The sequence below is a fragment of the Cheilinus undulatus genome, linkage group 4 (assembly GCF_018320785.1).
Source record: "Cheilinus undulatus linkage group 4, ASM1832078v1, whole genome shotgun sequence".
In the NCBI taxonomy this organism is placed as follows: Eukaryota; Metazoa; Chordata; class Actinopteri; order Labriformes; family Labridae; genus Cheilinus; species Cheilinus undulatus.
Window position 1 is genome coordinate 33123432 of NC_054868.1, and position 1153433 is coordinate 34276864.

General features: G+C 38.4%; 2 protein-coding genes and 1 long non-coding RNA gene across 3 annotated transcripts; 1 reads left to right on the forward strand and 2 right to left on the reverse strand.

Moving 5' to 3' along the window:
• Positions 1 to 134001: 134001 nt before the first annotated feature.
• Positions 134002 to 134649, reverse strand: LOC121508881. Its single transcript, XR_005991830.1, has 2 exons — positions 134439 to 134649; positions 134002 to 134348 (listed from the first exon to the last, which is right to left on the reverse strand). It is a non-coding gene; the product is annotated as an uncharacterized LOC121508881 (long non-coding RNA).
• Positions 134650 to 171049: 36400 nt separating this feature from the next.
• Positions 171050 to 685976, forward strand: ctnna2 (catenin (cadherin-associated protein), alpha 2). Its single transcript, XM_041786313.1, has 18 exons — positions 171050 to 171323; positions 210332 to 210438; positions 252712 to 252907; positions 266723 to 266889; positions 267876 to 267995; positions 272228 to 272494; positions 325023 to 325226; positions 547224 to 547304; positions 571510 to 571662; positions 623445 to 623537; positions 625856 to 626012; positions 626854 to 627054; positions 644932 to 645083; positions 652049 to 652162; positions 661406 to 661587; positions 665703 to 665808; positions 679613 to 679747; positions 684873 to 685976. Exons 2-18 carry the CDS (start codon positions 210337 to 210339, stop codon positions 685158 to 685160), a joined length of 2718 nt encoding a protein of 905 aa, XP_041642247.1. The 5' UTR covers positions 171050 to 171323; positions 210332 to 210336; the 3' UTR covers positions 685161 to 685976.
• lrrtm1 (leucine rich repeat transmembrane neuronal 1) lies at positions 493206 to 496552 on the reverse strand. The gene has a single exon (XM_041786314.1). The coding sequence runs from the start codon at positions 496198 to 496200 to the stop codon at positions 494623 to 494625; it is 1578 nt and encodes a 525-aa protein (XP_041642248.1). The 5' UTR covers positions 496201 to 496552; the 3' UTR covers positions 493206 to 494622.
• Positions 685977 to 1153433: the final 467457 nt, after the last annotated feature.

The following is a 1153433-nucleotide window of genomic DNA, read 5'->3' on the forward strand; positions in this document are numbered from 1 at the left end:
TGTTGATTTTGTGATGCTGATCTCCTTGTAGCTACATTAGATTAGAAGCCATAATGTGACAACAGTAAAATCTTTGAGGTGTTTCATCAGCTGACCCCCTTGGTTTCCATCTGAAGCACCTGAATGTCTGTTAGAATAGTTTTTCAAAACTACTGATGCCATTGATGACCACCTGTAACCAAGCTCCTGTTTTTCAAGGGTTCATGTGACTACTTTGCTCATATATGATACAATTGCTGTACAAGTGGGCTTTTTATGGTTGATGTGTGAAATAAACAACAAGCATTGTGGAAACCCCAGACAAGTATGTTGTGCACTTTAGGCTATCTTCACTGCTTCCAATGCTCATACTAGCATTAACCCAAGAAATACAGATCCAGACTTTTACATGGCGATGTCAGCTAACATTAGCTGTCCTTCAGCAGCACATCAACAGTTTGCAAAAAGATAAAAAAGAAGAAGAAGAAGCAACAAAATCCACTTGGTTACACTGATATCAGCTGCAGTATCCTTAAAGCCTGCAAGTGACGCGGCACCACTTTTTATTTTCCTCTCTACTTTTCATGTTTATTAGGAGCCGTTCCCATGCTCCAGGTTGTTTTTTCTTTTTTTGTACACCAAACAAATGAAACAATATACATTGAAACAGAAAATATTTTCCTCTCTAAACCTGTTCCAGTTTTTCTCTCTGTTGCTCACATTAGGATGAACATAGAACAAGGAAAGAGGGAGAAGACAAGCACCAAAATAAGATTATTTTGTATTCCTTTCACTTTCTTCACTTAACAGAGCTTGTTAGTTTGTTCTGCAGAGGAGGGAAACACACACTTTGATGTTATACCCTTTTATTAATGAATATAACTGGCTTTCTTTTTTACCAAATCCATTCACTGGTTAATCAGTATTCCTGGCTACCATTACACCATGAAAATAAATGAAATTTCTAAACAACTCAGAGGTTATTGAAAAGTATGAGTCAGTGGATGGATACAAAAATCCATAGCACTAAACAGTTAAATCCATCATCAAGAAATGGAAGGAATACGGCACATGTGTAAATCTGCCTAGATCAGGCTGTCCTCACAAACTGAGTGATCATGCAAGAAGAGGACTAGTGAGAGAAGCCACCAAGACTGTGACTCTGAAGGAGAATAAGCTTCAGCAACTGACATGGGAGAGACTCTGCATACAACTGTTACCGAGACGCTTCATCACAGAAAGATTTATGGGCGAGTGGCAATATTAAATCTTGACTAGAGTTTGCCAGAAGGATTGTGGGAGACTCCATGGACAAGTAGAAGAAATTACATTAATTTCATGAAACAAAAATGGTGCTATTTGGCAATCAGACAAACACTGCACATGACCACAAACGCACCATCAACACTGTGAAGCACAGTGGTGGAAGCATCATGCTGTGGGGATGCTTGTAAAGGTAGAGGGTAGACTCAGTATTGTGATTTTAGCCAAAGTTGCATCTTCTAAATACTGACTTGAAGGGGGTGAATATTTATGTAGTCACATGTTTTATATTATATGTTTAATTGAACTTTGTAGAAACATGTTTTCACTTTGACATGAAAGAGGTTTTTTGGGTTTTTTTTTAATTTTTTTTTCATCACAAAAGCCAAATTATATTGACCTTGTGTGATTTATAAAATCAATAAAAGGTTAAAACATCCAAGTGGGGCGGGGATTCTTAAAGGCCCTTTCGTGTATTGCTAACATTCATATCCGTGATTCACGTATTATGCTCCAAGACTCGTCAATACAAAGCACCATGTTTCTGTGTCTTGCCATCAAACTAAAAGCAATAAATGTCAAATTTCCATCTTGCACAGTTGATAGGACATTGTCTTTGATCGTGAGTTGAAAAAAATAAAAAACTAGTCAGCTAACATTACATTTTGCTGACATTAGCAAAATATAGTTAATATGTTTACCTTGAAGTATCATTATAGCTTCTTAAAATGACCAGAACATTACATATCGTCAGTATTCAAACTGTTTTCCTGTATCTTTGAGTACATTCTTTGTGATTGTCAAATCCAAATGAGGTATTTTTCTTAATTAATCGACTGTATCCAAAACAGGATGAAAAATACTTCCTGATTTCAATGTGGATATCTTGAATTGCTCTTAGACTAAAAAGCACACCTTTTAATCATGCTGAAGTAATTTAAATCTTGAACAACTGATTTTATTTAAATTTTCCAATTAATATTGATCACAGAGTAAAGCATTTTATAAGAATTCTAAAAGAAACAGAGCTGCTCAGGTTTAACCTAATTGTACTATTTTGTTGAACAGCTCTTGGACATCTATTTTGCTCAAAATTTGGACCCTTGAACTTTTTGAAGGGTAAAACTTTAAGGCTACCTGTTGTTGGAATTGTATAAAATATAAACTTGACTAACACACACACACACACACACACCCCCCCCCCCACACACACACACACATATATATATATATATATATTGGCAACTATATCTGTTCAAGCAGAGAGGAGGACAGACAGATGATCCATCAGCCCAACCACTGAGCTATTTTGCCTAAAAGAAGACAATTTATGGTATACTGGAGGCAGTGCTGAGGCTGTGGGTATCAGCACTTCTGGCTCTAGTCATGGTGAGTCTGTTCAGCTGTCAGAGCTCATCCTCATGATTGGATTCATATGAAAAGAAGCTACAACCTCATCCAGCCCAGCTGCTCTGCTCTGTGAGAGGGCTACTCAGTCATGCAGAGCCAACCTCAGGCCACACCACAGAGGACAGAGAGAGATGGAAGGTGCAGACAGTTAACCTGTAGGAACAAGGGTGTTTCACATGCAATATATCAGGTGAAGAGTTGGATGTAATATCCTTTATAAGTACATGCATGATTTATGAAAAATAGATCATTCTCTGAATTAATCAATGAATAACTCTCTCCACATTTACTAGAGCTGATTTGTCAAATCCCTTCAAAACATAGATGGAGTCTTAGTGAAGTCACCAATGGGTTACTCAAAGGGACTTTTGGAACCCATAAGTGGTTATTGCCAACTTAGGAACGTTTGTCTGAGCCTAACTTTCTTTTCAACCTAACATCAGTAACATCCTACATCTAGTGTCATTGTACAGCCTAGTTTACCATCCATGATGTGTTTTTCTACAGCATGATGACAGCTACAGCACCTATAAAAATATTCCCTCCGTAGGATGTTTTAACCTTCTTCTGCAATTTTTCTCCATTCGTCTTTGCAAAATTGCTCAAGCTCTGTCAGGTTGCACTGGGATCAGGCCTTTTAAAATCCAGCAACAAATTCTCAATTGGATTGAGGTTTGACCCACTCCAGAACATTCACCTTGTTGTCTTTAACCATTTCTGTGTAGCTTTTGCCGTATGCTTCAAGTCATTGTCTTGCTGGAAGATCAATCTTCTCCCAAGCTGTAGTTTTCTTACAGACTGAATCAGATTTTCCTCCAGGATTTTCCTGTTTTGACACATTCATTTCACCGTCTGCCTTTAAAAGCTTTCCATGGCTAGCTGCCGAGAAGCATCCCCACGGCATGATGCTGCCACCACTGTGTTTCACAGTGGGGATGGTGTGATTGTGGTGATATGCAGTGTTTAGTGTGAAAAAGCCCCATTTTGGTCTCATCAGACTGGAGAACTTTCTTCCCCTTGGTCATAATCTCCCACATGCCTTTTGGCACACTCAAGTCTGGATTTGATATGGATTTGAAACTGTCCTATAAAGCTTTGCCTGATAAAGAACTTGAACAAAAGTTGTATGCAGAGTCTCTCCCATCTCAGCTGCTGAAGCTTGTAACTCCTTCAGAGTAATCATAGGTGTCTGGGTGGCTTCTCTCATCAGTCCTCTTCTTGCATGATCACTCAGTTTGTGAGGACGGCCTGATCTAGGCAGATTTACACGTGCCGTATTCCTTCCATTTCTTGATGATGGATTTAACTGCACTCTGGCAGATGCTCAGTTCATTGGAACATTTTTGTATACATCCCCTGATTTATGCTTTGTAAATAATATTTTCTCTGAGTTGCTTGGAGTGTTCTTTTGTCTTCATGGTGTAATGGTAGCCAGGGATACTGATTAACCATACTATTCATAGACATTGTATAGTGAAAAACTAAGAACCCCTGGTTAATATTACATTTTTATAATGTGATAAAGTAATCAAATAGATGAGGAATTGTTAATAATTCATCCATTTATTTTAAAAAATATACAAAAGGGAGGATGTCGGTGAAAATTAACTTAATACCAAGGAACTTAAGGCACTTAATTGCATTTTCTCCTCTATTGGTCATGTGACATAGAGGGCACTTGATTGAATTTTGTCCATTAAGAGGGTACCAAGGATGGCAGCTTGTCGAATGTATTCACTTAGGGGACACCTTAAAGGGCGCCTCAACATGTTTATCTCCTATAAAAGTACTTTTCTGGAGTAAATTCATTAGGGCACCAGGGTGGTGAAGGGTGTCATGGGGGAAGCGGACACTCAAGGAACTAAAGTGTTTTTTGCTGTTACATTTTGGCTTCATTTTTCAACAGTGGAGGTTATGAGGCACGTCCATTACTAGAATTTAGTGTAGGTTTTTCACAGAGAACTTTTGACATTGATAATGTGAAAGTTTAAATTGAACTAGTGGCCTCTTAAATAATATACTTTTTCTACAGTTCAGCTGGAGCTTCCACTATCAACACTATTTCTTTTCAATTTTGCTTTTGGTGATGGCCATAAATAATCCAGTGTTCCACTAGGTTCCAATTCATGGTTTCGTTTGAATATATTTTGAACAGCTATAGTCATGGACGAAAGTATTGGCACCCCTGGAATTTTTCCAGAAAATACACCATTCCTTCCAGGAACTGTTGCAATTACAAATGTTTTTGGTATACATGTGTTTATTTCCTTTATGTACATTGGAACAACATAAAAAATCTGAAGAAAAAAGACAAAATTGACATAATTTTACACAAAACTCAAAAAATGGGCAAAATTATTGGGACCCTCAACTAAATATTTGGTTGCACATCCTTGGAAAAAATAACTAAAAACAGATGGCTTCCTTTAACCATCAACAAGCTTCTTACACCTCTCAACTGGAATTTTGGACCACTTTTCTTTTGCAAACTGCTCCAGGTCTCTCAGATTTGAAGGGTGCTTCTTGCAACAGCAATTTTAAGATTTCTTCATAGGTGTTCAATGGGATTTAGATCCAGACCCATTGCTGGCCACTTCAGAACTCTCCAGCGCTTTGTCTTCAACCATTTCTTGGTGCTTTTTGAGGTATGTTTTAGGTCATTGTCCTGCTGAAACACCCATGACCTCTGATGCAGACCCAGCTTTCTGACACTAGGCGCTACATTGCGGCCCAAAATTTTTTGATAGTCTCCAGATTTCATGATTCCTTGCATACAGTCAAGGCACCCGGTGCCAGAGGCAGCAAAATAACCCCAAAACATCTTTGAACCTCCACCATGTTTGACTGTAGGTACTGTGTTCTTGTCTTTGTAGGCCTCATTCTGTTTTCTGTAAAGAGTAGAATGACGTCCTTTTCCAAAAAGCTCTACCTAATTCTCATCTGTCTGTCAACAAAATGTTCTTCCAGAAGGATTGAGGCTTACTCAGGTACATTTTTGCAAACTCCAGTCTGGCTTTTTTACGTCTCTTTGTCAGTAGTTGGGTTCTCATCTGTCTCCTGCCGTAGTGCTTCATCTCATTCAGATTACGAAGTATGGTACAAGCTGACACTTTTGCTCCCTGAGTCTGCAGGACAGCCTGAATTTATGTGGACATAGATTGAGGATGTTTATCCACCATTCCAGCTATCCTGTGTTGCATCCTTTTGTCAATTTTTCTCTTCCGTCCACATCCAGGGAGATTAGCCACAGTTCCATGGGATATAAACTGCTTGATTATATTACGCACAGTGGACAAAGGAATCTCAAGATCTCTGGAGATGGTCTTGAAACCTTGAGATTGTTCATATTTTTCCAAGTCCTCAGACAATTCTTGGCTCTTCTTTCTCTTCTCCATGCTTGGTGTGACACACACAGGCACACAACTAAGTCAACTTTTATACATTCTAACTGGCTTCAGGTGTGATTTCTAGATTGCCAGCACCTGTTACTGCCACAGGTGAGTTTAAATGAGCATCACATGCTTGAACTAAAATGATTTACCCACAGTTTTAAAAGGGTGCCAATAATTTTGTCCGGCCCATTTTTTGAGTTTTGTGTAAAATTATGTCAATTTTGTCTTTTTTCTTTGGATTTTTTGTGTTGCTCCAATGCACATAAAGGCAATCAACATATGTATACCAAAAACATTTGTAATTGCAACAATTTCTGGGAGAAATGGTGTATTCTCTGGAAAAATTCCAGGGGTGACCAACTTTCGTCCATGACTGTATCTGAAAGTTGTACAAACATGTTTGAGGTGAGAGTAAGTACTTTTCTTCCATATGTCTAACATATATCTTTCTTTACCTTTGATGACATTTAAATTTGTAATGTGAGGAGATTCACACGTATTATGTCAAAGTGGCTGCCCATACAGGACAGGTGCATGTTTTTTTGCAAGGAGTAAAATGAAAATTGCATGAGAGTAGGCTGTGTTAGAGCTGTGTTAGCTGTGCCCTACCCTGTGCAACTCATGTAAGCTGGGTGGACCAAGCATTATTCTAAGCACACAACAGGCAGACAAACATATGACATTTTCTTCCTTTTTTCCAGAGCATGTGGTGGTATTGATTGCTGTTGGAACGAAAAGAGAATTTCAATGAATCTAACAAAATGCATCAGAAATAAATTGTCTTTCCCTCCTTTAGGGCGGACAAAAGAGATGCGACGTTTGCTGTAAACTAGTTTTGAAGAGCATCACCAGAAAGAAGAAGCGACATCTCTTTCTCTCTGCCCTCAGAGTCTCAGTATGGTAATCTGCTCTCGACTTTGACTGTGTGCCATCTTATCAGTCCTCTGCAGAGCACCGGGTTTCAGTCGGCCACAAGTTATGTTATGCTTTGAAATCTCTTCATACATGACTGTTCAAAGGCTCAAATGTTCAAAAAGGTCAAAAAGTCAAAGATATCATATACTGCTCCCTGGTTTACCTCCTTTTGTTGTATGGATTGAAGAACAGAGAGTGAAGACTGAAAAAAAAAACCTCTGTTCTTTAAATTGAAATGACTTCACCTATGCTCCACAGGAGTCAGCCTTCTTCACACTTGCTGTAAACTTACATCATCACATTTTCATCACCTCTTTGTCATTTGAAAGCATTGATTAACACCTTGAACTCAACTCTAAAGCGCTCTCTTATCAGATAAAGAATGTGTTCCTTGCTCTGTTTTCACTGTGTGGAATACATACATAAGCCACAACACTGTTTTATTTATGATATAATAAAAAGACACCTGTCCCCAGGTGGGTTAGTGTCAGGAAAAAGAACAAGCTGATATTCCAAAACACCACCATTTACTATAAGAGTCTTGACATCTCTGCAAGGACCTGAATTCTAATTCTAACAGTGAGAGCACTTAAAAGCTCTTAATCTGATTTACATCATGATTGATACTTGCAAAGCTATGTTTTTACTCTAAAAACATTTCTTTTATAAGAAACTCCTTCTATTATGAACAATTCTGTATGTGTTTGTCTGATTTCATAGAATTATTAATGCATGAATTTTGACTTCCAGGTAAGATGGGAGAGATGAATGCACCCCTAAGCTGCTGAATGATTGAAAACAGTGTCAAATAAGGACTCAGCTATCAGCACAGCAGTGGAATACTAATCATTTTAAACCTGTCAGTTTCAGTTTGCATGTTATGAGATTATTCTGTTTGTTTCAGAGTTGTCAGGGCCATGGCACCAGACCTGAAATAGACCAGAGTACCACAAGGGAGAATCTCAATCCCTATGAATGATATGCTTTAAGAATTTGAGACACTCTGGAAAGTCAAAGCAGAAACGTTGGTTACTAAAATATGAAGCCAAAGATGGAGTTAGAAACTTTAGTTCTGAGGCACCAGTTAGCCTAGTGGCACAGTCACACAATGTAAAGAGGTTAAAGACAAGAAAAGAAAAACTGCAGGTCCTTCAGTGATGGGGGTTGGGAGTGTTAGGTAAATATGTGCCGTAAACACTGTTGTCTCAAATGTACGCTATATTGAAAATCTTTGAAGTGTTTTATTTTTGCGCAATTTCCCAACATGAACTTCAGCTACTGGCTACATGCTCTTCTGCCTCAGCGTATCCGAACAGCTGTTTGGATCTACAGGCTTTGTCAGAAAAAAAAGAACCATAAGCTAAAACAACAGTATAATGAACAATTTTGACTTGAGTGGTGGTGATGGCCCATTTACTGTGGATACAAGGGGATGCCTTTATGAGCTAGAGTACACAGAGAAACTTTTACAGATGGAGACTCAGCCGTAAGAAAGAGAGGGGTGGAGACTGGTTAAAAGTAGTGTAAATGGAAACTGTGAGTCCATGACTACGAGGCTGGCTGTCATGAGTGGGACTTCACAACACTTCTTCGGGACATTTCTGATCGAGAGCAACACCTAACAGATGCCTGCAGCCTGCATCACACCCCATGCAGAGTTCCCTGCTATACATAATGTCAGTGTTTTAGTGACCTTCTTCAACTTTCTAAAGATAAACTGGAAAAAATGAATGCAACCAGGGGAGCTGAATGGAAATTTGTCATCCAAGTAAGTTTATGGCTGTTGCTTTATTCCTCTAATTAAAGAAGCAACATTTGGCACAATACATTTACCTTCTTAAAAACTTTGTCAACTGTTGAAAAGGAACACTAAACTAAAATAACTAGTTTGAGCTTAATTTGGTGTCTTTTTTTCCGCTGATGGAAATGTTGGTGAGAACAAGACTTGGTTAAAACCTAGTATATGGCTAACCACAACTATCTGGGATGCCTGTTGAAATGTCTGACTAAATGTGTGTTCTGGCAGAGAGATTTTGTCATGGTTTTTAGTAGTTTATTATTTTTAGCCAATGTTATAGAAAGTGGTTACTGAAATGTAAAAAGCTACATGTTGCCCTCTCTCTGTCTCTATCCCAGCAGCCATTGTATACAAGCATTAACACAAGTAACACTTTCCCCTTTAATTATCACACACTAACGCAGGGAAAGATAACATCTAAGTTTTTTTGGAAAAAAAAAACTGCATGAGGAAAGAAGATGTGCAGTACATGTAGTTCATGGTAGAGGAAGTAGTTTATTTACTTTCATTTGTAATACTTTATTCGGTAAAATTTTATACCTTTATTTATTTATTCAGTTATTTTGGCTCCATACTCTATTGTTCATTTGTTTTAAACGTATTTGTCCTCCATAGACCCCAACAGGCATTTTGCCAAGAGGGGAAATCAGAGAAATAGGAGGTAGTGGGCTGGGTTTTAATTTGTGCAATATAAAGAAAATCACTGGGTAGTTCTAGTAGTTTAGGTTTTCATGTTGGAGTAATTTGTAAAAACATTTGTGATGTTACATTACAAATGGTGTTTGATGTTGTTCTGATGTATTTGATATTTGATAATGTTTAGATATTTAGAAATATATATCTAAAATTCAGAAGTATTAAGGTCATTTAACATTTATTAATGCATATTATTCACACACAAAAGTACTGAAAATGGGTACCGTTGTGTACCAGCACCGGTTCACAGGTACCGGGAATCGGTACCGTACTGGTTCAAATGTGAAATGTACCCATCCCTAGTTAATACAGTATTTTTTGCTTACTTTTAAATGAGCGAGACGAAACAGTAAAACCTTCATTTTAACTTCATTCTCTTTCTTTGCTGCAAGGACAGACCAAAACACAGCAGTAGATTAATGACTTAAAAGAAACAAAGGGTTTCTTCTGAAAGCCTCTGGTGTTTGGAGGTAGGTCAGGCTTTGAAGCCTTGATCTGGCCACTTACAGTTACAACTAGTAAGTTACAACTTACTTGTGTGAGCGTCTGTTTCACAAATATCTAGTCAGGAGTTTATTATGTGCTTTACCATTTCTAAAATGGTCTGTCAGCTCATATCACTTTTGTCCATGATGCACACAACACTTACAAGATATTTTTCTCCAGAGAGCAAATTTGTGTCTGGACACTGAGGTACAAACACAATGAGAAACCATCTGTTTTTTACTGGAATCTGTCCGTATAACATTAATCTACCAGCCCGAACAATAGTGACAGACCCTAAGTAGTGAGGAAAAATGGCAAGGCAAAAAAAAAAAAAAAAAAAAAAAAAAAAATTGCAACTCCAGCTTTAACAAATAACTTCAATACCTGCCAAGAAAATAAAAGAGCCTGAGCCTCTGGGGCCTATTGTTGTGTTGGTTTTAGAGGGATAAGATGGGAAGAGCACAGCTTCTGCTTGGCAGACATTTTTTTGAAGGGTTGAGTTACTTTTGTTACAGTTTACTCTGATGTTTTGTTGGGATCTTGGGGAAAAGAATTCTCATAGCTTTTTGAAATGTAATCTCAGGCTAATCCAAAGTTTGTGAAATTGATCAGAAGACTTGAGTACTTTATGTTCTGCTGCCTGCATATGTTTTTGAAAGCTGGGACTTTTTCAATTTTGGCTTTTTTCAACTCTCCTCTTGCTTATTCACAGAGACTTTGAAATTCTTATTGATTAAAATTTGAGGGGGTAGTTGGCTCATGAAACTCTGGCAATAAGATGTAGATTAGAACAGCAGTCACAAGTGGCATCAGGAGGTCTTTTTATATTATTATCTTTACAAATAATAATACAGGAGGTACAATAAAAGGCCAGTCTAGTACACTTTGGGCAACCGATATCACTGTGCATTATGGGATTTGTTTGAGTTGGAACTGCTTGCAACTTCCATATTTGAAGGCCTTTAATTGAACCGGACTGTAGAAATAACAGGCACTGTTATTTTAGCATTTCTTATAATGCTAATGAGTAGTTGAAAAGAAAGTGCTACAATGACAAACTTACACCTAATGCAAAGACAGACTACGTAAATGAAAATATCAATTTAGTTGGAAATTTAGACCCAAATGAACTGCCAAAAGAAGACTTGCTTTATGACCCGGACGCCTTGCCTCCTCTTACGGTTCCAGATATTTTTAGCTTCCTCATATGTGGACTCACTGCTGCCCAGTTATGAAATCTTAAATCTCTGGAAGCCAACATACAATTTACTGATGAATGGGTACATGACCGGGATGTTTATAAAAGTTGGAGAAGTATTTTCAGGTTAGCCTTTTTGTGTTCTTCCCACAGACATCTACATTCAGGTGGTATTTTTATTTACACTTCTTAAAACAACTTGTTACCGGAGTCTTTGTTACTAAAATACCTGAACGTCAGAGGTCTTTACTAAGAAAAATGGCTTTATTTATTATAAACTTACAGCCCCTTCTGATTCTAGACTACTGGGAATACGAACACCATCAATTTCACCCACAACACAATTTAACATATTAATTTTTACACATAATTCATTGTTAAGATGTTTAGAATGAAACTGTATCAGCAGTTTGGCTTCTTTTTTCACTTTATAAATAGCAGGTTTTATTTCAAACTGCGCTGGATCCTCCCTTGTCCTGTGATCCCGTAGCCGAGCAAAAACTGTTATTTACAGTATTCAACTGTGCTCATGGGCCTCTGTCAAAGGTAAATGTTGATAAGGAGTGTTGTGAGGGTTACAGTGTAGTGTTTAATGAAGCTGTAGTATGGAGAAAACTGTGCTTGTTGACACAGACTCAGGGTAACCTGTAGTTTTAGATCAGCCCAAGCCGGAGTGATTGATACCTGTAGAGCTGTGAGCCCCATGGCCCATGGTGATGTGGGGATGTTTAAAAGCTTTATGTTTCTAAATGTATGTATTGTTGGTGACTGTGATGCACTACTCACTTATATAAACACTTCAGTGGCAGTACGTTTGAAACGCGACTTATAAATCACTGCTGATATGTTTGTAAAGGTGTGTAATCTTGTAATCATAGCCACTGCTTGATTATGGAAACCAGTTAGTGAGGAAACTTTTTCAAAATTCTTTAGAAGTGCACAAAAGTGCATGGAAACCAGTAAGGCAGTAACAAAGCTTAGAAGCAGCTACAATGGTGGCAACACATCACAGCAGCTCAAAAGTCACCACAGTGGACGGGGGTGTGATGTCACATCGCCAAGCTCTATGAACAAGAATAGAATAAGAATTTAGTCCATGAATGTCACAAAATAAGGGAGAAAAGCTGCTAAATGTTACCTTCCTGGTAACCTTCCTCCGTTCACAAATCTCCTAATACATCCAAACAACTTTCCCAAATTCCCATGAAAATGCACAAAAAAATCAAAGCAAATTTTCTCAAACTTCCAAGAAACCATCCAAAAATTGAAAAAAATATCCCCTTACATCATGGCAATGCTTAAACATTTCCAAGCAAAGCCTGTGAATATACATACAGGAAACACCCAGAGTTTTAAACAAATTACTTAAACTTTGATGGACATATCAGACAACTGTCTCAAACATTTTATGTTGGACATCGAAAATGTAATGTCCTCAAATGTACATGCAGGATTGGAGGTTTAGCCTGTCAATTCATCATATCAACAGTGTAACTTTAGGACTTGGGGTTAGGGTTGTTCTTGTAAATTTACAATTTTATTCTTGCTATCTATACCTCTATTTTTATATTATGACTTAAATATCGTGATCTGATTTTTTCTTTTGTGTAGCCATAATACTGCATGAGTTATGTTAGCATGGAAACGAACAACCACAATTTCAGGACTACTTTATAGCATGCCATAGAGATAATGACATGATTTTAGAACATGATTTTACATTGCAGGTAAAGCTTTTACAAGTTGTGTACTCTGCACATCCACTATTATGAAGCTTAACTAAATCTTGCTTCCAAGTTGAAAGTGGGCTGCAATAAAAAAGAAGATAGATTTGGTTAAAGCAGATGGATTGCATACTTAACATCATTGTGAGATTGTTAGGAGGTGACCATGAGAGGAAAATGCTTGGAATTTATCTAGAGTAGATTGTAAATCAGAATCTTTTAATTCACCGAATTAGGGCTGTTAACAGTGCCTACTTAAACAATCTTGTAGGATATCTTCTGAAGTCAGGAGTGAGGTTAAGTACAGAACTGATGGATCAAACTGCTCAGAAGCTACAGACAGGTGAAAACTCATGACAAGCAAAGATAAAGGCAGATATGCTCAACATCTAAAAAATATATAGGGCAAGTGTCATGCACCAAAGACTGATAATGTCAGAGATTTACAAAGTCTAGCGCTCCTTCAGGAAAAAATAAAAAAGAACTAAATCCACTCTACTCCTGCAGCAAACACCACTTCACAACATAAAATATTTAGAGTTCATCATTTGAATAAATAGGCCAAACTTCAAGTAATGAAATGCCATTAAGACAAATTGGATACAAATGGTGCACCATTTAAAGTAGCTCATTAATTTTTTGTCACTCTAATTTTCCTTTTCAACACCTTAACTTTCAGGATCATCTCACACAGAGGAACTTTAACTTTGGGGTTTTTGGGGTTGTAAACAAGAAGGGATTTTGCTATGTCGACTGCAACTTTGCTGCAGGATACAACTCGAGCCAAGTTTTTTTCCCCCTCTATTTATTTACATTTTCCGATATCTCTCTGGATCACATTCACACTGATGAAAATGAATAATGGGAAGAGTTTTTAGGGCAAGTCCTGAAGGCTCAACTAAATGATGTCCTTAGGGAATGTAATTACCATTGGACCAAAAATATTTGTTAGATGTGTAAAAGATTAGTTGCAAAGGATGTTTTAGCTTCTTCAACTGCTACTATGACCTGTTTGAAGCTCTATTATTTGACCCTGGTGACCTTGCCACATCAGTCAAGCTGCAAATAACTTCCCCACAGGCATCAACCTCCCTTTTAATCTCATGCATTTTCTTTGCTCCCACCTCTTTCTCCCACTTTAAAGGCACAATGTGTAGCATTTCTGCACTAAAATGTGCACATTGATTAAAGATGACTACTCCTGAGAACCCTCAGCTCCAAAATGGAAAAGAATGAAAAAAGCTGCTAAAAGTAACCTTCCTGGTTAAGGGTGTCAGTTACTCATGATACAATCAGGGATTGCTTGCACAGTTAAACATTATGTGAAATGAATCCCTGAAATAAACACAGGGGTTTACTGTTCTAATGAGTAACACGGCTTTAACAGTAATCAAAATGCATCAAAATGTTTCTCAAAAGATGCCAATAAAAATGAAGTAGCTGATGTTCAAATTGTGAATACTATGTCTGCAAGGCATGACTGAAGGTCAGTTTTTCAGCACACAACTAAACCAAATGTATCCTCAGGCAGTTCTTAAAAGATAGTCAGCTAATTAAACTAACTTACTCTCAGTGGTACTTGAAAAACAGTTTCCTGAAATCTTTGTGTGGTGTCTCTCGTGGGCCTAACAATGTGGAGAAGAATCAGAAGCCCTAAAATACATCCAGGAGCAAGGACATGCAAAGATTTTAAGATAGAGAGAAAAGAAAAGAAATAATTCTATATCCTTGATGTTCAACCTGAGTTTCCAAAAGAGATAAATTACTCCCACTACCTCCTTCACTATTTAACCATAGGCAGTTAATTTACTCACTGTTATCTATGCTTTAATTTAGATAAAGAGCATAAGATCATTAAATGTATTTACAAATTGATACCGCAACTATAACAGTCATCATTTTTTTATCATCAGGTTTGCTCTTTTGGCCTTTATGATACTGTGTACATCTAAATTAATCACCAGTCACTGACTGAGTTTACTGAATCAACTCTCCTGAGATCTGCTTCATGAACTCTAAGTATCCTCCAAAACACAAGGACCCTGCGGTGCCTTTCTCACGCCACATGAACTTTGTACTAAAAGTGTGTGTTTGTGTGTGTGCGGATGGATGATATCACCACTGATCCCCACTTCAAATACCCTAAAACACAGCTCACACTCACATCCTCTTGGCCTGTATTTACAGTAAATCTCTCTTGATTGCTCACCTAGGACCCAGTTTGCCATGATAAATATTTATTTGTGTGTTGTGGCTGTTTGTTTGTGTTTGTAACAGAGAAAAAATGTGATTCTCACTGAGATTCCTTCTAATGTCATATCCTGTTTACATCCAGTGCAGTCATGCCTGATGACTTAATTTGTTCCTCTATAATTAAAATCCATGCATCCTTGATAATTAAGTAGCAGCCATATGCTCAGAGTCAAATTCTATACAATGCAGAATTTACTCAAACACGCCACAGGATACCTGGGCAGAGGTTTTTGTTAGCCAGACTTCCCCTTCTGACAAAAGTCAACAAAGGCCTGATTATCAGAGCAATATTACCCTCCCTGATCCAGGGCACATTTCAAAAAGGAGGTTCAGCAAACTCTGAGTCTAAACCTGAGCTCTGAGTTGATCTTCCCTCATATCAGAAAATCAGAGTTTTTGGGTTCAGAACAACATATGAGTTTGTTAAATTAATTCTGAGTAGGTTAACTTGAAGTTTAGACCATAAAACTAATATCAATGGAGCCCCAATAACATAATTCACCAGGTAACAACAAGAGGTCGAATCATACAAACAATGAGCAAACAATGAGCATGAACCTGACTGAGTATAATGCTACATATAAGAAAAATGAGATTGAAATAAAAGTTGTATTACAACCATAAGAAGATCAAAGTCATACATCATTTAGCATAAATTCTTACATTCCAGACATTAAAGTAATAAAATTTGCAAGATTAAAGGGATTAATCATGAAGGTTTTGATATAGTTAGATGTGGCTTTTTGAAAGACAGACAGTTCATATCAGGCCTAGATATTAAGGCTGTAAGCTGGTCCTACGCTGAGGCTTGCCCGTAAGCGTATGCCTCAAATAATCAAACTTGCACATTTGTACCAACTTGTTTCTGTGGGCCCATTTATGGGCTGAATGTAAAAAAAAAAAAAAAAAAAAAGAAAAAAAAGAGGTTTGCTGTATGACAGGCCACTATGTTATGAAAATTTAAGTCATTAAAAACTCACTAAGTACAAAAAATTAGGCTTCAAATTCACACAAAAAATGAGGCAATAAAATCTTCTCTAGGATGATGTGGGTGTGTCGGTTGAATGACCTGAAGCCACGCCCACTCATATGATACTCTCAAATAAAAAAAAAAAAGCTTCTGATCAGAGCACAGCTGCCTGGTTCTTTGGTGATTAAATTTACTGTTTTCTGGCACAAATCTCTCTGTTGTGATACTTTCGGTGACCTGTAGGGGCAATATAAATTTGGAAAATTTACCTCACAATGAACAAAAACACTGCATGTAACTAACTAGCCCTAATTCCCTTGAAGGTCATGACTTCAACTACCAACAGACTTTGCTTTTATGAACTGATTTTATGTCATTGTAGCCTTAGGGAGGTGGGATAATTCTCCATCAAGAATGGTGATTTCATGGGCTCCTATATTTGCCCTGCCCAAATTAAAACCAAGCCAGGAATAAGGTGAACGACTATCTAACCATCTAAACCCAAAATTCAGTCACATGTAAATCTCAGTGTTTTTGCATGTTTGCAGCAAATTTTTTGCTACATATCTAGTGTGTTGAGACACACTGTCTGGATTTAACTTTACAGGGACTATAAGCTCTTCTATTTTCTTTGAACTTGGCAGCCATGTGATGATAATTGCAATGTAGACATGTTTTGTCAGAGTCAACATTGATACCTCTGATACAACTGAAATTGATACTGTATGAATTTAGCTTATTGAAAAAACTTGTTAAGGACACACACATTCACAGTAAACCATCTTAATGAAAAAAATTTAAAAATGGCCCATGAAAGTAATTGCCTGCTCTAGACTGTTCTTTAATCTTGTAAATAACAACTTTAATTTTGAAGGCTAAATTTAGAACTCTAATTTTGTAAACTCACAGCCTTTATCTCAAAATTACCATGTTAATCTTGAAACCTTGTACTTCCATAAATGTGGCTCCCTTAAAAATTACAGTGGCCTCCAGCGGGAGGAAAGGGTTGAAAGCAGCTGGACATGAAAGTCAGTAAGACTTCAAACAGGTAAAGCTTAGGCATAACAGGTTCACCTCACTTTAATCATATTTGACATATTAAAGAGAGTTAAGATCATTCAGTAGCTACTTTGTGTATTACTTCAATCCTCAGGATAATCCTGGTTTCAGACACATCCTTTCACCTAGAACCTAGTTCATTATTTAACCTTAATTGAATTACTGACAAATGTTACTACCTATTATGTATAGGTTTGATAAAAGAAAGAAAAAAAGGTAGCCTTTGTTTAATGTGGTGTATATATCTATATAGAATAAAACATAATAAAATATAATGGATTTTTATCAGAATAAACATATTATGCACCCGATGAATGAATAAATGAATGAGTGAATGAATGAATGAATGAAAGAAACTGTGTTTCTGGCTCTGTCAGGTGGAGGAGGCAGAGAAAGTTGAAGTTTATTGAAGAAAACCTACTCATGATACCAACTCAGAGTTTCCCTTCAAGGTTAATAGACTTAGGGTGTGCCCTAGCTTTCTGAGCCAGGCCTCTGATCAGGGGATGGTAAGGATCGTAAACAGAACGCTTTAAGTTAAGACTGGTTCATACTTCTGCTGGGAGTCTACGCTGTAGCTACGCTGTTTTGAGCTGCACACACTTTTGTGTTGGTGTGTCCATGTCGCTCTGCAATACTTTGCCCAAATGCGACTCTGCAGTGCAATTTTAATGCCAGTGTCCTGTCACAGCTCCAGGAAACCATGGTAACTGAAATCAAGGGTATTATGTTTAAGTTGGAGCTGATAAATTCTGAGCAATCCTTGATCATACTGCAGTTACTGCAAAGAAGAAAACAGAGGAGATGCTGGAGAAGATGGAAAGTATTGTTGCTGAATAAGATGAGGCAGAGGATTGATTTTTCACTTGCTCAGCCATTGAGGTACATTGATGAGGAAATGTATTACACAGCTCTTTTAAGTGTTATTAAACATTTTATAAGATTTTTGACATTTTGTCTGCATATTTTTGTAAACATCTCCCCCCAAGGCAATTAATTTATTGGTTTTGACAATAAACTGCCAATATTACCTTATTATCATCATGCTCATCCAAATATGTGTGGCAACAGTAAATCTGTATTCATGTGGTTGCTGCAGCGTTGCTCTAAGGAAAGAAAAAAATGCCTCTCATCTTCCACCTGCAGCTTTGCTGAGTCCTTACTTTTAAACTTTGTCAATTTTGAAAATCACAATCACACAGATTGGGGTAGTGCTAAATGTCTCAGTTGCTTTTTTTCCTGTGACCACAATTCGTATCAAAAAGCCCTGTGGCTTTGCCACAAAACATGGGTGCTTAGTCTCAATATGACATCAGAGATTACATGGCCTTGTGGTGTTATTAGTAGACACTTCTTTGCAAATCATACTAGCTGAAGAGCATCTTCAAAAAAAGAAATCTAAACTTTCACTTCCTTTTTCTCCTCTCTTGCTAGAATCTTTTTCCTCTCTGTAGTAACAAAAATCTATCAATTTTGCCCCACACAGAGCAGAAGTTAGTCAAGCAAATTACTTTGAAACTGGTTTATGTTCTCTCACACTGCCCCACAAGGAGGTCTGCCTCACACATTGAAACTTGCTGCCTTACCTGTAATTTCATCATAAACTACCATTGCTGCTCTCTAAAGTGCTGCGGTTTTGCTCTGACCGAAGGCTAGCGGCCTCATGCAGTGGAAGCATGTCTAGCAACAGGGCGGAGATCACGGGGAACTGCAAGTTCAACCTGGAATAGTTTGTCAGCAGTGGTTTATTTTGCCTTTTTGGGGTTGATTTGCCATTCATTTTGGTATGATTCAATTATTTTATTGCTTCCACCATGGGTGGATACATGAGAAGATTTAAAAGGCAATGTTTGCTACAAAGAATCTGTGGTTTCATGTAAAATTCTGTGGCTTTTTACCTCAAACTTAACTTTTTCTCATCAATGGTGCTGTTGTAGCTCAGTGACCTACATACCTCCTGTTGGCCTTTGCTCGTGATGCAGGCTGAGACGTGGTGTTGATAGCGTGATGATTTAGGATTAGGAGTCTGTGCATTGTCTTTAATCCTGGAGTTGACCAGATATTTTGCACATTTTACCGGCTGTTTGGATCGATGTGTTCTATGTGGATTGACGTCGTCTGGCAGCAGCCAGCGCCAAAAAATTGACCTGCTGTGGAACTGCTCCAGTTGACTAGAGGGAGTGATTTGCTCTGCAGTAGGAAACACTACACAATTTTAAGCCAGAGTTATGGCCAGATTTGTTTGTTTCTCATGTGGAGGCTCCCTGCAAACAATTGATTGTCTGAATAATCCTCAAGTGTGTAGCAGATAGACACGGATAGCTTGTTTACTCCAAAGTCCCAAAGGTTTTGTTTAGGATTGTTAGAATCTTTAACTGTGTGCCAGGCTTTACTCACTTCATGCCTTTATTTATTTTAACCAAATGACATTGTTCCCTCACTGTAACCCAAATATCATCCCTCATCTGTTGTACTCATGTTTCATTATCCACATTTTTATGACTAGAAATTGCTTCATCATGTTTTGCACAGGTGATCATGCAGTTTGTCACATTTTAAGTTTGTACCAGTATGAAAACAACAGAATTTCTGATTCACTCATGCTGACATGACCATCAATTGAAATGTGAACTTTGCTACAAGATAGGCCCATTATATCATTTCTAAGGTCATGATGGCAGCAGTAATGGTCAAACTATTTAGAAATAATCCTAAAGGGCATTGATGTCATTTATGTCTCCACAAAGACATCTGCTATTAAGATAAACAATTTACTTTTCTCCTCAAATTTTCTCCTACTTCCTCACAGGGGAAAGAAGCTCTTTCACAGGAGCAACACAATTTTCTAATATCTTTGCATTTAGTAACTTTGTCCTTTTTTTTTATTCCCCCATTTATTCGGTTAGCCAATAAAATGTGAAGCAGGTTGATAACGTACTTATCAAAACTTTATAAAAGCCCAAGGTAATATCTCATAATGTTTATTATCTAAATAGCAGGCTAGAACTTAAAGATATTCATTCTGCAGGGATTTGAAGGAGTGAAAGCCGCAGAGGCCCATATTTGCAAAGATGGATCCACGTTGTGTTTATTTCTCCAGATCAAGTTTCATTTTGAAGTTCATAAGTGCAAAAGCAGGTCTCATATTCTGGAGGCCGTTTGTATGCTCAAACTATGAAAATGAAACTTCAGCAGTTCCTGAGCTTTATGCTGTAATACCATAACCTGCAGACATCTACTCCTTCTCATGCCTCAGGAAAGCAAAAATACCACTCAGAATTTGAGATACTGTTGAGAGCACAGAAAAGAGGGTGTTAGAGGTGATGCAAGACAAAACAAGAGAGTACCTCAGAGCTGTTCTGTTGCAAAGTTTGGCTACAACTGCTGTGGACATAGAACATTCTTCCACTCTTGACCATATTAGCATAGAAGCCATGTTTCTGGAACATCAGTGCAGGGTAAGTAGCTGAAATGCTGTTATTTCATCAGTTACTGATAGGTAGATTTGTGAGTTCTGGTTCTTTTTTTAGTAATTATGTCATTCAGCTCAGCTCAGCAATAAGAGCCAGCTCTTTTGGTTACTAAACAGTACCATTATAGCTTTTATGTAATCGGCCAAATAAGCCGTGTTTGACTCATGATTTCTGCGTGCATGCCTTTAACCTCAGTTAGTATTTACTAAAGCCATAAAATAACACTAATGTAGTTGATGTTTGCAATGAAACATAGTGTTATACGTTGGTGTGGAGTGGTTTGAGAATAAAAATACATTGATGGTTGTCCTTCTGGATTTTTTGTCTCATCTCGACACATGATGTCTGGAACTCAGTCAGAGTGGCCATCAGGTTCTTGGTCACCTCTCTTACTAAGGCCCTTCTCCCTTGATTTGGCCTGGTGACCAGCCCCTGGAAGAAGAGGTGGTCACTCAAACTTCTTCCATATTTGAATTAAGGAGGCCACTGTCCGCTCTGGAAGCTTCAGTGCAGCAGAATTTTGTTGTAGCTTCCCCAGATCTGTGCCTTGCAACAATCCTGTCTCTGAGCTCTGCAGGCCGTTCCTTTGACCTCGTGTCTTAGTTTTTACTCTGACATGCATTGTCAGCTGTGCATAGGTGGGTTGTAATGCATTACATTTACTCCGTTACATGAACTTGAGTAGTTTTTTTTTTAAATCCTACTTCTGAGAGTAGTTATTGAGCAGAGTACTTTTTACTCCTACTCCATTACATTTGTGATTAAAAAACTATACTTCTACGTTACACTGGTCAATGCACTGGTTGCTACTTTTACTTGTCTATAATTTATTTTCATTAAGTATTTTTTACACTCAGCTGAGCTCTCACAGCAGCGTGAGGTAAAATCCTCAGCCCCACAGAGTAAATGGAGGAGTCACCCCTCCCCCTTAACTATCAACTGTTGGAGATAATGGCTGAAGATGTAATACCTTCTCCTTCAGAGGAGCATGTTCATCCCTGGCCCAACATCAAGACTCTTTGCCTTTCAAACGACGAGGAACAACAGCCTCATAATATGCTGCTTATTGTGTCTACTAAAACAGTGGAAATCTCAAGCTTCAAAAATAGCACGTCAAATCTAAGAAAGCACGTTATGGTGAATAAGGTAAACAAGCTTACAACTGCACTACCAGTTAGGTAAACATGTAAGTTCAAATCTCTGTTTCAACCTACATATTGCAAAGACACAGTTGTGTCAGTGATAAATGACATCATGTGTCCAACCACCTCTGTAACTCTGCCACAAAAGCATTACATCATAGGAGATGTGCGTGTGGCATATCTCTTATATCAGTGATTATACCTAACATGGTTATAACCAGGGGCTAGTGGGCCAAAGTTGTCTTTGGTTTTAATAAGTTTCAGTTTGGCTTGCCAGATTTGTTGAGTGATAATCAGGATAAAAAAACAACAACAACAACAACATAAATTGGAGCTAAAAAGTAAAAATTAAATAAAAAAGGGCAAAAAAGACAGAAATGAGGCCAGTTCATAAGACTAATTTTATAAATATGAGCCAAAAATCATTATCACATGATAAAATGAATATATTGTGATTAAAAGTAAGGACTGCTAGGGACAAATTCATGTGAGATTAAATCATCATGTAGAAATAAGATAACTGTTAAGAGAGAAAGAGTGTTATTTCTCATTTTATTGAATTTTTCATCCCATAATTGTGATTAACAAACATAATTTGACTGCTGCTTTTTGTATCAAATTTTTCAATTTTTTCTTTCTTTCTTTTACTTTTGGCAAGTTATGCTACTCTTACTCAAGTACTTATTTTTATGGTTATTTTTACTTCTACTTGAGTAATTATTAAGTAACAGTACTTTTACTTGAGTACTGTAACTGTGAACTCTACCCACCACTGCAGCTGTGAGGCCTTCTGTAGAGAGGTGTGCGCCTTTCTAAATCATGTCCAATCAATGTAATCTACCACAGGTGGACTCCAATCAAGATGTAGAAACATCTAAGCAAAAACTGAAAGAAATGCAAGGCACCTGAGCTAAATTTGAAGTGTTTTTGCAAAGGGTCTGAACAATTATGTCAGTGTGATATTTCAGTTTTTTATTTTTAATAAATTTGCAAACAAATCTAAAAATCTGTTTTCACTTTGTCATAATGGGGTACTAAATTTAGATTAAAGAGAATTTTTTTTTCAACTTTAGCATCAGGCTGGTCGTAAGTTGACTGATTTAAAATTGATTTGAGGTATTGAAATGTGAAAGCTGCTTTATTCTTGAAAATATTGCCCAGTGGCACAGGGTTTGAATCATGGGCATGCTTGAGACAAACACTTTAGTGCAGGCCTATTCAATCAGCAGCCCAGGGGCCACATGCGACCCAGAACCAACCCCCAAGGGGCCCACCCTGTGGTCACGCCAGAGACGTAGAGGGCAACCTGTGTGGCAAGTTTTCATAAATTCCCACATTATTTCAGACCGTGAATGCGACACTCCGCATAGCCTCACAACAGTCTACCTACAATACACTTTTGTTTTGAAGGGTGGCTAGTGATGCTGACAGAGGTAGCCCCAAAATGACAAGTATAGAACATTTCAACTGTAGCTACAACTGTGCAAAGTTAGTTCATATGCACTTTAAGATATGCCTGGGTAACATGTGACCAAAATGATTATTTACAGAATTTCATTTCATTTTTTCATTGTATTTATTAGATTTTTATTCAAGTGAAAAAAACATTATCTTTTTTCATGTGGCCAGATTTAAAAGGGAGAGTATGAATAAAAAGTGCATATTTTTCATCAAATTGATCTGTAGTAGTTCGAAATTTGACATTACCAGCTGCTTACTTAGTGGCGAACATGTCTGGGCGGCTACATTCCTTAAATTTAAAATTTGGCCCAGTTGAATTTGTTACTGAATTGCCCTGCTGTAGTGTATTGTGATTTTATTTATCAGACACTAAAAAGTAATTGCATAATGCAATGATATGAAAGGTAGTGAATGTAGGATGTTACGGTTAACTTAAAAAAATCGCTGCTCCTTTCCGGTTAAACCTAGCCTTAACCTAGCCATGCTGTTATTGAGATGTGGTGACTTGAGTTAAACTGGTACTAATATACTAGGTAAACAGCGAGTACTGCTAGCTCACATATGAGTATTTGGTATAGTTATGAAATCTGTGGCTTTGTTAATAAAAAAGTAATGCCTCAATAGGTGTGATTGTTTGAAATGGAGAAAGGCCTCATTTTTCTCTTTTCCTGTGGCCTCCGAATCATTTAAACTGCCCCTGTATATAGAGAGGGTCATGAAGTGTCAGATGGCAAGACAAACTGAATTGTGCAACTTGAGAGTGATTAATTAAATGCTAGAAAAAGAAATTGGACTACAGGAGCATCAGAAAAATAGGAAAAGTCTGTCCAACAGTTTGGAAAATGTTTGGACAGGGATTTCATCACTGAAATAAATGTTCACAAAGATGAGAAGAACACAGTAAAAACTGATTCAGGACCATTTTAGCAGATTACTCCAAACAAAAACACCTCCCGAGCAATGAAAAATTTGAATGGAGGTGATGCAAAAGTAGGCTAATTAGATTGACCTGTTCTTTGTCTTACGTGAGAAAGTTGAAGGATGTAGATGGGAAATACCTTTTATGCAAATGCGAGTTACCTCGCTGATTGGTCTAAAATCCAAAGAAACACAAACAAGAGCAAAGTCTTCAGGATTCCTCCAACCCAGCCAGTTTGTAAATTAATCCTTGTTTGTGTAGGAACATGTCAGTCAGAAATAAAGCAGCCCACTTATCTCTGGTGCAGCTTAACAGCAGAGCGTGTGAGTGCTGTCTTTGTCTTCATCCAGGTTTAGAGTGTACATTCTGTCCAGAGGGATCAAGAAACACTAAGCCTTGAGTCATAAGGAACTGCATGAACGTGAACTTTATTCAGTCCACTTAGGCCTGGAGCTTAGGGAAATACTGACAGGTAAACATTCACAGTGTCAGAGTTCGCAACACGCAAATGTTAAACGTTAAGCTGCAGCTCTACTGGTTCTTCTGTTAATTTCTGTTATACATTCTGTGTAAGAGGAGCAGCAGAGCTGAGTTCTAGTATGCAGAGGAAACTCCAGTAATGGCATGGTTGAAGAGTTTGGATTTTCAAATAAAAATTGCAGTAAAATTTTCCCCAGTCATCAGCCTAAACACTCATTAACTTTGCTAAAACTTATGACAACAGAGATAAGAAGAATAACAAGGAAACAGTTGAGGATCCACATGGCCAGGTCAGACCCAGCCATCCCATCATACAGAGTAAACTCATTAATTATTCATAAATTGTTCTTGTGTTGGAAATAGGGCTGTCAATAGATTCAAATTTTTAATTGTGATTAATCTCAAAAATGTCATAGTTAACTCGAGATTAAACGCAAATTAATCACACTTTTTTGGTATGTTCTAAATGTACCTTACAGGACTATTTCTCAAGATTTAAATACCCTTATCAACATGAGTGGACAAAAATACTTTCTTTATGCAATGTTTGTTCATGTCAACAACCCAAAACAACAACAGATAATGTCCAGAAAATTCTCTAGTCTGAGCTCAAAGATACTGAATGCTCCAAAAATCTGCTGAGAGCATAACATGGTAAACTCAAGCCCAACAAGGACAACAGATAGAGATATTAACCTTATTGTAAGATTATTGAATAATACCATGATGTAATGTCTAACTTCAGACTTCTAGAAGTTTCTCCTCTGTTCTCAGCAGCTTAACACATAACAGCAGATCTCATCATCACACATGGACATAAAGAGCATGGTCAGTGAAGTTTAAATCACTTAAAGATCATCCCTCATCCTTCACACTAAAGCGGAGAATTTCAGCCTCACATGGGGGAAATAAAGTCTCACAATCATCCCTTTACACCAAGAGGACTCACAACAGGATGATACAAAGAGAGACTAAAAACAGTTAGAGAATTACACTACAGATTACTGAGAAAAGTCAAGTCTCCTCTGAGAGCTCAGCAGTAAGGCACAGACACATCTAATGGTGTTTCACTGTTCTGTTGTGAGTAAGGTGGACACATCTGCCCTACTCAAGAGAAAAAGCAAGTAATTACTTAAAAAAATTGTCTGCTATTATTTATCATCTTTTTATTTTCAAACTAAAAAATGCCCAAATGTAAAATAAATGCTGGCAGTAAGAAATTACTGTCATCAGTCCAGTAGATTTACTGGAATGATGTCAATAAACACACATTTGAAGCTGCTTTTCAAAACTCATCAATACACAAAGTAAAAGAAGTCTCAGTGAAGAACTTTTGAGGTGTACTAAGAGGACTTAACCATCTTTTCATTCTTTAGATCATAGAAGAACTACAGATTTAATCTCAAACATTTTTTCCTCATAAATAAAGAGGACCCACAGTCTAATAATGCTTTTTAGGTTATATTATGATACTCTACAGAGCTCATTCACTGCTACACTCTCAGGCTCACCTATAACCTCTGCTCCCCTGTCACACACCAGCCTCTCCTGTTCTGTCGCCCCCTCCTCCTCCTCCTCCTGATGCAGCTGTATATTCACCATGCATCAGACCGTCACCTATAGGGACTGCAGAGTCTTTGACACTTCTGCAGCATCTTGATTGACAGTTTTTTTAAATTTGGCATTTATTTACAGTTCCAGTGGATCTTTCTTCCGAATACTTTCACTTTCAAGCTGGAGCTGAGTGTGGATGGGAGAGGGGGTAAACAGACCTTAAGGAGACGTGATCGGACCAGTCAACAGTCAATATAAAGGGTCAGCGCAGCTGTTGAGTCTGTTCATAGCAGATGTAAATAAATGAATAAATCATGCTGGCTCTAAAGTGAGCTGGCCCACCGGGAAATGCCCGGTATGTCAGATAGCGAGTCCATCCCTGCTTGCAGAGTTGTCTGAGCGTCCCCATTGTACAGCATGGCTAAGGGGCGGTTCTCTACATTAGCGGTGTGCTCGGCCAGCAATTGGTCTAGGGTATTTAAGACTCTACGAACTCCTGGTAACTCAGTTCATGTCAACAGTAAGAAAAAATAACTTCAGTTTTATCTGGCATGACTTCAAAGCTCAACCTGCCATTCAGATGTCTCTGTTTATATCCATTTCTGCTTGCTTGCACTGCATCATGGCGTCGCTTCCTGATCTGGCAAACTACGGGATGGGTTGAGGGTCACACAGAACGCGCATGTGTAAATCATGTGACAAAAAAATTAGTGGTGTTAAAAGTAATTTGAGTTAACACAATATTAACGCGTTAACTTTGACAGTTGGGAATAATACTTTTGCACAGTGTAAATTGATGATCCACTGTACAACTTTTACAGAATCTGATTAAAATTGTTAAGTGTGCAGCAATCTTAACTTTGTACCCAGTTTTGAGGCCTAAGTTTTGGTAGTTCTAGTGGAAAAATTCAGACAAAAGGACAAAACAAAAACCCTGTAAGACTCACCATCTCAGTATGCTTTGCAGCATGTCACTCTCCTGTCTGTTAGGGGAGACTTGAGGAGACTCTGCAGGGGTCCAAATGTTATAAAAGCCAGTATGACCCTCTACCAATCCACCACCATCTAAGCAGCAGATTAGTTGCCCTCCACTATTGCTTAGGGCTATCCTCAATCAGCTGGTGAAGTACAAAGGGTTTTCTTTCTTTCCTTCGACATCATCCAGACATAAGTGCTGCATTGCAGCCCAGGTATCTGAAGAAAGACACATGACTCTACCACCTCCTAAAACAGACGATGCCAGCTCTGCTATCCTTCTAAAACTGAATCTTGATGCCATGACTTTTAACTTGCCAGAACAGTGGAAGGAATATTAATGAACTGGTCTCTGCCTACCTGTGGATTTAAATTTAGTTGGACATTGGACTCTTATCACAATATGAACACAAGAGGCTTTGCTGTAGGAAGTTTTGAATGTGAATTAATTGAAAGCTGCATTGGTTGTCCCATTGTATGCTTATGTGCTGTTGATTTACTTTGCTATATCCACATTTATGTCCGGTACAGTGCCTTCACCTGCGCAAACATTAGTGTTACTGCTGTTTAGTCAAAGTCCAGCTACAGAGTTCCTGTGTAGGGAAGGCATCCTGCTGAGTTTGCAGACTCCTTGGCTTGAGATTTTCTCTTTTCAAAGTCCACTATCTATAAAGTCACATGTGTGAAACCACACGTGGCCCAGCCATTTTAATATCTTGTTTCTCTATCTCTCTCTCTGACAAATTTTCCACACTTTACTTTTCTTGTAAATTGTTTTTTTGTGGTTTAGTAAGAGAAGCTGTCTGTGATTATTGTACAAGAAACTGTGATAACTTGCAGGTTGAGAGGGTCAGTCAAGATTCCATGCCTTCTGTTTATTTAAATACCAATATTTATCCAATAATGACATTATCATTTAGATATTAATTCTGAGACTGACTTTTGCTCCTTTTTGGTTGTTATTGTTCCTCTTTTGAGGGTGAAGCCCCATAATTGATTAATACTTTTATTTAATAATTTACATTAATATTAATAATAATAATCAAGATTTTAATGACAACCAAAATCTAGCATTAAAACCCCAACAACTTCCACTTTATCAACAAACTTGGCTAAGCTGTGCACCCAGCTGCCTCTGATCCTGTTAGCCTCTCCTGCTAACTCGCTAGTTGCCTGATTATTCTTTGTATCCAATACAAGACACTCCAGTGCTGTTTGTCTGTAACCCTAGTTTCTGTCTGCCTCTCCCCTTGGCTGATTCGTGTTCCCCTGAAACATTAAAAAGCACGTTCTCCTGATTTCTTACCTGTAAATCTACGTGGCTCAGACACTCTCCCATGTGCACACATTTATCCCTGTCTGTGGGATTTGTTGACACCTTTGTGTTTCTTTCTCTTTCACACAGACAGGGCCAAATCGAAGTCTGTTGTCTCTAAAGCCAGGATAGAAATTCATGCTTTTGTATTTTTCAATTCCCTTTTCACCTGCCTTAGTGAGTCCTCTGTTTACAGTCAACACCTGAAACAAAATGCTGCTGCAAGACTGTTAACAAGGCCCAGCAGGTCAACTCAGAATACCTATTCTGTAAACTCTACATTGGCTTCCAAAAAAATCTAGAATACATTTGAAGATCCTTGTATTTGTTTATAAAGCCCTTGTTATGACCTCCTGTCTCTAGCGCCAACTGTTGTCTTGTGTCTCTTTCCCTGCAGGTTGGTAGGTGGGGTTTACCCCACCTGGGCGGATCCGGCCAATTCACCAGGTGTATAAGGCTGGCACGGCCACTACTTTCATGGTTTGTAAAAATGAAAAACAAAAGGAGGACCCAAAAGCTGACTGCAGTATTTAACAAAACTCAAAAAACAAAAACGATCAAAAATGTATTTTAAAATAAAGTCAAATGAAGGAGTCCAACACCAGGACAAAGCACAAAAGTCTCAGAAAAATCAGAGGCAGAATAAATAGCCACAAAGGGTAGACACACATTGACGTCAACAATGAACTGACACAGAGGGAATGCGACTCAGAAACTAAATAGACCATGAGTGATTAGAGGCAGGGAGACAGGTGTGACAAATGAGGCACAGGTGAAACAGATGAGGGCAATCAAAGTGAAGGGAAACTAAGGCAGGAGGAAAACTTAAATCACACAGAAGGGAAGATAACAACAAAATTAAACAGAAAACATTGAAAACATTCCTTTTTTAAATGTCCCCCAACCTACCAGCAACAATTTTATTTACCCAGGAGCTCCTCTATTAGCAATCTATAGCAGCAGTATCCTTTCAGCTCAAGAGTAGCACATGCGCACAATGTCATTGTCTTGTCGCTTTGATTGGCCCATCATGAATGTGACTCCTCCAATCACCTTCCCAAATTAAAAAAAAAAAAAAAAAAAAAAAAAAACTGCCCTTTCTGAACACTTTCTAAGGCCGGCACACACTAGATGATTTTTTTAATCTGAAAAGATTTTAAAACCATGGGAGACCACAGACTACAGGACAATTTCCAAAGATATTTCATCTTTAATCATCTGAACGCACACACTAGACAACTCAGCCAGATTGTCAGGTCACTAGAGACCACACCCCTGCTGACCTGCCTATGACCTCACGTGATCTTCGTGACTTCAGAAAATAAAAAACATGGATATCTGTCGATACCATCTTGCTGTCTCTCCACAACAGGATGTCCTGGCATGCATTACAGGTGCAACAAAAATCATAAAACAAGGGAAAGACTCAGGGTGAAATCCTGGCTGGAATTAAGGTACAGTGTGTTTATGGTTGTGACTGGTGAAAGTACGTATGATCTGTCTGGTGATGCTACCTGGTGTGCTCGCTCTCATTGGTTTTTTTGGGTACTCCGTCAGCGGCACTACGACCTAGAATCGCAAATATCAAACATGTTGGATATTTACGATTCAGGGTCTGGGAGACTACGATGCGATTTGGAGCAGTAAATTAATTGTGTTGACACCACACACATCCAGACTTCCCAGACAAATAATCGTTTGCGAGGAGGCTCCAGTCAGTATACGCCCTTACAGTCGTCAGATCTTGCCTAAAATCGGGCTTAAAATCCTGTAGTGTGTGGCCGGCTTATGAGAGTTTTCCCAGATGGATGTGAAATACGTGCAGTAGAGATATGAAACAGTCAATCTGGGTGTCAGGTTAAGAGATGACAGAAACATACAGAAAACACTTGGAGGGAAAAATGAAAAGATGACAAAACAAATCAAGGTCTTGAGCAAAAAACAGGATCATGACAACCACTTTCTTGTAGACCCCTGAAGTCCTCACATCTAAGTTTACTTGTTTCTTTTAGGGTTTGACTAAAACTAAGGTTCATCATGCCTTTAAAGTAGTGGCCCAGACTCCCTAGAACAATCTATCCACTAAAATATTTCCCTGCAGCTTGTATGACTATTGCTTCTGTTATTGCTATAATTGACTTATTGTGCTGTTTTGGGTAACACCCATAGACTGGCTCTGTGAAAGGTGCCATATCAAAGAAACTTAGCTTACTTACTGACCCAGTTTTCAGCTGGGTCCTTCAACTGCCCCCTTCACTTTGTGCCTATACTCCCTGCTCGCTTGTTAACTTCACCTGATTGCTCACCTGGATTTCAAACCTCTGCCTCTTCAACCATGTCTCCTGCCAACTCCCCAACACCTCTGCAGCCCTGTTGTCTTAAGTAATCACTCTGTTTGTCCTCTACCTGATATGTTTGAGTAAAGACTATCACAAGTGATTCCTGCTTACAAGTGGGTGACGTTTGTGTCCACACATCATACTGTATCTCATGAATCAGGTTCTTAAACTACAAAATTTATAATATTTCTCTCTTTTGCAAATGCATCACTGGTGCCAGAAAAACAACAGATTTGGCAACTGAATTCAAACAGACAGAGGGCTGAAATTTCAGTAAACCAACAGTCATCTTACTGTGATAGTGGAGATTGCTACAGCTAAGAAAATGTGCAAAATTTTACAGCTTTTATCCCCGATCTGACCTTGTCAGGTTATATCTTTTGCTTTTGTTTTGTCAACTTGTTATTTAGACAGTGTAAAGACAAAATTCAGTGCCATAGCTTAAAGTCACTGACCTAAATTTAGAGAAGATGTCACTGTAATTATAGGAGGAACATTATTTGATCAGTCTGTAATTAGAGGAGTGGGAGTATGACAAAATGTCTCTCAGCCCTCTAGCATCTGCTCCTCCACGAACTCAAATGACTACTGACAGGCTCATCTGATTATCACAAAGTTCCCAAAGTCACTCTGGGGGCAGAAACTAAAGACATGCACTGATGATTGAAAAAAAAAATCATTTCATAATTAAAATTAATGGACAGAAATGCATTTTTGGCTTTCAAACCTACAGGTGATCAGGTATCCGGTAATGCAATTTCTGATTGCAGCCTTGCTTCAGAACTAATTTTCCCAAATAGGGATGGGGACTGGTGTTGAGAAGCTACAGGGTAATTACCTCTTTTAACTGTAGCAACATTTCAATGACTAGTGTGTTTACACATTTCTCTGAAACGAGGTGCAAACCTTAAATGATTTTAAAAACATGGGAGACCACAGATAAGGACAGTTTCAAAGGATTTTCCTCAATAGTCCACTTAATGCATGCACTAGACTGCTCTGCCAGACCATGTAACCACACACCTGACATCTGTAGTAACAATTTCAATGTGAATATTACACACACATATCCCACATAAAACTGCACGATGGAACAAAACAGAAATGTGAAGATCCAGTCTTTGGCTTGCTGTCCTGGCTTGTATAACAGTCATAGCAAAAATCCATTCGGGGACTGTCTGACTCACCCCCCAAATCCACATACTCTACCTGCACTGCGTTTTGGGTACATTCCTGGGTTGCTGCACAGCGTAGTGCAGCCCTGTGCAGCTGAAGATCACAAGAGAACATGCTGGAAGAGTATGTACACAACAGATAACATTTCTGGGGTTGATTTCAACATTCTAACTTTTTTCCACCATGTGTTAGTACATTTGGAAGTAAAAAGGCTTATGTATGCTACAAAGGATGTGCGGTTTCATGTAAAACTTTGGGTTTCCACCCAAAAGTAACTTTTCTTTCTTGCTGCACTTGTAGTAGTGCCATGACCCACTGACAGATCAATAACCTCTGGCTTGTGGCACAGGATGGGAAGTCATGTTGATATAGTGATAATATGGAATCTGTGCATTTTGTTGTGTTTTGAAGTTGCTTTGCAGGTTTTCCTGCTGTTTGGATCAATCTACCCTACATGGACTTGCTTGTTTTGGCAGCAGCCAGTGCTGAAAATTGACCTGGCACATGTCTTAAGTCTTATCTTTGGAAGCATCAGAGATGGACTGGAATGTGTGCAGTACAATTGCAAAGATTGATGAGAAAGGCAGCAAATTTGCTAAACAGTGTGCTTCATGAGCAGATCGTGACCCAGGTGGAGTATTGGAGGTCAGAATCGGAATCATCAAAAATGTTTGGTATTTACGATTCAAGGCCAAATTTTTTATTTGGGCACACAATCATTTGTGCCCAGTCTTGACTTGGGACACCCCCCAACTGTCAGAGGGGGCAAATCTGGTTATTTCAGTGTGTCTTATCATCATGCTGATACTCATATATTTAGTTGAAATATTCACATTAAAGCTACATTTTAGATTGTGTAAAAGTTAAAATTTTAATGCAAAAGTTGGTTGATAAACTGTGCTTTTACATATTTGTTCATGATTTATGGAATATGTGCATGCCCAAGGAGTTGACAAACTAATCACTGGAATAATGGATAACCTAGCAGTAATGCTGTGCACCCCATGTACAGAGGCTATAAGGTGGATCCTATGTCGCTTGTTTATTGGTCCTCAGTTTTTGCTCGAACCGGAAGTAGTTTCTAATCCCCATCTTAAAGACCATCCCAATGGCTCTTATTTGGTCTGAAGACCAAAGCCATGAGACCGAGGACTGAGATTTGAAGACCGATGAGCAGAGACACATGACATGCCCAAAGACACGCTGTAATAAATGGAGTTTATTACAGACGATAAACAGACTCAATGGACTCTCAAGAGAATATAAACGTCAGAAGTTTTAAAAGGCTCAATAACTGATGGGCTGGGATTTTTTTTAAAGTGTTTGCTACAAGCATTTAAAGTGAAATATTGAGAATAGATTTAATAAAATCAATATCAAAGAGTGAATCAGTATGGAATTTAATATTTGATTTGTTTTCTGATTTACCTTCAAACATAAAACATGTTAAAAGCTCATAAAATCAACAGATTCCGATATAAATCTTCCCTTTCCCACCAAACACCCGACATCATTTAGACTTTTTTTTTAGGGTACATTCTGTCCATCATAGCCTTAATATAGTCAAAAGATAATCATAGAAAATTGGGCTAGGTTTTGTCTGACTGATTTGGTCCAAATTTAGCCAAATAATAGTCATTTTAAATATGACCGTATTACAGCAACGTCTTTATAGAGACTTGTTTTCAATGACCCAAAAATTACGGCTTTTCACTTTCACTTTTCAATTAAATCTGGACATTGTTTAGACATAGTGGAGATGTTTCTTAACATCTTTACAACTTATCCTTGCTGGGTGAGTTAGTAGTTATGTCTGTTTATTAGATTATGAAGAGAATTACAGTCAGACAGAGCAGCAGTCTGTCTGTCTGGAAGAAATCATCGCTGGGTCAGTAAAGTTTCTATCAGTCCAATTGTTCGTGAGCATCACGTTTGATCATTAGCCTTCACATTTAATAGTTATGATAATAAATAATTTCATAATAAAGCATTTGCTGGTAGAAAGAGTCCACATGTTTTTTGATATACTGCAGGTTCCTCTTCATGCTGTTTTTTGTGATCCCACACTGAGACCAAACACTGTCAATGTAGATATTTTATTGGAATAAATAAGTACAAATTTATGGAGACACAATCAGCTGTTTATGCCTCCTGACAGCTGATTGATGATCAGTCCACAATGTCATCATAAACTGATGTCGCTTCACATGACGCTGCAGAGATAAAAACGTCCATCGGTCTGTGGTCTTCAGTCCTCTGCATTGATTCCTCCAGTCTCTCCATGAGTCTCTGGTAGGAGGGACTAAGACTCAAGGAAAAGACTCAAGCCAGAGACCCAAGCCATATAAAAGTAGAAGTGAGACGCATCTAAAGTCATGATGACTGTCTTATCCATGTTCCTGACACTCCATTGCCTATCCTCTAGTGGAAGAAGTCAAATAACTATCGTGTATATATGACTATATACAGATCATTTACATACTCTGTCCTGATAAACTCAGCACAGCAATTGTATAAATACAAGGAATTCAAATGGGTCTAACAAAGTATCATTATCATTGCTTCAGCCTGCATGAACAGTGGCTGTACCTCTTACAGAACCAAAAATAGACAATCTGCCTCAGTCTGTGAGGTCAGATTACAGTTTAAACCTTGTAAGGTTGAAATTAAATGATGAAACCCAATCTAACATCCGATTTTATAAACCATAACAAAGTCAAAGTCATTATAAAAATTGGGCTGGTAGCAGCAGTTGTGCTGTTATGCAGCAGCCGATGCCCAAACTGACAGCAATGGTTCAAGACACAGCAGTTACCCTCCTTTAAGGCATGTTGTTTGTCTTCTTGTTTAAAGAGTGTCTGAAATCTTGCTCATGCTTTTGTTAGAAGTTCCCATGAAAAATCCAGAACTGTCAGCTCTACATATTTACTTGTCTCTACACCATTTGATCAACTCTACCTCTAGCCCTTTCTACTGAAAACAAACATCTTTATCAAAATCCCATGCAAACACAAAAACACAAACACAGTCTTATAGATACACAAGGAGCGATTTCTCTTGTAATCACAGTTTATCTTTTCAGGTTAACTGTGACTTTAAGATAAACGGTTATTAACAAGGAAATCCCTCTTATGGGAAATCACTGCTGGTCTCCTGTCATTCCCTTTAGCAGCATGCTTTTATCTTCTGTGTAAAATTTACAATAACAAACAGACTAATTATCTGATCTAACCCTAGCCTGCAGAGATAGATGAAAGCCTCTGTGGTCTCGGTATCCTGGCCTCAGCGCTCACGCAGGTCGGCTCACATAACCCTGGACTGTCTGCAGAGGAACCCAGCAGGGATGTTTTTCCTCTCTTTTATAGCTGTGTGGTTGCAGCTTCAGGCATACATCAGTCAGTACATTTACAGGCAGTTCAAGAAAGTGGAATTGACTAAAACTGGAATTTAAAATGCATGTAAATATGTTAAAGCATTTGTGCTCTATGTTCAAAATACAACAAAGTATGGACAGAGTACTCATCCATATTTCTTTCTGTTCTTTGAAAGGTCACAGATGCAGGCCAAATGTTGCAATAGCACCAATAATCTGGGGGGCGGCAAAACACAAAGAAGAAAACATGGCCGTATTTGAGTTAATCTTCCTGAGGAGATAATGCTACTCCGACAGAACAGTTGGGCAAAGACAGACAGTAGCTACAAAGAAGTCATGGAGGTCCATTTGAGACAGTGACCTCTGGTAGATCAATATTTTAATGTCCACCTGAACGAACACCATGGGAGTAACAGACCAGGGTCTGTTTAAACTGGACTAAACAGCTCTTGTGTGAAAGCAACCTGAGCATAATTACTTGTTGCATTGATGTCTGCCTTCAGATATCCCAGTTAGCTATATGGATGTAGTGCCAGAATTAAAGTGCAGAGTAGATACAAAATATTTAGAGCCATAAACTTTGTTCATGTTTTTAGAATTATCTTAAGTTCAAACAGTTTACCACTTGCTATCTTGTTTGCAACTTGTCACTTATTTTTTGGCCCGATCAGCAAGAAGAAGGTCCATAGTAGCTAGCTGAAAGGGGGCACATTGTCGTCTGCTATAGTGGAGGCAGACGCTTCAAGTCTCTGGCTAAGCATGTTAACTGGAACATGGACAGTAGTCCAGTTGAATGGCCTAAGGAATGTGTCCATGGTGTTACTATGCATTAGAAGTGTGTCTGTGTTTTTTCATCCCATTGCGATTCAGTGCCGATACTCCGTTTAGACAAATATGTCTGAACAGAAAAAAGCAATCACATCAGGCCATTTACTTTCCAATCTAGGTGGTACTAACACTCTTACGTGTTTGCTAACCACTATTAAACAATCAATAAAGAAGAGGAAGAAGCCGACTCAAAGAAGAAAGATTAGATTCTGGAGGAAGAGCAGCAGAGCAAAGAGACCCACTGGCTTATTGTCTCTTTCCTTAACATCTCTGCAGTGTTTTTAATAGAAGCCACTGGAGGTGAAACAAAGACAGTCAAAGACATTACCAATATGAATGCATTTTAAAGCCTATACTGTATGTGGACATGCAGAAAACGAGAACAGAAGCTACAAGTGTGTATTTAAATGTTCTGCTCAGGTTCTGTTACAACAGCCCATATTGTTACATGAGCTTGTCTGGGGTCCTTTATTGAATTGAATGAGTGGTGATGCTCAGTGAGAGACCACTACTACAGTACTAAGAAGTATGTGATAGTGTCATAGCACACTTAAGAAGTTCTAGACATGATGCATTGCTCTGTATTTAATTTTGCATTTTTTTTATATCCCAGCATTTTTGTAGCTTTTTCCTTTACACCTTTTCCCTTCTTTTTTGTCTAATGTTTAATACACTATAGGCTGTACCAGCTATCAGAGGTAATTCGCTATGGACAAACTGAAAGCTGCAAAAAAACAAAAATATGTGAGAAACCTAGAATTACAAATCCAGGACTTAACTTTGCTGTTCTCCCAATGAACCAAACCCATACCAGAGTGTAAAACTGTGTGTGTAAACATACTGGGAGTTTGCGTTTGTTTAGCACTTAGTGTGCTGCTATTTGCAGGGAGCTTTTAGCACGAAAGACAGAGGGAGTTTTTTCCCCTAAGTGCCACTGAAAGTTGGCAGGTATAATAACGATCAGATGGTGTCCTATTAAAGCCTGAAGGCAAAATCCACCTTTCCGTTACGAACCCCATATATCCTCAGCTAAGGAGAGTAACAGAGGATGAAAGGATTATTTGTCTCCAGGCTGAAAGCACTAGCGTCCTCTCAGAGTCAGTTCACTTTCTTATAGACTTGCACGCCATTGAAGATGAAAGAAATGAGGAATGAACGTCAAGACAAGAAAAACTGGATTACATATAAGGAGCTGACTGTCTAAATCTGCTTCATGGGCCCAGACAGGTAATTGACAATGCTGCTGCACATGTCTTCCATCTGCAGGCATTTCTCTCTGTGTGTGCATGCTCCTTTCGTTTTTTTTCAATCAGGACTTTAGTGGTTAAGATGTATCTGTCAAAGTGTAACTAAAAATAGCACAGGTCATTCATTGAAATTCCACATGGCACAGCTCCAACCTAAATGGACATGCAGAAGAAAAATATATTCACCAAGGCTGCAGTTCATTTCAGCAGCAGAAACAATAATGAAGTAGCACTTTGTATAATTAGGTATCTCAAGTCAGAGAAATAAAGAGCCACATTGAAAACAATAAATTTTCAATTTCCCTAAAAATAATGAGGTGCCATTCGGGGAAGAAAACAAACTGTATTTGTGATTGCTTGGTGTTTGAAAGGCAGGAGAGAGATGCAGGGGTTTTTTTAGGTAATAAGCATACACTGTTGAGGACCGGGTAAGGACTGTAATGCTAGGTTTGGGTGGTTGGTGTGGTTCAGGGAGTGTTAGTTAGGAGACCAGTGAAGCACTTTCCCTTTGTTGATTAAACTCCTTTATTTTCTTTTTGCTTGAGTACAGCTGAGAGAGTTCGTATCAACAGCCTGATGCACCAACAATGTGTAAGCTATGTCTTAGTTATGGTGTCAGGTTCATGCTAAACCCTACATTGAAACTAGTTAAGTTGCAACTTAAGTAGTGTCATTGTTTGGTTGCACCAAGGAGATAAATGAGATCTTAACTATTGGAGCATAATGTCCAAACTAACACATGTTTTTTCAGGTATGACAACATAACTGACCTCAACTGGTGAGGTTATCAATAACACTGTGGATGGTGGAAATCATGGAAAGCAAACTGCTAACACCAAACAGCCAGTAAACTCCTCTGCTTTATGTTTGAAACTTTGTATAGGTAGAGCAAGTGGATGAGTGAGTCTGTATGTGTGCCTATATCAAAGACAAAGGAGGGCATACATTAGCATTAATGAAACATTAGGAATAAAGTTGCTTGTATTTGGTCATATGTCAGCTAATCACTAATGCTATCTGCAAGCACGCTAATTACTTGTGTCCTAATTGCTAGCGTGCTAATTGCTAACACCGATGCCTGTTTCAGACTGGCAGTGTGTGTTGCTACATGCAGCTCCTGCTTGTGTCCACTCCAGCACACACCATCATGGCTTTCAAACCAGATGTGTGTGTGCGCTGTACTAGGTCCATCTCCCTACTGTCACCGTCCCATCTTTCTATGTAAGTTTTACCTCAATATATGACCCTACAAGTGACTTGATTCATTCTGCAGCCAACTGAGCCAGGAAAACCTCAGAGTTAAAGCAATACAAATCTCCACAGAAATGCTAAACCTGGCTTTTGCTTTGAAAATCAAAACAGAGATGTACCTGTACTGTGCTTGTCTTGCCTGTAACATATTCTACCAATGTGGATCAGAAAGCCCCTTCAAAAGTTTCATCAATCAATCAATCAATCAATCAAACAAATCAGTTAATTCAAAAGATAAAAAAAATGCAAATAGGATCCATAATGAAAATTCATAAAAATTTGGACTCCCTAGAAGCTATGTGGAGTTTAGGGGACTTTTAGTTTTTGTCTTTATCTGGGTCGTCAAGAAACAGACTGCAGACATTTTCTACTGGTGGACTTACATAGTTGCTGAAACAAGGTAAATATGGCTCTCCATCATTTCCCTGTCTGTTTTGACCAAGAGATGCATGGGGCTTGTGGAAAAAATTGGCAAGCCCTTTATTCTCTAAATCAGTGGTTTTCAACCTATTTGAAAGCACACCAAAGATCAAGCCTCAAGGCACACCATATCCATACCCTGGTATTTGGTGACATTACCTCTCAAATGTTTTAATCCAAGTGTAAAGTGGGATCCTTTTTTAATTCCTGTGGGGTTTCTTTTATCCCACCTGTGCATTTCAAAAGTAAATATATACCTTATTATTATTTTAATCTTCTTTCTTTTGCACTGATCAAAGAACTAGAATGAGAAATAATTTCCAGGATGGCATTGTTTCAAAAGTGAACTTCAGAATCCAATGGGTGAGGCTACATCCCTGTTTATTCTATTCACATATGCACAACACTCCTGAAAACCTATGTATATTTTCCATGTGAAGTCAGTATTTCAACACAGCAGGAAAATTAACCATGGCTGCATGGTGTAAAACCACAGTGTGTTACTCTGGACCATAATGATACTGCTTCATTATGTTTTCTGTTTGTCAGTATGCTCTTCTCTGCACTTGTGTTGATATTGTGATTGTACCAAGCTACATGTAGCCTTGAAACAAAGACAAACATCTCATCAAAGCTATTTACTTTGGATTCTGTTGTTTCTTCTGCCACTTCAGAATTGTTTTTTAATGTCAGTGCTGCCTCCTCTGTCTGTTCCCCTCCCATCAGAGAGGAAGAGTGTCGTGCTGAGAGGTGGATATTTGAACAACCAACTAAGGAGGATTTCCTGCCTAAGTTTTTTTTTTTTTTTTTTTTTTTTTTTGGTAAGAGAGAGCGAGAGAGAAAGATATCTTCTCACATATATGAAAACAGCCAAAGGTTTTTACAAAGCTGCAATCGCCTTTGACGTTTTGGACTCAAGATTTAAGTTAAAGATCAGAACTTTACACAGAATTTGCATTAATTCTAAAATACTAGTATGCAAGTGTGAGGGCACATGTCACACATTTTGCGCACACATTTTTCACACTTGTCCCTCACAGCACTACCTGCTGTGAGGGACAAGTGCTGTGCTTGCTTTATGCATGTGGTTGCAGGACTAGTGGTAGGTCAGGGAGAGATTCATGTGAGACAAAAACTCCAGAAAACATGTTTGAGCTTCTGAGTGAAACAAGAGAGCAGATGGAAGCAACATTGTATCTTTGTGAACCGAGAGCTAAGAACGACAACCCAAAGGAAGTTTGACTTCACTCTTTCTTTGAAAGTCATCACTCAGAGGTATTCTGTTAGATGATATGATACATCTGATGTCCTTTGTGTTGTTTAAAATGTTGTAATGTACCTTTAAATGCACTTTGTTTGACTGTTCACTGAGGTTGGGCTTAATTTAAGAGATTATTTTTAATCATTACTTGTTTCAACATGTATTCCAGTGCTTGTTGACTCTGCTACACATCATTCTAGGTACCGACCATGATAACGACCTTTAGTGTGACTATGTTGTGTGGGTTGTCTTTGAGTGTCTTTTTTGGAACTGACGCTTAACACGTACACGGTAGTCCCACTTCATACTTTTTCACATTTTTCCCCAAAGATTTCTTCCTTTCTTCCTCACTGACAGTCTGGTATTTTAACTTATTGTTTCATATTGTGAAGCTGTCTAATATTCTTTCAGACACCCCCAATAAACCGTGTGGCCATTCAGAGGATATTTCTGTCCCAAGGTACGGCCGCTGCTGCAGGTGAAGTTTAAATAAAAGATGTGGAGCTATCGATTGGTATTCCACAAACTTCTCTGCTTCGGGGACAGCAGAGTGTTCTTCAACTTCACTTCCATAGCAATGAAGGAAAGAGAGCGACCAATCTCCTTTCATCATTTCATACCATAGAGGAAGAGTTTTGAAATTACAAACAGTATCTGAAATCAATTCTTGGATTAATTCTAATACATTTTCTATATGCCAGTATCTCAACTCATAATTCTACTAAATTATAATGCTTTGAGTAAAGTCATGTTTGTATGGTGGGAGTAAAGATGTTACTATACAACTATGTTTCTCATGATTTTTTACATGTTAGAACAAACTAAGTCATATCAGTGTTTGAAGCAATTAAAGTGTGAGACTTCAGCACACACTTGGGAGACACAGGCATTGAAAAGATAAGCATTATTTATAATGTTTATTCTGTTTGAAAGTGTTTATGATTTTTTTTCACAGCTCTTTGCTGATGGCTGAGGCTGTTGTCTTATAAATGTTTCATCATCTCTACATCATCTCTGAATTTTTCAGTTTTATGAATAGAGGCAAAGTATTCCCTTTTTTCTGCATGATTCACACAAGAATCTTGTTTTTTCTTTCATGTGAATGGGGTTATAAATATTATTTATTATTATTTTTAAAAATAGCACCGTTGACAACCTTTATTGTATGCTTCATTTGTCTTTTGACTAATGAAGCATGCAACTCCAAACTCTGCCTACATATAAAGTGATTTCATTGCAACCACTGATATGTTAACAATTTAGCAGCTGCAGAAACTCCTCAATGAATTCTTTGTAGACAAACCTAGTGTTATTGACTCAAATCTTTTAAATTTGCTCAAATATTAGCTACAGTTTTTCAGTATATTTATTGGCTTTCATTTGGATTGTTTTGCAAACTCCAAGCATGCTTTCATGTGTTTAGTAATGAGGGGAGGCTTCCATCTAGCCACTCTGCCATAAGACCATAATGATGAATAGCTGCAGTGATGGTTGTCCTGGGACTTTGTTCCATCTCCATACAAGATCACTGGAACTGACCATCGGATTCTTGGTCACCCCTCTATTATGGTCCTTTTCCCCAGATTGCTCAATTTGGCCAGGAAACCAGTTCTTGGAAGACTCCTGGTTGTGCTAAATTTCTTCCATTTTAGAATTATGGAGGCCACTGTGCTCAGTGCAGCAGAATTTTTGTAGCCTTCCCTAGATGATCCTGAATTTCCCTTCGGATTGATAAAGTTCCTAGGGAAATGGAAGGCACCAGAGCTAAATTTAAAGTGTTTTTTTTTTTTTTTTTTTTTTTTTTTTTTTTTGCAAAGGGTCTGAATACTGTTGTTTCTTTGTTTTATTTATTATTATTTCATCGTGCCATACACCAAAAGAGGTGCCCAGCCCTCACGGGCTTACAAGACACTGAAATACAAAACAAATAAGAGCAATCAAGCAAAGATGAGAGCAACTCATCACAGTAAATATCAGACAGGAACAAATCAAGTGTTAACAAAATGTTGCTCATTAGCAATTATGTAAATGTGCTACTTCAGGGTTTTTTTTCCCTGATAAATTCACAAAGAAATCTAAAATTCTGTCTTTGTCATGATGGGGCACTGAGAGTAGATTATAAAGAAAAAATGATAAAGGTGAAGGGGTCTTAATACTTTCTGAATGCACTGTATGTAGATGAGTTCTGACAGTAATTTTTAAATTACCTTTAATTCAACTGTCTGCTATGTAAGGAAGCAGGAACTGCTACAGTGAGCTACTGTTCTGTTGCTGTGTATCATTCACATTTTGTGCCGCTTACTTATGATGGACCACGGTTATTCTCTGTTGCGCCCCCCATGCAATACTAAACTCCAACCCTGGGTCTCCTTTAACATTGTGGCCCCACTAGACATTTCCAAGTTGAGTAGAGACCCACTACCCACATTTGCCCACCTCCACAGCTTGCCAGTTATTTTGGAAATGGGAGTCTAAAGTCCCTGTAAAGTGACAAAAAAAGAAAATAGGTTTTGTTGTATAACAGGCCACCATGCTATAAACTACATAGACAAATTTCACTCAAAGAAACATCTCTAAGTTAATCTAATAAAGCTTCAAGAAAAAATTAGGCCATAAAATCTGCTCTAGGATGGTGTGGGCGGGTCATTTAAATGAGCTGAAGCCACGCCCACTCACAAGAAATACAATCATCTCACACTTGTAAAAATTCTTCTGATCAGAGTGTAGCTGCCTGGCTCTGTGCCAGAGCAGAGAGACAAACGTTGAGGATTAAAAACAACACAACACAAAAACATAATGTGCCGTATACTATTTCCCTGAATAATCTGTTTCAAAAGGTCAGCACAAACATCCATTATATCCTGCTGAGGTCCCAACAATCATCATATTGGAGGACTGTTAGAGTTCACTTTTACTTGTGTATGAGCATCATGATGCACTGCCAGCGGTGAGATTAGAGCTATGCCAAACAGGATCAGGTTCAGATAAGGTCCCCAGCAGCAGGTGAGCTGCAGCCTCAGGCAGCTCTGCAGAGTCACGAGAAGATAATAGTTGCACGTTGATTCTCATCATGGCGGGGAAGAAAAAAGAGACAGGCCTCCATGAATGAATTGGTTGCAAATAAGAACCGAAGTCATCACATTCTGGTGACGCTGAGGTGATGAAGGCCTCCCACAGGAAACAGGAGAATGAGGGTGGAGTGGTTTCCTGTTGCTTTTCCAGGGTCTGTGCCAGTGCTAAGTCAGTGCCAAACACGTCCGCCTGTCCTCACTGAAGCTGTGCAATCAAAATCAGTTACAATGGATCTAACAGAGCGGCAATAGTTTTGGCTGAGATAAGTGCAAACGTTGAAGAACAAGGGATTGCACCTGTGAAGATTCCTAAGTACAAAGAGTCACTGCTAGTGATGAAATTCTGAGAATCATGACATTTTCTGAGAATTTCCCCTAAAGTTAAAGCTAGATCCCTTTAAAGATAAAACTTATTCAGAAAGAGTCATAGCATCTAAGAGAGCTCCTACAGAGAAAATTTGTAAGGAGGAATGATGGCTTTTAAGAACATCAAGAATTTCTCAAGAGAAGATGGAGAAATGACCTTCAAACACAGAATAAAGAATATTCTCATTGAATCATAGTCGGCTGGAAAGACATTTTCTATGCATACATTTCAGTCCAATCAGGGCCTCATGAGTGTAAATTAATGCATGCATTGCGAGTTTCTAGACAACTGGAACAGACTGCACTATTTAATGATGGCAGCATGTCAGATTATGCAACAAAAATCTTGTCCTGTCTTGGTCAAAAAACTGCTAATGATACCAGTGGGATCCCAACCAATCATTGTATGCTGTCATCATAATGTTATCTGCTGTCTTTGGATTGTACATGAGTTCACAGGTCATTAGAGGCAGATCATGGCTACAACAGAAGCATTATGTGTGATGCTAGTGGTGTTGGAAGAAGAAAACAACAAAAAAGAGATTTTTATGGACTTTATCCTGTGCACTAAGAATGAGGTGAAAACAATGGCTCCCAACCTGGGGTCAGCAACAATACATAATACAGTATAATAATACATACAGACATAATACAGTAGTATATTTCCAAACAAAGTCAGAATTTCATAGTTTAAATAGTCAGAAATTAACAAGAAAAAAAATCAAATTTCTAAACTTCTAAGTGTTGACATTAGAAACTCAAAAACTCAATGATTTTAATATTATATTTTTTACATTGTAAAGGCAAAAAATTCCAGGAAACCAGACTGAAAACAGTAGTTGGATTGTCACCTTTTTGACTTGTAATCTAAAAAAATTCAGTTTTTGTTCAGGTACATTTATGCTAGTTAAAGTAAAAATGAATATTGCATTTTTTCTTTTGAATTAATGTCTTCTTTTACTTGAGGATTTTGAGTTTTTTTTCTTTTAAAAAAGAACATATCCTCTTATTATTATTTTTTAGAGTGGTTCTCAATGTTATAGTAATAATGGATAGTTAACACATGGATCTTTTTCAACAAATGTCTGTAGGCCTACACAGGGACATCTGGGGAGTCATTTTTCCAGAGTAACAAATATTTTATTCAAAAAAAGTCGCCCTTACTCCTGGACAGTCATGGCTGATGCTCGTTAAGTCCCCCAAGTGCAGATAATCCTTGGCAATCAACATCTCCTCACCTGATGATGAGCTTTCAGACACCAATGTATACTACAGCTTAAGCCTGTTCCAGACCGCATATCCACTCCAGCTCCTGCTGGTGTGGCTTTCACACTGGATGCAAGTTTGCTGCACGTTGGTGGCCTCTCTCTGTCATTGTTCATATGTTTTACCTTAATAACCCCCCCCTACAAGTGGCTTCATTCAGTGTATAGTAGAAGCATGATGGGAACCCTTCAAAATAAAAGCATTCTGTACAAAAATTGGGAGTTTCTCTAAAGGTGCGCTAAACAGCGCGTTTACTTTGAAAAGCACAAAAATTCAAGAAACAGAAATTTAATGTGGCTCACTATTCATCATTTTTCTGTGTATTTTGGCCTAGAACTGTGCATGAAAAAAAAAACAGTGAGACCTCGAATCTCTAATTTCTCTGCTCCAGAGCTGCACATATCAGGCGTGTGAGTCACAGCGCACATGTAGGCGGTCTGAAAGCCTTGACTTTTAAAAATGCAAAAAAAAAAAAAAAAAAAAAAAAAATTGAAAGTCAAGTTGAGTAGGGGTTGAAACGCTTGTTACACTTCCAGTCTGAAACAAGCTTTATAATCAGGTAGCCAGGCTCCTCTTAAGACTTTGAATCTGGTGATTTTTGGCAGGTGCAGTGAGATCTTTGCCTTGTCTCACGCCATTTCGTCCTCTTTTTTTGCAGATTCTCTGTCTCTCAGTCAGTGATTTTGCCTCCCACCAACCAGTACACTCACCATTGTTTGCACAATTGTTGTTGTCAAATAAACTCTATTAACCTTACTATCTCATCTCGTGCTCTGGATCCTTGCCATATGTTCATCACAATTTTGTTTGGTCCCCCAGATAGACCGAGACTAAATGTTATATTTTTCAGAGTAAAATTTTATTCAATTTGAGTAAAGTTTACCCCAGTAAATTTATTGTGTATTATGTTGGGAATAAAAATATCTGTGTACCTTTACCAAGTGGGTCCTACTTATTTGAGATTAGTATGTCCTGGTAAGTGTAATAACTAAACATTTTTTAACTAAACCTCTAAAAAATGGTGTCCCTATATGAGGACAGTGCATTTATTTTGCTGTATAACATTGCAAAGACACAATTGTGTAACATAATATGCAATTCTACCAAAGTGGTGCAAACAGAGTTTGAAGTATCCTGAAAAACAAATTAGCATTCCCCCCTGTTATGCCAGTTAAATCCTGCTTTTCTGTTTTCACAGTTTCCCCAATAGTTTTCATCTTCATAATTTTCCACTACTGCTGCATTTAGAAAATAAATGTTTGGAAATAACTAAGTTAATGCAATATTTCTGTTAAACATTTTAAATGATTATTTTTGGGCATTTTTCTATTTGTTATTATATCTTTTCCTGTAAAAGGCAAAAAATATTTGAACTGGTTTCAAAGTTAATTATTCATTAGTTTCAATCCACATTTAACTTAACAATATTAAACAAATCAGAATTAAAGGTTTAATATTTTGTTGTTTTAGAGAAAAAAATATATCCAAAAAGGTATCTTTTGGATATAGATTCGCTCAACAGATTGAAAATACTACGTCATGAATTTAAATTTAGAGGTTTGGGTTTGGAATACCCATCTCACAATACAAGTACTCTATGAATGAGAATTTAATATAAATGTAGCTTAAAATTATCTGACATATACCTTTATGTTTCATAAGATAATAGCTAAATATTTCTAAATAAGCAAGTTTAAAACAATTTTACTTTCATTCATTTTTATTTTTTGAACCACAGATTGCACCATTTTGGTAGTAGAATGGCCCATATAACTTTACTGAACTCCTGAACAACTAGGCTGAGCCACCAGGTAAAAAGTAAATAACATCATGTCTCTTAAGTGTCCATTTTGTCCACAAGAACATTATTTGAGCATAGCTGTAAAAAAAGAAAAACAACTGGCAAACAACCCAACATAAGGAATCTCCTCAGTGAGATACCTTAGAGTTTTTACCTTCTATCCCATTCAACAATCTTTCTACTTTTGACAGAGAAATATGCCCTGGAAAGATATCTCATACAAATCAAAATTAACGTAGACGGATTTGTACAACATGCAATAAACATTTATACTCATTTTTAATTGGTTTCTTTCCAAACTCTGCCCCAGCTATATGTCCTTAGAGTCCCAATGTCCTCATAAAGGTGTTCAGCACTGTAATAGCTTTTTATTGTTAATAAAACATGTCATATTTTCAATCACAAAGTTTTAAGAGTTTTTGTTCCGTGACCAGTTTGGTGTCAAGACCAGCTGTAGAGCATTTTGGTTAGGATGGCTGCAGTCTTAAATGGACACTGATAATTGCAACGGGCTGTTGTGATCACTAAATGGCAAAGTGTCCATGAATGAGGCTAACAGGTCTAAGCTCTGCAAAATTATGAGTGATCATGCGGGGAACCTAAAATGTAATGCTGACAAATGCTGGGACGTAAGAGGTTAAATGGAACTTGAGGTATGAATATGAAAAGATGCCTTGAAATTTAGAACAGTTAGCCTGGCTAAATACTATTATTTGTGAAATGTCTGCCATCCTATTGGTCAGCATAAGGATAGACATTACTGATGGCAGGTCAGGGTGTAAATCTAAATGGATGATGCAAGAAAAATTCTGATTATGTTGTACAAAAGTATTCCAGACATTCGCATTCAAGCTTGACGTTTAACAAAAGATGGTGATGAAGCAAATGTGTCAAATCTGTTACATTCATGCGGACTGATTCTGTCATGAGTAAGAGGCATAAGAGTTTCTCCACTGGAGAAGAAAATGGAGAAATGTTCTCCAATCATGAATGAAGAATATTCAAACTGAATCATAGATTGCTGAAAAGACCAAAACTCTTTTAACAGACATTTTGCTCCATTGTAGACTTTATTCAGTGCAAAGTAATGAATGCATGGGGAGTCTCTCTAAATGTGGTTCACTCCACAGGTGCATCTCATCACTGATTAAGCCTCTTCACATGATGATTTAACTATCAGCGTCTGAAGAGGCTGAATAAGTGGGTGAGTGTTTTCAAACTTGCTGAAGGTTGTATACTTTTAAAGTACACCTTTAAAATTGTGTTCATGATTCCACAATGATTTAAAGGTCATATATTTTAGCTATTTAAGACAAGTTTATATTTGTCTCAGAGGTCCCCAAAAACATGCCTGTGAAGTTTGCTGCTGAGAAAACACTACAGTATTAGACTTTTGCATGGCTAAAATCCCTCTGTTTCAGCCCTACTCAGAACGAGCTGTTTCTGTGTCTGTGGTTTTAAATGTTGATGAGCTGTCTGACTACGCCCCTGACCCCACCCCTCACAAAATGGGTGTGGCTCTATTGATCCTAGTCTCAGCTGCCAGCTGAGACTAGGATCCATCTTCCAAGCTGAGAGGGCAAACTGAACCTGGGGGTGGTGCTAACTCCCCTCATGACATCAAACGTGATTATGGTTTACTGTACTGGACCATGTCAAACTGTACTGAACCAAACCAGACTGCTCAGTGGAAATGCACCCTTAGAGCATATTAAAATTTGGATTGAAAAAGTAAAAAGGCCTATTTGATATTAAAGCTGAGATTCTTTGGGGCATCCTAAAAACTTTTTTTTTTAAACCATAAAAAACCTAACCTAGCACGCCAGATGGATGTGTGAAACACACTCATAGAAACCACTCCAACAGCGTTTGAGAAAAACTCGAAGGGTGATTGGATGAACGTTCTGTCTGTCACATCTTTACGGGCCAATCAGAGCAACAAAACACGTGATGTAGCCACTACCAAGCTGTGCCCCTACTGAGGAGTAAACTCCACAGAGAGCTGCATAACGTGAAACCATGGCAACTGTAGATATGTCAGTACACGAATTTTGTCGTTTTTGAAAAGAAAACAACTCATTGCTGTTCTTTCTTCTTCTTTTAACAAAGAAATGTCGTCCAGTTCTGATAAAACTGGTAGCAGCATCCATGCTAATGTCTTCCGCCACAATTGCACCTGCTTCCTGTTGCTGCTTGCTTATGTCATGACTCCGCTGCGCTCGAAAGTACTGCCCCTCGACGCTGATTGGTCCTGTCACTTTCTAACCAGGCCCAAATGGTCCAGACAGGAGCTTTGCAAGATGGATTCACCAGTGAGAAACACTGAGATGGGCGTATCCATCTACTTTGCAAGGTTACAAAAAACCTGGACCAAAAGAAAGAAAAGTCCAACACATTAATAACCAGGTGACTGATATACATGTGGACATCTATTAAATAGAGTTGTTTAATATTTGGCATTTATGCTATTTACAGTATATAAATCCCAAACAGGTTAAAATATGTCACAAGCATCTTTTCTAACGTCTCATACTCATGAGAAATAGTAATCGTACATTTAATTGCAAACTCTGCATGTTAAACACATAACACTAGCTGACTAGCTGAGCTTAACTGCCTCAACATGGGCAACAGCACACAATACACTAACATATTTCAGGGGGAGAGGTTTTAAAGTAATCATACTTAACTTGATTAATATCCAAGACAAGAGGCTGTACTTTAAGACAGGACACATGATTATGACTTCCTTCCAGTCTGAGGCCAAAGTTTGAAAAGAACTGCTGAGAGTTTTTTCCTGTTTCTTCCAGAACTGCTGCAGGTAAAAGGCTGAGCACTGCTAATTGCTAATCCTTTTTGGTCAATCCTTGCATAACCACACAGATAAGAATGAAAAGAACAGCAAAATGTGGATGGGCAGTGACCTCCAGGGCTTGGAGGTGGTAGAAGCTCTGGGACTTAGCATCATCCTGTTCCCCTCCAAACATGTAAAAGAGATTAATCCCTTGGCTGCCCTCTCCCTCAGCTGTGGGAAAATTCCTTGGATGTCATTAGGGGAAGCTTCCTCCTTCCGCCGTACACAGAAAGTGTCAGGAAACTCAGCCCAAATCCACTGAGTTTCAGAAGGTTAAGGAAAACATAGCCATTTGAAATCTCTAAAGGGACTGTTGTTTTAGCAAAACCAAACTAAAGCTGAATTCAAGCTTATAACTTTATGTTTTAAATGCATTTTTAAAATAATCTGACCTAAGTACTTTAAGTTTATTGTTGTCTGCCTTTATTCTTCCCTGTCTTCCTACATAAGAAATGCCAAATCAAACAAAGAACTCATTTTTTATTCCCGTCTTTTAAATCTATCAAAAAACCAAGCCACGAGGTCAAAGGTACTGCCTGCAGTGCTCAGAGACGGGACTGCTGCGAGGCACAGATCTGGGAAGGGCTACAAAAAATTTCTCCCAAGAGCACAGTGGCCTATGTAATTCTTAAATGGAAGAAGTTTATGGAAGAACACAACCAGGACTCTTCTAAGAGCTGGTCACCTGGCCAAACTGAGCTATGGGGGAGAAGGGCCTTAGTAAGAGAGGTGACTAAGAGCCCAATGGTCACTCTGACTGAGCTCCAGAGATCCTGTGTGGAGATGGGACAAAGTTCCAGAGGGCTCCAACATCATGTCTGGACAAAACCAAGCACTGCTCATCCATTACCATCCCAACAGTAAAGCATGGTGGTGGCAGCATTATGCAGTAGGGGTGTTTCTCAGCAGCAGGGACTGGGACACTGGTCAGGGTTGAGGGAAAGCTGACTGGAGCAAAGTACAGAGAAATCCTCAATGATAAACTGTTCTGCAGCACTCAGGATCTCAGACTGGGCCAAAGGTTCACCCTCCAACATGACAATAACCCTAAGCACACAGCAAAGACAACACAGGAGTGGCTCTGTGAATGTACCAGCACCCCAGCTAGCACCCCTGACTTGAACCCTATTGAACATCTCTGAAAGACCTGAAAATGGCTGTCCACTGACTGTCCCCATCCAACCAGACTGAGCCTGAGAGGATTTGCAAAGGAGATTGCGAATGGGGGTTCGCAAAGCTTGTTGCATCATGTTCAAATAGACTTTAAGCTGCAACATAAAAAAAACTGAAAAGGTGAAAGGGTCTAAATACTTTCTGAATGCACTGTACAGGAGCCCAAAGTGGACATATATCAATACATTGTGTTACTCTAATTTCTCATTGTCATGACCAAATTTTAGTTGTTTTCTCAAGATCTTGGCTGATTTATTTTATTGTCTTGGGAGACAAAGCTAGTTTCACCATTATAACAAGTTTATTTGTTCAAGATCTCAATAAAAATTATGTCATTGTTAAGGAAAACAAGTAGTGTTATCATGAGATGATGAAATAGTCCAGTCAAGATTGCAAGAAAATGAGCAAAATAAAAAAAAAAAAAAAAAGTAGAATAATGACAAAAGGCAAGAAATTGGATAACTATACCATGCATATGTGCCAGAAAGTATTCAAAAAGAAAGTGTCCTTTTTTCATAAGATTTTGTCCTTTTCATCTTCATATCCTGAACTCCCTCATCTGATCAGAGCTCATCTAAGAAGCTCGTCATTGATATTGTGTTCTCTATATTGACTAATGTTGTGTAAAGATTTATGAACATGTGGCCTTGTTTGTAACTGAGTGAAAAATCCGTCATAAGTATTGAGCTTTGGCATGATTCCTCATCTATTTTATGTAGATGGAGAGCACAGAAACAAGCGACAACTCTGCCAACAAACCAACTTAGTGCAGTGATAATTATCTGGCCCCATCAGCTTCTCATCCATGCCTTAGAATATAATTGAATTCTGAAAATATTAGGAAGAAAAATTGTGAGATTAAAGCTATATTATCAGCTCCAAAAACAATTATGCTGGAAACATTTGAAATGATTTACAGAAATCCTCCTTTCAGCCATTATTAGCAAATATTCAACCAGGAGTACAAGCTACCAAACTCTCAAAGAAGCTGTGCTTGTTACGCTGGTTGGGCACATAAGAGTAGTAGCCAGTGAAGCCGAAATAAACCTTCTTCTTCATAACTGAAAGTTGCTTTATCCTTTCTGAGGTCAAGCCAAAGTTCCCATGTAACATTCTGTTTTGTTTCTAACATTGATTTAACACGTGATTCTTTGTGTTTAACATTTGATTTTTCTTAAAGTCTAAATTATTGTCAGATTCATTGTTAAAGACCCTGTAAAGTGAAATCCAACATTCGTGTCTCAACACACTAGATATGTCAGAATATGGTTGCTGTAAACATGTGAAAACACTGAGATCTATATGTGACTGAATTTTGGATTTAGACCGCTATAAAGTGTTTCACATCTTTCCTGGCTGGGTTTAATTTGGGCAGGACAAATATGTAGGCTGGTGATGTCATCAGCCCACAGTGGGGAATAACCCCGCCCCTCTAACACTACGATGTAAGATAACAGAGCAGTTCATCTCAGTAAAGTCTATTGTTATTAGCTGATGTCACTGCCTTGACTGAAAGTTAACAGTCAGTTCAATGCTGTTTTTTTTTTTTTTTTGTTCATTGTGAGGTAAATTTGCCAAATCTATTGGCCGCAGTGGTCTACAGATCATTTAAAGTATCATAACAGAGATTTGAGCCAGAAAACAGACCTTTTCTCTTCTCTGGGACAGAGCCAGGCAGCTGCGGTCTGATCATAAGGTCAACATAAGGTCAAGGGGCAGGTTAGGTGAGTGCTTTTCTCCATTCAGATTGTAGCATTTTTTTAATTTGAAAGGATCATATTTTTCCTGAGTGGGCGTGGCTTCAGTTTATTCAGCAGACACACCCACACCGTCCTAGAACAGAATTTACTGCCTCATTTTTCACGACTTTGAAGCTTAATTTTATAAACTTAGAGATGTTTTATTTGACGGAAATTTGACCTGGGCGTTCATCCCACAGTGACCTGTCATACAACAAACCTAAATACAAATTTATTTTCAATGTCAAATTTTCACTTCAAGATCTTTGAGAGTGCATTTTTCCTGTCTGAGTATAAAAAAAACCACCTGTTTCTAGCATGTGCTTTTCATCTACAGTAACACAACAGATATTAGCATCAAACTCTGGGTTGTTTGTGGCCAAAAAATCTTATTTGCCCCCAGGTGGCTGGCCATAGTAAGGGTGAGAGGCACTGATTTAAAAAGTAAGGAAAAGGCAAAACACGCTGAAAGAAAACAACTTGAAATAGTAATACTCTTATCAGACCAAAGTAGTTATTTAACTTTGTTTGATTTATAAATCAGGCCCCACAGCATCTGCCAAGCAGAAAGAAGGCCCTTGCACAAATGTATGGTATGAACCCCGCAATACTGTATACAAAGCCTTCAAAGATCAATTCAGTGGTTGGGATTGAGGGTAGGGGGCTACAGTAGGGGGATGCTTATTAGATGCTTGCATACCAGCTAAAATACCCATTTTAGTGTCTTTAGTGTTGCACAGATGTGACAATTTCTCAGTATAAAAGTAAACTCCAGACTGTAAGGCCTGGCATACACTACTGGATTCTTAAAATATTATGGTAGACTTTAATCTCACTGGCTTTCATGCCATCCTGTATTGTGCATGACAAACAACTCAGAGTCGTGCTGAAATTCATCCCATCTTCAAGGTCAGTTGTGTTTCTAAAACTCAGTTCAGAATCAGTAATCAAAGATGACATTCATACATTGATGTGACTCCAGCCTGGGCCAGATCATCAATTACAATGTCTAATTATGTTCTGTCATTTTGAACAACGTCTACATAACAATTATGAGAAACTAGGACAGTCTGGAAACTCCAAAGAGTCCTCTTTAGGAGGGTGGTTGTGTGAGTGTCAAAGTTGTGGTGTAGATAAAGTGAATAAAACCAATAAAATGTATCAATTTTTTAAAAGAGGTAAAGATCTATACCAAAAACACAGCAATTTTATTTCAAAATAAATCACTAAAAATATAAAACCCCTAAAAAAACAACAAAATCATGCAGTACATGAGGAATAAAATCCCTTGTTCAAAGCACAATTAGAAGCTACAAATCATAAGTAAACCACGCATAATATTACAGAAAAATAATAAAAATAAAACCTTTACTTCTGTCTTCTGACATAAGTGCATAGAAAAGACCATCTGCCTGTGATACCAATGACAATATTTGCCTGCATTTGGTAAGATTCCAAATATCAGTCTGTGATTTCCGAGACCGCTGATAACTATTGCATCAACATTATAATTATCAGACCTGCCCAATGTATCAAAGACTGTGCTTGCCAAATGCTTTGATTTAAACGTGGGTTGTTTTTTTACCCAGCAGTTTTTAGAGTCTGTTATTTGCATTAAACTTTTCACAGCCTCAACTTTAAGAATAAAAAACACATAAAAACTATTAACTAATAAACTGAAAATCTGAAGTATTCATCTCGATGAACCACAAACCACCCTTAAAACCTGCTGTTTTTCTAGACTGCCCAACAACTTTAGATTGCATAACACATACAACACAGAAGCAAGCACCTTTTTCTGCTGACCGGCTGTTAATTACATACTAATGTGCTTGATGCTGTGAAGCTCATGGCTGCAGTATTGAATTCCACTTATGTCAGTCACACTGCACTGCACTGCACAGCCCATTTTTTCCAATAAAGAGGATGACAGGATTTATTGACACTCTGTTGCTGTAAACCCTAGCTCTTTTCTCTCCAGGATCAATCCACTTCAACCATGACCCATGAAATGGCCTTACACAAAACTGGGAAGCTGATAATACATCCTTTGATTTGTTATTTAACTTTGTTTTAACAATGCAAAATGAGAGAAAACCAATGCTTGTCACCAGTGAATGCCTCTTTGATTTTCCATTTTGTGTAATACTAATGTTAGCTGGCTCCAGGGGCCTAAGCTGTTGCAAGTCTTATTCATCTTTGACCACTATGCGTGTGTATTTTTGCCCAGCTCAATGGTAAGCTGCAGCATTATAGCCTTATATTAAACACTTTTGGCATATCATAACCAGTTACAATATAATCCTATCTTCCTATAATAAGGAGTAATTTACATCAAATTAGAAAGAAGTTAGGGGGAAATGCAGCACTGAAATATGTTTTCTGTCCAGAAGTAAAGACAAGATACTTATGCTCTACAGAAAGGATAATCACTCAGCAAAGAACTCCTTAAAATCAGTTAAATCCGTGCTATTTGCCTCCATAAGTCAACCGTGCTGACTGATGGGCAACAAGAAACCAACACTTAGCTTGGTAGTACCATTGTTTCATCCCATTAGTCCCAGATTAATGAAAGATTTTCTTATCTACCATACCAACACAGCCCTTACAACCATGCCATCTTCAACAGAACTGGGGTCCGTACAAGCTCCAGGTAGGGGCAATGCTGCCTACCCTAGCACACTAAAACACCAAATGTGAAAATAAAGAAGAGATATTATGTCTAATATTGCAGTTATTGCTGCAATATTAGACATAAATAAATATAAAAATATATCGCTCGCCCTGTCAGCTTCACTGTACTGTATAGTCATATTATGATTAAATGCATGTACCCAAAAACAAATGTTTTAATAAATCTGCTATACTTGATTTTTAACTTCTCCATGATGGTTAAATTTCTAGTTCAAAATCCAGCAAAGTTTTGAAGAAGATGCTTCTTTTCCCTCTGACCATGATGTTCTGTACATCTGCAGCCTCTTGTTTCTCTCCCTCACTAATGGTTGGTTTAAGCTCTTTTTTCCACAACAGGCTTAGTTCTTGAAATTTGTTATTAATGACTTAATCACACACATTCAACATGGTTGTTATATGAATGTCAAATGAGATGCCATACAAGTTAGCACAGAGCAGACCATCAGGGCCTATCTGATTACAATACATCACCATGGCAACAAGCCTGGGGCCTGATTCTGCCAAACTGCACAAACACAGGGAGCTTGAGAGGTTTCAGATGGCCGCAGTTTTCTTTAGAAATAGCAAAATAATTTCAGCCAAGATATACAAGATCGAAACTAAACTTTAATGTGACACTGAATCCTCTGCTCAAGGCTTTTTTTAGTGCTACAAATAATATTGAGATTATTTTCGGAGCCTTTAAAAACACTGGCGTCAAATAAAAACCCAGAAGGTCAGTCTGCTCTTCATCCACTTATGTCCACTGCAAGCAAATTAGAGCGAATAAGAGAGGACAGTTCAGGTAAGTTTTCTTTGGGTTTAATGGTTTCTCTAGTCTTGGAGTTTGTAGATGGAAGTTGCTGCCTTTATTGGATTTTTGTTTTTTTTTTTCAATTTGTGATTTACATGTTAGAAATAAAGCTCAATTAATCAATTTTACTCAGTGCCCTTATATAATGAAAATAGCAACATTAAGCCAGTTTATCAATGCCTCACCTAATCAGGAGTCTCTGAAACAAATAACACCCTTGTACTAATTAGACAAATATCTTCGTCTATCCTGACAACCACGCTCCGCTCGGCACTCATGACACCAAGAAGACAACAGGAGCATCATGTTTGATTTGTCCTGTGGGGCCTATTGTAACACACCACTTTGCAACCCCCGTATAGAAAATGCAATAACTGTGAAATGAAACTGTTCTTATTTTCTGAAAATCCCCCTGAGACCCTGGCTGAGACATGTACTTGACAGACTGCAATAAGAGAAGCCTGGATGAAAGTCAGATTCCTTGGAGAAACTCAGGAGAGGGATCCAAAGGGCAGGAGTGGTTTTGTTGAGCTAATCATTATATGAAAAGGGGGCTATTTATTTCAAAACACTTTTATTATAGGCTAATTGGTGAAATTCCCTATGCAACAAACCAACAGTAACCAGAACAGTTATACTCTTCAAGGAAAAAAAGGAAGACATCTGGCATATTCATTTTTCATATGTAGCTGACTGTCTGGATGTGTATCCATTTATATGTATGCTACAGAAGGTGATGAATGTATGTAGGCTACTGTCTGTATACATACTTTATTTTCATTCTAATGCAAAGAAAGTGGCTCTCGTCTTGTCGTTGCGCAATTCATACACAATCTGGCAACTTTGGAGTCCTCAGAAAAATGTATACAACGTATCCTTCTGTATTTTAGAAGTAGCGTATTTCTAGTAGAACCATTACAACTACAGGAGTTTCCCGGGAGGAATGACGAAATGGTAGGTAGGCTGGAGATGGCCCAACAATATGGGAGGAGCCCCGGGAAAAATGGGAGTGTTGGCAGGTATGGAGTGAGGCCTAGTACCATCTCCAAACTGAGGGCAAAGACCCAGGGAAGTCAGAGACAGACTGCAAAGTGGGCATCCCAAAAATATGACACCCTGTCAGCACTTTGTCCCAAAGGCTATCTTCTACAGATGTGCAGTAAAGGTTTGTAGGACGATACGGCCAATGTCTCTCTGCCCAGACAATCTGGAACAGACTGTAGCACCCAATCTCCGGTCTGAAAGGGCTGCCCTGGCTGCCGTCAGGCACTGGAATCTGAACATGTGGAGGAGTGTTATGTTCAGAGATGAGTCCAGATTCTGCTTACAGCAGAATCCAAAGTGTGGAGAAGACGTGGAGAACGCTATGCTGGTTGCTGCACCGATAGAGTGCACCACATCTTTTAGTGGAGGCAGAGTGATGAAGTGGGACATCATCTTCCTCCCTGGAAAAATGAGGCCTGTCATCATTGGAGGCAATCTCAATGCAGAAAGATAGACCTCAACCCCATTGATCACTTGTGGGATCAGCTTGGGCATGCCGTTCATGCCAGAGTGACCAACACAACCATATTGGGTGACTTGCCACAAATTCTGGTTGCAGAATAGGATACCAGGGTGTCTTGTTTCTTCAATCATCCAATTCCCCAAACAAGAGTCAATGACAGAATAAGCTGTTTGCCTTTTGCAGAGAAGATCTGGTAATTTTTTTCATAGAAACAACCCACACACTCAGCTCTGCTGCTCATCCCACTAATGTATGTTCCTCGCAAATGTGGCTCCATTTCAAAGGAAAATCAACAGGCTTTTCAACATATAAGATTTATTACCAAGAAGCATTGATACAACAAAGAAATAATCTACCAAACACAACTTTCCTTACTTTTTGTTCTAGGTTATTTTTCAAACTTAGACTTTTACTGGAGTCCAATAGCCTACTCTCATCAGTCCAAGACGATGAGTCATACATTTGGGTTTTCATTACAGGGCTGTTTAAAATTATCAATCAGCTGAAAAGAGAGGCCATGAATGATAAAAATACACTTTTGCTCCCAGAATATGAAATGTTGAGATCCTTTTAGGAACATTAATCTTTAATGATGTGAAAAGCTATTTCACATAGAGTCAGTGTATTGATTTCTATGATAAATATCTACTTTGAAGGCAAGAGCAGCACTGTGTGGAGCTTCTATGATGCAGATATATCAGTCCAACCGAGCAAATCCCTTCTCAGGGTCTCTCTGCGGTGAAAGATGGATATTAAGCTCTGAATCATTAAATGTACTCTCTATGTCCATATAGAAGAACCACATGAGGTGGTATTCTCACACACTCTGTCTTAATCTTGCACTAAAACAGTTTTCAGCACGTTACTTTGGTTTAATCCATGTAATAAGAACTGTATCACTATATTAGATGTTAATGTGGATCATCAACTGAAAGGGAGAGCCTATATAGAACAACAGTTTCATTTTTCATGTAAAAATATTAATTCAACTAATAATAGATTACATTTTTTATGACTAATGGTTTAAAGTAACTCCAATGGCTAGTAGTGACAGCTAGTTGACATTAAAAAATCCTTAGAAGTGCTATTGATGATCAATATCATGAGCCTTGTGGCAGAAGAGAGCAGAGCCCACCTTCACCAGTGCCTGTGTGAATACAGATAAAAACAGCATCATATTGTGTTCTAAGACAGGAAGCATACTTTTATAAATATAAATTATTTCACTCAGTGAGGAAAACATAGAAAACTTTCCTTTGCAGCACCAGTATTCTGATGCTTCAGACATATTGTTAGAGATCTGAAAGAGCTACTAAACCTTCAGGACACTTTTTTTTTTTTTGGATGAAGATGTATGTATGCGGGGATTTAGTAGTGCTGTTGATCAGGTATGGGTTGTAGCAGCTGTGCGTTACTACAATGCACTGAATAATTACTTCTTTATCAATTAATCTATAGATTATTTCTTTGATTAATCAATTATTCTTTAGACCTTTTTTTCAGTTGATCAAGTCATTTTTTTTTATTCAAATTTTAGATTTTATAAATAAATAAATTAAAAAAAAAACTTTTTTCAGGTATTTATTGATCAAGCAAAATGTATAAAAAGCATGCAAAAATGCGTGTAACCTCTGTGAGTTCAGTTCAACCAAACATCTCAGTGTAAAATAAATGGGTCTCATTGGTCAAGGGTCTCATGCCCTTGATAATCATCAGTTGGAACGCTTAGCTGAAAGCGGTGCTTTCCAGCTGTGCTCCTCCCATTTGGGTTTGCTTTATGAAAAAAATCATTCAGGTTACCCGCAATTTCCACATACGGCGTTTGCACCGCACACTGAAGTGCTGAGGGTTTCCTGCGACCGAAGGTGGATGACTTTGCCCACTGGAAGTGTATCTAGAGCGCTGTACCGTGGCACGCAGCCCTAAACAGCGGGCAGAGATCACTGGAGAACTGCGAGTTCACCCAGGAATAGTATGTCAACAGCAGACTGTTTTAGCTTTTGGGGTTAATTTATCATCCATTCCGGCATGAGTCTATGATCTTATTGCCACTGGGTGAGTACATTAGGAACTTAAAAGGTTAATGTTTGCTTAAAGAATGTGTGATTTAATGTTAAAAAAAATTTTGGCTAAATGTCCTCAAAAGTTAACTTTTCCTCATCAATGGCGCCATTGTAGCTCTGCGACCCACTGACCTCCTGCTGACCCTTTGTTCTTGTTGAATGAAGTGAAAATGTCAAACCTGCAGCAATATTTTGGTTAGTGTGGATGTATATATGAACCTTGCATCTCTGTAGTGCAACCAAACTATGACACAACATGAGACACAACTATACTAGTTTCAACATAGGGTTTAGTGTGAACTTCACACCATAGCTTACTTCACTTACTGCCCACATGTGGCATTACTACGCGTACTGCAGAAATAAATAGCCCATTAAATGCTGTAGCAAAGAAATTCTGAAAACTCTTTGGCAATCCAAAGAAAGTCTCTCATGACAACCTGCGAGCCCTGACCCAGACTTTGGGAATGAGTGTTCTACATGACCATATATCATTGTTTCACACGGCGTTAGCTCGCTGTAAGTCTTCCTTGAATGGTTATAGCATGATGGCCTGTAATCAAAGCTAAAAAGCTGCATGGATTGAATGATTCAGTTGCTGGTAAGGGAAGCTAGGAAAGGGGGAGCAGACTGTGTCTTAACCCCCTCCCTCCCAGGCCTTTCTATGACCTTCAAAAGTTTTTTTTTATTTCTGAGTAGGGGCACCTCATCTGAAACTCAGGAGTTTAGTTACTCTTTAAACAAATGTGCATCAAGCCCCAGTTCAGACTTATGACACCTTGATTTACTCAGATAACCGTGAGCAGAAGACCTCCATTTACACAAGTCAGTTTCACAGTCACGCAGACAAAAATGTTATTGTCCAAATGAAGCTTGTTAACACAAATATACAGAGCTAATTTTGAGCATCTGGATCATATCAGACTGAATTATTCCCACATATTTTCTGCTCAGCTTCTGATGAGTGGTTCTGTTCTCCATGCTTGAAATCAAATCAGTGATTAGTGTGACACTGAAGATAAAGTGTGTGTGCTTTTGGCTATTGCACCTGGCTATAAATCAACAATTATTTAGCAAATACCACGATGAAAGAAAAATATGTTTGCAACGATTATAAATGAAGCATCACTAAATGAAAGAACATTCTGATACACAGCTGTTTTATCCTTAAACAGAATTGGATTCTGCATGTTTAGAAGATTTAAGATTCTCTATAGTTTGCTCTTAAATGAGCTCTACTTTTTGATCGATTGTTTCTCTGATTTGAGGTCTTATATTGAGTCTCCCTTTTTCATTGCACTTTATGTAACTGTTGTCTCTTTCACGGTAATTTTTACTTAAAATGCTCATTATATATTCAACTGTGAAAAAAGCATGTTTTTTCCACACCTAGAAAAAACACCAAAGCCTGCTCACATCAAACCAAGCAGCATCAAGCCATCTTGATAGTTACTGCCATTATTCCTGTAGCAGCCTGCTGCCCGGTCACAGCCCCATGCAGCATTTTAATCAGGGCTCCTCCACTTTTCCCAGCAGCTACAGCAGTTAGTTTGCCTTCTAGAAAGCGTGTAGCAATAGCAGCAGGGAGTGACTGGTATTTTCATAGACATGAGTTTTTTTAAGACTGAGCGTGACCTGAACGTAGAAGCAGGGCCATGCGTCACCGTGTGTGTCAGGGTGGTCGACATCACCTGACTGATGATGGAGTATGAATGGCAGAGAAGTGAGTGGGGATGAAAGGAGGATGGAAATATCTGTGGAGGATGTGAAGGCTTTGAATGGGAGGTAATTACTGTCAGATGAGTAGTCATTAGCTGAGAGTGAAAAGGAGGAGAAGTTGTTTTGTCATGCTGTTTATCTGCTTATCAATCAGGAACCTTCCTCTCATTGATTATGTCCTGTTTTTAAAAGAGTACTTAGGACAGCACAATGACTCAGCTCATTGTAAACTACACATTTTTGACACTCTGATTAATGTATGGAGAGGACACATGTGATGTCTCAGTAGTTTCTTTGAAAAATAGAAATCTAGTGAATAAAAATGCAATGTAATGCCTGTTTCCATCTACTGCTACTGTGTAAATATTAGGAGTCAAGAGGTTGAACAGTAGGTGGCACTACTCATAAATTTTTTTTTATAAAAATTGCCAGTTTGCACTGTGGTCCAAAGAGTTTTGGCAGCTAATACAGAAAGAAGACAAAGGAGGTATTTATCTGCAAAAATAGAAAGTTTCAAACATTTTTTTCTGACGCTATGTGCTCTTGGAAGAGTTCTAGTAATACCTGAGCTTTTGTTTGGAACACATTCTTAGTTTCTCTGACATATTTAGGATTAGAAGGACCTGGTAAGTTTGAAAGCTCAGTCTTGTCTTTGAACAAGAATAAGTGTTCACCAAAAATGATGTTCTTAAACTCCTGAAGGTCCCGTGTTTGCAGAAAATCAGACACTGGATAGGTTTTCAAGCTTTATTTCCACTAGAAGCTTTGAATTTCTCTGATATTTTCCTTTCCAAAATATTCCTTCCTAAAATTTGAAAGAAATTACCAAAAATTGCTGTTAAATTATTTATTCGAAAAATATATATATTTCATTTAAAAATGCCCCCAAATTTTAAAAATATTCCTCAAATGTTTCAGTGGAACTTTTACATAAAGACCATTCTATTAAATCTTTAAATACCCCCCCCCCCACACACACACACACACACACCCACCCCCCCACACCCACACACACCCACACACGCGCGTTCTAAAAATTGTATGAAATATGGGGGACCCCCAAAAAATTACAATTATATTCCCAAAAATTAACAAATACATTTGTTAATGAATATCTTTAGTTAAATGCAACCCCCCCCCCCCCCCAATTCAATGCAAATTTCAAAAAAATTACCAATATGTTTCCCCAATATTTCTTTAAAAATACCTGAAAAATTGTCAGTCCAGTTGTTTTTCTCCTTAGCCCAGGTGAGAGGCTCAGAGTGTTGTCTGTGGTTCAGGAGTGGCTTGGCTGTAGTCCATTCCCTGGACACGTCTGTGTGTGGTAGCTCTTGATACACTGACTCCAGCCTCAGTCCACTCCTGGTGAAGCTCCCTTAAGTCCTTGAATCTGTTTTGTTTGACAGTCCTGGAAAGGCTGCTGTCACCTCTGTGCACATTTCCCTGCCCCATTTGTCTCTTCCACTCAACTTCCATGAATAAGCTTTGAAAATCCACTCTGAGACTGGCCTGCTTTTTCAGCAATGACCGTCTCTGTCTTTCCTTCTTCACGAAGGGTGTCAGTTATTGTCTTCCAGAGAAATGTCAAGTCAGCAGTTCTCCATGATTGTGGTTATGTGTACTGAACCAGAGTGACAGAAATACATGACAAGAAATAAGACTTTTCCACAATTTTCCAGTGTTTTAAGACAGATGAGTACCCACGCTGATGAAATCGGCAGGGGGTTATGTAAAGGGTTCCGTATCTTTGTTCGTTTGTTTGTTTGTATGTGTACAAGATAACTCCAGAATGGAAAGTCAGATCTTCACCAAACTTTCAGGGAATATTGGGATAGTGACAGGGAAGAATTGATTAGATTTTGGTGATGATCCGCACTCCCATTTGATTTTTCTTGCACTTCGAATTTTGAACGCCACAGCAATCAATGGGAGCGTGAGTTCCTCGGTGGCACTGCTTCGGCGTGGGTCTGCCGCCTCAGACAGCCATTCTAGTTTTTTTTTTATTTTTGTGAGCTGTAATCAACATTGTAACATCAGGAGTGCCACATCCATTTCCTGAGAGGGGGTGTGGTCATGGGCGGGGTCAGACAGCTCATTAACATTTAAAGCCACAGACAGAAACAGCTCGTTCTGAGAAGGGCTAAAACAGAGGGCTCTTTAGACATGCAAAAATCCCATACTAGAATGTTTTTTCAACAACAAACTTCACAGGCATGTTTTGAGGACCTCTGAGAACAATATAAACTTGTCTTAAAAGGGTAAAGTATGTCCCCTTTAAAGCTGCCACCATTTACTCCGTTCGATTGAGACCTTATAAATGCAGCAGATTTACTAAAACAATTTAAGGCAGAGACGTCAAAGTCTAAAAATCCAAGCCAGGTAAAAGGTGAAGAAACAAGAAGGATTTTTGATTGTATTTTTTAAGAAACTGTTACTGTAACTTGAAAATTGATTCTGTGGGACATATTATCATTCCCTGGATTTAGGATTTAAAGCTTTTCTGTGTCTGTACTCTAGCCCTTTGTCTCTAATAAAGCCTAGCTAACTGCTATTCTCTGCATACATGTTTGTATACCTCTTAAAAGATGTTAACTTTCTCTTGACAGGTTGAAACTGAGGAGTACTGAGAAATTAGTAGTTTGTAGCTGTCACCTGAATCTCTCTTGTACATACTGCAGAATATTACAGGCAGAATGACATGATTCATTTTTTTCTTTTACTGATCATTACATTTTCCAGTTTTGTTTCTTTAACTGGATGACTTCAAATATTGTAAGAGAAAATGAAGCACTTATCCCCCTGAGTACACCTCTCTGAATGACTCTCCTTTATCATTATGGCACCTTTATATGTTCCAATTATATCATTCCTCGTCAGCAGTTTTGTGTCATTAGTTGAATATGTCTCGACCTCATTGTGCCTTATGGCACTTAATGGTGGCCTGAATTTCCTGGATTTTCACTCTCCATTACAACATAATGTGAGTAATTTGGTAATGCTTGTTGAAAAGGACTGCAGCTTTATGCTTGAAATTATCTGTTATTTCTCCAGCACATCTGATGTGACCAGCATTTTCACATGATTCACACATAGACTCGATGTCAGTAACATATACTTGCAAATTTTAGCTGGTAAAAGATCACTTCATAGAAACACAGAAACTCAGGGAAATATTTTAACTTAAATGAGACTCTTTAGGGATGTTAAATATCTTATAGCCTCCGAGGTTTTGCTATTTGGCACTCAATATAAAGTATAGGCTGATGGGAACGTGAATCATCGCCCTGACTTTGTCCATGTCATGGCAGGAATTGGTAAAGTGAAATATCAATACTGGATTAACCCTTAGGGATTGTTTTGATATTAGTCCCACCCGGGCTGCTCAGGCTGCTGAGCACAAAAAAAGTGTGCTTTTCATACAAAAGCTATGAAAAATGTTAAGCATTCATATTTTATTGTACTTTAATTTAGCTATTTTTAGCTATTTTTTTTCCACCTATGACTGCTCTCATTATCATATCAAATATTCATTAATTTCTAAAGATTTTAACCCTTTTAATACCAGTTCTTTGTCATGATGCCACCATGTTTATTTGATGAAAAAAAAAACAGAAAAAAAAATTATTTTCAATACACTACATGCAAAGTTTATTTGCCAAATATAGTTAAAATGACGTTATCTGGTGGAGAGTAGTAAAAATGATCAATTCCAAGGCAAAGGCTTGGATTGACACACAGATATAATATAATGCATGTATTATGCTTTAATGGAAGGGAGATTAAAAAAATGCAGTTTGAATGGGTTTCAATGGTGCATTTTCCGTGCTTAACAAGTTGAATGTTAACCTCGCAAAGCAGATGGATACGCCTGTCTCCGTGTCCGGTTAGAAAGTGACAGGACCAATCAGCGTCGAGGGGCAGTACTTTTGGGCGCAGCAGAGTCGTGACATAAACAAGCAGCAACAAGAGGCCGGTGCAATTATGGCAGAAGACATTAGCGTGGATGCTGCTAAAGAACCGGTTTTATCAGAACTGGACAACATTTCCTTGTTAAAAGAAGAACAAAGAACAGCGCTTAGTTGTTTTCTTTTCAAAAATGAAAAAAGTCAAGTACTGACATGTCTACAGTTGCCATGGTTTCGCATTATGCAGTTCTATATTGAGTTTACTTCTTCAGTAGGGGCGCAGCTTGGTAGCGGCCACGTCACGTGTTTTGTTGCTCTGATTGGCCCGTAAAGACAGACAGAACGTTCATCCAATCACCCTGTCCTTTCGCAAACGCTGTATATGAGTGGTTTTCCAGATGGATGTGTGAACACATCCATGTGTGAACACATCCATCTGACGTGCCAGGTTAGTTGAATGTAATTCTTACTTGTAAACAGTGTGTCTTAGACTTATAGGAGCTGAGCAGGAAATTACAAGATCAAATACAAATCTTGCTATAATTCATGCCATATACATGAACACAACCAAAACTATTTAAAAAAAAATTAAGAATGAAAAGCAAGTAAAATGAACACAACCTCCCCAAGGGTTAACCACAGGTATTAAAGATCATCCGTTTGAATAAGTTTACACTGGTTCTGCTTTAAAAGCAATCAGTCAAGCACTAGAGAAATATCCAGACATGTCACAAAGGTTAACATTAATACAGCACCAGAGACGGAATCATGAATTCATATATGCTGCAAGGTTTAATCTCCAAGGGATCAATAATTGTACTAAACACAATTCTTGTCGTGTTGGAAGAATCATCATCAAATAAGTTTAGTGTAAAAACTTGCAAACTTGTAGTTTACTCCATGTTGTTAGAAATGCTGATTCTCTTTCACACTTTAAACCAACATGAAAGTGTTTTTTAAGCATCTATGACTTTGAAAAGACACTTTCATGAGGATCCAAATAGAGTTTTTATCTCTGCATTCCTGGAACTGAGATCTATCCAGGAGTCTCTCACAGCAATGAATCTTAATTGAATAAAATCGTAGCTGCAGATGCCTGAGTCACTCTGAAAAAGAGATTAGGGAGTCTTAGCGGAGCCTCCTTCTCATACCTTTCAGTAATCCATCTTTATCCTGCTGATGAGAGTCAAATTCATCATTGAGAAGATCCAAAACATTTTACCTATGCGGGAATACATTAGAGGTAATTATTTCTTGGTGAATTGTTTACAGACCATAACACTGATAAATCTTTAACCCTTTGCATTATTAAATCAATGCCCGTTGTTGATTAATTATCATGTCTTCAATTACAGTTTGAGTGCAACAGCATGCATTTTATATGTTTGCAGCTCACACAGAAACCTCTGTACTGTACACTGGGAAGAAACCTGGCTGTCATGCCCAGAGGTGTGTCATTTGCTACTCTTTGGATGGGGTTTAACTCTAGGGTAATGTTAAGGTCCGTTTCAAAACAGTCAGAGTAGATGACCGGTGGATATTGCTCTTGAGCACCAGCCTCTCAAACCAAAACAAACCCAACCATTCCCTTCCTCTCCCTTCCTCAGTTTTCTCAATAAGTGCAGCTTTTTGTAGGACTGATCTCCATCAACCATTCTTATTTCTTTATTGCCCAGAGCTACAGCGTTGAGCCAACAGAGCCAGAATCAGATATTCAGAGGGAAGTTGCTGAATGAAGCAGGGCAAGGACATTGTTTTTAACCACCACTTTATTTTAACTAGCAGCATTGTGTAATGATGTATAATTATAATAATCAAGGCTCATTTAAGTAACATGCTATTTTAAGAGAGGTAGTTTTTAAACACTGGAATGCTTTGTCTCACCCATAATCATAAGAATAATATTTTAGCTTCCATGTACTCCATGCCATGTACTCCAAGGCTGATTAAGCTGCACCTAAAACTTTACTCATAGCGGCTTGCTTTTAAATTCTCTGGTGTGACCCCCCAATAGTTGAATATTCAGCAGTTTTGTTCAAAAGAGCCTCAGCTAACTCTCAGATTTACAGAGGAACACCAGTTTATCAAACAAGGATTATTCCCTTCCAGGTGGTCTAGTTTTCTCCAAAGAAATGACAACTTATAGCCAAAGTTAGAGTAAATATTAACATATTAGTACAAGTTATTCGATTTAAGAGAAAACTCACTCAAAGTTCTCAGTGTGTGCATGAATAAATTGCCCCTGTAATTGTAAGTGGACTACGCCATGTTGCTGTGCCATTATCTGCAGCATTTGAATTTGCTTTTAAATCTGTTTAGCTCCCTATAGCTCACAATGTCATTTAGGAGTTTCTTATCAAAAGGTTACCATATTGCACAGGGTTAGAGTCACAGACCTCTGATGCTAGCTTTTGACTGTGTTAACGCAAGGTAATCTAAGAGAATACTCAATTCAGAAAGTATTCAGACCTCCTTCACTTTTTCAGATTTGTTATGTTGAAGCCTGATGCTACGATAAAAAAAAAAATGTTTAATTAATCTACACTCAGTACCCCATCATGACAAAGTGAAAACATAATTTTAACATTTTTTGCAAATGAATTTAAAAAACCTGAAATATCACACTGACAAAAGTATCCAGACTCCTTGCAAAACAGATGTAATTTAGCTCAGGTACCTCCTGTTTCTTTTGATCATTACTGAGATGTTTCTGCACCTTAATTGGAGTCCACCTGTGGTAAATTAAGTTGTTTGGACATGATTTGGAAAGGCACACATCTCCATATAGAAGGCGTCACAGCTGACAGTGCATATCAGAGCCAAGCCATGAGGTCAAAGGTACTGACTGCAGAGCTCAGAGACAGGATTGTTGCAAGGCACAGATCTGGGGGAGACTACACAAAAAAAAATCTTGGTTGCACTGAAGGTCCCCAAGAGCACAGTGACCTCCATAAATCTGAAATGGAAGAAGTTTGAAACAACCAGGACTTGTCCAAGAGCTGGTCGCCCGGCCAAGCACCACAACTGACAGAGAATTGCCTTTGTAGGAGAGGTGACCAAGAACCTGATAGTCACTCTGACTGAGCTCCAGAGATCCTTCAGTAGCCTTCAGTAGGACCACCATCACTGCAGCCCTCCATTGATCCTGGCTTATGGCAGACTAGCTAGATGGTAGCTGCTCCTCTCTAGAAAATGAAAGCCTGCTTGGAATTTGCCAAAAACTCTAAATGAATGCCAAGAGGGCTTCGGTGCATTAAAAGGACATTTGACTGATTGCATGATGTGTAGAGTATAACATCTCTGCCGCAAAAAATGTTTTAAATGGGTATTTTGACACACATTTCAGGCTAAAGAAATAGTGCACCTTCTGCTATTCGAAAATTGCAGCAGGCTATATTGGGATCTAGTCTTAATTTTGATAAACTTCCCAGCCCTAGGAGAGAGAGAGACAGAGAGAGAAACAGACTAGCACCGTTACTTCTGTCCTGTTAACATGTGGGAAAGATTTGGATTTGAACAATTTTCTGCAGCTGATGCCTTCGGTGCTATTTTGCAATATCAGTTTTGGATTGCTGAGATGTGCATAACTAATAATCCTCACATATATATATATAAAACCATATAAATAATATAAACTGTAGTGTTTTTCTTTGTGCAGTTTTGTAAATTTTTTTATAAACCAACAAGAATTGTATTCTTATTTATGCACCAGGTAACTGACAAGTGAGGAGTGTTTATATTGCCCTACAGCTCCTGAGCACATGCTGAGATTTTTTTCCGACAAACTATTTTTAAACTCCTCTGCTGCTGTCCGCCCCCTCTCACAGTCTTTCAGCATCAGCATTCTTCAAATAAACAATAACATTCAGACTTTGTGTTCATGTATACAGCAATCACTGAGCATGATTAAGTCTTTGGGATATAATGAACAATAAACTGTTATGTGTTGATTTCTCTGTTGGATTCCCATGTCAGCAAGGCAAACTTTTATTTACACTTTTTAACATTTTTCTGAAATATAAACTACTTTTTTTGCTCTGAGCTTGTGATTTATTGATTAAGTAGGTTTGTTAAGTTCTTTAATGTATTCCGTAATGAAAGTTTATTTGGTTGGTTTAAAAAGTAAAGTATATGCTAACATTTTCTTGCTTTAGGACTTGAGTCTTGAGAGTTTTTGAGGGGTAGTTAAACTGATCTTCATAGTTTTGTTATATACATAATTGCATTCCTCCCTAACTTTTCATACTCTTGCATCCCTCAACACACACAAAACCAAACCTACACATACTGCACATAAAATCCACTTAAAGCTCTTAAGTACCACTCAGGTTGATGTGAATGTTGTCCTTGAGAGATTGCACATAACTCTGCAATGTTTGGCTAAAGCTTTGAAAGCCCACACACAGCCCGTGTCTCAGTGTTATTTTCATGCTTGTCAGAGCTGAGGATCGACTCCTTACGAAAGTTGCAAAGGACCTCGCCGTCTTGACAGCTGGATTGGCAAGTGCGTGGCGTTCTGTATGCACGGTTCTACCCAAAGCTCTGGCAGAGGCTCCTGACTGAAATCGGTTTTCATAGATCCACTTGTTGGGGCATCAGAGAGACTCTCCTGTTCAGGTGTAGTTAGGGCAGCAGACACCGCACAAAAAAAAAAAAGGATAACAATTCAAGCTGTCCAACTTGTCAGTTTTCAGCCACTGCACTGAGGTGTCTTGTTATGTCGCGTTTGACACCTAGCCTGTCACACTGAGATGGAGTGACAGATCTCTGTTTAGCTGTTGGTCATGCACTCCAACCAGCGCTCAACTTCTCTGACAGTCTTATCCTATGAAATGTGGTCACAGAGGCATCTTTGCAAAATTTGCCCTTGTCTCTATTATATTGCAGTAACCCTGAAGCTCTAAGCTGGCGTTTTTCCCAGGCACCAGGGTTCCATCCATGATGTTTCCCTAATGCCCATACTTGTTGACCACTTGTCCTGCTGATGTTTTGAGGGCATCATGCACTCAAAGAAATGTCAAATAGCAATAGATAATGGTTGTCTTTAATTGAAACTTGACAAATATACTAGAAATCTACCAGGAGCTGTGCCTGGGCAGCTACATATCTGTTTACTCATCCAGCCTTAGTGCATTGAATTCACTGGCTATTATGCTAATTTGAGGCTCACTGAAAGTACTTCAATGTCTGATTTTCTCTCTGCATTATCCTGTATATCCATTTCAGGGAGGGTTAAAGCTTTCAGTATATTGTTGGGCTTTGTTGGCTCCACAACCTGGCAGCAATATATGGGGGCTCCAAGCATCTTCCTGTGCCATATATATTATATGTATTACAATTGCAAATTCCTACTTTTCTCAGGTATAATAACTCAAATAATGTGCAATAACATGTCCAACTTCTTTTTTTCACTGTGTGGAACAGTTTTAGTTTTTGTGTTGTTGATTGCTTACATTTTTCTTCTCTTTTTCTTGTATATTATAATTATCTGTGCACTGTGTGCATGATGAGTGTACTTATTCTTCTATGTTTGCTATGCTGATCCTTTGCTGCTGTTAACACTGCAAATTTCCCCACTGTGGGATGAATAAAGGTTTATCTTGTCTTATCTTATGAATTTATTCCTCTTATATAAGAGATCTTTTTTTCAATTATTTTACTTCTTTTTTTTTTTTTTTTTTTTTTTGCTTTAAAAAAAAGCATCATTTAGTTGTTAAACTACTTTTGCACATGGCTTAACATGCTGGAGAAAATACCCCAATAAAAATTCAAGTAAACCACAGAGCAATGTAGTTCACATCATGCGTGTGACTTCCTGGTTGCTAAGTTTTTTAGTTCAAACTAGTCTCATATGGTGCTAGAACAGTGTTAATTTCATGGCTAAAACTATGTCTAAAAACAGAGTTTTTCAATGAGGAAGACAAGACTAAGACAAGCTATAAGTAGATCTTTAATGATAAAATCAGAAGTAAAATGTTAGAGCTGGGCTGTTGGGCATTCAAAATCCATATTTCTCCACTGTGCATAAAGGCATAACAGTATTTTCATTATGTATTTCAAATCAATTGATTGCACAGTGAGTGCTTTACATTGATTTTACAACTTGGCTGACTGATTTAGTTCAAATTTACCATGTCAGTAAAAGTAAAGACTGAAATGTAGGACTTTCTCTGGACTAAAATTGGACGTATGTGTTGTCAAGTTTCTGTTGATGTAGATTAAAATTGTAAAAGTTAAAAAATGACTAAAATGTGACTAAACCTAAGTCATTTTTATCACAAGACTAAGACTAGATTCTAGTCTTTGTCCACATGGAGATGAAAACAATTTATTTCTTTTTCACTTAAAAAAAAGATTTCTGTAAAAACAACATCATTTCAAGAAAAGTCTGTATAAGCATAACCATTGAAAACAACTGAAAAGTACGCAAGGCATGTAAGTTGCACTGTAATGCTGGCACAGAAAAACGCCAAAAACAGATTTTATTCCAGAAGTGCAGCATAAACTTTTCTCTTACTCAAAGCTTTCTCCCCTCTGGTGGTAGTTCTTAGAACCTGTGGCCTATGCTCTTCTCCATGACCATTTGTAGAGAAGCAGATTTTGTACATAATAAGCTCAGTAGCTTCTGCTACACAACCATGTTATCTGCCATTGGTGATGTTGTTAGCAGGGTTATCACATGGGTTGGGAGGCTATGACATGATCGCTTCAGAAAAGATGCACTTGGTTGTACACATGGAGACACAAGGAACAGCATAAATGTATTTGTTCACTCTGACACCTGCTTTCAAAAAGTAGTGTTCTAGTTGTTTCAATAAATGGATGTGATTTTCATTTGCCACTGTGTATGGAGATTATTATGACCATATGTGTGTCTGCATTTTATATTGTTGCGTTGTTTACTCAGGTAAATAGGACACTGATCACTTTTTAGATGAAAAAATATGTGTTAAAGTGTGTTTTATACACAGGATTTTACTGGTTTGAAGTAGCCTACTGGTGGCTGTGGATTATGTGTCTGATCAAAGCTTGGAGAGGAATTTTAACTGTTAGGTTACAGCGTATCACATACCCCAGTTTGGAATAGCAACGAATTTTACCACAAAATGGCACGCTGTCAGGTTAAAAAGAACAACTCTAAAATTATATTTCTGAGAAATTTTAAGCTTATTTTAGTATATCACTTTACACTCTAATAGTAATACAACAAAGCTTGTTGAAACATAACTTTGAACTTTATCTCCTCACCTGAACCTTTCCATATTTGTCTCATGCCTCAATAATTTGTCCGTTCATTGACATTCAAATTCAAATTGCTCTTAATGTCACTTCAACCTTTTAATTCATAACAAATAAATGCCAGCATGTGGCCCTTGTTACTTGATATGCATAATAAACGTGTGTTTGATGCATTCGTGCTAAATATTTCCCTGTCCTCTCATGGGATTAAAAGCTTTTCAATACCTCAACCTTGGCTTTCACAACAGCATCTCTAGCTCACAAGAGCCTCCTGAATTAACAGCTTGTCGCAGCTCGGAGTCCACTTGTGTGAATGATGCTAATCAGCAATTAGCAGTGATATGGAGGAAACAACTATCTCCCTCACTGCTGACCTTCTCATACTGACAAAAACACGTGCAAACTGTAAACAGGCAGAGAAAGAAAAAAGGAGGAAATGAGGACAAAGTCGTCACAAATGCGTGACTCAGAAGAAAGGGAACATGTGAAGGTCTCTGGTGCTTTTGTAAAACAAAAACTTTGTGTATCTCAAAAAATTTCCACTCTGTTAAGTGAGATAAGTATCTAAACCACGCAACAATTGTTCCCCTTTGCTTTAGTGTTTTCAACACTTAAGTATTGTTATTATGTCATTATTTAAGGCACATGTTTCTGCTTGCTTGGCTATGCTGCTTTCTAATTTTCACCTCATTGTTCTACCTATCCTCTCTGAGGGTATCAGGCCGGCTAGAGGTGAAAACTCTGGAAAAAGACCATTAAGTTGAAATGTGTCACTGCATAGTCAGACAGTCAGGGATTGTTAGTTGAGAAGGGGGGCTAGTCTTGGGTGATGACTCATACTGAATGATTACATGCCACTGCTATGTAATGATGGAGAGTGTGGAGGCCTGTGTGTGTGTTTGCACTTGAGTGTGAATGTGAGATAAGGGGCTTGAGTAGCTGGCTCATAGCAGACACAGGGGAGTAAGAGCTCATTTACCCAATCTGATACCAGTTGCTTATGTTTTCAGAAAAGGCTTCACTACAGTCAAGTCCATAGTCACTAATTGCTTGTGTCCTCGTCAGTCAGTTTAATCATGATCAGCAGTATAGAGGTCATTCAGTGTTCAGTTACCAATACAATATCATAATTCAGGGTTTTGATTCTTCTGGATTTATCTGAAATCTGAATATCCAACCTCAAAGAGTGTCTTTTGTTAAAACGTGTTTTTAATCCCTAGTGACTGCATAAATAATCTCTTCCTTTAAGTCATTATGTAGTAGATGCACCTTTGTCTGCAATCACAGCACTGAGTCAGTGTGGACTGGTCTCAGTCAGGATTGCACTCTGGACACTGTAATTTTACTCCAGTCTTCTTTGCAATACAGCTCAAGCTCTGTCAGGTTGCATGGGGATCAGATGTAAACAGCCCTTCTCAATTCCAGCCACAAAGTCTCGAAGTCTGGGCTTTGACTCGGCAACTTCAGAACATTCAGAGTTGTCTTTGGACCATTTCTGCTTAGCTTTGGCTGTTTGCTTCGGGTCATGGTCTTGCTGGACATAAAAATTATCCCAAGCTGTAGTTTTCTTGTAGAGTGACTAAGATTGTCCTCCAGGATTTTCCTATTTTTTGCCGCATTAATATTACCCTCTACCTTTACATTACTTCAAAAAATCCAAATTGTATAGGCCGTGATCAAACACCCAAGGGATTGAATACTTTTTATAGGCACTGTATGGTTTTCACTTACCCTGTTGCATTCTACCTCATGTTGAGAATAGTGTCTGTGTGCTCTGCTGCTGTTCAGAAAGAGATACCCATTTTCTAGTTTCTCTTTCAAACCAATAAGTCAACTAAAGTAATAAAACCACATAGGATCTTCAGTGCTTTAGTAATTTTATTTTTATCTTCTTTTATCGAGTATGCATCTTTGCCATTCATGCCATGCTGCTCTGAAGTCCTCGTGCCTCCGATGAATGTCAAATAAGACATTAGCTACCAGAGAGTATTTGACCTGAATCCTAAGCTTGATCTTTACACAGAACTCACGTTGATTTCAGCTTTGTCCACAGAGAAAAAGTCTTTTCACCGTCATGCTGCTCTGTTGCTCTGCTGCTCGTAGTTCTGGGCCAGAGCAAGGTCAGCCAAAAAGAAAAAATAATAAATAAATCTCCATACTTAGGAGTACAGGCCAAGAGAGGACACAAATCGTCTGTGTTTTCCCCTGAAATTGATGTGAAAGTGAGGCATGTTACTCTAAGACATTTTAGAATTTAAGATTTGTTTGTCTGGATCGTCTTTAGCTTCAGTATTCACTGAAAGCCATTCTTCCTGAGGTAACTGTGATTATGTGACATTATGGTTATTTAAATGTTTGTTTTATTGTATGTTTATCAACAGACTTGGGACAACTTCAGGATCACTTGACAGTGAAAGTTTGATGAAGGTGGATTTCCCATGGGAATATTTTGATGTGTGTCACCAGTCCGATTCAGAAGCTTGGTTTGGGTGGACTTTATGTAAATGTGGCCCTATTGTTCACGCCCATTACCTGGCCTGCCTGAAGGTAGGAAAAGTCCTGAAACTTTGAGACTGGTTTTCTTAGAACAAACTGGAACTAGAAATTAACATTCAAATGAGCATATCTTTGTTAAAATATGCTCAGATTAAGGTGTATGATACACCATTTGAAAACTTGGAATCTACATTTTCATAATGTGTAAAAAACTCAAAAATTACTTGGAGGGCTTGTAGGAGTTTTACAAGCTTTGGTCACAAATGTGAAAAGTACCCTCTTAAGTGTCCTATTTAGAGACAAAAGTTGACTGTGTCCTCTTAAGTGTCTTATGTAGAGACAAAAGTTGGCTAAGTGCCCTCTTGAGTGCACTCTAATTAGACTTAATTTGACTAATCTCCCCCTTAAGTGCCCTGTAAAGTGAGAAAAGATGAGAAAGTGCCCTCCAATCAGACAAAGTTTGAGAAATTGCCTCTTGAATGCCCTCTGACCAGACAAAATTTGGCATAGTGCCCCATGGTGCGCTCTAAGTGGATACAGTTTGACAAACTACCTTTTACATACCCTCCAAGGGGACAAAAGTTGACAAAGTGCCCCCTGTAGTGCCCTCAAATTAGACTAAATTTTACTTAGTGTCCTCCTGAGTGTCCTATGTAGTGACAAAAGTTGACTAAGTGTCCTCTAAAGTGTCCTATGTACAGACAAAAGTTGACAGTGTCCTCTTGAGTACACTCTTATCAGACTTTATTTGACTAATCTCCTCCTCAAGTACCCTGTATAGTGAGAAAAGATGACAAAGTGCCATCAAATAAGTCAAAGTTTGAATAATTTGTCCTTTGAATGTCCTCTGACCGGACAAAATTTGGCATAGTGCCCCATGGTGTGCTCTAAGTGGACACAATTTGACAAACTGCCTCTTACATACCCTCTATGTGGACAAAAGTTGACAAAGTTCCCTCTGTAGTGACTCCTAATTAGACTAAATTTGACAAAGTTCTCTCTGTAGTGACCTCTAATTAGACTAAATTTGAGTAAAATCCCTCTTAAGTGACTGATTGGCAAAATTTGGCAGCATGCCCCATGGTGCACTCTAAGTGGACTCAATTTGACAAATTGCCATTTAAGTACCCACTGTGTGGACAAAATCTGGCATAGGAGCCTCTTGAATGCCCTCTAAGGGGACAACACAGTACGACACAGTGTCACTAGGTTGCCTTTTAAACAGACGATACATAATATGTTGCCCTCAAGGGTCGTTTTCCAGTGGGAAAATGGTGTCCTCTCTGTGGACAAAAACCACATAAACAGAGTGGAGAAAATGCAATAAAGTGCTTTGAGCACCATGGTATAAAGTTCATTATTATTGACATCCTCCTTTGTTAAATCAGTGGCTAAATGGCTAGTAATAGTAATTAATTTAGATTTCAATGAGTGTTTATATGTGCAGGCATCCCTAATAATAGTCTTGGTTCTGTAACATCTGGTGGGGGCAGTGTACCTGCATCCAGCAGGTCTGACTGCATTGTTAGTCTGTCTCCATCACTTGTAATAGTTGTACTGTAGGTTATAGATCAAGCTCTTTCTGCAGGAGTGATGCCACTGTGGCCATCAGGAAGGTTAAAGTATAAGTTATGCTCCTGTACCACTGAGGGATGACAGCAGTGAGTGAATGAAATGATAAGTGCAGCAGATTGACCTTGAAAGTAGTTTGTAATATTGAAGAACTAAGTGGCAATGACAAGACAGGAAAACTTTGATTTAATTTAAAACTGAGAGGAAACTGTATTTAAAGTTCTTTTTGAGTTGCTGTGAAACCAGTGTTGTGTAGTTAATGGTCCCAATTCAACTTACAGCCCACAATAGGGTTACAACAATGAGTGTGCTCGTAAATACAGTGATACAATAGCAGAAACAGTTGCTTCACAACAACAACTGTTTTATGCAATTTTCTACTTATTTAAAAGCATAAAACAAAGTGTTCTGTAAGCAGCAAGTAAAATTAATAAAAAGCTGGTAAGTCTGCTTTGTTTCATCAATTGCACTGCAATGATGTACTGTGAGATGTGATTATTTCAAACAAGGCTCTGTGAATTTTACTATAAATAATCCACTGTAAATGATTCATTTTGTGTACGTAAATGGTGGTGACTCATCTGTGGCTAAGAGGATTAACCCCTTCACTACATTACTTGTTAGGTGGTGACACTTCTCATCTCTTCTTTCCATCTCTGCCTAAAGTGAACAGAAACCCGCACTACAAGGACTCTTTCAGGAACAGGGGTTGAATGGCTGCTCTTTAAACACATATCTGAGTAAAATATATATTTGAAATGTTTGTTAACATGATTTGTTTACTGAAATAGAAATGTGAGCTCAGCTTTGTTTTTTACCTGAGTGGGATAAGACACTACTACTGCTAGCTGTGTCTGGGGCGTTATTGTGGATTTGTGGCAGCAACACGTCAAATATGCTTTTTGCTTTTTTGAAGGAAATACTTTATTGTAGTGGATGTGCTTCTTTTCTCAAATGAAATGTCTTTACTGCACATGCCCCTAACCTTTTTCAGTGGGCCAAACTTTCAAGATGGTCTTGGTGCATTTGCTTGCTATGTTTGCCATGACACTCTTCTTAAAACTATATTGACATACTGGATCATGGATGATGTAAAGTGTTGACAGCACAGCAGGTCCTGGGAAATAAGTACAACATTTATGAACTCCAGTGTAAGGACTTTTCAGGTTATAACACTGGCCATTAACTCGAGTCGCAGATTGTATTAAATATAAAAAGCAATCTTCCTTTAAATCAGTAGCAGTATGATTCACTCTGGTCTTTGGAGCATTAAGGCTGTAAAAGTAACCTGTGCCCTTTCACTGTGATGACCTTAATCAGTGCACTGTCTGCTGGTTGTGATGTACTGCCTTTAGCTGTGGCTTAAAACTTGACTTGTCATTGAACTTGTTTGTGAAGGAAAATGTCCCTGAAGCACTGTTGCCTTGTTGGGTAACTTACCTTTGAAAGTCAAACCTTCACCAAGCAGAGACGGGGAGAAACCTGCTGTGGTAATACTTGTGTTTTCTGCAGTCAGTGGATTCTTATATTTTTCTTCATGTATTCACTTCATATACAAGCATTTGTGTGTTTGTTACTCTCCTCCAATTTTGTTGTCATCTTCCAACAGTGGCTTGTGTGTTGACTCGGCCCCCCTCAAACACAAAGTCCCTGGGGATCTAGAAAGTTCAGAGGCTAAGTCATAGCTTGTGGGAACTAATCTTCACCAAGTCGCTGTCCTCTCACATCAGCATGCAGCTCAGTGTGGGGTCAACTTCACTGTCCTCAGCTGAGATCGTTTTAATGAGGAATGTAGTCTGCTGTGCTGAATGATGTTATAAATGTCGACAGGAAAAGAAAAACATTGGTTTTACCATTATTTCTTTTTTTTTTTTAATTTTCATGCATGATATGATAATTCTAAGTAAATTAAATCTAAGTCCTTCATTTATCCCCTGGAGGTCGATGTCATTAATTTATTATAAAATAAGCTGCAGTGCAGAAGTTATAAACCTTGTGTAGCAGCTCTGGTCTTCAAATCAACAGTTGCAGTTCACTGCATGTCCTAACAATTGTCTTTTTTCAGCTTTCCTATCTAAAACAAGCAAAATGCCACCAAAAAATAATTTAAAGATCCCAGAATACATGCCTAAAGTCCATAATATTGAGAGGGCAATAGGATGTGCTCTTGCAGTATGACATCACGCCACTCACAGAACTCTCAAGAAGTGATTTCTGCATAGAGAAGCTCAATCAAATACCAAAGTTTTGTACTGTTTACAGTTGTGGCAACCAGTCCAACCCTAAAGAAGTGACTCATAAAGGTGAAAAGTTCTAAAAGGTCACAGTAAAACTGCAGCATACAAGGATTAAAAACCTTTGTCGGCAAATGCTTATAATTCATGGTCCATGCCAGGTGTATTGGTCAACCTGCTGGAAAAAATCACCCTTCAGTGCAGAGATCATTCCCCATGTATCTAGTAATTAACCTGGTTATATCTAGAGCTTGTGCATACTCACTTTTATCCATTCCCAACAATTCATAGCTAGTGTTTTCACTTCCTGCTACCAATGACCTACAGTATACTTTTGTGTGTCATTGGGATCACATGAGCGCAAAAAGGTTTAAATTCTGCATCGTGCACAAAGCTTAAAAACAGTTCAAATGGTTTCAGGATGTTGGTTTGATATAACCAACAAGGGCATCACAATTAAGACCAAACAGCAGCAATTGATGTTGAGGTCATTAAAAAAAAAAGATAATTATAAAATTATTAATTTCCATGAAGAAATCTTGTGATGCACTCCAGCTTCAGCTATTCTCTACGTTAAGAAAAGATGTGAGGTGGTTTAAAGGCATTTAACTGTGCAGCTTCAGATGTGTTTTGGGAAATCATAAAAGGATGACATAGTCTTAACTCACCTGATGTTGCAGGGAATTAAGAGTCTGCTCTGATAGATTGTGCCAAAGACACTGCTGAGTCCTCTAAAGCTAGGAAAGATAATTATATACACGGATGGAAGAGCATCTCTGTTTGGCTTGACTTAGAAGGAGGAAAAGGCCTGACTCATCCAGGGTGCATGGAGACAAAAAAAACTTTTAAAATGTAGTTTAGTGGCTACTACGACTCTTAGTCTTAAAACACTGCTAGATACACATGCAGTTAAGACATCCAGTGTGTTAAATACGTCAATCAACACAGCAGCTTTGACTGAAAACCGTCTGTTAAATTCAAATCATCTTTATTTGCAGGGTCATTTATCACCTGAATTGGCTAACCAGACAGCTTGTGGTCACGGCACTTTATGTTCTTCTCTTTCCTTTGATTTATATTTGATGATCTCACATTGATAAACTGTTTGCTTCATGAGATGTGAATGAAAAACTATCCGATGCCTGATGTGCCAGTACCCTAACAAACACCTTTTAAAGAGAAAAGGCATACTTAATACCTCCAATTAGATCAGCCTTTTCTTCTTTGCTGGCAGAAAACTTTTTGCTGTAATGAGCCACATGTTGGAGTTCATCAGTGCAAGTGACTAGGCCATTAGATAAATGCCAGAATCAAAACAAAGAACTACAGGAGAATGCAGCTCTCAGTTGTTAATTTCTATTCATCTCAGCTACGTGTTTTTATTACGTAAGGTTTAATGCACTGCATGCAGGTCATTATAGTGAAAATAAACTCGAGGAGAATTACACCACACCACACATCATGGCTTAATCCTGAATCACTTTAATGCTGTGATAAATAAATAAACATACTTATAACTCCATTAGATAAGATCAAGATGGATAATCACTGCACCAGTAGATTTAATCAGTTGTGTAGCTTAGCAGTATGTTTTACAGATGTAACACCCTATTGTATGGTTATTTAACCATTCAGAATGAAGCATCAACAGAGCTGTTTAAGAGCATTGCTAAAAGGCTTAACTCTGCCTTACTTAAAACATTATATACAATTAGACAAATAGGTATTAAGTGTGATAATTCATGAGCAAATCAAAACCATAAAAAAAGCAGAGTAAGGACTCAATTCATAACCATTTCAGTTTCTGTATACTGTCAGCATTTCACACAACAAACTTTCGATCACAGGCTTTATCAGGTAGTTTTGGCAGTGCAGCAGTTGTTGTCCATCTGCTTTAGCATGCTTGTCTGCTCTCCACAGATAGCCTGCTTAGCCAAGCTTGTGTTAAGTGGCTGTGAATGGAAATCACAAATGAAAGAGCAGGCTGGCCATCACTGCAGAGTCACACTGTGTCAGAGCTAGACGCTAATGCAGCACTGTTTTCCACCATAGTTAATAATGTGATTTGACCATATGTGAACGAGATTGAGATCTAAAAAAGCATGCTAGTAATTGAGAGAATGTATCGTTTAATGCAAGGGTAATGGCCTTTGTCATATTAAAAATTGATTAAAATGCTTTATCTAGATTTTATCTGTTGTGTTTAGCCAGATGGGTAAACAGAAAGCATTTCAGCATACAGAATAGGTCACTTTGTTTACTGTAAGCTGATGACTTTTTCAGTCCATATGTTTGACTGTGGAAATAATGGGTTCCTCTATAGACTGAGAATTTTCTCTGCACAGAAATGTATCTCTTCTGCTGTTCGAAATGTTACCAAGAAAGAAACAGCCTGGTTTAGAATGACCTTCATCAGCAATTTCATTCTTTATTTCTTAGTTTTACCTTTCCTTTCCTTAAAAAACAATCCCCTTGGTACTTCTGCACATTAAGAGAACTTACTCTTTTAGATGATATTTCTATAAGGAGAGACCTAATATGAGTTTAATTATAATTACTCCACAAATTTTAATGAAAGAGGAATATGTGAAGTCTTTGCGGATTTGACTCCATTATGATGGAGTTTAGACACTGGTGGTGTTGATGAGGGATGCAGGATCAGATGAGGAGTAGACTTCTGAGGAAGTGGACTGGTAACGCAATGAGGCAGGAGGAGGTGGAGACTGAGGTATGCAGGATCAGATGAGTAAAAATCCCATGGGGATCTGGACTGGATGCTGATAAACTGAATGGAGGTGGCTGGGGTGGAGGGGGGGTTACAGCATCCACACTGAAACAGCAGGCTGACTATGAAGAAAGGACGACAGATTTTAATGATGATTGATCAAACGAGGTAGTGGCAGAATCTGATTAGCTTGGTACTTAATAGAGTGAATGCCTAGCTGATCACCAGAGCAGGAAGAGTGAAAGATTGGAAGAAGGGAGATATATGAAAGACAGGACTGACTACTGAATGGGTAGAAACAGTCTTCCTCCTTGACCTTTTGCTGAGCTCCATAAAAGAGGAAGTTTCTGTAAAGACTGTCGCTCAGATATTATCTATACTGCACCAGGAAAGTAGTGTTGATTCCATTTTATTTCTCTGACTTGGAGCTAATTGCAATGTTCATGGCTTACCTTCACTATGAGCGTTAACACATTTGCTGTGAGATGATAAAAATCACACTTTGCCAGTTCACAGACTTTGTCCCAGCAGAGCTTTATACAGATTAAAATGCATGACTGATACTGCAATCAGCCTGCAATTTACCACAGGGTTTGTTCGTATCCTGTAATGATCGGTTATGTATGCCAGGCATGATGCTTTAGATTGCAGCAATGATTATCAACGCATGATGTCAACAGCAATGAAAAAGAAACAAAACAACATATTTCGAGAAATGTGTTTATCTACCTTTAGATATAAGCTGGACAATTATGACCTACTTAAAGCCATCCAAACTGAACTGTGCAGAGCTAAAATAAATTCTGTCAATCACTGAGCTGCAGGGAACGTCAGCGGACACAAGGAACTGTGGGTAAACGTCACCTGTCATGTATGAAGAGAACTGGATGTACAGCTAGTGCAGGGAAGGAAAAATCTATTTTTGGCACAAAATTCTTTACAATGGAGAACAACTACTGAGAAAATGGACTCTTGGGACTGCCAGGGGGCCAGAGGCCAAGAAAAGTAATAGCTGCAGCAAAACCTGTTGATAATATAAGTGCTTTTCATCTATGTTCTTTAATGTCCCTGCTGTGGTGTGAAAATACTTTATCTGCAGAAGCTGAGCAATGAAAATGGCTAAAAAGTTGGATTTTTCTTGTATTCTGAAAAAAGCAAGATTGTTGATCTAAAAAATACTGTCTATGTATTTTATTTCTGACCTTTTTTAAGTTAAACAAAACATAGTGCAACTTACCTTACAGAACTAAACCAAAGAGCCATCATACACTTTAGATGAACAATTGCCAATAACTCCTGTCACCCCTTAACCACAAGGCCACCCATAAGGGGGGATAAAGGGGAGAGCGTTCTAGGGCCTGGCCAAACTGGCGGCCCATGGAGGTCAGCAAAATTAGGGCCCATTGTAAAGTTAAGTTGAATAATAACAACTCTTATCAAGGCAACAAAAAAATGATTTTTTATTTATGCTGTAACACAATATAGTCTTTTTCAAAATGTAAACCGCTTGTCATTACCTTTCATTAGTGATAGTAATAACATGGATGGACACAATTAACTGAATGATTAGGAACGTATTGACAGACTTCATATCCAGCCAGTAATGTCAGGATGCCACAAAATAAAGTAAAAGAAACGGAGACAACTTTTTCGGAAAAGAATAGAATAATAGTGAAAAGAGACAAAATATGGATGAAAGGCAGCAAGAATGAATAAAATGAAATGGCAAAAAGGGGCAAAAAACACAAATATGGGCAAAAAGGGGTAAAAAGCAGGAAAAAATAAAAGTAGCTTTTATAGGTGAAAAGAGGCAAAAATAGACAAAAGTGGCAAAAAAATAAGCAAAAAGGAGCAAAAATGTAATTTCAATGGATAACTATGGGTACAAAGTGACAAAATGGGTAAAAAAAACCTGGCAAAATTAACAAAAAACTGGTCAAAAGGAGGCAAAACGGGTGAAAAGCAGAAAAATGGGTGAAAAGCAGTAAAAGTGGATGAAAAATGGCTTAACATGGTTAAGTAGGCAAAGTTGCAAAGAGACATTGCAGAAATGGTAAAAAGTTGTAGATTGGCAAAAAAGGGCAAAAATTCAAATATCTGCAAAAAAGAGGTAAAAAGCAGTAAAAAAAATTGAAGTGTCTAAAATGGGTGAAAATGGCAAAAATAAGATAGAACTGAAAAAAAGAGTTTCAAAAAGTGGTTGAAAAGTGAGAGAAAAGAGTTCAAAGCAGCAAAAAGTAGCAAAATTGGGTGAAAATATGGGATAAAAAGGAAAAAATTCCTCCTTAATCTGCACTGTCCTCAGCTGCCATCAGGCCGCACACACAGGTCTCTAAAATTAATAAAGTCTCACTTCAGAAAGACCTTCATCCCTTCTGCCATAGCAGCATTCAGTAATCTCCAGTGCTAACCAACATCTATTAGCACAGGGCGGTAAGCCAGAGCCACTGCCATCACCAGTACATTTTCTGTCACAGAATGGATTTTTGCAACACTCCCATCCCCGGTTTCAACACATTTCAGTGCTCACATAAGGTAGAGGTCATCTGTGTCAGTGTAATTAACATGGAACACAGCAGTGAGTTACAACATGTATCCTTTCCTCTTAAAGTTCAATATGTATAAAAGGAGGAACATACAGCGAGTGTTCTTGTTGTGTAAAGTGTCTGTCAGCCTGTCTGGGGCTTTAACACAAGCTGTGAACCTCGAATGGGTCAGCGTGGTTTGTCTTGAGCCTAGTGTTACAGAACTTTTTTATATAACACCCTTAACTACTGTTTAAAGGTGTGTTTAAACAAATGATTTGCTTGTTTTAAACCCATGGGGAGTCAAAGAATCGCTGTGGAGGTTTGAGATGCAGCTATAAAAACACTCACCGGCACCGGAGTGATTGTGAATGTAAACATCAGAAAATGTGCTGTCAGTAACATTATTGCAAAGGGCAAAACATGATATAAACTTTAGGTTATATCTTCCAGTCCTACATCTTCTACAGACCTGACCTTATGCATTTGTGTTACAGAGACTGAGAGAACAAATGTCCCCTTTAGACAATGGAGTCTGTCTATTTAAGACTTTTAATGTGAAAGGTTATTATTGGACCTTTATTTTGATGTCATCTCATCTTCCCCTTATTTCCCCTTTTTCTTAAAGTCTTTCAGAGCTCTTATTAAGACTAATGGCATAAATTTCCCTCTTGATTGAGGGCTGTTGTTGTGACTTTGTGGCACCTGTCTTGCTTGATGAAAGCTTCATTAGACGGATATTTGCTCATCAACATGATGCACCAGATGGCAGTGCTTTGCACTTAGGGGCAGACTGATAATTCTGAGGCTGCATTTAAACATGAAACTTAATTAAGGCACTGTAACCCAGCTGACCCTGCTAAAAATATCACATCAGGCTGAAGTCATTAATCATGATCAGTTTTTTAGCCATATTTTATCTGCCATCTTTACACTGCTGGAGGAGTCACAGTCTTTTGAGCAGCTGTGTTACACTGGCTTGACTGTGTTTTCTCTACAGTTTTATTCTAAGTTTAGGTAAAACTTAACAGGTTGGAACAATTGATTTTACTGCCTCATCTCGAAAGAGCACAGAAAAGTCAGCTTTTTATATCAGAGGAAAAATAACAGGGTTACAAACTGCTGTGTCGCACCAAAACACAGTTATAAGGTCAGCCATCACCAGACTTTGCTGTGCTGTCAGCACAAATATTCACAACGTCATATTTATTGGTTGTAAAAGTATGCTGATACTGGCAGATTTAATTTTTTCCATGTCAATCAAACATTCATATTGGGTCTGGTTGTTATTCATATCATTGTTGTTTAACAGCACACATATACCACACTTCTTGTCTGGCCTGTTAACTCCTCTCTGTCTAGGTTCCTTTGGGATCAATAAAGCATCTATCTTTCAATCTATCTGTCCATTTGTTTTCCGTCTGTCTATCTGTCTCCATCTGTAGAAATGAAAGGGATCATTTTCAATCAAAGGTAAAAATTAAAGAATAATGCATCTTCTCTTCTTGCCTACTCTGATTTCAGCCAACTGCATTGGTTTAAATATAAAATATGATATTATACATTTTTCCAATTTAATTTCGTCTGTGAAACTAATAAATGTGTCTCTCTTTTAAACCAAAATCATCCTCTACTCAAAGCTATTCAACCATAAAATCCCCTCAGAGAGGTGATCCATAATAATAGAATTAATCAAAGGTTATTCCGAACATTATGATCATTTCAAGAAATGTCAAGAGGAAAAGCTGACATTTTCAGTCTTCTCAAGTTTGCACAGTCATTGACGACACTGCAGGTGATCAGGACACACTTTGTGTTGCTTACATGTATTATTTACACACAATTCTGTTTCTCTCTCTCTCACCTGTACAGCCAATGGTCCCGCTTCTTTTTCCTAAAAGGTGGAGTTTGAAAAAGCCAGTGCAACATTTGACCTCTTAAGGCCACCATATACACCTAGGTAACGTATTTTCCTTGGGCTGCAGCTTTTCAGTGAATTTCCTCTCTTGCCATGTTTTACCTGCTTGCACAGATAAATTATCCTCTTGTTTTGAGTTTCTACAGTTGCGTATGTTTTTACACAGATCATTTCATCTCAGCTGGCAGCTGAGAGGAGGATCAGGAGATCCACATCCATTTCTGGAGAGGGGCGGAGTCAGAGAGCTCATTAACATTTGAAGCCTCAGACACAGAGACAGCTCGTTCTGTGCAGGACTGAAACAGAGGCATTTTTTAGACATACAGTAATCCTATACTGGAGTATTTTTTTCAGCAGCGGTCTTCACAGACATGTTTTGGGGAACTCTGAGACCAATATAAACTTGTCTTTAAAGGGTGAAATGTGCCCCCCTTAAAAGTGATGACAGAACTCCTGTTAATCATGTTGGGCTAATTTGTTAATTCTAAATTAAATTAAAAAATAAAACCTTAAAAATAAATTTAAAAAGATTCAGTTAAAAGTAAAACAAGAATTGATTAACTTATCACCAAAAAATGAGGTTTTGTTTTATTTAGAGCTAGTTCAGATGGGCAGCTCAAGCTGTCTATTTCACGCCCCACATGCATCATTATTAAATCACCTAACAAACGTCATTTCAGTATAGATGTTGAAGCTGCAAGATCCCCAGTACCTCCCTCTGCTCTGCCTTAGCTCTGCTTCCTATCAGTACTGAGCTCTTGCTTTCAACCTGCCACCACACCAGCGACCACCTTGAGGCTCCAACAGGGGTTTAAGATACAATCTCATCCTTTCTCCTCAAATTCTGCATGTAAAATGAATCTGTACATAGCTGCCAAACACAAGCATGTCTGCTGCAGCAATAAATGCTTTGGACAATTACAAATGTCAGGGTTTTTTAAATTGAGAAGTGCTGATTTAAAGCAGAAAAAGTGAGATGAGATCAAACCTTAAGGGGTATCCCAATCCCTATTTACAATAAGACCCGCATCAACTGTGATAAGGTCACTGTTTTACAAGGACGCCAAATAAGGAAGGAAAACAGTTGTTTTTCTTTTGTTTTTTGTTCAACTATGTGGTTACATCTGGAACTAAGACACAATCCCATTTATGCTGCCTTGTTATTTATGTAGAGCATGTGAGCAGATGCATGTAAGACATGTTACAGTGGACATTCACAGACGGAAATAAATCACTGTGAATGTGAGGGTTTTTCAAATTAGGGTAAAAACATCATAATTCACATATAAGAATTAATTTCCTGTATCATTTAAATGGTTTTGTTTGTTTACCAAAGGTCATTCAGCTGTGCATGTATACTGTTGTTCAGGGATAATAGTGCTATTTATTCTCAGCCTGGGTTTCTGTTAAGGCTCCCTGAAAAGCTCATTTTCTCCACATATCTGCAGTTTCACTCAAATGATGTTCCTCCTGCCGAGCTCAATTTAGCTGCTCCATAAAGATGACCGTTCATGCAGCGTATTTCATTTTTCCGCCTCTTTCCCAATACGGCATTATTACCTCCACCAGGCTATGTGCAGGGTCGAGATTTATGCTTATTGTATGAACCAATTTGACTTGTTCCTTCTATCTTAACAATATAACTGTGCACAAATTAAAATGAATAAAACTAGTGTAATATTTCATTCTAATTGAAACAGAAGAATTGTAGTATGTTGTGCTGTGTTTACAGCTGATCCAGCCACTCTGGTTAGTGTAAATTTAGCGTAAACTGCCTGTTGAGTTCAACTGCAACTTTTCATTCCTGATGTGCAGTGTATTCTTTTCCTCATGAATTATATCTGCATCCAAAGAAAATATAATTATACATTCCATGATTTTTAATTTTAAAGTATGTTTATGAGAAAAATTTACTTTTTTCTAATCTACAGTAAAACAGCTGTAGGGCTTTGTGGACACAGGACTCTATTGTGTAATATACATAACAAGCTCTGTTTATGAACCAGGATCAGGGGGAAACAGTGACTGAAACATGACCCTGAACTATTCACTCAGATTGCTTATGGTTCACCTTCCCCCAGTCAATCAAGGGTCAGAACACACATTTTTAGACTCTTGTACAAAAAAGGAGAGTTTGTTGGTCCTGGAGTTCGTTTTGCTTTTGAGAACTTTCACGTTAGGGTCCACGGTGAGTATTTGAGTTGCATCTTCATTCATATATTAATTCATCAGAAGAAACCAGAAGCAACCAGTGTTCCCAACTACACATCTGGGAGTCTTTGAGCTCACTTGAATGTAGTGTTGCAGGAAAATGTCTGTCTGTCAGTGCTACAACTATCTTACCAATACTCAGATATAGTAGCTAAATATATATTGGCTTGTTTGTCTCATGGTTGTTCATGCCAAGTCTCTTCACAGAGGTTTTTCATTTCTGCTGTTACTTTGCAAAGTGTTTGTCCATAGTGGACTCACATTGGATCTCTGTAAATAATATTACAAAGAGTAACCAGGTAGAATCCAGAGTAAACTCCAGAAGTAGTTACTCGAGAGGAAATAACTCAAATTTTATAACATTGTAGCCATTTTTATCATGGTGGAAAGCGATGAAACAACAGAACATGGTAGAAATCTTTTTAAACTTAAAAGACTGATTTCCAGTCAAGCATTTGTGCACTGTTTAAAAAGAATAAAATAGCTGCGCTGCATTGACAGTGTACAAATTAAATCACAGCTGCTCTCTAAATGTCTTCCTGTATGGTGCTATCCCTCGTCTCATTTGTGTTTTGCTAGTTATTCCTCTGAATGCAGTGGACGCTGCAGGTGATAACAGAAGCATGTCTTCATCAACCTTGCCATCAGTCTGTTTAGTGCTTCCTTGGTGGTGGTGATTTAAAATCAAGCCTTGGTTGTTTGCATGGAGTGACTCCTCCTCAGTCTGCCGAGCTAATGTGAGCTGCACCTGGGTTACTGGTGTTTGTAGCTCCAACCAGGCTCTCTGGATAGAGTTTAGCTGAAGCGTGTTGTTGAGCTGGGTGCTTAATGAGGTTAAAATTACAGTCCTTGGCAGTGGGCAAAGTTTTCCTTCCTTTTCTTTCTGTCCTTTATCTGGAGGAGGGAATTATAATGCTGGTATTTCCAAGACAGAAAGCTTCCACTGGAGTGCTCAGCCATAGTATGTATGTGCGTTGTTGGTGTGTGTGTCTTTGCAGCAAGCATACTCTTTCTCTTAGAATGCTACTGTGCCGACGTTGGCGTCACATCAACTGCCAAAATGAATGTTTACTTACCTTTATAATTGAGTTGTTGGCTGTAAAAGTAACCAAAAAAGGCTTTAAATTCTTTGCAACTTTTGTGTGTTTTTCAAAGAAACATCTTACACTACTAGTGTAACACATGGTATGAGTTTCTGTTTCTCTAGACATGCATTTCATGGATAAAATTATTTATTGATTGATTGACTGGAAACTAAAGTTGTTGAAAATTTGTAATAGTTTGCTAATTTCTGAGGGGACTTTTTACAAATGATATAATTACCATTATTTTAATAATTGATAATATTGAAATGTAGTTAAGCTATAAAAAATGACATTTAAAAGAAAGGGACATTGACATATTGAATATTATTAGTCTTATAAAGGAGTTGAATGCACTTGATGAATTTGTCATTTTTAACTGCATTACAGTATTATGCTGTTTCATATTCAATCCAGTACATCAGTGAAGCTCTGCCAGAACTTCCAAAGAGAAATAAAGCAACCAGAGAAAAAGTTAGAAGTTTTCCTGAAGAACTGAGTTATTTCAACAATTCCAAGACTGCAAAATTTAGGAGGGATGTCAGGGATACGTCTCTGCCAATGTGAAGCTGCCACTGACTTGTCAGTTCAAGGCTGGTTGCAGTTGATTATTTGTTCAAATAGTCCTCAAGTATGTGGTGTCAATACTACTCACAACCAAGTCAGAGTCTCCCCAACCTCATTGGAATGTCATATTTGTCTTTCCTCCAAAGTCATAATTGATCTTTAAGATCTTATGTCCGTGTGGAATTGTCACAGTGAAATTGTTTGTACAAATGGCACTTGCCATTGTAAGTAAAGTCATACTGAAGCATAGCTCCATATGCATATTCTCATACATGAAATGCAAAGAAAAAGTTGAGACTATATATCAGGATCCATCTGCAATACCAACTTTTGAACTTTCCAAACAAAAGGGATTGTTACCACCAGAACCCTTTTTTCTAAAATCAGAGGCAACAGGTGAAAACACAGTGAACTCCAGCAGACCATCATAAAAGAGAACTACTCTCTCTTCATCTCTCTTGTCCTATTTCAAAGCTGTTCCCTCTCCCTCTAATCTTCACTTTTCCTTTCTTCTCTCCTCTTCTGTCACCTTGAAGGACTTCCATTAGTTCCCATCACTGCCTCAGCCTGAAATGACAAATCAATCCTAAATTGGCACCAAGATCACAAGATACTCTGAGTTTTTGTGCAGCTCTCAACTCATTTGTGGGAATCTGTGCTAATTACTGTGAGTTTTGGTTACAGCCAGACGGGTAATGATTTATCATGTAAAAATACTGGCTGGTTTGTATTGTCAATGAGCAAAAAGTATTTGTAGTCATTTTCAGTCAGCTGTATGATTGCTGTGTTTGTTAGGGAGTTATTCAGCAGTTTTTTGCAGTTTGAAATTTTGCCCCTTCCTTCAGAGACAATTAACCACAGAATCTGTTTAAATCATGAAAGTCTTATGGGATAAAAATCCCAGTAAGTATTCCACTTTTCATCAAAACAACTGGGAACAGATCTTCACCTTCCCACAACATTTTTTAAACTACTTATTACTTTATCCTGATGAACCATGCCGTTATACAGTTGTAATCTCACAAATGTTTTAAAAAATCTCTCAAATTCTCTATTGGATTGAAGTCTGGGCTTTGACTCAGCCACTCCAGAACATTTACCTTGTTGTCTTTAAACCATTTCTGTGTAGCTTTTGCTGTATGCTTCAGGTCATTCCTTTGCTAGAAAATAAATATTCTCAATTCACAGATTTCTAGCAGACTAAATAAGGTTGTCCTCCAGAATTTTCCTTCATTTTGCCGCATCCATTTTACCTTTACAAGCCCTCCAGGGTCGACAGCGTGATGCTGCCGTCACCATGCTCCACAGTGGGAGTGGTGTGTTTGTGTGTGATGTGCAGGGTTTGGTGTCTGCAAAACATAGTGTGTTGTCAAATGGTCAAAAAGAGCCATTTTGGTCTCCCGACCATGGAATCTCCCACATGCCTTTTGGTGAACTCTAATTGAGTTTTAATGAGTTTTCTTCAGCAGTGACTGAAGGTGTGTTGGTGGTCTCCTTTACTAGTCTCCTTTTTGCAAGGTCCAGTGTTTCCCATCAGTTACCAAGACCATGGTGCTCATCTGCAGTCTAATTTTTAGCACTATAGTCTAATTTGCCCCACTAACCATACAATTCAGCCAACATCCTGTTGGCCTCCTCAGAAGTGAACCTATACATGTACATGAGCCGTGCTGTGTGTACAGAGTGTGGCGGTAATGAACTGCACTGTATGACTGAGCTTCAGCACTCAAGCTACAGGAGACCAAGCCTTGAAACATTTCAGTTGAAACACTTGTTTCTCTTCACCTTGTAGTTATCCACCTTTACTTGATGGTCCAGGTGTACATTTTGCAGATATTGAAGGCAGATATACGATTTTAAAATCTTCATATCTGCCGATACAAATATCATATTGATAATATTGTACATCCTTATCCCAAATTCTACCCATTAATAATGCCCTTTTTAGGTTTGTAAGAATTCATGATTTTTTTTTTGATCACACAAAAGGCTATCCTACGGTTCAAAGTAAGGGCTGTTAAGATTAATCACAATAACTGTGATTAACTTAGATCCTCAATTGGGTTTTTAGTGCTGTTATTCCCGTCTTTATTGTCCATTTAAACACAGCTTGGTTTAGCCCCTGCAGCATCTCCCTGCAGTCACAGTGATGTAAAAAAAGTCCACCACTGCTACTTAATGTCTCATTTCACTTTAAAACTCACAGACAGCTCTGTGGACAAGTCAAAGTCATCTTCACATTGTTTCTTTCAATATTTTTCTTCTGAATATACACATTTATTCATCAATTTAAAAATACATACATATGCTGTATATTATTATTATTATTATTATTATTGTGAACTGGGATTTTCATATTTAAAGTGGACTATTGTTTTTGTATATTATTAGTATATTTGAACTGAAGGACAGAGTATTTTTACATTATATTTTTCTGTTTCCCTCACGATTTTAGCATATTCTCCACTGTTGCTTTTTTAAACTTTTGGTCTAGTGTGAGGGGGTTTTTTTTAGCTTTGGTTGGACAACTTGATATTACCCAATGATATTTTTAGCACATGATGACGTCCAAGACAGCCCGAACCAACTTTGTGCAACAGCGTGAGTTCCTTCCTCCTCCTTAACAACTGGCATATTTGCATGTCAGACTCTGGCCTGACAGCAAATGAGTGCAAAACAGGTTTGACACACACCACAGTTGGCATAAAGTGTCAGAACTGCATATGCATAATGAAGTTGAGATGAGTGTTAGTGAGCAGCTGGGCTCTCTGCCTGCCATGCAAATCATGCGAGCATACCATCTCTGGATCCCTGCTGAACGCACCTGAGGCGGCAAATATCAGACTCCTAATTCTGAACTCAGTCCATACACACATTTGGCAGAACGGGACAGTAATCAGCAGAAAAAGATGATATTAAACATCAGTATTAATTACATTTTTGAAAAAAAAAATGTACAAATTTGGCAGATGTTATTTCTAAAAAGAGGAACTTACACTCTGTACAGCTGATTTGGGTGTTAATCAGCTCATTAAGGCTTATCACCTGCTGTCTCCAAAAGTAAAGTACAATGAAATAGAGCCATATTGTTCCTCCGAGGCATTTTGGAAAAAGCTTCATTGCCTACAGGCATGATTAATATTGTCATGAAGGCCCTGATGCCTTGTGGTATTATGAGTGATTACATGTGTGAAGCATAGGAGGAGGTCCACTGACATTGTTAAAAAGTGAAAAATCCTCACTAAATTGTGAAGGATGGATGGTTAACATGGGTCTGCATGCTCTTTCTACTGCATCTCCTTGTGCTACTCTTACTGTCTAAAGTTATGAGGGTTGTCAACACTTCTTCTTTGCTTATTGTTCTCTTATTCACCATCATCATCACCATGTTTTACCCTTTTAGGGGTTGTTTTTACAAAAATATTACAAACTAACCTCTTCATTGTCAATGTGAAAACATTTTTCAACAGAGCATAAATTCTACCTTCTTCAAGTCAGTAGTCACTAAGTCAGTTGCTTCGAGTGTTCCTTTGTCTTCATAGTGTAACGGTAGCCAGGACTACTGATTGACTAATTAACCAGAATACTTTTTATAGGCACTGTAGGTAAATCTAGCGAGTGCATTCAAAGTGGAGGGGAAAAAAACAAGGGCAGAAAAAAAAAACTATAAAACTGTGGGATGGCTGTTCTCAGTTGTCTATGCATACTGAATCTGCCCATAACAAAAAAACAAAAAAACAAAAAAAAGAAAAAAAAAACACAAGGGGTGCACCTACAAAATAAATCAGGGTATACTAGAAACAAAACTTACAAGAACATAGGGAGGAAAAGAACAAGATCCCACAGAGAAACTAGAAACTTAACTGGGAATAATTCAACAGAGACACAAGGAGGTTAAACAGGAAAAGTGAAACAGGAAATATAAGAAATATAAGTAAATGCTGACTGAACAATACATCTCTAATAATTCATAGACAATCACTGAGTAAAACACTGCTTCTAGGAGACTGGGCAGCCTAAGGGTAATGTTGTGTGCCCCTTTTATTGAGGTTATGTCCTCCAAGAGGACAGCCTAGATTAGACTTTACCCCACTGGGACTTGTTGATACTTTTGATACCCAGTGATACATATTAGACTGTATCAAAGGCCACTACCAAATCTGGTTTCAGTCTCATAAGAGCATATTGCCCTGATGAGATTACAAAGTCAGGTGAATGTGCCTGGTTAAAATAGTGTTTGCACCAGAATGAGGTGTGACAAAAATGTTTGTGTTTCATGAATTTAGAAATGTTCAGTGACGACAACTGATAACAACTGATAGCATCAAAGGGGCATGAAGCAACAATCTAAAGCAATGTCCAGGTAATTTATATAGGTTCAATTTAGTTTATGGTTGTAACTGAGGAATGCCATTGTACTGGGGTTAAATACTTCTATGACTGTTTTATTGGGAGGCAATTCTTTTTCACCTGTTGGGTTGCAGCTGTTGTGAGGGCATGGGGGTGATGTGAGTAAAGAGACTTGGTTCAAATCACTGTTTGTCACTTCTGTAGAAAATTATCTTTTAAGAAGAATTTCCCTCACTGTCTTGAACTTCAAGTACAGGGTGTATATCTAAAAGTTTACACTGGTTCTTTGCAGCTTTGTGTTACAGTGATTAAATGTTCCCTGTTTCCTTGCAGGCATTGAGATGGAGCAGAAACTTATTTGAGCCATGATTAACCTGTCAACCAGCCTCAAAGAAGTATAGCATTTGTGTCTTGGTATTTGATAAATAAACTGAAGTTTCTGCTCATAATAAGTTTCATGCCTCTAAAGCTTGTAGCAGCTCCCTCACACTGGAGCTATTTTGCTTGTTCAGTGCAGCGTTAAGAGTTTGAGACCCTCTTGGACATTTGCATCAGGTTCCTTTTGTTTTACTCCTGTGTCCATGTCGCATTAAGTCGTAAGGGGAAAAAAAAACTCCCAGCTCACTGATGCAAATTAGCTCTCCATCTACAATCAACACTGAGACTAATGGCCTCTCTAGCTGCGCACCCCTAGTAATTATGATAGGAGCAGACACTGACTTCAGTGCAGACAATCTCTCTCTCTCCCTCTGTCTGTAAATCGACTGCTGGAAGAAGAGTGACAAAGTCTCAAGTGGAGCCAGATTTAAGATCCGTTCTGATACATTATTTCCCTCTGGACATCCCCTGTGCATCCGAAGTAATCCTGATGGCAGAGATTGGTACTGTTTAGTGACCTCGCTGAAGGCTCATCAAAGATTTAGTGTGAGAAATATTGCCCATCTGGGTGTTTGCTACCATTCATCATGAGATATCCAAAGGCGGCATACTAAATACATGACTCATAAGAACCTGTGGATGAGAATGTGATACATCAATGGTAATGCGTCCGGCGAATTCAAAAATGATACTCTAACTTGTGTGACTTTGAGTTATTTTGCTTTTATAAAGACAGTATTCTGCAACTTATAAGGAAAATTGATTCAGACAAGAACTCTGGAATTAAAGATCAAGTGGCTGAAAATGTAGCCATGGCTCTCATTACAACTAAGTTGGTAAAAGTCAGAAAAATATAATGCAGTGCTAATTTTAAAGTGGCACAAATGGCTCATATCTTCATTTCTCTTATTTTGCTTAACCTCCTGAGCTCTGATTTTGAAAGAAGTGCCTCAATTAATTGCCACAGCACAGATATGTTTCATTGAGGGATGCATCACTGGTGTGCAATATCTCTCCAATTTAACAGGAAGTATGTGCAGCTCTCATACCAAACATCTGATGCCTTTAAATTTCACCTGAATGCTTAATATCTGTCCCTCTACAAAGGTTAATTTCATCGTTTTGATGTAACACCCCAACTGGCAACAGGAAGTAACATTTTGTGCCATTTCTTCATTAGGAAGCAATTCATTAGCTCACCATTTCAAAGGAACTCTTATATAAAACTTCTGACGTATGAAATCTCTCATGATTTCCCTCTACATATCTAAATGTGTTTAAATGTGTATTACATGTTTTTGCTCATGCACTACCTACAACAAGAAATCATTTACATGATAAATAACAGTCCTAGGAGGATCGATATGCTTTCTGTGCTCAGCTGCAGAACACAGCATGGGCTGCTGCGACCCAATTATTTCCGTACTCCCCACGACTGCATCACACTCAGGTATGAGGGCTTGCAGCCTTATTTTACTATTACATTCCTATTAGCTACTTTTAAAATAGTTACCTTTACACCCTTTTTTGTAGTTTCACTGCAGAAATTGAAATTTTGAAAACACAGTTATTTGTAAAATGACCTCAATCTTTTGTCTTTTATTGAAAATTGTGAATATGCTTGTGAAATTGTGCTGTGGTCTCATCTTTATGTCCATGTCACTGCATGAAAAAGTAAGATTTTGTCATTAGGCAGCCCTGTAAATAGTGGAACGACTAAATATCTTGGACCAGTGGCTCTCAACTGGTGGGTCAGGACCCAAAGGTGGGTCGCAAAATTCTTTCTAATGGATCTTGAATGTGTGACAAAAGGTCAATTTACTGAAGGCCTAAGTGGACATACCATAAATTCATACATGTAATTTTTAGGTTTTCCTATGATGATGAGTAAATTTCAGAATTTGTCTGAAGATCTCTTCCTATTTATCTCTGTTTTTAGATAATAAAGCTGGCTTTCCAAAGATAACAATGAAATTCCCAGAGACATTACCGAATGTCCATGCTATCTCTGGAAAATGGAGTAAAATAAGACGTAAGCATGCAAATCCTTCCATAGTGATGTGCTTTTTAAACTTTTGTCCTGTCCCTTTGTTCAATAGTTTTTGTTATCTATAACATTTTTCATTAAATAAATGTTAAATTTTAAGAAAAAATTGGGTGATGATAACTCTCAAGTTGGTGGGTCCTGAAGCCCAACCATTTAAGAACCACTACTTTAGACTGCTTTACAGTCAGCACAAATAGACATTTTTCTTTAATTCTGCAAGCTTAAGACTCTTGGAAGTGACTCTCCCAGCATTTAGGTGTGGGCGAGGCTTTCAAGTGTGAATGAGATTGCTTACAAATGCAAATCATGAATGCAAGGGGGATGTGGATGTTTGTTCACTATCGTTGTCACGGCTGTGTTTTTGTTTTACTTCCTTCTTCAGTCAGCTTGTTTCCTGATTGGCTCTTGCTCCATTCGATGTTACAATCCTGCTTGTGCCTACATGGCTTTCCTCAGTGCTCACCACACACAACAGGATTTCTGGTCATAAATATTGAACATGTTTAATATTTACGATCCAAAGTTGGAGCGCCTCCAGTTGACTTTCAAGTAGGTCAGAGAGGGAAGGTATCACTCTTAACACACCACAGGATAGCCTATGATAACAAGTCATTAACAATAGTCAGTGTTGGATATCAGAGCTGGGAATGACGTCACACCCACGTGGACTGCAGTCCAGTTAGTACGAGGGTGTTCAGGTTCCTCCAGGTTTCTGGGTCCAGATTCAGACTTCAGGGACCCTGTGACTGGCACTGGTGCCCCACCTGTGAGAAGTCAAAGCAGGTCAGAAATAAAAAGGTTTGCAGTAGTTCACAGGGTTGAAAATTGAGCTTTCCAGAGTGTGTATCCCTTGTGCACAGGCTGTTATCCTTGGGTTAGGGTCTGGTCTAATTTCCACTGTCCTTTCTAAATGGAGGAAATTAAATTTAAAAAAAAAAAAAAAAACTTAAACTAAACTATAAAAACGTGTTGTGATGCAGAATGTATTTTCTTTTTACATAATAATTTGCGTGAATCATCACATATCAAAAATAAAAACAAATCTGCTGAAAATCTGTGCAGCTCTATCCATCAACACTCTCTGAGGTGGGATGTTTCTTGAAAAAGCGTATTTTTCAATGAAACTCCGGGCCAAGTGTGAATCACTTTATTTGGAAAAAAAAAAGAGGTACGATTGCATCTAAAAATAGAGCAACACCTGTGACCTAGTTCAAGCAGGCAACCTCTGCTGCACTGATTTCACACTTCACATGCGTCATTCCCCACAATCACCTGACAAATCATCCTCCCACCTCTGCGTCCTATTTAAACTACAAGATTTCAAACGTGTCCCTCTCCTCTGACTTTGCAAGGGCTCCCCCACTCCAGCACTGGACTTTCAGCCACTACCTCCTCCACAGTATCAGGACCACCTGCAGGCCCTGATATCATCATCACTCCTCAAATTACTGCATGGAAAAAAATCTGCAGGGATGATGAGGTTGCAATCTTGTGACTATAACATGTAAAACCATCACAAATGCTTAAACAATACTTTTTTGATCTATTTCTTTTATAACCAGGGTGCAAAAATCATATCTATATTTGTGAATATGACAAGATTGAAGCTACGCCTGCATCAGCGTGGTGATCCAAGTTTAGAGTCTGCAGACAATATAGGGGTGTGGTTTACGACACTGCTTTATTATGACCGTGGGTCATGTATTTTGTAACGTTCATGTTTTTTGCAAACTGTGCAGCTCTGCCTCCTCCCCTGCAGAGTTTAAGTGTACATTTGAGAGTGTGTGAGTGTTGCATGTGGGTGTGGGTGTGTCTGTGTGATTAGGTGCTGATGCAGGATTTATAAAGCTGACCACCACAGCTCGAAAATCTCTGCTGCAGTCTGCTCTGCCCTTCACCAGCTACTAAAAAAACCAACACTGAGCTCTATGTGTTTGTACCTTCAGATTTGTTTGAATTGTGTTACAGACTTAGGATGCTTGAAGGATTTTAATTGTTAGTCGGCTGAAAATTTTTGTGCATATTTGTTGTTAATATTAGGCTTTTCACAGCTAATTAGCAGCTTTACTCATGTCAAAGCCAATTAAACTGCTGTTTGACTCTGATTTGAGCTGTGCTACTGGCTTTCTTTGGAAGTGGAGCCACACATCAGGTTGTATCAAGGTTTCCTTAGTCCGGGGACATAACATAGAAAACAATGGTCAGTGCTTAGGATGTAACAATAACCCGATATGCCAGATTGACTCTTTTATGTATCCATTGCATGGATATATTTCCCATTCATCTGGGAAAGCTCCAAGTATTTGGGAAGGGCATTCATCACGTTCATGGCGAGCCAATCAGAGCAACAAGACAAAATAAGGTTGTATGCATTAGCAGCTCCTGGAGTGTGGCTCTTTGCACTTGTTTTTATAAAGAAAGGGGGCAAGGTCTGAAAAAAACGACAGCCTTTTTATGGCTACATCCAATGGCTCCTGGCTTACAGTACAACTCACCCTCATAACCACTGTTAATTCATACCAAAGCAGGTCAGCAGAAGAGCAAAAACATCTTTTCAATCACAAAGAGCTTTCACTGCTGTTCTTTGCTCTTTATAATATAAAGAAATGTGGTCCAGTTGTGGTAAAACTGCTGCATCAAAGCTAACTGCTACACCAGAGGCAGCCATTGCTGTTGGCTAACAGTAGAACTACACCCTGCCTCTAATTACTCCCTTGTTAGCTTCAGATGACACTGATTGGTCTGAACTGTGTTAGGTGCGGCACAAACATTTTGGATTGGAGCTTTTCAAGATGGATTTGCCTGATGACAGACATAGATAATTGTGATAGTTTTGACCAATTTGTTACAATACTCTTTTTTTGACCTGCTGGTGGTGCTCTCTGCTTTTAGCTTCCCTCGTTTTCCATCAAAGATAAGAGGTGACAGACATGGTGGAAGCAAGAGAAGGTTCTGAGGTTTAAAATTAGTCTTGTTTAAGAGGATTGTGAACATAAGATGAGCAGAAAACATATAAAACAAGAATAAAAGAAAAAAAATGAAAAAAAGTAGCACAGCCAACATGATGCAGCACTCAAAAGTCTTAATGAAGCTTGAGAAACCAAAAAATGTTTTACCAAATCAACACTGGAGGCAGATTTGACACCCTGCTTGCTAACAAGTGCAAGAGCCACAGAGATATGTGCATTAGTGTTTGAGGATTTGGGCTGATAATTAACACAGTAGACTCAGTTATGACACAAATTTCTGAAAACTTGGATGTCATTAGGGGACAACAAGTTTTAAAATGTTAGTGTTAACAAGCTTTCTGTCCGTGCTTCAAAGCCAAAACACAAACTATTTTAACTGAAGTTTTAAAGGGTCCTTTTGGTAAGATTTCAACTGTCAGTTTTTAAAAGAAAAGTTTTGCAACTTTTTATAAGTCACTACTCAACCTCAAAATTTAAAAGGAAACATTTTTACCAAAAAACAGATCATATGGTGAACCTAAGGGTGATGCATATGGTTTCATTAGTTGTGTGCACCTAGTCAGTAGCAATGCACAGTATATGATTTTTTTGCTCATACCTGATGCGTTGATATTTATAAAATTCTCTAAGTGATATCAATTTTGATAATAATATTTTAATTCCAGTCCTTAAATCACACTATAAAGTGTAAGGAATGATGATGAATAAAGAAAAAGACTAAAGCTAACATAGATCTGATGGTCCAGTCTCAAACTCCACTAACTTTTTGTTCCTAAGGCTGTTGTTTATAATTTATATTGGCAGATTTTTATAGCCAAACTTTCATTTGTAAAAATATCAGGAGAGATGTGTCCTCTAGTCAGTGCACAACGTTTGACATCTAAAACAGCAATGTACTTGTGTATTTCTTTCATATTGGTGAGAACAATGTACATGCTGCAAGTCTTTTCTTTCTCAATATATTTTTCTATAAAGATGTTATGATTTATTTTGCCTTTACTTGACAGGACAGCTGAATGGGGAGAGAGAGAGAGTGGGGAAGACATGCACCAAACAGCACCAGGATCTGGATCTAAACCTGTGATCAGTACTTTGAGGATTGTAGCCTCTGTTTGCAGGTAACTGCTCTACCAGCTGAGCTTAACTAATAGCTAAAATATGAGATTTCTGATGAAGAATCATCAATATACTGTCTGATGGACTTTAAAGTGAATATTCTTTCACTTCATAGTAGAACTGTGATATGGTAACCTGGCTGTCCCCATTGTCTTTGCCAACAGGTCGTTAATATTGTGGGATGGCTCTGCCAGACTTTGGCCACAAACACCGTGAGGCTGAAGCTGATCCTTCCCTTCTGCGATGTTTTCATCATTTCTTTCTTATCAGAAAAAAGCGTATACTTCCAAAAGTCACATCTGTGCTGTCCTGTTATCCATTCTTTAATTTACCTCTGCTGCTGCCTCTGATTTCTCACTCCAGGCTTATGAGATCCATCTGTCCCTGGCTGGGTGAGGAGAAATGTCAACAGTGGGTGCTGTCCCAGGGGAGGTGGATTATAATATCATAACATGAGGTAACATTTATGTCTAACCTCATTTCTGTGTTCTAGGAGCGTACAGAGATGACTTGTACTGACAGGGAACATTTATCATCAGGACAGGAAGCAGTGTGACATTTGAAATCCTTACTTAAGGGTGATGATGGATAACCAAAGAGCTTCAGCACTGAACATCCTGTTTCTCCGTGTTATACACATTGTCTGTTCACTAAGCCAACTGATTTTAGCAGCCAAAATGTGCTACCAGCTACAAGCTGATATTTTCTGGAAATTAAAATACAGGGGCATTATAAAATGAAAACATTTTTCTATAAGAAAAACAATACTAACAGCTAACTAACTAACTAACTAACTAGCTTTACTGTTGCCCATGAACATATTTCTGACTCCTGAGCAAAACAACCTCCTCTATTCTAAACATGCTTTACTCATCGGTCGGCATTGATCAGCATACTCAGCAAATAACTCAGTTTGAATCTGCATGGAGTTCCAGCTGCCCCAGCAATCTCATTGGTGTGGCTGGAGCTTTCTCTCCCTTCTGTTTTTATACTTTACTTCTTTTCTTTGAAATGTTGAGTTTTGTCCGTCATATGTCCAGGGAACAAGGGTTTCAAACACCTTATTTTCACACTCATTTGTGAGAGAAAACCTGTGCAACACTTGAGTGTAGTAGGCACGCTCCCAGAAGTAAAACAGTGGAGCTACTGGTGGCTGCCTTTTAGTGCTTATAAAGTGTTGATGCTGTAGCAGTGATCAACAGTCGTGGTAATGATGCATTACAGTAACTCTGCTACTTTTTAATGGTGACTAGAAGTGTAACAGTTTAGTTATTTTAAAATTAAAGTAATTAATACTGTTACGATTACAGAGAGTTTAAAGCACCTGAATTTGAAAAACTACATGTCTACTGTACTCAAGTTAAGCTTTAAAGTGCCCCTCCCCCACCCCATAAAGTTATACGCATTGTTGAAAGAAATACTTCACAACTCTTAAAAATCTGTAACTGTTGAGAAACCGCGGCAAGTTGGGTCCCCTATGGCAAGGAATCAACCTCATAGGAAGCTGATGCAAGCTGATGAAGAACAGTTCCTTAGGGACAACTAAGTCACAGGTGGGAACTCTAACTCAGTGGATAACTTCACTCATGGTGCAAATGTGTCTGACATCAAAAACAACAAGAATAAACGGGAATCATGGGCAAAAGAAACCCAGCAGTCATCAGCTGTTGTAAGATGTAGAATCATTCACTATGTGCTACTGTGTAGTCAACACAAGAGTATTGTACTCGCGTAAAAGTACAGTTACTCTGGCTAAAATGTACTAAGTAGAAGTAAAAGTACTGATTTCAAAATATACTCAAAAAGGTAAAGTACCCCAAAAAGTACTTAATTACAGTACATTGAGTAAATGTAGTTAAGTACTCCCCACCCCAGCTACAGTAGCTCAGTTACTTTGTGATAGTAGGAACAAGTAACGATAACTGTTTTTATTTTAGGCATTTAAATTGCTAAAGAACCCATCTTTCACAGTTACTGCCATTCATTTTGATAGAATGATTTCACCCAGAGAGGAGCGACTGGCGTTGTTTGGTAAAGTACACAAATGGATGTCTCTTATTAATGGATAAAATATGTTTAAATACATAAGCAAATCAGACACCAGCAAAAATCAAATATCATGCATGCAGGTGTAATATCTAGTGCTCAGGGCCATAAAAGGGTCAGAGAGAAAGTGATTTTCTGTATCTGCCAAGTCCTTACTGTGGTGTGAATGTTTTTATTACTTTTCAGTACCTAATGACATTGTGTTGACACAAAAGGTTCTAGGTCAAACTGACACCGATCATGATTAAAAAGCTGCATATGTATGTAAAATAATTAATCGGGCTTTAACAGGGTTATCTCATGGTTATAATTTTAAGACATGTATCACTGATTGAAAGTTAAATACCTTTCATTTTAGGAATGTGTGGGAACATTTGCTGGCAGAACATTTTCTAATGAATGCCGGTCCTTAACTCTACAATGATATCTCAAAGGGCCACTTAATTAAAGTTGTTAGACTGAACCTGAAGGCCAGTGATAAGGATATACCCTACAAAGCATGTCATTGTCTTTACCTTACTGCAGCAAAGGTGAACTAGCGCAAGGAATATGTCTGTTAATCTTAGAGAAGGAGAGAATAAAATAGGTGCATTTCAAATCAGTGCTATTTTGGCTTAGGTTCTCCCTTACCTCAAGTTAAAATCTGATATTTTGATTTTTCTTTGGTGGTAAAGTTTGCATCTATAATTCATCACTGGCTGTTATGCTATCTACCCATCATTGCACTGTGTATTATACAGCAGAGAAGTGAGAAAACCTACACCTCAGACTGAGCAAAGAAAGAAGCTCACCATTTTAATTCTTCAGTTCATTTTGTATGGCAGCACACATTGACAGACAACAAGGTTAATTGGAAACCATAACACATCTGCACTTTTATATACAAAATTTTATTACAAAATACCCTGTAAAAATCCTCCTCCAGAGGCTTTTGTAAAACTCTCCTGCCCCCTGGTGTAAAAAATGTGATTCACAGTCCTCTGCTGTTTGACATCAGGTTCAAACCCAGAAAGTAGTCTCCACACAGGTGATAAATGACTCATTAGAAATGAATCATTGAAAGACCAAATCAATAAGTCAGGACCAAAAGCACATTTGTAATGGAGTCAGTGCTTGGATCAATAAATGACTGTAACACTACAGTCCTCACCTTACACACACAAGCTCTAAATGACTGCTGTGAACCTGAGAACCATACCACACTTTAGCAGAACTTCAGTGAGATAGTTACAAATCAAATAGGGAAATACACAGTCTCTTTAAAGTCTTAAAGAATATACTGCAACAAAACATTCTTACATGATGCAGAGGGTTCTTTGTTTTGTTTACGATCATTCATCTCCACTGACCTGGACTTTAGCCTACCATGCCATCTAGTGGCAATATTTTAGACCTACACATTAGACTCGAGAGTGATGGATGTGCTCTGTAAGTTTAAGCCATTGGTCCTTACCCTTGGGTCTAGGACCCCCGTGTGCTGGGGTGGGGCAAAGATCTCAGGGGGGCCTTGGGCTTTGTTTGCTGTGATGTTGTCAAAAATCAGATGTGCACATATGAAGTAATATTGTGATAAAACACTTATCAAGTATTTCATACAGAAGTCCTCTGGTTAAAAAAAAGCTCTCAAGACCTATTTTCTCAGGGTTTTGTCAATGAAACAACTGAAATCAAGTCTTTCTTAGATACAAGTGGGGGTCCAAGGAAAAAAGGCTGGGAACCAGTGATTTAAGGTTATAAAGTTTGTGTCAGAGGCCAGAATTTTCAAAATATTTGTGCATTTTTCGACTCATAAATAAAATTAACATTCAGTTATTCAATGAGCATTTTAAATTTCATCTTCAATTTGCAAGATGTATGATATTAAAATAAAAAAGACATTTAATGTTTAACGTTCTTTCAATGCTCAGTTAAATAATTCTCATTATTTAAATGGAATAGCTAATTTTAACATTAATAGGCATTACCAGAAATGCTTTATAATTTTCAAATGTGTGAGCACTTTTTAACTCATAAATGCAATTAAATTATAATCTTATCATTTGTATTTTCATTCCATCTGTCACTTCGCACATTCCTCACCACAGCCCAAAAGAAAAGCTCTTAAAAGTCTGAACTAGAAAGGGCAGAAGAGTGACGTCACAGCCAATCCGGCTGTGCTTCACATCCAGAATGATAGGTGGCAGTGTCTTTATACCGCTGCCAACACGTGTCAATCTGTTTGAGTCCAGCAGCCATGGCAGATCCACGTGTTGTAAGGAGGTTAATGAGGCAAAACGCTGAGCGGCTAAAAACCTCTTCAAAAACAAGTAACATAAGTAAGCTGTTCTTCACCGGCTTGTGGGCACATGAGGAGTCCCTTCAGATGAAGAGCAGTACGGATTTTTGGGACCCGTTGGCTGGATGGTGACCTGGAGTTGGCCTGTTTACTGTTGGACAGGCGGGTGCTAAATATTGGCGGTTAGCTTGTGCTAGCTCGCTATGCTGTTGGCTTTTCTATTTAAAACATGTTATGTTCTCATTTAACTGCTAGTATGGGAACAAAGCGTACATGTGCTCGCTTAGTTCTGTTGTCCCCTAATGAACATCTACGTTGGCTTCCCTGATAGCTTGATAGTTAAACCGGGGCCTAGGACTTGTGTCAGCCTGCTTTCAAGCAAGCCAGCCTGGTTTAAGTCTGGCCTGTGGCTCTTTAGCCGCAGGCTTTTCTTTATTCCGCCTCCCCATTTTACCTGTATGTCCACTGTTTTATGGGCAAAATGCCCCAAAGTAATTCAATGATAAATTAATAAATTGATCCAAATCTGACCTTTTGATATCGGGCTGAGTTTGAGCTCTGAAAACTGTTCAGTTGCTCAGAATGACAAGCTGACACTTGAGACTTATTGAAACTGTGCAGGCTGCTGTTGAGTTCTTTTTTGCATAAAGATCCTTTGTTACATTACTTAAGGTCTTGAACATGAAAACTAGGGATGTGTGCGGTGAGACAGTTAGATGTCTTTTTTCATTAACTGGTGCAAGATTTACAAGTCAATTGAACAAATTGGCTAACATTGTTTTTAAACACAGGCTTGTAAGAGTCTAATAATCTTTTAAACTGTAACAAACCTCCCACCACTAGAGGCCGCTGTAGCTTCTGTAAATGTCCCTCTTTCAGCAGTCCCTATCTGCAGGCTCACAGGCAGCAGTTTCAGGACCGCAGATTCAGGACTGTAGAAACAGGACTGTAGAAATATTTTTCGCAACAGCGTCAGCATTGCAATTAAACAAGTTACAGCAGTTTCAAAGCACAATATTAATCTGCAAAGAGGAATGAAGGCTGGTGGAGCTACTAAATTTACATTTCAGCCAGTAATTTCACGTAGAAGATTGGTTTACCATTTATTGTGCAACATATTATGTTTGGCGCCAGGCTCCGACTTATCACTCCTAACAGATTTCAAATTCAGAATTTGAGGATTGATATATAACAGCTTTAACCCCCAGTCGGAGCCAACAGGTGGGTGCTGGGGTGGAGGAGGGTTGCAAGCAAGAGCACAGCTTTAATCCAGGTGCAGTGTTGCAGCAGAGGAAGAGAAAGGAAATCTCGCAGCTTAAATAGCCACCTAGTTTAGGAGGATATGGGTCATGTGATTTCATTAAGATGCATGTCAGGTGTGAATGACTGGCTCGAGATTCTGGCAGACCTAACTCGTGGGCTTCGTTTCATTTTCTTTTCTTTGTATAAGGAGGGAACAAAACAAAGGTTCCATGTGCATCAACAATCCTTTATTTTGTTATAGTAACGGATTAATGAATAAGTTACATGTTTGTGTTTTACAGAGTTAAGACCATTGACCCGGGGAGGGAGACTACCCTTTAAAACCTGTGATCCTTGATGTGCCAGTCTTATACTGAATGTAAATGATGCCAAATGTAAGCATGCCATTTCTTCTAAATCTGGCAAAGAGTTACAATATTTATAACTATACAGCTGCTTATATCCCTCCTAAAGTTAACTTTTTGGCAAAGCTAATTAAAAACAAGTCCTACCTAAGACAGTTGGCTCATGCCCAACTGTAAATATTGTTACACTCTCAGAAAAGATCTTAGTATTTTAATTTCCCTCTAGCCTCTTTAATCTAGCGTTTGTGTTTATTGTTCTCTGACCCCAATAAACAATCTTGATTTATCACAGCTTAGTGATGTGATTAACTTGATTTTTTTTTTTTAATCTAGTAACAGCACTAATTATATTCAAAGTAAAAGATCAACAATTTATTTTCCATTTTGCAAAAAGAATAGGTTTATTTCCAGCATCTTTAGTTGGATGGGTAAGTGTTTCCTAATGATGCTCATTCCAAAATGATAACATTTTCTTTTATATTTGTGTTCAGGTTTAGTTTAGTTTGGAGACTGCTCTCCCTCATGCACAGAGGCCGTCTCCAACCCAGCAGCTCAGGGTTTGACTCCAGCCTTCAGCTTCCCGCTGCATGTCATCCCCGCTCTTTATGCCTCCTAGGGCCGGAGGCATTATGTTTTTTGGGTTGTCCATCTGCCTGCCTGTCTGCCCGTCCTTCCATCTGTCCGTCCATCTGTCTGTCTGTTCATCCCTCACTTGTGAATTAGAGAATACATAAGAACGCTTTGAAGGGTTTTCCTTAAACTTGGCATCAATATCTCTGAAGGATAAACTGAGTGGACTTTGGCGGTTCAAGGTTAGAGTCACTGTGACCTCATATCTTTTTAGGGAAATTTTTTAAAAATGCTTTGAGGGATTGTTTTTTTTTTTTTTTTTTTTTTTGACAGATTTGGCACAAACTCTTGGACTTCAGGGTGAACTGATTAGATTATGTAGGTCAAAGGTCAATGCAGTGTTGCAAATTATAAGGTCACAGTGATCTTGTACCGTCTTATAACTTCTTAGGAACTGTACTTTCTTCGAAACCCCAAAGCTCTTGTACATTTTCTTCCATCAAAATAGATTTTTTGATACAAGAAATTTCAGGGTCTTTTTTTAAGCTTTGTTTTTTCATCAGTTTGACCCCATCCCTTTGTTTGAACCACTTCTGTGCTTTCACCATCAGATAGTTGTATATCTCTCAGAGGTGTATAACCTCCAGGCAGAAGTTCCAGGTCTTCATGCATTTCTTTATTCTTCCACGGTCCTTTTAAAAGTGTAAATATCAAAATCTCAAAAATTATATCAGTGAAAAATGGCTTGATCCTTCCTTATCAAAGAATCTGTCAGTTGGACAGGAGAGGGAGCTAAAGTGTTCCTGCTTGTCTACTTCTAACACAGCAGCCACCTCAGTATATGGGCAGATTTACAGCCACACCTTTTTGTCCTTTATCTCTCAGCCTGTTCTTGGTAATGAGACACTTATAAACTTAATGGTCCTGCTGTTAATCCCACTGTTATCACTTGGTTTTATAAGAATCATTAACTTTGAATCAATACATTTCTACAAGTATAATAATTTAAACAATCTATGGGCAACAACAAATGTATTTTTTCAATAAATGCATAAAAAGGCACTGCTTATAGAGTTGCATCTTTTCACACTTGTACAGTTTTCTTCTAGTGTGTCCCGTCTGTTATTGGTGCTACCTGCTGCAAGGATGTCAAAATGTGATACTTAAAGGGATATTTCAGGATTTTTGAAGTTGGGCCGTATGAGGTGCTTGGCTATAGTAGTGGCATTAGCCTCCAGTGATTTCCGTGTAATTTGATCCTGTTGTTATTAAGAGCTCAGAGAGAGCCGGCGCATATCGGCTGTAAATGGGAACGTTTTGTCCGCATAAATTAACGAGTTTTATGAAAAAATGGGCCAAGAAAATATGTTGGCTATCCTGTGTGCTGTGTCAAAAATGTACAAAGCATTTCATTTCCCCCTCTATGTCAGGCACTAATTTACGATACAGCTTTCGCCACTTTGTATCCTTCCGCCTCCACATGCTGTTCACTGTTCACACATCCACCAGTCAGCTGTGTGGGGCACAGTGTAGCGGGGTCAAGCATCGGTTATTACAACGCGTTGTGATTTTTTTATTCAGTTTTTTTGCAGATTCAGAAGATGCCGCGTATTTGCGTTTATCATACAGATTTCACCGTATTCCGCTATGGGACATCTTTGACTTGAATATGGATATAAACACCCCACCTTCTGCACTGAAAAGTTTACTGCCTATTTTACCAAGCAGGACTATTTAAAAGGACGATCAAAACACAAGCATAGGTTGAAGAGCTCCGCTGTACCTACACTTCAGGTAAGCACTATTTACCGATATAAACATTTAAAACACACAGCCAAACGCTCGCACATTTACAGGCAATTCCATTGCAAAGCCCAAGCCACGAAGCACAGCTCTCTGAGCTCGTAATAACAACAGGATTAAATTACACAGAAATCAATAAAGGCTAATGCCACTACTCTAGCCAAGCACCTCATACGACCCAACTTCAAAAACCCTGAAATATCCCTTTAAATGCTTACAATCCCACATGTTTCAAAATGGGGGACTTTCCATGTTCAATAATTAATACTTCTAGAGTTGCATTAAAGTTGATCATTCCATTATGATGACAACTCCAATCTATAATCCTTTTACATTAGTAGTTTTGAGTAATCAAAGAGTGTTTGCAGTTGTCATTTTGGTGTATTTGAAGGTTAAAATTAATTGGATTATAAATGTTTTGACCACTTGTATCAGACCTAAAAGTAATAAAACTTATCTAATGAGAAAGGCACTTTCATTTAACAGCATTGTTGTCTGCTGCAAGTTATTAAGAACAGGATTGGCCCCAGTCTGTTGAGGCTGCGTCCCTATTCTCTCTCTATTAAATCATAATAATTGCAAGCTGTAAATAAACATGAACCATCTGTTCTCTTATATGTTTACTTCATCTACTTATTCTGTTTTAGCTTTTTTTCTCCTGGAGTAAAAACACTTGATAAGTAACAGTGAATATACAGAGATTGTTCAGGCCTGCAAACAGAAATAGCTGAAAAATCAGTAAATGAGCTCTCTGTGGTTGTGATTGTTTAATAACATCAACACATGTGTGTTGGATCAGTAGCACCGGTGCAAGCATCCTGGCTAACTGAGTTGAAAATCTTTTTTTCCCCACATTTGATCAGTTTTTGCTAGACTTTTTATGGACTAAAGCTAGACTAAAATGTTTTTGAGTTTTCGTTGACTAAAACTAAAAAAAGGGTAGAAAAGACTAAAGTGTGACCAACACTAAAAAACATTTCATCTAAAGACTAAGACTAAAATCAAAAATAGCTGCCAAAATTAATTCTGTTTCTAACCTATTGTTTTCATTTTGCAACTTTTGGCTCATTGTTGTTGACATCTTTCACCAATTGTTGCCGATTTTTAACAGTTTTTCACCATTTTCTGGCCCATTTTTAATCCTTCTGCCTTTTTTCAGCCCTTTTTTTGCCACTCTGTAATCCCTTTTTGGCAAATTTCTGCCACTTCTAATGCCTCTTTTGGCAGTTATTTTGTAATTTTTTTCCTAGAAGTTATTTTAATTCCTTCTACTTTTCTCTCTGCCATCCTGATGTTTGTTTGTCTACATCAGGCCTATTCAATTACCGGTCTGGGTGCCACATGCAGCCCAGAACCAACTCCCAAGTGGCCCAGCCCTTGGTCATGCCAGAGATGCAGAGGGCAACCTGTTTCACAAGTTTTCATATATTTCCACAGTATGCAACACTCTGCGTAGCCTAGCAACAGTCTACCTATAATGCACTGCGTTGCTTTGAAGCGTGGCTAGCGATGCTGACAGAAGTAGCCTGAAATACAGAGTATAAAACATGTCCTTTTCAAGTGTGCTTGTAACTGGGCAAATTTAGTTTTTATGCACTTTAAGATATGTCTGGGTAAGATGTGACCAAAATGATTTACAGGATTTCTTTTTTTTCAGGTTATGTTCAAATACAGCTCTGTTGTTGTATTTTTATGCGTAAAAAAGTATATTTTTCATCAAATTGATCTGTGTTGGTTAAAAATTTGACGTTACCAACTGCTTACTGGGCGCCGAATATGTCTGGCCTGGCTACAACTCTTGATTTCAAAATTTGGCCCCGTTGAATTTGTAATTGAATAGCCCTGGACAACATCATGGCTTTGCTATGAAGTCTACATTACTTATCAAATGGTTTAGTCAATGTCCCCATCCACATTGTTAACACTACCAAATAAAGCATTAGTGTTCATTATCCCCCTCTCATTTAGATGATTTGACTTTTTGTTGTTATGAGTCAGGCTTGGTTGTGGGCTTTATTTTGGGTATAAGAAATTGTTCAGAAATTACAGAGGTTATTTGTTTTTGGTTTTGATGTGAAATGGAGAAGTACATGATACAACAGACAGGACTGAGGAAAAATCACAAACTGTGAAGGCTGAAGGCTTTTTTCTATTATGAATATGCTACCATCTTAAATTGCTTGTAATAGCAGGTTTCTATCACAACATCCAAGAGTAATGCCATCATTAAGCAATTTACTGATATAACACATACACTGCATTGACAATTGTTATTTCAATACAATGGCATGTTTTAGAAATTGTATTGATTTTGTTGTACTTTGGTTTATTTTACAATGCGTATAATCAATCCGAGGACCCAAGGTGGCACAGCTCACACAAGGGGCAGAGCTCAACTACAGGCCAAGTTTAATATCGTCCAGGCTGGTACATAGGTGATCAATTCACTCAAGAAAAACAAATACAAAATGAGGTGGCATTCAGAAAATCAAACTTAGTCAAACACAGGGGGGGAAAACACAAAAATGAGGCTGGAACGAGGTGACACACACACAGTGAAGTGGCACCATGATGGAGAACACATGGGGTTTAAAAACACAGACAATCAGAGGATAACAAGATTCAGATGTGTTCAATCAGGGCTGGAGAGAACAGGGTAGGAGAATACAAGGAGCAGGATCTGCAAGACGGGGGAAGCAGAGGCTACTACTACATATAGCTAAATTTGTACAAACATAATATACATACACATATATACATATACTATGTGTACAAAAGGATTTATTAGTGAATTCAGGTGTATCAATCAGATGTATAAGATGAAGCACATAGCCATGCAGTCTCCACTTGCATACAAAATGGGTCATTCTGAAAAGCTCAGTGACTTCAAATGTGGTGTGGTGGATGCCACCTTTACAGTAAGACAGTTTGTGATTGTGTGTGTATTCTACAGTAAACTTTAAGTGATATTATTAGAAAGTGGAAACATTTAGAAACAACAGCAACCAAGCAACGGAGGGCCACATAAAGCCCGGAGTAGGTTCAACAGCTGCTTAGGCATTTGGTGTGTAAAAGTCGCCAGTGCTCTACTGATTCCATAGCTGAAGAGTTTAGAATTTCCACTGGCATTAATGTAAGCTTAAAAACTGGAGCCTCTTTGAATGGGTTTTCATGGCCGTGAAGTTTGGTGGAGGAGGGATAATGGTATAGGGCCTTGTTTCAGGGTTTGGGCTTGGCCTCTTATCTCCATTGAAGGGCAATCCTAATGCCTCAGCATACCAAGATATGCTACAGTATGCTTCCAACTTTGTGGCAACAATGTGAGGAAGGCCTTTTTCGATTCTAACATGACTGTGCCCCAGTGCACAAAGCAAGGACTATAAAGACATGGCTTGATGAGTTCAGTGTGGAAGACCTTGAGTGGCACACACAGAGCCCTGACCTCAACCCCATCAAGCACCTTCAGGGTTAACTGAAACGGAAATAGCAAGCCAGGCATTCTTATATAGCATTAGTGCCTGACCTCATAAATGCTCTAGAGAATGAATAAAAACAAATTCCCACAGAAACACTCCAAAAAATTGAGGGAAACCTCCAAAGAAGGGTGGAGGCTGTTATAGCTGCAAAAGAGAGACCAACTCCATATTAAAGTACATGTATTTGAATACAATGCCATTATAGTATAATGGGCAGTTGGCCGAATACTTTTGTCCATATTGTGTATATAGAAAAAATGCCTACAGAAAATGAGAATTGAAGGACCCTTAAAGTTCAAAACATAAAGCCCTGTCAGCAGGAAACAGATAACCTGACATACCAGATGGACTAAATATGTTTCACACCCATCTGGGAATGCTCCCATAGAAAGTGTTTGGGAAGGGCAGGATTTTTCAGAAAATCTTCAGATGGTGATTGGAGGAACATTCTGTCTGTCACATTCATGACGGGCTATCAGAGCAACAAATGACGTAGTGCGCATGTGCTACTGTGGTGCAGGCCATCACTGCCTTAGATTGCTCATGGCAGAGCTGCAAAAGCAACTTCTGTGCAGAGACAAGCCTTCGATGTGACTCATTGCACTTGTTTAAAAAAAAACATCGTCCAGTTCCACTAAACCTGCCACTTTCCTACAGCTCCGAAATAACAGCTACCTGCAGCAGGTCCTGGATATGTCGAAAAACCCTACCATAACGATGGCAAACTCATGCCGAAACAGAGCAGGAGAAGAACGAAAACATCTTTTCTGTCGCAGAAAGCTTTCAGTGTTACTCCTTGCCCCTTTCTATTACAAAGACACGTTGTCTGGTTCTGACCAAAGTGCTGTTGTGGCTAAATGGAAGCTACTCAGTCCACCAGCAGGCATTGTATACAACCACTCACAACAACTAAGGCTTTCTCATAACTCTCACAAACTCATGCCAAAGCAGGTCGGCAGAAGGGAGAAACCATCTTCTACGACATGAAAAGCTTATAGGGTTGTTTTCATTCTGAAAAATGGTCCAGTTGTAGTAAAATGGACATAGTGCTAAAGCCACATGTGAGGAATTCAACACAGTGGAGGAAGCTTACAGTACAACTAAACCCTGCCCATAGTGCAGCTCTGTATGGCATGGTTCTGAAAGTATCGTCACTCAGTCAGTCAGTCACTCAGTCAGTCACTCAGTCAGAAGCATACAGACTTGTGTAGCGGTCAGCCAAAAGAATCAAAAAAGAAAAACAAGAAAAAGAGTATGTAAATGTGTAGAGTCGATAAGACTAGCTCATCCTGTCTGTAAAAGTTTTGCTGCTCACTCCAGTTATTTTTTTTTATCATTCACCTTTGTATCTAAACACACATCCCAGGCTGACAACAGCATTTCTAATAAAGCCTACTCCTCTGGTGCTGTTATGTTGTTTGCATCACTTTGCATTTTCTCCGTGAGAAGTGACAAAACATAGATTTAAAGAGCTAAAGTAGCAGAACATGTTATTTAGCTAATGAAAACAGGAATCTAGTGTTGTTTGTGCAACTTTTTACAAGTTAATACTTCACCAAGAGCATGCATACATTTATTACTCCCCTACTGGATCTTATTCAAATAACTAATAAGCTAGAGGATTAGCAGAGATGTTACTGCTAATGGAGAAGTTGCCTCACTTTGAGAGTTAGAAACCTCTCTAGGTGGAATAAGAACTATCCTGGCGCTGCTTGAAATCCCTTATCAATCCCGTATCAAGCCAAAAACTGAAATAGTTTTCAAACACACCAAAAAGCAACACAGCTGTAGCTCTGTAAATACTGCCTTACCATCAGTTGTCTCAGTAAGTGGATTCACGACAAACATTTTTGCACAAAATTAAAGAAAAATCACAGACGCACTAGAGCATTGCCTGGTTGAGAATGTGGCAGTGATCAACTGGCACAGAAATAGTTGTTTCAGGAGTCACTGAGAGCAGGAAATAAGATCAACTTCCTACCCCATGCTACTTTCTTGCTTCCTGCTAGAGCCGTGTGTTTAATAGACAGGTGACACCAAATTTGTCAAACTCACTCAGACATCAGATCTACTCATGTCCACCAAATAGGGACGTAGTAGCACAGTGTTAGATTAAGATGAGGGTAGCATTGACTGAGTGAACAGATTTTAGTTTTGAGAGAGCAATGTCTTAATCTAGTCTGATGTAGGATTCTAGCTGCTTAACAGTCCTGGGTCTTTGTTGGAGTTTTTGTTTTAAGATGCACCGAATTGATGAAAGGTCTGACTGAACTGCAGGAAGCATATGTTGCTCTAAAACCTCCATATTCTTTCAGCATTGATAGTGCCTTTCCAGATGTGTAAGCTGCCCATGCTATAGGCACTAGTACAACCTCATACCATCAGAGATGCAGGCTTTTGAACAATGCGCTGATAACAAGCTGGATGGTCCCTCTCTAAAGTCTGCATGACACGACATCTATGGTGTTAAAGAAAGAATTTCAAACTTTGATTCATGCGACCACAGAACAGTTTTCCATTTATCCTCAATCCCCCGATTTAAAGGAGCTCTGGCCCAGAGAAGACTGTGGTGTTTCTCACATATGGCTGCTTCTTTGCATGATATAGCTTTAACTTGCAGTTGTGGATGACATGGTAAACTGTTTAGACATGCAATGATTGATAGAAGTGTTCCTGAGCCCATGCAGGGGTTTCCTGTAAAGAATCATGTCTGTTTTTAATGCAGTGCTGCTTAAGGGGCCGGAAGATCAGAAGCATCTAATACTGGCTGTTGACCAGAGATTTCCTATACTGTCTGAGTCTTTTGATGATATCATATACTGTAGATGTTGGAATGTTCAAAGTCTTTGCAATTTAAAGATCCTGAAAAGTGAAAATGAATCTGTATTTAGGTTTTTTGTGTGACAGGTCACTGTTATGAACCTCCAGGTCAAATTTCAGTCAAATCAAACATCTCCAAGTTTATAAAATTAAGCTTCAAAATCATGAAAAATGAGGCAGTAAAATCTGCTCCAGGATGGTGTGGGCGTGTCTGTTGAATGAGCTGAAGCCACGCCCACTCAGATTTTAAAAAAAAAATGCTATAATCTGAATTGAGGAAAGCAAATTACTATTAGCCTGTCTCTTGGCCTTTTGTTGACCTTAGAAGAAGAGACAAAGTCTGTTTTCTGGCTCAAATTTCTGTTATGTTGCTTCAAATGATCCATAGACCACTGTGGCTGATACTTTCAATAAACTTTCAATGAAGGCAGTGACATCAACTAACAACAGACTGCTCTGAGATGAGCTGCTCTGTGATTTTATATTGTTGCGTTAGAGGGTTGGGGTCATTTCCCACTGTGGGCTCATGACATCAAGAGCCCAAATATTGGTCAGATTAAACCAAGCCAGGAAAGAGGTGAACAGCTTTCTAATGATCTAAATCCAAATTTGAGTCACACATAGATCTCAGTGTTTTCACATGTTTACAGCAACCATATTCCAACATATCTAGTGTGTTTAGACACAAATTTTAGATTTCACTTTACAGGGTACTTAACATTAGGGAAAATCTTTCTGAAATTGATCCACAATTTTTAAACATAATTTCTCTCAGATTGGTGAATCTCTGCTCATCTTTACTTCTGAGAGAATCTGTCTCTAAAATGTTCCTTCTATACACATGCAACTGTTAGTGCCAATTATCAAATTAGTTGCAAAAATGCTTCTTTAGCTGTTTTTCATTTGTACCACTTCGTTTTCCAGCTTTCTTGCATCGTCCCTACTTTTTTTTGAGAAGTTTTGCCCCCATCCAATTCAGAATGAGGTAATATTGTTCATGATGTGGTATAATTTCACAGTTTGAACAACTGATATGTTTTATTGTGAATTAAATTTGGGTTATTGAGATTTGAAAATCATTGTTTTCTGTTTCCATTTTAATTTTACACAGCGTCCACATTTTTTGGGAAGGGTTGTTGCAGTTAGGGTTTTTGAATTTTTACACTGAAATCTCAATATTAATTTTTTCAAAAGACTATTCTTATGTTATATATATTTAGGTGAGTTCTTGTTTTATCTCAAATATTCTTCTGAGCATTTTCAGGTCAAGTGCTGCCTGCTTCAGCAGCTTATTTCTCCACACTTCTTGTTTTAAACTCAGTAAAAAAACAAAAGGCACACCATGCAGTGTTTTTATCAAACAGGAAAACCAACACTTGGTTCACTGATGAATTTCTAGTAATGAGGGAGAAAAGTTGTTAAAGGCACACTTTGCACTGTGAGTGTAGTGGATATAAAACGATCACTAAGCTATGAAGCATTTAAAAGTGGTATTTTAAGTTTAAAAGGGCTTAAAACCAATTTCAAAGGAGTTGAAATAACAGCATGTGTTAGAAATGGTCATGTAAAAACTTTATTGTATTTTGTCAAACTTATTTTAAGTTCATATGTGCTATCTATTAGTTTGGTCTTGAAATTTGTTTGTTTTGATGTACTTTCAGATTTGACCGTTAGGGGAGTGTGTAATGGATGAAAAATGGATAATTTAGTTTAAAAGATTAAAAAAGACGTTTAAAAAAACAGTAATAATCTTAACATGTCAGGAAAGAGTTAATACGCATTTTAAAAACACTTTGAATTCTATCTAAAATGCGTTTAATGTTAAAATGTTTATTTGTTTTGATATGTTAAAAGTATAAAGACACCTCAGTAATCGATTGGTTTTGTGTAGGTTTTGTTGTTGTCTAGCACTTCCTTTCATTTTTCGTAAGCAGGTGGAGCTTGTTGCTTGAGGCTGCTCATTACACTTTTGGGTGAAAGCCAGCAACAACGCGTGTTTCTTCTTTCATTCATATACTCGCCTTTACAGGTAAAAATAACATGTTACAATATATTTTTAGTGTTGTTTGTTGCACTTTTAAGTGTTGTTGCAGAGATATGTGTTTTATGTGCATTGAAAATCATTACTTTCTTGGATGAAAGCCAGCAACAGCACATGTTTCTTTTTTCATTCATATTCTCCCCTTTACAGGGTGTAACATGAGCAATACCAAAGTGCTTTGTCCATAGCTCAGAGGGCGAAAGAATATCACACACAGTCGTGACACACAATGATTGATGTCCATTCAAACATGTGCTTTCTGACTTGGTAACATCGATATTTTCACCCCCTAAGGTAAACAGCAAGAATAGTGATGAGTTGTGGTCTATGTACACTTATAAAGTGCGTCCACCGCCAAGGATAGGAGGTCAAATCCAACAACACAACACACTTCTACCAAAGTATTTGCCAGAGAGGTCAGTGCTGCAAAATGCGGTTATCTGGGAGCTGCTTCTGTTCCACCAAATTATAACTTAATTTAAATTACAGCCAGCACCACGATCTGTAAGCTTGGACTAACCAGCCTGATGGCAAGGTACTGTGTGCTGCTGACCTTTCCCGTTTTAACTGTGGAGAATTTTCCCTTCAGAGAGCTAATTGGCAAAAGCCTCACAAAAGCCCCCTCACTCTGACATCTCTCCATTGAAGCATCTGTTGAGCATATACGTGTGCATAGCATATTATTCAGTAACGGTGAAATTTCCCCAGGTGGATTCATGAAGTATACAATTAAAATATATATGTTAACATAAAGTATAATCATGATTAAAAAAAATACTTGTTAAAATGATTGTTCTGGCTTTACAAAATTCTTACCTTTAGATGGTAGTGCACCGAATGTGTAATAACAAATCAAAGTGTTGTTTGATGTAATTTTGTGGCTACAGAGACTCTGACAGTTCACATCTCTAACTTGTCTCTTCTATTTGCCTCTAATGAAAGCGTGAGCCAAAACACTTGTCTTTGATTCAGCATAATGTTGTCTGAAAAGGTCTTTGTGTGTTCTTACTTTTCCATTATGCTTGAAGGCCACCAGCTCAGATCTGCCTGAGAAGAGCTCTTTGTATAATTTATCAGGTTGAATAAAATAAATCAGGGACTCATGAAAAACTCAAAACACTGGCAGCTCTTTGGCAATAACTCCTTAATTCTTTACTGATCAAAGTCTTTCAACCATTATTTTCTGTATTTATTAAAGTCACTTTGATCACGCTTGACCAACTGTAATCATGTGTACACCATCATTTAATCCTCCTACACAAGCTGGAAACCAGTCAGCCTTGTCATTATCTGTGATTAATGAATGACGGAGGCTTTGATTGTTAAGTTAAAGCTCCTGCACGCTTATTATCTCTCACTGAGCTAATTGCTGATAAACCACTCCAAACCTCATTGCAGCATCGACTCAGACTTGGATTCTCCATTCCTGCTATATCCAGTCAGTTGCTGGGATTCCTTTTCCAAATTTACTGATAGAAAATAGGATAATTTTGCAGTGGGGTTGTCATGTTACGAGAATTTAAACTTTGATAGTAGATAGACTCAAAAGATAAAGATGCCTTCATTGATACCTCAGCATGAAAATGCAATTACAAAACACCCAACATAACTTCATATCATGCTTTTGATTATCCAAAATTTCAGACACACTCCTGTACACTGTCTGAAGCCTGGTAAACACTACAAGATAATCATGTTGATTTTCAGCCCGATCCCCCGTTCCAAACACAGACTTGATAATTGGCAGGTTCTTCAGATCATCTGATCAGATAATCCTGTTGGATGTGACGCACTAAAAGTGCTTCCCCTCTCCAATCTGCTCAGATGATGAGTGGACCTGTTCTGATTAGATACTGTAAATGTTCAACATGTTCAATATTTAAGTTGAACACAGAGAACAGTCAAATAGGCATGAGCAGGATTGGCTAATCAGGAAGCAAACTGACTGAAGGAGGAAGCACAACAAAGACCGCCTTGGGCAAGATAGTAAACATGAAGCATAAAGTTGTTGTTCCCTCATTCTTGAGGGACACATACAGTCATGGACAAAAGTATTGGAACCCCTGGAGTTTTTCCAGAAAATACACCATTTCTCCCAGAAATTGTTGCAATTACAAATGTTTTTGGTATACATGTGTTTATTATCTTTATGTGCATTGGAACAACACAAAAAAAATCCAAAGAAAAAAGACAAAATAGACATAATTTTACACAAAACTCAAAAAATGGGCCGGACAAAATTATTGGCACCCTCAACTAAATATTTGGTTGCAAATCCTTGGAAAAAAAATAACTGAAACCAGTCACTTCTTATAACCATCAACAAGCCTCTTACACCTCTCAACTGGAATTTTGGACCACTCTTCTTTTGCAAACTGCTCCAGATTTCTCAGATTTGAAGGGTGCTTCTTGCAACAGCAGTTTTGAGATCTCTCTATAGGTGTTCAGTAGGATTTAGATCCAGACTCATTGTTGGCCACTATAGAACGTGCCAGCGCTTTGTCTCCAACCATTTCTTGGTGCTTTTTGGGGTATGTTTCAGGTCATTGTCCTACACCCATGACCTCTGACCCAGCTTTCTGACACTAGACCCTACATTGTGGCCCAAATTTTTTGGTAGTCTCCAGATTTCATGATTCCTTGCACACAGTCAAGGCACCAAGTGCCAGAGGCAGCAAAATAACCCCAAAACATCTTTGAACCTCCACCATGTTTGACTGTAGGTACTGTGTTCTTTTCTTTGTAGGCCTCATTCTGTTTTCTATAAAGAGTAGAATGACACACTTTTCCAAAAAGCTCTACCTTAGTCTCATCTGTCCACAAAATGTTCTTCCAGAAGGATTGAGGCTTACTCAGGTACATTTTTGCAAACTCCAGTCTGGCTTTTTTATGTCTCTTTGTCAGTAGTGGGGTTCTCCTCTGTCTCCTGCCATCTCCCGCCATAGCGCTTCATCTCATTCAGATCAAGAAGTATGGTCCGAGCTGACACTTTTGCATCCTGAGTCTGCAGGACAGCCTGAATTTGTGTGGAAGCTGACCGAGGATGTTTATCCACCATTCCAACTATGCTGCGTTGCATTCTTTTCTCAATTTTTCTCTTCCGTCCACGTCCAGGGAGATCAGCCACAGTTCCATGGTTGTAAACTTCTTGATTATATTTTGCACAGTGGACAAAGGAATCTCGAGATCTCTGGAGATGGTCTTGAAACCTTGAGATTGTTCATATTTTTCCACAATTTTGCTTCCTAAGTCCTCAGACAATTCTGGGCTCTTCTTTCTCTTCTCCATGCTTGGTGTGACACACACAGGCACACAACACAAAGGCTGAGTCAACTTTTAGACATTCTAACTGGCTTCAGGTGTGATTTCTAGATTGCCAGCACCTGTTACTGCCACAGGTGAGTTCAAATGAGCATCACATGCCTGAACTAAAATGATTTACCCACAGTTTTAAAAGGGTGCCAATCATTTTGTCCGGCCCATTTTTTGGGGGGTTTGTGTAAAATTATGTCAATTTTGTCTTTTTTCTTTGGAATCTTTGTGTTGCTCCAATGCACGTAAAGGAAATTAACATGTGTATAACAAAAACATTTGTAATTGCAACAATTTCTGGGAGAAATGGTGTATTTTCTGGAAAAATTCCAGGGGTGCCAATACTTTCGTCCATGACTGTACATCATTAGGAACATAATAGTAAAGCATAAGAAGAGTTAACAAAAGCAGACTCTGCTGCTTTGCATTTATTATTCCAGAACTATATGCAAATCCATTAAAGCACATATAAAAATGTTCCCCCTTATTGGTGACATTTTGGTTTCCACAGTGACCCGACTTCATGCAGTAATTACACAAAACATCCCTGGTGCGTGCATATCGCCCACTAACACAAAGGGTGACAACATCACCATGACAACAGGACAAGGTGCTACTTGACAAGCTCAGAAAATGAGTCTGGACTGTGACACATTTGCTGTTCACCTCAGTTGCTCAAGTATTTGTTTTACGTGTGTGTGTGTGTGTTTGTGTGTGTGGGTCTGGTTTTGATTATTACACCAAAAAACGCATGCAGCAATAAGAGAGTCGCTTTATGTTGCATCAGATCCAAGACTGTGAAGAGGATAATTTTGGAGCATTTCACAGATTATTTCCTCTTCTCATGTCATGCTGATGTCGATGCAACAGAGGAGGCAGCTGCTGTGTCTTGTCTGTTGTCTGCCTCATAAACACAACTCCCTGAAGGTACTGAATGAATGACAAGTGCACAATTTCAGGATGCAATGTGAAGCAAATTGAATGATATGGCAGATAATAAGCAGCAAAACAACATTAGGTCTTTTATAATAACTGCAGTCATGCTTGTCTAAATCCCTCAGTCAACTTCTTGCTTGGTTTTCTTCATAATCTCTTTTGTCCTCTTATGGTTCGATGTCTCTGGATTTTTTACGATTAATTAAAACTCGATCCAAGCTGTTTGGTTCCCAATTTTACGAGACAGATTTTGTCACAGCTCAGATCAGAAGGTTTTACAAAGCTGGTTTAGACAAGATGAAGCCAAAGATATCATTTGGCAGTGATCCAGAACATCTTTGGATGTCTTACTCTGCCCTCAGTCTTGTACTCTGAACACACAGTGCTAATCCCCGCTCACCTGTCTATCTTTACACACTTTATTTATTTTCTACGCTCTCAGAAATTTCCTGAAATGAGAAAGGAAGAGTGTAAATAATTGATTAGTGGATTAATATAGCAGATGTTCTTGCTAGGGTGTGAAAATCATCCAGAGCTCTGAACAAAGTATGACGTCATGCATACCTTTACATGTACAAACTCCAATTCCAAAAAAGTTGGGACACTGTCTAAATGTTGACAAAAACAACAATGATTTGCTTATCCTTTTCAACTTAAATTAGGCTGAATACAGCAGCACAGTTTACCACTGTGTTACATTACCATTTCTCCAACCCTGTATGCATCTGAGGACTAAAGACACTAATTGTTGAAGTATTAAATTGATTAATTGTTCACATCTTAAGTTGCCGAACAGTGCAGGAGTTACATTGCGGTATTTTTTATACTTTTTCAGTGGGAGACAGGTCTGGACTGAGCCCAAATGATGCTGTAACTCATGGATGTCGATGTTGAAAGAAGTGATCTGGATAAAGCATAATTCACGTTTCTACAAAACCTGTATGTACCTCTCAGTATTAACAATGCCTCCACAGACTTGCAAGTTACCCTTGCAATGGGCACTATTACACATTCACACTATCACAGCTGCTGGCTTTTGGACCTTGTGTTGATAACAATCTACACTGTAAAAAAAATTCCGTTAAATTTACGGTAAAACGCTGGCAGCTGTGGTTACCAGAGATTTACTGTAAAAATTACGGTGAGAATGTATGAGAAAAAACGGTGTTTTCATTCTACAACTGTAAATATTACAGTTCAAACCTGTTTTTTTTTTAACTGTAAATTTCTGTTAAAAAAATACAATATTGTAACCGTTTATACAAGGATTTGCTGTAAAAATAACAGTTATACTGTAACCATATTTACGGTAATTTGCTGTACAACTTACTGTAATTTGATGTAGAAATTACAGCTCTATTACAACATTTTCTACAGGGATTGGCTGTAAAAATAACGATAATGAAACAAACCTGTTTACGGTAAATTACTTTAAAAACACCATAAATCCTTTATACCTAAATACAGTCTATCTCATGAATAAAAACAGTAGACCAGTATAATGTTTAACGGTATTTTATTATAACTACTTAAATTTTACAGTAAATTACTGGCAGCTGTGGTTACCAGAAATTTACCGTAAAAAATACAGTACAAAACATGAGAAATTACAGCTGATATTTGCAGATTTTACGGTAGTAGCAAAATACTGCCCAACTTTAAATTTTACAGTAAATTACTGGCAGCTGCGGTTACCAGAAATTTACCGTAAAAAATACAGGACAAAACATGAGAAATTTTGCTAGATGTTTGCAGAATTTACAGTAGTAGCTTAATACTGCCTTACTTTAAATTTTTACGGTAAATTACCAGCAGCTGTGGTTGCCAGAAATTTACTGTAAAAATACAGTACAAAACATGTGAAATTTCAGTTAATTTGCTAGATTTTTGCAGTAGTGCCCTAATACTCCTACTTTTAACAAAAGATTCAAGCTGAATAAACAACAAGAAACTCTGCAGTTATATGTTTGAAATAAAAAACCTTTCAACACATCTGATAACTTTTCTGTATACTCACAAAGCAGTTTAGATCTTGGAAGAAAAAGCTTGTGTCCATATGTATGACAGGTAGTCCTTGGTGTAATGCATGAAGATGAAACAAAGTCACTTGCCCCTAAATGATTCAAGAGTAATGAGTCCAGTCTTGACTGAAGAAGGCCTTCCACTTGGGAAGCTTCACGTGGCCAAGAAACTTTATCTTCTTGAAGACTCGAGCACAGTTCATCAGGTGTTCTACTTTGACTGGCTCCATCCTCTCTGCAGGAAGTACATATACAAAGCAAAGTTAGAGTGATTCAGTGCTTCAGTTTAATGCCTACACAGATGTAAATTTGAGAAAACTAGGCTCTAATAAGCCATGCTTACAATCAGCACAACAGAATAAAATAAACAGTGTGTACAGTACATATAGATCATTTCTATAATAGAATATGGTGAAGAAACGCAAATGTACCCACAAGTGCCAGCTATTAAGTCAGCAATCACCTAACAACAGCCAATTACTTTTTCCGTTATTGATTATAATGAGACAGTTATGACATATTAATTGCAATTTGCTTTTCGTCTATAGTTTAAAGCTGTGGTGCCCAGGCTTGTATCCACTGAGCTCCCCCCTCCTTCACATATCCAAGAAGATATGGACCCACACAAAAAAGTGACATAGCTATTGCTGTAAAAACTAAACATAAATTTGAATTGATGTCATTATTTAAAGCAGTTTTAATTTTGGCAGATATTTTTAATTTTAGTCTTAGTTTTAGTCTTTAAGTGAAATGAATTTTAGTTTCAGTCACATTTTAGTCATTTCTGTCCATTTAGTTTTAGCCCATAAAAAGTCCTCACATTTTAGGTTTTACTTTTAGTCCAAGCATTTATTGTCTTGCTTAAATCTGGTACCAAGTCATAGTGGGATGTTCTCTGCACCCTGCCAAACCTGGGGTCCCTGCTTTCTACAGCTGAGAGACAGAAGAGCTACAGCTGCATTGTTTTTTGACAGAATTACCCACAGTGGAGAGATATCATGGATTTTGAATGTCCCGAAAACTACATTACATTCTATTCAAAAACTAAACTTAGTTTTTGTCAGTTTTAGTCATCACAGATCTATTTTTGTTAGTCTTAGTCTAGTTTTTGTCATGGAAAACAAGGCTGTCGATGAACATTTTTAGTCATAGTTTTAGTCGACGAAATTAACACTGATTTAAAGCTACACACAATAGCCCAAACCACAAGTGTTAGCAAAAGACCTTGGTATGAACCATTCATAAGGGTTATATTGTGATTTTAGGTAGTTGAACCACAAGATAAATATTTGCAAACTATGCTCTTTATATATATATTTACTTGTAAGACCACCCAAATAAATATAGAATTTGCTTTTACATGTAAATATAATATATAATTTTATATATAATTTCTATATAATTTCCCTTCGGGGATGAATAAAGTTATTATTGTATTGTATTAGGGTAAGCCTACCCAATAAGCCCAGGCACCATTTAAGCCCACTGGCGACTTTGAAGTCAATTTAAAAAAAAAAAAAAGAGGGGCCTGTCTTATGCTATACATTATTTGGTCCAATCACACAATTTCTTAATTATATGTCAGTTTTTGTTTGACACCAATCACATTTGTAGATATTGAAAAAGGCCCGCCTACATTTGTGCAGTCTCAAAGAGGCTCAGATAAAGTCGCCTAAAAACTTTGGTGTTTTGGGACCCCTCAGAAGGAACCTCTTTTCAACCATTTTCAGCCACTGACTTGTTAAGTACATTCATATTATGTAATTTGAGAGATTATTGATTTGTTTTTTGTGTATAAACAGGTAGTTTTTTGTAATTTCTTACTATTTAGTTTTATGTGAAAAGATGAGTCATGCTAGCTAGCGTAGCGAGCTAATCACTAGTCAATACATGTAGCCCTACTGACAGATACACTGCTTAATGATTAAAAATGATAAGTACACAAACTAAGTGTTTTCTGATTCATTTTACATAAATCTTACATAAAACTTTGAACAAGAATTCCTTGATAATTCGGAAAGTTTGGCAGAAGAGGAATAACATTGATGGCAAGTTTTACAGCATATTTAGGCTACAGGCATTTCTTTAAACATTTGTTTAATTTTGGTGAGAACATATTATCTTCATTTCCCTGGTAGTCACTGTTGTACCATTTAAGCCCATCTTATGTGTTTCAATATAAAAAAATGAAATTTTGAGGTTTGATAGCTTTTCGCTGTAATCCTGTGTTGGATGTTGTTATACTAACTTCATTAACACGAGTACATCACAGATCACACACTGCCCAGAAGAATTGTTATGTCAGTTAATTTTGCATAATTATTTGTTTATAGTGAGAAAAATGCCAACAAAAAAGAGGAATTACAGCAACTGTCCTAAAATCATCATTGTGACAGCCAAACATTAAATCTAAGTTCAATAAGATATTGTTGATGCACTGTAATGTCATTTAATACTTTTAAAAACAAACACATTTTTTTATTTTGTCAATATTGAATCATTGTTTGTCAATATTAAATAAAATGTTCAATGAAATGTTAAATACTGAAGCCAATGAAAATTAGTTTTAGGCCTACTTAGTCATGTTTGTGGTGGTCCATTGTTACAAGCCAAACATTAAAGCCAAGTTCAAAAAATAAATTGTGTTTAACATGTATAACATGTTACTGAATTAATGTATGTTTACTACTTGAAAAATGTAATAATTTTTTAAATTTCTGTCAATAAACGTGGTTGTGGGCTTATTTGGAACACACGTGGGCTTAAATGGTACTTAGGTACCAATTAAGGCCATGCCAGACTTTTGACTTTATTCATAACATTTCTTTAATTTGTTCTTTAAAATATGCATAAGTAAATAAATATACCTTCAAATGAGGGATTAATCCTTCATTCTAACAAATGATCATGTTTATAAACCATCTTAGTATCTATGAAAAATACGTGAACTTAGATTTTGGTGGGCCTAATGGGTACACTTACCCTAAATGCTTTGGGGTGCAAAAGGATTTTGCTGTAACAAAGATGATGGGCACTGAATTTTAAATCAATCATAATGAAAACATATGACTCACACAGAAAACTGTATTGGCCCCCATATGGTGTGATCATCAGAACACTGAGAACAAGCTGGACAAAGCAGTGGCATGGCAGTATTCTGGGTATTTCTACATGACCAGATTAATCTAAAGAATCTATTGAGGTATGTACAAATGCTGTGCAAGGCTTACCATTATTAATCCTTGATAACTGGCGTCTTTTTAGAAGAGTGGAATACCGGAGACAGTATAAAGTAATGGAGTCCTAGTCACTACTAGCAGAAGAAACAGGACCTTAAAAAAGAGTAAGGAAAAATAGAAAGACAAGGTAAAGCACCAAATCATGTCAACTTAGAAGTTTTGAACACTTATGTATGCACTGATTGCAAAGTACTATCCAATTTTTGAATTCACTCAAAAAAGGAGTGGACCCAATCTCTTCTTGTCCCGTGAGCTGAATGTCTTGTCACATCCCTTGTGTTTTGTGGCAGAAGCTACAGCAGACACAAAAATGCAGACATACATGTAGAGTGATCCAGCTGTCAAGCAGTTATCAGACGGGTGTTGCTGTGTTTATATGTTCTTCTAAAATCAACACTAAGCTGTGACTGGTGCTACCCGAGTGTGTGTTGATCCCACAGCTCTGTATGTCATCTTGCTCGCCCTTGCGCTTTTTCTGCTCACGACAGTTTTGGTTTAGAAAAAATGCTGCACATCTATTTTTTTGTTTTTAAATTTGAAAATTTGGACACTATCAAACCTAAAAATCTGAACCAGAATCTTTATTGTCATTGTACACAAGTACAACGAAATTTTGCACAGTTCCATTCAGTGCAATTATTATTACCTCTGCCAAGGAGGTTATGTGATTGGCAGGGTTTGTTAGTTTGTTTGTTGGCAACATAGCCCAAAAAGTTATGGATAGATTCTGATGAAATTTCCAGGAAATGTCAGAAATGGCAAAAGGAAGAACTGATTTGATTTTGGGACTGATTCAGATCATCGTCTGGATCTAGGAATTTTTAAAGGACTCTTCACTATTGGGAGATAGGGCTAATGGCGGAGGTCTGCGCTCTCTGAGTGTTTTTCTAGTTTATTATTGCAACTGCTCTGGGATATGTGCTGTTTTTCAGTCTGTTAGTTTTGGCTCTTATTGTCCTGAACCGTCTTCCTCAGGATAGCAGTTGTTACAGGTGAGATAACACAGTTATAAAAATAACTGATATTGTATCATATGATGCACACGGCTGGAAGGAAATAAAACATTTTGCCAGCATTACACTATACCATATAACTACCTCTAAAGAGGAAAAATTATTACCTCTGTAGGAACTCCTGAGTGGATCCCAATGCTGGTCAATGCATAGCATGAGCTGCCTTGAAGCCTAGCAAGAGGCTCCTGGGAGGATGATAAAAGTAGAAAAGAATTACAAGCAAATCATCCATTACCATCCAAATGAGTCTTTAAAGTGTTTCTGAGATCCACTTACTACAAAAAACAATACATGGGGCAGGCTTTCCACTGGTACCCCATCTGGCAAGAATGTTTCAACAAGGCAAAAGAGGTTGTCTTCTTTTTTGTCGAAACAGGAGAGAAGCCCTTTATGTCCTCTGAGCAGCCCTCCAACTGTCCTCTCTGAATCTTGAGCTTTGTGGCATCCTGCAAAAATCAAGTGAGCTATTAAATCTTTAGTGCCATGACACTGACGTGCACATATCCCCATTGTGCATTTAGGAGGTGCTGGAGCCAACAGGTAGTGCCCAGGACCACCACAGTCCACCACCACACTATCCCCTTATTCCTGGGGCCGCTACGGTAAATGTGAATATGGGAAACTTCCGTGCCAAAACGGAAGTAGGCTACATTAAATACATGTATTCTAGTACAGCACCTAACTATGGACGCTAACAAAGAACGACAGTTGTTTCAATAGGAATTCTTCTGGAATTTGTAAATATTTATATTTTTGTTATCACATGTTCACATTGTTTGTATTATAAGCTGTAGATAAGTAAATAAGGTGGATACCACATTATTCCTGGGGTCTACTGTAGCTATGAATGGAAGTGGAACTTCCAGTACAGTAACAATAATAGCAAAACATGATTTTTCCAAAGGCTTACTAAAGTGATTTAGTGTCCACAGTGGTTGTTCTGAAATAAATAAATATTTGCTGTAATAAATACTGCTTCATTTTTGTTAAATCAATGAGCTGAAATTTTTTAATCATATTTTCTGCAATGCTCAGTACCTGTTGCTATGTTCATGGTACTAATATTATGACAAAGTTAAATATGTCTCTCACAACATGCTGTCCACTGTCTAAGTGCATCGGGGATGTGATTCTTTTAGTATTAATTTATCATTAATTCTTAATACAAAACTTGACATTTACCAAACTGAAGAGCTGGCAACTTGAGTCATGGATAATTTTATAAATATAATTCCCATATTTAAGAGGGATTAGTGTGTAAAATGAGAATTTCAGCAACTCCACAAACTAGAAATGTATCTTTTTATACTGATATAAAGCTAATAAAGTTAGCTAAATATGCCCGTGTAGGTTATCTAAAGTAATGTCATCAATTTGAACTCTCCAGTAGAGGCTAGAGAAATAATAATAATATTATCCCGTTTGAGGTTAAGCAGTCTAAGTTTATGTAGTTTGGTATCAAAATTGCTTTAATAGTCACGTTTAGCATCTCGTTTCTATACAAAGTCCCATTTAGATAGAACGGAGCGGAAGTTGCGCCCATATTCATGGAAGGGTAGGAATAAGCTGGAAAGCCTGCCTCAGGGGACTCTGAACACAGATATGAATATGACTCTGAACACAGATATGAATGTGACTCTGAAGGGGAAAAATCCTTCACCTTAGGTCGCTCTGAAGCATCAGTGCTGCGGCGGGACTCTCACTTTTTGGCTAGGGGGCATCACGGTCCTCACGGTCACTCCCACCTCATCTGGAAAACTCCGTCCTTTTTCTCTCCCTCTTCCAAGTGTTCCCAGCACCCAACCGCCCATTTTTTGTACATTTTTCAAAAGTCTGAAGTGGGCGGAGTTAGCTCTGAGCTTGGGGTTCACTTATGGACCCCAACACAGCAAGTGTTCAACGTTCTCCACGCTAAAATGACAGCAAAAAATACAAATCAGACAGCAATGTTGGCTGGTCTAGAACTGAAACAAAAAGCCTCCTGACCCATTTAACTTCTACCTATAAACACGTGGTGTTACTGAATGAAAAGAACTCAAGAAAAATTTGACACTACGACAAAAGAGGTTCTACATACCTTACCAATAGCTCGTAGGCTGATGCTCCGGGTGACGTCGAATTAATACACGCCAATGTCCTGCTTTGTATTCCATCTTCGTTTGCAGCTCGTTCTACGAGCAGACAGCAACTTTATGAAATATTTCCGCGCACACGAGACCACAGAAGACACGAAAAAGCTGTAGTTTACCAGGCAGCCGTTGGCGGTTTGATTTTCCAACGAACCACACACGCATGCGTATTAGGTCCTTCTTTCCCCGCGCCTGCGCGAAACCGTATTCGCGCATGGCAATTGACTGCAACCACAATGCGCAAACGCATTTCGAGAAAGCAGCACTGTTTGTGTGCATGGAAGGAGGTGAATGAAAACTGTTCACTCTGGAGCTCGTTTCCAAATTGTTCCATTTTTAATCACCCAAATCGCTGTTCTAGTACAGACAGAATAGAAGACGTTCCTGTGTAGACAGGGTTGAATGGCGACGGGAAACAGTTTTTCAAAATTATTTTTATATATTTATTTTTTATATTGATACAACTTTATTGAACAGATTCCAAGAGTTAATACAGCATAGGCACATGAAACAACACGTATTTACTAGACATAAATAACCCCACATACAGGTAAAGAGAAGTTTAGATTAAATTACATAAGGTATGAGAAGTAAATTAAAATTTCAGAAACTAAACCATGGTTTCATATTGTTTTTTTTTTAAGAATTTTTTTTTCCCTTAGAAATCAATTTGATAGACTATATGTACAGTTCACATTCATTTTTAAAACTGATTATGGAGGGTTTCTTGTCATTCTATTTGCATTCATGTTTAAGTTATTTAACCAGTAAAAATAACTATTGTATTTATATAATGTATATACTATATATTCAACTGTACTATATACATATTATATATACAGTATGTATCTCTCTCTCTCTCTCTCTCTTTATGTATATATAAAATAGTTCTTTCCAATTACCTTGTTATATTTCCTATCGGTAATATGTGTCATCCAATTTCAGTTCTGAAAGATTGACTGAAACATTAAAGTACATCAATGTATTTTGTGTTAGATGCATTAAAGGAAGTGGAATGGCTTTACAAATGCAATGGCATTCTTTGTGAGAGCAATTAACATCATTCTTTTCCAATAAATCAGTTAAACTAAAATAATTGACCACTTTCATCCATCAAATTAAGAACAAACAAAATGATTTTTGGTACCATTCTTGTTTCAATAAGGTTTTCATATTAACTGTAACTGTCCGTTTATTTCACAAGGCAGCATCATGTGGTGTAGCACTGAGAAACAAATGTGAACATAACAACAAATTGGTGCTTGTTCACAGGTTTTGCAGGTTGACAGGTTTTTACTGTATTTTCTACAGAACTTTCCTGATCATACAGTTTTTTTAACCTCTTGTCCCTGCTAAAATTACGGTATGTGATTGCAATTTTTTTCACAGATTTTTACTGTGAATTTAAATGTACATGAGAGAAAAGTCTGTAATTTTAACAAAATACTACTGTAATTTTTAGAGTAATTGCCCGTCTTGAAGATTACAGTATTTTTCCTTTATTTTCACAATCTTCTTTCGTTTAAACGGCACAATTTTGTAATTATTACGTACTTTAATTGTAAAAATTTATGTTTCATACCGTTGCTTGATTTACAGCAATTCTGTGTATTTTATACAGTAATATATGTTTATTTATTTTACGGTCTTTTACTGTTGCTATTTGACAGTCTTTTGCCGTATTTTCTACGGACATTTTTTACAGTGTAGGTTGTCCTTTTTCTCTTTCCCTGGAGCACTAAATTTTTAAAGAAAAAAATATTTGTATTAACTTAAAAAACTAAAATATATATTTCAGCTCTATTTTTATGATGAGATAGAAAATATTTTTAGTTTTCAGTAAATAGTACCTGATCACTTGAAGTACTTTTTGTCATTGTACTTAAATCATTTGACCATCGTCCCTTCATCTGCAGGGTTTTCCCAGGATGCCTTTGGGCATTAGACACTTTTGCACCATCAGTGAAGTCAGCCACTCGGTTAAAGAAGTCTCACCTGTGAGGAATACTGTTAATATACCATTGGAAGATAGTTCTGAACACAGTGGTCCAGTGTGTATCTTCCAGTTATTTTTAGGTGTAGTTTTTCAAGTTTGCCTATCTTGGGTGGCATGAAAGTTCAAGGTTAAGATAAGTGAAAATCTAAGGAAAAATTGGAAATGATAAGAAACATGTAGCTATAAGAAAAAAACATTCAGAATGAGTTGGGTTTAATCTGAACAATTTTGAAGTGTTGGGTTATTTCCAGAATTAAGCTAAACTTGTAAAAGTTAACTTAACCTACCATAAATGTATAAGTAAAACTGAGTTAAGATAACTTAAAATGGCTAGCCTTCTGTTACCTGACAAAGACTTTTTTCAGTGAGTATTTCTCACCTTTTCTAGGTAATCAGTTGCCTCTTACATTTTGAGTTCAGGGTTTACAGAGTTGGCCTGGGGGACTTAACAACCATCATTTCCTAGGTAGTGAAATCTATAAATTCCCTGCAATTGCATGTTGAGAAATGTGGTTCATCAACTGTTGGACTATTTTCCCATGCAGTTTTTTTTTTTTACTAAGCTCGCACAATCATTGATTGTGAATGACTTAATGTTTCAGTAGAGCTGCTTTTATACCCAATCATATCACCTGCTTGTTATTAACCTACTCTGCTCTCAGATGTCCCAGGTGTTTTTCAAGCATCTCACCACTTTTCCCTTCTTTTTTGAGACTTGTTGCAGGCTTCAAATTCAGAAGGTGAGCACATTTCCTACAAAAACAATAAAATATATCAGTCTGTACAGTAAACACCTTGTCTTTGCACAGTATTCACTTTAATATGGGTTGAAAATGCTTTGCAAACCATTGTATTCTGTTTTAATTCACATTTTACACCACATCCCAACTTTTTTGGCATTGGTATTTTTCCTCACATTCTTAAGAAAGTAAGAAAAAGCCTTTGAGGAATGGAACTAGAACTATTAAACACATTCAATAAAAGTGTCTAATCCCAAGGACTTCTAGAGTAAAAGAGAGATTTCACATCTACTTTTATCACAAGTTGCACAAAACCTCATTTGATTTACTAATTGATTTCAATTATCCTCTTTATAAGCATGAGTACTTAAAAAAAAAAAAAAGAGCAATTTGTTGGGATGCTACAATTCATTGATCAGCAACAACCCATTGATTGAGCCATGGTCTAATCAAATCTTTCAAATATCAAAAATGTCAGTCTACATAATCAAATAGAAGATAACCTTTATTTTAAACCTTTATCATGGTAACTGTGAAGTAAATTAAAAAAAAATCACAGCATCCACAATGCAAGGTTGCAGGTCCTTCTCTGTTCAGCTCCTTAACTATTTTGTACAACTGTCATTATTCCACTGAATGATACACTGTGCTCATGTGTAGCTAATGCTGTCTAACTACCGTCCGTGTATCCATTATCCTGACAGACAGATCCCATCCTCTGTTCTTGCATATTAAAGTAAGCTGTGATGGACACCACAGATGCCTCATTATATTCACATTTCCCTCATCCAGTGTGATGTGTAGCAGAAATCCATGAGGAGAAGGAGAGGCTAGTAAAGGAAAGACAAAGTGCTTTAAGGAGGACAGATGTGAACTTGCTCTGTTTGACTTACCAAACCTCTGAGTTGTATAAGCAGTGCCAGATTTGGGTCAAAACAGTGTGCTTGTCGGCATTTCCTTTTGTTCTGCAGGTCTGCTGCTGGTACGTGATTTTTTGAGCTCATTTGTTGTGCCTTCAACAAACAAACGATTCAAGCATGTGGGTGGAGAAGCTGTCAAAGCTCATTCATTTTTACATTTCTTATCGTCAAACACTATTATAATTTCTGCAGTGATAAATCAAAGTAAGTGATCTTTAATCAGCTCAGTTCTGTTCTGTTGCCTAAGTACATAAAGATATTAAACATGGTGATTCTGTAACGATATGCCGGACCAAAGGACCCAAAAGCAGACACAGGAATCAAGCACTTTCAAGTCCGTTTAATCAGGAAAAAGGTTCGATACACGGGAGGTCAAAACAAGCAGGCAGAGGTACAAAAAACGGCAGGCTAACTCGGAAACTAGGACGGGAAACTGGGTCAAATAAATCACGAAGGTCAATCAGAAGTAAGGCTCGAAGGAATTGGACACAAAGGAAACAAGACGATCACGCACAGCAGACAGGGAGTGAATGAGCTAAATACACGAGGAGGGGAACACTCAGCCGGGGATCAACCAGGTGCAGTCACTCGACAATCAACACAGGTGAGACACATGAGGATGATCAGGACACAGGGAAACAGGTAGGGATGGGCAGGAAGGAGTGATCTGGAAAAGAGACACAAGGTAAGTATCCAAAATAAAACAGGAAATGACAGACTAGAAACATGAGGGAAAAAGTAACTTAACTAGGTCAACCTGGAGATGTGACAGTACCCCCCCCTCCACGGCTGGCTCCAGACGGCCCAGGAACATCAGGATGTTCATTGTGGAAGTTTTTGATGAGCTCTGGGTCCATGATGTCTCTAGCGGGGACCCAGGAGCGCTCTTCAGGGCCATAACCCTCCCAATCCACCAGATACTGATAGCCACGGCCTCTTCTTCTGGCGGCTAGCAACTTTTTGATGGTGTAGACTCTTTCTCCATCAACTAAACGGGGAGGAGGGGCTTGGCGGTGGGGACCAGAGGGCTGGATTTGGCGGGTTTAAGTTGACTGACGTGGAATGCAGGATGGACTCTCATGGTTCTGGGTAGTTTTAGTTGGACAGTTACAGGATTAATAACTTTGGAAATAGGAAACGGACCAACGAACCAGGGAGCGAGCTTCTTAGAATCCAGACGCAGAGGAAGGTTTATAGTGGATAGCCAAACTTAGTGTACACAGTGATACTTTGGGGCCTCAGACCTTTTGCGATCAGCCGCCGTCTTGTGTCTGGCTGTAGCTCGGTGGTGGGGTTGTCTGGCTAGCTCAAAGGTCCGGCGACTTCTTCTCAACAGGGTCCTGGCAGAGGGGTCAGATAGCTTCTTATCTAGTGCATTAAAAAGAGGAAGTTGAAAGCCGTACACACACTGAAAGGGGACATGCCAATTGATGAGTTAATAAGTGAGTTATGTGCATATTCTACCCACACGAGCTGGTTGGACCATGAGGAAGGGTTCTGGGAAGCCAGAATGCGCAGGCCCGTCTCCATTTCTTGATTCATCCGCTCAGTTTGTCCATTCGATTGAGGGTGAAATCCAGAGGAGAGGCTCACAGTGGCTCCAATCAGCGAACAGAATTCCTTCCAGAACCTGGAGGTGAACTGGGGCCCGGTCCGACACCACATCTCTAGGAGACCATGTAGACGAAAAACATGGTGCAGCATAGCCTCGGCTGTTTCCTTGGCAGAGGGCAACTTGGGTAAAGGGATAAAATGAGCCATTTTAGAAAATCTGTCCACCACTGTGAGAACAGTGGTGTTACCTTCTGAGGTGGGGAGTCCCGTGACAAAGTCCAGGGATATGTCGGACCAGGGCCTCTTGGGTACCGGAAGAGGATGGAGCAGACCTGCCCGATGCTGATGGGAGACCTTACTGGAGGCACAGGTGGGGCAGGCTGAGATGAATTCCGAAACCTCCTTGTCCATAGAGGGCCACCAGAAACGTTCTTTAAGGACCCCCAGAGTTCGGCTAACACCCGGGTGGCAGGAAAACCGAGAGGAGTGTGCCCATTGGATAACCTGGGAGCGGAGCTCAGGAACAACAAACAGGCTACCAGGTGGACAGTTCACAGGGGGGTTAACATTATGGATGGCCTCCTGGACTTTTCTCTCTATCTCCCAAGTAACATTAGCAACAACACAGGAACGTGGGAGGATCAGTTCAGGTTCTGCTTTTTGCTCCTCATTAGAATGGATTCTAGAGAGCGCATCAGGCTTAACATTCTTATTACCAGGTCGATAGGATAGGGTAAAATTAAAACGATTAAAGAATAATGCCCACCTGGCTTGCCTGGCATTCAGTCTCTTGGCTGTTTGAAGATATTCTAAATTTTTGTGGTCAGTCCACACCAAGAAGGGTTGAGAAGTTCCCTCCAGCCAATGCCTCCACTCCTCCAGTGCCACTTTGACTGCCAGCAGCTCCCGGTTGCCTACATCGTAGTTGCGTTCAGCTGCAGAAAGCTTGCGTGACAGGAAGGCACAGGGGTGGAGACGATCATCCTTGGAAGAACGTTGAGACAATACAGCTCCAATGCCTACATCAGATGCGTCTACCTCAACAACAAACTGATTGTTAGTGTCAGGCAGAATGAGGACAGGAGCAGAAGAAAAACAGTTCTTAAGTCTGACAAAAGCTGCATCAGCAGCAGAGTTCCAAAAAATGTGCGTCTTAGAGTTGGTAAGCTCATGCAGGGGTGAGGCAATAATGGTAAAGTTCCGAATGAATTTTCTATAAAAGTTGGCAAACCCCAGAAATCTTTGAAGTTCTTTGCGGGAAGAAGGTACTGGCCAATCTTTGACAGCACTAACCTTTTCAGGGTCCATCTGGATCTGACCTTCTGCAATGATGTATCCTAAGAAGGTAACGGAAGGTCTGTGAAACTCACATTTCTCGGCTTTGACGAAAAGCTGGTTCTGAAAGAGGCGCTCCAGGACCTTTCTGACATGGCTGATGTGGGTTTGCTCATCCGAGGAAAAAATTAGGATATCATCCAAGTAAACGAATACAAAGTCATTTAACATATCCCGCAGAACGTCATTGACCAGGGCTTGAAAAACTGCAGGAGCGTTAGTAAGGCCAAAGGGCATAACTAAATATTCGTAGTGACCCGTGGGAGTGTTAAATGCTGTCTTCCATTCATCCCCCTCCCTTATTCTGACTAGGTGATAAGCATTTCGCAGATCCAGCTTAGTGAATATTTTAGCTTCACTTAATTGTTCAAAAGCAGATGAGATCAAAGGGAGGGGGTACCTGTTTTTCACGGTGATGTTGTTAAGGCCCCTGTAGTCAATGCATGGCGAGCGATTTGTCCTTCTTGTCCACAAAGAAGAAACCAGCTCCTGCAGGTGAAGAGGACGGCCGAATTATCCCTGCCGCCAGAGACTCCTCCACATACTGCTCCATTGCCTGTCTTTCGGGAGCAGAGAGAGTAAAGTCTCCTTGGGAGGAAACGTTCCAGGTAAGAGATCAATGGCACAGTCATAAAGTCTGTGTGGAGGTAGGGATTTAGCTTTAGCTTTGTTGAAAACTTCCTTCAGGTCATGGTAAAAGTCAGGAACTTGGGATAAGTCAGGGTAATCAGAGTCAGGGTGAGGTACTGTTACCGGAACTTTCTGGGGTTTACTATGAAAACAAGTCAGACTGCAATTTATTCCCCAGTCAGTTATTTGTCCTGAAGCCCAATCAATCTTAGGGTTGTGAATCTCGAGCCAGGGTCTCCCTAAGATTATCTCATGATTGAGGGAGTCAAAAACATGAAAACTGATTTGTTCACTGTGTGAGTCAGGAAAACGAATGGTCACAGACTGGGTGCGGTGAGTAATTCTGCCCATTGAACTGCCATTAACCGCGCAGACCTCCAGGGGATGATTCAGGTTGAAAGTCGTAAGGCCGAGTCTCCTAACCAGGAGAGAGTTCATCAGATTAGCATCAGATCCTGAATCAATGAATGCTTTCACAGTCTTAATGTCTTTGGCTTCAATGGAGACTTCAGGGAGTAATTGGGCAGGATTGTTAAATATGAGGTTGCGACTCACCACAGTCTGTAGTCTAGGGGATCTCCGTCTGATAGGGCAGTCAACCAAAAGATGACCCAGTTGTCCACAATAGATGCAGCGGCCCTCCTTCATTCGACGGAGACGCTCATCTGGAGTGAGCCTGGTGCGGCCTAGCTGCATGGGTTCCTCAGGTTGGGCATCGGTGACCAGCGGGAGTGAGGCAGGTCTTCTCCCGGCCTGGGGAAGATCAGCTGGGCTGGACCTCCTAGTGTAAGCAGGATAAAAACGTTCCCGCTGCCTGCCTCTATCCTTCTCTCTTTCTAAGAGTCTCTTATCAATTTTAATGGCCAGAGCAATCAAAGAATCTAAATCTTGAGGAAGATCAAAAGTCACTAGATGGTCCTTTAATTTCTCAGATAAGCCTTCAAAAAAGGCATCAAGCAGGGCAGTGGAATTCCAATCACTTTCAGCAGATAATGTTCTAAATTCAATGGCGTAGTCAGACACATTTCTACGCCCCTGCTTAATTCTAGTTAAGGCCCTGGCTGCTTCTCTGCCTGGCTGAATGTTTTGAAATACCTGAGTAAAGGCTTTAGTGAACGCCGCCAAGGAGTTACAGATGTCCGATCTCCTGTCCCACTCCGCAGTGGCCCAACGGCTGGCTCTGTCCGTCAGGTGAGAGACGATGAAGGCGATCTTGACCCGGTCCGAGGGGAAGGCAGCTGCGTTGAGTTCGAAGTGAAGCTCACACTGTGTCAAGAACGTCTTGCAGTCGCCAGAATCCCGGAGAATTTCTCTGGTCTGGAAAGCTGGGGAACGAGTGAGGAGAAGCTGCAGGCAGAGAAGGCTGGGTAGCCGGCTCAGGAGGCAGAGGAGGAGCGTTATCATTTTTCGACAGGTTGATCTGGATCATCTGCGTGATGGTGCTGAGCTGTGCTCCCAACTCAGCCGTGGTAGTCTCTTGTCGTCCGGCCAACTGCTGCACTAACTGTCCAAGCGCTTTAATTTGCTCATCCTGTTGAGCAAGGCGCTGACCCTGCGCTTTGAGCGCCTGTCGCAGCGGGTCAGAGTCTGCTGGATCCATTGTTGGCGAGATCGTACTGTAACGATATGCCGGACCAAAGGACCCAAAAGCAGACACAGGAATCAAGCACTTTCAAGTCCGTTTAATCAGGAAAAAGGTTCGATACACGGGAGGTCAAAACAAGCAGGCAGAGGTACAAAAAACGGCAGGCTAACTCGGAAACTAGGACGGGAAACTGGGTCAAATAAATCACGAAGGTCAATCAGAAGTAAGGCTCGAAGGAATTGGACACAAAGGAAACAAGACGATCTCGCACAGCAGACAGGGAGTGAATGAGCTAAATACACGAGGAGGGGAACACTCAGCCGGGGATCAACCAGGTGCAGTCACTCGACAATCAACACAGGTGAGACACATGAGGATGATCAGGACACAGGGAAACAGGTAGGGATGGGCAGGAAGGAGTGATCTGGAAAAGAGACACAAGGTAAGTATCCAAAATAAAACAGGAAATGACAGACTAGAAACATGAGGGAAAAAGTAACTTAACTAGGTCAACCTGGAGATGTGACAGATTCGACAAACCACATAACAAATATGCAGCTAATCAGGACAACAAGAAAATAAATATAGGTTGTCTGCAGATGATGTCCAATGAACAAGAGCTTCCTTCAAGTCCCAAAAGTAGGACTGCATCGCTACCTTTGGTATGGGAGATTGATGGTTCGAATTCCAGTCAGTGCATGAGCAATATTCAGTTTGGGCCCTTAGACAAGGTCCTTAACTCCTGTAAAACCTGTCTACCTGTCAGATGTATGTCGCTTTGGATAGAAGTGTCTGCTAAGGGGCATTGTAACATCGTGACAACACTCAAATCCTCATCATTCTTAACAGTGCCACACATAGACAAGGAGTGATTAAACTCCTGTAATAGTGATGTCAAAGATTTTACACCTCATTTGTCTTCATTTATTTATACAGAGGTGGAACTGTTTCCTGATCGCTGGAAAGTTCATGAATCATAAAAACTGCAGCACACTTCCATCATCTCTCATAGACAGCAGGCAAAGCTTAACTCTATTTGTGCCATGTGGCTCATTATTAGATGCAAAACAAACTAAGGCCAATATGCATGGAAAGGGGTGTTTTTCCACTAATAACTACATATGAGCTCAGATGTTTTATGTTTTTACAACGTTGCATGCACTTTTTTTGTAGAGCTTTAAAAAAGCACTGGATAGTCCACAAGCCGTGTGATGCTGGCTACGCTGAGACAGACCTGTAATCATACATGCTTACGCAGCACTGGTAACTACAGCTGACAAAACAGCAATTAAGCCATGGTTTCTCGGTAAGTGGTTGTATTATCTTTTTTAAAGAACTTCTCCATGCTCATATTTAAGAGAGCTTACTTTGATCAGGGATCGTGGAGCAGGTGTATCATCTCATCCAAATGCATTTACTTGTGGGTGTGTTTCAGTCCAGTTGTTTTGCGGCTACATCACTTACTCTTATCATCATGCAGCAAATGAAACCCATTTAACTCACTGAGAGCCCCATACACAAGAAAGGAAATTCACCTAAAGTAAAGAAGAGAAGATTTAGTACTGTTACTCCTTATAGGGTTTGAAAGATGATAATACCTCTGCATCTACCATTTCAGTGTGGGGTTAAGAGCTGTGTGGTCAGCCTCCTGTTGGTGAAACAAAGGCCTCCATTATTTGTCAGAAGGAGAGAGAGCTGTTTTATAACACTGCCTGCAGGAAACCCAAAGCTGTAAATCAAGACTGAACCATTATTCTTCACTGAAACAGAATAATGGAAGCAAGTTGCCATGATTCAGTGTTGCAGAGGGAGACCTGTTTGTGTGTGTCAGGGGAAGGAAGATTGCTGATATTTAGTAGCAGCAGAGAAGTACACATCACAATGTCCAAATAATCTGCAGAGTGTTAAAACGTGTGCCCAACAGTTTTTATAAAAGCATCTGAGACTAAAACAGTGAGTTCCCAATGTTTGTTTAGGTCCAGAGCAAATTGGATGTAAAAGCGATTAGTTCAGTCAGGAACACTCTCGTCATACATTTAAGCATTTTACTGCATAATGGATACATAGTTTTACCTGGCAGACAAGGCTCTGCTCAAAAGATGCTCCCTGGGTTAGTCAAGCAGCATGCTTTGACTTTCCAGGGAGTGCATGACTAGAAATCCCTATTTGGATTGATACATTTATGACAATGTGTATTGAATACGATAAAAGGAGTTCAAAAGAATTTAATCCATAGTAGCATGAATCTGAAGATGAGGGTGCAACAAGCTTTATGCTGTAAAGGAGGGGCCTGGGGTGGAGGAGGTTAAGCTTTGCCAGCAACAGCAGCATTGTGCATCAGCATTAATGCAAGCAGGGATAAGTAAAAAGTATATCATATCCAAATACACCATTGTGTTGAGAGAACAAGTCATGATTGGTTGTTGGAGCTGGGAGGAGGGAATTAGGATCAGATGGCCATCAGCTGTTCACAGCTAGGCATATGACTACCGTCTCCTGCACGAACTAACACTAGGCTTCATATTACAAAGTCAATAACCATTCATGCTCTATGACTGGTCATTGAAGAAGTTGGACAGATGCAAAAAGCCTAACCAGGTTATCCAGGTCCAGGGTATGACCAGCTTAGGCCTATCCAGGTTATGTCCTTAGATTGCATCCACAATAGTCAATCCAACCTTTAATCACCTTAAAGATGATTACCTGACACAGGTCAAGCTTACAGGTCAGACTATGCATCCCATATATAAAAGTTAGAGCATTCAAAGCAGTGGCACTGAGTTCAACTCTGTCTCTAGTACATTGCTCCCCCATACATTGGTTTTCCTGAAAAAAGAAAAAGAAGAAAGCAAATATGGCCCAGCAACAAAAGAGGGTGTTTGCCTATCTTCTTGCAGACAAAAGCATCATTTTTTACTTTTGGTTAATCAGTGTACAATTATGAGATTATAAATCAATCTGGTTTGTAAAACTACTAACAGGAAAATGTAGCCTTAAAGTGTAAAAACACAGTATTACTTTCTGAAATTTAGTGTTTCTAGAAAGTAGGTTTACAAAAGAAGACTTGAGATGAAATGTCAAACTTCTGCAGTCAAGACACAAAACTTGTTTTACCACAGGTATCTACTGCTAACAGAGCTTGGACCTTTGACTTACTGAAACTCTCATGCAGTGTCTTTAGGCAGGAAGAGGGTGGTGCAGGAGAATCATGCCTGGTCCACACGCAGGCGGGCATTTTTGAAAACAAAGGTTTTCTCCCTCCTGTTTCAACAGCCACGCAGACACTCAAATAATGACCTAAATAAAACAAAAATGCATATCTACAGAGGGCAGAATCACTGCCGACACTTCTTTTGGTTTATTAATGGTAATTCAGAAGAATATTTGATTTAAAGTAGGTCCTATACATTTTTTATAGTTTGCTTTTAATTGAAAAAGAAAAAGCATCAGATTCTGGCATGTTTTTACTGTTAAGAGAACCTTTCTCATTGGCCGGTTGGAAAAAAAAAAAAAAAAACAACTAAAACTAAAATAAGCAGCTCTGGGGCTGTAAGGATGTCCTTTTATTATTGTGGTATCCAGGGCCAGGTCATGCCATTTGGTGCCCCCCATCCCCAACACCCCATCATCACCTTGAGAGAAGTTTATCAAGTTAACTCACTAATATTAGCATACATATTTTGGCGGGTCAGTAGGAAGATTTTTATTTCTGTAATGCTATGTAAAATTTAAATACATGAATTCAGTGGCAGTGATTTGAGATAACTATAGAGGATGCAATTGGGCCTACTGAAGCACTGCCCAGACTACAGCAGGGGGTCTGTGGTTTCTCCCCCATGATTATTTCATAAAAAAGATCTATTTTATTGTATTCTATCCATTCCATACTTTATTTATGATCAGATTAATCACTGAAAATTTGGCGTATGCCCCTCAAAGCTGCTTTGAAGTCCGTGTCATTTACTATTGTTGGAGAAATCTGGAGTTTTCGTACATTCATTTCATCCTCTGCTGTATTGTGAAACTGGGGTATATTAACAACAACTAACCAACAGATTCTAGGATGCTCCCTTCTGGTAACCATGGCAACCCATGGAATTAAAAAAAATGTATCTGTTATTTGGTCCCTTCTGTAGTACTGTAAGATATACATGAAAGATGCAAAAATCCAAGATGACAGAGTCCATGGAGGGGACCCTCCAAATGTATGAATAAAAAGCTCATTCTAAATTCATATAAAGGAAATAATTTTATAAATTCAGGTGATTGAAAAATAATTTAGTTTGGTCTATTTAAAAATAGGTTTGATTTTGGCCAAGTTTGTTACACTTAATGCTACTAGGCTAATTATTACACACTGCACCTTTAAATGTAATACAGCCATGCTTGTTATTTCTATTTTGGTTACTATTGTTACTGTTTTTTAATTTCCTATTTTTCTGTCAGTGTTTTGCTGCACTGTTTAAACCCTATGACCTACCACTGTCTGCTTTTCGTTTCTTCTTCTAATACACTGCTACTGTCCCATTTCTTCTGTTGTCTAGTCTAATAGTGTAACATATCTCCAGTTTACCTGCAAGTCATGTTAGTTAACACATATTGTTGTGAAATCCATCTCTCTACAATAAAACTAATTTCTCCCTCAGTAGTAATCTAAAGATCAAAGTCATTGATCTAATATCTCCATATATATCTATCTTACATACTGTTAAAATAATCATGCTCTATTTTGATGCTATTTTATCCTCTTTAGGCCCCTTATTTATATCCAAATGCATTACATTTGTTCACACATCCACTATCATTAAACACTTAGGCTAATGAATAAAGTGGTAAACTGTTCTATGCATTTTTATTATTACTGCATTTTTAGTCCTACTTATTACAAAAGGTATTCTCTAGCATGAGTATACAGACGAGCTTAAATTTGATTAGTAATGTCTGCGCCCTTTGCTCCAGTTTTCAAAAATACTAGCCTATGTGTCATACAACAGCACTGTCTTGCATCAACATTCATATATTGTGCAGATAAGAATCTGTGACAAGCTAGAAGTGGTTATTTGTCTCTCCGTTATGTGGGTAATGGATCCATATAAAAGCTGTGTTTTCCTTCTGGAACTCTCAGTCCAATTTGGTACAGACAGGCACATCTGTTGTGCAGATCTGTTGTGAGAAGTGTTGTGAGCTTGTATGTGCTCATTCATAGGTGCTGCAGGGCACCTGTTTCTTATGCTCTGAAATTACGACTGAAAAAGTCTGAACACAGTCATGGAAGAGTAGCACTGATAGACGGTTTGCTATTAACATTTTGTAATAGTGCTTGATACCAAATGAGTGCTTACTATGCAGGAGGCAGCAGCTGTCTAAACTGTTTGTTACTGTCAGTATGTTTACATGCTCAGTTACAGTACAGTTGTGCGTGGTTAGGTAATTTTATTGAACTTCTGCCCCCAATATTCAAATCAAATTTTCCCCAGTGACACCTTCCAACTCTTTCTGGACGATCCTGAGGTGTTCTTAGACCAGACTGGATATACAGTATGATCCCTCCAGGGCATTCTGGGTCTTCCATGAGGTCAGATGTGCTTGAAAGACCTCCGAAGTAAGGTGTCCAGGAGGCATCCTGTTCAGATACCTAGCTGGCTCCTTTTCATACAAACGGGGCAGCTCCAGATGTCTGAACTCCTCAGCCTATCTCTAAGGCTGAGCCCAGACAACACTACTTGTATCCACAATCTCATTCTTCTGTTCATTACCCAAAGTTCATGACCATAGTTAAAGGTGTGGAGGTAGATCGACCTCTGTCTCTCAGCCCTTTTGGTGCAGCTCTCTTCACCTCAACAGTGAGGCACAATGCCCGAAAATACTGCACCAATCTGCCTGTCAGTCTCATGCTCCCTTTTACCCTCACACCTCAAAAAGACCCCATTATACATTATATACACTGTCATACAGTAAAATACATAATCTGTTTATTAAGATCTCTTTGGCTCTAAATCACTAATAAAAAAGACCATATATGGTGATGAAATCAATGACACTGCTTGGTGGATGGCTTACGAATCAACAGAGGTTTGTATTATGATGTCATGGTATGCAGATGACATGACTTATTCGCTAAAGATGGAGAAAGTTTCTCTCCTGTTTGTCTTCCAAGAACTCTCTTTGAAACTTCAGACTAAACTTTCCTGCGTCTGTCTGTCTCTCTTTCTTAATTCCCTCACTCATCTGAAAGAAGTAAAAAGGTTCTCTGTAAAAAGAAAATGCATCTACTGTTTGTCTCATGGTATTTCAAACCCTTCAGTCATCTACCGTTTCTTTCAGTTTCTCTTACTACAGAGCTATCTGTCTTGCATTTGTGTTGAACTGTATTGTTGACTGGAAAGAGAAAAAAGACATCAAAATATGATATATATCTCTGAGAAATCTCCCTCTCACTTTGTGCTGACAAAAAACAGAACAAAAGAAAAGCTTTATCCTGTTCCTGCTGGTGTTATCAAGGAGAGGTACGGTTTATCTTTCCTCTAAGCCTTTTCACATATTCACTTTCCCAAATTTTCCACTGTTTCTACAAAAATGCTCAACCTCACAGGGCAAAATGTATCTTTCACAAAAGATTTGTTCTCACAAAGTTACAGGGCTGCACTTGTCTTTTGATGGTAGCAGAGTTGTCCTTTGGTTTGCTGTGAAACTGTCCAGAGGATCACTATAAAGCAACGAGGTTGCACTCGGGGCAAAGCGCTCTCTTTGAGACCTCTCTTGAGATCAGTTTATAAGTGGATGAGAGTCATTGAAGAGGACTTTGTAACACTGTATATTTCAGATCTAGTGACAGCACACACGTCATAAAACAGCCAGTAGTCAAGGCTGTTCAGCCTCTAATGTAGTGTCTGTCGAAACTGGGAGAATCTTTGTCCTTCTGCTTTTATCTGCCTCTGGCTTTGTTGGGGAGTGCAGAAAATAATTAAGCAGGGCAGGCATGGTATGAAATCCTTGACATTTAATCAATTTTAGGAGAAGATATGATCTGGTTTCTGTGGGAAATCAAAAGAATAAGAGTCAGTTACAGCTAATTGATTGGATTTGTTGCATCCTTATATCTTGTACCAGAGACTTTATATCAGTAATTTCCTCAAATATTCATCCAAGAGAGCAAACGGTGCATTTCTGTGAAAAAAACCTGGATGGATCTGCAGCAGCATCATGCATGAAGTGGCTCTTTTGCACTTGTGCATTGGTTTGGGGTGCATCCTCAGGTAGAATAATTTGTCTTTTTCATTGCAATACATGTCGCTCTTTTACGATGTGTTTATTGTGAATCCTCGTATCCCAATAATAATGAAAATGTGATTAGTTGTGCAGCCCTAGTATATCACACAATTTTGTGCTAATGTATTGCATTGATTACAACAGGGAATTTCTAGTTAAAAAAACTTAAAAACTCAAACACACATGCAGAAATAATTCTCAAACCCCTTCACATTCAGTAGCTGATACTCCTTTTAACTGTTTTTAAGGAACCTCCATAAGACCAAGATTCACTTTGTGAGCCAAACAACTTCTATAAATCAGCATTATGAAGTCAGGAAGCTAATCTTCTTGCCATATTGTTGCAGATGTGTTGGCAAAGACGAATGGCGGCCAGTACAGCATCATCAATTGAGGTTAGCTGTCTCCCTGGGGCTGCTTGTTGCCTTGATGTTCCTGTCACTGCAGAAAGTTGGCAACATCAAGTGAATGCATAAGTCACACATCACTGCAGCTATCCAAGTGCCCCGAGTGCAGACACTTCTGACTTATCCTGACAGAGATGGTCACTGGGGCCTTCTGCCATTTTCTATTCAGCGTAATCGTCTTAATTTTTGGGATAAGAAGGTGTAAAACCTAGAGTCAGATTAATGAACCATGTAATGTAGTGTTAGAAGTTATCCAGAGCTTAAGAGACAAACTCACTACTGTTCACCTTGGATGAAATTCTAATATCAATCAACTTATCATGGCTTTTTTCATACCATCAAATCAAATGTTATTTCAGGACACTTTACATTAAAGCAGGTAGATTTTACTTTTTCTTTGATATTTAGCAGCCAACAACACTGTTTAAAATATCCATTTAAACATACAGTATAAAGTGCGTATAAAAGAATTCAAATGGATGTTTTACCCTTTTATTGATGTTCTCAATCAATAATGGTCAATATAATTTGGCCCTTTTTTCTTTCTTTCTTTCTTTCTTTCTTTCTTTCTTTCTTTCTTTCTTTCTTTCTTTCTTTTTTTTACAAAAACAAGCTCTTTGATGTCAAAGTGAAAGCAGATTTCTGAAAGAAATGCTACTTAAACAGAAACATGTAATGTAAAATAAGTGACTGCATAAATCTTCACCCCCCTTAAAATGACTGACCTAATTCAACAGAGGTTCAGTCATTTAGATCTATTAGTCTCACAATTCATGAAATGGGATTACCTGAGTGGAGGGAATAGTTCTCAATTGATTGTAGTATAGAGACACCTCTGTCTGGAAGGTCCAGTCACTGGTTAATCAGTATCACTGGCTACCATTACACCATGTAGACCAATACAAAGAACACTCCAGGCAACTCAGAGAAAAGGTTACTGAAAAGGATAAGTCAGAGGATGAAGTCTGTAAAGGCACTGAACATCCACTGGAGTTCATTTAAATTCATCAACAAGAAATGGAAGGAACATGGTGCACACACACTCATCTGCCTAGATCAGGGCTGTCAAACTCAATCATAACAGGGGCTGGGTTCTGGATTCAGGTCTAACCTGAGGGCCTGACAGGCTTACCTTTTTAACCATAAACTGACAACCCCATTTCAGCAGTGATAATATATGAAAAAAAAACTTTGCACCGATGATAAATGATTTTGAGGTTTAAAAAGTAAAAAAGAGAAGTTTAAAGGCTCATAATCTGAGGAAAGAATATTTATTCATTCAAAAAGGTCAAAACATGAAATTGAAAAATTATGTTTTTTAAAGGCAAATATATTAGAAAGAAAGTCAAAATTATGAGTTTAAAAGGTCAAAATATGAAATAAAATTTGTAATCATGAAATTACAAGTCAAAATATGATTCAAAATTTTAAATTGTGAGTCTAAAAGTTCATTAATGGGATTATGAAGTCAAAATAAGGAGTTTACAATGTAAGATAAAATACAAAATAAATAGTTAAAAAGGTCAGAACATTACTTAAAATTTTAAATAATGAATCTAAAAGCTCAAAATATTACATGAGAAGTCAAAATTATGAGTTGAAATGCTCAAAGTATGAAATAAAAAGTCAAAAATCCCAATTTTGAGTCCTTATTGTGAGATGCAAAATGAAAATATGGAGATCAAAAAAAATCAATTTCATTCCTGACTTTTTATCTAATTATTTTTACTCCTTACTTTTTCAGATTTTATGACTTAACAAGGATATCTTAAATCATCAAGGATAAGTTGACTTTTTTTATACTTGAGGAAATCTGCAGACCTCACACTGATGGGCCAGTTATGACAGAAATATGAGATCATCTTGCGGGCCAGATTTAACTGTTCCCCGGGCCAGTTTTGGCCCCCAGGCCTTGAGTTTGACACCCCTGGCCTAGATCATAGACACTGTAAATTCAACTGCCAGGAGTCTCTCAATCAAAGCACTAACAAAAAGAGGTTGGAGAACCTCTCTTGCTTGCTTTCTTTTTGAACTGAGGATGCTCTTAAATAAAAATACGCCCTCTGTAAGGGGGAATTTGCTGAACAGTTAACGGATGTTTTTGATCCATGGATAAATTTCTCATAATGAGGGAAGAAGACCATTTAATGGCCTTCCTAGTTGCAAGCTACTGGCAAATCCCTCACTGAAATCACCTCTCCTGTGCAGCTCACTGTGTTGTTAGCATTAAAACTACTTTCGAGAAACAACTACTAATAAAAACCAACAGAATGTGACACCATGGAGCTTCAGTACTACTTTAGTTTGGTCAGCATTAGCACAGCACTGACATTTTTACTGCATGTCAGACACTGACTTTCTAAGCATTACTATTCAGAGAATGATCTCTCATACAACTAAGTGCAGTGTTCCCTTTAGTGTTCTTCACTCAAAATGACAGATAAATTCATATTTTTTAATTTCTGCTAAAGGCATACTATTGGTTAATGGAACCTCTGATGGACAGTCACATGTCCACAATGTAACAAAACTACTATAACTGGTGCTAGAGTTGTTTTCCTTGCCTTAACTCCAAATTTATTCAATTGTTCATACCATAAGAATTATTGGCAATTTGTGCATTGTTATTGTATTTATTCTATAGTCCTCTGTATATGGCACTGCAGACTTTCTGTAGTAGAAACACCTGGTAGAAGAAAACATTGGAATTAGATTGTATATAGTTTCATGGAGACTCATATTTAAAAATATGCCCTCAAGACAACTCTCATGATCTTTTTCAGGTGCAATTCTTAGGTTCATTTTATACTAAGTAAACATAATTTCATCCTGCATTATCATCTCCACAGCCCTCCTGCTGCGTGAGAACAGAACATATGTCTTGCAATCACGTTAACACAATCATCCACTCAGTGGGGGGCTTTCACACTTGGTTGTATCACATTATTACTGTATGCAAACAGTTATTGTATGTAAGTTTATAATACTGCTGGGAAAGGAAAATAACATCCACATTTTATCATTTGGAACAGAATAGGATCTTTGAATGGTTGAAAGACGTTGGTTTTTGCAGTCTCATTATCTTGTATGTAGCACCAGCTGCTATATTAAAGTATCACTAAAGCAGCACTGTAAATCACTTCACTTTTAAAGACATCTCAATAGTAACAGAAAATGCTCTTTATCCCTTGCTCATAGGATTTCTACTAGTCAGAACACCAGAGACAATCTGAGCCTTTCCTCTGGACCCACCATTGTACTTTCACTGTCCAGCAGTTGCATACCATGTTGAAGCATATAACCCCAGGCAGTCTAGTTAATAATCCGACTAGTGTGGTCACGATACCAAAGTTTAACCTTTATACTGATACTAGGTTTACTCGAAACTGAAATGATACTGATTAGGTACTCAATACCTAGTGGATCAGAAGCAGGATGTCCACAAGGGGTATATTAAATGCATTAGATATTATATAGTGTTGGCCTACCCTTCACACTGCCCATGTATTATTGTATGAATAAAACAGATCCTATAAATCTAAGATTTCCTGTAAATTGTGAAACTGTGAATTATAAAAAATGAAAAACATATGTTTTAAAATAAAACAATAAATAAATACATTTAATTCATGGAGGGAGTGTACTTATTTTATTGTATTTTTATTTGAGTACCATTTGGGTTTTCAAAAGGTGCTTAAATGGGCCTAAATTGATACTTTTAAGAAAACTTTTAAGAGACCTCTCACTAATCGTTGCTTTCCGCTGCTGCTCCTTGTATTGACCTCCTCCACCCTAGCCTCCTCCTTTAAAGCGTAAAGCTAATTGCAACCTCATATTCAGATCCATGTTACTTTGTATTAGTTTCTTTTGAACTAATTTCACTGTTTTCAGTGTTGTCATCAATGTGTCTATCCATCCAAATGGAGTTTCTTGCAGCACTGCCTGGAAAGCCAAAGCAGCATCTTTTTGAGCAGAGCAAAGTAAAACTCTATATCTGTTTGCAATAAAATGGTCAAATCTATGATAAGATAGTTCTGTACTGAAAAGTATTTTGTGTCTTTCCTTTGGAGTGATAGGGATCACGTTGGGGTGGCAAGGTGCTGAAATGAAGCACTGAAATCTGTCTTGTATTCCGGTACAGTAGGTATCAGATGTGTACTCATCCCTTCTTAAGTGGTTAGTGAAGTGTTTGCTAATGGGTACAACACTGTATTGTAGCATTTTTAGCATGCAGGTTCACTGAGTTCATTGTTTCAATATCAGTGTTAGCTCTACAGGTAAAGTGGCTTTATTTGAGATGTTTGTAGCCAGTTCTGTTCACCTGTACAGGACACAGAGGTGTTACGGTGGATGTTTTGTAGTTACTTGTACTAATACAGCCTCCTTGTGGAGCTCTAGATCATATATTTTTTAATCCTCCTGTTTTTAATACTTTATTAGTCACTTAGACCAGAATCACATCTGACTGAGTGATAATAGTCGTCAGACAGTTCTGGCACTGTACCATTAAAAAAAGAGCTGAAAAAGCTCTGAAATCTCAGAATACCATGCAACACTAGCTGCTATAAATAATGCGACAACAGAGATACTGACAGTACACAGAGACTCAGTGAAAGCAATATAATTTAAAGGTTCATGCAAATCAAGAATATCTAATGTTATATTTTTATCAATATGGGGGAGTGTACATTGCCTTTGTACATTTTCTATACATAGGCAGGCAGTGTAGAGCTTATATATGTACTCTGTGTGTCTCCATGTGAGAAAACATGTTATGTAAATGTGCCTGAATTTTGCAGTCGATATTTATGGGCATATTCGTCCCTCTGATTTACTATTGTAGATGAAATGAAACAAATGCCTGTGTACTGCTGTGTATTGATGGAATGGCCAGAGACAATTCTGTCTTTTCTGCTATTTTAAGGAAAATTAGTTGCATTTCCTGGACAAAATCCAGATGAGTAATTACAATAACCCCCTAAGGCCTTGTTGGTGCATTTACTCAAAGTTCTGAAGAATGATTTTTTTTGTGCTTGAGAGGTTAAAAAAATGTAACCCACCCACCCACCCCCCCTTTGGAAAACAACCAACACTTACTTTAGCTTTTTTCTAGTTTAAATATACAGTAACATTCTCCTCGCACACACAGAGTAAGGTATGAATAATTGATGCCTCTTTGTCTGTTATTGTCCCCTTTTCCTACTCTCCTCATTCACTCTGCCCCACAATGTCCTCTATTTACTGACAGCTGTGAATACCCAAGGTAGCCAGCACTGTGGTTACTTTTGCCTTTTTGCATCAAAGGTCATAACATTTTAAAGCATAAAGCGCAGCTCATTCATTGGATTTAACGGTTTTCAAAGCTGTGGAGGAATTTTCTGACTGTGAAAGACACAGCATGACATCATCATGCAGCTTTTTCAAGGAGCTGGAGCTGTGACAAAACATCAATCATTCATGCATTAACAGCTGTGTGTGTCAGCACCCTTGAGGAGACATGCATGCGCTACATTTCTACAGAATCATTGACAAATCTATTTACAAAGGGTGATGACGGGCAGGAACAACAAACACACAAGAATACAATCAAATTCTTTCAATGACATTTCACACCATCTTGATGTTCACCCAGTGTAAAGATTTTATTAAATCAAAGCTTTAAACGTTAAAGTTATGAGGTGGATGATGAAAGTGTGAAAAAGACATTAACACAGCACTATAGATCTGGATTATTTTGTTTGATAATCTGGTGCAGGTGTTACAAGTCAATCAGATTCAAAGTGTGTAGTACAGGAGGGTATGGTTTTCATAGCCTGATCAGCTGCTCCTGACTGGTCCAGTCATCTGTCTATGTTTGATATTTAGGCATTCAACTGCACTAGAGAAGATGGAAACTATCACTGAGGAGAGGGATGTCTTTGGGCAACTTGCATAGTCTGCTGTCAACACCAATCAATCTGGATAAGTGGGTAGAAAGTGCATGGATGGACACACATTTTTGTCATCCGAGAGGAAACTTATAGGCATTTTTTCAAACACATAATGCCAAATATGCCCTCTTGGATGCCCCTATGTTACATAAAGCATATTATTGGTGAATACTTGATTCTGATTGGCTCTGGAAGTTCCATTGGTGCCCATTGTATGGACACCTATGTAACTTCTCTAGTAGATCGGTCAAAAATCTTTGCACTGTTCAAAATTAATGCGCAGCAGCTGTTAGATGATAGAAGTAACCATAGCAACAGCTATGTAACTTCTCTAGTAGATCGGTCAAAAATCTTTGCACTGTTCAAAATTAATGCGCAGCAGCTGTTAGATGATAGAAGTAACCATAGCAACAGCTATGTAACTTCTCTAGTAGATCGGTCAAAAATCTTTGCACTGTTCAAAATTAATGCGCAGCAGCTGTTAGATGATAGAAGTAACCATAGCAACTTGAGGCAGTCATATTTTGCGAAAGGTGAAGCTGAAGTTCTCTGACAACACAAAATAGCAAATTTGATACAACGATGAACTATTTCATTATTTCATTTCATTTATTCTGTGAACACAACAACTTTGACTTGAGTGCTGCTGAGGAACGAGAGGAAAAAATGAAGAGAGAGAAGCGGAACAAAGAGTTAACACCAGAGGATTTAAATCGGCTTGAAGAAGGATGAAATCAATATGAAGAAAACAACAAGATGGGTGATTAAAATAATGAGAGACTTCCTTTCTCCAAAACAGATGGAATCAAATTATGAAAACTTCCCCGCTGATGTTCTGAATAATACCCTGCTGGAGATTTATGCCACTGTCCAGTCAACCGAGGCAGGTAAGGAGTCACAGGGAGTTACAGACTAGTTTTTCTTTGTTCCATTGCAACTTCCCATTTATGGACCCTCCTACTTACTGGAGTAGTGAACTACGCTTATATTCCCTAAGAACATTATGGGATTGGAATGACTTTTCCAGTTATTAGCCAAGCCCTCAGGCATGGCTAGGGAAAAGGTATTGTTACTTTGGTTACTTTTGTAAAATGTTCTATAACGATTACAAAACCTATGAAATGATAAATTAGTGGTTTAATTTATTATTTTCTTTGGCAAGTCGCCATGGTATAAGCGGGTTAATGCCCTTCCAGGTGTCCAATTATCAGGGACAAATCGGACGGCCCAGGCCTCCACGTTTATTAATCCCTGACAACTGGACTCTTCATCAGGCATTTTATATAACCCTTTGAGACCTTGTAGGTGCCCTCCTAGGGTGCACCACCCCACCTGAGTCCACCAGTGAATAAAGAAATTTTGCACTCCTGCATTGGCTTTATTTACCAACCACTGCTTGGTAGTAAGAGAGCAGTGGAATGGTGCGTGTGTTTAAGTAGATACACAATATGGAAAAAGTATCTGGCTGCCTGACCATACCAACAGGGACTATAATGACATTATATTCAACTACATTCAGCTATAACAGCCTTCACTCATCTTTGAAGGATTTCCACAAGATTTTGGAGTGTTTTGGAGGAAATTTGTGCCCATTCATTCTGTAGTGCAGTGGATCTCAAGTGGTCTTGCTTCAGGGCCCACAATCAGTTCCCTAATAAACAATCATGACCCAAATTGGTAACACTTTTTTCCTACCAGATTTATTCAATGAAATATTGTGCTATTTAGACCTCAGAAAGAACAGGAACAAAAACTGAAGAAAATGCCCGAAAGCTTCTGTAAGAGTATCATACAAGATTCACAAAAGTTTCTGTGACACATTCCAGGCAAATTTCTAAAATGTTTACAGAAAGGTTCTCAAAAATTCCTTAATGTTTTCAGTGAAAATTCCCTGAAATATTCCTGGAACCTCCTGGAAGTGAATGCTAAATGCTCTGTGAAAAGTCCTCATGTCTGATGTTGAAAATTACAGGTCTTGAGGTTTATAGGAAAAGTCAAAAAGATTATTACTTAAGTTCCTGGGAAATGCCAGGAGAAAATTCTTTCAAAAAATAAGGGGAAACGATTTCAAGTTTCCTAAAACAGTTCACATGGAAAAGTCCTTGAACATTTCCATTTCTGACCCAATTTTTTGTTTCCTTTCTGTTATTAAAAATCTAACTGTAATCTTACACTTTGTTGTTGAGTTGCTGTTGTTCCTAAATGCTTCCACTTTCTAATAATATCACTCACAGCTGACTTTGGAATATTCATCAGGGATGAAAATTCACAAGCCGTCTTACTGCAAAGTTGGCATCCATCAGAGTACTACGCTGAGGTCACTGACCACTTTTGGACAACCCTTGTTGTTCTTGTTGTATCACAAATGTTTGTAAATGGAGACTGCATGGTTCAGGGATTGATTTCATACACTGTGGCAACGGGTCTGTTTGAAACACCTGAAATCAAGTAGTTAACAGGTGTGGCCAAATACTTTTGTCCAAATGGTGTATTAGAACCCAACAGGTGGTACCTATACTATTCAAAAGGTCATGTAGGGCAGCCTCAAGCATCCTAACTCAAGTCATTTTTACATGATTTAAGCTTATGTATTGATATAGTTTAGATTTTATGTTGTACATTTTTACTTGACTGGCCTGTCTTTTCTACAAACACTGTTTTTATCATTCAGAAGAGCTTACAGAAATTCTAAAGCTGGAAACAGAAATGCTAAAATGAGCCATGACTGTGAATGAGACTCCCTTAAAGTCTTAGCCCTGGTGTGGAGCTTACATTACAAATGAACCAGCAGTCTGGTGGCACAAGTTGACCTCCCTCCAGCTTATTTTTCCTAAAGATAAGACATGCTTGAATACAGTTTATGGAGGTTGCGTTCACATTTAAAATTTAAACTCGTGAAATGCTTTGGTTAGCACTTCCTTCCTGCAAAATATGTTCAGAAAAGCCACGCAAATATTCTGCTTTAAGATGCAGAATCTACTCCTGTATAAATCCAAACAGATGGCATCTCTGAGGGTTGTGTTGGGGATGGGAGCCTCGAAATCACAAACGCATTGAATGACAGGCAGATGCTGTTTGGTTCTCACATCAAATCTCATTGTTAGGTGTGCTTCTCTGGGAGATGCCACACAAGCTTATCTAGTCAGCACACTCCCTACAAGCCTGGATGCTAACAAAGGAAACCACTGGGTGATGCAGAAATGGTGACATGATCACAAATAGGCCACCTCTTCTCTGAGTGCATCATAATTCTCTGCACATTTAAAAAAAAAAGCATTTTTGCTAAAGTGAAAACCTTGCTCTTTAAGCATTTTATTCAGTTAGAGGAGAGAGATGTCAAAGTAGTAAAAAAGAGATTGAAGAATGCACATATGCAGACGATGCAATCATCTCGTCCTTGAGCCAGTCGACCCTCCACAGTCCATGTCTATGCTATCAGCAACAGGAAGAAAGGGTGAAGAGGGTTACTCCTTGAAATGTGATCCATATGTTGTGTTTTTGTCAGCACCGTACAGAGAGATAACGGTGTTCTTGCTGTAAAGATTCCTATCAATAGACTTCAACATTTACTGTAATATGACTTCACACAGTTTCTGAAGGATAAAAGGTAGCCATTAACACAACAATATATCATGTCTGACAGTTGTCTAAATGATTTATCCCGTTTCACACATTAAATCATGATTAATCTTTAATTCATGATGCTACAGAGGCTATCAGCGAAAAGCAGAATGAAGTGAAGGATACCTTAGCTTGGTATGTATGAAGAGGTGAAAAAAAAACTTTGGAGACCAGGCCCACCTAATGTAAACTGGGGTGAAGAGGTTCGACTGTCACAAGTCCAGTCTTATCATATCAATACCACACTGGGAAAATGCTACACCAGAAGTAAAGTCCATCCACCCATTTTCTATACCACTGATCCCGTAGGGGAACGCGGAGCGGGGGGCTGGAGCCTATCCCAGCTGTCATTGGGCGAGAGGCGGGGTACACCAGTCGATCCCAGGGCTGACACATAGAGACAGACAACCAGGCACACTCACGCTCACACCTACAGCCAATTTAGAGTCTCCAGTTACCCTAATGAGAATGTTTTTTGGTGGTTGGAGGAGGCTGGAGTACCCGGAGAGAACCTGCACGTGCACAGGGAGAACATGCAAACTCCACACAGAAAGCCCTGACCAGGAAGCGAACCAGCAACCTCCTGGCTGTGAGGCAACAGCGCTAACCCCTGCACTGCCATGCCGCCCCCAGAAGTTAAAGTCCAGCATACAAAACCTTGGGTTCTGATTTTGGCTTCACTGTGGGCAGGTGCCAAGTCCTGCTGGAAAAGGAAATCAGTATCTCCATAAAGCTTCTCAGCGGATGGAAGCATGAAGTGCCCAAAATCTCCTGGTTGCCTGGCCTGACTCCAAACTTGGAGAACCATATTTGACCAACAGCCAGATGACATGGCACCTCAAACCATCACTGACAATGTAAACTGAGAAACACCGGACTTTAAGCACCTTGGATTCTGTGCCTCTCCAATCTTCCTCCAGACTCAAGGGCCTTGATTTCCAGATGAAATGTAAAATTTTATTTTCATCTGAAAACAGGACTTTGACCCACTAACCAATTGTCTTTTTCTCCTTAAACTAGGTGTGTGGCCTGTTTCCTGATCCTCTGAAGGTTGAGCTCATACCTGTTGCTTGTACACATTTTTTACCACACTTTTCTCCTCCAGTCAACTTTACATGAACATAATTTGATGCAGCCTCTGAAAACAGCCTGCCCTTTCAGCAGTGACCTTTCCTTCTTGTTGAGGATGGCAATGATTCTCTTCTTGACATCTGTCAAGTCAGCAGTCATCCCCATGATTGTGGTTGTGTGTACTGAACCAGAGTGGGAGAATAAAGGCTCAAGAAACCTTTACAAAGTGGACTTTTCCACAATATTCTAATATTCTGTGAAAGTGGATTTTTGATTTCTGTGAGTTGTATGCCATAATCACCAAAAGACACTAAAAAGACCAAAATAAGTCTTGAAATTTTTCACTTTGTTTGAGATGTATCTAGAATGTATGGAAATTTAACTCACAGTAAATCACACTAATAAAATTAAATTGTAAACATCATTTTATACCAAACATGACATAAATTAGTTTTGATCTGGGAAATCAGTTTAGTTTTATTAACAATTTCAGTGAAATTAATGCACATATATAAGTCATAGCTTAAAAAAAGATATGGATCACTAAAAAAGCTGGATTTACCATCACTAGCTGATGGAATATTTGTCTTTATTTAGCCACTGGTTGTGTTTGCTTGAGAAGCTGCGTCTGAAAGAATGATTTTTTTTTTATTTATTTTTTTATTGCTGGCTGTACTATTTTAGCCATGCAAATGAGACAAGAGATCTGACAAAAGGAAACTTTGTTGACATTTTTCATCCTCACTCTTACATTGTGGGGAGATTGAACTCATGTGATTCACTCCCAAAGTAAGTATATAAATGTATTTCAAAACCACACAAAAATCATGCTGGGGTGCTGTGGGTTTGTCTTTTGAATGTGTCCAAACCACGCCCACTTGTAGGAAAGATACATCACCAATGTCAAAAACTGAAGTTCAAAGATTTCATATTGTTGCATTCAAGCAAGTGTGCTTCTGGAATGAAGTCAAGGCTATTTAGCAAAACTACAGAGAAGCAAAGATGCTGAAGCCTTCGGTGCTTTTGTATCATTCAAGCACTGGGTGAGAGATTGTTCTTAGCAACCATGATCTATCATCAAGACCACACTTTGGCTCTGCCTCTAAAAAACCCTGAACTTAAAAGTGATGGAAATATTACCACTCTAAATCCATAATTCTGTCAAAGACTCATCTCTTTTAACATTTGCAGTTTTTTTCTCCAAAAATGTTCGCAATCAAAATCTTTTTAAGATTTTTTAATTATTATTTGCAAGGAGAATTAACCCACTGCTGTTTCAAAAGAGAAAATAACATTCAAAATCACTAGATTTGGAGGTTTATTTTCACAGGACAAGTAAAAGAACTGAAAGTGTGATTTCAAAAGTGGCTCAAGCTGTCAGACAAGGACAGAACAACAGTAGAAAAGTAGCATATTTGTTTCTGAGATGTAGAGCAGCTCAAAATTGAAGTTCTCATTTAGGTACAAGTGCAGCCACTGATTTGAAAGGCCCTTTAAAGCACAATTGTGCAGAAACTCTTGTAGAAATTACACATGATTGTCTCATTCAACCTGATTTTTGGTCCTTCAAAAATCTGTTTCTGTTGTTGGTGAGTTTGAATACTACCCCAGACAGAGCATTATATTCCTGTTCATGTCGGGTAATGAAAGTGAGCCAGTGGACAGATAACAACTGCTGTGATTTCATTGGATGAAAAGATGTGCCTGATCAAGTTGAGGTTTAGGATGGCCCAACTCTTAAATGATCATTTATTTCAATTAAATTCAGTTCAGTTTTATTCATATGGCAAATTTCAGATGAATGTAAAGTAAACTCAATGTGCTTTACAGAAGATTCAAAACAAGAGACACTCCATATTCAAAGAAGCTGTTGTACACACATCTGTCTTGACATATTTGAAAATCATATTCCTTGGTGCAGTTTTATCTGCTGTGTACCTTTATCTCAAACTCAAGGACTAAGAGCTTCTTTTGAGAGATTTACTCTTCTTTTTCATTGTTGGATTCTTTCAGCATTGTTGGAAACTGTTAGTTGATCAGGCCTTCACTTTACCAAGTCAGAGACCATGTATGCTTCTTACACAGTGTATGATCTTGTTCTTTATGTCTTAGGCATCACAAGGGATCACAGTGCGTGAAATAGGCCGTTTTCCATGCATATTTTTAGTACATCACCTCAGTGATGTGACATTGTGACATACCAGAGACAGTTGATTTAAGAAAAATTTTTTGCAGCAGCAGCAGCAACATGAAAAACAGATGTTTTAATGTCTGATATTGGGTATTCTATATTTATAAACATTAAAACAGCCTGTTTATCAGTCTTTGGTCATATAGATGTTTCTAAAAAATTGCCCGGCCCACAGGATGTCTCACTGGAGCAAATCCAGCCCCTGACCCAAAATGAGCTTGACACCCCTATTTTGCTGCAGTACACTATGATTCAGAAGAATAAAATACTAAAAATAGAACCTATAGTATTTTTCTCTTAATAACATAATAAAAACTCATGTATACAGCTGATTTGATGCAGAAATATAAATTAACTGCATGAAGTTTTTGATGGGACCTTGGGCCAGATACAATTACTAAGATATTGTACCTGAAAACATGAAACCCTAAGAACAGGAGAGTACATGAACTTCAGAAAATGATGAAGAAAAGCCATTAGTTTGTGCATAAAAATCATTTAAGTACAGAGTCTTTATTCTCTTATCTCTTTGGAGGAGACGTCACATTTACAACTTTTTATTCTCTGTCCAAGGTGGATACAGCTTGTCCAGCTTGATGTAACTAACTATTCACTAATACTTAACCTAACATGTGCTGGTTATAATGCAGATGATGTTACACTGAATGGAGTTAAATGTGTTATTAGTGGCGCACTGCACACTGTGCTGCTTCTGTTAAATCACATTCATATGGCGGTCATCAAAGAAGTTGAGGTGAGTGATATTAAGGGGGGGCCTCACATTGATCTTTGCCTGGGGCCTCCAAGTCACCAAAACTGCCCCTGCTCACACCTACGGCCAGTTTAGAGTCACCAATAAACCCGACAAGCAATCTTTGGTTCCCAGGGAGAACCATGCACGCAAACTTCCCTGACCAGGAAACAAACAAGGAACCTTTTTGCTGTGAGGTAACAGAGCTAACCCCTGCACCACCGTGCATCCCCATTCATGGTAAATTTACCAAATCTATCAGCCACGGTGGTCTATGGGTCATTAAAAGAATCATGACAGGCTGATTTATGACAAAAAAACAGTAATATTAATCCCAAACTCAGCCATGGTCTGGCAGAGGGCAGGCTTATTGCTGGAATGCTTGTCTGTTTTTCACTTGAACCAGGTGCAGCTGGACCATATGCTTTAACATATCATATATCATATTTCACTTGTCCTCAGTCCTGGATGACGAAAGGAGTTGACTGTGGCTTTGTCTATCTCATTGCAGATCCCTCCTCTCTGATAGCATTGCTGCAAAAAGTTTACTAAAGTATCCTTTGGTAGACCAGTTCTGTTCCTGCCAAGTCTGTCACAGTAAAGTCCTAAAAGACTTCATTTTGAAGAGCAACATCAGGAAATGTGTATTCGGCAGCAACTTAACAATGAAGGTGTCTCATAAACAGGAGAGACTTTACTTCACATCAAACTTCTGTCAAATGAAATATTAGGAATTCCCGAAGTGTTAAATCTGGGATTAGGAAATGAAACTCACACTTTTTAGCTCTAAATTTTCTGTCACGAGATAAATGTGATTGTTTCTCCGTCAGCTCAATCAGGGAGCTGTAACATCCAGTAGAGCAGATAGATAAGGTATCCATTCAGGTTGTAGCAATCTTTTAAAATTTGAGAGGACTGTCTTTCTGGTGACTAAGTGTGGTTTTGCAACCAACAGACATGCCTACAGCATTCCAGGGCAGCTACTACTGCTTCATTTTTCATGATTTTGAAGTTTATGATACACTTAGAGATATTTTACATGACTGGTTCATAACACATCTACCTGTCATACAACAAACCTAAAATACAAGTTTCTTTCTTCTTCATCTCTTTAATTTATAGCTGATGATTGCCTGTATCCGTATTTTATTTTACCAATCATCCACCAACAACATTAGTTAGTCTAAAAATATGCTACTTTGACTCCACTGAATGTGTATCTTCCCCTGGCTCTGCTCTCACTCACTCATCCTCTCTTTCTTGATGTTCTGCCTGCAAAACTAGCTGATTGGCTAAGATGGCATACACGTTATGGCCAATCAACACTAAGAGACTCAGGGCAGGCTGGAGAGGAAGAGTCTTCAGTGTTGTGAAAGCGATCCTGCAATTATTTTTAAGCTTCCACACTGTAATGCCAAAGACACCACAATCCAATGTGCTGTTTCTATAATGACAAGCCTATCTTGTTACATTGTTGCCAGAGCAACAGGGACTTATTGAAGCATCCACACTAAAAATGTTATATACTCAGCTGTTTAAGATTGTATTTTGTAATGCACCATTAGCTGGCAATAGCATGCATTAATGACGAGTCTCTTATAGCTTATTTGAATATGTTATTTAACCAGACGACTAAAAAAATAAAATGTCAGCAGCTGTTTCTGGTAATGTTATAGAGATGAGCCTTAAACATAATAGACTTTAGACATAACAAAGCTGTATCTTTGTGGTGAAATAGCAATGCACATATAAGATACTCAAGTGCTGTCGCCATATATTTGAGGTAATTGGCTTGCACTCAGTAAAGTGCGTATAACTTTACTCCACAAGATTTGAGAGGCAAACCTACTACCTTTTAGTTTACTTTAGTTTTGAAGTAGTCCCTAACTGGCTCTAGACTGCTGGTCCTAACTGGTGTGTATGGTCTTGTATCATAAAGGATATATTAAAATTAAAACAAGACATCCAAAACTACTCTCCCCTTGAGATAGATAAAGTCTCAATGGAAGTCTGCAGCCCCAGCATTTATTTCCTTTCCTCAGCATTCCCATCTTTTGACTCACACCATAAAGTTTAAGATTCTGAAAAGCCAAGAGACTGCAAAACTTTATTATTCAGCCCAAAAGTACAGCAGGTTGGGTGTAGTTATGGCCTCATTATGTTAAGAGTAGCAAGTCAAGGCACATTTTGTGATTGCAGTCCCTGGAGTAGCTCTTCTCTGGATAGAGGGAGCGCCCAGCTGGATGCTGAACAAGAATGTAAAAATGTGTTTTAAACAGATGGAGTTTTATATAGGCTAAGCCTATGAGCTGCACTTGTTTGTATGTATTTATATGAACATTCATACACTGTACTCTGCATATTGTACACATGAACAGTGTTAAAATCTCATAGGAAATGTCATCTTGCAGCTCAGCTTTACAGACAAAAAGGAGCTTATGATGTTGTGTGTCTTTGTATTGCCTGCCATGATCTAAATAAAATAAAGCAGTTGACAACTTCTCAAAGCCAAAGATGGGCTTATTCCCAGTGTCGCTTTGCTCTGGAGGGATCAGGCCAGCGAACCAGATAGTGGAAGGCTGGAATACACTGTGAGACAACTCTACAGTTACACTGTGGTCATGCTCCCCAATCTGACAAATGAATAATAGCTTGCAAACACATTGTGCTGGGTCCCTGCCATGCACTCAAAACACAAGCAGATGGAAGACAATGGGCTGTTGTTTGTGCTCTGCTGTACTCCTAAGACAAATAGGGAGATAGAGGAAAAACATTGGAACTAAGCACAATGTAAACAGCTGACTGTTATGCTTACTTGCCAATTAAGTATTTACAAATACCAACATTATTGTCTCTCTTCCTAATATAGACTTGAAGATTGGTTGATAACATGGTGCTTTAAAAAGTATTTGTGTAAATGACTGCACAAATTGTGATTGACCAGCATAGTTTTTTTCACCATACATCAAACCAGAACTGTGAGTGTCTGCTCCAAACCAACACAAGAATCTACTGGGCTTTGGACTTCTCAGACCTGTGGGACCATTGAAATATCATCTGCAGTGGTGTTTCCTCCCAGAAGCCAAAGGAAACACCGTTTTTTAAAACTGTGAATATGGTTTTAATAGCCTTCTTTGCCAGTGTAAGTGTTTCTCTTTATTTTACACCTGCCCTCTTTGTCATTCCCCATTACAAGTATACCTTTGGGGACAATAAAAGTCTATCTATCTATCTATCTATCTATCTATCTATCTATCTATCTATCTATCTATCTATCTATCTATCTATCCCTCTGTGTGAAACAGTGTCCCTCTGAATGTAATGTGGTTAATGTTTAGTGAAACTATGAGAGGGGTCTGGCTGCAGACAGAACATCTCTAACAGCCACTCTCACAGACAGCTCATTTGAGATGCTGTCATTTTCAGAACGAAAATACCCTAAAACTTTACAAGTAACATCTGATTAAATCCGACCTGCAAAACCTGAAAACAAAATGTTTCTTAAAGCAGGATAAACAGGGAAAAAAGCTCATCCTTCATGGAAACACTCTAACATTGCAAGTGTCGCTCTGCAGCTAACGTAGCTACTCAACTTACATAGCTACATAGCTAACGTAGCTAACACAGCTAAAGCTAAGCTTACAAAGTAGCTACGTAAGCTATGTAGCTATGTACTCTATGTTAGATTTAACTACATTTGCTAAAGCTCATGTTGCTATAGCTAACTTAGTTAGATTTGTTAACGTTGAAGTATTAATTATGTAGCTAGCATAGCTATGTTAGCTTTAGCTAAAGCAAGAGAAGCAAAAGCTGGCCGGCCCACAAAACCTAATTTCAAAATGTTTCATGAAGCAGAGTAAACAGGAAAAAATCTCATCCTTCATGGAAACATTCTAACATAGCAAGTGTAGCACTGTAGTCAACATAGCCACTCAACCTACATAGCTACATAGCTAATGTAGCTAACACAGCTAAAGCTAAGCTCACAAAGTAGCTATGTAAGCTATGTAGCTATGTAGCCTATGTTGCTACATTAGTTTTAGCTACATTTACTAAAGGTCACATTGCTATAGCTAACTTACTTAGATTAGTTAATGTTGATATGTTAATTATGTAGCTAGCATAGCTATGTTAGCTTTAGATCATGCAAGAAAAGCAAAAGCAAGCCATTGTTCATGTAACTACTTGTAAAACGGGTACATAATTTTACCCCATATTAGACCTCTGACATTTTTCTCTATGTTATCTATGAAATTTACAAAATTTATGTCTGATAAATCAATCAGATGAAATCATGGTTATGATGCACAGCATAGCTGTATAGCCAAATTAACACTATCAGAGTAGATACTAACACTTTTAGAGTATCTATATTGGTCAACACTAGACATTTAATAATGACATTAGTGAAATGACATTATTGACTCTTTTTGAAGTTAAAAAATTGGCACATCTTAATTCGAACCAGTGTTTTGCTCAACACTTTTTGTAGTGTTAGAGATGCACTCTCTCAGTGAATCATTTTAAACTATCAAAGTGGTATCCTCATATAAATACTGTAAGATGTTAATATTTATGTAATTAAAATATATATGTAGAATAAAGACTGGGCTTTTTAGTGCCTTTATTTGACAGAGGAGGACAGTGGATAGAGTAGGAAATGGCACAAGATTGGGGAGAGACATGGCAAAGGGTCACAGGCCAGATTCGAACCAGGGTGACCTGTGTACATGGGTCGCGCCTTAGGCCGGCCACACACTACAGGATTTTAAGCCCGATTCGGGGCAAGCTTTTCCTCCCCCGACGATCGTTGGGGGGTATCCTGAGAGGAACCCTCATCACAAACAACTATTTGTCTGAATAATCCTCGTCTGTGGTGTCAACACAATTGTTTTACTGCTCCAAATTGCGTCGTAGCCTCCAAATCCCGAATCGTAAATATCAAACGCGCTTGATACTTACGATTCTAGGTCGTAGTGCTGCAGGTGGAGTACCCACAACAACCAATGAGTGCGAGCAGACGGGGTAACGTTACAGATCATACGTACATTCACCGCTCACAACCATAAATGATTTCATCCCGAGTCTTTCCCATGTTTTATGATTTTTGCTGCACCAGGAACACATGCCAGGGCAGCCTGTTGTGGAGAGACAGCAAGACGGTATCGACAGACATCTGTGTTTTGCTTTTTCTGAAGTCACGTGATCACGCAAGGTCGTAGGCAGGTCAGCAGGCTTGTGGTCTCTAGTGGTCTGACTGAGTCATCTAGTGTGTGCCTTCACAGTATTAAAGATGAAAAATCTTTGGAAATTGTCCTCAATTCTGTGGTCTCTCGGGGTTTTAAAATCGTTTCAAATTCAAAAAAAAAAAAAAAAAAAAAACTAGTGTGAAGGCGGCCCTAAACGGCTACGCCATCTGCGTGCATAAAGTCAGGTGATTTAAAGTACGAATGGAGCAAAGAGACAAATGCAGAGTTGGGAAACACCCATTGCTGAGAAGCACACCATCCTTTTCTATAAACTACTCCCTGCCATGGGCAAGAAGTCAGTAACTCAGTGGATAACTTCACTCATGGTGCAGAAGTGTCTAATGTTAAGAACAACAACAATCCACCAGAACCAAGAGCAAATGAATCCCAGCAGTGATCACTGTACAACAAGCAAAATCCAAATACATCTAAATACGTCCAAACACTAAACCCAAGGGCATGATGGGACAACTCTGCCCCCAAGATTTTATATAGCGCTGTGGGATGCTTAGATCAACTGATTCTCTACAGAGTTAGACTAACACTGAATGCATTAGCACTGTCTAGTAACTCCAACTATGACGGCCATTCAACTCAGAATGGAGATGAAATTACACTTTCAGAGTTAAAATCAACACTGAAATGTGTAACACCAAGATTTCAATATTTCAGTTTTTACTGTTTAGAGGCTCTGTATGATTTATAACTGCATCATTATAGGATCATGAATGACAGAGGAATATTCTTCTTCCAGTAGGGTGAGTGATAAACACATCCCCTTCTCTCTCTGGGGCTTAACAATCTATCAAACCAAATATTTAGTTATGTTTGAATGCTTTTAGACATGGTTCTGATTCCTTGTTTGTCTGACTTATGTGATAATAAGCTTATTGAAGAAGTTTTTATTTTATTGTGGTTGTTTTTGTGCAGAAATGAACATATTCGGGCAGAGTTACATGAATTGATGAGATAAAGATTGTTTATACCCCCCGTAGTTGTGGTTGGTTACTTCTTGTCATTTTTTAAGTTAATATTCTGCCTGGTTTTGAGTATGTGAATTATTTGCACATACTGAGCGTTGAAATGGGATTGTGTGTTTGATTGCGTACATGTAACCTGACAGGGAGAGATGTAGAAAGAGAGAGGCAGTGAGCCATGTAAGCTTAACATAAGCATGTCTATGTGTAAAACGGAGCTAATAACACATCTGTTTACAAAGTAAAATATTTTACCACTCCCTGCAAGACAATATGTGCTTGTACATCTGAGGTGTTGTCTCTCATTTGGCCTCCTTGAAACTTTTCATCACACCATGCCACTGATTATATGGCATGGTGTAGGTTTGATACTTCACCCAGACAGAGCCCTTCAATATATGTCTTGACTCCTAATTGTTTCACCATTAAATTATGCCTGTACCTGTCATGAGGGTATTTTGCCTTTAGTTTGGCACAACAGAAGGACACAGAGGCACGCTGTCCTTATAGAAGAGTCAACTACCTGTTGTATATCCATTATCAAGTGCCTGATTCCTGATACCTACAGCAAATTAGTTTGTTCTAGACGTCTACAGCAACTCCAGTTGTTCTCGTTTTTGATGTTATATGGGATGTCGATTAACTCTTGCAAACTTCAATCTTTCATGCTAATGTCTTGCACTGCAGATATTGCTAATGTGACTGTTTGCCAAAGAGATTACTAATGTTCAGGTGGAGTTCATTTGCTACAGTACAATAGCACCACAGATCCATCTAATTCAGCAGTGCCTTACTGACCTAATGTGCTGGCTGGAAGTCAGAGTAATCCAATTTTCCTTGTGAGCCGAAACTTCTCAGAGCCCTTCAGCAATCACCTGCTCATTTCAGACTCTGTAATTGGCCTCAAGTTCAACTGAATAATCTTGATAGAAACTTTATCCGTCTTCCCTCTGTGTCTCTTGTGCTTTTGTGTTGATAAATGAGTGACTGGTGAAACTGAAAGTTTTTCAAGTTTTATATATATATAAAACTTTGTATACTCTACATGTAGTAGTGGAAATATAAAAAGTGAAAGTGGTAAGGCTGGGCGATATGGCCTTAAATTATATTTAAGTATTTTTAAGCCCTTTGTGGAGTGGTATCATTGGCAGTATAACAGAATTGCTGCTGTTGTGTCAGGCTGTCACAGACAATGCCAAGCACTTGAGCTAAATAACAACATCTACAGACTTTTATTGTGGTTAACTTGTTGGAAATAGCATGTTTATCATTGATTTAACTTTGCTTTAGCATGGGTGCCAGTGAGCGTATGAAGCAACCGTGTTTACAGCTATTTTTCCACCCCCCTGTAACGCCACAGCCTGCTTTTTTGAAACATCATGGGTTGCAAACAAACCAGTCATGAGTTAAAAACCACCTTTAAACAGTTGTTTAAGCTGATATTATATGAATTGCTGCAGCACTAGGCTCAAGACAAACCGAGTCCATCCAAAGCAGCACACAGCTTGCATGCCTTAGTGACCCAGAGGTATGCCAGTGGGAGCACTGTCTCCTTTCAGGTGTACCAAAGCTGAATAGGTCCAAGGTTGGAGGCCTGGCAATAACTGATACACTGGTCCATCAGGTGGGGGGCAGGGCATTGTGCTTACAATCCCGTAATTTAAAAAAAACCCTGACTGTTACTGAAACACCAATGAGCAAACTAGGCGAATTATTTATATATATCATACAGCTGACTACAGTTTTGGTGGGGTATCACAGAGTGATGCAGACACATCAACATTTTTGTCATAAGAATAAATCCAAAGTATTGTATTTTATTGCAAAAAAACTTCCACAACACAGATGAAAGTGGTTTGAAATGTGATTTGGGCTGTTAGTTTTTCTCCAGCTTTGGCCTTGCTCTGGCTCAGGGGACATATTTACAAAATAACTCCCAGCAAAGGTTTTCTGCAAAGAAGTTTCTCTTAAAACCAATTCATTCACCTTCTTGGGGAACCGGTTGATAAAATTGCATTGCTACATTGCCGTTAGAGTAAACTGAGATTAGTTTTTCAAGAGGAAGGTTAATACATAGAAGAAGATTGACCGGTGGATGACCATGACACTGGCTATGCAGGTTCTTCCCTGGAATGTCAAGATGGAGAAATTTAAGCTTGGGGGCAAAACTCTCGATTAAACTAAGCAATCTTTGGTTCAAACATCACTTATGTTTCTTTGCTGTGGGCAGAGGGGAAGGTCAAATGAGTTACTTTCATATGTCTACTAGGCTTACCCTTGGGATAGGTGAGGAGTTCTGATAACTGGAAAAAACCTCAGAGGTGATCTCCCCCTCTTTTCCAAAAGCTGACTGTTGAGGATGTTGAGGCCTCTGATAAGGATTCCTCTGAGTATTTCCCTGATTTTTAGCCCTGAACCTTTCCACTTTCAGGTAGAAAGCATTCAGTCACACAAACACTGTGATATACTGTATGTATAGAAAAGTTACATGACCAGTACTGCATTGCACCAGCTATGTGAAAGCTCAAATTCACCCTGGTTTAAATGTAATTTTTATACACTATTAAAATTTAAGGTGTTACATCAGCTGAGGTAGTTCAATGTGGCTTAAGGTACAACTTGTATCTTAAACTTAGCTCCTCTTACATATAAAGTCCTTCAGAGAAATAGTTTAAGGTTGAAGGCTTTAGCTCTCACCTCATCATAATTCTTTCATGCTCTAAATAATCTACACTGATGACAATAATTAGTTTGTTTAGATGTTAAACTTCTAGATAAGATGAACCTTACATACCTGTGGTGCAACCAATCAATGCCACAATGGAAGTTGCACACTAACTGGTTTCAATATGGGGTTTAATGTTCATTTTACATCATAACTTACACATAGCCAGGGCAACAGGTAATCTTCTAACAGAAATACTGCACTACAAAAATCTACATTAACATCACAGCAGCCCTCCAGTGATGCAGAGTGGCTAGACAGAAGCCTTTCTTCAGTGCAAAGCACATGAAATCCCTCTTGGAGTTTACAAAGAAAAAAAACAACAAATTGTGAAATCTAAATTTTGAGTGCTTTTGCCAAGGGTCTGAATAATTATGTACAGATTAGAATGAAATTATTCACCTCCTTAGGAAAAATTTCACTTTTTAAAAGTGTGCTGTGAAACAAAGCGAGGTATTTTTAACAGCTTTTCCAAACATCATTTTATTTTGGATGCAACAAAAACTACCAGGTTCAAAATGATTATTATTATTATTACTTGGGGGGAAAAATGAGATTTTGCCAGTGCAGCTAATAAGTTAGTCCTTATCTATAAATGTGATATTTAAGGATTTGGTTTTGATTATTTTCCAAAAATTAAATAAATTAATAAAAGAATCTAAAATTGTATTTCACTTTGTTATTGTTGGGTACTGAGTGTAGATTCATGAGAGAAAAATAAGATTTTTTTTTCAACTGTAATATCAGGCCGCAACATAAAAACAACAACAAAAAAAAAAAGTTAAGGGGTCTAATACTTTCTGCCATGCTCCTCGTCTCATCCATCATAAGAGCAGTCAAATATCCCTGTCTGCTTGATAAACCATTGAACCAAGAGTCATGATGTAAATATTAATTCCCTTGAGATCCCTTGTTGTTCAGATACCATAACAAGATGGTATGTCAAAAAATAGTGCACTTCATAGTGAATATATACCACACTCTGTCAGATTGCACTATACAGTGAATAAGGTGTGAGTTAGAACTGAGCATTCTGATTGGTCAAGGAGCTTACATGATGCTGATATAGAGTACAGCTTCACAGTGACTTTTAGATTATAATGTACACAAACTTAGCTGCTCTTCAGTTGTAACCATGGACACAGACAAAGTGTGTAAGGTGCAGTAGAGTCTTTGGGTGTCTTAGCAACAGGTGCACTGTGGCTCAGTAGGTAGGATTGGGTGTTTCACAATCAGGAGGTTCTGGGTTCGACCCACAGCCCCAGTCACATGATGTGTCCTTGGGCAAGACAACCCCTGTATGTGTATGAATGGGATTAGTTCTTCACTGCAGCCTTTGCCATCAGTGTAAGAATGGGTGTGACCTGTGGTGTAAAAGTGCTTTTATGCCCAGAAAATCTATAAACAAGCTCAGTACCATTTACTATTTTCAGTTTGTTTAAACTCTTTTCTTCTATATGTTGATGGTTTATGAAGGGTGAAATATACTGAAAGTTTTAACTGCTGTGATTATTGCCTATTTAGTACTTGGCCAGAAGTCTATGTCTATGAATTGTAGCAGTGATGATATTCAGTAAAGCATCACTATCTTTCATGTTATATTATTAGTTTAAATAGAACATGAAAGCCCCAGATTTTTCTGTTTTAATGTGTTACATCAATGACCAATGCCTACAAAGCTCAACTACATTTTTTTTTTAACTTTTACAAAAGTATGACACTGCGTGTCTTACATTCTTTGACTGTGTGAAACAGTACATAAACATGATAAACCTTGTTGCTTAAGTCTTTCCAAACGTATTATTTCTACTTTGGCAAAAGATATGAGTCGGGTTGCTCCACTTCCTCAGTCCCCGGCTATTACTACGACAGCTGGAACCGGCGTGCACCCTCCCTCAATATGGCAACGCTCAGAAATCCTCCCTACTATGCGCTCTCTGGCAGGGCGCATCCTCACATTAGCTACCACGCATGCGCCAACCGTGGAGACTCTCCTGATTTGACAGCCCTGGAATCCACCACACAGCCCACTATATTGCAAGGCTTTCCGTTACTAGCGCACCATCATCTGCACCTGCCTCCTCCGTTGTTGTGGTTGGAGCGCTGGGAGGGGTCATTATTTCGCAGGGAGACATAGGAGGAGGAGGCATTTCCGAGACACCGACAGAAGCGTGTAGCCTCAGATTCAGCACCACAGGGCTGAGGAAAGCGTCAGGATTGATTCGATTTTCACTGTTCCCCGTGGGTCTACTGAACACGAGGACACCATTTTTGGGAATACTTGGAGAAACCAGTCGTTATTCACAGTTTGTGGACCTGCAAGAGTTGTCATCTCAAACGGTTAAAGGTGAGTAGCGTTAGTTAGTAAGCCACAGGGATGCTGTGGTTTCTTCACTGGAGGATTTTTTGCTAGCATCCCGGTAGCAGTACACTTGCTGCACTGACTGACCCGCTACACTGCTAACATTAGCTTAGGCGAGGTCCGCCTTTTCATTCATCATTGTGCTTCAGCTGGTTGGCGGGGTAAATAAATCCCTGCACCGAAATACTTTACAGTTCATTCTACCACGGCACCCTTATGCTTCCATGGCGTTTATTCATTTGCTGAGCTGGAGTATTGTGGTTAGTTTAAAATCTCAGCTAGCGCTGTCTGAACCGCACGCCGAGCAGTGCTATCCAGTGAGCCCAGTGCTGAAAGCCTGCTCTGACTGACTTGTGTGAGCCTGTCGGGCTGTGAGACAAGCTAGGCTGCTAGGCTAGCGGAGCGGCTAGGCTAACTGACACCGGCTACTTTTATGCTAGAAAAATTAACGGTCGCACAAATGCATCAACGGTCGTTTTAATGTCCAGGGGCTGGACTCAAACAGTGTCCTCACTCACTTCTAGACGTTTAGCCTCATTTCTTCGTGTGTTTTCCCTGCCCTTAAATTTCTTTGTCTCATTATTTTTTTGCGTCTTTGTTTGACAGGCACGAATAAAGTGTTCGTTTTTTCCCGCATAAGTAACAAGTCATGCTAGTCTTTGCAAAAGATGTATTCAGCTTCGACGTGCCTCGCCCAGAGAGTATAACGTTACTTTACGGGCGAGTTTGCTCTTTAAGCTAAGGTTACGGTTTGTTTAAGTAACCTGACAACCTGGGCAAAAGGCAGCTGATTCAAGTAATACACATCTTCTAATGATGTGGCAAAGACATTTTGTCTGCTTTTCCGCGCTCTGCTCTTCTTTGGTAACTTCTTACATTTATGATATCAAAAGTGTTCGTGCTAGGAGGCTTATTTGCAGACATGCATCGTCCAGGCCAAGTGCGCACTCAGTATTCAGCAGTACAGTGCAGCAGGAGTCAGAGCAAAGCTTTTGTGACCCCAGTGTTTGCCACATTCTCTTCCTGTAACTGGATATTGGAGTCCCGGAGGCTTCAGGGGGTCACAGAGTGGCTTTATTTAGAATGTGGACGTCTGATTGGCAACGAGGCATGCTCTGTCTGTGTGTCAGGGCTGTGTGGATCTGTCTATTACACCAAGTGTACACCATGTCTTTTTATTAGCCAGAGGAAGGGACGGTGTGTGAAAGAAGGGGTAAAAGTAATGTAACATTTAATGGAGATATATTCCCATGGTAGTGGTCTGTCTTTTTTGCTTATAAGAAAGATATTAGCTTTTTGCATTTAGAGTGTAAATTTGCATTGGAATGTAATGCAATTTTTTTTAAAGTCAAAGGCTTCGGAAATGAGTGCTTTCATACTCATTAAGTAGAGCCACCTTTGTTTACTGATTAATCATTTAGTTGATATATTGTGGGGAAAAAAAAACTTATTTTAGTGCTTAGCACACTCTGTAGACCTGTGGTTTTCAACCTTTTTTGACCAAGGCGGACCTGAAACCAAACTAAAATCTCTAGGCACACCATATCCTTTTTAATAAAGAATAGCCTCTTAAAAGCTGTGTCACTTATGTAATTATATATTTGTTGTAAAATGAAAGGTTTTACAAATTCCCACAGCACACAGAGACGTCCCCTTAAAGCACACTAGTGCTACACTGTTTGAGAAACACTGCTTCAGACTTTACAGCAGGGGTGTCCAAACTGTGGTCTGCGGGCCAAATGCGGCCTGTGGGCCATTTTTGATTGGCCCGCAGCAAATTCTAGAAATCAAATAAAATATGGCCCACATTTAAACATAAAGCTTGTGCTTGGCTGTATTGCACTTTTTGCTTTCAGCACAAGGCAGTGCTTCAATGGTAATTCTGTAAACAAACATTTTCTTTTTCAAGAACTATTTTTTAGGATTTTCATGCTTTTATATTCAACAGAAGAGGAAAGTGAATAGAGTCAGAAACAGGACGTGAGTGGAGAGAGACATATGGCAAAGGGCCACAGGCCAGATTCAAACCCGGGTCCCCCACATACATGAGTTGTGCCTTAAACTGCTAGGCCATCTGCAAACAAACATTTTGACTACAAGAATTTATTGAATGGAGTTTGTTGTGACCAAATGGTGACACCAATGTAAATAAAAAACATGTTTGCAACCAAAATAATAACAATGGATTACAAAGGCTAATAGTAGTACTAATGGTGTTTTAGAGGCAGAGCCTCTGAAAGTAGCCAGGGCCAACCAGAGCCCCCTGAAATCTGATTGGCCTCCCTAAAATCATTTTAAATGATTGGCTAATTGCATCTCAAAAAAATTAGAATATCATGCAAAAGTTCAATATTTTATGTCACTCATTTCAGAAAGTGAAACCCATATATTATATAGCCTCAATACACATAGAGTGAAATATTTCAAGTCTTTATTTCTTGAAATGTTGATGATTATGGCATAAAATCAATAAAATAAAGATATTTTAAACAGAAATGTCAGGCTTCTGAAAAGTATGTTCATTTCTATGCACTCAATGCTTGGTTGGGCCTCATTTTGCATGAACTACTGCACCAATGCAGTGTGGCATGGAGGCGATCAGCTTGTAGCACTGCTCAGGTGTAACAGAAGCCCAGGTTGCTTTGATAGCGGCCTTCAGGTCATCTGCATTGTTGGGTCTGGTGTCTCTCATCTTCCTCTTGACAATACCCCATTGATTCTCTATGGGGTTCAGGTCAGGCCAGCTTGCTGGCCAATCAAGCTCAGTAACACCATGGTCATTGAACCAGCTTTTGGTACCTTTGGCAGTGTGGGCAGGTGCCAAGTCCTGCTGGAAAATGAAATCAGCAGCTCCATAAAGCTTGTCAGCAGAAGGAAGCATGAAGTGCTCTAAAATGTCCTGGTAGATGGCTGCATTGACTGTGGACTTCAGAAAACACAGTAGACCAACACCAGCAGGTGCCATGGCAGCCCAAATCATCACATCACTGATCACACGACTTGAAGCAACATGGATTCTGGGCCTCTCCACTCTTCCTCCAGACTCTGGGACCTTGATTTTCAAATGACATGCAAAATGTACTTTCATCTGAAAAGAGACTTTGGACCACTGAGCAACAGCCCGGTTCTTTTTCTCCACAGCCCAGGTAAGACGCTTCTGACGTTGTCTCTGGTTCAGGAGTGGCTTGACACGAGGAATGCGACATTTATAGCCCATGTCTAGGATTCAGCTGTGTGTTGTGGCTCTTGATGCGCTGCCTCCAGCCTCAGTCCACTCCTTGTGAAGCTCCCCTAAATTCTTGAATGGATTTTGCTTGACAATCCTCTCAAGGCTGCGGTTAGTCCTTATGCTGGTGCACCTTTTCCTACCTCACCTTTTCCTTCCACTTAACTTTCTATGAACATGCTTGGATACAGCACTCTGTGAACAACCAGCTTCTTTAGCAATGAGCTTTTGTTGCTAACCCTGGAGGGTGTCAATGACTGTCTTCTGGACATCTGTCAAGTCTGCAGTCTTCCCCATGATTGTGTAGCCTACTGACCCAGACTGAGAAACCATTTAAAGGCTAAGGAAACCTTTGCAGGTGTTTTGAGTTAGTTAGCTGATTAGGGTGAGACACAATGACGTTCCAATATTGAACTTTTTCACAATATTCTAATTTTCTGAGACACGGAATTTGGGTTTTCATTATCTGTAAGCCATAATCAACATTTCAAGAAATAAAGGCTTGAAATATTTCACTCTATGTGTAATGAGTCTATAACATATGGGTTTCACTTTCTGAAATGATTGACAAATAATATTGAACTTTTTCATGATATTCTAATTTTTTGGAGATGTACCTGTATATGATTTATAATGCCAATATGTATGATCGATAAATCCGTTGTAAATATTGTCAAATATGTTTATATCTGCCGATACAGATTTTCAACTTCTTAAGCTAATATCTACTGATATGATAATATCATGCATCCCAGATTAACAGATATCAGCAGCCACTGTTTGTCTGTTCTTTCTAGCTAAGTTAATGCCAATCCAAATAAGAGATGTTTTTTACTGGGCAAAAGAGATCACCTCTTGGACACACTCTGATCTGTTTTACTGGATAAACACAGGAGGAGATATCAGAATGGTGGGAGTGCTACACCGAAAGAGGTATGGAAAAAAACATCAGTTTTGGCATAGGCTTAATTGTTTTATTAAAATCCCCCTAATTACCAAATAGATGCATCTCTAGTGGTCCCTCTTTATGTTACACCCATTATATTTGTACATTTCCTTTCTTCAGTTTGGCAGGATTATATTAAGAACGACGGACAATGGGAATGGGGAAAAATGTGTTTTATAAACTAAGTCAACAAATGTATTCAAGATGTAATTAACTATTCGAGACGTGACTAATTATTGACAATAGATTCAAACAAGGTAGAAGCTCTGTTTCCAGACTGCCAGGTTTGAAGAGACTCCTCTTTTCCCCCTGGGGAATAACTGCATTTGTGTATCACTTTCTGCCATCTGCTGAAAATCATCTGTTACTCAGGGCTTATTTGTTTAACCTTTAGGAGAAGTTACAGAAGACTCGGTCCATATTCAGGCTTATGATTTGCGACTGGATGCGTAAACAATGCTACCTATGCTTTAGTATTGTATGTGGCATCTCTTCACTGTCTTGGCATGGTAATCCTTTAGATAAACTCAGGAAACAGCATATTTTATATCTGAAAGTAAAGACATATAAAGGCAACACATTATGACAAACTGATGTCCCTTTGGAGCAACTCCAGTCTGAACTGTCAGAACTCTTATCCTAGTCTATAATTAATTTCAGCTGGTATGAAGCCTTTTTCTGATTCCTCATTTGATCATACAGAATTGTTCCAGTTTTAGCCACCTGTATGTAATAATCTGAAGGTTTTTCGTTCAGAGACTGTAGTCCATTTGCAGTATAAAGCCTGTTCCTGCTACAGGGGATAAGGAGAAGCCATAATTTAAGGGTGAGTCAATGGCAGTCAGTAGTGCATTGTGTTCCCCGTCTCCTGGGAGAGGGAGCACTGATATTGGCTGAACACCATGGAGCCCCCCTGTTGTTGCTCTGAAGCTGAGCTTTGAGGTAGCCATGGTACCCCCGCTAACTGGAACAGGACTGCCTCTCCTTTTCCTCTCAGGCTTTTCTCTCACTCCAGCCTCTGCTCAAATGTTTGATACTGTTTAAGAGATGAGAGATGAGGCAATAGAAGCAACACAGAACAATCAATAGTCGTAGCGCTCTCGTCTACCACATCAATTGTAACTCTCCTAACCACAGGGTTTGTATTATGCTGCAATGAGGAACTGCACTGACCTGACAGCAAACACTCTCACCAGGTTTCTGGCCAAGTGTGTACTTCCTCGTCTCTCAGGGAACATAATATGCGTTTTGGGGGACTCTTACTTAACCCTTTCAACAACATATGACTAAAAACTGCATTTTTTTTAACTGTTTCTTGACCCAATCCAACAGTGGAAGACATAAAAGAGCACTCTTCTGTGTCATGGGGGAAAAATGAAGAAGATGATCCAGCAGTGTTTGAAAGTTAGTGTGTCAGCAGCAGCTTGTTGCAGCAAGGAAGAACAAGGTTATTCTCTTAACTTCCTTTTCATGTTTATTAGCCTGCCTAATACACCCACAATTACCAGCAAGAGAGGCATTGCAGTCATAGTTTATATTGTTGCACCCTGGCTTTACTGTGTTCTCTACCATCATTAAGAAAATCAGTCTATATACTAGTCCTTTTATTACATTAAAATCTCAGGTTGGGTGTGATTTGGAAAAAAGCCACTCACTGCTCTTGTGTGGGAAGATTTAATCAAAATGTTGTATTTCATACAGCTCAAATCTTCTCTGGAGCTAGGCTTGAGCAAAGGTTGTCAAAATTTTAGATACCAAGTGTTATCGATTAAATGTATCTAAAAGTACCAAAGCTTTACATAACCCCCTCCAATCTAGCCGTTATTAAAAGAAGTTTGCCTCAAGTGAAAGAGAGCTCTGTCTTAATTGCACAGGTTAGACTTTGTGCTTGTTTGTTTGCACTTTTTGGTAACCTAAACCAGTAAATTAGGCCTATCAGTACCTTTTTGATTTTTACAAGTTTAATATGTGAGACAAAAAATCAGTTTTTTTTTATCAGCCTGACACTACACATGACAAGAAATCTAGCTGTCTTAGCCTACAGAAGCTGCAAGTTCAACTTCTTACAAGTTTGAAAGTAAAGGGTAGACAGATGTTTCACCAAACACACTTGTCTTGTATGACATTTATTTGCAATCATGATTGTATCGTGTCATGCCTCTACTTACCTAGTTCTATCCACATATGGTTATTTTATTTGGTTGCACTATGTAATTTTGTATGGAACTTGTAGGCATGATAGCACTATGCTATTATGACTTTAGAAGAAGTTAGTTCTTATAAAATCTAAACAAATAAAGTGGGTGTCAATTTGGCGACAAGTTAGTTATCCATCAAACTAAAAGTTTTTTCAACTCATCTGAAAATCTGAACTTAGTTTTGGATGAGCTGCACAGGGGTTTTACACATTGCTAGTTCAACACATAATCACACATTTTTTCCAGCCTTCAATGTGCAACATCAATATTGAAAGTATCACGTCTTTGTCTAGCTTTTGCAAGATTAATTATATCTAATATCACTGCTAAGTGCATATAATCATGTCAAAATAAGATAGATTGCTAGATTTGAACAGTTTCCAATTCCTATCTGCGAGTGATGATGCATGATTTTTGCTGATGTGATATTTCCAAATTAATTTTACCAGATATGAATATTCATACCAGTACTTCAGACCTAAAACTTTAGTCTTTTGAACCCACTCTGAAGTTTCCTAGAACACACTTTAAGTTAAAGGAATCAGGAGGAACAATGAAAAAAGACTCTAACGGATGTGGCTCGGTTGGGCTATAACTCCTCACTGATAAATAACCCTTAAGCTAATATGCTCCTATAACAATAACATGCTGATAGTATTGTTCATCCTGAGTTACTGCATTGTCTTTGTGCCTAGAATAGTCTCTGCCCTCCATTGCATTTCATTGCATATTCCAAATGAAGTTTTGTCATTAAATATTTCTGCACAGGGAGCTTTTCACAAGGTAGCTGTTCAAATGTTTCTATTCTTAGTTTTAAAGTGACCACATCTTTTCAATGATGGATTAGCTGGTCTCTTGTACATACTGAGAGCATGTTGTTTTCACGCAATATCTCCACACACTAATCCTAACTAGGTGTAGGTCGATACTGTTTTTTCAGGGCAGATACCAACACTTACAATAGTTCATGAGACTGACAACCCATATATTGAAACAGATATGCGTATGCTTTTTTAAATTATCTCGGAAATGTAGTCTTGCCATACAGATCATGCATGTATTAACCAGACACTCAGCTAGTCATGGAATGAAACTGAGACCGGTTCTTACATTTTAAGCGTAAGAAATAGCACAAAAGTATACTTTTTCCTTGTCATCTCGCTAAATAATCAACCAGCAAATTAAATTATTGATGTTTGCTAACACAATTAAAGTTGCTATGGGAGACTCAATTTTGGTTTTTGTCATTCTTGGCTAATAAACGTTTTATATGTAACATGTGAAAACACCTTAAAATGTTACATTTGCAGTGTGGAGCAAAGCTTACATAAGTCCCTGTTTCTCTGGCACCAGTGTCACAGTATTCAAAGATACTCTAGCGGTCAATCCATGCATAATTTTAAACCTGAATATCATTGAGTCAGTACACTGCAGGGTCATGTTATACATAACACATTTGGACCTTTTCTGTTGTGTAAATGGTAAACTGGGCAGGCTTTTAATTATAGACAGCTCAAAAGCTCAAAGGCTTGTGGTGTTTTTGCAACCACACAGCTTGCTAACACAGTGAAAGTTACTTGCCTGTGATAACGTTTTAATCCCTCAGTGGGAACACTGGCAGAAAGTGATCTAAATAAGTTCATATCTCCAAAGACATGAGAGAGAGATTTGCCATTGAGGACTCCTTCTCATTGAGATGTTATAACTGGAGTGTGATGCAATGCTACTGCCAAGATTTGAGTTTGAATGATTCTGCCCATGCCTCCCACAAATGTGACTGTCTCCAGAGAAAAGTTATGCATTTTGAGGACTGAATTCTGAATGGTTGAATGTGTTGTGCGTTTGTTGATCAGTGGCCTCAGTGGTTCAAATTCTACTGAGTGACAACAGAACCTTTGTTTACCAGTACAGGAAGAACAATCTCTGACTGTTCTCAGGATTTGTCCAGCTGATGTGAATCATTTTATCACCTTTATATCTTGCTACTTTTCACTGTAAGAAGCCCTGTTTTTCATGTGGACTCAGATGGCTTGGACTGCAGGCATCAAAGACTGTCCTTTTAAAGTTGGAGCTGCATGCGCACATGTGCATGTCACTTTGAATTTGGCAGTCATGGTGGGACATGGATTCACTTCAGGGCATGTTAGTGGTCCAGCATGAGTTGACTTTGTCATTGAAAGCTGTCACACTGATGATCATAAGTCCTTCAAAGCTATGTTTTTATCAACACCAGGCTGTTCATTGCTTTTATGCAAGACAGTTAGGGATTTTGAATATGACCTGTACTCTTGGTGTGATAAATAACATTTTTGGTTCCTTTATGTTTTTTTTTTTCCCCCAACAGATGGATAGTTGCTTTCTGCAGTTAAAATTACAAGTCAACTTGTCAGATGATTGTCCTGTCTTCATTTTAAAGATGATTTTAACACCATTTTTATCTTCTCAAAAAGAATTCCAACTCTAATACTGAAGTTTTATCCCATACTGAGTACTCCTTCATTCACAGCTAATTCTTTGAAACGTTCCTGATATTTATTTATCATGTGAAGGCTGTATTAGTAGCTCTGCATGGGTGTGGTATAAGGACCAACATCATTTAATGGCTCAATAAACTGGAGGAATCCTAACCTAGAGCCAAGCTGGGCTCCAGCAAAACTGCTGAGCTAATGTTAGCTTTCAAATCTGCTAGTTGCTTTTCCTGAATTCCTCTTCACCAAAAGCTATTCTTTATCTTTTCCTTTTTTTCAAATCTTGTATTACATGGCAACATATTATTGTAAATTTGGCAGTATTAGATTTCTTTACTGAAAATAATAAAAAAAAGCCTTGTCTTGCATGGTTAGACCTGCTTTGGCATGAGTTTGCAATAGTTATCAGAGGGGTTTAGTTGTACTGTAAGACAGTATATACAATGGCTACTGCTGCTGTGGCAGTGACCTCAGATGTACCCATAGTATAGCGGCAGTTCAGCCCTTTGTATGGCAGATTTCTCTGGTGAATGTGAAATATATCCCATGCAATGGATATATGAAACTCCAACTATCTATCAGATGTGCCAGATCTTTTTTTTTTTTTTTTGAGGTGCGTGATGATAATTGTGCTGGATTGGTGCTTTAACTGGCTGGACTGTTGACACCTACATTTAATATGTATGGGGTGGTGGGGGGGCAGTAGCTCAGTCTGGAAGGAGTTCGGCTGGAGAGTAGAAGGTCGCCGGCCTGAGTCCCGGTGGAAGCAGAGCCTGACCCTGGCCTGGTAGACATCACGTCCTGAGCACTGTCCAAGTGCCCTTGAGCAAGGCACTGAACCCCCCAACAGCTCACGCCAGTGCTTAGCAATGAGCAGCAAGACCATCACTGTGTATGTGTGTAATATGTAAAAGCAATGAAACAGTGTAAACTTTGAATTTCCCTTTGGGGATGAATGAAGTACGACTTTACTTTAATATGAAACAGAACGCCACTTGTTTAGAAGCTTATTAAGTTAAAAGTAGGACTGACACCCTTCAGCTGGTTGGTCGATTTGTTGGTCAATAAGCTCTCATTTTAGCAAAATCTTACTGGAGGAGGTGGCATTTCTCAGAGAGAACGAGAAACAGAGGAGAACTGGGTTATCCAGGTAGTGAGAGGGACACAAACTCAGCAGTGATGCAGGACATATTGTTACCAGATTGTTTCACAGCAATTCTACACTACAGAACTTAAAAACAACATACTTTTAAGTTCATTTAAAGCTGCAGCAAGGTGCATTTTTGCAAACTTCCAGGACACTGTTTCTGATTAGAATGATCAAGGAATAATATGTATTATTTTTACTCCAACAGCGAATTGATTGATCAGCAACCAAGTTTGTCTCCGGTTGACTACAGGCAGAGTTTCATGTGGATCAGACATGAGTGCAGAAGTCAGACATGGATTGAAACTTGTTCCAGCTACTCACTTCCATAGGATCAGGCGCCTGATTTATTGTGTTAATGTAACACTGGTATCAATGAAGAGCACTGACAAAGCAGTTTAGTGAGCTGTGCTAATTTGTGTGCAAACAAATGGTGTCATTCAATATTGTTTGTCCAGCAAAGAGAGGTCATGTTGACACATTAGTGGTGCTCGAAAGTTCTCTCTCAGATGTGTGTCTGTCTTTTATAGTGTCAGCTTATTGTCTCGAAATTGATCAAAAACAAATCTGGGCAGAGAGTCTCGCTGGAGGCCATTTGAGTGTCTCATCCTCTCAAATGTTCTGTCTCTCTGAGGCCTCACTTGTCTTTTCTATCCACCCCCACCACTGGCTCCATCTGGGACCAGTGCAGGCCCCACATACTGGCCCGGCTCCTCCCCCACACTGTGTGTGCTCTGTCTTGCTGCATTAACTTTTCTATTGTTATGTGACTGCTTTTCTTTGCTCCTCTCACAGAAAATCCATTCGCTGACCAGGGGCCATTCTTGCATCTAGGGTCCTTTTCAATACACACATTTCATATAAATTGAAATGAACCGCTTAAGTCAAGATAAGATAAATCTTTTCTATAAATAAACCAAAAACTGGGGTGTTAAAGGCTTAGAATGTACCAGCTGCTTAGTGATTTTCAAAGAAATGCCTCACAGTGCTTCAGCTGCATACATTTTTCAGTGACTTCCCCACTTTCATGGAATTTATCCTCATATTTTTTGCAGAGTTTGCTTCCAATTATACCCTGTCTCTCTCTGTCTCCTACTAACACTTTGATTTCAAAGCTGTTTTCCCCATTTAAAAGGGGGAAGGATTATTTGAACCCAAAGTGACTGACATATATTCAGTTTTAGCTGATATTAAATCAGTTGTAACCGTTAATACGAAGAAATTCTTCTGAAGGAAGTGCTGCATACAGTAAAACTGTCATTTTCTGTGAATAAGTTGGAACTGTTGGATTTGTCAAAAGCAATACTTAATGCTCTGGCATACATGGATGCAAACAAGAAGCTTCTGTTTGTTTGACTGATTTCTTTTAGCAATAAGTAACAGCTGTCTGTGAGAATGAAACCAGACCTCTTTGAAGTTGAACTGCTGGAAAGGAATGGCAGTAGCTAGAGCCATGCATCCTCACTGGTGTCATGATTCAGTGATGATTATTTGTCAATAATCAGAACTGATCAGATCATTTTCTATGAAACCATGAACCCGTGATGTAAAATCCTCTTAATCTATCATTAATAAAGGAGGCATAAAATATGTTTTGTGGTATGATTGAAGAACACTGTGCTCTTTAAGATTAAGGAAGCAATGATTTGTCACCATTGCCGACAATAATCAATTCCCTCGCTGACATTTTATTATCAATGCTTCGTTCGTTGCGTCCCCACACATTTTTTTCATGCAGCGTGTAACTATTGTGTTTGTAAAACGTTGTTTTCTCAAGCTGAGGTGCTTTGGAGTGAGCCATCTTTCATTCATACTATCTCTGTCGAGAGTTGCGTATGCTCAACGGTGATCGACAGGAAAAGAAAAACAGAGAGAAATGGCGGCACCTGATGCAACATCTGCACATCCTAAAATTTTGAAAGTCTGGCAATATTTCACTCTTGATGGTTCAAAAAGAAAGATTGCTTATAAAGTATGTCAAGTATGTAAAGTAGACCTCACATATCATGGGAGCCAAAAGACGCCATCAAGGAATCCCACAGCATGCCACCTGAGTAGTCAACTAATCATTTCAGCTGCCGATGACTAGTCGACTATTGGAATTGTTGTTAATTGCATCCCTATTTTAGATAGCATGTAGCTTAACAAAATGCAGCAGCGTTTTCAAACGTAGAAGAACCACAAGCATTTCAATAAATCTAAATTAAGTCCGTTTTTTAAAATCATAGCCCAAAACTTGAACCTTTTTGTTTGTTTTTGAGGTCCAAGCATTCTGTATCTATCAAGAAGAACTGTCAACTCCTTTAGATATCAGCACTGTGAAGTCCAGCATGAGGAATACAGAGGATGAATAAAGTGTTACACAGACTGAGAAGCAGATTTTGATACCTTTTAAAGCTTATTTTTTTATTTTTTTAAGTTTTACAAAGTTTACAAACCTAATGCTGCCTTGCGCATGAATAAATCCCAGATGTATTCTCTCCATAAGGAATATTATTAAGTTAACACTGGCATCAGACCAGATTAGTATCAGTATTGGCAGGAACCTAAAGCTCAGGTATTGAATCAGGATCAGAGCTTAAATACCAGCCATAGCTGCACAGAAAGTGCATGTTGAAGACCTGGTGTATTAGAAATTGACATTCATACTTTATTTTCATAATTTTTTGTCACCCTATGGATAAGGATTATTTGCCTCTGACGATAATTTAAATGGGTCAAAGTGGCATTTATATCCTTCTTTTGTCACAAATGGTAAGCTGGAATAGAAGGAATTTATGAAACAAATTCCTCCATCAAATGAAAGCTGAGCTTTTTCTGCTTTATTATAAAATGGCCACCTGACACCCTTTTGACATTCAGATTGATGGCAAAAGAAATATCATCCTCTCAGGCCCAGAGAAACCTCATTTACTAACCAAAGTTTTAAAGAGGTCATTGACGTTAGAATGGGAAGTTTTAAAGTACGACGTGTTTCAGTAGTGTTTTAAAGCAGTTGTTAAATGGGTGTTAGAAAAGCAGTTCTTTAAATAATGAGACAAACAGCATCTTGCCTGCAAGGCAGAAGAGAAACAGATTGATTACAGAGAGAAACTCAATTAAGAGAGACCACTTTCACAGCATGGAAGAACATCACTGTATGTGAAGTTTGTACTTCACACAAGAAAATTATAGATTTTACCTGATTAAAGATGCCCTGTGGGGTTTTTCCTTCAAACAAACAGAATTAATGTTTACATTTATTGTGTCTCTGCGAAACACTCAGTGTATATCCTGGAGGTTCTTCCACATGAAAAATCTTTAAATTATGTTTAAAATGGCCCGTTCTTGTTTTCTTTTTTGTTCATAGCTTTTTGTTGCCATTTCAGTAGGATCTATTTATGAAAACACAGTACAGCAACATAAAAATACTCTGTCTAGAAATGCAAGTAAACACAGCCTGCCTCTAACAGCCTGATCCTTTTCTTAAGTCATGGAAAATGAATATGTTGAAATGTTTTTGATAAGATCCTTGCAAGGTGGTTAATCTCCTTCTTCTAGGGTAATTAAACAAATTGTTTAACCTCGGTTTGGCTCAAAATGAGACTGAAGTAGAGAGCAGTGGTCAACTCAGCCTCAGCTATTCTACATTTGCTGCATAGTCATGCAGTTGAGAGTTAATCTGGGGAATTAGTTGGGAGGTATCCAAGTGTTCACCATATCTGCTTTTTCTGCAACATCACACCAGTGTACTCAGTACTCTGTTTTACATTCATCTTGTGCTTCAGATTACTTTTACTGCCATTTAGACTTAGTTTGTGTTTGTACATCAATTTGCATTTTAATCTTGCTTTTTTACAAATATGCTTACTTAAATAGTAAATTGACTTGTGCTTGTATAGCGCTTTTCTAGTCATCCGACTACTTAAAGAGCTTTTACACCGCAGGTCACATCTACCCACCCTGATGACAGAGGTTGCTGTGGAGAATTTGTCAGCAGTATTGGCTAATCCCATTCATCACCGCATCCATACACATTTACACACCACTGACGAGGCAGTGGGAGCAAATTGGGGTTTAGTGTCTTGCCCATTGCCCAAGACTCATTGACATGTGACTACAGGAGCTGGGGATCGAACTCACAACCTTCCGATCGTTGGACAACCGACTCTGCAAAGCCACATTTGAGTTTTTCTCAATGAAATTAAGAACAACATAAAAATCCCATGATGTTTGTACACATCAGTGAACTGAAAGTGATGCTAGTTGATGCTAGATGCTAGTGATGCAGGCAAAAATATGCTGTCCTTGTATCACATTGCAATATTTTCACATTTTTAAACTTTTTTTAGGACCCACTGATGCTTAATTTACAGGACTGGAATATTCATTGTAAATATACATTCAACACGACTGTTTATGGCGTTAAAACGGCAACCTGGTGTCCACGATTTCTGATCCGACCCTGAGATTATTTCACCCGACCTGGAATCAGTGCAGAGTCCAGAGAGGGACGAGGATCCTGTGGAGATTTGGCCTGGACTGCTGTGCTCCCATGCTGTTCATAGAGCTACAACCCTCACCTACTGAGTGAAAACTTGACTTTAAGGCACGTATGAGCCCTACATTCGTTCTTCTGCTTATCCGTTCTTTCAGAATCCCCCTTACACCCCTGCATGCGTCATGAACTGACCCATCTCCATGCGTAAATTTGGATGCCTTTCAGCACTGCACTGAGTCATAGGACAGTCTGTATCCAGATTAGGATTAAATTTTTAGTTATAAAGAATTTGTTTTTACAGTTATGAGAGGATTTTTTACCATTTGATGAGACCTGGAGTTAAATACACCACAGGATTTATAAACGATGTCCTGTTTAACATAAGTGATCAAGACCATAATTGCACTTCTTGTTGACATAAAATTAAATCGTATGTAAATAAATTTAGTTGGTATTAGTGTGGCATCACATATTTTAATAATGAGGGGTTAAATCAGGCTGACATTGAACTGAATCACTCACCAAAGTGAGATACGATGTCTGCGTTTGTGGCTGATGGACAATTACGAAGGCAAAGTATTTGCTATCATGAGAGCAGCTGTTTTAATCCCCCACAGAGATAGAAGTTTGGTTTTAAAAGGCAAAAACCTCTGGCTCTGATGTTTGATAAGGCCCGAGATGCAGAAAACTACTCAGAGGTGCAGACAGGACTGGACTCCATGAGAGAGCGAATTGCAACTGTGCATGTTGGTGAAATTCTTTATCTTAAAAAGTCTTCATCTCAAAAGTAGACAAAATAAATTAATCTCCTTCAATCTTAAAAATCATGCAGTCTGTATCAGCTTATTTTTCGACAGCATGTTTGCAGAGCTGAGGTGATACGCTGGTGTGCGCTCTGCCGTGCGTCTTTTTATGATGTTCCTCCCCACTCCAAAGAGAGTTCAATGTACCATATTTAACTCATTTTTTGCATCCTATTACTATCTTTCCTTGCTATAATTATAGCTACAGTAGATCGTGATAAGTGAGTGGATATTTGTATTTGAAATATGTAAATATTGATAATAATACTAAAAAATATCCATCTTTTTCCCCAAACATCTCATGGGTCAGATGACACCTGCTGGCACCAGACCTGGCCCGCTGGCTGTCATTTGGGGATGGCTAGTGTAAGTCAGGCGGTTTGTTTACAGGTACAGAAGAATAATTTCTTCTTCTACTGCAAATTGTCAGTAGATTTAACCGGTGGGACGATAAGGCGCCTGTCAGAAAATTTGTATTCAGATCAGATTGAGATGCATGAGCCCGCGTATCTGAATCAGATTGTATCTTCCAGTGTTCATGTGTACAAAGACGTTTTAATCTCTGATCCGAATGAATGAATGAATTTAATCTGATCATGAAAAAAATGATCATATAACCACAGCTATTGTAGCCATTGTAGTTGGGGGCAGGTGTCTTCAGAAGTAGAAGTGGTTTAAGAGTGTTTACTTCACTTTGCAGTTTGTGCCTTATGTTGGGTTTTCATCATGCCTGCTTTGATAATTTCACAGGTTGTGCTCTACTTTGATCAGCCCTTTTTGGCCGCCATGAGAACATGGCTCTGGAGAGCAGCGATATGACAGGTTGAGCCTTGACTTCTGCTTTAAGAGACTCCCCGATTGCTCTGGCAAAGAGTGTGTATGTGCTTAACTTCTCTCTGAATCTGGGTCAGTGCAGTGTCGGCATATTAACTTTCCATAATGACGAATGACAGGGATTGTAGTCACAAAGTTAGCGTTGTATAGTAAAGAAGCTCTCTTGCTCATTTTATGCAGCGCAAGCAGAGTCTGGACTTTTTGTGTATTTTTATCTGTGACAAATATGCATATGTCTTTTACTAAACTCCAGGGCTAAGAAAATTCTGAGGAAAGAGCTCTGCCTCTCTGGAAGTTGTATACCGTTGAACAACATTTCTACTCTCATACTGCAGTGTGACAGAGAATCACCTCAACATACCCCTACCTCATTTTGAGTGCATCTCTCTTCAGACATAGTTTGTATACAAACTCAGCTCATGTCTTTCTTTATACAATTTCTTTTTGAGCGTTGATACTCGAACATTCATAGGCTCATCTCTGCCTTGTTGTTCTCAGAACTTCTGGCACTTTTAAACATGCATGTTTTTGTAACTGACTACATTACAAAGAGCTGAGGGTGCTTTTCTGAGGCTGGCTTCATAGGAACAAAGTAAACCTTGTAAGAAAGTGATTTGTTACTTTTAGTCTGATTTAGCCATACACTTATAAATCCTTTATTTTTGTATTTATTGTGCACGTTGTGTTGTTGCCACATGATGACATGTAAAAAATGAGGAATAAATAAACACGAGGATTTTCATGAGGCTAAACACTGCTTGTTTCCACACTTGGTTTGACCTTATTTCTGCGCTCCCTGAATGCTTATCATGTATTAACCTCATTTGTTAATACATTCATGGTGAAGTTAATCCGTGTCAGTGAGGACCCATACAGGGAGGAGTCTTGATCTTGATCCTTCCTTTGAGACCTCTAGACCAGATAGAAATTAAGATAGAGATCCCTAAGGGGCAAACCAAAATCAGATTGAACAAATCATGCTCTTTGACTGCAAAATTGATCTTTTAAGAAGTAAGTATGAATGAATCATGAGAAGGGGAGAAAAAATGTCAGTGTGAATGTCTGTGTTATGTATGCATGATATTTCCCTCAGTTGATTTATCACAGATTTTTCTTTCTTGTCTCATGACATTGCATCTATAAATGTTTTGGAAATTACAAAGTATATTGGCTGTTGTGTGAATGTGTGTGTGCCTGTGCAGTTGCTGCACCTGCAGAGTGTGGTGTGTGAGTCAGACAACAGCAAACAGGGCACATATATTTAGGAACTATAGCTTTAGATTTTGGACTGAGCCCAGTGTACTGAAACAAAGTTTCCATAAACTATAGCAGACTGTAACTATTAATAAGGCAGAAACAGTGATTTGAAATGTAAAAGTTATTATCCCAATGAATGGTTAAATTCAGATCCCTAGTTTTTTTTCCAGGACTGCTTTGTTTAAGTTTAGTTTTCATTATTTTTTGAGTTAGTTTTAGTTGTTTCAGCAATAAGGGACACTTGTGGAGGGCAAGACCCATTGGGGGGGGAAAAGTAAACACAGTTTTTTAAAATCATTCAAACAGGCTACTCCTAATCTTTCATTGTATCCATTCAAATTTGATGTGTTAATACAACTCAAGACTTAAAATCTCCATTATGTGAATACTTCTAAAGTCATATCAGTTCAGTTTATAATCTCCTGGATTGGGTTGATGAATCAGTCAGTATGCAGCTGTCAAAGACTAATTTTATTTTATTTTTGTTACATCATATATATATTTATAGTTTTAGTTTACTAAAATTATTTTTACATTTAAGTTTTAGTTGTTCAGTGAGTTTTAGTTAAATGAAGCCTGGCATTGGTTCCTGCCGGACACAGGAGTCATATGCTCAGCCATGATCAGCTGATAGCCAGCTGATCCCACTTATCACCTCCCAGCTCCCACAGCCAATCACTGCTCTTTCTCTCACCACAGCAGTCTATTTAAATATTACATAGTCTTCACAAATCCCTGCTTTCATCAGTGTTGATGCACCATGCTGCTGGTGGCAATGCTTAACCTCCTCCACCCCAGCCTTCTCCTTCATAGCATAACACCTGTTGCACCCTCATATTAAGATTTATGCTACTTTGGATTAATTACTTTTGAACTAATTTTATTGTTTTCGATATGTGTTGTCATAAATGTATGTATCCATGTAGGTGTTTCTAGCCATGCGCTCCCTGGAAAGTCAAAGCATGCTGCTTGTCTTACCCAGGGGGCATCTTTTCAGTGTTAATACTGCCAGGTGTTTACAAACCACATGATATATGTGTTTGTCAGTTTGCCTGTGCAATCACAGTGAGTAGAGCATGCCCTACAGGTGCTTCTCCATACCTTTAAAAAAATGTTACGAGTAAAAAAAACTGTCTATGAGATGACTTGTGCAGGATGGAAGTGATTTATAGTTGGCGCATTGTTTTAAAACCTGAGTAAAATGAGCATGAGGACAGAGGATCCAATGGAGTTTCCTTTTCCTGAAGTGATTTGAGAAATATCACCTCAACTGTTACTATATAGGATCTGGGAATGTGAGGTAATGTGCTTTTAAACAGATAAAGATTGGACTTGAATATTATTTCCGTATTGTGCTTTGATGGCAAACTTTGTCTGCAAATTCATTTTATGCGGGGAGCTTATAAAAGGATGCAGCACCTGTGGATATTGATAAACCTTAGCACTTATCACTGATCTACACGCATAAACAAGAATTAAACTATTTTCCAACTAAGTTGCCTCTATCACATTACAACCAGTGGTCCACATTTATCAGTTTGACTTCAGAGAGGACCAGAGCACAGTGCCAGACCTGTGCCAGGCCTTGCGGCACGAGTATAATTGTGCCAGCATATGCGCGCTATCGTTGTTCCCTAAATTTGCCTGATATTATTCACAAGAGTTCAGTCATCACTTTTATAGCATGTTCACACACAGTCAGTGGTGCTGCTGGTGGAAAATGGCACATGTTCTAGAGGATTTCGTGATAAATATTCACTTCTCACAAATCACTGTTTTAATGATGTTAATTAAGGCAATAACTTGGCTATTTTTTATACCCCGGTATACAGTACTACCATGTGACTGCTCATTCCTAGGCTGTCACCACTCTTCATAGCAAAAGTTTAATAAAAGAATTATATTAAATCTGAATGTAACTTCCATTTAAAGACAGTGAGCATGGGGTAGTAGCAGATGGAGCTTTGGCAGAGGGCAGGATGGGGATTCCTCTCCAGTGGAGGTACAGTGGCAGGGTGCAGTATTGTGTTTTGGGCATGTAAATGGAAGGAGGATTGATTGCAGCTTGTATGGGGATATAATGGCATTGTGTTAAGGGGAAAACTCAAGTCTAGAAAGTACCTGTATGTGTTGACATAGTCTGACAAAATACATTATATATGTGGTATACTGTATTGTGTTGTCTGCCTTTTAGATATATGTAAGGTGGTTTTGCTTCTGTCTTTATATTAAAGGTGCATTGTGTAGAATTTGGAATTTTTGCAACATCTAGCGTTCAGATTTTAGAATGAGCCGATCTGTTACCAAAACATCACATGACTAAGCGATGAGAGCCTGTGAAGACCAAACAGGATCGTGAGCCGGACATCATTTACAACAGTGACGAGGTGAGGGTTTATTCATTCATTTTTGTAACCATTATTTTTATAGATTATAGGTCAGTCTTCTTCTCCACCTGCCTTCCAGGTAGCTTTCAGGACCAGTGGGCAGGTTCTTGTTTTAAAATTGCGTTTCGCTTTTTCTGTCCCCAAAACGTAGCCGTAGACAACATGGCGGTTTGTTATGTCAGCCACTGTGAGGGCAACCTGCAGTAATGTAAATTTAAAAAGCTTTTTTCTAATTTTGTAAAAAGAAAACCAAAGTTTAAAGGGGATAATTGTGCACTTATTTTAACATACTTCACATAAATATATAAACATTATATCCCATGTACACCGTTTCTGTTTGGCGAAATGCAGCCAAATTCTACACACTGTACCTTTAAGTTCCTCCATGAAACAAGTAAATAAAAGTGATTCTAGATAAGTTTTCTACTATGAAAATGGTGGGAAAGAGTTTGTTTTCTGTTTGGGTTTATACCTACATGGGTGTAGAAAAGTCCTAGCCATCTGTTTTCTTTGTGATTGCCTATAGGCTGTTGGATGGAGTGGCTCTGTATGACAGGTGCTGGATCAATACAGACACAGGAACAGAGCTCTGACTCAGCAGAATATCTGTCTCAACTGTCACTGCTGCTCCTTGCTTTGTTGAGATGCACAGAGGCTCTCTGCCATCCAGAAACCTAAGGACACGCTCTGTCACACTGTACTTTCTTCTCCTCCTCAACAGAAAACATCAGAGAACCCATCCTTTTCTTCTGTTGCACAGACTTCAACATGCTCTCTGTCAGCATGAGAAACTTGCAGAAATATTGGTTTGCCTACTGCTAAACTCCCCCTGGCTGATATTGACACTAACATGGCATGCAAAGCACAACACAAAACGCACGACCTCAGCCATGCCCTGGACTCATTGCTTAACACTACTTCCATCCTGACACAAACACAGCTGCGAAGTGTGAAGAGGCACGCTACAGCTAGAGCTTCCTACCTTCTGCTATCACAGGCAGGGTTGGAGAGTAGAGGAACTCATCATACAGTATTTCAATGAACTTTGTTACAGTGAATGAAAACTAGTCTGTCCTCTCTTCCTTCTTATAGACCTCCTGTAACATGTGTATGTGCTTGTGATTTGTGACAAAAATTTGCATCTGTTATATACTAATTCAAAAATCTGAGTATTACTTCAAATACCCTATGGGTGAAGATGTTTTCTGGTTTCAGTTTAAAAATATAAAGCCCTGAAGAACTATCCAAATCTGTAATGTGAAAAGAAATTTTAAACGATTACTTGTGAGCCTGAGATGTTACAGCTTTGTTCAGTATGCATGCAAGAAAAACTGACATCAGGCTTCTGGATCACTGGTTGTAGGCAGAAATGCACCCTGTTGTCTCAGAAATGCCCTTCTGCTTCCTTTCCCCGGGAGATTTAAGCTCAGCAGTGAGTTCACACAAGGGCACAGCTCGTGCCAAAAAGTAACCCTGGCACTGTAGTGCTCAGCTGTAGCCAGAAGGAGCTCGAGTTGGTCTGGCTGCAGTGTGAAAGCACTCATCTCCAGGGAGTACGCTGCTGCTGATTTCCTATTTTGTCGGAGAGTTAATTTTGGTTTGATGACCAAACTCTCTGCCTGATTTTTCCTTAGGTGTAGAAGGTGTAGCATTAGGTTTGGTTTTAATGAATCTGGCACAAAGGTATAAATGTGCCATTGTCATAGTCACTTACAGTTTTTATCTCTCAAGACTGTACACCTTTAACAATTCATGTGTGTATTAACCAATGATATAAATGCCACCAACTCAACCAACCAACTTAAATATAATTATGTCAACAAAATATACTGAATTTAATTATAACCACTGATGCATTCATGTACAGTGCCTAACAAATTTACTAGACCACCTGTCATATTTGTCTCAGAGACCATCCAGCATCATGAAGTGCTTTAATGCGGACTCTTTCATTTTCAGTGAGCTCTCCATGTTTTACCATTTTGAACAGGAAAGAGGAATTTCAAACTGAATTGACCTTTTTAGACCCAAATTGAAATGAATCAAGCATAACATTCAACCACTAAAACTAATTTTTTCTGTTCAGGAATGCAAGTAAATAACTATATTTTCACATATTAATCAAGAAATAATAATGTTCTTTACTATTTTTCCATTTTTTTTTGTAAATCAGTAAATTTGAAAATTCATGGATAACAATAATTATATTTTAGCATTAAATATATCATTTTGGTTAAAGAGCTTCTACATATTGGTGTATTAACCATTGCAGAAACATAAAAAATGGTTTTGGTAATTACCAATGCTGTTGATTTAGGGCAGCTGTGGCATAAACCTTACTTTGGGTGGTGGTCTAATAAATTTGTTAAGCACTGTATATCAATTACTTAAATGTTACCTTGTTAAACTTATTAATATGAATAGCTTAATCATGATTGCACATGGATGTTTAAGTATACAGTTGCAAGAAAAAGTATATGAACCCTTTGGGATTTCTTGGATTTCTGCATAAATTGGTCATAAAATGTGTTCTGATCTTCATCTAAGTCACAACAATAGACAAACACAGTCTGCTTAAACTAATACCGCACAAAAAATATATGTTTTTATTGAACAATACATGTAAACATTCACAGTGCAGGATGGAAAAGGTATGTGAACTCCTAGGCTATTGACTGGTTGACCCTCCTTTGGCAGCAATAACCTCAACCAAATGTTTCCTGTAGTTGCAGATCAGACCTGCACAACGGTCAGGAGGATTTTTGGACCATTTCTCTTTACAAAACTGTTTCAGTGTAGCAATATTTTTGGGATGTCTGGTGTGAATCGCTTTCTTGAGGTCATGCCACAGCATCTCAACCAGGTTGAGGTCAGGACTCGGACTGGGCCACTCCAGAAGGTGTATTTTCTCCTGTTGAAGCCATTCTGTTGTTGATTTACTTCTATGCTTTGGGTCGTTGTCCTGTTGCCTCACCCATCCTCTGTTGAACTTCAGTTGGCGGACAGATGGTCTTAAGTTTTCCTGCAAAATGTCTTGATAAACTTGGGAATTCATTTTTCCATCAATGGCAGCAATCCGTCCAGGCCCTGAGGCAGCAAAGCAGCCCCAAACCATGATGGCCCCTCCACCTTATTTCACAGTTGGGATGAGGTTTTGATGTTGGTGTGCTGTGCCTTTTTTTCTCCACACATAGCTGTGTGTTCCTTCCAAACAACTCAATTTTGGTTTCATCTATGGACAGAATATTTTGCCAGTAGTGCTGTGGAACATCCAGGTGCTCTTTTGCAAACTTCAGATGTGCAGCAGTGGCTTCCTCCGTGGTGTCCTCCCATGAAATCCATTCTTGTTTAATGTTTTATTCATTGTAGATTTGTCAACACAAATTTTAGCATGTGCCAGAGATTTCTGTAAGTCTTTAGCTGACACTCTAGGGTTCTTCTTCACCTCATTGAGCATTCTGCACTGTGCTCTTGCAGTCATCTTTGCAGGACGACCACACCAAGGGAGAGTAGCAACAGTGCTGAACCTTCTCCATTTGTAGACAGTCTGTCTTACCGTGGACACATGAACATCAAGGCTTTTAGAGATACTTTGTAACCCTTTCCAGCTTCATGCAAGTCAACAATTCTTGATCGTAGGTCTTCAGAGAGCTCTTTTGTGCGAGGCATGGTTCACATCAGGCAATGCTTCTTGAGAACAGCAAATTCAAAACTGGTGTGTGTTTTTTAAAGGGCAGGGCAGCTTTAACCAACACATCCAATCTCATCACATTGATTGGACTCCAGGTTGGCTGACTCCTGGCTCCAACTAGCTCTTGGAGAAGTCATTAGCCTAGGAGTTCATGTACTTTTTCCACCCTGCACTGTGAATGTTTACATGTTTTGTTCAATAAAAGAACATATATTTCTTTGTGCGATATAAGTTTGAGCAGACTGTGTTAGTCTATTGTTGGGACCTAGATGAAGATCAGAACACATTTTATGACCAATTTATGCAGAAATCCAAGGAATCCCAAAGAGTTCACATACTTTTTCTTGCAACTGTAGTTTTATTTAATAATTTAAACAGCAAGGTAACCATTAACTAAACCATCTAAATAAATAATTCTGATAAAAAAAGTTTTTTACCCTCCAAAGTACAATGGAGTAAAGTTATATGGAAGTATTTATGAAGTACCAGTCAGTTACTTTATATTATATTTGCATGTAAACTATTTAATGTTATGGACCCCAGGAAGAATAACTGCGGCCACGTGCCAATGCTTAAGGAGATCCTAATAAACATAAACAATAAACTTTAAATTCACAGTACTTGATTCCCTTAAGTACTTAAGTACTTAGTTAATCCACCACTTGGGTTAACAGAGGCCTGTGATGCAGGATTTTGCCCATTAAGGTCTATTACAGTTGTTTCCCTCTGTATTTCCTCCTCATGAGTCAACACCGGAGAAATCACTTCTTGTTGGTTCCAGTTTTCAAAGTGCGACGACAGGCAAGCTGATTGGCTAGGACTCATGTGTTATAAAGTTATCTCATTATCCTTACAGCTAATCTTTTTGTGGAGGGGTGAAAAAGCTTTTTAATAATTAGGCAAAACACAAAGAGCAGCATAACATTGACTGTCTAAAACATTGTAGTCCAGTTTTAGTCAATACAGTCTTATGGTCTGTGAGTATATTCTGCTGTATTGCCAGAGAAGTAGCTGAATGAGACGATGTTTCCTGGGTGAGCTGGTTCATGCTAAAGGCTCTGCTCTGACAACAGGGCCAGTAGCCTTCCTCAGTTGCTGGCAGCTGGCTCCCAGTGATGTAATCGGCTGTCCTTATGATCTTGTGCAGCCCTCATTGTCCATCCTGATACAGCTGGCAAACCATGCTGTGATCCTCTGTGTTTCAATACTTTTCACAGTATGCCTGTAGAAGTTTTAAAACATTTCTGTTGCAGACTTAGTTAATAGACTTACTTCCTCAGAGAAGAACCAAAATGTGCAGTGTATATTCATAGCTTACTTCTCTTGTGGTTATGAAGTTGGATTGATTTAGGCCTGGGGGCATCATTAGTCAGTCTTGACACAGGAACAAGAACGTAATCACACCGTTTCATCAAATGGCTTTGTTTTTTAGGTGGTAAGCTAGTTGCCTCCCAGCTTTATTGGCTTCTTCTCTCCATGTTAAGTTTCTGGGTACCATAAATACTTACAGATGCTTCTGTGGAAGTATTAATATAGAATTATGTATTGATTCAATTTACTATAACCCATTTGTGGAATCACTTTCCCCTCTATAAAAACTCACACATACACTTAGACACATAAACAGATGCACACCGTCAGCTTGGTTAACACCTAAACACCTGGTGGACTGAGGTAATTATACCTGTTAGCAGCAGCCTCTCTGTCATGTCATCAGTATTATTTTACAGAAGAGCTGACACAAGCAGGACTGAGGCTAATAATACTGTTTAATGAGCAATAAAGAAACAAACAGTTCCAACAAGACCCTACATTAGGTGACAAATGAGCTGACTTGAGAGGAAACGGCTGCATGTGGTGAACTTGCCGCAGATGCCATATCACTACCACTCCTCCCTTTTTTTCTGCCAATGTTGCATCCTGACAATAAAGCATGTGTGACTCATTCGGCTGTGACAGGATGCGAAATGTTTGTCCGGGTGTTGTTTGCCTCTGTGTGCACACCCCTCGTCTTTTCAGCTGCATCTCACTCTCTCTCGCCTCCATTCACAGCTCAAATCCTGTATACGCGGGTATTTGGCTAAAATTAGATGAAGAGAGGGTTTCTAAGGAAGCAGAATCAAAGTCACAGGAATCGAGATGATTAGTGTGGATAGTTGTGTAACACTGTGTAAAATACTTAATATCCTGCTCTTCTGATGGTGGCTTGCTTACATACTCTGTCACAGGCGTGCAAAATTCAACACCATGACTTTGTTAGAGGGGGCAGAAATACAATGCAGCTGCTTATTCAGGGAAAGGCTTGTGAAGAGACACAGAGAGAATGGCTCTGAAATTAAAGTTAGAGTTTATCCCAACACTAGTTTAATGTTTCGGTCAGTACCTGTTGTGGTGAGTTTTGTTTATTTATCATAGGGTGAGTTAAACATTGTACTGTTATCCTATTGTTGAATGGATAACACATGGTTTGTTGCAGAGCTAACTAGCAGACTCACATATTCACAACTGACAATTTCGAGCCTCCAGCTGACAAAACTCAGTATGACTGTAGATAGTGGAGGAAAACTGAAGCACCAGGAGTAAAGTCACTAATAAGGAGGGGATATGGACACTTCGCATGTGCCTGCAGTACTAACCACTGAGCATCTGGGCTGCCCATCTGTGTGGTTATCCTATTAGAAAGTGTTTGCAAGCAAGGATTCACATGAACAACAACATCATGGCCTTAATCAGAATGTTTTAATTTTGTCTGCATAAGCTGATCATGTCTACTGATGTTTACTCTTTAGGGCATTAGGTTAAATATCCTACTTTTTCAGTTGGTTAGGGATGGTTTATACATTTTTGTTGTCACAGAGTCCTGTGTTAGCATCCTTAAATCATAGTCATTAAAAAGATTTTATTATTTTGCGATTATTTTTTATAATGAAGGGTGGCACATATTTTTCAGCTACTTTTACGGACAATCTATGCTTGTGATGTTGCTAGGAAAAAAATTACATATAATTAAGAGCTAAAATTTCAATGCATTTAGTCTTACGTTAAGTAAGCACTCAGAAACCAGTGAAAATTTAGCAGTGTTGATTTAACATGGGATCACAGCATCAGTGGGTATACAATGTAAACAGTGTGGCTAATGTTAGCAGTGGTAGCATGGTCAGCCTTCTGTCTTCCTTGCTGGTTAATGTCCACATTCTTGCGCTGATTGTGGCTACACTTTGCTTCAATTATATATGGATGTATTGTTTACATCATGTTAAAAGGTTTTATGGCAACAAGGAAGTAGTTTTTAACCACAGCTACAGTGGCTACTACTGGTGGATTGCTGCATTACATTTACAATGAGAAAATAAATCCGAGCAAAAGTTAATTTACTTAATTTAATCTTTCATATAAACAATGAAATGCAAGTTTCTAGCTTTACATAAATACACCTAATTTTGAAGTCATTTATGTTACTTAAAACCACAAGAATTTGCAACAATAATCAAAATAATCAACAATAATCATTTATGTAATGTAAGCCAATATTTCTTAGTTCATCCTGTTGTCTTTACTCTGTTCCATTCTGTATTTCAAAACTAAAAAACACTGCAATACCCATGAACTATCTAACCTTGCAAAGCAGATGGATATGCCCATAAATCCATCTTGCAAAACTCCCGTCTGAACCGTTTGGGCGGGGTTAGAAAGTGACAGGACCAATCAGTGACGAGGGGCAGTACTTTTAGGCGCAGGAGGGTTGTGGCCTAAACAAGCAGCATCAAGAGATCGGTGCAATTATGGTGGAAGAGCTTAGCGTGGATGCTGTTGAAGCGCCGGTTTTATCAGAACTTGGCGACATTTCTTCATTAAAAGAAGAACAAAGAACAGTAGTGAGTTGTTTTCTTCAAAAATGACAAAAGTCAGGTACTTACATGTCTATAGTCGCCAAACAAAAAGAGGAAAACTCAAAACAATAATCCATGACAAAAAGAAACAGAAATTAATCATGTTATATCTCCTCATTTGAAGCAATAATGATAGATAAAATGCAGTATATGCAAATTAAATCCATACAATGCAGAGCAGTGTATCGTTTTTATGATTTATGAAATGTGCCATGACACCATCATGTAGTTGTTATTAAAAAGTTGTTCTCTATTTCTGCATATCTGCACATGGCTTTTAAATAAACTATCAGCATGGACATTTTCTCATGCTTCTATCCAACAGTTCAAATAGGTTAGAAATAGTGTGAGAGGGGAAATGCTGCGTTTGCTTCAAACTTTTTAATGTTTTTACTGTGGTAATGTCAGACTTCTGCCATGTGCTTATTCTGAATGCTGTTACTTTTTCAGTAACAATGAAGCTGAAATAAAATGCACAGCCCTACCTTGCAGATTATGGAGTGCTCCTTGCTAGCATTTAAATGAACATAGATTCCAGTGTATTGGGGGAAAGTGTACCAATGTATCTTTGGAATGTAGAGTGATAATACATTTAGACAACTAAAGCGTTATTTACACCAGTACACAAAAAGAAAACCTTATTAAAAGCAAAGCTTCAATTTGGCCTGCTCTCCATAACTAACTGAGCAGGCAGAGTATCTTCAGGCTGGAGTGATAAATTTACCAGTGAGAAAGTGAGAAAGGAAAAAAAAGAAGCTGCTGAACTTCAGCACTTTGTGTATCATTAGGATTTTCACCTGTATGGAATGTTTATTCAAGATCCAGTTTACAGTGTATTGGTTGTTAAACTCCATTTTCAGGGCAGACAGCAGTGTTTTGGGTCCTTTTTGATTCAGATGTTTCACTTTGCACAAGTAAGGCATGTTAAAATCACTCCTCAAACTAATACATCTAACACGGAGCATTCGCCTGCAAACCTGTTCACTAAAAATTTATGACACTCTTAATGAATTGGTTTTCCTTTTCTTCACTTTATCTCAAAACAGCTTGAATTGTTACCTGCCTATCAGTGTTTAGTGGAGAAAGTGGAATATTCATGCAAATCCTTGCTTGTTTTTTAAATAAATTTTAAAAACTAGGGATGCAAATTATTAGCATGTTCCTAAACCGACCATTGCTATAATTAATGATCAACCAGTAGATTAATTGATATTTAATTGATGTTAAAACATTAACGTTTTGCTTACACAAAAAAATAACTAACGTTATTTTTCCTCCTCAATCAAAGCTTTATTTCCTCAGAAACACATTTTATGATTGCATTAAACGTGAAACATCGGTATGCCTGTGTATTTAAAACATTATTCTGGCCTGCTGAGTACCATGAGATATATGACGTGCGTTTGTGAAAAATTAATCATGAGCTGAAGTGTGTGTGCGAAGCAGGCCACCGAGTACCAGGGCACTCTAGCAGGGTTGTTTGCTGCGGTGATTTTTCTTGCGTTGTTGTGCACACATGCTAGCACCTTTCCATCAAGCCCTCACTCGTCCACAGCTTCCTTCAACTTTTCCGCCAGGTGGTCAGCAGTGTGGTGGCCCGGCAAGCTTATTGTAAGCAAAACCACACAGCTGAGTTGCCAGTCGGTGGGGATGTGGTGGCAGGTGACGGTCACATAGCTTTCGGTTGTGAGGCCAGTCCAGCTGTCTGGTGTCAAAGCAACCTTGGTAGCTAAGCTAGAGAGCTGCGCTAGCATTTCTAACTAAGCTTTTCAATATGGGAGGTGATGGTGCCTCTAGATGGGATATGATATGCTGGCTCAAGCAGATGCATCATTTCCCTAAATCCTTGACGGTCAACCACACTGACAGGCAACATGTCTTTTCAGTAAGCACAGGTTATTTTTTTCTGCCCGTTTTGCATTGCATCCCCATCATGCAAACACAGAGCTGATGGTCGGTTGCTGCAGCTGAGCTGATGAAGAGTTCGCTAGTGCACTTGGATGAACACTGTTCAAGTGATAGAGCATTGTTGTTGTCATTGATGAGTTATATTTAAACACAGCATCACAATGCTTGCATGTGGCAGTTTCTTCTTTCAATTTGAAATGGTCCCATACGATACTTCGCCTCCCTCGCTTCATTTTCAAGATGTTACTACCTGGCTATACGGTGGTCTTCTTCACTGCCCTGACATGATTTTCTTGCCACCATTGAAAACATTGCACCATTTTATGGTGAATGTGAGTAATTAGGCTAAATCTTACATGCAACTGATGAAAATGAGGACACAGTAACGTGGTTTTGTTATTGCAATTATCAATGGATCAAGTACATTTTTCACCCTCAAGGAAATTCTTCACGACCAATCAATTGATCATCGATTAATCATTATCATCCCTACCTAAAACTCTAACAGCTGGTCCATTTTCCTACTTCTTGTCTCCTGAAACAGCACCATAATTTCCCGAGAGGTTATCCAGACAACTGAAAAGGTAATTTCAGAGAAGAAGGACCGGTGCATGGCTGTAAACACTGCGTGGTATAGAATCATATACAGTTTAGGACACAGCCATGCAAAAATGTTCGAGCAAAACAGACAAAAAACGGAAGTACTTTCAACTGTAGTTATACAAAAAAGATTAAATATAATGTGCAGAACATTTAAACAAAGACTTATTGAATTCTTCTGACATTTTTTTCTCTAACAATAAACAAATGATATTCCTTGCTCCCTCTGTCTCCTTTTTCTCTGCTTCAGTCAGAGACACTTATATACTCACACACAAGTGTACATAGCAGATGGCAGGACATCTCGCAAATTACAACAACAGGAGTGTGACTCATGCTTTTCACACAAACACACACAAACATGTTGGTTTAGCAAAACAGATCTGACAGGGAGAGATTTCACTCCTCCTCAAAAAGAGACCCACTATGTTGCGTGGGAATACCTTGAAATTTGTTTAATGGGCAGACTTCACATCCTTGAGATTGTGTGGGGAATATGGTGCCACAGTGACATGTTGATAAAAGAAAGATGTACATCTGAAGTCCTAAGAAATCTAAACAGTTTGCCATATATCATTTGGAATATTTTGGCTTGCACAAACTCATAGAAAAGTGTCCCACCAGTGTATACAGAGGTTGTCAATCTCAGACACCATCTCCGTGTTTTGGCAATCTCTTTAAATAATATTTTTTTCCCTCACAAAAGAGGACACAACTCTGGGCAGAAATAAAGCAGGCAGATTTTTGCTATTGGCTGCTCTGCTGTCCTTTCAGGACATGAGATACGTTAGCACTGAGCAGATCTCTGACGTGCGATTTTGCATTAACTTAAGAAAAAATGAGTGCCCCAGAATACTGTCTAGAAGTGACAGCTGACGGTGATACTTATAGTAGTTTGCTAGCATTATCAAAGTCAACTGTTAGCTAATTAGCACTCACCTTTGATAATGAAGAATTTCTTGCCCTTTGCTACCCAAAATGCAGCATTATGGACCCAAACACGTCAAAAGCACATAAATCTGTGCATATTTTGTCGGCTTTCATCTTGGCCGCAGTGTTAGAAGAAGGAATTTCCTCTACTGTTGATATATCATTATGCAAACATAGCTAAAGTGAAGTTCAGCTGAGGACTTTGCTGTTTGTAGTAGGGGTAGAACAATGATCATCCTGTTTTTTTTTTTTAATGGAGGCTGATATTTGACATTTCACTGATTATCAGAATTTATTTTAAAGATAATCGATAAGGTTAATTAATTAAAAACTGCACAACATTTTTTCTACTACAACACATGTCCTCCCCTCTGGCTTTATTTTTACTCTTCACAGTCTCACCAAATGTCTTGTGTACAACACAATCTGATTGACTATGTCACATGAATAATAGCCAATCAATACTTAATCCTGGGTGCAACTAACTCAGTGAGCTCATGGCATCACCTTCTGTTTTCCTGCTTCTACTGTTCCTATGCTGACTTTAGGAAGGCGTTCGACTCGGTGAGTAGAGATAACCCTTGGAGGATTCTGGAGCTCTGCGGGATCCCCCGTTCGCTCATCCAGCTGATGTCTGTCCTATATTCTGGTACAGAGAGTACTGTGAAGTGTGCTGGCTCCATCTCTGACTTCTTCCCAGTTGATTTTGTGGTGAGGCAGGGGTGTTTCTTTGCCCCCATGCTCTTCAGTGCCTGTGTGTGCTGGATAATGGGGCAGGTAACAGGGGTAGCGAACTGTAGAGTGGCATTTGGTGATGTCCAGATCACTGATCTGGACTTTGCTGATGTTGCGGTGATCCTTGCGTGGACTGTAGATGTCCTTGTAGGCTCTTACTTGCAGAGTGAGTGAATGCATGTCTCCTTGGCCAAAACAAAGATTCAGGCATTTGGGGGCACCTTGGATACTGTCATCAAATCTGTGTCTGTGACTGGTAAGAGCATGGAAGTTGTGGAGCAGTTCACCTGTTTTGGCAGCGTAATCCATCGATCTGCTGACTGTGAGGCTGAGATCAAATGCAGCCTTTGTCTTGCACATGGGGTGATGTGTTTATGGAGCAAAACAGTGTGGCGTTCGAGGTATCTTTCAGTCCTTGGTCCTCTCACTATACTGTTATGAGGCCTGGATGCTGACTGGTTACCAAAGACACTGACTGGACTTATTTGAGACAACTTCTCTTTTGCATGTCTTTGGGTATCATTTAAAAGACTTTGTCTAATGCTAATGTGCTTAGGAGTACATGGATGGGGAGGGGCATCTGCCTGATACAGGAACGGCAGCTGTGCTTTTACGGGCACCTGGCTTGCTTTCTGGGGCCTGATCAAGCTCACTGCATACTGGGTGTGCAGGACATGGTGGGCTGGTCCAGATGCTAGGGGCGACTGCGTGCGTCATGGAAGGATCAGCTGAGAGGATCGCTGGAGAGATGGGGCATGGGCCTGGTGTTTGCATGGATGATGACAGTCAGGAGGCCAGAGCAGTACAGGACCAAGGTTGATGTGGCAAAGTGTCAAACCGTTACATGCTCCCATACCTGACCTGCTCTTTGCCATTTCTTATGTTGATAGAGCTTGGGCTAAAATGTTTATTTTTGTTGATTATGCAATTTTTCTTTTTCTACATTAAGTACATTTTGAATAAATGCATAGTGGTTTCAGATATTGGTTATCTGTCTCATGAGCTACTGATAATCTGTGGTGGTACTGGCCCTAAAAACAATATTGGTCAACCCCTAGTTTTTAGTGATTTGGATCTGTACATGGGTCCAAAGTGACCAAAACTAATAGTTGATCTTACTGTCTGTATTTATCTGCAGTTTTCATGTGAAGTTAACATTCATCTCTAGAAGAGATGGAGAATGCTGCAGCTCCACACAGTAGTCTTTTTGCCCTCCAGGCCTCCTTACCTTCCATGCAACTGAAAGCTATGAGGTGCAACTTTAAGCTTTCCGCTGAGCTGGTGTGTGTAATCTATGTGATGTCACCAAAACCAACACTACAGTAATGCATGCCAGACAGACCTTTCAAACATATTCCAGAAATGCCCAGATATCATCTGCTGTTTAACAGTGCAGCTGAAATGTGCAGAATAATGACATTATTATGACAGTCTGTCTGACAGATGATGGTCCCTCAGCTGTTCTCAGGCTTGCTTTGTGAAAGACTCGCTCATGTAGATAACAGCTTTGATTGAATACTCTTTTATTTTCCTCTGTATCATCAGAAAGCCTGTCTCATGTAGATTTATTCATGATGTGGCTCCATTTGTGCTTTATGCCACTGAACTTATCCGAGCAGGCAAATATTCTGCATTTCTCATGATTAGAAAATGCTGGACCTCCCTGTCAGAGTCAAAAAGTTTATACAATCTCTACCAGTGATAGGCTACATCACATTGGGTATCAGAGAACTAGCTGTCACTGCCTCAAATACAAGAGTACTGTGGGCTGTGATTGGTATGTTTTGCTTTCAGCCTGCTGTTGTTCAGATGGTTGTCTGTTGTAATGATGACAGCCTTTGTGTTTGACTGACATCTTTATATCTGTTACCTTTCCACATAGAGTACTCTAAAGCTCTTTAAAGATATGTCTAACCATCATCACTGTGATGAATGTTTAGCTGCTACAATGTTTATTTTCAAAACTGCTAAATCCATCTGTTATTTCTTTATTTTCAAGGGTTTAATTAGTAGTCCATAGAATTCATGAAGAAGCTTAAGCATCTCTCCATGTGCTGTTTTGTTTGGCCACCTCTCTGATAATTAGCTTGTATTGATACAATATGAGGGGAAGCAGCAATTTCTCCCATCTGAGGCTGCCAGAACCCAACAGGTTTGGCAATTTTAACAAGAAAATAGTTGGCATGTAATTCCATATGATAAAGCAAGCTATTAATAATCAGGCTATCAATGCTAACACTAAATGGATTAATTTTAGCTTATGAATTCACCTGGCCAGTGCTTTAAAAACAATAATACCAATCTATTGTTAATGAGATATAAGATGCCTAATTTCTATCCCATGGCTATTCCTGCTTGTTTCCAGTTTATTTTCACTTAGAAAAAAACAGCTGAATTTTGTCCAGATTAAATTTAGATTTTGGATTTTGGAGGAATTCACCTCTTCATACTGTGGATCTCTGTATTGGTGTTGTCTTAGGCACAACTGAGTTATCATCTATTGAGATTTCATTTAGAACTGGGGTTTGAAAAATTGTTGAGCAGCACATCACTGACTGAAATAGTGGGTCCATGTGAATCATGTGCTAGCCATGATTCAGACCTAATTAAAACATTTCCAGTTTAATGATAACTGCTCACCAATGTATTATGAATGTTGAGTGAACTGATGCCATTGCTTTTGTCACACCATTTGTCATGAACGTTTCAGAGCTAGTGTCACACAAGTATCACTGTCATTTTTCAGAGTATTGTGTTTATTACATAACAATGGGATCGTGTCATTTGTCACATTGTCACTGCTATCCCATCAGTAACATGGTGTTATGCCTAAAGTTTTCCCACTGACTTTCCCTTTTGCCAATGTCACTTTTAGGCAGGGAAACTTTCAGTACCTTACATGGAAAACTGTTGAAAAAGTCTTTGGAAGGAGAGGCCAGGCAGAATTATGATTGTTACCTTTTAGCAGTGAACACTGCCTGAAATTAGTTCTGACATGACGGATCCTGATCATTCATAAAAGACAGGCAAGGAAAGGCAATTTTATCTGCATCGCACATTTCAGCTACAAGGCAATTCAAAGTTCTTCACACAAGACAGTAAAATACAATGGCAAAAGGAAAAAGAAACACAATGGAAACACTTTAAAAGAAAAAATTAAAATATGTTAAAACAGCAAATATAACCCACAAAAGATAAATATATACGTATGGAGTATAGAAACTGAACGCTTATCCTCTATGTGTAGTTCTGATTATGGTCTCTGTGATGTATTTAAATATACAGACATCAATAAGAGGAGTACAGTTGGTGTAGAATGTCCAGATTTTTGAAATGGACTGGACTTGAAATGGATTAAACTGTGTCATGGTGTTTAAATTGTTTCAAATTCATTGCAGGCCCTGCTAGAATGAAGTTCAAATGCTGCTGACACAGGGGGGTTTGTTAATCTCTCTACAGTGGAAAGCAATACTCGTACATTGTTTTTGTTTTTTTTTGTGATTATATCTGAGAAGAAAGACTGCCTTGCTTTCTTCAGCTGTAGATCATAAGTGTGGAGTCTCTCTTTATAGATGTCATAACGTATCTGGAGATTTGTTTTACGCCCCCTGCGTTCAGCTTTTCAAAACTCCTATTTTTCATTTCAAAAGACGAGCAGCTGCTGTCTAACAGTGTAATGTCAAAAATTTCTGATACTGTGAACTACAAACACTTTTTAAGTCAGACAAGTTTTGGTATTCTATTTATTGAAAACTTTGAAAAGAACTAAAGTTTTTCAAAGAAACTACGTATTTAGTCATACTTTTAACAAAACAGAGAGCACTGTCTGAATGTCACAAACACATTAGTGCCAAACCATTGTCAACTTAATGTGCAGCCAGGACAGTGTTTACAGGTAAAACACATCTCAAGCACTGACCAAGGGCATGATGGGATAATTCTGCTCAGATTTGAATTGGCAGTGGGCAGAGTTCAGATCAGTTGGCTTTCCACAGAGTTGGACTAACACTGATGATTAACACTGTCAAATAACTTCAACAGTGAAAAGCCATTTTACTCACAATGGTGATAAAATTACTTTTCAGGAGTTCAATTGAACTCTGAAATATTTAACCCTGAGATTTCCACACTCCAGTTTTTGCTGTGTGGCCCCTCTATTCAGTGTATGTCATTTCAGAACTATCGGCTCAGAGCATGCAGCATTCCCCCAGGTTCAGTCAAACTAATGTGACTGGTCAGTTGATGAGCTGACAGATGCACACAGCCAGATTTGTTATGCACTTCAAGATTTCCTCCCAAGCAAAAAATATTGTACTGACATGATCATCAGATGCGTAGGTCTGAAGTTGTTTTCAAAGTAAAAGTCCATCCTCTTTTGAGAGAACTCTAATATTTTGGTTGAAGATTCATCATTTATGCCAGGTCGCCAGATTTCCTCCTGTTCATCTATCTTAACCCGCTGTGTGTAGTAGTCGAGGCCTCTGGCCCAGATCTGTCATTCCTATTCACATTCTTTATTCCCTTCTGCCTCATTGACACTGGCAGTAGAATGGGCCAGTCCCAGCTGGTCTATTCTGAAATTGCTTACTGTAGAAACACATCCCCTCAGTAAAACAGACTGCTACCCTCCTGCCAGCTGTTCAGTCCTCACTTTTACCTAATATAACCCAGCTGAGCTTAAGGGATGCTATAATGATGCCATGCAAACCTGTGATGAGAAAATATTCAAAGTTAAAGATCAGATTGTCTTTAGAAGTGTACAATTGAGACTTAAACTGATGAGCTTGCCTCCATAACAGGAAAGAATCTTAAATCTAATGTGACTCCTGCTTTTTTTGTTTTATAGGAGAGTGACTCCAGGTGTTTTTTCCCCCAATGTTGCCTTTCTCTAAAACTTAGGTGTCAGAACCTTACAAATGATAGGTGGAACAGTGATGTAGCTAGGTTAAATCCTGAGTCTTTTACACACTAAAAATCTGAAAATGATGCTGTAAACTCACTAAATGTCCCACTGACATCTCACATTACCCAGGACAATGCAATGAGAACAAAAAACTTGTGTTGAAAAGGGTGTAACCCTGTAAGAAGTTGTACCATCCTCAGCTCTTGTCAAGTCTGATAGGTGTTTTCCGGAGGAGCACTGTGTCTGAAAAAGCACTCAGTGAATTTGACTTTTTGACTGCAATTACAGCATGATGTCAGTGTGGTGGTGGTGCCATATTTATCAAACTCATCACTAAGAGAGGGAGAGAGAGGCCAAAGAAACAGATTTACATTTTAAAATCTGTTTCCTGGTCTGGAGATAGTATCAGAAAAATCCTATATTATAGAAGAAAAAGTGTTTTTTTTCTGCAATGAAGTTTAAAAAGTGAATCCTCTTTCTATGGCTGGATATCAAACATTTCACTTTTTTCCTTTTCAGTGCATAACAGTTCCATTTAATGGGTCTGGGTTCACAATCTTTGATCTACCAAAGTTCCTTATTTATTTCAAAATAGAAGAAGTTCTGTATCCAAACAGGGACCCTGAAGCCTGCCACACACATATGGATGTTCAAAAACAATTCTGTGCGAGAGACCCCACACATCACAAAAAATAATAACAGATTTTACCATTTATTTGTAGTGTGTGGTGTAGAACTAGAGCTTCAAGACAGCGCATGCCATACAAACAAATTCTGTTCACTGACTATCAGAGTCCCGACTCTTAAAACGCAAACTCTTATATGGTCAAATGTGACGAGAGTGAACAAGCTAATATAGCTAGCTGTTAGCTACTGGCTACATCCATTGTGGTTGCAATTCCGGTCCAGCTCCCTTTCCAGTTTGCTTGTGGTATGTTTAATACTCTGCAACAAAACTCATACTCGTTTTTTTGCAACAAATCAAAGAGTTGGTTGTCGACTTCTGATGTCAATCTAAAGTTTTATGCTTCACATTTACTGTCATTGTTGTGGTTGTGTTTTCAATTTGCTTCCTCTTTAGGCCATCTTGCTTCCTGATTGGCTATAACACAGTTCTGTTGTAGTGTTTGTAAGACACATTTTCACACAGCACATATTATTTGACTGAAAATGTGAAAAATAAGAGTTTTTGTGTTTCTGCCCCATCATTTCAGCATTTTTCCAGCTGTAGCTTTGCACAGGTGCCCTGTTCATATGTAATTTTGTATGACAGAATTACTTTAGTTGTGTTCATAGTCTGGTAAAAATAATAAAATGGGCTATTTGAACATAATTCGGTCATGCAGAGAGGCGGTGACCTTACTTTAGTTTTGCTGTGATCTTGATTTTTATTCAGTCAGTTATGTACAAATACAGTCAAGTCAGTGCAAAACAAAAAAAATAAACCAAGGACTGGAAATGTTTAATATTACTTTACTGACATCCTTTTTAAAGAGAAATATAATAACCAAGTTAATTAAGAAAGTTAACTACTTATATTTAGGGCTAGAGCATGTATTTGTAAGGGCTTTGTTGGGATTGTTGAATTTGCTTTGTTTTATTTAATATGCAGAGCTGAGAATTGCAGACTGCAAACCAGACCAAAACTTGACAAAAGCCTTGTTTCCCAGCTAGTGTGTTTTTTTTTTTTTTTTTTTTTGTTGGTGGCTCCATCATGTTTTGTGACATTTTGGATATTCAAGTATAGCCCCAAATCTCATAATGAAACACAGGCTCTTGCTATGTTAAGACAGGAATAATCCCTGTCATGTGGTTATTAAAAAAACTAACAAAAAAGAGCTCCACGCCACAGTAGGGTATTGTCTGTGGAGTGTTTTCAATAGCACAGATGGTGTATGGTGTTTATACAATGGCCAAATGTGGGACAGCACAGTATTTAAGTTGAAATATTGTGTTTACAACTGTCGCTTTCAGACGACACAGACTTGTTAACAAGGGAGTGTGTGAAACTACTTAACCTTGGCCTGAATGTTCTGTGTTGCCACTGCTGCCTAGAATTTGTGATGTAAGGAGTTGAAACAAATGCTTTTCACCAGCTCTGACATCCCATAAAGCTGCTATTTCTTTATGCCATTTTCTATTAGTGAAAGTGTAACAGTTAGGGGTTTTTACATGTTGATTACAGTAAACATGACAATATACTGATGGCACTAAGACTGTAAGTGTGCTGTCAATGGCTTTTCAAGACAGCAGAACCCTGTGTTCAAACTTTGAGCACCCTTTGCCCTCCTCTCCTCTCAACCAAAGGTAATACTTTATGTGAACTGTCACATTTGATATATGTTTTAGTGAGCCACAAGCTTTTAACAGCAGAAAAGCTTCTCTGTTTTAAGATTCCTTTAACCCTGTTTTGATTGGACAACTGAAGAGGATACGGGGAGAGAGTGGGGGATGTCATGCATCAAACAGTAGCTGAACTGGAGTTTAACCAGTAAAAAGGACTGTAGCTTGGTACAAAAGCCAGCACCCATGTACTACATTCTTCTTACTGTTTCCTTTTCTTTTTTTTTTTTTTTTTTAATTCCCACAGAGACCATGACGACCGCTACGTCCCCCATCCTGTTGAAATGGGACCCCAAGAGTCTGGAAATCCGCACCCTGACTGTGGAGAGGCTCCTGGAGCCGCTGGTCACACAGGTAAGATAGTCAACTCTGGGATGCAAATGAGCCAAGAGTTTTTATTCACTGACTCTCAAACGGTGAGGTCTGCAACTAGCTACATTTGTGAGTCTTAGAATCTTGTTTGAAATCTTGAAGTTGACGATGCTGAACCAATGAAGACAGGGCATTTATTCGATCTTTATGCAAGCAAATTGGATTACTTTCTGGACGCACCTTTGCTAGATCACTTTTTACAAAGCTGTTAATCAGTGTTGGGCTACTGCCAAAGGCTCTGGCTTGTCACCACTAACTTTGTTTGGCTTCCAATTTGAACAGATGGCTGAACATGACTTTGGTCACCCTGGCTTACTTTGACAGAGACCGCCTGTGTAGTTGGAAGTTGGTTAAAGTTTGGAGATTCTCTTTTAGATTCTTTGTTTGTTTACCAAACTGTTGCCTTGCTCATGCAGAATCCTAGTTCACATTTTTTAAAAATATTGTTTTACAAAGGAAAAATGTACAGAGTGAAATCAGCCTGTAGAAATGTAGGTTTTAAACCTCCCATGTGGACTTTCTGAGTCACCCTTTAATTAGTACTGCTGTCTCTATGTAAGCTGCAAAACAAATGAGAGCACAAACTAGATAATGAGTTATTATCTTGGTATTTTTAATGTCTGCTGTTGCTGCCACCATGTAGGTGTCAGAGGAGGTGTTCAACAACATGTTGTAAAAACAGCCTTTGTTTTCATTTTCTAAGGTAAAGGTTCATAGTGAGGGACAAATCTGACGGTTAAAGGCTTCTGAGGATTTTTTTCTGTAAGGCACTCTACCTACACATGTACAAGACAAGATCAGCAAAGACATAGGGTTGCAAAGATTTTCACACAATGGAATGCACAGAAGATTAAAAAGTGGAGATCAGAGATTGGGGTTATGTTCTGTTGGGGTTTTCACAGGGTTCACCTTCAAAACCCCACTGGATCGCAGATGTTCCAAGTGGTAGCGCAAGCATTGTTTACAATATCTCAGGAACCACGAGATGGATCTCTGTGGAGGAGAATGTGATCAGAAGCCTACCTCTTTGCCAATCTACAGACAGCCCCTGGTGTTTGTGTCCCTTCCAGAGTAGGATTGGGTGGTATTCATTTTTTGATACCTTCGTACCCTCTTCAAGTTTTACTGGGGTATACGGTATTACCACCAGGTGTTTAAATAACAGTCCGGCTCACAGGATGTCTCATTGAAGCAAATCTGGCCCCTAACCCAAAATGAATTTGATCCTTTAACCCCTGGTTTAAGTAGAAGTTGTGGAGGAGTGCATCACCTCTCCTCTAATGCAAGAATAACTCAGTGAAATATCCAGCTTTTATGATCAAACACAAAATAATAATATTGATAAATAACCAGTCAGAAGCAACTTTTTGTACTGTATCGCATCCTCTTTATTACCAAATCTAGTGCAGCAATGAGGAGAACAACCAATGCTTGTCTTAAATATCTCACAGTAAAGTAACATCCACACATTTTCATGCCTGTTATTGCTGCAACCATGAATATCTTAAAGTAACCCTAAGGTAAAATCCACAGTTAATACTCACTGTTCCCTAACTTGACTTGGAGTTCTTTGCTAAGCTGGACGTCACTGTCGCAATCTGTAGTAAAAATCACAGACATGGCACCTCCCCGGTGTTGACACTGACGTGATCACTGCTTGCACGAACTGCCTCTCCCTGAGGCCTGATGTTCTTTGCTGGGCTGAAATGTGCTATTCTTTTTGAGCATTTTTAATCAAAAATCTCTTCTTTGACCTCATCCTTACGCTGTGCTTCTCTAGTGAGGTTCAACACATCTGTGATCTCTTTTTTGATTCATAAACTTCCAGTTGATCTGTAAGTCTAATGCTAATTCTTCATCACAGTGCATGTTTTCCTTGCACTTTATATTACACAGTTAGTCCACATTTTCTTTAGAGGCTCATTCGGTTTTATTCTGTTTGGTTGATGTCAGTTTCTCTATTAAAAGAAATGCTTTTATGTTACATTTTGCAGACTGCAGAGCCCCTGTGGTACTATCGTATTTTACCATGTGTCCCCCAAGTTTTTTTCATTCTTTGCAAAGCAAGATTTTGCTGCACATTCATTTAGAGCCTTGCGAACACTTCAAATTTAAACTCAAAACCAACCTGGATTCATAGTCTTTTCTTCCAACAATATCTTGACATGTCACAGAAGAAAGCACACAGGTAAAAAGAAATGCAGTTTCATTTTCAGAGTACTGCTGTTGGGCATGCTGACCGTCACTGTCTTGGGTTTCTGTGACACTATCCTTCAACAACAAATTCTTCATCCTCTTTAAGACCAGTGTTCCCTGAGATACGAGTCTGTATAAATACAAAACTCCATTCTCATCAATAGCTTCCTCAGAACTGATGAGACTAATTTTAACACACTGATACGAGGGTTTTGATTATTATATTAATTATACGACTCTGTAACTCTTCCTGGTATTTCCAGGCGCTTCTTTAAAGTTTTTTCTTTCACAGTAGTAGCATTTCAGCACAGACATCCGGCGAGACTTTTTTCCAGAAAGAAATCCTTGGCAGCTCTCCCATTTCTCTCGGAAGGCTTAATAACGCTGCTTCATTGCAGGTAATGGCTGACCCACTGACAGTGGTAGATATTAGATTTGGAAAGGCTAGATTTACTCAAAGACTGGGACTCAGAACCCAGCCTGTTTACTCTTTGGTTTCCCAAGAGAATTTTTCAGTATTGATTGTAGACTTGTTGCCAGTTTTCCTTCCAACAGCAGCAATACACCAAGCTTTTACCTCCTGTTGGCAACTTAGTATGTGTGCTGTGCACTGTTGGAGACAAAGGACTGTGATGTGGGCTGGATATTTCTAGACTCGCACTGACTTTGTTGCATAGGCTCTTTGTTTTGTGAGAGGAAGCCCACAGAACTTAAAGTAACTGTAAAGTAATAATGATGTATATTTTAGGTTTGTTGTTTGACAGAAGGTTGTGTTATGAACCCTCTGAGCCATATGCTGTTTTTAACCATTTTGTCTCTCCTGGACTTATTGTTTTTAAAAGCCCATAAAACATCAACCCTCTGGTGCTCAGTCAAGCTCTAAACCTCCTTTTGTTCAGGACAGCCTGGGCTTTAAGAATATGTGTGCTGCAGTAATGTCACTTGAAATTTTTTTTTTTTTTTTAAATAATATGGGACTATAAAGACAAAAGAAAGGAACATAAACGAAGGGAAATTAAATTCAGAGGTTATTTTGTATTACACAGTAAACAATAATGACTAAGGCTTTTTTGCATGACCTTGTTCTCCCATCTCTTGGGTACCAAAAGGTGAAAAAAATTGTCATTCTGTAACAAAAGTCTTTAAAATATCCACATATTAAAAAAAATGTCCTTGCACTTTTTTTGGAATTTGCTTCTTTTGAGTCATTTTTCAAAGCAGTTCCTGTCTGCAGGCAGAAAGTAGGGCCCTATGAAATCGGTTTTATTTTTTGACAAATTCAGTTTTTTTCCGTTTTAATTTTTTGGAATTCCATTTTTTAACATTTCCACTAATTTTAGCATAAAAAGAGTGTTTTGTTTATGTAAATGAATAACATGTTCACTAATTAAATAGAAATAACCTTAAATTTCTTGATAAAAGGGCCACAGTTTGCCCAGGAGCCATTGTTTGGATAACCCTGACATAAAATAAATACAGCCAGTGTAACAGTCATATATTCCAACATTTTAAGACACATCCATGAGTATAATCACACTTGGTCCTAACTGATGTTTATAATGTAAATGAAGAAATCCTTCTGTTCTCTCAAACACAGAGTGGTAGTAACTTAATAAGAAGGTCACATTGAAGTTAAATGGTTAAAAGAAAACCTGTTACCTAAACTTTTCTTTACTCTCACAGTCTGTAACAGTGCATGCAGTTTGATGCTGCATTGTGTTTTACTCCTGACTGTAACAGTTCTCTCCTCATCTCTCTCCATACATTGCTGTCTGTCCGTGTGCCTCATATCAGACCGTTAGGTTAATGCAGACACGTATTGGCTTGTTAAGCAACCAAAGGGAACTACAGTATCTACGTGAGGAATTATTAAACTGATTGTTACTTGAATGTAACATCATTTAGACAACGGGACTGCATACAATCTTGAGTCCGTCCAAATCGAGTTTGAAGCCCTGGAGAGGTGAGCAGGTCCTCAAGTTGTGACTTCAGCTGTGTGCCTCGTGCACAGACACTCCTCACTCTCTCTGTGACTCTCTGGTGTGGTGAGGTAAAACAGCTTGAGGGGTTTTATTGTAGGTGCAATATTATGTCGCACTGTACTGCTCAGTGTTGAGCTACGTGATGTTTGCTGGTGTTTCGTGCAGCTGCTTTGACATGCTGTTATTGTTTAAGAGGGGGCGGGTTGAACGTTTCTGAAGTAAGGTGCAAGTTGTCCACACTGTAGTGATCCCCCAGAACATATTCCTTAGATATATGTTCTTCTATGTTCTCCTCTTTCTGAAAAACACAGCATTTTCAGTCAAATTCATTCAATTTCCGAGATTTCCTCATTAAGTTGTAAATTCCGTTAACTGCCAATTCCACGATTCCATCCGCAATTGTGTTAACACAGAAATCATAGGGCCCTAAGGGCCACGTTGCAGCCTCTCCATGTCTCTTTCTCTCCATTATAAACTCCCCAGGCTGTCTCGTCCAGTTTCAAAGTGTTAAAGCATGCACAGTTTAAGCAAACTATGACCTGGCAACAGAACAGCTTGCCATTGGTTGGTCACAGCACGGAACAAAAACACAGTATTTGGCTGGCAACTAATTTCCAATAAAAGAACAGCTCGCCAGCTAAACAACAGCTATTGCCCAGTTTTGACTGTTGTATTGTTCGGGGAATTGGATAATTTATTTGAGGCTCACCTGTAGCACTTGGCCCAACATTTTGCCCGCAGCATAAAAGAACCAAGCCTCGGAACTGGGGAAACATTTCTACCAGCCAAAATCAAAAATTCAGTCGCACATAAATCTCAGTCTTCATTCCAACAAGCGACCAATACTATGAAGAGGGCTTCAGAAGATTTTGTTTGATTAGATATTAAAAGGTAAAGATGCATCAGTTTAACTTTTGGTATTTGATGATATTGGCCCTGTTGACAGACAATGGCCCACTGGCATAATGTTGCATGATCTGATATCTATCGTGTCCAAATAATTCAGTGCTGGCACCTAGTATCCTACGACTTTTGGATCAGAGAAAAGGTCTGTTACTGGCCAGAATTAGTGGTCTGTTGGATGTAGTCTAATATATTTTCATGGTTCGAATGTTAGCATTGTGGGAGTCTTTACACCAAGAGAAGTCAAAAGCATTGGCAAAATTGTTTTTTCTAAATCATTCTGATCAGACATGATACTAACCATCAGGACAATTCTGGAAATTAGCTTCTTTTTTTCCCTCTTTGATCAGCAATAAAACATCTGGCTACACAAAGAAGACATCTGCCATATTTAGCAGAACCTGTCACTCTTTGGTTATACTGCTTTGAGTGCTGTTATAGTTTATCAGTCCAAGTAGAGTCATCACACTTTTCGATTCATATCAAGAAGAGTTAAAATAAACACTTTTTAAGCATGCTGGGTTTGTATCAGGTCAGCCAAGTGCAAGATTCTTATTGAATTTCCTCCTTGCTTTTCTTGGCAACACTGACAAATGCTATTGTGACAGTTATGCAGGCTTTTGGAGGAAGATATCTTAATAGTGTTCTTACAAGTATTAAAGAAGAGAAGGCCCTAAAGCTTTTGAATAGATTTCGTGCAAGCATGCATCAGTTGTTAACGTTGCTGAACTGGTTACTTCTTGATATAGTTCACTTGATGTCTCATCAAATTAGTGCTGCATTGTACATTGAAATGTCCATTTTTACTTTGTCCAAAATGGTTTGATACATTGACTGCTAGACATTTAGTACTTTTTGTAGGTCAAGTGTGGTTCCAGTGCAAGTGACCAAGAGACTACGCTCAATGCTGACAGAATGAATCATTCTAATGATTAGAATTTTAATAAAATCAAAAATTATCTCCACTAGGGCTGCACAACCTTGGCCAGAGTGATAACTAGGATTATTTTAATGAATATTAAAATCACCTTTTTAATAATGATTAATGTTAATTTCATTTAGAGACATTTTTTTCATTGCTAATCTTTTATTTTGAAAAATGAATATCCTACTACTAACCTACTGCCAGGACTAGATAAGCACAAAATTTCTGATATGGCATTTTGGCTCCAAATATGATAAAACAGCCACTGCTCCACTGTTGGGGTACACAAAATACATGCTGTACTTAAAATTAGCCTAGGTAAGAAGTAGATGCCTGAGAAACACAGATCTAGAGTTCGGCATTCCTCTCATGGAAGAATGTACTTTGTCAAATGGTACTAAATTTCTAACTTAATATGACAGGTTGGAAGCAGTTCACTTTTATTCAGGATTAAAGTTAAAAGATTTTTTCAGCAATCTATTCTTTGCAGTGCTTTTATTTTGCCTGACACTGCTCTTTGCGCCAATGCTCTTTATGACACTGCTCTTTGCGCCATTGCTCTTTATGACATTGCTCTTTATGACACTGCTCTTTACGCCACTGCTCTTTATGCCATTCCTCTTCATGACACTGCTCTTTACGCCACTGCTCTTTATGACACTCTTCTTTACGCCACTGCTCTTTATGACACTGCTCTTTACGCCACTGCTCTTTATGACACTGCTCTTTACGCCATTACTCTTTATGACACTGTTCTTTATGCCACTGCTCTTTATGCCACTGCTTTTTCCACCACTGCACTTGGTGAGGTGGGCGGCAGCTGGTGGATTGGTTTCCTGAGAGAACGTGTTTTGTACATCTTGGCTGCTGTAGTAGCAGGTCTGTTTGAGAACACATACAATCAGTTCTCACAGCCAATAAATTGTCCATTTCAAAATATGACCGACCTTTGCGGACATTCTGTCTCTGATCCTTTAGGTTATGAGAATGGAAATGGTGTTGTTTTAGTTTCTTGTATCCTTTTAGTATAGTATTGTGATTCTGAACTTGGTATAAATATCAAATGTAAAATTTTGATATTGTGATGATGCATAGGTTAAAATTAATTAATGAAAATAATCAAAGAAAAAACTATTGAAGGCTAAATTCTGAAGACTTAATATTAAAGGATTTTAGTGAACATCAACACCTGTCTCATTTCCCCTGCTGTATGACTTTGTGTTTTTTGCTTATTTGCCAAAACATTACCAAGAAACCAAAGTCACTCACATTTTAAATATATTATTTTAATTACACCAGGAAATGTGACACTTGAACTGAATAAAACGGGTATAGGTTGTACATAATATATTTATTTTCCATACAGATGTGCATTATGTGTGATCTGTCATCCTGCCGTGTTTGCTGTCATGAGTTGTCATCAAAGTGACAGGTAGGTGATTGCTTAATGTGAGAAGGCTGATGAGCTTCCTCTCTTAATACACACTGATCATTATTAAGTCCTTTTAATAGCAATGCCTGACAGCTCTCAAATCATTTTCTATGTCTGGCTACTAAAAATCTTTAATTTTGAAAATGATGTGTCATTCTTATGACATCTTAATTCCTGTTATTGAAATCAGTGTTGCTGTATTTCAGAAATGATTAAAAGCTTCATTTTGACTGTGAATTCCCCCTAAAAGGCTTAATTTCAAGGCCAACAAAAAAAGAAATAAGACACAGATCTTTTGTCAGACAGGTCTAAAAGTTGTAATCATCCCATCCCACAGTGTTATATGAGAGCTCTACAAGCAGTTGCTTGACACTGAGACTGAATTTGAAAAATGTTGTAGATTTTCTCTTATTACTTTTCTGTAAACTAGCCAGTTATTGGTTTCAGAATTGATTGATATTGCAGTTAACAATGATTCATCATCTTTTCTACTGCACAGCAACAGCACGATGCTGCAGAAAATAGATGATATTGCGGCAAAATGCATTCACTGCACACCTATGGGAATAAGCACAATGGCAAAGCATGGTAGTTCATCTTTCTAGCAATTGCCTTGGAAGTGAGAAGCATTTTCAGATATGAACAAGACACTGTGATTGTTTTTCCTGTCAATTTGGATGATTCAGTGTTTTTGGATGGAATAAAGGGCTGCCTCAGGAGGTTAGACAAACAGGCTCACCCTGACATTGCTGCAGATAGCAGGCTCATTTATCATGACCAAGTCTCTCAGCCTTGCTTCAGTACTGGGCAAGTCCACAGCTAATACTACTGAAGGGCTGACTTTATCACAGTGTACATGAAGGCAGCAAGCTTCTGATATACGTAGTAAACATTTTTACACTGCAGGCAATAGCAATATTTTTGGCGAGAATTTTTAGGGACGTAGTCTTCAGAGGCAGGTAGGGGAAATAAACTGCTATACATGGGCTGTTGGTATTGAACTGTGGGAGTAAAGAAACTCACAGTAGCTGGACAGAATAGTTTATATCACCAAAGTTGAGAACTTAAAACTTTTTGTCTTTCTTTCCTTTTTTCTTGTCTTACAGAATTACCAGTGATGTGCAGGGTTTATATGGGTTTATGGATTATACTAGTATAATTGGCTCTGTAAAGTATACCCACTTCTAAATCACCTCTCATAGGATGGCCAAGGTTAAAAAAAAGCAACTTAAGTACACATGTGCATTGCTTTTGCATTACCCCTAACACTGATGAGGATTATTGTCAACTCAAAATGCATAACCTAGTAAAAAAATCCCAGGCCCACCAGGGAGCTCTGTAAACAGACTTGAAAAGACGTAGAGTAGGGTTCTATGTAATCCTATTGTATTTTTTTTTTCCATTTTACTCCTGTCATGCTACTTAATTATTTTTTTCTGGTTATCTTTTCTAAAACAACATGCTTTTGCAATATTTTTTCTTTTACAAAGGTATATTTAGACTATGGCTGTCAAAAGATTGTGATATTATTTGCCATTAATCTCAGAATTTCTGCATTTAGAAGCTTCATTTGGGATTTTTCTACTGAACTAAACTAAGGGTGATTGTCTTCCTGTTTGGAGACAGACCTGCTTTAATAGGTAGATCAAAGATTTCATCAAGAACTTAGCCATGGAAAAGGGAACTTGATGTGGATCGTAATAGAAATAAAGGGACAGTAAGAAGGTAAATGTTTGATCTCACAAGGTACAGGTGACTTTTGACTTGTCCACTGAGCTGTCTAAGAGTTTTTAAAGTGAAATGCGATGTTAAGGATTAGTGGTGGACTCACTTTACATCTCTGGGGCTGCAGGGAGACGCTGTAGTGGGTTATCCATAGTGTGTTAAAAGGTACAGTAAATCATAATCAAAATAAGTTCATACTGTCTTCACAAACTATATTGTTATTTATTGACAGACAAGTACATTTTTGCTTTACCTTGACATGTTTCCAATGCTAAGTTCCTGCAGTCTTCCTCAGAAGAGTCACATCATGCAGACCACTGCAAAAGGGAAAATCACATCATGGACTGGGGAAAACGTCAGGGTTAATTGTTAAGGAGCAAAAAGTTTGGATAGGGGAAGCCTTAAAGATTTGGAAGAGGGCCCATAGGACCATGAACAGGCACAAGGGGGCTTATATGTTGCCTTACACCAGAGATACTGTCTCAAGAAACTGCCAGACAGTAAGGGGCGTGGTCATCCTGTCAATCAAGACAAGGCAACACAAAACTGTACTTCATTCAGGAACACTCTCATCACATATTTAACAACTTTATTTCAAAATGGATGTACAGTTTTACTTGGTGGAGAAGGCTCTGCTTAAAAGATGCTCCCTAAGTTAGTCAAAGCAGCATGATTTGACTTTCCAGGGAGCACATAACTAGAAACCCACATATGGATGGGTACATTTATGACAATGTGTACTGAATACAATAAGCTTATTCAAAAGCGATTAACCCAGAGTAGCATGAAAATAGAAGCTGAATATGAGGGTGCAACAAGCTTTATGCTACAAAGGAGGAGGCTGGGGTGGAGGAGGTTAAGCTTTACCAGCAGCAGCAGGGTAGTTCATCAGCATTATTGCTAGCAGGGATTAGTGAGAAGTATGCCATTATTTAAATACACCGCTGTGTTGAGAGAAAGAGGTGTGATTTGCTGCCGGAGTTGGGAGGCGATACTTGGGATCAGCTGGTGTTAGATGATCAGGGCTGGGGCTATGACTACTTTGTCCTGCATTGCATGAGCTAACACTTAGCTTCATTCATCTGTCAACAGAAAAAAAACAATAAATCATGAATCATGATTTTTTTTTAAAACATGTACAGGTTGTGGACCTTAATTAATCTCAATTAATGCTATTAATCTTGACAGTGCTAATGTAGACCAGTTTTTGACAATGGTTCAAATCGTAATGATTAACCATTGGATTGTATTTAATTTGTGGGGATAGTAGATTGTTGATTTTAGAGCAGTGGTTGTCAGCTGGTGGGGTGGGCCCCAAAAGTTGGAAATGACTGTGTTGATTTGTTGCAAACGTGTGCCTAGAATTAAAAAAAAAAAAAAAAACAGATTGTGCCATGCTTATTTTGTCTTGTCTCTTTGAGTTGTCAAAAGTTTAGTTCTGTCTGAGATCCAACTGAACTATTTTTCATTGAATCAATCCCATTGGCTGAAAACTAGGGTAGCAAATTACGGTTACGATTTCTAATTGAGAAATTGTTGGTGGGTACTGAGCCTTAATCAGTTGAGAACCGCTGTTTTAATACTTATGTTTGTGATAAGGTAAAACTTAAGGTCCTTTAGAACATATTTTTCTTGTCTACCATTAAAACGGAATTCACCTCATCACAAGCCATGGACACACAAGAAGAAGACCTTTTTCCCCCAGTTCAAAAAAGGAAAACTAGTTATCTGATAGTAAAAATGAAAAATTATGATGTTTGAATAAGAAGAAGCGTCTTTGCTCTTCAGTGTTTAGATGCTTGTTGTGCTGATAAAATTGATCATTTTTTTCTCTTATTATATCTACTTTGCTGATCCAAAAACTCACACTTTGTTTCCAGATATGGTTTCCCAGCAGGAGCTACTAATGAGATAAAAACTTTGCATCCTGAATCTTCAGGGTGAGAGGTGTGTGCATGTATCATCAAAGCTTGACTTTCTGTCAAACAGCCTTTATACCAGAGGAGACAGTTCTCCCTCTCTCTCTCTTTCAGGCACACACTGCACATACTGAATCTATTTTGAACTTGTCATTGCTTTGTATGTTTATTTACCCTTTGCTTCCACTTCTTGCTGCCTCATTTTTTCATCCTGTAATACACACAGTACCAGTGCTTTGTTTATCCGTGCTCACTGAGCTGCTGTCTTTGTTGTCTGCTCTTATTGGACTCCATTTACAAAGTGTAACTGACAAGGACAAATTTTATAATTTCTCATAGAAATAAGACATACTTTGAATGAATAGTCATTAAAAAATGCTATATGGGCTCCTTCTGTTCCAATCCTTCGTGTGCACATAGAAACCAATATTTTCTCTTCAATAATAAGGTATTTCACTAATGAACACATTTACTGATACATATCACTGCTATATACAAAGAACCAGTAACCAAAACTGCACCTTATATACTCATAAGGTGACTTTTAAGGGTGAGATTTTTCTACAAAATGCGTTATGAGTTGTCATTTATCTGTGTTTTCATACAGGTGTCTCACTGTGAGCCACTAGTTAATTAGCTTATAGCTTGTACTTTCTAACATTCCTTTTTTAAGGAAAGAACTAAAAACCATAAGCTGCTTTTCACAAAAAGTCAGTCACAGTGATTGTGCCCAATAAACTAAGAGCATTTATTTCAGGTTAGTTAATGTGTCAAAGCTGCTGTTTTCATCATTGATAAGCTAGCCCGTTGCCATTAACTGCAGCCAGCTTGTCAAGGTCATTGCATACCAGATGTGTGTGTTTTTTTTTTTTTTTCATGCAAATAATTCATGTAGAATTATTTTTTCTAGCATGTGACAGGCTAAGGCACGCATTCACAACAGCAATGATATTTCACCATTTGAAATTGCAGCTAATAGTTTTCAAAACATGCTTGATTTTTCAAAGTTTGGCTCCTGAAGAGCAAACACCTGACCAATCAAAAGGCTCATTGTTACTGGTGGTAGAGGGATTTTGAGGCAGAAAGATGTTTTTCTCCTTTTCACATACCTCCTTTTCACATACGTCTAGCCAATGCTGTTTTTTATCCTCAATATGATATCATATGGCCTTGTTAAAGGCATAGATAAGATAAGATATTCCTTTAATCATCCCACAAGGGAAAATTGCAAAAATTTCCAGCAGTGTAAAACACCAGGGACACATATCCATGTGAACTAAATGTGATATGCACATAGCTGTAACTGTTTCCAAACTATGGGACTTTACTCTAATGATATAATTGACCAAAGTCTGCTCCTACCTCAACTTAGGACAAAAAGTAAGGACATTTGTGTGGTGCCACATTTGTAAGGAACATGCATGGGGTGAGGCCTGAGTATGTTCGTTGAGCCAAGATAAATTGCCAAACCTCCTCTGCCAATGCCAAACAGCTGATTCTGCCATTGACTCTTGTTTGGTGTTGCTCGGTGGTTTGGATGATTGAACTCTGAAGAAACAAGACATGTTGGCAATTTTACAGTCAATTCATGTAACAAACAGGAGCCTCAGTAGAATATGGAGAAAAAACACAACACCTCCTCCTGGTCTCACACTGCTGTGGGATGGCATCCCAGTTTTAGACCAGTATTTGTTGCAAGTCAGTCAAGTTACGCTGTAGGGAAATACGGAGCGTGAAACAGCACTGACATGCTGCACTGCCCTGCAGTGCCAGGATAAAACAAACTGCAGACTTTTTTTTAGAATGTTCAAAATTTATTAGGAATTTTGGCATTACTCCTGGTGTGTATAGCAAGGTGCACCAAAACTTGCCTCCAAATTATTTCTATTTTCATGCCGCTGAAAATGCCATGCTGTTCCAATTGAGGAGAGAGCAAAATCAGCAGCATGTGAGTACATTAAATATTAGCATTTGGTGGATTATCTGTATCAGCATTTAATTTTACTGATCGCAGTGTGTTTTTGTGACTCTTGAGCTATGTTCTAATCTTACAGGGTTATAGTCTTTTCATCTTTGCAGTTCTGGTAGAGAGGAAGAAGTGTTAGCTATTGAAGGGGTAAGACGTGACATAGAGACCACTTTGGAAACAAAGTTGAATTTCTCCACTAATCTCTCCGCCCTAATTCCGCCTCCTGGGTTGGATTTCCACTTTTGGGATGTTTGGACATTGACATGACATCCTGACTGTGATGCAGAGAAAAGCCTCCTTGCTCTACTGCCTGCCCGGTTTACCAGACTAGAGAGCAGTATTAAGGCATGTCCTAGTTATGGCTTCTTTCTTAATGCATCTCTGATTCCCATGGCTGCTTTTGAGACTCGGACATGGTCTCATTCATGGTGAGTACTCATGCAAAGCTCATCAGTGCAACTTGATATTTAATCTCAGAGGTCATCTTTTTTTTTCTGTTTTGTTTTTGCTCTGACAGTGACAGTTTAATGTGCTGTGTTCTTCAGATGTAAATAACTTACAAATGGGAGGTTTAACTTTATTGCAAAAGACTAAATTTGAGCAGCTTTTTTAGGTCTGTGGTTGTCTTTAAATACCAACTGGGGAAACCCAAACTTCAGCTCCCTAATGTTGGCTTTTGTGAGCTTCCCGTGCGTTTTAGGCAGAAAACGTCAGACTGAAAAGTAGAGTCACTGAGTAATCGAGCAAAGTGAGCTTGGTAAAGGAAAAAGTATTGCTGTGTGATCATTCTTTATTACCTTCTTTTGTTTCCCTTGTTATTTAGTTAAAAGCTCTGGTTCCTTGGCATACTGACATAATGGACTTCCCTGGCTGGTAATGGGCTAGCCGAGCACCTGAAGGGAAGGGTTGGCACACAGCAGTGGATGCTTTCATCTCCCTTTGTTTTGTTTTTTTTTCTCTACATCATCCAAGGGTTGGCTTTTTGTATGGGTGGAACCTAACACACATACACACACATGTGGTAGTCAAGGGGCTTAACATAAAGGGAGGGGAGACTATGGCAGCAAGGGGATTAAGACTTCACGCTGCATCACTGTCATAATCCATTAAGCTAGTGGAAAAGGAGGAGGCCTGGACCCTAAAAGACACTTTTTGGAGGTAAGGAGGGATGCTGGACATCTTGTTGAAAACACTGAATAGTTTGTACCAGTGTTGGGTAATTTTGAGCTCTAAAAAGATTTACAAAGTTTTGTGAGTGGATGTTCTTTCAGGAATAAAAGAGAGCTTATTGACCAAAGTAGCATCTTACGTTTAAGTTAAAGAGAAAATTGAATATTTTATCAATCCTTTCACTAACTTAAGGCTATTTGGAACAAAATTGCCATATTGATATATAATTAAGTGATGCCCAGGCTTTGGATCCAGTGGAATAATGAGTCCAGCATGTCTTTTGTTTCAGTTGAAGGCTCAGTACAAAAGGAGTTGAAAAAGCTGCTGGATTCAGAGATGTGAAGTCCTCCACTTTTTGTACTCCCTTCTCTCCCTTGTTAGAACTTGGATGACAGTGTTTCTAAGAGGCTTTTAAACCTCAGGAGTAGTGGTGATGTTCAAAAGCAATCTGGAACCCCTGGCTTTTGGCTTGCTACTCATTGGACACTTGCCATTTTAAGAGAAGCAATCTTTAATTTAAGTTTGAGCCTGCGGAGTTTAATTGGACAGCTGGGAGACAGGGACATCTTGACAAAGCTTGTCAGGGTACGTTTTAATTTTCCAAAATGTAATTCAACATAACAGTACAGTTTAAATCTGATGTGGTGCATTCATAAATTAAGGGGTTTGAGTTTTCATCTTTAGTCTGCAATAATAATGATAACAATAAAAAACATCCCCAAGCATTAAAGGTTTCAGTGAATGATGAATTAATGTGTGGTTACCATGAATGAAACAGAGTTTGTCTGAATTCTACTGCAATTTTCTAAGAGATGCAGTGCCTCTTAACTCCTTCTTGGATGTTTAACCCTTTAACTGAATTCAAAAATCAATTATGGTCATTATAATTTTCTGTTTTTGACAAAAAGAAATTAAAAAAAGAACCTCTTTAATGTCAAAGTGAGAACAGATTTTAACAAAGTAATTTCAATTTGATAAAAATATGTAATGTAAATTAAGTGACTGCATAACTACTTCGCCCGTTCAAGTCAGAATTTAGTAGACGTGCCTTTGGCTGCAATCACAGCACTCTGAGTCTGTGTGGATACTGTAGGTCTTAATCAGGCTTGTACATCTGTGCCTTGCAGTTATTCCCCATTCTTCTTTGCAAAACTGTACAAGCTCTGTCATGTTGTGCAGAGATCAGGCGTGAACAGCTCTTTTCAAGTCCAGCCACAAATTATCTCTTGGATTGAAGTCTGGCCTGAGACTCTGCCACTCTAGAACATAACTTGATGCCTTTAAACACTTTTTTTATAGCTGGCACTGTATGCTTCAGGTCATTATTTTGCTGGTAAATTTTTTTTTTCCTAAGCTGCCGTTCTCTTGCAGACTATATTAGATTGTCCTCCAGCATTTATTTTACCCTCTACCTTTAGAAGCCTTCCAGAGCCAGCTGCTGAGAAGCATCCCCACAACGTGATGCTGCCACCATGGATTTAACTGAACTCTTTTCTCTGAGTTGCTTGGAGTGTGCACAGGTGTCTTTGTACTACAATCAAAGGAGACACATTCACTGCACTCAGGTGATCCTCATTTCACTTATTGTGAGACTACAAGGACTAAATGGCTGGACTTCTGTTGATTTCGGTCAGTCACTTTAAAGGGGTGGAATATTTACACAGTTTCTTAATTTACAGTACATATTTTTATTTAATTGACATTACGGTTTTCACTTTTATATTAAAACTATTTTTTGTCATAAAGCTAAATTAAATTGTCCATGATTGGTGTATAAATTCAGTATAAGGAAAAAAAAATATTTATGGGGGTGTATACTTTTTATAGGTGATATATACCACATTAAAAAACCCTCCACAATAAAACTGTCAAAATTTCTTTTAATATCACATTTTAAAGCAATACAGTCCAAACTTAAAAGCGAAATAAAAGCTATCTAATAATCAGTAGGTCAAAAACTACAATAAAAACATCCATTTATAGGTGCGTAAAAGAGGAATAAATCAATGACGAAATTATAGGTGAACACTGTCAAAATTGTCAAAAACTTAAGCAGTGTTGTGTGCAACTTAGACTAAGGGGCCAGAAATTTGCTGCTAATTTTTGCAAACAAGAAATGACCCAATCTTAGATGCCTAGGAACTCTATTTTGTTGTTGTGATTTCTCCGAAGGTGTTAATCTCATAAGTTTTCATAAGTATCATTTCAGAGTTTACTATTCTTGTGTTGTGACAGCCCTACTTTAGACTTGATAGTGATACCTTACAATTTTTATGGTGTAACTCTGTTTTCACTAAAAAAAATAAATCCAGAATCAAAAAGCTTGGATTTTTTCCCTGGTTTTTTAAAAAAAAAAAAAAAAAAAAAAAAAAAACAGTAGAAGCTTATTTCTAGTCTGTGAGTTTTCTGTGGGAAAAATTGGACCTTTTTGTGTATTAGTCACGGTCACATTATCCTCACTTTTTAATTGAAAAGATTGCAGCTGGGCTTTTCATTCGTTTCTCTATTCAATCAGCTATTTTGTTCTCAAGGGCTCTTGACTCCTCCGGGCTCCACTTGGAAACATTACTAAAAATGATTTAAACTACTTAATAAAAGATCTTTTGACACCACACAAACATATATGGTGGGAATTTGGTGTTGTGTTTGACTTCATACCCTGTATTATTGAGGCTGTGACATCATTCTCAATGCTCAGTGTCATTTAATGAACACACACGCACAGTAGAAAACCACATGCTGCTTTAAACTGATGAGTAGAGAAGGGTGATGATAAGTAATACACCTTTTTTTCACAGCAGTATGAAAAGGATGACAGCTGTGTCATTATGCAGAGTGCCCCCGTTAGTCTCTGTCTCCTCATTACCTCTGCCAGTGCCTGGGGGTCACTACTGAATCTTGTGAAACACACTTTCATCTGTCTTCAGGCTGTATCTTCTGACACCTTGCTATGTCAGCATATGGCTTGCCTCAGGGTTCTGAACTGGAGCCATGCACAGCTGCCTATTGTCCGCTCTGTCTTTCAACCGCTCTACTATGGAAAATGCACCACATTGACTCAGCTCTCATTGTTTGGACATTTTTTATAAGCACAAACTTGGTTAGCTGCTATGCTCTGTTTGCTTCTGGTGGGACAAAATAATTAACTTTTTTAAGCTATCAATCGATTAACCAAAAAATCTGTGGTAAATAAAGGGCTCACACTAGTAGGCATTGATGACCAGAGAAAAAAGGCCATTGTGAATTTGTGATGGGAAAACAAAGGAGGCAGAGTTAAAATACTGTAATTCAATTTCATCATTAGGTTGCATTGAGGAGAAAAAAATGTTAAATCTCCCTTATTTTGTTAAAATAATCTATGAATCTGAAAATCTGGTTTAATGTTTGGTAAATACAACTTTTGGAGTGCAATAATTGATACTAAGTTTTGTCCTAAGTTGTGGAGGTTGGCAAAGCCAAGCAGCATGTCTGGTCACTGTGACTTGAAAATGCCTGAGGGCCAAAATAAACACAGCTGGTATCAAGGGGAACATTGTGGGTGCTGGTCATCCAGTGAAAGGATGAGCTTTATCCTAACATAGTAACCAAATCCCAAAGTGTGTTCCTGCAGTCAGTACTTCTACATGTAACTGTAATGATGTGTTCACTTATTTGAAACAGTGGGGATGCACAATATTCTGATCAAGATATTAGTCAGCAGATGTTAACTTAAAAGTTTGCTATTGATATCGGCAGACGTGAAAATTTCTGCGTTTGTTTACAGTCGGTATATAGACATTATATATCGTATAATAACCTTAAATATCTGTAACATGTACAGCTTCACTTTCAGGTATTGATAGTTGCCTAGGGCCACACACATTGAACCACTTGAAAAACCTTAACATTTTGAGTGAAGCTCCACATATAAACCAGCGACCAGACTCTAAATTTCCTTGCTCCGCTCTCAGCTCCACTTGACTAATTTTCTTATGGAACGGAGACACTTGGTGTTTTTCACAATAAGAAAAGGTATCAGTATTAGTATTGGTGTTAGTACTTGCTAAAATGAGTTTGAAAATATTGACATATTGAATAAGGGCAAAAATTCAATATCATGCATCCCTACCAAACAGTGTTGTGACAGGAGTTCCATTAACATTGTATTAATTGATGTTGTGTCAAGTTTGATTCAGGATCTTATTCAGGGCTCAACAGTGCGAGCGTTTCACTCCATTTGCGCCTAAAAACAGGTGCGTGCGAACTGTAAGAAATATTTAGGGGCACATGTGTGAATAAAAAAATCAGCCGAAGCAGCCGAAGGAGAGATCCGTGGAGGAGAGACGCCTCGCTTGGCATCTGTGTAGCCATAACAACACGTCATCGTCCGTGCTTATTTATTCATCTCATGTTAGGAACGACATGTTGGACAGCTCACCGTCTCGCTGGCTGCTCATAATGCCCCAATGCAAGAGCAGAAACCCCAAGACAAAGTAATTTAGTGTTTTTTCATTGTTTATGTTGAAAAAAAAACAAACAGCGGAAGGAGCTGGATTTTCCCGTTTCGTCTTATTCTACGCCGGTTTTTCTTCTTGGTCGCTGTTTGTTTGTGACGACAGCGCCCCTAACGGGAAGAGGTTGTAGGTGTTCAGACGGTTTGGTCCGTTTGGCCAAGAGCAATGTGAATGCAAACCAAACCAAAGGAAAGCCCAACAATGTAGAAGAGACTACTTTTAAACTGCATATTTTTTTAATGGAGTTCCATGTAGTGAAGCAGACTATCTGCTGATTGACTTTAAAGAGTCAAGCAGATTTGTGGCTCATGTTTAAACCTGGAGGTACATTTTTTTAATTTTGCACTTTCCGTTCCAAAACGGACAGAGTCCCCGGGACTATACAAAACGCGCAAAAATGAAACCTATTACTCACTTAGACCGACTCCAACTGAAGTTGCCAAATTTAAAGTAAATTTTAGTTACCAAAATTTGTAACATTAAAGACAAAATTAAATTGCAATACTTGTTCAAAACTTGATGATCTTACCTTTCTGTACATTTTGTATACAAATTCATTAAATAATTTTGCTTGAAAATGTCTATTTGCATCACGTTTATTATGGAAAACACATTATTTGATCAATTTTCCCCTAAATTTTTTATGTTCTTCTAACTATTTCAACTTAGGAGCTCCTTGGGAAAAAAGTTAGTGTAAAGCCCTGTCATTCTATCTCCTACCAGGCATCCAACCAGGCAGCAAAAGATAAGTGGGAATGTCAGGGCATTGAACAGAATCTTTCACTCAGTCACTTATAACATATAGACAGCAATGCAAAGATATTCTGTTAAGTCCATTAATAGGCCTATGGCAGAGAAAATAGTGTTCCATCACAAGCCAGCAGCACAAAACATGAATGAGTCACAGCAACAGTACTGCAGCTTTCAGTAGCAGTTTAAACTTCCTTATGTTGTTGTCTTTGATGTAACATCCAGCATTTCCACAGCGCTGATAAACATATCACACTGGTCACGGCAGCTCTGCCATGCCAGCAGCTGTGACGAGTCACAAACTGTTACAACTGTAAAGCCCTTGAGAAAGGTTGGAGATATCTGAGGTAATACATGTACTCACATATGGGATACATTTTTTTAGCATAGGAGTAGTGATTTTTTTAGGTAATGTTGACATTTCAAACTTAAATATTGTACCTTAAAAAGTAAGACTGCATTTTAACATATAGCTGAAGGATGCAAGTTTGAGGTGACAACAAGTTTGTTTAGAATTTCCTTTGAGGAGTTTTGGTTGGTTACAACACAGACTGAAACTATTTCTGACTTCTCAAGACTCTTTTCTTTCCCTCTCTGGTATGACACCACTCCGAACCAGTGCATCCTATAGAGGTCTTGTGAGAGGTATCAAGGGCAATTGGAGCAACGGTGTGGTGCAAATTGACACAGACAGACACGCAGCCAGTTATAGTAGTAGGATGTCTTCTGTGTTTGAAACACAGAAACTGAAGCAATGAAACTGACTATCTCTAAATTCTTTTTTTTTTAGTATTCCTGAAACTGATGCCATAGGGTGGGTGTCACATAGAGAGATTAACTGCATGCTGTTGAAGCCACTGTTTACATCCAGCAGTGGTCCTCATGATAAAACAGAATGAAAGTTCCTCATAGGGGCTTATATCTCACAATCCGTTTCCTTAGAATGCAGTTATGGTGCACAATGAATCCACACATGTTGTCAGTTCACTCTTATGAGGCAAGTCTGTCAAATGGTTCTGTTTCTATCATGAGGGAAGAAGAAAATACATTTACCTATATCTACAGCCTTCACAGATTTAAGTTAAAACAGAAAGGCTTTCTTTATGTACCAGACACAAATGGTGTTTATAAGAGAAGAGAGCTAGAAAGGTAGACATACACTTACGATTTGACCCCCAGCTCCCTGTTTTGAATTTGCTAAATGTAACAGAATCTCTGTTTTGTACTCCTACTACTTGTACTCCTTTTGTATTCTGTCTCTCCACTTCATCTTTCAATGTGTAGCTTTCAAGGCTGCAATTTTCATTATGCACCTTGATAAAGTTCACCATGTCATAACTACTGATGCCTCCTACAAGTAAGAGTTCTAAAACTTTATTAATGGTAGAGAAAGACTGAGAGAGAGAGAGACTGTTTCCATATTCATTATTGAAGACTGCCTTTCTCCTGCCTTGGAGCGATGGGAGCAGCAGAGGAGAGTCCAAGGTCAGAGCTGCATGCCTCTAATGTCGGCTAACCTATAAAGCAGGATGTTGTATTTCTGGTATAACAGATATACACACTTAGTATTTAAAACCAGCACAGCCCTGGACTGATACGATTGTGACATAATGCCACACTGCTGATATGCTGTGAAGAGCTGATCCATGTGTGGAATATAACTGATCCATTTGAGATCTTCAAAGGAATCTGACAGCGAGCCAGCAGGGGTCTTGCCTCCCATGCTCTGTTGTGTGTATGTGTGTGTGTCAGAGAGCGAGACAGAGAAGGAGAGGATAAAAGGGAAAGTAGCAGACAGATAATCTGAGATTCTGATTGTCTGCATATTTTGCTGCTAGCAAGATCAGCACAGATTTAATCTAAATGAGAGTGGATAGCTCAGAATGGGTGTCTGTTTCTCTATCCACCCTTTTATAATAATACTCGCTTTTTTAAATGATCCGTCAGTCTGTTGTTCTTCCCTCCAAACACTTGTCCTCTTCCCCTTTGACCTATTAACCAGGGCTACCTAGAATAACTGCTGTCCTAATATTTTTATATTCATATGAATAATTTATTTGCTGAGCTAAAATATTTTTTCATGCATAGCTCTTTTTCCAACCATCTCCTTTATCGAAGTATTTATTTACTAAAAGGCAGAACAACTTTTAGACATTGTTCATTGTAGCCAGTTCTTGAGATTTCAGTTGGTAGTTGCATAAACTTTGATTCAGTAGAACTTTACACAGTTATTGCTTTAGTAGCAAATATTTCACTATGGCACTAAAATTTTAAAGGTTACCCTAAACTGAAATTTGCTGCAGGAGTTCTTCATGCTTATAACAAGATCTTTGACCTTAAACACAATTGTAAATTCACTCTTTTGTCGCAGGATTTCAAAATATATAAATGTTCACCAAGCCAAGAACCATCTTTGGAATCAGCCAGGTTTGTTCAATGCTAAAATGTATTTTTGTGTTCATTATTCTGCATGGTTAGAATAATGGTCGGATCTTTTGAGGTCACTCAGAGGGAAAGGCTTCACACATGTCAGACAGTTAACAGGCTGTCAAATAAAACGTGTCAGGCCCTCTTCATGTAATTTTTCTTCCATCTCTACTTTGGACCGTGCCCTGAAAAATCAATTATTTTCCAACTTTTTGGTTTGGAGCATCATCAATTTTCCTCCAGCAATAGTGCTATAGTAGCAACTCCTACCAACAAATCCTAGCTGTGTGCATCCCTTATTTCCACTTTTTTTTTCAACTGTCCAAACACACATAGAGTTTGTGAGCAAGTCTACTTTTGTTTGCATTTTATGCTAGAAAAACCTGCAATGTGGCTTCACTATGCAATATGGTGTGTTTTACATGTGCACAATTTCCAGCAATTTTGGACAGTAATAATGAAAACTGACCTTTAGAAGGGCAGCATGCAAAATCATTACTGCTCACCATTACGTGAAACCAGTAATTACAAGGCATCTCTACAATTTGGACAAAAGGAAGTAATTATTTTCTCCACTCTTTCAATGAAAATATGAATAATAACAGTATAATATAATAATATTTCTCCTTTCACGTTGACGTTGTATAAACCCATTACTAAGTCTTAACTGCTGCCTTCTGTGTGATGCCTATACAATGAGGACGAAGCCTTGCCTGTGAGCCTGCGCTGAGGGCAACAGACCCAGCCTTTACGCTTACAGATCTGAGTACACATTTGCAGATTGTGCGTGGTACAAGTGTTGCAAAAGTCATGTGTGTATGACAGCCAATTGAGAGGCAGATTTTAGTTGTAACTGGTAGCTTGTGAGGATTTTGACAACTTGAAGCAAAAAGAGTGAGTTTTCTGAACCAAAATTAACTAAATCCACAATTACAAATTAGTCTACATACTTGCAGATTAGTGCACGCATTTGTGGATCTTGTACGAATTTGCAAATCTTTGCACGCATTTACAGATCTTTGCACACATTTGCAGATCCGAGCACATATTTGCAGAAATGTGCACGCATTTGCAGAGCTGTACACACATTTGTGGATTTGTGCACGGATTTTCAAATCTGCCTATGCATTTGCAGATTTGTGCACAGATCTTTGTACGTATTTGCAAATACTTTTCAACAATAATAGCTCCATACAACCTCTCATGTGAATAAAGGAAGCCAAGTGCAAAGAAACTGAAGTTCTCCGAGTGTCCACTTGGGGCTGGCTCCAAATGTCTCAGGATTCCCATTTACACCTTTAACAAAATGCTAATTTTGACTGTGGAAACTTACCACCGATGGCTCATGTCTCACTGATTTTTTTTTTTTTTTTTTTTTTTTCCCAGAACTAACCTGTTCTGATTATATTTAGGCTAAAGCTCCATCTCTTTTCTGGACCATTTAAATGATAGTTTGAGACAGCATTTCCAATATAATGACTGCTATTAGCCTTCATAACATCTTCAGAAACCAGTGGGTGACATCACTGAGACCTTCATACTGTCCATGTTCCTCATTCAGTGATATAAGAGGTTGCCTTTTTGCCTCTTTGCTTTTATCTAATGGAAATCTGAAAACCTAAACTCCACTGTGGTGCTCCACTCACATGCTAAACAAGACTGAACTGTTTCTCTTTGCTGATTGTTGTTTGCTTTAATTGTATGCAGATGATGCTATGGTTTTCAGCATTGGGACATAACTTGAGCTTTTTTGCTTCTGGAAGATAGATATTGGATGGATGGTTGTTGGGGTGAAAATACATAATTTTATGAACAGTTACTGACAAAAAATCAAAGGGCTTCGTACTAATATGATTCAAAACTGTGGTGTAACTTAAACATGGAACAGGGCTACTCTGATTGAGGGAAAGGTCATGAAGAAAAAACTAAAAGAGACACTGTTTTAGAGATCACACACTGAGGCTGTCAGGAGTCTTAACTAATTGTCTATGGGTGGCCTGCTGTTTGGGTGACAAATGGGTGCTGAAAACTGTATATGACTATCATTTCCTCTGCTGCTACTTCTTTATCAGTGCAACCATTCCCCTTGCTTGCTCTCACACTCCTTGATGCCATTATTTCGGGGTGTTGCTTTTTTTCCTCTCACACTTGAAGCCATTTTAGAATGAGATTTGAGAAAAAGCTTTTATGCGGTTTGTCTTTGAAGTTAACAGCATTTAAGATGGCTTATATTCTGCAATTTGTTGTGAAGATTATGTGGAAACCTCAAGGCATAGCATACACAAATTAAACAGGAGTCAAATGAGGACTTATTTGTGCGTTAACTGAATAATTACTCTATTTTAAATCAGTTTCCATGATTTTAAGTAGAGGGAGAGAACTTTACAGTGGAAATCAAGTACTTGTACTGTTTTGTATTTTTTGCAAGAGTTGGATTGATTTAAAAAAAACCCACCCAACCTTTGTGCTGCTATCTGTAAGTGTTTTTTTATTAGTGGTTACCAAATGATGAATCATTGCCTTTTTTTCTTCACACAATTGATAAATGATATTTTTAGGTTTGTTTATTTTGTTTTTTTCCCTCCTCCTTGTTTCTAAGGAATACTCATTACTCTTTGTACTGAGAACAATGTGCTTCAGCTAACATTTGGACTCAGAGTTTTGCTTTCATATGGCTTTTTGGAAGGTGTGTTATAATTTCCAGAAAAGTATTACATTGTCCTTACAAGCCATCAAGTGTTTAGAACATGTCCACCTGGAAACTACAGCTGGAATTTATTGACCCACTCTGCTTATCTCTATCAACCATGTATCAAAAACATCCCTGTCATGCCTCAGAAATGAATTAAGTAACCTCAGTGATATTAAAAAAGACATCCGTGGTAAGGATGATAATGAAGGTGTGGGAGAATCAAACAGAGCATGGGAACATGGACTTAGAGGGTAACTAATGAGGAAATATTATGTGGAGTCTGAGAGTCTTTTGCACTCTCAGAGCACAATGATTGAATGCTGTTTCTTGGCAGTTCACCTCTCAAAATGAGAGGATTATTTTAGTGGATACAACTCCTAATTCCTTGTTGAACCAAGTCCCAAGGATCATACCATGTGGAGTTATCACTAAACTTGAAGGTTCAACATTGAGGCCACATGTGATCTTTGCTTCAGTGTACAGAGGCTAAATCTCTGCAGAGTCATGGTGAACATGTGGAGTGTTTAAGAACTGCACATTGGTGCTATGGACATCCATTGTGGAAATGTGAGGACAATTTAGTCTTTAAAGTGAAGTCTTGTGCAAAGTCATAAAGGATATTTATATAGGGATGCCTTCATTTTGCTGATCATTTTTTAAATAAAAATAGGCCTGAAATCCCAGAGAAATGCTTTTTTCAGACTGTTGTGAAGCCGTATGCCACTAGTAGCAGCCAAAGCTTCAGTTAATGGCTGCTGACTTCCTCTCAGAGCACTGTGCCGGACATATACATGAGAGAGGCTTAGCAGCTAGCATGTCGAGTCACAGTGCGTTCAAGGTTATACTCATGTAAAACGACTCAACCAATGTGAAAAGTGGCCACATATCAAAGCAAACTATTAATCTCAAAGGAAGATGAAAGCTGGTGGAGCTAGCTGCTAATGTTAGCCACTCTCTACACAGCATATCTGACATCATACTTGCTGACACAATGATGCTGTGATGAATTTTACTGTTTTTTAAGCGTTTTCTCCTCTTTAGATCAGTTATAAACTCATGACAGTGTTGCAGAAATTTGGCTGAAGAAGTAATACTGGGGCAGTATTATACTAGCGTAACCACCCTCCACTAGGACACACACACATATGCTAAACATGTGCATGTGATATATTTGTTTAAAACGTTTTTGGAGGTTAAAAAACTAGTTTTCACAGAAAAAAATATAAGTAAAAAAGGAGTTCAGGTTTTTCAACTCCATAGTCTATTACTGTTTGAATTATAGCAATATGTAGAAAAATGAGGATGTGATACTTTGTTAGAACTCATAAAGATGCATTTGATTTGTAAATGCTTAGTTTGAGTCATGGCTAGCTTAGGAGTTAAAAAGCCAGATCATAATATCACATAGTTGGCAGACGATCTGATCTGTTGCAAAAACTGTGATCAGGACTGAGATTTGCGATTATTTGCACCACTCTGAGTTACCATAATCTGAATGAATGCTGCATGGTGCTGAATGTTAAAACTGGACAACCCCTGCAGTGTGACACTTGCTGCTAAAATCCTGCCTCCGTGATACCCAACTGCTGATTCAGGTAACGCTGTTAATGCTCCCTAATCCTCGCTCTTATGCACTTAAGCACATGTTAATTTAAAAAGATATATTATAGTAGGATAAGGGACAAAGTGAGTGCAGATAGTGGTGTAATAATAGAAATGGTTTTAAGTGCAGCTCTGCAGGATTCATAGTGGGCTGTGCATGTGTAGATGCACAGTAGGGCAATTCTTCAGGTGCTTAAATTAATACACTTTACATTTGCTACATTTTTTCCTTAATGCAAGTGTCCTAGGTGTATATTTGTATTTTCTGTCTGTAGTTTGTGTGTGAATAGCCTGGCTGTGCCAAAGGATTAGGCACTCAATAGTGGCCACTGTAAACACTGTAACACACTTGGTGAACACCCGGTTCATCACATAGCCTGAAGCCATCACAGCAGCTATGGTGTGCACACAGGTTTCCATATTGTCTCGCTCCCTGCTTGTTGATTGATTCACCCACTTGGAAAAATGAAGAAGCCTTCCTCTTTGCTTGCTTTGGTCCCTTGAGCTTTTGTACATGTTATGCACTTTACACATGGGCATAAATGGCCTCATCTATTATTTAACAGGGGCGTTATGTGTATCACTTACTGTAGGAGCCTGTCAAAGGTCAACATTGTCTCCTGGGGCCTCTGTATGGTTTCCACAACAATCATGAATGTGTAGAGTTGGCTGCATGTGCGCACACATGCACATTCCTCCTCCTTAATGCTTAACAGTTAAAGAGCATCACTCATTCCCTGGATACGAGTCTCAGAGGCTGAAGGCGGAAAATTGAATGGCTACGCAGAGCCACAGGGATTTACTACTGAGTGGACAGTGCACTGGTCGCTGCTCTGGAGAGGAAAGGCCGCATGGCATTTAATGCTATTGATCAGCAATAAAACGGGAGGGCAAGGCACAACAACTCCTTAGGTCTGAAGGAAAGGTTAGCCTCCCCACTGCCGCAGCATAATCACTTCTGTATTACCTGTTAACTGTTTCCATGCCAGCATGAGTGGGAGGATGAGAATGCTTTAATATCTCTTTTAAATGACAAGAAGTATTTTTTACTTCAAGGCTGAAAAGTGTCTCTTCTAGATCAGTAAAGTCAGATCTGTTCATATAGGTTGTGCTGAAATCTTTCCTCCTTTGATGGCATTTATTCTGTATGACTGTGGCAACACTTGAGTGCTCAGTGATGTGCAAATATTTGTTATCCATCAGCGCTCTGGCATACTTGAGTAAGACTTAAAAGTAAGTGTTATATTAATGAATTCTGTCAGAGAAATGACTGTGTAAGATGACCGAGTGAGAACTAAGTGGAGCTTGACATGGCTGAGTGGAGGACAGGAAACCGCAGGAAACATAATGTCAAGAAGTACATTAATCCAGCTAAGCTTTTTTAATTCTTTATTTGAATTAATTCTTTGCGTAGAGAACAGCATGAGAGAAGTGACCTCCTGGAGCGACATCTTCTAAATGATGAGTTTTGAAAGACACCTTGCCTCATAGGTTGGCAAATACAAAAATGATGTACATTAAGGAAAATGTGCAGCATTCAGAACATTCTACACCACAGGCAACAGTTCGAATCAAATACAAATAAAACCAAAGTAGTGTTTAAAAAATCCTTAAAATGTAAGTCTGCACATGACTATTCTTGAATGTGCATGGCTGTTGGACATCACCAGCCCACATATTTGCCCCGCCTAAATTCAACCCAGCCAGGAAAGAGGGGAAAACTTTGTAATGGTCTAAATCCAAAATTCAATCACTGTAGATCTCAGTGTTTTCACATGTTTACAGCAACCACACAACTTAGTATTTGTTTCCAACTTTAACAAGCCATATACTCATTGAGTCAAATCAATCTTCTATATGAAGCTGTATTTCAAGACAAGGCGATTATCTGAGGACTGACGTCCCCTATCCTGGATGATGATTTGCAGAGAACAACTGTGCCATATCCCTGAAGTTGTAGAAATAAGTACAGCAAATAATGTTTCATTTATGGAAATGCAGTCTTTGCAGATGTGCTTTCTTCTTCTTCCTTTCCAATGTGACAGTCCTTGCAAAATGTGCTGTCACGTCTGCTGGCTAAGCAATATCTGTGGACACGGTCTCATTGCACCTTGGTGGCCCTGTCTCTCTCTCTCTCTCTGTCGGTGACCATGCCTTGATTTCTCCTTCTTTGCACAATCTTCCATAACATCTGGAAAAGTTCCCCTGGGAGAGGTATGACCCAGGAAATGTTCCATCATACACATGTGCTGTAATTGTGCTGTATTAAGTTTTTTAATTTCAAATAATAACATACAGCCCCTAATGCACAGAATGGAGTAGATGCTGAAATGATCACCTTTTTATAAGAAATAGGAAATGTGCTGTGATTCAGGCATCTGTTTGGATCGAAACTTTATTCTGAATCCAATCATGACCCCCAAATCTTGAGAAACTTTGAGATTCACATCTCTGCTATAAAGCATATGTCTGCTCTACCAGTGTCTCAGGAAAATGAATAAATAAACAAACTGAAAAATCCACCCACTTCATTGGCAAAGCCTCTAGCTGCCATCCTTATGTAAGGCCATTACACAGGCCTGTATTATTTATGATGCCAAAAGTGTTTGAAGTGATTTTTCATCATACTCATCATCGTCTGATATTATCCCTTATATTTATTTAGCTTTTTAAAAACAAAAAATGACATGAAAAGCAGTCTTTTAGATAAAGTGAATGATTTTTAGACGATGCAACCTGCATGTGGGCTCATCAAAGGGCATCTTCATTTCATTTTGTTTTTCTCTCTTATTTTTGTTAGAATCTAACTTCACTGATCTCCAATATCACACAGAGCTTATAACTGATATGGATAAAATGTAGAGAGTATTTTATGCCAATTAATATGTAGAGAATGGTAATAGTAGTATAATGTTTTACATGTGTTTACATACAGCCCCTGGAGATCCACACTTTGTAATATAGCATGTAATAAAAGCACCATTTACTTATTAGTCTGTGTGGAAGACCCCTGTGGTTAAGCCCATAACAACATAATGAGCCAAACTGTTAACTGTGTCTCCTTTCATCTTCAAGAAAGTGTTCACACAGACATTTTAATCCTGCTTCATCAGGCGGCACACATCCAGCTAGAAGTCTGCATCTCTAGTTAGCCCAGAATTAAATATTTTATACTGTTGCAGCTTCTTTGCAGACTATCCCCTCTCATCGTTTCCCTCAGCCTCTTTTATTACACTTTTTCTTTAATCACACCACTACAGCACATCCAGACATATCATCAAAAATCTGCTGATCCCACTTCTACATTTGACTCCTTATGCATTTGTGAAGATTGTGCTTGGTGGAGGATGGGCTGTGTGCTTAGTAAAGCCAACTGAATCAAAGTTGTGAGTCATGCTCCCACGAGTCAGTGCATATCGTCATTCTAACACCATTTCACATGAGACCTGATGGAGTTGACGTACTCTCTCATTCATAATGTAGCAGTCGTTTTCTTTTTGCCCGTTTAGGATTAAAACTGATTTTTTTTTTCTCAGCTTAAAAGTCAAATGCAGCTCTCTGCATGCTTTTCATTCTGTATTTATGTCCACATTCTACACAGTGAAACTTGTGGTGTCTGACTCTGCAGGTCTAAGGCTTAAAGAATGACGTAACATGCAGCCATATGGAAATAAACCCAGCATGGTCTTGTATAAACCCACGCTGCTAGTACACAGGAAAAATGAGCTTTCTCAGGGCCAATTAACCAGCTGGCAGAAAAGGGCAAGGCTGCCCTTTCCTAGATGCTGGATTTGTTTTGTTTTGCATTAGGCCACATTTGGATGCACTGGGTAAACATTACTGTGGCCTACTTCATTTCTATTTTGCAAACTTCTTGTTTTCCACCTCCTCTTATTCCCAAAGGGGTCTATTTCTTTGGTTTGTGTGCTTACTTCTTACTCACAGTAGGTATTGAGGGATTCAGACTTTTAGTATTAAAAGATTCTTCAGACTTCAGTAGGCCTAGTGGCTGTAGGTAAAAACAGCTTGGTTCCTGCAGTGACCCACTCTTCAATGGTGATGAGTTTCCACATAGGTTGAATTAAAAAAAAAAAAAAAAAAAACTTTGCTTAAGGCCACACAAATTATGTACATCTATGTTATATCATGGAATTTGTTCAACCTAAACCTTATACAGTACAGTGAAAAAGTTTTTGCCTCCTTCCTGATTTCTTAGTTTTTTGCATACTTGTCACATCTAAATGTTACAGATCATCAAAAAATGTTAATGTTAGACAAAGATAACCTGAGTAAAATACAATTTTTCAATAATGATACAATTTATTCATGGAAAAGGTCATCCGAAGCACCTGGCCTTATGTGAAAAGGTAATTGCCCCCTAAACCTTATGGCTGGTTGTGCCACCATAGGCAGCAACAGCTGCATGCACATCTTTGTGATGACTGGCAATGAGTCTTTCACATTACTGTGGCGGAATTTTAGCCCACTCTTCATTGCAGAATTGTTTAAATTCAGCCACATTAGATGGTTTTTGAGTATGAACAGCCTGTTTGAGCTCATTCCACAGCACTTCATTAGGATTGAAGTGTTCTATGACCGCCTGGATAAGTTGTCGATATGCTCTTGGAATCATTTGGCAGACCGGCCACTCCTGGGAAGAATCACCACTGTTTCAAGTTTTCTCTTTGTGGATAATGCCTCTCACATGGTTCTTAAGTCCTAAAGCCTGAGAAATTGGTTTGTAACCCTTTCCAGACTTATAGATGTCTGCGACTTTGTTTCTCATCTGTTCTGGAATTTCTTAGATCATGCCATGATGTGTTACTTTTTGAGATCCTTGAGCCTACTTCGCTTTGTCATACAGGTTCTATTCTAACTTGATTCAACAGGTCTGGCATTTTGTATCTTTAGTTATTGTTATATGATCATCTTTATTGGTTTCAGATTCTGGCCGCAGCATTCCAAAGTAGCTGTTATAGCTTTTGCTAATTTTGTTGTTAGTATCAAAAGCATTCATCAAAATGTCAACATTTCTCTGGGAATGTCTAACCTGAGCAATTCTCCTCAGATGACAGATGTTCCTCTAATGACCTTGTTGAAAATGAGGACTTAAATTATCATTCAAACATACCTATAACTCACACTATTGTTGTCTAACAGTGGTTTTTAGCATTCTCCCTCTATTTCCTTGAAAGGCTGAGTATAAACTTGATGTCTCTTATTGCTGAGCGAGTTTCAAAAGTTACGCAGCAAGGTTATTTGTCATACGTTATGTCTCTGTGACACAGCTGTGATTAAAGTTGGACGGCTCAGCAGCCGCAGTGAAAAGCTACGGTGTCTAAGGACCTCGAAATGTAACATCATTCAGCCTCGAAACAAAAGCACGCTTTTTCCTCCCAGCCATGTTTGTCCCTCCCAGGGCTGTCTGTTAAATCAGATTTCCACGCTTCATCTAATCAGTGTAAACTCTGCTGCCTATTTATGTCGCTCCTTCAAATTACTTCACTGTCTGTGCTTTTCAAAGTGCACAGCAGACTGTGAAACTCAGCGTGATTTTACAGTTTCCTCTCAATTCTTGTCATTCTAACTGAGGTAATATGGTATATGAAGGTCTGCAAGATGATGTTAAGCCTCATTGAAAAATTACAAACAGTGAAAAGGTGGATTATGTCATGTTGACAACAGTTGACAGCATCTGTCAGCTCTAAAAGAGTGTCTTAAATCATTGGTGCCCAAAATTTACTGCTCTATGCATTTAAAATTTTAAAGGGCCTGTTTTAGAAAATCATGGGTGCATCCTAAATGCACCCAAACTTTTCAACACAAAGATGCAAGTGACATAATGTAAGCTTAATGTTTCAGTGAAACAATTGTGCATGCCATAGACTAAAAGGAGGCTTATAAATAACCTAAATAAATGATATCTACTCCAGGTTCAGAGTCCTGATATCGTGCATGCTGGGTCACTGATATACTGTCATGACTCAGCCTGACACTAGAGTGGAGCAGAGCCATTGTTAATGTTATTAATTCTGTCTAAAGATATTCAGCCTGGTGTCTGTGTGCACAGACAGCAAGACATTTTCATAAAAATAGCATACTTAAATCTGTATGAAGTTAGATGAAATTGAAACAGCCTCAGTGCATGCTATGAGGTTATTGCAGGCATGATTAAATATACATCAAGCTTTTTGAGTCAGTGTTGCAGAACAAAACGTCAACAAGCTTTGACTTGACTGAGTCAATCCCTGTGGAAAGCTGCATGACACATGCTGCAGTCTCATCGTTGTGTATTCCGCCGCCCCAGCCCAGTGTTAATGAATAAATGAGCAGTTTAAGTGCTTCTATTCTTTTCCTTAGAAGAGTTGAATAAGGTATGATGGGGGAAGATCTCATTAACAACAAAGTTCACTCAGGATAAAAGAGGACTCTGAACTTGAACAATAACCTCTAAGAAAATATATCAGAAGAAAAGGTGGCTGCAGACAGCCTCTGAAGTTTGTAGTCACCTTGGGCTACTACAGTATGTTCCTTGTATAATGTAATTACTGTATATGTGCTGGAAACTACAGCTAGAGGAAAAAGTTGCTCTGTAAAGAATTTAATTAACACTGAACTTTCTCTAGGCTAAAATCACTTATCGAAGGACAAATCTTACTATTAAAAGAGTAGCTGCTCTACAGGTTGCATAACAGGTTGCTGTTACGATAAACACAAAGCTCTTTGTATCATTACTAACAGTTATATGACTGACTGACTTATCCTTCTCTCATTCAGACATATTTACATTGCTTCCCCCAGTGTCTGAGCCAACTGTTGGCAGTGGATCTCTTGTGTTATGGTACACACAGCCAACTTATGGATGTCTTTAGACCCTGATTATTGTTCTTTTTGATTAAAGAGCAGCTAAAAGATATAATGCCACTGTAAGTGACCAGTGGCCTGTTTTCACCTTTTAGTGTAAACCCAGCCTAATGCAAGTTTTTACTGATGATGCAGTTTATGCAGTACTAACATCTGAGATAACTCAGAGGATTGTGATAAGCCGAGGGTTAAATCAGCAGATTTAGATTACATTGATGAATTTATGTCAAATGTATTTTATCAGTAACCGTAAAACAAATTTTTATCTTCCTTTTTGAGAACTACAAGCAGCACTGTAAGAACCTGCTGACAGATGGTGAGAGTCTGTAAAGCACTAAATAGAAATACACTCCTTTTTGTGGTGCTTGTACTTTCAAATTAAAATGAATTCCTCTACTTAAACAGTCTTGCAAGGTGCTTGAAATAACATAAAAACATATTCCTCCCAAGTATAAAGAACTGTAAAGAACTCAGTTTCCTGTAGTTCAGACCTAAATCTTCAGTCCTTAGAGAACACTTCAAAGTATAAGGAATGAAAATAATACAGAAAAAAAGAAAAATAAAACTTTAGTTGATGTAAGTCCATTCATTCTTCTTTTTGATATACAGTGCCTGGAAAAATGTTAAAGGTCACATATTTTACCCCTTTAAGACAAGTTTATATTGGTCTCCAGTGGTCTCCAAAACATGCCTATGAAGTTTGTTGCTGAAAAAACTCTGCAGTATTGGATTTTTGCATGTCTAAACAAACTTTCTGTTTCAGCCCTGCTCAGAACTAGAGCTCGACCGATATGGGATTTTTGGGGCCGATGCCGATACCGATATTGGGGGCTACAAAAAGCCGATATCTGATATATTGGCTGATATGCAATATATTGGCTGATAACCGATATATCGGCCTATATATGAAATAAGAATATTGATATACACAGGATATATACTGTACTTGAACACAAATTCTTATATTTATATTATCTTTATTTCACAAAGATGCAACTTAGACAACATTAAAATGCTGTATGATAGTCTTATATTAGATAATGGTGGACATGTGAATTAACAGTTGCATTTATCATTGTTTATTCTCTACTCCTGCGTCTCTACTCCTCTAAGCAGAGACGCAACTGGTCAACTACAACTCCCACAATGCTTTGCATGTCAAACAAATATGGCTGTCCACTGAAGAAAGTCAAAGTATGTGATTGAAAATGGATTAAAAATGGATTAAAAATACGCTTATTATTGGATGTAAGGTAAAAGACCCCGAAAAGTCACCAAAGTTCTGGGCTCACGACAACGGTGTCCTTTAGAGCTACGGAGACATCGATGGTAGCAAACAAACAGCAAAATGGTCAGCTTTCAGAGGGAAAAAGACTTACGATTCAAAAGTTATCAATGTTTTTATAAACTGTGTCACGTATTGTTGTATAGGACAACACTGTCCTCAGAGGCTCCAGAAAGTTAGCCAAGTTCTGGGCTCACTAGAAAATGTTAGTGCCCACGACTTACGGTTCAAACGTTACCAAGTGATTTATAAAGGGATGTGCCTGTTGCACGTGTCTGTGCCGTGTGAGCTCTAAGGGTTAATATATCGACTACATATTGGCCATTGTTGATTAATCTGTGATACGCTATAATCGGCCCGTTGATCAGTCGGCCAGGCTCTACTCGGAACGAGCTGTTTCTGCATCTGTAGCTTTGAATATTAATGAACTGTCTGACTTCACCCCTCTCAGGAAATGTTTGTAGCTTAATGTATGTAGCTCTTCTGATCCTGATCCTGAGAGGAGGATCAGGAGAGGATGGTAGAACATTCTTCCAAGTGGGGAGAGCCAAACAAACAAACATGGGGACGGTGCTTACTCCCCACATGACATCATGAGGGGAAAATGTGAGAACGGCTTGTTTCAACACACATTTTCTGAAAGGTGGGGGGGGGGGGGGGGGGGGATTTTCTGATTCTTTGTGGAATTGTGGACAGGCCAGAGTTGCATATTTTTGTTACAAAAAAAGCCGCTTTAATGTCAAAGTGAAAACAGATTGCTACCAAGTAATGTTAATTGAATAAATTATGTCATTTAAAATAGGTGACTGCATACATATTCACCCCCTTAAAGTCAGAATTTAGTAGATCCACCTTTGGCTGCAATCCCAGCTCTGAGTGTGGATAGGTCTAAATCAGGCTTGCACATCTGGGCACTGCAACTTTACTCCATTCTTCTTTGCAAAACTGCTTAAGCGCTGTCAGGCTGCACAAGGATCAGGCTTAAACAGCCCTTTTCAGGTCCAGCTACAAATTTTCTATTTGATTGAGGTCTGAGCTTTGACTCAGCTACTCAAGAACATTCGCTATGTTGTCTTTAAACCACTTCTGTGTAGCTTTTGCTGTAAGCCTTGGGTCATTTTCTTGCTGGAAAATAAATCTTCTACCAAGCTGTTTTTCTCTGCAGACTGAATGAGATTGTCCTCCATTATTTTCCTATATTTTGCAGTTTTTTGCCTTTTGGCAATCTCTTGTCCATACTGTATGATATGAATATTCTTTGACATGCCACTCTCCCATAAATCTTTGACCTGTGAAGAACCAGTGAAAAGGTAATCATCCAAAAGGTTAAACACTTTTTATCTACCATAAATAGCAGCAGAAATGTTTGTATATGCTATTATTGTAGTGTTACCAGTGATATTGTGCATCCCTAATGGAAGATGCCAGGCTTGAAGTCAGACGTGCACCTTCTTTCAGGCATATCTTTCCACTCTCTCTCTCTCTTCTTCATTTCTTTATCCACTTTCCTAATACAGTTGCACAAGACCTCCCAAAATGATAACCAGTTTCTGCAACAAGCCATCCAAAAGTGTTGGTATATTATGGTTGAATTATTGAAGCGCAGCAGTGTTAATATATGAAACAGACTGTTGTAATGCTATAAAGATGGACCTGCCCCAGCGGAAATCTGATTTCTGCCTCACTAGCTGCCTCTGAATCAGCCTGGGCTCAGCGGTGCACCGTTGATTTACCAGCTGAACAACAATCACAGGATTTCTTAGTGTGGTCCGTGAGGTAGAACTTGAAAGAATAGAGTGTCTGCCTCCCTTTGTACAACTGTGTCTGTGTGTGATTGATTGTGCTTGCTTTGCTGTGTGTCTGCTAGATCTGTGCTTTCATATGGGAATAAAAGTGTGTGTTTGAGTGCCTTTGTGTGTGCTTAAGGTGGAGTGAGCAGGTTTGTGAGTGCTTTCAAGTGTAAAAATAATGATGAGTTATCGATTCAACAAAGTTAGATTGAAATGAACACACGGTTGCACTTCATAATGAGCACTCTTTCAGCTGTGTGAGGTGATGTTGATGTTGTTGAGCAGAAGAGTTGATGGTAAACAGATGTATCAAAGTTTGAATGCAGATTCTGAATTCAATGTTGCTACATTATGAATCACTCTTCAGAGAAAAAAATACTTTAGGTAGCACAATAACTGAAAAGGTGAAGTCAGTTTTGTATCGCGGCTACTTTTCCATCATGAGCGAGGACATACATCAAGTTTTTATTTTAGTCTCCAAGCACTTAAGCTGTGCATCCAAGACAGGACATAACTTTGCTCTTAGCACCTCTTTTTTTAGAGTAAAAGCCTCTGATATATTCCATAAACTAATCTTTTCAGCCCATTGTGCAGGTCCAGCTGCTGTCAGGCTGATACTCTGACTGAAAAACTCTGACAGGAGAGCATAATGAGCAATTCTGTCCATGTGCCTCACTGTCCTCAGATAGACGGGTGTCATGCTGTTCAGCAGAGGTGTCGCCAGCATGCAAGCAGTGGAAATAATTCCACGCTTTAATTAATTATTGACAGACGACATTAATTGCTTCTCTTCTGTTGCCTGTCCTGTAGACTGGGGGAGTTTAATGTGCAGCTTTCTCATTTCTCTCTGCTAATTACTTTGAGAGTAAGATTTTCTCTTTCACAGGAGGTTTGATGGTAATGACACTTTAATTATAGCACAGCATCATTAAAATGGATAGATTGAAAACATTATTTTGTGAAAGAGTCCGCATCTGAACACATTTTAAGAACAGTGCATGTCAAAGATATTTCTCAACCTTAAAGCTGGCACATTCTTCTGTGATTGGCTTTTAGCTTTTAGTGAGGCTGCTTGTTTCCAGTGATTTTGTGACTACTTTGGGGCTGAGTGCTACTTTAAAATAAGTCCATTTTTAGTTGTGGACCTAAAACAACATTACTGCATTGATATAATGACCTGTAAAATCATGTTAGCTCTAAAGATACTGTTCTGCATCCCCATATGAAGTTATTATTGTGACTTTATTCAAGAGTCCATTTTAAAGTTTTGATAGCATGACTCTTTGATTCGGAGCTCAGATTTTCTTTTCCAAAACTGCCTCCCTGTGCTTATATTTGTTCACTCTGTGTTCACAAAGTCTGCTTGCTCTCAAATCTTTCTTGGTCAGATTTCCTGCGCTCCTGCGAGTTTGCAAAAACACTCAGAGTGAAAGCCGAGCAGCCTTTCAAGTGTTTTGCACTGAGAAGAAGCTTCTGTCTAGCCCAGGGGTTGGCAACCTTTCTGTTGAAGGAGCCATTTTAGCCCATTCCTCCTTCCAGGACATCTTGGAAGAGCTGCTAAAAACATCATTTACAATGAAGGTGACGCAGTCAATTAAGTCTTTGCCTATTAACATTACTGATTGAGCAAAGGAATGTGGCCATCCACAGATATGCTTTATCACACTGATACCTCTCCAGTAGGGCTGGGCAATTAGTTGAAAATTTGATTAAATCGCAATATGGCCTGCTGCAATTTTCAAATCGTAAAAGGTGCAATATTTCTTTGACCTGAAATTTGTGTAAAAATACCAGTTTTAAACTCCTTTTTGCAACAGAGATGTTATGCATGACATACATTGCAATCATTCTGGTACCATTTAAAAAAAAATAGTCTACAACAAATCCAACCTTCTTAATTTTTGTACCTTTTTTCTTATTAAAGACCCTGTAAAGCGAAATCCAAAGTTTTTGCATTAACACACTAGATATGTTGGAATATGGTTGCTGTAAACGTGAAAATACTGAGATCTACATGGGATTGAAATCTGGATTTAGACCGTTAGAAAGTTTTTTCACCTCTTTCCTGGCTTGGTTTAATTTTGGCGGGGCCAGTATGTGGGCTCACAGTGGGGAATACCCCTCCCCTCCAACACTACAATACAAAATCACAGAGCAGTTCATCTCAGGACAGTCTGTTGTTAGTTGATGTCACTGCCTTCATTGAAAGTGAACAGTCAGTTAAATGTTGTTTTTTTGTTCATTGTGAGGTAAATTTGCCAAATTAATCAGCCACAGTTCAGACGGGAGCTTTGCAAGATGGATTTGCCAGTGAGAAACAAGGAAACTGGCATGTCCATCTGCTTTGTAAGGTTAGGTTTTTACTGTTAACTCAAATTTTTTCAGTTAAAACAAACTGGTCTCTAGATCTTCAATCTATGAATTTGAATTAGAATACAACACTACTTATTTTCTTTAAAAGACAAACCCTTAGAGTAAATTTAAAACTAGTCTCTGGATCCTAGATCTCTGCATGTATAGAAATAAACTGAACTCTTAAACAAACTGAATAGTTCATGTGCAAAAAGATGCATTCCTTGCATGAAACTACTGTTCAACAGACAATGCATGTTGCACTGTTTACATCATTTTATCGAGAGATGAAGCCACACTTTCAACCGCTTTAGCCCGTTCTTGTTTTTTTTACTCCACTTCTCTGCTCTTGCTTATTTTGCCAACTGCCTCTCGTTAGACTGTATTTCAAAGCATGTGGAAGTAAGGCATTAAAAAGGGAATTGTTATGATTACGTGTAAATGATGTCAATGGATTAAACCAATCAGAACCGGTTCTCAGCTGAAACCGGTTCTCGGATCTGTGTCTTGCAACATTCTTGTCTCTGAGCTCTGCAGGCAGTTCCTTTGACCTCATGGCTTGGTTTTCGCTCTGGTATGCATTATCAGCTGTGAGGCCTTCTATATAGAGATGTGTGACTTTCTGAATCATATCCAGTCAGTTCAGTTTACCACAGGTAGACTCCAATCAAGGTGTAGAAACATCTCAGCAAAGATTGAGAAGTGGGAGGAACCTGAGCTAAATTTCAAGTGTTTTTCCAGAGGGTTTGAATACTTATGTATGAGGTATGGCCAAGGGCGTCAGTTTGTTTTGAAAAGTGTGGGGGGGGGGGGGGGGCGATAACGATTAGCAAAAGTGACTTTTGAGAAGTGCTGGGGACGATGACTATAATTGGTTTGACTTTAGGTAAGGCTACTATAAGATGCACCTGGGGCGTAGGCTTAATTCATGTTTTAAGTGAAATATCACTTTTTTTTTTTTTTAACTATCAGTACTGAAAAAGCAACAAAACATGCTCACAGAGCAGGATCGTCGGAAAAGGGTCGTAAAAATTCCATCATGCCATTTTACAATCTGTCATTATAATTTTCTCTTTAATATCTGTAATATAATATAATTCAATATGATTTTATTAGTAGTGTTAAATTAATGAAGCACCCTTTCTAAACTTATATTCAAAAAACAGTCTTTGAGGTTCTGCATTTTAATGGCACTGAGAGAAAGATGAACACAGCAGCACAGCGTTTACTCCTCGTCATTTTTACGCAGTGACGCTGGAACAAAAATCCCTGTCTTTAAGCAAGCAACTATGAACTGCACCATTTAAGATATCATGCGCAGTTTTAAGGATATTTTTAATATAAAGATGTTGTAGTTTGACGACCATAGCTGATAACAAGTTGTTTAAAGGCTGTGCTGTGGAGCCGTGCGCATTTGTCTGCTCCACAGGAGTCTAATCTGAAAAACATCACACACTCTGACCTTGCACACTGAGTCAGGTGCGTTTGTATTTGCCTTGACTGCGAAAATTTGTAGAATGTGGCACATTGTTTCATACTGCAAGACTGTGTCTCTGTCACTTCTTTAAAATCCGATGGATGCATCCTGACACACAGCAGCACACGCTCATGCATCGTAGCACAGGGACAAGCTGGAGAGATGAAGAAGAACTTTTTAATTCAGTCTCTGTTATGACCCGTCAGTAGGCTACAAAAATATGCCTTTATCTGTTATATTTTCATGGTTGATATCCACATAATACATGGAAAACTACAATTTAAAGTGAGGCTTCAGAGATAGAGAGAGAGAGAGAGAGAGAGAGAGAGAGAGAGAGAGAGAGAGAGAGAGAGAGGAGGGTTGAGCTGGGCTGAGCGAACAAGAGAGAGTAAAGCAACAGGCGCTGATCTGGATCATCATTCACCCATCTCTTTGTAATATTTCCATGGTCCACATGATAAATGAGCAAACTTTGGTATTTAAAGTGAGGTTTCGGTGGTGAGCAAGCGAGGTGAAAGCAGCAAGAACTGTTTTGAATCATCAGTCACCTTGGACACATACAAAATTTTGGATAAAATCGAACCTGTTCCGAAAAAAAAAAAACGGGAAATAAAACAACAATTTCGGCATCAGTGTGCAGACATAATTAGAACAACATAAAACAGGCTCATTGTGCAAAGGCCTTAACACTCTGCATGCTGACGGACGCGCTTTTACAAATACGGTGTCAAAATGACGGACAGCCTTCAAAATTCTCCGTCATCCTTCAAAAAAACCCGGCAATGACGGAAAATATTCCATTGACGCGACCTCTGGTTAGCACAGACGCAAATCTACAGCAGCAACACTGCCCATTGCCTCGCAGAGGTCTGCTGGGTCTCTTTACAACTCTTGATGGTGTGTTCAGGAGCGTCGGAATTTTCTATACTACTGAAAATAACCGGACATACAATGGCTTACACATAAAGAACTTGTGTGTTCGGGACAAAATGACCCTTGGCAAAAAGTTGGGGGGGACACCTCCCCCCGTCCCCCCCTAAACTGACGCCTATGGGTATGGCTATTAAATCATTATACTGGGCTTATGGAAATAAAACCACATGGTTTACACTTCACAGTCACTCTGAGTATGTAAGTTTTCAATTAGCAAAGTTTTAGTTCACTGCTACCTATTCATTGAAGTGCTCGTTTTTGCTGAGGCATCAGAAAATAATTAGCTTGAAAGTTGAACAACTTCCCCACAAATTTGGGCTTTACTCCAATTTGTCCAAAGTGTCTTGACAAATTTGCTTGCATTTTTCTTTTTGATAAGGATGTTTAGGACAACTTTGGCACACACTTTTGCAACAGATATGAGTGCTATGACATGGTTTTGAACACAGTTCAAATAAACATGAATTGAATTTTGAATGAGGTCATGAGTTGTGAAATAAAACTGAAGAAGTAGAGAGCAATTTCTCTCTGACACAGTTAGATTATTTTAATAGTTGAAAAATACAGTAACTTTTAGAAAACTTCAGATTTCCATCATTTTGTAATATTCTTTTACACAGCATGCTATTGATTCTGTGCAGTGTTTCTATTTCTTTTAGAGGTGAGCAGATCAAAGGAAGCCTGAAGCATACTTTTTTTCATACAGGGACAGAGACAGCAAAAGTGTCAATACTTCACAGCTCCCCTACTTAAGCTGTGGAAAGTTTTTACAGAGTTATATCCAGGATGAGACCATAGTCCAGATTAATGCTGTGAACCTTTATACACACTGCTGCTCAAACCATCAAAGACGCCTCATTGTAATGTTAGAGGCTTGTAATGTGAGTTAAAACATGGATGTCACAGTACTAAAATCACTATTCACTATTCATTCAAAAATCAGGGGAAAATAAATGCCTGTCATTATTAAGGAGTGTACATTTTCATAAAAGGATAACAGAAGAAATGGATTAGTAGAATTTTATCTTTTAATTGGATTGGTATCGCTGGGAGATAGAGGCATACAGCTCTGCATGTGTTTCAGCCTGATAAAGATTACAATTTTTATTTATCTTTTAATAAGGATTTGCTTCTCATCTGTCAGCTGTTGATATTTGCATACAACAAGTCATCATTTAAAACTTTGTAACAATCATTCAGACAATTTGAAATTTTTGTAAAGATTGTTTTTCAACCGAAATCACCCGATATAAGTCCTTTTTGCTCCTAGTGTCAATAATTGATCAGCCAATAAACAATGTCTTTTAATATCAGTTATCCTCCTTGTGTATGTCTCCTAAACTGTGTGTACCTTCTCCTCCTTCCTAAGGTTACAACCCTGGTGAACACCAGCAACAAAGGGCCTTCCAGTAAGAAGAAAGGGCGCTCCAAGAAGGCTCATGTCCTGGCAGTGTCGGTGGAGCAGGCCACCCAGAACTTTCTGGAAAAGGGGGAGCAGATTGCCAAAGACAGCCAGGACCTGAAGGAAGAGCTCATTGCTGCTGTGGAAGATGTTCGGAAGCAAGGTGAGTGTGCTGAATATTGTGGGGGCTTTTAGAGCTGTGGTGTATATCACTGCTGTTTGCCACCAGACATGTAATCCCTCCTCTCCCTCAGCAATATGATAATGCTTTTGTCCTTCTTAGAACATATCTGACTCACATAATCGAGCTGCTGTATGCTGCGGTGTATGACTGTGTGTTTTTCCTAGACTTTAGAGCATCATTCATGATTTCCTGTACATACCATGTGTTGTTAATTTCTAAATATTTTTAACTCTTCCACCATAATTGCTGCCAAAATCTGGAACAACTGATACCCTTTTTAAAACCTTTTTTGTGAAATTGTGTTTGTTAATACATTTTTGGTTTATTTTTAGTTTAAGTTTTAGTCAGTGTGGGTAGTCGTTGGATATACATATGAGGCACACGGGGTGTGCACAAAAATGCAAAGTAAGTATTTACCCTGAAATATCAAGTAGAAAGGGTTTGCTAATGGGGCTAAAAAAATCAGATTTAATCATCACTTACTGGATTTGATTACCATAACAAAACTGCTTGTTTCCTCTTCTGCTTTAATCATGGATATGGGGTTGACGATATAACAGCAATAGACATTAGGACTGGTGGTATCCTATATTTAATACCATTAAACACTATTTTTTTTGTTGCACAATTAATTCACATGCGCTCTGTGTGACCTTCAACCTATCCTGTAGTTTGCGAGATCAGGATGTGGCGCCGTCCTGATGCCGTGCAAGCGAGCATAAATGGATAAAGGACAGACTTTTGAACGACAAGTTCAGCTTTCAGATCATGCCAGATAAGACTGAAATTATTTACACTTACTGTCGACTTGAGCTGAGTAACCCAGTGTTTTTAGAATCTTAAATACCCCAAGTGTTAAATACCCTGTAGGCCTACCACTTGCTGTCCAAGCACACACAATGCAGAGAGCCACCCCCCAAGCCAAGGGCAGGCCATGCAGGATTGTATACAATGGAGATGCTCAGACAACTCTGTAAGCAGGGATGGACTGGCAATCTGGCATAATGGACATTTTCCTGGTGGGCCGATGCACTTTGGGACCAGTATGATTTACTCATTTATTTATTTCCACAATGCACTATGTTTCCACTATGTTTCTATGAGCCTTTATTCCCCCCCATGTGAGGTTGCATTTCTCTGCTTTAACTGTGAAGGATCCAGGAATGATCCTTAAGTGATTTCAAACTTGACTATGTTCTTTACATGTGTGATGCATGAGATGTGTTGTTATGTGTTAAGCTGCTGAGAACAACAGAGGAGTTAACTTCTAGAAGTCTGAAGTTGGACACTGTTGTGGTGTTATTCAGTGATGTTATATAATGTCAGTATCCCCATCTGCTGTGGCTTGTTGGGCTTGGGTTTACCATGTTATGCTCTCAGCACTCTTTTTGAAGCATTAGGTATCTTTGAGCTCAATCTAGAGAAGTTTTTGGGCATTATCTGTCATTGTTTTGGGTTGTTGCCATGAACAAACATTTGCAAGAAGAAGGCATTTTTCTCCACATGTGCTGGTATTTAAATCTGGAGAAATTTTCCTGTGTGGTACATTTAGAACAGATAAGAATAGTGTGATTAATTTGCAATTTTAATTTGTATATGGTATAACCACCATCTGATTTAAAATCACATTTTACATGAGGGAGTAATTTAACTAAAGGTTGGTTCAAGGACCCAGAGGCAAACTTTGAGACATGCAAGGTTAGTTGTTAAAGTTTACTGAAATTTTTTAAAAAGGTTGTAGAAAGCAAAAAAATCATTCTGAAGGCAACTTAAAGCCTGAGGGATCTTGGCTCAGTAATAGAAGAATTCAAATGTGATAACAAACATTTGATGTGCCATTAGGCATCCACAAAAATGTGTGAAAATGAACAGAACTATGAGAAAAGTTCCATCAAAAACACAATTTTTGGTGGTTATGACAAGGGATGATTTATACTGGATAAAATACAGACATTGAAATTTTTTGTTTTTCTCTGCAGTGTATTGTATTTTTTTTAATCTAAAAAGGAAATTAAATCATAAATGAGGTGCCTCTTTATGTAAATTTATAGAATTACTATCAACAATCATACATTTTTATGTTGGGTCGTGTAATTTTCAAAATTTGAATATCACACTGTGTGAAGCATCTGAGAGTGTCTCGAGCCCACAGACTCAGACACACAGGATGACTAAAGAAGAGACAGAGCAAGCAGACTGAGTGACTTGTTTCTTCGTGAACTTTACACGTGAACTTGCCACTGTTCCTTTAAATGTCATCAACCATTTCTAACAACATTCAAAGTTATGTTAAACCGACATGACCAGGTCAGGTTCTCCCTGAAGCATCGTACGGCTGTAGTGACTGTAGAAGCATCACCTTTAGCCTGATGTACATTCAGGAGGAGACACACAGACTGGGGATCAGTCCTCTAGCTTCTGATGGTGATTTTAGGCAGAATTAAATGAATTTTTAGTCATGGAGATGAGAAAACATGCAGCTTTTGGCCTTATTCCTGGGCTTTCTGGGCTTCATTTTGGTACCCTGCCATGCAGATGAAAGGCATTAATTAGGTTATGTGATTTAAGAACTCTTATTTATTTATTTATTTTTTTCAGCGGAGCATGGACGTCTTTTTATCATTTCTGTTGTCCAGGGCAAAGTCTCTGTTCTTGTGTGTTTCTACTGAGGACACAGTCACACTGACACATTAACCATATTGCTCGTCTCTGATGCAACACCGATATATTAATTTTTCTTACATAAAGAAGTTACACATGTTTCTTTTAGGCTCTATGTTCTATAGGCATCTTTTTTTATTTTTCTCTGAACCTTAGCACACCAAGGTAACTTTTATTCACCTACTGACTTGTAATTTGCTTTTTTTCTCTTGAAAGTATCGATTAAGGCATCATATAGGCACCAGCAATGATTAAAGGGTATTAATGTAGCACTGGTAGCAGAAAAAAATCCAAACAATACCCAGCCCTGCATGCGCACATCACCGTCAGTTGAGAAATGATATGTCAATCAGCCCTAGTTTAGACCACTTTTCAGGACTGGAGATAAATTGGTGTATACAAGCTCTGATCTTTGAGATAGGAAGGGAGAAGCTACTTGGTAAGAGGAATCTGCTTTTGGTTGTTTCAGTTGGAAGTAGGTTGTTGGCAGTTTTGCTTAGGCTGAACGTGTTAGTTTCACTCTCTCTGCAACAATAGGTGAGGCAGTTGACGCGTGTGGCTCCCTCTATTGATTGCAAAAGTGAAAACAGCCGGGGCGGAGTTTCACTGTAGTCCAAGCTTTAAGAGAGTTTGAATCTAAATTTGCCAGCAGAACAAGCTCTGATCTTTGAGATAGGAAGGGAGAAGCTACTTGGTAAGAGGAATCTGCTTTTGGTTGTTTCAGTTGGAAGTAGGTTGTTGGCAGTTTTGCTTAGGCTGAACGTGTTAGTTTCACTCTCTCTGCAACAATAGGTGAGGCAGTTGACGCGTGTGGCTCCCTCTATTGATTGCAAAAGTGAAAACAGCCGGGGCGGAGTTTCACTGTAGTCCAAGCTTTAAGAGAGTTTGAATCTAAATTTGCCAGCTGGGGCGGTTAGCGGCTGTGCACAATCAACTCAATTGTGCACATCTGTGGCATATCTCTCTATAAAAGTACACAGACTGCGCTGAAGCGTCAGCCCTTGTGGAAGCCCAACTGTGTGAAGACCACATTGGGTAAAGACCAGCGAGTCTACCTGTGCGAGTCCACCGAGCAAGGCCACAGACAGCCAGCACTGCCTCATAACAGTCTAACGCACCTCAGCAGTCTAACGCAACATGTGCAACCAAAAAATACAAGTCATATATGGGAACAGAAAGAAGCACAATAGTTACAGAAAACGAAACCTGCATAATCTATCCACTTTGCAGAATGCCTCTTTTCCACAACCTTTTATCACAGTTGGCCTCTGGAACTGCCAGTCTTCAGTTAACAAAGCAGAATTCATCAATTCCCTCACTAAACTGTCTAACATTCAGGTCCTAGCCCTGACAGAAACTTGGGTCCGTCCTGAGAACACTGTAACACCAACTGCTCTATCAGTTGATGCAGTGTTCTCTCATACACCTCGCTCTTCTGGCCGAGGAGGTGGCACAGGCATTATTCTTTCTCATAGCTGGAACTTCAGCCAGTTCAAACCCTTGGACAATAACACCTCATTTGAATATCATGCAGTACAGGTCACTGCCCCGATAAAGGCTTACATGGTTGTGGTATACCGCCCACCTGGGGGTCACCTGGACAACTTTATTGTGGAACTGGACATGTTACTCTCAGACATCCCTGATGATGGCACACCATTGGTTGTCATGGGTGACATGAACATCCACTTGGATAGAGCCCAGGCTACTGATTTTATTTCACTACTGTCCTCCTTTGACTTGAAACTGGTTCAAACGCCTCCTACACACAAGGCTGGTAATATACTGGATTTGATTCTAACTCGCAATTGCTCCACGGCTAATTTGAGTGTTACACCACTTCACCTCTCTGACCACTACTTCATTCAGTTCTCACTTGGCTTACCTGAACTTCAACAATCTACTACTCAATTAAGATCATACCGCAGAAACCTTCAGTCACTTGACCCAACACAGCTGTCTGACGAGGTCTCAGCTGCACTAGCCTCATGTAACGAGTCCTTCACACTCACTGTTAACGAGGCCACAGACACATTCTGCTCCTCACTGACCTCCTCTCTGGACAAACTCTGCCCTCTGGTGTCTAAGCCTATTCGAAATACTCCACCTTGTCCCTGGCTCACTGAGGTCATCAGAACCCAAAGGGCAGGGCTCAGGGCGGCAGAGAGAAAATGGCATTAATCCAAACAAACCACTGACTTGAGTGCTTATCAGCAAAAACTGTCCTGTTTTACCTCTGCTCTAAAATCTGCTAAGAAGGCGTTCTATCAATCAAAGATCTGTGCTGCCACTGATGCACGCAAACTCTTCTCTGCTTTTAACTCGCTCCTCTCTCCTTCAAACCCACAACCCTCCAGTATGTTGACTCCAGACATGTTTGCCTCCTACTTCACTGACAAGGTTTCTACCATCAGCAACCAATTCTCTGAGCCTGTCCAACTCAGTTTTCTGCCACCAGCTAGTGATGCATCACTTAGCTCATTCTCTCCACTAAGTGAGAGCGAGGTCACCAGGCTTCTGCTTGACTCTAAGCCCACAACCTGTCCCCTCGATCCGATACCATCACATCTCTTGCAGGCGATTGAGCCCACAATCAGCCCTGCTGTGAGTTGTATCATTAACTCCTCTCTGTCCACAGGTGTTTTCCCAGCTGCTTTCAAGCAAGCGCGGGTTACACCACTGCTCAAAAAACCCACTCTCAACCCAGCCCTGGTTGAAAATTACAGGCCGGTCTCACTTCTCCCATTCCTATCAAAAATACTGGAGCGCACAGTCTTCAACCAGCTCTCAGAACACTTGCAGAACAATGATCTACTTGATCAGAATCAGTCTGGCTTTAGGCGGGGCCACTCTACTGAAACTGCACTTTTGTCGGTAACGGAATCACTTCGCTTGGCCAGAGCAGCTGGTCAGTCCTCAGTTCTCTTACTGCTGGATCTGTCCACTGCCTTTGACACAGTAAACCACCAAATCCTCCTCTCCACACTCTCTTCACTTGGTATCTCAGGATCTGCCCTACAGTGGTTTAAGTCCTACCTCACAGGGAGATCTTTTAGAATATCATGGAAGGGAGGAGTGTCCAAACTGCATGGCTTATCAACAGGGGTGCCTCAAGGGTCTGTGCTTGGTCCCCTACTTTTCTCAATATACACCACCTCACTTGGTGCAATCATCCGCTCCCATGGCTTTTCTTATCACTGCTATGCAGACGACACACAGCTATTCCTGTCCTTTCCACCAGATGACACAACTGTCTCAGCTCGGATCTCATCCTGCCTTGCTGATATTTCTAAATGGATGAGGGAACGTCACCTTCAGCTCAACCTGCCCAAAACGGAGCTCATTATCATCCCAGCCAGTCCCACTATGGAACCGCAGATCAGTATCCAGCTTGGATCAAATAATCTCTTGCCCACTAAGTCAGCCCGGAATCTGGGTGTCATGATTGATGACCAGCTAACCTTCAAGCTCCATGTGGCCTCGATTGCTCGGTCCTGCCGTTTCGCCCTCTACAACATCAAGAGGATCAGACCCTACTTGACAGAGCATGCTACACAACTCCTGGTACAGGCTCTTATAAAATCACGTATTGACTACTGTAACTCATTACTGGCAGGCCTACCTGCATGCACAGTTATACCTCTGCAGTTGATCCAGAACGCAGCAGCACGTCTGGCCTTCAACCAACCCAAGAGAGCTCATGTCACACCTCTTTTAATCTCTCTACACTGGCTTCCAGTTGCAGCTCGCATTAAATTCAAAACTCTAATCATTGCTTACAAAGCAGTAACTAAAACTGCTCCTGTTTACCTGGAGTCCCTCATCCAGGTCTACACCCCTTCTCGCCCACTACGCTCAGCCAGCGAAAGGCGCCTGGTACTTCCAGCACATCATGCTCCTAAGTCACTAGCTCGACTCTTCTCCTCTGTTGTCCCTAAATGGTGGAATGAATTACCCAACTCCATTCGATCTACAGACTCCCTGTCTACTTTCAAGAGAAGGCTAAAGACCCAGCTCTTCAGAGAACACTTTGCACTTAGCTAGGCAATTCTCTACTGTTGTCCCCAGTAGTAGATTGAGTCTCAGCCAGACTATTCTCCACTGCTGCCCCCAGTGGTTGAATGAGTTTCCCTACTATAGCTAGCTCGCACTGTCCTGCTCTACTTCTGGGATTTCTTTGCCCAGCTCTTTGGGAATGATCCAGCACTTGGTCCTTGGTAAATAGTTGTTGTGAAGTCTAATGAATGGCGATTAGTGATCCCACATTTTCCTTGATTCATTGTTGCTGTCTAATAACAAAAAAAACAAAAACAAAAACAAAAACAAACAAACACGACTAATTTATCGATTCTAATTGTTAAAATTGAAGACACAGTTTGGAATTTAGTCTTGAAATTTAAGATGGTTAGAAGGATGTTTATTTGATCATAAAAGTTGTAGTTCAATTTTGTGGATTTAGGTTGCCAAATGCTTTAAGAAAACAACAAATGAAATGAGAGCCTGAAGATGAATTATTTTAGCTTTTCGATGATACCAAAAATATGAACTGGCTACTAACTAGAGAGACAGCTATTATATACAGTGCTTAACAAATTTATTAGACCACCTGTCTATGAGACCATCCAGCATCATGAAGTGCTTTAATGCGTACTCTTTTATTTTCAATGAGCTCTCCACGTTTCACCATTTTGAACAGGAATGAGGAATTTCAAACTGAATTGACCTTTTTAAACCCAAATTTGAGCCGGCTCACTGGGCTTCTCTGAGAAGTCAGAAATGAATCAAGCATAACATTCAACCACTAAAACTCATTTTTCTGTTCAGGAGTGCAAGTAAATAACTATAATTTGACATATTAATCAAGAATATTAATGTGCTTTACTATTTTTTCAGTTTTTTTGTAAATCAGTAAATTTGAAAATTCATGGGTAACAATAATAATAATATTTTAGCATTGAAAATATCATTTGGGTTAAAGAGCTTCTACTTATTGGTGTATTAACCATTGCAGAAACATAACAAATGATTTTGGTTTTACCAATTTTTACCAATGCTGTTGATTTAGGGCAGCTGTGGCATAAACCTTACTTTGAGTGGTGGTCTAATAAATTTGTTAAGCACTGTACATTATCAGCCATAACTTAAATAAACATTTAACAAGAATCTTTATCAGGTGGGCTGGATTCTAGTGAGCTGATTTCAGGCAGGTGTACTGATTCCAAGGACATGTTGTTGGGATTGTGACTGAATTAAAATGTAAACTGTTGTAAAGGTAGAATGTGGCAAAATATAAGAAAATCTTTAAGGACAATCTTCTTCAGTCTGAGAGAGAATCACAGCCTGGGAAAACATTTATTTTCCAGCAAGACAATGACCTGATGCATACAGCAAAAGCTCAACTATTTTTTTTTAAGACAACAAGGTGAATGTTCTGGAGTGGCCGAGTCAAAGCCCAGACCTCAGTCCAATAGAAAATGTGTTGCTGGACTTGACAAGGGCTGTCCAAGACTGGTCCTCGTGCAGCCTGACAGAGCTTGAGCAGTTTTGCAGAGAAGAATGGAGTAAAATTGTAGTGTTTTGATGTGTAAGCCTGATTGAGACCTATCCACACACTCAGTCCTGTGACTACAGCCAAAAGTGGATCTACTAAATCTACTTGAAGCAGTGAATATTTATGCCGTCACTTATTTTACTTTACATGTTTTTATGTGATAAACATGACTTTGTAGAAATTTTTTTCCCCTTTGACATGTAAGAGTTTTTTTTTTTTCTTTTTTAAAAAAAAAAACTCAACTATATTGACTGTCATGGAAAATTATAAAATCAATACTATGTAAAACATTCAAGGGGGTGAATATTTTTTTTGGTACTGTAGTGGTACTGCAGCTGGAACTGGACACACAGTGTTAAGACATTAAGCATAAACATGTACATACTACACAGCAGATTTTTTCATGACTATAATTAAAGGGGTATTCTGGGTGTTTTTTAAATACCATGGGGTTCTGTGCTAACATGATTCCGCCTAACCATTAGAGATACAGAAAAAGAAAAACAAAACATGCCATGCTCAAATTGCAACATTAATTCAGGGTAAGGTTGAACAACAGAATCACAGCACATTGAAACAATAATTGCTTGATTTTCAAATGCTAAAAGCAACTCGGAAAAATAATAGATGCAAATAATGTATGTTTGGAGACTTAGTGTTATGTGCTTTGAAAGTTGGAACAGGTCAAATGTCTGCACAACTTTAGTCAGATGCTGAGTTAAGAGTGGTGAGGAAGATCCATTAAATATAACAGATTAGTAACCCTTAGTTTTGGGCTTTACTCAGAGTATGCAGCCTCATGAATGTAATGAGCCTGATTCTGGGCTTGTTTACCCTAAAGTCATGCATCGTTAAAGCTTCGACAATCTGTAATGGCAGGGAGTCTCACTGAATTTTAAAACATCAAAGATGTCTATTCTCATTAGCAGAAATCTGGATGTCTGTTCAATCTCTGCATGTATGCAGCTTTGCACCTCAACAAATCAAACTCAGTCTTCCTGGCATCAGATGAGGCACTGTCATTGTTATACAAAGTTTTCCTCTAGTGTTGAGGGCATTTGGTGAGCTTTTATTTGAAGCAAATGTTTGGAATGGAATTGAATTCCCACCGTTCGATATCTACATCAGCAGAAAACACAAATGGAGCTCAGCGTACAGTATGTCGTGTTGTAGCCTGCATCCTCGTCCTGCATTGTCAGCTCCACTTGGCTGCCAGTGCTGTTCAACATCGACTCAACTGCACTTGCACATGGCTCTTTTGAAGCGTGAAATAGACTGTTGCCATACAGGTCATCACAGCAGCTGATATCAGAAAGGACAGGATCAATCTCCTGTGCTTGTTAGACATTCAAGCAAAAAAATCTATGAGAAAAAACAACACCTCTAGGGCAGGTTTTTGAACTAGATTGGCATACTTCAATATTTTCATGTTCACATGTAGATGTTAGTGCTCATGATTTCTTACACTGCCCTTTCTTCCTCTTTAATGGCAAACTTGTGGCCTCTAAAAAAGGCGATGGAGATGAAAGTTAATATTCCACATCTGCTAACCTTTTACTGCCATTATGGAGAGAGGGGCATGCTCCAAAGCTCTTTAGCACACAAGTGGACTGCTGATAGAGCACTCTCTTCATTCTCTCTTAAAAACCCTTTTTTTCAAAGGGCTGAATGGAATTACATGTCAGGTGATCAGAGACATAAGTTTTATTTTTAACACTGTGAATTGAAATGCTATGTGCAGTGTGTTCCACACTCTTCACAGGAATTTTTATTTTATTTATTTATTTTTTTACAAAGCAGGTGGAATGGGACCATCGCTCTTCTTAAGGTCATTCTGAGCTGCAGAACCTCTTTAAAATCTGTCATCACCTCATCAGACCTCTGTCATCATGACCTCATCATCTTACACACTTTTATCTCTCGTGACTGAATAACCGATGCTGATTTCGGAGCGCAGAGGAGCTTGCTAATCAGGCCGTTTGTTCTATCACTCTTCAAAAGCTCATCACTGGGGCAGACACACTTAAAGCTCTACAAGCAGCAGTCTGTGTGTGAGTGAGTGTATTTGTACTTTTTGCAGTCAGAGTCTTTTCATTATTGCAGGATGTGTCATGTGCGTTTTACTCTGATTGGTTGATGTGCATGTTTTAGGGATACGCATATTTTCATGTGAATGATAAGCTTTATTTGACTTCTTTTTCAGCTGCCGTTCTTGTGAACCTAATATCACATAAATATGGAAGGATTTTCTTCAAATGATTGTATGGTTAGATTTTGTAGGTCATAGGTCAAAGGTCAGAGTCACTACGCCGTGAACTTAGGAGCAAACTGCCTCTGTTCTAATCAATCCTTGTAATACCTTTGGACACACTCTCGGGCGCATACCAGATGTGCCACCCCATGATACTCCGCTTCAGATATGTGCCAAGTCTTTTTCAGCAGTGGCTGCTGCCAAAATGGAAAAATCCACATAAAGTCCATTGATCCCAACAGGATCGAAAACACACGAAACATCCTTACATTCTCAAAATACAACATAATGCATGTCTACTGATTGTAAACATCATCACTTTATCAACATTACATCCTATTGTATCACAGAGACTACAGGTTACCAGTTGGTCAGTGGTACTAGGATTTTATATGACACTACACATCCTTTCTAGAAAACATTGAACTTTTAATTTTTTAATGCACTCACCCATTAATTTAGGTTATGTATGACATGTTTAATATGTGGGGGCATATGTGATTCAGCCCTTGATCGAGTCCACCTTTGCCCTTTACTGGCCTCCTGATGACCATTGCCCAGCTCTGCACCAGGATAGTTCCCCATCCCTCCAGGTGTCTTTCCAGCTGACCGCAGTAATGCCAGGGTCCTCCAGAAGAGAAGTTTTATTCCAGACGCCAACTCAGCCATGCTAGAAGCCCAAAAAAATTCATAGTTCCCCCATGATCTTGTGATCTCTCCTTTCCATCTGCTCAGAGCAAAACGAAACCCCACTTTAACCACTACTATACTTCCAATTTTTTATTTTTTATTTTTATTTTTTATTTACTTTTCATTATTATCATCACCATCATCATCAGTACTATAACAAATACCTGTCTAGACCTGCCCTGTTTGTGAAGGGTCTTGAGATAACTTCATTCATAATAGGCACTATACAAATAAAATTTATTTAAATGAAGAAAAGAACCAAAATGCAATAATTCATTTTAAACAGTCCATTTGTCAGAAAATAAGTAAAAATCTCAGGAGACACTAGCTAAAATGGTTAACCCAAAAGAAATCAATGAATAACATTCATAGCTGAAGAAGGTGTTGCTGGTTTCATAAATGTGAATATGTTTTGAAAGGGTAACAAAACCTGTTTCTGCACTTTCTTCAAGTTTTTTAACTTGTAAGAGGAGATGTTTTTCAGAAACAAAACAATTGCTTAAACTAAATTTCTCAGAGGCAGAATGAATGCATTTCAAATGGGCAACTGGTGAAAAGGATTTAGAAAGGTCTTTTTTAAAGCACGGTGAAGCACATTATGTAGAGAAGAGTCTCACCAGGCATTACATTTTGCAAGGATGATAGGTTGAATGCCTAATAATTTTTGAAATCTCTGCTATTGTGTTTTTTTAGGAAATGAGTCTCTTCTGTGTTGAAATTACAAAGAATTCTGTAACAACACCACAATGAAGCTCTGGTATCATTACACCTTCTTACTTTGACATTTCATCTGCAACAGTGTCATGCTGGTGTCCTTGTGTGCAGTTTCATAATGGTTTTAGCTTTGCAAAAACATGAAGTGCAGGGTGTGTAAACAAACAGCAGAAGCTTCCCTATAACAGTAAAAGTGCTGCTGTCGGATCACATTTTGTTCTACCTCTGTGTTTGTTCAAATTTTTTTGTATGTGTAAATACACTTTGCTATAAACCAGCTGTTATTCTGATATACGCAAGACAAGTGAACACAGACCATTAGTTCACCCAGCTGACTCAGACATCATACTGTACATTGACATCTCTATTAGTCCCTTCAGTGCATGCGCTGAGAGGTGTTCGACTGCAGACTGTGAATCTCTGACGGCCGCTCTCAGTGTCTCATCTGAGACAGTGTTAATTTTGGCAGCTATTTTTAATTTTAGTTTTAGTTTTAACCTTTAAATTAAAAGCATTTTAGTTTTAGTGACATTTTAGTCATTTCTACCCTTTTTAGTTTTAGTCGATGAAAACTCAAAACACTTTAATGTAGTTTTAGTCCATAAAAAGTCCTCACATTTTAGTCTTTACTTTTAGTCCAAGCATTTATTTTCTTGCCTAAATTTGGTACCAAATCAGGGTAGTGTGTTCTTTGCACCCTGCCAAACCAGGGGTCCCTACTTTCTATAACTGAGAGGCAGAATACCTACAGATTCATTTTGACAGATTTACCTAAAGTGGAGAAATATCACAGATTTTGAATGTCTGATGAAAACTAAATTACGTTTTAGTCTAGTTTTAGTCATTTTGACAAAACACTAAACTTAGTTTTTGTCAGTTTTAGTCATCACAGATCTGTTTTTGTTTGTTTTAGTCTAGTTTTTGTCATGGAAAAAAGGCTGTTGATGAATAGTTTTAGTCATAGTTTTAATTGACAAAATTAACACTGATCTGAGACACAGTGTATCTCAGAAAGGAAGTGCTGTAATTTGCCAGTACAATGAATGTACAATGTAATAAATAACAGCATGGCAGACATAACAGACTCAGCAATATTTCATCAATAAAATAGAGAAAAAATTCAGAGGTCTAATTCAGGATTAAATTACCCATAAACCCATTTTAGAAGTAGTTACACAAATGGTGGCTCTCCTTAGCTACATTAGCTTTAGCTAAAGCTAAAATAGCTATGCTAGCTATGTAATCAATGTTACTACATAAGCCAAAGTAGCCAATTGCCTTAAGCATTAAGAGCCTTAGTAACAAGAGCTTTAGAAAATGTATCTACAGCTAGCGTAGCTACATAGATAACACGTCTATGTCACTGACATAGCAACTTTGTGAGCTTACCTTGAGCTATGTTAGATACCTAGTTATGTAGCAATGTTATCTATAGCTAAGTTGGCTTCAGCAAAGTGAGCTTTAGCAAACATAGCTAAAGCTAATGTAGCTACATGATTAACCTAGATACGTAGCTGCTCTGTGAGCATAGCTTTAGCTTTGTTAGCTACGTATCTACACTAGCTATGTAGCTTATGCAGCTAACTGAGCTACATAAGCTGTGCTTGCTGCATTAGGATGTTTTTATGGAGGACAGGCTTTTTTCCTGTAAGAAGACTGTTTTACTCTGCTTATTAAACATTTTGGAATCAGGTTTTTCAGGTTTGGTTTTTAACTTTTTATTTTTGGTATCCTAACCGCTACCTTAACTCCTACCCTCACCCTAAATGGAATTTTAATCCAATGTTGTTTAGAGTTTTTAAACTTGTATTTCAGTAATGAGATATACGTCTCTGATGAATAGTCTGTGTGAGTGGCCGTCAGAGATTTGGTAAGAAATAATCATGCCACTCTTTCTCCTCACACTTTTCTTCCTTATCTCTTGCAGGAGAGACGATGCGTATTGCTTCGTCAGAGTTTGCCGATGACCCATGTTCCTCTGTGAAGCGTGGCACCATGGTGAGGGCTGCCCGTGCCCTGCTCTCTGCTGTCACCCGCCTGCTCATCCTTGCTGACATGGCTGATGTCATGAGACTGCTGGCTCACCTTAAAATTGTAAGTGTGATTATTAATGTATTTACAGCACATATTGACGAGATAGTACACTTGAATATATCATGCAATTGGTTACATTAAGATGTAACACGTTCCTGTGATATTTTTTGTTTTTTTTTAATACATTGCACGGGCTTCAAAATGACACAAATGATTCAGTTGAGTGCATTGTTCCTGAGAGCATGCAAAGTGTCCTTAAAGGTGTGCACGGATATTAAACAAAGGGCTTCCTGCTGCAGTGTAGTGCATGGAAGTAATGTCTGCTTTATCACAACCCCTGCACACATTAGCATATAGATGAGGCACGGAGGAGTATCCTGGGAACACACATCTGATTTTAGTGTATTAATATCACACCCCTGGCCTGCCCTGGCGTGATTAACCACACATACCGACACCACCGACACCACTCAGTCCGAGAGTGTGAGGGTCTTTGCTTTGAACGTGGCTCAAGGCTTTGAAAGACAATTTAATACAGAGTGCTGGAAAGCATGATATGCAAGTGGAATGATCTGAAACACTCAGCCCTTCCTCATTCACTCCCACTTTGTCTCTCTCTCACACAAACACACATTCAGAGTCCTTCTTCTTTCTGGCTTCATTCTTGAGGCCCACTGAGGGGCTTAACTGAAGCCACTATAAGCTTTGCCATCAAAGGCCAGTTAAAAGTTATCTCTCTCTCTCTTCTCTCTCTCCATTACATCTTGCGCGTTGCTTTCATTAGGAAAATAAAAGAGTGCAGAATCAGAATGTGATAAAGGGTGGAAATCGCTGGAATGAAACCCATTAAACTGTCCAACTTAATGGTTATTGTCTTCTCAGAGATGGCTGCAATTACACAGCAAAAAGATTCTTTTTTACCATATGCAGGCTTTCATTTTAAAGTATGTTCCAGTGTTTTTAGGCTTTATAATGTAGTACACCATGTTATATAGATCATGCTAGTTTCACGTACATCCACCCTTTTGTGCGTGTTTGTGTGACAGGTGGAGGAGGCCCTGGAAGGAGTAAAGAATGCAACCAATGAGCAGGACCTGGCCAACCGCTTCAAGGAATTTGGAAAGGAGATGGTGAAGCTTAACTATGTGGCAGCCAGGAGACAGCAGGTAACTAAGCTTTCAGTCTCCTTCTGTCTCGCTCTGACAACAAGTCAGTCCCTTTTGGCTTAAGTGTCACCTTTATGCACAAGGAGTTCACTCGCAAGAGAGCTCCTGTAAGAGGTGGTACTCAGGCTTTGTTTGTCTTTGTGATTTCTTTACCTCATTTTGAAAGTTGTAGAGCAGATCTCTGGTAATGGTTGGGTAATGATGCCTGTGTTGCTTTCATTTTTTAGAGGCTCAACAACAAAGTTTAAGATTTATTTACATTCTGTTTCATTTGCACTGAAAAACAGTTGTCTCAGTGTGAGTCACAATAAACAAAACACAAGAGTATTTTAGTAAGGTGAAGCTTAATGATAATGAGGGACAAATTAGCTACCTGAATCGTATTTGTTAACCTGGCAAGATGTTTACATATGTAGTCAACTAATGTGTAAATAATTGTGTCACTGTTACAGGTAGGAATTTAAGGGAGACCTAGCATAAGATACACAACAGCATGACACAATATGTTTATGGATGCACAACATTTTATGTTTGCTGATGTGTGATAAGACGATATTTCCAAACACATTTTTGCCATTACTTTTATTGATACTGGTATGTACAAGGTTTTGCCCAAAGCTTCACAGACTTAATGCTTGCTTTAAAAGGTGAAGCAAGGAATAGGCATTGTGTTTGAAATATTCAGTCATTATTTCTTAAAAAAATCCAAGACTTCAAAGACTATTATCTTACTTTAAAATTGTATTTTTTCATCATTTTCACCCACACCTGGTTTTAAAATGTTACTACAGCCAGACGGTGGCTGTATTACTTTAGATGGCTGTTTGTCATTCGATAACATAAGATGAAGAAAGCAATATGTCTGTGACCAAACTCATGTAAACTTAAGAAAATGTTGATTTTACTTAACATTTTTATGCATATGCTCAATAAAACAATCTTCTTTCCTTAAAAATGTCAAGTAAATGAATAGTTTATTGAATTAAAGTAAGCATAAAGCAATGCTTAATCTTTTCAAAACAGTCTGGCTGTAGACAGTTCATCTCTGTCTGTGACTCTCACTGACCCTTCATGTGAGGTGCCATATATCTCACGGATAAAACCTTATAAATAAAATTGGATTAAACTTCCATTTAGGGTTAGAGTAAGTGTTGAGGTAAGGATACCAGAATTAAAAGTTAAAATCCTCACCTGCAAAACCTGATTACAAAGTGTTTAATAAAGCTAAGTAAAGAGTCTGATTAAAAGGTAAAAAGCTTGCCCTCCACAAAAGCATTCTAATGCAGCAGTCTTTTATAGCTCCATTAGCTGCATAAGCTACGTAGATAGTGTAGCTAAAGCTAAGCCCACAGAGCAGCTCCATAGGCTACGTAGAAACGTTATCTGTTTAGCTTATGGAGCTACATAGCTAAAAAAGCTAAAGCTAATCTCACAAAACAGCTATGTAAGCTACATGGATACGTTGTCTACATATGCTAGATTTACCTTAATTTGCTGAAGCTCACATTACTAAAGCTAAATTAGCTACATTGGCTTATATAGAAATGTTATTTACGCAGCTAGCGTTGCTATGTTAGCCATGTTAGATATCTGGCATATAAGATTAATGTTCAGTGAGAGTGACCTCCAGAAATGTACAGTCTGCAGCCAGACCCCTCTCAATCCTCCATCACTTAGTTTGCTAAGTAACTCAGATGTACATCCTGGTTCATCTCCTACAATCTTTAACCTTTCTTGTGACTATGAAATAGTAATTTTCTCTGAAATGCACATACCTTAATCCTGAAATCTACTGCCTACAAAAAATGTCTTTAAATATCAGAAGAAACTTTCGATACCGATAAAATACTTTTCTAGCAAATATTGGCTAATATTCATATAAATGTAGTTAATGTATTAACTTAAGTTTGGTAGCAGGGCCACACCAAAACCACACCCTCAATCACCTGACAAGCCTACTTAAACGTAGCCAACTCACATCATGCCGTCTGTCTGAGAGTCTACAACCCACCCTCCCTTCCCTCTCTAACTCATTTATCTCCTCCTTCAACTATTTGCCTCACCCAAGACTCATCTAATTGCAGTTACAGTCTGGGTCGAGATCAGCTCGGGCAGAATGATGCCCGAGATGGAACCCCCATCCTGAGTTTCTCTCTGCCGAGCCTTCATGCATCTCCCAGACTAGACTAAAACTACTTACCCACATCCCTTATCTTTCATCACAATCGACAACAGTCTCATAGCACATACTTAGCAATCTTGATTAAACCTTAAAACGCATTCTGTTGCGGTGTGGTCCTTGCTAGTGTATGCGGATTTTATCATGCATTCCTATATATGGTACAATGCACTTTCAGTACGCTGTGATACAATACAATACAATAGAGTTAGATTTTAGGTACAATACACACTATGATATGATTCAGTGCATGAAATAAAATGTGGTGATTTGCCAGAAATGATCTGTTTGTATAACTATAACTAAAGTACATAATAACTAAAAAGCAGTAATATAATAAGCTTGTAAACCAATGATTTATTTAGTAAAATAGATTTATTTATGAGTGAATGAATAGTAACTGGAATAAAACTGTTCTGAATTGTTTGATTAACATAAATGTTGGCTACAGTAAATAACAACGTGCTGACAAAAAGTGGAGCTAAGAGCAAATCACAAACACCAAAGCAATGGCTCCAAGGAACTATGAGGCCAAATAAATAGACCAAAAGCCCCTCTCTAACTCACCTCCTCTCACCTCCCTGACTTCAGCCTTCTTGAAGCTTTTGCTTAGTTAGACCGTCGCCGAAGAGTCTGCCAATTAGACACAGAATCTCTTTAACAAAGAATCTTAACACCAACCTCATACAGCAGAGTGGGAGACTGAAGCACTGAGTCTTGGAGCTTTTCTGAAGGTCCTCTGATGAACAGATCAGCCTCAGGTGTTTGCAGAGCACCTCTCAGACGTGAGCCAAAGTGAAGCAGAGGGGAGGTGTGGCAGACTTGCAACACGCACAGGATGAGAGAAAGCAAAACAAAAACGAAGGGTTCACCAACACAGGAGATAGCCTAGTCAGAGGCCAGGACCCTATAAAGCCAGATAATGTTACATCATGATACCTAGTTATCCAAAGGATGAAAACAATGCCCCTGAAAAGACAAAGTACAGGATTTGTGTGTTTATTCTTGCAAGTAGATATTATTTTACCTCCTGTCATGCTTCATTCTTGAACTTCCTGTTCCTCTGCCTCTGTTTTTCCTCTGACATATTAAATCTTCCTTCTGTAATCTTCACTTGTGTCATAAATGCCAATGTAACAAGTCAAGAAATGGTGCCGCAGCAGTTCAATTTGACAAGAAAGCTTGATAAATGCTTTTTGTTTTAGGTAAAAAAATCAATATTTGGCAGCAGAGATTCAATAATTGTACCACATAGGTCAGGATGATGACAGATTCACACATCAGTACTTTGTCCCACCCTTAGTGGTTATGCAGACAGCTGAAACTTCATATTCAAAGTGAAAATTTAAGTAGGAGTAGTTTTAAGCATACATAAGCTGTAATGGTGATGATGTTGTAAAGTGTGTAAGGGTAGTGTGAAGTATAAGTTACAGCAGATAGAAACTTATGTGTCCACTTTTTAAAATTCTGGCAAAAGCAATATTGACACTGAATATTACTTAATTTGATCAGTGTTAGACAAGTTGTACAGGCTGTGATGTGTTCCAGAAATTCCTGTTTTTCAGCTGCATTTTAAATGACTTAATCTTATTACTGTAAATGAGCAGACTTTCCACTTGAGAACTTTTTTGACCCGCGAGGATGAAACATGAAAGTGTTGGGATATTTTTTCTCGTATGGCCTCCAGTGTGACAAAGCTTTCTGAAGATTTTTCCTCAAAGTGTCATGTTGGCAAACATCTGACCTGCTGAAAAGTTCCAGAGCAAAACACTGAACAGAATTCTGTGCGGCTACAGGCTCTCTGATGTGCTGACACCACTGCTAACTTTGTGCTGCTGGAACAACACCAATTCATCAGATGGAACATGAGTATCTGGAAATTTCTTGTTTGTACTTTTTGGTCTGTTGAGCTGGAGAGTAAATTAATCATGAAATCAAAATGTTCGCTTTTCTCTGCTTATGAAACAGGACAAAAAGCAATACTCTGTTTTGCTATTAAATAAAGGGACTGCCTACAAGTGCTAACAGGAAAATCTTTGTCCCCCCCCCTCAGGAGCTCAAGGACCCACAGTGTCGAGATGAGATGGCAGCAGCACGTGGGGCCCTGAAGAAGAATGCCACCATGCTGTATACAGCCTCCCAGGCTTTCCTGCGCCACCCTGATGTGGCAGCCACACGTGCCAACCGGGACTACGTGTTCAAGCAGGTTCAGGAGGCCATAGGAGGCATTTCCAGCGCTGCTCAAGCCACCTCGCCCACTGATGAGAAACACGGCCATGCTGGCATTGGAGAACTGGCTGCTGCTCTCAATGAATTTGATGTGAGTCAGAAAGCATCTTTTTGTCCTTTTAAATATCATGCATTACACACACAAACTCAGAAGCCTGATGTACTGTATGTACTCTGAGAGCACATTAATGGGCTCTTCAATATTTTCTGTTGTGTCTCAAAGCACTCAGATCAAGGCAACTGAGTGCAGTAATGAACTTTAAGATAACATCAACAACAGCACAGTCTAATGTACAAAAGGCACAGAAATATATGAATGTCATCTGACATCCGAAGTTGCTTGTTCTCCTAACATCACCTCATTTCTCCTTAAATAAATGTTGGAGTTGTAACATTAATAAAGACACAAGATGAAGCTGTGCTACTCCAATAGCTACAACAAGCATTCAATAAGTAATAATTATTATCTACTGTAAGCCTCACTCCATTCTCCTTCTTCTTACTTTAAAGGAAAATTAAGATATCAGCTGATGAAACATATGGTTAAATAACAGGCTGATCATCTTTCAGAGATCTGTAAGAGTATTCTCAGGGTATACAGAAATACCACCGACAACAGGCGCAGAGCAGAATTAGGCCAATTTCCACTTTTAATCCCCATCCAATAAAAGAGTCATGCAATTTTACAAACACCTAAAAACCAGTGACCCTAGCTCCTACAGCTTTACTTTACCAAGAGGAAACCCTGGAGATAAGCCCCCACAGCCAGCTCATCCTGAGGCTCAGCTTACCTTACAGTACTAGGCCTTAGGACAGCCCTGACACCGTCCCAACCAATTAGATTACAGAGAAAGAGAAAAAGAAAATTATAAGAACTATAGGACATACACAACAAGGACTCAAAGTAAACTCCAGTGTTATTTGGTTCTAAACAGACAGTGCACTGTAGCAGATTATTTAAACGCAGTGACTAATGAGAAACTGAGGAAGACATTGACCAGGTACACACTCAGTAATCACCGTCTGGACATAGAGACAGTTGGACACACACACACCTGGCTACCTAGAGAGGACAGCCTGTGTAAGCTCTGTACACAGAACCAGGTAGAAACAGAAACACACTTCCTGATGCACTGCAGTAAATATGAACACATCAGGAAATAATCCAGTAATCAAATCAAACCAAACCAAATCATTCAGTCTCTTCTCCACAAAACAGTGCAAAATCTTGGATTTTGTGAATTTATTATTTCTATAATAATATCTGTGATGTAGTTTTTTTTTTTAATTTCATTGTTTTCCTGTACTGCTTTGGCAACAACATGATGCATTTGTTCATGCCAATAAAGCACATTTTTAGATTTTGATCTCAATGGGAATAACCTGGTAAAATAACAGTTAAATAAATAATTTAATTAATTAATTAATAAATACATAAATAGAAAACAGTTTATACAACATGATATGAAAGCTAAGAGCTAATTTGTCAAATTAAACATAAGACAAAGGTTTAACTAGGGTTAAAACTGACCTTGAATAAGAAAGAAAACATGGTTACATCCATCTCTCCTTGAAATACACCCCAAATTTTTGCAAATAGGTTTTACAAGCACAATCTTAAACATAAATTAGATATTATCTATTACTTGATACCTAATTCATTGCGTCCTGAGTTACCTTGTTAATAGAAAAAAAAGAAGATATTCTCTAGACAGGAAAGATTCAGTTTGATCTAGCCCAAAATATATAAATTATGATGGGAACAAAACCCTCTGAAATACAGACCTTTTTATCAAAGACCAGAAGGGGATATAATCTGGCCAAGACAGATATAGTATGGGCTAGTGAAAGCTATACCTCGTCTTTTAAACTGAACAAGCCCAAAATTATATATCCCAGCTTGCAGGTCCATGTAGGCTTTATCCTTAAACATCTAATTAAATCACCACTTATATCAGTAACATTTAAGATAGTTTATTTCAGCACACATACACAAGTTGTGTAATGTATCTACAGGTCTTGTTCTCTTTTGAATGCATTTTAGAATTTGTTTAATGAGCTTTGACACTTACCCTTGACTTTATTGAATTTGCACACTGCAACAAGCTGAATTCACTTGTGCACAAAACTTAATTCTCTGCTGCCATCTAGTGGATGAACATTGATAGTGAACAGGCTGCGTGTCAGTTGGAACATTTAGTTGGCTCTGATTCGTGGCTCTGGATTTTGATTTCTGCGTTTTTTTTGTTGCAAACATCCAGTTTAAAATGTGTTTCAAACAAAAACAGTGTCCAGTTCCAGTAGGACTAGTTAACCAGCTGTACTCTGGCCCTAAAAGAAAGGCTGAAGAACTACTAATTAAAGATGAAAATAACTTGGATTTATTCATCACACTTTTCCTATGATGAGCTGTTCAGCTTGTGTAACACATGATGAGACTGTGATGAATTTGCTCCTATATTTAGCTACAAAACATATGCATGACACATATGGAGCATCTTTTAAAAAACACAGCACATGAAGCGTTGCACCTTTAAACAGCAAACAGAGCAATTAAAGATAATGGTTAATATGAGACTCATAAAATACAAAGGCTTTAGAGATTTCACCAACATGGCATCATCAGTGCTTATTTCCCTCTCTGGTTATTAAATTAGTAATTTCTCAGTTACAAGGCCTTAACTTGCTCACTGTGTTGGCATTGGATATTTTTTTGCTTCAAAATATCTGCTCAGAATTCAAAGAGTGCACTCTGGGATTTGTTTACTGTTGTGTCTGCGGCATCAATCACTGCAACCCTGAAGAATAATTTGCACTAACTGTATGAATATTAAATCTTTTGCAAGCCCAAAGTGACATTGCTTTATGGTGTCATTAGAGAGTATACCCACTGCACCCTAGCAATATTAAGTTTGATAGCAAATTTGGCTCCAGCAAAATCCCCACTGGCTCACAACATTAGCAGCAGAAGCAGGTATGCCTTTGTTCTGACAACAGTTTATTGTTTTGATGTGTTATATTTTATTAGTTCTGTGCAGGTTAGGTACTTGTGATTTATCTTTTACCCACAAAATTATATGACATGATATTAACTGGAACTGCCTCTGTTCCCTTGTGGCATCAATAATCTTTCTTGAAACCCTTTGATAAAGATTCGCTTGCAAATTCTAATTTTTTTGTGTTCAAAAATGGCATGCAACACATTTTGAACTGAACTCTGCTTTACCCCAGTCACTTGATACCACTGTTACTGAAGTGTCACTGATTTGTTTGAAGCTCCATACAAAGCAGAGAGGGATACAGAAGAAGTTTAATAGAAGTTATTTTTATAAACATTTTCACAGACATAAGCCTATTAGGGGCTGCAAGATAGAGCAGTGGTTAGGACTGCTGCCTCACAGAATGAAGGTTTCTGGTTCAAAAACCTAGTCAACAGGAACTTTTTGTGACATCTACAGTGCAAAGACATGCTGGTTAGGATGACTGCTGGATCCAAAATAATTATGGGTAAAATGCCCATCAGTGTGAGTCTGAGCTTGACTGTTTTTTTTTGTCTCAGGCAACCAGGGTGTACCCTGTGTCTCGTCCAATGACAACGGGGATTGGCTCCAGCCCCCTGACCCCAAACACGATAAGAAATATAGATAGTCAATAATAGTAATTAATGATTGGCAAGCCTTTTTACATCATTAACAAAATTGACTTATCAAACAAATTATAAACTTTAATTAAACTTCAACCTTCAACCTTCAAACAACAAACTTTGATTGTTAAAAAAAATCAAAGATAAAAAGTTCTTTATATAAAAAGAAAAAAATAAACATGTCTAAAAGTGAATTTAAGTTAACAGAATCTACAGATATTTGAAGCACAAAATACTTGTGCCCTATTGTAAAGGGTAAGCACTTATTGAGGAAACTCTTCATCTAATTATGACCTTGTGCCCTGCTGATAAATCACATGACCTAATTTATAGACCTTAGTGGCTCCTATTACCCCAACAACATTGTTACCTTTGACAAACCTGGGCTTTGTTTATGTGGGCTAGTCATTAAGTGGACAGTGTTAAAAATGAAGTTGTTAACTGTTTATTCTGGGTTACCAGGACTGGCTTTTTAATCGAGCTTTGATCAGCCTTGATCAAGAGCAGCCTCTACTCCCAGCAGTAATAGTTTTTTAAATTACAACTATAGGAGGAGAACAGGTCACACAGGTAATGAATCACATCTACTGATTGATTAAAAAAGTTGTTCCCAGTTAGACAAATTTAGAAAACTGAGAAAATTCTCCTGTGGAGAAACTCTATATTGCTTATTTTTAAGTATTATCTATATTTAGAACTGAAGATGAATACTTTATTTTTCAGAATCTGTTCTTTTAAAGAATAATAATTTTTAAAAAATCTTGCAGCATTACACATTTTATCGAAAGACCAAGACTCCGAACAGGTAGTGCTAAAACTTAAAACTTTAAAATTCTGTATAAGCATTATCATAAAATTTCTCTCCAGACATGCTCTGTGCTGGAAGAACTTGCTGAAAATAAGTTTAAGTCTTAGAACTGTCTTTGACTGACTTGTAGATTCAGAATGTCAGAAAGTTTCCATCACATTCAGGTCTGTTTTTTGGATGAGCCCTGGGGGCTTGGTGTTGCACATACAAGCAGTGCCAGACTGAGCATCTTTGGTTCTTCTGCCTTGTTTACTCAGAGTTTCAACATTACCAGTTTTGCCAGTAGGCTATGCCCTCATTCAGCAAGTACATTTTCTCCAGTTGTCAGAATTTGAAGAACGGCTTGATGTGTTTATTCTTATAACCTCAGAATGAGGAGGTCGCCGTTCTCTCTACAAATCTGATTCTGTCTCTGGTGGCTCAAACATGTCGGGATGGATAGGTCACATAGAGCAGCAACATGCACCCTCCAATATCAAGTCATAACAGTTTTTGACAGCTGAGGAACACCCATCGCATCCCAGAGCAAAGATTACTGCTTCACCCTCCATGACTTTGAAACTCATTGTTTTGTTTGTTGGAATTTGCATGGTTGTTAATAACAGCGTCCTTTTGTATACCAAATCTATAAAACCTTATTTTTTTTGTTTTACATAGACTCTAAGTAGCTATAAGGTGCTCTCACACCAGGGAATCTGTATGATGCCCAAGCATGTTTGGGTCTTGTCCACTTTGTTTCACTCATGCCACTGCTGCACTGTAGACTTCCCAGGCCCTATTATGAGCACACAATGGTTGTTCATGCACATGCAGAATAACAGATGCACATCATGCACATGATATCAGATGATGAGTGACCCTTCCTCTAAATCATCATTGTAAACACTGATGGAGGGACATACACCACCAAAATTAGTCAGAACTAGAAAACCACCCGGAGTGCGTAGACCTCCACCATTAGCCCTATCTCCCAACAGTGAAGAATCTTTTCCAAAATTCCTGGACCCGTCCTCATGTGCCCCTGACCACGGCATTCGCCGACTACTCCCTGCCCAGTGGGGTGGACACGTGGTGAGGCAAAGCATTGGCTTTGCTATGGGTGGACTGTCATGGCGAAAGCATTGCCTTTCGATGCCAACAGATGCACTGTCAGTCTCACCCATGGTCTCTCTGGATGACTGGAAGTCATTGCAGAGGGTGAATATTCCTCTATTCCTCCCAGCATTGTGGAATGATGGTTCAGGATCCAGCAATCTGCTGTCTGGTGGACATGGTGGAATTAACAGTTGCATTTATCATTGTTTATTCTCTTCCCCTGCGTCTCTACTCCTCTAAGCAGAGACATAACTGGTCGACTACCACTCCCACATTGCTTTGCATGTCAAACAAATATGGCTGCCCACTGAAGAAAGTCAAAGTACGTGATCGAAAATGGGTTAAAAATGGATTAAAAATACGCTTATTATTGGATGTAAGGCTGTGGATTTAATCTCAAAAGACCCAGAAAAGTCACCAAAGTTCTGGGCTCACTACAACGGCATCCTTTAGAGCTACGGAGACATCGATGGTAGCAAACGAACGGCAAACTCAGCTTTCAGAGGGAAAAAGACTTATGCTTCAAAAGTTATCAATGTTTTTCTAAACTGTGTCACGTATTGTTGTATAGGACAACACTGTCCTCAGAGGCTCTGGAAAGTCAGCCAAGTTCCAGGCTCACTAGAAAATGTTAGTGCCCACGACTTACGGTTTAAACGTTACCAGGTGATTCAAAAAGGGATGTGCCTGCCGCATGTATCTGTGCCGCGTGAGCTCTAAGGGTTAATATAACGGCTACATATTGGCAGATGCTGATTAATCTGTGATACACTATAATTGGCTCACCGATCAATCGGTCGGGCGCTAAAAGGCAGCCATGTTGTCCAAGTTGTTCTCCAGTGTGCTGACACTAAAGCTCAGTTTAGACCAAAGATTCTCAACAAGACAAGTTAAAATAGAAACAACTCTCAATCCACTCAGTTTTATGGGACTTTTTTCTAAGCAACTGCACATGAAAATATGTCTGTAAACAGACAGTACTGCACTTTAACTGTATTTTTCCTCTATCATGATAATGCCTAGTATCAGGCTGCATGATTCCTGCTTGTCTCTAATTCCTTTGTCATCATTGTTAAAGCAGCTAAACTTCACAGCACACAACAGTGCTTTGTTAGCTAGTCTTGTTATAAGAGAGATATATGATAAGCATAATTTTTTTTCCCAGGGAAAATTTAGCCACTACAGCCTGACACTGTTTATATATTAGTTCTTCTAGTGCTGCACATCCGGCTTATGTGCACAAAAAATATAGAAGTAATCATTTCCAAAACTCACATTTTGACTTTAGCTTACGAAACATTCCACTAAGATCAAACATTTGTTGGCTTTTATAGCCAAATAAAGTGAGATTTCCATTTCCTATTATCTGCTTGCAACATCCAAAACCAGCTGTCTGTGACCTGATGAACTGAATTACAGGCAACAGCATCTGCTGGTTTGACCCGAGCTGCGATGGCTCAGTTAACGATGCTCTTTAAACAGTCTTTTTGCATTGCAAATCCTTGGTCTTAACTTGTCTTAAGACTGTGCCTCTTGTAAACAAAACCCTCTTTGTTTTGAGTTAAAGGGGACATATTTTACCCTTTGAAGACAAGTTTATATTGTTCTCAGAGGTCCCCAAAACATACCTGTGAAGTTTGTTGCTGAAAAAAAACTCTAGTATTGGATTTTTACATGTCTAAAGATCCCCCTGTTTCAGCCCTTCTCAGAACGAGCCATTTCTATAGCTTTAATGAGCTATCTGACCACACCCCCACTCAGGAAATGGATGTCGCACTCCTGATGTTACAATGTTACAGAAACTTTTATCCAAAGGACCTGACTGGGATTCGAACCATCAGTCTCCCAGACCAAAGCCAGCAGGTAACCCACTGAGCTATCCAGTATCTCTGCTGGCAGTTTAGAGGAAGATTTGCAAAGCAGGGTGGAACCTTCTTCCAAGTGGGGAGGGCCAACCAAATCTGAGTGAGGTGCTTACTCCCCCCTCATGAGTCATGAGGGGAAATTCTGAGAATGGCCTGTTTCAGCACATATTTTCTGAAAGGTGGAGAAAGAGAGTGGGGGGTCTGGTACTTGAGGGGATTGTGGACAGGCCAGGGGCACATATTTTTGTTAGAAAAAGCCTGAAAAAGTGTTTTTGCATAATATGCAAATAGAAGAAAGTGCATGTTCAAGATGTAACTGTGCTCAGGCCAAGGCTTCAGGCCATAGTGAGACTGGGGAGGCAAATGTGTCGTGGAGGACTCAACATTTCTGTGAAAGCAAAAAACAGTGCAAACCCTCACATTGAGGTAAAGGATGTTGGGGTTTATCATCTCTAAAGAATGTGAGATCAACTGCACTGAATGTTTGGAGTGTATCCATTATCACACATGAGATAGAAGTTTTTCACTGATATTATTTTGTAAGTGTTTTAACAAAGTTTAGCACTCTGAAATCTGATTTTTGAAGAGGGATAGGTGGACAGGAGGCTGCCAAATAGGGGGAGGGGGGTAAAACTACCTGGGGCCCTGAGTCATGGAGGGCCCGAAGGAGGAGAAGGTTAGCAAAGACATGGTCCGTCCTGAATTAAAGCAAAAAAAAAAAACAAGAAAGAAAGAAAGAAAATAAAGGAAAAACAAAACAACCCACATTTGTTGTTTGGCTATACACAGTGGCACGTGTACCACTGTGTATAGCCACACCAAGACTGGCAACATTTCTTTCCAGTCTGCTCCAAAGCCAGAGATTGGAGCGGGGCCTAATGGTGAATGATACCCAGGGGGGGGCTCAGGCTAATACTACAGATCTGACGTACATGTGTTTATATTATTAAATGGCATCTAGGCAAGGCCGTTTTACCTCGCCTTTCAGGGGCCCAGCCATTTCTGTGGCAGGTAAATATAGCCAATTTTAATTAAGTCAAATTGATCATTTAATACTAATGTTCTCTTAAAATGTGAACACTTTATTCTCCGTTACAGCCATTATGTATTTATACACCACACAGCTCTGTTTTTATAATATTATAAGTCAGCTGACTGAAATAATCTGTGCTCAGTTTCTTCATATTCTTACCCTCATTATGGTGGGTTTACTATATTTGAGTGACCTCTTGTGGGAATGTTTTAACATTGCAAGCAGTGATTATTTTGACTTGCTGCCTTGGTGAGAAATGTCACATCAGCAGGCTGAGGCTCTAACATACTGGATGAATAACTAAACAGCTTTCTAATTCAGAGGGCTTAGATGGCTTTGATGAGAACTAAACTCTGGTTTCTTGTGAACCTCTAGTGCTGTTGTTATGCACGAGGCCGCAGCCTATAGTAATCACACCGACTGTGTTTTTTATGTAAATCAGCATGAACATTTTAGAAAAGCAAAAGACTTGCATAATTTGATTCCATTTGGCAGACAGGCAGACAGGCAGCAGTTAAATGAGACAAATTGCCCTTTGCTTAGCCCTGTGTGCTCGCCTGAAGCTGGTGCATGTTTAATTCCTTACTTACCACTGAGACACAGACTACGGTCAGAATAATAATGACCTGATATACGGTGCTGGGAGACACAGAAGCAAGATTCAGTGCCTGAACACAACACGTAGATTTCATACACATAATCATGTGTTTTGTGTCATTATAATAGTCTTCAGTTCAGTAAGTCTAGATATTCACTCTTCTTTAGAGTATCGGACACCCTCCTTCTTTCTTTTTTCTTTCTTTTCAGTCCACACAAACCCACCAGTCCTCCCCTGTACGCTTGCTTTGCTTTCAGTAATGGAGTCCCTCTGGGTGCTGCAGAGTTGGATGATTGCGTTTATCTGTTTTTTAGGGTGCTGCTCCCTGTCCTATGTCGACTTTGATCTGTTAGTTACTCATTCTTGGCTCTTCTGCTGCGGTTGGATGCTTGGATGGCAGACCTGGCTACAGCACAGACAGACTCACAGAGACATACCTGACACAAAGAGAGAGCTCAATTCAAAATTATTTCTCAACATTTGTTGCTAATATAAGGTAGGATGATGTGCTCATTTAAGTTATTATTGTGATCAAGTTAAAAACTTCATCCTTCTGCCAGCAGCCTTTGTCATCCAGACATTAGTTTCATTTTCCCTAATCTATGCCAGTCTCATGCTTACTCAGTAGAAATAGTCCTGATCACACTGTGCGCAGGTCCCTCTTTTTGAGTCGACTGAGGAAAAAAACAGAGAATACCTTTCATCTCCTCAGTATCAACCAAGAATGAGCAAACATTTGGAAAAGTAGCACAACAACACAGACACACCAGTAGATGGTGATAGTATGGTTCTCTGCTACGTGGGCTGTTTTTTTGGCTTTAATTAGAGAAAAACATCCCGAGGATGGCATGTTTCTCAACGTTGATTGTTGCTCATATCCTCTAAAAACCAAAAGAAAACGGCAAGAATGTTGCGTGATATGCCCCAACTTCTCTGGAAACATGTAGAGTGGGTGACACAGAAGGTTAGACAAGATTTTTTAAAAATTCAGGGCACAGATGTGGGTCTATAGCTGGAGTGAAAGGGCAGCTTATGAATAAGACAAGAAAGAGGGGATGACCTCGTCTATACTTTTTCTTTTCTTACTGACTCTCAGAATTAGTTTGGAATGAGTCAGCTTAGGACACTGAGAGGCTAGATCTATTAAGAGAGAAAAGGAAGGTCAGCATTGGTTCAAATTCACTCAATTTCTCTGTCGTTTGGCATTTAACACAAAGGTGGCGCGGACCACCTCCAAACTCAGGACCCCTACATACCCCCCACTCCCTCAACCCCCAACCTTTTACCTCCAACAGATCCTCATCAAATGTATCCTTGGGCTTTCTTTTTGTTGTGCTCAGACATTTTCTTCTGCTGATACTCTGCTCTGTTTTCTTCCATTATCACTGAAAGCAGAGCATTAACAGTTTTCTCCAATATGACCCTAATTTCTGAGAAAGTGCCTCATAAAAAGAGTGATAATGTTCCAGCAATTTTTTCCAGGAAACAAAAAAACACCTGCAGAAGTGTTTTCCTTTACAAAAAAGTTTCAACATTAAATGAAACAATTTCACACTTAAATCCAGAGCCTCAATAAAGATTTTTCCAAAAGGCTCAGTACACTCTGAGCCTAAGTACAGTTAACTTCAGCTCGCTTGAATAAAAATCCTTCAGAGTCTTAACAATATGTCTCATAAAAAGCATTGATGCAACTTATAACACAAAGAAGTGTTTTGAGGGGATACAGATCCACTCATTGAACTAAGAAACTCTTATACTAAGTAAAATACAAGATTCACAGAGGATGCTTGGCAGTTTGGTGTTGCAATAGATAAATATTTTGAATCAATAGGGGGTCCAAGCTTTAATAGTTACTGCACAAAATCTTTTTCTTTGTTCAAAACAAAGCACACATCACAATACACTAGTGGTGAAACTGATCACAGTTGATCCTTTAACTGTCTGCTACACTCCTGATGGTTCAGGATCCATTTGATATGCAGATCAGTGGAAATTCTCTCAACAGGCTGTAATATTAATGTCTAAATGTACTGCTACCAAAGCCCTGTGTGAAGTCGTAGAAAGAAAAAAGGAAGTATTTAGGTAGTGCATGCTGGTGCCGTGGAGATCCCATACAAACAGCACAATTCAGTCCCCTGAAATCTTTCTTTATACAAGTTTTTTCCACACACAACCATGCCAAAGCATCTTGATATTTCCTTTTATATTGTTACGTTGCTTCAAATGCTCCTCTGACTTTCCTCTTTGATCTCACTGTCTGTGTCTGCATTTATCATGCAGATATCAGCTGTTGTCAGCACACAAACTTTGCACACTGAGTCCTATGCATTTAATTTTCAGAGTACAAGATTTTTTACTCTGAAGACAAAAACTGAAAGGATGATTTTTTTGTTTTGTCCTTAAAAAATGAGAAAGCACTAGGTCCATCCACTCTAGACAACCCCTTTCATTGATTTTGTTTTTTTTGCTCAAGCATGTGGGCTACGGTGCGGTGCCAACTGCTAAAACGCTTGTTGGAGAGTCAGAGTTCCAGTTGAGTCTTTATAGTTTTACATGGTTGTGAGGATGAATTTAAGCCTCAGTTTATAGTCTGTAATAGATAGTATGTCTTTTATTTCTTGCAGCAATTTGGATGAACAAAATGGACTCAGTGTGCAAGACAATTTACATTTGTGACATTACAGCCTGCTATAGTCTATGGCATCAGCTAATCCAAACTATATCAATTTCAGAGTGCTGTTGTTGATTCAGAAACTGAAAATAGTTCATAAATGCAGGCTTGTTTGTTTTGTCTGTTTCATAAAGCAGGTGGAGACAGTGCGCTGGCACTAGGGTTTGGTGTTTCCTACGGTCTCACAATATGGAGCGATGCCCAATACATGATATCATAATCCAGGGGAGATGAATGATACGTATCATGATACATGCTGATTTTGGACAATACATATGTCCTACACAGAATTCACAACCACAGCTGTTCTCTGAGGATCCAAAAAGTTAACTGAGGCTGAGAAAAGTTTTGACTTTAAAGCAACATTCAGTGCTGGATGTGACTGCACAATCTGTCCCAGTGAAATGAGCCGAACTCTTTTTTTCTAACTGCTAATTAGCCTGGTGTCCGTCATGTCTAGAAAGACTCCATGTTGCAGCAGTATTTCAGGGTGACTACTGAGTGGCAAAGGTATTAAAAGCTGATAATGCAATTTAGCAAAAATTAAGGCTTTTAAAAAGTATTAATAAGACATGAATGCAAGGCCATAAGGTCTTACATTTTTTAGCTATTTCCTAGCGAGATTCTGATGGAGCACCACCAAATCTGGCATCAGTCTGCATGTTGATCTTTGAGTGTTTTCTTAAATCTCAGCTGTGTCCCTAGCTAGCAAATCAATAATGTAATTGAGCGATGTTTGCTTGTAAATGATAAATAAATGCACATTTTCCGAGAATGGTGGAAGAAGTGTTGGAGCTGAGGCTGGGGCCGATCCTTGTTAACATTTGACAAGATTTTGCAAATAAAAAGCAGTTTTGCAGTGAAGCTTTTGCCTTGTGTGATACTAACACATAGTCTGTTAATGCTAGCATCTCAAAGAAAGCTTTGTTGCATACTACAATAACTATCTGCATTTTCTCGACTATGTTGTCACATTTTTATCTTGCAGTCTGCACAAAACATGCACATATCTGTCACCGATGTAACTGGTTAGAAACTGAAAGTGGGCCTTGAAAAACATCTTTAAAGGTATTACATTTCATGCCATATTTCCTCGATATACTCCTGTATCTTACCTTGTTTTATATAGCTTGCATAAAGTATGACTCTTGTTCAACTCACAACTTTCTGTTGTTTAAATACACCTAGAATAATACAGTATTTTTGCTTTCTGTCTTATTGGAAGCTGACTGACTTTCTCATCCATATTACTGGTGGTCTTGTTTTAGTGTGAAGCATGTGCTGCTCCATTTAGTGTTGTGTCTGCTGTCATCTGTTGGATTCTTTTATGACTGAATTGTAAGGGATGTGCAGTTTTAAACTGCCATCAATGCATTTGAGACCATATGGATTCTGTAACAACTGTGTCCTCGTGTATACGTATCTCTGTGTACACACTGCCAAACACCTTGGTTTTGTACTGTAAACTTATTTTTAACACACAAATGGTCTGTAAAGTAGATATTAAAGTGTTGCTAAAATGATGCAGCTTTTTGTTTGAAATGTAGTTGTACTTAGATACTTAATGGTTTCTCAGGTTTATTTAACTGTATGTTGTAATTATTGTGCTTAGATTAATGGAGGTAGAGATGGGTAATGATTCATAATTCTGAGACACAGTTTGAGTCATTGCTGGACGAGAAGTAGAAAAGTTATTTCCTAAATGTTTCCTTATTTTTCTGATGTGAAAAATATCCCCAGTGACAAAAATCTGATGTGTTTGGTTGCACAACTACACTCCACAGAATATTTTTGTGACACATCCAAAGCAGACGAAAAAGACCTTGTCAGGATAACAGGTTTGAAAATCTATCAAAACAATAGATATCACAGAAATCCTTACTGACCCCCTCAGAAGTGAAACAGTCACGTCCAAATAATAGGATGGTGATTTGTTTTCTTCTTACTTCACTCTTAAATTACAAATGAAATCACAGCAGTGCCTCTTTCCACAGAAAATGTCCTCTTTTATGTGATTAACACGAGGAGTGCTCATAATTAATTGTGCTAATTAGAAAGAATGTCATCCAAATCCATTTTCTCTTCACCTAGCTCCTGCCTGGACTTATTCAGTCATTGAAATAGCGGCTGGCAGTGACAGATTTAACAGCAGCACTCCTGCAATGTTTTTTTTTTTTTTTTTTCTTAGTATTGCAGACACAGCAGGGTTCAGTAAAGGCGTCATGGAATTTAAGGATGGCCACCTTTAAATTTGCTATGCAGGAAAAGCCCTGTCATGTCGGAATGAAAGTCTTTATTTGGGGATCTGAGCTCAGTGGGAGGACAGATGGAGTCAAGGCCCTACGGGTATGTGGGTAAAGACACACTGCAGCACACACAGGCGGAGATTTTTAGGTCACAGCGCACATACACACTGTGGCTTCTCTATTTGAATTAAGGGAACACAAAATATGCTTCAGAGGAGGAACTTTTGATTTGTTTTATCACATAACAACATGCACTTTTTTTTTTCTAAGATGCGCCAAATATCCTATTAGATGACAAGGATCATTTACATGCATGCAGATAATAGATAGGCTGCATCACTATTACTTTAACCCAGCACATTTGAATATATATATATAAAAAAAATCCCTCCCATAGCTCTCATCTTCCCACTGTAAGCCTCCTTGTCTTTGTGTAGTCAACAGCAGAAAGCACCAATACAGCCTTTTATAATGATGACCCTGTTGGTCTCTCCAACACTCTCACTTTTATTTCAAGTGCCACACATAAAAGCCTCCGTTTGTGAACAGCAACTAAGTGAGTGCTTCTCATATGCACCTTTTTTATTGCTGGGAAATACACGATACACTGTGACTTGGGTGATGTGGCTGAGTTAGTAAAGAAAAAAAAAACAAAAAAAAAAAATCCAGTTGGAGTATGAACTACAGAAGGACTCCCTTTTATTCTCCTGCTGCTGCATTCGATTAGAGAAGCAGAGAGCAGAGGAGAGAAGATGGGAACAGTGTCTCTTAACATAATTGTGATAGCATTACAATGATTTCCTTGTCCTCAGCACTCCTTCTTCTCTTTCAACCAGTAAATTAAATTTGCCCCTCTCTGAGTGAAGATATACTGTTGCATTGTTTGAATTTGAACATTCTTTCTGATTATTATGTCAAGTTTGGCCCAGCACTGTCGTTCGTGTGTCACATCTGCTTTTGTTGGCTCAATGCAAACAGGTGGGTAAAGGTGCAGCTGTTCAAATATATTAGCTTCAGTCCCAAAGCAGACAGAGTGTTCCTCCTATATCCAGCAGATGGCAGTGTTTAATTACTTTCCTCGCTTGTCCTCTCTTGCTTCTCATTTTCTCCTCACTCTCTCTGTCTTTCTCTCCTTCTCTCTCTCCATCTTTTCCATTTTTATCCTTTTTTTCCTCCAAGTCCTTAGAAACAGAGATTTTCAGTCTGGCTCATTCTCAGCTCAGAACCAGCGCCCGCATCACCTTGTATGGTTTTGTAACAGTAATGAGAGGGAAGCCGTCCTCTGACTCTGAGGTGTTTTGATGTGCGAGGATCCTTGAATTCAGCTTTGTAAAAGAGAATTCACGATTACAGCCTCACCAATTTGACCCCTCTGCCCACATTCCCCGGACCGCTCCAGCCTCCCCTCTCTTCCTTATGCCCAAAAAAAGAGAAAGAGGATGACACAGTTAGCAGAACTGTGCCATCCTCTCCTCTATCCCAGTCCTGTTAGTCATCACAACTCTTGTATACCTACAGCTATCTGACAAAAAACACAGTGAAGGGTGCTCTGTGGATGTGTGTGTGCACTGTATGCGCAGGCACACACACAACAACACATTTCATTCACGCAGTGCAGACATGCACACACAGGGAGAGCATTGCTTTGAGCCTGCGGCACAGATCCAAGTCGCACCGGATCATTTTACCACGGTTTTTATTTCCATCTGCTTGTCCTCTTCCTCTTTCTTCTTCTTTTTCAGCAGGTTATTCACACAGCCTCCCCTCACCTCTGTGTCTTCCAATCTCTCTCTCTCTTTTTGTTCTTTTTGTCTGATGTGTCCTGAACCAACAGGAGGTGTTTGGAATGCTACTGTGTTTACATGCACACTCTTATTTGGTAGCAGCATTGTATTTTCATGCAAAACGTCCCTGTATAGCAGGGCCTGTAGTCACGCTGCACAAGCATATGCCGGTCGGTGCTCTGCATACATTACAGGCTAACTATAACCGGATTTACTTGCTAGCTCAGGGAATGTGTGCAGAGCAGCCAGTCCTTTGAATTTCACCAGATGTAAGAAAGCACCCATGAATGCGGTTACATGTAATGATGCACGTTTATGTTTACAGCATGATGCTTCTTCAATTACAGCTCATATTGATATTCAAAAGCATACCACCGTCTGAAAAGAAGCTAATTTTTCCCCTTCTCATTTGTCATGCAATATACCTGCATATGAAGACAGACCTCTGGGTGTCTTTTGGGGACTTTGTTTTCATTTTCCCCCTGCCAATGAGATGGATTTCCTCCTCTGCTAAAATGAGCAACACTCACGATGGATGGCCTCCTCATTGTGAATGTGTGCACACTGACTGCCCAGCGATGACCTTTTCGGCGTGCTCCGTTTGTGTATGAGACACCGCTGAGCCAACCTCTGAGAAACAGTGGCTGGAGAGAGACCTAGCTCTAATGTATGTAGATGTATTCCTAACTGAGGGATAGCTTTCTTGGTAATTGCTATATCAATCTGTGCACTCCTTTCCCTGCTGTCTCATTCCAGGCTCCCTCTTATTTCTCTCCCGTTCTTTACGCTTCTTCTCCTGCACTCACGTATGGAAACTACGACACTCATGCAGTTTGTGATGCTTTTCTCCCCATCCATTATGCCCCCCCCCCCCAGATTTGTCTCTCCTTGACTCACATTGATTTCCTGCATGTGCACATGGAGGTTCCACACATATTTTTTAAGCTACCTGTGAGAAACATGCAGTGTTTCCTTTTTGTCACACTCAGGCATCAGTATGCATGAATGAACAATTGTGCATGGTTGCGTTCAAACTCCAAACATTAATAACACTATCTTACACAATGCCCAGTAGCAGTGTTATTGACAAGGACCCTGTTGTGTTCAATAAAACTCAGCTCCTGCTGTTATTTTCACCTTGACTAGGCCACGTGTGAGCCCAGAGGTGCTCGCTAAATTACAACATCCGCTGCCTGCCGATTCGTAACGCCGCTTCATTCTCCATGGGCAGATGCATCTGTCAAGAGAAATATGAATAGAGGAACTAAACTGAAGTAATGGGACATGACCAGGGAGGTAGAGAAGTATTGGCTTGTTTGTTGCTGTACAGTAATTAGCCACTGCCCGCCTTGTCTTGATGGCGGTAAGGCATGAGCGAGCTGTGGAGGAGGCAGTGAGGGAGGGGTCATTGGAAAACAGGACACAGGAATCCATACACTTCATATAGCCTGGGGTCCGTCATGATCAGTCTTTTTGCTTTCTTTTCCCCATACAGCTCAGTTTGCAGCTTTCAGGAATTAGTCAGCTCTTCTTTTTTTTATCTCCAGTTATAGATTAAGTCTTGTTAGATTAAGGCTGACTGATGCTCTGCCAAGGCACTCAGGCAGTTTGAAGTTACATGTCTCAAAGATGCACGCAACAGAAAAAAGAAGACGCGCTGGGACATTTATCATAATGCATCAGGATGTTTATCATAACAATACTTTCTTAAAAAGCTCACCCACTTTCGAGGCTGGCTATCTCTGTTGGTGTTGCATGGTTGAAGCAAAATTCACAGTTTTTCTTGGCTGACATCCTCAGGAAGATGGGGAGAAATTAAAAGCAGAGTGGTAAGAATAAATCCCAACCACTCTCTCCTTAAATGCACAACCATGCTAAATTAAAAGGCAACGACAACCACAGTGAAACAACCCGCTGCATCTTCAGACCCATCTCAGCAAAAAACGTCTTGAGAGGCTCTTTCTGAGTAGGTGCAGCAATTTCTCTTTTTTGTTGTAACGCTCTCTCATCTTTAACTTGAGGTCTTCTCTGTTGGAGCGCCACCTGCCAGCTTTGCCCACTCAGCTCCATGTATGCGGGGGCATGCTATGCTGGCTCTAGCACATACAGTACACATACTGTATGCAAATGGGCATACAAGCTCAGGCAAGGCGGTTTGTATTGCTATGAATTTTCTAGCTCTACCTACAGGAGCAAGGTTGAGATTGAACTCACCCCGTGGTCATGTTTTTCTCAGATTATATGAGTAAATGCACAAATAGAGAAGGAGCGCATGAAGACAGTACATCTGTTTAAGGCCAACCTTACTGTCCTTGCCTGCCACACAGCTACAGCACTTTGTGAAATGTTTGTTATGACTTTCCAAAAGGCACTTTTTCCTCCCACTCACACTCTAACATTACTCTGTACAATATTATGCACATGAAAAGACACACAAGCTCAGAGCCTTGTTATGGAGGCTAGCTTCTCAGCAAAAGGGATATATCTGGCAGGGAACTCCTAGTGGATTTGAGACAAAAAAACTAACCAAAAGATTATAAAGAGCTGCTTGTCTGATTTTCAGTCTCCATGTTGCTAAGCTAAGCTCCCCCACCTTAAAGTGTGACTGTATAGAAATGCAAAATAGTTCCCTTTCTCTAGGCAAAAAATCTACAGAGTTTCTCTGGTATTAACATTTTTCAAGGATTTAAAACAGAGTAAATATTCCATCACAATCCTCCACACTCCTTCTGTAACAAGACATATCTAGATTTATACCTTACATTGGACCAACTTTGCAGCACATGCAGCAGCCTATTTTTTTAATTATGCTCAGCGGTTAGTATCCAGCAAGCCTTAATTTACACAAAGCAGTGTCTTTTAATAGGCTGATAAAGCTGAGGCGTAGAGGGGTGTGTGCAGTCTCTCAGGGGATGAATGAGTCCTCTGCGCTCTGGAATGGAGATATGGGCAGTGCTTTGGGGACTTAGCAGACACACGTTCAATAAATTAAATTTAGAGGAGCATGAGTCAATAACTTAAATTCAGAGTTGGATAACTGAAGTTACCTCTGGAGTTGTGAAGTTTGATAGATAAAAGTTTATGGGCTTCTATAGAATAATATCATAAAGATGCAAACGAAACAATTGTATTATTTGCCAAATCAGGACAAAGGGATGTTAATGGACTTCATGTCTTTGACTTAGCCAGAAGAGGATTGTAACAATACAAGTAAAAATGAAAACAAATATGGCGCCTTGCTGTGTCGAGTTTGTACCGTCTCTGTATTATTTGCTTCCTCCTGTAGTCCAAAGGCCCGCTGGTTAGGTTCACTGGTGACTAAACTGCCCTTAGGTGTGAGTGTTAGAGTGCTACAGTGCACTTCAGTATGGTATACCGCACTAATTTCAACATGGTAGTGTTGTCCTAAATTGTGCTTTGCTGTTTTGTACTTCCAGGAAGTGACAATGGTTTGACCGCCTCTATTTTCTTCTTCTACTTATTTTTTAATGGCGAATGGTAAACACAAAATTTGTTTAACTTTTATTATATTTTAACATTATTCCCTCTAAGAAAATGAACTTATTTCGCCTGAAATGCCGTATGTTTGATTAAATAATATGCCCTCTTTGCTAGAAGCCCATTGGCTAGCACGCTAGCACGTTATTAGTACCAAATCGTCTGTCACCATTATGGCGTTAATTGAGGGAGCAAAGAGACTACAATTAAGGGTTCTTCTCAGTGTGAACGAAAAGTTTAGTTTGCCCAAAACACCAAATATTTAGTACAGAAATATGATTGGAACACACCTTATATGTCAGCCCTGTGTTTGATTGGTCAGTCATGAGTGTATGCCATCGCTGCCCCAGTGACAAATGGGATTGGCTATGACCCTGTTCCCTTATTAGGATAAGCTACTGAATAGTTGTATTTTTAAAATTAAAATCAGTGTCACTTGTTATATGGAAAAATAATTTATTGTTTTTTTTTTTAGTTACTATGAAACTCTACAAGAAGAACGTATTGCTTGTTTTTTAAAGAAAATTCTTAAAAGTTGTATCTTGAATTTTTATTGTAGAAATAATTAAATGAGAGTCATATTCATCCACCATACTTCAACCTCATGTCATCATCAGATCAAGAAAATCCAACATTTTTTTAGACATAAAAACAGCATGAATTCAGATTTTTGACATGTATTATATCACAAGTTAGTTGTATTGCTTCATCTCTATTAAAAGTACAGATGCAGAGATTTGGAGAGGATTTGTTTTGAAAATCTATCAAAACCTACTTTTAACTTAACAGTCACTTGTGTGTAACTGTGTTTCAGTGCGGCTTTGCGCCTCTGTGCATTTGGCTTGACTTTTTTAACCTTTTTAACTCTAGGCACTCATAAAAATACTTAAGCAGTCCAACAAGGATCTTGATAGGAAAAGAAAACCAGCCAACAGCAAGGACCGGCTGTTTGAATAGAGCAGCACTCAGAAACTCTCTAATTTCCCCCTGTGGGTTCCAGAATGGAAGAGATGCTCCATATCCCCGATCTACGTTTGGAAGACGCGCTAATGCACCAGTGAAGTTGCTTAGATGAGTGTAGCTTTGTTGACAGGCCAATTTAGCTGTCATTTCAAGATAATGGAGTGTTCTGTGGCAGTAAGTATGCCAGCGTGCAGCGATGAACCAGAGCCCATGTAGCTCTCCTAGATCTATACCGAGGTCAGTTCTTCTCCTCTGCCTCTTTTTATGTCCTCCCATCAGATAAACTTTCCAACTGCTGGGTGGTCTAAATACATGAATGACTGCATGTTTTTTTAAGCATTTAAACCTCTCTGTTTCATCAGAGGAAAACACAGCTAAAGCATTACATTTCCTTAAAGACTAAGACATTAGTTTTAAAGCTCACATTAATCTCCTGTTTTGATACTTTATGCTCTTATATCTTAATATCTTGAGTTTTTGCTTTTTAACTTACAGGATAAAAAGGAAATTCTTCTTATATATTAAAGTGGCACAGAGTTATGATGCCTCTCCTCTCATCTGAATGTCTTTCATTGTCGAAACTTCTTTCACATCGTTGAAACTGACTGCTCTCTATCACACTCATGCCTCCCTCTGCATTGACTTCATCTTGTTAGTTCTACATCTTTTGCCTTTATCCCTTTTTCAGTCTTAGATTCTGTAATAAAGCATCCACAGTGTGTACATCGCCATTACTTTGCATTCATCCTCTCACTTTCAGCCTAAATGCATCCAGTTGCAAATAAGTGTTGGCTGAAGGTTGTGAGAGCGTCCTCTGTATCTTGCAAAAGCGGCGGCAGTTAAATGAGAAACTTCTGAAAATGATCCTCCCTTCACTTCCTTGCCAAGACCACTGGCAGCCTGCTCGCCATCCCCACTGCCTCTCCACACAGAGGTAAATACCCAGCTGCACATTCACCAGTGGATGCTTTGCTGATACATCCCTTCTCATTGAGCAAATCGTGTGAAATCCAAACAGACGAGTGAACATCAAACAAATGACTCCAAGTGTTGAGCTGAGGACCATCATGTAATCTGCAGTGTGTGGTTTCACTGATCTAAAGCTTTGCATGCTTTGCAAATAAGAAAGTGAGCGATGTAGAAAATATTGGTCTCAAATTCCTTGCCAGACAAGTTCCTTTGTGCTGCCTTTGCATTCAGCCCTAATTCTATTAAATACAAGTTCAATAGTGGGTGATCCTGTTCAGTGTGGTATTACAAATGACGTGTTTCATGCTGTGCTGCTGCTTCACTGTCTGCTATTTTAACAATCGTTCCCCACCGCTTTATCACAGTTAATTTAACAATGCAAAGGAAGCTGGAGGTATTATCAAGCGAACATTATAGAACCATTTAAGCTTCAGTTAAATGTTAAAAAACACAAGTAGACAGTTCATACTCTCGTAGCGCATCTTAATGCAAGTCAAACATGATTCCACACTTGATGAAAGCAGAAAAAATAAAGAAAAACAGCATTACAGTTCTGCGACAGGTCAGAGAATACTACAGTTTCCTTTAAAAGCTACTCTAAACTTTAATGGGATTATGGGATTATAATTGGCCTTTGTTGTCAAAGCCGAGACATTTAATATCACAGAATAAAAGCAAAATACGGCTTATTGTGGATTTTACATGTTCACCAAAATCAAAGGTAAAAGAGTAAGAGAAAAGTTTGGTATGCTGCAGGTGTGTTGTAGATTAAATTCAGCAAAGAGGGAAGAAAATACAATAAAGACTGGGAAGCAGAAAGATAAAACAATCATGTGCTTTTGATGTGTTGCACCAGCCTGATCTGTCAGTAACAGCTTTGACTGTACTGTGAAAGAGCAGTAAGCACTGAGGCCTCTGATGTTGGAAGTGCTGGCTGAGTAAAGGGGACTTGTTCTGTGAAGTATTAATATCCTGTATATAAATTAAATTTAAATTTCTCCTCTTGTCATAACACTCAAAGGATATGCATTAGTAGGGCTGTTACAAGCCATCAATGTGGATCAATTGATTGATTGGTTGATCAAATATCCAATAGAACCATAAGAAAATAATAACATCAATGTATACTGTCATTTTTATGAAATGAAATAATCACTGAACATTACCAGACGGATGTTTTCGAGAAAAATGCAAAGCCGGAACTACACCCCAGACATGGCTGCTGGGTGGAGTGATTTCAACAGCTTAGGGTAAGTGGTTTACTCAAGAAAGTAGTTCCAAGTATTTGCTTCATGTGTCGTAATGTTACGTAATTAATGTGATTATTTCATAGTGTGGTGAATGTGCAGGTCACAACTTGTCCACGAGAGCGTTTTGAGTTGTTGGATTGTGTATTTGATGAGTTTGATGAGGGAAAGCTGGAATTACCATAAGACTCCATTGTGTTGGCAGAGCAGCTCCCATCTGAGACGCGCCGATCTAAAAAGAGCTGCACCGACAACTAAATGTAACGAACCTATTACTAAGACTATAGGGATTATGGCAATGGGTGAATTTGCCAAAATGTTGAAGTATCCCTTTAAAACAAACCTTTTTCATACATATATACAGTTGGAACCAGAAGTTTACATACACTATATAAAAAGGCACATAAACTTTTTTTTCTCACCGTCTAACATTAAATCAGATCAAACTTTTCCTGTTTTTGGTCAGTTAGGATTACCAAAATTATTTCTATTTGCTAAATGCCAGAATAATGAGAGAGATCATTTTTTAGACAATTTTTTATTATTTTCTTGAGAGTCAGAAGTTTACATACATTTCATTAGTATTTGGTAGCATTGCCTTTAAACTGTATGACTTGGGTCAAATGTTTTGGATATGCTTCCACAAGCTTCTCACAATAGTTTGCAGGGATTTTGGCCCATTCCTCCTGGCAGAACTGATGTAACTGAGCCATGTTTGTAGGCTGTCTTGCTCGCACATGCCTTTTCAGCTCTGCCCATAAATTTTCAATGGGATTGAGATCAGGGCTTTGTGATGGCCACTCCAAAACATTGACTTTGTTATCCTTAAGCCACTTTGTAACCAGTTTGGCAGTATGCTCAGGGTTACTGTCCATTTGGAAAACCCATTTGCGCCCAAGCTTTAACTTCCTGGCTGATGTCTTGACATGTTGCTTCAGTATTTCCACATAATGTTCTTTCCTCATGATGCCATCTACTTTGTGAAGTGCACCAGTCCCTCCTGCAGCAAAACAACCCCACAACATGATGCTGCCACCCCCATGTTTCACAGTTGGGATGGTGTTCTCAGGCTTGCAAGCTTCCCCCTTTTTTCTCCAAATGTAACGTGGTCATTATGGCCAAAAAGTTTAATTTTAGTTTCGTCAGACCGCAGAACATGTCTCCAAAAATTAAGGTCTTTGTCCCTGTGTGCATTGCAAACTGTAATCTGGCTTTTTTATGTTTCTTTTGGAGTAATGGCTTCTTCCTGGGAGAGTGGCCTTTCAGCCCATGTCGGTACAGGACTCGTTTGACTGTTGATAATGACACACTCTCACCAGCTTCAGCCAGCATCTTCACAAGGTCTTTTGCTTTTGTTCTTGGGTTGAGATGCACTTTTCGGACCAAAGCACGTTCATCTCTGGGACACAGAACCCGTCTCCTTTCTGAGCGGTGTGATGGCTAGACATTCCCATGGTAATTATACTTGCGTATAATTGTTTGAACAGTTGAACGTGGCACCTTCAGGCATCTGGAAATTGCACCCAAGGATGAACCAGACTTGTGCAAGTCCACAATTGTCTTCCTGATATCTTGGCTGATTTCTTTTGATTTTCCCATGATGTTACACAAAGAAGCAGTGTGTTTCAGGTGTGCCTTAAAATACATCCACAGGTGTGCCTCTAATTAACTCAAATGTCAATAAACCTATCAGAGGCTTCCAAAGACATGACATCATCATCTGGGCTTTCCCAAATTGTTTAAAGGCATAGTAATCTTAGTGTATGTAAACTTCTGACTTTGAAGAAGGTAATAAAAAATTGTCTAAAAAATCCTTTTCTCATTATTCTGGCATTTAGCAAATAGAAATAATTTTGGTAATCCTAATTGACCAAAAACAGGAAAAGTTTAATCTGATTTAATGTTACACGGTGAGAAAAAAAAAGTTTATGTACCTTTTTTTATAGTGTATGTAAACTTCTGGTTTCAACTGTATATATGGAATCTCTGAGGCAAAACTCTGAGGTTAATACAGAACAGTCCGTTATTAAATTCATCTGCTGATACAACAAAACAAAAATGAATACATGATGTCAGCATTGATAAGTTAGTCCACAGCTGCTCTCATTCTTTCAAGAATTTGTTACAAATACTCAGCATCACATTTTAAAAATAATCCAAACTGTTTCTCTCAGCAGCAACAAACATTAAGGCTACCCATGGCTGATTAATTCTGACGAGCATAATTACTCCTTTCAAAAACTGCAGACAAAATACACTAATTTCAAATTAATATTTCACACTAGATATTCTTATTTATGCAAACAGCAGCTGTACTCTAAGTCTAAACACAATTCTAAGTTAAACAGCATGCCAAAAACAACTTTGTAAATGTGTTTGCCGTTAAAGCAATTGTTTAGTTCAAATGTTATTACTTAGTCCAAAGGAAATACAGGCCTAAATCAGTCTTTTTAAGGTCAAAAAACCTTGTTGCTCAGGCTGTAGGTCACATCCAGAATCCTCCTTAACAACCACACAGTTTGAAGCCCAAGTTATCCTGTGGTGTATTTCTGCTCAGAAAAGCTTTTCAGTATGAGACAGTTGTGATGGATTATAAGGGTATAAAACCAAATTTTCAGACTTTTTCTTCACCTTCACTGTTGTACCAATACTAGATGACTGTTAATGCCAAGTTGGTAATGTGTAGAATTTTTCTAGTCTTTTTTCCAAACATCCACTTTAAAAGAAACACATCTTCTGGATTTCTTTTTTATGCAGGCAATGCATTTTTGAAGTACCAGAAGCCGTATAGCATGAAGTGTGGATTCTGAAAACCTCTGATTTGGACAAAAGCAGAAGAGTGACGGGGGTTGGGACATTGGGAGTGACAGAGGCAGTGTCTAGCAAAATGATTTCTTTTGAAGGGGTGGCAGCGAGTGAGGTTTGGGGTTATCACTTTGCTAAACAGAGTTTGAAAAAGGCAGAAAATGAAATGAGAAGTGCATTCATATTCAAATAGAGACAAGTCCCCCATGCGCCTGCTAGGTTTTCAATTATAGCAGATATGTATATTTCTGTCTGCTCTAAAGGAAGCTGGACAGAGCCTCCTGATACTTTACTAAGGCTGAACAGCTAGTGTGCTATTCTCCTGATGCTTAGTTGCCTGCTTTCTCTTTTGTCAGGCAGTCAGATAGTTTATTTTACATTAATTAATACCTGCATTACAAAATATATAAAACTCACATACAGTTTTCTGTGATGCATCAACTGTAATATGGTCTATAAAAGTTGGTGATCATGATAATTTACACACACACACACACACACACATATATATATATATATATATATAGATATATATATATACGACCCTAACCCTAAACATAATTTGTCCATGAACAACTTACTGTTATTTAGTGGGCCACAATATATTACCTAGGAATTATCAAGCAATTTAAATAGAACATTCTCTACTTATTTCTAATGAAATTACATGGCAAAATACCAACTTATTGCCAGAGAATTGCCACAATATTACGAGGGTTAGGGAAAGGGTAAAATACCACTTGCTTGATATGACTTGCTTGATTTGCTTGATAATCAAATTACTACTTTATCTGGAGATTGAAAAATAGGTTTAATTTTGATCAAAAAGAGACTAGAATGTGAGTCCTGGATTGTTGGACATCCAAAATCTGTTGGTGTATTCTGAATAATTTAAGTATGGAATGCACATCAACAATAGTGTTTTACATTTATATCAATTTACAATTTGGCTTCCAAAATGAACTTAAAGAGAATAAATGTTGTGACTGAAAGTAAAGACTTAAGTGTAAGAACTTTTTATTGATTAAAACTATAGAACAAAGCTATAAGGTTAAAAATAACTAAAATGTGTGCAAACCTAGCATTTTTTAAATCTTAAGGCTAAACTTACATTTGCAAAGCTGCCAAAATTAACACAGGTCGCAAGAATCAGATTTAAGAATATAAGAGACAACATCACCTGATTTCATGGATAAAGAGTGAGTCAAGAGTCAAAGTGTACTTGTTTATAAAATGCTATGCAGTGAAAACAACAGGAAAGTAATTCTAAAGTAATTCTAAAATTCTAAAATGGCTCGAAAGAATGGTTCTCACATACATTTTATTTGTTACTGTTTACCTCTGCTTGTTGTTACAATAACTTCACTCGGTCAAGACCCTAAACCAGGGGTCTTCATATTTCAACAAGGTCAGGTAAACAAAGAATGTCCTGAAGCAAAGATCAGGAACATCATAACTGGTGATATGGTTCAGTGTCATAAATAGCCCTATAGCTGTATAAGCTTCTTTAGGCAGCCCTCTACTAACTGTCAAATCAAATGTACTTAACTTTGATGCTAATATAATAATTTGGATAACAGGGCCCTATGAAATCCATTTATTTCTTGCCACATTTAGTTTTATTTTTTCCCAAACTCAAATTTTTCCTTGTTAATTTTTCAGAATTTACCATTACACTAATTTTGCCATCAGAGAGTGTCCTTTTTATGTGAGGAAATAAAATGTTCACAAATTAATTATTAATAGCCTCAATTAAAAAAAAATAAAAAGAATAATTAAAAAAAAAAAAAAAATATATATATATATATATATGGGCTGCAGTTGGCCCTGAAGCCCCAGTTTGCCCTGATACTGTATATTGTGATTTTGAGTACTTTCATAATTTCACAGGGTCCTGACTGATGTTTGTAATGTAAATGAGAAAATCTTTCTGTTTTCTCAAACACAGAGTGATGGTAACTTAATGAACATTACTCCTTCTCACAAAAACAGTATTTCAGTAAAATTAAGTACATTTCTGCAATATTCTTTTAATAGTAGTTTCCATTTTAACTGGCCAATTCCAGGATTCCGTCCACCATTCTGTTAACACGGATGTCATAGGGCCCTAGTGCAATGTACTGGTGGGGGTATTCTGATGGTATTATATCAAACTAATAACAACACAATTTTTGTGTATATACTGGGCTTAACAAATTTATTAGATCACCTGTCATATTTGTCTCAAAGACCATCCAGCATCATGAAGTGCTTTAATGCAGACTCTTTCATTTTCAGTGAGCTCTCCACATTTTACCAATTTGAACAGGAATGTACGGTGGCCCTGAGAGCTCACAGCACTGCAACTTAAGAAAACACATGCAAAAAGACAAAACACAAGCAAATTAAGAAAACATCTTCATCAATTTGACAACACATGCGCAGCATTTAGAAAACACGCTGCAAAAACCAACACAACACATTAGAAAAACCCGCTGCAAATAGACCACAACACATTAGAAAAACGCGTGCAAATAGACCGCAACACATTAGAAAAACGCGCTGCAAATACACCGCAACACATTAGAAAAACACGCTGCAAATAGACCGCAACACATTAGAAAAACGCGCTGCAAATACACCGCAACACATTAGAAAAATGCGCTGCAAATAGACCACAACACATTAGAAAAATGCGCTGCAAATAGACCACAACACATTAGAAAAACGCGCTGCAAATACACCGCAACACAACGGAAGTGTTTCTAGAGGACACTTAAAAGTGATGCACACAAACATCTTCATCAATTTGACAACACATGCGCAGCATTTAGAAAACGCGCTGCAAAGACCAACACAACACATTAGAAAAACGCGCTGCAAATACACCGCAACACAACGGAAGTGTTTCCAGAGGACACTTAAAAGTGATGCACACGTTTGGACACGCTTGTTGATGTTGTTGACGCGGATTTTGAGTCACAGTGGTGCTGGAAAATGAGATAAAAAGTAAGTGTTTTTGATTAATTTTAACATTGTGATCATGTGATTCAGATATTAGCCTATTGCAGTGATCTGCTGTTAAACTATCGTTAGCCTTTTGCTTTTAATTAGCCTGCCAATTCTCATAACCTGATGAAATAATACTCACGGTTAATTCACTGTGAAACCATAGACTGTATATAGTGTGAAACACGCTGTTAGCTGGCTATAGTTACTATCAGAACCCTTAATAGGCGACAAGTAAGTTAAACTACCGGTGGGTTTTGCTGACATGGTTTCACACTATATACAGTCTATGGTTTTACAGTGAATTAACCGTGTGTATTATTTCATCAGGTTATGAGAATTGGCAGGCTAATTAAAAGCAAAAGGCTAACGATAGTTTAACAGCAGATCACTGCAATAGGCTAATATCTGAATCATGCGATCACAATGTTAAAATTAATCAAAAACACTTTTTATCTAATTTTTCAACACCACTGTAACTCAAAATCCACGTCAACAACATAGATGTCAAGATGTAGATGACGCGTTCGCTATCTGATGGTACGGCTTTGGGGCCGCCATCTTGGCAAGGTCAAAAGAGTGAGAGTGCGAGTTATATGGGCAGACAGCATTGAAAAAGCCAACTTCCTGTGCTGACGCCCACAGATACGATGGGTTTCTCCCTCTGATGGTGGTGGTCTGGCTTTAAATATGTACAGGACTTCCGACCGGGTTGTTTATTAAAAGTTGTTACATTATTTAAAATACAATGCACCTGCTGTTTTGGAAGGAAATGTGGAATCTTTCACTAGGTGTAATACTGACCGTCAATCTGATTGTTAAAAGCCAAATTGCTCATTTTAATGTTGCTGGCAGAAAGCACCTCCTGGCTTTAAGTATTTATTTTTTTACTCAGTGTTATTTTAATGTCATTAAATACAATACTTAAAATATACAACTAGGTGATATAAAATTTTTTGGCGTTAGTAAAGCACGCAGTTCTTATCGCCCACTCCAAAAATATATTTGCCTTCATTTTCTGCTGTCCCACAAACCAATAAATCAGTCATCAGAAGATTAGTATTTGACTTAAATGCAGGAAAATTCTCTCGTTTTAACGATAAGCATTATTATATGCACCGCATAGAGAGAGAGAGTCAGTGTGCACCGCGCTGTACAGACAGTGTGAGTATCAGTTTGATTTAGGCTTTTTAGACAACATAAAGATGATCAAAGAAGCCAGGAACATTCAGCTTTAACTTTGCTCTTTCCTTCTTTGTTTTGCCAATTTTTGTTGTACCATATAGAAGAAAATCATGAGAAATTAGAAATCACGTAACTCGTCGGGACTTCTACCTGTTGAAACTTTGGTTTTCCTCATGTAGCTCCCTCTCTCTCGCTCTGCCTCCCATCTGATGATCCGCTCAGAAAATTTTACTGGAATCTGCTAGCTCTGTGGGTGTTTAAGTCAGAAATCCATCCCCTGCATGAGTAATTAAGCCGAGATTGGCCGTTGTGTCCTCACATGGCTAATATGCACTGCAAACTCAAAAATCATCAGGTGAGAAAGGGTGTGACGACTCCCAGTGTATGCCTGCATGTAGCCTAGATTAAAGACCAGTTGCAAGATGAGAGGGAGAGAAATTATCTATATAAATCTATTTGGGGAAACAAAAACTATCTTATTATAGATTCTAAATATTCAATTACACATGTTCCCTGTACACCTCATAGACATAATAGGATTTTTAATTTAAAGTTGATCAGACCCACAATAAGTACCTCGATTTAACTCCAGTAAGTAATAAGTATGATGTTCAAGCTTTCATCTTTATAACAAAACAAATTTCATGTAGATTGGTTCAGGACTAAGCAAGGTAGGGCGGATTTTACTGGGCTTGTTTATAATGAGCGTTCACTAATCCCGCCAGTTCCAAGATGGCGGACCGCCAGATGCAGAGCGGCTACGTTTAATAGCTGTGGACGCGTCATCTACATATCCATATCTATGGTCAACAACATCAATAAGCGTGTCCAAACGTGTGCATCACTTTTAAGTGTCCTCTGGAAACACTTCCGTTGTGTTGCGGTCTATTAGCAGCGCGTTTTTCTAATGTGTTGTGTTGGTCTTTGCAGCGCGTTTTCTAAATGCTGCGCATGTGTTGTCAAATTGATGAAGATGTTTGTGTGCATCACTTTTAAGTGTCCTCTGGAAACACTTCCGTTGTGTTGCGGTGTATTTGCAGCGCATTTTTCTAATGTGTTGTGGTCTATTCGCAGCGCGTTTTTCTAATGTGTTGCGGTCTATTCGCAGCGCGTTTTTCTAATGTGTTGCGGTCTATTCGCAGCGCGTTTTTCTAATGTGTTGCGGTGTATTTGCAGCGCGTTTTTCTAATGTGTTGTGTTGGTCTTTGCAGCATGTTTTCTAAATGCTGCGCATGTGTTGTCAAATTGATGAAGATGTTTTCTTAATTTGCTTGTGTTTTGTCTTTTTGCATGTGTTTTCTTAAGTTGCAGTGCTGTGAGCTCTCAGGGCCACCGTAGGAATGAGGGATTTCAAACTGAATTCACCCAAATTTGAGCCGGCTCACTGGGCTTCTCTGAGAAGTCAGGAATGAATCAAGCATAACATTCAACCACTAAAACTAATTTTTCTGTTCAGGACCGCAAGTAAACAACTATAATTTGACATATTAATCAAGAAATAATAATGTGCTTTACTATTTTTCAGTTTTTTTGTAAATCAGTAAATATGAAAATTCATGGATAACAACAATAATTATATTTTAGCATTAAAAATATCATTTGGGTTAAAGAGCTTCTACATATTGGTGTATTAACCATTGCAGAAACTTAAAGAATGGTTTTGGTAATTACCAATGCTGTTAATTTAGCACGGCTGCGGTGTAAGCCTTACTTTGGTTAGGGTTAGGGTGGTCTAATAAATTTGTTAAGCACTGTATATTTTTCTTTTTTCAAGTACAAAGAAAAAAAAAACAATTCAATAATTTCAGTAATTAATAGGAATGTAACAGCTTTAACATCTGCTTCTCTCTGTTTTTTCTTGACTCCCACCCACTCTGATCTTTAGTGAGAGATTTTAGTTTTAGCTCAGAGTCAGGATTTTAAATTTGAGCTGAAAATGTGTCAGGCAAGCTCCCGTGTCAATTAAAGGATGTTTATATTGACTTAAAACCAAAGCAACTTTAAGAGGACATTGTCAATGCATCACTGTCCAGTGAATGATTGTGTGAAGATTCTGGAGGATCGATCATATTGGGCTCTCACTTCATTAATTTTCCATTCAGATTGGTTGTGTGTCAGTATGATTGCTCAAAAGAAGTGTGCTTTTTCTTGTGGTCATGCTTGACATTACCAAATTTAATGATTGAGACAGTACTGCAACAAACGGCATGCTGGTGTTAAACTGCCCACAGCGTGGGGGAAAATAAACATGTGATGTCCATCCAGTTTAGATGAAAAACATTTCCTTCCCTCTTTCTTTTCTAGGTCTAAAGCACAATGTGACAACTTTTTCCTTGTGTCTCGTAAGTGTTTCTGTATTTTCACACTCACCATGCTCACTTGTAACCCGGTTTGGGTAATGAATTTGACTGGCTGAGGAGCATCATGTATGAAGATAGCTAGTGAAAAGGAAGATTAGCTGCACTGTTTTAAAGATGCATATCATTTGAACTTTCTGTGGTCTGTTTTTGGTCTGTCTGCTTTAGACTTTTATTTCCCTATTTCTTATTTTGTAGATTTAAGGCTGTAAAACTGTCATTATTTTCAAATTAAGTGAGCTTTTCCGCGATTACTTCTTCCTTCTTATCAACTGCAAATTACCTTTGTATTAGAAATAATTGAGAAAGGAAATTATTGTATCAAATTATGCTATTTATTTCTATCATAAGCAGAAAAATGATAGCATTGGTGCATGTGCACACCCAGCAGGCTGTGATTGAGTTATTCCTGCAGACAGAGAGTAAGTAAGTAATCTAAAGTGACTGACATCTGTCTGATGAAGAAGCAGATAGCTAACTGTGACCACAGTCTAGATTTAATCTGTTCTTATTCGTGTTCCTCCTCTCTTTGCCAGCCCAAAGGTTAGCAGCTCACTAGGAAAAGTTGGAGGATTCTACATTGTCAGTTTGCCCTCAGGCTTGCTAGTAACAACCTTCAGCCTGCTTACTCTGACACGACTGTGTTGAATCTATCTCGCTCTCTGTCTGCTGCTCCTTCTCTCAACTCACTCCCTCCTGTTTCCTACTGGATAAGTCGGTTTGTCATTAGTCTGTAAGAATAAATAAAGTTGAATTGACCTATTTACAGATTATGTAAAAAATGTAAAATTTCCAACAATTATGATAATTACAATTACAATGTGTTGTATATTTGCTGATTAGCCTAAAAAAATGAAGGCATCTGCTTTAGAGCTGTCTGACTGCAGGATTTACTGACGCCTAACATAGTATTATTAAACAATAATGTAGAAAATACTTTTTCATATGTTCATCCATTTAGTTCTAAGTTTATGTGGAAAGCATGACAAACATTTTCTGACAGCTCATTGCACTAGGGTTTTACTGCAAGAGCACAGTATTCTTTCTACTGCAAACTGGCACTTCTCTTCTCAATTTTTTCACTAGGCGTGGGCGTTCTAGTCTCAAAATTCTCTCACAATATTTGAAGGAAATTTGATATGCAATAATGAGGTACAGAGAAAAAAAATACTGAACAACATTTCATAGATGATTGCAGCTTGCAGGCAGCAGCATTAGCAAACAAAGTGAAGGGAATTTGTCATCCTTGTTAATTTACTACTGTCAATGATTAAACAATCTACTGAATTAAAAGTATAGAGGTATTGACACTAAAAAGTAGCTCCATTTTTAAGGAGACTGGCCTGCTGATGTCACCCTCAGATATGCTTGGGCTTATGTTATGTTGGCAACGACATAAGCCATCGATTACTATGTCATTGATATCATGATATAAAACTTTAAAATCATCAAACATTTATGTCCGTGTTTTAGTGGATATTATGATACTGAATGACTGTATGATAAATTGCATTTAAGTTGTGGTCACTATTTTGGCCTTTCCACAATCAAATTAACATGATTAATTTCAATTAATTAAACTTAAAATGCATTCCAAAAACTGTCAGATGACAGTTTTACTGACTTCATTTATTTATTTGTTTTGACATTCACTTTTTACTTTCTTCTGCTTTAGTATAGATAGTGAGGATTAGTGTAGGGTCATTTTTGGGCAATTTTAAATAGGGGCAAATATGTGCCAAAAATGCTCGGTCAGATGTTTAACTGAGTCAAGCCCTGTCATTAGATAAGCAACAGAATATATATGTTTTTAAAATAAACCTTACACATGACAAAAAGTCCCTACAATTGGTAAATAATCTTGACTGATAATAACGATCTCAATTATGATTGAAAGAATCGTGATAACTTTTGACCAAAACTGTGTTGGACACAGCCCTACTTTACACTCCAGTCAACTTTGACTTGTTATTTTCCATTAAGTTGCAGTAAAGTTATAATGTAATAGTACAGAAAACTATATAATCAAATAGCACATAGGAAATAAGGCTGGATGATACTGGAAAAAGTGGCATTGCTTTATCTTTTCTTTCTCATTCATGACAATGTGAAAAGTTACAGACAGTCCTTCCAAGTAAATGCCTCATGCTCAAATACATGCAATTGACATTTAAACTTTAAAGTCATAATTTCATTTTATTGGACTATTTGTTTTTATTTAAAAAATGTCTTGTAGTAGTATAGAGCCAGTGTTATGAGTGCATGCTTCTCCTGGAGCAGATGGAGTCAGAGCCAGAGCCAGGTTTTTAGGTATTATTAAGAAATGCTTATATATCCATCAAGTGAACTTTTACAACACAAAAGTTTTAAATGTCCTCTACAACTGGTTCTTAACCTCCAGAGACCTCTTCCCTCCATCAGGTCATCAAAGAGCAAGGCCAAGAGAGATAAATCAATCTCTGATCCTTTAACCTTAACTGCCGATCACTTACTCACATAGTTGTACTGCAGAGGTTTTATTGACTTCAAAACCCTTCTTACTTTGCCTGCATTTTTTTGATAGAACAACAGGAGATAAATGATCCGCAGAGTGTCTTCTGTGCAATGATATTTCTTCCTGTTACCAGCAAAGTTCAGACACTATGCAGTATTGTGATCGATCTTTTTAAAGACACAGGAGTTTCAGTTTGATACACTGCTGCAGGAAATATATGAAGCTCTACTCGGTCCAATTTAGTAATGGAAGCACAAATGAACAGAACCTCTATCATCTGCACCTTTATTTTGTTGTTTTGCATTCAGAATCCTTGCAGATCCTGAAAAAGTTGCAAGATATCTTTAAAAAAATGTTTAAATTGGGATACAAGGATAAAAGCTGTGCATCCAACATGAAAACTAAATAAGACCTAGCCCCTCTTGTTTCCCTCTGTCACAGTATTTGAGCTTATTTCTTCCTCGCCTTGAAAAATACAATCTCCCTGTGTTTTTCTGGTATATTCCTATACCTTTACTATTACTTCTTGCAACCATGACAGCTCCACAGGGTTTCAGGTTCAAAGCCAAGAATAAACTGCCATACCATCCACTATCCCTGCACTCTGAATTTTCTATGGGCCCTATATAAACATCACCACAGTGCAGGAACTCAGGCTTTAACATCTGCCTGTTTCGTGTCCTGCGCTCAGCTGGGGGCTGCTCCTCTCACTCCTATATCATGCAATCCCCCCTAATGTTCCCCTCATTATAGAGTAAACTGTTACAGCCTGGAGTTCATACCAGCACAGAGATGCCCCATGGCTGCAGGGGGCAATGTCATGCAAGTGACTGATAAACTGCATGTGTGCAAAGCTAAAGTCTTAGTAAGGGAAGGGAAAGATGTGCATTTTCATTAAGTTTTTCCCCATTTTACATACTTATCTAGTTACCAAGTAAATGAAGTTAAATAAGAAAAAGCTAAAAGTTCTTCAGAGCTGCCAACAATCTCAGCTATCTCTGCTGAGCTTTAACCCAGCAGGCCATCTGCATAACTGAAAGATCTTTCTATGCTTTATCCATAACTCTCATAGAGATAAGGTTTAAGATACCTCTTAATAGCTGAAGTGTGAAGATCACCCAGGTGTTCTTTTGCAGGTGCACACAAGCCGGTGTAGCAAAAGGTCTGTCACACCATTAAATGCGATAATAGAAAATGCAATATTACATCATTGTCTTTTCTTTTCCTGCTGCTCTCTGTGAAGGCAGTATATGTCTGGCAGGCTTGGCCCTATCACTACATTCACTCACCAACACCTTGGCCCTGGCTTTACTGTGAAGGCCACTGTCACAGGTATTTTGAGATTGGCTCTGTGGAGGTGGTGCAGGCTGCTGCTGGTGGTGTATCTCTCTGTAACAAGATGTTATGGGTAACAAACCCACTAAAGCTGAGGTAGAGGTCAGTTAATCGTCTCCTCTCCTCCACCATTGTTGCAGAATCTTACTCCAATGATTGATTTGCAGGTTTTGTCCTTGTGCTTGATTGCTTTGTACTTTGTTTGCTGTTGTTAGGAAGCAAACATAATTACCGCCACTTCCAACAATGAGTCTCTCTTAAGGACATAAAACCGTGAGATTAGTTTCAGTGTTGGAGTGAATAGCTGTTTGGGTTTCTCTCCTGTGAGGCTGCTTGAAATTTCCTGCTTTGTTAAATCTTACAAGAATCTGAAGATTACAATTAAACATTCTTCACACAAATATAACCTTAAATATTTAAAAAGATAAGTAAGTCTTGTAACTCTGTAACCTTGCAAAGCAGATGGATACGCCTGTTTCTGTGTTTCTCACTGGCGAATCCATCTTGCAAAGCTCCCGTCTGAGACGTTTGGGCCCGGTTAGAAAGTGGCAGGACCAATCTGTGACGAGGGGCAGTACTTTCAGGCGTGGCAGAGTCGTGACGTAAACAAGCAGCAGCAAGAGCAGGTGCAGTTATGGAAGAAGAGATTAGCGTGGATGCTGCTAAAGCGCCAGTTTTATCAGAACTTGACAACATTTCGTTAAAAGAAGAACAAAGAACAGCAGTGAGTTGTATTCTTTTCAAAAACAACAAAAGTCGAGTACTTAGATGTCTATAGTTGCCATGTTTTGCATTATTCCTCAGTAGCTGCGCAGCCTGATAGCAACTACGTCAAGTGTTTTGTCGCTCTTATTGGTCCGTAGAGATGTGATAGAAAGTTCATCCAATCACACTCCAAGTTTTTTTCAAATCCTCTGCCTTTTCTCAAACGTTTCCTATTGAAGCTTTCCCAGATGGATGTGTGAAACACATCCATCTGGCATGTCAGGTTAGTAACTCTGATGATATATGTAATATTTTAACAAAACACATTTCAATTGTAAAATTATTTTAAATGGTATTTTGATAAACTAAAAACTTTAACCAAATTCCTCCATCATCATTTATTTTAACACACATTAGTTAGTTGTTGCTTTATGTCCTGTATTGTTGGTTTTTATTTTTCTTTAATTTGCCAGTACCTTTGAGATACATTGATTCTACCTACACTATATTACCAAAAGTATTCACTTACCTGCCTTGACTTGCATATGAACTTAAGTGACATCCCATTCCTAATCTATAGGGTTTAGTATGACGTCGGTCCACCCTTTGCAGCTATAACAGCTTCAACTCTTCTGGGAGGGCTTTCCAAAAGGTTTAGGAGTGTGTTTATGGGAATTTTTGATCATTCATCCAGAAACGCATTTTTTGAGCTCACACACTGATGTTGGACGAGAAGGCCTGGCTCTCAGTCTCCGCTCTAATTCATCCCAAAGGTGTTCTATTGGGTTGAGGTCAGGACTTTGTGCAGGGCAGTCAAGTTCATCCACACCAAACTCTCTCATCCATGTCTTTATGGACCTTGCTTTGTGCACTGGTGCACAGTCATGTTGGAACAGGATGGGGCCATCCCCAAACCCATAAAGTTGGGAACATGGAATTGTCCAAAATCTCTTGGTATGCTGAAGCATTCAGAGTTCCTTTATAAGACCAGCTCCCAAAAAACAGCCCCACATCATAATCTCCCCTCCACCAAACTCATCCATCAGATTGCCAGATGGAGAAGTGCAATTTATCACTCCAGAGAATGCGTCTCCACTGCTAGAGTCCAGTGGCAGCGTGCTTTACACCACTGCATCAGATGCTGTGCATTGCACTTGGTGATGTATGGCTTGGATGCAGCTGCTCCAGAAACCCATTCCATGAAGCTCTCTATGCACTGTTCTTGAGCTAATCTGAAGGCCACATGAAGTTTGAAGATCTGTAGCGATTGACTCTGCAAAAAGTTGCATATCTAGGTGCTTGATTTTATACACCTGTGGCCATGGAAGTGATTGGAACACCTGATTTCAATTATTTGGATAGGTGTGTGAATACTTTTGGCAATATAGTGTATCTCTCCAAACACATCAAATGAGAAAAGAGAGTACAACAGCAGGTGTATCTTTGCTGGTGACCCCCATATTGTAGCCTTTTTAAAAACTGGACACTATTAAACAACAATCTAAAGATAGCCTCATTTGTGTTTTAGGGTCATAATAGCACTGGCTTATCATAAATTTATTGATAGAAGGAAGCCTGGACTGGATTGACAGATGGATAGATCAAAGTAAATGGATGGATGCATAAACGGATAGAAGGCATAAATAGATAGATGGATGGATCAGATTTGATGGATTTAAATATAGATGGACAAACTGTTTGGATGGACGAATGTACGACTGGATGGTTGGATGGAAGGATAAATCCAATTAGGTGGATGAATGGATGGACGAATGAATGGAATTTACAAACTGTTCGTTGAACAATTATAGGAACTGATTTATGGACAGTTTGATGGGTGGAAGGATGGATTGTTGGACTGGATTTGATGGGTGTAAATTGATGGATGGATGGATGGATAGATGGCTTGAGTGTTGGATGTATTAGATGATCAGATTAATGGATGAGTGGATTTGAATAGATAGACTGATGGATGAAAGGTGTTGGATGGGATGGTTGGGTGGATAGATGGATGGATGGATGAATGAATGCATTTATGGATGGATGGATGGATTAGTGAATTGGATTGAATGGATTAGTGTGTCGGAATGATTGATAGATGGATGAAATGAATGTTGTATTAGATGGGATAGGTGAATGGATGGATGGATTTGATGGACTGAAGGATGAAATAATGCATGGATGGACTGAATGATTTGTGGATGGATGGATGGATGGAATGGGTTTGTTGGTAGGACAGAGTGATTGATGGACAGGCAGGTAGATGGATGAATGAATGAAAGGATGGGTGGTTGGATGGATAAATAGCACAAATTGATAGTTTTATCAACCAAACTAGAAAAGAAGTAGGATAACATTGCACATGTCCATATGTGCAACATGCAGTATGCATATGTGGAATATAAAAATGCATGTTGACCATTTATTACAGTAAATATGTTGCCAACAAATTCAACAACTAAACATCATTGTTGTGCTTCAGTCAAGTCAAACAGCATTAGAGAGAAAAATGCATTTGACTATTCTAAAGGTCAATAGCATTGACCCAATGCTGAAAGAAGTGTGTGTACTTAGGTAAGCCAGATGTTTTATCTTGAATATCGCTTTAGGTAACCAGATAACCTTTGAGACATTGATGGGATAGCTGAAGGAGAAGTCACATTTAAGAGATGATACAGGTGAGCTCATTGAATACCCGTAAGGATGATCACTGGTTGACAGGCAGCCTCTTAAACAAACAAGGTATATCACTGGATAACAACCAAGAGGCAATGGAGCAGGATAATAAGGAAATGGCTTCAACTTTGGGGAGAATTAAAATCAATTTATTCCTGTTTGTGATTTTTGGTGTAGGATAAGGTTGCCTTAAAATTCAGCAGGGTCAGAGAAAATTCACAGCTTAGTTTAATATAACAAAAATGTTTCTGAGTAAACATGATGGGAAAAGTAGAAGAATTGTGATGAATTCATTCAGTAAACCACATAGGACATTACAAACCAAATGATTATGTGTGTATCTACTTTTAGCTGAAATGGTGGAATGAAAAAAAAAAAAAAAAAAAATCACCCCCCCCCCCCACCCCCCACACACACACACACACACACCCACCCCCCCACACACACACACACACAAACGCTCCCCTGCAGCTTACTGTGGATCTACATTCCCCATCTACTGGCAGAGAGCCTGGGCACTGCTCCAGCTAGCGTTACCTGTGCAGGAGAGGAGCCTTGTTGGCCTTATTATGCTCCTGTACAGATTGATTTATGACTCTGTCTGTGTGCATCTGCTGCATTAATAAACATTCAGGCGCACACTCATAATTTAACCTACACAGTTTTCAATACAAGCTATATCTTACCTTTAGTATCATGAGCATCACTGCTGAGCATCATAATATTGTAGAGTACATCGTTTTGGTGATTGCCTTTTCATCATATTGCATGCGCATACATTTCTTTAAAGAGAACTGACCTTGGCTTGCTTCTGAACTGTGCTGGGGAACAGGAACAAAACAACAAGAAAGCTTTTAACTATCTTATATTGTCATTTTTTCACAGTAGTCATGGTAACATAGCAGAGATGCAGAGAAGTGGATGGATGCAGAATGCCATTTTTCCTTACCTGCGTTAGCCAGTGTATCAAGATTAGAAAGAGGAAAGCACAGGCATACACAAAATGGCTTTAAGTTGCAGCATTTTGTCTGCTTTCACTTTTTGGGCAAACATGCAAGGATTAAAAAATGAGGAAAGAGTGAGAGATGTCAAGTGCTGCAAACCCAGGGGACCGAGTTATGCTTGTGATGACACAGGCATAGTTTTATAGGAAAGGAAGTGTTTAAAGATATAAGAACTCAAACAACACGCTGAGTTTTAGGCATATTTTCAGTGAGCTTTACCCACAGAGAACAGAACTTGTTGATGTTATGTTAAAACTGTTGAATATACTTAAAGTTATTTATTTTCCCTAATCATGTTGAGTATACAAAAAACAATTATTTCCCACCTGAAGATATAGCTTATATGAGATTGGTCACTTTAAACGTGCCTTAATTATGAAGCAGAATCAACGTCAACCAGTGGGAATTGTCTCCTTTTAATGTGTGTGTGTGGATGTGTTTTGGGTCTTTGGATCTGTCTGGCTTTCTCTATTTTTCACCCTCTCTTTCACCTCACTTCCAAATAAACAACTCAACTCAAAATATGCATATAGTGTAATTCCTCAAACACACTGACGACATTTGGAGAATAGAGTTGGATTGTTGACTGAATTCATCCCTGTTGGCAGTCGGGAAGGCAGCGTTTGTCTTTGTTCATAGTATGCTTCTAATTAACATGTGTACAGTAAATCCAATCTTGTTTATGCTCCAAAAAGCTTCCACAAGTCTGAGTCAGTGCACGTTTCAGCGGATAGTACTTGTTGGCTAAAACGTGTTCAAACTGGACCCCGACAAACTCAATGGGGCGTGCACTCACTATATTTAGGACTGCTGTGCTTTTAGCTTGATTTCCTGCTGGTTACACTATTTTACTAATTCATGTGTCTTTTCCTTTTTCTGCTCCAATTTACCCTTCTTTTCCCTGGCTTCATTAAATATTAAAGGAGGATTTACTTTTTGATTCTTAATGTGACATTTGTGTGGTAGATTTACCGTTCAAAGGACATTTGACTACATTCCAAAGAAGTGCATGTTTACGACACAACATGAGGCTGCAACAAAAAATGACAATACCACTTACCTTAATAATTCATGGACTGTTGCTCTCTGAGGGTCCCAACAAGACAACTACAGGCATGAACATCCATCCCTAAAGTAAAGCTTCATTTTCCTGTGGGGTCAATAGTCCTCTGCACTGCTGTACAGTAGAGGAGGCTACATTTGGAGCAGCTGGGCTTTAAATATCCATGCTTTTTCCTGTTAGGTTTTCCATTTGTTTGGTTGATTTTCTTTTTTTTGTTTGTCAATTAGAGTTTTTTTTTTTTTAATCAGCTATGGTTAATGCAGTTTTTAACATGCTCTGGATATTTCATGCATTGCAGTGTGTCTACTGTCAAAACTGTTGCTGATCTAGTCAACTCCTTAATCAAACAGTGCAAACTAGTAAAGCACTCGGAGAGCGCAGACCTCCGCTATTAGCCCTATCTCCCATTAGTAAAGAATCCTTCAAAAAAATTCCTGGATCCAGACGGTGATTCGGATCACTCCCAAAATCTAATCAGTTCTTCCTTATGCCATTTGTGACATTTCCTGAAAATTTCATCAAAATCCGTCCATAACTTTTTGATTTATGTTGCTAACAAACAAACTAACAAACGAACAAACCCTGCCAATCACATAACCTCCTTGGCAGAGGTAAGTAAAGCAACAATTAAAATGACAAGAGCTGGATGGATTTAAACGCTAATTTTGATTAGTCAATCATAGAAAAATAGCCTGTTTTTAAAATAGCTGATAGGCACTTTTCAGAGCATCTTTAGCAGTATTTGCACAGGATTTGTTTTACCTGTGGCCCTCTGAAAATAAATGAATTACCCTCTGTCGTCAGAGTTCAGGTCAGCTGGTGTAGCTTAATCACCGAACTTTTAGCAACACATCTATTCATAAGTTGTCTTTCGCATGAATTGTTTGGCTAAATATTACTAACATAAGATTAGGAATATGTAAAGAGAAGCTGTTAAAAGCCAGGGTATACAGAGAGCAGCAGCACATCCATAAATTTGGAAATAGAGATACAAAAAAATAAGTCAAGTAAAATAAAGTCATTTTGAACACAAGTTGGAATTAACTGAAATAAAAGCAATATTAATAACCTATATGTGTCAAAACTTTAACAGCATGCAGCCTCTGTTATTTTATTTATCAGTTGATGGAAAGGGAAAGCTGCAAAGACAGTAAAAAAAAAAAAAAAAATCACACTTTATACGTATTACCTGTGGATATACGTGCATGCTGAAATATAGTAGGCAACTCGCCCTGGAATTCTTACACCGCAAATTAGAGACATGGTTAAATCAAAATGGATTTACAACACAATTGTCTTGTGAAAATATTTCAAATTAACAGGGATCCCTAGGTAGTACCAATCTTTTACGAATAGGGCTTTTATTGGCTTGTCTGCTGCTTTAACACTTGATTTGTGCTGGAATTGATTGACATAGTCTGACTTCAGCCTTACACTGTAGATATTTGTATTTGAGCTGCTTAAACAGTGGTTTAAAAGTATGTTCACTGATTACTTTTTTTTAAGTCCATGACGATTCAAAGAGGCACATTTAGGGTTTGAACCAGGTCGGAGAAGAAGCTGTGACATTCCTCACAATAAATGATTGTGGTTGTTATTTTGCAAGAGTGTATTTTTTTTTTTTTTTTTAACAGCAACATCAGAAAATTTTCCATTGTCAGAAGCAGCTAGACAAACCTCGACAGGAGAGAAATGAAACTTAAATCTACAGGTACAATAATAAAGAGTCACAGAGACCTTTAAGAACATTTGTTGGTGATCTTAAGCACAGAGATGACTTGGCCATCATAGTGGAAGAAAGGCAAGTAATGCCTGAACATGCATTTAAATGCTGTCCCTTTTATGTTGTGTTATATCATAATAATACTGTTCCCTCATCAAGTATAAAAAAAAAGAATTATATATTGTGATTTGAATTCAGAACATATTCGGAGGGTTTGGTTATACCCATCTGTGAGAAAATTACACCCACAATTATTTAATAAGTCTGCCCAGAAGTCTACCATTAATTAATCACAAAGCCTGTGATTAATTCCATTCATTTATTTCAACACATGGCAGCTCTAGTAATTATCAAAATGCAGACATTTTTCTTGCTAGTTGTTTTGAAAAGATGTAAAAGTGGCACTTTTTCACACCAAGTAGTTAAACTTCGTAGTGTTTTGTTAGGATCCAGCATTACATTATGTGGATACTTACCCATGATAATGATAATGATAATTAAACAAAATGCTCTGGATGTTTGTGCAGGCCAAGTTTTTCACAATTTTCTATGGATTTGATAACATTGCTAGGATTATTTTTACTATTCATATGATGATAATTAAACTAGAACATGGTAAAGGTTCAAACCTTATTTAGTGGTTGTTTTAAATCCCCCTTAGAAATGTGGATAAATGAGAAAAACTACTGAAGAATGGGAATTTTGACCTATTATTATAAAGGAATAAATATGCTGTAGTTCACAGGGGTCCAACTTTTGCACCATCTGTATATATATTTGATGTAGCTGAGTATTTGTTTTAGTTGAATATTGTTTAACTAGAATGCCCACTACAAACTCAACCAAGCTTTCTAATTTCTAAAACACAAGTTGGCACTTTTTCTGAGAAAAAGCCCATTTTATTTTCCTTTTTGGAGGTAATTGTGGAGTGAACATGATTTGTTAGAGATTGTGGTTCTTGCTTATCATGTTATTCGATTAAAATGCTCTGATTAAAACTGTATTTACATTAAAGAATGAGCTAACCCTTGCTGATTGAAATTTCCATTTAAAGAAGAGCGGCTCAGTTTTTCTTTCTTTGTGTCCTTGAACCCAAAATGAAGTTGCTGCCAACCACATCATGAGCAGTTGCTCTTACATTTTTGTTCTTTTCAGCTGCTTTCTTACCCTACATGAAAGTGTACAGATGAAATGCATTGAAGTAGATTTACACATACAGTATGTCCTACTGTTTTGGTGTATAAAAGATTCAGTGCTACCCACTTTAGCTTGCTTTAACAATATAAAGACATAAAGGCTCAATCTTGAAATATTTAGTGTGCTCCAGGAGGTCTGCTGTGTGGGAAAATGTATGGTTGCATAAAGAAAACTGACACTGCCATATTTTAGAATACACGGACATAAATTACCTTATTATCTTTATGGTACAGCACTAAGTTCTCTGGTGTAACTCAAGGTGTAGTGGCTTAGTATTTGTTAGTAACAATGGCACATTTTGTAGGCACTGTAATGACATATTCAAGTACTCTGAAACGCACCCCGTGTTTGGTAAGTTTTAGAAGTAAATGAACTTCTCTCTCTGTTCTTATCCAGCACACCCACTCAAATTGGCCTTGTTAGAGCTCGTTGTAGTTTATTCCAATGTGTGACAATAGAAGTCCAAACTCTTAACACTGAGTCAGGCACTCTTCATTAGGTTAATCAATCAGAGAGTGGGTTATGACTAATACCCCTCCTGGGCTAGTGTAGGCAGAGCTTTGTCAAACAGAGTCAAAATCATAACCAAACAGCCCTTGAACTCTAGAACGGGGCACCCAGAGGCCATCCGGCGCTACTCTCAAGACTTTGTTGAACTTCCCCTCAGATAAGACAGTTGTCATCAAATATCGGAAAGTCCTGGAAGGCCCCCTTGAGATGCAATGATGTGACATGTGCCCTGTCTCACTGGTTGATGCCCCAAAGTGGGGCCAAACTAATGACCTCACCCTTTGTGGGGCACACACAAGGTTGCCTCTGGTCCTGATATGCTGTCTAAGTCAACATTCATGTTGAAGCTAATGCCTGGCCTAGAAATTCAGGAAGGCAACTTAACTCTTTAATCAGCCTGCAGGTAAGATCTGTACAACTGCTCTACTAAACAGTCTGTTAGAAAAGTACAATACATCTCCCCTCAAACCATGTGGGAATCTCAAACTGGCTGCCTTTTCGTTGTAGTACATTTCACTTAGTTACACAGAATAAAAATAAAAAAGCAAGAACGTTTGACCTGGCATTCAGCTAAGATAAATTTATCTTTTCTATAAAGGGGTTTTGAAATGTTAGGGTTTTGATTTGCTGCTATGAAAGGTTTCAGAAGTGAGTGTCAGCAAATATGCTCTACTGAATTATCCTTGAACAATACACTAAATCCCCATTTGTCAGTCACACAGCTCAGAAGCTGACTCGGCTCTGTGAACTCCGAGAAGAGGGGAAGAAGTGAAAATCAAAATTCCACATTATGAATTTGAACTGATCTACTTGGTCCCAGTTTAATATATGCTGAGAACATTAAAATGAATGAGTTCCATGTTGAAGTGCCTCTGTTTGTTGTTTTCTACTGCACTAGGCTTACAAGGAAGCTTTGGATTATATCGGCTTTGATTGTACATATTTGTGATGCTTAGTAAAACAATAGCATTGTTTACTGTGTGCAAAAATACTGACTATTGTTGGCCTTCAAGGGAAACCCTGATAATGACTTCAAAGACAATAAAAAAGCCTTAAAAAGCAGTTCAACACATTGAGGGAACTGACAGTCAGTCACATTTGTAAGCCTCTTGGAGGATGTCTTCAGCTACCGCCAATTACCTTGAAAACCTCTCAGCCTTTGTCAACCAGGCATTTGCCACTCTTTCCACTCTGCCTATTCCCAACTCCCAGTGATAATTGCAACCTGACATCCTGTGTGGAATAACAATCAAGTACAGCAGTAAAGGGATGCTCTCAGTTTCCCCTTGATGTTCCTTTCTTCTTTGAATCTTTCTCTGTTGAGATCTGCAGTGTATGTGGCTTTATTGTATCTCTTTGCCTACATAAAGCTCTGATTTCTGATTTAGACACCAACATAAAGATAGCAGTTTCAAAACAAGAAAGGAACCAGTGACAAAGATGCTTTTGTTTATGTCAAAGACAATTTAATGGGAACTACCAGTGCCTCTTTGTAGAATGCTTGGCTGCACATTTTCTATCAAGCCATTTAAAGGTTTGTTTTGATGTATACAGCCATACTTCAAACTGTTGCTGTGATTATAGAGCTCAACATTACCTTCCCATTTTTGTTGGCTCTGTTTCCAGGTGTAAAATTCTGCATTTAAATCCTCATTGACATTTTCTCAAGATCCTTTTATCAACATTCATGATGTCTGAACCAAGCCAACCAGCCATCTGAATACTTGTGTATATAAAAAAATATTTTATGGAAAATCAGTATCATAAAGAAATGAAAAATGCAAAGTTACAAAACAGTGTGCATACATTTTTTTTACAAGGCTGAAGGAACTATACATCCCAAAATCTATTGTGGTTTCTTTTATTAGTATTAAGGATAGTTTTCAAACTTTTAAACTGTACATGTACCTTTTTTATACATTCTAGTCATGACCACTTTGTCAAGAAACAAACATGATTCACACTTTATAAGTTCTTCTAGCAGCTATTTATTTGCTGCATTGCTGTTGTTCGTATTAAGGTTATATAAGACAAGCAGCAAAAACCCAGAGCAGAGCAGGCATCAATAAGAACAGAATGACATTGATTAAGTAAAGCAAAGCATAGAGGAGTGGCTGGGGTGGAGGAGGATTGCAAGATGCAACTTGCAGAGGGAGCAGCAAAGCATAGCCAGGCTAGAGCAGCATGAGTGCAATTAGCCAATAGCATGCTTAGAACCAATCAGCTGGCAGCCAGCTGATGAGGACTTGCGTGAGATCAGGTGATCTCAAACATATGGCAGCGCTGGGCTTGGTGGCCAACCAAAACTAATGTTATAGACTCAATTTTTTCATTTTTGAAATGTTTACATTCAAATGTTTATGTTCTATCTAGATGGCATACATTTGATTCATACTACATTATAATTTATAATAATTAAGCAATTGTTGCCATTTCAAACAACCTGTTTGTGATGTTGTACCGATAAGATTTATCTCCTTTACGTGTTGGTTTAAAACATATGAGGTTACTGAGGCATAGGTAGAATATCTCTAGCAGTTTCTGCACAGTGTGGTTTGATAGTGGAAGCGTTGAAAGCTGTAATCTGCAGGCCTTACTTCAGACAGTTATTTAATAGGAAACCGTATTTGTTTGTAAAATGAGTTGTGCAAAAAAAAATAAAAAATGACTTGAAGTATTATTTCATGACCTCTTGTTTACAGTTGGATGACAGATCAGAATAAAAAACAATCTGTTCCATCTCAGTCCACATACTCTAAATCTAATGCACCTGTCATTTACATTTCCCTTTATTTGTTTCACAGCTGTATACAATGAAAATACTTCAGAATTTGTTTTATGAGTAGGTGGAGAGAAAAGGGCAATGGAACAAAATAAAATGCCCCACATCTCACTGTGTGAACATAAACAAATAAATTCACTGCCAAGTAATGCATTGATTGTTGCAACACCAATTTTAAATATATGCTTTCATTCTTTAATGTTGATATTGGGGACTTTTAGACTTTTCTACTCATGCTGAATCAGTGATAAGTCAGAGATAGAGGGATGAATGGAATGAAATGTCCATAAATAAGATGTGTTTTTTAGGCCCAAATAAATATGAGAACATGAGTTAAACTTGCTTTCAGCACTGACAGGCTGAAAATGTCTTATTTGAAGACACTCTAGTGTGTTTATCTCACACTAAACGTAAGAATTATGTCCTTACTAAATGAAGTATCTTTTTTTTTCTCCTTTCTCTTTTTCCCCACAGTAAACAGACCAGTGTTAAATTAACTGGACCTGTTTCCATAGACTGATGTGATATGATAACAATTAGTCCTCCAGAGCCCATGGTTAGAGCCATATCCCTTGACACCCCTGGTTATTCTTAACAATGGTGATCTATCAAGGGATAGAAAATGGTTGTTATGTGTAATTGTAATTAAACAGCTGTGTAAGAATAACTCATATTGTGTGTTTATGAGACCATTCATTAAATGGAAACCTGCTTGCAGGAATCTAGCAAAGTTAAGCCCCAAAATCTTTCTCTTACATTTCCCCAGTTCAGAATATTTCCCATCAATTTCCTTCTTTCCGACATTCTGACTTCTTTTTGCAATTTATTTTCTCTAGCCCCAAACGCTCCCTCTCACCTCCCTGTCTTTTTTGTATTCTTTTTATTACACAACCTTGTATTTACTGCACTTTCCTGCCAGCCGTAGATGAAAAGTAGGTTAGGCTTGCACTCCCTCTCTCACCTTGCATGTTAATACGCATCATTTGACAGTCTGCCACCCTGCCCCAGGATTAGACCGGCTAAGAAGAGCCCAAACACTGCACCTCTGCTCCATATTATTTCCCCAAACACTTGCACGACTTGTCGTGTATCTACAGAGCTCTGTCTTAAGGCCTTTTCCCCTCAGAGTAATTGATGAATGTTTTTGTTTATTTACAGCTTAGTTGACACCGAGATGAAACTTTGGTAGGGCTGTGCGCTGAAGCATTAAAAGCACTTATTTAATTGGTTTTGTTGAACCTTCAGGACGGAAAGAGTGAACTCCAAGTGCTGTTAGTTGAGTGCACCCCTCTAAAAGATGTAAGAGATATGATTTAACACTGTTTGGAGGAAAGAGGGAGGTACATGTTGTTCTGCTTCAAATGTTGGTGTCTTATTCACAGTTCTGCTGGTATCTGTTGCTCTTTGGAGTGTTGCTGGAAGTAGCAGTGACCTCTGTAGTCCATTCAGGCCTCTCTGTACATCTTATGCTATAATTGGATGCTTGTCTGTCCATCTGATGTGATGATGTTCCAATCCCAGGACTCTTTTTTGCTGTCTGTGAACAGATTTAAAAAAATCATTTTAGCCCTTGAGTCTTCATTACGTGCATTTTCAGTCCAAAAGTGCCGTTTTGGTGTGCAAGATGCACATAAAATATGTTTTTTCAAATACCTTCCTACATGTGGACTAAACTTTATTAATCTCATATCTTCAGAGTTGCATAAACTGGGGATGCACCAGGTTAACCTGCTAAACGGTTAAATTTGAAAAACAAATTAGCCAGTGCAGGATTTACAAGTCATTTGGACTATTAGCTATCGTTTTTCATAAACACTGGCCTGGTCCTGGTCAAATGCTCTTTTAAAACTGTATATGAAGCCTTCTGTCACTAGTAGCTGCTGTAGATTTAGCTAATGGCTGCTGCCTTTTTGTTACAGATTTCCCTGGCAGTACACCAGACATAAACATGCGAAGCTTAGCTGTAAGCATGTCGTAAGAACAGCACGGTATGACAGTTTTTTGAACTAGATAATTGCAATTAAGTGGTAGGCAGGCTATCAAGTGTTAAACTCATGCAAAACAACTCAACCAGAGTGAAAAGAGGCCATATATGAAAGGATGATATTAATCTGCAAAGAGGAACAAAGGCTGGTGAAGCTAGCAGCTAGTCTTAGCTATGCTCTTCACAGCATTTTAGGCTCACATCATACCCACTGATGACAACCTGGTGATGAATTTGACTGTTTTCTAAGTATTTCTCCTTTATAGACTTGTCTATTTAAAGTTTTTAACTGGGCATTTAGCCGAGTAGGGAAATTGACATCTGGGAACATCTTTAGCATACACACAAAAAAAACATAGAAACGGTCTTGACTTACCTCTGCAAATGGTAGCAAGGCATGTCAAGAACTGGCCTTTCAGCTACCTCTTGTTTTGGATTTTTTTTTTTTAATTTCCAGAAAATGATTCCTCAGGGGAATCAAAAAAAAAAAAAAAAAAAAAAAAAAATGTATGGATGCATGTTCTCTTAAGGCTTCTGCACCTTATCTGCTGGAATCAAATAAACACAACCATTTCTGCCTCCAGGTGAGATTAAAATCAGAGAGTAAAAAGATAATAGGAGATACTGTAGGAACCATTAGTCTTACTCACATAAAGATACAGTAGACACCCCTACATTTCAGGAGCATTCATGTCTTTTGCCCCTTGAGTAATGTGTTCAGCTGTTACCTGAGTAATGTTTTACACAGAGCAGGGAAGAGGGGAGGTCACATCAATGTGAGCTGTTATTTTCTTACAGAACACACTTTAAAGTGCTCTAGCTGCTTTAACCGTCACAGCTGAAAAGCTGAAATTACAACCTTATGCTTTGTGCCAGTAAAGAAAAAAAAGCCACAGGATTTTATTTTCTGAATTCACCAGACATGTTGAGAACAACACATGAAATAAGGGCATGAAATTGGAGCTTTTTTTTTAACCCAGGTTTTTGAGAAATGCAGGGAAAAAACTGCTGTGAAAGGATTGTAATAATACAAGTGTAGTTTCAACAAGTACAGCCATTTCCCTATTTTATGCTATATAAAAATGTTAATAATAATTTTAATGGTGTACTGAGAGGGGGCGTATTTCAGTGGCTTTACACTGTACTGTAAAGGTCTATGATAGCAAGGACATGAGGTACCGGAGCTACAAAAGCTGTTGTATACATTATGACCACCTTTTCTCCTTCCTGTGGCTGTTATCCTCAGACAAACCCTGAACATTCCTAGCTCACAGGGAGAGGCTTTTTAATACCCAGAGCAATTTTTGGGTACAGCATCACTTTAAATTTGTTCTACCAAGTATTAAACTCACCCTGGTTGTATAAATCTTTGTTGTAGCTTTTATTGCACTTTTAAAACCACTGAACACTCCTTAGTAGTAATAACATATTGTTTATAAGTCATATCTTAAAACATAATAGACTATTTCACGTAAAAAAGTTCAGGTCAGTTTTAAGCTTAAATAGACTTATTACTAATTCCATTTGTTTTTTTAATCAGTTGCATGGAAGTGATACCCCCCAGTGGCACCGACTAACTGTGGGCATGTGGAAGATTACCTCTCAGGTGGGGAAGGAGCCAGAGTTAGTGCAGAAGGTGGAGCGATACTGACTAAATAGAGCTGGGCTCACCTCCACGCAGAGCTCTGGCTCCGGAATCAAACTCCTGGAGTGGGGCTTGACTCTCTCCTGTTCTGGAGTTGCCCTAGGTGAGAGGTGCCAGGCGGGTGTGGGGATACTCACAAGCCCCCGGCTGAGCACCGCTATGTTGAGGTTCTCTCTGGGGAACGAGAGGGTCGCCTTTCTGTGACTGACAGTTGCAGGGCTGCTGCTTTAGTTGTTTCAGAAGCAAAAACCCAGGTGTGGGAGGAGTTTGGGGAGGCTATGGAGGAGGACTTTTGGTAGGACCCAAAGATGTCCTGGCAAACCATCCAATGACTCAGAAGGTGGAAGCAGAGCTCTCCTCAGACTGTTCTCAGCAGGAGTGGGGAACTGCTGACCTGGACTGGGGTTTTTGTTGTTGGGTGGTGGAAGGAACACTGAAGAACTCCTTAATACAGCCAATGCATCCTCCTCCTCTGAGGTGGAGTCTAAAGGGCCAGGGGAAGGCTCATCTATATCCTTAGCGAGGTCACCTAGGAAGTCAAAAAGCTCCCCGGTGGCAAGGCGACAGTCAAAAATGATATTCACCCTGAGATGCTGAAGGCTTTGGATGTTGTTGTACTGTCATGGCTGGCATGCCTTTTCAATGTTGCATGGTACAGTAACTGAGGAGTGGCAAACCGGGATTGTGGTCCCCATTTTTAAAGAGGGGGACTACAGGTTGTGCTCGAATTATCGGGGTATCACACTCCTCAGCCTCCCTGGAAAAGTTTACTCTAGGGTGCTGGAAAGGAGGCTTTGGCCGATCGTCGAATCTTGGATTCAGGCGGAACAATGCAGATTCTGGCCTGGCCTTAGGACAGTGGACCCGCTCTTTACCCTTGCAGGACTTCTTGAGGGAGCATGCTAGTTTGCTCATCTGATCTACATGTGTTTTGTAGACTTGGAGAAGGCCTACAGTCATGCCCCTTGTGAGGTCACGTGGGGGGTACTGCAGGAAAATGGGGTTCCGGGGCTACTGAGGTGAGCCATCCGGTCCCTGTATGTCCATAGTGACACATCCTCAGCAGAAAGTCAGACACGTTTCCAGTGCGTGTTGGCCTCCGCCAGTGTTGTCGTCTGTGATTCTATTTGTGATTTTCATGGACGGGATCTCAAGGTGCAGCTGGGGGGAGGAGGGTTTCCGGTTCGGGGACCTCAGAATTTCATCCCTGCATTTTGCAGATGATGTAGTTCTGTTTGCTTGCTTTTTGAAAAATAAAGTCAATACATTGGTGTTTTCAGATAATAAATTCCACACAACTTTATTTATTTTTCATATTTATTCAAATAAGATTTGCACTCATGTGACATTAATTTTATATTATGAGATGAATTGCAATTAAGAAATGTAACTGTTTGACAGCCCTTCTTTCAACTGAATACTCACAGCTGATTTTATGTGCCCACATTCACATGACAAGCATAATTCAGAACTCATAGACAATGATGTTTCCCTGTCTCAGAAGGGAATTATTGCGCTTCTTTGCTCACACAGGGGATATTGTCTAACCACAAACGACCCTATATACAGTATGTGTGATGATACAAACCCAGAGGACCCTTTTCTTTAACTAACAATTTCAGTAAATTTGAATTCCAGTTCATCCGAGGACACAGATTCTCAGTTTGGTCCTCCTTAGGTCATGCTTCAGCCCAGCTGCTTTTGTATTTGTGTCCTGACCTTCTTTTTTGTCTTTTTGCCCTCCAGAACAAGATCATCCTGGATCCTCTGACATTCAGCGAGGCTCGTTTCCGGCCCTCTCTGGAGGAACGCTTGGAGAGCATAATCAGTGGAGCTGCACTGATGGCCGACTCCTCATGCACACGAGACGACCGCCGTGAACGCATTGTGGCTGAGTGCAACGCTGTCCGACAGGCCCTTCAAGACTTGTTGAGCGAGTACATGAACAATGTAAGTCTCCTCTCAAGAGCTACTACTGTTATTGGCTATATGATCTGAGTATATGTTCAGTTTTGCACCTATGTAATCACTGTAATCACATAGGCATACAGGTGTCATAAGTCTCATCACTTCATCATGACTACAGTTTTCTTGAATCACATCCCCTGGTCCTTTTTTCTGCTTACTTTTTGTTGATGTTTCCTGTTTTCATACTTGTAAGACCTAGCAGTAATTTTGCCTGGAGGAGACTTGTCTGGATTCTTTCTTCTCCATTACAAGAGCCATTTTGCTCATCCGTTTGCCTGTGATTGGCACAGCTGTTTAAAGGTTATGAGACTGGCCGAGACAATGATTAATCATCACACACATCCAATTTATATTCCACTGCCACATACCCTTTTGTGCATAATGTGCTGCGAGATGTGTGAGCTGTGTCTGCATAAGCGACAAAAAAAGACTTGATGCACTTGGATACGCTTTCATTGAATTTGCACACACGACTTAGTCCTTTGTGCTTGACTTTGTGATTGTGCCATTTAAGATTTCTAAACCTTCAATGTCAAATCTTTAAGTATCTGATCTCCTTTTATCATCTCAAAACTGTGCGTGTTTTAAGTGTTCCTGCATTAGTCTGCAGAGATGTGTGTAGACGTTTCGATGAGCAGTGTTACAGCAGCAAGAAAAAAAAAAAAAACCCAAAAAACAGAACACCCTGTCCTTTCCTCGTTCACTGTTCGCATTCTAACCAGCCCTTATCTGACTGTCAACAACTGAATACTCAGATTGTGGTGTCTGCTGACACACAGCAGGTTTACTGCTAAATAACTTTACACATACAATGAGTCTAACTGTGAAAACAGATCACAGAGGTAGAATGAAGAAAAGAAGGTTATAAGAAAGCAGTAGGAACTTGCAGTAGGAAAGAGAATGTACACTGTAAAAAAAATTCCGTTAAATTTACGGTAAAACGCTGGCAGCTGTGGTTACCAGAGATTTACTGTAAAAATTACGGTGAGAATGTATGAGAAAAAACGGTGTTTTCATTCTACAACTGTAAATATTACAGTTCAAACCTGTTTTTTTTTTAACTGTAAATTTCTGTTAAAAAAATACAATATTGTAACCGTTTATACAAGGATTTGCTGTAAAAATAACAGTTATACTGTAACCATATTTACGGTAATTTGCTGTACAACTTACTGTAATTTGATGTAGAAGTTACAGCTCTATTACAACATTTTCTACAGGGATTGGCTGTAAAAATAACGATAATGAAACAAACCTGTTTACGGTAAATTACTGTAAAAACACCAGAAATCCTGTAAACCTAAATACAATCTATCTCAGTAATAAAAACAGTAGACCCGTATAAAGTTAAATGGTATTTTATTATAACTACTTAAATTTTACAGTAAATTACTGGCAGCTGTGGTTACCAGAAATTTACCGTAAAAAATACAGTACAAAACATGAGAAATTACAGCTGATATTTGCAGATTTTACGGTAGTAGCAAAATACTGCCCAACTTTAAATTTTACAGTAAATTACTGGCAGCTGTGGTTACCAGAAATTTACTGTAAAAAATACAGGACAAAACATGAGAAATTACAGCTGATGTTTGCAGATTTTACAGTAATAGCTTAATACTGCCTTACTTTAAATTTTACGGTAAATTACCAGCAGCTGTGGTTGCCAGAAATTTACTGTAAAAATACAGTACAAAACATGTGAAATTTCAGTTAATTTGCTAGATTTTTGCAGTAGTGCCCTAATACTCCTACTTTTAACAAAAGATTCAAGCTCTCTGATAAACAATAAGAAACTCTGCAGTTATATGTTTGCAATAAAAAACCTTTCAACACATCTGATAACTTGTCTGTATACTCACAAAGCAGTTTAGATCTTGGAAGAAAAAGCTTGTGTCCATATGTATGACAGGTAGTCCTTGGTGTAATGCATGAAGATGAAACAAAGTCACTTGCCCTAAATGATTCAAGAGTAATGAGTCCAGTCTTGACTGAAGAAGGCCTTCCACTTGGGAAGCTTCACATGGCCAAGAAACTTCATCTTCTTGAAGACTCGAGCACAGTTCATCAGGTGTTCTACTTTGGACTGGCTCCATCCTCTCTGCAGGAAGTACATATACAAAACAAAGTTAGAGTGATTCAGTGCTTCAGTTTAATGCCTACACAGATGTAAATTTGAGAAAACTAGGCTCTAATAAGCCATGCTTACAATCAGCACAACAGAATAAAATAAACAGTGTGTACAGTACATACAGATCATTTCTATAATAGAATATGGTGAAGAAACGCAAATGTACCCACAAGTGCCAGCTATTAAGTCAGCAATCACCTAACAACAGCCAATTACTTTTTCCGTTATTGATTATAATGAGACAGTTATGACATATTAATTGCAATTTGCTTTTCCTTTATAGTTTAGAGCTGTGGTGCCCAGGCTTGTATCCACTGAGCTCCCCCCTCCTTCACATATCCAAGAAGATACGGAACCACAAAAAAGTGACATAGCTATTGCTGTAAAAACTAAACATAAATTTGAATTGATTTCATTGTTTAAAGAAGTTTTAATTTTGGCATATATTTTTAATTTTAGTCTTAGTTTTAGTCTTTAAGTGAAATGAATTTTAGTTTCAGTCACATTTTAGTCATTTCTGTCCATTTAGTTTTAGTCCATAAAAAGTCCTCACATTTTAGGTTTTACTTTTAGTCCAAGCATTTATTGTCTTGCTTAAATCTGGTACCAAGTCATAGTGGAATGTTCTCTGCACCCTGCCAAACCTGGGGTCCCTGCTTTCTATAGCTGAGAGACAGAAGAGCTACAGCTGCATTGTTTTTTGACAGAATTACCCACAGTGGAGAGATATCATGGATTTTGAATGTCCAACGAAAACTACATTACATTCTAGTCAAAAACTAAACTTAGTTTTTGTCAGTTTTAGTCATCACAGATCTATTTTTGTTCGTCTAGTTTTTGTCATGGAAAACAAAGCTGTCGATGAACATTTTTAGTCATAGTTTTAGTCGACGAAATTAACACTGGTTTAAAGCTACACACAATAGCCCAAACCACAAGTGTTAGCAAAAGACCTTGGTATGAACCATTCATAAGGGTTATATTGTGATTTTAGGTAGTTGAACCACAAGATAAATATTTGCAAACTATGCTCTTTATTTATATATTTACTTGTAAGACCACCCAAATAAATATAGAATTTGCTTTTACATGTAAATATAATATATAATTTTATATATAATTTCTATATAATTTCCCTTCGGGGATGAATAAAGTTATTATTGTATTGTATTAGGGTAAGCCTACCCATTAAGCCCAGGCACCATTTAAGCCCACTTGTGACTTTGAAGTCAATTTAAAAAAAAAAAAAAGAGGGGCCTGTCTTATGCTATACATTATTTTGTCCAATCACACAATTTCTTAATTATATGTCAGTTTTTGTTTGACACCAATCACATTTGTAGATATTGAAAAAGGCCCGCCTACATTTGTGCAGTCTCAAGAAGGCTCAGATAAAGTCGCCTCAAAACTTTGGTGTTTTGGGACCCCTCAGAAAGAACCTCTTTTCAACCATTTTCAGCCACTGACTTGTTAAGTACATTCATATTATGTAATTTGAGAGATTATTGATTTGTTTTTTTTTTTGTGTATAAACAGGTAGTTTTTTGTAATTTCTTACTATTTAGTTTTATGTGAAAAGATGAGTCATGCTAGCTAGCGTAGCAAGCTAATCACTAGTCAATACATGTAGCCCTACTGATAGATACACTGCTTAATGATTAAAAATGATAAGTACACAAACTAAGTGTTTTCTGATTCATTTTACATAAATCTTACATAAAACTTTGAACAAGAATTCCTTGATAATTCAGAAAGTTTGGCAGAAGAGGAATAACTGTGATGGCAAGTTTTGCAGCATATTTAGGCTACAGGCATTTCTTTAAACATTTGTTTAATTTTGGTGAGAACATATTATCTTCATTTCCCTGGTAGTCACTGTAGTACCATTTAAGCCCAGTGTGTTCCATTTAAGCCCATCTTATGTGTTTCAATAGAAAAAAATGAAATTTTGAGGTTTGATAGCTTTTCGCTGTAATCATGTTGGATGTTGTTATACTAACTTCATTAACACGAGTACATCACAGATCACACACTGACCAGAAGAATTGTTATGTCAGTTAATTTTTCATAATAAATTGTTTATAGTGAGAAAAATGCCAACAAAAAAGAGGAATTACAGCAACTGTCCTAAAATCATCATTGTTACAGCCAAACATTAAATCCAAGTTCAATAAGATATTGTTGATTCACTGTAATGTCATTTAATACTTTTAAAAACAAACACATTTTCTTTATTTTGTCAATATTGAATCAAATTTTGTCAATATTAAATAAAATGTTCAATGAAATGTTAAATACTGAAGCCAATGAAAATTAGGTTTAGGCCTACTTAGTCATGTTTGTGGTGGTCCATTGTTACAAGCCAAACATTAAATCCAAGTTCAAAAAATAAATTGTGTTTAACATGTATAACATGTTACTGAATTAATATATGTTTACTACTTGAAAAATGTAATGATTTTTTAAATTTCTGTCAATAAACGTGGTTGTGGGCTTATTTGGAACACACGGGCTTAAATGGTACTTAGGTACCAATTAAGCCCATGCCAGACTTTTGACTTTATTCATAACATTTCTTTAATTTGTTCTCTAAAATATGCATAAGTAAATAAATATACCTTCAAATGAGGGATTAATCCTTCATTCTAACAAATGATCATGTTTATAAACCATCTTAGTATCTAAGAAAATACGTGAACTTAGATTTTGGTGGGCCTAATGGGTACACTTACCCTAAATGCTTTGGGGTACAAAAGGATTTTGCTGTAACAAAGATGATGGGCGCTGAATTTTAAATCAATCATAATGAAAACATATGACTCACACAGAAAACTGTATTGGCCCCCATATGGTGTGATCATCAGAACACTGAGAACAAGCTGGACAAAGCAGTGGCATGGCAGTATTCTGGGTATTTCTACATGACCAGATTAATGCAGTGCTTGGTGTAAACTACATAAAATAAACATAAAATGGCTTCATGTTGCTTAAAGAAAGATTAATCTAAAGAATTTATTGAGGTATGTACAAATGCTGTGCAAGGCTTACCATTATTTTTCCTTGATAACTGGCGTCTTTTAGAAGAGTGGAATACCGGAGACAGTATAAAGTAATGGAGTCCTAGTCACCACTAGCAGAAGAAACAGGACCTTAAAAAGAGTAAGGAAAATAGAAAGACAAGGTAAAGCACCAAATCATGTCAACTTAGAAGTTTTGAACACTTATGTATGCACTGATTGCAAAGTACTATCCAATTTTTGAATTCACTCAAAAAAGGAGGGGACCCAATCTCTTCTTGTCCCGTGAGCTGAATGTCTTCTCACATCCCTTGTGTTTTGTGGCAGAAGCTACAGCAGACACAAAATGCAGACATACATGTAGAGTGATCCAGCTGTCAAGCAGTTATCAGACGGGTGTTGCTGTGTTTATATGTTCTTCTAAAATCAACACTAAGCTGTGACTGGTGCTACCCTCTCCACTTAGAGTGTGTGTTGATCCCACAGCTCTGTATGTCATCTTGCTTGCCCTTGCGCTTTTTCTGCTCACAACAGTTTTGGTTTAGAAAAAAATGCTGCACATCTATTTCTTTTTTGTTTTTTAAATTTGAAAATTTGGATACTATCAAACCTAAAAATCTGAACCAGAATCTTTATTGTCATTGTACACAAGTACAACGAAATTTTGCACAGTTCCATTCAGTGCAATTATTATTACCTCTGCCAAGGAGGTTATGTGATCGGCAGGGTTTGTTTGTTGGCAACATAACCCAAAAAGTTATGGATAGATTCTGATGAAATTTCCAGGGAATGTCAGAAATGGCAAAAGGAAGAACTGATTTGATTTTGGGACTGATCCAGATCATCGTCTGGATCTAGGAATTTTTAAAGGACTCTTCACTATTGGGAGATAGGGCTAATGGCGGAGGTCTGCGCTCTCTGAGTGCTTTTCTAGTTTATTATTGCAACTGCTCTGGGATATGTGCTGTTTTTCAGTCTGTTAGTTTTGGCTCTTATTGTCCTGAACCGTCTTCCTCAGGATAGCAGTTGTTACAGGTGACAATAACACGGTTATAAAAATAACTGATATTGTATCACATGATGCACATGGCTGGAAGGAAATAAAACATTTTGCCAGCATTACACTATACCATATAACTACCTCTAAAGAGGAAAAATTATTACCTCTGTAGGAACTCCTGAGTGGATCCCAATGCTGGTCAATGCATAGCATGAGCTGCCTTGAAGCCTAGCAAGAGGCTCCTGGGAGGATGATAAAAGTAGAAAAGAATTACAAGCAAATCATCCATTACCATCCAAATGAGTCTTTAAAGTGTTTCTGAGATCCACTTACTACAAAAAACAATACATGGGGCAGGCTTTCCACTGGTACCCCATCTGGCAAGAATGTTTCAACAAGGCAAAAGAGGTTGTCTTCTTTTTTGTCGAAACAGGAGAGAAGGAAACACCATACCCTTTATGTCCTCTGAGCAGCCCTCCAACTGTCCTCTCTGAATCTTGAGCTTTGTGGCATCCTGCAAAAATCAAGTGAGCTATTAAATCTTTAGTGCCATGACACTGATGTGCACATATCCCCATTGTGCATTTAGGAGGTGCTGGAGCCAACAGGTAGTGCCCAGGACCACCACAGTCCACCACCACACTATCCCCCTTATTCCTGGGGCCGCTACTGCAAATGTGAATATGGGCGAAACTTCCGGTGCCAAAACGGAAGTAGGCTACATTAAATACATGTATTCTAGTACAGCAGCTAACTATAGACGCTAACAAAGAACGACAGTTGTTTCAATAGGAATTCTTCTGGAATTTGTAAATATTTATATTTTTGTTATCACATGTTCACACTGTTTGTATTATAAGCTGTAGATAAGTAAATAAGGTGGATACCACATTATTCCTGGGGGTCTACTGTAGCTATGAATGGAAGTGGAACTTCCAGTACAGTAACAATAATAGCAAAAACATGATTCTTCCAAAGACTTACTAAAGTGATTTAGTGTCAACAGTGGTTGTTCTGAAATAAATAAATATTTGCTGTAATAAATACTGCTTCATTTTTGTTAAATCAATGAGCTGAAATGTTTTAATCATATTTTCTGTAATGCTCAGTACCTGCTGCTATGTTCATGGTACTAATATTATGACAAAGTTAAATATGTCTCTCACAACATGCTGTCCACTGTCTAAATGCATCGGGGATGTGATTCTTTTAGTATTAATTTATCATTAATTCTTAATACAAAACTTGACATTTACCAAACTGAAGAGCTGGCAACTTGAGTCATGGATAATTTTATAAATATAATTCCCATATTTAAGAGGGATTAGTTTGTAAAATGAGAATTTCAACAACTCCACAAACTAGAAATGTATCTTTTTATACCGATATAAAGCTACTAAAGTTAGCTAAATATGCCCTTGTAGGTTATCTAAAGTAATGTCATCAATTTGAACTCTCCAGTAGAGGCTAGAGAAATAATAATAATATTATCCCGTCTGAGGTGAAGCAGTCTAAGTTTATGTAGTTTGGTATTAAAATTGCTTTAATAGTCACGTTTAGCATCTGGTTTCTATGCAAAGTCCCATTTAGATAGAACGGAGCGGAAGTTGCGCCCATATTCATGGAGGGGTAGGAATAAGCTGGAAAGCCTGCCTCAGGGCTCTGAACACAGATATGAATGTGACTCTGAACACAGATATGGATATGACTCTGAACATAGATATGAATATGACTCTTAACACAGATATGAATGTGACTCTGAAGGGGAAAAAATCCTTCACCTTAGGTCGCTCTGAAGCATCAGTGCTGCGGCGGGACTCTCACTTTTTGGCTAGGGGACATCACGGTCCTCACGGTCACTCCCACCTCATCTGGAAAACTCCGTCCTTTTTCTTTCCCTCTTCCCAGTGTTCCCAGTATCCAACCGCCCATTTTTTGTGCATTTTTCAAAAGTCTGAAGTGGGCGGAGTTAGCTCTGAGCTTGGGGTTCACTTATGGTCCCCAACACAGCAAGTGTTAAACGTTCTCCACGCTAAAATGACAGCAAAAAATACAAATCAAACAGCAATGTTGGCTGGTCTAGAACTGAAACAAAATGCCTCCTGACCCATTTAACTTCTACCTATAAACACGTGGTGTTACTGAATGAAAAGAACTCAAGAAATATTTGACACTACGACAAAAGAAGTTCTACATACCTTACCAATAGCTCGTAGGCTGATGCTCCGGGTGACGTCGAATTAATACACGCCGATGTCCTGCTTTGTATTCCATCTTCGTTTGCAGCTCGTTCTACGAGCAGACAGCAACTTTATGAAATATTTCCGCGCACACGAGACCACAGAAGACACGAAAACGCTGTAGTTTACCAGGCAGCCGTCGGCGGTTTGATTTTCCAACGAACCACACACACGCATGCGTATAAGGTCCTTCTTTCCCGCGCCTGCGAAACCGTGTCGCGCATGGCAATTGACTGCAACCACAGTGCGCAAACGCATTTCGAGAAAGCAGCACTGTTAGTGTACATGGAGGGAGGTGACTGAAAGCTGTTCACTCTGTAGCTCGTTTCCAAATTGTTCCATTTTTAAACACCCAAATCGCTGTTCTAGTACAGACAGAATAGAAAACGTTCCTGTGTAGACAGGGTTGAATGGCGACGGGAAACAGTTTTTCAAAATTATTTTTATATATTTATTTTTTATATTGATACAACTTTATTGAACAGATTCCAATAGTTAATACAGCATTGGCACATGAAACAAAACGTATTTACTAGACACAAATAACCCCACATACAGGTAAAGAGAAGTTTAGATTAAATTACATAAGGTATGAGAAGTAAATTAAAATTTCAGAAACTAAACCATGGTTTCATATTGTTTTTTTTTTTAAGATTTTTTTTTCCCCTTAGAAATCAATTTGATAGACTATATGTACAGTTCCCATTCATTTTTAAAACTGATTATGGAGGGTTTCTTGTCATTCTATTTGCATTCATGTTTAAGTTGTTTAACCAGTAAAAATAACTATTGTATTTATATAATGTATATACTATATATTCAACTGTATTATATACATATTATATATACAGTATGTATCTCTCTCTCTCTCTCTCTTTATGTATATATAAAGTAGTTCTTTCCAATTACCTTGTTATATTTCCTATCGGTAATATGTGTCATCCAATTCCAGTTCTGAAAGATTGACTGAAACATTAAAGTACATCAATGTATTTTGTGTTAGATGCATTAAAGGAAGTGGAATGGCTTTACAAATGCAATGGCATTCTTTGTGAGAGCAATTAACATCATTCTTTTCCAATAAATCAGTTAAACTAAAATAATTGACCACTTTCATCCATCAAATTAAGAACAAACAAAATGATTTTTGGTACCATTCTTGGTTTCAATAAGGTTTTCATATTAACTGTAACTGTCCGTTTATTTCACAAGGCAGCATCATGTGGTGTAGCACTGAGAAACAAATGTGAACATAACAACAAATTGGTGCTTGTTCACAGGTTTTGCAGGTTGACAGGTTTTTACTGTATTTTCTACAGAACTTTCCTGATCATGCAGTATTTTTAACCTCTTGTCCCTGCTAAAATTACGGTATGTGATTGCAATTTTTTTCACAGATTTTTACTGTGAATTTAAATGTACATGAGAGAAAAGTCTGTAATTTTAACAAAATACTACTGTAATATTTAGAGTAATTGCCCGTCTTGAAGATTACAGTATTTTTCCTTTATTTTCACAATCTTCTTTCGTTTAAACGGTACAATTTTGTAATTATTACGTACTTTAATTGTAAAAATTTATGTTTCATACCGTTGCTTGATTTACAGCAATTCTGTGTATTTTATACAGTAATATATGTTTATTTGTTTTACGGTCTTTTACTGTTGCTATTTGACAGTCTTTTGCCGTATTTTCTACGGACATTTTTTACAGTGTAATATTTAAAGCAATATATAAACTTATAGGCTAATATTCAAGAACTTTCAATAATTGTAACCCCATTTTTTAGGTACATTCAGTTACTTTAAAGAAAGTCTGAATAAAAACCCTAACTTTGACATCTTATTCTCCTCCTGCACCGTTTTCCTGGCAATAGGAATATAAAGTTACCACTGAGATACGATCAACATGGCAGCCTCTCAGGTGCCCTAAACAGAGCCATACATCACTGAGAAGGCAGAGCCTATAACTTCACCAGTAGGCTACAGACTGAATTCTCAGATAACCTCTAATGGGCCTTTGCTGCTGCTGAGTTATTGCTATGTTTAAAATGGACCATGTATCGTACCCATGTGTTCAAGCTGGGACTAACATTGGAAGAGCACAATCATTTCAGGAGGAAGACTCTGGGATTTTGAATATGTTAGAAGAACAGATAGAGTTTAAAGGGTTATCAATCCTTCTGCATGTTCTGTGTTTCTTGTCCTTTTTTTTATATTGATTAGTGTGAATTTTTTAGGATGTTGAATGGGCAAGGATTTTAAAAGATGATCTTGGGTTCACTATCATAATTGCAAGTGTCTCAAGTAGGGAACCAAGTGTTTTAGATGGCTGGACTTCTCCTTGAAAAGAGGGGTACTTTAAAAGTCCTTGCTTATTTACCTCCGTGACAACCCAGGCCTGGCTAAAAGCAGATCTTTGCAAAAGCAGCTCTTTGTCTTATTATAGATCCCATTAGAGAAGAGCTATTGTATTAAACCCATACTAATACATTTGTTCATTGACTAAAATATCTCTTAATAATAATTCGCTGGGTTTCCTGCATGCACGACCTGCTGACACTGTGCAACCCAGGTCGATCCCGAATGTATTAAGTGTCATTCCTGGCCATTGAGCAGTTGGCAAGCCATCTGTCTATTGATCTCTACAGTATCAGTCCTCCTGCTGGCAATAGGCCTCCTGCAATACTCTGTAATCTTCAACTTAATAATGTGTATTTGTTGTGGCATCAGTGCTCATAGAGGAGTCAGGAAACAACAGAGAGGCTTTTGGAGATCCTTTCTGCTTTTAACGGAATGTAAACAGTGATGCTGCTAAGACTAACATGGTGCATGCACACGTGTCTGTTAATACACAGAGAGATAACCTCCAAAATAAGCTGTGTTTATTTTGGGTTTGTGTTTAATCTCCTGCTGTATCATCAAACTTGACAAAAATTAGGCTATTTTTAATTCCTAGCAAGATTACATACCTCCATTTTTTTATTCTAAGTGTTTTACTGTGATTTATTTTTTTATAACCAAATGCTATAACCAAATGAAAAGAAATATAGAAGTCACATGAGTCCCATTACACCCCTTGCTCCCTAGTTACCCTTCAAGTTCCTGATTTGTTTTCAGAAGTTGTCAACGACATTTCCATAGGCAGATATGGCATCCCTACTGCACATTTCTGAGCAATTCTGTAAAAGTCTTGTTCACAATTAAAGAAGCACAATGCATTGAAACGACACTGCATTAATACAGTAGGTGGTTGTCATTATTGTGAAATCTGACAGTGAAGATGATACCTGCTGCACCCCCTTCATTTCTGACAGCCACGTACTAGATCGCTCATCTAAGATACCGAATATCTAAGAACGGAAATACACAATGAAAATAAAAATAAAATTTGATTAAACTTCTGTTTAGGGTTATAGTAAGGGTTAAGATATCAAAAGTTAAAAGTAAAAAACCTGACCTGCAAAACCTGATAAGAAAATGTTTAATAAAGCTGAGTAAAAAGTCTGCTTACAGGAAAAACACTCTTCCTCCATGAAAACATTCTAATGCAGCCAGTGAAGCTTACATAGCTCCATTAGCTGTGTAAGCTACTTGGACAATGTAGCTTCATAGCTAATAGAGCCAAAGCTAAGCTCACAAAGCAGGGACGGAAGCTACATATCTACTTTATCTGTGTAGCTAAGTTCACTGCAGCCCTGTTTGTTAAAGCTTACGTTGCTAAAGCTAACTTAGCTATATATAACTGAGCATATATAAGGTATTGTAGCAAAAGTGTAAATCACAGAGTAGCTATGTAAGCTATGTAGGTATGTTATCTGCACAGGCACGTTAACTCTAGAAAAGTTTGCTAAAGCTCACACTGCTAAAGCTAACTTAGCTATGTTGGCTTATGTAGCAATGTAGTGAGATTAGTTTAGCTAAAGCTAAAAACACCAAAGAGAGCCAGCTTTCATGCAACTACTTCTAAACTGTGCCTTTTTTAAAAAATAAAATATTTAGTTAGATAAGATAAAAGTGAAATGAACCTTTAGTACTTCACTGTACCCCTTATCACCAACAAGAATTGGGACAACCTACCCATAGATAAACTTAGGGTTAGGGCTAGTTATAAATAATGCCTTTGTGGACAATCAGTGGAATCAGTTTTCAAAGTCCTTTAGAAAAGTAAAAATATTTTTATTGAATATTTGAATGAGAGGCCGCTTTAGCCCTGTGATTTTTATTTTAGGAACAGGTCTTTCATTCAAATACTCTATACCTGTCCTTTTCTTAGAACATGACATGAGATCCACAGAGGTTTTTCCCCTTTCAGCCTTTCTTGGGGAAACAAAGCAGAATCATGTGCATGTTTATGAATACCCAGTTGCCCTCTCCCCTTCTTAAGGCAGAGCAGCTTTTTGCTAAAGTAATCGTGCCTTGGTTCATTAGGCCCATGAGTTGTGTTTTAGAGGCTACAGCTGGGAGATTGCTGACAGCCCCTGGCTGTCCAAGCTGAGAACAGAGAGTAAATCACAGAGACACAAAGAACAAAATGCTTCCACCTCTCAGCTCAGCATACCCAATGAGGCTTAATCAGCACCCAGGACAGAATGTGAGGAATGATTTTACCAGGGCCTGTTTGCAAAGAGTATTTTTTTAAATAAATAAAGCAGGTACCTAACAGAGATGTATGTGACACCTTCTCTATGCGAGGTAAATGCAACAATGCTGAAAAAAAAATCCATAAAAAAGGGACAAAACCTCTTTGACAAAACTCAGTAATCTACTGTGAATGCCTCTGACTCAAGTTGCTGTTAGTCACAGGACTGGAATTTTAGGTATTTATACAACTGTGCTTCATTATTTTCCGTTTCTTTAAAGTTCAAAATGATTTCCAAAAGTATGTTTTTTTCTGATAGATCGCTTTGTTATTAACCACTGTGCCGAATTTCAGGAATGCAAAAAGTATTTTAAATCAAGTTTCAAAATCACGAATTATGAGACAGTAAAATCAACTCTAGGATGCTGCAGGCACGTTATTATAATGTGCTGAAATCCCACCCATGCTAAGAAAGATTACCCACTCTTAACACACTGGTGGGCTTATCTGTCTGCTCTTTTGGACTTGTCCAACTCTGAGACACCAGAGCCAGAATGAGATTCATGTCAGGGCAGGCAGATAGTTTAGTGCTAAAACTCTGAGTTTTACTTTTACTTCCTGCATGTAAACACCCCAGACCTAGCATTTTATTTTCTAAGTGTATGCCTGATGTTATCTTGTGTTTCTCTCTCAAGTGAAAACATGACAGGGGTGTCAAACTCAAGGCCCTGGGGACAAATCCGACCTGTGGCACATTTTTACCTGGCCCACCAGATCATATTACATTTTTATTATAACTGGCCCACCAGTATGAGGTCTACAGGTTTCCTCCAGTAAAACAATGTAAACTTAACCTTGATGACTGAAACTATCCTTGTTAAGTCATAAGAATAAGAAATAGGAAAGAGTTCAAATAATTTGATAAAAAGTAAGGAATGTGGAAAAAGACATTTGTTTTTTCGTTTCATATTTTCTAATTTGCATCTCACAATTATGACTTAAAGTTGATATTTTATATCATATTTTGACCTTTTAAAATAATAATTTTGACCTTCATCTCATAGTTTGACCATTTAGATTCACAGTTTTATTTTTAAGTCATATTTTGTCATTTGAAGCTCATGACATTGAATTCTATCTTACATTTTGACATTTTCAACTCTTAACTTTGAATTTAAATCACAAATATCAACCTTTTCGATTTAAAATCTTACATTTTAGCTCATCTTTGGACCTTTATAACTCAGTATTTTTAGTTTTATCTCATTATTCAGAATTTCATCTTATATTTTCACCTTCTAAACTCATGATTTAGATTTTTTTTCTCATGTCTTGCCTTTTTTTTACTCCTAAACATAGCTTTTAATCCCAAATATTGACTTTTTCAATTCAAGTTTTAATTTTTTATCTATATTTTTATCTTTTAAACTGACAATTTTGAATTTTATCTCATATTTTGACCTTTTAAACTCATGAATTTGATTTATTTAGTACTTTTAACTGTTAAAGATAACAATTTTAACTTTTGACCTTTTTTAAACCTCAAAATCATTTGTCATCAATGTCACATTTTTTTCCTATAATTTGTTAGCAGTGAAGATGAGGCTGACAGTTTCTGGGAAATTTTGACCCAGTTAGGCCCTCAGGTTAGACCCAAATTCAGGATTCGGCACCTGCTGTGATTGAGTCTGACATCCCTGAACTATGACAACCACTTACATGACAGCGCAGTGTTACTTTACTTATAATAACATGGCTGGTGCATTTGGCAGAGTCGCCATACACTGAACAGAAGCACAGCATTTAGCTCTGACCTTATTTCAAATGACTTTAAGCTATAGTGCTCAGTGCTTTCATATTGTTATGATGTAACTGAGCCCCACATTACGTTTTGCTCAGAAAACATGTAGCCTTGGAAGTGGGAACAAACTTTTAACTTTTGGTTTAACAGTCAGTCAAATTTAGTCACACACAAACCAGTCTTTTCACATGTTAACATCAACTTTTTTTTAACATTCATCAATTTGGCCAATCTAAGAAAACTGTAACCCTTCTCAAACTGTCTGTTTCTGTGATCAAATGCTCTAAGATATCATCTACAGTGCATTTAGAAAGTATTCAGACCGCCTTCACTTTTTTTCAGTTTTGTTATATTGCAGCCCGATGCTGCAGTTCAAAATACATTTTTATTCTCATTAATTTACACTCATTACCCCACGATGAAAAAGTAAAAACTGAATTTAAAAGATGTTTGCAAGTTAATTAAAAAAAAAAAAAAAAAAAAAAAGAAATATCACATTGACATAAGTATTTACAACCTTTGCAAAAACACTTTAAATTTTGCTCAGGTTCCTCCCATTTCTTTCAATCTTTGCTGAGATATTTCTACACCTTGATTGGAGTCCACCTGTGGTAAATTAATTTGATCAGACATGATCTGGAGAGGCACACATCTCTCTATAGAAGGCCTCATGGCTGACAAGGAGCAAAAACCAAGCCATGAGGTCAAAGGAACTGCCTGCAGAGCTCAAAGACAGGATTGTTGCAAGGCACAGATCTGGGGAAGGCTAAGGAGAAAAAAAAAAAAATCTGCTGCACCAGGACCCTCTAAAAAGTAGTCGCCCAGCTTAACTGAGCCATATGGGGAGACGAGACTGAGTAAGAGAGGTGACCAAGAACCCGATGGTCACTCTGACTGATCTCCAGAGATCCTGTGTGGAAATGGGAAGTTTCAGCAGGACAGCCATTACTGCAGCCCTTCACTGATCTGGGTTTATGTTAGAGTAGCTAGATGGAAGCCTCTCTTCTTTGCAAAACACATGCAAAGCCCACTTGGCTTTCATTTGAAGTTTTTTGCAAACTCCAAGCATGCTACCTTTAAATGTTTTACAATGAGGAAAAGCTTATTAACTATGAAGGCCACTGTATTCTTTGGAACCTTCCAGATCCTGTCCAGTCAATTTAATTTACTACAGGTTGACTTCAATAAAGGTGTAGAAACATCTCAGCGACAGTTTCTTTATGCCGTTCCCTGATCTTTCCTGTGATTTTACTTAAACTGCAGCCCCCCCCAAAAATATGTTTAACTGTTGGAAAGAGGGTTCAGGCACCATGGGATCATCAGCATCTCATTACAGGAGTGACACATACTGGGTTTTTGTTCACAGTTTGAGGAACTTTTTGTGATACCCATGTTCCGCTGAATGAAATCATTTGCTAAATTTAGTCTCCCATTAGTCTCCTGAAATGAAGGATACAGTGACATCTAAACTGAATGTCAAACATCATTAAAATGCTGGAAAATGGATGAATTCCTGTTGATCATTGCTATAAATTTCAGCTTTGGAAGGCATGTTCTAAAATATGTGATGATTATTTCTGACTCATCCAGGGATACAGTCGCCTCAGAAACTTGGTCTCAGCCACCACTTTGACAAAGTTTTTCCTGATTTTACAGTTTATCTTTTTTTGTCCAAAGTTTGTAATCAAATGTAAACATCCACTCACCTTTATGTTTCGTCTTCCCTCTTCATTTAGTCACTTACACCTTCCTCTCCCCTCCCAACACACTAATTTTTATAGGAAACCTGAACCACAGCACAAGGTTAATCAATGTGGTAGCTGGCAATAAATTAGGTTCAAGTGACAGGAGAATGTCCATACCTGTCTGAGCTGCTGGTGATCTGTGATTGGTGACAGCAGGCCCGGCTCCCTGGCTGGTGCTGAATCATCAGGAGCAGCTGATTTAGTTACGGCAGCTCCGACAGGGCCAATCTATCAATTGATCCGGAGAGTAATGCATTACCAGCTTGGGTCAAGGGAGCCTAGGCAGAATATAGCCATAGCCAGAATCTTACTGTAGGTTAAAAAAAAAAAAAAGGAGGGGGAAACTGGACAGGACAGTGAGCGGGAGGCAGGAGGATTTAGGGAGTGTGATAGGAAGTGCAGTAATCTCTGTGTTAGTTGAATGTGGTACATTAAAACGAATCCGGGCTTGTGGGGTGGGATGATCATTAGTGGGAGACTGATGGCCTTCTTTCCTGCACAGAGCTCCTTTGGGAGTTACCACGTAGAGTGCTCAATCAACAATTTGGGTGACTGATCACACGCTGTTTAATGTGCTTATGCTGTCTGATTGCAATCATATCTACATATTTCTGCCTTAGAAATAAAAATGAAAGCTTCAGGACAAAGGATAACAGAGTCTAAAAGTGAAAGCAGACAAAGCTGCTGAACATTGTGCATTGACAGGTGCAGGGAAGGGAAGGTGTGGGCAGTGATCAATAGTGAGTCCCTGGGCTAAAGGCCCATTATAAACTTAAAAAAGAAGTGCTGTTTGGACAGTCTGAGAGCATCAAAAGCCCCTCTTCAACAGTAAAGTACAAAACTTAATTTTTACCTTTACAAAACAATCACCTCTGTGTTTTATTAATGGTTTTATACAAGAACAGCAGATAACACACTGATTGAAGTAATACAGATTAAATCAGTGCTATTTAGATCCTCCTTTGCACACATTAATAGTATTCTTACTCACACATGCATGCTAAATGAGCATTTCATGGCTATGAATGGTAGTTTTACTCGCTTTTTCACATTTTATTTGGCACCTTGACACAAAAAAGGCCTGGGATTTATGCCAAAAGACAAATGGCTCACTCAGCCAATAGATATCTTTATTGGGGCATTTGTCTCAGCAGCTCTTAGAGTAGGGACAAAAATTAAAAGGCCCCATACATCCAGTGAACATTGCAAAAGGATAAAAAGAGATGATGCAAAATCTGGAGACTGGATAATGTATTACAGCAAAGGATTGTGGTTGATATACTGCAGTACTATTTTCTTTGGGCCACAAAATTGGGCCACCACAAAGCTTTGGAAGAGAACAATTTAGAAATAATTAATCCAGAAAAATCTCATTTTTGAGGCACCAGTTAGATCAAAGTCATATGAGCACCTAAATCATGAGGCCCTGTAGTCATGTGAAGGCCCCTTTTCACACAGATTGAGAGGCATCTGGCTGCAGACCTCTATGGTGCCGCAAGGCTACAGATCCAGGGTGACCTCAACAATGGGGCAGAAAGTGACATACTAACCATTGCTGGGTTTTTCCTTAGTTTTTGGTGTGTTATTTTTAATTTTGTCCCCTCCCACATACCCTAATCCTAACCTTTAGGGTCCAGGTGCCTCTTTGGGTTTTCTTAGGTTTGTGGTGTGCAGCCGAATGTCCCACCATATAGAGGTCTGCAGCCAGATCCTCTTGCACAGATCTAGCAGAATCTCAAAGTCTCTCCTCATAAAACCTCCTCACAAAGAATTTGTATCAAAGTCTGACTTCCAAGACACCACTACAAACCACACAACAAGCCAGCTCCTCTTTTAAGCATCATTTTTTGTGTTTACAGAACAGCATGTACTCCAAGTCGCCAAAGTCTTAGTTTGAAGAGTGAAGCTGAACAAAACAGACCTGATCAATACTCCCTGCGTCCCCTCACTCCTCTCATGTGCTCTGCTGTCTATCACCCAAAGCTGTCTGAAGGGCACAGCTGTAGCAGATGCAAAGATGCTGAATTTACCCTGACAGGGTTTTCTAATTGAGTTTAGATCGGGCCAAAAAAATCTGGCCTGACTCTACACAAGCCCATGTACGGCCCTGCTTGGCCTGTCTCACTGATTGTATTTATGGGACAGAATGACTGTCAAATGAAAACTAGTGTTAGTTCATGCTTGACACGGTAGTCATATGCCCAGCTATGATCAGATGACGGTCAGCTGATCCTAATTATCGCCTCCCAGCTCCCACAGCCAATCAAAGCTCTTTCTCTCAACACAGTGGTGTATTTGAATAGGCCATACCTGTCACTAATTCCTCCTTGCATTAATGCTGATGCACCACGCTGATGCTGCTGGCAGCTTCCTCTTTAACAGCATAAATGTTGTTGCACCCTCATTCAGATTCATACAACTATGGATTAATTGCTTTTGAACTAATTTTATTGCATTCAATATGTATTGCCATAAGTGTGTCTATCCATATGGGGGTTTCTAGCCATGTGCTCCCTGGAAAGGCAAAGCATGCTGATTGACTAACCCAGGAAACATCTTTTGAGCAGAGCTTTCTCTGCTGTATATCCATTTTGCAATAGAATGGTGAAATGTATGATGATAGTGTTCCTGACTGAACCAAGACAATGCATTCTGTCAGAGTCCCTTTGCTTCAAGTTTGGGTTATGGCTGCATCAGTGTCACATAGAAGAAAATGATATCAAAAAGAAAATAAACATAACAATCAAGCATCCAGTTGGCTGAAGTAAGTGGATTTGTAGAGTAGCATTATCCCTGAATTACCAGTATTCATTCACAAATTGGCAGCTAAAGAAGTGCAGATATTATTTTTTACGTTTATTCATGTTAACAGCTTACTACATGTAAACAGTCTCAGAGTGAACACTGTAGGGAACTGGGCCACTTTTCCATCTGTTTTTTTTCCCTCCATTTGCCAACCTTGGCCAGCTCATTACATGGCCCTTCTGCCCTATTTTTTCATGTTGTCTAGAATCTAGACAATCTAACCCATTTTTCTGATAAGACCCTTGACACCCATGATAAAATGAACACACTGCATCTCTAAGGTCTGTGCAGAGCTTGCAAACAGTAGCAAAAATGATGTGTTTTTGGTTCCTTTCTCCCTCGCTATATCTTTATATTCCCTGCTGTGTTTGTGCTTGTATTTTACAATGCAAATCACTTTTTGTGGTGCTAAAACCACAATGACTAAATGACTAAGCAAGCTTTATGTAAGATGTAAAGCTTTGGCAGACAGGATGGCCATTAATGCCACACAATCAAACATCGAGGATGCCTTATAAAGAACACTGTTCTAACTTTTCCTTGTGGTGGAATAGAGGAAGTATGAATGGTCTGTTACAGTTTCATTACTGTATTGGTCTGAGTTTAAAACTCAAAAGCAAATGCTACAGACACTCACCTTGATTAAGAAACCCTTTTAAGATATCTTAAAACAAAAGAATCATGTAGGTTACTTCAGAAGTTTAGTGTGGTGCCTCACAAATATTTGGAGTTGAGTTTTTGACTAAAGCTTTGAATGATATTGTGTTGACCCCAATATAAGAAGAGCCCCAAGACCAATATTTATAAAAAAGATAGGATCTTGTTGTACAAAGAAAAAGATTTATTTGAAAATGTTAAACATATTTAATATAAAGGGGTTGTTTGTTTTTAACACCTACCTGTCTTTAAACTGGCACATTTTGTTGTTTTCCTCGAAAAGCTGGTGTATGTGTGGTGGTGGCAGATTTGATCAGTCTTATGCCCTATTCGCACAGGATTACTGTTACCTAGGGACAAGGTTATAACAGTTTGGAATTTTTCATTAGTTTTTATTTTATGTCAACTTCACTTTCTGTGTTCAGTTTCAGTTTGGTTTTAATTAGTTTTTACAGCTGGTTTGTTGGTTTAGTTTAGTTTTAGTTTTGCAAAAATAGTTTAATTAGTTTTGTATTTAATAGTTTCAGGGTTTTTTTTGTTTGTTTTTTCGAGTACATGTCAGGACTGAATGAACATCATACATTTTTAGAAACATATTCAAACAGTCTACTCTTCACTTATTATTGTATTTATTTAAAAATTATTTTTGAACACAACTCCAGACATAAAACTACCACTGTGTGAACTCTCTTAACCAATCAAATCAGGCCATTTTACACTCCCCAGTCAGTGTTGATGTGTCAAAGACTAAAACTAGGGATATTTTGTCTCCATTTATATTTCATTTTTGTTAGTTATGAAAGCAGTCTATACAGTTTTAGTTAGCTTTCTTTTTCTACCTCCGCCAAGGAGGTTATGTGATCGGCAGGGTTTGTTAGTTAGTTAGTTAGGTAGTTAGTTTGTTTGTTAGTTTGTTAGCACCATTACTCGGAAAGTTATGGGTGGATTTTGATCACATTTTCAGGAAATGTCAGAAATGGCATAAGGGAGAACTGATTAGATTTTGGGACTGATCTGGATCACCGTCTGGATCCAGGAATTTTTTAAAGGATTCTTTACTATTGGGAGATAGGGCTAATGGCAGAGGTCTGCGAGGTCTGCTCTCTGAGTGCTTTTCTAGTTTGAAAAGCTTAGTTTTTATTTAGTTTCACTTAGCTTAAATGAATTTTGAAATTTAGTTTTCGTTATTATTTAGTTTTAAATAACTATAATAACCTTGCCTAGGGACCTCTGGTAATTTGTTATAATCACACAGGATGCCTGTTTTTAGTCCTGTGAATCTCATGTGAAAAAATCTTCCAGGGGCAATTAATTACCATTTCAGCTCACACAGAGGTCCATAAGTAATACTAATCCTGTGCGAAATTGACATATCTGTAATCAACGGTGGTAATTATGTTTTTTTTACAGTTCGACTGGCTTTTCCTGCTCTTTTTTCTGATAAAAAATAATAAGAGCAGCATAAGAGATTATAAACAAAAGCTTTATTTCCCCTCATCAACCTGATCAATATAAGTTCTCCCCTAAAAGTCAATTCTCCTTGTACAAATGAAACTGCACATTTTAGAGCTATGTGCCACACAGTATTACACATATCTCTAAAGTCTGCTGTTTTTTCTCTAACAGTAGATTATGACTTCTACTTTACTATTAGAGATAGTTGCAAAGTTGGGATAAAATGTTCTTGTATTTGTTGGATATAGGGAGCACAAATCCTGTAACATCATTGGCTGATTCTGATTTTTCCTGGTCTGACCTGCTAATATCAGTTTTTTTGGCCTGTACATATTTTCTGTCTCTGAAGAACTGTAACTGACAACAAAAACAAATCATTCTTAGAATTTTTTTACTACTAATAAATCGCTGACGTTTAAATAATTGTTTGATAAAAAATAAACTGCAGTAGGTATCATGACTAACTCTATTTCTCAATGTATATAACCATCAGCATATTCACATTGTGAATTTTTCTTTACATATATAACTGTGTCTTATTCTGTGGCCTTTTAAAGCTTTTTGACGTAGCAAAATTCTAAAACATGTAGTTTTTCTTCTATTAGAAAAATCTTTTATAATTTCACATTATTTTAATTGTCCAGGACTTCTGTGTTCCATTTTTTTAAAAAAGGGGAGAGGAAACAATTTCTTATTCATTGGTTGATTAAAAACAAAAAGATTTGCTGATGAAATGATTATTAAAATAATTGTTAGTTGCATCCCGGTTCTGCTTTCTCAGTACACACAGTTCTATGTTCTAACCCCGCTCTCTTTCCTGTATCTGCTAGCACAACTGCTGTTTTAAAAAGTTTCCCCCATGATTATATGTTAATGAATTTCCATCATCCAGAGTCCAGAGTCAGAGAGCTGGCCCTGACTGCAGCTAATACCATAGACAGACAGTCATTACCAGCTCTCAGATATTAAATCAGCTATGCCACACTGCTGGAGATTAATCTGGATTATTAAATCATATCTAAAAAACTCAGTTATCACAAATTGCACGGCTGCTTTAAGGATGTAAACAGTATACATCACACTAGTACATATGCATGCCATTAGAGACACACGTAGCTATAATGTTTGCATGCCATTATCTGTGCGTGCCCACTACTTTAGTCGTGCATGATGTGTCTCTCTCCTCCTCCTCCTTTATCTCCTTCAATCTTATTATTTTCTCTCTCTCTCAGGCTCTGTTCCATGCTTTCTCCCACTATTTCTACTCTTATTTTCTTTTCAAGGAGGAACTTTGTTAGAGGAGTGTTGTTTAAATGCAAAGCACTGAGAGAAAGGCTCATCAGTAATTTGTATGTTCTCTTGAAATCCTTGGCTGTGGACTCTAGAGGTTTCTGTTTTATTCTGAGAGCAGCACATGATTTTCTCATTACAACCTTGCAGACTGATGGTCATGATAGTAATTTGGAGCCTGTTTTAGTTGAGTTAATCCAAATCTTCCTTTAGCGATCAGATTTGAAGTACCTCCCATCTCGTTATAGTTGTTACCTTTGTTTATTCTCCTCTTTTTTCCCTATTGTCCTCACATCCCGGCCCCTCCAGACTCAGCACTTATACACCGTTAAACGTCCCCAGTCCAGCAATAAATCATTGGTTCCCCACAGCGTCCCATGCCCTCCCTCCCATCTGTCAACACCTAATGCGCCGCACGACAAGCTGCAATCCACTGTGCACCAACACGCCGCTCACTCTGAACAACTTAGCTTTCTCAGCCGCTGAAGACTGGCTCAAAGACATAAGGCCTTGAGGGGGGATTGACCAGAGGGCCCAGGTAAAAAACTGTAAGTCTATTTCAGGCCCTTTGGAGAATCAGAGCACTCCTTTATTCCCATCACTCCAGTCTGGGAGTAAATGGGAGACAGCTGAAGCAACTGACCCACATTGAATGTCCTCTGCAGAGATAGCAAGGCCACCTGCATGGACGACCAAAGCTCAAAGAGACTCCCCGTAGTTACACACTCACCAAACAACCTAGGAGAAGGATCTTTTTCTTGTCTTCGCTGAGCACAAGTCTATTAATGTACAGTGACAGTCATGTATTCAGAAATGCTTTATTTTTTTCTTGTCCAGACAAAATGTTAACATCCAAACCTTTAAGAAAAAAGTAGAGAAACCTAGGGTTCACACTTTCCACTTTGCCAAGTCAGCCCCTCTTTGACACACTTTCAATAAAAGAGGAGAAGATAAGCTTCACAGTTGACAACTATTGACTGTCTTATGTAAAACTGCAATGCACTTTATCTACAAAAGACAAATAATTGTGACCTAGCCATGAGCAGCCTCTGTAAAATCCTGTACAAAGTCAAATCAAGTTTAATTCCAGTCCACTGAGCTTAATAATTCAGTGATATTCTATCCACATTGCTGTCATACAGTCAGATTTTTAGCTATTACGTCTGGGTTTCTCTATTTCTTAGAGTTTCTGTTTGATGGTTTTGATTATTAATTCTGTTAGAAATAACTTCTTTCGCAGCAAGGCGAGCCATTGGGAGTTTATTTGTCTAGACACAACAACAAGAAAATTCAAAGCTATTTGCATAAGGCATAAACATTTCATTGAGGTTCAGGATACGTCTCCTAAGGATTTTTACAATGCTGACTCAGTAGTGCTATGCAGCTACTGCTATTTTTTTTAATTTTTTTTGGCCATGCATTCATCTTGAAAACTCCATCAGATCCCACAGGTCCACATGAAGCTGAGCTTCAGAAAAGCGCTGGCCATTGGAGTAAACTTGGATTCAGTTTGAAAGTTAGTGCGGTACTTCTTAGTTTTTGATAACACTGCTTTTAATTTTGATTTAATCTTCCTACTGGAAATATATATTTGAAAAGTGCCAGGAGTAATAAACACAACAGAAATAATGCTAAGGCGTTCTTTTCCCAGTGTTAGGTAGGCATATTATGGCCTTACCCCTTACAAAAATAGTTCTTTTTTTTTTTTGTTTGTTTGTTTGTTTGTTTTTTTCTAAGGCTACTTTTATTGAACAAAAGACAATAATAAGAGAGAGAACCAACAATCCCTTCAAAATAATAATTTCAATTGTAATTACAGAGCCAGTGACAGATAGCCGAATCATTCAGTTTTATATGAACTGAAATGGATTTTGTCTGAAATCATTTATTCATTTCCTACCCCGGCAAATTCATTAGGGCATTCATTTTAGAAGATAATTCTGTGTTAATGTCTGACACCGATGGGGTGACTGTGGCTCAGTAGGTAGAGTCAGTAATATCTCTCACATTTGGCAGAGTTAGGTGTCATGAAACCATGAAACAAAGACAAAGTTTGCAGGGCAGGCAGGAAATGACTAGCTTGGTGGATAACTTCACTCATGTAGCAGAAGTGTTTGACATTTTCCTTGCACAGATCTGGCATACATACCATACAACTGATTTATTCTTCATAACTTCTGTCAAATTTTATCAAGATACAAGCACAATGGAACAATCAAGAGCAAACATGATCACAGCACAAGATGCAGGCAAGTTGCATGTGGTATTATATACACTAGAAAACAGCGGGGAAAAAAAACACCAAAGCCTCCATATTTCTGTCAGACTGTCACCACAGAGTGAGTTACATTGTTAGTCAACTCATTGATAAGACTAAACCTCCCCTCTTAATTGCTTCACAATTAAAGCCTTCCTGCAGTTCACCAATGACAGGCTTTTAAGGTCAAGCAATCACCAAAAGTGATCTCTTTGCATGAGGGCCATCTTAACAGCAGTAGACATAATTACAGCTCTGATCGATAGCACAGCAAATGCTGTTGCCTGATTGTTGATGGAGATAAGTGGGCACTTGGTTGTTATTACTGGGTGGTCTGAACACTAATGTCTAGTAAGCAAAGATAACAGTGATCTTTACAAAGGCATTACTTTTTTCATAGTCAGTCCTGTAGTTAAAAAATGAAAAAATAAAAAAATAAATAAAACCCAGAGCATTCATAACTGTAATGACATAACAAATACAGACCGACAGAGACACAAACTTACACCAGCGACTTGATAGATTAAGGGTAGCATTTCAAGCTACTTTGGTTGTGGAGATTAAAGTCTTTGATATCAGTTCTTTCAGCTTCTTTCAGCTTGACAATTTTGAACATAATTTGATGTTCTAAGACCGTCTTTCAAGCAGTGCTGTTTAAAACATATAGCATATTTGAAGTTTACACTGCCCTGTTCAGGGTTTTTCCTGGCTCAAATTGTGGCAGAGGTGTTACCATTCTGATCATGTCAACTGGGGGTCTAGGAACGTGCTCCCTCATGAGGAAAATGTGTACATTTTAAAGTGAACATCAACATCATTGTAGTGCACTTTCAGAGCAAAATTAAGAGTCTAGATCTATGAAAAATGTTTTTCTCTTTAAACAATTGTGTGCCTTTGTAGTACTTACTGATAGGCCAGTTCTAATTTCCAGCTGCTCCCTGGTTTGACCTCCTGATAACGGTTTAGGATGATACTAGTTTTTATCCTTAAAAACTGTTTACTATTATCAAAATGTTTTTTACTCCCTCATTTATGCTGGAATTGTTTTTTATGTTTGATATTAAATTATCTATCTTTTGAATGCTATCCCTTTGTAGCTCTTATAGAGGCATTTCTAGCAAGCCTGGAACTTGGATGACTTTCAAGGGTATTTAGATATTAAATCCACACCAGTAACTCCAATACTGAATGTTCTTTTAAATCTATTTATGAATCCTTTTTTCAATCGTTTCTGCTGCTATAGCTATGCTGTCAGCTAGACTGTCTATTTTGTATCTCACAATGCATTGTCATCGGCTGTGACATCCGATGGCAGACTGTTCAGTCATCACCTCATACTTTGTTCCATTGCGCATGTCTTTACACTGCAGAGATGAGATGGAGAGGCATTTACCTGACCCTCTCCCTTCTCTGCCTCATTAACATGTTTTAGGGAGGTTTGATCATGTTTTATATTCTCTAATAAGGCTGTCACAATATCAGAATTTCACTTCATGAGTATTGTGAGCAAAAAATGTCATGATAATGATATTATCACGATATCAAAAATTGACATAATAATGGGACAATTAATCAAATTTATCTTTAACTTTATTTATGTTGTGTTCTCTCTTTTGGCAGATGAATTACACTCAAAATACCTGTCTAAGGAGGTACTGCAGCTGTTGTGTCATTGTGGAGGGTCATATTTCTTAAAAGATGCAGAAATATTAATAGTAAGGTTTTTATTTATTCTGTAGCATTAGCTTTTTTTCAAAGTAAAAGAAAAAAAAATCTGATTTTTTTATTTTTAATTTTATTTATTTATTTATTTTTTCAGTTTGGCAACAAGAATGACATTTCCATGTTGTGATCAGCAGGGTCAATCTGTTTATCAAAATCCAAGATATTTCTTTTTACATTCATCAGTTATCAGAGATAATGTACTTTTACCAAAGTTAAAGATTTAGGGCTTTTGAGAAAACATTAGGGGCAGACCCCACAAGCCACCCCATGGCTCCACCTCTGACTGATAAACTTATCCACCACACAAGATTTACATATCATAACGCAAAAACTGTGTCAGAAATGTAGGGTTATAAACACATTAGGAAATAATTAATTACAGTCATATTTCAAGACCACTTGCAGCAGTTTTTAATGAGACTTTTCCTGTTAGCTCTACTAAACAACCAAGTTAGAGTGCTGTGTTGGCATCAGGTCTGAACTTAAATTTTGCTTGCACTAAAACTGTTTAAGTTAGTAAACAGGGAACAGTAGTCTTGAAATATCACCCTGATGTTACTCTTATCAATATTGTCCAGTTAAATTAGTTCAGGCTGTCAGCTGCCGAGGTTTTTGGAGTGTTATGGCTGACGAGGATGTGAGACTTTTCTTTCATGCTTCATTCAGTGAGAAAACTTGGTTTAGAACAGTGAAAAAACATTATTTGTCAAGGACAGTGCTTAAGTGAACGCAATATTATAATTTCTTAACCTGAACGTAGCTTCTGTCGTCATGTTTTATGTGGAGGTTCATACTTTAGGAGGAATTGGACACGCATGTTTCGGGTGCAGGTGGGAGACAGGGATGACACACACTGCACAAGCAGGTGTTAATGGTAAGGAAATCAGGGGGAATGGGCAAGTAGGGTGTTAGCTGTCCAACGCAGGACTCTATCTCTACATCCTGTCCGTTAAGAGCTGTGTGAACGAGGAAAAAGGAAACTTGTTTTCTCTCAACGTCATGCTAGGTTCCCAGTGTGCGTGTGCCAGGGGCGCTCATGGAGAGAGAGAGAGAGCGGCGAGGTGAGGCTGGATGGTTTCACAAGCGAGGGGCGCAGAAGTTAGAGGAGTTTAGGAGTTGATGATCTGTTATATAGATGACCTTATTAAAAATGTTCAGGGCTCATGACAGCGCTGGAGTGGCACTGGATCATTTACACAATATTATCATATGCGCCTTTTTTAACATGATATTGAAATTTTATTTTTTAATACCACGATTATCGTCAATACCGGTATGCCGCGACAGCCCTATTCTCTAATTATCAATATTTATCTATATTGCCTGTTAAGTAATACATCTGATTGACGCTCAGTCTTTGTAATCACACGCTCACACCCTGAGGTTTTATCATTTAAAAAGAAAGACATTACCAAAATATGAATGAAATAGCTGTAGCACGCTCTCCAGCCTGAGCATGTGACAGACATGTAGAGACAGAGGAAGCGTGTACATTTATAGGCACGGCACTCTTTCACGCTTTCCTACACTATGAAGTGGTTTGTGTCTTTAGCTTTCACACACAGATCACAACGTTCGTTGGCGTAATACCGCAAATTTCAGTTGAAAATGACATCCACCTACTGCAATGCTTGTCAGTTTTTTCGATGTCAAAGCTTTGAGAACTTGAGCACAAAATTTCCTTGAGGTGGCAGCCTAATCATTTTATATGCAGGAACAATTCTGCTGTCTGCTATCAGAGAAACCATACTTAGGCAATAAAAGTAGTGTGAAAAAAGCTATATAGAGTTTGGATGGAAAAAAAAAAAATATCTTAAGCATGCTTTAGGGTTAGAATAATAAGATGTCATGCACATTTCTGCAGCTTTTTTCAGAGCCCAGTGAGTTACCTGACATTTCAAGAGGTACGCTGAAGCCATTTTGATGGACGTTGGAGTGATTCTTTATCTGGCTTTTACTCATGTGAGCTTACCATAGAGGCACTCGAAAACACTTAGGCCAGCCAGACAAGCTATTAAAGCACACCTCGGCTTAATAGTATGGCTCTTGGGTCAAACAGCTGTGATAAACCATGTGGCTGATTAGAGAGCTAGTTGGGACTGAACATAAAGGCACTTGGTGATCCTTCAGACCAAGAACAAGGCTCAGACCAACCAACCTGACAGTAAACTGACTGAATGGCGCCTGAGCTGCCCTAAAGGGACTATTTAAGGAGAGCCAAGAATCCATTAGTAATTTATGTCACCAAAAATGAGACAATCTTGCTTATTTGGTTCCATTCATGTTTTAAGGAAAAGAGTACCTTATCATGTGAAGAGTTTCAAGGAGAACCAGTGATCTCAAGCATCCGTCTGGGATTAGATTTACTGAATTATTATTTAATCAGGTTGATGTGCTTTTAAGAAAAGACTTCCTTATATGAGCTCAAATGCTAAGCACCTTCTGCCACCCCAGCTTGCAAAACAAGAGCCACAGGAACACATGAGGGTATTTTTTAAAGGGTGAAGCATCTACCCTTCATCTCCCTCACCATCTGTATTGGATATTATTGTGCTTCAACTAATCAGAGAAATTGAATCTGGCATGATTTTGCAGGATTTGTCAAAATCTTGCCAAATAAAAATCCCAAAGCAACGATAATTAAGATTAGCAAGAAGAAAAACACTGGCACAGAGGTCATCTGGACTTAATTATGAAGTCTGATATTTGCCAGCTTGCATCAATAATGCTTTGGATCCTTATACCGCATTACATAGTTTTACATCCCCCGAAGAAATAATTTCAGTGACACCTCCTTGTGAATCTGATGACAACAAGCCCCATGGTGTAGCCCTTGTGTGCCAACAAAAGCGATAGCAATGATATCAGCAAGGAAAGGAAAAAAAAAAAAAAGCAATACTCTCCATTCCAATCATGCTCTGCTCTGTGGCTGGAGAAGAAACAGAATCCTCTGTGGGCGTTAGCAAGCAGCCATCACATGTCTGTCTGAGCGCCCTTATGTCACCGTCTTAGATTGAGGTGATCGGATAAATGAGACTTTAATTGGGTTTTTAGGCTAAGTAATATTAGGAGATAGAATTATCCAGGAACATATTAATGTAATAAAAAGCTCTCAGATCTGGCAGCTCTATTGCATTAGAAAGTTGCCAGCCCTTCCTCGTCTTTTACCCCCTCCCTCTGATGCCAATCCCCCCTCAAGGGCTAGCTGCTTTGAGGAGCGCTAACATGATTGACATTGATAGCTGGATGAAACTATAGAATCAACCCTAATGTCATTAAGTGAGCAGACATGGAAGCAAAGACCTGGGCTCTAAGTGTATTAGCCGCTACATATGTTAAGGTTATGGATGCAGGGGGCTAAATGCGATGGGAAATCAAGCATGCAAGCCACAATTTGCAGAAAGAGTGCCTCTGTGTGTGTAACCTTTCTGCCCTGGATGTGTGTTGTGTGTGCAGATGCATGTATGTGTATAAATCCTGGCACATAGAGAAGAAATCCTGTTAGAGTTTGACTGCTTTTTACATCAGGCTTTATTAGTGCTTGTGTTGTCATGTTACAGACCATACACCTCCTCATTTGTGTATATTAAGCTGAGCCCTGTACATGTTTATCCACCGTTAAAAAGCTGTTTCTAAGGAAACAGCCCTAGCACAGAATTTCTCCATGAAGCTGAGAAAATGTTTTTTTTGGAATTCAGTGCTAGCTGGTACAATCAGAGGTGGGAAGAGTACATGACTATTGTACTCAAGTAAAAGTACAGTCGCTGGTTAAAATGTACTAAGATTAAAGTGAAGGTACTGGTTTAAAAAGCTGCACAAGTAAAAGTAAATTGTGTTTCATTTAAAGTTTACTTTATACTGAGTACTGATTAGCTACTGAGGAGTTTTACAGTTAAATAGGATATCTCCTTAGTGGCAAGCCCAACGAGCAAATAGATCTCCAACCAAGATGTTCAGGTAATGTCACAACTCTATAATAAAGTAAAACACATAGCAAAACTAGAAGTGTTAAATAAACTAATATAGAGTTAAATTTAAAACGTTGAAAGTGTCTTTAGGAACACATAAAATCACAGCTGGGCGCTCTAACTCAGTGGATAAGTTCACTCATAGTGCAAACGTGTGTCTTACATCCAAAACAACAACAATCCACCAGACACATGAGCAAATTAACCCCAGCAGGGATGCCTGTACAACAGGCAACATCAAAAAACAACTAAAGGCATATAAAACACACCTTAATAGAGTTAAGATTACACTTTGGGGGTTAAAATCAACTCAGAAATGTTTAACCCTGAGATATCAGCATTCCAGTTTTGTGATGTGACGTGGAATCATTTTAGCTATGTGCTAGTGTGTGGCCAACAGAGGTGGAAAAATTACAAGAGCATTGCACTCAAGTGAAAGTCCAGTTACTCTGGTTAAAACTTAGTTTAGTTGATGCTGAAGTAGTGATTTCAAAATGTCCTCACTTGATAAAATCACTGTTTATTAAAATCCATTCAATATATTTGTTTTCAAATTCTATTTCACATAGTCTGGCTAAGCAAACTTGTGGCATTTAGGTCCTATTATGCACCGTAGGCATTCAGGCTTTTAAAAGAGAGAAATTCTGATATTCACTTACAATGTAATTTATAAAGAGACATTCCATTGCTACTGTCATTTTCCCTTTTTTTAACACCTTTAATAGTTACCTTATTTCCTTTGGGTTAATGTAAGTTGTAAAAACTCTCAGGTTTGTTTAATTTTTTGTCACTGAGGAATTTTCATTCTGAATTTCTGGCCCTGAGTTCTGAAAAGCCCTTTCATAGAGAAGCACGGAAATCACAATGTGCTCTTGCTCACAATTATGATTTTTTGCAAAGCTTACAAATCTCTCTCTTTCCGATCTCCCTCAGGACTCTCTTTCTGTCTCATTTTCATTCACATCCGTTCACCCTCACGCTCAACTGTCCTCTGTGATTGAGTAGTTGTGTGAAATGTAGTCGTGTCCTGATACAAAGCTTTACCCCTTCTTATGCAAAACATCCGAAGACCCTCTACGGCCTTACTGTCAGACTTTTACTTGTAGTCACTGTTCTACTGTCAGCTTTTGATGATTCCCGCTAGTCTTAAAAAGCCCTCTAATACCATGGCAACCGTCTATATATCTACTATCTCCTGAGGCTTTCTGACGGTCCGGTCCAAACCCAGAGAGGCTTTGAAACTATCAAAATGTGATCATTGCAACATTCCACACAGTTCACTCTCTTTTCAACCTCTCTCTCCTGCTCTTCCCTCCACATAAACGCTCTTACGAGGATCAGTGTGAGAGTGGTGTTAGCTGTAGGCACCTAATCATTACTGTCTGGACCACAACAGCACTGATCAATTGCTCTGGTCTGGTTCTGTGTAACCCACTGAGAGAAGAGCAGGGATGAATGAATAAGAGTAAGACAAGAGAAAACAGATATACAAGAGACTTTAGGTAGAGGGTGCTGCATTTTTATTTAAAGGTAACTTTGTGTATTAGGATAAATTAACATTAACAGAATAGCACAAGTGTCTTTTGAGATTTGTACATTTTCAGAAAATAAAGATTTTGAAAGTTTTTACTTGTAACCTGCCTACCTGTTTTTACCTGTAACCTGTCTTGACGTTCTGATTGGCTTGTCATGAATGCGACAGGCAGAACATTTGTCCAAGATAATTTTTTGAAAAACAGCTCCCCTCCCAAACACTTTGTGTGGAAGGTTTCCCAGATGAATGTGAATATACCCATGCAACAGTCTATCTGGCATGTCAGGTTATATGTGTGAATATCCAGCGCTTCTTTTATGAGATAAAATGAGCTGTAAAATATGACATTAAATAGAAATGAGTAATAAATGTATGGGAATGGGAAATGTTAACTGATTTTTTTCTAAGTTTGAAAGAGCTAAAAGAGTTGAAATTTTGTATTTCTGCTGATAAAGAGTGATTGACATTTCAAGTGCAGGTGAAGATGTTTCAAGTGCTGTTTCTTCACAAAAATAACTTTCACAACTTCACAGGTTTTTATTTGAGGATTTCAAATTAGATCTTTGGTAAATGTTGCACTGTAGCAGCAGTCTCTCATACCTGTCTGATCCATTGGTCCTTTTTGGTTTAGGAAGGCACAAACTGAATGTAATGACCTGAAGGTGTTCGAGTGATCTGGTTGTGATCAGAGTGGTCTGAATTTTCTAAAAGATAAGGAAAAAAAGATTCATTGCTTTATTGTCTCCTTTAGCAAAGGTACACTGGACACTGAACCATTTTTTAGTCCAGCAACAGTGATTTCTAGTTTTTATACAGTAAACCCAAGTGGATAGGAAGTATTTTTTGGACTTCCCAGACATTAGCTCCTCTTTCTCCAACCTTGCTCTCAGAATTTTGACTGTGTAGCCATTTGTCAGACTGATCTCCATTCGGATACACAGCCCTAAGTTGACTTGGTTCTTATTTCTCCAAAGTATTTTCAACTGAACAAAGGCTTTTCAGTAGTTGTGAAAGCCAGTTGTGTCTCATTAAATTATTCTTTTGTGACAAAACTCTGCCCTTGTGAGCACACAATACTGAGACCTTGAGTGGGCCGCGTTGTCCGTCAACACTGACAAAGTAGCAAGGCTAAGAGCTGGACAGGAAGCGCTTCACATGCAGAAAAATAGGAAAAAAGGAAAGATATTTGACAAAAAAACAAGCAGAAGGAAGCACTCTGTGGATGCAGCGCTGAAAACAACAAACCTATATAGAATTTGACTTAACTCTTTTCTTCAGAAAGTCATTACTCAACCGTATTTTTTTTTTGATATATTTGAGATTTATGTCTAAAATATCAAATACATTTTATTCTTCGTGTGTTTTGTCACAAAACCTAAATAAATAAAAAAAAATCTTGTTGTATTTATCAAGCACTAAACAATTTAAAGTTATCCTGAACCTCCATAACTCCTCCCCACAACTCCATTATCTCCATCAAAAAACAAACAGATGGAGCATGTTAGGTATTGATTATTTGTCTGCCTCTCATTTTTATTGTTATATTGTTACTCTGCAGCAGAGTCAAATTTCATTACACCCATTGGATCCATATTACAGCACAAACTCATCTTGGTGTCTCTAATAAAGTGATTACTTAGATGGAGAAAAAGGTCTGAAATGCTTTTTCATGGCTTCTGGCTGATAATTCCCCGACGTATTGAAGAAAAATGAGTGACTGTGGTGTCAGGGGAGAATGGGAGTGGGCCGTGCTGTTTGAGAAGGCTTTATGGCTCAGTGACCTTTTAAAGAAATGGATTGTTGTTCTGTTAAATCATATACTCTACAGACAGTCCCCTCTTGCAGGTTCTTTTATAATGCATTATTGATTTTTTTTTGCTTTATTACTCTATTTAAAGGCCAAAAAATCACACTATAGGAAAAGATAGACATAGAAAATGAGTTATTCTCGAGCTTTTATGATTTACTGAACATCACAGTGCCGGCAATTTAGGAAAGAAAATGACACGATTAAATCTAGCTTTGTTCTTATTCCTGTTACTTGATCAGAATTTGCCTCAATTTGCATTTGAGACCACTTTTTTCTTTTGCTAATTTACTCAACAGCCTTTTTTTGTATCTTTTTCTAAACAATATTTATCATCTTTTAATTTGTGTCTTCTATTATATACATGCACAGACAGCCTTTTTAAAATGGATCCAAGGGAAACAACCATCTCTTTGCACAGTTCTTCCAGCTATTCTGTAGTCTCCTCGTTTGACTGTTGCTGCAAATGGATCCTCCAGAGAGGCCTCCCACACACATTCACACACAAAACTGAGTGCACACTCACAATCTGAGTCTTCAATAAAAAATCCCCTGCTTTATGTTGCTGTTAAGGATTTATTTAAAAACGAATGTTCTTCAACAGTGATGACTGCTCAGAGGACCTGTTAATTAAAATCTTCCACATCCAGCATCTTTTTATTGGAAATGACCACACCTTACAGCTGTTAGTTGCAGACAGCTAGAGATAGCTCAAAAATACATGAATGTTTGTCTGATTGAAACATCGACCAGGTAAGAGAGTTTTTTGGGACTATATGACTACTGGGGCACTTGATACTAACCAAACTCTCTGGGTTTGTCTGACCGGAACACTGAAGATTAAGGGAATACAGAGGTGTAACTTATTCAACCACAGCATTAGCAGCACATCAAGCTGGAATAGAGCAAGAACAACTCTAAGGCATCAGCAGCTCTCAAGAGACAATACTAAAAGGCATGCAAGAAACTTAGGACTATCAAGCAGGAAAACTGATGCCTGAAAAACCTTTGATAGAAAGATAACAATGTTTAGATGCTTAACCACATGATTTTAAAGCACAAAAGTCAAATGAACAGAGACAGACACCAAGCAGTCTCAAATCACATCTTTCTTAGTTCTGTTAGCCGTGGTCGACAAACATAGTGATGATAATGTCAGAGCAGAAAAGATTTGCTTGCTAAAGACAAAACTGGTGACTGCTCGCTTTCAGTTTTGTAGAAAGAGAAGGCTTCTGTAAGCTGCTGGTGATTTTTAAGTCAGGGTTAAAGCCATCATCCTGACCAAAAACAGCTACAAGAGTGGATGATTTGTGAGGAAAGTGATTTACAAAGTGGCTGTTACTTCAAACTCATGGACAAATCTTTTTGCTGAGTCATGCATTGAGCAATTTTGTCGCCGAAAAGCGCAAACACATTTCAGTATTGGTAACAGAAGGGTATCCAAGGGACTTTTATTTTAAAGGGTAAAACCAGCAGTGCTGTGCTTATGCACAGCTAAAAGGTTGACATTGATGGCTGAAAAAAGTTTGGACCATCTTGATCACACCACGCTGTTCTTTGTTTGTATTTTCTTCATTTTTCTACAGTGTCAGTCCAACCGGTAACAGTCGGCTCCATTACCAACATTATTTTTCATTCAGAGCCAGGATTTGAATTTCTGATGAGCAGCACATCACAGAGAAAATAGTGAGCTACTGGCAGGTCCATGTCTGTTGTCATTTTTGCAGTTTTATAAAGAAAGAAAGAAGATAAAAATGATTTATCATTGCAGTTTTCCCTTGGGCTGTTTTATGTTTACATGGAAATACTGTTAAGAAGGCCGCACCAGAGGGCTTTTCTTACACCATCATCAATCCCGCCTGCATCCTACACATATTCTGACAATCCCTGTTAAATATTCAGAATAACAGACATTTAAAGGAATGGTAATATTAATATGTTCATTTAAGCCCCAGATTCACAGAGTCCCGAAATGAAGGAAAACTCCTAAGAAAACCACAACACTTTCATCTTCGTGTGGCATAACACACACAGACACATACAGAGATGAAACTGTTTCCTGATCTCTTGAAAGTTTGTTCATCATAAAAAACTGACGTGAACTTCCTGCTGCTCTCACAGACAGCAGACTTGTACTCTATTTATACTGTACTATTAGCATCCCTGTCATTAGATGCTTAACGCAGTAAGAACAAATTGCATGGAAAGGGGTGCCCCCCCCCCAAAAAAAAATAACATAATGGCTCAGTGTCTCTATGGGCCAGTGCATGTTTGTGGTGATTGGCCTACAGAATGATAAGAGGAGCATTACAGCTTTGCCTTTGGACTAATTTACAAGGTTTTAGAGTGCACACTTTATTGTGGAGCTTAACAAAGCATCACACTGGTTGGCTGCACAGAGAGAGACAGATATTCAAACATGTTTACACGGCACTGCCGACTACAACTGACACATAACAGCAAATAAACAATGATATGTAACACCAAGTGACATATCTCCTGTATTATCTTGCGTAATGTGAGCATGGAGAAGTGCTATAAAGAGAGCTTACTTCAATGAGGGATTGTGGAGCAGGTGTACAGTCACATCCAGGTGTGACAAATACAGTACGTTTGAGTGTAGATAAAGGTCAGCAGTGAACATGGCCACTCTTTAAACCTCAACACTTGGTAACAGTGATGAACTCAGGCAACAATACGTTAAAGTACGTTAAAGGCCAGCCCAGCAAAAGTTGAAGTTCTGGTGATGAGGATTACGGATTACTGTGAAGCTTTAAATCTTTGATGTTTTAACCATATAACTAAAGGCTACTTTGATTACAGCTGCTGGTTGAACTACTACTGAAGTGTGATGAGTCAACCTGCAGTCTTTCTGGTTGCTGGGTTGATGTGTTGTCACTGCAAATTATCCATGTAAAACCTAAGGTGTCATATTAATGAGGGTGGTGGGCAGGGGTATGCATGCAAGTGTGCTAGGTGCCAGATATGGAGTTGGTATTTGGGTAAAAACTGGGTCTTTGCTGCTGTGCTGAGACTAGACATCAACTTAAAAGGGGACCTCATTTTTCAAGACATGCAAGTAATACATCTCCACAAGAAATGCTGTTATTTAACATACAAAAACATAAATAAAAAAAACATTTACACACCTGTATGAGATGGCTAGTGATAAATTCTACCTTCTCTGCAACCATCTGCTTGTGCAGAAACAGGTAGATTTACATAAGGAAGCACCCTCTTTTTTGCCACACATGGTAAACAACATCTTTTAAAAGCTCTAGTAGCCTGAATGTAGGACAACTTCTGAAGAAAAATGCAGCTGAGAGAGAAAAAGGAAGCCAGCCCTGAAGGATAATAAGGATTGGTTACTGCTGAATCTGGATCACCCAGAGATATTTATATTGAGAAAAACAGTGAATCCAAATGCATAAGTAGATAAAATAAAAAGGCAGATACATTTGGACAGACATAACTCAGGTGATAATTAGATTCTACCCATCATGTAAAATAGTTTTTTTTTTGCCCTAAACTGTGTGTATGTTCAGTTGAAATGACTCCAAATGCATGTTTTAACCTTTTAACTTTCTAAAAAGCCACTTCAAAACTTGTGGTATATGGAGCCGAAATATAGCTTTCATTATATGCTTTTCATTAGCAGTTTTCAGAGATCCATGGTGTATTTTAACACAAGGCTCTGGCTTTGACAGTAGTCGAGCTTAATGGGAGGCCTAATAAATTGTTCAAAGAGATAATGTTCCATCTCTCTCCATCTGTCAGAGCTTTTAAGTGTAGGAAAACGGCAGTGACTAAGTCCTTTCTGGACTATTACACGGGCCAGAACTTGGACACACATTTCAATGGATAGAAATCAAGTCAAGGTAACATTTTTATTGATTCGTTTTATCCCTCAGTGAATAGAAAGTGTAGATGTTTATCTAATTCAAATAAGGAGAGTATCTACACATGTTGCTGTGCTGCATGTCTAAAATGGCACTGGCCTCGCAGTGAACCGTGCTGGCGCTAGGCCGAAACCAAGTTTCAGACCCTTGCCCCACAGCCGGGACACAATTTGGCTCTGTGTCCTGGCATTTAAAAAAGCACACTTATTGGCCTGATTGGATCTGATAGGCACACTGTGTAGAGCCATAACTGCTTCACCTTGGGTCTAGTTTTAATTAAATTTAATGTCTGTGTGTAAATCGCAGGGGATGTGTGTTATTCGTTTTTTCAAACGATGTGAGGTCCAAAGTAGCTTTTAAGGTTTTTTTTTTTTTTTCTTGCCTCTCCAAGCTGTTTGCCTTATCTAATGTTAAGCACAGGAACAAGTCCTTCTTCCTCTTCCCTCCACCTGATGCTGTTTTTCAAGTGCATTTCTCTCTCCAGAGAAAACTGTAATGTTGATGACCTAATTTGCATGAGAGGATTTTGCAAAATGGGGCCAGAACCAGAGACTTCTTCGTGTTTTAATCTTTTAGTGTGTGGTTAAGCTGCCCTCGGTTTATAACCTGTGACTGTACTTTATTATTTTTACCCATTTTTAAGCACTTAGACAAAAATGTCCTCTCTTTTGCACAACCAAGGCATTGAAAGGAAATTGTTTTTCCAAAGCACACTTAAAAAGAACAATAAAGGTAACTTTTGTCGACCACAGAGAGGAAAGGAGAATATTTTGAATTTGTTCTGAAATACACTGATAAAATTATTAGAGCTGAACAATTTAAACACAGCTGCAGCTCCAGCTTGGAATGAGACAGCTGAGTGAATAGGGAAAGAAGTCAAAAGTTTCCATTGTGCTCCTGTATTATAGCTTCCTCTACTGAACATTTATGGGATTGTTTGCAGTTGTTCAAGCAAGCATAATCATTGAGTGGAGTGGAATGTATTTTTTTATGAAGCTGTAATCTTTAGGAGCAAGATAAGTAGACAAAAAGATAGAAAAGTAGAACAGAAACAGTGCAATTGGATAGAAGTTAATTGCAACAACAATTAGGAGATGCAATTTAGTTTGACTGTCTTCTTTAAACAAGCTTGGCCCCGTATAAAACCACGTTTTAAGTAAAAGCATGGCATTCTGGTTGTCTTTTACAGTAGTTTAAGCCTTGTTCAACTGTATTTAAAATGCCAACATTAACTTGAACAAAGGTAAATATTGGGTTTGCTAAATATCAGTCATGCTGTTATTCTCAAGGTCACATAAACTCACAAAGACTAAAGCAGCACACATGCAGATACCTTACAGACATACTGTATATGAAGATAATCCCTCCATCTTTCTTTTCATCTCTCCCACTTTCCTCAGCTACCTCTTCTCTGTGCTCGGCCATAGAGAGAGTGAGCGAGAGAGCACATAACAAAGTGTAATCATGTGTGATCAATGCAAATGGAGCATGTGAAAATTCACACCACTAAGTATGTGGAAATCGGCCTGAGGACACGTGTTGTTCGCAGTGAAACCAGAGCTGTCAGATAGTTTAACCTTTCCAGAGCTTTGGCTCACAGCACATGAAACTCAAGTATCAGTCTCAGGCACAGCTCGGATCGGCACAAATCTCGGCCTAAAGTGGGACAAGAGAACTCTGCAGGCTGGTGTGGAAATTGAAACAGTCCCTCCAGGAATTTTCAAAGTTGCAACCATATGATTTTTTTCAAGCCCTCACTTCATCATAAATATTGCAGTGGCTTGCAGTTCTCTGTGCTACAGTTTCTGCTTAAGTCTGTGTCAACAAGTAGTAAACATTAGTTTTCACCAACAACTGCAATTTCAGCTAAGTCAATAGGTCAACTAAGGCATATTATCTCTGGGTTTTCCTTCATTAAGTTTTTCTAACCATGTTTATTTTTTATACGTGTTATTTATGGACTATTTTGTTTTTTTTAACAACACTTATACAAAAAAATAAACGGACAACCACAGCAAAAATAATACAAATTCCTGACATAAACTGCAGCGACAACATCGAATTAGGCTGTACTAGTCAGACTGCCACCCCAAAAAGGATTATGCCGATGTCAGCTGAAACAGTCAGGTGTGTGTCAATTGAATGAAGGTCATGCAGATGATAGCAGTGCAGTACGATATAACGGTTTTCCACCCTTTCTTTCTTATATAATCAATGAAAGTACTCTAAATCCTGAAACAAATTCAAATGAGCACTGGACAAAGAATGTCTGATTTTTTCAAGGCATAGACGAGAGACCATATTGTTTCACCACTTTGTAAAACAAGGAGGGGAAGCTGATTTCCATTCTTTCAGGATAAGTATTTTCACTATTACCATACTAAACCTCAAGGAATGTTGCAAAAAGGAAAAATGGGTCAAAGAACGACTGGAGCAACCAAAAATCTCATGACTGAACATGTCCCAATAGACTTGAAGTTTAGGATTGGTCCAGAAGAGATGCTCCAGGGTCCCATCAACCAACCAAGGAAAAATTAGTCACTCATTTCTTCTTATGTATGTGACTAGATCTTGAACAGATCTTAAACTGATCCATATGGATTATATGTCCAAATGTCTTTTTTTTACTGATGGATAAAAACCAGTTGCACTGGGTCAGTCTCATAAATCTGACTGAATTTGATGTCAAACTGATAAACAAGAGACTGTATCACAGAAGAATAAAGTTCCTCAGATTCACAATGTGTTTAAACTAGACACATTTTTTAATTATAGAAACTCGCTTGAAAATCAACATTGACAACTGAATCAAACAATGTGTCCTACCAGCTACAGTGCCTATTAAACTTTTTCAACCCTCTGGATATTTACCCTTCTAATGATTTCATAAATCAGTCATGGTCAATATAATTTGGCTTTTTTTGCACAAAAAATACAAGAAAACCTCTTTAAAGGCAAAATGAAAACATATTTCTACAAAGTCAAACCAAATAAACAAAAATATGTAATATAATGTCAGTGACTGCATAAATATTCATCCCCTTGAAAGTGACTGACCTAATTCAACAGAGGTCCAGCCAATTAGTCCTAGTAGTCTCACAATTAGTGAAATAGGGATCACCTGAGTGCAGTGAATGTGTCTAAGGAGACTGAAGTGTAAAGACACCTCTGTCTGGAAGGTCCAGTCACTGGTTCATCAGTATTCCTGGCTACTATTACACCATGGAGACAAAGGCACACTCGAAGCAGCTCAGAGAAAATGTTATTAAAAAGTATCAGTAAGGGGATTGATACAAAAAAATTCCAAGGCACTGAACATACCCTTCAGTTCAGTTAAAGCCATCATCAAGACATGGAAGGAATATGGCACATGTGTAAATCTGCCTAGACCTGTCCGTCTTCACAAACTGAGCATACTGACCGTGCAAAAAGGAGACTAGTGAGAGAGGCCACCAAGACACCTATGACTACTCTGAAGGAGTTACAAGCTTCAGCAGCTTTAAATTGGAGAGACTCTGGATACAACTGTTTCCCTAGCTCTTCACCAGTCAACTCTTTAAGAGCAAGGAGAAAGCCACTATTGAAGAAAACTCATTAAATCTCCACTAGAGTTCACCAAAAGGCATGTGGGAGACTCCATGCTCAAGTGGAAGAAAGTTTTTTGGTCTGATGGGACCAAAATTGTGCTTTTTGGCCATCAGACTAGATGCTATGTTTAGTTGGCATCAAAAACTGGGCATCACCACAAACACACAATCTCCACAGTGAAACACAGTGGTGACAGCATCATGCTGTGGGGATGCTTCTCAGCTGCGGGCCCTAGAAGGCTTGTAAAGGTAGAGTGTAAAAATATATGCTGCAAAATACTGGGAAATCCCGGAGGACAGTCTGATTCAGTCTGCAAGATAACTATAGCTTGGGAGAAGATTCAGTTTTCAGCAAGACAATGACCCAAAGCATACAGCAAAAGCCACATAGAAAGGCGAATGTTCTGGAGTGGCCGAGTCAAAGCCTAGACTTAATGAGTTTGTGTCTGAACTTGAAAAGGACTCTTCAAACTTGATATACAGGCAGACTTACAGAGCTTGAGCAATTTTGCAAAGAAGAATGGAGTAAAGTTGCAGGGTCCAGATGTGCAAACCTGATTAAGACCTATACAAGCAGACTCAGTGCTGTGATAGCAGCCAAAGGTGCATCTACTAAATACTGACTTGAAGGGGGTGAACGTTTATGAAGTCACTTTTTTTTCACATTTCATTTTTTAATTTAATTGACATTACTTTGTAGAAATCTGTTTTCACTTTGACATTCAAGAGTTTTTGTATTATTATTATTATTATTATTATTATTATTATTATTATTAATATTATTAATATCATTGTTATCATTATTATTGTTATTTTAAAAAAAAAGCCAACTATATATTGTCACTGATTTATAAAATCATCAAAAGAGTAAAATATCTAAGTGAGTGAATTAAACCCACTGTGTATAGTTAGCAACCTATGGTGGTAGGGTAGCCAAGCTAGCCTACTACCCTATAGTTTCTCCAAAATCCACTACAATAATTTGTTGTTTTTTTAAGTACTTAGAGCAAGCTGTGGACCAGTCTTACATGAGCAGTGAGTTTTGCAGGCATATTCGATTTTTCAAAGGATCTCATAGGAATGAGTGGCCCTCAGGTTTAGTTGCTTCTGTACATATATACTGTTGTTAGTGTTAACAAGGCTTACAGGACAAAAATTATGTCTATTCAGCCACTAAAATATTATTTTTTAAATCTCCTGTTATTTTATATGTTCATAACAATATCCAGATTCTTCCAGCATTAGCCCTAAATTGGATCTCATTTCAACTAAATTCTAAGGCTTTGTCTGCATGACGTTTTGTGAACAATTTCTCTCCATCATTGAGTCTATTTGTCTCTCCTTAGACCTTGCAGCCTCAGTACCTACATCACTGAATAAGCATTATCTGCACCCTTGTAATGAACTGAATATCTTACATGGCAAAGGAGTCAACCATTAGACAATGTTTGCCTATCACAGTTTATAAAACATACTGCTATTAGTAAGATTCAAAAGTGGTTCACGTTTTTCCACATCCTTGAATACCTTTGACTAACAATACCTTTGCATTTACCAGACTATGTCCACATTCCAGGGAAGTAAACAATTATTCAAAAGTAGACATGACACTGGTTTGAGGTAGAATGTATTCATTCTTATAGACCCTTGAGTGCACATGCTTATATGACAATGCAAACTAAAACACAAAACCAAGTAGTTGCGCCTTGAAAGGACTGTCTACAAACACATGGGTACATAAGTGTAGAAGGTAGTGCTAGGGTACATTTCAAAAAGATACATAATTCATACACATAATGATAAGCATGGTCATATTCCCATAATTATATGGTTACACTCCTGAGGGATTCAACACAGAGGCATTTTATGGCTGGGGCCAAGAGAAACGGGCACTTCCCTTCAACCCAGGTCCTCACTGGCTATTGAAGGCTCTAGACAAAGTAAGGAAAGTCCCAACTGGTCAAAAGAGGTATTAATTGAAACGTCATAGTTTGGCTGCCCTTTTGCTAGATAGCAATGTTAATATTGGCATTAAAAAGAAATACAGGAAATACAGTGACTGTGTAGAACAACAGCTGCAAATCATGTTTTTGGACTAAATATTTGACTAGATTTTGATTGTGGGGACTCTGATGCAGCAGGACTGTTTTGATGGAATTTTATAATCAGGAGAGTTCCAGTTTTTTTATTATTTGTCTGTTTTTTGTTGTCTGAGAAATGCATAAATTGTCCATGTTTTGCTGATTTTGGCCTGGAATGGTTTTTTTAGAAACTTGAGAATCATGGCTTTCTCTTGGTGTATGTCACGTGGTAAACTTATGAAGAGTCATTTTCTAGATAAGTGAATAGTTAAGAAAAAAAACCTGCCAGCCCATGGTGTTAACCTGTATTTTTAACCAGGAATATTCCCCATGAGGTACCAGCATCTCTCTTACAAGGGAGTCTGGGCAAAGACAGCAGCACGATATACTCTAGACATTATACAAACAACAGACCATAGCAAATTATGGTTACATTAATCAGCACATCAGCAGTAAAACATGGGCACTATGTGGCCAAACAATCTCTAAGTGCTACTTTTGAAATCCCTCAAACTAATACAACTCTTAAGTTTGAGGTGACCTTGATGCTTAGACCAAACTGACTGAGCAAAAACATTAAAGCTCTTACTTCTGCAGCAAATTTTCTCTCCAGCTTTCATTTTCAGTTGAAAAGAAAAACAACAACTATTAGATATACCTTTGTACTATGCTGTGTGAGATGATACAGTCTAGTTTCAAGGTCAGTTGCCTTCACGATGACTCCTCTTGTAGTTATTGCTGTTTTAACCCCACCTGGATTTCCTCTGTGTACTGTCCTCATAATCTCTCCCGCATTTGTACATTTTTCCTCCATGTAGTGGAGATGGATCAGTGCAGACAGAAGAGCAGACATTATTTCCACCAGAAGAGTACTAGTGCCTTCTTCTTACACAGCAAAGAAGATGTGTCCCTCTATCTCAATGCAAGTAAAGGCAGATAGTCTTCAATGTATATGCTATTCTTGTGTATCAAGTCCTGGTTATTTGATAGGACTCTTCAGTCCTTTTGCCAGTAAAGAGAACTGAATAATACACATCTAAAAGACACTCAGTAAATTTCATTAAACCACTAAAACACATGATGAATGGTTTTCAGACATGTGGTAATCTGCATTAGCAATGCAGTCAGTGGTTTCAGAAATCTTTGTAGTCTATTCACTGTAGAGACAGCAGGATATAAACAGTGAACAAGAAGGATTATTTCTGCCTGACAAAAATACAAACCAGGTGTTTGATTTGCCAGCAGTCAAAAGGAATTTGTATTTCAAACGGGCATATTGAAGCACTGGAAGATTGTTTACCCCACAAGGCGTGACTGAAAAATCCTGACAAGTGTGGTCTCGAGCTTTTACGTTTGGGCAGCAAGTCGAGTGAGGCTTGGGGTGGGTGGGGGTGAATTCTGGCTCAGCATTTTATTCATTTTTTTCATTGCTGGGTTTTTTGATATTTCCAGTAAAATAATCCAGCCAATGCAACAATACCTTGGTGCACTCTTTTATTCTTAAAGACTCAGTGTGATGTCAACATTGCGGACAAGGGAGACATGAATTACTGATGATAATTAAATGGTCTTATATCGGCTGTCAAGATCAATTGCGTTAATCAAGATTAATCAAGGTCCATAATTAATGCATACATTTTTTAAGTCACCGTTAATTGCATGCTTTAAATTCCATTTCAACACACTTTGGTTAAGCCATGCCAGTCTGACAGCCAATTGGTGCTAGTAGTCTCACAGTTTGTGAAATGGAGATCAACTGAGTGCAGTAAATGTGTCTCCAGTGATTGTAGTATCAAGACATGTGTCTTGAAGGTCCAGTCACTGGTTAATCAGTATTCCTGGCTACCCTTACACCGAGAAGACAAGAGGATAGTCAAGGTTATTGAGAAGTATAAGTCAAGAGGCCATAAGAGAGGCCACCAAGACACCTATGACTACTCTGAAGGAGTTACAAGCGTAAGAGTGGCTGAAATGGGAGAGGCTCTGACTACCGGGTTCTTCAACAGTCAAGCTTTAAGGGAGCGTACCAAAGAGAAAGCCACCACTGGTGAAACTCATATTTATTTCAGCTAGATGTGGGAAACTCTGATGAGACCAAAACGGTGCATTTTTAGCACTCAGATAAGATGCTGTGTCTGGCAGACACCAAACACAGCACATCACCAAAAACACAGCATCCTCATTGTGAGGCATGGTCATGGCGGCATCATGCTTTGGGGATGCTTCGTGAAAGCCACAAGTAAGGCTTGAAAAGGTAGAGTGTAAAATAAATTCAGCAAAATATTGGAAAACCCCGGAGGACAATCTTATTCAGTCTTCAAGAGAACTACAGCTTGGGAGAAGATTTATTTTCCAGCAGGACAATGGGCTGAAACATACAGCAAGAGCTACACAGAAATGGTTTAAAGACAAGAACTTGAATGTTCTGGAGTGGCTGAGTCAAAGCCCAGACTTCAATCCATTACAGAATTTGTCTTTTGATTGTCCCCTTATTTCCTTTTCAGTCCATAACAAGCTCCTTTTTAGTGCTTAGATTTCTGTCATAATCTTCCATCTAGCTAAAAGAGTAGGTCTGAATCCAAGCAAGAAGTCAATTACCCCATATTTAAGACAGTAAAATAAGCAAAAAAATGACACTAGAAGATTCAAATGCAAAATAGTGGGTTTTTAAAATGCAATAAAATGATGTGACTGATCATGATTGACCACAAACATTCTGGGATTAAAACTTTAAATCATTTGACAGCCCTAGATTTGATATTAGACAGCTCTTTAGGAAAAGGCATGGCTCACATACTTCCTCACCTACAGGGGATTGTGTTTCTTGTGCTTGGCATTTAATCTCTTTGCTACTCAGTCCTGTTAGAGAGCGCACATACTGGGTTAAAAAAGATGAGAACTTCAACTGATGTCATGACTGAAATGCTAACGGTAAAACATTCTTATAGAGCAAAGCCTTGTGAGTAAAAGCAGTGTTATGTAGGTGTTGTCTGCATTCCAGAGCCTTTTCATCAAAACACTGTGTGCACCATCAAGCCATTCAAACAAATAGCACTTAATGGCATCCAGTGGTGCTTAATGGTGCTGGCAGCAGTATAAAAATTGCAGTTTACATCCATAAGCATTCAAAGATAACGGATTTGATTGTTTTTCTGTCTTTTTATTTAAATAAATGCTCTGAGGCAGCTCACACTAGATTTCAAACTTACATTGACACTTAAGCCCCATATATACACACGTATTTTTGCATGCTTTTAGATGCTGTTCGCTAATTAATCTCTTGAAAATCTTAAAAGCCTATGTAGCAGAATGGTTCAGTTAGCACAGACTGCTAATCTTTGAGTGAAATTTGTGACACGTGCCTCTTTTATATAAAGCTTTTCACAAGCCTTGGTTAAAAGTGTAAAGCTCTGTAAATGGAGGCTAAATTTTTGTGCATTTTATTCAGACTACACCTACAGATGGGTCGCACTTACATTGTATAATTACAAAAATTGCAAAAAGCTTTCCAGCATGTAAATCCAGTTTCCTCACTTAATACTGTTATCATGCCTTTTTTCCCTCCCCTCTCTGTGTAGCCATGCAACAAGCTGTGTCAGTGATATGAACATGCCACCGCTCAGGCAGATACAGTGAGACATAAATTATTCTGCCCTGCAGGCAAGCAGCTCCACTGTTACAGTGCACATGGGGAAGGATTAAAGGAACCTTACAAGGGGATAAGTTTGCTCTGCGTGTGTATTTACATATGATCATGCTGTATTTATCATACAAACCTTTTAGCTTGAAAAAAGATTAGCCAAACACAAAAGAAAGCTTACAAGAAGATGATAACTGTATGTCTTTTCTTGCTCTTTTCTAGTTTGACATAGACATGGAATTACATTAACCTAAAGAAGAGAAGCAGGAGACAGTTAATAGTGTATATGATGAATTGTTATTTGAATAGCACAGATTATGTGGGAGGCTCAGTGGCTCTATGTTTGAGCCTTGGGTTTTATAATATATTATTAAGGGGCAACATTAGCATAGCACAGCGAAAAGTGCTTGTGTGAAGGTCAAGTTAATGGGTGTTTAGTGTTTCAGCACCACAGCAGCAGCTTTAAATACATCTATAGAGTGCACTGTCTTTTTTTTTTTTTTTTTTAGTTGTATTAAACCAAATGCATAAAAACAAATTGGATTTGATCGGATTTCATTTGAGTTATTTACAAAACTGTAAGGACAGCCCAATAAAAACCAAAGTATAGGAAATCTATTTTTGCACCGTTACAAAGCCCAGGCCTTGACCAACCTTATACAAGCTATTATCTGGATCAAGTGTTTCACTTAAACAAGTGGTTTTTAGGAGAATTTCCCTCCAGTAATGAATGCATGGCAAACATATGTGATTATGATTTGGTCTTTATGCCATGCTTGTCGATTACCTAAAACAACGTCATTAAGCAGACACTTTTGTCCGAAGCGACATAAAATCAGACTATGTGCAATCTGTATATAATTTTATTTCTCTTAAATTGATAAACATCAGCAATAAAACAACCAATCATTAACCTCTCATCATCATCATCATCGATTACATTGTCTTCACCAACAAATAATGACCTAAGTACCAAGGGCTGGGTTGCTCACAAAGAGCTGGGAACAGATCCACCAGAAGGAGAGTGGCATGGTGTGAGCCACCTGTATCTGGGAGACTCATTCTACCAGTTCTACCAATAGTGGAGAAAAGTCTAGCTAAGCTTAGGGCCCTGATGTGATGCAAGTACCAGGCGCCTTTCACTGGCGTGAGGAAATGTAGACCTTGGTGAGGGCTTCCAGGTAAACAGGAGCAGTTTAAGCTACTGCTTTATAAGCAAAAAGTCAAGTTTTAAATTTGATGCAAGCTGCAACAGAAGCCAGTGTAGAGAGATGAGCAGTGGAGTGACGTGCTGTCTTGGACGTGCAAAAGAAGAGGGCTAAAAACATTGTTTTGTGGTCAAAAGACTAGAAGCTCTAGATCTTGAAAGATGTCTTTAGATATTCTAAATTTCTACCTCCATCAAGTGTAGAAAGCTTCTTTGCTTTTTTCTTTTCCTTTTTATTTGGCATTTATTCTGCTCAAATTGAAAATGTCCATTAAAACTGGTGGACTGAAGCCCCTCATAATGTGAAAGAATTTGCTGGCTTTCTGGTATTTTTAGAGAAGAAATTACTATGTGGTGCAGACATCTTGTGCCTAAAACAACCCTACTACAGCCTGTTAAACTTTCATATTTAAATTTTTGTTTCTGAAGTTTCATTCACAGTGTGTGCTTGTCCTTAGACTTGAGTGTATTTCTGCTCTAAACAACATTTCTTTGTGTGATGCACAGCCCTGTTAGCCTGGAGCTCACTGGTCTGTTTTGCTGTAATAGCCACTAGGACTTGTCACTGAGAATAGACTAGAGACTTGGGTAACCCAGAGAGCCTGCAGCCAAACATGGGCCGTGGGTAAACAGGCCAAGTTAGCAGGGAGTGAAAGAGTTGTAGAGATAAGAGGCCAGCAGAAGAACACAAGAAGTGTGTGTGTGTGTGTGTGGGGGGGGGGGGGGGTTGAAACAAGGGGCAAAGGGAGATGGAGAGACAGAGGGTTAGGGAGAAGCTGCAGTTCTTGTGACCTACCTTCAGGTTATTGCAGAGAAAAGAAGAGATCTAATTAATGGCTTTAAGAGAGCCGATCTCATTGAAACTCCCCCTGGGTGATTATTCACCTCCGAGCTGTAGCTGTCTCTGAGATAGCCTCCGTCCACACGTGGCCCTCAGACACAGTCACACATGCAAGCCTCATCAAAAGTCTCTTCTGCTTATCTCATTAATTACACTGCTAGCTTCATTAGCAATATGAGGCATCAAATGCTTGCAATTGTGAAGTGAAGCATTTTTTTGTTATTTCTTGAATTTAAATTGTGCTTATTCGCTCTGGGCTGGAATGAATAAGTCTCACCCTCTTAATTGTGGAAAGCATGCACGGTTAAGCATTATTCTATCAATAAATGCAACACTAGTTAGAGCAGCATGCACAGGCTTCCCCTGGGCATTCAGAGAAAAACAGAAAGTACTTTTTATCTATTAAAGGACATTAGTGATGCTCAGCTTAAAAATAAACAAATCTTAACAATGGGGGGAGTTTGATATTTTTAGCACTCTTGAATTTTTGCCCACCAGCTGGTTATGGAGGGCTTCTGAGATTAGTAAGCACAAATGGCAAATGAACAGCTCTTCGTACATGAAAGGGAATTTTTAGATAATGCCTCTTTACACTGGCAAGACTCGTTTATGTTTTCTGTTGCAATTATGAACATTTATGGACTCATTTCCAACTCTAACCTAGTCCCAAACCTCCCATTGTGGAAACCAATAGACTTAAAATTTCATCACTGTAGTGTCTCATGAAAAGTGTTGAAATGGTCTTTGTATTCTTAAGATTATAGCTGCAGAACAGTGCTAGTTTCATCAATGAGAAATATGACAAAAAGGTTTGCTCCATGGAGAAAAAGAGACTGACTAGCTTAAAATTAATCTTTTTAATAAGAATGTTATCGATGTCATCAGTACATCTGTACTGTAAAAGGCAAAAATGGCAAAAATGTGACTTAAACTCAAAAGAATTTTTATCTAAAGGCTAAAGAACAGATAAAACCAAATTTCATTCAGGACCACTTTGTCAAGAAACACAAATGATTTGCAGTTATAAATATTTATTTTTTAAGCAATTAGTCATTTGCACTAATGCTGTTATTTATGTTTGGTAGTATGGCTGTCCTTTCCACAAGCCTGCGTGGAAAGCATCAAGCAGGAGCAGCACATGCTCCTGCTCTTCCTATGCCCATAAGGAAAGCATAAGGTGGGGAATGAAGCAGCAAAAACCCAGGCATCAGTGACAACAGAATGACACTGATTAGGTCAGAAGCAGAATAAAGGAGGAGCTGGGGTGGAGGAGGGTTGCAAGGGCAGCTTGTAGAGTAAACAACAGAGCAAAGCCAGGCAAGGGTAGTTTAAATGAGGCAGCCTGAGGGCGATAAACCAATAGTATACTTACAGCAGATCAGCTGGTCACCAGCTGATGAGGGCTTAAGTGAGATCAGCTGATCTCAATTATGTGGCAGCGCTTGACTCCATGGCTTGCCTGAACCAACGCTATACACTCAATATTTGCAGCAAGACAAGTTGAACACCCCTAGCTGCTTAGGATGGGCCCTTTACATTACAAGCCTGTCAGTTCACACCACAATGTATTATTTATATAGCAAGGACTCTTATATTCAATCATTTTAAAGTGATTTATTTCCAGAGTTACTGCGCAATGCATCCATGTCTACAAGAGGGACAGTACTGCACATTAACTGTTTTCTGTATCTTTATCATGATAATGTGTAACATCAGGATGTATGATTTATGCATGAGGATGATGATTGCTTGTTGCCATCACATCACAGCGCGGCATCAAATTTCACAGTACATATAAAGACAAAAATGCTTTGTTAGCTCAGCCTTGTGATAACTAATATATCTGCGAAAACCAAACTCTGTCTGCGGACAAATATTGGTTTTGCATGAGAAAATTTACTGGCGAGATTTATCTGCCTATCCAAAAAACAAATGCTGGCGATTTCAGTTTATACAGCTGCAACTGTCCCTAGCGATGTTCTTAAATAGACTCTTTGCATCTGAATATTTGGTCTGAACTTGATGTAAAGTAGTTGGCAAAATATCACTGTTGCTGGGCCAAATTTGTCAGGCATTTTGTCTCAGGATTCAAAAAGGAAGTGTTGTTGCTCTGTTTCACTTATCAAGACTCACAACTCCTTCAAATATAGTACCAAGTATCAGCTCTTGTGTGCAGGGACCTTAATCTTGTGTCAAAGAACTTAGTGTTTTCATTATATGTGCAGCATGCTATGTGCAAATGTTGTGAGATGTGACATATAAATCAGAGGGCTTGGTTATGTATCATTACCCTCTCAGTTGCATTGCTCATTTTAGACCTTTTAACAGCTGTGCCAGTCACAGTGGTGCCTGCCTGACTAAACTGGCTCACAAAAAAGCAGCCCAGAGACCAGACACTTTTTTCCCCCTTTCCCTTTTTAAAGGAGAGTCATTTTTGTGCAGAAAAGTTTACAGAAAAGGCACCTTAGGGACATTGAACAGCAGAAATTCAGTTATGTGAATGCTTGAGTATTTCCTATAAGTTGTCTTTTACTTTACTCAGGGGTTACAGGAGTTAATGTGGTATAATGATGAAGCATGCAAGATCCAATGTGGTGGAAACAGCTCACATCTCACAAAGTGACCCTGCTGCAGGTTGCTGCAGGAACAGATATAATAATGGAACAGTGAAGGTACTAAAACATTACATTACATAATTAAAATCTAGCTAGTTTGAGACATCTAGAAAACCCCTAATATACATTCAAATGTAATAATTGAAGTCTTTCTTAAGAAAGGCAACAATAATATTTTAACCTCCATCCAGCTGTGCAATTCAGACATGAAAGCCCCATAAACTACTGGATCAGTTCATTTACCATTAGATTAAGGTATCGTCAAATGCTTTATATGTTTCTGAATGCTTCTTTATACAGCTATTAATGTAGAATTAATGCAGCGGAGTATGTCGAGAAACTCACAATGGAGATTAGAGCTCTTATAAGGTGTCAGGAAGGGGGCAAGCTTGTTCCTTTTTTTGTAATAAACAGAAAAACAGAAACAGCTGGATATGTACCGGTCTGCGGGTCAGGCTTAATCCCCTCCATAGCAAGTAAGGCATTGGGACACACTTAATTTGTCTATTTGGGTGTGCGTTTGTGTCTGTGTGTTTACTATTGCATCCTGTGTGTATAAAATACGAGGCAGAATAATAATGTAATGGATTAGTGCTTTAATGGAGCTCTGACATGGGAAAAGGAATTCTTTGTTTTGTTATCCTCACTAGTATTTAAAGATTAAATGTTTTTCTTAAAATACAGCCAGGAAAAGATAATTACCAGACATTAATGAGATTATTTAATCATGCATTGACCTTCCGCCTTAAAGAAAATCTGCATTAGCCAGTGGATTCACATCCCCAATGATTTCTGAAGCTGCCAGCTGAATGGCAGTTCTGGTAATAGACCATCTTTCATTCTGCGTGTCCGTCATGTTCTCATACTTTCCTGTCCAGCTGTTGGAAGTTATACAATTTGGCACCAGAGAAAGATGGCCCAGACTCTTTTTGGGCTTACTACCTCTGAAAATGGATTCATGGCTGAATAGGCTTATAGACACTGGATGACGTTTTCCAATAACTATGAAAAAAGGTGCAGAGTGGAGAGGAGCTTTTCAGGTCTCCCCGGCTCAGGAAGTTAAAGCCCCATTCCTCTCTTCTATTGAAAGTTAGAGTTAGATGAATTGTCTGTCTGTGGTGTATGACATAAATCAGATGGTCTGCCTGTAGTTGAGCACTTTGTGGCTTGAATTGGCAAAAAAAAACTCCTGGTCCAATCATTGATTAGAAAAAAAACAGTAACTAATACTTTCAAATATATCTGGGTCTTTGGCCAAAAACACAATAAACTTGTGACAATAAAACTTTAAAGTACAATTTAAGTGGCCTTAAGTGCTGTACAATCAGCAAAATACATATGTTGTGCCACTATATAAGAAACAGCCTGCTTTGGGCGTTGCAGATTTCCTGTTTCCTCCAGAACTGGGCAAATGCAGTTTTACATCTCTTTTGGTTCAAACAGTGCCCCTAAAATCATAACTAACCATGATAAGTTGTTGAAACCCACACATTATGAAGGTGAATATCCTAATTACTGCAATTCTAACATGGAAAAACAGAGGAAGCATATTTGGACATGTACTGGTTTAGAGGTGTAAAATGGTGTTTATGTCAGAACATATGGCCACTTCTTCTGGAAACCATACTAGGCCTATTGTCTTGAGAAATAACTTTCATATCAAAGTAAAAAGTAATAGGATGCCTTCCAATAATATTTCTAGGTCTTTAAATTTGAATTTCAAAGCATTTCAATGAGTGTGCTATAAAGGGTTAAGTCTTGAGTCTTTTCACTTAATCTAGCACACCACAAGGTTTACTTACCTTATACAACCATTGCCTAAAAAAAGCTGAATTTTGATCTCATGGAGCATAGCATTAGTTTATCTAGGACCCGTTAGCCATACACCAAGCCATGATCAGCTGACAGCCAGCTGATCCTAAATATTGCCTCCCAGCTCCCACAGCCAGTCACAGGTCTTTCACTCCGTACAGAGGTGTATAAATAAATATCACATACTTCTCACCAATCCCTGATTGCATTAATGCTGATGCACCACACTACTACCACTGGCAAGGCTAACCTTCTCCACCCCAGCCTCCTCCTTTATAGTATATAATTTGTTGCACCCTCATATTCAGATTCATGCACCTATGGATTAATTGCTTATGAATTACTTTTATTGCATTCAATATATATTGTCATTGTGTGTCTATCCATATGGGGGTTTCTAGGCATGCACTTCCTAGAAAGCATGCTGCTTTACTAACTCAGAAAACATCTTTTGAGCAGAATGTTCCTGGCTGAAATGAGGGAGAAAAGCTGTTAATAAGTGGCACCCATGGGCTGATCCATGCTGCTGTGCATCCCAGCACATTTTGAGTGGTGAAGCAGCATATAACAGTGAATAGAGGACACTCTTCAGGAGCATCAGGTTAAGTGCAATATGTAAAGCCGAGTTCAGACCAAAGATTAACAATGCACTTGCAATACTGATGGTGCATGTCTCAGCATTTTCACTGGTATGTTGGTTCACTTTTTCAAATTTTATCCTATAAACTGCACTTTACATTTCTGGTAATTTACATGTAATAATAACTGTATTATGTGCAGGAGCTAAAGATGATACTGATAAGACATACAATCCTCATTTGACCAGTGTTAAAATAATGTGACAACTGAAAAAGCATAGCCGTATGAATGACATTTCTACCACTTTAGTTCATGCCTCTGATGTGTTTCTTTTCATTACAGCAGAACGCAGGATGTCAGCAGTGCTTTTGCTTTATTTACTCCTTACATGAACGCCCTTTGTGTTTTTTAACTGGGTCTTTGAATGTAAACATAAAGGGCTGATTATTGTACTTGAGAGCTCTCTGCATGTAAAAATTTAAACAACAAAAAAAGCTTGACATTGGAACAAAACTGCATCCCCCCTCCTTTAGCAGCTGAACACATTACATGAGTCAGATAATAATACTAACTGGGTGAATCGCACCATACAGGCCTGAGCAAATGTGTTAAAAGGAATAAGATGCATTTAATCATTAAGCTTAAAACGCCTGTGTTAGTTCTCAGTCCCAAAATGTAGTTTTGTCAACACAGCAACAAAAAAGCTCTCTATTTCAGCCAAAATCATATCTATCATCCAATCCTGAAGCAAATATTTGTAGCCTCAAAGCCAAGACTGTGCTTTTGCCTCCCAGTTTAGGACTGTCTGATGTCTATAATGCCTCCAATTATCCATCTGTTGTTTCCATCTTGAGGGAAAAAAAACAGATTGATCGTTGAATACATATAAAGGGGAAAACCATAACTTTGACATCATTATAGGCAATTAAGTAATAATAGCATAAGGACATGATGTAAGATAGAAGTTAAGTAGTGATTTTTGTCACCATATTTATGAGAAACCAGTTGAATGGTTAATGTCTGATCTGCTCCAAGATTTTATCTTTTTGAAGGGGCAGTAAAGTGTAGATTGGTGAAGTAAGTGGGACTGAGAGTGGTCTGTCAGTGTTGATCTGAGGTCATGGCAAGTTATTAACCCCTCCGCTCGAATCACTCTGTCATGGGTAAACAGCTAGGAGTAAATAATCGTGCTCTGCTTGCCCCTATCTCACCTCTGACCAATTGGCGTCTACTTGGACAAACTTCAGGCTGCTTTTTTTTTTCTCACTCTCTCTTAACATCACACAAAGGTATTCTCCTAAAATAACACAGACATGAGGTTGTACCGTGTAGGTTCTGTTGGTTGTTTGCTAACAGTGCATGCAGTCCATAAATTTCATCCTTTCTATTACAGCACCTGTCCACACAGCATCTGACGTCCTTACCAAGTGCTCCCCAGAGACACCTTCAGAAAGTGATTTATCAGGAAATATGGATACAACCTCAACTATAAATCAAGGTTATGATGTGCGTTGTTTAATAGATCTTGAATGAGATAGGAGACTGATGTCATGCTCCCACTTAGGACCACTAAACTATTAAAATCGAATGCATATCAAAGTGTTCAAAGGCACTAAAAATGTTAGTAGTCTATTTTAAATGAATTCACCTATTGTCATAAGCTATTTTTTTATTAAATTAGCTGTACAAATGTTAATTAGTTAGAGGAAAATATGATACAATATCTTATGATTTCTATATGACATAGAGGCAAGTTTACATCAATACTATCTTATGACCTACCTAAGCAAACAAGACCATTGAGGACTAGACTGATTATCACTTTAAACGAAATTATATATATTACATTTTCTTGCATGTTTTAGATTGAATTTTTCTTATTAAAGCATCACAGTTTTTGATTGAACAATTTTGAACACTATTTTTGAGCATTGTTAAAGATGATTTAGGTGTCTGTCTACAGATGTTCAGTGTTAAAAGGGCATACACCTCAGGTGTGTGTGAATTTCAAATAATAATTTTCATACAAATTTTGACCTTTTTTCCTACGATTTTTGCAGCAACAACCCATTGGTTTATACCCTACGTATTACAAATGACTATAAGTAAATATATGAATGAACGAGTTAATGAATGAGTAAATAAGTAAATGTTGTTGTTCAGGCATTCATTTATCAACCCTGAATTGTTAACTCATAATTTAAAAAGTGTTTTTAACTAATTTCTATGTCATTTAAACATTTTTAAATGCTTTATTGGTAGGGTTGTAACAGTATTTGTTTCTGTCTGCACGGTTCAGGGGTCACAGTTCAGAGCACTTGAAGAACTTTTAGTTACTGAGGTCAGAAAACATAAACATCTATATGATTCTTCCTCAAAGGATCACATAAACAGGCAATTGATTAAACATTCCTGGCTTAGTATATCACTCACAGTAGAAAAAGAACACGAATGGTGTACTTCCCATTCTATTTACCACACAAGTATATTGTACTCCCCCTTGTCTTCTCTTTATTGAGTGGCCGTCTACTCCTCCTTTGGTTTTATAACTTTTAAAACATGCTACAGATGTTATATTTGAAGACAGAATATCAGTATGTGGCAAGGAGGAAGCCGGCACTAAGTTTAAGTGCATCCGATGTTTTGGCATCCTGATTCCGCATTAGTTTGTGTCCACATGGAAATCGGAGCCGAGCCTTTTACCTGCCAATCGGTGTGGCAGTAATGCTCTTAAGTGTTAGCTAACTGCTTTTAAACAACCAACAAAGAAAGGAAGAAGCAGGCTAAACAACACAACAAAGAAGAAAATTCATCTACAAGATCTGCTGGCTTTTTCCTCCTCTTGCTAGCTTATCTACGCTGTTTTTTTTAAAGAAGATTTAAAACCAGAGAGGGTTGAGGACTTTAGTGAGGTTAATACATTTTAAAGGCCATACATGAATATACAGAAGTAGAGAACAGCGGCTACAAGTGTGTATTTAGGCGCTCTGCTTAGACTCTGTTACGTCTCATCCTGTATTTACATGAGCTGTCCTGCGGTCCTTCACTCACTAACAGGGTCCAAAGCTAACACTCGACACTCGCCAATTACGGGTAGATTTTGTCTCTAGCTGGTAAATTTTCAAGACCAATCGCCACTCTGGCAAGTTATTCTTTTACCAGCGAAAAATTATTTTTTTTGTTACTGGAGAACGATGCTGGTATCGGCTGGTTTCCTGGCAGAGTAATGTGTATTTCAGGCCGAGACAATCTTTGGTCACATAAGTGCGTCAGTCATGACGTCATGAGGTGGATAGCTGGTTGTTACTGTACTTGTACCTCCTTGCAGTGTTGCTACTTTTTGTCTCTTTTAGCATACATTATTGCTAGTATTAGTGCATACCATTAAAATATTGATTGAGAATCTCATACAAGACCCAAATGACATGTTAAATAATATTCATAGCAAATTACAACACTTTCACTTACCAGCCAGCCTGGCTGGTAAGTGAAAAAGTTAGTTTTGGACCCTGCTCACTAACATGAATCATGATTTTGCATGAGTAATACATCACTCTAGCCACTGATCTCTACCTCTATATATCAGCGTATAGCCTTTAATATGCTGTTTAATAACAGCTTTGTGAGGGCATCCCGGCCCACCACATAAATCATAAGTATGATAACTTACAAAGGCTATAAAATACACATTTTTGTGTAGAAATTAGGCTTTTCATGTGTTTGTTACTTTTAATATACACATTTTACAGTACTGTCAAGTTTAAAAGTAATAAATGAGGGAAACCTGGAGTTAGGCCTTTGAATTTTCGACTTTGTTGTGTCCCAAAAACTGAAGTACCAACCAAAACCATGACCTCTGTGAACCGTTACACCCCTAGTTATTGGTGCATTAGTGAAGCATTAGTTAGTCGTTACCTCAACTTTTATGAAGCATTATTAACAAATGTATATATTATTCATAAAAGCAGCTAGAATGTTTATTTTGGAATGCAGTATTATTAGTACAGCATTTTTAAAGGGGAACAGTTAGGGCTTAAGAGTAACACTTGCTTTACTAATGCATCAAGAAAGCATTTATAGTTGTGTTTGTAAATTACATATACATTCATATTTAATGCTTTGTAGATGATGGCAGAGCTTTACTAATGGTTTGCCATTTCATCAGTAAGGCTTTATGTATCGCTTTGAAAATGGCATGAATAATTTAGAATGCTTTAAAGAGGATAAGAACGGCATCTCTGATCACCTGCAGAGCACACAGACGCCACACTGGTCATGTATATAAGGAGTCCAGAGTGAGGGGAGAATAACTATTGAATGGTGATTATATGATGAAAATGTGATGGACTTGGGTAGCCATTAATATAACTAGATGGCCTGCCCTTGTAGCGTGTATAGGAGATGATATATGCTGTCTCTATCATACCTACTAAATTTCCCATGCTGTTGAGTCAAATGTGAGCCAACCGCTTAAACACCCTAATTTGCAGCATGAAGATAGGGAATGGCTTTAGCATAGACTTTACATAGTCTTTGTCTTTTCTTTCATGTTCTCTTCTCTCTGCTGGATCAGTCACACTAAATGTGAGAGGAATTTTAACTCCACTCAGTCTCCTTTGGCTTTGGGTTCAAACTTTTGTTCTCCCTTTTTACTGAGTGAAGATGCATTCAAAAATGTTTGAACGAGGGTTTGTGTGCTTGTTTATTGTGCGTGTGCATGTGTGACAGGACCAGGGGTCTCAGACCTCCACCATATTGTAAATCAAAGATTGCTTCTTTAACAACCATATAATCACTGTTTTGATTCAGGCAAGGAAAATCTATTTAATGTGAGATAAATTAAGAATGGAAATGCAATGAAAGAAAATGAAAAGCCATTTTCCAAACTATTGCAAATTATAGGTTCTAAACACATTTGCAACACTAGAGAAGAAATGATAATAACTATAATAAATTTGTCACGGTCAAAGCAAAACAAAATGTGAGAACATGCACATTTTTTTTTTTTTGTGGTTTCATAAAGGTCAGGGATAAATACCTCAAAACAAAACAGCATGTTTAAAGCCAGCTGCAGCTAAAGCAGCTTTATATTATCGATTCCCAATTTTGACTTTAAAGCCATCCTTGCAGTGATGGATGTTTGACAGGAAAATGTGAATGTAAAAAACAAGGAGCAACAGAAGAGGGGTGTTATTAAGATCTCTGACATGAGATTTGCTGAGTTCATCCCATCACATCCCATCCAAAGCCAGAGGAGTTTTTCATTTGCTTTCATTGTACTTAGCTGTCCCCTGAATGGAACACAAACAGAAGAAGGTGAGGAAAGAAGAAGGTGAGGGTTGCACCGTGACTGTGCAGTGCAAATGTGATGCAGGAATAATATAACTGATAAACACAGCCATCTCAATTGAGCTCAGTGAAGCAGCGCGGAGATAACTGGATCATAACCAGATGATCTGGCTCGGTTACAAATGATCCAGCCGTATTTGAGGCTGCAGAGGCCAGGCTAAAATGGCTGCTTAGCTTTTAAACATTGTCTCAAGTCTTTCCAATTATTATGTTAATTGATGCATGGGGTGCTTAATACTTTAGAAATGCTGTGAAGGCATTGATTCCCCTGTTCTAAGGTAGGAATAACAATTTAATGGCATCAGAGGAGGCAGTTTGTGCTGTCTACTCAGCATCTATGTCATTGTTTTAATGTCCTTTAGTATTTGATTAACGATCCAGCATTTTGATTGAAAGCACAATGCTTATGAAGGATTAACCTTGAATTAGTAATTGATTTAATACATGCTATCTGTGTTTATTTGCTACGTGATTCATAATCTACTAACACAGATTAGGAAAATTGATATTTAAAGAAACTTTGCAAGTACTATTTAAACAGAAAATTGTGCTATGTTAAAATTTACTTAGGTAAAATTGAAAGCACTGGTCTATAAATATACTCAAGTAAAAGTAAAAACTAGCTAGTTTAAAGTTTACTTTAAGTACTGAGTAGCTAAAAATTATATTTCCTTATTGGCAACAACAAGGTAATATATCTCCAACCAGGTGATTCAAGTTAAGTTAGACCTCTATGATGAAATGAAATACACTGCAAAATTGATATCGTTGATTAAACTTACACAGAGTAATATCTAACACTTTAAAAGTGCCTGTATTTTTCCCCCTTAAATAAAGTTAATCTACACTTTGAAATAAATATTTTACAACAGGAGAGACCTGTAGTAACTCTAGAAGAAAGAAGAAAGTCAGCCTCATAGCAAGTCGATGCATTTGGATGAAGAGTAGTCATGCCTCCCTTAAGAACACCTAAAGCCACAAGTGGGAACTCTAACTGTGGATAACTTCACTCATGGTGCAAATGCATCTCACATCAAAAACAACATGAGAAAAAAGAACCCCAGCAGTCATCTGTTGTGGGTTGTGATGTGGAATTCTCTTGGACATTTAGGCCAAATGAAAAAATTGTCCTTTAGCCTTGGTGGACTATCCTGTAGATACATTTTCATTTAACATGAAAATCTCTCACACAGTATCAGGACAACATATACATTTTTCAGCAGAGATTTTAAATCATCCACCCTAAATTTGGGTTTCTTTTTCCATAATTGAACCGGCAAGAACTAATAGCAGATACTGAATCCTCTTAAATGAAGAGGAATTACCTTTTTCCTTCAAGCTCTGACATGTTTAACATACATACAAAAGCACTGGCTCTTTATCAGTAGCAGCAAATGAAGCCTCTGTACTACATACCAGTGCACAGAATGACTGTTTCAAAGTGTTAAGTGAAATAGAAATGTCAAAACCTTGGGGCTGAGAAACTCTGACATTTGCAATTATTGTCTGAGACTTTATATAGGCAGATTCTTCATTAGCCAGAACATAATTGGCTGATTCGTGTGGAACATAAATAATGTATTTCTTCTTTTCATAGAAATGACATACATTTTAAATACTGCATTTCTTGCATTTTCTCATTCTCAATGGGAAATTGTTTGTGCTACATTTGTCATTTTTTATTATCATTTTTTATTATTATTTTATTATTATTATTATTATTATTATTTTATTATCATTATCATTTTTTTCTTATTGATTGAGCTCAAGTTGTTGCCTTTCAGATGAGCACTCTTATTAGACTATCCAATAAGTTGATATTGACATTGACAGATGTTGTCACTGTCTGCTAGATAAAACATGGCTTATTACATTATTACAACCTGCTGTTAGAAAAAAAAAAAAAAAAAAAAAGTTTACCAGTGGATAATAAAAATTCTGTGTGATTAAGTCAAGTCAAACTTTATTTCTATGGCACATTTCATACCCAAGGAAAGACAATGTGCTTCACAATCAAATAAAGACTGATTGCAACACTATTATTGTATTGCAAATTAAAAACATTATGTAAGTTCAGAGCAAATAAACTCATTTAACATGTTCATTTAATTAGATTAATGGTGTACTTCAGTCATCTAGGAATAAAATTGACAACATTATAATTGAGTGTGTATTAAGCAAGCAATATTAAGAACTCTCTAATAAGATTCACACTGTGATGGTCCCTCACCTTCCTTTCAGCACCCAAAAAGTCCTACATACTGACATTTACACTCATCGGCCACTTTATTGGGTACACCTTGCTAGTACTTGCTCCCCCTTTTGCCTTCACATCTGACTTAAGTTGCCTTGACCATGTCTACAGTCCTAAATGCATCTAGTTGCTGCCATGGGATTGGCTGATGAGCCATTTGTGTTCAAGCAATTGAACAGGTGTACCTAATAAAGTGACCACTGAGTGTTGGTCCCCTCATATGCAACAGTTCTGTAATATTCCTGGTAGTAGGGGTGTACGATACGTATCGCAGTACAGGGGTGCCGATATCCATAAATTGTGATATATTGCAATATTTTTGTAATTTTAATCTTATAATGCAATTGTGATTCATTATGTGAATTTTTTAAAAGTTCATCATCTCATGTATTTCTCAACAATGTATAACACCAGCAACCATATTTCAAACAAACAAACAAAAAACAAACAACAACACAGAAAAACAGAATTCTTTGAATTTTTTTATAAAAGAAATGATACTAAAGTGTTTGCATGATGTGTATAGCATACCATTTTTGCCTCATAAAATATAGTAAAAATTTGAAATACTTCAGGTCAAAGAAATTTTGCACCTTCTGTGATTTGAAAATTGTGGAGGGACATTTTGCGATTAAATCTAAATTTTGATTAATTTCTCAGCCCTATTCAGAGACTCAAACATGCTGCACACATATTTTTCATTCATGAATAAGCCTTGGCCAATCAGGGACACTCCTTGTAGAGGACAGTGGTGGAGTTCTGTTGCAAAAATGCAATTCAAGGATGACCTTCAGACTTCCTGAACTACAGAAAAAGGCTAAGTTTGTTTTGAAGAAGAAGTGACTCCGTTTCCGTCTACATATCTGAATGGAGATCAGTCATACTGACAGCAATGCCCGGTCTGATCTTAGAGGGAAGGGCAGGGGAAGAATCGTGGCAGGGTGCTAAGGAACAGCTGTGTTTTGGTTTGCAACATCCACTGGACATCTACTGTAGAATATGCATGCTATTCATCTAAAATTCCCTTTTCATTATGGAAATGTAATCCCATGGCTGCCTATATTGATGGTAGCAGAGGGGAGATGTAGATGAAATATTTTCACAGCATTTTAGTTAGAGTTCTTTAAAATGAAAACTGTCAGACTGATGCAAACATAACTTTTTAGGGTATTACAGTGAAATAAAGAGTTTTCTGCAACCTCCCAGTAATACCCTTCAATGTCGGAAGGAAATTTGATTCCCTTGTGTTCACTTTTTTATAAAGATGTGAGTACCTGTCATCTGCCACCCTGAACAATATTTGAATAAAGGGAACAGATATGGGGACAATTCACTCATTGCAAAACTTAGGAGACACTACGGAACAATAACTTTTGTTGCTCTTATTAATACTGTTCTGTCTCTCGATGTCTTGGCTTTCATCTTTGTCATCTCCTCCTCCTACTTTGTCAAGGACGCATTAGAAATGAAGCAAATATCTGAGGCTGAAGTCACAGAAATACTGTAGGAATATGTTCCCTACTTTCATAGAAGTGCTCATACCTTCAAATATTTCTCATTTACAGTCAATGAACCGAGTCACACTATGTACCCATTAAGGACATCTTGTTCTGACACACGTGGGCATATCAGGCTTTTAGCTGTGGATGACTGTCAAAGGCATGCCTTTATAATCATCTCCCTTTTGAGATCCTGCTGCACCATTACTTCTTTACTTTGTAAAACCACAATGATGTGATGTAGAGGAAATGCACAGTGAATTAGGTGAGGGGTTCAAGGGCTATAAATATAGGAACACACTTTTCAAGGGGACACATCCAATAAAATGAGTAAATTGATCGCACCGCATATAAAATCGACTAAAGTTTCTAGTTCTACGAGTTTAATCAGTAAGAAAATCAGACATAATGTCATTTCTTTGTTTTTTTAAGAGTTATTTTTGGGCCTTTATTAGATAGGGGACAGTGGATAGACCTGGAAACAGGGAAGAGAGTGGGAAGAGACATGCAGTAAAGGGCCACCAGCCGGATTGAAACCCAGGCCACCCGCGTACATGGTGCGCGCTTTAAACCACTTGACCATCTGCGCGCCCATAAGATCATTTTTAACAGTAAAATCTTCTGAACTATGATCACAACCATTTTAAGTCATGTGATCTTTCTGAAATGATTGAAACTTGTACTGATTTGAGGCGTGGTGAAATCAGACGTAGATTTTCAAGTAGATCGTGAAAATTCAAAACTAATCTGACTTGATTATAAATATTGGATGTTGACCCATATTGTTAGATTTACTAGAACAACTTCAGTAGGTTGTAAGTCCAATTAAACTATTGTAAATTCAAAGATAAAACAAACCCTTTTTAACAATTAGAATGTTTGTTTTTTTTATGTTCATAGTTAGGGTAAAATCCCTTGTGATTAATTAATAAAATACGAAAAAAATAGACATTATTAGTGTAGACCAGGGATGTCCAAACCGAAAGTACCTGAGGGCCGGCTGCCTCTCGCAACATATGAACAATTTAAAAAAAGGGAGAAAAAAAGCCTTATTGATACTACTGTTCACTGTAAACTTTATTTTAAGAGGCATTTTAATCAAATCAAAGGCTTAATAGACAGTCAAAAATGTCCTGCTCATATTCAAAGGCAGAATAATAAATACTTACATGGAATATAAAAGTTTTGCATCTTTCAACATGCCTACAATAACTTTTTCAATATAAAAGCTCATAATTTGAACAAATATTGAATAACTCCACACATTTATTCAGAGTTCTGTCATAACTAGAACTGTCATAAGTTAAAGTGCACTGAACTTAAATAACTGAAAGATCAATAGAAAAATAGCCTATTAACAAATCCTGTTACCATAAAACAAAACTAAAATATTTCTCAAAATCATAACTCACAAACATCCATTCATATCAGGGCAAACTTTTCTCAAAATCAGACACTAGCAGTAAAGAATCTTACAACTTGTGTTATATGAGTCCTCAAAACCTTCAACTAAGCAGTCTTTCAAAAATATCTCAAAAAAGTGGTCATATTCTGCTCGTATCCAAAGGCACAGTAACTAAAAATTAACATAAAATGTACTTTTTGCATTTATGAACATTCCTGCAATAACACTTTTTAATAATAACAAGATCATAACTTGCACAGGTATTCAGTGACCTCAGTAACACAGCTAACATTCAGAGTTTAGTCATATTGAGAGTTACCATAAATACTGCTCAACTGAAGTATCAATAAGAAATGGTATACAAAACACCCTGTTAACGGCAACCACCTAAACTGCACCTCAATCTCATAATTGTCAAAAATCCATTTACAACAGATCACAGGTTTACAACAATTAGAGACGAGCAATAAGGGGTCTTATTTTAATGTTCAGTCAAATTAATCACCATCTCAAACAGGCAACTTACTGGGATTAATGGGATGGTTGAAACTGGGATCTTGACTGCAGTGAAGAGGTCAGGTCTGGTTTGAGAGTTGTGGTGGTGAGGCGCAGTATGTCCTGCAGGTGAGAATCGGTTAATCTGGACCTCAAGCGGTTCTTGTTCAGGTTCATAAGAGAGATGGTCTGCTCACACGTATAAGTGGATCCAAACAAGCTCAGCATTTTCTTTGCAAGTGCTCGTATTTCGGGGAAACTTTCTTTATCCAGCTACCGATAGAAGTCAGCAAGACAGAGCTGCTGGTGTCGGCTGCAGAGCTCATCGTGACATTGCAGCTCAATCAGCTCCAGCTACAGATAATGTGGAGCATCATCGGGATCTACAGAGAAAGGGAGATGAGAAAAGGTGCATCTCCTTTTCAATGATGGGAAAATCCTGAAAGTGCCTGTCAAACTCAGCAGAGAGCGATGCGACCTCTGTTGCATATTTTCCCACCTGTGCAGCAAAGTTCACTTGTGGAAAACTGTTCATTACCTCTCGGATTGCAGGAAAGTGTGCTGTGTTGGGCTCCTTTTGCGACAGGTGTTACCTAAACAGCTGGAGTTTGGTTGCAAAGGCCTTGATGTGCACGTATAGACCACTGCCTCCTTTCCTTGCAGTCTGGTGTTTAGCGCATTTAAATACTTTGTGATGTCAACCAAAAAACGCCAAATCAGACAGCCAGGTAGGATCTGAGAGTTCTCCCATTGGTTGTTTCTTTTTAACCAAAAGCTGTTCAAACTCTCTCTTAAGACAGAAAAAACGGTGCAGAGCTGATCCCCGACTGAACCACCTCACATTATTGTGGTAAATCACAACTCCCTCTCCATCTCCAGCAGAGACGTTTGAAACTGTCGAAGATACAGCACTGTAGCATGAGTTTAGTTGATAACAGTCGTGACTGGTTTCACAACATGTTTAAATTTCAAACATTTAGCGCACAGGACCTGTTGATGATTAATACCGTGGAGCTGAACGGCACTGCCTCCTTGCTCGCTGACCTTGCTGCATATTAGTGAGGCTAATCCACTTCGCTTACCAACCATTGCGGGAGCGCCGTCTGTTGCTATCCCGCTTTGTTTTCTCCACGGCAGGTTCATGTCCTCCACCACTGAGGCGACAGACTGAAATAAATTCACCTCTCTTGTCTGGCCCTTAAGACCCTTGAGGTCAAGAAGTCCTTCAGTAATGTTCATTTTGGTATCAACTCCTCGCAAAAAAAAAAAAAAAAATCAGTAACAGAGCAGTGTCTGTTACATCAGTGGTTTTATCGCAGGCTAGTGAGAAAAAGTCAAAGTCCTCTCCCCTGCTACTCATTTGCCTCTTGATGTCAGAGGACGTTTCCTCAATTCTTCATGCCACAGTGTTGTGAGCAAGGCAAACATTTGAAAAAAATCCAGTTTTTTGTCAGGGCAGATATTATCTACCATCTTCAGCACATAGTCTTTAATAAATTTGCCCTCTGCAATAGGTTTTCCATGTTTTGCAATAAGCAAAGCCACTTTTTAACTGGCCCAGGTAGTGCTTTCCTTTGACTCTTTCACCCATGTAAAAAGCCGCTGCTGTGAGGCCAGACTCGCCTCAAGCTGCTTCACTTTTCCTCCCGTTCACTGTAGGACAGCCGCTAGTACAAACTTTGCTTTGTCTCAAAGTGTCTCTTAATATTAAACTCTTTCATAACGGCGACCATCTCTTGACAAATGAGACAAACACGACTATTCCTGCTTTCAGTAAAAAAAAGTGGTCCGCTTTTCACCCCTCCTGAAAACAGTGACCCTCACTATCAACTTTCCGCTTCTTTACAGTAGCCATGTTTGTTTTTGTTATCCTGCTGCTATCAAAGATGCTCTAACCTTGTCCGTCATGAGCACATTAGTTCCACCTGAAAAGGTTCCTACTAGGTGCATAATAGTCCTGCCATCTTGAGGTGAAATGAAACATTGCACACATGAAATAAAATACCTTGTTTGATAGACCAAGATTGTGTAATAATATATTTTCAAATATATATGTTTTATCACATTAATTCCTTCCAAAATTAATAGCCTTTTATAATGAGATTATCACCTATACTGAAGCCAGCCACAAGGGGGCAATTGAGATATTTTAGCTACATATTTCTGAAACCCTCTTGATGCCTATCACTGAGCTGGATGCTAATATGATGTTTCGTGATTGGCAAAAAACGCATGCAGGAAACATTATAATTTTGTTTGTATTTTTTAGAATATGAAATGATTCGCATAGGCACATCAAAAGTCATGGCTTGAATTCATGCAAACATTTCACATTGTGGTTGAAACATTCAGATTGTGCTCAACCATTTATGTAATTAGCAAAACAGCTAACTGTTTTTGTTGTGTTTCTTTCTTGCATGTGCTGTTTGACCTGGCCTCTGTATTCTCAAAAACAGGTAAGTATCTTTTTCAATTTCTTAATGTCAATCAGTACATTCATCTGCCATGCTGTCTGTGCAGGCAGTGTGCAGCAAATAGGCTTTTTATTAATTATTTATTGAACTGGCATTGTGTCACGCATGAGTAAACAGATGCACAAAAACACTTCCAGTCTGTGGTAAGTATTTTTGTCACCCTTTGATGATTTTATGACCACACACTCACATTACTACTCAGAAAGTGTCTGTGGAGTCGATTACACAGCTTCTTCAATCTCCACTCTCTGCTCCGAGAAGTTGATTCCGCAGGGCTGGAAACAACTCATACACAGCATCATTTTCCACTGGGATTGTTTCATTTTCTTCAAAAACTTCAGAGCTCAGAGTAATTTCAAAGATTCTGTAATCACATCACATTTCTACACATGGGAAAGACAAGCAATATGACCCAAATGCAGTTGAATGAAGCATGCACAGCTTGGGTTACTTACTCCCCAAGTTTTATAGGTTTTGAACAACTGAGGGGGAATCAAGGAATGTGGTAATTAAGGTATATGACTATATCTTAAAGCATTGAATTGCTTTAGGGCGTGGATCAGCTCTTCATCTTTCCAAAGTCCTTAGAGATGCAAAAGGTTTTCTTGGAACTTGTAATTTACTTAAAAATCTCATCATTCTTTTAGAAAATTATCAACCTAACAGCACAAGGGAAACGCTGATAACTGTTTTTGTTTCAAAGTGAGCATGTTTGAAACAATCAAAGCACGATAGCATCACTTAACGCTGAAAAATCTCAACACCTCTCTCATCATAATGTGTTTCACTCTTCTTACTCAAGTGCCTTTCAGCATGAGGAAAAACATTTTTCCAGCTACTGATACTTGCTGCCATTTTCTCCTTCACTTGACACACTTCCAAACTACATGAAGCACTCTTCCCTAATCCTAAGAGTCCTTCACCTTAAGCTGCAAACAGACATGAAAACTTGTTTTAACTTTAAAGACAAAACACCTCACACATAGTAACTGACTTCCACCGAGACATTATTTTAGTTTCGTAGTCAGTCGAGATGAAATTGTTCTGATTTGAGTAAGTGTCCTAAACATTGCCAAACTGCTCTAGTTTTAAATTCTGTTGGATTTTAGATACCACATCCCTTTCCAAGCGTAGTCAGAACAGATGCAGCCACTGGCAAAGACAAACTCATTTGTCCTCATACAGTAAGGTTCCCAGATATTCCATTCTGCTATCATTGCTTCTTTTATCTCTGCAGTGTCCTATATTCAAGCTAAAGGCTAATATTTTAGTACTCAAACAATAATTTGAGGACACTGCTTTGGGTTTATTTTAGCATATTGTTGATATATTATCATGTTAACCATTATTTAACCCTCTGAGACTGACGTTGTATACAACAATTAGAGACACAGGTTAATTAAAGTTGAATAACTTGAACTGTAAGTCGTAGCCATTTACACATTTCCCCCTCTTGAAGCTCTCCATTGTGCTGCTCTAATGACAATATTCATGCCTTTGTAGCCCTTATGGTAGCTTTCCTAGTGAGCCTGTAACTTGAGTGACTTTCCCATACTTTCCCAGAGATTAAATCCACACCAGAAACTCTGACATTGAATGTCTTCTATCCAACTTTTCATTGTCCCATCATGCTTTGCCAAACAGCACATCTATACACTTAGAATCTGGAGTAGACAGCCTGTTGGCTCATAAAGAAGAGAAAGAAAGACAGAGAGCCTGTGATGTGTTCTTCTGTGTCCCTGCAGACAGGAATACTTGAAACAATGGCTCCTAACCAGCCAACATATAAAAAGTGAAAGGAATTTTTGAGGTAAAAATGTGAATATTTTGAAGACTTTTTGTCACAGGATGATTATTTTTTCACTTTTTGGACCCCAAGAAAGAGGAGAACAAGTTGATAAAAAAAAAAAAAAAAAAAAAAAAAAAAAAATCTTAGTTGTTGACTGTGTGTCACACATGAAAATCGTTGAGTTTTAATTCCCTTTTTTTTTTCTTTTGTCGTCACAGTCCGTAACTTTTTCATTAGTCAAGTGACATTACAGTGGCACACATATTCTTAAATCCACACTTTCCTGAAAAAAGGAAGACTGAGCACCACAGTGTTTCACACATTTTATTAGACAAAAAGTTCAGGTGAGACAAGTCATGACAAGTTATGATACTTTACAAAGATGGCAAGTCTAGACTGCACTGTTTTTTATTTATAAAGAAATAACCTGCATTTATCCACCATGAGTGAAGAAACATTTAGCAAAGTTACAACAAGGAAAAACTTCCTTTCACTGGGCAGGAACTGCGAGCAGTACCAGCCTCACGTTGAACAGCCATCTGCCAAATTTGTATTGGAGTTAAGAGCAAGGATATGGGGGGTATTACAGAGAGAGGAGAGAAAACGAGAGAGAGAAAAGTAATACTTATAGCAGTGATTCACTTACACCTACAGATTCACTTCAACTTTTTTATTAAAAAAAAGATGTAAGATGTTGGTGGATAAAGCAGTTGTAGACAGGTGGATCAGTAGCAGCAGACCATTAATGTTTATGTTTGGTATTAACTGGGCCAACCATGTAAACTGCTCAATCTAATGCTAGCATTAGCAACATAAATTGCAATAATTTGGGAAATTCAGCTACAGCAGTCCTAAATTCCTGATATTTAGAATGATTAAAGTAATAGATATGAAGCTGACAAGATGTAATAGTTGAAGTCGGGCAGGTCCACCACAACAACACAAAAGAACCTTTGAGATATGGGGGCCAAGGAGCTCCCAGGAAGATAAATGGTTAGTGACTTAACTGGCACATGACGGTTCACAGTTAGTGACATGCAATAGTATGATATGAATGCAGAGAGTGAAGCTCTGTGTGCCATGATCCCTGGCAGCCTAAGCACTTTTACAGTGTGGTTCCAAAAATGTCTTTTGGCTTGAATTGTTCTTTTTTTTTTTTTTTTTTTACTGGTACACACTGTGCATGTGGTGAATATTTTTGCAACTCATCTGTGTTGATCATATTAAGGCAACAAGTTCTGCATAATTCGGGGTATGGCTGAACCAAGTTACAGGCAACATATTTTAGCTGTTTGCCAGGGGGCTTAAACCCACCTGCTATTGACATAGTTTGTTTGAGACAGCATTTTCTTTTTGCAGGTGTCATAAACTATGCCTCAGAAACCAAGGAATGACTTCACTCAGACTACAGCCATGTTTTGAACAGCATATGTGCTCACAGCAGCCTTTACACCTTACTTTTACAGTGTAGCTGTTCATGCTTCAGTCCTCAGCCAGTGAAAATTGAATGAATACACTGGCGAGTTACTTATTCAGACCTTTTCAGATTACCAAGGTTAGTCAGGTTTATTAATGGAAATAGAATCAGATTTATTCCTAACCCTGGATTTTAATAGCATGCTAGATGGCCATGTACAAAGGATGGCTGGTTTAATGAGAGGTGCAGCAGTCAGGCTTTCTGATCAATGCTTTGCTCATTGAGGAGCACATGTTGGGCCATGTAGAGATTCAGCTTCACACTCGTGCCTGGTTGCAGCTGCCAGTTCTAAATGAGGCTTCATAAATGAGGCATATTAATGACTTAGATGAAAAAAGAGTGTGTTTTTTTTTTTTTTTTTTCTGTGAGAAAAACTAACTCACAAGTGTACAGCAGGAGTAATTCACCAATGTTGGGGAGCATGTCGTCTTTGAAGTGTCTTTGTGTGTGACTGATATCATGGAAATTTTCAAATCCTGGGATGGCATTTAGAGATTCATACAAAAATGCACATAAAGGTATTCAGGTTTTATCAAACCAGTTTGTCTTCTTTTAGAGACATATGGCCATTATATCAGGTTACAGTTTTACAAAGGGCACAAGTATTTGGTGATGGAAAAGATTCTACAGTTCTCTTTCATGCCACTTTGATCAAATTTATCATTCTAGTGGTTGTAGTTTGTAGGTCTCTGGAAGTCCTGCAAGCTGCATGGCTGAATGTAGTAGTAGTGAGTAACTGCTACCCTTCTTGGTAGTACATAACTGTCAATATTTGGGGGTGTTTTGGATGTTAGTTATTGTAATATTGGAGATGTGGGCACTGCCAAGTTATGTTTTGTTAATTGTGTTACATTTTCTGAAGGCAAATTTGAATTTGATGACACGTGAATGTTTGTTGAAGGATACAATAGCTGTCAAAACAGCTTTATGAATAAATATGAGGATACTCTGGAAGATTTTGCTTTTCACCAATAAATGAAATTAAAGCAGTACATTTGAGTGGTACACTTTTAAAAAGTTAAATAACAGTTATAAAATAAATGTCAAATGTATAAGGCTGTCAGAATAAACACATTAATGTTAGCAGAATTAACATCCACAAATAACCCATTATATAAGCTTGGCACATAAAGTAAGGACATTTGTGTTTGGTAGATTATTTCTTTGTTGTAAAAATGCTTCTTAGCAATACATATTTTACTGTTGGATAGCCTCTTGATTTCTCTTTTAAATGGTGCCACATTTGTAAGGAACATAAATTTGTGGGATGAGCAGCAGAGCTGATTTTGGGTTGCGCCTATGACAAATTTGCCAGATCTTCTCTGCCAGTGCCAAACAGCTCATTTAACTGTTGCTACTGACTGTTGTTTTGAGCTTCTTGTAGTCCAGGGTGCTGACAATCAGGGGACAAGCACCTGGGTGCATGGGCCCTGCTACAGTGGTCATTAGGTGTCTGCTCCAAGAATTGGCATGCCATATTTGACTGATTTGGATAGGGCCTGTGTGATAGGGCAACTTCAAGCTGCAGAACCAAGTTTTGGCATCATTTGGAGTGAGCCCCAGAACCATTTCTAAACTGAAGGCCAAGTTCCTTATAACAGGGGATGTCAGAGACAGGCTGTGAAGTGGGCGTCCCAAGAAGACTGTTTTCTCACCCTGTCAGCACTTAGGAACCATAGGCTGTTTTCTTCAAGGTTTGCAGGATGGCGTGGCTTACAGCTCCTGATTACAGCTAATTTTATTTACTTTTCCCTCAGATGAGATTTGCTCTTACTTTTATTCTGTCACAACTTTTGATCTACCAAAAGTTCCTTATTTTCTTTCAGATATATGCGATTTTGTCTTCTAAAATACCATTAGCATTACCTTTAGACTGAAAAGTGACAATGCTGTATTAACCAAGAATCATTGGTATTCAGTGAGTCATTATGTACATGCACTTCTGCATATTTCCTAATTGTGAACAATGTCGTCATTTGAAACGCTATTTCACACAATAATCTCATTAATGCTGTATCCTGCCTTTAAGCCATGGTTTCACACCACACTGGTTGGCAGTGCAGCACTACACCAGAGCTAATCTATTTTAAATCTAAATGTGAAGATCAGAGTTCATTTCTGTGCATTCATTTAAATACCAAATCAAGACTGTCAAGCACTGATTCCCATTGTTAACATGGACTCAGAAACAGCTTTAAAATGATATGAACTTTTTTTCTCTAAAGGAAAGAAAGGGTAAAGTAAGAAAATTGCAAACGGATGATAGGAAATAGATCACATAAGAACTGTAGCTGAATTACACTTCTGTTAAACATTATCCACACAGAGAGTTTGGAGCAGCTGAAAAAGACAAATAGCAGTCAGTTACTAGTTTGTATTTCTTCTCATTTGATGACACTGCGAGTCATTGGATATTCTAGTCTTGAAACATCATTTCAGAGTCATTGCTATGAATTGGTGAAATCCAACTTATGAGACTGTCATGAATCCCATTTGGTTACTTATTGTTTAGACACTCCATCACAATCCTAACAGGGATTTCTGAATAGCTTATCCTGCCTCTATTATATTCTGTGGATATCAATCTCCCACTCTGTGGCCAGGGCCTAAAGTAAAGAAATATACAGTCTGCCAGTGCCTATCAGAGTATAGATTCAATCGAAGGGAGCCCTGAATGGTATCCCTGTAGATTTGAGGCAGCTATTTCTTTTTTGTATGAGGGGGGTCCCGGAGGCTTGGGGTATATTGAGTTTGTTTTGAAAGTGATGCTTCCATTAGATGGGAGTCAGTCATGTGGTTCAGTGCTAACACTGCCAGAATGCCTGATTCAGCATCACTCTATGGGAAAGTGGGCTGGAGCACTGTGCCATTTAAAAAGGACTAAAATATTAAATCATACAAAACTGTGGCTGGACTCTGCCGTAAAAATGTGTTTAATGTTGCACAACGTCTGTATTTAGGAGCAAATACACATCTTTCTCCTATTCACTTTTTAATTTGAGTATGTTTTTAAAGCAGGATACATTTTGCCTTTTCTCTTATTCTGTAAGCAATATATAATAATATGGAGTTTATCTGATTACATTTGGTGGCTTAAGTGACATCTCCACTCCACTAGTCTGTGCTACAGAGAATAAATAATGCCTGCTGTGGGTTGCAGCTGTCGATTCTTCTTTAATATAATCAGAGTAAATGACATGGTGTTCATTCAGTGGAATAAACACATTAATAAACATTATGTTTTAATGACAATTTCAAAGGTGTTTATTGTTTTGAGTCCAGCACAAATTATATCACCTTTTGTCAGTGTTTTGCTTGAAAATGTTTAATAATTCTGACCCGTTTCCACTCCACTGACAGCCAGTCACTCTCCTGATGAACTTGTGCATTATAAAAACAGATTAAACCCTGCTCTTTGTGTTGTTGATTTGATTTGCATTTATAATGGATTAGCACAACTGAATGGAGTCCCCATGGTCTTTTACGGCCTAACTGATCAGACTGGCCATTCAACCAAAGTACGCTCAGACTGAATCAGTTTATTATGCAAAATGCAAGTTCATTCAGCGCAGTCCTTGTAACTTCAATAGATTTCGTGTAACCCAGAATCGGTGGCTTATGCAAATGTTTGCTCTGCATTCGAAAGGATATCAAAACAAATTAATAGACTGAAGTGTTATTACTGAAGCAAACAAATGAATGAATAAATGAATAAATAAATTAATCTGTGCAGACTTGGACACTGATGACCATTCAGAGAGAAAGACCTGATGGTGTAAATGCTGCACCACTTTGTGACCATGTTAGCTGGAGCCATGGTGAAAGTCTGCCATGTATTTCATAGGAGCTACCTCTACAACCTTTTCCTTTAATCCCTCTCTTTAAAAGAAGCCCCCACTGTAAATTCAGAACAGTCTGAGTCAGCACAAAAGCAAAGCAATGAAACAAAAATGGGAACACTCGTCCTTTCACCACAGCCCTTTTTCCAACGGCTCTAAGATGGCCAAAGATTTGTCTTCTATCAGATGTCTGTAATAGGTGCAATAACATAAAAAAGATGAACAATATAAATTTCAATTATGAGCCTTTCAGAGTTTCACACAGTGTAGTGAACCGCACACCATTTTGCTATACAGAAAACTGTGCCTTGTCTGATACACAAAGGACAAATCATTTCTCCATCTACAGAGGCTGATCTTTCTACCTTTTTGTCATGAGGACAAAAAACACAGGGGCTGTCTGGCAGTGATTATCACAGGCCTTTTATAAATAAGCAGTTAACAGATTTCATGGCCATTAATACTGGTAAGTTTGAGAGATCTTCATTGACATCTAACACAGCAGGTCCTCCAAGCTTGATTTCCATCAACAAACTAATCCTTTTGTTCTTATTTGAAAAGATGAGATGCACAATCAGCCTTAACATGTTTGACCTGGACCTGACTGCTAGAGGGAAGGTTACTTGATAGATCCCAGTAAAATATTTGTTTGGTTAGTCTGTTTTTGCTTTATTGCCAGACAATGGACATACTCTGAAACGAGGATGAGAGAGCTGGGGAGAGACATGTGGGAAAGTGCTACTGGCCAGATTTGAACCTGTGCTGACCACATACAAGGGGCACACCTTAAACCACTTGGCCACATGCACCCTATGCTGCCACATTTTTAAGGAACACACATTTTTGCAATGAGCAGCAGAGCTGAGTAGCTGGGTTGCACCCATGAAAAGTTTGCCAAATCTTCTCTACCAAACACAAATTTCCTTACTTTTTAATGCTAAATTTGTATTAGTCTATTCAAAAATCCACCATGCTACCCATACACCAAATCCTACATGGTTCCATTACCATAGCAACATATTTGTACTGCAAGTTTTTTGGGGCATTTCCTGAAATATTTTGCTAAATTCTCAAACAGTGCAATATATGTGGAAGATTATAGTAAAAATAGCCCAAAGAGATGCCTGTCAAGATAGAAAGCAATGCAGATTTCTGTCTTAGTTCAGGCAATTTTGACCATTGAACTATATTTTGGATAGCTGTGATTCAGAGGTAGTGTCAGCTGTGTCTCTTTTAACTTCAACATCTGGGTTCAATCCCCAGCTCCTGCAGACACATGTCCTTGTGTCTTTGGGCAAGACACTAAAAAACAAATTACTCCCACTGCTGCATCAGTGGTGGCTGAATGTGTATGAATGGGATAGGTTAATACTGATGGTCATTTTACAGCAGTGTCTGCCATCAGTGTGTGAATGGATCTGAATGGGTATGTGTGACCTGTAATAAGCACTCTGAGTGGTCAGATGTCTAATAACCACTATACAAGCAAAAGCCTGTGTTACCATTTCCCATTTTCAGTTTTTGTTGATTTACACCAAACAGCCAATGCTTTTATTATAATAATGTAGCTTTTCTCACATAGGCAGAAAGCAGTTGGCAATAGGCAAACTGGTTAAATCATTCAGTGTCCCTGTGTGTTTCTTTGGTAGCTAGGTCTGTGCCAAATATTCTAAGTGTAAAAAAATTAAATCACACCATTTTTTATCATGTTTTTTTTTTCCACTTAAATGGCATGAAACATAAAAATGGACATTTCCAACACTGTTAAAGTAATCCTAGACTGAAAGTCCAATGTCTTAATGAGAAAAGTTTTCATTTTACACAAGTAGTTTCAGTTTTATATTACTTTTCCCATCCTTATAGTTGAGAAAAAGACCCAGTTGTGTGTTTCAGTCTTTTATCATAGTGACTCACTGGCAGAGTTGGAGAATATCTATAATGCCAGTGTGCTTTTATGGCCTTGATGTGACATATGTGGAATTCATCATGTTTTGATTAACTGTAATGTAGTGGAGGTTTGTGTAGGTTGTTTGAGTAAAAGTGTGATTCATACTGTGCATCCTCAATGAGAAAAACAGTTTATTCTGATTCCTGCTGTGGCCACCTTTTTTTTTTTTTTTCTTTTTTTTTTTTGTACAATCTATAATTAAACTCAAACTTAAAAGGCAAATGCTTCGCAAACGACCCGAGGGTGAAGCTGACTTTTTGTTGCACTTTAAGTGGGCATTTATTATTACATGTCTGTGTTTTCACAGTTTTCAAAACACATTTTCATAAAAGACTTTTAACTTCAAGGCACACTTTCCCCCTAAAAGGCTCTTGGATAAAGAAAGGCATCATGCTTATTGCATGAGAGCCACTTCTTGTTTAATTAGAGAGCTCGGCTTCATTTATTTACAAGGCTTTCGGGGGAGCATTTTCTGCGGTACAAGATTTCCTCTGGAAGTGATCTGCAATTAAAATATGTATACGCCATCTAAGGGTAACACTTAAAAAGTAGATTAGGTCCTGAAAATGACTAGTTTGGCCAAGACTCTCCAAATTCATGAATGCTTTAGGGGCCTGTGACAGGGAGAAAAAGATTTTATGCTGTGAAATATCCTTTTCATCTACCTGACTCTTCAGAACATTTAAGCCATATAATCCTCTTTATGTAATTGCTAGAACCTCAGGGGGATCACTTTGTGTTCACCTGAAATAGTCGTAGAGAAAAAATAAAAAATAAAATAAAATAATAATAATAATAAAAACAGCTGGAGTTAGTTCTAGCCTCTATCAAAGAAAATCCTTAGTATTCATACATACATCTTTTTTAGATAGTTGGAAATTATGTCATTGTTGCCATATATCTGGTCAAAGCCATGTTAAATAAGCTAGCACCAGGCTAACTCTGACCATCATAGTAGTGTCCATACAAGTCGGATTTATTCAGCTATGAAGACATGTGGTTATGTTATTTTATTTTTAGTGCCACAAATAAAATGCATTACAACAGTCATTGCTACTTGTATGCTGCTTATATGCTGGCTAGCTAGCCCCACCACTGGGTGGACAAAAGAGCCACAATGGACTGTAGAGTTGTTGAGAATGAATAGTGAGCTCTCATATTCATGACTTAGAATTCTGACCATTCTAGTGTACTAGTATATACTGGGGATCTTAGGCGCACAAAATTTTGCAGTACGAATTCAGAATGCACTGTATACACCACTTTCTACATGATTATGCAAATGACATTTTTCTTTTATTTTCCTAAATGTTAATGCAAATGACAGTCAGGATATTTTTCAAGTCATCAGCCTTTAGAGCATAATTCAAATGTTTTTGAACAAACTTCATAATGATAACCATTTTTTTTTTTTTTATAAAAACCTCAAATTGAACTGTTCCACATTATTATGCAAAACAGAATTTTAAAAGATTTTGTAGGTTGTAAAGAACTGAAAATGGTCATTAATTGAATTTGCAGCATTAGGAGGTCATGTTTACTGAAATCAAAAGCTTTTTCAATGAAAAACATCTTAACAGGCAAAGTTACATGTAAACATAGAAGACATTTGTGGCTGATTCAGAGCACAGACAGGTTCATGCAGATAAAGGACTAATAAGGAAGGTTTCTGACGGACAAATATATCGGATTAAGAAAGCAGCTGCTGAAATGTCATTACAAAGCAGCAGTCAGGTATTTGAAGCTGCTGGTGCCTCTGGAGTCCCACCAACCTCAAGGTGTAGGATCCTCCAGAGGCTTGCGGTCATACCTATTATTCAGCCCCCCCTAACCAATGCTCACAAGCAGAAATGGTTGAAGTGGGCCAAGAAACACATGAAGACTCATTTTCAAACTGTCTGTTTTACTGATGAGTGCCGTGCAACCCTGGTTGGTCCAGATGGAGGAATAGTGGATGGTTGATGGATTGCCACCATGTCCCAACAAGGCTGTTACATCAGCAAGGTTGTGGCAGAGTCATGTTTCGGGTCGGAATCATGGGCAGAGAGCTGGTAGGCCCCTTAGGGTCCTTGAAGGTGTGCAAATGACCTCGGCAAAGTATATTGAGTTTCTGACTGACCACTTTCTTCCATGGTACAAAAAGAAGAGCCGTGCTTTCTGTAGCAAAATGATCTTTATGCATGACAATGCACCATCTCATGCTGCAAAGAATACCTCTGTGTCATTGGCTGCTATGGGCATAAAAGGAGAGAAACTCATGGTGTGGCCCCCATCCTCCCCTGACCTCATCCCTGTTGAGAACCTTTTGCGCATCCTCAAACTAAAGATCTATGAGGGTGGGAGGCAGTTCACATCAAAACAGCAGCTCTGGGAGGATATGCTGACATCCTGCAAAGAAATTCAAGCAGAAACTCGCCAAAAACTCACAAGTTCAATGGATGCAAGAATAGTGAAGGTGATATCAAAGAAGGGCTCCTAGGTTAACGTGTAACTTTGCCTGTTAAGATGTTTTTGATTGAAATAGCTTTTGATTTCAGTAAATATGACCCCTTACTGCAGCAAATTCAATGAATGACCATTTTTAGTTCTTTACAATCTATAAAATGTTTTGAAACTGTTTTGCATAATAATGTGGAACACTGCATTTTGAGGTTTTTATAAAAAAAAAGAAAAAGGTTATCATTATGAAGTTTGTTCAAAAACATTTGAATTATGCTCAACAGCTGATGACTTGAAAAATATTCTGACTGTCATTTGCATTAATATTTAGGAAAATAAGAGAAAAATGTCATTTGCATAATAATGATCATTGCAGAATGCCACACTGCAGTGGAGAACTTTAGGATTTTTGTGTAGAGAAACTCTACCAAAAAGGCCATGTTTTGATCTGTTTATGACTATGACAAGTGTTTTAAGTGCAAAAATATAAGATTCCTAATTAATATTTTACATCTGTCAGTGGGCTTTACTTTTTTAAACTAATCCAACTTGTAGAAAATGTGCTGATCATCACTGTTCAGTGTTAAGGATTAGTGTTAAATTTGAAAAAAAAAAAAAAAGGAATCTGGAGATTGGATATTTTGGCCATCACAATAAGTAAAAATAGTATGAAATTAATGGAGTTTTGGACACAGCAATTGCTATATAAGTGGAATATGTGCATCTTAATAGTAGGACTGGGTTCCAAAAGTTTAATTCGATTCATTGAATCCCAAGATCGATCTTTTAATATGTGCCTTTTCCCTCTTCTGTCGGCTCCTCCCGCTACCATTCTCAGACTTACGTCACTCATGCAGCCTGAAAGCTGACATGCAATCGCTTCTAAAAGCACTCAGATTCTGATTCAAGGTTTAAACCTTACGCACAATCATCTCATTTTGGATATCTGGGTGCGTTATTAATACGAGCTAGATATCTCTTCCTCAAACGTAAACCTCCGCTGGAGCAGCACGAGCAAACGAGCTATGCAGGTGACTTGGTGGAGAGCGCTTAAGCTGCTGCTGGTACAGACCGGGCAGACTCACACACACAATAGTAATCGTCTGAGGTGCTAAGTTCAAGAGGAGCAAACCCCTGTATGCGTCGCCCGATAAAGTGTGCTTTATTTTACGAACCCCTATTCCTCCGTTTCACAGCTGCACAAATTACACACAGCCCCACCGTTTACAGCAGAGAAATGATGGAGCGCTCAGTCATTTGATGCAAGTAATAAATTTGCATCTCATGTAGGTTTTCTACAAAGTTAGCATAATATAACATTCCCAACAACATACAATGTACATAAAATGATAGATAACATGATGCATATTTCTTTATTATCAGTGCTGTGGGTTCTGTCTTTTAATTAAAGAGCATAGGTGTCTGGCTACAGTAGACACCTAACAGACAGACAGAGGTGTATGACGGAGGGACAGATAAACATTAGAGCACCACACTGTATGTCACATATCTGAAAATATGACTATTACTACTACTGCCACATTATAAGCCTCAGTGTAATTAATCATCATGGACTTAATCAAACTTAGTTAAAATATTTTATCAAATTTACTCATTTTTGTTTTTATTTATTTAACAACAAGAGTTTCAACTCGGACTTGCAATAAGTGACTCTGTTAAATCAAATATGGTGGAGCCCGGCAGCTCTGCTCCACCGAAGGAATCTCCAAACTTAAAAGAGGATATCAGACTGCATTTTGGATTCAAACACTACAAAGACAGAGACAAACTGGACAAAATAGGCCATATACGGGAAGGGCCACATGGAGGTAAAATAGTGATGTAAATACTACTAGTTTAAGGTCAATTTTTAATGCAAACCCTGATATTTTTAATAATGTGCCTGGTTGGAACACTCTTTGTACTATTTCCATCTAAAATTCTCTTTGAATCTCTTAAATGCAGAAGCAACATAGGTGTTGTTACTTAAATATCCTTACATGAATCGATATCGAATCGAATTGAGACTCGATTCGAATCGGTGCCTTGAGAATCGGAATCAAATCGATTCAGGAGATCAGTGGCAATACCCAGCCCTACTAAATAGCCATTAGCAGAAATATATAGACATGCTTTTAATGCATTATGATTATGCTTTAGTGATATTGACAAATTCATTAGTTATATGCTTTGATATATCATTATAAAAAAATGTGGATGTTTTCTTTTCACTCTGCACTGATGGTTGATTTTCATAAAACAGTTCCTTTTAATGGCACATCTATAGGAAACAGCATGTGGCTTTGTTTGTTTGTTTGTTTGTTTGTTTGTTTGTACTTTTCTTTTGGTCACATTCTGGAGGGGGTGGGTAATTGTAGATTTTTTTTTTTTTTTTCAAAAAAAAAATAATGTCTTTTTTATTTAAATGCCTCCTGCTGAGTTGATACCAACTCAGACTTAATGAAGCATCTCTAATACTGTGCTTTCAACATCACTGGGATTTAACACTCTTTTTACTCAGTTATCCTCAGAATTCAAACTCTCCTCAGCTCTCAGTCACCTTACCTTTACAGTGTTTGTATGAAACACTCACACCAAGAGTGAATAGCACTGTTGTCTCTTATTAATCAGAAATATTTTTTTGTTTTTTTCGGTCGAGGATCCAGTCTTGTTTGGTTTTGGTTAAAAGTTTACTGACTTTAATTTTAGAGCAAATGGCCCTCTCTTGTTTGTTTTGAAAAGTATAATTCTTATGTTAGAGGTTGTTGTTTGACATGCATCTATATGTGCTATTACCACAGCCCTAGTAACAGCACTTGCCGCAAATGACATCAAACCACGATGGTTATGAGTCGCCTATGAATCATTTAACATTTGGAGAATATTCCATGTCCACAATCCTTTTATTGAGTAACTGCTCAATTTTTATTTTTTTTTTTTTAAATTGTGATGAATAATACAGCCAATGGCAGAGCATTTGTGAGAGTGTGGGTTCAGTAAACATATGTAGGAGTAAAACCCAGATCATTAGTGGCTAATAGGAGTTTGACACAAGTGTCCGACCAGAAACTGTAGGAGTGGTTATGAAACAAGCTTCAATCAGTGTATGTGTTTGTCTTACTTTTTTATGTATGGCCCCCTGCAGCAGCCAGAGACCTGGCAATTAAAAGTTAGTCAAAAAAAGTAATACATGCAAAGCAAGAGGTATTAAATGTATACTTTTGTTTAGAGATAAGGTTGTGATGCATGTCCCTCAAAGATCATACTTTTCAAAATGTTCACTTTCACTAATGCACTGACCACTATGCCGTCCTGCGACGGCTTTAACTGCATGAATTCGACAACTCTTTGATCCCAGAAAATTCCCTTTTTGATGCATTTCACCGACAAAATAAAAGTCTGTGTTTCATTTTAAATGAAACATACGGGACTCAGTTACTGGCCCTTGCCTTAGTAATTCATCATGTTAACTGGAGAATGAAGGAAGAATAATGGTTATGCCTGTTGCTGCCACAAATCCGAGGATTCATCAGTGAAAGCCATGATGAATGGGTTTCCTCTCCTGACTTCAAATTTCTCTGTGATGGAGACATTTTTATCCGCTGGCCTTCTTTTAACTTGAGAGCTGCTTTGTATTTTTAACTCACCCCTGTTAGCCCTGTGCAACTTAACAACACATAATGGATGTGATGTAGAGATGGCTGACTCAGGTAAAGTTGTTAAAGTATGTCAGAGGAGGAAATCTGTTCCTGTCTACACTCCAGATCAGCAGGTGCTTCACTACAATATTTGACAAATCAGATTAAAGGAGATAAAAGATTCAGGGATACAGTATGTAGAGATTTTACTCTGAAATGTCTCTATTAGTTAAAAGATGACTACTCCTATGCAAGGCCGCCCATAAGGGGGGATAAAAGGGAGACATTTTTAGGGCCCAGCCAGATGGGGGACCAATGGAAGCCAGGAAAATCATGGCAGAGTTTTTAGTAATCTTTACAATGTGGATGGGCACACTGGAAAATAAATAAATAAATAAATAAATAAATAAATAAATAAATAATAAAAATGGAAAGTAACGTTAGACTTCAGCCAAGCCAGATGTGAACAAATGTCAGGATGTCAGAGAATCAAGTAAAAAGAAATGAAAAACACTTTAAGGGAAAATTAGTTTATTAATTGTGAAAAGAGGCACAAAAATTGAAAGTGACAAAAATGGGTTTCAAGTGGAAAGAATGAGATAAGAGCAGTGAACATGGGATAAGAAAGGTAAAAATGGGCAGGAAAAAAAAGGTTAAATGTGGTCAAAAATGGATCAAAAGTAGCAAAAATGGCAAAAGAAAATGGGTTAACAGAAAAAATAGGATAAGGGAGGAAATGGGCTAAGAAAGGCAAAAAGGGGAAAACATGTTCAGGAATAATGGTTAAAGTGGCAACAATAGAACAAAGTGGCAAAATGGGTTACAGAGGCAAACATATGCAAGCAGCTGCAAAAATTGGTTAAGGGGCAAAGAAAAAGATAACTTTAGCAAAGGTGGATTAAGTAAGGCTAAAAGTGGCAAACATGGGCAGGAAAAACCCAGTGAAAAGCAGATAAAAAGTTCCCAAAATTGGTTAAAAGTAAAAAAAAAATAAAAAATTAAAAAAGAAATGCATAAAGTGGTAAAATTGGGCAGAAACAGTGACAAAAATGGGTCTAAAAGTGATATGAATAAGTTGAACATCAGAACCCAATAAAAATGAGGTAACTGTTAGCAAGGGCAGTAGCACCAGTGCTACTGATCCAACACACATTTATTGATGCAATCAATTAATCACATCCAACCATTCACTGGGTGCACTACAGTAGTGATGATGAGGAGGTAGTGAATCACCCTCATGCTCCCTACTACTGCTTAATGTTATGCATTATGATGAGAATAAAAACACAGAAAAAGTACTGAATGTGCAGAACTGACCTTCTTGTAAGGACAGATCAGATTATTATAAAAGTTAATGACTTTAAATTGAGAGAATGCAAGAGTTGTTGCTATGGAAATGATGATACATCTCCTCTTTTTGTAGCGGTGTGAACTCATCAGAAGCCTCCAATGCTAATCATAATTGAAGACTTTTATTTTAAATAGCAGCATCAGGAAATGAAGTGTTTTCAGCAACTTAACAAATGTGTCTGATTAATGAGATACATAACTTCACACCTTTGGTTCACATCTTAACTTGTCGCTTCTGTTTCTGTTTGGATTCAGAGCCCTATGGTGGTGGCATTCCCATACTGTTTGAGGATGAGATATACTACTTACTATGCTAAGATTATGTTTACTCATTATGCAGGTATACATCAACCATCAGGCAACTAAAAGTGTTCCACTGTCTCCACATATGAAATTCAAAATTACATCAAATTACACAGCTGCATGTTATAGAACCAGGTTGGAGTGTAACATGTTTACCATGTGTAGGAGGTAGGGTTATCCAATTTGGTTAGATTCCTGTGCTAGGCTGTCAAGGACAATTCAGCCTCATAATGTATCTCACCAGGGGCCTTTTTTTAGTTTACACTGAAAGATAAGTGGATGCTCTCTATTGCATGTCAAAATTAACTACCTCTGCAACCCCAAAGGTACATGTAGAAGTGCGTCATACTAATAAGTAGGACCTTACTGAAATATAAAGAAAAAAAACACAGTTTATCCTTAATTTGTAATAAACCCAGGAAGCTTGAGCTCTAATGAAAGCAGAAGTGCTAGCTCTCTAATTAATAGTAATAATAAAAAAGCTCCTTTTTCCATCTAAGCTTCTAGTAATTTTCACCACAAAATGAGACAGAGGCAAATTGTCATATATATTGCTTTAATTCTGTCTCTGTGATGAATTTTGCTGAGATATTTTTTTTACATGTTTATTTCCTGAGAATCAAAACAACAGTCATGCTCTTTTCCTTTTCCTCTCTGTGACTTCACGCTTGCGTTCATTGCAATTAAGACAAGGGCACTGTGGCGTATAGATGAGGGGGACTAAATATTTAATAAATAGGATGGAACATATACACACTTTGGGTGCATGCTGATGAGTTTGTTTATTAGATACTGCTGTTTAATTTGCAGAGTTGGAACCTCATTTGGATTTGAATTAACAGGAGCAAGACATGCAAAAGAACTACATAAATTTCTACTTCCATTGTCTTTGAATATTTAGATGACATTTTCCAAAGAAAGATTTTATTTTACATAGTGCTTTGTCATTTGCCTGTTGTAAAATATGAATGCACAGGAATGCTGCAGTCAAAGAATAATTTATGCCATCAACATTTCCTGACATGCACTGCATGTCTCTTTCACGTCATGAAATCATGCTTTCTCTCTAAAACAATAACCAGGTTGCATAACTTTTACTCAGTGCACTTGTAGCAACAAAAATAGAAACATTTAATGGTAAAGCCACATTGATTTTTATTTAGACAAATTGCAAGTAAGTAATAATTATTTTAGTAATGATTTACATAGATAAGTGGAATTTTTTTAGGCACTCTGTGACTCCGATACTTTAGTGACAGCACTGTAACGCTGGAGCATGAAGGTGGAATTATACTATCATACCTGCTCTGGCACGAGGATTTGCTGATGGACAGCAATCAATGTGAAGTGTTTCAGAGCTAAAAACCTGGCAGATAAACACAATAAGACGGGCTGATGCACACTGATGGGATTACTCTGTTTGTCGCCATGGTGAATATTGCTTTGTTAGATGTGACCTTCAGCAGGGACAGAATAAAGGGCCTCACAGAGATTGATGATGACATTACTGTACACTCTGTGTATTTTTAAACCATTCAGATAGAGGTTATTCTGTAATAATGGAGGAATTGAGTGTTTTTTTTTATTTAAAAATTCTGAAAGATAAGTTCAACATAAAACTGCAAGAACATAATCAGCCAGTGAAGTTATATCATGTAGTCAATTTAACAGCAAAACGTCAAAGGGCCGCAGTCCCTCCTCTGGTAGACATGTAGGGTCAAGTTTCCACTTGAGTCTATTGCAGTCATGTCACATACTGCTCTTACACTCCACATACTGATTGGTTTAAGGTGAGTTTGAGTTCTTTGCCTTTTCTGAAGGCAACCAGTAGCCTTGCTTCGGCTGAATTTCTTTGTTTAGCATCCTTATTTGTCTGACAATTCGGAGGTTTTTAAATACATTTTATTTCCTGTATTTTATTATTCCAACTCTTTTTTTTTTTTTTTTTTTTTGTTTTTTTTTTTTGTATTTCAAATATATTTTATTGTCATTTTTTGATTCATTACATCATGAGAAGTAATTTGTATGATATATAATAGTACATCCAAAACAAAACAAATGTATCTGAAACTTAAGGCCATGTCAATTGCAGGTAAAATATCTAATATAAGACAGTGGTTCCCAACCTGGGGTCCAGGCACCTCAAAATGGGTGGGTGCCAAAGATCTCTGGGGAAGGGCTGCAGGACCCTGTCTGCTCTGATGTTGTCAGAATTAGATGTACATGTCTGTATTTTCAAAACCATGAATACAAACATGGTGTGTTATACAACCAACCTAAAAGATGAAAAAGAAGAAGAAGCAAAAAATGTGTTCATTTTTGTGTAAAAATTCAAATTCTTTATGCCAGGTTTCTTTTTTTTTTAATTGTTTATTTATTGATTTATTTTATCGTGAAGATACAAGAAACCAAACCGAACCAAACAGTGACTGGATTTTTGATTCCTTGACTTTATAGTCCTTTATATCCTTTATGGCCATGGAGTGGAGTGAGGTTGAATATCTCTTTGTGAGGGAATGGGAATTTTGCCATGACTAGAACAAATAAAAATGAATGAATGAATGAATAGTCTTGAAAATTCTACATTTTGGTTCATGAATATGAATAACTTAAAAAAAAGAAAGAAAAGAAGATGTCATAACTTAACAATTTTTAAAATTAAGACTTTCAGTTCTTCTTGAAAATTAACTGATTTATACATAGATCTTTTGTGAAGAACAAGTATATGTAGGCTCATTATGTCAATCTAGTGTTCAGCTACTGCTTGTATTTGATTAATTAATTACTCAAATTTTGGCCATGACTTTTTAGTAATCAATTCATAAAATAGGATGGTGTTTAAGCTAAGATTGGGCAAAATATTTAGATGAAATCACAATATATTCTACAGAAATGTTCAAATCGCCGAAGTCCGCTTATTTCTCTGACCTGACCTATCTTGCGATAAGTCTCACTTTTCCTATTTTTGTCAATGTTTTTTTTCTTATTTGAAATGAGAATGACACATTACCTTCAATAAAACAATTCACACTTCATCTGCAATGTACAGTGCCATGAAAAAGTATTTGCCCCCTCTGTGATTCCTGACTTCTTTGCATATTTATCACACTTAAATGTTTCGGATCATCAAACCAATTTTTATATTTCACAAAAAACAACCCAAGAAAATACAAAATGCAGTGTTTGTGTAATTGTGTAATTTTTTAAGGGGGGAACAGATCCAAACCTATCTGGGTCTGTGTGAAAAGGTAAATGCCCCCTTATTAAATCATGAGTTAACTGTGATTTACCACAGTTCTTGGAAAGCTGAGTTCAATTTCACTGGCCACACCCAGGCCTAATTGTCCCCAGATTTGTTGAATTAAGAAATCACTTAAATAGAAACTGTCAGACAAAGTGAAGTAGGCTATCAGTCTGGAAGAGGTTACAAAGCCATTTCCAAGGCTTTGGGACTCCAACAAACCACAGTCAGAGCCATTATCCACAAATGGAGAAAACTGGGAACAGTGGGGAACCTTCCCAGGAGTGGTCGGCCAACCAAAATGACTCCAAGAGTGCAATGACGACTCATCCAGGAGGTCACAAAAGAACCCAGAACGACATCCAAAGACCTGCAGGCCTCACTGGCCTCAGTTAAGGTCAGAGTTCATGACTCAACCATAAGAAAGACACTGGGCAAAATGGTCTCCATGGGAGAGTTCCAAGGCCAAAACCACTGCTGACATAAAAGAACACAAAGACTCGTCTCACATTTGTCAAGAAACATCTTGATGATCCCCAAGACTTGTGGAGAAATATTCTGTGGACTGACAAGACAAAAGTTGAACTTTTTGGGAGGTGTGCAGCCCGTTACATTTGGCGTAAAAATAACAGCATTTGATAAAAAGAACATCATGCCAACAGTCAGACATGGTGGTGGCAGTGAGATGGTCTGGGGCTGCTTTGCTCCTTCAGGACCTGGACTACTTGCTGTGATTGATGGAATCATGAACTATGCTGTCTACCAGAAAATCCTTAAGGCCAACGTCTGGCCATCAGTTCATGCCCTCAAGCTCAAGTGCTCTTGGGTTATGCAGCAGGACAACCACCTGAAACATACCGGCAAGTCCACCTCTAAATGGCTCAAAATAAACAAAAATAAGGTTTCACAGTGGCCAAGTCAAAGTCCGGACCTATATCCACTTGAGATGCTGTGGTGTGACCTGAAATGGGTAGTTCATGCTCGAAAACCCTCCAGTATGGCTGAGTTGAAAAAATTATGTGAAGAAGAGAGGGCCAGAATTACTCCACAGTGATGCAAAGACTCATCACCAGTTATCACAAAAGAGTGATTTCAGATATTGCTGCCAAGGGTGGCACAACCAGTTATTAGGTTCAGGGGGCAATTACTTTTTCCACATAGGGCCAGACAGGTTTTGACCCCCCCCCCCAAAAAAAAAAAAAAAAAAAAAAATTCAGACGCTGCATTTTGTATTTACTTGGGTTGTCTTTGTGAAATATAAAAATTGGTTTGATGATCTCAAACATTTAAGTGTGTTAAATATGCAATAAAAGTCAGGAATCAGAGAGGGGGCAAATACTTTTCACGGCAACGCAAGTCAAAATAATCATAGTTATTTTTTTCAAAATTGCTCAGTGTTAATTTCATGATAACAAAGCTTCAAGTCAAAAAAGTCAGTAAATTTACTACTGTGATCTAAGTTGATAAATAACAAGATGCCATTCATGCTGGGTGTGTCATCCTCACATACAGTATATGCCCAGACTACAGGAAAAAAAAAACTATTTTTGTTTAATCTGTCTAATATTGTAATATTGTGCTGTTATTTTATAGAATGATACTTTGCTTGCATTTGTTGAGAAAAAATGAAGTGAGGAACTAAAAAAAAAACATAATTGCATGTGAAATCGTAAATGCAATATTGGAATTTTTTTTTTTTTTTTTGGTGCAGATTGTTCAGCCATACTCTGAGCTTAGAAATCCACAGTGTACTTTCAACACTGCAGGTGGTTGAGCTATTAGTTTGACTTTCTTTCTGCTTTTTAGGGTTGTAAAATTTTAAACCTTGATATCATGCAAGAAATCTTCTTAAACAATCAATATAAAATGGCATTGCTACCTGATTGATAGCACAGCAAGAAAATACAATGTCTTTGCAACAAATACAGAGTAAGTTGTTTTCAGTTATTAAATACTATAGGCGAACTGCACACTGTGTAAACTGTAATACACAATTGATAGTGGTCGTTTTCTCAAATGTTGTCAGTGTTTTTTGTGCAATTTAGACAGTGTGCAGGAGCTGGCCTGCGGTTTTTGATGGATTCATTTCCCTCCAACTCAGCTGTCTTACAAAATAGATATAGCTTTTTTGAAAAGGAGCAGAACTTTTTTTAAACAGTCCACCTCTAAATAAGTTAAACCATATCATTTTAAAACACTGTGTATCTTAAAGTATCAAACATTGAACATTTCGACAGCCTTGCTCCCTCTTCTGCAGTATATCATCCCAATTCTTTCACTCACTGCTGAACACAAGTGTCCCTTGTCCACATAAATGCCAGCTTTGACCCTAGCCCAGTTTGTCAACAGTCCTTTTCAGTCCCTTTTATGTGCCTTTTGATGAATATAAAGTCCAAATGAAAAACCATATTTTCAGCCTCACACTGTAATGACATGGGTGATGATCATAGAGCAGGTGAAGGCTATTAGAAACTGCCTGAGAACTTAGCTCAAACTTTAAAGAAAGCAGTTTGAATCAGAACTTTCCACTTAAAAGCAAGGTTGCAGCTTAGAAAAGGAAAACTGAGGCCCCATGAGGAGGCTGCCAATGTGCTCCCTCACACTGAGCACAGTGGTGCTCTCATTAAAGATGTGTCATTGCTGGCATCATTCTCTAGATGGGAGCACAAACACCATGCTGGATAAATGACTAGAAAATAATTTATTGGCAGTGTCCCTGGAGCCCACATTATTTTGGAGGGTAGAATTTGAGTCTTTTTGAAAAATTCTGCAATCACAGAATACACAGAGCATCCGCAGGTCATTAAATGAAATGGCGTTTACATAAAACAACTGTCCTTTTTCAATCAGTGAAGCAGAATTGGGATTTCCAAAGATATATTATTTTTTTCCAAAGCTGCCATTCTTCAGACGTACAGTGCCTACAAAAAGTATCCACCCCTTGGATGTTTAACCTTTTTATTGAATTAATACATTAATGATGGTCAATATGATTTGACTTTTTTGACAAAAGAAAAAAATGGATGGATTTAACTGAACTCTGGGAGATAATCAATACCTTGCTTTTTGTGCTTCCAGCCCCTGGCTTTTGTCAATAATGTTTTAACTAAGTTTCTTGGATTGTTATTTTGTCTTCATGGTGTAATGGTAGCCAGGAATAATGATTAACCAGTGCTAGGCACATGGGTCTTTGTACTACAATCACTGAGACACTTTCACTGCACTCAGGTGATCCCCATTTCACTAATTGAGACTGCTAGCTCTATTTGGCTGACTGAGAAATAACTTAAGTTTTCCAACTAAATTACTGCCATTTTCCTGCAGTTTGAAGCTTGAACACCACAACTTCATTGATATTTCTGTCAAAGAGATGTCTTGAAAAAAAGCGATAACTCAAAATCTCTGATTTCAAAAACTCTCCTGCCTGCTCAATCAGATGGATGTTTTTCCTCATCAGCCAAACCTGAGCATAAATTGCTTTGCAACAGTGATTGATTCAGCGTATTCTGTCAGATTTGCTCTATTTCCACACAGTGTTGATTTGCTGAACAGTCACTTGTGTTTAGCAGCATGCAGCATATTGGGAGATTGAAATAAGCAGTCTACCTTATAACTAAACAGCTCTAAAGCAAGCTTCTTGTTCGTAATCTTTGTCATTTTGAGGTCCGATTTACTAAATGTCATATGCTTTTAACTTGCCCTGTCATTTATAGGGTAATAGAGTCATTTGTCTCCATTTCTCCAAGTTACCAGATGTAGAATCCAACTTGTAATTTTCCCTCTAAGTCAGCTTTGCAGTGGAAATGTTTAGTTTCCTATCCCTTAGGCAACCAGTCAATAACTTTAGTGTGTTCTTTCTTTCTTTGTTACTTTCTGTCTTTCCCTCAATGCCTGTTTTGCACTAGGGTCAGACAGAAGATTGTATCAGCATGCTGCATGGCACAGAGGATTTGGACACTATTTGATTCAGGAGACCGCTAAGATCAATTTCAACCTGCTTGGGTAGCTTCTGTGGCTGCCAGTTCAGAGCTCTGACCTGGATTACAATGCTCAATCAATGGGACTCAAGAATTTTACTCAAGCAAGCAAGAGATAAAAACTTCAGCATTTAAACCGAAGATTTCTCATTCTCACATCTGACTCATTCTTCATCCCAACAATCAGATTCAAAATATCACTTTGTCTAGTTTTGTCAATATCCCTTGGGAATTCTTGGAGTTTGACCAGTTTTTTAGCTTCATGTGGTGTTGGATTTGTCCCAAGTCATGAGTTAAGCTTTTTTGTTTTAAACTAAGGCAGAGATGTTGCCAAAAGCCTCAATATGGAATCCTCAAGTCATATACCCCATTCAGTGGACCATTCCCAAAAGGTTATGGTATTTATAAGCTCAGTATTTACATGCAAACTCAAATTTCTCATTCTTCCTTCCCCTGTGCTCTGCCTTATGACATGATGACCTCTCATGCATTCTTCAATAGGTAAGTCACAATTTGTACTCTATCTATCTATCTACACTATATTGCCAAAAGTATTCACTCACCCATCCAAATAATTGAAATCAGGTGTTCCAATCACTTCCATGGCCACAGGTGTATGAAATCAAGCACCTAGGCATGCAGACTGTTTCTACAAACATTTGTTAAAGAATGGGTCGCTCTCAGGAGCTCAGTGAATTCCAGCGTGGTACTGTGATAGAATGTCACCTGTGAAACAAGTCCAGTTGTGAAGCGGTATTATAACAAAGTGTAAGCGACTGGGAGCAATAGCAACTCAGCCACGAAGTGGTGGGCCACGTAAAATGACGGAGTGAGTCAGCAGATGCTGAAGGGCATAGTGTGCAGAGGTCACCAACTTTCTGCAGAGTCAATCGTAACAGACCTCCAAACTTCATGTGGCCTTCAGATTAGCTCAAGAACAGTGCGTAAAGAGCTCCATGGAATGGGTTTCCATGGCCGAGCAGCTGCATCCAAGCCATACATCACCAAGTGCAAGGCAAAGCATCGTGTACAGTGATGTAAAGCACGCCACAACTGGACTCTATAGCAGGGGAGACATGTTTTCTGGAATGACAAAACACACTTCTCCATCTGGCAATTTGATGGATGAGTCTGGGTTTGGCTTTTGCCAGGAGAACGGTACTTGTCTGACTGCATTGTGCCAAGTGTAAAGTTTGGTGGAGGGGGGATTATGGTGTGGGTTGTTTTCAGGAGCTGGGCTTGGCCCCTTAGTTCCAGTGAAAGGAATTATGAATGCTTCAGCATACCAAGAGATTTTGGACAATTCCATGCTCCCAACTCTGTGGGAACAGTTTGGGGATGGTCCCTTCCTGTTCCAACATGACTGTGCACCAGTGCACAAAGCAAGGTCCATAAAGACATGGATGAGAGAGTTTGGTGTGGATGAACTTGACTGGCCTGCACAGAATCCCGACCTCAACCCTATAGAACCCCTTTGGGATGAATTAGAGTGGAGACTGAGAGCCAGGCCTTTTCGTCCAACATCAGTGTGTGAGCTCACAAATGCACTTCTGGAAGAATGGTCAAAAATTCCCATAAATACACTCCTAAACCTTGTGGAAAGCCTTCCCAGAAGAGTTGAAGCTGTTATAGCTGCAAAGGGTGGACCAAAGTCATACTAAACCCTATAGATTAAGAATGGGATGTCACTTAAGTTCATATGCAATTCAAGGCAGGTGAGCAAATACTTTTGGCAATATAGTCTATCTATCTATCTATCTATCTATCTATCTATCTATCTATCTATCTATTGCTGTGTCTCTGTCTGTGGTACGAGTTTGATGGTAATTGATTTGATTATCCATTCTCTACCATAAACCGTGTTGTTATTGAAGCAATACAGAGCAACTTGAGACTGAAAATCAATACTACTCAGACAATCAGACCCGGAACCATACTCAAAAGAAGACCATGTTTCAATTCAGTTGTCAGCACCTCTTTGTTTATTTCTTTTACATGTTTGGAAAAGAGTGGAGCCTTTTCAGTTCCTTGCTGCTTTTGTTAAGGTTTCAGAATTGCAATAACCTTTCCTTTTTGATCATTTGACCCAGCATTATTCATTCACAGATCAGTGCTTTATATTATTGAGTCAAGTTTGAAATAATGTCTGATATAAACTGGTGGAAATTTCCTTTATGAATACATATGAGGATGATTTCTTTTTTTCAGTTTGGACAGAGAAACAGTTTTATTTCACAAAAAAATAAATAAATAAAAAAAATAAATAAATAAACTACCAGAGTTTACATTATTAGCCCCCTTAATGCATATAGTCAGTTCTGTCTCCGTTTTGCTGGATAACAGCTTTTATGTATTCTTACTGCAAAAACTCCGGTGTCTCACTCGCTACATTCAAGGAAAAAAAAAGGTCAGTCTTTATTTTTTCAGTTGACAGTAAGTTTTGTCCTTGCAATAAACCCTTGAACAGAAACATCTCTCTCTCTCTGCACCATGTTTCACATGTAAATACAGTCTAACTGTCAGATAAATGTGTTGGCGTGTGCTGCATTATACCCCAGCACTGCCACACCATCATTGCCATTGTAAGCCCTGCTACTCACACAGTGGGTCTGTGGAGAGATCAGAGGGTTCAGGTAGTGTCGAGTGCCTGTGGATGGATGGGTGCTTTGAGGCAGACAGGCGTGCTTTATGGCTCCTTGGCTTTGGAGTGGCAGTGCCAGAGTGGAGTGTGTCGACACAACAATGATCACTCAAAGCTGCTGATGCAATCCTAGACAGCAGAGCTTTCATGCACATGCGTGCGCACAGTATAGACACAAACAAACTTACCTTGTCAAAACTGACGTTTAACAACGCATCAAGTCAGCTGAAATTAATGCAGCAGCAGAGTTTTCTGAGGTGAAACGAACGCCAGCGTGGGTGAATTTTTAACAAGGAACAACACGGATAACTATCCAAAAAGACAAGCAGGGTGGGGATAAGACAAATTTAGCAGTTTTCCGATCCCTTCCAAGTACTTGTAAAAAAATAAGCACTTGAAGGCAGCCAAAGCTCAGAGTGTTTGTAGGTGCTTTCTTATACTGTTAAACTTTCCCATCACATATCCCTCCTCTTTAAATAGGACAGCACAGAAAGAAAGCAACAGAAGGAGAGAGAGGTTCAAGGACAGAAAGGGGAAATGTGATTGATCTAAAGGGAGATGTGTCTGGCCAGGCTCTCAACTATACCCCCCTCTCCACCACCACCACCAGCCCTGTTACAGCCCATAGATCCAGCCGTCCTACCTAAGTCAGGGTGATGGAGGACCTTGTCTGCCTCTTTGCTGCAATGAGAATAGAGTTAGAGGGGGCGGGGAGGGGGTTTGGTAATGTGCAGGCAGTTCTAGACAAGTCTGGGAGTCGTTTAACACGGACAGTAACCCTAAAAAAGTTAAGGCTTCAGGGCCAGGTCTAATTATCTCAAAGTTTTACTTCATTTTACTACATCTGATTTGTCAACCCAGGTACAGCAACATCCTTAACTGCGATTGCTTATCTGTGCAATCAGAGGTTGGACCTAATCTAAACTGACTTATCGGGCCATAGACTCCAAGAAGCACATTGCCTTCTGTTGGTACCTCTTACTAAGACTTTCAGAGGTACTCCTCTCTCAGTTCTTCAAAAGTAGCAGGAAATATAAAGCACAGTATATACTGTGTCACCAACCTTTTATATTATCACTATTACTCTAATGTTTGGGCATGGTGTTTTCATGGTATCTGCCAAAAATGAACTTTAAACCAAGTTAGATTAAGGCCCAATACTTTCTCCCCTTAACCCTCAATCTTAATCCTCAAGCTCAACCCTCAGTCTTAACTCGCCCCTCAAAACCAAGTGTAAGGGCCATCTCATGACTTAGAAATGGGACACCCCTTAATAGCAGTCACGATTACAGACTGTAGAGGGCAGTAATGTGCCAAAACGGTGTAGTCTGTCAGTTCAAAGGAAGAAGAAGAAGAAGAACATGTTAATATTCAACCAAATAACATGTATAAACACCACAACCACGGACATGTTCAGCTGAAAGCCACCATATAACACGGCCATTAGCTAACGCCAAACACCAGTTGTAACTTGGTTGGCCAGCACCAAAAAGGAGGACACTTTGCAGCCCTTAGTGAAACCAAAAAACAAATAGGACTCTAGTGTATTCACCACTACTATACAATTTTGTCCATGATACTGATGGTATCATGATACAGTGATCCTGAGATACTCTACTCATTGAAGGACAATTTGACCCAGGACCGCCCCTGGCCAAAGGCCCTAAGCAGACTCTAATATGAGGCTCCCCACTATCGCCCAAACATACTCACTGAACAATACTCAAAAGTATTTTAAAATAACTAAAGGATATATTACTACAATAATGAGATATAGAAAGTCTTTGCAATTTAGCCCAAGTTAGTAGCATATAAAAGACACAGTTCTTGGTTAGTTAAATTATCATTGATTTTAATGATCATATTCCTTGTTGCAATAATAAGGATATTTTTAATTTCCATCTGTCTAAAAAAGTGGTCACTATGGGTTTATTATTTTCATCATAATATTAATCCCACTTCATTAGCTCTTTATTGGGGTCTTCTCCTCAAAATAAAAAAAATAATATAAACCAGATGATCTTGCCCTGATTACACCCCCTCCCACACATCCCTGCACATCTCCCCTTCCCTCACACACATCAGCTCATCTGTTTTGCTTCTTTCCTTTCCTATGTTTCTGCTTCAGTGTTATCATCTTTTGTTAAATGACCTTTAAATATAAATTGTCTTTATTTATTTTCACCTGCAATCTGATTTTTCAAACACCTTATCTGCCCGAGGAAGTTTGACAACGTCAGTTAATTCCTGATCAGAACAGCGTGTTAACTTCACAGAGTTTCATCATAAATTCACAAACTAAACATTGATAGAAGTTGATGTTTGACAAGAGAGGTCGCAGAATAACGGGTGAATTTACGGGACAGACGTGATGAAAGTTTCTGTGCAGCTACTATCAGGAGAGAGAGAGAGAGGAAGAGCGAGCAGACACACGCACTTTATTGATCACGGATGGCACCAGTTTCCAAAAATACATAACTAATGTGTGATGGCCAGGTAAAGTTTATGTTTGGTCAACTCTCTACATACATTACCAGAATTATATATTATATACAAACACCGGACTGTTGTGCAGAGAAAAAGAGCAATGGACAATATGCTGCGTTACGTTCTCCAAAAAAGGACAAATAACCATCTGGCTTGAGGCTGCGCCGGACACAGGGCATTGAAATTCTGGACACCCTCGTAGGTCCGCGACGGCACAGTTACTGGCTTGCAGTCATAAAAAGAAAAGTAAATGTTATGCTACAACAAGGCAAATTATCCATAAAATATCATTAAACTAAGATATTGCAGTGGTTTTCATAATTTTTAGATCTCTATTAACACAGAAAATTACATTTATTGCTCCATTTCTTCCCTGCATTCGCCGCCATCTTTCTAGAGTGATAACCCTTAAAACCAAGGGAGGTCCAGGAACAGCTCAAAACTCAGCAAGATAAAGCCCTGAATCTTGCCCCTTAGGCTCACCTCTCGGGAGTATTGGGACAGCCCTCGCACTTCGTGGGATTGCGCATTTTTAGACTGAGGGTTAAGATTGAGGGTTAAGGGAAGAAATGGGATTCAGCCTAAAACTTATAAATATTTGACTTAAGACCAAGTTAACTTACACAAAGTCTTCAGTCAAACAGTCTTTATACTTGCAATCTAAAACAGATAAAACCCTGGCCCAGAGGCAGTCCAGTAATCGGTTACTGCTAGCTTCACATGACTGGCACATGAACTTATCAATCCATAGTTTTCCTGCCTTGTAAAACCAGTCAAGTATGCTGTTAAGAGTGAGAGCATGACCCAAGATCCTTTACGGAGTGTGGACAAATTCCATTCTATTATCATCCAACAGAAAACATCCAACATTTCATAAAGGCTAATATAATGTAATATCAGCTTGGTATTGTATTGACATTTTTTAGATTTTTAAAATGTACTTACAAAACAAAAGTTAACCTCAAGAAACACCTTTAAATCAAAGTTAATTTTTCAGTAGACCTATCTCAGTTTTTTGAACATTATTGTGGATGAGGGGTTAAAGTTTATTTAAATTCTAGAGTATAAACCTTTTAAGTCCTAGAAGTGTACAAAATGCATGCTTGAGGTCGAATGTTAAACTCTAGGGTGTCTAGTACCCATTACACTGCATGCACACTAAAATTGAACTTCAGTCATTGCTAGATTAAGTCAGTAAACTATACTTCTGCTCTTGTTCAAATATGCAAGATGGGAAAGAATTAATCAGTTGGCAACAGTACGTCTGAAACTGATACAGTAGTTGCTGATTCACCCCCTTTCAACTGGTTAAAACTGGACCTTTCTGTCCTCCTGTTGCTCATGCTAACAAGTTGTCAGGCAGCCTATTAACTACATGTTAAGTAGTTGTATAGTGATGATCAAAGAACTTTTCATCTGTGTACATTTCCTGCATACTCTGTGCTACATGAGATGCATGCCATTCCTCTAGTTAATGGTGATATCCAAAGGCAAACAACAATATGACTTTTGCTTTTAATACATATTTAGGCTTTTCAACCTTTGTGTCAAACCCCATATGGAAACCATAAAATATGAGCCAGTGAAGGTGTGACTGAGGGTAAATCAGTTCAGAAGGGCCTTTTTTGAGGTGTCTTAGTCAGACTTTTGGAAATTCCTGTGGAATTATTATCATTATCATTAGGACAAATGTGTTGACATTTATGCAAGTCCAGTTCTACTTGGACTTAGCGTAAATTCCATGTCTTCAAACTGCATGCACTGAGTGAAAATTTGTGACTATTTGCGACTATTTTCTAATCTGGCTAAACACGCATTTAAATTGCCTTTAACTGCCAGCCCTCATTCCTCTTTGCACATTAAAATTGCATTTAACTGAGTATTCGAGAAAATTCTCAGAAAACAATCAAATTCATCACAAAAAAGCATTTCAGGACTGTGTTTATAAAAATGATAGATGGTGTGTTTAACTGACTCGTAAAACTTGCGGCTTGTGACTAATGTGATATCCAAATTTAACCATTTTGCCCGCTAACCACACTCATCCCTGGTGAAAATCATACCTTGGTGTGACAGAAACCCATTTTCTACTCTTGCATATTTCTGACAGTGAAATTAAAATGAAACAAATGTTTTTACCAGATTTTGAGCCATTGAAGTAAGTATTAAAAATCAAAAAGTTGGGATACAAATGGTGACATTCTATCCTATGCTTTTTCCCAGGCCTGCATAAGTCAGGTGCCTAGTTTTCCCACAATTAAATTACAAGCTTGGATGTGCCCCTGGTGATAAATGCAAGTGCAAATACATGCAAGGGGGTTTCTATACTAGTTCATGTGTACCACAGCAGGAAATATTTATATAGATCAAAAGGTTGCAAATTTCTCTGTCTAGAAAAGTTTGTTGAGCTTTTACTTGTATTTTAAGGCCCCATTAAGATGTTGCCCTGATAGAAGAGACAAGGACACAATACATCATTATTACCCTTGATGTGTTATATTCATTATCTAAATTAATGTGTGTATTTACTTCAAAGCTACACAGCTAATAATCATATCCTAATTCAACCATAAAATGATACAGTGTAAAGTTATGATTAAATTCTACCTTGGAAAACAAGAGCCTCCTCCATCGACACAGAAATAATGGACTTAGTCCACCAATTCATTTTTTGTCTGGCAGCTAAATACATGATATACCTCCTAAATGGTCTGCCCTCCCACTACCAGCCATACATCTTGGGGATTCAAGCAGAATCATTTAGTGCCAAAGTAAGCGTGGGTGAAACCATGAGTAGGAGTGGATGAGCAGGGTTGGGAGAATGTGCTCTTGAGCTGCAAATAGGGGGGTGGGAGGCGGAGGTGACTTAACTCATTTAGACTCTCTCTCTAAATGAGTGTGGCCGTTTTTCTCTTCATGGGGTGACACTCTGTGCTGATGTCCAAGACCCCCCTGAGTGGCTTTGTGAGTGGAGTGCTTTATTATGTGAGTGATTAGCAGGGGGAAGGTGTTTGGAGACAAAAGAGATCCCATACTGGATGAGAAGAATTAGATAGGGAAGAAAAGTAGCTGGATGACTCACATCCTCTAAGTACAGCAGGTCAGAGAAGGACAGGGTTTAAAAGGAGGCTTCTTGCAGGTGGATGATGGCTGACTAAAGAGGAGAAAGGCACCGTCTTGTTTTGGGGTGAGGAAAGGTTTTTTGGTCTGACCCTGGATCTGCTCCAGTGTGCCTTCTGGCCCTCCCTGAGGGGAGAGGATACTCAGAAAGCTCCCCTGGCCAACCTGTGGACAACCTTGGCATCACTAATGAGCCTGATGGGCCTGAACTTCTGCAGCAGACTGTAACCCAGGCAACGGGCTTGTGCCAAATGTTCCCTGCGATTGTTCACAAAATGACAAGTAGCTTTGGTGAGAGCCTGCTATGAGAGCACATGTGTTAGCTTCAGTTGAACTGACGGGGGCTTCTCACTTTAAAGGTGCTGCTTTCCCCCCTTTTGTGGTGTTCATATTGGGTTCTTTGTTGTTTCAAACATTTCTAAATCATAAATCACATCAATGCAAGTTCAAGCCCCTGTGTTTCAAACGCTCAGTTTGCCTTTTTGTTCTTTTTGTTCTTTCCTTTTATCCTAAAGTGATCCATTACTGTAAGCCCACAAGTCCTTGAGTAATGGAATTTGAAGGATGTTTTCATTCATCCACTGCAAGCTCTGCAGTGAAATTCAAACAAAATATGGCCATGCATTCCAAACTCTGCTAGATTACATTTGGTTCTGCTGCACAGTGCCAACACTAGATGTTAAAAGTAACTGAGAACTATTGATTTATGTGCTATATGCAGGCACAGTTTTACTTTTCATTTGCAAACCTTGCAATTTATAACAGAACAGAACACTATTAAGTTTGTCTTAAGTCTTCAGAAGCATTATCAAGGTATGCAGTTATACAGCTAAACAAATGTAAGATCCATAAATAAGCGTATCTGATCAAACCATGCCACTTTTAACCCCATCTGTCACTAAAATGACTCTGGGGCTTCTTTCACTTTGAAGCTTCTTTATTTATGCTGCACACATTCAAACACATCATTCATCTTGATGAGTTGTCAGTATTAAAGCAACTACCTTTTTGCATATTGAGTCCCTTTTCCCAGTGTGTTATCCTCCATCTGGAGGAGAAGGCTTGTTGTTTTTCATGTCATGCCCACCACATGTTAGCAAGACAGCTAATTACCAGTCAGGATCAGACTAATGCATGCAAACACATACACACCTACGCTTTTTCTCTCCCTTATTAAGGGACAATGAGTAAAAATTATTCACAGGTCCCAGTTTCTAATAGTGTCTGTAGTCTCATACTTTGCTCACTTTTGAGAGAGAAAAAATGTAACACTGGAAAGTATTTCCTCTATGTCCTATCAAAATGATATATTTGAGTTAAACGAGACAATTTAACCCGTTCATTTTTGACAAGGAACTTTGGGTTTTTACACAACATATCTAATGTAACATGTCAAGTTGCAGAAAACAACACCCATTAATGTGTTATATACATTTGAAATGAATTATGCACCAAGCTGTTGGACATTTTGTACTGTAGTTGGTGTAGTAGCAAAAACACCTCTGACAAATAAGCTTCACTACCTCCAGCTGTCCAGGAAAATGAGAAAGTAAAGGTATTTAAAGATGAATTAACATGCAAGAGGAGAAGCCAAAGTCAATACATAAGCCATGAAAATACAGCTTAGGGCTGTACTCATTGAACGGATGTCAAGAAGAGGGCAGCTGCCAGAATGAATGCCTTTAAATAACTTCAATGGCATTGTAGAAGTGAAATATCTTACAGGGGAGCTATTTATACTGAAATAAGCCCTGCTGTCAATCATGGCTATGAATATGGGTTGTAGATGCATGTTGTTACAATCATTATTTTAAAATGGCCTTTGCAGATCACTTCCATTGACTTGAGAAAAAAATGAAGTTTGAAGCGAACATATCAAGGAACTCGTAGCTGGTGTCTGCTTCACAATTTGTTAGCTTTTTCATTATGCAGCTACACTGCAGTGTAAGACGTGATATGTCCAGGTTTATTAAGGAAGTCATACCACTTGATAACACACCCTGGTGGTAAAACACATCAACACTTTGGTCGTGTTGTGAGTAGAAATGTGTTTGGAGGCTGTGACATCGGCGTTCAGTGATGATCAGCACTCTTCTGCCTGTCTGTGACTGGTGGGAGCCCTGCTATCAGGGGGAGAAATTTGGGAAAGTGAAGAATAGCTTGACTCACAGAATCCTTCTCCATTTTTACACAGCCCTAAGTGATCAGCTAATGAAACATTTAGAGCTAAAAATACACACTGTTCCTGTGCTAACGAGCCATGAATGATGTTTCTGGCATCAGCACAGAGAGCGGTATTTAACAGCAGACATGTTGTTAATTTGCTCGGGTCCCCTATGGTTCAAATAGCTTTAGGGCCTCCTGTTCCTGAAAATACAGATCTCTAGTCTGGAGTGATGTCGACTGCAAAGTTGATCAAGAAACCATGAAATTATCTATAAAGAAGTTGATAAAATAGTAGGTGGTGTGAGCTAAATAAATGTTAGTGTTACTTATACATAACCATTACACAACACCTTTATCTACTATATTTGTATAGTAATCCAAGTGTTTTCTTCTTCAAATAGATGTTATGAAAAAAAATCAGTTATATTAGTATACGAAGCGGCATCAAAGAGCAGCATAGCTTTGCTCTTGGGAAGTTGTGTTGTTGGAGGAAGGCAACTAGTAGAAATTGTTGCAAAAGATTGCATCTGCTCAGACATGTTGTCATTACTACAGGTGTAGACATTAACATCCATGTTGAACATAACCGGACACACCTAATGATTTGCCACTGTTCATCATGTGTTGTAAGTGACGGCTTAACTGCTCAAAACTACCCCATGTTTTAACCGCTTTTCTCCCTCATTAGCACATAGTCCTGCATCGTAAGACATTGATATAGTGTTTAGTCACTGCTTGCAATACACAGCTTATTTTTTACATTTTATAGTACCTTGCAGAAAAATGTTCCCCAGTAAGGGCAGGCCCTAAAGTCCTAAACCCTCTATGGGGCAAGGAACCATATATGGTCGACTTTCTTCATGGCCTCCCCCCCAACTCTCTGTGATACAGTGGGACCGGGAATTTCTCTCAGCCAATCAGTAGAGATCAGTCAGTGTCATAGAAAGTAACATCACAACATCAGACCAATTAGCAATGGCTTGAATTATCTTAAACTCCCTGTTTCCTCCAGAACTCAAACAATGCATTTTTCTCTTTTGGTACCAAAAAATAATTCTAAATTCATAATCAACCATGATAGCTGATGAAACTCACATACTACGGAGGTGAATAATAGTGGTAAATGTCTGACAGGTTTTGTTTATGAAGGTTTTTTAGCAGTTGCTGAAGTTTTGTTTTGGAAAAATTGGGGTACCATATTTGATTGACATGTTGTCAATAAATTGACATATGGCCAACTCATCTAGCAAGCCATTCTAAGGTTTATTCTTGAAAAAATAACATATTATAATGTAGGTTAACAGTATTCTGTAGTGTAGTTGGATGTTGCCAAAATTTGTAAATAAGGAGTGATTTAATGGTAAACTTTATTAATTTATATAAATTTTCAAGGTATAGGTAGTAGAATAGGGGAGATCTGTTGGGCCAGTTTTACAACCTTATAACAGTTCTATCTCACATGGTTTATATCACTTATTAGTGTTAGTGTGGGATTTATTTCTTTCTAAATAAATTCAGACATTCAATTTTTGTGACGTCCAAGTTTTCTGGTTGAATTATAAAGTAAAAATACTTGTTGAATTTCAGACAGTTTAACAAATATATAACAGTTTTATTAAATTTAAATGGCATAAATACATTTTTATTTGTATTCCCTCATCACTGCTAGAATTCACATAATAAGTCATCATTTATTCGGTATCCTGCTGGAATAATAAGATAAAACAGGTGATACCACCATTACTTGTACAGTATTTTGAAACTAGCCATGTCTTGCCACTAAAAGAAGTAAGAATCTAAAGGCAACCTCACTGTGTCTTGCAAAAAGGATATTCTGTTTTTAAATATTTTAATGTGCAAGTAAATGCTCATTAGATTCTATCTATGTTTTTGTTTTTTTGTTTTTTTGTTTTTCTCTCCATGCTCGCTTACATTTTAATATGCATACACTCTTTTTTTTCCACCAACAAGTAAGAAACCATAATTGGTCTTTTCACTGACCTTGGTTTTCACCATAATATTTAAGTTAAAAAAGTCATCAGATATCCACCAGTATTATTCTAGGGCTCACATTTTGAATTTACAACTATTTTATGAATACCCTTAAAAGGGTTAAACACAACCATTGAAAGGTTTATGACAGTGTAGTGGTCAAAACTACATATTGTGTATGAAATGTTTGTAAAAAAATCAAATACTGTTTCAGTGAACAGTTAAAACTACAGTTTTTCAGTTTGATACTCTGTTGTATGTAACTATATCTGTTTCTTTTTTTATATATAGTTTTTACACATGCACTTTAATGTAGGTAAGTTAATTAAGCTTGATTTGATAACTTGTGATTTTCTTAGGCAAGTAACGTCAAGTCCTTTTAAACACAAGCTATCATTGTGTGCAGTTTATTATGCTAAAGTTTAAAAAGCATTCAGGAAACAGTCAAAACTTAGCACCATTCATATTTAAGACGGGGTCACAGCAGCAGTGGGTGGATGATGTAAAGTTGGATTGTTGAATGTGGCTAACATTAGCAGTGCTAGCACCACCAGTCTTTGATCCTTCTTGCAGGTTAACATCCACATTGCTGAGCCTAATATCACCACTTTATGGTATAGTTGTACGTGAGTTTAACCTGACGCAGCCAATGTACAATTTTTATCCCATTTTCTAGATCAAAATTCTGCTAAAAACACATTTATTAAGATCCTTAAAGATGCTAGCGATGCTATCAGTTCAGCATTGTTTGGAGTGTTTAATAGGGATTGTGGGTCTTTTATATTTTTATATATAGATTGTAGAATTTTTTATTTACCACATCCCACATTTGTGGAATATGTCTGTGTTTTTTTTTTTTTTTTTTTTTTTTTTTATGAGAGGCTCTTTTGACTCATTTTACAAAATCAGTGAAGAGACAAGAGATAATGTGTCCACATGGGCTGCCAAATTCAACACAAACTAAAAGTTTGCCACAGAGTCTATGAATAATTTAAGATGCAATAATAACCTTTAATGTTAATATCCTCCAGGAAGGGCCAAGAGCCAGTCAGGTGCTTTTGCATGTTTTAATCAGCCTCATTTCATCGTTAGCTCTTTGTCCAAGAGGTTTAATCATACAACTCTGATGATGTGAATTTAATTTTTTCACTCATTTAGTCAGTCTGACCTCAGCTAATGTAGAATTCAGTTTTCCTCACCAAAAAAACATGTTGTATAATCTCAATCCAGAATAAACCACAGTATTTCAGAATCCGTATTATTTCCTGATTGTGAGGCAAGTGTGTCCAAAGTGCAATCTGGATGGGCAGATTGTGGAGCTGGGGTGGTTCAAATTGGCATAGCAACCCCCTCCCATCCCGCCATCCCCCACAACACTGCCAGATCCTCCCTTTCAAGCTTTCTCAAACTCACTGAATTGTTGGCTTGAGGCTCGGGTGCAAACCCTGATTCAGGAGGTTTTTTTGTGTGTGCATAACACACCCATGATATGAATATCATTATCTACTGACATCAGGACACGAGGCAAATTAAAACATGATTATCTGGCTTACTGTTATTGTTTCAGGCGAGAGATTTAAACTAAAATGTGAAGATGAGAGAGCTGAAATAATTTACATCCAGCTGTGCTGTTTGTTTACATGTCTTGGGGTATCGTGGGCCTAGTTAGACTTTGTGTTCACGAGTTGTTTTTGAATCTTAGTAATTGCCATCCTCCTCCGCTGTGTTTTTGACTACGGGATTAAAATAATGATAAGAGATCTCTCGCTCCCATGTAGAGACACATTTGAATTTGTGTCACTGCAGTGACACAGAGCTTGATTCCATTATGATCAAAAACCTTTAAATAAAACCCAAAATACTGGAAGTATTTGTGTATGTGACGCCATATGGCCATGTTTCCCTGATTTTCCATTAGCGTGATAATCTGCTCAATCATCCTCAAAAAGTTCTTCAGATCGTAATTGTTCTCTTTTTTCTCTCCATGTTATACTTGGTAGAAGCTAGCAGTTTTCTCTCACACTTTTCCTCTTTGTTACCATTTTCCTTCTTTACTTTGTCATGCATGCCATCAGATCTGCCACAGACAGGCAGGTGACAAAGGTAATCTTAGAGCCTTTGACAGTGTGTCAGCAGCATAGGCAAAACCCTTAAAACAAGGCCTGTCTCAGTTAATGGCGCACTCTGAGGGGAGAAAATGGATAGCCTGAGAGACAAAGGAGGGTGTTGACAGCCCAAAGCATGAGGACACACATGAGTCATCATGCGAGTCTGACTTCTGTGGTTCTGACATGGAGCACAGCAGGTATCGCGGGTACCACTCTCCTGACAGCTGTGAAGAAATAAGGGCTTTCATGCTCATTTCCCAAAACAACAGCTTGCAAAAAAACATGATGATTGCTGTTACTTCCAGTGTTAGACAGGACAAGAGCAGCTGAGAAGCTGTGAAATTCAAAAGCTATGTTTTGGCCTATCAATCACATATCCTACTGCAGCAGGAACTTACAGGAGGGTCAGCAACAGGGTAGATATCAGGTTATCAATGCTAGTTTGAGCTATTAAAGCCTTATTTAAAGTTACTTTAAAAAAAAGGGTTGATACTACAGCACTTAGGATGAATGTTATTGGATCTACAGTAGGTAGCACACCTGTCAATCCCTGATGTTATAATCTCTCAACCACTTTGATTTTGGTCATTATTTTAGATTTAGTCTTGGACAAGAATGCTCATTAGTTTGAGTCACTTTAGTTATTTTCACTCTCTCTTTATTTTGTTTTAGTTGATGATTGCTCCAAAGCATTTCAGTCCGGTTTCAGTTGATAAAAAGTCCTTTGGTACTTTTAATCAAAACATTTTCTCTATTCAAACTGACTTAATAAGCCAAATGTTAACAACTTATAATAGTGAATTCAATCAGACTGAATGAGGAATCTGAAGAATGAAGCAACAGTTCTTGAATGATTTTAAATTAACTGGTGCAAACACTGTCATACACTGAATGAGGGTCTTTTTTGTGTAGAACAGGATTTTCAATGCAGGGATAGGATTGTTAATTGGTATCGATAGGCTTATCAGTACTCCTCAATGATCAGAGTTTCAGCCAATACAATCAATACTACTCAGCAATTAGGTGAAAAGATGCAACCACTATATTTTTTTTTTTTTTTTTTTTCAGTTTAATTTTTCTTGAGGAAAAAGGCACGTTTTCCCTCAGGTAATTGTTTTCTCATCAAATCCTGAATTTTCTTTTTCTACGTGTGACATTCATCTAGAAGTCATTTAACTGACCTGATCTTGAACACAACACAATGTTACCTCATTACACCTCATTTTGTTAGTGTATTAGTTTCATACTGCCCATATCAACACAGACTTTAACAACTGATTACTATTCTTGATTAACAGGACTTGATACAAACATTAGTTGTGTTAAACATGGCTGCCTTGAACAGATGAAGGTGATGATTGGTTAGCTTTGCTCACAGTAATTAAACATTAAATACACATAGATAAATGGACAAATAAAAACACTAGTAAAGGTATAAAAAAAATAAGATTTAGATATGTACACACTCTTGTGGGTATTACTTCTACTATATACAAGTCCGTGAGCGTAGATAGTCTGGTTGCAAAATGTGTGAAGGATGCTGACTAGAAATGGTCAGGGTGTGAAATATGATTGCATGTGGGCAGATATACATGAGGTAAAAAGTCATTTAGCAGAAAAAAATTATAAATAAAATAATTTCAGATAGTTAATTAGTGCAATATGCTAATGACGTGAGGCATTTTACCACAGAGAGCCTTACTATAGCATTTGAGTTTCAGTGAATAGATTACTTGCTTGCAGCATTTGAGTGTGGTTGATAGACAAAATTAGTAATCAGTTTGGTAGTAGTTAGATTATTGCAATGTGAGGCATTTTACCACAGTGAGGCTTCTTACAGCATCTGAGTTGCAGTGAAAAGATTAATTACTTGCAGCGTTTGAGTGTAATATATAGATTAAACCAGTTTTTAGTATGGTTAATAGATTAAATCAGTTATTAGTATGGTAAGTAGATGAATTAGTGCAGATGTGCATATGAGATGCAGCATTTAAACACAGTGATTTAAGTTATATTTAATAGATTAATTGGCATAAATGTGCATGTGAGTTGAGGCTTTAGCCACAATGAGCTTTCTTACAATATTTAAGATACAGTTAAGCAGTAGCTATAGTTGATGAAGTTTTTTTTCAATCTATGTACAGCAGTGTGTACTGCATTTCAGTCTAATTTGATAACAAATGTTGATGTGCTGGTGGTTGGAAATATTTTAGTCTGCTGTTATTAATGAAAAGTAAAGTTAAATCATCAGAGTAGTTATTATCACAGTGCAATGCCATTGTCTTTTTGGCATGGAACAATGACATTAATAAACATTTTTTCTCAGATTTTTGTTGAGGAACTACTATAACAATGCTGTCAACATCTATGACATCTCTTGTTTTACACAACCGGTTTCCAGCATAAAAAACACAAACATATGGAGCATTAACAGGAAAAAAACTCAATATCTTCTGATCTTATACAATAATACACGTATCACATCCAAGGGTTCAAAGCTTATATGTGCCAATAGTCTGTTTCAGCAACACAAAACAATTGGTCTCGGTTTATTTTTATTATTTTTTATTCTTATATTTAATTTCATTAATAATTATCATTTAATGTTGCTGTGATTTTGGGGCTCTCTATTATTTGGCCCCCACTGCTCATCAATATCTAAAAAACACAAGTAATGGCCTAGCCAAAGTAGCCCTTAAACCCTGGGCTCACTTTGTCTATGTTTTTGCTCTACTGGCACTCTGTTAGCTGATCTTTCACAAACCCACACACTTTTGGGCTACTTTTGTTGCCGTAGGCTGATTCAGTCTGGAGTATGACAATCCAGTATTGCTAAATTAATCAGATCCGAGATGTCCAGAGCCTCATCCATGATGCTGATGTTGATATGATTTAAATTAGTGACAAGGAAATAGACTTCTATTTTGACATGGGGCTGCAGAATGTATAAAGTAATACAATGCTGGCATAGCATGTTTTGAAATCTAGATTATAGGCTGCACAGGTATATAAACTGCACTCTGTTTGTGGGCCTCTCCAAGCAAGGATATGTGATTGTCATATGAGACAGGGCACTGCAAACCCCGTCTACCCTGACTCCATTTCATTAATACAGATCTGTTAAGTATACAGTGCATCAAGTCAAGCTTTCATTGTTGTGTTTTCTGTGGGATGACATCAAAATGTTTGGAAAATAATCCCAACTGTAGAACCCCTTGTGCACACAGTTGTGATACCCCCTACATCCTAACCAATTTTCATACCTCTATACTCAGGCTGAACAAGTGGGTGCAAAGTAGTGTGACTCTGTCTCTCAGGCATTCCATGTATTTGTTTATTTGTCTACATTCATTCCTCCTGTTCCTGCCAGGGGCTGGGGAGGGTAATTACTGGTGTGGAACAGCAGGAGAAGAAGCCAATTTAAGAGTGGGCACCAGTGAGGTGTGAGGCTGGCCCCGAGAGGCTCCGGCTCCCTACCTGTTCCATTTAGGCCTGGAAGAGAAGAGGGGCAACTGGGGCAAGCCACAGTATGGGATTAGACACAGCATTTGGGCACACACACTTTATCTTCCCTGGTTCTTCCCTTCTAAATCGATAAACAGTAACATGGGGACAAAAATGTTCCATCTGTCTGTGTGAGAAGAAAATTTGTATTGTATCGTAAAGACAACTGAAATGTATTGACCCGTGAAGTAACCAAAAAACCAATAACATGTAAATATTCTACGGGCACAATAAGAGAAAAGAAAGAAAAACACAGATAAAAGCTGACTAAATTGTGTTTGACATCTACCCATCCATAAGAAGTTAAAAGTGTCAATAGTAGCTTTAAAGACAGAATAAAATGTACCTTGTGGGAAAAATAATTGACCAATACCATCCTCAAGGGTAGAAAGGAGGATTCAGAATAAGAAAACTTTTCACACACCTGTGCCCAGTCTTCAGCAGAAACCAGGGGCAAGGTCATAGAAATTGTGGGTTCCTCTAAGTCTCTCCAGAGGGACAGGTGCAAAACAGTAACTCTGGAATCTGGAAAACTGATTCCTCAACCATGATGGCTCTATTCCAACACCCACTGTGAAACCCAATTTCCTTCCTTCCACTTCTTTTTTTTTTACCACCAAAAAACTCTGAAGGCACTCTAAGAAATAGTGCCAGCTGCACAGTGAAATACAGTAAAGGAGTTTTGATTAGACATCCTGTTTCAGATAGTGGGTGATTAGTCTCAAAGGCTTTCAAATATGCATATACACTCTTCACTTGATCGCAGTTTCATTTGGAATTCCCACCCATTTCTACAGGCAGTGGTCATAGACAAAACTATGAAAAAAATCACAACTATACTTGAACGAAGAAAACCTCAAAGCTAACAACAAACACTGTATGTACCAATTGCATGTATTTGCATTTCTCACATGGGTTCGTGATTTGCAGTGGATCATACCAATTTCACAATTAGGTCTGGCCTAGCAATTTGAAATGTCCAACTGAAAAGTTAGGCCCCTTATAGAACTATTAAGCTCTGTTCCAGGTTAGGCGCTGCCTTGCCTGCTGTGATTTATCAGGTTTTTCTTAAGTAGTCACACAGCGTTATCATGAGCCTTCTTGACACAAATTATATATTTCAGTCAGGACCACTTTGTCAAGAAACATGCATGATTTGTGATTATACATTTCTCTTTATTAGCAGTTTTTAATTTGCTCTAGTTGGTGTTTTTTTTTTTTTTTTTTTTTTTTTTTTTGGTTGTGTGGCTCTTTTAGAATCCTCCTGCCCTGCATCAAGCAGTAACAGCACACAGTCCTGCTCTTCCTTTGCCTGAGGCAGGAAGAGAAGCAGCAATAAACTCAGAGCAGAGCAGGCATCAGTGACAACAGAATGATGTTTATTAAGTCAGATATAGCATAAAAGAGGAGCTGGGGTGGAGGAGGGTTGCAAAAAGCAACTTGCAGGGGGAGCAGCAAAGCGTAGCAATTTGAATATGGCAGCATGAGTGTAATTAGCCAATTGCATGCTCAGAGCAAGTAGTCAGCAGCATAGTCATATAGAGACCATAAGGTCCATGCCCATGCAGACAATATCTAAAGTGTGACCTTGCAAACTTGATGGGCTGGCCAGGTTCTATCAGGTCCTTCTTGCAAAGATCCAATCTAAAATGTTTGTGCCAGGTCTGAGAACAGACCCAAGGCACAGCATCATTTCAGGAGAGTCAAAAGGTAGCTAAGGGTTTAGTACTGCAAGCCATTAACCAATGGAATTAGCATAGATGTCGAGACAAAAAACTGTAGGTTCTGTCCAAGCAGGACAACACTTATTTATTAAAAGGAAATCACAGAACCGCACTGCAATATTTCTTGGCTGGAAAAATGTCATTTTTTTCTAGATGGGTCATGGAGTGAGTTTGTTGTAGCTATAGATATTTTAGCTACTGGTATATGATGGCTGCCGGTAGATTCATTAGTATGGTTGTAGCTATAGCTGTAGTTTTATCAGAACTGGACAGCATTCCTTCATTAAAAGAATTTCCCCATGCTGAAGAAAGGGTGTCTTTGCTCATCTTCTGACTGGCTTTGGTATGAGTTTGATTCACCAGCTGACCCAACAGGTAGCCTATCCAGACTCACTTACACGCCTATGCTAACTACGTCATATGTTTTGTCACTCTGATTGGCCGATAATGAATGTGACAGAACGTTACAGTCACACTCAGAGATACTTGGGCGTGCAAGATTATCTCAAATGTTACAGTCAGTGTTAATTGTAAATAACCAAAAGTTATTTGAATTCTTCCCCATTTGTGACCTGTCACATTGTTATGTATTACAGAAATATCCCAAAGATGATTGATATATAAACTGGTGGCATTATTTATAAAGGCATAAGCTGTCAGATTGTAACTCTTGCTCACATTCGATGCACTTGGAGGCATGCAGCATAGGTGACACTTTATTTATGGAGGTGAGCAAAAGACAGCTCTAACAATCTCATAACTATTTCATGGAAACTGTCATGTACAATAATGAGGTGTCACTCCCCTGTAAGTTGTAAATAAAGCTGACACCCTTCTCAAATGACATTGGCCAGAGGCTTATATCCCATCAGAAATATCACAGAGAATAGACCATACTCTCACCAGAGATTTTTTTTGTCTTTTATCAGCATTTTCACGAATTTCTCTAATCTGCCAAAAGCAGCAAACGCCCCCTTCCAAAAAGGATTAGTTTGATGAGTGTTTGCAAGAGCGAAGCCAATAGCTACTGTAAGTTCATGTTCGAGGGAGTGACACTTGATGAGGACAGCATGCATGAACAGATAAGATGGAGTGCTTATTATAAGAAATAGAATGAAAAGTCAGTACAGTGTCCTCACAATGAGTGAATTGAAAGGTACAACACTCCTGATAAGAAGGAATAAAGTACTACTTTTTAGATAAACAGATACTTGTTTGAGATGAAAAAAGACCTTAACATGGATTTTATTCAAACAGTGAGGGCATTTATATTCCAGGGTTAATTGGAAGGCCTGTAGATTAGACACAAAATATATTAATGGAAATGTAAGCATTGTCTAGCCCTCATTCTGATTCTCTTATAAACTGATGTTTCAACCAAATGGTTTTCCAGCATTTACCTTAATATTTCTAAGCAAATTCACAACAACACTAATTTGAAAACTAAAAGCATTATAACATGAAGCATGCAAGTTTAGCACAAGTGTGTATATGTATGCATGTGCATATATATGTTTGTTCTAGTCATCATGTTTTTGTTTTTGTTTTAAAATTGTTCAGTATATGTTTAATCTTTTGCAATAATAACAGAAAAATCATTATTAAAATTGTCTTTAAAAGGAAAAACACAAAAATACACAGGTCATGTCAGTGATCTATAAATTCTTCACAAGCTACTTAAATCCCATAATAGGAAGAATTCTGACAAATGTTTATTAGTCATGATTTAGATATTTCTCCTCACCATCCATGTTTGCTAATATACAAGTCTGTTTTGGATACACATGCATGCAGAGAAACGAATACTGGCATGCCAGTAGCCATATGGCCGTTGGGCCCTATGTAAGCTGTTCTATACAGCCTCCTCTATGCTCCAGTGATTGTATATTTGACAATATTTCTTAGTTTGTCATTTTCTTCCACCTTCCTGTAAATGACAGACAAGATTTGTCCAAGGTCTTCTAAGTGCTGATGTAGCTCCCTGCTGTTGTTGTTTATCTCTACTTTCCTCATTTAAGGTCAGCTCCATCTTCTACACAGGAGTTTCTCGAGCCTTATTCATGTACACACACAGTTCGCTGTCTTTGTAATCCTGACCTTCATATGTCATCTTTTTAATGCTTTAAGAATGACTAGCTTTGACAGTGGCACCTATAGAAAATAGTCTGACTATATTAAACGTCAGTGGTCATTACAACTGCTAAATGAAGTGCTTTCACATCTTTACACTTGTGTCTGTGGAAAGTGTCACACAATTTGTCAAAGTTACACATGCTAGACAGGCCCGCGTAGTTGAGACTCCCATCTTGATTGAAATTGACTCGTCCTTTTTCCTGACTATACCAATACTTCTGCTTTAATTGCAGTAATATATTGGTGTGTCATGGTAATCACATTACATTTGACTACCAAATGGCCCCAAAGCCTGCAGTCATCCATATTCTGATATCCCAAAAGTGACGTTAATCAATCAGCTGATCCATACCCAAGCATGCTCTGTATAGCTCTGCCTCATTCATCTTTGTCTCCTCTCTGTATCTGTCTGGAATCTCTCCGTCCGTCTCTCTCCCTGCAGCTCTTTCTATTGCCTCATCTTTTGTCTTTTCTCTCATCCACTGTTATGTCTACCAAACCATCGATGTCTATGTGCAATCCTCAGTTTAGGCTTTATGCCTGTTATTTCTGATTCTGGGATGCCATACAATCCTCGATCCAACCGGGACTATTCCCCAAAACTCTTTTAGCCTTTTTGTTTTCATCTTTTGATGTGCGTGTTTGTTATTTTCCTCTGAATTCTGTATTGCTAACTTGCAGTATTGTCATGGAGGTTTTTTTTTTCCTTTTTCCCCACCCAGCCTTTCATCTTCACTTTCTGCAGCAATAATAGGAGCAACCGGGGGACGTGTCTCACCATATGTATACAGTCACGCTGATATGAATCCTTGTTTCAGAAAAAAACTCTTTTTACCATCTCTTGTCTCTAGATACACTTGAGATCTTTAGAGGGACTTTTTTAAAATCTCTGGCTTTTGTAGTAACCAATCTGGGCGGTTTTTAATGTTTGGTTCAGTAAATTCAATGAAACAAACAATGAAACAAACGAACATTAAGTTTTAGGTTATTTTGTGAGCATTCAAAAAAGAAAGAAAAAAAAAACTGTTAGTTTGGCAAATTTTTTTGTTTTCACTCCACCCCTCCCTCATTGTTTAGACCAAGGTTTGTAGGACTGATCTCCATTTTGAGATCATTACTGATCTCATTTTCTTTCTCTGTATTCTATGTTCCATTGGCATCTTAAAATATGTATTTCTCTAAATCATTTACAATACCAGGACAGCTTTTATTCACCTATGAGTTTTGACGCCCTTTTTTCTCTTAAAATGATGATTTACACGACATTTCAACACTGGCACCATCTGAAAAGAAACATAGTTGCACCAGTATCAGGGTAAAAAAAAAAAAAAAAAAAAAAAAAAAAGAAATCAAGACTGGGGTGGGACTATTGATAATGCTGGAAGAGAAACCAGGCACAGAATGACATATATACTACCACGTAAAGGAGGACAAACTTTCATAACCTAGCAACATCAACACTGTTGTGAGAAGTCATCAGAAACTAAGATTGTGGGTGCTGTGTCTTCAGCTATTTGATTCCATCCGTAATGACTTCATGCACCTCAGGGGTAGTGAGTAGGGGTACCCCTCTGTGGAGTCTAGACGCTGGTGGTGGTGTTGTTGAGGAGTACAGGATCAGATGAGTACTAGACTTCTGAGAAGGTGGACCAGGACACCACTGAGGTGACTTAGTGAACGAGACTGAGGTCTGCGGAATGAGATGGGCAGCAGACCTCTGAGGATCTGGACTAGATGCTGAGGAACTGAATGGAGGTGACTGGGATGGAGGAGGGTGTAGATATCCTCACTGAAAGGACAGGCTGACTCTGAAGAGACAAAAATATGACAGGTGAATGATGATTGGTCAAAAAGGTTGTGGCAGAATCTGATTAGGTTAGTACTTAAGAGAGTGATTGCCCATAATCAGCTGATCACCAGAACATGATGAGAGAAAGACGAATAAACTAGTAGGAAACAGTTGTCCTGCTTGAACTTCTGCTGAGCTCCATTTAGAGCCACCACTCAGTAATATAATGGTTAGGATGTGTCTGATTGCTGCTGTAATAATCTTCTCATTGCTGCATGTTTTGTCTTTAAACAATAGGAAAATAAAGTGCTAACTATTATCAGACTCTTCTATACCTGAAATCACTAGGGATAGAACATTTGGCACAAAGCTTAAGTTATAGACCACCATTCCATTTCCTCGGCATCTACTATCAGTTTCCAGCCTTTATCACAGATTCTAAGGGGATTTTGTCATCATTGTTGGACACCATCACTCTGAGTCGTCTCAGTAATCAGAGCTTTACTATCTCTGTTTTATCTTTCTTAGCCAGGGTGCGAAACAGTTTTCATGTCCTTAAATTTAAGGAGCACAGATGGCCTCAGTTCAGTGACTAACTTGGCAACACTGAAGTAAAACTTATTCAGTGAAACATATGTACACAAATTGGCAGCAGATTCCGCACATTAAAGGAAATCATCTTATTTGGAAAGATGATGTTTTTCTATGAATACAGCATCTGCATCAGTTTAGAACACATCTTGTCATCAAGCATCACACTGTCAGGGTTGTCATGTTTGATTGCAGTCGGCAGATGTTTTCTTTCTACTTCACACATTAATTTTTGATTTGATAGCCTTTGTGCTATGAATGAAAATGTGACAAATATGCAAAAGCAAGGATGGCTTAACCTTGGTTAAACATCCTACAAAGAGCGATCATCAGTGAACGTTAAATTATGCACTGCAACAGGAATTCATGTAGAAAACATTGAAGATCAATATCTGGGCAGAGGTGATACATCTTGATGTGACATAGAAAACTATTGACCTTGTTTTTAATAATATGTGGTTAAAACAGCCCTAGGCTGACCTATGCAAATCACCATGTACATAAAGAACTCATTGCTTTAACTGAGTGAATATTGTTACTATATCTGTATGAGTCATGGCATATACCCTAAGTAATATAACTGCTGCTGGCGACGATGCTTCTCAACTGATTTGTATTGTATGTTGAGCTGAGTCTAATTGACATAATTGCTTTATTAATGATACATAATGATTGTACATCTATAAATATATTTAAGTCAGGAACACTCATCGTACAGTTAACCGTTTATTGCAAAAGAGATACAGAGTTTTACTCGGCAGTGATGGCTCTGCTCAGAAGATGCTCCCTGGATTAGTCAAGCATCAAATATTGACTTTGTAGGGAGCACATAACTAGAAACCCCCATGTGGATAGACACATTTATGACATTAAATAATATGATATAATTAGTTAAAAAGTCTTCAATTCATAGTAGCATGGATCTAATTTTAAGGGTGCAACAGGCATTATGCTATAAAAGATGAGGCTGGGGTGGAGGAGATTAAGTAACAGCAGCGGCAGTGTGGTGCTGCATTAGTGAAAGCTGGGATTAGTGAAAAGTACGTCATATTTAAGTACATCGCTGTGTTGAGAGAAAGAGCTGTGATTGGCTGTGGGAGATGCAATGCTAATTAAGATCAGTTGGCCATTAGCTGATCACCGCTGAGCATATGGTGACTGAACTAGTGCTAGGCTTCATAAAATATTTGGTATAAGTGCTCCAAATATGCATTAGGATTCTGTGTAAATTCCACAGATTCCCATTCATACTTTTTTTCACATGTAGTTTTAAAAAAAGCCTAATTTAATGCTGAAATAAACCTGATAAGCCATAAAGATGTCTACCTTAGCCTCTGTCTGAACAAAAGGGCCAAAAATAGAGAAAGAGGATAGAAAGTATGAGTCAGATGAGGTGCAGAAATGAGGAAGAAAGAGATTCTGTAGATCTAGCAGATAGAAAGATGCTGAGAGAAGTATCAGGAGGAGGGTGTGAATGAGCGAGTGAAAGGTGGAGAGAGAGAGGAAATGAGTGAGAGATGCTGCAGACTGCTCACAGGTGTGTCTCTCTCTCCCTGTGTGTCTGTCTCTCCCCCCGTCTTTAATCATTTCTTTTTTTGTGGAGCTGGCCTTGGGCCCTCCGAGATGCTGCTCACCTTTACTCAGGTCAGTCCGACAGCCGGCCTACTGCTGATGAAAGCTAAGCTTAGGGAATCACTGAAAGACAGCAGGATCAGCATTCACTGCACAGAGAAGAAGAAGAAGAAGAAGAAGAAGAAGAAGAAAAGAAAAAAATGTGACCTGTCATTTTGCTATCATAGCAAGACATGCTAATGAAGTTGTGTTCCGTCAGCAGCTATTTTTCCAGTCAGACCAAAGTGCCTTTCATGGTGTTTGTTACGTTTATTTGCTGAGAATAGCATCCAGCATGTGTTTTGATTTCTTTTCTATGCTCCATTTCACACTTACCAACACATGTTTGAAGCTGCCACAATGATTTTAGGCAGTGTCACCCCACCAGCGTGTTTCATGACACTTCACTTGACACATTGAGCCTCACTGTTTCAAATCTTTTCTTATGAAATAGCAACAAGGCAAGGAGGAGCAAGAGTTGCACAGACGCACTGTCAGCTAGAATTCAAAGAAAAACAAGGATTGTGAGAGTGAATGGGTGTAGGGTTAGGATGTGAAAGCACTGCTTTAAAAAGATGGTAGACAGCAGGTCTCAGAGCTTGAGAGAAAAAGAAATCATTGTTTGTTGACTCCATCGCTCCTTGTTTGTCTTTTTAAGCCATCAAGAAAATATATATATATATTTTTGTCTCTCATGCCATCTTAAAGAAAGAAAAATAACAAGACACCCTTGCCACAAATGGACAGCCACCTCCAGACTCACAGTGGGTCACACATGAATCAAAAGCAGCCAGTGAAAGGCTGTAATCAAACCCACAGAGGAAACTGTGAAGCAGCGTAGGACTTTAATTGAAACTGAAAGGAAGATTTTCAGAAAAGGTCCAAATAACCATGATGCTGAGGTTGCAATATGACTCGGTAACAACTTTATTGCAGCAGCTGAATATCAGCATTGATATTCAGTCAACAAGTGACCATTCAGTAAAATGAGAATAGTCTGATTCAATTCAGTAGTAATGGTTAAATGGAGAGTACTCTAATAAGGAAATAATCAGTGAATTATCTTGAAAAACATATTTTGTATTGGTTCAGACAAAATAGGTATTTAGTACACTGTCTTATTTTTTGCCTCAATGGAGGAAAGATGTTTTTATTACAAAATCTTAAGACGTGCAAAATTAACTGACTTCTAGCGATTGAATACTGTCACCCAGCGTTCCAATTATACAGCAGCTTTCAAGGGAGTCCTATGTGCACTGCAGTGTTCCAAGTCACATGAATGCAAAATGTTTTAGTGAGCCTGTAATTTGGGTGACTTTCCAGGGTCTTTAAAGATTAGAATATATGAAGTATTTTAGCCATTTTATAATCCATTTTTGTATTATTTCTGTTTAGTAGCTAATACTGTCTGCCATATTCCCTGTTTTTGTCCCACAATGCATCATGATTTGGTATCACAATGGTGTGACAACTGAAGGAGAGAGCCTGAATGACAAACATTGGAGAGAAAGAGACACAGAGAGATTGTGACGTACCCCTTGGTGTCAAAGCAGACTGGAAATGCTTTGAATAATTACTCAAATTCTCAAAAACACAAGATCTTTTTTTTTTTTTTTTTTTTTTTTTTTAATGAGAATATTTTGTAGTATTCTTTTTTTCAAAAAATAGATTTTTTTTTTTTTCTCTCCTCCACTTTTTGGTCCCCAAGAGATGGGAGAACATGTTTGTGCCATAAATAAATAAATGTTAGTCATTATTATTTACTGTGTGTAATACATAGTCTTTGAGTTTTAGTTGCTGTTTAGTGTTTTCTTTTTTATTTATTCGGGGTGTTCCCATACCATTTTTTCCTACCTGATATGATTCTGATACCGAGGTGTTGAATATTACCCATACTAAGATCTGATCCGATACCAGTGGGAACTTTCTGGACTGACTGTGACCAGCAAATTATTTTAGACCTATATTTAACTCAGAACATGGCTCCACTAATAGAATTGTTTATGTACAGTGTCTCTGTGACCTTAAAGTTGTTTTCCTGCTGATTATAGAGTTTACTGCTAAATATTTAAATAACAATCATACAGGGTGGCTGCATCACAGGCTCTCTCTTTCTCTCCCCCCATTGTGCTCTATTTATGCATCTTGAGGTGATTACAGAACAGCCTGCAACTGGCTGACAGACCCTCACAAAGGGAAAATAATATGGCAGTTAAAATTCGAGTTAGCATTTGAGCTAGCAGTAATAAATGATCGTACTTCGATTAAAATGGATGAAAAACACGTTAAATATCAGGTTTGCTGGTGTGAATTTAATCATTAAAGTCCCCAAAAGTCAGATGAGTTCCAGGCTCACTGAAAATGCTGCCACAAGGATTTTAAAGGCATCAATAGTGTCAATGGGAAGGCACACCGGACAGCTTTGAGAGGAAAAACAAGTAAGAGGCAACATTTTTTGGTTCAAAAGTTATTTAGTTTTTGACAAACTGTATCACTTCTTGTTGTGTACAACAAGGTGGGACTGGAAGGCATTTTAACAATCACATTTAGAGAAAAAATGTTGTTTAGCATGACAAAATGTTAGCACTAGAAAAGCACTCGGAGAGCGCGGACCTCCGCCATTAGCCCCATCTCCCAATAGTACAGAATTTTTCAAAAAATTCCTGAAACCAGATGGTGATCTGGATCACTCCCAAAATCTAATCAGTTCTTCCTTATGCCATTTCTGACATTTCCTGAAAATTTCATCAAAATCCGTCCACAACTTTTTGAGTTATGTTGCTAACAAACAAACTAACAAACTAACAAACCCTCCCGATCACATAACCTCCTTGGCGGAGGTAAATATAAAGTTAAACCAAACTGTATTGGATTGGTGCATAAACACGTGTACTCGCCAATACCAGTACCTGCATTTTAAGCATATCAGACGTATTTCCAATACTGGTAATGGAATCGGAACAACCCTACTATTTATTGTTTATTGCCTATAAAATCTTAAAGCCCATGTTGTCCTGAAAGAAAGGATGTTCAGAGCTTGACTGTGCACCACAGGCTTGATGCTTTACCAGCTTTTTAGGACAAAAAGTCCTAAAAATATGGTAGTGGCCTGAGAGAGTTAAATTAAATAAAATACAGTAACCTCCATGTGACAACTTTTTAGAGCTCCTCCTAAACCTCTTATTTAAGGGTTTCAGGGGAGTTCTTGCCCTTTTTAGGGAAACTTAGCTCCCCCATAGTTTTAAGGATTCTGTCACCCTTGCTAGTTAGCACCAAATTACTAGCATGTTAAACAATTTATTAATATTTAGATCAATTAAGACATGATATGTTTGTTTAATGTTGTGGCTAAGCCACCTGCCACTTGCTTGGGTTGTCACTCTGTTTAAGAGTCACAGCCGTAATGCTCTTCTACTCAGATATTAAACTGAGCAGTGATGGCATCAGGTAGCACAAAGCAGTTTGACAGTATTAAGAACATGGAGATAAAGTTGTATGTAGGCAGCTCGGGTTAAACGGGCTATACTGTAACTATAGGAACATTTTACAGACAGGAGAACATTTACCTGCTTGGAGAAAAGATTGCTAATTTTAGCTACAGTGGGCAGACAACTTTGACAAAGTTTACCTGCAAATTCCATGATCTTGTTTAAAGCAATATTAGATAATTAACGCTCAATTCTGTTTTCTGAGTTTATCTAATTATGGCATAAGAAACCTAGGAAATTCCTCCATCCAAACACTTGACAATAAACCAGCTTTTACACCAGTCTCCTTTATTATACCCTCTTATATCCTGTCTTTATTCTTTCTCCTATTAACTAAGCTTCAACTCATATCCTCAAGATCTAAAATCGGGGATTTAATTATATGTTTCACTGCTGACCCAGAATCCAAGAAACAACAAGGGGACAGAATTGAATGCTATGGAACATTTAGTTATTTACCTTGTTTGTCATTTGTAAAGATTCAGAGATTTATGCTTCCACTCTGACCTGCTGAAATGTCCTCCATAAAGGTCAGAAATGCAGCACCATTTAAAGTAGATTTCAGCTGTCACAAGAAAAGCAGTTTGCTTAGAGCATATTTTGCTGTCTCTAATGGGACAGAGTAGGGCTCCTAGTCTGTACAGCGGTGCACCATTAAGGCTGTACAATTATTGACTTACAAACAAGCTGTTTAGGACCCCATAGTGTCCTGAGCACATTTGCTTTCTACAGAAATGCCATTAAATTTCTAAGATTGATTTGATCATATATTTTTTAAGCCATTTGTCTTTTCTAGAGCTCATTATCCTAAGGAGCATGCTAAACATTTACAGTGATCCAAACTTTAAGGAGCACATCTGGCACCAGCTAAGCGACTTAATTACTAAGAGCTCACATTTAAATAATGGCAGTGGCAATTTAACTAATTAGAGGAGCAGGGGGGTGCTGATACTGTCCCTTATCTCACGATACACAAAGCTTCGCTGAACAAGAGGAATTTCAGTATTGCAGATACACGCAGAAAAATAAACATTAATTTGATTTTAATTGATTTCAGAGGATTTTTTTTCCTACCAGTTGTTTTACTGTATTCTCCCTGCTTTTTAGTATTATTTTGCTGTTGCCCACTGCAGTACAAATGTACTGTTTGCATTAGCTAAATGATAAATTGCATGCAGTAAAAGAGCCATTTAGGAATCAATGAGCTGAGAGGGACCCAAATACAGGAATATAATCCTGAGGAACTATGCTGTTTCCATGACATATGTTGAGTTTCTCCTCAATTGCATAAAACATCACATGGTTCATGGAACACAGAGATGGTTGAAACAGTATTTTACTTACTAAATATTATATCTTGACTTAACTATCACAGTTGATTAAATTTCAATCACATTCACCTGATGTTGCATTAAACCAAACTCATTTAATTTTTAAGTAGTAATCCTCGATTTCACTCTTGAATGTATCATATTAGAAATCTGAGTCAAATGTTGTGATTGTTTCTTCCAGTTTAACACATGGTGGTCCTCTTTAAAGCATTGATTTAGATATTATAATAGTCCATCATTATTTCTAATATCACCTCGGAGAGAGAGTGATGGAGGAGGGAGGAAAAGTGAGCACATATGTGGAGTTGATGGAGAGGAAAAAGAGATCAACTGTGTTGCTCATTTTACCTAATTCAGAAAAAATCAATACTTCAATTATAAATCACTTCCATCCTGCACATGTTGCCCCATAAACATTTTTTAGACTTGTCATTTAGTTAAATGTATGAATGAAGCACTTGTTGAGCCCCAATAAGCGCTTGTATAACATGGTTTATAAACACCTAGCAGTAATACCTTGTACCATAAAATTTGGGGAGGTATTAAAAGGTGAATCCCACCCAATCCTAACCCTGGGGATGTTTCTCATTCTATAGTGTTAAGCCTATTTATTGCATACCAGGGATCATGGATGGGTTTGTTTACATCAAAGTATTTCAAGAGGTCATGTTGCCTTATGCCGAAGAGGAAGCACCCTTGAAATGGGTGTTTTAACAAAACACCAACCCCAAACACACCAGTGAGCGAGCAGCATCTTGGTTCCAGACCAATAAGATTAACATTATAGAGTGGCCAGCCCATTCCCTGGACCTTAATCTAATAGAAAATTGGGGTGACATCAAAATGCTGTTTTTTAAGCAAAACCAAGAAATGCAGTCCAATTGTCCTGGACTGGAATACCTGGGTGACAGAAATTAGTCAGCTCTATACAGCACAGATGTGAAGTTCTCAGGAACAGGTTATACAACTAAATATTAGTTCTGTGACTCACAGGAAAGCTAAATCTTTCAGTTTACATACAGTAAATGTTTGAGTTGGAAAGAAAAAAACAGGGTGCTATTTTTTTAAGAGCCTAGAATTCCATTGTCTTCATTTTCTGTAAAGTAATAACAAATTTGATAATTTCTTCATGTTTTGATTTAGATTACAATGTGCAGTGTTTCCAATACATTAATGTTAGAAATAAAAGCTATTAGTTATTGCAACCTTAACCACGTACCAGAGCTCAACATAAAGAAAGTGACTGACATATTCAAATCTTGTTATCCCCCTGATTTGTATTGCTTCATACTTGATTTTGACAGTACCTCTACTTTCTAGTTTTGTAGTCAGGTATCCTGGGATATCACTCAATTCTGATCCAAACATCCAGTGTCTTAAAAAGATTGTTGGCATATGCCATTGTTAGCTTCATTGTTAGTCACCAGTATTGGAGTCAGTTTAAGTGTCACTTGAACACTTTCCATTAAAGTGTATGGACTTCCTCTACAAAAACAATTATTTTCAACCTAACTCTCTCCTAAGTTGTATTAAACATCTATTTTTTTTAATCAAATGTCATATAGCAGGGCATGCCTGGGATGGCTTCTGTTAATAATTGCATAGTTATTCTGTGTGATTCGGAGATAAAGGGTGTCTAATCATTTTTCGCATTATGCTAATACCATGCCGCACATTATGGAAGAGTGATAAAATTCCTGGTAAGCCCTGCTAATCCGCCCTAGTGCTAAAATAATGATTGCTTTTTGTCTGCTGTTGAGAAGCTGGTCCTCACCATGTGGGTCACATGCAGCGTGAAAAAAATAAAAGAAGTATGCATATGTGCAAAGCTCATTTTAATGCCTCTCTCTCTCCCTCCTTCTCTCTCACTGCATCATGCTATAAAGCCCATTTACCACTCTTAAGTAAGCCTTGAGCATGACTTTTAATAACCACTGTATATGGACAGATGTTTGCATGTGCACAAACAATCAGAACGGCTTCTCTTTTCTCTTACAGATGCATTGCTCCCTCCCCTCTTGCCCACAACACAGTTGTCGTTACCTTTTCACAGACAAATCGGCAGGAGCATAAAACAAGCATGAGGAAAACATGCAGGAGACCGGATTTAACAGCTCTCATATAGCTGTTTGCTTGTCTGCCAGTAGACAGCATACTGCAGCTCGTAATAATACTTGACAGGAACCCAGGGGCTCATATCCAACTGCAACTCACCACGGCCACCTCCAACAACACCAACATGGCTGCTGTTCTGTTCTGTTGCCTTGATTGTGTTAGTTCAAAGAACCGCTGCTGCACTATTGCTCATGTGTGACGGAAGGTAATACAAAGAAGCATTCATTTGCCTGATATTTGTATTTGCACGCCTTTGCTCTCCTTCATGTGGTGACAGTAGAGGCGAGAAAGAGAGAAATGTCTTTTCGTGTGTCTGTAGCTTTAAATGTGAATAATGCACTCTCAGAAAGCCCCCAGAACAGCTCCAGCTTGATAAGACTTGGTTTGGAGGCTACTGTGTGAGTAAGCAGGCCAGGCCAGCAGAATACTAAGTTACATTTGAAGCACTTAAAAATCACCAAGTGTACTGCTGCCACTGTGGCTCCTCATAATTTCATTTATGCAGAACTTTTCAAAACATAGTGCTTCAAAATAAGTAAATAATAGACTGAAATTAAAAATGAGGACTCTATATGAGAAAAAAAAAATAATACTTATAAAGTGAACAAGACTATTAGCAGAAAGATTTTTTTTTTCTGTATACCATCAGATCCAATAGTTTTGGGGTCATTTTGTGAAAATGTATTAGAACTAGCGTCATAGACCTCACGGAAGGGACTTCAAAGATTCAATCCACACTGGTCTATCCAAAACTGAACTTCTTTCTATCCATTTTTTATCAGTTTTTGATGATTTATTGCCACTAGCTGACATGTTACCAGAATTCTCAGAATGCTTTGTGAGGGGCTGTCAACCAGTGGCAGGCTGTTCCGGCATCAAGTTATGCTGTGTCAAATTGTGCATGCCTAGATCATGGTAGAGATGGCCTTAATAGAGCATAATGGAAAGAAAAATAGATGGAGAGCCTGTGATGTGGCATTGCTATTTTAATATCTAGCTTTAAGACTCATCCAATTTTTAGCAATGCTTTGCATACTGAAGCGACCACTGACAATACAATACAATGAACAGAAGTGAAGTCTTGCTCCAGGTTCATTTAGGAACAGTTTCGTCAGACATTTGACCATTTTATTGCAACTTGCAGTTTTACATGGCAGAGAAGGCTCTGCTAAAAAACATCCTCCCTGGGTTAGTCAAGCAGCATGGCTAGAAACCCCCATATACATTTATGAAAATGAATACTGAATACACTAGTTCAAAGCAATTAATCCATAGTAGCATGAATCTGAATATGAGGGTGCAACAAGTTTTATGCTATAAAGGAGGAGGCTGGGGTGGAGGAGGTTAAGCTTTTCCAGCAGCAGCAGTGTGGTGCATTAGCATTAAAGCAAGCAGGGATTAGTGAGAAGTATGTCACATTAAAATGCACCACTGTGTTGAGAGAAAGAGCTGTGATTGGCTGTGGGTGCTGGGAAGCCATAATTGAGCTGGCCGTCAGCTGATCACGGCTGGGCGTATGTCATTTGTGTGCAGTGGGTAATGGTGGTAACTGCTCTGGAGGAACTTCACATCTCTCAGCATTTCATTCTGAATATTAGTCACACTGGTGCACTGGATTTTTGGATGAAAAGTGGATATTATAATTGCACCTTATACACCAAATTTACGGTAGTTATTAATAACACCTGAATATTTTATGTCAAGTTTTAGACAAAGGGATTCACAGCATGCTGCAGAAATATTTTCCCCTTGCATTTTCCATAGAAATTGTTCAGAGTTTGAAATATATGTGGCTATAAATACTAAGCCAGAAAATGTGCAGGTTAATAATACAAATGAGAAGGAGGTACTGCCTTGTTCACATGGGGCACTTAAATTGACTCAAACTACAGGTTCCTCCCAGGTGCTTTAACCAATAAAAGGCAACGTGGATTAGTGTTTTACTGATAACTCATAACCTTGGATACAGCGTCATCCAATCTATTAAAAATGCAGCATTTACCCGGTCATTGAAGAAAATCTTGTGAGTATGGGATGTTGCTTTTTTGTCTTAAGTATTTTAACCACAGTCCTGAATTTCTCCTTCTTTGATGTTGCAGTGATAAGATAGTAGAATAACGGTAATGTCGCAGTGATAAAAGCCCAGCGTAAACACTGATCCTTAATGATACATAACATCAAAGCATTGTTGTTTAGAGAAGGAGTGAGAGTATATAATCTCCAAGTAAATTGCCCTCTGTATAAGATCAAAGCACAGCTGTTTCAAAAGAAATGAGGGGGACATAATCTTTATGTGAATTAGCCCCTGTGTACAAATCTCTTCCTCTGTGTGGGGGCAGTAAATACATTTTGACTTGTCATTATACTTTCCCTTCATGAACACAGCCCACATTATGCATTCCCTGCTTCAACTAAATGCATAATTAAAAATAAGCATCTCTCTGCATTTTAAACACCGCCCCCCCCTCTCATTTCTACAAGGCGAAAGGAGCAGCATCCATGTGCGTTAACCACTGCAGTGTTGTGCAGAAACTCATGCACCATTGGGTGTGCGTTGCTTTGATAAACATTAGACGGCACGCTATCGATTGCTCTTTACTTTGATTTGATGTGTGTGATGGCTGAGCTGCTTCTCACTGTGAGTGGGCTGCGTGGTGGGTCGAAACTACACACATCAGCAGGAATGGAGGTCCCACAGAGAAACAGGAAGGAAGGAGACATTTCGGGGACATTCGCCAACTGGGAAGGCGAGGGGGCAGATTGTTTAACTGGGGAATGGATGAGCTGGTGGTATGGCCAGTGTGGGGGTCTTATGGTCTTTAGCCCTTTTTGCCCTTACCAATGGGAACATTTTACAGTACAGTTTCACAGCACAAAACCAAGCACCTACTTTGTAGAAATTGGGAAAACAACCGAGCAAGACTGAAGGTATTGAAGGAAGAAGAGCAGAATTGCCTGAACTGCTGGTCATCTGCCATCCATCAGCTCCCTGCCAGCTGCCAGGTTGGCGTGCTCCCGGGGCAAGAGGCACAGATATGTGTTTGTAGCATTGAAGAGGGGGGTTGTCATCACCACTCATTCTGCCTTTCTAACCACAGACATCCACATATCTTCTCTGATGCATTTCTTAAAAAATTTAAATCTTAAAGTAGGGTAGCCTATGGCTTGAAACTGTCCATGAGGTCACGTTTTTTTTCTGTAATTAAGCAGGCTTTTGCGATATTTTTTTATTTTTGCTGTACCCAGCTGAAAGATTACATTTCTTTTAATCATAGTTGCTCCAGCAGGACCCCTCAGAGGGCTCTGGAGATGGAGATGTAGAGTGCCATTAGACTGAGAAGCTAAATTAGAGGTTTCAGTGGGCCTGAAAATTCAAGCATTTGGTGAACTGTCCCATGTGACTTGAAGCCTGAGCCCAGAAAGGCCTTAATTATACCTCACATACTGCACGCTGGCATAGCTGAAACCTGATAGCTAAAAATGAGTGCATATTATCTTTCAACTGTCTAACACCTGAGCCTAGAGGATAGAGAAAAAAGGTTTTGAACCCTCCCACAAAGTGAATTAAAGCCTCCTATTTTCCTAAACATATTATGGATTGATTTTAGGAGGAATAAAACATATTCAGCAGAGGCTTGTGTTTCCCAACTTAAATTACACTTGGCTGCTTTAAAAACTGTGTAAACACAGATTGGAATATTTTCATTGAAGCTTGCCAGTTTTTTTTTTCTCTTGCTGTGTTCACTGCCCAACAACTAAATGAAAATGCTGTTAAAAGGTACTATTTAACGAAATTTAAAGAGCCCAACAGCGGTGTGTACTATGTCTCTGCAAGAGCAGTAGACTCAGAGTTAAGCTGGCAGAGTTTTTCCTGTCAATCATAAAACTGTGTGCATTGAAAAGGACTTGCCAGCACTTTCCTGCAATTCCAGGCCAAGGGAGCTTAAAGAATTGCCACACACAAACAAGCTAAGGTTTAATACGAGTGCAAATTGCACACCATGTTTGTGCAGTGGAATGCGAGTAACACAAACACAATCTACATATCTGCTTTCTGAAAGTGCTTTTACAAGGTCACAATGGTCCTTGACCATTGTCGGATAAATTGAGTGAAGATTTGTCTTCAAAGAAGTAAGTTACATAACTGTGACTTTAAAGGGAGTCTTCTTTTTTTTATGTTTATTGCAAGGAACCGTTGTCACATTGGGTCAGAAAAAGAGTCACAGACTAAGACTTAAGAAATAAAACATTAATGAAACTTGTACATAGTCTTAGTGATCTTAGTGAAGCAAACTCTTGAAGCCCACAGATGGCATTTTGGAAATGTTAACTTGAATTTCAGTGGAAAAATGGGGAAAGAGGTGGAGTTAAGGCAGGCCTTAAAGTCCCTGTAAAGTGATTAAAAAAAAAAACAAAACAAAACAAACAAAAAAACTTTATTTTAGATTGTTGACAAGCCGCTGTGTCACAAACCACCAGGCCAAATTTCAGTCATGAAAAACATCTCTAAGTTTATAAAATAAGCTTCAAAATCATGAAAAAATGAGGCAGTAAAATCTACTCTACAATGGTGAGGGCGTGTCAGTTGAAGGAGCTGAAGCCACACCCACTCACAAGAAATGCAATTCTCTCAAATAAAAAATAAAAAAAAGCTTCTGTTTAGAAGGCACTTAGACACTGTTGTGCCAGAGCAGAGAGACAGAAGTTGATGATCAGATTTACTGTTTTCTGGTACAAATCTCTCTGTTATGATACTTAATGACCTGTAGGCCACTTGATAGATTTGGGAAATTTACCTAACAATGAACAAACACATAGCATGTAGCTAGCTGTTAATTTTCAAAGAAGTTACATTTTATGGTTCCTTAAGTATACAGTTTGTCATGTATGGTTCCTTTACAGCACAAAATGTACTCTGCCCCTCCCATAAAACAGCTCTAACTGTAATTAAGGGGGAGCAGAGGGAGCCACAGCCCATACTTTAGATAAAATCGACATAAAAAATGTATTAATTCATCTGAAATACATGCACAAATATATATTATATGTCAGTTGCAATCAAAATAATCATAATTATGATTTTTACCATGGTCAAGCCTCCTTAACTTTCATACATTCAAAGTCCATGATATGTCTTAAAAAACTGGCGTCCTAACATTTTTAGCAGTATGCTGCTTTGGCCTCCCTCTCCCTATAGTGGACTTCAGGAAAGAAGCTGTCTTTTCTCTGTTTGTTTGACCGGTGGCAAAGGGAACAGCTGGGGTAAAGGTAATCATAGTTTAATGAACTTATATGAACATGGATGTCATTACTATAAATATGCACTTTATCATGAACAAACCAAATGCAAGAAAGTTGAAGTCCTTTACTGTAAAAGACTGGAAGGGAGGGCCCTCATTAAGTGGGTCTGTTTTGTTTGATAGTTTAGCTTGAGTAACTGTGTCCACACAAGTGTGTAAGCTCCAGGTGCAGGGTTTATGCTTACTTTATTTATAGCAGGGACTCGGTGTATTTTAGCTCCTGTCAGTACATCTGCGCTGAGTTGACAGTCCAGTTTATCATCCTTTTGGCGTTATTTATTGGTGATTCAATGGCGACTTTGTGCAAAGCCATACAACAGTTGATATGATGAGACACTTATCCCCCCACTTGTGCCCCTCCCTGCTACAAACAGATACTCTCAGAGATTGAAATCATAACAGAGCAGCAAGGGAACAAGGAAGGTAAAAAACATAATTAGGGAAACAGTTTGCCTCCCTCTTTTGTCCTATTGTTCTCTTGTAGGCTCTCTGTCTGTCTCTTTCTCCTCCTCTTTGTCTCTCTCCCATCATTTAATAACGCTAAAATCAAATTGCATTACAGTCCACTTTGCTGGTCATTCAGAGCCTTCAAGATTGTCTTTTCCTCTGGCCATAGGAGAGGATGGCTAATGACCCATGATGTATTAATTGAATCATCTCTGTTTGGCCAAATCATTCTGACAATGTGACCATTAAATTCCATAATTGCTCACAGAGACACCCTTGATACTCGTGCTTGTTACTGGTGTTTGTAAGTGGCAGGGTGAGGGCAAGAGTGCAGCTCTGTGTGGATGGGGTTGCGCTGCAAACTGTCATTGTTACAGTGACAGAAATCTACAGTACTTTGTGTGTAATTGGCATAGTCATACTCTTGTGACATGTTATATATCCAAATGCTTTAAACTAACCCCATCCTCAGAACCATTTTCTCTACTATCAAATAATTTTCCAAGTTATGTTGTATACTCAAGGGTTGGGATGCCAAAAAAGTTCATGTTTCTAATGAATGAAACATGTTTAAGGAATTGATGTTTGGGATGACTGTCACTAAAGATACAATGCCTAGAAAAAGTATTTACCTCCTTGAATATCAGTATGTCTGGCTACACTGTGAAGGCAAAAGAACACCCCAAGCAACTCAAAGAAAAGGTTATTGAAAAGTATAAGTCAATGAACAGTCACCAAAAGGCATGTCGGAAACTCTATGGTGAAGTGGAAGAAATTTATTTGGTCTGATGAGACCAAAATGGTGCCTTTTGGCATCAGATGAGACACTAAACACTGCACATCAGCCCAAACACACCATCTTCACTGTGAAGTACCGTGGCAGCATAATGCTGTGGGGATTCTTCTTAGATGCCAGAAGGCTTGTAGAGGTAGTGGATGAAATTAATGTGGCAAAATACAGGAAAATCCTGGAGGGCAATCTTATTCAGTATGCAAGAGAACTGTGGTTTAAAGACAATAAGGTGAATGGTCTGGAGCAGCAAAGTCAAAGCCCAGACCTCGATCTAATAGAGAATTTGTGGCTGGACTTGGAAATGGCTGAACCACTTGAACAGCTTGGAAACTGATTCCAGTTTAACCTGACAGAGCTTGAGCAGTTTCGCAAAGAATAAAGTATAACATCCAAGGGGATAAGTATTTTTTTATAGTCACTGTACGGTCTGGATTTTGATACCTATTTACATTTAATCATCAAATAGCACATTGGATATGCTGAAGAAAGATTCAAGGTTTGGAAACATTTTGATAAAAATATCAACAATTATGTTAAAAATTGTTGCACTTGATCCATTCTTAGGCACTTAGAAAAATAACAGTGCACATTCTTGAAAAAAAAAAAAAACAGTGTTATATGGCAAGCATTGCATGTCCTTCAAAACATATTTGCTGTTAAAAAGGAAAAGTTGGTATTATTTTCAGTCGATATCAGTTCAGTTGGTTTCCTCATTGTACAACAAGAAAAGTGAAATTTCAAGACAGTTTTTATTTGTCCTCAACAGACATATCAATCTATGAAAACTCCCATTTATGGCCCAATTTGAAGGTTCAGTTTCAGGATTTGCAAACAACAGTTTCTTCTATTTCCAAAATTGTCATTCTGCAGCAGTGATGTCCTATGCAATTCAGGACCCTGTGACTGCACTCTGGCCTTGTCAGAGCTGTGTGCATTTGCTTCTGTAGCCACACCCAGCACTGATGTCCCAGGCTCAGTGATGCTGGTTGTGGGCAGATGTGATATGGACTTGTCACCAGAGGGGGCAGTTAAACACCTCTTCTAAACCTTATGGCAGTTCCACTTAGAGAAGTGTGAAATGAGCAGGTTTTACCTCCCAGTAACCTGGATACAAATGCAAACAAACAACTGTTATTATGTTTTTATTGGAGTATTTACAGCTCAGACAAGTGGGGTGAAATATGCAGATCATCTTATTCCTACAGTTTTCTGTCCACTTCTTATCAGTGCGGGGAGCATAAAAAACCCAAATGCAGACATCTCTCCTTTGTAAAATACACAAAAATAAACTGACATTTCCAGGGCTCCTGACACATACAGTAGATGATATCACCTCATGTTTAACCCTAGGTAAGACTTTTATTTGTGACAGTTTGTCAACACCTATTTTTCAAATTGTGTTACTCACTTGGATGGAGTTCTTAAATCTAAACATGTCATCTGGTAAACCCAGAACTGTTCTTATGTTATGGAGGAAATCTAGTGGTCCAATATGTTTTAGATGTGTGTTAGAGGCATGTAAGGAGCAGGCCAGTGAGCTGTCTGTCTTTGGTCAACCCCAAAAAGGCTGGAGGCCATAAATCACATTCAGAGACAGAAGTGAACCATGTATTCACTCCACATACCCGAGTCATCCCCATGCTTGGGGGCTAGAATGTAAACAAGTATGATTCTGTATTCTAGTCAGTGCATGCAAATGACGGGCTGCAAAAGAAGGACAAAGATATGGCACTGGCAATAAATATTCCAGAGCGGCACAAACTCAAATAACAAACCAAAAAATAAATTAAGAGACTAACTAGGAGGCACTCAGAGTTTATATCTCCACCAGGGCCTTAGGATGATCTTAATTAGAAAATGGTCTTAAAATGAATGTCTCCATGAAAATATATTGACAGATGGGCATTTTAGTTTTATGTAGTAATAGATACAAGTATCCATGATGAAAATTTGATCTGAGTAGGTTTTGTGCTCATATTTGTGGTAGCAGACCTTGACTGTCAACACTTTGCAGTTCAAGAGTTATAAGAAAAAAATAAAGAGCAATGCAAATGCTCAGAGTGTTGCTATTGACATCACAGTGCTTTTTGATGCTTTTAATCTGCACTTGAACTCAAACCCTGTGATGGTTGGAGTTTTGTTGCACTGTTGATGATACTGATGTTTCTAGGTGCCAAATTTCAAAGTCAACTAAATGCAAATTTAAATTCAGATAAATTGGCTGATGTAAAATAAGAAAACATACATAAAAGGCAAATTTAGGAGTAAAATGACTAGTTGGCTAAGGTCAATAAAATGAAATCATAATGTGTACCAATGTCAAATGAAGAAAAGGAAAATACACATTTTAACCAGACTAGAATCAATAGCTTGTTGCAGGACAAACAGGTTGGTTTCCCAGAATATGAAACGTATATGCATCTTATTTAAAAAGTGTATGTATTTAAAAAGTGGATGTACAGTGTCACTGTACTAACAAACAGCAATGAAAAATTCATGATCCCATCCTTGTTGTTAACCAAGAGTCAAACTCCTTTATTCAAGGAATGCCAACCTTTCCTCACAGTATAGGTTCTTTCCAGATGATGTCACGAAGAAGCAAAGAACACCAAAGTTATGAAGAAATTACCAGTGCCAGTCCTGAACAGTATGGACCACTGTACCCCATTTGTGAAATTAATTTTGATATCGAATTCAAATAATCATATTTCCTGTTTTATCTGACCTATTGACATCAAACAAAAACTGAAAAAAGATCTTTAACATGTGACAAAGATAGCGTATGATAACATCATGCTGGTGTGATGAGAATTAAGAGACCCAGACAATTTGACTGAGCTCAGTAGAGTTGGTTGTTTGGCTGCCCAAACTTCTCTTCCTTTTGTATCAGTTGGCTTTTAAAATGTGGAAAATGAAACTCGTATATTATATAGACTCATTACACATAAAGTGAAATACTTCAAGCCTGTATTTCTTGAAATGTTGATGATTATGGTTTACAGATAATGAAAACCTAAATTTCAGTGTCTCAGAAAATTAGAATATTACATCAGATCAATTAAACCACTCTTCCTCCAGAGTCTGGGACCTTGATTTCCAAATGACATGCAAAATGTACTTTCATCTTAAAAGATGACTTTGGACCACTGAGCAACAGTCCAGTTCTTTTTCTCCACAGCCCAGGTAAGACGCTTCTGATGTTGTCTCTGGTTCAGGAGTGGCCTGACACGAGGAATGCGACATTTGTAGCCCATGTCTAGGATTCATCTGTGCATAGTGGCTTACAATGCGCTCCCCCAAATTATTGAATGTTTTTGCTTGACAGTCCTCTCAAGGCTGCGGTTATTCCTTATGCTGGTTCACCTTTTCCTACCTCACTTTTTCCTTCCACTCAACTTTCCATCAATATGCTTGGATACAGCACTCTGTGAACAACCAGCTTCTTTATCAATGACCTAATGTGGCTAACCCTCCTTGTGGAGGGTGTCAATGTCTGTCTTCTGGACATCTGTCAAGTCTGCAGTCTTCCCCATGATTGTGTAGCATACTGACCCAGACTGAGGGACCATTTAAAGGCTCAGGAAACCTTTGCAGGTGTTTTGAGTTAATTAGCTGATTAGGGTGAGACACAATGACTTTCCAATATTAAATTTTTTCACAATATTCTAATGTTCTGAGACACTGAAGTTTGGGGCCTTCATTATCTGTAAGCCATAATTTCAAGAAATAAAGGCTTAAAATATTTCACTCTGTGTGTAATAAGTCTATTTAATATATGGGTTTCACTTTCTGAAATGAGTGACAAAAAATATTGAACTTTTTCATGATATTCTAATATTTTAAGCTGTACCTGTATAGCACAGGGTTGTTCCTGAATGGCACATCATCACTCAGTTGCTCACCCCACAAGGTTTTTTCAGTTGATAGTGCATCAATGTTTAATTGTAACAAAACAAGGATTTATAGTATTTGTGTTAAAGGGGCTCAGCTAGCCTCTTAGCTCGGTACACAACTCCTCTAGACTCTTGTCTCCCTTCATCTGGCAAGATGACACCAGGAAGTATGCAGGACTGAGTAATTTGTGATACTCATTGTCTTGACGCCAGTTAAACTGTTGTTAAAATCACTTTATTGTAATGTGCAGGGATCATACTCAGTGTAGACATTTTCTGATGATAATTGCAGCACAGAGATCCATGTACTGTTAAGTAACTTATCTCTGTCCCTAGTCATTCCTCGGGACTGTCCCCCACTTCCTGACCCTGAACAGACATTCAAAATCACGTGATTCCAGACAACCTATTATTATTTATTACTTAAAGCTAAAGTAGGATCAGAGTTTTGGCAGTTAAAAAATGTCAGATTGGTTAATGGCTAGCATCAGCAGTGCTCACCCTGCCAGTCTTCGGTATTTCTTTAGGTTAACATGCAGATGCATGTGCTGGTTACCCATTCCTCCTGCCAATAAAGCCAGTTCACCCTGACACAGCCTCCATACAGCTCCATTTTCCCAAATAAAATACTGCTGAACTGCTTTGTTCTAAGAGATGCCATCTGTCCACTGTGCTGGTCTACATCTGGGTTGTAGAGCATTATGGCAGGAAGGCAGCAGCCATAAACTAGAGCCACTGCCCCTGCAGTAGCAGGCAGCTGCTTAGACACAACACATCCAAGGCGATGCAGGCCTGAAGTGAACCAAAAACAAGTAATGATAGGTTAACTAATGAGTAATTGTAGTGCTGAATAGGGAGGGTGATGATGTTTGTTTAGTCAATTAATAGTGCACATCCCCTTAAAAGATTTTACCCCAACACCCTGTCTATGCCGAATAATGCCCGTCCACTGCTGTCAGCTTTTCTTTGCATAGAGTATGCTGGGAAATGTCAATACTTAACAGGCTGACAATAATGACATGCCTAGATGTCTGTGCCTTTTAAAGTGGACATTTTTCAATTGAGTGTATCATTCACATGAAATGTAGGCTAAATCCAAGAGGCCAATTTGGATCAAAAGATTTGCATCATTCTGAGGCTTCAGTGTTCCTTTGTTTCTTTGTGAACATCCAAACCTTTCAATTTTCACACATCCTCTTCGTAGCACAGACGGTCATGAATGTCATGTGTCAGATTCCTTCTGTGACACCCCTGATAACATCAGCACTGTTGTTTTCTCACATTGCATGTCTGTTTCCGCAGGCTAAGACACACTCCTCCGTACAAATAAAGTCCTCATGTGTGAGCCCCCATTCCAGATAATTACTATGAAGACACTTTAGTTTGTAATTACAGTGGTTGGACTTGTTGCAGTGGTTAAATAGAATTAATTTCCCTACAGAAACAGAAGGAAAAAAAAAGTGATTTGTAATGCAGTTACTTTGCAGTGATTGATGGCTGCTGTGTGAGTGTGTGTTCATACTGTAAATGAGTACCTAAGTCTTCAAGGACCTTAATAATCAAGCAAGCAACATGTAGAAGGTGTTCATGGCCATTGATTTAAGATCGCTCAACACATGTGCAGTAGACCCTATAGGATTGCATTGATTTTTTTTTCCTTTTTTTTTTTTTTTTTTTTTTTTTTTTTTTTTTTTTTACTCTGCATTATCGTTCCATTCCCTTCATACATAACATTCCCAGCATACCAAAAATGTACTTTGGAATAAATAGCAATTAAAACTCTATTGATTGTGTCAATTCATTAAAGGATACCATAAATATAACTGAAGCAGGCGACTGTAAAGTGTCAAATGTAGTTAAATGTGCATACATGTTTGCAATGTGAGAAATGAGATAATACTGGATTTTGCATGCAATTCAATCGTCTCTCTTCTTAATCTTCTTGCTGAAGTTGTGCTGCGAGTCATGACACGTGTTTTACATTCTTGGTCTATTTACTTTTGAATAAGGTTAGATTGCACTTGGTAATGGAACACGCCACCCACCCTTACAATTAATGGCTGGGGGGTGCAATGGGTGGGAACCAATAAAGGTTTATGGACTTTACGTAAGTGTTGCAGAGGCTGGTTAGTGGCTCTTGTTTGAAACAAGGCCTCATATAGTTTAACGAGCTCATTATGACACAGGCGTCAGGTATGAGCCGGTGTCATATCATGCCTCTCGCAGATTCTGCTCCAAGGTGGTGATGATAAGTGGTGTTTTTTCCATCTTACAGGTAAGATGCTAACACTAGCTTTATATTCGGTAAAGGACGTGCAAAGGCTTCTCATATTCTAAATGAAAGTGAAGAAATGGGCCTCAAATTGTTTATTTTCCCTGAACCAATCAGCTTTAGCCATTACTCTAAAATATGTTAGTGCAAATCAGAAAGTTATTTCCGATGTAGATGCAAATGACTTGTTACATAATATGTTTCTTGATTAAAAGGGAGCATGGCTCGCTTAGAAGCCTCAAAAATTAGAACAATAGTGAGCATTTCTTAGCTACAATCTGTTTGCAGGATGTTTACAGCTCTTTTGGAAAGAGGAGCCATGTTTTTCGCTTCAGATTGAAGATAACATACAGCTTGGGCTAAATATGGCTGTGCAAATTATCACTACAAGTTGTGGGATGCTGGTTCGTCATCCTCTCCCTCTGTGTCTGCCTCTTTCCCTGCTTTTTTTTTCTTTTTGTCTTTTCTCTTCATCTCTGAAACACACAAATGCTCACACAGGCAGACACAGTTCTTCAGTTTCTGCTTGCTCCCCGTGTGACTGAATAAGTTTAACCGGTTTGAGTCAAAGTCCAGCCTTCCATTTACAGCCAAAGCACCCACGAATTGCAGTCCCCATCTGTATTTATTTATGCATTTGTTTAGACTTTAATTAGTCAACTAGAGAGCTCTGCCAAACCCCCAGCCCCCCCAGGCAGAGAGGCTCAAAACTCGAACACTAACTACAACTCCCTACAGTAGCTGACGTGTTGGATTGCAATAGCTGGTGGGTGCTTAATGGTAGGGACTTTCAAGATCTAAAAGCCCAGAAAGATCCATTTTGGTATGTTTCAAGACAAGGGTGAGCTTGCAGCTTGATCGCTGACTGCAGAGGTTTGTTGTCTAACTTTCCCTCAAACACATGGGTTGTTACTGTGCTTGTAAGCTTTTTTTTTTTTTTCCCTTAGATATTGCGGGATGGTTTTCTCGATGACAGACAGGAAAATGTTAGCTCTAACATCACAGCCCATCTCTATGATTGATGGCCCTTTTGGATTGTGGGTTTGCTCAGATGGGCTTCCATCTGTCTAAGGATCCTTGTTGCCTGCACATTGATCCTCAAAGGATGGTGATACAACAATTATCATTTGTTAATGTCAGGTTTTTTTCCCCTTCTTTTACTTTGTTTCCTAACCCTACTTTATGAAATTTATGCTTGTATGCCATACACATTTATTCATTATCTTTTTTCCCCTTCTCATCTACATTGGTGTTGCTGGTGCAAAAATCAAGACTCTCTTGAGATCACTTGATTGTTGCACATTAGTAAAATCAGGGAGCTTTTATCTCTTGTATCCTTTGCCATTTCAAAGACACCTGCTTGTGCCCGACCCTCGCCTCTTCAACCGAGCTTTAGACGGAAAGAGCTCTTTATGTCATAACAGGTCATGTCATCAGAGGAACAGCCATGCACCTATGGGGATTTGGCTCTAGGCTCCACTGGCCTTTCCATCAATCATTCATGTCTTTGCTGTGAGACATCATCTCTCATCTTTTCTTGCATTTTTTTAAACAATTTAAACTTATAGATGTTGTTGACTAAAGGTCACACTTTCATATTTTACTGGTTGGTTGGTATATGATTAAAATTATCAAGAAATAAGATTAGTAACTTCCATTCAGAGATTTCATGCACATCCACTTTCCTGCAGAAGTATTACTTTATGTGATACCTATTCAAAATTCTCTGACCTTACAATTCTTCATTACTTTCTGTTAACCTTGATCACTATCACCAGTTGTGGGTTTCAAGTCCCAATCTCACACAGCAGCAGTCTCTTTCAGTTTATCCACCACCAAAATTATATCTCTTTGGCACAACCATGAATTTATTCTGTAAAACCCTTTCCAAGCCATGCATTTGTTGCAGTTCTAATTTCAGGGTTGTTGTTTTGCCCAAACTTACTCTTTGTATATGGGCTCACATCTGGGTGTAAAATAACATAACAGGACAAACAATATCAGGCTAAATGTAGAAAGCAAAGGTGGACTTAATGTTAAGGCTTCAAGTTAGTAGCTTTATATTTTCATTAGGTTAGATTTCATCCATGGGATGTACTTTTAACAATGAGAGGAAGGGAGCATATTTTTCCAAATGCAGTAATTTCACTCATCAGTTGAATTCATTATCACATGCCAAAAAGCAGACAGCAAGAGAAACACCATTTTATAACACCTATAGCATTCTAAGACACGACAACAAAATCCAGATATGTGAAATACTGAATTGTGTATTCTGTCTTATTAATATGGCATTTCCAATAAATCATCTGAATACAAAACATCACACTTATCAGAATATGATAAAGCATGCTCCTCCAGACTCTAGAAAGAGGTTTTGGTTCATTTTTTTTTAGAAAGAGTTTGCACAAGACTGACATGACACTGTCATGATCATGACATCCCACCGGCCACTCACATGAAGGAGGCTTTCTAAACATCCATGAATGTTGTCTTCAAGAGTCATTTGGTAAATGATGTCACCTTTACTGCAATAAATTCAACGCATACCTACTTCTACACATACCACTAAACCACTGGACATCCCAAATTAAGAGTGGAGACTATCAGTGTAACTTGCACTCTGTCACCTGCAGCTTTATTTCCTTACCTGGACAGTCACATTAGTAAAAAAAAAATGGATCTTACTCCACCATTCCCACTTGTTTCCAGTCTTTATGCTAGGCTAAGACAGCTGGCAACAGCCTTACCTTACTGTACAGGGAGGCTCAAACAATGTCAACTTTGCATCAAAGGGGACCTAATTGACCAAATGACTCTATATGACAACATTCATAAATGTTCAAAAGCCTCCTTCATGTTAATGACAGATGCCATGTCATTATTATGCCAGTTTCATGTCTGTCTTATACATATCTCTTCAAATAAAGTGTTATTTAGGTTTTTAAACTATGTCTGCTGCTGTTTCTCTGTAAGCTTTCTATATGTTTTGTCTTTATGTGTCACCACATTTCAAGACTAAACAGAAGCTCAAGTTTTTACCATTTTGCTGGATTGCGTAGTCATAATTAGAACTAAACGTTGGAATTTTGATAGTGCTTCTTTATATAAAAATCACTTCCTGACCTTATGGTGAACTCTGGTCAGACCACAGCTATCTGGCTCTGTGCCAGAGCAAAGAGACTTAAGTTGGGGATACATTTACTGTTTTCTGGCACAAATCTCTGTGATGAAGCTGTTAATGTTGCATATGCCACCGTGGTAGATAGATTTGGGAAATATACTTCACAATGAACAAAATCCCAGCATGCAGCTTGATGTTAACTTTCAAGGCAAGTAGTAAAGGCAGTAGTATCGGCTAACAACAATAATGAGATTAGCTACTTGGTTATTTTGTATTGCTGTAGCGTAATTCCCAGTAGCACCCAGTGAAGTCATAGGCTGCTATATATGCCCTGTCCATATTAAACCTAGCCAGGAAAGAGGTGAGCAACTTTCTAACAGTCTAAGTCCAAAATTCAGCCACACATAGATCACAGCATTTTTGCATATTTACAGCAACATTATTTCAACATATCTAGTGTGAAGACACACATTCTGGATCTCACTTTGCTTGGACTTTAAATATCATTAACAGGTCAGCACCGGTTTTGAAAGCGATTCCAAAAGAGAGGTTTTAGGTTGTTTTGTTCCTCATTGCAATGAAGTGGTATTAATGTTTCTCACCTTTCCAACCACATGTGTTTCCAGGACAATTTTTGAGCAGATTTACCAAAAAAGGCATGCTGTTTATGGACCATAACTCTGAGATTGAATGAGACTAATAACAGACAGCTGTGCTTTCAAAGATTGTAAAGAATCGAGGTCTGCTAGGTCTTTATGAGCCCTGACTGACACACGTGTGTACAGATGTGTTGGATAACATAAACTTCAGAGTGGATAATATGCCACTGCAGTGCAAACAAAGTTCCTCCTTCTTTTTGTTTGAAAGTGAAGGATTCTTTTTTTATTTTTTCTATTTGTCTTGTGCCTTTAGCCTACCTATTCAATCCTTCCTCCACCAACTAACCGCTGCAGGTTCCTCTTTAACTTAAAACATCTGCAGCAAACAAGACTCCTTTAGGCTCCACTCTGCCCGTTCCCTGCCGGTTCTGAAGGTCTAGTGTGTGTGCTAATGTCAGGACCTGTTACCTTTTGCAACGAGTACACCTATAAAAGTTTGATGGGGGTATACATAACAGAAATTGTTTTGGTCAGTGCCCTTCTTCCTTCCCTGACCCTGAGCTGGAGAGGGATGCATGGCTATTTTTGTGTGCTAGTAAAATAAACCACAAACTCATGTTTGGACCATTCTTTTGGTTCATAGCAAAGCCTTTGCCATTATAAAATTAACATGATGTTCTGAGCAGAGGTGACTTATCTTACTGATTGCCTACTTGGGAAGCATGACCCTCTTATGTGAAAAAATGCAAATTCAGAGCTGAGGGGTCTTGGGCCAGATGTTGTGAGGTGACAGTGATAACTGGAACATCCTGTTTGTCAGCTGGAGTGTGTCATTATCCTCAATAATGACAACCTAATAATACAGCTGGTTCAAACAGCAGGGCAGCAGGTTTATATGATGACAAGATCATACCATGCACACGCTAATATACTTGACTGTATACACACTGATATGTTTGAAAAACGTGCTTACATTCATGCTGTGAAAGTGCACGAGAAGCTGAAATTGCAAAAGATGCAATTCCATGGCTTCCATTTCTATTAAGAGTGGTAAGAAGAGATAAAGCTGGTACTAAATGAACTGTTCCACTATCAGCTGTAGTGAAAACATGAGAAGTATCACCATGTTGTCTGCTGCGCCTCAGAGAAGGCCGTTACACGGACCCTTGTTTCTATGGGGAACACTGTCAAGAGCACTCATGGCTCGATGATGAATCGTTCCTTTAACAGTGACCGATGCTGCACATTTTCCTCAAACAATGGTCCAGTGTCGCACAGAGACACAGACGTTGACTGCATAATGGCAGATGATGTATGATATATTGGAACGCAGCAGTAAACCCGCTGTTTTCACCCATCCACTGTGACATATGCAGGGGTCAAGATCATGAGAATTTAGCCTGATTGGTAGCTTTTGGAATAAGGCCCGGGGCGACAGACTGCAGTTGACCCAGTGGGTCAGTAATTCCCCATTTTGTGAATGGATGATTTACTCTCACTGCACCACGACTATTGCTGGTTTTGTCCTCAAGTCAGGCATGATACTCACTCTTACACCACACATTGATATAGAAAACACCACTATTCCCCTCCAGTTCTTCAATATTACCTTTTTGAAAGTAAAATATGTTAAAATAAGAACTGATGGAACCAGTGTGTACCTTTATTTTTCTTCACCAAACCAAATATGCCATCCTTTCCATACAACAACTTGTGGAACTTTTTAAATGTTTTTATTTCATTTAGGGATGCATGATATTGAATTTTTGCCAAGATCCAACTTGCCAATATTTTCAAATGTACTTTTTTGGATTCCATTATTGATATCCATGTATCGTTCAGCCCAAAAACGTTCATCCTCGAAACTCACTAAAAGTTTAGGAATGAACAAAAAAATTCAATAACACTCAAAACTCAATAATAGCCAGAAAATTCTTATTTTTGGAGCTGAGATGTTTATTTAAAATTCTACACAAATCCGGAAAAAAAAAAAAAAAAGACAAGGTGCCATAAAATTTCACATAAATATATATTTAGTATCACATCTGATATATCAGGTGTTTTTGGCAACTGATGATCCACTGGAGGGCATTTTTATTATTTATCAGATTGTATTAAAAATGTTTTTGAGTAATTGATTGATCATTTTGATTAGATAGAGGTCTCATAAATGTATCAAACATGATACAACAGGCTGTAAGTGGTTAAGTTTAAGGAATGAGAATGAACAAAGAAAAGGAAAATTGCAACCTTATTTCCAAAACAATGAAGGGAACCAATGCGGTGATTTTCAAATCTTCTATACCCTTATTTTATTCACAGTAGAATATAAACATATCAGATGTTGAAGCCAAGACATTTTACCATTTCCTGAAAATATGAGCTCATTTTGAGTTTGGGTATTCTCTGACAATTTTTTTGTTTTGTGATGTGCCAAATGTTGAATAATAATAATAATAATAATAATAATAATAATAATAATAATAATGACGTTATTCATAAAGCACTTTTAATCAAAGTGATATACATAGAAATAAAAGAGAGAAAAAAGAATTGAGAATAAGAACATTTAAAAATCTAGCCCTATCCCCTGGGAATGCAAAGCATACGTAGGTATATACAAGTTCACAAGGTCACACAAATGGTGCAATGCCATTCACTATTTTGTAAGTTAGAAGCAGCTCCTTAAAGTCTGCTCTAAACTGAACATGAAACCAATGAAGTGAGGCCAGCACTGTAGTAAAATGCTCATATTTACTGGCTTTAGTCAGAACACGAGCCACTGCATTCGGTACCATCTGCAGACCTCGAAGACTGTGGCAAACCTGACAGAAGGACATTATGATAGGCTAATGCGAAGAAACAAAAGTGTGAGTAATAACCTCAGCATCCTGAAACAGTAGAAGTGATGTAATATTTGCGATATTTCTGGGAGGACAAAAGACTTCCCTGTCACCTTTTTTATATGAAAATCAAACAAAAGGGTCTGAAAGATTTTCTATTGGTGACAGGTCAGCACCCAAATAAGTGACTTTTGAAGCTAAGATCTGCTAATACCCATACCATGCCAACAATATTATGCACACCCAATTTAATTATTGACTTTTACAAAAACTGCTTTTGAATCATTTGGTGCATATGTTTATAATGAAATAATTCATTCCCATCCAAAACTACACATTTGGTATAATAAGATTAATAATTATAAGATTAAATGTTTAATTTCCTACATTATTCTCTAGTAATATGTCAGCCCATAGTAAATCCTTAATTACATCAACTCAAAACCTACCAGCCACTTTGACATGAGGTATTGCTCCCTGCATCACATCAGACTAGTGGTCCACTGACCTCTCTCACATCCCTTAACCACATCATTTGCCACAGAAGAAGATCTTTTCGTTATAAACTCCAGGTTAAATGAAATGGTTAAATTGGAAAAGAAAAAAAAACCTGGAACCTGAGCCAGACCAGTTTTCCATTGGGAATTTTTCCATTCCTTCTTCCCTGGCGCCTTTTTTCATTACAGCAAAGGAGGACAGGATATTAGTCTTCCTCATGGCCAGGGAGCAGACTGTTAGTCACAGAGCTGAGAAGTGTTGGCTATAAGGAGATGATATGGAGCACAAGAGCCATGTAGCTCAGGGTGTGGTTGGGGGTTGTTGGGTGAGTAACACTGAGCTGTGGTCTGTTCTGAAAATGAGGCTCAGCATGTGAAACTGTTAGGGGATTTTTTTTTTTTTTTTTTTTTTTTTTTAATGAGCAAAGACATATATCAGTAGAGGGACATGTGTGATACAGTTTAGCAAAATACTGCAATATCAGACATATCTTTTTTTCAGGATATTCATTCAGAACCCTTCCCCTCTGTCTAATTTTGACATTGTAACACCTCTTTTCCACAGTACAAAGCTAAAAGCATTTGATAATCAGTTGTTTTTTTGCATGATATGACCATTAGTTTGAAACCACCCACATATAGTGCATATAGAAAGTATTCACCCCCTAGGATGTTTTCCCTTTTCATTAGTTTCATAAATTAATATTGGTCAATGTAATATGGTTTGCTAACAAAATAAATAAATAAATAAATAAATATTTAAAAAACCTCCTTAATTTCAAAGTGAACAAAGATTTCTACAATGTAATGTCAATATAATAAAATATCTAAATTACAAAATGTGACTGCATAAATTATTTGGGGTGGACATTGCATAAATATTAATTTGTCTAGTCAGTAGTAGATGCTCTTTTGGCTGCCATCACAGCACTAACATTGTGTAGATACGTCTCAATCAGGCTTGCACATCTGGACACAGACACCCTTCCTCCTTGCAAAACTGCTCAAGCTTTGTCGGGTTGCACAGGGACCAGGTATGATTGAACAGCCCTTCTCATGTGCCGCAAAATGTGCTGTATTCTTTGGGTCATTGTCTTGCTTGAAAAAAAAGTTTTAATTTATTTTGCCACATTTGTTTTACCCTCTACATTCACTAGTCGAGTTTTTGATATGAGTTTTCATCAATATGCCACTCTCCCATAAAGCTTTGACTGGTGAAGAACCAGGGCAACAGTTGTTGTATGCAGAGTCTCTCCTATCTCAGCTGCTGAAGTTTGTAACTCCTTAGAGTAGTCACTGGTGTCTTTGTGGCCTCTCTTACTAGTCTTCTTCTTGCACTGTCACTCAGTTTGTGTGGACAACATCATCCAGGCAGATTTACACATGTGCCACATTCTTTACATTTCTCGGTATTGGATGTTTCTGAACCCTGGGGGATGTTCAATGCCCTGGATTTTTTTTTTTTTTTTTTCTTTTTTGTATCCATCCCCTGACTTATACTTGTCAATAACCTTTTCTGAGATGCTTTGGGTGTTCTTTTGTCTTCATGGTGTAATGGTAGCCAGGAATACTGGTTAACCAGTGACTGGACCTTCCAGACACAGGTGTCTTTATAGCAAAATCATGTAAGACACATTCACTAAGGTGACCCCTTATTTCACTAATATGGAGACTACTTGCACCAGTTTTTTGGGCCTCTGTTGAATTAGGTCAGTCATTTTGAAGAGGTTGAATATTCATGCAGTCACTTATCGTAAATTACATGTTCTTAACTGACATTACTTTGTGGAAAGCTGTTCTCACTTTAACCTGATTTTTTATTTATTTATTTATTAATTTTTCATCAAAAAAGCCAAATTTCATCAACCATGATTAATTTGATTGGCCATGAAAAGGGTTAAACATCTAAGGGAGGGATTTCCTTTCATTGGCACTGTATATGAAACAATAAGCTTTGTTTTTGCTTGGAACTCTAAAATAATTGAAAGTTAAAATAAATTCCATATTACAGTGAATATTTTTTTTAAATGAAACATAAACATATCTTGCTTTTTAAACTTGACTAGAAAGCTTCCTCTAAATTTGTTTAATAAGGAGGGCCCTTTTTTGGGCAAATATCAAATACACTTAACAGACCAAAGTGGCATGAAAACATAGAAGCAGGTTATTAAAATATGCATAGTTTGACTTCCCTAGACGTCATCAGTGACCCCTCCCTCTCTGATAGAATATTATTTTCTTTTTTTATTTACTTTGTAAACAGGATAGATATGTATTATGTATATGTTCTCCATGCACTCAGACATCCTGTTTATCTCCTGTTTGTCTCAGTGAAAGTGGGATTTTGTGTACGTGAGCTTTGTTGGGGGAAGGTGCACAGCCTGAAAACCGAAAGCAGCCGGGGTGACCTAAATCAGACGAGGTGATAACTCAGACAGATAGCTGGAGATTACCCAGGGATCAAGAGGCTCAATGGCCTTTCTAACAACAATGGCTGGAGAGCTGTCCCTCCTCACCGCCCCCCTGCAGAGACCCTTATGGAGCAAAACATGTATGCCAGTATTCCCCATTAATGAGGTTTAACTCCTGGCCTTCTCATTGTTTTCTTGTCTAGCTGACAAAAAAGCACCACAATATTATGCTTAAAGTGTCCCTAAAAGACAAAAACAAGTGTAAGCTCATTTTGATGATCGTAAGATGCTTTTGTTGTCATGCTCTAGTGTCCAGATGTGCCTCTTGTTTGTCCTTTTAAAGCTGTAGCCAGAATTAAAGGATTTTCTCGCATAGCAACAGTGTCTGAAAGAGCCATTTTTTCCAGCAATCATTTAGTAAATGATTACAGCTATTGAATTACAGCTTGGTTTAATGAAATGGCTTTTGTGATTTGATTTTGAGTCATGTGTGTCCATGAGGCCGGGAGGAGTGTGTGTGTGTGGTTGTGCGACTGCAGGGGTTGCATGTGTTTCAGTGAGATGGCCCTAACCATTAATTCATGATTGATTGATGAGTCTCCTACACTGCGGCCAATAACAAGCCCATCTTCTTCTCTCAGTATATCTGCGCGTGTGGGATGTGTTGCTGTGTGGGCCTGTGAAAGAGGGGCAAGAGAGGTTGCTCACTGATTACTTTGTGCTTCTGCTTCATCCAAGGAAGTAAAACCATTTGTTCAGGCTATTTAGATGAATCTTTTTCATCCTCACTTCCCTCACCTTTTACTGAAAAGGGTGCAGGAAAAGCAGGTTTGTTTTTAATAGGATGGAGGCACAGTTTGAATGCATAAATACACATGAAAAGCACAATGAAATCAAAGGATGTGACCCGACAGAGCAGCTCAAAGTTCATCCTTATGCATCTTAAAAGGAAGAATGCAGCTGTACCTCTTGCTCTATTGAACAGACTGCTTATAATTTCCTATTTGCTACAAAATCACTGCAAACAACATACATATGTAAGGCTGTCCAAAAACACACTGTGGATGCCATTACTATCATTCTTAAATAAAATTCCAGGCAGGAGGAGGGAGGTGTTTGGTGTGGGTCCATGCTTGAATGTACATTAAATTGTGAGGGGGGAGGTAGCCCGCTCTAGGCGATGCTTGTTCCGGGGACCATCTGGCTGTCTTGGATTTTGGCATAGTTGAGTCTCTGTCCTCCAAACCTTTGACTCGCTTTCACTCTTTATTGTTTATTCCTTCTCATGTTGAGGTTACAGTTAAACAGTTATATTCAAAGTTAAATTTGCTTTTCAAATGTAACTAAATGTAGATTTTTAATCTTTGGATAGATTGCATTATTGATGAAATTGCCATGAAATTATTTATAATCAAACAACACCGGTGCAATTGTCTTTTTTTTTTTTTTTTTTCCTTTCTTATAGCATTTTTCACACAATTAGCTTAAACCCAAACCTGGGGTTTTTATTCTTTATTGCGCAATCTGCAGCTTTTTACATTGTTTTCAAAGCAAGCTCACACTACATCTACCCATTACAAAATAAATAAGCATTTACGCTCTAATACGTGGACTTCGGTGCAGTTCATTTGAATTTACACTGAGCAAAATGAACCGGACTTTGGGCTCTAATGTACTCAGGTCCGGGGCTGGTCCTCTGGTGTGAAAGCCACCTTAGACCTGGGAGGAATAAAACCGACACACCAGAAAGACTATTTCATATGTCCATTGCATGGATATACTTAAAATGCATGTTTTTATGAAAAGCAAAGCCAAAAGCATATTTTGTGCCAAGAGAAGATTTCAGGGAAGAAATGTTGTCCACGTCTGATTAAGCTGACACTTTTCTACAGCTACATCCCAACTTATAGTTACAGCAGTAGCAGCCATTATATACACCAGCTTATAGTACAGCTTAACCCCACCTGTGACAATGACAAACAGGCCCAAGCAGCTTGAGAAAAGAGCGAAAACCTTCAGTGCGGCTCTTTGCTCTTGTTATAATAAAGAAATGTCCATTTTGGATACAACTGCAGCTGTGGCTACATCTAAACTAATAGCTTAACAGCTCAACCAGCAGTCATGGGCTTACACTACAACAACAACTTTCAGTTGCTCTCTATTTCATGCTGTCAGCTTCCAATACAACCAAAACCTACCCACAGGTACCACCTTGCTCCCAATGACTCTGATTGGCCCAAACCGTTCTGGGTCTTTCACAAACATTGAAGATTGCAGCTTTGCAAGATGGATTTGGCTGACGTTGCATCATGTTACCAAGTCGCATTGGTGACAGCCAACTACATCTAGTAGGCAACAGCAGAGCAAACCAGTGAATTATCCCAAGGGTTCTACTTGAGTTTCATAGAGTTGATTGATGGATTTGATTTAAAGATGTTTAACATGAATGCAGTACATCACCCGTGTGATGTAGGGCAGATTTAAAACGGATTATTTTATTTCCTGGTAGGCTTTATGTGTCAGAGGAAATTGTATATTTGTAAAAACTAAAGGTGTGACATGGAATGAGGTCACACTGAGAAGATACAGGGCTGCATTTCACATTCATATCATGTGCTGATTGGCTGGAATGTGTTATTATGTTCCTTGTTCAGTTAAATCAAGTATAGAATATGCATTATGTGTAATAACACCCTGCATACTCATTACACTTGCACATTAGATTAAATACTGTACATTGATTGTACTGCCACTGTCTTTTTTCATATCCCTAGCTGTTTTTAGATTCTCTTTGATAAATAGAGGGCTGTTGAGTTTCCTGTCATTTTCTGTCAAAGAAGAATGTATGCATGTTAATAAGTTTTCAGACAAAGATCATTCACAGAGCCAAAAAAATACCACATAGAAGCCTTAAAGAAAAATGTCTTAAAATGTCACAAAACTGTTGGTATTGATCTTGTGAAGTAGCAGTCTCTCGTCCTCTGCCTTACTTCCCCATACAATCACACACAGACACAGTTTCAGTACCAAACACAAAGCTGGGCCACATAGTTTCTCATCAAACATCCTCCCATTGTCATTGCACACCCATGGGTTTCATTAGTGCCAGCTTTAAAACAACAACTCTCATCCCCACTCCCACTCTTCAGTCCCAAATGCTTTCAATGGGGGAGGAAACAACACTTGCCTGAAGGGTACATGCATATAAAATTTCACAAAAAAAAAGAAAGAAAAAAAAAAAAAGATTTATTTACTTGACTCTCATTTCATTTGTTTAGAAGGAAAACAGTGAACATTTTGCTACCCTAACAAATGTGCAAATGGAGTATGGAAATGACTAGATTTTGGTAAGATCAAAGTTTATAGCATATTTAAAACAGCAACGCATGCAAACTGGACGACCAAAGCCATTGTTTTTATGTCAAGAAGAGCTTAATATTGAGGGACTGACTTAAATTAGAGACGGCAGAGAGAAGACAGAAGCATTTGATCACTCTGGACGCCTTTTTGGCAGCAAACGCAGTCTTTTGTAATTGTTTTCACTGGATCTGAGGGATTTTGTATGCTGCTTATGCACCCAGGGCACCTTGCTTTTATCCACTGAGCAAACCTTGCATGTTTTTGAAAAATGCCCTGAGCGCCCCAAGTTGAAAAGTGCTCAATGCTGTTCAGACGAATTGGCCTACGTCACAACACCTTTTTTTTCCCTCTCTCTCTCCACGCTTAATCACATGAGAAACTGGGTTATTATTATTCACACACACACAGGGGTAGTAAAAGATAAGAGTTTGGATGTTCTGCTGGTTTTCAGCATAAGAAAAAGACAATAAATGGCATTTGCAGCATTTTTATTGAAGGCAGTCTTTTCCCCCTTCAATTAGAGTGACAGTAACTAATGTAATAACAGAGTGCTGGACAGCAACTGACTTTGTTGTTGCTTAGCAACAGTATAAGGACGCTTTCAGGGCCTCTGCCTGTGCAGATTTCTAGAAAGGCAGCACAGATTGGTTCCTGGTAAATGTTGCTTATCTGAACTGCCCAGATGTAATTTTGTTTAAAACAATGTAGAAGTTAAAGCAAAAATGTGGAGTCACCGTACAATGTCAAACCTTTAATACATGCATGTCCATCACATCGCTTATACTGTACATCAGACTGTGTGCTGCCTGCTGGAAGTTTCCAGCAAGCCTTCAGGGACAGCATATCTAGAGCGATCAGACATTTTGCCGTTGGACGGGGGAGGATGAGCTGGATCCAGGAACCCCAGCCCAGGAGGCTGTCTTACTCAGTATTCTGCCGATGTGTGATCCTGACCTTACTGTTGCATGTCCTTGGTGCATGCAGAGCGCAGCAAATGCCTTTTTGGGCGATTGCATGCTCCAGCCCATTTTAATGTGCCTTTTCATTCTCAGCACAGCATCACTAAGCCCTGGAGCAGGGGCTCAGCGCAACCATTTTGATTATGAGAATGATTGAATTAATGCTGCTGAAGTTGACACTTAATGGATTATGGTGGTCCGAATTGTTAAAACACATGAGGCAGATCTGTGTAAAGACATCCTAAACCCTTTTATTTGTCACACTCCCAGGGAACAGGTTTTAAGTATAGCCTTGTTAATCTAGTGCAAAGTCTAACCTACTAAAAACAAGGTCTTACACAAACAACAAGCATTAGTGGTATAATTCTCTGGATTTGTGCCAAATTGTCGATACACTGCTTAAGTGAGCCTGAATTATCTAATAGTAGTGTCCTTTGTTCAATGCTGATGTAAGACTTTATTGCAGCAAAATATTAGCAAACAAAACATATCTGCTATCACAATTACAGTACAAAAAGTTTTTGCCCCTTTGATGTTTTACCCTTTTTTTGGTTTTATAAATCAGTCATAGTTAACAACAAAGAAAATACGAAAAAGACAACTTAATGTCAAAGTAAAAACAGATTTCTACAAAGTAATATCAATAACTGAAAATATGTAAAGTAAAATAAGTGACTGCGTAAATATTTACCCCCTTCAAATTGGCTGACCTAATTCAGCCGAGGCCCAGCCACCAGTTGCTTCTAGTAATCTCTCAGTTAGTGAAATGGAGATCACTTGAGTGCAGGGAATGTTTACCTGGCTGCCATTACATCCAGAAGTCAAAAGACGACTCCAAGCAACTCAGAAAAAAGTTGTTTTGAAAAGTATAAGTCAAGAGATAGATACAAAAGCATTTCCAAGGCACTGAACATCCCCCAGAGTTTAGGTAATCCATCATCAAAAAATGAAAGGAATATGGCACATGTGTAAATCTGCCTAGATCAGGCCGTCCTCCCAACCTGAGTGACTGTGGAAGAAGGAGACTAGTGAGAGAGGCCACCAAGACACTTATGATTACTCTGAAGGAGTTACAAGCTTCAGCAGCTGAGATGGGAGAGACTGATGCCCTGGTTCTTCAACAGTCAGAGATGTATGTACATATCTATGCAGAGGACAAAGCCACTGCTGAAAAAGCTTCCATTAAATCTCAACTAAAGTTTGCCAAAAGCCATGTAGGAGACTCCATGGAAAATAGGTCTTCGATCTTATGAGACCAAAATGGTGCTTTTTGGCCATCAGATGAGATGCTGTGTTTGGTAGACACCAACACTAAACACTACACATCACCACCACCACCACCACCATCCCCCCCATGAAGCACAGCGGTGGCAGCATCACATTGTGAGGATACTTCTCGGCAGCCGGCCCTGGAAGGCTTGTAAAGGTAGAGGGTAAAAATAATGTGTTAAAATGTTTGAAAATCCTGGAGGACAATCTTATTCAGTTTTGGAAAAGGTTTACTTTCCAACAAGTCACAAAAAAAAAGCTACACAGAAATGGTTAAAGGGCAACAAGGAGAATGTTCTGGAGTGGCCAAGTCAAACCCCAGACCTCAATCCAAGAGAGAATTTTTGGCTGGACTTGAAACGGGCTTTTCATGCCTGATTCCTGTGCAATCGGACAGAACTTGAGCATTTTTGCAAAGAAGAATTGAGTCATTGTCCAGATGCGCAAGCCTGATTGAGATGTATCCATACAGACTCAATGCTGTGATTACAGACAAAGGTGCACCTACTAAATACTGACTAGACTGGGGTGAATATTTATGCAAGTCACTTATATAAATTACATATTTTTATGTAATTGACATTACTTTGTATAAATCTTTTTTCACCTTGACATTAGTTTTCTGTGTCAAAGAAGCCAAATGACCATGACAGCTGTATAAAATCTCTAATAGGGTAAAACTTTTAAAGGGGTGAATAACTTTTCTTATTCTTCATTAATTATGAGATTTATTGTATTTTGAATATTTTTCCAATCCCCCCCACCCACACAAAGATTTTACAATATCCAACTGTTTTTTTTAATCTTACTCCACTCTCCTGCCTTAAAATTGCTTTCATAACCTTCACTGTAGCCGCTGTGAGTGAAATACCCACATACCTGTACGCTCAACATTATTGTTTTCACATACAGAGATCTTCAGAGCGGCATAATGTTTGATTTGTATCTATTTTTCATTTCCTTGAACTTGCCTTGGCGCCCTTTCTTTGTACTCTTTTAAAATGTCAACTCCTAACACAGTCGCAGGAGGTGTCATAGCCCGATATACTGTACTTGTGTTTATGTGTTTGTACTCACTCCTACAGTTCAGCTGGCAAGTTGGGCTCTGTTAGACAACCTTTCAGTTTGCACAGTAAATGAACAAGAACAAAGACAAACTCCAAAGACACATTTCCTTTTTAATCACACCTCTTTTCCTCTTTAATGCGAATTATTCTCATTTCTTATCACCATACTTGCTAGAGACAATTGGATTTGGTAATGCATTAACTAAAAGCAATATCGCTGTCACAAAACATTAGCTCCAGAGTAAATGCATTTTGCTCAAAACTCATAAGGATCATTTTCAAAAGTTATTGGATTCATTTTCTGACACAATCTGAGAGCCTAGCTTTTGCATGGAAAACTTTACCATCCAAAGCAGCCAAGAGGGAAGAATAATGGCATATTGACTGAAATGCAGCCGTATATTGCGTTGTAGACTTTCAACCATAAATTCACCATCTATTTCACTTCGTTTAGAGTTAAACTACCTTCTTCTGAGTGGCAACACTGCCAAAACAGATGTGGATTTATGCGCTGAATTTAACACTGATTGATTCCCTGAGAAATGTTACTGGCAGAAAGAGAAAAGCTCTGATTTATACAGGTTCACCTCATTAGCTCCTTTGTTTTTCTAAACCTATTTCACAGAGAAATTGAAACCTCCAAAGGCAAGAATCCAGGAATGTTGAGGATAAACAAGACATTAGGGGTTCAATATATAAACGTGCAGAAATTGCTGTAAATATATTTTGATATCGTGTAAATGTGATGGATTATGAAAAGCATGGATAACAACATATTTACAGCGTTTATTAAAACTAAGCTGATAAATAAAGTAATGCACTGTCACATACTTAGATGGTATTAAAAATGTGGGATTAGTTTGTTGGTGTGTGCCAATATTTAAAAAAAACACATTCTGACATACTGATTATATCTCATGTGGGCAAACTGACATGCTGTTGATATATCACAGTGCAGTTTACACTTCCACAGTGATTGATGTTGTGGGCAGAATCCTAAAATATCTCCTGACTAGTAAATCAGGAACTGTTTCTGGTGTCTCATTTTGTTTAAAGTTGCTGTGATGAAAATATCTATTCAGGTTGATGGCAGTATAAATCTTTAAAAGTTAATGTCCATGTGTCTGCTCTTCTGTGAAAGTGGAAAAACATAAATTATATTGTTAAGTTTTTAAGTGCTCATACTAACACAACTTTTTTAGAGATGCACCAATTGTAATAATCAGGGCCACAATGTTTCAAGTGACAGTTTAGACAATTTATAAATAAAGAACAGCAAAAGCTTCAAGTGATTACTTGTGCTGTTGTTGGCCTGGACTGCAAAACAAAAACAACAACAAAAAAAAAAGAGAAATGATTAGTTCGACTGATTTGTAATTCTGGGATCCAAATTGATCTATTTAGACATGCATCCCAACTGTGCATCCCTACAACTTTTATTTTCCATAAATGTTTCGGCAGTTGTAGTAAGCTGGAATCCTGACAGAGATGAGGTTGTTAGGCGTCCAGTGTCTTGTGGAAGTGCAAAGAACTGCAGTTTCTAGTAGGTATACATATGATGAGTCAGCTAAATGGTTAAAGTTGGATCCCTCTGTATTTGTCTGTAGTTGAATTACTGTGGGATTATCCTACTCTTAATATTTTCCACCAGTTCAGGGCCACAGTCCCTTTCAAATGCTCACTGGGGCCGGGGCACCAACCTAGGAGCGAGGACTCTATTGCTATTGAAGGATTTTTATATTCTTAAATGTGATGCAACCACTTGCCACCAGTAGCCACTGTAGTAGAAAGCTGCACTGGGAGTGGAATTTAGCGCAGATCTCGCAGGAGCAGGCGGTCACTGCAGGCAGGGGTCCTGGAACATCATTTTTGTACCATAATGTCACAGCGCTTGTTTACTTAATGTAAACAATGACCTCATAACACTGTTAGCATCTGTTAGGTTATTATCTGTTATGATCAGTAGGTTTAGCGCTATCTTGAAGGGATAAAGTTAAATGTAGGCTGTCAGGTTACTCACATATAATCTAAGCAATGAGTAACGCCAGTGAGCATGGGAATGTGGGAATTAACCTACGAAGAGGTTTGAAGGCCAACATTCCCAGTATTGCTAACCTTAGCTGCTGTTTTTACACAGGAATTATGATGTGTTTGATAAATAGCGCTTGATTTGGCTGTGTTTTTCTGGGGGTTTTACTGACTTTACACTTGACTAAACACAGTCATAATTTGCATTAAATCTGATATGAAGACATTTTTTTCCTAGGAAGGCCACTACCTTATTCTGTTTCCACTTAAAACTGGATCTTTAGCAACATCCATTCTATATAGATAGATAGATAGATAGATAGATAGATAGATATGTGTGTGTGTGTGTTTGTGTCAAAAACAGGTCTTAAAAATACAGCCGAGGTCCAAAAGTAGTGGACTTCTCTCCACTTTTCCATAAAAACCTGTACACATGAGTATGCTGTGACCTTGAATGGAAATAGTGGCACTTAAATTCATACCTGTGGGCTTTTTCCATCCTAGTTATGTCTTCAAAATATATTGGGAAACTGTCAAAAAGATATTTAAATTGCCTGCAGTTCAATACAAAATGTCCTGTGGCATGCTGCAGTGCTAACGAGTCAACCACTGGCACTTCTCCTCTTCCTCAGTTTGTGTGAAGCACCAATGGCAGTGATGTGATCGGGCTGTAACATCCATACAACATTGTTAGAGTGCAAAGAGGCATGGGGATGGTGTATACTTGTATAGATCTGTAGGGTTCTGCTGAATAGTTGGCAGAATGGGATTCCTGCTATTTTCTGTCACGGCTCTTTGTCAGCACAGTCTACAAATAAAGGCTTGTCTTTTTTGCTTTTCCTCTTCTCTTTCCTCTGTGGATGGAAATGACTGTCACAAGTTAGACATTAAATGCACCGTCAGTTTTACTGCGAGTCTGCAGGTTCTCTGGTCTCTGTAATGCAAACACGCCATTGTACTCTAGGCTGTTTAATCCCTCTGCAATCTGTTGCACTCTTCAACTCTCTAAAAAAATGTCTCTGTTTGAGTGAATGTTTACCATATTGGTGTTTAAGAGACCTGTTCTGAATATGTCAAAAAATAATGTATTTATTTTAACAAGCCTTCTCCTCTCTCTCTCTCTCTCTTTTCCTCTCTCTTTGCATCTGTTGTGGATCCTTTGGTCCTCTGCCCGGCTTTTAATATGACAGGTAAGTCCATCTTTTGTTTTTCCTTTGAAGCCATTTGCTCGATTCGCTTGTTTCCATCGACTGTCATCAGCGAGAATGTTTACCAAAATCGCATCCTAAGTAGGTGCTGCAGCAGGGATGCATTTTAACACAACGCTTTTGTAAACATTGAACACATTCCTTCTGCTCAGCTGACACTCGGAGAATGGGGCAATTCCATTTATGCAGCCAATTTCATTGGCTACTGGAGAGATGCCAATCTGCCCTCACAGATAGGTAAGAGAGAGGGGGCAAGGAGGAGCAGGTAGAATAGCATTTATTCATCCTGACACTGATCAGATAAATGGGAAATGATAAATGCTGTCTATTTTTACTTCCTTCAACCTGTGGTAACTTTTTTTAATCCTAAAAGTAGCTTTCACAGCACAGCTTTGAAACACTCCATCAAAGTATTGTTTGAGATTCACTTTTATTTGAGGTGATCTGACTAAGAATAATGAAACATGATGCAGTTGCCCTGATGACTCATTTAGCATGAATGGTGAATAAGTTGGGCTGATATCTGTCTGCTGGGCAGATCGGTACACAGTCATCAGCTAAGAAGACCAAAAAGGAGAGAATTGCTTTGAATTCAGTTCTCATTATGCATTTTATTCATTTTCTTTTGTTTGTCTGAGCTGAGCTGTCTGTACCCACGCCTAGCACACTGAATCTAAATGTTCATTCAGAGCGGCTTAATTTATAGTTGGTGAAAAGGCCAGGATGTCCCCTGAATGGTAATGTGGCTGATATTTAAATTCAAGATAGCCTCTGAGGATGTTATTATAAGGAAGTAATGTTATTCATGAAAATCAAATGTGTTTTGTTTGTTTTTTGTTATTCTAAAACCTCATAATCTTACTTTTTCACATCCACCTGCATACAAGACTACTCTGTTTTGTCTTTCACTTTCTGTGAATAGGCATACAATACAAGCTCAAAACTGAGTCTCTTAACTTTATATTTTCACATGACTCTCACCAGTTTTTTTTTTTTTTTTTTTTTTTATGAAAATAACTGAAGTTGTTAAACAGGATTTCAGTATTAAGATACCATTATATGGGGACTTTTGCTATCTGGTCACACTAATTTTCACAGCTTCCCTCTGATACTCTCACCATAATTTTCTGTGCCCATCTCATTAAATGATCCCCCCATTTCAGCCATTTGTTATCATTAACAGGCTGTTATTTTTCATTTGTTCTAAAGTAGATAGTGTTGTCAAAGAGATAATGGAGTCCCCTAACACCAACATGAAGAATAGCTACTGTTTTATCAGAATCATCTCAAATGCACTTGTAATACATATCCAGTTGTAGAAATCTCAAGCATGCGTTTTATTGATCATATTTTTCTTGTGTGGGTGCTGGAGTACATGTTCTACCAATGTCTGTAGGCATCTCATTAAACATAACCATTTGCAGGACTATTGACAGATTAGAAATAGAAAAAAATGCAAGATCCACTGTGTAACAGTTTTTCCCCAAGGGATCTAAGGTCGTGTTCCTCTTCTCATCAGTTGCAGCTGATGTGGCGTCTGTCTGCACAGGTATGAATAACTACAAATGAACTTGAAATCCTGAGTTCAGTCCTGGATAAAGCTTTTCAGCTCAGCCATCATAATACTCTGAATATTAGGCGCTGACCCACATCTGCTCTGCTACCGGTTACATGGAGCCCAGATGCAGGCCCAGCTGTTGTCGTGTATTATCTCACCGATTGACCCCAAGGCTTTCTGTTAAATAGAAGATTGTCATAGGCTAATCCCACCTAACAGTAGCAGGAAAGGTAACCCAAAAAATGTAGCACTTTTAAGGCTGTATTATTCATAATAATAATGATAATAAGTGACAATGTTATTAAAGTAATGAATATTCAGCTGCCAGACTTGCCCCCATTCTCTGTGCAGTTACACCTCTTTCAGCAGCCACGGCTGCTCTACCTTCCCTACCATATGTAGGTAAGAATAATGACTTCAGCGTCATTATTATTAATTCATTTCTTGCTTGAGTACAGTGTATGCAAATTAGGTAGTGGGCGTACAGAGATATAGGTTGCCTGGAGATTCAGTCTGAGAGATGAATACGATTATAGTGCCTTATTCAACCTGTCTCTGCTTTTGTTCTTAGATAATATTGACATTTTATGGGGAACTTGACTGAAACTTGTCTCAATTTGACAGAGAAATATATTGATTAATAAAAAAAGAACTATTGTGCACAAGAAAATGTCCTGAATGTACTGTATTTTTAGAATATAATAATTTGGAGTTTTGTTATTTAATTCATCCAGTAATCATTGATTTATAGTCATGTGTTGCTCATAGTTTATTGATTTTCTGCTTGCACTGATTTCAATGCACACGCATTGCATTTATAGTAACTTGTAAGTTGTATGTTAGTTGTAATTTCCAATGACTGTTTCATTGAAATTGTAGTGTATTTGCGAAAACATGCAAACTACTGTTTTCTATTGATGCACAGTATGTAAATTCAACTATCAGGGCATTCTCAATCAAACCAGTAAGAAGATAATGTGTAGAAATACACTGTTAAGCTCTGCCCACCTCTATCTTTACATTGTTTTTTGAATTGAGGACTCTGTTCGGGAAAAAGATGCACTCAATAAGGTGCACTGTTCTAGTTATGCTACCTATGAGGTCATAGCCCCTGACTTTTCAGGGACTTCAAAGATTAAATCCACACTGGTAGATCCAAAATTGAACATTTTATGCAATTTTTAACTATTTTGGATGATTTATTGCCGTTTGCTCGAATGCTAATAGTCAATATTGTTTTCCCAGAGTGCTTTGCGAGGGGCTGTAAATAAATGGCAGGCTGTTCCATAATTCAGTCATTCTGTGTCAAACTGCGCAGGTCTAAATACACATTTCATTATGGAGACAGTTTGAATAGCGCATGAAGGAGAGAAAGACGGCCTGCCTGTGATGTGTCCCTCTGTGACGTTTCACACAGGAACTACTTTAAGAAAAGGCACAAATACAGCAAACGCACACACAAAAGAAGGGAATGAAATTTTTGGTAAACGTGAATATTTTGAAGACTTTTTTTTTGTTTGTTTTTGTCATGGAATGATTACTTAAACAAATTTGGATCCCAAGACATGGGGGAACGAGTTTGTGCAAAAATAATTCTTATTTATTATTTATTATTTATTATTTACTTATTTATTAGTTTCAATTTCTGTTTAGTTTTTCTTTTGTCTTCATAGTTCCATAACATTTTTTTTTTTTTTTTTAATTCAAGTGACATTATTGTAGCACAAATTTTCTTAAAGCCCATGTTTTTCTTGAAAAAAAAAAAAAGGATGTTTAGAGTTTGACTGTGCACCACAGGGGTGATGTTTCAGAGGCTTTTAAGACAATTTCTCCGGGGAAGACAGAATGGTCAAAAAATAGCTTAGGACTTGAAGGGTTAACTTGAAAGCAGTGTTAATTTCATCGACTAAAACTATGACTAAAAAATGTTCGTCGATGGCCTTTTTTCCATGACAAAAACTAGACTATGACTAACAAAAACAGATCTGTGATAACTCAAACTGACAAAAAGTAAGTTTAGTTTTCGTCAAGATGACTAAAACTAGACTAAGATGTAATGTAGTTTTTGTCGGACATTCAAAATCTGTGATATTTCTCCACTGTGGGTAAATCTGTCAGAAAACAATGTAGCAGTAGTTATTCTGCCTCTCAGCTGTAGAAAGCAGGGATCCTAGGTCTGGCAGAGAGTGCAGAGAACACAGTACCATGATTTGGTACCATAATTAGGCAAGAAAATAAATGCTTGGACTAAAAAAAAAAAAAAAAAAAAAAAAAAAGAAAGAAAAGAAAAAAATGTGAGGACTTTTAATGGACTTAAACTAGACTAAAATGTTTTGAGTTTTGTCAATTAAAATGAGACTAAAACTAAAAAGGATAGAAATGCCTAAAATGGGACTAAAACTAAAAGACATTTCTTCTGAAGACTAAAACTTAGACTAAATTTAAAAATAGCTGTCAAAATTAACACTGCTTGAATGCCTGTTATTACCATCGAATCCCTCTTAATGTAAAATTCCACCATGAACACCTTGGAGTGCATTTTTTGTTTAAAAGACTCCTCAGTTCAACCATAGAAGCTGTCTTATGTCTACTGAACATGGAAAAATCTATGGGGACAACATCATGGTGTCCGGGTTGGTTGCACGTTTTGGGGGGAACTTGGGCAACAGAACGTGCAGCTGTTGGAAGAGAATAATAAAGGTCCACCACAAGTTAGCAGCATAAAAATGAATGAAGTACAGCAACAGAACAGCAACTCCCAGTAGCAGCTCACGCCTCTTTGTGTTGACGCATAATCCAGCATTCCAAAGGCATTAAGAAATATTTCCCTATTGTCACGGCTTATCGTCTTGTTATGGCCAGAAAGATTAAGAACTTCTGTGGCTTTGAAAATGTTGGAAAGATCTGAGGAAATGTAGTCACTTTAGAGAATTAATGTAGACATTTCAGTGCAAAAATATCTTTATAGCTTTAGCTTAGGATGACATTTAATGTAGTACAGTTATGTATTTATAGCAATATTATGCTGTTACGTTTTTTGTTTTGTTTTGTTTTGTTTTGTTTTTTTCAGTTGAAATCAGTGCAGTAATATAGTTATAGAAATATTAAAGTAAAAGGTGTAGTGTAAAATTTGAGAACAGTAGTGACATCTATAGTCAATCCCTTTTGTGGAACTGTAGAAACATGCAAGGTTCAAATATCCAAGATGGCAGAGTCCATGGAGGGGACACTCCCTTTGAAATAAGTGTCATTGTCAGTTAATGAAATAAAACTGTTTTTTTTTTTTTTTTTTTTTTAATATATATACATATTCAGATAATTAAACACTTACCTGGATAGGCCTACTTACAATAATTACACTCCATTTTTCCCAGATATGTCCCGCTAAATGCTATTTGCCTAAATATTACACACTGCCCCTGTAAGTAGTTTCAAGTTAGTAATAAATATGTACAATTGGTGCCAATATGAATACAAAGGTTGCAATAACAATTTAGTCAATTGCAGATTGATGTCAGTTTTTTTGGTGTAAGACCCCACATTGCCAGCATTCTCTCTTAGATCTGATCTCAAAAAACAGGTCAGAGTTTATGAATTCTGCTGACCAATGAAAAACTTTACCCTAAACCACCTTTTTGATAGACTGGTTTATCTGTATTAAATTGATGCAGCTCTCAGATACTTATCCGCTTCTGCCAACAGTTTGTAACATATGTCCTGACTGGCCCTATACTGATTCATCTGTGCATCCCCGGTTTTAGTGTTTTGTTGTTATTCAATGCACTTGTCAGTTATAGTTGCTTGTATTTTGTCACTGAATACAGAGCAGAAATGAAATGTTTATAGCAACATTGTGTACAAGAGTGTATCCATTTGTTATCCATCTTAATTCAGTGGAGTAACATTGTATTATGGCAACAGACGTTATAGTTTCAATTAATTCATCATATAATCTTTATGGCATCATGGTGGTTCAAGAGCCTGGCATTTTGTAATGGAATTCATAGCAGTCATATGATGTTATTGTAGTAGAAACAACAGTTTTTAAAAGGGGTGAAAAAGAAGGACTTTACAAACAGACAGAAACTGTTTTGTCAGAGGTTTAGACTCAAAGATAATGGTAATAATGATTAAAATATTGATCCTGATGACCCACCTGTTATAAAAGAAGCAGTGGAAAGCCACCCACTCATTGTCATTAGTCATCGCCAGCTCCTTACAGCCTGCTGCAGTACATACTGCCACCCATGATTTAGCTCTCAGTCCAGTTATGAGGGGGTGTTAAGCGTTTATTATGCAGCACAGTCCTGGTCCCAATGAGATGGCAGAATGCTGCCCAATCGATACCCCTCAAAGGAAGCCCTGTTAATTTATTTTTTAAGGATTTGTTTGCATCTCTAAGGCCCTCCCCCTCTCCCTCCCTGCACCTCATTCTGCAGAATGTGATGCAAAGCTATTCCCAAAGATCTGCAGATTGATGTTTTGTCACTGACTCACGTAAGCACTGCTGCACCGTCACATGCAGGCACAGTGGAATAAATGGCAGTTTGTACACTGCATCCCATGTTGAATAAAACCAATGTTTTCTTAATCAGATTATTGTTAGAACAAGGCTTGAACTCTGACAATGATGCAAATTGATAATGAAGCGTGTTTGTTTTGATACTGGCTAGCAGCTACCTGTTCAGTTTGAGTCTGCAGGGTTCCTCCGTTGTTAGTTTCTGACCTTTAGCTCTCACCCGTGTCTCATGTACAGAGTGCTCCAATTCACGGACACCACATCCCCCCTGAATTTTCTCATTTCATTGTCTTGACCTTTTACTTTCTGTGTCAGTAACTCTGCTTTCATATCCATCTTCCTTTTGAGACTTCTCATTTCAGCATTGCCCTCTTAACAATGCAGTCCAAGAAATCCTTTGATTTTCAAGTCCAGTGTGCTTATTCATAACCACACACGTAACTGTTATATGCACCACATGCTCAGTGTTTGAACACATAAGCTGAAAAATAATAGCGTCAGACCTATTAGTATGTGCATTGTACATACAACCCCTGTATATCCTCTGGCTGGCTAACAGCTGCAGCTCTGGAATTGCAGAACAAATGTCACGCTCCCCTGCACAACTACTCTTCACAGAATATCACACTTCAGTGATCGGATACGTGTTTGGCGGAAACCGAATCACCCTGCCGTACACTAATCAGCCTCTAAATCAATTATCAATTTACATAAAAATAACACGTGTCATTCTAATTCATTCATCAGGTATGTTTGTGAGTATGAGGGAGACATGAATGCATTTGTTATCACTATGATCATTTTGGTTACCACTCATCCGTATTGATTTCTACTGAGCGTCATCAATCATGGCATTTATAATGGATGCTGTCTGAGAGCTCATAAGATCCCTCAGGGAAATATCACCCCCAGGCTTAGGTCAAGCACAGATTTGATCCTTTGTCAGTTAGATGAATTGATGTTTTTGTCTATATTTACTGCGTTTTATGGGCATGGCGAGAAACAGATAGAGCGAGGGGAGAAGGTGAAGGTGAGAAGAGATAGAGATAAGTCTAAAGTACTTTAATGTCACCCCTCAGGACTCAGAGCTGTTAAAATATTCAAAGCCATTCTCTATCACCTTTTGCCCTGGTTGCTTGTTCAAGAAAAGAGTGAAATGAAATCAATAGTGGTGCCAGTACTTGCCTCCATGCCAGGCATCATCCAATATTTATACAAATGAAGCTTAACAACCTCAAAATTACCCAGCAGTAGCAAGTTTAAGGGGCTGTGAAGGGCTGGATGGGGGGAGAGAACTCTCCACAGGATGTAAAATAAATCTGCCCCTGTCATGATGCCCTGCTGTATATACTGCAGTCATTTGCATTTACATGATACAGCAGGTTATGATTAACAGCTATGTTGAGGTTTAAAGTGGGATGCCCTTGATACCATAAATAAGAAATGCATCATAAATCCTGCATGGCAACTTTAAGCCATTATAACCTCCCCAAAACTGGTCCTGTAACAAATAATCACAAAGTTTAGGGCTTTTGCAACTTAAGCACAACATGCAGACTATTTATCTTGTTGTTCACCTGACTTTACCTGCCTGTTGATAGTCAAAACAAATGCACTGCAGTTTTATTGTCCTGCCAACACAGGCAACTTCAGGTAACACTTGTTTGCTGTTAGGGACTGTCTAGATTGATGTAGTACTTTTTGACTAAAACCAGTCAGTTCTCATTGTTCAGTGCTATTTAGCATGGGTATGTGTGAAGACAGACTCTCTAAAGACTGATGTGAAGTTAAGTAACAGTACATTACAGGTTGAAAGATTCCAGTGAAATTGTTCGCAAGATTGTATAATGCTTTTAAAAGAACACTGTTAAACTTGCTTTAACTTTCAAATCTCCATGCCCTTATTTGGGCCAAGTAACTATACTAGATGGGAATTTCATTATTTTGAGGGATGGCAAACAATTAAAAAAATTAATTACTGCATATCTCAGCATTTCTTTAGATACACTGTAAAATCAAATGAGTTGAGCTTACTTAAAAAATTGGATTTGTTTTGCCTCAAAAAAAAAAAAGGTAAAATAAATTTTACTCCTGTAAGTTCAGATAACTTGTTTACTTTAAATGTGCTGCAATTACTGTAACGCAATATTTCTGAGTAATAATTACTGATGCTAGTGTGCTATGCTAGTTTTAAATTAATCATTTTAGGTGTTTAACTGAGATTAAAATGTTAATTTGAGTTTGCAGTTCTTAAGCTTAAGGATTTTCCATCAAGACCAGTCAAGACCACCACCGATGTGCTATCCTTTGACATCATTAATGAACTGATTAATTAATGTTGTAATTTGACTTAAAACAGATCACTGATTGTTATGCCTCCTTGTAAATCTATTCAGTTGCCTTATGTGTCAGACACCTGCACATCTTAACAAACCAGTCCATCTTATTTCTGGTCAGAAATACCTCTTAACACTTTTTTAGGCCTTACTCAACTGACAAAGATAAATATATTATCTTCAGATATTTAAACAATTCCAGACCTGTCAGTAGCTTTTTAACACATACAATGATTTATGTCTGACAAGAAGTTAGTTGAGCAAATTTTAATGATTTTTTAAGTGGGTTTTTATGGTCTTGGTCTTGTCTTGGTCTCAATGCACTCATGTCTCAGCATGTCTTTGATAGTATGGTCTTGACTACAACTCTACACTGAAACAGTAGTTGATGTCTCATTAGTTTTGCAAACCATCAAATATTCATTAACATATACAGTGCTTAACAAATGTATTAGACCACCTGTCATATTTGTCTCAAAGACCATCCAGAATCATGAAGTTCTTTAATGCGGACACTTTCATTTTCAGTGAGCTCTCCACATTTTACCATTTTGAACAGGAATGAGGGATTTTAAACTGAATTCACCCAAATTTGAGCCGGCTCACTGGGCTTCTCTGAGAAGTCAGAAATGAATCAAGCATAAAATTCAACCACTAAAACAATTTTTTCTGTTCAGGAATGCAAGTAAATAACTATAATTTGACATATTAATCAAGAAATAATAATGTGCTTTACTATTTTTTTTCTTTTATTTATTTATTTATTTTCTTTTTTGTAAATCAGCTAATTTGAAAATCCATGGATAACAATAATAATGACATTTTAGCATTACAAATATCATTTAGGTTAAAGAGCTCCTACATATTGGTGTATTAACCATTGCAGAAACATAAAAAAAAGATTTTGGTAATTACCAATGCTGTTAACTGAGGGCAGCTGTGGCATAAATCTTACTTTGGTTAGGGTTTGGGTGGTCTAATAAATTTGTTAAGCACTGTACATCAACTTTAATATTGCCTCCCCATAGGCAGGACCTCTCTAACTGAGTAAGTAACCTTGCTCATGGTGCAAAAAGGGTTTAATGCCCAAAGGCATTCTGGGAAATATATGCAGATAAAGGAATGAGAGACAAATAATTTGAGTACAGTGACAAAAGATTAAATTGTTTGAGTGCTGTCAACCTAAAACTAAAAATGAGTTCTGTCAACTTAATAGAGTTGAAATAGCTATTTTGGTTTTTCCAACTCAACTCACTCTTATAGTGTAGGTGCAAATAATCTGACCTTGCATTTGCATTTAAATCTGTCTTTGTTTATTGTTGCATTTTTCTACTGCCTTACACTATGGGTATCTGACTTCCTGTCTGGATACAGACCTGCTTTATTTTGAAAGAAAATGTAGGACCTTCCATAGATTAAAGATTAGGACATCAACTTGACCACAGAAAAAGGAACTTATAATGGATTGAAAAAGAAGTAAGGGGACAGATAAGAGGCAACTTATTGTTAACACAATATACAGATGATTTTTGACCTGTCCACTGAGCTATCTGTGAATTTTCCATCACTGTGGCTACAAGATGATGTTGCAGTGACTTTACCAAAATGTACAGAACAGGACAGTAAAGCATGCAATGAATTGTGATTAAAACACATTGCACCAATTACAGACCTGAATTAATCACAAATATTGTATTAATGCTGACTGCAATATGTATTTTTTTTTTTTTTCAAATCAAACAAGGAAACAGCAAAGATAGGATGGACTATACAGTTTTAAGTTTTCCCAAAATATGTAGCTGATCTCTAACCCTCCTCCTCACACTGTTATTAATAGTAGCATTATTATTTTCCTTGGACAGATATCAAAGTTAATCTTAATTTTCTTCTGTCTTGCAGTTTTGTTTTTTTTTCTGTGTGTATGAGTGGAAAAGTATTCCAACAAAAAATAAATAGGGGTCCTAAATTGAGACCTGCTTATATGTCTAAGAATGTGGCAACACCAGGCCGGTTAAAGGGACAGCCTTAAGTTTGAATGGGCTTTTATTTAAAATCGACTCTATCTGTCTCATGTTTTAAAACAAATCTCAGAAAGTCATTTGCACACAAGTGCAAAAACACCGAATACCATTCATACTATTCATAAAGAAATAGTGATTAGTAGGATTAGATTCACCTGAGTAAAGTCCTTAAAATTGCGTTAAAAAAGAAGGTAATTTGATACGTATATAAATATTGAATTACTTAGTCAGTTCCTCCAGAATTCGATAGTCTGTTATGAAAGAAGTAATAGGATTTTTTTCCCCCGTAAACCTTGCATTACCCTTTAAACCAATGGCTACCCTTTCTATTTACATTAAATGACTCTAAAGACATTCAATTTTAGAACCACTGATAATGAGCCAAAACAAAACCAACCCTGAGCCCAAAAAGCATTTCAGTGAAACATATTTCAACCCAAAAATTAAGGGAATTATGAGCTCTTGGATTGTCCAAACCATAGGCAGCACCATCGGTCTAAAAATACAACATCTCTAACCCTAGGGACCAAGTGTTAGCTGTGTTTTTGACCCTTGTGTTGAAGATTGCTCACAACATTGTAAATCCAGCTTTTATGAATCTGAAGATGGCTTGGAAATCATTTTAAAACTTGTTACGTCTAATGATGAAACTAATGATTGTCACTGAGTCCTTAAAACATTTTTATTCCTGCTGACGTACAAGTTGTAAACATTATCTTAATTTAACTCAGAATAACACAAAAGAAATGATGCATTGTTCAGAAAAGCTCCTGCAAATTCAGAATATGAATAATTCCCCTGCTGTGGAAGTTTGCAGATAACGGTGCACAATAGGTAAAATGCAGCCACAGTATGAGAATATGCACACTAGAGAGCAGTCTGTTCCCTCTTTCTGCAGTCGTTTTGATGCTTCATCTCTCTCTTACAGCTCCCCCCTCAACACACACATACAGTCATTCACGTACACACTCAACATACTGTTCATGTCAGAAGACCCATGAAACACAACATCTGTCAGTGCACTAATTCACACAATGAACACCAGAGGAAGAAGGATATATATACACCTCAGAATGGCCTTGTATTCAACAAACATAGTACATCACATGAAAACACAGTGAAGGATATGTGCAAATTTATCTTTAAGCTGCTTGATAATTTCTTCAATGATTCTGATACAAATTGTATTTTTGTCAAAGTATGCATTACTTCAAATGTTTGTCTTTAGTGTGCTTGGTTCAGTGAAAGGAGGTGTCTAGCTCCTCTGTGAAAGCCAAAGATTAAGAGGCAAAAAGAGGCATAGCTTTAGACCTTGAACACTCTGCTTTCTTTACTTGGATGGTACACAAATACTGATAGAATAGTATGAAAATATGCTAACCAATAAAAAAGTAATAGATCATTTAAATCTATTCTCAGATAAGCAATGGAAAGGGGGAAAGAAACTACACTGATAATAGCCAACACAGAGAATGATAAAACAACAAATATGAAAGTTTAAACAGAGAACAGATCTAAAATCCAGACTATGAGTTTTACACTGAAGATGAGATGCAGATATCCCTCTGCCCCTTCAAATTTTTTTGTTTTTCCTTTTTTTTTTTTTTTGGTTCGATACACTGCAGAGACATGGCTCTCCAGTCCACAGATAGACTGAGTCTATTGTCATTCACCCTTTCTGACAGCTTCTCACATAGAAATGCGTTTACTGTGAATAGCAATTCATTTATTTAAACATTTTTTTTTTTTGTAGTTTACAAAAGAAATAGATTATCTTGTATCATTTTTTTTCTCCACACTTGCACTTCTTCTTGAACATATTTTACACAGACTTTTATTTTTACATTGGAATCCAACTTAAACATGTTTTTTTAATATTTTAAATGCTTGTCAAATATTGTGTGTACCATGATACAAATGTGTTTTTTTTCTTCTTTTTTCTTCTTTTGTGTGTCCCCAGTTTGTTTTAAACAATAATTAAATGTCCTGAAGTAGAAAGACACATTAAAGCTCGAATATCCACCCATGAGAGAAAAGCCTCAGTGCCCACAATGTATTCCTTTCTGGGTTTTTTTGTAGAACATCAACAGGTCCAAGAGTCAGGTGCCCATTATGCCCCATGGCCTCAAATCAGCAGTAGATAGCAGTAAATCCACCGCAAAACAGTCTGCTGCATAAAGCACACTCCTTCCACGTCACAGTGAGATGCAGTGTACAAAGAGTCCAAAAGATCCCTTTATTCCTTCTGTTCAATCCCTGGTGTATCCAAAAAGGGATTTCCTGTATATCCAGTTAATCACAGGTAGAGACTCACAAAGCAGGGTCACACCTCACACTCCCGAGAAGGTTGTTGTTGGCAAGTGCAAGAGCCATACTCATTGATGATTACCAGTGCTCCCTCAATGTGGTTAGGCTTATAGTCAACATAGTACTCCGGCGTGGAAATTGTAGCCATCTGCTGCATGCTTTGCTTTTGCTTCTGCTTGCGGCGCTGACTGCTGAAGCACTGCCTCAGTTGTCTTATTCCGGCTGGGAAGCACTTCCAAGCCACGTACAGCATGAGGACTATGATGAGAAAGGAAAAGATGAGTGCCATGGTGCCAGTCACCACCTTGTGGATCTGCATGGTGCTCTCCAGGTCTTCATGGCCAACTGTGACAGTGAACGAACTGGTGACCACCTCACTGCCCTCACCCTCGTAAGGGTTGGGGGTGAAAGGGCCCAGGAAAACAGATCCACCCTGGGCCAGATCCCTTGTCGAGGCGTACAGGCCTGCTGTTGTTACCTCCATTGGGGGATCCTCACATAGCTGAAAAGCATAGACAGCATCCAGCACATCCTCGCCCTGTGCGGTGTCGGGGCTTGAACACAGCAGGGAATTATCACGCTGGCCTCTGAAGGCACTCAGCCAAGAGGCCAAGGCACACACGTTGCGACTGCACTCCCAGTCATTCCCTGCCAGGGTGATGCTGTCCAAAGATGACCACGAATCCAGGATGCGCTGGTCCAGAGAGGCTAATCGATTGGAGTCCAGCATCAGCACCTTCAGGTTGGGTGAACTCTCAAAAACATGTGGCTCAATGTACTCAATTTCATTGGCTGACAGGTCAATCTTCTCTAAAAAATGCCATGTCCAGTCCAGGGTATTGACAACAATAGTGGCTCGATTGTTGTGCATGTACAGAGTACGTAAAGAGATTAGGCGAGGGAAGTGGGCTAGGTTGACTTTGACTAGCTCATTGTGCTCAAGATGCAGCTCAGTCAACTTGAAGAGGCCAGCGAAGGAGTTTCTTGCCAGGCTCTGCAGTTGGTTGTATCCCAAGTCTAGAAACTGCATGCTCCGACAGTCTTGAAAAATCCGCACTGGCACAAATTTGAGAGCATTGTAGCGCAAATGCAAATTGGTGAGCTTTCTAAGGCCGTGGAACAGGTCAGGCTCGAGCGCCTGCAGCCTGTTGTATGAGAGGTCCAGGATGCGCAGGTTTGGGAGGGGCCTAAAGGTACCATTTGGCAGACTCTCAATCCTGTTGCTGCTGAGGTCCAACTCCTTGACCCGTCTTAGCCTGTCGAATGCACCCTCCTCTACAATGTCAATGTTGTTGTGATCTAGGTAGAGCCAGGTGAGCTGTGACAGACCAGCCAGTTGGCCTTCACGCAGCTCGGTCAAGTTGTTCTCTCTCATGGACAGGCCCATGGCGCTGCTCAGATTACGGGGAATGTCTGTGAGGTTGAGCCCCTCGCAGTACAGCAGCTTGCTGTCGCAGCGGCACAGCCGTGGACAAACCCCCTCCACCAAGGGAACCGTTCTCAAAAAAATGCCCAATAAACACAGTATCAACCCAGGGGGCTTCTTCAGTGGCCACTTTAAGTACAGTCCAATTAGAAGGAAATCCATTAGCATAAATATCCAGGGATGCCACTGAGAAAATGTCCATTGAACCACTCTGGATATTATTTTTTCACCGATCACACCATATTTATCACATCATAATTAAATAATTGATTTATACGCCTTGTTTTTGGATTAAGCAGTAATTATATCTATATATATTTTTTGTAACACCTTCTCGGAAAAAACGAAAGGAAAAAGAGGCTCTCTTCTGTGTTAGATATGAAGCACTGGGTGGAGAGCAGAGAGGCTTGAGAAAAATTGTCCTCATTGATCGATCTTATTTGAAAAGGTTCCTACTCACCCCTATCCAAAAGCTGACAATCTCCATTCAGCGTCTCGCTTTGTGCCCCAACACTAATTATGTGCGAATCTAAAAAAGACCCCACTGTGGTACAAATTCTCCCCCCCTCCCTTCTCCCTTTTCAGTGGACACCAGATCCTTGGCAGGCTTACAATGTCTTAGTTCTCCTCAAGTGAAAGAGCCAGAAAGAGAAGGAATCCAAGTAGCTTTCAGCGAGATGGTAGGAAGTGCAAGTTCCCCTGTCTGCATGCATGAGCTCTGTCTCTTTTGCTCCTCCGCAGTCCTCTGCTGCAATGATCAGAGGGGAGAGGAGACAACCAGAGAAAGAAAAAAAAGACCAAGGCAAAATCTTTTAAATATCTGGCTTGCTCTTCTCTCCTCCCCTTCCTTCGTAAGTTTCAGCAGATCCGTCAACGCATATTATCGTCCATCTCTGGAAGCAATCACTGACTTGTAGGGTTTAAATCCATTCAAGCGGGTAATCATAATTTCAGTGACGGAGGCACAGAGGAAAAAAAAGGATTTAAGAGGTGAACCCTGTTCACTGTTTTCTTGTGTAACAGTATTCCTTGTCATCTGAGTGGCTCATCTTGGGATAAGAAACCGCTTGTATCCCCTGTGGCTTGCAGTTTCGTTCACTCCCGTGTTCTCTGGGTGTTTTCTCAGCCAGCTGGAAGAGACTGCTGAAGGCTGGTGCTGGTAGGCAGGCAGGCAGGGGCGGTAAATGTGGGAAGCAAAGGAGCGCGCAATCCCTTGCAGCAGAGCAGTACACTGACAGCGCATGCAGAAGCACCTTCTGTTCACTGAGTGTCGTAAGCCACTCACAATTCAGAGTGCTTGCTCTCTCTCCCCGGTTTCCCTTGCTCTCTTTCCCTTGATCGCTCACTCACTTGTTTCGTGCCACTCTCCCCTCTCTCTCTCTCTCTCTCTCTCTCTCTCTCTCTCTCACTGCTCTCTCTTCCTTCCTCGCCTCTCTTTTGCTGTGTTTTTCTCTCTGCCTGAGACATTTACATATTCAGAATGGGCTGGGCTTAAACCAGGAGCTTTAATGAAGCCCCCTCCCCTTCCTTTTCTCTCTCTCTCTCTCTCTCTCTCTCTCTCTCTCTCTCTCCTCCTCCTCCTCTGTCACTGACTGTAATGAATTGGACCATATAATGTCTGCTTACTTTGACGTTGCTATGAGAAAGCAGTTTTTTTGATTACAGAGTTGCAAAATAGCATCCATGCAAAGGGACCACATCCAGAAAGGGTGCGTTGTGTTATTTTTATACCTAAGGCAGGGACCCAGTTTTATGCACATAGTAGCAGACTTATAGAAGAACTGAATTAACGAAATGATAAAATGATAAGCTGATAATTTGGAACATTCCCTCTAAAAACCACAATTTGACTATCATACTTAATTTCAGTAATGATGTTATAATTTAAATATACACATTTTTGTCTAATGATTCCAAACATAACAGTGGTTAATGAATCATTCGCTACTCATAATTATTAGTTAGCTTTGCCAAAAAAACAGGGCATTAGTATATGAAGTCAAGACCAGAGTATGACATTTTCCATCTGATCAAACTCTCTGTTACCAGGCCTTTTATGTCATTGTCAATTACAGTTAGGCTCCGCAGCTTGAATACAGATGTAATTGCTTGCCACATAATATTAGCATAAAGCTATAACATAAATATTCCTCTCTGAAGGTCCCCTCTTGCCTTGTCTTGCACTTCCCTGGAATCACCCGTAGCCTTGTCATCATTCCCCCATTAATTTTCAGACACAATGAACTGTGACAGTGCCTTACATTCTATATCAGCCAAGTTTCTAACCAACTGACCTTTTTTCACTCACCGGGTTCATTGCTTATATTCTCTTAGACTAGACAATGTTCTAAAGTAGTCATGATAAAAACAACACCTTTAAACACAGTATCACATTAAATATCACCTATTAATGGCCACACATGGTGATATTTCCTGGACAAATATATAAACATAGTAAACAAAAAAATATATAATTTTAAAGAATAAGGACAAAACATGAACAACATTTACTGTATTCTGCCACTGCTAATACAATTATTCCAGTATCTCTTTTTTTAAGGACTTGCAGCTAGTTGTTTCTCTTCTTTAGAGGCAAAATGTAATATTTTCTGACAGCTGTAATCTGGGTTACTGCTGCCAGGGATCATCATCTAGTTCTGTTTACTAGATCTTACAAATATGATCATACATTTTATTCTGAGGGCACATTAAAAGTTACCCTTGATATCCTAGAACACTATTCCCGCATCTCAATAGAGCTAAACTGAGTAAATGAAGACGTATTAGCTGCAGTTATTTTGTAGGCATGTTCTCCATTTGGCTGTGTATGTTCATGTCCCCTGCAGTGACATCAGTAACTGTAATATTATTTTTGCTTCCACCAGCAGTGTGACATCAGCATTAGCTTGAAGAGCATCCTCTAGGTTATATATATATATATATTAACACTAAACTTCATCATATAATGGCTGTTGAATAGATGTCTAACTTGTTGACTTTAGTCTCATGATGTAAAGCATGCATATGAAATAGGAATGGTAGGGAGCAAGTGAGCTCAACTGGTCCAAGGTTAGGCTTTTGTTTATAGCACATCAGAAATGTTTCTGTAAGTAGATATTTTTTTTTTTTAAATTCTTAAATGAATAATCAGCCGTTATTTGAACAAGTACAAAATTATTCTTAAAAGACATACTAGTAATTTCTATAATATTGAGGTCATGTTCTTATGATTGATTGAGCACTGAATAGTGTTAGCAAAGTTTGATACAATGTTCAGTATCACCATACTTGATACTAAAGTGTTACCTGAGACTAGTTCAGTACTTGATACCTGATGGATCAGAAACAGGATGTTTACAAGGGATGGTCACATATTGGAAATTATAGTTTGTTCACCTAAAATGTATACACTTAAACTAAGTTTATGCTATGTAATTTATTTCCATGACTCCTTTATCTGTAAACAAGGACATTCATTGAGTTTACAAAGTACATTTTTAAAGATATCTTTAATAAATAATTTCATATTAATCAAGGTTAGAAGCTAATCTGCAGATAGATTTTATATGGAATAAATATGATTATTTATAAATGGCTGATTTGATGATATTTAATACATAAAATATGATGTTTTTCAGGCCTGACCTGAACAATGTTATTTTTGTTTTATAAATCAAATAGATTCTGTAAATCTATGACCAGGCGTTTAACACTGTAACATTGCTTCAGTGACCAAATCACGTCACATTTATTTAGGGTGTTATGTTCACTATGGACACTGATAGGTTCATAGATGAAGTGTGACTCATTTTCTTCTGAACTGATGGTTTAATCTCATGCTGTAGAGCCATTAAGACATGTAACAGAAGTTAGTAGGTCTATTGTAGGCTAAATAGCTATTAACTAGCTATAAAGTGTTTTTAAAGCACCTATATGAAACACCTAATAATTTGAGTGTCATCATTTTTTTCTTTATAGGGCTTATGTTTTCCTGTAAGCCTGTCAGCCTTTTTCTGCAACTGGGTGGTGATGATAGCAATGCAATGCAATTTTCTAGTGCTACTTTTATCATATAACATAATTTAGCAGTCCAGTGTCTTCCTACCACTGGGCTTGCCAGCTAGCTTCTATGCTAACCTGCTGCATTTTTTTACTTTCTAGACAGGTCTGTGATTTTTCACTGAGGTGTTTTGTCATCTTGTGTGTTCTTTTACTTCTATTTTTAGCACCTTTAGCGTGAATGTGGGTAAGGTAGCCTGTTCTGTTGATCTTTGCATGTGGGGGTATTACAGTTGATGACTGAGGGTCGCATGGGCCCAGCTTGCGCCGTTGACAGAATGGATGAGCAGAGCAAGGTGACAGCTGTTTACTTCGCAGTTGACACAGTCTGACTACATTGTTCATGCTGCCGTCTAGTGTAAGATCTATGTGAAGCTTTCTAATTCTCCCAGCCTGTTTAATATCTACTTGAATCATAGCCATATTTGACTGAGTGGTACGGAACGTTGGGAAATTCTGGCACCATACCGTTTGAAATAAAATGACAAAAAAATACAGAAAATTTGGGTATACTGTGCAACACTAGCGCTAAATACCAAGTGTAACTGACCTTCTAGTCTAGGTGGGAATAATGAGCTCTGTCTGGCTTCATTGAGTAAAGCATGGTCTAGTTTCACAGTGAGATGGAAGTGTGTCTCTCTGATTACAACAATTAAACCAAAGAACCACAATCACAGTAACCTACGCTGTTCTGATCCTGTTTGGCGCCTCAAACGTGAGGGCTTTAAAATAGTCTGAAAAGTTTTTACCATCCATTTTACACTGAGGGCTTACATTTTAAGCCATTTTGTTGTTAAAAGTCCTTTGTTTTGAAGGCAACTGATATTTTCTTGAGCTGCTGTTTTCCTTCCACTGGTCTGTGACCTTGGTTTTTATCATAAAAGCTCAATTTTCATTAATGGGAACAGAATTCACTTTGCATATTTTACATGGAACTTCCTGGATCTGATTTTTGTTTCTTGATTCAGTCACCATAAATAGATGCTGGGTGAAGTGTTCACAGTGACAGAGATATATTGAGCCTTGAAAGAAAAGAAAGAAAAAATTGCCCTTCATATGATCAGGACATCTTGAAGTTGGAATCATCTATGCCTTCTCCTTTGCTATATTCCCTCTTAGCTGTAATGGATGACTACACCATCAGCTAATGACTTGGTGCACTATAATGACTTGACACAGCGAACAGGAGATGAGAGTATCCACACCATCAGTTTTAAGACTTTAAGAGCTTTGGCTCTCTGCTTTGGAGTTAAGGTCAGCACAAGTGTGAGCAAAAGTGAGTGTCTATGGATGTGTGGGCGAAACACACATGCCTACTCGCACACTTACATGAGCACAGCCATACAAACAGATACAGTAATATAACAGATTTATGGTTGATAAGGATGTGGATATGGATTTTTTTAATGACTAACCTTTATATAACCTTCCTTTTTCTTTTTTAGCATTACACGCATTTCTCTAGTTCAGTTCATTTCCTCTCTCTGGCAAACTGAACCTTGTCACCTTCTGTTAAAAAAGCCTTTAGATTTGTCTGTTGCATGACAATGACAAAGAAACCCTCACATTTAGTGCATGCAAGATTTGAAGGATTTTATGACTAACAGATTTAAAAAACATCTCTCATTCTGGTTAAATCCATTCATTAGCAACAAAGAATTGTGAATAGGTAAGGTGTTGATGTGTTTTTTTTTTTTTTATGCAAAAATATTTTTAGTTAGTTTTCTGGCTATTTTATCCTTTAGTCAAAATAAATCTGAAAAGAAGTGAATTAGATCATAGTACAGTAAATCTGAACCATCATTGTTGTATCTAATATAAAAAAAGAGTCCTCACTGACTTCCTGTCTGGCTACTGCTTTACCTATTTAACAGAACCTTTAGCAATGCCTCTGACTCAAAAATGAGCAGCTGTAGGTTCAAAGGTTCAAACTATTACAGGGTTACATTTTGTCAAGGATGGTCAAGAATAAAAGAGAAACCACAAATCATGTATGTTTCTTGGCAAAGTGGTGCTGACTGAAACAAACATAATGAAAGCTGTAAGCTCATCCTTGCACACGTGCAGTCAGTTGCACAATATTTACATGTTTGTTTAACACAATTGTCATATTAGCCCTAAATAGATGAACCAAGGTGTAACTGCTGCTAAAGCTGTCAAATCCAGCCATCGTGGTTTCTTTGGAGTAGTCATGTAGAAAGAGAAAAGCATCCTCTGTGAATATTTCAGTGCTACTCCACTTGTTGATGGCTCTTGCCTTAGCTGAAGTAACCTTTGCTACTTTGCCTGAAGATGATTAGCCAGAAATCCCTGAGCTATAACTCCAGTGCATGGTTTTCAAACTTTGTTTTTCCCACGCCTAATGTTAAGACACAATCTCAAGTGACACCATATTCACATCCATGGGCACTGGACCCATTGTTAATGGATGGGACACCCCCTTTTAAAGATCTGTCTGTCTACCCAGGGCTATTTTTAGAATGCTTTTGGTCAAACCCAGTCCACTTTAATAAGTAGTTCCCATATTTCTAACAAACATGGACTTAAGGAGATGTAGACAGGAGAATCTCTGGTTAAACTGGTTCCAACTTTCTCAATAAAAGTGGTCAGTAAGAATGGGCGGTAATACGGTTTACTGGGTATTAAAAAAAAAGCCACAGTATTGCTTCAATGACTGTCATTAAGATGTTGCCATGTAATGAGTGCATGTTTTTGAATAAATGCCTTAAAAATATGTGCCTCTCTCTACCAGGAGCACCACTGCCAGTGTGTGAAGATGCTTTAACATGATGATGAAATCTTGCTTATGATTTCATTTCAATTTGGCAAATGATGAAGCAGCTCAGAGCTATACCAGCACATTTAAACTTGTGTGTAGCGTGCAATGGCCTGGCTCTCTGGCATGGCACTGACACAGCGGTGGGGTCCTGTCTAAAGTCAAAGTGTTAAAGTGCACAGCCGGCTGCAATGTGATCCACAGTATCTTGTGTTTATAAAACACTCTAATTCTTCTTTCTGTGTGTAGATCAGGGATAAGAAATGTTAATGTTTAGGTTATTAATAACCACAGGTGCTGCATGCTGCAGCGGTAAGGTCAAAAATCATCTATAATTTACTTAACTACTTTGTAGTAGAAATGGATGAAGTTTATCGGTGTTTGTAAGTTATGTCAAGCTCTGAAGTAGTCTGTAACTTTTTATAGGCTTCCTATAAAGGGAACTCATTGCACGACGGAACTCACCACAATGCAGATATGAATAACTACGGCTGATCTTTATTGTTTTTAAGCACTCGGAGCATTGATTCACATTTCTAGATACTGTATAATTGTGAATGATTATTTTGATTTATCTTTGTTCAATTGGGTAAAGTGATCCTATAGCTAAGTTACTTTGCACAGAGACAGAGAGAGAGAGATGGGAAAAAAGGAGAAGAAGGATGATTTGATGCTGATGTAACTCTGCTAACCTGTAAGGTGTGAAAACAAAGGCCTCAACTTTAAGTCAATGGGCAGTAACACCATATGTCAGGGTATTAAAAATAGCCAGGGTATTGCTTTAATTACTGTCATAAAGACAGTTCAGCTTATAAAGTGCAGGTTTATAGAAAATGACTTGAGGGCATTTGTCCATTCCCACCAGCAGCACCACTATGTGTGTGAAGATGCTTTAATGGCAAGTCAAGGCAAGTTTATTTGTATAGCACATTTCAGCAACAAGGCAACTCAAAGGGCTTCATACAGGACATTAAAATACAATGACAAAGGGATAAAGAAACTCAATAGAAACAGTTTAAAAGGAACAAAAAAAAAATAAAGTGATAAAAACAGCAAATAAAACCCACAAAAGTTTAAAAACAAATGTATTAAAGTAAAAGTTACAGTGCGGAGTTGGAGTGAAAATAGAAAGTTTAAAAACTAATAAAGTGTGTCAAAGGTGATGACAAACTTTCTGTTAATGATTGGAGCCAATTTTCGCAAACGGCGAATGCATACACATACCAGCACACAGAACTTGTGCTCCATGGCACAGCTCTGCATGGCACCACTGTTAAACGTGCACTGCTGGCTGTATTGTGTCCATGACAACGTGAGCTTAAAAGTACTTTATTTCTTCTTTCTTTGTAGAACAGTGATAAAAATTATGAAATTTATTAATAACCACATGTTAAACAGATGAAGTTAATCTGTGCTAATTGGTTATTTTAGTCCCTAACGTATCACAAGCTTCCAAAAACGTGAACTGACAGCAGGACAGAGCTCAGCATTATTAAGCTACACAGACATAATATTCCAGGTCACCTGTTAACCACTTCCAGTGCTCCTGTAAACACCTCCCTTTCAAAGTTGTTGTTGTTTTTTTTTTTTTTTTTTTTTTTTAGCTGAAGAGTTTTGATAAGTTTTAAATGAAGCTCTGTCAAGGTGAGTGCTGTTTTGGTTTTTTTTTTTTGTTTTTTTTGTTTTTTGTTTTTTTTTTTTAGCTGAAGAGTTTTGATAAGTTTTAAATGAAGCTCTGTCGAGGTGGGTGCTGTTTTGTTTTTGTTTTTTTGTTTTTTTTGTTATTTGGTTTTTTTTTTAGCTGAAGAGTTTTGATAAGTTTTAAATGAAGCTCTGTCGAGGTGAGTGCTGTTTTGTTTTTTTTTTTTGTTTGTTTGTTTTTTGACACCTGGCAGTAATACCGTATAACCCAGTAAAATTTGGGGAGGGTAAGACGGTATTAAAAAAATTGACACCATCCAGTCCTACCTGTCCGCTCGACAACATGTTTATATTCTCTGTCACAGACAAAAATGTTAAAACACAATAACAACACAACAATAGATTTCAGCTATCTGCAGTCCTATTTGTTTCGGCTTCTTTATTACCTGCATCAATCACTAAACACACAAAAAATCTTGATTTCTACACAGTTTTCAGTAGCTTCAGACTTCCACAGAGATAAACTTTGTTTGACATCATCCACGTTCATTGCATGACTATTCACCATCTAAATTAGCCATGTGCTGTTATGAACCTACATAACCTGGAGCACCGAACAGGAAGTAGGTGAAAAAACATAACTTGTAGTTTATATTAAAGGACTCTTGCAGCCTGTAGTTTAGCTAGCACAATATATACATAGTATGGAATTACTCACTCTTGGTTTTTTTAAGCAGTTGGCATTTTTTCAACTGGACTTTTTGTCATTTCTGTCACATCCACCTGTGATGCTGGCCAAACGACAGTAAATACTGGCCAACATAAACTCTGATTTCATGTTACTTAATTTTTGGCCAGGTCCCCCTTGAAAAAGAGATCTTTGATCTCAATGGGGCTAGCCTGGTAAAATAAAGGTTAAATAAATTTTGCTGTGATGAGTCATTTTGATTGTTTTCTTGAGCTCTCAACGTCATTTATCAGGATAGCAAAGCATGCATTTCCTCTCAAGTCTCTGCTATGACAAACTTCTTAAATGTGTGTTTGTCCTGTCCCTTTGTTCAATCAGGTTTTTTTCTCATTTATGGTCCAAGCAGCAATTTTTAGTTAAATAAATCTTAGAGCTTCTCATTAAGGGGACAGTGTAGGGCTCTGCTATAGTTCAGTTGGTTGAGCAGGCACCTGTAAACAGAAACTAGTGGTTGTAGGATCAGTTCCTTATCTTGGCACTATTTTGGTGCATGTCTTCCCCCGCTCTGACTCCCCACATTTCCTCTCATTAAGCTGTCCTATCAAAGAAAGGTGAAAAGTCCCAAAAAATAATCTTCAAAAATAAAGAAAAAAGGAGAGAGTGTGATGTTAAACTAGTTTGGAACCACTGATCTAAAGAATATTTTAATCTACATGGTGGCTTTATATGGTAGTATTGGCCACTCCTTCATGATAAAATGGTTGGAGACTAAACTGATTTGAAGGATCAAAAACCCCTCCAAATTATCAGTGTCTATGATTACAGGCCCATTATTTAAATCATCTATTGAATCAGAGGACATCCAACTATGGGAGCTCAACAAAACAAGGCAGATGATGACTAATTGGTCTGCTGCAGAGATAATGTTGATGGACAGCAGGGAAAGTATTGTGGTGGGGGTCTTTGCAGACACTTACACCATAGAGTGGGTGTCAGTGGTGCACTGAGGAAAACAGCAAGAGATGATTCTGATCAGCAATTGAGAGCAATCTCCAGGCAATAAAGATTTCTCACAGTTTAAAAGGGTCACAAGTGGACAGAGTCAACATTAAGTTTATTCATTTTAGTTTTGCGTGTTTTTTTTTTTATCTTCTTTGGCACTGAATATGACATTATCATATTATATAACCAGCAACTAAGGATGAACTACAGAACAGAACATATGTAATCAAAGAAAAATCAAGACAGCCAGGGGCATTTCCTATTATTACCGGAACAATCTCATCTCAGATATATGTATCTAGTGCATCAAAAACTTTGAGACAGTCACCCAGGGAAGGTCTCTCTTAGTAACATCATGGGTTTCCTATGACTTCAAATGAGTTTATTCTTGCAGAAATAGAACAGGAAAGAACATACTATCATCATTTTCACTGATGCATGTGGCAAGAAGAACATGGCTGTCACTGTGGGTTACAACTCATTGAGGCATGTGTTAAATTATTTAAAGACAGCTTCACTAAGCACTGAGGACTACTTAAACTAAAATCAATGCATGATCATTCTCTAGATTTGCCCTTTTTGGAGCCTATAGTTGAGGGTCAGTTAACATATCTGGAGATGATTTATAAAGCAAGATGCTCAGCTTCTTAGTCCACTTAGATGAACATTAGTTTCTGCACAAACAGTACTTTGTGTTCAGAGAAATATTACAAGCAATTGTAGGAACCAAGCTCTGTGCAGCAGTAAATCTGGGGGTGGCTTTTGCAAGCAGCATGATCTTGAATTGCCTCTAGTTTTATGTTTCTCTCTAACATAGTGATCTGCCTGCAAAGTCGTGCTCCAACATTATTTTTATATATATATATATATATATATATATATATATATATATATAAACAAGCCTACCACTACATTTTTAAAAGTTCAACTAAAAGTTTTCTGTTCTATTCCCATTAACTTTCTCCCATCCTTTATATTTGAGATAGCTTGAGTTGATTTTGTCATGAATCAAAACAGCAGTTTTGCTTTCAGGGTCTGTTAGATGAAGGCAAGAGCTTGATCACAGGTTTCATCATATGCATTACAAATGGATATTGCCCTTAATTTTTAGTATTTGGTCTGACATGTTTTAAACCTCAGTGAGGAAAACAAACTTTTTTCATAACGTAAATCGTATATTCAGATGGACAGCATGCCTCAGCATCCTCCCCTTAAACAAGAGGAAGCCAAATTATCCTGTGACAGGCACTGACATCTAGAATCAACGCAATATGACTCAGCTGGAAGAGCTGTATTCCAAAAGCCATGCAGCTTCCACTAACAGACACGTGCATTTAGTTTTCCAATTAAGGGCTACACATCTCTTATGTCAGTACAGTCCTTAGCAGAGTAGATTCTTGTGTAGGTTTACATGAGAATGAGATAGTCATGGCTGTGGAACTTCAGTGACTTGTGTAGCATTCTCTCTTGCTGTTTCTACTGAACTCTGCTAATCCGTGGTACTACAAGATCTGCATTCATCAACAGGGCTTTTAATCAGAGCATTTCCTACTGTTTTATAGCATCAAGTGACTAAAGTTAAAATTCTCAGAAAGCAAAGATGACTAGAAGACAAAATGGCATGATAATAACTATGTTGACGAAACCAGATATGAGAAAAATGTGCATGCATTTTGATCTATTTCAATCTATTAACATCAATGGGGTTTAAGACTAGCCAATTAGACTAGACAAGTGGGACCCTAACTCTTATAGGTTCAGTTTAGGCCAGTTTTTCCCCTGTCTATTTATCTATAACACTATGGATTTTTATGCATCCATCCATTTTCTCCAGCTTATCCAGACCCAGACATCCCTCTCCCCAGCAACCTTTGTCAGCTTCTTCTGGGGGATTCCCATGCATTCGCAAGCCAGGTGAAATATATAATCCTTTCAACCAATTCTGGGCTCCAAGGTCTCATCCTAGCTGGAAGTGCCTGAAACCTTACACAAGGAGGCATCCAAGCGCCCAGTCACCCCCAGCAGTGTGAGATATATAAGCCCTCCAGCCAAATCTGGGCTTGAGGTCTCCTCCTAGTTGGGAGTACCTGGAAGACCTCTCCCAGGGATGCAACCAAGGGGCCATCCTGATCAGATGCTTGTACTGCCTCAACTGACTCCGGTGGCAGCGGCTCTATTCTGAGCTCCCTTTAAAAGTCTAAGCTCCTCTCCTTGTATCTAAGGCTGAGCCACCCTCCTGAGGAATCTCATTTCAGCCACTTGTGCCACAGTCTCATTCTTTTAAATGCCTGAAGCTCATGACAGTAATGAGGGTCGGAACGAAGATCAACCAGTACATTGAAAGCAATGCCTCTTAGCATAGCTCCTCTTAACAAGACCCCAAGATAATTGAATTCCTTCACTTAGGGTAAAGATTCACTCCCCATCTGGAGTGAAAACATTCCGCCATTTTTCCGGCATAGAACCATGGCCTCAGACTTGGAGGTGCTGACCATCATTCCATCCACTTTGCACTCATCTCTAAACTGCCCAATGCATGCTTAAAATCACCAACTGAAGAAGTCAGCAGTACTGCGTCCTCTGTAAAAAGTTAAGATGAAATCCTGAAGGCACCAAATCAGAAACCCTCCTTCCCCAACTGTGAAGAAAATCAGCAACAATATCAGTGGCAAGGGGTAACCCTGATGGAGGCCAACATGAAGTCTCACTATGTACGTGGACTGAATGGCTTTTAGCAGATGCCTCAGTATATTCCTGCAGTACCCCAACATGATCTTCAATGAGACACAGTTGTAAGGTTCTCCAAGTCCATAAAACACATAGACTGGATGAGAAAATACCATATGCTCCATCGAGGGTACAGACACAGCCAGGATGGAATACACCTTGTTTCACCTATCTAGGATTTGACAATTGGCCATAGTCTCCTTTACTGCAACCTTGAGTAAATTCTGAATGGTAAATAAACCTCACCTTCTACCCCGGACGATGAGCGGTGTGATACCCTGATAACTGGAGCTTCCCCCTTTCTTAAAATGGCGACCATCCTCGTCTACCACTCCAGATGCACTGTCCCAGACCTCCATGTGACACTGAGGAGGCATGTCAGAATAGTCAGCTCAAGATTTGAGTGGAAAAAAGGCAGCAATATAATTTGATTGGAATTGGTAAATAATTTAAGTGTTTTAAAAAAGCTACAAAAATGTCATTAAAAACTCAATGTTATGCTTTTTAAATCAAAGGGAAAAGATACACAATACTGATTCATTTGGTAACTGTAACACAAGATGTATCACACAATCAATTTCTTCATGGAAAAAAATATCAACCAACCTCTATGGTTGCTATGTTTCTGCAAAATAGTGTTTTGAACTGTACAGTTTAAATATCTGAAAATCTTGTCAAGTGATATGTTGTGTAGGGAAATGAGAGAAGGCCGTTCCAATAGAGATTGTACGATTCTTTTCATACTGCATTTGTACTAAGATGTCTGGTGTTGCCATAGCCTCACTGCTGCCTTGAACATGTTGTCGTTCTCTGTTGTTGATGTTGTGTTTCTGACTCTCTGGACTCCTTTTTCATTTATTGTGGTATATTTCCTGTAAACTCTAAACATGGTGGTATTGAAACACTCTACGTGAGTGGCTGAATCTGAAATGCTTAAGCATCCACGCCTGACCCTGAAGAACCACTCCTGTTAGAATGTGAGGTTGAAGAGTAACTCTGCCTCTTGACCCTGTTTCTACTGTGTCCAAGTAACATTGTTTGAAATCTGTTATAACATGTGTTTCTAATGATGTCCACAAAGTTTTTATATGGATGTATGTGCATTTGAATTCAGACATCTGAGAAAGTCTAAGTTTCTTCCTCTATCATGCTTAATTACTTGATATTATTATAGCAATCAAATCCTCAACTCAAACACACATAATACTGCCACCACAAAGGAGGTTATTTAAGATATAAATGTATTTTTACAACAAAAGATTTAACAATAAAAATAAACTCAATATAATTTGGCCAATAGATGGATAGAAGTAGGAAGATAAGCATATATGTCAAAGGGGATAAACATATCTAATCATTTAAGACTTTGGCCAAGTCGACGCAGACATCCCTCTCTTCCAAGCAACATATTCCAACTCTTCCTGGGGGATTTTGAGGCATTCCCAGGCGAAAGGAGATATATAATCCCTCCAGCAAGTCCTGGTTCTACTCCGGAGTCTCCTCCTAGTTTGGCATGCCAGGAAGACTTCCACAGGGAGGCAGCCAGGAAGCCTCCTAATCAGGTGCCAAACCACCTCAACTGGCTGCAAAGGAGCAGTGGCTCAACTTTGAGCTCCATCTAGATATCTGAGCTCCTCACCCCATCTCTAAGGCCGAGCTCATGAGGGATCTTATTCTGACCACTTCTCATTCTTTCAGTCATTACCCAGAGTTCATGACCGTAGAAGAATGTTTGGATGAAAATCAACTGGTAAATTCAGAGCTTTGGCTTTTTGGCTCAGCTCCCTCCTCACCACAACAGTCCGGACCAACATCTGCAGTATTGCTGATGCTGTACCAATCTGACTGTCAATCACACAGTCAATTCTACCCTTGGGAGTGAACAAGACCCAGAAATACTTGAACTCCTTCACTTGAGGCAAGAACTCACTCCCCAATCAGAGGAAGCAATCCAATGTCTTCTGTCAAAGACCAACGGCCTTAGACTTGGAGGTGCTGACCCTCATTCTGACCACCTCGCACTCAGCTACAAGCTGCCCCTGTTGTAGGTCCCTGGCAGAATTATATTAATGCTCCATTTATATATATATATATATTAAAGTTAAAAACATGAAACTTGATACAGGTGCTGTGGAACCTATAGGCACCTGACGCTAGCATAGTGTCATTGTAGTGTAACTCGGGGAACTGTAGAACCTAAAGAGCACCCTGCTTGCCTTCAGTGAGAACTGGCTGAATGTCTACTTCTTACAGTACAGGCAGAATGCTAGTATGGTGTACATATTTCTACTTTTAACAACAGGAGAGCCAGGACTGACTAAACATTTGCTGTATCCTTGAACCAAGGAAGATTAACAAGGTTTATAGAAGAAAATGCCAGCAGTGGGTATTTTATACTCAAACTGACTGCTAGTGAAAATTAACTTTGGATACATGAAAGTGCATTTGAAATCGTTACTATTGTGAATGTTATTTTTATGTGCTCAAAAGAGAGATTTAGCACTAGAAAATGTTTTTGGTTTGGATTGTTTATTGGAAGAGACACAACAGTGGTTGCGCATCTTTTTATGTGAGGATGTGTGTGCATTTTGTGTGAGAAAGAGAATTAATATTGCTCCAAATTGCCTCCAGCTATGTCCAATGCATGGTGTTCCCTTTTGGGCAAAGGACAGGCAGTTACAACAGAGAGCAGTGAGACTCTGAGCTTTGGACATGTTTATACAGAAACAAGATCAGAATTCTTCACCCGCCACCACTGCTGCTTTAGAGTTGTACAACCACCTGCCACATCCAGCTTTTCACCCTGATTTTGTTTGTTGGTTATGTTTTCTTTTATTTCTATTAGGGTCTTTCCATGTAAGCATTTAATTCAATTACATGTTGTAGCATTTCTACTGTGTGTTGTTTTTTGCATGCTGGCTCTTATGTTTTTGGCTTCAGAGACTACATCAAACGGCAACTGTGACTGGGCTCCGTCTGCCAGAGGAACTTTGTTCTGCTGTCAGATGACGCAGAAATCCCACAGAGAGTCACCAAGCCCATTTTCAAAACCCAGCTCTCTAGAGTGGCATGCCCCCTCCTTTTGATAGCTTCTGACTACTCTGGCCTATTGCCTCATCCAGAGCCAAACAAGCTTCTGCATCCTTCATGTGTCCACTGGCCTCTCTCATGTCAGGGTGAAGCAGAGCAGAATACAGCGAACACAGGGCTCTCTGATGCAAAAGGCTGAAACACTTGTAAATTTAGATGGAAAATTACTGGTGCCTTTGTTCCAAGTTGCCCCACTGAAAGGTAGGCTGGGGCACTTGCTTGTATTCTGAATAAAAAACGATTAGTGAGAGGACGTGCAACAAACACATGACCCTTATAATACAAAAGAAGTGATTGTGTTTGAATTTTGAAGCACCGGGCAGTACAACTTGATAATTGGCTTGTAATTAGATGTATTTTATACAGCAAATAAAGCCTCCATTAGTTGGTGGGGTTTCTGAAGTATTCAGGTCTATTTTTGCCTTCTTTGAGGGCATGTTGATTCAACGTGAACCCTTCTTCTTAGCAATAAACACAGGAAATATCCTGCAGATTTTTATCAGTCATGATTGCCATGTAAGTACCCCACATTTTTTTTTTTTTTTTTTGTGTCATTTCTTATTCTTCAGTCCCCATGCAAGTATTTTGTGGTTGTGGTGACATTTCACTGAAGCATTTCAGACTGATTACAGTCCAAGAAAATGATATTAATAATACGACTATCAGGAACCTCTCTGCTGCTCATTTAGTCTCAGGGCCAAACAAATTACTTTCATACACTTCCTGTTCGATTAATTGTCAAGAAATAACATTGAATGCATTATTGGTAGTATTTTGGTTTTGTGCAAGCATTTTGAGTTGTTTGCACTTAAATTTCAAAGCAGTCTGCAAACAACTTGTTCAAAGCAGCCACAACATTACATCATGCATTAGTTTTCTTATGGTCAACACTTTGACATTTTACAGTAAAAAGGCACCAAATCAAATATTAAAATTACCAAAATACATTTTCTTCTTGAGCTAATTCAGTCTATGGGTTTGGTTGGTTGAGGTGCAAACCATTGCCAGTAATTGTTTCCTACAGGGAGACACTAACAGAATAGAGTAGATGTTGATTTTTTTCCAGTAATAATTTTCCTATGTTTCCAGACTTATTCCAGCCAATAGTGATATTTACACACATTTTTTATTGTAAAGAACACCAAGTCTCTCCTGATTAGAACTAGAACATACTCTTACTCTGATTTAACTGAACTCCAGGGGATTTTAAGTGCCTTGGATTTTTTTTTATTTTTTTAATTCATCCCCTGACTTGCATTTTTCAATACCCGTTTCTCTGAGTTTCTTGGAGTGTTCTTTTGTCTTCTTGGTGTAATAGTAGCCAGGAATACTGATTATCTTCCATACACATGTCTTACATTACAATCACTTGGGTCACATTTACTGCACCCAGGTGATGCCTATTTCACTAATTGTGAGACTACTTCCCACTTTAAAGGGGGTGACTATTTATACCATCACTTATTTAACTTTTTTTTTGTTTGTTTGTTTTTGGTTAAAAAATGATAATAATGATAATTATACTGACCATATTTGATTTATAAAACCAGTAAGTCAAACACCCAAGGTGGTGAATACATTGTATAGGCACTGCGAGTCAAAGCAGCACCAAATGAATAGTAAATCATTTAAAATTCTAAAAAGTAGGTGTTCAAGGCTCACCAACAATGCCACATAACCTTGACGTGCTATAATGTAGTTTTGTCCATGCAAACTGTAAACACAGTGTTTTTAAATCATGTGTACAAATATTACAAATATTGTAAGGGATTACTGAATTCTTCCTTTTCTTTTTACAAAAAAACATTTGATAAACATCCATAGACACATTTTCTTCCACAGCCTAAGGTGCAGGATCTTTTGTGCCAGTGAGGTGTTGTTCCTTCTGGCTCGTCAAACTAGCAAAGCTGTGTAAGCACAGAACTCTGTCTGTGCAATGAGCAGCTACTCTAGGAGATGGAAAATGTAGTCAGAGTTGTTTTGAATTAATTACACTTTCTTTTTTAACTTTAGTGTTGTTATATGTCACCTGGTGTAAAAGTATGGCTCTTTCCTGCAGTTTTTAATAGGTTTTGGATGGTAGTGTAGCTCGGTAACACAGACGCATGCCGTATCAAACTGTTAGCACAGAAGATATTTTGTAGGGTAAATGAGCCACTTTCTTCAGCTTTTTATAATAATGAGAACTATTTTTAAAATATGCTGGCTTTATCCTTTGAAGCCAGATTTTGCTTTGTCACCAGCAGCACAGGGAACAACCAGGGTTGTATCAGGAGGAGAGTGTCTGAGTGGGAATAGGTTGTTAGGTTAACTTGTATAGCACTCAGTTGAATTACTCTGACATCAACAAAGTGGTTAAATGCTGTCATCTGCCACTTAAGTGTATGAGGGTGCTTAAAACACATCTGTGTTTATGTGTATATGTTAGCATGGGGTGTCAGTACAATGACATGTATTTCTATTATTTTTACTTCTTAAATATTACAAATCTGAAAAATGTTTGAATTTATCATAAACCAGAAAAAAAAGATTAAATTGATGTCCTTTTTTTTTTTTTTTTTTTTTTTTTACTTGGGTAGGCAAACCGGCACTGATTTATGCAGTGGTCAGTGCTGTAGTGTAGTGAGCACACATCAAAAATTACTCAGTTTAAACATGCATGTTTTCAGATCAAAAATTTTAAATCAAACAACGTAATACCTTCCGCACTTATTTCAATCAATCAATAAAACAGTCAATCTTTATTTGTGTAGACCTTTTGCACAAATGACACTACTGTGACATCACTTACTGTTGAGTCTTGTCCCAACCCAGTCAGCTTTGAGATGGTTATCATTAGGGTTGCACCGATCGATCGGTCAAAATCAGTATCGGCGCCGATTCCCATAATTTTAGGAGATCGGCGATCGGCCGATCCTTGTAAATAAGATCAGTGGATTAGATCGGTTTCATATGCCTCTACCTACTAAAATGTGAAAAATGAAAGACTAAAGGAACTGATATGATTTAGTAGTTTGGACAGCAATGCTTTAAACTTTTCATTTATATTTGAGAGAACTACCTCATGTGCAGTTAAAACAACAAGTTTGTATTGTTTCAGGGGTATTGTTCAGTGTTATTCAATAAAATAAGATTGGAACATTGAAGGTGTATGCTGTCAGTTATAAAAAAAATCAGTATCGGCCAAAATCGGAATTGGCAGGTCAGGCTTTTTAAAGATCGGTGATCAGCCTGAAAATTGCAACCATTGCACCCCTAGTTATCATTGCGTGAAATTGATCACAGAGTCTTCTTTTCAGATGTTTAGTAGCACTTGTGTGCTGCTGCTTTCATTGCCTCACAGAAAGCTGAGAGAAACAGGACGGGGGAGGAGTACAAGCACAAACAAGGTGTCTTTAGAAATGTGCTGTTTTTTTATCACTTTTAAAGGGACTTTAAGTCGCATCCCTAACCCTACAGATAATCTTAGTAATGCACCAAGGGTTTGCATCTTGGATGGCAATCAGATTTCACAGAGGCACAAGCCATCCAATAAAAACCAGTAAAAAATGTTCTGGATGTAGGCTGCATGGAATCCTGGTCTTGTGTAATGTAGCTGTCACAGATTAATTTGTGATGTATAGTAGTGCAGTAAAAGCACGGAACAGAATGTTGCAGAGACATAGCAGATATTAGGCTTTCAGAGCTTGTGAATGATTCAATACTGATGTTATTTCAAGCCTATTACAGATGTAGAACAGCTGTATGTTGGACACTTCATGAGTGTCTTTGTCTGTCTAGATCTGTGTCAAAAGAGCAACTGAACTTGATTGGGGTTCTTGGGCCTCAAGATAAAGATTCAGATAGCCATGATCTGAATGAATGAGAATCCACACAGACATATTTTGGTAGTGTGCACAGTATAGAGGGTGGAAGTCCTCCAAGGGAATCCCCACAACACCTTTATACAATGACACAAGACGGTTGTTAAAGTTGTATTTTATTAATCCTCATGAGGTCCTTTGTTCCATTTTTTGGCTGCTGCCTCCGTCAAGGGCAATGAAAGGATTTTTTTTTTTTTTTCCTGTTACTTAACAGTCATGTGTTTGGGTGTGTGATGAAACTAGGCTATGAGTTGGAAACCTACATTAGCGACTCTTGTCACTATGCAGAAAAGTTAAGGCTTTGTTTTTAAAGCATTTTCCAGGCAAAACAGGAAAACAAAACTCGGAAAAACAAAGCAACCCTGAATTAAAGGTCATGTAGTAACAGTTGGTGCACATATATCATGCAGATTGTTTCACTGGCAAGCTGGAATTGGGTTTTAGCATTTTCATTACTGCATTTCCTTCAGGGTATTTTGGGGGCTTGTGTGTCATCACTGTTGGCAGCTGGTGTTTGTTTACATATGGAACAAGTGACACCAGCAAGGTTTTTGGGGACACGTCAGTCTAAATATTTGCCAAAAAAAGTACAACTCAGGACAAACTGACAGAAAATGGACTGACATGATCTGTACGGTAGAATGGGACAATTGAGTCAAACTGAAGACATTTGCAAAGTGATGTTTGTAGAGTTAAAGCACCTAAAGCATGTATTTTAACCCATAAGAGCCCACACTCATTTTTCCCTGATAGCAATATTATGGCGGGGCATTACACAGACTCAGTAGACCATGTACAACACATTCTGACTTCAGAAAGCATACCTATCTCTATTGTCAAGAATAGGAAATATTACTTATATGTCACGTTTGGCTTTTGTAGTTAATTTATTATCATCTATTATTGGAATATACTTTCCAGTCTTGATTGCAAAGTGGCATAATTTTATCTTTTCGTTTGTATTTTTACAGCATAAGTCAAAATCAATTAGATTTGACAACAAAACTTTTTAGGGGCTTTTTTCAATACAAAAACTCAGTGAATGGTCCCTCCACAGTCATGATTTATTGATGACATCAACTCATGTGTGCTGGATCGGTGGAATAGTGGCTTTTCAACCCCTTTCAACACTGTTTCTGTTCATTTATGCCATTTTTTTCCACTCTATCCTCTTTTCTTACCACTTTTTATTCACTTTTAAACCCAATTTTCCTACTTTATCTAGTCAATTTTGCAACTTTTTTCACTTTATACCCTTTTTGCTACCTTTTAGCAGCTTTTCACCATTTTCCACCCATTTTGGCACCCTTTTTGCATTTCTGTATGTCATTTTTGCCACTTTTTCCCATTTGTCTTATTTAAAAAACATTCTGCAACTGTATTTTACTTTTAGCCATTTGTTCCCACTTTGAACTCATTTTTGCCAGTTTTTTCACCTGTTTTTACAAGTTTATCATGTTTTTGTTTTTTTTTTTGTTTGTTTGTTTTTTTGACCTGATTTTGCCTCTTCAAGCCATTTTTGTCACTTTTAACCACTTTTCACAATTTTGTTTACATTTTTTTCTCTTGTTGCATTTCTATAATTTTATTGTTGCCATGTTAATCCCATTGTTGCCTCTTCTTCTTCTTCTTCTTCCTGTATTCCCTGTCACTAAAACTGACATCAGGTAAAATCTAAAACGCTTGAAGCATGACACTGGTTCTACTGGTTTGCCCCAAAAAGAGCCAGAGTCTCTACTGGAAAAAGGAAATATAAGGACATAAATCCACTTTGAAATCTCTGCAATAGCATCCTGTAGCTTTTTGATTGAATTTTAAAGTTGTTTTGCTTGTTTCTAAAACTTAACACGATATTGCTACTCTTCATAATAATACTAATCCGCTTTCATTTTTATGTCCCTGTCAGACTACTTCGGTCCTCCAATGCTTCCTGTTAAACGTCCCCCATGTGTCCCATACAAGCATCATAGAGAGTGCTTTTTGTTTTTACACCCAGAGCTCACTGCCTCTGGATATGAGGATGATGAGCTCTCTGGGTGTTTTAAAGAGTAACACATTTTTTAATATTTTTTTTTTTTTTTTTTTTTTTTTTTTTCATTTTGGATTCTCCTGGTTTTAATTTGTTTTACTAAACATTTAAAATTTTTAATTAATCTTGTTGATTCCTCTGTGTTTGTTTTTTTCCCAGTATTAATCTTGTTTCTTTGTTTCATCTGTTCTTCTTTCCTTTTAAAAATATATTTTAGCCACTTACAGCCTCTTTTACTCTTTTATAATTGCATCTAGTGTTGTCATTTTCTAGTTTTATTCTCCATCTGTTGTTTCTTTGTGAAGCACTTTGGGCTGCGTGCTTTTATGTATGAAAGAAGCCTTATAAATGAAGTTGAGCTATGATCAAGCAGCAACCTCTGTGGTTGAAAAATGAAGCCAGTGGGGAGTTACAGAAAACTTCAGTTCTATGAGTCTCACTTAAGAAAGGATTCAAAAGCACATGCTGTCAAACCAGTCATCAAAACTTTACGCAAGCATCTGTTTAAATTCCATACAACCGTTTGATCTCTGAGGAGAAATTACTGTGGTGATCTGGGTAAACAACATTCTAACCGATCCTCCATAAGATCCAAAACACAATTCCAGAATAGGAAGACCATTTGGCAATCTCATAGCGCTTGAATATTAGTTTTCTGTGTTACACTTCCAACCCAAACTGTCTATATTGGCTTCTCTAATATATCTCCCATTGTTTGAGAGAATCCTGTCCCATGTTAACCTTGCAAAGCAGATTAACCCGTTTCCGTGTTTCTTACTGGCAAATCCATCTTGCAAAGCCCCCATCTGAACCGTTTGGGCCCAGTTAGAAAGTGACAGGACCAATCAGCGACAAGGGGCAGTACTTTTTGGCGCTGCAGAGTCGTGACGTAAGCGAGCAGCAACAAGAGGCCAGTGCAAGTATGGCAGAAGACGTTAGTGTGGATGCTGCTAAAGCGTAAATTTTATTAGAACTTGAGGACATTTCCATGTCTAGAGTCGTCATGGTTTGTGTTATGCTTTTTTATGGAGTTTACTCCGTCAGTTGGGGCGCAGCTCGTTAGTGGCTACTTCTCATGTTTTGTTGCTCTGATTGGCCAGTAAAGATGTGACCGACTGAACATTCATCCAATCACCCTCTGAGTTTTTTTTTCAAAGCCTCTGCTCTTTCCCATCTATTGAAGAGTTTCCAGATGGATGTGTTTCACACATCCATCTGGTGTGCCAGGTTAGTCCCATGTTTCATCATCCACTCTATATCCTAGATCTCTCTACTAGATCCTCTTAAGATTTCTGCTTTTATTGTGATTTAACCATGGATATATTTCATAACACTTGACTGCTTTGGTCGAAGTTACAGGAAATTGAAAGTATTGCTCCATCATATTTTTTTCTTTTCTCTTTTTTCCCCCATACAGTGTCATATTTGTAAATACTTAAATATAATACATTATAATATAATAATGCAAAAAAATCCACATCTTTTTCAATTAAATTTCTTCCTAACCCTTAATCAGTGATACGCAACCCATGGCTCTCAAGCCACATGAGGCTCTTTAGTGGCCAATTGCGGCTCTTTTAAGGCTTACTTTAAAAAATCCTCCCAAAATCCTTTATAAAGGATTATAAAAAAACTGTCAGCAGTAAATACTCACTGCAAAAAGTCATATCAATTCATCTAATTCCACACAAAGAAGACAGACTTCAACTGCGAAATTCAAATGAAAACTTGTATATTATTACTGCCGGATGCGTGCTGGACAGAGGAGCTTGCGTAAAAGAGCGCGGAGAAGGTCTGCTGATGGCACGTCTGTTCAGTAAGTTAATTTAAAGAGGTGTCATGTCTTGTGTTCAAAGTGAAGCATCTAATGCCCTCGTTTGAACAAATTTCTTCAGTCACTTCCTGCCCATGCTCTCCCATACTCGTATTTGATGATGATTTTTGCAATGCACATCATCAACGAGCCAAACACACACAAGGATCACATTTTGAAATAATGTAAAATTGAGTAAAACTTTCCACACATGGGTGTTTTATTTGATCTTAAACGTACTAATGATAAATACTTTAATAAGGGCAGAAACAAAAAAATGAAAGCAACAAACTGGCAGTGCAGAACAATTTGTGAGGGGGAGATGCAGGTGTGAGGCAGGGTTGGCTTTAGCCATTTGGAGGCCCAGGGCAAAGACCAATATGGGGACCCCCTTCAGCTAAAAGCAATAATAATGAGAGGAAAAAAATAGAAAGCATCCCTTTAAGTTTACAGAGTCACATAACTACAGTAAATGTCCAAATATGAAATATTGATACTCAAACAGACACCCATTATTCATCAGCTCTTTGAAAAGCTTGTCATAGCTCTAAGTTGGCACATTCTGATATTTTACAAAGACTTTAGTCCTGGTGGAACTTATATAAATACTAACATATTCTTATTATCTGTGAAATATTCTTTCTTCTGACACTATACAGACATTTTTATGTAGCCTATTGCATCCCATTTAACAACACAATAATCCACCAATTCACTGTTTCATTTCAACTATGGATAGATTGATCATCACATCCCCTGTTTTGGGTTGAGTATGGCTCTTGGGTAGAATAAGGTTGAGTAGCCTACTGCTGCCCTAAATAAAGGATATAGAGTTCCGCATAATTAGGGGTATGGTTGATGTGACTGGAAGCTTGTGCAATCCAGCTGTTTGACAGTTGGCTTGGACTAGGCTCCACCCCTTTGTCTTGTTAGCAGGTAGATCTAAAGATAGTTTGATTTGCTCCTTCTAGTTGAAATGGTGACTTTCTTGCACATGGGAATATACAAGGTTGGAGATTTTTATATTGAGGGTGTCTTTGCATCTTCCCAACAGTTGAAGCAAAGATATGCCCTGCTACATAAGGACTTCTATAGATATCAACAAGTCAGGAGCTATGTGAGATCATCCTTTCCAGACTTTGACACTGCAGAGCAAATTGGATCACTGTTTAAAACATCTGGTTGGGTCTGAGAAAATAATATCTTGTCTGTACAGCACATTTCAGAATATAGCCCCTAAAACCACAGACACGCCTTGAGGCAGTCTGGGAGGTAGAACTGGGTGAACATTTATCAGAGGATACCTGGGATAAAAGCTTGAACCATGTGCATACATGCTCCTCGAACACACGCCATTTTTTAAAACAATTTAAAATATCGCGTGGATTGCACTACTCACAGTAAAAGTTACACAAAATATTTCCAGACATTTCACCATACTTGATAAATGCAAACTTAACAGAAACAACTTTGAAGCACAGCTATGCCTTTTGCCCCAGTCTGCAGAATTTAAATATTGGAATCTTTAAATTTTCTCAGAGGTTATGGGGTGGAGATTTAACCTGATCCACTGTTAATTATACGGAGTAGCAAAAGGACCAAAATGTTTGCAAGTTGCTTAATAACACCTCCTAGCTGATGGGCATCTCACTGCTAAGAAACTCATTATTCTATGGTGGAAGAAGAGCTAAGTGCCTAATATCAAACTGAGTTTGACTGAACTCATGGAAACACTTCACCTAGAAAGAATTAGATTCATTCTGTTAAACAAACTGGATACTTTTGAGAAGATTTTGCACCCATTTATGCAGAGCTAAATCATCTATTTGATTTGCATGTATAGTTTTAGGTGGCACTTCTGTTTTGTCTTTGTTCTGCTGTTCGATCTGTACTCATATGGAAAGACATTTAGCATCTAAAATAATTCAGACAAACATACATACTATGTTTTGACATTTTTGGAGAAATTACTTCACTTATTATCCTTCCTTTTTAGAAATTAAAAAAACATGTACTAAACAAAGAGAGTAGAGGAGAGGGCATTGGGCTGGCCTGGATACCATACCTCCTGACCTGATATGTGAACATTTTTTATTAGTTCTTTAGACCAGGTTGGCACAGATTGGAAAATACTTTCTAAAAGTGCACTTTCTCTGTCCAGGACAAAAAGGGAAGCGGTTCAGGCCCCTTTTTTTCTTTGTGCATGTGCCTAAGAGCAGTTCATCTAACTAAAGAGGGGTCAGTATCTATTTGAACACTGACACAAATGAAAAAAAATCCCCTCATCTGTTTTGCAGATTAGCAATACTTATGCATAAAAGAGTGATATTTTTCTTCTAGAAATATTTACAAGATTCAAAGATCATTGCAGGTAGTTCTCAGTCTAACAACGACAGAAAACTGTGATGCAAATAATCTGTTATTAATGCTCAGCAGCTGTGCTGTGAAAGAAAATGCCACCTGTTGATCCTTTCCTGTATCAAATTCACTAAACCCATCACATAAAATTGTCTTTTACTCCACTGGTATTCTGCTCCCTTTCTGTTAAGCTATACATCGAGCACAAGCAGAAAGCACAGATAAAGAAGTTTGTCAGATCTGTGCAGTAGGACGTCACACAATGACGCATTCTCCTGCCTGCGGAGTAGAATAAGAAAAAAATCCAATTGTCACATCATAAGGCCACTGGCTACAAAACTGCACCCTGATTAAAATGCAGAGTACTGTGTCTGGCAGTACAATGGCTGCTAAATCCTCTGACAAGAGGAAAATTCTCAGCTTCACTTCCTTTCTGCTGTCTTCATGCTTGTTTGTGTGGATGTGTGCATTGTGCAGTGTCAGACTGCTTGAAAATATTGCATGATTTACTCTCTTCACCACAGTAATTTCTAACCTACAAATCTAGAGTGGAATCAGAATCACTCTTTGTTTACAAATTCACAGAACTTCTGCACTGTGGGCTGTCCTTCTGTGAAACTGTGAGCCTTCACTTACATCTCAATCTGCAGTTATTGCAGGCTGTCATGCTGGTTGTAAAAATACCTGGCATTTTTGTCTTTGTGCTAAATTTTAATGTTCTCTCTGAATAAAGGGACATATTTATTTCATTTCCAGCCTAGCAATCATCCTGCTGTTTCTGCCTTGTAACTCGAGTGACAAAGCACCAGCTGCATTAACTATCAACATCACTCTCTGTGAGTTGATAAGATTTGGGAATTGACATTATTCAGCACGTCATTCTTCTTTCAGCTGCTGTCTGGTGCAGCTGCCCACCTGCACCACAGCCTTGTCTACCAGATGGGCCATGCATAATTAAGATGATAACCCTCAGCAGAGACCTGACCCTGTCACTGCATTGAAAATAAGGCTGGCCAGCTCAGGGGCATATTTCACCCTGGTTGTGATGCCCACAAGATCCTGCAAGGCTGCTCCCAGACTTCTCTATCTGTTATTGTAAGGCAAAGCACACTGTAGTCCCCCAATGCCCAAGGTTGTCAGCATTTCAGTGCATTTTCATGAAAAAAAGTTTCACCTCTGTATCTACAAGCACATTAGCCATTGTTCTAAAAAATCACATTGTTTTGCTTTATGAGATGAAGATGTGAATATATTCTGTTCAAACTCTACTTACAGCCCCCACCCTAAGTCTGAGTCCTGTGTCTTCCATGTTTGCACACAGCACTGCATTCTCAGGCCTTTCCATGGACATAAATCTGAAGTTTTCTAAGCTAATTTGGAGAAATTTACATGATCCATTCATCTAGTTAGGAACACAGTTTCAAACAATTCCACTGTTAGGGAACATACAACATACATTTCAGATTTTCTTGAAAACAAATTCAAGAAAAAAAAAAAAAAAAAAAAAAATAGTGATCCTTTGTGGCCAAAACTAACAAAATTTTAAATCATTTTTCTGTGTAAATCCAAACAAAGTAGCCCTAAACACAAATTAATTTACAAAAAAATATTGTATTAATTGTTTTTAAATGTTATGCCATGATTTGTGTTAATATGTGCAAATCTAATTCTAACAACCTCCATTCTCCACCCACCTAAGGGGGTCCCAGACCCCAGATTGGGAACCAATCAACCAACCTACCAAGGAACCAAGGGATGTAACAAAAAACTCAGTGCTTGATACATTGCATGTTAGATTACTCAACTTAGAATTTCATTCCATTATTATTTCTGTGTTTTTGTATTTTTATAAAGACATAATATTTAGGTCAATGTTTTAGATGTGTACATGTTCTATCTTCATGGTTGTCAGTAGGGATTTGTTATCTAGGCACCGCCTCTACTAACGTAAGAAAATGTAATGAATGTAAGTCCTTAAACTTTTTATAGATTACCATAGGACTTCTCTCTTATTGGTTTGTCTCATGTTCACAGCTCTCTCCAACTTTAACTGAATTGGTATTGTTTAAATGTTTCTTCCTCTCATATGATGGCAGAGTTGATGTCGTGTGCAATATACATGTTTATCCCAATTATATTAAAACCTTTTTATTGCCCTGCTGTGAATATATCAAATGATGCTCAGCCATCAATCCTGTCCTTTAGCTAACTGGCTGACAAAAGATGCTAATTTGGCTGATCTGTGTCACACCCATCTGGGGGTTTTGCTGTGTGCAGCTGATACGCCTGTCCTCTCCAGCATGCACATTTACCGCTTTTATACCAGAGCATGTGGTCTCTGTGCTGTCACAGCCGTCTTTCTTCAAAGTTAACCTCAGTAGATATCCCTACAAGTGGCTTGATAGCCGAGCTGAGCTGTGAAAAATTCAGAGTGAAAGCATTCTGTATAAAGAAGAGAGTTTCTCCAGGTTAATGCTAAACCCAGCTTTTACTTTACTTTTTACTAACAATTTCGATTCATATATTATACAGATTGATCTTTCCTTAAAGGCCTGCTTCATTTTCTGACTGCTCCTTGCACGACCAGTCTCGGCCTTACGTTGCTCTTGCAGCTTAAAACTTGATCTGCTCTCACCTCTTAGTCTTAAATTCAAGGTTTGAATCTTATGCCCAGTCATTTTATTTTGGATAATTGGTGCCATTATCAATTTGAGCTGGTTATGCATATGCAAAATGTGCCGCATGGATGTAGATAATCCTAGTTTGGGGTCATTTTTAATGCAAACTTTGATATTTTTAATAATGTGCCTGGTTAGATCATTTTTGTGCAATTTTAAACTTTTGTTCTCTGAGAGTCTCTTTAATGTCAAAGCAAAATAGTTTTTGTAACTACAACAGCTCTACATAAATTGTAAATCAAACGAGATCAAATGGAATCATGAATAAAATCGAAATGGGTCCTAGTGAATTGAAATCAAATCAATTCAGGTTATCAGTGGCAATACCAAATCCTAGTACTTATACTGATTTTATCATTCATATTCTACTGATGTTAAAATAGAAAGCTTCATTTATAGTAGAAGTTTTGAGAGCAACTTTTATCAGACAGACATATTTCAACTTGTGGCCTTCATCAGAGTCATTAAGAAACACATTACTAATATATTCTACCGATGTGGACATAAATATCTGCTTACAACACAGTAAAAATGGCTCTCTTGTTGATTGTTTCCCATGTTTATTCTTCCATGTGCAGTCTACTTAAAAAATAGGCTAGCCCTCTATTCTCTTAACTCTGTGCATGAGATGTACTTATCAGATGAGTGAGATGTAGCCTCACACAGGCAATTTGAAAGCTCTGATTGGTTAACATGCACACAATCAGTCTGTGTCAAAAATCAGTCTGACAAAAGCTTTACAGATAGTAAAGATCAATTAGTGTTACTTCAGTAGAGCAGGTCATTTATTCAGTTAAATTGAACAACTTTTGTAAGCCTCTTAATGGCATGTGTTAGCATCCAGCTAACAAACTAAATGATCCCTCTATGAAAAATGTTGCAGCCTACAAGTTTTATGTCATATTAGCCACATTAGAATTTTTCCTGTACCAGTCGTTCTTTTTACAATAAGCAATGGTTGCTAAACACGTGAATCAGGGTGTGGCGTATGTAAATAAAGGAATGGTGCAGCTTGTCCTTGTTTCCAGAACTGAATCAATTCATCAGTGTGTGATCAAATCAGTGCTCATTTAGATGCTGCACGACACTTTAATAAATCAGAAGTAGAGAGATTCATGCGTCTCTGCTAGTGCTTGAATCTGTGCTGTTTTCCAAGATGGATTGATAAATGACAGCCAATATTTCCAAGGGTGACGTCTACATGTCATTTCCTGAAAATAGTGTTGGACTCAAGCAGCTGCGCCCATTGTAGCGACACATTTTATAAGTCAGCTTAAGGAAGAGAATGGATGTCCTTTTGAAAAGGCATCAATCCCCAAACTCCCACCATGACAGTAAGTCCTATCTGCTGATCCGTCTTCACGCAGTGCACTTACATCACGTCCACGAATTCTCTGGCTCCACTGTCCTTATTCCTTGCTACTAATAGCAACAACAACTCTGTTAGCGGTTTGTGCTGCTGTGTGTCTGGACTGACAAAGCTCACATGAAAGGATAGTGGGAGACATAATCATTTCACCAGTTCAGCCAGCTCCAGCTGTCTTTGAAGCTTTTGCACCCTGGATCATTACAGCGAGGGAGCACATTGTTGTCTAGCTGTGTACAGTGTATTTTGTGTTGTGTGTGCATGCTCTGCCTCCATGGTGGGCTCAAACACAATAGGCAGCAGGAAGAGTAGCGTTATCATGTTATCATTAGCATGTTTTGTGTTTGATCCACATGCTGGCTACATTTTGCTGTCAGATTCAGGGCTATTTTTCTCCCCGTCTTCCTAGACCACCCTAATCCCTGATTAGCGCTACCTTCACACAGCAACCCACCCAGAAGAGCTGCTTGAATCATCATTATCCTGATTTACAAAAAAATCAAGCATCATATTCTTTGTGGACTCTGCTTTCCATGGAAACCACCACATTCATAGCAAAGGACTGCCAAGGCTCTGCAATCTGTTTTCCTGTTGTATGTATTTTTTTCCTCATTTTTCTGTTCTAGTGCAGTGAATAAAAATACTGTGACAGGTTTAGATGACCCCTCAATATGACACTGACTCTTTGACAAGCTGAGTGTGAGAGATGGGGCGGTGCAAAAGTTGTCCGAGTGAGAGAAAACTTGCAGATATCAGGAGCTTCCTCTCTGCATTGTAAGCCTTGCTCCACACAGTGTAGTTAGGCTGACAACTGTGAACAATGATTGGAGAGAGACCATCGGGCAAGCATGGATGGACTCTTGAGACGAATGTGAGGCAGAATAATGTTCAGACACAAGTCAGTCTGTTCCCTATAGCTTTTTTCTGCCTCAACACACTTTTTCATCTTTATTTCTTACTTAAATGCTCCTGTGAGGAGGTTTTGCTGGCTATGAAATACACTGATCTAATGGTGCTTCATGACCAACAACAAACTGGATCATCAGTGGGAAGATTGATTTCTTCAGTTATTTTTATTCCAGTTACCGCTGCCAACGGGTTAGCGTCAATAAAGACTGAATACTGAACAGATTTTATTTGCATTTCCTCTAGAACATTCACTTTGAGTGAACTATTTGACAGTTAAAAGACAGGATGATTTTTTGTTCCGAAAAAATGCTTCCTAGGCAAAGAAGTACTCTAAGATATACCATTTTCACCACAGGGGTTTTCACTGAGCTACAGAAGGCTGAAGAGACATGTAGGCTTTCATTTTATTTACTCTGTTTTCTTGTGTTAACATGTTATTTCACAACCTAAGAAGCCAGGTTGACTGTTTCATATAACTACTGCATGGATGTATTTCACATTTATCTGGGAAAGCTCCCATAGAAAGCTTTTGGGAAGGGCAGGACTTTCCAAAAAATTCTCGGAAGGTGATTGGGCAAATGGTCTGTCTGTCACATTCATGAAAGGCCAATCAGGAATAAGAGAAAATGAGGTTGTACTCATGCGCTTCTCTTGAGCTGACAGGCCACTGCTGCTGCAGTTGTGAATGGCAGAGCTCCTCGGGGAATAAAATTGACAACAAGGCTGGTTGGGATACGTGCAAAAACATCTCCTCTGCGAAGACAAGCTGTCAGTTAGCTCTTAGTACTTGTTTTAAAAGAAAATATGGTCCAGTTCTGTTTAAACTGCTACTTTCCTGCAGCTGTATCCAAGCTATTAGCTACTGCACCAGCAGCCATTGGATACATCGGCAAACCTCACCCATAATGATCGCAAACCCATGGCGAAGCAGGATTGACAGAAAAGCGAAAGCATCTTGTCCATCATGAAAAGCTTGTGGTTTTGATTTGCTTTTTTATTTCATGTAGAAACATGGACCAGTTCTGATAAAACTGACGCTGTGGTGTGGCTACACCCGAGCTAATCATCACACTGGAGGCAGCCATTGCAAACAGCCAGTATAACTAAACCCTGCCCAGAGCTATAGCCTTGTTCTCACAACTGACACTGGTTGGTCTGAACAGTGTTTGGTTTGGCACAAACGTTGTGGATTGGAGCTTTTCGAGATGGATTTGCCTGATGACAGAGATGAAGTCTGGCAAACCTATCTGCTTGGCACCCTTGATTATTTCCTGCTGTTTACTCATATCTCGACGTATTTATCTTGTAGAGGTACAAAAGCATAAAAACAAACAGAAACAGGCTCCACATGCAACCAGTGGCAGCATGTTGAAGTCACACTGTTTTGATTTATAGATGACAGACAACAACCCCACGATGTTTGAGGTGTCATTAAAAGTTGATGAATTGCATGATGAAAAATTACGGCTTTCAGAAAGTATTAAAAAGTCTTAAATGCAAGACTTAACCTTCTGGCACCGCTGTTGTTTTATACATCAAGATGAGACAACGGTTAGAAGAAGTGAATTAACTTTTGAACCATTGATCACAGTCATTTACTTTTCTCCCCTGTACAAGCTCTTCATTTTGCCATTCCAGTGACACTATCCATGTCTTCATAGCCTTTATGGATGCTTCTCTAGTGAGCCTGGAACTTGGGTGACTCTCTGCGCTATTTCAAGACCAGTATCTCCAGTGTAAAGCCTTTTTCTATCATTTTTTTTTAATCGTTTCTGCTGTTAGCTTAGCATTAGCCACCATATTGTGTTCCTACATTGGTTGTTACATGGGCTGTGACAACCAATGGCAGGCTGTTCCTTTGTCATGTCATGCTTTGCCAAACTTCATATGTCTTATCTGTGGAAATGGCCTGAATAAATCATAATAGAGAGAAAGCCAATAATAAGCTGTGGGGTTTTTTGTTTGTTTGTTTGTTTTTTTAACTTTTTGGTCCCCAAGAGATGGGAGAACAAGTTCCGGCAAAAAAGGTGTAGATCATTATTGTGTATTTTGTATTAAACATAGAAAATCATTGTGTTTTGATTTCAGTTTAGTGTTTTCTTCTGTCTTTATAGTCGCATAAGTTGCTTTAAATTCAAGTGACATGATGATTTACAGGCTTTTTTAAAATAATAAGTCCATTCAAGACAAATTTGTTAAAAGAAAGCTTAGCGATCAGAGGGTTAAGGACTCTTTCAATGAAATCGCACTTCATAATAAGTGTTTACTATTACTATTCAACAAAGAATTTCCCAGAATAAAGAAGAATTATTTTAGAAGTGCCGACACTTTCCAAGTTCCTGCTGTGAGCCACAAGCAAACCATTTTGAGATATACTCTGGCATAATCTTTACAGGAGGAGCCATTTTTAACAAATTTTCTCCCTTCTTTGTCAAGTCATGCATCTAAGGAAAATGGTGGTTTACTCTTAAGTAAATATATCTTATAATTTTTTTTTTTTTTTTTTTTTTTAATTGAAAATGAAAGTCAATTCAAGAAACCAGTCGTCAGCAGAGGCAGTTGGAGTTAAGCTGTGCATCTCTATGCAGCTTGGAGACACTGTAGATGGGCCACACGTCATACTTAAGTAAGTAATGAAGCATAAAATCAGACATTCCTTTTTATTGACATGACAGCCACAGCTAGTAATAAGCGTTAACAGCACCATTAGTGACATATAGGATATGCATAAGAAGGGTCTGGCATTGACATCAATTAAAATGATGAGTACTTGATATTTTGACCCTCACAGTGCACGCTTACATCTATTATTTGTCCATTGTGTACGGCACGGAGACCCCATGATTCATAACGTGGTGGAGGATGATGCAATGCAGAGAAGAGAAAATGATGATGAAATGGGATTATCCCTCCTGGTATTAAGAACAGGTCCTTGAATTGGATTGACCCCCAGTCTCTGTTGTAGGAGCTGTAGCCAGTCTGCAGCGTTTGACTGAAGCTTCACACATTTAAAAACGCATCATAAAGCATCCAAAGACAGCCACGTCATGCTTGTGCATGCATGTGTAGGCAAGTGTTCCTGTGTGTCTGTGTGATAAATTGACTTTTTTCTTGCTCTGCAGTGAAACAAAAGTACATCAATGATACTCAAACCTTCTTCTCACCCCATTGACTCGCTTTTTTTTTTCTCTTTACCACAGTTCTGCCCTCACAGATATCACACCACTCTCTTATTTTCTCACCCTCTCTAACCTATTCTCAGCCTCCTCCTCCTCCTTCGCTCCTCTCCTCTCCTCTCCTCTCCTGCTGCCCTTCCTTCAGTCCCTCCCTCGCAAAACTACTTGCTATTCAGTTCAGGGAGGCTTCAGGCAGCATTGCTCCAGCTCCCCATACTGCTGCAGCAGTACTAGACTTTTTTATCCCCTGCCTGCTCTCTTTCTTTCAGTCTGATAACCAGACATTTCCCCTCGCTCCTTTTCTTATTCTCCTGAAACTATGCACCTAAAACCTTGGCTTAGCGCCTGACACACTTAATGTTTAACCCTCCTCCTTCTCTGCACGCTTCTATTCTTAAACCTCTGCATCGCTGCGTGACGTTGCATTGCATGTAACTACGTTTAGTGGTGTTTTTTTTTTTTTAGAATGCATTAAGGATTTGAAGATGAGTAAATCAAGCCAAACACAATTACCAAGGCAGATTTTCTGCATGTTTTTTCCCCTTTTATTTTCAAAGCATTCTAAATCATGCAGAGACTTGGATCTCAGCCTTTAATGTGTATCAGGAGAGTGTCTGGCAGGATTTTTAAGACTCCATATGAGAGTTCTGTATCTTCATACTGCTGGGTACATCTTCCAAAGATGCCTTGTGTATGTTATAATCTTCAAACCCTCTAACATCCTCGTATTGCCAGCTCTGCCCTTGCAAGTTTCTTTCTGTTTGCTCAGTCAGTGGTTATTTTTCAGATGCCTTACTCATATATTCTAAGTTAGTGGTTCCCAACCTTATTCCTCTGAGCCGCCTCTATTTGTAACTTAGACCAGCTGAAAAGTGTTGAAAAGTAATACACCGCTGTCAAAAATAAACATCACTTTTAAATTGTTTTATTGATTAAAACACTTATAAAATATTTTCACATATATTGTTCTGGGCAACAGATTTTTGAATGAACTATTTATTATCATCATGATTCTAGTTAAACAGTAACTTAAACTTCAGAACACTTTTTTTAAAATAAAAAAATAAGGTATATGGGGATTTAGTGTAATTGTAGATCAGTGAGGGTCTAAATTTGACATTTTAGCACAAATAATGTAAATTCCACATTTTAGGTTAAGAATATGCAGAGCACCTTTACAGACTGAAACTGTCTACTGCATCTGTACATTTTTGAAACATTTCTACTGACTGATCTTGTGCTAAGTGATGTATGTGGTGCCATCAGTCATCAACACAGAGCTCAACAGCAACCATCCATGTTTTCCCCAACCATTAGTGTTGTGGCTGTGACACTCTAGGACTGCTCTGCTGATGCAGAAGAGTACAAGTAAACCATCCCTTATTTAAAACAAAGTCATTAGGATACTAGCTTGTGTCTTTGACATGATCAAATGTCTCCCTCTCCTCATTTAAACCTTATTTGGATGTTAAATTCACTAGTGAGTGTGTTGCAGTTTTTGCGTTAAGGGGTGAGATCTACCAGACGAAGGTGTGGATATGATGTTCTAGGATTGTGATTGATATAGAGCTGTTGCCCATTACTGCAAATAAACAGTGTTTTTGTTAAAATAAAGTAACCTTGCAAAGCAGATGGAGACGCCTGTTCCCATGCTTCTCACTGGCGAATCCATCTTGCAAAGTTCCCGTCTGAACCGTTTGGGCCCGGTTAGAAATTGACAGGACTAATCAGCGACGAGGGGCAGTACTTTCGGGCCATGGAGTTGTGTCGTAAGCAAGCAAGAAGAGGCCGGTGCAGATATGGCAGAAGACATTGGCGTGGATACTGCTAAAGCGTCAGTTTTTATCAGACATTTCTTCATTAAAAGAAGAACGAATAACAGCATTGAGTTGTGTTCTTTTCAAAAATGACAAAAGCCGTTTACTGACATGTCTACAGTCCCCATGATTCGCGTTATGCAGTTCTTTATGGCGTTTACTTCTCGGTAGCGGCTATGTCATGTGTTTTGTTGCTCTGATTGGCCTGTAAAGATGTGACAGACAGAATGTCATCCAGTCACCCTCTGAGTTTTTTTTCAAAGCCTCTGCCCTTTTCCAAATGCTGTGTATGAGAGGTTTTCCAGATGGATGTGTGAAACACATCCATCTGGCGTGTCAGGTTAAAATGAAGTTGATGATATACAAACTTCCGTCTTTTGCATGGTCATATGTCTTTTCCCTATTGAAACTGTCTTTTGTCGTTGAAAAATGGTTTGACTCATTACTAGAGGCACAACACTGAAGTTCTGCAGGCAAATGCAGGATCAGCCAATCAGAAATGTCCACCAAAACCTTTTTTTAACAAAGTCAGTAACATACAATCTGTTTCTTCTGCTGGTGGCTGTACATCATTGTTATGACATGGCAAATCAAAACTAAAGCCCAGTTCAGACCAAGGATTCTCAATGTGACGAGACGGTTTTAGAACGTCGTTGGCAACAGTGACAGCAGTCTGAACAGAGCTACTGCAGCTTGAATCAAGGTGTCTGATGCAGTTGCCTGTAATTCAGCTTGTCCAGTTGCAGACAGCTTGTTCTGGAACATTGCAAACAGGCAAATGTGAAAAAAGAAATTAAAACTTTGTTTTGAAAGGCGACACACCAGTTTCATTAGATTAAGTCATGCCATTAATTTTGGAAATGATGACATCTGTATATTTTTGTTAAACGATCATCATGATAACCAGCACGGCAGCAAAATTTCACAGCACTTATACCTTTGTTGACTGAGTCAGCAAAGCATTTTGTGTTTATATGTGCTGTGAAATTTCACTGCCCCTACAATGGTAATGACATGGAAGATTTAGTAAGGACTCCCTTGCATGCAGCCATGGAAGATTTAAATTTAAGCATTACAAAACAAAAACACCTGGAAAACACTGAATGTGCAGTACTGTTCTTGTTGTAGACACAGATATATTGTGTAGTAACCTCAGAAACTGATTTATTAAGTGCGTGACCATGAGGTCGTTGCAATGGAAACGATGCGTTGTCTCCTTCAGTGGCAGCAGTGTGGACAGGCAGGTGTTTAGAACATTGCAAAGTAGACTGCTGCAAACAATTAGGAGTTTCATCTTGTCTCATTGCGAGTCTTTGGTTTGAACTAGACTTAAAAAAAAAAAGCACCATGGACAGCAGGAAGGGGGAAGTGGGCATCCCCTCCCCCAATAGGTGCAAATCTAATTTTGACATCATAGCAGACAAAGCATTGCAGCCTTGCATCCCCCTTGAGATCTTTGGCTCCCTCTAAGGAGGTTCAGATCTCTGTGAGTATAGCTCAGATCATGGCATCTCCAGGCAACCAGTCCCCACTCACTGGCATCACTTTTGCAATAAACCTTAATATGTTGTCCCCAAAGTATATCTATCAAATAATCCAGTTGCGCGGAAAAAAACTACTTAATTTGCTCAGCTTAGATCAAGTTTCATAATCACACAGTGAAAAAGAAGTGAAACTATATATTTTTGCTGTGCCCGTTATATTTTACATCCTGTCATGACCTCTGACTCTCCAGCAGTTTCTGTTCCGTGCTTCTTCCCTCTCTGCCCTTACTTTCCCCTCATTTATGTCCAGTTACATTTTTTCATCCATGCTGCTAAAGTCGTCACTGTTATATAAAATGTTATGTTGTCCAGCCATCAGTAAGTATTAAAAAAGGTATTTTGTGTAATTCGCTGCAAGCCTAAACAAAGGTCTGATGATAATATTGTGTTTGCATAACTAGAAAAGAGGGGCATCCCTTTGTCCTTGGGGTGTACATATGCAAACCACTGCAGTGTTAGTGCCTCTATTCTAGTTCAAGACCTTTGCTCCATGCCATCCTCATTGCTCCCTCTCCATGTTTCCTGTCAGTCACTGCTGTCATCTCAAATCAACCCATGTCAGGAATAACAAGGATATTCATGTATGGGAACATTCTTATCATCTTCTGAGCTTTCACTGAGAAACTGTGTTCATATCTAATGTTGATGACTCAGGGTTTGTTGTTGTGTTGCATTCATCTTTAAATACACCATGTTTCCATGCAAATAGGGCATTAATCCTCCATTCTGTGTTTACCCCAGCCTAAACAAACTGCTCATTTCGTACTTACGATGTGCTTGATGATAAGCCAGATGCTTCCTCTCATCCACAGCCTGCTTGACCACAGATGCTAATAGCCAGTGACAGGCCCACAGTCTAAACATGAGCCAGTGTAATGAGAGGAGTAAGCAAACGGCATCAGCCATTAAACATGAGAGAGCTTGTGCCAGAAGGCACTCTGGCTCCTCCTCAGGCTGTGTCATTCTCAGCGGCATTAACTCTGACTTACAGGAGACTGCCAGGCTCAAACAGCACTGTTATGGATACCATGTGAGGGGGGGATAAAAGCATTTAGGCCTGTGTACATGGAGCCCAAAATACTCATTCTCCAACGGCAGAGAATTTGTAGGTTTCAGACATGTGTTGGTGCATGTGTTCCTGCTGCCCCTGTATAAATGCTTTGACTTTTTAGCCTAATGATAATGAAATATCAATCCTTTATCAACCATACATGTGCCATTTTGTCCTATTGCATCAGATATTAGCACAAGTAATTCACTCTTTTTTTTCTTTTTTTTTTGGATGATGAAACAGGCTTGGTTCCCTCTTCAAAATGGTAACTGATGTGCGCGATTTGTAAAACATGAAGGATAATGAGTCACATGTGGCGCACAAGGAGTTCCAAGGACAAGGACTGAGAGCCACAGCCTTAGGTCATTATCACTCTCATTAAGCCCTATTAACACAAAAAAGAGAGAGACAAGTGTCCAGACCTTTATTCGTGTATCAGCTGATCAGACCATACAACCAGACTAGACCACATATTAGATTTCATTGTAAACGTATGCTACTTTTAAACCAGCTTACTTAGGATGGTCACAAAAATAGGATAGAGTAAATGAATGGCTGGGGGAGAGGTTTAAAAATAATGTATTTGGCCAATGTCATCCAAAATCTTGTGTGTAATAATCTGCTCAGAAATCTGCAATGCTGAGCTCCAGCTTAGCACAAATACAGGTAAATCTCTGTCTGCACCCCTGTGTCTCCTCCACTCACCCTGCTGTGGGAGGTGAAGGTTGTCACTCATCAGATGTGGAGAAAATAATACCAAACACTGCACAAAAATGTCACAAATGTAGTCATCCAGCTTGATGAAATGCTCTCAAATTCATCCTGAAAAACAAATCCACTGCAAATCATTCATAAAATTAATGTATTTCAAATTCTATGCATGGCTGAAACCCACATCATACCACACATGTTTTATATCTAGCGTTTCATTTAGTCATTGTTGAAGAGAAGTTGTTAAATGCACATCACGTAGGTGCAGGGCAATTCAAAAACAGCAGCAAAGGAAGAGCTGTATAAGCCCACACACTTACTCAATGCCACAAGAAAGTTTATACAATCAACATTCAACCCGTTGGTTCTCATCCAGAGATGGTTAGGTAATTTATCTTCACTTATTCTTTGATGATGTTCATACCGTCACATTTTATTTTTATGTAACAAAAAAAATAAAAGCAAAAACAAGGTTGGTAATGACTCAGTCTTTAAGTGATGCCATTTTTCACAAATCATGTTTTCACAAAACGCATTAAAAGAAATTAATTAATTAAATGCAGAGATTCAAGAGCCTTATATCTATATACCTTGTTCACATTTCTAATTTTGGTTTTCCTGCCACCCCAAACGAATGGCAAGAAAAGCATCAGCAAATTTGTGTTAGGTTATGTGTATCTGTTTCTTATCCAAAGTGCAACTGGCATCTTCTAAAGATATTTCTGTGAAATTTTTACAATACCCAGACTGTTTATATTCTTCTGCTGACTTTTAGCGCACTTTTTTCCTCTCAAAAGTATAACTTCAAACACTGTTTAGGCACCGGCATTATGAAAAGTATTGATTTAGCACCAGTTTCAGAAAAAGAACCCAAATGATAAGGCAGAATCAACAAAAAAGGAGTTGTAGAGGTCTGAATGAGACTTTGAACTCTCATGGACTTGATTTTTAACGTTTATCCCCCAACATGACTAGTGTGAGTATTTTACCAGAGGTGGTTGAATTGTTTAAAAGCATGGATCCTTTTTCATTCATAAAGGAAGCAAAAATGCACCTTAAGAGGAGATTTTTCAGTGTGTACCACTATAATACTGATATAATTTGTAAAAGAACAATTTTGACTACCATCATCAGAGTTGAACAAAGCAACAACAATCTGCCAGGTGGAGTTTTCTGTTCCTTTTCAATCTGCAACCTGTACTTCCACATGTTTCCTGTTCCTGCTTGAAGAGAGAGTCACCTCTAGAGAAGCAAAGTGCTAGAATTAAAACATTGCATCCATGATTAGCAAATGAGAACATGTGTTTGAAGAACGTAGCACAAAGCACAGGATTGTTACTGCGGATATCATGTAAAATGATTTTGATAGTGTTTAATTGGAATCAGAAATTCAGATCTTCCTACAGGGACCAGAACACACCGGGAAGGAGTTAACACATGTAGAAAAGCAATATGGCGCTGCAGCAGAGGATGCAGTAGCAACAGTTGGTAAGAAAAGAGGGGAAGAGAAGGCTTTAGCCTAGAGGTGTTTTCTCAATGCGTTTCTGCAAAAGCAATATCATGAAGCTCGGCAGTCATTGACGCCCTGAGACATATTATTGATACTGCAACTCTGGGGTATTATGTGACCCTATCTGTCTGTTCAAATTGTGTTTCAGCTAGAGCTTTAATGATAGTAAAATTTTATATCCCGAGAATCATGACCTGAAATTTCACGGTTATCAGTATTATCCTGGTATTGTTATAATATGCTGCAATTCTACAAAAGGTTCAGATTCATCATTGAAATAAATTCATTTGACATTAAAAACATTATAAATGAAATCAGCGACACTACACTTTTAGGTTGTATTAACATTACAAGTAAACCTTATAAATATGCTTTAACAAGGGGCTTTGTTAATAGGGTTGTTTTGATACTTGGATCCTTTTTTGATACCACATGTTTTAAATGATGCATTATCCATTTTCTTTGTTACATTTGGTATGACCGAAAAGTACCAAAGAAAAACAGATATACAAGTCATATTTTCAATACAAAGATCCATATCAATCTGAGTCCTCATCAATACCACTATCGATCATTTTCTGTTGCTTGGTAGAATGACAAGTGACAATCCATTTTTAGCAGAATTGGTACAAGAAGATTCTGAGCTCTTGTGCTAAAAAGAGCATGACTCCAGCTGTTATGGTATACTGTTGAAAAAGCAAGCGCATTTGTCATATTCACAGCTGGATTTTTGTAAAGTTTCTCACCAAAAACAGAATTGTTGTTTTCTTGATTGTACATTTGCTTGTCAAGTGAGCTAAATAGTCTCCATTCTAGCAATTTCAATGCATATTTTAACATTCTGTGAACCCTTTGGGCCAGAGGGACTGGCACAACCCTTTTTTTTCTTTAACTGTTCTGGCTATGTAGCACCGGTATCATTTCTTCTACCTTCCTACTGCATTGGCCGTCTATTTTTGTAACAAGTCTATCTTACCGGTGGTAAATTTCCTCTTAAAAGTTGTAAATAGTGGCCGGTGCACAAGTGTAAGCCCGATGATAGACTTGTTACTTGACCAAGCAGGCTGTAGACCTGTATATCACTTCTCCATCACCCTGCAAAGGATAAAAAGGTATAAATAATGGGTGGATGGGAAAAAATGAAATATAACTCTTCCAACTAAGTTACTGTTTTTTAGACCTTCGTCTTCCTCAGGAAAATGTTCAGCAAACTACTGTGCTTCAATGCATGGGCACGCTCAGAAACACACACCCACACAGTTTTATTTCTGCCCTTATTTATTCAGCGTTGCATTGTGCCTGAACTGTATATCTATTAGTCTGCCGGGGGTTTATAATGCCCATAATGAGATTATGATATGGCATCTATTTCTATACTATGTTGCTCTGTCATTTCATTTAAAGACAAGGGGAACAAAAACAGTCTAATCTGAGCCACTCATCTGGAAGTATTTTTCTCCAGCCGCAGGCGTTGTAGCGTGTTTTGCTTTTCAGTATCCTGTAATCAAACTAGCTGATAGCCACCGCTGCACCTCTTTAAGTTCCACTTAATGAGAACAAGTTAAATTGGCCCATCTTTGGCACAATGGCTGAGAGAGCACAACTTATCTTAATGAGGATCTAGCTACCCATTATGTGCGGGTAACCCGACCAGCGTGTTACCACTATTATCAACCCCAAACCCCGGGTCTGCAGACACACAAACACTTTCTCAACCTCTCGTTATCAGCTTGTCTTCCCCTTTAAGCCGGCTGCAGACAGTGTAACCACATTGGACAGTAATTGTACCTCTCGCTCCTGCCTAATTGAATTGACAAGGAGCCGGAATTGATGTCATTTAACACATTGATCCTGAGAGACAATGAGAATGCGTCATACCCCCTCCGTCAGTATCCCCCACCCCCCACCTGTCTGCTATTTTCTTCACTTTGATTCATCTGCCCATTCCTTTGATTTGCCATGTTATTGCCTATGAATTACCAGCTTCATTCCTCACTTCTCTTTGCCATCCTGTCCTCTGCAGCCTTTTCTTGCTTTGTCATTTTTTATTGCATTAGTTTCAAGGGGCGCAGAAAGACACGGCAATAAAAAATAGAATTCAGTTCAATTAATGAGTGAATGCAGGCACCTTTTCTTTTGAACGCGTCACATTGTATTGATTGTCTGCATTTTTATGAAGTCTGCTCATTCCTTTGTTGCAAGAAATGAAAGCGTTCTGCATTTATTTGCATAATTCTCTGAGAAAGATAAACGTAGGTGAGAGTCTGGATCAAGAAATCAAAGACCAGCAAGGTAAAATGAACCTCTCTTCAGCTCTATTAAAATAAAGATGCTTGAAATCCAAGTCTTTGCTGTTGATGTCAAAGGAAATTTTTTAAATGCTTGCAATTGCTGGTATTTCAAGGTCCAAACAGCTGAAATTGTCATTCCTGAAACCAATGCCACATTTCTCTGCACATTTTTCATCATACACAGACACAGCTGTACATCTTATCCCGCCCTCACAGGGTTTAAGGTCAGAAATGCACTCAAGCAGCCTGCGCTGCAGTGTGACGCTGAATTACACCGCTTTCTTTGGGAGGGCCTGAGAAAGTGAACACGCTCAGGGCCCCCTCAGCCGTTCCACCAGCATGCACCATCCACCAGCCGTCTCCGGAGTGGGCTAGAATAACTCCACCACCGTTGCTGCTTCCATTACACTCTCCGCTCACACACTAGATGCTTATTTTCAGGCACCCTCCTCCATCTTCCTCTCCCCAACTGAGAATGAATGAGAGCACAGCAGGGGGGTGGAAAATAATGGATGGGGACAGTTGGGAACATTGTCTGCCAAACACCATGGGGACTTGTGTTTACTAGAGGAGGCGAACATGCACATTCCATTATGTTGCAGTCAAAAACTAAGCAATCAATATTACTATATGGGAGACAATCGAATCAGCAGACAAGTGTGCTGTCAAGCTTTTAATGGCCATGAATTGGGGAGCACTATCGCGCTCACAAACAGGGCGCACCTGGATGGGAATAGAGGGAAGTCAAATAGTTTCCTGGATAAACACAGCAGGCAAAAACACAATAAAAGGAGTCAGTTTGTCTCTCTTGTTTCTTTTCTTTCACTTCCACCCATCTTTGGGCGCAGACGTATCAAAGACGCAGTTTGGTTTGACCAAGGCAGAAAATGCACTGATGCATCAACTAACCTATGACTCAGCATCATCGCCCGGATTGTATGTAAAGATTCTGATGGGGAATTCATGCATAGTGTTTTTAATTAGGAGTTTTATATTTTGCAAGAAATCCAAGATGAACAATACATTCCTCGAGCATGTTGGAGGAGTTATGACACATCATACCGAGCAGGAATACAATTACAGTGGAATGGAAGCTTATTTTTAGCAGTAGCAGCCTTCTTGACATACTGTAACTTTTAAACGTATGCTGGAGTGATCTTATAGACGATTCCACACAAAAAGATGCAGCAGTAAGAATAAAATGTTCTCCACAATAAGTACTGCTCAGTTGTCAATAGAGGCTCAGAATAACAGGTGCTGGGCTTTATCCCTTTAGACTGACATCACTGTGCCGTTTTAATCTCCTTAACTCAGATTAAAGAGTTCAGAGTTTTGAGAAATAAAACAGCTGGGATTTCTGATTCCAGAAAATGGAAAGGAAAAAAAATGTGCACACTAATTTAGTTTTGCAGTGTGCATGTTCATTATATTAATAATGAAAATAGCTGCATGTGTCCAGGACAGCATGATTCGGTGTCTCTCTCAGTGCAATTAAGGTTGCCTGTTATACATAAAACCATGCGGATGCATTTGAAGTGGCCTCAGAAAGGTTCCAGTTAAGCCCCCCTTTTTTATTTTTGGCAGTGAATGTCTTTAATCCCAGGCGTCCCTTTGGTGCCTTAATGACACATTAGGCTCTTTAGGCAGCACAATGACTAATGTTGTCATGTCCTCTGCAATGGCATACAGCATACACATCAAAGAGTAAGTGCTTGTTTGAGAGAATGGCACATAATGGACGGCATCTAAATGCTATGGGTGTCAAAACTATGGCCCGGGGGCCAAATGTGGCCCACCATCCAATTTGTATAGACCTGCAGCAAATTCTAGAATTAAAATTTGATCATGAAGCTTGTGCCTGACTGTGCTTTTTGTTACTATATTGAGACAACATTGTGCATGGTAAACATATTGGCAAGCAAAAATAATAACAATGTAATGTTTTCTAACTTACTGATTAGTTTAGCCAGCAAATAGCAGCACCAACAGTATTCCAAGGGCTGAGCCAGTGGCAGCTATGGCCAAACAGGGCCCCCTGAAATCTGATTGGCATCCCCAAAACCTTGGAAATAGTTGTCTATTTGCCTTTTCAGCCATTTAATTGTCGTTTAGCATTAGTTGAGACTGGCCATGGTGTTAAGCTCAGCCCAGATCAGCTGACAGCCAGCTGATTTGCTCTAATCACACTGGCCTATCACTCTCATGCTGCCGTATTTGAACTGCTCTTGCCTGGCCACACTCTGCATCCCTCCTCTACCCCAGCTCCTCCTTCATTCTGCTCTGACTAATCAATGTCATTCATTTGTCATTGATGCCTGCTCTGCTCTGCTCTGCTCTGCTCTGGGGATTTTGCTGCTTCTCTCCCTAGCTCAGGCTTTCCTTACCAGAATAAGAAGAGCAGGAATGTGTACTGTTCCTGCTTGATACTTTCCATGTTGGCACATGGAAGGGCAGGAGGATCCCAGAACCGCCACATCAACAAACATAAAAACAGCAATGAGTGCTAATAAAGAAGTATTTATAGCCGCAAATCACAAGTCATTTAGGCATACTCAGTCACTAAGCATGTCCTATATTGGTTTAACAAACTTGCATAACTCACCTTGTGGATATTAAAGTGACCCCAACATCCTTGTATATTTCTATATGTCGCCCTCAGTGAAAAATGCCTGGACACCCCTGATTTACCTTGTCATGCCACGCTCTTCTTGTTAGCTAAATTGCTCCCTGAAATTGCCAGCTTTGTGTGATGGCTTTAAGAGGAACTCCATTCTCTATCATTTCTAATGCTTAGCATCCATCTGAAAGAAAGTCTGTTCTATATGTGCTATGGCCAAGGGCAAGCCAGCAATACATTGGACAAAACAAAGGTAAATCAGATCTGTTTTTATGGCTACAGGCTCTTTTCATTGAGCAGTACTTTTAAATTGGTGACCTTGCACACATGCGAATTCCCAACAGCTCTACTCCCGCACTCAAACACACATTCAGCTTGAAGTGTGACTAATCCAAATAGAAGAAATAGCTGGAAGATTGTGCCTGTTTGTCCTCAGGTTGGCATCTCCTTGAACGTTGTGGCTTTTGTAAAAAGAAGAGCAAATAAAAAAAGGTCTGCATAGTTGTTCTTAACTCTCAGAAAGGGTACCAGTTTGCTCTAAAGTTCCCTTTTTGTGCAGTTCACATAGCTCCTGAGCCAAATCACACTGCAAAGAAATAGCTCTCATTGTCATTGTCAACATGTTGAGTTTACAGCTCTCCCCATCTGCTTTAGAACTAATGTGGAAACAGTCAATTAACAACCTGATAGTGATGTCGGCGTCAAATGACAATCAGTACTAACCTCTGGGTGAGTTTACTACCAGGTGGGTATTTGATTGGGTCACATTTAGTCCTCACATAGATGTGAGGCATCCTGTTTTACTTGGTTATAAAAAAGGGGGCAGTAATACTGCAGCAGCAGTGAGATAAGCAGCCTCATTTTGTGTCTCATTAAACAGGACAACAACTTAATAGCCCCTTTACTTAAAGCCCTGCTGCTGTGCAGTTGTGGTCAGTTTGTCTCATTTGAGACAGGCTGCAATGAATGGGAGACCATGACACCCAGTATTTGTTTTTCCTGCAACGGCTGATGAGCATTTTTGGTTCTCTGCCTTCATGCTATGCTGAACACAACCGTCTGATGGTTGCCTGGCAACGACACAACTAATTCAGTATGCTGGTATGGCATAGACAAAGAATCAATGTGTATTACAATCTGTTGATCCTCCTACTAACAAGTTTTCCTTCTGCAAAAATGTTTTATTAAAAGGCGACAACAAACTGAGGATATTAAAGCAGATTGCTTCTCTTGATCTTTTGTTCTAACTTGCTAGATTTATAAGATACTTTATCAAAATATTTCACTTGAAGGGAATAGTGATAAAAGCACAAGTTTGCAAATGTGGATGAGCCTTACGTTTGCCTGTGTTGGTTCTCAAGTACTTGATCAGAGACACCAAAAGCCACTGTTAATATTGTTCACAGTATACACAGTTGACCCTTTGTCAAGCCCCACCCTCATTGCTTACTGTTTTTAGGACAGATTGTCTTATCTTGCTCCTTCCCCTTTAAAATATTTGAAAATACCTTGCATTATGACTAACTTTTATTTATAATTAATTGAGTCTATTTATTTTATAAACTTGGCTTCAGTTAAATAATAGAGACAAAGATACAGCATAGTGTATAAGGATAAAAGAACTTGTCTGATAGTTTTCAATATTCTAGATGGCTTATTCTCTCCTGCACTGATACTGCTGAACAGGATCCGTCATCCGTGACCAACACCAGCAGCCTGGACAGTCTGGCTTCAGTCCCCTCCAAAAGTATTGGAACAGTGAGCCCAAATCCTTTATTTTTGATGTAGACTGGAAAAATTTGGGTTTCACACAAAAAGATGAATATGAGCTGCTGCCATCATGTGTTACATCATCAGTGAAGAATAACGAGCCCGTCCCAGAAGAAACCATGCAAGCCCAAGCTATGACATTACCTCCACTGTGTTTCACAGATGAGCTTGTATGTTTGGGATCATGAGCAGATCCTTTCTTTCTCCAAACTTTAGCCTTTCCATCACTTTGGTAAAGGTTCATCTTTGTCTCTTCAGTCCATAAAACTTTGTTCACAATGTTTGAGGGTGATCTCTCTACTTTTTGGCAAATTCTAGCCTGGCCTTCCTGTTCTTCTTGCTAATGAGTGGTTTGCATCTTCTGGTGTATCATCTTTTCTTTTGTTCATGAAGTCCTATGTGAACAGTAGATGGTGATACCTTCGCCCCTGCCCTCTGGAGATTGTTGCTGATGTCACTAACGGTTGTTTTGGGGTCTTTCTTTACAGCTCTCATTATGTTTCTAACATCAACTGAGGCTGTTTTCCTTGGTCTAACCATTCAACATCTATTATTTAATACACCAGTGGTTTCTTTCTTCTTCAGGACATTCCAAATGGTTGTACTGGCTATGGCAAATGTTTGTGAAATGGCTCTGATTGATGTTCCATCTTCTCTCAGCTTCGCAGTTGCTTGTTTTTCACTCATAGATAGCTCTGTGGTTTTTATGTTGGTTACACCTCTAACTACAAATACAGTCTGCACAGGCAAAACCCAAATCTGAAACTGAGCTTGGACATTCAGCGCTTTGTCGTTTTGTCGTTTTGTCGATTTGTCGTTTTAATAATCAGTGTCATTGGACACAACTGGGCAGTAAAACACACCTAACAGTCATATGTGCCAATACTTTTGCTCAAATGAAAAATGGGTGGGTTCAAACAAAGAGTGCTATCTTAAAAGTGCTTCAACCCAGACGTAAATACCTGGAAATAAAAGCTGAAATGTTAATCTCTTGTCTCATATTCATCTTTTGATGTTAAACCCAATTTTTTTTAGTCAGCAAAAATAAGGGAATTGGGCCCACCGTTCCAATACTTTTGGAGGGGACTGTATGAGGTCTACGGTAGACCGCATCCTGGCTCTCTGGGTTCTCACTGAATGCTTTAGGGAGTCAGTAGAGGGCTGCTTTCAGCCTGTAATGACTTCAAGAAGGTGTTTGACTTGGTTGGGAGAGATGTTTTAGGGAATCCTGGAGCTCCATGGGATTCCACATTTGCTATTCCAGCTGATGTCTGCCCTATATGCTGGTACATAGGGCTGTGAAGTGCGGTGGATCCACCTCTGACTTCTTCCCAGTTGATTCTGGGGTGAAGCAGGGGTTCATCTTAGCCTCTACACTCTTCAGTGCCTGTATGGACTGGATAATGGGGTTGGTAACAGGGACAGCTAACTGTGGAGTGTCATTTGGTGACGTTCAGATCACTGATCTGGACTTTGCTGATGATGATGATCATTGAGTGACTGTAGATGTCCTTGTGAAACCTTTTAACCTGCTGAGTGAGGAGGCTGAAGCAAAGGGAATGCATGTCTCCTGGGCCAAAATAAAGATTCATGCATTTGGGGATGCCCTGGAGGCTGAGATCAAACGCACAACTTGGACTTGCATATGAGGCAACGGGTTCGCTGAGCAAGGCACTGTGGTGTCCCACGTATCTGAACATGTGGATGAAAGTTAGAGTCTTTTGGTCCTTGGTCTTCCTAGTCTAAATGTACTCTTGTGAGGACATTGACTGACAGTCAGAGATCTCCATGTCTCTAATGCTGGCATGCACAGGAGAGCAGGGATGGGAAAGGTCAGCTACCTGATATGGGAACGGCAGCTGCACTTTTTAGTGGCACCTGACACGCTTTCCCGGGCCTGATCCAGCTCACTGCATGCTGGGTGCCCAGTACCCAATGGGGGGGGGGGGGGGGGTCCAGACCCCCGGGGGCGACCGTGTGTATTGTGGAGATGGGGCATGGGCCCAGCACAGGTGTGAGCAGTACAGGGCCAAGGTTCATGCAGCATAGTGCTGAACTGGCATATGCCCCCATACCTGACCAGAAATACAAGTTAATGATGGGGGATTAATGTATAGCAATTTTAGTTAGAGCTTGTTTTGCAAAAGTAATAAACAAAATGTGTTCTATGTTCTGTTCTGCCCTACTAGACCACCATAAATGTTTGTAAGCTGATGTGAACATAAGTTAGCAACTGATACAGACTAGCAAAGAAGAAAATGTCAGACAGGATTTTTTATTGTTTGAACCTGGATTACAATGTGGATACTCTCGCAAGGCTCAAAAGTGCATGTTTTAGCTATGTTGAAGTTACAAATTTAAGGTTACATACATTCACCCTGGCACACTGCGGTCTTGGCCTTGAGGAAAATTTGTAGAACCAGAGGTAGCCCAAAAATGGTTGCAATGAGAGGAAGCTCCCTGATTGCTGGACCAATCAGTTTGCATGCACCGTGTGATAGTGGCAACTTAATTTGCTGTAGTAAAGAAGGGAATGTTTCAGCTTTTTGTTCATGTTTATTGGTAGACCCAATACATAGGACAGGGTTTACTTTTTAGATGGTAAAACAGGTTTTAAATTTCATTTTGGACATTTTACAATATGCAATTATGGTCCATCATTTAAAGGGTATTAGTTGAGAAAAAGCCCAGATTGTTTACTATTGTATCTGATATTGTTAAAAAAAATATGATAAATGACAGAAACTGTGTAAAATGAAAAAAATAGGGCAGCAACATTTAAGATGTGTACATTTTTGGAGTAAAAGTGACACTTTTTGTTACCCAGAGCATTCAAAGTATCACCATTAGGATTTTACTACTTCCTCCTGCCTTAGACAGAGCATTCAGAGTTCAGGATCCTTTATTTGTATCCTGAAGCAGAAATGGTTCACTCCAAGACGCTGACAGCCTTTTTCTAACCTTGAGGCCATGCTTCCTTCCAAGTTTGATAGTAAAGGTGGAAATCTTCTAACAAGAGCGGTACAAATCACCTCACTTTTCTCCAGAGCAAAAACAGTAATGCTTAAAAGTGGTAAATGGGGCACCTGGGTGGTATAGCAGGCAGTGGAGCCTCCTTTACTGAACACAATTGGCAAAGTATCTGTATGAAAACCAGCAAGGGTCCATGTTGTAGTATCTGCCTTAGCAGCTCCTACTGGTTGGTCAGGATGTGTGTTAACTGGAGAGTAGGGAGTCTGTGCTGCTCTCCCAGTGGAACTCCCTGCTGTCAGGTATAAAGAAGCAGCCGGTGACTCTGCGTGTATCAGGTGAAGCACATGGTCGTCGATACACTCCTAAAGCCACCAGTAGGAGTTGGCAATAGCTGGTAGTGTAACACACAGGGGAATTGGCGACAAGTAAATTAACGCTTGCCAGATAGGCTAGTAGCTAAAATAACATAAACTGTGTTGTCATGTTTTTACTGACACTGCTCTAATCATAGGATAGCAGTACTGTAAACACATTATGTGTGAAGTGTATTTGTAACATCTACACTAAACATGCCCTGTTTGCATTGAAATATGCAGAGGATGCCATGTTATCAGATACAGTTGTTCTCACATGTGCCATGACAGCTGGACTGTCATTTTTCTATTGATCAGTTTTGTCACAGGCTTCAATTGATTCAACCTGTTTTTTCCTGTCTTTTGTTTCTTTTCACAGACTGGCAGGAAAGAGAAAGGTGACCCATTGAACTCAGCCATTGACAAGATGACCAAAAAGACCAGGGACCTGCGCCGACAGGTGAGTACTTGTCCTTCAGCATCTAAATTTTCCTTTTTTCTCTCCAAAGTTTAGTGCAGACTAATTTTCATTTAGAAGTATTTCAAACTTTAAAGAAATACCAGAAGCAACAGCATGTTTCTCCATCCCTCAAAATTATAAAACTTTCAAAAACTATCTGGGTTACAGTGTCTCAGGCCAATTTGTTCATACTGAATATAAAAGTCTTACACAGATCATGAATTTACATAAATATTTGTGTTCAAGGCTGAAAATTTTAGTTAATATATGATAACTTTAGGTTTTAAAGTTGCATTTTTTCTGGTTCATTGAGAATGGTTTTACTGGCAAATGTAACTGAATCTATACAGCAGGAGGTCAATCCAAGTGTATGTGAAGAAGGGATGTAAATGACCCATCGGTCTGGATCTCCTTCGGCCAATTGAACAATAGTCTTGCAAAAATCGATGGAAAGTCAAGAAGTAAATACACATAGTCATCTTTAGGGTACAGTGTGCCTTTATTTGGAAAGTCCTATCACAGTTTCTACCCAGCTGTGAGTCAACCTCAACTTTTAACATTGCTGGTAGCAGCAGCGGATGAAAATTATGTTGTTATCACTCTTGGGGGGGGCAGCTGTATAGAAGTAATATTGACACATATGGGCAGACTGCTCAGTTTTGTTTTCTGGCCATGCCTACAATTTTCTATCTTCTCTATTAAAGACTGCCATCTAAGGTCCTACACTGATAAAAAAAAAAATTGTCTCCAGTGCAAGTAGCCTTCAATCCAGGCTCTGCAGATAAACAGAGAGGTTTCTTCTATTATGTGCCTTTTAGTTACATTAGTTGCAATGCAATGGCAGCGATTTTCCATGGGAAAGCCATTCCCATTCTTTGACTGTCGTTCTTTGACCATAGCATGGTTGACACATAATGTTTAATGGTGATTTGATAGTTGTCAGAAATGGCTGTCGATGTGATACTTAAAATTCTTAAAGTTAACCACTGCAAAGGAATCAACTGGCAAATAATTCAGTGGTGCTATTGAGCAAAGAGGCAACTTCTTGGGGGAGGATAACTGAGATTCACTTTTGGACAATTGATCTTATTTTATTCATTCATCAAGGGACAGTGCGCAATAATATTGATCATTCATACATAGCAAATGAAAACATTGTTGTACCAGATTTAGCGAGTCACTACAAGAACCTGACAAGATCACAGCTGACAAGACAAAGTAAATACATTGTTGATCAATATAAAGAACGATAAATAAGTCTTACTCGGTACAAATTATATAAAAGTGGAAAAGCTGTCAAAAATCTTCACGGATATACATATTTTTAATAGATGGATTGGTTCCAGATTCTGAGGCCCAACACACTAGATAAATACCATAGATAAACCCTATTGTCTGAGATATAGGAAGTGCAAATCATTACCATAAAGTGACCAGATGCAATAGCAGCAATATAGAAATACAGGAAGGCAATAGTTTTAGCATGACCAACACACAATAGTAACATGAGTTAGTGCCTTAAAGGCAACAGTTAGATAAAAAAGTAACCACAAATCAACATAAAATGACCAGCATACAATAGCAGCATTATGAAATTATTAAACTATAATAACTTGCATGACTGACCAGGGTTGTATATTCCCTGCTCTTCAGAAGAGGCTGCAGGTGTACACATCAAAGGAACTGCTAAATGAAATAAACAGGATCAGTGCTGACAAGACTGATTACTCAGAATCCAGTTTTTAACACCTTGGGTGAAACGTTGTGAGTTAGTAGCATTCTTTAAATCGTGTGGAAATTGATTCCATTCTTAAACGGCCATATAGGAGAAGGATGACTGAGAAAGGGCAGAACTTTGTTTTGGGATGTTACAGTCACCGCTAGAGGTGAAACGTTAGGCTCTGCTCAGGGACTTCAGAGCAAGGCTGCACAAAAATGTTTAACGGTGGAGAAGCAGCATTGTGTAAAAATGTATGTACTAAACTAATGCCAAAACTCAGTGATTTGTGTTTCTTTAATAGATTGCAGTGTCCTGTCTTGGTTTCTTATACAATATTTTTAAAGCTTGGTTATAAAGTGATCTTTGTGGATTCATCAAAATCTTGTTAGCCTGACACCAGGATGCTATACAACATGAAATATTAATACATGAATATATACATGAATAGTTGCGTCAATGGACAGAGACTTTCTAATATGACAGAAGTTTGAAATATTAAATTTAGAGACATAGTCATATTTTGATGTTTTTTAAAGGTGGAAAAGGAGTCAAGGAGGACACCTAGATATTTGGACAATATTTAAATCTAAATTGTTTCAGCAATTAAATGATAAAAACATATTAAACATGCCTGTTTTTCTATAGTTAGAATGAATTGTGTTAGATGAGTGCAAAACATTGTCTGAAATGGACTACAGGCCCCTGAATCTAATCCAGTCAAATTTTTGTTGTGGCAAACATTGTGATATAGACAAATCAATACTTCAAGAATGAAGAGAGCCTGTTATAGTAATGAAACTGGTTATTTACACCCTTACTATGAACCTCAGCTGGACTACAGAGCTAATACTTGTCAGTATGAACAATTCAGAAATGGTTTGAGGGGCTTTATAAATTCCACTGACATCACAAAACACACTTGCATCTAAAACAGCAGTTTTAGGAGCCCTGTAAATGAACAGAAAGCCTTTTAGGCAGACTTCAAGTGATTTTATCCATAGTTTAAGCTGTAAATTTGGAATTAAATCACGTTAGCCTCATCTGAATTTCTTTCTTTATCTTCTTTCTTATGACTTGCTCTTTGAACCATTACAATCTAACATTTTACTCACTAATCCTGACCTTGTGACCCCATTTCTGAATAACAGACAAGTTAGCATACAATGCAGTGCATTCCTAACATCTAGTTATATCAATCCCAGGTCTGTATTCTCAAACAAAGAGTCATTTCAGGAAGCTGCAATAAAACTGCTTACTTAAAGCTAATCTCCACTTGTGATAAAATTGATAACAATCCTATTTCAGGGCTGGATATGATTGCTGCACTGCAAAGTTGCTTTAGCTTTTGTTTGTTTCCTGATGAGAAATTTAATTTCTTTCTTTTTTTAATTATTTTTTATTATTTTATGTAGTTTTGTGGTCCAGTGTATGAAAAACCCCTTCAACATACTTTAAATAAAGATGATTAAAACATGTCTACTATATTCTAATTCAGTCCAGTAATTCAAGTATATTTTGAGCTTCCCTCTCAGTTCCAAAAAATTGAAAATTCCAAGTATCTTAGATCTTGTTCTATTATGCATTACTGTGTATTTGAGGAGGCATCTTCCCCGGAAAACACAACACCATTCATAAACCATGATGACATCAACTTGTTGTGAACCCTGAATGCACTTCTTCCACACAGAGCCTTCCCTGTCATACAGCAAAGGATATTTGTCTTCCATGAGGCGCAAAAATGACGAAGCAATGACCTGCTCATCTTTGTCCTCTCTGACCTCCCCAGACCAGGGGATGATACCATACGAGAGGCAGTAGCTCTGCCTCCCGCTGGGCCTTTGGTGGGGCTGTCTGACAGGCTGGCAGGCGGTACTCACACTGACAGGATGCTCTATTGACTCAAGGCTTGACATGACAGGATGGGCGGTCTGTTTGAGCACCGAGTTTAGATGGGAGGGCAAACTCGCAGCGCACATGCAGACATTACACAGAGTCGGGATACTGTAATTATGTCAAAGCATTTAGCAAGTCAGTAGTGCCGTGTTGAGACACAAGACCTTCCTGAGGGGAGGAACGCTATTGTGCATCTCAGCGTTTCGGTCTCCATTGTGAAAAGGAGGAATCAAATATTAGAGAAGACAAGCACAAATGACAGGCAGCGTTTGTCAAATGGGAGCAGGTGAGACTGAACAAGAGCTGTGACAACACCACCAGAGACTTGCTGTTTTGTCATACCATGCTGCTGTGTGTACATGCTAAGACAAGACAATGCTAAGGTGTCAGTCATCCCGGGAAAATTTAGTCGATGTCAAGCATGTCATTCCCACCCCCATTTTGTTTTCTTAGTGAATGCAAATTTCCACAACACTACCCAGCTGGAAAGAATGTGGAGTAGTATCACTATGAACATTCTGCATCATTTAAAGATTGATAGAATATTTCATTATTAACCTAAGATAAAAAAGCAGCTTTTAATCAAACAAAGCAACTCTAAGATGAGAAATGAAAAGGTTGACCTACCTTTATGATGCAAAAATTACAGCTTGAAGCCTGTTATTATTTCTGTTAGCATCTGCACCTATTATAGTTATTTACAAAAGGTGGTAATGGTCAAAAAAGGAAAAGACATGCACATAAATTAGAACTTCCTGGATTGGTTAGAAAACATTGGAAAAACTTCTAGGCAATCTTTACCTAATTTAAAAACCTTCTGTTGCCTTTGTGTTGCCATGTAAAAGAAAGTTTTTGCATCTTGGCATCATGCCAACACTGTGGAGTCAAAATAAATATTAACAACCAAAAAGATGTTAATCGTGCATCTTCTTTAGAGAGACCTTGAGTCAGTTTAAATCCAAAGCCTTGCCCCCCACTTTTGGCCTCCTCTGTTTGTTTCACTATCTCTCACATGTGCACAGAGACACACAGACAATGTTAAAAATTCAAAAGGAAAATACATAAAACATAACTCATGTTAACAGTCTACACCCAGAGCCCTTTGATGGCTTGACCGTGCACCTCAGCGGGGGTACAAACTGAAATTAACATATGTTCTTATGAGCCAGAAAAAAAAAAAGCAAACAACTCTCTTTGCACATTTTATGACATGGCACATCACATAGAGACAGCACGCTGCAGCTTAGTGAGACTTTGTCTCTGCAACAAACTTCATCTCCATGAGTCAGAGCCCCTTATGCCCTAGCAGCCTTTTAACAGCTGGTGACTCTCTGCTTCCCTGCTGTACATCTGCTGCTGGCAGGAGTGGGGCTCTTTTCATGCTGACCCTCTGGTACAGGACGCAGGCGGGAATGATGGTGGATCATTTACCTGCTGTGAATTGAAATTCTTACAAAGAAGGAATGTATTTTTTTTCCCTTTATCTAATACTATGCTTCCAAATATATATCAATGTAATCAACAACTAGAAACACATTTAAAGGGATACATCACAATAAGCAATACAGACCTGCAGAAAACTAAAACACACCCGCAAAACTGCAGGATTTCTGGCCTGGGGTCAATAAATATGATATAAGCCATACAAACAGGACAAATAAAAGAACAGTTTAAGTGTTAATTATCATCATAATTTTTAAAATTTAAATCCTCGGGAAGTGCATTACGGGCAACCCTCATTTTCAATGGTGCCAAGGATTTTGCCACAAATACACAAATGTTTTTAAAACTTTCCAACAAAAAATCCATCCCCAAAGAGTGATTAAATCGTCAGACCGCCTTTGTCAAATACAAAACCGGTCTAAACTGGATTTAGTAGAACTTTTAATACTGGCATTTCAGCACAAAGTATTCAAAATCCACATTTTGTGTAAAGTTTTGCAGGTAAAGGTGGGATCAGCCAATCAGAGACATTGCTTTGACATTCTAGGATTACTAGTAATGTATTGCAGTTGACCAAAACCCCAAATAAACTGTTTTTCTTCAACCCTTAGAGTTCACAGCTATTTTTTTCACCATCATGTCTCGTCTTGACTTTTTTTCTAAAAAAGCTTGTAAAACATCAACCCCATGGTGCACAGTCAAGCTCTAAACCTCTTTTTTTTAAGGACAACTTAAGCTTTAAGAATATATCTGCTACAGTATTTCACTTGAATTTTTAAAAAGTTATAGGACTCTAAAGACAAAAGAAAAAACAAATCAGAATTTGAAACTCAAAGATTTCTGTTGATAACACACAGTAAACAATAGTGACTAAGCATTTTCTTTGCACAGACTTGTCTCCCATCTCTTGGGGACAAAACAGTGAAAAAAAAACATTCTGTGAGTTAAGGTTTACAAAATATCTACATATTTACAAAAAAGTCCATGTGCTTTCTTTGCAGTTAGATTCATTTGTGCCATTACTTTAAGCAGCATCTTGCTATTGGAGGACAGCCCCTCCCACAATGCATTGCATGTAAACATTGCCCTCAGGAAATATGGCACTACCCCCTGAAGAAAGCAAAAGTAAATGATTGAAAATGGATCAAAATGGATAAAAAGACAGTTATTATCGGATCCAACACAGTGGATTTAATATTTTAAGACCCCAACAAGTCACCGAAGTTGCGGGCTTGCTAGAACGGCGTCCTTAAGTGCTATGGAGACATTGAGGATAGCAAACGAACAGCAAAATGGTCAGCTTTCAGAAAAAATAGAGAAAGTGTCTATGAGTTATGGTTCAAAAATTATTAGTGTTTTTCTAAACTGTGTCACTTCTTGTTGTCTTGTTTACCATATGCCTTATACACTTTAACTGCAATGGTCAATTTATCTCTGCTCTGTCCCAAGCGAAGCATTGTTTTATTTGGGTCTTTGAATTTATTGTATCATCTATGTTGTCTTGTTTTGGTGTTGTCTGATTCTTATGTAGATTTTTAATGTACTTTTTTCTTGTATATACCATCATCCTGCTGGGGACTACAGATGGAAATTAGCCTATGGCTACAGTCTGGCACATTTACATGTTTATGTCCATTAATGTACATTGTCCCATGTCACAAATAAATAAATAAATAAATAAAATAAATGCTGTCCTCAGAGACCCCGGGAAGTCAGCCAAGCTCCAGGCTCACAAGAAAATGTTCTGTAAGAGCTATGAATGCATAAAGAACATATTTGGAAAGGCACAACGCAGAGCTTTCACAGGGAAAAAAAAAACAAGTTTGAGTCTACAATGTACGGTTTAAAAGTTACTAAGCAATTTGCAAAGGGTTGTGCATGCGGCGGATCCATGCCACATGAGCTTTTAAGGTTAAACGAGGTCCATAACATACAGAATTTTGTCTTCTTCATGACCATATACCATTGTTTCAGGCTAAGGTAACTCAAGGGAAGTCTTCCCCACAGCCAATAAGGCTCAATGAATAAATCAAAAAGGATGACATTTTTTGGGTTTTTTTGGGTACAGAATCATCAGGTTGATAGACGATATACAACTCAGTATCCTGTATGTCTTACCATGAAATCTGGTGGAAAAAATATTTTTTTTCATCTATAAAAGTTAGATAACACTTTATAATAACTACAAGCTTCAGCATTATTAAAGCATTAGTAAAAGCATTAAAAAAATACTTGACTCATAAAGCATTATGTAATGTGTCATTTATAAACATAACCACAAATGTTTTAATGAAGCATTAGTAAAGCTTGAGTCACCATCCACAATGCACTATCAATGAATTTATATGTCATTTATCAAGCTTTTTTTAAACAGCTTGAAATTCTTTATTGATGTATGAAAGCATTTGTAACCTTAACTCTTCCTGACTGATGCTTAACTAATGCTAAATTCAAACATTTATGATTGTGTTTTTAATGACATATATAGTAAATTACTCAGTAATGTTTCATAAATAATGAGTTTAATATTTACTTACGCTTCACTAATACCTGTCTTTCCTAAAGTTTGCTGCAACTAATATACCAGAGCAACCAGCATACCAGAAACTGACACATGCTGTGCTGACCAGGAGTGCCGCCGCCATCATCACCCAATACACGCCACCTGCCATGACTGAAAATTGGCCCCTATTCATTGTGCGTCGCAAGCAGCTACTTTAAGCCTCACAGTAGGCCATGATACATAGCAACCTGGAGCAGGCCAGTGAGGATTGGTCCTTTTTTTTTTCATCCTTCCTCCCTCCTTAGGTCATAAACCTGCATTTAAAGAGAACAGGGGTGTGCTGTTAAGAAAATAAAGCTTGTGGAGCGCTGTTTGATTGAAACAACTCCACAGTTAAGGAAAACAAGTGACCAGCGGAGGTGGGCTGAGTGACTCACTGAATGTGTCTGTCAACTTCACAACAATCACAGCAGGCTGGGAGTTTAACTACCATATTATAGGTTGCAGAGGTGCAAACTCTCAATGGCAAAATTAGATGGTACTAAAAGCTACACAGCTGCAAAGAAACTGCACAGTGTGGATGGAGATAAGCTAAAAGGAAATCATTACACAGAAGGACAGTTTAGACCTTTTTTCCCTCTTGAGATGCTCAAAAACTGACCGTGGCATATATACTGGTGCAACCTGTTATCTGAATGTTATGGTCATTATTATACATTGATTGAAAGAAGAACTTTGGTCATTAATGAACCAAGAATTAAATTTCCTACAATTAATTTTTTTCAGAGACAAAACACAAATTTGTGAATGTCAGATTTGAACAAGTTTGAGACCTTATCAGAAGCTGAAAACCACTTCCTGTCTTGGATATCTTTATCAAGTTCTGTAGTGAGATCTAAGTTCACTCAGCTCAATTACAACATACTGCTCCACTGAGCAGTGTTCCCTTTTCTTTTTATGATTTTCAGAGCATGAGTTTTGTGATCATCAAAAGAACTGTAAAATCTTACAGAAGATTGGTCGTGGTTCTTAAATAAGATTGTACATCAAAGATGTATTTGAAAGTTAACAGATGAAAAGAAAGTGTTTTTCCCAAAAAAGTACCTTTACTGTCATTTGTCAAATGTAAAAATAGATGAAGTTATGTATGGTGTATTGTGGGATTCATATTATAGATATATAACTAAAACCAGTCTGTCTTGTTTAATGCCGATGCTCAAGCCCCCTCACAGGCATGGAACGAGGGTTTATCCCCTTGGAGAACAGAGTCCACCTGACTGCAATGAATGCAAATTGCAACTGCAAACACACATATAATTACTGTTTAAAGTGAAATCATCCGAGCTTTAATCTGATTTTCTGATAAACTTGATATGTGAGATGATGTGTCTTTACAGATCGCAGGGATAAAATGTCAAGGCAAGCTAATCAGTCATGCTAGCATTTTGTAGCTCAGTAATTAGCCCACCAAGTCAAGCTTGAAAATTTGACTTCCCAAATTTAATCTGTTAAGGACAGAGGGCATTTTTAATGCTCTGGCTTTTAAGGATGTTATAAATCAGGAATGTTCTCTGAGACACTTAATATTTTAGGAAGTGCATGTACTTTGAATACATTTGCTTACCTTATTATCCCAAAAACAATTATATTTTGACCTTCCTTCACCTGATGCACTTCTAGAGCCTGAGATGAACACTAGAATGCTTCAAAATAATGTCGCGAATACTATGACTTACAGTCACAATGCTAAGAATAATCCAACTCTCAAGCATAAAACCCCCATTTATTTTTTCTAAACAAAGTTAAACCAGCCTAGTTTCATGTTATCATACAGTGTCTATAAAAGTATTCACCCCCTTGGATGCTTTACCCTTTTACTGATTTTATAAATCAGTTGAGGTAAATATTATTTGGCTTGCATGACAAAAAACACACTTCACAGTGGGGATGGTGTGTTTGTGGTGATGCTCATAGTTTGGTGTCCACCAAACATAGTGTCTTGTCTGACAGCTCAAAAGAACAGTTCTGATCTAATCAGACCAAAAAACTTTCTTCCACTTGACTATGGAGTCTCCCACATGTCTGTCACTCTCTCGTTAAGGTTTTACTGGTGAAGAACTCGGAATATAAGAGAAGGTATACTGCTTAACCAGTGACTGGTCCTTCCAGACAGAGGTGTCTTTCTACTACAACCACTTGAGACACATTCACTGCACTCAGGTGATCCCTATTTCACTAACTGTGATACTAGCATCAATTGACTAGACCTCTGATGAATTAGGTCAGTCACTCTAAGGGGAGGGTTATGTATGCAGCCACTTATTTTACATATTTTTGTTTAATTGACATTAATTTGTAGAAATCTGCTTTACTTAGGCAATAAAGAGGGATTTTTTATGTCAACAAAGTCAGACAATAGTGATCATAACTGATTTATAACAGCAATAAAATGGTAAAACATCCAAAGCGGTGAGTGAAAGCTGTATGTAGAGGCACTGAATCCCATAGGAAGAGTCAAACTCATGGCTAACAAATGAGCTTTCTTTACTGAGAAAAAACTTTCTTCATTTTGAATTACATCAACAAAATTAAAAATGAATCAACTTTGGGCTGCATATCTGACTGGAAATCAATCCAAACAGCTTTGAGTGACTAAGAGATGAGAGGGGGATGAGAGGGAGTGGTGTGGTTTATTTTGATCCAAAGAACTTGTGTAAAAGTTTGACATCTACTTCACATATTCTCTCAAAGTCACATATTATAGCTTTAAATAAAGAAGACCAGCTGTCCTCACTAGCAAATAATATGGAGAATTTTGTGTGGTTTTATATTAACACAATAGGCACTAACCGTGCACTTAGTCAACAGATAAAATGCATGTTTTTCAAAGAAAATGTTTCATCACATCCACAGTTGCCATGGTAATAAGAATGCTTTAGCCTCTGGCCCTCTTTGAGAGTTGGAAATGAAGGAGAGCTGATGAAGAGCATGACTTAGAGACACTTAGCAGCTTACTGTAGCTGTCTCTGCATATATTAATTTGTGTCAAACATATACAGTTAGAGCTTTTTCTTTTCAAAGGCCCAGAGGCCTGTAAGTAGTATTGCAGTTACAGCAGAGGGAGATTTATTTAATTTAACACATTCATTGATATAGCATTGTTTAAGTAAGTTATTTTTTGGGTTTTACGTTTCTCTCACACTTAAATTAGTATTCACAAGGTAACCTAGGTAACCTAGCCGACAAAGTAGTTGGAAATGAGCCATGTGCTTTCAGCCCCCCCCCCCCCCCCCATCAACCTGTCTGTAATGAATGCATCTGTCAGCTCATCTCTCTGGGCCCTATTTTGACTGATGGCTGATTCCAGGATTCCCTATAGCACAACTGCTACATTTTTTCACTCTTTCTCCTTCTCTTTCTGCTTTGGGATGTTGAAATCATTTCCATTTTTGTCATTAGTTTGTTGATTAGTACAGCTGTTTTTAATTGTTGAGTGCTATCCTGTTAAAGAGGAACAGCTGCCTCAGATCTTGTCAGCTGTAAGTCTTTGTTTGGAATAACTGTTCAAGATTATGTGAGAATCCACTCATTGGTTTTCTGCAGAATGTTTTCAGGCGACGCATTAAATTGTCATTAGCTTTATTATTGACAGCTTACTGTTACCTTAGATAGTGGTGAGAACACAGCCATGTATGGAGACATCATTTGCTGAACCCTTGACTACTTCTTATACAACAAGTTTATTATTGTATTCGCAGTGTCTTTTTTGATTGTTTAACAAAGAAACAATCAAGAATTCTACATTTTAAGAATAAAAATGATTAACATGTGGGTTGGTATTGTTGTCCAATGCATTCTAGGTAGTGGTGTTAAATGGTTGCACTGCTCTTATCACACCTTTTCAAGTGTATTTACTTAGATCTACATTACAGTTACTTATCCCATAATGTCCTCTTCCCTACAGCTGCATGAGTTAAATTAAAAAGAACCTTAAGAATCCTGATATCAGGGGGCTGATATCAAGAATATATTGCACAACAATGGAATTCTGCAGGCCAATCTATCGCTAAAAATGTTCTCAAAATGTAGAAATCTATTGTGGTTTTTGTAGAACAAACATATAAAGACATCAGTGTTAACTTAATAAAGCCAACATTTCTTTACATAAACATGTTGCTATGCATACATATGCATCTCACTGACCTTTTAAAAACATGTTTCCACTAAGCAATTGAGGTTAGTTCAGTTTAGATTTGTAGGGTCAACCCTGATCTTGCTACTGTTTCCACAGCCAACTGTGCCTTTACTCTGTGGGCAGAGGGTTTAAGCCTCACAGACTGACATTGTCGTATACGCTAAGAAGAGACATAGGTTACAACCGCAAACCGTAGAAACTTTTTCCCTCTCAAAGTCCCCAGTTTTGCCATTCTATTATGTCGCTATCCATGCCGCCATAGTTCTTATGGAGGATTTTTTTAGTGAGCTTGGAACTTGGGTGACTTTCCGGGGTCTTTAAAGATTAAATCCACACTGGTTATTCTGATAATGAATGTCTTTCTATCCATTTTATAATCAGTTTTTGATTATTTCTGCTGCTACCTTAGTATTATAGCATCATATTGTTCTCCTATCATTGTCGCATGGGCTGTAACAACCAATGGCAGACTTTTTGTCATCACCCCATGCTTTGCTAAACTGTGCATGCCTCAACACTTTGATCCTGGAGGAGATGGCCTGAATAGCTCATAAAAGAGAGAAAGAGAGACAGAGAGCCTGTGATTTGGCCCCCTGTGTCACTGCAGACTTGAACTGCTTTGAATTATGGCACAAATAGAGCCAATACAAAGAAGCACAATGACTTGTTTTGTAAACATGTGAATACTTTAAGGACTTTTTGTCTCACAATGGTTATTTTTTTCACTTTTTGGTCTGCGAGAGATGGGAGAAGAAGTAACGCAAGTAATGCAAAAAACATCTTAGTCATTATTGATAACTATATGTCACACGTAAAAACCTGTGGGTTTTATTTTCCATTTTGTTTTTTTGTGTTGTCTTCATAGTGCCATAACTTTTTGTAAAATTCAAGTAACATTACTGCAGCACACGTTATCTTAAAGCCAAGATTTTCCTGGAGCTAAAAATCTTTTGAGATTTATTGTGCACTACAAGGTTGATGTTTTACAAGGTCTTTAAGACTTAAAGTGCTTGTGAGGCAAAATTGTAAAAAAAAAAAAAAAACAAAAACAAAACAAAACAAAAGGATGAGAGTGTTAAGCTAGAAGTTTGTATTGACATCAGTAAAAAATAACTGTGAACCATATTGAACAGAAATGTACTTAAATGCTTGGTGGAAACACATCAAAAGACTCCCATGCTGCTGACATATTCGCTCACACTTCACCATGACAACAGATCAGATATTGTCCCAAGGATGACTTCCGTCCAATAAATATCTAATCTCTGAATCAGTAGTTAGGTATACTAGCTTGCCAGCAATACATTGATGGAACACAACAGATTACCAATCGCTACTGAAATAGGTGCAAGGGAAAAATTCCTTTTTTTTTTTTTTGCAGATGGACTGAAGTCTGTCAGCAGGGCTGATATCAGCCAGTACCAATGTTAAACTGATGCATCAGTGCATCCCTAATACGAACAGATGGAAACAAACATGCTACATTTTTTAACTGTAGTTCACTTCAGCTTGTTGGAGTTTTATTAAGAACGTTCTACATCTGCATTTTATATTTAAAGGTTAATTTCCTGTAATAAATAGTATACTTCAGCATGTGTTATTTATTAGTTAGTTAGTGAAGTTTATTTCAAACATGTAAAAAGCATAACAATGAAAAATGGTCATATACATTCATAAGACATTCAAATTTTGAAGAGAAAGATGAAACAAAACAACTACAAGAACACTTAATAATCAAGATTACATGTTTTAAAAGGAATGGGAAGAAGTGCAAACTTATTTAATCCCACCCCTTCTTAATATATTATTACAGTTCAATTTGATTTCAACAGTGATATCATTCTACACAATATATATAGCTACATAGAGCAACAACCTTTAAGTTGTGCAAAAAATCTTTCTGATTCAAGATATGACCTCTTATATGTGCTTCTTATTCAAAAATAAACAAAATAGAACTAACTATCTCTGTATGTTGCCACAAAAAAAGGACAAAAATCTGTTATAGCACATTTAGGCATAACCAAACTGCAATAAAAAACAAAGCCAAGCCTAAAAATAACACTGAACTGCTAAATCTTTTTGTCTGGTACGGGCCCAGTTTTCTGTACCAAACTGCATCATCACAGACTGAGCTTACTGTCTGACAGCCCAATTAGCAGGCAGACTGTTGATAAGGGAGATAGTGAAAGGTCCCAAATTGCGTTCATAACAAAGTATCAGCCTATCATCATTTCCAGCCAATTTGAAGATTACCACGATCTTACAACATGAATTATATGAACTTTAAACTCTAAAAAATGCAGTATTTGATCGTATTTCAGTGGCCAATAGTCATTTAGACCTTCTTGGTTTTCTTAAACCTAGAATGTGTGCTGTGTTAAAAAAAAGAAAAAAAAAAAAAAAAAAAAAAAAGGTTGGGAAACACTTTTTTAAAAGCTCGGCCAAGCAGTAAGAAAGAAACAGCCCTGAAGGTTTCAAAGAGTGTCAAGCTGATATATCACTATCCAGTGAGCGCTCTGCTACTTCTCTTGGTGTTAAACAGTCAGATAATCCCTGGCTTTTTTCCTGACATAAGCTTGGCCGCCATGCCTGTGTCTGCAGCCACACATATACTGATGTGGTTTGGATATTTTGTAATATTGGACCGCACATGACAACAGACACTTGTTTTGATGTACTGGGTTCTCTTTAAATATTAAACAGAAGATTTGTATCACAACAGAAATGATTGGAGTCCTTGGAAATGACCAATTGAAGTCAGAAATACTTCATTAATTCCCAGGGGAGAATCACATGTAAACAATTTAGCAGTAGAAAGCTGAATATCTATACAGGATATTAAATGAAATAGAAATACAAACAGAACGGAAATAAGTAATGGGTACCAAAGTGTAGAGTGTATGAAGAAATGGTAACGTCATGTATAGAGCACTATCCATTATACACAATGCTTATCCTGTTTGGGGTTGTGGGGGCCTGGACCCATTCCCAGCTGTCAGTGGGTGGGAGGCAGTAAAAACCTTGGACTGATCACCAGCCAATCACATGGTTTACAAATAGAAACAAACGAGCAGACACACTTACACCTACGGGCAATTTAGCATCACCAACAGGAATTTTAACATCAGCCAGTTAGCATGTCTTTGGACTGTGGGAGGAGCTGGCATACCCATGAAGGACCCACTCATGAGCTGGGAGAATTCCACACCGAATAGCCTTGTCAGACTGGGATTCAAACAAGGAACCTTATTGCTGTGAGGCTACAGTGCTAGCTACTGAGTCACAGTGCTGCTCAAAGATATAGACAATACACTGTAGTCCAAATTGTTATGCATATACTGTTTTTGTTCATTTTTCCCTAAAAAGTCTATATAATTGGTGGCCAAAAGGATTTATTATTACTCAACAGATACATTGTAATTTAGATTTTATTTGACAAATTACCAATGATGAGGCATTTTTTGCAAAATAACTTAAAATGCAGTGTACCAGATAATTATGCAAAACACTCAATTGTTTCTAAAGAAGTGAAATAGAAATCTGTTGTAATTGTTTGCATTAGGAGGGTTTTTTTGTTTTTGTTTTTCTCAAATCAAAGCTATTTCAATTAAAAACATATTTACAGATCAAGTAATATATTAACATATGAGGCCCTTTTTAGTATCACCTTAACAACTCTCTTATCCATTGAGCTTGTGTGACCATGTATGGTTTCTGCTTTTGAAGATGCCAGAATTGCCTCCCAGAGCTCAACTGTCATCCACCCTCATAGAGCTTCCTTTTAAGGATGCTCCACAGGTTCTTAATAGGGTTGAGGTCAGAGGATGATGGTGGGCGCACCATGATGTTTTTCCCTTTATGCAAATAGCAACCAAGGTCTCAGCATTTTTTGCCACTTGGAGTGGTGCGTTGTCTTGCATGAAAATGATTTTACTCCAGAGGCACAGTTCTTCTTTTTATACCATGGCAGGAAATGGGCAGTTAGGAACTCCACACATATTGTTTAGGTCATTTTGACACCTTCAGGTGCCTTAAAGGGGCCTACTGACTCACCTCCCATGATTCCAGCCCGAAAATGGTGGGGAGATGATTTTGAAAGTTGACAAAAGCATGGACAGATTAATGCATTTTTAGTGTGTCGAGTCAACAGTGCTTCGGTTTGATACATTAGGGCAAGAAATGAATGATCATGGAAGTATGTGAGTGCAATTAGCTTTCATCAGCTCACTCAGGTTACTTAATGTCACACCAGGATCAGCCATTGGTCATTTTCCTAGTGCTGTAATGTAACAAATGGAAGTTATATTCTGATCTAGTTAAGACAACATTCCATGTCAGAATTAGGAGAAGTCTGTTTGATGCTGCTGTCTATTGTAACCCACAAGAACAAAGGAATGCCTTACAGCTATAATCCACTATTTACTCGTCTGTGGGTTTCTTTCTGATATAGGATTCTAAAAGTATTACCCAGGCTTTTCTCATATTGAGTTAGCGCATCCAGTTGAACCTTAGTATCAGTAAAATATTGTGTAATCAGATTGTAGAACAGAAGTTAATATTACACAGTAGATGAGTTTAAAGTATGGTCAAATGTGAAAAATTCCAGGGTCAAACTAAGTGTCTGACTCTCAAAGGGAGGAGAAGTGGGGTTTGATGGACACAGGCAGGAAAGATCTCATGTGGCGTTCTGTGGTGCATCATGAGGGGACAAGTCTAGCACTGAATGTGCAGCTTAGACATTCTTCACTCTGATACCACTATCAGAGTTCAGCTCCACCTCCACAGCATTACTGGCCTTGTAGATAAGTTTTTTTTTTTTTTTTTAGATTTATTTTTGGGCCTTTTTATGTCTTTATTTGAAAGAGGAAGGACAGTGGATAGACTCGGAAACAGGGAAGAGAGTGGGGAGAGACATGCAGTAAAGGGCCACGGGCCGGATTCGAACCCGGGCCGCCCGTGTACATGGGTAGCGCCTTAAACCACTCGACCATCTGTGCTCCTGTAGATAAGTTTTTTATGTTTTTATGTGTTTGAGTCCACTACCCTCAGCCTGCTGCCCCTGCATACAGACTTCAAGAGCATCCTCATCATTGTCAGGCAGATGTTAAAGGACCTCATCCCACTCAGGAAGTAAAGGCAGTTCAGGCCCTTCTCATAGATGTAACATACTGTTTCCCAGTCAGAATCCCATAATTACAGCGTCAATTAAAGGTATTCAGCAGTCAGCCCTGATCAATACCTGCCATTGCTTGGAACTCAACCACCTAAATGAAAAACAGCCCTCATCTATGTTCTTTTCTTTGTTTCTAAAACTGGATTTCCCTGACCAGTCTTTTATTTTGTAGAGCACATTAAATGAAGGATTTGAGACACAATGTCAAATGTATTTGTCCTCAGATTGTTGACGATCAGTCAGCCCCTCCACCCACCTTTCATCACTCCCCACACTAATCCCTGATAGAAATCATATACGAGAGCTTTTACTTAATTTTTGATTTGCTTGGGCTGTTTCCGCTCAGCTCTAGCTCCAGCCATTTATGGTGTGATTGCTGTTGACATTTTAATAAGAAACTTTCCTGGGCTGACCCCAAGATACCTTCTGCTATGTGTTCAGAATGAGAAGTTAAAGATAACAAAAACTAAAATGCAACTGCACATAATAATCTAACAGAACTCCCTTCCAAATTTAGATTCATGGTTAAATCTCCCTGAATTGCAGACAAGTTCAGTTAGCTGAGTTGGTCTCTAATTGCATATGTGTATAGATGCATCTCAGTAGATTAGGTTATCTTGAAAAAGTTCCCTTTTTTCAAGGGCTTGATTAAAAAATGCAAAACATTCATGTATTCTAGATTAATTACATATAAAATTAACTATTTCAAGCCCTTTTTCCCCTTAAGGTTTATGGTTTACAGCTCATGAAAATTAAGAACCCAGTGATTACCACATCCTAACCATATAGAATCAGGTACAACTTTTTTTATACAATCAAGGTAAGAGGTAATCAAAACTGGTGATTAAATGGTGAAGGTTGGCTTTGATTCTATATTTAATCATTAAAAAAAATATGGTAAAATATTGGCACCTGTGGTTTCCACATCATTACCATTAAAACTGTGGTACAACCTTTATCACTTTAGGGCTCAATAGGGAGGTTCTGGTATCAAAAATCCCTTTGATTTGCTCCATAGTGGATTCATTTACAAGGATTAAAATTAATTGCAGTGGACAGTGGGATGCATAGTTGCATTCTTCTAGTTAAAAAAGAACACAGTCGTGTAGCTTTGTCTTTTTCTCTGTTTTCAAATGATTTGTGCCATAATTTTATAATTATGAGTATTCAGGGAGCTGTATAGCTTGGGTTATGCATTAGAAGCATTGTAATCAGGATTTTAAGAAATTGGGGGATTTGAATGGCACATTTCACGCCTGACCAAAAAATGTGCGGGCAATGTTGAGCTCTATTAGGGTAAGTGGATATCAATACTGTTGATTACACATTGAACTGTGATGTTTAATTATGAGTTTTAGTGTTAAAATAAATGTGTTTTTATGATAAATTACTGGCATCTATGGTTACCAGAGCATTACCACAAAATATGCAGTGGAACTATTTATACAGTAGTAGTAGGTGGTTATCAGTCCCACTGATGCTACTATAAAAGCTGAAGTTTAATCATGAATTTAAAAAACAGTTTTATTTACCATGCAATGAACAAATTTGACAGTGAAATACCTTTTTTCAGCTGTAAAAATTTGTGTTTTTTTTGCGGTAGAATTTTTATCACATACCTTAAGTGGTTATTCAGCGGCACTGAACTTTAAGTGTATAAAAGTTGCACTGTTTTTTTTTTTTTTTGTTTGTTTTGTTTTTTTTAAGTAAGCCTCAGGCAATCAAACCTGCCAGTAATTACCCTGAAAAACAGAACTGGCTAATATAAAGCGAGTGCATACACTCTGTAACATACTGCTTACTGATAAATCACAGTAGCTCTATCATAACATTACTTGGAGTTATGGTAATATGAATAGGAATACTGCTACATTATAACACTGGAAATTACAACATTCAGCTTTATACATGATAAGTTTTGGTTACACAAAATGTTGGAATAGTCATATTTACACACAATTGTCTACAAAGTGGCCTGAGATGAGGTCAAACTTCTGAGTTATTATACCAGCCCTCCAGGTAACCCTCCATGAATATGCTTTGATACAGCACTCTGTGAACAGCCAGCCCTTTCAGCAATGACCTTGTGAGGCTTACCCTCCTTGTGAAGGGTGTCAATAAGTGTCTACTGGACAACTGTCAAGTCAGCAGTCTTTCCCGTGATTGTGACTGTTGGGTGCTAAACTAGATGGAGAGAATGGGGGCTCAGGAAACGTAGCAGGTGTTGAGTTAACAAGCACAGTGGAGCTATTTTCAGGACTCTGCAAGTCCAGTATATGAATAATTATCACTTTCTGTATTAACTGACAAACACTGAACTGTCCCTTAACATTCTAATTATTCCAGATGCACCTGTGTGGAGGATATTTCAGTCTTTATTATTCAAATCCTCAAAATATAAACTTTTAAGTTTGTTCTTGAGTCATTCACTAAGCATAGCAGATGTTTGTGGTAGTTTTTCTCAGGCATCTGTTTTTTTTATGATAGAGCAGGTGTCTAATCCTACAAAATGCACACAGTTTTCCCATTAGGCGGCAAATGTTGTTAATGCTAATTTTGTCTTTGAAGATCCTACAACCCTCCCACTATTCAGCACACAACACCTACCATGTTGGTCTGTCAATCTGTGTTAAGATCATGCATCATTTCCATTATTTCGCAACAGTTTGTGTCTTTAGTATCAGGTGGGATTCAGTGTTTTTTTTTTATTTTTTTGCTGTTCTGCTCTCTTGTTAGGAAGAGTAAAGAGATGCACAGGATAAAATGCATGATGAGGGGATTAAAGGAGGAGGTAGTTACACCATTTCACAAGTAATTAAAATTCTGGGATAGCAAAGCTATTAATTGCAACCATTGTGCCAAATCCTGAACAAATTTACTTTCATTTTTAATTTATGAAAATCACATGAGTACATTAAGAAAGCCAGCTGCTTATTCTTTCATTTATTGACTTAATCCTTCACTCACAGGATGCATACCAAAAGTGCCAAAAGTTGTGAGAGCTCAAGCAGTGTCATTACACATTCAAGCATTGCACGTTAACACTTATGATTCTGGATCCAAATGAATAATTATTCTGCTGTAATAGCCTCCAATCATCTGGGTAGGCTTTGCACAAGATTTTGGAATGAGGCTGCAGGATTTTTCTCCCAGTCAGACTCCAGTTCAAAGGGGAACTTGAGCCCTAATGTTAAGAAATTGGACCTGGCTTGTGGTTGACCTTCATTTTTATCCAAGGTGTTGGATGCAATTCAAGTGAGGGTTATGCCAACGCAAAAGTCCAAACTGAAGAAAATCATTTATTCATGGAACCTGTGTATCAAGGTTTGGTTTTGACCTTGGAACAGAATTTACCGAAGAATTCACCAGTGTTGCATGAGCAACTTTTTGTCCTAAGGATATTGGCAGGTTGTCTTGTTCAACATGAAAAACTTTTCTGGAATTTTAAGATAAAAGTCTGAATACATAGATACTGACACAGGTGTTCAACAAAGTAAATAAACAGTTTCTGATACCAGTGTGTTTTTCATCATTTCTTTTGGTGGAACACTCCCACACTCCTGTCGTGTTTAAAACAGATCAGAGCCAATCCAATATCATATTGTGTCCAGTGTTTACGTTATGTTCTGATTGGACATCAGAGTGGCATCACTGGTCCACAATACAGATCCTATTTGTATCAGCCATGAATAAACTGCATGCATACACAATGCTGCTGCTAGGTTAGCAGTGTGGTCTGTGATGGACGACAACTCACTCTGAGCCCACTTATCATCTTATATGACTCAGACACTGAAGAGCAGTCAGACATCATCACAACATCACCAGTTTGGTTAATATGAAGCACAGGAAAGAGGCAAGAGGTGTAGTACCCTGTTAGCCTCACTGTGGCTTAATAGGAGTTGCATCAACTCATATTACAATGGTTTTTATAACTGTTTAAAGATGTGATTTAAGTCATGCTTGCTCTAATTGCACTAATCTATTAACTATAACTTAAATCACTGCAGTTAAACATATCTAACTAATGTAAATCTCCCCCATCCTTGCATGTTTTATACTTCTGACCATGTCTAATCAGTTTCCTTGCACCCTTTGCACATCTTGCAACCATGCAATCAATGCACATGGACTTGTAGATACTAGAAAAACTAGAAAAGAGTAGCCTGTTGCACAGCTTTTTCACTACATATCACCATGCGCCATATTTTGATATAGTTTTGATTGAGATACTGTTTTAAATATTCAAGGAAAATAATAAAAACACCCTGCTTGTGTCCATATACTTTTGACCTAACAAAATATTCCTTCTACTCATTTTTTTTCCTAACATCTTTGTATCTACCTGTCTGTCCACACAGATTTATCATCACAGAAGGTTTGGGTCTAAGCTGTATTTAATACCATATCTCCTCAGCCTACATGCTACCAGCCAGCATGCTGATAAGATTCTGGAAAAGTAAAATGTATGCATGCAAAATTAATTTCACAGATGAAACTCAGGACATGACACCACCACCCATAGCATTCATCAAGTAGTTTAGAAATATTAATATGTAATATAGAAACCTATTACATTCACAGCTCTAACAATTGTGGCAGTGCCCATGGGGAGACAAATAGCGGCCCCTGTCAACTTCTAATGAACAGAGCCTTTGCTATCTATTGGAATTCCAGGTTTATTTCCTTTAAGTGTTGGTGAAATACAGAGGGAGTGTTGGAGGGGGGACGGAGGGGATGGAGCATGGAGGGAGGGGAGATCTGAAAGATTGAAGATGGATTTCTGTGGGAGTGGTGTGTGGGCATTAGAATGCTGATGGTGCAGGAGAGACTGCGACTTGGGAAATCACTCGTCTGTATCATTTCTTCACTCAAACCCAGCGTCAGAATCAGTTTCGCTGCTGGGCATTCATGAGTATCTGGAGGCCCTAGCAGTCCTCGACATGCCTCCTATGCATACGCGTCAGTACGGGCCATCAACTGGTGATTGCAGAGGCAACAATAACAACTTGTAACTTGCAGGAGATTTTCTTCCCAGTGGCATAAATGGCTTTCGGACTCAGATATTATTCTATAACTTTATATTAGAAAATTAAAGAGGTGCAGTGATGATCAGAAGGAGGATTTCTACATGAATTCTTGTGACTATGTGCAGGTACTAATGAATGAAAACATGTATGAATAGCATGTGACATTCCTTTTTTTACTGATACCATACTGGATTATTGTTTACTAAAGTTCATAGTGCAGTTTGGTTTGAATAATGAATGCACTGTGTAGTTCTCCTTCACAGGAACGCGACACAAGATGTGACAGACATCAGTAGAGTAGGATTGTTTATCCAAAATTTGCAATGAATATTTTATTGCCATGACAATTCCTCACAGCTTTTTCATTTTGTTTTGTACTTCAGTTGCACATTTGCATCTTGGAGTGTTCTAAGCAGACACTCTTCAGTCTAAACTTGGTTAGAAACATGGAAACTATAGAAACAAGTGAATAATAATCGGTGACATAACTACACAAAATGCAAAATCCCATCATTTCTATTTATTTGTTATTTTGTAAACATGGAGGTAACCCCAACTGCACTTAAGCCTTGTTATTACCTCCCTTCCCAGAAAGATGGTATGTTCTGCTACAGCTCCTTCCAATGCTGCAAAAGCCCTAACATAGTGTGAAGATAGTTCTGGCAATGCAAGATTTTTATCTTTTTTGATTCCTCACCCTTCCCACCAGGCGACAGGGCAGCAAGGTTACACAATTGCACTGATTCAACACTGTTCCCTGCCGTGTGAAAAAGAGCCATTCCTCACAATTCAAAGATGCCAAAGTTTATCAGTTCTTCTCTAGAAATAGCCCAACGGTTTTTAAACCTCCATTGCATCTCAGTACACATCTCATCCAATCAGTGATCAGGGATTATAGAGTGCTTGATAAAGGAGTGCTTAAAAAGAGTGTGGGCTCTTGGTTGTTTACAGCATTTGCAGACCTGTCATGGCCACAAGACCGGCCAAATCTAGTCTCTTTCCAGCGGCGAAAGTGATGGATTATCTGCCCTTAGGAGGGCATAATTCACCATTGTTCTCCTCCACTCTGTCGGCTGGCAATTAAGTTTGTAATTGCCGCAGGTTATTTAAGTGCCACTGACAGACTAACATATGATTTTTTTGTTGGTTTAATGACTTTTCCCTCGTCTGTCACAGCTATTAGTCTTCTCTGCCCTCTCGTTTAACATTTCTAATTCAGGAGTATGGCCGCAGTGTTTGCCTTACCTCTAATTACAGAAAATGACCTGAATAATCAAACAAATCTCTGTCATTCATGTTGTTAATTAAAGACTTAATGTCATCATTTTTGCGTCAGGAGAAGTGATAAACCAGCAGTCAGAGACTAGGGTTTTATGCGTTCAATTTCAGTCCTTAAGTTTACATTCACCCTTATTGGGTTTGATAATGTATTCAAATTGCTTGTGAATTTGGTGTGTTACAGTAATTCTAATAAAATAGTACATTTACCGCTGCTATTATTTTATTCTGCAGGGATTTTTTTGGCACCCATAATAATTTCATTACCAAGAAACAACAATAATGTTTTAAAACAGCTCATTAAAATTGACTTGTGTTAATGATTATGTTTACAATATCATCTTTAAATTTTACATGAACCTTCATAAAGCTACATTTTTGTGGTGCAGAGAATGAGAACAAAGTGTTAAATAAATGAAGCTTTTATACAGGCTCAAAATAAATGAATGTTAATGCTACATTAATTGACACCTTCACCTTATAGTGTTTCCTCATCTGTCTTAGTACCACTCTCATGTGGCTAACCCTCTCTTTGTGTAAGATAAAGGACTTAAATGTTGTGCTTTCTATACTGTTCCCTCTGGCATCTCATCAGATATCCCAGTGAGTAGCATCAGGGTCCATTTACTGTCTTATAAAACAACCGGTCCCCTGCCAGTTTGGTACAGAACGATTCCATAAACAAAGATAGAAGTCACAAAGTCTGCCCTAGTAAAAGGCCTTATGGGAAAAATGACACCTTACAAGCAATTTACACTCCTGCCCGCTGAGAGTTCTCCTCCCCTTTTTCAATCTCCCTCTTTCTTTTCCCCTCACTCTGTCCTTTCAACCCCATTATGTTGCTGCACCAGATTCATTACAATGCTAAGTGATATGTAATCATTGCCAAATGTAATACAGTGAAGTCATCTGCAGTATTATTAATAATATGACCTCTTCCCTCCATCTCTCTTGCTCTGTATTCCAGTTGAGGAAGGCAGTGATGGACCACATCTCTGACTCCTTCCTGGAGACCAATGTCCCTCTGCTGGTGCTCATTGAAGCGGCTAAGAGTGGAAACGAGAAGGAAGTGAAGGAGTACGCCCAGGTGTTCCGCGAACATGCTAACAAGCTGGTGGAGGTCAGTCATGAATTATACATGGGGGCACGCTCATATATCCACATCTGTCTATTCTTATTCACCAGCTAAGAAACTGGGGAGTTTTTGGCAAGTTATGCGCAAATATATGAGCAATGCAGGTCAAGTCACCGTAACAGTGCCCCGGAGTGAGATTTCTGCACACAAAGGTATTTCTCTTACAGAGGGATGCAGACCCTCCTCATTAAAAAGGATGAGAGAAAATCCAGCCTATGTATCCACAGCTTTAATATACATATTCCATCCTGTGAAAGGCTAGTTGCATCGGTGAATATGATATCCTTCAGAGAACAACTGTATATTAGATACAACACTATACACATGTGTATCATATACATGTTGAGATATCCACAGAAATGTTGATTTCTGTCATTACTATATGAAGCAATCTTGAAGGTAAAACTTAAAATGTAATATATATCAGTATGCATGTCTAAAGTAATATACACGGTTGTCTCATTTCCACAGGTTGAAGATGAAAGCCTTTCTAAAAGACAGTATAATCAAGCAAATTCAAAGTGCACCATGATTTTATATGCATCATTACTTTGAACTGTTTGTTCAGACATTTGTGGCTGAAATGACACTGCAGCTACAACATCAAGCCTGAGCTATCATTGATTGCTATTTTAATTCCAGAAATGACATGCTTGGCATTCAGCTCCGTTAGCAATGCTCAGACTCTCTGACAAATGTCGCTGCTTGCAGCTTGAAAACAGAGCCTTGTTTCTTTCCCTTCTATGTTCCAATATGCTGATGCAAATGGCCAATCACAACTCATCCTTTTAAAGAGCACTTTTATTATTACTTCTATAATCTTAGTCTGATTTAAATGGACTTGCATAACAGTTTGAATTTCTAAAGTAAATGCTTCACACAGTCTGCATGAATATAATGTGACAGTGACTATATTGCTATGAAATGGCATTTGATATTTTTTTTCTGTGAACAGATTTCTGATACTAGATGTGGGATCCATAATGTTGTGCACATGTGGGCTAAACAGGGATGTACAAACTTAACACTGACTGCCATGAACAAAACATTTTTAAGACCAACTAGGCCACTTTAATATGCCTTACCTAATTATTATTGAAATAAGAGGTTTTTTTTTTTTTTTTTTGCTATTCACTGCCATTATACTTTTGTTTTCATTCATCATGGTATTAAGAATTAAGATTTCAGTATCATCATTTTTATTAGTACATTTACATCACTGTCAAAAACTAAGAAGTTCAATGAAACCGACCACAAGCTTCATGTTCTAATTCAGGCTAAATTTGATTTTTTCCTACCACCATAATTGGCAGCATGTCTGTCTGTCTGTCCGGATTTGCACTATAGGCTATTGCTCCAATTGTCCTTGATACCTCTAAGAAGACTTCTTGGGTGTACCTGTTTGAAACTGGTGCCATGGAAAATCAGAAATATGTACGGGTTTTCAATAAAATCCAGAATTGTTGTGCCTTTCACTTCAGTTTCCCCCCTCTTATGTCCCCTAATGCATTATGCCATCATCCATCACTTCTCTTGTCTAACACGTATGCTCCCTCCGTCATAACGCAATAGAGGAGACGGCCTTTTCTCTCAAACATACCCGCTAAAAGATGGAGACTCATGAGTCTGCTCAGCAAGCTGACTCAGTAAATCCATGACAGGATCGTCATTGCACCCTTCTGGTAACCTAATTGAATAAAACAAGCTTTTTAATGCATTATTTATTATTCAACCATTTTATGTTGCACAAAACTTACAACTAATTTAGAGACAATCAGCATGCACCTCATAATCAAAGGTATAATTTTCATGATCACAGCACAGTAACTATTTAAAATCATATAGCCTATGTGGGTGTTTGAACAAATAGTTAGTGATCAATTAAAGGAACATTCTGACAGAAACATTTTAACATATTTTTAACTGGTTTTAGAAAGCAATACAGCATCATTAGAGCTACTCTTAAGGTTTTAAAAGATTTTATTGATGCTTTGGACAGTTAGAAATGCTGTGTTGCTCTTTTTATTGATAAATCTATGGCATTTGACACAGTAGAACACTGATAAATTTGCTACGTCATATGAGCTTATCAAAACAAGCAGCATCATGGTTTGCCAATTACCTTTCTGACAGAACCCAATGTGTTCATATGGCTGGTATTACCTTTTCTTTTCTTTTTTTTTTTTTTTTCCTAAAAGTAAGCCCCAAGGTTTGGCCTTAGGACCAATTTTATTTTCCACATATATTAACAATCTTATGATAATCTATGATAACTTGTTTTTAGAATTTGGATGCAGGTAGATGATAATAATAATTAAAAAAAACAAAAAAAACAAAAAAAAAAAAAACACAGGCTACAGTTGACCCTAGGCTGTAATTTGGGTGACGCTGGTTAAAGGTGATCAACTCCTTATCAGAATAAAAGTTCCCCTTTCATACTAACCACACACTGATTGGAAGTTGTAGTTGTAGAAGTTGTAATACCTTTAGGAAAACCCAAGAAGGATCCTTTTTCTCTTGTGCCCTTTGCCTTGGTTTGAAGCCGTTAGTAATACCAATGAGATGCTTTGAAGAAGCCTGAATCCCACTTTATATGTTTGTTCCATTTACTCATAAAAATGTAAATTCCCTGAGGCGTGCTGACCTCTGTATACCTCACTCTGAGAAGACCTGTGTGCCTCTGTTTAACCTCTTTACTTGTTTGTGTTTTTCTTTGCTCTCAAACAAAACCGGAAAACACAATTTGTGAAAAATAGGTCCCAATTAGTGTATTTGTTTTTACCTAAGTCACTGAAATATCATTATTGTTCATAAGATTCAACATCTGCCTTCATTATTTTTTGATGTGTTCTGCTTTATCTTGTTTGGAATGTAATAAACTCTTTTCTTTTTTTTTTTACTTTTTACATTTGAAGTTAACTTCTGAAAAACAACCTGGAAACTCTCTGTAGCTAAACTCTTCAATAATGCAGCAGAAAGTGGCATGAGTATACTGAAGTGATAGATGTTATTGAAACATGAAACAATGTGGGATCTCTACACATTAGGTTTATTTTAGTTTGGCTTTCTGGAGTCTCTTGGTGATACCCTGGGCAGGCTACCTGAAGGTAACTTGTGAGATTTATGTAGTTTTATGTGGTTACATTTGTTTGCACAGAATCCTTGAGGCTTTGTAGGGTAGTTTTCAAGTCATAGGACACCTTTTATTGCCTAATAATTAAGTACACTCTGTTGAAAGATGTGGACTTGTAGTCCGCAATAGCCTCACACTAATGGTAAAGAATACTGATCACCACCAAAAGGGCACACCAATGATAATCAAGTCATGACTCGTACATTGTAGACCACTGGTCTTTATTGACTCAGGTGGCTTTTAATCTGCTGAATAAGTCCACAAGGACTGTTGTGACTGCTCTGAAGGACTTTTGATTGGGCTTGAAGAAGATCTGGCAAATCACAAGATTTCACAGACAGCGAAGTCAAGACCTCACCAAACTGTTCTAGGCAAGGTAAAATAATTGATTATCCCAAATGGAGATGCTGTCAGGTAGTAAGAGGGAGCCATCTGATTAACTCCTGTTGGAAGCACCCACACATTAAAAAAGAACTCAAAGCTTTATACAAGTTATTGAGGTATCACAGTACTCAGCTTATTGTTTTTTTGTGGACAACAGACCACTTAAACCATTTGGTTCTTCATACTGAGTCAAGTATATTCACTCTCTTTGTCTGTGGAAGGCTGTGGAACCCTTACTCACAGCGACATGTGAAGGTTTTAGGGTTTATAAATTCTCTCTCTCTTATTTTCATTAGGGATTTGGATAGATTTTGCTTTGTGGCTGTCCTCTCCTGCTTTGGGAGCCCTGTGATAAATTCCTGTGCCCTTCAGTGGGCGTCACCTTTTGTTCCCATGGTCCCTTTCAAAGATGCCTTTAGGACTCCTTATTTGAGCGTCTCTTAACATACTGTCACTTAAACCAGCGCCACTGCTCCCTTTGACGTCAGCTGAAAGAGTGAGTGATTTGTGTGCCCTTTTGGTTCGCCCCAACTGTTTGCTGATGAGGAAGGATCTGAGTGATGCCCCTCTCAAAACCTGTCCTTTGCATATAATGATGTAAAAACTTTGTTTAGCCCAAGGACATTTTTGTCTACCATTCTCATCATTAAAGGTGGGGTAATATGGCCTTTACTCTGTGCAATTTTTGGTTCATTTTGCAAAGCTTATGGCAGTGGTGGAGCAGTTGTTGTATTCTTAAGCCTGCCACACACATAAAGGTTTTTTTAAATTTTAATTTTAATAATGCATTGGTTTGGCATTTAAGTTGGCTAAAATTGGGACAGAGGTTGTTTAAAACAGGACTTAGTGTTTTATACATTTTTGTCAGGACAGTGGACTTAGGACCTGACACCAGGATAGCCCCAGTTAAGTTGGGACATAGTCACCATGCATAATGATGATGATAAGAACAAGGCAAGTTTCATGTCATTTATCTGGTTTTCCACCAGACCTAAAAGTGACTTTAAAGGTATTACTATGTTACAGAGATGGTGTCAGTCGACCGGTGGTCCAAGAGTCATGTCAACTAGATGTAACATGGTCCTTTGGTCCCTTTATGCCTCATTTTGTTAGTCAGCTTCACTGTATTAAGTAGTTAGTTAACCTGTTCACAAAAAATCTCTTTGAGGGTGACTCACAGGCAGAAGTCCCAAAAATATCAAAAGTACTCATTGTTCTATGATGCATTGAAAGCTTTTTAAAGCTACTTTCCCTGCCCTTTAGTGAGGAAAAAATCTGCAGGGTTAAATAGGTTCATTATACTGTAACTCACGGATCAGCACATGCATACAAATTTTGGTTTCATTATCCGACAAGGTGCTTTGTCAATTAAGTTTTATTACAGATCTCTAGCTGTGAACAGAGCTACAAATATTATGTCTTGCTAGCCGATTGATAGAAATGACTGATCATTGTGTTTGGACGTGAACTAGACAGTGAAATATTAAGAAATTAATCATTTAAAGCTTTCTAAAGGAAGAATTGTAGACACCACTAAATACGATTTTTTTTTCCTTACACTTAAATATAGAAGAATAAAGACAGAATTCTTTCATATATTGCAGGTTACTATGTATACAAACATTGTGTGTGGTGCTTTTTGGAAGCTTTTTGTTTATATATTGTAATTCCTCCACGTAGGCAAAAACATTTGTGATACCCATACCACCCTATGCTTCTTGATTTTGATGGCTCACAGAGACACTGTGATGACCGCTCAACAGCCACAGAGTTGCTCGAATAACCACTCAATAGTCACCGCAGTAACTTTGTCCTTTTTTGCTCTAATATACTTTTTTCTACCCAGTCCACATCCTAAACCTTTGTTTTTATTTTTATTGATATAGTCATATCTTATTTTCTTGCACTACAACCACTCTGTTTGTTCAGTAATGTTCCATTTCCCTTTAACCTGTTAATCTATTTATTTCAGTTGAAATCTTCATCTCTGTGCACTTTGTCTTTTCTTTGTCAAAGTCGCTGTCCAAGTATGGAGAACAGGCATTCATAGCATAAAAACATTTGAAAAAAAGAATGAAGAGTAATAGCTATATGTTGGAGTGTAAAATGTAATTCTAATATGGGGGTAGGCTTGCACATGACAGGTCCATGCAAGCTAAATAATAGCTAATACGCTCAAGGCTCTATGTCATCACTGTCATCATCATTACTTTTTCAGGCACAGTCATTGTAACCACCACCATCACAGTACTCTGATATATTAGGCTAATTAACATCCTGATCAGTGTCACTGCAGTCATCTCCCTGATGTCAGGGGGAGCAGTCTTAAGCCAGTGGCCTAAAGTCTGGACATGATCATAACAAAGTAAAGATTGCCCCTCTTCATGTCGACAGCTTTTCTTATGATTCTGTCCCATCTAGCTCCAGAGTACAAACTCTCTCTTTTCCTCCTCCATTGTTCTCTTCTCACCTCATTGTGGAGCCAAGCGCACCCAGAGGGGTATCCTAATCACATCTTACTCATTATGCCATCTTGACCAGAGACAGGAAAGCACTAATTATTATGCTTGGTTTAAAGACTTTAGCTTAAAGACATGTAATTGATGTGTGAAACTTACTGCAATGGACCTGCAATAGTCTGGAAAATGTTCTCCCAAATTACAGTTTCTGTTTGTATGTCCTCTTGGTTTGCTTTGTGTTTAAACCATTTTATGCACCCGCTGTTTACACAGCTTTTCACATAAACACTTACACATTTACATTTACGCCAAAGAATAGATTATTTCATCTGTCTCCATTAAAAGAGGAAAATCTTTATTAACCGAGGGAGGTAGAAGAGAGGCAACTAAAAGAGGGTACGAACAAAAACATCCTTCTTTCATTGGTCTAATGACATAAGAGTGATAATGTGGGCATTTTGGAGTAAAAGACACACCTTAAATACCTTTTTTTCCATCTTAAAGTGGGCTGCAGCCATCATACAAGTGAAACTTTGTACAGTTTGTTATGTAATGAATGCAGCTGCTTCACTGTACATAGCATGCTGTGATAACTATAGATGGAGACCAGATTAGCTGTGACACTTTATCACAGCTTTTCTTCTTCAGTAGGTCATAACCCTGCATTTAAAGAAAGAACCAGTACACTGACTGTAAACACTCCTAGATCGGAGGCAAATGATCTGCAGAGGAGGGCAGCTCGACTCTCAATGTGGGTCCATCACAATTATCAATGTTCCTGTATGCTAAGGGAACAGCCACTGTACCAGTTTCTAACTGGAGTACAGAGTCCACATGATGGAAACAGATGGCACTAAAAGAGATACATGGCTGCACAGAAACTGCATGTCGTGGACTTTGGTTGATAGAGTGGATATCATCAAACAGTTTAAACCTTTTTTATTATTGGCAGACAAAGCAGATGAATAGGCCAGATCCCATGCCATTCATCAGGTGGAAAAGCTTCAATATAAAATGTTTGTTCCACAATGAATGGACCAATAAGTGTCATTTGAGGAGAGCAGGGCAGTAGCTACAGACATGGTTTGGTTTTATTACAAGCCTGTAAACAGTGGCAATGGGTGATGAGATTAGTGTGGATGCAGCTACAGCAGTAGTTTATAAGAACTGGAAAAAATAAAAATAAAGTTAGAGTGTGTAATATTTAGGGACACTTAGCAGAACAAGCTTAGTAATAAAGGGGACATAGTATATGTAGAAATTATTTAATTGTTATTAACTTAGAGTAAGCCTTTTATTCATACTTAAGTATGCCTCCTCCCTCCAACTCTGGAAAGTTGCATTGCCATTTTTGTATAGTACCACTAAAGGGACCACGCTGTTTTTTCACATTCAACTTTTTGCTACAGATGTCGCTAATAATACACACTGTACCTTTATGAGAAGAGAAAAGACTCACACAAGCTTTTGTGCTTGAAAAGATGCTTTTGCTTTTCTCCTGACCAGTCTCAGTAACTTTCATTACATTATAGATTCCAAATACATACTGTGTGTGTACATATATATATATATATATATATATATATATATATATATATATATATATACAGTGCTCAACAAATTTATTAGACCACCTGTCATAGTTGAGACCATCCAGCATCATGAAGTGCTTTAATACAGACTCTTTGTTTTCAGTGAGCTCTCCATGTTTTACCATTTTGAACAGGAATGAGGAATTTCAAACTGAATTCACCTTTTTATACCTGAATTTGAGCCGGCTCACTGGGCTTCTCTAAGAAGTCAGAAATTAGTCAAGCATAACATTAAACCACTTAAACCAATTTTTCTCTTCAGGAATGCAAGTAAGTAACTATTATTTGACATATGAATCAAGAAATATTAATGTGCTTTACTATTTTTTTCAGTTTTCTTGTAAATCAGTAAATTGTAAATTTCATGGATAATAATAATAATTATATTTTAGCATTAAAAATATCATTTTGGTTAAAGAGCTTCTACATATTGGTGTATTAACCATTGCAGAAACATAAAAAATGATTTTGGTGATTACGAATTTTTACCAGTGCTCTTAATCTGTGGCATAAACCTTACTTTGGGTGGTGGTCTAATAAATTTGTTAAGCACTGTGTATATATATCTATCTATATATCTATCTATCTATATATATATATATATATATATATAGATATAGATAGATAGATATATATATATAGATATATATATATACATATACATATATATACATATATATAGATATATATATATATACATATACATATATATATACATATATATGTATATATATATATATATATAGATAGATAGATATAGATAGATATATTATATCTATATATATATGTTTGTATATATATATAAACATATATATAGATATAAACATATATATATAGATATCTATCTATCTATCTATCTATCTATATCTATATATATATATATATATATCTATATAGATATATAGATATAGATATAGATATATATATATATGTTAAATATTGAACTTTTCCCTTGGGCCAAAACCAGTGACAATACCCCTGAAAATATTTCAGCTTCTCAATAGTGACTACTGGAAGAAGTCTTCTTATTCCGCTGGATGAAGGAGAAAAAAACTGCTTGAGATACAAATCGCTGCCGCCACGCAATAACCTCTTATCTCCAAAATCACCACTTTTCAAGAACTGAACAAATAAAACTTTCAGTACTTTTCAAGTATTTTTTAATAGTTTAAAATGTGTCAAACCCACTCACAGATATAAGGGGCAAAAAAACACGGATTTATGAAAAAAAAAAAAGGAGCTTGTTTTTGGCCTGACTCCAGCAAAATGAGTTATGGTAGGTGAATGGACCACCCAAAGTGCTTTTTACACCACAGGTCACACTTACCCATTCACTCAATATTCACACACTAATGCAGAGTAGAATGATCTTTTCTTATTGGCAAGAACAAGAGAATAGGAACAGAGAACATGAAACTCTAACTCAGTGGGTAACTTCATTCAAAACAATGACAATCCAACAGAAACATGAGCAACAACCCCAGCAGGGATCACTGTACAACAGGCAACATTAAAACACAACTAAACACATCAAAAACACATCTAAACTATCTTCTCACAGTCATGAATGGGGACCTATGCCCACACATCTCCCAGATTTCAAATGGCCGTCGGCAGAGCTTAGATCAGTTGACTCTTTACAGAGTTGAACACTGTCAAATAACTTAAACACTGAAATTACTGATGCTACAGCAAATCTCCTAAAATCACCTTTACCTACAGCACATATATCGACAGTATAAAAATAAGAATTAAAAAAAACCTGCCCTCTCTTCTGATGTTTTCCCACAACCTCTTCGGTTGCCATTAATAAATCATGTGTACAAAATCCAGAATTTGAGTGTAAGAGCCCAGACTACTTGTTCAACACAGTGTATTTTCATCACACTCCATTTAACTCTCACTATGTCCTCCTTGCCATGTAAGTGGACTACAGACCTTTGACCACAGGTACATGCACACAGATACGTAATGGTTCAGTTACTTTAACAGGCTGTATAAGGCTATTTATAGCCCAGGACTGACCAGAAGCTGTGTATTTAATTATTGATAAAATTTTGGAAAGGGATACAAAGTAGAATTGATATGTTAGCAACTCTCAAATGAGCAGCAGATTGAGAAGTAGTTCAGTTAAAACAAAAACTACAGTTTTATTCTACATTTGCTATGTGGTTTATTCTATATACAGTGCCTTGAAAAGTATTTGCCCCCTTTCTGATTCCTGATTTTTTTGCATATTTATCACACTTAAGTGTTTCGGATCATCAAAACAATTTTGATATTTTACAAAGACAACCCAAGTAAATAAAAAATGGAGTTTCTAAATGCTGATTTAATTTATTAAGGGTAAAAAAAAATCAAACCTTTCTGGCCCTATGTGAAAAAGTAATTGCCCCCTGAACCTAATAACTGGTTGTGCCACCCGTTGCTGCAATAACTAAATTCAAGCGTTTGTGGCGATGAGTCTTTTGCATCACTGTGGAGGAATGTGGGGCAATTACTTTTTCACATAGGGCCAGATAGGTTAAAATTCTCCCCCCTTGATAAATAAAATCATCATTTAGAAACTGCATTATGTATTTGCTTTGGTTGTCTTCGTGAGATTTTGAAAACTGTTTTGATGATCCGAAACATTGAAGTGTGAAAAATATGCAAAAAAAAATCAGGAATGAGATGGGGGCAATCACTTTTTCATGGCACTGTAGCCTTGTGATATGTAAAACGAAATGGTCTTCATATAACCTGAAAAAAACTCTGCTTCTACAACTATAAATATTCCTCACTTTGACAGTTGCATGTGAGATATATTTTTCTTCACATTTCACAGCAGTCAGTCGATATGTATAACCAATATTCTCTGGTTTTGTGTCATCACATCGTATCCTTTAATTGATGCTGCAGGCTTGTGTGTACTCATGTTGATTCAACCACAAGTGGACAATATGATCTGTTGAAGTTACCATGGTTCCTTTTCTATCACTGCTGCGGTGATAAATGTACACATTACAGTAGTTCTTGGACATCTAAAAGATGTTACACTCCATCACTCCTCTAATGTCAGATTGAGGTCTTTTACAGACCTTGACTTCATCTGGGAGGCTTTCTGTTGAAAGATGTAATGAATGACACCTCTGTTCCTTTCTTATATCCAACAGGACTGTTGCCCTGCAACACTTAATAATAATAATAATAATAATGATACAAGCCTAATGGTAGAAGAAGCCTTTTGAAAGTATGCAAGATGCACTCTGCTTGATTGAGTTCCATGGGCCCTTTTACAGCCTTTACAACGTTCTTTTCATTGCAGTTAACCCTCCTTATAATGTTTCTGTTTGTGCGTTTTTTAAAATCTTTTGTGGATCATACCTCACTCTACTCTGAAGTGGTTTTTAGAGGTAATTAATTGACTGGCTTTATGAAATGGTTCCTTTCCAGTTTTACTCAAATGCCACTGTAACTGCTACATCACTGAGCTGAAAACACTGCAAGTGTACAAGAAAATAAATGTAGTGTTTCAGATACACAGTTCATAGCCTACTCCATGCTTCTAGCTCCCTGCATACATATTTACATTAAGCTCTATTGTTCACTTTAGCTTCATCAGTTCATCAGCTTTACTTCTTTGGATTTACAACACTGACCTCACTTTAGACGCAGGCAGAGTCAAGGGGAAAGACATACCTCCAGCGATTATGCATAATCAATAAGAAGTTGAATGTAACCGATACTGAGTTGGCCTTCGGGGCTTAGCGACATGAGACGGACTGCTGCAGTAAATATTATTCTGGAGGCCACTGCATTAAGCACTTTACTGGACAGTTAACTGGAGAGTGAATGGATCACTACTGGAACAGGTCTATTTGTGATGACCCCAACCTTTACGCCAACATTCACCCTCTCTTTTCATTGAAAGTTATGGAAGCCTGCCTTTTGAAGGTGCAACATAGGACAGTACATCATGCCAATCTAATTGCTGATATCCCTTTTCAGCTCAAAGATGAAAATCAAGTTAGAATTCTTGAGCACAAATATGTGCACGCAATAATGGAATAAATCAAGCCAGAATCTTTGATGCTTTTGCTGACGCAATCTTCAAACAAGATCCAACTGCTCTGGATTTATAGTCCTAAAAAGTAAATACATCTACTTATGAATTCAACAAAATGAATATAAAGGGGTACAAACTGAACTCAGGAAAAGATATCCTTTAAAGATTGTACAGAGTATAACAAAACTAGTAATGCCAATTGTGAGTAGTACATTAGAAGATATAGGGCCAAAGAACCCAACCTCACAGTTGTTGGATTTCAAAGAGATCCTAAACATTAGGTCTCATCCAGGCTTTCATTTAATTTTAAGACAAGAACATAGTAGTTTAGAACACCCCCTGGTTCCTTCTGATTGCCTGTGGCTTTTTCAAATTGCCTTTTCCCTTTTGTAGTCACCTGAGTGCTTCAAGTTATAATCAGCTCACTGTTTGAGAGAAATACCAGGCTTGCTCTTGACAAAAGATGTATGTATTTATAATCCATTATTATGACTTGTATTAGAGCCACTCTAGAAAAACAAAATAATTGAGAGGATCTCTTAGTTAAATTTTTTTTATTTTTGTTCTCATCTTTAAATTTTGTTAATGTACATGAACCAGGAGATAGAATTTTTGTGTCTATAAAGTCAAAACTCATTGTTGTCAGTTTGGTTTCTTGTAAATTTTTTACTTTACACTTTTGAAAATTTACAATTTTAGAAGTTCATAATTTTGAGTTTCTAGTATCAAAATTGAAAGTGTTAAAACTTGGAAATTTCAAGTTTTCCTTGTAAATATCTGACTTTTAACTCTGAAAATTTTTAACAGATTCTCTTCATTTCATCTTTAAGGTGGACCGTAATACATAATGTTTTTAATCATGGTCTAAAAACTATTATATATGTACATTTAATTTCATTTTTACCAAAAAAATAAAAAATAAAAAAAATCCAAAAAGAAATGAGAGCTCAGAGAATGTTCCAGAGAGAGGAAAAACAGTGAAGCTAACCTGACATGCCAGTTAGACTGTATCATACGTTCTTTGCATGGGTCATATCTCATACTCATGTGGGCAACTGCCCATAGTCTGCGTTTGACAAGGGTAGAACCTTTGAAAAAATTTGAAGATGATTGGACAAATGTTCTGTCTGTGACATTTATCACAGGCCAATTAGAGAAATGTAATATATTGTTAGCCTCACTGCATAATTGCCTTAGTCGTTTTTTGGTCAAATTATGACATCTGCCTAAATATACCCTCCTAACGCTGCTGATTCATTGTGGCTTATTTTTCTGAAAACCTTAAAATATGACCTAGACAATTATGCTGAGGCTAATGATATGATTTTGGCATGCCCAACTCCATAAAGTGAATTGATATAGTAGCTGCTATCCCTTTTGTTTTTTACTATTAGTGGTGCCAGTTGGTGAGACAAACCCATAATGACGATGTTGGTGGAAAAGCAAAAACACCTCAAGCTCCCAGAGCAGTTCTTTGCTCTTCATGTAATAGAGAAGTAGGTCCAATTCTGATTAGAACAACCACTCTGTTCTCACACCGAGCAAAGCTTTGCAATGCTATTATCAACCAGCTAAAATTATTATGTAATTAACCAAATAGATGAATTCAATCAGTGTATTAAAAGCAAGTGACAAGAAAGTTTTAGCTCTTAAAACAGTATTTGATTTTTTTTTTTTAAGCCAAGGGCGCTAAAAGGTAGTTAAAGGGGAAAGTGTATCATATGTTAAGAAGTTCTACTCAATAACTGCAAGTAAACTGTGCCACAAACATACTAGGAACTTTACAGCAAGGTAGCTTTTCAAAGCATTTCTTAAACAGTGAAGCCTTTTTAGAATTTGCATTGAATATTCCATAGGTGGTACATGGACTTCAGTTTGTATAGCACTTCTCTAGTTGTCTGAATCCTCAAAGTGCTTTTACACAGCAGGTCAAATGTGCCTTCATATGCCACAGACGGAGCAGAGGGAGCAAGTTAGGGTTCAATGTCTTGCCCATGTGACTGCAGGAACTTGTGATAAAACCCACGACCTCCAGACTGCGAGATGACCGACCCTGCCTACTGAGCCACAGCCATCCCATGCTCAACCTTGGCTTAGACTTCTGAAAGTGCTAAAGGCTGTCTTGTGTAAGAGAATGAATAGTTTTTGTGATGGGACAAGACGTGTGTCCTAGTTATGTTTGACCATTGTTATGTTTTCTTTCTTCTCACTTCTGAATGATTCAGAATGATTTTGTTGTTATCTGTAAGACTTACAACATTCCTGATTTTTTTCTTTTAAGATGCTGTGTATTGAGTTTTCAGGGCCACAGTAAGAATGTGACATTTTCAGCAGAAGTAGCAACAACTTGGATAATCTATGTGAAAAAGAAATGAGAGGTCAACTTTTTCACTTTATGTAAAGTATTTATAATATGCCACAAGTCAAGAACATGGACATTATGTCATAAGTATTTGCACTATCGGATGAAATTATAACAGAGAACCAATTTATGACAATTTCCCTCAAGGAATGAAAAAGTTATTCTGATAACAGTTTAAATTTAATATTGAATTGTGGGTTACTAAGTGCCGCTCTTTTAATACTAATTTCTCCCAACTTGACAGCCAAAGGCAAGATACTTTTCAACCAAACGCATGCCTGTAGGCTGCTTTATCTTTGTCAATTGCTTGTTGGGATTTGCTAAAAATGGTGCAAGGATGTGCAAGAGAAATTTCCATGTCAGAAAGATGAAGAGGAGATTTATCTGAGAAAGCGTGAGAAGATCTATATACCACCTCATGTCAGAGTGTATCCTTAGTAGTCGTTACTGACAGCATGGTGATCTTTACGGGACTTAACTTTGATGTACAGTGATCAATACTGCTTTGGTGAGTGCCAGTCAATACAGGATTCTCACTTTAGGTAGCAAATGCCTATACCAGAGGGTATTGATTATTTTCCTTGAATTGCATATGAGTCATACGTTAATGCTAAGGCTTCTGGAAGTTGAGTGGGCTAAAGTTCAGGGAAATATAAGTATTAAGTGTTCAACTAAAGAGCAAAAATGAAAGAAATGTGCTAAAACTCATGAAGCATTTTGGAGGCAAAACTATTTTTTCCTGCCGATTGCAGTGGGTTGCAAGAGGATTTTTTTCGGTCGATGCTTTTTCAGACTGTTTTTACTGAATACAAATCCCCAAGGGTATTCAAACAATTTTAATACAAGAAAAATGTAACAAAATAAAAAATGCTCAGAAGAAATATGTTTTTATGCATGCATTACGATTAACTGGAACTTAGTCTATAAGTCCTCAAGGGTATACATCATTGTTCCTCTTCTTTGCTTCCTGTTGGCCTTTCTGGTTAATTTCCGTTTTACTCAATTTACTTGTCTCAAAGGAAAATTGGTCACTGGCCCTTTTTTCTAACGAATTACAGCAGTGCCCTTGGATGCAATCAACCAAACCTCTTACATCGAGCTGGCACATATAGTCCTTGTGTTATCTCCACTGTGCCTGAAAGGGAAAAAAAAGAGATAAACAAATGGAAATTAAACCAGCATCAAGCATGTATTTGTATAAAAACAGCCCGCAACCCTCCCCAGAAGGCATAAAGGAGTCAACTCAGGGGTCGATTATCTCTTACAGAACACTTGAAACGGTGGCAATGTTTGTGTGACACATTTTACCAAACCTTGCCCAACAAATTGCCCTGAGGATAAGCTCAGCTCACAGACAAACACAGCAGCACCATTCCTGCTAAGCAGTGGGACGGCTGGTGTAAAGGTGCTACATGACAAGGAGCGGAGGAATTCCTGTCATGTTGTTCAGATCTGACGCTAAGTGGATTACACGAGATTAAGTACGGCAAAAGAGGAAGCAAAAAGAGGAATAAGACTTGACATAGCAGCGTGCTTCTGTGCTTTGAACAAGTTGACATCCTATGGTAATATGATATATAGCTCAGCATAAATCCTTAATTATGTCATGTGCCCATGGGGGCTTAGTCATATCACTTTAGATGCCCCATAATGCATTTATACCACCGATTCATGCATCATCTTCATTTTTCCAGAAAGTGAACTGTACAGTGTTCAGATGTGAAGCATGTCCAGATTTGCTGCCTTTGCAGATGTGAAGGCCCTATGTTTTTCTCCTCATTGGTCAAGAGATGATTCATATTGTCTAGTCATTCTGAAGACCGAATAAGCTCTAAAATTAAGTAAGGAAAGGACTAAATGATGACCTTGAACCCAGTGTTATCTCTTTGAAAAACTCATGTTATATTTAACTTGCAGTATTACTACCTGTATTATGGATAAGTCAATGAGAACGGAACTGCAAACTATCTGTTATGATCAAATCCACTGGAGTTATGGAGTACATGTAGCTATTGATTGACTTCTACTGCAAACAAAATTGCCCCTCAGGGACAGTAAAGACTGCCAGCTTAAACATGTAGCCAATAGCTGTTCCCAAGCCAATAATAATTGAAAACTACGAAAATCCTATATGTTTGTGTTTAAACAGTACAAAGAGACAAACATAAATGTACTGTTTGCCTTCTTTTATCCCCACTGACTACATACCCAAGCTTGTGTTTGTTTCTTTTTACATTCTGTTTGATCAGATGAACAATTTGTTATGATAAATTCACAATTTATACTGTGTCTCATGTGATCAGTAGATATAAAATGTAATCAAGTTATGCCCTTTTCACATACAGAATACTTCCCATTTTCCACTCCTAAGAAATTTTGGCTCCATGATAGAAGAAACTGTGATGCCACTGCAGTGATTACCCATCATGCCAAGGCCTTCCTGCATACTATGAAAGTTTGATTTATGTCTCGGTTTATACTATTCACAGTGAAAGATATACAGTAGCTGTAGAGAACATTAAAGCATGCTATATTTGATATGAGCTGAATGTAACAGACACACTTACATAGTTCTCAAATAAAATTGTATTTCTCATTTGTGTATAATAATCAGCAAGTGGTGCACAAAGCTTTCAGTAGTTCAGAGTAAGGCTGAAAAATATTTGAAAACACTGACATTGCAATGTTTTTTTCTGTGATCTATATTGTGATTTTTTTTTTAAATAGAGAAAAGGAAATAATGTTAAATGCAGTGCCCTTTTATGTACATTAATGCATTTTCAATCAAACCTTTTTTTTTTTTTTTTGTCTTACTGAATATTTAAGTCATTTTTAATTACAATCTGAACCCCCTTAATCACACAACCATCTGACAGTAGCTATTTTTACATGGACAACTTGTTATTAGAATAAATGTCTGATTTATATAAAAATGCTTCATATAAACACTCCATTTGGAATAAAATTTTCTGATCCAGCTCATTCAGAAAGAAACTTCATTTCAATCAAGAGGGATAGTTTATGTTGATTGTCATAGGACCAGCATCGATGAAATCACTTGATCTGATCGTCTATCCTTGTTTTAGGTGGTTTTTCTCTTACTGTGCATGTCTGCCCCATGTGACATGACATGTTTTGGTTTTGTTATTTACAGAATGGACAGAAACATGCTGGGAGCAAAACAAAACTGGTCTTATGCTGAGAGAACCTTTTTACTAGAAACTTTAAAAGATAATGGGACTGTTGATCAGATGATATAAGGTACAGAAACAAGAGAGTTGAAATATAGGAGGAGTTGAAAACACACGTTAGATGACAGTGCAAAATGACAGCGCTTTCTTTGTAACAAAGGCATAGAAAAAGATGTTTTTGTTAGATTACTCCAGTAGGAAGACACTGTACATGACAGAGCTGTTTTATTCAGATCAAATGTATGATGCATGAGCACGCACATCTAAATCATATTGTTTTAACAGAGACATTTAATCTCCAATCAGAATAAATTTTATCAGATTGTGAAAAAAATTGCTCTTGTAACCACAGCTAGTGGCTCTGACACACACAGAGGAGGAAAGATCCCCTTAGCTGCCTATGTTTTTGTAAACTTTATCAGTTAAGTTCTTGCTTGTCATTACGATAATTAAAAATAGAATCATACAATTATATTATACCCTACAATTTCTAATGATGTTTAAAGTTATGTTTAGTCTACATGATCAACCCCATGAGTGTTACTTTTTGTTAATCTGGTGTTCACCATATTTGTCTTTTTTAATTTAATGAAAAATGTTTCACTCAGAACAAAACATGACCTGATATTTGTATTCAAGTTGATCCAAGATAACAGGATAAATAAGTCAAGATCGCACTAAAATATCCAGCATGTACTCCTTGTCCAGCAAAACAGGGTGCAATAAAATATAAGGATATATGCACACCAAGGGCTTGCGTCCATGCTGGACATCTTGCTATTTTTTTTTTTTTCCCAGGCACCACACAACCTACTGAAAACAGTCCAACGACCCACTTTTGCTCAGTTCTCTGACCACTGTTGGGGTTTATATGGTAAATGGACTGGAGCTTGTATAGCTTCTCTAGTCATCTGACTACTCAAAGTGCTTTAAGACAGGTCACACTTATCCACACTGATAGTGAAGGTTGCTATGTAGAGAGGCCATCAGTATTACTGAATCCATTCCATACACATCCACATGCCACTAAGGCAGCAGTGGGAGGAATTTGGGGTTGATTGTCTTACCCAGTGACACATCACCATGTGACTGCAGGAGCCAGGGATCGAACCCACAACCTTCAGAAGGGGCAACCTACCGTTCAAGTCAAATGACTAACCTCACACATCCTCCAGTGTGACTATTGCACATCCATACATGGCATACTGTAATTAAAAAATGCACTGAAACATTTACAGTTGAATATCATTCAGCCCTAGTTCATGTCTCATTGCTCTGCATCCCGGTGGATCACGCATAGCTGTGCATGATGATGCGTCGTTGTATCTGTCATTATATGTTGCCAAAGCCAGAAATGTTGAGCTCATATATTTTAATAGCTGCTTCAAACACTGTAAACACGAAGGCATTCAAAGATAGCTAAGTGATTTTATAGAGTAGGCTGGAGTTTACCAGTTCAAGTCAAGATGTTGGACTCTTTCACTTGAAAATGCAGAATGTACTGTAGTGTTTCACCAACATAGTCATAACACCATTTTAAACAGCTCTTTAGTTACCTGTTTTCAGGTGAACATCCTCCTCTCATTTGGATTTTATGAACCAGAATGAGCAAGGACACAGGTCAGATCAAATGTAATGGATCAGCAGACAATATGTACTCCCATGTACTCACAGGGTAGGCCATCATTTTCAATTTTTCTCCTCACTTTCTCATTGATGGAAAGACCTTCGCTAACCATCTTTTGTCTAATAAAATTTATCATCCATGGAGCTGGTGATTGATGGTAAGGCGAGCACAAAGAATTCTCAGGCAGCTTATTTCAAAGTGAAAATTGAATCTTTGTGCTTGTGATGGATATTTTTAAAATGAGTTCTCCAGTGCAATGCAGAGAAGCCCCAGCCCTGAGATAGATAAATATAGCTGTGGCTGGGAAAAAAATATACATTTGGTAAAAATGGAAATCATTTAGCTTGCTGTGCCAAATACATCTCCGTTTTCAATAACAACTTTTGCCAAAGAAACAAATAAGTGCTTCACAAGAGATTTCCAATGATTTCCTCTTTCAAATTGAAGAAGTCCTACTCAAGAGGTCTGCCCAAATCCATATTATTAGTTTTATAGATTTGACCACGAGTGTAGCAGTGGCTCTCTGAAAGCTTAGATTGATTGGGGATATTGACTTCTCTTCCAGTTCCTCCTTCAACCTGTTCACTGTCAGCATTGCTAATACACCAAACCGGGGGTGTAACTCTTTTTCCTGTGGCTCATCAATTCAACGACCTCTTGATAAAAGGGTAAATTAAACCACGTCCCACAGCCATTTTACCTCACCGACAGCAGGTTAATGGCTCATCAAAAGTCTGTTCTCTCTCCTGAAACGGATCTTCACATTCTGTGCCTGCTCGTCCTTATACAGCTCTATTGATGACATTGTGCTGTGAGTGTGTGAGAGAACAAATCGAGGGTTTCTGTGCATGTAAATAGATTTCTGTGAGCCCTTTTAAAAATTTCAGTTTTGAAATTCAGAGTAACACAACACCAGCTAGCAAGTTCACAAATGTAGTGTTGTTGTTTAGTCAAAGTCAGAGAGAGATGAAAGAAGGAAGGACCTCAGAGACTGAAGAGCAACAAACAAAAAGGTCAGTTTTCTGTCTTCATCATCACAGAACAGTCCGGTGGTGGCAGTGGGAGGTGTGGTATTATCAAAGGTTGGTGCAGCAGTAATCAAGGATGTCTCCCACAAGACACAAACTGGCCAGAGGCTCCTGATAGAGCGGGGGAATTTGTCCGAGCACACAGGTAGAAGAGAGGAGAACAAAACAGAGATCACTTCCTTCTGCAGGCCAGAGCTGAGACTGTCTTACATTACTGCACAGGGCTTAGGATGGCTTTCAATTTGTGAGCAAAGGGATTTTTTTTGCCGTATGTCAGAAGATCACTGGGGCCAGAATTTTTTATTTATTTATTTATTTTTTTTTTTATGTACATGTGGAAAACTGTCAGATTACATTACAGGATATAATGTAATTTGATTTGTCTGATCTCTATTTATGTATATGGTTTTTGTGGGATGGAGTCCAAGATAAATTTCCCTATGAGGGGAATGTTTGATGCATGTCTTTCACCCACTCCGTCTCCCCATTGTCATCAGTCTTATTTCGGTATAGTCCGTTGTTAACCCCAGCTGTTAGCAAAGGCTTTGTTCAGAAGACCAAACTTGGTGTGAAGGCACTGATAAAAAATCATGCAGGTGCATCAAAATGGTAAGAAATGTCTCTATTAGGATATTGGTTCAGTAAATCAAGTGCCTCTAAATATGTCTTTGATATTTTACTATGACTGTCCGTAACTAATCTTAAGTGTCATTAATTATGACTGAAGAAACAACCATCAAGCATCACCAAGGTCACTGTTTAATTTCCCAAACTGTTTTCGAAGCTTCAGTTGCCAGCCCTTTTTCGTTTCACTGATATATTTAATCATTAACTTTCGCCTCAGCTCTGGTATCCAAATGTAGAACAATCCTTCTCTGTGATGTGACTGCAGAAAAATAAGAACTGCTCTGACTCCTACCAAGCAAGATTGCATATGCGGAAGTGAACCAAATCTCGAAGGAGCTGCTCCACAGCCTCATCTCCCCTTCCCCGAGGTGGAAAGCCCTAGTTTGAGTGTTCACTTACATCATCAAAGGGCCCCTCTGTCTCATGTAATATTAACATGTGCTAAATCAGTGGCAAACAGCAGCAGCAATGTTTACACAGCATTAGCACAGGCTTGCAAAGCCACATAGAGAGAAGCTGTCTTTGTGTTCACAAATTAGGAGGCTCTGACACCCATGGGAGGTGACGAGATTATAGAATACAGACTTTGGACTCGCTGTTTTACAAGATGGCTGATTTAGGAGTGCTGCATCTGTTCTCTGCTGGAGCCTCTTAGAGTGGCTTTTAAGATAAATTCAAAAATAATAACTGATATTGAAGCTGTTTTCCCTAATCTTTTTCACCAATTAATCCCCTTTTTATTTTCTTGGCTTCATTTTGTGATGTGGTTGCTTAATTTGAATATCAGCAGTATTTTGTGACAAAGAGAAAAATATTCAAGCTGATCATATGGACAGGTTAAAACTGGATGGGTGATGATAAGAAGACATGCAGGAACCTTCATCTGAAAGCTGTGTCTCTTTGCCACAGGCTTAAATTTAATAATCAGAAAGCTTTCAAGGTGAAGTGTGCTGTCACCATGAAGTCAAATCTGCTGGAAATTAAGTCCATTAATCACATAGTGCTTCATTTGGTCCTTTTTTCTCTCCATACAGCTCTGAAATGTGTCTGTGTGGGGAAGTGAGAAAGAAAGGAGGCCTCAGTCGGAAAGAAGAGCGAGAAAATGTTTGGTGGTGCAGAAGAAAAGCCATCAATTCTCATTATGGAAAATAGATCATCTCTCCTAATTAGAGCCGCTGCTTTTTACCGCAGTACAAATGCCGAATAACGCAGGCTAGTGGTGGCAAGCGCCACCCACTGCTGATTAATTAGGTGAATGAATAAAAAATATACATTACAGGGTCCCTGTGATTTTGCCCCTGATAGCTTATTAAAGGTAAAGAGAAATATATTGCAGGTCAGGTCCTCTGGGAAAATATATGTGGAAGTATATCAATTTTCACAGCCTTTATTATGTGCTTAGTATGAATGATGACTGCCCTTCTGCTACCTTAATTGGCCTTGCTGGGTGTCCCTTAATATAAATGGAAGCAGCAACAACAGTAACTTGTACCTGGCTTTATTAAATACATTCAGAGAGAGAGAAAAACAGAGAAAGGGGGTAAAGGAAAGCACAGAGAACTGTAGTTAAAAATGTATCAAAGGTTTATGAGTCTTGAAATCTCTGCTGGGCTGCATGTTAAGTGGTCTCCCTCTGTGCCCAAGAGTTTAAGTAAGGATTGATAAGGAAAGTCACAATGTTCACCTATTGCAGCAGCACTTTAAAAACATCAAGTAACAAACATTGGCATTTTTTCAATAATCATGAGACAATAGAGGAGATGGGTAGAAGGGGATTCACTCACTGTCAAATGTGGAGTGACGGGTTCGGAGATGAAGAGAATTTGGCACCAGTGGAAGCACTATAAATAATTGGGGTCTTCCTTTTTAGATGATTAAGACAGTGTTGCAAATTCAGAAAAAAAGAAGCAGGGTCATTAAGGTAGAATAAGATCTATCCTCATCGTTATGATGAAATATTCAAAGTAGGCGAGGTGATTTAAGGAGCTTAACTTCTTAATGTTCCTCAGCTGCAAAGAAACCTGTGTCACAAAGAGTCAAAAAACAAAGCTGTCTATGGGTGAAAAACAAGCACTTGTGAAGCTGAGAGTAGATGGGAAACCAATCAGAGCTATTGCACTTACATTGTCCATAGCCAGTACAACTATTTGGAATGTCTTGAAAAAGAAAGAAACTAGTGGTGTACGAAGTAACAGACATCAAAGTACCTGGAAATTAAAGCTGAATGTTGATCGCTTGTCTCATCTTCATGTTTTAATGTCAAACCGAAATTGGCCTCGCTGTTCCAATACTTGTGGAGGGGAGTGTATTTAATGTTCCTTTACTGACCTAATGTGATCTAACCACAGACAATCCCTTCTGTTTGTGATTAGTTAAAAGACATTGTTGCTTGTGGTGATTCTAGACCATTCATAAACTCGCCCATTTGTTGTCCAGGTGCAGATATATCCTCTATTTTGTGCCTTTGCAGTTCATGACCACAGCCTTGAACTGATCCACACGTCCGCTTCCGCCTCTGTTTTTGTCCCTCAAATGAAATAAATAAAGCAGCAACATAAATCCAGCCAGGCACAAACAGGACATATACCTAATTTCATTTCCTTTCTTCTCTGACCCAATGTAGTCTTATCTCTCTCCTCAGCAGTTTTTTTCTGCTTTGTCTATTTATTTTTCCCTCTCCCTTTCCCAGCTTCTCTCTCGACTTTAAGGCAGATAAGTTGTGGTTTGTTTAGCCGAGGTCACAGGTGAGGAGAATATCCTGGATATGGTGGATCTAAGAATGAAAACACAGGCGTGCAGCCCAGGCCCAAACGGACTCTAATAATGCAGGCAGAAACACTGCGTCATGCATATTCATGAAGCAGGCACAGCTCATCACACTATCTTTGATCCGATTCATAGAGTATGCAAATGCTGTGTGCACACAAGGCATTTCTCGCCCTCCTGCTAGCTGCTCAGATCAACAGACCACACCACCCAGAGTGTGCAACACTAGCTCAATCTTCTCCATCATGCATGTAGTAAACACTGTTTACTGGACTGTCTAATGCTGCTGTCCTTTTTTTGTGCACAACTGCTCTAATGTGCGTCAATGTGAGAATACCATGTGATATATCGTGGGCTGTGAGTCTAATGTGTGTTATTCTGGGTTCATTTGACCCATATGCATTCATTGGTCTGATCTTATTGCATTATATGCAGCCACAGGGGGGGATCATTTCACATGTTACTCAGAGCCAAACCGCTATTTGACTTGGAAATTACCAGGAACTTGGAAAGCAATAGAACATGTGAGTGAAAGCAGCTGGGTGACAAACAGCTGTTTCACACAAACGTGACGCTGGCTGTGCACACACATGCACACACACACTATAGTGAAAAACATCACCCGAAAAACACACACTGGAAGGTGCTTGTATGCAGACTAGTGAAATCATGCAACAGTACTTGAGGTTTCACTTGGATGCCCATGCTATCACTATTGTGTTAGCATGTTTTTTTTCACCATTATGTGTTGTAGCTACATAATCTGGTATATGACATTGTGTTACATATTTCTTATAGATCAGGGCCTGAAAATCATTTTTTGAATTGGGGTAAATTCCTCTCAATCTTTTTTTTTATTATTTTTAGTGAGTTTTCATCTTTATATGAAAAATCAGACTGATAAAATATTGATCCCTCAATTTGACCTTCAAAAGCAAACAAAGCAATCAAAGATTATTAATTTATTCTGTGTATTGAAATGCTTGTCGTCTGCTGGATCTGTGTCACAATGAAAATGAAAGTTTCTGACAGTAATTTTAACTTTTGGAATCATTACTCAGTTTGAGTTTGCCCTCCAACTCTTTTTTTCTCAGCACTTGTAGATGAAACATAACAGTCATCTCTGATCAGCCTGACATCCCCTTTAAATTCTTTATATCAGTTTCTAATGCCTAAATAAACATGTCTGGTTCATTATGATTAATGCTGTCTATTATATTATAGATCAACGTTTGTTTAAGACTAACCTTTTGTTATTTATGCAGACATTTTCCCATACAAACATCAACATACAACAGACAAGGTAGTTTGGGAACAATCAGCAAAGAAATAGACTTTATTGCTCGGCTCATAATAGGTAAGATTATTGGCATTATATTACATACATACAATGGCATTAATATTAACAGAGAATAAAGTAGAAGGAATTGAAATAATTCTAAGGGAAAAATGATAAAATAATTGCAGAATAAAGACAGAAATTGGCAAACATGGGTTAAAAGTGACAAAAATGGACAGAAATAAGTGTTTAAAAGTGGTAAAAGAGTGGAAAAAATTGTACCTTTTTTAAGTTTAAGGTTGTCATATTTCTTTTAGAGAATTGGTTAAAGCCTGAAGGAAAAGTAACTATCTTTTATTTAGAAAATCACAAGTCAATAACTACAATTGAATCTTCTCATCATCATCTCATTGTTTCACATGACTGCTTCACTTAAAAACATTGTATAAGGATATTAAGTTTAAAATGCTCCTCAGAAATTAGTGGACAGTCACAGATACACCCACATGTGCAGAGAGATATTATATCTCAGATCCATCTTAGATAGATGGTTTGTGAAGACAAAGTGAGGCAGGGATATTGCTTGATTTTTTTTAAAAATGAGATATGATAATAGTCCTACATAACAACATTAACTAGTCAAATAAACTTTTCACATCATGACTCAGTTTTGATCCTGTTAAAAATGAGCATTATTGCATTGAGAGGTGGATGATATATCAGGTTTAAAAACCTCTAATCTCTGCCTGTACGCCTTGCAGAATGTCAAATAGTGTTTCATTTCGCTCTTTGTTTCGTCAATAATGAAATACTGTATCATCTCTTGCTTCCTCTGTCACCATGGCAACAAACATCCCCCTGGGTAATAAACTAGAAGAACACTCAATCAAGACTGAGTCACTGAGGTGGGAACAATTTAACCCCTAAACAATGCTGCAATAAGCAGGAAAGTGTTCCCAGAGTTTAGGGGGTGTTTCAGGTCTTTGATTGAGATCCAGAGATTATCTGTGATGAATTTCATTAAGAAATACTAGAATATTCATCATACAGGAAAATGTTGATATCATACTGATCAAGTTGTCTGTCTGAATAACATTTAAGAGGATATATTTGATGGAAAGTTACGTCATGGTATGGAGGCAAAGAGAGAACAGTGATTTTATATGTGTTTTGTGTTTAATTTCAGCTACATAAGCTTCCTGAATTTTTACCTAACCCCTGGTAATAAAATTCACCTTTTTTCCAACTGTGACAAAACTAGGTAGTTCACCACCTCTTGCAGACCACACTTGATTCACACTGATCACATTTTTTGTATTCTCACAGTAGGTTGCATGACATCATTTCATAACAGGTTTCATAATGTGCCCTGTAAAGGCTTTGAAACAGTAAATCAGGCCAATACAAAGAAAAGGGATATTTTTGACATCGAGGGTGAGAGAAACACTTCCTGTCCTCGATAAGTTGAATCACTGCTGTGAGTTTGCTTGGCCCATTGTGGCAAAGCAGCACCCAAACAGATTTGTTGCATCAACTCTTAATGTGAGTAAGAATATTTGGCAGTTAGCTTGACTCAGAGTGTCACACATTTAGTTAAAAATCCCTGTCTGCTCTTGTTGTGTGGGAGGCCTATTTTTCCACTGTGACCCTGTGCTATTCTGGGCCAGCAGCTCTGCTATTTGACAGCCAACTTCTGGTCGCTATTTCCCCTGAGGTTAGGTTGAAGCCGATATCTCTCCCAATAAGACGCTGGGCTAATGTACACAGGATCTGTGCTCCTACGGACATCAGCGAACTACACAAACACCACAGAGCAGTGACATTCACAGAGGTGTCTGATGGAGGGAGTTGTTTCTGCTACCTCCTCCACAGGGTGAAACAAAATCACACTGTGGTGATCTCAAACTTGAATTTAGCCTGTGCTGCAAGGTTTCTGAATAGCTAGTGATTTGCTTTCTTTTTTTTTTTTTTTTTTTAAAGATTATTGTTTTGGGCATTTTGCCTTGATTTTGATAGGACAGCAGAAGAGAGACAGGAAACATGGGGAGACAGAGCATGGGGAGACATGCACCAATCATGCTTCTGGACTGGGTATCAATCCCACAGTCAGTGCACCAAGGACCACAGCCTCTGTATACGGACCCCTGCTCTTCCAACTGAGCTAAGCCAACACCCATGAAAGTTTTAAACAGACTTGAGAAAAAAATAAGGTGCGGCAATTTCATATAACACACTTTGTGGATACATTTGATTGGTTTGTTAGACCAATCAAATGTAGGTTAAGATATTCTTAGTGACTAAGTGTGCTCCGGTGGCTAGTTAGTGGTTGTCAAGGCAAATGGCCAATTGATTTAAGGATTGTCGTGAGGCCAATGAAATTTCAGGGGGCGCTGGCTATGCACATGCACTATTGGTGCTGCTTTCTGCTGCAGTAATCAGTCAGGCTGTTATAAAGCAAAATACATAGTTATAGTGTCATCTTAGTTCTGTCGAAATTTTAAAAAAATCATATCATTAAACTCTTCTTGTCAGGATGCTTGGTAACAGAATTAGCATGGTAGCACTGCCTTGTGCTGAAATTAAGAAGTACAACAGAGTCAGGCAAAAGCTTCATGTTCTAAAGCAGGCCAGATTTCATTTTATTTTCAATTTTATTGCTACAGGCCAAGCAAAAGTGAACCGCGGGCAACATCGTTGGAACACTCCTGTGATAGGTGGTAATATTTTCCTTCTGGTGCGTTCCATTTAGCCTTGTAACTCAGGATTCAAAAATGCGCAATTACAATTCCTAAGTTGGAGCAACCCCCATTACCGTTCTGAAATTATTTACACATTCTCTGTACACTTTTGGTTAGAAATGGAATGAGCGCCATACCTCTAGCTTATGTTGGTATCCAAGGGCAGACGACAACATGACCTTTCCAATGCTTGGCTCTCATGCTGTTCAACCTCTGGTTCATAGCCTAGCATGTAGTCTGTAGAGCATGCACAGAACACATTGTCCATTCTGGTCCAATTGTGGTCATAACTGTAAGAAAAAATAGATCTAAAACCACCTAATGTAGGAATATTAGTCCAGCTTTAAGATATTTGGTTTAAAACAAACAGTTGGACCAATGTGTTTATGTACAGTATTTCACATGACCAGTTTTAGTCATACACGATAATTTAGGGATGCCCCTATAAATTGTTTTGTTATCAATTAATCCATCAATTATTTTCTTGACTAATCTATTTGATTATTTTCTCTTTTTCTTTGGAATGATACATGGGGCATGACTCATACGTCATTCATCACTTTGATTATGTCGATGCGTCACCTTAGCTTTAAATAAATTGACTTTTTCTATCTGCATGTAAATTGACATTTACATGCTTATATTAATGGCTATCTACAAAAGACAGCATAATCTTGACATGAAATTTGACTTGGAAATGCTTTCATTTATTTTTCAAAGAAGGATTCGGCTCATCTAAAAACCCATACTATCTCTACAGCTTCCCTTTGCATCAAGTGAACCCAGTATAGCCTTCTTTAAATTGCTCTTCTTACATTGAACAAAACCTATTCATGGATGGTGAAGTGCCATCAGTGTGAACAAATCATCTGCCTCATCACTCTCAAATTGCAATTACAGTTTTTTGTTATTGCACAAGTCTTTAGAGACTTCTCAGACATGTTGACTTTAACCTTGACTGTCATTGTCCTCTTTGATTATCCTGCATATTTTGTATCTTTTAGTGTCGTCGTCCCCCCCCCCCCCACCCCCCCACCCCCTTTTTAGGCAGTTTTTAACCCCCCATAAATTAGCTAACTATGTGCAGATTGGTATGGGTTCAGTTAATCCTACAGAGTCTTTGACCAGAGCTGTTCTTTTATTGTAGAGTTCTACTATAGAGAAATGTCAGACTCTATAATTGACCAATCAAAATTGGATTTACAAAGCAGCCCAGCAATAATGACCTTTATTGCACTTTTGCACAACCAGATTGGAGTTTTGTGCATCAATTCTGTCAGCAAGTAGTAATTATGTGAATCCTCTCTTATTTACTTTGAGTTTCAGAGTGATTAAAATAGCCGTAAAGTTAGGGCATCAGCTGGTATGTCTTTCACTGGTAGATAAAAAGAGGCCTATTCATCTATGATTAATGAGAAAGACAAGATTATGGCCTGTTAGGAGTTGTCTTAGCTGACCCTTGCTTGTATGGCTATGTGACGTAACTTTTCTCCAGAGCATTTGCTTTGTAGACACCATAAATATTTACATGCGATAACCTTTTTAACTCCAGCTCTACTATAATCATTCATTAATGTCATGAATGTTATTGTTGTTTTCTCTCATTAAGTGCTGCACAGTTCCTCAGCCCCCTACATCGACCATCACACATATGAGTTCTTGGAAGTCTTTTCCTGGCACTGTTTTGACAGTTTGCTAAATAAACTTCATCAAACCCTTTATCTGTGCTTGTACATGACATCCTTCAGTAACCATGGACACCGATGCAATATACTCTGCCCATTGTTTGCAGCAAGTCTGTCTCTCTTTCTTTTCCTTTCCCTCCTCCTCTGCTGTCATTGCCCCTGTTGCATTCATGCATAGATGGCATGCTAAGTGAAAGGGAGCCAATGGGGATGAGCAATGCCTGCTAAGCTGGTCTTAGTCACGGGGCATTGTCATTAGATTAATGGAGCAGAAGGAGCCATCCGTTCTCTCTCCAGAGGGGAGCTTTACTTTTGGTGGGGTGGGGAGAGGAAAAATTGATGGGGAGGATGTGGCTTGGCCTCAAATGGAGGATGATTTGGCACTTTGTACCCCCCCTGCTCCTCCCCTCACACTTCTTGTATTTTTTGAATAACAGAGATCTTCTCCTAAGGGACTCTTGGCACCCTCAGGTATCTGACCTTGTCACTGTGGGCCCAAATTTTTCTATTGAATATAAAATGTGTCCTCTGCTTTTTGTATCATCTTGCCCAAAACATGTTTTCATTGATCCTGGTTTTATATTATCTGTTACATTATTATTTGATTGTGCAGTTTAATACATTGAATTTACTGAAACAAGTACATTTTAAGTTATTACCTGTCCCTTTAACTAAATTGTAAACATACATGTTCATTCCGATTATATTTCTCATTGAAATGACATGTAAATGTTACAGAAAAACCTACAGGTTAAATCAGGTCATTAATTTTTTTGGTAGAAATGTTCAATATTTATCTAAACTTAGCACAAGAAGTAAGGACATTTGCATTTGTCAGATTATTTTTGGTTGTAACAGTTATTTTTGGCTATAAATCTTATACCTTTGGAAAGCCTTTTAGTTTTGTTGGGTGCAGCAGTGCTGAGTATGCAGATTGCGCCCATGAAAAATTTGCCAGATCTTTCCTGCCAATGCCAAACAGCTTATTCTGCTGTTGTTATTGACTCTTGATTTGAGCTTCTGGCACCCCCAGGTGCTGACAATCAAGGGACTCACTGGCACCAAGTTGTGGCATTATTTGGAGTGAGCCCTCTTACCATCCCCAAACTGAAGGACAAGTTCCATATAAGAGGGGATGTCAGAGACAGCCAGTGAAATAGGCTTCCCAAGAGGACGACAACCCTAGAAGGCAGTTTTCTCGCCCTGTCTGCACTTAAGAAGTGCGGACTGTCCTCTACAGATTTGCAGTCAAGGTTTGCAGGATGATACAGCCGACGGCTCTCTGCCCAGACTGTCTGGAACTAGATGCAAGCAGCCAATCTCCGGTCTCATAAGGCTGTCAGGAGGCCTGCCATGACTGCCCATCACTATTAGGCCCATTGGAGGCAATCTCAGTGCAGAGAGATATTAAGATGAGTTCTACAACCAGTGGTTATCCCATATCTCCATAGTCTTGGACCGAACTCTATCCTCCAAGATGACAATGCTCACCCCCACAGAGCGGGGTTTATCAGAGACTACCTCCAGAATTTGGGGGGTGGAGAGGATGGAATGGTCTTCAAGCAGTCCTGACCTCACACTTGTGGGATCAGCCTGGGTGTGCTGTTCGTGCCAACACAACCACAATGGCTGACTTGCGACAAATGCTGGTTGAAGAATGCACATCAGTGTGTGACTAGGCTGGTGACCAGCATGAGGAGGAGGTGCCAGGCTGTTGTAGCTGTGTATGGTTCTTCCACATGTTTAGTAAATTAATTGTTAAATTGCTAATATGTCTTGTTTCTTTAGACTTCGATCCTCCAATCGATCACACACACTAAACAAGAGGCAATGGCGGAATAAGCTGTTTGGCGTTGGCAGAGAAGATTTAGCTAATTTTTCATGTGTGCAACTGACATACTCAGCTCTGCTGCTCATCCCACAAATTCATGTTCCTGACAAATGTGGCACCATTTAAAAGGGATGAAAACACTTAGTGTGGTATACAATTTATTGCTAAGAAGCAATGTTACAAATAATCTACCAAACACAAATTTTCTGTGCTTTTTGTGCTTACATTATTTTTTTTTATCATTCTCAGTTGTAAGCAACATATATTTTTAATATTACCCTTAACTGTTCTTGGAGTCGAAAGTTCTCTGTAATTACTGTGCTGTCAAATAAAGTGTTACCCAACTGCTCTTAAAGCCGAACTTTAGAGCTTTGCCTACAGCATATGAATTCATATCAATGCACTTCATTCAGTTTACAATTCTGTTCTTGCTCCAGTGAATTAATTCTGGCAAGAGGGGCAGCAATAAAGAGAAAACACGAGGAGATGAAAGTTTCACAACAGCGCTCGCTGAAGAGCAGAGACAACTGTTACCATGGCAAATAATCCTGAAATTCTTTGCTTTACCATTTCCAGCCAATTACCCAAAACCTGTTGTTTCATGTGGGTGACAAAGGTCTTCAGAAGATTTACTCCCAACTCTGATGAGCAATTTAGCACCAGTAACACATCTAGGTTTGAAAATGGTAGTAATGATTAGTTTTTCTTGTGCTGCACTTGGGTTTATTTTTCAAAAAGCACATTTAAATCCCACTGATATGACTCCCTGTTTGTCAAATAGAGGCATATGTTTTCCCAATCCACTCACTGAACCAGTGAAATGATATGATTATCTGCTTGGTTAGTTGGCACTCGTATCACACCAAGTGATACAATGCCAGGTCAGTATATTGCTTATAAATTTTTAATAGGCTACATTTAAAATGTGGTTAACAATGCAGCAGTAATGCGTGAAGGGGATGAGGGTGCAACTCAGGGTTAAGCATTGTCAAGGTTTAAGCCTGACTGGACTGACATCGGATGTGTTTCTGTGCTAAATGATCACATCATTTAGTCATTTATACCACCAGCGTATAATATACACAGTAGATTATCCAAAATTTAGAGTCATTATGTTCAATTTGTAGGTTGGTTTCTCCAGTGTGAATTAACATCAATGTTTTTTGCCCTAAATAAAAACTCAAGGCATGTTCATTGCTATACTACAGTAACCAGTTCTCATAACCTTTGTTTTTTACAACTGGCAGCTCCACAGTTCTACAATGGTTGATTTTTATCTGTAAATCCAAAAGGGCTTGCATGACCAGGATAGTGGGGCACATATCATGAAATATATCACATATCATTCACAAAAACATACCAAAGTTGCTTCAATACAGTTCTTCACAATAAACAGCAGAGCATACTCTGCTTTAAATAGTAATGAAATTCCAGGTCTGCAGCATTCAGTCTGATATGTGTGTCTGAATAGTGGGTATTTTTTTCTGCTTTTGGGTTAAAAAAAAAAAAAAACACTCAACTGAAAACACTGAACAAATGCCAAACCAAAAACAAAAGAAACATTTCCCTACATACTCATGAAATACAGTTTTTTTGTTGGAAAGTGCTTTAGTTCCCCCTCAAGGCAACGCTATATGAGTTGGAGAGAAACTGAATAGTGTATGGGACATTGTGGACCTTTTAATGAATGGCTCTTCAGTGGGACTGGCAGAAACCCCTCAAACCAATGAGAGTGTTGAAATTGAAACAAGTCAGCTGTCCTGCTTAAACCAGCTGCAATTAAGGCCCACTGAACAGTGAGTCTGTGCATGCGTTCTTGAGTGGCAACAAAAGAAATAAGGAGCCAAAAAAATGACGGATATTAATTTTTCATTCTGTCAAGAGACAACACTTTTAACTTGCTCAATATTTAATCACAATATTGTTGGATGGTATGGAATAGGATGTGTCTGCCTGCCTGCCTGCCTGCCTGTCTGTCTGTCTGTCTCATTATATGTCTGTCTATCCATTTGTCCAACTTTCCATTCCACATCCTTCCACCAATCCAATATAAAACACATACCCATCCATCTACTCATTAAAACATCAATCTAGCTTCTATCTATTTATTCATTTCCTCTATGCATCCATTTTACATCCATCCATACATCCTATCCCACCAGACAATGCTGTGAAAAAGTTATTTCCCCCTTTCTGATTCCTAAGTTTTTTGCATATTTATCATACTTAAATTTAAATGTTTCAGATCATCAAACCAATTTTTATATTTCACAAAGAAAACCCAACCAAATAAAAATGTAGTGTCTGAATGATTATTTAATTTTTCAGGGAGGGGGGGCAAACTTTCCAAAATCTGTGGTTAATCACAGTTAACTCATGATTTAACAAGGGGGGCACAAAGGGTCAGATAGCTTTGGACACCCCCCCCCCCCAATAAATTAAATAGTCATTGAAACACGGCACTTTGTATTAACTTGGGTTGTCTTTGTGAAATATTAAAAAATGGTTTGATGATCCGAAACATTGAAGTGTGATAAATATGCAAAAAAACTCAGGAATCAGAAAGGGGCAAATACTTTTTCATGGCACTGTATGTCAATCTTCCATCCATCCATCCATTCACATATACATTCCACCCAATCCATTACATCAGTCATCTATTTATTCGTCCTCCCATCGATCCACCACTCCATTCATCCATCTATTATTCCATCCATGCAGCCATGTGTCGTCCTTCCATCCATCCATCGAACATCTATCCATCCAACCATCCATCCAAACATGCCTACATACATGCATACTTAGGTACACAAACCATCCAGCCATTTCTTCTGGGATGCTACAGATTTTGCATGTTTCTTCTCACCTCTGATATTTTGGGACATCTACTACATTTAAATGGCTCAGTGTATTGACTGTGCAGGGATATTTAACAGCACTTCTGTGTTTTTAATACTGGAGATGAGTTGTCAGTTCAGCCATTATCTAGAAAACTGTTCAGAATATTCAGCTACAAATGTCGTAACTTTCACCTTACATAAACACTTTTATTGTATAGTTACAGATCTTTGTAGAGCCCTCAGAGACTATAGTCAATCAGTATCTGCACATATAAACTTAACTTGTTGTTAGTTTAGGTTCATCTGTGAGGCCAAAACAGACAGTCTCGTTTTAAGACAAATATCCAATTACGCAGTGCAGCAACAACACCCCTGGGATGGCAGCTGTGCCATATGCCCTCACTGTGACTCCCACAAACCTGCTGTCTGTTATACTGAGAAAATAACCTTAAATGCTACAGGCTGAGCCCCAGCTGGTCATGAGGCAAGCTCTTCCTAAAAGTGGTTGATGATGGCAACACGTTTTAATGAGTTCTTTATGTGCAAGAGCATCCTCAAGGTGGTGGAGTAAGGAATGTGAGCATTATTTATTGTGGAGATGTCCGTACACTTCTCCCCAAGGAGCAATAGGGGCAGTACTGCTCACTTCTAAATGCTTAATTACATCAGTCCTAAATTAATTGGGCTTACAATTTATAGTTTATCATGGCTGTGTAAGAAAAGCACCTATTACACATTTGGTTCCAGGGTTCACTTTAATTGGCAACCCAGGGCAAAAGTTATGTCTGCTCCTTAATGAAGTAGTTAGCTAACACCATTGCAACAAAGATCTGTGCGGATTGTAAATTTAAGTTTGTCTGGTCATTGGGTCCTTCAACTCACAGCGATTTATTTTCTATTTCATTGAATGTCCTCTGCCAGATGGTGTGCCAAGACATTACTATTATGATTTCAAACACGCCCTAATGGCCTTTTGTAAAACTGACATCAACCAGAGATAGATGTTCAATGCCACTAACACTCTCATTTCCAAACGTTTGTCTTCATAATGGCAATAAAGTGGAAAATGAAATGTTTACAGGTTTCTTTTTCATTCTAATGTGGCCAGAATTACACCGTATGACATGACAGGAGAGGATATAATATAGAAGAAAAAGTTTCTAGATTTTTCTTTTTTTAATCACTTTTCTTACACATTCTGTGTTACATTTCTCTTTTATAACCTTACATCTTTATCACTGAGCAGAAAGTAGCTACACTAACTATACGGTTCACTGTATATTACTACAGACATTATAAAACTGCTCAAATTTCAACAAGAGCTTTGGTGCACACTGCATTATACATGAGGTGTTATTTATTAACACCCTACCAGGAATAATATTCCAAGGAACCAGGACTAATGGGCGGAGAGATAGAGACTGCTTTAATTACGTTGTTAATTCTGCTCACAGCTAGTGTCATCATGGCCTTTCACGTCTTCACACTTCTCTGTTCTCACCTGAGAGAAAATCACACAAGCATTAATATAAAAGCACGGGAATCAATGTGACATTTCCACCGGCAGATTAAAGCTTCCTAGTATACAAATACAGCAGATAGAGCGGATCAAAAAGTCCATCTGATGCATGCAGCCTCTCTAAAAGACTTTTATTTTTGTTTTTGGAAGTCTTAATGCTGAGAAGTAGCTTTTATATGAAAAGAAAACAGGAGAAAATGGTGTGATGTTTATTAAATCAATCAGCCCTTTTGTGCTTGCTTGCTTTAATGTATGAGTTTCTGATTTCAGCATTCACAAAGGACGTATTATGTTGACATCCCTCCATAAGCTGATAAAATGATATTAAACAGCTTTGTTGGGCTGTAATTTTCTAAATCATCACAATTCCTCACATATGCATGATATAGCGTGAGCAATTATTGATTGTTATGAATCATCAGTGTCACCAACTCCTCTCCTCGTCATTCTCCTTTAATTTTAATTTCATCTCCGTGAGCCCATCCCCCAACTTAAAGGTTGAGGCATTAAGGGCCGACAACCGCTGACCTTTCCCACTGCGTGCATCTATTATCCAACAGGACTAATCATGCTTTTCTAGACAGATGTAAGGAGGCAGAGGGATGTGATGTAGAGAAATGTCAAGGTCTTGCTGTGTCCACATTTTCTTTGAGATTAGACTAAGGTGTTAGACATCCTTTGGATCAACTGGGGATCTTGTCCTGTATTAAACTGGGGGCTAAAATGATAATCTGTTAAAGGTCAAATCTTAGGAAAAAAGATAGCATCAAAAACATTACAACATGATTGATTGATTTCTTGACTGAAGTATGTTGCGGAAGAATTGCAGGTTCATATACATTCACTAGCCACTTTATTAGGTTCACCTTGCGAGTTTGATCCCTTATGCCTTCTGAACTGCCTTGATTTTCATGGTGTTATTTCAACAAGACATTGGAAACATTCAGATTTTGGTCCATATTGATGTGATAACATCACACAGCCGCTGTAGATTTGTCAGGTGCACATCTATGACGTGAATCTCCTGTTCCACTACATCCCAAAGGTGCTCTATTGGATTGAGATCTGGTGACTGTGAAGGCCACTGGAATACAGTGAACTCACTGTCATGTTCAAGTTACCAGCTTTAGATGATTTGAGCTGTTGTGACATGGTGCATTATCCTGCTTGAAGTAGCTTTCAGAAGATGGGTACACTATGGTCATAAAGGGATGGACATGGTCAGCAACAATACTCAGGCTGTTGCATTTAAACAATGCTCAGTTGGTACTAAGGGGCCTAAAATGTGCTAAGAAAATATCCCCACACCATTACAACACCACCACCAGCCTGAACTATTGATATAAGGCAGGATAGATCCATGCTTTCATGTTGTTTACGCCAAATTCCGACCCTGCCAGCTGAAATCGAGACTCATCAGACCAGGCAATGTTTTTCCAATCTTCTATTGTCAAATTTTGGTGAGCTTGTGCAAATTGTCGCCTCGGTTTCCTGTTCTTAGCTGACAGGAGTGGCACCAGTATGGTCCTCTACTGCTGTAGCCCATCTGCTTCAAGGTTTGACCTGTGTGTTCAGAGATATTTTTCTGCATACCTTTGTTGTAACAAGTGGTTATTTGAGTTACCGTTGCTGTTCTATCATCTCAAACCAGTTTTCCCATTCTTCTCTGACATCAACAAGGCATTTTTGTCCACACATCAGCTGCTCACTAGATATTTTCCCTTTTTTGGACCATTCTCTGTAAACTTTAGAGATGCTTGTGTGTAAAAATCCCAATTGATCAGCAGTTTCTGAAATACTCAGACCAGCCTGTCTGAATGCTTAAATGCATTGAGTTGCTGCCATGTGATTGGCTGATGAGCTATTTATGTGAACAATCAATTGAACAGGTGTGCCTAATATAGTGGCCGGTTAGCGTATAGCATAGTAATGATAATTTTCTTCACTAAAAGCCAAAAGGAGTCTGACATTAATCCAACTGTTTGCTTTCTTTCTCTTACATTATCACATTAAACAGAGCAGCATTTTGTGACTGCAGGTACTGCATCTCTCGTCATACTGCAGAGTTTAATGTCTTGAAAATGGGCCTGATTTCGGCTGTGTCATTTTGGTTTCACTGGCCATTGAACTGTAAGTTGGGAGAGAGAGAGCAGCAATTGCTGTCTGAGTCCGGGCACTTTGTCACGGCTGCCACATGGTGTAAATTGATGCCAGCGTTTGACAGAAAGTATCGAGCACTCAAATCTCACTCTGCCTTGGTCGTTAGACGCCTGCAGGTCGGCTAATAATAAACAATGTGAGGCCAGATTGTATTGGCATTTGCTGATAATTTTGGCTGGAAGTAGTGATGCATCTATTCCACACCTTATTCAGACAGCAACCGATAAGTATAGCATTCTTTACACTACAGTGGGTTAAACATTTCAATTCCCTTGATACAGTTTTTAAATAGCTTCTGTTGCAGAGGGACTTTGGAATGTACGGCTAGATTAAAAGAAACAACCCAGAGGTCCATTTTCATAATTATGTTTCGGTGCCAAGCCGACTGCTTGGCTAGCACTCTTGGAAAGGAAAGGAGGGAGAGAAAGCAAAGGGAAATCAATACTTCAGTTGAAACAGTCTTTGCTGCTTTTTTTGGTTTTGTTGTTTTCCAGAGAGAGAGAGAGAGGAATGGAGAGGAACTATGAGTGAGACAGTCTGGCCCCCGTGGCAGTACAGTAGCAGCATGCGCAAAAAGCAAAACATGCTTTCAGTTGAGCGAACTACTGTACTAGCTACCTGGGTGACACTGCTTTTTGACTGCATAGGCGGCACAATACCCCCCTGTGCGATTGAGTGCTTGGAGCAAAGTGAGGAGAAATCAGTCTAGCCAGGATTTTGCTCCTTGAGACTGGAGCACAGCAGAGCAGCAAGACACTGAGAGTCAGAGAGAAAGTGTGAGCAGTTGCCCTCTGCCTGAGGGGGAAGTCAGACAGCCGTTTGTTTCCTCCTTTCTTTTTTTTTTTTTTTTTTTTTTTTTTTTACCTTACCATTCGATGCAATGTAAACAAGATAAACCAATAACCTGACCTCTGAATTGACACTCTTAAGATGCTGGTATTGAACATATATACACACATATAGTTATATATTGCTGTCCCAAGTCAGATAACTTTATGATTTGTTTATATTGCCTCCAATTACCTCTCTGTGTCCCTTGTTGAGCTCAATAAAATTTTATATAGTGGATATTATTCTCAAGGGGTGCATCCTCTCCTCCTATGGCCTTTCCATTTAAAAATATCAACATAAATAAATCACATTTTGAAGCTTACGAGTAAATGGTCGTGGTTGTATAAGCCACCGATTCCTGACATTTCCGCTATGAAAAGGTGGACAAGCAAAGTACAGACTGCTGCAAACAGATTGCCTGCATCACCTTTTGTATTACATCAGGTGCCTCCATACTCTCCTATCCGGTGCTATGTGTTATACATCTGAGGGCATGTAAGTGTGTCTGTTCTTGCCCGATCTGTGAAGTCATCCACCCGCCCTGTTGTCTCATGTGCAGCTCCCCGCTAGAAGGGCTGTTTCACCTCCCTGGCAGCCCACAGCAAATTATCATATTTATCGAGAAAGCCAGCCATGATATTAGCAGGAATATCCACTTCTCAGCTGCAGCTTGTGAGAAACGGCCATTGTAAATCACACTCTGTCAGCCTTTCATGCAAGCTCAGTCATGGTTGTCAAGGAGACGTGATGTGATTGTGAAGGCTGTCCTGTTTTCTGGAGATTTCAATCACAGCTTTGATTCAACATCATATAGACTCAAAAGAAGAAAAAACAAGGGAGAATATAACACTGGAATAGTGATTTATTCTTCACAGAAGTAAAAATCTAAAATTTAAACCTTTGATCTTAAGTTAGACTCACCCTCAACATATCTATAAAATCAAGCCAGACTATGCTGGAAACAGCATAAAAGAATAGTTATACATGTACTAGGAATGGCTGGAAAACATAATCAAAAATATATTATTTATATTGGGCTCTGCATTTATAAATATGATACTGACATTGTTTCAAACTGTAACAACTCCAATCTGAGCAAATGTATCCGTCTAATCTCTACACAAAACAGTGATTGCTCTTATTCCAAGCCTGATTCATGTTCCAAGATCAGAAAAAAACATCTTATTTTAAGACATTAAAAACAACAAGGCCTGTTTTGCTAGTAAAATGTTTAAAGACATCCCAATAGTACAAGCACATTTTATTGTGTCTTATAAACATGGACTAATTTTTTTAAATAAAAATGGTACAATTTTGTTTATCACAAGATATGCAGGCCTCATTTTTGAAGTTTTGTATTTGAAAATAAGGTGTTTATCTGAACTTGTCTCATGAATGTGCTGTAGAATAAGTGCAATTAAATAATTAGGTTAGAAAAATACACTTGCTTAAATTGGTGTTTTTGCAGAATGAGCATTGGCAGCATCACGTTTTACCTGCTTCTATTTGACTGAATTTTTAAAACTTTATTTATGACAGCTGAAGAGAGACAGAACCTATGGGGAAAGAGAGTGGGGATAGAAACTTGGTTATTTCAGTTATAGCTATGAACTGAAAGTTGCTGGCAGTTCCTCAAAAACAACTGTCATGCCCTCCAGCCTCCTAACCTGGCAAACCAGGTAGACTGTTTCATAAATTCATGGCATGGATATATATTTCACAGTCATCTAGAAAACCTCCCATAGAAAGCGTTTGGGAGGGGCGGGACTTCTTTGGAAGGTGATTTGAGGAATGTTCTTTCTGTCAAGTTAGTGACAGACCAATCAGAGGGACAAGACAAAATGAGGTTGTACACATGTGTTTCTCCTGAGCTGATAGACTACAGCTGCCATAGTTTGTGAACAGCAGAGCTTCTCAGTAAATATGCCAAGGCCAGTTTGGAGACTTGGAAAGACATATTATTTGCCAAGACAATCTTTTGGTGTGGCTCTTTGTTCTTGTTTGTAAAAAGAAATGTGATCCAGTTCCAAAACTGTACAAACTTCTTTCCTACAACTACATCCAAGCTAATAGCTTCCATGGCAGCGGCCATTGGATACATCGGCAAATCTCACCTGTAATGATCGCAAACTCACGCTGAAGCAGGCCAGGAGTACAGGGAAAGCATCTTTTCCATCATGACAATCTTTCAGCGTGGCTCTTTGCTCTAGTTTTAACAAAGAAATGTTGTCCAGTTCTGCCAAAACTGTAGCTGTGGCTATATCTGAGCTAATCACTCCACTAGCAGTCATTGTACAGTATGTACCCACTAATACTTCAACTAACCCTTTTCCCCTGTGACTCTCATAAAGTTATCCTGAAGCAGGTTGGCAGTAGAGTGACAAAAATCTTTGCCATCATGAAAAGCATTTAGTGTTGTTGTTATTCTTTATTTAATGCAGAAACATGGTCTGGTAAAACTGCTGCTATTCCATGGCATCCAAGCTAATCATTGCGCCATTGCATCATTTGCCTGACAGCAGATATGGAGTCTGACAAATCCATCTGCTTTGCAAGATTACCATCCCCCACTCACCCCTACACCCCCAACACACTTTGTATGTAAAGACAAAGCTTCATTCCCCTTTGAAAATGGTACATGATGACAACGGATGGCGACACAACACAACAGTATGCATTATGAAATATGCATCTAAGCTGTCCGTTAGCTTTATGCTAACACAAAAAATAAAACTTCCATGAGATGGCACTTCGGTCGCCGAAGTTTTGACTCAACAATCTGTTGACTCCAAACATGCAAAACCTTTCCTTTTTCAATATATCACTATTTAGATTTTTAATTCCATGCCTCATCCCTGGTAGTTGGTATAGGCTTAACGCTCTCCACAGTGTCAATGACAAATTGCTACCCAAATGTCAGAAATTTTCAACCACTTATATTTATTTAATGAAAAAATGTTGCAGCTTGGACCTTAAATGGAACAAAACATAGGACCAAAAGGAGAGACAGAAAAACCACGTCTTTCTCCCTTTTCCCATGAAATGTGTACATTTTTGGCAATTTCCAGAGCTCCTAAGGAATTACCTCATCATCATTGGAAAAGCAGCTTTTTGACATCACAGTCAAAGTATGAAGAAAAGAGAAAAGATGGATTGCTGACTTTATGAAGATTCATCTCTCGTTCTTAATAAACAGTTTGTTCGGATCCTGAATTTGACCTCTAGCCTTTATTCTTATGTACTTGCTGCCAACATTAGATGTTGTCAAGCAAAGTGTTTTCTTTCAGTGGAAGTTATAGTTTTATGAGCATTGCCAAAGAGCCCCTGAGAATGAATTGAAGAGAATCTCTAAATGTTTGTTTTTCTTGTAAAAGATCTTTGAACTTCTTGATCCATGTGCTTCAGAGGCTGCAGACAGTATTGATCCTCAAATGAAAGGACTGAAATACAAATGCAGCGTCCAAGTCTGGATCCACATCTAAAGAGGGCAGAGGCTCAACATAGCAGGCCTCTCATGAACACAGTGTTGTCAAAAGGAAGGATTAATGATGTAACCAGAAGAGGTGCCTTAAATACATAAAGGACCATTAATGCAGAGAGTTCAAGCATATATAACAATAACGGGCGTAGTAGAGTGGACTGTCTTATTTTCCCCCTGACTTCCTCTGATCCCTCTGTGAACATCAGCAACTCAGTCACATGCACCTGTACATGTTCTTAAAGTAAATGTTTCACACATGGGGGTTTGTACATCTACTCGGTCTGATATAGAAGCTTTATTAAGGGTTCATTGACCGTATGGAATCAGGTCATTGAACTTCCATGAAGCTACCAAGGGACCTCTATGGATGTCTAACCCTTATTTCCTCACACACTTTTTTACTTAGTGTTAAGCAACACAGAATTAAATTCAGCTTTAGCTGCATGAACAGTCATAAGTTAAAACATTTATTTAATTTACAATCTTTGTGTCTTATTGATAGATTACCCATGTGTCTATGTTGAACATCTAATTCCTATAGGCAGACAAAGCAAATGTAATCAATATTTATAAACTCACTGCAATGATAATTTCAGCCCACACTACCAGCATCATTACAAAGACAACCTTTAGAATCATTTTGGTACAAAAGCTCTTCAACATGTCTGCTTTAGAATCATCTACTACATTCAAACTTCTGAGAGGGAAGGGGGGGGGGGCATGAGAGGGGAGAGGCGTCCTTCTACCACATCTGGCATTTCAGTCAATTGTCAACGTCATGTTATGAAGGTAAAATTAGCTTGCCTGATCGGGTAATGCAAACTCAGGCATTGCTAACCATGGTGCTATCTATGCAGAAGATGGCTGAAATGAAGTGACAGACAATGTTTTCACTACTTAACAGGCAATCTGACATCCTCACCCACATTCTTCCAGCAAGCTCCTTTTTATTCCTGTGCTGGTAGAACAGGCACGTTGTGTTTTATAGCTCCAGGAAGTAACAAACTCAAATGAAAAATCTCTTCACTTAATTTTTAACCTTAACTGGGTTAGTCACACAGAGAAAGAAACTAAACTGGGACTCATGAAAACTGCAAATGCTATTAACTTAATAGGGGATAATAGGACGTCTATAAGTCTATAAGTGTTGTACATGCAGTCCTGTATTTAAATGTATAACAGTGTTCAACTGTTTCATAAAAGAAGGACTTTGAAGGTGTCTCCGAACTCTAAAGGTCTTTGTTCACTGATTTTTTTAATGTATTTGTTCGTTTTTTCTTCCTGGATCCTTAATCCGAAAAAAAAAAAAAAAAACATCACACACTTGAACCTTGCACACTGAGCCCATTGCATTTTTTTTGTATTCACTGTGAAAATTCATAGAAAGTGGCAAATTGTTTCATACTGTGATAAAAATATGCAGTGAGGATGAGCCTTCTCAAAAATCACACTAGGTCCATCCATCCTGACAGAGAGCTTCATACGGCACCAGCTCATGGTGCTGCGCCAAGTTGGAGAGATGGAGAGCAACCTTTTAATTCAGTCTCTATTACTTTGCTGTGAGTAATAATGTACGCCTTTATCTGTCATACGCTATAGTTGATAACCAAATAATACACAGGAAAGAGGAGAGGGGGTGAGGGAAAAGGAAGCAGCAGGTGCTGCTCAGTTAAGTCATTCACCCACCTAAATGACTTGGACTGTTGCGACAAGAAATGCAAAAAATCAAACCTTTCATGGAAAACATAGTGACGAACTAATGTTTTGATGATCAGTATGCAAACATGATTGGCACAACATGAGATACATTTTCTTTTAGGACATGCAAAGAATTTGGACTTTAAAAAAATAGACTGCAATGGCCTTTAGTCATGGTTTCAGACCTCACTAGTGTAGTAGCACTAATTTAAATAATAAAGACATTATTCATTTGATTTTCAAATCAAGACACTGCTAAGAATTGCTTCAGAATGTCTGTTTGCAAAATATTTTAACATATGATTAAAACTGATTAATCATAATTAACACTAAAGATTTAGTGATTGATGGTGATTTAAAAGTGTACTCATTTGGCAGTCCAACTACTAGCATTTCAATATTTTTACTCCTCTCTTTTTATTACTGTTGTTATTGCAATAACAACAGCTGAGTTGTTGGCTCACCTGCAGCAGAGTTTAGTCTACTGAGTTCATGGACTACAAAAATAGTTTCATTTTTTTAGGCATTAGAAATAATGAGAAGCGGTGTCCTTGCATGTGGTCGGGGCTGCATCTGTATGCACAGAGCTGATGAAGCAGGAGTCTGTGGGGGAGACAGTGTGTGGAGGAGTGGAGGATTGTATCCCAGTCAGCAACATATTAGTGGACCTGTCACTTAGTAAACAGTGACTTAAACTCATTTCCATTCTGAGTTAGTGTAGAGTGTAGAGAGAACTCCTGAGTGCATTAGAGTCACTCGCAATTTGGGTCCACTTTGTCTCAGGCCAGGGTGGGCATGCGAGGGTGGAAAAAAAGGTAGCAAAGGGTGCAATTAAGCAGCAGTCTGTAATCAAAATGGCTCACAAAGCTGTAACTTAATTTAGATTTTTGTGCCAACGTCATGCAACCAACAAGGCATGTTTCGTTCTCTGAAAGGTTTTTGAAAATGACAAAAAAAGTATGGCATACAAAGTGTAAATCAGGTTTTATTTACCAGGTTTTATTTGCTTTAATGCCTTCTAATAATATGAACACGCACGTTCTAATGTCCCTCAGAGGGGAGCTCATCTTGTGCAGTTCATGATGTCAGACGAGTTGTTCTGAACATATCTATTCCATCATTAAAGAGTTGCCTTCATCTAAACAAGATTCAAAAGTGTGCCATAGACATTACAGTCATTATCATGGCCAACATGCTCAGAAATCTATCACCTTTGTTTTTTTTTTTTAACTTCACACTCTTCTTGTTCAATATGCTGCAAGCTCTGATGTGCCTTTTGATGTCGCTGCGAGCCCAGTGGGCATTCTTCCCGAGGCAATGCGCACTTCACTTCTTAATAGGGATTGATTTTCAAAGGCGTGGTTTATAGTCACTTGCAGAAGGTCGTCAACTCCTGCTGCTCGATATCCCCTATAGACTCGCGCTGCACACAACCTTGACATCCTGCGTTCCCCTTATGTCATGCACCTTAACCTGTTTCTGTCACCCTCTGCTCCATGCAATGTATGTACAGGCATCACGGCTGGGTGCTGACAGCTCATGACTAAAACAAATAGAGGTACTCTAGAGGGGGCAGGCCTGTAATTGTTTCACAGTCTGCATACTGTATTCCCCTGCTCCATGTTTTGCTACATCTATGTTGACAGACATCTTTATTTACCGTGTGTGTGTGAGTGAGTGCATGTTGGGACTCAGGGGTGTGTAGAAAGTTGTAGGGAGGCTGAGTGAGAGCAGTTAGAGATTCAGTTTTTCTATTGTGTGTGCGTATGCATTTGAAAGAGATAAAACACGACCCTGTGGCCCCTGACAACACCATTTCTGCACAAGTAAACATCCAGATGACAGACTTTTAATAGAACAAAGTGCTTCAATCATACATCACATAACGTAAAATGTCATCCCCACTGATTGCCTCTCCAACAGCAATTCTTCTGCACCTGCTTCGTCTGTGGACTTGGCTTTTATACCCAGCATCTTGGCTGATGCTGTCTAGATAACTTGTTTGAGAGTTAGCAAGAAGGCAGCTTTCTTGGTTCAAAGCTGCTGGAAAAGGCTGACAAAATTGTGCTTATTTTGGCACAAATTTTCAGCTCTTTGGCACAACCAGTCAGCTCAATCAAGCCAAAACTGTGAAAACTAAAAAAAATAGAAAACACAGATAATGGGTCAAAAGTTTCAGGCCTTGAATATGTATTACTATTGCTGTACACCAGAGGAGAATTATGAGATTACATGGAGACAAACTGCCCCTGTTCCTTGTGCACAGACATTGCTGAATGACAATAAAGACAGACTTAAGAGATGTTTTTTAATGTATTACCATCCTCTGTGCTTTCTTGGATGATTTGAGGTCCTCAGTAACAACCCTCTGCCTAAAAAATGGAGGAAAAATGACACCATCAGATCTATTTTCAGTTACTCAGCTCCATTTAGTTGATTTAGATCGCATACATGAGAATGCCCATCTCCCCGGCTGCAGTGGAAACCTTCATCAAATTAGAATTGAAGTGATTATCCCAGGCAGAGCAAAAGGACAAAATCGATAGTTCTTTGTTCGAGGCTAAAATGAAGAATGGGCATTCAGCAGGGATCTCTCTGTCTCTCTCCCTCTTGTTCCTTTGCTCTTGCTCTCTCTCCCACACACTGGGGCATGCACAATCACACAAACACACAAACTTCTTTAAATTGCATATTCTGTTCCAACATCCTTGACCATATCAGCATTAGGTCTGCGTAGTGTAGTCTCAAACCTTCTGTCTGAGTTTTCCCGCCTCTCTTTGGAAAGAAAAAATAAAAGCTCAAAGGAGAGGCACTTCCTTAGATAATTGCAATTAGTAGTTTTGGCTGGAGTGTTGCAGCATTGGCCCTGGCCCAGCTCTCTGTGTTGGGTAAGAGGGAGTGGGCTTGCTGGGCATGTTTCCAACCTCCAGAACGCCCTCTGCCCCTTTGCCTCACATGGGCCCACTGAAGCAGTCAGAAAGCCGCTGGGCCTGAGCAGAACTAGAGAAAAGAAACTTTGTAAGAGAATAAAGACAGAGACAGAAGACTCTTTCTAACGGTCATGTAGTGCAATTGTACAGTAATTGGAGAAAGAGATAAAATTGCAGAAAGTGCTGCACCTTTGTCCTGTTCCTTGAGAGCCTTCTACCTCATGGAGACACAGAAAAGACACATCAAGGCTTTGTTTTCTGAGGAAAGTTTCATCGGTATCAGTGCCAATACACCAAGTTATAAAAGGGCAGAAATATTATGCCAAACTTTGCCAAAATAAGCTCTTCTTCTACGTTAAAATTAGTCATATTAATTTGTTTATAAGCCAAATTAACAATACTAGAGCCCTGCATGGGGCACTTTCCTTAATACTGCTCCTGTTTGATTTCTGACCATTGCTTCCCACACCTGCCAACACCCACAACAGATCTTTCCTGTCCCGCACGCATTGCACATAGTATTTGACAATCCATACCAAATATTGAGAATAGCAGAGTGTGTTTAAATTAGTACTGTTAATTGACAAAAAAATTAATCAAGTTAATCACATCCCTATGCTGTGATTCAGTATTTTTCAGATTTTTAAACGTTCTTATTATCAAGTGTTTATTTTCATTATTTTAACTTTTTATTAAAAAATGTATTTTTATTATTAGTATTATTATTATTATCATCTATAAATCAACATTTAAAATACTACAATTTACTTGCATTTTTGTTTGAGATAAATTACTGCAAGTGTGGTGTTTAAATGAAGAAATATGAAATAAACTAGAGTTTTTAAACTTATCTGTGGTTCATAAATCAGAGTGTCTTATTTCACTGAGCAATATTTATAAACTGCAAACAAGGCCAGAAGACAAACACATCAGGTACAAAATAACTTCTGCTGTAAAGTGAATGATCAGGTGTGCTGTTACCCTGAGGTAGCTGAAGTTGCTGACTGATGTCCAGTGGTCTCTCGTTAGTGGAGTAAATGTAGCTCAGGTCAGCTGCTCCATTTTTGTTGCCTTTTGAGCTGTCATACAGACCTGACCTGGATGACGTCTTGAAGCCACTTGTCATCAACGATGTTGATGGTCTGCAGTCTCTGGCAACCCATTAGCGGTCACATTAGTTAGCTAGATGTTGTCGTTTTGGGGACAAATCTGGGTCTGCTTGACTGCACCGATGTAGCTTGACGTTATGGCTTGACCCCGTGTTGTTGTTAGTGTCTTTGCTAACATTAGCAACATTAGCTATCAGGGCTTGATCCCATGCTGTTGTTAGCGTCTTTGCTAACATTGGCAACATTAGCTATCATGGCTTGATTTCATGATGCTGTTAGTGTCTTTTCTAACATTAGCAAAGATGCGTTTTGCCCGGAGGTGGTACTTCAGACTCATTGTGCTTCAGAGTAAAGACAGTTCATCACTGAAGTATGTACATGCAACATTTATTTCATTCAGCCTTCCATTAGGCAGCTTTTTAAATTGAAATTTGCCATGAAGCAGACTTGGGTCTGTCTCCTCACTTATCACTGCTGGCTGCATTTGACCTGCCTTTAGCCTTTTCACCCGAGGGATGTAAACATGCGTGCAAGGGGTCTACAGGAGGAAGTTGCAGTCAAACTTAGTCATATGATTAAATTGTGTTATTATTTTTTAAACGCGTTAAGCTTTCCAGATTAATCACAAGCTTTAAAGTGTTAATTTTAACAGGCCTAGTTTAATTAAAGGAATATTAATGTGTTCTCTTAAACACCACCTTGACAAAGTTTCCTTCCTGAATGAAAGAAAAGTCCAGAAAACAACATCAGCACTCATCTTCATTATGGGTAACGATGCCACACATAAATAAATGCACAGCTGGGAGCCTCAAACTGATTTAAGTCCTGGTTATGGGGTAGTAATGGCAATGCCAAAGTAATTTTTACTGATCTTATTTACGTGTCATATAGGATCACGTATTTAGAAGTTGACAGTGCACTTCCATCAGCCTTCAAGACTGTGCTGTTACCCTCCCCATCACTAGATGCCTAATGCAATAAGGCCAATTTGCATGGAGAGGGGTGTTTTTTGCCCAAATAACTGCATAATGGCTCAGCATCTCTGCATATTTGCAGTGATAGACGTACAACACAATAAGGGAAGCATTAAAGCTGTGCCTTTAATGTGTGCGCACACTTTATTGTGGAGCTTTAACAAAGCATCACACAGTTTGGCTGCACAGAGACAGATACATATTCAAACATGTTTACACAGCACTGCCAACTACAACCAACAAATAACAGCAAATACACCAAGATTTCTAACACCAATGTGTGACACACCTTCTGTGTTATCTTGTTTAAAATGAGCATGGAGAAGTGCTTTTAAAAGAGCTTACTTAAATCAGGGATCGAGGAACAAGTGTATCATGACACCTCTGCATGCCAAAAACCGTAGTTTTGGTTTGGTTGTGTTTCAACAAAGTGCAGTTCTCAGATGTGAAGAAAAAACAGACTTATGTGCACAGTGTAGCATGTGTGTTGTATGTGTTCTACAGGGAAAGTGACCAAATGGGGGACATATTTCTAACTTTGTTACGGCACCGGTTTCAAACCAGTACACCCAAGAAGTCTTCTGAGAGCTATCAAAAACAATTGGAGCAACAGTGTGGCATGCAAGACAACCAGATGGACAGACAGACAGACATGCTGACAATTTTTGTTGTAAGATTTTGCTGTGCTTGTGAAATGCAAAGTATTCTCTCACTCAGAAAAACCAAAGCACAATACTTCTGCCAGCTTTAAACCACTAAAGGAAAGGGAAAATAAAACTGAAACTCTATAATGGCCTAAATTGGAGCCATTTTCTTTAGTGCAAGTGTTTTGTAACTGCTTCACAGCTTTAACTTCAAATTTACTTTGCAAAAGCAGGTGGGAGATTGCAGACATGTCACATCTTAATAAAGGTTCAGGGAATTTCTCTGCATGGTTTATTGTTATATCTAATAATAAGTGAATGCAGGGGACTTCACTTATGCTGGAATTAGCCTTCAAATTGAGATGCAATTTTTCCCAACCCTCTACAGGCATCCACTCATGTTTATATGGAACACAAAGTCTCAATCACACTGTTATTCTCTGTCTCAGACACACACATGCTTTAAATGCATACACTAACACAGTGCTTCACATAAAGGACTGCAATCCATCAATGTGCTCATTGCTGTCATGAGTAAAGAGACAGAGCTCTAAGCAAGAGTCCTCGAAAACAAATTTGATTTAACTCAATTTAACTCAAACAGTGACATGTGAGTGCTAGAAGTGCTAATGCAGACTGGCACCTTTTGCTGCCAACAGGCATGTGTCTGTTTAGCTTGGTTTCAAAGCGCATACTGAAATCTGATTTACTTAAGGACGGTATTGAATTATACAGAGTCTGAAGTTATGAAAATTAGCTGTGAAGTGCAGTGATGCTGTGGAGAAATGTGACAACTTCATGAGGGAATACAGCAGACTGTGGGTTTCTGGCAGAAAGCATTGTTAGAAATGTTGAGTCATAAAACTTTAAAAGCACCTGTAATATTCACCTTTTTACAAAAAAAAAAATCAAGACATAGTAACATGCAAGAAAGGCCATCATAAATCACTGTAAGGGCTATTATTCACATAAAAACCATCTGGCAGCTTAATTACACAATAAAGCAACTCCTTGCATCACCAACACCTCCTCATATTTTAAGCATGCTAGTCATGCATCACAGGCATGCTGGAAGTGTCAACCTAATGAAAAAGACTTCAGGTACACATGTTGTGTGGACCTGGCCATTTTGATCTTAAAGGATTCAGCTACCACACACCAACTGAGCTCTACTTCAGCCTGTGCTTTGTCACTCAATAAATCATTCTAGAAAAGTGCTTTCTCTGTAGTAATTTTAATGCAACCATGGAGATATATGTACGATCAGGGGTCTGCAGAAGATTATCTGTTGTACTGATGCAACATATGTGTCATCGGTGGCTCATCTGCATATTTATTTCCACCTACTGTCCTTTACAGAAAGGAATCTGGCAGCTCTGTCATCAGTACTGACACTCTCTATCCACTCTAATTATGTTTGAGATGAACAAGCAACAAATTGCGCAGAATCTAGTCTCCTTTAACAAGGATTTCCTGGGGAAGAAATGCTTAACTTGCTTCTCTGGCCAGAATGAAAGTATAGAACATAGTTCATATGCTGTGTTTGAATACAGTTGGGATAGATGGCTACTCTACACAGTAGATGCAGAAGTCATATTGCATGTTGATTTAAAACCAAACTCCAATGTCTATATGGAATAAACTTTAATAACCCACATTCTCATGGATTCATAATATGTATAAAAATGAATGTTAATATACATGTATTACATTATTGTCATCAGCTGTTTGAGATAAACCTGCAAAGTGGCTATCAAGTCTTTCTGGTACAAAATTCCAGCTTTGTGTGATATGAGAAAGGTTTTTTTTTTTTTTTTTTTAGAGCATATTCCCACCACGGCAATGTTTCTCTGACATCATGCTCAGGGTGGGAAACTTAGATGCTGTTCTCAGATTACATGTAAACATCTTCATTTTGCCAACTTTTTTTATTCATTTTTTTCACCAACTGAACAGGCTCTCCAAAGACAACTAGTACTGGAATCCCAGAGAGACATCAGACCCCAACTCATGTATTTTTAAAGCCACTTCCTAGTGAATATTTCGGCTTGATAATCATAAACATTGCATTATTAATTCTGAATTTCAACTTGCTTATATAAAGCTAAAATAAACAGGTACATTTAAAAATACTTTTCAGATAGACAGCTAATGTTGTAATTATGCCTGTATAAACATGATTAGGGTTTGAGCTCTCTCTTGATTTGCAGATTCCATATTTTATGTTTTCTGTCAGAAAATTGTAAAATACAACAATTAAAAACATTTGGTAGAATCCCACATAACCTGAATATAAGGATACAAAAGTATAACATCATTTGAGATTTACACCCAGAGCATGGCCACTATGGAAATATGGTTTAATGCTGACTCTCTTGAACTTTCTGTGTCTCCTGCGTGTAAAAACATGCAAAATTCAGTCACAATAACAGTGACATGACGCTTAAGGCAGATGCTGAATTATGTATTTAGAGTGCTGCTATCAGCAGCGTCTTGCCCTAGTGCTCATTACTGCTGTGGCTGCATTGTAATTAGAAAATGACTAGCCATTAAGTTTATAAATAATAAAAGTATGAAAATTTGTTTTGTTGAAATTCATTCCATTCACATTGTGTGACACTGCATTTGTCTGACATTATTTCCCTTTCAGAAAAATGTCATTCATATCTCAGAAGGAAAAAAGTTTCAGTTTCAGGTTTTTTTTAAATGTTGTTGAACCCTACATTTAAGTAGGAATTCTGTTGTCATTGGGTGTTGATGTTGTTACTTTTTACATTTCAGGTGACAAGTTTATATCTTAAATTTTTAATGTTTTCTTTCTTTTCATCTAGGTGGCTAACCTTGCATGCTCCATCTCCAACAATGAAGAGGGTGTGAAGTTGGTTCGAATGGCAGCGACCCAAATTGACAGCTTATGTCCACAGGTAAGGTCAAATTACCGCTACCCTAAAGAAGGCTCTACATAAGCACGAGTCACACGTTCAGATGATTAAAACCATAAAATAGACTGCATCCTTGTATCTTTAGAGATTTATTAGAAGTGGAATACTTAAGAATGAAAGAGACTGAATCCTGGTTGGCAGAAAGAGAGGGAAAGTGTTGACTAATGTGTAGGTGGACCTTGAAGTGCTGTTTCAGGAGGATGATATCAATCCATTGTTTCCAAGGTTAACCGTAGGCCTTATTCACAAGGGACCCAACAAGAGAAATGGAGCAGGGCGGTTGAATGTATGATTTGGGATCTAATGTGCAGGTCTCACTATGCACACTGCACACCTGCTGAGACCCACTTACACTGAAAACTTTGGGGACAAACCATCCACTGATACCTCTTGGCAATGCTCACCATACAAAGATAAAAAACCAAATAATAGAGGCAGACTTTGTGACTGGGAAAAGAGAACAAAGAGGGGGTGGAACAAAGAGTAATATTTCCATCTGTTCGGGGTAGAGTCCCTTATCTTCACATGCAAGTATACACACACACACACACACACACACCCACAAACACACTCAATAACTGCCATGTCTAAATCAGAGTGTCCATCTTTCTACATTAGATTAATTTAACTAGCCTTAAATTGAAAACATGATGTAAAAACAACTAGGACCAAAAAAATATGATATTTCTGGCTTAAGCTGACCCAGTAATGTGCTTAATACTATTGATGTGAAGAGTCTCAGTGGGCAGATCTAAAAATAAAAGAAATAGGGACCTAATTCGCCTCTTTTTATTTTCATCATTAAATCATAAAACCCTCTGAAGTGTTGATCGCCTTTGGCATGGAGCCAAATGTTCTATCTCACATGGAGCAGACTCTTGAAGTTTAGAGTCTTATTTTTGGAACAGATAACCTTGCTCTCTCTAATCTGTAAGATATGAACATTTCCTTTCTATTACATCCAAGGACCTTGGACATTAATTTTGTTTCTATTTTTTTATTTTGTTATTTGTAATCCTGAAACATTTATATCACTGCCAGTCATAAAAACCCCTTATTAAGATCAAAATCTAGAACTTAATCCTTGAGTCAAGTACTGCCAGTGCACAAGTATTATTATATGAAATAAACTGAGAACAAATGGTGTTTCTCCCAAATTCATTTCAGCCTTTTATGGGCTTTTTGAAAATAAGAAATATTAAGAGTTAGAGTTACAGACTTACATTATATGCGTCTGCAAGGCGTACTATCAGCAGAGAGAGAAAGTTCAGTGGTGGATCTCGACAAAAGGCGAGGATGGTTTGTGCGATTAATACAAATTGATTGATAGAAATCAGTACAACCATCAAATCAGAAAATCTCCTTAAACTTTGTTAAGATTTCATGCTCATAAGCAAGGGATGAACAGCAGGCCCATTGATCTTTGGCCTCCAACTTCCAAAATCTATTGAGTCCATCCTTGAGTCGGAGTGGATATTGTTGCCAAGCCGAAACATAAAGCCCCTGAAAGCGTTCTTGCATGTCACTGGCACGAGGCAGGGATGCATGTAATGCCCGATGACCTTGACCTTGAAAATCTCACTCAATCATGCTTTAGTTATGGTGGGCACTTGAATTGACACTGGTACAAGAAGGTGCAAAGGTTGAAGAAAATTCCTCAAAGTGTTCTTCAGATATTGCATTTCCAAAATATTAAGATGAAGTAAGGTGTGTAATAGTGAGTTAACCCACCCCAGGACACCGTCAGGCAGGAAGGAGGGTTGACATAAGCTAGGGCGTGCTCTGGATGTCTTTGCACAGTACCAGGGTCATAGGAAAATAGTCTGTTGAAAAGCGGCCTAGGGTACTGTCCAGCCAGTAGGAGGGTTGCCACAAGCCACTGGTTGGGCTGTGGATATCCAAAAAAAAAATGCTGGTAGGACACAAGGGTTGAAAAGGCAGGGAATAAAGAACTGCCGTCAAGCTTGACCTTGGCTGTCAAGCGACACACATGTTTCTAGTATGACTCTGGCTGCCATCCCCTGCCTCTTCAGCCTCATGATGAATCCTTTACGCCCTACATGCCTTAAACCTATGCACATGACTGTACATGAAGCCTTGTAACCCAAGTCTTTGTCCCATGAACTCCAAAATCAAATCAACTTGGAAATCAGGGTTGGAAATTTGTGCAGAATTCCCTTTAAGCAAGCATGAGATAGACAACATGCATGGCAATAAAAAGGCCAGTTTGGTCTTAAACATATTCTTTTACTGTCATAAACTCAAGTTATTAACAAATGTCATACATTTTCCTGTTCCAGGTGATCAACGCCGCTCTCACTTTGGCGGCTCGTCCCCAAAGCAAAGTGGCACAGGACAACATGGACGTTTTCAAGGATCAATGGGAAAAGCAGGTGCGCATCCTGACTGAGGCTGTGGATGACATCACCTCTGTGGATGACTTCCTTTCTGTGTCAGGTATGAGAAAGTATGGTACAACCCTTCGCTTCACCAAATGACTTGCAGAGAAAAATCATTAGTAGATTACTAATATCTGCTCATTCACACCTAAAGTTTTATTTTATGACTTTCAATTTCAAGTCAGAAGGATTTTTTTGTTTGGCAGCTTCATGGGAAAACAGCATCTCGATTTTAATAACAAATAAGGAACCATGAAATTAATCTAGAAAGAGAAAATACAGCAAATCAGAGGAAACAGGCGGTGAGCAAGACAAAGTCATCACAAACAATCAGATTATGCTTGAAATGTTATTTTCTCCATTCTGTGTGTTTGCATTTTTTTTTATATATATTTGGGGTCATTTAGGGCCTCTCCATGTGGAGTTGCATGCTTTCTCTGTGCTTGTGTGGGTTCTCTCAACGTACTCAGGCTTCATCCCACAGACCAAAGACATGCTCACTAGATTGACTGATGCCCTTTTATTGTTGGTATGTGTAAATGTGAGAGTATCTGGTAGTTTGTCTCCATTTGTCAGCCCTTTGACTAACTAGCAACCAGTCAAGGGTGTACCCTGTCTCACCCAGACAGAATGTAGTTCCAAAATGATCATCCCCATAAGAATAAAAATCATTTGCTTATGAGAAAATTGTCCTACCTTTAAAATTATACAACATTTTTTCATCTAGATTGACCATCTGAAATCAAGGACATTACTGAACTATCACAATTACTTTGACTTCAATTAACAGTGTACAATTTTAATTATCAGCACACAATGTAAAAAGCAGAAATGCATTAAGAGTTAGCCTTGGGTCCTTCCAGTTCCATTCACTGCTGTTCTTTTTTGCCTCTCCCTAGAGAACCACATCCTTGAAGATGTCAACAAATGCGTAATTGCTCTGCAAGAGGGAGATGTGGACACTCTTGACCGAACTGCTGGAGCCATCCGTGGCCGAGCCGCCCGTGTGGTCCACATCATTAATGCTGAGATGGAAAACTACGAACCTGGGGTCTACACTGAGCGCGTGTTGGAGTCCATCAAGCTGCTGTCTGAGACTGGTAAGTGAAGTGTACACAGAGCTGCTGGGGAAGAAGTGACATATTTTTCAGTGAATTTCTAATATTAAGAAAGTATCCTTTAGCCTTGTCCTGTGTTTGCATCAAACATTTTGTCACAAGCCTTTTGGTTGGTTAAGGTACTGCAACACACACACACATAAACACACACACATTTCCATTAGCTTTCCAGTCTGGTCAGTGACCTACAGACACACCTTAATTGCCTGGCTGCCCAGCATCCCACGGTGTGGATCAGTGTTTTGGCTCATACACAAACTCTGGATGCCACCTGTTCAGTCTTCTGCCACTCCAGCCTCTGATCCATATCTCATCTATTATTTCTTTCTGTGTCACAGTGTGTTGCTGTATATTTCAGGAGAACTGAATTTATCCTTGTGGCAAGCCAAACTGAGGGCCAACATGTGTTTCAGTCCTCTAATGTGCTTCTCATAGTATAACAGGTACAGGCAGGAGGAACTAAAAGCACTGTTAAACTCTTAAGCAAGAAAGGTTCTTTGAGTGAATTATTTTGTTACACTGATATTATGATTATGAATGTGAATGCTTTTTAGGTCATTTTTATTTCCCAAGTCTTTTAGGCCACGTGAATGCAGTGTAAGCCAACACTGTAGTGTGTGCCAATACTGAGAGAGGGAGCCCATTTTTTTTTAAAGAACACATTGTTCTGAGCATTCAGGTAAAATTTAATTCATTTTTACTGATTTTTTAAAAATTAATTGAAAAACATTTAGTTTTGAGGTTACAATAAAATAAATACACACTTTAAGCTTTATAAAGTAAATATTTACTACACATCATCTTTGGACTTCTGGTGGCTGCTATGACTTTTGACAAGAATTTATTAAATAGCATTTTATCAGATTAAGATATTAACCCTCTGAGACCAACATTGATACATGCAACAAGAAGAGACATGTTACAAAAAGTGAAATAACTTTTGAATCATAAGTCAAGCAGCTACCTTTTTCCCCTCTGGAGGCTGTGTGGTTTGCTTTTGTAATGAAGCTATTCATGCCTTCTTAGCCCTAATAGACACTTCTCTAGAGAGCCTTGAGCTTAGGTCACTTTCTGGAGCATTTAAAGATTTAATCCATACCAGTTACTCAAATACTGGACGTCTTTTTATAGATTTTTTAAATCAGATTTTTTGATTGTTTCTGCTGCTAGCGGCTAATGCTGTCCACCATATTGTCTGTTTGTATCCCACAATGCATTGTGACAAGGTTGTCTAATAGCAGGCTGTTGCGTTTGCATTATACTTTGTCAAACTGTCCATGTATACCCTGGAGAAAACAGACAGAAAAGCCCATAATGGAGAGAAAAACAGACAGAGAGCCTGCGATGTGGCCTTCTGAATCACTGCAGACAGGAAGCACTTGGAAAAACAGCTCAGATATGGCTACCACACACAAACAAAAGGACTTTTTATGCAAATATTAGTGCTGTCAAATGATAAAAAATTTTAATCAGATTAATCACAGGGTTGCTGTGGATTAATTTTGATTAATCATGATTACATATTCATTTTTAATCTGTATTAATCACGTGTCATTTTGCATAAGCAAACAGACTCAAGAAAGAAGACTGTTCCGTCTTGTTTATTTGTACACAAATTTCCCTTTGAGAGGGCCAACGTGCTGTTTAGTGTCTTCCATATCGAGTTGGTTGGTCACTACTGGATCAACGGCCCATTTGTGCATGCGTGGCGGCATGCTCGACAGTAACGCTACTTGGACAAACTGCATCATAGCGCTGAGCCAAGTTGGAGAGATGAAGAGTAACTTTTTAATTCAGCATTTGTTATGACCTGTGAGTAGGCTACAAACTTCTGCCTTTATCTGTTATGTTTCCATATCTGATATCTGCATAATACACCGACAAACTATGGTGTTTGCAGTGAGGTTTTGTTGCGAGAGCGGGAGCGAAAAGGAGAGAGGGGGAGGGTTTGGGCGGGGGTGAGCAAGCAAGAGGCACTGATCTGAATTATCAATCACCAATCTATCTGTTATATTTCCATGGTTGATATTCACATAATAAATAAGCAAACTTTGGTGTTTTAAGTGAGGTTTGGTATCTATTTCCAGAACCCTGTTCAGCACTCCTGTTCTTCAGCATCTCTAATGGCTCCTGGTCAACTACCTCACTGACTTTAAGATTCTGCTCCTAACCTTCAAGGCCACACATAACCCGTGACCTTCTTGACATTAGCACACCCCCCACCCACCCACCCCCCCTGCATCCTCAGGTCCTCTTCCTCCGTCCACTTCACATGAACTTATCCGCTTGACCACCATGGGATCCAGGGCCTTTAGGCGATCTGCCCCTCGCCTCTGGAATTCCCTTCCTTTAGCCCCCCTTAAAAAATTCTCTTTCCATTTTCAAATCTGGTCTCAAAACACATCTTTTCGAACTTGCATTTTCAGTCAAACTAATTCTTTCAGCCAGTGAACAAACTGTTTTTTCACTGTTTTAACTCAATGTTAACTTTTATTTTTTGGCTGCAAAATCTTCACACTGAGCCAAACAATCAAGAACTTAGAAAGTATGACTCAAAAAAAAAAAGCAGGCCAGTTACTAAGTCAGTTCACACAAAAAAATGAATCAGTACACAGAGTCCAGATCCATCATGTGGGACTAAAGGCTAAGTCAAAAAGTTCAGAAAAAGTTGGATCAGAGGAAGCCACAAGAAACACCACACAACGGCTGAAACGCCAACATAAGGTACAAGATGAACTGGCACAGAAGGAGGAAGCAGAGGGCCTTAATACTGTAGGGGAGGGGAGACATATCTGTCAGGTTATCACAGATGTGGGAGACATGGTGGGGAGGGACACAGGGTTATACAATAAGACATGAAGAACAAGACATGAAACATGAGTATGAAAAGACAAGGGTAACTTAACTATGGAGATGATAGTAACAGATGCAGATGTTTAATAATAACTACCATAACAGCTGTTTATTAGTACTTTAAGTAGTCAGATAACAAAATCAGAATAGTCATTTTTAAACTAGGCTGGAAGTGAGAACTCCACTAACACCGATCCACTGCCTGTTTGTAGTTTTTTAACAAATCTGGAGCGCCTAAGGCCTTCAAGCTATCTATCTGGGGGTTTTTCAACAGTCAAGTAACAGATCTTTATGTAAATGAAGTTTGCAGAAACTAGTAATATTTGATGCCAGTTAAAGTTGAGTCAAGTATGCAGATTTGTGGTGTTGAATGATTTCAGCAGAGAAAATATCCAGCAGCTGTAATCCTCAATGGTAGATGAGTGTAAGTCAGTCACCAACGACACCACTTAAAGCCAAACTTACTGAGTTTCAACACATTTTCAGGCTGTAAAGCTATTGCCTTGATCAGAAGCAATAGTCATTTTTAAAAACTGGGTAGAGAACGGGTTAGAACTTCTGTCAGAGTATAAAGCTGTGGCTACTTCCTGATGGGAGTAAGAATCATTCAGACACAGTGCAGAGCAAACCTTGAACATTTTCTATACAAGATATTCATTCATTGATTTCCCTGTCTGGCTTTGCACTGGTTGAGTTCCAACTTAATCTGTTGGCCAGTTTTCATACAAAAGACATCCTTGCAACACACTGATTGAGCAGTCTGTCTTCTTTATCTTATCAATGCAGGATTGTTTCAGGTATTGTGTTAATGTCTATTGTGTTCAAAAAGTTAACAAGAACAGTCTGGTGTCTTTACTTTCCTGAGAAACATTTCTTAGCTCCTTTTGTCGCCTTCCCAAATCTCTTTCTAGTAAATGCTAACATGCCTTTAAAAAGTGCTCCAGTATGAAAAGTGCACAAGAAGAAACATGGATTAAAAAAAAAAGAATTAATTACTGAATAACTCAGCAACAAAGAATGAAATCAGACCACGTCTGTCTTTTTACACTAGCCACTCTTCACCACACTGTTTTTTCTCCGTTCTTGCCTGTCCATACCTCCCCCTGTTCCTTTCCCTTCCATTAGAGCCCATTTAGTGGAGCACCATATCTATTGTTTCGCTCGTTACTTTCATCGGCCTGGATAATTGAGAGAGACAATCAGCTTGCTCTCCTCCCTGCTAGTTGCTAAGTCACAAACAGCATTAGGTGAGACACGTGTGTTCACACGGCCACCTACCAGAGTCCCACCTCAGACATAATGGCCTATATACAACCCTAGCTTTATACAGTCATAAGCACATTCTCATCTCATTGCATAATACATCACACTTGATTGGATAATTAATTGATAGAGTACAGCAGCAATATCTTGTCAACACTTAAGGTCAATTTTATATGACCATAATCCTGTTACACATGAAGATTTTATAATAATACTGTTGTTTTATTAATCCCCTTGGCATATGGAGCCTGTTCATATAGTCAGCAGGAGCCCAGAAGCATCATGTCAGCATTACTGTAAGCAGCAAATGTCAATCTGTTGATGTTGCTGCATAACATTGATCACCCCCGGTTGTGTTTTTGCTTTTCTTAGTAGTCCACACCATAAAATCTAGATCTAAAATCTTGCAATGAAAAAGCTCTTGTTGGATTCTTAATATATAAGAGAAATCACTTGAAAGTTGACAGATCAGATCTTGGATATAAATTGCTTCAATGATTAAATACTACAAATAAGCAGCAGGAAAAACAACTTAGACTTTAAAAGATAAGATAGAGTTGATTTTAGGGCTGAAATGACTCCTTGAATTATCCGAGTGATTTCGATTAAAAAAATTCCTTGAGGCAAATCATCTGCCCTCAAGGCTTCGCTTAAATCAGTCATGTATTCACATACGTCCACCCTGTAAGCTTGGACATCATGCCATGAGTTTCGCTGTTACTGTAACGTAATATGCATGATGTGAGGCGTGAAGATCAAGAGGGAAGAGAAGTTGATGCATTGATGTTGACAAGCACGCGTCCTGCGTTTTTACGCTGCCACTGCCTTTGGCTCCGTGGCAGATATGGCACTATGCCTGCATCGATGAACCTACGCAGATCTCCGAGTTTACATGCTGCCTGCATGACTCGCTGGTGTAAGACAGCACTCAGTTTGTGTCTGAGGACTCCAGAGGATTTCATAAACTTCTCTGATTGACCCGACGGTTTCACAGAAGACAATCAGGCTTCACGATTCAAGTCTTGCTTTGCTGCTATTGCCACAGACAGTGACTGAGAGAGAGACTAAATAGGTTAAAGTTCATCATCATACAGTCAGGATTCAACAGGTCACAGAAGCAGCCTTATCTCTTAAAATGTGTTGTCCAGGTCTGTGGATGGTCTTAAAAGGTCAGATTTTTACGGTGGATGAACTCACAAACAAAAATGTGCAAAAATTATAAGTGAACACCCTTTGAAGAATAGACCATATTCCTGTAATCTAAAGGTTCACCTTTCAGACATCATCAGACCCCTGTGTGAATGATGGAACTTTATTCTTGCTATAATGTGAAATATTAGAATTATGCATAAAGTAGAGGATATTTAAATGATTAACTGTCCCTTTACTTTAATGGCAAATTGGAAAATAAAAATAAACTACAATGAATGAAGTAAAGTATTGGCACCAGACATTTCCTGGGAGAGGATCCCTTAAACCCCAAATATGCCATAATCTTACGTAATGATTTAACTTCCTTTCTTTTTAACTTTAAGAAATGTAACTAGTCTTCAGAACTTCATTGCACTTTGAAAAATATATATATTTTTAGAGAACCTGTTAATACTGTTAATTGTCTAGTACTATTTCTCTTGAAAAAAGCAAAAGTGACTGATTAAAAAAAAGCAATATTTCTTATCCGAGTTCTTGATTAATCATCAGAAGAATCGATTGAGTACTCGACTACAAAAAGAATCTATTACTGCAGCCCTAGTTGATTTACTGAGAAATTTATTTTACTACTTTATTTTACTGTCATCAGACATTCAGTGCACACATCTACATGGATTTTTTTCATGGAATAAGAAAATAGTAAAGAAAAAGCTCACTCCTCAAGATGGGAATAATAGCAAAGGTGAAACGTAGCTAACAGCAGTCAATATGGATTATTTCAACCACCTACACATGAAGCTGCTTCACTGGGCTCTGGAAGCTGTTAAAACTGCACCGTTGGCTACATTATCACATTAATGTAAAGAAAGCATGCCTATTTGGCCTCCTCTTTAGCTGGAAGAAAACATGGAAGCTTCAACATAACCCAAGATAAAAAAAGAAATACCTCACAGTGCCAAAGATTCATACAGTAAAGCAAAGCTAATTCTGCTGCCATGGACTGCCTGAACAGCCTTTACCCATGCTATATTTTCCTGTCAAAAAATGTTATAGGAAAGGTAATTTGCTGTTTAAGTTGGCAAACTCAAGGGTGACTTTCACATTTTTTTCAAAACCTAATTTCCAAAAATCAGGAAATGTCTAAATCTACATAAAAACATAATACAGCAATTTGCAAATCATTTTCAACCTATAGTCAATTGAATACAGCACAACGATAAGATATTTAATGTTCAAACCAAAAAGCATTTTTGTTTTTTGGAATTATTGAAATATTCTAAACTTGATTCCTGGAATACGTCCAAAAAGCTGGGACAGGAGCACAGTTACCACTGTGTTTCAGATTCAGAGAACTTTATACATCCCAAATGGCAATTCAATTTTTGCAGTCTACCCAGATCATTCATACATTTACAAAGAGGAAATTTCAGAGACACTAATAGATAAATTGTTAGTACATAGATGCTCATTGACATGTTGACCCCCTCATGTGGATCCTTTAATTCAATATTAGTTCAGTATCAGGCATACAAAGCTTTTCACAAACCACAATGGTGTTACCGTTCCTCTGAGTGATGAAAAGACACACTCCCCCTCGGCTCTTCCCAGTGATCTCTGGGGACTGGTCCAGCTGAAATGGGCAACCAGACCCACTTTTTAACAGGTCCTTGTCCCGGTCTGTTTCTCTGAGCCAAGTCTCAGTGAATGTTAATAAACAGGGTTTTTTTTGTTTGTTTGTTTTTTTTTTATTTCCTGTTTGGATTTAGCCCATACATCCAGCTTGTCTACCTTCTTTCTGATTGGCTGGATGTTGGAGAGCAGGACCACAGGCACCAGAGGAAGCTGACATAAGCCTCCCATACATCCTCTTCTATGCCAGGTGGTCTGGTGAGATGCTGCCTTTTCAGTCGGTACAATGAGAAAAGCTCAGCTGGAATCCCGCCGGAACATCTCCTTCAGAGGAGCTCCTCAGAGAAAGTAACAATTTTTGGCTGAGAATGATGCTGCAGGTAGAGCTGCTTCAGGTCATACATTGTGAAGCACCCCAGAAGTGAAGGTAGTTCGTTACATCATTCCTCCTCTTATCAACACTGTTAGTAACCTTGCAAATCACATGGATTCACTGGTTTCCGTGTTTCTCACTGGCAAATCCATCTGGCAAAGCTCCAATCATCTACAAGGGGCAGTACTTTTAGCGCGGTGTCATGACATAAGCAAGTGGCAACAAGAGGCCGATGCAATTATGGTGGAAGAGATTAGTGTTGATGCTGCTAAAGCGCCAGTTTTATCAGAACTTGACATTTTTTCATTTAAAGAAGAACAAAGAACAGCAGTGAGTTGTTGTCTTTTCAAAACGCCAAAAGTCGATACTGACATGTCTACAGTCGCCATGGTTTGCGTTATGCAATCCTCTATGGAGTTTACTCCTTAGGTAGGGGCGCACCCAGGTAGCGGCTACGTTACGTGTTTTGTTGCTCTGATTGGCACGTAAAGATGAGACAGACAGAACGTTCATCCAGTCACCTTCTGAGTTTGTATTTCAAAGGCTCTGCCCTTCCCAAACGCTATCTATAAGACATTGACCAGATGGATGTGTTTGGCAGTAATACAGGTTACACTGTTAGTGTGTGGGGACAGAAGACACTCATTGTTGTAAGAATTAGAAGTGGAATTTGTTTCCATGCTTGCCTGCTGAACATCTTAAGTATCCCAACATGGTTTTCATGATGGGTGGTTTTCATGGTTTTCCCAAGTGGTTTTCATTGTCATATTTTGCTCCAAAGTGCACCACACATTTTTAATGAGAGCTCTGGACTGCATACCGGAAAGTTATGCAGTTGTAGCTTGTGCAGAATGTTGTTTGGCATTGTCTTGCTGAAATGAGCAGGGAAATCTCTGAAAAACCATCATCTAGATGGAAGCATTTGCCACAAATGCTGACTTTTGTACCTTGCCTTGATAACAATCTGTATGGTCCTTTTCCTCTTTAACCTTCGGGACTTGACAGCAAATATTTACAAAAACAATCTATTATGGGACTTGTTAAACCACCGCACACTTTCCACTTCTGGTCAATCCATCTCAGATGAGCTCAGGCTCAGAGAAGTGGGTGGTGCCTCTGGGAGTAGTTGATATGGCTTTGGCTTTGCATGGTGGAGTCTTAGCTTACATTTGTAGATGCACTGTGTTGACTGATAGTAGTGTTCTGAAGTGTTCCTGAGCTTTTATTTTCATATTTACTCAGGTGTTTGAAGGTCATGGTATTGTGTTTGTTTTCAGCCTTGTCCCTTAAGTGCAAAGGGTGTCTACAGATTCTCTGAATCTTTTGAGGATATAATGGACTGTCTATGTTGAAATCTGTACATTCCTTCAATCACACATTGAGGAATGTCTTAACAGTTGGACTGTTTGTCCATACAGTCATTCACATAGTGGAGAACCTTGCACCATTGTTGATAGTGAACAAATGGAGCATGTTGCAGGCATCATATTCAGAAAGCTGAGTTCAATTTCACTAGCTAAACCCAAGCCTGATTACTGCCAGACCTGTTGACTCAAAAAAACATCTCTTAGAGCCTGTCTGATAAAGTGAAGTAAGCTAAAAGATCTCAAAAGGCAACACATCATGCATCTAACAAAATTTAAGAACAGATGAGAAATGAAGTCACTGACAGTGTCAGTTTGGAAAGGTTTACATAGCCATTTCTACGGCTTTGGGACTTAAGCAAATCAGGGTGAGAGCTATTATCCACAATGAAGAAAACATGGAGCAGTCTTGAATCTTCCCAGGAGAGGGCAGCCTACCAAGTTACCCCAAGAGCGCATCAACGACTCATCCAGGAGGTCAAAATACAACCCAGAACATCTAAAAAACCCACAGTCCTCACTTGACTCTGTTAAGGGTAACTGACCAAAAAGAACACAAAGGCTCATCTCACATTTGCAAAAAAAAGAAAAAAAATCTTGATGATCCCCAAGACTTCAGGGAAAATATTCTGTGGACTGATGAGACAACAGTTGAACTTTCTGGAAGGTGCTTATCCTGTTACATCTGGTGTAAAACTAACACCATTTCATAAAAAGAACATCATACCAACAGTCAGACGTGGGTGGTAGTGTGAGGGTTCTGGGCTGCTGTGCTGCTCCAGGACCTGTGAGACTTGTGATAATTGAAGAAACCATGAAATATCGCAGAAAATCGCATAGGAGAATGTCTGACCATCAATTGGTGAGCTAAAGCACTCTTGGGTTATGCAGCAGGACGATTGCAGCAGGAATTGCTTTTTTTAATTTCCTTGGGTTATCTTTGTCTACTATAAAATTAATTTTATCTGAAACACTAAAGAGTGACAGTATGCAAGAAAAAAAAAACGTGGAAGGGAGCAAATAGTTTTTCCCAGCTCTGTAGTTTGTACAGACATATAGCTTAACCAAATGTAACTCTATGTACAACCTTTATGAGGTGACTTTTAAAACTGCAGGACTTTTTTGTGTAAGGAAACTCACTCTCTATGTGTTTGTTTGTTTTGATGCTGTTTTATATTTTGTGAAGGAAAAAAAATACAATAAATTGAAAGACCAGTATTAACTGGAATAAGCTTTCCACTGATTTCCAGGAAAATCAGAGTGGACTTCATTTCTATGAGTGTCCAGACAAAGAAAAAAAGCATTGGTGGCACACAAGTACAATAAATTAATCAACAAGGGTTGAGCTGTAGCTCTAAACTCAAGAGTTAGTGCATTTATGTACCTCTTCTTAGGCTTACAAGAAACTACAAGTGCCCTAAACAATACGTATATTACATTTATAGTTGTTCCATTGACAGCATTGGTTCTATAACAACATTTCATTTACATTTCAAAAATTTCTAGCTCAAACAGCTATATTTGGCTTAACCTTAATCTTTCCCTGCTGCTAAGAAAATGTCTTTACATGTTCAAGAAATTTTTAAAGAACCACATGGGTTGTCATTTCATTTGAGGGTCCTATTATCTTCTAGGAAAATTATGGTCTTTTAAAAAAATATTCAGAATCTGAAGGTTTTGTTTGGCACAGGTGGGCTTTAGGGACCTTCATTCTGAGAAAAGAGGAAAAAACAGGCTACTAATAGAGAAAGCATTCAACCTTAGACTGCTAATGTCATCATCAGGTGAAGCTAGTTGACACATGTTGTCATATTATGTGAATAAAAACAACTCAGCATATATCAACGGTAGTTTGGCATGGCACACTGGTGTACCTTGAGGCAAGTTTAGGTGTGTCATACGTTATTACTACAACTATACAACAACTTTAGGTACTGAAGCATGATTCAAAGAGACTATTTTATATGGATAGGATGTGCCTTGAGATTTTGGTTTCCTCTTAGGTGTGCCTTTGGACAAAAAAGGTTGAAAGTGCTGGTATATAAACTATACTGTATAAAGCAGCATCTGCAGCACTCTTTAGCCCTCTTAGCAGTTATAATTCACATTAAAATGAACACTTCCATTTTTTGTGAAATGATCTGGATTGCTTAGATGTTCAAGGCACCTGATACCACATGTCATGTCAGACTGTTTATTGTTTATTTTCTACTGACCAGCTTTTAACCATTTCCAACAGCCATACCTTGTTCAATTTGGAGTTAATTTCATGTCTGTCTTCTTCAATTTTGTTGATTTGTCTTTTGTCCATCTCTTAAGGTCTTTCAACCCCCCTTGACAAGGCTGCACTTGTTCTTTTACTTTTATTCTTTTACTTTTCTACAACAGACAATGAGCGACTGACATAGCATGATTAATTCTGTTTGTAGCGTAGTTCTTCTCATGACAGGGGTCTGTTGTGTATGATGCCCACTTAACTAATAGAAATTAAGCTAGGGCTATGAAGCGGCTTATAGGTAAGTCAGACTGGCTGCACAGCCTTAGGGGGAATGTCTGTTTTACGCTTTAGCACGGCCTTATTTCCTGTTGATTGTGAGCTAATTGAGATGTTAAGGTTGGAAACCTGCTGTTATGTTTCACCACCATTTCATTGTTCTATATTTCTCTTTGATGTAGTGCTGTTGTGTTTCCTGTTCCTGTTACCCTCTTTGCAGTGGTGGTTGGGCGTTTTTAGGGACTACAGTGCACATCTGATCTGGGCCATAAAGCACGTATTGATCCTTGTGAACTTTTGCCTCCCTCTCCCCTCAGCCCTCACAGGCCTGATGTCCATGGATTCTAACACACAGTCAAGGATAAATCTATAGCTGGGGGAAAGATGATTAAGTGTAGCTGAACAAAGGAAAAAGGATATAGGACCACACACTTTTTAGAGGGTACTGAGTCCAATTAACTAGACTCTACCAAAAAATCAATAGCTGTCACCAAGGATTTCACTAAGCGATTTGAGTGGGGATTTTAAAGGAATTCATTGATGTGGTCCCCCTTTTTTCCTCTTCTCTCTGTTGTGAATGTATTAAACAGTCTTCCTGTTCCTTTTGTGTGCATGTTTGTGATCTTTGCAACTGGCTTTTTGTGGTTTCACGGGGAGTCCTCCGATGTTTTACGCCTGCGGCCTCCTGTGCCATTCTCGCCCACTTGCCTGTTTTTCTGACAGCTGCCATATCAACACAGGACGCATATCACAACTACCTACACTTTGACCTCGTCTCAATTTGCCCGCTCCTCTTTTTCATACTGAGCGTGCTCAGATATATGGCCCCGCCTAATACGGGCTGCCAAGGTACACAACTCTTCAGTGTAAAGCTGAGCCATAGATTCCTGACAGACAGTCCACACATAGGCCCAGGATTGAAGTGTGTCCTTGAGAGGGAGAAAAATCAATAGCCTAATAGGAAAGTGGTTATGGCTTCTCTCGCTCTTTTTTTCCCCTCTCCCCCCTTCTTCCCTGAGACACTTTTCTGCCCACTAACTCCCTGTGTTTAAACTAATCTGCTCCTCAAAAAAGGGACAAATTTTTAAAGTCAATCATTAATGTGGTGCCTGGAGAGGGTAGATTAAAAAACTGATATATGGCCTCAGTCAGTGTGCCATTTAGAGAGGCAAGCTGGCGTTGCTCCTTGTTATTACATCGGGGCACAGTAAATGGGATTTAGCCAGGGTTTTGCAGTGAGTAATAACACACATGCTCACACTGCCACTCGCATGTCATGCCTGTAAATCAGTGGATCAAGTGCACTAAAAATGAATGCAGTGGGGACTGAGGGATAGAAGTAAAGACACTTTACAGCGCCAGCTTTTGAAACAGTCGCTCTGGGGAGCAAACTTTCTGACTTGCCCAACTTTAAGCAACTTCACACAAGTGCTGAGGCTAAAATCTTTGATGAGTTTTCTTTATAAGTGGCCTAATAAAGAAAAAGAAGAAGTTAATATATATTTAAGGAGAAATAGGACACTGAATTATTGCACCTTAATGCTTAAAATGGTGCTGAGCACGCTTGTTGAACCGGATGAGTCACTCTATGTATTTGTATCCATTGTTATGATGATAGGGGAGAAAATGGGTTTGAGCCAGAATGGCAAACAGATGGCAAACTCATAACTTGCAAGGATGGGAGGTGAGGTTTCTTAATCAGTGCGCAAATAGAGGTGGGAGTTACAGTAGGAGAGAGTGCTGATGAGGAAATTGCTTTGAGAGTAGCAGTGCAGTGTGAGGAGGTCGAAGAAACATTTTAACCAAGGTGAGAGCAAAGCAGAACACAGCAGTAAACAGGCTGAAACTAGACGAGCTATAGTCCTGGGGCCCTGTTGTACGCACGTTGCATAGTGTCTCAGCAAGCAGCGCAGGTTTCACTCATATTTTCCACCTGATGCTGTTCAGATTTTAACATCTAGCACTCACGCTGTTTAAATAGAAAATGAACTTGAGCTCCCATTAGCACCCAGGTTAATCTTAAAATGAGAAGTGGTCAAGCGCAAAGCTAGTACATTCCTATCTTAAGGATCCAAAAAATGAGTACACCTAAATAGCACACCAAGCAAGTTTCTGCTATTTTTGGTCCGCCTGTATTATTCATGCTAGAATGCCTGTAAAATCCCAACCCTTTCAAGCACAAATCTGTTTTTTAAGGGCAACTTGGAATACTATAGTATATGTGCTGCAAAGATGTCAGATGAATGTATCAAAAGTTATATGACCAGAAAAACTAAGTTAAAGAATAAAACGGAAATTTGATTTCATAGAACTTTATCATAATCGAACCCAGATCAACAATGAACAAGGCTTTTCCCATCTTTAGTTAGTTCCTACAGGCCTTGCCTATCAGGAGAATAAATTACATTCTAACAAACCTACAACAGAAACAATCACTATCATTTGTCTCCATAAAACCAATTCACAGTTAGCTCTCATTTGGTAATCAAGTGCCTAAAATTATCTTTAATCCCATTTTAGGAGCCTAAGCATCCTTTTTTCATTATTTGGGTCATAGAGGCCTACACTTTAAAACTGACTGATAAAGATTTGGTCTCTAGTTTTTATATTTGGCTGATCCTGATAAATCGAAATCACTAAGAAAACAACAGAAAAAGAAATTGGAGCATTGTGATTGGCTGACAGGCTAAACTGAAGTTGTTGCCTTTTTGCTTCTGGTGTCAAAATGGAGGACAGCTAGCAAGACTGCTAAGTTTTGTATAGCAAAATTTTAATATATAGTCACATTATGGATTTTAGATGTGGATTTGTAGTATCAAAGCCCTGAATAAACACTGCTCTTTGCTCTGGATTAAAAATGTTCAGGAGGGGGTATAAAAGCCAGAATTCATCCATACATTGTCAAAAAGGTATGCCTTTGATCAGAATTTACTCCTTAGAGATCTGTCTAACGGTTCCTGAGATATTGTAAACAACGCATGCGATACTGCTTGGGATCATTGGTGATCCGGCCAGGGTTCAGCATGTAAAAACCCTAGAAACCTGGTTTAAAGTCTGAAGAAAGTTTTCCTTGTGCATGCTCACTCCAATGTGTGATTTGTCTGATAAAGGCAGATACTCATGCACAAGAATGTACAGTACACATACTTTGATGCAACAAAAAGTTGGATTTGAATAAAACTTTTAAATAACTAAAAATAAATGAAGTTGTGCTTTTGCGCCTCATGTCGAAATGTTCAATGTGTCTCTTTGATTGTTTCTGATGTTTTGGGAATGCTTCAGTGAAATATTACTTAAATCCTCCAACAGCATATTTCATCATAAAAACTGAAATAGGGCCTGTAAATACCAGAGTGCTAGTGTGCCAGTGCACCTGTTTCTTTAGGGTATTAGAGATGATGCTCAGTTTGGCTTGAGTGATGTCATCAGGGCACATAATCTGTCCTCATTAAGCTTTGCATCTGTATTTATGCAAGTATTGCATGCCATAGATAGCAAAATAGACTGACACACCCCTATTCACTTCAGTCAATGAACTTTAGACGGCACGCTGTACACCAGCAAAATAGGTCCCTCAGATATGTAGCTGTTAGACGCTCCATAATGTTTACCTGGTAGACAAAAGCTCTAGCTGTTTGCTATAGTGCTAAACAGGAATGGCACATGAGGCTTTTTTCAGCTGTCAGTAGTCAGTAATGTTGTTTTAGACATTATGATTTTCTGTAGAGATGAGATATCTGCAAAGAAAAGTGATAATTCTCTGTGGTTTCAATGGTAGAAGTGGCCACTTTCTCATCAAGCAGTCAAGTGTTCCTTCCTGCCAATAAAGATTGGTCACAGCCAACCAGAAAAATAACATGTTATTGACAGTGTCTATACGTTGCAGTACAATATTGTAAAATTATGTAAATGTAATTGGATAATTATAAAGTATCTTTAAAAAAATAAAAGATCATTAAAATGAAGTAATTGAGTATTTTAAACATTTCTCAACATTTGTTCTGTCAAGGCACCCTTTGAAAATGTAAACATCTCAAGGCAGTCCATCAAAGTGTATTGATAAAGAAACAAAATTTTATATCCCTATGACTGTTGGGTTAGAGAGGGAGATTCATTTGATTATTAAATTAACAAAATCTATCTCTAAATCAGTGGATCTCAGCTGGTGGGTCAGGACCCAGTTTTTGAAAATTTTGGTCATAACTTGACATGTAACAGACTGGCTAGACCAACTGGGAACCACTGCTCTAAAGCTCTTTCTTCAAACAATTGAAATGCCTTAGGCCTGGGCAATATGGCCTAAAAATCTAATCCCCGATTTTCTTTAAGAAAAATCAATTTATGATTTTAAATGATTTTTTCTTATCCTTGTTTAAAAACACACACACATGACTATGACTATTTCACTCCATTCACTCCACATTCATACACTGATGGAAGAGGCTGCTATGGAGAATTGGCCATCAGTATTAGCTAATCCCATTTAAACACAGCCATACCCGTTTAGACGCCGCAGATGAGGTGATGGGAGCAAACTGGGGTTAAGTAACTTGCCCAATTCAACCCATAACCTTCTAGTTATTGGGCGACTGGCTGTACCTACTGAGCCACAGTTACCCCCTAGTTTTTCTAGCTACATTTGGGGATTGGGGAATTTGTTGTTATATTTGGGCCAAGAATACACAGGGTTTGTGTAGCCCATTAATGACACCACCGTGCTATAGAAGCAGTTTTCTGTCTTAGGTCTTCATTAAATTTGATAAGAGATAATCTATAGGGTTATTAAAGTCTGAACAATGGTTGGCTAATGATCATCACAATGAGGTTAAGAGGTCTCCTGCAGCAAACCACAAAAGAAAGTTTCAATATTTTAGGGCTAGAATTGCATGCAAAGATTCAGTGCTGCTTTTTGTCTCCAAGTGCTTGTGATTGAACCTCTTGTGATATACTGTCTAAATTAAGCTGTCTTCATCTCAAAATTAAGGTTTAAGCATAAAATCCGTTAAGTTTGTGATGTTTGGAGCTGGTTAAACACCTCACAGGGGCATGCCATCTCTGCTGTGAGGTTCTTAAGCATTCATTGTACTTCTATAACTTCTCGCTTTAACTGTGCTTAAGCCTAGGGGGTGAAAAAAATCCATTCCTACATGGTCACATTTAATTCCCTTCATCATTTTTCAACTGGAATGAGTGAAATTGCTCCTTACCATCAGCAACTTTGCTCATTAAGAGCTTGGAGAACATTTAAATATTTCTATTTAAAACGCCTTCCCAGCAATTCCCAAAAGCCTATTTTACGCTTCTCCAGTAAGTGGATTAAACTGAATTAAAAATGAAAAGAAAAAAGGGAGAGACTTTTTGTAAAGCCTTTTATGTTTGGTGAAATATAGCCTGTGTTTTATATCAGACAAATAAGTATACTGCAGATACACCTTTACCGCAAAGCTGGCTAATTGATTTAGTTTACTCTGCATGTAAGAGAGGTGGAAAAGTGTGGGGAATAATAATAAAATCACAATGCTGGTTTTAATGTAGAGGCTCATCAGCCAACTCCCATTCTTTATACGCCATAGCCTTTTAAAAATTCTTCTTAACTTTAGTCCTCATTGGATTTGATGTGCTTTATTGAATATTCTGTCCGTCTATACTCTGAAAAAAATCCCTCGCTTATGCAATATGTTTGGTTGTGGTTTCCAGAGCAGCCAAGAAATCTCTTATGATGTGTTTAAGAAACAGATGATTTACCTTTTTCTGTCTCTTTCTTTGTCTAAAATCATTCCTAATATAATCTCAATGTAAATTAATAGCAAATACCTGTCTAATAGTGGGGTTATAGCCATTGTTCTGTTTAAAAGCATATAATTAGATTATGCAGCCTATGATATATATGTATAGACTAACCTTTTCAGCTGGTGACAGCCTGTCCAGGTGAGTCTTAGCCTTTTAAATAATTTCTTTCTTAGCAGAGTCTGTCTACAAAAAGGCATTATTAAACTCTGCTTTCAATTATTTTACTGAACCTGAGATTACGTGGAAAGGTAGCCAGCTAAATATTCAAACTTCCATTCCTTATTCTTGAACACTGAATGTCTATTCACATTCAGCACAATTCATTTGAACACACAAAGAGCATAAAGCTCTTCCATCGAGCCTGGCCAATTGATACTGACAACAAAACCGACCATTTTTTATGGTCAATAGGGACTTTCTTTTTGTTGCATGGCTTTTGTGTGGCAAAAAAGACTTTGATGAATTTGTTTCCCTTCATCGGCATTGTGATTTGACAGGCTGAGCTTGCAACTTACCGTCCTTGTACAGTTACACTGCAGCACACACAGCAATCTTTCGGCAGGTTACACACATGCACAAACACCAGTGTGCACAAACACATCTGTGACAGGCAGGCCAATCTTCCTGTTGGGTAAGCCAAGGTGAAACAGCTAATTGGCGTGCAGTGTGCGAACAGCATATTGTCGCTTACTTGGAGACTTAGGGTGACATCTTGTCTCGCTCTTAAGTGTACAAGGGAGCAGAGACAGACACAAGCAGTGAACCTGCTACTGTTAAACTCCAAATGGAGAGGCTATTACCATTATCTTCTAGAGAAACTACAAATTATTAATTGTGCTTTCACTATGCCTATTTACTTGTCTAATCACCTAACTTTCACCTGTCCTTTGAGATTACAAACATCATCTGAGTCTTATGTGTTTGTTTTCTTCTCCCTGCAGTCATGCCCCGTTTTGCTGAGCAAGTGGAGGTTGCCATCGAGGCACTGAGTACAAACCCCCCACAGGCCTTTGAGGAGAATGAGTTCATCGATGCTTCCCGTTTGGTCTACGATGGAGTCCGTGACATCCGAAAAGCTGTCCTCATGATAAGGGTATGTCCTCTGCTCCGAAATGGGGCAACGCTCACTGAAATACTGAGCAAGGCTGAGACTGAATTGAAAGTTCTGAAAATGCTGACCAGAAGGAAGAGCAGTAAATTATGTTTCACTTCCTCCAGTATTTGAGACATTGGACTGGGTATTTTATGAACACAAGCATCTGAATAATGTATTTACTGCATTGGATTTTATGGTCAGCCATTCTAAGCATATTTGATGAAAATTTATGATGTGCTTTTTTCACTTCAGTTCATAAATTATGTTTTTGCCTCCTTATTAATAATTCAAGATGTCCCTCATTCAGTGGAATCAAAGCCTTTATTAGGGTAAAATAATTAAATCTCCTGATCTCCATCCTAGTGCGGATAAAATAATCACAGTCCTTGTATATATACTCATCTTTGTGCTATTTGCTTCAGCTGGTGAACATTTATCACCAGATTGTTTGAAGAAAGCAGTCCTAATAGAGAACAAAATTCAACAGAATTGCTTTTTGAGATGTTGCACCTGTCACACGAACATTTTACATCATGTCATCATCAAAAATGCTGCATAACAGCTCCTCTGCGTCATGCACCCACTCTGATGATACAGGATCTGCATTTTTCACCCGAACTGGCCCTTTCTCTCCTCACCATGTAATTCATTTATTCAACTTTATGCAAGCTGGAAGGTTTCCCAGTGCAACTCTGGAAAAAATCTAATTATGGAAAATAATTTGATGTTGGTAAATAATGTAAAACAGGCAGCTTTGAACTGCCCGGGACCAGCTGGCTTCATAATCCCATCCAAGTTCAATTACTTTCTGAGGAAACAACTTGGAAGATCCTTGCCTTCATTGCTGCTTAAATATATCATATAGATAGCAAATGTTGAGGCAATGTGTAATAGTTTTTTTGTGTGCTCATTTTTTTGTGCCTGTGTTATTTTTCTCCTACTTAAGCTGCGTAATGTCCCCTTTAGAAATTTTACAGCACTGATCTTATGAGCAGTCGGTGGATTAAGAAACCAATTCTCCACAGTGTTTAAAAATGGAGGCAGGTCTGGAGAGGAGAGGAAAGTTATAATGAAAGTTATCAAAAACAGTTTTGTCCTGGCTTTTATGTACCCACATATACACAGTCACACTCTCAGAGACTGCAGAGTGCTATGGAGTCAAAAGTACCAATAGAATGGAACATGTATGAAATTGAAGATAGGTTGGAGACCAACAACTTTAATATATCCAGTGTTTACACTCCTTTCCTTTCTGGACAATTGAGCAGGTACGACTGGCAGTTTAGAGCTGAGACAGGAAATGTGAAGATGCAGTTTTTACCATGCCTATAGAAAGTATTCACCCCTTGGATGTTTTACCCTTTTATTGATTTATTAAATCAATCGTGGTTGATACAGTGCTTAACAAATTTATTAGACCACCACCCAAAGTAAGGTTTATGCCACAGCCGCCCTAAATTAACAGCATTGGTAATTACCAAAATCATTTTTTATGTTTCTGCAATGGTTAATACACCAATATGTTGAAGCTCTTTAACCCATATGATATTTTTAATGCTAAAATATTATTATTATTGTTATTCATGAATTTTCAAATTTACTGATTTAAAAAAAGGAAAAAATAGTAAAGCACATTATTATTTCTTGATTAATATGTCAAATTATAGTTATTTACTTGCATTCCTGAACAGAAAAATTAGTTTTAGTGGTTGAATGTTATGCTTGATTAATTTTTGACTTCTCAGAGAAGCCCAGTGAGCCGGCTTAAATTTGGGTATAAAAAGGGGAATTCAGTTTGAAATTCCTCATTCCTGTTCAAAATGGTAAAACGTGGAGAGCTCACTGAAAATGAAAGAGTCCGCATTAAAGCACTTCATGATGCTGGATGGTCTCAAATATGACAGGTGGTCTAATAAATTTGTTAAGCACTGTATATTGTGGCTTTTGTGACAAAAGAACTACAAAAGAAATACCTTTAATGTCATAAGGAAAACAGATTCCTATAAAAGTTATGTCAAATAAATTAAGACATATGCAATGTAAAATAAGTGACTGCATAAATTTTCACCCCCTTCAAGTCAGAATTTAGTAGGTGCACCTTTGGCTGCAATCACAGCACTGAGTCTGTGTGGATACGGCCTTTTCAAGTCTAGCCACAAATTCTCTATTGGATTGAGTTCTGGGCTTTGACTCCACCCACCTTTTCATCTTTAAATCATTTCTGTGCAGCTTTCACCGTACGTTTCAGGTCATTGTGTTACTGGAAAATAAATCTTCTCCCAAGCTGTAGTTTTCTTGCAGGCTGAATAAAATTGTCCTTCAGGATTTTACCATATTTTGCTGCATTCATTTTACCCTCTACCTTTTCAAACCTTCCAGAGCCAGCTGCTGAGAAGCATCTGCACAGCATGATGCTGCCACCACCATGCTTCACAGTGGGGATGTGATTATGTGCAGTGTTTGGTGTCTGCCAACCGTAGCATTTTCATCTAGGCAGGTTTACACATGGGCCATATTCCTTCAATTTCTTGATGATAGAATTACGGAACTCCAGGAGATGTTCAGTGCCTTGGAAAATTTATACATCCATCCCAACTTAGATTTTTTAATAACCTTTTCTCAGAGTTGCCTGGAGTGTTCTTTTGTCATCATGGTGTAGTGGTAGCCAGGAACACTGATTAACCAGTGACTGGACCTTCCAGACACAGGTGTCTTTATACTTCAGTCACTTGAGACACATTGACTGCACTCAGGTGATCCCCATTAAACTACAGTAATTGTAAAACTACTAGCACCAATTTGGCTGGACCTCTGTTGAATTAGATCATCCATTTTTTTAGATTATATATTTTCATTTAATTTACATTACATTTTTTTGAGTAAAAATCCAAGAGGGTGAATACTTTTTATAGGCACTGGTTATATCCTTAAATATATAAAAGCTTAGCAGATACCACAGGTATGAACTATAGTTTATAATACCACAAAAATAACAGAAAGTTTGTCACAATAAGAATAATTAAATGTTGCAGGGATTGCAAGATAAGCAGCAGAAGAACCCTTAAATAAGAATACAATCTACCACATCACTGTTTGTTTTATACTTTGGCAGAGTCCTCTCTACCAGCCTGTTGAATGGTCACATTGGGTTTGCTAGCAATCAGAGTAATTAGACTTTATGCAGTTAGGCTACTTGTGAAAATACTAGACACATAAAACCAGTCTAACAGACTCTAATTGTGTGATGCAGCCCTAAATGCATCTTCAAATCAGGAAATTTAAAACTGAACACATTTTCAAAAAACTGAATCATTCAAGAACCAATTAAACCAAGCTGTACTCTAAAGAAGATGTCCTCACACTGAGTTAAATAGAGCATGAGAATTTCAATTGTTTTGGTCAAAACATACTCTTTACTAACTGTGCGGAGTGGCTGTTTGTTTGCTGCCAAGAATAAATAAAGCTGACTAGGAAAGACAGTGTTTCTTCCTTTAAAAAAATCCTGTTCTATAACCAGTGTAACCATGTGGTTTGTGAGAAAACATATTTTTGTTCCTGGTATCACTCTTCACACAGGCAACTCTCCAGCAGTCTACAAACAGATCAACTCACAGGGCTCTTTACATGTAAACCTGTTACAGTGCCATGAATGCAGCCTGTTTTTCAAATGTCAGCATCATGTAGGAGTGATGACTTTTCACATATACATGTTTTGATTCAATGCTCTGCTTTGCAGCAGGTATGACATCCAGCATATGTTACCATGGTGACGTAGCCCAGATAGAAGTGAGGCAGCTTCATGTGATCAGCATGCTCGTGTTAGTGAGTTAGCTGGCACCCTCACTAATCTTAATTAGCGAGACAGCCCTTTAGCAAGCAGAGAGGAATAAAAATGTTTATTAATCACTTAGTCTCTCACTTTGGGCAGACGCAAAAATATAACTCAATTATATTCTAATTTCTTTTATTTGATGAGAGACCAGAAAGTGCGTGTGTTCCTAATGCTTGTGTAGATATTGAACATGCTGGAGTTATGCTGTATGCCTTTTGATTAAGAAATTGAAAAGTAAAGGGCTGTAAAAGCTGTAAAACAGACACCACAAAGCAATGGTTGAATATGGCTGATCATGCAGAGAAATATGATGACTGTGCAGAGATCAACCATAAAATTCATGCACACAAACAAAAGTCAAACATTTCTCACAAATATATTTTGTGTTTTAAGAAGTGGAACTTCGATGACAGCTTCCATACTTTCCCTAGTCATAATGTGACTTGAACTCATATTATGTACATTCTGCCAGTGGGTTCTCACTTAAAACAATAATAATATAACAAAAGATGACAAGCAGTGAGGTAGGTTGCTCAGCTATGCCTATCTCCTTTCTTATATCTCAGATTAAATTAAGGACTATCAAATTTAAAAAAAAAAACAAAAAAAAACAAATGCCCCTAATTTGGCGAAACAGTAGACCACTATTTTTTGTATCATGGAAGAATTTAACATCATGGCGGAGAACAGCTGCTAGAAGTGGCCTTCCTGGTTTGCACTAAGCTACCCTCGAAGCATTCTTGAATCGCTGATAGCATTAATCAGGGAGGCCACCTTTAACAGCTTTTCTCCCTCACTATGTGAAATTCAGCAGTGACCTTAACCTTAACCCTACCCTAACCCAAAACAGTGTTTTACTGGTGCACCGTATGGAGTGCAGTTCTTTTACAGAGCAGAGTCGTCAGTCCATAACAAGCAGTGGAGGTTGGCAGAGCAGATCAGCATTTCTCAACATTACCTAGTTGTTGGGTGCTGGGTAGAGTTACACATTGGGTTAGGTGTTGGGCAACAGAACATGTGGCCAATGACAGAAAATAATGGTCTTCACAATTATGTAGCTAAAAACATAAATGAGAGACAGCAATAGAGCAGCAGCAAGCAGCTGCATTTTACACTTTTTTATGTTGCAATGTAAGAACTTAATCACCTTCAATTTATGTAGATATTTCAGTGCAAAAAATCTACTAAATGTATCTTTAATAAAGAAAAGTTTTCCTGAAGTTAAACCATTCTTTTAATGCGACCACTCATTTTTAAAAAGACAAACAGTATGTTGTTTTATAATGCCATGAGGATTTCATTTTGGTTGCTGTTTCAAATTTAGAGGGACAAAATAAGGCAACAAACAAAGTTGTTCACATACCAGGAAGCTGCTGTTTCAAACATTTATTTACAGCTCAGACAAGTCTGAGGAAGAGCATGTTAGCTCGAAATATCACTAGTTTCAAATAAATGCTTGAAATGGCAGCTTCCTGATGTGCTGACCACTTTGTTTTCTTTCAGCTATTTTAAATGTAGCCATGGTCATTGTAGTTTGTCACATTTTAGTCATTTTAACCTTTATAGCTTTAGTCTAGTTTCATTTGATGAAAAACCAATATCATTTTTATCTAGTTTTAGTAAATCGTTTAGATTACTTTATACTTTTATTCACAAAGTTTGTTCTCTTCGACCAAATTGAGGCAGCTGAATTGTGAAACAGTCATAATAATACACTATCAATGCTTTAGTTGATTTAAAATGCCAAAAAAAAAATAAGACATCCACAGTGGATATATGTAATGGATTTTGAATGTCTAACAGTTCAGCACAAACAATTTAGTGTTTTTTTTAGTGTCCTTGAATACAAAACTTAATTCTCGTCCCAGTTTTCATTACCAAAGTTTGATTTTTAGCAAGTCTTAGGATGGCCACACTATAGACGATTTTCAATCTGAAACAATTTTAAAACCATGAGAAACCACAGACTTAAGGAAAGTTTCCAAAGATTTTTCATCTTTAATCCTCTGAAAACACACACTAGACGACTCAGCCAGACTGTCAAATCACTGGAGGCCACACACCTGCCGACCTGCCTATGACCTCGCGTGATCACGTGACTTCAGAAAAAAACAAAACAAAACAAAACACGGATGTCTGTTGATACAGTCTTGCTGTCTCCACAACAGGCTGTCCTGACATGCGTTAAGGTGCAGCAAAAATCATAAAACATGGTAAAGACTCGAATGAAATCATGGATGACATTAAGGTACAGTTATGTTTATGGCTGTGAGTGGTGAAAGTACACATGATCCAGCTGTGACGCTACCTGGTCTGCTCGCTCTCATTGGTTGTTGTGGGTACTCCACCAGAGACACTACCACCTAGAATCATACATATCAAAAGTGTTTGATATTTACGATTCGGGATTTTGGAGACTACGACGTGATTTGGAGCAGTAAAACAATCGTGTTGACACCACACACATGAGGATTATTCAGACAAATAGTAATTTGCGATGAGGCTCCTCTGGGCATGCGCCCCAGCGATCATCGGGGGAGGAAAATCTTGCCCCGTATTGGGCTTAAAATCCTGTAGGGTGTGTGGCCGGCCTTAGTCAAGTCTTTCTCATGAAAAAAAATGTAGTTGACTAACATTTTTGACTAATGCCACAAGATACTTTTAAAAACCATTTTTTCATAGGTGTATCTTTGATCCATGTCTTTTGCAAATGAACAAAAATATCTGTAAATAAGAGTCAGATGCGTTTGTTTTGTGATTGGAAGGGGTTGTGTCAAAAATGTCTAATCAAATCTCAGAATCTCTTCAGAGTCTCTTCTTGTCTCAGTTTATTGTGTGAAAGCTTGTTGAGAGAAACTCAGTCTAAGGTTTTGTAATTGTGTGAGCTCTCTGTCTGTCATATACCGTGGTTGGGTGTAGCTAAAACTCCCAATGAGGCTCTGTACAGTGAAAAGGACAAGACAGGGGTATGCCTTCTCTTACTGTGGATTCTTGCACAATGGGGCATGAAGGCGGAGAAAATTGCCCTTTTCAGCTGTCAATTTACAAGTCTTGTGCTTTTTTTTCTTCTTCTGCAGTTTTTCTCTCTTCCTCTGACTGTTTCATGACTTTGTCTTTGTGTTTCATCTAGACACCAGAGGAGCTGGAGGATGACTCTGACTTTGAGCAGGAGGACTATGACACTCGCAGCAGGACCAGTATCCAGACTGAGGATGATCAGCTCATTGCTGGACAAAGTGCCAGAGTAAGTTCATGTTGAGCTGCTGTCTGAACTGTAATATCATCAATCAGAGTTTGGCAACATATCAAGCTTTTAAGATACATATGTAAGTTTTCAAATGGGATAATGAATGAGATATTTTGTTTATATCAGTATAGCTCACATTGTGTTAAAAGAATGACATAAAATTCCTCTAAATTTTTGTGGTCATTGAAGAGTGGAAAATACAAAATGATCTTTTTGAAATATTAATGTAAGGAAGTATTTATATTATTTAGTGATGGATGACATTAGATTTGGTGCTGATATCTGATATGCCAGTATTTACGAATTAATTTTAGCTGATACTGATATCGATACCAATATTTAAATGTAGTTCTGACCAAAAACTCCAGGCCTGAAAACATGCAATTTAAAGTTTGAGGGTGAACAAATAAACAAATTCCATTCATTTAAAGAGTTAGTAATGATGATGAATGAACTAAAAAACTTCCTCTGGGGAAGATCTGTTGGTCCAGCCTAAACTGCTGCAGATTTTTTATAGCCAGAATATCAGTTTTAGATATCTACAAACAGTTTTGACATTTGCCAAAACGATAATTCACTTATTAAGCTAATATCTGCCCTAGTTGATAACATACCTATCATATCATGCATCCCTACTATTATTTTTAGGTGGCACTGATACCTTGTTGATACCGCTGCATCAAAGAAATGAGTCCTAGACCAATTATTATAATTATCAATAACTGCAGGCAAACACCTGCATACTATTTGCACAAGTACATTGGCATTGCTCACTGCTAGCTCCATCCACTTCTCAAAGTGTTGCCAAAGGATTTGTGCAACTTCAATAGCGTTTTTTTCTATTTTTTAACATAAATAGAGCTGAAGATATTTATTTTATTATAATTTTTGATAACATTGATTACTAAAATAATGGGAATTTTATGTAATACAGAAATGTTTGTAACTTTTTTGTACAATTAGACAATGTGTAGGAGTTCTTTTGCCATTTTAGATTCTATATGGATCCTATTAAATTGGGTGATATTATTCTTTATTTTAGCTAGAATCATATCAAAGTGACTAATTCTAGTGTTGTGACAACCATTTGAAACAATATCAAGATGTATACTTAAAAAATATCCATTTTTTTTTTTTTTTAAATTTTTTTTTTTTTTTTTTTTTTTTTTTTTTGTCCATACCACCAAGTAGCACCTTCAATATGGCTAATTCAAAAATAAAAGCTAATGTAGATAATGGGCAAGTATTCCACATTCCTTTTCAAAAAGACTGTTGTTTGGTGTTTCAGGAAAAGTTTAACATGATGATGCTACCCTTGTTTGGTGACGCAAGTAACTTGATTTTTCTCTCAGCTAGTTTCTCTCGCATTGGATGAAAGTCCATGGAAATAACCGTAAAAACAGGATTATTTTAATAAACACCATTTAGGGATGGCAGGTGGAAAATTGTAATCAAAAACAAAGAAGTAATTACCATATTCCCTTAAGATGCCAAACAATAACAGAATACACTTTAGCCCTGTGCCAAGGCTTCAGCTGTGACGACCAGCATCTGAGCTTTGTTGCACATTAGCAATTTTTCACTTGGGCCCAGCTTAAAGTACATTAAGAGGGTATCAGTGCATGCTCGCCTCCAGCAGAACAGGAGCTCTAGCGGTGTGTCGCGTGTTGAATGGATTGTGGATGGCAGGAGTAAGACTTGGCCCTTTGCCTCTCCCTGTGGCACAGGCCTGCATAATACTGCCTGAGTCTCTACATAGTCAGTGCACACAGCGGAGTAATGCACAAAGAATAGAGAAATAATGACAGACGAACAACAGCTTATTGATGTAATTGTAAGTGCTGTACAGATTTAGAATGCTGTGATTGATTTAAATGGCAGTTAAATCCGAATAACCGATTCAAAATTGCTAATTAGCCACCTTTCATTATAAGGGTGTGCACAAAGCAAACTATATAGAGGTTGAAACCACATGATTGTGAAAATCGTATCAAGTAGATTATAATTATCATGAATCATAAAATAACAATTGATGAAGAGCCATAAGGTCAAATATGTCAACAACCATGAAATACACTGTTAACACTGACTTGAATATATCTATGTAGCTACACACAATAATTTAAAGCTCATTTTAAGAGGGGAAAAATTCTTGCTCTGAATCTGCATAGTGCATTTTTTAGAAAGTATCAATTGTTCAGGGATGTTCAATCTTAGTTTTATTTCCTGTTTGGACACAGATCAGCTTTTATGGGTAGATCAAAGATTTTTATCATGAACTTAACCACAGAACAGAAACTTTTTATGAATTGAAAAGGGGACAGTAAGAAGATAAATGTTTGATGACACAAGGTGCAGATGACTTCTGACTTGTCCACTGAGCTAGCTGTGAGTTTTTAAAGTGAAATGAAACATGAAGGAGCCATGGTGGACTTATTTTGTATCATTTTGACTGCAGGGAGAAGCTGCACATGTAATTAGCAAAATATTAGGTTGAGAGGGATGATTAAGTTTGGGATTAATTGCCCCTAGTAATAATATATATACACAGTAGCATATAAGGTTAGAAAGTCACAAGCGTTTATTTATATGTATTTTAATATATTTATAGTTTCAGGATTTTTGCATCACATTACCATAAGCATCTTGCTTCTAATAACAAACTGATTTTGACTAAATGATGGAACATCACACTGAGCAGATGCAAGGATTCAAATGGTTACATCTTCTTGAAACTGAAATAGGGTATGCAGTAAAACAGGAAACAATACAACATTTTTCTAAGTACAGTAAAACTCAAAATATAAGTAGCTGCTTGCAATACACAATAAATGGGGTTGACTTTTCAATCCCATTAGGTCTTGTGTAGTGCGTGACAGTGGCAGATGCATGCATTTCTGGTGATGAAATTGCGGGTCCCAGCACTTTCTACTGGTATATAAGCCACGGCCAGCTTTTTAGATGAAAAAAAATCAAACATATAACTTTAGTTCAGACAGGCCACTGACTCAAGCGGTGCCATAATTGAGATCAGCTGATCTCACGCAAGCCCTCATCAGATGACCACCCTCATGCTGCTTTTTTAAACTGCTCTTGCTATGTTCTGCTGCTCTCTTTGCAAGCTGCTCTTGCAACCCCTCCTCCACCCCAGCTCCTCCTCATTGTGCTTCTGCTTCTGCTTACTAAATGCCATTCTTTTGTCATAGGTGCCTTGGTTTTTGCTGCTTTTTTCCCCACCTTATGCTTTCCTTATGGGCATAGGAAGAGCAGGAATATGTGCTGTTTCTTTTTAGGGCTTTCCACGTAGGCTTGTGGAGGGACAAGGGATCCCAGAACAGCAACACTGCCAAATATAAATAAAAGCAATTAATACTAATTAATAAAGACATATTTATAGCCACAAATCATGTGTGTTTCTTCACAAAGTGGTCCTGGCTGAAATAGGTATTGTAAGTGTGACCTATACACCCGATTTCACAATTACCAACCCTTAAGGTGTGGAGTTCAAGGAGCACAGTGTCCTAGTTCCTGATTTTTGTTTCTCATTATGATATACAGTGCTTAACAAATTTATTAGACCACCCTAACCCTAACCGAAGTAAGGTTTATGCCACAGCTGCCCTAAATTAACAGCATTGGTAATTACCAAAATCATTTTTTATGTTTCTGCTATGGTTAATACACCAATATGTAGAAGCTCTTTAACTGAAATGATACTTTTAATGCTAAAATATAATTATTATTGTTATCCATGAATTTTCAAATTTACTGATTTACAAAAAAACTGAAAAAATAGTAAAGCACATTATTATTTCTTGATTAATATGTCAAATTATAGTTATTTACTTGCATTCCTGAACAGAAAAATTAGTTTTAGTGGTTAAATGTTATGCTTGATTAATTTCTGACTTCTCAGAGAAGCCCAGTGAGCCGGCTCAAATTTGGGCGAATTCAGTTTGAAATTCCTCATTCCTGTTCAAAATGGTAAAACGTGGAGAGCTCACTGAAAATGAAAGAGTCCGCATTAAAGCACTTCATGATGCTGGATGGTCTTTGAGACAAATATGACAGGTGGTCTAATAAATTTGTTAAGCACTGTACAAAAAGGTCAGAGTTATGTTTCCCTTGAATTGGCAGCTCCTTTTTTTTTTTTTTTTTTTTTTAAGAATGACCCAATCAAGCCATCCTACTCTCATTAGTACAACAGTGACTTTCAGAATTGAGTTGATTTAGCTTCGCTCCTCAGCAATCAAAATAAGTTTTATGTTCCTAAATTACTCACTTTAACTGTTGCACTACAAGAAAACTCAGTAAACTCTGTCAGATGTGAAGTCCTGAACAAAAGGAACAAACCCAAGAGTTTAAAGTCACAATAGCTGCTCAGAAGTGACTGTAGGGGTCCTGAGTGTGAAGTACTCAGAGTATGTTGTACGTATACTCCCACTAAGGCTCCCGCAGCGGTACATTACGGGGCCATCTGAGCTTAGCCGCACCAGCGCTGCTACACAAAGGAGCTCCAAACTGTTCACCAGTTTTCCTGGCGCTTGACTGTGCTTTGAGTGGGCAGCTCTTCTTGGGAACAGTTTGAAGTAGCAGCATGTCCCTTTGTCATTTCTTGTCGCTATAAAGATATAAATTGGATCAAAAGGTGACATTGGATTGGTGACATGTAATGAATATTCAGGTACCCTTAATTAGATATTATGCACTCAAGCTTACATCCTATAAATGCCCAATAATGCACAGTTATCAAATGTTATTACTCTAATGTTTGTATGAATACATGTCATTATAAATCTGTCTTTCTAAAATCCCCTCTCACAGTTACTTGATGTTGTCTGTTTTTCCACTCAAAGACATTGCCATGCCATCAGAGACTAAACATTTGCACATGCAGGAGAGAAATACATCCATTAGAGATGTGTTTGCACTGAACCTCTGGTGAGCTGCCCAGTCGGCCTTAGCCTGTCATGTCAGGATGAAGCCTGCCGTCATGCCAAGTGCACACTTGTGTTTCTATTCAAACAGGCAAGAAAAAGCGTAATCCATTTTCTCCATAGGAGCTGACATGAGCACACTGAGGTTTACTGTCATGATCCCTCCAAACCCATCGCGTATCACACATATGACACAAGTGTTGTATCACCTCCTTCCACTTTTTTGATTCGCAGTTTCTTTCTCTATTTTTGCTCTGTGTGGAAATAAATAAAATCAAGTCTGGGGCTGTCCCAGAGGCATTCCTTCCCTTGCCTAGCCTAGCCTCGTCTGATGCCCCACTTGTCTCTTCTGTTCTGGGTATGCGTAAAGCTAAGCTATCAGAGCAAACATGCGTAATGAGGAGGCAGAATAAAACACACAGGGGAAGGAGACCTGGACATGGTGTCTCTTTCTATTAGAACATGCCGACAGAAACTCTCCGTCTTCAACACACCATGGTTAATGCACAGCAAGCCAAACACAGAACGCCACTCCCACACACACAAACTCTCAAATACACACACAACATCTCTTAACACAGTGATTGGATAACACTGTTGATAGGTCATCCATAAAATTGAACTCTGAGTGTCTGGGCAGTTTATTTCAAATGAAACAAATTAAAGTCATTTCAAGACGCCGCGCTCAGTGAAGAAACCCGGAAAGCGCTCTAATCCCTGCAGACGTAGCCGAGTCGCAGAGTGTATTGGCACAGCACTCCCTCGGCCGGATTTGCCACTATGTTAAGCTCCCAAGGCCCGCTCCTTGTTGTTATCAGTAAAGTAGGGAAAGGGATTTGGGGATAAGTGAATTCTAGAGAGCAGGGGAGGAGGGAGGGGGAGGAGGGGGCTCCACCAAGTGCCTTCCTGCTCCCCTGACGTCCCAATTGGCTCATGTGTTTACCCCTGTGCTGCGGCTCTCCTTTGTGTTCAGAAGCCCTCTCTCTCCATCTCGCTCTCTTCCCTCTTTCTTCCTCCCTGTCGCGTTCTCTCTTTTGTCACACCATTTTTCAGAGTGAATTTGAATACCAACCAAATCCCTCACTGTTTCTCCCCAAACGCCCTTGATCCCTAATTTTAGAAAAGGAATTTCAAATCCAAATTGTCAAGTTTCAGGAGACTCTTTGCTCCCTTTAGCTGTTCAGGAGAGCGGCACATGTTGGTTTAATGCAGCTCTTATGTGCAGAAGAAAAGAGGGACACTTTTTGATTGCACTTACTTGAATAGCCGTACCTGGAGCTATTTCAGGACTCATTAAAAATGGCATTTACAATATAATTTGCTGTTGGAAATCCATAGCTGTACAGTTTATCTTGATAGGTAACCCATAAATTTGACACCAGAGGCAAATTTCTCAGTTAATTACAGAAATAAGTGAATTGTTAATTTTTAACAGTTGGTTGCAAGTTTAATATAAGTAGAGATAAGCTGACGTCAGACTGCGTGGTGGCACTCGCTGGGGTTACTATTAATTGGGGACCTTGTGTTGTGAATGACCATCGTCAAATAAACTAATAAAGTCAACTTATCACACCAATACTTCACTCACATTATTATTTTAGCAACATTCAGTCTGAACATGTAATTAGCAAACTAATGCCAAGGGAGTGACTGATTACTCACAAGTTGAGAGCATAAACACCAGACTAACGGTGTTTTCAAAGTACATTTCAGTAACAACACCTTAATGAAGCTGCACCATCATTAGTCTTTAAGACATTCATGTTGATACCATGGTGATGAGCATGGCACAGTGGGATTTTCACATACACACAGTCAGACATGCATACAGTACTCCTGTGCCCTGCTGGCTCTGCTGATCCCATTGTTGCCTCTGTGACTACCTATAAAGCACTGGTGGGCTTGGGGGGGGGAGGGCAGGGGTGGTGATTTTGCCCTAATGTTTGAGAAAACAGCACAAAATTACCCTTATGAATGCCTCAATTGCACACAAATATGACAAAGGCAAAATTCCAAAAAGTGTCATCTAGGGTGTCATGTAATTGGGCAAAATTTGATGAAGTCTGCCCTTTGATTCCTTTCAAGGGGGCAAAATTTGTCAAAGTGCCCTCTATGGTCCCCTTTAAGTGGACAGAATTCATCAAGCTGCCCTCTTTAATGCCTTCTTATTGGGCATAATTTGCTATTTTTTTTTTCCTTTAGAGCAGTGGTGCCCAACCTTTTTGCCCCTGGCCCTCATACATCCTGAGTCCGCACCTGCTCTGACAGCAGCACTGTGGTGGGATTACTTTGTCCCCCTCTTAACGCCTCTACTTTGTTCATAATTAAGGTAAAACTTCACAAGGGTCAATGTGACACCTTGAAGCAGCACTTAAAATGTAGTTGCCCTGATATTTATACTTATAAATGATCTTGTCTTTCATTCAAACCAATTTGGATTTGCAAACAGGTTTTTAGCTGAAATAAAGAGAATGAATCACAACTCCTTTTAAGTAAAATATTTTCACACTGCATTTAGTTACTTCACCATGCTAAGGCATTGTTATTTGACAGTAGAATGTGTATGGTGTTAACTTTTGGTATGTAGGCACTTACCTGGTCCTTCCACACAAAGAAACACAATTCAGCACAGCAGAGAGTTATGGGAGTTATTGTTTTTAAATGTTGAAGAGAGAATATTTTTTATGTTGGCTATTAAGGGTATCTGTCTAGTTAGTAAATAAAGCCCATTAATTAACCATGTGAGGTGTATTTGATTGATATGCAGTTCATGTTGTGTCATAGAATACATCTATTGTTCTGAAAGGGCCCCAGAGCTTCTGCCCGCTGCGTGTGACCCATTATTTATTGCGACATGTGCAAGAATACCTGCAAATTAAATACAAGTTTTCCCTGCTGGTATCACTGGCTCTGTTTTAAATTATTTATTCCTCATTGTGTAGACTAAATACATATTAACTTGGTATTTGTTTTGAATGTGAGCAGTGTTCTCACCCCACATGCTGTTTAATGGGATTTGCCGCTGCTCTGTTGTTTGTGTGCCTTGGCACCGGCAGCAGAGGAAATCTACACTGGGCTTGAGGGGGCTGTGTGTTTTTTCTTGTTTGTTTATGCCGTTTCGAAGCTAACCACCATCAAAGCTTTGCACCACTCAGCTCGCACAGTGATCAGAAGGCCAAAGCTCATGGACACATCTGTTGGTCTGTGATGAGAAAGTTGTGCCTCTCTGCTTCTCTATTCCCATCTGTAATTTCAATTTTCTCTCTTTCGTTGCCCCCCCCCCTTACGCTTGTGTATATTTCCTTACAAAGAATACAAGGACAATGACCCCCTAATATATATATATTTTTTTGTTTATATTTTCCTCCTGACACATCTGAGAGGGGACATGAGTGAAGTGACGCAGTTTCGCAGTGAACTCACCCCACACCCCCACACCAGCTTTGCTGTGAAAGAGGAAATAAGGAAGAGGGAAAACAGAGGAAACCAGTGATTATTTCATTAAGAGAATAGCAATTCTTGGTGGATGGTCAATAATAGATGAGGTTTAAAAAAAAAAAAAAAACAATGGTGACTTTTCTTTTCGACTGTACTCGTTTTCACACCCTGCCTCTCAAGTCAATAGAATCGACCTAATGGAAACCCGGTTACTCTTCCTTCCATCTCACCTCCCTGACATAATGTTGAACAAATGCATTATTCATTCTCAGCTCTAAGAAGCGAGGTAATTATACATTTATCTCCCAAATAATACCGGGTACTTACTGCGCCTGTGACCTTGCCACAAGATTTATGCCATTTTGGACCTGCCCCCCAAAGGCCGCCAAGGGAAAAAAATGGAGGCAAAAAATGGATTTGCTCTTTATGGATATAAGATGTCAGGGGGTTTGAAAAGGTCCAGTCATTAAATGTAAAGTTTAGAACTTTATTTTGAAGCATTTCAGAAGGGCAGGGGTTGGCAGACTCCAAACTTAATGTTCAAGTTTTGTAGGGCAGATTAAAAAGTAGACTGCATGGAGAAAACTAGAACAAATGGCACTACAGCTCTTCTTTATGTTCCTTCTTTTATTCCCTTTCTCCTCAACTAATCCCTCTTCTTATTAGCCCCTTTCCTCATTTCCCTATCTTTCTCCTCTCCCCAACCTTATCTCTTCCTTTACCTAAACTCTTCTCCTCTGGCATTTTGCTCATACTGAGCTATCTTTTAGCCCAATTTATTCAGCTTCAATTTACTCCCTAACACCCTCTTCCTCTTGCTCCTCTAATGTTATTGTTTCTTGTGTTCTCTCCTTCTCACCTGCAGGCCATCATGGCACAGCTTCCCCAAGAGGAAAAGGCCAAGATTGCTGAGCAGGTGGAGAGCTTCAGACAGGAGAAGTGCAAGTTAGATGCAGAAGTGGCAAAGTGGGATGACAACGGCAATGACATCATTGTTTTGGCCAAGCAGATGTGCATGATCATGATGGAGATGACAGACTTCACCAGGTAAAAATATCACTAAATACAAAGCAATGTGGACCATAATTTATTTCATACAGAACTTGTCTGTATATAGGGCACTGATGTTTGATCACATGTTACTTTCTTATGGCTAATTTGTCAGCATATTTACACATGTAAACTCTCAAGGGATATAACAGGGTCCTAAGCTGATGGCCACACTCACAGACCATTCGTCTGAGACTCTATATATCTCAGAACGGACATACACACTAAAACGTTCAAAATAAAATCAGATTAGATAAGATCAAATTTCCTTCAAGGGGTGGGTGAGGATTAAGGTAACGGTTAGAATATCAAAAGTGAAAAGATAAAATGCTGACCTGATGAAACTTTGTACAGGACAAGCTCTTCCTCCATGGAAGCATTCTAACCCAGCAGATAGCATAACTATGTAGCTATTGTAGCAGAAGCTAAGCTCAAAAAGCAGCTACATTAGCTACTTATATACATCATCTATGAGGCTAAGTTAGCTTTGGCTATATTTTCTGAAGCTCACCTTGCTATAGATAACCAAGCCACATTCTTAATGTAGCCTCATAGCAATGTAGCTACAGCTAGGCTCATAAAGCAGCAATGTAGAGTATGTATCTACATAGCTAAGTAAGCTTAAGCAATGTTAACTAAAGTTCACATTACTAACGTAGATATAGATAATGAAGCTCTGCACCTAACAGAGTTACCTAGCTAATGTAGCTAAATCAACACTGACAAAGCACCTACATAAACTATGTATCTATATCATCTATGTTGATATAGAAAACAGAGCTACATACCTAACATAGCTATGTAGGTAATGTAGATAAAGCTAGGATCACAGTGCAGCAATGTAAGCTATGTAGATACAGTTGCAAGAAAAAGTATGTGAACCCTTTAGGATTTCTTGGATTTCTGTATAAATTGGTCATAAAATGTGTTCTGATCTTCATCTAAGTCACAACAATAGACAAACACAGTCTGCTTAAACTAATACTGCACAAAAAATGTGTTTTCATGTTTTTATTGAACAAAACATGTAAACATTCACAGTGCAGGGTGGAAAAAGTATGTGAACTCTTAGGCTAATGCATTCTCCAAGAGCTAATTGGAGCCAGGAGTCAGCCAACCTGGAGTCCAATCAATGTGATGAGATTCCATGTGTTGATTAAAGCTGCCCTGCCCTATAAAAAACACACACACCACTTTTGAGTTTGCTGTTTTCAAGAAGCATTGCCTGATGTGAACCATGCCTGGCACAAAAGAGCTCTCAGAAGACCTACGATCAAGAATTGTTGACTTGCATGAAGCTGGAAAGGGTTACAAAAGTATCTCTAAAAGCCTTGATGTTCATGTGTCCACGGTAAGACAGACTGTCTACAAATGGAGAAAGTTCAGCACTGTTGCTACTCCCCCTAGGCGTGATCGTCCTGTAAAGATGACTACAAGAGCACAGCGCAGAATGCTCAATGAGGTGAAGAAGAACCCTAGCATGTCAGCTAAAGACTTACAGAAATCTCTGGCACATGCTAACATTTGTGTTGACAAATCTACAATAAGTAAAACATTAAACAAGAATGGAGTTCATGGGAGGACACCACAGAGGAAGCCACTGCTGTCCAAAATAAACACTGCTGCACGTTTGAAGTTTGCAAAAGAGCACCTGGATGTTCCACAGCACTACTGGCAAAATATTCTGTGGACAGATGAAACCAAAATTGAATTGTTTGGAATGAGCACACAACGCTATGTGTGGAGAAAAAAAGGCACAGCACACCAACATCAAAACCTCATCCCAACTGTGAAATATGGTGGAGGGGCCATCATGGTTTGGGGCTGCTTTGCTGCCTCAGGTCCTGGACGGATTGCTGCCATCGATGGAGAAATGAATTCCCAAGTTTATCAAGACATTTTGCAGGAAAACTTGAGCCAACTGAGGCTCAACAGAGGATGGGTGAGGCAACAGGACAACGACCCAAAGCATAGAAGTATATCAACAACAGAATGGCTTCAACAGAAGAAAATACGCCTTCTGGAGTGGCCCAGTCAGAGTCCTGACCTTAACCCGATTGAGATGCTGTGGCATGACCTCAAGAGAGTGATTCACACAAGATATCCCAAAAATATTCTCGAACTGAAACAGTTTTGTAAAGAGGAATGGTCCAAAATTCCTCCTGACTGTTGTGTAGGTCTGATCTGCAGCTACAGGAAACATTTGGTTGAGGTTATTGCTGCCAAAGGAGGGTCAACCAGTCAATAGCCTAGGGGTTCACATACTTTTTCTACCCTGCACTGTGATTGTTTACATGTTTTGTTCAATAAAAACATGAAAACATTTATTTTTTGTGTGGTATTATTTTAAGCAGACTGTGTTTGTTTATTGTTGTGACTTAGATGAAGATCAGAACACATTTTATGACCAATTTATGCAGAAATCCAAGAAATCCCAAAGGGTTCACATACTTTTTCTTGCAACTGTACATTATCTATGTAGCTATGTCAGCTTTAGCTATGTTTACTAAAGCTCACTTCGCTACAGCCTACTTAGCTACAATGGTTTATATAGTAACTGCTTATGTAGTTAATTATGTAGCTAGCATAGCTATGTTAGCTTTAGCTAAAGCTGAAGTGAGCCTTCTTAAGCAGGTCTATACATAATTTGCAATGTGGTTATTTCATGAATGTAACTGCCAGACTTTGTTTATAAATAAAGTTGAAGTTAAAAAAAAAAAAACTCTAACACCTTCTTTCTGAGATATACAGTACGTTGTCTTAGATGAACGGTCTGTGAGAGTGGCTGTTAGAGATGAACAGTCTGCAGTGAGGCTCCTTCTTAAATGCTCTGCTTTGCTCACCAGTTAATTGCAAACTTTTTCTATTGCTTTCAAATGGCTGGGTATTTAGCATACAGTGAGCATCAGAGATTTTTCACAGCACACCTGTCTTTTCTTAAAAAAAAAAAAATGATGGTAAATACAACGATTGGAAGTAAAGCATAAAGAATCTGAAAACCTGAAGCTCCAAGGGGAAAAAAAAGGAGGAGGTTTTGTACAGCTGAATTTGAGTGTCATATGATCAATCCCCACAGATTCACTATGAGCAGCCCTTTTCTTATTCAGGTAGTGTTTTGATCCTGTGTTTATGCAGCAGTTTGTAAATAAAGTGACAACAAGTGGAACTGCAGAGAAACACTCTTGCATTTGCAATGCCCCAGAGCTGCAAAGTGTTTTGTTCAAGGCAAATTGACTCCGCCAACCTTTGTTTTGATCAGAGTATGTAGCAAAGCTGTGATCCAAAGATATTCTGCAGAAGATAATCTGTTTGCATTAAAAGTCTTGTAGCTTCTGTTTACTAAAAGGCAGCAGCTTTACTCTCAATCTCCCCCATCTGGGCTCCACATATCAGGGATGCTCCAAATGCCTTGTGCACAGGGTTGTGAATCCATCGTACAATTTTATGACATGGAAGAAACCAAAAGTGAGGGAAAAAATGAAATAAAATAAAAAACCAGAGCCATGAGTGATTAGTCATGAGCGATTATGGCCGTGCTGCTGTGACTGCACCATTATTACTTGGCACCAATCCCAGTTACTCGGATTGGCATGAACAAACTGAGTGCAAACTTCAGCTAAGCAATGACTAAAAATGAGGCATAACAAACAGGAAAAAAAAAACACTCATCTTGGCCACATTAATGTTCCCCATGCTGGCAAATCAGGAAAAACACAAAACCCTGATCAGAGGCGCGGTAGTCGGCCATTAATTCCCTCTCCTGTTTGTTTGCTTCTGTAACTGCTGGGAAAATTTTCCTGCTTTGCTTTTAGAAACAAAAAAAATGTTGTTCTCTTTGGGCTTCAAAGCCCATTTCTCTCTAAGATACATCATTAGAGACACAGATGTATTGTATTTGTTTTTTCCATTATCTTTTAAATCCTCTCTTTTTGGTCATTTGTGATGTCTAATATTCCTCCTGCCAGCCCAAGCACATTAGCACATGCAGTATGAGTTTTTTTGACACAGGGGTGTGCTCAGTCTTTTGGGAAAGCTCCACATGTCCTCTAGGCTTTGCAGCTCCACCTGCATTCCCCTTATTTCTCTCTTTCTTTTTCTTTACATTTTCTCAGAGGCAAAGGCCCCTTGAAGAACTCCTCAGATGTCATCAACGCGGCTAAGAAGATTGCAGAGGCCGGCTCGAGGATGGACAAATTGGCCCGTGCCGTCGCAGATCAGGTACCTTTGAAACTGTGTCCGTCACTATCGTTTTAAATCATTATACTTTTTATCAGTGGGAAACTGCCTCTGACTGTGTCACTGTAGCCGGCAGCGGAGCAAATTTTGAGTTAGACTAAGTGGGTATGGCCATTGGAAATCTTTAATGTAGGCATTGACGGGCCCAGCTGGAGCGGTGGGCTGTGTTGCCGCATGACTTCATCTCCCAGCAGGGCCAACACTGAGAAGGCAAGACAGCAAAACCAAGTTGTGTCTCTAATATAATTAGCTTCCAACCGAGGTGTTGCATTCATTATCAGATGAGTACCTCTCTAAAACACGCTGACAGACCATTTTCAATATCTAATCAATCGGTGCTGTGCCGAGGGAAGACGAGAGGGAGAAAAATAGGTGTGTACGCTGTGCTGTGTGGGTGAATGTGTGTGTACGTACAGCAAATGAAGTGGGAGGTTTTTCAGAATGCAGCACACCAGGTAATGCATAATGTTCTCCTTCTTCATTTCATCTGTCTTTAATAAGCAGTGAGAATAAACCAAGGCACAAGACTGGCTGATTTATTAAGGCAGCCTGTCGTCATTGTAATTGCAACTGCTGTTAGCAAGCAAACCCTAGGAATAATTAAAGCTGGTTTCAGAATAACACGCTGGGCTTTTTTCCAGTCCTGCTTAGCTGAAGAAATGTTGAAGCCCACATCAAAATTTACAATCGCAATAAAGAATTTTTCTTTCTTAAGTTCTGCAGCTGGCTTGTAGCCTAGACACAACTGGCAACAAAGTAGCTTTACCTTTAATGTTATTCACCAAATTTCAGCCACCTTATCTAAAGGTATTTTGTAGTTTTAAAGCAATAAAAAAAAGGGATTTCTCTCTTATTTTGATAGGTTAAGATTATAATGTGTATTACAATGGACAGCCTTTCTCAGTCTCCTTCAATGATACCAAGCTGAATCTGAAATAGCCACACACCAGGCACTGACATATATTTGGAGCCAAGACATGTACATATCGCACCCTCTCTGCTGACTGCTGTCACTGAAAAAAATAAGAAATCCCTCATGTTGCACCATCAACAGCAGATCAGATTCTTGGGTTGGTTTGAAGCAGACACTCAGGAAAGTTTAATAATTAATGACAAGTTTTTGTTACATTTTCTATCCCTTTTATTCCTCTACGCAGCTAATCTGGTTTAAGATGCTGCAAGGAGCCACATTTGTGAACAGCTTCTTTTTAAATAAAATTAGCAGACTCAGAAAAAATGATCATTTGGAAAAGAATCTGCATAAAAATAACCATTGAGATTTGAGAAAAAAAATATTTGATCTTTAATTTAGCTTCATAGTTTGAAACAGATTCCATCTGTTGATATGGAGGGGGCAAAGCTCAAGATCTTTACTGCAACCAGTCAGCAGAGAAACTCTAAATACTCTGTCTACACTCACAGAAGGCAGCTAATCCATCATTCTTAATAGTCAGTCTGGATAAGGAAGCTATAAGCTACAGCTCTTAAAATGTTCTTATTTTATACCCACATTCAGAGAGCTGGGGGGGGTGTTAAAATGTTTACGTAAATGTAAAGTAGGATATTGGACAGAGACCCTATTCTTCATTGTCAGAAGTTTCTTTATGCAAAGTTGACCCAGTGCCTGTGGTAATTTTGGCAGCTGTTTTAAATTTAGTCATAGTTTTAGTCTTTTACGCTGCCTTTTAGTTTTTTAGTGACATTTGAGTCATTTTCAGTCTTTATGGTTTCTCTCAGCGCAGTGTATTTAGATATGACAAACTTCTCACTAACCCCTGCTTGCATAAATGCTGAAGCACCATGCTACTGCTGCTGGCAAAGCTTAACCTCCTCCACCCCAGCTTCCTCCTTCATAGCATCAATCTTGTTGCACCCTAATTTTCAGATTTATAGTACTATGGATTAATTGCTTTTGAACTAATTTTATTGTATTGAGTATGCATGATCATCAATGTATCTATTCATATGAGGGTTTCTAGTTAGTCAAAGCATGCCGCTTGACTAACCCAGGGAGCATCTTTTGAGCAGAGCCTTCTCCGCCAAGTAAAACTTGTCTATCCATGTTGCACTAAAATGGTAAAATATATGACACGAGTGTTCCTGGATGGACTAAATGTATCAAGATGAATATGTCATCAGGTTTGCCCACTATCACAGCAAAAGTGAGGAAAATAATTAGATTGATGCATGTCTGCTTAGGGCCCTCTATACATCACAGAGTTTTTGCTGCAGTTATTTTTGCCCAGGCAATGAAAAGCTCAGCGACCCACCTTTGGGTCTGGACCTGCCACTCGAGAACCACTGTAGTCTGAGCTCCATGTACAAAAGCAGCAGATTCAGATCCAACCTGTGGCTTATTTTCATGCAAGTCGTTCCCTGCTCTCTCACCCTGATTTCCTATGCTAGGCACTGTCATGTCCTCTCAAAATAAATACAATAAATGCAAATACATATTTATGTTTTGTGTTTATTTCTAACAATCAAAGGTACAGGTATCAATTAAGATTCAAGAATATGCATAAAAACCTTACAAAAAGGATTTTCCGGCAGTATAAAGAACTGATTTTTTTTTACCACCTACTGTGTATTCCTTTGTCCTTGGCGTTCATATTACAGTAAATGACTTCTCAGTGCACAAAGCCTGCCATGCTGAGTGGCTGCAGAGTTCGCTAAGCTCTTAGCTGACCAGAAGGCATCTTTAGTCAACGCTGGCACCGTTCTCCTCATGTCACAGTGTCTTGCTCTCCAGAGCATATTGCACTACAGAAGAAAGTTTTAGGCTATGATCGCCTGTTATGCAGTCTTACATGAACACACACACAGAGGGATGAAGAGAGAATTTCAATGTGTGCGAGCCATATTTCTAAACATGTTTGCATGGGAACATTTGTCTCATAAAGCTGCGCTCGGCCTGCATCACAGCTTATTGTTCAGAGCTAGATCTGGGACACAAAGGACAAAGCATGACTTGTGTTCTTATGCATTCATTTCCTAGGCTGGAGGTTGCCGGAGTGATCATCAGTGTTTAACAAGGTTTTAGGTGGGAGTGAATCCGTCACATGGCAAATCACTGGCATGAGCCAGAGACTGAATCAACAGTTGCAGTAATGAAAAGAGCAGGTGGCTTGCCATTTTTAATTCTCACTTAAATGGTTCCTAGACCAGTGTTTACTGAATATTCAATGCCTTCTGTTGCTCTTCCACAGACATCAGAACTGTGTCAGGAAATAAAGAGAGGCTTGAGGACCTTTTGATTCATAACATGTATTTGTTATAAAACAATTTTCATGCACTTAATGCATATGTACTTGGAGTTATTAAAAGTTAAAACAGCAAAAGTTTTCTTTTATTAGACATCTTAATGGGGTTACACAACAATAACATAGCTTTGATTATTTGTCTTCATGCTGGACAAGTATTTTGCATTCACACATTAGAGTAGCTAACCTGTGCTTGTGTAGAGCTCTGTGGTTTGACAGTAAGAATAAAGGCTGTCCCGCTGCTTTCAGACAGGTCCCTTAAGTAGCAAACCTTGTCACCATGACTGCACATCAGCCCTATTGATGAACACGTGTGAAGCAGAAGTCAATTCTGCGTGGAAGGCTGGCAGGACGGCGAGCTCTTTCGTAGTCGTTTAAGCACAGTACTTGACGTAGAAAAACCCCCGGAGGCAACTCACCCCATTTCACTCCAGCACTGCCTTTTTTTCTACTCTATTTCTCCCACTCCATTTTCCCCACACTCTGTTTCATTCTTTAAGTATGCCTCCTACAGACACATCCTAAAGAGTGCATGGCAGCTGTACAACATTAGGTGTACCTATTCTGAGACAGACATTGACTTTTTAACTGCGTGTATCAGCGTTTGATTGCTGAGTAATTCTGCAGCACCATCTGGCCTAAAAGATACCTGTGTCGGTGGGTGTTGATGTTAGTACATTTGTGTGGTTATATTAAGGTGAGTGTTGTTATATAAAGTCCCTGGATCAAGCGGAGGCTAAATATTGGGAGGCTATTTTTAGACATGGATTGCTAGTGAGTGTAAGTAGAAGTAGGATTGTAAAAGTCAGCCAAAATAGTCCACAGAGGTAACATTTGTTGAAATTACAGCATCGTCTTGGCCAAAAAATAGAAATTACTTTATTTTACATTGCATGAAGAATAAGACATTTCAGAGACAATATTTGGTGCTGTTGGCAAATCATAGTCCATTGTGTAGTTAATCCTTCTTTACTATATTTTAAATTCAGTCTGAATAATAACCACTCTTTTCAAAGCAAAATAGTGTATTTATTTTGTTAGTATAATGTAAATCCTTTTTGTTAAATCACAACAACCATTTTTAGTAATGTAAACAATGTGGATGGAAACATTAAGCTAAAAAAAATTTGGAAAGTAATGTCAGACTTCATAGCTAAGCCATGATATGCACAAAAATCAGGAGGAACTGAAAAAGCTTAAGGGGAAACTGTAAAAAAGTGGCAAAAATGGGTTAAACATGGCAAAATTTGTTATTGGAGACAAAAATGTGATAGCAGTGACAAAAAATGGCTAAGAACAACAAAAAGGGGGAAAAATTATGTTGAAATGCAGTTAAAATGTGATAAAAACTAGTTAGAAAAAAGTTGGTGAAAAGTGGTAACGGAGTGACAAACAAGGAGTTAAAGTTGCAAAATCTGTTAATAGAGACAAAAGTGTTATAACAGCAGGTAAAATGGGCTAAGAAAGATAACAAGGGGCAAAAATAATGGTAAAAAAAAACAGCAAAATGTGTTAATAGAGACAACACTGGGTTATATAAGCCAAAAACATGCAAAAAGTTGTAAAAAGGGGAAAGAAGTGTCAAAAAAATGTGCAACTTCTAGTCAAAAATATTAAAATCACAGGCAGAAATTGGTTAAAAGTGGAAAAAAGTGGCAAAAATAGGCAGAAACATTCCTGAAAAGGGGTCTAAAGGTGGCATGAATATGCACTTTTAACATCGGAACCCAGTAACAGCTCAAAACTCTTTTCAGCTCTTAAATGAAGTAAGTGTTAGCCAGGATGCTAGCACCAGTTCTACTGATCACACATGAATTAAAATCATCAATAGATCACAACTGGGGAGGGCCCAGTCTCTGGGTTTTTCAGGGGCCTAAGCAATTATGTGGGCAGGTCTGATTGTTGGAGAACATAAGGAACCCAACAGCATCAAGATTTTATTTATGAAAGTTCCCAAACACATGCCAGTCTGAAGCCATGTAATCAGACTCTTAGGTTTCACTTTCATTGTCGCAGCTGGAGGATCTGTCGCTTTGAGTTCAGAACAACAACATCCTCTGCTGACAGCAGAGAAACCAAGTGTGACTGATGTGTAATTAAAAGGCTTCTCAGAAGGAAAAAAAAGCACACATTGAAACCTAGCTGTCCAGAGAAGTCTATCCAAAGTGTCTTGAGATATCAGTGATACCACTGAGAGAAAATCTGCTGCTTTCGTGTGTCAGAAAACACATTTGCTTTGATGCAACATGAGAATAGACCAGTATCAGTGGGTTTTTCTCATCCATCATTTCCTTTTGTCTTACTGCTCTTGAGTAGATAAACGTCAGATTAGAAAAAGGAAAAAACAAACACAAAAAAAAAACAACAACAAAAAAAAACAGTCTATAAAGATTTAGGGAGAACTGTTCTCAGTAAGAGAGCAATGCTATAGATTCCCCCTGGGAGGTTTTGAGACACTGAAGAGGACGGGTGGACAGGATGCTTCCAAAACACACCTGAAGTAAAAGGATATCTAATGGTATATTTTACCCATTATTGTAAAAATGTATGCATGAGATGAGTTCATTTTTTAACTAACTTGGTGAAAATAATGCATCATATTTATAAAATCTAGTGCATTTATATTGGGGGTTTCAGGCTGAAAATTTTGGAAACCTGTGCAATAGTCTACAAGTAGTCACTATTATTCTACTTGCCTCTATTTGCACCTCTATTTTATAATGCTATGGTTACACATAAAAGCAGCATGGATAAACTTTGTGAAATTTATTTGATATTCCTGATAATCATATCCTCTGAGAGAGTTAGTCAGTTAATATTGGGGGGGGGTTTGACATAAAACGGAACAATTAAGGTACTTTAAATTGCTCCAATTGCCTTCTTGAGCTGTATATCACAGCATCCATTGCAGCTCCAACTGCTATGCAGCTAAATCAGCAGGTAAATCCACACATAATAGACATCCTGTAGTTTTAAGCACCAGCATGTGTCTGTCTCTTTCACCTTGCACAGTTGTCTTTGTTTTAGTATCTACTTGAGGACGATCTCAGCAGCTCCCCTCATCCCACTGAGTCTGTGCACCTCACAGTTTGAAAACCATTAATTAAGGCATCAAATTCAACATTTTGATTCCATTCACACTAGAAAGGTCTCCTGCTAATTTAATGGGACCGACCTTAGATTTTATTATTGTGCAAATGTATCAGGTCGTAGTCAGGACAGTGGTTTTAAACCTGGGAACTGAAACCCACACTGGCTCCTAAAATGTCTAAAGCTGTGGAAACATGATGTTCCCTTTTTATTACAGAATTGTGTCTATTTTTAAGACTTTTCTCTGTTTTTCTGGTTATTATTTTGAAATATCGGATACCCTCACCTCTTTAGGCCTCTGCAAATCCTTTAAATAAATCAATATGACAAGTTAATCCTCAGATTAATTCCTCTAAATGTGTTCACACAAGAAAACCAAAACCTCTGGCTCCACTATGATATATTACTTTTATTGTCAATACTAATGCTTAAGAAATACATCAAACACGGAGAAAACCCTCTCTTCATGCTCCTACACAACCTGCTGATCTGTATATTCTAAAACGACAGGAACCAACATTCAATGAAATGCTAATAAGGTGGATTAGAGATGAGTGAATCTTTAGAGGAACAGGATTTTTTTTTTTAATGTGCATAACAGGGAACAACAGGTCACCTGAGTGGATCTTTTAAAGGGTAACTAAATTGTCAAGTTTTGATGTAAGTGTATTTACCTTAGAAGAATTCTTTTACAACTTTAGTATGTTAACATGGAGAGATTAGACGAGTTATTTTACCATCAGCTACATCTTGAAGTCTATGCAATAAACACTTAAAGGGATTTGGAGAGTGAGGTTAAAACTTGTCTCCTTCACAGTCTCCTGTAGGAGTGAGCAAGAGCTTTTGATCATTAACACAGGCAACAAGTAGTGAGATAGCTAATGCTGAAGGTGTTTCGGTGTTCAAATAGTCATGTTTTTGCGCCTTAAAATCGCCATATTTCAACTCTGTCAATCCACTTGACCCCTGCAGTTTGCTGAGTCAGCTGATGTCGTTTTTATATGCCTTTTGCATATATGTGAATGCTTTGACGTCACTCATTACAGTGAAAAACGGCAGTACCGCTGTTTACATCAGACCACATTTTAGTCACTAATTCAAGTTTTATTTGGAAGCCATAAAAGTCACAAATAAATACAGTGAGCCAACTTAACACAAATGTCAGTGACTCTGTTAAATGAGCTGAGTCATCACAAGTGTAGACTGGACTTAAAGGGCGGCACACATGGTTGTTCATGTGAATCCCTCTTCACTTAGCTTCTCATTAACATGTCAAAATATAGTGATCAGACTTCAGACAGAGGCCTTCACAAGTCCTCTTTCTGTTTTCAGCGTCTTGTACATTTGAATGTTGCCTGTTAACAGGTTTAAAACCATACCACTCTGGGGGCCAGTATTTCAAACAAACAAAAAATTAATACATATTTAGGGCTGATTAACATATGATTATATTAGTATTTTCTTTTGAATCCCAGAGAACGGACCTGCCCAATTGTGATTTATCACCAATATTAATTCAGCCATTTCTGCAACGTGTTTTGCCACTTTTAACCCATTTTGATCATTTTTGACACTTTTAAACCAAGTTTTGCCAATTTTTGCTCATTTTGCCTCTCTTTAACCCCTTTCAGCCAGTTGCCTGCCAGATTTTACCCGTGTGCCCCTTTTCACTATGCCAGGCCATTTTTGCTATATTTTTGCCACTTTTAGTTCATTTTTGATACTTTTTGCCTCCAACCCAATTTTTTGCAGTTCTTTAATCCCTTTTTACCATTTTTCTTTCATATTTTCTCCCTTTTGTGCTACTTTTTAAAATTAATTTTTGCAACTTTTCCACTATTTTGCCACTGTTTTAACCCCTTTTCGTTACTGTTTGCACTGTTTCTATTTTTTGTTTTTTCTTTCAATTTTAACTCATTTTCTCAGTTTTCTCTTTACCTATTTATGCCACATTTAACCTCTTTTCACCACTTTTCCAGCCAATTTTTGTCTCTTTGTGCCACCCCGAAAACCAATTTAGCTTTAGCCTGTTCAGTGATTCTCATACAAATGGTAAGTTGCTTTGAAAAATGCTGTGTTTAACACTTCATTGAATGATTTACAGGCATCTGATTCCAATGACGAGCACATGTCAGATGAGGGGCAGGAAGAGAAGAGCAGTGGTTTGGAATCAATGGGAATGGAAGAAAGTTACCTGCATGCTGCAATTATAATTTGAAGCATTCTATATGCATGAGGAATAATCTGTATATTAGTTTACTGCATGTCTAGCCAGATGAGGGAAAACAAGAGTCTTGAGGAGTTTTGTACTGAGCTAAGAGGCTAGCTGCAGTGTGCCTCTTGAACAGCTTTTCTCCATCATTATGCAATAAACATTCCTTTTAATGGTCAGCAACTGAGTACTGAATGAACATCCTGGGTGTACAAGTCTGTGAACCACTTGGCACCTGTTTGAGAACAAGTTTTCTTTCTGCCAGTTTTTTAAGTTACCTGACACACTTTTAAAAACCAAACTGGTACCAAATAAAGGGCCATTTGATCAGCAACACTACTTACTATCCATATGCATTTTCAGCTGTACAGAGTGGTCTGGAGGTTAAGTCATCCTTTGTCATTTAGGATTTTGGTCATTTTGGTTGCTTTTTGGTGGCTTTACCACAGCAGTTCTTATTCTTTCCTGGCAATGTGAGAAGGGACAGGATGAGCAAATAGAAAGATTATTAGTTTTCTCAAAGTAACTGACAGGTGACAGCTTTCCATCACAGAGACTGTAGTTTCCAGTCAGCTGGAGGGAATATTGTGTAACCATGTGTAATATACTCTTTCTGAATCTGCCATGGTACTGTTTTCATGTCATCCCTCACACTCTCAAATATCCTCCTGCTATACCATTAGATGTCAAATGGAGCAAAAATAAGACTAAATTGGTAATTAAAAACCATCTACCCAAGCTGAATAGTAAAAAAAGGAAAGCAGGCTAAAAATGCTTTATTTTTACACGGTGAATAATTAAAGAAAAGGTCGGACCCAGCCTGCTTACAAATGCAGCATCAGTGAGAGGTGTGACTTGTGTTTTGACAGACTGCCACACTCTGATAGCGTGATGGCCTCATTTCAGCACCAGAGTTCACATCATCTTCCCGAATTATCCACCGGGAGCATGTTTCACTCATCCTTGGCCCAATTAAGCAAAGACGGAGAAAAAAAAATCACAAAAAGATTTCTCACCTGTTTGTGTGCTGAGAGAAACACTGAGGTCAGGAGATGCGTCAGAAAGTTGAAGCCTGCGTCAAGCAGTGAACCACACAGTTTCCCCTTCCTGGTCTGTAATGAACTCTGTTATTCACTATGATAGACAGAGAGAGAGTGAGAGAGCGTCAATGGGCCATATCGTTTATTTACATCAACAGGGAATCTGTGGAAGAAATGGACTATTAGTCAACAGCACAATAGGGAGCAATTGTGTCACGTCTGCATCAAACTTGCCTGAGGCAGCAGAGTGAGTGTGAGTGTGTGTGCATGTGCAGGCAGTTTGATGTGCAGTTAGCAGTGATTCTAGCCAGGACTGGCGGTGCAGTGATAATGCCCAAGGAGAAGCTTCCCTCTGCCTCACTGGCTGCTCTATGAGCTAGCAGATCCACCTCAGTCTGCATTCAGGGACACTTGCTGATGCTGCTGGATGAGCTGCTCTTATTTACTATGTTATTAAAAGTCCTGCTCTAAAAGCAACCATAACTATAAATGGAAATCTCCATACTTCTCTTTGCTTTTAAATTTTAAGGGCGAAAACCGGCATTTAATTTTGGAAAACTGTTTTTTACTGGGGTTTTTTGCCGCAACTGAAGGGCACTCAAGTCCAATCAATACTGTTTGCCTACTCAAAGACAAGTAGAGCACACTGGAGGAAAGCTACAAATCCTAGGGGGGGTATATTCACATCACCGCTCCATGTTTCACTTGCCATGCCCCCCCCTTAAACCTCAAGCCCACAAGACAAGGAAATGAGCTATGCATGTCCCCATGCAGTGCTGCTGAATGTCCTAGTTAGGAGCATTTAATATTAATGACGAGAGGAAAGGTGTTGCTGCAAACTGATGCTCACAGTGTTTAAGCAGCTGATGCAGTGTTCTTAACCCACTGGGAGCTTAGTGGGCCGTGGCTGACACCTGGAAGGCTTCCAGATGGAATAATAAGGCAGGAAATTGTGTGGTAGTAGAAGACCTCAGGAGGCTGCCCTTGTATTTCCTTTTTGTCCATTTGCCGCACTGTATGATCAGTTTCCCTGCTGTTGAAGTGACCAGGTCAAACTTTCGGTTCTAAGTAGAGGCTTACATTGAAACATGCTGTCTAAGCAAGTCTTTATGTGTTTGCAAGCCTAAAGTTTCATTCACTGTTGATTGATCTGTTTTCTTCTTGGGCAACAAGCTGTGACAAACTTGAAATGAATCAGTCTGACACCCTGCAGAGTATCTTAACTTGCCTTTGAAACTCAAGCTTCAACAAACCACCAGTGAGAAGAGAGAAATCTGTTGAGGAGCATCGTCCAGGCTCAGTGTAGAGTAATTAGTGATCCAAAATGCTGGAACCCTGCTGTTTTTGTTGGAATTGTTGTTCCTAGATTTTCCACAGCCCCTGCATCAAACACCATAATTCCTGAAATTGTCCAATTTAGTGGATGATTCACATCTCAAAGCTATTTTGGAAATATATACACCCTTAAAATCAAACAATTCAGCAAATATAGACTGCTTTAGATTGTAGCAAAATAAAGAATATCTTTTCTCTCATTCAGAATGGTTGCCTCTGAGGTAAAAATAGTGCTTTTGGTGATTTGATGTCAACCATGATAATACTACCTTTCTTTTTTTTTTTGAAAGCCTGGATTTTTTTCCACCATGTTTCTAGCTTAAACAAAACATAACCCTCCTTATTTGGATATAGCATTGTAGAATGAAACTGTGCTTTCACTCAGAAACAACATAATTACATAGGTCATTCAGAAACTATACAGAGACCCTTCACTTTTTTGGTTTATCTTATGTTTCAGCCATAAGATTTAAATTTTATTCTTTTTAATTGACACTCAGTACCCCCTCACAGGGTATCTGTGGGGTCTTAAATAGTACTGAAAGTTGATAAATCAGTTCAGCCAAAATTAAGGCTTTTAAAAAGTATTAAAAGCACAAAACTATAAGGTGTTAAATTGTGCTGTTTTTCAGTTATTTATAGAGATTCCAGGCTTTAAAATGCTTTAATATCAGAATTAAAGAGAACTATAAGTATCTTGAAATGGTCAATTATACCTTACATTTTTGTTGTTAAACCCAAAATGTATGATGTTCTACTTTTAAACCTTAACTGCAAGCAACATTTTTGTAAATCAGAGCTTCCAGATTGTGGTCGAACCTTTTTGGGCCCCCAGCTCCCACAGCCAATACACATTGGTGTATTTAGGTATGACAACCTTCTCACCAATTCCTGCTTTTACAAATGCTGATGCACCACGCTGCTGCTGCCGGCAAAGCTTAACCTCCTCCACCCCAGCCTCCTCCTTTATAGCATAAAGCATGCTGCACCCTCATTTTCAGATTCATGCTACTATGGAGTAATATCTTTGAACTAATTTTATGGTATTCAGAATGCATTGATATAGCGTTTTTTGAGCAGAGCCTTCTCTGCCAAGTAAAACTGTATATCTATTTTGCAATAAATTAGTAAAATGTATGACGAGAGTGATCCTGACTGAGGTAAAAAAATAAATAAATAAATTTAAAAAATAAGATGTAAGATGTTGGTCACCCCTTGCACTAAGACCCTTCTCCCCAAGCAAGTGAATTTGCAAAGGGTCTAGATCAGGGGTTATCAACTATATTTGTACAAGGGCCAGCTTTTTCTTGGAAGACACTAAAGGGGCTGGACTTTACAAAAACTAACATTTTATACATTTTTTGGTTCAATTAACATATTTTTGTTCTATTTTTTTTTTTTTGTTCCTCAAAAATACAGATAATGTTGTGCCTTTATCAGTGATGTCAGTCCCAATCGCCTAAACTACAAATACCACTAAGGGGAGATTGCAATACTTTGGCTACATGCATGTTTTTCCAGGGCTAGCATGTTTTAGTCACTGGGTTTGATGCAAAAAAGTTGTGATGGTTGGGGGAAATGGGCAGAAAAGTTGTCTTTTGTTGTGTGAGCAGACTAATGAGTATATGCTTGTCATACATCATAGTCACTTCTAATGACTAAAGGATGGATTTCTGTAAAATGGATCAAACATTAAGCCAGTGTTTTAAAGTCTATGGGGATATTATCAAACAATAAAACCCAAATACCACAATATATTTTCCTCTGCACATTTTCTGATTTTGATAATCTTCTGGGGGCCTGATGGGAAGCTGTGGCAGGCCTGATGTGGCCCCTGGGCCTCCAGTTGATGATCACTGGTCTAGATTGGGATATTTTTGTTTTTATTTTCAATAAATTTGCAAAAATTTCTTAAATTCTGTTTTAACTTTGTCATAATGGGGTACTGAGTGTAGATTAATGAGAATAAAAAATATTTTTTGACTGTAGCATCAGACTGCAACATAAGAAAAATGGAAAAGGTGAAGGGGGTCTGAATATCTGAATGCACAGTGCAAACAGGAAGTAAACAGATGACTCCACATGCTTATTTTCATCTCAGTCTCAATGGCCAATTCTGAATTCAATTTGAATTCATTTCTGTGATTTATTCAACCCAGTTATGATCTACAATATATACCACCATTACACTCCATCTCAGTGCATCTAAAATCCCTCCTGATTACTTGACTGCTGCACTATACTTAACCCGTACCATGTTATTTGAGTGTCTTTGAGTGTAGAAAATGTATTCACACATAAGCAGACCTGTCATTTGAAAATTCAGAATGATGCTATGCATACTGAATCTCAATTTACCACCCAATCTTGAGTCAATTATTACATGTTGATCACACAGGAAGTTGGGAAACAGTAAACAGGGCAGTGATTTTTAACACAGCCCTTGCCTGTGTGCAACACACATTTGACAGTGATGCATGTTAAGCGGAAGAACCTCATAAATCCTCATAGTCTCACAAATTACATGGAAAGATATGTAAGGACGGTAGGGAGTGCTTCATACTGCCACCGTAAGGGCCAAACATGAAAAAACTGCAAAGGCAAGCTAGCCTAAATCATCCACATTTAACATAAATCTTGTTTGTACTAGCTGCTTTATCTTTCATTTCAGACAGAGAATATAGGAAAGCAAAAAAAAATAAAATTACTGAAAGAGGATGCTTCTGTATGGAAATATCTGTCTGTAATGGTTTCTATCCGTATTGAGCCCTGCTCTGTAAAAGCCTCTTATGGCTTTTGTGCTCGGTGTGTTTTGACAGCGTTTTTCTTTGTGTCCCTTCTCCATTCAGTGCCCTGATTCAGCCTGTAAGCAGGATCTGCTGGCCTACCTGCAGAGAATTGCCCTGTACTGTCATCAGCTCAACATCTGCAGCAAGGTGAAAGCTGAGGTTCAGAATCTGGGCGGAGAGCTCATCGTGTCCGGGGTAAGTCTATCCATACAGAGCAGCGCACCGCCAGCTCCAGTATCACTGATGCTGCAGATAGGCTTACTGACTCCAATCACCAGGCATGGTCATTTAAGGGCCCATCTTATGCTCAGCACTGCGGGTGGCAAACCTTATAGTTCAAGGTCACAATGGAGCTTGGAAGACAAGATGAAGGGTCATGCAGATTAAAGCTGATGCAATTATTACTGGCCGATTACCATCTAATTTGACCAGAAAGATGCAGTGTGGACTTTTTTCCATTTGTATTTTTCATGCCTCATTAACCCTATCATTACTGCTCTATGAAAAATCAGTCTATTATCCCATATTGCCAGGACTTGACAATTAACTTTTAACCTGGCTAATATATTTACAGCATATTCTCCATTTCAAAGGTTTCTGTTTTAATGAAAAATATTGATTAGTTTGAACACAATTATCTCTACAGTAATGTAACCTATCTCTCAACTCCCCCTCATTTTATTATTGCTGAAATATAGCAGATCTACCTGCAAATGTGGTATCTCTTAAAGAGTAAAGGGCATTATTCTATCATAACCCTTCAGTATACATGTAATACAGCAGCCAGATGTAGTAGATGGCTTTTTTTTCAAAGTGTTTTTAGAAGGCAGTTTAGTCTATATCAATGAATACTAATGATGAGAATTTGTGACTGATATTTATGCATTTTTTAATGTATTTTTAACATTTACACACAACATAAACACCTCATTGGTCTCTGCACACTCTTACATTTTCACATTGCATATGCTGAACTAAATTTTACATAATCTATACACAGCTAAATCACAAATGTTCCTCAGAGGGCTTTTACTATCTTGACAGTGTTTCCCACCCTCTAACCTTAGACCTTCAATTAAGATAAGGAGTCACTTGACAGGAAAAAAAACTCTTTGCCTGAAGAACAAAAAGGAAAAACATTTTCTTTAAAAGAGCAGCAGATGTGGATAATGTTGGCTTCCCTTTAAAAGTGTACTGAGATTACATTTTTTTTCACTATTTGGTTCATTATTAATAAGGATTGGTTTAGTGATCACTGTCATTGCAACATTGTAGCAGCTGCTACAGTCATGTGTTTAATCCAGATACGTATGGAATTTCAAGAGCTTAATATAACTAAGAAGAGCCTTGTTATAATATTAAACACAGATGTGAATCTCTTAGTATATACTGTAGGAATTTAATATGACTCCTATTCTCAGGGTCAAGATTCAGTTCTGACTAGATTTTAGATTCAAACAGATTCCAGATGCACAAAATAATCTGTATTTTTTTTAACTAGATGATTATATCAGGATCTATTTCAGTCTGTAGTGCACTAAAAAGCTGTAAAGTATTATTTGACATTAAAATCACTGTGAAATGTGTTCATTATTTGTTGCATTTTGAGCTATTTATAATACACAGAGGAAAATGCTAAATAATTTAATATAAATAAAATGCATCAGCTTGAGCAAGAGTAGTATTTATCAGAAACTGATTCTAAATCTAAAGCCTTCACTGACAATACAGTAAAAGAGTAGGTGTTATGGTTTAACCAATAGCCATGTTACATGGTGACTTTCATCTGAAAGTGACAGTGGTTGTTAGAATTACATCAAGTTAAACTAAACATTTCACATCATATCTAAAATATGTTTAGAAGATATTGCCTCCAGCAGGCATTTTGCTGTTTGCAACTGAGTGCGAAGCGGTCAGGATAAGAGTCAGCACTTCCAAGTCTGAGGCCATGATTCTCTGGCGGAAAACGGTTGATTGCTCCCTCCGGGTGGGGAGTGAGTCCCTGCCTCAGGTGAAGGAGTTTGAGTATCTCGAGGTCTTGTTCACGAGCGGGGGTTAAAGAGAGCGTGAGATTGACAGGCGGGTTGGTGCAGCGTCAGCAGCACTGCAGGCGTTGTGCCAGACTGTTGTGGTGAAGAGGAAGCTGAGCCAAAACCTCACCTTTGGTCTTGAACTCTTGGTCAGTGTTAATTTGACTTGACTAAAACTATGACTAAAAAAATTCTGAGACAGCCTTTTTTCCATGAGAAAGAGTAGACTAAACTAGCTAAAAATGAATCTTTGATGACTAAAACTGACTTAAAGTAAGTGCCTCTCAGCTGTAGAAAGCAGGGACCCCAGGTTTGGCAGAGTGCACAGAACACACTACCATGATTTGGTACCAGTTTAAGATAAGATAATAACTGCTTGGACTAAAAGTTAGACTAAAATGTGAAGAACTTTAATAGAATAAAACTAGACTAAAATGTTTTTGAGTTTTCATCGACTAAAGCTGTAAAGGGTAAAAATGATGAAAATGTCACTAAAACTAAGAGGCATTTAATCTAAAGACTAAGACTAAAATTAAAAAAAAATCTGTCAAAATCAACATTGCTCTGGGTGATGACTGAAAGAATGAGATTGTGGATACGAGCAGCCGAAATGAGTTTTCTCTGGAGGGTGGCTGGGCTCAACCTTAGAGATAGGTTTAGGAGTTCAGACATCTGGGGAGAACTAAGAATAGAGCCACTGCTCCTTAAAGGAGACATATTTTACCCCTTTTTCCTTTTAAGTATGTCATTTTGGGACACCTTTAGAATAGTTATTTATGATGTGCAGCTCAAAAAACTCCTCACTTATCTTATACTGGCGATAGGAAAACCCCTGTTTTCAGCAGATCTCGCCTACTGCTGAAAACGCTTCGTTTCAGTCCTGTCTCTTTAAGACTAAGAGATTAAGAGATGTCCGTGACCTTACCGTTCTCTGATTGGCCAGCTTGGTCAAAGCTTCCTGGGGGCTGAACAATGGGCCGAACTGTTTTCTCGACCAATTGATCACCGAGTTTACTCATTGGGCTTTTAATCAGCACAAGTCAAGACTTAGTAATGTAAAGGTACACGTTTTACTGCATAGTTTTGGGTAAAAGGGCAGATAGTTATGAAAACAACTGATGACAAAGTTTAGCACACATTAGCCTTCCATTGACTCATGGCTCGTTTTAAAGTAATGTTATAAAGTGACTTACATCTTGTGGTTCTAAGCCTCCCTGGACATGTTTTAGCAGCAGATTAGAAGCAAATCCAGCGTCTTACTGCCCTTATTGACGAAACAATCGTCGGTGAAGTGACAAGCGCAGAGAAAAAAGTTCGCAGGCGGTCGGCTCGATGAGACAAACAATTCCCACTGCTTTCTGCTGCTTTCGTCCTTCGGGAGCGCAGACAGAGTAGATTTATTGTCACAACCAAAAAAACTCAAATAAGTTTAGAAGACATGCTGACCGGAATAAATCCACACGAGAGCAAGAACCCAAACAACAGCAGCGGTGTATACAGCGTCGGGGAGGGGGCGTGGCTGAGAACGAGCTGCCGGGAGGGCAGGTCTGAGAGCCTCCTGTGGGAGGAGGGGAGGGGAGTCATCTCTGCTCAGAACCGTCCAATGGGGAAGCCAGAAAACGAGCTGATGTCAGCTCGTATCAAGTCTCACAACGAGCTGTTCAGGGAGGCCGGTAATCTCGTTTGCAGGGTTTATGGAAAGACGCTTGTCTCTTGATAAAATGAAATCGGTATGGTTTAGAAAGGATCCTCAACATTGTAGCATTGTATGCAAGTGTTAAAATATGACAGTATAATATGTCTCCTTTAAATTAAAAGGAGTCAGTTAAGGTGGTTCGGGAATCTGATCAGGATGCCTCATAGGTGCCTCGGGATCCCACACAAGGAGTAGGAAAGTGTATCTGGGGAGAGGGATGTCTGGGTTTACTTGCTCAGCCCGCTACCACCGCAACCCAGCCCCGGATAAGAGGAAGAAGATGGATGGATGGATGGATGGATATATTGATATAATGAAAACTAAACAAAGGGCTCTTTAAAGTTTCAATATGCTAGTACAACAACCACTGCCCATATGATATAATGTCACCAGTTAACATGGTCCCACGGTTAACTATAACACCGGTCTTGAACATGAGGCAGGCAATAGATCCTTTTGTTTTACTGTTAAGTCAGTCAGCAGTTGTTCCCAATTGTTTTGTTTATTTTAACTCTAATTGGTGTTTTATGGTGTGAACTTGCTGAGTCTTAACACTTTTATTTTGAGAAAACAGGACAGCCTGAGTAACTCCCAGTTCTGTAGACAGTGCATGTCAGACACAGCAATGTAAACATTACTGACACTGAGAGCTAGCGCTGCTAATGCTAACAGTGCAGCTTACGAGCCACAAACCCCGCTGCTGTAACTGTAGGAAAGTTAAAGACAGTACATGGAGGAACCTAACAGCTGTAGCTTTAAAGTGCAAACTGCTGTTGAAAATGCACTAAGGATGAAATTAAGTATGTTTAAAATTTGCATTTTGGGGGAAATCTTAAAGCAATTTAGAATCATAGGAATTAAAATTTGTGATTCTGATGTGAATCGATTTTCTCCAGCACCTTCAATATGAAATATTTCACAGAGGGTTTAAGAGTATGAACTTTAAACTTCCTAAATGGTTTGAAAATGTTGATCATACTCTGATTTGAGATAACAGAGATTCAATTAAATTAAAAAAATAATAAATAATTGTGTTTCTGCTGGTTTTTTTACCCTTAAAGAAATTTCTTCTACAACAGCGTAAATGATTCATTCCCCTCTTTGAATTCCAACTTGACCTTTGTGTTTGCTCACAGTTTTCTTGGATCTTGTATTGGTACAACACTTTGTGAGATTTCTCAGGATTATGGTTTGTCTCACATGAGATATGCAAGTCCTGCTGAGATTTTAACCTTTTCATAGTGGCCAGCTGGAGTCCACACTCATTAAATCCAACCAGTTGACTCTTCTCAGTGTGAGGTAGGAGGAGGCCCACTGGCCGCTAAACCTTAAATGTCAGCCAAACAAAACAGACGGAGACAGAGGTACACCTGACCCCTGCCTCTGCTAATTAAGACCCTCTAAAAGAAGATGTCATACAGTGAGGGTGGTGTTTTATTCTGCTTAATTACCATTTGCACAACAGACCTCCCATGTATGCAGACAATGCCCTATCCAATACTCATGTCCAATGCTATAAAAAAATGTGCACTTTTTTGAGTTAACTCTTGGTTTTTCTCTCTCCCTCTCCCCTTCAATGTCCTTGCCCTTGTAGCTGGATAGTGCTACTTCTCTGATCCAAGCAGCCAAGAACCTAATGAACGCAGTGGTGCTGACTGTAAAGGCATCTTATGTAGCCTCCACCAAGTACCAGAAGGTGTACGGAACAGCGGCTGTCAACTCGCCGGTGGTGTCTTGGCGCATGAAAGCCCCTGAGAAGAAGCCGCTGGTAAAAAGGGAGAAACCAGAGGAGTGCCAGACACGTGTGAGACGAGGCTCCCAGAAAAAACACATCTCCCCTGTCCAGGCCCTCAGCGAATTCAAGGCCATGGACTCCTTCTAAGAGAGAGAGCGAAAAAATAAGTCATGCTTACACGAGAAAAAACGAGAAAAACATGACAGTGAAAAGTTGAAGAAAAAGTCCCTTTCTACATTGTGTTAACCCACCTCTGTTTGCCCTGTGTGTGCTCGGTGACAGCTCAGGAGGACTACAGTACATATTAAACTGCCACACTAAGGCTCCTGTGAACACTGTGGGCCTCGTGGCTCACAGGCAGCCAGTGCACACACACCCAACACTATTTATAGATTATTGTAGCTTAATATGTGAAAGCCAAATGTGACACAAACACAAGTACTTTTGAAAACATGGGAGTAAAAAAAGAAGCATATCTGAAGAGGAAGAATGGCATTTCAAACATTTGTGGCAGTTGATATCCTGCTTGTATACACATTTAAATTGTCTGAATGGAAATTATGAATGGATTGGTAGAGAAGTTATTCCAAAGGGAATATATCCATGTTCGTATGTTCCCTCTTGATATTTTTTTCCAATTTGAATGTAACCTGTAGTATTAGGAATAACTTATGTTAATTAAAGATACCTGGAAATGTCAGCATCCAAGTAGTTTCCTTGTTCCTGATGATTATAATCATAATCCATATGGTGTTTTTTTCCAAAGCACACTTATGGTCTATTGTATTGCCTTTTTAAATTCTGTTTATTTAATGATTACATCACTAACTATGATGACCTTGATTGGAAGTTGTGTAGTGTATAAATATAGACAGAGAGGTTTGACTAGTTGTGGTTTGCTCAGAGAATAGAAATCCCTGCATACAGTACCTTTATATTCACCCTTCTCTAATAAATCCCTCAACTTGATCTCCAAACTTTCATGTGTCTTTCTTGCTGTCACTTTTATATCACTGCAGCTGATGTCATGCAGCCAGACCTGTCCTGCTCAGCACTCTGCCAGCAGTGATGGGCGTTTGACTGGATCCAAAATAATACAACACCAACGGGATAAAGGCTCAGGATTTATGCATTTTATTCAATGGTATATTATGTGACTTTCAGATGACATGTCCAGTAGATGTTACACTCACAAACCAGCTTCTTAACCATTTATAGGGATGAAAATACTGAAAATTCACAGTTTAAGTCATAGAGTATTAGAAGTGGACATCCCAATACTTCCTTTTGTCACTTTTATTGTATGTTTTATATTTTAATGGTGAAAGTCAAAATCAACGGAGTGACCATATATGGTTTCTTGCCTGTTCATAGTTTCAAAAAATCCATAAAGTATATGCATATTAAAATGTAAATAAGGAAAAACAAACTTGTATGGAGTGTAACAAGTATTTACTTGCATATTACAAAGTTCCTTATATACAAAATATTAATTTTAAGGTTGTCTTTGAGGCAAGAAATGACTGGCTACAGAATACTGTATAAGTAAATGTGGTACCATCAGTTTTATCTTATTATTTAGGAGAACTATAGTAATCACAAATACTGAATTACCAAGTGAATGTTTGCAGTGATGAGGCTCAAAATAAAAATGAAAACTGATTTTTGCTATTTAAGTATAATAAAACTGTTATACTGTTGTAAAAATTACTAAAATCAGATATTTCATTAATCATGCCATTTTTTTTTTTTTTTATAATTCCACCAGAAACCGAAGAAAATCAAAACTATTAAATGTCTAGATTAATTTAAACAGAAATAAAGCTCACAGTAAAAATAAAAACTGATAGAAACTAAATAAGTATAATAACACTAGTTTACAGCTGTAAAATTGAACAAAAATCACACCTATTTCACTATTTATACCTTGAAAATATATATAAATTAGTAAGTTTATCACTGGATCACTCTTTATTTTTTACAAACCCATAGCAATGTCCAGCTATACTATTTTTATCCTATGTTGTAATGAGTTACAGCATGGCTTGCTAGATGAATTGCACATATGCCATAGTATAGACAACCTTAATACCCCTAAACAGGCACATGTACAGATATGGTTCCTCCATTTTTCATGCTAAAATTTCAGTTACTGCTAGAAATGACATTTAGCACTACTATTCACCTTTTTAATGTGAGTTTCATCAGCTTATCATGGTTAATTATGATGTTAGGGAAGTTTGTTTGGGACCAAACTGTGCGTTTTAGATGCTCTGGGGCATTGCTGATTAGTCGGATGCTGTTATGTCACTTTCAGTGACAATGACTGTGGCTGAGAAAAATATTTTTGGTTCTACTGTATCACAGAGAGTTCGGGCCAGGCTACGAAGGAAGCAGACTGAAGTGACCAAATATGGTCCTTTGCCCTATAAAGGATTAAGCTAAGGCAAACCATACTTCCCCTCCTCCCCCAACCCTCCAGCAGCTACAAATGGTAGCTGTTTTTAAAACTGAGCTCCTTTCAGATTTGCACCCTAATGTTTATTTGGTTCTCATTTATAGGAATAGTTTAACCAAACAAGGTGTTTTCCTCAGTGTGGGAAGTATGAGCATTAGTTCTACTTGGGTTGGACTTTTGTGACAAAGCTTTGCCATTGTGCTCTCACAAAAGAAATTCCTGAATGGGTGGGAATGGCTCCCATCCCCCACATAATGGCAGAGCTAAAGCTTTAACAGGGAAGGATCACATAAAAAACATGCAACATGTTCAAGCATATGAGCAAAACATAAACAAGCTATGGGAAGTGCTATTCTGTCTGTGTGAACACAAAGCTAAGCACAACAAACTCAAAGGGATGGCTTCAAACTTTTTTCAAAAAGCCAGTCCTCAAGGAGATACATGATATCTGTCATATTAATGTTTAAAATGTTTTATATTATACCTTTTAAAAGAGCCCTGGAACTTGTTTGCTATTTGTAGGAACAATGATTTCAAAATCTAAAGAGTATAAATAGAAATGTGATAACATTTGACAAGGGTGGTTAATATCCATCATCCACATCCTGTAAGAAATGTCTCTACAGTAGCTTTGGTATCAATCTGAGTATCACAGTCTTGATGCCTGTTATAAATCTAAAGCTTCTGACATGATCGTTAGAGACTGCATGTTTGAGCTGCTGATGAACGGGTTCCACAGGAGGAAAAAAAATCTATTAGTACTAAAAGCTTACAAGAACAGGCATATTGATTCAGGGTCATGGGTCAAGTCTCATTACTTCATTTTGACCTGAGATAATTGGGCTTAGGTCAGCACTGTTACCACTATCTGTGTGGTATTTCACCAGGTCATCGACATATACAGTCTACAGCACGTGCCTAACCTGCATCACAGACTATGGAGATGGTACTGTTAGAAATGTTCACAGTGATTGCCACTTTGTTCCAACATAGTTTGTTGATCAATGTATTTAACTCAAGCACCTCCAGTAGGATTAAAGTTAGAACTTTTCCATGAAATAACCAATCATAATGCTTAAATTTAGCTTAAACCTAGTTTTTAAGTTGGAATGTTCATGTATGTTTGGTAATACCCAAACCATTCACAGCCTTATTCTAGGGTTAAAATTTTTGCCCTTAGAAAAAAAGGTTAAAGCTCCTGCAAGAATCTTTTGGTACATGTCAATTTTGGTGCCCCTCTGTGGACAAATATGCAGCTTTTATGCTGTTCTGTCCTTTTCATTTGTAGAATGTGTTCTCAAACAAAACATCTCTTAAAAATTGATGTCTTTGTGTCATGCAGTTAATAACTTTGTTGGACACCAGACCCTCAGCAGGCATTAAAAATACATTTAGAAATACTTTTGATATTCTTATTTGCTTTCATAGTCATATAAAGACTTTTTATTAATTTCAGTCTCTTCCATAAATTGCTAAAACCTCACAGAAGCTTCAACAACTTCTGTGTGGTGCTTTTCACACTGGCACAATCATAATAAGTCCAACATGGTGATTCTCTTGAACAATATTGTTGGTTAAAAATAGTCTAAGAGTGCTTTCACACCTGAATTGTTTGGGGAAGCTGTTCCAAAAACAGAAAGGTGTTCCTTCTTTGGCACAGTTCATTTGGACATATGTGGACGCAACAACTGAACTCTGTTTTTGGAAAAAAAAAAAAAGCTGAGATTGCTTGGTAGAGGTGGTCTTGGCATTCTGTCAATCCAACCCTGGAGTGGTTGGTTTGCAGTGGGACCACAAGTGAGCTTGAAACTTTAACAAATCACTGGTTGACTAATCACACTCCAGTAGTAGTACAAGCAGTTGCAGCAACAGTAAAGCTATCAGGCAATTCTGTTTAAAAATAATAAGAATAATAGTAAACATTAGCAATATATTAGGGTATTTTTACCATTTTTGGTGCTTGGGCACTAATTATTATAAAAATAACAACAGGCTAATGTACTTACCATCTTGTCAGCAGAGCACCACAAGACTTGACAGTATTGACCTGCTCAAAAACTCATCTAGTTCCAAGAGTTTTATCCAGCTTATTGAACCAGTGGTGTTTTCCCTAGAACCTCCATTTTTAGTAAGCTGTGCCAAACTTTGCTGTTGTCAGAGCCAACATGAACAGATGTGACCATTTCAAGAGTGAACATCAGTCATATACAAAGTGACTGATCTAATTCAAAAGAGGTCCAGCTAACTGGTGCTTAAAGTGGGGGTATTTTGCTTTTTTTCAAGGCTTTACACCATCTCTCTGATACCCACGTAGTAGCTTTACATGGTTTACAGCTCAAAAAACTCCTCATGTTTCTCACACTAGCATCCTGAAAAAACCTAATTTTAACCTCCGTCTGAAACGCTTTGTTTTCGCTGCTGTCTCTTTAACTCCCCCGGCTCCACTGACCTGCTTTCCTCCGATTGGCTGATTTTCTGGAAGCTGGCCGGCAGCAGGACTCAATGTTTTGTGCCCGCCCCTCCAATGTGGCTAATGTTATTATGCTAATAGTTGAAAACTTTGAATGAACTGGTCCGACTGAGTAAAATATGGGGAATTTTGATATATGCCTGTACATGTTAGACCCGGAGTCTGATCCTGATAGTTTGGAGAGAGGGGGGAAGAAAAGCAGCAGCAGCGAAGGATAGAGCAGGACGTATTTGTTTGGTAAGTGTTTAATTACTCTGTTGCTAAGTGGCTGATGGCTAAAAGGCCTTGTGGGGGCGGTCTGTTCCACTTTGCCGGCAGTGCGGACGAACCACAAACCAGTCAGGAGATCCTATTGTGATGACCTCATCAGTTTGGTCCATCAAAATCTCATCTCGGTAGAATCTCAGCGAGATTTTCAACCGTTTTCATCAGTTCACACGCTAATTCCAAGATTACTGCGGCATACGTCTATCTTGCGGTTTGAAAATTTGCATACGTGGAGTATGAACACCTAACATTGTGACTTTATACTTACGTTTTAAAAATCGGAAAAGTATAATACCCATACTTTAAAGTCTCACATTTAGTAAAACAGTGATCACCTGAGTGCAGCAAGTGTGCCTCAAGAGATTGTGCTATAAAGACACCTAATTATGTAAGGTCCAATCATGGGTTAATCAGTATTCCTGGCTACCATTACACCATGAAGACAAAAGAACACTCCAAGAACCTCAGAAAAAAGGTAATTGAAAAGTATAAGTCAGGGGATGGATACAAAAAAAATGTCAAGGCACTGAACATCCCCCTAAATCCATCATCAAGAAGTGGAAGAAATATGGCACATGTAAATCTGCCTTGATGAGACCATCCTCACGAACTGATTGACAGTTCAAGAGGGAGACTAGTGAGAGAGACCACCAAGATACCTATGACTACTCTGAACGTGTTACAAGCTTCAGCAGCTGATATTGGAGACTCTGCATACAACTATTGCCTGGGTTCCTTATTAGTCAAAGCTTTGTGGAGGAATGGCAAAGAGAAAAACCACTGTTGAAGGAAACTTCTTAAATCTCAGCTAGAGTTTGTCAAAGGACATGTGGAAGATGCCATGGTCAAGTGAAAGAAAGGTCTTTGGTCTGATGAGATCAAAATGGACACCTAAAACTGAACATGACTACAAACACACCATCCCCACTGTGAAGCACGATGGTGGCAGCATCATGCTGTGAAGATACTTCTCAGCAGCTAGCCTAGGAAAATGAATGCAGCAAAATCCTAAACGGCAATCTTATTCAGTTTGTAAAAGACAAGATGTATTTTCCAGCAGGACAAAGACCAAAAACACACACCAAAAGCTACACCAAAATGGTTTAAAGATAACAAGGTGAATGTTCTAAAGTAGTTGAGGCAAAACCCAGACCTAAATCTAACAGAGAATTTGTGGCTGGACTTGAACAGGGCTGTTGGTGTCTGATCCTTGTGCAACCTGACAGAGTTCGGGTAGTTTTGCAAAAAAAAAAAAAAAAAAAGGAATGGACTAAAATTGCAGTGTCCAGATGTGCAAGCCTGAGTGAGACCTATCCACACAGACTCTGACCGCAGCCAAAGGTGTATCTGCTGAATGCATAGTGCAGCTAGTAGGCTGGCATGACATTTATTTACTTATATGAGAAGAATGTGACAATATATCATGTTATCATCTGAAATGGAACAAAGTAATTGAGCGGTATGTGTGAAAACACCCTGAGATATTACTTGCAAAGCTAATGACTTCTTTACAACCCCGCTTGCATTTTAATACTACTGTGCTTGGCAAGCAAATGTGGTCAACTTTACCATGACATAAAGTCAATCTTTCTTTAGTTGATTATGCTTAAAATCCAGTTTCTCACCTATATTTCCATCCATCTAATGAAGAGTTTAATCTGTAGCTTTTTCTCATGGCCTCAAAGTTATCTGCTGACTCCCTGTCAAGGTATATAAGCCAGAATCGAACTGGGTAGTCCTTGTCAATCCCACCTAAGCCTGCTGAGTAGTTGAGGGGAAGAAAAGACGAATGAGGAAAAGGGAACAGCGGGTAGAGATGTGGGTCCCAACAGAAGACCAAAACATCACCTGTCAGCAAGGCCAGAATCCCCACAATGCTCTGGGGTCTGAATGTAGAAGTTTAGAGTCTCTGAAGGTAAAGGGGGAACGTTTGGATACTAACAATGTGAAGTTAACTTTTCTGGTCTTTGGAAGAGAACTGTGTATATGGCTGGATCCCTTCCTTATGGTGAGTGATTCTAGTGAATTTGTTCATTTCAAGAGAAAGTGCAAGGTAGTCCTTTATCAAACCTCTGCACACAACCTCAGGCGCACCCCGCCATTAAACCAAGGAGCAAATCAATTGATTGCTTTACACAATGTTGATCTCTTGTGAATCAAATCAACAGCATTGACATGCATAATTGTTCCAATAATGGCTCACAGGACTCCAGTTTAAATAATTCAGTGGTTGAGTCACTGATAATTAATATGTCTCTTTATGTTTCTCACATTGTCCTGCAAATGGCCATTAAACACTACATGCATCAGGCATCCGTGCATCACCAAAGCACCCTGTGTTTAGGAAAAAGAGCCACTGGAGAGGAATTCTAACACAGTCCAGTTAACTGATGGATTAATTCCTTGCTGTGGCACTGTCTAACAAGAATAATCCCTGTGCGTATCCATTTCTCCCATCCAAATAAACCTTGGAATGATGGCTGAAAGCCTGCTCTTTCGAAATAAGGAAGAAATAATTAAAAAGAAATAACCATGGTAGCAGAAATGCCACTGCAGTGGAGGATTAGTACTTTGATTTGGGAGATGTCTTCATGGGATGTGCTGCATTAAAAGGATTAAAACAGAGTTCTAATCGAGTTAAACAAACCTCCCTCGGACCAACTATAAAAATAGACAGAGAGGAAAACGACTTGGAAGTCCCTGAGGCGGAATGGTGATGAACAGCACATAACCAGCTGCCGCAATATGGTTTTTGGCTTTCAGTCTCGAGTGTCACATGCCTTCTGACACTGAACACACCAGAGACCCTGCCATCTGCACAGATGGACATCAGCGCTGTAAAGGGATGCCTTTATCACTGCAGTTGTTTTTTAGAGAAAGTTTACTTCAATCAGCTTTGACCCAATGTCATGGGTGAGTGTCACAGAGACTTCTCACCCAGATTTGAAAGAGCTGATCTGAATAGATTTTTTTTTTTTTAATGAATTTTTAGCTCTAAATGACACACCAGAAGAAAAGCTTTGTCTGTCTTTGTCAGGGCAAAAAGAAAGTGACACAACACAAATAAAAATGTATTTTGCAATGAGAGAATTATTCTTGATCTTCTTGACACTACTGCTGCAGATTTACAGCACTTAGCTGTAGGGGGATATGAAATGAACCCTGATGCATGCCCCCCTTTATTTATTTATGATTTCAAGTCGTTAGATGTTCTTCCAGAAAAGGGTCAAACCTTTTTTTTTTTTATTCTAATTTACTCCAGCAGACCAACAGTGGGGGAGAGCCTAGAAATTGCATGAGCTGTCATGAATGCTATATGCTCAGTAAAGGTCTGGGTAACACACACACACACGCACACTCATGCTAAGGCCCTGCATCAGTAATTCTCTTTGCATGCCTGCCTAAGCTCCAACTCCTTGAATATGTCTGAGGAGGTCAAGTAGGTATGGTGCCAGGCACAGGAGGCTGAGACGGGCAGCCATGGCCCGTCTCAGCCTCCTGTGCCTGGCTCGTTCTTAGTATTCAATCTAAAAATCCGGGCTAGAGGGTTGTAATGGTGTTCAGCACCAAAGCCAACTACTTATGTGAAAAGGTATCCCCCGTAGACCTAGTAACTGGTTCTTCCTCCCTTAGTGGCAACAACTGCAGGTATGCATTTGTGATAACTGGCAATGAGTGTTTCACTTTGCTGTTGAGGAATTTGGCCCAGAATTGTTTCAATTAATTCAGCCACATTTTCAAGCATGAATGGCCTGTTTAAGGTCATGCCACAGCATCTCAATCAGATTTAAGTCTTGAATTTGATAAAGCCACTTCAAAACCTTAATTTTGTTCTTTAAAGAACCTTCTGGTGCGTTTCAGATTGTTGTCCTGCTGCATAACCCAAATGTGGTTGAGCTCAGGATTTTCTGGTAGAGAACATGCGCCGTGCAGCCCGGCATTGCAGTCCTCTCCTGACAAATGGATGTCAGTGACTTTGTTTTGCATGTGTTAGATTGCAGCATGATATGTTAATTTTTGAGGTTTACTTCACTTTGTCAAACAGATTATATTTAAGGGATTTCTTGATTCATCAGGTGTGGCACTAATCAGGCCTGAGTATGGCTAGTGAAATTGAAATCAGCTCAAATCATCGTTCCCTTTCCAAACACAGATGAAGGGCGGATTCCCAGATGGATGTGTGACATATCCCATGCAATGCATATGTTAAACAGTTTATCTGGGATGTCAGGTTAATGACTGTCTGCCAGCACTGCAAATGAAAGTGAAACTAAAGTAGTAGATAGGGGGTTGCTCTGATTATTTTGTAATGAGTGACATCAAATTTTATATAAATATTCACAGATAAAACTTTGATGTACTATTGAACAGATTTTATCTTGTGTCTGTGCATGGCAACCAGAGATTGTTTAGATGATTTACTGTAGGTTATGGCCTGTAATTTATAACACAATTAGGGGGATGTAACCTTTAGAGCTGACTAAAGCTGCTCTGAGGAGTTTCTCATGGCTATGAAATGAGCACTGATGTCTCTTTATGGCCTACAAAATCAAACAACATTATCAGCTGAAAGACTATTTTGTTTTTATCAAATTATTTTCAGCACACAAGACTATAATGTTTATTACTGTCATTTTTAGTAATCAATACCATACTGTTCTTCTAATAATGTTTTTTGATAGTGAAAGTCATATCACATATCACACACTTCTACACACAAATACACAGCATCCACCACTCCAACCTCCACATCCAGACTTCATGAGTTAAGAGGCAAACTTCCTCCTCTATTGGCCCTGGACTTAAATAACCCTGTGTGAATAAGTACCCAGGGATACTGAGCTGGAAGTACAGATACACTCCTGGATACTTGAAAGATTAGCATCACAGTGTTACATCTCTCTTTTGCTGCCTCCTTTTCTTTTAGAAATACATCACACAGTCTTTCATATCACCTGCAGGAAGGGGGAGAGGGTCTGGTATGCAAACTAAACCAAATCCATGGAGTCCACCCCAACAGTTCTGAGGCTACAGCACCGTCTCTGGAATGGTCCATTGTACTGAACAGCTACTGGTACATTTGCTGTTAGCAGCCTGGTACATGTTCCGTACAGTCTGGATCCTGTCAGTGCTGACCGCTTTGCTCCATCAGAAACTCCCCAATTACCATCTCACCTGGATGGCAATGATGGACGGTCAGAGGTTAGAAGGCTAGGGGTGGGGGTGGTGGGGTTACACTGTGCTGTCTTCACATGTAATGAACAGTGCACTGTCTCTGGGTGAGCAGTCTGGAAGGGGACCAGGACCATGTTGTTGTGCTGACCTTTAAATTGATGGACAGTTTGGCGACAGAGGAGGGCTTTTATTTTGTCAGATTCATTCTTGTCAGTAAAGGAGGGTTCGAGACAGAGTGGGAGGTCACTGTCAGTGGCACCCCATTAGGGCAGAAGTGTCGAGTAGGGAGACATTACCCGGCCCTTTGTCTTTGTTTCACACCTTTCTCAAAGCAGGTTAAGGAGAGCTGACAGTACTGCTACACTGGCATGCATTCGGGATGCACTGGTTTGCTGCTTCCAGGGTTAGGAAAAGTGACCTTTTGTTATTTTTCCAAAGCACTTTAAATCCCTGGAGTTGAAGTATCTTGGGGTCTTGTTCAGGAGTGAGAGTAGAATAGAACGTGAGAGACAGGTGGATTGGTGCAGTGTTGGCAGGATTGCAGATGTTGTACCAGACTGCTGTGGTGAAAAGAGAGCTCTAAATGTAGCCTTACCTGTAATTTCCACACTGATGCTCCCAGGAGCACCACGGTTTTGCTCCGACCGAAGGTGAGCAACCTTGAACACTGGAGGCATGTCTATAGCGCTGTGCAACACAGCCCAGCCCTGAGCTTGAGTCAAGAAGACTGATATTACCGGGGAACTTCACACAGGAATAGTATGTCAACAGTGGGTTATTTTGACCTTTTGGGGTTAATTTGCTTTTAATTTTGACATGATTCCGGGATTTTATTGCTCCCCCCATAGGTGAGTACATTACTGAATTAAAAGACCGTTTACAAAAAAGAATCTGTGGTTTAATGTAAATTCTGTGGCTTTTTACCTCAAAAGGTTACTTTTACGTAAACCATTATGGCTCTGTGACCACCTTATCTCTGATGACTTTTGCTAGAGCTGCAGGATCAGGTGTTACGTTGAATAGTTATGATACACAGTCAGGGGTCCATTCATTGTGTTGTATTTTGAAGTTGACTGGATACTTAGCATGTCGTTCTGGTTGTTTGATCTGCTTCTCTATGGATTGATGCAGTTTGGCAGTGGCCAGCACCTAAAATAGATTTGCAGCATGTTTCCAACGAATCCGAGTGGAGTGGCACCAGAGCAGAGGCAGTGGAACTGCTCTGATTGACTGGAGAGGGATTTGTATGATTCGCTGGTGAATCATGGTGCAACCATTGTATGTGGGAATTTGAGGTTAAAGACAGGGGGAGGAGCTCTGACATGCAGAAGAAACTCGAAGAAGAGCTGCTGCTTCTTCATCTCTAAAGGAGCTAGTTGAGGTGGTTGAGGCACCTGATCAGGATGTTCCTGGTTGCCTCCCTGTGGAGGTGTTCCAGGCTCAGGAAAGACCAAGGAATGGCTGGAGGGATTTTATATTTCATCTGGCTTTGGTATGCAGAGGGATGTCTTGTGAGACCTTTTGGTTTGTGCTGATTCTAGCACCCCCTGCCAACATAGCAGTACTTCCTACCTCTTTGCCAATCTTTTTGCTAAGTCATATTTGTTTGTGAATAAATCTAATCCAGCTTTCCTCAACAGTTTGTTTTGTCACACAATTTTGAAGCTTTGCACAAAATAACTGTTAAGCCATATCGCCCAGCCCTAGGTGCAGTTCCACTAAATTAGCAACATTTTTAAATTTATTCAAATTTACTGTCATATTTGATGAAAAATTTTGAGTCTGCATGACACAAACAATTACGAAAACACAGCACTTGTCTTGATTAAATTTTTGTGCAAAAAGGGCATTTCAGCCAATAATTCCCACGTTTAAGTTTGTTTAAGCATTTATTATGCAACATAATATGTTTGGCGTCAGGCTCCGCCTTAATCACTCCTCACAGATTTTACATACAGAATTTGAGGATTGATAAGATAATAGCTTTAACCCCCAGTCGGAGCCAGCAGGTGGACGCTGGGATGGGGGTGGGTTGAAGGCGAGAGCACAGTGTTGATCCAGGTGCAGTGTTGCAGCAGAGGAAGAGAAAGGAAATCTTGCAGCTTAAATAGCCAACTAGTTTAGGAGGATGTGAGTCATGTGATTTGATTAGGATGCATGTCAGGTGTGAATGATTGTGCTCGAGATTATTGACAGAACTAACTCGCAGGCTTCGTTTCATTAAAGTGCACATAACATTTGAAGACAGCAATGCCTTAATATATGCACAAATGCACTTGTGTATTTTAAGACCACCTTGTTCCCACTTTTCTATCTAAAAAAATGTTTAAGATGGCCATCCATGAACAGTAAGAATAAGTGAATGGATGAATCTCCCCTGAGTGTTCTCCATCAGTTCTACATTGTTGAGAGATACCTCATCTACAATCCCTTCTACTCAAATCACACTTCAACATGAGAGTAGCATTATTTGGTTGGCTCTATCATATGTACAGCCATCTATCCATTGTCTACAGGGCTCATCCCGTTCGGGGTCCCTGGGGGCTGGAGTCAATCACAGCTGTCATTTGGCGAGAGGAGAGGCACACCATGGACTGGCTGGCAGTCAATCACACAGCTGACAGACAAGCAGCCATTCTCACACTCACTGTGAATTTAAAGTCACTAATTAACCCAACGATCATGTTTTTGGACTATGGGAGGAAACCAGAGAGAGCCCACACATGCGTGAGGTGAACATCTATACCAAAAGGCCCTGTCTGACTGTAAGCTGATATTCAATGGCTGCCATTGGTGTAGCGATTAGCTCGGATTTACTGATGGAATAGTGGCAGTTTTATAAGAACTGGGCCACATTTCTGTATTAAAACAACAGCAAAAAGCCACACTAAAAGCTTCTCTTGGCAGAGAAGATGTTTTTGCTCCTCTCCCTACTGACCTCAGTGTGAGTTTAATCCAACAGCAAGCTCCACTGTTTCCAAACTACACCAGCTACTACCTCATTTTATCTTGTTGCTCTGATTGGCCCATAATGACAGTGACAGACATAACATTCATCCAAGCACCGTCTGAGAATTTTTCGAAAAGTCCTGCCCTCTCCAAAGGCTTAGTATGTGAGGTGTCCCAGATGACTGTGAAATATATCCTACGCCAGTGGTTCCCTAACATTTTTTCATTAGACAATATTTCAGACAATAAAAATAACCATAGTATATATAGTAATCAACAAAATGACTGTAAATAACTCATTAGAAATATTTAGACTAGGTTTAAACATCCACTGAAGTATAATATGTGACCCTTAAATCTTCTTGTTACATCTTCTCCCTCATTAAGAGCACCCATGTGGCTGGGCATGTGGGGTTATATACTGTTAATGTGAAGATGCTTCCCTTCAATCTTCTTATAGAGATAGTAAGTGGACACAGAAATCACATGTAAAACTGCTTAAATTTTGCACCATATTTGTATAGCGACTGGGCAACATGAGCCTTTGAAATAAACACATTTATGTCCTCATCGTTTGTCCTTTTATCTTCTGATCACTCACAGCCGTTCATGTCAGCAACATAAAAGAGACGCTGCAGTAAGCCCAGATCAGACGGTCTTATCATATGTGGCACTGACTTCTGTTTGAAGAGAGCAATCAATTTGTCTTTCATCTAACTTCTTAAGATAAAACATAGGTTTAAACTGGCCTCCTTAAGAGCACCTTCATGATGCTGTCATGCTTTTTATCGTGTTTGACTGTACTGATCAGTATAAAGGCAAAATCCATTAATAGCTTTGTCTTCATTGTCATTTCTTTAGCAAATCAACTATGCTGTGTTGTCACTGTTTTAAATGTGGCAAAAGGGAAATAAACAGGTTTTCAGTATAAGATACTATATTGTCAAGTAGCATTGATAAAACTAAGAAATACTCTACCAAACACAAATTTCCTTACTTTTTCTGCTAAGCTTGTTTTAAATCTACAGACAATTTTCAATCTTTGGAGAGCTGAAAATGCAGACATTTTTTAAGACATTAAATTTTGATTGTGATAAGCTGCATCATCACTCCCCTACTTTTACATAACAAATCCGCCCCAGAACATAGCTGAATGTGAAAGAAAGAGCGTACAAAGACGATTATTAGATCCAGTTGGAGATCCTCTTTTTATTGATGCCTTCCTCCTTTCACTCTGCATTTCACCAGATGGCACCTTAATGAGCAGAAGCTGTCACTGTTTAAATTACACAGAGCGAGGGATAGAGAGGCACACGGCGAAATAGCCTTTACAAAATTTAAGCAAGGTCATAATAAAGTGGTCAGCGGCAGCTCAAAATGGCCGCGGAAGCAGCTTGATTTATGTCTGTCAGTAATTGAATGAGGAACAAGAGAGTGACCTCTAAGCCTGAGCCTCAGCCAATCAGACAGAAAATACTATCAGATGCCAGCGATGTAGAAGAGTTATTTCCTTCTATCACCAACTATTATCGTCCCTACAACTATTAACCAACATTAGCTTTCAAAGAGAGTGGACATGTGAGGAGGCAGCCCCTTCATATTTACCCATCAGGAGGAACGTGCTTTCACAGAGGTTAAAGAATGGATAAGATGTGTTTCACTGATGAATTTTTAAACATTTCTCTGCAGGGTCAGCAGCTTTTTATGGGTAATTCAGCTCTAACAGTAAAACACAGAAAACTACTGACATAAATCAAACTGTAATATACAGTAAAAACCCACTTGTTTTAATGTTTCATTGAATAATGGGAGTTTTTCTGCTTAGGCAAGGTCTCAGATACTAAAAGCCATTCTGGGTAATGTTAGTGCTGTGCAGGGCAAGAGCTGATTGACAAAAGGTAAACGTTATTATATGGAGATAAAGCAACAAGATGAAGGACAGTGATCAAGGTCATCAAATTCTTTGGAGAAGGATTTCTTTGTCATGCTTAAGATCTTTTTTTATTCCCTAGATGTAGGACATATCTTACTTTTTTTTCTTTACCTAGCTAACCTCTTTATACTTATGTTTCAACAGTTAGACATTCACCCCAAACCACACCTAGAGGATGCCCACACCTTAAAATCTTCAGGAGTCCACTGAAACCCTCATTCAACCATGAGATTCAAATTTACTTCCATGGTTTTATTTTATAAAAAGAGAATTTTGATGTGAACCCCTAGTTTCAGAAACCTTAACATTAGAAGGAAAGCATTTGCATTCAACAAGGCAGAAACCTTCATACAGTCGTAACATGACTAAAACCCTCATATGTCATAAGTGGTGGAATCCAGTGTGTGACTGTTTTTAATGGTTTATTTGAATTTGGACATTCTTGCTGCTTATTCTGTGTTTGCACACAGCATTGCAGTCCCATTCCCTTATATGGGCATAAAAGGGACGTTTTCAATGCTAATCAGAAAAAAATGTGCACAAACTTCCATTTTATGAGTACATGACATTCATCAATTCAGGAACACAAGAATGAACAATTACTTTAACATTTGTCTTTTAGAGACATTTTTTTAGAAGAAATTTAAGAAGAATCTTAAGATGACACTAGCTATAGATAGTCTTAAAAAATAAGGATAACATGATGGAAACCTAAATAAATCTGTTAGATGATAGAACATCAGTTAAACATATTTCAAACTTGTATGTGAAGTTATCAGGTTAACCCTCTAAAACCAGTTTTACTTGGTTTCTGCCTGACAGAGGTGGATAAAGTACATGGCTATGGTACTCAGTTAAAAGTACAATTACTCTGATTAAATTTCACTTATGTGAAAGTTAAAGGACTGGTCTATAAATCTACTCAAATGAATGTAAAAAGTATTTCATTTAAAGTTGAAAATGTAAGTACTGAGTAGCTACTGCAGAGGTGTACAGTAAAATAGCATCCTTCCTTACTGGCAAGACCAGCAAGAAATAGATCTCCAAATTAGGTTGTTCAGGTAAATTCACACCTTTATAATAAATAGCAAAGCAGAGTTAACCTCATAACAAGGCAATTCATACTGACGAAGAATGCGCACTATGCATCCTACAGAAACACCTAAAGTCACAGGCAGGCACTCTAACTTAGTGGATAACTTCACTCATGGTGCAAATGTGTCTCACATCAAAAATAACTCTAATCCAACAGAAACAAGACCAAAGGAACCCCAGCAGGGATCACTGTAAAACAGGCAACATCTAAACACAACTTAACACATATAAAACACAGCTAAGCACTGAGATCAACACTGTTAAATAACTCCAAAACTGAACACTATTTCCTTCAGAATGGAGGTAAAATCAACTCTGAAATGTATAACCCTGAGATATCAACGGTCCAGATTTCGCTGTGTCCAGCAGCTGACGTGATGTGAAATCATTTTCTTGTGCTGCTGTGTGGTCAATACTACTCACTTACAGTGATCTGAGTAAATTGAATTGGTTACTTTTCCCCCCTGCTGCCCGGTAAAAGGGAGTTTTTCCTTGCCACTCAAATTTTGCTAAATGTTGCTTAGAGCTGAGCTCCTGGTGGGTGAACATTTGGTCTTTCTTTATAAATAATATAACAGAGAGAATTTTCTACCTGCCCTCTTGTAGAGTGGTTTCTTTTTTAAATAACTTTGGTTAAGAATTAGAGCTACACAAATAAAGACTGACTGATTGCCTTGTTAAAGTTAAAGTTTTCCATATTTAGCTTGTAAGTAATTTACAAATATGAAATGCTCCGATATTAAACACAAATTAAATCATAACTTTAAATTATATGTAATTGTGTCATTCTTACTCTAACACATGAGTGCTTTGGAGTGTTCTTAGACTTTTTCTTTTCTAGATACAATTTGTTTAAAAAAAGAGAAAACTTTAGCCAGTTTCAGAACTTCTTCAAAGCTACATGAAAGGATTTTAAAAACAAATTTCTTCTAAAGAATGGATGGTGAAACAGGCCGGCTGCTTCTGAATTGAGAACCTCAAACACTTTTTGAAAGACTTGTACTGAAAGAAGAAAGCTGGAGGAACTATATAGTGCCTGTTTTCACTGTAAATCATATTTCCTTCGTGTCATATCTTGTTAGTCATAAGTAGACAAATAAACTCCAGTGTTTCCTTTAAGCCTTTCACAGCAATCCTTTTGCAGGACCCCATTAACTTCTCTGCTCATTCTCATAAAAACAGATATTAATGTGTTTACACAGGAACAGGATGTTTGATACAATCTCATTTGTTTATTGCTCAGTTAGGTCTACTGTATTTAAGATTCTTCTAAAACAGTCATGATGCACCAGCTTTGTGGTGTCAGGTTCTTTTTGATGCTTTCGCCTTGCATGTCTGCTGTGGCGCACTCTTTCTTGATTTCTCCCCGTGTTTTTAGAAAAGCTGAGCACTTCAATTAAAGCCCTTTAGATGTCAATACCAATTAGAAAGCCATCCCCAATAGAAATGCCTGTTTGTGAAAGCCAAGCAGTGCATGACCCGCTTTGAACCGAGGTTGGATGATTCATGCCGACCCATTGATATCGACTGCCAACGCAGATTTTCACTTTATTTCTCTGAAAGAGGAACAACAGGACGTGTCCTGACCCGACACTCCATTAACCTTGCTGCTTACATGAGTAGCGTGCATGCTTTTGCAGTCTTTTTACTCCCACTGAGGTAGTAATGTCCTCAAGCTCTATATATCATCACATAAAAACAGACCTGTTGTGACTGATTCCATCGCTGCTCCATTATAACGAAGCTCACCAAGCCTGGAATCTAATTCTGACTTAGTTTTCCCAGCATGCTACTGTCACATTAGCCAGTGCCTAATTCTGTCTAATTGAGTAATGACAACAACTCTGCACAGTGACACCTCCACTGCAAGGTCAGTCCAAAGCGCTGCCAGCTTCACACAGAGAAACTGAGTCAAACCCACTCATACCACAGAGCACACAGCAGGAGACATCCCCAAATCCAATAAATCTAACTGCAGGAACCCATCCAACACACATGTGCAGGAATGAGCTCACAAACACATACAGGGCACATGCCAGATTCTACCAGGGGGTTGTAGTCACTCTGTGACTGGCATTGTATCAACCCAGCAAGAAGCTTCTGAATGGATTTGTGGTGTTTTTTTTTTTTTTTTGTGTGTGTGTGTGTGGTGTGCACCTGTTTTTGTATTTCTATTCTCTATAATCTGTATTTGTGAGGAAAATGAAATCATTTAAAGAGACTGAGTTGTATTAAAATGTGATCTTGTGATCAGAGGTGATACATTTATAGTCTCTGTAGTTGTATGACTCAAACTACAAAGCTGCATATATGAATAAGAATTCCTTTTCATCAGATTCAGCACTGTCTGATGAAAATGGCTCTGATTAACCTCAGTTAGCACTGAACACAAAGAGTCTGCTTTTTGCTTTTAGAGATCCCATTCTGAGGACTCTGCCCAATGATCTTAGTCTCACAAGCTTCTCTTAAGAATCTTTTCTGAGAACTTTCTCTTTATTAAAGCTTGTTGAAATGTTTGACATTTTTATGCATACTGTAGTTATTCCTGTTTGTTTGAAATTGTTCAGAAGGAAGCTTGCAAGCCTGAGAGCACCATCCCAACTGTTAAGTGCGGGGGGGCAGCATCATGTTGTCGGGATGTTTTGCTGTAGAAGGGACTGGTGCACTTTACAAAATAGGTGGCATCATGAGGAAAGGAAAGCCAGAAAGTTTGCTTGGGAGCAAATGGGTCTTCCGAATAGACAATGACCCTACCGCCAAATTAGTGCTGCAGAACAACAGAGTCAATGTTTTGGAGTGGACATCACAAAGCCCTCATCTCAACCATTTAGAAAATGTGTGGTCAAAGCTGAAGAGGAGTGTGCGAGCAAGCCGGCCTACAAACCTGACTTGCTCACAGCAGGTCTGTCAGGAGGAATGGGCCAAAATTCCAGTAGATTCATTAGTGAGATATGCATAGGAGGTGAAGCCCTTCACCAAAGAGCATTCTAACAGCATTTAAGTTACAGTGAGTGAATAAATCACTTGCAATTTTAAGTATGGCTAATAGACTACATTAGTTATTAGTACAAAAGTAGATAAATTAGTGCAAGTATGCATGCATATGAAGTGAGGCCTTTTACCACAGCGAGCCTTTTTACAGTATTTGAGATACTCTTAGTAAAATTCTTATCCTTCATTAAAATAAAGTGGATAAGATAAAATAAGATTTTGCCATTGCATGTAATATAGTGTATTCTGTTGGTGGCAACCAGCCTAGCAGAATTCAAGACAAAATAGACAAAACTATAATAATGATTGTCTCATAAGTGACTGTGTTGGAGCAGGTTTATAATCCAATAGTCGTACCTTAAAGGTGTATCTGTGAATGAGTGTGTATGGGGGGGGAGCTAAGGGAAGAATCTGTTCCTCAGCCTGTTTATGTGGCTTTTTTGTGATTCCTCTTCCAATATGGTAGGGGGCCAGAACGGACTGCGTCCTGGGTTTGTTGTGTCATTGCTGATTTTCGTGGCTCTTCTATGTAGGTGGCCAGCATATGCAGCATCCAGGTCCGGAAGCACAGCTCCCACAATCCTGTGCTGTTTTCACAACTCAGGCCAAGTCCTTTCTGTTTTCTGCTGTGCAGCTGGCATACCATACAGTAGTGTGACAAACTGTCAGACGGTGTTTTCTATGGTGCTCCTGTAGAAGCCGATCAACATTTAGGAAGAGGCTTTGGCTTTCTTTAGTTTCCTTAGAAAGAAAATCCTCAGTTGAGTTTTCCTTTACACTTTGTTTAGGATACATTTTATTTGTTTTTTATGCCTTTATATTAGAGCAGAGGATTGCGGACAGAGTTGGAAACAAGGATGAGAGACATGCGGGAAAGGAGCCCCAGGCAGGACTTGAACCTGGACCACCTGTGTACGTGGGGCACGACCTAACTAGGCTGCCTGCACCCCTCTGTTAACCTTTTCTACGCATGTAGGAGGTGCTAAGACACCATGTGAGCTCCTTAGTTACAGTGCTCATGATACTTAATATATATCAAGTATTCACCCCTTGGATGTTTTACCCTTTTACTGATTTTATTAATCAGTCATTGTAAATATAATTTGGCTTTTGCAAAAAAAAAAAAAAAACAAAAAAAAAAACCTTTTTAATGTCAAAGTAAAAGCAAGTTTCAAGAAAGTGATGTCAATTAAATAAAAATATGTAAAGTAAAACAGCATAAATTTTCACCCCCTTCAAGTCAGTTTTTAGTAGATGCACCTTTGGCTGCAATCACAGTACTGAGTGTGAGGATAGACCTCAATCAGACTTGCACATATGGAATGAATAAGGTCCCTCACTTTAAAGGGGCTGAATATTTATGCAGTCACTCATTTTATATGACGTTTTTGTTTAATTGACACTTCTTTGTAAAAATCTGATTTTACTTTGACATTAGAGAGTTTTTTGTCATTTTTGTCAGAAAAGCCAAATTACATTGACCATAACTGATTTATAAAATCAATAAAGGGGTGAAACATCTAAGGGGGAGAATTACTCATTATAGGCACTGTATGTGCACTTCCATGCATTTGATGTTGATAACATCATCAGCATTCACAAGCGTGATGATATGGAAAGTACCTAGCTATTTAGACCAAATTTGTTGATGTTTATTTCTGCTGCTGCTAAAATGGGCATTTTTGCAAAGGTGTTAATGGGGTTTTAGGACACTTCAGCCAGACTTAAGTGGACACTTGAGAAACTGCAGCTGTTTGCACTTCTGCACTGGCTTCATTTCATAGAACCAGGGTTGGCCCTACATTTGATCACTATGTCTTCCTTTTCTTTTCTTTTTGGTGCATTTGTGCACCTCTCTGTGCATTGCCGCCTTATAGATCAGTGAACTGCTCTGATAGTGTCCAGGGATGTAATTTTGCCACCCAACACCAGGAATATTCTTTGAAAGGTTTTAGCTTGTTGAAAATTTTGGTTTGGATCCCTTTGAGTCTATTTGAAGCCTTCCTCTCAGAGTTAGTCAGCAGTTTTTCCTGTGAAGAGTAGTGTACTTGTAGATTTCTTACTTGTGTGGCATGTTTTCTCCTTGTTCAGAGCATTTTCCTGGGGAATTGATTTTAGTTAGTCTCAAGGGATATGTTGGAGAATTTCTAAGAAAAACTATCCGAATCAAGAAAATAGGTTTAACAGATTCTGTCTGATACAATGGAACTGATAGGCCGACTATTCAACCATACCATTTTCATTAATACTTTATTGGAACTTTTTCATGTTTAACTTTTATGCATTTTGGATAATTTCAGATTGGGATAGCACCATGACTTCTTCTGTGTGAAGTACTAAATCACTGAAAAACTGAATGCATTATTAGGCTCTGTCATTGGAAACTAGTTACAACATTGTATATTCTCTTTCTCTGCCCTTACTTCTCTACTATGTTGACTAAAGTAAAGCTTATCTACAACTCTTAAAGGAATCAAGTATAAAGAGATAATGACAAGCACATATGAGGGCTTAATATTCCATATGCAAGCTCTGACCCTCCAGGTGTGTTCTGGAATACTGAAGCACATTATTGATATGACAGGGTGTTAAAGATTAAACACAGGGGGAAACTTGTAGTACAATGCTATCTCACTGTTTGTCCATTAATGCTCTCTGCGCTGAGGATACAGAGAGCTTTGTTCCGGTCTTTGTAATTCCATTCCAGTTGGACTTAAAGCACAGCGAGGTGTTGTGAGACGTTAGAGAAGGGCACCGAGGTGCTCCTATAACCATTAAAATGTTCGACTGCCCATTAAATGCATCTGTACCTTTGTGTAAGTAGCTCTATCCATCACTATTATGACTGATATATTCTCAGTACATGGTCCTGGGCACACTGTTGATGCTCAGTTCAGGCTGAAACAGAAATATGGTCCACTTAATGCCATGTTTGAGCAATGCAGAGAGCAAAAAGGAAAGTTATTAGTTATAAATTGGTACTGGAAAATCTTAAAAACATCAAGGCAGCTGCTCGTTTGTGCACCATACTGCTCTAATTAACCTAAATGCAACTGACATAAGGTTTGATTTGATATCATGGTGGATCAAACAGAGAGGTTGCAGCTGCAGAGTGAATGTCTTGTGAATTTTTATAAGGAAGAAAACAAGCATTGTTTCAAAACTGCATATAGACTGATATTTATGTTCTGTGCACTTAAGAAGCAGAAGATAACTTTATTTGATTGGCAATTATTTTTAGACACACCTAAAGCTCGACTCTACAGCATCGACCCAGTGGGCCCAAAAAGGATTCATAATTAAAAATTACACTTCTCAAATCATGCTGAGAGGGCTTTTATTCAAGCTGTGACAAAAAACAGGGAAAACTGAATGGGCACTTTAATTTCACTGATTGATGTGTGCAATTAATTTTTACAGCCCTTTCCTCCATGAAAGAAGATTTTTCAGCATTTTTCCACTACTCTCTGTATGTACATGCTGTTGGCTCAGGCATGTAGATTAAGTAGTTATGGCAGCAAAGTTTACATCCTTTTCGGTGGCATGTTGTAATCTCTTAATTTGTTGCATAATGCATTACTTCATTTTCTCCTGCGATTGGTTATTGATTGGTCAGACGTAATGGGCTTTTTCTCATTTTTTTTTTTGTGAATTCCTTTGAGACATGTTTTTGTGAGAAAGGTCTTTGGCATTTGGATTTTGTCTTTGAATTATGGTATAAAATGCATATATTTTGGTTTGTTTTGAACTAACGCTTTACTACAGTGATGTCTGTCTGTGTTGATTTGCATGCCACAGCATTGCTACAACTGTCCTTGATACTTTTTAAAAGACTTCCTGGGTGTGCATGAAAAATTCCTGAATATGTACAGGTTTTCTATCAATGCCCAAAATGCATCATCATTTGGGGACTTCTCCTGAGTTCCATTTACCTTGGAAGTCAGAAGTCTGAGCTGGGAATGACATCACACCTGAGTTGAATGTGTTTCATTTGCTACAAGCTCATAAGAGTAAGTGACAGAGTATGTGGTTTGAGCTACAAATCCAGATGTGCTACTTTGCCTTTATGCGCATTGGAAGAATAGTTAGGGTTCTGAGATTGTTTCACGCTGCAGAAGCAATTTCCAGCAAAGCAGCAGAAACAATCAGAACACTGGAAAATGACTAGACTTTGCTGAACCACGTCCACAAGGAAAGATATTTGGATGAAATACACCTGCTCCACGATCCCTGATCAAAAAGCTCTCTTAAAAAACAATTCTTCCATCCTATCCTATGGTCGTGCATCATAAACAATTCAGTCGTACAGTATGAGATGACATTCTGCCACAGCTGTCGTATGGTAGGCTTAAAAATTACACCCGGCTTAAAGTTGGAATAACTGTTCTTGTTCTTGTCATGTCATCCGCCAAGCCGGATGTTTACTGACCTTCATCAACGAGTTATCGGCTGTAAAAGTAATGAGTAACATGTGATTTAAATTCTCAGTAGTTGTAACAGCATTAATGATTTTAAAAAGAAATGTGTTACATTATCATACATACAACATACATTACCATAAAAAGTAACGGAGTGACTGTAATGCATTACTTAGTAACGCGTTACTCCTGACACTGATCATACCCTGCTGTCCGCTAACCTGACATGCCAGATGGATGTGTTTCACACATCCATCTGGGAAAGCTTCGATAGGAAATGTTTGAGAAAAGGCAGAGGCTTTGAAAAAAATTTGGAGTATGATTGGGTGAACCTCTCTACGGGCCAATCAGAGCAACAAAACACATGACGTAACTGCTATCAAGCTGCGTGTGAGCAGCTACTGAGGATTAACGCGAAACATGGCGACTATAGACATGTAAGTACTCGACTTTTGTCGTTTTTGAAAAGAAAACAACTCACTGCTGTTCTTTGTTCTTTAAATGAAGAAATGTTGTCAAGTTCTGATAAAACTGGTGCTTTAGCAGCATCCACACTAATCTCTTCCTCCATAACTGCACCAACCTCTTGCTGCTGCTTGTTTAAGTCAGGACTCTGCTGCGCCTGAAAGTACTGCCCCTTGTCGCTGATTGGTGCAATCACTTTCTAACCAGGCCCAAACTGTTCAGATGGTAGCTTTGCAAGATGGATTCGCCAGTGAAAAACAAGGAAACGGGCGTATCCATCTGCTTTGCAAGGTTAGCTGTCTGCCTCACGTCCCCTTAAAGTTCATAAAAACATCTTGATAGAGACTATTTTCCAAAGACATTTCACAATTTCAAACATTCCCAAACTTGTTTAATAAATCATTGTTAAACTAATAACTGGTCACCCCTGGGTGAAATGTAACCTCAGCTTCAAATAAAATATAAAAATACTCTTGGCAGTAAATTGGGGCTGATTTTGGACATTTTAAATAATCAGTAAGATGATGGGATTTTTTATCCCTGGGCTTTCTTCTTGGACTCAATTACTAGCCTACTTCTTAAGTCTCATCTGGCAACATTTTCATTATGGCTTTTTTGTTCAAACTGGTTAAGACTGATTTGTTTACTCTACCTTCTCATTTTGATCTCTTGCAATTTTGCTCTAACCACCTGATGCAGAGAGGTAAGTAAAATCTGTTTTGGTCCCAGAAATGAAAGTAACAGCTCTTTATATTTGCAGCTGCCACTTGCTTGGGATGAGGCTTTTTGAGTTTCTAAATGCCTTAATTTAAATTTAAAAGATGACTCAAATTAAGATCATGGTATTTAATGTGAAGCATTTTCTTCTTCAAGTCAACCCCAGGTGAGTCTTTCCTATGGTCATGCATATAAATGCAGTTCTTACATCAATATTAACCCCACAGCTGCAGAGAGGTGTCTGTATGCTTCAGCAACAACCAGTATCTCTTTCAAACAGGTTTTCATCACTATTCGAAGCCCCGTGAATGCATTTTGCTTCTGTTTACTTTGAGCTCCCATGAGCCTCATAGTAAATCGTGCACAATGCCTTGCACAATAACACGCTCAGAAGTGTCCTATAGCCAGAGAGCAGCCTTTTCATGTGATAACAGGCTCCAGGTGGCAGTTGGGGTTTTCACACGTGTCTGGCCAAGTGTTTCTGACAGGAGGAGGAATCTAAGGCAGCCAGCCGGCCGAGCACACCAGCACTAACCACTTCAAAATGGGGCCTTTCATCTCGCAAGCAGTCACTGAAACATATCATTCAAGGCTCAAAGGTTGTAGACATTCTGCTGCAGCAGACCAAAGGACAAAAAGATGACTATGCTTTAAATCCAACTGGCCCCATACGTTCTGGTTAATCTCTGTTTAAAGGCCTTAAGCTCTTAATGAATACACACAGTCACATATGCATGTCTATGTGGAAATGCATGCACACAGGCTCATTTATATCCATTTACATGCATTCAAGTCTGGGAATGAAACCTACAAAAGAAAGTGATTTTACCTACATTTTGCTCATTTCTGCTATGAAATGACATGCTATGCAATCAGTTTTACAAAAAAGGCTTAAAGTGTCTGCGTTTGGTCTCCATGCATTGCTTGCTACTTTTCCCTTCTTTAATACTTGAGGCAGAGTAACCAATAGAGTCCATCCAACTAAAGCTTTATAACATGTATGGTTGAATAATTCATATCACATGCATGCACATGTTCTCCCTAATGTAGGAAAATAAATCCATGCCTCCCCTTTGTTATTCTGGATTGGGGTTCTGCCTCTGAAAGCGCAAAGTTAAATGTTGACTTTGGGGCTCCTTTGATTTCCAATTAGGAGTCAAATTGGAAAAACAGAGAAAATGTCGATGTTGCACAACTTGCTTGGTTACATTTTTCATTTGAGTGTGATTGTTTGTACTCCACAGGGAGCAATACTTGATATCTAAATTTGCATGGTGCATGTTATGTTGAATGTGCTTTCTTTGGGTTGCCATTGCAGGCATCTGCCCTATTTGTGTGGATCCTGTTTGAATGATTTCTGTGGAGATGGAGCCAATTCAGGCCCTTAGAGAGGAGATTGATATCAACATAAATGCAAACAAGCACAGTGATAGAGGGATTCAGTCTGTTACCTGACACCAAGAAGGCTCCTTGTTGGACAGGGTCTTTCCATGTGGAGTTTGTGTGTTCTCCCTATGGATGTTTGGGCTGTCTCTGGGTACTCTGACTTCCTCCCACAGATCAATGACAGTAAAATGGTGACTCTAAATTGCCTGTAGGTGTAAGTATGGCTGCTTTTTTGTCTATATTTGTCTATATCTATATTTGTCTTTCAAATGTTCTGCTAGTTTTGATGATGTTGTAAATACTTTGCTGGCTGAGTTTTTCATGGGTTCTTCTGTTGCGGGGGTTTTGTCTTTCTTGTGACGTTTTGCTGTTTGTGTTTTGTCAAAGCACTTTGTAAACCCCTGTTTTTAAAGGTGCTATACAAATAAAGTTTATTATTATTATTATTTTATGTCAGCCCTGACTGGATACCATTCCAGGATGTGCCCTCCCTCTGACCCAATGACAGCGGGGATATGCTGCAGCCCCTGCAACCCTGAATGGGATAAGAGGTGTAAATAATGAATGGATGGCACCATAATAGCCATCAAATGTATCAAACATAGTCATCAGTGACTTTTCTTGAAGCAAAGATGTGTTTTTTGTGCAGTGCAACACTGTACTGCAGTTGGGATTCAAACAGAAGAGGAGAATAGTTTCCTAATGGAAATTAGTTGCTGTTCAAACCAGCAAATAATAAATCCTCTGCAGAGCTATTGTACAAATAATAGCGTTGCAACGATTAAAGCACAAAGAATAGATCCAACATTCCCTTTTGGTTGGAAATCATTAGTTTGAAGATAAATAGAAAACATCAGCCCAATGTAGTTCTCAAGGATCAAGCAACCTTACATTAAAAGGTTATAAAGAAGCCTTTGAAATGCTGCCTCTTTTATCTATGTGCTGGTATTGTGCTCGTTTCCGGCTGCACTGCAGCACACCCCCATCCTTTTTCCATTTCCCTGAAAGTCTCTGGAGGCCTCCACTTCAGAACAAAAAACGGCATTAATGAACTCTTTAGCCTGCGCAAATGCTTTCAGGGAAAGCAGAGTACAAAAAATACCTCTTAATGCTTTGTTTTTTCTCTTGATTTTCTAAAATGATCAGAGACAATCCTGAGTCACTAATTTCTGGCAGTGATAAGAACATTTTGACTGCTGATATCCCCACAGAGTTGAGGGAAATAGCAAGAGGGAGGCAGAGCGAGCAAGATCATTCTGCTTTGACTGTCAGAGAGGGAGAATGGCGGGACTTGAATGGGCTTGGGGGCCCGCACTCTGGATTCTCTTTATAGCTCTGCCATCCCATGCAAAAAGGAATTTTGAATGTAGCTCCTGCATATTTAATACACAACTTGTTTCACAGATGTTTCTCCAGACATTTTCTGCCTCATAAAAGAGGTTATATTATTTTTTAATAAGCCAACATCTCCTGTTGTTATGAGGATCGGCTGTGAAGCCCATCAGAGTTGCTTTGATGTGAATGTTGACAGATAGGTGCATAAGCTGGAATGACAGCGCAAAGGGATGCATACACAATGCTTACATGCAACATTGTGTGAGAAAATGCATGACAGGGAGAAGTTCAAAAAGAGTCCGAAATCACTTCTATGCACAACTCCGTACACAACAGATTTATTCAGATAAAAAAATCCTATACTAATTAGGGCAATAATATTTATTTTATAAATTGATTACACAATTAGCAAATAATGGAAGCATTTAAATGAGCATTTTGCTCTCTACAGGGAAAAAATCTGCACAGATGTTGCAAAAAGGCAGTGGATTGCAATTAAATTCTAGAGTCTCATGTAGCCTCATAAAGTGGTTTAACCCGTTTCAAAAATGTAACAAATATACAGTATATAAAGATTAAATATACTAGATTTAAATCAATTCAATTGCTATTGTTTACAACTAAAAGATGTACAAAACCTAGATTAACATATATGAAACTATAAAATAGGCAGGTGACATAGATGCTGATTAACAGTAACATATCAACATCTATAAGAAGAGAGCTATTCAATGCATGATCAGCAGCATACAGTGCCTTCAAAAAGTAATCACTACCCTTTCATTGCCAGTCAGGACACAAATTGTGTACAATCATTAAGTTCCTGTCCCAAAAGAGTTCCATTTTGTTTTTTTGTTTTTTGTTTTTTGTTTTTTTTGTCACAAATACTGCAAATTTCAGGTACTTTGCCTGGACTATTTAGAATGCCAAAGAATTTAACCTGGAATATGATGGATTTTTGATGTTATACTTGTTTATCAAATGCACGCATGCACTGAAAAAGACAGTTGTAAACCTTCTTAACAATTCTTCTTTCGGCAACAAATTAAATTGAGTTTATTTTTAAAATGGAATAAGCAAGTTGACTACTTGTTAACTTGGGTTGAAAAGACTTAATTCAATCACTTGTTACAAATGGAAGACATTTTAAGGGGTTGCAACCAATTTTTATATCGAGTTGTTGCATCCGAGGTACAAAGGTGCTCCAGCAGTCAGGAAGACAGGATAATGTGGGGGTGAGTCCATCTTCACCCACATCCATTGAGATTGGGTACCAAGCCCCATTAGCAGGACAGCTGACCTGAGAGAGAAGATCGTGTCTACCTGGAGGATGGCTGATACATGCAGTGGCAACAGTCATCTTAAAGATGCTAGGCTACTAGATGAACAGATTCCCCCTCTGGCACCATCCTATCCCATCTCAGCTGCTGAAGCTTATAACTCCTTCAAAGTAGTCATAGGTGGCATCTCTCACTTTACTCCTTCTTACATGGTCACCCATTTTGTGAGGATGCCTTGGAAAATGTTTTGTGCATTTCCATCCCCAGACCTATAATTTTCAAAAACCTTTTCTCTGAGTTGCTTGGAGTGTTCTTTTGTCTTCATGGTGTAATGGTATCCAGGAACAATGATTAACCAGTGACTGGACCTTCCAGTCACATGTGTCTTTATACTATGATGATGTGAGACACATTCAAGCACTCAGGTGATCACCATTACTACTAGTACTAATTTGCTGGACTTCTGTTGAATTGAAGACATGACATAGCTTTCTCATTGTTCAGTGTTTCCTGAATGCTTTTTGGAAATTAGATGTTAGAAAATAAAACTGAAGTGTCCGTAGACTTTTTGAAAGTGTTAATACTTTAAATATGTCTGTGAACACACTCTCTTTGACTTTACCCTTGATTATGTCTGTGTTTGTATTTGCTTAGCTTTAACCTTGTCCTAATTTCAATTTGACTTTGTCCTCAACCTTTGTAAATTAGGGATTTGAAATAATAATACTTAGAATGTTTTTCAGAAGCTTTCAAGAATTACACTGATTGAATGAATTAAATTTGTTATAATTCAAAAATGAGCAGAGCCATGTAAGACCTTAAATTGCACATCCTTATACACCCAGTTCGCATAAGGATAATTTTCAAGGGAATGTATAAATCAATTCATGATCCCCAAAAAAAGCAAAAACCATCCAACAAAACATGAGCTACATGCAGCTTAAAAGAGAAAAGAAAAAAACTTTCATCACCTTGTCAAAGCTGCAGTCACGGGTTTCTTGGTCCCAGCTGCACTCTTCTATGTTACTTACTCTTGAATCCTATTATACCGCTTTAAAGACTGCTGCCTGCAATGAATAGGCCTACAATATACTTTTCTGGTTTTGCACACTGGCTAATATTTTAGTAGGTGGCTATTCCTCTCACCCAGCTCAGAGAAAGCCTTTGAGGTGCACCTTTGAAAGTGTTGGAAGTTTATTATAAGCCTTTTAGCAGAGTGGATTCATGCTGAGCTGTGAAAGTGCTGAAGGAGAGCCTAACAGGTCTGCAAGTACAGCAGCAACCCCGGGCTCAGGAGCAGGTTTGATCGTTTAAAGCAGCTCGCTATATCTTCTCTGTACGATTGAAGTGAAAGAGTCTTCAGGGATAGAGAGAAGGTAGACAGCACTACAGTTGTCTCATTTAATTTCAGAATCTCTCGCTTAAAAAGGCCTGACATTGTCTGTCCGTGAAGAGGGAAACAGCAAAAGGTGGGAGCTTCATTTGGGAAATTTGAGTTGCTAACAAAGCAAGCTCCACACACAAGTCATTAACCCGTAATCATTAAAAATCCATTCCAGCAGTGCACCACCTTTCTAACATTGTTCTGAAATGATTTTGCATAACTCAGGTCTCACAGGCTCAAAGCGTAAAAATCCATCTAAGCCCTGTCTCCTCCCTTTCATGAATGAAATTAGCAGGTGAATCTGGTGAAATGAACACTCTTAACTTTAGCAACTGATCCAGTCAATCTATTCATGGGGAGAGCAGTAAATCCTAATGTTTCATACGGGGTGTGATAATGGAGTTAGATTTCGACCATGGAAGATGGAAAGTTGTCATTAATGAGAATGGAGTTGGGCAGTGTGAGTAAGGACCAGTGAGGGCTCAAATAGGCGTGCTGAAACTGATCTACTTCTATTCCTCCTACATAAGAATTAAATAACAAAAAAGGAAGACAGAACAAAAAAAAAATCAAGAAAAGCTGCAAACAGAGATGAATAGGTCATTCAACTGTAGTGCAGATCAGAGTCTGGGCTACTTAAGTATGACAAGCTCTTAAAAACAACTTCCTGTTTCATGGCGAACAAGGTTTCAAACAGGCCTTTGAGCTTTTCCAGGTAGCGTGGCAAAGAAGAAGGATCACTGGAACCCATTCTTAGAGGGAAATGATCAGTCTTGTAGAGTTATCTAGACATTAAATTGCATTCTTATTGCTCAGTGTTTTCTGAGTGCTTTTGTTGTTTGTTAAAACTGTAGTGCTTTTAATAAAAAAAGAGTATTTCCTTTGACTTTTTGAAAGCACCGACCTGCTCCCCACCAGTCGGGAGCAGGTCGTCAGGTCGTAGTCCAGTCATGGTCAGCTGTCATAACTCCCTGTACACAGCACAACAAATAATGCCAGATTTGACTGAAAGTCAGCCCAACTTCAGAGTGAGTCCTGCGACTCAAAATTTGTGGCTGAATCTGAGAAAAATAGTGTACACCCGGTTAAAGGGATCGTTGCAAATGTCCTTTTTCATAGAGCTCAGCGAAATGTTTAAGCAGGAAGACTGTTTCTACTCATTCATTGGTCACCACTCGTTCATATCTCTCCCTTCTTCCATTCTTTCCCTCTTTCTGCTCTAATAATCAGCTGATTATGGGTGTTCACTCTCTTAAACACTCAGCTAATCAGATTCAGCCACAACCTGATTTGCCAATCATCATGCACAGGTCATATTTTAAATCTATCTTTCTCTCTTTCAAAGTCAGCCTGTCCTTTTCAGTGTGGATGCTTCAACCTTCCTCCACCCGAGCCGCCTCCACCTCCATTCAATTCATCAGCATCTAGCCACATCTTTGCGGGTTTTCTATTGTTTTGTGTTTCACCTGCACACTGAATGTATGTCATGTCTTGTAGCGCAAATGCTGGAAAAGAAGCACCGAGAACAAGGCAGAATAAGAGCCTCTGTTGTCTTAATGTCAAGAAAAAATATCTAGTAGTAAATCATTTTACATGTTGCATGTACCCTGACCTTTATTTTCTGGGAAGTATGATCTCTTTCTCTCACTCTCTCTCTCATGTTCCAGTACACATTTTCAGGTGCTCAGAATCTCCTTTTCCTGAGGATCTCTAGGGATTTACTGAAGATGTGTACAAACATCCATATCCAGTCCTTCTGCCCTTTAGAGTCTGACTGCTGAGCTCTGGCTTTGCTTGATGACTTTGCTGGTTTTGCAAGCACATTAACACTTTGAAACCCAGTTAAGGTTAGTTTGCATTGAAGGGTATCATCACCTCAAAAAACAAAGTTTATCAACTTTAATGGGCAATAGCATCCTTGTATCTTTGTAGACATAACTTGAAATAGTGAATGAATATTATGTATTCATAGGAATTTAAACTAAAAATATTTCAACATTAAGTCCTTCTGAATTGAATGTCTAACAGTTGTTCCATTATGAGTTCATGTTAATTTGTTGGAACAAGTAACATCTTTTTTTTTTTTTTTTTTTTTTTTTTTTTTTAATTTAGTTAATTGTTAAATTGAGTTTTACAGTGAATTATAAAGGGGCCTGAATGTGGCCATTGGCATTTCTTTTATTTTTTCCACCTATTTAGTGGCCAGTCAAGGAGTCTTTAATTGGTTTTCTGTTTCAATGGTTTGCTCCAGAGTCCTTCCTTTTATTCAGTGTGGGTTTCTGTTTATTATTTTGGCCTTAAAGACCCAATACCTTCTGCTTCCAGTTCTGAAGCATTGTTATACTGTTTCTAAATGGGTAAAACATTCATCATTTTGAGTACATTTACTGTCATTTTGAGCTGTTTACTTCATAAAGTCAGAGGTTTTGTCAAACTTACTGTGTGCCCCTCTGCCTTTTCAAGGGTGGTAAAAAAACATTTATTTTGATATTTATTAAAGGTTAAAAAAGCTGATGATAGACAGCGGCCAAACACCTAGAACAGCAGGAGGATGTCTCCAGTGCTAGGAACAACAAGCTCCTGGGAAGACTGCTGTTTATCCCCAAACACAGAGCCAAAGTTTTGATTGGCTCTTGTATCTTAGCATGCAGCCGCCCTCACACTTGTTTCCAGCTGCGGCCTGAAAGAGATGAATGACATGTGCCATTTGGATTTGAGAAGCAGTGATTCTTTAAGTAGCCATCATGATTCAAAGCAGGGATTTCCAGTCAGTGCGGACACTCTCCCGTCATTATCTGCATAATATGCTGACAAGATTAGAAAGCCGGATTTTGCTAAGTCCAACTTGGAGTTGCCTCACTGTCCTTCACTCACTGCAGAATTAAATCATAGGGCTCTTCTGACAAAATTGCCTGCTAAGACACTTGTTCTATGCAAGCATTTCAGCTATTATGAGTTGTGTCGTTCCATTTCTTCAAATTACATTTTAAGTATTTGTGACTAAGCACCCTTGGCGCTTATTTTGGGCATCGCACACACTGACACGCACCCACAGAGGCCAAACTTTCCCTATTCTTCTCTTATCATCCTGTAAACGTTACCATCATCCTCCTTTTCCTCTTTGTTTCTGTGGAGCGACCGAGAGCCCTGTATTTTAACCTTTATTTGAAACATTTCATGTCCACCTACCTGATGAAAGTGTGTTGCATATTTACCCCACCACCTCCTACCAGCTTGGCAGTTAAAATAGAATCCTATTTCTACTCTAAATAGTGGGATCTGGTTCACGTTAATGTTAATGTGAGCTGTATCTTAAATCTTCTGTTATTTGCATCAACATATCTTAAATATGTGTGAAGTATTCATGAACATGGATAAGATATAAAGGGAAAAAGAAGGATCAGGGCTTGAAAACTCAAGTCTCCTCAAATAATCAGAAAATCTGTTTGTTTTGAAAAGTTTTGTAATTATGAATCGGATTCAGACAGCCTTGGGCACAAGAGGTCCATCTGTGATTTGTTCATTGTATTGTTTGTAATTTTTCTAGTGTTTTGAATTGATGAGTTTCTATGTCTTCTTGTAAATGTCTTGTAAATTTTAATATTTTTTTCCTTGTAGAGATTTCCTATTATGCAGTTCCTTTGGTTTAAAAAATGGTTAACATTGTTTTTTTGCAAATCTTTTAAATAAAATAAATAGATAAATAAATAAAGGATAGGATAACACTGAGTGCCATGGATCTGTCGGTGAGGAACATAGTTAGAAAGAGGATTTTGTGGTTGTTTCCTTAGTCTTGCCAGGCAAAAGGCAAGATGGGTATCCTCGTTTCTGCTTCCTTTCTGCTTCGTTTCTGGACCAGATAACAGTCCCGATGTTGTAAGTGTTCTGAAAGTTGTAATTTCCAGTTAATCCTGGAGACTGTACCAATGATTTGTGAAAATATTAACAGACAAAACAAACGGAAAACAATAAAAAGACTAAAAAGAAGAAATGTGGGCTGCTTAATCCATGTGTGCCTGCATGTTGGCATGAAGGAGGCAGCTCTTATTTGAAATGACTTTGAAATTTAGATTGAAAATTCTGCTTAGAGTCTGAGTGAATGATCTAGAAGTTAACTTAATGTATTATGATTAATACCAGGATCCCTCCATCCTTCCATTTTCTATATCCCTTATCCCATTAGGGGTCACAATGGGGGGCTGGAGCCTATCCCAGCTGTCATTGGGCGAGAGGTGGGGTACACCCTGGACTGGTTGTGAGTCAGTCACAGGGCTACCATATAGAGACACACTCACATTCACACCTACGGGTAATTTAGAGTCACCAGTTAACCTAATAAGTATGTCTTTGGTTGTGGGAGGAAGCCGGAGTACCTGGAAAGAACCCACACATGCACAGGGAGTACAAACTCCGCACAGAAAGGCCCTGACCGGGAAGTGAATCAGGGACCTTCTTGCTGTTAGGTGACAGCACAAGTCGATAGCAGTGGCTTAGTGTAGCTGTTAGCTTGGAAGTAGCTTTTGTATATCAGCAGATTTTTCAGAACTGGATCACATTTCAGCATAAAATGAAGAGCAAAAACAACATTGAAAGCTTTTCATAATGTTCAAGATGTTTTTTTGTTATTCTGCTTTGGCATGAGTTTGTAATCATTTCAGAGGAAGGGGGGTTTGAACTGAAAGCCAGACGCAATTAGTTTGGTTGTAGCTGTAGAAAAGCAGCAATTTAACCAGGCCTCGACCACATTTTCCTTTTTTTTCTTTTTTTTTTTCAAAACAAGCACAAAGAGCTAGAATGTAAGCTCACCGTGGCACAGAACATGTTTTCGCTCTTTTCCCAATCGGGCTTGGAATATGTTTTATCCAGGTCATGCTTCTTTTTTGACACAGCAGCGTTTGCCTGTCCATCTTCCAGGAGCTGAGCATGCAGACCTCATTTTGTCTTGTCGCTTTGATTGGCCCGTAAAAAATGTGACAGACAGAAGGTCTGTCCAATCACCCTCTGATAATTTTGTGAAAGTCTAATCCACATGCAATGAATACATGAAAGAGTCTATTTGGTGTGTCAGGTTACCAAAACCGTGAATGTAAGGTAGATCAATGGGCCAATTGATCCATAGCTGGAATTAAATGAATCAGTGAGTCAGTGGATTATTGTGCAGTTAAATGGTATCCAATGGGCCACATAAAATGTCTGCATTGTGTCAGTAGATACGATATATCACTGATAATGAGCATATTTTCATTCTCATTGATGATGATGATGCAGATTGCAATGTCATAATAAAATACGAGTGTGGGAGAGCATCTGCAGGAAGTTGAAAATTGTAAAAATGAGGAGCATAAGAAGCTTTAGTTTGAACACAAGACAACACACCTCGCCATTAACAGTATACAGATTTAAAAATAATGACAATTCTCATTTAGATTTGGCAATTAAAGCCTGTATTCTTTGTGTTGGAAACAGATTTATTGATGTGACTTGCAATGAATCTTTACTGATGACAGTAATTTCCTTGTAAAACCAAGGGTATTACTGCTCTATACATTGAACAGGGTGGTGCATTCCTAAATTAATTTAGTCACCTGTTTTTTTTTCACTGTAATTATTATTTAGGGGACTTAAGGATAAAGTGGCTTCAAACTCCCCACAAAGGCCTAACAACTTCCATGGAAGTTATTATAACTAAAGAAATATAGTCAAAGCTCAGCCACAAGCACAATTGTTCTCAGTCTGTGTCATAGAAAGCCTTCAAATATAAAGTATAAAAAAAAGTTCCATATAGAGTTTCACCAGTGTCAAAGACCAAAACAAGTAACATCTGATAAAAGAAGTATTTCTTAGTCAGAATCTGCCCTGCACTGATGGCAGTCTTTGGAGTCAAACTTGATAACTGTGTGTGGTCTGCTTTGGCCAGCACACTCTTTCATAGAGACTTTTAATATCAACAGGTTTCCTGTTTGAATAAAGGTTGAATTCAAATTTCCTTTTCAAAAAAAAAAAAAAAAAAAAAAAAAAAAATCACATTTATATTTATTCTTTTGCCAACACATTTTATTGTTTTCATTATAAAACTTAATGAAAAATAAATCTCCGGTCATGTCTTGGTGCTTAAATCTCATTACTAGGTGGTTGAAATAAGTGAAACACTTACATATATTTAACAGGCAGCCCAGGCACTGATGAATCAATGGACGAGTTCATCTGCTCCTGCTGTTTGTGTTTCCAAAACAACATCAGACTCTGCTGAGTAGACTGCTGGACGGCTTATGTAAGGTTCACAGCAGGCACTGATTAAACACTATTTATGCCCATCTGCACCGACTCCTGTGGCTTCATGTCCTCATAAAATGTATACACATCAAGATTTAATCATATCAATGTGCAACTTTGCTCAAATTGTCTCTTAACTAGTGTTTTAACTGGAAGCTTGTATTTTACTATTCATGTGTTCGTACAAGGCCGATATAAATAGTTTTTACCTCTTGGATGTTTATATCTTTCATTGATTTTATAAATCAATCATGGTCAGTATAATTTGATTAATTCGGTGAAGGACCAGACCAGGCTCTAAACCTGACATGGCAGAACAACACAGTGGACGAAACGGATCTCCCTCACCCGGACGCGGGTCACCGGGGCACATTAACAGTGGCGCAGGGGTTGGTGCTTTCACCTCACAGCAAGAAGGTCCCTGGTTCACTTCCTGGTCAGAGCCTTTCAGTGTGGAGTTTGTATGTTCTCTCCAGGTACTCCAGCTTCCTCTCACCACCGAAGACATGCTCGTTAGGTTAACTGGTGAGTCTAAATTGGCCGTAGGTGTGAATGTGAGGATGCCTGGTTGTCTGTCTCTATATATCAGCCCTGCAATTGACTGGCAATCAGTCCAGGGTGTACCTCACCTCTTGCCCAGTGACAGCTGGGATAACTTCATTGCTCATAACCTTGAAGGTAGTCTTTACATTGTCTGCAATGATTTTTGAGTTTTGTTTGTTAAATAATTATTCAACTGATGACATGCAGTCTCAACAGCACCAATTTTGAACTGCCTAATTAATTGACATGAATGGTTAACTGTATAACTTCTAGATCAATAAAGATTGCAACATATTTGTGACCTTTATAATTGAGGTTACATTGTCATTCATCACTAAGCATGCTGTTGAAGTCTGAACCTTATTGATGGGGGAAAGAATGTTATTTAAAGCTAAGCAGGTGCAGAGTTGTTGATTTACTGATGAATTTAAAACTTTTGCAAGACAGGAAAGTTTGGAAAGTCGGAATAACACACCCAGATAATGAGGCTGGAGGTTGACTTTCCCTACCTCAGCGGGACCCAAACTGCCCTTAGCATTCCGCCATTGTCCACAGTTCTCATGTTTTTGGACAGATGAGAAAACATTTTATGTTTTGTTGTGTTAGCTGAAGGAGTTAGACACTGGAGAGTGTCTGAACTGGGGCATATATGGAATCAATTGTCTGATATGTGACGTAGGTGAAAAAAAGTCCAGTGGTGACAAGCTGAAAAGGGGCATATTCAGACATAACGTCTTGCATCAGTTAATAATTTGAGTGCCTGTACACCAGGAATAAGGGCAATAGTCCAGTTAAATTGCAGAATAGCATTTCAACTATAACTCAGCCTAACTGTGCATGTAAACTGAAACAGCAGCTGAGTTATTCAGTCTGGTCCCTGGTGGTCCTTTTCTTTTCAGAGGACTTTACTTTTTGGTGATATAGCAACTTTCTGATTTATCAGTGTCACTCATACTGACTGACTGGTGAATGTGTGTTTGATCAAAGGTTGATGGAGAAAAAGAAACACATTTTGATATGTGTGATAAATAAACAACATACATTAAAATTTGAGAAACACTAACATTTTTTTTGCATATTTCTAGCAATTTACAAAATGCATGTTTTAAAAATATTCCTGAGATTATATCTGCTAAAGAAAAAGTAGCAGTGCGAGCTACACAGTTTATCCAAAGTACAGAAAGTCTGCATCCTCCACATGCCCTCTGTCTTCACTTCCCTCTTCTTCTCTCCTTTCTGCGTTTCTACAGGTCATGAGCTGTGATTTAAAGTTGTTCATGTGCAGTGTAACCCTGCCTTACTTGCACAAGGAGGTCATTTCCATCCCATCTGTGCTAGCTCATGAATTTCTTCCTTGTGTTGAAGAGCCAGAGGTTGTCAAATCTGCCAGCACCACACCGCATTACCCCACCACATGCTGAATTTCGTGCAGGAAACACTTCTGCATGGTCTACATCAATACATTACAGAGTGAATGAAAGCGTAAAGTAGTGGATACAGATTTTAAATGAATATTTCAAAACACTTAGATACATGTGTTTCATCTATCTGCATATTATGTTCCCTCCACTCCTTCTTTGGTATCTTTACTGTGGGGTTTTAAGAGGATTCAGTTACATTAGTAGTTCTTTAAAGTGCTGCACTTGTCCCTAGCTCTACTTCACTTTAATCATTTTTTTTTATGTTGCAGCCTGATATTATAATTAAAAAAATCATTTTTATTCTCATCAATCAACACTCTACATCTTCATTAGAGTCCACCTGTGGTAAATTAACCTGGTTGGACCTGATTTGGAAATTCACACACCTCTATAGGAGGCCTCACAGGTGACAATGCACATAAGAGCAAAAACCAAGCCACTGAAAGAATACAAGGTCAGTAATGATGGAAAAAAATGATAGAAGTACAGCAGGTAAGAAAGTGTAAGACAGTAAAAGGCTATTAGGTGTTTGCTGCCATGTCAGCTAGAATAATAAGGGCGGAAAGAAGCAGGCACAGCAGGGTTTGCATGACATGCAATGGCTGCCTGTAGAGAAAGGTCCAGTCAGGTTAGTAGACATGATGTTAGATGAAGGTCAGCTCAGAGATAATTGGCACGTACTCCTGAACAAGACAGCAACACCATATACAACAACAGGAGTGCTTTTCAAAAGAGAAGTTATGAAAGCAAAAACATGCACAGGAATGTACCTACATATATTATGGTTCAGGTATCTTGAATTAAAAGGTTAAAGCAGTATTATGTTTGCAGCTTTGATAAGGGCACATACTCACCCTGTCCTCTTTATAAGCTCTTTCTGCGGGTTTTTTTTTCTGTCTTTCTCTTGTGTTATCTTTGAAGTTCCTTTTCAAGTTTAATAATTGATCTAGACATATACGTCTTGTTTGTGGGGGCATTTATGGGCAATGTGCTAGGTTATATAACTTACCAGTAACCCACAGGGTCACAAGTGAGCTTAAAGAGGTCTCTTTAATGAGTGTTTATCTTTTCATTAGGTCACAAGAATGCTGTGTTTATTTTCAATCTGAGAAAAATCATTCATGTCTGTGCATTTAGATTTTAATGGGTTAATAGGACTATTTGTGCTGCTGAATACTGTCTAACAGAAGGCTTATATAATTTTTATGACTGAAAAATGATTTTTATTACTGTATGGATCTAATATAACACACAAATAAATAAATCAATTAATTGGGCTATATATGCCTCAAGTGATCATGGATGTATGCATTTTATTTTACTCAGCAGAGCAATGAGTTCATTTCTAAAGATCTTGAGAAATTTTATGTTAGAAATTCATTATTATAGGATATAAAAAGCTTTCATATCCCAAGTTAACAAGATAAATGGGCTGATATCTGAGGGAAACAAAAGATTGCTTACATGTTATATTGGGGAAACTGAAAAAAAACAAAAACAAAATTAGATCAGTTTCTGTGCAGCTGTCCCTTTTTAGTACCTTTACTTTTGGCTGTATGGAATTTGTGGTCTCCTAGCTATTTTATGGTTGAGCTCTCAGCTTAAGACGGGCTCCACAGAGCACAAGAGGCTCGGCCCACTTCCACTTGTCACTTGATGGCCTTACTGAGGAGTGTTTCCAGTCAAACAAGCACTCAACGGTGACAGTCATACTAACAATATACTTCCTGCTTTCTTCCAAGGAAGAAAAGCAATTAAACTTTGCGACACTGGCAAATTTTTGCACCACTTGGCACAAAGTTCTACCCTGCGCCTTGACAAGCCTTCCAGGGCCGGCTGCTGAGAAGCATCCTAACAGCATGATGCTGCCACCACCATGCTTCATGATGTGTTTGTGGTATTGTGCAGTGTTTGGTGTCAGCCAAACATGGCATCTTGTCTGATGGCCAAAATGCACCATTTTGGTCTCATCAGACCAAAGAACTTTCTGGTGAACTCTAGTTGAGACTTACTGAGTTTTCTTCAACAGTTGCTTTCTCTTTGCCACTCTCCCATAAAGCTTTGACTGATAAAAAAAAAAACCAAGGCAACAGTTGTTGTATGTAGAGACAGTCCAGTCTCAGCTGCAGAAGCTTGTAAATCTTTGAGAGTAGCCATAGGTCTTAATTGTCTCCTTCTTGCCCGGTCACTCAGGGATTTAACTGAACTCCAGGAGATGTTCAGTGCCTTGGAATTTTTTTCTGTATCCATCTCCTGACTTATACTTTTAATAAACTTTTTCTTTGAGGCACTTGGAGTGTTATCTTGTCTTCATGGTGTAATGGTAGCCAGGAATGCTGATTAACCAGTGACTGGCCCTTCCACACACAGTTGTCTTTATACTACGATCTCTGGAAACACATTCACCGCACTCAGGTGATCCCCATTCCACAAACTGCATCAATTGTCTAGACTTCTGTTGAATTAGGTCAGTCACTTTAAATGGGATGAATATTTATGCAGACATTTATTTTACATTACAATCTTTTATGTAATTGGCATTACTTTGTAGAAATCTGTTGACATTAAAGAGGTTTTTTGGTCATTTTTTTAATAAAAAAGGGGAAAATTATATTGACCATGATTGATTTGTAAAATCAATAAGGGGGTAAAACCTCAAAGTGGGTGAATATTCTTTTCAGGCACTGTATAAGCCACAGCAGACTTCACAGATGGAAACATAGGTATTAAAAGTGCTTTTTTAAGGTACATGCATGCTACCTTTGGGCTTTCATATTGTTAAGTCATAATGTAACAGTACAAGATTATAAAGTTTTCCCTGAAATTTTTTTCTAGTGTCAAATTAAATCATTTTTTTCTGTCCTTTTTACAAAGTGTGTATGTGAGCTTTAGAGAGAAAGTGAGAGAGGTTTCTACATGAGAAGTGCTTGCATGCATGCCTGCACACATTTGGACAAAAGGCGGTGTGTATACCTGCGCACTGTATGTTCCATCCTCTCAGAGGGCTCAAAGCTGTGTGCTTCAGTCAGGCTTGAGCGCGCGGCCCTGCCAGAGTCAGCGGCAGACAATGAGCCGAGGAGGGAAGGCTCCAGGTCAGTTTCCCTGGAGAGCACCTGTGGCTAAGGAGCTTGTTATTGATCTAAGTAGCGGGAGGAATGAGAGACAGAGGGCAGGCGGGGAAGCACCTCTGCCCTATCCAGACCTCCAGTGTCCCACCGGACAGAGCTGCTGTGAGTCTTTATCAACTCCACAACCTGTCCAAGTTAGAATGAAAAAAACAAGCATGGATGAGGAAGCCCAGAGGCCCATGAGGATCAGGATTATGTTACTCGAGATGGAATTTCAACCAATTAAAACAAAACCTTTGAAACAACATTTTCTCAGACCATATTTTCTCTAAGGCAAAGACATTTACATGCATGTTGTTATGTAGCACAAAATGGAAATCAGTATAAAAAGGTGCAAAAAATCCTTTAATTGATTAAGCCTCTAACACATGGGGATAGCCAGCTTTTTCTACAATTGGCTAAATTATTCTATATCTTTTTTTTTGACACAGTTCAGTGTCTGAAACCTATTTTTGTTGTTCAAGAATAACATTTTTTGTTAAAAAAAGGTTAGTTTACTACTTTGCCTATTTCTTGACACCCTCTTCATGTATATCTGACTGAGAAGAAAAAGTTACGGGGGAAAAGTTTCACTTTCACATGACATAGCTACTTCACCTTTACTCTAACCTTCATATCCAGTCAGAGCTTTATGTGCAGATCTGCAAAGACTTATGAAGTCCTTTTGACTTTCCCATGCAACTATATTAAATTGGTGTATTGGGAAGAGGTACTGTCACAGTGTTTTCTACATGTCCGATTGTGATGTCTTCGAACTGACCCAGTGTCGACGCTGATGTAGGACTGCAGCTGTTGCTGACGTGTTGCCGATGGGTTGTTTTTGATATTCTGACAAGCTGTTGGTTGACGTTGATAGTGATTACTTATAAAGAGACATATCAGTGAGTCGTGGACTTTATTCAAGATCTAACATGCCAACATTCAGAGAAAAGCTCGGAGCAACGACCAAATGTTCCTCCTTGCTGGCTCAAGCATCACTACAGAAAGAAAAGTAAGGATAGAGCAGAAAAACACTCCCTGTGCCTGAGGACAAGTGGGTGGAACACAAGTTGGACAGAAAACACATTCACTCACAGAGTAGCCGTGTTGCCAAAGTTTGTTGTGGTACCCAAACACATTGCCTTGCCAGGAATGGTTTGGAAAAATATGTACAAAAACAAAATTATAGAGACAGAGTCAACCGACACATCACTTCCTACAGCCCTTTGCCATGTAACTTATGCTTATACACAACTGATTTAAATAATGTGTTTTCAAGGGAAATGTAAGGCCCTCGAGCAATGGATTTTATCAACATAATAACTAAATGACAGAAAAATCTTCTCAGCAAATGCATGGAGGTAATATTGAACTTATTTTTTAAGATATTTCCTACAAAAACTTCATCACCATGTCCGGCAAGCAACTAAGGCAAAATAACAACAAACTTGTCCTAAGAAAAGCTTAAAAAACATGGTCTTAGTGATCTAAGTGGTCCCCGACCTTTTTTCCACTGAGCTCCCCCTTCACATATCTAAGAAGAGCTGTGGCCCCCCACAACTCCTGCGAAAAAAGTGACGTATTGCTGTCAAAAATAAAAATCAATTTGAATTGTTTCCATCATTTGAAGCCGAACAAAATAGTCAAAAACACAAGTGTTACTACCAAAAGACATTTGTATGAACCATTCATGTTGATGTTTTCTCTGACGCCCCCCCAAGGAGGTCCCGGACCCTAGGTTGGGAACCAAGGATCTTGCTCTTGTCAAATAAACTAAGAAACTAAACTAACAATTAAGGCAGTTCTGAAGGCAAAAGGGGTCCAAACTGATACTAGCAAGGTGTACCTAATAAAGTGGCCAGTGAGTGTATAACATGTTACACTGGCCAAATTTAGAGGCAACTGTAGGCAAGCAAAATAATTTCTGTTATACAGGCACAATGGCTTGCACCATGGTAGTCAGATTCAATCTGGCTTCTCGGTGTGAGATCAATAATAGATTTGCCAGTTATCATCAAAACTTAAAACACAATGAGTAGATGACAACATGTTTGTCTGATCCACACACAGAAAGATTTCTTAATGTGAATCTCAACATCATATACATTGAAAAGCCCTCAGTTCTAATAATGAAATATTTAAATTTGCATGCTGTCAAGGCAGCAGAGTTGTGAAAGTAACAGTACACTGAACAGCATGTGGGATTCTCTTTGAGCTAGGGACAAAGTTTGTAATAATTAATATTTGGGGAAAACTGGGAATAGACAGTATAATTAAACCACACTGTGATGTTATTCAGCTGTACACTTTCAAATCCCACACATATTCCAAAATACTCTTTAATTAAAACATGTGCAGGGACTATTCACTCAATAATGCTATACAAGAACCCTGTACATCGATAGATACATTCCAGTGGAAGAATAATATTATGGCCTTTGAGAGCACACAAATGAGCCCAAGCCTTTAAAGATTCAAGATCCAGATCGAAGCACATGCTTCTTATTGTGTGGTGAATGCATGAGAGGAAACCCTAAAGGAGGCTTAGCTCAAGGTAGGATATATATTCTGTGTTAGTGCTTAAATGTGGTGGTGTTTACTAGATGACTTTTGCAAGTGGATGGCTGCAGGAAAACAAATGCAACAGAGCTTTTATCAGTGGACTTCAGTTAATGTCAGATTCTCAGCCTGCACTGATTGTAACAGTGATTGTGCAATTACTACAGAGGCTGCCCACAAATACTTCACACACTAATAGATCAGACAAAAACAAGATGGTGGTTGTATAAAAGGGTAATGTTGCACAAAATGAGCGCATTCCCTGCATGCAAATTTTGTTTACTTAAAGGTAACATCAGAATAAGTGAGAAAGACACTATAGAAACAGAAGAAAGAGAAGGAAAAAGCAGCAAATGTGGAGAGAGAATTCATCGCTACATACCTTCAGTGAACTCCTGAATAAAACTCTAGCCCTGACACTGACAGTGCAGTCAAAAGAAAGCAGGTGTGTTGTTTGTTATGCAGCACCTTCAGTGTGTGTGAGCACCTTTTTATTATGTGCATCCAGATTAGCTTTTCATTGAGTTGTCTTACAGAGCAAAGCAAATAGTATCAGGAAAATGTTGAAAAGAAATGTAGCTGAGGTTAGGCAGGTTGGCAGTGTGGTGGGTTTCAAAGCCATATAAAGAATCCAAAGGTGAACAGACTACTAGTCAGAACTTGTGGATCTGAGGGACTTTATCACAAATAACAAAGCCGGGCTAGATTTCCCATCATGCTGTGGTCCGTGTCATTCTCCAGGCGAAGCTCAGACATTGCTCCGTGGACCCAGGTCAGGGTTTGTTTCATAGGTCAGGTCATTCTAAATCAACACTGTCAGGTCAACTAATGTCAGATTGACAGCTGTGTTCACATTGTTACACTGATGATTAATAGTAGTAGTTAAGCACTGTCACTGCATACAACACAGTATTTCAATGAAATCAGGTGGAATTAAAGATACCATAAAACACTGAAGTGTCATCTTAAAGGGATCTGAACATGTCACATTCCCCGTCTGAAACGGGCTTTACACACATTAACGTGGGAATAACCCAGCTTCGCACAGTAATCTGAACCTGTGCGAAGCTGGGTTATTCCCACGTTAATGTGTGTAAAGCCCGTTTCAGACTGGGAGTGTGACACACGCGTCTCAACACCCATGGTAACAAGTCAGGGCTTTCAGACTGCCAGCATGAGCGCTGTGGCTCACGCACCTGATACACGTAGCTCAGGTGCGGAGAGTTTAGAGATTGGTAGTCTCGCCTATTTTTTCCCACGACATATGGACCATATTAGACAGGAAAATGATAAATGGAGAGCCATATTTACATTGTTGTAGCACATATGCATATAGAATATGTTAACAATGTGTGTCTTGATAACCCTGAGGAAGGCCACAAGCGTAGAAGAAGGCTTTAGGGCAGACCTTGATAAGTGTTTGTTCAGGCTGGGAACAAATACCTAGAGTTGGGTATTGTGTAGTTTTTTTTCTCTGAGCTAAATCAATACTTTTTATACGGTGCAGTGCCTAAATGGGGCATGATAGATACGTTTGACTTTCCTGAAGTGTAAGAGATGTATAAAAATATGAAATCATTCAAGAAAGGAGGGAGAAATTAAATCAGCGACAAAGAGAGGACAGCCATCTTTAGCAAATCAGCATTTTAGTGTGTTATTTTAAAAATCTGGCGTACCACTGACGACGCATCTGTGTGCATTAAAGACCAATTAATAAACACAGTATATCAACAACTGAACAGCCAAAAATCCCTGAGACAAATCATCTGAAAATCTATAACAGTTGTTCCCAAACTTTTTAGCCATACGCCCCCAAAATAACAAGGAAAGGGACTGGGGATCCCCACCTTCCCTGGAGGTGGTTAAGTGTAGGATGTTGCTCAAAGCATCTTGTACAAATGACATTTTAGGTAGTTTTTGTACATTTTACTTACATTTAAGCAAACATTTTGATTTATAACTATATTTTAATTTTAAATTTATTCATTTTAACAACACTTACAAAATAATGGGCAAAATTTACCACTTTAAATCACGTTAAATTTCTCTTTATTTTGGAAAGCAACCCTTGAACCCCCTTCAAGTGTCTCATGACCTCCTTAAGGACCAACCCCCACTTTGGGGACCACTGCCTTATTAACCCAGTGATGCAGGGAAAGAGAGAAAGAGAAAGAAAGGGTTTGCATGCCACAGTCAGAGTTACTAAGGTTGCAAAACTTCTAAAACTCTCTCTGAGCAACATTATCAAGTTAATCCCCTAATTCTTGTGAGATCTTAAGATTATACTATTTTTTTATTGGTCTTATGTAAGGTTAGCTTTAGATAGTCTTTTTTGTAGGTGTTAACGCAGTAAACAGAGCTCCCTCATGTGATTTGTGTTAAAACTGAAACTACTACATTATAAAGTGTTAAATAAATTCAAGTTAACAACATCAGCTTTATAAAAGATGTAGAGTATATATTTTAGAATTAGTTATCAATAATGTTGTATTCCAAACTAAATTTCCTTCATAAATCGTTGCCTAAATATTCTCCAGAATTCAGTGGAATTCAGTGTTGAAAGCTCAAAATTTCCAGAGACTCACTCCCATTTTATATTACCCACCATGTAACAAACCTTCTATTGTAGTGAACAGTCCAGTTCTCTAACATCTGATCGACTGACTTTCCCACTTAAAAACTGTGCCATTTACCCTTACTTATGATAGGCATCTTTCTGCTTATAACAATTAAAGTGTTTTGAATCAATTCAGAACATGTGCTAAAATGTATTATGATGAATATTACCATGTGATATATGGATAGAATAGAGGCATTAAATGTGCCAGAAATCATTAAATGTGGGCATTTATAGCCAAAACAAATTTTTTGCCCTAAAATATCTGACATTTCAGAACCAACAGTGAATATAAAGAAGAAGCAGAGCCCTGATCTGGTGTACCAAGAAATCTCACACCCCTTCTTTTTTACTGTTCCATGCATAAAAAACAGATATTACTTTCTCAGTTCAGACCCTAAAAGTCTTCAATTTTATTTTTACAAAGGCACTAATATTGCCCCATAACTAGATGTTTTTTTTTTTTTAATGTTTAAATATTTCTATTAAAATGAGATTGCACTGAAGATGATTGATTAATGATTGTAAAATTTGATCTGCAGCACAAATTTGATCCAAACTGGATCACTGACCATCAGAATTGTTGCCATTAAATCAAACTGTTCTGTAACTGTAAGTGATGCTCACCTTTTTGATTAGACAAAAAGAGAAAAAAGATTGTCAGTGCTTTTTGTTTTCTCTTTTTAGTATAATGATTTTTCTATCCTTGGAGCTCAGACACAATGAGAAGGTTCTCCTCACTCAACAGGTTTGAGGCAGGACTAACCCGTTTAATGGAAATAAGGTGGGATGTACCAATGCAAAGGATGCCCGAAGTTTTAAGCAATTTTAGCAATAAAACCAAAAAGGTAGGGAACAAAATGAAGAGATATTTTTAACAATGTAGTGCAAAGAAAGTCTTATGGTGATTAAATATGTCTTTATTGGGGAGAAGCATGTTTTAATGTTTTTCAGTGTGCCTGTTAATCATGTCTCAGCTTTTTCCCCATCATATTAACAAAAGTATTTTATCTTGCCTGCACATATCCTGTTTCATTTGAACTTCAGTTCCCTTTTCTCAGACTCACCTTGAGTTGGATGCACCAGAGAAGAAAGTCAGACCCCATGCAGTGTTTGTTGCTACGTTCAAAAGCAAATCAGAGGAAAGTGAAAACACTCCAGCCTGTGGAGAAGTGCATCTTACCCAAGTACTCATGATTTTATTCAGCATTTATAAACCTCACAGCAAGTTCATCTACCTTTTGTTTGTGTTTGACATCCTGTCTAGAGCCCCGTGGTTGATGCACAGCCTCCAATTACTGAAAAGTTAATGAAGATCGACTTCTTTCAGGAAACTGATTTATTATTTAGGGAAAACAACAAAGTTAAAAATCAGAAGTTACTTTCTCATTTGCCCCTTTTCAAACTAGGTCTTTTCCTGTTTTGGTGCTATGCCGTTGTCAGCTGCGCCCCCCTCCTATCACTCCCCCACCCTCTGCGCTCACAGGAGCTGCTGCGTTGAATAAGGGATGTGGGAGGTGTTTTTGTCAAACAGCACCTGTACTGCTTAGTACAAGAAAATGTGAGAACACAAATGGCATGCATCTAATCAAATGTGTTCATTCACATCTTACAGCAGACTCCATAATACTGCCCCAGTTACTAGTAAGACACGCCAATACACCCAGTTAACAGAATATAACAGGCGTTGGCCTGTGATACTGTTTTAATGCTTTCTAAATGTGTTAGTGTTAATCTGGATGGTCAAATACAGTACATGGACTCAATTCTACTCATTGTGGAAGTGTAATATTTGATGATCTGTAATCAAACTGTCATAATGATGACCAACTGGACACATCTCAGTGCCTCATGAATGATTCAGAGATTAATATTTTCACATAAATGCTTATGGACTAAACCAGTCAATTAAGAACTATTCCTTTTTGAGGCCATGTATAATTTGTTTTATCTTATTATCCTCAATGAGTAGTGCATGTTGTACTTTTGTGGATTTCAGCCACTCATGGCCTTCTTCTCCATCAGAAAATGAATGAATATTTAGAGGTTAATTATCTGTTCAGTGTCTGATGCTCTCAACAGGCCACTTCAGGCAGAGTTTCATGTTTCCAAACTAAAACACTTTAAATTGATGGAAATGGTGTCCTAGAGCAGGGCCTGGGTGCTGAGGAGAGAAGGCTGGCAGGTTTCATGGCTGAACAAAAAATGTAAAAAAAAAATGTATGTAGGATCCACACTCAAACAAAAGTTTATAAAAACGTGCTCTGATTTTTTAAAAAGGTTGTATTCCTTTTAGAGGTGTGATGGGGTCAGTTTGAGGTCACTGTGGCTCAGTAGGTAGTGTCCCAGTCGGAAGTTTGTGGTTTGATCCCCAGCTCCTACAGTCAAGGTCAATGTGTCCTTGGGGAAAGAAACTTGAGTTGCACCCTGTGTATTGCTCTTGCTCTTTGTGTGTGTGTTGTTGTGACCATTCTTTCCTTTTTATTTGTTTTTAGTAGGAGTTAGCAAACAGATAGGAACTTTACCACCACCTAGATTTAGACCAAAGACTGCCATGTGTGACGTGTTCATTATGAGATTGCATCCTGTAAAGAAATGTGAACTGTTATTTTTAGGGATGAATGCAAACACCATTACAGGCCTGTGTCTGATTAAATAAAATATTGACCTATCAGGACAATCAGGATGTTATTTCTTTTCAGAACACAATTTTAAGTCCGAAAAGATTCCACCAAATTTATGCATTTTAACAATGTTGCTGTCATCTCATTTTTAGAGCTAAAGAGAGAGAGAAAGTCAGACTGAGAGAAATGTTTCCAATAACACCAGACTCAGAGAAAACTTGTCTGTATTGTCTGAGAAATAGAACTTTGGCATTCATTGAAAATTGGATGAAAAAAAATCATGAAAAAATTTTGACTGCTATTGTTTTGGAGGATTTAAACTACAGTGCAAAGTCCCAAGCCCCAAGAAAATGCACAGCCTATGTTTGAAACTGCAGTTTTAAGTAAGACATTAGGATAGTGTTGCAAACTTTACTCTGAGTGTATGTGCAGGCTTTTCTGTGGGATTTGCCCACTGTTTATAATAGAAACACAGTGGCCTCCCACAGCTTTTGCAAAGCAAAATAATGATCAAGACAACAAAATCAATTTGAAAGTTCAGAGCACGACATCTGGTTCCAGACTGCGGCGGTGATTGTTTGCATGTTTGTTTCATACAGTTGTTTGTACGGTTAGATCAGCACAGTTATAGGACTGTTCATGTTGACTCTTTTGCTCTATGTGCTTTATGTGATGTGAGAAATTAGATCCAACAGCTTCACCTCAGCTTTAGTGGCAGCTTATTGTATAAAAGTTAATTATATAAATCCAGAATAAGCAGTCGAATAACCAACTATGGGCTGTCCTTGTGGCTTTAAATCACAGCCTGCTTTTCACACTGCACAGGTAAACAACCTGTTTGCGTGCACAAAATGAATCCCGGCTTGACTTCCAGATGAGCCACTCACAAAAATATACAAGTTAACAATCTCAGTGCATGAATAAGGGGGATTTCAAAGGTCTAACTTATGAAAATGTCATATTAAATGACTTTCTTTGAGAACTTTTTGGTTGGATTTTCATTAAAGCAATGTCTAATGAGCTAGTTGTGATATTACAGTAAAAAATGAACAAGGAAGATATGTGTGTACTAGTTTGATTTTCAACATCTGTTGTGACTACAGCATCACAGACACAGGCGTCTAAAAAACACTTAACCTTGTTACTCTTTAAACCCTTATGCCTATTAGCAGTGTCGAATACTGACTGATTTGTTGAACCATTTAATTTTGTCCAATCCTGTGACCCTCTACTGATGAGACTGAGTAACATTAGTCTGTTGCTGTTTTTATGCTCATTAGTACCCAAGCACTGAAGGCAAGGCTAAGAACCTAATGGATTACAAATCATTATTCTTATAAATTCATTATCAGATGTTAGACTTCAGATGTGTCAGTATGGCCTTATAGTCATGTCATACTACTGCTGCTGCTTATATGACTAAAACTGGATTTTGATGAGTCAACCAGTTACTTGTTCCAGTTGTTGAGTTTATTGCATTCTCACTGAAAAGAGTTCACTTTAGAGTTTGACTGGGTGAGCAGAAACCTTCACTCCCATGCAATTTGGAAAGGTTGTTTTGTTGCAAAAGGTTTATTTGCTCTGTTCAAGTCCAAATGAACTGTGCAAAAGTGGGGATGCCCTTTCTTTAAAATTAAATTTCCAAATGATCCAGGTGTGAAAGCACCCTAAAGTTCTATTATCCTTATTCTTGACTTATCTTTAGACATATTACCCTCTTATTTATCTGTATGCCCAGCAAGGCCACCCATAATAAGGGATAAAGAGGAGAGCTTTATGGGGCCCAGCTAAACTGGGGGCACATGAAGGTCAGCAAAATCATGGTCCATTGTAAAGTTTAACTGTGATAACCATATTTTATTTAACCTGAATAATAACCACTATTATCAAAGCAACAAAAAACTAATTTTATCACGTAGTACAATATTGCCTTTTTCAAAATGTAAACTCCTTTTCTTAAAACTTAATCACCTTTTTTGTTAACAGTGTGGATAGGCACATTGAACTAGATGACTAATGAAGTAATGTCACAAGTAATGTAATTTTTAACACAAAAAATAGGTTAATAATGCCAAAAAGAAGAGGCAAAATAGTGCAGAGGCTGCAGTAACAGTGCCAAAAATGGCCAAAAAAGCAGCAACAAGTAGATAAAATGGGCAAAAAGATGTGGCAAAAGGCTGAAAAATGAGTTGCCAAAAAAAAAAAAGTTCAAAAGCCACTAAAATGGGTTAGAGAGGGAAACAGAGGTGTCTTTAGAGAAAAAATTGAAATAATTTGGCATAAATGGGGTCGAAAGGCAAAAAGACATGGACAAAAAGTGGCAAAGAAGGGCAAAAAGTAGCAAAGAAGGACAAAAAGTAAAGGCAAAGATGGGTTATAGTCTCAGAAATAGATGGCAAAAAGGTTGCCAAAACATGGAAGTAATGGACAGATATAGCTATAATGGGTCTAAGTAGCAAAAAGGTTTTAGAGGGCAAAAAATTGTTTAAAATTTGCAAAAAAGGTGTGACAAGTGAAAAAAATTGCTCAAATTGGCGAATCATACAAATTCTTTAGAAGTGGCATTAAGTAGTGGTGAAAAGGGCAAAAAGCAGCAACGAAGAGGGGAGATTGACAGAAAGCATCAAAAATTGGTTAAGAAGTGGCAAAAAGTGGGATAAAGGGCCAAAAGTGGGAGAACGATGGCAAAAAGGCAGAAAAAAAATAGGTAAAAAGAAGCAAAAGTAGTGGCATAAAGGCACAACGAGTTGCAAAAACATCAGTGGAAAAACTGTAATAAATGCAAAAAAAGTTAATAATGTCAAAAAAGATAAAAAAGGGCAAATATTGGTTAGAAGTGGCCAAAAGTAGTGGTTTAATGGGTGACAAGTGGATAAAAAGTAGCACAAACATGTAGAATCATGCAAAAGATTGGTAATGACTGGCCAAAAAGGGCAATATGGGGTAAAAGGGGCAACATTGGCTAAAAACGTAAAAAAAATAACGGCAAAAATGTGTAACTGATGGGCAAAACTGGAAAAATAGAGAAAAAAAAGTGGCCTAAAACTGGGATTAAAAAAACGGGGATAAAAAGGAGTAAAACTGGGTTAAAAAATGTCAAAATAGGGTATAAAGGCAAAAATTGGTCAAAAGTGGCAAAGGGTAATGACAGAAATGGGTGATGAGTGGGTGAAAGTAGCACCAATGGGCTAAAAATGGTTAAAAATAAATGGTTTAGAGTAGCAAAAAAGGGCAAAATCATCAAAACTTGATGAAAGTGGCAAAAAGTAGCATTACAAGTGGCGAAAAGGATTCTGAGGTAGCCACATAAATAGTCTGAACATCAGAACCCAAGGCTAAACAGTCTCTTCAGCTCCAAAATGAGGGAACTGTTCACCTGGATGAATGCTAGCACCAATGTTACCAATCCAACACATATGCATTTACATCATCAATAAATGAAAACTGGGGAGGGCCCATTCTCTGGGTTTTCCAGGGGCCCAGCCTACTCTGTGGTCACATCTGATCCTTGTTATTTGAGTGAGAATAAAGTTTGTATTTATCAAACATTTGAATTTGTTATTTGCTTACCTTTAAATGACCTTTCGTGTGATATCATACTGTTTGTATTTTTGATCGAGAATTGCCATAAAAGCCCACCAGCAACAGTACTTCTGTTTCTTGTAAGAAACGGTATGTTTGAAAGTCTAGTTTACTGTTAATCTCAATGTAGGCCCAAAGTGAGCACCCTGAGAGATAAGAGAACAGTCAGCCTGAACTCTGCCTCACCCCTCTATTTTTTTCCTACAAGCAAACACCCAAGCCAGCAGACTAATTTTAAACATGCTGTAATCACATAAGAATTCTGCATATTGAGGCTTTAATGAGGTGGCTTGAGTGCATATTTTGTTAACAGAAAGTTGCTGGTTTTCTGAAATAATGCAGAAGCAATGGACATTTACAAGCCCCCCAAAAGGTGAGTGAAAGGTTGGAAAAAGACTGAATGTCACATCCAAATGAAAGATATTTTTACTCTCAGAAGTTTTTGTTTGACTTTAAGGAAATTTTTCCTCTTTTAAACCTTGTTATTGGGTTCAAAGCATGTTTTTCATAGCCTTGGCTCTAGGCCTATACGCTCACTTCCTCAGCTTTTGCAGTGTCCTTTGTATTTTTCCTTTTTTGTTGAAAAAGACACAAAGAACTGAAACCTTTGCAGTTCACCCAAAGTGCATGTGTAGAAATTGTAGGAATGTGTTATCTGTGTGGTGCATGCAATGCATTCTAAAGTTTCCTTTAAGTTGCTGTTCTATAACATTAGTTCACAATATCTGTGATAAACTACCATGACCTGAGAGTTGTAAACAGCAATAATCTTGCCTCGAAGGTTAATGGCAGTGATAAATATTTAGCCCCCAAAATGTTTCTGCTGTGGGTGTTAAAATATGGCACCATACACCTTGGATTATTTTCCACCCAGCTGCGCACTCCGATCATTAAAACCAGGGGAAGACAGTTCATCCATGATAAATGCATGTGTACCGACAGCAATGAACTGCTGCCACTGCTGCAATATAATAGTTCATCTCCCACTGACTACTCAGCTCCAAAAACGTGACTGCTGTGATGCGTCATAACGTGTGTTTGTGTGCATGGTACAACATATTAAAGAACAAAGACATGTCTTGATGATTGATTCTTTAGATTCCTGTTTTTACTTTTTCAAGTAGGCTCACCCTTGATAGCAGTGTATGCTGTATGTATAAGGACCAAAGCATAGTTTTTATTCATTTAAATTAAAAGATTCATTCTGGGGCTTTTATGCCTTTGAGAGATAAGACAGGGGATGGAGTGAGAATTCAGGGAGAGAGTGGGGATGTGGGAAAGGAGCCACAAGCTGGATTTGAACTGAGGTTGCCAACACCGAGGCTGACAGCCTCCGTACATGGGACACACAGACATAATCAGTGTCCTACTGGCACCCTGACAAAAATATAGTTGAATGAGAAAAGAGAATATTGAACTCACATTTACCAGCTGTACATGGCTCCAAATGAATGACAGAATAGCTCTAAGACTTCTGGATACCTGAGTAAAATGATGTTTACTATCAAGTTTGCCATACAAATTATTAAGGGGTACGTCAGCATGATTTCAATTTTTGTATTTTTGTTTTTCGTATCAATTTATGTGCAGATTCAAAGATTTTTTATGTGAATGATGGGATCTACATCCCATTTGAGAGACCTTTTTATTTGCTTGTATTAATTGATTGACAGAATAGGGATGATTTTCCCCACTCTGCTTCACCACAGGCACACCACGCACTCAAGGTGTCAAATTAATGTTTTATACTAGGGATGTCTACGCTTGTGAGAAGGGTTCTTCTGAACCATAGGGCATTTTTGAGTTAAAGAAAAAGCACAACTAGAGTGAAGTACCAGGCCAAATTTCATGTGTCATTTATACAGCTCTCCAGCCACTTTATTAGGTACACCTTGCTGGTACTGGGTAGGACTCCCTTTTTGCCTTCAGAATTGGCTTAATTCTTCATGGCAAAGTTTCAACAAGGTGTTGGAAACATTTTTCAGAGATTCTGGTCCATACTGACATGATAGCATCATGCAGTTGCTGCAGATCTGTTTCTTGGATCTCAGTTGTGAATGTTCCATTCCACCACATCCCATATGGTGCTCTATTGCAGTGGTTCTCAGCTGGAAAAACAAAAAAACAAAACAAACAAAAAAAAAGTGGCAAAAGTCCTGAAGTCCCTACTGGACATGTATCGATACTGTGAAATTTGGTAAATTTTAATGTTTGATCAACTAATGTATCCTCTCTTCTTGCCAAAAATGGCTACTTTTCCCTTGATAATGATGTAATTTCAGAAATTCTCTGGAAAACTGGCAAAAACTGACACATAATGATAGGGAAAGAAGGTATAAGATTTGTCCATTTTGTCGGTTTAATTTTTTTTATCAGGTGTTTTGGTGAAATCGTGCTCCAAACTGCAACATATTCCATTAACTAAACATGAGTTGTTGACGTTTTTTTGGAAACTGGGGTCGTGATCTGTTGTAAGAGGGACTGGTGGGTCCTGAGGCCAGACCAGTTGAGAAACTGCTCTATTGTAATGAGATCTGGTGACTGTAGAGGCCACTGGAGTACAGTGAACTCTGTCATGCTCAAGAAACCAGTTAGATGATTTGAGCATTGTGGCATGGTGCATTATCCTGCTGGAAGTAACCATCAGAAGATGGATTCACTGTGGTCATAAAAGGATGGACATGGTCAGCAACAATGTGGCGTTTAGTGGATACTCAGTTGGTGCTAATTGGTACTGACAGGAGTGGCACCCAGTGTGGTCTTCTGCTGCTGTCACCCATCTGCTTCAAGTTTCCACATATTGTGCATTCAGAGATGGTATTCTACATACCTTGGTTGTATCTAGTGTTTGAGTTACTTTTGCCTTTCTATCATCTCGAAAAAGTCTGCCCATTCTCCTCTGACATCAACAATGCATGTCCCTCTACATGACTGCTGCTCATGGGATATTTCCCCTTTTCACACCATTCTCTGTAAACCCCAGAGAAGGTTGTGAAAATACCAGTAGAACAGAATATATGATCTGAAATACTCAGACCAGTCTGTCTGGCACCAACAACCATGCCATGTTCAAAGTCACTTAAATCCCCTCTCTTCTGCATTCTGATGCCTGGTTTGAACTTCAGAAGTTGTCCTGACTGTGCCTACATACCTAAATACATTGAGTTGCTGCCATGTGGCTGATTAGCTATTTGTATTAATAAGCAATTGAACAGGTGTACCTAATAAAGTGGCTGGTGTGTGTATTAATCTATTGTTGACTGATCCAGTAAAGCATTTATGGTACCAAATGAAGACCTGAGCTAAATAATTCAGATTTGAGCACATCCATGAACAATTGTTCTAGGCAATAACCCTTCTCTTCCATCTGTGCCAGGGCCAAGAAAGTATGCTCTGCATCAGCACAGTATGGGGCCCTCACACTAGTCAACCAAACTGGACTTTGAGGCTTGAACATGCTTGAGCACAATACGGATTGTCTAGTGACAGTGTGCCATGATAGATTCTTAATGCCACTTGACTGACAACCAAACAGGTATACCATAACTAGTTAAGAATTATTCAGTTATTTCAATTATTAACAGGTATTATTTTATCAATAACAAAAAAATAAACAGCAACAAATAAAACTGATAATATCTACCATGTTTCATAACAGATTTTGAACGCTAAATCCCTTTCCTCAATATCCTGTCCCTGTGGTTTGGCCTTTAAAGCCCATCACAGAAGAAAATGTGTTTTTAAGTAGCACTGATACAAGAATGTTCATGCTGGGAACACTGCACATTTGAGTGAGCCTAAGCTTTTATTTCCCTGCTATATTTGTGGAAAAATGTCTGTAATTGCTCCCTTGTCTGCCTCACTTCAATCTTGTTTACACAGAAAAAAAACAGAGAGTACACCTTAAAATACTCCTGCTGAAAAGCTGGAACAACAAACTAGTCTATAGACATTTCAGCCAGGTCTTATTATGTATGCTAAGCTACAGTGCCATCAGACAATATTCAGATCCCTTTCACTTTTATCAAGTTTGTTACGTCCCAGCCTGATGCTACAGTAGTAAAAAAAAGTTACTCATTAATCTTCTAAAGAAGTTTGGCACAACCAGGACTCTTCCAGTCATGCTGCTAAAAAGAGCAATGAGGGAAGACAGCCTTTGTAAGAGAGGTGACAAAGAACCTGATTGAGCTCCAGAGATTCTGTGTGGAGATGGGACAAAGAATGAGAAAGACAACCATCACTACAGCCCACCACTGATCTGGGATTATGACAGAGTAGCTAGGCTGAAGCCTCTCCTCAGTGCAAAACACATGAAAGCCTGCTTTCTGTTAATTCAAAGGATGAGGAACATAATCTAACGTAATACCAAACATTGATTAGCATGTACAATTTTAAAGCAGAGGTGTGTTACATTTACCCCCAAGAAAACACAAGTTTTATAGGAAAGGTCTCTAATGGGGAAACTAACAAAAACTGCATGAACAAAACAAAATGGGTCTAGGGTTTCTAAAAGGTGGCAGGGGATTACGTTTCCACGCTGCCACCCACTAAGTCTATCAAACGAACTGATGAACTGAAAATCTGACCCATAAACAAAAAATAGGTGGGAGTCATTTTCCTATAAGGGGTAAGTGAAATAAAATATTTTTGATTTTCCCCCTCACACACAAACCAAAAGCCCTGAAACAAAATAATCTCTTTTTCCTTAAACTCAAACACAAATAGAGAGAGCCAACTAATGGTGTTGACCCTCACACACTCAAAACCCAACTCAAACTGAGCAGCAACCTGCTCCCTATATAGCCTCCCAGCCCTGCTGATTACCAACAGCTCTCAGCTGGGAGCAGCCACCTCAGGTGCATCAAGTTTGCCTAAACGAGCAGGGTGAATTTTTCACTGGGTTTTTGTGGGGAAAAAAGTAATCTAGTTTCTTAAAAATCTAAGAATTCATAACAGGTGTATTTCTGCCATTGAAGTCAATCAGTTGAATTTTTTACACAGTGATATAAAGAGCTGTATGAACATATTTCAGTTTAAGAGTGTTGGAAGACAGAATTATTAGATAATATGAAATTGGCAAAAAAAAAAACAAAAAAAAAAAACAAAAAAAAAAGCTTCTGTATTTCTTTTGAACTCCGACATTGGTTTCTCTGTAATTGTGACTTGGCAGACCAGCAGTAGAACACTTGTGTTTTGAGGGAGAGGCAGGTAAAATTTGATTTTTTTTCTTCTCCCTGCTCCCTTCTGGGCTTGGAATTTCTGGAGGTGGAACATGGTGATGAGGTATGAATAATTTTCAGAAAAAATGGTGAACTTTACCATGACCAGAACAAAAACAAATGATGAAGGTATTAATGAAAATGGCTAATACGGTTTAGATTGTGAAATTGCAAATTTGTCTATGTAATATAAGCATATTGGGATTATTTTTAACTATCTAACAGGTATATAGTAAATGTTTTCACCCAGTCACAGGTTTCAAAATTTCAAAGTGCTTGTCATAGTATAATGTGAACTACGTAAGGAAGCCTAATATCTGCTGAAAAAATAATAGGGCACCTTTTTTAGGTCTTTTAGTTATAGAATCGGAATAAAAATGCAGCTTTCCTTTTACTAAACTGAAATGTATTGCATCGTCTTGTTTTTTGAAAACATTGTCTGTTTAAGGCCATAGCAGACTTTGTTTCAATGCTAGCGTGACATCTGTGGTGTCACATGAATGCACTAAAGCTGTTGGTATCAAACATGTAATGCTAATTCATTGAAAAATGTGCAAAATAAAACTCCATACAAAAGTGTCTTTACCACAAAGGTGTATAGGCAACTGAAAAAAATGTCATACAAGATTGTGCCTATGATGTCGATTTAGTGATGGATATAATACTTCAGGCCTTCTTCTGTCATCATTTTACACTATGTGAGTTGTACGTATCTCTCTGTTTAATTAAATCAATTTTGGAACAAAAAGAAATTACATAAAGAGGCTGCTTCACTGTTACCTTTTGGTAATTTTTGCCAGCGCAGTGTTAACTAAGACTGGCATTGTAAATGACACGAAGAGATGTGTTATTTAAAGTTTAATAACTTTTTAACCTTAAATCATAGCCACTTAATTTTCCTCCTCTGGGAGCCCTCCATTTTGCCATTCTAATGAGGCTTTGTAGCTCTTACGTAGGCTTTTCCAGCGAGCCTGTGGTTGGGGGACTTTCAGGGGCATTTAAAGATTGAATACACACCAGTAACTTCAATATTGAATGTCTTTTTTAATCCCTTTTTAGTCTGCTTTTGATCATTCCTGCCGATAGCTTTAGTATTAGCCACCATTATGTTTCCCACAATGCACTGTGATGAACTGTGGCAACCAATGGCAGGCTTTTCCGTCGCCACATCATGCTTCGCTGCACTGTGCAAACTGGATGACACCCTGAGGAGTTTATAATTGAGAGAAAGAGACACAGAGTGGCTGTGATGTGGAGCAAGATTGTGCAAAAACAGCCTTAGTCATTTGTTTTTACTGTGTGTAATACATAAAAATCTTTGGATTTTAATTTCTGTTAAGTTTTTTTTTTCATCTTTATATAACCGGTGGAAATATCAGCGTTGTGTTTATATTGATGTGAAGGAGACTGCGACCGAGGATTGTCTCAATGACTACTTTTAATCTGTTAAGGATAACAAAAGAAAAAAACTCCCATGAACTTCACAACCCACTCCAGATCCTCTCCCACAGGGATTCATTCAAAAGGGCAACATGGAATAAAATGTACATTTTACAAAATGAACAGTGCATACCTGGCAAGGATAACAAAAGACAAAAACTCCCATGAACTTCACAGCCCGCTCCAGATCCTACACAGAATAAACATTTAGTAAGTAATATTAGCTTAAAATAACATGCACATAAGTTAGCTGTATATGATGTGCACATAAGCTAGCTTAACTTGCCGTGCGCGGCAAACAAACATCCATGACTTCCATGAAAGTAGCTATACAAGAAATTAAAGCATATAAACATGTCAACAGATGGAAAAGTATGTAAGGGTATTGTAAGGACTAAAATATGTACAAGATGTGACATTTAACATAAGGATGGATATGGATATAAACTTGGACAAAACAACGGACACCCACCTCTCCCACAGGGATTCATTCAAAAAGGGGAGAGGGGAGGGGGCAAAAAGAATATCTACAAATGACCAACGAAGAAGAAAATAAAGGACGGAGTGGCTGCAAACAACAACACAGTGCATCATGGATTGAGGAGCTTCTCTCAGGCTGATACATAACAATGTAGGTCAGGTAAAATTGTGTAATTATGACAGGAAAACTGAACCACAGAAGTGCATTTTGACCCTATTACATGTATAGTCCCATAACTTTTGTTATAATTTAAGTGACATTACTGCAGCACACATATTCTTAAAGCCTGGGTTGTCCTAAAAAAGGACGTTTAGAGCATGACTGTGTGCCACAGGGCTGATGTTTTGCAAACTTTTTAAGACAATAAGTCCAGGTGAGACACAATAGCTAACTAAAAAGATAACGGAGGGCTCAGAGGGTTAACAAGGAAAAATGTAAAATGCTTTTATATTTTTTAGGATCCCTCTCAGCCTAGGGTACCTTAGAAGTTTAAGTTTTCTCCCCTCTCCTCTGAGTACAGCTATAAACATTCATCTGTGCTCACTGAAACTACATACAGATATTAAAACTTAATACCATAAAAGTTCTTAAAATGATCTTGAATGTTTGTTTTGTTGTTTCTCGGCTGTTTCTCAGCCCTCTTTTTGAAAATTTAACCGTACAGTTTTCAGTCTGCTCTACCTTTGCTGCCCTCATTTATGTTTAAATATCACCAAACTTCAGACATATCTCTACCTTCACTGACCCGTTCAATAAATGAGTGTCTAACACCATGCTGTAAAATAATAATGAGTATAGTATCAGAAATGTTTTATGAGTACAAGTTTAAGTACTTAGGCATGGTATCAGCACTAATACCTGATACTGGTGTCAGCATTGGTGCATCTCTTTAGAGAGGTAACAAAAGTGTCCGTCATTTCGGGTTCAGTAGGATAGTTGGCATGAACTCCTGACCAGATTCATTACAATCAGTAAGTTCCTGATGAAGATGGCGTAAGATGTATTTTTTCCCCAGGTGAATTTATCAAAAAGTTGACGCCCAGGTCTGCACAAAAGGATTTTTTTTATCTATTCAGCCCATCCTCACAATCCAGAAACCCAATTTCTGATTTAAATGTTGAACTCCTTACTTCAGACACTTGCTTAAATGCATTTATACAATAAGCTGTGACAATATGAGTCGAATAGCTGAGTAGAACTAGTCAATCATTCCTCGGTTTCCTTTTTACTGACCAGTCTGATGAGGACCCACAAGCAGCAGTAACAAGTGTTAGAAACTATCAAGAAATAACCAAACTATTTCTCCTGATTGACTGTATAATTCATTTTGACAAATCTCTATTAGTATCAGCTTGATTTTACAAATTCTTTACAGGAGCATTAAGGAACCCCAGAGGAGGCATTTTTATCCTGATGTGATCTGATTATATTAAGAGCTACTAGTAATTTTAAAACAAGGCTGGATTCTTTTTTGTCCTCAAGTGTCCCTGTGAATGTTGGATGAGGTCAGGGTAAAGTGAAGGAAAGATTGTGGAACTAAAAACTCCATGTTCCTCTTAGGTTTTCAAGTGTTAGTTGCAAAGCTTTGAATTGTGGTTTAGGGCTTTATCCTGCTGCTGTATGAAACCTTCAACAGAGATGCTTCAGAGGGTACAGAATGTGAAGGATGAGGCGGTACCTTACATTGGTTAGGTCAGACTATAAACACTCCATTTAAGTCTTTTAAAATCCCCCTCTTTTTTCTGCCATGAAGGTGAAGTTTTAATTCTCACGTACATTTTCTTATTAAACAGAGGCTTTCAGAGGAGCCCCATTTTCTGATGTGCACCAATGTTATCCGATGTGCATCAGCTGGCCCCCTGGAAAAAAACAGAGAAAGGGCCCTCCCTGGTCAACGCTCAATGACATTGATGTGTGTCATTTCAGTGGCTTTGGTGCTAGTGTCCTGGCTAACAGTTACTCCATTTTGGAGCAGAAAAGTACAGCACACAACTTCTGGGTCGTGATATTTATTCATGCCACATTTTGACCAATATTCTAACCCATTTTTGCCACTTTTAGTACCTTCTTTCTGGCAACTTTTTGACACCTTAAACCCATTTTTCAAAATTTGTTGCCCATTTTTGCCTCTTTAAACCATTTTCACCGGGTTTTTAGCTGCTTTTCACAGTTTTCTACCCATTGTTGCATTTTTGTAACTCATTTTAGCCACTTTTTAACTCCTTTCTACCGCTTTATCTGGACATTTTTGCAACTTTTTTTCATTTTGACAAAACTTCATGCAATTTTGCCACTATTTTTCCACTTTTAGCCAACTTTTACTAGTGTTAACAAATTTTGCCACCATTTTTTAAAATTATTTCAACCCCAGTTTTGCCTCTTTAACCAATTTTCCAACCGATTTTGCCACTATTTAACCACTTTTAACTACTCTATCACTTTTTAACCCCCTTTCTTCATTATCTGACCAATTTGCAATTTTTGGCCACATTTAACCAATTTTAAAACAGACATGAGCAATTTTACAAACATTTTTGCCCATAGTCAAAGTGATTTGGTTCCAGAAGTCGGCATTAGGAGCAATTGGTAAGTCTATTTCCCATTTTGATGTTGGTATAGCTATGGTACTGTCTGATTTTGGTATTACTCTATATATTTTAGAAAGTTTTTTGTTGAGGTAATGTTGATTATTTCTGTACTTAGCTAAGTAAGATCTAGGTTGGTGGTTGTAGTGTTACATATGGCATGAATGGATGATCTAATTTGCAGGTATTCCAACTATTGATTGCTCCTGATGCCGTACTCCTGGACCAGGTGGGAAAATGAAACCAGTTTATTGTTTGACTATAAGCGGAGGTAGAGTGTTTTTTTTTTGTTGCTGAAAAAGTTGAGTTTGCATGGTGCTAGAGTAGAGTTTGTGATTTTGTGGAATTCCCACCAGGCTGTCAGATCTGATGATGTTGTTTTTGTTTTAAAGCAGGGGTGGCGTTTAATAGAGGGGCTGATGAATGATAAATCTGAGATGGGGGTGATGTTGCATGTTGTCTGTTCAATATCTAACCATGGACTGTCTGACTGTTGGAGGTGGATCCATTTAAATATGTGCTGCAGTTGATTTGCGTTGAACTATTGATAAAATCTTGGTGCTGAAAGTCCTCCTTGTGCTTTGGGTTTCTGTAGGGTTGTTAGTTTGATTCTGGCTGTTTTGTTTTTCCAGTAGTATTTATTGATGATTGAGTTTAGAGATTTTAACTAGGAATAGCTCACCACATCTATGTAAAGTTTATCAATGGAGATGATGGCCTTTTTCCTTGCTGTATCATGTGTTTGCGGATGGGGTGAAGTTGTTTACAGCGGAGCATTATTTCTTTTGGAAACTGGTCGTTGAGTCCATAGTCCTGTCCTTTGAGCTGTCTACCTTGTTGTCGTACCTGTTGATTCTTTTTGACATGTTCGAATTTTGCGACACTTGGACGTGGACGGTTGTTGGTGTTTTTATGACCCATACAGTGAACACAGTGGAATGTGATGTTTTTAATGGTGTCGGGGTAGAGTTTGAGTTGGAGAACCACTAAGTCCGTTACAGTTTTTTTCCCTGGTCGTCTGTGGGGTGTTCTGGAATCCCAGTGAAAACAAGTTTACCCCACATGCTGCATGCCTGTAGGTCTAGAATGGTTTCTTTCATGTTTTTGTTGTCAGCAGTGATGGAGTCGAGCTGGGAAGTGAGGTTGTTGACTGACTGTTTGAGTGATTTGTTTTCGATGGTGAGTGTGTCTATTTGTTCCTGACTGTATTCAAGGCTCTGGTGGAGTAACTGGAATTCACGGTGCAGTACCTCAATGAGAGCGATTCTATTGTCAAGTCCATTGAGTTTTTGTTCAACGGATAGTCGCTTACCTCAGAGCAGCAGGGGGGCTTTGGAGGTGAATCTGAGCTGGAGAGTAGAGATGGCCGGGATCGTTTCTTTTCATTACCTGAGGTGAAGTTGGGCAGGTTTTCATCCATTTTGCAAAGCACTCTTCAATGTAATTCTCAAGGAGCTCCAGGTTGTTTGGTGCAATTTTCCAATTTTCTGAGAGGGAATGTACGGTAGGGAAAACAGAGAGAGGAAAAAAGAAAAATTTTGAGTTCGAGGAGAAAGACTGGGTTGCATCTAGCAGCCGGTCGCCGCCATCTTTGGTCTCGCACTGTCTTGTGAGACTTGAATCCCAGCAGCATAAGCTTCCTCACCTGGGATGACTCTTCCAATGATTTAATTTAGTGTTTCAATCCAAATTTTTAACATTACCAGTAAAAAGGTAATTCTGTTTTAAGAAAGGGGGTTTTCATTTTGGAAAAGTCTACATTGTACTACAGAAGAAATGAATACAATTCATTATGTTGCTCTGATAAGACTGGTTATTATTCAGGTTAAAAATAAAATATGGCTATCACAGCTTAACTTTACAGTGGACCATGATTTTGCTGACCCTATCCTAACCCTATGGGCGGCCTTGTCAACAACTTAAGTATCATGCAACAAGTTTAATCAGAGCAAACTACACTAAGATATTATAACTCTTGGTTTTATAATTCAAGAAACTTAATGTTCAAGAATAAAACAATAACCTACACTTGAAGTTTAAAGAACAACTTTATTGGACCGATGCATTTCGGCATGTAGCCTTCATCAGGGTCATCCCTCACTCATCCTCAGAGATCACTACAACAAAGCAGTATTTCCACAGTACTTTTCATGGTTGGAGTCTTGCTTTGCTTTATTTAAGGAATTCTCTATCTGTGATGAGGTTGCACTTAAATCTCTCAGAAACAAAGCTTGAGGTATTGATCTGCTGATGGTGTGACGGTGTTTGATCTGCCTGATCATGCTTTGGATGTGAGTGATCCAGTTTCTGCTGAGCATTTAGGAGGTCCATGCACTGCACTTTAGTCTCCCTTTGTCTAGTCATAAAAGGCGCCCTGTTTAATATAAAACAGTTTTGGGGCTTTTTGTCTTTTTTTGATAAGACAGCTGTGAGTGACAGGAAATAGTGGGAGAGAGAGTAGTGGAAGAGGACTGTTGCCTCTGTATATGAGTGCCATAGCATCACCCAGAAAACACTCTCTTTGCTTTAATAACTGAAATTTCTGTGACTACTTCTGAGTCTCGATGTCATGTTCAGCAATGGCAAAGGGATACTGAACACTAATGATGCTTCAACAAGAGATACAACTATTTTTTGGAGAGAAGCTAGGGTGGTTTTGGTGCTTTCCCATTTCGATGTGGAACTATCAAAACAAACTTTAATTTTCCTACAAGTTCAGCTCTGTAGCAGGCTCCCTGAGAGAGGCTAGAGCAGCCATTCCCAAAGGTCTGGTCTGTCAGCAGGTGTCATCTGGCCTACGAGACATTTGGGAAAAAAGAAGTAAATTTTTAAAAACTATTTTCATTCTCTATATTTACTTACTTAGGTGTTTAAAATACAAATTTTCACTAATTTATCATGATCTTTCTATAATTATAGCAAGGGAAGGATGTAATATGATGCAATAAATGAGTTAAATATGGCACATTGAACTCTCTTTAGAGTTGGGACGAACATCATAAAAAGACGCACAGCAGAGCGGCTGCTTCATCACCTCAGCTCTGCAACATGCTGTCCGAAAAGAGTCTGATACAGACTGCATGATTTTTAAGACTGAAGAAAAGGGATTTATTTTGTCCTATTTTATTTTTTCTTTTTTTTTCAAGATGAAGAATTTAACCACAGCTGTACAGACTCTCATTGAGTCCAGCCCTGCCTGCACCTCTGACAGGTTTTCTGCATCTCAGGCCTTAACAAATGTCAAGATCTTTGCCTTGTAAAACAAAACATCTACCCCTGTGGGGATTAAAACAGCTGCTCTAAGGATAGCAAACACTTTACCTGCATAATAGTCCGTCAGCCACAAATGCAGACATCTAGTCTTGCTTTGGTGAGCGACTCAGTTCAATCTCCAGCCTGATATAATCACTAATAATAAAAATGTGTAATGCCAAACTAATATCAACTAAATTTATTTACATATGATTTAATTTTATGTCAAGAAGAAGTGCAATTATGGTCTTTATCACTTAAATTTAAACGGGACATCGTTTATAAATCCTGTGGCATATTTAACTCCAGGTCTCATCAAACACTAAAAATTCCTCTCATAACAATAAAACAAATTGTTTATAACCGAACATTTAATCCTAACACTTACATTTAATAAACACTGGCTGTCCTATGACTCGAGATGTCTGCATTTTTGCTCTTGGCGCAGCACTAAAAGGCTTTAAAATTGCGTCCTTCATATATATATATATATATATGTATATATATATATATATATATGTATATATATATATATATATATATATATATATATATATATAATAAATAACAAATTAAAAAAAAAAAATCAATGTCTGGCCCTCTGGTTTCTGTCCTTGAAATATTTTGGCCCTTGGGAAAAAGTAATTGGGGAACCCTGGGCTAGAGTCTTCAATGCACTGGCCACAGGATCCATTCCTGATGCTGTCTCTCTTTGGATGTCCTATCAAAATAATAGCAAAAATCCTAAAAAAATATCTTTGAAAGATCAAATTCTTCTCTACATATGCCTCAGTCAATCATCATTACACTTCTTACAGACAGTTCAGAATCCAGCAGCAAGATTACAGTGTCAAACCAGCCATCAGCCCTTTATCTCTCCTATTCCTGCACCTCTCCGTTGGCTTCCCATAAAACTGAGAATTGAGTAAAAGATCTTGTCACTGACATACAGTTTGAAATACTGCATGATCTCACACCCAGTTACATTTCTGTCTTCCTTGTTCACCATTCAAACACTTCTCCGCAAACCTAAAGGTGATTGTGCTTATGCTGACAGTTTGAAAAGGTGGGTCTCTGGACATTAATTTTTTTCTTGTTCCAAAAATATAAATTCCTCATGTATTTATTGCATGTCTAAGACACAAAGTTAGATACCCATTTCTTTTGTGAGGAACCGTGAGAAATTCTGACCAATTAGAGAGTATTTTCCTTACACATCACACATTTGGTCTACTTGTAAATGTCTCTGTGTGAACACAGACTAAAGCTGACAGAATTATGCAGCGTGAAAACACCCTTGGCCCCCAACCTCTGAATAAACTCCCACAATCCATCAGATTTGCAGAAACTTATACAGTTGAGTATTTTTTTCTTTGAGTAAAAACTAGCCTGCTGAAACAAGTTATCTCTCAGTTCTGTTTATGTGCATATTTTGTTTCTGTTTTGTGCCAGATTTTTTATTTTGCTTCTGATTGATGTTGTGATTTACTGATTTAATTTTTTGCCTTTGTCTGTAATTTCATTGCTTCTAAAAAAGGTCTTAATTGTTTTGTCTTTTATATATCAGGCATAATTTGTATAATGTTTCTGAATCCGTAAACTTGATGATTCTTTTCGGGCAACCTAGTTTGACTTTTTCAAACATCAGGCTCAAATATGTTAAGTATAGTTTTAGTAAATTTGCCAGAAGTATATTATACAAGAAAAAACTCACCAGACTACCACTCCAAAACATCATAAGAACATTTTCAAAGATGGCAAAGAGCCAGACAGCACTCATCACATGCACATCACTTCTGTGCTGCCAATATGGCTACCACTGGCAGTTAGTGACTAATTGCAAAAAAAATGACCTTAAGAGATTTAATAGTGTGTTAGAGACATAGGCCATGTGTCCTTAAAATCTCCATATGAGTTCTTATTATTCATAAATCTATGTTCTTTTCATTAGCAAGTGTCAAACCAAATAACTAAACACATTTCAATGGGATTCTTCTTTGTATGTGTTTCTATATTTATTCAGATATAAACTGGAGTTTCACATACAGTACTGTGCATACGTTTTGGGCACATTTGGGACAAAAAACTGAGGCTACTATTGGTGGGTAAGCTGCCTCAGGGCAGCATCGGGCAAGAAGGAGGTTGACACACCCCTGGTTGTGCTATTAATGCACTTGCATATTACCAAGGGCAAGGGGAAATTATAATCTGCACCTAGATAAGGGGTGGATGTGGCAAGTAAGCTTGACCTAGGCTACCATCCAGGTGGGTAGTAGGGTTGCCATGAGCCTTTGGTCATGCTGTGGATGTTCAGATTAGTGACTAGTGACTGGAATTCCAGCTCTTTTAAGTGATCCTGGTCGTTTTGTTGTATTCATTTATGTTTACAAGCCTTTTGGGACCGACTGCCAAGAAGCATTCCTACAGCTTGATTCCTTCACCACCGTGCTTCACAGTCAGGATGGTGTGTTTGTGGTGATGTGGTGCAGTGTTTGGTGTCTGCCAAATATAGCGTTTTGTCTGATGGCCAAAAAGCAACATTTTGGTCTCATCAGACCAAAGAACTTTCTTCAGTTTGCCCATAGAATCTCACATATGACTTTTGGCGATCTCCAGTTGAGATTTAAAAATTTTTTTCTTCAACAGTGGCTTTCTTTTGTCTCTCTCCTGTAAAGCTTTGACTGGTGAAGAACCAACAGTTGTGGTATGCAGAGTCCCTTGTAACTCCTTCAGAGTAGTCATAGGTGTCTCGGTCACTCAGGTTGTGAGGACGGCCTGTTGTAGGCACATTTACACATGTGCCATATTCCTTCAATTTCTTGATGATGGATTCAACTGAACTCCGGGATGTTCCATGCATTGGATATTTTTATGTACCCATCCCCTGACTTATATTTTCAATAACCTTTTCTCTGAACTGTTTGGAGTGTTCCTTTGTCTTCATGGTGTAATGGTAGCCAGGAATACTGATTAACCAGTAACTGGACTTTCCAGACACATATGTCTTTATACAATCACTTGAGACACATTCACTGCACTCAGGTGATCCCCATTTTACTTATTGTGAGACTACCAGCACCAATCGGCAGGACCTCTGTTGAGTTAGGTCAGTCTGTCTGCTTTCAATGTGCCATTAAAGACTGTGTGTTTTTTTTTTTTTTGCCTTTTTTTAGTCCACAAAAAACAAATTATATTGACGATAATTAATATATAAAATTAAAAAAAAAATGGGTAAAACCAAGGTGGTGAATATTTGTATAGACTCTGCTTGAAACTATCTGACATCACTTGTTGCTAATGATGACAGAGTAAAGAAGTTATTTATCTAAATAAAGATAGCGTTTAAATGAAAGGAGTTTAAGTACAAAAAAATGTGTCTATGTTAAACAGTGTATATCCAGGCTCATACTGATCAAACTGAGCCGTCCTCTTTACAGCATGTTTGTCTCTGGCTGAGTTTTCCCACATTGGATATGCTCTCTCCGCCAGCCTCTGTGAGCAGAGTGTTCATCATGTTCAATTGCAGTAACCAGCGCTGCGGTGCACCCTTAACACATCTGTCAGGCTGCTGCTCAGCCTTTCAGGAAACGGGCCGGCTTGTTGTGAAACACAGGAGACAAAAATAGAGAATGTCTTGGCTGACTGGGAGTCGAGGTTAAACAAGGTAAGGTTGCATTTCAGGAGTAACTTATGGAGTTGCGTGGGTCTTTGTCATATATCAAGCTAACAGGTCCTGGCTTAGACTGGAGTTTAAATGGATGTACAAGCAAGCTACTGCATACACATAGTAAAACATGCATGCTGCTCACAGCCTCACACGCTGTGTGTGACAAAAGAACACGAATGGAAAAGAGGGAGAATACCTGAGAGTAAAAGACTTTTGTTTTACTGTTAGTTAGGCATTGGTAGATTTTGGTGCTATAAATAACATGACATTTCTGTGTTCTTATTACTCAGCAAGAGCTAATTAATTTGATTTGATTTGAAAGGACTTGATGTATTAAATAGCTCCTTTTCTTGGTTGTTTACTGGTGAGTCACAAAAAGTCACTTGAATTAAATAGAAAGTTCCTCTGCTTTCATGGCTTTCAGTTCATGGATTTGGCCAAAAGCACTTGTTTTCTGTTTTTAATCCGTACCCATAAAGCTAAGGAAAAAAAAAAAACATTGAGGAAAAATACAGCCCCTCTCCAGTGACTCAGTATTTTTTATTTTATGTGACTACCAAACTGACAAAACAAATTGCAACAGAATGTTGTCTTTAAATGGCTTGACCTCATCTTGACACCCTGTTCCTTTTTTCACTGCAGTCTTCTGTCTGTAATATTCTGAACTACAGCAGCTTTACAGTCAAGGAATAAATTATCTTTAGTTTGACCAGTTTACAAGTGATGTGGCTGTTTTAGTGAGAAGCTTATGTTGATCATTTATTAATTTTATTTTTCATTTTTTAAATGATGATGACAATAATGCTGATAAAAATAATATCGATGGCAATTTTTAACTTGTTTTGTTTACATTTCAGTAAAATGATTACATTTCTTTATCACAATGTTGTTTCTGAATTTTTAAAGTTAATTTTAAATAATCTGAGTTTTAGCTCCATGCCTAAAGTTAAATTATTCTTTATTTCAAAACAAAATTTAAATTCCATAATGAAAATGTGATGCAAATCTTTGCAGTGTTTTGATTTAGGAATCAAATGAATGCAATGAAATGTCTTTTATGATCTTGAATTTTAAAAATATCATTTAATCCTTGTGACCTCCTCAAATTTACAACCCTCGGGACACCTTTGCAGTTAAAAATGTACACATAAAAAAATCTGCTATTATTTCATCATAGCTATTTCATCAGCTGGCAAAAATACAAGAATTTCATGCATCGGCCTACATCGGCATACAGTAAAAATACTACTACTTTTCTTCCAAATGAAATGCTGACTTTACAGAATGCATGGTTTTACACTCTAATGGCAGTGAGATTAAAAAAACGTGTTTTTTTATGAAAGTCAATGAGGCATTTTTGCCTCAAAGGTGTCCAGAAGGAGTATCTGGCACTACATTAAAATACTAATGTAATCAAATCAATAAAAGTTGATAATCTTTGACATATCCAAGATTTTAATCACCACTGAAGCCCCATCCCCTTACTATTTATGATATGGAAAATAATGGTTTTTTGTAATAAATAATGGAATATTTTAAAGAATTAAACTGGCATGTAAAGGGTTGAATGTTTGGTAGGTATGAGCAAGTTTGACATTGTAAAAGTGATATATGAAAAAAAATGACTGTATGATGATCTAATGGCGGCTTTTGGTACGTACACATTTTTGGGTGCAAAATGCATCACTACAGTATAAATGACATGCAAGAGTAAAACACATTGGATTTCAACAGTTCTACTGAAAAGAGCCAAAATGATGAAAAAAACAAACAAAAAAAAAAAAAAACAAAAAAAAAAAACAAAAACAAAAAAATAACAAACAAAGTTGAGAAAAAATGTGCCTGAGGGGAGCATAAGGGTTAAATGAGTGCTGCACTGCTACATCTCTGCCTGTGTGGTCTGAAACCATAGCTTAGAGGTAGGAGACAGCTTCATAGTACTGATTCTGTTGAACACAGTGTTTAACTCTGTGATACATGAGGGAATATGTAGGAGTACATAGTCAAAGACCCTCTGTTACATCCAACAAAACCAGCTAATGCAACTGCAATTTCACTTTACAGCAGTTCTGTCTTAGTTGCTTTCAGTGTAGAAGTATAATCCAATGTTAACCATTACAGCTGGCCACAGGACAGATGTTTTTTGACGTCTTAACTGATTTGTAAAACTTTAAATCAGGTGTGTCCTAACTGTTTTCACTTATACAGAAAATATATAAGGGTGTTGGGGCCAGTTTGATACTGACAAGGTGAGGAATACGAAAGTCTAAAAGACCAATAAAAAATTGGTTAAGACATGCAGCACACATTCCTACTTTTCCTATGCTGATAAGGAAAGCCTGAGGCAGGGAGAAAATCAGCAAGAAACCCCAGAGCAGAGCAGGCATCAATGAAAACTGAACGACATTGATTAAGTCAGAAGCAGAATGAAGGAGCAGCTGGGGTGGAGTGAAGGTTAAAAGAGCAGCTTGCAAAGAGTGCAGAAGAGTGTGGCCAGGCAAGAGCAGTTTTAATATGGCAGCATGAGAGTGATTGGCCAATAGCGTGCTTAGAGCTAATCAGCTGACTGTCAGGTGATGAGGGTTTGTACAAGATCAGCTGATCTGGGCAGAGCTTGACTTCATGTCCTGGCTGATCAAATGCTAAATGCTAAATTAAATGGCAAACAAGATAAATAGACAATTACTTCTAGGTTTTTGGGGATGCAGATCAGATTCCAGGGGGCCCTGTGCCACTGGCTCAGCCCCTTGAACATTATTACCTCCCTCAAGGAGATTATGTGATCGGCAGGGTCACATAAGAAGAACTGATTAGATTTTGGGAGTGATCTGGATCACTGTCTAACCTTGCAAAGCAGATGGATGCGCCCATTTCCTTGTTTTTCCATCTTAGAAAGTTCCCATCTGAACCGTTTGGGCCTGGTTAGAAAGTGACAGGACCAATCAGCGACTAGGGGCAGTACTTTCAGACGCAGCAGAGGGAGATGTAAACAAGCAGCTGCAAGAGCTGGAGGAAGAGATTAGCGTGGATGCTGCTAAAATGCCAGTTTTATCAGAACTTGACAACATTTCTTTGTTAAAAGAAGAACAAAGAACAGCAGTGAGTTGTTTTCTTTTCAAAAATGACAAAAGTCGAGTACTTACGTGTCTATAGTCGCCATATTACGCGTTATTCCTCACTAGCTGTGCACGCACAGCTCGATAGCACCTAGTGAGGAATAACGCATGTTTTGTTGCTCTGATTGGCCCGTAGAGATGTGACAGACAGAACGTTACTCCAGTCACATTCCGAGTTCTTTTCAAATCCTCTGCCTTTTCTCAAACATTTCCTATTGAAGCTTTCCTAGATGGATGTGTGAAACAAATCCATCTGGTGTGTCAGGTTAGATCACCGTCTGGATCCAGGAATTTTGTAATGGATTCTTTAATATTGGAGGATAGGGCTAATGGTGGAGGTCTGCGGAGGAGTGCTTTTCTAGTTCAGTAATGTTACAATAAGGTCAGGATCTCCATCTGTTGTCTTTAGTGGTCTTGACTTTACCATGTTATGCTCTCAGCATAATTTTTGGGGCATTTTTTGAGCTTTTTGGAGCATTTTTTTGTTTACTTAGTCTACAGAGTTTTTTGGACATTATCTGTTGTTGTTTTGGGTTGTTGACATGAACAAATATTTGCATAAAGAAAGCATTTTTGTCCACTTGTGTTGATAAGGGTATTTAAAACTTGAGAAATAGTCCTGTATGGTTCATTTAGAACAGGTTAAAAAAAAGTTGATTAATTTGCAATTAATCTCAAGTTAACTACAAAAGTTGTGAGATTAATAAAAATTTTAATCTATTGACCTTCCTAATTTGTATACAGTCGTTCTCAAAATTATTCATTCCCCCATGGAAAATAACATTCTTTTATAGATTCTTCATTTGTAAAAACTATGTTGGTACTTCACGTGTATCTTTTGTCTACTTGTTGCTATGCACAAATCCACATATGGGTTGGCTAAACTTCATTTGCAAAATAATAGTTATGGCCAAAAGTTCTTTTTTACTCATGTTCAGAAATATTCTTTTTTGATAGTGCCCATTGTTGTTACTTTTTCAAGATGTTCCAATGGAATAAATACCTTTCTTGTTGACCAAATGTTAAACAATGACAAAAAAAATAGCATCTTTCCAGAGGAGTATAAAAAGGGTAAAAGTATTCTGGTCATTTTCAGTTTCTAATCATCATGGGCAAGAAGAAGGAGGTCAGTGAGGACCTACCTCAACGTACTGTGAATGCCCAGAGAGAAGGAAAGGGTTACAAGGCCATTTTAAAGCAGTATGATGTCCCTGTAGCAACTGTCCAGAGCATCATCAACAAGTACAAGAGGTTCAACACTGTCAAAAACCCCAGTGGGTGTGGCAGGAAGCGTAAGGTGTCCCCCAGACTTGCCCTGAAAATCTGCAGAGGTCAACAACAACCCCCAGACCACAACCAAAACCCTAATGGAAACGCTTGACCAGGCAGGGACAATGGTTTCACGGTCCACCACCGAGTGGGTCTTACACAGAGAAGGTCTCCATGGTCGCAGGCCTCGGAAGACGCTGCTGCTCAGGAAAAAATCATCTGGAGGCTTGCCTGGTCTTTGCCAGAGGTCATCTGAAGAAAGATCCCAGCTTTTGGTCAACCATCCCGTGGTCTGACGACACAAAGTTGCAGTTATTTGGCCATATGGATGCTGAATATGTCTGGAGGAAGAAAGGAGAAGCATACAAGCCAAAAAACACTGTGTCCTCTGTCAAGCATGGTAGTGGGAACATCATGCTATGGGGATGCTTCTCTTCCAGTGGCACAGGGAACCTTGTCAAGGTCCAAGGAATTATGAGAAAGGAGGATTACATCAGGATCCTTGATGAAAACGTGAAGGAATCCACTGAGAAACTCCAGCTCAGCCCCAACTGGAAGAACCAGCAGTACAATGATCTGAAAGGTAGTAAAGCAATGGTTCATGGACAGTGATGTCAACGTCCTAGAATGGCCAGGTCAGAGTCCTGACCTCAATCCGATCGAGAACTTGTGGCGAGGCTTGAAGACCAGAGTGATGGCTTGGAAACTGACCAACCTGACCCAGCTTGAGTCTTTTGCCAAAGAGGGAGTGGGCCAGCATCCCACAGGAGACATGTAGGAAACTTGTGGACATGTACAAGAATCGTATAGAAGCAGTCATAAAAAACAAAGGCTATGCTACTGACTATTAAAGAAACACATTGGACTCAGTAAACCTAGGGTATGAATAATTTTGAACATGGCCTTTTTTGAAAACCATTAATGAAATACCCCTGAAATTAAGAATTTCTTGAATTGTGTATTGTTATTCTTTCACTTGTTGATTACATATAACTCATTAACAAACTTGAAAAAATGCATTTATTTCATCACAAAAATAAAAAAATCACAAAAATTAACAAGGGTATGAATAATTTTGAGGAGGACTGTTTATATTTAATACTCTGCAGTACCAAAAAATACCTGTGCAGGAGTGATTTTGATCTGCCATGTTTGCTTTGCTCCACTTCCAAGCCCCTGTCCTCTGTTTCTTTAGATCTTTAGCCCATGAAGACTAAAAAAGGAATACCGCAAGAGACTAGACAGATCGCAAACAATATCAAGACAAATGACAGCCCATCACCAAAGAAAAAGTAACAGCAAGACAGCGACACAGTCACAGAACACATGACAAAAGGAAAAAGAGTAATGGTGGGCCTTTGAGCAGGAGAAATACACGTGGTAAAGCTGTCATGGCACACCAGAAGGAGACAGAGTTGACACAGCTCACAAGAGTATAGAGTGGAGAGACTGGCATTAAAGCCCTTCACGTCACCACAAATTACAGCTCCACACAACAAGACAGGGGAAATGGAAACCCTAAATAAATGTGAACAGCCTCTCAAACCCTGCTGCGTGCATGTCACACACAAACGGCAATCTGGTGAGTGCGTCTGAGTGATAAATATCTGAATGTTTGAGTGGGAGAGCATGTGTCAGTGCTGCTTGCACCCACTTGCGTATGTGCCTATAACTGTGTGTGATGTGTTTGTCCACGACGAAAGTCCCTCATAACAATTTCTCTGTGGCCGTAAAACCAAGCTGGCCTATGTAGTAAACAACAGCTTAAATGTTGGGGTATGTAAAAGGTGTAAAACTGCCAAGTGAGAGATCAATAATTCAAGAAGATTGATGTGTGAGCTAAACTTTTTCATCCTTGTTCCACTCTTTCTTTCACTAACTCTGTTGTTTGAGGTTTAAGACCAAAGATGCAAAATGAAAACACAAACAAGATTCAAGCTGGCACGGGTGACTCAACTTGCTGACAGACATCATCACAGGAGAGACTGTTTTATCCACTAAGCTGCAGCAAACAAGTGCATTATCAAGCACTGCACCTTTCACCTAAATAGAGAAAGAGTGATGTGTTTTTACTTCTCTATATATTCCTCTCTCTCACACAAAGCATCTGAGTGACAACTACTCTGTGTCCAAAGTCCAAACTACATACTTTTCGGCAATTCAACACACTTCAGCCAAGACTCACTGTCAGCTGCCTTGCATAGCAAACACAGGATGCACCGGTTTCTGCCTGTCAGGAGCAATGCCGCACAATGAAAGCAAAATCAACATCGGCAATGCCGTTTTGGATTGTGCTGGCCTGCCTAACTCTGATAAAACGATCATATCTTGGATGTGGTGATAGTAATGCATGTTGTCCCTAATAACCTCTATGTAGGAAGTTGCATGAGCTGTCCTACCTGCATGGTGACACACAGTACAGAGGACAGACAGTCAAAGCTGGAGTAGGTGGTTTTGAGATCGCAGCTAGGATAACAACTAGAAGAGCCTACCCTCTCCCTTCAGTATTTTCTCCAAAGCCATGCCTCTAAAACACAAGATAAGGAATGTATGCCTATTTTTATGTAAGTATACTCTTAATTTGACCAAATTAAATAAAAAATATCAAGCATGGCTATTGTTGGCACTCACAGCTCTGAAAGACACCTACGTCTGAAAGGTCCATTCACTAGTTAATCCTTGTTCCTGACTGGAGGGGTGTTTAATTTCTACACTTGGTGCTGACAAGGAAAACAATCAAATTCATTACATTAGAAACATATCATTGTCACTATGTTATTTATTTTTAATATACATTACATTGCTGTATTGTTCACATAGTGATCACAAGATACCGTGTCTAAAATTTCTAGTCTTAATGGGAAATAGAATTTGTCTTATCTAATTGGCTTTATCATCTAATATAATGTTTTGTTTCTCACAAACTAAGTTTATTTTAATTTCATTTTTCATATCCATATTAACACTGGTCAGCTAATAAAAGTGCCAGTGTGACATGTAGCATTTAACCCATATGGATTTGCTTTAGAAGCGACTGTTTTTGTTACTTCTTTGTAGAAAACAATAGCCATATATAGAGCGAAAGTGTATTAAATATCAGCTAGAAAATTACTGAGATATGATTTTTAGTCCATATCATTCAAATCAGTTCCAAGATTGACTTCAGGCACTTATTTTTCCCCTAAAAGCAGATAAACTCAATGCGTGGCTCTTGAGCCAAATGTGGCTCTTTTGTGATGACTTGTGGCTCTTTAAAGTCTTACCTGAAGATACAACTCCCCCAGAATACCTTGAAAAGGGGACATTTTGACCTCATAAATGATCCATTGAGAGTCAATCGATTTGTTCTCCCCACTTAGAGAGTAGGCTTTAAATGTCAAATGTAATCATCAACCTTTATTTCCTGTCTTCACATCTAAGCAAGAGAGAATATGCAAGACAGCAATCACTGATTCTTGAGAGGAAGGAAATAATGTGTTCTAAATTTGACTTGTCTTAATTCAGTAATTTGGAAAAGTGGATATTTGTGTACCTTTAGGCCTAAACAGACAGTTGTGTGAAAAAAAACGAATTTTTTCATTCTACATTTTCCAAAATTACTTTTTTTTTGCCTGTTATGTCTGGGTTTTTGTCAACTTGATCAGACCAACTAAAATGTATTTAACTTATTTTATTAATTCAAGATGAGCGAGTTTTCAGTAGTCTCATATGGGTTATAATCTTTCACTCATCTTATGTGTTTTGTCTGTGAATTTCATGATTTCTACTATCTTTGATATTAACCATATTTAACTAATCATTTTTAAATAAATGAGTTAATATTGTGCAAATATAAGCTGGTATTTTAACAAATAAGGAGAATGAAATGAACTGAGCATAATGCATTTTTTATATAATGAACATAACAATGGTGCTTTGGTTTTGTAAATCAAATTAATTCTAAATGCGGTACCTTCAACTGTCAGCCTCGGAGGAGGGGGAGAGGGGGACTCCGTCATGTCTGCAGCTGCAGTATAGGTAAAGTTATCCTCAGATTTCACATGGCTCTAACCTCTTTATCAGCCAAGATGGGCTGTGAAAAGTTCTCCCACACTTTATAGTAGGTCCCATTGGTTAAAAAAGTAAGGCAGTGCTGAAGTCCGTGTTGAAATCAGCAGAATAGACATTAATTAGCATACTTAACAGGCTAACTAACGGTTGTATGATGATGTGTTCAAGTTGGCTGGTAAATTGTAGTGTTTAAAGAATGGGTATAAATATGTCAATACATCAATTAAAATAACCTAGTAATTCAAAAATGTATTTATTCATTGAAGACCTTTTGGAAGGAGGTAGTAGCAATATTAATAATTTAAATGTTATTTATTAACCAGGTTAACCAGGGTTGACTGCCACTGCCTTAAAGCACTGACCACCCTAAAAGTTTGTGAGAATATGGACTTTAGTTGCCCTTAAGGTTTCATCAGTTATGAAGTTAGAACTTATGTCATATCGGGTCATTCGATACAGCCACAAGTACACTCATATAGCTGAAAAGCAGGTGATCCATGAAGGACAGAGAGACAGCTACATGTGAAAGAGAGAGACTCAATTATCACAAGGTAAAAGTCAGAAATCCTCGCTAGGTTTTATCACCACCTTTCCCTCATTGATCTCATCCATAGTCCCATGCCATTTTATTACTGGATTACGGCTTCTCTGTGTCACAGGCAGTCGTTTTTACTGGATGTTCCTATCTGATCTGATTGTTTTTACCTTGTGTTAAAAGCAAAAATTAAACTTTCTAAACAGTGTGGAGCACCTCTCTTTCCTCATTGACTGTCTCTCTCAGCCCTTCTCGCTCTTTGTCCGGGATCAATAAACAACTGATGATTCATCTAAATCACCAAGAAGAGAGGATTTTCTTACATAGAAGTTAAAGAACAGTGCTCTGAGGATTGATTTATGGGCCTTTAGCATAGCAGAAAATGAAAAGAATAATATTTCTGCATTAGTCAATAAGAACTGTATGCTTAACTAGCACCAATAGATTAGTATGACTCATTAGTTGTCATTTAAACAAAAGCTGTCTCTATCATACTCTGAATGTTTCAAACATGGCCAGCACTATCTTAGAAAAGTAGAGAACATTTTTGTTTATAAAAAGGGTCAACTTTTGATATTAATAGCCCTAGCCAATACTATGTGGGCCCACCCAAAGTTGTAATCCTGGCGCTTCGCTTGCTCACCCACGTTAGAAGCATAAAAATAATAGAATTATGTCAAAATGAATAACAAATAAACCCCAGTAAAACAAAATAATCTGTTGTAAACATACCCATCCTGCGTGAACTCATAGTTCTACCGTGAACTTTAGATCTCGAGCCTCAGCTGCTCAGCACTACAGAAACGCTTCTGGTGGATGAAGTCGCTCGCTCCACAGTGCAGGTGGAGTATGTGTCTTTTGAAGGCCAGAGGCAATTAGTAAACTGAAATCACATACTGTACTTGCATTTATTTTGACAGCATGTAAATGGCCAACCAGATGGGGCCCTGGACACGCTGGCCAATCAGATGCTGCTCCAGCTGCCAGCCATACTCCCCCTGAGTATCAAGGTACAATTTGATGTTTGTTTTAAAGCAAAGTGAGATCTAGCTGCTGCTACAACTCAGTTATGATATTTAACTGGACTAGTCTGGACTTGTCCTAAGGTACAAGCACAGAAGGAGAGAAGCATCTCCATAGCATCATGCTGACACAAACATGCTTCACAATAGGGATGGTGTGTTTGTGGTGATGTGCAGTGGTGTTCACTTAACATAGCATCTTTTCTGATGGCTAGAAAGCACCTTTTTCTCTGAGTTGCTTGGAGTGTTCTTTTGTCTTCATGGTGTAATGGTAGCCAGGGAAATTTGTGCAGTCACTTACATTTATTTTCACTTTAACATTTAAGAGTTTTGTTTTTTTTTTTTGGTCAAAAAAGCCAAATCACATTGACCATGATTGATTTTTAAAATCAATAAAAGGGTAAAACATCCAAGGGGTGATATTTTTATAGGCACTGTACATACAATCCATGTAAAAAAAAAAAAATAATAATAATAATAAATATATATATAATACAACATACAGTAGATGGCATGGTGATTCAAACTACTGAATTATGATGCAGGGCTAAACATGGGTTGCTTCTTCCTGGTGTTCACTCTGAGTTTCCATTACCATGTTTATTTTCTTTATTTTCTTTTGTTCTCTTCCAGCTGAATGAACACAGTGTTTCAGGTTAGAAAAATACAAATAGAGATACAGAGATCAAATTGGAAAGTAGCAAATAGTGTGTGGCTATATGGATTAGGAGGACAGAGCCAATGCGTGGGCCCTGATTTCCATAGCATGACTCACTGCTGTAGTCTGAAGGGTCAGTTTAAGGTCTGGATGCAAAACTCAATGAGTGTGTCTGTGACAGAAATCATCCTTTTGTCTGGTGGGAGGCTTGGAGCTGACAGCAAAGCCTATTAACGCTCCACCACGCCGCAGGCCTGGGTGTTCATTTTTATACGTCTGTGTGTGTGTGTGTTTGAATACGTGCCTGCATGGTTTTACAGATGCTTGCATGGCACTGTGTGAGGTAAAGATTTGCATCCCATTATGTTTCAAAATGTTAGTAAAAACACATAGTTCATGGTGACAAATGAGTGAGAGGTGTCCTCTTCTTATGTAAATGCTATGCTCATTAGCAAAGTTTTTCATTAAAGAAAAATGTCTCTCTAATGGCAGATCATGAAGAATTTTCAACAGATTGCCTTGGGAAAGCTCGGCTCTCATTTATATTTTGACGTCTACACACTGATCTGTTAATTTTGGGCTAGAGCTTAAAAGATTTCACAGATAAATCTGTGCAGAGGCGTATCGAACTCACCCAATGCCTCCTCCTTCTCATCGCAAGGCTCTTTAAACAGGTTTGGCCCTCCATGTGTGATGAATCTTAGCCGACATAAATATTGCAGCAGAGTCAGTTAATCGTCTTCTAGACTGCATGAACTCACAAGCCTGGGTAAAAGTGCTTTTAAGATTGTTGAAAATGAAACAGACATGATATTGCATGCTACTGACAGCACAGTGCACTTAGCATGTTTTGGCTGTCAGAGTGTTGATAGCTAGAGGCAGGGTTAGCAGGGGTACCTTTAGAAAAATTGAACCCCATGCAAACAGCTCAGCAGCAGCTCTTATACTTTATGTCAAAAATTCCAGCATGTTCCAGGGCTTCCATCCAGCTCTGGGCCTCTGGGCTGTAAAGAAAAACATGCTTAGTCCAACAATTATCATGCTCAATTTTTTACAATGTGCACTGCGGGGATGCAGTGCAGATCTTTCAATCTCATTACTCATTTTTCAAGCGCATCATGGACTGCCTTCCCTTTACCTCTGACCTATCTGCCTCCTTAGCTCCTCATACCCTACAAAGATTACTCAGATATGACCTCTGACCAATCACTTCTGCCTATGCCTCAGGCCTAGCAGGGTCCCAGAGGAGAGCATACATTTTCAACTGCAGGAAAAATACTGCTCCTTTACATGAAAGTATTCAAAGCACAATTTAAGGTGCGCTTTTTAATGTCACTAACAATTGTGTTAAAATGTTCACTTGGCAAGCTTTTGACATTGTGCTTAAATTTGTTTTGATCTTTTCCACTTATGCATGATTATTCGCTGTCTTTCTAAATATTTCCTCTTTGCTTTTGTTGAATTTTGCCAGTTTTTAGGGCATTTTTTCAGTTCAAGCTGTTATTAATGTGGTTTAGAAATAAATTTAATTTGTCGTAGCCTTCACAAACAGATACCTGCGGTGAGGTTGATACTACAAGACAATGATGCTGGTCTGGGGCCGGACTTCTTTACCAAAGTTGGCAAAGGCCTGATTGTCGGATTATTCTTAAGATTATTTTTCCTGATCTTCCTGCGGTGTGAGTGCACCTCTAAGGCAATCAAAGCTGCTCTGATTTGAAATGTCAAACATGTTCAGTAATTATGATCACAAAACCTCTTATGTGGGGGGAACATCAAGGACAGGCAAGCATGGATTGTTGGCAAGCTGGCTGAAGAAGAATCACAACAAACACAGCCATAGCATTACAGTAAACACAAAGGATAAAGTTAGAAAGATGTCAGAATAAAGGACCAACTTGATGATTGTGGCAACAACGCAAGTGCATAATGTGTCCTGTAACACAAATTATAATTAAATTGATAAGGAGAGGAGTTGGACTGAAATTGCTACCGCAATGAAGCGGGTAGCTAACAGCTACCCAGGTTTGGCTTATTTTACTTAAAAGTCAGGCTCATCTCTGCTAGACTTTGAATGTTGATGTTGAGACTGGTTGTTGGTGAATTCATCTGCTAGTGTGTGGTGTGCTGCAACCATGCTTATTGCCTGCACAGGTGTGTCCAATATGGCCCACATCTTTCATGGTTTCTGACAATTCATGAATAACACTCAGAACAACTGACAGTGCGTTTAATTAAAGGGAATTCTATTAATGTGTTAACTGAAGCACTACTTTTACAAAGTTTCCTCCCTAAATGAAGGAAAACTCAAAGAAAACCACAAAACTGACATTCTCATGCATAACAGTGCCACACATGGATAAAAGAGCAGCTGGCATCCTCAGACTGATTTGACTCCTGATAATGGCTTAGTAATAGTAATGTCAAATTAATATCTACAAATCACATCATGTTTTTTTTAAGCTATATACAGGTGGAATGTTTTCTTGATCTCTGAGCAGTTTGTGCATCATAAAAACTGCAGTGCACTCCCATCAGCTCTTGCTGACAGTAGGCTAATCTTTACTCTACAAGATGCTTAATGCATTAAGGCCAATTTACATGGAAAGGGGTGTTTTTTCCTCATATAACTGCATAATGGCTCAGCTTCTCTGCACGCTGGTCTGTATTTGCTTTGATCGTCCAACAACATAAAAGGGGGAAAAAGTAGTGCCTTTTGGCTTATTTACAAAGTTCAAGCATGCAAACATTTATGTGAAGCTTTCCCAAACATCACACTGTTTGGCTGTGTCCAGACAGACCCATATTCAAATATTTAATGCAGCACTTACAACTGAATTACAGCAATCTAACTGTGATTCCTCAGTGAATGATTGTAACAGCAATGTGGGACATATCTCCTGTATTGTCTTGTTTAATACGAGCATGGGAAAGTGCTTTTAAGGCAACTTGCTTTGATCAGGGAGCATGGAGCAGGTGTATCATCTCATCCGGGGGTGCCAAATGCGTTTCCTTGTGGGCATGTTTCAACAAAGTCCAGTTATTTTCCAGCTCTGTCATTTCCTCTCTCACTTAGAAGGAAATATTCACTGGCATTTCTGTTTTTTTTTTTTGTTTTTTTGTTTTTTTTGTGGTGTAAAAGGACACTAAATATCTTCCTTTCCATGTAATTTGTTCAATTTAATCATAGCTTGCAATAAAGCCCCCTTCTATGTTGGTCATGTTGTTGCACCACACATCACACATTGGAAAAACAAAACTTCATCTGTCATTATTTAGGGTCATATTTTCAAGTTTGGTTAAGATTTTACTTCTTTGTTCACTGTGTGCCAGGCTTCAGGACCACAGTTATCTGTTCAATATGTTTTGGTAGGTTTAGTCCACATCATATTGTAGCATATTAGAGAAAACATCCAACACAGACAACAAAAGAAGACAATAATGTCACTGCAATATAATCTTGGAATCCATCATCATTTGATGACATATTATCTCTACAATAGTCTCAATAAACAAAAAGCAACATAGCTGCAGTTAAAAGTGTGGTAAAGTCAAGATCTTAGTCATTCAATAAAGAATGACAAGGAAATCAAAGTCTTTCAGTACAAATCTAAATAACTGACCTTGCAAAGCCAGTGCCTTGGCCAAATCCCATGTCTGTCATCAGGCAAATCTTTTTTGCATAGCTCCAGTCTGAAACATTTGTGCCTGGTCTGAGAATGGTCAATCAGTGTCATTTGAGGAGAACTGGTGTGGTTTAGTTGTATCGCAAGCCACCAGTGAAGCGATTAGCTTGGATGTTCCTAGAAGCAGTTTTATCAGTACAGGAAAGCATTGCTTATCAAAAGAAGTGCACTGAAAGCTTTTCACGGCTGAAAATATGTTTTTCTCTACTCCTGGCCAGCTTCAGCATGAGTCTGAATCATCAACTGGCTCCACTGATAGTCAACAATGGTAATAGCTGCCTGCCCAGCTCATATTATGTACTTTACTCGTGCATGACCTTATGTACATCAGATGTCCTGTCACTCCGACTGGCCAGTGATGAACAGAATTTTCGTCAATACTGTCCAAGATTTTTTCCAAGGTTCTGCCCTTTCCTTTTGGTTGCCCAAATGGATGTGAAATAAATCCCATGTCTATCTGGTGGGTGATATTGCTGAATGACCTGAAGCCCTGGAAGTTTGGCAAAGGCTCCCGAAGTCTATTTTGCGGTCTTTTGAGATGACACTTACCTTTAGAGCTCTCAGTTCACACCTGAAAACAAGGGCCATCTATCTAAAACAACAGCAACCATTAGAACCGGGTCCATTGCTGAGTCGTAAGCAAAGACAGGTACCTTAACGGGCTGAACTCAGCCATCTTTGATGGGGAAGAAACCATCGTTAAAGTCATGGAGTTGACAGGTTGCAGATAAACCATAATGAACACTGTGTTGGGCATTCATGAGTGATTGCAAGTATCCTTAAGTGTTCTTGCAAGATAGATGATGCACCTTGTGTCATTTCATCAGATCTGCAGATTTATGCTTTGGGAACTTGGGTTAACACAGGAGCAGAGTCAATCGATCAACCTCCTGTCCTTGTGCAAAGTTAAGGCAGTCAGCATCTAAGATGGTAAGCCTTTTGACAAACATAATGTACCAAAACTTGTAGCGAGGGTGAACATGTGGTTATGACCTCTGTCTGCAGGCATTGGCCCTTACCTCATATAAAATTCCCATGCATCTTGAGGGATGCTGCAGGAATGGAATCTGATCGCGTCTTGATCAAATTCTATATCGCGGAGGCGGCTGCTAGTGGTTTTGGTCAGAAGGTCATCGTTGCCTTCCATCACTGTTTCTTGTGAAAGGATCTTTCAGGCTTGGTTAGCCAAGAAGAAGGGGTGCAGGTTTGTTGCCAGAGTAAATTCTGCCTCTAGAAAGTTCAGGCAACAGTTACATGATCCAGGAGAGCAGAGCTGGATTATAAGAAGAGAACAAAACCACATTTAAACAAGGTTGTTTCACAGTAAGATATTCAGTGCACACAAACAGCCTGTGTTGCAAATTTCTCTCATCCAAGTGCATCAGTGAATAAAAGGATGGACAACAGCCACTGTCCTTTTTAGACAGGAGAGACAAATGAATTGGACAAAGCCTTTCAGGGTTTAACCTTTAAAGCAAAGAGAGTAAGTAACAGGATAAATATCCCTTCAAGGGGTGAAAATTATTAATGTAAAGGCCTGATTATGGCATAACAAGGACATTGCTATGCCTCTCATATGAGTGTAATAAATTATAATTGGCCTACTAATGTGGAAGGGTGGAACAAATTGCCACATACACTCAAATATCTGCAATCTAAGCCATGTCTTGCTAAATAAAGTCAGTGTTTTCTTTTTTTAAATACATTATGTTCATAAATTTCCCCTCAATGGAACACGCTGAATCAAAAAGCTGAACACAGTGTGGATAAAATGCCTTCCTATGAATTTACATGGCTTAAGAAGTTGATCAGATGAGATTAGACTTAGTTTAATTAGAATATATTGGATTAGATTAACGATTCGCATGGCAGAATGGGATCATGCTAACTTTAATGGGTCACACATACAGGAGGGTCAAGTGGGTGAAGTCATGCAAATACATACTGAATATTACCCAGGAAATGAAAAATCCTGTAAGAAGTTATTTTGCAGGTTATGTGCAAGGTGTTTTAATATATTGCAATGACTTCCTGCGAATTTAATGTGAGATTGTAAAGCACTTGAGCAATAAAAACAGGCTACTTTATTGATAAAACAGTCCTCTGATTAGTGTGGGATCAGTTTGGCTAAATTGGCAATCAAATTTAGAGTGTCTACACTTCTATTTTAACCTCATAAACTATGTTTCAAGAACTTTCCCACTGATTTTTCAGATGCAGCAAAGTGTTGCAAAGTAATTGATATGGTTTGCCACATTTCGTTTATAGTCATCAGGGAAAAAGCAAAGCTAAAAGGAGCCACTTTTTTCTATCTTACTGCAGGACTTTGTTGTTAATAAAAATCTGTCTTTAACGATTGAAACTTAACCAGGAAAGCTTGTAACCTGTTTGGATATATTGCTACGAGCCCCTTAACTGTCAGAGTTGCAGCACACCCATGGCACCCATAGCAGCTCTGCTTACAGTATTTCAACTTAACCCATAAAACATGTGGAGGCAGTGAAAGCTCAGTAGACATTTATTGTTGATATCCCCAGGAAAGGATCTTATTCTGACAAATAAGATCAGTTAGTAAAACTGATATGAGGAAGGTAGTCTGTGCCACTGCAGTGCACAAGGCAGAGTACATTCACTGAATCTCAGGCTATGTAGGAATTATATGGGCTTATTTAAGTTAAATGCAACTGCTTAGTGGGAATAAAATACACAGCTCAGACCCACATACTGTATGTGGTGAAGATTAATTTTTTTGATGTTGAATTGGCTTGTAGCCGGTTTGACTCATGTTGGGAAAATGGAACTTACAATGTTTTTGTCCTGTTTAACAGCTGTCTTTAACCATGATCTTTAATCGATCCATACTGGCATCATGAGGATATTTTGGCTTACCTAATTCCCTTTACTTGCCAGTAAATTGCAAATTACACAAATACAATTCTGGACATTAATAGAGCATTAAAAAAGGAGTCATGACTGTAAGATCTGCAATACTAACGGCTGGCAATAAGTATTAGTAATCGGATGTTGGTAATCCTAAAAGTCTGTATTTGCATACAGGAAATGTAACCCTTGTGTATGAAAAACTGGGGAAAAAGTGAGCAAGATTATCAGATTATTTCACAGGAAAAAAATCTATAATCAAACCCATATTATTCTTATCTGGATAAAACCTTCTGAACAACTTGACCCAGGGTCTAGAATAAACCCAATGTAAAATTTCTGGTCTGCTAAAAGGTGTGAGTGCAGATTTAAAAAAGAGTAAAGGTACACATCCTGTAGGGCCAGCAAGGCCAACATTTAACCATTAAATGTAAACCTCAGCAATGAATTATGGGGGGGGGGGGCTTAGCACTGATAATAAATGGTTTTGAGATTTAAAAGAAAGTAAAACTAGTAAGTTTAAAGGCTCGAAATCTGAGATCAAAATTCGAACTGATTAGCTCAAAAGGCATTTAAAGTCAAAATCATGTTTCTGAAAGGCAAATATATAAGAAAGAAAGTTTAAATCATGATTTTTAAGGGTCAAAACCTGAGATAAAGAGTTGATATTATGAGTTTTAAAGGTCAAAATATCAGTTAATTTCAAATTCATTGACTAAAAAAGTCAAAGCCTGAGAAAAATATAAATAAATGTTGAGTTTCACAGGTCAAAATATTACTAAAAATTTTAAAGATACAAAAGGCCAAATTATGAGATAAAAGTCAAAGTAAGGAAAGTAAGCCAAAAAGGTCAAAACGTGAGAAAAAATAAATAAATAAATAAAATCGTGAGTTAAAAGGTCAAATTATTACTTAAAATTTTAAAATCAAGCATGAAAAAGGGGAGGAAAAAAAAAGATAAAGTCAAAAATGTTAATTGAAAAGATCAAAATATGAAATAAAAGTCAAAACCATAACTTTGCCTGATAACTGTGTGATGCAAAATCAAGAATATGAAATGAAAACAGAAATTTATTTTTCCCACATTCTTGACTTTATATGTAATTATTTTAACTGCTCTAACACATGAGCAGCTATACCGTAATGAAGCACAGCTTTTCCATCCATGCTACAGCCAAGGAAATGAGCCATGCTTGAGTGCGGTACGGGCACTAATGCTTATCAGAAAACCTGGACTTTATGGAAACTGTCTTCAAAATTCCCTAAGGTTTCCTTGGAAAACTCCTGAATATTACCAGAGAAGATTACTGAACAGCCCATGTACGTGGTCAGCCTGAGGTTTGAATCTAGCCTGTGGCACTTTCCCACGTGTCTCCCCCCAGCTCTTTCATTCCTGTTTCTGATTCTTTTAACTATCCTTCTCTGGCAATAAAGGCACAAAAAGCCCAAAAATAAATCTTAAAAAAAGAGTTTCTGGGGAAGTGTTCAAAGAACACCTAAAAATACTTGGCAAACTTCTAAACCTTTTTTAAGAAAATTACCTAAGTTTCCTAAGACAGAACAGAACAGAATGTTTCTAATGAGTTTGGGTAAATTCAAAATTAAAATTCTTGAATAATTCTGGGGGAAATAATTCTGCAAAGCTATTTCCTTTCTGTAGTCAGAAACTTGTCTAAGACCCTAAGACAAAATTACGACCCAATGATAAAAGCTTGGAGACCCACATTTGGGTCCTGGCCCACCAGATAAGGACCACTGTTCTACAAGACCGTAAATGACCGTGTCCCTGTTTAAATCATCAGTAGTTTGAAATGACAGTTTAATTCACAAGCAGCAGCAGGAGTGTTGAAGTTAAGTTTGCAAAGGAGGGTGCAACCAATCAGAGTTGTTACTGTGACACTGTAGGATTGTAGTCATGAATTTCTGTCACCCTAGATGATGGATAAACTGTTCTTTTTCTGAAATGTAGAAGCTAATAAATTAAGCTGTGTCTTCCACAGCGGCCAATTGTTTAACACTCAGATAGCTTGTGGTAAGCCTACCTTGGATGGTTATGACAGTATGGCTAACAATCAAATCTAATAAAGCAGCATAGACAGAATGGAGACAGTGGGGGGAAGAGTGGGTATATATACCCTCCCAGCCCTTTCCATTATGTGCACAAGATATTTTCTGAAATTCAAACGTAGATGCACCCGAAACTTTGGGGTTTAGCTTCTCTTAAGCTTCACAACATTGGATACAGCTGCCAGGTGATTTGATGGTCTTGAACAAAGCTGCACTTAATCCGTTGAGCGCTCAAAGGATACACTTAATATTAACTGAAAAATATTTGTCTACAACTGCAGTATACATGTGAGAATTTCTTATTGTGGTATCAGTATAAACGCTTCAGTGACTCCACTACTCAAACACTCCACTCACCTGCTTCAGGGAGTCAGGCCTGGTAGGAAGCAGCGTGGGGAGAACAGGAGACCATTTGAAATTCATGAAGGCATCTGTCAGCCGTACGTGTGAGGTAATTGGTTCAATAATAAAAGAACACGCCAGTCGTCATCAGGTGGCACTGCGAATGCTGTTTCTGTTTGTGTGAACAATAATAAAAGTGTTTGATGTTACTACATCAATGTCAGGCTCAGTGTTCTCCCCAGGCTCTTAGCGATGACACCTTCCCACTTTCATTTATCTTTTAATATTTCTTCTAAGACTTTGGCTGACTGCCACTGATACGCACGGAGATTCACTAAGTTGTTTGACAAATATACAGCAGTCCATGGGGGGTGCAAGCAATGAAAGGTTACTGAGGAAGATGTATTTGTTTCATCTAACTGTAAAGTTAGATTAAAGGGTCAGTTCACCCAAAACACAGAATCTTTTTCTGTTTTTCTCCAGCGCTTGGTTTGTTTTGAGAAGGTTTTCAAATGCATAATGTAGAGATTTGTGCTACACCAGAGGTGAGTGGGACTGAAAAATAGTTATTTTCATCATTGCAATAAAGAGTCTACACATTTCATGGTGATGTGAATTAGGTATTGCTTTGACCTTAGCACTGAAGTCTAATTTATACTTCTGAGTCGAATCAACAAATGCCATAGCTCTGCACCCTATGCATGCCTAGCTGATGTGCACCTCTTGTCCAAACGATACAAGCTGCAAGCTCTGTGATTGCACTGGTGACTCCTAGGCCCTGAGTAATGTCTACAGACATGTGTAATGTGGTGTGATATAAATGGCTGCAGACAGCAATGCAACAAGTTAAAATCTACTTAGCAGCATTTAGAAATGTAAGACAAGCATTTCCTTGTCTATTGCTCTCTTAGTGGACATACCAGTATGAAAAATTCCTCCATGCTCTCCCTCATCTTAATCAGCAGCCATACTTTACATACGGTAGTGCTCACAACAGCATAAGCCGCGATGGCATAGCTACAGTGAATAAAAGAACAACTCAGTGAATTTGAAATATTTTCAAACCAATATGCAACTGAAAAAACTCACAAGATATATAATGTCAGCTTTAATTTATTTTAAATATACAGAAATTCAAAATATGATGACTGCAAAATGTTCTAAAATAGTTGGAACAAGAGGAGATTTGCCATCCAAACATGGCACTATCATTTATTTACAGGTGGAATTTTACAGGTCTTTTTAAAGCATTCTTTATTTTTCTTGGTCTTTTTTGTCTCTATCCAGACTTAACTGAATATGCTGCAGGCAATAAATTCAGGATGTGTGGATATTAAAAAAATGCAATAAAGTATAAAATATCTCATCTTTGTGCTGTATTCAACTGAATATGGGTTGCAAGAATTTAAAAATCACTGTATTCTGATTTGATTCCCATTTTACTCTACATACCAACTTTTCTTTGGATTTGGGGCTAAAACTGACTGATTGAAATGATGCAATTTACTGTAACATGCAGCAAGTGAGTACACAAGAACATTAAAATGCAGAATCTACAGTAAACACTAGTAAATAAGACACAGTCTGTCGTTAGTCTCCCAGAAAGAAGGATAAGGCTCTCAGCTATCTTTTTGTTTATGATTTACAGTGTGTTCAATGACGTCCCTGATGTGCAGTTTCTGCGGAGTCTGTCTGTGTAGTCATTTTTTACCATGTTGATTTTGCAGTTTCTATCACCTACCTGTAGTTGAGCCCTCAGCCTACAATGACAGTGAAGTACACAGAATTTATTTTTTTTTTCCAATAGAAAAATGAATTATAGTTGGTTCAATTAAAATGGTTGCACCAATTATTTAGGGTGTGCCCCAGGAAAATGTTGGCTCAACTTAAACCTTTATGTTTTCTTGGTATATTTCTTACATAATTTAAAAAAACAATATAACATACAAATAAACTAATTTAATTTACTAATTTTTGCAAGTAGTAAATCTATTCACTGTAACTCTAAAGCTATAAGAAGGCTCATTGTGGTAAAGTGCCTCACTTTGTATGCATTAATCTATGTACCATACTAATTACTAATTTGATCTCTTTACTGTACTCCAATGCTGCAATTAATTAATCTAGTCATTGCAACTCAAATTCTGTAAAAAGGCTATTAGCCTCACCTGTTGGAGTCAGATTCCGTGTTGTGTAAGCATACTTGGCCAGTAAAGCTGATTCCTAGTTGCCTAAATAGATGATGCAAATGACAGTCAGTATAATTTTTCAAGTCATCAACCAATAGAGCATAATTCAAATTTAATTTAACAGACCTCACAATGATAACTACTTTTTTTTCAAACATAAAAAACTCAACATCCACTGTTCCACATTATTAAGCACAACAGAGTTTCAAAATATTTTATGGGTTGTAAAGAACTGAAAATGGTCATTTGTTGAATTTGAAGCATTAGAAGGTCATATTTACTGAAATCAAAGCTATTTCAGTCAAAAACATCTTAACAGGCCAAGTTCCATGTTAACATAGAACCCCTTCTTTGATATCACCTTCACAATCCTTGCATCCATTGAACTTGTGAGTTTTTGGAGAGTTTCTGCTTGAATTTCTTTGCAAGATATCAGAATAGCCTCCCAGAGCTGCTGTTTTGATGTGAACTGCCTCCCACCATCATAGATCTTTAGCTTGAAGATTTCTTAAGGTTCTCAGTAGGGTTGAGGTCAGGGGAGGATGGGACCACACCATGAGTTTCTCTCCTTTTATGGCCATAGCAGCCAATGACACAGAGGTATTCTTTGCAGCATGAGATGGTGCATTGTCATGCATGAAGATCATTTTGCTACGGAAGGAACAGGTTTTTTTATACTGTGGAAGAAAATAGTCAGTCAGAAACTCTTTATACTTTGCCGAGGTCATTTTCACACCTTTAGGGACCTTAAAAGGGCCTACCAGCTCTCTCCTCATGATTTCGGCTCAAAACATGACTCCGCCCCCTCCTTACTGACATCACAGCCTTGTTGGGACATGATGGTCATCCACTAACCATCCACTATTCCATCCATCTGGACCTTGCAGGGTTGCACGGCACTCATCAGGAAACAAAACTGTTTGAAAATGAGTCTTCATGTATTTGTGGGCCCACTTATTGTGAGGGGTGGCCGAATAATAGATTTAAGCCTCTGGAGGATCCTACACCTAGAGGTTCGTGGGACACCAGAGGCACCAGCAGCTTCATTGGGCTCACCTGGCAAACTAATAATAACAGGTGTCTGAGATTGATTTCAGTGATTCACAGAGCCCTGATACACAGTACCATCCATGAGCTTCATTGCAAAAAAAAAACTGAATGTTTATGACAATAAAATCCAAGCTATACCTTTGGTAATAGCCGGTATATGGATCGAACCAGTATATAGGATGCATCAAGCCCTTTATATTAGACATTGGGTCTTAAGTACAGTATTCTGCAGTAGTTTGAAAAGTCTTCCTTGCATTATAAAGTTGTAGACAACCACCTTTGACCTGCTTGCAGTGCAGGATGGAAATTCAGTAGTTAACTAAGGTCTTAAAGATTCACCCTCAGGGTCAAACTCAACTGTAGAAAATGTGAGCGAATAAAAGCCTCCTACTCACCCAGGATGATCCATGGACCGGTGGCAGTTTTCATTATTTCTGTTTGAAAAGCACAAAATATTTTTTATAAAAGTGCTGACAGGTTTTATCAGAAGGTCAAGAATTTAAGCTGAATTCCTCAAAGAGAGACAAACAACACTGGTGGTATTCAAGTTAAATATAGATATAAGGGAAAGAACGGATGATTGGTGTTTTCACATTTGATGTTGTTTTTCATTCCCATAATTTTCTCTGTGTGGGGAAATGTGTGTACACACTGTCTCCTCACAGTTGGCTTCATATTACATAATGTTGAAGGAAGAACAGTGTTTTCTCCTCGGGATATTCATAAAATCTTCAGATAACTTGGCTTGTGTACATATGTAATTAGGTTTGTAAACTCGTATACATATTTCATATCATGTGTGATTCACCTTTTAGTTTCAAGTAGAGTGTGCCATTTTTGAACATCTCACATTAAAGCGCAGTTTACATTCCTCATACATCTCATCAATAAATGTGATTCTAATTAGAAGAAGTTCACCTTTCTTTCACTCTATCATGTAGTTGTGTGATTATCTAAAAGCTGGAGAAAAACATAATTACTTTTTATCCAGGAACAAAAACATTTTGTCTCCCATCTTATAGGTAAAATAAAACACAAGATCCCTGCATTTTAGATGTTATACAAGAAAAATAATGTGATTATCAAGAGAGCTATAGAATAATTCCTGGCTTACATAAAAGGATTACCGTAAAATACCAATAATAGCCGGGCATTTAATTGTTTCAATCACTGAGCAGACCAGGCGTTTATTTGGCACCAGGCGGCTATTTGGGACAGGCGTTTAATTCCTTTGTCACAAAAACCTTGCTTAGCAAAAAATGGAGAAATATAGTAAATTTAATCAAACTATTTATTTACACCAGTATGAATATCACCTTTATATTTTTAAGACAAGATTAAAGTACCATAGTTATACTTTTGTCTTCTTCTGTCAACTCAACACTCCCTAAACACTTTAAATACTGGTAAGGAACTAAACAAACACAAAGCTTATACTGTTGAGGAGGGTAAAAGGTAAATAATGTAAGACCAAAGGCTGAACAATAACGGCCCAATCCTGGATCGCTGCACTGAGGGCATGGCGCTGCTATCTCACATGAGAAAACCAGCAAGGGATGGTGCCCCAGCCAATGAGGAGGCTAGTACTCGCAGCCAATCAGGCTCAGGTCAGAGGGAGTGTTCCTATTGGCTGTTGTAGCTTCTGTATCTCAGCTCAGTGAGAAGTTGATTCAATGGCGGAATTACAGCAGTGTTCGGTCCTGTGTAGAATTTGTTTATGATGAGATGAAGTGTTTTCTTGCCTGTGATTCGGCCATTGATTTCAGTGGAAAAGCAGCCCAAAATCACTCCACAAGCGCTTTGTCACCATCAGTATTCATTTCAGCAGACATTTTCATCTGTGAGGAGGTATGTATGTTAGGAGAGGGGCGGAGCTACGGAGCTCAAATAGTCAAACCATGAGTCAAACACAGAGAGGAACAGGAATGGAGGGGGAGTTGAGAGTTGTTTCTATACGGTTCTCATCAAAAGTCACGTACCTGAGCTTTAAATAAATTAAACCCGGCATTTATTTGAAACAGGAGGTTATTTATCAAATGTACTGCTACACCCGTGGTTAACTGGGACTCGGCTATTATTTGGTATTTTACGGTAGTCAACTAATTATTTCAGCTCTAGCTGAGATATTATACACCTCTGCTACATTCCCTAGTGCTGTACAATATTTGTGAAAATGTTAGTGATAAAAAGCATTGGCCTTGCTTCTTTTTCAATCTGTCTTTCTTTTTGTAACTCTGTTTTATCAGAGGTAACACTTGAACATATGATGAATGCAAACACAAACAGCCATCCATCCAAGTTGGTTTACATTTATAGTCAAATAGAAACTTGTACACAGGTGATTGGGTCTTAGGCAGCTTCAGTTTGAAAAATGATGACTCTACTGAGGCAGCTGTCACTGGTGATGTCGCATATACAGAACTTTTAGGAGCTTGATCAGGATAGGAAAGGGCACTTTACAACATTTTGTCCACCCTGGAGGGTGATTTATTGTGTTTTATCCACTTAGATGGCACCCTAGAGGGCACTTAACCATATTTTGCAAATCAAAAGGGCATTGGAGTTAAGTCTTGTCCACTGGAAGGTTAGCCTAGTGGTCTCTTTGCAGTGCTTTGTCATCTGGAAGGCATATATGGAGAAATAAGGGGAGAGAGGGGGAAGACATGCACCAAACAGCGCCGGGACTGGGAATCCATCCTGCAACTGGTGTGTTGAGGACTCAAGCCTCTGTTTACGGGTGGCAGCTCTACCAACTGAGCCAAAATGGCACCCATCAGAAGGACACCCAAGAGGGCAACCAACCAAGTGCCGTACAGTGGGAGGGCATCCTAGATGGCACTCAACATATCTTTGTACAATGGAAAGGCACCTTGGAGGGCAATCTAATTACTGAGAGGGCACCTCATGATGTTTTATCCACTGGCAGGGCACCCTAGATTGGATTGGATATCATGTTTTCTGGACCATATTGGGCATCTAAAAGGGCCCTTTCGCAGTGCTTTTCTGAAAAATCCCTCACCCCACAATTCCTCCAGTGCTCACACACATAAAAAATGTCCTTTAAGCAGATACAATAATAAGAGCTGCATGGACATCACCAGTCATCTGCTTGTGAATCCATCTGATTCATTTTTAACACGGTCCCTTCTCAGGGACCTTCACCAGCCAGCAGAGCTACGAATTATTCTCTGACTATGGAGTAGCAATATCCTCCAAAGCTCAAACTTTTGACTTCATATCTCCCAACCAAGCATCACTATCTGAAATCAAAATTCTTCTACCATCAGTAAACAGCACCCTATAAATGTTTATACTATATAGTTACCTGTGACAACAATAACTCAATGCAACATCAGAAATCTAAATTTATACCTAATCCCATTCTGTAGCTACAGCTTATATTCATGGGAGTCTGTGGTGCAGGGGAAAGAAACTGAGAGTGAATGCAAAGCAGTGTTTGGCTTTGCTCCATGCAGCATCCTCTGTATTCAGTTGTTATAGTAAAAGGTTTGTGTTCAGTGTATGGTAAAAGACTTGTGAATGGGTTGCCTGGTGGAAGTAGTCACAGACACCTGATGACATTGCAAAAACACATGGAGGCAAACAGACTGCAACCCTAGTAATCATCAACTTACACAAGTATCATAATCATTACCTTTAGGGGCCTTACATATCTGATTGGAAGTTATCACAAAACACGGGAAGTTTTTCCCCTCGGACAGGTCTGTTGTAACTGCACTCTTGTGCAGTACTAAATAAGCAAGGCCGATACAGTATAGTAAAGGCATTAGTAGTAGAACTCTAGTGGATGGAACAATGATGCTTCAAGACAATTTGGTTACAACCAAGGTCGCCCATGAGGGGGATAAAGAGGAGAGCTTTCTAGGGCCCAGTCACACTGGGGGCACATTGGGGTCAGCAAAACTCATGGTCCATTGTAAAGTTAATCTGCAATAACCATGTTCTATTGTAACCTGAGTAATAACCACTCTCATTAAAGCAGTAAAACGTGATTTTTGTGGATTTAGGCTGTTGTACAATAAAGCTTTTTTCAAAATGTAAACCCCTTTTCTCAAAACAGAAGAACTCCTTATTGGTGATTTCAACAATGTGGATGGGCACATTGAACTAAATAGTTAATTAATGTCAGACTTCATGGCTAAGCCATGATTTGCACTAATGTCAGGATGCTGGAAAATATGGAAGAAGTAAGTGAGATAAATAATCAAATACACTCGCAATCAAAATTTTAAGACCAACTGAAAAATTGTAAGAATGTACATTTACACGGTTGGATCATAAAAAGGTTTTAAGTAGAGCTTCAAAATGCAAAAGGAAAAAATGGGAGTGAGATGAAAAAAATGAGTAAGCAATTTATTGAAAACAACAATTAAACTGAAATATGCTGTTCATCAGCTGATTAAAAGTTGAAGACCTTAGCTCAAAAAAAACCCCGATAACCCACTCAAAACAGAAATAAAAGTTTCAAAAAAGGAGTCAGTAATGAGAAGCTCCACCACTCTTGTTGATCACTTCAAAAATTCGTTTCGGCATGCTTGATGTGAGAGTTTCCAGTAGGCTAGTGGGAACGTTGCTCCAAGTGGTGAAGATGGATTCACGAAGGGCACCCACTGTCTGGAACTGATGTCCATTTTTGTAAACTTCCCTTTCCATCTACCCCCAAATGTTCTCAGTTGGATTTAGATCAGGGGAACACGCAGGATGCAACAGTGAAAAAAAGTAAATTCTTGCAATTTTTCAACTGGTCTTCAACTTTTGATCAGGAGTGTATTGAGAAAACAGACAAAAACATGAAAAATGGGTAAATGGTGGTAAGTAGCAGCAAAAATGGGTTTACAGTGTCAAAAAGAAGTGGTCAAAATCAATGAAAACTGGCAAAAACGTGGCAAAAATTGGCACAAAGTAGCAAAGAAAGGTTTAAATAAAAATTTACATAAAAGTGGCATACAAAGGCAAAATTTTACAACAATGTTGGTTCAGCTGCAAAAAATGGGTGAAAAGCAGCAAAAATTTGGGAAAGTAGTACAAAATGAGTAAAATACAGCAAAAAAGGGTTAAAGTTGGAAAAAAAGGGGCAAAAACAGAGCAAAAAGTGGCAAAGATTAGTAAAAAATGAAAAAGAAGTGTCAAAAATGGGCAAAAGGGGTTTAAATGGCAAGTAAGTCAGAGAAAAGGATGAAAAACAGCAAAAATGGTTTAAGAGTACCAAAAACGGGTGTAACATGGCAAAAAGAAGTGGTAAGAACTGATTTAAAGTGGCAAAAAGAAGTGGTAGAAATAGATGAAAAAAAATCTGAGAAAGGGGTGAAAAAAGCAAAAATATATACAAGTGGCAAAAATTGACAAAATATGCCAAAATGGGATGAAGGGGTCTAATAGAAGTGGCAAAAAATGGGTTTTAAGTGGCAAAACAATGGAAAAATGGCCAAAAATGGGTTTGAAGTGTGGAAAAAAGGAGAAAATTAGTAAAATGGGTTAAAGTGGCAAAAATAAGCAGCAAAAATGGGTGAATAAGCTGTTAAAGGGGTTTTTAAAAGTAGCCTGGTAAATAACTCCAATACCAGAACCCATCATAGCTTGACACACAGGCCAGCAGCAATGGTACTGATCCAACACACATGCATTGATACTATCAATATATCACAGCTGGGGAGGGCCAATTCTCTGCTTTTTTCAGGGGCCCAGGCAATAGTGTGGGCAGCCCTGGTTACAATTGATTATAAGCATAAAAGTAGCAATTAACTAACATTACTCACCTCCATCCAAAGATATGATACAATGCCCCATAGTGCAATGCAGACAGTACACAAAGCATTTGCTAACCTCTGCAGTGGAAAACAGTGTGGTGTAATGGTTTAAGGACAGCCCTTAGTTGGAGTGCGCTTTGTCTTGCATTGTAAAACAAAGCAGCCAAAGGGTAAAATGCAGCCATCTATCATGTTATCATCTCAGTCAGAGCAAAGCAGATGGACTGTACAGGTAGGTGTTAAAGCATCCTCAGTTATAGCTTTATGTAATTCCCTGATCATGTTCATGTGTTGATGAATCTGACAGGAATGCAGAATCATTGAAAAAGTCAATCCAGGTAAACTGTTAGACATTTGTTATGTTTCACGGATCTCTGTGGCTGCTCATACCAAAGGCTAACATTAAGAATAACTGATAGTGTAACACAGGAAACTGTTTGCAATCTCTTCAAAATCTGGCAGCAACAAAATGGATTGGTTAGGGTTAGGGTAGACCATGCTGCCAGAAGTGCCCCCTTCTTCTGATTTTACTAGCTGTTGAGTTCTAATGAATTTTTCAAGTTAAAATATTTGAGCAAAAAACCTTGTACTGTAATGTAAAACCGTTTTTGATACAAAGTTGAAGGTTCAAGCCTGTGTGAAACAAAACACATAGAGCAGAATTATTCTTTGGCTTGCATCGTGCACTTTCAGCTGGGATTCAATAGCAGTTAGAGGTAAAGATTTTGGTTTTACTGTGCAATATTGGCGTCACAACTTGCAGCTGAAATCCATTTTGTCTCTCAGAGAGCATTTTCTATCACCTATTCTTTGATGACACTTTAATGCTTTATTGCCATGCTTTCTGTCTTATACTCCATGATAATAGCTGTTAATGCTCTTACTGGAGACACAGACATCCAGAATCAGTGCTTTCTTTTAAATTATCATTCAGGCTTTATTTTCACCGTACTGTGTTTTTCTTCTGTTTTGTTTTTTATTCTAATATATTTTTATGGAATATATCAGACATAAGAAAATAAGCATTTATTTCCAGATAAAAAGTTCACACCTAACATTATGTCTCTATTAAACACACAAATGCACACCCACACACAATTCATTTGTCCCCAGTGTTCACAGATCTGCCCTGATGACCTGGGTTTCCACGGTGGCATGATGGGACCTCATCTTAACTGACCTTAAAGACTTCTGAATCTCCACCTCGATTAACCGCCTGCGTCTCGACCCTCTCTCTCCCCTTCTGTGTGTCTACCTCGATCTTTCCCTGTCACACACGCAACCTATTAGCATAGTGCTATCTTTAACCTACCTCCCTCATTCATTAATGAAGCAAGGGAATAGGTGAAGCGTATTTAATGAAATCAGAGTGTGGCCGGCCCTCCTAAATCATCGGCACAGGTTAAAGAGCAATTGGCTCTTTACACTCTGTCATGCAGACCGAAAAGCTGTGCATAGGACAAGGATTCAAAAGACCTAATCAAATCAATAAAAGTAGGAATTCTCGGGTTAGTGAAAATGTATTGTACTGTATTTGTCAAAAAAAGCCAAATTATATTGACCATTTTTGATTTGCAAAATCAATCCAAGAGGTTGAGTACTTTTTATATCTCATTCATAAGCTTTAATCATTTTGAAACATGTACCCACTATACATTCCTACACACTACACAGTTTATTTTTAGATGAAGGGAGCTCCTTGATCTGCAGTTTGTGTAAAGCAACACTTACGCTAAAGTTGCATTTGCTCATCCACAGAAAAAAAATCAAAGAAAGGAAAAGGAAAGGAATGTCTGTGATGTAGTCAACTATTAACACTGGCAAAGAAAAGTTATAAATAATATAATGAATAAACCTTTGCCACTTTGTTCATTTCATTTGATGTGAAATTATTGAAAATGGATGATAAAGCTCTTAAAAGAAGCTCACTAGTTAGCACTGCTACTATTGCTAAGTGGCTGATAAGTTTACCTCAGCAGTCTATTTCAGGACCTTTTGTATCAAAAGTGAAGTCTCTGCCTTTATCATTCCTTCATCTGCTTATTGGCTTGAAGAGTTTTTGAATTGCTATTGGAGCTCCAGACTAAGTAACCTTAAAAGCTGATGGATCAGCCAAATTCCATGTCCGTCAGTAGGTGGATCCATCTTACAAAGCTTCAATCTGAAATGTTTGTTCCCTGTCAGAGAATGAATGCAAGCTGGGAACAATGGCTGCTGGTGCAATCCATGTAGAGCAGACAAGCCAAACAGGAACGAGAACTTAAAAAAGCAGCCTGACTACTAGATGTTGCTAATGATTCCACCTTTAAACATTCCACTATTATCTGAATTTTTGTTTTGTAGCCCATCTAAACTTAGTACAAAAAGTAAGGACATTTGTGTTTTGTTGATTTCTTTGTTGTATCAGTGCTTCTTGGCAATAAATATATTACCATTGGAAAGCCTGTTAAATTCCCTTTTAGAGGTGCCATTTGTAAGGAACATGCATTTGTGGGATGAGAAGCATTGCTGAGTATGTGGGTTGCACTCATAAAAAAAATGCCAAATCTTCTCTGCCAATGCCAAACAGCTTATTCAGTCTTTGACTCTTGTTTGGTGTCGTTTGGTGGATTGGGTAGTTAAAGTCTGAAGACAGACCTCATAGCAACCCTATCAGACTGGAGATTGGCTATATGCAGTTCATTCCAGATTGTCTGGGCAGAGAGCCGTCGGCCATATTGTCCTGCAAACCTTGTCTGCAAATCTGTATAAGACAGCCTACGGTACCTCTTCTTGGGGTGTTGTCTTCTTTGGAGACCCACTAAGGGTAGTGTTTCCACTACCCTTAGAAATGCGCAAAATCTAAACAGTGCAATAACAAACTGGTAAAGGAAATTCCTGAATTTCGACAAACCTCTCAAATATTGCTAAAAAGTTGTTACGCTGTAATGAGGAGGTTTGTCAGATGTTTTGATATATAGAAATATATCGCAAAATTGCAATGGAAGCACTTTTTCTGCATTTACAAGTTACAGGATGTAACATACGGTGTCACATGACCAGTTCACTCCGAGACAACATAGCGCGGTACGTGTAGACAGAAGAGGAGATGAGACTTTTGCCATACATATAGACTTTGCCATTGAACTATCATCTGTTGCCTTCATCTTTGGTTTAAAAATATCAAGGCAACTGCTGTAGATGTAATAATAACTGTACCAACACATAACAGGTTTTGAACATACAGCTTCCTCGCAGCAGAGTCTCGTGAGATGAGATTTTACAAGAATTGCGAGGCTTATGCCCAATACACCCTTCAATGGAAACACATTCAAAGTGCAATTGTATTTAGTCGAAATTTAAGAATGTCGCTTTTATTCTGCAAAAAACTATAATGGAAACCCATCTTCTGACATCCCCTGTTATATGAAACTTGGCCTTCAGTTTGGAGATGGTACTAGGGCTCACTCCAAATAATAACAAGTTGGTTTTGTGGAATACCAGCTTAAAGTTTCCCTGTCGCATGGGCCCTATCCAGATCAGATCAGTCAAATTTGGCAGCAGACACCAACTGACCACGGTAGCAGGGCCCATGCTCACAGATGCTGGCAATCTGACACCTGATTGCCAACATCTGGTGGTACCAGGAGCTCAAAACAAGAGTCCGTAGCAACAGCAGAATAAGCTGTTTGGCATTGGCAGAGATTTGGAAAATGTTCATGGGCACAACCCACATACTCAGCTGTCTTTTAGATGTAGCAAAGGGGAAATAAACAGGCTTTCCAGTGGTAAAAGATTTATTGCCAATAAGCACTTTTGCAACAAAGAAATAATCTACCAAACACCAATGTCCTTACTTGCATGCATGAACAGCCTGCATGTACTTTTTATGTGTTGTTTGTACACCTGGCCTCAGCTGCACTATCTAATTCCATCTATTTGAAAACAATAGATAAAAAATACTCATATCTACATAGGACCATACATGTAACTACACCTGCACCCTCATCTTTCATGTGCTGCGCTGACATTGATGCATTTTAAAGCAGTGTTAACCAAACACATTAACCTGAACATTTCATATGTTTTGCCCAAAACACAGGTCAAATTTATCGCCAAATAAAGCCCGCCTGTGTACCTTCCATAAAACACATTATTGCATTAGAGCGCTAAGTGTGAGTGTTTGGGAAAGGTCACTCGGAAAGTGGGGCATGATTGGCGAGTAGTTATTTGCAGTCAGTCATAGCTGTGACGTGAAAATCCATAGGGAAGAGGAGTTGCCTCTCTCTCCCTGGCTGGAATTGACCACCAATCGATGGTCGGGGAAATTGGTCGGTGGTGCAGAGCTGTTGGGAGGGAGCAGGGAGGGGTAGATACTGTTTGGTGAAGCATTAGCTAAAGATTATTTATGATCATACATATATTTCTGCTGACACATAGGCAGTTAGGTCCAGGATTACGGGTCTTTCATTATACAGAAAATGTTTCTGTTTTCTTATTCCAAATGGCAGCCATGGAATTGTATTTCTCTGCAAATGGCTACTCTGTGATTACACGCTGGAGTCCAAATGAGGATCATTTACTCATCTACATTGTCCGCTCATTTTGGCTCGTGTCTTCAAGCCTCAGTGTAATGCGCTCTCATTGCCCTTTTCTCATCTTATCTCTTTCTTTCCTCCATATTTCCCCCCTCTCTCTATCTCATTTCTCTTTAGCCCCGCTGGTGTCATCCCCTTCTTTCAATTGCTCTCTCTTTCTTTTTCTCATTTTCTCTCTTTCTCCTTGTACCACAGAGACTTGGAGATGAGCTTATCACTTTCTGCATCACAGAGCCAAGCTGTCATGCTGGCCCTGAGTAAGCCTCTGTGTATGTGTGGAGATAAAGATGTGAGAAGCAGCTTTTGAGTGTAGGTAGGCAAGAACAATACTTTTTCTGGCTTTAAACTTGCTTCTGTCTGGGGGGATTATTTCCATGATACCTCAAAAGAGACACTCCAACATATTTTGACCTTTTGTCCCTTTTCTGATGTGATACACTGTGAACTTTTTTTCTGGGATTTACTCTGTCTCCTATAAAATGTGTGCCTGGGTTGCCTACAGTCTTCTGCATCCCTGGTCAGTTTTGGGTCAGATATAAAGCCTGACCAATCAGTCTCAGTTAAATCAGTCAACTATTAGCACACTGCAAAGGCAATGCAAGGTAGCAAATAAGTATTTCCTCCAAAAATGTTTATCTGAAAAAGTTATATGTCTAAAAAAAACTGCCCTTCTTGCAAACAGAGGATCTCCTGATGAGACGTAGGGGATAAAAGACTCTTCAAAAGTCCATATGAAGCAATTTGGGGCCAAAGAACAAGATGAGAAAGCTAAGGCAAAGCTTCCTGTCTAAGAGCAAAACAACGTCACACCATCACATCACAGGAACAAACATTTTGAATTGAAGAAATCTTCCTATTTCTGGAACAAAAGCTTTTCACACCAGCCAAAAACACAGACCAGGTCATCTTGCTGAAATTAAAGCCAAAGAAAATACCAGACTCTTACAGAAGTCCGCACCAACGGTTCAAAAAATAGCTTCTTTTCTCTTTATACCCACTCTTTATTTCTGGGAATGCATCAGTGGTGGATGGGGCCTCATTCTCCAGGGCATCACAAATTCTCAGTCAGACCAGTGACATTCTTACTACCGTAAATTAGAATGGTATTAACTGAGGAAAGAAGCTATCTTAAAATACATGACAAACAACACCATATGAATTTATTCTTATAGGCATATATCTTGTAACTAATATGTCAACTAATTTATCTCCTCTTCTTGCAATAAATGGATATTTTTCCCATGATAATGAAGTAATTTAACAAGTTCTCTGGAAAATTTGGCAAAAATTGACACATAATGAAGGAAAAGAGAGTATAAAATTGGACATTTTGTCCCTGTTCTTTTTTATTTCAGGTGTTTTGGTCCAATCATGCTCCAGATTGCAACATATTCAATTAACCAAATGTACGTCGTTGAACATTTTTTGGAAACGTGAGTTGCGATCTGTTATAAGACAGACTGGTTGGTCCTAAGGCCGAAACCTGTTTAGACACACTATTCTACAGCATTTTCAGTCGTTTGAACGGTTTTGTGGTCTATGGAGATTTCTCGAAATGTTGCCATGTTTACAGAAAACTTTTTCAGAATGAAACAGAAATGTATTATTCTTATCTCCATGTGCACAAGGCCTAAGTCAGGGATGTCAAACTTTATCACAGCAGGGGCTGAATTCTGAATTTGGGTCCAACCTAAGGGCTGAACAATGCCAACATTTAACCATAAACTGCCAACCTGATTTTCACCAGCAATGAATTATGGGGGGAAAAATACCTTAGCACAGATGATAAATGGTTTTGAGATTTAAAAAAAGTACAAATGTTAAGTTTAAAGATTTAACATCTGAGAAGAAAATTCAAACTGATTAGTTCAATAGGTGTTTAAAGTCAAATTTATATTTTTAACAGGCAAATATATAAGAATATATAAGAAAGAAAGTTTAAATAATGAGTTTTAAAGGTCCAAATATGATAAAAATTTCAAAATCATTGGTTTAAAATCTCAAAGCCTGACCAAAAAAAAAAAAAAAAAAAAGAATATTGAGTTTCACAGGTCGAAATATTATTTGAATTTAAAATCGAGGATACAAAAGGCCAAATTATGAGATAAAAGTCAAAGTAAGGAACTAAAAAGGTCAAAAAGAGTGAAAAGTTAAAAGGTCAAACTATTACTTAAGATTTTAAAATTGAGTATCAAAAAGGTAAAAAATAAGATAAAATCAGAAATGTGTATTGAAAAGGTCAAAATATGAAATAAAAAGTCAAAACTATAACTTAACCTGATAACTGTGAGATGCAAAATCAAGAATATGGAATGAAAACAGAAATTTATTTCCCCACATTCCTGACTTTTTATGTAATTATTTTAACTTTTTGTTATTTTTTGGACATAAGGATATTTCAAATCATCAGGGTTAGGTTTATATTTTTAAACTGGGGGAAATCTGCAGATCAGTGGGCCAGTTATAATGAAAACATGATATGATCTGGCGGGCCAGGTACAACTGTACCACAGGCTGGATTTGGCCCCCGGGCCTTGAGTTTGACACCCCTCACCTAAGCCATCACATGCCAACTATTAGTACACTGCTAAGGCAATGCAAGGCAGCGAATAAGTAATTTAATCACCACTAATTATTTGACAACCCTAATGTTTGCATTTCAAGCATGTTTTAAATTTGCCTCACTGAGTTGATGGTCTGTCGTTCTCCTTGTGGGAAGTGGTGAGGCGGTATTCTGGTGCCCTCTATTGATCAGCCGTCTCTGGTATCTGCCAGTGCAGTGTTCTAATAGTGCAGCTCCTTTTCCCTCAGATTAAAGATTTCCATAAATACCTGCTTGGAACCCTTTGAGTCATTCATCTGTGAGGTAACTTGCAGCCAGAGGCTGTGATGGCACTAAAAAGTGAGCTGGCGATCTGCCTTGACTGAATAAATGTAACTGATAGTTGAACTTCAATAATTACAAAGACGAATGAATTGTGTTAAAGTGGATTGGTTGCGTCATAGCGATACCAAATCTACTTAATGATGTGAGCTATTACAAGTCTGGTACATTCCATCATTGCTTCCCCAGTCAGCTATCAGGGCTTAAATGTTCAGAAATGATTCCACAGTTTTCTCAGCTCTAAATATAATGAGCTGTATGTGCAAATACTGAATAAAGTTGTTATTATTTTCCAGCATTATTCTTCAGTATTGTACAGATCATTGTAGCAAGCCTAGAGCATTAAAAAAAACACACTTTGCATTCATGCTCTGCTGTTTGAAAAGCCACAGTGGCTCTGCTTTTTGTTCTATGATTCATGGCATTAAGCCAAAGCTGAGCAGGAAAGCTTCTCGAATGTTTCACAACTTGTGTAGTGGTGTCATCAGCTGTCACAGCGAGATTCAGGAGATGACTCACTTATGAGGCTGTGTGAGTTGATACTCAAGGCCGGTGTCACCAGCTGAAACAGCATCTCGATACTCCGCCTCTGCATGAATTTCATCTCCTGAAGAACCATATATGAGTGTCTCTCCACCTCTTCATCATGTGAGAGATTTTTCCAGGTGGTTTGGGCTCATTTTTTGTTACTGTCAACATCCTAAATGTGGGAGCCTTTAATTCAATCCAAAGCCAATCTATTGGAGCATGATGCTGAAGAGGTCAACCCTATTCACTGAAATGTGACATCAAAAAGGAACACTACCCTGTCTCAAAGTAAGGAGGGTTGTTCGTGGAAGCTTCATGACTGACGGGGTAAAAACATCAAAGTTTGTTTTCTTCACACTTGATGCAAAATTTAAAGCACAACAGCTCTAAAAGTGTCTTTCTGAACAAGACTTTTCGCCAAGTTTTTGCTTTTTCATGTGTTCTTCACTTTTATCTTAAATCTTAGAGCTTTAATGTCTAAAGAGAAAACGCTTAGTTGTGTCCCTAATCCTATTCAAACATCTGGTTGTTAAGCTTTTGAACAATTCAACTTCACTGCAACCCAAAAGTTTGCAATCTTGACAAATCATCCTTTTTGGTACACCTTTTTTGGACTGTCTACAGACCTTTCAAGACCCATACAATGAAAATAAACCCCAGTTTACAGCTATAATTCCCATTGTCCCATATGTGTTTTTTGGATGATTTTACAGGCCGCGTCATATTTGTTATTTGCAAGTATCAAGTCAGTAAAGATTCAGTACTGTAATCAGACTAACCACAGGACTCTCTCAGGAGATATAGGACTTTTTTAGACATTTTATGATCATAAATGTTTATTTTTAAGTCTGTTTAGGGTTTGTGGGAATACTGGCTGTTGATCAGACAGCTCAATCAATCAACCAATCAATCTTTATTTGTATAATGTCAAGTTAAAGTCAGGGTTTTTACAACAACAGTAGGTCTAGACTAATCCTGTTATATAATAATCTGTTGGCAAATCTGCTCTCAAATTCACATAAAGCAGTGTGGTGCCACTCATTTTGAGAGGGCTTGTTCAATCAGGGCCATTTTGTCAAGAAACACACAGAATTTGCAGGAATAAACTTCTCTTTATTAGCAGTTATTAATTTGCTCTCATTGCTGTTAGTAATATTTGACATAATGGCTGTTGTAGGATCCCCCTGCCCTTCAACAGCACACGTTCCTGCTCTTCCTGTGCCTACAAGGAAAGCCTGAGGCAGGGAAAGGAGCAACAATAAAACCAGAGCAAAGCAGGCATCAGTGACAGAATAACACTGCAGTCAGATATAGCATAGAGGAGGAGCTGGGGTGGAGGAGGGTTACAGAAGGAGCTTGCAGAGGGAGCAGAAAAGCATAGCTAAGCTATAGCAGTTTAAATATGGCAGCATGAGTGCAATTAACCAATAGCATACAATCAGCTGATGAGGGCTTGCATGAAATCAGCTGATCTGAGATATCAGACTCCACGGTCTACCTGAACTAACGCTATATGCTTGTTTTATTGGCTATTGAAATAGTAAACTTTACACAATATTTTAAGACAAGTGCAGCAGACAACATAAAGGTCAGAACAGTGTTAATGTTTCACATAATGGTTGGATGAAGCGTTGTGTCTTTGGACCTTAAGACATATTTCACTATTTTGAAGATTATCTCTGAGGAATACCTCTGTATTCTTTAAATAAATCAAATGTTTTCTGAACTGTTATAAACTAGAACCATTTCTGTAAAGTCTATCAACCGCAGTTTAAGTCATATTTCTAAAATGTATATGCTGCAGAAACTTTGTTGCAAATAAGGCAAAAGTATTGTAATTTCAATTGCTTAAAAAAGCCAGGAAATCATCCATTTTAAATTGCAACATTTCCAACAAAAGTCTAAATCCCAGAGTGAATGGAAAAAGGAGAAATTTATTACTTACACATGACTACTTGCAGTTAATTTCCACTTTATTTCATATTTTTACTTGTCCTTGAATATTCTCCGTTTGTAGCCTGTATTGACAGGAAAGAAAAGACTGAATATATTAATAAATAAGCCATTATCAGCTCATACACCCGCTTAGTAAAATTCATGTTGAGTCACAGCAACCATGTATTATGTAACGTGTCAACCAGAGCTGTAATGAAAATGGGTTTTAAATTATACAAACTATTTTCTGGTGTAAGGGTGGATGTATTATTAATAAAGTGGACTGAAAATTCATGGCCGAGGCCAAAACTGAATATAATGCAGCTGAATACATGAATGAATCCAAATGATGAAAAACTAAACACCTGTGCTTGATTTAACTACTGCTTTGTTTTGCACCAATGCACACATGAAAGCCATTTTGATTTAGTTGAATTAATTTGTAAGGCTTGGGACTAAATAATTGAAGATTTAATACATTTAAAAAACAGTTACATTCAGCACACAACTGTTCTTGCTAGCACTTCTAAAGAGAAATCAGAGTTGATTTTTATATTCATGCTTAAAGAGAAAAATATTAAAATGCATGTTAAATTAAAACAACATCAAGTAAATATTAAGTTATGGATAAAAAAAAATCAGCAAAATTGGGCAGTAATACCCACCTTTGTGAGCTTTTCTGTCATTCTGAAAAAAATACAATTTTTCTCAAGTTCAATCAAAGAAGTGATCAAAAACAATAAATTTGGGTTTATTATGTAAATTAACATATATAAGGGATTTGGCTTAGTGTTTTAAGTGTAAAGCATTCAATAAAGATGGAGAATAAAGACATTATTATTATTATCTATCAGTGGGACATGGAACATGATACAAAGGCAATGTAAGAAAAAATATTGTGAAATGCACAAAATGTGTTATGGAGAAGCTGCACAGTTGTTGAGGTACAAATATTATGATAAGGCCTTCAAGGCAAAATTCTGCACCTTTTCTCCAAAGCAACCAAAACCCAACATTTTTGGGATATTTGTGCCAGGAACAGAAGATACCTAAAAGTTAGCCATCAAGATCTAGACTTGTACTTTAAAAACATTATGAATAACTTGACTGGAGGGCTGTATAAAGGGCAACCTACCACCAGTTTAAAAAGAACCCGCTGCTGCTTTTTGTCAAATGTTTTTAAGCCTTTCTCAAATCTCTATGCTTTGCTGCTCATAGAAGCACCTAGATGGCATAAAAGCAATCTGTGTGCCTTCAACTGGTTCCTTTTTTTTCCTTTTTTTTTAAAGATTTATTTTTGGGCTTTTCATGTGATAGTTGAGGACAGTGGACAGAGCCAGAAATGGGAGAGAGTGGGGAGAGACATGCGGCAAAGGGCCACAGGCTAGACCCCAACCCGGGTCACCCGTGTATATGGGTAGCAGCTTAGATCGCTAGGCCATCTGCGCACCCAACCACTGGTTTCTGAGGCAGAGTTCTGAAGCTCTTTGATGGCACTAACCTTCCAAAGCGGAAGCTCAGATCAATCAGGGTCATCTCAGAACAAGCTAGCTATGGGCAGGGTTTAGTTGTACTGAAAGCTGATTGCAATGGCTGCAGCTGGTGTGTTGTAATTAGCTTGGCTGTGGCTGTGGTTGTATAAAGACTGCACCAGATTTTTTTATGAAAGAGCAAAGAACCACAGTGACAGCCTTTAAAGACAGTTTTATCCGAATTTGACCACATTTCTCCATCAAAACAAGAGCAAAGAATAAGAAATATATGCATGCAATATGTGATATATGAAACAGTCAGAAGTGTCAGGATATGATGGCAGTTGCAGAGTAGGGAAATGCTAAGTCAGACTGGCATTTGGTCATTCCAGAAACAGACAAATAAGGGGAACTCTGTTGCAGGGCGCATGCGCATGAAGCAACCGGCAGTGAGTGAGAGCTTGGCATCCTCGTCTTACATTTAAGTGTTTTTAGTTTCTTTTATGGGATTTTATTGTTTTATTCTATTTGAGATGTTTTAGTGCTCCTGGTTTTATTGATCAGCGATGGATCTGTTATAATGGAGAACGTCCAGTCTCTGAGAAAACAAAGTGGAACTTCAAGGAAATGTTTGTTTCCAGAATGATTTTATGAACTGTTGCGTCATGGCTTTCACCGAGACGTGGCTCAGTGAGCACGACCGGGACAACAATCTGACTATCAATGGTTTTGGAGCTCCTTTCCGTCTGGATCGACATGCAGAGGTAACGGGGAAGACTCAGGGAGGCGGGGTGTGTGTTTATGTGAACAAATGATACTGTAGCTCTGTGACTGTAAGAGAGCACATCTGCACTCCAAACGTGGAACTCTTGTCAGTATCGTTACGGCCTTTTTACTTGTCCCATGAGTTCCCTCAACTTTGTATAACTATCGTATATATTCACCCGAGAGCGGAAGCTGCCTCTGCCACCAACACCATCTTTGATGTGGTACAGAAACTGCAGGCTGTTTCACCTGATGCGCCAAATTTCATAATGGGCAATTTTAACCATGTTTGTCTTAAAAACTCACTTAAGAACTTTCACCACTATGTCACCTGCTTTACCAGACGTGACAAGACACTAGATCGTTGTTATGGATCAGTGAAGGATGCCTTTAATTCAATTTCACTTCCTCCCCTTGCCTCCGTGGATCATAACTGTGTGTATTTGCTTCCCTCATACAAGACTGTTTTAAAGAGGGAAAAAATGAGGACCAAGGACGTTAAAGTCTGGTCAGAGGATTCAGTTCTTTCTCTTCAGGAGTGCCATAACTGTACTGACTGGAATATCTTTGCTCAATCTTGTGGAGATGACTTGGACTCATTCATTGATGTGACTTGCGCATAAAGAGAGACATTATTATTCCTTGCAAGCGTGTGAAAATATACCCAAACAACAAACCATGGGTCTCTGCATCGGTTAAATCCAACATACAGAGGAAAAAATGGCTTCTAAAAATGGATCAGCATCTGACTTGCATTCAGCAGCAAAAGAGTTGAAGATGGAAATTTTAAAATCAAAACACAAATACAAGTCAGACTTGGAAAGCAAGATGTCTGCTAATAATCTTGGCTCAGCCTGGGCGAGCATGAAACCTTTAACAGGGCTTCAGAGCACAGAGCATAGCACTTGAGTTATTCTGGATGGTTTTAACACAGACATTGACTTGGCTAATGCTCTTAACTGTTTTTATTGTCGTTTTGATACCTTTGATTTTAGCACTGAAATTCAGGAACTGAGCAACAAACTAAAGGATGAACAGCACTTTAACATTTGGCTGGAAAAGGTTGAAAAAGCCTTTCTTTCTGTTAAAGTCAACAAACAACATGGCCCAGATAATATCTGTGGTCGTCTACTGAAATGTTGTGCTAGAGGACTGAGTCCTGTCTTTCATTTTATATTCAACAAGTCTCTAAAGACACAACAAGTCCCCAACATTTGGAAAAATGCTGTTGTTGTCCCAGTCCCTAAATCCATCTGTCCTAAGACCTTAAATGATTTTAGACCTGTTGCTCTTACCTCAGTTTTAATGAAGATTTTAGAGAAACTGGTCAGGTCTGAGATCCTGAGGACAACAGAAGGTGCCCTGGATCCAATGCAGTTTGCTTACAGTCCTGGCAGAGGAGTGGATAATGCTACTGTAACGTTGCTAAACATGCTTTTAAAACACTTGGATAATAATGGGACTCATGCCAGGCTTTTATTTGTGGACTTTTCTTCTGCTTTTAACACCATCCAGCCCCACATCTTGACTGAAAGGCTGTTAGAGCAATTTAATCTCAGTAACAATCTGGTGGGCTGGATCCTTAGCTTTTTAACTGACAGGACACAAAGGGTCAGGGTAAACAACATTCTGTCAGACCAAAAACATACATCCACAGGATCACCACAAGAGTGTGTGCTGTCACCTCTGTTGTTCATCCTGAACCCAAATGCATGTCAGAGCAACTATGACAACAGAGCCATCATAAAGTATGCTGACGACTCAGTTATTGTAAGTTTATTTAACGAGAAAGAGTCCAGCCATGGCCCAATTGTTGATGATTTTGTTTCTTGGTGTGAGGAGTCATACCTTCAGCTGAATACATCAGAAACAAAAGACATATTGATTGATTTTAGGAAGAGTCCTCAACAAAACTGTTTAACTTCAATCAAAGGTCAGACCACTGAGTGTGTGCAGTCATATAAATACCTTGGGATGATCATTGACTCAAAACTGAACTCTGAAACTAACTGTGAAGTGGTGTGTAAAAAGGCTCACTAGCGTTTGTACTGTTTGAGGAAACTGTCGCACTTTCACACTGACCGAACACTAACACTAATGAACACTAATGACCATGTTCTATCGTGCTTTTATTGAATCAATCTTGTCTTTTTCCTTGGTGTCTTGGTTTGGTTACACTTCTCTGAAAGATAAAAATTCCTTGAGTCAGGTAGTGAAATGGTCAAGTCGCCTGATTGGTGAGCCTCAGCTCTATCCAGCATCCCTGTATTCTAAGCAGTTGCAGAGGATAGCTGACTCTGCCTTAAATGATGATTCCCACCCTTTGCACAGTGAACTTCAGCTTCTCCCCTCTGGCAGGAGGTTTCTAGTCCCAAGGTGCAGAACAAAGTGGTATAAAAACAGCTTTGTTCCTGCTGCTATTGCTGAGCTGAACAAGTTGTAGCCTTATTTTGCACACATGTATTTATTTGATCATACACTTATATATTTAATCCTATATTTGAATCTTAAACTTGGTTTTTACTGTGGCTTTTTTGAGATCTTTTGACTTGCTGAGTTTTTAATTTGATCTTAATGGATGGTACTTCACCCTCTTTTATGCCTATCTATTGATGGAACCTTGAGCACTTTAATGTGAGTGAGAGGTTTTAAATAACCTTAATTTTTCCTGTGTGTTTCTCACTGCTTCTGTCCTGTGATACATGTTTTTGAAATGGATGTTGTAATCCCACTGACTGCAAAACAAATCTACCTACGGATGAAAATAAAGTAACCTAAACCTGAACCTTTATTAGCACCAGACTTTAAACATATCTTTGGTAGAAATTAATATGACAGTTACTGGATACCATGAAAAGGATTTTGGAGCATGCCTAAAGAGAACAATTTGGGAATTGTTGTTTTTTCATTTCCATGGAGGCTTCATATTTCAACACCAGAAGTTTCCACTTTGTTACCACAAAAGACATTGATAGCAGAGGGTTTTACCCAACATCAATAAATAACAGTAGCAAAACCGCTTTCCATCAAATCAGTCGATTCATTTGCATACACTGCAAAGTCAAGCTACAGTTATAAGCTGATTAGGCCTACAGAATTCAATATCCTCTGTCCATGTCCCTGTATACAAGCACCAGAGGAGAAACAATTTATTCCACATTTGGTATTCTGATTTGGCCCCTTTGACAAGTTACTATTAAACCTTGTTCTAATTGATTTTGCAAATTAGCAGGTGGTAAACTGTTTTTATGTTGAATTGTAGAAACATAGAATAACTTTAGAGCTTATCCTATTCTGTCCTCACTTAAGGCATTAACTTTGGCATGCGATGCATACTATCCAGCTAGTTTATGGTTATATCCAAAGGCAAATGTCCATGCATCTTCTGCTGTGCTTCTCAGTTATGTTTGTCAACTTCTGGGTCAAACCCCAGTGTGGAAACTGTGGCACATGCACTGCAACTGTAGATCAGTTTGGGTCTGATTAAGGTGTGTACATGCAAGAGGAAATGAATCCCCAATAGCCTTAGCAAGGCGCATTGATCTCCAGGTCCAGGTGATATGTTTACATACATTTTAAAAGTCAAATTTTAGTAAACACACCTTTTATCTATACAAAATGATCGGTCATATTTTGTATTTGGACTCTCATTGCCCCCTTGTTCAGGCTACCGTTGACCTTTTGATGTCATCTTTGTCTCTAATGATGAAATAAACAGATGGTGTCATGGCCTGCATATTTCTGTCACAGTGCCCTGTGACTCAGAGGGCTGCTGACTCATAGCTTTGACTCTCCAGAGCTCCAGCCTGCTCTCAGCACAGAGACACTAAAATACTGACAAACATAAATGTATAACCTGATGACCCCCAATGACTATGCTAAGCCACTATTACCACTCCTCTCTTACAACATTATGTTTGCAGTGGCTCTTTTCTGTAATTTTAAAACATTGTTCAATGTGAAGCGCTATCATGTTTCCTTATTTTGTCTCTTTATTTGATCTTTTGAATGGGTGAAATGCATTTTGTCATAGTCAAAAAGACAATTATACAAGTTACTACTGGTTTACTAGTAATATATATACAAAAATTATCATGCTTATAGTAAAATACTGGACATTTCATTACACAACAGCTTAAGTGTGATGGATTGGCTAGATTTCATGTCTGTCGTCAGGCACATCCTTCTTAGAAAGCTTTCAACCGAAATATTTGTGCCTGGTCTGAAGGGTCTGAGATTGGATGGGCCATTCAGTATTATTTAAGGAGAACTAGGCGATAGCTGCTGGTGGTTAAACACGATTTAGTCATACTGCAAGATGGTAAACAATGGCTGCTTCCAGTTAAGTGATGTAGTCATAGTGGCAGTTTTATCAGAACCAGACAACATTTTACGTTATGTGTAGTTTACTTAATGGAGCTGCACATGCCGGCTTTGTCACATGTCTTGTCACTCTGATTGGCTGGTAATTAATGTGACAGAACATTTTTCCAAGAACTTTTTCAAAGGTTCTTCCCAAACAGGCCCTTCCCAAACAGGGTATGAGCCGGATTTAGTCAAAAAATGTCATTAATTCCAAGTGCTGCTATTTACAACACACCAGTTGTCTACTAAACGGAAACCTCCTTAGGCATGAGTGTGAAGTCAGTTAAAGGGAGCCACCATTGTCTTTGGACTGTGAAGTCAAGCCACAGTGCAGTGATGGGACCCATATACACAAGGAAAACATGCAAACTCCACACAGAAAGGGATTCTGGCTCAGCTAGGGATCTGCTATGAGAAATAGTCCTAACCACCTTACCACAATGCACCCTCATTACAGTAGGGTACAATATAATCTATATTCATTCTGTTGTTACTAAATACATTTACAGCAATTACTAAGGTATGCTAAAAGTCAGATTAAATTACAAACATACACCTAAACACACACTCACACAGTGGAAGCACAATATGACTGCACTAGCTGGACAGTGAGCAGATGACTCAGATGCAGCAGTAGGCCAGTAAGTGATGGCTCTATTGGGATATTTTTAATGTCCTTGCAGCTCCACAATCCAGACATAATTAAATCAGGCCCCTCACATAAAAATGCTGCAACTAATTAACCAATAAATTATCCATGGCTGCTTCATAAATCATGATGTACACACCAACTTTTATATGCCATAATTGAGAAAAGCTAAAACTTGTCATAATAAAAGAGAGCCAGTTCAAAAAAATGAGCCTTCATTTCCTGTTTTATCATACAAGTCCAGTCTTAGAAAAAGTATAGTGTAATAATTTATGAAGGATAGCAGGTTAAGCTTTGTGCATTCCTCAATGTTTAAGAGGCAAATGGTTGGAGATGAATATGTGTTAGGGCTGTCATAGTTATCAAACAACATCATTTTGATTAGAATCAAAATCGTTTCTTTGGCCAAGTATGCTTACACAACAAGGACTTTAAGTCCGGTTGGCTATGTTCTCAGTGTAAAGGAATTAAACAATAAATAAAAATAAATAAATAAATAACTGAAGAAGAATTTAAACATTAAGATGCAAATATGTACAAGCCCTTGTAGGTAGAGTAGGGGGCTCTTCCTGAAGTCCACTTTTATCTCCGCAGTCTTGAGAGGGTTAGCTCCAGGTGGTCCTGTCTACACCAGAGGACCATCAGTTCCATCCCCCAACTGTATGAAGACTTTTTGAGGGCAGTTGAAATGGATGGATCTCTTAAAACCATGAATGGACACATACCCGTGGCGGAGCAGGAGCAAGGAACATTTGCACAAAAATGTGCTGGTTGATTTTTTTTATGAAGTCTGTGACCTGCTTGTAGAACATTATTACAAAAATGACTTATTTGTAGGTAAATAAAGGGAAAAATTACACAACTAAAGGATATCAAGATGCCGTTTGGAGGCTTTTACTTGAAGGGATATTTTCGACTTGTGGAAACCAGAGCTTCAAGTACATGCCTCCCTGCTGTCCATGACAATTCCCCCTTGGCAGTTACAAGACCTAAAAGAAAACAGTAAAGTCTGATATATTGGTCTTAAATGATACCCAGACTCCAAACCAAAGTCACTGAATACACTGATTCCTTCCTATGCAAGAGTAGAGAAAACCACAATCACTTGTGTAAACATTTACCTGAATTTCTTATTGCTTTTAACCCGGCTGTCCACAAATTTACCGTTGCCTACCCTTTGGAGCTGAAGTTCAGACAAATGCTTTGAGGCCACATCAGACACTCTTACCTATAAAATAAAATATCAAACTCCAGGACCTTGCTGTGTTTACCCAGGCTTTTTCAGGGGACATCCATTATCCAAAGCAGAGAATAATTTACAGCAATCCTTGTTTTCTAGAGGCTCTTGTTGTAGTTTAGCTTGGTTCAGTTAATGGGATGTTGCATTGGAGGACAGTAAAGAAGAGAGTTAAATACTGCCACTCAACACCAAAAGAGATTGATGAGTTAAAGAAGTGTGCCATAAAGAAAATAGTGAAAAAGAGACCAGAAGGACTTTTGGGACAAGGCAAAACTTCCTGATACTGGAGAACAGGATTGAGGAGAATGAGAATGAAAACATACAGTGTGCTTGTGTGCTGTTTGTCTAAGTGGGGGCACAAAGTTCCTTCAAGTATGTGCCTCCCTCAGCTTGCATGGTTAGAGGTCTGTCATTTCCATGCATCATCTGTTGCCCCCAAACTGGATTCATCTCACCACCCATCACACCCACACCTCTCCATCTGTCCCTGGGAGCCTGTCGCTGTCTCCTCCACAGTGGAGCTCCACTGAAAATGGAGGTAACACAGCACGTCAGGGATTGAGTGTCAAAAAGGTTAATGGGAGACAGCTTGTCCTTTTCCCAACAGTTTGTTATGTTAAAAGTGAATATTAAGACTAAGAAACTGGAGGTTTAGGGACTGTTGAATTTTTGCACTTGCTGGTTATAGCAGTAAGGTCTGCTAAGTCTAGCACAGACACAAAGACTGCCTCGATAATGCTTTTCTACAGTTAAAAGGAAAGAAACAGAGAAAGAGGAAACCCAGTGTCTGATGAAGCTTGCTGACAAGACCATCAGTGTGGTATTTAAATGTAAATGTGTCATCAGGCCAGATCCCAAGATACTTACACACTGTTACTCTTTAAATATGAGTACCGTTGAGTTTGGATAAATGTAGACAGTCAAGAGGAACATCTCTAGCCCAGGAAAAAGTACGAGTTTTGTTTAGCTACAATTCAGAACAAGCTTGAGGCTTACAAGTGCATTTGTAAGGATATTAAATATTTGTACTTTTCAACAGCAAGCTACACAAAATCAGCAAAGCAAAACAAAATCATATCATCAGCGTAGAGGTGGATATTACAATCAAATATTCAAAAAGGATACATTATTGATTTTAAACAAGACAAGGCCCAAAACTAAGCACTGAGGAACACCTTCTTCCAGCGGTAAAAACTCTGAATATCTTACGCACTGCAATCTTTCACAGGTGGTTCTGGAACTTTTAGAGGTCATAGAGTCGAAACCACTATTACTGTCTGATGAGAAGCCCTGTGTGGAAAGCTTTTGACAAGTCAAAAAAAACAAAAAAAAACAAACAAACAAAAAACTGTCAAATCGTCTAATGTGTGCATTCAGAAGTTTATACAGAGAAAAAAGTGTCTGTGGTCTCCCATCATTTTTTTACATTTGAAAATAATATGTGGCCAGCCTTAGAAACCAAAAACTGCCACTGTTTGACTTAAAAATCAGATCAGACCGCAAAAATGTAGCCAGATTTAGACTCACGTGCATTGTTGCTGCCCTATGTAATGCTAGGCCTGAATGTGAGGAACAACAAACTCGTACATAACATAACGTAAGGTAATGTAACCAACATTGTTTTGTAATGCAACACAACGTAGCATAAAATAAAAAAGTAAAGTAACATTCAGTTCAGTTAACTTAATGTAACTTAAAGTAACACAGTGAAAAGGAATGTGATGTAAAGTAATTTATCAGGTAACATCACATAATGTAACATAAAATAAAATAATGTAATCCAATATAAGGCAACACAACAAAACTCAACTCAACAATGTGTAAATTAAAGTAACGTAAAATAAATGTAACATAGTGTCATGTAACATAGCATAAAGTAACTTAATGTAGAATAATGTATTGAAAGGTAACATAAACTAATGCGATGTTAAGTAATATAATGCAATGAAACATAATGTGACGTAAAGTGAAGTAATGTAATGGAAAGTTTATCTATCTAGGTGCATCTATCCACCAAGTAGTAGTAAATATTTAGTCTAATGTAATGTAAAGTCACGTAAAGTACTGTATTGTCCTGTAACACAACATAACATTAGGTAATGTAGCATAACATTACATAACATAAAGTTACACAACATAAAGTTACAACAAATAACAGTAACATAAAGTAAAATAATGTAATGCAACATTACATAACATTACATCACGATGTGTGAAGTAATGTAACGTAACTCAAAGTAAAACTATGTTAAGTACGGTAACGTAAAGTGAGGTACTGTATCGGCCTGTAACGCAACATAACGTCAGGCAATGTAACATAACATGAAGTTACATTACACAACGTTCCATTGTGTAATATAGCATAATGTCAAGTACAGTAGAGTAACATAAAGTTAATTAATGTAACTTAGCATAAGGTAACGTAACGTTACAGTAAGTAATGTTACTTAAAGTAACATTATGTAAGGTAAAGTAACTGTATTTAGTTTGGGAATTGGGGTAATTTTCAACTTTACCAATTTCTTCTTTCAGAGCACAGGACTCCTAGCTTCACACTCAGCACTTCTGTTGAAGCCATCATTGACATCTTTATTTACCTCCTAATTGACCTCTTGACACACACACAGTCTTGAAGACAGCAGATCATATCATGACAGCACACACATGGACAGGATCACACTTGTAGCGTTGCCAGTCTGTCAGCCAAGACAGGACAAGATTTTTGTTTTGTAGTCTAACATGCTAAAACCTTAAAAAGTTGTGTTGTCTGTTCTGGCAGTAATCTAATCCAAGACATTTACTCACTAAGTAGTAGTCGTAGTAGCAGTAGTAATAGTGGTGGTAGTTTATTTGATTGGCATAAGCTTAGTGGCCTTAGTTTGTTCTAATTAGGATCTTCAAGTACTGTATATCTCAGGTCAGCCTCAGAGACTATACTTCTTCTTCCGTCAGTGTGTATTTACTGAAGTAGGACCATTAGTTATCTATGGCTCATTGAGGCTCTTTGTTAATGCCAGCTGCTTGACTATAGGCACTCTTATCCTCTCCTGTACCTTATGCTTTCTTGGCACAGTATAGCCACATTTAAGTCCTCTAGAGCATATAATTCTGGCATCACTTAGTAACAATTATCTTCTGTATTAATAATAAAAAAAAAAAAATACTTTCCATGAACACCCATTGGTTGTTTGAGCATTTGCATTAGCATTTATTTACTTACTTACTTATTCCTTCATTCATTAATTTGATTAATTTATGGAAAGGTTAGGACCAATCCCTGTCAATATAAAGTTGGACATTGTCCATTTGCATTTGCTCCAATCTAAATAGCAGGAAGCTGCTTTAAATTGTCAAAGCATCTCTTAAAGCCACTTTAGTTGACTGATTGCAGCCACATTGAAGTAACACCATTATTTACCGCCATCTGAGAGACATTTATGGAAATTATGAAAAATGTCACAATTTTCAAACCACAACTGCTAGTGGATACAGCACACCCATTACTATGCACTTGTAACATGGTCTGAGGCCATTTATGTAATCTTGAAGTGAATAAATGAGCCTGACATTAAATGATAAATGGGTGTTAATGAGTAATCATTGAAGCACAGCAGATATGAAGTCTACGTGCACTCAAATGTGACAACTAATATAAGATGCTGACTTCCTGCATTTCACCCCCTGCCCTGTGCATCCATAAACAATTAATAATCATCAATTTGAAATGGGATGATAAACTAGCAGCAGCCTTGGAAAAAAGCATTTTATAGCGTAATGCAGAGTGATGCACATGTGTTAATTATGGAACATATAAAGAAATGAATGAAAAATCACTTAACTGTATATAGCAAGAGAGAAACAGCATGAAAGCCCTCTGCAGTGATCATACCCGTCTGAATTTCCATGCACTCCTGCAAAATTGCGGCACATTGACATTAATGTTCAGTGGCAACAGAAATATCTGATAAAAGGTTGAAGCAAGACGCACGTCAGTGTTTTTATCACAGCTTTTTTCAACTCTACGTTACCTTTGTTATGTTGTGTTCGTAGATGAAATGGCTTAGATCTCCTACAAACTGACAGGCTCGCTGGGCAAATTATTCTGTTAAGACTTTGATCCCCCTCCTGGCCTTACACATCCTGCGGGCTTCAAAGAGGGGCAAAACTCAGAGAGGACGTAATAGCTTACACAGTTTGTCTCGGTGCCCTCATCCAAGAGGAACCAGACAGGGGTCAGACAGGCAGGCTAGTCCATTACATATACTCAGTACGTCAAGTTATCATCAATTATTGATTTGGCTCTAATGTATGCTTCAGTCATAACTTCATGTTTTCATGTAATGCTTAATGAATTCACTGCTTTCAAAGCTGTATTACGTGACATTTAAGGTTATTTGTGTTCCTTGTAGAGAGTTAGCTTAGCTTAGCATAAAGACTTTAAAAAAGTAAGGGAAACTGCTGGCTGGATGGTCAAAATCCAAAATTCAACTTCCTAAATTGCCTTCAGAGTTAAAGTGCATCAGGTTCAAAGAAGATAGGAGGTTTAATTAAGGTGCTTAAGTGCTGATGTGTTGCACATACCAATAAACTGCTTGTAAAAACTGCACACAGCCCAACAGCACAACACAGATGTGTGCATGGAAATTCTGCTGCACAAGGTTAGCATACATAAATCTGTTATTGTATGTGATAGTGCACTTAAGTTGCACATACAGCTAGAAAATTCCCTGACTGACTGTAGTAGGCTATTCCCTAATGTGCTAAATGACATTTTGAAATACACAATATATATAAACTTAGCACAAAAGCAAAAGAAATTTGTGTTTGTTTGATTATTTTTATGTCACACTGCCTCTTCGCAATAAATCTTATACCATTAGAAATCCTGTTTATTTCCCTTTTAAATGGAGCCACATTTGTAAGGAACATGCATTTGTGGGACGAGCAGCAGAGCTGAGTATGTGGATTGCGCCGATGAAAAATTAGCCAAGTCTTCTCTGCCAATGCCAAACAGCTTATTCTGCCATTGACTCTTGTTTGGTGTTGTCTGTTGGATTGGATGATTGGAGTCTCAAGAAAACAAGACATATTGGCCATTTAAAAAAATATAAATTTAATAAACAGAGGTCTCAGTAGTGTATGGAAGAACCATACACAGCCACAACAGCCTGGTACCTCCTCCTCATGCTGGTCACCAGCCTGGTTACACACTGCTGTGAGATGACATCCTATTCTTCAAACAGCATTAAATCACAAGTCAGCCAAAGTGGTGGTGTTGGTCACTCCGAAACAAACAGCACACCCAAGATGATCCCACAAGTGTTCAGTGGAATGCAGGCCATTCTATCCTCTCTACTCCCACATTCTGGAGGTAGTCTCTTGTAGACCCCGCTCTGTGGGGGTGAGCATTATCTTCAAAGATACAGTTAGGTCCCAGACTGTGAAGATATGGGATTACCACTGGTTGCAGAATCCCATCTCCATATCCCTGCATTGAGATTGCCTCCAATGATGACAACCCCTGTTTTTCCAGAGAGAGAGATGCTGCCCCACATCATCACACTGCCTCCACCAAAAGATGTTCTATCAACTCAATAGATGCTAATAAAACACCTGATTGTCAGCACCTGGGGGCACCAGAAGCTCATACTCAGCTCTGCTGCTCATCCCACAAATGCATGTTTCTTACAGCACTTTCCGATGATTGTTTTTATGTATGAAAGGTGTTATACAAACAAAGTTGAGTTGAGTTACAAATGTGGCACCATCTATAAGAGAAATAAACAGGCTTTCCAATGGTATAATTTATTGCTAAGAAGCATTGTTACAGCAAAGTAATAATCTACCAAAGACAAATGTCTTTACTTTCTGTGCTTAGTTCATATAAATACATAAACCATGTTTTTCTTAAAAGGTGTTCAATAAAAAACAGGCATGTGTCTTCTACAGGACCATGTACCATCTTTCAGTAAGTCTGTCTTGGATGGTTTTGACATTATTGCTGGTGTTAAACTTGCACAAAAACAGCATGGAAAGCTGATTGAAATTCTAGGGTATTTGCAACTCAGCTGAAACTCTTGGTTTTAGTCACTTGCTAACATAAAAGCATGTGTGGTCCTCATCTTGTCTTTTGAGTGTTGGCACATTTTCTCAATTGCCAAATATTTCCTTAGACACATAGGCCCTTATATGTGTGGTAAATCACTTTTGAGAGGATTTCAGTCCTCACTGATTCTTGGGAATTTGGATAAAACATGTCCCACTAAGAAAAGTGCTAATTCTGTCGGAAATTAAAACATTTTCATGAATAAAAAGACTCAAGGTTATAATCAGGGTATCCTTTGCACATATGTAAGGTTCTTTTATAGGTTTATTTATATTTTTTATTGATTTAATGATTTTATGCTGGCTCATTGCCTACAAAACCAGTTTTCCTCAGATAGGAGATAATCATTACAACTTGATTAAAAAAACAAAAAGTAATAATTGATTTGAATAATATATTTACCACATGAAAGAGTAAATTATAATATGTATTAAAAACTGTGAGTTTTTAACAATATTTACTATTACTTTGTGGTTGCTCAAAATGTGTCCCACATTGGTCACCACCGTCAGATATTTATAAAAAGCAATAAAATCAGGCAACTACAAGGTCAATTGCATTCCTGAAGACCCCATTTTCAAACCTTAAGCTCTACTGCATGCTTCAAGAGCACTCAAGCTTCTGTAAGTTTGATATTTTCTCTTAAACTTGTTCATATTTTTGGACACTGCTACTGTCACAACCATAACATGTCAACACCCTCTCTTCTGTATAAAATGAGATAAATGTTTACTTTTTAAGAAGAGGTCTGCAGTAGCTAGCAACAGAGTGGAAACAAGATGGATAATGTGAACAACTCATGCATATCATGTGAAAGAGTAGGTTTTTTTGTCACCCACCGTCAGAAGTCACCACCGTGTTCTGTCTGACAGTGGTGACAAAAACCTCCAAATGGTTCTAAATGGAGGCTAGAATATAATTGTTGATCACACTAAATACCAATATGATCTGTAATGTTTCATTAACCTTTTTTTATCTTTATTTATGTAATTCCTCTGATATTTCTTCCATATCGTCCACCCTAGGGGATGAGGTGTGCCTTCCCTCTCTCATTTCACTATTATGCCATGTTCATTTGGCTTACGTCATTTGGAATGCACACAGTGCATCTACTACCCACCTACATAGCATATAGTATACAATATCCCTTTTAGGCTATGCAACAACAACATTTAACCAAATCTAACATTCACTGTAAGTTTACAGAGGAATTTAATGTATTATTTTATGAGTAGGGGGCACTAGATGACAGTTAAAGACGATGTCAGTGATGCATTGTACATTATTCCTACTGGTAATGACTTTATTTTTTACTATGATGATTTGATATTTGATTATATGGAGTTGGGGTACTTTTAATAATGATATTGCTTCATTGTACCTTATATTCCTTGAAAAATATTTATCACAGTGCTCAAGATTGTTATTTTTTTGGACCAAATGGTTAAATAAAGTTGTTCAGCAAGAAGCCATTGACTTGAGTGGTATACATTTCAGAATTGTATGTTGTAATGAGGCCACTGTCACCACCATCAGAGGGAGTTTTATTTGTTTTAAATGAATATGCTTACAATATGTTTCTTCAGTGCTGTAGAGTTATTAAAGTAATAGTCTCTTTTAATACTAAAATATGTTTGATAAATAAAAAAACATTACTTTTTCTATGTAAACATTGTATGATGTTAAATCTTTTAAAGTAGTACACGTGAAACGGTATAAAAAATTGACAAAAGTGAATATTCAACATTTAACAGTATATATGTGTACTAAGAGTCCCAGATAATGATTTCAAAACTCTAAATATACATTGGACCAAATAAATAAAAATAATTTGCTTTTTATTTTGTCTGACTATGTTTACGAAAACAAAGTAATAACCAGAAAAACGCCCATTTTCAAACAAAAGTACAAAATGAGGAGGTTGCACGGTACATTGCTGAACAGCCAAGAATCAGTGTCCTGAGCTGTAAAAATAATAATCTTAGCAATCTTAGACTGCATACTGAGTACCACTGCACTGGCTCCCAGGCTCTCTTGGTTCTATTTCCTTTCAATGTAGCGTACTCCCACAGACCAACCTGAATTCTCATTTTACTAATCTTAGCATCCTCCTGAGCAAATATACAGAAAACTTCAGTCACTATAGGCTTGTCTAATCCTATCCTAATTCTGCATGGTAATCCTGTGTCTGAGATGAGATGAGATCTTTTGAGGAGTGGTCTATAAAGGTTTTCTGTCGGGACTAAGCAAAAAAAAGGACATATTTGATAACCCTGCAGTAAATGCAATTTCCTGAAAAGGCGTGAAAGCATGTTTGTAGCAGATTACAATAAAGAAGAGGGAAAATAGAACTATTTCAGGGCAGTTTTACTGTTTTCTCCACAACAAGTTCTCAAAGTTAATCAGGCCATCGGGGATGGAATAAGACAGGAAGTTATCAAGCACGAGATTAAGAAAAGAAGAGAACTTGATGAAAGGCTTTGTCCTTTTTTGTTTTTTGTTTTTTTATCTTGGAGGGGTGTTCTTGCACAAGTTATTCTTCACATTTATTCAGACACTGGAGTATCAGCTCACAAACAAAAATGTACTTTAGATAGTAGTATGGGTTATATGCAGCAAGACTCTGCATCTGAAAAGTACAGTTTTACAGTACTTTTGGACATAGTTTTAATAATACCACCTGCTGTTTTGCAGTGATACAAAATACGTCTGAATTGACTCCCATTGTTGATTGCTTTAGGTGTTTTGATTGTGCCGACACTTCAATGCACACTATGTACATTTCTGCCGGGGAGAAGACTCTCAATCAAATCAAAAATAAACTTGTTGAGTAGAACACTGTACTCCATGGTGTATTTACTGTTTTTCATATAATGAGGGGGAGAAATCTGAAACGTGGCCTTCCTGGTTCACTTGCAGAACCAACCGGGAAGAATACTTTTCACAGCTTTTCTCTCATTATATGAAATTCATCCAAATTAAAGATGGTGGTTTACCGTTTGGTATAAACACTATGTGGGCTGCGGGTTTTGTTGTTAAGAATGCTTTATTTAGAGAAATGGAGTCAGCAGCCAAGGTTGGCAGAGCTCAGGAGCATGTCTCCACTTGATTTGGAAATATATAGTAGGGCCACAAAGTTACAGGGGTTTGGAGGTGGTGGGGAAATTAAGTTATGGGTCAAAGAGGACTTGGGTAACAGAATACACACTTGAAGTCAGAATAATAAGGTGCATTACAGGTAAGAAGCATAAAACATAGAGGAGGCACAGCAACAGAACGGTTCCTACTTCCTTACATAGCAGCTTTTGATATAACATGCTATGTTTATATTTACATGTGTCTGTCATGGTGTCTTCTATGCCTATACACATCGTGTTACAACGGCATGAAATAAGAATATTTAAGGTAACATAAAGTGTTTAAATCAGTGTTGAGTTTACATTAATTCAGAGCTAAAAGGCTTACTGTCCCAAAAGTCTATTGCACAGTCAAATGCAAGTGTTAGTTTTAAGCTTGCCAGCATTGTGAAAGTTTAGCGGTCAACAGACAGTCAAGGAAAAACTCTTGCACTTTAACTTGTCTTTCAGAACAGATGGGCTTTTACTGTAAGAACTTTATATAAAATGTTTTAACTTTCCTAGGTCTGTATATTATGATTCAAATATGGTATGCAGACAGTTAGCATTGGTGTGTGTTTAGTAGATTTAACTGGACAGAACAAGAGAACTATGGCTTAGTTTGTTAAGTGGAGCAGTGTAATTTACACTTAAAGTACAGAACAGAGTCTGTGTTTACTGCTTTTAGTTTCATTTTTGAGAGTGAAATGTGTTTATCATTGTGAAAATATGTGATTTTCTGGGTTTATTTAGTTTTTTTGTGTTTGAGGTGTGTTTCTCTCTCTCTCTCTCTCTCTCTCTCTCTCTCTCTCTCTGCAGGTTAGTTGGTGAGGGCAGGAGCACTGGGCACTCATGGCTGCTGCCAGTTAGCCAATTAGCAGCAGCTGCAGCTAATCCTGGAAAATCAAGTTCACATTATAATCACTGTGTGTTGAACCCTAAGACACCAGAGTATATTACAGCTTCCAGTGTGGTAACCCAGCTCTTCTCTTACCTTTGAATCCGATCATTTTTCAGTGAGTTATTTTTGTGCCTTGTCAAACACCTCTATGTCCTCTTCTTTTGCAGTGCCTCCATCTCTATGCCAGTGCTTCTACCAACCAGCAACCAGTACACCCACCATTGTTTGCACTGTTGGTCTTGTGAAATAAACTCCTTTTACCTTACTACTCGTCTCATGCTCTGCTCATTTGTTCTTACTCCTTTTACTGGTGGAATGGCAGCAGAATGGTCAATTTAGAGTAGTATGCAGCTCCACAAAAAGCAGAAAAAAATGCTCTATACATATAAAAAGCCATCTGAAAGGATTAAATACAACACTGATTGAATTAAAAAAAAAAAAACACAGCTCTGTATTGAGTGAACTATTTTCTGTATTACTCCATATTGAGTACAACTGCTGTAAAGTTGTTTTGTTTTGTTTATCATGGAGCACATATTCATTTTTAATTAAATAAAAAACAAACAAAAAAAAGAAAACATAAAAGAGTAAAAATATTCTGAAAGGATGTTGGTTTAGCTCCGTGGGTTGAGCAAGCATGCATATACAAGCAGGCGCTAAGGGACCAAATGTTATCATTTTCAGAGTACAACTTTATTTAATGTGACTGAAATTTACTGAGGTGAATTTACCATGGATCAAAAGAACTAAACTTAAATCAATTAACAATAGAGCAGTCATTTTTCATAATAGTCCGAGCACCAACCCTGGAGTATGGACCCTATTAAAAATCAATTTTGATAAGACAAAATTCCACATTTTAGGTCACATATTCATTACAGTATTAACCTGAGCCACAGGTGATCCATAACACTGAACCACAACAATTTGCCAACCAAACGGAGCAGTTACATAAAATTTGAGTAAAATATTTTTTGAATGGTTTGCTTTTTTTTCTCTTTTAAACAAAACAGACACCATGGGAATTTCTGTTATATTTTCAAAGGGTGCGCTTTTCTGTACCCTTTCCAGATTAACAGGAGACTCTGGAAATGTTACATTAACCTCCTAAAAATACCAAAAAATATATACAGTTGAAACCAGAAGTTTACATACACTATATAAAAAGGCACATAAACTTTTTTTTCCTCACCGTCTAACATTAAATCAAATTAAACTTTTCCTGTTTTTGGTCAATTAGGATTACCAGAATTATTTCTATTTGCTAAATGCCAGAATAATGAGAAAAGGATTTTTTTAAGACAATTTTTATTACTTTCTTCAAAGTCAGAAGTTTACATATACTAAGATTACTGTGCCTTTAAACAATTTGGGAAAGCCCAGATGATGATGTCATGTCTTTGGAAGCCTCTGATAGGTTTATTGACAACATTTGAGTTAATTAGAGGCACACCTGTGGATGTATTTTAAGGCACATCTGAAACACACTGCTTCTTTGTGTAACATCATGGGAAAATCAAAAGAAATCAGCCAAGATATCAGGAAGAGAATTGTGGACTTGCACAAGTCTGGTTCATCCTTGGGTGCAATTTCCAGATGCCTGAAGGCGCCACGTTCATCTGTTCAAACAATTATACGCAAGTATAAAAACCATGGAAATGTCCAGCCATCATACCCCTCAGGACGGAGACGGGTTCTGTGTCCCAGAGATGAACGTGCTTTGGTCCGAAAAGTGCATCTCAACCTAAGGACAAAAGCAAAAGACCTTGTGAAGATGCTGGCTGAAGCTGGTAAGAGTGTGTCATTATCAACAGTCAAACGAGTCCTGTACCGACATGGGCTGGTCGCTGTAAAAAAGCCAGATTACAGTTTGCAAATGCACACAGGGACAAAGACCTTAATTTTTGGAGACATGTTCTGTGGTCTGACGAAACTAAAATTGAACTTTTTGGCCATAATGACCATCATTACATTTGGAGAAAAAAGGGGAAGCTTGCAAGCCTGAGAACACCATCCCAACTGTGAAACATGGGGGTGGCAGCATCATGTAGTGGGGTTGTTTTGCTGCAGGAGGGACTGGTGCACTTCACACAATAGATGTCATCATGAAGAAAGAACATTATGTGGAAATACTGAAGCAACATCTCAAGACATCAACCAGGAAGTTAAAGCTTGGGCGCAAATGGGTTTTCCAAATGGACAGTGACCCTAAGCAAACTGCCAAACTGGTTACAAAGTGACTTAAGGATAACAAAGTCAATGTTTAGGAGTGGCCATCACAAAGCCCTGATCTCAATCCCACTGAAAATTTATGGGCAGAGCTGAAAAGGCATGTGCGAGCAAGACAGCCTACAAACATGGCTCAGTTACACCAGTTCTGCCAGGAGGAATGGGCCAAAATTCCTGCAAACTATTGTGAGAAGCTTGTGGAAGCATATCCAAAACGTTTGTAAACTTTTGACTCTCAAGAAAATAATAAAAAAATGTCTAAAAAATGATCTCTCTCATTATTCTGGCATTTAGCAAATAGAAATAATTTTGGTAATCCTAATTGACCAAAAACAGGAAAAGTTTAATCTGATTTAAAGTTAGACGGTGAGAAAAAAAAGTTTATGTGCCTTTTTATATAGTGTATGTAAACTTCTGGTTTCAACTGTAGGTTTGTGTCAGGAAATGAACAACATTATATCACAAGATAAGTCCAAGAATGTGAAAAAGAAGGCAACACATCCAACAGTGAAATTCTCATCGAAGCATTCTCATTGATTGTTCACATTGATTGTTTCGAGTCAAATGCTGGGTGATGCTTATTAAGAACATTATAGAAGCTGTGATGAATATCGCTGCTGGCTTAGTCAGAGGCTCAGTGTAAACCCTGAAACATTTTCACGCCTCTTTTCTTCTTTAAGAATGTGCTGTTTAATTATTTATGGTGTAAAGCCATCATGAAGGCTCAGTGCAGACCGTTTGCCTCGGGGCACATTGCCCTTGTCATGCAGGGTCATTGTTATTTGGCTAGTTCTTCATTTCTTCTCATTTTTGCTCTGAATGATTTCCTGCATTCAACCAGGGACATTGGACTTAGAGAGAAAAAGGATGAGGCTAGACAAGTACTCTGATGCTGGGATCAGAAGGACCTCAAAAAAGTAAAAGAACTTAAAGTGAAAACTTCAGAATAGCTGAAGAGCACTGATCTTTTCAAAATAAGGGGAAAACTTTAATTAAAATTCAAGGAAGCACTTCCAAAAGAATGAACAGCTTTTTAAACATGTCTGAATGTACCAGCAACCTCAATTTATAGTGGAATCAGCTATTGGCACGATTTGACAATCTCACAACCTTGCGACATTTATGTCTTTACTTTGTTAGGGGATGTAGGTGTTTGTCAACACCTTTTGAGACAGGCAGATTTAGATCCCATTAATTTTGAAAAAGAAATAAAAGCACATTGGCCCCCATAGGTGTGACTGCTCTAACTGAGTTGGTAACTTCACTTATGGTGCAAAAGGGTTTAATACTCAAAGGCATTCTGGGAAAATTATGCAGATTAAAGGAGGATAGTCAAATAAGGAGGATAGTGGCTCTACAAGTCCTGTAACTGACCAGCGACCAGTCCAGTGCCCCACCTTTTGCTCAATGACAGCTGGGATCAGCTCCAAACCCTTGCAAACCCAGACAGGGTAAGCAGTGTAGATAGGATAACTGTATATGGCACCTGCAAAAACTGAGACTATTTAAGCTGGCATGGTTAAACTTCCTGTGTTTCCTTTTAAAAGTTTCCTATGTGTGTGGAGATCAATGATGCACTCTCCTTTTCAATATCACACAAAGCTACGTTCGCTTCAAACCCATTCTCAGCTTAATTATTTTGAGAAACTGTGAAAGGTTGATTGAAATTGATTGAAAGACTTCTCATCCCTGCATGGTGAAAGTATCCTTTTAATTTAAAACATCACACTCTGCTGTTGGAAACTGTAAGACACGATCAGGCTTTTAGCCTCCTCACCGCCTTCCAAAATAACTCTTAACCTTTCCAAACTCCTACTTTATAACACTAACACAAAACACATCCAATACAGTGGATGATGACTGTGCACTGTTGACCCACTTTGGCACAGAAGAATCTCTCTGTTGTTTGAATGACAGGAAATGTTGATAAAAGATTCCTCTAAGACTGACAGAAATGTGTAGCTGAGGGTACACTAAAATCCCACTATTCTACTTGTTATTCAGCATTTATTGGAAGGTTAAATTAAATGCTACACTATTAATTCGAATGCTGGGGCCAGTATTGTCAGACCTATCGTATACGATGACACTAAAATGTCATGCCCCTCATGCTATTACAGGGTGACAACATTTTCTAACTTCCAAATAGGGGCACTTTAACTTTACCGTGCATCAACATACTGTATGTTCAGGTCATGGCACAATTAGACTCTTCACCAGTGCAAAAACATAAACACAGCCTGTACTCACTGTTTCTGCTTGCCAGTTTTAATATGGATTTGTAAGTCTGCATTTCCACCTTAATCACTGTTAGGCACTTTTTGAGGAAAGTTGTGCCTTTCCTGGAAGTTTTTTAAAAACACTGACGTCCATTATGACATGACAGCTAGCCTACTTGACTTTACACAGGATGCCCTCTCAGTATCTCCAGCGCAACAAGCTAAGCAAATAAATATTAAACTTTGACTCATAGTACATTAGTTCCATGAGTCAAAGTTTTAGAGTTTTAGAGGCTTTTCTAATGGCTTTAAAGGCAACAACTTTGGCCATGACATTGATTGACATATTGGGTGACTTTTGGCTGCGTCAAGCCAAACCAAGTCGTGCTGATTTGCTTTTCCATCACCAGTTTGGCCCCACCTTCAAGTGCACCACGCTGAAGTCAAAGCAGTTCACAGATATTCCCCACTTTGATTAAAATTATTCAGCCCACAGGGAGGTGCGTTTTATCCCTGCCTATGCTTGGACTCACTACAGCTCCTTAACAGTGGTGGTCTAATGTTAGAATTCACTGTGCAACTGAAACGTTTCTGACACTCGACAAAAAATCTAGATTTATGTGCTCATACTGCGGTCTGATGGCTGCGCACCTCTGGAGTACTTGCGCTGACAAGAAATCAGGACAGACCAGGCAAATAGAATTACAACTTTTTCTTTACCTACTTACAATAAAAGTTTAACCTTTTCTCCTTCTTATAGACAAATAATTTCTAGACTTTGAAAAATAAAATGCTGGAGATGTTTGAAAAATTTAGCCCGTGATAAAGACAGTCTTTAATTTATTAAGTGCTATAAGTAAGGCATGCCGTTCTTATTGCCCAATCCACAAATTTGATTGTGTTCTTTTTGTGCTATCTAGAGACTCATAAATCAATGGTAAGAAGACTGTTCTTAGAGGGCTTTAAACACTGCATCATCTGCTCTTGATGTGCCCTCAAACAGGTGGCTTAGTTGTAATGGAAAAGCAAATCCCCTGCCACACTGGGCTGCCATACCGAGTCAAACCAAGTCAAGCCGAGCTGCCCCTTGTAATGGAAACGCCCCAATACAGTACATTCACAAAGTATTCAGACCCCCTTTATTCTTTTCAATTTTTGTTATGCTAAAGCCTGATGTTACACAAAAAAAAAAAATATTTTTGACATTTATTTATACTCATTATGACATATCAACAATAGAAACTGAAATTTCACATTGACAAAAGTATTAAGACCTTTTGCTAAAACACTTAATTTTGCTTAAGTGCCTCTCATTTCTCCCAGTCTTTTCTAGGTTGGTACTACACCCTGACTGGAGTCCACATGAGGTAAATTTAGTTTAGTGTACATGTTTTGGAAAGGCTCACACCGAAGGCCTCTCAGTTGACTATGCATATCAGATCACAACCAAGCCATGGGGTCAAAGGAACTGCAGCGCTCAAAGACAGGACTGTTGCAAGACACAGATCTGGAGAAGGCTAGAATAAAGGTTCTGTTTCACTGATGGTTCCTAAGAGCACAGTGGCCTCCATCATTCTCTAATGGAAGAAGTTTGGCACATCCAGGACTCTTCCAAGAGCTGGTCCCCCAGCCAAACTGAGCAATCAGGGGAGAAGGGCCTTGATCTTGTGAACCTTCAGTGCAATAAAACTTAATATAAGCCTTCTCCATATCTACTGTATGACTTAAAACAATCCTGTCTCTGAGCTCTGCAGGCAGTTTCTTTGACCTCATGTCTTGGCTTTTGCTCTGATATGGATTGTCAGCTGTGAGGCCTTCTTTGAGAGGTGTGTGCCTTTCTTAATCAAGTCTGATCAATGAAATTTACCATAGGTGGACTCCAGTCAAGGTGTCAAAACATCTCAGAAAACATCCAGAGAAATGGGATGAACCTGTGATAAATTTCATGTGTACAGTCAACACAACAGGTAAATATCTGTTAGGGATATTTGTCCTCCTATCTGTCCATCTGCCTTTTACTCTGCCTGTTATTAAAATTGCATCATGTCACTGATATGCAATGTTAGTTTAATTATGCTAAATACCCAATATGTCATGGATGTAACAAAAAGCACAAATGTCCTTCTAACTTTAAGAAAATTCAAGTTTAGAAGGACACGTAACAGAAGAAAGGCCAGTGTGCAGCGCTGGTGCCTTCAGTTAGAGTGAAGGACAAGACACTCATTACGACACAAGGTTTGTTTGAGAGGAAAAATAAATAAATTAAAGGTATTATCAAAAGCCGTACCTTGAGTCTGTCCCTTATCTTTCTTGAAGGAGCTTTAGTTTGCTTCCATCAATCCTGTAGATGCTGCCATTTGTAAATGACAACAAACACCACTGCTGGTTGAGAAATTACCCATCGAATTTGAATAAGAATGTTCTGGAGCAACAGGATTAAAGTGGAATTCAGTTTAAACAAAGTGACACAGTCTTAGAACTGCAAGGATTATATAGTCTGTCAAAAATGGGTAGGTCTACGCTTTAATGTAAAGAAAATGTGTGAATGGCAGCCACATCATCTGAAATATTCATGATTAAATCCCTACTTTTCTGTCTGCTATGTAGACCAGGGCTGAAACATGGAAAGCACTGATCAGATTTAATTCATTTTTGAACCCATATCTGAGCTTCAGGTATTGGACAAGTAAGAGTACCATTCCAAAATCACTGTTGACTTTATAAATATTAGTCATACCCTGGTTGATTCTAAAAAAAACAACCCCAGGCTAGATATGAGCACTACAATCATGATTTTGCAAACTAAATACTTGCATCTAGCGTGTTTTAGTGTAGCAAGCTTTAAACACCTCCAAACAGTTGGCACTTAAGCTCCCTCCATGTGGGCAGGGTTGCTTCCTACTACTCTTTCGGGCAAAATTGGCATCTGGTGCACCAGTGTAGCAATCTGTACCTGCACACACACTACTAACAGAAATTAATAAATGGCATACTGTGTGACCCATTGTCAAAATACCAAATTTAGCGGTTTGAAACAGTATATAACCGATATAATTGCATAAGTATGGGTGCATTGATTTAAAGGATGGGCGTTCAAGCAAAAAGTTACCAGTAATTATTTAAATAACATTTTAATAACCACATTGCAGCAGCAACTTTGATGGGCAAACAGATCTAGCCTTGTGGTTGCATTAATCATGCCTCCATGCTGGCAATAACAACAGCATTCTTGTGAACACAGTATCTTGAGAAGGCTTTAAGAGCCTCTCTTCAAACTTTCCACAAATGCTCACTCTGGCTGTCTCAAGGATGACTTAAATAGATTTTGAAGGTACAAGGTCAGCATGACCTCAAATCCTTTCAGCACAGAATTTCAAGACTGCAGCCCTAAACCTTCACTTGAAGGTGAAGTGTCAATTTTTGGAGGTTGAAGGTCATTGTTTTATTTATCAATGTGATCCCCATACACTTAACTTGCTCTGTAATCAAACATTTGTAATAAAATATGCACCAACACCCCTAAAGAAAACAGATTTTTAACAACCGCACAACCACAAAACTGCCCCAGCCCTTTTTCTCGACCAACCACTGTGCTTTCACTGTCAGGTGCTTGAATACTTTGCGGAGGCATATAAGGGTTGATCGCTTTAAAATTCAAAATGAGAAAATTTACTCACAACTGTTAAGTAAAATAGAGTGTTTAGCTTATCATTAACTCAACAATGACAAGTTAAATAGACTAAAATGTTCGAATACCATTTTTTCCTTCCTTATATCAATTCTGATACCAGAGCGTTGGTTATCAGTCAATACCGAGTAATGATCTGATACCCTTTTAAACTTTCTGGACCTACGGTTTCATGGGAAACCGGCACATTATTTTAGCCCTGAACTCAGACCATAGCGAAAAGCATATGATTGTAAAGTACAGCCTCTCTGTAATACTTAAAGTTGTGTTTACTGCTAATTATTGAGAGTTTTAGTGCTGGATATTAAAATAATGACACAGAGGACCACATCACAGGCTCACTATCTTTCTCTCCATTATGTGCTATTCAAGCCATCTCCATATGGCTCCTGAGTTTAAGAATGCAGTTTGACACAGTATGACGTGATGACAGACCATTCACTTTACAACATTCACTTCTAAAATTAAGAGTCACTTGGCATCTTTACACTTTGTAACACTACAGTTAAGACAATTAACACAATGTGTTACTTTTCTTCTGTTATTATTGGTGGTTATCCTTTCAGATTTGAGACAGTCACCATCCCGCGAAAGCATGTATTACAAAGGCACCATCGACAGTAGAATATGCTGGGTGAATCTTGAGTGACATCAGCTGTTTGAAGCCAATCTGCAGTGGCTGCTGTATTGAAAATTCTGTCTCCAGCTACGTTACATCAACCAACAAAGAGGTGGAGCTCTGGCGGATATTTAGGTTCTAACACACAGCTACACTGTGCTGGCATGCAGTTATTTCAGCCATGCCCCTGCATGACTCTTATTACCTCTGCCAAGGAGGTTATGTGATCAGGTGGGTTTGTTCATTTGTTTTTTTTTGATTGTTAGTTTGCCTGTTTGTTTGTTAGCAACATAACTCAAAAAATTGTGGACGGATTTTGATGAAATTTTAAGGAAAAGTCAGAAATGGCATAAGGAAGAACTGATCAGATTTTGGGACTGATCTGGATCCAGGAATTTTTTAAAGGATTCTTCACTATTGGGAGATAGGGCTAATGGCGGAGGTCTGCACTCTCCGAGTGCTTTTCTAGTTCTTTATAAAACCTAAACGGACAACTTCAAAAACATATATCCCTTTACAGCTCGTGCCTATGAAGGCATGAATTTAATCTACAAAATATTGCTGTCTGAACCGGGCTATAACCATGCTTATTTATGCTGTAAAAATGTAAATTTATACTCTGGGCAGGCTGCAAACCGTACATCTCTGACGGCTGCTCTCACAGACCACTCATCTGAGAAGTTGTCTATTTAAGAATGGAAATGCCCTAATTTGCAGGTGTAGGTGCCAGATGTGTCCAGGCTGACAAATCTTTTCAGGGTCCTGCACCTTCTGATGACGTCACAGACATTGTTGACTATGACAATATTGTAGGTAAAATTGATATTTTAATCAAACAATGCTCGTAAGATGTTTGTGATTAAAAATACATTGGTTAATAAAAGCAAGAGAGTGACACACCCGAGCATATTAGTTCAGTTTTAAAGTTTAATTTATTGCTTTACTATTTGTTTTCTCTCACTTGTTAAAATTGTTTTAAAAAACTCAATCACACATCATCCCTCTGATACACTATACAGTGAGAGCAAACAGGGAGTCATGGCCATTTGAGACACTGTAAATGTCATAGAATTAAATTATTTTATTTAAAAGGGTGTTTTCCTGAATCTCTCAACATCACTTCAAATATACGGAGGGTTTAAGAGGTTAATTCGGAGGTAAAGAGAAAGTCACTGTATAAGTAATGTTACAATGCTAAAGTTAGCTTTCAAAGTTAGCTTCGTGGAAAGCTAATGGGTCAGCTCTCCAACCGCGTAAGCTTCCAGCCAATAATCATGTGACACGTCATCACAGCTGATCATAATGTGCTAAATCATCAAAAGGCGCAGGCCCCAGACAGATCTGTCAGTCTGGACTCATCTGGTTCCCACACCGGTGTGTGTATTTCCAGTTTAAATTTGTTTTTTAAATTGAACTTTATCCATAAACGAGATTAAATAACGCATCAAGCCGTTTTACAAATAGTTAGACTCACTTTAGTTTCGTTAGTTTTAGCAAAAGGTAACATAGCTATGCTAACTACATAATTAACAGTACTTCATAAGCCAATGTAGCTAAATTATCTTTAACATGAGCTAATGTAGTTAAATGTGGTTAAAGTTAACATGGCTACTTAGAGAATGTAGCTGCATGGTTAACATAGCTGCATTATGAGCTTAGCTACATTAGCTACGTACCTTCATTATCTACATAGCTTACATAGCTATCAGAGCTATGTAAGCTACACCTGCTGCATGAGAAAGGTTTTATGGAGGATCTGCTTTTTACCCAGAAGCAGACTGTTTACTCAGTTTGAATAAACGTTCAGTTTTATGGTTTTGCAGGCCAGGTTTTTCACTTTTGATATCTTATCTGTTACCTTAACCCTAAACAGTAGTTTAATCTTATTTACCAAGTTTTAGGGTGTATTTCTGTCCTGAAATAGACGGCGTCTCAGATGAATGGTCTGTGAGAGTGGCTGTAAGAGATGAACGGTCTGCAGCCAGACCCCTCTTGGGGCATGTGGCAATGCAGCCCCTGAAGTCAACTTTAAGTGGACACTCAAGGAACTGCAGGTTTTGGCACTTCCACTTTGGCTTGTTTTCGCAACCATGGAGGCTGCCACTTGCTTCAGTTACGGGCAAAAATATTGACAGAAAAATAAACATGAGGTAAAACTCACATGAAATCTTTATTCAAGAATAAAAAACTGTGTCTATTTAAGTATTCAAAAGTCCCGTCCCATTCCTAGTAGATATGGTGTTGTCTTGGAAGCTATTACTGCATAATTTGATGTTTTTAAAAAGAGAAACAGAGGAGACTTCCTTTTCACTTAAAGTACCATCTCTTTTGTGATGTACTCTACAAGGGCAGCTTTCTAAAATTGGAAGCTTCAAATGGTAACAGACAAATAGATAACAGAACAAGCTCAATAAAGAGGACTGAGGCTTCATTTTAAGATGAAAGAAAAGAAGGTTATCTTCTACTTTTTTAAAATGTTATTCTGGTCATCTATTGGTGGGCAGCTTTAATATTCACATTGGACATGTTCACGTGTAAAGGTGGTTATTCTTATAAATATGAGGAAAATGGGAATTAAAAAGCATCCTGGACAAACTTCCAGTTACCTATTAACTGGCGTTTTTCCTAACTGTATATGAGGTTTGGCCAATATACTGCAAGCAACATATTTTTGTTTTCATGCTTCAAAAATTAGCACAAGCCTAGTTGTACCCCTTTTTGCCAGCTGGGATATCATCTGAGTTTTGCAGGGACTGATTCCAACAAACAGCAGGCTGCCTGACAGCTTTCCAAAACAAGTCCGCCATCTTTGCTGTGCAGCTCTCTCTAACGCAGAGGGGCTGAAACTTTACAGATCTAAGCTTTAAAGTTTGCAACAGCATGGAGGAAATTTATTGATTTCACCCAGCTTAAAAGTTTATCACTGTTTGTGCCAAAAACATAATTGCCAGGCAACAAGCTTCCCCCCCAGACAGTAATTAGGTTATTAATATTTATTTGTTTCGTTATGTCTTTTCCATTTATTGCTTAGCAACAAAATTCAGATCAGGATGTAATAACTGGATCAATAAAGCCTTGAAAGAAATGTTTTTATGACTTTTTAGTGAGGCAGTTGTGTACTAAAGGAGCTAATAACCTCAATTAACACTGCAGGATTGTTGTGCAGTTTCATACTGAGTCTTTTTTTTTTTTATCAGTCTTAAAGGTATTATTTTATTTTCAAATAAAGCTGAATCCTTAGAGCCTTTACATCCATCTTTACAGGAATCCCTGAGGGTTTTCTTCAAGCATCCTCAGAGCTCTTCAAATATTCTCTTATATGGGTCACCTGATAGTATGATAAATGAGGAAGAAGTGTACCAAGGGACATTAGTGTTGAGTCTTGGGAGGCAGCAGGACTCCCACAGCAACAACCACCTTGGGCTTAGCCTGACTTGCCTCCCTAAGGAAATGTGTGACTAATACAGTCTCCAAGTTTAAAAATAATTATAATCTCAAAGTTCAGCTCCCACAGGCCATGTGCTGTACAGTGCTTTGTTGAGGCCATATAATGCATAATTGGAGGGCTCTTGAAACCAGTTTCATTTGTGCAAATATTATATCTTATACAATAAGTCCTGCTGCATTTTAAACATTTTTAAAGGGTATAATTTAAACTGTAATCTGACAAATCCACAACCAAATCAGTCTGTTTTTCTCCTTCTGTCCTAGTTTTTCCTCTTTGTGTCTCTCTTCCTGTTTGACCCATTATCCACTTGTAACTCTATTTTTCACTGTCTCTCTCTCTCTATTTATCTCCCTTACCCTCCCTTTGTGTCTACTCACAGAGGATGATCATTACATTATATTAAACTAATGCTTTACAGCCCTATGTTGCTCCCCCTATGCCTCGGCCATGGGTTGATATGCACATGAGCACGTTGTGGAAAGCAAAGCTCATTCTGCACCTATCAAGATGGCCGAGACTGAAAGGGAGTCCCTCGAGGACCACTGCATATGCCAGTCCCTTTTAGATTAGGACCTGAATGTGGCTGCCCAGCACTGTGCGCCAATTTTAGACTCACAGGTTTGGAGAAAAGTAGCACATGTGATGGTTTTATCACTTTTGAGGCTTGTCTCGGTGTTGTTACAAAAATGGAACAGTAAAATAAAGGATGGATAACGACTAATTTACAAATGTTTATAATGTCCAGTTCTTCATAAGAGAGCACAGTTCCTCCTACTATTTGTTTTAATTACTAAATAATCAGAATGGTAATTACCAGCGATAAAAGGAAGAAAATTATCTTCTATCTGCTATTTAATATCACAGATGGAATTAAGCAAAAGGATTATGTTTTATCTCTTTGAAAAGCACTTGGACAAGCTTCTGATTATTTTTTACTGATAAACTTGAACAAAGTCATTACATCAAGGCCATAAAAGAAAGACGCGAGCAGCTTGACTTTGGTCTCTGCTGACTGAAAAGAACAAGGCAGAGGAATTTTGACAGGACATGAAAATAGACGTAGTTGAGAAGTAAATAAGAACATCTTGTTCATATGTAGCATCATTAATTGAAAGGTACTGTTTCTTTACCTGATTGTTTCCTTCTGATGTTCTCTTCAAATTCTTCTCAACTGCATTTAAGATGGTAGTGCTAAACTTATCATTCACTGTTTCTCCCTGAAGATCACTACATTTAAGACTATGATGTTGGATTAACAAGATAAAGTAAGGTACAGTATTTTAGGGTGTTAAACCTCTGCTTTCCTATCACTCTTTACAAAAAGGTTTTGAGTCAGACTCCCTTGTCATGTTAAAGAGTTTTTAAGATGTCGATACAAAGGCCAAAATTTAATAGAAAAGATTGGTGTGAAAATTTCCATATAGTTGCTATCAACAGATAACTAACTCTCATGCCATTCAGACTGTTTAATGGAACTTTAGAATTTCATTGTGCACTCCTGATTTCAAATCAGTTTCATAAAAAGTGTGAACTGATTTTGAATTTGTTGGCAGCAACGCATCTAAAAAAATAGGGACAGGGAGGAAGAGGCTGGAAAAGTAAGTGGTACTAATGAAAAACAGCTAGAGGATCTTTATATAACTAGTGTATTATCTATCTATCTATCTATCTATCTATCTATCTATCTATCTATCTATCTATCTATCTGTCTGTCTGTCTGTCTGTCTGTCTGTCTAAGGAAAACCATACCTTTAAGGCTTTTCAACAATAATTTCTGATCACATATCAAAAGCAGGAGAAAAATCAGACATCACAACACCAATTATTTTCTTCTCCTCTATGGCTTCAAACCAATCATCAACCATTTGAGTCAAGACAGTGGCTGTTGAATTTTTCACCGCATGCATGCTGAAAATTTTCAATTAAGTCATTGTTCATTTGTTTAAGATTTGATATGTTCATACTCTATTCTTTTCATGATTTTTTTTCCCAGCTGTTCTAACCAGAGAAAGGCATTTGCTGTATTTAGGTATCAGCACCACTTGATAATGAATATGTGGTGATAATGACTGATAATGTGGTTTATTTTTTGCAATGAATAAGAAGCAATTCAATTTTAAGAATGCTAACTTTCTTCAATACAAAGCTGCAGATCTAACCTTCTTTATTAATTCACAATACATATTAGAATTCTGTGTTTGCACTGTATTTCTTAGTTTGTCTTTTTTAGTTATGAAGTAATCAGTTACATGATTTTTGTTGTCTTTTGTCTTTTTATAGAATTCACTTTCCTTTTCTAAAATTCTGTATTTTTTTTTTTTTATCCTCCTGAGACCTGAGCTTTTGTTTAGAAAACATTTTTTAGTTTTTCCAACTTGTTCGGAATACGCAAGGTCTGATGAGTCAAAACCAGGGATTTCTATGAACAGGAATTTCAAAGACTAAAATTGAAAATAGCTGCCAAAAAAAAAAAAAACACTGCCACAAACTAAGGAAAACCCGAAAAAAGGTTAGAGTTAGGCACCCAAATCACGAAGGTTAGGGTTAGGGTAATGGGGATAAAATTAAAATTAACACACCACAAACAAAGGAAAACCCAAAGAGGGTTAGAGTTAGTCACTCAAACTCTGAAGGTTAGGGTTAGGGGGAGGTGGGATAAAATTACTAAAGAATACACCACAAACCAAGGAAAACCCAAAGATGGAAAGGGTTGAACCCTTGAACCCTAAAGGCTAGGGTTAGGGTAAGCTGGAGGGGGTTAAAATTAAAAAACAACACACCACAAACCAAGGAAAACCCAAAAAGGGGTTAGGCTTAGGAACCAGGTTAGGGTAAGGGTAAGCTGGAGGGTAGGGGTAGTTCCTCATCCAGCCACGGGGCGAAACTATTTTCAAGAGGATAAATCTTTTCTATTTTGCCAGCTTACTATTTTTACTGATGTGATAACCTGTAAATGACCTAACACCAAATTCATATTATTTATGTATCTTACATATATAATATCTTACAGTTTACAACGTTTGGCATTGGTTGTAGACTAATCATAGGCTCAGGCAGAGAAAACAGAGGGAGAACAGAACAGAGGCATATTGACTGGGGGGGGGGTCTGAAAGCTTGTATCTTTATTGGATAGAACATATTGAACCAAGAATATTGTGTCCTTGCTTATCAGGACAAGTAAACAAACACAATGAAAATACAAATTTGAGTTTTAAAAGTTACATCACATAGAGGTAAACAGCTGAAGACTCATCATTTCAGCAGGAACCACATTATTATTTTTCTCTTGATTTGCCAAGCTGCCACTTTTATTAACTGTCAAAATAAATACACAGGCAACATCACTGAGAGGTGGCACTTTGCATCTAAACCAGTTATTGATCCTCAGAGCAAGCTGCTGCAAATTGATTACCTTGATAAGGTGGGATGGCTGTGGTACGGTGAAAACCTCAGTGGGGTAATACAGCATAAGTGTATTAGAGCGATGCGTTCTGCTGTGTTCTCAAGTTAACAGCTGATTGAACAAGGCAACAGAAGCAGAACATTGAATCAACATGTCCTCATGGGGCTCCGTAAAGCCTCCAACATGGATGAACGTCTTAAACACTGCTTTGATCATACTAAAAATGATCATAAATGGTGAAATGTTGCTTTGGAGAACAGTAGCTTTCCCTTAAAAGCATGAAATGTAAACATTTATCAACCTGCAATACTGGTATTTACTTTCAAACACAATGTTCTTCAGAATTAGTTAAGAGATTAGTGAGTTTTCCCTTAGGTAAGAAGTACTTTTTATTATTTTAGATCACTTAATCAAAAGATTTTCTCAATAGCTTCCAAAACACAAACTGTGGGGAGGTGTAGATTTCAAGAAAACACATTTTGCAGAGAAACTCTGACATCCACACCCAATACCATTTTTAATTAACCTAAGCTGTAACCATATCAGAGCAAAAACAAAACCATGAGGACAAAAGAATTTCCTGCAAAGCTCAGAGACAGGATCGTAGCAAGCCACAGATCTGGGGAAGTCCACAAAAAAAAATCTCTGCTGCACTGAAGGTTCCCAAGAGCACCGTGACTTCCATAGTTCTCCAATGGTTGATGTAAAAGGGCCTTAGTAAGAGAGGTGACCAAAAACCTGATGATGACTCTGACTGAGCTCCAGAGATCCTGTGTAGAGATGGGACAAACTTCCAGAAAGACAAACATTACTGCAACCTACCGATCTGGGATTATGGTAGAGTGGTTAGAGGTAAGCCTCTCCTCAGTGCAAAACACATAAAAGTGCAGCAGAACTTTATGTAATCTTCCCCAGATCTGTGCCTTGCAACAACCCTGTGTCTGTGTTCTGCAGGCAGTTACTTTGACTTCATGGCTTGGTTCAGTCTACCACAGGTGGACTCCAATCAAGAGGTAGAAACATCTCACCAAAGAGCAAGAGAAATGGGAGGAAGTAGAGCTACATTTCAGTGTTGTTGCAAAGTTCCTATCTCTATGTGATATTTCAGTTTTTTTAATTTTAAAAATTTTGCAAAAAAATTTTAAAATCATTTTGCTTTCACTCGTCATTATGGGGTACTGAGTGTGAATTAATGAGAAAAGAAATGATTTATTTTTTATTGTAGCATCAGGCTGCAGCACTAAAAAAGGAAGGGAGTCTTAATACTTTCTAAATGCACTGTAGCTGCTGCAACAAGCCACTAGACAAGTTGAGAATCCCTGGGAATAAAAACATCTACATTAGTGGAAAATGACAAAAAATGGCATTCAACAGCAGCACTGCACTGTTGTTATTTTTCATCATCACCCCTTTACAACTGGAAGCTAATGATTTATAGTTGGGGATTAAAATTGTGCTACTGGATTTGTTTATTTATTGGAAGAATCATTAATACCTGATACCCTGTTTTACACAGCATTGAAGGCTGATGTTTTCCTTCATTTTGTTCTAGTTTCAGAAATATCACAGTAATGTTTGCTAGAAATCTGAAAAAGGAGAATTCAGTAGGGTGAATGAAAACTTACTTAAATTTAGATACATTTTCACTTGCAGAGGACTCTGGAATATAAGTTGCATGTTACACAGTCTGCTTTTTTACAGCTTTCTCAGAGAGAAGGATAGTTTAAACTGTCTTCTTGGGTGAGTTTTCATTGCATTGAGCATAGTCAACAATAAGCAGTTTCTATGTAGCTCTTTTAATACCATCTGTTTTCACCATGTGAGTTTGCACTACTGCTTGTTGCCGGTATGGTAGCCAACAGTGTATTCAGGTATTTCTTAAAGCTCATTTTCTGACATGTGAGGTTATGTCTCTCTCCTGTTTATGAAATGTCTTTGTTGTGAAGTTGCTGCTGACAACACTCAGCTTCCTGATGTTTCTCTTCAAAGTAAACGTCTTCAGTGATTAGTATTGGAGGCTTTTATTGTGACAGACTTGTCAGGAATAGATCAGACACTTTACTGAACGTAAGCATCACAATGCTACCAGACAGGAAGTATTAAATTGTTTCTGTTTAGAGAGAGACAGTCACAGTCCACTTATTTTAATCACCCAGGACTAAAGGCAAGTGAAATATGGATTAAAACACCTTCAGCAGGTTAGATTTTTGTTCCTGCTGCAACTGGATCATGTAAAAAATAGATAAGAACTCCAGTAATTAGCCTGACCCTTGACCTGATCAGAGAGCAGCTGCCTGGCTCTGTGCCAGAGCAGAGACTGAAGTTGGGGATTCATTTTACTGTTTTCTGGCACCAATCTTGCTATTATGATACTTTGTACAACCAATAGTTCACCGGAGTTGATAGATTTGGGAACAGACTGTAATGAGTTGAACTGCTCTGTGATTTTATAGAGTTATAGCATTAAGGGGGGCCAGGGTAATTCCCCAGAGGGACTGGTGATGTCATGGGCTCCTATGTTTGCCCTGCTCAAAAAAAAACCAAGCCAGGAAAGCAGTGAACAACTCTCTAGTGGTCATTTGTATAAACAAATGTAATGATTTAAAAGATTTCACCTTTGTGTAAAATGAGATGCATTAAAGTGTCCCACACAAAATGAAGAAAATAAAACATCATGAAAGATAAATGAACATTGAAAATAATTGTTTTGTGGCAGCAGTTTGTGAATGCATCACAGAATTGCCTCTTAATGTGCACATACTCTGCACTCCCCTATCCAATCTACAGTATTTCCATTTTTCCTACACACACACAAACACACACATCACTAGATTGACAATATTAGTAGTTGTCTATCTGTTCTGTAACACACATCTCGATGCACTCATTTTTGAATGTGTCACATTGTTTAAAGCAATTACAGAAGCAAATTTGCTTTCATTCCATCTTGATTTATTTTCTGCAAGTGCCTGATTGATTACATTGTTTACTGTTTCTTTTCATTCAATGACCTTGCAATTACAAGTGAATATACAGCCTCGGATATGCCCATTGTACATGGTAGACAGCCCTAATACAAATGATATTTTCTGGCATTCCCTGTGCATTGTGTTTTATGGCACACCATATTGTATCCATAAGTGCTTTTATTTCCCTCAACTCCCCAAACGCTGAAATCGCCTGAACACATTTTAGGCATGCCCCTGCACTCAAGAACAGCTGCAAAGATCCTATCAGGTATTCTTATGTATTTGCATAATTGTTAATATACCTCACAGCATTGCATTAAAATTTAAATTTCTAAGCACAAACAGAGAGGAGAGGGGAGGGGAGCACTACGCTCTCGATAGAAAAATGCAGGCAGAGGGAATATAAATTCCATTTGCATAGCAGTGAAGTGACATTCAGGATGGCTGCAAGCCATTGTTGGTGCACAAAGTATTATTCCACTATATAAGCCCAAGTCACGTCTACAGTTAGTGTAGCCTTGTAGGTACAAGTGGCAGGTATTTGTGCTAACAGGCTATTTTAATACAGGAGTCAAGCTCTAATTAGTTCCTCCACATCAGCAGAAATGGATTGTTAAGGAGTGCATTTTGGGATGTAACACCTCAAGGTTTTCTCATAATCCGTAGGAAGTCACAGCATACACATATGTGCTTTTTTCTGCTTCTAAAAAATACCTTCCCTTTTACCATGGAACAAAATTCAATTTCATTATAAATCTGTATTTTTGTCAGTGTCCCTGGTCATAACAAATAGCCCTTTCTTTCAATAAGTTTGACGCAAGGCAACATATCTCGCTTTTTTGTGAAGACGTTCCAAGGACTTTAATTTGCAGTGCCTTCAGGAGATAAAATTGTCTGTCTTTTGTACAGCAAAGCAACTATGGTCATAATAGCTTTCATCTGCAGCCCTGCTTTTCATCACAATGCTACTATATTGAACAGTAATAGCATTTTAGTCTTTCAAGTTCAATAGTATGTGGCTGTGCACAAGGGGGGGGGCGTATTTGTGTGAGCGTGTGTATGACTGTGAAAAGAAGCATAGACGAAAAATCTAATCAGACTGGGCAGCTCAGTTCAAAAGAGTGCTGTTTATCCACTTACTTACCTGTGCTCCTGTAGGTGCTGGTTTGAAACGGCTCTGAGTGCACTTTCTTGGCATTTCAAAGCTGCCTAATTACAATGGATTTTTAAGAATATGCTGGACTAATGACAGTTTTTAAAGCTTTCAAAAGAATGATGTTTTATTTGGAGGAGATTCTCCTGTACCTATTTGTTAAGAGATAATTAGTATTTTTTATTCAAATGTAAAAAGTGACACCATAGAAGGAGACATTAAGGAGATGTACCTGCAGAGAATGCTTTCCAATTCATCTAAGATAGAATGTCTCTCTCTTTTCTCTGATTACCAGACTTCTTGTCCATATGGCAGAAATGGGTGCAGATTGTCCATTAGTTAATTTTCCTCCGATTCAGCCACAAATTTTGAATAGCACAACTCACTCTGAAGTCAGGCTGACTTTCAACTGGATCAGACGTTGTTTGTCGTGCTGTGTATAGGGGGGTACGACTGCCAACCATGGCCAGTAAAGATGGGCGAAACCAATGTTTTTCAATTTGATACAATACCGATACTTTTTGATGTAATTTTATCGATACTGATACTGATACTTTTGAAGAAAGAATAAAATATTGGACTTGCAAACTTTCAAAAGTTTCACATTTCAGGCAGTTCAAAAGGTGTATGCAGGTCATTCAGACATTCATTTAGGGAGAAACTTCAATTAAATTAAATCATTTAAGCAGGTAATAAAATAAAATAAATAAGCTATAATCATAGCACAAACTTGTATATAGAATTAAAATATCCACAACATAACCAATTTCTTTTCTTTTTAAAATTCAGATAGAAGGGTTATATTAGCCAACTATACCCACTAATTTTAAACAAAAATGTAAGAAATACAAGTCATCAAAGATTGTCATCGAAAAATTTATCTTGTTATGTTTCTACAATTTGGTTTTTATAAATTTTATAGTATTGGCATGTGGTCTCAGTATTTTTATGTTTTCTTACAATTTTAAAATGTACTTAGGGACCACATTGAGTGAGAAAGACAGCCAGGTTCACATCACAGACTATAAAATGAATTCATATGCAAGCGAGTGGAGTTGCTGAAATCTGTTACTCATTAATGATTAGTCCTTAAAGTCACATGGTACAGCAGGATCAATATGTCTGATTGGTCCTTAAAGTCATGTGATACAGAAGAGCAGGTAAGGCATGTTTGATTGGTCTCCAAATTCACGTGACATGGACTGGCAAAACAGTCTGGAAGAGAAAGAGGCAGGGAGGCAGGGAGGCAGTCGGCGGAGAAGCAGTGGTGAGACGTATTTTATAGTACTCATTTGGTACTTTGCTAAAGGGATCAATACCAAAAGAGTACTTGGTAAATATATCGATATATCAATACTTTAGTATCGATACTCCCTCCACTAATGGCCAGAACACGACCTTACGACCTACTCCTGACTGTTCGGAAGGATTTCTGATATGTTCGATATTTTGGTCGGTTGACTCCAGACACTTCACAGTGAGAGCAGAAACGCAAGCAGAATAAACAACTTTGGGGGATTGTTTTCCTTTATAAATGGTCAGACAACATCCTAAATTACCATGACAACAGCTGGGATGACTTTCTGATGCTGAGCTTTAATAAAGGAAATAAACGAGCAGGAAATATTCCTAAGAGGCAGGAGAGGGAGAATATGACTGGAAACACTACACCCTCAGTGTGTGTGATTTTTAAAAAAAGAAACTCCGTAGATTTCTGTCTCAGTCCGTACTGACTTCACTCGCACAGAGTTAGCACTCAGGTCATGCATGACCGTCAGATCGTACAGTGTGAGCACACAACTCATGCACGATGGTCGTGCCTCACAAGCGATTCAGTCACACAGTATGAGATGACATTCTGCCACGATTTTCGTATGGTTGGCTTGAAATTGCACAGTGTATGCCCGGCTTTAGATTATCAAATTAGAGCTGTCAAGCAATACTTATGTTCAGTCATAATTAATCTCATCATTATATACAGCGTAAATGCTATGAAACAATCAGAATATAACATGTTAAGTCAGGAACACTTGTACATTTAACCATTTTATTGCCGAATGGATGTACAGTTTTACTTGGTGGAGAAGGCTCTGCTCAAAAGATGCTCCCTGGGTTAGTCAAGCAGCATGCTTTGACTTTCTAGGGAGCTCATTGCTAGACTCCCCCACATGGACAGATACATTTAGGGCAATGCATATTGAATACAATAAAATTAGTTCAAAAGTAATTAATTTATAGTAGCATAAAGCTAAATATGAGGGTGTAACAAGCTTTATGCTATAAAGGGGGAGGCTGGGGTGGAGGAGGTTAAGGTTTGCCAGCAGCAGTGGCTGAAGTACTGCATATTCAAATGCACCATTTTGTTGAGAGGAAAAAGTTGCGTTGCGTTTGTGTGTGTCATTGTTATGCAGCATGAAAGCAGACGAGGATGAGAGGAGAGCAGTTGACACTGCTGTGTAAAAGTGCACGAACGGTCAAAGGAAAAGGGACAATAGGAGAAAGAGTGACGGGGGACAGGAGATCATGATGGAAAAATTAAAAACTGAAGAGTGCACGAGTCTCAAATCACGAGTCTGAGTCGAGTCTTGAGTGTTCTGCGCTGTGTCCAAGTCAAGTCTTAAGTCACCGGTGTGCATGACTTAAGTGCGACTTGAGTCCCCATCTCTGGTTGCTCTCTTCTCTTGTTTTGATAAAGAATTATCTTGTTTTGACTAAAGTGTTGCTGTGACTAATTCAGAGCTAATCACTCCACCAGCAGCCACTTTATTACAAGTACTAACAAAAGCAGGTACCCTTTCCCCCTCAACTATCACATAGTCATGCCAAAGCAGGTCAGAAGAAGAGTAAAAACATCTTTCCCAACATAAAAAGCTTTGGTTTTATTCATTATTACATACAGAAATGTGGTCCAGTTCTGGTAAAACAGACACAATGCTAAAGCTATATCTGAGGTATTTGGAGCAGTGGAGGCAGCCATTAGAGGACTTTCAGTCCCATTAAACCCTGCCCATAGCGCAACTCTGTATGTATGGCTCTAGTTGACACAGTGGAGGCAGCCATTACCAACAGCATTCAGTCCAAACAAACCCAACTCTGTTATGGTAGGGACTTGGAAGTAGCATCACTCACTCAGTCACTTACTCAGTCTGAGTCGTTCTAATTTTAAGAGGTGAACTGAAGCAACAGTTTTGATCCTGCATCTTAGTGTACTGATTTTACATCACTGTGGCTGTGGGGAGATTATGCTGTTGCTTAAATAGAGTGTGCTGAAAGGGACAACAAAGCATGCAATTATCTGTGGATTTAAAAGATGAATGCACCAAGTATATACTTTAATTCATCTTGATTAATGCATTAATGCTGGCAGACCCAATTGAATTACAAAACAAAGGAATTCAAGCATGCACTAAACAATAGTAGTGTGAGAATGCTTAATGTTTCCCTTGCCATCATCTTGTTTCATCCATTGCACCAAATATTTTTGTGAAAAAATACTCAGTGATGACTATCATGTAGAGAAAAGTAGTGCTAATGAACACATTCATATCTAACCAAGAGGTTATTTGATTATTTGTTTTTGAAGTCTGTAATAAGAAAAAAAAAAAGCATTTGATGTTCCCCATTTTGATAGGAAACATTTATCATAAGACCCTCCTGATTGCCACTGTTCACATCAATTTTGTGTCTTAATGACTTCTATGTGACTACCAGTTAAATTGCTTTGAGAAATAACAGTTGATATTAATGAGAAACCGTATGCCTGAGCACTGACACAAGAAGTCATTTGGAGCATTGCGTCTAACTGATTTCTAATGTGAACAAACAGATATTGTGGGGAAAAAACAGTACAAGTTGTTGTGCTAACACAACGATGCTGCCTTCTGAGACTTCACTGGGCCTTGAGAGCACATGTTGCTGTTGGCACGCAGAGGGAGATTTCATGAGAAGGAAAGAGGCTGCACACAGACCCTACATCGTGTATGAATGAGAGAGCTGCCTGCTGAATTATACATCGGACCGTGGGTGGCATAAAGGTGAAAGGTTACTAAGTGCTGCATCCATCTACAATTTGTATTGGCTGAGCTGTAAATAGAAAAAAAAATGGAATCTTCAGTAAGCACATCATTTGTAATTACAATCCCTCAACATCAAGAGAATTTATCACATCAAAATGTAAACCACCGCAGTGCTAAATATCACTGTGCTACTACTGAGACCATCACTTTTAATGCTGAGTTCTGATCTTTAAGCTGTTGACATTTGGTTCAGTGCTGGAAGAAGCTTGGTTAGGCTCGTAACTTGTTTTTGTTTCCAGCTAGAATTTCTCTGCAGAATGTTAAGGCCAAAAGCAGCATTATGCTAACTGATTAAGATCCTACTCTTTCCATCCAGAGTATGCTAGCTGTAACATAGATATGCTCTGACTATTTATTTGAAGTAGCAGAGTGGAACCATGTGCAAACCCAGAGGAAGTAACCACAACTATCACTAATACAGACAGAGAATTATGGCTTAAAAACTATATTTGGACTTGTTGTCTTTAAAAGTTTGTGAAACATCAGCCCTGTGGGGCACAGTCAAGCTCTTAACATTCTTTTTTTTTTTTTTTTTTTTTCAGGACAACCTGAACTTTAAGAATATGTGAGCTGCAGTAATGTCACTTGAACTTTGTAAAAAGTATTGGACTGAAGGAAAAACTAAATGGAAATCAAAACTCAAAGATTTCCAGGTATAACACACAGTTAACAATAATTACTTGGACTTTTATGTGGAAATGTGTTCTCTGATCTCTTTGTATCTATCAGTTTATTTTCGGCTTCAATTCTTTTTTTTCATTGAGGAGCTTCAGAACAAAAATAATCCAGATCTTTGGTGATAACTGTCTCTATATAAAACATCTAGCAACAACAGTGTTCCGTAACAATGGTGAACTCCATTTCAACATCAACTATAATGTCATTCTGACTGTACTTCATTTTGATATGCATCATTTATCTCACAGAATACACTGCATTATTATGTGTTGTTAAATGGTGTGCCAAAGTGGCATTGTGAACATAAAATAGAGTCAGCATTTATGCATGAGAAAACAGAATCCACATACAAAGACATTACTGTCTCCTCAAGACAATGAGACTTTGTGTTTGCACACGGTTACATGGGAGGATAAAAATATTTGCTCACTTTTGATTCTGTAGTCTTGGGGAAAGAAACAAGAGTGCCAGAGACCTCATTCATGTTTCTCTGTCAGGAAGATGTTGCAAAGGATTGCATAACCCTCAGCAGGCACTGAGCAAAGATTTGAATTTGATTTATGCATAAAGGCCTTGAAACAGACAACTTTCACTCAGTTGGTTATTCCTGAATGAATAAAAGAAGTAACATTTATGTAACCGCAGCAAAGACACAGCTGTATCACTGGACCTGGTCAAGGTCTGAGTATAAGGGTTTCATTTAGAAGAGAATGGAAGAAAGAATTGTTAAGGACAGGTGCTTGTGTAATATTCTCTGCTGCAGCACAAAAGATTAAGGATGTAGTTTTTGTAGCCTTCAAACAAAACTCTCATTGTTTAAGAAATATTAGTACACTTGATAACTTTGCTTTACAGCTTGGCATGGGAGGTGAGTTGATTAGAGGTCTACTAATATAGTTAATATACTTACAAACAAAATGAATAGTCAGCAATGACTCTACCAAGTTAGCGTCTTACGACAGTTAAAAAAATGCACTTTTAAAAGCACACCTTAACCCCTTGTGCACAATCAATGTTTACAAAATACTGTATCACAACTCATTTATTTATGAGCCAAACACTGAATAGAAAAATATCCACAAACTTAATATCTGGTGTTTTAAATGCTTAGTCTGTTGGAACTTCTTAGTTTCCTATTTTTAATGTTTTTCAGTTTTCACGTCCTTTGACAGTAAGAGATTGTAACTGGTGCACGGTTCAGTTTTGTATAATGAGAACCCTCCAGCAGCATGTATGCAGAGAGTCCTGAGTGCCTCAAAGCATCCTCATGATGGTGAGGTCAGGCACATTGTTCAAACTTAACTTACAGTTCATCTTGATTTAAATGTTCATATTTTTACATTTTCAGAGTCATCCACAGAAACTCTGAACAGGAACCGATTCTTCTGTGCATACAATCCTACCCTTTTACTGAGCACATAAGCATTAGCACATAATGTAGTCACAGCATCAACACTGATAACATGATTTTACCAACAACTTTACTTTCCAACACAGTACAAAACATTTGTAATGTCCTTAAATTAAATTAAGCTTGTATATCTCCCATTATCTGAGGAGCAGTTTCTATCCAAAATGGGGAAGAAACTCTGCACACAACTGTTTCTTCAGAAAACAAAGCTTTGTGGGAGAGTGGCAAAGAGAAAGCCACTGTTGAAGAAAACTTGAGCCTCGACTACAGATCCCCAAAGGGTATGCGGGAGACTCCATAGTCAAGTGGGAAAAAGGTCTTTGGTCTCATGAGACCAAAATGGTGCTTTTTGACCATCAGACGAGATGCTATGTTGGGTGGACACCAAACACTTTGCAACACACCATCTCCACTGTGAAGCACAGTGGTGGCAGCATCATGCTGTAGGGATGCTTCTCAGCAGGCAGCCCTGCAAGGCTTGTAAAGATAAAGGATTAAATGAAAGAGGGAAAAATATAGGAAATCTGGGAGGACAGTCTTATTCAGTCTGCAAGAGAATTATGGCTTGGGAGAATATTTCTTTACAGCACGATAATGACCTGAAGCATACAGTGAAAGCTACAACAAGGTGAATGTTCTGGAGTGAATGAGACAGAGCCCAGACCTCGATCCAATAGAAAATTTGTGGCTGGCGTTGAAAATATCTTTTCATGCCTCTGTGCAACCTGACAGAGCATCCAAGGGGGTAAATACTTTTATTAGGCACTGTAATGGTTAAAACTTATGGACATGGGCCTACAGTCTTAGCAATTTATGACTGTTCCTTGAATAAAAGACAAATTATCCAATCATTCTGGAAAGGCCCAAACTTTCCTTTGATGGATTCATTTTTACCTTGTACAATGGTAAAATGTTTTTGTGGTATTTCAAGATTTTTTTCTTTAATTTGTAGCAATTCTAGTTTTTTTCTTTTGTCCAAATTGAAAATGTGCATACAGTCTGGTAGATGGAAGCCATAATTATATCTGCTCTGTACCACTCTCTCACTACTCTATGCCACGTTGCTGTTCCATCCCTCTACACCCAATAGGTTAGGAAGTAAGTAAAAGAGCAACTGTCCCCTCATGAGTGACACCTGTCTTAACAAGTAAATGACTCTAATCAGTGCATGACAGGTTGACAGACAGCTTGAAATTATAGCTTTTACAACTAAAAAAACACTCAGAGAGCGCAGACCTCCGCCAGGGACCAAGCAATCAAGGCAAAAGGACAAAGGTGTTAAAATAGAAAATGTCTTTAATTGAGGAATAATTTGTTAACAAAAATTGGACATAAGTGGGGAAAATGCAAATTAGGGCCCAAACTCAAAATGAGTTCAACTAAGCAATAAGAACTAAAGCTTCAACCTAACCAGGCATAACTAAACAGACCTGACAATCACTAACACATGAGGGGTTATATACACAAAATGGACTTGTCCAATACAAACGGGGGGGGGGGGGGACTAAAGTGACAAAAAACTAAACATGTAACTTATTTAAACAGCCAACCAAAATTAACCTATTTAAATAAACTATTTACAAAATAAATGATTACTCAAATATCAGAAAATCCAAAGCAATAGAAATTGATCTAATTAGCAAATCATAAGTCCAAGTCTCCCCTCCTTCACTCTACACTGCTGGCAGCCTCCACTCCCTGTGGGCAAGGCTTAAAAGGCCATCTTGAGCAGCCAGCAGGTCCTTTGTCAGGTGATCTCAAAGAAAACAAAGAAAGTGTGAGTATTACTGCAAATTAAACAAAATAGCATCAAATATAGCAAAGACAGAATGTTAACTAAATTGCGTGCACCCAAATCAGAAAACAACTGTCAACTGCAATAAAGTGAAGTATATTTTAACAAATGTATAAGTCTGATGTGATTGTTTGAAGGGGAAACAAAAAGTGACTAAGATTTATCAAATTAAATCAAAAGAAATACTAACACGAGGTGGCTACAGATAATGTGGCCGCCACACCCTATCTCCCAACAGTGAAGAATCCTTTAAAAACATTCCTGGATCCAGATGGTGATCCGCATCACTCCCAAAATCTAATTCGCCGATTACTCCCTCCCCCGTGGGGTGGAGACACGGTGAGGCAAAGCAATGGCTTCGCTACGTGTGGACTGTCATGGCAGAAGCACCCATGGTCTCACCAGATAACTGAAAGTCATGGCAGAGGGTGAATATTCCTCTATTCCTCCTAGCATTGTGCGTATTCTCGCTACAATTCGCTGTCTTTCTCTGTGTTACGCTCCGACTCGTCTCCTCGACAAGGCGTGCGTCTTTCAAACTCTATAGTCTCCAAAACTTTGAATAGAAACACACCAAAAACATGCTGCTGGGACCATCTCCTGGTGTAAAGTGGTAACAGCGCAGACCTCACCATTAGCCCTATCTCCCAATAGTAAAGAATCCTTAAAAAAAAAAAAAACTCCTGGATCCAGACGGTGATCTGGATCAGTCAGATCTAATCAGTTCTTCCTTATGCCATTTCTGACATTTCCTGAAAATTTCCTGAAAATCCGTCCGACTTTTTGAGTTATGTTGCTAACAAACAAACAAACAGACGAACGAACAAACAAACAAACAAACCCACCCGATCACATAACCTCCTTGGGGGAGGTAAGTATTGCTTAGCAGTTACTCTCTGCTCACACAAATGTGACAAAAATAAAAGTAGGTTTTGATCTGGTTTGACATAAAGTAAAGCTTACATTTAAAAACCTTCAGTGAAGATGTAAAAAAACTGACCGGTTTAAAAGGGGTACTACCTACATGTAGTGCTTGTGCTTTTGCCAGGTCAGTTCAAATCCTGCTTGTAAATCAGTACATTTTGTTTTAACAGTTGTCATATGTATTGAAAATGTTGTCAGATTTCTGATAAACTCAACCTGTGAGCCAGCAGGCGTTATTGTAAATAGAATGTCTTATGCATGTAAATGTGGGTTGACTTTATGTAACTCAGAAAGACTACCCCCCTAGTCTGCATACAGATAGAGATCTGAGGCATGCTCAGTTTGAATAAGTCCCATCATAGTGTGGATAATAAGCCTGCTGCTTATTGCATTATCCCTCCAGCATTATTAACATGCTGCACCATGCATGAAACCTGATTAATAATTAAATCTTTATCTATTTAGCAAAATGCTGTCAGTCAGATGGAGGCTGTATACATAATGCAGATTGGACATTGCCTTTCAAGGAGAACTAATGTGGCACAGTGAAGTCAGTCACCGTGATATCTATATATGTTGACATTTTCATTTACAGGAGAGAAATTGGAAGGTCTGTCGCTTTGTGCCACTGTTCTATGGGTGACAGGATGATTTCCTTTAGGGTATTTTTTTCTCACTTCCAATTTAAAAAAGGGCGCATTAAATGAAATGGCTCCATCAATAGTAGACTCTATTTTCTTCCAAAGTTTTAAATAAAAGACTTGAGAGAAGAGATTGTTCCACCATTGTGCTCACCAACAGAAAATAGTTTGCCAATTGTAAATTCAGAGGTCATTTGGAAAAGGTTAATACAATTTAGAATTTGGTAGTATGCGCTATTAAAATTAATATGGTTATTCATATTCAAAAAGCTCAGGTAAATTACTGGAGGGATCGGTGGCCTTGGGCACAGAAGGCACTGAGATGTAAAAGGAGAGATGCTTCATTCCACATTAAAATGAATACAGCCCAGCACCTGTCTTCTCTATCTTCTCCAGAGATGTAGCCAAATGTAATTATACCTTTTCAGGTGAAGGGGCCCAGGAGCTCACTTGTGATTAAGGAAGTTACATTCCCAGTGTTTAATTTAGGCATTAAAGAATTTGAAACCAAATGACTGATTGAGTCAGTATTGTCAGATGGGCATGCTGAAAGACTGTTTCATCTGCACCAATGCTATGCATGGGTATCATTTCAATATGAATGGTTCTGATTTGACTTATGCTACAGATGTTGAATGTTTACCAAGTTTTGTTCTGCTCTAGGGGGCCTGTCACTTTCCTCCATTTCACGTTACCTTTTAAACTATCAAGAAAAATGCGTCCAAGCTAGCTGTCTCTAGATCTAGAGGGTAGGTGCTGACAAGTACTAGCCCAGGCTTGCAAAGGTGACAAATTAAAACCCCTTTCCATTTTATTTATCTATTTATTTTAACAAAGTTGGTTGTGGTCTAAATGAGGCATCTGAGCACTGCTTTGGTCAAAGTATAGACTGAGGAATCAGAAGTTTTCGACCCTGTATAAACTAACTCTTGACAGCCTTTCTCACAACGCTTGGTATTGGTGTGTATCTCTTTAAAGGCAGATGAGCTTCAGCACAAGTACAGCTGCTTGCTTCCGTGGCTGTGGGTGGAGATCTATGGGTGGAGATACCAAATGAGAAGCAGGTGTTATTATAATGACTCATTATGATTTTGCAGTGAGTTCAAATTCTGAACAGATTGTCATGGTTCATGTTTCCAAAAATAGCAGGACAACAAACAAAGGACTGGACTGGCTTATTTCATATTCAGTGGGTTGGTCTGGATGGCCAAATAAATGTGCAATGATACTGAAAAAGTAGACGTGTCATGATATGTCCCAGAAATACATTATTTAACCATTCCATGACATTCCATGCCTTATTGTCCCCTTTCAAAGTGCTGCACATATTAAGTAGGCAGTATTCATACATATGCTAAATGTGTGTGCAGATCTCTTTCATGGAATTGTTTTCTTTTTTTAACAGAATCATTGCTCTAAGCAGTCCACCGACCCTCCCTAAATTTCCCCATGGTATACAGTATTACAGCCACATTATTAAAAATCATGCCAATCATACGGTGGAGAACACACTTCCGATGAGAGCGCACCTCCACAAGTGTTGCATTCAAGTCTTTGTGAAAATGCATATTTTACAACTCTAAAAATGCCATTAGTACACTCAGATCTGCCTACAGACTTTGCTAGGCCCTTAAATAAACATAGTGAATCAACATAGGCCTATGTGTTGTATCAGTAGCATTGGTGCTAGCATCCTAGCAGACACCGTTACCTCATTTTGGAGCTGTAAAGTGTTTCAAGTAGGGATGTTAATATCAAAGCATCAACGCTCGTGATTAATCTTGAAACCTTAATACGTTAAAAAATAAAAATGCATTTGGTCATATGACTAAGTTTGACCACAGCTTCCTCCTGTAGTCTTCCAGCACGGATGTTTACGTGCCTGGGGGTGAAGAGGTGAGAGGCGGGTCAGACATAGCCAGCAGTGATGAGTGAGGAGACAGATCCAGGTCTGCTTAATGGCAATTTTCTTTTTAAATCAGAGCTGGGGAATGGAAGTTGAGATAAAACCAAAATTGTTGATCCATACTGCAGTGATGAACTGTCTTTACACTGAAGCACATTGAATCTTAAGTTCCACCTTCTGGCAAAGCACATCTTTGCTAATGTCAGCAATGACTCTAACCACAACACTTAGATCAAGCCATGGTCGTCAAGCTACACCGGCAGAGTCCAGCAGATCTGGGTTTGTCCTGAAAATATCAACATCTAAGCTAACTAATGCAAGCGCTAGTGGGTCTGAAGACTGCAGACCACCAACATTGTTGACGACAAGGGGCTTAGAGAGTACAGATGGGGATCGATACCGGGTTCTGTGTTTTTGAAATACCTGAAAATCAATTACCTTTTAGCTTATTGATACTGCTATTGAGTCTCACAGGCTCTATGACATAACGTCATTTTAAGATATAACTGGGGTAATAAATACATCAGTACTTGCAAGAGGAACATATCATATCAGTATTGTGCATCACATTAAACCACAATGTTGTACCTTCAACTCATACCACTCTCTTCACCTGCTTCAGGATAAAAAGTGCTCCAAAACTTTGTAACAAGTCCTGTTTGTTAAAAAAAATTAATCCAGTGTAGACATATGTGGTGGAATCGGCAACATTGAAGTTAATTGGCAAACTTTATGAGCTGAAAGACTAAAAATACGAGGCGTTCAAGTAACCCCAGTAAATTACACGACTGTATTGTATACATTATGATGCGTTCAAATGTCACACAAAAATGGGAGAATTTAGTCAAGAGACCACTGGACATCAGTCTAGACTACCTCGAGGTAACAGCACACCTGATCATTCACTTTACAGCGGAAGTTAGTTTGTACCTGATGTGTTTGTCTTCTGTGCTCATTTGCAGTTTATAAATATTATTACTCAGAGAATAAAGACATTCTGATTTACAAACCATTACAACTAAGCTGAGATGTTAAAGTTTAAAAACTATAGTTTATTATTTCCTTATTTCAACACCAGACTTGTTCTTATTCTATCTCAAAATAAAATACAAGTGAATAGTAGTTGAAAGTATGATATCTACATCATAATATTGTTTTCAAAAAGCACTTTCAGTGTGCTGAACAATGAAGTAAAAGAATACAAATAAAATACTTGACAATAAAAACCTTAAAAATATCTAAAATAACATAAAAATATACTTAAACTATAAGAAAAAATATGTTGCGATTAGTCATGATTAATCACAACAGAGTAATGTGATTTGCTTGATTTTTTTAAATCAAGTAACAGCACTAGTTTCCAGATATTATAGGTTCTGATCTGCAAATAATTTATTCATGCAATTTTTTAACCCCTTTTCATCACTATTTTTCCTACATTTTCTTCCATTTTGTTCCATTTTTGCCACTTTTAACCTAATTTTGCTACTTTTCTAATCCCTCTTCACTACTTAAGCTGCCCATTTTGCCACTTAATTGACCATTGCATAGCTTCTATTACCCATTTTTGCCACTTTATTCCTAGTTTGACAACTTTAACCTATATTTGACACTTTTTAAATTAATTTTACAATATTCCAATCCCTTTTGACGCCTTTTGCCTTTCTTAACCTATTTTTATCACTTTTATCCCATTTTTACTTTTTGAACCCACTTTTACCACTTTTTTTAACCAACTTTTGCGACTTCAACCACTTTTCTTTATTCTCTGCCATTCTGACATTTGTGCATATCAGGGCTTAGCTATTAAGTCTGACATTACTTTTCAAATTCTTTAATCAATATACCCATTAAGATTGAAAATATCACCAAAAAAAGGCAAGCCTGTTTTAAGAAAAGAGGTTTACATTTTGAAAAGGCTGTATTGCACTTCAGAATTTTTTATATTTATCACAGACTAACTTTGCAATGTATCATGATTTTGCTGCCACCTCCATGGGCCCCCCATTTGGCTAGGCCTTAGAAAGCTCTCCCCTTATCCTCTCTTATGGGTGGCCTTGAGTTCACTCAGAATTTGTTGTATGAACAATGAAAGTGATTTATAGTTGGTCACAAACTTACCCTGTAAACAAAGTTACAATAAGACAGAGGATCACATGAAGCTGTCTCTTTTTCCTCTCCTTTTGTCCTCAATAGAACACATCTATTCTCTTTTATCCCTTCTTGCTATTTGTAATTATGCTGCTGGTGTTTGGGGATTTAAATAAAGCACAGCTTCAGGTTCTATACAAATCAAAGCAATTCATTGTTATCTGGGTATTCATAAATTTGCTCCTATCCTGGCTGCTAAGGGTGACATTGGTTGGATTCCTGGTTCAATTAGGAGGAAATGTGATATGATAAGACTATGGAATCATTTTATTAATATGCCTGATAACAGGATCAATAAGAAAATTTTTCTTTGGACGAGAGTTAAGAATTCTTCATGGGCTGCAGAGCTTCATGCTATTTTTGGTGAAGCTGAGTTACAAGATGTATATAGAAATAATTTACTATGTAGCGTTAAAACAATTAGAGAGAAGCTACTATCTAGATTTGAATATAAATGGTATAAATGTCTTTGAAAAACATAAACTGAGGACATATATTCAAATCAAGCATGATTATGGGACTGAATTTTATGTTAAAGCTTACTTAACAAGAAGTCAGAGATCTTTGGTTGCCCAGCTAAGAACAGGAATCCTCCCTCTGGCTCTCGAAGTTGGCAGGTTTAAAAACATCCCCGAGGAGCAGAGACTGTGTGAACTCTGTGATTTAGGAGAAGTTGAGCATGAATCCCATTTTCTTTTGTACTGTCCTTTCTATGATGATTTAAGGTTACCTTTGATGACTGAAATGTCTGTAAAAAATCCTGGAATATTCTGGAGCAATGATGATGACAGGATGGAACGGTTGTTTACTTTTAATATTTATAAGTTGGCCTCTTTCATTGCAAAAGCCTGGAAGAAGCAGCAGGATGGTTTGTTTAACTAGTCTACTATATTATTGAGCATCTACTTTTGGTTTCTGGTCTTTCTGTAAAGATAATGGTGTCTTGCAAGCCCATTTGGGCTGGGCATATTGTTTATGCATGACACAATAATAAAATTTAATCAATCAATCAATCTTGCTTCATGACACTGTCCATTATGTTTTTTTGTTTGTTTTGATTTTTTAAAATATCCATGAGGTCCACTGCAGAAACGTGTGATGCTGCTCCCTCTGAGAGCGTGACAAATCATGTTTGGAGAGTTGATAAAAACCTACCTATGTGAGTTCTCAATGTCTTTGTCATGATGGCGGCTGACAGCTGTCTTTGATCACTTTTTCAGCATCTTCAAACACAGGCAGTGGTGCTGCTGCTGGAAACAGACACACTTAAAGGTATTTATTATGATAATACACAAATAACAGTATGGATGTTTTCATGAAGGTAATTCAAGTAATACCATGGCTATCTTTCACTATCCTAGCATACCATATTACTTTAATACCACCCAATCCTACTATACCCTGTTGTAAAATTAGCCCTGCGTGTTAGCCTGCAGTGCATCTCATTAATGCATTGGCTCACATATGCATTATTGAGCGATGCAATGACACATACAGCTCCTCATTATGCTAGCTGTTTGCAGATATAGAACTCTTTTTTAACATGATGTGGAGTCAGGAGCTGATGTACTATTAAATTTCTTGATGCCTTGTATTTTAGATTCAGCTCCTATGTAGAACAGAGTTTCATTACCAAACCTAGTCAGAGCTTTACTGTAAAAATGTTGCAAAGACACTAATAAAAGTGAAGACTTTGGCTTTGAGGGATATTAGATTAAAAGTAGAGTAACATAGCAGAAACAGACATCATAATGTTAGGGTTTAAAGTGCTTATTTTTAGTTTATCGCTGTTCATTTATTTTGGCTCCAAAAGACCTTTACTCTACTCTGAAATACACCTACATACATTAACGGCTTTCATGTGTACTGCCTTGCGCTTTTGAAATGAATGGGTTTGACCCTCCCAGTTGTGTATTTGCACATTTTCCTGTGACTCTAGTAGAAGGATTGTCTCCTTCACATTTTCACGTGTCAGGCAAAACACTCCTATAAGGGCTGATGATAATTTAAATCCCTCTTAAAAGCAACCAGAGAAATCAAAGAATGGTTTAAAAAATGAGCCAAATAAAGGAAAGCAGGAAAAGGTAATACAGAAAAATGGTCATTTTTCACCACTCCTTCAGTACACACTCCCCCAATAGTGTTGTTGTTGGAACAGTATTTATTAGATGCCACTTGGCTTGTGGGACGCACGTAGCTGGAACAAGGCCATTTTATACTGCATCAACACAATTTTTATGTACATTCACATTCATTAAGTTAGGGGGAGAATTTCCATCGAGGCTTGTTTGAAAACTCCCCATGAGGATTTTCTGAAAATGATCTAACATGTTTAACCAATCAATGTAAATCTTGACACGAACCCATTTTATATAGAGTCCCCAGTGACACTGCAATTGACCTTATGAACATTTCCTTTTAATTACCTTTTCATGTCTGTGCAAATCAGAACAAATGGAAAGGTATGATTGCTCTCTAAATGGCCATTCACAAGGTAAAAATGAAGGCACAATGACCTCTTTACGACTAGCACTGCTGATAATTCTTGGAAGCAAAGGCAGTTCTGGCAGTCCAAAGATGTTAAAGAGACATTACTGCTTGCCTGGCACAGCATGGGAGCAGAATAAACACAAAAGTGCTCTTTACTTGTTTTAACCTCTGCTGTGCTTATCTTAAATAGGTCAAAGTCATCAATATTTAATCAGCATCCAGCTGAACACAGGATATCAGAGTTAGAGGATAACTGCAAATCATAAAGTGATCTGAACACTATAAATTAATGATGTCTTTTTTTCATACATTAATTTTAATTTACAGTGACTCGCAATTTATGCACATTCTAATTAATGTATTCTTTTTTATCTTTCATATGAAGGTTGCAAAAACTTTGTTTTATCTCATCTTAGTCAGAAAGTCGGCTAAAACAATGATGTAGAGACTATTGATTATCGACACAAGCATTTATTCACATTCTTTTCAGTCAAACAGTATTTTACACTGTACAAGGGAGCACGATAATAGGCTAGATATTGTTGTGGATTCTCTCTTCCACCATGACTCTCCTCAGAATTGGTTTATACAGTAAAACTCCAGAGGGAGCATTGATGAGTTTACCCTAAAGCAGGCAGCAGATTTCTCTTTCATGTGCTCGCCTGCGTGGTAAAACGGTAAACTGATTATCTTCTATACACTGTGCTTTCTGCTTTCATTCCTATCTGATAGAAAAGTTAGAAAATACAGAGCGTATGTAGATTTAAAATCCCATTATGGAAGTGTTGTAGCACAAAGACCTTTAGGATATCTGAGAGCAGCAGAGGGTATACAGATGGTGGTTGAAAGTCTGAGGGTTTGCTCACAACCAGGCCCGATGTACTAATATAGTGTTCAATCAGCAGTACCTCAAACAGCACCACAAGCATGCTGCATTTTGTGGCTTGTGCAGTCAGGATGAACAAAAAAACTGAGGAAATGTTGATCTCCAGTCCCATTGTGCCTAATTATATCTTGGTGATGGTTAGAACATTGTGTTATTTTAGACCTGATCTTGATGGGTTTTCTGTCTGCATCTGGAATCTTCTTTTGCTTAAAATGTTGAGAATTTGAGTATTTTCAGACAAAATTAATAAAGTTTTATCCGGAGCTCAAGGTGAAAGATTAAATTGTTGCATTTTGTCTATAAACAGAATTCTTCAGGATATTCTAAACCATTAAAACCTGATAGAAGTAGCAACCACTCACGTCTAAGGTGAGGCATTGTGAAGAAAGCTGTATGTTGCTGGTGCTTTTCATTGGCATGTAATTCTTGTTTCAATATGGATTGCTTTTTTTTTAACTTAATTGATATTTATTACCCACGCCGATGAAATCGGCAGTATGTGTACAGGATAACTCGAGAACGGAAAGTCGGATCTTCACCAAACTTTCAGGGAATATTGGGATAGTGGCAGGGAAGAATCGATTACATTTTGGTGATGATCCGCCCACCCTTTTCTCGGACTTCGAATTTTGAACACCATAGTAATCAATGGGAGCGTGAGTTCCCCGGTGGCGCTGCTTAGGCGTGGGTCTGCCGCCTCAGATGGGCATTCTAGTTTATAATTGTTTCTACTGTGGTGGAAGCTAAATGTACGCATAACACTTTAAGTGCAAGACAAATTTGCCCAAGTGTATCATGCTGTGCCATCTTGTCTTATATCATATTGTAATGTATCCCATAGTGTCTTATCACAACGTAACACATTATTTTGTATCTTCTCGTATGGTATGATATGATGTCTTACAGGTCAGGTAAGGTAAGGTAGCTGGTTTGACACTTTGCCACAACCTTGTTCATGCACTGCTCTGGCCTCCTGATGGCCATCATCCAGGCCAGGCCTGTGCCAGCCCCATCTCTTCAGGTATCCTCCCAGCTGCCCCCTCCATGATGCATGTGGTTGTCCCAGGCATCTGGACCAGCCCCGACCAGCATCCAGCAGTGCTCTGGAATCCTTCGGAGGGCATCTCTATTCATCAAGTTGAACGCCTTCCTGAAGTCAACATAGGCTGCAACCCTCTACTGAGCTGTACTGAACTCTCAAAAGCACTCAGTGAGGAACCAAAGTGCCTTACACCTTACTATCATATCATGTAATATTATATTCTACAGTGTAGCAGCATACTGTATGGTATTAAAAGGTATCGTATCATATTGTATCTGGAAATATTATATCATTACATATTTTGTAAAATCATATCGCACTATAACACATACCTGGCCACTGTTTCCTAGAGTGTAGGATCATATTGTATTGTTTCATATTAAGTTGTTTTGTATTGTTTAGTATCATTTCATGTCGTCTTGTCTAATATCATCTTGTATATTATAGTAAGGTATGATATTTTACAGTATGGTATTGTTTCATGTCGTGTAATATCATGTCATATCCTTGTGTATTGTATCATATCATACTGCATCTTATTATATTGTAGTGTAGCTTACAATATCCTGTTATATTGTATTGTATTGGGTTGTTAACATGACATGCCAGATAGACTGTTTCATATGGTCGATTAATCTGGGCAACCTCTGATACAAAGCATTTGAGAAAAGCAGGGTGTTTTAAGAATAACATTCTGTCCATCAAATTCATGATAGGCAAATCAGAGCGACAAGATATGCACAACTTGAATGCTTGTCTTAGCTATCCAGACAAGTGTTTGAGTGTGTGTTGAACAGCAGGACTTATCTGTGGCTGAATTCATGCCAAAGCCTAACAGGAAATGTGCAAAAACATCTTCCCCACTAAGAGAAGTTTTAGGTGTGGCACTTTGCTCTTGTTTTAAAAAAAGAAATGTGGTTGAGATGTGATTAAACTGCCACTTTTCTACAGCTATGTCAAGTCATGGCAGAATGTCATCTCATACTGTACGACTGAATCGCTTACAAGGCACGACCACCGCTCGAGTCGTGTGCTCACGCTGTACGATCTGACGGTCGTGCACAACCTGAGTGCTCACACTGTGTGATTGAAGTCGGGACGGACTGTGACAGAAACCAGCAGTTTCATTTTTAAAAAGTCACAAACACTCATGGTGCAGTGTCTCCAGTCATATTCTCTTTCTCTCTCTCTCCCGCTTTCTCTCTCCGTCTCACACACTCAATCACTCACACACAAACACACACACACACACACACAAACAGCATCACCTCTTTGTCAGCTGCAGGTCCGCGGATAGGAATATTTTCTGCTTGTTTATTTCCTTTATCATGGGGGGGGTGCACCAGAAAGTCATTCCAGCCGTTGTCATGGTAATTTAGGATGCTGTCTGACCGTTTACAAAGGAAAACAAACCCCACAAAGTTGTTCATTCTGCTTATATTTCTGCTCTCACTGTGAAGTGTCTGGAGTCGTACGACCAAAATATCAAACATGCCAGAAGTTCTTCCGACCAGTCGGGAGCAGGTCATCAGGTTGTAGTCGGGCTGTGGAAACAATGCACGAAAAATGACGCCAAATCCGACTGAAAGTTAGCCCGACTTCAGAGTGAGTCATGCGACTCAAAATTCACACTGAATCAGAGAAAAATCGCACAGTGTACACCTGGCTTTACAGTAAGACTTAACCCTACCCATAACGATTGCAAACTTATGCCAAAGCAGGGTGACAGAAGAGCAGAATCATCTTATCATTTATGAAACGCTTTCAATGTGGCTCTTCGCTCTTGTTTAATTAAGGAAATATAGTCCGGGCTAAACATTACACAGCCATTGCTATTGGCTCACAGTACAACAACGTAGCTACCACCTTGTTCTCCTCAAACGATGTTGATTGGTTAGAATTGATTTCAGTTCAACACAGACGATATGGATTGGACCTTTTCAAGATGAATCTGCCTGAACCATTTGCTTTGCAAATTGTTTTGTATCCTACAACACTGTGGTGTGTGCACTGTGCAGTATTGCATCATATCATATTATTATTATTAATCCTATCGTATCATATCCTATTGTATCGTATTATAGCGTATTGTGCCGTATTGTAGCATAGCGTGTGGTATCATATCGTAGTTTAGTGTATCATTTTTTATGGTATTGTGTCATAGTGTAGCGTAGCGTGTTGCATCGTATGTAATTGTAGCATATTATATCTTACTGTATCATATCAGAGTGTATCATATTAATCATAGTGTATTGTATTGTATCATAGCATAGTGGGGCATATCATTTTGCACCATAACTCGGGACATCGTAATGTATGGTATTGTACTGTAATGTAACGTATCGTGATCATAATACTGCACAATTCTGCTATGTCGCTCATCTGGGCTCATTCACAATGCCATTTCAAGGTGCTGTGCCCCCATGGTGTTTCACCGTCACTGTGAATGTCACAGAGTTGGGATGGGTGGATACAATTATTTTTGCTTTGTGCTGGCTTTGGAGGTAGTAACAGATGGGATACAGTGGAAAAAGCAGTTGCATGTCTTATATTTACCTCCGTCAAGGAGGTTACGTGATCGGCAGGGTTTGTTTGTTTGTTAGTTAGTTTGTTAGCAACATAACCCAAAAAGTTATCAATGGGATTTTGATGAAATTTTCAGGAAATGTCAGAAATGGCATAAGGAAGAACTGATTAGATTTTGGGAGTGATCCGGATCATCGTCTGGCTCCAGGAGTTTTTTAAGGATTATTTACCCTTGGGAGGTAGGGAAAATGGCAGAGGTCTGTGCTCTCTGAGTGCTTTTCTAGTTTGTGTATGTGGAGCTCCTATGCCATGCTCTCTTGGGCTCCTGCAATGCCAAACACAATTCAAATGAACAAATCAGAACACCAAATATTATAGGAAACTCAATGTTAAACCCCTTCTTTTTCTTCTAGTAGTTACTTAAGCCAACTGACTTGATCTGGTTTTGATCAATGTAATGTGGAATTCATGGCAAACAGGTATGAAGAGTTTTCCATTCAGCATTCTTCCCCCGTTTCTCAGTAATCCTTTAAATATCCATAATCTTTTATACCTTTCCAGGATTGCAGAGGGCTCAGACCAATCCAAGCATGCATCATGAATAAGTTTTAGGACATACTGAACTGGCCTCATGAGGATGTAGATGAAGAAGATGCCTCAGCTATCCTTCACGGTCCTGTTGTACCTGAGAAAACAAATGGCTATCACGAATGAATATTGGATGACGTGAAAAATAGTTGAGGAATATCTTTATCAAAGCAAGACTTTCATAAATGATAAAGCTGTGATAGAAGCAACACGTTCTTTGCAAAGTGTCACAGGTTTGATTTGTTACTTCAGATTTCAGAATATGACTTTGCCATGAGTCACCGCTCAACCGCAGAGCAACTTTATTTTCTTCTAATCTCCTCATCCTCTCCCGGAGGACATTACTCATGCTCTTTTTCATCAATGTTTCCTGAGAAATGAACATTACCAGTTCCTAGACTCCTATTTACCAAAACTCCCTTGGGTGTTTCAGAGGCCTCCAGAATGCTGGTTGAAGGTTAATAGGGTGTGCTGAATCACATGTGAGTTTTAAAGAAAAGCATTTCTAGACAAATATAAAACAAATAAAGCATATATTGGATCACTAATTCCTGAGAGCACATAAGAGGTAAACTCTCACTGCTTTGTACAAACAACTAAAACAACACAAGACTATAGGCAGGCATAGAAACTACAGTACAGTGTATTTTTGAGGTGAAAAAGGTTGATTTGTCACTTGACCTGCTCCCAGTGAGAGCTTGGAAACAGCCTTTGAACAACTTACTGTTGTTCAAATGACTGCTGAATGAGCACTGAAACTTAATAAGTACAGGAGAGGTGAGTATTCTGGGGAGCAAAAGCTGGACTGAATCAGATTTATTTTGCTGAGTCTGCATTTAATTCTTGACAGGTTTGGAGATTCTGATGGGCAGTGGTGGCTGGCCAATAAGTTGTTTGCAATCGCACAATCCTAATGATGCAGGAATGCCTGATGAGGGGCGCGAGACAACCATTAGGAATGAATATGAACAGAGGAAAGCTCTGAATAGTTCCATCGACTGCAATTATTATCAGGAAATTTTCTGCACACATTTAGTCAAATCCCTACAGTTTAGGAAAAACAGATGAAAAAATTCCTCATTCTGCACAAACATGCTTTTAATTGAAACCATGATATACTATCTGCTGAATAAACCTTGTGGGGTAAGTGACTAAGTGGTGATGCGCCATTCAGTTTCCTTTCCTCCATCCTTTATCATTATTACATCCACATTAACAAAGCCAAACTGTGACCATATGAAGAGCTGATGGGGGGTTAAAGAACCAGCTCTATTGAGCTGTGACTAATGATCTACTGTAGGTCTCAACAAGGGACGGATTTCCCATCATGAGTGAGGCTGGACAGACATCAGCTGAGAAAACACGGGTAAGATCAGAGTTTAATGTACCAAACCAGCAGTTTTCAAAGTGTGAAGTGGGCTTCCCCTGGGGGGCGCCAAAGGACCTCAGGGGAGGCGCAGAACCATAAACCAGAAAAAGATGACTTGCTTTGCTAACCTCTGCTGTGCATGGGGAAGATGGGACAAATTTATAATTTAGAGACTATCCCAGAGTTGACTTAAAAGTAAAATTTTTGCAAAGATGCAAACTCAGAGTTCCCACTAAATTAGAACATAGAGCATACTGATCATAACCTGCCACGCCAGATGGATGTGTGAAACACAAGCTTCAACAGTAAATGTTTGAGAAAAGGCAGAGGATTTGAAAAAACTTGGAATTGGATTGGATGAACGTTCTGTCTATCACACCTCTATGGGCCAATCAGAGCAACAAAACACGTGACGTAGCTGCTATCGAGCTGCGTGTGCGCAGCTACTGAGCAATAACGCGAAACATGGCGACTTTAGACATGTAAGTACTCGACTTTTGTGGTTTTTGAAAAGAAAACAACTCACTGTTGTTCTTTGTTCTTCCTTTAACGAAGAAATGTTGTCAAGTTCTGATAAAACTGGCGCTTTAGCAGCATCCACACTAATCTCTCCCTCCAAAACTGCACCAGCTCTTGCTGCTGCTTAATTATGTCACGACTCTGCTGCTCCTGAAAGTACTGCCCCTCATTCCTGATTTGTCCTGTCACTTTCTAACCGGGCCCACATGGTTCAGATGGGAGCTTTGCAAGATGGATTTGCCAGTGAAAAACAAGGAAAGGGGCGTATGCATTTGCTTTGCAAGGTTATACTGATCAGGTATTGGCAGTAAGTTCATGGATCATACATGCTTTTGTGTTTTTGCATGCCAGACCACAATAAATCCCCTTTGCTACATTTGATTTCAGACTCTACTGGAAATTCTTTGTCTGCTTTGACTCCCACATTTTTCTTTTGGGGTATAATTGACCACAGACTGAAAACAAAAACTAGAGCAACCACTATATGTGGTATAATTTTAGCTTGCTTTCATCATTCAAAGTTTTTAACTCTGAACACCCGTAAAGTTTGTGAAATCTTAAAATGGAATGAAAAACCACTGCACTATCGAGACTTTGAGGGTCCTTATCACATTTCCCAAAGCACATCCTTTTGCCATCTTCAGGATATCTCTGTATTTGTAGTGTATGATGTATATGTTGGCTCGAAGAAGAAAAAGCATTAAGCCGTGGTCAAACCAATTTCTGCCCCCAATTAAAACACTGAAAAAAACGCAAAGCAAATCTGCTCAGCTCCTTTCAATCTGATTGAACTTTGACACACAGATTTTAAAAGGTTTCTGAACGTCTAGCCAGTTTGAAAAAAATAATGATTTCCTTGGCATCTCATTCAGGAAATACTGAAATACTGGGATTCCTGTTCAGCAAACTAGTGGAGATTGAAATGGAAAAATTTCCAAAAAAGCTTGTATGGCCTTCAGGCCAACTCAACCTGCACAAATTAACAAAGTGCCGTGCTTTCTAATGTTATTGGCGGTTTAATTCATCCAGGGGCCAAATCTGTCTGAGCTGGACTACAACAAAAATGGGCACATTTTCCAGATGTTGGTAAATGGGTCTTAAGCCTTTCAAAAACAGGCAGTGAAGGCAGGGTGGGGGAAACTGGTATGATCATTCCCCAAAAACACAGCAAATGTCTGAATTCATCCCTTTACCAAGCAACACTTTCTCACTCTGGCCATGTTTCCAAACAATTTGGTGCAGTCGTGTCAGATCAGCTACTCTCTGACTAACTGAAGCCAATTAAGTGGTGAGTCAAAGCAAATATGCACTTTATATCATTATCCCAATACTGAGCAGTGTTATGATGCTTTTTTTTAGCATGAAAGTGCAGCTATCAACAGACAGTGAATATGACTGTTATTATTCTGATTTGGAACAATAACAGCAACAAATTGCACAAACTTAATGGATGCATTTATTCTGTATTGTCATAGTGCAAAAAATATTGCAGACTTGAACTCACAGATCTTTTCATGGTTGCACAATCTCCAGTGCTATCTGTGTTTACATTCTTAGGTTTCCCCAAAGCACTGCTTCTCCACTGTACATACTTACTGAACATCTACTTAAAAACTTTTTCTGGTTGAAATCTGGAACGACTGCATCTTTACCAAATGGACTTCTGCTACCATGGTAAGGGTCTTAACCTTTTGTGTGTGTGTGTGTGTGTGTGTGTGTGTGTGTGTGTGTGTGTGTGGTTAAAGGTACAGTACTTATAAAAACTGCTTTCCAAAGTGTGGGCAAGTACTGGGCCCTAAAAGTACTGTAGGTCATTCACAAGTCATTCACACTACCTAAAAACCATAGAAACTAAAAAAAAAAATAATAAGAAGAAGAATAACATTTTCAATTAGCATAACATTCTTGATAAAATGTTACTAAGCCTCAGAAGAACAAAGCCTGGCCGAATACATTAACTGACGTCACCTTTTTATCATCAATTTTGTCTGATGTATACAAATACAACTGGTGTCACAGTTTAACTGGCGTTGGATTAACCGGTGACACTCATAAACCTTCATCTATGCTGCTCACCTTTGAATTATAAGAATTTCTATGTGTCTTTGGAGACATTAACGCCACTTGGAAAGATTTCACTGTGCCACAAAGTAGATTTACAGAGATACATATTATAAAAGGACATGTAAGTGTTTTTACAGATATCTGATAAAAACCAAATAAATGACAGTGGCTCATCAATTGTCTATGAAACAAAAAACTAAATTAAAAGCAAATATTTGAGTCTCATGTTATGGTTGTACAAGGGTTGTGGTGGGCACCAGAAGATTCTGAGTCTCAAATTGGGCCCCAGAATAGTGAAGTTTGAGAAAGGCTGTTTTAAAACAAGGGTCCAAAGACACTTCAACCAAAGATATAAGTTAGAGTTTAGAGAAATGGTGATGATAGTTTCTTTTGGAGTGCATACACTGAACAATGCAAACTCAGTTTATTTCATATTTATGGAGACTGAACTTTTTGAAAAATGTTCTCCATTTAACACTTGTTCTGCTAAATATAAAGAAATAAATAATTCATCATGGTTGTCTGCTCTCAAAGAGGCCAAAAAAGATGTTAGTGACCAGTAAACAAAATCTTAAAATGATATTAAGTCTACCGGGAAAATAATTCACCACTTACTCCAAAAAAAAAAGAGACATCTTCACAATATCCTGCAACCGTTAAGAATGGGAATTCTAATTTTATAGATCCCCTTGACAAAGCTTGTAGATTCAATGCTTTGTTTTCAAATGTTGGCTCATAACAAGCTAAAAAATTGCAGATACAAAAGAAAATCCATGAAATTAAATAAAGGACTCTTTTCAGGCATTTAGTAATTTTGATGTCTGACTTTAATGAAGCTATCTTGGAATTAAATATCTCTGTTCCAGGTCATGGTGGCATTTCCAGTTCACTAATCAAAGAAGTCATGCCCTCCATAACAAGACCTTAAACATTTTACTTTGGCATTAGAGATAGGCATTATACCCTCAGATCTTAAAGTGACCCACGATAATTTTCTAATTACCGCCTAATTTCTTTCTTGTGTCTTGTTTTTCTAAAATTCATGAAAAGCATTTTGTAAAAAGTTTCTTCTCTTCCAACTTCCTTCAACATCATCATCTCCTTCTTGCTCTTTGTCCCTGCTTCTTCACCTCTGACATCATCATCTTCTTGCTATTTGTCCATGCTTTCTTCTCCTACAACTTCCTCATCTTCTTGTGCTCTGTCCCTGCTTACTCCCCTTCAACATCATCTTCTTACTCTCTGTCCCTGCTCCCTTCTCCCCCAACATCATCATCTTCTTGTTCTCTGTCCCTGTTTCCTTCTCCTCCAACATCATCATCTTCTTGCTCTCTGTCCTAGCTTTTTTTTTCCTTCAACATCCTAATCTTCTTGCCATCTGTCCCTGCTTTCTTCTCCTCCAACATCATCATCTTGTATCCCTCTGTCCCTGCTTTCTACCCCACTAACATCATCTTCTTCCTCTCTGTCCCTGCTTTCTTCCCCTTCAACATCATCTTCTTGCTCCCTGTCCCTGCTCTGTTCCCCTCTAACATCATCTTATTGTTTTCTGTCCCTGCTTTCTACCCCTCCAGTATCATCTTCTTGTTCTCTGTCCCTGATTTCTTCCCCTCTAACATCATCTTTTTGCTCTCTGTCCCTGCTTTCTTTATTTTATTCTGTTTGATTCAATTTTCAGTCTGTTGACTAGTCCATTCATTCTTTTTTGATTTAATAACGCCACTAATAACCAACAAGAACTTGTATAGCAAGACTTTGCCACTTTTCATTCCAGGCTTCTCAGTGGCCCCCTGCTGTGGGCTTAGGTAATCAGTATCTCCCCGTTCTACGCTCATTACCTTGACTGACACATTAAATAAGAACTTGACTGGAGAATCATCTTATGTTGTGATTTAATAGACCTTTTTCATTATTTTGTATTGGATGACGTGGGAAGTTACTGTATAATATTGCATAGAAGTAGAAAGAGGCTTTCAAGATGCTTAGATTATCGTTGGATTTTTTCTGTGTACAGGTTTTGACCCCTTTCTGATCTCCTAAAAACTTGGTCATGACTTGGTTTACATATACAGTGCTTAACAAATTTATTAAACCACCACCTGAAGTAAGGTTTATGCCACAGCTGCTCTAAATTAACAGCATTGGTAATTACCAAAATCATTTTTTATGTTTCTGCAATGGTTACTACACCAATATGTAGAAGCTGTTTAACCCAAATGACATTCTAATGCTAAAATATAATTATTATTGTTATCCGTGAATTTTTAAACTTACTGATTTACAAAAAAACTGAAAAAATAGTAAAGCACATCATTATTTCTTGATTAATATGTCAAATTATAGTATAGTTTATAGTTTTAGTGGTTGAATGTTATGCTTGATTCATTTCTGACTTCTAAGAGAAGCCCAGTGAGCCGACTCAAATTTGGGTATATCAAAATGGTAAAACATGGAGAGCTCACTGAAAATGAAAGAGTCCGCAGTAAAGCACTTCATGATGCTGGATGGTCTCTGAGACAAATATGACAGGTGGTTTAATAAATTTGTTGAGCATTGTATGTGCGCTGTTGAATTGGGTGCGCTGAGGGAAGAAGTATTAAGGAAAAGTCAGTTGTTTTCAGCTATTAACAGCTTCCAGTTGTCTTGACCTGAATGTCTCAGCTTAATTCTGGCAGCACGGCCCCTTGCTGTAGGAGGCGGAGTATAGAAAAAGTATGGTGCGTGGGTGTGCATGTCAGATGGAGAAAGGGTTCAGCTAAGACCTGTGGTGAGTATGTGTGGTGTGGTGGGTCTGTAAAGTGCAGCATTATTTTTCTTTTAGTCACTGAAACAGAACAGAAAGTGATTTAATGTTAGAAAACTGTGCTGAGAGCACTGAACAAGTTTAATGAAAAAGTTATGACATGAAGAAGAAAATGTTGAGAAAACAAAACCTGGGTATAAATTGAACCTAAAGTGGTATACCTGTTTGGTTCTGCAGTAATCTCCACTGATGTGTTATGTTGTGTGTCATTTCATTTTCACAGATGTTAGACTTTAGATAGAAACCATCACTGCATTCGTACATGCTAGGAAAGCGTGGGTTTTCCTTCAAGGAGTCATGGTGCTCTGCTGCTGTGTTTGCTTCTTGAGGCATTTACATTCACAACAGTCAGACTACAGCTTAAATTATTATTCAACCAATTCCTCTATAAATCTGTTAGCAAGCTAACAGAGAGGAGACAACTGAGAATTTATGGGTTTTCTTTTCAATTTATCCCACTATCAATCAGTAGTGTTAGCAGGGTGTTTTTATACTTACACATGATATTGATACACTTTTAATATAATTTCCCTTTAATTTGTGATACAATTAACAAAATAGTGGTGCCATAATTTAAAATTCTTTTCACCTAAGATCTTAATGGTTGGGTTCTTATCTTTCAGAGCTCATGGCGTAGTATTATCCAAACATTACCCTCCCTAACTGAAGCCCTCTCGTGGCACCCTCAGTCTCTAAAAGTAGTATGGGAGGTAGACGCTTCAGTTATCCAGCCCCCTTCCTTTGGAATCATCTACCATGGTGTGGAAGGCAGACACTCCCTATCTTAAAGAGTAGGCTTAACACTTTCCTTTTTATAAAACTTAAAAAAAATTTTGGGGGGGGTCACTCTCTAGGGCCAAGCCAAGCCAAATGAGGGGCTTATGGAGTTCAGGAAAATTATGGTCCACTGTAAAGTTAATCTGTGAAAAAAACATTTTATATTTAACCTGAATAATAATCACACTTATCAATGCAACCAGTGTTCATTTTAACAGCTATTTTTAACGTTAGTCTCAATCTTAGTCTTTAGATAAATGCATTCTAGTCTTAGTAACATATTATTCATTTCTACACTTTTTGATTTTAGTTTATTTTAGTTGACGAAAACTCAAAAAAACATTTTAGTCTAGTTTAAGTCCATAAAAAGACCTCACATTTTAGTCTCTACTTTTAGTCCAAGCATTGATTCTCTTGCCTGAATCTGGTACAAAATCCTGGTAGTGTGTTCGATGCACCCTGCCAAACCTGGGGTCCCTGCTTTCTACAGCTGAGAGGCAGGAGAACTGCAGATGCATTCTATTTTGACAGATTTGCCATATTTTGTATGTCCGATGAAAACTTTTTAGTCTAGTTTTGGTCATCTGGATGAAGGGTAAACTTACTTTAGTCAATTTTAGTTAACAAAGATCTATTTTTGACTAGTCTTAGTCTAGTCTCTCTCATGGAAAAAAGCCTGTCGACAAACAATTTTAGTCATAGTCTTGGTCCATGAAATTAACACTGAATGCAACCAAATGACCAAACATGTGTGAAACACATCTATCTGGTGTGTCATGTTAAGTATTGCAATGGTCAATCTGGTTCTTCTTGCAAATACAAAACACACTTACACCATTATCATGGACATTGACAGCCTGCTGCTGTAGATCCACCTGTCTATATCTGCTTCATCTACCGAAGTCAGCCTTCATCTGTTATCGTTAATAAGAATGCTGGAGTAACATTGACTTTTTATAGTTATGAATATCAGTCCTCTACATTTCATTATTGCTTTAGCTGTTATTGTTAGTATTAGACTGTTCATTCTTCTTTCAAACGTGGTTATTACTGCTAATTTTGCACATATTGTTACTATCATTACAGATACATACAGCCATATCCAAGCAAAATGGAATATGGATTTATGGCCAGGAGGGCCATTAACAAATAAAGACTAATTGATTGAGATGAAGATAGCAGGATAGAAGAAGAGGGACACAGCGGGATAATTCTGCACAGCATTGTGAAGAGGTTAAAAGATAAACATCAAGAGGTGGAAATGATACTAAAAGTGCTTTTGCTGCACTGCCTTAATACTGTGTAATACTGAGCATGGATTTGTCAGCAAGTTATAATGTATGGTATATTCACTCCTGTTCCTCAGTCTGAGCATTTATCACCTCCTGAAAGTATCCAAAGTTTGTGAAATACTTTGTCATGCCCTCCCCCTCCTATTTGCACACACTCAGGGGTGGGTGGATGAGAACCTGAGCTGGAAAGCAGCCAAGCAGGAGCAGACACATTAGACAGTTGTAAGCACAAAGTAAGGTCAGGCTCACACTTAAGTGGCCAAGACTGTGAACCCACGCCCCGCTCACTGGACGGGTTAATAGGGATTAACAAAGACGGGCTCCCTGGGGAGACATTGTTGTGTTGGCTGTTTTTTAAAGGTAACTTAGCACACTGCCTACAGCACAACAGGAAATTGTATTTCCGGGGATTTAATTGGTACATTTTTCTTCGTATCTTCTTAATAAGTAAAGATTGAATAAGTGTGTTTTCTTATAGCTGCTTGTGCTCACATGTTCATACCTCTGCTCTAAGCTGTGATGTAAAAAGGTGTGTATCAGTCTTGATGTGGGAGTAGAGAGATTGATAATGGAGAAATATAGCGGCATAGACCTGTGGCAGTTTTTGCTGAGTCAGCAGTTTCCCATGAAGGCTTAGGTTATGAACAGATAGAGCTGTTATCATCGTGGCAATAAAAGCTGCACAGAGCCACTACTACATCAATACAGCATCACACAGCATCATTAAGAATGCAGCGTTGCTGAGAGCTGAGAGGCCAAAGCCTTGGCCGTGAAATCCAGACTTAAACACTTCATGATGCTCAATAAAGTGTTCATATCTAAAGGGCTGCCATGCTTTTTTCTTTAACTCTCCTAGAGGTAGCGATACACACATAGGAAATTTGTTTGGTTGCAGAAACCGGCAGACTGGTTCTTTAAAATAAGGATGGCCTGATTTTTTGAGGCCCAAAGAAACTGAAGTTTGGAATCATCCCCAATCAGATTATACTGTTTTTGGAAAATTATTCATAATGTACACAAAGCAATATCGATGTGACAATAAACTCATTAAATGAAAGGTATCAAAATATTGGGCTCATAATATAAAGTCCTGATCATAATTTTAAGTATTAGGATTTACCCCGAGGCCTGTCCTGCCACAACCCAGGGCAGTCAAAGTCAACACTTATGTGTTGCTCATTGGCCAAGGTCAAGCTTTGTCCGGGACCTTTCATCCACCATAATACACTGGCAGACCATCTGCAATTTCCCGGCCCTTGGGACGTCCACAGCACAGCCAGGGGCCTGCCTGGATGATACCCTAGGCTGTGCTTAATTGACACATCTACCCCTAACTGTGCCCTGAAGGTGTGGATATTGTTAATTTTTCAATAGATTATTTTCCCATGCTCATGGTAAAATGCAAGGACATCAAGAACACTACAGGGTTTGTGGCAATCCTCCTTCCAGCTTGATGGTGCCTTCAGGTGGGCTTACTTGCCACATCTACCTTACTTCAGCCTCAGTTTGAGCTTAAACATCCCTAAAAATTCTGCACAGTCCTAAGATCTTTTTGAAATATTGATTTAATATTGACAAACCGCAAAAACAATTCTTGAGCAGCCATCTGCTGAAGCTGTGCTGTGGAGGGAGATGCAGAGAGTGAGGAAAAAACAAAGCAAAAACAATAAATCGGATAAATTAATGACTGCTCTGGCCATGAATCCATCTTGATCTTTTTCTAGGTCATGGCTAAGATACAGTCATAACAATTTGTGAGACTGACCATTCAAATATTAGCATTAGCAGCTAAGACCATAATGGCATGGAGATGACTGATATTAGTTATTAAACTTCAGCTTTTCTAAATATGATAACATATGTAAGACTAATATTGATAGATAAAACAGCTGTAGAAGGGCAGAACCTCATCAGCAGGCAGGTTTTCCTATTTAAATGGCCATGGTAACAGTGTGTTTGATATTTGTGTGAACAACCATGGGACAATGCCCACACCAACATTCTAGAGGAAGTTAAGAGACATAGGGGCCAAGCAGCTCCCAGGAAGATAAATGGTTAGTGACTGAACTAGCACATGAAGATCCACAGTAAGTGACATGTGGTAATATGATATGAATGCATACAGAGTGAGAGAGAGAGAGAGAGAGAGAGAGAGAGAGGGCCATGACCCTACTGACTCTCTCACGCTCTCTCTCTGGATCTTTGAAGATATTTGTGGCTCTTTGTTTTTGTTTATCTATTTACAAATTCGTGGGTCTTTCTAAGATTTTGTGGGACTATTTATGTATTTGTGAATCTTTGTATTTTAAAATGGTATTTCAACTAGAATAGCTCCATAGTCACCTAATTGCACATCATTTATTCTTTAAAATTGGATTATCACAACTGGTACTTACATGCTGGTACTTATGACTATGTACTTACATAGTGCAGCATGAGCTGCACTATGCAGGCTGTGCTATTTGTGTCACTCATTGCTCTCTTTCTATATGGAAACAAGATGATTCTCAGCCTCAAAATCAGTTCTTCTTTCCAATGTGTCAGTACAAGTCATTCTTGTTCTTTAGCTATTGATGGCAATCAAGAAAACCCAAAAGCAAAAAGCACCTTCTGCTAGTTAAAGTAGTGTGTACTAATACATTTTTGTCAAATCATTTTATATTGTACATATTTGTATTCATTTAAAATCTTAAAGTGACAATATAGTCCCCTGTATTGTGACACCCCTACTGCATGGCAGGCTTGTTAACAGTCTTAACTTCAAGACCTTTGAAGTGAAGATTTTATATGTAAAATTAATGACAACCCAAATGTCTGCAGAAGGTCTGATCCTTTACATGTGAACAAGACACTTCAATTACTTATTTCAGACCCATAGGTCAATTTCAGCATGATATTCTGTCCCATGATATTTCACGCAACCCGCGTGTTCAAGCATTAATTATGGCAGCATTTGTTTGGCAGACGTGGAAAAAGTACACGGCTAATGCAGCTAAGTAAAAATGCAGTTATTCTGATTAAATTTTACTTAAATGAAGTAAAAGTATTGGTGTATAAATACTTTAAAGTAAAAATAAAAAGTATTTCATTAAGTTTACTTTAAATTCTGAGTAGCTACTGTGGTATTGTACAGTAAAATATGATCTTCTGTATTGAAAGAACAATAGAACAGATCTCTAACCAGGATATTCAGATAAAGTCACACATCTGTAATAAATCAGAATACACATGAATATTTACAGTTTTAATTAAACTTGTATAGAGTTAAATTTAACACTTTTAATGTGTCTTTATTTGCCTCTTTTTACATACAGTTAACCCTTTATGACCTACCATAGAACAAGTCCGCCAGAGCATATCTATATTTTTACATGCCGTAGTGTTTTGAGTAGTCAGTTTGAGTATCTGAATTGGCTATACATCAATACAACCCTTAGAACCAAAATTTTAATGTTATGTATGTGATAAGTCAATAGTAACAAATTAAATTGTTCAAACATGCAAAAAAAAAAAAAAAAAGAAAACACAAGAAAAATGAAAAGCATTTTTTAAAAACATTTTCCTAAATATAGAGATGTCATAGCTTTGTCCCTCAAAATTGTGATTGTAAAAAAGTTGCACAAGATCATTTCAAACCACAAAAAAACAATTTTGAGTAAACTCATAACTTCATTTTTGAAATACACTCATCTTTATAAACTGCAGCAAAAATGAAAATTAAATGAAATCCGGCTCAATTTGCAAAAAGACAGCATCTTTGTAGAAAATAAACTATTTACAGTAGTGCAATCAAATCTCTAAAGTGCCAGATACTTTTGAGCATACATGTGTTTGCATAAGACCATGATGAAACAATAATAAGTGCGATTGTGACCTGCAAGAAAACAACACAATTATAGCTCAGATTTAATTAGATTATGTTGTTCTTGATGTGTGAACTTTTTATCACACTTCTGCAAAAGAAGGAAGGATATTTCTAAAAGGAAACAGTACTCTGGAACAGATTGAATGTATGATTTGTTAGTGTTCCTCCTCCGGTTTTATATGCAAAAAGAATTATTGCTCTATCTCATTTGGTTACAATTCTACCCATGGTTAAAATAGGTATGCAAATGGGAGTGCTGGCAATCCTTTGGCATTTAAAGTGTTAAACTACACTTTTAAAAGTGTTCATTATTTTACAACACAACAAAGCTGCAGTAGCTCTTTAAAATGTATTATAGGGTGTGTCTCATCTGGCAAGAACAAAGCAGAGTCAACCTCATAGCAAAGCAATGCATCATGATAAAGAATATTCACTGACACCAAAAGTCAGGAACTCTAACTCAGTGGATAACTTCACTCATGATGCAAATGTGTCTCATATCAAAAACAAGAACAGTCTACAAGAAACGTGCTACAGTGTGGTCAACAGAGGTGGAAAAAGTACAAGGGTATATTACTCAAGTAAAAGTACAGCTACCTTGTTTAAAACTTACTTAAGTAAAAACTACCCAGTTACAGTAATTGGAGTAAATGCAATTAGCCACTTTCCACCCCTGGGTATCATGCTCTGGCTTCATCACTCCTCTCAGATTAATTTTACATGCAAAATTGAGGAGCTAACATTTTTAACCCCGTGTTGAAGTCTACAGGTGGGTGCTGGGGTGGAGGTGGGTTGAAAGCGAGAGCAGAGTACTGTTCCAGGGCAGAGCTTGCAAATGCAGAGCAGAGGAAATCTTGCAGCTTAAAAACACAGCTGAACTAGAAGGATGTGCATCATGTGATTTAGTTATGATGTAAATCAGGTGTGAATTATAAAGCTTGAGTTTTACTGCCTTGACTAGCCTGCAGGCGTTGCTACATTAATGTGTAAATCACTGAAAAATCACTGAGTTTCTTTGACTTATTACCTGCAGGGGTGTCCTTTCTTTCAAATGAAAGGTACAATAAGCCAAACCTTTATATGGAGATCCTACTTCATTACCAGACAAAGCCTTTGTTAATTTACTGTATTACACATCTTCACCTTATTCAAAAATGTATGAAGAAAAAAAACAAAGAGGTCAGAATCTGTCTATAATGCATAGAAAGTCACATGCTACCCTCTGATTCCATGTTTCCATCCACATCACTGCCTCAGTATCACTGACTTGTTGGTATTTTCTGTTGTATTTTTTTATCCCAACATTTCATGATTATGTGTCACCAATGATTTCTTTCCCTTCATTCCTCCTCCTTTTCCTCTCATTACCTTTCTCTTTATTCACTCTCATCAAATACCTTCTTTTTCACTCCTTTTTTTCCTACCTATTCGCTTGTCTTACCCCTGCCATCATTCACTTTTTGCCTACCTCTCACCTATCAGTTCTCCCTGCCTCCTTCATCATTCCATCTTTGTACTGGTGAAGCTGCAGAAATGAGACTTGGCTGTGACTAATCTGCTGGCAAAGCCTCCGAGGGCCCCTTGTGGCGGTGCCTCTTCACGGAGGACACATGTGATTGATTGAACCTGGGGAAAACTTTGTCAGGCCGGCCATCATGACTGGATCTCTAGCCTGATAATAAATTCCTCCCCCCTCCCTCAAATACTGTGGGGAGACACAAGTGTCATGCAGCGAGTTTTTATGACACATGGTACCCTGGACTGTTGGTGTTGATCCACATCTCCAGATTCTAGCTTGTCTAATGCATGCGGTCTCACTCTTTGTTGCATGTCCCTGACCCTTTTAGCAATCTCATATGTTAGTGTTGAACCATAAGGAAAAAATTTGCAAGGTGCATGATGTGACTATAGCATGTCCAAATATGGAAACACAGGGTGTGTTTTTGCAGAGTGTCTAACTGTGCAACCAATCATTCCAATAATCTATTTCTTGCTGCGAAACCTAGTGTGCATATCAGATGAGGGCTGTGAAGAGAGAACAGGGGAATTACTTTTATCGGCAAAGTGTCATGACAAATTGATTTTCCCACTTAAATCCCAGACAATGGACAAGACATAGCAGGTTGACTGTTTCTCTCCCTAAATGGCCCATTTTCTCTTTTCCTTCACAGATCAACGCCACAGAGTCATTAAGAAAAGTGAGGGTAGACCCCTGCGCCAAAACCAGAGGGGCCACAGAGCCAACTCTCCCCCCTCTCTATCCCACACATGTTCATTTATCACGTTTGCTACTGATGGCTCTGGAGCACAAGTCCATGTTTTCTATCACAGGCTCGGTCACCCGCTGAAAAGACTCTAAGCTACGTTTGTCATTGGGCTGCTAGATTTTAAGTGAGGTTAGCACATGAGCTTAAATGCTTACACGCACATTCTCTCACTCTCATACACACACACCATTAAAGCACTTAAAATAGAGATTGATTTGCTCTGAGCATAGTTGTGCATGCATAGACATTAGGGGTAGAAGAAAAAATCAATACAGCATAGTATCGCAATATTTTGTCTGGCGATATATATCGTATCGTCTCATCCACCAAGTATCGATTTTTTCATATTAATTGCTAATGGAAAAATAAAATCAATTGTTTGGACAATTTTTTGTCCAGTAAGGTTAGCAGAGGTGACGGTCATAGAGCAGGAGAAAGTCAGTACAATAAACATGGCAGCACCAGGGGAAAGACATTAGGAATGCAAGCAGGGCATGAATTGTTGAGTTTTGTGATAATATTGTATTGTGAGGCCACTAGTGATTCCCACCCCTAGTGACATTGACTATATGTCCAAAAACCAGAACATCTTTCACTGTATCCATGCAGTGGTACAAAGTATGATGCTTGTTAGAGGACAGGGCTTTTAATACTGTAATGGCCAGGCATACAGTGTACATTTACAGGCCGATTCTGATCTGTTTTTGTTTAAGCCTGGTTTTGAAGAAGTGCCAATCATGGCCACTTAGGCTACTCAGAGTTTGGTTATAGAAGTTGATACACTAGTGAATCCAAGGGGTCTCAAGAGGGCCAGTGAGGCTAGATGCCATTGAACTCCACCAGCCGTTTCTTTCCTATAAAAGAGAACACAGGAAAACTTAATGGTTAACTGTCAGGAATCATGGATAACCACGAGCATTTACTGTTCTGACTATCTGATCTCTGTAATTCAGTGACTTACACTGCAAGCACCCAGGCGGAGTTGTTTCCCCACTTCAGGATAGTGGTGTGTGGTGAATCCGTGTCAATACCTTCACCGGTATAATTTCTGCCAAAAATGGATTTTTGTAACACATAAGGCATAACATGGCAATAACAGACAGTGAGTCTAGTCTTCATCATTCTACATCTGACACTGAAGAGCAGCCACGTAACAAGCCAAAAGTCACCCAATGGTATCAGAGTCATTAACATGAAGCACAGCACTGAGGTAAATACGTGTCCCTTCTTCTAACAGTTAAATGTGTAATAAAAGCAACATACAGCAAGTGTGCGTGCTCTGCAGAGTGTCTCTGTCTGCCTGACAGGGGCTTTAACACAAGCTGTGAGCTGCATGGATCAACTGCATTTGTCTTGTGATTCCCCATCAAGATTGGTGATGTCATGCACTCCGATATTTCCCCTTCTCAAATTAAACCAAGGATGGAAAGAGGTGAACAACTTCCTAACAGTCTAAATCCAAAATTCAGTCACATGCAGATCTCAGTGTTTTTAAATGTTTACAGCAACCTTTTTCCAACATATCTAGACACAAAGTTTGGACAGGGACTTTAAGCTAGGTGAAATCAGTTTCTTTATTCATGTTCTTCTAAATATAAGTCCTTGGTTGTTCTTTTGCTTGAGTGCTATATTGCGAATGCCAATATCAGGAAATGTGGCGTTTTCAGTAGCAGCTTGCTCTCTACAGGATAGAGAGAGAGAAAGAAAAAAACAACTCAAAACTACAGGTGCAGCTACAACTTCATGTAAATTTTGTAATACTCCAATAAGAACATACAAAGGGGAAATAACAAACAGAAAAAAAATTGTAATATAAATTTGAGGCCATATTGCTAAGTCCTACTTCAGGTCTTTTTCCTGACTGCTTTTACCTGCATAAACTGTTAAACAGCATCTTAAAGCACTATGGTGACAGCATAGTTTTTTTTTCTTAACACTCTAGATATGTTGGAATATGGTTGCTGTAAACATGTGAAAACACTGAGATCTACATGTGACTGAATTTTGGATTGAGACCTTTAGAAAGTTTTTAACCTCTTTCCTGGCTTGGTTTCATGTGGGCGGGGCCAATATGTGGGCCCTTGATGTCATGAGCCCACAGTGGGGAATGACCCCGCCCCTTTTACACATTATAAACCCACCGAGCAGTTCATCTCAGTACAGTCTGTTGTTAGCTGATGTCACTGCCTTGATGAAAAGTGAACAGTCAGTTAAATGCTGTTTTTTTTTTTTTTTGATCATTGTGAGGCTTTCTTAACTGGTTCATCTGTACTCAGCCTCATGGGTGTACATGTAACTGTTGTTGGTGGGGTGGTTGATAGTGGGATAGGGTGGTTGAGGGTGTGTGGGTGTGAGGGAATGACTTAATTGTCTATGTTAAGCAAAAGGTGGGGGTGGTTGGGTGGGTTTGAAGGAATGTTTTTGTCTATGTAAAGCACTTCGAGTTACATGTTATGTATGAAAAGCGCTTTATAAATAAAGTTTGATTGATTGTTTGATTGAATTTGCCAAATCTATCAGCCACAGACATCTGTGGATCATTTAAAGCATCATAACAGAGATTTGAGCCTGAAAACAGACTTTGTCTTTTCTTCTAAGGCCAACAAAAGGTCAAGAGGCAGGCTAATGGTGTGAGTGTTGTCCTCCATTCAGATTGTACCATTTTTCATATCTGAGAGGACCGTACTTCTCCTGGGCGTGGCTTCAGCACATTCAACAGACACGCCCACACCATCCTAGTGCAGACTTTTCTGCCTCATTTTCATGGTTTTGAAGCTAATTTTATAAACTTAGAGATGTTTTATTTGACTGAAATTTGACTTGAGGGTTCATAACACAGTGACCTGTCATACAACAAACCTAAACATTGATCTATTTTCACTTTACAGGGTCCTTAATGTGGCTTCCCCTTAGTGTCTTAACAAAAGGAACACTAAAGCATACAATTAATCACAATTTACTTGATTAATCTTGACAGCCCTAGTCCTTTGTGTTATCAGAGGAAATGTTTCTGTGTGGGCATTTTTATATCATTCCACAATGTCTCTTGACAAGCAGTTAAACTAAACTACATTAAAGTAAACCATTTTATGATTAGCTCATACAATGTGAGTTCCACGACAACTTTTCCATTCCTACAGTGTGTGCTCAGCCTAAGGGGTGGTAGACAGTGGATCATAAGTGCTGAGGAGTAAAGATACGCTTTTTGTCTGTTTCCATTCCCCATATCATCTCTCGGGAATGGTAAAAAGCCCTGGTGTGTTTCAGTTTGAGACAAATATACAGTTGTATTTAAAGTTTGTATGTTGCCCTTTAGCTGTTGAACTTGGTACACAACCTTTTTTTTTCTTATTCCTTCTAGACAACTGGCCAAGGACTAAAATCCATTATGTTTTGAGTTTCCTGTGTGTACCTGAGAGATAAATATTTAATTCTTTAAGACAACAAGACTGTCTTTCAAATCAATACAGAAAATGAATTTAACTGCCAGATCTTAAACCAAAGACATAATTGTAATTTCTGCAAAGAACTATTTTTAATTAGGCTTTTAAAAAAGGATCAAAAGCTGAGCACTTTAAAGGTAAAAATCCCCTTACATTCAAATTTTTATTTTCATTAAACCTCTGCACCAACTGCATATATTTACATGTTAAATTGTATTGCCATATCCATCCCAAAACGTTCATGTATCATGTTTACTAATATCAATGTCTACGCAAACCAAGGTTATAATAGTTTTGGATTTTTCATTAGTCTTAATTTTTTATTTTGTTTTCACTTTTTGTGTCCGATTTCAGTTTATTTTTTATTAGTTTTTACTGCTGGTTTGCTTGTTTAGTTCAGTTTCTATTTTCCAAAAATGCCTCTTTTTAGTTTAGTTTTAATTAGTTTTAGTGTTAGTTTTAGTTTTTTATGGATAGATGTCAGAGCTGAGTGAGCGTCATACATTTTTAAAAACATATTCAAACAGGCTACACTTCACTTATCTTATTATTTACTTAATGATGATGTTTGAATACAACTCCAGACACAAGTGTATGTAAGACCACTATGTGAAGTCTTAACCAATCAGATCAGGCAATTTTACACTCCCAGACTTGTGTGTAGGGGCCACTCAGTATGGTTGTGTCAAAGACTAAAACTAAGGATATGTTGTCTCCATTTTTATTTTATTTTTAGTTAGTTTTGTAAGCGCATTATACAGTTCTAGTTAGTTTTCGGTTTTTTGGTAAAACTTAGTTTTTATTTAGATTCAGTTAACTAAAACAATTTTTGAATTGTAGTTTAAGTTAATAAGTTAGTTTCCCTGATGTAAAACTTAGTGAAATAAGCCTTTTTAATCAGACATACCCATACTTTTTGGAACATTTCAGCAAATTGTAACAATATCTTGATGATCATGATACACATGCTAATTTTGGTCACTATAATAGAAATATGAATGATGGATTGCAACTTCTCCACTTCCAAATTAACTGCTGAATATAATCAGTATAACATAAAATAAAATAATCATTTATAATAAAACATATTTTGTCTTTGTATATGAATCCATGTATGAAATTTATATTGTATCCATATAAAAGGTTGTGTAATTTATTCAAACTATGGCATTTAAGGCAATTCAACACAGCACCTGGGTTCAGTAGCTCCTGAAAAAAATGTGCTAACATAAGCCAAGTAAGCTGTTATGTTTGTGAATTTTCTAGTGAGTGGTTTTGTGAGGCTGCTGCTACAAATATGACCTTTTTTTGTGTACACTTATCCCATACTCAATGGCCCATGGTGTATTTGAGATGATATAGCGCACAGCAGTTCTCTGCTCTGAGGCTTGCAGGACCTATGTGAGAAATTCAAAGCCAGGATTTTGAGATTCATAGCAAAAAGAAGACATTAACACTAATAGCTTCTTTGTTATTATCGGGTGCTGGATGCTGGAGAAAAAGACAACACAGTTTGGAGCAATTTTATCCTTTGCACTGGCGCATGGAAACGTCTAATAGTTAATGCAAATGGAGACCTGATTGACCTGTATGTCTTGATAATTAGGGTGTGCCTATGAGAAAACATAATCACGACTGAACACAGTAAATTTTACTGTTAAGCTGGCCTCAGTAACCATTTCCTGTAATGCAGTAATTGTGTACAACTATGGCAGCAGGACTAAGATGGCCAACAATCAAACCCGACTACAGAAAAGTCATTAGTCCCTTCCTCTTCTTTCTCCATGCATTCACAGTCCAATTACGCCTCATTTGTACAGCAAACACATTGAATACTGAGTTCCACACATTTAACCACATGAAGAAAAGCCACTTAAACAAGCCACGACCTCTAAATTACACATCAATAACTGGCTCCAACACTGGAGGGAGAAAGTTTAATCATTTTCATGATTCCTCGACACAGCCGAGGCCTATGCGAGCATCTATGAAAGAAATTTGTCAAGGCGTATTTAGAAAAACATGAGGCACAGACACTATCAGAGGCAGGGAAAAGGCCATTTGATTGGGTTGTCATTTCAGTTTCACTCCCCGTAGGACAGCTTTTCTGCCACCAGACACATGAATAGAGGGGTAAATGCAAGGCTGAAACTCCAGCATAAGAGGAAAACATTTCATGCCTTTAGAATCGGATGTCATGCACCTAAAAGTGATCATTAATGTGCATGTGTGTAGGTGTGTATGTGTGTGTGTGTCAAGATTACATATCCCGTTCTCAAATGGTTGGCTATCTTGTGACTCAGCATGATGTGCTTCTTAGAATCATCTGAAATGACGTTCCAGCTCCTCAGAGGGGTGTACTGGATCACAAATGATGTGCTGCCAGGAAATGGAGAAAAGCTGCACATTATTACTTCACCTGCAGAGCGGTGTGGAATCAAACTTTTACAGTGTGAGCTAGAAATACATCTATTGTCATTTGCTCTGTTAGCAAAGCTTACAGCAGACAATGCAGGTGCATGTCTTCCATAAAGACTTTTTAACTAATGAGGATTCTAAAGTAGGGTGACCATGTTTCAATACTCCAGTAGGGACACTGTAATAATTGCCTGTACAGATGGAAGAGCATCTTCCAAGATCAACCAAAACTGCTAAATAAATGAATGAATGAATAAATGAAAAAATAAAAAACACCAGTAAAATATAGAATATAGTTGTGTTGAAAAGCTGGTGACCTGCATTCTGACACGTCCTTCTAAATATAACTCTCATTCCTGCCTGATACATGCACTGCTCCACACTCTGCTGTGTCTAAACTCACACATTTCAGTACCTGTGGACATGTTCTTGCGAACACACATAAGCCAATAAACCAAACAAAATGTCTCCTTTACTTGAAAATAAAGTAGATACAGAAAACAGACAGTTCCACAGTGAATGAATGCAGAACTATGCGATTCTATTTGTTGGTGCAAGGCCTGTGTGCTTACTGTGCAATTAGTGCAAATTGGTGCAAGGATTTTAAGACAACTCATGCTTACACTGACTCTACTTGGATGCGTTTTTGCTACGTGAAGATTTTGGGGCAGATCCCCATGGAAGGCAGAGACATGGCACCCTTTTTCAGTACAGATAAAAGAGAGTACAATTAGCATCTCTTGCAACATGGATGTAAGGCAAAAAGAACACGCCATTTCCAGGAGAGGTCGACCATTGGACAGGAAGCTGGAACCAGAATGATGTACTGAATGACATATAATTTCCACTCATTGTCAGAGGTTACAGTAAGTGGCTATTTTTTACAACAGCACTCGAAACTTGACTGAGGGCGAAATATTTTAATTTAACACACCACTAAACAAGGAAAACCCAAAGAGAGTTCGAGTAAGGCACCTGAACCCTAGGGAAAGGGGGATAAAATTAAAAATAACACACCACAATCTAAGGTCGCCACACCATAGAGGTCTTCAGCCAGATTGCTCTTGACTGTCCCTGGTAAATAGAGACATATAGTCACCATTTACAAAAGGCCTTTGCAGAGTGACCCCCAAATTTCACATACTCCACCTGCCGCAATCCACTTGTGAAGAACCCTGTGGAAGAACTTGATCCCTACATGGTCAGTTTTGCAATTCCTCTATATATGACTGGCGCATCCCAGAGGCACCACTCAAGATATGTACTCAGTCTTTTTTTTTTTGGCACCTACTGTGATCAAACAATGTCAATCCATGTAGTTGTGGAGCAGATCAATCCAGGAAAACTGTGCACAGTACCAGTCAACAAAATTAACAGACTCCAATTGTAAATCATAATCACATCAACATCTAGCCTCATCCTTTTGCTCAAGCTACAGGTCACCAGTCAGTCAGTGGGTCACAGAGCAACTATAGTTCAAGTGATGAAGTTACTTTTGGAGGTGGACAACCACATAATTAAAAAAAAAACAAAAAAAAAAAAACCTACACATCCTTTGTAGAAACATAAATCTTTTATTGTACTCACTCATGGTGCATATATGAAAATCATGTGTAATACAGACATGCATGGAAAATCAAACCCAGAAAGCCAAGATAATCAATTGTTTATATGTTTCCAGTAGGAACTTGTACTTCTGTGATCTTGAGTCTCCAGCAACTGAGGGCTGCACTGTGCTCCAGGAAAGCACTGTCGGGCTGCCGCCTGGAGCACAGCAGGGAAGTACGAGGAAACCAGGGGTGAGTTTTTTTTTTTTTCTTCATCTGAAATTACAGCATGTTTAAAAAGAAATACAGTTTAAGGTTATAGCTATCATGCTAAAACTCTGTTTATAATTTTTTTCCACAGCAGGCTTGTGTTTCTTTTGCATCTAAATCTTTAAGATAGTCGTTTATCATTCAAAGCTGTGGCTGCAGCACCCTCTCTCTCTCTCTCTCTCTCTCTCTGTCACAACTGGAACACTTGAAACACTGTTGTGCCAGTGCATATTGGGGATTTCATCCAGGGAAGATAGCAGGCCAAAGTCTTGTAGACTTCCTCATATATCTTTTTATGCAACATTAAATCAAGCTTAATTTGAAGATCATGGTTTCAGCCAGTACACACCTAAGACCCTGTTTAAAGTCTCATATTTGAGTATGTCAGCTGGCAAAAGAGTTTAAATCCAACCGACACAGCTAAGTTGGTAGGCAGGTGACAGTCACATAAGTCTGCCGGAGGGAGTTTTTGTTTCTGCTGTTAAAAAAGACAGCTCCGAGGACACTTTTTAATGAAGTTGTAAAAAAATTGTGTGTTTAATCTGCCATCTTCATCGTTTAAAACTACAAAGAGAGAAGACCTTGGTTACAGGATCAGTTTCTTTATCTGTGGGAAGACTGGAGAAATATTTCTTTACATGTACATTCTAAATGTTGAACTTGCCCACAGTGAACAGGTGTTCTGATTAACTAAAGACAATGTTTTCAAAAATCAAAAGCTTTGTTTTAGCCACTACCACTGTGGTAATATTTGAAACTGGCCCCAGACAGCAGTAAGGCATTACTCTGGAGCAGTGCATCACATTCATGGCTGCAAAACAGCAGTAAATGTTGTGAGTAGAGGGCGAGAAAAGCCCCTCAGCCCACTGGGACAACTCCTGCTGCTCACCAATCCAGTCCTGCTTAAAGCTGCATTATTTCCCTGATGAAGTGCAATAGGGCTTCCATACATATAACGTGACAGGCAGCTGAAACAACTAATTTAAGACACAAATTCAATTTACCGACACACTGTGGCTGAGGGGTTATCTGTGTACCATTTGAACGCTAATAAAGTGGTAGTTGGTTGGAAAGGGGATGTTAGCTGAGTCACTGATGTAAAAAAATATGGGATTTTTTTTGTTTTTATCATTTAGTGAAAGAAAAAAGAGAAAACTGAAGGCTGTGGTCAAGAAGCAGCAGTGTGACCATGCAGAGGGATTATTGTATGCTCTGTTGTGATAAGAGGAATCACTACAGGCTATAAAGGAAAGATGCACGTTTTTTGTGTCATGGTTTCAGAAGATTTTTTCTAAATAGATTATATCTGTGTTATGTAGATAAGTGGTTCTCAAATAGGGGTACGTGTACCCCTGGAAGTACGTGGGACTTTAAAATATATGTAGGCTATTTAGAAAATAGTATCCATACAAAAATACTTCAAAATAACTACAAAACTATGTCAATAAAATACAAGTGCAAAGGCCTTTACACATTAAGGGTGACAAACATAAACGGTACGAAAATGTGAGTAATTTGGGATGAAACATTTTGCACCTTTTTATGCACATCAGGAACAACATCATGTTGTGAGTACATTATGCACATTCAAAAAAAAAAAAAAGCATTCACGCTGCGCAAGTCTGCTGTGTGTTTTCTCGGGCTGACAACTTCCATTTGATTGGTCGACTGGTTGAAAAGCTTAAAATTCGAAATCATTAGTTTTAAAGGTCAAAATATGAGATTAATTTCAAAATCATTGGTTAAAAATGTCAAAGCCTGAGAAAAAAATAAATAAAATTTGAGTTTCACAGATCAAAATATTACTTAAAATCTAAAACTTAGGGAACTAAAGACCAAAATATGTAGCCCTTCACCCTTAGCCCTAGCCCTCGATTCAAAAGAGAATTGGGACACCCCTTTACCTGATGTGAACCTGCAAAAGCAAGGGGTAGGGCTAAGATAAGGGCTAAAGGGGTAGAAATGGGATTGACCCTAAAAGGCACCTTATAGCGCATTACCCACTGGTAGGGCACTCTGGAAGGCACCACTTCATGTCTCATGTACCATAGGGGCATCCAGGTGGGTACTCTCACCCCCCTGCTAAGTCCACCAATGAGACAAGTCATTCCCCATCTTTTGTCTAAGCTTGTAATTGATAGTTTTATACCATGACTGAGTTGTTTTTATTATGATTGTCTTTGTTTTTATCTGTGTTTTTTAAGGCACTTTGTGACCAAGTGTTTTCAAATAGCCAAATCAGTCTGGACATTTAAATGACAGATGAAGGCATTCGGAAAAGAGACAGAAAAGAAATCCAGTGTTTTGCAGCCAGACTATTAGTATTACCCAGGTTTAAAAACAAATAAATAAACAAACATGAAAACGCATATCAGTGAATAATCAGAAGATCCTGATGGACTGCTGTTGCCCACAGGATGCTACATGTTTCGCATGTGGGTGGACATCACGGATGTTGGCATCAGCATCATTAACACCCTCCATTAAAATCCAAGTCCTCCTCTGCCTAATCTGCATAATTGTTGCAGTATGTGAGCAATGGCATTACCATTTTCACTTTTAACTCCCTTTTTTGTCTCTTTGTCACCAGCCGTTGGTCTCAGTTGAACAGTCTGTTTCTATAGTAACCCTTCCTGACAGTACCATGGTGGCAGCAGTTTAACTGATACTGATACATTCACAGATACAAACACTATCATTACTCATTGGATCAGCTGCTATTATATGTTTACATTTCCCACTTTTGGGGAGCATTATGATGTAGCAAATATCTGCATTGATAAACAGACTACAACTATGTATCACAGCTGGGCCCAGACTTCTGCGGCCTGTGGCACCAGCTCTGTATAAGTTGTGTCTAAAGTTAGGCTGAAGAGTCAGCACGAACATTCAAACTTGCTCGTAATCTACTGGAAAATCCAGAATATAAGTTGCCCTGGTATGTAGGCTGCAGTCTGTATTATGAGTTTCCCAAAGGCCTCCAAGCATGGCAGTTTACACGGAGTTCAATAAAGTCAACAACATACAGTTTCTTTGCAGCAGTGTTGCTCTTTAATACCTTCTATTCTCATCATATGGAGTTGGCTTATCTACAAGCTGTACTATGGCAGTTAAGCTCCCTAAAGAGCATCCTTCCTCCTGTATATCCCCATATCCCCTGTTTTCATTAAATGTGTGATTTTTGCCTAACAAGGGGGAAAGCTGTTAAAATGCAAAGCCTAACACAATGGTTAAGTCTGCATTTCTGCGTATCATAGTGGATTGTGGGCTGTGAAGTGACCACGTACATGGCACAACGAATAGGAGCACATTTTTGGTCATGTCAGGTTAATGGTTAAAGCTGGTGCCTACACTTACAGTCATGATGGTGCATGTCTCAGCGTTTTCAACTAGTTTATTTGTTGCACCATCCACAGCCAACTTTTTGGATTGAGGAGTATAAAAAGTGCATCTCATACACTGTTTTTTACGGTTAGTGGCACCATTTTTTGGTTGCAAAAAAAATAAGGTAAGGTAAAGGCCTCAACTCCTAGAGCGTTGCATGCAAGTTAACCAATTAACCAACCAATATTGATTGGATGTTTTCATTTAACTCCAAGTGGCTGTTAAAGACAGTGATGCAAAACCTACTACAAGAGAAAATAAATAACCAAGCAGAAAAGTAGATGGCCTGGAGAAAGCACTTTCACTTTGTTTTCACATGTAAATATATACACTCACCAGCCACCTTATTACATACACCTGTTCAATTAGTTGTTAAAACAAATAGTTAATCAGCCAATCACATGGCAGCAACTCAGTTTATTTAGGCATGTAGACATGATCAAGAAGACTTTCTGAAGTTCAAACTGAGCATCAGAATGGGAAAGAAAGGGGATTTAAGTGACTTTGAACATGGCTTTGGTGTTGGTGCCAGACAGACTGGTCTGAGTATTTCAGAAACTGCTGATCTACTGGGATTTTCACACAAAAGTATCTCTAGAGTTTACATAGAGTGGTCCAAATAAGGGAAAATATCCAGTGAGTGGCAGTTGTGTAGATGAAAATGTCTTGTTGATGTTAGAGGAAAATGGGCAGACTGGTTCAAGATGTCAGGAGGCAACAGTAATGTCAAATCCAAACTTTGTGTCTTAACACAACATGTTTGAATATGGTTGCTGTAAAAATGTGAAAAACACAGATTTATGTGTGACTGTTTTTTTTTTATTTAGACCATGAGAAAGTCACCTATTTCCTGGCTTGTTTTAATTTGGACAGGGCACAAATCTGAACCCATGACATCACCAGTCTTGATGGGGAATTACCCTACCCCATCCCTTGGCCACCATATAAAATCACTCAGCAGTTCATCTCAGTACAGTCTGTTGTTATCTGATGTCACTGCCTTCACTGAAAGTTAACAGTCAGGTAAATGTTGTATTTTTGTTCTTTGTGATGTAAAATTCCCAAATCTTTCAGCCATGGTGGCATCATAATAGAGATATTTGTGCCAGAAAACAGTTAATTTAACCTTAACTTCTGTCTCTCTGCTCTGGCACAGAGCCAAGCAGCATTTCTAAAATTTGAGAGGATCGTATTTATCATGAGTGGGTGTGGCTTCATCTCATTCAACCGACACACCCACACCATGATAGAGCAGACTTTACTGCTTCACTTTTCATGATTTAGGGCTTAATTTTATAAACTTAGAGACATTTTTCATGACTGAAATTTGCCATGGTGGTTCATAACACTGTGGCCTGTCATACAACAAACTTAAAATAAAGATTTGTTCATCACTTTACAGGGACTTTAATGTTGATTGTCAGCACTCACTTCTTTAACCCTTTCTTTTGTGGATGAACTTAATGCTTCTGGTGTAATGGTTTAATGAGTGACTGTGTTAACTGGCCACTTTCAGCTGCTGCATTAGTAAATGTTGTGACAACATCTGATGAAGAGGAGTCTTTCTGAATATACAGTGCTTAACAAATTTATTAGACCACCACCCAAAGTAAGGTTTATGCCACAGCTGCCCTAAATTAACAGCATTGGTAATTACCAAAATCATTTTTTATGTTTCTGCAATGGTTAATACAACATTATGTTGAAGCTCTTTAACCAAAATGATATTTTTAATGCTAAAATTTAATTGTTATCCATGAATTTTCAAATTTACTGATTTACAAAAAATGTAAAAAAATAGTATAGCACATTATTATTTCTTGATTAATATGTCAAATTCTAGTTATTTACTTGCATTCCTGAACAGAAAAATGAGTTTTAGTGGTTGAATGTTATGCTTGATTAATTTCTGACTTCTCAGAGAAGCCCAGTGAGCCGGCTCAAATTTAGGTATAAAAAGGTGAATTCAGTTTGAAATTCCTCTTTCTTGTTCAAAATGGTAAAACATGGAGAGCTCACTGAAAATGAAAGAGTCTCCATTAAAACACTTCATGTTGCTGGATGACCTCTGAGACAAATAGGGAAAGACATAAAGTGTTCTCACAGTGTGGTCAAGTATGCTTTGGAGTCAATTGCTGAGACTGGTACTTACAAAATGCACCAAGGAAGAGGCAGGAAATGAAAGTTAACTGAAGCAGATGTCAGAAACCTCAAGATTTGAAGTACTAGAGACAGAAAGAAGACCACTGCTATTCTTCAGGCAGAGATGAATGCTTCTAGATCAGAGTCTGAGAAAGTCTCCAAAATGACCATAAGCAGACGACTGACGGAACAAGGCTTAAAGGGAAGAATAGCTGCTAAGAAGCCATTATTGAGGTCTGCAAACATCCAGAAACGCCTCAGATTTGCCAGGGAGCACAAACACTGGACTGTTGATGACTGGAAGAAGGTACTCTGGATGGATGAGTCCAAGTTTGAGCTCTTCGGTCAGCATCGTGGTGTTTATGTCCGCAGAAAAGCTGGAGAACATTTTGATGCCAGATGCACTGCACCCACAGTGAAACACGGTGGAGATTCCATTATGGTATGGGGTTCCATTTGTGGATACGGCGTGGGCAAATTAGTGAAAATCCACAGTATCATGAACAAGAACGCCTACCACAACATCTTAATGGAATCATGGAATCCCTTCTGGACTGAATCTGATTGGTCGTGGGTTCATACACCAACAAGACAATGACCCCAAGCATACTTCAAAGCTGTGCAGAGACTATTTGACCAAGAAAAATGAATATGGAGTACTGGAACTGATGGACTGGCCAAGTCAAAGTCCGGATTTGAATCCTATTGAACAAATTTGGTTTCATCTAAAGCAAGTCTGTGGGAACAGCTAGAAGCTATTTGGAACTCAATAACAAAAGAGACTGTTGCAAAGTACATAAAAACAATGCCAGCAAGAATGCAAGCTGTTATCAAGGCTAAAGGAGGCCATAGAAAATAATAAGTTTTTTGGTTATTATGTGTGAAAAAGGACGATTCAGTTGTTTCTGTTTGTTATTTGCCAAATAAATAACAATAACATTTTTAGTTTTAAAAAAGTTTTTGAAAGATTTCTAAAATATTTATATTTTCCTGTTTTTATGACAGGTGGTCTAATAAATTTGTTAAGCACTGTATTTGGGTTTAGGATTTTGTTATTTTGTCAAAACATCCTCTTCAGATATGAAAGATATTGAAAATGAAACTAATACAACCAACCACTGATGCACCTAGCTGAATGTCACAAATTTGAACTGTAACACTTATAATATTTTCATCATTTAAATGTTGATTTTCTATCCCAGCTGGTACATCAGACATGTTTGTGTCTGTGCAATGACAGTAACACATTGTTTGTATGTTGTTTAAAACTCTCCTGCTGTGTTGACTTCACACCTCCTACACCTCTAGCACATGTGTATACTACATATCATGTCTGCATGTCTAATGTCACGCATGGTTAACACCTCACACCAACACTGTGGGAGTCATGATGCATCCACACACCTGACATCTAACCATTTTGTTGCAAAATGAATGTACAGTTTTACTTGGCGGAGAAGGCTCTGCTCTAAAGACGCCCCCTGGGTTAGTCAAGCGGCATGCTTTGACCTTCCAAGGAGCACATGGCTAGAAATTGATATTTGGATAGCTACATTTATAACATTGCTTATTGAATACAATAAAGTTAGTTCAAGAGCAGTTAATCCATAGTAGCATGAATCTGAATATGAGGGTGAAACAAGCTTTATGGTATAAAGGAGGAGGCTGGGGTGGAGGGGGTTCAGCTTTGCCAGGCCAGCATCAATGCAAGCAGGGATTAATGAGAACTACGTCATATTAAGAAAACACTGCTGTGTTGAGAGAAAGAGCTGGGAGGCGATAATTAGGATCAGCTGGCTGTCAGCTGATTGCAGCTGGGCGTATGAACACCATGTCCTGCATGACTAATGCTAGGCCTTACAGATCTGTGTATCCATTAACTTTGAAATTATTGCATTATGATTTCTATGATTTATGATATATATATATATATATATATATATATGTATATGTATTTTTTTTTTTTACACTGGTGTTATCTTGTTGGATCTGGTGTTCTCTATCTCTTTAGAATTGTCTGAATTATTTATTACTCTGTGTTAGAAGTTTAATCTGTGTGATGTTTTAAGGCTGAGAAACCAAAGACGAATGAAGTCGATCTTGAATGTTGGATCAACACAACCTCAAAGAAGTGGTATCACAGTGGGACAAACGTTGCGACACAACATCACAAAATGGTTTTCGGAGGATCTGGAGGATAAGGACTTGGAGTGTTGGAGCTTAAGACCACTTCAGGCAGGCGCTGAGGTGTGTTCTTTCATATTCATTAAGGAGGTTGGCAGGTGTTTATTAAAAGTCCTATTTGTGAATTTATTAAGGAGATAAGGTTACCAAACAAAGGTTTTCGTTAATCCAGTTTTCTTATTCTTGTTACGGAAACCCCAGAGTGAGATTTGGGTGTTTATGTTAGTGTAACACCGTGGCATTGAAAGCAATAGAGGAGGATTAAACAGATGACATTTTAATGATAACCTTTTCACAGCAGGATTTAATTTCTTAATCATGGTAAAACTCAGCATTATTTGGAATAGATATCCTTTCAAGCCTGTTTGTTTTTTTCTGTGAGAGTGTGTTTAGGTCTGTTCCCCTCAGTAGGTTGTCATGGATTTTTCAGCCTGTCAGCATGCTCCCACTGAGCCTCTCCAGGGGTTCAGGTTTGTGATGACCATCCTGTAGAGCAATGATTCTCATGTAAAGCTGCCCTAGTTTATCACCCAGACTGTGTTTCTGCGTGTTCTCCTCCCTGCCTGTCCTCCCAGGTGACCGGAGTATGACATGTGTCAGCGGTGCGTGTTAGTGTTGGGAGATGGAACGGGGAAAGGGCAGGGTTAGACTCCCTTGTATCAGAAGTCAATGATTCACTGGGGTGAGAAGGACATTCTGCAACACTGCACAGATCCTTCAGAGTGCATCCTGGCCCTGCACACATTTCCCTTTCTTAATGTGGTCTGTCCTTTTACCCTAAACATAATTCATGATAATGTAATGTCTGCTGATTATCATGTGCTGAACTCTTCGTGAAGAAGCTTTGTAATTAACCTCAAACACATGCTGAATTGTTTGACATAATCACTGAAATATGTAAACACAACACAGCCAGTAATGGGAACAAATCTAATTAATTTGCTAAGTACACACAGTAAAGTCAAGAGATAAGTTATGTCTGCTGTGATCCTTTTAATAAAGAAAACAGTGTGCTAATTAACTATGTAAAGAGCATGCAAACTGTATAGCAGAACAACTAAGATATTAATGATTTAGAAAAAATAGCTTATATGGGGAAAAGGAAAATTTTCATTATGTTGTAACTAGTCAGAAGTACATTTTCTGAATTGAGATACTGGAAGATGGAGTGAAAATTTACTGTTACAAACACAAGAGATATATGGACTATGTGCAATTTAAGGAAAGTCACGAACATTAAGAAGGTGGGATGCTAACTCTGAAAGTGATACAAGCAGTGTTTTTTTCAGAGTTATTCCCACATCTATTAAGCACTGTTTGGGCCTGATTAGAAAGTGCCAGGACCAATCAGCTATGAGGGGCAGTACTTTTGGGTGCGGCGGAGTCGTGACGTAAGCAAGCAGCAACAAGAGGCCGGTGCAATTATGGTGAAAGACATTAGCGTGGATGCTGCTAAAGTGCCAGTTTTATCAGAACTTGATGTTATTTCTTCATTGAAAGAAGAACAAAGAACAGCAGTGAGTTGTTTTCTTTTCAAAAACGACAAAACTCGTGTACTGACAAGTCTACAGTTGCCATGGTTTGTGTGATGTGGTTTTCTATGGAGGGACAAAGCTCAGTAGCCACATGGATGTGTGAAACAAATCCATCTGGCATGCCAGGTTAGTGAAATATGGTTATATTTTACAGAAATGGGCATAAAAAGTGGTGAAAGTGGTTAATAGTGGCAAAAATGGGTCAACAGAGATAACAATAGGTTAACAGTGGCAAAAATGGCTTAACAGTGGCAGAAATGGGCAGAAAAATAATAGAGAGGGTTTAAAAGTGGCCAAATGGCTTAACAGTGGCCAAAATGGATGGAAAAGAAGGTAAAACAGTATTAAAAATTGGAAAAAATTAGACAAAAGTTGCAACAATTGGATTAGAAAATGGCAAATAAGATGTTAACAAAGTGGCAAAAAGAGTTTTAAACTAGGGAAAAAAAATGGACAGAAAAATTGGTAAATTGGGATTAAATGGTAACAAAATGGGTGAAAAGAGGGATAAATGGGCCTAAAAAGTGATGAAACTGGATTTAAGACGATGGCAAAACAGGGGGTTAAAACAGACAAAGATGTATTTAGAGTGGAAACAATGGGTTAAAGGAGGCAAAAACTGTACAAAATTGCTGAAAAGTGGCAGTTATTAGTTGCACAAATTGGCAGAAAAACTGGTTAAAAGGGGTTAAATTAAAATGTGTAGAAAATTAATAATTTCAACATCAGAACCCAATAACAGTCTGACACACTTCTCAGCTCAAAAGTGAAGTCGTTGTTAGGCTGGACTCTAGCACCAATGCTACGGAACCAACACACATGGACTGATACTATCAATAAATCACAACTGCAGAGTGCCCTTCCTCTTGGTTTTTGTCAGGGGGGCAGTCAATCCTGTAGGCTATAACCCCAATAACCAAACAACCATATTATGACTGAAGTGTAGATTTCAGCTTTAATTTAAGGGGTTTCACAAAAACGCCATTTATCATTTAGGAATAAGAGCCATTTAAATCAATGAACCTCCATTATCAGGAGCCTAAAAAGTATTTGGAAACTTCTCTGACAAGCATCACAGTCAGCCAAGCTTCTCCCTCCTTACTTCAAGATAAATGAGGCAGATAAAATGTCTGGAGATGATTTCAAGTGTTGAGCTGGCTTTTTAACTTGAGCTATCATTAAGAAATCCAAGGAGGTTTCAAGGCAACTGAAGGAGTCCACAATTACGCTGTAAATAAATAAATGAATAAATCTTTTTGAGAACTTGCAAAAAAAAGGAGGTGCCAAATCAACAATTTTGAACATTGTTAAAAAGAAGATTTGTGTTTGCAGGCTCAGCAACAGCAAAAACCTCGAAGACCAGACACGCTTTCCTTAATGAAGAAAACCCCTTCATAGCTTTTAGAAAAGTCAAGAATACTCTAGTGTATCAAGAGAATCATAAATGTGAGTACAGAGACTTTACAACAGGGTAAAAAACCCTGATAAAGTTCTATATCTGTCAAACTGTCTTTTTCATTACACATTATGCAACTTTTCCACACATGTTAAATCATCTTATTCATTTATGAAACATTCTATTATCAAAATTCAGGTAATGGGGAATTAAAATTATGAACCCATTAACACAAAGGCTACTTTATTTTTTCAGAAGTCATTTACGTTTTTGGTTTTGTTACTTGCCAAAGAATGTTGTCACATTGTTTAGTAAACTGAACTGTAACTGACTTGTATTTACTCCATCCATCCATCTTCTTTCGCTTATTCAGCATTGGGTCCTGGTGGCAGCAGGTGAAGGAAGTCAACCCAGATGTCCCTCTTCCTAGCAGCGTTTTCAAGGTCTTCCTGAGGGAGCCTGAGATGATATTGTTCTGTTGGCTTAATTGGCTGGGGACCTCCACTGGGACAGTTTTCAGCTGAGTGAGCAGCTGGTAAGACTAAGCACCTTCAAAACTGAGGCCATGGTCCTCCACCAGAAAACTGTGGATTGCTCCCTCTGATTGCAGAGTGAGTCTTTGCCCTAAGTGAAGGAGTTCAAGTATCTCAGGCTCTTGTTCACAAGTAAGGGTATAGAATGGACTGTGAGGTTGTCAGGCACATTGGTGCAGCATCAGTAGTTTTGATGATGCTGTAACGTCCCGGTGTGGTGAAGAGGAAGCTAAGCCACAAGGAATAGCATTCGATTTACCGATCAGTCTATGTTCCAACCCTCACCTATGGTCATGAGCTCTGGGTAATGACTGAAAGAATGAGGTCAGGGGTTAAAGCGATTGAAATGAGATTCCCCAGGAGGGTTTCTAGGCTTAGCCTTAGAGATAGGGTGAGGAGCAGGGACATCCAGAAGGAACTTGATCTGCTGCTCCTTCACACCGAAAGTTGAGGTAGTTGAGGCATCTGATCAGGACGCCTCCTGGACGCCTCCCTGTAGACCTCCTCTTGGCACGTCCAACTGGTAGGAGACCCCCAGGGTAAACCAGAACCCACTGGAGGGATTATATATCTGGCTTGGGAACGTCAGGATGTATTTACTTCACACACAGGATTTCTGTCATATTGCTTGCAGTTGACAACAACCAACTTTGATTGTTTGGACTGATATAATCACATTCTATAACACAGACTACAATAAACTGGCATAAAAGATTTTAGTTTAACTCGTGTTTATCAGACTGTTGTTATTTTGTACATGTACATGAAAATTCTTGCATTCATCTTAAAGTTAGATACTTAGATACACAAATTTCTGTGGTTGGACTGAATATCTCCTAAATAGTATTTTCGAGGCCACACTCTATACATTTGATTGTTATGCAGATGACACTATGTATCAATGAAGTCAGATGACACCGATTAGTTATTTTTCATTTATTCATTTTTAATGAATAGGGTTAAAAATATGTGTATTTGGGTAAAATTGAGTAAATTTGTCCTTATAATACTCAGGACAGTTAGAAATATGTTTAAGTGCATGCTGCTGTAGCCTTAGACTGCCTAGGGTCCTAGGCAAATCTCTCTCTGTCTGTCTGTATGCATTCATATCATGACACTGCATGCCACTAACTGTGAGTTTTCATATGGTATGCTTATATAGGAGAAGTAGGTAATTGCCTACAGTGGCACTGTGGAAGGGACAGCTAAATATGCATGATAAAATATGGTATATGGAGTAACCACTTGAAATTCTGCCCACTCTGTACAGTACAGTATGTATCCTGTTAGCACAATGAATAGCTGATAAATACGTCAATCAATCTGCACATGCACACGCCTCCTCCAACACCAACTCTCACAAGCCAATGACAGCCCAGCCTGCTGACACAAACTTAGTTTGTATACAATGTGTGGATGAGCTGACACAGCAGAATGACTGAAATTATCTGGATTCGAGTACAAAAATTGCACTACTAAAGGAGATAAGACTTTTATGACAAAGAGATCTGTTTTTAAGATTTATTTTTCCCAGTGATGTAAGTTAGAATTCTGATGGCTTGACCCTAGCTGTTACAGAAGTAGCAGTAGGTGCCGCAAGCATCTTTGGAGCAGGTGCTGTATCCAGCCCATTGATTCCCCAAGGTGAAACCAGCATAACCAGATCAAATGCTAGTTTGCCTGCATTTCATGATCATTACAGCTGTTAATACTAGAATGATCAGGCTATTATCAACAGCTACATGGTCTTTACTGCTAGTATCATGCTAACTTTAACCTCTGAGGCCATAGATTTAATGTCTGTTTTCATTGTCTCTCTTTCTGTATTTCATTCTATTCCCCACACAGCCCCAACACAGCTTTGGAGGATTGCTGTTCAACATGAGTATGCTTCTGCTTGTGTTTTCTGCCTGGTTTTTCCTTGCCTTTGTTAAATGCTTGCTTTGTGCTTGACCTTTAGTGGTTTAATGTAGGGTCTCTGCAAATAATACAGCAACAATCACAGTGTTGACCTACTCCTTTTGTAGAGTGTTCTAAGATCAAATTGGTAATAATTGGTGCTCTAGAAATAAAGACTGATTGGGTGCATCTTCTTGCATTGTCCTAACCTCACCCTCAAGACTGCTGTACACGGGAAAACAGTGAAATAAGTGCTTATTCAACACATATGACACTATGCTCATGTCTTCTCCATTTGACAGCAGCTACTGTCTATTGAGAGTGCCATAAAACACAGAAGCCTGTAAATCATGTCTAGGCAAAGTCAAAACCCAACAAAATAACTGCCAGCACTTGGCTGATTTCACTGGAGCATTTTGTCAGCAGTCTATTAATACATTCTGATCCACATACACGCCATCATCTGAAAGTAACACTCCGCAGCTGGCTGTCTGCTGTAGGACAAATATGACAGCTTAATGAAAGCGTGACAGCATGAATCTACATAACCCATGCAGCTAACCATCAGATAAGTTAGAGCACTTTTTGCTTTTACCTATTTTTCAGCAAAGATCTGTGACTATAATTTATGTATATGGGGGATTAGGTAATACTGTTAATCTTTTAAGTTACCACTATTTAAATGTGGCTTTTCATTACAGTGATGAAATAGAATATGTAATAGTAGAAGCCCTTCCAGTGGACATAATACATATGGTTTCTATGAGGACACATGTAGGCGTACTTAAAAACATTGACCATATATGTGTCTTTTCTATGTTAATGCTGCTGTAAACGAGCAAAATGCAATGAGGGGTTAAGGTGCCATACTCACCCCACCCTTGTTCACCTGGCCTTGAGGGCGGTAAAAATGAGCATCCCTGGCAATGTGGGGGACATGCAGCTTCTTTAAAAATGATGGTGAAACTTTGATAAGTCCTCAACGGGGACGTGAAGTGTCAGGAAGACAGATATGCCGAGTGAAGCAGAGACCTTTCATTAATGTAACACCATCCCTCTCCCATCTGTTTAAGCTGACACAAAGCGGGGCCTTCTGAGGCACTCAAGAGCATCATGCGTGAAACACCCCACGGCACTGCTTATCATTGACACTCCTCTGAAGGCGATTAAGCATGAGCCTTTGTTCTTACAACAGATGTACTGTACATGCAGACTTTCATAATTACCTCTGTCAATGATGTAGTTTTTAAAATTAGTAATTCTACAACATTTTGCAGCATATTATTCCTCTATAATGCATAAATATGTTAGACATCAGTGAATATCTACAGTACAAAATGTTGTTGGTATTTTTATTCTTAATTTATATATCATTAATATTTAATTTGATATCTTGTTTGTTTCTTTTGGTTCTTTTTCCCTTTTTCACAACAAAAAAACAGACTGCATTTCAAAGGAAAACAAGACATTGAGTGAAATAAGCTAAATTATGTATAACATCTAAATTATAGATGTTTTTAAAAAATGAGTTGTGTGTTCTTTATCTTTTTTATTGCAAGTCCTGTTAGGTAATCAGTCACGCTCTCTGTGAAGTTTTTGACCTCAAGAAGTCTTCACATTCCATTTAATAAGACAAGATTTTTCCAATGTTGTACTGGGGTTTATAATGTGCTTGAAACACTGAAAAGTCAGTGTGGTCAGGGTGCTTAGTCCTCCGAGCAAGCCAAGCCAGCAGCAATTCCTACCCGCTGATATCTCACATTTCATTGTTTGTTGTGAGAACATGTTTGATAGTTTTTGTCTAAATGTAGTCTGAAACACTGGCTCACTCTCATCTATGAGGCTATTAATATTAATAGCCTCATAGATGAGATGCCTTAATATTCTTTGACCAACTTCAGCCAGAGGAGCACAGGATCTCGTAATCTTCAATCCCAGGATCTTTTCTTATCTTCTTTTCCAAAGGTCGGGGCCAAAGTTGGAAGACATTTAGGTTTGCTACTTCCTTTGCTTGGAACGACTTGCACACCTGGCTGCAGATGCTTTGCCTGTTTTTTTTTTTTCTTACAATTTTGCTCAATTTTGCTAAAAATTGCTGCTTAAAAGTCTTCACACACTTGGTCTATTATTTTTAGAAACGTTATTTTCGGATCCGTAGTCTGAAAAAAAAAAAAAAGAAAAGAAAAAAAAAAGGCACGAATTCAGACCTTGCACACTGAGTCTGATGCATTTTTATTTGCCTTCACTGTGAAAACTTGTAGAAAGTGGCAAATTTTTTCCTATTGCAAGACTGTGGCTCTGTCACTCTTCAAAATCCTGCTGGATCCATCCATCCTGACAGAGAGCTTTATACAACACTGTTCAATTGAACAGTCCAGTCCTTTTTGTCCTAAGCCCAGGTAGGACGCCTCTGACGTGGATCCTGGATCCGTCTGTGTGGTTGCCCTTAAAGCACTGACTCCAGCTGCATTGCACTCCTTGTGAAGCTTCCCCAAATTCTTAAATGGGTTTCATTTCATGATCTTCTCAAGGCTGCGGTTATTCCTGTTGCTTGTGCATCTTTTTTTTTTTCACCACATTTTTCCTTCGATTAAATTTTCCATTACTGTGCTTGAATACAGAACTGTATGAACAGCCTCTTAAACAATGACCATTTGTGTCCTACCCTGCTTGTGCAGGGCATCAGTGATGGTCTTCTGAACATCTGTCAAGTCAGCAGTCTTCCCCATGATTGTGTAGGCTACTGACCCAGACTGAGGGACCATTAAAACTCAGGAAACCTTTGCAGGTGTTTTGAGTAAATTAGCTGATTAGAGTGTGACACCATGAGTCTCCAATACCGAACTTTTTCACAATATTCTAATTTTCTAAAATACTGAATTTTGGGTTTTCATTAGCTGTAAGCCATAATCATCAAAGTTAAAGAAATAAACACTTGAAATATATCAGTCTGAGTGTAACGAATGTATTTAATATAAGAGTTTCACTTTTTGAATGAAATAATAAATATAAATCAACTTAATTTATTGATATGCACCTGTAGTTACCAACAAAGTGTGGAAGATGTAAAGCCACATCGTGTTCTTTAAAGTCTCTCCACTCTATAAGCAGATTAACAAAAAGACTACAAAGCATAGACCCATAAAATCCAACCACAGGTGAAACACAGCTCTGAACTGCATTAGTATTCCAGCTACAATTGTCTGCACTATCACCAGTTCTTCAATTTATAAGCCGCCACTGCAACAATTCTTCTGTGTCCAACTGCAAATAAAAATCTCTGGCCAGCAAACTGCTTGATCAAGATGGTGGTGTACCTTTCTCCTCCCTTTATATCAGTATTCGTGGCACAGGGCAAAGGCACATTTGGAAACAAAGCAACTGCAGTGGACAAGAAAGCCCTTCCACAGAGAGCTTTAGAGCCCACTGTGGAGGCAACAATTTGTTCAAATCTGTCATAATCACTGACAGTTGCTCTAATGTCAGGGCTTGGGTAATTACTGAACACAATCACAAGTGTCTTAGAAGGCATCAGACGGTGTCAAGTGTCTGAAGGGGAGAGAGAGACAGAGTGGGAGAAAGAGGGCATGGACGCATGTGGCAGTACAAAAAGAGAGAAAATAGACGCAGGATGCAGAATCTCTAATGAAGTAAATGATTAAATCTGAGAGGAAATCTCTGTATGGCTTTTTTCTTTTTCAGGCATGTCTGATAAAAAGTGACCTGTTTGTGAAACATATTCCTGCTTTGTTCTTTGAGTGGTGATCAATTAAACCTGTGGTCAAGACTGAGGGGGATATACAGGGAAGCAGACAGGCGTGAAGAGATGTGGTGATAGAACAAAGTGACCATGTGACCTGTATTAAGCTATGTAAAGAGAACATTCTGTTCAAGAAATAGAGTGCAATCTACCTTGTCCACTCATTTTTTGTACATACAATATAGATGTGGCTAAACCTTTAGTTCTTTTTAACGTTCTTTCCCTTTTTTCCCAGGTTTTATAGCAAAACTCATCCCTTCCTTAAGTAGTAGCTGTGAAAATGGACTCCACAGCCTCCAGCTCGCACTTGTCTCAAGCCCATACTTTACATGCGAATATTAAGCCTCGCCTGCCAGACGAGTCTCGCAACTTAGAAAGACTGTGAATCACGGTTGGCCTTTCTCATCTCCTCTTCGCTTATCTCAGAATTTAAAAGCTTGAATGCTATTTTTTTTTAAGGCTGCAAATGCATATCTGAGAAGAAGATGTTTCTGCTGTTTTCCCTAATGGAGTTGGAGAGTTCAGCTGGAATTAAGAAGGGAGAAAAAAGGCACAGTAATAATCAGGATGCACGGTGCAAAGGCAGTCACTTCTGATATCATCTATGGATGTCTGTGTTTGTTTTATTTTTATTTTACAGAAAAGCCCAGAGTCATAATTGATAAATGACAGAGGAAATCTCTGCTTGGTTCATCTCTGTTCTATCAAGAAAATCAGACAGAGAAGACAGAGAATGTTTTTTTTTACATCTTATACAGTACATTTGGGAAAATGTCTTTTCAGACATGAAAGTTCTGATACAAAATCAAGGTTATGTCAGCTTTCAGAGATTAAAATCTGGGGTTGTGAGCTTTTCTGAGGGCAAAAAAGGTTATAGCTGTATCGTAGCTTGATCAACTATCAAGACTCATCTGGTTTGTAAGGTTAAAAACATTAGTGCACATAGAGCACGGCAGGGCTGAACTTTTAATTACTTAGCCATAAATATGCATAATACGCTTACATTTTTGTATCTTTTCTTTATCTTAGTGCACAGTGGTGACAACCATGATAACCTAAGGGGATTTTAGCCCACACAAACATTTGTATGGTTTACAACAGTGATTTTCAACCTTGGGATCTGAGAGGGTGTCACCAGATGCCTTAAAAAAACATTCATATTTTTTTTTGATTACATTGTTGCCACTTTACACCATTTTTACCAAATGTCAACCCTTTTTCAACACTAATTTAGTCAGTTTTAGAACATTTTTTCCCCTTAAAACCCATTTTTACTCATTTTAAACTTTCCATCACTTTTTCCTGCCTATTTTTGCCACTCCTTAACCAATTCTTGCCTATTGTTGCCCCTGTTGACCAATTATTGCCTCTATTAATCACTTTTTACAACCCCTTTTGTCCATTTAACCACAGTTAACCCATTTTTGATGGTTTATATCAAATTTTCAACCCATTCAACCTAATTTCCCCCAATATTTGCACTTAAAACCCATTTCAGCCACTTTTTCATCCACTCTTACCATGTTTTGTGCCTGTTGTTGCCACTTTAACCAAAATGTATTCTTTATAAGTCTAATTTCACCACCTTTTCCACCATTTTTGTCATTATTAACCAATTTTAGCAATTTTTATCCCATTTCAGTTATATTTTTAACAAAAGTTCATTTCTTTTAAAGAAGGCCATTCACTACACAACTGAATAAATTGAGATTTTTGTTTCTTTGATGGTTATTATTCAGGTCAAATGTAAAATATGGTTTTCACAGCTTAACTTCACAATGGACCGTGTTTTTGCTAACCCCCATGGGCTCCCAGTTTGGCTGGGTCCCAGAGACCTCCCCATATATCGCCCCTTATGGACAGCCTTGTCTACACTGTTCTTGAATATGCATGGCTGTGTTCCATTGCCTCCAGGTACAGTGGAGGTCCCCGGTTTCTGGCGCCTTTATGATGGAGGTTGCAGGCTGAAAAGGTTAAGAAGCACTGGTATATAGAGTATGGTTTGAAAAAGAAAAACATCCAAAACATCCAGTGAGCAGCAGTTCTCTGGCCTTGTTGTTGGTAGAGGTCAGATGAGAATGACCAGACTGATTCAAACTAATAAAAAAGTAACTCACATAACCACTTGTTACAGCTGAGCTATGCAGAAAAGCATTTTACATCATGTGGAACCTTGGAGCAAATGAACTGCAACAGCTGAAGACCACAATGTGCAGCTCAAGAGAAGGAAACTTGGCAGGTCAAATGGGTTCAACAAATTATACAAAAAATAAAAATGCTGGAAAAAGCACATTTTATGTAAGTCCTCTTTCTCCAACTTTCTTGGTTCACAAATGCAGCTGGGTGTGACTCATAAGCTGTTAGCTGTTAAGCTGTTAACTGTTAGCATTAGCAGTGCTAGCTCGCTCTTAGTGTTGGTAAAGTTTGCATGGGAGTGTCTTCTAAACTTAATGCTTTCTCTTATCTTCTATCTTATCTTCCACCACCACAAACAGCCAAGCCCCTGAAAGACCTGTAAATGGGGTCCACCTTGGTTGACTTAACTAATATCAGTGTATGCAAATCATAAATGGTAGCGCTAACCTCCTTGCTAACATTTGATGCTTTGACCAGTCTCCAGTCAGCTGTTGGAGTTTAAAAGCTTGAAAACATGCTTTTGTTGGGGTCAAGGCAGTAGCTAACAATGGCATCCCTTACTTCTGTCTGAGTCATTGCATGGCACGCCAGAGTTACTAGACTAACAGTAAATGAATGAATACAAGCTCATGCTGTTTTTGGAAGTGAAGTGGTTTATCTTTGGGAACAGACAACAATTAAAAATGTTTACTGTGTTGCTTTGAATAAAAAAATAGTATTAAAACTCTGTGCTAAAATTTGGTTAGCATTGCGTAAATTCAGGATGAACTCCATGGCCCCCCTCCCTCTGCTTGGCCCAGAAAGCTTTCACCTTCTTCCTCTTTATGGGCTGCCCTGGCTAAAAGTCACCTGTTAACATGGTCACAGGTTAAATAACAACACCTGCTCTCTTGCAGGTCTGTCTTAGAGTTTTGATAAATAATTTACTTGCTGAAGACCACACATTTTTAATATTGAATTATTTCAGTCAGGCCCACTTAGTTAAGAAGCACACATGACTTGTGGCAATAAATATTTATTTAAAAACAGTTATTAATTAGTGCTTATTGATGTTAATTATGATCAGTGGTAGGGCTGTTCTGGGTTCCCCCTGCCCTTCCACAAGCCTTTGTGGAAAGCATTAAACAGGAACAGCACACGTTTCTGCTCTTCCTGTACCGATAAGGAAAGCACAAGGCAGGGAGAGAAGCAGCAAAACCCAGAGCAGAGCAGGCATCATGGACAACAGAATGACTGAGTCAGAAACAGACTAAAGGAGGAGCTGGGTTGGAGGAGAGCTGGAAGAACAGCTTGCAGAGAGAGCTGTAGAGCGTAGCCATGCAATAATAGTTTAAATAAAGCAACACAAGAGCAACTGGCCAATAGCGTGCTTAGATCATATCAGCTGACATCAGTTGATGATAGCTTGCTTTTGATCAGCTAATTTCAATTATAGATTATAGTGCTTGATGCTGTAGCCTGCCTGAGTGCTTAATGCTTGATTTTGTAATTTATGCACTAATCAATACAATTTTTAATTCAGGTTTTCATCTGAGTATTTACCTTGTTTAATTAGCTGATAAAAAACATTAAAACGATTCTACAAAATGTTTCATCTTGAACACATTTTATTGTGATTTAAATTTCAAATAATAGTTTACAGCCCCTGAGAGAACAGCAGACTGTCGCAGATCCTGACTGAACACTTGTTGAAACAAATAAGGAATGTATTGTGAATTGGAATCAGTTTGAATGTTAATTTGATCCTGAATCCCAGAATGAGAACTAAATAATACCATGACATATTGAGAGATTCACATCTCTACCAAAAGAAAATCCTGCTCTGATGAGTCTCTTTTTCTGCTGTGAGATGTGAATGGGTAAAAAAATGGTATCATTATTTGGATGCTCCGGTTAAACTTTGTGTTGACCATGTCTACATGCCTGAATGTAATGATTGCTGTCATCTAATTTGGTGATTGCTAAGCAGTTGAACAGGCGTACCTAATAAAGTGATCTGTGGGTGTATATTTTCATCGACCAGGCTTGTGGATGTGGTATAAATATTGCAGATGTTTCATAAGAGATATTTGACACAGATTTTATCTGTTTATTTTGCTGAATGAAAAGTCAAAACATCACCAAAATCTTTTTGCATAATGATATGTTTCAGACGGCAATCCATCCAAGTGGGATGGAGCAATACTTAAAACAGAAATGTCAACAGCTAAATTATATTTGCCAATAGTTTTAGCACCGACCTTTTAGGCCACTGGCCTACATAGAAATATTTCAAACAATCAGAAAAGAGGGGCTGCAGTTCAACACAGCCTTTCTTCACTGTCACTTTTCAGTAAATCAGAAACATTTATTGACAAGTATATGCCGGTACTTCCAGTGTAGTACATAGAATAGATCACAGTGTAGTTCACTTTCCTCATGTTAATAATGTTTATCACAGCAGCAGACTTAAATAAAATGTTCCATAAAGCTGGAAGGATTGTCTGGATCTTCTCACTTTGACTTTCAGGCTTCTAAACTGACAAATTGCCCAGTCATTCTTGAGATATTTCAGTCTTGACCAAAATGCTGGCCTGCTTTCCCTTAAGTCACACTGCTTTAAGAATCTTTAGAAGCATACGTTCATTAAAAAATGGAAGATTCCAACACATTAAAGTATCTTGTATCTATTTTTCTAGATACCATGAAATAGATCTGTTTCCATCATACCATGTTGGGAATGAAGTTTGACAGTCATTGACATTAATGAGTGTTTGTAGCCGTTCTGCACTGTGGGAGCTGTAAACCTGACCAGAATATAAAAAGTAGAACTTGAAGTAAAGGACGTGTACAGTCAGACACTATTTTTCACTGCAGGTTTGATATCAGACTTTTCATACAGTAAATGGACTGAAGAGATAGGTATTCTATTATCTTCACAGCAGTTTGCACCAGACAGGTAATTTGAGATTCAGTTGTTCAGACAAATTATAATACAACACTGTCCTTTTGTATCATATAATGCTTCCTGGGACTGAATAATAAAAGAGAGCAGAAACTCTGACTAAACCTCTACATCAGAGTAAAAAATAATGCAGCAGAAGCAGGATGGAGCAGACCTTCAACATAGGCTCTGCAAATGAGAGTATTATCAATATGGGCCCCAAGGGCAGAGGCTGGTGATAGCCTTACGTGTCATCCTGCCTGTGATCAATTATTGTTCTCGAGACAAAAATGTCTGTTTTTCATGTAGAAAGTCTGAGCACTGATTTATCAAATACCAGTGAAAGTTGGACTTCAGAAACAGGCAAAGTAAGAACTTTTACCTTGGGAAGAAATTCTAATGGAATCAGGTTTTACAGCAGATAATGATAATCAGTCACTAGTAAGTGAGATCAACCTATAGTGATATTGATGTTCATACAGATACGATCATATTTTATGTATATGTTTATGTCATCCTTTTTTAGTCACCAGGGTAGCTCCCAAACATGCCTGGAAAAAATGACATAAAAATGCTATGATGTATAAAAGCCCTAAGATGATATACATCCATATATGACTCTATTTTCCCTTCATAACTTTTAAATTTCAGATCTTATTTGAGTTCCCGACATATTAGCTGGTTAAAACAACCTCAACAGTTTTTCCACATCACAGACATTGTCCTTTGACAGATGTCTCACTGGAGACAGCGAACATTTCAATATTTTGCCAACTTGACAGAAAGTTTGTGTAATTCTCATACTGAACATCTGATTGCCCTCAAATTATATGATCAAGGTCAGTTTTTTTTCTTTCTATCACTGACTTTAACCAGTCAAGTTCAGATTTAGATGAAAACGCCTTAGTACTTGTCCCCAACACTGGCATGTTTTTATTAACAAAACAAATACATAATGTCCCCCTGCCTCAGCAAAATCTACAGCTCTTATCATCAGTTATTTTCCAGGTTTTAGATAATTTCCTTGTTGGGAGTGCTTAGTGAGATAACTTAAAAGTCCATAAAGAAGTAGAGCAAGGTGAAGTATAGATAACATTTAAAATTATCAGCCAAGGAAGGGGGCCATCAACTATATCCCTCCAGTGTGTTTGAAAATGGTTTTGAATGGGAGATTATATTCTCAGAATACATAAAATAAACATGGTAGAGTTAGTCTTCCAATTCACTAACTAGTTATGATTTTTTATACAAGGGCGAAAAGCATGTAAATTATTTTGAGAATTTTTCAGCATTTTTAGCCACAATAAAGGTATTGTGGACAATAGCTGGGCATTACAGTGACTTGTACCTACAGTACATCTCCAAATTTTGAAAATAAAGGCTCACATGTAAAGAAATCTCCTTTATCATCCAATATGTCATTTACAAAATACATTTATTTATTGGTATATCAAGGCCAGAATACAGGTTAATTACTGACATGAACATTTTCATTAAACCATTGATTCTATTGTCGGGCCTGTACAACATTTTTTGGTGACACAGAGTGAAATTTATACCACAAGGACGATGAGTTCATCAGAAATTGAGAGACTTTTGGAAACATATTAGGCATTTTTTTTTTTTTTTTTTTTTAACAGAAGGTTAGATAAACTGAAAGGATGGAAAAAAATCTTTAAAATGAATGATTTAGAATAGAGCTGGGCGATATGGCCTAAAATGTATATTGCAATAGATTTTTGATATATCCTAATAAACAATATATATTGCATTATTTTGAAATGTCCTCAAAGTAACTACTGAGAGGCCAGAGCAGTATAGGGCAAAGGCTGAAGCAGCAAAGTGCTGAACTGGCATATGCTCCCATACCTGACCTGACCTTGAACCTTAAAAATGAGGACAGAGCAGCAGACAAGCTTACAGAGCTTTTCTTAAGTATACAGTTGAAGCTGTATTCCAGTTTAATTTGGTTCAAAATGCTGATATGTATGAAACTTTTTTGTTGTCAATATATATTTATTTATAAATATCAGCAAATAATGTTTGGCTGCCGACCAGTTGGGTATCACTATTGCAAATGAGAGCCTCAGAGGTTTTTCTTTAAACAGGATTAAGAAACAACTCTGTATGTCTGCTGTACAAACAAGTGAACCATAAGGAAAAACAGGAAGAAATATCATTGTATCTATAAAGTTTATTGTAAGCATACTGAATTGTATTGCTATTCAGACATGTTGCAGTAAAGAATTCCGATCATATTTAGTGCATTTTATTTCTAAACATAAGCAAAGGTAAAATCAAAAGGAATATTTGGTAAGTAATATTTCAGAAAAACTGCATGTCAAATGATCCCCAGTCTTATTTGTTATTTACTTATTTGTCTTTTATTATCTACTGTATCAAACTCTACATCGTGGTTCATCCCTTCAAATTCACTTTCTTTTTGATCATTTGGCGAGCAACTTTTTTTTTTTTTTTTGAGTTATGCGATGAATCTCACCCTAGCTAACATTTCATGTCACCTGGAGCAGTAGAATATCCCAGAAATACTGAAATAACAAATACTCTTAATGCTCTGGGAAAAAAAAAAAGAAAAAAAACTCTTATATGATGTTGCTCTCTCTTCATTGAGTACAGTATATGTACCTAGCTTGCAAGCCAATTGCTTGTTGCTGTGGATCTGTCTTTGTGTGCTGTATACACAAATGTGTATCCACACAGGTCTGCCTTTAAACTTTATTTGACACCCTTACTTACAACTACTTAAAATGCAAAAATGAGGTCAGCCAACAACAATGACTCATTAATTTTTCTGAGTGTATTAACATGATTGTAACATCGTGTTTGCAGAAACACGTCGGGCAATTTGTGATGAGATCTGCAGCTTTAACCATCTTAGGTCCTACTTCAGTGAAACAGCTGCTTTTAGCTGATCCAATCAAACACAATTAGTGTTTCCAACTTAAACACCCTGCTTTTCCTCATCTCTCTCCGTCTGTCTCTCTCATACACACACATTAGCTGTTTTGCATGATCCCCCCTCCCTTTATTAACACCACTTGCCTATAGGGAGCTGGCAAAGTTAAGTGAGCTCTCCATCTGTTAAATTAGAGAGTGTCAAAACTTTTTGCTGCTGAGTGATCCAGAGACATAATCCCATGTCTCCTCGGGTAATGAATTGTACTCATGCTAATTAGTGCGCACACGGCCAACAGTAGCAGTGAGAATGTCCTAATCAAACAGACTTATGGTTTTGTCATGTCTACGGTTTCTGTCCTCTCTCTGGGGCCTGCTGGATGGGCTTTGGTTCAAACCTCTGCTACTCACCCCTTCCACACACACGACACTAAAGGTAACTCACTGATTGGACAGTATAGAGCAACATTAAACATTAGCAGAGAAGGGTGGATTACTTGACAGTGGTCCCTTGTTGCATTGACTTAAAGGATACTGCAATTACATGTCTAAATCATGGAAACACCTTGAATATGAGTGACTTTTTCCCCATTAAGGCAGTTTGCATCAACAACAGAGAATACTCTGGATTAACTTTCAGTATAGTTGAATTTAACTCACAAGCATTATACAAAAGACAAGAATATAATTAGACAACAAAAAATATTCTTATCCATTTATGCCACTCTTTTGGCCATTACAGACATCTTTCCTTTCCTACAGACTTCTTTCTTTTCTAATGCTCAAGGTTTATGCCTGTCAGAGAAAGTCTTTTGTCAAGTGTTTTTTTCCCAAATAACTGCATAATGGCTCAGCTTCTCAGCACGCCGGTGCATATTTGTGGTGATTGGCCCACAACATACAGTATGTGTGATACAGGGGAAGTGATGTAAAAGCATGTAATGGGGGACGGGGACAGGGAGGGTTGGCTAACTGAAATGAAAGGTGCACCAACTTGGTATTCTATAGAAAACTTGTATATACAGAATGATTCTTTAATGGCACCAATTTTGAACCAGTACACACAAGAAGTCTTCTGAGAGATATCGGGACAATTGGAGCAATGGTGTGGCGTACAAATCAACACAGACACGCCAGCAATTAAAGTAAGATTTTTCATAGACAACTCAACCAGATTGTGAGACCACACACCTGCCACCTGTAAATTAGCTTTTGCAGGAAAGACCGCACATGAGAGAATTACACATGATCAAACGTGACTAATAGAAAAAAAACAATCATGGACAATGATGGAAATTCACAGCTGGCTGTCCTGGCATATGTTATAGATAAAATTTAAAAGATGAGGGACAGAATGGCGGCAATATCCTGGCTGTGATGAAGGAAAAGTTGTGTTTATGTTTATGTTTGTAAAATTATGTAGCATCTGCAGTGTTTGTTTCTACTTCTAAAACTATGACTGAGAATGTTGGTTATCTCCCTCTTTTCCATGAGGAAGATGAGACAAAAACTATCTTAAAATATATTATTGTTGATGAAAAATCTGATCAAAATTAAGTGTAATTTTTGTCAAAGAGTCTAAAACAAGACTAAAATTTTAGTGCTGGACTGATTGTTATGTGGGTGTGTTGAAGACCCAGAAGGCAGACCAGGGTTGCAAAAGTTTAACAGATTTATCGGTCATAGAGAGGGGGGGATCCACAGCTCCAGGGGGTGAGGAGATCCACGAGAGGAGTGAGAGTGAGTGAGGCTTCTTGAGAGATAGTGCTGGGTTCTGGGCTGGCGTGAGGTGAGGAGGGAGGCACTGGAAAAAAGAAGACACAAGTGGTTATCAAAAATGAGTTCACAGGTAAAGACGGGAGATTTTGCAAGCCTACGAGGAGTGCCACTGTTAAATCTAGAGGAGCTGTTGTACCACTGTGCGTGGCAAACAATACTCTGGCCCTGAGGCATCCGTCTGCTGCTGTGAAATAGTGTGCTTGATTGCGGAGCAGCCACAGGTGCGGTTAATCACCTCAGCGCCGGGGGAAGGGAAGCCTCTGGGGAGAGTGAAGAGAACACCAAGCAGCAACAACCGGAAATGAAGACTTTCAAAATAAATCAAGTGCAGGAGAATCACCACACTGATGCATGTTCAAAATCTATATTTGTCTACTGTTGAGTTATTTTTTTATTGTATTTTAAAGTAACTTAAGCACCATTAGTTCATTATTATAAGTGTTTAACTCTTTGTGTGTGTTTAAAATTTGACCAAGCACTTTTAATTGACTTAAACTGGACAAAAACTTTTGAGTTTCTGTCGATTTTCATTTTTAGTTTACTGAGTGATGCAAGACAGAACATGACAAGTGAAGGACAACATACTAGCATTACATACAGACTGTGGAGACAAGACAAGACAGAGACAAGCAGGGACTCATAACATTTTAACAGGTTGGAGGTGTTGAAGGGGTATGTCTTTGTGTGTGTGTGGGTGTGTGTGTGTACACATTAAGACCAGTCTCAAGACCACATTTTGAAGGTCTTGGTCTTGTTTCGGTCTTGCGAGCATTTTTACTCGCTCTTGTCTTGGTCTCGGGATTTTCCATCAAGACTAGTCAAGACCAGCACTGATCCGCTATTCTTCAACTTCATTAATGTGATAATTAGGAGAAGCACTTGCTAAAACAACAAATAGCTACACCTGCAAAAAGTTGAACATTAGTCCATCTTGCTTCTAGTCATAAGCACCTCTGAACAATTACTTTAGGCCTCATTCACCTGACAAATCTAGATAAACATCTCATTTTCAGATATTCAAAATAATTCCGGACTTGTCAGTGGTTTTTAAATACATACAAGGACTTATTTTTTTACAAGAAGTGAGTTGAACAAATTTGTTAAGATTAGAGATCTTTGCAGGTTGCTCTTTGAAAGAGTTTCAAACACCTTGTTTTCATCCATCAAATTTATTAAAAAGAAAACTAAACTGTTCAACCTTGTCATGGATTTTTTAAATTTAATTTTATGGTCTGAGTGTTGTCACAGTCTTGGTTTGTCTTGACCCCCAAAGTCTTGGTCTTGTCTTGGTCTCGGTGCACTCTGGTCCCAGGCAATTCTTGGTCTCAGATAGTGTGGTCTTGAGTATAACACTACTGTTGTTAATCAACTGATAAAATATAGATTTAGGCAGCAGGAAAATGAACACAATACAAAATGACCTCTCTCAGCTATAACTGAATAATAACTGCTCTCCAAACCTAGTTTGTCTAATAATGTGTTTTATGTGATGTATTTACAACAGCAGAGGTTCAGATGTGTGTGTGTGTGAGTGTGTGTGTGTGTGTGTGCTGTATTTTTCCATTTTTCTGGTCTCTGAATCACACACATTCATCTAATAATTCTCTATTGTGAGATGTGTGGATGTCTCTGCAGGAACAAGTTCTTGGTCTGAAATGAGTATTTTTCTTTTTTTTTTATCTGTCTCATGCTGTCATTGTGTTTTTGGTGTTCAAAGTGCACTGGACTGGAAAATCTGTGGACATTTTAGTGTCTGAATTTCATCAGCACAAATTCTGCAGTGGATCAGTTGCAAAAGAGTAGCTATTTGTGCGTTCAATTCTCATACTAAAGTTTGCACTATTAGCACAGTGCAAAAAAAAAAAAAAAACTGTGTTCACACCAGATGTAAAAGAACATTGTTTCACACATATGTAAAGGTGCAAATACAGGGAGTTTAATGGTGTTATATTTTTTTGCGCAAATAACTCGCTCCACTCACGCTTCTAGGAGTTTCCTTTTCTGACATCCGGTATTTCAGTCAGCCGTCAATAAACATGGTTGAGCTTGACTACACTTAGAGGACTTCTGCTTTGGATCTGCTGTGACAAAGTGACAAACAAAGGTTTTCACCACCCGATCTGCTTGCTCCCACCCGTTGTGGATATTCCATTGGAGACAGTCTGACCTTGGATCATAAATATCAAAAATATTTGATATTTACAATTCAGGGAGGCTCTGATATAGGGAGCAGTAAAAAAATGTGTTGACACCACACACTTGAGGATTACTTGAACAAATAATAGTTTGTGCTGAACCTTAACTAGGGGGCAAATCTGGCCTAAAGACAGGCCTAAAATTACAAAGTGTGTGGTTAGTCTAAGAGCTGTAGAAAAATCTCAATTTATTTGTGTCTGCATTGCACAGGATCACTGACAAAGAAGCAGGAAACATGGGGGGAGAAAGTAAGGTAATACATGAACCAAAAAGAACCAGGATCAGGACCCAAACCTGGGACTAGTGCAACGAGGACTGCATGGGTTCCCCTACTGAGCCAAAATGAGTACCCAAAAATCAGCATTTCTTGATTCATTCATTTTTATTCAATTTCTAAGCATTAGATCTGTGCAACAGATCGAGTGCAGCAGAGTGATGGGATGGGCGAGTGAGAGTGACAAAGAGAAGGTGAAAGTCTTCAAGGGTGAATGGCGCTGAGGGTGTCCGTGTTGCTAAAGACTAACTATAATAGAGGCCAAGGATTAGATGGCAAACTTTATACCCCTGCACCCCACACACACACATAAACTGCATTCCATCAGGGCTTTATCTGGCCTTTTATTTGCCTTTATCGAGCATGGCCGAGGCAGCCCGCTCAGCGTTAACAATGTCGAGCTAAAGTCATTTCACACAACACTACTTGGTCATGTAAGCTGACAACTTTTATATTCTCTTATGTCCTTGGCTCGCTCTGTCGCGTGGGCTTATCAGCAGCAGGGAGTGGCATAACCAGTTGGTTTTTCAGCGCCAAAGACGTGCCACAGAGCAGGGTAAATTTTGCTAATTTCAAGCCTGGAGGAACCATTACGAGGAGGTGAGTATAACTCGTAGTGGCAGACAAAAGTGCCTTAAAGAAGGAGCAGACATTGCTCAAAGATTTACTCCATGCTGCACTGGGTTTAAGTGTTCAATACTGGGTGTTGGTGTGCATCAAATCTTTCACGTTCAATTTATTCTTTGGCTGACAAAGAGTGCATGTGGTGATATGGTGAGGTTTTGGTGGGTGGTTCCAGAGGTTCATACATGCACAGTCTTTTAATTAACCCCGTGCCCTGTTACTATCTGCGCTGCCTGAGCCTGGCTGACCTTACACAGATTTATGCAGCAATAAAAGTGACAGGGTTATGGAAATACAGGCTGATGCAGGATGTGACAGAGGGGCTGCTGGACCAACTTTAACAAGCTGACAGAGGCCATTATCCTTGATGTTGGATAAAGAGGTGTGGGATAGAATTGTCCCTTTGCATGTCATGCTGTGCTGCTGGGTTAACATAGGGACAGAAACCAGGCAGGAAATAACAGCTCAGTGTTTTGACTTAAGAATGACTAACAAATTAGTCTTCGTCATTGAAGGTTTGAAGAAGAAGAAATTTAACTGAACTGCAAAAAACAATTACTGTGTGCCCCAAGACAAGCCCTTTCTCAAGACTAATACAGGAAACACTTTTTCAAATGCAAATCTTGTCTTTATTTTTATGGTTGTTGTTTAACACCTGTTTTAAAAAATCACATTTTCAGCAGATTTTAGTTTAAACTGTCAAACCTTGTTAATTTTCAAAAAATGATAGTTTATCCTAGAGATCTCTTCTTTTAATCACTCTTTCCTGCACGTGCCATCATGACTCTTTTTGGAAAGTTCCCCTCACAAATCCATTGCACCATATTCCACCTACACCTGTTCTGTACTAAAGGTGCAGAACAGGTGCAGCTTATCTACTCGTTTAGCAATCTTAGATGGAGATATAGAGTAACATAAGCTAAATAAACTGTTTTACATATTCATGGCATGGGATATATTTTCACACCCATCGCATGCCCATCTGGGAAACAACACAGCAATGTTTTTTTGGAAGCAGGACTTGAATCTATGGATGTCTTGTTGTACTGAGGTCAATACAAAATGTGCTTGGTATAAACAAAAGTCTTTCCTTTTACAGAGCTCGGACAGAAAGGATATTTGTACGTAGGGATAGGGGTGCGCAATATGGGAAAAAAAAATCATATCACGATTTTTTATGGCCAGATGATGATCTCGATTTTATCAAGATTTGTTTTCATTAAATTTCTAAGACAAATTTGCAAGTTAGTGACCACCCTGCTAAACCTGGGGTCCCTACTTTCTACAGCTTAGAGGTAGAAGTGCTGCAGCTGCATTGTATTTTGACAGATTTTGAATGTTCAACAAAAACTAAATTACATTTTAGTCTAGTTTTAGTCATCTTGACTAAAAGAAAATGACATACTTTTAGTCAGTTTTAGTCATCAAAGATTTCTTGCCAGTCTTAGTCTAGTCTTTCTAATGTAAATAAAGGCTGACGATGAACATGTTTAGTCATAGTTTTAGTCGATGAAATGAGCACTGCTCTGATCAGAGCACAGCTGCCTGGCTCTGTACCAGAACAGTAAGACATGGAATTAAATTTACTGTTTTCTGGAAAAGATCTTTCTGTTATGATACTTTTAATGACTAGATTTGGGAAATTTACCTCACACTGAACAATCATAAAGCATGCAGCTGGCTTTCAATGAAGTCAGTGAGATCAGCTTACAATGGACTGTACTAAAATGAACTGCCCTGTGATTTTATATTGTTGTAGCATTAGGGGGTTGAGGTAATTCCCCAAAGCAGCCAGTTATGTGATAGGTCCCTATATAGAGGTGAATAACGGTCTAAATCAAAAATTCAGTCACACATAGTTGTCAGTTTTTTCTCATGTCTCCTGAGGTGCAGGAGTTTGGATGCTTGCATAGGAATTTACTTTCAAATGCCACTGCAACTCTAATTTTGTTTATTATTTAGAGTTAAATGTCCAGCGTGTCAAATTTCAAGACAGAGATGATGAAAAGTTAAAGAAAAAAAAAAAACATTCTGCAAAATGTTTTCCTTTTTTTGTGCTCCAAAATGTCCAAGACTGAGCAAAAACATCCATTAGAAGAGATGGAGCTGCTGAGTTTTTGATATTAAGTTCACAAATTGGTCTTTTTTAGTTGCAGCGCTGCTGAGTTTATTGGTTTATATAGTTTTTTAATTAATTCAATCTCCATTCTAGTACGTGACAGACATGCCAATATCATCTCTTTAATGGCTGTCAAAAACTATTAAGCTAACAGTATTGGATTTAATCACTGAGTCATTTCTGCACTCTTCCCCTGATATGTCCTTGTTTTACTCCATCATTAGTTAATCCTTAATCTGAAATGACACGGGGCACATACAGTGTATGAATCACTTAATAGGAGACCTGCCACAACTGTCGTAAAACCACCATGTTTATCAATTAAATGATAAACACCAAAGGAGAGCACAATTACCCGATTCAGTTTTTGTATTGCTTGTGGGTAGCTGATTCAGCAGGCCAATCATGCTTGATTGAATACTGTGTTTTTTTTCCTTCTCTGCATTGCTTAATCAATTAAAAAATGGGATATGGGTCCATTCAGCAGCACATAATTATCTTGTCATTCCAGTTAATTAGCATCCTATAAGGGCTCAGAGCCCACGAGGTAACTGCCCATCAAACAGTGGGGCGGATGACTACATAATAAGATGACCTAAGGGAAGCACACTGGGGTCATGAGGTGGGTCTTTTTCCCACTGGAGCTGTGCACAGTAGCACAGAAAGGTCAAACACTGAGGAAGGAACAGGTACTGTTCAGCCGTATTGATTTGACTCCTTGCTTACTGGATGGCAGTAGGTTAAAATGTGATGGAAATCTACTGATACAGGCACATCCAGAAGACTGAAATTAGCCTGCAATCAGGAAACTGTGCAAATTTCAGCAAATGGAGGAACAACTGGGGAAAAAGAAGCTTATTAATGAATATTCAACAAATACAGTGCCTGTAAAAAGTATGAACCCCCTTGGATGTTTTATCCTTATATAGATTTTATAAACCAATCATTGTCAATATAATTTGGCTTTTTTGATTGAAAAAATACATAAACATATTTAATGTCAAAGTGAAAAGAGATTTCTACAAAGTGATGTCAATCAAACAAAAATATATAAAGTAAAGTAAGTGACTGTCTTTAGTAGATGCACCTTTGGCTGCAATCACTGCACTAAGTCTGTGTGGATAGTTCCCAGTCAGGCTTGCACATCTAGACACTGCAATTTTACTCCCTTCTTCGAGAATCAGGTGTAAACAGCCTGTTTCAAGTCCAGCCTCAAATTCTCTATTGTACTGAGGTCTAGGCTTTGACTCAGCCACTCCGGAACATTCCCCTTACTGTCTTTGAAACCATTTCTATAAAGCTTTCACTGCATGCCTCAAGTCATTGTCTTGCTGGAAAATAAATCCTCTCCCAACCTGTAGTTATAAAATGGTCCTGCAACTAGTCCTGTATTTAGCCGCATTCATTTTACTCTCTACCTTTACAAGCCTTCCATGGGCGCCTGCCAGGAAGCATCCCCACAGCATGATGCTGCCACCACCTTGTCTACCAAACACAGGGCCTTGTCTGATGGCCAAAACAAACAAAAAACAAACACCATGGTCTCATCTGACCAAAGAACGTTCTTCCACTTGACCATGGAGTCTCTTACATGCCTTTTGGTGAATTCTAGTGGAGATCTGAATTTTCTTCAACAGTGGCTTTCTCTTTGCCAGTCCCCCATAAAGCTTTGACTGGTGAGGAACCCTGGCAGCAGTTGTTGTGCACTATCTCAGCTGCTGAAGCTTGTAACCCCTTCAGGTGTCTTGGTGGCCTCTCTCACTAGTCTCCTTCTTGCACAGGCACGTAGTTCGTGAGGACCACCTGATCTAGGCACATGTACACATTTGTCATATTCCTTCCATTTCTTGATGATGGATTTAACTGAACTCCATTGGGTGTTCAGCACCTTGGACCTGATTTTGTATGCATCCCCTGACTTTTTGACAATGTTTTCTCTGAGTTGCTTGTTCCTTTGTTTTCATGGTGTAATGGTAGCCAGGAATACTGATTCACCAAAGACTGGACCTTCCAGACACAGGTGTCTTTATGCTACACTTGAGACACATTCACTGCATTCAGATCATTCCCATTCCATTAATTTGGAGACTACTAGCACCAGTTGGCTGGACCTCTGTTGAATTTGGTCAGTCACTTTAAAGGGGGTGAATATTTATGCTGTCATTTATTTTGCACTACATTTTTTATTTAACTTACATTAATTTGTGAAAATCTGCTTTCACTGTGACATTAAACAGTTTTTTGGGTCAAATAATTTATATTTTTTTTAAAGACGCCAAATTATATTGATCATGATTGATTTATAAAATCCATAAAAAGGTAAAACATACAAGCAGGTACATACTTTTTGTAGGCAGTGTATGTCATTTGTTGTTGTTATTTTAAAGGCTTTGTCTTATTTAATTTAATTTGATTAATGCTTGTCTTTTCTTTCAAAATTATGTGATGAGTGGTTTCACAGGCATGGCAGAAAACTGTGGAAAATTTCTTCAGTTTCTAAAGCCAACTAGTCTCTAACACATTTTCTAAATGAAGACTGAAGACACAGGGAAACAGAAAATCCACCAAACAGAGGAGCTAAATCTGCTTTTTTCTTTATTATTTAGAGAAATAAATATGCTGGGATTTCTTTTCTGATTCAATAATTGGTTGAAGGACAAATCATAAGTTAATTAAACACAGAAATATCCCTCATATTCCTCCTCAGTGTTTTAAAGCTCCTTATTCTTTGCATCATGTATATCAGAGTGAAAAACACTCTGATTAACTGATAAGTGGCTACCGCCACACACAAATAAATAAAACTAAAAGCCGAGATTAACTTCCAGATTCCAATGTGCTTTCCAGTGTTAATAATCAATTTGCAATCTGGTGATATCAGTGAGTCATGGTCCTGCAGCCAGTTCGACGATAAAATGCCAAGCACAAAGACAACAGAGCAGAAGCATCCCTCGAATCAGACACACAATCAGCAGAAGACAAATCCAATGTGTGTGAGCAAACCCAGAGATTATCCTGTCAGCCATGTCCTTGAACAAAAACTCCAACGTAAATGTTAATACTCACAGGTCTTTGATTAAAAAATCAGGCTGGAATGCATCGAACTCTCAGCGGACATGTGTTTTTCCCCTGTTTATGCAGTTTGTTTTTTTATTGGTTGTGAAAAGCTTGGAGCGATGCTCATTGATCTGCCGCACGTTGTGTCTGGATGTTGTTTGGGAGATGGGGCCGGATGAAGCAGCTTATGTGAGCAACAGTTGAAGTCATCAGGGGAAGGAGAGATTTAGCAGCACATTTATGTTAGAGGAGAAGTGATGAGATATTACAAATATCAACACACTCACAGGGTGCTTAAGCACAGCAATGGATTCCAGAGCCCGACGGCTGATGGAGACGCTGCTGCAGAATGGTAAATATCTGTACTCTGCATGAACATCTGTTCATTACACTCAAACTGCGACATTACTGCAGTGGAAATTAACCAGCAACTTGGACCGTAATGACTTTCAAAAGAGACTACATAGGTTTTATCATCACCATAGCAATTAAAAGGTACATGTATACTGTGGATCTATAGAAACAGATACTGACTTAATGATGTTTTAATTCTGTAGTATAAATAGATCAGAAACAGTGATCTAATATTGTAAAACAAAGAAAAAAGAAACAAAGATAGTCTAAATTACAGCTATAGAGTCCGGCAGACTTACACACATATAACTATTAACACAGACAAGAAGGAGAATTTGATGCCATTAAAGATTTGAAAAGGCCCAATGTGAGCATTCAAAATCAGCACATTACTAATATCTGAATTTACAAAGCAAAAAGAAAAACTGTTTCAGGCAAACAAAGCAAGACATTTGCATTCAGTGTATCATTTAATGGACGCCTGAGTATCACAGCCATAATCTCATGCTATTTGATGCAGTTTGATGAAGCTCATGTAAGCCATCAGCTACTCTTGGATTCATTTGTGCCAATTTAGCTGTGAAGAAAAGATCATTTTTGATGTATTTTGGATTCATGCTGCACATTGAAAGAAGCTATACCCTCAGCTAAAACAGATTCTTTTTCATTTATTACTCTCCATCTTTATTAGGATAATAGAAAATGTTATTGCATATCGGCAATATCGAGAAAAAAAACTCAATCATTTTTTAAGATTCTCACTTTTATAAGAATAAATCAGTGCTATTGGTCACCCTTTACATCTGTCAGTGGGTTTTCCACATTTCAAACCAATAAAAAGAGTCAAAAAGATGCAGACTATATATATATATATATATATATATATATATATAGGATTGTTTTGAGTGTGGAATCGTTTCTGTATTAGAAGCGCGTTTGTTGTTCATGAATTTGTTTTTGATTCATGGAGAGCATTTTGTCATTTAGATCGCATTCCTCCTTTTGAAGTTCATTAGGACTTTTGATTGCGTCTCTATAGTTGAAGCGATTCTGTTATTGAAGCCATTTTGTTTCATTTAGGGTGCGTCTGGCTTTTACAGACCATTTGCCCTTACCGGCCACCGTACCGTCACCTCTGCCAACTTCACTGGACAAATGATTGTCCAAAAACAATTGATTTATTTTTCATTATCATAGGCCAGTACATATTAGCAATTAATATGAAAAAAAAAAGATTCTGGGTGGATGAGACGATATGATATATCACCATACAAAAGGTTGCGATGCTATGTTCTATCAATTTTTTCCCCCCACCCCTATTAGTACTGGTTTCTTTTGAACATGAAAAATTAAAATTAGCATACATCAACAGGAAACTTAGTCAATATCTAGTTAACTAATGAGCTTCCACATCAATATGAACCAAAGTGAGCCACCATTCTTGTAACTACTTCTAAAACTCATCTTTACATAATTTCATCTCACATAAACCTTTGGCCTTTTCCTCTATTTCATTTTAAAATTTTGCGTAGTCTGTAATGTTTTCAATGTGATTATTTCATGAATGTAGCTGCAGAGTTTGTCTATGAACAGTTAAATTTAAGTTAAATTTTTGTTGGTGGTTGCATGGGGTGCTACACACTCAAGGAGGCCCATCATGAGCCCTGAACATTTTTAATTCTTTGCTATCAAAAAGGAATGCATATACCTATATAGGGAGGAGTAGAGGAGTTTGTGCCTGAATTTAGCTTCAGTGGTTTTAATGTCAGGACAGCAACCGTCCTAGAAAATCCTTACCTTTACACAGCTGCTGGTATGGAAGTCTACCAAAGTACAGACAGTTGTATGCATTCTAAATGTGTTTGTGTCCATATCACTATTTTTTTGGACATGATGGGCAAGAAATTCTGCATGATCACTTACTTTATGATTGTGACAGTATCAGCTCCAGCTGTCAGCCATTGTTCTGGCACTGTAATATCTGTTAAAATGCACTCGTAGGCATTATGATCAAATAAACACAACATTTGATGGCAGGATTTATTACACCATCCAGAGACAGTCTTTTCAGATAGGGATAGGCTTGTCTCATCATCAGTTAGTGAATCCAGTTGAATAACTTTATTTCAGTTAAAAAAATACAAACAAAAATAAAACTGGCTAAAACGTGTAGGCAGCTGCTGAAACTGTCAACTTGTCTGTGGTGTAAAGCAGTAGGAAGCTGTTCAAACCCGCCAGGCTATGCAGAATGATCATTCATAGCTGCATTGATTGACGATTTTGGTTGTTTTTTTTCTGACCATGGGTAGAGCAGAGAGGCCATAATAATAACCTTCATTCACTGCCTTCTTAAAAATGTGTGTGGCCTTTCATTTTAGTTAGAACGTATTAACTCAGTAACTCAGCGAGGCTGTCTCTATTAAGAATACCACTGGCAGTCAGCTAGCAGCTTTAGAGCTGAACCCTTACATGCTAAACAAGTCTGAACTCCTAATTTTACTTCAGTGATGTAGCTGAAAGCCAGTTGAGTGATTTTAATGACTGGACAAAGTGACTTTAGGGCGCGATTAACTGTGGTGATTCATAACAGAAGTTATTAAACCAAGGAACAAATTAAGCAATTATTCAATAAAGAGGATGAAAATACTAACTACTGAGAATAAATTATGAGAAATCCTGCCCTTGATAACTGCTGGAAGGAGATACATAATTAATTAGCAGTGACATTTCTCCATCTCTGCAAACAAAATCTAAAATAGAGCAGAGGAAAATGCAGATTTAGAGTACAGCGCCATGAGTTGGCAAACACATGAAAAAGAAAACACTTCAGAAAAAGCACGTATGGGCAAAATATAACAAGACTCTTAACAAGGAGTGACATCTACACTATAAAGTGCTCACAACCACAACAGACCTTTTAGATGGCTGTCATAAAATGACATCCATATTTGCAGCTGAATCACCACCTCGGTGATAAAGCTGCACTTAAACAAGAGATGGCTTCCTTTTTATGACCACGTTACATCACCGGCAGGCAAAGGTCACTCTGAAACAGCTGTTTTGTGGAACATCACATCAGTTTCAAGGTAATTAATTTTAGTAAAATAGCACAGCTTTAAACCGGAAAGCTCTGAGGACATTAGTGACATTTGGGTTTTTATGGTGATTTTTGTTTCCAGTCCATTAGAAAATGTATGAATGGAATGTATGTGTATGCAGGTGATTGACATTATTATCAATAATAGACACTTTAACGTCTCCAGTATTGAACAGAAAGCTCTTCCAGGGAGAACATTTTAGAACTTTTAGGGAAAGTTGTTTAAAAAATATGTATTCACTGTAGAAATAAACATGCTGCCTTCAGAGAAGGTGTTAAAGAGCTGAAAAGACTTTTGAACCACTGTACAGGATGAAAAGGAGCAGGAAAGTCATTCATTTTCCATTTTTCAGGTGACTACATTAAAAAACCCTCCTTTGAAGATATATGCAGGGGAGAAAACTTGCAGCATATTTATTCCAGGACCATAAAATTGGTGAATTCCAATTAAATAATGCCCCGGGACATTTGAATATTAGTGTGCCAAGGCTCTGTGAAAGATACCTGTTCAAAGCAGCAATAGTAATAAAATGAAAATGAAAATTAATAACAATGAAGACAGACCTTAAAAAATGAATCCAAAACGATTGGCGCAAACACAATTTATGGAACATGACTGCATGAAAGTTAATTAATCAACTCCTTCACTGCCACAAGACTTTTGAATGTGAAGATTTTTGTCATGAATATACCTTAATACATCATGCCAGCAGATGTGAATGTTTCATATGAAGCAGTTCATGCCTTATTTGCCGATCTCTCCGCTGAAGGTCATTCTCTGATGGCTTCACTCAAGGTTACCACTTTAAATCGCAGTAAGTGATAAGCTGAAACATTAAGAGTAATAGGTTTTCATCTAGTCTGAGATTTATCATTTTTATTCATGTTTTAACTAAGCTTTTCATGGTCCAACCTTATAAAGTGTCAAAGCCTAATAGGGCACATTTTCTATAAGGGTATTTTTTCCATCCAGCTTTAAACTGAAATAGAATCCAAAGAACCTTGAAGACAAACAAACAAAAAAAGATGTCGGATACATTCAAGGGTATGCACTTCATATCTGTAATGTCATTTGACTCCTCCAAGCACTTTATATAATATTCTATTGACCTCATTCACACTTAATGCTTTTATACATTTATACTCTTTTTCCACATGTATAGAAATCAATGGATGAGTGGGCTATTTCAGCACAACTTACCTTTGAGGTATTAAGGTGAGATAAATCAATCCAGTGTATGTTAAGACATATGCTTAGAAATTAAATATGCTTAATTTAAAAAACAGCTTTTTTCAGCTTTGCATGTACCCTCTGAGTCCTCAGCTATTCTCATAACCATTGAGTCTCACCTGAATGTAAAAGGTTTGCAAAAAATTGGACCCTGTGGTGCGCAGTCAAGCTCTAACCAACGTTTTTTTCCGGACAACCTGGTGTTTAAGAATATTTGTGATGCAAAAATGTTACTTGCATTCTAAGAAATATAGGACTATAAAGACAAAATAGAAATTTAAACTCAAAGATTTTTTTGCATTCACACGGTAAATAAAAATAACTCGGTTTTCTTTGCACATACAAAGAAAAGATGATTCAATGACGAAAAAAGTCTTTGAAATATTCACATTTTTACAAAAAACATCCTTGCGTTTTTCAGAATTTGAGACTTTATTTAAAGGGATATTTCAGGATTTTTAAAGTTGGGTCATATGAGGTGCTTGGCTATAGAAGTGGCATTAGCCTCCAGTGATTTCTGTGAAAGTTGATCCTGTGGCAGAGCTCAGAGAGACCCGCGACATAATGGCTTTAAATGGGAACTTTTCATCTGCATAGTTTAACAAGTTTTATGTGAATGGGCTAAGAAAATATGTTGGCTCACCTGTACACTGTGTCAACAATGTACAAAGCACTTCATTTCTCCCCCCAAAAAGAGAAAAACTCTGTGTCAGGCACTTATTTACAATGCAGCTTTCAGCATTTTGTCTCCAGACAAAATAACACCACACCAAGCTAAAACAAAGACAATATGAGTGATATGATGTGCCTCTAACTGTGGGCCATAGTCAGCCTGCAGGCTTTACTTGGGCATTCATGCTCTCAAGTCAGACTCTGTATTGAGGTGCCAGCCTGCTCTTCCTGAACACAAAGTCTGAGGTATTTTGCAGATGATATACCTCACAGCGATGAAGTAGACGTGGAACAAACAGTGATTTCTGCAAAGAGAAGCACTATAAAAAGTTTTTGCATTGTTTATGGCTCTGTTGACCATTCAGAGAATAAATCAACTTAAGCAACTCCTGAGTCCCAATAGTAGCCACACAGTTGGGCAGAAAGTTTAAAAAGATCACAGAGAAATGACAGCAGACATGGATTTAAAGCCTTCATTTGAAGTCTGAAGGAAAAAGAGTCAGACAACAGTCATGTATGACCCATTTTCACTAAGAAGTCTGGTTTGGTTCAGCACAGTTTGGCACAGTAAATCTTCATCTTGCTTGTGTTTTCACAGCTGATGTCCTTACAGCCTTACTTGCTGTGATGTGAAATCCTTCACTTTTTAAAGAGCTAGATCATTTGGTCCAACTCATAAATGAGAGTTAGTTTATTGACTCCCAAACCAGTCTGGCTCCTTAAACACACAGTATTTAAAATTCCACCACTAGGGGGGCTCTAAACCCAAACATTAAAGACCCTATAAAGTGAAAATAAATCCGTATTTAGGTTTGTTGTATGACAGGTCTCTGTGTTACCCCTAAATCAAATTTCAGTCAAAACACATATCTAAGTTTATAAAATTAAGCTTCAAAAATCATGAAAAATAAGGCAGTAAAATCTACTCCAGGATGGCGTGGGCGTGTCTTTTTAACGGGCTGAAGCCACGCCCACTCAGTAGAAATACAGTTCTCTCAAAGTGCCCTTCCAGGTATGCAATGCTACTTACAAAAGATTCATTAGACCACCTGTCTCAGAGACCATCCAGCATCATGAAGTGCTTTAATGTGGACTCTTTCATTTTCAGTGAGCTCTCCACATTTTAGCATTTTGAACAGGCATGAGGAATTTCAAACTGAATTGACCTTTTTAAACCCAAATTTGAGCCGGGTAACTGGGCTTCTCTGAGAAGTCAGAAATTAATCAAGCATAACATTCAACCACTAAGACTAATTTTTCTGTTCAGGAATACAAGTAAATAACTATAATTTGACATATTAATCAAGAAATAATAATGTGCTTCACTATTTTTTTTTTTAGTTTTTTTGTAAATCAGTAAATTTGAAAATTCATGGATAACATTAATAATGATATTTTAGCATTAAAAATATAATTTCAGTGAAAGAGCTTCTACATATTGGTGTATTAACCATTGCAGAAACATAAAAAATGATTTTGGTTTAACCGATTTTTATCAATGCTGTTAATATAGGGCAGCTGTGGCATAAACCTTACTTTGGGTGGTGGTCTAATAAATTTGTTAAGCACTGTGCATCTATTTTTCCTTCCATTTTCTATCCCGCCTATTAGGGCGGGCCAATCCCAGCTGTCACTGAGCGAGAGGCGGAGATTGTGTTGGGTAGTGTTGTGCACTTAATCGAGTGTGAATTTCAATCACATTTCTGGTTTTCAGCATTCACAAAAACAAAATAATCACAGTTAAACAAATACCATGTCACATGGCGTGCTATGCTTGTTTTGTTTCCTTCCCCCATTATGAGATATTTACCTCCGCCAAGGAGGTTATGTGATTGGGAGGGTTTGTTCGTTTGTTTGTTACTTTGTTTGTTAGCAACATAACTCAAATAGTTGTGAATGGATTTTGACTAAATTTTCAGGAAAAGTCAGAAATGGCATAAGGACAAACTGATTAGATTTTGGGAGTAATCTGGATCACTGTCTGGTTTCAGGAATTTTTTTTGAAGGATTCTGAACTATTTGAAGATAGGGCTAATGGTGGAGGTCTGCGCTCTCCAAGTGCTTTTCTAGTTAACAATGAAACCAAAATGTTTGTTTTTTTGAGTGACTAGACCTTATTGTGAGCAGATTTTAATGATTTAAAATTAATTAATCAAATCAAATTCCTTGTAGGGCATGTAACTCTCACTCTCTCCAGCATGATAAAACACAAAACAAGCCTCTACCAGCCACTGAATGGCAAGAGGGCTAAAGTCACAATCATGGATTGTACAAAAAAAATAATTGAGCCTTGAACCTTGAAACTCATTGTTACAGACTAGGTAGCCACTGAAGGCCCAGAGGGCTGACCATTCAAAGAATTAGTTAGTATTAATATTATTACATAATACATCGTTTGAGTTCACAACAAGTAATGACTGGATTTTTTAATTTGCAGTGGATTATCAGAGTGTTGTTGCTAGAGCCACACGTAAGCCTGCCGGAACAATGGCCTCGCATAATAAACTCATAATAGTAGGCAAACAACTCAAGGTCTATTCATCCCTTATCAGAGCAGCAGCATTAATCGGTCTTTTAATGGAAACAAAATGAGCACATTTTAAACCATAATTTTGGACTTATTCCCCTCTTATAATGATTTTTTTCAGAGCAAAGATGATTATTTTTAAGAGCAGTGTTTGTCCTTTGACATTTCCTACATCAGAGGTCATGGGCTGCATTTTTAGAAACACAACAAAAATCGAACACAGTCAAATGAGAAACAAACACCAGCTGGAGGCGATCACATAATGCCAGTCACATACAGTGTGTCCACAGCACCAAACACTGAAGAGGAAAACAAATATTAGAATTCATCATACGAGTTGTTGAGTCCTCGGCTGCTTGTTCATTTGATAAACAAATTCACAAGCAAACAAGTGTTTTTGATTGTGACAACCGCGGAGCTTTCTGCCTTGATTAAACCATCGTTTTAACTGTTTTTCCAAACACGGTAAAACTTTCCATTGTCCCAGGCGCTCTGAAAATTTGCATTCAAAGGGATATGTTCACCCAGTGGGACACACTCTCTTATAAACAATGACAAACTCTCTCATGAATAATACATATGGTGGGACTGCTTTGAGAATGCTAACATTGTTGGAAGACCAGCCTTCCTGTTTTTTAACACTCATTTAATGTTTAAAAAAGCCAAAATGCTTGAAGACATAATTCTTCACTGAGTATACAGAGGACTTTGTAAAAAAAACAGCAGATTACCGTGAATATTATGATACTTTTAGTGTTTATTTTACCCAGAAAACTAAAGCAACTATCTCAGATATGTGTAATTTTAACTGTCCCAAGCCTTGATTACTCTCTCGGTCAATTGTTATTTATCTGAAACCATTTGAAAGAAGCATAATTACACCAAAAGGTCTGGTCTGTTATTCTAGAAAGAGGGCAACACCAGTAAAAAGAGCGATGGAGGCCATACATCCAAATTAGTATTAATGAAGTGAGTTATATGGCTGTGTATGGTGACAAAGGGGCCAGGTCTCAAAGGACATTCAATATCAAGTGACTAAGGGAGGTGAAAAGGAGGCACGTATTAACACACAAGGAACTTCCTTGACATTTTTTAATTGCCACTATAACCTCTGGTGTCGCAGCCATTTAGTCACTACAAAGGTATCACATGCAAAAGGGGGGAGTAGAAGGGGGGATAAAAAAGAAACCCAAGCTGTGCACTGCATCAACCCCACTTATCCTCCTTCGCCTCTGACACCGTATTCCCCTATAGTGCTTTGCCAATAAACCACTAAAACTCCCCCAAGGCTCCAGTACACATGACAAGCCCACGCTGCCTTTATGACCACACTCGCTCACTGCTGGTAACTCTAGCTCTTAATTGCCATCTTCTGTCATCTGGGTGAACTGTAGACCTGCATCCACAAGCATCAGCTGTAGCAAAATGCAGTTGCATAACATAAACTCTCTCATAATGCACAATAAAAGGCTCTTGACTCAGAGGATTACAGTTGAAGGAGAGGTACTGCATAAATATGGTGCACAAGTTAAAAGAGAAAAAGACCTCCCTGAACTTTCAAGGAGGACTACTCATTTGCACTGCATTACAGCGTTTTTGTTTACGTCGTGCCCTTTTTACATACAAAATGTGTTTGATAAGCGGGTATTAGCAGGCCGAGGAATAAAAGGAAGAGAATGTTACCTAACGTAAGAGGAACTGGACTTATAATATGGCTCACAAATGTTTCACTCCAGTTATGAGGCCTTGGATACATTTTGTGTCAGCAATTTAAAAGTGCATACCGATTCACCACATTACAAAACCCAGAGCTTGTTACAGCTCTCATAAACTTTTTGTGTGCACTTTAATTCTACTTTAGTCACTGCTTCAGGCCGATTTTTCTATTTAAAGGGGAAAAGTAATAATGGAAGTGTAAAAGTACATCTAAAGTAAATCTTAGTCTTTCCCCACAAAGCCACATTTACTGTTTGTGTTCAAACGTATCACTGCAAACTTTGATGCAACTGTTATATGAATGTATAAAGCTAAGTACTGTTAAAATAATCGATAAATAATTATCAAAATGAATAAGTACAACTATTAATAAAGATGAATAATGGGGCAAGTCCCAAAGGCGGGGAAAAGCAACCAACAAGGAGTAAAAGTCAGTCTCAGAATTCAGATTTAAATCATAATTACCATTTAAAAAAAAAGTTTCATTCAAATAAAATTAAGGTGTGAAATTGTAATTAACCCTCACCACCAGCAGAATATTACATGTTTGCACAATAACCGCAGACAACTTCTCTTTTAATCTTCAACTAGAAAAGCACTCGGAGACCGCAGACCTCCGCCATTAGCCGTATCTCCCAATAGTAAAGAATCCTTTAAAAAATTTCTTTAGCCAGACGGTGATCCAGATCACTCCCAAAATCTAATCAGTTCTTTCTTATGCCATTTCTGACATTTCCTGATTTTTTTTTTCAAAATCCATCCATAACTTTTTGAGTTATGTTGCTAACAAACTAACAAACGAACAAACTAACTAACAAACCCTGCCGATCACATAACCTCCTTGGCGGAGGCAATAAAACAAAATTTAAATGTAAGCAAGAGAGAGGAGACAAAGGACAAGATTGCTGACATTTTTAAAATGGCTTGATAACATGTGGCTTCACACTTGCCCTCAAAGATGGCAGCCTTTGAACAAAGAAAGCTCCCTGACATGGCCAAGGAGTCTACAAACTCTGTATGGTAACTTCACCATGCATACATCCTGTCGCTGGACTTTAATTCTGATGGAAGTCACACTGATGTTTGTACAAGTGAAGGCACTGCACTGGATATAAATGGACACAGCAAAATAACTTGACAACACATAAGCAGAGATAACAAGACAACAAATGCAGCTTTCATAACTGAACATGAAACACTCCCTACAGCTATTTCTGCCCAGATCAAGCCTCTTACTTGTGATCATGGTGTGTGATTAGAGTCTGATGTTCAATTAGATCCAGGAGTAAACAGAGATCAGTCCATCAATGTTTCTTCCATGGTTCCAGCAAGTTAAAAGTCTTGTGGCATTAAGATTCAGCTTTAGGATGAGAGCAGGGTTTGTATCGTCCTTTTGAGGTGGGAGAGGAGTTGTGTGTTCTTCGTTGGATACTGGTGGGCTTTATGCAGCACTCTTGCTCGAATGAGGTCATAAAAAAGGAAAAAAAAAACAACTTTGTACTCAACTGGCCAATTGCTGAACGTGCCAAACTTTTAGGTGAAGCTGAGAGCACAAATGACTCTTCGACTGACAAATACCTACAAACTTCCCAGAACCCAGGCTTCAGAACTGACATGTAGGCAGTCTTTGTTTCTGACTGGTCCCAATACAACCAAATGTGTAACAAAGGCTTTTTCTTAACTTCCAGAACAGTCAATAAAAGGAAACTCCACAAATGTCCCACAGTAAAGGATTTTTATAGGCTTATAGGTCTGATTGGCTTCAGCAGGAATCTTCTGAATCATTCTGATTGACGTCACAACCTTATTTTGGAACGTGGACAGAGCCAGAGGGTGGCTTATGGGGCTTAAGTCCAAATGTTTTCTCATGAGTCTTTCAAGTTTTTAAAGGCTTTCCATGACTCTGAGACATTCACTGTCAATCAATCCCTGGATGAACACTGGAAAATCACAGGAAATTTTATGAAAATATCACCATCTGTTGTCCTTTCCTATCTCCCAGAATATGCAGTGCGTTTAATTGCCTCAACCTGGTTAGTAAATTAGACAGCTATTTGGTTAGGTAGCATACTTTAATGAACACTATGTTTTTCCAAATGAAGGCCACAAAACATCAACTGTCATCCACAGGAAGTGACTCAGCAACATCATCGGCCAGTAAAACGGAAGCGTTTCTTTTAGCAGAGTCCATGAATTAGTTGTCCGCAAGCATTGGCCACAGTTAGCTCACAAGCATCTGTTTCGGTTAAGTTGCATGCTGCGTTAATCCATTTTGCTTCCTGAAGTGCTGTTTTCAATAAAAGAGAACACAACCAGCAGCATTTGAGTTTCGGGAGCAAATTCACTGCATCCAGTGTCTTTTAGTGCAGCGGTTCTAAACTGTCCTAGAGTCAGGACCCAACGCCTTGTTATTGACCAAGCACAACTCAGTTTGAAGTTCTTCAAGCAGAACCAAGCAATTTTGATTAAAAAGAGGCTATTTGGACTTGAGATGGACCAAACCACATGATGAAAAAAAGAGATGAAGGCATGTCTTTCAAAATAAAAGCATATCATAGACTTTTTTCACAGCCCACTGAAAATGGCTTTGCAAACTTTTTTTTTTTTTTTTAACTTTCTTAAAAGCTACTTGACAACAGCCTATAAAGCATATTATCTAAAATTACCCTGAACATTTAAGAATTGGCTGTACCTGGTTTCTCTGGTATGATAGTTTCCTACCCAAACAATGTTGAGAATCTTAAAAAGTTTTTTGAAGTGGCAAAAGTGAAAAAGATCAGTTTTCAACATGCTGTTTTATTGTTTCAAGTTTCAAATCTTTGCTTGAAACTACACACAAAAGCCAACAGTGACAACAATTATCTGGGGACCCTGTTGGGCTAAGCTTTGGGAATTTGCCCCATCTGGCTCCTCCTATGGTTTAGAGGATTAAATATTTTTTTCTAAGAAAAGCATAATGCACCTAAAACTGGATATAATATCCTTCAAATGTAAGTACTGCATTCATTCTGTTGCAACAATAAATCATCAAGAAAAGGATGAATAAAGGTAGAAAACACAACCTACTATTAACAACTGATCCAATATAAATCAGGGCCTGTGTCTGATAGCCCTTTTAGTGCTGGATGTGCCCACTTTCTTTTCTGAACCAATGCAATTCAGCACTCAAGTGCTAAACACAACCCCTTCTAGATGTCAGCTGTGTTTTGTCTCTACACTCATAGTTCTCTTAAAGTGGATCATGGTTTCCTTGATTAAAAGCCAACATTTAACACGTAGAACTCTTTAAAACAAGACCAAGAGAATACGACAAAACTCCAGGGAGAAGTGCCTGAAAACACGTGAGTGCTGCCATCAGAAAAAAAGTTATTACCACACACAACCTTGAGAAACAAGGTGCCAAGCTGTCCTTACACTCAGGAAAGGTTGTGCATGCAAAAGTCTGTTGATAATTGTATTCAGTGTTAATTATTATCACCTCTACTGCTTCTATTTAGAATAATACTTAGGCTGGTGATTTGGATTTCTAGTTGTGACTTTCCATCCGTCCATTATTTATATCTCTTGTCCCATTCAGGGTCACAGGATGCTGGAGTCGTACCCAGCTGTTAACACTTTGTAGGGAGAAAAAAAAAATCTTGTTTGAATTTTATCTTGCCAGCATTGCTCTACTGCTTGCTGTGTTGTGTTCATGGGAATCCAAAAATTGGCTTTAATTTGAATAATTTATGTGCATTGAATCAGTAAAATGAATCGACATAAAAGGGGGAAAATCAGCATGTTAATAAAAGCTGTCAAAAACATGGTTCATTGTAGCATACTCATTTATTTCTAACCAGAGAATAAATAAACAAGAGCGATCATATAGGAATGCTACAGGAACATATCTTAATGATCATTAGTAAAAAGCTGATTCGACTTTGAAGTAAAATGATTTTACTTAGCTTAAAATGTTAACATTATTTTTTATATTTTACAGGAGGAGCACAAAGCTGTTTCAAAACAAAGTCTTCTGGCTCAGGACTTGTTCCATATTCATCTGTGTTTGTGGTCTTGGACAGTTCAGCAGACCATGATATTTCCTTAAACTAAATGTCATGAAGGCATTCAGGCATGAAATGTCAGAGTAATTCAAGGCACAAGCACAAAATGTGAGCTCACTGAGAACTTTCTCAAAGCATACAGAGTAATTCATCAAAGCGAGAAGGTGGCCCTGTAAGAGTGACGTTATAAAAAAAAAAAAAGGGTAATGGATGCAGACACGGCTCAAATTGATTTTACTAAAAAATTGTCCCATCTCAATTTCAATGAAACATTGTCGCTCACTGATTCTTAGAGCAAAATCTATAACTTATACAGTTTTATTATGGGCTGGTGAAATAACATGGAGGGCAATTTGTCCTTGAAAGATTAGTATTGACTGCATATTTGTCTGGGAATGAATTTACAGTTTCGACTGCTGCACAGCAGTGGAACCTTGGGGCTGATTTGAACAGACACTAGACAAATATTTAAAATCTTTCCACACTTAATCTTAGTAAAACCAATACTTCAATTGATTAGATTCAGAGTAAATTTGCAGTACCATAAGGAAAAGCGATTGTTTTCTACTGGTTTGAGTGAAATCAAACCATGTAACTATTCTAACAAATTGAACCACAAACACAACACAACAATCATGACAGGTGCAGATGAGAAAAGAGAGGGTGTGATGAATCAGCAGAGAGGTCAGTCTAGTGCCTTTAACACTGAAGACCTGTTGTTTCTAACCACAAGTCATCACAGTTTATCTCTTTATTACCATTACTGTGACCATGCTGACAAAGGTTCAAAAGCTTAAATGATGCAGTGAGTTAATCTTAGCATCCGTGTCTCTGAATCTCCAGGATTTTAGATTTTCTCTGTGATTGTTCTGGCAGTTCATGTAGCGATATTTAAAGATTTTTTCTCTTTAACACATTAGACACTACTGTGGATGACCTCGATAAATGCTCCAAATAATGTATCTGTTGTAAAGCGAGCTACAGTGCCTATAGAAGTATTCACCCCTTGGAAGTTTTACCCTTTTATTGGTTGTGATCAATTTAATATGGGGTTTTATATAAGAAGATGTCAAATGGAGTGATGATGTGAACAGCCCTTTTCAAGTCCAGCCACAAATTCTCTCTTGGATTGAGGTCTGGGCTTCGACTTGGCCACTCCAGAACATTCACTTTGCTGTCTTTAAACCATTTTTGTGTAACTTTGTGTAGCTGCTGAAGCTTGCAGCTCTTTCAGGGTAGTCACAGGTGTTTTGGTGGCCTCTCTCACTAGTCTCCTTCTTGGACAGTCCCTCCATTTGTGAGGACGGCCTGATCAGATTTACACGTGTCATATTCCTCATATTTAACTGCACTCTTGGGAATGTTCAGGGCTTAAACATATACTTTTCAATAACCTTTTCTCTGAGTTGCTTGGAGTGTTCTTTTGTCTTCATGGTGTAATGGTACCAGGAATACTGATTAACTTGTGATTTGAAAAAAGTAATTGAAACTGTTTTAGCTCAGTTGGTTGTGCAGGAGCAGTACTCGCCCTACAGGTAGCAGGATTGAATTCTAATAGTGGCACTGTTTGGTGCATTTCTTCCCCCACTCTCTAAACCTATAGATCCCATCTCTCTTCAGCTGTCCTATCAAAATAACATCATTGTCCATTGCTGTGTAAATGCAGCCTGAGAAAGGTGACTATTTCCAGGCTGAGATGTAAAGATACGAGATCTAGATGTTAAGATCTTGTGCTAAACTCAAACCAGGATAGACACAGCTAAATAAACAGGGAGCACATGGCTAAAGCCCAGTCTCAAACACACTGATTACATTTTCCTATCATTTAAAGCTAAGAAAGAGAAAAGTGTGTGCGCTCCAGAGCTGTAGGGGTATGAGCAGGTGTGTGAGGGAGAGGAAGTGTTAGGCAGAGTATATAGCTCGCTCTGTCAAGATAATCTTATTGTGCAGTGTGAGACTTTTCATTATATTGTAATCTTTCTGTATACTGCGAGTGCACTTGTGATTCAAGACGAGATAGTCTGTGGATTTCACTTGTATGTGTGATATGCAACATGATTTCAAAATAAGAGAGACTTTGAATGAAAAAAAAATCTCTGCAAACTAATCACATGTGATTTTCATAAACATCTTCATTTTTGTCTGTTGTCTTGATATTTCCTCAACATAAGGCCACAAACATGTTTTATGAGCATTCTTCTGATTGTTCATTTTTTAAAGTCTAATAGAGAAATGAAGGGACATAAGTGTTATTAACAGTTAACCCGAGATTAAATACTTTGTGAAACATAGCACCAGTGACAGTTTCAGTAGTTTTCAGAGCTTAAAACAGCCTCATGGCGGCCTGTTTGCTCCTCAAGTTTTAAGGTAGATGATTGTGATGGCACTAAAAAAAAACTCTTACTGAGAGAAAATTGAAGATTTCATCAGCGAAAACAATAAGAAACTTCTGTTTTGATGTTCCTGGTTAGAATTTTAATTCAGTAGACTAAAAACTATTATTTCTCTTCATTTTATGGCATACTGTATTGTTAATATTTTCCTGCTTTAATGGGCTATTTTACTTTTCTTCATGACCTGTCCTCCCCTTATTGCATCTGTGCTCAAAATAGACTCTTAGGCTCCTTTCCCATATTTGCTCAGGGAGATTTTGTTTGTTTTTTGTTTTTGTTTTTCCAAATTTTCCAATTAAGATTTAATATGATAATGATGACTGGATGTCCTGCCTTCTTTAACAAACCATTTCCCTAATTGTGTTGGAGTTTTTATGGAAGTTTTGGTTGGTGACATTACCCACTATCACTTTTCCTGTGATGTATCGGAGCATACGCCTGTTCAGCACTTTGCTGTGTCACCCTTGGCTCTGTACTTCTCCAGGATCTTGTTGACCTGCACCGGGCCCTTGTCTCATTTCTCATTCTCCTAACCGATCTTTCCACAATGCACTCAGCTGCCTGGTCCAGCTGGATCCCAGGCACCTAGTATGCTGTGAGTTGGATCATTACTTATTACAAGCTTGAGCAAATGGAATGCCTTCAACTTGGATGTGATGCCATTCCAAGATCCCACATCTATGGTACAGTCTTTACATATTTATGATTTTTTTTATGGTACCAGTTTCAAACCAGTACACCCAAGAAGTCTTCTGAGAGGTATCAAGGACAATTGGAGCAACTGTGTGGCATGAAAATCAACACAGACTGACATGCCGCCAATTAAAGTAGTTATACTGGTATTTCTTTATGAATATTGCCGCTCTGTTTCTTGATTGGCCATAATAGCATTCAGGCCACAAATAACCACAACCTCATCTGCATTCCCAACACATGATGATTGCTCTCAAATGTTTACGGATGGCCAAAAATAATTGTTGGGACAGTTTTATTTCTGTTAAATACAGGTGTTGGAAAAAAAATCAATTCACATCAGAATCACAAGTATCACTTTGAACAATTTCAAGTTGCTTTTTCAAATGTGCTTTCTATTGTACTAAGTAAATTCTCACCAGAAGCCAGTTTGAGCACAGAAGACCCCCTGCTGTTTTTTTCTCCTTTCCTTTCTCTCCAACTTCCATGGTTCACACATGTAACAGGGTGTGTGTCAGTTCAGACTAGATAGCTCAGCACCTGACATGTAAAACTGTGCCCAACAATTTACTGCTTGTACTGTAATATTTCTTCCATTTTCATTAAAGAAGACCTATTGTGGGTTTCACAACCACATTTTTTCATTACATATTAGCCAAGTATATTTAAGACATAAGGAAAGATGTTCAGTTTTCAACATATGCCTAAATAAACCCCATGCTGTCTAACAAAATCCAGCCCAGCTTCAGTTTTATTCCAGAGGGATTTCATTCACCATTATTAAATCGCAATAAGATGTAACCGACACAGACACACATTAAATTGGAAACAGGGCGGGATTAGGTGAATGCTAATCAAGATTTATTACAGGTGCTAGACTCAAATTAATACTTGCAAAAAGAGACGGTCAGGGTCAAACACAAAGTGACAGTGGACTTTCACTTTAATTCTTCAAGAAGTAATTTCTCATCTCTTCATCTCTGCCTCTCCCATGAGATTTCACTGCTGCTCTGAACATTAGCCACATGGAGTAATGAAGAGTCTGAACAATCGCATGTAATTAGCCCCTGAATATTCATCAGCCTTAACTACAGCATGCCTCAGGATTTGGAGAGTAGTATCAAATATTAATACCATTGTAAGGAGTGTACTATTATATGGAAAAGGTGAGATGAGGAGGGCATGTGGGAATAATGATTGATGCATTTCTGAAGAATCAGTTAAAGGTACAATATGTAGAGTTTGAATTTAAAAAAAACAATATGGCAGTCATCACACCTAATGCACAGTTTCAAGAGTGACTAAATAAAAATTTAGTCTTCATTATTGAGTCCTAAAATTTATTTTAAAAAAAGTAGCCTACATTACAGTGTTTCATTAATGGTTGACAAAGCAAGTAAACATTCATTGCAGTGGGTTTTGAGTTGGACAGCATTCGAGTTGTTGACGTACACTACATCGCCAAAAGTATTCGCTCTCCTGCCTTGTCTTGCATATAAACTTAAGTGACATACCATTCTTAAAAGTAGCATCTTAACAAATTCATTTTGTCAAAATGTTTGTTTACAGAAGTGCCACTGTGTTCGTGTTGAAACTAAGTGGCACAGTACAGTCAAGCACAGGCTTTAAGATGAAATGCTGCTATATTTTCTGTGAGACAATCAAAAAAAGTTTGGACACCCTTGTCATCCCTACAACAGTTAGTGCTAACCAAGTAATCTGATAAAAACAAGCATTTCACAAGTGCTGAAATAGTCTAGCCTAGAACCATTAGGACTTTCAGCTGGTGCCATTGTATAGCAAGTGTCATGGACATAGATACACACGTGTATCTCATAATTATTAGAGCCTGACCGATTTATCAGCGGGCTGATCAATTGGGCCGATTATAGCATTTCACAGATTAATCAACATCGGCCAAAATTTAGCCGATATATTAACTTTTTTTTTTGCAGGGATTGTCTCTGCTCCTGTTGCTCTGTGTTGTGTCTCCATGCTGGACTCAGCCCGAGTGCCTGTCCCCTCCCCCTCAGACATAGAGTGCAGCAGCAGCTCTCCCTCACTCAGTGTTGCCAACTCAGCGACTTTATCGCTATATTTAGCGAGTTTTCAGACCCCTCTGGCAACTCTTTTTCAAAAAAGAAACTAGCGACAAACCTAGCAACTTTTTCTGGTGTTACTGGAGAGTTTTGGAGACTTTGACGTAACAGCACGTATCGTTGTTACGTTTCATACTGAGCAGTGTTGCTGCCATGGGCCCCTCTCCGTCCCTAAGCACTCACAGGCAGCCTCGTCCTCGTGCAGTTCGACTGCAGCTGAATAGAGGACTAACGCTCGTTTCAGACTGGGATCTTGTTTTGCTAGTCACGTGTGCCGCACGTGTCAGCTCTGGTTCCTGCCAGTGCGGCTTTCACACAGGGCGCGAGTTTTCTGTCTGTCAGCTGCATCTCCCTGCTCTCAAAGTGACTTCATTTAGTGTACAGAGGAAGTTAATCGGGAACTTTTCAAAATAAAAGCATTCTGTACAAGTGAATGGAGTTTCTCTATAGAAATGCTAAACCAGGCTTTTACTTTGAAAAGCATAAACCAGAAAAGCATTCATACAGCATTTATCTTTCCTGTGACATATTCTACCAGTGTGGAGACAGAAAGCTTCACTAATAGTAGATCTTTAGAGAACAACTTTATAAAACAGGCACATTTAAGCTTGTGGCCTTCCTCAGAGTTATCAAGAAACACATTGTAAACATATTCTATGTGCATATTTGCCACAATGTAAATATGGCTGACCATTTATCATTTTCCTGTCTAATATGGTCCACAGCCACAGTATAAGACTATTATACAGCGTTTTAATGTCGTCTAAGTTGCATCTTTGTGAAAAAAACAAAGATAAATGCAACTGGTTATTGACATGTCCACATTTGTGTTCATGTACAGTATATATCCTGTCAATGTTCTTATTTCATATATCGGCCAAATATCAGTTATCTGCCAATATATCGGATATTGGCCGATATATCGGATATCGGCTTTTTTTTGCCCCCAATATCAGTATCGGCATCGGCCCCAGAAATCCCATATCGGTCGGGCTCTAATAATTATGCAAGCCAACAAGTCAACTTCATCTTAATCTACATATAAAATGCAGAATATGTCAGCACAGGACCAGAGTTAGGTATCTAAAGCGCTTTCGTATTTGTTGTAACACTGCACACTTGTGTTTCACTCAGTAGCTGTGTACATAAAAATAACTCATCCTCAACACGGGCACAAAATCCAGGTAATGCAATCCCAGAAGGCATCCAATGATGAATTTGCTTTAAATCATGTCTTCGAAAATAATTACATGAAATGACATTTTAACTACCCTTCAGCATGTTTCTGATTAGGAATAAGCAGTAATACTGTAATGCATGGTATTTAAAAATAGTCATCTTTAATACCATGCACATTTATAATAAATGCCTTAAGTACACAGTATGTGTCTGTTATCACCAGCAGCACCAGCGCCCTTGTGTAAAGATGCTTTAAACCTAATGTATGTGGCAGGATGCAGCTAACGAGGCTGCGCAATGTTGGAGTAAAGTATAATCAAGGCCCATCTTTATTTGTTTAGAAGCACATGAAATACAACTTTACATTCTTTTATAGTGTAAGACAATAATTGTGGATTATTATTTCTCATATTTCCCCTTAACAGTGGGGAATAGGAATGCATGGCAACTTTCCCACATGAAGACAGAGAGATTTTGTTAATTGATTGAATGGCGTGCCTGCAAAGGGGCGTGTTCTGCTCAATGTGCTCACACATGCACATGGGCAAATGCTCAGAAACTTGGTTTTTGAACACCTGGCGTTAATACCATAAACCCTGGCAAAATTTGGGGTGGTTTGGCGGAATTAAAAAAGGGCAACTGCCCAATCCTATCTCTAAACATCAGCTCTATTCTTGCTCCTAAGGTCACTTGCCAGACTGCAAATGAAGGCAAAGTGGAGAAAATAAATCCTTTATCACCAACCACTGAATAAACAGGAAGCCTTGAAAGTTTCCAATCACTCCAAGGTGTCATGTTCCAGGTTTTGATTCATTATGTTCCTCGGTTTGTTTCAGTGTTTTCCTGTTCATTATCTGTTATTTCCATGTTTCTAGTTTTATTTTGTATTTAGGTTATCTCAAGATTTTTCCTGGTTTGTACTCTGTGGTATTTATGAGTATTGGCAATTTTTCCCTGTCCCCTGTGCTTCATGTCTAGTTTATCTACCTGTGTTTGTATTTGTTTCTGTGCTTCCCTCCTGGGCCCCATTCCTCGTACATGGTTCAAATAATCAGAGCTAATGTCCTTTCAGCCTGATTCAGTTAACGTGATGATTGAAGGCTGGCTAAGTCCGTTCCTCTGGCTGAATCACGTTAAATCAGTGTCATTAATTGGAACCAGACATGAGTGATCAGAATACTTGCGCGTGCCCGTTCTACATAAAAAGGGAGCAGTGAGGATCACAAAAATCATGATTGTCTTCAATAATTCATGGTGAATAATAACAGCAAACAGTAAGCAGCAAACAATTATGGAGGAGTTTGAAAATTACAAAAACATTATAACTATGAAATCCAACACCTCGCCTGTAGCGAAGGCTAGACAAGCAGCTTGGCAGAGGATTGCGGACAAGTTAAATGCGTAAGTAAGGAATATGTAGGTCTATAGTTATGCATTGCTGTATAAGGCTATGGCCTAGGCTATAAATTTAAATTTGTGTTTGATGTAACCTCATAGCCTAATGACCTAGATTACTTACTTTCTATTATGAATGAACCTTGTGTATTTTCTAAAGGTACTAGTAACTTAAACATACTAATTTGCCGACACTGTGTTTTATATAGCCTAGGCCCAGCTATCTGTTTTCATATTTATATATTGTGCACTTTTTCTCCTCTTATGGCTTCATATAGAACAAACCCAAATGTCAAGCGAACTTGAGCATCTTAAAGTAAACAAGTTAAAGTAAAACACAAGAACATCATTCAGTGTGGTAAGGGAATATCATTTGTTCCATGGTGTTGAAATGGAAATGTTCCCAGTGTCACTGCCATATCTTTCATATTTAGCAAACAAGAAAAGGGCTGAACAAGCCAAAACGGGAGGAGGACCGAAGACTCCAGACTTCACCCCTGCCGAGGAACTGGCCTTACAGCACAACAGGGGTAGGCCCATAATTGAGGGCGTAGCTGGAGGCAGGTGCTCTTCTGAACATGCTGGCAGGAAGGAGAGGAGCTCTCATCTCAAAGGCAGGTGAACCTCATTAAATGGTATGTTCAAAATTGGGGATTTAGTTAACCATTGTGACATTTTGCAGCAGTTGGACATTCGATCATTCTGCTGCAACCACCACCACTTGTGTCGTTTGGAGGAGAGGAGGAAGTACGTTTATAAAGCTGCATCAGTGTACTGATTCTATGTCTGTTCACTGTGTGTGTTAACAGATAAGACATCCTTCAAATATTGCTAATAAATCCTAATTCACTAACAGGAGGCAGATGATGAGGAAACAGTGGGCTCCATCCTGGATGGGGGGGGGCTGTAATCCTCACATCTCAATCCTTGTGGGTGGTATTTAGACTAGATCAATCCATTCCTTTTAGGGGAGTACTGAACCACATCCAGCAGAGCCTGCCCCCTCTCATACTGCTAGAGATGGTGCAGTGAGTACAATTCAATACACTCACATTGTAGTAAAAATATATTTAAGTTGGTGAGGAGCTGACCACCTGACAACTAAATCATTACTGTATTTCAGACAGAGACTGAGGAAAAGATAAAAAATCTGCTGACTGAAATTGCCTACAGACAGCTGAAGATGAGAAAGCTCCACAAGTAAATCAAGTTGCTTGACCGACAGCTGGATGTAAGTGTAGGCCTAAAGCAAAGTCTCCTTAATGCCTCAAGCTTTGTCAGGAATTTTAACTAAACTGTCACACCCTCCTCTTTTCAGCCGGACCAACAATAAAAAAAGAACAAAATTCATCGAACTTTCTCCAGTGTCTATTGTTTCCCCCATTGACAATGTGTAGGTGTTGTGTTTGATTTTTTTAACACCTCTCGTGGCCCTATGTCTATCATTTAGTCAAATGAGAGCAAGTCACAATAGCTCTTACATGTAGGCCTCACCATATTTCATCTGCTGGGATGAACATCATGGTGCTACCCTTCATATAGGTAATGTTAGACATGGCACACCACAAGTGTGACAAAGTTGACTATATCACTCAATGATAGTGATTTTAATGTTGGAATAAATAAAAAACCATGGTTTTGGAATGAAAAAAGAAAAATAATATAATTAACTTAAACCTAAATCTGTATGGCCCTATTAACTGTTGCACATAAATAATGCCTTGATGACTGAAATGGTAACACTCATACAAAAATCATCAGGAAATGATACAGGATCTTGGTGATCTCAGATCAGTCTTTCCCTACGAAATGCAGCATGGATTATTATCGACTGGGTCTCTCAGGAAGGGAGTTGCCAAACAACAAGTGTTTCTTCCTCTTCTACCCCAAACAAAACAATGCTTACTGAAGCGCAGCTATTTAACGTCATCTACTTGAAATGCTGAGTCATCAGCTCCCAGCAAATCCCCTTCTTCACTGGGCTGCCATGCCTAAGTTAAACTAAGTAGATCCAAGCCGCTCAATGTAATGGAAAAGCCCCCAAAAGTCAAAAGGTACAAGAGGAGTTGGACTGCTTGGCAAAAGATCCGATAAGGAAACCCATGAATCCTGACTGATTTGACAGCATTAAAGGGATATGGCAAACATGCATTCATACAGTCATGGACAAAAATATTTGCACTCCTGGAATTTTTCCAGGAAATATGCCATTTCTCCCAGAAATTATTGGAATTACAAATGTTTTTTGTATACACATGTTTATTTCCTTTATATGCATTGGAACAACACAAAAAAACAGAAGAAAAAAAAGACAAAATTGACATAATTTTACACAAAACTCAAAAATGGGCCAGGTAAAATTGTTGGCACCCTCAACTTAATATTTGGTTGCATGCCCTTGGGATAAAAATAACTGAAGCCAATTGCTTCCTATAACAATCAACAAGCTTCTTACACCTCCCAACTGGAATTTTGGACCACTCTTCTTTTGCAAACTGCTCCAGTTCTTTCAGATTTGAAGGGTGCCTTCTTGCAATAGCAATTTTGAGATCTCTCCATAGGTGTTCAATGGGATTTAGATTCGGACTCATTGCTGGCCGCTTCAGAACTCTCCAGTGCTTTGTCCCCACCCATTTCTTGGTGCTTTTTGAGGTATGTTTTGGGTCATTCTCCTGCTGGAACACCCATGACATCTGACAAAGACCCAGTTTTCTGACACTAGGCCCTACATTGCGGTCCAAAATCTTTTGATAGTCTCCAGAGTTCATGATTCCTTGCACACAATCAAGGCACCCAGTGCCAGAGGCAGCAAAATAACCCTAAAACATCTTTGAACCTCCACCATGTTTGACTGTGGGTACTGTGGTCTTCTCTTTGTAGGCCTCATTGTGTTTTCTGTAAACAGGAGAATGATGTGCTTTTCCAAGAAGCTCTACCTTAGTCTCATCTGTCCACAAAATGTTATCCCAGAAGCACTGAGGCTTACTCAGGTATTTTTGCAAACTCCAGTCTGGCTTTTTTATGTCTCTTTGTCAGCATTGGGGTTCTCCTCAGTCTCCTGCCATAGCGCTTCATCTCATTCATATGATGACAAATGGTCCAAGCTGACACTTTTGCTCCTTGAGTCTGCAGGACAGCCTGAATTTGTGTGGAAGTTGACTGAGGATGTTTGTCCACCATTCCAACTATCATTCTTATGTCAATTTTTCTCTTCAGTCCACGTCCAGGGAGATTAGCCACAGTTCCATGGGTTGTAAACTTCTTGATTATTTTATGCACAGTGGACAAAGGACTTGCAAGATCTCTGGAGATGGTCTTGTAACTTTGAGAATGTTCACATTTTTCCATAAATTTGCTTCTTAAGTCCTCAGACAATTCTGGGCTCTTCTTTCTCTTCTCCATGCTTGGAGTCAACTTTTATGCATACTAACTGGCTTCAGGTGTGATTTCTACATGTCCAACACCTGTTACTGCCACAGGCGAGTTTAAATGAGCATCACATGCTTGAATTAAAATGATTTACCCACAGTTCTAAAAGGGTGCCCATAATTCTGTCTCACCCCTTTTTGAGTTTTGTGTAAAATAATGTAAATTTTGGCTTTTTTCTTCTGCTTTTTTGTCTTATTCCAGTGCACATAAATGAAATACACACATATACAAAAACATTTGTGATTGCAACAATTTCTGGAAGAAATGATGTATTTTCTGGAAAAATTCCAGGGGTGCCAATACTTTCGTCCATGACCGTATATTGTGTCTGGTTAATCTGGTTGATGGTATACAGTGTTTTCCCCTCATGAAGATCCACATCTGGCTATGAAAAAGAAAAACATATAACTGCCATTCCATTAGTGGTATAAGCATTATGCTGTACTCCTGAAAATACTGGAATAAACTATTGCAATGAGATGCAATTATTCTTATATTGAGCCGGAAACCAGCGAGTGGTGTTTACGGACAAATGAAAGGCAAAAAGAAGTAACTGGAAGGAGGCCAAGCTTTATTCCAGCAACTCCATCTGTTCCCTGAAACAAATCCATTATGTTTTTAATCTCTTATTTGAAAAGCAGTAAGTCAAAAATAGAATACACTTAAATGGCCATTGTATAAATACTGAATATTTGAAAAGAAGTAATGCTATGAGACAATCTTTTGATGCAGATTTTGTTTTGGAAAACAACGAAAAGGCTCCATCCATGTTGTCTGTTGAAGGATTAAACACTGTCATCAGTTTGGTGAGTGCTGATATTTCTCTCTGCCGGCCTTTATGTCCAACCGCAGCAGTCCTGCTGCTCTGATGGTCATTGATCACTGATATTTATGGGAAAAAATTGCTGAATCAGATGGGGCTTATTTTACTGCAACAAACAACTGAAAAATATCAATGTTCACAGACAGAGTCGGGCTGAAATGAACAGAACGTTCAAGAGAAGATGTAGCTTGTTTTCATTAGGGAGTGGCTGATAACATCACATGATTAATCACCATCTTCCCATGCTGTTAGAAGAGAATTACAGCAAAGAAGATCTGAGGAAACCAACCACAATAAACTATTCTCTCTGGTATAAATCAGCCTCACCAAGTACACGTCTAGTAAAAGCTGAAATGATAAATTGTTCAGTGTTTCAGCCATGACTGATTCCCAACCTTGCTCCAACTGGACCATTTATACAAGGACTGGACGTTTTATTTCTGTTGGTTAAACAAGGGAAACAAGAAAAAAATGTACTTCTAAAGTTTGCCTTAATCCTTGAAACAAAATGGTTTTGAAAACAAGCATCATACATAATGTATGATGCATTGCTCCTCACACACATGATTCAAGGTTTTCTATGCTTTTATCTCTTGCTCTGCTGGAGGCTCATGAAAAAGGGCTTGAGCAGAGTAAAAGCTCAGCTCTCCCATGTTTGTAGTGGACCAAGGCAAGCTGCTGTCACAACGGCCGGTACACCGGGCTGCTCCGATTTCCCTGGGGATATGAAAGCTATCATATCACACGGCACTTCCCTTCAACTTCTTCCCAGTTCAATTTATTGAGTGCAAACAGGGTTCAGTTCTTCGACAAGAATCCCTGCTTTGTGAAAGCCAAAAACAATAGCATCAAAATAGCCTCAAATGTGGAGTGAGTCTCTTTTTTTTTTTCTTTCTCTCTGCAGCGTCAGCCTTGTGACTGACATGAAAGACAGAACCACAGCTGTGGCAAGAAAGAGGTGGAGAATTAATTGGATATGATAAAATGTGTGATTAAATGCCAAGTCTGACTTTTCAATTAGGATCTGAAGACTACTTCACTTTCAAGCACCTGTTAATGTCACTCTTTAACACATAGCCCTGATTTTAAGAGACCAGGGACTATGTTATACTTAATCTCATTTAGTCATTTTCTCCCATTTAGCTATGAATTATGTTTTAGGGTATCATTTTCAGGTTTAACTGTGGATATTCTTCTTTATTGCTGTAATGTTTTGCCTTGTAAGAGGGTTTTGATGACGACATTGCTGAGAAATAGAAATGTGCCTCAAGCAAAGACAACAGTGACTATTATCTGTGTTAGGTGTTCAGTTTTTAGAAGCAGAACTGGAGCAGGAATGTGACGATGATTGCACAGTGGAAAGCATGGACCACTGAAAAACTAGATGGTAGTTTCTGTTCTTTTTCTTTCCTTATTTGTCGGGGGATGTGCATGCACTGGACATCATGTGTCACACGTGACATACAAAACCCCATTTTTAAGTTTTTGCACAAATAATAGGATACCAAGATTAGAGGTGGACTTCATGTAAAGGTAGGCAGTCGCCTGGAGCCTCAGATTACTAGGGGCACCATGCAGACATAATTAACTTAACCCTTTCTCCTGCAGAAGCACGTTAACACACTCAATTAAAGTGTGAAATATGAAGTGAATTTGTCATATTATAGAATGTTAGTAAGAGGAGAATCGAACAAAGTCCAGCCATCATGGCTCACAGATACACTACAACAGAAACTAGCCCTTTAGCGTGAGGAAAACACAGCAGAAATACAAACTCACAGTGTGTGCTGCCTGCCTTTTCCATCACTGTAGTCTGAAAACCTGAACAATCTCATTAATCCTGGTATCCAGATGAAGGTAAGGGTACAACAAACAAAACTAACAACTTTTAATAGTCCCTTAAGCATGCTGACTCAAGAAATCATTGATAAAACACACACAGAAAAAAAAAAACAACCAACAACAAAAACACGCACTGCATATCTCCAATGCTTTAGGTTTTCTGTTTGTCATGTCTCAGAGGGGTGGTGCATTTAAGAAAGTTCACACACTCCCACAGTCAAAACAAGTGCACCCACATGATCTTGTGGCCTGTTTTGGCTGAGTCATGTTTTATTTGGTAAGACATGACTAAAAAAGAAAACAAATCCAAAATTGAGCAATGATTTCTTTTCTTTGAGTAATTTGTCATTTTTATTGAAACAAGCATTCAAACTTAGTGTTCAGATAGCAGATAGTGTCTTTTCATCAGTTTAATGACCGAATCTCCTTATTTTACTCCTTATTTTACATTCTCCTAAACTAAAAACAAATTGAGGTAGCATCAGCTTGGCAGCCCCACCCCCCAAAGTTTTAGCAATGCACCTGTAGCTATCAGGTCCGTTTACTTTGGAGAGAAGACCTTGACTGATATATTTGGGTGTGAAAAGACCTCATACACATGTACACCCAGGGTATCCTGAGCTGCAGAGGCTGTTTAACAGATGATGAATGAAAACAACTCCCATGAACCCATGCTACTAACAACGTCATCAAGTGCTTGCTGTTGCAAGCCAAATAATTGATCCAAATTCACACAAATCTATGAAAAACGGCTTTTTTACTGCCATTTTAACTGAAATGACAACTTACCTGAAAAACGCTGGTGGCGAACTCTGTGCTCAAACAATACCATGGCGGGATCTTCTTCTTCTTCTTTTAACAGGGGTAGCAAACTACTTCAGTGCATAATTGCCACCCTCTGGTCGGGAATGCATGGCGGGATCAGCCAGCCGACCCCAAATCAACCTTGCTGAGACGTTTAATGAGCTGGGAAAATACAGCCTTTTCAGCCGATGATGGTCAGACGTTATAAATTATGGGCAGACGTGCCTCTCTGGGGCCGACGTTGGTGAGACATATGCGTGCAGTCTGGGAAGTCTGCCACTGATCCAGAGTATCTACTGACCCACAAAATGAGAAATAAGCAAACACAGTCCTATCTAATCTAACAGTTGGTTCAGACCACTGTAACATCACAATGAGTCATTATAATAAAGCCTGCCCCCAGGGGTGCAAGTATTGTCACTTGTTCATTTCATTTTACCCATATTAGTGGCGTTTTGCTTATTTTTGCCACTTCTTTCTATCCCTTTTTATCCCTTTTTACAGCTTTTATGTCCATTTTTGCCACATTGCCACTTTTTACCTTCATCCCATTTGTTTGGCTTTTTACCCTTCTTTTTGGGTTGAACCAATTTACAGCTTTTCCACCATTTTTGCCACTTTAACCCTTTGATGCGCAACATAAGTCTTTTCTTTCTCTTTAATTCCTGGTATCCTGACATTTCTGCACATCATGGCTTAGCTCTTAAGTCTGACATTACTTTCCTAGACATTCAGTTTAATGTGTGTCCATCCACATTGTTAACAGGCCAATAAAAAGGTAATTCTGTTTTTTTTTTTTAAACAACTACATTCAATGGATAAATAGAAATAATTTGTGTTGCTTTGATAAGAGTGGTTATTATCAGGATAATAATAAAATATGGTTATTGCAGCTTAGCTTCACAGTAGACCATGATTTTGCTTATGCCCATGAGCCCCTAATGGGCCCCAGAAAGCTTTCTCCTTTATCCCCCTTTCAGACAGCCTTGAATAGCACTAGAAATGCTAGGATCCCAAGCTTTTGCCTCCTCCTGCAGGTTAAAGTCCACATTCATGTGCTAAATGTGGTTGCACATTGCCTTACCTGGTGCAGCCTACATACATTTAATTCAGTTTTCTTGATCAAATTGGTGTCAAACCAGGCAGCTCTGGTGGGATGCTATCTGTCAAGTGTCCTTGTTTACGTCCATGTAGAAGAATGGAGGAGAGGGGCCTTAACATGAAGCTTCAGCCTGATTATGGCTATCTTAAACCAGCATCAAGGGCCGGCATTTATGATTTGTTTTTTGTTTAACAAACCAGTAATTCTCTTGCAGACTAACAAGCATGATAATGTTTGACAAGCACATCCCTGGTTTTATTGCCTTTTTATTGGCAAATGTAAGTATGAGCATTTTTATGATTAAAGCTGAAGTGACTGAAGCTTACTATAGCTTAGGTTTGTGTGTTAATGTGCATGTGTACATACATGTATCACAAATCACTGCCATAAAAATCTACACAACTTCTAATTCTGCAAGTGTCAGAGGGTGTCCTATATTGGTGTGAAAATGCCACCCCAAAAGAAAAAAAATGCCATAAAATTAATGTTTCCATATTTGCTGACCTTATTGAAGACAAGAAAGTCCTTCCTGAAGACCAAGCTATTCATATTTGTGTCAGAAAGAGATTGTCCACAGCCAGGAAGCTGCTTATTAAAACTGAGCTGTAAATCTAGCACGGACAAGTCCTGGCCTTATTACATTCTGCTTTTAATAAAGCTGTCAGTTCTTCAGATTACGCCACTGACCTCTCTTTATGTAAGCCGTTTTAATGTTCTCCTAGGAACAGCACGCTTTATAGAGTTAGGCCAAATCATCACACTTAATCAAACACCTATAGCCTTCCTCTCCATCGTGGATTTATGATGTTTATAAACACAGTATATCATTCATACTAGTTTGACTGCAGAAGACACTAGTGCTAAAGAGTGGCATCTATCTGTATCTTAACATATGTGAAAGGATTTAGTTTTCAAGGATGTTTTCATGCCTGACTGTATGCGATGAATGCCCCATTTCTGGATTTTAGTGTCTACTTTATCTCTTCAACGTCCTAACAAGCATCCCAAAAATAACTTATGTTGTTGAAAGGTATCTAACTCTTAATAGGGACCAACATGTTGCTTAGGTTTTCTTTAGGCCTTTTAGGTTCTTTGGGTGTATCATAATTAGGCCACCATAGTGCTCCATTGGACTGGGGAGAAAATTCAGCAAACTGGCCTCTTGAACCACTGAATGATTGCAATGTGGTTCCATAAGAAATGGTGGTCTTTATTTACATCCTTGGTAACTGCAAACATAACAGAAAGACAGTCTTGTTTGAGAGCCGGCGTCTAGTGCTTCTTTGCAGACTGTCAACTGCTATACAACAGAGCATACTTCCTGCTAAACCTAAGTTTACAGTTAAGTGTAACTCAAGAAACAAGATACCTTGGCTAAATGTCTCCAAACTGAACAAAGTGCTAATACCAGACATGAAATGTACAGCTTATTCTTGACAGAATACATTTCTGTTAACCATTAATGCATGTGACATTTTGCCAATATTGTACATATTAACAACCTTAACAGTTATGTCAGTAAACAAATGCTAAACACAGCTAGCGAGCTATACATGCTAACATTAGCTTTGGATGCTAGCGCTATTTCACATCCTTGTTTTGTGACAAAAAAAATAGTTCTAACATTTAAACTTCCTTCCCACTAAACCTGATCCAAATGCTTATGGCGCTTGTGCACTTCACTCTCACCTGCATGCATAACAGAAAGACAGGCTGTGTCTGAAACCACTCCCTCACTCCCTGATCCCTATCCACTATATGAGCAGCATATGTGAGCAGCATATAATGGACTACATGGTGGACTCAACTGAATAAAACACAAAAATGATTTTGGACACTACTCCGGCCGCAGAAAATGACGTCATCGCCGTCTCACAATTAAAACGGTTAGAAACAACGTCTCATAAATTTCCATGACGACGGCTGAGGATCGAAATTAACTGTAGAATCTCACTGGAAACTGGGGTTTTTGCATAATATGTTCCCTTTAAGTATAAAACTTTTGCCATTTTGGAACTTCCATTTTTGTAATATGCAAATGAGTGAATGATTTGGTTTTTGGCATTTTTTTTCAAGTTGAGAGTAGATCATCTTTCCTTTGAGTGGGTGTTTAGCACATGCGAGGAACATGCCTACAGCATTCTAGAGCAGATATTACTGCTTCATTTTTCTTGATTTTGACACTTTTTTTATACATAGAAATATTTCTTTGAGCTGAAATTTGGCCTTTATCATAAAATCATAGTATTTACACTCAAACCCATCACTGTGTTGTGAGAGCGACGTCTGTTGAATAAAGCCTGCATGCTGCCAGTCAGTCAAGTGTGCCCAAATCTGTCAGGTTCTTATTCCTAACTACAGAGAAAATAAAGCATGTACACAGAACTGTTGCCATGGAACAATATGTGCACTGGGACTGCTGCACACACTGAAACACAAGGAGCAGCACATTTTTCCCCTTGGCAGACGACGTGTTTATCTGCAGACAAACTCAGTCAACCAGACTGCTGGTTTGTAACTGCTGCGACTAATCTACTGTATGTGACAAATGATGCTCTGAATTTATCAAGTCTGGCTGGTGCTTACAGAGCGGGGCTCTTCTCTGTCACAGACACGATGCTTGTAGAAATGTTTGCTTATTAGTAAGAAGGGTAATCTATAGTGATAATATTGATTTATGGGTGAATTTTTTAGTGGAAACAATATCTGTCAGGAAGTTTGGGTTTGGTAGATTATCTCTTCATTGTATCAATGCTTTGTGCCGGTTTATTTCCTTTGGAAATGGTGCCACACTTGTAAGGAACAGGCATTTGTGGGATGAGCAGCAGAGCTGAGTATGTGGGATGCGCCCATGAAAAATTTGCCAACTCTTCTCTGCCAATGCCAAAGAGATGATTCTGCCATTGACACTTGTTTGGTGTTATTTCGTGGATTGGATTATTGAAGTCTGAAGAAACAAGACATTGAAAATAATGTTACTCCAAGAGTTCAGGTTTCAGTGCACATGACAATGGGGCAAATGGGCCTGATGGCAAAGGTCAGTCATGGCAGGCCTCCTGGCAGCTCTATGAGACAAGAGATCGGCAGTCTGTTCCGGATCATCTGGACGGAGAGATGTCAGCCATATTGTGACTGCAAATGTGCAGAAGACAGCCTACAGTTCCTAAGTGCTCACAGGGTGAGGAAACAGTCTTCTTGGGGTGTTGTCTTCTTGGAATGCCCACTGCGTGTCCTGTCTCTGACATCACCTGTTATATGGACATTGGCCTTCAGTTTAGAGATGGTACCAGGGCTCACTCTAAATAATGCCACAACTTGGTTTTGCAGAACACCAGTTTGAAGTTGCCCTAATGCCCTTATCCAGATCAGTCAAACGTGGCATGCCGATTGAGCTAAAAACCTACTGACCACTGTAGCAGGGCCCATGCTCACAGGTGCCGACAATCAGGTACCTGACTGTCTGTACCTAACTGTACCTGACCTGGGGTACCAGAAACTCAAAACAAGAGTCCCAACTCACATCCTCAGCTCTGCTGCTCATCCTACAAATGCATGTTCCTTACAAATATGGTTCCATTTAAAAAGGGAAAAAAAAATAGGCTTTCCAGTGTAATAATATTCATTGCCTAGAAGCACTGGTACAACAAAGAAATAATCTAACAAACACAAATGTCTGTACTTTTTCTTTTAAGTTTTCTTCCTCCACCTGGATTTATACTGTATGTTCCCGGCATCCATCATAGCAATGCCAGCTGTGAAACTATAACTGACCTTTTCTTATATTTTGAGGCTTATATGGGGAAGTGGGATGGCAGACATTTGCTTTACCACACATCCAGAGGAGTGAAACATTAATTGAAAGTTGTGTTTTTGGATGCCTGATGATTTAAAGTTCAATATTCACTACTCTTTAAGTCCCTCCACCAACTCCAGAGGGAAATATCTGGCTTCTTTAGCTTCTGAATCCTCCACTATGTTCATCAGCCACTAAATTGGTCTGTCTGCCATTTGGCGCTGAGCAGATTATGTACCGTTGGTTTTAAAAGGTTTTTTTCTTTTTTGTCCTAAATGCAGCCGCCTTTTCTGGTAAAAGCCTTGGAATGTAATCAAAATACTGAGGTTGTGAACTGCATAAACCAAACCCAGCTGAAAGATGCTTTAAAGCCTCCAAGAGCCAAGAGGAACTCCAGCGCTGGGTACTAATTATCCGTGACTGTGTCACATTACATTTTATACATCATTAACATTAAAAACAATGCGCTCACTATTTGTAATTTTTCATGTTTTTACCTCTTTTCCATGCACTGTGCAAAATGCAACTTGCTGAACTGTTTCTGATTTGGTTATAAGTCATTAGTCAGGAATTTGTGCTTATTACAGAAAGAAAATAAACGTAGGAAAATAAAAGGTTGTTATAGTACAAGAAATGTGTCAGTCTGGCATCACAAAAAAAATGCCAGAGTTATGAATTCATAAAGAGCAATGAGCTGTGAGAAAAAAACCTGTTATTGTTGGTATCTGACTCTTATCAGTAGAGTAATGTTTGCATGTATTTTGAAGTCACTCAAACGAAAAAGCATGACACATGGACGCTGCTGCCGAAATAAGTGAGGCAACGATCATTATAAGTTGCTCACTGGGGAGTGCAACATCGGTGCTACTAGAAATCTGGTTTTCAAATGTCTGAGTCAGAACATCTTGTATTAATTATGCTCTAGTGCATTTAAATGATATACCACAGCTGAAATTTAATGTATACTCCCTTGAATGTTAAATAGCATTAAACGTTCTATTCAACAAATGTGCATGAAACATGCATTCAAAGGAAATCAACTATGTATGACTCATTTTATCTCCCACAGGACTAAACAGCCTTCTTTGTTAAGGTGATGTCTGGATCTCCAGCTGTAGGCTCACATGACTAATGAATAGAGACTGCAAACAAAATATATGTGTTTATATACATTATCTATCCATATATAAAGTAGTTTCATTAATATGAATTTAACCCAGAGGGGAAAAGGTTGAAACTGTCTTAATGTGTAAAAATTTCTGCTGCATTCAGCCAAGGCCACAACTTAATATTTCTGTGCAGCTGTGCAGCAATTTAAGTGTCATCTTTTTTCAACATGCAGAGTTAGACCAAAGCCCACCAGAAGAGCTTGGATTGAAATGAAAAATTACAGTCCGTTCCTTCCAGAGCACTTGCAGGTCCTTTTCTGGATATACAGTCATGGACGAAAGTATTGGCATCCCTGGAATTTTTCCAGAAAATACACCATTTCTCCCAGAAATTGTTGCAGTTACAAATGTTTTTGGTATGCATGTGTTTATTTCATTTATGTGCATTGGAACAACCAAAAAAAGTAGAAGAAAAAAGTCAAAATTGACATAACTTTACACAAAACTCAAAATGGGCCAGACAGAATTGTTGGGACCCTTTTAAAACTGTGGGTAAATCATTTTATTTCAAGCATGTGATGCTCATCTAAACTCACCTGTGGCAGTAACAGGTGCTGGCACTGTAGAAATCACACCTGAAGCCAGTTAGAATGTATAAAAGTTGACTCAACCTTTGTGTTATGTGCCTGTATGTGTTACACCAATCATGGAGAAGAGAACGAAGAGCTGACAATTGTCTGAGGACTTAAGAAGCAAAATTGTGGAAACATATGAACATTCTCAAAGTGACAAGACCATCTCCAAAGATCTTGAAATTCCTTTTTCCACTGTTTGTAATATAATCAAAAAGTTTATAACCCATGGAACTGTTGCTAATCTCCCTGGACGTGGACGGAAAAGAAAAATTGACAAAAGAATGCAACGCAGGATAGTTGGCATGGTGGATAAACATCCTCAGTCAACTTCCACACAAATTCAGGCTGTCCTGCAGACTCAAGGTGCAAAAGTGTCAGCTTGGACCATACGTCATCATATGAATGAGATGAAGCGCTATGGCAGGAGACCGAGGAGAACCCCAATGCTGACAAAGAGACATAAAAAAGCCAGATTGGAGTTTGCAAAAATGTACCTGAGTAAGCCTCAGTGCTTCTGGGATAACATTTTGTGGACAAATGAGACTAAGGTAGAGCTTTTTGGAAAAGCACATCATTCTCCTGTTTACAGAAAACAGAATGAGGCCTACAAAGAAAAGAACACAGTACCTACGGTCAAACATGGTGGAGGTTCAACGATTTTTTGGGGTTGTTTTGCTGCCTCTGGCACTGAGTGCCTTGACTGTGTGCAAGGAATCATGAACTCTGGAGACTATTAAAAGATTTTGGGCTGCAATGTAGGGCCTAGTGTCAGAAAGTTGAGTCTGGGTCAGAGGTCATGGGTGTTACAGCAGGACAATGACCTGAAACATACCTCAAAAAGCACCAAGAAATGTTTGGCGACAAAGCACTGGAGAGTTCTGAAGTGGCCAGCAATGAGTTCAAATCTAAATCCCATTGAACACCTATGGAGAGATCTCAAAATTGCTGTTGCAAGAAGGCACCCTTCAAATCTGAAAAACCTGGAGCAGTTTGCAAAAGAAGAGTGGTCCAAAATTCCAGTTGAGAAGTGTGAGAAGCTTGTTGATGGTTATAGGAAGCACTTTTGGCCCATTTTTTGAGTTTTGTGTAAAATTATGTCAATTTTCACTTTTTTCTTGTTTTTTTTTTTTTTTTTTTGTTCTGTTTTGTTTTGTTCCAATGCACATAAAAGAAATAAACATGTGTATACCAAAAACATTTGTAACTGCAACAATTTCTGTGAGAAATGGTGTATTTTCTGGAAAAATTCCAAGGGTGCCAATACTTCCGTCCTTGTCTGTAAAATTATATTGTCACCAGCATATTCTGGATATAGACAAAGGGAAGAGCCAACTACAGTAGTGGTAGTACCAGCTATAAAAGCATATTGCTTGTATCATGCCTTCAGATCAATGCACTGGAATCAGAAAAAAAATGGTTCTGAGCATTCTACATAATCAACCTTATAGCTAAAGCATGACCTTAAAGCATGAATGGAACAAACTTAAATGGGACTTAAAACGAAAAAGAAAGAAAAGAAAAAGAAAAAAACACGTTGAACATAATTGTGCTCCAATTTCCCCCCTCAAACTGTAAAAATAACATGTTTTAAAACACTCAGTACAGGGTTACAGGGGAATAATCCTGTAAGATTTGGACAAAATGAAACTGTTATAACAGCGAGAAGCTTAAGTTGTCAATTTGTTTCCTCAGACCTAAACCCGAGTCAATTTCAAGCTTACAGACAGACCAAACTTACAGCTGTAGCAAAGAAATGGCACATGGCTGCATATTCCAGGTGTGCTCTGACAGATAATGGCTTAAGCATGCTGGTTAAATGTGCAGCTGCTGCAGTTGGCCAAGCAGTGGCACCTGTGGTTACTACCTCCAAAATAACTGCAAAGGGGAAAAAACAGAACGTTTCACCCCACAGAAGGAGTACAGTGGATGTTTGCTATGGCCAAAGGAAACCCAGAGTGGTGCCAGATTTCCAGGTTAGGAGACCTTTCCTTGATCTGTAAGTTGTCTTGCAGGGTCTTTTTTTCATAAATCCTAAAGCTGAATCATTTTGCTCATTATTTCAGCTAAACTGGTACCCTATCCTTTACTGACTCAGAAAATAGAAACACCAATTCATTTCGCAAAAATTACACTTTTTACCATTTGACAACTGCAGCTCCCATGTGCCTGATGTAGACCCATGGACCAAATCCCATGGTAGATGAAGCTGTTAATATAGTCATAAGGGGTGCTGTGCTCTAAAATACATGACATTTTGGAAGACATAGACTAATTGGTAAATTGAAAAATGATCCCCGTCTCTGGTTGGGAAACTAATCTGGCCTTATTAATCGTGTGATTAATGAGAGCAACAGTGTGACTATCAGGAAAAAGAAAAGGAGAAGCTTCAGACTCTTCTCTCATGCTCACTCAATTGCCTGCTAAATTGCCTTTGATTTATCTTCAGCAATGGCAAATGAAGAATTTACCTAGCATTACCTTTTTATAGAGGAAAATTAATCATAACACTATTTCTTCTGTTTTGTCAGAGAAAGGCACAACATTTTCAACAAATCTGCACGATCCAAATGAAGGTTCGCCCACACTTCATTAAATACTTCAAGAGAAAAACACAGAAGGGAAAAATACAGGCCTAATATGATTAGAAGTTCAAAAAAGGGACACTGAACAACAAAGTGAGAGTCTAAAGAAAGATGAGCTCTTACTTTTTTTAAACTTGGCAAGAACTACAGGCCTTTCCATCTGTCTTTACATAGATAGCTTTAAATACTAGTGTGAATGCTAAATATGTCTGATTGGTACTTTGGAAACCAGATGTGTGTAACTGACTGCAGTACAAAGGTTGTGATTAATTGTTTTTACAATGGATTGAAAAGCTATCCATCCATTCATGATTGATGACGATGGTATCCCAGGCATTGTTCTTCTAAGCCACATGGTCCAGACTTGTCTTATTCTCATGGGTAATGGGTCCACATTAAGGTGGGCACACATCACTTTGGACTGCACCCAAGTGGACTCAAAGATGCATGTCTGGCCATCGGCCATTGAAATGCAAATATTCCTGCCAAGCTTTCTCCAGGCATGGTTTGATCTATCAAAACAAGGTCAAACTTTACCAAAGACTGGGAGAATTTTGTCTTTTAAAAGGGCAGCATAAAAACAACTTTCCAAATTCTAATCTACAAAAATGATTTGTTAATTATCATAGATGGATATTATAAAAACGTGAAATATATGAATTGACTTAGGTATAAGCTCAGTAAACATGTACACGAGAGAGACAACAAATGTGTGAGACACTAAAACTGGGGTAAAATAACAAAATGACAAATAAACCTATGCAATGGGAAAGAAATTGTGCCAATAAATGAACTTATTACAACATAAAGTAGTTGCATAAAACATAGTTTGATTACTGGGTTGCAACAGAAGAGGGAACATTCAGTAAAATGCTAATCTTGTACAGTGACTGCAGTCTTTTAATGAGTAATTTAAATGGGGGCGATTAAGTAGCAATTACCGTGGAATTCTTGGGAAATGGCCACTGTGATGCTGTTGCCATACCCTGCTCTGCTGATATGAGGAGCACTTCAATAGCAGCATGAATCATATTTTTAAGGAGACATTACAGGAATTGTATTGAAAACTCAACATGGCAGTGATTTGACTTGCAATGAATCTTTTATAATGATGGTGTTTCCTGTTTTTCAAAGTTCTTCAGAAGGATATATTTTTTTTGAAAGTGGGGGGGGGGGGGGCTGGGTTGGTTGTCACACTCATATAAATCTTGCCACCAGAGGTCACTTTCTCCCAAAATTTGGTATGGACATAACCAAAATTAGGACCAAAACTCACCGACAGAGTCTTCTCTGGAGTAGGACAGCTGAACTTGAGGTGAGAGGACAGTTTGTATGTTTCATGTCAAATTGTAAATATTCAGCTCCTCAGTAATTTTCTTCATGGCCTTTACATAATGGGTTTATGAAAAAAAAAAAAAAAACAACTGCTACCCTCAAGAACTGTGAAGGGAAAGCTATAGTTTAGGTTGTTGTTAGCTAGCTAACTTGTTGTTAGATGGTAGCCTTGATGCTAGCAAGAAATTCCAGCTGGGGTTCGTTGTCACACTCTTTTTGGGGTTGGTTGTCACAGCCATTCAGGGGAGTTTTGGGAAAAGTGTTGGATGTGCAACCAGTGGGCACACAAGCTCTGCTAAGTTGGAGTACACGGACCCTACATTTGCCATCACTGTAACCCAGATAGTGAATGCTTCTACCCTAGTTGAGCAGGCTTTTATTGTTAGGCCTATTTGTTTTGTTCTTTATGTTGCTATAGCCCTATAAGCTGGCCTAACGATGTTTCTTGATCGTTTAGTGTTAAGATGCATTAAATTATGTTATTTGTCAACTTGTCAGTACAATAAAAGTTTCAAATTAGGTTCTGCCTTTTTTCCCTGTTTTTAAGATTTTTCCCATTAAAACAACATGGTGACAAACAACCCCAGAATGTGTGACAACCATCCCTGTGATTTGGTTGTCACTATGTATTAGAGTGTCTATGATCATTGATTACCTTTTTGTTCAAAAAAGTTGAAAAATGAGAGGCATACACATTTCAAGCCAACACCTAAATCTTCAGTTTAATGTAGGAATGACTATTGACGGATGTTGTGATGATGAGCAGTTCACACTAGAGTAAAGGGTTTGATAACCTAAGCCTCTCCCCTAAGCCTTAAAAGCACTGCATGTGGCTCTTGGGGGGTTGAGTGTCACTGGTTTAGGGTGATGCACAGCAGGGCAGAAAGTGCAAAACAGTCTCACAGTGGGGAATTCAAAGTTTAAGTGAGGCCTATCTTTAAAGTGACATATCACACCGCTTTCCCACCTTTGAACTCAATCTCCTGTGGTCTAAGTAAAACTTCTCTGCCATGCTTTGGTAAAAATTTAACACAGATTAAGCACCAGAGGAGGTTTTTGACCCTGTAGAAACCAGCTTTAAACTATCTTAATTTCTTTAAATTAAATGAGTTCCTCTCTTTCCCCTCTCTTCAGTGGGGTGTTGATACAAGTATCACTGTGGATGGAGACACAAGGCCAAAGTGAATGTATTATTATAACTGGACTGGTTGCTGAGCCTTTCACTACCACAACAACTAGGATCTTGGCAATGCCCACATATTTCATTGTATCTTTAGCTGCTCCTAATATGGGTACTTTATGGCCACTTTATGTTCTGAGCATAATCCTGCACTGAGCAAGCATGGGATTTTGGCTAACATTGGAAAAACTTGTAATATGCTCTCCTTGACATAGCTTGTGTCTACTTCAAATGATGCATTTTCCCCATTTACTTCTGGCTCTTTTCTAATCGGTTCTTCTCCAGGAATGAGTTTCTCCTCATCCAGCCTGTACATTGTCATGTCACCCTCTTTTAGGCCATTTGGATACATAGTGAAAACTTTCTCAATCTCACTATCTCCCCCTTCCTCTTGTATTAAACAGTGCAATATCTTCTTTGCTCTGTGTTTTGTTTCTGCAGGCTCTTTTTAAGTGTTCTACTTTTCCACTTGTTCATAGGAAAACATGCTGTCTTTGGTCAGGTGTTTTCTCCACCGCACTTGTAGCATTTTCTAATGCCCGGCTGGGGCATTGGTCATGTGTCACTGAACTTGTTCACTGACTCTGCCGCTCTGTTCCATTTACCAGGTTCTTTACCGCCATGTAAATCCAGAATGTCTCTGTTTGCCGCCTGCTTATGCAAACTTGGGCGCTTTTTCAAAAGTCAGTCATAATCACCCACACTTTGCATATCACCCTGGTGCCCTCTGTTGGTAATATGCAGAAACAAGCCACTGTCACTTCATAACACAGGAATAGTCCCTGACTGATAACATTTCAAGGACAATTGGAGAAACGGTGTGCCATACAAATTGAGACAGACACACAGACATGCCACCAGTTATAGTAGTTAGATTACTTAGTGTGATGTCACAAGCACAGATTCTGAACAGACTTAGTTTTTTTTTTTTTTTTTTTCCATGCATATTTAGACCGACAATAAAACAAAGAACTGGCTTGGCTCATTTCACATTTTATGAGTCAGCAGATGCTCCAGGTTTCCAAATATATGTGTAACTTGGGCTGCAAGCAGCACTGAAGGGCCCTTGCAACCTGGCACAGGTCAGGGGCTGGCGCAACCACCAGTGCCCCTCAACAGTAGGTGGCAGTATGTCAGAGGTGGATGTTGATATATAGAAGTTTTGAGGGATGAACTATATACTGTGTAAAATTTTAAAAAGATAGGAATTTTTATTTTGGAGGTGCTAATGGCATCTTAAAGTAGGGGGCACTAAAGCAAAACCATGAAATGAACACTGAAATTTATAGAGAGGCAGACCCTGATCATATATGTGAAATTTGAAGGCAATCCAATGTTTCATTTGAGAGTTACACCCACTTCCTGTGTCAGATGGCGAAGAGTCACAGTGGCCGCTATGGCCACTGGGGCATCTGTTAATGAGTCATGTCAATATAAGGACAGATATTGATGTGTTTAGGTGAAAATAAGAGCATGATAGGTTCAAAACAGTAAGCAAAATACAGAAATGACGAAATGATGAACTTCCTGTCTGGGGCAAAGGATCAAAATAGCAGCCATGGCCACTGGGTCATCCAGGAATGAAACATATCCATGTTGGGAAAGATAGTGAGGAATTCAGGTCAAACTCTGAAAATTTTATAGGTTGTAAACAGTAAGAGTTACATAGAAATGACCCACTTCCTGTCCAATGGCGAAGGTTCAAAATGACCGACATGGCCACTGGGGTGTCTGTTAATGAAACATGTCAATGTAGGGACAGATTTTGAGGACTTCAGGTCAAAATCAGAGCATGCATAGGTTTAACACACGAACAAAAATGCAGAAATGACCCATTTGCATCACTTCCTGTTGGCAGAGGAGGTGCCATGATGACTCATTTTTGTCTTTAAAAGATTCAAGATGAGACCAATTAATTTTATTTTGACTTATTTAGTTCCATTTTATTTGTTTGAGTTGAATTAAATTTGTTTTATTTTATTTTATCATTGTTTTGATTAATAGAATGTAACTTAAAGTACATGTCACCCTGTGTTTAAAGTATTTAAACACTCCTGTACAGTAGGTGGCATTATGCACCTTTAATGTTGGTTTGCAATCTTCAATTTATTTAGAGAAGAAGATCACGTTCTAATTTTGGGCAGTTTTCTGATGACCAAGCTCACCTGAATGTACCATCCCGTTTTATAATGGACTGTACCAAGTGGGACTTTCAGGTGGGGGAGAATGCAATGTTTTATAAGTTGTTTGCAACTTTCAAACCAAATATATTAAGACTTCATCTCTGTTTAAAAAGGGATTTAAACATCTATGTAACGTTTTTGAGTGATTTGAATGGAAGGTTTTTTTGTTTTCATCTTCTCTTGATGCCAGAGGTAATGAACGAACACCCCTGTTTGCAGACCAGAGTTTGATGGAGGAGTATTTAAAAAGCCCATGTTTGAGACATGTTGAGATTTCTCCTTTAAATCTATCTTTTATCCAGGGTCCAACTCTCAGGCTGTTAGTAAAACATTATTAAGATTCCTGCATGCAACAGGCATCTACTCTAAGATTTGAGTTGAACTTCTATTTCTAGTCGGTGGAGGGCAGCATTACACTGCTTTATCTACTTTTCACTATGTTTTTAGACATGTTTTTATTGGACTTTGGGATTTGTTTGCCAAATGTAAAGTGCATTACAAATGAAATTTATTATTATTATTATTATTACACTAGTCAGTCTGCCGGAAATCAAGAAGAAGAAGAAAAAGAAGAAGAAGACATGTTGAGATCCAAGAGAAGAAGAAGAAGAAGAAGAAGAAGAAGACATGTTGAGATGGAAGGCCTCAGAAACTGCTTCTATGGTGGAAATGTGACCATGCTTTGGTGAGTTTGAGTTGTTTGTCATTGATGGCTTTTTAATGTTTTTTCACTGCCAACTTAGAGCTGAAAAGTATTACCTGTACTTATATTTTTCCGTTTTAAATCTACAATTCTTATACCCTAACCCAAACCCAAATGTTTGTGTGAATCGAATACTTTTAAACTGTTGGAAGCTCCTCTGAACCCTATCCATCATTGATAATGTTAGAATGTTTTGGGTTAAGCACTTCCTGGGTCACTTGTAACCACCTATTTTTTGTTTCATTTGCCTCGTCTCAACCTGGAATTAGAAGGGCCTTTTTCCCACATCTTTGGACAAAACAACCTCTCCCAGTAGGTTGATTTTTAAGATTCAAACACTAAGTTGTAGTAATGATATGTTTAATGTTGACTGATCACATACTGGAAGTTTAGACCCTGTTTTTTTTTTATGCATGTCTCCTGGCTTTGGAGTGTAACAGGCTTAACTCTCTAAAACAGTGTATTTATTAATCATAATTTCAGTCATCTACTTCAGTCGAACATAAGTTAGATGGCATTCTTAACTTGTTCTGCCTCATTTGTCTTCATCTCTGCAAGTGCTGACTGACTTTGCAATGCTTTGAACTCAACTGGTGGTTTTAACTGCTTCTCTTGTTTTGCCAGATGGAGATGGGTCCTAGTCTCTAACATGAGTGGGCAACACAGGCAGCCAAGTAGACTGAATTATCTTTTATTATTTGCATTGTTGCAATTGCATTATTTTAGACTAACAGTTCCTTTTTGATTTCTGCACCATTTCTTAACTGCTTTAGAACTATTTATAAATTAAATTGCCAAAAAGGTGATTAATGGTTGGTTAATATCTGTAGCCTTTATTTACCCTCCTTTCTTTAATGAGCCTTGCATGTTGAGACACACTGCCTTTATAAGACTAACATTAATGTCTTCCAATTTAAATTATTTCCCGTGTATGCTGTCAGTCTGGGTAGTGATGCCATGTGGCTCCATTATTCTCCTTCCCACATACTTTTGAATGTGCTTGCCTCAGTGTGCAATGCAGTTACTTTTCCCTCTGTGTTAAAACTAAACTTGGGTTGAAGAATGAAAAGGTTTCATGGCAGAAACATGGGAACAAATAACAAGGCAGCCACATGACACTACCCAGAATGCATCGCACAACATGGCAGCCTACATGGGAACTATTTTTAAAACCTTATTCCAAAGTGGATTACATTTATTTTCAATGGCATGTAATGACATTGTATAACATTACATTGAAAGTTATGTCACTAATGTTTCTCTATACAACATATAGAATATATATGGAAAGTTAATGTGTCTTAACATAGTGTTTTTTTTTTCCACAGGCTTAATTATCCCTTGTGCTCTTCTCTCTCTGCTTTGTGTTTCTATCTCTGTTAGAGTTGAAAATTCCTTGTGAGGCATACCGCCTAGGACACGTTGCATTTATATTTTTGACTATTTAATCCTTGTTCTGTTTTATGTTTAAATTGCAGGTAACCAACTCTGCTTCCCTGCTTCTTGAACACTGAAGACAGGAGCCACCACTAAGAGTGGAGTTGTGCTGTTTAAACAAATAGGATATTTTGCCAAAATGTAAAAAAGAAATACCAGCCTTCAGTCCTGCTTGTGAAAAAACAACTTAAAAAAATGAATAGAAATGATGCACTCATAACATTATTTGATTTCTTTCTGTTAGCTGCATGAACCATGTTGTCTTTAGATGAATTTGCTTAAGCTAATGCTGCTAAAGCTAAAATTGATAAAGCTATTGTTGCTAAAGCCAGTGATGTTATGACTCATGATGTTGGCTTTTGTTTAAATGTTAACTCTATTGCTTGTGGAGCTAGCATTAGCAGCATTTGCTTTAGCAAATTGTGGCTTGAAGAAGTACATAAAAAGCCAGTTGTGTGCTTCCAGAAATAGATTTATGAAAATACAGAAAAAAAAACAAAACTGTACATTATTAAGTCATTGTCTTTACTCTGCAGTATGTGTGTAAGATGTTATGAGTAATATAACAAAGGTCAATTCAGCTATAAGAATGTTTCAATTGCTACCTACAAGGTTCATTTGTGTGATTATTCATTCAGGGCTAAAGCCCTGTTAGAAACATTCTAGTGTTGCCTATAATGTTGATTCCATATCTTGCACAGCTAAGTTAGCTAAATTAACTTTAGCTTTAGCAAACATAGAAAAAGCAAATGTTGCTTAAGCTAAAGAAGCTAAGTTGGCTTTTGTAGTTGTGTTAATTCCATAGCTTGCATAGCTGAATAGGCTATGTTGGCTTTACCTACCTTGGCTTTAGTAAACATTAATAAAGCTAATGTAGCTAAAATGAGCCAATATTTTCAGTCATTTGGGTCTCACTGATGCAACTTTTGTTAATTATCCTGCTAATCGATCAAATCTTTAAAATATTTGTTCTTGAATTTTGATCAGACAACATATGCTTGGAGGGGTATCATGATGGGCTAATGTGGCTATAACATGATGCAGTCAATCAAATGGTCAACTAATTGGTATAAAAAAGGGATCGTGAGAATTTTTATTAAATGACTGGCCAATATTGTAATATAACACATTTTGCCTATACCTTTATCTGATTTCTCTCTGGTGGTATCTAATGTAAATACAATAAATCAAAGTAAAAATATAATTTCCACTTCAGTTTCTGATGGCATTGTCTGGCAACACTCAATTGCTATATAATTGTACTGCGCTAGTATGCACAATTCAATCCTTTGCAGGCATCACAGTTAAGATTCTGCAAATGTAAAAAAATCAGTCATGAACAATAGCAACATGATTTATTTAGTTTTTAAAATGTTGCTTTTTTCTGCCCCCTGCCTGTCTTTAACACATGCAGCATTTATACTCATCACAGTCACAACATTATCTACTGTCAAAACAGGCATTTAAATGTGGACACAGTCAATAATATATGCCTTATTTAAAATTTATTTAAAGTAAGTTCTCTACAATGTCTGTATACCATTATAAATGTATGAATAATATGATGATATTGTTACATTGTAGTATTTCCAGTATAAAATAATGATACTAACTTGGACAAACATGCAAATCAGGTATTTGTATGGGAACATTTCCACAAGCATATCCTCTACTCTTTGGGTAACAAAGGCTTACACTGATATACTCCTATGTGCATGGAAGTTGAGGCTGTCTGTAATTTGTTTTGGTCTCTTAAGTTTCAGGTTTAACGCCCTGTGCCGCTCTGAACCATCCTCAAAGGATCAGAAGTTGGGACACCACAATAGGTATGAGGAAAGTTAATTTTCTGATTTTTGAAAGAAAAAATTACCATTTTGATAATTGCTTAACTTCGTGGAAAATTGCTGGTTGTGTTGTTTATCGTGGATTGTAACTTGAAGGTTTATGTTGGGAATTGGGGATGAGGGCCTTCTGGCCTGCGTTGTTGTGCTTTATGAGTAAGGTGTGGCTGTCTTGAGTTTCTGATAAATTTTGATGTCATGCCTTTGGTTGGTTAGAATTTAACACTCCAGTTTTTGCTGGGTATGATTTCTCTATCCAGAAATTTTCCATAAGTATTACTCTGCTGCTCCTTGCTCTCTCCTTTGATTACCTCTTGCTACCTACTTCTTTTTCTGATTCCTCTAATGCCATGTTTTTACACTTGGACTGAATGCCAATTGGGGTAATACATTGAACCATGCCTCACCATTACTAATGTGACAATTTGTGTTACTTCAAATTGCAGGTTAAGCCAACTGTGCTGTACTTTTTGGGTGTTGAAACATTGATTTTCTCAATGATTCATTTGCTGATTATTTTTATTTTCTGATCAAATTGAATCCTTGCAGGTTAAGCTCCTGTGCTGCTCTGAACTGTCTACAAATGGATGAGGCACTAAACAGCAATAATGAACCTGGGGAGTATCGTTTCTGCTTTACAGATTCATTACAAAAAATGTTGTTGTTTTGTTGACAGCACTGCTTGGTTGTATTGTTGATTCTTAAACTTGGTCTGTTTTTTCCAAGCATTAATGTTTGAAACGTTCTCATTATTTTAGGGTTTGATCCCAATTATTTCAAAAGCACTGAGATTTTAAATATTATTTGTTGGTGATCAAGACTCTCCATCCTTTTTCATTACGCCCTTATTACTAAGCTGTGGCTGTTTTTTTGGCCTGACTGAGAGCATTTGGGCCAATGCTCTCAGTCAGTCTGAAAGGCTGCCAGCCTTGCAATTTTCATTCTCCATGTGCTTTGGTTCTTTGTTTAACCTGCTGCTTCTCAAAACCTTTTGAGATTTTGTCTAAGAGGCATTCTGTTTACCCTGTTCCTGTATTTTCACACAATTCACACAATTTTTGGGTGTGCCACAATTTGTTTGGTAATTTTCAGCATTTTTTAAATCTTTCTTTATTCCTTTGCAAAGTCTATTCTTCAGAGGCTTCTGATACCGAAATTTAAGAGAAAAGTCCAGGTTGGTATAGTGCAGCTGTGATTTCTCTAGCTAGAAAGTTTTCAGAAGCATTACTCTGCTGCTACTTGCTCTCTCCTTTGATTACCTCTTGCTACCTACTTCTTTTTCTGATTCCTCTAATGCCATGTTTTTACACTTGGATTGAATGCCAATTGGGGTAATACATTGAACCATGCCTCACCATTACTAATGTGACAATTTGTGTTACTTCAAATTGCAGGTTAAGCCAACTGTGCTGCTCTGAATATCTACAAAAGAATGAGTCTTCATGTATAAGGAAACCATAAGCATTGCTGTTTTTTCAGAATTTTTTTCAAGAAAAATGTTTTTCTGTTCTTCCAGCATTTTGATCAGTGCTTTGTAAATTGATTTTGTGTTGGTTTAAATTGTGATGTTTTCTTTTAAAATTTAGTTTATTTTCATGTATTTTTTTTCTGGAGTTTGAGATGACATAGTATTGAACTCTTGAATGCGCCTTCTGTTAGTCACTCGTGGCTTTCTATTCAGCATGACGGGGCAAATTTGGGCTGACTCTCTCAGCTTCTCTGAAAGCTGGCAGCCTTGCATTTTCAGTGAGGTTTTCTCCATGTGCCTTGGGTTGTTGTAATTGTAAGTGCTTGCCAAAACCTTATTACAAACTACAACAGAGTCTCCTTGTGTTCCCTTAGCATTCATGCTCTTCTTTGACTACTCTTTCTACCTCTTTTGTGAAAGGGCTATAATGGAATATTTTGGGGAAATACGCTGAACATTGCCTCAGCAACACTAATACAAAAATCTGTTTAATTTCTTTTTTTAATTTCAGGCTGGCCTGGATGATCTACGTAAGGAGGGTTCTTCACACCACTACAGAAACAGGGAGTGTTTTTCCAATTTCCCATCTTGTTATGCACCCGTCTAGGGGGAAGGTACCTAACATAATATTTTTAGAAGAACTGTTTTTCCCCATCCCCAAACTAACAGGCAGGATCTAGAATGAAGTTTAACAAAGTTAATTTACAATAATTTAAATTAAGCAAGTCACTCAATGTAAAAAAAAAACAAAAGACTGGATCCAAACTAAGAAGGCGATCTAGCTCTCAAAAGTAAAACTTATCCAAAAAAACACAATTACTAGAAAAGGACTAACTAGGACTACAAAACAAAAACAAAGCTACAGGTAAACTATAATAAAATACTAAGAAAACACAGTTGTCACTAAATCTTTGGAGTCTGGGATCAAACAAAGAGGTGTTGCTGTCAGTGAGGCTCTACAGTCAACTGCCGGCCACCGTATTTTAAAGATGTAGAGAGCCAACCAGCACCGCGTCTCCTTGCTGCCACCCTACCGACCAATTACGCCGCACCACCTGGAGACATCAAAGATCCACTCACACGACAGACCACATACTCACTCACAAACACATGAGACAAACAGATGACTCACTCTCACATGAAACAAGACAAAGATCCACACAACAAAGAGCACTCACTCCCACACAAAAGAACAATACAAAATACAAAACACAGTAATACAATAATGTAACACAATACGGCCACAGCCGTAAAACCCCCATTCCTAAAGAGCAAACATTACCCCCTTAATGTTTGTAGTTTAGGGAGGGAGATGTATGCGCAACAGAGCATCAGCTAGTACATTATCTTTTCCTTTATTGTGTCAGATGTCAATGTTAAAATCTTGCACCAGCAGTGACCATCTCATCAATCTGCAGTTTGTTTTACCCATCTGGAACACAAGGGGATTGTGGTCAGTAAAGACCAGAACAGGCAGCACGCTAGACCCAACATACACCTCAAAATGTTGCAGGGCGAGCAACAACAACAGTGCCTCTTGTTCAATGGTGCTGTACTGGACTTAGTTTTTGTTGAACTTTTTGGAAAAGTATACAACTGGGTGGTCAACGCCACTTTCATCTTCCTGCAGCAGCACCGCAGCAGGACCTCCAGCTTAAAGGGGCATGCAAAATCAGGAGCAGAGAGGACAGGTGTGCTGCAGAGGAGCACTTTAGCGGACTTGAAGGATTTCTGGCATGCTGGGGACCAAACAAATGGTTGTGAGACAGCAAATTTAACACTTAAAATTTCTATCCTTAATTAGAAAAACAGATTATAGATGTCCCAGAGCTATTAAAATTGTTTTATTATCAATGTCCGTCATACCTTTAACCTTATTGTGAATACCTGGCTTATGTGTATGTAACCTTGTTCATTTGTTATTTGAATGTACTTATCCTAATCTTTGGCAGAGAAGACATGTCAGATGTTCCTGATCATGTGGTTGAAGAGGGAGGAAATGGCATGGTACGGTTACTATTGATCAATTTGCCTGATTTCCAAAAATCTGCGTTTTTTGCTGTATTTTCATTGTGACTGTGGACCCTATAAGGACATAAAGTTTTTGGTGTTGAAAAAGTTTGATAAGATAACCCTCTTGCCTGTTTGGTCATACTTAATTTACTCTTGAAACAGTCCTCTGTACATTAAATCTGCAACTATTGATTATTTAACAGTCGATTCATTGGATGGTTATTTTCAATTGCTCAGCAAATCAGACACTAAATTATTTCCAGCTTCATCAAATAACTATCATGCCATGGAATAATATAAAAAATACAGATAAAACAATTGCAAGTGCTAAGTCTAAATGTGTTGATTAAAAACAACAAACATTTCATTACATTTGTGGATGTAGTGTGTTTCAGAGTTACCATGTCAAATGAAAAACAGATTCCTTGTGTGTCAAAGGAGTACAACATAATCTCCCCCAAAAAAGCTTCAGTTATTTGATATAATGGCTGAACCCTTGATTGTGTGGCCAAATGTGTTTATACTTAATGCAGCAAATTTTAGCAAATAAAATGAAAGGAGTTAATTACCTTATTGGCAAATCCTTCACAGAAGCTAACAAGAAGACTTAAACAATTAAATGCAAAGTAAGAAGAGAATAGCATCACACACTGAATATTTGTCAGTTGATACAAATTACTCTTTTAGGTCAACCAAATGTTGTCTACATCATGAGAAACTGTTTAACATTTCTCTTTATTTCCTGTTTAAATTCAGAAACTGTCCAAGATGTAATTGGCCAAATTAAAGTTTAACTACAGTCTGTGTGTGCAATGTAAACAGCTTAATGCTGTGGTGAGTGATTCCATAAATAAATCAATTACAGAATAAATTATTTGCCAATTACTGAATATTATTACATTAAAAAAAAAAAAAATGCAGCCGTGTGGCCAGCGTTTTTCCCCATCATTATCTTGCTTTTGTATGCTATGTGTCCTTTGGGTTCTTCTGCCTTCATGCTCTTCTCTGACTAGTCTTTCCATCTCCATTTCTGAAAGTGCTATAATGGAATGTTTTTGGGTAAATAAATTGAACATTGCATCAGCACCACTAATACAACAATCAGTTTAATTTTTAAATTGCAGGCTGGCCTGAATGATCAATGAAAGGAGGAGGATTCTTGACACCACTACAGAAACAGGGAGAGCTGTTTTCTTTCAAATTTCTTATCAAAACACCCTTGTAGTATTTTTGTAAGTGTTTGACATAGTACCAGTCAGTCTAGGTACGGGTCTTTAGTTTAACTTTTGCACTTTTTATTTTATTTATTACAAGTAATTTTTTGGTGTCTTTTGTGTTACACCACCTTCTGTGAGTCAAGCATGGCTTTCTGTTTAGGCTGACCGAGACCATCTGGGCCCCATGATCTCAGTCAGGCTGAAAACAGCCTGACTTGTACCTGCAGTGAGGTTAGTTGCACGTTTAGGTAGACCTTATTGTCGGTGCTTGTAAAAACCTTAAACTTAATTGTAATTATGTACATGATCATGTTCAGCCACTGTTTAAGAGCACTTCTTGTATTCTTATGCCGAGATGGAGACAAGGTAGAGGGTCCTGGTCTGGTGGTTGAAGAATCAAGTCAATGGTATAGTATCTTTTAGTAGACACCTTATCAATGTAAGGAAAGGCTTCACTGATGAAACAAGAGTAATCACTGAAACACAGACATGTAACAAAGTTTATCTTTTAATTGTTAACCCCAGTAGAGACACTCAGGTATACAATGCCATTTCAAAATCAGGACCCTCTATATATAAGCATAAAAACAGAACTAAAATGATCTATACTCAAGAAAAAAACAATTAAAAGGGACCAAAAAGGCACTTTGTTTACCTACAAATTTAGAAAAACATGACGAACCACTTATCAAAAGAAAAACTGTAATGACAGGAATTTGCAAAACTGCTTATCTCTTTAATATCTATGCGAACACCCCAAATCAAAGGGACAGTTATGCTGCTGCTTCTTCTCCTCTGTTCCTTTCGTATCCCTACGGACAGCTGTGTTTCTGAACACTTGAGTGGGCATGTCTATTAGTTTTCTTTGACAGATGCTTGCCCTGTTCACCTGTTCTTCAGCAGCTGATCTGTGAGAAGTCTCCAAACTTGGCTAGCCAATGAGTGAAGAGAGCACTCATCAATGAAAAGTTAAGAAGTCTTTGCTCTGTGGTTGTAGATTTTTCAACTGTAACAACTGTTTTGAGGCACTTGTAAGATTGGGCCAGTGTTATTGTATAAACACAGGAGATCTGGGGTATTTTATTGTTATTTTTTGTTTTTTCATTTCAACAGCACTAGATGGCCCTTTCATTTTGCCTCATTTGTTATTGTTTTACTTTTATAAATAAATTACTTGAAGTCACAATTTTCATCTGGTGTTTGTGTTGCTTTCTTTATCCCTTAAACAAACTTGATCGTAGCTGTCAAAGTCCTCTATCCGAAAAAGAAATGATTACCTCCAGGAATGCCAAGGAGCACTCAAAAAAATTAGAAACTAAAATAAATATGAAATTAATCAGGAGTTTTAGAAATAAATTGAAAACAATTAGAGTACTGCTTCTAACAAACCTAAATGCTGAAAGGGCACAGTCATACAACGATGTGCTCCCTTATTTTTTTTTCCTTTATATGTTAAAACTGTGTAATGCTTGATACCACAATCTTAGTTGCATATTTTATTGAAAAAGACAAACACAAAAGCTGTTATAATTAGACTTCAACATCTGTACGAAATGGGATTTTATGTGGTTGGGTCAACAAAACTTCTGCTTATATTAAAATGTGTTAATGATAGTTTGATGCCAGTACATGCCCAAGAGTTGAAATTATACATATTGCACTGTATGCATTGACATAAAATGTGAATGTCCACATGAAAATGTATTATGCTTTTATCATTAAGCTGAGCTACAGTATACATCACTTCACTGACAACAGTTCTCTGAAATTGAAATTACTGTGTCCTGTTTGAAAGAAGAACATTTATCTTCCAGTAGGCTTATTGTCCTTTTGCTGGTGACGAACAGTGAATAACATATTTTTCTGCTAGTTTGTGGTCCACAATGTCACAATAAGAGCTTGAATCAGAATGTGCCTCTAATGGAGAAATTAGTGAGCTACTGCAAAGAGAGTTTGGCACCTTATGGTAAAAACCCACAATTAAAGTTGACTCATTTAATGTGAACTGTGTAATGTTAATGTCATGTCATGTTTTTTTTATGAAAAAATTGATCAAAAACAAGTGATGAAAAATAATTTAAAAATTTCAGGACAAATCACCAAAAAATGACAAAGAAAAATACAAAAACATGATGTTAAAGTGATGAAAAAATGAAAAAGAAAATGATGAAAAAAATGTAGAAACACTAATGAAAAAATGACAAATGCTCAAAAAATGAAAAGACAAAAGAAGACAAAACAATATGTTTTATAAATGAAAGATGACTAAAATTAACGAAAGAAAGAAAATGTAAAAATTATTTTAAGAAAGATGATAAAGATGATAAAAACTGACAAAACACCCAGAAAATGTTAACAAAAGCACAAAAGATATTAACAACCATTTTTAAAAATTACAACACACAGACCAATCCTCTTATAGAAAAAAGACCCAAAATGAATAAACCTGACTAAAAAAATGATTTTAAAAAGTGAGGGAAAAAAAAAAGATCTGACTAGCGTGGCGAAGGATCAAAATGGCTGCCATGGCCACTAGGGCATCCGAGAATGAGACATGTTGATGGAACAAATAAGGAGTTCATGTATTTGTTCATGTCTTGACTTCTTGTCCAATGGCTAATGATCAAAATGTCTGACATGGCCGCTGGGACATCTGTTAATGAAACATGTCAATGTTGGACAGATATTGAGGAGTTAAGTTCAAAGTCAGAGCATGATAGATTAAAAAAAAGGTAACATTGAAAAAAGATTGGAATTGCTATTTTCAATAAGGTGTAATTGCATCTTACAGTAGGGGGTGCTACAGTAAAACCATGAAATTAATATTGACATTTGCAGAGAGGTAAATGCCAAAAATATATGTGAAATTTGAATGCGATCCAATGTTTCGTATGAGAGTTACACCCACTTCCTATGTCATGGCGAAGGATCAAAATGGCCACCATGGCCACTGGGGCATCCGCTAATGAGTTATGTCAATATTAAGACAGATGTTGATGAGTTCAGGTGAAAATCAAACAGAGCATGATAGGTTCAAAACAGTGAGCAAAATACAGAAATGACCCATTTCCTGTCTGAGGCAAAGAATCAAAATGGCCACCATGGCCACTGTGTCATCCAAGAATGAAACATGTCAATGTTGGGGCAGATTTTGAGGAATTCAGGTCAAAATCAGAGCATGATAGGTTTAACACACGAAGACAAATGCAGAGATGACCCATTTGCATCACTTCCTGTTGGCAGGGGGTGCCATGATGAGGTGTTTTCTTGTGGGCGTGTTCAGTGTGATACTGTTGTGTTGCCATAACAATATGAAGACCATAGAATGATCCAAAGTTACATCAGTTTTCAGTGTATAATTGTCCAAAAAAATTGACTTCTTTTGAAATTGGGGCAGGGCCTGTGGACTTCCTGTTGGGATTTTGACATGGGTCTAAGAGGCTTTTTTGTAAGTCTGATGATGATCCATATGCAGTCTGAAAATCATAGGCCTAAGATGAAAGGTGTACGTGGCCTGAATTTTTTTGTGGCAACACATAAATCACACATCAAAAATCAATGTAGTAAATGTTCACCTGTTAGAAGGGGGTGTAATGACAAAGTACTGATATTGATGCATGGATGTATTCAGGACCAATGTGTGATTATCCATGTGAAGTGTGGTGATGATTGACATAAGCACTAAAAAGTTATAGGGCCTTGTTGTATAAATTTTACTGTTAAAAAAATACTAATAATACCATAAAATCGGGCCCCTATTACGGCCCCGCCTCCAAATGAAAATGCACACTTAGCACATCTGTAGATCTCCAGGTGGTGTAGTTTATGCAAAAAAATTCTGGAGTCCATAAGATGAAAGCCCTCAGACGAGTTCATTCAAATGTGAAATGTGTGCTTTTCCAAAAACGCCAACATTTGACCAAAAGTGGTTTGTAGTTTGGTTACCGTATGTTTTATAGAGTGGTCATAATGTAATTTTCTGTTTGTCTCATCATGATACATACACTATGTTGCCAAAAGTATTCAGTCACCCATCCAAATGAATGAAATCAGGTTTTCCAATCACGTCCATGGCCATATCAATGAGAACCATGGTGTATAAAATCAAGCACCTAGGCATGCAAACTGTTTCTACAAACATTTGTGAAAGAATGGGTCACTCTCAGGAGCTCAGTGAATTCCAGTGTGGGACTGTGATAGGATGTCACCTGTGCAACAAGTCCAGTCCTGAAATTTCCCTGCTCCTAAATATTGCACAGTCAGCTGTCAGTGGTATTATAACAAAGTGGAAGCAATTAGGAACAACAGTAACTCAGCCACGTAGTGGTAGGCCACGTAAAATGATGGAGCGGGGTCAGCGGATGCTGAGGCACATAGTGCGCAGAGGTTGCCAACTTTCTGCAGAGCCAATCGCTACAGACCTCCAATCTTCATGTGGCCTTCAGATTAGCTCAAAAACAGTGCATAGAGAGCTTCATGGAATGGGTTTCCATGGCCGAGCAGCTGCATCCAAGCCACCAAGTGCAATACAAAGTGTCTGATGCAGTGGTGTAAAGCACGCCGCCACTGGACTCTAGAGCAGTGGAGACGCGTTCTCTGGAGTGACGAATCCCACTTCTCCATCTGGCAATCTGATGGACGAGTCTGGGTTTGGCGGTTGCCAGGAGAACGCTACTTGTCTGACTGCATTGTGCCAAGTGTAAAGTTTGGTGAAGGAGGGACTATGGTGTGGGGTTGTTCTTCAGGAGCTGGGCTTGGCCCCTTAGTTCCAGTGAAAGGAACTGTGAATGCTTTAGCATACCAATAGATTTTGGACAACTCCATGCTCCCAACTTTGTGGGAACAGTTTGGGGATGGCCCCTTCCTGTTCCAACATGACTGTGCACCAGTGCACAAAGCAAGGTCCATAAAGACATGGATGAGAGAGTTTGGTGTGGATGAACTTGACTGGCCTACACAGAGTCCTGACCTTAACCCGACAGAACATCTCTGGGATGAATTAGAGCGGAGACTGAGAGCCAGGCCTTCTCGTCCAATATCAGTGTGTGAGCTCACAAATGCGCTTCTGGAAGAATGGCCAAAAGTTCCCATAAACACACTCCTAAACCTTGTGGAAAGCCTTCCCAGAAGAGTTGAAGCCGTTGTAGCTGCAAAGGGTGGACCGACGTCATAATAAACTCTATGGATGAAGAATGGGATATCACTTAAGTTCATATGCGCGTAAAGGCAGGTTAGCGAATACTTTTGGCAATATCGTGTAAGTGTACCAATTTTCATGCATGTAGGTGTTACCCAGGGGCTTAGCTCACTTTTGGGGCCCCCTGCAGGGTCCCTGTGCAACGGATTTGCACGCTTCTACCAGAATACGAAAATTTCCCTCAGGTGATAATTCTGGGTGAAGTTTGGTGAGTTTTTGAGCATGTTAAAGGCCCCAAATTAGTGATTGTTCAGACAGAAAAAGAATAATTATATTGTCTACAGTTTCAAGAGGGTCCTCGCACTAAAGTTGGTGCTCGGGCCCTAACTATGAAGACATTTCTTGTGAATGGCCAACAATCATCCCAATTATTTTCTACAGGAGTTTTCAAGTCTACAACAGTGAAGTTTACAAGCAGATAAAGAAGAGGTATATTGACTGTGGTGAACCTATTAGTCTGTCTGTTACCTTATGTACCACAGTTACTTCTGAGTAGGGCAGAGTGTTTCTCACTGAGGGTGTGAACTCAGATAGCCTGCTGGAAAACATCCTTAAATGAACTGCATATAAATCATATAAGAGAGAAAGCTGTTGCCAAGGAAAATGACTGATTCCACTTTGACTAACTTGACTGATCACAGTGAGAGCTATGGAGTAGGTGACACCGGCAGCTTTGCCAAATAATGTCAAAATGGAAAGTCCATATCATCAGTTCCTTACCCCCAACTACTAGGATTCCTGTAGCAACCATTCTCTTGATATGATCAGCTGTACTGCTGATGAGTGATGTGTGATGTGATGAGTATTTCAGCAGTCAAGCTATTTGTTTTGTTAACTTGTCCTTGCTGATGAAGCTAAAGGTTATACTTGTCCACCCCTCCTGTTTTTGGAGATCCAAGATCGATGACACAGTGCTGAGCTTTAGTCAAAATGATGAGCCAAGAGCTTCGCCAAATAACCACTATAATCCTTGACAGCTCTTTTCAAGGGGTTATAATGCACACTACCGTGTCTGTAGTCCCTGCGATCTGTACTATCACAGGGTCTCTTCTTTTATCCTCTCTGTCATGGTTAACCGGCTAAAGATGGAGCTAAGATAAGAGCATGGAGGGGGGGAGACTGGAAAATCTTACAAAATGATGAAAAGAAATATGAACTGCTTGTTAAGATGGACTGAGCAACAGCTGCCTGGGAGTGAAGCCAAAAGGTTTAGAACCCCCCCCCGACTAGAAAAGCTCATAAACCCTGTCTCCTTCGTGTTAATAGAAGGGACATGGGCAGTGATGGACTGGAATTTGGACAAATGCCAGAGGAGCTACCCTAGCTGTGTGGATGGTGAATCAGAATGGCGAAAGTAATTCCAATGATAAGACTTTGCTTGATATTATTTTCACAGATAAAAGAATGTTGATAAAGCTAGATTGAACTAACTTTATATTTCAACTTTAAACCCACATTTGCTTGTATTTGGCTGTGAGGAAAACAAAACAACAAACTTATGAGCTGTGCTGCCTGCCCTCTTTGTAAGCAGACTTTACTGCCTTGTTTTTCATTATTTTGAAGCTTAATCTTATACAGAGATGTGTTTCATGACTGAAATTTGGCCTGGTGGTTCATAACACGGGGGCCTGTCATACAACGAACCTAAAATAAAGATTTTTTTAAACACGTAACAGTGACTTTAACATTACCCATAAGGAGCACTTATATCAAAGAATAAGAGTGCACTTACAACTGAACAAAGCAAATATTTCAACATTTTACTTATTGTAAGTATTTAGAAATATGCTTTACCTACTTTAAAACTTCAAAACTTCACTCCTATGAGTCTCAAAGAATGGCATGAGGGAGCTGCAAGCTACCTTAACTTTTGTAAACAGAAGTCTTTCTTATACCTCAGCCATGGTTTGTCAAAAGATGACCACAGTAAGCAAAAACTGCCTTAAATAGGAAATGCATTTCATCTTACCTCGTCATTTTAACAGCATGAGCAGGATTGATGTGGATGATCTTGAAAAGAAAGTCATCGAAAGAGTTGGCTACAATACATCCTACTCCTATCCTTTATGTTTTTTGGATCTTCTTGTTTTGACTCCTGTTGATTCAGCGCTATTCACAACAAAATGCTGTATTTGATGGAAAATGGTATGATGTTCAAAATGTCTCCCGAGACTGCATTGTGTTCTATGGTACCGTACTGTTTCAATGGAAAAATTACACAGTTAGAAATTGGCTGTATTTTTGCAGAATTCAAAATCCCTTTTTCGTGTTTGTGCTTAAGGCAAAGTTTAAATAAATGCAAATAAAAAATATCTTGATATTGAAATCTGATTTGAAAAAAAAAAAAAACACTTTTGGTCACATATCTGGCAGAGCCACACATGAAGTGCAAAAACATAGTATAACTTCGTAATTGTTATGATTTCTTTTATTTTATTTTGTAAAACACTGCAATTGTATTTTTTGGGCGCCTTATAAACCCATGAGGGGTTGGGCACTTTTTTTGCATGACACGTAAATAAAGTACAATCATCATTATAAATCTAATAATCCTGCTTTAACAGCATTTAAATCACATATTAAGCTAGAATTTCAGCCCTATGTGGCAGACAGAGGTACATTTTGAATAGCAGATGGCACACTCACTATATGTTACTTCCTTGAAGCTCTGTCCAGTCTGTACTGTGCATGTGTAACTTTAGAAGAGAGAGGAATGAAGTAAGATGTATCACCCCCAAGCTACTTTCATGCAAATTGTTTGTGTTTTAAATTGATTTTTAATTGATTGGATTCATGGACGTTGGTAGGGTTGGGCCACTACAAGGCTGCCTCTGGGCCACATTTGGCCCGTGGGCCACTATTTGAGTAGCCTGGGTTTACACTGATAATCCTAGAGCAGTGGTTTTCAAATGGTGTGGCATGGTACACTGGTGTGCCTTGAGCTAAGTCTCGGTGTGCTGTGGGAATATGTTCAACCATACATAATTACCATACCTATACAATAACTTTAGCTTAGTTAGGACCACTTTGTCAAGAAACACACATGACGTGTGGTTGTGAATAGTTTTTCTTTTTTAGCAGTTATACATTTGAACTCATTGCTGTTAATTAATCTGGAATCCCCCTGCCCTTCCATATGCCTACATCAAAAGCATCCAGCGGAAACATGTTCCTGCCTTTTCTGTGCCTACAGTAAAAGCCCGGGGCAGGGAGAGAAGCAGCAAGAAACCCAGAGCAGAGGAAGTATCATGACAACAGAATGACACTGATAAAGTCAGAGGCACATTAGAGGAGGAGCTGGGGTGGAGGAGGGTTGTAAAAGGCAGATTGCAGAGGGAGCAGCAAAGCATAGCCAGGCAATAGCAGTTTAAACATGGCAGCATGAGTGCGATTTGTCAATAACTTGCTAAGAATGAATCAGCTTGCCATCAGCTGAGGGCTTGTGTGAGATCAGCTAATCTCAGTTATATGGCAGCCTTTGACTCCCTGCATGGCCTGCCTAAACTATTGATATACACTTGATTTACTATAACATGTACGTAAGAGGTTGGTTTGTATCAGTATTGTTTTGGTGTGCCTTGAAATGTTGGGTTGATCTTAGGTGTGACTTGGGCAAAGAAGAATTGAAAACTACTGTCCTAGGGCACAGTGAGCAAATAGCAGGTGGATAGTTTTTTAAGTGGCATGTCTTACAGCCAATGAGATTACAATATGAATCTACACTGCTAAGAGTGGCTGTGTAAACAAAGAAGTAAGCTATTTGTTTCAGTGGTTGAGCACAACACCTCTCTATCTGTCTTCTTTTTGGACTAAAGTGACAACATGTTTGGAAGGTGGAGAGAAGCACTGCTCCACAGATGTGTGGGTCTCATGATGCATTAAGGTACCTGCAGCAACCAATGATCCTTAGCTTTAGATATGGGTTTTGTTTTGTTTCAAGCCTTTTTTTTATTGAGAGTTGGATTGGTGTTATTTTTTTAAAGGCTAGTCTGTTGCCAATGCCAGGGCCTTTTTTGATCTCAGTCTGTCTCTGGACATGGGTCAAACTGAAATATTCATGACCTTTTCCTTTTCTCAAATCCAGCTTTTCCTGTGATAACTGATTATTATTATGATGGACTGTGACAAAATGTTGATTTTTCTGAGAAGTTTAGTTAACTGCTGTATAAAATAGTGGATGTAATGCCATGACTGACACCTCTGTTGACAAATGCAGGGGCTTACAGCCCTGACATCTGAGTGGAAGAGAGGTGATAGACAACAAAAACTTTAACTAACTGGACAGACATTGAACTCTCCATGAATGAGTGTCTGCAAAAATCTGTTGACTCTCACTGTGCCAACCTTAGAGACCTTTGACTTTTTGTACACGAGTTAAATATGTTAGAAGGGGTGGAGTGTTAATTTCCGTTTCACGAGCCTGCTCCCTTCTGTGCATGTTCTGGCTCCAAGTTACATCACCAGCTCAATATGTCAGCTCACGTCACTGGGATATTTTTTAAGAACAGAAGGAGACTAAGAAATGCTGTCAATCAAGTCAAAGCCCTCCAATCTTGACTGTAGCTTTAAACACCAAAACAACTTATATATAGCAACCAAAATGATCAAGGTCAGCATTTTCACATTATTAAGATGTGCTGAAAATGTCAGAAGTATACTATTGTATCACACCAATACGTCACCAAGTTTAATATAAAAAGCATGAATAAATTTTAAAAACTCAAAAACGTTTCAGTCCAATTTTACTTAGTTAAAAGTCCATACAAAATGTAAAGACATTTTTCCTGCCTTTACTGTCGTCAATACTTTTTTTTCTTTGAACTAATTTAATGAGCCAAATTGTAAAATTTAAAAACTGAGAAACACTAATTTAAGTGCACTATATATTCTCTATGTGTAAAAATGAATTAATTAAAAAATACTAGAGATGTGAATCTTTTAGTATCTTATGGTTCTTTTTAATTCCAATTCTGGAAATTAAGATTTGATTCAAATTCTATTTTTGTTTTAATGGTAACAATAATAATGTTAATAATAATAATAATAATAATAATTATTATTATTATTATTATTATTAGTAGTAGTAGTAGTAGTAGTAGTAGTAGTACTAGTAGTAGTGGTAGTAGTATTTCAGCATCTACTCCAGTATGCTGTGTACTAAAACATTTTAAATCACTGGACATTAAAAAGATAACAAAATGTGTTCAAGATCATGCATTTTTTTTTTGCCTATTTGTAGTGTCAGCTGATTGAAATACTGTTAATGCACGGAGAAAAACCTAAAACAAAGATGGTATTTTTTTTGTTCTTAAACTGTGAAATTATTTAAAATGAATACAATGTGTGGGTGTGGAAAAATATTTATCAGAAACTTCTCATAAATGATTTTACATCTAAAGCCACATTGGAAATGCACTGAGGATGCAATAAAGAACTTTAAAGAATATTGATTCTTGGAAATTTTAAATAGATTAAGGCTTGCACATTATCAAACTGCAATTTTACTCCATTCTTCTTTGCAGAACTGCTGAAGCGCTGTCAGGTTGCACTTGGATCAGGCGTAAACAGCCCTTTTCAAGTCCAGCCACAAATTCTCTCTTGGACTGGGTTTTGACTCGGCCCCTCCACAACATTCACCTCGTTGTTTTCGAACCATTTATGTGTAGCTTTCACTGTATGCTTCAGATCATTATCTTGCTGGCAAATAAACCTTCTCCCACTGAATAAGATTCAGGAATTACCCACTACTTTTACAAGCCTTCTAGGGCTGGCTTCCAAGAAGCACCTCCACAGCATGATGCTGCCACCAACGTGCTCACATTTTGGTCTCGTCACACAAATGAACTTTCTTCCACTTGACCATAAAGTCTCCCACATGCCTTTTTGGTGAGCTCTAGTTGAGATTTAATATGACTTTTCTTCAACAGTGGCTTTCTCTTTGCTACTCAATAAAGCTTTGACTTGTGAAGAACCTAGGCAACAGCTGTATCCAGAGTCTCACCCATATCAGCAACTGGAGCTTGTAAGTCCTTCAGAGCAGTCGTAGGTGTCTTGGTGGCCTCTCTCACTAAGTCTCCTTCTTGCATGGTCACTCTGTGAGGACAGCCTAATCTAGGAAGATTTACATATGTGCCTTATTCCTTCCATTTCATGACTGTGAATTCAAACTGAACCCTGGGAGATGTTTAGTGACGGAATTTTTTGTGTCCATTCCCTGACTTACACTTTTCAAAATGCTTCTCACTGAGTTTCTTTTGTCTTCATGTTGTAATGGTAGCCAGGAATACTGATTAACCAGAGACTTGACCATCTAGTCACAGTTATACTAAAATCACCCGAGACACACTCACTGTAGTAAGGTGATCTCCATTTCACTGATTGAGAGACTACTAGCATCAGTTGACTGGACCTCTGTTTAATTAGGTCAGTCACTTTAAAAGGTGTGAATATTCATTCAGTCACTTATTTTACCTTATGTATTTTTACAAGTCTTACTCTCATCTTCTCATGAGCAATGTGATTGTTGATGAACATCCTAAGTCATATTTGGTCATCAAAATTAACACTTGTTCAGTTCAGTGGTAACATTGTGGAAAAGGCCTTAAAATAGGCCTGTAATTTGAAAGTAATTTAAATTGAATCCTCTGGCAATCACACGAAACAGTAAGAAAACTGGTGGGACAATTTATTTATTTATTTTTTGTCATTGCTTTTGTCAAATTGCAATGTCTCTGCTCCAGAAACCTTGTATGACCGTGTCTTTCTTGATTTTAAATATAAACTGAATCTCAGAGTGCATCTCCCTCCATAAGGGGATATCAGCTCCTGTTTGCACAAAAAGATCTGAGTTTCTGCCTTCAGCACACAAGGACTTTAACTCTAAGTTTGCACTTTAAATGTCAAGCATTAAAAGGCCCTTTTTGAACTTTCAGGCATTGATGATACAGTTAAAGTGAGAGGGGCAATCCTTGATCCTCAAAATGATACTATACAGCATACTTGACAGCTTGCTATAGATCTTTGACAGCAGAGAAATCTCTAATGTTAATAGACACAGATTATCACCCTGTACATTTAGGCTTGAGTGTCATTCCTGGTACACTTGTATGTCGCACAAAGGCACTTACTTTTTAAAATCATTGCTCCTTTATAGAAAAATGTGGTTTATACAACTTGAAGTGAAATTCCTTTCTTTAGCTGTGCTTCAGTAATCTGACTCCGGGCCTTTCTACAGGGGGTCTTGGGCTCAAAGCGCAATTCTGTTGTTTGAAAGAAGGTTCATTAGGCAATTATTGTTTTGGGGCATTAATCTGCATCACACTCATGAAGCAAATGTTCTCCTTCTCTGTGGGGGTGTATTGGTGCCACAACACTTGGAAAGATGATTTAATATTTCCATTTGACTGCCAGCCTGCAACATTGTCACTTTAATTGATTAAACCTATTATAAATTGCTAACTCAATTGAAAACAATGTGTGCAGTGCAGCTGAACAGATCTTGAAATCAGATAGAAGGCTTGTGGCATCCCCTCGTTTCCTGTGGGAGCTTGTTCTGTCACAGTCTTTAGTCTGTCAAATGGGTGCCTGCATGTGATGCCTCCCCTTCCTGTCTGCCTCACGCTGGCTAAAAGGCTGAGATGACCTTTGCGGGTGTTGTCAGTCAGGCCTTTGCAGCTCAAGCTCGTTCCGTCATGATATGGGGCAGAGGAAGGAAAAAAACTGGAAGATTTCTCTGCAGTTATACTGTATGTAAATGCTAATCGAGCATGACCATGTGCAATCACGTGTCATCGCAGCTTTTCTACTCAGCCGAGCAACACAATTCAGGATTTAGACTGTGAAGTGACAGGGGGAAAAAGATTTGTGACTTGTGTTGTAATATCCTTCTGTTTTAGCCAATTAAAATAAACACAGATCTGTTCAAAGCAATTCTGCTTCTGTTCTGTTTACTGTGAAGGCCACAGTGAAGTATCACTGAACTCACTGCAATTAAAAGAAAAACAAATCAAAGAAAACCCCTTGACCAAGAGTAGTCAGAAACATTGCTTTGTGCCCAATTCTTTTTTTTCCCTGTTAAAAAGTGTTTCTCTCTTCTTTTCCTTGCAGCAATATAGCTCAGCAATTAAAACTCAGCTGTCCCTGGGCTATAGTGATAAATATCAAACACGGTAAAGAATATTCAATTAATCTCATTCAGATTTAGAATAAAAAATACTTTAACATGATGTCATATAATGAAAACGGTATGCAACACTGAATTTCATTCATTATTGATAACTTAGAAAACAGGAAATCTTTTGTTGAAAGCAATTAAAGCCAAAATAGGCAACATGTAACTTAGCATACAAGGCATGTATGCAGTGAAGCCTAGCATTAGTTCATGCAGGACATGGCATTCATATGCCCAGCTGTGATTAGCTGATGGCGAGCTGATCCTACTTATTTTCTTCTAGCTCCCACAGCCAATCACAGCTCTTTCTCTCAACACAGAAAAATATTAAATATTCTACTTCTGATTAGTCCCTTCTTGTTTAATGCCAATGCACTTGACTGCTGCTGCTGCTGCTGGCAAAGCTTAACCTTCTCCACCCCAGCCTCCTCCTTGTAGCATAAAGCTTGTTACAGCACCTTTTCCAGATTCATGCTTCTATGGGTTAATTGCTTGGAACTAATTTTATTGCAATCAATACACATTGCCACAATTGTATCTATCCATATGGGGTTTCTAGCCATGCATACCTGGAATGTCAAAGCATGCTGTTTGTATAACCCAGGGAGCATCTTTTGAGCAGAGCCTTCGCTGCCAAGTAAAACTATATACCCAATAATGGTGCAATGCAATAAAATGGTAAAATGTATGACAAGATTGTTCCTAACTGAACTAAGGTTGTCGCAATTTTTTCGTACATCCATACTTTTATGATAACATGTACTTAAAATCAGTGGTTCTTGACTGATGTAGCTTCAGGACCCACTACAGTCTTGTAGTTATGAAACATGACCCACAATACCCTAAATTTTGAATGATTTATATTAACTTTATTTGAAAAAGTTGCAAAATCCTGGAGGAAAAATTTGAATAATGAATGATAGAAAAAATAAGACAGCACAAAGAGACAGAACAAAAGAAACATTTTATACGGATTAACACTTTTTGACAATTTTACAGAGATTTTGAGGAATAACCTCAATATCATGGGAATTGGAGCTTTATTTTCCCAAAAAAGGACATTATTAAGTTGAGATATTAAGAAAACATTGAAATTTACTGATGATTATCGTGAAACAGAATAATTTAAAAGGGGGGTCTCAACTGGTTGGTTGTCAAGACAAATCACTTCCTCCTTATGAGAAGTTGTGACCCAAATAAGGTCAAATATCTTGTGTAAATGATTGAAAATTGCCTTCTATTTCCACCTACTTTTCTTAAAGTTGCTAACTAGCCTAATATTTGACAAAATTGGAAGAAAAAGCCCCCAACATCACCAGTGTCATGAATATTCTGGCCTCTTCCTTTAGTATGTCATACTTTAAAGATTCTAAAACACTTTATTTTTGTCTCTAAGGATTGTGCCAATAAAGTATGGGTATCCCCTTAGAAGTCCTTTACATCAAAGACTTTTTGTCCCCACTTTATTCTATGCACACATTCACAACCCACTGGAAACAGCTCTGCAACCCATTTTTGGGTCCTGACCAAACAGTTGATAACCAATAATTTAAACAATACGATATATGTTATTTTTACATTTAAGTATGACCCAAAGTACCAAAGCATGGGGAAAATATGTACTTAAATATTTCAACGCAAAGATGCTGTGACTGGAGACAAACACAGAGCGGGGATATTGTGCAGGTGTTATTTTTTGATTGTTTAATAGCAGTTACAACCTAAAGAATAAAGAAACACATCAACACTTCTGCAGAGACATGAAGGAAGATTTAGAATTTTCATGAAAGGCCAATCAGAGCAGCAAGTCAAGATGAGGTTGTAGGCATGCGCATCTTCTGAGCGCACAGGTTACCACTGCTGTAGTGTTTGAATGGCGAGCTTCTGGGTATAAAATCTATGCCAAGGTCGGTCAGGAGACGTGCAAAAACACCCTCTCTTCCAAGACAAGCTTTCACGGTGGCTCTTGAAATCAATCAATCAATCAATCAGTCAATCAAGAACTTTATTCATATGTGATCAAATGTGATCCAGATCCGATTAAACTGCGCTTTCCTAGTTACATCTGAACTAATAGATAGGGCATCAGCAGCCATAAAATACACTGGTAATCCCCACCTGTAATGATGGCAAACTCATGCCAACACAGCCCAGGAGAAGAGTACATTCATCTTTTCTGTCATGAAAGGCTTTCAGTGTGGCTCTCTGCTCAAATTTTAGAAATGTTGCCCAGTTCTAACAAAACCACCACTGTGGTTAGGTCAGAGCTAATCAGTAGCCATCATTTAACCCATTCACACAACAGCTAACCTGTTACCCCCATGACTATCACAAACCCAAATTTATCACAGATGAATGGAAACATTTTCTTCATCATGATAAGCTTTAATCTCTATTTCATATAGAAACATGCTCCAGTTTTGGTAAAATGGATGCTACACTAAAGCTAAATCTGTGCTAATCACCGCACTAGCAAAAGCCACCGCAAAGGGCTTTCAGTACAACTAAGCCCCACCCAAAGCTTCCACCTTGTTCTCTTTAAACATTGCTGAGTGGTCCCAACGGTGTTCAGTGCGGCACAAACAGTGTGGACTGGAGTCTGACAAATCCATCTATTTTGAAGGTAATATGAAGCCAGCAGTTTAGGTCAAATGCTCTCCTATTTTGTCATTCTCTTATAGCTGCAACATAAACTGGGGCGTTTCTCAGTTCATAATATTTAATAGAGTTGCATCTGTTAAGTCCCACTTCTACAGATGAATGTAGTCTATATAACAGGCTCACTCTGACTCACTTCAGTGGGATGAGACTGAAAAAAAAAATCCTGTGATGTACTTTCAATTAATGGGAATTGAGTTTGCATGAATAAAATCATGGTGTGGATTGGTAAAGAGTAAAAAACAGATTTGTCATGTGTCTCCTAATATGCAGAATAAACCATAAATGAAGATTCCATCTGTTTTGTGTTTCTCTTGTGTACAACAAAAACTGCTTACATGTCATTGGTCAATACAGCTGGGACTGCAAATGTGCTGCAAATGAACTTACCCATACTGAAAATGCAGATCCCTTGGAGTACAAGCAATACATTTTCACACAGTATCTGTAAATAGAGAACAATGATTGGTTAAACTGAAGATTCAGTAAGAACTTTGTACATGGAAATGGGTATAGAGGCATTTTCAGTTTTTGTTATTAAAAACAATGGTGACAGATTTTTTAAAATATATGCAAAACTGAATTACCTAGATTAATTATAAATAGAGGCCAGTGGATTTTTTTACAGGACCTTGTGGATGGTAGGTCTATCACTATTCATAGAATACAATACTGGCCTTTGAATCCTGTACGCCTACACCCCACAAATACACCAGACCTAAATGTATTTCATATTAGGATGAATCATATTTCAGAGTCAGTGTTTGCCTGTGATAGGTAGATATTGGTTGGTGTTTGAGGAGAAACAGTGTTGAATGCTAATTGTTCTGCAGGGCATTGAATTTACCTGTTGTTATGGTAACAAACAATAGTGCGCAGGCATGCAGTAAAGACAAAAAAAAAGAGTCATTGTGATAGACAGACAGGTGGATAGTCAGACAGACATGTTGGTAAGAACAACACTGCTGAGTTCAATGTCATCCTCTCTATGTTAAGAGCAGACTGTCTGGAGTGATGGTGCGAGAGTTGTGGTTGATTTGTAATTTCTAGAGGAGATTGAAAAAGATCAAAAATTTATCGAACGGGTAGGAATTCTAACAAAAGACTACAAAAAAACATTGATCTTCTTTTTGCAACAAAAGCCTCAAATTCTGAAGAGATTATCCAGATTTCCTGAGGTGAATAAGTGTCTTGCCAGTTTAATACTAAATCAGTAAATGTGATACTCAGATGTATTTTGTCTCCAAGCTGCTACAATCTATCAAACACGTCCTTAAAGAAAAGGCGGATCTTAATATCCAAAAATCATGTTATATAAGTCAAGCTTGATGTTATCTTTGATGATAAAGGAATCTAAACCTCTAAGCCTAGATCTCTGTGAGAAAGTTCCAATGATATAACCAACAGCAAAGAACATAAAACAAGCACAATATAATGAGGGGCTTTATAGAGTGGTGCTTTAGTGTTCTCCAAAGATTTTAAGCCCAAAGCCAGGATACAGAGCAGAAAGTGATGATTCAATACTAATTGGGAATTGCTCATGTGTCTCCTAGCATGTTGCTCTCTCACAACATTCCTTATACAATGAATAACTGACTTAAAGATAGATATGCAAATCACAGCAAAAATCAATAAAATAGCTTTGAGAAGTGAAAAAAAAAGAAAAGACATAAAAGAAGTTAGATTACCATGGATGGATGGATGGATGGATGGATGGATGGTTGGAGGCATGTATGGATAAAGGGTGGAGGCATGGACGGACGGATGAATGGGTTGGTGGATGGATGGATGGATGGATGGATGGATGGTTGGTTGGTTGGTTGGTTGGTTGGTTGAATGGATGGATGGATAAAAGGATGGATGGTTGGTTGGATGGATCGATGGATGGATGGATGGATGGATGGTTGGTTGGTTGGTTGGTTGGTTAAATGGATGGATGGATGGATGAATGGATGGATGGACGGATGGTTGGTTGATTGGTTGGTTGGTTGGTTGGTTGGTTGGTTGGTTGAATAGATGGATGGATAAAAGGATGGATGGTTGGTTGGATGGATGGATGGATGCATGCATGGATGGATGGATGGATGGATGGATGGATAGATGGTTGGTTGGTTGGTTGAATGGATGGATGGATCGATGGATGGGTGGATGGATGGATGCATGCATGGATGGATGGATGGATGGATGGATGGATTGATGGAAAGACAGATGATTGGATGTGAAGTCCTCCATCACTTATTACATCACATCATCAACTTTTAATTTTTGTATGGTAAAACTGTCTGAACTAAGGGACTCTTTTATTTGACACTGAAAATAAGTTGTTAAGTTCATGTAAAACAAGAAGTTCCAGATCACAGAGGAACTCCGCAATGACAAGTACACAGAGTTGAAGAATAAGTTCTTGGAGGTTCATTACCAAACTGTCCCATTCAAACCTGCTCTTGCCTCTTTGGGCAAGTGTTAAAGGCAAAGATCCACTTTTATCCTGTGCAAAAAGCAGTGTTGATAAATATGTTGTGAGAATATTACTGTGCCATTTTTTATTTTTTTTTTTTTTTTTTTTTTTTTTTGCCCTTCACAATACTGTGCATAATTTCTGCCTGACTTAACAGCAGTTTTTTGTTTCAAGACTGGGTATCGGTGAGGATATCCAGCCCCAGTGAACACATAGTTGTTGGTGCAGGTCACTCATGTTCAGTTTCTACTAGTATACACCACTGGAGGGGAACAGACTGGCATAGATGACCATGAGATGGGAAACAGTTATGAGGGTTTAGCACTTTTAAATGTAGTCTACCACTGAATATGCGCTTATACCTCTAAAATGTTCCAGCCACATTAATGTCTTCATCCCTCTCTGCTTTCATATCTAGATCTTTTAAAAACAGTGGGGAAATGTTGTTGATGCCTGGTTTCTTTGCCTAACCTTCATGATTGACACATCTGGGTGATGTCTAATATTCATTAGTTTGTTTGACATGTTCCCTGAAGCCAAAGTTTCTTAACACATCTGATTAAAAACCTAGACAGGTCTTCCAGCTCTGCTGTGCCACCTTGCAATCATTAATCACTTCTTTATGTATTTTGTTCTGTCTAAGCAGTAGGATAGACATACTGTATGCTTCCAATGTAAGGCACACATCATGCTGCTCATTGTCAGGCCTGGAACAGCATCTTCTTGCAGGGCAGCATTACCACCCTGGCAGCAGACCACACTGGTTGTTAATAAAATTGTGGACATCAGATGAAGGTGGATTGACCTTAACAGAAGGGTAGGCTAAGGATGTTACTCAGGGTCTCATTGTGCTCTTAGACCTTTAATGCTGACTGGGGATGTGCTTCCTCGTCATCATTTTTATCCCTCTGTCATGCTTAAACAAGCCATTAATGTCATATTTGACGAAAAAGCCAACTCATTCTCTGAGCCCACTCACTGCTTGCACACTGTGCCCTGTACACAGTGTTCATAACTGTGCACAGTTTCTCTGAGTGAGAGAGTAATGCGAGTTGGAGCCACAGCCTGCTCTCAGAGCGTTATCTCTAGTAGACCGGAGCTTTCCAGCCTGGTCCCTGCTACGCTGAGTGGGACATCGAGGAGACATTACTCACATCAAATCAACATCAACCTTCTTTCCTTCCTTCCTTCCTTCTGTGCCATATTGAAAGAGGAAATAGCTTCTATGTTGATTCCGTTGGAAGAGCTTCATGCAGATTCTGTTTACTTGTACTTTATGGTGTCTTCCATAACAAGGAAAGTGTCCCTCCGGCAACAGTCTGCCTCTGTGGACATGAAAAAATGGCTCCGCAAAGATTCAGAGTGAAAGGTTTTGACTGGCTGATTCTCACCCATTTACAACAGAGACCGGACGCCTGGATTTTTGGTGACTCTGGCATTTTGGCGCATCACCAGTTCTAAGGGTTTCTTAAAGATTTTGCTGCCTTTGTTTCAAGCATTTTAAGGCAGCCTGTGGGGTTACTCGGGAGCTGATGATGTCCGTGGCAGCCGGGTAAGAGATAAGGATGTTTTGATCAAGATTAGCTGTCAAATTTTACACTCATATTAAATGTCAAATAAGTAAAGTAAAGTTAAAAACACAGCAACTTAAGGATCCTAAACCTGCAGGTGTAACTTCATCCATTTGCAGGAAGACCCTTTCGGAGACTTAGTGTCTGGGATGGGTTAGGTTGAATTATGAATATGTAATAATTGAATATTATAAATATAAACATAAATATAGATAAATAAATACATAAATGTATATTTCAACCAGCATTCGTCACAAGTCAGCTAATGTGGTTGTGTTAGTCACTCTGGCACAAACAGCACACCCAAGCTGATCCCATAAGTGTTCAGTTGGGTTGAGGTCAAGACTGCCGTCAGGACATACCATCCTCTCCACTCCCAAATTCTGGAGGTAGTCTCTGATAAACCCTGCTCTGTGGGGGTGACTATCATCTTTAAGGATAGAGTTCTGTCCCAGACTGTGGAGATATGGGATTGCCACTGGCTGCAGAATCTCATCTCGATATATCTCTGCATTGGGATTGCTTCTAATGCCGACAAGCCATGCTATTCCAGTGAGGGAGATGCCGCCCAACACTATCACACTGCCTCCACCAAAAGATGTTTCTCTATCGGTGCAGCAACCAGCATAACATCTTCTGGGTCTCCTTCAGGCAATCAGGCACTTGAGCGCTGGGGATATCAAAAGCGCAAAATAAAAGTCAGTAGCAACTGTAGAATAAGCTGTTTGGCATTGGTAGAAAAGATATGGCAACGTTTTCATGGGTGCAACCCACATACTCAGCTCTGCTGCTCATCCCACAAATGCATGTTCCTTACACATGTAGTCTGATTTAAAAGGGAAATACACAGGCTTTGTATAGGGATGAATACACTCCTGGCAGTTCCAGTGGTAATAAAGAAATAGCATAATTTCAGACAATGACCTAAGAACTCAAATAACCAGAAACTTAAATGAAAAAGGGATCAACATTTTCATTTAAACCTGTTTGGAGAAGGTACTGAAAGATTTTCAGCTCAAGTAACCTTCATGATTGTCAAAGTTTCCCCCAGGGGCCACTCTGCATGCTGTAACACCTGGTATGCTGTGAAGATAACCCCATCTATGGACATGCTATGAGGAAACTGATGATGATGACACATCTTGTAAATATGGTGCAGGTGTCATTAAGTTGAGAATGGTGTGATATCTTGTATTTAGGTGTGATGAAGCCATTTTCCTCTTCCGTATCTATCTATGTGATGTTAGTTTGTGCTGATGTGTCAGCGGGTAACTCGGTACACTTAAGGACAGAAAAATAGCAACCGAGGGTAAGTTGGGGTTGTTCTATCAAAAATAACTTAACCCAGCAATGTTGCATATTGTTCAAGTAAGAGGTTAGTTTCACATCAAAGAAAACAACAAACCACAAAAAAAGAAAGTATGTTTACAGTGTGCCATTTCCTCTACAAGAGAGGAAAGTATTATTAGAGTATTATGTTTTTTATATGGCTGAATTCAGAGGAAATAACTATCAGAAAATCACAGGCTATCTCTGAAATCTATTATGTTTCTGAATAACCGCACAGCCTCCCTAATTCTATCTCCAGCTCTCTCCAGGGGACTGAATAAGAAACACTACAGGATCCTCCTAGAGAAACGATATCAAAAGACAGTATAGATAATGCTGCTAGCAAAGCACCTGCAGCAATTTGTTCTTTGTGTCCCTGCCTTATATCCGCAGCATGTGTCCTACTGCAGCATGTATCATGACTGGAGACTGGTTGTCTGGAAACTGCTAAAAGAAAAGAAATAGTCCAGCACATACACCCTTTACATTTTTAGTTAAACACTGCATGATGTTTTTTTTTTTTTTTTTTCTTTTATCCGATGTTTTTTTACCTTTTGGCACAGCCTAGAAAGCTCCCTGTTCTCAGTTCTTTTAACTCTAAGGAAAGCTAATCAGATGCTATGTCTCTGTTAAGGTCTTTTTAGAATAGCTTTTATTGTTAAGTGAAATTCATTTGAAATGATTTGTTAATTCAGCTTTACAGCATGATCGCAATGGTTGTTTCAAGACTAAAATCCAGCTGCAACACAATGAAATGAACCCTTGATGTTTAAAGGCAATAACTGCATTATGACTAACATGTTCCTGTAATTCTGATGCTTTGGCAGTTTAATCCAAGCTGTTTTTTTATCCAAACAGTTTACTTTTTTTGATGAAAGCGCCAGTAAATATACTCCCACTATCTTAAGTATTTGTAGCTCACGGTTAATAATATTGTGCATGATTATGTGAATCCCTCCAAGGCCTTACAGAAGCTTCTACTTGCACAGTGCCTGTTTATTGTCCCCAAAGAGTACTCCAAACAAAGCACGTGACTATTCATCCTTTCAAAATAAAGCAGCTGCTGGTGGACTTAATGTTAGAGGTAAGGAAGTACATATAAGCAATTTAGTGTGGAGTAATCATCACAAAACGCCTGGATAATGGTGCACAGGCTGTTCAGAGCCTTACACTCTTGAGTTAAATACACTTTGGGTTTTCTATAGGTCACAGAAAATTCATGCTCAAGTGTAACCACTATTTATACTAAAATGGACTAGATGCCAATTGAGATAGTAATATACCAATATCTATTAGGTCCACAGGAGGAGGTAAGTAAAACCACAACAACTTTATATGAAAAACCAAGTACCAACTTCTTTGTTCAGTTAATCAGTTTGTTTGTTTAATTGGGACCCCATTCATCGGTTTTGTTAGATCTCTTATCTGTAATCCAAAATGGAGAAGCGAATGAAGACTCCGGGCAGGATCCTCAACCTCCTTCTCTGCAGTTGCCGTGGTGGCCGGAGCAACACTAGCACTGGAACTCTTCCTCAGTGTCTCAAGTATCAACCACACACAAAAAAACAACCTGCATACTGTGCGAACAAAACTAAAATTAATGTCCATTTTTTTTCCTAAGTAGGCACATGAGTTGTAAAATCTTGCTAGTTTTCTCACATTAATCACAGTATTTTCACAAAGAAAATGAACCTGTTTGTGCTTGTAAACATTAAATTTACTACACAAAACTTAACAAGCAATAGCATTTCACATTTCTTATACAATACTGAGTTCTTTTAGCAAAGAAAACACAGTTCTCCAATTGTTTTTTTTTTTCCTTATCGAGGTCACAGAGTGAGCATGAGGTTGCAACAAGGAGAAACATCATCAAACACAGAAAAAAAAGGTCCTCCGTAATCCCTTCAAGAACAAAACTCAAACAACTTCACTCTCTTCTTTAAAATAACTATTTTTCTTCTAACAGAACTTTGTATTTCTTCTCTTTCTTAAGTCTCAGCTAGCTGCCTATGCGATCGGCTCCGTCTGCTCACATCTCCGTGTGCTCTCTCTTTGCCCCTCCCAACCTGTTTTTTCCTAATCAGAGAGACTAGCACACTGCTCTTACTTAAGGAGCCTGGCGACACCCAGTGGACATTTTAAAAACTACACCAACAACAACATGAGCTTTAAACAGTAACTGTTTAGTTTATGGGGGTTACATCCTCCCCCTCTGACCTTACATGCGTCCCTGCATGCTCAAACTTAGTCTCTGACAGTATCGATTGAAATTTACAAATGCAGAATCAATAGTAAGGACTTCAGTGAATGCCTTATCTAACACTGTAAGAAAGTTCTGCATAACTTCAACAAAAGGGTTTCCTAATGATGGGTAAGTCAGTCTCTTTGGGCAAGTTCTTTCCCTTGTGGATCTCCTAATTTCCATCTCCTCTTTGTCAGCATCATCCATATCAGGGTTCTGAGTCATCCTCTCTCTCCTTGGATCCTCCAATTCATGGAGCTCTTGTGGGTCCAAGACCTCATGTTCCTCTTCAGGAACTGCTATGCTAATATCTTTCTCTGTGGATTCTTGTGGTTGAAAGGCTTCTCCCTCTGGATTCAGAGAAATGTCTCTGACTTTCGTCTCTGGAGTTGACTTATGTGAAGGTAAGTTTTTATTAGGAACTGGACTCTCCACTTCGATGGGACATCTGTTACAAGTACTGGCTCTGGAGGTGTGTTTACTCCATGTAGCTCTATTATGTCATCCATCCTTTCATCCTTTTTTCTGGTTACATTCTTGTCATTTTCAGGTTCACAGTGAGGATAATAATATTCAATGCTATCCTCCTCATCATCATTTCCAAACAAGCTTTCCTCACTCTTATGCTCAGGGTTGTTTTCCTCATCCACACTGTTGGACTGAGAAACTTCAGACTCTGTTTCTGTACTGTGTTTGCTGACTTCTTCCTCTGCAACTGCGCAGGGCAACAAACCACAGGGCAACAACAAATTGCGATGCAATACTCTCTCAGGGCCATCAGACTCACAGGGAGCAACAACATATACAGGTGAGTCTCTAACTTGCTTAACCACCTTGTAGATAGTCTGGCTCCATCTGTTGGCCAACTTGTGCTTCCCACGGATTCCAACATTCCTCACCAGAACACAATCTCCAGCTTCCAGCTTTGACTCTCTGACTCTTTGGTCAAACTCTTTGCATTGTATTCCGATACTATCCTGTAACTCTCTGTGAGACTCTCTCTGAGATTTTTGACATACTGCATGTGGGACTCATTTCCTTTTCCTTCAGGGTTAAGTCCAAAAGCAATATCGATTGGTAAGTTTGGTTGTCTCCCAAACATTAGTTGGTATGGGGAGTACCCAGTGGTGTCATGCTTGGTGCAGTCACAGGCATGTGCCAATTGTTGCACAGAGTCTTTCCATTTCACCTTGTCCTCTTCCTGTAATGTCCCCAACATAGAGAGAAAGGTCCTGTTAAATCTCTCCACAGGGTTCCCATAATCTATGCAAACCAGTTCCAGAGGTCTGTGAGTCTGAATGTTGACAAGTGGAGCACTGCGCTCAGCTTTGGCCTTCCGTTGGTTATACTGCTCACATGTTTGAACTTTATGGGTAACATCTGTCGACATACACTACATGGCCAAAAAAAAAAAAAAGTTGCCACCAAAAAAAATTTCACACACTCTAATATATTGTTGGACTGCCTTTAGCTTTGATTACAGCACACATTCGCTGTGGCATTGTTTTGATAAGCTTCTGCAATGTCACAAGATTTATTTCCATCCAGTGTTGCATAATTTTCACCAAGATCTTGTATTGATGATGGGAGAGTCTGACCACTGCGCTGCACTTCTCCAGCACATCCCAAAGATTCTCAATGGGATTAAGGTCTGGACTCTGTGGTGGCCAATCCATGTGTGAAAATGATGTCTCATGCTCCCTGAACCACTCTTTCATAGCCCGATGAATCCTGGCATTGTCATCTTGGAATATGCCCGTGCCATTAGGGAAGAAAAAAATCCATTGATGGAATATCCTGGTCATTCAGTATATTCAGGTAGTCAGCTGACCTCTTTCTTTGGGCACATAATGTTGCTGAACCTAGACCTGACCAACTGCAGCAACCCCAGATCATAGCACTGCCCCCACAGGCTTGTACAGTAGGCACTAGGCATGATGGGTGCATCACTTCACCTGCCTCTCTTCTTACCCTGATGCGCCCTTCACTCTGGAACAGGGTAAATCTAGACTCATCAGACCACATGACCTTCTTCCATTCCTCCAGAGTCCAATCTTTATGCTCCCTAGTAAACAGAAACCTTTTTTTTTCCGGTTAGCCTTACTGATTAGTGGTTTTCTTAAGGCTACACAGCTGTTCAGTCCCAATCCCTTGAGTTCCCTTCACATTGTGTGTGTGGAAATGCTCTTACTTTCACTATTAAACATACCCCTGAGTTCTACTGTTGTTTTCCTTCAATTTGATTTCGCCTAATGTTTAAGTGATTGCCAATCACGATTATTCAGGATTGTTTTCCGACCACATTTCTTCCTGGAAGATGATGGTTCCCCACTATCCTTCCAGTTTTTAATAATGCGTTGGACAGTTCTTAACTCAATTTTAGTAGTTTCTGCAGTCTCCTTAGATGTTTCTCTGCTTGATGCATGCCAATGATTTGACCCTTCTTAAACAGACTAACATCTTTTCCATGACCACAGCATGTGTCTTTCGACATGGTTGTTTAAGAAATGAGAAGTTACTCATTGCATTAGCTGGGGTTAAATAACTTGTTGCCAGCTGAAAGATAATCACCCATGCAGTAATTATCCAATAGGAGGCTTGTACCTATTTGCTTAGTTAAATACAGGTGGCAACTTTTTTTTTTTTTTTTGACCAAAGTAATAAGTTTTAATGACCAAAAGAATAAGACTGCAGGTTCATGCAGTCTGAATAAAATTCCTCAGGAGGGTGGCTGAGCTCAGCCTTAGAGATAGGATGTGGAGCTTGACCATCTGGAGGATCCAAATAAAGCAGTGTATTTTTTTTTGCTAAAGCTCTGGAAAATTATTAGCTTTAAAGTTGAGCAATGCAACATTCTGGGTACCCATGATCATCAAATACTTTTAAAAACATTCATCAATTTGAACAAATAATTCAAAGTGATAAACGACTCATTGTAAAAAATAATAACAGAAATGGTCTCCATTGTTAAAGAGACAGTTCAGCAAATTTTGCTTGAAAATTTGAACATGACAAAATTGTGTGCCAAAGTTGTCCGAAAGCTTCTGACTTCTGATCAAAAGGAAAAATGCAAGTGAATTTGTCGAGACATTTTGGAACAAATTGAAGAAAGCAAAAACGTTTTTTAAGTTGCTCAGCTTTTAATCATTTTCTGACACCTCAGCAAAAACATGTATGTTAAAATATTCATGCAAAATGTGCCTGTTTCTTTATCAATAGAGACCATTTCAGTTATCATTCTTATGCTGAGTCATCAACCATTTTGATTTTTTTTTTTTAAACAATTAAATGTTTTTATAAGATTTTGATGTGGATGGGCGCCAAAAGCGTTCATCTTCTTTGACATCCCCTCTTTGATATCCTGCCTTCACAAAATCTTTTGTGCCATCAAGCACACATCTACGCGATATGCAGTGTTCATACACCTCAGTTAAACAGATTCAGCTGCTGTTTAGGTCAAATTCATTGTAATTATTTAGCTAATAATTTTCCAATGCCATAGCAAAAACATGCACTTCAACCAGCAGTCAGCAATGAACTAAAGGCTTCACTTATTGGAAACTTACATCAGTTGTGTGAATACCCAACCTCTGATATTTAATACTTGCATGATTGTAAACTATGTGGTTTTATCCTCATTAGCACAGTCTAAATATTTGATAGCCATACCTCATGTGTTTGTCTTAAGATACCAGAGTTTCCAGATTGTCTTTGAACTACACGACATTTTAACAACCTCTGTCCTCTCGACCCACAACCTCACACAGGGTGTGCATGGCTGTCCTCTGCATGAGCACACTGACCAGACAAGAGCTACATGAAGGAGCACACTGTTTTTGTTATCTGATCTTCTATCTGTTTCTGTGTTCTACATCATTGTAATACTTTTAAATTCTATTTATTTAATATTAGGCACCCAGTTGTCTCAGTTGTTAGCCTATCATTCAAAAACAGACATACAATTTTATAGTGGAAGTGTTCTACTGTAAAAGAAAAGGCCCACATATCAATCATTAGAGGCAGAGAATGGTTAAGTTCAGACAGTGAACTTAAGCTCACATCCAATCATAAGAGAGAAAGACTGTATCACTGTTTCCAGTCATATAAAGCTCAACAGTGCAATCCCACTTTTTGGTGCCTCTGGTTCTGTATGTGACATTCATGACTGAAATCCCCATAGACATTTAAAAAAAACCCTTATTACAACACTTTAAAACATGAACCAAACTACCTACACACTCATGAGTGTAAAACATTTGATTCAGCTCAAAAATTACATTCAAAAACAGGAAAAAAAGGAAAACATATTTCTTTACAAGGATAAAGGAATTACATATCCCACAATCCATTGTGGTTCATTTTATATTTCATATTAAGGATAACTTTTCAAGCTTTCAAACCACATATGTACCTTAACTCTACACATATTTTTGTTTGAGTGTTAACATTTTAAATGATAATGTAATATTATAATATAAATTGTGTATATTGCTTCACAATATAATGACATGTATTACCATCAACTGAAGACAACCATTATTTCCATGGTTACCGGAGACCTCATCAGTCAAGACATGGCTGTGACACTTGATTGTGGGTATACTGTAACATTTTTAGCGGAGATTGCAAAAAAAAACTATTTCTCTCTTAAAAAGAAGTTGATGTTTAATGAACTTTTTATCTCCTAAAAGTGCATATACTATCATTTCACACTCAAGCAGCTTAAGCTAAGTCTAACCTGGGGAAATTTCTGACATAATAGCTAATAATCAAATCCACAATGGAGAAAATCAATGGGAATTTGACTTCCTGAACCATGCTGTTGAGCTCTATTAAGGTAGAAAACATGACTGTGGCCTCCTGCTGGCAGAAAAAGATGAGAAGTTTTTACTTGAATGAGCAGAGCGAGCAACTCCAAGTAAACACGAAGAAAACAAATGCATGTGGTATGATTGTACGCGCATCTGTTTTTTCCTGCTCAGGCTACAAAGATGCACTCTCAAGCACAGAAATGGTGAAGCACTTGCAAATATGAGTGTGCTAATATTATTTTGTGGCAACTGTTTGATTTGCACTTACAGCTCTTCTAATTTACCATTTATTTAACTTATTAGTGTGTGCCCTTTCTGTCAGAATTCTGACTTCATATTTTAGCACCCAGGCCTCCTTATCAGAACATCGAGGTGAAGCTGGACCAACTTAAGCTGTGCTAAAATAAAAACATGTACCACCACATGCCCACCAACAGACAAGGAAACTCAGTTGTTCTCCTGGCATCCAGTTGTCCAACAGCTTCCTGTCAAGGCAGGGCAGCAGAAGCACAAGGTGATCCTTTTCCACTCCTGTATTAAGTTTTCCAAATGCATCTTGCTCAGCTGTCAGGAAGTGGACAGCAAAAACTGCCGCAGACACCACAAATCCCTAAAATAAAACTGTTGTGGCTCCTCCCTTCTGGCATTACAGGGCACTTTACACAAAAATCATCCTGATACCGTGTCTTCACTCATGCTGTCATTCTAATAAAAACAGTAGCAAAGTTATTCTAATAATCACTCAACACTCACATGGTGACTCTGATGACCATTCAGCAATAACAGAGTTACTCTGACAACCATTCAGCAGTCACAGAGTTACTCTGACGACCATTCAGCAATAACAGAGTTACTCTGATGACCATTCAGCAGTCACAAAGTTACTCTGATGAACATTCAGCAATAACAGAGTTACTCTGACAACCATTCAGCAGTCACAGAGTTACTCTCATGACCATTCGGCAATAACAGAGTTACTCTGACAACCATTCAGCAGTCACAGAGTTTCTCTGATGACCATTCAGCAATCACAGAGTTACTCTGATGACCATTCAGCAATCACAGAGTTACTCTGATCACCACTCAGCAGTCACAGAGTTACTCTGATCACCATTCAGCAGTCACAGAGTTACTCTGATCACCATTCAGCAGTCACAGAGTTTCTCTGACGACCATTCAGCACAGAGTTACTCTGACGACCACTCAACATTATCAGACTGTTAATGATGGCACTAAGGTGAAAATTGATTAGGAAGGTGCAAGCCAGTTGTCTAGGCGATAATTTAAATGAAGTTGTTAATTGGTTTCTCTTTTTCCTCCACAACAACAGAAGACAAAAAGACAAAAATCTGCAGAAAAAAATTGACCAGTATATGAGAAATAAAGTTTTGTCCTGAAAACTTTCTGGCAGAGAAGCCCCAGACCCGCTCTCAAAGAAAAAAAAAAAAAAAAAAAAAAAACGAAAACTGTATGTGTCCCTAACTAAACCCTAACTAAGCCTCCACCATACACATTCACTCCCAACAGCAAAAGCCTGGCATCAGTGGAAACTTTTAACCCCCTTCCTTAAATTTTCCATATTCTGGAGCCTCAAAGTTATGGACAAATGCAATATTTTTTCTCTGAGTGGTAACTCTGCTGCAGGAAGATATTTTTTTCCTCCATGTCAGCCTGTATCATTGTCTGTCTCAGGTTTTTAGTGTTACAGTCAAAAGATTGAAGATTTAAGAAGATTTTAAAAAACAACTTCTATTAAGCCAGTCTGTACTGTACTTTACCAGTCCATGGAGCCTTCAGCAAGTTGAGCACTTATCCAGTCCTTCACTTTTTGATATTTACATCCATCCTTATTAACTGCTCTCCATCACAGGCTTTACTTCCTGTCTGCCTCTTACAGAATAGTGTCCTTTGGCATTTCACTTGTCACACATCAAATTACATAAATGCCCTGGCTCCAGGTGTGATCATGTTTCATCTCAGACACTTTGGCTAAAGACAGAGCTCTGCCAATATACCTACACCACATGACCACATTTCAAAGTCAGTTATTATATGCCAACCATGCTATCTCTACTTGTTCCTCCTTTATCTCAATGACTATTTTATGAGAAGTTAAAACCTAGATAATGAGTAATAAATGTATAAAGACAATGACTCCCATAAATTAGAATGGATGCACAAGGAAAGCTCTTTAGTATCATTAGTGATATCAGCAGTTTAATGGGTGAAGACAAGGTTTGGACAGGTTTAAAGCAGATCATAGGCTGTGTTAAATAGAGCAACAGCACCCTGAGAGTGACACCCTTTCAGACAGGGTGCGTGTTTGCTGCATGCAGATGTGGCATGTATCCACTCTAGCATGCACTGTGACAGCTATTGTACCAAGCGAATATGTGCTGCATCGCACAGAAATTTCGAGAACAATTTTTATTCAATCAGGAGAGACTCAACACAAGTTTAACAATAATTTATTTCACAAGTTTTAATTAAAGAGAAATGTGCAAAGTCTATGGTGATTACACTCCATTGTGGTGACTTCATGTACTTCAAAGGGTAGTGAGGGAAACGGTAGGAATAGGATACCCCCCTTTGGAGTCTAGTAGACTTCTGAGAAGCTAGACCAAGAACCAATGAGGTGGCTTGGAGTAGGAAACTAAGGTATGCAGGATGAGATGAGTAGAATACCTCTGAGGATCTCTCCTAGATGCTGAACCTAATTGAGGTGGCTGGGGTGGAGGAGGGTTTCAGCATCCACACTAAAATGACAGGCTGTCTGTGAAAGAGAGAATGGGAGATTTAACATGTGACAGGTGCATTTTGAATGGTCATACAAGGTTGTGGCAGAATCTGATTGGCTGAATCCTTAAGAGAGTGAGCACACATAATCAACTGGTCACCAGAGCAGGAAGAGAGAAAGACCAGAAGAAGGGGAGATATACACAAGTGATGACTAATGAATGAGTAAGAACCATCTTCCTACTTTTCTGAGCTCTATTAGACTATAACAGGGTCATCAATAAACACACTGCCAACATTTTCTATCGATATGGACATGCATATTTGCTGATACAGGTCAAATATGGCTATTTTTAACAATTTTCCTGTCTGTTTTTGCTGAGAGACATGCCCAACCTTCTATTCACTTGTTAACATGCAAGGCAAAATGGAAATCAAGCAGTGATGCTGCCGAGACGCCACTGCCATGCGCACAGTCTGAAATGACCTTAAGGCCAGACTACTTAGTGCTCACTCTGTTTACTGCCATAACAAGATGGCCACTTTTGAATTTTTCTCCAAGCATTTTCTTTCCTGAGTAGTTTTGTTGTTATCAGTCATTTGGTATGAAAGGAAAAAAAATAGATGTGAAGTCTCAATTGACAGCTCTGTTGACAAATGTATCTCTTTGCATGTGTGTTCCCCACAGGAAGAGTCAATTAGCAATCAATTAGCAGCATAAAGAAGGAGGAAAGAAAACATTGACAAAAAACATTGTCTGTTGTAAAATACAGTCTGTACAATAAAACTACAACAAACCAAGGTTTGAGGGTTAAGGACTGTAAAGAATATGTTTTTTTTTTCTTTTTAACCAGGACTCACACCATGCATCGTGATCTTTCTGTTTGAAAAAGCTCTGTCTTGTAGGTGTCATATCTACAATGACTCTCCCTTTTGTGTATGAAATAGACAAAGATTGATCAAATTTCAGTTAAAGACATTTTTCTTTAATAATTCATTGAAAAGTGTTTTTAAAGTACCTTTTGAGTTGAGACTGCTTTAACATCATGTACAATGCTTCTACTTATTTGAATTATCCCAAAACTTCACCTGCAGACATGTAATAATTTCATTGGATAAATAACTGGAGTGTCTGTCAAAGTTGATCATCTAAAATTAAGATACAGCTCTATTAGAGTCAACTCGTACATCATTTTTGATTTTGGAAAATGTATCTGATTTACACAGTTCAATTTATAGAGATTTTTTTAAGCTTATCATTTCTTTCAGTTAATAAAATATAGAGCAAAATGTCTTTAAAAAGGTGGGGCATATCCTACCTTTGTTTTGAGCCCTGTATGTTGTGACTATCCACAGAAGGATAACACAGGGATAGTAATAACAAGGGACTTGTGGGAAAAGCTGGAGGAAAGCACTCCGTGCACCTGTCGACGGTATTTGATGACAGCCATCTCATACTGTACTATCAGTTGTTATGTGGTGTTGTAAAAACCTAATAAGAGATTGAAGATGGCATTTTTTGAGGGCCACAGCAGTGTCACAATTTTAAAGCAATAATATAACACAAAGACCTTTCTATAAACCAGAAGACAATATGAGTGATGCCGACCGACTCCCTCACATCAAGTCCCTAAATCTCCTCTGAAGCAATGGTGGCTGAGATCCAGCTTATGGGCATGCGTGTCTGCTGTCAGAGAGACACACAAATTCCAGAGGTTTTATTAGGAACTGAGCACCAACTGTGCAGAGGCTTCAGGGACAGATCTATGGGTGGACTTGCGTGTGCACAGGCCCACCCACATTGATAGCTGGCCCACCCAATCAGATGCATGGAAATTCTAAGATTGAATAAATCAATGAATTAATAAATGACAATTAATTTAATCTTTAAATGTGTGTTTCTTGAAGAAATTTAAAATGTCTACAGCCTGTACTAAAAATAAACAACATTCAAAACTTCCTCTATTACTATCACACATGACTGACGTTCTGCAAGGTCAGAGTTCAAGCTGGCGGTTTTGCTCATCTTAAGCTAGCAGCCAGAGAGAGAAATGGCTAAACAGTTATCTTTGAGCCACTTTTTAAAAAGCCACGTCTAGAGGATGAAACTTCTTTGGACCAGGCCGTGCCTAAGCAGACTATACAGCAAGATGAAACTTTTGGGTCTGGAAATAACGGAGAAGCCACCACATCCAGTTTGGCTAACGGCAACATGCAGGCTGCCACGCTCTAGGTAACTGACCTATGCGCCTCGCAACAAAGCTTGCATTTCCAACTACTGTTTGAAACAGAAAATCACGCTCATTTAACAGCAGCTGGTATGACAAGCTCAAATGGATTGAATACAATATAGAACGGGATGCTGTGTTTTGCAAGGCATGTAGACATTTTCCAGAGATGCACACTGAATCCTCCTTTACCAGAGATGGCTGGAGAAGCTGGAAACATCTCAGAGAGGCATGTAACAAACATGAACATAGTAAGCCGCACACTATTGCATTACTTAAACTGGCATCATACAGGGAAAGTCATGGACCAAAAAGCCATGGGACAGTTTTGAACCAACTTCACTGGGATAACTCCTCATTTGTGGAGTGAAACTGGGAACATGTCAAAGTTGTACTGGACACTGCTTTGCTGTATGCCAAATTAGAAATACCACTAAGAGGCCACAGAGAAAATGAGAACGCACTTATTAAGGGTAATTTCTTGGAGCTTTTTAAGTCTATGTCAAAATATGCTCCAGAAATTGAGAATAGACTGAAAGAGCTGCCCCGAAATGCCGCATTAATGAGCCACCACATCCAGGATGAGCTGTTTGAGGCTGCAGCATCAATTCCGCTTCGGAAGATAAAGACTGAACTGCATGGAAAATATTTTGCCATACTTGCAGATAAGTATAAAGATGTGTTTTCTGAAACTAGTGGACAAACTAAAATAGAAACAGAGCTGCTGTTGCAACAGATACAAACAAAAAAGTTGGTTTTCATGCTTGTTACATTTTGCAAACTGTTTGAAAGCAGTTATTTTGCCACTAAGGGGTTTCAGAGCGCAACACTGTGTTACAGACTGTATATCATTGATCGAATCGCTGAAAGCCACATATGAAACTTTCAGGGATGATTCAGGAGGTGACTTTTCCGACAAGCTCAGACTGATGGAGGAAAGGTTGGAAAAGCATAGGATGAATAAATGGAACGTTGTTGCTGTACATGAGCGTAAGCTGCCTTCAGAGTTTCACAAGTCTGTTGTCATCACAACACGGGGAAAAAATTTGGCCATCAAGAGCAACAAGGATTTAAGAGCCCTGTGAAACTGCATTATTGACAGACAGATGACAGAGTTAAACTGCCGGTTTAAGGAGGACATAGGGTCATGAGAGCATCCGCCACACTCGCACCTGGATCTGAGTCAGATGGCGAGAAAGACGTTTTGAAGGTTCTGTGCACTTTGTTTGGGGTAAAAATCCCTGATGCTGAACACGCTGTATTCATCCAGCATATCAGACGGAAAATGGATCGGGAGAACTTTGCCACATTAATGAAAGTACTGGACAGCTGTCCCGCTGACATTTTTCCCAACATGAATAGTCTGTTATGGGCCATCATAACACTGCCTTCAAAATCCTGCAGCATGGAGAGACTTTACTCCACAACAAACAGCATCCAAACATGCCTGAGATCATCCATGCTGACTGGACGCATAAACAATTTGACTCTTTTGTCTATTGAAAGAAAACTTATTGAGAGTTCGGACTATGATGACGTAATCAACCTATTCAACTCAAAACCCAGGAGACTGCGCCTTGTGTTGCAGCTCCAGTAAGACTTGAGTTTTCTTATGCTGGCCCGCTGTGGCATGGTTGCTGTTCCCAAAAACCTTTCAGTGAAAGGATGTTCTGAATATTAATTATTTTATATTTGTGTGTATGTCAACATTAATTTTGTGTTTTAGCCACTCTTAAGGAGAGTTATGTGGTGTTAAATCTATGGTTATAGTTCAATTTCTTGTTTTATGTTTTTAAACTGATAGACTGGTATCTATGCTGTTCTTACACAAGCACAAACCATATTAAAAATTCACTATCATCAAGTTGTCTAATATCTTGATATGTGTGTATGTGTCTGTGTGTGGTTGTAAACTTTAAAAAGAAAAAAGAGGCCCTCCCAGAAATTCCAGGGCCCACCCATGTACAACGTTCTGAATCCGCCACTGAGAGGCCTTATTGTTTTCTTTTTCTTTGTTTTGACAGTTTGCCCTGTCATATGAAGTGAATCACATTTTGACATGTTAACATGCTCAAAAACTCATTTACTGATTTAATGGTGATCATGTATGTTCTGTACGGATCACACAAATTGATGTTGCCAAAAGCCTCCACACTGCCCCCTATACATTTTTGATCAAGTATGCCATGCAGTGTGTTTAACCTCTATGTATGAAATTTGGTAGGGACATCTGTCATGTCCAGAACTACAAAAAAGTCCAGCCCACCAAAATCTAAAATTAACAGGGAGCTCTGTGTTTAAGTATAAAATTTGAATGGCATGGCTGTGAGGAGCCCTCAAATATTTATGCTTCACCATGATTGCAGCTGAGGTGCCCAAAGATGGCTGACTCTGGTCAAATCAGATTGGATGTTGGTTTCCTTGGGGAGCCAGATGTTGCACAGGTGTATGTGGCTGGGCTTAAAGGCACTCTTGGAACACCAGAAGCCTCTCCAAATCCTGGGTCTCCCTGGGAGGACTTTTAAGTCTGGTACCCTGGTTGCTTCCAGTGAATGTATCCCAAAGTTACCAAGAAGGAGGGGGGACCTCTTCTCTGAGCAAAACTGAGCTGGGCAGGAGACGGAGGTGTGAGGCTCCAAGGGTGATGTGGAGACATGGGGAGACCGGGGTTTATGGCCTGTGTGAGACAGAAGAGGGCCACCTGTGCTGATGATGCTGTGATCCTTGCAAAGATGTCCTTGCTGGGGATCTTAACTTGCTGAGTAAGGAGGCTGATGCCTTGGGAATCTCCTGGCATTTGGGGATGCTACCACTGAATCTGTGTCTGTGACTAGTGAGAGTGTGACCTACCTTGGAAGTGTGATCCATTGATTGGGTGTCTGAGCTCAAGTACAGACTTGGGGTTGATGGGTTTGCTGAGCAAGACACTGTGTGATCTCAGTCACTGAGCATGCAGGTGAAAGTCAGAGTGTATCAGTCCTTGGTCTTTCCGGTCTTACTGTACTCTTGTGAGGACTGGACGTTGACTGATGGCCAGAAGCACAAACTGGACTCCTTCGTTCTTCGTTTGTTCATCCCTTTTGGGTATTGTTGACAAGACCGTGTGTCTAATGCAGACGTGCTTAGGAAAGCAAGGATAGGAAGGGTCAGCTGCCTGGTATGGGGATGGCAGCTGTGCTTTTGCAGACACCTGGCATGTTTTCCCAGGCCTTATCCAGCTCACTGTATATTGTTGCCCAGGACCTGGTGGGCTAGTCCAGATGCTGGGGGCAACCCTGTACTTCATGGAGGGGGCTGCTGGGAGGATACCTGGAGAGATGGGGCATGGGCCTGGTGCAGGCCTAGAGGATGACTGTCAGGAGGCCAGACTAGTACAAAACCAAGGCTGATGCAGTCACAATCATATGGCAATACTGGATAACATTATGGCGCCACCCACTGAAATTAGGAAATGTAATGGCTCATGCTACAAGCTGCTTGGAAGCAGTCAAACCCACATCCAGAAGTTGTGCCAGAGAAGCCTTGACATGTTAATGACCCATTAGGAGTGTGGCTACTGTGAACATTAAAGCTTTTATTACTTAGCTGTCTGTCATATATGCTTCAGATTTCATTGGCTTGTCAAGAGTCTTTTCCTGAGTTAGTTACTGCTGCTGTACTGTCAGTAATGACTCCTATCCTGTTGGTCAAATCTCACTCAGACTTAATCAGCAATATCCAAATACCATCTTGCTACATTATGAAACCCATGGGTCCACGGCTAACACTGTTGCCATAGCAATGCATCATCTGCCATGAAAATAGAAAAAACTCTTTTGTGTGCTGGCGTGGGTGTGTGTGTTGGTTTGTGGGTGTGTGTCAGACTAGGAAGGCTTATGGATGTGGTGCAGTTGCAGACAGACTGTTAAGTCTGCCTGCTTTTTGACACAAATAGACAAAACAGGAAGCATTAAGGCCACTCTGCAACCACACTTAATTCATGTATCTTTTTTATGAAGTTCACTAAATCAGTACAGTGCACACCAATCATGATATTTGCAATACACATTACTGAATGCCAGATATATCACAACAGCTAAATTTCATTTGTTGTCCTATGGCAGGTTAAAAAAGTCTACTCATATTCTTTAGATTGAGTCTCAACTTTTTAATGACCAGGAAGCCCTCACCAAAAGATCTACAGTTGCTGCTCGCAAGTGGCCAGCAGTTCACTAATGTAACCTGGGGCTGGACCAACACAATCTTTAAAAGTGATCAGTATATTCTTAAAATCAATTCTTGAAGCAAAAGGGAACCAGTGGGGGCACGCAGATGGATTAGTGGTTCAAGGCGCAACCCATGTACACGGGCGGCCAGAGTTCCTCTGACAGGCCTCTGACAGGCACCAGCCTCTGACTGAATTCAGACAAATGCCATGGGACGATGCAGTCTCCTCTAGTTTATGCTCTGGTTGTTATTCCTGCTATTGTTCTATTATGCATGAAATCATTCAATGGTGGAGGGGATAAGCTCATTTAAAACTGTAGAAATGAGACAAACATCCATAAATGTTTGGCGACTGTGGAAGTTTAAAGCATTATTCTCACTAATGATACTTCAGTAATGGAAATAAAAAAACGTTTCCTGCCCAGGGTTTTGAATATCTTCCTTAAGAGAGATTTGATGGGTTTATTGTATTTGCTATTCTTCTGTGACCAGGTCATAAAATAAAATGCCATATGAGAAAAATAAAACAGTATGTGCATATAAGCTTTTGCTGACTGTTTGAAGACATTGATAGCATAGATGCAGATAATATAATGCTTTGTTTTGGCTTGTGCATATAATATTGTGTCATCAGCATACAGTTACACTTCAACAATTGAACAAAAAAGTGATAAATCATTAAAGACTGAATAAGATTGACCCCAATACAGAGCCTTGTGTAACGACATCTGAGCAACTTTGACTCTCCAATACATACAGCTTGTTTGTTACATGCTAATGTGCCAAAGGTTTGAGGCTCTGCTTGCAGGTCTTGTTTTATTTATCATTTATTTCCTCACTCATAGGGAACCAATTAGTTTTTGTGAAGGGAAAATACATTTTTTGTTAACAAGACAGTGTTTCACAATGGGTTTGAATAATGTGGATTCAGAAAATGATCTCTGAGTAAACATTTTCTCTCAGCTGCTAATGACATCAGGATGAAAGAAAAATATAAACCCCACACAGTCAAAAAAAAAAGAAAAAAAAAAGAAAAGATAAATATTGCAGGCCTTATGAACTGATTCTCAAAACTGGTTTGATTCAAAATAGATTATTATTGAAAAGTGGCAACAGTAATGCTGTTCTCTTGATAGTCTTAGGTTTAGGAATCAAACATTTTCAGGAACTACAAGACCAAATAAAACAGAACAGCAGATGGTTTACATGCTACCATGCACGAGTGACTAAATAAACACAGATGAATGAACAGATTTCATTTGGTCTGATGAGTTTGAGTGTATTGACAGGATAGAGACCAGAAAAACAGTTTCACAATATCTGATGATGTTTAGTGAATCTCCACACAAAAGCATTAGCATTCAGCTAACTACCCCTGATATCTGGGACTTGCAGCAGTACCGCACATGGCATTTTAAGTGTTTTCTTTTAACATGCTAGAGACTAGAAACAATAGCAGCACATCCCTCAGAAAGCCCTAAGGCAAGGTAACACATAAGTGAGGAGTCTAACTCATGGTAGCTATACAACATCTGACTTGTTCCTTTATAAAGAGAATGGGTTACACACACACACACACACCCACACACAAACTGATGCAGACGCTTCCCGCAAGATTTTATACATAGGTTGTAGACCAGGTGTGCCTTTTGTCATTTTTGATCCTTACACAGGGCAACAAGAGAAGCATGCTCATAAAAACTGTGTAACCATGAAAGTATGGTGTGTTTGCAAGTGGTCATATCATGAAAGCTTCATTTTTTAAGTATTTTTGTATAGATTTCAGTGGAGTATCTACTGACTCACAAAATGTGAAATTAGCCCAGGCAGTACTTTATTTATGGTCCACCTATGTCTGAAAACATGAATGTGGGTCTCTCCAGCCACATTTTCACCCACTTATACTATTTTATACTGTTACTTTCTCTCCTAGTCAATAATACTCCGCTGGATTATTGTTGACTAGGAGAGCTCAGTATAGATGCTACTTTGAGTTTGACTAAGTGTCTTGACATTGCACTCCAGCCACAGTGGACCTAAAGTGGCTGGACTATCTTTAATGGCAGTGTTCCATCTAGAGTTGGGAATAACTGCCAGCCCTATTACAGCTGACCGCTTCACCAGCTTCAGTCTGTACAATGCAGGACGGGCTACCAAAGTCCTCTTGAAACACAATCCAATGCCAACCGATTTAAAAAAAAACAAGTACATTTTGTGTTTCTTTGGATTTTAAGTGAGAGCTGTGGGTAATGATTGAAAGAATAAGATCGCAGATTCAAGCAGTCGAAATGACATTCCTCAGGAGGGTGGCTGGATTCAGCCTTAGAGATAGGGTAAGGAGCTAAGACTTCTGGAGGGATCTCAAAGTAGAGCTGCTGCCACTTCGTGTCAAAAGGAGCTAGATGAGGTGGTTCGGCATCTGATCAGGATGCCTCCTGGTGGCCTCCCAGTGGAGGGTGTGTCCGACTGAAGTGAGACCCCAGTGTAGACCCAGGAATTGCTGGAGGGATTATATATCTCATCTGCCCTGGGAATCCCCAAGGAAGAGCTAGAAAATGTTGCTGGGGAGAGAGATGTCTAAGTGGACTTGTTTAACCTCCTGCCAACGCAACCAGACCCTGCCTGATGGATGGATGGATGGATGGATGTTAAGTACAATCTAACCACAATAAAGAGTAACTGGACCACTCAGTTTCAGCTCAGGTGCATTTATCTATTTCTTTACAATGTCATGAAAAGGGCTGAGAGGAAGGGGGACTAAGCCATGCTCACTTCCTTCTTTATGCCATCCTTTAAAAGCCACAACATCATTTAGTCCATGCTGCTTTTGAGCTAGACTTACCACAAGCTACCTCAAAGTGAAATGAATACAATTTCATTTACAAAATGATGACACAAGTTCTTAATTTTTTTTTACTTTTATTCACAAAAACATGGTTTATTTGTGATTTTGGGTGACAGCATTACATTAACTACAATTCCAGACATAATGGACAGTAGGCCATGTTGCAGGTTGTACAGAAATGGAAAAGGCTGATCAGTTCTGAAGCAATCCTGCTGGGAACCTTTAACCAGAGGTGGAAGAAAGTCATTGTTTTGCAAGTCTCAAGTAAGTCTCAAGTCTTTAATCCCAAGTCTCGAGTCAAGTCTCAAGTAAAGACGTGCAAGTCCAAGTCAAGTCTCAAGCAAAGACAAGTCGAGTCAAGTCCGAAGTCATAGGCTTGAAATTTCCGAGTCCTTACAAGTCATAAGCACTGTTTACCAAATAAATTGCCATTTTAACAATGTAGCAATCTATTAAATTTGACAAATACACTGAATGCATTTTTAATCGTTTTATTCTTTAAATAAAATAAGACCAGTGTGACAGAACTTAATCACACAGAAAAAGAGTGCTGACAAAGCATTTGGGATATAATCAGTGCTAAGCAGTGCAACAACAAATGAACTTGTGAAGACATCGTACAGTCATTTTAACTCCTCTAATGTGTGTGTGTGTCTGTGTGGGGAGTGTGTGTATATGTATAGGTGTGTGAGTGGATATATAGGGTTTGTGTGTGAACATGTTTGACTGGTCAACATTAGGTTTAAGGTGTTATAACCAGTTCTTAACCTCAAGTTATGTGTAACGTGTTAGGTTACAAGTCTTCAAGTTATGTGACACAATGACTGCCCCCTAGTGAATAAACAAAAAAACAACAACAGGACATGAGAGGATTTGTTCGGATGCATACAATATGAAGAAAATGGTCTTTATTTAGTATTTACATTGATTCTTATTAACATTTTGTTGAAAAAGGTAGAACACTAGCAGTTGAATAAACAGAAATGCACTGATATTTTCATTCCCTCATATGAGGGTTTTCTGTTTATCGCCCTATGATGGGTTGCATTTGCAAAATATAAAATTAGACAAAAGTGTGTCAGTCATTTGTGCTCGGTGGGGCCGTAATATGATGCCACCATGGCTGAAAACTCGCTCCACTGGAGCACTGGCGGCAGGCACTGCCAAAAACCCTTTCCGCCACTCTGAATAGTGATGGAAGAGTTTTCATGTTCATTGCCCAGAACAAGAGGCAGTTCTGTCCTTCAGACATGTCAAGGTAGTGACTTAGCTGTATTGCTGTAGTGGTCCCAACAGCCTTCTTCTGCCTCTTATGGTATGCAGCAAACAGCCCCTCGCCATGTCCACAGTCCTCTTGCTCCTCCACATCAACACGAGGCATATGTTGCTCAGGCTCTGTAGCATCTTGCAGGATGAGGTCTGACAAAACGTGAAAATAATGGCAGAAACAAAGCAGCCCATATTACAATCAATGTTGGTGGTGCAGTGGATTAAACAAAAAAAAGCACATTTCTGTTGCAGTCAAATGGAAAAAAGAAGAAAATATTTACCTTTGACTTGTTGTTCCACCTCTGCCTTTACCTCATGACTGACCAGCACATGATGCTCCACCCATAGTAGTGAAATGGCTGGATCCAACACTGCTGCTTTGAGGTAGACTGGATCTGAAAAGGGGGCAGTAACTCCATCTTCTACCCTGGCCATTTTCACATTGATGAAGATTCCAATAAATCTTTTGTTGAGGGATGCCTGGAGACTTCTGACTGGGCAGCTCAGGAAACGGACTTGAGGCTTCAGCTTCCCAAGGTGGTGATTGAGGGACAGTACAGAGGGAACGACAAAACTAATTGTGACCATCTTCTCTCCTTGTGTCAAATCTGTTGCTTCTCCAAAGGGCTTCAGGATGTCCACCAACTCCTTTAACAGATTCCACTGTGCTCGTGTGCAGCAGTGAGCTAAGTTTTGATAACTTTGAAAGACAAGAGATGTCACTTTTGCTTCTTTCAAACCATCTCCAACAACCAGTTTGAGTGTGTGGACAAAACACTGCAAGTGCTGTTTTTTCCCCATTGCAGCACATTAAAGTTAAATGGTTAAAAGTAATCCTTTTACCTAAACTTTTCTTTACTCTCTCAATATGTAACAGTGCATGCAGATTGATTATGCATTATGTTCTACTCCTGACTGTAACGGTTCTCTCCTCATTTCTCTCAATCCTCGCTGTCTGTCCTTCTGCCTCATATCAGAGCGCTACGTTAATACAGACACATGTTAGCTCCTTAAGCAACCAAAGGGAACTACAGTATCTAGGGGATGAATTATTAAGCTGTTACTCTGATTTAACATCATTTAGACCTCATAAAATTTCAAGTCTGTCCATTTTTAGCCTCTGAGAGGTGAGTGGTGTGCCTCTCATGAGGTGAGACACACTGCTCAGATGGTGTGATGAGGAAAAATAACTCGAAGCACGGATGAGTTTTCTTGAAGGTGCAACATTATGTCCCGCGATACTGCCCTGTATGGGGCTGCATGATGTTTGCCGGTGTTTCGTGAAGCCACTTTGACATGATGTTATTGTTTAGGAGGAGGCAGGGTGAGTGAGGGACAAGTTGTGCCCCGCTTTAGTGTTCCCTGGGATATTCCTCAGATATACGTTCCTTTTTCCAAGAAAAAAAAGAAAGAAAAAAAAACAGCATTTCAGTCAAATTCATTTGATTTCCGCGTTTTTATTGACCAATTCCGCGATTCCATTAATGCTGAAATCATAGTGCCCTAGATTTTACAAGTGAACATGTACTGTTGCATAAAATGGATGCTAAGCTAAAGTTAGCCAAAGCATTATCTCACAACAGGTGTCAGCCCAACTTACCGCTCTTTGTGCAACTTTAGATGCCAAACAAAGTTCAAAGTTGTCGCTGCTCTGTCTGTAATTCTTGTGCTGCAGGTTTTGCACACGGCAATTCGCTTTTTGTTTGTGACCTCAAATTTTGTCTCCAGCAGGTCTCTAGCAGTCTGGTGCTCACAGAAACGTAATCCACACCCTAGTTGTTTGTTCTTAAAACTGATTGGATGTTATAGATGCATTCAATGGAGCAGATTCTGTAGGAAAATCTGTTGTCTTGCTGGAAATGTCAGAATAACGGTCACGTAAGTTGAACACTTTGAATGGGGGCACATTTTAATCAACACACTCACTGAAAATCTCAAGTAATTTCAAGTCATCAGGCTAAAGTCCGAGTCAAGTCCCGAGTCATTGATGTCACAGTCCAAGACGAGTTGCAAGTCTTTGATGATATTGTCAAGTCGAGTCCAAAGTCATCAAAATTGTAACTCGAGTCTGACTGAGTCCAAGTCACGTGACTCAAGTCCACACCTCTGCCTTTAACCATCTGCTTCAGTTAATGCCACTGCTGCCTCTTTTTTAAAAACTGAAAAGGGGAGACATTAAAACTTGTGGTACATTGAAAAGTAAAGAGCCAATAATAGAAATGTTGCATATTACGCTTCTAAGTTTTAAAGTTAAAATTATTTTTGAAAATATAACCAACAGAAGCATCACAAAAGAGATAAAATGTCAAGCAGTGAATGCTCATGCTGCCTCTTTTCTGACCTCAGGTTTTCTAAGGTGATGCAGCCAAAGATTTTCAAGCACTACACCTTTACAAGGCACACACAAATGTGCACAGAACCTGCAATTGTCCAAAGCAACACAGTATGACCCGTAAGGACAGCTCATTCAACTGGAGAGTGTCATCCTGGGTCATGACTTGAGGGCTAACTCTCCAGATACCAAGAAAAATTGCTCTTTATAAATGGTTGCCAGGACATACAAAATGATTCATTTTAAGGCCATACAGCAAAGTTAGTGAGTTAAGCCATGATGGACCTTAAGAATAGCAAAATCATTGACCTTGAATCCGTTCTGGTGAATGGCAAGATATGATCTGTTATAAGCTGAACTAAGCTGGATAAAATTAAAAGCTAACATGTTTTTTTTTTTTTTTTCTTCCTGTGACGAAGCTAACAAGAGGAGCAAGACTAGGTAAAAACCATAAAAAAAAACTGTCTGGGATGCCTGTTAATGGCCTGACTGGCAGATTGATTTTGTCATTATTGTTATTTTTTGTGAGCCAAAATTATTGTGGCTACTTAAATGTATAGCTACATTCTGTCCTCTCTCTCTGTCTCTCCTCTTAATAAATCTCTTCTCTGTGCACATATGAAACACTACAGAGACATGTGTCATTCTTCACTGATAGAGACAGACAGTGTCACTGGAGATTAAATGTTTTTTGTCAGATATAAGTCTTTAATGGTAGTAATTTTATGCTAACAACAATAAAATACTAACTGTTAATGAACAGTTTATTCTAAAATAAATAAAAAAAAAACTGCAGCAGGTTTCTTAAACCTTTGTAATTACATTCAGACATGTAGGGGTCTTAATATGTGTAAAATGAATTTCTACTTTAGTGTTCCTATCGTTTTTTATATCTGTTAATTATCTTTAAACATATTTATCATATTCCCTGCAAATAAAGACATGTGAAATGTTTATGTAGCATTCTTGTAACAATGCAAATTTTTATGTTTATTTGTTCCTCATAATCACATAGTATTAGGAGAACATTTACCAAATGTTTTTTAACATAGCGCACACCCCTGGCTCACGTGGACGACACAGACACAGCTGGACCGCACACACACAGCCTGACACGCTGGTCAAAGAGGAGCTTTAAGAGGAGAAAGTTCTGCCAACTACCAACATGTTAGCATGCGTTCCAGTGTAGGTGTGTGCATGAGTTTGTGTGAGTGTGTGTCACTGTCAGGGTTGCCAGGTCTGTGTGACAAACCAGCCCAATGGCCAATAAAAACTAGCCCAGAACAAGCCCAATGACCAATAAAACTAGCCCAAAACAAGTCCAATGCTGAAATTCAAAATAATACAATTAAAACCTCTGCCATACTGCATATATTGCTTGAGTGCTCACAGACATTCTGCTTTTCTGTGGGTGGCGTGTATGTCTGTGTGCCATGTTCTATGTTTCCTGCCTCTCTGCAGGTTGTTTTAGTTGTACTTCAGTGTAAATAGAGTAGTTTTTCTGCTATAGATATTAAATACTCATACATAAGACAAGACATAAAAAATGGGTCTGCTCAATCCGTGGACAACAAAATCTACCTGCGGCAGTACATTAAACATAGCCCAATTCCACTGGAAAACCGTGGACCTGGCAACCCTGATCACTGTTATGCAGCATGAAAGAAGACGAGGATTAGAGGAGAGCAGCTGACACTGCTGTGTAAAAGATGCACCAATGGTCAAAGAGAAAGGAACGATAGGAGAAAGAGTGACAGGGGGACAGGAGATCATGATGGAAAAATTTAAAACCGAAGATTGTGCAGCATTCTCAAATCAAGTACACGAACAGCTGTCCAGTTCCAAATTCAAAACATTTGTAATGTTAATAGCTATATAGGGAGTATGCAGAAAAAAACATGAGTATCTTGTTTACTGGTACCCCCAGGTACTGTTAGAAAGGAAAACTGGTGAGCTGCCAGTATAATGCTTGGTGCCATTAACAAAATTTGTGCTTACAATATGTTGCAAAAATTGCACATAATTGCTTTTGATTGATTTATTTTATTTTATAACCAGGAAAACCTCATAATATAATCATAAATAATGTCATTTATAATATACATGATATTAAAACCTTTAAGGTTAAAAAAACAAAACAAAAAAAAAAAAAAACAATACAGAACTGCACATCCAAATCTGCAAGGTCAGTTCCCAACACTCACCATGGCCAGCTAGCTCATAAATGAAAGAAATGTCAAAATTACACATTAATCACATTACATCACATTAATAACTCACCATTCACAAATGTGTTGTTGCAGTCTGCACAAGTGCCATCTTCATCTGTGTCTGACCCTGTTCAAAAATATATATTGGATTGACGTGCTGCTTCCAGTTGTCATGTTTCTGATGCGTTGCCATAGGTGAGCTCACATTAACACTTTGGTTGGCACACCAGAAGAAACGGGTGGGTTAAGAAGGCGCTCAAAGATAAACGCAAAAAACATCAGATTCTGAGACAGGCTGATAATGCTGTGGCCTACGAAAGGCTGAGAAAGAATTATATGAATAAAGATGCTCGGACATGATGCTTCCATTCAGGCAGCTTTAGCGAGAATTTAATTGCAATTCAAAATTGTTTACATACAAAGTTTTCTTTGGTTTGAAGCGTTTGCATTTCCTCTATCACTAGAGTGTTCACAAAAGGTATTCACTTATTTAGTTTCATTTTTACAAGCAAATAAATTATAATGGTTAAATAAACATCAATATATTTGTTAAACAGTTTACTTTTATGTCTTTCTTACATTTTTATACTTATTTTTTCTAATGTTATTTTTTTTTAGGTCAACACTAAAGCATAAGTTCTCCTTACACAAATTAAACATTGTAAATTTATCCATAAAACTCATCAGAAAGTCTTTCTCTGTCTTTAGGCATATCTTACTTAGCTGCATGTTCCACACACACACACACACACACACACACACACATACACACTGAATATTAGCTATATACTGACCTCTTTGGCACTACGTCAACAGCAGACAGAACAAAGCTAACTAGCTTAACCCAGTCTCAAGTTACAGTCATAAAACGTAAATAACTTGACTGAAACATTCAAAGTTTAGTTAAAAATACTTAAAAATGCAAAACAAAAACGAAGCTTCCAGTTAGGCACCTTCAGCAAGAATGAGGCATCATGGCTGAGAGCTCCCCCTTCTGGCCTAAGTAGGTATGACTTCACAATCACAGGCATTTTTCAGAAAGGCTTAGCAGGTAGATCACAGATGAACAACTCTTGACAGGAAAATCTTGGAGTACTTTCAACCAGAAAACAGTTTTAAAGTGTCTTAAACCTTTTTTGGAAGGGCTTTGTTTTTTAGACTTAAGTCTTTTTAACCATTTTTAACCTTACATAAATTTAAATAATTGCTTTCATGACCCTTTTAATAATAAAACATGTTTTGACAAAAGCACAGCACATAAAGGGTGCATCTCCAAAAATTAGAATATCATGAAAAAGTTCTTTTTTTTTTTATCCTGTGATTTAGTTCAATAGTTTTAACTTCCCCAAATTTAGCTTCATCTCATACAACGGGAAATATTTCAATACTTTTGTTTTAATTTTGATGGTTACAGCTCATAAAACCCCACTATCCCAAATATCAGAATACCGCAAAACACTAGTCCAAAACAAGATTTATGATACAGAAATGTTGATCTTTTGGAAAACTCTACCGATGTATGCATTCAGTAACTGGTTGAAGCTTCTTTTTGCACAAATTACTGCATCAATGCGAAGTGGCATGGAGCCAATCAATCCTTGTAAAAGTTAGGTTGTCATGTAGCCCAGGTAACTCTGGCAGCAGCCTTCAGCTCATCTGTATTGTTGAGTCTGGTGTATCTCATCTTCCTCTTGACATTTCCCCAGCTGTTCTCCATGGAGTTCAGGTCAGACCACTTTTCTGGCCAATCAAGACACCATGGTCAGCAAAACAGTTTATGGTTGTTTTGGCTTCACAGTGGGCAGGCACCATGTGCTGCAGGGAAATGAAATCAGTATCTCCATAAAACTTCTCAGCAGATGGAAGCATGAAGTGCTCTTAAGTCTCCTGGTAGAAGTCCGACAGTGTTGACTCTCCACTTGATAAAGCACAGTGGACCAACACTAGACAACTATGATTATTTGTTGTAGTTTTCATTAAGGCTCACACACATTTCCTGAAGAATCCCAGCCTATTCTTCTTTGGCCAATCTCTCGAGCCCCTCCAGGTTCCGCCACAGATTTCAATGGGATTCAAGTCAGGGCTCTGTGTGGGCCAGTCAATAACATCCACTTTATCTTCTGAAGCTAGTTCTTCACCAGGAACATTATGTATTTTGGAAGACAAAGCAGTGACCCAGACCCAGTTTTTCAGCTGACTGCTTGAGATTTTCTTTCAACATCATCACGTATCCTTTGTTTATTCCTTCCACGCTTATGAGATTGTAAGTTCCGAATGCACTGATGCAACCCCACAGCAGAATACTCCCACCACTGTGTTTCACTGTGGGGATGGTGGTCTTTGGGTTATACGCTTTTCCCTTCTTTATCTAAACACAAGCAACATACTCATGGTCAAAAAGCTCTAGTTTGGTCACATCTGACCAAAGGAGTATGCATAATCTTTCTCCAGGTTGTCCTTGGCAGACTTCAGCCTGGTTTGAAGTTGTCTTCTGCAGAAGGGGAGTTGTTCTTGGTCATTAACCTCACAGTTCATTCCTATGCAGGGCTCCAGTGATCGTCTTTTTGAGACTACAGTTCCTGACTTGGCTAAGTCCTTCTCTAGTGTCTTGGCAGTTGTTCTAGGGTCTTTAGACACATCGCTCACAACTTTTCTTTCCAGAGTCTTTGAAATCTTTCTCTTCCTACCTCGGCCAGGCTTGACCTGTGCTGTGTGGCTCTCTTTAATTTTCTTGATTAGTCTTCTCACTGCAGTTCTTTACTCTTGGAAATGCTGTGATAACTTTATTCTTTTGTTTTGTGAGCATCAACGATCCTTTTCCTCAAGTCTAAACTGTTTTCTTTCGTATTTGCCATTATCTTTCTCCAGTGACAGCTCAAACCCTTACTGGAGTTTTATACTATGTGTAAACTGAATGGTTTAACTTGGTTTTACAAGCTTGCAGCATTATAAAATTAAACACATCATTGCACAATGGTGGTTTGTGCCATGGCTCAACAAAAGGGTCAGTTCTAATTGGGGCTAATGATTTTGATAGTTTTATTTTTTCTTTGTGAAATATTTTTGTTTCTGTGTGCAAGTAAAATATTATAAGCATCCAAAATAAAACTAGGATATTTGGGAAAATGTGTTTTTTAATCGGGGGCTTATAATTCATCCTCATCTATATGTATTAGGAGTGTTTCTAGAGTCCACAGGTTAAAAGTGATGCACCATGTGATCCTTCACTCACTGAGTTTACTGTCTGATGAGGTTATATTCATAGTTCAACTCAGAGAACAGAAGTTTCTAAGCCATCCATGGTGTGTAGTGTTTTGTTGAGAAAGTATAGATTTTTAACTTATTTCACTGGTTCCAGAGACTATAAAGCCCCAGGCTCACCTCACACTGTATTCATCTCCCATCATAAAATTTTTTTAATAAAAGAAAAGCTACCATGAGGAAGAACAGCATTAAAAGATGACAATTTTATCACAGCATTTTGTTATTTCTATGGTAATAGATGTAGATGCATGAGTTATTTCAGCAAAAGGCATCACTGAAAGACATTTGATCTATTCAGCAACTTATAATGTAAACTTTAGACCACAAGTTTACAACAAGTTCATCAGTTTAAGTGTTAAAGAAGAGCATAGCCATGGGTAAATAGATAAGACATCAAATACAAAAAACATGACATTTTAACATGTTTTTTTGTTACCTGAATATCCCTGGGTTAAGGTGAAACATCTCCTGTTTGTGGGCTCTCCTGCAGCCAGCCAGCTCTCATAGTTGTCCGCTCAGTTATGATGTGCTCCCAACATCTGTGACATGTCAACAAAAGAAAAAACCCAATGTTCTGAATCAGTCTTGTTTGTAGTGAGTTTCAGCATCTTCCTCACTTGGTGTCCATTACTCATCAGCTTCCTTCCCTCCTCCACTGGTGTACCTCATAAAGGCTCATCAGTCAGAGCCCCCCCCCCCCACCCCCACCCAAACTGTGTGACGTCAGTCATGACCCTGCTTCTCTCCACCTACCAACTACACATACCGCTACAAGACACTAACACCAGACCAATTCCCTCAAACAATATCATAACACTACCATAAGGGAGGAGTTTAAACAGTATGTGTCTGAGGTATCAGGGGTCGGCAACTCTATTTTAAAACTTCTATAACAGGTTAAAATTGAACATAAAGGAGTCATTCCAAAAGTTGCTCATTTTTTAATTTTTATTTACACTTTTTCTTTCATGTCAGCCATTGCTTTTTTAGAGATCCATAAGGACGTAAAACTTTTAAACTAGACTAGAATTCCAACCATTGACAGTCCTACATTTACCCTGAGGGTACCCTGTTACAGTTTTTTTTTTAAGTGTTGAATTTTTCACTTCACATGAGTAGTCGAGATGTTTTCCCCGGGACAAAGGCCACCTGCAGTGTAATTACCATCCTCACCACGGAGCTTCATCCATGTATTTCCCAGCCTCTTGCCTACAGTTTTCATCCACAAAGGAATGCCTGGTGAACACGTTGCCCCGGGCTCTCTGCAGCTTATCTTTTATCTGTTTCAAAGATAAAATATCTGTCAGTGGAGTTTTATCATGGAAGCCACTGTGTGAGTGTATAATTGAGAGTGCTGGTTCTGTTTTCCTTATAAGTCAAATGAACAATTGATCAGACAACTCCCACATCTGACTTTGCATTTGCAACTTTTCTCACTCTCTTTTGTTGCCACAATAATAGCCTTAGAACATATCACCTTCCTTCACTGGAATATGATACAATATCCCCTGCATGGACTCTCATATGATATTTTTCAGCTGGAGACAGCCCTGTCAGCCAGCAGCAGCAGCAGCAATGACTGAAGTCAAAAATAATTTCCCCCTTAAAAATTTCCCACACAGCACCCCGAGGTGCCTTAAATATTCCATCACATGCTAGCACACTTTTACCATGTGGTGATTTTGTTGGCAGCAGAAGGGAAGGTTCTAATTTGAATCATCCACTTTGCGTGTCTGTGGGTTTATGTCGGTCATCATTAAACCAAATAATATACTTGTAAATTGTTTTCCTGCAAAAGTAGACAGATGCGAGAGAGTCACTGTCACTGTTTTTACTGTTGTGGTGCTGTCCATGGTGCTGATCATGTGGCTGACTCAATCATGCACCTAGTCCTGACTGTGGCCTCAGACTCTTTGTGTATGAACTGGGCTATCCATTTTAAGTGTTTTGTCATAGGTCACCTTACCTTTACATACCTAGGAGGCTGCACTATCAGGTACCACTGCGGCACGTGTGTCACGATGTTTTGCCAAATTGTGTAAAGGCAGATAAACCTGCAGAAGACAGTGCAGCGTAAAGGAGATGAACAGCTGTGTGGTTCCTCTTGGTTTGTACACAGTGGGCCTAGCAGTATGCATCTCCTGTCCTGTTCTCATCAGAACCAGCCTGTCCCATGGTCTCAGCAAGACCAACCTCACTGATATGGAAAATGTTGGTCAATTTCACACATTTAAGTTTCACAACTTCACCTGAAACACTTGCCTCGCAACTTTTAATGTATTTGGTTTAGTCTCACAGGCAGTGTTCTGCTATGAGCCGCTGTCTGTACTGGGATAAACTGGTTTGCATGACAGCCATACAAGTATTTACTACCAGCTGGTTCAGCCTGGAATTGGTCAGCCATTCCAGGGTGGTCCCAAACTCCCCCGATGTCCAACATACTCCTATTTTTAAACCATTTATAAAGAGTAGAAATATACAGAGAGTTTAGCATGGGTGCAGAGAAAACCTGAAGCAACTTGGCAAGTTACTGCAATGACCAAAGAATTTTCCTGGAAACATTTTAAAGTAAAAGCCCCAGTTGCCCTTCTTTATATAATCATCACCATTGCTGCCAACCATTGTACTGAACAGCTCTTTGACATCAATATATTCACCCTTTACCTAATCTTTCCAGAACAATGCATCAGTCAATCCCACACGCCGTGTGATGCAAAATAGACTCAGAAGTAAAGGAACAACTACGTTTTTTCCTGCTAATGTCATTGATGATGACTCATTGGAATGAGATACGCAATAACACCTTCACTCTGCCCTTGATGGAAGTGTTTCATTTCACTCTTTAAGGCTCATGGCAGATGAAATATAACTGTCACTTTGTTTTGTAATTATAAAGGCTTCCCTCTAAGCTAATAATGTCCTTTAATCTTAGTGATGATGCTCACTATAGCACATCCTGTGTTTACTTCATAGTTTAGCATCTCAAGGTGACAAATGATTGAGTTCAGCCTCAGTCCTTGGTGACTAATAACTTACAGTTACTGCAGCAACCTGCCTACACACATCTGTGTGTTCCTGTGAATGCGTCTCTTTATCTCCAACACACACTCCCAGACACACAAACAATACACACATTACACAGCTATAGCTCCCTTGTTTGTAGTTTGCCAGTCTCCCAAGCCCTGCACCTCATCAAACACTTTACTTCATTTATTTACTGTTTTCCTGTCATGGTCTGACACCCACAAGCTGTTATGAGCACCTTGTTCTCTTATTACAGAGTTAAGTTTATGAGCCTTAAATAAAAGGAAATTAAATTATTACATACAGATTATAGGTGTAGTTAATTCTTTAGTTCTCATCTTAATGTTTAAATGTTTTTGTCCCCTTTTTGTGTCTTCAGATGTAGAATTTACTGCTGAAACTAAAAGTGGAATTCAACATTGCTGGGTTGTGTCCAATGAAATCTGCCTTGCTCAGTGGAATTTGTTGGTTTTTGTTCATGTTCATGGCAGCAGCAATATTTCATCGCAGAAGCAATGTTCTGATTATTCTGAGAACTGCAAACACATTCTTCTTTTTTTTAATCTTTCAGAAAAAAAATTTGTGTGTGTCTTCATTTTTATGTTAGCAGCTGATGTGTTTGTGTACAATATTTCCAAAAGGAAGGGGGAAAAAAACTCCATTCCGGTTTGGCAAGTACATATTATGGGTTTCAAATTGCCTTTAACATATTTTCATCATGGAGAATTTTGCTAAATCATTGTTAACACAAACTAACAGCTTATTGTACTTGGAACCAGAGGCATAGCTAGGGATCTTGGGCCCCCAGAAAGAATATTACACAGGCCCCCACTAGCCAAGCAACACATTTTGCATCATTTTTTACAAATATATATGCATTTTAATGTATTTTTTAAGCATAATATCCCCATTTTAGAGCAAGATTTTAACTATCGTTAAACTGAATTTGCTTCGTTATTTCACAATGCTGGCCTGATACAAATTTCAGTCTGTTGACCAATTCATTTTGTTGCCTTTGATTTAATAATGACACTTTTTACTAAGAAAAAATAGATAAAAACACACTTTTATTGCAGGTTCCTCAAGGGCCCCTCCCTTTTGCCCCTGCTTGCTACGCCTCTGCTTGAAGCCAGTGCTCACTGATGCTTATTTTTTGCACTGGTAGCACCCATTTTTCTTACAACGCCACATATATGTAGTTCACCTTATAAAGCGTTCAACACCCAGGGGAGAAAGAAATGCTCTGAGTATTGTGAACACAGCTCTCATTTTCAGTGGTGGACAGTAAAGAACTAATGTCTTCTTATTCTGAATATTATTCTTGTGCTCCTTTTTTTCAGATAACTAATTGAAGGAGACTTTTTACCTTGACATGTTTCGACTATCATCTGCAGTCTTCCTCAGAAGAGGGAAGACTCAACCTACTGGTCTTTTTCAGTACCTGGCAGGTGAAGTTGGCATTAACAGAGATCTCCATACTCAGCTCTGCTGCTCATCCCTCAAATGAGGTCCTTCACAAATGTGGCACCATTTTAAAGGCTAACCAACTGTACAGGATTTATTTCCGAGAAGCATTTTTATAACAAAGAAATAATCTACCGAACACAGATCTCCTTACTTAAGTTTTTATCATACTGGCTTGCCTGAAAAAAGTGGTCAAAAACATTTTCACACCAAATTTACCTGCTCTACGATTTACAGGTCGGGCGAATTATTTCAGCTGCTTCAAAAGGAAAACACTTTGGGGAACATGGCACTAGCTTACTCAGATCACTTTGTTGTTGCCATTGCCATTCTTGAGAGAGGAGATTTAGAAGTGGAAATACTCTAGAGACGGATTAGCAAGTGGGCATACATGCGTATACCCTGCATCACACCACTAGTGAGAAGGAACTAACCTTTGCTTGTCTTTTCAAGGGGAGAATTTTTGGCTCTAAAGCTTCTGCTTATGCCAGGAAATGTTACTTTAACATGGTTTTCATTTTTTTTTTTTTTTTTTTTTTTTTTTTTTTTTTTTTTTCACAAGTATTGATGATACAGAGAAACTCAAAAATAGACCTTTCAGACACTACCCAGGAAAGTAGAAGTGAACTTAAGTTGCCTTGCAGCAATGAATGCCATGAGAGGCACTCTGGAACTACTGCTGGAACAAAAACAGCCTTTTGTAAGATAAAGACTTCAGGGAATATTCTAGGGACTTCTTACATGGAAATTCAGGCATGAGATATGATGTTCATTCTACGTTTTCCAGTTGGGGAGCATGACCTTTAAAGAAAAAGTTATTTCCTTATTTGTAAAAAGTATTAAAAAGTAACAAACATCACAATGAATTATATATCTCCTATTAGCAATTAAAATGTAGAGTAGAGCAGTGTTTCCCAAACTCGTTGGTTGAGCTGATAGCCAGTGTTGGGTTGGATATTGTCATTTCTGGACTCAATCAGATCCTGACTTGGTGCTTTCCGTTTTGTGAGTCTGGAACAGGCCACTTTATCTCTGTCACATAGGCTTTGTTTGAATGCTTGGCCCCCTGGGCCTTCAGTGGCTGTCTGGTCTGGAACAATGAGTTTTTTCATAGGCCAAGCATCCATAACTGTGACTTTAACCCTTTATTCCATCCAGTGGCTGGTAGAACCGTGTTTTGTTTTTTATTATGGTGGAGAGGGTGAGTGTTATAGGGTGGAGCCCCCTCATGTGGCTATAATGTATACTGCAGTCATATATGTCACATTATATACTCTGGCAAAGAAATTCTGAAAACTAATTTGGCAAAAAATCTCTACCCATGACCTACCTATGGGTCCTGAACCAGACTTTGGGAATAAGTGGACTTTAGTGGGCGATATGGAAGAGGATTTTCATTCCTGTCCCATCCCACTTCCACAGAAATATTCCAGTCCCGTCCCATCCCAAACCCAAACCAGAGTAAAAAAAAAAAAAAAAAAAGAAAAAAAAAAAAAAACATTCACCACAGAGCTGGCTAATGCTCCAGTGTAGTGTAGTGTATGCTGAGTGTCTAGTGCATGCTAGAGTTTCCTCAGCTCTAAACACTACAGTGCTATAAATGATAATCTCTGAGCTTAAATCAGATCTTGAATCACTTTAAAATTCACAACCACTTCCATGGTTTGAAAATGTCACCGCACAAAAATGTGGAGTTGGAGAGGGGAATATTTATGGAAATGGAAATTTAGAAACAACTTTGTATATTCAGTGGGTCACTGCTTTGCCTATACACAGAGGCTAAGTTTGAGTGTTCATTCAAGTAAACATGGGGCCTGCAGTCTATAATCACAGCGGCGTCTGTGTGGAGGTTGTTCTTGTGCTCAAAATCCTCACATCAGCATTCACCTACAAAGTGCTTATGTTGCAGAAAGAGTGCTGTGAGTGAACCTCCAGAGTGACAGAAGGTGAATTAGAGAGTAATTAGAGGTGAATTTTAATTCTCACTCCCATGTGTCTGCCTGTCATCTGTAGGACAGGACATTTGCAAACTAACAAGAGGAGTGTTAGATTGGGTGCAGCACAGAGACACACTGCCCAGAAATAGCCGTACATGTGAACACCAGCTGACAAAGACGTGGCCGCAGCATGTCTCAAAGACAAAATCACACGTCCATGGACATAAATTGCTCAAAGAGCAGGAGTGGCTGTTGAACGGAGGTACATTTTAAAATTAGCTGTAAGATTTACTTTGCTTAAGTTGAAATACTGCTGGACAGCTGAACCGCATAAGGGACTGTGAGGAAAATACTGACGTAAAGGCCATTGTCTTCCAGACAGTGTTTGACCTTTGTGTCTGCGCTGGCAGGCTTTACACAAACAGATGCATACAAATAAACAGCCCGTGTCATTCCCAAGCTGTCAAATACAGACGCTTGTCACCCTCGGTGTCTCATACAGACACATAAGGTACCCTTCAGCAACTGCCTGAGCTGCACCGGCCTTTTCAACTGAAGTGATGTAAACTTGGCTGCGACAATACCAGGGATCAGAGAAACTTCCTTTCCTGGCATAGTATTAAGACCAGTACAGCCTGCTGAGGTCAGAGGTCAGAGGAAATGGTTGGACCAAAATGGTAATAATGGTACCAGCCAACTCAAACATATTGTTTGGCCTAACAGACCAAAATCTAAAGTTTTAGTGTTAACAACAAGAAAAAAACAGTAAATTGTGGTCATTTGTATCATATACTTTTTTTCCGAGTGAATCAGTGAACAAACCTGTATTTAGATCTCTTGAAAGCAGTGTCTGGTTCTAGGGTTCGCACCCAGCATTTAGGTGTTAATTAGATTGAAGCCAGTTTTGGCACCCTTCATTGTCAATCATTGCCTGATGACAACAAACGCCTCTGGGAAAGGATATTCTGTGAAATAAACACAGATTTTTCTTGACTTCCTTTTACGATGCAGTTTTGACTGACTTACTGATTAAACATTGAGGTTTACCCAGAAATGTCATGTAATGTGCATGGTCCAAACGTATTAATTTCACAAAAATGGGAATGATCTATGTCAGGTTTTATGGTACAATCCTGGTTCTGCTGTGAAAACAATTATGACTTCCTTCCACAGTCCAGTTCCAGCTTACTCTCTGTTAAATAATAATGTTTATTTTTTAAGGCCCAGAACACTGATCATCAACTGGCAGCCTGAGGACCATATCGGGCCCCCTAAAGATTCCAGTCCGGCCCCCAGAAGATCATGAAATTCAGAAAAGGAAGAAAAGAAGATGTTGTGGTTTAAGAGTATCCTTTGGATTTAAAAGGGATACTTCAACATTTTGGCAAATTCGTCCATTGCCATAATTCCTATAGTCTTAGTAATAGGTTTGTTACCTTTAGTTGTCGGTGCAAGCTGTTTTTAAATCGCCGCTGCTGAGTTGGGACCTGCTGTGCCAACTCAATGTAAGCAGACGGTATTCTGGCTTTCCCTCATCAAACTCATCAAATACACAGTCCAACAACTCCAAAATGCTCTCGTGGACAAGTTGTGACCTGCACATTCACCACGCTATTAAATAATAACGTATAATTGTGTAACATTACGACACATGAAGCAAATACTCCGAACTATTTCTTGAGTAAACCACTGGGCGGAGTGACACAGTGCAGCAGCCATGTCTGGAGTGTAGTTCTGGCTTTGCATTTAGCTTTAAAACATCTCCGTTTCGTAATGTTCCATGATTATTTCATAGCGTGGTGAATGTACAGGTCACAACTTGTCCACGCGTGCGTCTTGAAGTTGTTGGATTGTGTATTTGATGAGTTTGCTGAGGGAAAGCTGGAATACCGTCTGCTTACATTGAGTTGGCACAGCAGGTCCGAACTCGGCAGTGGCCGATCTAAAAACAGCTTGCACCGACAACTAAAGGTAACAAACCTATTACTAAGACTATAGGAATTATGGCAATGGACGAATTTGCCAAAATGTTGAAGTATCCCTTTAAATGTCTGCAGCAGTTAAAACCATTCCAAAAACAATTAATTTTGAAATAGTCTTAGAATGATGTAACGTTTGATCTGTTTTTACAGAAATTCACTTGTCAGCCATTATTAGTGAATATTTTTAAATGGAGTTAAGACTGGCAGAAATGTTGCAAAAATGTTCAGATAAAGTGGTGAAAAGGGGTTAGGGATGGAAAAAAGGGGGAATAATTGTTAACATGGCATGTAGAGTGGCAGGAAAAAGTGGTGGAAAGAGGTAAAAGGTGGTAAAAATTGGTGAGGTGGAAAAAAGGGGCTTTTTTTTTTTTTTATTGGTTAAAGTGGCAAAAATGGCCCAACAAAAAGTAATTCGAATGGGCTACGAAGTGGCAAAATTGATAAGAGAGTGGCACAAAGGGGGTAAAACATTAAGGAAAATTGGCTTAAAGGGGCTAAAGAATGGCAAAAATTGGTTGCAGAGGCAAAAAGGAGCAAAAAGTAACAAAAGTTGGTTAAAAGTGGCAAAAATGGAGCGAAAATCGCCTGGCAAAGTAGTGAAAATGGGATAAAGGATGGCACACAGTGGCAATAATTTGCAGGAAATTTCGCCAAAGGGAGCTAAAGAGTGGCAAAAAGTGTCAACAGTGGGTTTAAAAGTGGCAAAAATGATCAAAAATTGGGTAGGATTGGCAAAAAATGTTGCAGAAATGGCCAAATGAAGTGGTGAAAAGGGGTTAAAATTGTCAAATATGAGTTAGTTCCAGCCATTTCTGTGGGCAGGTCTGTCTCTTTGTGGCCTGCTGAATAGTAATAGGGATGGATCTCACTGTTAATGCCTTAAAATGTCCTGCGTTTTGAAAGAAAATACTAATACAATAATATGTTAGTCAGACCAAAATATTTGTTTAATTTTTGTTTATTTGAAAGTCCAGCCCCAAGAGTCTCTGTCAAGATTAAATCTGACCCTTGTGCAAAAGTACTCTTAGACCCCTGCCATAGAACCTACACAGTAGGTTTTGTATTGCCTTTACACATACTTTTAGTGGTAAAATTAATGTTTAAAGAGTAACTAAACCCCAAGTGTTATGGTAAGAGCTGGAAGGGAGCGGGGAGAAGATATACCCAATCCTGTTTTCCCTAATCAGCCACAACATTATTCAGATTTGACCATGAGCTACCTCAATATTAAACAATGATGTATGATCATAAAGAAGACAAAAGTTTACATTACTGACCTTGCTTTAAGAAAAACATTGACTTTGGTTTACAGCACAATACCCACAATCCTAGAGGGTCACAAAGACGTCTCTGACTGATGGATCTGGCCTTTACCTATGAAACTTGAATTCTGCTGCTACTTATTAAACTATGGTTGTTGTTTTCTTTAAACAAAGGATGTTCTGAAGATGAAAACGATGATATATGGTCATGTGGAGGACACAGACTGGTAGCCTATGTTATTGAATTTCCTTTGGGATAAATAAAGTACCGACTTACTTACCTACCAACATATCTGTCTATATAAACTATAAATAGCTGCAGATGACTCCAACCTGGAGAGGGCAGCTGCTAGCACATTTTTAAAACATAAAATGTAGAATTAAAAATTATTTGGACCCTAAATGATCATTTGTATCACTACATTTCAGCAGTTCTGTCATCAGTGGTGCTGCTGCTGGAAATGGACGCACACTCTTCAGGCATTTATTATAAAACTGTATGAGCTATGCTAAACTAACTGCTTGGCAAATGGCAAATGAGTAAGGTAGCAGCTTAGCTTGCATAGCTACATTGCTGAATGCCACCCACACATCATCATACTTATTGTGCTTCCAAATATATCAAACCAAACAAAGATCTAACACTAATCCACCATTAAAAAGGCTGAGGATAAAGCCCAAACCTTGACAGGCAGTAAGGCCTACCTACAGACTTTACTCCTGTATGCAGGAAGCAGGTAAATAATACACCTGCCTTCAAAACAAAGCCCCACAAAATGTTTAGAAGGTTAAACAACAACAACAACAACAACAAAAGAATAATTTAATTATGGCAAATTCTACTGTTACCAGATTATGTTTTAGGGTCATTTACAATTAAAATAAAGTAAAGTGCAAATGACTATTGTACAGTTCCTCAGATAAACAAGACTTCACCCACTTATACTTCAAAGAGGACTTATCCTTTTCTGTTAGGGTGGATATTTTATATCTATAAAGTATTAGACCTTCCTCCTGCTTTCTAATGCCCCTTGATAGTCTTTAAATTAATTTATGGATATTGAACTCCCTCTGTCCAAAGTTGCACATCATCATAAAAATAACATATGCTTATCATCTTAAAATAAGCTGTTTCTTGCCAACTTTCCCTTTTTACAACCACTGCAATTTCTTTTCTTGGCAAAATAAGTTACTGGTGTGACAGGCCTTGTCTGCTATTCAATTGATACGCTCTACTACTCAATCTCAATCACCGCTTTGCAGGAACATAATTGATGGGTCTGAGAGTAACATGTCCAGTTCCACAATAAAGTTGTCAGGTGACCCCAGGTGGGCAGTATACCACAACCATGTAAGCCTTTATTGGGGCAGTGACCTGTACTGCATGATATTCAAATGAGGTGTTATTGTCCAAGGGTTTGAACTGGCTGAAGTTCCAGCTATGAGAAAGAATAATGCCTGTGCCACCTCCTCGGCCAGAAGAGCGAGGTGTATGAGAGAACACTGCATCAACTGATAGAGCAGTTGGTGTTACAGTGTTCTCAGGACGGACCCAAGTTTCTGTCAGGGCTAGGACCTGAATGTTAGACAGTTTAGTGAGGGAATTGATGAATTCTGCTTTGTTAACTGCAGACTGGCAGTTCCAGAGGCCAACTGTGATAAAAGGTTGTGGAAAAGAGGCATTCTGCAAAGTGGATAGATTATGCAGGTTTCGTTTTCTGTAACTATTGTGCTTCTTTCTGTTCCCATATATGACTTGTATTTTTTGGTTGCACATGTTGCGTTAGACTGCTGGGGTGCGTTAGACTGTTATGAGGCAGTGCTGCCTGTCGGTGGCCTTGCTCGGTGGACTCGCACAGGTAGACTCGCTGGTCTTTACCCAATGTGGTCTTCACACAATTGGGCTTCCACAAGGGCTGACGCTTACGCTGACGCTTCAGCGCAGTCTGTGTACTTATATAGAGAGATATGCCACAGATGTGCACAATTGAGTTGATTGTGCACAGCCGCTAACCGCCCCAGCTGGCAAATTTAGATTCAAACTCTCTTAAAGCTTGGACTACAGTGAAACTCCGCCCCGGCAGTTTACACTTTTAGCAATCAATAGAGGGAGCCACACGCGTCAACTGCCTCACCTATTGTTGCAGAGAGAGTGAAACTAACACGTTCAGCCTAAGCAAAACTGCCAACAACCTACTTCCAACTGAAACAACCAAAAGCAGATTCCTCTTACCAAGTAGCTTCTCCCTTCCTATCTCAAAGATCAGAGCTTGTTCTGCTGGCAAATTTAGATTCAAACTCTCTTAAAGCTTGGACTACAGTGAAACTCCGCCCCGGCAGTTTACACTTTTAGCAATCAATAGAGGGAGCCACACGCGTCAACTGCCTCACCTATTGTTGAAGAGAGTGAAACTAACACGTTCAGCCTAAGCAAAACTGCCAACAACCTACTTCCAACTGAAACAACCAAAAGCAGATTCCTCTTACCAAGTAGCTTCTCCTTCCTATCTCAAAGATCAGAGCTTGTTCTGCTGGCAAATTTAGATTCAAACTCTCTTAAAGCTTGGACTACAGTGAAACTCCGCCCGGCAGTTTACACTTTTAGCAATCAATAGAGGGAGCCACACGCCAACTGCCTCACCTATTGTTGCAGAGAGAGTGAAACTAACACGTTCAGCCTAAGCAAAACTGCCAACAACCTACTTCCAACTGAAACAACCAAAAGCAGATTCCTCTTACCAAGTAGCTTCTCCTTCCTATCTCAAAGATCAGAGCTTGTTCTGCTGGCAAATTTAGATTCAAACTCTCTTAAAGCTTGGACTACAGTGAAACTCCGCCCGGCAGTTTACACTTTTAGCAATCAATAGAGGAGCCACACGCGTCAACTGCCTCACCTATTGTTGCAGAGAGTGAAACTAACACGTTCAGCCTAAGCAAAACTGCCAACAACCTACTTCCAACTGAAACAACCAAAAGCAGATTCCTCTTACCAAGTAGCTTCTCCTTCCTATCTCAAGATCAGAGCTTGTTCTGCTGGCAAATTTAGATTCAAACTCTCTTAAAGCTTGGACTACAGTGAAACTCCGCCCGGCAGTTTACACTTTTAGCAATCAATAGAGGAGCCACACGCGTCAACTGCCTCACCTATTGTTGCAGAGAGAGTGAAACTAACACGTTCAGCCTAAGCAAAACTGCCAACAACCTACTTCCAACTGAAACAACCAAAAGCAGATTCCTCTTACCAAGTAGCTTCTCACATCCTATCTCAAAGATCAGACCTTGTTCTGCTGTCAAATAGAGATTCTAACTCTCTTATAGCTTGGACTACAGTGAAACTACGCCACTGCAGTTTACACTTTTAGAAATCAATAGAGGTAGCCACTCGAGTCAACTGCCTCACCTATTGTTGCAGAGAGAGTGAAACTAACACGTTCAGCCTAAGCAAAACTGCCAACAACCTACTTCCAACTGAAACAACCAAAAGCAGATTCCTCTTACCAAGTAGCTTCTCCTTCCTATCTCAAAGATCAGAGCTTGTTCTGCTGGCAAATTTAGATTCAAACTCTCTTAAAGCTCTGACTACAGTGAAACTCCGCCCGGCAGTTTACACTTTTAGCAATCAATAGAGGAGCCACACGCGTCAACTGCCTCACCTATTGTTGCAGAGAGTGAAACTAACACGTTCAGCCTAATCAAAACTGCCAACAACATACTTCAAACTGAAAAAACCAAAAGAAGATTCCTCTTACCAAGTAGCTTCTCCATTCCTATCTCAAAGATCAGAGCTTGTTCTGCTGGCAAATTTAGATTCAAACTCTCTTAAAGCTTGGACTACAGTGAAACTCCGCCCCGGCAGTTTACACTTTTAGCAATCAATAGAGGGAGCCACACGCGTCAACTGCCTCACCTATTGTTGCAGAGAGAGTGACACTCACACGATCAGGCTAAGCAAAACTGCCCACAACCTACGTCCAACTGAAACACACAAAAGCAGATTCCTCTTACCAAGTAGCTTCTCCTTCCTATCTCAAGATCAGAGCTTGTTCTGCTGGCAAATTTAGATTCAAACTCTCTTAAAGCTTGGACTACAGTGAAACTCCGCCCCGGCAGTTTACACTTTTAGCAATCAATAGAGGGAGCCACACGCGTCAACTGCCTCACCTATTGTTGCAGAGAGTGAAACTAACACGTTCAGCCTAAGCAAAACTGCCAACAACCTACTTCCAACTGAAACAACCAAAAGCAGATTCCTCTTACCAAGTAGCTTCTCCCTTCATATCTCAAAGATCAGAGCTTGTTCTGCTGGCAAATTTAGATTCAAACTCTCTTAAAGCTTGGACTACAGTGAAACTCCGCCCGGCAGTTTACACTTTTAGCAATCAATAGAGGAGCCACACGCATCAACTGCCTCACCTATTGTTGCAGAGAGAATGAAACTAACACGTTCAGCCTAAGCAAAACTGCCAACAACCTACTTCCAACTGAAACAACCAAAAGCAGATTCCTCTTACCAAGTAGCTTCTCCTTCCTATCTCCAAGATCAGAGCTTGTTCTGCTGGCAAATTTAGATTCAAACTCTCTTAAAGCTTGGACTACAGTGAAACTCCGCCCCGGCAGTTTACACTTTTAGCAATCAATAGAGGGAGCCACACGCGTCAACTGCCTCACCTATTGTTGAAGAGAGTGAAACTAACACGTTCAGCCTAAGCAAAACTGCCAACAACCTACTTCCAACTGAAACAACCAAAAGCAGATTCCTCTTACCAAGTAGCTTCTCCCTTCCTATCTCCAAGATCAGAGCTTGTTCTGCTGGCAAATTTAGATTCAAACTCTCTTAAAGCTTGGACTACAGTGAAACTCCGCCCCGGCAGTTTACACTTTTAGCAATCAATAGAGGGAGCCACACGCGTCAACTGCCTCACCTATTGTTGCAGAGAGAGTGAAACTAACACGTTCAGCCTAAGCAAAACTGCCAACAACCTACTTCCAACTGAAACAACCAAAAGCAGATTCCTCTTACCAAGTAGCTTCTCCCTTCCTATCTCCAAGATCAGAGCTTGTTCTGCTGGCAAATTTAGATTCAAACTCTCTTAAAGCTTGGACTACAGTGAAACTCCGCCCGGCAGTTTACACTTTTAGCAATCAATAGAGGGAGCCACACGCGTCAACTGCCTCACCTATTGTTGCAGAGAGAGTGAAACTAACACGTTCAGCCTAAGCAAAACTGCCAACAACCTACTTCCAACTGAAACAACCAAAAGCAGATTCCTCTTACCAAGTAGCTTCTCCTTCCTATCTCAAGATCAGAGCTTGTTCTGCTGGCAAATTTAGATTCAAACTCTCTTAAAGCTTGGACTACAGTGAAACTCCGCCCGGCAGTTTACACTTTTAGCCATCCATAGAGGGAGCCAAACGCGTCAACTGCCTCACCTATTGTTGCAGAGAGAGTGAAACTAACACGTTCAGCCTAAGCAAAACTGCCAACAACCTACTTCCAACTGAAACAACCAAAAGCAGATTCATCTTACCAAGTAGCTTCTCCTTCCTATCTCAAGATCAGAGCTTGTTCTGCTGGCAAATTTAGATTCAAACTCTCTTTTAGCTTGTGCTACATTGAAACTCCTGCCCGGCAGTTTACACTTTTAGCAATCAATAGAGGGAGCCACACGCGTCAACTGCCTCACCTTTTGTTGCAGAGAGAGTGAAACTAACACGTTCAGCCTAAGCAAAACTGCCAACAACCTACTTCCAACTGAAACAACCAAAAGCAGATTCCTCTTACCAGTAGCTTCTCCTTCCTATCTCAAAGATCAGAGCTTGTTCTGCTGGCAAATTTAGATTCAAACTCTCTTAAAGCTTGGACTACAGTGAAACTCCGCCCCGGCAGTTTACACTTTTAGCAATCAATAGAGGGAGCCACACGCGTCAACTGCCTCACCTATTGTTGCAGAGAGTGAAACTAACACGTTCAGCCTAAGCAAAACTGCCAACAACCTACTTCCAACTGAAACAACCAAAAGCAGATTCCTCTTACCAAGTAGCTTCTCCTTCCTATCTCAAGATCAGAGCTTGTTCTGCTGGCAAATTTAGATTCAAACTCTCTTAAAGCTTGGACTACAGTGAAACTCCGCCCGGCAGTTTACACTTTTAGCAATCAATAGAGGGAGCCACACGCGTCAACTGCCTCACCTATTGTTGAAGAGAGAGAAACTAAAACGATCAGCCTAAGCAAAACTGCAAACAACCTAATTCAAACTGAAACAAACAAAAGCAGATTCCTCTTAAAAAGTAGCTTCTCCCTTCCTATATCAAATATCAGAGCTTGTTCTGCTGGCAAATTTAGATTCAAACTCTCTTAAAGCTTGGACTACAGTGAAACTCCGCCCCGGCAGTTTACACTTTTAGCAATCAATAGAGGGAGCCACACGCGTCAACTGCCTCACCTATTGTTGCAGAGAGAGTGAAACTAACACGTTCAGCCTAAGCAAAACTGCCAACAACCTACTTCCAACTGAAACAACCAAAAGCAGATTCCTCTTACCAAGTAGCTTCTCCCTTCCTATCTCCAAGATCAGAGCTTGTTCTGCTGGCAAATTTAGATTCAAACTCTCTTAAAGCTTGGACTACAGTGAAACTCCGCCCCGCAGGTTACACGTTTAGCAATCAATAGAGGAGCCACACGCGTCAACTGCCTCACCTATTGTTGCAGAGAGAGTGAAACTAACACGTTCAGCCTAAGCAAAACTGCCAACAACCTACTTCCAACTGAAACAACCAAAAGCAGATTCCTCTTACCAAGTAGCTTCTCCTTCCTATCTCAAGATCAGAGCTTGTTCTGCTGGCAAATTTAGATTCAAACTCTCTTAAAGCTTGGACTACAGTGAAACTCCGCCCCGGCAGTTTACACTTTTAGCAATCAATAGAGGGAGCCACACGCGTCAACTGCCTCACCTATTGTTGCAGAGAGAGTGAAACTAACACGTTCAGCCTAAGCAAAACTGCCAACAACCTACTTCCAACTGAAACAACCAAAAGCAGATTCCTCTTACCGAGTAGCTTCTCCCTTCCTATCTCCAAGATCAGAGCTTGTTCTGCTGGCAAATTTAGATTCAAACTCTCTTAAAGCTTGGACTACAGTGAAACTCCGCCCCGGCAGTTTACACTTTTAGCAATCAATAGAGGAGCCACACGCGTCAACTGCCTCACCTATTGTTGCAGAGAGAGTGAAACTAACACGTTCAGCCTAAGCAAAACTGCCAACAACCTACTTCCAACTGAAACAACCAAAAGCAGATTCCTCTTACCAAGTAGCTTCTCCCTTCCTATCTCCAAGATCAGAGCTTGTTCTGCTGGCAAATTTAGATTCAAACTCTCTTAAAGCTTGGACTACAGTGAAACTCCGCCCGGCAGTTTACACTTTTAGCAATCAATAGAGGAGCCACACGCGTCAACTGCCTCACCTATTGTTGCAGAGAGAGTGAAACTAACACGTTCAGCCTAAGCAAAACTGCCAACAACCTACTTCCAACTGAAACAACCAAAAGCAGATTCCTCTTACCAGGTAGCTTCTCCTTCCTATCTCTCAAGATCAGAGCTTGTTCTGCTGGCAAATTTAGATTCAAACTCTCTTAAAGCTTGGACTACAGTGAAACTCCGCCCGGCAGTTTACACTTTTAGCAATCCATAGAGGGAGCCACACGCGTCAAATGCCTAACCTATTGTTGCAGAGAGAGAGAAACTAACACGTTCAGCCTAAGCAAATCTGCCAACAACCTACTTCCAACTGAAACAACCAAAAGCAGAATCCTCTTACCAAGTAGCTTCTCCTTCCTATCTCCAAGATCAGAGCTTGTTCTGCTGGCAAATTTAGATTCAAACTCTCTTAAAGCTTGGACTACAGTGAAACTCCGCCCGGCAGTTTACACTTTTAGCAATCAATAGAGGAGCCACACGCGCCAACTGCCTCACCTATTGTTGCAGAGAGAGTGAAACTAACACGTTCAGCCTAAGCAAAACTGCCAACAACCTACTTCCAACTGAAACAACCAAAAGCAGATTCCTCTTACCAAGTAGCTTCTCCCTTCCTATCTCCAAGATCAGAGCTTGTTCTGCTGGCAAATTTAGATTCAAACTCTCTTAAAGCTTGGACTACAGTGAAACTCCGCCCCGGCAGTTTACACTTTTAGCAATCAATAGAGGGAGCCACACGCGTCAACTGCCTCACCTATTGTTGCAGAGAGAGTGAAACTAACACGTTCAGCCTAAGCAAAACTGCCAACAACCTACTTCCAACTGAAACAACCAAAAGCAGATTCCTCTTACCAAGTAGCTTCTCCCTTCCTATCTCCAAGATCAGAGCTTGTTCTGCTGGCAAATTTAGATTCAAACTCTCTTAAAGCTTGGACTACAGTGAAACTCCGCCCCGGCAGTTTACACTTTTAGCAATCAATAGAGGGAGCCACACGCGTCAACTGCCTCACCTATTGTTGCAGAGAGAGTGAAACTAACACGTTCAGCCTAAGCAAAACTGCCAACAACCTACTTCCAACTGAAACAACCAAAAGCAGATTCCTCTTACCGAGTAGCTTCTCCCTTCCTATCTCCAAGATCAGAGCTTGTTCTGCTGGCAAATTTAGATTCAAACTCTCTTAAAGCTTGGACTACAGTGAAACTCCGCCCCGGCAGTTTACACTTTTAGCAATCAATAGAGGGAGCCACACGTCCAACTGCCTCACCTATTGTTGCAGAGAGAGTGAAACTAACACGTTCAGCCTAAGCAAAACTGCCAACAACCTACTTCCAACTGAAACAACCAAAAGCAGATTCCTCTTACCAAGTAGCTTCTCCCTTCCTATCTCCAAGATCAGAGCTTGTTCTGCTGGCAAATTTAGATTCAAACTCTCTTAAAGCTTGGACTACAGTGAAACTCCGCCCCGGCAGTTTACACTTTTAGCAATCAATAGAGGGAGCCACACGCGTCAACTGCCTCACCTATTGTTGAAGAGAGTGAAACTAACACGTTCAGCCTAAGCAAAACTGCCAACAACCTACTTCCAACTGAAACAACCAAAAGCAGATTCCTCTTACCAAGTAGCTTCTCCCTTCCTATCTCCAAGATCAGAGCTTGTTCTGCTGGCAAATTTAGATTCAAACTCTCTTAAAGCTTGGACTACAGTGAAACTCCGCCCCGGCAGTTTACACTTTTAGCAATCAATAGAGGGAGCCACACGCGTCAACTGCCTCACCTATTGTTGCAGAGAGAGTGAAACTAACACGTTCAGCCTAAGCAAAACTGCCAACAACCTACTTCCAACTGAAACAACCAAAAGCAGATTCCTCTTACCAAGTAGCTTCTCCCTTCCTATCTCCAAGATCAGAGCTTGTTCTGCTGGCAAATTTAGATTCAAACTCTCTTAAAGCTTGGACTACAGTGAAACTCCGCCCCGGCAGTTTACACTTTTAGCAATCAATAGAGGGAGCCACACGCGTCAACTGCCTCACCTATTGTTGCAGAGAGAGTGAAACTAACACGTTCAGCCTAAGCAAAACTGCCAACAACCTACTTCCAACTGAAACAACCAAAAGCAGATTCCTCTTACCAAGTAGCTTCTCCCTTCCTATCTCCAAGATCAGAGCTTGTTCTGCTGGCAAATTTAGATTCAAACTCTCTTAAAGCTTGGACTACAGTGAAACTCCGCCCCGGCAGTTTACACTTTTAGCAATCAATAGAGGGAGCCACACGCGCCAACTGCCTCACCTATTGTTGCAGAGAGAGTGAAACTAACACGTTCAGCCTAAGCAAAACTGCCAACAACCTACTTCCAACTGAAACAACCAAAAGCAGATTCCTCTTACCAAGTAGCTTCTCCCTTCCTATCTCCAAGATCAGAGCTTGTTCTGCTGGCAAATTTAGATTCAAACTCTCTTAAAGCTTGGACTACAGTGAAACTCCGCCCCGGCAGTTTACACTTTTAGCAATCAATAGAGGAGCCACACGCGTCCAACTGCCTCACCTATTGTTGCAGAGAGAGTGAAACTAACACGTTCAGCCTAAGCAAAACTGCCAACAACCTACTTCCAACTGAAACAACCAAAAGCAGATTCCTCTTACCAAGTAGCTTCTCCTTCCTATCTCCAAGATCAGAGCTTGTTCTGCTGGCAAATTTAGATTCAAACTCTCTTAAAGCTTGGACTACAGTGAAACTCCGCCCGGCAGTTTACACTTTTAGCAATCAATAGGGAGCCACACGCGTCAACTGCCTCACCTATTGTTGCAGAGAGAGTGAAACTAACACGTTCAGCCTAAGCAAAACTGCCAACAACCTACTTCCAACTGAAACAACCAAAAGCAGATTCCTCTTACCAAGTAGCTTCTCCCTTCCTATCTCCAAGATCAGAGCTTGTTCTGCTGGCAAATTTAGATTCAAACTCTCTTAAAGCTTGGACTACAGTGAAACTCCGCCCGGCAGTTTACAAATTTAGCAATAAATAGAGGGAGCCACAGCGTCAACTGCCTCACCTATTGTTGCAGAGAGAGTGAAACTAACACGTTCAGCCTAAGCAAAACTGCCAACAACCTACTTCCAACTGAAACAACCAAAAGCAGATTCCTCTTACCTAGTAGCTTCTCCCTTCCTATCTCCAAGATCAGAGCTTGTTCTGCTGGCAAATTTAGATTCAAACTCTCTTAAAGCTTGGACTACAGTGAAACTCCGCCCCGGCAGTTTACACTTTTAGCAATCAATAGAGGAGCCACACGCGTCAACTGCCTCACCTATTGTTGCAGAGAGAGTGAAACTAACACGTTCAGCCTAAGCAAAACTGCCAACAACCTACTTCCAACTGAAACAACCAAAAGAAGATTCCTCTTACCAGTAGCTTCTCCCTTCCTATCTCCAAGATCAGAGCTTGTTCTGCTGGCAAATTTAGATTCAAACTCTCTTAAAGCTTGGACTACAGTGAAACTCCGCCCCGGCAGTTTACACTTTTAGCAATCAATAGAGGGAGCCACACGCGTCAACTGCCTCACCTATTGTTGCAGAGAGAGTGAAACTAACACGTTCAGCCTAAGCAAAACTGCCAACAACCTACTTCCAACTGAAACAACCAAAAGCAGATTCCTCTTACCAAGTAGCTTCTCCCTTCCTATCTCCAAGATCAGAGCTTGTTCTGCTGGCAAATTTAGATTCAAACTCTCTTAAAGCTTGGACTACAGTGAAACTCCGCCCCGGCAGTTTACACTTTTAGCAATCAATAGAGGGAGCCACACGCGTCAACTGCCTCACCTATTGTTGCAGAGAGAGTGAAACTAACACGTTCAGCCTAAGCAAAACTGCCAACAACCTACTTCCAACTGAAACAACCAAAAGCAGATTCCTCTTACCGAGTAGCTTCTCCCTTCCTATCTCCAAGATCAGAGCTTGTTCTGCTGGCAAATTTAGATTCAAACTCTCTTAAAGCTTGGACTACAGTGAAACTCCGCCCCGGCAGTTTACACTTTTAGCAATCAATAGAGGGAGCCACACGCGTCAACTGCCTCACCTATTGTTGCAGAGAGAGTGAAACTAACACGTTCAGCCTAAGCAAAACTGCCAACAACCTACTTCCAACTGAAACAACCAAAAGCAGATTCCTCTTACCGAGTAGCTTCTCCCTTCCTATCTCCAAGATCAGAGCTTGTTCTTTGCTACTTGAGTTCTTTGCCATTGTATAGGAAAGTTTGCAGCTAACAGGCAGCTAGGCTGCTGAGGCACCACAGTTGCTTTCACACCGTTTTCTTTCCTTGCAGCTTGTGCCAAAAATAAAGTTCTGTCCACTTATTGGTGCTGCGGGGCCTGTAGGATAAATCAACTTCAACTTTTACACCTCAGACAACCATGACATGGGAACACCGTTATGAAATGCACAGCCAAATAAAAATACTGCTGTGACAAAATATAACTTTGTGTAGAAAGAGTCTAAAAGTCTTATTAAGCTCAACAAGGTGATGCTGTTGTTAATGATTTATATCCAACAAATCTATTTCACTCCTTACCTTGGTGCTAGTGTGACTCACAGGATGTTGACATTGGCCATCTGATTCAGATAGAAACATCCCCCATTCTGCTATCTGAGTGTTTTTCTCAATCCCTGCTGCTATACAAAATGACAAAACCCCTTTGAGCCAGAAACCTTCACACTGAAAATGTCAAGTTTTGATGAAAATTAAGATCATGCAGTAAGGAAGACCTTACATCTTTCCCTTGAGTCATACGTCTTTGAATGTTTTACATGACATTTTCTCTTTTGAGACACTAACCATGTTGATAATGCCAGAGCTCACCTCCCTAAGTGCAGATAGATAACACATCGACAATTCTTAACATCATTTTTCAAGAGCACTTTGTACAGAACTTATTTAAGAGTTGCTAGGTTTTATCAAGACCTGTTTTCAGTGCTTAGAGCAGTGTGGAGAAGGAGTGTGTGGTGAACAGTTCTGTCACTGGTATTACTTCTGCCATGAAAATGTAAAACCACCATAACTGTTTTAAACACACATGATGTGTTAGTACACACACAAGGAAACAATTACCTTGAGTCAAAAGTAACTGAGCCTAGCAGCCTTGGAGGGTAAATTAAGGTAGTGATTTGTGACGGACAGCAGCTTCCATACTGTATGCAGAGCTAGAAGAACCCACACACTGACCAAACAGCACCACCGACTCCTCATGTAAAAGTGGGTGTATACTAAAATAGTTTTAGCTCAGTAAGTTCAATAATTAACATGTGAATCATTCTTAAACTACGGTCCAGTCGTGACGTAAGCGTGCAGCGAAAAGAGGCCAGTGCATCTATGGTAGGAGAGATTAGCATGGATGCTGCTATAGTGCCAGTTTTATCAGAACTTGATGAGAGTTCGGCAAGAGTCTAATCATCATGTGTTTTGTTGCTCTGATTAGCCCATAAAGATATGACTGAGAGAACGTTCATCCAATCACCCTCTTAAGTTTTTTCCTTTCCAAAACACCATCTATGGGAAGTATTCAGTTTACCTTTGAACTGTTTTACTATAATCTTTCAATCAATTTCTTGCATGGTACAATCTTCAGTTCTCTATTACCAAACAATAACTGTAAACACAACTGCATACTTTTCAAAACTGCAAAATATTTTTAGTTTGACTGTGTTACTTTTATGAATTTTATGAAAATATGTGTTGTGATGGAGATGACATTGTGTGGGGGAAATGGCTGCACATGTTGGAGATGACATGTGACAAACAGCATTGCAGAACAATCTTCATTCATATTATCCTTGACACAAACATCAAATTTGAAACAAAACTTTGTTAGTTAACTTATTATGTAGAAGTAAAGTACTAATTTCAAAATGTCCTCCAAAAAGTACAAGTACCCAACAAAAACTACTCAATCACAGTAGTTTGTGTAAATATAATTAGTTACTTTTCTCTCCTGTTTGTTCAAGTCATCGTACAAATCGCTGCACCAAGTCGATCCATTGCAGCTCACAGCTTGTTTAAAAGCCCCGGACAGGATGTCAGAGACACTTTGCAAAACTAGCACACTCGCTGTATGTTGCTGTTATTACGAACATCTAACTCAAGAGGAGTACACATACCTCATTACTTCATGTTAATTACACTAGGACAAATCAGACTGAGCTGCTGTCTGTTACATATTACTCTGCTACACTTATGTGTGGCATCAGTTATGCCTTGTGTGAGCACCACAACACAACGCGTGTGTTTAAACCGGTGATAACTGTGCTGTGCAACATTTTTTTTACCGGTGATGATATTGATACCACCAGCATCAACACTGTGACATTGATGATAATGATGACAGTAACAGTACTTATAGAATACAGCAGTAATAGAGTTTATGTCTACATGAACAACACTCCTCAAGGCTGTAATGAGAAAGATAACTGGGTATCCTCTTATATGACTGTTTGTTCAAACTCTGATAATGTGGGACTGGAAGTCTTTGAAAAATTGTGCATTAAATTAAGCTCCTCTCAGGGTTATCGGCAGCACCATCTCTCTTCTGTCACCTTCAGGTCTCCAGAGAATGATGTGCAGTGAGAGGCGGCAAGGGCGCTCACACCAAGATGGCTTTCATAAAAATGGTAAAATATGAGAGCATTAAAACACTACACTTAATCTGTCCCTTCAAATTAGCTCCATTAATCATAATTAATTTTCTATATTATATTTCGCTACTTAATTACATGTGCTACAAAGGAATAATTGCCTTGAAGGATGCATATTGTGATCCATCATGTCTCTAGAGTGGTGCCGAATTTTCTCTTGTAATTAGCAAAGGTGGGCTCAACCAGGAGATGTTGACAAGCATGAACGTGAGGATGAAAAGAAATTATCCTCATAAAGACCTGTTTGTGAAAAATTAGAAGTGTACTGTACGTCAAAAGAAATACCATATAGGAGGCTGACTAATAAGGCAGCGCATAAAGGAGCTCTTTTGTTGTATGGTATAATACAGTGTGATGTCATTGACTTTAAGGACAGTGTTTTCAGTATAATGGATACTGGAACATATTTATTCCCTGTACATTTATAGCAGGATCTATCTGTTTTTTGAGGATATGACCGTGAGGTTGGCACATTTTTTGCTCTGTGATATTTGCCGGAATGTAAACAAGACAATATTGCTCTGTGGCACCACAGGAGAGGGTTGATATGTGGGAAATGAGCTATTCAGCTGCACTGTTGACAGTATAATCACTTTTTGCAAAAGTTTACAGTGAGCACATGCAGGGTCTAGAGACAACAGTGCGAGGGGAAAAGCTTGCAAGGAACAAAGTAAACAGAGAGAGATGATTCGCAAGCAGGTGACAGTCATTTGTTTTTCTGCAGAAGCACTGATGTGATACCCAGTGTGTGCCGGTTAGAGCTGTCACTCAATGAACACTGTTTGTCCTGAAACAGGGTAGTCAGCATTACATTTTTTGGACAAAAGAAACAACACAGATAAGTCGCACTGATTTTTCTAAAGCATTACAAGAAATTCACACAAAAAAGCATTTGGGGGAACTAATCTATAAAGAGTAAATACAAAAGCTGTTTGGGGTAGGTAAAATTGCCAAGAAAAAAAAAAACAAAAAACATCATGTCCAAGATGAGGTCCCACATGGGAAGCCCATGTGAGCTGACCATACAAAACCCATATAGCGCCTATATGTGTCTGATATAAATTGTCCAGACAGGCTCCATGTGAAGCCCATTAAGATCCCACTTGAGGCCCATGTGGCCAATCGCAGGTGAGGCCACCATGGAACCCACAGGCCCCACTTAAGGCCCGGTTAGATCCTTTCTCCAAGGCAGGGATAGGACCTTATATAGATTGCCCAGGTAGGCCCCGTGTAAAGCCCATAAAGAACCCACTTGCAGCCCATATTGGCAAATACGAACAGGACCACCATGGACCTGTGGACAAACTCACTTGGAACCCATTTTCAAGCCCACCTAGGCCCCACTTAAGGCCCTGTGAGATCCTTTCTCCAGGCAGAGATGGGATATATGGGTCTCATATAAATTGCCTAGACAGGCTGATTTGACGCCCAGGTGGATCCTACTAGAGGCCAATACTGGCAATCACAGACAGGGCCAGCATGGAACCTGTGGACAAACCCACTTGGGACTCATGTTTGCAGGTCACATATAACCCAAATGGGGTTCACATGGACATGCTGGCTGTGTGGTGGTAGTCTTTTCTGAAATCCTGTCATTGTCTAACTTTGAGACAAAAAGTATCACACGGCAGCAAAATTAATGTTCAGTCTTTGTGCTAATAGTTCTCAAACGGAGAGATAATTAAAAAAAATCTAAATTGATATATCCAGAGAAAAGGCTTTCTGTGCCCATAAAGTCTCCCTACATGGTCACGGTCAGCTATGCTGATGTGAAACCATCAATCTTCTCCCATCTTAATCACCCATCAATTTAGCTGCTGCACTTGTTTTGAAATGAAAGGGACAATGTCAGAGTCCTCTACACAGAGTTCTCCATCAAACAGCCAACTATAAATGATAAATCAATTAATTTATTCCCCTTTATTAACCTTTTGACGTGTGATTGATATTCGCATCGTTAACAATAAATGTGTCCTTGTGCTGCTTAGGACAAAGCCTCTCCAACCTTTGTATTCAAGGTAACGAAGGCGTTATAGAGCTTCTATAAAAGGCCTATTGTTACGGCTTATTAGGAGAGTGTCCATCGTCCCTATATGAAACTAAATGACGCCCTTTTTAGCCCCAGTGTTTATTTCCTCTCCTTCTTCTCTAGTTATTCTTACTAACTCTCTGGACAGGAAAATGACTGCCATTGTGAATTCATTTTTAACCTGAGAGCAACAGGGTGTGTGGTCATGCTGATTTAATCAACATCACAATTTATAAGCATTTCTCCTGCAATCCAGACTTGGATGCCCTTTGTCCCAGTAATTACCCATAATGTGCATTTGCTTTCCCAGACAAAACCCTGTGCCTGATTAGACAAAGAGAAATAATGATGTTTGTGTACTACACGCTGAAGACAGTAGCCTGAGTATGAGGGCAGGAAATTAGCCAGACAAGTGATAACAACGTGCAATGTTTTTGATGGCCAGTGTTATGATCAGGCAACTGATTTCATGTTAAATGCCTGAAAAGCTGTGTAAAAGAATTATATACTCAGTAGATAACATAAGGAGTGATAACAGTGACACAAATCCATTAGGTCAGTTTAACTTGTGTGTATAGAACAGGAATGTGCAACTTTGGCACCAAGAGGGCCACATTCATTATATCCTCTCTGGGGCAAATTACAAGATACTCTCAATTTAACAACTATAATAGTTGTTAATTTGATAAAAGGAGCAAATCTAAAGATGAAGGTGGCATTAGGATTTTACCTGATTTATTAAAAGCATCGACAAGATTCACTTTAACATCCTCCTAGGTAAACTGCACCTCGATAATGTCAGGGGCACGGCATTAGACCGGTTTAGGAGTTACATTTATGAAAGGGAACAATATGTACTCCCCTCCAAAAGTATTTACACATTTAGGTTTATTATCAAAAGATGAACTTTTGATAACAGATCAACATTTCAGCATTTATTTCCAGGTATTTACATCTGGATTTGTTACACATTTTTTAGGCTTTAAGTCTGGAGATTGACTTGGCCAGTCTAAACCCTTCCACTTCTTGCCCTGGATGAACTCTTTAGCTGTTTTTGCAGTGCAGTTTGAGTCATTATCTTGCTGCATGATGAATGATCTCCCAATCATTTTGGTTTCATCTTTCTTAAAATTGGCAGACAAGATGTTTGGAGTTCATTTTGCTGCTGCCACCTGCTATTATCTAAGTGCCATTGTCTACATGCACTGTATTAGTGTCAAAAATACATTTGACATCTTTGGATTAATTTTAGCACCAAGGGTGTGAGGACCCCTTTGGAATTGGTTGGGTTCGTCATTATTAGGGCCCGAGCACTGAGGGTGTGAGGACCTAACTGTTTTTGCTGAAAACATAAAGTTTGCAAAGACTTTTGAGGCCTTTAACGTATTCAAAAAGTTATGAAACCTTGCAGGTGCATCCAGTCTTGTAAAAAAATTGAAATTTTCCTGGTTTGCAACATGCCAATTCAGAATTGCTTCAAAAGCACCCCCTAAAAGCTTGAAAAGTTAAGCCATCCTCCTTTGACTTTGTCATAAATTAATGAAATTTTGTGGACAGATGCATCTTGGGCAGATCTACAAAAAATCCCAGTGCAACTATGTTTCTATCTCCAACTGGAAATCCGCCATTTTGAATAAATTAGCAAAAATTGAAGTGTTTTCGCTGTGCAACAGGAAGTAGAATTTTCAATTCTTATGACACTTGTAGAGCATTGAAACTTGGCAGAAAAATTCCCTGTGCCATGCTGAGATGATTCATATCACTTTTGTAGGTGGGTGTGGCCTGTTCTGTTGGTTCAGTTGCACCCCCTACAACTTTTTAAAAAATCAGCCTCCCCTGCAGGTTTAACATAGGATTTTCAACATTTGTGGGCAGATGTGTCTTGTCAGGATGCAGAAAAAAGCCTCTTGGACCCATATCGTAAATCAAACAGGAAGTCTGCCGTTTTTATGTTTTTGGTAAAATCAGGCATATTTTAGGGTCGTATTTGTGTGAGCTAGTCCAGGGGCGTTCATCCAAACAACTTGATCTTTGGTTTGGAGCAAGAAGAGATATCTTAGGTCAAAAGTTGTTTACAACTTTTCCATTAGTTGAAAGGTGTGGCCATGATGGCCCCTCAAATTTAAATGCTTCATCATGTAACAAAAGTGGCTGGTCCTCAGTAAAAAAAATTTCCATTTATTACAAGATAGGCCAAATCCAACAGAAATTTCACCAGGCACATCCTCCAATGTTGATCTTACTCAAATTTGAAGGTCAAGAGGCCTTACCTAAAACGATGTTGCCAAGAAAATTTTTCATTCGCCATGTAACAGGAGGTATAATTACCTGATGCTTACAAAACTTGCAAAGCCATGAAACTTGGCACAAAAATACTCAGTAGTGAAACGAGATGATTTATAGGATGATTGTTGGAAGGCTTGGCTTTTTGGCTCAGCAGCGCCCCCTACAATATTTGAAAAATTTGGCCCCTGCAGTAGGTTTACCCTAGGATTTAGAAGATTCTTGAGCTTATACATCATTTAAAGATCTACAAAAAAACCTCTTGGACCCATACCATATAACAAACAGGACGTCCACTATTTTGATTTCTGTGGTTTAAAAGCAGCATGTTGCAGAGGTCACATTTTTAAAAATTCCTCGTGGGGCATTCATCCAAACACCTTCATGCTAAGTGTATAGAAAGAAGACATGTCATAGTTGAAAATTTGATTGAAACTTTGACGTTACTCAAATGGGCGTGGCCATGGCGATTCTTTCTTCACCATGAACAGGATGTAGAATTATCCATGGCTTAGAAAATGTGCCAATCCCTGAAACCTGGCACAAAAATTCACAGTGGGAATCAGAGATGACCTCTTTTTGTGTTGGGGGTGAGCGTGGCTTTTGGCCCCAGTGGTGTACCTAGGCATTTACAAATTATTGAGCATATCCACCAACTCGGGACCTACAAAAAACCTCTTGGGCCCGCAATGTAAAACCAAAACTAAGTCTTTTTAATGTATTTCTTTTCTTTTTGAAAGTGTCAAAGCTCCCTCTTTTTTGATAGAACTAGAATTGAGGCTATGCTGCCATTTGTGATGATACAAAATACTCCAACCAGGCCTGGCGCATACAAATGTGCCGCTGTAGGCAAGAGGCAATTTTCCTGCCCCTCGGTTTGCAGCTGTAGGTAAGAAGAAACAATACTTCAAAATAGTCTTTGTTTTGTTCTGGACGGTCAGAGAAAGACAAAAAGTCACGAAATGCATCAAAATGTACAGTGCCTCGAGCACAAATACACACAACTTTACATGAACTGCTTGAAATCAGCTGAAGAGAAGCATGTGAAATCATTTGTTAACAGCATCTTTTTTCCTCCCTCCATCTGAGTGGCAGCTGTCAATCCAGCACCATGGACAGTGTCACATCTACACAGGCTCATTCTTGCAATAGTCCATTTCTGTGGTCCTGAATCTGCGGTCCTGAAACTGCTGCCTGCGAGCCTGCAGATACCCCCTTCTCCATTCTTGAGCTGAAACATCAACAACGTCACCTTTTACAACACAAATGCTCATTTGTACATCACATGGTTTAATAAAAATGTATCATGTCGGTCTCGTTGCAGCTATACAAGAAACAAAACACCAACACCACGCGCAAGAATGCAAACAGGGTTTTGCAAAGCAAGTCTGTTTAAATCATCCACAATATTATAGTCAGTCTGAGTAAAAAAACGGGCCTTTTGCAGTTGCGCACAGTATATAAAACGCATGGGTGTGTATAATGACTAATAATCCGATTCAAATTAATGTGCAACAGGAGCACAAATAACAACTGTAATCCAAACTATGAGCCAAACAAACTCATTTCAGTTTACAAGAAGCAGTTCCAAAGCAAATCTCTTCACCGTAAAGCACACACATGCACAGGCACAGACACAGTGAGCTTTCGTCCTTTCAAAAGTCCGCAGTACGAGACTTTACTGAGATTTTGATGACTGGCAAACTTCTGATACAGTGAAGCTGCTTTCCTCTCCTTGACTTAGAGACATGGCTGAGGGTTTATCAGTCTGTAAACTGAACGATGGAGTTGGTGGTTCATGTGGAGGCGAAGTAGCATCTTCTCTGGTGATGCTAGCGGAACTTGCAGCTACCGCTACCACGGCAACTTCAGGGGTTGAGCCATCCTATTTCAAGTTTCCTGGATCAACAATCTTAAAACCGCATCTCGTTGTTTTGTATCCCTTGCACCTGAAGTATTTTTCTTTTTTATACTCACATCCAGATAGTCTCGGTCTTGTCGACATAGCAACCAAAGTCCACTTAATACAAACTAAGTTTGTTACAGTATACTGACCTGTCATTGGCTCGTAAGGGTTAGGGCCGGGAGGAGAGGGGGTAGTATGAATGATAATAATTTTGTTATGTTTCAAAGACTGACATGCCTTATTCAGACAATTGGTGTGCTTCAAATTTCAGACATATGATCAGGGTCTGCCACTCTACATATTTAAATGGTTACTTTGTGGTTTTGCTGTAGCACTCCCAACTTTAAGGGTCTCGTAAGACCTCTTACATAATGTCTCCTATCTTTTTAGAATTTTACATGATGAATAGTCCTGCCCTGATTGCTTCCACATATGAATATAGTCCTTTGTCATCCTGTCACCTACTGTTAGAGGGCAGTATTAACTCAGACACAAACTGCTCTGTACCGCTTTTTTCTCAATGCATTCCTGGGATTATCTACATTTTTTCCATGCTGCAGCACATTGCCTGGGTTTGCAAACACCCCACTATTCCCACATATCGGCAATTGCGACACACCCCGACGTGCCCAGAATATGGGAGGGTCCGTTCAGTGGTGCTTGCAGCCCTAGTTATAATTGTTTATTTTGCATGCTATTTGTAAATTGTAGAATAATGTCTAGGGAGTTCCATTACACTTTTTATGAGTAATCATGATGGATTGTTTCGCATTTTTATTGGTTTCATAAATAAACTGATTGATTGATGCATTTTAAAATAATATTTATCCTTCATTTTACATTCATTGTGCTTGCAAAACACATGAACTTCAACACATCGTATGCTGACATTACTCCTAAAGAAATGTCTTTGAATGGATCCAGGCATCCATTTTTGTCTGTCTTGTCATTATGACCACTGTCCTTTTTCTGCTGCAACATTTAATGGCTGAAAAACACTTTCAGGCATCAAATTTGATGTCAGACAATCCTCTTTTATTTCTGTCAGTGTGCTGACAGCTGCAGCAAAGTTGTCCCCTTTCTTCACTTCTTTGAATCTTCCCAAATCACAGAGGACAACAAATATTCCTTTTTGTTGGTTCACAAAGACAGAAAACATGAGACTCAATTGTCTGTTTCTTTTTCTACAACTGGTTGAATTTTCTGTGATTTTCTTTCATCCATCTATCATCTATACTGCTCGTCCTGTTCGGTGTTGCAGTGGGGGCTGAAGCTGATCCCAGCTGTCACGGGGTGAGAGGTGGGGTACACCCTGGACTTTCACCAGTCAATCTTACAGCTGACATACAGAGACAGACAAACTTTCATGCTCACACTGACATTTTCAGGCAATTTAGTCTAACAAGCATATCTTTAGACTGTGGGAGGAAGCCGGAGTATCCGAAGAGAAGCCACACATGCACAGGGAGATCATTCAACCTCCACACAGAAAGACCTTGTCTGACAGTGAAAGTCAAGCCTTTGACTCAATACCAATTGGCTAACTGCTTATGTTACAGGGTTGCACAACTATTCTGCCATATTATTGTTCACTTTTCTCACTCTGTGCTCCTTTTTCAGGTTTTTGTGAAGCACACTGCTATCACACTTTGTCATGCAACTGGAGGTGGCCCAGCATGGAGCAAAGAATCAATTTGAAATTCCTGGTTAAGTTGGGGAAGGGTCCAACTGAGTGTCTCAAACTTCTCCAAGAGGCTTATGAAGAAGATGCAACGTCATGGCTGCGAGCCTTCGAGTGGCACAGAGGCTTCAAGAGTGGTCATGAGGAGGTGGGGGACAGCCTTCGCACGACAAAGATGGCTGAGAGCATTAACAGAGTGAACCAGCTGGTGTGGAGTGATCGAGGACTGATGATTTGGATTTTAGTGTAGGAGCTCAGCCTGAACAGGAAGTCAGTGTGGACCATCTTGGTCCAGGAGCTTCAGTCTCAATGTTTGTTGAGACTTGCTGAAGATCAAGAAAGATCCTTGGCAGGTTCATCACAGGAGATGAGACTTGGGTTTTTTGGTACAACCCAGAAATCAAAGGTTAGAGCCTTCAAATCAAGATCAAGGTCATGCTGATCACATTCTTTGTTCAAAAGGGGGTGGTCCATCATGAGTAAATGCCTCAGGGTCAGAGAGTCAAGCAGCACCATGTCTGGCTCGTGGCTGATCCACCATGACAATGCGCCCACACCCTGCACTCAGTGTAAGGCAGTTCTTGGCCAAAAGCCACATCGCAGATCTCGACAACCCTCTTTATTCCCTAGATCTCCCACCTTGTGACTTCTGGCCATTTCCCAGGCTGAAGACTGTGCTCAAAGAAACTCACTTTGCAACAATAGAAGAGATCAAGGCCACTGTGAGGAGGGAGCTAAGGGACCTCAAGGAGGAGGACTTTGCAGAGTGCTTACGTGGGTAGCGGAGGCGAATGCAGACGCGCATTAGCTCTGAGGGGGATTGCTTTGAATGGGACAATGAGTAATTTCTCAGTAGTTTTGTAATAAAACTTTTATGAAAAAAGTCCTGTTTCTTTTTTTGTCACAGCTCATAAATGGGAAGCTTTTCATAATGCACAGCAGGATGGATTTCTGCTAAGTTAAGAAAGGGAAGATATCATCGAAAAGTGCTCATGTACGGCAGGTTTGTAAAGTAAAATGACTTTTTGCATTCAGTTCTCTGTGAATTCCCTTAGGAATGAATTTCAGCTCTTAATTTAGAATTTGAAAGGTTTAGTTAAAGGTTCTGTGGTAAGATATTGTTCATGAGTCCTCTGCAGGACTCCTGTAAGAGTGGAAAAAGACCTGCAGAACTACGGGCTCAAGCCTTTATTTCCTCTTTAAGAAGGTTTATGTGGGCGAGTGATCATATCAATAACCAGCTCAGAGCTTGGCTTTTTTGCTGTGGTATAGTTAAGAAATTTGCCAGCTGAGCTTATAAAACAGGACAGTTATTTATTACAAATACAATTACCTAGTAATAGAAAAGCACTAACCAGAAAACAAGCTGGATAAACAATCTCTAACAACTACTCAATGGAAGGAAATTACTCAAGGAAATTTATAGGATAGAGCAAATACACTTCTTTTGAGACATGCTACCAAAAAAAGGCGAAAAATACCAGAAAAAGTGAGAAACTTATTGTAGCTGTGAGTGATGTCTTCACTATCATGTAGTTTGTTTGGGAATCCTGTGGTTCCTTTTTATGTGAAGATTTCTGGACCCGAGGCGTGGGGAAGACTTTGAACAAGAGGTGGTGTGACACCCTTTAGATTTCACTGTAACCCATCTTTTTTTAGTCTTTATTATTCCCTCACCAATGTCTGCATGATGTCACACATCTAAACTGTCACAATGACCCTGCCCATCTTTTGTTATCATACAAATTAGATAAAGTAAAATAAAATCTGCATCACCATATTTATAGTGTATTAGATTATGTATTTCTTAAATTGGGTTTTAGTCTGAAACTAATGTGGTATTTGTTCTTAAATGACTTCTAACCACCTTCCCTTCTGTTCTACTATTCATGCACACATGAATGTATGCATACACCTCATCTTGTCCCACTACTCCCCCTCCCTTGTCTTTATAACTGCAGCATTTTGACAATGCTCAGCAGCAGAAGAGCAGTTTATTTACCACGTAAAACAATGTGAAATGTTTCCCAAGAGTCCATTTTGGCTTGTGAATTAGCCTTGTTAATGACGTGTAGCGAATCAAACTGTTCAAAACATTGCAGGATGCAAGGCATGTGTGTCAGAAGCTACAGCATCATACACAAGTTCTTGTGCAGATAAAGGAAATAACAATCCTTAAACTGTCCATCAGAAGTAAGCAACAAAAAACATGAATGAGCTACAGTGACAGAATGGAAGCTTCTAATGGCAGTTCCTTTTTCTTATGTGGCAGACTGTCATAGAATATTTAGTGTCTCTATGGCATCATGTCTGTTATGGTAGATTTGTCATGACAGCCACCATGACCAGATGCTTCCTGTTTGGAGGGTAAAAATTGAGATATTCTTTGGCTAATGAAACCTGCTGGAATCATTTGAGGTATTTTAAGACCTCAACTTAAAGGTACTGTACCTGGAAGTAGTCATTTTCCATAATCCATAATTGTGAAGCTCAAAACATTAGAACATCATGTGAAAGTTATTTTTTTCCCCTGTGGTGTACTTCAGAAAGGAAATTTCTATATATTCTAGATTCATCTCATACAAAGTTGCACATTTTAAGACTTTATTTTGTTTTAATCATGATGATAACGGCCTACAGCTCACAAAAATCAATAATCCACTATTTTAAAATATTAGAACACTGAAAAAGTCCAATTTGCAAAGGTTGCCTGAGCCTTCCTTCTATCCCTCTGGTTCAGAACACACAACCACAACCATGGGGTAGACTGCTGACGACTGTTGTCCAGAAGACAATCACTGTCACCCTTCACAAGGAGGGTAAGCCACATAAAGTCACTGCTAAAAGGACTGGCTGTTTTAGAGGTTGTATCAAAGTATGTTCATGGAAAGACTGGAAGGCAAAAGTGTGGTAAACATGAAGGAACTGTTAGCCAAGATGCTAGCACCAATGCTATTGACCCAACACACATGCATTGATATCATCAGTTAATTAAAGCAGGGGTGGACCCATTCAACGGGTTTCTCAGGGACCCAGCCAGTTCTTTAGGCAGACCTACTCAGTGTATGAATAAGCATCATTTCCAGAAGGTCACTATTTCTTGTTTATACATCTTTTGGGGGGGCTGGTGTTTTGGGATATTCTAGTATTTTGAGAGCTGATTTTCATTAACCCCAAGTCGTAATCATAAACATTAAAACAGAAAAAAGTACTGAAATATTTCACTTTATTTGAGATGTACCGAGAATATATGGCACTTTTACTTCTTGAATTAACTCACAGGAAAAACACTAACCTTTTCACTAAATTCTAATTTTTTGAGATGTACTTGTGTCTTGATGGGTCCCAGGTACAGTCTGTAGGACACTGCAGAGTCACATCCACTCATCACTTTACAACAGATTTTTTACGGAGTTTAGGAATTATTTATTCATCATGACATCAGAATAACAGATGGGATAAGACAGAGTCCAGCAGACATGACTTTTAAGTGCATACTCCTTCCTCGCCTGTTTTTTTTTTATTTTTTTTATTTGTAACTCATATAACTTCCGCATATTCTACAATTCAATGACAACTACAACACTATCCCTGGTTCAGTCAAATAAAGTTCCATTTTCTTCCCAGTGCTCTCAAACAAACAAAAACACTCGAACAAGTGCTAAGTAGAGGTGAGCTGGGGTGCAAATGTTCCAAACATTTCTCATTTCTGAGTCGGTGTTTCTGACATCTCTGTGCTGGGTTCAACCATGTAAAGCCTGAGGGGAGCAGCAGAGGAAGTTCAAGAGAAAATCTGAATTTTTATTTTTCAAAATTTACATTTTCAAAATAAGGAAAAAATAAAAAATCCATAAAATTGATTTTTCAACCCGGCCTAATTTGAAAGAGTCTATGCTATCACGGTTAATAATGTTTTTATTTTAATGTAGGCATGCACAGATACTGTTTTTACTTGTACATTTTTGCACTTCATGAAATACTGTCCCATGAATCATTGCTTTTTTAAGCACATATTGATAGCAGTAGCAAGAACTGATGTAACCTTAATGCAAGAAGAAAGCAGATCAACAGGATTTATTTTGCTAAATGGGCTTTGGTGTATGTAAGAGAGGATTGTTTCCTTTTTATTTGAAGTTAGATCTATCTAAAAGCTTTAACTATCTCAAAGCTTTGATAGCCTGTCGTCTGGAGTAACCAGTAGTGGTAGAGTTTTGTAGTTTGTCTCATATACTGAGTTGAAACAGATATTCTGTATATGTGAGGACACACACGTACTTTGCTCTGAAGAACTCTGCAGTTTGATCCACATTAAAGGAAAGAAGAGGGATGTTCACAGCTCAGTTTCTCCTCAATGTGACTAATAACTTTAATCAAGCCAATAACTTAATGCTTTGATGAACCTTAGAGCACAGAGCAATTACTATGTGCTGAGGTGGCTTGTTTTATAACTGAGGTGAGAACAGTAATTCCACTCATCCAACAACCTGCCATCAATCAGCAGAGGTGAAATGTTTGAACTTCCGTGCTGAAACTGCATGATGACAGTTAAATGCAGGCCAAGATGATGGCAGCGATTGTAATTGAATTTCTCCTTCAGACCAGGCGAGCACTGAGTCACGGACCACTGGAAGTGATCTTGTCAAATGTTCGTATTTAATTGATTGAAATTGAGAGCAGGCCCAAAGTTTAAAGACATGCTTAGAAGATTTTATGGCATCTGTTGTTACTCTGTTTTGTTGTTTAGTTTCATATTTGATGGGTATAATGAGTAACTCTGTCTTATAATCCAGCTAGTCCTTACAATTGTCTTTGACAACATGCTTCTTCTGCAACATGCAAGACAGTGTAGAATAGGGATGGGCATTTTCCCACAGCCTGGCATAACACCAATGTGGATTTTGGATGATAAACACGTAACACATCCCATATAGAATTCACTACAGCAGCTGTTCTTTAGTGTAGCGGATAACATTGAAAGTATTGTTTTGAGGAGCCTACACTTTTCTACAGATAATCAGAGAACCAATAAGTAAATTAAAATATCCTAGGTATAATCACTGAGTTATTCATAAATACAATAATATTTAGCTGTTTAAACTTGAACTGGCCCCCTCTGTTGTCTCTCTTACTGTTGTTTTTCATACAACAGTAACATTCTGGTTGCACTTTACTGAAAGTCCAGTTGTATTAACTGACAAGTTGGGATAAACTCTAGATTTACAAGGGATCTCTATTCACAAACCGTCAGCAGGTAAAACTGACCCATTATTTGAGGGTATTGATTTTCACAGAAGGCACAGATCACTGTGATAAATTAACCACATATAATGAACAGCTGATTAACCACACTGACAGGACAGAATCACTGTTGGATGATCATCCATCACATCCAAACATGTGATCACTTGGTCCTGGGTTAGGGTTAGAGACTGTGGAAGGAGACTCCATGGTCAAGTGGAAGAAAGTTATTTGGTCCGATGAGACCAAAGTTGTGCTTTTTAGGCCATCAGACAAGACACTATGTTTGGTGAACACCGCACAGTGCACATCGTTACAAACACACCATCCCAACTGTGAAGCACAGAGGTGGCAGCATCATGCTGTGGGGATGCTACTCAGCAGCCGGCCCTGGAGGAATCGTAAAGGTAGAGGGTAAAATGAATGTAGCAAAACATAAGAACATCTTATTCAGTCTGCAAGAACAGCTTGGGACAAGATTAATTTACCAGTAAGACAATGACCTGAAACATACAGGAAAGCTATACAGAAATGTTTTAAAGGTCACATATTTTACCCCTTTAAGACAAGTTTATTTTGGTCTCAGCTATGCCCAAAACATGCCTGTGAAGTTTGTTTCTGAAAAACACTCCAGTGGATGTCTAAAACCGCCTCTCTTCAGCCCTGCTCAGAACGAGCTTTTTCTGTGTCTGTAGCTTTAAATGTGAATGAGCTGTCTGACTCCGCCCCTGACTTCGCCCCTGACTTCCATTTAGCCATAGATGTGGCTAAATGGATAAAGAGAGGAGGGTGGAACTTTCTTCCTAGCAGGGGAGGAAAAACTGAACCTGAGGGTGGGGCTAACTTCCCACATGACTTCATGAGGGGAAAATATGAGAATGGCTTGTTTCAGCACACATTTTCTGAAAGGTGAAGAAAGAGCGAGAGGGGGTGATTTTTCAGATTCTTGTGGGTATTGTGGACAGGCCAGGTGCACAAAGTTTTGTTATAATAGCTTGAAAAAGTGTATTTTGCATAATATGTGAGTGTTGAGGACAACAAGGGGAATGTGCTGGAGTGGCCGAGTCAAAGCTTAGACCTTAATCTAATTGTGAATTTGTAGCATGCCTTGAAAAGGGCTGTTTATGCCTGACCCCTATGCAACCTGACAGAGCTTGAGCAGTTTTACAATGAAGAATTGAGAAAAATTGCAGCGTCCAGATGTGCAAACCAGAGTGAGATCTATCCACACGGACTCTGTGCTGTATTTGCAGCAATAGGTGCATCTACTAAATACTGTCTTGAAGGAGATGAATCTTTATGCAGTCACTTATTTAAATCACATATTTTCATTGAATTGACTTGACTTTGTACAAATCTGTTTTCACTTTAACAGTAAATAGTTGTTTTTGCATTTTTTATTAAGAAGCCAAATTATATTAACCATGATTAACTTATAAAACCAATAAAAGGATAAAACATCCAAGGGGTTGAATGCTTTTTATAGGCACACTTCATCACAAGTGTGACAGGTAAGAGAATACTGCAGGTTCCTGTGTTAGACACCAGCCAGGTGTGAATGAGATCTGATCCTGAAGGGGATGAAATGAAGACAATGTGAATAATTAGAGTTGCAAGGTGTAAATGTATAGGTCTGGGCATCAGGTGTCATTTAAACCTGGTACAAGATTATGAGTGGGTTTAGTCCTAGCTGTGATGTTAGCTTTTGAGTGGAGATTAAAGAGTCTGCCTGCCTTATAAAGCATTAAGCACTAATTTTCTTGAACTCCTGATGCTGATATCTAAGATTTGAAGAGAATGTTTGTAGTGTTATTTTTATGCTATAGAGCAGTGGTTTCCAAAGTGTGAGGTGGGCCTCCCCTGGGGGGTGCCACAGAACTTAAGGGGAGGCATGGAACCATAAACCAGACAAAAGGGTGATTTGCTTTGCTAACTTACTACAGGGACTATGCTATAGAACAGTGTTACCCAACCCTGCCCAACCAAAGAGTCAAATTGTTGAAAAATACCTTTACAAGAGCCACAATCTAAGTGGTGAACAGTGGCAAAAAAACAAGTGAAAGGTGACCAGCATAGTCAAAAAGCAACAAAAAAGTGGTAAAAATTGGTGCAGAGTCACAAAAAATTGAGTTACAGCTGGTCAAAATTGCGGCTAAAAAATGAGTAGAAAGTGACTAAAATCGGCGAAAAGGCTGTAAAAAAAAGGTGGGAAAATGGGGGAAAAGGTCAATTTAACTGCAAAAAGACAGCTTAAAAGTGGCTAAAAGGGAGAGAAATTCCAAAAGAGCAGGATAAAAGTGGCTAAAACTGAGGAAAAAGGGCAAAAACAGGATAAAAGTGGCAAAAAATGTCAAAAAAGGGCAAAATTGCAAATAATGGCGATGGAAATATACAGAGAAGAAATAAAGGTTGACAATTAAGTTTGACCATTAAAACCAACTGTATACATGTGAGAAACAAACTGATTAATGTGACTTGCAATGGATAATATCTGAGGTCAAAGTTTCCACTTTTAAGGTTTTCTGGGGGAATAATATTTCGAATTAAGACATAAAAGAGCCAAAAATAATCACAAAAGAGCCACATGTGGCTCTAGAGCTACGCATTGAGTATCACTGCTATAGAGTCAACTATTCAAATTAGGATTTTCCTGCATTGGTCCCAATGGTGCTCAAGTCACAGTGTTTAATTTGCAAAGATGTAAAAGCTAATGACAGCATAAGGCTGTGTAAACCTTGGTGTCATCCTAAGACTGAGCAAAAAGTCTAGTGACCAAAACCAGGGGGATTTTTAACAGACTGTGAAAGGAGTTTCGGTCACTGATCAGTGCACCTGCACTGATCAAAAGCAAGGAAGGTCTACTATTATGCAATCGTGCATCAACTGTACAAATGTGCAAAAACGTATGGTTCCCGCTAAATAAGAGGAGAAGGCAGACGTTCAAGGACATTTGCAGACCAAAATATCAAAAATATATTAATTTTAAAAATGGTTAAAGATTAGACATAAATGTTTGAAATTGTGTTTTTTTTTTTTTTTTTTCTATCTTTATCTTTATGTGGGTGGGGGTCCACCAAATGAATAATTTCTTCTTGGGGGAGGCTCACACTCCGACACTCTGAAAACCCCGGCTATAGAGCAAAAGGTTTGGTGTTAATCGGCAACCAGAATCATTTTATGTGAACCCGGAGGGAAACCCTGGACTCCTCCTCTCTCTTGCAATGATTAGGCTGGACCTAGCCTTCCTGCCACCTCATCTATTTCATGCTTTCCCCCTCAGTTCACAGCCCAGTAATAATTCCCCCCTCTTCTGATATTAATTCCTCGGCTGCCCCTTCATTTCTCCTCCTCCCCCCTTGCCTCTCATCACAGTGGCTCTGTCTCCCCGGGCTCCAGGTCTTGATGAAATGAAAACTGTTTCCAACAATTATTCTTCCCCCTCTTCGGTTGTGTTCCAGGCTCCAGTTCCCTCTCTCCTTTCCTCCCGTGAAACCCAGACAATTAATGAAGCTCTTCATCAAGCATTTGAAAAGCTCCTCACCTTGACAAATTACGACACTCCTGGGGGGTAGGCACATTATCAAGACCTGACGTTTGTATACTGAAAAAATACAGAGTGCATCATTTGGAAGAAGGTGAAGGTTTCTCGGTGTTTTGAGGATATAGATTTAATTTGAATTTTGCCAACTCATCTTTCTGCTGCTGTGATAAAACATGACATGTTTCCCCCATGCTGTTAGCCTGAAATTGTGGAGTTAATTTCAGGTAAACTTTAGATACTAGTAAGATATTTCTGAATCTTAAATGAGAAAGCAACGCCTGGATTAGTAGAAAAAAAGGCAGTCCAGTGTACAGTATCACGTAAAAAAGATGCAGACCAATCTCTTCATCTCACCAGCTACATCTCAGCTTGGTAAATAAATGTTGGGTTGTGTTTTGTCATTTTCCTTTAGCTTTTTTCTTTATCTATGCTTTTCTCTTCCTACAAATAATTGTCTTGTTGTGATCACAAATATATTGAAGATATGTCGCATTACAATCCATGTGGTAATGGCAGAAATTGGAGAAGCTAACAAGTTGCTGGATTAGGATTTTTTCAATCTTATCTATAAAGTCCCATTCAATTCAAAGACCTAAAACACAGCAAGTCATTAAGAGAGTCACTGGCGACAGTTGCAGCTATCTGTACCGAGTCGATGCAGCTTGAATCTGACTGGCTGACAATGTTGCCCGTGAACAGCTGTTCCTAGAAGTTTCAAGCAGTTAAATAGAAAATGGGGAATGTGTCCTTCTAGGACATATGATAGGATAAAAACACCAACATGTACAAAAAGTAGAAAAATCCTGCTTTGAATTTTGGAAATTACATCTCTTTTTTTCTTGTTATTTGCACACAGAAACTTCAGGCTGATTAACACTCCTGTCCCCTTCATCAGCTCTGCACACTAGCAGGACATATGTTTCTCTACTCACCATGCATGAAAAATTCAAGGCTACTGTAGCTAAATTTGGCCTTGAAGAAAACATAAATATTAATATAAAATATGAAAGAGATCTTAATAATTGCGACACTGTGCAAGCAAAGCATTTTTGGATTATATACACTCGCCGGCCACTTTATTAGGTACACCCTGTTAGTATCAGGTTGACCCTCTTCTGCCTTCAGAACTGCCTTCATTCTTTGTGGCATAGTTTCAACAAGGTGTTGGAAACCATACTCAGATTTTTAACTGCATACTGTCATGTTAGCATCATTCAATTGCTGCAGATTTGTCGGCTGCACATCCAAAAGGTGCTCTACTGGATTGAGATATGGTGACTGTGGAGGCCGATGGAGTACATGGAGCTCATTGTCATGTTCAAGAAACCAGTTTGAGAGGATTTGAGCTTTGTGACATGGTGCATTATGCTGCTGGAAATAGCCATCAGGACATTGTGGTCATAAAAGGATGGGCATGGTCAGCAATAATACTTCTTTGTTTGTACAGCTGATATGCCAAAAATGTATTTATGGACAAAAAAACAAACAAAAGTCTCCTCTTTGTAGCAGGAAGAAGCTGAGAAAAAACAGATATGGTTTTTTGGAATGCCATCATAGTTTTATTTTAGTTATTTGGTTAAATAATACTGTGATCAGTCTAACTGCTTGGGCCGCATACATTAAATTTTTGGTGTGCTTGGCATGAAGGTATATTCCATTACTCTCTCCTTAGATGTGAAGTCATTTAATCAGATGACTTTAACCTGCTTTCTTACTTTTCTGGGAATCAAGAGATATTTGTGCAATACATTGAAGTAATGGATATAATATAGACAAATATAGAATATAGAAAAAAATCTGAAAAAGTGAGGAATTCAAACACTAATTACCCCAAATTTCAACGAACAAAATTAAATGTCTAAGACTGCAACATGCTGCTGCTATGCTGATGTACTGTATTGTTTTTAGATCCATTATATTTGCATTTATTTGAAACTCAGTATTCCTGAAACAGCAGAGTTGAGAGCTCAATGGAGAGGTTGTCAGGCTTTTTATTAAAGACTGTTCTGACTGTGCAGGCAGAGGCAAAATGTAGGAGGAAATATGATTTACATATAAATAGGCGAGTTCTTTAGGCATGAATCGAGCAGGTGAATTGGTAAGTGTTATCAAAGCTAAGCTTGTTCTACTTGAAGGTACTCAGTGTTAAATGCTATAAAACACTTACTGCAGGGGTTCAGTTTATCTGAAGTAAAAGTGTCTGCTAAGGAAACATGCCAAGTGACAGGATTTCAAGCCCTCAACTATGCAGATTTCCTCAACAATGTTGCATTTGCTAGCATCTCGCTTTTACTGTAAACGCACCAGAGTTACTGACAGGATCGTATGCTGAGTACCCTCCCGGGAGAGGAATCTGCATTTTTTCATCGAGGCGTATGTTTAACAGCAAAAGTGTGTCATAGAATCTCACATGTAACTAAGTAAAGCTAGTGTGTAAATCCTTAAGGATGGTTGAGGGGTTGTACCTTGCACATACACGCAGGTTGTGTTTGATAAGAATCCAGCTGTTTAATTTGCCCAAAGTTAAAGTGGGAAATGTGGTTACACTCCTGATGTTCTTTTTGAGTTAAACCTTGGTCATTTTGTACATATGTGCCAGTTGTGAAAATAAGGGCTGACACCAATGCTTGCAATAACAATGTAGCCGATACCAATGTGTCTTTTAAATATGTTTTTTGGTGTAACAGAACAAACATTTAATATCTGTTCGTACCACATAATTTGGCTTATGACCAATGTTTGTCAATGGGGCCAATGCATCCTTAGCCATTTGAACATGCTTTTTTGATCATTTAAAATACCTGGGTATGGGCAATAATCATTCTTCCATAATCTTTTTGTTATTTTTAAAATCATTATAATGTGGTACAATGACCCACAAATAAATAAAATATATGGTGCATTAGGAAGTATTCAGACTCCCTTCAGTATTTTAATTTCTCCTATGTTGAAACCTGATGCTACAGTCAAAAAAATAAAATTTTTATTTTCACTAATCTTCACTCAGTATCTCATTATGACAACGTGAAAACACAATTTTAGAAATTTTTGCAAATTGATGATTAAAAATTAAAAACTAATATATCACATCATCACCAGTGGCAGCTGGTCAATCGGGGGCACTAGGGTGCTGCCCTGCATTGCTCTCTCTACAAAGAGAGGACAGATCCTAACTTTATTGAATAGATTTTTTAAACATTTGCTTAAATATCAATGAAGTTATATGAATATAAACACTATCATGCACTGTATTAATATGTTTTTTAAAGATTAAAATGTTTAATGTGCAATAAATCAATAGATCACAAACGTTCTACGCATTTGCTTTACTTACTGTTTACTCATTTCCTCCCTGGGGCACTGGGCTCCTGCACCCACAGCCTTCCATAGACTACAGTTATAAGTTCCGTATGCACATTCGCTCCTCTTCAGTACACTAGACAGGAGCTCTGTGGGTGCAACACAATGGCGCCCCTGAAGGGATTACCACTAACCACTCGCCTGACGCCAACAGGTGGCAGTAGAGAAATACGCTCCGTTATTTGAGACAGAGGAAGTCATGCGCCGTCGCGGTAAATATCTGGCTTTCTGCCAGAAACTTTACCTGCGTTCGTAGTTTAGCTTATGGAGAGATGCTGGGAAGACAGCAAAATAAGAAATCTCAGTTGAGTGTTAAAGAATAAGGTCTTTTGAGAGGAGGACAGTGGAGGAAAAACTTAGAATAGAAGAGCTTGTACCTGAGCAGCCAGATATCAAGATGAAGCAACAAAGCTGTGACAGAGAGAGAAAGTCCACTGATGGCATACTAGACTAATAATAAGTAAGTAAATCAATAAATAATAGTTTTGTGTGTTTAAACATTTTTGCTGCATTCATGTCTGGCATTTATATTTTTTACTCAACCAGTTACTATTGAAGCAGTGACTACTTGCACCTTATGTCTTTTGTAAATGTCCATATTTAAAATAAATATTCAATTAGCACTTTAACATGATATAGTCATGTATTGAGTTGATCTGTGATCATGTATGATAAGTTTTTTTTTTTATTTAACTTGACTGTGATAAGATTTAGTTACTTGTGGCTGTTGATGACCCTTTTTATAGCCTATATATTATATTATATATTATTTAAAACATTATATATACTATTTGTTCACCAACCACACAAATGCAGATGTAAAAAAAGCATATGGATATGACTTAACTCACAGTGTAGTAACATCTTTTGATATACCTTACATACATAACATATCAAATTGGGATTTTGTTGTAGCCCCCCCTGAAGAAAAATGCACCAGCCACCACTGATCATCACACAAACATGCATACCCTTTGCAGAAACACTTGAAAATTGAATCTGATTCTGACAGTTTCTCTTGATCTTTGCTGAGATGTTTCTACACTTTGATTGGAGTTCACCTGTGGCAAATTAAATTGATTGGACATGATTTGTAAAGGCACACACGCACCAAAGCTGACAATGCATATCAGAGCAAAAACCAAGCCATGAAGTCAAAGGAACTGCATGCAGAGCTCCGAGACAGGATTGTTGCAAGGCACAGATCTTGTCACACTGGAAGAGCCCAAGAGCACAGTGGACTCCATAATTCTCAATTGGAAGAAGTTTGGCGGGATGGGGACTTTTCCAAGAGCTTGTTGCCCAACTAAACTGAGCAATTGAGGGAGAAGACCCTCAGTAAGAGAGGTGACCAGAGATCTGATGATCACTCTTACCGAGCTCCAGAGATCCTGTGTGGAGATGGGAAGTTTCAGAGGGACAACCATGACCTCAGCACTCCAATGATTAAGGCTTTTGGCAGAGTGGCTGGACAGAAGTCTCTCCTCAGGGCAAAAAAAAAACAAAAAAAAAAAAACATGAAAGCCTGCTTGGAGGTTGCAAAAAAAATTTCAACATGAAAGCCAAAGGGTTTGTGTGATAGTTGGTCCTTCTGGAACTTTGTTCCATCTCCACGCATGATAACTCGAAACTGCAATGAATAACTAATCATGTTTAATAGAAAAAAAACTTTGACAGTGTCACAGAAATAACATTAAACTGTATCAGCATAAATACATGTACCTCTTAGATACAGCACCCATAAGAATGTTCCAGTTATTTTTGGTCACATTGGATGCACTTAAATCATGAGGAAACAGAGAGTCTGGCTAATTCTAATTAAGAGCATGTTTGAGTTGCGGTGTTTACATGTACCTGACCTCTCCTGTGATTGAATTTAGTACTTTCAATGCATAAATCCAATAACATTTTCCACAACACCTATTTCATTATATATGCTCACAAAATACATATGGGGTGTCAATTTGCATTGCAGATAGATAGCGCTTCCTTCATTGTGTATAAGAACACGGGTGACTCGTCTCCAATTATGCGTAGATTACAAGGTTTCTGCATGCCTTTAGGACCGCCGTGCACTGATTGAGAAGCCAACCTGGCTTTGCAGAGGATTCTTCCTAATTGAATGCATGGATGGCTGGAGAAATGGAGAAAGTTTCGGGGGAGAATACTAAGCAAGCATAAGCTCATGGAAATTACAAATTTATCCTATAGAATTCAAAGCAAAATTATTTTCAAAGTGTGATTAATGGTGTCTGTCAAACAGACTCACACAGACACACAAGAGAAAAAAAAATCAATTTCTGGCCACAGGGCAAATGCTGAACACAATACAAGGTTGAAGGTTAATAGACAGAGATTATTCTCTCATTATATTTCACATTTAACATAAGCTCAATACTGTCATCAGCCTTTTTCCAACACTGATTTCTTCTGCTACTGGAAGTAAAAATAAAGGGAAGACAATAACACAGTCATAAAGTTTGATAGCCAATGAGAATATGGAAACCATTTGATTTTATAAACATTCAAACATTTGTCTTCAGAATCTGTTGAAATAACTTTTTGTAAATAGAAAAAGGGTTAAAATTGTGCCTTTTCTGTTCCTTTTTCTTGGAAGGCCTCTAGAGTTGAATGAATGACTGTGTGCGTGGATGAACAGCCGAGTATCTACACTACTTTGCAGGGCATGAAATACTGCTATTTCATGTTGCAGAAAAGAAAGATGACCATGTTAAATATGTGAGCTCTCAGATGCACAAACCTCAGCAATGACAGTAGTGAAGCCTTTACCATTGACCCTGTATTAACCAGCTCCTAATAGCCTGTCTCCTGTTCAGTTTTCATTTGTTTCCCTTTAAATGCAAACAGCTTCTTTTCAACCCACCACTCTCTTCCATGGGGTGCAAACATGGGTACAGCTTTGTGCTTCCATGGCAGTGAATGGAGGTCTATGGGTGGAAATGTCAGGTATTATTATAATGAGTCATTGTGATGTCACTGAGCACTAGATTCTGAACAGACCATGCAGCAACTCATGACCAAAGCCCCAGCCGGACATTAGAAAATGCTACAAGTGCAGTGGAGAAAAACACCTGGCCAAAGACTGTAGGTTTGCCAATGAAAAATGTCACAACTGTGGAGAAGTGGGACGCATTAAAACAGCCTGCAGAAAACATGAGGTAAAGAAAAACACAGTTTAAGGGGGAGAAAAAGAAGTACGAAAAGAGAGCTTATTCTATTCAAGAGGAAGAGGGAGATAGTGAGAATGAGGAAGTTTTCACTGTGTATCATATTAAGGTCTTCACACACACTGGGTCATTTATTTATTGATGTGTTTTATTTTTCAGATCAATAATCCAAAAAATAGTCATGCACTCTAACATTTCACACTGAGTCCATTGCGGGTTTTTTTGTTTGTTTTGTTTTGTTTTGTTTTGTTTTTTTCCCAAATTGGTCAATTGTGGCAAATTTCTTCATACTGTGACCCTGTGGCTCTTTCCTTTAAAATCAAACTGGATCCATCCAACATGTCAGAGAGCTTCATTCAGCACCAGCTCATGCATGAGAGTGCTGTGTCAAGTTGGAGAGTTTGAGAGCAACTTTTGGTTCAGTCTCTATTACTGTAAGAAGAAACGTCTGCGTTTACTTGTTATATACTACAGTTTATAGCCACATCGTACACAGACAAATCATTGTGTTTAAAGTGAGGGTTCGCTGCAAGCAAGGGCTTGCTGCGAGGGAGGGAGAGGGGAGGGGGGCCAGCGAGTTAGAAAGCTGCAGGCGCCGATATGAATTCCCATCACGCAATTTCAATGACTTGGACTGATGTGAAATAAATGCCAAAAAATCGCACCTGTCCCGAAAAAAATAATGACAGGTGAAAGTTTCAGCATCAGTGTGCAAAAATAATAAGCACAACATGAGCTTGATTTTCTTATTAAATGTGCAAAAATATGGGTGAAAAAGTCAACTAAAGTTACAGAGGAATGAGAAGGCATCACCTAGATTTTGGTTGTAAAGTCTCAGGAACCAATCTAATCTACAATAGAAGCCAAAAACAGATAGCACTTTATGCTGGAATGAAAGAATGGTAAATGGACTTAAGCTTTTATAGCACTTTTCTAGACGTGTGACTGCTCGAGGCAATTTTTACACCACATTTACTTGTTCACACCCATTCACTACACATTCACACACTGTTGAGAAAAGGCTGCTATAAGAGGGGCCATCAGTATTAGTCCCATTCATATGCCACTGGGCAGTGGGAGCAAACTGAGCTCATTTTTGTTGAACTAGTTTAAATTGTCCATTTTTGCATTTTTAATAGATACTAGCCAGCTAAATGACTGTAAATGTTTCAAGTTTGAGAGGGAGGATTCTTCAAATCTTTGAGAGATTTGATGTCTATGAGGCTGATAAGGCAAGTCACAAGAAGACAACTTGTCTTCAACCTTTGTCAGACTGACTTCCCTTGACTCTGTTGTCCAATTAATAGCTGTTTGATGCATTATCCTCTATTTGCTTGAAGCTGATGTGCTGTCACTTCTAACTGTGGGCTGTCTGGGTAGTCAAAGCTAGGATTTATATATTTGTCTTCTGCCTGCCTGAGAATTTGAGTCCCTAGACTCCAAAACACGCCGATTTAGAGTGAGAGCGTTCCCTCTTTATTTTCCTTCCACCAGTGTTATTGCCCCTCCAGAGCCAGTTTAGCTAAATTGGAAATTCACTTGAGTAACTACAGTCTATCAGCGAATACACATCTTGTGCTTTACAAAGAATGGATGGCTGGAGCAGTTAAAGGCAGAAAGAGGGAAATGTTAAATTGGCTGTTATTGATTTATAAAAGCAGATTTCTGCAACATTTCACTACAACTGTTCTTCTAGACTATTTCTTTGCCTCTTTCTTATGCATTTTATTATTCATCCAAAGAAGCCCATCTGCATGTTTAAACTCTGTCATGCAAAGGACAAAGCAGAGTAAGAATTAATTTACAAGCAAAGCGTTTACTAGTGAGGGATATCAATGTCTTTCTCAAGGCCATTTTGACAGCACACGAGCCTATGATTTGGACCTTTTCCTCTCAATTATAGACCATCACTTTAAAAGCTCGCATAACGTGTTATCAATTAGCTGAAACCATTTACAACACTCCCTGCTGTTGTGTTGATTCAGTGAAGTGGTGAAGATACTGTATATAAGATATTATTTCTCTTTGTCCTTCTCAACCAGCATAACAAAAGCACATCTCTGGTGAATCAATAACTCTGCTTAAACACATTCCCTTTGCTCACTGATGACTAACATATAACATCATTTCAAACATTGTTTACACAGATATATTGCTCCACTGTTTCTGGTTATGGTATATCTTATGCAACACGTCAATACAACTTTGAAAGATGAGTACTCTCTTTTGAAACATGCTATTAAAAAGCTTACTGATTCAGATCTTGTCTTCTGGAGGTAGTTCTTCACCAGGAGCCACACATATTTTGGGTCATTGTCATGTTGGAAGACAAAGCAATGACCAAGACCCAGTTCTGTTGTTGACTGCTTCTTCTGTCTTCATGATTCCTTCCACCTTTATGGGATTGCCAGTTCCAGATGCAATGAATCAACCCCACAGCATAATACTCCCACCAGCGTGTGTCACTGTGGCGACGGTGCTCCTTGGGTTATACGCCTCTCCCTTCTTTCTCCCAAACTTCACCTCATCTGACCAAAGGACATGCTCCCAGTACGCAGAATCTTTCTCCAGGTTGTCCTTAGCATACTTCAGTCTGGCTTGAAGGTGGAGGAATGGAGTTTTTATTGGTCAGCAATGTCTCAGTCTATGCCCGTGCAGGGCTCATGCATTTTGGGAAGGATACCCTTTGACTCCTACAATCTGAGACGCCAACAGCAGAAGATTATCCCCAGCTATCCCCTTCGCATCGGGTCAACACTGAAAGGACCTGGAGCTGATAAGAGAGCCCATAAAACAACTCCTCAATGAGAGAATTTCACAGGTTCACTTCAATGTTGCTATGCTGCAGGTACAAACGGATCAAAGAAGGAAGGAATTGTTCACATTTCTACTTATTTAAGGGATGGCGGAAGCATCTAAACCTGTTGGAAGATAAGTTAAATGTCTTCAGGATTTTCTATCAAATCTACTTGACCCCCTTTGGACCAAGATTTGGATAACCATTATCTGGATGAATGAGGACCTACAAAGACTACTCTTACAAGTCTAAGAAAAAAAAAAAAAAAAAAATTGCCATCCCTGCTGCCAAATCCAAGCAACATTTTTTTTTTTTAATTTAAACACATCCCTTAGTGTTAAACTGCTACCTGACTCTTGGCCATCACCTACACTTCCTTCCGCTGAGTTAATACACACACACTGAGTAAACGTATGGCACATACAAATATAGACAGCACACTGGAACACTACAGGATATGCCCAGTGAACAATATAAAGCCTTTTCAAAAAGAAAGAGCTCTTTTAATACATCATAGCTGGCCAATGCGACTCATTAAAACAACAAGTAATAGCCTTTTTTTTTTTTTTACTTTAATGTGTCCTGTAAAAACCAGACTGTGGACAAGTATTTTTATTTCAGTCCAAACTTTATGAAAGATAAATAAATACGTGCAGATAGAAAAAGCACAATGAAAGTTCATGATTTATTTACTGTACTACACAGTGTAAGTAAGTTCAAGATAAATATTTAATATAGCAATTGAGCTTGAAAAAATCAAGATATGATTTTTGATCCATATTGCTCAGCCCTACCTGAAACAGAGAAATCACCTAGACAGAATCTGTACCTGTGGGTGAGTATATTTGCTCATGGACCCAGCATTGCCCGTAGATATCCTATCATTTTTTCTGGGATGAACTGACCAAAATTTGACTTTATTGCTGACATCGATATTATCATGTATTGGTTACAAAACAGGAAAGGTCTGTGTCTGGTCCACTTCAGTTTGACAGATCCTAACAGCATTGTAATATTGTGTTTATAGCCGTAAACAGAACATGCAGACAGCAGCTGCAGGAGACTAGCTCTACTCAGACTATAGACCACCAGGTCAAATATGAAAAATGTAATCTACTTTAAGAAAATAAAGCAGCACGAACACAACCATGTAGTCCGCTATTATTGTTTTGGCTGAACCCACGCAGGTGCCTTAAGGGCGCTACGCTGTGTGTGATGTAATCGTTTCAAGAAAGATGCGAATAACAGTCCACACGGAGACGAAATGGTATTCGTTTATGAATTTATGCACTCTGGGACCCGGTTTCAAAAAGTATCATTTACAGTCACCTGAAACGCCGTTTCCATGTGGATGAAATGCCGATCCGACAATAAACTTTTGCATATACACCTGAATTCGTTTCTGTGTGGACGCAGCCTAAAAGAAGGCTTCTCAACTTGATTCCAGGCTTTCTTATACAGATCTGCTCTACAGCTTTGGGGCCCTGTGGACCAACGCCGTTCTGCTTCCTGTCTCCAGTTTGGAGAGAAAACATTACATTTTTTGTTATAAGGAAGCACAAGGCTTTTTTTTTTTTGTTTGTTTTTTTTTTACAAAATATGATCTTTTAAATAACATAATAGTAACTTTCCTAAGTGTTGCCTTCATCACACATCCCACATATCAGTTAGTTGTATTAATATCTTCCTCCCTGCAGACTCCCAGTCAGCAGCTGCAGGACTGCAGGTTCAAGGAGAGGGACTTGGATGCAGCCGAGGGCCTCAACTTCATAACCGAAGTCGAATGAGTGCCGCCACATCTCATCATCTAATACCGGAAGTCACTTGAATTGAACGCCTTCTTCGTTGTTTTCTTCTTGCGTTGCCACCATATTAATATAGGCAGGTCTGCCACATAGGGAAACTACAAGTAGACAAAAAAATATATGCCAGCCAATCACAAATTCTGCAAATATGTTTTCAATATAAATTAAAACACCTCATTCTGAAGGCCATGTTTTTCCCTTATATAAAATACTTTTAAGACTTGGATCCGCCATTAATTTCACAAACTCTCCAATTTTTTTTTTTAATTTCCTACTAAATACAAGGCACAAACAGAACATTTTGGATGGAACTGTGGGATAAGATGGGGACAGGGCTTGCTAAAAGCTTCAGAGAAACCAGAGGGATGGAGAAATGCAAGGCAAAAAAAAAAAAAAAAAAAAAAAAATCCCCAAAACAAACAACAACAACAAAAAACACTCATTTTAAAGAGCCTCTCAAAACTTGGAGGATACTTCAATATAAAATATGTATATAGAATTTTTAGGCTGCTTAAAATGCACAAAGAAGCACAATAATGTTTAAATAACATTAAACATTAACATTTTTGTTTTTTGTACTTGATGGGGGCCAATTAGAAATGGTCCAAGGGCGGTTTGGCCCCCTGGGCCATAGTTTGGACACCCCTGCTTTAGAGGTATCCTATAAAAACATGCATCATGTTTAGTCAAGTATATTAACAATTACACTCATGCCACAGCCTGTCTCACACTCAAACAAAGAATTTAAACAGCAAATTCTTGGCCTTATAGTTCCAAAAATAGACTTACTCAACGAGCAGAACTTAGCAAGCCAAAAGGACATTCATGTAAAAACTATACATCAAGCAGCTGTCTCAATCTTGAAAAAAAAGGAAAGGTTGTATCTCTTCTATTAACACCTTTAGACCATACTTATGTGTTTTACTTTTGGTGTCCTTGTAAAAAATATAAAGTCAACAACCTTCCCTTTGAAAGTTTTAGTAGAAACCCTGCAGCAAAGCTTCAGAAAAGCCCTAAGTTCGATTTAGTCTTTTCTTTTAGTGGGTTCCTCAATATCTGACAGATACAGCCTATCCTGGCATTTTTCAGACAGTTAAGAACTGAAGTGCCAGTATCATGTCTCTGTAAAAATTTGGATGATTTTTGAATTGCCATCATATACACCCCTTTTGTCACACTATGACCTCGGCACTGTCATATTTCTGAGCTCCACATTTTAAGATGGCATTTCAATCGCCTTGATGATGCCATTGCAAAGAATCTCTGCCAGTTTGCGCTTCAAAAGATTTCAAGTGAGTGCCAGAAGCTGCTCCTTCACGGTTCACCCTGACAGATGTATTACACACATCAACAGTCGCTCTGAGTGTCCATCTCTTGCCTCAGCGGCCATTGTGTGCTGTGATTTGCTTCGTAATAACATTTGTAATTTGTTGTGTGGTATTCTATCACATCATTCTAGGCTGATGGCACACGGTAAGTGCTGTGTGATGGAGGTCGACCTTTTTTGTAAAAAGAGGTGGCAGTGAGGATCAACTCTCATTTTCACTTCAATGTTTCATTAAGTCCTGACTAATCTATCAGTAGCAGCTTCTTCTCATACATCATGCTTCTTTGTAGCATTTCTGCTTTTACAAAGAAGGCACTGGTAAAGAAAAGGCTGAGGAGTGTAAAGACTAAATAGACTGCAGCTATATGACAGTTATTTTACCTTGATATGCAGACAGTTTACCATGTGGCCTCTTTGAACCATGGTATAACACCACTGATGGTAGAATTCATAGAAGCTGCGCTGTGCTTTCTCAAGTTTAGCTGAAGCACTCACACAGGCATCATGCCTTCTTTTTTACCCTAAATTTTCATTATGGAAAAGTATTGTCCAAATTTTTTAAATGAATTTAGTTTGAACAGATGTTTCTGTTACAGGGAGGAGGATGTTGCAAAGCTCACTGTGGTTTTATGCTTCATACATGCTATGTCATGCTCTTACTCCAAAGCTCACAATGACATGCACTCACTGATCAATTTATAAGGTACATCAGTTCAACTGCTTATTAATGCACATGTCAAACATGCCAGACACATTGCATTCTGCATTGTTTTTAACTTCAGCAATATTTAGACCATGCCTACATGCCTAAATTTACTGTTTAATGCATGCTATTGTCTGAGGGTAGAAAGTAACTAATTCCATGCACTCAGATTACTGCAGTTGAGTTGTTTTAAGAGTACTGGTACTTTAAGTACATTTTGAAATCAGAACTTTTACTTCTACCAGAGTAGCTGCACTTTTACTTGAGCACTATACTTGTGTAATTGTTTCACCTCTGTTGACTACGCAGTAGCACGTAGCGAGGGTGCGTGGGTGGAGTTCCCCATCATGCTCTTGGGCTGAGAGTTTAGATGTGTTTTAAACATGTTTATCTGTTTTTGGATGTTGCCTGTTATCAGAGTGTAGACAGAAAATCTGACATTAAATTGGATACTTGAAGTTCCTTTTGCAAGACCTTCTCAACATATTTTAAGACTATCACATCTACAATTTCTAACCCGTTACCAATTAGTGACATGATTTCATATATGTTATGTGCAGATTGATGAATAAAAATGTGACAGCATAGACAGTTTGAGATCAGACACAGTTTGATACCATAGCTGATGATGAAAGGTCAAATTTTTTTAGTTTTACACTCAAGAGTAGCCATACCACAGTCTCCAAGTACCTTTTTACAAGTTTTGCACTTATGCTGAAACTACAAAGTAGACTAACGTACTTTATGGTTTTGAGAAAAAAATACATGGCATTAAAGCCCATTTCAGAATACTTAAAATATTCTTATCCACTGGGTTAGAGTTCCTGCCTGTGACTTTAGATGCTGTAAAAGGACGCGTAGAGCATATTCTTCATCAGGATGTATTGCCTTACTATGAGGTTTACTCTCTTCTTGCCAGAAGAGACTCACCTTGCCACATTTTTTCAAGAGCTTGCAGCTCTGTCATACTGTTAAAATGATTAACTCTTACAACAGTGTAGTTTAACAATATGTAGCATGAACCAAGGTTATAATAGTTTTGGGTTTTTCATCAGTTTTTTTAATCTTTATTTTGTTTTTTCACCTTTTGTTTTACATTTCAGTTTAGTTTTAATCAGTGTTTCCTGCTGGGTTGCTAGTTTAGTTAAGTTTTTGTTTTGCAAAAATGCTTCATTTTAGTGAAGTTTTTATTTGTTTTAGTGTTATAGTTTTTTTTTTCAGCAACATCAGATATCTGTCAGTGCAAAGACCCAAAAGGGCTCATCACTTTTAATTTTGTTTATTCAGATTTGATGTTTCTATAAAACTTAAACTAAAAATTAGCACTGTGTGAAGTCTTCTCTAATAGAATCAGGGGATTTCACTTTCTTCAGGCTTGGGCGTCCATGCCAGTCATTCTGCTGCTGTCAAATATTAAAACTAAAGAGATTTTGTCTTGATTTTATTGTATTTTAGTTAGTTTTCTAAGCACAGGCTTTAGTTTTAGTTAGTTTTCATTTTCTTTGCTTAGTTTTTATTTAGTTTCAGTTAACTAAAATGATATTTACATTTTAGTTTTAGTTAAGTATAATAACCTTGATGTGGACCAATATAAACACTTTTAAAGTGCTGAATTTAACTCTGTATGAGCTTAATTAACACTGTCACTTTTGATGTGTATTTTATTTCATTATAAAGGGGAGTCATTTTCCAAACAACCTGGTTGGAGATCTATTCTCTTGTTGTTCTTGCCACTAAGGGAAGATCATATTATTTTATTGTAAGACTCCTCAGATCTTTTCAGTGCTGAAAGTGCTTAACCTTCAAAGGAGATACATTTTACTTTTACTTGAGTATTTATGGACCAATACTTTACTTTTACTTAAACAAATTTTAACCAGAGAAACCACTTTTGCTTGAGTACAGAAGTCATGTACTTTTTCCACCTCTGCTGATTAAACATTTGTCTTCACAAGCAGATGAATAGGTGTACCTAATAAACTGGTCAGTGAGTATATTCATAGCTAATTTACTCATTTGGGTTTGGATCAGAAGTGCTCTCTGTTACCTACTTAACTATCACTGTACATCTGATGCCCTTTATGTTTAGCGGGGAAATGATGGCTGAAAATGAAGTATAATAAAATGGCTTGTGTTTCCTGACTTTTCCAACACCCAGTGCCACATTTTCTCTGACAAGATCAACGTAAACAAGCATTGGTATATTAAGTAGCTGTTTAAAATATGGTTGATGAATTTCAGATGCAAAATCATGCCCTTAGAGAAGTGCCTTTTTCTGAGTGAGTGAGTGATATAACTTCAGTTAATATGCTGGAAGTGACTATTATCAGCCAGTCTAATAATGTAATGATTCATCAGGAAGGCAAGCATATGATATGATAAAGAATTTCTAAAGCTAACTAAAGGGAACTTCACATGAGATTATTTTGGTTGTTTTTATACAACCCATTTCTGACTCTGACTGATAACTTATTCAGACCATTTGTACTAATCTCAATATCTTTTCCTTCATATTTACTTATGTCTTTTTTTAATTCCTAGTCTAACTCCCACACATGTTTCAAAATAATTTCCAGTGCCTTTGTCCCCTGATTCTTCATCTCTGATTTTAGTTGGCCGTTGTCCAGTGTCCTTGTCTTGCTCCTTCTGTACATCAATACTGGCCTGGTCCCTCTGTCTGTCTGGCTTAATTGATTTCTAATGCTTTCGTCTGCACTGAGTCAGGAAAGAACAAGTAATTCATTATGCCAGTCTGAAGGACATCCAGTTTGGCTGTGTGACCTCAGAACCATGGAAATCCATGGGTAAAAGTATGAAAAATTTGAAATGTTTCAACCTTTTAAGCCGTAATTGTCTCATAATTTTTCTTTAGACTAACGCTGTCTGTACTTGTTCAGTGAATATGTATCAGCAAAGCGCTGAAATCAGGTGATAAATGGCCAGTGGAGTTAAATTTATTATCTGTTTCACCGCCATGATCCATTAACTTGCCTGTAGTGTTCAGGTACCATTTCGCTGTGACACTGACCGGCATGAGAAAGCCATATTTTCTATTGGAGTAATTACATGGACATGTATTTGAGATTTAGTAAACAACTGGAAAGCTCCTATAAACACTGAGGAGGTGTGTCAGTTTTGCCATTCACACATTCCTAAATTGTACACTTACAGGCTGGATAGTGGACAACTTAGTGCCTTACATGAAGCATGGTTGGTAGAAAAATTTTAGGATTAAACATACAACTTTCGCTACCAAGTGGGCTGCATTAATTTTTTTATACACAGGGCGCAAAAATGCCACTGGGGGACCCCAGAACTGAATGTTGAGTCTCATCTGAGGAGAATTAAAATTACATGTCTTTATCCCTTTTATTCTTAAAAATTAATCCTGGATATGAGAATAAAATAAGCTGCAATGATAAGTTGTGGCTACTTTTTGAGGCATAATTAAGTTTATTCTGCATTTTCAAGGGCTGTAATTAGAAGGGTGCTACTGCTGTATTATCTATTAAAGTGACTCTTAAATATTAGGCACATTGTGGATTATTTTGGATTATTGTGGCAGTGGATTATTGCTCTGAGTGGATTATTGCAACTCGACTGAGTTAGTTCCAGCCTCCCTCTTTGCCACAGCTCTTAGAATATATATACTGTGGCAATAGTTTCCTCATTTGAATCCTGCCTCCATTCCTACATCTGCGTTAAGTTTTTCAATGTAGTTTTTTGTTTAATTCAAAAGAACCATAATATAACAAACTGAGGTAAGTGTAATGTGGACTGTGCTATATATGGTTAGCTCTGCCCAGGTCAAGACCATAAATAACTTGATATAAGAGGTTATCATGAGTGTAGCCTGTTTTGCTTGTGAAGTGTAATAGATTGTGGCATGTTTGTGGATCATCTAATGGATTAGGAATCTCTCCCTCATAGTTTGGCAAACTAGGAGCCCCCAAACAGAGTTTTGCATAGGGTCCTAACAAAGTTAGAAATAGCCCTGATTAAAACCCTGTTATTATTTATGATTCAATAAATTAAGAACATGTTACTTATTATTTTACTTGTAAACATAATTTTTTTTACAAGTGCATTTATTGATGAATACAAAAAAGTTTAACAGAAACACCTACAGCCAATAAAATCTACTAAAAAAAGTAATAACTAAATTTTAAAAACTAGATCAAATAAATAGGAAAAAATAAATAGAGTGAAAAAAGAAAAATGAAACAAATAAATGTAAATAAAACAAAATTAAATTTAGAAGTTGATTAATTAGTTTCTAATTTTTGAACCAATAAAAAAATTACCAAAATTACATCAAAATAGATATTTAAACAATTTAAAAAAAACAATAAAGATCAAAAGAAATTCAAAACAAGTTTCTAATTGTTTTAATAAATAACAACACAGGTGAAGAGTGATGCTGGTCTGTCTGTCTAGCTTCGGGACACATTTGTCTCCTCAGTCTCTTTGCCTTGGACAGCTGGGTAATCATCTCTTTGAGCTTTGAGAGGCTTTTCTGAATTGTATGTCTCCAAGCCCTTGGTTCCAAGGCTACAACTTAACAGGTGTTTGGATTAACATACATGACATTTACAGTTGAAACCAGAAGTTTACATACACTATATAAAAAGGCACATAAACTTTTTTTTTCTCACCGTCTAACATTAAATCAGATTAAACTTTTCCTGTTTTTGGTCAATTAGGATTACCAAAATTATTTCTATTTGCTAAATGCTGGAATAATGAGAAAATGATTTTTTTTTTTACAATTTTTATTACTTTCTTCAAAGTCAGAAGTTTACATACACTAAGATTACTCTGCCTTTAAACAATTTGGGAAAGCCCAGATGATAATGTCATGTCTTTGGAAGCCTCTGATAGGTTTGTTGACAACATTTGAGTTAATTAGAGGCACACCTGTGGATATATTTTAAGGCACACCTGAAACACACTGCTTCTTTGTGCAACATCATGGGAAAATAAAAAGAAATCAGCCAAGGTATCAGGAAGAGAATTGTGGACTTGCACAAGTCTGGTTCATCTTTGGGTGCAATTTCCAGATGCCTGAAGGCGCCACGTTCATCTGTTCAAACAATTATACGCAAGTATAAACACCATGGAAATGTCCAGACATCATACCGCTCAGGAAGGAGACGGGTTCTGTGTCCCAGAGATGAACGTGCTTTGGTCCGAAAAGTGCATCTCAACCCAAGAACAAAAGCAAAAGACCTTGTGAAGATGCTGGCTGAAGCTGGTAAGAGTGTGTCATTATCAACAGTCAAACGAGTCCTGTACCGACGTACCGTACCGATGTGGTCTGACGAAACTAAAATTGAACTTTTTGGCCATAATGACCATGATGGCAGCATCATGTTGTGGGGTTGTTTTGCTGCAGGAGGGACTGGTGCACTTCACAAAATAGATGGCATCATGAGGAAAGAACATTATGTGGAAATACTGAAGCAACATCTCAAAAAATCAGCCAGGAAGTTAAAGCTTGGGCGCAAATGGGTTTTCCAAATGGACAGTGACCCTAAGCAAACTGCCAAACTGGTTACAAAGTGACTTAAGGATAACAAAGTCAATGTTTTGGAGTGGCCATCACAAAGCCCTGATCTCAATCCCATTGAAAATTTATGGGCAGAGCTGAAAAGGCATGTGTGAGCAAGGCGGCCCACAAACATGGCTCAGTTACACCAGTTCTGCCAGGAGGAATGGGCCAAAATCCCTGCAAACTATTGTGAGAAGCTTGTGGAAACATATCCAAAATGTTTGACCCAAGTCATACAGTTTAAAGGCAATGCTACCAAATACTAATAAAATGTATGTAAACCTCTGACTCTCAAGAAAATAATAAAAAAAATGTCTAAAAAATGATCTCTCTCATTATTCTGGCATTTAGCAAATAGAAATAATTTTGGCAATCCTAATTGACCAAAAACAGGAAAAGTTTAATCTGATTTAATGTTAGTAGGTGAGAATAAAAGTTAATGTGCCTTTTTATATAGTGTATGTAAACTTCTGGTTTCAACTGTAGGTGTCTCTTACAGATGTCTTTGGGGCACAGCTGGGGTCTGCTGATAGGACGATGAAGGTATCCCCAGGACATCCCTGGGGATCCACCCACTGGCCATTGGCACTACCTGGCCATAGTCTCCCAATCAGTCTAGATGGCATGGTATCTGGCTTACTGATATACTTGTCATAACCAAGGTACACAAAGTCATAGACAACCTCCTGTTCATAGTTAGAGACTCTGATGTCCAGTGTCTGTGTCCTGTCCTATGACCCATGATCTTTCTTCAGGCTAATTATGGGTATAAATGTGCTGCATGCCTCACTGTGGAAGCACAAGAGCTGCTGTAGCTCTAAAGCTGAGTGGGTGGTGTTTTTAACATCTTTTGTGAAGTACTAAAGATAGATGCCCTTTGTGGAAGATCCTAAGGGGTGCTTCTGCAGAACAGAAAAGAAGATCCCAAACACTGCCATTGTCAAGGCCCACTGTGCCTTCTGTGTCTTCGTGGAAGGATTTGATGGTGCTAAGGAGCCTGTATGGACAGTCAGTAATGGGGAGAATCTTTAGAGGCCCTACCTAGTGTGACCAGATTAAAAAGTGTTAGGTCTACAAACACTTTGTAGCAGGGCGTCCCATTTCTCCTGTAGTTCAGAATCCACACTAAAGTTCTTGGTGGAATTCTCTGCAAGCACTTGGAGCCTCTTCTATGGAGTCCAGGGCATTGCTGAGTACTTTGAGTGTTGGTCAACTTATGAACTCCTCCAGCACAGATTACCCCACTTGTGGCAGTTTTTTTCAGCGTCAAACCCAGTGCTTTCTTAATTCCTTCTTAAATCCCATTGGTGTTGACTGTGCCAGCTGCATTCTGTATTTTGGAGCATAGCTAGAGCCAATAGACATTGGGCATTTCTTGGCACCCTGTTGCACTATGATGTAGACAACCTAGAAGGCCCACAGGTTCTTTTTGCTAGGACAGTCCTTGTATAAAACTGAGGCCTTCCCCCTCTTCTCTGTAATGGATATGATATTCCTCAAAGTGAACCTCAAACAAATCAGCCAGAATGCTGGTCCTCTTTCTCAAAAAAAAAAAAAAAAAAAAAAAAACTAAAGGCCTGTCAGCACTTTAGATAGTACCCCTGAAGTATGTCCATCTTTCAAGGGTATTAGTACAGGATGGGCCTTGAAGAGAATATGTGCAAATCAAAGTCTTAAAGTTTGTTGTAAATCTGGCTTTGTTGACAACCAGTGCATAGCTGTTCTTGTGAGACACACGAAAATACTGTGTCTATGCTTGCTGCTCTGTGAGCATGTTTTGTTACTGTTTCAACACTGATAGTAATTGTGTAAATCTGGCTTTTTGATTACTAAATACAGATCTTGTCTTTTCACATACACCCCCCCCCCCCCTTTCTCTGCAGCAACCCCCCATCGGAAAAATCTTCCCACAGCTATGCACACACCCAGTGAGGTTAACTGACTGTGACACCGCTCTGCAGTGTCTGAAACATCCCCCTGGCATCCAGTTCAACTACATCAACTGAGCATGTGACTAATAACCATTAGACTGCTACTTCATTTGTTGCGTTAAGGCAGTAGTGAAGCTGTAGGTGTATAGCAGGTCCAGCCGTCTCTATGTCGCTGGAATGGCCCAATGGAAATGCAAAGCCAATGCAACTGGTTCCAGCCCAGTCACAGGAGTTACCAGGTTGTAGCTATATGTGGCCTGGAGCTGCCTTGGGGACTCTGGCTCTTGATTTTTACCTAGGGGTTGACTTGCTAAGCCTTTCCCATGGGTGGTTGTGGCCACAGGCTGTGGCGGTTTAGAGTCAGTGTTTACTTTCATTTAGATGAGCTACCAGCCAAGGTTAATTAGAACCGTTTGACTGGGTTGTTGTTTAACCCATAACTGGGAGGCTTAGAGAGTGCTACCCCTTGCCAAAAGTTGTGGTGAATAAGGCAAAACTAGTGGCTTTAACTAAACTTTCACTGTATTGGATTGCCTGGAAAGAAATGTATTTATGATGAAATTTACAAATCTACCCAGTGCACTAATTTCCTTTAGTTAGAGTTGGATTTTTTATCTTGTTCTTTTCTGAGCTGTTGTCATCATCTTTTATTTTGTTCAGTAGGTTTTCCAGATGGATAAAGAAAACAATTCTTTAAGACAAAGTTGTGTAAATGTAATGGTCTAAGAAGATTAATGCTGGACGTAATAAGCAGCCTGTTAAATCCAAGCATTGGAGGGTTTGTGGTTGGAATGAACTTGATTGGTTAACTTTGAAGGTACAGAGGAATATGACCATACCTAAGGGAGCAGCTAGCAAAGAAAGCTCCCATAACAGACATCTTCACTTATGTTTAATGTTGATCAGGTTAGATTATCACTGGAAGCAGACAAACTAGTTTCTTTTATACTGAAATTCTTACTTCTTAGAGTTTAAAAAGTGTGAGGCTAAAGACTGTTCAGAGTTAGTTCATTAAAGTACGTCCTTTTTGGATCTCTAAACAGTGCACGTACTCAGGATGCAACACAAAAGTTAACACCTCATTTGGTAAATAGTAGAGACTTGGTGTTCAGGTTCTCTTAACCCTCAATCCATTTTTAATATGCCTGTTAATTGTATGATACCCTAGCATGCTTCCGCAGCCTTTTAACTTATGCTGGGATTTTAAAAGGATTCTCACAGAGGCCTGCGGTGCCTAGAGGCCACGCCTGTCTGCTTCCTACTTGTGTCCTGGTTCCTTCCCACCATGCTACCTGAATCATGCATCATGTATGTGGATCCTCCCCTGTGCAGAGCCTAACTAAATCTGGTTGTTTATTCATCAAGTCAGGTAGTAACCCCAGGCAGTCAATAGCATGCTCTTGCAATATCAAAACCCTTCTATAAAGTGGGGTGCACTGTGTTTTAACAAGAAAATATTGGAAACCTCCTGCTTTCTTTCACAGACTTGCAGATTTAAGTATCAATATACTGTGGAGGGCTGCTTGCTTCCCTGGTTTATTAATCAAAGGAAAAGGCTGCTTTGACATTTTAACACACTCTATAACACTAGTTCTTTTTACCATTCACTAACTCGATCCAAACTGTGCAAAACTTAAACTTATTTCATGCTGCTAGTTCTTACAGCTCTCTATCGCTATTTTCTCTTTTCCTGGTGACGACAAAATGTACCTTTCTCTCCTAACTTGTTTAGCTATCTACACCGCTGATCACAAACAGAACTATGCTGCCCATGAGAACTGCAAAGTGTAGCTTGCCTAAGTATGTTGGTAATGCACAAGCGTTTGAAGAGAGGGAATGTTAGATGTCTCTCTCTGAAAAATCATTTCTGACCTTCATTTTAACAGTTTAAAGTTAGACCAAGGCAGTGATTTTTCTCTCATTTACATCTTTAGTTTCTCTCCTAATTGTTCCTAAAATATCCTTTCTTTTCTTCTCTCCACATTTTTTTCTCCCTTTCATCTCCTTTTCTTTTTCAACTCCTACAGTAAAATATACAAGTAAACTTGTGTTCTTTTTAATTTTTTTGTAACTTGAATAATATAAACATGATGATTTAAGTAATTGTGTAGAAACATAAATAAATAACCAAGTTATTGTGCAAAAAAATAAGTCAGCTATCAAAATACTCATTATTTGCATCCTTCAGGATATGTAATCATAAACTTTCTTGGTTTCTAATACTGTGTAGTGATTGCAGGATTGTTTGTAGACAAAAACATTAATGCCATCTCTGTTTTTTTTTTTTTGTTTTGTTTTGTTTTTTTTTTGGTGTTTTTTTGTTTATGTGAGAGCCACATAATCAGGCCTTAATCATAAACTCCCATCTTGTCTGAGTATCACCAATCAGTTAGATGAAGGACAGTCTGTCTTTGACTTTGTTTACTTGCATTTTTTTTATCTGGGCAGTTAATAAAACATGATTACCACAGTGTTTTGATTAAAACAGAAGTACCATCACTTTGGTGATTAAAGAAGGCTGCTGTTTCCTCTGCAGGACATACACCATTTCTTTAACAACACATTGTTAGGAAGCTCTTCATTTAACAATTGTTTGCATATTTCACCAAACATTTTACTGGATATTATGATCAAAGCTCAGGCTTTTCTTTTCTTTTTTTTCTTTTTTTCTTTTTTTTTTTTTGTGTGTAAAATGGGTTGTTCTGTTCTTTTAAAGTTATTCATTTTCTTGCAAAATAATGGCATGGAGATATTTTAACATCTGAAACCTTTGCCTGATCTTTTCATGTGATAAAATTAAAGGTGCATTGTTACCTGCAGTGCACCTGCTTTTCTTTTTGTTCTTTTTTTCTTCTGTAAAGCTTTTACATGCCTATTCTTCACAGTGATATTAGCACACAACAGTTTTTTTTTTGTTTTTTTTTTTTGTTTTTTTATCTTTGAGCTCTTTTGCACAAGGGAATCTGATTAGAATTTGAAATGCCTTTTCTGAACTTTGTTCACAGAGCGGAGGGCTGGGACAGTAATCATCCCGGTGCTTTTAGAGCATCATATCTTTCAGCAAAGATCTATCCCACAGCGTCGCCTACTAACGTGTTGTGGTGCTGTATGCGTGTTTGCAGGTTCGAAGCAGTCTTTAGTCATCCTGCTCCCTAAACACATCAAAGTGAAGCAGAGGCAATGGTTAGGCCTCTGCATCATGCCCGATAAGAGGAAATTTCCATTAAGTCGCTTTGCCTCACAGGGATTAAAGAAAAAAAAATCTCCCCACCTTTTCTGTAAATGGTTTCCTAATGCTTTGCTCTTTACCATTGTTCCGCTTGTGCTTGCTCTGTTACACCATTTACTGGTGTTGAAGTATCTCCTTTGCTTCCACCCCCACTTTGAACTTGAGATCTTTGCAGCATGAAATGTATGTCTGAACATCTCAAATATGTAAAAGAGCTGTCTCCTACATGTAGCAGATTCAGGCACGATCTTTACACGGCTTGAACACTTTTGATGTTAAAGATGTACTCACATCTAGAAGCACAGAGGGTTCACAGTAACAGCACTGATTAAAGTCAAGGCCACCCATAAGGGGGATAAAGGGGAGAGCTCTCTGGGGACCATCGAATTGGTGACCCATGGAGGTCAGCAAATTCATGGTCCATTGTAAAATGAAGCTGTGATAACCATATTTTACATTTAACCTGAATAATAAACACTCTTATCAAAGCCACAAACCATGAGTTTCATGTATTTATACTTCAGTACTGCACAGCCTTTTTTTTTTTTTCAAAATGTTAACTCCTTTTCTTAAAACATAATTACCTTTTATTGGTAACATTAACAATGAGGATGGGCACACTGAACTAAAAGATTACAATAGTAATGTCAGATTTCATACCTAAGCCATAATGTGCACAAAAAGGATGCCAAAAATTAAAGTACAAAGAAACTGAGATAACGTAAGTGGAAGATGGTGAAATAATAACAACTAGCAGAACTGTAGAAGAAAAAGTAGTTGAAAAGTGTCAAAAATGGTTTACAAAAATTAAAAATGTAAAACTGGGTATTATATGGTCAAAAACAATAAAAGGTGGTGAAAGTGCGCTGCAAAATGCAAAAATGGGTGGAAAATGGCCCATTTTTTGAGTTTAGTGTAAAATTATGTCAATTTTGTCTTTTGTTTTTGTGTTGTTCCAATGCACATAAAGGAAACAAACATATGTATACCAAAAACATTTGTAATTGCAACAATTTCTGGGAGACATGGTGTATTTTCTGGAAAAATTCCAGGGGTACCAATATTTTCATCCATGACTGTATATAGTTCCTATGTGTGTCGAAAAGGGGTTAGAAAAGAGGCAAAAATGTGTTATATACATGCAAAAATGAGTGAAAAATGGTGAAAAGCAGTAATAATGTGGCAAAAATGAGTTACGAAACTACAACAATAGTTGGAAAAAGGTGAAAAGTGGTTACAAATTGGTGAAAATGGCAAACAAAAAGGAAAAAGGGGTAGAAAAAGGAATAGAGCAGTGAAGAGGTGGCGAAAAAATGTTGATCATGGGTTTAAAGTAGCAAAAAAAAATTAAAGGGGTAAAAAGTGGGTTACAAAAATACAAAATGGGTGGAAAGTTGTTAAAGGTGGTTAAAAAAATGGCAAAAATTGGTTACAAACATGTCAAAATAGTTGGAAAATAGTGAAAAGCAGTTACAACATGTTAGCAAAGGTGAAAAATCATTAAATTGGGTCAAACAAGCAACAATGGTGAATAATAATAATAGTTAAAGAAAAACATGGATTAAAAGTAGAAAAAACGTTGCAAAAAATGCCAGATAAATAGTCAGAAAAAGGTGTAAAGAGTGATAAACTAGTAAAATAGGGTTAAAAAGTGGGTGACAAAATTGCATAACTGCGAGGGAATGGTGAAAGTGGTTCAAAAGGGAAAAAAGTTTAACAGTCGCAATTTTTTCTCTCTCTCTCTTTTTTATGAGTTAAAAGTAGCAAAATAGTTTAGGACTGGATAAGGAGGCAAAATAAAAAAAAGAAATGCCAAAAATTGGCTAAGGTGGAAAAATTGGCAAAAATGAGTGAAAGCAGGGGTAAAACGTGGCTGTTATTTTGTTACAAAGTGGCGAGAATAAACTTCAGCATCCAATAATAGCTTGGCACATCTCCAAAATGAGGAACTGTTAGCTTGGACACTAGCACAAATGCTACTGATCCGACACACGTGCATTTGTATCATCAATAAGTCACAACTAGGGAAGGCCCATTCTTCAGCCAACTCCGTGGGCAGGACTGAAACAGTTACAGCAGAACCGCAAAAACACAGCTTTGATTCGGACGACCCAATCAACACGACCCTTACAGAGAATCCAAGCATCAAACTATTCATGTTTGATGACAGGCGCCGTGTGATCCAGCTCAACAGAGCTCCTTTAAAGACCAATGAACAATATTTTCTTGTAGTCCTTATCAGAGGGGGTGAGACTCTCACAGTGGCACAGGTCATGGTCCTGGTTGTGCAATGACCCATCTTTAGATCTTCAGTGTCTACCTAACATGATCCTAGCACCCTGACTGTGTGAGCCATAGCTAGTTATTTTAAAAGGGCAGCAGTAGTTGATAAACGAGGATAAGATATGTTTGCCACTGGAAAATAAATAATCTGAAAGTTCACCCCTACACAGACAATGAATGGAGGGGGTTGGCCAAAGATTGCCTTGTACCCATGTGGATAATTAAAAGCTTCCCCTTCATGGTGTGCTACCGATCCATGAAAACAAAATCTACAAAACCAAGCTGGGGTTTCGAACTGTTTAGTAAGCAGTGCTTTAGGGCAGCAGGCCAAGTATTTCTCTTAATTCTCTCACTGTGCTTCTTCTTTTTGTGTGTTCATATGAGGCTGTATCCAAAGATGTTGATCCTAAATCCCACGATTCGCGCTTCACTCCTAAAATACAATGGTCAAAGTAGAGACCCAAACTTTTCTGACTACTTCTTTCAGTTCTTTAACTACTAGTGGTGAAAAGATTATCTCCCCTGTATCCAAAGTCTGTTTGAAGCTACATGGCCTATTTGGGGAACAAATCACTCTCAAGTAGACTAAAAATTACATTTTGGACTGGGAATTTCACAGCTGGCCATTCCTTTTTACTGAAAGGCTTCTTTTTCTCTGTCTGAGACAAGAAAGCTCTCATAGCTCAGAGGGTAAGGGCGTCATGGATCAAAGATTTATTCGATTAAAGTTTTAAATTTACATATTTCAAAATAGATGATTGCATTTTTGTTACACTGAAAAGAATTTTCTTTGGACGTTAGAAGAAAATTCCACACAAACTGAAACCAGTGTCTGCTGCCTGCTCACTGATACTGCTACCAAGTCTCATGGGTTCTGTGGTGTGAAGTCATTTTCTTATACCACTGTTGCAAAACCAGACATCAGGTTTGTGAGGACAGCCTGATCCAGGCAGATTTACACGTGTTTCTTGATGATGGATTTATCTGAACTCCGGGGGATGTTCTGTGATTTGTATTTTTGTATACCTACCCTGACTTATACTTTTCAATAACCTTCTCAGTTTAGTTTTGTCTTTAGAACTTCATGATTGAAGACTGGTATATGTTAACTTTTAGATTGATTTTTTTCTAACTTTTGTTTTTAATAGCCACCAGTAATCCCACTTGTTTTCCTCTCAGGTCAAAAATGACCGAATATGGTTGGCCTTATTATAAAGCACATGTACAATTTATCACCTATTTCTGTGTTTAGACTTTTTTGCCAACTATATTTCATATCATTCATGCAAATTTTAAACTTCTTTGTAAAATTAAGCCTTTTAAGTTCTAAATTTAACCAAAGCAGTGAAGTACTCTGAATGTAGTAACAACCAAACAAGCATTTGATTAAAATAAATAAAATGGCTAAACACCCAAGAGAGCGAATACTTTTAATATCCGCTGTACCTTTTACAAATCACAGTGGAAGACTATGGATGGATTAAATACTACCTTAACTGTCAATTACAAGTTATTGAAAAAATATATCATTCATGAACAGCTGTTTGATAATCCAATCACTAAGTGAGAATGACACAGCTGCCATCAAGTAATTATTGGCAACTTAATGTTATTTTATTTTACTTTATTTATAGAGGGGCCATGTAAAATAGTCAACATAAATGTTGCCATTGGATGCACTGTACCAAGGTTAGCTTACAGGTAAGTTACATGTGTAATCTGTTTTGCAGGTCACAATTAAACATCAAAGTTATACAATATCATATACACTTACCAGTCACTTTATTAGGTACACCTGTTCAATTGCTTGTTAACACAAATTGTCATGATCTCTGTTCTGATTTCTAGTGGTTTTCCTGTGTTTATTCTGTGTTGTTCAGTTTATTTAGTGTTTAGTTCGTGATCCCTTGTGTTTCTGTGTATTTGGTGCTTTATGTTTCATGTTTAGTTATTCCCTGTATTTCATGTTTAGTTATTCCCTGTGTTTCATGTTTAGTTTTTACTCCCTGTGCTTGATGTATAGTTTTACTCCTTTTGTTTCATGTTTAGTTTTACTCCCTGTGTTTGTATTTGCTTCCTTGCTCCCTCCTAGTGTCTCATGTTTGAATCTCCTCCTGGTCTAGTGTTCTAATGCATTGTGAAGTGTTCCATGTTTCCTGTTTTATATTGTAGTTGCCTTCCCTTGTGTTTGACTCCAGTTTTGCTTCCTGCTTCAGTTTCCCTCTTTTGTGATTACCCTCACTAGTTCCCCCTGTGTCTCGTTATCCACACCTGTTTCTCCTTGTACAATCACTCCCTGTGTATTTTAGTTCTCTGGCTCTCCCTGTTCTTTGTCAGTTCGTCAGATGTCTTCCCTGATGTTACTCCTTGTTGATACTCCTTTTGGACTTTGAGTTTTGATTCCTGTGATTTAGTTTTTAGTAAGTTATTTTGTTTGTTTAATTAAATCCTTTTTAAAGTTTATTTAGGTGTGTAGACGTGGTCAGGACAACTTGCTGGAGTTCAAACTGAGCATCAAAATGGGGAAGAAAGGGGATTTTACTGGGATTTTCACCCACAACCATCTCTAGGCTTTACAAAGAATGGTAAAAAAAAAGGAAAGTATCCAGTGAGCAACAGCTGTGAAGACAAAAACGTCTTACTGATGCCAGAGGTCAGAGGAGAATAAGCAGACTGATTTGAGATGACAGAAACAATGATGATAGGCAACAGTAACTCAAATAACCACTTGTTACAACTAAGGTATTAGAATACTATCTCTGAACACACAGCATGTTAAACCTTGAAACAGATGGGCTACAGCAGGAGAAGACCACACTGGGTGCCACTGCCAGCTAAGAAGAGGAAACTGAGGCTACAATCGCATGGGTTCACCAAAATTGGACAATAGAGAATTCAGAAAAATGTTGCCTGGACTGATGAGTCAGGATTTCAGCTGGCAGGGTCAGGTTTGGTGTAAACAACATGAAAGCATGGATCCATCCTGCCTTGTCTCAACAGTTCAGGCTGGTGGTGGTGGTGTAATATGTGTGTGTGATGTTTTCTTTGTACACTTTGGGCCCCTTTGTACCAAGTGAGCATCGTTCAAATGCCACAGCCTACCTGAGTATTTTTGCTGACCATGTCTGTCCCTTTATGACCACAGCATCTTCTGATGGCTACTTAAAGCAGGATAATGCACCATGTCACAAAGCTAAAATTATCTCAAACTGGTTTCTTGAACATGACACTAAGCTTACTGTACTCCAACCGCCTCCACAGTCACCAGATCTCAATCCAATAGAGCACCTTTGGGATGTGGTGGAATGGGAGATTCACATCATGGATGTGCAGCCGACAAATTTGCTTTCATGTCAATATGGATCAAATCTCTGAGCAATGTTTCCAACACCTTGGTAAAACTATGCCATAAAGAGTAACGGCAGTTCTGAAAGCAAAAGGGGATCCAACCCAGCATTAGCAATGTGTACCTAATAAAGTGGCCGATGACTGTATGTCCACACTTTCAAATTGAAATTTGCAATAGCATTAACTTAGTGGCTCCCTAGTTGATTGTGTTTTAGCAGATTTTTCAGTTATTTTATCAAATTACTAATAGAATTCCAGTTCTTATTGCTTTCTGGCAGGAGATTCCATGGAGCTGTGGCTTTCACAGCTCCATGGAATGCATTATCCTGCTTCAAGTAGATGAGGCAGGGCGAGGAAAGGAACTTAGAAATGTAATGAACATTTTTGCTGACCTTTGTGTTTAGGCTTATTTGTATTAAAAGCCACTAAATGACAGCTTGAGTTTTACATGAAAATGGTTTTACATTTAATTCTGGGACTGTTAAGAGAATGTTGTAACAGCTTGATTACATTAATTCCTGTCACAGTGTCAAGTGTCATACAAGCAATGCACCAGGTCATATTTGCCCCATTGCTGTGTCTGTGTTCCTCTCTTGCTCAAGGTAAGAAAGAACCAGTAATGTTTGACAAGAAAACATATTCAAATAACTAACCCTTTGATCAGTATTAAGAATACATAATATGGGAAACCAGTCATGAGTCACTGCTCTTGTTAGTTCACGGCCATCAAAAACTCACTTCATCAGGACAGTGTACTCGCTGTAATTGCATTGTTCCGTTTTATACTGTGTGAAGCTTTTATCTGTTGTTTTATCATATTGGTTTTATCTGTAAAGTGTCCTTGAGTGCTGAGAAAGGTGCTTTGTTATTATTATTATCATTATGTGACATTAGTGCTGACTTTAACAGGACCTGTCATTACGGCTCTATAACACTGACAGAATTATAATGCAAAGATCAAACTACTGTGCTGTGAGTCATGATCAAACTGAAAAGTCAAAATACAAATTTCACCGTAATTACTCACCACATTATGATTTAACTTTTGGTTTCAAGTGACATACTGACCAGACACAAGTACTATCATTTGTTCCCTGTTGCCCCATTTAACTCAAGGTGTAGGACAGCACTGGGTATTTTGTTACAAATTGTGTTGCTTTCATTGGATATTCAAGGCCTGCTTTATTTCCTAATATACATAAACTCTGAACACTGCACAAGAAAGCCTTTCATTCTTAACTCTGTTTTGTTTACCATTTAATTGTTCACATCCAAAAATCTAAATAAGGCCAGATAAAAGCATGTTCAAAACTCCACCAATCCTTATGTTTCAAAGAGAATCCAAAGCCTGTTTCAGCCTGTGATTTGACATGACGGTGCACAAAAATGTTTGAAATGTAGTGGGGTAAATGATAGTGTTAGACACACTTGACTGTTTTCATATCAGGAGAAAGCAGGGGTAAGTTATTCCCTCAGAAGCTGAGTACACCACACAAGAAAGACGAAGAGGAAGTTAATTGGCTGTCTCCTAGCCAACAGGGATCTTTCTTCACTTTAACATGCAAGAAACACTAATTATAGGACACAATGTACTCTCAATCTGCCGGGTCTCTACATACTGTGCAGGTCAGAGAATCAGATGCTGTCTGTAAAATCAAAGCAGAAAAATATTTTGAATGAGCTGTAATCAGCCTTCAACCTTTCTGACATTAAAGTCTGTTTGGAAACTGGTTGACTGATAGTATAAAACAGAAAGAGTTTCCAAAAATTACATCGATGAATATTTTATCTTCATTAACAAATAACTTTTTATGGAAGTATAATTATGTTCAAGATTGAAATGCCTTTCCAAAGCTTTGATCCAGACTGAAATATGTTGACGCCTGTTCCACAGATTATGATGCAATACAGGCTTTAATAACCATTAGGGGGTGGAACATACTGACACTGATGACTGAGTTTTGACCTTGTGTAGTGTAATTTTAACATGCATTTAACATAATTTTTACAAAAAGTACTTCAGTAGAGCAGCCAAACTGAAGCTAAAGCTGACATCCTCATGTGAGTATCTTTGTAAAATAGATGACAAAGTAGTTCAAGGAGTTGTACTAGGTATAATCACATCATTAAAACAAGGGTTAACAAGAATTTCTAACTTTTCTACTTTGAATGTATGACAGCATTGTGTGCTCTGAAGCCCCACCTCTTATAGCAGCTGCACTTTTATTATTTGCACTCTTGCCCTTCAAACATCCTGTTTCAGCCACTGATCCATAGTATCAGGACAGACTCCGTTGTTCAGCAAGGAGCACAAACAAATGTCAATGCAAACAGTTGCCACGGCTGCCTCTTCTGCTTTTGCTTTTCTCTTCTGGGTGTAAATGCAAAAAAAAAAAAAAAAAAAAAAAAAAACTACATGCGTACCATCCCCCTATTGTACTGGACAGAGTACAAGTGTGCTCAGGCATGGTGAAACCAGAGCAGTGGTTTCACATCAGCTGTTGTCTAATGTGAAACCTCCTTGGATACACTGAAAATCCTTTGTTAAACTTAAATTCACATGAAAAGTTGATATTTCTTAATACCATTCCCAACATAATTTTGCATTACCAGAGAAATTCTGATCACTCTACATCCTCACTTTGTGGGGAACACTGCTATCTGATTGTATGCTGACTTGATTCGCACACTCTTTATTCTGTACTTTCAACCTTAGGGTGAATACCTAGAAAGCAGGCAATGGAAGAATCCTGTCCCACCCACCATAGCTGCAGCAGCTCAGTCTGAACTTGGTCTTGGTGAACTTTGGGGTGTGGGGCTTCCTATTTATTCCTCACATGTTCCATTTGAATGCTGTAGCGTTATAATTTTTTACTTGTGCTTGTTTTCATGCCATCCTGTTTGGCTGTTGATGGCTTTTGCCATTTATGTTTTTTAAAGTCATACAGATATGAAATGGTGTCTTGATCTCTGGAAAATGCGTCATAAAAACTGTAGCGCACTTTCATCAGCTCTCACAGACAGTGAGACCTTGCAATTTTGCAAGCTTTTTTCCTCTGGTGCAGGGATGTCAAACTTAATCACAGCAGGGGCCAAAATCTGAATTTGGGTCCAATGTGAGGGCCAAACAGGGTCCAGATTTAACCATAAACTGTAAAACCCATTTTCACCAGCAATAAATTATGGGGGGGAAAAACCCTTCACAATGATGATAAATGATTTTGAGACCGTGAAAGTCAAAATGATAAGTTTAAAGGCTCAAAATCTGAGATAAAAATTCAAACTAATTAGTTCAAAGGTCAAAACATGGCATTTAAAGACAAGATAATGTTTTTAAAAGGCATATATAGAAAGTTGAAATCATGATCTTTAATGGTCAAAACTTGAGAAAAAATTTAAATTATGAGTTTTTGAGGTCAAAATATTCCTTAAAATTTAAAATTGAGGATCTAAAAGGTCAAATTATGAGATAAAAGTCGAAGTAAGGAGCTAAAAAGGTCAAAAGGTGAGAAGAATACAAAATCAGGAGTTTAAAAGGTCAAAATAAAAAACTTAAAATTTTAAAATTGAGGATTTAAAAGGTTAAAAAATAAGATAAAAGTCAAAATTGTGAATTGAAACGGTCAACATATAAAATGGAAAGTCAAATCCATAACTTTGTGTCATAACTGTAAGATGCAAGATCAAGAGTATGAAATGAAAACAGAAATGTATTTTCCCACATTCCTGACTTTTTATCTAATCATTTTAACTTTTTACTTTTTCTCATTTTTATGACTTAACAAGGGTATTTTAAATTATCAAAGTTAGGCCTACATTTTTAAATTGGAAGAAATCTGCAGAACTCAAACCAGTGGGCCAGTTATAATAAAATATGATGTGACCTGGTGGGCCGGTTATAACTGTACCACAGGCTCGATTTGGCCCCCGGGCCTTGGGTTTGACACCCCTGCTCTAATGAAACTTCTAAGTGTTCACATTTTTAAATGCTGCCACACCAGGTATCCGAGTTTCATAAGTTTTGACTTATAGACACCTAAACCAGAGGGGTGAAACTGAGCTCAAACTAATTTCCTGAATCTCACAAAGTTGATAGTGGACAAAAGAAAGTGTGATTTGTAGAGCAGCCTGAAGAGAAAAGGAAAGTAAATAAAAGCAACCAAGGTCTGAGAGGGCACTGGCTGGGAGAGATTTTTGTTGAACTTATGTCTCCTTCTAGATATAATGGAAATTTTATGAAAAGATAAACACTTAAGAGATTTCTTAGCTTGGCACACCTTACCGCAGGCAGAAAGAGTCTCAGTACCATCACACTATAATACATACAATATAAATATGGCCCATTTTTACCCCCACCCATCACACTACCTGTTATATAAACCAAGCTGGATACAAACGTCAAATAACAAGTCAGCTTTCTTCATCTTTACTTCCTGTTCCTTTTCATCTTTTCCTTGGATGTTGCCTCTCCATGAAAGAGAAGAGATGCAAGGAAAAGATGCGAGGAGGAAAGACACAAGGGAACATATTTCTGATAGAAATGAGATGCTCTTTCCTGTGAACCATCATCTGAAGAAGAGTCTATTTCTAAAGATGAATGCACAGCTGGATCAGCTGTCAGTTGGATCTACATTCCTTAGTTTGATAGTTCAGGAAATGTGCCCAAATAAGCACTAGGAATGTAATGATGATGTGCAAGATCCCAGTACTACTATAGTACTACTTCCTTTAATTTCACAAGTCTCACCCAACAGTGAGACAAATAGTGACATTTTTCTCTGCAGGCTAAATTCATAATGTAGGTAGATCATAACCAGGTCAGCAGTAGTAATCTGGAGAACCGGGAGAATTCCTGGAGGGCCGTGCTGGTTTTAAGGCTGTGAGAGCCAGCTGTACAGTAAATAGATCAAACAGGTTGCACTAGTGCTGGGCATGTGCATTCAGTGTTGGAGTCGTGTTTCTCCTCACAACTCCCCTCTCTTTCTCTGCATCCCTCTCTCTCTTACTGCAGCCAATCATTAATCTTGGTCGGGAAGGTCCGTACATGTCCATCTTAGATAAAACACAAGCGTAACATAAGTTCCTTGAAAATGGTTTACTATATGATGCATTTCCAGAACAGATTTCTCTACCATGCAATTAAAGGAGAAAACTCATGCATCTCATACAAGGAATGTGTCATTTTTGATTGTTCATTTTTCTCAACCATGTTCAAAAAAACATTCCTGTAGACAACAGGAACATTGATATGATGATATATGATGTGTTAATTTTCTTTTTAATTTTGGGGCATGGCCTTGAAATGAGGTTTTGTATGGTCCGTTATACTAAAGGGTGCTGTCTGTTGTCCAAAAACAACAAAAAAGTATAAAATTGGTTTGACCTTGCATACATAACAATATTTAGCTTTTATCAATAAAAATTTAAAATACATTTCATATCATTTTAGGCTACATTTATTTTGATTACTCATTCAAAGGTGACTTTTTATAGTGAGGTGGGTGTCCTGAATCTAACCTCTATATTTCATTTAATGAGAAAAATACTGCCACAATTTTTTTCTTTTTTCTGTTGCATTTTTCAAAAATGCCTCTTGGATACATAAAAAAAGAAGTAAGAAAAATCACATTTATTTACAGATTTTTGTGTTGTTGCTACTCTAACCTGGCATTCATTCTAAAAAAGAAAAAAAAAAACATTAATTACAATATTATGATATTGTTTGGTATTAAAAGTAAATTAAACTTAACATTGAAACCATTTCAAATAAGTGTGTGCCTTTTACAAGATAAACATGATATCAAATAGTGAAATGCCCCCAAAATAATACCTGAAAAATCTTTAATAAAAATATGTCACATTTACTGACTTTCATTTCTTTGAGAAAAATAAATTTTGTATGAAGATTTGAACAAAATCTAAAAACCTTTCTTGAAAGATCATTGTTAATTTCCCCATTCAATTTTAAGGCATAAAACATTAGGAAAGTGTGAAAATACAAAGTAAGATTTAAGTGGAAAAATGTAGAAATGTGAATCTTAAGTGTCAATTAATACGTGGGCATAAAGAAGGGATTTTTTTGTTGTTGTTTGTTTTTAAGATATTTCCAACTCTGCTTTTAAACCTATTTGGTGGAACTGTTAATATTGTGTTACACAATGGTGTCTTTACTGGTTCAGCACCCAGTACTTAACACTTTGGGATTTTTTTATACAGTAAAAAAGACCCACTGTCATCATATGAGGGCATCAGTATTTGTTTAAACCTATTGTTGTTGAGATACCATGTTCAGTTATTTTGCTTATCAGGGCCTAATCCAATATCTTTAATAAAAAATATATCTTTATAATGAATAAAGTTGTTTTTCTTCTGATTCAAACTAAATAGCATCACAGCTCTAGTATTTATAACTAGATGTTGAATCAGTTACTCTGAAACAAAGCATTTGTAGGTAGGTTAACTGTTCTTTCAGAGCTACCAAAGGTACAAGTGATCATGTTCTGGCAACACGTGAGGAGATAGAAACCTTCATTTGAGGTTTTAAAGCAATGGATAAAAGTCTCCATTTTTTAACAAGCTGTTACAAAGGGCGGTAGGTTGTTTCATCTTCACTAAAGCTGAGACTTCACAGGAAAGGTCAAGGTTTCTCTCTCGACCTTTGTTAATCACAGAGCCCTTAATGATCACAACTAAAACAAAGTTTGTTTGAAGGCACTGAAACATAGCTTTTATTCCTGGTTCTGCACTTTGGTTTGCCTTTAATATGAATAGATCCATTAGCAAAAGCAATATATGAGACGTTGCAAATTAGCAAGTGAAGAGCTATGACTTGTATAGGCCCTGAGAGATGAATGAAACAAGCCTCATTTACTGGAGGAACAGTTTTTAGGGTTGTTTGTTGGTATTTTTAATTTGTAGCTGGACCTCTTTGATTTGAAATTAACTCTTCGATTCAGATTTTTGTCCTTTAAGCTCATACTGATTCAACTTTATGGACAATCAGTCAAGCTGTATTTTGTCTGATAGTAGCACAATTATTGTTGGATGCATTTCATAACTGATGTGGAGTCAGAAATGAATCAGAATAAAATCTGACGCATAATCATGTATTATTAATAAACTGATAAATATCAAATCTATGTTTTTCTGCAACCCAACACATCTTCTAAGAAGTATGAACAACGCACACACAGATACTGGAATGACTTTAACTGTTTATCGAAATCAATGTTGAAATCACAGCAGCACACTGGCTATGGTAAAATCACATGAAAATAAAATAACTGAATCTGTTTCATAATGCAGCTGAGTTAATGCTCTGAGGCGTATTGCCTTTCATTTATTAGACTATTAACAATGTTTAGCTCATTCAGTAGGCTTACTAATTTTTTTCAGTCCGTAAATGTGTGTTAATTAATACACACAAATGAACACATATAATGAATAAATCATCACACTGTGTAATTCAGTTGTTCTTACTGTAAAATATTGGTTTCATTGCTCATTAGGAGTTTTTTTGTACTGCTTTTGTGAACAAAGTCAGAAAAAGCATTGTGTTTAGTGAAAAAAGAGGCTCATTTTATCAGGTTACTCTTCCACTTGTTGGAGGTCACAGTACACTAAAATAAACTAAGCAACCACTAAAAAGCTGATAAATCAAATCAGTTTCCAGCAGTGACCCTTGTTTTAATTAACACTGTCAACCCAATTGATAGAGGTTAAAAATGTATAGTCCTCTTCATTGACTTCTCGAAGGCTTTTTATACGGTCGAACACCCCGTGCTATTGAGTACACTTAGGGCCAGATCCCATTTTGCGTGTACTAATTTGCATTCGCAATCTAGAATTTTGCGTTTGAGGTTGAACCGCGGTTTGCGGGTGATTTACTGAGAGTGATTGCATAAATGACAAGAGTGCAAACGTGTTAGAGACACGCCTATTTAAATGAGGGGTTTACGTGTTTCATGGTTTGCAGCATGGCGAGTTTGGAGAGCCAAACGCGCATAATGAAATTTGACCTGACAGAATTAGAGGTGTTGTAGATGAAGCCAATAAACACTTAAATGAGCTACAGCAAAGAAGCCCTGTTTGGTCTCTTTCAAGGAGGAAACCTAATAAGCCTGGCCATCCTAGACATGGCATCTAGGACTTTGTGACAGTGTCACCAAAAAAGTAAATTAAAATGAGTTTATTTAAAAATATGGTAATGAATGGTATGATGGAAAACTGCAGGTTTTCTTTGAATATGTAAGATGAAATATTCCCTGTAAATTTAATGGTGTGATTTGTGGGTACCTGCTGTCATTCTTGTATGTTGATGTAAATTATATATATAGATATGTGGAGGAGGAAGAGGCGGAGAAGCAGAGGACAAGGAAATAGACAAAGGAGCAGGTACATCTATGGTTTAGGGCCTGAAAGAGCCATTAAAGTAACAAGCTGTACACATAAACTTAGTCAAAAAGATGGAAAATTAAATAAATAAGCAGCAGTTACAACTGGCGATAGTAAGGAGTATCCCGGCTGGGCTTCTGGACGTGGACACTGAGTGTTCACCGGGGAGAAGAAAAAGAGTTTTCTCTGTTGAATTATGTTTCCTGGATTTGGGTGAGATCGTCTTGTTTTTGTATTTTTTACCTGGTATACAAGTAATTAGCGGTCAATCAAATATTTTTGTTTTTTGGGGGTTTTTGCTGTGTGGATTTATTGTGGGGTTTTTTTGGGGGGTGAGGGTTGACTGACTGGTGGATTATAGACTTTTGCGTTTGCGTTTACGTGCACCACAGACATTTAAAAAAAGACTTAAAAGACACTTAAAAGTGCTCGGATAAGGACTAGGTTGCTGTTTTCGTTAGATTTGGACTTTTAGTTTATTATGAAATTATAAAGACTGAGATAAAATCTTTAATTTTGTTGTGACCTACTTTTCATTTAAGTTTACGCACGATGTGTGCTTATGTTCTGGGGAGGTGTTAATTAAATGGGAAGCGCTTTAAACTCATTATGTTCTCTCGAGTGATTTATTGATTATATTTGTTCAGAATTGTTGTTTATTGCATTTTGATATAACTTTATTTTAAAAGGTTTTCTATTTTCCTTAAAAGTCCCCCCTTGTGTGTGTTTAACGCTAGCTTGAGTAAAGTTAAGTGTTACAACTTAACACAGATCATCAGAAAAACGGGACTGGGAGATCTCAGCTGTAATAGCTACCGTACGCTGGAATGACCCAGATGCAAAAAAATGTAAACTTGCAAGGAGTTTTGTCATTGCAGGTATAGCGTGACTCCTTCTTGTGGCTGGCTCCAAATCCGCTCTGAGTTCCTCCAACAGCTCCAAAATGTCAAGGCTGTACAGGCGATATGTTTTAATGACTGTTTCCTCATTGATTCAAAAAATGTTCACACGAGGGTGAAAAAGGTATTCTCTGCGTCTTCTTTCATGGTTTCGATGTCTTCTTCTTGCCACAATAACTGCAGCCATGTGTGTGCAATTACACATACAAACCATTTGCACGTCCCTTTCAGACGTGTCAAATATAGATGCAGTTTCTATGAGCAAAATTGCTTTCAGGTTTGATAAATCACTTTGCATGTGCTAAAATATTTACATTTTATCCTCCCAGTACACGCACAATTGCATGTTAACGCCCCATATTGCATATTCATTGCTGCAAACGTACTAACTGGATGCAGACATGCTATTTTGCAACTTTGAAAGATGCAACCCTTAGTGCACACTGTTAGTAAATCAGTTTGTACATTCTTGTGCATGTGCAATGAGTTTGCACACATTTTTATACGCACAAACCTTTAGTAGATCCGGCCCTTTGTGTGTTGGCTTGTAAATGGTTTACCCACTATTTGACTGACAGGACTTAGTCAGTTGTCATTAATAGTATAATGTTACCCTCTATGGTAATTGGGTCAGGGTAGGAAACAGTCCTGCCTATAAACAGTTCAACCCATACAACCAACAAAACAAGGTTGGGACTGAAGGGGTTAGACCGCTTTTCAGTTGCGGCATCTATTGTGTAGAATCACTTCCAAATGATAGCTAGGTTACCCTCTCTGGTATCAAACAGCATGTATAAAGAGCGTGTGTCTGAACTGTGATTGCCAATGTTTCAAAGTGATTATTAAAACTGATTATTAATCAGTGCAAGCGATTACAAGAATGAGAGTGTGACTATGAATGTATTGGTAACTGTTCATTCTGTATTTTTCTGTTTCATTGTATTGCTGCAACTGTGTATTTAAAGGAAGTTTATAAATACATGTGATATAACCTGTTGTCCGCATTTGTGCTTCTGTACCATGAAATAACGCATACGCAGCTTGCCCACACTGTGTTAGGCATATTGAGATTTTTTTTTATTTACAGCACAAATTAGTCCAAGATAATTAGCCATGCTGTCAGACAGACCAGGGGCACTAAGCAAATGTTACTGTAATATTTTTATTGTATTATTTAATTATATTATTGAAAATCAGAGAGTGAGCTCAAATGGATGACGAATGTCTTCATGCAAGGCTACTGGTTGAAAATAAACACAACATCCATCCTGAAATCATTTTATTTACCTGTAAAAGAGTCTAAAGAGTACTTCAATGTCTAATAACAGATTGGTGCTGCCTTAAATAAACAGCTCTGATGATGTTTAATGGTCAATAATACCACCATCCTCCTCTTCCCTCATACCAAATAAATGTCTCCTTACTGCTCTGTTCATTATAAATATAGATCCCATGTGTGTAAATGTGTGATGTTAAGTTTGTAGTTAGTTGCTGTGTGAGGTGCTGTTATCATGTTAATAAAACCTGAAAAAAGAAGAAACAATGAATAAAGTGTGTATTTTTGTTAGAGGAATACGTGTGTATATGGTTATCCCAGCCTAACTTGATTGCATGGGCCCCCATGTGGCTGGGACCTATGAAGTTCTCCCCCTTTCACTTACTATGGGTAACCATGCTGTCAAACAGTAAATGTAGCACATTTAAAAGCTGTTAGCTGAATTAAAAATAGGAGAAAGCGGCAAAACTGTGCCATGAGAGAAGATGGCTCAAAGTCATATATACTAAGTTAAAAGTGATCTATTTTGATTTTCACTGATGAGAAAAATTATCAATCAAATATTGTTTTTCTTTAAAACGTGTTTGTTTCCAAAGTTGAAGTCTCTGCAATTAATTCTAACACTGTCAGCCTGTTAATGGAAATTTTAATTATGTGTTAGCGTCAAGCTAACGACCCAGGATGCTTGTTATAGTCCGTGTGAGAATTGGTCACCAGAATAATTTCATTCCAATTGTTGCCAGTGACTTTCACGTGGTAGTTTTACTTCAAATGCTCATACCAGCAACCAAAGAAAAGCAAATACAGAAGATCCAGATCCAGGGTATTGTGGCTGTTTCCAGTTTTTCCACTTTTTTGATACATTCCTCTCTTTTATCTAAACACAAAACCCTTTGTTTCAAACAGCATTCATAAATCCTCTGATTCTTCTGGCAAAATCAATCACATCAAACGCTTTTATCTCAGCTCAGACTCAAACAGTTTTCACATCATGCACACAGCAGTGGAAGTAAAAGCACAACTGAGAATGCATTACACATCAAACAATGGAAAACACAGTGGTCAGGGACTGCATCAAAGTTGAAAGTTTACTGTTGAGACAATACTAAGTGAGTCAGGTACCATAAGTTGAAATACTGTAAAAGCTACTGCAATTTTAAAATGGCTTATGTTGGTTTTGTCACATCATAAGCAACAAGTGTTTTCAGTTTTAAAATGTTCCACTGGAGTTTTTCTTTTTTTGTTTGTTTTTTGTTTTTTACTTCTGCTTCCTGTGGTTACTATTATGCATCAGAAGTGAAAATGTGATGTAGTGAGTAGGGGCGGAGCCAGATGTTTGATCTATCTGGAGCTAAGCCAAAAGAAAGGACAGTCCAGGGGGCACTTCCCCAGAAGTTTTTTGCTGATCATGCAGGTGTATGAACTATTTTTATGAAATTTAAATTTAAGATGCCAAGAAAAGAGTGCATCATTTGGGCAAAGATGAAGCTGTTCAACCTTAACAGTGCTTACATCATTTTTTTTTAACCAAGCTTAAGGTGTCATTTACTTTCTACAACCATGAAACACCATGTCGGCATTTAATAATTTTCACTTCTGCCTCTTAACAATGTCTGTTTACTTTGTAATTTACATTACTGTGTAGAGTAGGAATTTGAGGGAAAACCATGTAAGGAAACAGGGTTACAGATATTGATTTATTCACAAAGATGCTGGAAAAATGTTTTTTAGAAAAACATTTTGGAAAGTGTTAATATTTGGACTCTCTTGTACAGTAGTTTTTGTTTTTTTTTAACACTCAGTGTTGGTCTTTTTACTAATTAAACACAAAAATGTATTACGTGCTCTGTGAAATATATTTTGTGTTTTGTGAAATATTTTGTGTTTTAGGAAATATTTTTGTGTTGTGTCATCTATTTTTGTGTTTTATGAAATATATACATGTTTTGTGAAATGTATTTGTGTCTTGTGAAATATTTTTATGTGTTTTTTTGTTTTGTTTTGTAAACTATATTTGTGTTTTATGAAATATTTTTGTGTTTTTGTGAAATGCTTTTGTTTTGTAAAATATATTCATGTTTTGTAAACTATTTTTGTGTTTTGTGAAATATATTGCTGTTTAGTGAAATGTTTTTGTGAAATATTTTTGTGTTCTGTGAATTTTTTTTGTTTTTGTGAAATATTCTTGTGTTTTTGTGAAATGTTTTTGTGTTTTGTAAAATATATTTGTGTTTTGTAAACTGTTTTTGTGTTTTGTAAAATATATTTGTGTTTTTTTGAAATATTTTTCTGTTTCGTGAAATGTATTTGTGTTTTGTGACATTTATTTTGCACTTTTGATTTATTAATCCTGTTGGCCTTCAGGGCCACTGTACTTACCACAGAGAGGAAGTTATTAACATTGTTGGTAACTTCACTCATGGTGCAGAGGTGTTTAACATCAAAACCAAAATAATTCACCAGAAACATGGACAAAGCACACACCAATCACTCCACACCGGGCAACACCTAAACACATAAAAACATTTAAGACATATCTTAGAACAACGGTTCTCAACTGGTGGGTCGTGGAGCAGTTTTCAGTGGGTCACGAATGTGTCGTGTGTGAATGAATGTGTGGCAAAAGTCTATGAAAAACATGTATCCAAACCTTTTATTTTACTCTGTTTTATTGTGATAATGGGTGAAAGTAAATGTTTTATCTATATTTAGCCTCATTCATCTCTTTTTCTTGCAATAAAAAAGCTGTTTTTACTAAGATAATGAAGTAATTTCTCAAGATCTCTAGAAGTTGGCTAAAATATACACATTATCATGGGGTAAGGGGATGTAAGGCATGTCAGTTTTGTAAATTCTGTTCCTCCAAGAGCAACATTTTTATTAACTGAACGTGCATTGTTAAAATCTTTTGGAAATTTGGGTCGCAATTTGCAATCAAAGGAATTGGTGTGTCCGGAGGCTGGACCAGCTGAGAACCCCTGTCTTAGAACTCTGTCCAAGGGCATGATGGGGCAACTCGGCCCCCCAGATTTGGAATTACAGGGTCAATCTGTTCACTAGAGTTGAATTCATACCAGATGGATCAGTACTGTCAAATAACTCCAACACTTCACTTTGTATTTATAGTGATTCTTCATTTGTCTGCAACACTGACAAAGGCTTCCTGCTGAGACACATTTGTTATGGTCTGTATGCTGCTAGTCCACACAGAATTAAGAGATGCTTCAAGGACATTGTGTATACTACGTGTTCCTGTTTACTTTTTTTAATCACGTCATTAGCAACAAGAACTTTAAGTTTTGACACGCTGTGTTCCGCCTGTGCTCAGATTGTCTCTGTTACCTGTGGTTTCCTTTACACATCAAAAGTGCAAAAGTTTTTAGGAAGTGAGAACATGAAACTCAAAATGAGGTTCGGAAAAACAGTGAATAAAATCCACAAGAGTTTGGAAGTTTGAAACATCAACATATTGGATATTATTAAGATCTAATATCATGCATCCCAGTTTTCTTTCTCAGACGTTGTCTGCTGTGCTGTATTTGTAATAGCCAGTGAACAACTATCACAGACTTTTGTTGCTCTTCAAACCACATCACCTGAGTCTGACTCTTCCATCATAATAATACAGCCACTAAAGGTCACTACACACACATTACATAAGTATCTACCTTGAAAGGTGTAAGGTTTGACACATGCTCAGTAGACCTGCCTCACACATATCTATTTCATGTTATGCATGCTGATTGAATTACTCCGCAATGAAGAATGGACCCTATTCATGTACGTTAAGCAGGTTATTCCTAAGACTTGAGGTTGCTGCTGAATGTGTATCATTACCACAAAAGCATGGCACTAATATTACCCCTCTAGCCCCCAGAGGAGAGCCACGCATGCAGGCTGCAAACCTTTCTAGTCTAAGTGCTTTGTCTCATTTATTTTGATGGCAAGGTTTTGAATTCCTCAGTTCAGCCTAGTTATTGCGTTTGGTCTCTATGTGGAGCTGATCTGACCCTGACCCCTCACATCACTCGTCTGTAGAGTAGTGAAGTCGGCTCCTAGATTTGGGCCCTTGATGCCGACTCAGTCTGAGTAAAATTACAGTCTTCAGCTCCCTGAGTCTGCTTCAAATGTCAGCAATTCACTGGCTCATGGAAAGGGTGGGGGAGTGCAGAGTTAAATGTCAAGTAATGCTTTTTAGACTAATTGCCTTGACTGTCTTTGCAGAAGCCACTGTGGTCTGGGGCTGATTAGAAAAGGAAGCACCATGAATCTGACCACCTGATGAGCAGGTGGCTATTGTTGCACTCTAATGGACACATCGTCAGCCTAATAAGATTGTTGCTGTGAGCTAACCACAGTGCTCATTTTGAGTTACAGCACATTTTGTTTAATAGCTGGCTGATATTTTTTATTTTTTTTTTTGCGCATGATTTTAGTGATAGTCAGTTAATTTAACAGTCAACCATACAAGTCATGCTCTCTGTGGAATACAAAGTCAGCCAGGCTTTAATTTACACTCATAAATAAGTGTGATTTTTTTCTTTTGTTAAGAGAATATCGGGGAGTCCACTGGTCTTATTCAAATAGAATTATCTGGTGCATTGATAGGAAAGGAAGCATATTATTCAGTTTTGCTGATGACGTACAAATCTACGTGTCTCTGAGCCTTAAAAGTAGGGGTACACTGCAGCCCTTATTCAACCGTCTTACACACATTAAAACATGCACAATGCACTTTCTGAATCTGAATGGTAGCAAAATGGAGGTCATTGTGTTTGGTCAGTCTGGGTTGTTAGAAGCGAGTATTCTTGGCCCCTTGCTTCAAGTGAGCATCCTTCAGGGAAGAGTCAAGGTTTTTATTAGGGCCTGAGCACCAGCCTCGAGGTGAGGAACCTTTTGAAACCGTAAGCGTTCTTAAATAATCTAATTTTTTGGGCCCTTTACATCTTGTTTTAGGGGCATTAACATGACAAAGAAGTCCCAAAAACCTTCCAGAAAATTGTCCCCAAGTGGAGCTTATTTTATCTGGTCATGGAACTGTGCAAGTCTATTGCACAGGGGCCCCCCACACATAACATAGGGACTGGGTAAGAGCTATGTACATGAAAATCAGTACACATATGTATCATGATAGGATGGGGAAAAAAAATGTCTCTTGAGACAATCCTCTACATCCACAGGAAGCACACTGCTAACCTTTAAAGTCAAATTTTGTTTGCCATTTTCACATCCGAAGGATCTCCACTTACAGACTTCATTTGATCATCTTCTTTTTTGTGTTTAATATAGAAAAGATGTGCTACGCAGGAGTTTTCACCATGGGTCACACCTGTATTTAGGGCCCAAAGTTGGAAAACCTTTTTTTCACTATTTTCTACAGTGTGCTAATTATTTTGATTCGTTCTGCTTATTCAGCTTTTTCTCCTTTGAATTTTGATTTTTTTTTTCCTCAACAAAAATTTTAAACATTCAGCCATTGCACTCCATTCAACCTAGCCTTAAGATCTTTGGTTTGCATATCGATCATCATCAGACCTACAAAAAAGCTACTTTGACCCATGCTGAAATCTGAACAGGAAGTCCCCAGGGCTTTCTCAATTTCAAAATAAGGTGATTTGATGGTGCACAATGACTTTATCCTGTCTTAACCTTTATATACAATATTCTATCTAGTTCAGCGTTCTCTGGCAACACAACAGTATCACACTGAACACACCTTCATGCAAACATCTCATCATAGCGCCCTCTATCGGCAGCAGGAAGTGACACAAACGGGCCAGTTATTTTTCTCTCTTACCGTACTGAACCTATCAAGTTCTGATTTTAAATTAACAGCCTCAATATTTTTTCACAACACATACATGTTTCATTAAAAGCTGTCTTGATGGTGACGTCAAACATTTCAATACCTTTATGGTTTAGCTGCAGCACCACATACTGTAAGAAGCCAGTAGCACCTCTGACATAAAAATGTCCAAACTAATACATCAGTCCTGCTGTGATCACACCTGCATATTAGTTGCATACTGCCAACTAGTGTTGACAGTACCACCTCCAGTGCAACATGCTCCTGATTTTTCAATTTAATCACAGTCCTGGGAGGATGCCCTGGCTCTTTCTGCAGTACTGGAGCATACTGCACACTTTACTTACTCCCTGAATTAGCTTTCAGCAGTTGGGGTGTGGCAGCATGCACTTGGGTGCCAGGCAGTGTTGTAGTAGAGTCCAAAACCTCGAGTCCGAGTCGAGCCCCGGGTCCCCAGTGTTCAAGCCAGAGTTGAGTCCGAGTCACCAAAGAAAAATCTGAGTCGAGTGCGAGTTAAGTCCTCCTTACCTGAGTCCGAGTCCAGGTCGAGTCCCCATTACTCGTATTCGCGTCCTAGACAAGTCCCAAATACCAAAAACCCAGAGCCAAAAATTAATTGAATTACTGATTATTCTTAAGCCATTCCAGCTTTATTAATGTGTGGATTTCTTCAACTTTTTATTCTAAAGGGCTAGAGGAGCTGTTACACTCTTCATATATAATATTAGTTATATTAACAGGATTATTTGTTTATCTAGGTTGGAAAAATGAGACATGTTTTTAACTGAATTTCTTTACCTCTATCTTATTCTAAATATTCCTCCTTTAAAAGGACTGGATTTATTCAGATTTCTCATTAAAAACTGAAATTCCAATTCTCTCTGTGGGACATTTGAACACATCACAAAAAGCTCTGAACCTGTCGACCCGTCGATACTCTAAAGTCTGTGTTGTCATTAAACACATCATAATGTTACCGTATGCTACCTTGTTTAGCTCACTAATCAACATTATCTTGCCGATGTTAATGCAGATTTCAACGTTGGATTGGTATTTTTAACTAATGACTCACTACAAGGTTTAAGAGGTTTTATCACTCTGCCCAAGACTGAGGAGGATTACTGTACAGCAGCAACAGCAGCTAATATGACAAGTTTGAGCAGCTGATGGAGATTTCCAGTGATTCAAAGGAGGGCTGGCTGCATTTTAGTTTAATTTCTTGTAAAGATTACTGTGGGAATACACAGAAGAGCTAAGCTATACTATCAGCTCCTCTCTCTGTCACCCAGGCTCTCCTCGTGTGCTCTCCCCTCTGGTTGTTTCCACAGACAGCAGGTTAGTAAAACGTAAATGTGCTTGCATGTGAATACACGCAACAGGCGCTGCGTGACCACTGAACAGTTATGCAGGGTTTTTTCACGCAAAACAATAAATATTACAGATTTAAATAGTCTTCAGCAAAAAGGGCTTTCATTCTCGAGTCCTGATGCAGTTAAAGCTTGAGTTTGAGTCCAAGTCCGAGTCACGAGTTCTCCAAATCAGGACTCAAGTCAGACTGTAGTCCAGGTCCAGGACTCGAGTACTACAACACTGGTGCAAGGGCCCTTAGTGTTGCCATAGTATTGGTTCTGTTGTTTAATTTGAAAGGCAGATCTCTTCTGTAGTCAAGTCAAGCTTCTGTCAACTGAGGCTAATAGCTAAAGTTAAAGCACGTCTTCCTCTTAAGGGTTTAGAGAGGGTGATACAAGTTTAACGTCTCAAGTTGAAACTCCTCGTATATGAGCTTAGCCCATTTTTCCATCCAATGGCTGCAGCTTGTTCAAATGCCCGCCGGCTAACAGGCACAAAAAAGAGAGACCATACTGCTCAAGTGTTGCTAAGTCCTTTCACCGCCATTTTCTCAGTTTGGCCGGGTGACCAGATCATGGAAAAGTCCTGGTTGTGCCAAACTTCTTCCATTTAATAATTCTGGAGGCCACAAAACTCCTGGGAACTTTCAGTGCAGCAGAAATAGATTTTTTCATCTTCCCCAGGTTTATGCTTAACACAACAATCCTGTCTCTGAGCTCTGCAGACAGTTCCTTTGACCTCATGGCTTGGTTTTTGCTCTGATATGCATTGTCTACTGTGAGGCCTTCTATAGAGAAGAGTCCGATGAATTTAATTTAACACAGGTGGACTTCAATAAAGGTGTAGAAACATCTGGGAGAAATGGGAGGAACCTGAGTCAAATTTCAAGTGAATTTGTGAAGGGTCTGAAAACCTACGTCTATGTGTCATTTCATTTTTATATTTTGAATAAATTTACAAAAAGTAAAACAGTTTTCACTTTGTCATGATGGGGTACTGAGTGAAGATTAAAGAGAAAAAATGTATTTTTCGAGTGTAGCATCAGGCTGAAATATAAGAAAAACAAAAAGTGAAGGGGGTCTGAATAATTTCTGAATGCACTGTAAATATCAAAATAAATGACACACAAAATGCAAGGTTATAACTTAAACTAGTGCATTACTTTGGAAAGAAGGCCACCGAAGGCGCAATCCACCTGAGTTTCCATGTAATTAATTGTAACCTGTGATAGCACGGGTCGTGCCCCTCTTTGTAGCCTTTCAGACACTCAACCTCAGTTATCAAAGGAGGAAAGCTCAGAGGGCAAAATACTTAAAGGGATGGAGCCTGGCTGCTGTCACATAGTAATTATTGTTCTAAACCAAGGAGAAATAAGGTAAGAAATACAGAGATTGATTCTGTTGTGTTTTGGGTTTAACTTCTATGACTGTGTGATAATATATGTGAGATTCCCAATAAGTGAGGGAAGCTTTAAGTTTCCCTCCATGTATTCTCTCAGTATGTGGGCCTAAAATACTTTCCAGAGGTCCAATGACCAATAAACTAAAGTTTAGCATGGTTTGTCTTTGAAGAAGATTTGATATTCCTCACATAATGGATTAACCAATGTTTTTGAGTTGGTAAATATACAAACCTCATATCTGAGAATTAGTTTTTAAAAGGTAACATTTTCAGAGGATTAGGGGGTGACTCAGTAATCTGACAGTGACTAAACTGATAGCAATGACTAGATCTGGGATGAAAACCAATTTAACTGAGGCATGCAATTCAAACTTCATTGAAATACAAGTGATTGCTTTTTCATCCAGCCATCTTCATCTCAATAGAGGAAATTATTTTTTTCCACGAATTAATTCATTGACTAAGAGCTTATTTAAGCAGTGATTCATGATTTGGGTTAAAGTCCAACTCTCCCAAGCTTTGAGAGGAATCTCATTTTCATGGACAACATTGATTCTTTTTGAATTTCTTCAAATGCAGTTCCCTTCTCACTCTGCTGATTACTCCAGTGCACAACTGACTCATGACATCCTGTTTTCATTCTCTGATGAAATCATAAAATAAAAAAAAAGACACTAATCACCTGAAGGACATATCATTTCAAACCCACACATGCACACAAATGAGATGAATAATGAATAGTTATGTTTTTCAGAATTATTTCGAGATGGGGGCTTATTATGCAAGTTCAAGGTGGTCAATTATACTTTCTAGTTATTGGATCAACAACAACAACAAAAACCCAGCCTGATGCACCAATTACTTTCTGTGAGTAACTTGTTGTTGACCTTAACTTTTCAGTAAGAAAATTTATGACAAAATATTTAATTTCCTATCACGCCATGTCAAACAAGAAGAGCATGTAGAAACTTCAAATCCTTCGGACAGAGACAAAGAAAGCCCAATAAGAGAAAATCTTAGTTGTCAGAGGCAACTAAACAGACTGCTTCAGTCAGTCAATCATAATCAAGCAAAGGGACCTAAATGTCTGATAATAGCCATGAAAAAACTGCTAAAAAAGGTAGCACAAAAAAAGAAAAAAAGTCAAAAGATGTTTATGTGACATAAAGTAAACAATAATGCCTTTATTTTCCCATAAACTTGTTCTCATGTGTCCAAAAAGTGAAACAAAATATGATGTGACAAAAGATATCTTCAAACTAGTGACATTTTTACAAAAAAAAAAAGTCCTTGCACTTTTTTGTATTGGCTTTATGTGTACTATTATTTAATGCAGTTCCTGTCTGCAGTGACACAGAGGGCCTCAGCATAGGCTCTCTGTCTTTTTCTCTCTCCATTATGAGCTATTCAGATTGTCTCCATCACAATTTTGATTTTAAGACACGTGCAGCTTGACAAAGTCTGAAGTGAAGACAGAACAACCCGCCATTGGTTGTCACAGCCCATCACAAAGGGATCAAGAAAGGCGTTTAGCATCAGACACCAGCTGCAGAAATAGGCGATATGGCCTTTATAATGCTATATCATGATATTTTGAAATCTCCTAGAAAACTACTGTATTAATGCTTTATTTAGCTCTTTGATGCCTAAAACGACACAAGTATGATCATTTACAGTAAACCATCCTGTTGGATTATTTTAAAGTTTGCATGCAGAAACATCACGTTGCAAAATGATGTTTAGCAGTAGCAGCTAGCAAGAGAAACAATCAAAAATAGATTAAAAAATAAATCAGAAAATGTTCAATAATTGATTTACTGGTGTGGATTTAATCTTTAAAGACCCTGGAAAGTCACCTAGGTTCCAGACTAGAAAAAATTCAGTAAGGAATTCAAAGGCATGGACACAGTCAGGCTTCCAGAGGAAAAAATAAAAAGCTACATTTAAAAAGTAATTTACATTTTTAACATGGTGTCGTTTCTTGACATTTACAACATTGCTGTTCTCAGGGGGTTTGTGTTAAAGGTTTAAGATTTCTGATCATGTCATTTTGTCCACTGTAAGGTTTATAATATATTAGGGCTAGTTTTCTAGCTTAAGTTTATATTGAATTATTTTTAAATTTAAGCACAAACTTACATTTTTGTTTAAGGTCCTCTTTTGTATTTACATAATAGTAATCAGATGATAAACAATGCTACAAAATGCAGGCTTAAAGCTGTTTTATCTGTTAAATTTAATTGCACATAATCAGAATCAGATTAGAACCTACTGAAAGATTCCCACCCCTACGAACCATGATCAAACAAAGGTTGCAAGATCCTTCTACAAACCCTGTAAGTCTGCTTCTGGAAAATGAGATACTTTGCTAAAAACATTAAATATCAACACTACTGTTATAATTTAATCAGTTTTAGTAACTTTTAGGAGCCTCAGCATTTGCTTACATTCAAAATAAAATGAGAGAAATAGTTAAAATTGTTGGGACACCCCTTACCCAAGCAATGCTTTAATCTGGGCCAGTGCATTCAAGGATCTCTTATCTGTCCCTCCAGCTACTGAGAGGTTTTCATTGACCCCCGTCGCTGCCAAGGATGCCAGACACCTCTCCTCTCTGGGTGCTTGTGGGAGGAACAGTGATTGAGGTGCACTCTCAGCCTCACCATCTGGAAGGGCTCTTCAGACAAGAAAACAGCATTTCCCAAAAGACAGACTTCCCCCTACTGCTGCAGACCTTGAACCACTTCCATATGTCTTTGTGGGGATGATATTCTTCTGCTCTGAAGGCAACAGCCATCTCAGAAAACAGCGTGTGATAGAGTGAAGACACAGAGGGTCATGTCAGGAAGCTTCCCTCCAGTCCTGAGGCCATTCCCAGAGAGTGCAGTAACAATCCTGCACAATGGGTGATAGTTGAAAGAGACCTCCGACAACTTCTTTTCACCAAGCACAGAGGCAGCAGCAAGTTCTCTCAAATCGTTAATCCCCCCACTGTTCATCCCCTCACCTGCCACCATTCAATCTGCACCTCTCAACAATACACAGTTTGCTCTACAACAAAAGGCTCCAACAAGCCAACATCTGTAACAATACAATTTCTGTTCCCATCTTTCAGACAAATAACTCATGGCAGTTTGACTTACAGCATTAGCACATTACTCTCATATTCTAATTTTATTGCAGGTCAAATCTGACCTTCAAAGTCTGCAGTTTTATTAGAAACAAAAGAAATGGAACAAGGTGATAGAGTAGAAGATGAACACTATCAAATTTGGGGGTTTGAGTGAGAAAACAAATGAAAATAGGTGAGTAAATATGCAGTTTGCCTGTTGTTGCAGATTGTAACAATAGGCAAACTGCATTTTAATTTTATCCCCTTACCCTAATCCTAACCGTAATGGTCTGAGTTCCCAACCCTGACCCTCTTTTGCTTTTCTTTAGTTTGTGTCGTGTTAAATTTAAATCTGTCCCCCTCAATAATGATCTGTATTTATAGAATTCTGCTGTTGTGATAACTGTAACCTCTGACATCAAAATGTATGACACTCAGTGCGTCATTCTGGTTCCAGCTTGCTTAATGTATGTCACTTCCTGCTCCATGGGTGAGGTCGCCTCATTGTAGTGGCAGCTGAACGCCTCATCATACAGATCTGCAGCTAGATCCTGCAAATTGCTATACAAAAAATTATCTTTTGTGTACTGAAAGAATCCACATCTTTAGGCAAAATGATAAAATAAATAAATAAATAAATAAATCACACAGACAAACAGCAGCAGACATGGATTAAAAGCCCCTGTCAATAGCCTGGGCAAGTGGTGTCAGACAGTGCTTGCTTTTCTTTGATTTCACCAAGTGGTCTCGTTTGGTTCAGTAAAGTTTTAATCATGGTTTGGCACAGGAAACACTGATCTTGCTTTTCTCACAGCAGATGTCCATCCAGCTTCACTTATTGCAATGTTTGGCTAAAAAATGTATTAAATAATGACACAAAAAGGAAGAAAAGAAACCTGTTCTGTAAGGGTAGAACTGGTTCATCTGTCAGGAATATATCATTACTCTACCCCTTACCTCACAAAGGTTATTTGGTTAACTGTATAACATAGTTTTGATCAAAGCATGTTCATGACAAAACAGGGGAGAAAAGCTGTTAAAGAGGCATAGATAGCCTCTAAGCTCTGTACAAGACCCTTATCCCTCTTAATCTAAATTTAGCACAAAAAGTCGGGAAATTTGCATTGAGTAGATTATTTCTGTTGTCACAATGCTTCTAGGTAATACATTTTCTACAACTGGAAAGCCTGTTTATTTCCCTTTTAAATGGTGCCCCATATGTAAGGAACATGCATTTGTGGGATAAGCAGCAGAGCTGAGTGATGATTGGATGATTTAAGTCTGCAGAAACAAGACATATTTGCAATTTAACAAAGAATTAATGTAACAAAGTTAAATGAAGTCTCAGTAGCATGTGGAAGAACCATACACGGTCACAACAAACTGACACCTCCTCCTCATGCTAGTCATCAGCCTGGTCACACACATCCGTGGGATGACATCCCATTCTTCAACCAGCATTTGTTGTTAGCCAATGTGGTTGTGTTTGTCAATTTAGCACGAACAGAAAACCCAAGCTGATCTCACAAGTGTTCAGTGGGGTTGAGGTCAGGACTGCTGGCAAGACATTACATCCTCTCCATTCCAAAATTTGGGAGGTATCTCTGATGAGCCCTGCTTTGTGGGGGTGAGCGTTGTCATCTTGGAGGATAGAGGTGGGTCCCAGAGTGTGGAGATATGGGATTGCCAATAGCTGCAGAATCTCATTTAGATATCTCTATGCATCGAGATCGCCTCCAACGATGACACTCGGTTGTCTGATTGTCATGATCTGGGGGTACCAGAAGCACAAAACAAAAGTCAATAGCCACAGCAGAATAAGCATCTTGTTTTAAGACTCATCTCTGCTGCATTGTAACAACAAAGAAATAATCCAACAAACTAGTTTTCCCTACTTTTTGTGCAAAGTTTAGCTTGACGTGTAGTAGGAGGTCTGGACTGCGTAATGTAGGATATCCATCACCTCCACACCAGGGAATAGAATAATCCATGAGAAAAACACTTTTTTTGTAAAGTGCAGGAATCTAACCTATTGTATGTATTAATTTTCGAATGATAATTGCAGCAGGGTCCATTTACTGCGCTAACTTTCCTCCACCCCCATTGATTCCTTATCAGTCTCCTTCACTTCCTGCCCCGTATGTACAGTGCTTGACAAATGTATTAGACCACCTGTCATATTTGTCTCAAAGACCATCCAGCATCATGAAGTGCTTTGATGCTTTCATTTCTTTCATTTTCAGTGAGCTCTCCACGTTTTACCATTTTGAACAGGAATGAGGAATTTCAAATTGAATTCACCTTTTTATACCCAAATTTGAGCCGGCTCACTGGGCTTCTCTGAGAAGTCAGAAATGAATCAAGCATAACATTCAACCACTAAAACTCATTTTTCTCTTCAGGAATGCAAGTAAATAACTATAATTTGACATACGAATCAAGAAATAATAATGTTCTTTACTATTTTTTCAGTTTTTTTGTAAATCAGTAGATTTGAAAATTCATGGATAACAATAATAATTCTATTTTAGCATTAAAAATATCATTTTGTTAAAAGAGCTTCTACATATTGGTGTATTAACCATTGCAGAAACATAAAAAAATGATTTTGGTAATTACCAATGCTGTTAACTTAGGGCAGCTGTGGCATAAACCTTACTTTGGGTGGTGGTCTAATAAATTTGTTAAGCACTGTACATGTCATCAAGATCAAGTGACTGCAACTAACCTATTCAAAACAAATAGATTTGCTCATGCAAGCCAATATTTTTATTTAAATAAACAAAGAAACTTACTGTTTGGCACAAACAGCTCTTGTTTAGTGTAGCTTGAGCGTAAAGCTGTGGGATGCCTTGGACCTTCGCATCAATTTTCATGTTTCAGTCAGGAAGACTCTTTTCATACATCTTTACCATTTTATCGCTAAATTAATATATTGTTTTACTTGGCAGAGAAGGCTCTGCATGAATATAGATATGAGGGTGCAACAAGCTTTATGCTATAAAGGAGGAGGCTAGGGTGGAGGAGGTTAAGCTTTGCCAGCAGCAGCAGCAGCAGTGTGGTGCATCAGCATTAATGCAAGTAGGGATTGGTGAGAAGTATATTTAGATAGACCTGTGTTGAGAGAAAGAGCTGTGATTGGCTGTGGGAGCTGGGAGGCGATAATTAGGATCAACCAGCCACCAGCTGATCACAGCTGGACATATGACTACCATGTCCTGCATAAACGCTTGCAATGATGTAGAATTTCTATATGCAAATTCAGCCTGTGAGTTTGACTTAATCCATGCAAAATTTTGCTAAAACTAGTTTGACTGTCTAACTAAAACCATTGTCATGGCTGGTTCTCACATTCAGAATGCCTTTGCATGCTACATGTTCTAAATATTGTGATCTAAATTTGCTTAAAGAAAAAAGTAGGCTGAATTGAAAATATACAGTAATGTGAAACCTTTCACTATTGCACTGACATTGGACCAGGGAAAGCTTCACAGATGTAAAAAGGTTCACTCTTTCATACTGTTATATGGCACAGCATTTTACAGCCAACTTAGAAAAGGCTTCGTTTGATTACTGAGCTTTTATAAAATTCTTAAATCACCATTGACTAAATGAGCTACAGCAGTACTCCATTTTCAGAACTCATATTATGTCTTAATCACTCTCCTCGGGCGAGTGTGGTGCCATAATTTCCTGTTCTGGATATGGACAGCCATTGGTACCCAGGCCAATGTAATCTGCATATGCATAAGCATGGGAAAAATGAATTACCATTTGGCTGTGAGAGAAAAATCTTCATAACAAATGTAGTAATGTAGATGAACCACATCTGGGCACAATCTAGATAAATATCTGTCAGATGAAATGCCAGGTGTAAATTGAGCTGGAACCTGCCTGAAAGGCGATGGGTATAAAAAGACGTATCTTTTAAAAAATGGGCTGTTTTGGCGTTTTATCTTTCATCCCATATCCTGTATTACAAGATAGTATGACTCATAATGCTACTGAATAGACACTTTTCTTATCCTCTTTAAGATCAACACTTTTTTGAAATGAATAAATCATAAAATGGATGATTTTTGTATTCTAAAAAATGATTTTTAAAGTGATAATTGCATTAATTGCAATTTATTTTTTGTTGCCAGGATATTATTTTAAAAATGTCTGCACTTTGGCAATTCTGCAAATTGATTTTCTATTCACACACACCGCAATTAACAGCACCATGCCAACATAAACTCTGTCAGAGAGGATTTAGAAGAGAGCCAGGCAAATAAGAATTCATTATCAAAATTAATACTGAACATTAGGCCGTTTTTAAAATGATACAAACAGTCCCCAAAATTCTCAGTCTGTTTTAGGCTGGTAAAGGCCTTTCAGCTTGTAGAATACACAATAAGATTTTCTTTTTCCTCTGGCTAAAAAAAGATAAATGTTACAAAAGATGCATACTTTGTTTCAGTACAATTACGTACATAATTTAGTCCTATAAAATCAGTTAAGGTTCACATTCTCCAATGTTAAGTAAGGAAAACTGATCCAGTCCACTGAATATACTGTATGTAGAGGTCATAAGCTTACAGCTGAATTAATAGATTGCTGAAAACTGTCTGCCAAGTGTGTACTGAGTAGAGAGAGAAAACAAGGGACTTCAAGTCTGATTTCCTCTGGCAAGCTGGTTCAACGTCTGGAGGCCCTCACAGCCCTGTGGTTGTCAGCATGGATTTTGGAGCAGCCAGCAGAGCATGAGAGGATCTCAGACTGAGTCCATGTTCGTAGGGGAATTAAAGCTTAGAAATATAGGTGCATGCCCATGTTTCTTAAAATGTGCCTTTAAAAAAGTTTAAAGAATTCCAAAATCAACATTAAGTTCTCTGGCTGCTGTATTTTGAACTGTCTGGAGCAGATGGGCTGATATTTGACCAAGACTGGTGTTTAGTGAGTTGCAGGAGACGAGAAATGAGAAACTAAAAGCATGAATATGGTTTCAAGATTTTTGTCTGACTTGAGTGACTTGAACATGGCAATACTTCTGAGCTGATTAAAAACAGGACTGAACAACCTTCTTTACCTGCAGCTCAAAACGCAAGTCCTGGTCATCAATGACACCAAGGTTTATGGCTCAGGGTGACACATAATTCATTAATTCACCTTGCTGTAGGATGATTTGATTTGTTTTGGCAAAGGGGCCAATGACAATGACTTCAGATTTTGTTTTATCTAATTGTTTGAAAGTTATCCGACATCCATTATTTCACTTATGATGAACAAAAAAAAAAGATTTACTATGTCTGACCTGTACTCAGGTGTAACTGAGACATAAAGTTGTGAGTCATCAGCAAAACGATGGATATATGAGTGAAAATGGATCTTGTATTTATGATATTATCAAGAGGGGACATCTAAAAGGAACATAGAGTTGCAGCCAGAACTGAACTCTCTGTCAGACTTTGCTGCTGATGAGTCTGGATCAGCTACTGTTGCAAACATCTGTTAGGGAGGTGAGACAAAGGTGCCTTCACTTTAAGCACACTTTTTTCATACCACAAAAGGCACACCTGCTGGCTTGCTTTCACATTTGCAACATTGTTGGGGCCATAGTTGTTTGTGTCATTCATTTTCAAAACACCAACAATGAAAAGGAGACAGAGCTGCAAGGATATGATAGATCTTACCTTTGCAACTGGTTGTCATCCATAGGCTCAGTCATAACAGGCTATTTGTCGGTTTTCTTGTTATGATGACGTCATATAGCTGACCAACTCTCTGTCTTATATTAAACCACCCTTCCAAGTGAACTTAGGTTTGGTGTGGTGTAAGTTTGCATTCACACTGACCAAACCGAACTGGACTCTGGGGTCAAGTGTACTAGGCCCCTAATGTGAAACCACCCTAATACTCCAAAACTAATTTAGGGGGATCATAACTGATACCTACTTCTCCAGTCCGTCAACAGAACGTCAACAGAATTGTGATCTCTTGTATGAAGGGCTTTGCTGAGATCTAGAAGAAAAGTAGGGGGCAGTCACTGGCATCTTCATCAAATGAAGAATCATTAAGAAGAGCCACATCTAAATATTTCAAATAAATATTTGTTAGATAAGTTTGGAGACGTCTGAAGGCAATGTTTTCCATTGTCTTGGGAAAGAGTGGGAGTTTTGAAACAGGTCTGTAGAGTGGTAAGACCTAATTTAGGTATTTTTAAGATGGGGATCAACTTGGGCAGTTGTAAGGTAGACAGAGATGGGGGAAGATGAAAGAGAGGCATTAACAATGGATTAGGATCAATAGTTGGCATGGTCTCTTTCAGGGGACAACTTTGAAGGGGCAAATTGAAAACTTTGCTCCTTCAATCAACCATAAGAGCAGGTAAGGTTACAAAGGTAAAAGAATTAAGGCTGGAACATGAAGAACAGCACCTATACAAAGTAGTCACCCCCTTGGATATTTTACCCTTTATTGATTTTACAAATCAATCATGGTCAATATATTTAGGCTTTTTGACAAGGAAATTATAGAAAAACAATCCTTAATGCCATGTCAAAGTTACAACAGATTTCTACAAAATTGAATCCTATTAAATCTTGACTAGAGTCCACCAAAAGGCATGTGGGAGACTCCTAGGTCAAGTGGAAGAAAGTTCTTTGGTCTGATGAGACCAAAATGAAGCTTGCTGGCCATCAGATAAGACACTATGTTTGGTCAACACCAAACACTGCACATCACCACAAACACACCATCCCCACTGTGTTGCACAGTGGTGGCAGCATCATGTTGTGGGGATGCTTCTCTAAATCCACACAGAAATGGTTTAGAGACTAGAAGGTGAATGTTCACGAGTGGCTGAGTCAAAGCTCAGACCTCAATCCAATAGAGAATTTGTGGGCGGACCTGAACAGGGCTGTTCATTTCTGATCCTGATGCAACCTGACAGAGCTTGACCAGTTTTGCAAAGAAGAATGGAGTAAAATTGTAGCGTCCTGATGGAGACCTATCAACACTGACTAGTGCTGTGGTTGCAGCCAAAGGAACATCCACTAAATACTGACTTGAAGGGAGTAAAAATGTATGCAGCCACTTATTTTACACCACATATTTTTATTTATTGACATTAATTTGTAGAAATGTGTTTTAAAATTTGACATTTAAATTTTTTGTTACTTTTTGGTAAAAACGCAAAATTGCATTGACCATGACTGATTTATGCAATCAATAAAAGGGTAAAACACCCATGGGGGTGAATACTTTTTTAGGCACTGTAGATTATGAAACTGCTCCTAAAGAGTTAATTTATCTAATGTCAATTTATTAAATAATCAAAGCAGAACTAATATTTAACCTGTGAGACTTTTTTTTTTTTTTTTTTTTTAAACAATGTTCTTAGTTTTATGAAGGGCAGGCAGCCAAGGCTGAGTCACGAACTTAATATAAATTCAAATAACTTCCATTCAAGTACTGTCAAACACAACTATAGATTTGTGGAGGCACTCATATAAAACTATATGCCTGTATTGGACTCCTCGGCAGCCAGTGAACTGCAGGAATGAAATCAAGTAGAAGGAGAAAAAACTACATAATTTAAGTAGTAAATTGTTCTAATTGAATAATAAATAATATGCAACAAATTAGCATAAATGTGTTGGGAAAATAAATGCCCTAGGGAAAAATATTGCTGAGCTAAGATGAAACATATCCACAAAACACTTTTGTTTGCTTTTTTTCCTCTGCAAAATTTTACAGCCTATCAAAAGGGTGCCAAGGAGGGCAGAGTGCCCGTCGTGAATCTCCTTCTAAAGCTTGAACAAATTCCCCCATAACAGTGCAGAGCCAAATCCATTTAACTGCACTACTGTTGGAAGGTTAAGCTTTATCTTGAAGCATTGAATTAACTTCACTGGTTTGGAATAGATCTGCATTCTTGAAAATTTCCCCCAAAGCCAAACACAGTGTTCCCTCACTTGATGTCACTTGTTTATCTATTTTTTTTTTCTAAAATAAATGGCTCTCAATATAAATTAGCATAGGATTACAATACAAAAAATTGACCCAAGATCCCAGGACATAGCAGCAGGCAACAAGTATGTAGAGCTGGGTTGATTGTTGGGTAGTAGATTAATTGAGTCCCTGGCGTAATTACTCAGACAGGACAGCGGGCAGACACAGATCCTCAGCATCTCTGATTAGGTGGTGTTTGTGCTGTGAAAGGGGTCATTAGTCATTCTCACCGAGGCAGCTGGACGTCTTCCCAAAATACTCTGTTTGTGTGTGTCAGTGTGGGAAAGAAAGAGGAAGGAGAGGAAGAGAAGGACGCAGGATCACAGAGACCACAGTGGCTATAATACAAATTATGCTAGTACTACATTGTTCTTTGCCCTTAATCCAAACAAGGCCCTTAGACACTAAAAATGCAAATGATTAATCAGTGATCAGAATTTAAAATCAGTAACAACTTAAGATCTGGTTGGAGAAGAAGAACACACTTATTAGAGAATTAAATAACAGTTCAATGCCTTTTTGTAAGCGAAGATTAATAAGGGATTAATAAGATGAGGAAAGAATGGATGAAAGAAGAAAGCAGGCAAGCATTTCATTCTAAATTTAGCCCATGAGATACCCATAGCTTAGGGGGGTTCTATATTTCATAACTGAAAGACAAAGAAAAACAATGACTTTTTTCAACTTGCTATTTTATATTATACCTATCATTCCTCCTGTTGTGTTCTTTCTCACCTCATTCTGAAACAGCATTTGAATATTTATAGTGATGCATGTTTCCCATCTTTGTCATCTTTTATTTTTTATTGCTGCAGCCCTAAAGCCCTTCCCTTGCTCTCTGCTGGCACGCTGCCCCAGACAAACTTGGCATGGTCCTATCCAATTTGGTGCTCTGCTAAGATAGATATGTTTGCTGTTCCTTCTGCTGACAGACCCCTTCACCTCAAAATAAATGTACAAAACAGCCAAACTTTCTTTTCTAAAGTTGGTAATAAAGTCACATGGTGGGTTCAACCATGAAGATTGCTAGCATTTTGATAATGTTTGGATAGGTCAAAGAAAACACTCAGTTTGGCTGAGGGGAAAGAAATCACAATTTGGATTAGCTTTAGAAGATGAGTTGAGGCAAAAAAAAAAAAAAAGAATCATAGCTATTTGATTCGAAAAGTAAACAAACAGGTGTTTCCTGATTGTTTCAATGACCTTTCTTTGCATCCAATATAACCTCCTCCTTATCAGGGGTATGTAGCTATGAAATATGGTCATCTGACTGCATTTGGCCACTGCAGAGTTTCATCACTTGTGAGCAAATATACTCAGGATGTCTTGGGGACCTGCTGTTTTGCCTTCTTTTTGGCTGACCACTGAGGTCAGCCCCACAGATGGCTCTGTCTGTGTCTGTCTGACTGCGTGAGGGATGCTACTTTCAGGCTCATACCATACAGAGTTGGGTTTGCATGTAGTGAAAGCCATCAGTAATGGCTGCCTCCACTGTTGTAAGTAGAGCAATACATACAGAGTTGTGCTATGGGTGGGGTTTAGTTGTACTGAAAGCCCTCTAATGGCTGCCTCCACAGCTAGAAATGCCTCAGATATAGCTTTAGCATTGCATCCTTTTTACTAGAACTGGACCACATCTCTGTATGAAATAAAGAATAAGAACAACCCTAAAAGCTTTTCTGGGGAAAGTGGGAAAGGTGTTTTTGCTCGTCTGCCAACCTGTTTCGGCATGACTATGTGATAGTTAAGGGGGAAAGGGTTAGTTGTTGTGAGTGATTGTATACAAGGCCTGCTGGTGGAGCGATTAGCTCAAAGTAGCCATAGTGGCACTTTTATCTGAACTGAACAATGTGTCTTTATTAAAACAAGTGCAGAGAGAAACACTGAAAGCTTTCCGTGACAGAAAAGATGTTTTTGCTCTACTCCCGGTCTGTTTCGGTATGAGTTTCCCATCATTACGGTGGACTTGTCCGGTATATCCAGGGCCTGCATTAGCTGTTAGCTCTGATGTTGCTGTTCGGTTCTGCAAATTACTCAGAACTGGACCACTTTTCTTCTTAAAACCAGAGCACAACTTTAATCCTATCAGATGTGAAAAAAGAAAAGCAGGAGAGGAGGGGGAATGACGTTACTCAGGGCTTCGTCTCCACACACAGAGGAAGTGAGAGAGGAGAAAATATAGCTATATAAATTTAAGTAACCACTTGTAATAAATAAGTCAAAAAATGGTAACAACAAAATAATAGTAATGAAAAAAATCACTCTGCCAGAACACACATTTCAGTCAGGCATTTCAAAAGGCATCCCAGATAGTTACGTCAGCAACATACTAGGTTTTAACGTAGTCTTCTTTTTTTTTTTTTCTTTTACTTTTATGACTGGTCACTTTTTGCCCACATTTTTGATACTGGAAGATATCATGAGTGTTAATTTAACTCCCATAGTGTTGGATTTAACACTTTTTTCTGAGTTTATATGACTCTCACTGGTTAAAATCTTGATCATTAAATACCGAATAGTCATAGTCAGTATCTTTTAGACATTTTTTAATTGGTTTAAAGTAAAAAAGAAAAAAAAAAAAACAGATTGATGTAAAGGGTGACCAATAGCACTGATTTATAAAATACATCAATAATGAAAAATGGAGATATAAGATTTTGACCTTACTCCAGAAAGTTGTAGCAAACTCATGTGTCTCCTGGCACAGAGCCAGGAGACACATATAATAAATAAATAAATAAATAACAGATGTAGAGCCAGGAAATGCCCTTTGATTAAAATCAGTATTCCATCCTTCACTGAAGACCATACCAGCTTTTTTTAATCCATGTGTGACACTGTTACGCACAACAAGGATGGGATTGTTTTCTTAGGGTTTCCTTCATTCAGAGAGGCAACTTACTCAGGGCGGTGCTTAAGTGAACAAATCAATGTTGCCTTTTATTAAACTCACTGTCTTTCTTAATATTTAACATGGATTGTCAGAATCCATGTGGGATGCAGGCAGGATTGGACAGACGAGGTACAGGTGCAGGCAGGAGTGGACGGCATGCACTACTAGAGTGGGTAGTAATGGTCAGAAATCCAGCGGGAAAAAATCTTAAAAGATCTTCACTGAACAGGCAGTAAAAAAATAAAGCCTTGTAAAGAAACTGGTCATAATTATCAGTTGGTAACTCACTGATCTGCTTCTCAGTATGTCTGCAGATGCAGTTGACAGATATTGTGTCGAATAAATTCAACTTTGTGTTAAGCAGCTCTGTTATTTATAGAGGCAGACCTGTACTTTGCATAAACTCTTCTATCGACACTTTGCTGTTGATAGAAACAGCTGTTACATGCAGCGAAGATTTGCAACAGGATTAGACTAATCAACATTTTGATTTACCTGCATGGAAACACATTTACTACATTTTTTCTAGAGTTGGAAGATTTCATTAATCTTTTTAACTTCATGCAACTTCTGAACTGATTTTCTCAGTGTGCATTAACATGCTTAAATTCACTCCTCCTCTGTAACCAAAAGGATCTTCTGCGAACTTTAAACTGTTCATAGGCTTCTTCTCTTAACTATGTCAACAACATCAGCATCTTTTTTGGCTTTTAGGAAAAAAGCTTTACTGAAGCTTGAATTCTCTCTGAATAGTGATGGGTCGTTGGTGAACAAGTCGGTTCAAAGAGCCGGCTCTTTTACTTGAATGATAAGAGCTGAATCCTGTTTGAGAGCCATCTTATGTCATGATAACTACTACTTTTATTATTTTCATGTATGTTTAGTGTGCTATGTGATTGATTAGCAGGAATAAGCTTTTCTACCCCCACCACCACAGGCACACCACGCATTAGGGACACAAGCGTGATGGTGTAACATTAAGGTTTTATATCAGGTGTGGCATACAGTCAAGCCATTGAGAAGATTTCATCTGACACAGTCTATTTTGAAAAATATATTTACATGATATTTTCATCAGTTTAAAAAAATGAGCACAGATGGACTCAAATACCAGCACAGATATCAATCATATGTTATGACCTTGCTACCGTTAATTTTGGCAGGATGATCCAGATCAAATGATCCAGATCACTGAAAAGAGCTAAAATTCCCATCACTGTCTCTGAAGCTGCACGGCTCGTGTTTTTCATCTCATCTCCCTGACACTGCTCATACTGGTCTGTTTAGTCAGTAACAGCACTTGAGATCGTATACCTGTGAAACAGCAACTTCTTTCTTGCATATCAGGTCAGATAGCATGTAACTTCACCCATTCAACCTTGGTCCTGTACTGACTCTGACATGTTATGTCATGACATTTTCTATTTCAGGAGCTTCTTCTATCCACAGACCAAAGAAGTCTAAAAGTAGCTTGTATTTGGAAAAGAAAGTCATATCACATTTGTCTTTGGTAGGATCAAAATTTCATCAAAATTCTTTTTCATATTGATTTTTAACACTAGGTTGTAAATTATTAACCAGCAAGACGAAACTTGTTTTTCAATTTATTTTTCTTGAATACATAAATACTGTGCTTACAAGGTAAGTCAAAATAAAAATGATTTCTTTTTCTCAGGCAAAAACCTGTTGGCCAATCGAGACGGATGACACGTTTAACTAATTCTAATTCTAATTCTCATCTTCTTTTTTTTACATCTGATTTGGCATCTTTGCTTTACACCAATGATGCTCAGATTTATTTTTCCCCAAACCACAAATCCTTAATCAGCTTTCATCTCTCCATAACTGCTTGGCTATTATCAAAGTCTGGATGTGTCTAAATCTCCTCCATCTTGCCAGTGACAAATCAGAAATACTTTGAATTGATCACTTCACCTCATTAATTGAACAGTTTATTGATCCATTTGGATCCAACATCACAGCTACACTGTTTAAAGCTACATTTAGTCTACATGACCAGCCCTGTTTGTCCCTAGCAATAAAATGAAAGCTCACTGTCTTGAGCTGCTTGTGACAGACGCAGTGCTTCATTGTGCGACCTGCAAAGTAAGCCTAGTGACAGTAAACAATAAGTGGTACTCCCACTGCAAAAGTCTGTTTCCATGGCCGCAGAATTATGTGGTGTTGGTGGCAGGAATGCACTCACTTCACATCTATGCCAGTGAATCAATGGCTTCAGAAGCGCCACCTTTGTCTACCTTCTGACAGTGGTTAGATCTTTAATACTACCACTAGTACTCTACTCCTAATGTTGATATCAGACGGACTTTTACTGAAGTAAGTCAAACAGGAAAACGTGGGTTTTATATCCACTGTACAAAACAACTAGAGGCATAAAATGCTTCAGGTTACATGACTACAATCCAGGTCCTACAATGTTACTATTGCACAAGCGCAGTATTCATTCAATGTGTCATTCAGTCCTACTGTATATCGTTAAGTTTGAAGAGTCCATACACTCCTGGTAAAAGTTCATGGTTAACAGACTCAGTGTCTCTTCCTCACGTAGCAAAACTTTTTACTTGAGATGTGCCATTCCACATTTTTGAGTCCCGATCCGATTCCAATGCATTTGTCTCAAGCGTCAGGTCAAAATCTTGTATCTCCATTTCTCATTGGTCTTCATCAGTCCTTCTGGTCAGTGGGTTTTAACCAATTGTAAAGCAATAAAACTGTGTCAAAATATCCTGACAATGGCCATTCAGTGTTAAATTAACTGAAAAAAATGCAGTGTTTTTTCAGTCCCTGAAAAGTGATGATTTTGGAGATACAAGGTTTTGGCTGGACACCAGCAATATGCAAAATGCATTGTTCTCTTGCTGTCTGAATAAGTTTTTCCTTAAGGTTCTTAATGGAACTGTTGTGGATGTTCAGTGCCTTGGATTTTTTTTGTATCCATCCCCTGACTTATACTTTAAAACAACCTTTTCACTGAGTTGCTTTGAGAGTTCTTTTGTCTTTATGGTGTAATGGTATCCAGGGATACTGATTAACCAGTGATTCGACCTTCTAGACACAGGTGTCTTTATACTACAATCATTTGAGACAGATTCACTACATTTGGGTGATCTCCTTTTCACTAATAGTGAGACTACTAGCACAAACTGGCTGGACCTCTGTTGAATTAGGCTAGTTAATTTTAAGGGGTGAATATTTATGCAGTCACTTATTTTTTCATTTTAAAGTGCACAGCTGGTTTAGCATAACCAAGTACTGTAAATAAGTTTCTCTGTAAGTCTAGTCAGTCTGATTCAACCACTGTTCACATAAGACCACACTAGCTCCTCACATGGGCTGCTTGCATTTACACAGCAAAGTCAGACATTTTTTCTAATCAGTCAACTGGCCCACCTGTCAGCACTGAGCAATAGCTCTGTCCACTAGCTGTCATCTCAGCCAGACCACTTCTGCCTAACAACCCATGGGGAATAATGGCTGCTCCCTTCATCACTGACACTGTGCAGGGCAAAGAGACAGAGAGGGATACATGAGTAGACGCAGCACAGCTCAGCTCAGCACAGCACAGCCCTCAAAGCAGATCAGCTGAGCCCTGATTTGTTTTGCTTTTTAAATTTTTCATGTGGAAAAAACAACTACACAGACACACAACGAACATGACAGCTTTTGCAACCATCTGTTTGTTGCATTGCTTTTTGCTGTATACTGAGTTTCTGGCATGCATCTTACTCTGAATGATCTGCCTCATTCCTTCAGTGTAGTGCGGTAGTCATTTGTTTCATTGCAACAAGCTAAAGTACAAACCTGTGTGAGACATCAGTCTTCATTTGAATGGAAAGTGTGAAACAGACACTGTGTGCAAACTGTGAGCTGTTCATGAGGTTTGTAATTAGAATAATTTGACAATTTGATGCTTTTTCACAGAGCTTAAAATGAGTTCAGAACACTGCATCTATGGAAACAAATGAAGGGGGTTTTATTCAAATGCAAGTGCATGTGAATATGACACTTGGCATATAATGACACACCTGGAGTTCAAATGCAATACTGGGAGCCAACATAGAACAAAGCCCCCACACAACAGAGGACACATTATGGGATAAAATGGAGGGAAGCCAGTTTGAAAGTGCTGGTCTGTGATGTGAAAAATAACATCAGACATCAAATACCATGCAAAGTATGAATGCATGTATGTTGTGACCATATGCCGTTTGTTAGTCTCAATCTGTTTTGAAAGTGGCTGACTTTGTGGCACAGTTATAGGTTTAGCCAGGGTATTTCAGGCAGAACACAGGGGATACAGAGACAGACAGTAAAAACATGAAGTTATTAAGCAGTAATTATGATGATCTATCTACAGTGCTTAACAAATTTATTAGACCACCTGTCATATTTGTCTCAAAGACCATCCAGCATCATGAAGCGCTTTAATGCAGACGCTTTCATTTTCAGTGAGCTGTCCACGTTTTACCATTTTGAACAGGAATGAGGAATAACTATATTTTACATATGAATCAAGAAATAATAATGTGCTTTACTATTTTTTTCAGTTTTTTTGTAAATCAGTAAATTTGAAAATTCATGTATAACAATAATAATTATATTTTAGCATTAAAAATATCATTTTGGTTAAATAGCTTCTACATATTGGTGTATTAACCATTGCAGAAACATAAAAAATGATTTTGGTAATTACCAATGCTGTTAATTTAGGGCAGCTGTGGCATAAACCTTACTTTGGGTGGTGGTCTGATAAATTTGTTAAGCACTGTATATTTGTTTTCTACCACATATTCACATTTGGATCAGGCCCAAAAAATCCCTACCCAAGCCTGTGCATGTTTACTTTTAGCCCATCCCAGCCCGTCCCACAATACAACGACTACTACTACTACTACTACTACTACTACTATATTAATATATATATATATATATATATATATATATATATATATATGATTACATTCCTGGGGTGAAAAGGTTAAAGGTGAGTCCAATGCAGCCAGCAGTGAGGAGACAGGCCCAGGTGTGCTTCAAGGCAAAGTTCAATTTAAAAAGCTGCCTAATGAAAGTCTGGATGAAACAAAAGTTGTGTGTACATACTGCGGCGATGAACTATCTTTACACCGAAGCACAACGAGTCTGAAGTACCACCTTCGGGCAAAACGCATCTTTGCTAATGCTAGCAAAGAGGCTAACAACAACACGGGATCAAGCCATAACACCAAGCTACACCAGTGCAGTCCAGCAGACCTGGATTTGTCCCTAAAACAACAACATCTAAGCTAACTAATGTGATCGCTAATGGGTCGCCAGAGACTGCAGACCATCGACATCGCTGACGACAAGGGGCTTCAAGACATCACCCGAGTAACCTCGGACGACCCGTACCACAGAACACCTATGAGAACTACTGTCACAAGAATCCATGAACTGTATGACAGCTAAAAGGGCAACTTAAATGTAGCAACTGTCCTGAGCTACATTTATTTCACTGACAAGAAACCACTGGACACAAGTCAGCAACTTCAGCTACCTCGGGGTAACAGCACACCTGATCATTCACTTCACAGCAGCAGTTATTTTGTACCTGATGTGTTTGTCTTCGGGCTCGTTTGCAGTTTATAAATATTATTGCTCAGTGAATTAAGACACTCTGATTTACGAACCTCAAATAAGTTTGAAAACTCTAGTTTTTTTAAAATATTTCTTCATTTAAACACCATACTTGTACTAATTTATCTCAACCAAAAATACTAGTAAATGTTAGTATTTTAAATGTTAATTCATAGATAATAATAATACTGTAATAATTATAATAATAATAATAACATTCAAAATACATTTTTTTAAAGTAAAAAGCACTTTCAAAGTGCTGTAATAAAGTTAAAATAATGAAAATAAACACTTAATAATAAGAACGTTTAAAAATCTAAAAATTACTAAAACTAAAGAATCACAGCATAGTGATGTGACTAACTTGATCATTTTTGTAATCAATTGACAGCACCATATATATATATATGTTATATTTTGTATAATAATAATAATAATAATAATAATAATAACCATTATTATTTATCAATTTATTCTTTAGTACAATATAGACTTTTTTATTGGCAATGTTAATGAAATGAAATAAACCTATAGAAAGGCAAAGTCAGACTAAAGTTAAACCTTATTTCTACAAACATCAGGAGACCATAAAATAAAGTAGAAAGAAAATGAGACGATAATTTCAAAGTATTAAACATTGTGAAGAGAAAGAAAGGGTAAAAAAGTGGCAAATATGGGTTATAAGGGGCAAAAACATGGGGAAAAAAGAGGTTAAAAATTATTTAAGATGGCATAAATGGACAAAGTGATGCATAAATGGGTTAAAAGTGGCAAAAAAGCAGCAAAAAAAAGGGAAAAGCAGCAGAAATGGGTTACATGGGCCATGAAGAATGGCAAAAATGGACAAAAGTTGCGAAAATGGGTTAAAAGGGGTTAACTGTGGTGGAAAAATACAAAAGAGGGAAAAATGGATTAGAATTGGCAAAAATGGAGTAAGTATTGACAAAATGGGGAACAGTTGGTGAAAAATTGTGAAAATTGACTCTAATGGTTAAAGTGGAAAAAAATTGTTAACAATCAGGAAGAAGTATCACAGATGGGCAAAGGGGGTCATAAAGAAGTGGCAAAAATTGACAAAATGGGCAATAAGTGGCAAAACCTGCTTAAATGTGGCAACAAGAAGTGGCACAAATGGGCAATAAAAAGTGTTCTAACAGGTTAAAATAGCATGAATAAATCATTACAACATCAAAACCTAATAATAGTTTGACATTCTTAACCTATTAACGCCTGAAAACACAAATTATAGCCAGAAAATTCTAATTTTTTTGGAACTGAAATGTTTCTTTCACTTCTCCTGAAATCCAAAAATCAAAATTTCCATAAAATTTAACATATATATATATATATATATATATATATATATATATATATTTGTATCTCATTAGATACATTAGGTGTTTTTGGTAACTGATAATCCACTTGAGGGCATTTTTTATCATTTTCATTTTTTAGATTGTATTCAGAAGTTTTTTTTTGTAATTTATGATCATATTGATCAGATAGAGGCATTATAAAAGTATGTATCAAATATGATACAACAGGCTTTAAGGGGGTTAAAATGCTAGCCCCAGTATTACTAATCCAGCATACATACAGTGATATTAATAAATCACAGCTGGTTAGGGCCCATCCTATGCTGAACACAATGCAGCTTTTTTTGGGAGGATTCATCTGTTAACAGAGATTACTGTCTGCTCTGTTGTTCACATATGTCCTTGCTTATTTATGACCGATTGTGAACTGAAGTTTTTGATTTGAGCAATAGTGCCCTCCATTTGTCGCTAGTCCCTCGCTGCACAGCATCACCATGTATTCACAAAGTGGAACAGGCACCAGCACCACTTTTTAACTAATGTTCTCCCTCATTATGTCCACAACAAACAAACAAAAAACTTCATATATATATTTCCTAAATGTAGAGCATGGAGGGAAGTATTTTTGAGAGACTTCAAAATTCAAGACACATGAGCAGCGATGTTGTGTGGCTTCATAGTCTAATTGAATCTGTGTGGAGATTCACCTTCAGAATTTGATTTGAAGTTATTACAGGAAAAAACAGAATAAAACTCCAAATCTAACATAAAATCAAGTTTTTTCGCTATATCTGACAAGATGATCAGACATCTTTGACTCACCTTGGCCCAGCCTGGTCTCAAGGGAAGGGGGGCAGGTCCTCGCTCAACCCCGCTACAGGCCCCAGCCTGGTCTCGGGCAAGAGGATCTAATTTTTACCACACATATAGAAGACGAGGGGCAGGACTAATTCGATGCACAATGGTAAGATTTAAGTCCAATGACGTCCTCAGGGACTCAAGTATACTTTGTGGGAAGTCAGCCATAGCCTGTATAACTGCTGCTTGAGAGCTAGCTTGCACTACAGCATCAACATCACCAAGCAACACAAGGAATTAATATCTCCAAAGAGTGGGTCCTGAGTGATTTACTAAAGAATACAATGTTCTCTGCTGCAGGCTCAGAAAAGTTTGATATCTTGCTCAGTCTAATAAAAATGTTGCCATGACGATGAGAACTGTGTTCAATCACTCATCATAAAGAGTACTTTGAGTTAAACCAGTCCTTTAAAAATGACATTTGCGTCTTTAAGACTATATCATACTTGTGCAGGAATTTTCAGCAGTTTGCATTCACTGGTAATTTCCAGGAGATAAAAACTGAGCCGCACACGTTCCTACTCTTTCGATAAGGAAAGCCTGAGGCAGGGTCAGAGGCAGCAAAAAATCCAGAGCAGAATGTCATTCATTAAGTCAGAAGCAGAACTAAGGAGGAGCTGGGATGGAGGAGCAGCAATAGCAGCTTGCAGGGAGTTTGGCAGGGCGTAACCAGGCAAGAGCAGTTTAGATAAGGCAGCATAAGAGCGATTAGCCAAAAGCATACTTAGAGCAAATCAGCTGGTCGAAAGGTGATGAGGGCTTGCGTGAGATCGGTTGATCTCAATTATAGCAGCGCCTGACTATGTGGCCTGCCTGAACCAATGCTTTACATTTGATTTTTGAACAAAATAAAAAATGTTAGATTTCAATGAACATAGGTGAGGTGACAGAAACTCCTGGTTTGTCATTTTGTCCTTTAATCCAGCAGAAAGAAAATGACATGTTTTTAATTTGATGAGAGTTGAAATTACTGAAGAATACTGAAGAAAATGTTTGTTTCATGAGGTATTTATTTTTTACTCTTAAGTGTTTGTTAATGTCTACAGTGACTCTCAGCAATGCTTTCAGAAATCGGGAAATTGGTTTTTTGTTCTCAGTCCAAATATTTTGTCTGAATATTCTTGCCATCAGTTATTTTAATAATTTATTATGCAGTGATTAGAGCTTTGTTGAGAAAATTACACAGACCATGAGCTGCAATTTCTATTTTAAAAAGCTGGGAATACAATTTTATCTTCCTATCTACTGAAGTTCCTCATTTCTTTCTTTTGTTTTGACTTAAAAGCTATTACTTTTGAAAATATCATGAATGTTTTGCATGGAGGAGGATAATCACTGTCCCACAGCAGCCGTTGGGGTCAACAGAGGTGTTTTCACCCCCAAAAAGTCAAAGGAGCTGTATTCAAGCTGGGAATTTAAACTTGGAAATGCATCAACTTGAATGGCAATTTTAGAGCTCTTAACTATCCTTTCATTTACACTAACTAAAGTCTTTTTTTTTTTTTTTTTTTTTTTTGTTTAATACCTAAAAGTTTGTAAATAGATTTTGTTTAGGGCATTCAATTGATGTTCATGCACCATTGATTTAATCTGTTAATTAATGGTAATTTATTGAGCCCATTAGACACTATGGAAATACTGATGAGCTCAAATGTCATTGATTTCAAATCCTTAATGGACCAGCATTTTCATCTCCAACCCTAACTGCCATTGACCTGGGTTGAGGAATTACTGCGATAATTGTCTAACAAGGGCATGCTCATTGCACTTCTACCATATAAACTAACAACTCTTTACCTAACAGGGTTTTAAGGATGAACAGATCAAGGTTATTATAGTAAACTAAAACTAACTAAAAAAACTATAACTAAAATTCAAAAATCATTTTAGTTGACTGAAACTAAATAAAAAATGAAAATTAACTAAAACTGTATAGTGAGCTCACAAAACTACCTAAAATAAAAATAGAGACAAACTACAAAAGCACTCAGAGATCACAGACCTCCGCCATTAGCCCTATCTCCCAATAGTGAAGAATCCTTTATTAAAAACATTCCTGGATCCAGACGGTGATCCGCATCACTCCCAAAATCTAATTCGCCGATTACTCCCTCCCCAGTGGGGTGGAGACACGGTGATGCAAAGCATTGGCTTTGCTACGTGTGGACTGTCATGGCTGAAGCACACATGGTCTCACTGGACGACTGAAAGTCATAGCAGAGGGTGAATATTCCTCTATTCCTCCCAGCATTGTGAGTATTCTCGCTACAATTTGCTGTCTTTCTCTCTGTTACACTCCGACTCGCCTCCTCAACCGAGCGTACGTCTTTCAAACTCTATAAACTCCAAAACTTTGAATAGAAACACATCAAAAACATGCTGCAGGGATTGAAGTTACTCATGTCCGCCATCCCATCACCCAATAGTACAGAATCCTTTAAAAAATTCCTGGATCCAGACGGTCTGGATCAGTCCCATGATCTAATCAGTCAGTCCTTATGCCATTTCTGACATGTCCTGGAAATTTCATGAAAATCCGTCCATGACTTTTTGAATTATGTTGCTAACAAACTAACAAACTAACAAAGAAACAAACAAACAAATGAACAAACCCACCCGATCACATAACCTCCTTGGCAGGGGTAAATATCCTTAGTTTTAGTCTTTGACACAACCATACTAACTGGCATCTAATGCAAGTTGTAAAATTGCCTGAATTGTTTGGTCATGACTTCACACAGTGGTAGTTTAATCTCTGGAGTTCTCTCAAACATTATCTTTAAATAAATAAAATGATAAGTGAAGAGTACCCTGTTTGAAAATGTTTTTAAGAAATGTATGATGAACACTCAGCCCTGACATGTACCTGAAAAAACTAAAACTAACACTACAACTTATAAAACTAAACTAAAACGAAGCATTTTTGCAAAATAAAAACTCAATAAACTAACAAGCCAGCAGTAAAAACTAATTAAAACTAAATGAAACTGAACACAGAAAGAGAAAACAACATAAAAATAACAACTAATCAAAAATCCCAAACTATTATAACCTAGGTACAGATGCATTGGTTTGATTTCAAAATCTGCAGATTTCAGCCAATGTGTATTTAGTGTGCCACATCTTTCTAATGTTGGCATCCAGTAGACACAACTACTGACCCAGAGAAGAGGTTTCCATCTGCACAGTAAGTCACTTTTTGGACAAACTGCAGTCTGTTTTCATGGTCAAACATGAAAGAAATTGCATACATTTACATCAGTATCAGCAGTCAGCTAAAGTGTTATTTTAAGCATCGGTATCAGCCCTGAATATCACAATAAGGGCAAATCTATGAATGTACTCACATGTTCAGGGTCTTTCCCACGATGTAAATCTAGCTGAATGAAACTGGGACCTTTCCACAGAGTCACAGAGGGAAACTAAATCAGCTGCAAAAAACCCTCTAGCTGACTCCTTTTAATGCCAAAGGCCTTTTCTTTTTAACATTTGAGCTCATCATCCAGTCCTGACAAGTTTCACCCTTTAACAGTCCCGTTCCTTTGCAGAGTATTCCCTTTCATCATACTGGTTTTATTTTCATTTCAGTCAGTCTAGTTTGAGATACCACTTTCTTCTTCAGGAACAGCTGTCAATAGCATATGTAGCTTCTAAGGGCTCTTATGGAGCCCTTAAGGCTGCCAATGATCACAGTCGACCCAGGAAACTGTGAAATTAGACAGATTGAGATGCCACACATGACGCAGACTGGGTGTTAGGCACATCTCTGTCACATATAGATGAAACATCTGTTTTGGTGGTTGTCTCTTGATGAGACAATTTGGAGGGCTAACCTGCAAGATTTGTTGTTTCATTGCAGATGTTAACCATGTACAATAATATATCATGGATTTGATCTGTTTGACTGTTTTGACATTTGGTACATTAAACATGAAGCTACTGTGTTTCAGAAGGCTGAATGAATTTGTCAGATATTTTTTTCTGATATAAATGTTTGAGGGGTGTGTTTGAAACACTGGCAGACGTTCACTCTGTGAAGTGAAGCACAACACAACATATGTATCTGATCAAGAGAAAAGTTGTCTGATAGGTAACCAGGTAACCGTGTTATAATTGGACTCCCCGAAGAGTCTGACTTTACATCTGATTAATTTTAGAGTAAACTGTAGGGACACAAATCCAGACCGAAAGGCTAAAAAGATGTCAGCAGACTAAATCAAGCAGCAAGGGGAATGGAAGGGGAGAGGAAGGTTTGACACATGAAAAATTCCCGCATCTGTTCTTTTTTTATCTTGGAAAAGCAGATGTTACTAAACGTACAGTCAATGGAGTTTATTCAGGGGTAGTAATGTAAACTGCATATTGTCATAAAGTGGCAAAACTTGCCAAAATAATTACAAGAAATTAAAAAATGTAACTTAATACTCAAAGCAGCAGTCAAGTTATGTTTATTAATCACAACTATGGGATGAAAAATTTAACATAATGAGAAACAACAGACTCTTAACCTCATAATAATTATCTTATTTCTACATAATAATTTTAATCTTGCATACAGGAATTTATTCCTTGCAGTTCTTCCTTTTAATCACATTATATTCATTTTATCATGCGTTAATGTTTCTTGGCTCTTATTAATAAAATCAATCTTATGAATTGGCCTCATTTCTGACTTTTGGCCCTTTTTAATTTAATTTTTACTTTTTTGCTCCAATTTATGAATTTTTACCCTGATTATCACTCAACAAATTTGGCAAGCCTAACTGAAACTTATTAAAACCAAAGACAACTTTGGTCCACTAGCCCCACGTTATAACCATGTTAGGTATAATCACTGATATAAGAGATATGAACACACACACATGATAACAGTATAACCTACAACGTAATGTTAAATGGCGTGTAAAACCACATTTGTGGCAGAATTACAGAGGTGATTGGATACATGACATCATTTATCACTGACACAACTGTGTCTTCGCAGTCTGCAAGTTAAAACAGAGATTTGAACTTATACGTTTAGCTGACTAGCTGTACAGTCGTTAGCTTGTCTACCTTACTCACCATAACGTGCTTTCTTAGATTTGACGTGCTATTTTTGAAGCTTGAGATTTACACCGTTTATGGTAGACACAGCATGCAGCACATTATGTGGCTGTTGTTCCTCGTCGTTTGAAAGAAAAAGAGTCTTGATGTTGGATCAGGGATAAACATGCTCCTCTAAAAGAGACGCAGGTAGGCTATTACATCTTCAGCCATTATCTCCAACTGTTGAGGGGGAGGGGGTCACTCCTCCGTTTACTCTGTGGTGCTGACTATTTTACCTCACGCTGCTGTGAGAGCTCAGCTGAGTGTAAAAAAATACTTAATGAAAATAAATTATAGACAAGTAAAAGTAGCAACCAGTGCATTGACCAGTGTAACGGAGTAAAAGTATAGTTTTTAATCACAAATGTAACGGAGTAGGAGTAAAAAGTACTCTGCTCAAAAACTACTCTCAGAAGTAGGATTATTTTTAAAAAACTACTCAAGTACATGTAACAGAGTAAATGTAACTGTTACTACCCACCTCTGGAACTCGGCAGAGCGTACCATGAGTGGAGGAAATCTTCCCAAGGAGGTGCACAGCTGTGGCAAATAATAAGATCATGAAGGATGCCACCACCCCAGCGAAGGTCTGTTTGTGTGACTACCCTGCGGCAGACGCCTACATCACATCAAGGTGAACACAGAGTGACTCAGGAAAAGCTTCTGCCTTAGGCAGTCAGGACTATGCACTCTGCCTTCCTCAGGTCAAACCATAGCAGCTTACCGATATAACATGCTGTGGATGAGAGCCGTCACGATACCGGAATTTTCAATTTTGACACAATACAAGAACATTTGAAATGATATTATACCACAGCAACATTAAAAGTCCTTGACACCGAAGACTTGTTAACTTAGTCACTTTTGATTTCAATCTGCACATAAGAAAAGGTCACTCAATACATGCAAAAATGCAGCAAAATGTTCATGATCATAAATTGCAAAATAAGCAAGATTCCCCTAAAAAATAAGAATATCCAGAAGAAGGATTTGCAGTGATTGTGCTATTTTTTTTTTTTTACAGATGCTGAGGATGTGAGATTGTTATGACTCACTCGTTGAGAGTAAAAGGAAGTAACATAAAGCCAGATGTTATAAGATAAATTAGAGTTATTTTTTAACAAAAGTAAGGGTGTTCAAGATAATAACAAATGTGAGACAAAAATAAGGAATAAACAAGTGCTGTACAAAATTAGAAAAGGAGAACAAAAGGAGGCTCTAACCTAAAGTTTTTAAAGCTAACTGCCTGGATTTTTGACAAAAGAAATGAAAACAAAACATGACTACCTACTCTCACTAAGCAAAAGAAAACACAAGTTACTTAACAGCCCCTGAACTGATGTGACTGACAATAATAAACTGTGTGTGAAATGTGCTTTAAAAAGAACTAACTGGTCCACTAAAGTCTAGTGTCTCAACACAGTACAATTTACAATTTTGTCAGAAATCACAAAGAGACACAGAACATGCTGTCTACGGCTTGCTGAGTGACGGTCTGCCGGCTTCTTATATCCTCCCCCTCAGCGCTCTCCCCTCTGATTGGTCAATTTGGGCTAGGGAACCTCCACGGCAATCAGTAGTCCCAGTGCAGGTGGACAGAATCAGTTATTAGCTTCTCTTCTGCAGCTGAAACTGTTTTTCAAGGTCCTGGATCCTTCCTCTGTCAGAAGGATCCTCGCGTGTCAAGTCCCTTGGAGGCAAGGCCAGAGTCCTCCCTGGCAACTCTTGAACACACATTTGGAACAGGCTGCCAAGTGTGATCACGTCAGGGTCACACCCATATACACAGCAGCGGCAGAAATCAAAGTTGGAGGGATACTAACAACAACTTTCACAAGTTTTAGCCTGCGCTGTCTAATAGGCTATCACATCATCATATAATCATAATAATAATATCATTATATAATCAAATTGATCATTTCATATGATCATATAATATAGTTATATAATATCCAGCTTTACTTTGATGATATGAAATAATGATGGCAACATATTTACGATGGAAACAGGACATTTAAAAGTGTGTTCAGTGTGCTAGGACCTAGCTTTCTCCTGATATAACATTATTTATTCAATTTTTAAGAGAAGGAAAAAAAATGCACACTGGATTGTGGGTAATTTCTCAGAGCAGAGGATACACATGTGCATCCTTTGAAACTACTTCAAGTATCCTTTAAAAACGCCCTTTCAAGGATTCTTCCTTGGCTTTGAAAAACAGCTTGAGAGTGGCAGTGGCAGACATGCCCACTTACACCAGAACTCACACATACAGCACACACACTCAAAGGAGGAGGGAAAAAAATACCCAAGAAGACGGCGGCGACCACAACGGATTGTAGCATGCAGGTTGCTATGAATGTCTACCAAGCAGCTGGACAGGAAGTTCATGTCTTTTTCAGAGTTCAAGACCACACAGGTGCCTTATTGGTTCTCTAACAATCTGAATTATATAATAATCTGAATCCAGGCCCCAGCTTTTACATTCAAAGTACAGACAGGATCTTAAAGACAACCCATTATTTTCAGGTCAGACTGAACAGGAGATGCTCTGGTATAATTCTCAGTTTGTGCCCCAGGGTTTCAAACAAAAAGTCAAAAACAGAATTAATAATCAAAGTTGTGATTTCTTTATGACTCACCCAAATGCAATCAAACAGTTTATCCATCCTCTTATCATCTTTCATGCTGTTTTCCAAAATACAAAAGAATCCAATTCTGCTTTTGCAAACCTATGACCTAAAATTTGTCTTGGACTCCAAGTGCTGCACACATTAAGCCGCCATATAACATCACATAAGCAATAAATAGAACAGTAGCAGTAATATTCTACATGCACAGAGCTGCACGTATGAAAGAAAAATCCAACACAGCCAACACATATTGCACATACCTATATTCCCCAGATTCTCATAGAAAAGGTAAAGAAAAATGAAAACAACAAACAACAAGGAAAAGATCAAATACAAACAGATGGTAAAAGTTCACAAGCCTGGTAGAGGATGTGAGATGGATCAGGCTTGACATTACTGACTAATCTTACTTTCTGCCAAAATGCATCTCAAAGTTGCCGTCCTAGAACACAATGGGCATGATTAGTTCCCATCTACCCAACGTATTAGGTTCTGAATTGATGGAAGTAGATCATAGGTTGCCCCTAACTGGAATTTGACCTATTACAATAAGCATTAACAAACACAGTTCAAACTTGAAAAGCTCCTCTAAGAAAATCAATAAAAAATACAGAGAAACAAAATATTCATCCGTTTACCAGTCATTAGGCAACAAGTGTAAAATCATAGTCTCATATCATAAATTCTTGACACACTTGACTTTTTTCTACCAACAGGCAAGTCTGCCCATGAGGGGGGGATTAAATGAAGAGCCTTCTGGGGCCCAGCCAAAGGGGGGCCAGTGGAGGTCAGGAAAATCATGTTCCATTATAAATCTAATCTATGATAACCATACTTTATATTCAACCTAAGTAATTCTTTTTAAGGAAATACAAAAGAAATTTTGTTTATTTATGCTGTAGTATACTAAAGCTTTTTCCAAAATATCAACCCCTTTTTCTGAAAACACAATTATCTTGTTTTGGGAAACATTAACAATGTGGATTGGTGCATTGACTAAAATATTTGGAAAGTAATGTCAGACTCCATAGCTTCTTCATCATGACATACACACAGGTCAGATAATAAAGAAGAAGGAACTGAAAAAAATGAATGGAAAAAGAATGAAATAAAAAAAACTGGCAAAATTGGTTAAAAGTAGCAAAATGGGTGGAAAACAAGTGGTGAAACAAGTGGTTACAGAGTGGCAAAAATGGGTTGAAAGAAGCAAAATTGGATAACAAGTGAAAAAGGGAGGGTTAAGAAAGGCAATGAAAAGAAAAAAGGTAGAATAATGTGAAAAGCGGTGTAAAAATGGCAAAAATAGGTTAAAAGTGGAAAAGGTGGTGCTTACAGAATGGTGAAAATGAGTTGAATCAGGCAAAACCCAATAACAAGTATAAAAATTAATTAAGAAGTGTAAAAAAAAGGGGCAAAAAAGTGGAAAAATGGTGAAAAGCAGTTAAAACGTGGCAAAAATTGGTGAAAAGTGGAAAAACTGTCAAAAATGAGCAGAAACACTGATGATAATGGGTTAAAAAAAAGTGGCATTGAACATCAGAACCCAAAAATAACTTGTCACACTTTTCCGCTCCAAAATGAAGTAAGTGTAACAGGAAGTGAGCATCAATTCTACTGTTTCAACACACATTCATTGATATCAATCAGTTACAAATGGGGAAGGCCCATTCACTGGGGTTTCAGGGGCCCAGCCAAATCTGTGGGCAGGCCTACCTACAGGTAATATGCTATGCACATAGATATATAGCATGCATACACCTATACATTTGATAAAAAGAAAAAGATCATTATCTGAATGACCTTTTAAGACGATTATTCTAACCACTCTGTGTTTAAGCCCATAAAGGGGTAAAAATACATTTCTCACTTTGCCAAACAGCTTCCATCCCATTTATTCCTTGTTTCATTTTCTGTTTTCTAGTTTACTTACTATATGTCATTGATTATGGCTGATTAGATACAAGGAGATACTGTTTTAATAAGATTTTAGACTTCACTCTCAAGTAATGCACATTGCCAAAGACTTCCACCAACTGTGGCTCTGAGAAGGACTGTTCTATTTGTTCCCACAGTTTTTTTTTTTTTTTCTGTTGCACTTCTTGCTTGGTGACACCACTGAGCAAACTAAGAGGTTAGTCTTTCATTACTGTAATAAATTTGGTGATTGTGTCACAATACAAGGCATTTAAATTCACTCTCATTTAGTGTCAAATAAATTGATCCTCTGTCAGATAAAAATTCCAGAGGTGTTCCTCCACTCACATCACTGTCACTAACATAGTGGTGCACAGTACTTTGCCTGACATCCCCTTCTATAAAAGTGTCTGAACCATGTCTACGTGTGAGAGCTAAAATACAGAAGAAATCAGAAGGAGCTTCGTTGCAGGTCAGCCTTGAAGAGGACGCCATGTGTGAAGATCAGTGGTGTGTAAACACATCAAGAGGTGGATGGAAGGAGGCTGCTTGGGTCCCAGAGGAGGAAGACATAAGGCCTCTTATTGCCATGTGTCAGACCTGGCTCTCACCTGCAGTATGCTCACAGCAGCAACAGTGTGAGGTTTGAGAGTGTGCTACACCACAATGTTCATTTGCATGCAAGAGAGATATTGCATTATAGAGAGAAACAAGGCTGAGGCAGGACAAGCAGAACGAAAAATTACATCCACCACATAAACCTAGTTGACAGTAAATCTCCTGTTTCCATGAAGATGATGAAGAATGAGATTTCTCTTCTTCTGTTTATCTTATTGAAGAACAAAGCCTTACATGCTTTACATTTGTCTTATTATGATTCATTATTTTGCAGCCTGAATTCATATTTTTTTTCCATTTCGTTAGAGCATAAACCATATTCTTTGGAGCTACAAACATTGGTACATTTTATTATAATGGCGGTGCTTCAGACCTTCTCTGAGTGATAAAATCTCCTGGTTTCCTGGTTAACAAGAAAATGAAAAGGTAAAATGAAGATCCAAACACATGGTTTGGGGAAAGCTGAATGTGTATGAGTGGCAACTGAACTTTTGACACAGTGAAAATTGTTTTTTTTTTTTTTATCCTGAGAATCTGCAAACAGTCTTTGTGAGTAGGGAAAAAAATGTAGGGATGTTTACAAAAAATCAACAAACACAGCAGGAGAAAAAAGTAAGTAAAGAAAAGTAGAAAAAGTAGAAAAAGTGAAAGTATATTTATTGTTACAATCAGAGCATGGTTATGCTCCAGTTGAGAGTGAAAAGCAAAGAGCCATTCAAACATCTCATAGTTGTTTGTTCAGTCAAAGACACAATGGTAGAAACTCTTCTGCACCTCACAGGTCTGACAGCTGTCATTATTCTTCTAGCTGCTGTCTAATGTGAGTCAGTGTGGCTGTGGGTGTGTGACTGTTTGCACCCTCAGGATCCCGTTGTTGCCTGTGATAATGAAACTTTGATTGGTGAACAATGAGGGCATTGCCTTGAGGTTCAAAGAAAGCAAAGCTGTAAAATGTCATATTCTGCACTTTATTTCTCACCAGACTCTAAAGCTCAAACAATCTTCTGATTTTTTTTTCCTCTTCTTTTCTTTTTGTTGAACTAAAAAACCTCCACGACCTACCAGTGACTTTACATATATTTGAGATTGTGGACTGTCTCGGGATACGCATATTAATGGAGGGCCAGAGGGTGCTGCATATTTGATACTGGGTTCATTACTATAGAAAAGTCCCTACTCTGACAGGATTTTAAAAGGCTGAGGTGAAATCAGGTTAGATGACTGGGTCTAAGGCTGTGGCTCCAAGACCTTCTCTGGCAGGCCCCCATGGTGGATGGAAATATTTTCACTAGGGCTGTCAAGCAATATTTCTGTTGTTAATCACAATTAATATCCCCTATTTTGACATTCCACAATTTCGCATTTGAAACTGGATTTTTGTACTGTCTTAAACTAAAGGTAATTGAATTCCTGTTTGAAAGAAAATTAGGGACTTCAGGTAGATTGAGGAGATTGACTTAATGGAAAAAGGAACTTACTATGGACTGAAAAGGTAATAAGGAAATTGTTAAAAGGTAAATGTTTGATAAGACTAGGTGCGGATAACTTTTGACTTTTAAACCGAGTCATGTGAGGAGGAGCTTGTTGTTAAAGATCCTGTAAAGTGAAAATAAATCTGTATTTAGGTTTGTGGCATGACAGGTCACTGTGTTATTAACCCCCTGGTCAAATTTCCATCAAAACATGTACATTTATAAAATTAAGCTTCATAATCATGAGAAGAGAGGCAGTAAATCTGCTCCAGGATGGTGTGGGCGTGTCTGTTGAATTAGATGAAGCCACGTCCACTCAGGAGAAATATGATCCTCTCCCTTGGCTCGTGACATCACAAGCCCACACATTGGCCCCGCCCAAATTAAACCAAGCCAGGAATAAGGTAAAAAACTTTATTACGGTCTCAATCCAAATTTCAGTCACGCATAGATCTCAGTGTTTTCACATGTTTACAGCAAGCATATTACAACATATCTAGTGTGTTAAGACAAATGATGGATTTCACTTTACAGGGTATTTAATAACAGCTGTAATTATAAAAACAAGGGCCAGCAACTCATGAAATAATCTGCAGCACAACAGAGGGACATGTTGATCCTCCAAGGACTGTCAGTTAATTAAAGATAAGGAGAATATTTGACTTTGTATATGAAGTAGTACTGGCTGTAAACACCAGGTGGCAATATGGCAAAGCAAGATGCTGAAATGAAGATGTGATTAAGGCAGGACGGATATTTATATCCTACAAAATTCCAAAAAGATTGGATGTTTTATGTTAGCATATTTACTGGCTTCTTACAGTAGGAGGTGCTTCAGCAAACCATGAAATAAACTTTAACAAGTGTCGAGGAGCAATGTTCACAATCAGCAGCAAACAAACAAACACAAAAACAAGCATTTACAGGGGGGATGTAAGAGCAGGAGATAGAGAGGCATAAAAAAGTCTGTTTATTAACTGATGCTTCATTGCATTTAAATATTTTTTTCTTAATTTTCTCCAAACATCATTAAGGCTTAGGGTGCACATACAATAATATGATAGAATAAAATGCAACTGGAAACCCTGTTGAAGACATCACACCAATTAGTTTTAACCAGGTAAGATGTATTTAGTGTTCCTTGGCATGTCCTTCCATGCACAAATCCTGGTTGAGGCTCCACACTTACAGATCAATCTTTAACAAAAGCATTATTCTTTAATACACAGGTATACTTTGTGCATTCTGTTTTTGTTCCCTGCACCTGTTGCTAAGCTCGCCTCCCAAGTGTGCTGTCAACATGTTGTTTCTAGTTGAGGTATTCTATCTGAACATGTCGTGCAGCCATTTCTGCTGATCAAACTGACAGGATTTCATTCACAGTTCAAAATGAAATGCCATGGCTGCCCTGCAGTTATGTACTCACACTAGCTCAGGTCATGACAGGTGTTGTAAGACACAGGGGTCTACAAGCACTTTTCTGTCCAATCTCAAAGTAAGTGGGATGCTTCTTTGTTGGGTACTTTTCTGTGTACCAAGCATGGTTTCGAAAGTCTAAACATCTTTGGATCTTTACATCATTTTCTGATTACTATGCCTCTTCTGCTTTCATTAAACACTGGTTCAATCTCCCTTCCTCTGGAGTAGAAAAACAGACAGGGGAGGGTATCACTTATACACAGGTGCATCTAAAGAAATTAGAAAATCATGTGATTTTTTTTTTTCCCCCAGTGATTTTCTTCAAAAAGTTAAACTTGATTATTACAGCTTATAGCTCACAAAAAAACCTAAAATCCTCTATCTCAGAATAATCGAATAACACGAAGATGAGTCCAGGACATGGGCTTCAAGTGTCGTGTCGAAGCCAGTCCTGAACCACAGACAGCGTTATAAGCTAAGGGGAAAAAGAACTGAACTTTTGCTTAGTAGTCCTGGTAGTCCTGTTTTCAAAGCATGGAGGAAGATAGAACGACACAAATCCAAGGTTCTTGAAGTCCAGCATTTTTCAGATTGATGGCTTGAGGTGTCATGTCATCTGCTGCTCTTAGTCCACTGTGCTTTATCAAGTCAAGAGTCAACGCTGTCAGCCATCCAGGAGATCTTAAAGCACTTCATGATTCCATCTGCGGAGACTTTTTATGGAGATACTGATTTCCTTTTTCAGCAGGACCTGGCACCTGCCCACAGTGAAGCCAAAACTACTATAAACTGGTTTGCTGACTGTGGTGTTACCTTGCTTGATTGGCCAGCAAAGTGGTCTGTCCTGAACCCCATAGAGAATCTCTGACTCAACAATACAGATAAGATGAAGGCTGCTATCAGAACAACCTGGGCTTCATTCCGCCCCAGCAGTGTCACGGACTGACTGGTTCGGTGCTATGTCATATAGATGCAGTAATTTCTGCAAAAGGAGCTCCAAACAATTACTAAGCACATAAATGAGCATCATTTTCCATAGGGTCAACATTACTGTATTAAAATCATTTTTTAGACTGATGTTTTGTGATACTCTAATATTTTGAGATAGTGAATTTTTATTGCTGTCAGCTGTAAAGCATAATCATCAAGATTAAATTTAAAAAAGGAATGAAATATGTATGAGATGAATCTAGAATATATTGAAGTTTCACTTCTTGAATCAACTCACATAAAATTCTATACGTCATCAACCATTACTAAAAACAGTGTTAGTAATTATGATCAGCATACAGCAGCCTTGCTTTTCACCACAATTAAAGGAGAATGGAAGGAGCCAGAGCATTCAGTCACACAGGACTATGAACTTTATCTCCACTGTTCAATAAGTTTGAGGGAATGAACAAGTGAAGGGCACAGTGTAACGCATCAGTGAACCCTAGGACGGTAAGTGACAGATGGATTTATCATGGCATGTGGACAGTCATGTGACCACTCACTCAGGAGATCAATATCTAAAAAAAAAAAACATGTATTCTTCCTGTGTGGAACAAAAGTTTATTTTTGTTTTTAAATTTACAGCGGTGCTTAGAAATGAAGAATGAGTCAAATTTTACCCATTAGTTTTTCCCTTTTATAATACACCACTTACATGCCTTTTCACTATGGGGTAAAAAATACTGTAGCAGCCTTTCATGTAATTATTCAAGCAGGAAACACTTCTATGCTCTTAATGGACCCCGACACTGATGGACAGAGGAGAAATTTCATGGCATGCAGATCAAACACAAAACCTTCCAGTCTTGTCATGATTTTGATTAATAACCAGGCTGTCATGCACAGTTTCCCATAATGCTTAAATGGTGGCCTTGTGTCAGTCATTTAATACTGCTACAAGAAATTTGCAATTCACATCATTCAACAAAAAAGAACTCTCAATTACAAGCAGAAGACTCTCACAAAGTCAGACCACTAAATTCATTGCATTCATCAAAGCATCACATTCTTGCAAGGTTGAAGCAGTAGACACATTGGATCAGAGAAGGCGAACAGCTTGTGGGAGGATATCAAACCAGTATCAATACTGTATCTAATATCGCTTGTGCAGTGGAAGGGATTTTTGCAACACTGTCATCACGCGTTGTATTGTAGTGCACACACAAGGCCTGACTGATGTCGCCCTTAGCATGGTAGACCACCATATGTAGCAGACCATAGCTCAGTCTGAGTCCAGCCATCAGCATATTTAACTCAGACACTAAAGAGCTGTCAGGTAGGAAGCCAAACATCTGTATAAATGTAATTAATGTGAAGCACAGTAATGAGGTAAAACTTGGGTTCTCTACTTTCAAAGTATACGGCGTAGAATAACATCACCATACAACGAGTGTCCTTGCATAGCAAAGCGTCTCTGTGAGCTGCAATGGATCCCTTTTTCTTGAGCCCAGCCCTGAAGAAATTAATACAATAACAAACAACTTTTTAAAAGTGTGTTTTAACTGGTGACTGCTTTGTTTTATGTCCATGATGACTCAAAGAAGCTGGCTGTTTTGTTAAACGAGTATCAAAAAAGCAGCTGTAAACACGGTTGCTCTGCACACTCATCAACATCTGAGCTGAGTTAAATCGATGAGAAATATGCTTTTTCCAAACAAGTTCTTTCCAATCAAAGTCCACACAGAGAGAATTATTCCACATCACATCCCATAAGAGCTGTTTTACACAGCAAGAGCTGAAGTGTTAATATCTTAAGGTTAAATATTTCAGAGTAGGATTTAACTCCCAAAGAGTAATTTTAACTCTATTCTGAGTGAAATGGTTGAGTTGGAGTTATTTGACAATGTGGATCTATCAGTTTAAGTTAAACTCTGTAAAGAGTCAAGTGATTAAGGCTATGCCCACTGCAATTTTAAATCTATGTGTGTGTGGGTGTGTGTGTGTGTATGGGTGGGTGGGGGTGGGGAGGCAGAGTTCTTTATCAAGCCCTTGGGCACAGTGTTCAGATGTTTAGTTCAGTTTGGATGTAACCTGTTGTACAGTGATCCATGCTCAGGCTCTCTTGCTCATGTTTCTGGTTGATTGTCATTGTTTTTGATGTGAGACACATTTGCATCACGAGTGAAGTTCTCCGCCCAGTGAGAGTTCTCGTCTGTGACTTTAGGTGCTCCCAAAGAAGGCATAGTGTATATTCTTCATCAATATGCATTGCCTTGCCATGAGGCTGACTCTGCTTTTTTCTTGCCAGAGGAGACCCACCTTGCCACAGATTTTCAAGAGCTACTGCTCGGTCATATTCAGTATTTAAAACTTTTTTAAATGTTTCACGATATGTAGTGTGGACCAGCATCAAGATACTTTCAACGTGTTTAATGTAACTCTACATGAGTTTATTTAAAACTGTCAGTGGTACAACTGTATTTGGCTTTATTATAGATGTGTGACTTCACCTAAACAACTTGGTAGAAGATCTTCTCTCCTGTTGTTCTTACCAATATGGAAAGGTCATATTTTACATACTATAGCTCCTCAGTAGCTACGCGGTACTGAAAGACAACTTTAAATTAAATACTTTTACTTCTACTTGAATAGATTTATAAACCAGCACTTTACTTGTACTTTTTTTTTTTTTTTTTACCTCTGGCTAACGCCCTCATCACTAAATGTAGTACTGTCAGTTGCAGCTTGACACACTGCAGCAAAAGAGAAAGGAAACTAAAAACTACAGGTACAACATATGTCTGTGATGTTATGCTCAGACGTGAGTAGAGTTTGCCATCAAAGGTTTGTTTTAGGGGGAGAAGGGGGGTTGTAAAACCTAAATATGAATTTAAATGTATTTTCATTTTATAATAGTAAGATGTAAAACCAATACTGCAAAAGGGACAGCAAATCTTAAAAAAAAAACAACTGAATATAAATTGAAGACATTATTTCTCGCTCCTATTATGATGCTATTCTGACTGGTTAGCTAAGGCATGTTATTTATGGCATGCTGCTGCCATGGAAACTAGAGCAGAGGGTATCAAATGATCCAATGTGATCTCAGGACCACATCTTGCCCTATACATTCACAAAAAGAAGTCTGGTTTAATTGATCAGCATGATGTTAATATGTGGATGAGCATATTCATGTTGTAGACAAATAATAGGGAACCACAGTGGAGATGGGTGCCACTGAAATCAACAACAACAACAACAAAAAACACTAAAAACAAACAAAAAAGTGCATGGACTAGGATACTTCAAGAAACTTTGACAGAAAAACTGCCATTATCCCCATGTGTAATCTATGAGACCCTATTAAGATACAGGAGCCTGCATTGTTGATAGTGGCAGCAATAAATATTTTTGTTAAGGAGTCTGACTTTTTTTTGTTTAGTGGTATGTACAGTTGCAAGAAAAAGTATGTAAACCCTTTGAGATTTCTTGGATTTCTGCATAAATTGGTCATAAAATGTGTTCCGATCTTCATCTAATTCACAACAACAGACAAACACAGTCTGCTTAAACTAATACTGCACAAAAAATGATATGTTTTCATGTTTTTATTGAACAAAACATGTAAACATTCACAGTGCAGGGTGGAAAAAGTATGTGAACCCCTAGGCTAATGACTGGTTGACCTTCCTTTGGCAGCAATAACCTCAACTAAATGTTTCCTTTGGTTGCAGATCAGACCTACACAATGGTCAGGAGGAATTTTGGACCATTCCTCTTTACAAAACTGTTTCAGTTCAGCAATATTCTTGCGATGTCTGGTGTGCATCGCTCTCTTGAGGTCATGCCACAGCATCTCAATCAAGTTGAGGTCAGGACTCTGACTGGGCCACTCCAGAGGGCTTATTTTCTTCTGTTGAAGCCATTCTGTTGTTAATTTACTTCTATGCTTTGGGTCGTTGTCCTGTTGCATCACCCATCTTCTGTTGAGCTTCAGTTGGTGGACAGGTGGTCTTAAGTGTTCCTGTAAAATGTCTTGATAAAATTGGGAAATCATTTTTCCATCAATGACAGCAATCCGTCCAGGCCCTGAGGCAGCAAAGCAGCCCCAAACCATGATGGCCCCTCCACCATATTTCACAGTTGGGATGAGGTTTTGATGTTGGTGTGCTGTGCCTTTTTTTCTCCACACATAGCATTGTGTGTTCCTTCCAAACAACTCAGTTTTGGTTTCATCTATGGACAGAATATTTTGCCAGTAGTGCTGTGGAACATCCAGATGCTCTTTAGTAAACTTCAAATGTGCTGTGTTTTTGGACAGCAGTGGCTTGCTCCATGGTGTCCTCCCATGAACTCCATTCTTGTTTAATGTTTTACTTATTGTAGATTTGTCAACGCAAATATTGGCATGTGCCAGAGATTTCTGTAAGTCTTTAGCTGACACTCAAGGATTCTTCTTCACCTCATTGAGCATTCTGCGCTGTGCTCTTGCAGTCATCTTTACAGGACGACCACGCCTAGGGAGACTAGCAGCAGTGCTGAAGTGTCTCCATTTGTAGACAGTCTGTCTTACCGTGGACACATGAACATCAAGGCTTTTAGAGATACTTTGTAACCCTTTCCAGCTTCATGCAAGTCAAAAATTCTTGATCGTAGGTCTTCTGAGAGCTCTTTTGTGCGAGGCATGGTTCACATCAGGCAATGCTTCTTGAGAACAGCAAATTCAACACTGGTGTGTGTTTTTTATGGGGCAGGGCAGCTTTAACCAACGCATCCAATCTCATCACATTGATTGGACTCCAGGTTGGCTGACTCCTGGCTCTAACTAGCTCTTGGAGAAGTCATTAGCCTAAGGGTTCACATACTTTTTCCACCCTGCACTGTGAATGCTTACATGTTTTGTTCAATAAAAACATGAAAACATATTTTTTTGTGCAGTATTGGTTTAAGCAGACTGTGTTTGTCTGTTGTTGTGAATTAGATGAAGATTTGCTGCACATTTGATGACCAATTTATGCAGAAATCCAAGAAATCTCAAAGGGTTCACATACTTTTTCTAGCGACTGTAACTGAGTAACACACAATATGATGTGGGATATTTCATCAAGTAAAACCTTAAAGCATATAAGATTACTGTTGCCCTGTTATTGACTGCTAACCCATTGATAGCTGGGATAGGCTCCAGCCCCTGTGACTCTGAATGGAATAAGCATTATAGAAAATGGATGGTGGATGGATGATTATTGTTGAAAATGAGGAAAGTTTAGTTGAAACAATGACTTATGTAAAGTACAGGCAAGCAAGATAATGTTTAACATTTAGATGTCAGGTTCAAATTAGTTCAGTTTCTGGAGATGTTCCAGCTCTTAATTGTGCACCAGTTTGAGTCACTGAAGCTTTTCTCGCTGCTGAGGGATCAGGTGGCAGTCGGCTTTGCTTTTAAGAGGTTGACATAACCAGGCTGCTCCTACAGTGGGAGGCTGAATGTTGGCCAGATACCAGAGAATCATTGAATCAGATGAAGTCACCCATGACTGTGGAAGTCATAGTGGAGTCACTGAAAAGCAGAGGACAAATAGGGCTGTCATGAAGGAGTTGGCCTGTCTTTTGAGGTCCTGCAGTCGATGTCACAGCTTCTAACAGGCACTACAGTAGTAGACAGAAATCACCTTGTTCTCAGTCTTGATTTGTGAACAACTACAGGCTACAAAGGCAAAAAGATTTAGATAGTCTCACTTACGAAAAAAAGAATTACATTTCTCTGACTCAAAAACAGCAACAATTTAATGCTACTATTTATGATATTCATCTCAGTGCACTGCACAGAGGATGAGGTATGCAGGCATCGAGAATGCTATAGTACAGTGGCAAAGAAATATTTATAATACCATCTCTTAATCAGAAACTACATGTAGAATACCAATAACAACAGTGAGTTTGCTACACCAGTGGTTCTCAAATGGCGTGGCAAGGCATGCAAAGTCTTGGTGTGCTGTAGCAATTTGTACAACCATACATAATTACTAACTTAAATTCAGTCAGGACCATTTTGTCAAGAAATGCATATGCACTTCTTGCTGTTACCCACATGTGGCTGTTCTAAGAAGGAGGAGCTGGGGTGGAGGAGGGTTGTTAAAAGTGGCTTGGAGAGGAAGCAGCAAAGCATAGCCAGGTTAGACCAGTTTAAATATGGCAGCATGAGTGTAATTAGCCAATAGCATACTTTGAAGCAAATCAGCTGATGAGGGGTTGGTGAGATCAACTGATCTCAATTATTTAGCAGTGCGTAACTCTGTGGCCTGCCTGAACTAAGTATGCTTGATTTACTGTAACATGTTTAAAATGGGCAATTTGTATAGATATGGATTTGGTGTGCCTTGAAATTTTGTCCTGATCTTAGGTGTGCCTTGGGTACAAAAAAAGGTTGAAAACCACTGTGCTACACTGTGTCCAAGGACTACACAGTGCCTCTGTATGTTTATTGTTCTTTCAATGTGACAATGATTTTACAGGCCCAATTCTGTAGCCTATATTGGTTCATAATTTATTGATAATAACAGATTGTAAATCATGTCTCTGAAGGTTAAATGATGCAAAAGCAACCATACAAGGCAGCTTTGATCACAGAAAAAGAGACAAACACTGTATATCCATTGAAGATTTTATTTCAGCCTTCTGAACAGCTTAAATCAAGTGTTTGCAAAGTTTCACAGTCATCGAGGCTGTGGTAATTCAAAACACTTTAAAAAGCAACTGGCCTTAACTCAAGTGTTGTGCAAGTTGAAACCTGAGCATTATTCTCCTCAGGACTATGCAGCACATAAAGTGCATGATGATAAATCACAGACTGTTTAAAAAATGGACATGGTCATAGTGATGTGACTGACTGTTATCTAGACTGTACTTATTAAGACCACCAATAGCATGCGGCATATTAGAAACGCTGTCTCAAACTAACTTTCATATACTGTGGAAAATTGTTACTTGGACTCACTGTTGCGATGTTCTAAAATACTCTTCAGAAATCTAAATAGATGTGTTTTGGAGAAATTCAACCCCTATGCAGTGTATGCCAATTAAGACATGACCTGTTCATGCCAAATAAATGGAGCTAAACATTAGTTCATGCAGGACACTGTAGTCATACACCCGGCTGTGATCAGCTGACGGCCAGCTGATCCTAATTAGTTTCCCACAGCCGATCAAAGCCCTTTCTGTCATCACAGCAGTGTATTTGAAAATGACGCACTTCTCACTAATCCCTTCTTGCATTAGTGCTGCAGCTGGCAAAGCTGAACCTCCTCCACCCCAGCCTCCTCCTGTATAGTATAAAGCTTGTTGCACCCTCATATGTAGATTCATGAGTCTATGTATTAATTGCTTTAAAATGATTTTACTGTATTCAGTATGCACTGACATTAATGCATACATCCATATAGGGGGTTGCACTCATGCTGCTTGACTAAGCCAGGGAGCACCTATTAAGCAGAGCCTTCTCTGCCGAGTAAAACTGTATATCTATTTTGCAGTAAAATGGATAAATGTGTGACAAGAGTGTTCCTGACTAGAGCATTTGTGTCAGGTTAGCAAGCACTCATTTGTGGCAGATTTTATTACCAAACAACAATTTTAGGACATCATTGCAGAACTTTATCCAAGAACATTCTGGGAACTCTGCCATTCACACTGAAATGTTAAGGATATCAAAATAAAACATTTTTAGGGGACAATATCCCAGAACATCCTGAGAACAAAACAATGGTGGCTGGGCATCAATCTGAAATCTTACTGATTAAATGGAAGAGTAGAGAAATACTAAAAAAATATAGCTGTTCATTCAGGGATTCAGTCCTCAGACATTCTGTTAGATCTGACATAAACTCTGTGGTAGTACAGGAGGATTTTCAGTTGCCAACATTACTTAAAACTCAGACTTATCTATAACACCAACAGTGCGAATGCTATCAAAATAACTAGTGCTTTGTAACGCTGTGGAGGTAACAGAGGCTGAGGTTGAGAGAAGGGGGTCAGGTCATTCAAAGAAAATGAAAAACAATAGATAGAGAGAGAGAGAGAGAAATGTCTCATTGCTATGTGCAGTCTTAACCAGGAGACAGGAAAACAAAAGGAAGATGAGGTGAGGAAGACGTGTACTGATAGGGAAGGGATGGTTCAGCAAGAGGGCCAGGAGACAGACTCAAGTCATGGAGAGAGAGAAACAGAGAGAGCAAGAGGGAAACAAACAGAAGGGAGAGAGTGTGACAGCTCCACCCAGTGGCTCATCACTTCATTCTTTTTGGCATAACAAGAGGAGAGGTCTGAGGCTCTGGATGTGACGTAGAAGGGCTGTGTAATGATAGTGATGATGAGTGGAGGAGCGATGGACACACACACTGATACTTCAGTCACTCATAAATACACACTTAAATATACTGTATGGAGTAAATTAGCCAGTGGAAGTCCAGCTACTTGTAGATCATCTTTATGAATGCTGTATTTTCCAAGGCATAATTATTCTTTCACTGTGAATGCTGTTTATTTTCTCAATTGCAAATGTCAATACAAGACAGTAGTATGCTGTTAACTTATTTTCCAAGGGGCTGATATTTTGAAAGAAACAAAAGATTTGATTATTCCCTGAATGAAAACTGATTGAGAAAATCTAAAAGGATAATTTAGGCTAATTCAGGAGGACCTATTTAATTTCTCAATTGCTCTTGAATCCAAATGAAAGAATGCATGAGGCCTGCATAAAAAGCCTGACAAAGTAGCTGTAAATCTCACTTTTTTTCTCAAATACTGTCTTTAAAAAGCCCTGTGTTAATCATTGCATTCGGAGCTTACTAGCTAGTATAGTTCTGCCCTGAATCTAGAGTAAAAGAGGGAGGGGAATATTCACAGCAGCCTCTTCATATTCTATTTTGAGAAGAGGGCAAATCTTTTGATGCAACAGTGAAAGTCATACTGGGACAGAATTGATACAGCTGCGATGTGGAAAAGAAGAGGCAGATTAAATTTGTGTCAGAGACCCACATCTTTTAGGTCAAGAAAAACCAACAACAAAACTTAGAAGCGGGGCCTTTTCACTGTAGCAGCAAAAGAATTCAGGGTTTCACTTGTCATAATAAAATTGTAATTTTAGTGATTGAGTGCTAACTGTGTGTGTCATCTGACAAAAAAATGATTAAATGAATGAATACTATACATCATGTTTTAATAGCTTGAAAGAAATTACATTTTAATCATTCAAAAGCAAAAAAAAAAGGTATTTTTGAAGGACTAAGCCATCTCATGTCCTTACTGTCTTTGCTGACAGTTGCAGCACCAAACTGACTCTAAGGTGGCTTTCACTTTAGCGCCCCGGTCTCAGATCAGAGTACACTTGAGTCCAAAGTGTGATACGTCTGGTCAATGTGAAGACAAACAAACCACAGCTGAACACCGGGCACAGGCCCACTTGGGGAGGTGGTGGTGTCTGGCGCAATTCAAGTGGACTCAGCTATGGATCAGATGCGATGTGAATGCAATCCCGCCCGGATACGGGACAGAGAGTTGCGCCACCTAAATGGCGTCATTGTAAAAACTAAATTTCTCTCCCCAGCGTGGCAGTTTGTTCACATTTTTCCTCAATAAAAGGCAGAAACCATCAGAGTCAAGTCAACAAACAGTCTGTTATGACTCACTATACTGATGAACAAGAGTTGAGTCAGCGCAATGAGATGCACAGGCAGTAGACGTCTTCCACCACCACAAAAACCGTCGTATCCACGAAGCACGAGCCCATTTAATTCCACTGAGCTGCATGTAGATGTGTAGATATGAAGAGCAACACTGCGGGCATCCCTAAAAAATAAAATCATTCATGTTGGTAGGATTTACTTTTTTGCTGGTTAAAACATAATCTCAGATCATCGCCTAAGTGGTCCATGGTAGCTTCTTCTTTCTCCTCCGTGTCGGGTTTGTAAACCAGCTACGTGCATAAAGCCACCTGTAGTATCAGACTACATATCAAGGGGGAAGGGGGGGGGGCAACGCTGTGAGGTTTGAGACCCTAAAGGTCTTTGAAAACTGAGTCAGGTAGTTTCATATGTTTTCATATATTCATATGCATGTTTTTTTTTTGTCCCTAATCAAAAAAAGTCACACACCCAAACCTTGCTCACTGAGTCCGTATTATTTTTTATTCACTGTGAAGATTTGTAGGATTCGGCAAATTGTTTCGTACTGCAAAAATTAAGCAGTGTGGATGAGCCTGTGGCTCTCTCACTCCTCAAAAATCCCTCGGAATCCATCCCGCCTGACAGAGATCTTCATACTCGTACGACCAGCTTGTACGTCACAGCTCTGTCAAGTTTAAGAGATGGAGAACAACTTTTTAATTCAGTCTGTTTCCTGGCTGTGAGGGGAAACTTATGTCCTTCTCTGTTATATTTCCATGGTTTATATCCATATAATACACAGGCAAACCACGGTTTTCGAAGTGAGCTTTCAGTGCAATAGAGGGAGAGATTAAGGGAGGGGGACTGAGTGAGCAAGAGAGAAGGAGGCAGCAGGCACTGTTTTGAATTAGCAATCACCCATCTAAATGACTTGGACTGATGCAACAACCTGTTCTGATAAAACATAATGACGAACGAAAGTTTTGGTGTAAATTTGCAAACATGATTAGAACAACATGAGATCAATTTTCTTTTTTAACATGTGAAAAAATTCAGAAAACTCAAACAAACTCTTTCATGCATTAGCAGGGAGTGGCATGAGTCTTGGAGAATTGGTGCATTCACTGTTGCACACATAGCTTATGTCTGTCCTAGTAAAATAGCAATTGCTAAATCTCCTCTCTCCAGTCAGGACAACCTATCTGACATTCCCACACTTGTACCTCTGGTCTCTCTCCTCACCCACTTGCACCAACATCCTGCAGCACTCAGCTGGTCACAAACAGAACTATGCTTCTGGTATGGCACAAAGATTACCGGTGAGATCTGTAAAGCAACCCTTGCTTTTCATGGGAGCAGGCTGGTAATGCTTGAGCATTTGAAAAGAGGGTACGCTGAATGTTTCTTTTTAAAATTTCTTTTTAAAAATTGTTTTAAGTTTGTTTCAGTAGTTCAATGTTAGAGGGATGTTTTGCTCCCATTTACATTTTTAGTCTCTCACCTAGCCTATTCCCTAAAACATTACATCTTTTCTTCATCTCACATCTTTTTCCTCTTCTTTTCATCTTTTTCTCTTCCACTCTTAAAGTAAACAGTGAAACAAACCCTTGTCATTCTAATACTGAACTTAAATGTAGCTTTATTTTAAGGAACAGGCTATACAAAAACAAAATCATCCTACCTACATTGTCACTAGTTATGTTTAAAGCCCATGCATGTTGCGTCATGGATCAGCCCATTTTCACTGATACCCAATCTAGCCATTTGAGAATGGATCAAACAACACACTGATACCAGGATCGGATTGGTGCACCTTCTAGTGAAGACAGAATATACCTTGATATCTTATATTGGTATGTTAGTTACACCAGCCAACAACTTTAAGATGAAATAACTGGTAGTATGAGCATGTCTTATAGCTACTGGGTTTTATCATCTTTTCTTCATGTGTAAATCTGAACAGTCAGCAAACAAAATGTCCTTTAATACCTTTAAATCCAGGCAGAGCAGCATGTGTACAGAGTGCAGGGTACACCAATACACTGCTGCCCTGCTCAGTTTAAAAGACCCTGAAGGACATTTTGTACGTGGACTGTTCTGTTTCACTGTCAGCCCTCTGTGATGTGCACCTGAAGAGTTTTTATTGTTTGGTATGTGCTCCTTTTATACCACCTTTTCTGTTTGAACAAATATTGACCAGCTGACCAAGAAAATGGACTGTGAAATGTGCTTTTTGAAAAATGAAAAACTATGAGGTGATCAAAGAATGCAACTTTGATCAAGGCCAAAAGCCATGCTTGTTAAAGAGTTACTAGGTGTTCATATCTAAACTTAGCACACAAAAGTAAGGACATTTGTGTTTAGTAGGTTATTTCTTAATGCTTCTTGGCAATAAATCTTGTACTGTTGGAAAGCCTGTTTATTTCACTTTTCAATTATGCCACATGTGTAAGAAACATGCATTTGTGGGATGAGCAGCAGTGCTGAGCATGTGGGTTGTGCACATGAAAAAGTGGCCAAATCTTCTCTGCCCAACTGTTGCGATGGACTCTTGTTTTGAGCTTCTGGTATCCCCAGGTGCTGACAATCAGAGCCTAAGTGGCGCTGGTGTCTGCAAAACATGTACTGGAACCTGAACATGTGGAGGAACGTTATGTTTAGTGATGAGTCCAGATTCCACCTACATCAGTTGGATCATAGAGTCAAAGTGAAGAGAAAATGCAGAGGAAGTTAGGCTGATTTTTGCACAAGTAGAGTAACAATTTTTTGGTGGAGGCAGTGATGGTGCATGGCGACTTCTCCCAAAGTGGAAAAGCAAGGCCTGGCATCATTGGAGGCAGTCTCAATGCAGAGAAATGCAATGCATGACTTTCTGCAACCAGTGGTAATCCCATATTTCCACAGTCTGGGACTGAACTCTATCCTCCAAGTTGACAACTCTCATGCCACAGAGCGGGGTTTATCAGAGACTAACTCCAGAATTTGGGAGTGGATGACATTGCCTGCCAGCAGTCCTGACCTCACCCCCATTGAACACTTGTGGGATCAGCTCGGGCGTGTTGTTCGTGCCAGAGTGACCAACACAACCACACTGGCTGACTTGCGACAAATGCTGGTTGAAGAATGTGTTGCCATCCCACAGCAGTGTGTGACCAGGCTGGTGACCAGCATGAGGGGGAGGAGCCAGGCTGTTGTGGCTGTGTATGGTTCTTCCACACACTATTGAGGCTCCTGTTTGTTAAATGAATAAATTGTTAAATTGCCAATATGTCTTGTTTCTTCTGACTTCAATCATCAAATCCACCAAACACCAAGCAAGAGTCAATGGCAGAATAAGCTGTTTGGCATTGGCAGAAAAGATTTGACTTATTTTTCATGGGCACAACCCACATACTCAGCTCTGCTGCTCATTCCACAAATGCATATTGCTGACAAATGTGGCACCATTTAAAAGGGAAATAAACAAGCTTTCCAAGGGTATGAGATTTGTTACCAAGAGGCATTGTTGCAACCAAGAAATGATCTACCAAACACAAATGTCCTCACTTTTTGTGCTGAGTTTAGGTTGTGCTATCGCTTACCTGTGAGTGAGATCCAGATCTGTTACACAATGTAGTGTGTTTTCCTTGGACCATATGTACACATTGCACAGTGCAGGGAAGTAAACTTTTCCAGGACAACTCTGTCTGCAAAAGAACTTTGTGACAGATGAAGGAGAGAATATTTATGTTGAGAATCAGAAAAAACAGTCAGGCTTCTTTTCCTGTATACAGATACAAATGGTTAAACTTAAATTTTGGTTAAATGCATCTTTTGTCGTAGCAGAGTAAACCTGTTCAGACTGTTGGAAACATCTGTGTCTAACAATACAGGAACAATAATAAAGGTTGGCAGGTATTTGAAAAATGTTAGAGTCAAAGAGTTTCCCCTGACTTAGCCTCAAGTCTGCTGAACAGAGTGTAGTTCCTGAAACTCATAGAACAAATTAAGCTGATAGAGAAAACAACTAAAATGTTCAGATTGGTTTCAAGCTTTTTGAATGGTAAATCATCCACACAATACAGTCACAATGCCAAGATGGTGAATAAACAAGAGCAGGTGTTGGTTGTTAGTTTTTTTTCTGACATGCTCTGTCGCAGTAATTAATATTAATAACAGCTGCATAAGATTGCTTCTAGCTTCTCCTCGGTTTACGCCTGTAGCACGCCTCTTGTCTTAGATAAATTGTTCCTTTGAAAACTGAGAACAGGTGCCTCAAACAACATGATTTGCCAAGCATTTGACATTTTTCTATAGGCTGTAATCATCACAAGAAGGTGAGGTGTGTTGCTTTCTCTGTAGAAAGAATCATGAAGTTTAAATGAGGGAATTGGAAATGCAAATGAATGCATCTGTTGTGTCAAAAAAAAAAGCACTGAACATTTCTTGGTGGGTGTTTAATGATACCTTGAGTCTGGGTCCCACATCATAGATGTAGCAGGGCCATGAACATGGTCAGCAGGTTTCTCTTCTTAACACAAACTCTTGCCTTACAGCTAGTACCAGGTAATGAGGACAGAGGAAGTGAGAACAGGTCAAGATGTCAGGTAGTGCAGTGAATACAACAACATTCACTCAGACGCACAAATTAGGATGGGAATTTGTAACTTCCTGTGTTTGTCCAGAGCAGTTCTCTAAAGTTTTTCTCCAACAGAATCCAATTTGAAGCTCTATCACCGAAACTGATTTTTGGATTAGCTTTAAAACATCCCTTTCCCTCAAGCACTTCTAACAAGGACTCAAATTTCTGTGTAATGTTGTGAAAGTATCTGTGAGGAGAACAACGAATTGTGACAAAATTTTCAGTTCATGACTGCTGCTGCTCATGTTTCAGCTCTGCTGTCCATAACTGAGATAACTTATCTCACTGGTTCCCAACCTGGGGTCCGGGACCCCCCAGGGGCGGGGCACAAGGCTTTGTCTGCTATAAGGCTGGTAATGGTTGGGAAACACAGCCTTATCTCACTGTTGATGGTTTAATGTTATTTCTCAATTTTAGATTAACTTAGGCTCAGCAGGACATTGATGTGGAATGCAGTTAAAATTAAGTCATCTGGCAATTGCAGGCAATTCTTAAGATATGCTGTAATAACATTCTTTTTAGTTCTGGCTATTGGTGCTTTAATAAAAAATTCAAACCTGATATTACTGTCAGCGCTTGAATTGACTGTCTTGACCAATTTTAGAAAGCCAAATGTAATTTCATGAACAATTTTTTAGCTTTGTTTCTGGCTTTTTAGAGCAAAATAATGATACTTTAAAGGGGACATATTATGCGAAAATCACTTTTTCAGGCTATTCTAACAAAAATATGTGCCCCTGGCCTGTCCACAATCCCCTCAAGTACCAGAACGCCCCCCCCCCCCCACTTTCAAAAACTGTGTGCTGAAACAAGCCGTTCTCAGATTCTACCCTTGTGATGTCATGTAGGGAGCTAGCCCTTCTCTCCTAATCGTCCTCTCAGCCACATCCATCATGTCACATCCATTTCCTGAGAGGGGCATGGTCAGTAGCAGAGTCAGACAGCTCAGTAACATTTAAAGCCACAGACACAGAAACAGCTCGTTCTGAGCAGGGCTGAAACAGAGGGGTTTCTAGACATACAAAAATCCAATACTGGAGGGGTTTTTCAGCAACAAACTTTACATGTTTTGAGGACCCCTGAGACCAATATAAACTTGTCTTAAAAGAGTAAAATATGTCCCCTATAAAATGTTATATAGAAGGAAATAAAGCTTTTTGTGTCACTGTATGTTGACATTTAACTTTATTTGCCATCAAATCTTAAACTTGTGAACAGTTTGAAGTCAAGAACTGCTGCCAAGAATTTAAAGATATCGGTTCATTGAGAAACACTTGGGTGAGGACAAACCAGACACTTCTAACCTCCCCAGTCCACGTGCCATGCCAACCATTCAAATGTGATCATTCCTCAAAGCTCTGTGATTTGAATAATATCCCAGGAAATTTCAAATGTTCTCAAAGTGAGGAATAAGTGACCATGTGAGGGGGTAAGAAAGTGTCATCCATATGCATAGAGCTGGTTATTCTCTATTCATACCACTCTGCTCCCTCCTCTCTGTCTTTCTCTGACAGATATTACAAGGGGTGAAGGATTGCTACCTGGAAAGCATAACCAAGACCTCATAGGGTGTCTGCGATTATAGACATCAGAGCAACAAACTAAAGATATAAAATACTGAAGTGACCTATGTAAATCTGGCATGTTATTTGACATTTCTCTGATAGGATTCGTCTTTGGAGGACAGCGATTGCAAATTTAATCTGCCTATCCAAAAACTGTCAAGGCAGAGAGATAGAGGTTGCTCTGTTGATGGGGCAGGTCATAGCATGCGGAGTGTATTTCAAATAAGTAAGTGACTTTCTGACGAGCAGTTCCTTCAGTGTTCCTGTTGGTGCAGTTTGTGTGTTCTAACTAGTTTAAAGTCAAGTCTAGTATGAAGGTGCTCTCAGATAACACCTGATTGTCGGGCAAAAGCAGCAGAGCTGTTCGTCTTTATTTCTATCATTGTTTTTTTAATTTTATTTAATTTTTTTTCTTTAGGTTGGCCTTTATACCTATGTTTCTAATCATGATTTTTGAAACAATTGTTCATCCAATTTTGACGACATCAGAGCAGATAGGGTGCTACGTTCCCCCTCCCCCCAGATCTTTGCCGCCCCTAGGGGTACCCAGACCCCAGGTTGGGGACCACTGATCTAGTAAATTAAGACACATGCAGGGTCACTTAGCTCTTATGAGATCCCTGCTAAACACTTCTTTAATAAATAATAGTATTTATAATGATATAATTGATGATAATTCTTTTTCTCTCTGTCACTTACTCACATTTTGAATGTAATTACAATTGTTTTCTAAAAGTCAAATTTCCCTATAACAACTCCAGTAACCTCTGAATAAATATGGCAAACAGCCTGAAAATTAAGAGTGAGTAATATATCTATTTAATGGAAATGTATTTATTAGGACAGCAGTTGTGCTGCATTTAAGTGGATGAACACAAATATGAACATCTATAACTTGAAAGTTATTAAGGAGCTTTATTTTTGATTGATATAAAAGCCTTTGTAATTAACCATAAAAATGATGACCTTTTTCATTCAATTAAAATTCAAAATTGTTTTCCCCCTTAAGTGAAATATAGCTATTAAAGTTAAATGGGTGCAAGATGTCATCTGAAATGAATCACAGGCACCTGAATTGAATCAAACTGAGACTATCGCCACTTTGTGATGTCAGCAAATATTGCAGCATCTTTTTTCTACTACTCAAACAAACAACAGTTTCAGGAAAAAGGTAAAAAATAATTAATAAAGCCACTGCACCAGTGTTTAGTGCCATGTTTAACAGAGGTTTTCCTTCCCTGCATTTTTCTGCAAATGCAAGCAAAATTATATTGCAGTTTTTGCACCCTGAAACAACATGATGCCTCATAGCTGATTTTAAAACCCCATGATGTGAGGTCATGTTACAATCGGCCATGCCACACACATCATCTAAACTTCTTAACTGGTGGGTCAGGACCTAAAAGTGGGTCGCTGAACAGTTTTCAGTGGGTCGCGACTCAGTGTCTGTAGAAAACAAATGGTGGCAAGAGTCTTAAAGTCCTTATTGGACATGCATCGATACCTTTTATTTTACCCTGTTTTACTGTGAAATTAGGTAAATTAAATGTTCAATATTTTAACTGATTTATCTCTAAAGTAATTTTTCAAGATCTCTGGAAAACTGACAACAATTTTCACTTAATAATGGAGAAAGAGGGTACAAAACTTTTGAGTTTTGTCCCTTTTCTTTTTCATATCATGTATTTTGATCCAATCATGCTTTAAACAGCAACATTTTCAATTAACTAAACATGCACTGTTTGATTTTTATTTAAACTTGGGTCATGATTTGTTGTAAGACAGACTGGTGGGTCCTGGTGCTGGACCAGTTGAGAACCACTGATCTAAAGTATACAATCACAACCTGCTCCCACACAGCCAGCTTTCCCATTTCTACACACAGCATATTAGTAATCACAGTACATGCCTTCCTTCCCTCAGCCTTGGC

What these genes read in the sequence shown, in the direction of transcription:
- lrrtm1 (XM_041786314.1), bottom strand. Translation starts at nt 496,200, where the DNA reads ATGCTAATGGATTTCCTTCTAATTGGACTGTACTTAAAGTGGCCACTG.
- ctnna2 (XM_041786313.1), top strand. Translation starts at nt 210,337, where the DNA reads ATGACGACCGCTACGTCCCCCATCCTGTTGAAATGGGACCCCAAGAGT. An exon ending in GGAAGATGTTCGGAAGCAAG is followed by an intron (nt 252,908 to 266,722) that starts GTGAGTGTGCTG and finishes TATCTCTTGCAG; the next exon opens with GAGAGACGATGCGTATTGCT. An exon ending in CCCGTGCCGTCGCAGATCAG is followed by an intron (nt 665,809 to 679,612) that starts GTACCTTTGAAA and finishes TTCTCCATTCAG; the next exon opens with TGCCCTGATTCAGCCTGTAA.